Source organism: Macaca mulatta, chromosome 1 (assembly GCF_049350105.2).
Source record: "Macaca mulatta isolate MMU2019108-1 chromosome 1, T2T-MMU8v2.0, whole genome shotgun sequence".
Classification (NCBI taxonomy): Eukaryota; Metazoa; Chordata; class Mammalia; order Primates; family Cercopithecidae; genus Macaca; species Macaca mulatta.
Window position 1 is genome coordinate 174,159,947 of NC_133406.1, and position 1,014,958 is coordinate 175,174,904.

Below are 1,014,958 nucleotides of genomic sequence, written 5' to 3' on the forward strand. Positions count from 1 at the left end.
ACTTTCATCGTTTAAAATAGCAGCAACTCTCTTGTGTATTTTCTTTCATTGTGTCGTTTGATCAACTCTACTCCTTGTGGGATGTGGGTATTCAGTTAGGAAAAGAAGAAGTCAAATTGTCCCTGTTTGCAGATGACATGATTGTATATTTAGAAAACCCCATCATCTCAGCCCTAAATCTCTTTAAGCTGATAAGCAACTTCAGCAAAGTCTCAGGATACAAAATCAATGTGCAAAAATCACAAGCATTCTTATACACCAGTAACAGACAAACAGAGAACCAAATCATGAATGAACTTCCATTCACAATAGCTTCTAAGAGAATAAAATACCTAGGAATCCAACTTACAGGGATGTAAAGGACCTCTTCAAGGAGAACTACAAACCACTGCTCAGTGAAATCAAAGAGGACACAAACAAATGGAAGAACATACCATGCTCATGGATAGGAAGAATCAATATTGTGAAAATGGCCATACTGCCCAAGGTAATTTATAAATTCAATGCCATCCCCATTAAGCTACCAATGACTTTCTTCACAGAATTGGAAAAAACAGCTTTAAAGTTCATATGGAACCAAAAAGAACCCACATTGCCAAGACAATCCTAAGTCAAAAGAACAAAGCTGGAGGCATCATGCTACCTGACTTCAAACTATACTATAGGGCTACGGTAACCAAAACAGCATGGTACTAGTACCAAAACAGACGTATAGAGCAATGGAACAGAACAGCCCTCAGAAATAATATCACACATCTACAGTCATCTGATCTTTGACAAACCTGGCAAAAACAAGAAAGGGGGAAAGGATTCCCTATTTAATAAATGGTGCTGGGAAAATTGGCTAGCCGTAAGTAGAAAGCTGAAACTGGATCCTTTCCTTACTCCTTATACAAAAATTAATTCAAGATGGATTAGAGACTTAAATGTTAGAACTAAAACCATAAAAACCCTAGAAGAAAACCTAGGTAATACCATTCTGGATATAGGCATGGGCAAGGACTTCATGTCTAAAACACCAAAAGCAATGGCAACAAAAGCCAAAATTGACAAATGGGATCTAATTAAACTAAAGCCTTCTGCACAGCAAAAGAAACTACCATCAGAGTGAACAGGCAACCTACAGAATGGGAGAAAATTTTTGCAATCTACTCATCTGACAAAGGACTAATATCCAGAACCTACAAAGAACTCAAACAAATTTACAAGAAAAAAACAACCCCATCAAAAAGTGGGCAAAGGATATGAACAGACACTTCTCAAAAGAAGACATTCATACAGCCAACAGACAAATGAAAAAATGCTCATCATCACTGGCCATCAGAGAAATGCAAATCAAAACCACAATGAGATACCATCTCACACCAGTTAGAATGGCAATCATTAAAAAATCCGGAAACAACAGGTGCTGGAGAGGATGTGGAGAAATAGGAAAACTTTTACACTGTTGCTGGGACTGTAAACTAGTTCAACCATTGTGGAAAACAGTGTGGCAATTCCTCAAGGATCTAGAACTAGAAATACCATTAGACCCAGCCGTCCCATTACTGGGTGGGTATATACCCAAAGGATTATAAATCATGCTGCTATAAAGACACATGTACACGTATGTTTATTGCAGCACTATTCACAATAGCAAAGACTTGGAATCAACCCAAATGTCCATCAGTGACAGACTGGATAAAGAAAATGTGGCACATATACACCATGGAATACTATGCAGCCATAAAAAAGGATGAGTTTGTGTCCTTTGTAGGGACATGGATGAAGCTGGAAACCATCATTCTCAGCAAACTATCTCAATGACAGAAAACCAAACACCATATGTTCTCACTCATAGGTGGGAATTGAACAATGAGATCACTTGGACACAGGAAGGGGAACATCACACACGGGGGCCTATTGTGGGGAGGGGGGAAGGGGGAAGGATAGCACTAGGAGATATACCTAATGTAAATGACGAGTTAATGGGTGCAGCACACCAACATGGCACATGTATACGTGTGTAACAAACCTGCACGTTGTGCACATGTACCCTAGAACTTAAAGTATAATAAAAAAAAATAGTGAAAATGACTATTAATCTTGCAATCCTCAGTTTTTTATCATCGTCATAACCATGATCATTTCAGCTCACTATCTCGCCTTACCTTCCTAATTGCTGCTTTGCAAGCCCTTCTCTTGCTTGTGCACCAACTTTTACTCCTGTAACTCCAAATTAGTTGTGTTAGAATTTGCTTCCATCATCTCATCTGTGTCTCTTGATCATCTGTTCGGATATACTATCTTTTTATATCTCTGGGCTGTGTTATAGGTAATTTATTCAAGTTATATTTTCCAGCTCTCTAATACTCTTTTCAGCTTTGTTTAATTTGCTGTTTCATTCAGCCATTGAGGTCTAGGTGTGTATTTGAAATCTACACATTTTATTTAGTTGTTTCTAAAATCTGCCATATTGCTTTTGAATTTTTTTTATTTATTTTTTGAATGTGTTTTTTTGTAGAGATGGAGGTTTCACCATGTTGCCAAGCTGGTCTCAAACTTCTCGGCTCAAGGACTGCCACCGTGGCCTCCCAAAGTGCTGCAATTCCAGACATGAGCCATTGCGCCCAGCCCGTTTTTACATTCTGTTTTTCTTGATTTTTTAAAATTTCCTTTTCCATTTCTTTTGACCTTTTACACATGGTTGTTTCTGTTGACAAAAAGCCAAACTCTGTAAAATATTTGAAGAGATTTCTTCTAAGTCAAATGCAAAGATCATGACCCATGACATGGCCTCAGGAGGTCCTGAGAACATGTGCCCAACGTGATTGGGTTACAGGTTGGTTTTATACATTTTAGGGAGACATAGGACATCAATCAATACATATGAGGTATACATTAGTTTGGTCTGGAAAGGTGAGACAACTTGAAATGGGGGCTTACAGGTCATAGATGAATTAAAAGATTTTTTGATTGATAATTTGTTGAAAGAGTTAATTATTATCTAAAGACCTGAAATCAACAGAAAGGAGTGTCTGGGTTAACATAAGGTGTTGTGGAGACCACAGTTTTTATGTAGGTGAAGTCTCATAGGCAGCTGCCCTTAGAGGTAATAAATGGCAAATATTTCCTATTCATACCTTCAAAAGTGCTAAACTCTCATCTAATCCCTTCAGGGTCAGAAAAATACCTGGAAAGGGAAAGAGATTCTCTGCAGAATGTAAATTTTCCCCATAGGAGACAGCTTGGCAGGGCCATTTCAAAATATGTCAAATAATTATAATTTGGGGTAAAATACTTTTGTTTCTTTCAGGCTCCTGCTATCTGTCATGTGATGCTATACTTGAGTCAGGTTGGAAGTTGGTATCCTAACATTACAAGAATCTGTTTTGTCAGCCTTGAGATCTCTGTTTTAGTGTTAATGCTGGACAGTCGTGCCTAAATTCCAAAGAGAGGACCATGTAATGAGGCATGTCCAATTCCACCGCCCTTCCCATCATGGCTGGAGCCAGTATTTTATGTTTCTTTGGAATCCCCTTGGCTGACAGGAGGGGTCCATTGAGTTGGTTGGGGGTGCTTAGAATTTTATTTTTGGTTTACATTTCACATTCTTTATCAGATCACTCCAATATCTGAAGTCTTTGAAAGTCTAATTTATCATGTATTATTTCTGCTGCCTCTCATGTACTCCTTGTGTGTTTTTTGGTTTTGGTTTTTCTGTTTTCGTTATGAGCTACATTTTATGGAATAAAATCTGTAAGAATCCAATAACCTATATTGGAGGTGCTGATTGCAGCAATGTAAGCATTTATTTCCAGACAATCCCAATTTATAACTCCCTCCTCTGCTCACTTGCTTATTGCTACAGCTGCCTGCTCAGGTTGTAGTGCATTGTTTCTGTTACTATTTATTTAACTTTTAGAGCCTCAGAAGTTTTCCTTCACTTTTTAATAAGTGTAACAATGCATTAAAATTATGTTTATTGTGTGTGTATAATTCATCATTGGATTATATTTTACCTGGAAGGTCTTCTAGATTAAAGAGTGTGCCGTCTTGCCAGAAACTGTCATCCACATTTTTCTTTGATGAGTTAGTATTTTCAGGTCAGGCTAAGAGTTTGAGTTGTCTGAAGCTCTAAGAAATTTTGCATACATTTTTCCAGAAGGATAACATATCTTCTGGTTATCTGTGTCAAATTATTCTGAATTCTAGTTTTTTCCAGTGGCAGAAATGAAAGTCAGAGGGATGAAACAATTTATCCAAGTTATTTCCAGCATTTGAAAAAATACTAGGATTAGAATTTATCACTACAAACTGAGAAGCTTCTCAGGTTTATCGCCTAGTCTGTAAATTGAACTCAGAAAAATTCTAAGGCAATGGCAAAGAAAGAACTCTTTTAGCATCATATTGCTTGGCCTCTACAAGTAATCCAGGACATCAAGCAAAGATACCTTCTTTACCCTGTCATTTTCTCCATCTGGACTTTGATCAGACCCTACAAGGTAGAGTCATGATAAATTGGAAGGAAAGGAAATTTACCAATTAGTCAGATACTTTTTGAGCCCTGAGCATCATAGGCTGTCCTCTTCAAGACATCATATAAAGTCCTATTCCATCATAAGAATCTCTCTCCAAAATTCCATGAGAATGACGTGAATCTTGATGTCTCATTCTCCAAGACTCAAGAAGCACATATATTTGCATTCTCAGACTGATAGCAACTGAATGGTTATCATTCAGGGAGAATTTGTGAAAGCCTCCCCTTCCCCAGAAATGTCCACATCAGGTGCTTGGCGTTTAAGAGGTCTCTATGTTCTGGGATCTGAGTTGTCTGAGGATCACTTTGGATTACAGATTCAGGAGTGAGAGGGACCTGGTAGTCAAGACCGCAGACTAGAGGTGCTTGTAAGAGTAAGAGAGAGAGAGAGATTTCTGAAATTGGTATATGGATTTTTGTAATTAACTTTTGCTATGTCCCCAGTGTCTAGTGTAAGCTCTGACAAATCGGAGACTTTAGAATAAATACTTGTCGGTTGAATTAAAAAATCATGAACCGTTTTTGAGCTTTAGCGACAGTATTGCTTTCTATCACTAGATGGTGGTGTAAAACCACTTTCTGTCTCTCTCTCAGGTACACAAAATGGCCTTCGTTGCTTTCTGGCCTGCCAACCAGAAGATTCAGCTCCCCAGTCTCAGCGTTTCAAATCATCTCAATCTGATATCATGTAGCCTTTTTTTTTTTTTCTGAGGAAGGTTTGAAATCTTTCAGATTCATTCTTGAAAGCTGTGATTGTTCCAGCAACACATCTACTAATATTTGATTCACACTGGGAAGATTTCTATGGCTCTGACATCCAGAATGCAGACACATCTACGGAGCATGGTTGTTGTTGTTTTGGTCAGAGGTGGCAGTGTAGGTTAATTAATGGAAAGAAAAGAAACCAGGAATTGTAAGATTTGGATCCCAGACTCATCTCTGTGCCTTTCCTTAAAGTAAAAATATCCAGCTTGGTTGGTGGTTTCCAAATTGTGCTCTTGTTCCTCAATGACCTAAGGAGTCTTCAGAGACACGTCCAGTTGACAAGGTGTGTGCATGTGTGTCTGTGCATTTGCATGTGTGTGTGCACGTGTGTGTTTGGTGATTGGAGCAAGTATGAAAGGTTCAATTATGTTGATGCCCCTTCTAGCCCTCACATTTGTGGTTCTAAGTTCTTTCATTTTCATGATTGAATTTTTCACCCTAGTCTACTTGTGTGCATACTAAGAGAATGTGGGGCTCTGGACCAGCCTGAAAGGAGACCCCTGCTGTCTCTGTTCACCTCCAACACTCTCCTCTTCTCTCTCCTGGTGCTGTCTTTCTACTGTCTTCCTGAGCTCTCGCTTCCTGGCTCAAATAACTCAACACAGCAACAAGAGGTATTTGGAGAAGGATTGGAGAGACAGAGTTTTCATTACAGTGCAATTAATTGAAAAGAAAAGATAACCATTTCTTATAATGAGCCTGAGTAAGTACATAAACAGAAACTGAATGTCAAGACTCTCAAACAGGAAAGCGTCACCCCAGCAGGCTGTGCACAGAGGCAGGAACAAAGCCCACAGAGGCAGGAACAAAGTCCACAGAGGAAGGAACAAAGCACACAGAGAAGAGGGTCGCAAAGATGGGCAGGTGGGACCGTGACATCAAACAGTGCCACAGGTGTGCTTTGAGTGTCTACTATGTGCTGGGCTCTAAGAATATGGAAATAAATGTAAGGAAATCTTAGGAATTGGGAGAGAGGTTCCAAACTAGAGAGCTACGAGGCCCTATTTAAGTGCTTTGACAGTAGGAGGGACAGAGTGCCAGGGAAATTCAGAGAAAAGGTACCAAATTTAGTGTTTGTGGGTTTGGGAGACTCCCTGAAGGAACTAATGCACAGAAAGAAAATGGAAAGGAAAGGAAAGGAAAGGAAAGGAAAGGAAAGGAAAGGAAAGGAAAGGAAAGGAAAGGAAAGGAAAGGAAGAAGGGAGGGAGGGAGGGAGAAATAAAGAGAGAAAGAACAAAGTTTGCATGAGCTTAAAATTGTCGCTCCAATCCTTCTCCAAACACCTCTTTCCTGATGCTGACATGTTGACTTATTTGGGCCAGGCAGCCAGAGCTCAGGGCGACAGTAGAAAGACAGCACCAAGAGAGGGAAGAGCAGGGTGCTGTGGGTGAGCAGAGACCCACATTCATTTTTAGCTGAAGGGTTACCTCTTTTCAGGAGAAATTTTTATCAGACTTCTTTAATATATATTTGGTAGTTGGTTTTATACAATTATGTAGTATTAATAGCTACTTTTCGTTAAGTTCTAAGCATAGTTCTGGGCAATTTACATACAATTCCACATTTAATCCTCACAGCAATCCCTTGAGCTAGGCAGTAGTTTCAAGATCTTTATGTTGAAAACTGTTTTATGGAAAATTTTAAACTCACTCCAACTTTCTTTCTTTCTTTCTTTCTTTCTTTCTTTCTTTCTTTCTTTCTTTCTTTCTTTCTTTCTTTCTTTCTTTCTCTCTCTCTCTCTCTCTCTCTCTCTCTCTCTTTCATCCCCATTTTACCCATCACCCAGTAAGAACACTTATCAACTTGGAGCCAATTGTGTTTCATCTATGCCCCCCACACTTTCAGATGTCAGTAGTATGTTAAAGCAAATTCCAGATGTCTTATCATTTTATCTGTACATCACTCAATATGTTAATCTAAAAGATAAGGATACTTCAAAAAATGTGAACACGAGTCTGCTTCCAGTGAAGGTGGAGTAGCAGGGATTGAATTTATCTTTCTGCCTGAAACAACAACAATAACAACAAAAGAAAAAAATATGTGAAAGAGTGTTTTTGAAGTTTCTAGACATCAGGCAGGGAGGGACAGTGACACCAGAAGCAAGCGAGCTGAAGTCAGTGCCAGAGCTTATTGCCTTGAGGAAGTCCAGGTGTGACCAGGGAGGACACAAGAGGAGCCTGATGGACTTCCAGAGCAGGACTTTGTGAAAATTAATAATTTGATTCTAGAATTCAAATGGAAGTGCAAATGACTTGGAATAGCCAAAACAACTTTGAAAAAGAAGAGCAAACTTGAGCCTGGGAGGTCAAGGCTGCAGTGAGCCATGATCATGCTACTTCACTCCAGTCTGGGCAATAGAGGGAGGCCCTGTCTCAAAAATAAACAAAATTAGAGGAGCAAATCAGGTAGCCTTACCTGATTTCAAGACTTATTATACCTCAAAGACATGGAGCCAATGCAAAAGCCCATGAATGGTAGACTAGATAAAGAAAATATGGTACGTACACAGCATGGAATACTATGCAGCCATAAAAAGAATGAGATCATGTCCTTTGCAGGAACATGGATGGAGCTGGAGGCCATCAACCTTAGCAAACTAACTCGGGAACAGAAAATCAAATACTTCATGTTCTCCCTTATAAGTGGGAGCTAAATGAGGAAAACACATGGACACATAGAGGGGAACAACTCACCCTGGAGCCTACCTGAGGGTAGAAAGTGGGGCTAGGGAGAGGAGCAGGAAAAACAACTAATGGGTATTAGACTTAATACCTGGGTGATGAAATAATCTATACAACAAACCCCCATGATACGAGTGTACCTATGTGACAAAATTGTACATGTATCCCTGAACTTAAAATAAAAGTTAAAAAAATGGCATTATAAAGTTACAGTCATCAAAACAGTATATGGTATTGGCATTAAGATAGGCAACTAAATCAGTGGATCACAATAGAGGGTCCAGAAATAAACTACACACACACACACACACACACACACACACACACACACACACACATATATATGTAGAGAGTGAGAGAGAGAGAGAACTGATTTTTAGTGAAGGTACAAAGGAAAGTCTATGGAGAAAGGATATCTTTTCAGCAAATAGTGCTGGAAAAAATGAATAGTTGTGTGCAAAAAAATGAAGCTTGATTCATAATTTGTAGAATAAACAAAAATGAATTTAAATTTAAAACCTAAAGCTATGAAACCTCTAGAACATAGGAAACTTTTGTGACTTTGGGTTAGGCAAAACCTTCTTAGATATGACATCAAAAACGCAATTCGCCAAAGAAAAAAATTAAACATTTGGACTTCATCAAAATTTAAAACTTGTAATCCTTAAAAGACACTCTAAAGTGAATGAAAAGACAATCTACAGGCCAACAGAATATGTTTTGCAATGATAAAATACTTGATTATATATAGAGATTGAGTATTCCTTATCCAAAATGCTTGGGACCAGAAGTGTTTCTGTTAGATTTTTCAGCTTTTGGAATATTTGCACATATATAATGAGATATCTTGAGGATGGATCCCAAGTCTAAACATGAAATTCATTTATGTCTTATATGTGTCTCATACACATAGCTTAATGGTAATTTTATACAATATATTTAATACTTTTGTGCATGAAACAAAGTTTGTGTACATTGATACATCAGAAAGCAAAAGTGTCTCTATCTCAGCCACCCAGCTGGACAATCTGTGGTTGTTTGGCATCACCATCATTCCTGACTCTGCACTTATATGCTGCTTATAAGCAATCAATTTCTTACACTTACTTGCACATAGGTAATTAATGACAAAAATTATGACATACCATTAACCCAATAATGGAACACTAAGCATGCGGGAGTTATTTATATCCTACTGCTCAAGGTCATCGCCAAGTTTGGAGTGCAAAAATTCAAAAAATTGCAACCTCAGGCATAAATGGGTTAATACAGTGAAAAAAATAATGTGTTCAGGGTAATGGAGCAACACAGTAGCTCGTCCAGAATACCTGTATTAGCTGTTAAACAACAGCAACAACAAAGCCAGGCTTTCAGTCTCTAACTGTGAAGCTGTGTTTTGATTAAAAGGTTACTGTACACTGTATTCTACTTTTTTTAGGTGAGAAGAAACGTTAGAGCAGTTGAAGGAGCAGGAAGTGGAACCTCCAGGGATGAGGAGGCATTCTGCTGGATGGCTTTTAAAAATGTTTTCTCCAGTCATTTGCTCCACTAACAACAGTTTTGTCTTAGAACTTTTTCCTTGATTTTATTAACTGATATAATGCCTTGCTCTAGAATGCACAGTGTTCTTATTTCTTAATAAGCCCATCATACATTTTCACTATGTCATCTATAGGCACTTTCTCTGTGTTGTTTAACCAAGTCATTTATGCTCTTGATCTCTATGTATATAAATATGTGTGTATATATATACACCCACATACATACATGGAAGTGTGTGTACACACATATATATGTATATATTTCTGGATCCCTTATTCTGATCCACTGATTTATTTGCCTATCTTAATGCCAATATCATATACTGTTCTTGATGACTGTAACTTCATAATAAGATTTTTTTATACTTTTATTTTAAGTTCAGGGATACATGTATACGTGTACATATATGTACACATATACATATATATGTATATTTACATACACATATACATATATACACATATACATATATATGAATACATACACACATATATACCCCCTACATATACACACACAAACATATATACACACATATGTATATATTAGCATTCTCTCTATACACACATATACACATATATGTATGTGTATAAATTCATATATGTATCATACATATGTGCATATATAGACATAATGCACATATGTATGTATATGTGTATGCATATATGTATACACAATTATGCATATGTGAACACATATACATACACATATATATAAGATAGATATATATAATGTGTGGTATGTGGAGTATATATACATATATACATATATGTATATTATACACACGTGTGTATATATATAAACATATATGCATGTATATGTGTGTATATATGTGTATATATATATGTTTGTATACAAATGTATGCATGTATATACTACCACTCACTCTCTTCCTATATACACACATGTATACCTACATGTACATATGTATATATGTATAAGTATGTACATATATGTATACAAACTGATACATGCATACATGTATACATACATATGCATATATTTACACATAAGTGTACATTCCTATATGCACATATATATACACATACTTATACATATGTGTGTGTGTGTATATATATATATAGAGAGAGGTGATATATATATAAACAGTCATTCATGTGCTACCTAATAATGGTTCAGTCAATGAAAGACCACATATATGACAGTGGTCTTATGAAATTATAATGTTGTGTCTTTTCTATGTTTAGATACATAAATACTTACCATTGTGTTACAATGGCCTACAGGATTCAGTACAGTAACATGCTGTACAGGTTTGTAGCCTAGGAGCAATAGGCTATACCATACAGCCAAGGTGTAAAGTAGGCTATGCTACTTAGGTTTGTGTAAGTTCACTTTACAATGTTTGCATAATGATGAAATCACCTAACGATGCATTTCTCAAAATGTACCCCCATTGTTAAGAAATCTAGGACCATATATATATACATATTCAGTGCACTTCATCAAAGCCGTTGTATGTATGGGTGATAAGACCTAGAAAAGATGATCAAAATCATCAATGATTAGATAAGACCTAGAAAAAGATGATCAAAATCATCAATCAGCAATGACATGCAAATTAAAACCACCATGAGATACCACCACTCACTTATTATGGCTAGAAATAGAAAAAACTGAAAATATCAACTATTGCAAACATGCAGAGTTTACTACTAGTACAGAACCTGGAGTCAGTTCTCCAAACACATTTCTAATTTTCTGTCTTTTGTCTAAACACCCACATACCTAATCAGTGAACTCAAGTCTGGGGTAAATGCAATAAAAGGAGACCTGAGGATGTGGTCCTTTGCCTTTCAAGTAGGGAACGCTGAACAATTAAGGAACTTCAGAGACTGAGAAGTTTTGAGTTTAATGCATGTTGAAGTTTCAGAGGGCTCCAAACATGGATCAGAATTTACGGGCTTCCTAACTGAACTAGATGTGAGGCTGCCCCAAGAAGATAGAGAGGAAGGTGTCTTTATTGAGGTACATATCAACAGGACACATTTTCTTCCCCGGACTCTCAGTCTCCATCGTAGTTCAAATATTCATCATGAATGGAAGTTTGATATTATAACTCCAGTGTCTGTTAGGAAGAAGAAAGAAATTAAAGGGGAATGGCTAGTGTGTCATGGAGAAACACCAGATGTGTGTACCTGTTGAGAATGACTCAAAAGTGCCAGGAAAAATTTCAGGTAGCATTTTCAAACAATCAGGATAATAAGTATTCTAAAACACAATGACTTAAGCTGTTGTTTCTGGTTAATAACAACACTACAATTTAGCAAGACAGTAAATAATGATGATTTTACTTAAACAACTGTATTTTTAGCTAAAGGAGTACACATTCAGTATTCGAATCATGGAAGTGAGAATTTGGAATTATGAATTGTTGTGGACACAGTTCCTCTCTTGCCCTAGTACCCTTCAGCTTTATTCTTTGGTCAAAATTGCAGGGCTGTCTTGAACAGTCCTTTTAACCATCTGGTGCTTCAGCTTTCTCCTCTGCAAAATAGAAAAAAAAATTGTACTATTTGTTTACAAAGAGCATACTAGGGGCTTAATATGTATTTCTTAAATAAATTGGTGGGTCGTTTTTGCCAGCATTAAAGTGCTATCCAGGTCACACTGATGACCATACTCTTCCAGGGCCTCTAAACCCTGCAAAGGATGTAAACTAGTTCCTGATTTCAACTGTAAAACCCAACTTCCTCATTTCAGTATAAATGATACATTAACAATGAGTCAATACCATGGAAGTGTGCACTTCCTAATACTGACATGCTTTTCAAAAATTTTCAGTGCTTTTTCTTTCATTTTAAGTTGAGGGAAAATCAACAGCCCTCTAGTCACTACTAGTCTTTTATATGAGCAAAGTGAGGCCCCAATGACTGATTAACTTGCTTAATTTTATGTAACAAAGACCCTAGATCTATTGATCTTTCTTCTATCCAAGTATATTTATTAATAGAATTGCCTATCCTCAGTTAAGTCCTAGGACAAATAAAAGTGTCTGATGCTCCATTAAACCTGCTATTGGTACCAGACAGTAGATGTGAATCTGTTGTAAAAATTGACTGAAGGGGTGGTAGGAGTCATACTGATAAAGGAGTATGGTTGTCCAGACTGGTTTAATCCCTGGTCACTTGAATCATCCTGACGTGTTAAAAAACAAAACAAAACAAAACAACCAAGAGGATGAGTGCATCGGAGAGGAAGGATATGGAAGATTTGTTTAGTCTTAGAAGTAGCACACTAATGCCAAAAAACAGGATGGCTTCGACTTCGAAAGAAATTTGAAGGAATTTGAATTCCCCTTTTGAATTTCAACGGTAAGGAGAAGGAAATGATTTGAAAATATTTTCAGTGCAGATCTCTGCCTTTTGGGCCACCCATCCCAGCCAAGCTAGTCATGATGAGATCCAGAGTTGGGGCTAGAGGAAAGGGTGTTGTTGAAAAACAACACGAGTCACAATCCAATGGAACAAAAATGTCATTTCTAGAATATGATGTTTTAAAAAAATAAAAGGGCAGAAGAAGATGCTCACCTGGGGGCACTAAGATTGTAGCCATAAAAATTACACAATGACTGCTTTGAAATGCATATCATCTCAAGCAAATATCTGTAGCCTGATTTCCAACAGGCCCGTAGGAAGTTCTGCCCTATGTTTTGCTTGCCTACAGGGTCTGCTATTATAGACGCAGTTAGGAGATTAGAGCTGGCCATTTCTGGCCATAACCATTATTTCCAACTACTACAAGAACATTTATAATTCTGAATCAGAATATAAGAATGAGACAGGCTCTGGAACACACAGTTTCTATCTTTGGCACTATTGACATTTTGGGTCTGATAATTCTTTTTATGGAGAATTTTCCTGTGCATTGTAGGGTATTTAGCAGCATTCCTGGTCTCTGCCTGTTAGATGCCATAAGTAGCTCCCCAATAGTGACAACCAGAAAATGTCTTCAGACATTGTCAAACGCCCTTTGGGAAGCAAAATCATCCCCAGTTGAGAACCACTGCCCTAAAATACTGTACGCAATCTTTGTCACATCTTCCACACATAGAAAATCTTTTTGTTCTATACAAATGTTTTCTCTAAAAAAACTGGAGGGTGATCTGGGAATAGATCAATGAAGCTCAGTGAAAAAATTTGTCACTATATTTATATCCTCATGGGAAAAATAAAATGCAAGATGTTTAGAAAAATATCAAATATTAAATTTATATAAAGATTCCAAATAAAATAATTTTAAAAAATTAGAAATTTGAACTTACTACCATTGACATATCTTTTTACCAACAGACACCATATTCAAAATAGCTATGCAAAACTCTAATTAAGACTTTTTAATGATGATTGTTTCAAATTCCTAGTGGTGTGTATCAGCAAGAACCTTCATTCCCACAATAAGATAATTTAAAAAAAATTAAAACCGTTGTTTACCACTATTTGAAGATTTGCAACATTTGAAATTAAAGAACCTAATAGCTTATCCTTTTCTTATACTGACAAGTTCATGTTTAACTTTTTATGATAGAGCAAAGGTAATTTAAATTCAGACTTTTATGCTATCTAGCATTCCAAAATAATAAAGAAGGTCTAATTTGTATATTGCATATGCGTTGTAAAAGCAGTTGCCCTAAAGCTAGCATGGAAATCACTAAATGGACTTTTTTATCCAGCCGCTGAAGATGAATCTGATATATGTGGAAAGAGAGATTCTGGGCTATCCCTTGTTGCTGGGCAGACCAGAAACCCCCACCATGTTTCTGTACTCACTCATCCCCACTGGCCGCATCTTGGGTTAAGCTCTAAGCTTCTGGGCAGCTGGACACAAACTCCCTACTGATCCTCAGGCCTTACCTAGGATGGTTAGTGGTGCTAACGGCTAGGATGGTTGGCTGCTGAGATGCCCATGCAGTAGAGAACCTACCTTCTTGGCTGCATACACTCAGGGCATTATAGTGGAGAAATGCATGGTAAACGTGGCTCATGGTGCCCACTGCCTCCTCTAGGGACTATGAGGGTAGTTCTTGGACTCCTACACTGCTCAGACTAGTCCCCAAGAAGATTCTGATGAGGCTTCTCTTGGCTAGAGGCACATTCTGAGAGCTGAGGAACTCAGTAATTCATAGCACACCTGTAATCCATTTGTGGCACACCAGTGTGAGACTACATAAAAGCTAGCAAGTTCTGCCTTAAAGAATTCTGCCTAGCCCTAAGGTAGCACCCTGTGGCCCAAAGAGAGGCATGACTCAGCTCAAATCACACCCTCAGTTAATATCAGTGCTGGAACCAGCACCTAACTCTCTGGCTCCAGGCACCACAATCATGTCAATCCTTCATTTCATGCTTTTCTTCCTCCCACTGATGCATTCACCACAAACTCTTCATGTGCCTCACCTACTAATCAAAAACATTGGCTGGTCCAGCACCTACCACAAGGGGAGCAGTGTTTCTTAAGCTCTGTAGTGCATAAGAATAGAACTTTAAATATAAGTATATTTTACTGCTGTGTGTTTGTGGAGAAAGTTGAAGCAGGAAGAGAGAAGAGTGAAGCTTTATTATGGGAAGCACACGTAGAATTTCCATTCGACTCCATCTAATTTCACTGGCTGAGTCCTAGTCTGAATACTAGATCCTGGTGAGCTTAAAAGAGATCTAGAAACCCAAAGGCTACAAGTATGGAAGAGTTCGAAAAACAGGTTATTTTATCTATAAAAATAGAAGTGATTTCAGATGCTAGAAGGGAGTGTGCAGTGGTTTCTAAATTCTAGTGGACATGAGAATTTCACCAAGAGCTTACTTAACTTACCTATGCAAGTAATTCTAAATCGGTTGATCTGGACCAAAGACCAAAGATCTGCATTTTAACAAGCATTCTGAGATTATCTGATTGAGAATTGCTGAAATAGGAATAAGACCGTATATCTTGAATGCACTGTATAATGTGGACATTGCAAGAAGCTAAGAGGAAAATAAATTTTTAATTAAAAAATTCTAATTTCTCTACGGCAATTCCTAGAGTATAAATATTGTAAATTATTTCCTAAAACCAAACCAAAGAAACAAAATTTTTCTCTGCTCTTCTCTACTTTCAGTCTATTCTGAAGCTGGGAGAAGGATTGTCTGGTGTTTGTCCTTAAATGAATGCAGGCCATTTATATAAAAACCACATCATGAGTGCAATAGCCAAGTCACAAGTTTTCCTGGTCCTGTAAGTCTTTGACACTTTACTGTGACAACAGGTCCAAATACCAGTGTAATTTCCCTTGTTTCAATCAACTTGATTAGATACATCTGTGCTCCCTCAGAAACGGCAAGATAGGTAGTATTGTTTGAAAAAAAAAAAAAATAGGATAGAGATAGTGTGCTAGTAACAGCTTTTATGAATTGATGCTTGGAGTACCTCTCTCCAGTTGTGAGAGAGGCATGACCCCAAGATACAATATGGTAGAGCCCAGAATGTGGTCCCAGAAATGGGCTTATAAACACATCTGACCCAGAGTTAATAATTTTCTTCTCAAGGTCATTTTAAATAAATCTTATATGTATGTGTGTTATGCACTATGCTGTATATGTGGGGTGTGTGTGTGTGTGTGTGTGCATGTGTGTGTGTGTGATTGATTACTACCACTTTATTCATGGGGAAAAAGAACATTAAGGGTTTCTGGCATCCACATCAAGTACTGTGGTGAATATTCATATTTATTTTCTTATTTGAGCCTCATAAAAGCTTTGTGAGGAAGATAGAGGTGATATTATTCAATGGAGATTTATATATTTAACATATTATATAACTTTGAACAAGTTATTAAACTCTTCTGAGCTTCTGGGTTTTTTCTAACCCATAAAATAAGGAGATTGGCAAAACTAATCTCATGGTAACAAGATATCATAATTAACTTGCTCCAAATCACAAAGCTAGAAAAGGACTTGAACCCAGATCTTCTTTCTCCAGCATATAATCTTCTAAATGACACTGCTTATCAAAAAGGACAACACAGCTGGGCTTGGTGGCTCACGCTTATAATCCCAGCACTTTGAAAGGCCAAGGCAGGTGGATCACCTGAGGTCAGGAGTTCAAGACCAGCCTGGCCAAGGTGGTGAAACCCTGTCTCTACTAAAAATACAAAAATTAGCTGGGTGTGGTGGCAGGCGCCTGTAATCCCAGCTACTTGGGAGGCTGAGGCAGGAGAATCACTTGAACCTGGGAGGCAGAGGTTGCAATGAACCAAAATTATACCATTACACCATTGCACTCCAGCCTGGGCAACAGGAGAGAAACTCCATCTCAAAAAAAAAAAAAAAAAAAAAAAGGGAGGGCGGAGCAAGATGGCTGAATAGGAACAGCTCCAGTCTCCAGCTCCCAGTGTGAACGACACAGAAGACGGGTGATTTCTGCATTTTCACCTGAGGTGCTGGGTTCATCTCACTAGGGAGTGCCGGACAATTGGTGATGGTCAGCTGCTGCAGCCTGACCAGCGAGAGCTGAAGCAGGGCGAGGTATCGCCTCACCTGGGAAGTGCAACGGGGAAGGGAATCCCTTTTCCTAGCCAGGGGAACTGAGGCACACAACACCTGGAAGATCGGGTAACTCCCACCCCAGTACTGCGCTTTACCAAAGGTCTTAGCAAATGGCACATCAGGAGATTATATCCCACACCTGGCCTGGAGGGTCCCACGCCAGTGGAGCCTCCCTCATTGCTAGCACAGCAGTCTGTGATCTAATGGCAAGGCAGCAGTGAGGCTGGGGAAGGGGTGCCTGCCATTGCTGAAGCTTAAGTAGGTAAACAAAGCCGCTGGGAAGCTCGAACTGGGTGGAGCCCACTGCCTCCTTGAGGCAGCTCAAGGAGGCCTGCCTGTCTCTGTAGACTCCACCTCTGGGGACAGGGCACAGCTAAACAAACAAACAAAAAAAGCAGCAGAAACCTCTGCAGATGCAAATGACCCTGTCTGACAGCTTTGAAGAGAGCAGTGGATCTCCCAACGCGGAGGTTGAGATCTGAGAATGGACAGACTGTCTGCTCAAGTGGGTCCCTGATCCCTGAGTAGCCTAACTGGGAGACACCCCCAACTAGGGGCAGACCAACACCCATACCTCACACAGTGGGGTACACCCCTTAGACGAAGCTTCCAAAGCAAGAATCAGACAGGTACACTCGCTGTTCAGCAATATTCTATCTTCTGCAGCCTCTGCTGCTGATACCCAGGCAAACATGGTCTAGAGTGGACCTCAAGCAATCTCCAACAGACCTACAGCTGAGGGTCCTGACTGTTAGAAGGAAAAATAACAAACAGGAAGGACACCCACACCAAAACCCCATCAGTACATCACCATCATCAAAGACCAAAGGCAGATAAAACCATAAAGATGGAGGAAAAGCAGGGCAGGAAAGGTAGAAATTCAAAAAATAAGAGTGCATCTCCCCCTCCAAAGGAACGCAGCTCATCGTCAGCAATGGATCAAAGCTGGATGGAGAATGACTTTGATGAGTTGAGGGAAGAAGGCTTCAGTCCATCAAACTTCTCAGAGTTAAGGAATTACATACCCAGCACAAAGAAACTAAAAATCTTGAAAAAAGAATGGAAGAATGGATAACTAGAATAATCAGTGCAGAGAAGGCCATAAACGAACTGACAGAGATAAAAACCATGACATGAGAAATACGTGACAAATGCACAAGCTTCAGTAACTGACTCGATCAACTGGAAGAAAGAGTATCAGTGATTGAGGATCATATGAATGAAATGAAGCAAGAAGAGAAGTCTAAAGAAAAAAGAGGAAAAATAAATGAACAAAACCTTCAAGAAGTATGGGATTATGTGAAAAGACCAAATTTACGTCTGACTGGGGTGACTGAAAGTGAGGGAAAAAAATGGAAACAAGTTGGAAAACCTTTTCAGGATATTGTCCAGGAGAACCTCCCCAACCTAGTAAGGCAAGCCAACATTCAAATTCAGGAAATACAGAGAACTCCACAAAGACACTCCTCGAGAAGAGCAACTCCAAGACACATAATTGTCAGATTCACCAAAGTTGAAATGAAGGAAAAACTGTTAAGGGCAGCCAGAGAGAAAGGTCAGGTTACCCACTCAGACTAACAGCAGATCTCTCGGCAGAAAGTCTACAAGCCAGAAGAGAGTGGGGGCCAATATTCAACATTCTTAAAGAAAAGAATTTTAAACCCAGAATTTCATATCCAGCCAAACTAAGTTTCATAAGTGAAGGAGAAATAAAATCCTTTACAAATAAGCAAATGCTTAGAGATTTTGTCACAACCAGGCCTGCCTTACAAGAGACCCTGAAGAAATCACTAAACCTGGAAAGGAACAACTGGTACCAGCCATTGCAAAAACATGCCAAAATGTAAAGACCATTGATGCTAGGAAGAAACTGCATCAACTAACCATTATCATAAAAAGCTAGGGCAATCGGGGAAGAGAAAGAAATCAAGGGTATTCAGTTAGGAAAAGAAGAAGTCAAATTGTCCTTGTTTGCAGATGACATGATTGTATATTTAGAAAACTCCATCATCTCAACCCAAAATCTCCTTAAGCTGATAAGTAACTTCAGCAAAGTCTCTGGATACAAAATCAATGTGCAAAAATCACAAGCGTTCTTATACATCAGTAACAGACAAACAGAACCAAATCATGATGAACTTCCATTCACAATTGCTTCAAAGAGAATAAAATACCTAGGAATCCAACTTACAAGGGATGTAAAGGATCTCTTCAAGGAGAACTACAAACCATTGCTCAGTGAAATAAAAGAGGACACAAACAAATGGAAGAACATACCATGCTCATGGATAGGAAGAATCAATATTGTGAAAATGGCCATACTGCTCAAGGTAATTTATAGGTTCAATGCCATCCCCATCAAGCTACCAATGAGTTTCTTCATGGAATTGGAAAAAACTGCTTTACAGTTCATATGGAGCCAAAAAAGACCCCACATTGCCAAGACAATCCTAAGTCAAAAGAACAAAGCTGGAGGCATCATGCTACCTGACTTCAAACTATTCTACAAGGCTACAGTAACCAAAACAGCATGGTACTGGTACCAAAACAGAGATATAGACCAATGGAACAGAACAGAGGCCTCAGAAATAACACCACACATCTACAGCCATCTGATCTTTGACAAACCTGAGTAAAACAAGAAACAGGGAAAGGATTCCCTATTTAATAAATGGTGCCAAGAAAATTGGCTAGCCATAAGTAGAAAGCTGAAACTGGATCCTTTCCTTACTCCGTATACGAAAGTTAATTCAAGATGAATTAGAGACTTAAATGTTAGACCTAAAACCATAAAAACCCTAGAAGAAAACTTAGGCAATACCATTCAGGACATAGGAATGGGCAAGGACTTCATGTCTAAAACAACAAAAGCAAAGGCAACAAAAACCAAAATTGACAAATGGGATCTAATTAAACTAAAGAGCTTCTGCACAGCAAAAGAAACTACCATCAGAGTGAACAGGCAACCTACAGAATGGGAGAAAATTTTTGCAATCTACTCATCTGACAAAGGACTAATATCCAGAACCTACAAAGAACTCAAACAAATTTACAAGAAAAAAATTAACAACCCCATCAAAAAGTGGGCAAAGGATATGAACAGACACTTCTCAAAAGAAGACATGCATACAGCCAACAGACACATGAAACAATGCTCATCATCACTGGCCATCAGAGAAATGCAAATCAAAACCACAATGAGAAACCATCTCACACCAGTTAGAATGGCAATCATTAAAAAGTCAGGAAACAACAGGTGCTAGAGAGGATGTGGAGAAATAGGAACAATTTTACACTGTTGGTGGGACTGTAAACTAGTTCAACCATTATGGAAAACAGTATGGCAATTCTTCAAGGATCTAGAACTAGAAGTACCATATGACCCAGCCATCCATTACTGGGTATATACCCAAAGGATTATAATCATGGTGCTATAAAGACACATGCACACGTATGTTCATTGCAGCACTATTCACAATAGCAAAGACTTGGAATCAACCCAAATGTCCATCAGTGACAGACTGGATTAAGAAAATGTGGCACATATACACCATGGAATACTATGCAGCCATAAAAAAGGATGAGTTTGTGTCCTTTGTAGGGACATGGATGCAGCTGAAAACCATCATTCTCAGCAAACTATCGCAAGAACAGAAAACCAAACACCGCATGTTCTCACTCATAGGTGGGAACTGAACAATGAGATCACTCGGACTCAGGAAAGGGAACATCACACACCGGGGCCTATCATGGGGAGGGGGGAGGTGGGAGGGATTGCACTGGGAGTTATACCTGATGTAAATGATGAGTTGATGTGTGCTGATCAGTTGATGGGTGCAGCACACCAACGTGACACAAGTATACATATGTAACAAACCTGCACGTTATGCATATGTACCCTAGAACTTAAGGTATAATTTAAAAAAAAAAAAAAAAAAACTGAGCCAAAGACCAAAAAAAAAAAAAAAAAATCACACATGACTTTGGATTACCATTATTATATTTTGGGCTGGTTTAAAATGTCAGCTTTGGGGGAATGAAAGACACTGGAGTCTACTTGAGGGTGGAGGGTGGGAGGAAGAAAAGAAGCACAAATAATAAATACTGGGTACTGGACTTTATGCACGGGTGATGAAATAAGCTGTACAACAAACCCCTGTGACACGAGTTCACCTATGTAACAAACCTTCACATGTACTCCCAAACCTAAAATATTTATTAAAAAAAAAAAAAAAAAAAAAAAAAAAAGACAACACTAGGCACAGCTAACTCTAATTGGAAACTCACAAATTTTGCTCAATCCAGGGTAATAAAGTCCAGAAATGCTCCCTGCACTGCTGTCCCTCTGAAGAGCCATGGTAGTCTATTTGGCCCAAACCCTTTTGTGGCCATGTGCTATGGCTGCCCTGAGGAAGTCCTATGGCCTTGGATATTCCCATAAAGCCACATACTCAAGAGTCGGAGAGTCAGGATGTGGTGGGAGTACCAGGTCGGCAGTAGCAGCCTTCCTACAGGATGGTCCTGCTCAGCCACAGAAGGTGAACATGTGTCTGTTGGAATTTTTAGGCAACCACATCTGCATCCAATAAGCCTTAGAGGCAGTCTTTTTGTCTCATTTCTTTGAGGTTGATGAAATATTGCCCTTCTTGCAACACCCAATCATCAGTTATAAATCTTGCACATGGCAGAACAAATAAAACTGCAAATTAGAAGACCTCATCCTAGTCCTAAATAATTGTGCGACCTTGGGAAAGTCATTTGACCTCTTAACTGCACAAAGAAAATTTACCAGCTTGATTTCTCTTGAGTGTTGTGTGTCTTCACCACCATGCCCTTTGCTCAAATTCTGTTTTTCCTAACACACTCCCATACTTTCTCTACCCATTGTCTAAATTCCATTGATTTTTAAGCCCAGCTTTTCAAGTTCACTTCCTTTGTGATAGTATTTTCTGATCATCCCTCTTGACCATGATCTCTTCTTTATACCTGTCACTCTAGTCTGACACACAAAATGACAGTTTCATCTTTTCTGCCTTTGTGGAGTGCTCATCTTGGAATCAACATTCACTCCCAGTGACACCACATGGTGTCTCTTAGTGGTTTTACATTTCTATATCCCCCACAAGGCTTTGTACAGACTAATTATTTAATGTAGATTAACTGCACAATCTTTTCTCACAGAAAGCCTTTACTGGTTAAATAACAAAACTGGTATGCACTTGGATGAGCTAATTAGCTTCTGACATTTTCTCTGTTTGCAAAATAAAAGAATCAAAACAGGATACTTCTCATCCCAGGATGTTACAAGAAACAGTCTTTTAAAATGAATAATTGTTGACTAAGAAACAAAATGCACAGGTGCATCTGCCTGCTTAGATTAAGAATGCTTCCTTTAAGTAATAATGTTATTTTCCCTCTGTGAGGGATTTCCTGACATCATCAGACAGGCTTGTTTTTAACAATAATATTTATTGAATATTACAAAAAACTGGGCACTTTATTAAGTACTTAGTGTACGCTATTTTATTTCATGTTCACAATCACCCTATGCATTACTTATTATTAACCTTATTTCTTAGATGGGGCAATTGAAGCTTAAGGGATTAAATAATTTAGCAAAATCAGCAGCTAGCATCAGAGCCAGAATTTGCATGTAGGTGAGTCTGACTCCAAAGCCTATGCACTTAGTTATTGCATTATTTTACTTTGCTGTAGATGACTTAACATCATACAGCCTTTTAGTTGTTGTTTGCTTGCTGGTCATTTGAGAATACTGTCAGTTCTTTGGAAGGGAGTATAATGTATTTTCATTTCCATGTCTTTAGTGTCTAGCAAACAGTAGGTGGTCAATGAAAGCTAAAGGAATGCAGACAGAAAGGGAGAATAAGAATGAGAGAGACTACAATAAGCCTTGAGCTAGGTGACTGTAACAAAGGCGAATAAGCACCACCAAAACTATAAAAGGCAGAGGATGAAGGGAGTCTCTCCTGCTGTTAAGAAAGACCAATGGTAGGGTTAGAAGAAAAAGGCAGCTAGGAGGAAGGACTAACTTGCAGCTCTCACTCAGATGGACAGAGCAGCATATGGAGACTCACATCATGAACTTTTGCTCCAAGAACAACTGCAAGAATATACCAGGAAAGCCAAGTGAATCCACAGACCCTTTGAAGCAAGTGGGTTGCCACTGCATGCTCCAAGAGACACCTGAAGAACTGTGAGTATCCAAAGTTTGAAATGGTGTTCTTCTGCCCCCAAACATGCACCCTCACTGGGGAACCTGAAGGTCCAAATCATAGAAGAGGAATTTGACCTTACCTAGAGCTGAGACAAATTTAGAGAGCCAAGTGAAATATAGGGGTAGAAGAAACAGTGGGAAGAGCACTGTGGGTGCTCTCAATCCCCAGGGAAGCCATTTCTGACTTTGTCTCACAGGGGTCCTTGGGGAGGGCTGCCAGAAGAACTGGGAAAAGACTACAGGGAGAAGGAAACTTCTAGCTGAAGTGTGTAACAATTTTGACTGAATGTGACATTTCCTGGACAGAACCCTGGTGGTGAGGGGTGGGGGGTGGGGAATTGGAGCAGACTCAGCATAGAAGTTACCACAGGCAGGGAGGCACAAAACCTGAAAGCCCTACTTGCTTTCTCAGCAGGGAGGCTGGCAGCCTGGGGTAAGTTCTCAGCCCTGATCACTAGCTGCCTGGAAATAAACTTGGTGTTACTAGGGGGCATGGTGAGAGTGAGACCAGCCTTTTGGGCTGCATGGGAGCTGAGTGAGGACTGCAACTAACTTCTGGATTTCCCCCATTTCCCTGGTGACTTGCATGATGCACCAGAGGCAGCCATAATCTCCCTGGGAACATAACTCCATTGGCCTGAGAACCACACCCCCATCCTCCACAGCAGCCACAGTAAGCCCTGCACAAAGAGGGTCTGAGCTCAGACATGCCTAATCCTGCCCCCTCCCGATGGTCTTTCTCTACCTGCCCTGGTAGCCAAAGACAAAGGACATAATCTCTTGGGAGCTCTATGATCCCACCCACCACCTGATCCTTTCTATACTACTGCAGTTGATGTTCTCTTGAAAGCACCATCTCCTGGCTGGAGCCTAACCAACACAAAACTACTACAATAAACAACACTTCAACCAAGGACCCTCACAGAGTCCACTTTACTCCCCTACCATCTCCATCAGAACAGATGCTGGTATCCATGGCTGAGAGACTTGAAGATGGTTCACAGGGCCCTGGGCAGACAACCCCTCATAAGAGCTGGAAGGCTGATAGCTCCACTGGGTGGCTAGATCCAGAGGAGAAATAACAATCACTATAGTTCAGCTCTCAGGGAGCCATATTCCTAAAGGAAGGGAGCGCCCTGTGGGATGAAAAGAATCTGAACAGCAACCCTTGAGTGCCAGCTCTTCCCTCTGACATAATCTACCCAAATGAGAAAAAACAAAACAAAACAAAACAAAAACAAAAACAGAAAAACAATTCTGAAACTATGACAACAAAGTTTTATTAAAACCTCCAAAAGATCACACTAGCTCACCAGCAATGGATTCAAACCAAGAAGAAATCTCTGAGTTGCTGGAAAAAGAAATCAGAAGGTCAAATATTAATCTAATCAAGGAGACACCAGAGAAATGTGAAGTCCCAGTTAATAAATAAAAATGATAATAATACAATACATGAAGGGAAAAATCTTCAGTGAAATAACATAATTAAAAATAATCACAACTTCTGGAAATGAAAGACACACTTAGAGAAATGCAAAATACACTAGAAAGTCTCAGGAATAGAATCAAACAAGTAGAAGAAAGAACTTCAGAGCTTGAAGACAAGGCTTTCAAATGAACTCAATCCAACAAAGACAAAGAAAAAAGAATAAAAGAAAATGAACAAAGCCTCCAAGAAGTTTGGGACTATGTTAAATTATGAAACCTAAGAATAATTGATGTTTGCAAGGAAGAAGAGAAATCTAGAAGTTTGGAAAATATATTTGAGATAATAATTGAGGGAAACCTCCCCAGCATTGCTAGAGATCTAGCCATCCAAATACAAGAAGCTCAAAGGACACCTGGGAAATTTATCATGAAAGATCATCACCTAGGCCCATAGTTATCAGGTTATGTAAAGTCAAGACAAAGAAAAGAATCTTAAGTGCTGTGAGGTAAAAGCATCAGGTAATCTATAAAGTAAAACCTGTGAGATTAACAGAAGATTTCTCAGCAATAACTCTACAAGCTAGGAAGGATTGGGGTCCTATCTTTAGCCTCCTTAAACAAAATAATTATCGTTCAAGAATTTTGTATCCAGTGAAACTCAGCTTCATAAATGAAGGAAAGATAAGGTCTTTTTTAGACAAACAAATGCTGAGAGAATTTGCCTCTACCAAGCCTGCACTACCACAACTGCTAAAAGGAGCTCTAAATCTTGAAATTAATCTTCAAAACACACCAGAATAGAACCTCCTTAAAGCATAAATCTCACAGGACCTATAAAACAAAAACATAATAAATTTAAAAAACACCAAGGTATTCAGGCAACAAATGGCATGATGAATAGAATAGTACTTCACATCTTAATACTAACATTGAATATAAATGGCCTAAATATTGCACTTAAAAGGTACAGAATGGCACAATGGATAAGAATTCACAAACCAAATATCTTCTGTCTTTACGAGACTCACCTAACACATAAGGACTCACATAAACTTAAGGAAAAGGGATGGAAAAAGATATTCTATGCAAATGGACACCAAAAGTGAGGAGGAATAGCTATTCTTATATCAGAAGAAAACAAACTTTAAAGTAACAGCAGTTAAAAGAGACAAAGAGGAGCATTATATAATGATAAAAGGACTTACTCAACAGGAAAATATTGCAATCCTAAATATACATGCACCTAACACTGGAGCTCACATATTTATAAAACAATTACCACTAGACCTAAGAAATAAGATAGATAGCAATACGATAATAGTGGAGGACTTTAATACTCTGACAATACTAGACAGGTCATCAAGACAGAAAGTCAACAAAGAAACAATGAATTTAAATATACCCTAGAACAAATGGACTTAACAGATATTTACAGAACATTCTACCCAACAACTGCAGAATATACATTCTATTCATCAGCACATGGAACATTCTCCAAGATAGACCATATGATAGGCCACAAAACAAGTCTCTATACATTAAAGACAATTGAAATTATATCAAGTACTCTCTCAGACCACAGTGGAATACAATTTGAAATCAACTCCAAAAAGAAACCTCAAAACCAAGCAAATACATGGAAATTAAATAACCTGCTCTTGAATGATCGTTGGGTCAACAATGAAATCAAGATGGAAGTTAACAAATTCTTTTAACTGAATGATGATAGTGGCACAACCTCTGGGATACAGCAAAGGTGGTGCTGAGAGGAAAGTCTGAAAGAGCACAAATAGACAATCTAAGGTCACACCTTGAGGAACTAGAGAAGCAAGAACAAACCAAACCCAAACCCAGCAGGAGAAAAGAAATAATAAAGATCAGAGCAGAACTAAATAAAATTGAAACAAAAAAAAAAATGCCAAAGGCAAATGAAACAAAAATCTGGTTCTTGGAAAAGACAAATAAAATTGATAGACCATTAGCAATATTAACCAAGAAAAGAAGAGAGAAGATCCAAATAAGCTTAATTAGAAATGAAACAGAAGACATTACAACTGATGCCACAGAAATACAAAAGATCATTCAAGACTACTATGAACACCTTTATGCACATAAACTAGAAAACCTAGAGGAGATGGATAAATTCCTGGAAATATACAACTCTCCTGTATTAAACCAGGAAGAAATAGAAACTCTGAACAGACCAATAATAAGCAGCAATATTGAAATGGTAACTAAAAATTTGCAAACAAAAAAAAAGTCCAGGACCAGGCAGATTCACAGCTGAATTCTATCAGACATTCAAAGAAGAATTGATACAATACTATTGACGCTATTCCACGAGACAGAGAAAAACTCCTTCCTAAATAATTCCATGAAGCCAGTACCACCTTAATACCAAAACCAGGAAAAAACGTAACAAAAAAAGAAAAATACAGGCCAATATCACTGATGAACATACATGCAAAAATCCTTAACAAAATACTAGCTAACTGAATCCAACAGCATATCAGAAAGATAATCCACCATGATCAAGTGGGTTTCATACCAGGGATACAGTGATGGTTTAACATATGCAAATCATTAAATGTCATACACCACATAAACAGAATTAAAAACAAAAATTACATGATCATCTCAATAGAGGCAGAAAAAGCATTTGACATAATCTAGCATCTCTTTATGGTTAAAACCCTCAGCAAAACCTACATCAAAGGTACATACCTTAAAGTAATCAAAGCCATCTATGACAAACCCACAGCCAACAATACACTGAATGGGGAAAAGTTGAAACCATTTCCCCTGAGAACTGGAACAAAACAAGGATGCCCACTCTCATCATTTCTATTCAACATAGTACTGGAAGTCCTAACCAGAGTAATAAGACAAGAGAAAGAAATAAAGGGCATCTGAATTGGTAAAGAGGAAGTTAAACTGTTGCTGTTTGCTGTTGATATGATCATATTCCTAGAAAACTCTAAAGACTCCTCCCAACAGCTCCTAGAGCTGGTTAATGAATTCAGCAAAGTTTCAGAATACAAAATTAATGTAGCTCTGCTATACACCAACAACAACCAAGCTGGGAATCAATTAAAAACCTCAACAGTTTTTATAATGGCTTAAAAAAATAAAATACCTAGGAATCTATCTAACCAAGGAGGTGAAAGACATAAGTTGGTGAAAGACCACTATGTTGGTTACTGATGAGGGGCTTGTATAGGTCAAGGATACTGACCTAAACCATTTCATAGCTCAGATGATCCATATGTCATCTGAGTTCTTAGTTGCAAACACAGAATCCACCCTAACTAGATTAAACAGAAAATAAATTTAACACAGATCTTAGAGAGTGCACAGAATTCCAAGGAGAGCCAAAGATTCAGGTTCAAAATCCCCTCGCAGAGGAGGTGTCCACACCACAGCCACTGCTGGAAACATATACCTAGGCTCATATTGATGATGCTAGACCAGGGAAGCCTGAATCTCAGCCAATACTATACCCCAAAACTGGAAATCCCTTTTGTTAAATTTGGAGTCCCTGGGGTACCTGCATCATCACACTGCTATCTTCCTGATCAAAGAACAAGAGATTGCTCAGTTAAGCACAGCTTTATCCACTGACATCCACATTTCAAGACCTGAAACTATAAAACTACTAGAAGAAAACATATGGGAAAAACTCTGCAACATTGGTCTGAGTAATGATGTTTTGGATATGGATCCAAAAGCACAGGAAACGAAGGAAAGATAGACAACAGATTGCATCAAACTTCTGCACAGCAAAAGAAACAATTAACAAAAATGAAGAGACAGCCCATGGAGTAGGAAAAGTATTTGCAAACCATACATCTGATAAGAGGTTAATATCCAAAATATATGAGAAACTCAAAAAACTCAATAGCAAGAAAAAAAAAATAACCTGATTTAGCAATGGGCAAAGGACCTGAACAGACACTTTTCAAAAGAAGACATATAAATGACTGGCAGGTTTGTGAAAAAATGCTCAGCATCACTAATCATTTGAGGAAATTCAAATTAAAACCGCAATAAGATACTGTCTCACACCAATTAGAATGACTTTTATCAAGAAGATGAAAGACAAGTGTTACCAAGGATGTGGAGAAAAGAGAACACTTGTATAATCTTGGTGGAAATGTAAATTAGTACAGCTGTGTCTGGAGTTGGTTCCTTCTGGTGATTTCATGGTCTTGCTAACTTCAAGAATGGAGCCACAGACCTTTGTGGTGAGTGTTACAGCTCTTAAAGATTGCGCAGACCCGAAGAGTGAACAGCAGCAAGATTTATTGTGAAGAATGAAAGAACAAAGCTTCCACAGCGTGGAAGGGAACCTGAGCGAGTTGCCAGATGTCTGTCACTCCCCAGGGCAGCATAGTCATCTTGGGGGCTTGTCCGGGATATCGCCACATGGTGATATCCTTTCACTTGCTATTCTGTCCTATTTTTCCTTAGAATTCAGGGGCTAAACACTAGGCATCTGTCAGACTAAAGACATGGGTGTCAGGCTTTCTGGGAAAGGGCTTTCTAACAACCCCTGACTCTTTGGAGTTGGAAGCATTGGTTTGCCTGGAACCAGCTTCCACTTTTCCTGCACTTCTGGGCTGAGCTTAGGGTCAACAGAGAGGAAAGCCATTCAGCTCCAGGGTCCCAGCAAAAAGTTGGTTGATCCTACAGCCATGAGCAGAACTCACAAAGTTAAGTCACTCAAGTGAGACTCGCCCATCTATCCTATCTATCCTTACTCTTGCCTCCTGGGTCCTAATGCCTGTCAGACAAAATTCCTCCCACCCCTCTTCTCTGAGGCTAGTCCTGCTTCTAAAAACCACTCCCTGTCCCTGGTGCTCTTCTAGTCTCTTCTATAAGAATGATTTCTAGTATAAATTTTGGGACTCTGTTCCCTTCTTTAGGCACCTGGGCTCACCAATCAGAAAGACAATTTTTGGCCAAAGCCCCATTGCAGGGGCACTATCTGGAATTTTAGGATCCCTCCTTAGACTAGCAGGCCTAACAAAGGCTATTCCCAAAGCTAGGGTATGAGGAGCCTCAGAGATTATAACCTTCCCATTCATATGATGAGAAGTGAGGACAAAAGACATCACTCTTCCAACCCTGGAGATCCCTTCCTTCCCTCAAAGTATGGCCCTCCACTCCATTTTGAGGCATATCATCTTCACAGGACAAGCATAAGGTCCCATTACTAACAGGAGAATGGTTAGGACTCTAACAGTTTTTTGAGAATGTGTCAGTAATGGCCACTAAATCTAACTTTTCTCGGTACTCTTTGTGGTCTAAGAGGAAAGGCAAGGGTGTAGGTTTTCGAGAATTCATTGGTAAGGGCCACTAAATCTGACCTTCCTTGGTCCTCATTGTGGTCTCTGAAGAAAACCAGTGTTTCTGCTGCTGCTTCGGTGAGCACAACTATTTCAAACAGCAGGGTCCAGGGACAATTGTGGGTTCTTGGGCAGGGAAAACAAAAAAACAAACAAATCAAAATCGTAGGCATTTTTTTCTTTCAGATGGGAAACACTTAGGCATCAACATGCTCACCCTTGAAATGCATCTTAAGCCATTGGGATCAGTTTGATCCACAAATCCTGAAAAAGAAGCAGCTTAATTTTTTTCTGTACTACAGCCTGGCCCAATATTCTCTGATGGGTAAAAATGGCCACCTCAGGGAACAAATTACAGTACTATCCTGCAGCTTGACCTTTGCTGTAAAAGGGAAGGCAAACGGAGTGAAATACCTTATATCCAAGCTTTCTTTTCATTGAAGGAGAATCCATAACTATGCAAAGCTTGCAATTTACATCCCACAGGAGGACCTCTCAGTTACCTCCATATCCTTGCCTCCCTACAGCTCCCCTTCCTATTAATGATAAGCTTCCTCTAATCTCCCCCACCCAATAGGGAACAAGCAAAGAAATCTCCAAGGGACCACAAACCCCCCCGGGACTATCAGTTATGTCACCTTCAAGCTGTAAGGGGAGGGGAATTTGGCCCAACCTGGGTACATATCCCCTTCTCCCTCTCTGATTTAAAGCAGTTCAAGGTAGACCTGGGGACATTTTCAGATGATCTTGATAGGTATATAGATGTCCTACAGGGTCTAGGGCAAACCTTCAACCTCACTTGGAGAGATGTCATGCTATTATTAGATTAAACCCTGGCCTTTAATGAAAAGAATGCAGCTTTATCTCTAGCCTGAGAGATTGGAGATACCTTGTATCTTAGTCAAGTAAATGATAGAATGACATTCGAAGAAAGGGACAAATTCCCTACCAGTCAGCAAGCCGTCCCCAGTATGGATCCCAGCTGGGACCTAGACTTAGATCATGGGGACTGGAGTGGCAAACATCTGTTCACCTGTGTTCTAGAAGAAGGACTAAGGAGAATTAGGAAAAATCCATGAATTATTCAATGATGTCCACCATAACTCAGGGAAAGGAAGAAAATACTTCTGCCTTCCTCGAGTGGCTGTGGGAGGCCTTAAGAAAATAAACTTCCCTGTCACCCGACTCCGTTGAGGGTCAATTGATCCTCAAAGATAAGTTTATTACTCAATCAGCCACAGATATCAGGAGAAAGCTCCAAAAGTGAGCCCTGGCCCTGAACAAAATCTGGAGGCATTATTAAACCTAGAAAACTTGGTGTTCTATAATAGGGACCAAGACGAACAGGCCAAAAAGGAAAGTGAGATCAGAGAAAGGCCGCAGCCTTAGTCATGGCCCTCAGACAGACAAATCTTGGTGTTTCAGAGAGGACAGAAAATGGAGCAGGCCAATCACTTGTTAGGGCTTGCTATCAGTGTGGTTTGCAAAGACACCTTACAAAAGAGTGTCCAATGAGAAACAAGCAGCCCCCTCACCCATGTCCACTATGCCAAGGCAATCACTGGAAGGCACACTGCAGAGGACCAAGGTTCTCTTGTCCAGAAGCCCCCAACCAGATGATCCAACAATGGGAATGAGAGTGCCCAGGGCAAGCTCCAGCTCATGTCATCACCCTCACTGAGTCCCGGGTAACTTTAACCATTCAGGGCCAGGGAACTGACTTCCTCCTGGACACTGGTGCAGCCTTCTCAGTGTTAATCTCCTGCCCTGGACAAGTGTCTTCAAGGTCAGTTACCATCCGAGGAATCCTGTGACAGCCTGTAACCAGGTATTTCTCCCACCTCCTCAGTTGTAATTGGGAGACATTGCTCTTTTCACATGCCTTTCTTGTTATGCCTGAAAGTCCCACACCCTTATTAGGGAGGGACATATTAGCCAAAGCTGGAGCTATTATCTATATGAATATGGGGGACAAAATACCCATTTGTTGTCCCCTATTTGAGGAGGAAATCAACCCTGAAGTCTGGGCATTGGAAGGACAATTTGGAAGTGCAAAAAATGCCCACCCAGTCCAAATCAGACTAAAAGACCCCACCACTTTTCCTTATCAAAGGCAATATCCCTTAAGACCTGAAGCTCATAAAGGATTACAGGATATTGTTAGACATTTGAAAGCTCAAGGCTTATTAAGAAAATGCAACAGTCACTGCAACACCTCAATTCTAGGAGTACAAAAACTGAATGGTCAGTGGAGACTAGTGCAAGATCTTAGGCTCATCAATGAGGCAGTAATTCCTCTATATCCCACTGTATCCAGCCCCTATACCCTGCTCTCTAAAATATCAGAGGAAGTAGAATTGTTCACTGTTCTGGACCTCAAGGATGCCTTCTTCTGAAGTCCATTGCACTCTGACTACCAGTTTCTCTTTGCCTTTGAGGATCCCACAGACCACATGTCCCAGCTTAAGTGGATGGTCTTGCCTCAAGGGTTTAGGGATGGCCCTCATCTGTTTGGTCAGGCACTGGCCTAAGATCTAAGTCACTTCTCAAGTCTGGGCACTCTGATCCTTCAGTATGTGGATGATTTACTTTTGGCTCCCAGTTTGGAAGCCTCATGCCAGCAGACTACTCTAGATCTCTTGAAGTTTCTAGTTAATCAAGGGCACAAGGGGTCTAAATCAAAGGCCCAGCTCTGCCTACAACAAGTCAAATATCTAGGCATAATCTTAGCCAGAGGAACCAGGGCCCTCAGCAAGGAAGGAATACAGCCTATACTGGCTTATCCTTGCCCTAAGACATTAAAACATTTGTGGGGTTCCTTGGAATCACTGACTTTTGCTAACTATGGATCCCTGGATACAGCGAGATGGTCAGGCCACTCTATACTCTAATCAAGGAGACTCAGAGGGCAAATACTCATCTAGTAGAATGGGAACCAGAGGCAGAAACAGCTTTCAAAATCTTAAAGCAGGTCTTAGTACAAGCTCTAGCCTTAAGCCTTCCCACAGGACAAAACTTCTCTTTATACATCACAGAAAGAGTGGGAATAGCTCTTGGAGTCCTTAGTCAGACTCATGGGACAACCCCACAACCAGTGGCATACCTAAGTAAGGAAATTGATGTAGTAGCAAAAGGCTGGACTCACTGTTTATGGGTGGTTGCAGTGGTGGCCATCTTAGTATCAGAGGCTATAAAAATAATACAAGGAAAAGATCTCACTGTCTGGACTACTCATGATGTAAATGGTGTACTAGGTGCCAACGGAAGTTTATGGCTATCAGACAATTGCCTGCTTAGATACCAGGCACTACTCCTTGAGGGACCAGTGCTTCAAATACACATGTGTGCAGCCCTCAACCCTGCCACTTTTTCCCCAGATGATGGGGAACCAATCGAGCATGACTGCCAACAAATTGTAGCCCAGACCTACACCATCTGAGAGGATCTTTTAGAAATTCCCTTAGCTAATCTTGACTTTAACCTATATACTGATGGAAGTTCACTTGTGGAGAATGGGATACAAAGGACAGGTTATGCCATAGTTAGTGATGTAACAGTACTTGAAAGTAAGTCTCTTCCCCCAGGGACCGGTGCCCAGTTAAAAGAACTAGTGGTGTTTACCGGAGCCTTAGAAGTGGGAAAGGGAAAAAGAATAAACGTGTATACAGATAGCAAGTATGCTTATCTAATCCTACATGCTCATGCTGCAATATGGAAAGAAAGGGAGTTCCTAACCTCTGGGGGAACCCCTGTTAAATACTACAAGGAAGTCATGGAGTTATTGCACGCAGTGCAAAAACCCAAGGAGGTGGTAGTCTTACACTGCCGAAGCCATCAAAAAGGTGAAGGAGAAAAGGCAGAAGGAAACCACTGGGCAGACACTGAGGCCAAAACTGTTGCCAGGCAGAACTTCCCATTAGAAATACCTATGGAAGGACCCTTGGTATGGAACAAACCTCTCCAAGAGATTAAGCCCCAGTATTCCCCAACTGAAACAGAATGGGGACTTTCGCGGGGGCATAGTTTTCTCCCCTCGGGGTGGTTAATGACAGAAGAGGAAAAGGTATTCATACCCAAAGCCAGCCAGTGGAAAATACTTAAAACCCTCCACCAAATTTTTCACATGGGTGTTGAGAACACTCATCAAATGGCTTAATCCTGTTTACAGGGCCAAATCTCCTCCACACCACTCAACAAGTAGTCAAAGACTGTGAGGTATGCCAAAGGAATAATCCCTTGGTCCATCATAAGGCACCTCTGGGGGAACAAAGAATAGGGCACTATCCTGGAGAGGACTGGCAATTAGACTTAACCCATATGCCTAAGTCAAGGGGATTTCAATACTTGTTGATCTGTGTTGATACCTTTACAAATTGGATAGAAGCCTTCCCCTGCAAGACAGAGAAGGCTCAGGAAGTGGTTAGAGTCCTAATTTATGAAATAATTCCTAGATTTGAACTTCCCTAAAGCTTACAAAGCAATAATGGTCTGGCTTTTAAAGCCATGATAACTCAGGGAATTTCCAGGGCACTAGGGATACAATATCACCTTCACTGTGCCTGGAGGCCACAATCCTCAGGGAAGGTTGAGAAGGCAAATGAAACACTCAAGAGGCACCTAAGGAAACTAACACAAGAAACTCATCTCCGATGACCTACTGTCTTGCCCGTGGCCTTGTTGAGAATCTGAAATTATCCTCACCAAATGGGGCTCAGTCCATATGAAAAGCTGTATGGACGACCTTTTCTCACAAATGACCTCCTACTTGATCAGGAAATGGCCAACTTGGTCAAAGATATAACTTCTTTGGCAAAATATCAACAAAACCTTAAATCCTATGTGAAGGATGTCACAGAGAAAAGGGAACGGAGTTGTTTCAAATGGGAGATCTAGTGTTGGTCAAATCCCTCCCCTCTATCTCCCCATCTATGGATTCTTTGTGGGAAGGACCATACTCAGTAATCCTCTCTACCCCCACTGCAGTTAAGGTGGCAGGAGTGGAATCTTGGATTCACTATACCCGAGTTAAACTTTGGACGCCCCCTGAGCAACCTACGGGACCGACAGCTCAGGAGTCCCAAGATCAGCCAGATCAGCTTTGATACCCCTGTGAGCCACTGGAGGCCTTGCGTCTCCTATTTTGGAAGGAAACATCCCAGACTAAAAAGACTCCTACAGCTGATCTTGAGGAAAAACCCCTTCTTACTTCAAAAAGATAAGTGAAAACCTACATAATCTTTAACACCTCTCCTTGCCCTTTTAATGGAATCCTTTCACTGTTTCATCACATTATTAACCAGTATACTAGCCATACTCTTTGCAGTAGGACTATATACTGTAGCTCCTGCCAGGATGAAAATCCTAATCACGTCAACCTTTTTTCTTTCATCCTTCCTTCTGACAGCAATTTACTCCTATTATTAACTCAGACTGGATAAAATGATCTCATCTTCCAGGGTACCCTCTTTACCTTCCTACTTACTCTTTGCCTATCTATCCCTCTTGCTTCCTTGGATACCCCACATAGTTGATCCTCCCCTTCCACTAGCTCCTAATTACCTTTACAAGACTCTCAAATTAACCCACTCTCTGTTAAACCAGTCTAATCCTTCCCTGACAAATGACTGTTGGCTTTGCATCCCTCTATCAGTCACTGCTTACATTACCACTCCTGTTCCTGCAAAAAACTGGGTCTTTACTAACTTAACCTACCATCCCCATTGTGAAGGAAAAGACCCTTTCCAACTTCTAAATATGCAACCATTAGCCTACTTCCTCATCTTTGATAAGACCAAGAATACCCTAACAGGACGCACAATCTAAATTTTATGCTCTTACATTTCCAACCTCACCTATTACACAAGCAATAAGAAGTCCATACACAACCCTGCAACTACAAATACCATCTTAACTTTCCAAGCCCTTTTAAACATCCAACGCAACCTGCTATCAGGCCTCCCCCTGGGGCCTCTACTATCCCATCAGCGTAATTACACTCTACAACTTCAAGCCCCAACTGATCATAGTGACTTCAGAGTCACCCAAACAGCTCCATTCAGACGACTTGTCTGCTTCTCAGGGACTCCAAAAATCATCACCTCCTCCCTGCTTAATAAACAGTCTGGGTTTTGTAATGGCAAACATACTCCCTGCATGACCATTCACCCCTGGACCTCCTGCAGCAGTGCCCCCACCACTAATGAATGCCTTCTCATCCCCACTTTCAATCACCCCCTTGAATGGTTCCTAGTAGATACAAAATGGTTTTTTTTCTCCAATGGGAAGATAGAACACAGGGAGCCACTCAGTTTGCTCCCAACATCCCTTTCTAGCTGCTCCAGAGCTACCTTGGCAAGTACTCTAGGAGTGTGGGAAAATGAAAACAACAAACTCACACACCTTTTCAACATACATAACCCGTTCTGTCTACCCAGCCAAGGCATATTCTTCTTGTATGGAACTTCAACCTCTATCTGCCTCCCCACCAACTGGACAAGCACCTGCACCTTAATCTTCCTAAGTCCCAACACCGACATTGCCCCAGGAAATCAGAACCTATCAGTGCCCCTCAAAGCTCAAGTCTATCAGTGCAGGGCCATACAAGTAATACCCCTGCTTATAGGTTTATGGATGGCCACTGCTACAGGAACTGGAAAAGCAGGTTTGTCCACTTTGCCCTACTACCACACACTCTCAAAGGATTTCTCAGACTGTTTGCAAGAAATAACTAAATCTATCCTTACTCTACAATCCCAAATAGACTCTTTGGCAGCAGTGACTCTCCAATACTGCTGAGGCCTAGACCTCCTCACAGCTGACAAAGGAGGACTCTGCACTTTCTTAGAGGAAGACTGTTGTTTTTACACTAACCAGTCAGGGAGAGTACAAGACACCACCTGGCATTTATAGGAAAAGGCTTCTGAAATCAGACAATGCCTTTCAAACTCTTATACCAACCTCTGGAGTTGGGCGACAGGGCTTCTCCCCTTTCTAGGTCCCATAACAGCCATTTTGCTATTACTTGCCTTTGGGTCCTGTATTTTTAACCTCCTTGTCAAATTTGTTACCTCCAGGATTGAGACCATCAAGCTACAGATGGTCTTACAAATGGAACCTCAAATGAGCTCAACTCACAACTTCCACTGAGGACTCCTGGACCGACCCACTGGCCCTTTGACAGGCCTAGAGAGTTCCCCTCTGGAGGACACTACAATTGCAGGGCCCCTTCTTTGCCCCTATCCAGCAGGAAATAGCTAGAGTGGTCATCACCCAATTCCCAACAACAGTTGGAGTGTCCTCTTTAAAGGGGGTATTGAGAGGTAAAGCCAGCTGGACTTCCTGGGTTGAGTGGGGACTTGGAGAACTTTTCTGTCTTACAAGAGGATTGTAAAATGCACCAATCAGCACTCTAGCTAGGATTGTAAAATGTACCAATCAGTGCTCTGTAGCTAGCAAGGGGATTGTAAAATGCACCAATCAGTGCTCTGTAAAATGCACCAATCAGGGCTCTGTAAAATGCATCAGTCAGCAGGAGCCTAAAAGTAACCAATTGCAGGGAGGATTGAAAAAAGGGCACTCTGATATGACAGAAATGGAACATGGGAGGGGACAAATAAGGTAATAAAAGCTGGCTATCCCAGCCAGCAGCGGTAACCTGCTTGGGTCCCCTTACATGCTGTGGAAGCTTTGTTATTTTGCTCTTCGCAATAAATCTTGCTGCTGCTCACTGTTGGGTCCGTGCCACCTTTAAGAGCTGTAACACTCACTGCGAAGGGCTGCAGCTTCATTCTTGAAGTCAGTGAGACCACAAGCCCACTGGCAGCAACAAATTCCAGACTCACAGCCATTATGGAAAACTGAATGGAAGTTCCTCAAAAAACTAAAAATAGAACTATCATATGTCAATCAATCCCTCTTCTGGGTATTTGTCCAAAGGAATTGAAATCAATGTGTCCAAAGGATATCTGGACTCCTATGTTCATGGCAGTGCTGTTCACAATAACCAAGATGTGGAATCAACTTATGTCCATCAACAGATGAATAGATAAAGAAAATGTGGTATATGCAGACAATGGAATACTATTCAGTCTTAGAAAAGAAGAAAATCTTGTAATTTGTGACAATGTGGATGAATCTGCAGGATATTGTGCAAAGTTAAATAAACTAGGCACAGAAAGACACATACTGCATGATCTCACTTTCATGCGGAATCTAAAAAAGTTATACTCATAGAAGTAGAGAGTAGAATGATGGTTAACAGAGGCTGGGTGGAGAGGTGAGGAGAAGAGACAGGGAATGGGGAGTTGCTGGTCATAGGGTAAAAAGTTTCAGTTAGACAGGAGGATTAGTTTTGCGATCTATTGCACAATAGGCTGACTATAGTCAATAATAATGTATATTGCAAAACAACTGAGGGAATACATTTCAAATGTTTTCTAACAAAAAATAAGTGAGGTGATAGATATCTTAATCAGCTTGATTTAATTATTCCATATTGTATACATATATAAAAATATCACACTGTGCCCCATAAAGTTATATACAATTATGGTTTGTCAATGAAACACAATACTAATTATGTTTCCATACATAAATGCACACATATGTGCACACACACACACACACACACAAAAGCACAGTAAATAAAAGGAGAAAATGCTTGCAAATGAGTTCAGAGAGGTAGAGGCCAGGCTGCAAACAACCTTGAAGCCACTCCCTTATTTAAGTTTTGTTCAATACAAGGGCAGCATTGGAAGGTTTTGAGCAAGGACATTCCATGATCTGATTTAGTTTTAACTAGATTGCTATCGCTGTTGCGTGGACAGTGGGGCAAGAATAGAAATAGCGAAGTTGTGTAGGAGGCTATGTTAGCACTAGAATAGGAGAGAGAAGAGTTGGTCTGGAATGATGGTATTGGGGATGGTAAGAAGTGGCTCAACTTGGGTTGGAGCAGATAGGTTTCCTAATGTATTTGATGAGGGTAGGGCAAGAAAACTGACTTAAGCATCTGGGTAAACGGAGATATCATTTCACGAGATGCAAAAGACATAGGCAGGAAGAGCTTTGGAGGAAAAATCCAGACCCGTGGTACTTTGGATCTGGACATTTGTAGTTGCTTACCAGACATCTGAGTGAACATGCTCAGAGGCATTGGATGTAGGAGTTGGAATTTCAGGAAAGAGGTCAGGACCAGAAGTATACACTTAGGTGACATGAGTATACAGATCATGTTTCAAGTCTTAAGACTAGATGGGATCACCTTAGTTTGAATTCTATAAATATTTGCTAAATATTGAGTAAATCTTTAAGGATAGAGATTGATTTGATGGTAAGAAGTGGCTCAACTTGGGTTGGAGCAGATAGGTTTCCTAATGTATTTGATGAGGGCAGGGCAAGAAAACTGACTTAAGCATCTGGGTAAATGGAGATATCATTTCACGAGATGCAAAAGACATAGGCAGGAAAAGCTTTGGAGGAAAAATCCAGACCCGTGGTACTTTGGATCTGGACATTTGTAGTTGCTTACCAGACATCTGAGTGAACATGCTCAGAGGCATTGGATGTAGGAGTTGGAATTTCAGGAAAGAGGTCAGGACCAGAAGTATACACTTAGGTGACATGAGTATACAGATCATGTTTCAAGTCTTAAGACTAGATGGGATCACCTTAGTTTGAATTCTATAAATATTTGCTAAATATTGAGTAAATCTTTAAGGATAGAGATTGATTTGACACACAGGTCTGACTCAAAACCTTAAGACACATAAACTACACTACTGAGCTGTATGACCTTGGTCATGTACTTTGTCCTTTCTGAACTTCAGGACAGGAAGAGGAAACAACTTTACTGAGGGACAGAGAGAGAGAGAGAGAGGTTGAAAAGGACAGAGCCATTAGGAAAAAAGGACTGGAAGGAAGATGCTAGATGGGGCAGAAACCATGCAAAAGAAAGACCTGTAGGAGGAAGGGGAAGAAGAGGACAAGAGCCTCCACAGTTCCCAGCTGGGCCTCTTCTCATCTTCTGTGCTCATGCACTGCTGCTTGCATTCTTACCATCACCCTCTTTGCCCACTGAATGCTTTCCTTGGTTTTTATTGACCACATTTTCTGGAATTACTCATGAAGCACACTTTGTAAGTCTTCTTGGGAGAAACTTATTTCTATTTGATATCAGGAATAGCTATCTTTTCTTGAGAAACTTAAAACAAATCCTAAGAAATCTAGGAATCCCATAACTTCTATCAGGGGTGTGTGTGTGTGTGTGTGTGTGTGTGTGTGTGTGTGTGTGTGTGAATGCTGGAAAGCTTAAGGCTGCTTGAGTGGCATTTTTACATGAGTTTCATTTCAATTCTATCTTACACCCCAATCATGTTTATCTTTTTTACTTATATGGGCTTCCTTTTTATGTTTCTTTGAGATCTTTATTCCTGGCAGTGGCATTAACTCCTATAGGGAGTGACATAGAAATAAATAACAAACAAATGCAGCATCTGAAAGAATCTTCATTCCAAATTATCTTTTCCATCACCATTATAAACCCACTTGTTGCACTTGTTAGACATGTGACTCAACTTCTGGTTGAGAAATTATGTTCTAAGGTGACTTTCCATTAAGAGACTGTGCCCCAAGTTTCTGCTGTTTCGTTTTTCCAAAGTAAAGAGTAAATGAGCTTAGTTCTCCTTCCTCCAGTCATTCAGAGAACAAAAGTAGAACTAGCTTAACTACTTACATCAGGAATAAAAGATACTCAAATGTTGTCAGCACACTTATCATCAGCTTCCGGGTCAAATCTAGGCTAGTTCAACTCCTGATGCAAAGCCAGTGCAGACACTTGCTCACTTTGGCTTGCAGCATGGGTCCCAGCTTGGCAGTTTAAGCTGTACTCATCATGGGACACAGACCCTTTCAAGCACATATGAAGAACAGGTGGGATGGGCCTCCAAAGGCATGTCCTCATGATGGATACTGCCTGAACCAGAGTCAGTTCACATCTGGAATGGAGAGGTCGCCGTGTTCCAGAATCATGCTTATATCAAGAAGACTTTGGTATCGGCAGTGACAGCAGACATCACCAGTGCAATTCTGAAGAGTAACGGAAAAATCAGTATCCAGGAACTCTTTTCAAGGGCCTATATGACATAGGCCACTCCCTGAGGATTCCCAGAACAAGCAAAAGAAGGGTTGGGGTGAGCTCTCATTATTATAACAGCTGGCGGGAGAAGAGCCAGAGAAATAATGCTTTGTTACTGATTATTGAGACTCAAGCTGGTTTGGTCTGGAGAAATATTAATCACAGAATCTTTTTAGACGGAGTTGAATATTTAAATACACTCTTGATAGCTTCCATAAACACTAGAGTAAATTTCCCTGTAATGCAAAAAAAAAAACCAAACAAACAAACAAACAAAAAAACCCTATGAACTCTGTCACTGCTGGAAATGGGTAAGCTGTGTACTGGAGAAGGGAGATGTATTTCCAGTCATTGATCAGTCATTTGTGAAAATGTATTAAGAACTGATTGTAAGCTTGCACCCTGCTTGGGGCAGATCTATTTATAGAAAAAATGTTGTTGTCATGGAAACTGCAGATCACTATAGTCCCCATGCACCCAAACGAGGAGCTAAAAGCCCTCTGACCAAATTATTTTCTCTAGGCAAAAAGCCTAGGAGCTTTCAGACTGTTCTAAAACTAGGCTGTGGTTTTATGCATTACCTTCTCATTCCAGTTCTGAAATGTGCTTGCTATTTAATCAAGGCCCTTCTGATGAAGAGAAAGATAATGATCTAAGCAGAGGTAGCACACCCTTCAAGATCTGTGCTGCCTTCCCAGAGGGTGCAAATCCACCCTTGTCTTTGTGTTTGCCTTACCCTGGCTTAAGTGGCAGGTTGCAGAGAGGGAGCAAGGGGATTGGAGGGGGGGTTATCTGAAACACCAGAAGTACTAGGGTGAGTTAATCATATATATACATCTCTGTCTTGTTCACACTAATGCTTTTAACAGACTCAGAATCCCAAGGACAAACAGCACAGACCAAAGACAATGGGCTTGCCTTTCCCTTGAAGTGCCTGCCCTCCTCAAATTCCAGCTCTACTAGTTAATGTCTCTTTTACGTTAAACAAATCCCTCAGAGCCCCAGTTACCTCCTATATTAAATGGGGATATCAGTTATTAGATTACAGAGTAGCTTTATGATCAAATTAGAAAATGCCTGGGAAGAATTTTTGGTTTTCTTTTCAAATAGGAATTTATGGTACTTTGAGTTTCATGGAAGGAGGTTAGCACCCAATTCAGGGCTATGTTGCATCTTATGCAGCTTTGAGTGCTCAGATTCTGGCATAATGCCTGGTTTAACATAGGAGTTTAGTAAATATTTGTTGTTGAAGAAATGACCAAGTGTTGCAATCACTTTGCCTGGAATCCCTTTGATATTTCATTCCAAGAATTGGCAGGGAAGTCTGGAGGTCATCTGGTCTATGCCTCTGCTTCTGGTCATGCAGGAGACATAGTTTGGTATGGAATGAAAGCTGCTACAGGATATGTGTGTCTGTGGATCTCACAGCTGATCGACAGAGGCTTGGGATAGAAGATGCAATGGGACATGACACAGAATGAGTCTGGCCTAGCTTCAGATAAGGCAGGCTCTTTCTGCATACACACCATAAGGTTTATCCAGTTTAAAATAATTCTACCATCTCTATCTTCCTGTTGGCTTATGGGACAATTCTCTAGAAAGTCCCTGTTGAAAATATGCTTATGTTCTCAAACAGTGCTAGCTTACAAAGTCATGAGCAAATTCTTAGTAGGGGCCACTTTTGAGCTTTTGGGCGTACAGCTCAGGAGCATTAACAAGCTGGTGAGCTTCAGTGGATCCCAGACAAGAGGAAGACAACACAAAAACACTAGGAAGAATAGAACCCAGACACAGAAGATGTGAGATGTGCACATAAGGTAGATGTGGCAACTCCATCATTTTGACTCATCTTTTTTATTATACTTTAAGTTCTGGGATACATGTACAGAATGTGCAGGTTTGTTACATAGGTATATATGTGCCATGGTGGTTTGCTGCACCCATCAATCCATCATCTTTATTAGGTATTTCTCCTAATGCTATCCCTCCCCTTGCCCCCACCCCCCAACAGGCCCCTGTTGTGTGATGTTCCCCTCCCTCTGCCCGTGTGTTTTCATTGTTCACCTCCCACTTATGAGTGAGAAGAGGCAGTGTTTACTTTTCCATTCCTGTGTTAGTTTGCTGAGAATGTTGGTTTCCAGCTTCATCCATGTCCCTGCAAAGGACATGAACTCATTCTTTTTTATGGCTACATACTATTCCATAGTATATATATGCCACATTTTCTTTATCCAGTCTAACATTGATGTGCATTTGGGTTGGTTCCAAGTCTTTACTGTTGTGAATAGTGTTGTAATAAACATACGTGTGCATGTATCTTTATAGTAGAATGATTTGTAATCCTTTGGGTATATACCCAGTAATGGGATTGCTGGCTCAAATGTTATTCCTAGTTCCAGATCCTTGAGGAATCACCACACTGCCACACTGTCTTCCACAATGGTTGAACTAATTTATGCTCCCATCAACAGTGTAAAAGCATTCCTATTTCACCACATCCTCTCCAGCATCTGTTGTTTCCTGACTTTTTAATGATCACCATTCTAACTGGCATGAGATGCTATCTCATTGTGGTTTTGATTTGCATTTCTCTAATGACCAGTGATGATGACCTTTTTTTCATATGTTTATTCACATAAATATCTTCTTTTGAGAAGTGTCTGTTCATATCTTTTGCCCACTTTCTGATGGGGTTGTTTGTTTTTTTTCTTATACATTTGTTTAAGTTCCTTGTAGATTCTGGATATTAGCCCTTTGCCAGATGCATAGGTTGCAGAAATTTTCTCCCAGTCTGTAGGTTGCCTCTGATGATAGTTTCTTTTGCTGTGCAGAAGCTTTTTAGTTTAATTAGATCCCATTTGTCAATTTTGGTTTTTGTTGCAATTGCTTTTTGTGTTTTAGTCATGAAGTCTTTGTCTGTGCCTATGTCCTGAATGGTATTGCCTAGGTTTTCTTCTAGGGTTTTTATGGTTTTAGGTCTTATGTTTCAATTTTTAATCCACCTTGAGTTAATTTTTGTATAAGGTGTAAGGAAGGGGTCCAGTTTCAGTTTTCTGCATATGGCTAGCCAGTTTTCCCAACACCATTTACTAAATAGGAAATCCTTTCCCCATTGCTTGTTTTTGTCAGGTTTGTCAAAGATCAGATGGTTGTAGATGTGTGGTGTTGTTTCTGAGGCCTCTGTTCTGTTCCATTGGTCTATATCTCTTTTTTGGTACCAGTACCATGCTGTTTTGGTTACTGTAGCCTTGTAGCATAGTTTGAAGTCAGGTAGCGTGATGCCTCCAGCTTTGTTCTTTTTGCTTAGGATTGCCTTGGCTATATGGGCTCTTTTTTGGCTTCATATGAAATTTAAAGTAGTTTTTTCTAATTCTGTGAAGAAAGTCAGTGGTAGCATGATGGGAATAGCATTGAATCTATAAATTACTTTGGTCAGTATGGTCATTTTCAGGATATTGGTTCTTCCTATCCATGAACATTGAATGTTTTTCAATTTGTTTGTGCCCTCTTATTCCTTTGGGCAATAGTTTGTAGTTCTCCTTGAAGAGGTCCTTCATGTCCCTTGTAAGTTGTATTCCTAGGTATTTTATCCTCTTTGTAGCAATTGTGAATGGGAGTTTGTTCATGATTTGGCTCTCTCTTTCTCCATTCTATCTGTATAGGAATGCTTGTGATTTTTGCACATTGATTTCATATCCTGAGACTTTGTTGAAGTTGCTTATCAGCTTAAGGAGTTTTTGAGCTGAGACGATGGGGTTTTCTAAATATACATTCATGTCATCTGCAAAGAGAGATAATTTGACTTCCTCCCTTCCTATTTGAATACCTTTATTTCTTTCTCTTACCTGATTGCCCTGGCCAGAACTTATAATACCATGTTGAATAGGAATGGTGAGACAGGGAATCCTTCTCTTGTGCCAATTTTCAAAAGGAATGCTTTCAGCTTTTGACCATTCAGTATGATATTGGCTGTGGGTTTGTCATAAATAGCTCTTATTATTTTGAGATATGTTCCATCAATACCTAATTTTTTGAGTGTTTTTAGCAAGAAGGAGTGTTGAATTTTATTGAAGGCCTTTTCTGCATCTATTGAAATAATAATGTGGTTTTTGTCATTGGTTCTGCTTAAGTGATGGATTATGTTTATTGATTTGTGTTTGTTGAACCAGCCTTGCATCCCAGTGATGAAGCAGACTTGATCATGCTGGATAAGCTTTTTAACATGCTGCTGAATTCAGTTTGCCAGTATTGCATTGAGGATTTTCACATTGATATTCATCAGGGATATTGGCCTGAAATTTTCTTTTTTTGTTTGTCTCTGCCAGGTTTTGGTATCACAATGATGCTGGCCTCATCAAATGAGTTAGGGAGGAGTCCCTCTTTTTCTGTTGTTTGGAATAGTTTCAGAAGGAATGGTACCAGCTCCTCTTTGAACCCCTGGTAAAATTCGGCTGTGAATCCATCCAGTCCTGGGCTTTTATTGGTTGGTAGGCTATTAATTACTGCCTCAATTTCAGAACTTGTTTTTGGTCTATTCAGGGATTCAACTTCTTCCTGGTTTAGTCTTTAGAAGGTGTGTGTGTCCATGAATGTATCGATTTCTTCTAGGTTTTCTAGTTTATTTGGGTAGAGGTGTTTATAGTATTCTCTGATGGTAGTTTGTATTTCTGTGGGATCAGTGGTGATCTCCCCTTTATCATTTTTTATTGTCTATTTGATTTTTCTCTCTTTTCTTCTTTATTAGTCTGGTTAGTGGTCTATCTATTTTGTTAATCTTTTCAAAACACCAGCTGCTGGATTCACTGATTTTTTGAAAGGTTTTTTGTGTCTCTGTCTCTTTCAGTTCTACTCTGATCTTAGTTATTTCTTATCTTCTGCTAGCTTTTGAGTTTGTTTGCTCTTGCTTCTCTAGTTCTTTTAATTATATGTTAGGGTGTTGATTTTAGATCTTTCCTGCTTTCTCCTGTGGTCATTTAGGGCTATAAATTTCCCTCTAACCACCGCTTTAGCTGTGTCCCAGAGATTCTGGTATATTGTGTTTTTGTTCTGATTGGTTTCAAAGAACTTATTTATTTCTGCCTTAATTTCATTATTTACCCAGTAGTCATTCAGGAGCAGGTTGTTCAGTTTCCATGTAGTTGTGCAGTTTTGAGTGAGTTTTTTAATCCTGAGTTCTAATTTGATTGAACCGTGATCAGAGAGAGTGTTTGTTATGATTTATGTTCTTTTGCATTTGCTGAGGAGTGTTTTACTTCCAATTATGTGGTCGGTTTTAGAATAAGTGCTATGTGGTGCTGAGAAAATGTATATTCTATTGATTTTGAGGGGAGAGTTCTATAGATGTCTATCAGGTCCACTTGGTCCAGAGCTGAGCTCAAGTCCTGAATATCCTTGTTAATTTTCTGACTCACTGATCTGTGTAGTATTGACAGTGGGGTGTTAAAGTCTTCCACTATTGTTGTGTGGAAGTCTGAGTCTCTCTGTAGATCTCTAAGAACTTGCTTTATGAATCTGGGTGCTCCTGTATGGGTACATATATATTTAAGATAGTTAGCTCTTCTTGTTGCATTGATCCCTTTACCATTATGTAATGCCCTTCTTTGTCTTTTTTGATCTTTGTTGGTTTAAAGTCTGTTTTTTGTTTGTTTATTTGTTTTTAGACAGAGTTTCACTCTGTCACCCAGGCTGGAGTGCAGGTGCAGTGGTGCAATCTCGGCTCACTGCAACCTCCACCTCCTGGGTTCAAGCGATTCTCCTGCCTCAGCCTCCTGAGTAGCTGGGACTACAGGCGCGTGCCACCACACCCTGCTAATTTTTTGTATTTTTAGTAGAGATGGGATTTCACCATGTTAGCCAGGATGGTCTCAATCTCCTGACCTCATGATCTGCCTGTTTCAGCCTCCCAAAGTGCTGGGATTACAGGTGTGAGCCATCATGCCCTGCCTAATGTCTGTTTTATCAGAGACTAGGATTGTAACATTTGCTTTTTTTTTTTTTTCTTTCCATTTACTTGGTAAATCTTCCCATTTTGACTAATTTTTAAGGTAATTATAATGTTTAAATTACAGTTACCTTAATTTTCTCACATAACACAACTTTGGTAGTCAAAAAAAGAGTGTTATCACCCCATAGTTTCAAGTGAGGAAACCGAGGTTTAGATCAGTTAAGTGATGTGTTTAACGTCGCTCAGATATTATGCAGCAGAAGTGGTGATAGAGTTTATTTCTTTGGTTCTAATTTACTACCTGTTTAAAATTAAGTCCTGCTGTTTCTCTGACTTGGACAACCTACCAACAAGACAACGACAGTAAAATAAAGATAATACTAGAAGCCCTCTGTTATGTTGCTATTGCTATGTAGCAGACATTGTGTTAAATAACTGAGGAACACTTTGCCATTTATCATTTATCATGTGCTTTACAGACGTTGGAAATGTGTCTCAGATGAGATATATACCGTCCCGTAATCCGACAGCTAGCAAGACATGGAACGCTGATGCAAATCCAGGTCTGTCTGCTGTCAAAATCTGGGAGTGCTCAGAAATCTTGTACTAGGGGATCTTTGGGTTGCAGGATCTTACAGGTACTTTGGCATAATCATCAATATAAATCTTTCTTCAATGTCCCTATAAATGGTTTTCTAGGTCTTTGACCTAGAGGAGTCAATCTCCTTACTTCCTGGGGCAGCCTCTTCCATGGTTGGGACAGTTCTCATAGTTGTTATCACCAAAGGGAGATAATTTTATTCTTACAGCAACACACATAGAATATTTTCATAAGAAACTGCCTTGATAGCCTCACTTGAGGCAAATCTAAGGCCCTCAAGGTCTGGGAGTTGGTTGGTGACTCTTCAGAGAAAGGGACCAGGGGATTGCATTAATAAGTTGTAGTTCCTAAGGGCTGGGAAAGGGCCAGAGAAAAAGAAAGGGGGACAAGAGGGATGAAGAGTGAGATAAATCATGGCAAGCTGTGTGCTTCTCCATGAAACTCTTCTTTAACCACCATTTCCCCAAACAAGCAAGCAAATAAAATTTCTGCAAAGTCTACAGAACCCTAAAACATTTGTTGGTCTTTTAATAGAACTCCCCAAATGCATTAAGAGAGCGCTTGTAGACAAGGGAACCCCCTTATGATTGTAAAGCTCAGAGAATTGGCAAGCAAGTCTGGGATTCAGGCTTATCTAGGTGGTGGAATTGGAGGCTGTGGTAACTCTAATTACATCTCATACATCTCATAGTCTAGAAGGCCTCAGTTTATGTTTGAGGTATAGTTGGAAGATTCTTTCCAGATCATTGCAGTGATGTTTTTTTTTCAACTAGATTGTTCCAGATAGAGAAGACAAAAATTAGTCCAGTAGACTCTTGACATGCAAATGAGATACTATTTGAGATTTTCTTGAATTCTCATTTTTATGTAGATTACCATAGCCCATAGCCCACGATCTATTCATGAATCTGTAAAATGAGAGTAATAATACCTCCCCAACAGGCTGTTTGTGAAGATTAAAGGAAATCTTGTATTAAGTGGAGACAAAATACCATAGAAAGGTAGGTATCAGGCAATTAGCTGGGCTCATTCATTTGTCAAACTACTTGCCTCTCATTGTGCAATCCAAATTTGTGCCTCAGCAAAATTTGTAAATGGTGACTTGACATGGCCTTTAGAGGGTAGCTCAAATGTAAAATGTAAGAGCCAATGTTTGCCAATGTCAAGCAATATATTTAGAATATCTTCCATATTCCCTGGGTTAGGAAACCCCAGGTCTTTTTTTGTTTTTTCTTTTCTTTTCTTTTTTCTTTTTCTTTTTTTTTTTTGAGATGGAGTCTTGCTCTGTTGCCCAGGCTGGGGTACAGCAGCACAATCTCGGCTCACTGCAACCTCTGCCTCTTGGGTTCAAGCGAGTCTCCTGCCTCAGGCTCTTGAGTAGCTGGAATTACAGGCACATGCCACCAAACCCGGCTGATTTTTGTATTTTTAGTAGAGACGGGGTTTCACCATTATTGGCCGGGCTGGTCTCAAATTCCTGACCTCAAGTGATCCACCCACCTCGGCCTCCCAAAGTGCTGGGATTAGAGGCAGGAGCCACTGCACCCAGCCAGCCCCAGGTCTTTGCACGTCAGCTCTCAGTTTCACACTGAAACAGATTAATGATGCCAGCTTTTTCTGACAGCTAATATTGATCTCATCTCAGGGGCCTAATTCTCCTTCCTACCAATTAATATCTAGGAGCAGGCAGTAACTACTGATTAGATCCCCACTCTTTGCCTCTTGTGTCATCAGCAGAGGTAGAAGGAGATGTTGTTTAACATCATGGGAAAATCATGTTGAAGACTGAGGGAGGGGCTGGAACCAGAGATCAAAGCTTGGCTGGATGCCAGGTTTGTGGGGAAAGATTATCTTGTTTTGTCTCTCACAGGATTTTTGGGAGACTAAGAACTCCACTTGTTTGATTAGAGAATATGAATCTTCACAGCAGAGATAAGGAGTGAGATTGGTATCATACATAATTTTGGAAATGACTGGGTGGTCCCAAACATACTGTAAGCATCCATGGGCGAGCCGGAACTTGAGTTTGCACGTTTACATCGTCTACGTGAGCCCCTGAACTTCCAGCATGGTGGATGATTGACTCTCTTTGGAAAGGGACCAGCTCAGGTCCCCTATCCCTCTGAAGATAAGACAGGGGAAGCAATGACAGGAGGGGAGAGGCCCAGAAATTGCATTCCCAAGACAGCCAGAAGGGATCGGCAGAATGGCTCGGAAATGTTGTTTCTTGCAGGAAAGACGTGGCATTATCTCAGAACCATCTGGTGGCAGCAGGAACGAGAAGGGGGAAGGAGGCTGTGAGCAGTGGTCACGTAGCCTTCTCTTGCTGTTTGTAGACGCCCACAATCCAGCTATTTCCTGACAGAAGCAGGTCAGCTAATAGCCTAGACTCAGGGAAGAATGGAATTTCAAGGAAAAAGAAACTGTAGAGTTTCTCTAGCAAGAAAACTTTAAGTCATGACTTAAAGCTTCCTGTACCATAGGAAAAGGCCCCAGACTCAGGGAACATGCAGGGTGCACTTGATATTTCGACATGAAATTAACCTGGATTCAGGTGGGCTGACTCTCTAGGAATCTCAGAATAGGGTGTCCCCCAGGACTTAATGTGGCCCACATATGCCTTTTGTTTAACACACATTAATGCTAACAGAATGGTTGGCTTAGTCCGCAATTTTAAGACATCAAGGCATTTCACATAAAATATAGATTTCTGGCTCCTTTTGAAAAATGGAAAAGCTGGCAGTTCTGGGCCCATGTTCTCACATAGCAACATTTGGTTGGAGTTGAGTAGTTAGTGCCTTAAGAAGGCAGAAACCTGCTGTCCCCTCCCTTGCACTCCCCACCCATCCACTTAACTCAAAGCCCCTGGAGGCCTTTGTATTTGTGACTCTTCCTCTAGAATGCAACTGCCACAAAGGCAAGGAATGAGAGCATATGTCCTGAGTGAAGCTTTATCTCCAGTGCAGTTCTGCACAGTACTGGATTGTGCGTAGGCATTTAATAAATATTTGCTTAATAACAGAGAATGAATGAACACAGCTTTGTCAAAGCAAAACAGATCTGCATGTAAATCCAGGCTACGTGATCTTGGGTCAGTGACTGCACTATCTAAACCTCTGTTTTTCTCATCTACAAGGTAGGAATCAAAATACTTGCCTCATAGGGTAGCATGAGAGAATGAGTGCAAAGTGCTTAGCAGGATGCCAGCACATAGTGGGCACCCAATAAGTATTTGCTGTATGCTTGGAAGAATGTTTAGTCACAGGGTTGCAATCCATGGGCCTTCGGCTGGATAAGCTAGAAATTCATTTTATGAAGCCAGCATAAGAATGGTGGTGGACTAGAAAGGAATCACAAATGGTGATAAAAAATAGCAGTTCTCATGACAGTGAGGGATTGCTGGGCAGAGAATGGTGACTTGTTCCTCTCTTAAACTGTTGATGATTGGGGCGATAGCCTAGTTTACAATGGTAGAGAGAAGGCTCCTAGGTAAATCGTAGAGAGGAAGATGTGGGTGATAAGCACAGGCTTTGGAGACAGACGGATGTTTAACATGTGCTAGGCACTTTGCTAGGCTACTAAATACATTTGAGACCTGTTTCCTCAGCTACAAAATAAGGGCAATAATACCTACTCTATGGGGTTCCATCTGATTAGTTAATATATTAACTAATGTACCCCTGGCACAATAGGATATGCTCAGCAAACAATAGGTGTATTGATATTAGAGGGAAAACATTGTTTTGAGGTTTACAGTCATTGCAATTCTAGTGTATTTTTTTAGTTTTAGTTTTGTTTTTGTTTTTCCTTTTTGTTTTGTTTTGTTTTAATGCTCCCAGTTTCCATAGCAGTCCATGCTGTTTTTTATTCCATCACCTTGCTGTGTGACCCTGGGCCATCCACTTTTCTCTAGGCCTCTGCTTCCTAGAGAGTGAGAGATTTTGCTTGTGCTGTGGATGCTGTGGTGTGCACCTAAATCCCCCCCTTTAAAACAAAGGCATTCAGTGCCCCCCCATGGTTGCAAACATTGCTTGCTGATGGCCCATAGGTAAGTTCCTCTTTGAAAATTGCTCTCTTTACCAAAGGTAACTGCCTTGTCCAAGGTTACACACAACCCCCTCCCTGGAAGCTGGTCTGTGCAGAGATACAAAGATCAGAGAGGTTAATCTGAGACATCTCTGAAAGGCCAACCGAGATTCAGAGCTCCCCCACGGGATCAGCTTAAACCTCTGTTTCATTCTATTCAACTCTCTCTGCCCAGTCCTGTTTCCCTTGGTCCCTTATAGATGTTGCTCCCAAGAGCACTCTCCAAGAAACACCTGGCACAAATCACCCTCGATGAGTCTGTTTCCAGGAAACCTGACCAGTGGCATTTTGGGTAATTTCAGCTTCAGTCTGTCCGATCTCAAAATTATTTTGGTTTGTTGTATTTAGGTTAGGTTATAAGGAATTGAGATGCATTACAGAGGAAGATCGAGGATATCTTCCTGTGAAATCCCTAATACAGGCTCTTTAGAAAATTCCCTGATGAGGATCTTAAACTAATGTGAGAGTGGGGCTAATATTTTCAAGAAGGAAGTGAGGTTTTAAGCAAGTAGCAGATGTCATCTCAAGCTGCTGACACAGGATTTTGGAGCTTGAGGCACACGTAGTACACAGCTCTATTAGACATGCCTTTCAAGGACCTACATGGAAACCTGGACACTGAGCCTTCAGGATAGATATCGAAAATACTCAAGTTTTCTTCCCCAAAGTGCTGCATGCAGGTTCTGCTGAGACTATATCTTCTTGCCAGCAAGAAGCATAGACGTTGGCGAGTGCTGCCTCCATTTCAGGAAGAGGAAATTATGAAAATCAGCTGGGATAGAGAGATCTGGTACAGTCCAAAAGCACCAGCTCTTGTTGGAAGTTTTCTCCCTGACAGCAGGCGTTTCTGTGCTTGGAAGGGTGAGGAGAGCTTGCCTTTTGCTGCAGAGATATAGGCATATTGACCAATGCAGGATGACCCCAGATGTTCCTTCAGTACCCTTCAGAAAGTGAATAGTGTGCTTAGTTTCTCAGAGTGTGGGTGAGAGCTCCTCCAAAAACAGTGTGTGCAAAAAGAGTCACAGCTGCAGCTGGTGTTTGCACTGGTGTCCCTGAGACTTGACACTTGGAGTCATGTGAGTCCTCTGGCTCAGAAGCAAAGCTGCAGAGCCAAGAAGCTAAATCCATTCTTCACAAAGACTCCCACGAGGGGAGAAGGCAAAGCAGCCAGGCTAGACTCTTAGGAGGCCAGAATGTAGGGATCATTTTATGGTCTAAGCAGATGAGCAGAGGAGAAGGGGTCCTTCTTGCAGGTCTAGGTAAAAAATATTTACCAGAAATTCCTGACATGTACAGAGGAGTTAAGGATGTGTCTTAGAGTCAGAAAATGGACTGTTCCTTGGGCAAGGTATTTAACTCCTTTGAATTCATATATTCTCCTTCTGTAAAGGGTATTGGCTTTATAATACCAATTGCTGTGAGGACTCAGTGAGGTCACATACTTGGAGCATGTAGCACAGGCCCTGAGCCTCAGCGTGCACTCTGGAGTGATCACTATCTTATCTCCATTCTTCAAAGTGGCTGGAGGTGAGAGGTGCAGGCTGGAGCAGTGTGGGCTCTGGGTGCTTTTAGGACAGGTGTCCACCAGGACTCCATTTAGGAGATCCTGCCTGCAGCAGATAGCAGCTTGTGCCTGGAATTGTTATTGTGTCCAGACCGGGTCATCCTCCTGCCTTTGAAGCCTGAATCACTGTCATCGATAGAAAAGGATTGTCTTTCCCTTCAAATATTCCTTAGTAGTTTATTCTAGTCTCTCTTGACTCCAGTGGACATCTAGTTTAAAATAGCAGAAGCGACTAGTGGAGTTATTTTTCTTCATTATTAATGGCATTATTGCAACAAGTTTTGATTTATTGAGTGCCTATGTGCTATCTCATTTGATCTCCATGCTCACTATTGAGTGAGGCAGCTTCATTACGGAGAATGAGTTTAAGAAAAAAGGAAAAATGGTTTCCAGCTGCATCCATGTCCCTACAAAGGACACAAACTCATCCTTTTTTATGGCTGCATAGTATTCCATAGTGTGTATGTGCCACAGGAAACCATCATTCTCAGCAAACTATCGCAAGAACAGAAAACCAAACACCTCATGTTCTCACTCATAGTTGGGACTTGAACAATGAGGTCACTTGGACACAGGAAGTGGAGCATCACACACTGGGCCCTATTGTGGGGAGGGGGAGGGGGGAGGGATAGCATTACAAGATATACGTAATGTAAATGACGAGTTAATGGGTGCAGCACAGCAACATGGCACATGTATACATAAGTAACAAACCTGCACGTTGTGCACATGCACCCTAGAACTTAAAGTATAATTTAAAAAAAAAGTAACCCTGTCTCTACTAAAAATACAAAAAAAAAAAAAAAAAAAAAGGAAAAAGGAAAAATGGGGTCAAAGCAACATAATAGCCAACAAAGCTGGTTCATGAGTACATGTGGGATTCTACCTGGGGATGCCCAGAAATCACTGGAGCATACTCTCCAGGATTAAGAGTTTTTTTCATGTGGCAAGAGTCTTCTGAAATCTCCTAATCCAAGGTTTTATAATTTGGTATAAAACATCTTCAATATCCTTCTCCATATCTCTGGGTCAGGATTTCCCTATGCCAGAGAAAACAAACTTCAACTCTTACCTGTTAACACTCTCCTTGATATGGGAGTTCACCTCTTTAATTAAACCTTTAGGCCAAGAATGGTGGTTCATACCTGTAATCCCAGTTTTTTGGGAGGCTGAGTCAGGAGGATCATTTGAAGCCAAGGTTTGAGATCAGCCTGAGAAACATAGGGAGAACCATCCCTACAAAAAAAAAAAAAAAAATTAGTCAGGCACGGTGGTGTGTGCCTGTAGTCCCAGTTTCTCGGGAGGCTGAGGTGGGAGGATGGCTTAAGCCTGGGAGGTGGAGGCTGCAGTGAGCCCTGATGGCACCACTGCACTCCAGTCTGGGTGACAGAGTGAGACCCTGCCTCTAAAACAAAGCAAAACAGAACAAAGCCAAACAAGACAAAAAAGTCTTAGTCCAGGCATGGGGCTGCGAGGGGGAGAAATTTGACCCCTACACTGATCTCAGGATTCCTGAGAAACGTCTAGCACCACCTGTGAGAGTCAGAACCTCTTTGAGAGCATTTCTCAAAGCTTTCTTGTGGATTTCCCTACTGATGCACTCATTTTCCCTGGAGTAAGTTAGAACCTTCCCAGATTTCCTTTGATTTGGAAAGGGCCCTAAACACAGGACCTGGCTTCTTTCTTTCCTTTTTTCCCCTTTTCCTCCCCTTCCTTTCCCTTCCCTTCCCTTCCTTTGCTTTTCTTTCCTTTTCCTCCCCCTCCCCCTCCTCTCCCCCTCCCCTCCCCCTCCCCTCCCCCTCCCCTCCCCCTCCCCTCCCCCTCCCCCTACCCCCTCCCCTCCCCCTCCCCTCCCCCTCCCCCTACCCCCTCCCCTCCCCCTCCCCTCCCCCTCCCCCTACCCCCTCCCCTCCCCCTCCCCCACCCCTCCCTTCCTCCTCCTCCTCCTCCTCCTCCTCCTCCTCCTCCTCCTCCTTCTTCTTCTTCTTCTTCTTCTTCTTCTTCTTCTTCTTCTTCTTCTTCTTCTTCTTCTTCTTCTATTCTCTGTGTGCATTTGGGCAAATGACTCACTTTTCCAAACCCCAATTTTTCTCTCTAAAATGTCTGAGGTAAATTCTAACATCCCTTTCAGTCCTAAAAATCAAAGTTCATACTAACACTCAGAATAGTAAATAAGAACTTGGACCCTGGAGTCAGGACTGGGTTTGAAGCCCAGGTTCACAGCTTACTGCATGATTTTAGGCTAGAAGGGCACATCCTTTGTACCTTCGTTTCTCTAACATGAAGAGAATGCTGACCTACGGTGAGCAGGATTTGGTGTGCTAAATGTACTGAGTGTGCGTGTGCCTAATTCTGCTGTAAGTTCTTTCTATGTGTTGACTCATTTCATTAGCAAAATATCTCTGTAACAAGACATTTTACTTTGTGAGTGTCTTTGCTTATTTTTCTGTCTTGTTGAAGGTTTTCATTTGTTTGCTCATTTCAGGCTTAATTTCATCATTTTCTAGTTTTGACTCATGTACAAACACAACACAAGCAGCTTTTCTGTCTTCATTCAATATGTTCTTTAAAAATATATTGTAAAGGCTATGGCCAATAATAGAACATTAAGAAAATAGTGATGAAAACTTTGCATGTTAGAACACTAGAGAATTTTTGAAACATTCAAATGGCTGGAGTCCATAACAGACAAACAAAATCTAAATTTCTGAGCGTGGAGCCAGATATTGATGTGTTGTAAAAGTTTCCTTGTTTAAGAGTTGACCAGGACGGCAAACCACTACTCTACATCCTGAATCTAGGGATCCCATCTAGACTAATTTGCCATGAGAGAATTTGGGTAAGGTAATTACAAACTACAACTATGGCTGTCTTATCATTGCAACCACATTTTTGCAATTACACAACTATCAAATCTCTCCCTAAAATCAGAATACATTATTTTTAGTATGTTCCTATTCAGGCTACTCTTGTAACCCTAGCAGACAAATACTAGCTCCTGGTGAGGACTACTTTCATGACTGTTTAGAAATATGCTTTAGTGTTTTGCCAAAATTAATGGCACAGGTTTATCATTTCTGAAATTCAGCTGTTTTTTTTGTAAAGGAGAAACTATTCCTAGTCTTCTATAATTTTACTCCATACTCTTCAAAGTCTCACTCTGTCACCCAGGCTGGAGTGCAGTGGTATGCTCTCAGTTCACTGCAACCTCTGCCTCCCAGGTTCAAGCAATTCTTCTGCCACAGCCTCCCATGTAGCTGGGATTACAGGTGCAGCCACCACACCCGGCTAATTTTTGTATTATTTGTAGAGACAGGGTTTCACTATACTGACCAGGCTGGTCTCGAACTCCTGACCTTGTGATCCACCCACCTCAGCCTCCCAAAGTGCTGGGATTACAAGTGGGAACAACTGCCCCCAGCCAATTTTCTTAATTTTATGTGTTATAATTTATATGTATTTCTTACCTCAAGGTTAAAGACACTTAATGCTCTTTTTCTATTTCTTACCTATTTCAGGTTATAGTCATATATCAGTTATTCATTCAATCATTCATTCAATAAATGCTTATTGAATATCAACTTTGTACCTGGCACTATGCCTGAAAAAGTTAAAACCCGGGAGTTATCTGAGACTCCATTCACTAACACCTCTTTCTGAAGAAATCCTCTTCACAAATCCTCTTAATCTTCAGCATCCCAACTCTCTCATCTCTTCAATGTGTGCAAGTCATCTAATGGTTTTCCTATTTGTGGCTATTTCCTTTTTGTGGCTTAAAATTTTGGATGGACAGCTTTCAAATTTGCTCAAGTGTCCAATATCTAGTCTGTCTGTCTTTTGGTGACACAGTTTAATAACCTCTTATATTCCCGGGGTGAATGGGTAGCTCATTTACCAAACCTGGTGAATGAATGCAGAACATACACCTGCCCTCTTGGTTGTTTTTGTAAAGGTCTATTGTGTAGTACTCATACTTAAAGACAACTTATGTTGAGAAAAGGTGAAATAAGTTGTCCTTTCTGTTTTCTCCTTCCCACTTACCCTAAGGTCCAACTTTAAAGATTCCACGATTATACTTCCAAATTCTCTTTATACACTAAGACAGTTTATTATTATGAAGTCCATCATGTGCCTAATTGTTAAACATTTCAACTCCAATAATCCTCACAAAGTCCCTTGAAGGTGAGCGCTTCTGTGTCTATTTTACAGCTTGGGAAGCTGAGATTCTGAGTTACTAAGTAAACTGCCCAAGTTCCAGCAGATACCAAGTGGCACAGCTGTGATTCTGACCTGGGGCAGTCTGATGACAGAGCCCCTTTGCTTTATGCAGCCACAGTTAGAACATGCAGCTTCAGTCCATTCCAGGTTTCATTGTTTTGTTTTGTTTTTTGAGCCCAGGCTGGAGTGCAGTGGCATGATCTTGGCTCACTGCAAACTCTGCTTCCTGAGTTCAAGAATTCTCATGCCTCAGCCTCCCGAGTAGTTGGGACTATAGGCATGCGTCACCACACCTGGCTAATTTTTGTATTTTTTGTAAAACCGGGGTTTCACCATGTTGGCCAGGCTGGTCTCAAACTCCTGGTCTCAAGCCATCTGCCCCCATCAGCCTCCCGAAGTGCTGGGGTTATAGGCGTGAGCCACCGTGCCCGGCCAGGCTTATATTGTTAATGGATAATAGTATTCATTCCTACTGCATCCTGATATACCCACTGAGTCTCAACACATTATTCCCATAGCCATTAATAATCCTCAGAATTGGAGGTAAGTTGAAGGCTGTTTGTCATACCTTCACAATATGATGGGTACTAACCGTATGTTAGTATATAATACAATGATATGATGTTGTGTTAATCATAACCTAAACAGATTACTTGCAATTTTACAGCCCCTGTAAAAAAAAGTCTTAATTTTTAAAATCTGAATTCCTCCCCATCCTCTTAGAACAAAGACCGATTCTATGTGATCACCAGTGTTCTGCATATTCTGGCCCCTTCCTGCCTTTCCAACCTCATCTTGAACTTCTTTAACCCACTTTTTCTGTGCTCTAGACACAGAGAATCTTTCAGTTCCTCAAATAGTCTATGATTCTTCTGCCATAAAGCCTTTGCAAATGCTGTTCTTTCTCTCTGTGACATTCATCCTCTCCTTCTCTTCTTCCTTTAGACTTCTGCATGCTATATCTTGAGCCCTCAGCTAGATCAGACCAGACTACCATCTACCCCTTTAAATGCCATCAAGCTCTCTTTTTTTTTTTTTTTTTTTTTTTTGAGACGGAGTCTCGCTCTGTCGCCCAGGCTGGAGTGCAGTGGCCGGATCTCAGCTCACTGCAAGCTCCACCTCCCAGGTTTACGCCATTCTCCTGCCTCCGCCTCCCGAGTGGCTGGGACTACAGGCGCCCGCCACCTCGCCCGGCTAGTTTTTTGTATTTTTTAGTAGAGACAGGGTTTCACCGTGTTAGTCAGGATGGTCTCGATCTCCTGACCTCGTGATTCACCCGTATCGGCCTCCCAAAGTGCTGGGATTACAGGCTTGAGCCACCGCGCCCGGCCCAGCTCTCTTTAATGGTGCTTATAATCATTTGTGCACATGCCATTCAGTGTGTCATTATTTAATCTTCGTGTCACTCCTCCATTAACTTTCTAACCCCCAGATCCAGCATATAGTAGGAAGACAATAAACAACAAATATAGATGAATGTCTTAAAATTCTGAATCAATTACAGTAGCCTCCTGAAATGCCAGGTTCCTTTGTGCTTTGTGCATTTTAATTTTCAGTATTAATCACAATTAAATGTACAGAGGACTAGATCAGGAAATAATGTAGTTGTAAAACAAGGCAATGCGAGTAAGATGGCAGCCCTTCCCTCCCTGGTGGTCCTCTAGTCACATGTATGTGCTTTCCAACACATGCTTTCTTGTTGGGCTCTTCTTTTTCATCCAGTGGCATTGGCCACCATGACAGAGGCAAAAGTGGAAGTGCTGGTGTCAGCCTGGGGTTTGAGTTCCAGCTCGAATACTCTGTAACTGAGCAACATGAGTCACATTGCACACTCTTTATTCCTCGGTTTCCTCATCTGTTGAATGTTTCACTCATGGGACTGTGCAGCACTCTAAATGGATTGTGAGTCTGAAGCACCCACCCAGCACAGAGTCTGATTTGCTGTCTGAAAATTATGTTCCTTCCCCTAGTGTACACTATATACCTGCTAAAACAACAGTGCATTTCTTAAATCAAGTTATATGATTAAAATAACTGACACTATGTCATGTACATTGTTCTAATCATTCCCCCCATATTAACCCATTGAAAACTCATAAGAGCCCTATGAAGCAAACACTGGTAATTTCAGCCTCATTTCATGCATGAGGAATTGAGATTCGGGGTGATTAAGTAACTAGCCCACAGTCGGGCCAAAATTTAATCCCAGCTAGTCTGGTATGTTCTTATACTGCAACATGATCCTGTGTCTCAGCTGGATAATTAGCAAGGAATCACAGCAATGAAGAGTGGGCTTTGAAAAGAAAAATCTCTCCCAATTCTACTATGCTCTGGGTGACCTTGGCCAACTCAGTTCTCCCTTCTTTAAAATGGGGATACTATCCTCTATCTCCCATGTGAAAGCCGAATGAGATGGCAAATGTAAAACTCCTGCACACATCTGTCATTTGCCTGTGGCTGAGACAATTTCTCTTTCTTCTTATAGAAGTATAACCTTTGAGTTTTATCACCAACGGCCTGGCCAGGGTAACATTGGTCTTTGGCCAGTTCTAGAGCTTCTCGAACAAAAATTGTTGATATTGAGCCCACACAAAGCTGGAAACTCCCAGAGGGATAACTGTGCAGGCTCTGACCCAGCAAGATTTCCCCTGAATTCTACAGAGTTTCAACACATCTGAAACTCTTAGAGAGTAAAGCCCAAAGTTCCGGAAACAGAGAGCCTGGCAAGGAGAAGAGGGAGCTCTACTCTTTTGAAAGAGGGGGAATCTTGGCAATTAGATTTCACAGATGTGGCTCCAGCCACACCACCCCTGACCTTAAGAACTGTCATGAATGTCTCTCTAGGAAACACTCCTCACACACACACCACTCCAGCATCATCCAGAGTGACGATTGTTAAAAGAAAAAAAAAATTATCTGACATTGACCTTTGCATTGTCAGAGGCTCCCTGCTCTATAAAAGAGAAGTGTCTGCCCAGGGTGGCCTTACGGTAGATGTAGAGCCCTGGGGAGGGGCTTTGAGTCTGCAGTGTGCTTCAACCCTCATCCACGAAAGGGAGAAAATCATGGTTATCTCCTACGGTTATTGTAAAGAGGAAATGCAATAATAAACGTTCAGAGCTTAGGACAAGGCTAGCCCTTGGGAAGCACCCAGTGAATGGCAGGCATCATTGTGGTTGTGTTGTAACAGCAGCTAGGCCACTTGCCCAGGATCACCCAGCAAAATAAGTAAAGAAATGAGAACTGTAACAAACATCTCATGGACTGGCAGTCCCAGCTCTTTCTGCCATGTGAAGCAGCCTCTCCCCTGTGTGTCTAACCGTCAGCTTCTTACTTTGTGTAGTGAAAGGGCTAAATCATATTAGAGAGTGTTGTGGGATATGCAGTGTAAAAATGGCTCCCCGCGACTCTCCACTTCATTCCATCCTATGAGATCCTATGCTGTTAAAATTATTCCCAGCCCCTTATCCCTCTGGGTTCTCTGGACCCCTGAAAAACTCCCTGAAACCTCAGGAACTCCCTGTGGGATAGAGGCACACGTAGATTTTTTTAAATGGTGTTTTACTCCAAATTCTTATGTTTTGCTAGGTAATGGGTTCTAGGTGTGGCATCTCACTGTCAAAGGGGTGTCTGTGACCCACAGTAGTCCCAAGTTCAGGGATGGTGGATCTGGCTGTGTCCTGGCCTGGGTCAGCTTTGCCAGTAAAACAAAGGCCACGTTCCCAGTCTGTGTGAGACCTAAGGGGACGGGACCCTTGTTCCCATGGCAGCAGGTGTATAGGGGTAGGTGGTACTAACAGGTTGTGGAGATTTGAGCTGGGGAAGGCAGCCTGGTTGGTGGACAGGCAGGAGTTTGGAGGTAGACAGAATTACTTTTCTGCCTTAAATTAGCTTGGGATCTTACATAAGTGATTTTGCGTCTCTGAAATTCAACTTCTCTGCCCGAGAGAGATCTTAATGCCCTTCTTATGGGGCCCATGGGAGAATTCGGAGGGTAATTCAGGTAAAGTGACCCAATATGTGGCTGTTCACATACCCCGTTCCTCTTCTATTGGAATACAAATACAAATAATGGATCTGGGTCCCAGGAAGATGAAAGGAGAAGATTAAAAAGTTAACAACAATCCTTCAGTATTATTAATGCTCTATGCAATAAATTGTTTTATAGTCTCAATAACCATATGAAATAGAGACTATTATTATGCCCTTTTGACAGGGAAAGTGGAGAACACTGAGACTTGGAAAGGATAAACGACTTGCCCATCACTACAGATGTGGCAGAGCTGGGACGTGAACACAGGCCTCTGTCGTCTAAGCTCACCCGCCACCCAAGCATGTCCGTCACCCATGAACAGAGTTGGCTGTGCTCAGTCAAGCAGCTGTCGCCCAGGCCTCCGTTCAGCATCTCTGGAGACTCCCCGCAGCTGAAAACTCTTCTGAGCAAAGTTCTGCCACTTCCTCTTTTGGTGTGGCCCTGTTTTCATCCTTTTCTTCTGAAACACAGATCCCCTATTAGCTGCCCACTCTGAGCCACATGAGGGGGAATGTGCAGCTGGGATAGGAGAGATGGCCCTGGCTGGTTAGACCCTCCTGCGATATGTCCAGGCTGGTCTGAGACTAGGGCTGGGCCATTGGCTGAATTTGGCTGCAGTCCATCAGGGATGTACTTCCATTTATCTGCTGGTCCAGTTTGCCCAATCCCCTCTTGGTACATGGCACCTCCTCTGTCAGGGCCTGGGCCCCGCTGTGCCTACCTCCCACTCTCTTCCATTTCCCACACTCTGCTCTTGACTTCCCACAGTCCTCCCTCGCACAGTCTTCAAGGCCTTTCACTTCCAGCCACATCAGCTGTCATCCCTTCCTGCCCCCACACCCCATGCAGCTGAACTTCTCATCACACGGTATCAAAGCCCAGGGCCTTTGCACATGGTTCCTTTTGCTTGACAAGCCTGTACATTTCTGCCCTTTTTCAATGGCAGACTCCTTCAAGTCCTCCCAGACCAAGGCCACCACCTGCCACAACTACCATTCACATTGTAGCCTATGGAATGACCCCACCACCACTGCTACTACCACTGAGACCTACTTTTAGATAAAGGAGATCTGAGTGTTAGGGCAGGGGTGGAAAACCATGGTATATTTGGATGTGAGGTGGGTAGAATTTGCAGATTCCCTCAGTTCCTTCACCTCTCAAATAGGCATGGAGCCTTCCAGATTGAAGGGAACTCAGAATCTGCTCAAGGGTCTAGGCAGGTGAGGATTTGTCTCTTGGGCAGCAAGACTGAGGCCTGGACATATCTCTACTTTCTGGTCTTAAGGTTTCAACAAGAATGGCCAGAGCTTGAGATGAGTTGGAAAACTGCCCTTGGCCTGCCATGTCCCCAAAAACACTGCGGGCTGGTGGCTTCTCTGTCTGGGTGCCTGTAAAGGGATTCTTTGAAACAGGCTATCTTGGGGAGGTCTATTTGGCTGCAAATTTGAGGAGGCACCTTTACTCTGCTTGCAAATAGCATTTGGCCTTTGCCAACCATCTAACTTTCTGATTCTCTGGTTTCTTTATGGGAAAAATGAGAAGGCAGGTCAGGTTTTTGTTCATGTTCTTTTCTAGGGTTGATATCCTATGAGGTGATAATTAAGCCTTAAAAAATGTTTTAATTAACTTTTTTCTGATTATAAAATAATGTATTCTAATGGTAGAAAATCTGGACAACATAAAATGAAAAAGTGTGAAAATAATAAGCCAATAAAATGCTTAGCTCTGAGAAAATGTTAATCTTAATACATCAGGGTTAATTATTCTTTTTTCCTGTAGTATGTATTTGCGTGCTCAGGTATTTATTTACAGCTTTTAATAAATTTAAAAGTAAATAGAGCATTACAATGTATAATTATTGTTCAAAACATTATTTTAATAATATCATAGGATCCCATTATATAATTATTTTCATGTTGTTACATACTGAGACTATTTTACATTTTTTGCCTTTGTTAATATTGTAATGAATATCTTATCTTAAACCTATGTGTACATTTAAATCATTTCCTCAGTTCTATTTAAAAATGGAATTAGTAAAGAATTGGCAGGATTTTTTTTAGGTTTTTGATATATAATAGTCAAAAGACTTCAAAAGAGGGCACTGCTTGACATTTCTGCGAAAAGTGAGCATGTAGAGACTTGAGTTTTGTTTATCACATATTGGGTTTGATTTTTTAAAAATAATTTTTTTAGTTTGAGCAATGGTATTCTGCTTTTATTTTAACTTGCATTTCTTTTGTTACTTACAAAGTTAACATTTTTCACACAAAATTGGCCATTTAGATTTCTTTTTACGTGAACCCTTCATTCATGAGTTTCACTCATTTTTTTGAGTATAGTATTCATCTTTTCTTCCCTTCTTCCTTTCCTTTCCTTTCCTTTCCTTTCCGTTCCATTCTGTTCCGTTCCGTTCCCTTCCCTTCCCTTCCCTTCCCTGCCCTGCCCTTCCTTTCTCTTTCTTTCTTTCTTTCTTTCTTTCTTTCTTTCTTTCTTTCTTTCTTTCTCTCTCTCTCTCTTTCTTTCTTTCTTTCTTTCTTTCTCCTTCCTTCCTTCCTTCCTTCCTTCCTTCCTTCCTTCCTTCCATCCTTCCTTCCTTCCTTCCTTCCTTCCTTCCTTCCTTCCTTCCTTCCTTCTTTCCTTCCTTTCTTCCTTCCTTTCTTTTCTTTCTTCTTTATTTCTTTTTTTTTTTTGACAGGACATCACTCTGTCACCCCTGCTAGAGTGTAGCAGCAACATCACAGCTCACTGTAGCCTAGAACTCCTGGGCTCAAGCAATCCTCCCATCTCAATTTCCTGAGTAGTTTGGACTAAAAGCGTGCACCACCACACTTGGTTGATTTTTTTATTTTTAATTTTTTGAGAGACAGGGATCTTGCTATCTTGCTCAAGCTGGTCCCTAACTCCTGGCCTCAAGCAATCTTCCCACCCCAGCTTTTTGAATAGCTGCGATTAAAGGCACAAGCCACCGGACCTGGCATCTTTTCTTTTTCTTCTTGATTTAACAATCAAAATCAACCCTTATTGATTTTTGAGACATCTATTACACAAGGCTAATAATCGTGTTTCATACATGTGGCAAATATTTTCTACATGTATTATTTCCTTTAAGTTGCTTACAGTGAGTTTTGATATAAAGATTTTAAATTTCATGGAGAAAAGTTGACTTTTTACTCTATAATGTTCCTTGTTTTCATGCTTTGAAAAATATATCTCTATCTTGAGATCAGATGGTCTCATATACTTTCTTGTAATTCATTTCTATCTTTAATCAATTTCAATTTAAGTGATATATAAAGGGGGCAACTATTTTTCTCTAATAATTAATAAATAGCTCCACATTAGATCAATATTTATTAAGCCTTCCCTTCAAAAATCACTTACTACAGAGCCTCTAATCCACATAAAAACCTTACACATAGGGAGCTCAGTTTATAGGCTATTTTGTTTCATGTGTCAATTTTCTTAGCTGGTAACATTATCCCTTTTCTTAAGCGTTATAGTTCTGTAATAATTTTAGTTACCTGGAAGTTCATGTTATCTACTTTTTATTTTTATTTATTTCATTTTTTATTTTATTTTATTTTTTTAAAGACAGAGTCTCGCACTGTCCCCCAGGCTGGAGTGCAGTGGTGTGATCTCGGCTCACCACAAGCTACATCTTTGGGGTTCGCACCATTTTCCTGCCTCAGCCTCCAGAGTAGCTGGGACTATAGGTGCCCGCCACCATGCCGGGCTAGTTTTTGTATTTTTTAGTAGAGATGGGTTTCACCGTGTTAGCTAGGATGGTCTTGATCTCCTGACCTCGTGATCTGCCCACCTTGGCCTCCCAAAGTGCTGGGATTACAGGCATGAGGCACCGTGTCCAACCCATGTCATCTATTTTTTTCTTTCAAAATGTATTCAGCTACTCTCTTGCTTTGACCTTTTAGATGAATTTTAAAATCAGGTTGTTATCATGGAACACTATGCAGCCATAAAAAAGAACAAAATCATATCCTTTGCAACAATATGGATGCAGCTGGAGACCATTATCTTAAATGAAGTAATGCAGGAGCAGAAAAACAAACACCTCATGTTCTCACTTATAAGTGGGTGCTAAGCACTGGGTACTCATGGACATAAAGATGGCAACAATAGACACTGGGGACTACCAGAGTTGGGAAGAAGAGAGGGTGGCATGGGTTGAAGAACTATTGGGTTAGTACCTTGGTAAAGGGATCAATTGTACCTTGATCAGTACCTTGGTAAAGGGATCAATTGTACTCCAAACCTCAGCATCCCAATATATCCTTGTAACAAACCTGCACATGTACTCCTTGCATCTAAAATAAAAGTGGAAATTATTTGTTTTAAGAAAGATGTGAAGAAAATCAAGTTGTTAAATCTCCTCCAAAACTACCATTGATACTTTTCTTAAAATTACTCTGTTTATATCCGAATTTGAGTTGGATTTATATTACGATATAGAGTCTTTTCACTCAGTGTAATGCATATTGCCACTTAGAAAAGTCTTTTAAAGTTTTCTTTATGGCTATAAGTAAAGTCTCTGAGTTCTTAGAGGTCCTACTTATTTCCTCTTAAGTTTGTTCCTAGGTATTAAAAATATTTTTGCCAGACTATCAACAGAGGCAGACAAATGCCTAAGCAGAGAGGGGCAGGTCCCTGGCAAAACCCCATGTCCAAGCTAAAGACAATTTAAAGCCTGAAAACCAAGCTACATGTTAAATCTTCTGACCGGATTGCGTACTTGTCGGTCATTTGGCACACTTTCCTCTGATTAATCTCTGCCCTTCACCTATTTAACATATACCTACCTTTTCCTAATTGGGTTTTCTACACTGTCATGCCCACCTTTGAGTGGCGTCTTCACTTTAAACTTTTTGGCATACTCACAAACCAATCAGCATGCACTCCCTATTCTGAGTCCATGAAGGGCCCCAGACCCAGCAATGGGGCAACCATCCACTCCCACAACCCTCACCCCACATCACTTCTCCACTGAAAGCCATTTTCATCGTTCTTCTACGTCTTCCTCACCCTTCAATGCCCTGCATATCCTCATTCTTCTTGAGCACAGTATAAGAGCTCGGGAACCACCAAATGCAGGCACAAGCTGTAACACAGATGAACTGGGGCACATCAGCATGGCTGATAGAGGCCCAGGTGGGGTGTTGCCAGCCAGGGGTCCTCAGTTTGCAAAGTGACTGAGAAGAAAAATCCTGCGTCACTATTAGAAATGTGATTTTATTTTTTATTATACTTTCTCAGTGGTTATTATGTAATATCAGATTTTATATTTTTATTTTACTACTAGGCCCAGCTTACTGATATGTCTTATTAATTTAACTCCAAGTGTAGCACACAAATCAAATATAAATAACATTTTTTTTGTTTCTTAATGGTACTAAGAAGCAGGGAGTTCAGTTTTATTCCTGTTCTTAAACTACATCCACCCAACACCAAGCATTTCTTTATACCCATACCCAGTGCCTTTCATTTGGCCTGTGCTGTGCTTGGCAATGGAGCTCAGAAAGTTCCACTTTGTATTCACCTTTCAGAGTTAATTTGTCCTTCAAAGTCTTCTACCCCCACCCTCCCTTAAGCCATAGTGAGGAGTTGAGTGTGTGTATTAATTATGCTTTCTGGCAGCCTCCTGATGCTCATTTGGAGGCTTCCCGGACTTGGCAGCACTGACTTCCATTTTAATTAGCTTCTCAGGAGGTGTTTGCACAATTCATAAGAAAAATAAGCCTGCATTGGAAGTAGGAAGGCCAGTTTATAGCAGCCTGGTCTCCTGAGTAAAGCTCCCTGGAGCAATGTTTCTGAGAAGAGTGATCTAAATATGACAAGGGAAACAGTGGACTTGGTTGAACTCATCCTCACTATGGATCGGAAGCTTGGGCTGTTGCTGGAAATTAGTGCAATGCTGAACCATATTGGAGATCAAAAAGGAAAGAAAAATCAGTAATTCTGATTGTCTGTATTTTAAAAATTTATATTTTGTTCATCATTGACTTTTAGCATTCATTTTGATTTTTCAATAATTATTGCATTAAAATATTCTTTATGTTGATTACTGAGGGTTTTTCTTGGCATTCCCTTACATTTTGTACCTGATATAAGTACCGTATTCATCTCACTATAGTCCTGAACTTGCTTGAAATGCCCCTATAGTGGGTTGCATTGTGGCCCTCCGAAAAAATATGCTCATGTCCTATACCCTAGAGTCTGTAAATATGACCTTATTTGAAAAAAGGATCATTGCAGATGTAATCATGATCTCAAGGTAAGATCATCCTGGATAATCTAATAGAACTTAAGTCCAGTAATAAATATCCTTATAAGAGACAGGAGAAGAAAAGACATAGGCACACAGAGGAGGTTGTGTGAAGATAGACGCAGAGATTTGAGTTTTGCAACTATAAGCTCAGGAATGCCTGGAACTACCAGAAGTTGGAAGAGGGAAGAAACATTGGGAGGGAGCATGGCTCTGCCTGTACCTTGATTTTGGACTTCTGGCTTCCAGAACTGTTAGAGAATAAATTTCTGTTGTTGTAAGCTGTCAAGTTTGCAGTCATTTGTTAAGGCAGCTTTAATCAACTAATACAGTCCTAAAGGCAGGTGTGTTGATAGAAGTCAGTAAGCCAGATCAGGGAGAAACCTCAACTCTTAGGTCCAAGCCTGGGCTGCTGTAGGTATTCCAAAGTTAGCAGAAAGAAACACAAGCACAAAATGAAAACTTAAAGGCAGTTTCTGGTGGATAAAATGTGTGTGTGTGTGTGTGTGCGCGCGCGTGCGTGTGTGTGTGAATTTTTGTTGATTTATCAAATGTTTATTGAGTACTTTCTATTTGCCAACCCCTGTGTCAGGCACTATGTAAATGCACTAACACATTTGCACATAAATGCCCAAGCACAGATGTGCATGATTTAAATAAAATCATAAAAGATCAAACTAAATTATGAAGCAACTACAGAATTCCAATCAGTTTTTCCCAGAATGCTTGCCACATCCCTTCCAGCTCCTTAATAAATCTAGCAAAACCTCTTCTCTATTATCTCTTAATGCCCTTTGTTAACTGCTACTTGGTACTTTTCGTATTATATTGCAATGGAAGATTCTCTTACCTTCTCTTTTCCCCCATAAGGTAAACTCAATGAAGCTCAGTGAAGTCATGGATTGTCTTTTTAAATCTCTGTTTCTCCAGCACTAGATACGTAGGTGCTGAAAGAATGAATTAAGCCATTTTTTTAAAGAACAGAACCCAAATAATATTTTGAGAAAAACAATCAAACTCAAACACAAACTCCTAGGTTCAAGTTATCCTCCTACCTCAACCTGTAAAGTAGCTGGTACTACAAGTGTGCATTACCACACCCTACTTTGAAGATGTTCTTTTTTGTACACACACATAATAGAAAGCCTTACAATAATAAGCTTTCATTTCTTCATTCTGTTTTTATACTATAGCTGTCATTTGTTTTACTTTTATATATACATCATAAATTTTATGCTACTTTTTTTGTTTAAAGACACAATTATCTTGTAAAGAGGTTTTTTTAAAATATGAAAATGGTATATATGTAATAGTGTTGTTACCATTTCTAGTGTTCTTCATTCTTGGATATAGATTCACATTTCCATCTGAAGGAAGTCCTTTTGTTTGAGGACTTCCTTTAACAGTTCTTGTAGTGTGGATTTATTGGGACCATGCATTCTTTTATTTTTTTATGTCTGAAAAGGTATTTATTTCACCTTCACTTTAAAAAGGTATTTTCATTTAGTATGCAGTTCTTGGATAACAGAATTTTTTTTTCTTTTCTTTTTTGGTGCCTTAAAGATGATGTTCCATTGTCTTCTTGCTTCCATTACTTCTGGCGCAAAATCTGCTGACCATAATTACCTTTGTTACTCTGTATATAGCATGACATTTTCCCCTTATCTGAATGTTTTTTAGACTTTTCTTTATCGCTGGCTTTGGGCAATTTGATTATCAGGTGCTTTAATGTAGTTTTCTTCAAGTTTTTTTGTGGTTGGGTTTTTTGAGCTTTTTGAATTTGTGCATGTATATTTTTAAATCAATTTTGGAAAATTTCCAGCATTTAAAAAATAATACTTTAATATATTAAATATGTAATATAAGCATTGTAAATATTTAAATTTTTTTGGATTTTGGAAGAAAATTACTTTCTGGGACAACTATACATTATTAGGCCATTTGATTGATTCTTTTTTTTTTTTCTTAATTCTCTTTTCTCTGTGTTTCATTTTGAATGGTTTTTGTTGCTCTGTCTTTAAGCTCACTAATATTTTCTTCCACAATATCTAATCTTCTAAAATTAACCCTATTTACTGTATTTTGAAAATATCTTCCTTATCTCTACTTTACATGGTAAACATATGGAATACAGCTTTTACTGTTGTTAAGAAAAACTCTAACAATTTTTCCTCTGTTCTCACACCAAAACAATAGTTAATACCAAAATACATTTTGGTATTTCTCTCCACTGGCAAGCAAGCAATCAACTCTGTAGCAGACACCAGCTAGGTGTTCTTCAATTGAATTCCATTACTGTCTCTTGGAGATAGCATCAGATCCAGCAGTTTGAGGGCTCAGTCTCAACCCTCAGCCCCACAATGTCAGTTGCAAGTCTGGGCCTCCAGAACTTCTGATCTACCAGCTTCAAGTTTGGGTTCTCATGACTCCCACTTTGGATTCCATTAATTTGCGAAAGGGGCTCACAGATCTCAGGAAGACACATTCACCAAGTTTTTATAAAAGACATTTTAAAGGATACAAATAAACAGCTGGATGAAGAGAATCATAGGGCCAGGTCCAGAAGAGTCCTGCGTGCAGAAGCCTCTGTCTCCCTGGAGTTGAGATAAGCCACCCTCTCAGCCTGTGGTTTTGTTCTTGTTTACCTTTCTGTCAGCCTTCATGAGTTCAGCTCTCCAGAAGCCCCATGAACCCTGTCCTCTTGGATCTTTTATGGAGACTTCATTGGGTAGGCATGATTGAAGCATGGCAAACCATGTCAAAATGTGACCGGACAAAAAGAGTGGGATCTACACCCAGCAAGGCCTGTCTGTTCAGATTCTACTTGGCATCTCAGCAACATTTCTTTCTCCAGGATATGGGGCAGGACTCCCCCACTGGAATGAGGTGAAAGGAGGGCAGACGAGTATCAGAGAGAGAGAGAGAGAGAGAGTCTGTCTGTAACCTCTGTAGATCTGTTTGTAACAAGGGCTATGGGAGTTATGAGTCTGCAACCGTGGATGAAAACCTATATACATAGGAGTTATATGTATGAAATATTACAAATGTATTATTGTCTCTTAATTCTAACATTTAGAGTTAGTTTTTTAAATTGATTTTTCTCCTCTTTATTGATTACAGTCTCTTCTTTCCGTGCCTGATAATTTTTCATTGAATGCTATTTACTGTGAATTTTACTTTGTTTGGTGCTGGATAATTTGTATTTCTATAAATATTCTTGAGATTTATTCTGCAATACAGTTAAATTGCTTAAAAACAGTTATCCTTTTAAATCCTGCCTTTAAGATTTGTTAGGTGGGGTTGTAGCAGTGCTCAGTCTAGGACTCATTATTCCTTACCTGTGGAAGTCCTTCCTGAGTGTTCTGAAAATGCCCCCTGAACCATGACATGTTTGGCTGATGGGTACAGGTACTATTGTCCATCCTGTGTGAGCACAGGGCTTTGTTACTTCTTATCCTTTCTAGCTGTTCTTTGCCTTGAGTAGTTTTCTGGCACTTGTGTGCTAATCAGTGTTCTGCTATGTACTCGAAGGGGGCTTTCTGGATTTCTCTCTCTGTGAAGCTCCTTTTCTGGTACTCTGCTCTGAGAACTCTGCCCATCTTTTTCTTGCCTGATTCTCATCTCTGGAGTTAGCCAGTCTCTGCTTGGGTTACTCTCCTCTAATCCATGGCTGGGAGACACTTTCAAGGCAGTAAACTAGGACAATCATAGGGCTTATGCCATTTGTTTCATGTCCAGAGAAATCACTCCTTTATCCACTAATGTCTTGAAAACCAGTGAATCATAATTTTTCAGGTTTTTTTCTTTTAGTTGTTTCAGGCAGGATGATAAATCCAATTCCTGTTATTCCATATTGACTGGAAATGGAATTCTGAGACTGCCTTTTCAAATTTCATATGTCCCAGCCCCACTGCTAGAGTCTGATTCAGAATCTGTATTTTGCGAAAGCAGGGCATTCTGATATATACTCTTAGTTATGAACCAGGAGACTATACCTTTGCTATACCTTTGCTCTTTAAAGGGTTGTTCAAGTACCAGCACTATCAGCATCACCTGGGAGCTTGCTAAATATACAGAATCTCAGGCCTCATCCCAGACCTACTGATTCAGAATCTGTATTTAAACAAGATCCTCAGGTGATTTATATGCACATTCAAATGTAAGAGGTGCCAGATCGGCCAATTTCAAAGTTCCCTTCCAATTCTACAGTTCTATGTGCCTGTGAAATGGATAGGAGAGCAAGATAGATTGTAGAAAAGTTATAGCATGTTAAAAACCTGAGGTTCTAGGGTAAGTTTATTATATTAACTGCAAAAGACCTAAGAAAAGGAAAAAATAGGACAGTTAACAGGACAAAAAGGGCAACTAATTATTCCAATTACTAGAAAGTGCCTAGCAGGTCTTAGGTGCTTAGTAAATCATTTTCTTGACTGACCGACTGACCAACAGATGACTGGTTAGATGCACTGTCAAAGTTGGCTTTGATAGGATTCTTACAGGGACAGTTTAGACACAGAGAGCTCAAAAGAGGCAGAATAATTTGGCTCAGAGGAAATAGTTCAGACTACTTAAGAAACATTAGCATTCAAGAGAGTTTGGTGAAAGAAGGTCCCAGAAAGTTCATTCTTTATAATTGAGGAAGTAACTAAGGGAATTGCAATTCCACGGTATTACAACTAAAGAGGAAGAGCTTGCTGTTGAGGAGGAAACAACAGGCAGCTTTGGAGAAAGTGACCATGCCAGCTCCAAATTTACAACAGCCTGATGTCCTTGTGTCAGGTTCTAACTGAGTCCAAGGGGAGTCAGTGGATGACTGGTAGGTAGCTGGAAAAACACTTGAATCATATATAGTTTCGATGTAGCTTTGTTCTGTCTCTGGATGTGAGTGAACCTAGGCACAAACAAGCCTGGGTGCGAGCCATGGGCACAAGCTGTATGTACAGTGTTATCAGGGTAACTATACCTTTTACAGACAATAGTGGCTCTGAGCCAAGCAGAGGCTCATGTGGGTGATCACCTAATGTGCCTCTCGTGGCATGGTTACATAATGAGTGGAGGTGTGTGCCTGCAATCCAAATTTCCTGAGTCATGCTGGACTGGATATTTGCTTCAGCCTGTTCTTGACCACAGAACATCTATTTTCCTTACATTCCACCCCCTAGGCCAACAGAGACATTAGCCTTGGACACACAGGTCTGACACATAGACCTTATACATAAGCTGTAGGCACACAGGCCCTAGACACACAGGTCTGACCCATAGGCCTTACATTTCACCCCCAAGGGAATGGGAGGGGAATGTAAGGCTGAGAGAGTTTTTCTAGTGGGGAAAAGTACCCACAGAGAGGAACCCCGGACCCAGGGCCGCAGTAGTAATACAGTGGGCAACAACTCTAAGTTATAGCAGGTAACCACCCCATGGTGACGCTACCCCAATGTTGCTTTATACATTAAGCCAGGTTTTAATTTCCCTACCTTTGTGGGCCTTGGGGCAGGCAACAACATGTTACTGTTCATCCCCATACCTGGTCAGAGGAGGTCATCCTTCCTCCCATAGGTTTTGCCACATGGCTTGGCCTTACATGGGTCGGTGACCAACTAGCCACTTCTGTAACTTCTGTGTATTTAACCACAAGATTAAGCCTTGATAAACTGCCCAGCTATCGGTGCAGATTACTGTAGGTGTCACCTCCTTAGTGATCACTATTCGCACTGTCCTGAGTTCAGCCCATTGGCAAATTTGCCCACACCTGCTTTCAAACCATATGGTGTCAATACTAACTTGGACTGCAACAGTGGTCCAGGCAGCAGTAGCACCCTGGCTAGACCTATCTGTAGACTATGACCCATCAGGAATGGCGGGGGTGCCTTAGGCCCCATGGCCTTATCTTGCATTGGGACTACAGGTCCTGAGATCTTTTGCAGCTCTGCTGCTAAGGGACCTGTACTCAGAGTACTCCACTGCTCTAAGTAGGCACCCCACTTTGCTAAAGTGGATGTCTGTGCTGTCCCAATCCTGGGGGTCATTACCCGGGAATGCATCATTACCCATCCCACTGTCTGGTAAGTTATCTGCATGACGACTGCAGCCCGTGCTGTCACACTCTCACAAGCATGAAGGGTGGCATATACAGCTGCCAGCTATTTCTCTTCGAGGAATACCAGAGCTCAGCTCCCTTCCATAGTTGGGAGTAAAAGCCTACTGTTATTCTCAAGCACTCCATGCACTGCCACAGGCCCCAGCTGAAGCCATCTGTGGTCACATGCACACCCAGCTCAAACGGGCACCTCTGGTCAACTACCACAGGACTTGTGCCTGCCGAATAGCCCATTTCGCTGCCAGGAAGGCAGTCTCAGTCACATCATTCCAATCTCAGGCAACAGAAGTGTTGCCGCTTCTAAACCTGCAAGAGAATCAGAGGTTAACATAATATTATCAAGAAGACCATGACATATGGTAGGTCTATGCATATAGCCCTGTGACAACACTGTGAAAGTTCTTCCAAGACTAATCCCTCTGCAAGTGCTTTGGAATACATTATTTCTGCTTCTCAGGCAGCCAGTATCAATGATTCAATCTCTCTCCTCTGTTTTCAATTGCTTTGTCTTAGCAGGATGCTCTCCATTTTCATTAAAATATGCTTAAGTAGCTCTTAAGTATGTTTAGTACTTTCAAAAGAAAAGTTTCCCTTACCTCTCATCCTCTCCTAGATAGCACTCTGCTCAATCTTCCTTATTGCACCTGAACTTCTTATCTGTTCTCACTGCCTCTATTTTTTTCCTTACCTCTTGTTTAGTCTTTACTCACTAAAAACTAGCTAATGTGCCATCACTCCAAGTTCATCAGTGATATTCATATTTCTAAATAAAATAAATATTTTCCTTTTTTTAAAAAAATAATGTCTCAGAAGGATTTAATATTGTGACCCACTCCCTTCTTTAAATACTCTTTTTTTAGCCTTCTTAGAAACCAGAGTCTCTTGGTAGTTGTACTAATTCTTTGGTTTCTCTTTATCAATCTCCTTTACATGCCCATCTTTTTGTGTTCTCTTATGAACTAATAGAGTACCTGACGTGTTAGTCTTGTCTCTCACGGATTTTCTCATTCCACACTCTCTCCCTGGGACATGTCATGGCTTCAGGTTCCTTACGTATGATCCCTGTGATAATTCCCAGTCTGGACTTCTTTGAATTCCAGATGGTCATATTCCATTGTCTACTTCACATATACTTTGGTGTCACAAAGCCACTCACATCAACACACTCAGAACTGGAATCATGCTTCTGTGCCAACTAATACTTTCCCAGTGTTTCCTTTTTTCAGAGAATGACTTCGCCTTTCTAGTCATATTGGGCAAAAACTCAGGATCTAGTCTTGATTCTTTTTCTTCTCAATAGAATCCATCACTAAGATCTATAAATGCAATACCTAAATAACTCCGCATCCATCCATTTATATCCATCTTTCAGCCTCACTTTAGTCCAAGATATCATCTCATCTTGGCTGGATAACTGCAACAGCCTGCTAACAGATCTCCCACTTTCTTTATTGCCCTCTTAAGATTTGTTTCTGCACTGCAATTGGGATGATCTTTCCAAATGGAATCTGATCGTATCATTTCCCCATTTAAAAATTTGGGCAGACACTCATTATGTTTAAGAAAGAGCCCATTCTTGTAATAGTCCACCAGGTCCTGTGGGACCTGGCCTGTGCCACCTCACCAGCGTCAATTCTGACGATTCCACTACCCCAAGTCAAATTGGTCAGCTTTCAGTTCCTCCTCGATGCCCTGCTCCTCACACTCACTACAGGACTTTAGTACAAGTTGCTTTTACAGTCAGAAAGGGCTCCCTTCCCTTTTTCTTACAAATTAGCCAAGGTGATTTTTAAAAATTAGTCTCACATTAGTATATTTCCATCCTTTGGATAACTTGTACCAGTTCCTAATAACACATCCACTTTTAAAAACATTACTAATATCTGTCTCCTTGACTGCAGCTTTATTTAATGAATAGGGCTTTCCTCTGCTTGTATGTCCCTGTATCCTTAAGGTCTAGTAGAATACTTGGGCCACAGTATGTAGTGAATAAATAGTTTTGAAATAAATCAGTGTATGAATGGGCCTCAAAAATACTCTTTCCCATTCTCTACCTTGTACATGCTGTCCCTTCCCGCTGTAACAAAGTTCTGCCTGCTCTTCGTCTCTTGATCCAGGTTCATTGACAGCTTTCTACACATTCTTAAAGACTCAACCTTGTCCTTCTATCAGAAATGTTCCCTAATTTATGCTCCCAAAGGAGTTAGATGCTCCCATTTTTGTGTTCTCTATGTGTTTCTTTAGTCAGCACTTCTTATACTGCTACTGAAGGTTTTTGTTTGTACATCCATTTTCTTACATACTCCAATACTTAAGACATAGGGACAATGTCTTAGAACAGTGCCTGAAAGTATTCAGGACTCAGTACATGTTTACTGAATCAATCAGTGGTAGGTTCTAAAGAACCCATTCAAATGAGATAGATTCCCTTGTCATCCTTCACTACTCCATGGGGATCCTTTTTGAAACTGTATTTGGTGGAAGAAGACAGTGTTACTCAGTTAAAAGAATATGAGTCTTTAACTTATATACGTGTGCACAAGTATCATGTGCTTCTGCTAGGCTTGCCATGTAAAGCAAAGGGCAGTTAGGAGAGCATCTCTGTTCTTTAAGTAGTTTCATGTTTCTAGGCATATGATTTCCCACGATATTGAAAGGGCTTTTCAATGTGTTTTTGGCTTATAATTGGTGATCTATCAGAAATCAAAGAGAACACAAAACAGACCAGAAATCTGGGGATGTGTGATAGGCAAATATTTTCCCACTCTTTAGAAAGAAAGAGTCCAGCACTACAAAATGTCAAGCATGACATCAATTGTATGCAAAATTCTGGAATGGATTATTATCTCATGGTTTGTAGGCCATTTGCGAGGGCAGTAACTAGCATTAATTCCCCAAGGACAAGTCATGCTATCATAGTCTCTTTTATCAGATAGTTAGGGCTAATAGATTATACTAAGAAGGCAAATGCTTTAGATATGGTATATCTGAATTTCAGAAAAGTCTTTGATCACATTTTTCCTGATATGTTTTTGTCCAGACTGACCTAGGTGATGGTATACATAGGTGAATTTATAATTGACTTAGTGCCATTGCCCATGGAACATTGACTAATGGATCAATGCTGATGAGACAGACTTTTGGCAGCTTAACACATATCCATTCCTTGTCTTGTTCTGGTTAACATTTTACTAAAGTGTAAATAAAAATATAAAATACATTATTATCTATAGATAACAAATTCTGGTAGGAAGGACATAGTTTGTGAGCTATCAGGATGAGAATTCAAAATAATTTTTAAGCCAAAAATAATGAATTAAAACAATAGTATGAGGATTTTTCCCATATACATATTATCTCATTTAATCATCATAGTAGGGTATTAATATGACTAATAACCCTTATTTATTGTATGCCCTGAATGTGCTAGATGCTTACCTTTGCCTTCCAAATTTTTTTTTTTGAGACAGAGTTTTGCTCCTGTTGCCCAGGCTGGAGTGCAATGGTGTGATCTCGGCTCACTGCAACCTCTGCCTCCTGGGTTCAAGAGATTCTCCTGCCTCAGCCTCCCGAGTAGCTGGGACTACAAGTGTGCACCACCACGCCTGGCTAATTTTGTATTTTTAGTAGAGAGGGAGTTTCTCTATGTTGGTCAGGCTGGTTTTGATCTCCCGATCTCAGGTGATCTGCCCACCTCAGCCTCCCAAAGTCTGGGATTGCAGGCATGAGCCACTGCCCCTGGCCTCCAAATAACTTTATATATATATATATATATAAAATATATATATTTTATATATATAATATTTATATATATAATATTTATATATATTTTATTATATATTAAAATTTTATATATATTTTATTATATATATAAAATATTTCTTCTTCAGAAAAGGAAACTGAAGGTAAAATAAATTGCATACCTTCTATGAGGTTGTACAGGTAATTCTGGAGCTGGGATTTACAAATAGGTCAATCTGACACTCAAACTGAAAATCCTCTTTCTTATACCCTACTTGTTTTTCAGATGAAATGTATCAGAGAAGTATAAATTCTGCCCTGAAATTCAGAAACTTAGTTGTATAAGAACAAAGTGGAGAAGATTTAGTTTAACAGTGGTTCATGTGAAAAGGTATGAAGTGTTTTGTTGGCCTGTAAGCATCTTATGAATTATCCGGGTGAGTCCCTGACGTCCCTCCAAATGAATGCAATCTTGGATTATAGAACAGAGTACAGAACAAAGAAGGGCAAGAATCACACTGTGCCCCACGATGAGTGAAGTATGGTGCTTGCTTCCGAGGCACTCATCCTAAAAGAGCACTGTCTATTTGAACAAGCCCAGAATAATTTGACCATAATGATGAAGACAGGTCATATGCATAATGGTTGGTTGAAGGAGCTACAATGTAGAAAGCATGCTACCTTTAGCTATATATAGTTAACATTTGTTCATGCATATTATGAGCCAGACACTATTTTTACTATTTTACAGCTTTAATTAATATAATTCTCAAGATAATCTTATTAAATAGGTGCTGCTATTATTACTTCTATTTACAGATGAGGAAATTGAGGTGCAGAGAGGCCATATAAACTTTCCCAAGGTCACATAGTCAAAAAGTCTGGCTCCTATTTTCAATTGGAACAAGAAATTAGAGGAGGAATTACATACAATATTTAGCTAGAAATGTTTTAAAAAATCAAACAAGAAAGGCTGCTCTAGAAGAGTACACTTTGATTACCAGAAACCTAGTAATTTACATTATTTCAAAAGGCCTTGCTGAGTTATCTATTTCCTGATGCTTTCAATTAGGTATATTTTTGGAGGGATTCTATAGCATTGAAGAGGAAGAATAATATGATTTACATGTTTTCTTCCAACTCAATGAGCCTATCAGTGTCAGCATAGTCCCATATGATGGGTTGAAGTGACAGCACTCATCCTCCCAGAATCTTGAAGTTTATGTAGAAAAATCTAGATTAACTGGAACTTGATTTCAAGAACCCTAAACTAATCAAAATGTGTTGTTGCCTTCTGCTTTTAGAGGTGATTTTTACAAGTTTTTAAATATTAATCAATCCCTTCATCCATGAGTACATACACTTAGATAACAAAGATTTATTGAGCTTCTACTGTATGTAACACTATGCCTGATTTCATCTTTGGCTGTCTATTGTTAGCTCCATTTAATGATGAGAACATTTAGGCTCAAAAATTTAAGAAATTTGTCCAAATCCCCATAGGTAGGAAGGTACAGGAAAAGGCTTGGAATACAGGTTTGTCAAACTATGCTTTTCCTAGTGTACTCTACTCCTTCAGCAAGAAAACCAAGTAGATCCAATTTCACAAGTAATTTCAATAAAAGGGTTCTACTTATTTCTTGGGTCATTAGCTCAACAAACATCACCAGTTCTCCTTTCGCTTAGGGCTGGTATAGTGTTTGTTGATGAAGAATACAAAGGTTAAAAAAGAGACCAGGCAAAAAACATTGTTCTATCTTGGAGAGGGTTCAGTGCTGGGTGGAGAGACATCTGAAAACAGATCATTACGATCAAGTGAGAGAAGCTGAAAGTTAAATTGCCTAGAATGTGCATTCTTCTGATCTTCCTGTTAATTGAAATTTTACATCATCAACATCCAGATTGATGAAACAAATGTTTAAGCATGAACGCTGTGCCAGGTATGATGCTAGGCATCATGGAAATGGAGGAGAAAGTACTAGGTATGATTTCTGCACTCATGAAGGGTCTAGTTAGCTTGGATGCCTGAGGTCTGGCCTGGTTCTTGAGACTTCCGATAGGAAACTAGTGAAATCGTACAGTTTCATCTTACCTAGAAGTTAGTTAGAAGTCAGCTGGTAAGATAAAACTGGGATGTAATAAAAATTACTGTTTAAAATAGCTACATTGGGCATGATATGCTGGCCATGATGAGTGCACAATGAATATCTGATGACAGTGGGGTTGAAAGAACACCTCAGCTGCAGGCATGATTTTCTGTTTCAGAGCAGTGGATCTCTACTTCAATTGCACATTAGGATTACCTGGGGAGAGACTGGGCGCAGTGCCTCGTGCCTGTAATCCTAGCACTTTGGGAGGCTGAGGTGAGCGGATTGCCTGAGCTCAGGGGTTTGAGACCAGCCCAGGCAACGTGGTGAAACCCCATCTCTAATATACAAAAAATTAGACACATGGGGTGGCACGCGCCTGTAGTCCCAGCTACATGGGAGGCTGAGGCACAAGAATTGCTTGAACCTGGGAGGTAGAGGTTGCAGTGAGCCGAGATTGTGCCACTGCACTCCAGCCTGGGGGAAATTTTTAAAATCTGATGCCTAGGGCTTCACCCAAGGTCAATTCAATCAGAATTGAAGGGAGGAAGACGGGCCCCAAACAAGTATTTTTAAAAATATTGATTTCCAACATGATTCTTATTTGCAATAAGGGTTAATTAAGAACCTCTTACCAGTAGAAAACAGACCTGTAAATATTTATAGCACTAGGCATTACACAAGTCACACCTGTGGCTATTGTAAGCAATTTATTTTGCTCAATTTCAAACTCTCAGAGATGGTGAGGCACAATCAGAAATCAGAGATGATGGAAAATGTTGGAAATAGCTCTGCAACTAGCAGGCAAGCTGGTTCTGCAGTGTCGGCTCATTTTAATTTCAGCTGTGTTTAGAGAAGACCATCTTACTGGTTCACAGAGCACTCCCTTGTGGCTAAATTATTATGGGCCAACACTGATTCTTGTTTGCAAGCTTCAGCAACAAACACACAGGCGCGTGCGCGCGCGCGCACACACACACACACACACACACACTCTTCTCAGGATAAAATATTTTAAAACGCTGACTTTAAGATTTCAACAAAGCATTTAAGTATTTTTCTTATATATAAACAGTTCTTTCCAGAAAGAAAATCATAGCCATATGACCAACAAGAGGCTGCATGGATCACTGAGAAAACCGTGAGTGTCCACCCATGTTCTGTGGGTTGTGGTTGAAGATAAGTCCTTGGACCTTAGATTCTTCATGTGTCAAATGAATCAATGGGACTCTCTGACTGCATTATACTAATGTTCTATAATCTATGATTCAGTTTTCTAGAGGATTCAGCCAAGTTGGGGATTCCCTTTATTTATCTAGTAGATTAAGCACTTCAGACTCTTAAAGAGGTAGAAGGAAATGGTTCGAGATGAGCAAAGTGGTTTTGTTTTCCTTCCTCAACCCCCTTCCTGCATCATTGAGCTGGGTCGAACAGTTGCTAAGAAAAAAGTGAAATGTTCCAAACTGGGGGACTTTTTGGACATAGATTCTGAAACTTCAGTTGTGATGTTGGCTGGACAAAGTGGTTGGCTTTCTTTGTGGGGAATGGCAGAAGAGAAGAGAAAGATCTGCTTTTCATATGTCAGAACTAATCATGAAATAAGTGGGCCTACAGACTAATCTAATCATGCTTTTGTTTATTCACCTCATATAAAAGTCTCTTTAGAATGCATTTGAACACAATATATAATAATAATACTATAACATACATTGTGAGAAACGTTTGAAAATGATCAAATGTTCACCTGAAACAATGCAGTGTTCATAGACACACAAACCCATTGGTCATGCACATTTGTGCCATTTTCTGTAATTACTGAGTCACAATGCTGAACTGAAAGCATGAAACATATTTTACAAACTGAAACTGACATCAGTAAGAGGCCTAACAAGTGTTATCAGAAGAGGCTTCACATTTGCATAATTTGCTACATCAGTTCACATTTTATTATAAAAATTCACATTGTTTCATTGTTTTCTTTCGTAATGAATTGGAACACGACATTCCTGCTTAATGGCAGGCAGGAGGCTAGCTCTTCAAAGTCAGTAGTTTGGGAGCATTCAGAAGAATCATCTGTGAGCAAATGTAGTGTTGCTTTTTGAACCAAAGCCACAATGATAGTAGGACTCAGTTATAACCCAACTCATGCCCACACAGATTTGGATAGAACCTGGGTAAAAACTACATCCCATTGCCCCCTGCCCCTATCAAGCTATACAAAAGTAAAAGCTCAGTATAAACCATTTAGCATCTAATGTGAGAATCTTGTTTCCAAAACTGGTTCATAAAGGGGTTGTGCAGAAGTAGCAACTCAGGCAGGGAAAGGGCAGACCCTGTGAACAAAAGCCCACCCCTGTCCTCTCTGCCAAGGGGGCTGTATGTCTCTCCTAAGTGATGTTTGGGTTATATAATACACAATACAAAACATTACAAGAAAAAGTCGTAACTCTTAGGCAGAGTTTTCTACACAAATTTAACACCACCATTGGCAGGCAATGTTAGATATATAAATTAATAACTTACAAAACATTACATTATATACATTAAGTAATAAATACACGGTTATAAACAGGAATGGAGGTGTTAGCGCAGAAGGCAGTGCAAGAGAAGGACGGCAGCATTACATTGAAAACAGCGTAACTGGGTGAAAAGAGGAGGTAGGGAACAGGGCCAGGGACTGTACAACTCCTGTCAGGGGCAGGGTCCAAGACACAGCAGGGCACACTGCTTAGTGCTATGCACACTCTTATGGTGAACGACACCACTGCTCCTTTCTACCCCCTAATTTGTTAAATTTTATTCTGTTTACAGCAAAAAGTTAAACTCCAGAGGAGAAAAAGTATTGTTGAAGGCAAGCAAACAGAGAGAAGTTATGAGTGGCTGTGGAGTTGGATTGGACAACAGGGGAAGGAAGTAAAATGTGGTTAGAAGTGTATCCTTTCTGTCTGTTTGCAAAAGTAACTGTAGTAAAGTGAAGGATATTGCCCAAGAAAGAAGGAAGACTATTTTCTTTCCCTTTTCCAGAAAGAGTCAAAAAAGTTTGTCAACTTTGAAAGCTTGTCTGTGTAGAAGTTGATACTAAACTCTAGGTATTCAACAGGCATTTTAAAGACATGAAAATGTTTTACAAAAAAGGCACACAGGTTGGCAGACAAAGGGACAAGTGAGCAGATTCATAAATGAAGTTATTAGTCAGTGAGTTCAGTCACTATCGGGGATAAGTTCCCGAAACTTAGTGCAGAACGATCTCTCAGTTTTGTGTCTTCCATTTTCAAGCCATGTGTCTTGATCAGAACCGGCCACCAGCAACAGCTTCAGCCCTCTCCACCAAGCTTGCCAGCAAGGCAAGTCAACCGTGGGATTTCCTGAGCTGCTCTTTGCTTCCTGATCTTGCATTCTGACTCCAAACTCAAGTAACTGAAAGGCCAGGTGGCCCTTGTCCTGTGCAGGTCTTGGCCCCCATGGTGGGCTGGCCCTACCACATAGCTGGCATGCTCATCAAGGGGAGAATGTTCATCTCCACAAGGAGAGGGGGATTATGTATCAACTGGGGACTTGTCTTCTGTTGCAATGTCTATGTCAGTCTCTCCCAGGGAATCTCTGTTTTCTGGATCAATCACGCAAAGCGTCTTTGTGCTGCTGAAATAGCTGTGTCCCTCTCCCTCCTTCTCAGGTCCTTCAGAATCTTCCTCATCGAGAGTCAGTTCAAACTGAAACTTCTCCATCAGACCCTGGCAGTCCCTGTTCTGCTCGTCCAGTGGTGGTGAGGGACTTTGAGGTATCATGCTCTGATACCAGTTCCTGTTATCTTCTAAGGTATCGAGAATGTCCTGAGCATCAGGCTGTACCAAATCTGCCCAGGTCTCCCACAATGGATGGACAATGTAGTCGATAAAACCAACCTGGAGAAAAATAAGATTACACATCTGTTATTGTGATGGTGCTTGAAAAGTAAACACAGTGTCCTGGTTTCCATGCAAAGAAAGAACATGAATAACCAGAAAGATCAATCATAATGGATTCCATGATTTGGGCACTCACTATATGGTGGGTCTCACACTGAATGCAATTGATGTATTCTCTCTTAATCCTGAAAAGTAAGTATTGCTGTATATTATTTAGAAAGGCAGAAACTACGACTTACTGAGATTAAATATCTTGTCAGAGGTCACATAACTAGTGAGTGGTGGAGCTGGGACTCAGCCCCAGCTTTGTCTGATCCCAAAACCTGTGTTCATCTCACTACAACAGACTGCATTTCCTTTTACGTGCGCCAGATAAGTCGTCTGGATGGAATCCTCGTGTTTTCCAGGGACCCAAAGACAAAGCACGACTCTGTCACTACTTGGATTCTGTGAGTCATTTTCTGAAGAAGGCAGGCCCAGGTCTAACGTGTTTTGACTCAATATTTTTTCCTTGCTAACTTTAAAATATGTTGCTATTCCAAAGTGATGAGGATCTGGCTCCTCACTACTCTGGAATTTCTCAAGTTCTGTGGAATGCTTTTGGCTGGTAGAGGAGTTTGATGAAACACGTGAAAATACTTTAAGCCCTGAAAGAAACACATATCCCCTTGATGGACATTCATGCAATTGTTTTGGATCTATAGAGCACACAGTCATTTCCATCAAGAGAAAGAAGGGAAAATAAAAAACAATTAAGCAGTTCCTTTTGCTGGTGTTCCTGTGATTAAATACCAGGCTTATGGCTCTGTTATGGTTTACTCAGGGGCTATGCATCCTGCATGAGCTAGCAGTGTGGCCTTACGCTGGCCTCCTCATTGTTGGACAAACAGGAAACACTGGGGGTGGGGACAAGTAGAGAGAAAGAATAGGCACTAGCTGAATGAGAGAAGGGAATTCCCCTGCCATGGTCTGGGGAGCTAGAGAGATGCTAGGTTGGGATTTAGGGGTAGATGGGCAAAGGGCACCCACCCATGGGACATTATATAGGTCTCTTTCCACACTACTGGAAACTTCCCTTTATTAATATGTTGGTATTTGGCCAGTCATTTAATACATCCAAGTTGTACTGTACACAAGAACTTTGGTCATATGTGACTCTTTCATATATAAAATATATATATATGATGTCTGTGTGTGTGTGTATATATATGTATTTTCTTATTCTTCTTTCTGGTGCTTTCCTAGCCTTAAAAAGCAAGATTCACAGCAAAATCAGGGCATCTCTGATCTACACTGGTTATAAAAACTTGATCATACATGATTCAGATATTTCTCTCACTTCCACCCCCTCCTTTTCCCTCCCTTTTACTTCTTTACTTAATGAATGTTACAGACTATTTTCAAGGTGTTTTCCAGGGACCCAAAATAACAAGCTCAAGGTAATGGAGAAAATTGAATAAGCTGAACACAGTGCAGTCATTTCCTTTCTTCACTTGTTTTGCTTCTGCTAAGAAATGCTGAGAATTTTTTTGCAAGGTAGCTGCTATTTATTCCCTAGATCACAGGACGAGAGAGCTGTATGAATCCTGAGAGCACCCAGTAAAGAGCTTTACTGGTGGGCCAATCAGACGGTGTTCAGCAGAGCCCATCGGTGGGAAACACCAGAGTGGATAACGATGTTATGGCAACAGGAAGACCTGTCCCTAAGATGGAGAGTGAAGAGCTTTGGATGAGAGAGCTGCTGTAGTGGACCAAGAGGGCAGCTTTGAACCTGACATGCTGGAGAAATATCTGCTTTATCTATTTTGCAAGGCTGTTTGGGGGTCCAAGTAAGATAATATATGGAAAACGTGTGAAATGCTGCACAGAACATCATATAAACATAAAACATCACTGCTATTAATAAAATGGTGTTACTCCTCCTTACTGATTCATATCTTGTTCCACTTAAGCCTTTGGGCTATTTGAATTGACCCTCATTAACAATGTTAACTTGTATTTTTACAGCATATTAGACTTCAGATCACTTTCACAGATTTTTTTTTTTTTTTTGAAATGAAGCCTTGCTCTGTTGCCTAGGCTGGAATGCAGTGGCACAATCTCAGCTCACTACAACCTCTGCCTCCTGGGTTCAGGCGATTTTCCTGCCTCAGCTTCCCGAGTAGCTGGGACTACAGGCACACACCACCATGCCCGGCCAATTTTTTGTGTGTTTTTGGTAGAGACAAGGTTTCACCGTGTTGGCCAGGCTGGTCTTGAACTCCTGACCTCAGGTGATCCGCCCACCTCAGCCTCCCGTAGTCCTGGATTACAGGTGTGAGCCACTGTGTCCAGCCCTTTCACAGATTTTTTAAAACTCATTTAGTTGAGTTTCTTTAAGAAGCAACAAAATAAAAATTGCAAAGGAACTGTACATTAATATTACAAGTATATGCAAATTTGGGGTTTCCAGGTAGTAGGGAAAGAGGATAAATACTGACAATAAACAATCCAAATGTTTTTGGGATAAAGATCTTGGACAGTCTATGAACTAATTCTCAATCTCAGCTACTTGGCTCAGCCCATTCGTTTTCTTGAAAAAACTCTGTGTGGATACTGATACTGTCCATTGCTGCATATTCTGCAGCTATTGGCATCTAGACATTTCTGTATTCACCTCCTCCAGACTATTGTCCCCTATCCTAAGCACACACAGAATGTGAAGCTTTGGACACAACTGGAAAATGTCAGCATGTTCTCAAAAGCATAGAAGCATCCCGGGAGGGAACACAAGACAGGGCTTTGACTATACATTAAAAGAGACTGCCTCTGGTGATGGTTGCAGTGGGCTGATGAAGGACAAAGATAAAAACAGAGGACTGGAAGCAAGGGTGAGGAGCAGAGCTCTTGAATGAAGACAGAGCAAGAAGAAATCCAGAGGGATGGGATGGAGCAGATACCAGTGTTCAGATCATTCAGCTGGATTTGCAAACATCAGAGACAACTATCTAAATGATTTAGGGACACGTAATCCAAATTTTGATGGGTTTCTGATGACTACTTATCCCCACCCTGTGAAACTGAGTGTAATGGAGAAGTCACATGAGTCCTGACTATAATGGAACAAAATGCGTAACTGTCTCCTTCTCGTCTCATATATACATATTCTATTGGAAAAATGGAATTAAATAGAACCCTCCAGCTCTACAATCAGCAGAGCTCGCAAGTACTTTGAAAATCTCATATTAGATACCTGGGATTTTTCCACAGAAGCTGTGTGTTTATCACACATTGGGCTAATTTCCATTCCCCTTTCCCGCTCTTTGTCTCCCTGCTGGAAAAATTCCTCCATGATGCGGTCTGTCCATTGCCGATACAATTCCAAGGACTTGGTGGGGTTGCTCAGGTCTGCACAGTGCACCATGTTGCGAAGGACCTGAAATCATCAATTTTTAGAAATCCCATAAAATTAGGTGTAAATACTGCCAGAACATCTCATCCTTCTCATACTAGTACGCTTGGTACTAAACCCTAGAACATTTTAATTGCATTATAATTATGACATATGCACCAAAAAAAAAAAAAAATGGAATTACAATGGTGCTAGCCTGGGTCAGTTATTTACCTTTATAGAGTCCCAAAGGGGAAAATGTGTGTCTTCTTAGACTGACAGTCATTGAATTTAAAAATTGGAAGGAACATTAGAGGTCAGATGCTGCTATCATTTCCTTTTCTCAGTTTGGAAAGAATGCAAAGAATTACTCCAAGTAGATAACTTCATATTTTCCACTTGTGGAAAGAGGAGAACAGCTGATGGCAATTTGTATATCCAAAACAAACCTAACAAACTTCAAGTCAATGGGATTTAAATCCAAACACAAGCTTTTGGAACCAACAGTCACGTATGCCCTATTACAAATAGATTTTGCAATTTATTTATAGACCTAATAAGCAATTCCACAAATAGGGATTTTTTTCCCTCATAAATTAGAGGATAAACTTGAATGTCCATTTTCCTTAGCTTGTTCTTAAGCCCTCAGCTATAGTAGTAGCCTAGGATATACCAAAAACTGAATTTATCTTTGTTTTCTTTTTCTAATTGTTGTTCAGCTTAGTTTGGTGTGGTTTTGTGTTAAATCAAAGACTTTCATCAAATACCTGAATGCGATCAGTATAGTTGTCTAGGAGAAGAACGCCTGAACTTGTAACTTTCTTCGTTTCTACCATTGTCTTCAGGTCTGCCAGCAGGCTCATATGTTTAGACATATCAGTTGCTAACACCTGGGGTAAAAAGAAAAGGAAAACTTTTAATAAATTCAGTCTATCAGAGAGAATGGCAGTAAGTGAGGAACGTAGAGAGGCTCAAGTCTTACCATGTCAATAACCATCTTCCTGAGTGTCTGACGCTGCTTCTTCGTGAGATTCATGAAGATGTCACAGTGTTCTTCTTGCAGCAGTTTGAAACCCACAGCAAGGTGATGATTTTCCAACACAGATTCATCATTATACATCAGAGCAAGTTCTGAATCTAAAAAATCAGACCAAATGATGACTTAATTAAAAAGGGATATGATTTGAATGTTGGCGTTATCTCAAAGTGAAATCAGACCTAGTTCTCTCCAAATTATTTCAAGAACCACCAGCCACATGCCATTTCCTCTTAGAGAAGCAGTGGCCCTCTACAAACAGAAGTCGTCAGTTTGTAAGCAAAAAATGCTTCTACTGGTGTATAAGCTTTCTCTGTGATTAAAATTCATTGTATTTTAAAATCCTTTTACTCATTCTATATCTCAGATGAAGAATTTAATATTAGGTAAGGGCATTCCTGAGCAGCTAAATCCTATTTTTATGTGTCTTCAAAAATTTTGTGCTTTGGCAAAGAACAACGTGAAAGTACCACTAAACTTTATGCATTGTAATGAGATTTTCAAGCTATATTCACATTTTATATGCTCCCTAATCCCTGGCAATTGTGAATTTTGGATTGTCAAAGATAGTGTTTGATGTAAAACTTCATTTTACCCAAATAACATCACTTTTTAGAGCTTTCTGTTCATATGATACTATACATTACTACTTTTTTGGAACAATTCTGATGTCAAATTTTCTGTCTTTTTACTCTCTCCACGAGAAATTGCAGTATCTGGAAACCTAAGATGCAGCTTCCAGCATGCCTTTTATATAGAAGAATCACAGGCATCTTTTGTTAGACAGAAGTCTGCTTGGGAATATGGTCATCAGACTTATGAAACCACATTTTAATCAAGAATACCAGACAAGTGGTGGCAATGTGTTACTTAATTGCAGGTTCTGTTACACCTATATCATTGCTTTAATAGTGTGCTCTGAGTACTAACCTCCGATGAGCACTCTTGTTTTGTTCATCCTGTGATCAAGGGCACTGATCTACAAGCAGGCTTTATATGTTGCAGTGCTATGGGTGACTGTAGTAGATAGATCATTTTTCTGTGTGAGGCTAACTGGCCTATATATGGATTGATTCATGACACCACACTCTACCAACTGATATAATCCATGCAGACACATAGCTGCCCCAACATTTTGTTTGTTCAATAGAAGAAGGAAGTAAAAGAATCCAGTGTACTCCAAACCTAGGTCATTCAGATATTCTTTGGATAAAGGTCAAGGACTGATGATCAGGACCCTTTTGCAGCAAGTAGCTCAAAAAAGCATTTCTAGGAAACTATCAGTACTTGATGTTATTCATGACCACATTGGGATAACCAATATTCTCAAACTACTTAGATTTCCAGCACTTAGAGATAGTGCATTATTTGAGAGAATGAAAGGATTTTCAAAGATGTGAAAACTAAACATTTTAAGCATGACAAAAGCTTTGAGTATGGCTTGGGATCCTAAGGCTAGACACCCCTGGTCACTCAGGTCATTGCTACTCCCAATCCATAATCAAATCTATGCAGTTGGAGGAAAATGTGTGGAACTTTTAATGACCCTTCCTTCTGAACTGTGGAAACTCATTCCAGTGCTTTTTACAGCATCTTATTTTTGCTTGGAGGTTCCCATGTGCAGATTTAACATTTGTGGCTGCTTCCCAAGCAGATAGGGACAGTAGTGAGTTACTATGTTCTGTGCAGAGTTTTGTATAATATCAAAAGTCATTATCATGGGATCACCAAACCTTTTCTTGTTCTTTATGAATAATTCCATATCTGTTATTCTTTCCTTACATATTGTATTTGCCAAACTTTGAGTACTTTTTATGGCTCCCCTATGACCCTCTCCAAGTTCTCCAAGCAGCTCAAACATTGTGTTGCCAGACTGGACTGAGTATCCACGAAAGGCCTGACCAGTTTGAGAGGAATGGAAGGATTGCCTCACTATTATCCTTGTGATTATCCATAATGAAAACATTAGGAGGAAAAAACTTAAGCAGTGAATCATACAATTATCTGGAATGACTGTTCTGGTGGTGAACTCACTTGTGTTGATGAGAAACTGATTGGAGACTCCAGGATGATCAACGTCATGGATAGCAGCTGCAAAAATGGCAGCCAGGATTTCCAAATCTGTGAAGACAGCCTGTTGGACAAATAAACACATTTAACTCCCCATCCAATTTGCCTATCCTGCTTATTCAGTTTCATTTGTAAAGTATCCTACTTTATCCTTGTTGGGAGAGGGATTGTTGATTTATGTAATATCTCAATATACTAATTTAAGTAAATGTAGATTCTGTTCATCATCATAAAGTCTCTGACGTGAAAGGAATGATGGCCAGAGCTCAGCCTCACAGCAAGCCTAAAGGCTGATGGTTGGAAAGACATTAGCACAAATCTCATGGAGTGTGTCAATGTCTAATGTTTGTTTCTTGGACCAGTGGTGTGGCAGCATGGTGCTTATGTAACACAAGCAGATACAAGTCAAAGAAGCAAAGAAGCAAGTCAGGCTGGCTCTGCTCTGAGATATAACAACCTTCATATGCTGTTAGCTGAATAACTTAGAGAAAATGGCCAAACTCCCGATTCATAAGATAAGCAATAAATTATTTCCTAAAGTGAAATTTATGGTGTGGTCACAAGCCTTTAGATATTACTCATTCATTCAACACGTATCCACTAATCATTTACTATGGGCAAGATTTGAGAACCTTCCTAAGAAGTGAAACCTGAGGCCCCGCTGCTCAATTCCTTTATGTCATGTCATGTCTGCCCCTACCCATGCACAATGATTCAAACCTAGGATTAATAAGGTATATATTGGTGCTCATTCCAGGGCTGAAATGTCTTCCCTCATCCTCTGGGATTAGTTAAATCTTCTGGTCCTTCCAATGCTAGCTTGAGGCAAGTTTCCACCTCTCCTATAAAGACCAATCCCATTACTCAAGCACTCACTGAACCCTCCCTTTTCTAAAAAGTTTGCAGCACTCATAGCCATTTTCTGGCCATTCAGTAGGTATACTATTAATAACACCAGGCAGTTGATAAATAGTGTTGCCTCACTCTGTGATACTTACACAGGGTATAAAAACAGTACTGTTTCTCTCCTTCAGAGGGATCAAACACCCTTAGCTCCATTTCACTTTCTCAAGATTTCTTGGATTTCTTTTCTTAGAAAATATGCAACTCAAGCAACAGAGTTGTGGCCAATCTTTTTTCACCTTCCAAACTGAATCTGTAAAGGTGAGGCTGGATAGGGCATGGCCAGTCCCTTCCTGCAGTGGTCCAGCACATTTTGGGAGTACTTGACCATCATTTTCATTTGTCAAGTAAGAGTATGACCTGCTGCATACATTGTTGATTATATTGGCATACACAAATGCATTAATCTGTGAAAGAAGGAGCTACAGCCACCTTCTCAGAGTTAGTATGGCAAACTATGAATATTGTTTCTCCTTGTTTCAGCATTATTAATTCTTCTGTTCTAGATTTTTAGTTACTATTTCTTCAATACACAGCATCAGTTTTATAATTTTTTAGGAGAAAAAGCCTCTGAATATTTACTACTAATAAGAAATGTAGAGAGTATTTTATAGTTCTGCGATACCCCCCTGGGAATATAGTGCTCTGTATATACCTAGGGTGGTGTTGGGCAGTTCAGATAAGTAATTGCATACTGAGAATATACTATCTACCAGACACTGAACAAGACATTTTGAGGTACATTGCATCCCTTACTAGAAATACAATGAAGAATAAGACATGGTTCCTGCCCTGAAATCCTGTTAATTGCCTTATAGTTAAATACTTTTAATAGTAAGAGATGTAAAGGGAAGGTTACTCTGATATTAGAAAGCAAAGCAAGTAGAAATGTCATTCATTTTTTATAAATAGCTCAGTTAATGGATGTGATACATTTTATAAAGAACCAGTTCAAGTATGCAATGTGGTCTAATCACATTAATTTTGTAAGTATATTGCATATTGTAAGGCACTTAAAACATTTTTTTTTTGTTTTTATTTTTTTTAGAGACAGGGTTGCCCAAGCAGGAGTCCAGGGGAGCAGTCATAGCTCACTGTAACCTTGAACCCCTGGGCTCAAGCAATCCTCCCAACTCAGCCTCCCGAGTAGCTAGGACTACAAGCACATGCTACTACATCTAGCTGGTATGGCATTTTTGAAGGAGGATGGGCAGCAATGCAAAACAGATCATAACTACTCACGTCTAATGCTGGTGTAGAAAGGAGAACGTGGGTTGACTGAGCTACATCAGCAGCGTGCAGGCTGTTGTGATATGCCACGTCGGAATGGTAATGGTCTTCTAAAGTCATCATGTAGGTTATAAATGTGTCAGATGAGATTCTGAATGTCTTCAGGAGGTCTCTTTCCTATGTTGTAAAATGGATTAGAACATAAATAAGTAGATGTCCAAAGTGGAGGAAAGTTAAATCAGAAAAGCAAGACAGAAAAAAAAAATCATAAAGAGCCATCCAATTGGAAAGCCAGCATTCACTCCTGTTCACTCACCTGGAATATAGCATACATGATGCATGTTAGGGGCCTATTGTGGGAATATCCAGCCACATTAAAGATGTTAAGACCCCATTTGTTCAGGTCTTCCAGTTCCTGCAATTAAAAATTTAAAGGAATTTAGGAATAAGGAAAGTTGTGCTCACATGCCTCATTCTTTTAATTTATTTTTTGGACACTGGCTGCTTAAGTCTTTAGAGTGGCTCCTTAGAGCGCTTCGGTTGCATGAAAATCTGAAAGTTAAATTGCCTAGGAGGTCGTGTGTCCTCTTCAGGATAGCTATAAATTTCTGAACATTTTTTTATTCAGAAAAAGGAGAGTATCTATTTATAAATTTAGTTGCTGACCTATATTGGACATGCATCAGTCTTCAACCAACGTTGCTTTCAAAGTGGCCACAGTGAACAGAGATCACTCTAGTTTAATTTCCCTGTCTCTCTCCTTGCTGCTTACTGGCCCATTAGTAACAGCTCGAAAATCAGTCTCAGGGAAAACTCCTCTGCCCTTTGGTTATCATCACTGAAAGCCAGATCAGGAAGACTCAGCTGTCAGAATGTGCATAAGTCAACCCAATTTAATGTAAAAGGTCATGAAGAATGCCAGTCATAAATTATATCCTAGGGCTTCTGGGCCACAGATGGACCTGGAAGAAACATCACTCAGTCCTGTGTTGTGAGATTATTCCAAGGTTATCTGATTTAAGGACCAATTTATTTCATTCTTAACAACTACCCAGAGTAAGAGATCCAGGCTTTCCATCACGACTTGGCCTAATGTTTAATCAACCTTCCTCTAATGGCAGCTTTCAGAAGGTCTTACTGCTCACAGTAAGCTGATTTCATATTCTCACAAAGTTGAGAGGACCTCAGTAGTTACCTTGTGTGGCCTCCTAAAGGATGTATGAATTCTTTCTATGCCTCCCTCCACTACTGGAGTTTGGGCTCCAGAGTCAGTGCTGTCAATTTCTCTTTATTTCTTTTCCAGCACTACCGATTAGTGCAGATTTTCCCATTGGTCCTCAGCATACAGTCCCTGAAATGTCCTCTGGGATAATTGAGACCTGCCTATTGACCTTTCCTGGGATTTTCCCCATGTCTCTTCAGAAGGATTCTTCATTCATAAGGAACTGTCCATAGCAAACCTAACTCAAGACAAAACAAAAAAAGTGGTTCTTTGGTATGGAAAAAGGATCTTCCATTACATACCCCAACAATGGCATTCTTAATAACTACCAGCGTAAGAGATCCAGGCTCTCCCCCAAGACTTGGTCTCATGTTTAATCAACCTTCCTCTAATGACAGCTTTCAGAAGGCCTTACTGCTCACAGTAAACTCATTTCATATGAGCTTCCCTAACACAATAATGCAAAAGCAATCCCTACTGTTTTCTAAAAGGTATACGGTCATCCGTCTGCTGTAAAGCAGAGAGCTACATGCACAAAACCTGAGCTTATACACACCTTGGCCAGGTGATCTTCATTTTCAGTGTTGACTCCAAAGCGTGAGATGCTTGTATTGTTTAAGCTTGAACTATGCATTAATTTCTTCACTCCACTTATCTGGGTCATGAGCTGCTGCTTTTTCTTTTTCTCCCTGTCTTTCTGGGTGGGAGATGGGATCTCCACATCATTCTGCTTGTCTGCAACAGACAAAGGAAAATGTTTTTCAGCACACGTGTCTATGAGAATCCACTGCAATATTCAAAACAACTCTAACCATCTGTAACAGCTTTAGAATCTTATAAAATCTTGTAGCACTATTTCACTGTATCTCTAGAGTAGTTCTATGAAGTAAGTGGGGAATATATAAAATTTGTTGAGAATGATAAGAAGATTTGTTGTTCCATGTTATTGCTAGGCAAATTAAAGCCCAGAGGAACTAAATAACTTGCCCAGAAAGCAAGAAAAATAGGACCCAAGACCAAATCTTCTGTTTTCAGTGTAATTTAGGAGAATTACCCTTATACACTTGCAAGGTGGAGCACCAATATTTATATGTAGATTTTTTAAATAAAGTGATTAACATATTTTTGTATAATAAAATGTTCATCAGATTAATAAAAACAGGTTTCATGATCTGCTCATCTTATCTTTACTTAAAAAATTTAAAAATCCATATGGCTTTAGCAGGGCTCAGTTTAAATAAGCAGTATATATGTTAGAAGTAGAAATGGGTCATAATCCTCAAACAATTACTTTAAGGACTTGGTTTATTACCCTTTGAGGTTTAGAGGAAGAATATAATTTCAGTTTTATTTCATGCCTTGTGTCTATTAATTCTACTAATAAGTAATAATAAGGCCTCTCATTTGTAATAAGCATTACACTTACTAACACATTTAAGGTTATTACATATTTATGATATTTCATAATATTTTTAAAACTTGTGTTACAACAAGGTATGGGCAGAGCTTGGATCAGTGAAAAAAAAAAATGTGCCTACCTGCTTATAGAAGCTCTTTCCTTTACATTGTGCTGTTAAAAATATCAGCAATCAAATATTCCATTTCACTTCACAGGGAGATGTATGCTCAGTAATCCTGAAAAAATGTGTTAACTCTTTCAGGCCACAGAGATGCTGGTGGGTGCACAGAGGCAATTATTAAATTGCATAAAAACTACTTTATTGAACTAAATGACATCCTGTGGCTGAAAGAGTTAATGCAGCTTTCAAAAGTACCTACATTTACCTCTGCTAGTTACAGTGAAAATTAGTAGGAAGACAACTTTGCCATTTGAAAATGACATGCTCCCAGATGGCATTTTGGGATCTAGACGATTTGTTTTGACTCTTGCAGACAATGGCACAGTCACATGTTTTCCCCAGAGACCTCTGGCTGCTCATAGGCCCCTGTGGACACTTCATCAGAGCAAAGCAAGCACAGTGAGACAGTACCAGCTTTGTGTATACCTCACCTCTTCTCTGTGGGGCCGAAGCAAGGGAATTCTCCATCCCTGACATATCAATATTGTTTCTAGGTGTCCCACAAGCTCCTACACTCACAAGCCTACGACTTTTGCTTAGGGAGGAATTTTAGTGGTCATCTCAATTAGTTTAGGGGTTTCCAACCTAGTCCAGCATCAGAAGCACCCAGGAAACTTCAGAAAAATACAGATTTATAAGCCCCACCCAACCCTACTGAATCAGTATTTTCTTAAAAGATTCCCGAGTGACTTGGCTAATCAGAGCCAGGTTTGAGAACCAATAACAATCCCACACTCTCATTTTTCAGATGAAGTCAGCAACTTGCCCAAGCTCAAAGGGCAATTTATTTAACAGATATTTATTTTGCAATTACTTTGCTCCAGACACAGTGATTTAATAGCATAGAACCCAGGCCTTGAGGTTCCTGTTAAAAATCTCTTTCCTGCCACACAATCTCCGGCATAAAAACTGTATTTTATATTAGTTTGAAATTACTTTTCTCCCTGTCACTTTACTCCTAATAATTACTACTTTTTGCTAAAATGAAAGGCCACCACAGGGCCTGCCTTTCTAACCACCATTCTTCACCTCCAGTTAAAGAGGCTCGTAGATTCTCCTGTGTCACTGCACATATAACCATTTCTAGTAGGACTAGCAGCCTTTTCCCTTTGTTTAATTAAAGATTTCCCGCAACAGTGAGTAATTGAGCTGAACCACTACTGTGTCTGGAACACGGCAATGATGAAGAAGACCATTATTCACAAATAGTGCCAATTTGACATTAATGGGTGTTTCCCTATGCAGGCACTGGAACAACTAATAGGTTTCCCTATTCTGAATTTCCTCTATTAAATGCTTAGCCAGCACAGTGTGGAAATAATCAGAAACTCAGACTCGAAGAAATCACAATAAACACACTGAGTGAATTTACATTTATGGAATAGTCAGAAAACAGTGAGCAAACAGCCAGCCTGTATAAAACAAACAAAAAGCAGATACAAAAAATAGTCTCATCCAAATTCTGTTAATGGCTTAATTTGAGGTTCCTGTTTTGCTAGATCACACTTTTTAATTATGCAAAATTCCTAAGCTCTTTTCCTTACATCTTGAAAATTCTAAGTTCTAGATTTTGAGATGGTAAGTAGAAGATTTAAAAGGATAACTTTTCTCTGTACATGAAAATATTAACTAAGTTGTAATATAACATCTAAAAATCTTGTATTATTTATTCCCCTTCTCCCTAGGTCCTGCTTTATTTCCCTTGAAATTAGACACTTCTATTTCTCCTTGTACCAGCAACCTGGAGGCTATTCTATCACAGCATCAATGAGTGCCTGGATTGGTAAATATAGTCTGCTGCCTGCCTTTCTCCCTGTCCTCCTGCATCACTTTTTTTTTTTTTTAAGATACGAGCAACACAAGTTTCACATATCTCTGGATTAAGGGATTTCCCTCCTACCTGGATGACACATTTTTAACATTTAATGACTCTTAGTGAGATATTGCTCTTCAAGTTTAAGGTAAATTGCTAAGATCTTATTTTATGCTCACTGAAGTGGTTGCCAAGGTCTTACAGGAAACTTTTATATTATTAGAAACTGTTAATACATTTTTTTTTTTTTTTTTGAGACAGAGTTTTGCTCTTTTCGCCCAGGCTGGAGTGCAATGGTGTGATCTTGGCTCACTGCAACCTCCATCTCCTGGATTCAAGTGATTCCCCTGCCTCAGGCTCCCCAGTAGCTGGGACTACAGGCATGCACCACCACATCTAGCTATTTTTGTATTTTTAGTAGAGACGGGGTTTCACCATGTTGGCCAGGCTGGTCTCGAGCTCCTGACCTCAGGTGATCTGCCCATCTCGGCCTCTGAATATGCTGGATACAGGTGTGAGCCACCATGCCTGGCCTGTTAATAAACATTTTATTTTTAGGTCCCACAATCCTGATTCCTAAAGATTTGTTTCCAAAATGATGTATGTATTACTTAAGAGTCCTTATGTGATTTTGTTCTATATATTCTGTGTTCCTAACAGCCTTCTTTCCTCGTTAAAGGATTGACAGGGTGTTTAGGTCTAGATGTCAAGAGAGCCAAGTCCTAGTTCTGGCTGAGGAATGTATTAGCCAAGTGATCTTGGTCAAGTTACCTCATCCCTCTGGGTCCTCTGTTTTCTCTCCTATAAAATGAGGGAATTGGACTACAAGGTTTTAGGGTCCCATGCAGATCAGAAGGTTTATGAAGAAGGCTTCATGGTCTTCTGGGAACATTCATCATGCTCACAGGATAAAACTAAGAGTTCCATGCCCTTCACTGTCAGTCTGGAAACAAACTTCATTTATTTGTTTTTTGAGATTGTCAAATTACAAGCCGAGGGTTCACCACAGAGAATCCAGATGGCCAGGTATGTCTTAGCAAAACTGATAAACTCAGTTCATATCAAAGTTATAGGAAGTTAGAGTTGGAAGGGATTTGAGATGTCATCTATACCAGTGCTCCCATTTTACAAGTGAGACAACTGATGCATCTTTTGTTCATATTATAGGTTTTTTCTTCCTATATCTTCTCAAGAACATTTAAAATTCCAATCTGCCTGTCTAGTCTATTTGATGGGGTTTACCCCATATACCCTCAAACATATATACCCACTGACACACACCACCCTCTTAATGCTGAGTCTACAAGGATTGAGATTCTAATAACCTTCCTCAACAATTTGTCCTTGAATTTAATTTTTGGAACAATGAGAAGCCAAATGACTGGTTTTGCTCAAGAGATCTGCCTAAATAGCAAGCACAATAGGCAAGAAAGAGTTGACATTTGCCTCATCTTGGACAGTGTTGAGACTCAGAGCTCATATTTAGCATCTTTTAAATTTTTTCTTTTTATTTTTTCCTACTCTGAGGAATGAATCATCTTTATTATCTTATCACCTTTCTTTCTTGGTAGCCTATGATGATAAAAAAGATTAATTAGTGGACTAAGATATTCTTGTTGTCCTTGGTAAGCAGATATTGAAAGAGACTACAAATGAAGAGGACTGCTTAAGTCCAGTCTTGGATGATTAAGGGTTCAGAGACTTCATATAACTTTAACTACAGTAGTGAGAATCTCTTCTGAGAAGTCCTCAAGCCCTCATATTTTAAAATGCAATGCTTATGAAGACAAAAATGGGTTCTTGCAGTTTTGATTTTATTCTCGTCTCCCACAGTCATTAACCTGTAAAATGTCCCTAAAACAGCTTCCAGCTAATGAAAAATCATTGGGCACTACACAGAGCAGGGTATATCTGAAATGCTCAGCAGAAGATCCCTTTCTTCAAATGTATTAAAGGAGAAGAAAAGGATCAGTATTTAATGTTTTCTGTAGAGTTACTTTCTAGGCACCTCTGGGAGCTAGGATGGATGAAAATTCTTCTCCTTTGTTCTCTGACAAAGGCGTTGCAACTGCAGCTGGAGAAAATTAAGTGCTGCAGACACTCACATACTAGAAACTGTTAGAAAGGCACTTGTTAATCATGTCTGGTGACCATCCACTGCAGAGTAATGCAGTAAGCTCTGTAAGAGGCTGCTTAAAGAGAGGGCTGATTGATCTGCTGATAGCAAGAACTGCTTTGGTGTTAGAGAAATAGGATTGATCTTAGAAATAAAACCAGAAGAGGTATTTGTTTCAATAAGGCACATGTACACTTATGTTCATTGCAACACTATTCAGGATAGTAAAGACATGGAATCAACCTAAATGCCCATCAATGATAGACTGGCTAAAGAAAATATGCACATATACACAAGCATTTCCATAGATCCTCTGAAATCTAGGAGGAGGTTCCCAAATCTCTACTCTTGTCTTCTGCACTCCCACACGTCAAGGAAAATGCTCATTGATTTAATGCTATATGGCTATTCCAAAAAAGAAGAAAGGATGCAATGTTCAGCTGTGAGAGTGGGTCACTTCCCTGGAAAATGAGGTTTCATAAGCAAGCATAATTCAGCAGCAATTTAAAGTCAACAAAATCAGAATCTAAATGCTATCCATTTACTTTGATGCACAGATCTGCAGATTCTGTAAGACTTCTTAAATCAAAATTGTCCTAATAGGTTCATTATACAAAAGTTGCCTTTAAGACTGAATTCAAAAATCCCAAATAATCAAATAACATGTATGACAATAGTTGAGGACCATTCATGCAATCCTTTTTGGTCAGTATCATGTGTTAAATACCAGTAATGTAACAACAGAATAATGGATAAAGCATCAGATGGGAAAGAGAATAAGGCTGCTTGCAGAATATGAAATCCTTAAGATAGTATTAAAATTCTCCCCATACCATCCATTTATCTTTAATAAATAACTTAGCAAAGCAATAGTCAAATTATTCCCAAAGCTTATTCTCATGGACCAAATCACCATGGAATTATTCCTCAAGCATATCCCCTACAAAACATCATAGAGGAAACCTTTTGCTCAAAGCTCAGTTATTGAAGGAATTGAAAGGTTACCATGTCAGAGGAGCCAATGGAGCTGTCTCTAGGGCTTGGGTGATTGGATTTCCCTCATTACTTCAGAGGTCTTAGCAAAGATGGAAGTGGGCAGGCAGACAAGGTGGGGCTGAGGGCCGTTTAAATACAGTTAGCCCATAATAACCCTCTGTCTTGGATGGGTATTTTAATTCTTTTTTTCAAAAACATGATCTTTCTGCTTTTTTTTTTCTTTTGAAGACTGGCCTTAGTTATTATTTTAAATGGATTTTTATATGACTCAACTCCATCCCCAATTCACATGGGGATGTCCTTGATAGATTGTAGAAATTAATTCTGAAAACCCCAGTTATAAAACAGGTTTTTCCCAGTTATTATCTTACCTAAGAAAGTATTTGAAATGTATTCAGACACCTGGTTCCCTGACCGGCTCATCTCTGAGAGGTGTGTCAGCTCCCGGTTCAGCATTCTTTTGAACTGTTTATAAAGAACAAAAATGCATTAACCATTTTCAAAAGAGCAAATGTTCACTTTAAATGTTTCCAACTTTACTGTCCAGGAATCAAGAGGTTGGATGAGCAGATACCATTAGATAAATAGTACTGTTTCTACAAAAATGTATCTCTTCAACTTGAAATTATTCCAACGTCACTTTTGGAAAAGAGGTTTTCTTAAGATTTCTTAGAATTAACAACTGATTACTTTTGAAGATGCAAACCTAGGAAAAGGAATTTTAATAGATGTCAAGATAATTCCACTTGAAACTGTAACTACTTTTAAAAATACATTTGTCTGAAATTACCTCTAAAATATAATTTAATAACCTATTTGGTGACAGGAGATTATATGTGAAAAGTTTAAGCGAAAAAGAAAAAAAAGAAGCATCTTTTAAAAAACAGAATTGAGTAAAAAGAATAGGGTTAAAACACAGCATAGTACACTTAAATAAAATGTAATATAACATGCTCTTATTTCAAAATAAGAGGTCCCAGTGGGTTAAATGAACACACAAATTAAATCATTACAGATGTCCTCTACTTCACACAAAACACGCGCGCGCGCACACACACACACACACACACACACACACACACAGATACATGTTTCACATTTTATCAAAGACACAGAACACAATCAAATTAACCCACCTTGATGTAACCCCAAGATACAGATAACAAATAATTTGCCTCAGGCATTTTGGAATGCTTTCTTTGCCACAATCCACAAATCCCTTTGAAAGAATTCACGGTTCTGAGAGAGCAATCCCGAAAGGATCAGGAAAGCCCTGCAGATCCAGTGATAAAATAATCAAAACTTAGAAAAGACAAAACCTCCAAAATGTATGGCATTTCCTAAGCCAAACAAAGCCCATCTTCGCACTCCATTCTTGCAAGAAGCCTATGCTCCCTGCTTATTTCCTGGCAGAAGAGAGCAATGAAATCAGGAATTGCACGAAGGAGCAAGAGCCTGTCCAAATGTATTCAGCTGGCTGGTTTGAAGCACTTATGAATTATGAATAGTCCTGGTGGCCGAAGGGGTTTCCACTCTTCTACATTAGTCCTACTCAGCCGAACTCTGCAAGGAAGAAGCAATTCTTCTTTCCTGAGGAGTTGCCAGACTAGGAAACACAGCCATCTTTTAAAAAGGAGAAGATTAAAATGGAGGAAGCCCCATGAATATTTAAGTAAATCTGAAGTCGGTACCCTCCCCCATTTCAACTAGGTGTTCCTTAACCCTCTCTCTCCACTGCAGACCAGAATTCTGCAGATGCAGCCTCTGCACAAAAATCCAGCTGCTCTAATGGATCAAAGTGATGATGCATTTCATGAATCGACTTTCTGAACATTTAAACAAACATTTAAAAAAGGTTAGGACCGTGGCTGTTTTCAGACTAGGCTTGCCGGTACACAATAATTTTTGTGAACTAGCTTTTTGGAGGATTATTTGTCGCACACCAAGCGTGTGCCAATGCATTTAGCCTCTTTTCATAGTAAAATGAATGGGAATGGAATTAATTTATTTCATTTGAAAAGTACTTCCTATGCAGCGTGTAAGTGTCTGCCCTCCATTAGCTCATTGATATGCATATTAGATTGCATTCGACAAAGGTATTAAACTCTTTTAACCTTTCCATCTAAGATCCAGAGTGTGTTAGGAAATATGAACAGTCATAACTGAAAGAATGGTGAATTGTTTGAGATTTAGTGTTACCTCTTCTAACTCACATTAGAACTCTGAGGATTTAAATTAATTTTTATTTTATTTTAGCCATCCAGAGTATGTTGAGAAAGTCATTTCTTCCGTGCATGTTTCTCTCTCCCTTCTTCCCAGCCCCTCCCTTCTCCTTGTCAGCATTAGAGTACAGGCAAGGAGAAACACTAGAGCTTTACTGCAGTGGGATTCCCTGCCCCAGGCTCATCCCATTTCCCTCCTCATCTCTCCCCTCTGTTATCCTACCCCTGTACTCCCATAATTTCATTTATAGCAAGTTGAAGGAGTAGCAAAGCACCACAGCAACAACCTCGACTTGCAATTGGCTTTTTTTCCTGTGAGGCATTCCCCTTTCAAATGAGCATCAGCATCCAACAATAGCTTTATTTCAAGTATCCAAGCCTGGGGTTACGCCATGGCCTGTGCCTAGGAGACCTGGCTTTTGGAGGTGAGCCAATGCAAGTCAGTATTTCTGCCTGCCGGCTCACTGCACCATGCATTGTTCTCAAAGATGTCCAATCACCCTCTTTTTGGGTAACCCTACTTGTGTATGTGGGTGTGTTTCCTATGATGATACAATATGTTAGTAACCAGGCATCTCTGAATATCATCTCAGCTAGCGTATTTTACTTATTGAACCTCCGTGCAATTTTGAACCCCAGGTGAATCTGTGAATCGCATGACTTCCAAATTATTTAGTTTTAAAGATACAACTGCTCAGTCACAATGGCCTCTCATCTTAAATCCTTAAAAGACAGGTACTTAGGCTGAAGACTCAGAAGCTGAAGAAGACAAGTTTATTGCTCTGACCAATAAGCTGAATTTTGGGGAAGAAGTAAACTTTACTTGAATCATTGTAAACATATCTTGTAAAAAGCTTAGAGACAGATGATTTCTTCCATAATTTTCTCTGCACTAGACTTAGGCAAATATAACATTCAAACAGTTATCTCATTTTGGCTTCTTTAGTCTCTCTGAAACACTTAGGAATGTTTTAGAGTCAATCAGGTTGGTATTAGTTCAATAATCCCCTTTTTTTTCACTTATTTGTCAACCATTTATTGAATACCTAAAATGACCAGGGAAAAGAGTGATGATATAGCAGTGAAAAAAACAAAGGAACAAACAAAAACTCTTTTCATGTTTTTAATCAGCTTTCATTCTAGTAGGAATAGATATATTAGGGCACGTTGTTTAACCACAACAGCAAACAGTCTGGAGAGGGTGGGGCCAGTTCTTTATTAGCTATATCAGCATCTCTGCTCAGAAGATAGGAGCAGGTAGAAATTGAATCATAAAAGGCTATAAGAGGAAAGACTTCTCTGTTTATTTTCTTCCTATAGCCTCCCATTGCCACAGGACCCTGTTGGGATACATTGTCAATCACTTTCAATATGGGAACAGGGAGGTGGCTCTCAGCTGCAGGGCTGAAAATAAACCAAACTCCTCACCTTTCCTGCATAGTTTACTGAAAGGATCAGCGTACTCATCTAAGTCATTAACAGATGAATATCACCTTCCTCCTTTCCAGGCCTAAACTAGTTCTCCTAGGAGCCTTTTGCTAAGGGCATATAGCAATGCCACCAAAAAACAAAGTCATCTTAAGGCAATCATAAAACACACAACATGGCGAAGTATGCAAATGGAGGTCACTTAGTGTCAGAAACTAACCTAGTCCTTTAAATGTTGCTTAGCAACAACTGTTGGTTTTCCTCCTCCATAAGGGAGGGCCCAACCACACTGACGTGAAGGCAATCATTGCTCTCATCAAAAAGCACGTATGAAGGGCCCATTTATGTTGGGCTCTGTACAAACTAAGAAAGGCAGACATGGCCTTCAAGGAGCAGACAGCGGGGGGGTGGAAGGGTATCTTTTACATTCTAGTATATGTAGAGTTGAGTTAGTATGACTAGCGTTTAACTGTGTGATGAGACACATTAAGAAATAGAATAGATATGAATTATGTTTGAAGTGAAGCCTGAGGAGACAGTTGAGGAGCTAGGCTTAGTTGGGTTTTCAGCAACTGACTCCCACATGGGAGTGTTTCTGTTGAGCCAGAGGCAGCCACTATGTAGTAGATGAATCTTGACTTTTCATTCTCGGCTCTCACTCTCCTGTGTAGTTACATCACCTCTCATGTGTAAAATGAAAATGATTCATGATTTTAGGATCTCAGCCTTTCAACCCTAACCTTTCATACTTGTATGATAAATTTTGTGGCTGCCTCCTACAGTTTGGACACATTATTTACCAGCAACCAAGACTTCCCAGAAAACAAAACTCCCTCTACATGACTGAGGAAAACAACTCAGATTGAAAATGCTTCAGACCGTAACAAAGGAAGGGAAGCATTTATCATCCCTCAGAGTTTTATAGTGTAAGACTTTTGGAGTTTATTAAGTTACATGTTTCATCCAGACTCAAAGGTAAAATAGCTCCTGGGTAAAACTGTGTCCCAAGGAGTTACTGGATTGAAAGGAAATGGGCATTATTTACTTTATTAAATGCAGTAGAGAAATTCACAAATAGGAACATTTATTTTAAAGATAAATGTGTCTCTACCATCTCATGCACACAGATACTATTTTCCCTAAGAATCTGCCTTCACAGGAAAACCCTGTTACAGCCTACCTAGAAATAATGTCCCCAGAGGAAATGGCCAATGCCACTTTTCAACACAGACAAGCAAAGTTTGTGAATGAACTCTTAGTAATAAAAAATTCCTCCAATGCCTTCTTAAGCTTATGCCCAACACTAGATTCACATATACTGCTAGAAATTGCAGCTATTTTTTGAAAAGGGAAGAAGGTATATTTTCTAGGTAAGTGATTTAATATTATTCGCCTAGAATATACCTTTTCTATAAAATTGTCTGATTTTTGGAATAAGTTCCTTTAATAGCGAAAAGTTATTTTAAAAGTAGAGAATAGGTAATAAAAGCTAAAATTCAGTTACACTTGATAGGAACATTTTGTTTGTTTGATGGCTTCAATTTTTCTTTAGTTTCAACACTGCATATAGAGATTATTTCATCCAAGCCAGTTTCTTCTGAAATGATAGGACACTTCTTCACTTTTCTATATTTCTTGTGGGGGAATTAGTTTGAGCTTTATGCAAAGATCTGCAGGCAAGATAGGCACCATCTTGGTAATGAGTTCTTAAACTAATCACATAGGTGGAGTGAACTGGAATGATCGCAGGCTCTTCTTAAATCTAAAATTTGGCGATTTTATGTTTTGAGAATAAAACAATCCAGAAGAGTGATAACACAGGAAGCTAGTATAAAGCCCATGAAAGAGCTCCTTCTAAGACTAATTTAGGCCTGTTGAGGGTGACCTGAAAATCACTTAGGAGTGAATCTTAAGTGATTAAAACTATTCTTTACCCTATCAAAGAAAAGCTAAAGCAGGTACCTTCCTCTCATGGATAATCTCAGGATGAGGTCAGTAGGAGAAAACTGTAAGAACAGAGAATAAAAAGGTGTCAAAGAGAGGAAGACAGCCCCAGCAGTTAGTTACTCTTGTGGGTGGCCGTCTACGCAGGAGCCCAGCTGTGAGACAGGCGCCTTATTGTGTGGGATCTTCCTGTTTTTGCAGAATGAAACAACTGCTGAAGTCATTAAAGTCACAATGACTTTATTAGGGACTAACTTTTGACTCATGTTTTATACGTTGTTAGTCATAACTTAAAAAGAATTCCCAGGCATCAGGAAAGTGAAGGGACTGAAAATTCCTTCTGAAGGCACAGAATGCTAGTAGTGGTAGAAAGAAGTTTAAACTGTAGTGATACAGTTTAGTGAGAAATGAAGAAAACAGAGTCTGTCCCTGTCTTAGGTTTGGCCCTAACCAAAGATGTAATCTTGGGTAAGCTGAATTAACTTCTTGGGGCTCAGTTTCTTTAGTGGTAAAATGGCTAGCTTCTAATCTTCCTTTTGACTTTCAGGAATTTTGCATGGAAAGAAATGAAGACCCAAAGAAGTAAAGCAAATCTAAGTTTAAAACGAAATAGAAAAAAACAGAATGGGGGATATAGTGTACCTTGTCTAAAACTCCTTATGAAACTCACAATTTCCACAATTCTTAACATTTCAGATTATTTGACAATGTGCGTCTCATCTCTTCCCTCCTTTTTGCGTTTCCCTGTAATCTCTACCAATCATCTGAAACTTGATGTCCGGTTTCTTTATTGACAGGTTGGTCTTATTTGAAAAGCAAGTACAATTGAGTTGAGTTGGTAATATGGTCAAAGAAGTAATAATGGACATGCAATTGTCCATTAACATCTGCTTAATCAGCTAGAGTTCCATAATGGGTCATCTTAGCGAACAAGTTCTGCTGTACTAACATCTGCAGCAAACCTTTGGTGTGCCAGGGAACAAACACAGTGAGGTCATTCTCACTGTCCATGTGCCAAATCAGAAAGAAACTCTTCTAAACATGTTAGAATTGAGTGATTCTTTTCTTAAATGTTCAGCGATGTAGTAATCAATAAGTATCCAACGAAAAACAAGCATGAATATATCTACCATTATTCTGCATCAAAAATTATGATGAAGCAACCATAGAATCAATTCTACTTGCTAGTTAGAGGACAAATATCTGCTCAAGTGACATATTAAAAGGCAAAGCAGGAAAAAACCATTAATGCCTTCATACAGAATTGAAAAATATCAAAAGATCAAACAAATTTGAATATAGCAGGTCTATATCTTGAGATTAGGGCTTGAACAGCTCTCCAAATTATTAGATATTTCTTCCTATCTATCTAACCCTTTTCTGCTGTTCATTTTTCTCAGAATTTCTGAAAACTTCTCAAGAGATGATATAACACACATTATTGGAACGCTAAAAAATCAGCGTTTCCTAGACCCAAAATGATTCCCATAAGAATGTTTATAGCAATTTCTCAAGATCCAACATTCTCTCAACTCTGAAAGTTGCTGTAATGATGTAATCAAATTGACAAAAGATACTGTAACTATTTATACCTAAAGACTGATATAGTCACTATGCATTTTAAACTATATATATAATATTTATAAACTATATTATGTTTCCACATATATAAGGTTTAGCAAATAAAAATTTGGGGCACCAAGTTAAATTTGAATTTCAGATAAAGAAGAGTTTTCTTTATCTTTTTTTTTTTTTAACTGTAAGTATAGTCCTGATATTGCATATCCAAATCACCTATGAAGAGATTGGATTTCCAGGCCATACACTCATTATATATGTTAGGTTTAGGGACACTGTATATTTTTAGATAATTTAAACTTCTTGAACTTTTCTTTTTGACAGAGGACTTTTCTTCCAATGAAACGTAAGACCTAAAACTGTTCCTGGAGCATCACAATTTCATTTCATATACTTGATCCTTCCCTTTTAATTTGTCTGTTAATAGAGAAAGACACAAAAAAAAGGAACTTTGAAGATTTGAGATGATGGTCTGATAATTAAATTTAGCAGAAACCTTTTTCAACAGATGACAAAAATCATCATGGTAACTGAGAAAAATCAAGGAATCAAGGTACATTATTCAGTTACTCTTTTGTTTTTCCATTTAAGCCTTTCTATATTTTTTTCTGTACAGGTATAATGGCTAATATTTAACTGAAAGCTTCTAGAGTCAATTCCAAGGCCACAGGGCATTAATATGATTCCAAAGTAGATGACAAAGGTTTCTTTGGAAACATTTCACAGCTAGAAGCTCTACAACTTACAGTATTTTTCAACAATCAGAAGACTTGTCATGGATCAGACCCACGGACCATCCAGTCTAGTGTCCTTTCCTGACCAGTGAAAAATAACACCTATGTTTTAGGACCTTCATATCTGACGTGAAAGTAGTTACACAGAACAGGGAAACTACCACCCAAATATTCTACTTTCTTTTCATAACCCATATGTATTGGCCATGATTCTCTTTAAGAAGTGAATTCCATTTTCAGTCTATACTACCTCTTAGGTTGTTTTAAGTCCTGCCTTATTAAAGTTTCTAATAGTTTTTGCAGCTACAAAAATTTACCATAGTTTGTTTTTGAGATTATTACTCTACCCCTTAAAAACACCATGTAGAACACGTTGTGTTTATTATTAATTGTATTGATTTCAGCTAGTGACTTTCATACAGCCCTTGAGGTAAAAGATAATGGAATGTTTCAATACCTGCCTTGGGAATTGCCACTTCTGGACTAGTGATTTCTCAGGGCTGGGACAGCCTACTAATCTGGCAATTTTCAAGATCAACTCTAGGGCCTATCAAAAAAATAAATGAAAACTTTGGGCTACATAGATGTATCCTTTTCTTCCCTGAAAGCATATATGTTATCATCTGTTTTGATATTTCAGTAATCCCTAAGCTAGAGTATGTACCAGCAAATTGAGGAAAATCTGTAACAGATTGGAGGTTTGCACATATAAACTATTAACTAAAACTATAAAAGATGAAAATAGTTGCATAACATAGTTATAAAACAGACATAAATTTCATAGACTTAGTGATATCTTATGTAATTTTATCCTATTAAAAAGGTAGTTAGGCTTGTTATGTATTTTTAGCTATTATTAGCTATTAGCTATCACTTTTATTTTATGATAGCTATTAGCTATCATAATTTAGAAGAGATGGAGAGATGCTTTGAATAAGGCACCTCAAGATGTATAGGTTTGCTGGGTTCATGGAAGGTTAATAGAGGCAGCTTCTACTGCAAACATGAAGTAGAGGGGGTGCTGGTTGCAGGTTTGCCTTACCAGTGAGCTGCAGCTAATCCAACATCATAATAGCATTGATACAAGAGCATCTGAGGATTCAACTGAATCTGGAAATAAAATATGTACTGTAACTTAGTCTGAGAAACATGGCAAGTCATGAGTATCTTAGAGACTAGAATTTTCTATCTTTGAAATGGGAAGATTAGGAATAATATATGTAAAGTGGCTGCCAAGGTGTCTGAGACCTAGTGTGTGCTCTTTCTTCCACAGGATTTGTACTTGAAGCTAGGTTTTATCTGTAAATTTCAAAATAATCTGAGCTCATGGTACCTTTCTCACTTTGGATTTGCTTTTGGGTGGAAGTTTCAGTTGGTTCTTTGATACCTAAATACCTTATTTTCATTGTTGACAGCAGTGTATATAATTAACTACAGAATTCCTATAGCATGCTGCTGCAGGTGTGATGCAGTACTATGTCACATAGATTATGTGACACATGAGTTACTCATAGAAGTTCAGACTCTCTGGTTGACATTCAGATTATTCACCAGTCTAAGGAGCGTAAACCAGAATTGCCAGAAAGATAGATGAAGCAAGTCAAATGAAAAACACCATAACTCAAAATGGCCTTACGTTTAAGTCATACCATAAAAAAGAGTCTATTTGGAGAAATTCAACTGTTGGTAACTATCCATTCGTGCTTCTTTGGTTTAGCCAATTTTCTCAAATTAAGACACTTTACAATTTTTTATCTATTGATTAAAAGCTATGACTGACCACAGACTACCTGACATAAGGATAACTGTACCAAGTATGCATTTTGCTCAGATTTTCACAGTTGAGATCAATGTGGTAACACGTATAAATTAATTGAATATGTGGCTGAGGTAAGAGGAGTGTCACCAATATGCCAGGAATGAAAACCAAATGATGGCAGATAATTAGGCTGCTATTCTCCAACAGATATGGAGAATGGCTGAGTTAATAGACATGTGTGCTCATAAATAGGCTCTCCAGAGAGTGGAATAGCCATTGCCAGTCTCCGAAGAGCTTAGATTCTTGTCCACAGGATGCAGACTTTTTGAGAGAATAGTAAGCCAAATACTGCAAAACTGAACCAAAAACCAACCAAACAAACAAAAACTCCAACCAAAACCATGCTTCACATTTCTGCTCACAGGAAGAAAGCATTTGTCCCTGACAACTTTGTTCTTTGTTATCTGACTTTGGATGAAGGAGAAGGGTAGGAATAAGCTTTCCCTTTTTTCAGGGTACTTTGGGGAGTCATTGGGAACCAGATGAGGGTTTCTCATGCAACCTAACAATTAGAAAGCTGGAATTAGGCATGGCAGGCCCCTGCAAGTAGCCATTGCAGCACAGCAGGAAACAGGATTCCAGGGTTCTAATGGATTTACCACTAACAAATACTTGGTCATGGACAAATTAAATTAAGTTTCTGAACTTCATGCAATTGATAAAAAAAATTTATTCTAATGCCTACCATGTGCCTATAGCTAGTCTAACTGCTGGGGCTTCACTAGGGAACATGGTAGACACAATCCATGTCTTCAGTAACTTTACAGTCTAATGAAAGATATAAGTAAGAACCAAGTTCCATGATCAAAACCAAAAACTATATCTTGTGATAGTAAATTGTAAAACCAACAGGCTGCTGAGTTAGGGTACTAAAAGAAGGTCTTTCTAAAGAGACGATATCTAAACTGAGGTCTGAAAAACAAGACCTGGTTGACTTCTAGCTTTAAAATTCTATGATGATATGTTTTGTTAACAAGTTATACAAGAATATAATAAATTGTGGATTTCCCTTTAACTTTTATTTTTAAATTATTCAACTTTTGAGCAAACAGAACAAGTGACTCTACGTCTTGCCATTTAGTAGGTAAAGGACTTGGACAAATTGGTTATCTTTCCCAAATCTCAGTTTCATATCTGAAAATGGGGATACAGTAAGACCTTCCTCAGGGTGAGTGTCATATGAGAACACAGGTAAGAGCACCGTGTATGCAGGAATGGATACTTCAAATATGTTTTATTACCATCCTACACTGGAACTAACAATGCAAAAATAAGACACAGCTATAACTCAAAGATAATAATGCTATTTAATGCTCTATCCTGGTACCACAAGAAGCTTTGAGAGCAAATAAACTTTAAGTGAAGAAATGGGCCTTAGAAATCTCTGCATTGTCTCATAACTAATGTTCCCTTGGGCAGATGCAGAGTTTTCTGGTAAATGAAGTCCTGGATTATGTGGTTAGATTTGAGAAGCAGTGATTGGAAATTTCTGAATTTTTCCTAATCTCTATTCCTCCTTTCTTAACTTTCCAAAAAGGAGCTCATATTTTGCTCATTTTAACCCAATGTATTTAACTTCTTTAAAACAAAGAGAATCTACTCTTACCAAGGAGTTCATACTTTTGTTCATTTTTGACAAAGTTCTTCTATTTTGGCACTGTATTAAGGGCCCTAAACAGTCTTTCTTGAAAAGCAATATGTGACCTTTCTTAGTTTGCAAATTTTACTATGGCAGACAGCATTAGGCAATGACTTTATCTTAATACTTTAAATATGTAAAAGAAAAAATATAAATACAAAAGAATTTTAAATTAATTCCAATAAATTGAAGCAAACTCTCTGAAATTAAATGATACTGATTTTTAAATATTAAAAAAATACTAGCAAATCTTGATAAAATATTCTCAAGGATGCTCCCATGCAATGCAAGAAAGATGCAAATAAACTTTGCACAACCAGTTCCTGAGTGTTAAAATACAGCAGGAAAAGATTCAGTGGTAGCTCTCCCTGACAAGAACACAAATAATATACTGAGCCTGGCCAAGAAAAACATACCCATTGCATTAGTAAACATATATGTATCTAAATCATCTGACTCACTTATAGAATGGAATCAGTAACAGCAATCACAATGGACAAGGGCTACAGGCATTGGGGGGCACTGTTTCCTTTCAGCTTGCTAAATGGGTAGCATCTGGCAGGTTAAATTAATTCTTGTGGATTATGAGTGAGGGATCCAGAGTGGGAGTTGGAGTCCATTTCATTAGTGACCCATTAGAAGGTCCCTAGCTTCTCACCATCACACAAAAGTATACTGGAAATGCACATTGAACTGGATAGTGTAAAAATGTTTCATAACTTTAAATTTTTTGAAAATACTGAAAGAAAATCTCCATCTTTATTATTGTTCTGTGCCCACCAGTGAGGTCATTACCCTGCCAGCATTGTTGAAAAGCAGGATAATCCATTAAAAGTCCCCATGTCAACAAATGTCTTAAATGACCAAGAAAACTGCAGAGAGCTTTTTAAAATAAACCAAATATCAACTACCACCAACTGACAAAAACTTTCTTTGCTTTTCACTTCCATCTTTACAATTAAACAGAAAGAGATCTATGCCTCCTTGGCATGTATTAGCCTGAATCCTGCAAGGAAACTGGAGTCTAAAACATTCAACACTTGCAATCTGAGCAGACATAAATAAAATCCCAGATAACTAAAATGTTAGCTATGGTATTAATTGATAAGATAGGTAAGAGGATGGTCTATGAAAATGTTATGGAAGTTAGAATAGCTAAGACAGGGTTTCAAAAAAAGCCCCACAGTTTGGTGTCCTAGAGGCAGAATCACAGCACAAGGTCTGATCTGATGACATGTTTGAGCCAAGGGGAAGTTCTCTAGGCAATGAAATATAAAGATGGAGGGTAAATCCCTCTGTTTCTTTATTCTCAAGTGATGATAATATTCTGAAGCCATATTTTCCATAGATTTTTCTGACATTGAGGGTAGAGAGGAAGTTGGAAGTCCACTGTTTTCATCAAGAGGAGCTACTAAAAATTTTAGTCTCTCTTTAAAAAAAAAAATCTGTGCCTTTCCTTTTTACACACAAATGATTCTCCTAGCCCTTAAATGGATCTTCCCTCAGTAAAATCTCCACCATTTTACCCTTTTTTTTTTTTTTTTTCCGACAGGGTTTCACTCCCATCACCCAGGCTGGAGTGCAGAAGTGCAGTGGTGCGATCTTGGTGCACTACAACCTCTGCCTCCAGCCTCAGCCACCCCAGTAGCTGGAACTACAAGCACGCGCCACTGAGCCCAGTGAATTTTTTGTATTTTTAGTAGAGACAGGGTTTCTCTGTGTTGGCCAGGCTGGTCTTGAACTCCTGGCCTCAAGTGATTCACCCTCTTAGGCCTCCCAAAGTGCTGGGATTACAGGCATGAACCACTGGTCCGGACTCATTTTAGCTTTTTTTTTTTTTTTTCTTTGCGATGGAGTTTCGCTCTTGTTGCCCAGGCTGGAGTGCAGTGGATGTGATCTGGGCTCCCTGCCCTCCACCTCCCAGTCTCAAGTGATTCTCCTGCCTCAGCCTCTCAAGTAGCTGGGATTACAGCATGTGCCACCATGCCCAGCTAATTTTTTTTTTTTAATTAGAGACAGGATTTCATCATGTTGACCAGGCTGGTCTCAAACTCCTGACGTCAAGTGATTCGCCCACCTTGGCTTCCCAAAGTGCTGGGATTACAGGCATGAGCCACTGCGCCCGGCCTCATTTTAGTTTTTTAATTCACATTTTCTATATCTTATTCCAATAACTAAAACACTAAGCTTTCTTATTCACTTAAGAATTAGAAATTTTCTTTTCATTTCTTACATTATATACTAAGGAATTTTCTTTTACTTTGTTCTACTTCGTAACATAGATAATGATTAGAAATTATGGAGGAAAAAAGAGCTAACTTTAGACTGTCAAGGATCTTCTAGGAATAATTTCCCTTAATCAATATTTTCCCAAGATGCTCAATTCTCCGAGTAATTTTCACTTGATTTTCCCCACATTTAAATAATTACATTAATAGTTTATTATTTATCCAAATTTTATGGCAAAATATTTGCAGTATCAGCTTAACTCAGGGGTCTACACATACTAAGACTCATTTTAAGTTAGCTAAATACATAAAAATGTGTCTCTATATGCTGTGAATCAGACTTACTTGCTTTAAACTATTTACAAGGCATTAATTACATTTATATTATGTATTATTTCTCAATAGGTAGCTACCAACACCATTGTACCTAACTCCACTAGGATCTTGGTAATATGACTCAAGAATCAAGAAATTATATTTGGGTTGTGAGAGCTTTACATAATTTGGTTCACTGTGCGGAAACATTCTAGGGTGTAGGGAGAGGGTCAAACTGGAATCACCATCTCAAGTTCAACTTTCCATGCCAACGGCTCGGCAAAGTGGCAGAGAGAACCCAAGGCTTACCAATCCAAGCAATAAAACTTTCCAATTTATCATCTTCAGTTTCAGAGAGAGGAAAGAAAGAAATAGAAAGAAGTTAAGGGCAGTTACACTAACCACAGGGTATTTTTACTACCTAAACTTTGGCATTGGAATTAGTGAGAAAGCAAACAACAATCAAAAGCCTCAAAAGTTTAAGGCTTTTTAAAAATTCTGAAATTAAAACCAGGGGCATTTAAAGTAACTCACTTCAACTAGTTCTTGCTATGTTTTGATCAGTTAATTTTCAGGCATACTAAATTAGTTCTTTACTTGAAATTATTAAGACACTTATGTGTACCTTTTACACAAGATGTGTAAATGAAGAATGAGAAGTCTAAAAGTCAATGTAAACAAAAGACAGAATGTCCCATGTCTTTCTCAAACATATCCAGCCTTTTGCTGAAGATGAACAGTAAGCCAGATTTATGATCAGACCTATATTTTAATACCTTAATCCCACCAATTCACCTTAAGACTTTGGAGAAGTTGGCCGGGCGCGGTGGCTCAAGCCTGTAATCCCAGCACTTTGGGAGGCCGAGACGGGCGGATCACGAGGTCAGCAGATCGAGACCATCCTGGCTAACCCGGTGAAACCCCGTCTCTACTAAAAAATACAAAAAACTAGCCGGGCGAGGTGGCGGGCGCCTGTAGTCCCAGCTACTCGGGAGGCTGAGGCAGGAGAATGGCATAAACCCGGGAGGCCGAGCTTGCAGTGAACTGAGATCCGGCCACTGCACTCCAGCCTGGGCGACATAGCGAGACTCTGTCTCAAAAAAAAAAAAAAAAAGACTTTGGAGAAGCCATGCCATAATAAAATTACTTTTCATTTAGAATGTGCCTTATATTTTACAAAATTATTTGGAGTACATTAGGTACTTTAATCCTCACTTGTTATTAGTGGCAAAAGCTACCTCATTTTCTCATCTATAAAATGACTTCAAATAGAAATAGATAATAATACTTAAGGCTCTCTTCTAGGCTTAAAGTTCTAGGACTTTGTCTAATGTAATCACGTAAAACTATAACTAGAAAGAAAATGTTTAGATCTTTCTTGGTTTGATTTATCAAATTTCATTATCAATAGTGACCAAAGACATTAGATAGTTGACAAATTAATACTTCACTGTGCCCTGTCTGATTGGCTTTAGCATAGCCTATATAATTGAGTTGGAAATATATTTTTATTTAATGATAATTTTTTTTTTTTTTTACTATTTTCTTTCTAAAACAACTACTTAAAATCTATCTTTTTAGATATCAAATGCCAATACCTCTCGTCCCAAATCTAAAATTTAAAAATTGGCTTAGTCATTTTTACTTCCTGGTATCTGTATTCAAATTTCATTTTTATAATTGCTTAAAGTTAAAACATTATGCACTACGCTGTTAGCAAAAAGTGAGGAGATGGCGGCCATGTAAAGTGTTTAATAATTAATTTAAAAATTATAATTATTTTGAGTAGCTAAAAAAATTAGAAGATGAAAGTGACTGAGCCATGAAGATACATTTTATTTTAATACATTTGCTAAACTTCAATCTTTGGGGGCTCTAGATTTCAAAAGTGATATATTTTAAAATTGCAAGTAATTAGCAGAAGGAAAAAAGTGACTGATGAACAGAATGGCATGATTTATAGCTTTAAAATCTACTCCATAAGAAGAAAAAATTATCAGGCACTTCCCAAAACAGAAACAAAAGAAACAGGAATTTTACTGTCTTCTTCATTTCTAAATAACTTAACAGTCCTTTCTTTGTGGAAGCACTTGGCTACTTTAAAGTCAATCAAACAAAGGAAGTTACAGTGAAATATCCAAGAGACTAAACAGTTTGGCACCACTTGAGGGAAACATCACGTACAAGTGCGCAAGACAGAGAGGGGCTGGTAGGTCCCTGAAAAATGCTAGAGGGAAAGGATGCTCAGGAAAGCACATTGACAACTGGCACCGTGCCTTCAAGAGCGTGAAACCTATTGACTGCAGCACAAATTTGCCCTGGCATCTTCTTGTTTAGTAAGTCCTGGTTTCCAGATATCTGAGCTATCTCTACTTGTTGAGCACACTTTTACTCAGAAGAAAAATGTTTTGGAAGAAAAATGCAAATGCAAGCTCCACCCTTGGTTTTTCTTTCATAGATAACAATGGCATAGAACCTACGAGCCTTTTAGACTGGGACATATTTAAAAAAAAAAAAACAAAAAAAACCAAAAAAGTTTTAAAAAGATGAGAAAGAATTATTTTTTAAAAATAGAGACCAAACATTTATTCTGCTAATGTGTTGAATTCTATTTTTCAAGACTAGTGTTCTACATTTACATTTGACAATCTAAACATAGCTATTATTTTTTCCCTAATGTGGAGAAAGATGGTCACCTTAAAATGATTTATGTATCAGATTTTGAGACTATTATGCTCTCTCGTCAGCTAGCCAGAGGTAAAACGATGAAAGGCAATGTCCTCTTACTTCATTTCTGCTTGCTTTTTGGAGACTTGCTCACTTGGGGACTTTCAAGTGAGTTAGGCAGAATGATTGGGTCAAATGGATTGCCATTGAGTAAAGGAAATGGTTCTGTTAAAACCAATGAAAAACTATTTAAATAAAACAAAACAGATTACAAATCAAACTTATTACAAAGCACCAAATAACCTTCAAACTCTGTGATTTGCTAAGTTTTGAGAAGACTAGAACTTGGAATACTGAATTGCACTAATACTAATACTCACTAGTACTCCATTTTGTCATAGAAAGAGTAACTGAAACATTGACAAAGAATAAATAGCTTAACCTTCTCTTTCATCTTTATTTGAAGACAAAGCCCAAGAAAAACAGTGGACATGTTACCTCCAAAAATTTCTCTTACATATTACTGAAGCATTAATTCTATTTTATGGTCATGTTCCATGCCTTGGAAAGGTTGTGGCATAAAATGAAATTGCCCCAATTATTTGAATGATAATATAAATTAAAAAAGTAAGAATAGCTTATCTCTATTTCCCTTTTTATTTTGAGAAGCAGGGAAAAAGGGAATTTGGGGGTAGTCTATAGTCCTTTGAACGAACCTTTATTATCTTATCTTAGGCCATGTTGGAGAATTTTAAGAAACAGATCTTGAAGTTAGCAAATTGATCTGAAATAGGAAATGAATTAGTTTAATACCATTATTTGCCTTTTTATGAGCACTTTATAACCATTTTCTATAATTGTGATTGCTCTTTACCCTTATCTATGTTAGGAGACACTGCTTCCCAGGCAAGAAGACTGAGCCTAGGGCAATTAATGGCTATCCTAGAGGTTGTGAGTATGGTAGCTACAGAATATAAATTTGAACCAGGCCTCCCTAATGCTTGCCACAGTTGAAAGAACAAGATCACCCACCAACCAATCCAAAATCCCCTTGGAAGAATTACTAAATAACTCTAAACTTTTTTCTATCTTTATATGCCTCATTGGGATCATTGATAGTAAGTCAGATGAACTGGGTATGATTCCTGGCTCTATGATTTACCTTAGGCAAGTTATTTCAACTTTCTATGCCTCACTTTACTCGTCTGTGAAGCAGGAATAATAACAGTACCTATTTCAAAGGGTTACTGTGAATATTGATTATAGAATGAGGTAAAGAGCTTAGCACAATGACTGCATACATCTGTAAAGGTAGTTCTGTTGTTTACTAATATTATTCAATCAATAAACTGAAGAGCTGAGTCTTTTCCAACTATTTTGTTTTACAGAAGAGAAAATGGAAAGATTCTAAATAGTTTTATTGTCTATAATACTATACCTAAGGGAAGGCAGAGTTAGAACTCAAACTCATGGCTTATTTCCAAGCTCTCTTCACTTTATTTTGCTCCCTCCATAATTTAGTCTATATACATCTGAGCAGTAAAGAGAGAAAATTTGAACCAAAAAAAAATGTATGAGTGCCCACCTGGCTACCAGAATTCTATTCTGCCCTCTAATCCAGGCTCACCTCTAACACACGTGGGGCTACAAACCGTAAGTCTAAATATACAAAGATATACATTGAGCTATCTCCTTTACTTGTACTTTGACAGATATTCCTCCATAATAGCCTGGAAGGTCAGGTTGATTTTCAAATTCTTGAACTCCTTGGATATGGGTTGGCCCTCTTCTTTCCCCATGCCCTTCCATCTCCAGGGACCTGTGAGCAGCTGGTGTGAGCCCTGGACCACCACCTGGTTGCCTAAGTTCCTTCTACACAAGTGTCTTCACACCTGTCATTGCTGCCTCTTGGTTAAACTCCTTAGGTCTAAGGGTGTGTATGCCTGCAGCACATTCCAGGAAGAGGCTTGTATGGCTGGGAAGTGGGTTCAAAGCCATCTGGACAGAGAATGTGGGGGTCCAGCAGATGCAAAATGTAGTTTAGAGAGGGGAGCAAAGCTGCTCCCTTGGCCCGGCCAACTCCTCACTTCCTGGGATGGAGGGCAGCAGAAGGAAGGCCAGGCTAAGGCCCTCTGATTACAGCACAGAGCCCAGGAAAAGGATCCATCTTATGCTAGGGTGGCACTGCTGCAATCATATCATTACATTTTAGGCAAAAGTGGCATGAATATTCCTTTCAAGGACTGAACACCTGTCTACCTTCTCTCTTATGGAGCTCTAACATGAATCCACTGGCCAGTAAGATCTATTTCCTATCAGTTCTGCGGGAGCTGGCATTTTCCATAGTTATTGATTATTCAGTTAAATACAAAATGGTTTACCCCTCATTAGGGCAATCAGCCTGTCATGATCACCATCCAGTGTCATGCAGCCTAATTCCCAGCTGGCTTGGGGCCTGGTAGAATTGTGTGACTTTATCCCGCACACCCAAAAGCACTGGCAATTAGTTGCCTTCGTGCTCCCTGTTTAGTACTCTAGTATGGCTGCACCTGAAGAACTGGAAAAATAAGCCTGCATAGCCAGGAGGACTCACTTCCCCATGATGGTTATCTGTAGCCGACTTCACAATGCCTTAAGAGAAAAAGGACCATCTATCTCCCATTTCTATCTTAGCAAACATTTACTCAAGTGCTAGGTCCTAACACTTCATTCTAAACAAAAAAAAGTACTAATACACAGGGCCACTCTTTTCAACAACAGAATATCCATTTTCACCCAGCAGCACCCAACCTTTGTACTACATATAAAACAGTCCCAGAGCAAAACCAATGGAGAACGAAAAGGACAGTGGAGGGCGTTTGTGGGGGAAGTGAAGACAGTGACTAGTTGCTTGAACATAGCTCCTTTCTGAATACCACAGCATGTTCATCCTTTGAAAAACATTTAGCATTCTGGGTAAGAATGACCCTTTTGACGTTTTTCACCTGAAAATTCTAGGTGAGAAACTAGGTTTCTCAGTACAATGAGGGAAGGAACACCTCCCCATTCCCCGTCAGTCACAATTAGCCTCCCTGGGATTGTTCTGGGTTGCTCCTTCCTCAGCCACTGTTGTTGCAACCCTGTACTTTTCTGACTGCGTCTGTCAGGAAGGAGACAGGAAATTCTAGTCACCCTCACAGCAGCTGCGCCATTCCTCCTATCCTCCTCTAATGACGTCGGTTGGCTTTGGTGACACGAGGTCAGGAACTGAGCCACAGTGAAGGTCAGGAAGATAGGTCACTGTTTATGCCGTTGCTGGGCTGGGGACCCTGCTGAGGCTATTTGCTTTCTTCCTTTCTATACTGTTTCTCTTTCCGTTCCTCTTTTTATAATGGAGAGCCAAAGCATCCTGTTTTCAAAACATCTGACTGTTTTGCCACTGAGGAACTCATGCTCTGATGCATTTTGCTGAAGTGTAAGACAATTCTTCTAATTCAGGAGGTGATGAAAATTGAAACACAAAATTAATGAACAATTCTAAGAAGGCAATCTATCGTTAAGCAAAACAGCTAGCTCTAACATGTCTAATCGAATTTGGGCAGCTGGCAGGAGGTTCACTAGCCATCCTTTTCATGTTAAATAACAATACCATTGCCTTGTAAAACTTCTGCTGAACTTATTCCATCTTCTAGTAATTCTTGGAGGAAAATAATTTACAAGACTAAAGTACCTGGCAGCATCGTTCTCTAAAATTCTGGAATTCCATTTGGACCATGGCCAGCATTAAGGGATCAGAGAAATTTGGGCCAAAGAGAGGACGATGTTTCTCATCTAACTCTCTGGGCTATGAAATACATTTGAGAAAGTCTTTTAGGAGATTTGAGTCACTCAGTTTTCTTCAGAATTTAAAGGATTAAGGAAAACAAACAAACTGAAAAAGCACAACCCTACCTAGATGAAGTAAAGATGAAAGATGCTTGCTCTTTCTCCACCAAACACAGTTAACTCTCTACCAGTGGCATGTAGACTGCACTTATGTAATTCCCAAATACCCCTCAGCATTACACGATTTCACCTATCACCATTCTTAAGATCAGATATTGCAAACAAAACTTAATGGGCACTTAGCTGAAACAGAACTAGGAACACAGAGTTTTTGCAAAAATGTAGTGGATACTGCTGATAGGTACACGCCCTCTATAACATGTCTTCACATCACTTCCAGATCTTAAACTCAGAGACTTTTACCCTGGCTCCTTAGTTGATAAGGGTAAGCAAAATATGGCCAAATAAGACTACATAGTAATGGGAGTGATGATCAGGATAAAGTTTTAAAATGTCAACTTCAACTTGGATGGAAATCTCAGATAGTTTCAACAACATTGAAAAGTGAATATGCAATATAATTTTTTTTTTTTTTTTTGCCACGGATAATTCAGTTCCCAAAGAATGGGTGCAGATCAATTTCTTTCTGGTGGTCACAAAAATGTTTGCATTGCATTATCTCGAACTCCTGGGCTCAAGCAATCCCAAAGTGCTGCCTCAATCTCCCAAAGTGCTGTGGTTACAGGTGTGAGCCACCACACCCTGGCCTCATTGCCTTATATCATACGTGTCATGGTGCATGTTATGCTTAAGTTTAACCTGAGACAATTATCTGAATAATCAATAATCTTTTAAAAGGTAGTAAAAAGAGATATTTTTAAAATTTATTCTTAGCTGTCAGTTGGGCATCATTCATGCACTAAATAATTGCTTTGCCTGACAATCTTTCCACTGTAGATCTAGAAAATGACTGAGGCTGCATGCTTTTTACTTAAGCTAACTGTGTCAGCATTGAAGGTTAGCCCTTTTGTTAGGGTTAGCTCTATTCAACTTTCATTGCTTCCTGCACACAACACCATAAAGGAGGAGCGGAAGCCTGAGGGATTGGAATCCTCACCCGTATCTACAGAGTGCCTGGTCTCAGAGCCTTACTAACTACTATGCTGAATAAGATTGTTTTTAATAAATTTGCAAGACAGTCAATGTCTATTTCCAGCACTCTAGGCATGAATAGGATTAGAATACTACAGCATATTGACACTCAAAATGAAAATTAATGGCAACTTGTAGTCTCTCAGGGGGTGCTCTTTTTCTCTTCTTGGAGTTAATTGTCTGCTTTATCTTGGTGACTCTAGTTAGCATATTTTAGTGACTACTGAAGTTTGCCATATTCTCTATGGTGAAAGCTATTGAAAAACTACCCCATAAATGTTGGATCTACATCTTGCATAGCCGTCAATTATCACAAAATACAGGGAACAGAGTGTCTGCTAACGCTCCAAAGTAGGCTCAAGCCTTGTGGAAGTCCTTCTACATGGAGTCCCAGTGTGATTTGGAGAAGTCACACAGCAAAGCCCTCCTCACAGGGAAGCAGTTGGTTGAGCTTTACCCCAGCCTGGAAAATCCCTGAGTTTAACCTTCAATTGAGACCTTCAGAGAAAAGTCAATAAATAGTTAATCCTCAAATGTGTTCTTTTCTTTTTTTTCCCTTCCAACTTAAACTCTAAACTAAAATTTTAGAAAGGGACTTATTTTCACCCTTTCATTAACCAATAAGCAAAGAGTTCCAAGTAGGAAGAGTTCCCCCTCCCCTCCTTGAGGATCTCCTGAGGACACACTGCTTCCTCTGCGCAGATCCTCTGAGCGGCAGCCAGCAAGCCTTGATCCAAAGGTGGTACTTTTACCCCAGGAAAACTGGAGAAGGGACACACACTCACTGGTGCACCTCAGGGCTGGAAAGGGCATGCTGGCAGGTGTGGAACAAAATCTCTTCTCAGCCCCAGAAACATAGACAACAAGACGATACCTCAGGCTAGAAAGATTGGGACTCCGAAATGTGCACTTATAAAGGTATGGTGTAAGACTTTTTAACAAAGTGTATGTGTGTGTGTGTGCCTGTGTACACACACATATATAACTTTGTATAACTTTATAACAATATGTATTTAATATAATATTCTCCAAGGTAAAAATACAAACAAAAAGCAACAACTATCACTATATAAATTAGCACTCTAAGTCCAGGTGTTAATTAAACAAATGATACAATGATAGATAATTAAGGCTCTTCAACATTAAGCTTTGTCTAGGGATTGTAAATAAAACCATTTTGAGGGCAGTATGCATGAAGCAATTTCAAATGATTTCACTATGAAAATCAGCAAACTTAAACAAAAGAAAACTTCTGGTTTTGGAGACAAAGCACATTGTTTCTTTTTTATCTTAGATCATGAAAGCATCACAAAAGAAATCTTAGAAAATCCCAGGATGTCCTTCTTCTTAGAGGGAATTTATACAACTTGAATGCAGAACATTCTTTCCAATTGATATATGAAGGTTAAACTACTTTCTTGTCTAAAAATAAATATGTGACACCTGATTGCAATGCAGCAAGATTCACTCAGATTTTAGTTTCCTGATAATTGTAAAAAAAATTTAAAGCACTTTCCATTTTATATTGATTTGGAAGCTTTACAGACAGACACCTCTCACCTTAAACCTATTCCAAATTGCATCGGTAAGAGAGAAATTTGGCTTCTGGAAATTGAAGTGTACTGAGGATTTTAAACTTTTGCTGTAGCATCAAGACACAAGTAGAGTGTGACACTTTGGAACAGAATCTTCTAGACAAAGCAAGAAACACATTCTTAGGGTTGGTAGCATTCCCTGGTACACTCTGCAGCAGACAGAGGTGAGGGGAGCTGGAGCTCCCTGCATGATCACACTTTAATGAATAAAAAGGTCATCTCTTACCTTGTTAGAAGCCATCTCACTGACAGAGCGGTAGGTCTGTATGGTCTCTAGCTGGTCTAAACACCAGTCTAATTCCTCCAGCGTTTCCATTGCTAATTTTTGATAAGATTCTTCTGCAAACAAACACACAGGCATGTAGTTAGGCTGAAGCGGCTGCAGGCTGTCCATAGCACAGTCACCGCTGCCACCGCTGATTCCGGCGCTACTGAAGGTGCCCCCGTGCTCCTTCATTATTTGCACGCTGGCTCCTTCCTTCCAGCTCTCTCCACCAGGAGAACAAATCACAGTGGTGCTCTGCCTGGGATGGCTGGTGCCAAGTTTCTCCCCCACCCCCCGCCTGGATGAGGTGTCGGTGATCTACCAAGAAACTTCCTCTGAGGAAGAAGGCGGAGGGAACGGGAACGGTCTCTTATAAGCTCATCTGCATAAATGTGTCCTAAAACTAAAGGCAGAAGCAGCAAAGAGTTTTCTCAGGCTCTCTTTGCCTTAGTCATCCCAGGGTTCTTTAGGGTATGTGATGTCATTTCTGAGTGTTTTGCCATCTCAAGGAGAAATGAGGAAAGCTTTTTCTCATTTTGCTTTTCTTCTAAATGAAACAGTCAAAATTTGGGCGAAAACTGGTTGACGATTACGTTCAAATTCTAGGCAGTCATTCATGCTGGGGAATGTGTTCATGTTGGAAGAACTTCTAATTCAGCGAACACTGACTCGCACAAGTAAGAGGCATGGGCTATTCCTTTCTCTCCCTGAAATCTTCCCTTTAATTAGAGGGAAAATGAGGTCTCCCTGATAAGACTCCAGTCTAAAAGAAGCTGTCTGGAGTCTTACGTGAACACGTTTATTGGCCTGGGAGTCCTGCAGCTCTTGTTATACTAAACAAAGCTAAAACTTCCCTTCTGCAAGTGCCAGGATCACAGGGAAATTCTGAACCGGACTTTCAGGTGGAGCCAGATGTGAACACTGCAGATTTTTATTTTGATTAAAGCTGGGGATTCTGATTTGCTGCCCTAAGACTCTAGACTTTCTGGAAATATTGTTGGAGGTCCATACAAAAAATATTGTTGTGAAGACCACATTTTTTTTTTTTTTTGCTAATTAAAACTTTTTACATATCCTTAACATGTCATTTTACATCTAAAAGTTTGTGAGTCTAAAAAATACTTCAGGTTATTGGCTTAAGAAATCAGTCTTAATAAACACTGAATTAACTTTATAGATGCTAGATGAATTAATGAAGCTACAGAGAGTTGTAAAAAGCTGTCGGACTCTCCTGCATACAGGACTGTTTTTGAGAGAAACAGCATGAACTCTATCTACCAAGCTTTCTGAAATACAAACACACAATAGGCACTAATAAAATGTAAAATCTCATATAGAGTTCTAATATAACATTCCTGCCATAATTAAAAGACATATATTTATACAGAAATTCTAGCAAGACCACATAGTTTTTAAAAATTATCGTATGAATAATCTTATGTCTGTGGTGCGCAAATACTTGAAGCAGAAAAGAGAATCAACAGAACTGTGATTCCAAGTAACTGGAATCACTTGGCCACAGACGCATATTTCAAAGAATAGTTGCTTTGTTTATCCCAGAAATATTCATACACTTCAGGATAAACAGGGGTTAAATTCAATATCCTGTATGTCATACTTAAAAAGCCACAAAACCACGGGAGGTAACTTCCTCCATTTTTTTTCACACTCTTCAAAAATGTGCAGACAAGAATTGAGGTGTTTTTAATAAAACTCATTTCAAGTCAGACTTACACATACCTTCCTTCCTTTCTTCCTCTTCAATTTTGCAATGCTGCCTCAACACGAAGATTCTCTGACTTACTCTCTAGTGTGTCCAAAACACCCCCTTGCCTCCTCTGTTTGTTTCCAGAAGAGCACTTCTTCCAAGGAAGCTTTTTCTGAAGAGACAGAACCCTCCCTGCCTCTAATAAGGGAAAAAGTCCGATGACTTCCCAGCTGCTGGGGATTTACTACCTTCGTGTCTTCCACATCACAACCTGTGGTTCTCTGTAACTAATATCAGACATTCACCAGGACGGTGGGGAGAAAGCAGCTTGCTCCTAGCCTTTTGAATCTGCTGATATGCAAAATGACTGCAAGATGATACATCACATTTCTCCTTCATGAAGAGGAAAAAAGGGATCTGATTTCTACTCAAGCTTGACCAAGGAAATACATAGAGTAATTATACCCGCAGAAGTACTAAAAAAGAAGGACTCTTCAAAGATATACCAGTGAGCTCATTCATTGTCTACTGTATGGAACAAGCATGCATGTACTTCTAGAGTTGGTACAGCGTGAGATGTGGGTGAACAGATAATGGATATGAAGAGTCCTTGCTCCATTGTCTCTCTTCTTCAGATCACCCATCAAAATGTTGAAGCAAAAATTAATACATTTTGAAGCAATGTTAGTTATGCTAGAGTGTCACTTTTCAAACTCTTAATCCACAGTCAAGACTTTGTGTCCACTTTATAGTCTTCCTATCATGGTAACTAAGCCAGGGGCACAGAGGTCAGAGTGTACTAAATAGGGGGATATTAAACACCTGCTACCTATGAATGCAATTAAAGAAAATGACCAGAGCAGCTCAGGACTGGCCTCCCTGCTATAACTTTGTAGCTTTAGCACCTAGGAGATACTCAGCAAATAATTGGAGGAATGGAAACCAAATTGCCTAAGCAGCCTACAAATACCTGGGCACCTGAAGGCTGAATGGTCCGTCTGTAGCACTGTGAAAAAAAAGCACCAGATTTGGAGTAAGAATCATGAATATTGACTTTCTCTTCTATCACTTACTGTGTGGTCCTAGACCTCAATTTCGTACATCTGTAGAAGAAGGATAAAAATATTTATCTCATAAAGTTATAAAGGGATGAAATAAGATAAAGTATGTGAAGTGCCTAGGATGATAGCCAGTTCTTAGTAGGTGATAGATGCATAGGAGAATTATTAAGGGCAATCGGAGAAATCCTAAGGCCTGGCATTGAGGAGTAGGAAAGAGTGTGAGGAAGAAAAGAAAGGGAGATGACTGAATTGCATATTCAATAAGGGATTTTACAGTAAGAATCAGCTGCATAATTTGAAAGGCCCAGTACAAAGTGAAAGTGCAGGGCCCCTTGTTCAAAAAGCAGTAAAATTACTATAAAAGATACTAAAATATAAAGTTTTTTCCTTTCTTCTGCATTCTCTTTCAACTTGTCATGGTGTTTTTTTCTTCATATACTTATTTTAAAATACTTTCAGACTGACAGAAAAAATTGCAAAGATAACACAGGGACTTCCCACATATCCCACATTCTAATTTCCTCATTGTTAATGTCTTATATTATTATGGTACACTTATCACAATGAAAGGTTTGGTGTGTTTAAATATTGCATTATTTCAGGCACTGGGATACCCTGAGGTGAGTGCAGACCCTCACAGCAACATGAAGGCCCTGCCACTTACGACTGAGGGCACACACATAGCTCACCAGCAGCTCACTCCTCCTTCCTGATAGCTTCCAGACTGATGAGCTGTGCCCCTACCAGGCACAAGAGCTGGGGAAGTCAAGTTAGGTATTTCTCCCTTCTCATGGTCTCTAAGACCCTACCCACAGCAGACAACCCCTTGGGTCTTAGCATACTGCTAAGGGTACTGCAGCCTCTTAGCAGGGACATGCTGGGTACCTGAAACAGGGGTGGACAAGAGGCTCACTCCCATCAAGACCTGGCCTCTGTCTACCACAGCTATGCCAGCCCAGGTCAGAGATAGCTGCTTCCATGTCCCACCTGAGGCTACAAAGCACACATGGCTCACTCAGACCCTCCCTGTGCCTGTACCCTGACTGGGGATGGAGGACAGCAGTGGTCACAGGTGCAGGTGGGAAAAAGGAAGCTAGACGATTCCTAGGGCACCAGGGAGCAGAGGAGAGGATGGTTAGGATGATCTTGTCCAGGGAGACAGGCAGGTGACAGGAAGTGAGAAAGTGCATGAGCCAAGGCTCCAAGCCACTGGCACATACTCTACTGTTCCATCAGACATCACTTATAAAACACAAGTTCAAATATAATATTATTACAAGTTTTAAGATGGCAAATATGGAACCCTTCTGAGCATAGGGCCCTGTGCAACCCAACAGGTTACATGCCCATGAAACTGGCTCTGTTCCTGTCTCACATAAGATGTCCCTGAGAAGAAACAATGTTTAACACCACAGAAACAAATCTCAGACGCCGTAAGAGTAGGTCATGGGACCATGGATGGTCACGCGGTTGGACTTCATTTTCAAAAACTTCCAGAGGGAAGAAGTAGGGAGAAACGACCTCCCTTCTCTTCCTCTCTTTTTTCCCTCTTTTATTCCAACAAGAGTGGCAAAGAAAGATTTTCTTCCTTCTATAAGTCTCTGGGTATTGCATTTGACTCTGAGAAACAGGAAGATAAATTGAATAAATAATTATACTATTAATCTGCTAATGATATGTGGCATTCAAATAGCTCTTTCCTCAAAGGAGCTCCCAGCACACTATTTGTTAATCCTTGCAACATCTTCGTGTGATAGATACGGAAGTAGGATGATTATCTTATTTACCTGAAGGCATCAACTAAGAAATCAGAGGTTAAATTATTAGAGCAAATAGTTCCCTCCAGATTCCTAATAAGACTATATCTTGGTCCATGAAATAGAGGATTCAGTTTAGCACTGAAAGATGCACGTATTCCTGAAAATTCTGCATTTAAAGTTGCATCTTACCCTCGGATCTCTTCCATTTACGATTGCATAACTGCTTTCCTAAATGTTGTTATTTCTCAAGTCTCCACTTCCCTTTTCTGATCTACCTAATGCAGGCCTTAGCACAGGGAAACTGTGCAATATTTACTCAGAAGACCTGGTATGGTTCTTGTCCTGCATCTTGCTTCAGAGAGTAACCTCTGGTAAATTACTTATATTCTCGAAGACTAAATTTATTTATCTCTAAAACGAGGATAAGAAAAATATCCTATTCTCATGGGAAAGGTAGAATCAGGGAACAGACACAAAAACGGACTGTAAACCTTTTAGTATTATATACATTTTGCAAATATCTCATTTATTATTACAGATGGGATACAGGCACATTTAGAAAAACAGAAAATTGCAGAGAAGCCAACAATTCAAATGATAAAAATCTCACATTTTTAGCAGTCAGAGATCACCACTGTTGACTTCTTGGTGCATGTCATGTATGTGTTTATGTGTGTATGTAAACATACATACGTATATAACAGAAATAGGATCGCATTGTACAAACTACTGAGCAATATTCTTATTTTCAGTCAATGACCTTTTCATGTTTTTCTGTTTCAGTAATTTTGCAGTTCATCTAATACTTAGGTTCACAGACCAATTTCCCCAGCTTTTTAAATGCAAATCTAGTAGAAATAGGTGTGTGAGTTAGCAGAGTCCTGTTGGGAAGAGGGAGAGATCCAGAGAAGAGTGACAGGAAAGGGTAATTAGAAACCTCTGCCTGGCCACAAATAGCTAGTTACTCATAGTTAGAAAACATGGGGACACATTTTAGCAGTTATGAAATCAGCGGCCCCACTGCTAAAAGACCTCAGGTGCCCTAAAAGCTGGCCCTGCAATCCGTGCAGGGAAACGTAATCTTATGACTACACTGATCTCTTGGAAAAGTAGGTACAGGGGCCCTTTATGTATCTGGCATCATTTAACTTTGGAACCTTAAGCCTCATGGCTTGTAATACAGATGAGAAAACTGAGACTGAGAGAAAACAGTGCTCTGCCCCCAATTACACATGATTAGCAATTGAAAGCATCATAATACACCCCAAATATAAATTTCCTACAAATTACATCTATATGATATTCCAACATATCTCTATATATCAGAAACTTATCTGTCAAGTCACCCATACTTTTTATCCACAGAAAGCACATAGAAAAGAACTGTACATAACCTTTATGGGCCTCACATAATTGGACTTCCTTTCTATTAGAGAAGGTGGTAACTATTTGCAAAGTTATTCTAGTGGTTAAATCAATTGGACCAACTGTTACATGCAGCAACAGGAATGAATATCATAAACACAAATGTGGAACAAAGGAAACCAAATATTACAAAGTACATGAAAAAATAGTATGGGTCAAATTCCATAAAGTTCCAAAGAGGCAAAAACTAATTAAATTAATAGAAGTCAAGATATTGGTTACCTTGTGGGCTTAGTGACCAGCAGGGACTTGAAGGGCTTTCTATAGGGTTGGCAATGATCTATTTCTTGTTCTGGGAACTGGTTACATAGGTATGTTCACTTTATAAGAACTCACTGACTTCTACACTTGTGATTTGTGCACTTTTCTGTCTTTCTGGTTATCCATGTAGGCTTTCAACAGATACTACCATCTAGGGGAAGCCCAGTTTAAAAAAACAAGAGCAGAATTTCCAAAAACACATTTCCTTTCCTTTCCTTTTCTTTAGCTATAGCAATGGGTATCAACAGAGTTTGAGTAAATCTCACATAGCTAAGAAACAACAACAAATGTTGGTTTTAATGTGACATAGACCAGGATGCTCTTACTAACTCAAAATTCAGTGAAACACGTTAGAGTCTGCCCAGCTGTTTATAAACTGTTAACTGTGCCATTTAATAGCAGTGTGCCCTTAGACAAGAAAAGTAGCCCACTGTGCTTCCATTTCTTCACCTGTAAAACAGGAAGATAGTTTAAACTAGCTGTGAAAATTAAGTGAATCAATATACGCCAAGCCTTTGATCTGGCACGTGTCAGGAACTTCTCCCCCCTTCCCACCACTTCTCTGGTCCTGGGTCACTTTCCTGATGATATATTGACATGTATTTGACAGCTGGGTCATTGACAGAGTTTTGCTTTGGCCCTGAGAAGGGAAGCATGTGTAAGGTTGGCTATGACATCCTAAAATGTCCTTCTTACTGTATGACTTCAGAAAAATGCATTCTTAACACTTGTCTTAAGTTAGAGATAGTTGGTTTCCACTTCTAAAATATAGACCTGACCTGATGGATCGTTTTTTCACAAAATTCTAACTGACATACCAGGTCAGTGCCTTTCAGACATGGAGAATTGTATAAGGAAGCTGTTTGTTCATTCATTCAGCAAAAGTACACTGAGCAACTACTATGTGCCAAGCCTGCTGCTGGGTGGGTGCCAGATTACAGCAATGAACAAGACACTTCAGGAGTGCTATTGTCCATTGCACTGTGATTATATTGGAAATCCCTTTTCCTTCTATAAATAGTAAGTCTGTGAAGCTAGGTGCCTTCTCAGCTTCCTCCCATAATCTTCTGATCTTTGTAAATGAGAAGTGTGTTTTAATTGGATTCTTTACATTCAGCTTTACTTTTAGCTTCATTCTCAAGCTTCTAGCCCTGCAGATGTCTTATGTTTGGGTTGCTCCTATGGCTCTACATGCCTTTAAGTTAGCATACTTAGTCCATTCTTTGATTCCTTCCCATAGTGCAGTAAGTACTTGATAAAATGTAAAATAGCTTCATACATATAGGAATTGGCATCTCTTTATGCAAAGGTATGAGTTTGAGGCTACTGGCCTATTTATTTATTTGGCGATCTTGGTTGTGATTTTTTCCCTTAGAGTTAGGAATATTTTTTCTTCATCATGAGTTATTATGTCCAAATATATAATATTTGGTAAATGAAGCACACTCAAGTTAGAGTGCAACATTTCAAGAGGGCATGCTATTTTAACCTTGGGTAAAATATCTATGGAACAAATCATAAGAACAGGAGAACATGTATACACTGTAATGCAATTCTTCCAAGACCAAAGTTAGCAAACCCTATGTAGCCTTTCTTTAGGCAGGACTTTGTTAGCATGTCTTTATAAATATGGAACTTGGCAATTGCATATGACAGGGATTTCACTCTGGGTGGATTCACAAAAGAAGAGGTTCACTGCCCTTAAGGGAAATAACAGTGAAAAGTAGGTCATTTTGATGCTGATCTCTTTAGCAAATTCCTCTAAGACTACAAGAAAAAAAAAAAAACTGTAATCACAACTGGCTCTTGTATATATAACTTGACAGTTTACCAAGCACTTTCACTTGCATATCTCATTTTTTCCTTGAAAAATAACCCCAAGAGAGAAATTATTATCATTATGACATACATTTTCCATTATGAATGTGAGAAAATTGAGGCTTGGATGCATTTAACAATTTGCTGAAAGTGATATGATGGGCCTAGGAGGGTGGGAGGCAAAGAAGACGGACAGAGAGATTGAGAGGGGAAGATGGGAAAAGGAGGGAGGATGAAGGAGACATTTTAATTCTATTGATTGACATATTGATTCTAAATTCCATAATTTTTTTGCTAAGCCATGGGGCCTGTTATAAATAAATGGTCAAAGTTTCTCTTTCTTCTATAGAGATAGGCTTAGACAAGGCAAAGCTATGTCTTTGATGTGCCAGCCTCATAGCACTGTTTCCTTTTGGTCTACCTCCCACTCTTTTAATATCCTTACCCTTACCAAAACCTGCTCTCCAGAACTCTGCCTTTGGCATTTACATGCTAATGAGAATCTGTTCTCATCCAGCTAAAACATGTACCACCAATGTGAAGGGATGTTCAAAGAACTTAATTATCTACCTGTATTGGTATTAAAGACCAAGACCAAGGACATAAGAAAGTGAAAGGGATAGAGGCAAGCTGTTGTCCAATTATTTTTCTAACAAAGTAAATATATCGACACAATATTTATGAAGGATATAGAGCAGTGATTAAAAGCTTGGTCTCTGGAGCTAGACTGCCTTGGTTCATATTCCAGTACCACCACTCACTGTTATATTACTTTGTTACGTAAGACGTTACTTCTCTGTGCCCTAGTTTCTTCATCTGTGTAATGAGAATAATAATAGTATCTATTTTAATGGGCTGTAGCATGTGGTTAACAAATAAATAAATGTAAAGTGCTTAGGACAGTGCATAGTACAAGTACCAGATGAATGTTGGCTATTATTTGTTGAATATGATACGATAAATATTTAATGAGTGAACTTTTTGAGTGCCTATTATGTTGTAGGCACATCATGAAACTCTAAGGATATAGTGGTGAATATTAGAGTTTTGCTTACTTGAAGCCTCTATCCTAAGAGGAATAGAAAAATAATTATGCAAAAACTTAGTACAACTTGGAAAAGAGATACTAAGAAGTGTAGAGCGCTATAAACATTTATAATAGGGATAACTGGAGACCCACAATCTGAAAAGTGGGGATGTGAGAGAAGGCCTGCCTTGAAAAGTTATGAGATTTTGAGGAATAATAATTAAGTATCAAGGGAGAGGAAAGCATTCTAGGCAAGGGGAATATCAGAGTATGCTCAGGAACACAGAGAGGGAAAGACTGGTAGGAGAAGTTAGATCAAGTTATACACAGTCATGGAAGGCTATGAAAAGATCTTGTATTTTATTCTGGAAGCAATTGGAAAACTTGGTGGAGCTCTATCAAAGGAGTGGTCCAGCCAAATTTGCATTTTAAAAAGATCCCTCTGGCTGCAATTTGGAGAATGAACTTAAAGGCAAGAATGAAATCTAGAGACTAGCAATGAGGTTAGCTAAATAGTATTCAAGAGCCCCATATCCACAGGAAGACATACACGAGTTTGATATCTGGCTTTGCCATTTATTAGCATTATTAACTTGAGTGAGTTGCTCAATTTCTCTAACCCTTAATTTCCTCATCTCTACAATGGGGGTTAGCATATCTTGTGGGGGTAGTTATGAAGATTAAATGAGGTAAACCATACCAAAACACATAAAACATTACCCAGTAACCTAGTTAAGTATCCATCCTAGTTGCTGGTAGCATTTGTTATGATCTAAATGTGTCTCCCAAAATTCCTGTGTTGAAACCTACTGGTGAGGTTTCAACACAGGAATTAAGAGGTGAGGCCTTTAGGAGGTGATTAAGTCATGAGGGCAGAGCACTCATGAATGGGATTAGCAACCTTTTAAAAGAGCTGGGGAGAATTAGCTAGGCCCTTTTTTCCTTTCATCCCTTCTGCCATATGACAGCACAGAGTTCGTCCCTTCTAGAAGACACAACAATAAGGAGCCATCTTTTATTTTTATTTTATTTTATTTTTTAATTACACTTTAAATTCTAGGGTACATGTGCACAATGCTCTGGTTTGTTACATAGGTATACATGTGCCATGTTGGTGTGCTGCACCCATTAACTCGTCATTTACATTAGGTATTTCTCTTAATGCTATCCCTCCCCCAGACCCCCAGCTCCTGACAGGCCCCAGTGTGTGATGTTTCCCTCCCTGTGTCCATGTGTTCTCATTGTTCAGCTCCCACCCATGACTGAGAACATGCGGTGTTTGGTTTTCTGTCCTTGTGATAGTTTGCTTAGAATGATGGTTTCCAGCTTCATCCATGTCCCTGCAAAGGACATGAACTCATCCTTTTTTATGGCTGCATAGTATCCTATGGTGTATATGTGACACATTTTCTTAATCCAGTCTATCATTGATGGACATTTGGGTTGGTTCCAAGTTTTGCTATTGTGAATAGTGCTGCAATAAACATACATGTGCATGTGTCTCTGTAGTAGCATGATTTACAATCCTTGGGGTATATATCCAGTAATGGGATCACTGGGTCAAATGGTATTTCTAGTTCTAGATCTTTGAGGAATCACCATACTGTCTTCCACAACGGTTGAACTAATTTACACTCCCACCAACAGTGTAAAAGCGTTCCTATTTTCCACATCCTCTCCAGCATCTGTTGTTTCCTGATTTTTAATGATCACTATTCTAACTGGCATGAGATGGTATCTCATTGTGGTTTTGATTTGCATTTCTCTGATGACCAGTGATGATGAGCATTTTTTTCATATGTCTGTTGGCTGCATAAATGTCTTCTTTTAAGAAATGTCTGTTCATATCCTTTGCCCACTTTTTGATGGGGTTGTTTTTTTTCTTGTAAATTTGTTTAAGTTCTTTGTAGATTCTGGATATTAGCCCTTTGTCAGATGGGTGGATTGCAAAGATTTTCTCCCATTCTTTAGGTTGCCTGTTCACTCGGATGATAGTTCCTTTTGCTGTGCAGAAGCTCTTTAGTTTAATTAGATCCCATTTGTCTATTTTGGCTTTTGTTGCCATTGCTTTTGGTGTTTTAGTCATGAAGTCTTTGCCCATGCCTATGTCCTGAATGGTATTGCCTAGGTTTTCTTCTAGGGTTTTCATGGTTTTAGGTCTTACATTTAAGTCTTTAATCCACCTTGAGTTAATTTTTGTATACAGTATAAGGAAGGGATCCAGTTTCAGCTTTCTACATATGGCTAGCCAGTTTTTCCAGCACCATTTATTAAATAGGGAATCCTTTCCCCATTGCTTGTTTTTGTCAGGTTTGTCAAAGATCAGTTGGTTGTAGATGTGTGGTGTTATTTCTGAGGCCTCTGTTCTGTTCCATTAGTCTGTATCTCTGTTTTGGTACCAGTACCATGCTGTTTTGGTTACTGTAGCCTCATAGTATAGTTTGAAGTCAGGTAACATGATGCTTCCAGCTTTGTTCTTTTTGCTTAGGATTGTCTTGGCCATGCGGGCTATTATTTGGTTCCATATGAGCTTTAAAGCAGTTTTTTCCAATTCTGTGAACAAAGTCAGTGGTAGCTTGATGGGGATAGCATTGAATCCATAAATTACCTTGGGCAGTATGGACATTTTCATGATATTGATTCTTCCTATCCATGAGCATGGAATGTTCTTCCATTTGTTTGTGTCCTCTTTTATTTTTTTGAGCAGTGGTTTGTAGTTCTCCTTGAAGAGGTCCTTCACATCAACAAGAGGCCATCTTGAAGCAGAGAGAGCAGCTCTCCTCAGACACTGAATCTACCAGTGACTTGATCTTGTACTTCCCAGCTTCCAGAACTGTGAGAAATAAATTTCTGCTCTTTGAAAATTACCTAATCTCAGATATTTTGTTGTAGCAGCAAGAATGGACTAAGATGGCATCATGATTTCTTTATTACAGTAGTCTATGCTGGAGATGATGATAGCTACAACCATGTAATAGCAATGGAGATGAAGAGAGGTAAATGGATTTGAAACATTCGTAAGTTAAAACCACATGGCCTCTAAGGTGGTGGAATTTGGTTGATGACCAAAATTCAAGTCACTTCAGCCTTTCAGGTCCAGAAATGTAATTTTGTTAGTGTATTTTGAGTTCATTCAGTTTATACTAGTTCAACTCACAAGAGCCCAATGGCAAATCAGAGTCCAATGAATTAATGGAGAACAATAATTTACAAAAAGCTTTTTATGTCTTCTGGTCATCACATGTTTCCCTATGTAGGAGGTCAAATTCGAATCATAAGATGGGTTGGGAAGCATGAAATCAGAGCATCAGAGTTAGCTGGATGGCTTAAATGGCTCCTTTCCTCAAGCCTGATATACTCAGCTCCCTTACTGAGATAGATTGTATAATAGTTGTTTCTGCTCAAGCATTTCTATCTGCCTAAAATGCCTTTCCCAACTTTGTTCAGCTGGCTATCTCTTCCTTATCTTTTAGGACTCAGCCTAGTGTCATCTCCTCTACAACGTTTTCTAAATATTCTGAGGTTGGATTAAGCCTCTTTCCTCTAAGATCTCACAACACCATATTGCAAACCTCTATTTCCAAATGACCGTATTTCATTACAAACATTTCTCTTGGTTGTTCTCATCTATTAGATTCGAACCTTCTTGACAGTACAGAATCTATCTTTTTGAGCTAGTCTTTTGTGCATCAAGCATCTATTACCTAGTAGAAGCTCAGAAAATATTGGTTGAACTGTAGACATGCCCAGCATATCAACAGATAGGCTATGCATTACCAAAAAGAAAGGGGCCTTTGCTACTGAACAGTATCAGAGACACAATGTTCAATAGTTGTCCTTTGTTCTTTTTTTGCTAGTCTCCAAACAAACCACCTCCTTTTTACTGATTTATTCAGTGTTACCACAGTTAATCAGGTCTATCTTTCTTTTGCATTCATGTGTTGATTAGATTTCTAGGCTGGCTAGTTTTTTACATGGGAAACATTTTGCCTCTCAATAGTACTTCTGCAAAATCACTTGCAGATTTGATTATTTAATTCTCACCGAGTACCCACATTCAGGCATCTTATTGCAAGTCTCTGTGCACCAAGAGTTACTAGAATCCCACAAAGGTTTTCATAGCTCCCATAAGAAAGACACAAGCAAAGTTCAGAGGCTGCAGAGATAGAGCTTAAGTGTATAAGGGAAAAGGAGATCATGAGAGATTTGGAGGCCAGGTAAAGAAGAATGGGTGGAAGTTTGAGAGGTTGGAAAATGAGGTAAGGCAATGGACAGCATGAAGAAAGATACCAAGTTAGAAATATGTCACACCATTCAGCATTGTTTGGGGAGGACAAATATGAGAGTTCTAGTTGGTTAGAACATTTGATTTGAGTAAGTGGGTTGAGTGGGATAAACTTGCAAAAGTAGTGTGGTCAGGGCCAAATTTTGGGGAGGTTTTTAATGTTAGATTAAAGATTCTGACTTTATTTGGCAGGCAATAAGGAACCATTGAAAACTGCGCAATGGAAGAATATCATACACAAAATGGCTTATAAATCCCTAAATACCATTTTATAGTTGTCTAATTCTTTGCAGTTATAGATCACTTTCTTGTGTATTATCTCTTTTAATCCTCATCATATCTTGTGAGAGAGGTATCATTGTCTTTATTTTATAGAGGAAAAGACTGACGAAGCTCAGGGAATTTTCATGTCTTCTGGTCATTACATGCTTCACCTCAAATCCCATAACTAGAAAATGTAGAACTTGGAAACTTGAATCTAGGCTTTCTGACTCCAAGTTCAGTGCTCTTGACATATAAAATACAATCCTTAAGAAGATGAACTAGTGCTCTGATAGCAGAATTTTATAAAAATTATAAGAGTGTAGAGAATAAGCACTTGGTAAATGATTAATATCAGAGAATTTCATTTGTAGAAAAAGATGGGAACTTAAGAAGTAAGGAGGCCTCAAATTAAGATGTTATTAGAGAGAACACAAGGGTTATTTATCCCTCAATTTTATCTTTATTTGTAGAATGAAAGTGGTCAAAGGAATTTCAAGAGTCAGTGAAGAGTAGAAGCAAATGTGTTTGCTGTTGAGAGTGAAGGTGGTGGGTGAGGGGGGGAAGAGGACTAGAAAATTTCCAACCTCTTGAAACATTACTAGCTAAAATCTCTTTCATCTGCCTATAGGAAAGTGTCTCTGCCTGATGTGGTCCTGGGTGATGTCTCAGATCACACACGACCTTGGATACATCACTTTATGAAAATTGCATTGTATTTGGTAGTCCAAGTGTTGTAAAGAGTAAAAAACCTGCTATATACAGTCTTTACCAGTTGACATGAGCTTTCAAGTTTACTGATTTTCTTCTGCAAACAAAGCCATTAATGTTATCTCCATTTTTACAAATGAGATTATTGAGGCTCATGAAGGTGCTGGGACTTGCTTTAGAATCTGGAATGTCTACCCTGTGCAATATGGTAGCTACTAGTAACATGTGGCTACTGAGTACTTAAAATGTGGCTAGTCTGTGGTCAGATGTGCTATAAGTGTAACATACATGCTGGAATTCGAAGTCTTTGTATGAAAAAATGATGTAAATTGCTCAATAAATGTATATATTTGATTACATGTTAACTATTTTGCATATATTAAGTCAAATCTGTTTATAAAATTAATTACACCTGTTTCTTTCTATGTGTTTATTAGAAAATTTTAAATTACCTGTAGGGTGTTTATTACATTTCTATTGGGAAGCAGTATTCTAGCTCATAAGTCTATAGCCAGGACTTGAACACTGGAAGGCCAGCATTCATTCCACCATAATTGCTTGTCTTAAAAGAGGTGGTAATAAAAATAATGATTTTTTGCTAATATTTACTGGGTAGTAGTCCCTGCTTCTAAGCACTTTACATCCATTAACTAATTTGATCTTCATCATAATTTGTTGACCTGGGTATTATTTTAAATATAATAGATCATTTTATTTTACAGAGGAGAAAGAGAAATTCAGTAACTTTCCAGAGTCACAGACTTAGTGGAGTCAGAATTCAGACTGAGGCAGTTTGCCTCCAGCGTGATCAGGAATGCCTTAGGAGTATCTCAGTTGGGTGAGTCTCAAAGAGACATTTGGATTGGCTTAACTTTATTTTTGTCATACCATAAGTCAGACAGTGTGTGAGAGACTATGTATATCATTTCATTAATCTTTACAACAACCCCAGTATATAGTTGTTATCCCTATTTTACAGATGAGCAAACTGAGGCTCAGAGAGGTTACATAATCTGCCCAAAGTTACAACACTAAGTATATACTAGATCGTGGTTTCTAATCCAGCCTGAATTCAAAGTTGATATTCATCACTATACCCGTCTATAGAAGAGGTGCATCTGAATCTCCTGGGGGCAATTCCCAGGCTAAACCCCAGACATATAAAGCAGTCTTGGCAGACTGCATTCTGGGAATTTGTTCTTTTTAGAATTGCTTCAGGTGATTTCCATCCTCAGCCAGGTTTGGCAATAACCATGCTGAGTCTTTCAACATTTTTTTTTTTCCCTGGGCGTCCCACGTCCTCACTCTCCTAAGAGCTGATAAATTATTTTATTTTATTTTATTTTTTTAGAGACCAGATCTCACTCTGTCACCCAGGCTGGAGCACAATGGCGTGACCACGGCTCACTGCAGCCTCGAACTCCTAGGCCAAGTGATTCTCCTGCATCAGCCTCCAAAGTAGCTGAGACTACAGGTGCTTACCACCATGCCTGGCTGATTTTCTAATTTTCTGTAGAGATGAGGGTCTTGCTGTGTTGCTCAGGCTGGTCTCGAACTCCTGGGCTCAAGTGAGCCTGCCACCTCGGCCTCCCACAGTGTTGGGATTACAGATGTGAGGCACTGCACCAGGTCTGACTTAAAAAAAATAATAATAAAGAAAAGAAACAAATAAAAACAGTATTTCTTTGAAGCACCCTTTAGTGGGACTGACCATTCATCTCAACAGGATCCCTGCTTCTCTCAAATCTTATCATCTGCACCAAAATGTGGGGCCTGACAGTTTAATTAAGAAGGGAAAAGCATAGATTTCAGAGATAAAATAGCCATTCCTCCTGAAGACTCTCTTAGTAAGCATCTAAGCAGTCTAGGGCTGTGTCTGAAGTGTGTGGGGTGGGGTTTGGTGCAGCAGAGGTGGTGAGGGATGGAGGAAGGGGCACTTTAGTAGGAGACTCACAGGCTCTTGAGGTGATTTACAGGGTTCTGGATGATTCAGTAAGAACCCCTGGATCTGAATGAAGACACTAAACAAAAAAAGCCTAGCAACTCTTTTTGGGTTGGGGTTTTCTGTGTGTATTAGGAAAGGTTAACAGTTACGATTTTTGCAGCCTCTGTGGGTAGACAAACAGTTGCTTTATGTGACAGATTCAGAACTTCCAATGAAATATAAAATTAGGCCTCAGGTTTCATGGCAACCCAACTCCACACAGTAGCAAACAAGAATTGTTTGAGAATGAGAGAAAGAAGCCAACACTGTGTATGTCACAGCTAGCTCACTTTCCTTTGGCCGATTTCTCCTAATTTAGCAGTACTTCCGTTCCTGCCCTAATTTCCCCTGGTTTGTAAACTACGTCACTTAACTGAACTCAGCTCCAGACTTTAGAAAAACAAAATTTTGCATTTCAGCTATGGTTTTCTTGGCATTTCTCCCTCTGAAGAATTTTACTGAATTCTGATTTTTCCTTTTTACCCTTGAAAGATTGTAGCTATCAGCTGTGCTTACTTTTTCCCTGTTGGTTCCTTTCTAATGCAGTGTCTAACGCAGTATAATGCAATGTCTGTTTAAATGTGATTAAAGATTTCAGTGTTTGGTTTAGACCAATATTTACCAGTGAAATCCTGCCAACATAAATGTGCAGGCTAGGTAGAAAATATTGGCTTAAATCAATCTCCCCCTGAACACACACATACAGACAGGACTGTAAATGTTTTGCATGTCACTTCTGACATTTTGGCCTCTTGTTGCCAGCTTCATACATATAACAACTAGACACAGATTCTGAAAAGTCTTAAAACTGGGATGATCTAGGTTATAGATGCCTAAGGTAATTTTTAAAAGTTGTTTTCTCATTAGTGAAGGTTTGATGTTTTTGGTTTTTGTTTTGATGGTTCTTCTGGCATTTATCATATAATATCATGTTATCTAGTTTGGAAGATTTCCTTGAATTATGTGAATTTGTATTATTTGAAGTAGTAGTAAACAAAGGAATATTAATCTTTTAATGAAGAGATTATACTACAAAGTTCGTTGCAGAAACATACAGCAGACATTTTGAGATTGTTGAATCAGCCTTGCTGGGCGATTGCTTTAATTTAGCAATCATTTACTAAATTGAATTTACTCACTGATTGAACTTATTGAATGAATGAATTACTGCTACACTCTGACTGGATTTCAAATAGTTGCAGTTTGGATTAGAAATTATTTTTCTGAAGCTGAATAGGCTAGGGAGCCAGCAGACAGAAGGCTCTAGCTGGCACCCAGCAGACACAGCCTCAGAAGAACCCAGGAGGGTGGAGAGTGAGTGAGGTTTACGTGGCAAGGCTCAGAACCAAGCCCTCAGTGAAAACTTTGAATTGCACAGTTCCCATACTACACTTCCTCTTAGGTAGGGAGGGCTGGGTCTGAGATGAGGAAGAGGGAATGACTCACCTACAAAAAAAAAGAAGGCCACTGAAGTTGCTAATGGTAAGGACTGAGCACTGCTTGATAAACAGCAAGCATTTAATAAATACTTGCCTTCACTTTGTGAGGCCAAGGGAGGCGGATCATGAGGTCAGGAATTCGAGACCAGCCTGACCAACATGGTGAAATTCCGTCTCTATTAAAAAAAAAAAAAAAAAAAAAAAAAATATATATATATATATATATATATATATATATATATATATATATTCTTTCCTGGAAGTCAGCATAATTTGTAAATACATAATCCTTTTTGTGTGTATCAGTATACTGCCTCTTTTTCCTTCTTGACAACGAGATGCATGATGTCTTGTTCACCCTAGTATGCTCATAGACAAGGATAGTGCTTGGCACTTAGGAAGTAAGTAATTTTCTTCACAAGTAATGGCCTATAAAGGCTCATAATTTCACTTTCTTTTATATATATATATATATAAAAATTAGCCTGGCATAGTGGCGTGTGCCTGTAATCCCAGCTACCTAGGAGGCTGAGGCAGGAGAATCGCTTGAATCCTGGAGGCGGAAGTTGTACTGAGTCGAGATTGTGCCACTGCACTCCAGCCTGGGTGACAGAGTGAGACTCTGTTTCCAAAAAAATAAAATAAAATAAATATTTGCCTTATGAACAGGTGAAATTAGATGCATTAACCTACTGTAATTTGTGGTGTTGAGTGTAGAATTTTCCAGTCAAGACTCAGGAACAGAAATAACTTCTATGCCTAATAGTGATAAAATATGTTTTACTTTCCCTAACTCCAAATGCTTAAGAGCTTGCGCAATAAAAATTGAAGGACTCTAAGGGGATGGATATAAAAAACAATGCTAATCATTGCAACCATCAATTGAGAGTCAACCCTGAACAAAATATCTCTAATACTCAAAACAACCTGTGAGATAGATTTGTTATCATTAATTTATAGAAGACAGAACAAATGGGAAGAGAATGATGTATGGGTAAAGGTGGCCTGGGAGCCTGGACTTAATAGATCCCAGTGAGGGGTACGAGAGTGAAAGACACAGTTGTCATTTTCCTCAAGGAATGTGTGTCTAGGAGGGGAGAAGTGCATAGACACAAAGTGAAAACAGCAAGGGCAAACCATGGACTGCAGTTGGATCATCAGAGAAGGACTGGGAGCAGCACAGGTGTGCTTGTGCTTTGAACAGAGCAGGTACTTCATAAGTGTTTGTGAAAATGCACTGAATTAAACTGAATTACAAGCCAGGTAATGGTAACCATAGGAGGAATGGCATGGAGGCCAAAATGAAATGTGAAGCAGAGACGAGATAGGTCACACTGAACAGAGTGATGAAAAAACATTGGAGGTTGGGCACGGTGGCTCAAGCCTGTAATCCCAGCACTTTGGGAGGCCGAGGCGGGGGGATCACCTGAGGTCAGGAGTTTGAAACCAGCCTGGCTAACATGGTGAAACCCCATCTCTACTGTGGCTAACACAAAAATTAGCCATGCATAGTGGTGGGTGCCTGTAATCCCAGCTACTCGGTAGACTGAGGTGGGAGACTTGCTTGAACCTGGGAGGCGGAGGGTGCAGTGAGCCAAGATCATGCCACTGCACTCCAGGCTGGGCTTAACAGTGAGATTCCATCTCAAAAACAAAACAAAACAAAAACAAACAGAAACAAAAAACAAAACAAAACAAAAAACGAAAACAGAAAACAACAAACAAACAGAAACAGTGGAATTAGATCATGAAATGAGACCAAGAAGTTTGGATTTGATACAGGAATAGCATGGAGCTATTGTAGTTCTTGAACAGGGGTGAGGCATGAGGGGAGAGGGAATGTGCAACAATGCAGCTGGCAGGAGGATATAAGATGGCTCTCAATGGGAAGTAGCTAGAGTTGGGAACCTGGGGAAGATTCTACTGTCAGGATTACCTATGTAGGCTAGAATAGGTGGTAGCAATAAGATGACAGAGAAGAGCTAAGTTCTAAGCAATGTTTGGAAGGCAAAAATATATGTTTAAGGGATGGGATATGGAGGATCGGAGAGAGGAGTCTCCAAAATCATCACAAAGGGTGACAATTGTGTCCAAAATTGTCACAAAACCTTGGAGTGGGACACAAGAGCAGAAACACTGATACATGTGAGGGAGTTAGGGGAGGAGGGGGAGATGTGTTAATTATTTACCACATTGAGTTTGTCTTGACTCCCACGTGGTTACAAAGATTTAGGGTGCATCCATAACAAGTGGAGGAGCCCCAGGCATGGATTGCGGCGAAGGATTATAAATCTCCAGGCCACTGTGCTGCCTTCTCATTGGTTCCTGAAGAAAGGTCAGGGACAAATACTTACAAGAGATTTTCCCCAAATTATCTCAGCAACTCCTTGCTCTCTTCCAGTCACTCTACCCCCATTTCCTCAGTTCCCAGTTGCCACACAGTCAAAGCAAAGCTATGAGTGATAACTGTTTTGGATGATTTCCAACTCTGCAGGGCACAAGCTTAATGCAGGAGATTTCTCTCTCCTCAGCATCTGTAAGGAACCAGGCCAAATCTTCCGGGATGGAAAGGATTATTGAACCTGGAAGGGGCCTTAGAGACTGACTGTACTTAATCCAACTCCTTGGTTCGCATATGATGAGACTGAGGCCAGGAGAAGGGAAGTGAATCTTCAAGGAAACAGCCATTCCCTCCATGAAACGGAAAGAAGCAAGTTTCTCCAACAAGGTGCAGAGGCAACAAGAAGGGTAAATCACTCAGTCACTGCCACTGAGGCACTTACAGTCCAGCAAGACTGTTTTGAGAGTAGAAGTTATTCTATTCTAGGATTCTAGAAGTAATTTCAGAGTAGAGTACTTCTCCTTGGATGGGCATGTTAGAGAAGGCTTCCTGGAGGAAGTTATGCATTGTCACAGTTTTAAAGGATAAATAGGAGCTTGCCTGGCAAGAGATAGAGAAAGAAGGTAAGTGCATTTCAAGCAGAGGGAAAAAGCAAAGAGACTTAACACTCTATGGTGCTTGGAGTTACTACAAGTGATAAGTAATTGTATGGTAATTGATGATAGAGGAGGAACCACTGGAGAGGCAGGCAGAACACTGCTAGAATTTAAAAAGTGGGTTTGGGGTTGTTTGTAATTAAAATGTGAAGCAGATATCCACAAGGTTGTGAGTGATGTTCTAAAGAGATGCAGTCAGAACCAAAGACATAAAAAGTGCTACAGAGCAGAGGAAAACTTTTTCAAGAGCCAGACAATAAATATTTTAGATTTCTGGGTCATACGGTCTCTGTTGCAAACAACTCTGCCATTTGAGCACGAAGGCCATCACAGATCATACATAAACAAAGAGTTGTGTTCCAATAACACTTTATTTGCAAAATCACGTGGCTGGCCCATGGGCTATAGTTTGTCGATCATGCTATAGAGAAATTTTGAGATCCTGAAATCACTCTCCTAAAGATGTCTGCATCCTAATCCCTGCAACCTGTAAACATGTGCTGTTCTATGGCAAAAGGTAGCAGATGGAGTTAAGTTTGCTAAGGAGGTAACACAAAAATAAGGAGATTATTTTGGCTTATCCAGTTGGGCCCGATGTAATTGAAAGTGTTCTTAATGCTGAAGAGGGAAGCAGAAGATTTAGTGTCACAGTGATGGGAGGTGAGAAAGGTCTGATCAGCTATTGCTGCCTTTGAAGATGAAAAGGGGCCGGGAGCCAAGGAATGCAAGCAACCTCTAAAAGCTGGAAGAGACAGGAAAATGGATGTTCCCTTAGAGTCTCTAGAAAGAAACACAGCCTTGCCAAAACCACGGTTTATGTTGTTTTAAGCCACCAAGTTTGTGTAACATTTATTGCAGCAATAGGAAACTAATACCAAGACTCCCACGTGAGCAAAACCTTCTAAACGTTCTAGAGAAACCCAAGCCTCCAGAATTAAGAATGGAGGTTCAACATCCACTTAAATCCCTCACTTAGATGAAAAGAGTAGGTTAAAGAAATGTGGTTTTAGATGTGAGGAAATGAGGTAATGCTTTCAGGAAGTGTTTAAAAGGAGCTGCTTTTACAATTGAAAAAGCTTTGCAGATCCCTGATGAAGAGTAAGCGGCACTGAGGTGAATTTCTCTTTATCTGTGTTTCTCTAGAGGTTCCCAGGCCTATACATTTGGGGATTTATACCTAAGGAAGGAGAAGCTCTGCATGAAGGTAAAGATGAAGGTCTCAGAGCAGGTCCCTATATGCAGTGCTCAGAGTGGGGAAGTGGCGGTCAGGTATCAGCCCTGACTTTCTATTCCACTGGCATTAGGTCACCCTCTGTCTCCACTCTGTGCCACTTTACCATTTACATCATGGGGAATACACTTTGCTGCTTTAAAATGAGGGAAATGAGAAAATCACGCTGGTGACATTTGACAAAGGAGACAGCATTCCAAAGATGAACTTGAGCAGGCCTGGCATGTGCATGCCATATTAGGGGTCACCTCAGAGACTGCTGCTGCTGGGCACTCAGAGAGGGGGATCAGTGGAGGTCAAAGTCTCCCAGCCAGAAATTCTCTCAAGCTATCTGTCATGGCTGTGAGTGGAGGTTGTGGATTCTAACCTCCCTTCTGCATAGTAAACATATTGAAAGCAAAGGCCTCCTCCCAGCACCTAACTGAGTGCTTCTGCTCCATAGATGCAGTCACTGCAAAGTGGCTGATTATCTGGTAAAATAAAGGAGACAGTGAAGGCATGTCTTCTCATAACAATGATGATTTGTATAAATCTGTAAAGTACATTTCAATATGCAAAACAGTCTCACATTGTCTCAAAGTATCCTCATAGCAATGCTATGATGTCGGTATTAGCAAACCTATTTCGCTGATAAAGAGAATGTGTTTCACAGACATTGAGTAACTGGCAAGAACTCCACAGCCAGTAGATGGAAAAGCTGAAGCTTGAACCCAGGTCTTTAATTTTTTAGGTTGGAGCTCAGCTGCACTGCATAACTAGTTCTCCCTTCTTTCCTTCCTTCTCTTTCTCCCTCTCCTAAAAATCTTGAGTATTTATTTTGTACCAGACAACACCATTCAAGATCCCATGGATACAAAATTAACTAAGGCAAGGTTCTATACCCAAAGATAACAGTTCAACAGGGGAGACAGACATGTCAATGTATAAATTGTGATACAACCTAATATTAAGACATTCATTGAGCACTCAATATGGGTTAGGCACTATACTAAAGACTTGACATACTATTAATGTTTAACACCTTACAAAGTAGGCATTACCTTCCCCATTTTACAGATAAGGAAACAGGTTTAATTAGGAGATATACGTAATGTAAATGACGAGTTAATGGGTGCAGCACACCAACATGGCACATGTATACATATATAACAAATCTGCACGTTGTGCACATGTACCCTAGAACTTAAAGTATAATAAAAAAAAAAGAAAAAGAAAAAAAAGGGAACAAAAAGAAAACAGGTTTAGAGTCATTAAAGATATAGTAAGTGTCAGCCAGGATCGTCATTCTCTCTTGACTCCAGGTCTTATACTCTTAGCCACTATACTGTGCTATCGTGATGTAAGTATTAGCACGCAGCTGTATAGTGGAGGCAGCGTGAGAGCAATGGAAAGACGGCTTGACTGCCCAGGACAACTAGAGGAGAATGCTCTTAGGAAGCAGGACATGTGCAGCACAGAGAAATGAGCTTGGTCATTTAAAGATGATCTTTAAGGTTGGTTTCTGCTCTAAAAATTGAATATGAGAAGAGGGTATCCTAGAAATTGAATTCCACTTAAAGATACTCTTTTTTCTGAGTAACTATTACATGCAAAGCATTGTCCAAGGGATTCCATGGAGAATAAGATTCAAGCCCAAATTTAAAGCAGATAACAGTCCTCCATTTGCACGGAGAGAGTGGAGGTGAAGCTACCTCCTGAGGGCAGTGTGGAAGAGAAGAAAGTGTTCTGAACGGGGTATTGGGAGATTTTAGTTCCAGTCCCAGCTTTACCACCAGCTCACTCTAAAAGAAAGCCCCTTAGCCTCTATGAGCCCTAGTTCTTCAGCTGTGAAATGTGGGTGTTGCACCAGATGATGTCTAGAGGTCTCTTTCTGCTCCAATGTTCCACTATTCTAAAATTCATCAAGAAATTACAGAAAGGCACAGGGCTTACTTGAGAATCTGGGAGCAGAGAGGAGGAGAGTAGTTCCTCTATCAGAGGCCCTCCCACATGAGGCTCCCTTGGCACCTGAATTTTGTAGGTGCCCAGAGGCCACAGGATGTAAGCTACCAAGGTTCCAAGCCTGCTATCATCAGCCTGGAAAAATTCCCTTAAATATTGAAGTAACAAAACAGTGGGAGAGCCCGGCAGGTACTACCCCAGGAGGTCAATGTTTACCTTGTACCTCAACAGCACTAAGTGGCTGCTTGAAGCCATCATACTATTATTACTGCTATTATCATAATAGAATTATGGTAACCGACACTATTTATTGGTATAATTCTGAGCATAAGGTGCCATGAGGGGTGCATTTCTTACAATTACCTATTCCTCTAGGTAAGTCTAACAAGTGCTATGATCTCCATTCTAGAAATGAAATCTATGGCCCTAGGAGATTAATAACTTGCATCCAGTACACAGCCGCCAGTGAGTGGCAGGCACAGTCTGTCCTCCCATCCCAGACTGTCTGATTCCAAAGGCAAACTTATTCATCACCTGGCTAAACTTTGCTGCAATCTGTGGTGCTATGAATCTGGGTATTCCCCCTTCACATTGACCTGCAATGAGCAACTGAAAAAGATTTACAGCAAGAAAGAATCATACCATATTCTTGTCTTACAATTTGGCAAGTGCTGTCTTATATACCACATCATCTGATTCGCATAGAAGCCCACCGAGCTAGAGGGAGCATTATCTCTATTTTATAGAAGAAGAAACTGTGTCTCAAGGGAGGTTGAGCAACTTGGAGGTTTTATAAACCCATTCGCAACATTAAGCATGTACTTGTCTGCATTTCCAGCTGCTCTGGAACATCATTTTTTAGACCATTATGTCTTGTGTCTTAAAGTGTATGTAGTTATTTATATTTGTACTGCAGAATGGTTAACATAGAGCCTTCCCAGAAACACACTACTGAAAGGCAGGTGGTGTTTCCTTAAATCTTCCAGGACTAAGTGCACATCATTTCCAAACAACTAAGAATAGTTTGGTGAATCCTGAAATTCCAAACACTCATAATGACACAGGATTTTTTGTTTGTTTCAAAATTGTCAGTGCATTCATTGAATCCTAGCCTCTTTCCTGAATCGACAAAGTGTATGTACATTGGACTAAATGGTGAACCTTCTTTTTTCTAATTACAAGGCTCTTTGCAGTACTATAGAGTAGAACATACAGAACTTTCTTATAATTTTCTAATAACTATATCTAAATGCAATGTTAGCATAGCTCTGTATATGTTAGAAATGTATCTGTCAAGTTGCCTACACTTTCTATCTAATAAAAATGCATAAAAATGTACATAATCTTTTGTTTATGGGCCTCACATAATGGGACTCTTCTCATTAGAAAAGGTGGTAACTATTTGCATGGTTATATTAGTGGTTAAATCTACTGCAACAACTGTAGCATGAAACAACAGGAATGAATCTCATAAGTACCCATGTGGAGCAAAAAATGCCCAGATGTTAAAAAGTACATTAAATAGTATGATACCATTAATACAAAGCTCCAAAGAGACAAACACTAATCTTTGATATTAAGCCAGGATGTCAAGATGCTAGTTACCTTCAGGGTTTAGAGACTCGGAGGGACTTCTAGGGGCCTTCTATTGAATTGGTAATTATTTGTTTTTTTTTTTTTTTTTGGTCTGGGTAGTGGTTACATAGGTGTGTTCATTTTCTTAAAAATCACCGATTTCTACACTTGTGGTTTGTGCACTTTTCTCTCTGCATATGATACTTCAATAATAAGTTTCTGGAAAAAAATCCATGAACTCTCTAATTCCTTGCGCCTTAACATCTATAAGCAGCAATTTTATCCTTCCTCTGTCACCACTGCTTCACTTTGGAGCTTATCACTAGGAAGTGTTCCATCTCTATTTCTGAAATTCCTCATCTGACCTCAGCTACCTTATCGGCCCAATTTTGCATTTCCTTCCTGGTTACTGGAGGCAAAGGCAAGGCAGGGTTTGAAAAAGTTCTGCCATTTACGGTTGTGGGTCTTTTTGTACACAGTTCACTCAATCTTAGTTTGAGGACCTCTATCTGTAAATTTGGGGTAGTAATGGGTACCTCATAAGTTTATCATTTATCTAATTTTTCCTATTATCACAAGGATAAAAAAATAATGTATGCAACAAGCAGATAAAGCCTAGCATAAAAGCACCCTTGGAAACCTGACCTTGGCCCGCGACTTAACTCCTTCATTCAGCAAATATCAAGCAGACATTTGCCCAGTCTGCTTGACTCTTTACCTAACATTAATTTCATCAACAGTAATTTAAACACAACAACAATAACAACAAGAACAACATCAACAAAACGGTACTCACCACCACCTGAGAATTCCTGGAAAACTCCCATTGTTCATATTTTCTCTTCTACTTCCATAGCTGAACAGCATGGAAAGTAGATTGATTAGGGCTACCACAAATGCACTACTCTACCCTCAGCAAGGCCCTAAATCTGAGTTTACATCTCTTTACTGATTCTCCACGGTCATTATGTCAAGCCATTTCCACTATTCACAAATTCCCATTCCCATTTCAATCTTCTCACTTTTAACCAAGAACCCAACTTTCTACCTCACTGAGGAGGTAAAGGTCAATTTGAATTCCATCCACTTCACCACTTTGTGCTGTGGGGGCTTCTCTATCTCCACTTTTAACGATCTGCTTCAGTGTCCTCCTGGTTCCTGCTCCTCTGTCTCCTCTAGTTCCTTGCAGGACTTCACCAATTTCAGTTCTACCCTCATTGATTTACATCTTTACTTGCTTTCCATGGCTCTCATTGCTTCTACCTACATGTGCATTTATTTTTCTCCTATCCAACAACAACCTGAGAGCTTTTCTTTAGGCCCTGCTTCAACGATATTATATCTTTCTCCTTTTACTTCCATCTTCCAGAAAAATAATTTTAAATTTTGTTTCCACTTCTGCACCAGCCCCTCACTCTGCACTCTCTCTCTCTCTCTTTCTCTCTCTCTCATCCCAATGGCCTTCTAAATGTGAAATTCAGTGGAGACTTCTTCTTAGTCCCCATTGTCATCTGTCACATTTGACTTATATGAACTACATCTCTTTAGGCTACCCCATTTGTTTTCGTACCTTCAAATGTTATTTTCATTTAGATGCCTCCCAAATCATTGTCCCTGATCTTTTACCAAAGTGTCACATCTGTATTTCCAACTGATCACTGCACAGCACCACATAATTATTCTACTTCTATAAACTCATCATAAGACAGCCCATCTTACGGATGATACACTGTTCAGGGAAAATAGGGCATCAGATTTCCAGAACTGGCTATTTCACTAACTTACTGAGTGATCACAGGCAAGTTACTTACTCCCACTGGATTTTCTTCTACATGAAACAAAGGAATTGGGCATTATCATGATGCTCTTTATAGCTATACATTCTATAATGCAATATTTAAAAATGAGTAAGTCTTGTCCACCTACAATCTACTGATTTCCCTAGGTTTTCCATATTTTTGTGAATGGCACTGTCTTTCTCCCAGTCATATAAATATAAAATCTCAGCTTTATCTTCAATTCCTCCATTTCTCTCAAGTTCTACAACCCACTAGTTGGCAGGCTCTGGGATTTCTATCTCAAAAATATCTATTGCATTCAGTGCCTTCTTTCCTTTTGTCTTATTATAAAGTAGAATCAAATCTTCATTTGAATAACTAGGACTTCTGCAGTCACTCTCTTACTGGTCTCCATGTTTTACACCATATCAGATTGTTTTTCTTCATTTGTGACTCTTTTTACAAGTGCCAGCTCAAAAATATTTAGACGTCCACAAGTTTTCAAAGGTATAAAATAAAGACAAAGAACAAAATCCCTTAATTTGTTGTACAGGGTTTGTGACAACCAAGGTCTAACATCTCATGCTCTTATCCTTTAGCTATTCTCTGTTTCAACCACAGAGATGGACTTGTTACCAAGACAAGTTCTGTTATTTTCAGCGCATTGTCTTTGATTTGTTTTTCCTGGATGATGTCTTCTATAATCCCTTATTGAAATTTTTGCCATTGATCAAGGCCTACATCAGACTTCCTTGATTTCCATGTTGGATCTCCCTACTCAGAAACCCAGTCCATTGGGTACCTCTGCTGTGGCCCTTTGTCATGATCCAAGATGATTTTAAATGAGTTATGTCTGCTAATTTCTCCTATTATACTTGAGGATAGAGGCCTGTCACCTTTCATTCAGGAAAGTACTATTATTACAGGCTTGTGGTAGAAGAAGCATCACAGAATAAATTAATTACTTAATATTGAACTTAGTATATGATTTTTTAAAAGTCATAGGGAATCTGTTGTTAAGGAGTTACCAGGGAGACAAATTATTATCCAATGAGACAATCAGAAAACAGCATAAGATCATCTGACATAGCAACACCAAATTAAATTGCTTCTGCTTAGATTCCGATTTTGTTTCAGTACAGCTTTAAAGGACCTGGAGGATATTAGACACAAATCACCCTGGTTCACCTTTTTCCTATGAATAAAATGTAGACTTGTCAGGTTCAGCCCAAAACAAACAAACAAACAAACAAACAAACAAACAGGACACCCAGTTAAATTTAAATTTCAGATAATACTCTTTTCAGTTATTATGCTACAATTAGTCTTTCTACTAAAAAAATTACCTGTTGTTTATCCGAAATTCAAATTTAATTAGGTATCCCATACTGTATCTAGCAACCTTAAATAAGAAGACTGTTTTTAACTATCTCTATGAGTCTTGCTTCTCCAACATTCTATGTTCAATAGCATTTTCAGAGAAGGGAAAGATAAAACTGTGCTGTTCCCTCTACCTGCAGTTCTTTTCCTCTAGGTTTTTGCATTCAGATTTTAAGCTCAATTATAGATTCCTGAAGCTTTTCCTGACTTCTTTAGCTAAAGCAGCACTTCTTTATCCCTCCAACCATCCCTTACTCCTTGCTTTCCAGTCACTCCTTATCCCATTATCTTGTTTTCATTGTCTGAAATTATCTTTTCACTCTCTTGTACACATGCACTGCACTTGCCTGTCTCTTCAAGTCATTAGAGTGTCATCTTCTGAGAGAAGGGCATTCACTGTCATGTTTACTGCTGTACACTAGCACCTATAACAGTGCCTGGCACAGGAAAAGCTTAACTAGCCAAATAATACTCCAGGTGCTAAAATGAATTTTGTGAGCCCTGAGGACCGAGGAGGTCCACAGAAAGAAAAGCTGAGTATGGGTTTATGTGATCAGGGAGAGCTTCTTGGAGGAAGTGGATTTTAGTAACGTCCTATAGCAGTAGTTTTAAAAGAAGGTAGGAATTGCTTGAATAAGGTGAGACACATTTTCCAAACCCGTATGTCCCTGCTCTCCCCATTCTCCTTGCTGTATCTATGAGAATTTAGTGTTGGAGAGGAGCACTGTGTTTATTGTCAAAAGGTTTCCCAGATTATTCTGATACGACCCCTCTACCTCATTTGAAGAGATCTATCTTAAAAGATGAGTAGAATTGGACTAAGTAGAAAGCATTAAGAGTGGTGTTATCTGCATGGAAAAATGTGACGAGCACAAAGAGAGGAAAAGGACCACTAAGTATGAGGGAGTGTGGAAGTACTGTTCAGATCAGAGCAGAGTTAAGGAGTTTAGGCTTTAGCTTATGGAGGATGGAGAACATAGGAAAGATTTCCAGAAGGAAATGAAAGAGTAAAAATGGGAATTGATAGGTGTATTTTTACCAGTGTCAGGAAACTGTGATGTAGCAAACATGGCAGTCCACTTCTTAGTTTTGTAAATAAAGTTTTACTGGAACCCAGTCATGCTCTTTTGTTTTATATTGCCTATGACTGCTTTTGCTGAAAATTCAGCACAATGCCTGTAATGTCTATCTCTTGTCAAACTCTGCAAGTCCTTTAAAATTTTGTCATTGCAGAAATGACCTCACTGACAAGATTGGACAAATTCATTTTGTAGGATGATGATATTAATATACTCATTAACTCCTAAATACTTGAAAGGATTTTGCACGGGTAGGTACTAGGTTAAATGCTGGGTTCCATATCTTCCTGAGTCGTGAGTCCTAGGTCTTGCTCATCATTGACCATATTTACTATACTCTACCTGCCTGTGGTTCTGATAACATATTTCAGTGGTGTGATGGTGTCTTCTAACCTGACACAAAATAGAAAACTATTGTTATAAATAACAACATAAGCAAGTTCAAGTCTCTTCCCAAAACTGATATCTGATAGCTACAGGTTTGGTATGAAGTTTGGTTCCCAGCAATAATACCAGACACATAAGCAGGCCAAGTGTCATGGTTAAGTTTCCCAGTAACTCCAAAAATATCTGCTCTTATCTCTTTTCCCATAAGGATACACAAACGCTAACCTCCATCCTTGTCACACTTCTGGTACTCTCTCAACTCTAAGGCTTACTTCTGGGAATGATCTAACATTTTAGGCAAATAACTAGAGTTTGGTTTCTTTGGATTCCTGAGAGCCTCCTTCTGGAAATGGTACTGTCTTGGATGATTTTAAAGGTTAGTCAAAGGGTACAAAGTTTCTATTAGGAAGAATAAGTTATGGAGATCTACTGTACAGCATGGTGACTATAGCTGATAATAAGGTATTGTATGCTTGAAAATTGCTGAGAGAGTAGATCTTAAATCTTCTTACCACAAATAAAAGTCTATGAAGTGACAGATTATATTAATAAGCATGATTTAATCATTTCACTGTGTGTATGTGTGTGTATGTGTATAGAAACACCACGCTATACACCATAAACATATATAATTTTTATTTGTCCATTATACCTTAATAAAGCTGGAGGGTAGGAGGAAGAGATTCCAATTCCCTCCCAGCCCTGAGGGCAATGTGGAAGCAAAACTTCCTCTTGGCTACAGCAGATCATGCAACATTTTCTCAAGAAATGTTGGGTCTACTGTTCAAGGTGTTGTGGTTACAATGGTGAAAAAATAAGCACTCCTGAATGACTTGTGAATAAGTATTCTTAGTGCCTAAATGGAGCTATATTCCAACACAGGCAATTGAATTAGAGTGGTATGAACAGAATGTGGGTAATCTTTGGATGCCATGGAAATCCATAGGATGGGCATCTAGCAAGGTCTTGGGTCTTCTTAGAGGAAGTGGTTTCCAAGTGATAAACTGAAGGAGTTACACACAGATTGGGGAGGGAAACCTCAAGAAGAGCAGGTATGAAAGCCCAGAAAGAGAAGAGCACCAGCGTGTATGTTGACAGTGTTTTATAATTAACTGTTGATCATCTCAGCATAGCCAAAAAGCCTTATAGTAGATTCTAATCACTCTCTGATGTGTTGCACAAGAAAGCAAGAACTTTTGCTTTTATTTTGCTTTTCGTACTGCCACCAAATCTTTTGGTGAACGCTGACCAGTCACTTTACCTTTCGGAACATCAACTTCTCATTTGTCAGATGAGGTTAAGAATATTGGCCCTTGCAGGACTTTATGGTAATTCAATGAGACTACAGGTGGGAAAGTGTTTTGTAACCTCTAAAACACAAGAGATTACTATTCTAATTCCAGTCACCACCCAGGCCACTCCCTGTTTCCATCCTCAATTGCCCATCTAGATTTGCTCAACAAATGAAAGCTAATTTTAATGTCATCTGCTGACAGTAAATCAATCAGGTGATCAAAGCCAAAAGACCAGTTTGTAGATTTTCCCAAGCCACATAACACCACAGCGTATGTGTTGGTAACAGATGACAGTAGGATGACCATCAAGGACACATCTGTGGTTCTTTTTTATAAATGTGGAAACTGGTACAGGGAAGAGTCTTAGGAATGTCACCCAGCTAGGGAGCTGATGCTCAGAGAGGCTGGTTTGTGGATGTGCTTTTCCATTGCCTCCTGTCTGCAAGGCCAGTGGGTCACATCTGCTTCAAGTTCTTCTTGATTCCTCTAGAAATGAGTATAGGACAGAGCACTGCAATTTAGAAGCAGTGTAGCTTTCCCCATTTTCACCCAGCGATGCTGTGTTCTAATCTCTCTTTGCTTCTAGGCTTACTGTAGTTGAACAGTCCAAACCTCTGTGGTTTGAGAGGCTAATGACCACCTCCTAGACAAAGTAAATAAGTTGGCTGAGCAGTAAGCTCCAAGATTTAGGAAGAGCTTTCTCTAGAGTTACAAAAGCCCAGCGAACATGTTACTTGTATCTCTCCCATCACAAAGTCATGAATTAGGAGAAGCTCAGCAGTAATCCCTTCAAGAAAAAGGTCTTTATAACTCACATGGGTAGAATAACCTGGCATTTGGGAAAGCAACTCAATTATGCCTGCTGGTAGAAAAAGCTATAGGATGAATTAATGACCTAATTTAGGTAGTATTTAAAATGAACTTTAGTATTTTTATTTAATTGTTCCTATTCTATCATGAGGTTACATTTATATGCTTGCAATATTTTTTCTCTAATCCTTCCTGAATTAAAAAACACGGATTGGCAATCTGGCATAGTTAGGAAAAAAAAGCATTGTCCTCGTAGTAAGAAGCCTGGTGGTCTCGCCCCTGCTTTCCTGCTTATAGCATTGAGGGTCCTGGCAAGTCATTAAGCCTCCCTGTGCCTCTGCTTCCTCCTGTGTGACATAGAGATAATATTACTAGTCCTTTTTTACCTCAGGATTAAATGGAGCAACAATGAAAACAACAACAAATGAAAGTGAAAATGGTTTGAGTATCATGATCTCTGACTCAGCCTCCAAGGCCCAAACCTCGTACAGGGCTGAGAATACAGGAGTCCCTTGGAAAATAGTTGCTAATCAAATGAGACGCCCCAAGTTGGATTTCTAAAATAATGAGAAATAAGAGTCCTTAAATTATTAAAAATTACCTATTGAAAAAAATCTGCTTCTCTAATATTGGTAATCTGGTGAGCATTAGAGCCATGTGAGGCCTAGAACATACTCGTAACTGTACTACGGGCCATTCATGAGCACACAGGAACTTTTCTTGTAAGTGTCTCAGAGAGCCACACTGCATGCGCATATGTGTAAACACACACACACATACATACTGACTCTTTTTCTCTCTTTACTAGAGAGACTATGGAGCCTGTTTGTGATATTAATAGCTTAATCTTCAGAGCTCAGCCACTTAAATATTATTTATCAGTAATGCTGTTTGGGTGAGAAAACCCAGTAAGAAAGTCAGAAAACCAGAGAATAAGCCATCTATGAATAATGCATCTGGACACTGAAAATGGGACTGTATACAGCCAGCAGTGATTGCCTAATCCAGCCGGCATGGAGAGACTGCCCTGGCAGACAGTCACCTTCCTAATGGACCTCAGACCTCTGGGAAATCAAAAACATAAGCCAGGGTAAAGACCTTGAGTTCAGGGTCTGTGTCCAATTCATTTTTGTAGTCACAGCTATACACACACTGTAGGCATCCAATAAATGTTAGATGAATGTATGAATAAGTGAGTGACTGGGGAATGGAAAGAATTCTGGACTGGTAGTTGGAGATGTGGATTCTGGTCCACCCTCTATCATCAGCTATGTAAGTGCAGAGAAGTCACTCCAAATTGCTCTCCCTCACATGTGAAATGAGAAGGCTGGATAAATCAACAGTACACAGTCAATAAAATACAGTGAACTGGCTGATCTCTGAGCAAGGAGGTGCTACACTCTCCTCTCCACCTTAATGTGGTTTTCAGGTCCCTTGGTGGGCAAGGAGAAGTGAGTTCAGCCAGCAGTGATGTTACAGGCTGCATCCAGGAATGCAGTCTTAGTCCTGACGAGGTGCCAGAATTAAATCGCTAATATTCATTTCTATGATCAGTATCTCAGGAAGTCTCAAAGGGGAACTAAAATCAACAGAAAATTAATTTACTCAAGGCAGCCATTGGCTTTTGACGCCCACTCTGTTGCAGGGTGAGTCTGTCAACTCTGAGAATAAAACAGAACCTTTGAAAGTCTTTTCACATGGCTGAAGAAGGTAAAAACAAGAACACTAGAGAGAAAGACATTCCCCTAGATGTCTGTGTTTGTGCAATAGTGCCAATTTTTCCAAAATGCATTTTGTTTGATTTTACTGTTCATGCCATTATTAATTCATATATAACATATATTTTTCCTTATAATATTTATATTCTATAATCGAATTTATTGTTACTAAAAAGTTTTACAAATCAATAAAGGCAGAAAAAAGCATTTGATAAAATTCAATATCCCTTCATGATAAAAACTCTCAATACGTTAGGCATAGAAGGAACAAACCTCAACACAAAACAGGCAAACACACAGCTAACATCACAATGACTGAGGAAAAGCTAAAAGCTTTTGTCCTTTATCAGAAAGACAAAAAATAACAAATGCCAGCAAGGATGTGGAGGAAAGGGAACTCTTATAAACTGTTGGTGGGAAAGTAAGTTAGTATAGCTATTATGGAAAATGGTATGGAGGTTTTGCAACAAAGCTTAAATAGAATTGCCATATTACAGTGATCCCACTACTGGGTATTTATCCAAGGGAAAATAAATCAATGTATTGGAGAGATATCTATACCCCACATTTATTGCAGCACTATTGAGAATAGCCAAGATATGGAATTAGCCTAAATGTCCATCAACAAATGAATGGATAAAGGAAATGTGGCATATAATAATGGAATGCTATTCACTCATAAAAAAGAATGAAATTCTGTCATTCACAGCAACATGGATGAGCTTGGAGGACATTAAATAAAATAAGTCAGGTACAGAAAGACAAATACTGCAAGTTTCACTAATATCTGGGGGCTAAAAAACATTAAGCTCATAGTAGAGAGTAGAATTATGGTTATTATAGGCTAGGAAGATTAGTGGGAAGAGGAAGACAGAAAGTTCTGGTAAGGAACACAAAATTAGAGCCAGACAGGAAGAATAAGTTCTAGTTTTCTATTGCACTATAGGGTAAATATAGTTAATAACAATTTATTGTATATTTTCAAAGCTAGAAGAGAGGATTTTGAATGTTCCCAACACAAATAAATGATAAATGTTTAAGGTGATGAATATGCTAATTATTCTGATTTGATCATTATGCAGTGTATACATACATAAAAATATCACTCTGTATCCCACAAATATATACAATTATTTTGTGTCAACTAAACTTTTTCCTTTTTTCAAAAAGGAAAAAAACAGTACCATGGAATGACTATTATGAACACAATACTTTCTACTTCACTAAATGTTTTCAGATTCATGTGAAAGACATTTCAGGTTACAGTGATGAGCTCAGAGGAACCTTTCAGGGTAGAAGGCTGAATAGATGAAGTCTCAAGTTCCATTGCGTGGAACCTCTCCACAATTTTGGGGGGAATGGTTGGACAAGTGGAAATCTAAAAAAGATGTCAAGTGCAACACATACCTGACTTGCCACAAAATGGGTTTAACAGGAGCATTCTGAGAGTAGGTGGCTGGTAGAAAGAACACAAGCTTTGAAGTCTTGGACTCAAGTCCAGGCCCTACCCCATAAAAGTTGTGTGACCTTGCAAAGCAACTGTACTTACTTTTTTTAAATGGACAGCAGTTAACTTATCTTTAAAATGAATGCAATAATTTTCCCCATAGGTTCAACTTAAAGATGTAAAAGACCTGTGAAGTATCTAGCACATAGTAGGGGTTCCAGAAATGACAACCCTTCTCTTTTCCAGACAGCTTGGCCCTTCTGTGGTCTACTTGGTCCCCACCACTGAACCAACTAAGTAAGGCCTATTAGGTAGTCAGGCAAGCTTGCTTTTCTCCCAATTCCACTTACCAAAATGTTTTCTCTTTCCCCACTGGATATGCTCCTCTTCCTCCTATTTTCAAAATTTCAGTGAAAAGCCCCAGCCAGCATAATATGACTATAGTGACTTTGGAGTAATCTTCAACTTGAGAACAAAAGTATATTGTTCTGTTGATGAACTTTGTAAGTTATTAAATTAGCACAGTGCTATAGGATTTATCACTCTCTTTTATATCCTCTTAGTATGTATCTGAAGAGTTTATGAGGAGTGCACGCTGAAATGGTACCTACATTCATACCAATGATTAAAATGGCTTTGGGCAGATTTTTACATACAATAGGGTAAGTAATAGGACAACCTTGTTCACCAACCTAGTCAAATGTAAGGTAAGCAAACATATGGACTAATGAATGAATAATGGACTAATAAGCTGAATCATTTAACTTTACTACCTACACCATAATGAATGATACCATGCTAATGATTACCCCTAATCATTAGACCAGGACCTCTGGTGCTTTCAATGTGTTCCCCAAAGTACATGTGTTAGAAACTTAATCTCCAATCAATAGTGTTGACAGGTAGCACCTGTGAGGGGCAGAGCCCTTATGAATGGAGTAATATTATTATCACAGAAGCAGGTTAATTCTCTCAGGAGTGGGCTTCAATGAATAATATGTAATGAATAATATAATAAAAGGACTTTTTGGATAAATGCATGAGAAAATAAAAGCAAGGTAAAACCACTTTCTTGAGGACCTCTTTTCATTTTTACTGTTTCAGTAAGCTATAGAAATAAAGCAATGTCATCCTTTCATTTGGCCTGCCTTGTTTAAGAGTTTGGGAATTACTTTTTAAAGTTTGTGGGGTTTTTGTAGAAATATAGTATGTAGGGATATCTGTATGCTGACAAAATTCACAAAAACCCAAAACAATACCTTGGTTGTAGCACAATAAGTTACTTATAAAAGTACTGAGCATGGGAAAGACCCAAGTGAAAACCTGAAATACAAACATCTATTCATGAAATGGGAAACAGTAAAGGGTCTTATGTAATAACGGATTTTCTATCCTTATGGATCTTACACAAAATATTTGTCGAGGAAGCAAGTGAAACAGCTCCAAGAACACTGAGAAATGCAATCATTTTCCCCTGAGACTCTGAATCTGAATCTATGTGAGTCTAATATTCAGCAAATGGTGATATGGCTAAGAGATGTATGATATGAGACAAGAAGAAAGAGTCAAATGCCGATGGACAACGACTCAAAAACAGAACTGTAGAACTTCCACAGAATCAAACAGCTTGGAATGATTAAACTTAATTCTAGCCTGAAAACAACTTCTTTTGAAAGGCAACTGTTTCTACATGCATCTTGTGTCACTGAATGTCAGGCTCTGGAAGGGTCACCTCACAGGTGGGTCCCTAACTTCTCATTAAAGAAGGGATATGGAATTATTATGCACTTCATACACACTCCAAAAAATTTCATGTAAGAGTTGGTGAAAAATTCACATGAATAAGAGCTGCTATGAATTACTGATGGTCTATTATGTACAAGATACTCATTGATTCAACAAATATGTGCCAATCTCTCTTCTGAGTTCATGACAATGAACTGAAGTGACAAACATCCTAACCTCATGGAGCTTATATGCCATTATTTAATAGCATTCACACAATCCTAACCACAGCCATAGAAGGTTGTTATTCCTATTTTGCAAATGAGGAACCCGAGATTTAAAAGAATTAAGTAACATGCCTAAGGTCACAAAGCTAGTAACTGATGAGCCAGAAGTCAAATCCAGTTCTATACAGCTCCTCAGTCTGACTTCTTAGCTACTTTGCTACATTATCTCCTATTGGCAACAGAAAAAGAATTGCAATGAGGGTCAGAACATCAACTAAAAGAAGCTGAGCATTCTCCATAGAAGTATGCTTTCTTGTTTGTGGTAAACAGGCTACAGTTTACCAAGAAGTCAGCCCGCTCCCTACCAAGTGCCTGCCAGTAGGTAGGTCTCATTCATCCAGAATTTATTAGTCAGGTATGTGCCAAGCATTAGGCCAGATCCTGCGGATATCAAATAAGACACAGTTTTTGCCACCAATAAGTCTAGTGGGAAAGAAAAACATATAAATGGGTCATCATAACACAGCATGATAAGGCTGAGATAAAGATAAACCCAGGATGCTCAGGAGCGTGCAGAAGACAAACAGCCCTAGTAAGAGACGTTGACCTCTGAATTGGGTCTAAACCAGCGGGCGTTAGCCTCATGAACAAAGAGGAATTGGAGTGGGAAAGTACTCAAGTGCACTGAGCAGAGAGGGCGACACATGAAGGAAGTGAAAGACAGTATGGTGTTTGAGAAACTGCAAGTATTTTAGTGTGAAGGATGGAGTGCCAGAGAGATGTTCCTGAAAATTGGCTATATCGTGCTGTATTTTAACAAGGTGTGCGTTTAGAGGGTGCAGCAGAGAGGACAGAAATTGGAAAGTTATACATAGAAATCTACTACTGAGCTGTGAAATCTTTTTAAGGTCTTTGCCAACATTTATTTAAAACAACAAAAGAAAAGAATGGGGGCCAGGCACAGTGGCTCACTCCTGTAATCCCAGCACTTTGGGAAGCTGAAGTGGGAGGATCACTTCAGGTCAGGAGTTTGAGACCAACTTGGCCAACATGGTGAAACCCTGTCTCTACTGAAAATACAAAAATTTGCCAGGCATGGTGGTGTGCGCCTGCAGTTGTAGCTACATGGGAAGCTGAGCCAGGAGAATTGTTTGAACCTGGGAGGTGGAGGTTGAAGTGAGCCGAGATTGCACTACCGCACTCGCGACAGAGCAAGACTCGGTTTAAAAAGAAAAAAATAGAATGGAATAAAATATAATAGAATAGAAAATATCAAGTAAAACATATATAGTAAAGGTAAGTATTGTTTCACAAAACACACAGACATGTGGGGCTGAGTCTTAATGTAAAATATATGTTTTATTGTGAGTCATGATCAAAAAAGTTTGAAAGCCACTAATCTAGTCTGCCCCTACCAAGGGCCTGTCCCCTTTGAACTCTATCCAACAGGATTCCCTTGGACCTACTATTTATTCCTGTTGGGAGATAAAGAAAAGCCACTAGGAACAAACCTGTCCCAGGTTCTTAAACACTTCCCGTACTTCAAAGTCCCTGATCTACTTCTAAATCTCAAGTGGCCATACACATAAACTCTGATGATCCGGGCCTGTTTCTCATAAGCAATTAATATTTCAGTTTTAAAGAAGTGAGGAAAATATACACACAAAATGAAGCTTCAAATGATTTCAACAAAGTCTGGGGCCTGTGAAAGGTTCTCTGAGCCAGCTATGTTTTCCACCAAATGAATCACCCAGGTACAGAGCCAGGCATGAGTCATGAAACACACCCTATGCAATATCTTTGTCTTTTTTTTTTTTTTAACTGAGGGATTTTCCCTGAAAATTCTTTTTGGATTTCATTCCTCCACTTTCTCTTTTAACGTAGTCAATCCCTTAACAGTGTCTCTCCTTTTTGATTTTCCCTTTACTGTGTGTTTTTTTCCTCCTCTTTTGCTGGAACATTCTGAATTAATAAAAAGAGAAAAAATACCTAATATACAAAAAAAAAAAATACAGATAGACAAGAAAGAAACTTAAGATTTATTGCTTATTTCTTTTATATTTTTTACTGACCTGTTTGCAAAGCACAGGCATCAGAGAGAAACCTGAGAGAAGTGGTAAAATAAATACTTTTTACCTAAATTATTTGGCTGATTTGGGCTGCGAAGATAGTGAAGACTGACTTTAGAAAAGCAAAAAAATTCACTTTGGGCCTAAATTAATTATATTTGATGGGCAATATCAGTAGAATCAATTAGAAAATTGTGTTTTGTGAGTCACTACATACATTTGTCCATGAATAAACAATCATAAGTTGATATCAGAAATGACTGATTATCTCTTAAGTCATAATGATTTATCCTTCTCTAAAGCTACATATATCTTCTCTGAGCCATAAAAACACTAACTTTGTTGAGAGAAGCCCTAATAAAATCACAGATTTGTTTTTTATTGGTTTTAATAGAGACGGAGTATTGCTGTGTTGCCCAGGGTGGAGTACAGTGGTGTGATCTTGGCTCACTGCAACCACCGCCTCCTGGGTTCAAGCAATTCTTCTGCCTCAGCCTCTTGAGCAGCTGGGATTACAGGTGCCTGCCACCACAACTGGCTAATTTTTGTATTTTTAGTAGAGACGAGGTTTCACCATGTTGGCCAGGCTGGTCAGGAACTCCTGACTTCAGGTGACTTGCCCAGCTCGGCCTCCCAAAGTGCTGGGATTACAGGCGTGAGCCACCATGTCTGGCCACAGAGTTTTTTGAACTTGAGATAAATCTTAGAGATTATCTGATCTGGAGTTTCTCAACCAGTTTTATATGGTTGAGAACAACAACAACAAAATCACATACCTGGCCTTTATGCAGATTCAGGTGGCCCTTTGGTTGAGATTCTACGCTTTTTATATGTCTATTGGCTGAGATTTTGTTAAAGTTTACTTTCCTGGTTTCTAAAGATTTTTCTGAAGATTTTGTGTGTGTGTTTTAAATAGAAAATGCAATGTTGAATGTGCTTTAATAAACTATGTAACTAACTTGGGAATCACTTCTTGAATATGCTTTAATAAACTATACACTAACTTGAGAATCACTGACATAGCCCAAATCCCCATTTTGCAGACATGGAGAATGAATTCTAGAGGTGGTAAATGATTTCAGCCCAGACTCTATCTTCCATAAACTCAGTACAGTACGTGCAATGCACATAGTAGATGCTCAATAAATATTCATTTTACCCATCTTTTAAATGGTCATAAGGAAAAGAATGAGCAAAGAAAAGTGAATGACAAAAAATAAGTCATTGGGCTACAATACCATGGCAAATATTTGCTTGGGAGGGTGATTTTCCAGGGGATTTCAGAATCTGCCCTTCATTTCTGTCACATTTTAGTTACTCTGCCAGAGCCCCACAGCAAATGACTGCTGCACGTGAGGAGACACTTGTCCAAGCAAGCGGTGTAAAAACAAAGCTGCTTTGTTTAGAGTGCCCCAGTGCTTCTCCCTCCCTCGCTCCCAGCCTGACCTCAAGGACCTCAAAAAAGGTCATTTTGTGATGGTCTAGTGTGTCCATGAGTAAACTTGAATCATCATGTGTCACAATCAGAACCACTAAGCCAAATGCCATGGACCCAATTACCATGCAATCCCCAAATGGGTTATTATGGCAGGTCTGGGCTGCTGGGTCACCAGGCTATTACAGCTGGGTTTGTTTTTCAACTTACTTCCAGGGAGCTCTGGCCCTTTGCAAACATTCATACCTAAAGTCATTGGAAAATATCTTTTGTTTTTTTTTTTTGAGACGGAGTCTCGCTCTGTCGCCCAGGCTGGAGTGCAGTGGCGCGATCTCGGCTCACTGCAAGCTCCGCCTCCCGGGTTCACGCCATTCTCCTGCCTCAGCCTCCCGAGTAGCTGGGACTACAGGCGCCCACAACCGCGCCCGGCTAATTTTTTGTATTTTTTTTTTTTAGTAGAGACGGGGTTTCACCGTGGTCTCGATCTCCTGACCTTGTGATCCGCCCGCCTCGGCCTCCCAAAGTGCTGGGATTACAGGCGTGAGCCACCGCGCCCGGCCCGGAAAATATCTTAAATTCATTCAAACTTCCCTAGGATAGAAAGACAATAGAAGTATTTATGTTACTTTTCAAATCATGTAGAATTAGTGTCTTAGGGAGTCTTAGGCACAGACCACATCTAAAGAGATAGTGGGAAGGAGGAGGTAGAGATAATTATTGAAATAATTTGGAGAGTTAAAACACTAAAAACAGTATACTATATGTAGGCAGGTATTTGGATTACGTGTGTTCACTGATTACAGTGATCAAAATCATGGAATACCTGTTCAACTTTGCAGCTCACAACATTTAATAGCCACCATTAAATGAGTATCTACTACTTGACAGGCATGTATTTGGTGCTTTATATGCATTATTCTGTCATTTTTACAATAACCACGCAAAGTCAGTATTATTAAACTCATCTTTCAAGCTGGTAAGCAGTAAAGCTGTGATTTATATCCATCGTTATCTGTCTCCAGATAATTAGTTGGCCTTCAAAGGCAAAAGTATAATTCTAAACCCTCGCTTTGCCACTCAGTAGCTATGTGATCTTGGGTTACTTAGACTCTCTCCATCTCATTGTTTTTTATCTTCAAAATGGGGCTAATGATAATCTCTGCCTAAGAATGTGTTACATATGAAATAGATACATAAAACAGTATTCAGCAAAGATAAACATTCACCAGCTATTGGCTTTTATTACTACTCTAGTGATAGTCAAGCCTGTTAAAGGTCATTTAATTTTTTTTATCCTTAATAAGAAAAGAAGACAAAATAAATCAAACAATTAAAGCACATCTATTTAATGTTTCTTAAACTTTGGTTTATACAAGAATCACCTGGGGTTTTATTTAAAAATGCAGATTCCCCAGGCCCTCAAGGAAATTAATATCTCATGTTCAATCCTAATGAGTACCATTTGGCTCTGATTATGTGCAGAATGTGTGAATGGCTCCATGGGAATCCATATATCCCTCATTTATGAAAAAACCCACTCACAGGCTACAACCACCTAAAAGAAGGTCAACATAAAGAGCTTATTATCAGTATACCCACAAATAACCTACACAGTTAAGATACTCAGATATTGAAACTAAAATTTTCATATTGACCTCAATTATCTGGGAATTCGTGTTAAAAGTCAAATCTTAATTCATAATTACATGGTGGGAAAAAAAGTCAGGTCATTATTGCCAGTACTTGGAGCCCATGGAGTGCAGCTTATGCTGTCACATGTGTGAGCACATTTGACTTCAGGGGAAATTCTCTTAACATAGGTCACCAGGCTTGCAAAAAACCAACAAACCATAAACACGACTCTGTAACAGGCTGTTTGCTCTCAAAAGAGGGAAATAATAAAATCTATTAATTCCATAATTCCCCCAGAGTTAGTCCCTCATTTTGAGAACACGGGAGAGTAGAAGCCAGTCTAAATATAGTTAGAAATAAAATCCATATGTTTCTTAAGTAACATCTATAGAAAGCTGACAACCTGTGATAACAAATGGATATACACAACAGCTTGATCCAGCAGAGATGTTGGTTGATTTGCCATTATATTGTACTTGTTAAAAGAGCCCAGTTTCTAGAGTCAGACTGCCTGGATTCTACTCTTGGCTGCTCTACTTGTTAGCTTCTTGGTCTGCGAAAAAATATTTAACCTCCTTAGAGCTCACTTTTCTTATCTGTAGTATGAGATCACAAAGATTCCTATCTCACTGGTTTGTTTTAAAGATTAAGGGAAATACTGCATATAAAAGCACTTAGCCCACAGCCTGATATAAGAGATGTACTCAGTAAATGTTAGCTATTGCTATTTGTTGTCAACCTAAAGCTTTCTGTGTCAAGTAAAGATTTTGCATCCCTTCGTCATGTGTGAGCTCTTGGCAGTGGGGAGAGCTGACAGTAATTTCTTAGGTAGAGGAGGTACCCTGGCCACTGAGAGGAACCTGGAAAGCGGTGAGGTAGAACAAGACAGGGCATCCAGTTTGGATCTCTTCTAGAAATGAGGCTTAAACTCAGTCATCAATTTCTTCATCCTCCTGATGAGTGGCTGTAGTTCACTCTAGATATTATTCTTTCATGGAGCCATGGTTTCTGCTTCTGAGCAGGGATTGAGGGGTAGCCTGGTGGGTGGAAGGCTTCTTGTGGCCAAGTCTCCAAAGCAGCTTCACGAAAGCACATAAAGTGCTAGGATACTAGTAGGGAATAATAGTGTACTTGATTACTACTCCTGGCATTGGAAATTATCCCTGATTCCACATGAAGCACCAATTAAGTCAGGCCACTGAAGTCTGATTGCTGAATGCTGTGGAAAATCCATTTGTATTTTGGGTTAGATTCACTTTACATTCATAACTTAAAATCTCAAAGGAACTCTCAATCCTGCCTGGAAGTTCCACTGAATACTTTCTATCCCCACTGTGTCCTAGCTTCTCTCTTCAAATGTCCTGCTTGACTCCCCTTCCACAATGTAGACCATCGAATGAGAACCCTCTCAGTTTTGAAACAGTATATGTACAAATCTACTCATAAGGTTACTATGAGGATTAAGTGAGTTAATAAATGAAACTTACTTAGAACATTACCTGGTACATTATCAGTAAATTCAATAAATATTAGCTATGGTGATGATGATTATCACCTCCAGTTACACCCACATCCTCCCTTCTTCTTCATTCACCAGGTGTCCCTGCTGTTACCAAAGGCCAACACCTCAACCTGCTTTCTGGGTCCCACTGCCCTTCACCCCCCTCTAGATCTGTGCAACTCTCAAAACTTATCTCTCTAGCCTAATCTTTTCTCTGCTGTGTTGACATCTCTTCTTGGCTACATCAGAGCACTGAAAATTGACATCTGAAACCAAACTCCTGATTTTTTCCTCAATCCACCTTTCAACATTCCCTCTTTTAACATTTTCAACTTATTCATTGGCATTAATACTCACTCAGTGGTTCAAGCCAGAAGCCTGGATTTCATTCTTGAATCTTTCCTCTCCCTTACTATTTCTACTTTCAGTCCCTCCCCATTTAATTCATCAGCATCATCGTATCTATTTCACCTACAGAATATATTACACGTCGGTTCACTGCCCTCACTTCCTACCACTACCATCCTTGATTAGGCAAACATCACCTCTTGCTCAGACTTCTTCAATGTTCCTCTCATATCCTCTCTTTCCAATCCAATTTATTACACACATTGAAATCTGAGTGAGATTTTTTAAAAAATAATATATATATATATATAACATTTTCTCTTCTCCATTTTTTTCAGTGGCTGCCCAATTTGCTTTAATATAATCCAAATTGTCTACCATCACCTACAAGATCCTGTGAGACCTGGCCCTGTCTATATGATACCAACCCCATTTTTCACTACTCACTCCCAGTTCACTCTGTTCCAGCCACACCGGCCTTCTTTCTCAAATATACCATTCTCAAGACCTTTGAATATTATGTTTCCTAGCCTGGAAGAGTCTCCTTTTTCCTTCTTACCTTTCTGGGTTCCATAGAAATATCACCTCCTTGGACAGACCTTTTCCCATTTTTCCATCTGAGGAATACCGTATCCTTTTAATATCCTTTGAAGCTCTTATCAAAATCTATTTATTTTCCTGTTTATAGTCTGTCTCTCCTTCCTGGTCCAAAAGAGATGAAGTCCATTTCTTTTCTTTTTTTCTTTCTTGAGACAGGTCTTGCTCTGTCACTCAGGTTGGAATGCAGAGGCACCATCATGGCTCATTGTAACCTCTAACTACTGGGCTCAAGGGATCCTCCTGCCTCAGCCTCCTGAGAGGCTGAGACCACAGGCATGTTATTTTATTTTTATTTTTATTGTTTTGTAGACACAGGTATTGCTATGTTGCCCAGGCTTCCATTTCTATTTTATTCACCACCGCCTAGCAAAATGTCTGGCACATAGTAGGATTTACATAAATATTTCCTCAATAAATAAGTGAATAAACAAGCAGCCATCGAAGTATTAATCTGTGCAGTTGAAACCACAGAACTAAAGCAGAGCTTTGGTCAAACGCACTTAAAAAGCTGGATCATGACAAATTATTCTCCCAGAAACTGGCACCAAGTCCTGTTGATGGTGGGGCATCTTGTGATTGTGACTTGATCCTTCTTTCCTCCAGCTTTTGCAGATTATTTGCCTTATCTGTGAACTCCTTATCACTGCCATTTAATTCCACTAAGGTCCAAATTTTGTTCCTTGTCCTTGATGAAACTGTTCCCCACATTTCTAGCCCACAAGCCCATATTTCTAGCTTGAGTTTCAGAAAATCAATAACACTCAATTAATAATTATATTCCATTCTGTGCATTTATAGTAAGTCGGGCACTAGTTTAGGAAATGGGGGTCAAACATAATGTTCTTTAACATTTATTCAGCATCATTTGGAGCAGGCTATGTGAGGCATTTTATAACTATTTTCATAGAATATACTATGTACCAGGCCCTCGTCTAAGAACTATACAAGTACTCATTTAATCATCATAGCAAACCGAAAAAGTAGTTTTGTGATATGGTTTGGATGTCCCCCCTCCACCTAACTCTCAGGTTGGTATGTAATCCTCAATGTTTGAGGTGGGGCCTGGTTGAAAGTGACTGAATCATGTGGGTGTTTTCTCATGAATGGTTTAGCACTGTTCCCTTGGTGTTGTGTTTGCAGTAGTGAGTGATTTCTCCTAAGATCTGGCTATTTAAAAGTGTGTCACCTCGCCCCTGCTCTGGCTGTGTGTCATGCCTGCTTCCCCTTCACCTTCTGCCATGATTGTAAGTTTCCTCAGGTCTCCCCAGAAGCCAAGCAGATGTCATTATTATGCTTCCTGTAGGCCACCATGCAGAACTGTGAGGCAATGAAACCTCTTTTCTTTATTAATTACCTAATCATTGGTATTTCTTTATGGCAACACAAGAATGGCCTAAAACAGTTTTTTGTTTTGTTTTGCTTTGTTTTTTTAGAGACAGGGTCTTACTCTGTCACCCAGGCTGGAGTGCAGTGGCACAATCATAGCTCACTGCCGCCTCCAACTCCTGGACTCAAGTCATCCTCCTTCCTCAGCCTACCAAGTAGCTAGGACTTACAGGTACACACCACCATGCTCAGCTATTTTTTAAAAGTTTTTGTTTTGTAGATAAAAGGTCTTGCTATGTTGCTCAGGCTGCTCTCAAACTCCTGGCCTCAAGAAATCCTTCCACCTCGGCCTCCCAAAATGCATGAGCCACTGTGCCCAGCCTGAAACGTAGGCGATATTATTATCCTCATTTGGTGGTGTGGGAAACAGAGGCAAAGACAACTTATTTGCTCAAAATCACAGAGCTAATGATTGCCAGACCAGAATTTGGGCCCAGGCAAGGAAGGTCTGGAGTTTTCCTCCTCACCCTCCATTCCAGTCAACCTCTCAGATCCTGTGAAGCAGGTGTGATTCCTCCTGTTTCACCAAGAGGAACGCTGGACTCAGAGGTTAACTTTGTTAGGATTACAGTTAATTTTATGTGTTCAACATCAAATATTTGTGGAGTGCCTATTAAATGTTGGGCACTGTGCTGGGTTCTGAGATACGCAGTGTTTAAACAGACTTTGTCCTCAGGGAGTTTACAATCCACCTAATAGACAGGAAATGTGTGATTAAGACTTACGAGTTTCTGATGCCAAAAACTCATGACCTTTCTATTATCTCTAACAGAGTGAGATCGAATTGTTTGGATTCGAAGATGGAGGCTCCACTCGCCAGTTGTTGGGGCAAGACAGCTCTGAAAGTCTTCACTGAGAAGAAAACCACCACCATTCACTTTGTCAGTTAATATGTAAATGTGTCACATTTAAATATCATCCCCACCTGCATTCACTGTAATCCCTCTGAGGACTGGGACTATAATTTAGAACCCTGCTATGCACAAAGTCAGTGTCCAATAAGGGCATTTTGAATGAGTTGTGACTGGCTGAATTCTTATAACAGCTAACAAAGCCGGCAGTTAGTGTTGCTACGTTCAAGATTTCTTCAAGTTTCTTAAAGCTTGAACATTTAATTACCAAGGGGGGGCATACATTAGTTTTTCTTGGCTCTTTGGGGACAGTGACTGAAAGACTGAATACTAAAGGGTGTTCAGAATAGTCTCTTTATTACATGGACTAAGTCCTGTGCACTTCCAGATTCAATATTGTCCTCCCTAAGGAAGCTCCCGCATGACCCCATCCACTTGCTACCAAGCCCTCCAGAATGAAGAGTCCTGACTCTGTGACCACAAGTTTTCCCATGTTTATGTTGCCAAAATAGGCAAACTGTGAATTCTCACATTTTTCACCATGTGATGGGAAGCAGCAGGGCCTTGGTCTTAGGAAATGATGAAAAACCAACCCAAATGTATACAGAGCAAACACCACTGTTTGCCATGCTGTCTTGTTTGTTTCGGGGAATGTGGATTTATTAATAATAATGTTTCACAATGTGGCAGGCACATCTGCACCACAAAATATCACTCATAGAAAGTAATGCAGGAAAAACCCCATGAAATCACTTAGTCCTGCATCTGCCAAGGCCACAGGCTATGTTTCTGCCTTTTGAGTTTTAACAGCATTTCAAAATAAAAGATGAAATGTGAGGTGCACTCCCTCACCTGTGATTCATAATTATTGTTAATGACAGGGCTCATGATGAGAAAATACAAAACAAAACATACAAAAAGTTCCAACTCCTCAAAGTTTCAGTTTATAACCCTGAGTAGGCCATTCCCCCAATTTTACAAAGAAAGGAAAATTGACTAGTAGACTTCAATTACCAGAAGCACATGGCATCTTCTATGGAGACTCATGGGCCAAGGAAAAGAAAAATCATGTTTATTTATTTAGCACTTATTTATTTAACCTTCTAGCTGGGTTTGGTTGTTGGATCTGGTTTTACATCCTGAATTACAAAGTTTATGATGGGAAAGTGTGTCAGCTGTTTGCTGAAGGAAAGGAAGACCTCTATTCTTTGTCTTCTCTTGTTCATAGAATCAAGCATCCTAAATGATTGTTTAGAGAAGTTAAAATATGGTACAATAGGAGCATTACCCTAGCTTGGCTTCATTGTCAACATCTTCAGTTCTTTACCCCTGACAGTGCTTTGGGTAAGCTCTTGTTACTTCCTGCCTGCAGCATTGTATAGCTCTTTTTCTTGGTTCGTCTCACTCCTCTAATCCATCTGGGCAACTGCTGCCCAAGTCAAGATCAGCTAAGATATATATGCCATGGAACACTACTCAGCCATAAAAATAATGAAATCATATCTTTCATAGCAACATAAGTGGAACTGGAGGTCATTAGCCTCAGTGAATTAACTCAGAAACAGAAAGTCAAATACTGCACATTTTCCTTTATAAGTGGGAGTTAAACAATGGACACATGGACATATAGAGTGAAATAATGGCTGTTGGAGACTACAAAAGGTGGAAGGGTAAGGGGGTGTGAGAGTTGAAAATTTCCTAATGGGTACAATCTTCACTATTTGGGTGATGGATGCAATAAAACTCCAGACTTCATCACTATAAAATATATTCACGTAAGAAGCCTGCACTTGTAGCCCCTAAATATATTTTTAAAAATTAAAAATTAAAAACAAATAAATAATGCTGCTAATAACATTTGTGTTCAAGACTTGGTGGATACGTCTTCAATTGTCTTGTGTAGATATCTAAGAGTGAAATTGGTGGGTCATATGGATAAATTTATGTTTACCTTTTTAAGAACTCACAGAGGTGTTTTGAGGCTTAAACATTACAAGGAAATGGCCTAGCACAATGCTATTCAGAGAGTAATGATCAATAAACATTGTTGTTGTGATTGTTGCTCTTGTCGTAATTTCATCTTGCTTACTATATAGATGAAGAGGCTAAAGCTCAGCAATGATTATGAACTTGCTCAGGATCACACAACTAATCCCAATTCATCAATATCTCTTATGTTTTCTGATTCCAAGCCTGAATCTGCTTCCTGTCACTGTAGCCAAAACCACATTAAACATCCCAAGAAGCACTGCTTTGATAATGAATCTCCCTGCTGAACAAATATCAGTGGCTCCTTGCTGCACATAAAATAAAATCTTGGTAGGTAAGCAAAACCCTTTATTCTTTGCCCAGCCATCTTTCCTGTCTAATGTCCTGCCATATCCCTACGCCCTATCCTTCCTTCACTAATTCCCCAGGATGACTTTCATTCTAATAACTAAGCAATTAAACCTATACTTTTTCATTACATACTTTATTTTTTTGAGATGGGGTCTTGCTTTGTTGCCCAGTGGGAGTGAAGTGGTTATTCACAGCCATGATCTTGTGCACTACAGTTTCAAACTCCTGGGCTCAAGCAATCCTCCTGCCTCAGCCTCCTGAGTAGATCGAACTACAGGCATGCACCACTGTACCTAGCTGGCCTCCATTTGTTTGAGCATGGTCTGCCCTCTTAAAAACTACTTCTCACTTTGCCTTACGAAAGATTATCTATTCTTTAAGGCAGAGTTCAAATCATATATCCTATACCTTCCCTGTCTTAGTCATGGTCAGAATGAATATGTAGTCTCCTAATCTACTTGGTTATAATAGGTGCTCAAAGAATATGCTAACTTGAGCTGAAATGGCTGAAAACTTAGCTGTATAATGAATGACCCAGCTATGGGAAATACTAATTTTTAAAATTTAATAAAACCCAATTTACAAATTTCCTAAGTACAGCTCAGTACAGAATGTTATTTATACTTAGGCCAGGATCCTGCTCCCAACCACCTGCCTTCCTGTGTCCGTCCAGAGCACTTTACTCATGCTTCTGAAAAATTCTTATTACACTCTATTATATATCAATTTGTGTTTGTCTGCCCCATGACTGTAAACTCTCCCAAAGAGGAAACCATGTCTTATTCATTCCTGTATCTCCATTATCCAGCATTATTCAGGCACAATGCCTGATTCATGTTGTGGTGAGTATTCGCCAGGTGCTTTTAGGGTGAATGAATGAGTGAATGAGAAGGTGAGTGAATGAATCTCTCTCTCTCTCTCTCTGACACAGAAAACCCATGCCACAGACAAGCAGCACTCTCTTGTCTGACATCAGAGTTCTAAAAGACATTTATCATTTAAGAAAGAGGAGAATCTTCTTTTTGGTGTGTTGTTAACTCCACCTCCTCCGGGATGGCTCATATGATTAAGTTAGAAAGCATATGTGTGGGATATCTTCCTCTTAGTTCCTTAATGCGTTCTATACAAGGGCCACAGAAAAAGAAAGAGGGGAAAATATTGAAAGAGAAAGAAATTTCCAAATTATACTTATGTAAGCTCTAAGACATGATGATTTTTTAAAAAGTAAGTTGTAAAAATTCTGGATTCTACCAAGCATCCATCAGAGGGCTTTGTGCATAGTAGAAAAGTTGTAAATATGAGTTGAATAATTGGACCCAACAAACATTTATTAAGTGCCAGCGAACAAGACCCAGTTGCAACCTTCCAAGACTCTTGACACAAGGGGACTGACATACATATATACATATATATAATAGTAACAATAACGGCAATTATGTATTTTGTCATTCCTCTATGATTGGCACTATTTTAAATGTTTTACATGAAGTAACAAATTTAATCCTTAAAGCAACTCTAAGAGGAAGATTTTAAAGATGAAGAAAATGAGGATGAAGCAACTAAGGTATGCAGAAAGTTTAAGAAGTAATCAGTCTAAAAAGTAGTAGAACTGGGATCTAAATCCAGGCAGCGTGGCTCCAGAATCTCCTTATGAAAATGCTTTTAAGTTTAGGTCAGGTACCATGTCCCCTTCCTTTTTGTTTTCCCAGCACTCATAAGCACTCAATGCATGTTTGCTAATGAACTGTGCCAATGACAAGGCTAACAGGAATTATAAAAGTAATACAGATACACTTTGTTATGAAACAATAGTATGGCCTCTTGTCAGGGTAGGAGAAGTGAAAGAAGCCTAGGTTTTGGAGTTAGACCAGAGACCTAGGCTTGAATTCCAGATTCTTACCGAGGGGCTGTTTCCTCCCTGACAAAGAATTATCCATGTCAACACCCACATACCACTATTTTTGGGCCAGGAGCCATTTTAGAAATCTGAAGTAAGATTGGATTCTAAGACTCAAAGACTCGAAATAATTTAAACTGAAGGTGACTGAGTCTAGAAAGGTTAAAGGATTTACTTCTGGTTACACACCTGGTTGGTGCCAGTACTGAAATTTAGGTTTCCTGAGTTTCAGCTCAGTGCTCTCTCATTTAAGTCACACAGTTTCACTTAAGGTAGGGAAGCTGAACAAAGCATCATAAGAAGCAAATTATTCAAAATGGGACTTTCCAGAGCCAGCCTAGAGTTGGATGGCTGCCTCCTTGTGTTCAAGCAAGACACACCTCAGTTTCACTACAGATCTGAAATCTTATTCTCTCTCCTTGTGATGTCAGAGGCTGAGGGTGTCTTTTAAGCAGTGAGTAATGCACTGGAGATATGTCTCCCACAGCTCTGCTACGTTCTAAAAATTCTCCCCTGCCTCCTTTCCCTGCCAGGATGGCCTACTCAAAACCCAAAAGTCTTTCAGGGAAGGAGACTTATTCCTAGAAGAGAGGAAGACACTGCCACCTCCCTATTGACTCAGTTATTCCCATGAGGGAAAACTAAAGCTTGAAATATATTTTCTCCTAAATTCTCTCTAGTTATAGAATCTGGAGGAAAAATACAGATTAAATGTTGCTGAAGAACAAGTGGTTATTGTTCAGAGACAGCTGAGAGTGATTGGAACCACAGATGTAAACATCATCTCAAGGGTGTACGTACCTTCAACACAGGTACCTGTGTGGGCATCACATGCACCTTTACTTACCGGACAGCACAGAGAGCTCATGCCAAGTATACAGGCTTCTGAGCCAAACAAGTCAGTGTTCACATCCTAACTCTACCACTTACTAGCTGAGTGTCTTTATGGTTCAGATCCTAGGTCTGTCAATTACAAGCTGAGTGAGTGTCTTTATACTACTCGTTACATTCATTGAGGCATAGTTTCATCGGTTAAAAAAATGGGATAATAATATTGACTTAACAGAAGGTTGTTGAGGATAAAAAAAGATCTCCTTTGCAGAGTACCTAATAAAAAATCTGATACTTAGCAGGGGTTTGATATTATGATAACACCTCCTCCCCCATGCCTTGTATTTGAAACAAATGCTTTATGGACAGGCCTTTGAAAACAAGCAAAATACTTTGGGGGCAGTGTAGAACTGAAACTGACTTACCAAACCACAGTTCCACCATATATGCTCCTAACACCAGAAAAATCTCAAAAGTGATTGAATCCACCCTTCCTCCGAATGAGGAAAACCCATGTTACACTTCCTACATATGTCCAGGCAAGTGATCTTCCAGCAAGGGAATGCAGAACAAGTCACTTCCCCCAGAAACCCACTCCATTTTCTTCCAGATCTCTAATGGGTTAAAAGGCTCACTGAGGCAAAAACCTCTCCTGTAATTCCCACTCACTGTTACTTGTCTTTGCCCTCTGCTTTGGCAGCACAGAAGGGAGAAAAGGGACTATTTCCCCAAAACTGTTCCCTGTTAAAGATTAGACAGAATCCCCTCCACAGACACTTAAGGAGTGGGGCAATAAGTAACCCATCAACAAATTTAGAAAAGGGAATTGTAGAAGCATGTTCCACTTCTGCAGAAGCAGGAAGTAGAGTTATGTGTTTTTATGACTCGAGTAAAAGTATCAACAGTAGGTTTAGTTTAGTAATTTGCTGGGAGCAATTCTTTATTAGAAGATAAATAAGAGTGAGGAGGAAACTGCACTTGGAAGGCCAGTCCATAAGCATAGACACCCAGGCCTGTGAACTATCTGTGCCATGCTGCCTCTGATGCCTGTGCAGGTACCTGAGTTAAAGCTATGTACGTCCTGGTGACGATGTTTACATCTGCTGCGCCAGTCACTTTCAGCTTTCTCTGGATAACACCCTCTTGTTCCTGAGCTACATTTAATCTGCTATTTTCTCTAGATTCTAAACTCAATAGGCCTAAAATATTCAGGACCAGAGGCGGAGTCAAATGCCTTTAAAAGACTTACTGGAAACACAGGAATACGGAGGTGCAATCAGAACTTTGGCACTGTGGCTTCAGAAGGGGGCCTTGTGCCAATGTGCTCTGCAAAGAGGCTGGAGACATTCTTAGTGACAGGAATACAAGACTTACAGGGAAATGGAGATAAGTTTTAATATCCAGGAGTGAGAAGGAAGGGTGTCTCAAGGATAACCTGGCAAATTGGACTGACATTCAAATTTCTAATTTGTTTTTATAGGGAATAAAGTTTCATACTCAACTCTGTGGAAACATACATAAAGAATGTTCCCACCTCACTCCTACCTCCCCTGAGATATTTCTGGTCCAAATTAACTTCTTTTAAAGATATTTCTCTCCATTGAGTTTAAGATAATCAGTTGTGTATTCCAGATACTAGGCACAAATTGATTGGCATTCATGTAAAGCAAAAGCCCAAGATTTTCTCTTCTCTCATGCCTGCTCAGTAGAGAGAACGGTGATGTGTTTGCGTGGCCACCAATATTTAACAGGTGTACCGCTACTACTTGCGCACTGTTAAGGCGTTCAAAGTAGCAATATTTTGCACTTCCGGTCTTTTGAACGATCATTTGGCTTTCAAAACAATTCTGTGAGCTAGGATGAATGATTATTTTAGTTTGTTTTGAAGTGAAGACTCAATCAGAAATAATACAAAAATTTTTATTGTCCTGTATTTTATACATCTTATTTGCAGAAGAGCTGGGCATAATTCCAGCCTAATTCCAAAGACAGGTGTTTGGGGTTGTTGGTTGATGGGTCCTTGATAATGAGTTGTATGTGCCGACTTGGCTACTCTATCATACCCAGTTATTTAATCAATATTGATCTAGGTGTTGTCTGTGAAAGGTATTTTGTAGATGTAGTTAACATCTACAATCAATAGATTTAAAGTAAAGGAGATTACCCCCAATGATGTTGGTGGGCCTTGTGCAGTCAGTTGTGAGCAGAAACTGAGGCTTCCTGGAAAAGAACATATTCTGCCTCAAGACTGCAGCATTAATTACTGCCTGAATTTACTGTCTGCTCTATAGATTTCAAGCTTGTCAAACACTATAATTGCGTGAGCCAAATTCTTAAAGTGAATATCTTCCTACTGCTGATTCTGTTTCTGTAGAGGACCATGACTGACACAGTCCTTATCTTCACGTATTTTACTTTTTTCTTTTTTCTTTTTTTTTTTTTTTTGAGACAGAGTCTCGCTCTGGAGTGCAGTGGCGCAATCCTGGCTCACTGCAATCTCCGCCTCCCGGGTTCAAGCAATTCTCTTGCCTCAGCCTCCCAAGTAGCTGGAATTACATGAGCAAGCCACCACACCTGGCTAATTTTTTGTATTTTTAGTAGAGTCAGGATTTCACTATGTTGGCCAGGCTGGTCTTGAACTCCTGGCTACAAGTAATGTATCTTATTTCTTGTTTCCAGATGGTTTAAATTCCCAATCAGAGTCTAGGTCTTATTCACACAAGTACTCCTCCTTCCCCTTGGCTCAGTGAGATGCCATAATATAAAATTTTAGCTTAAGGAGTACACACACACCTGACAGATAATGAAGGAAGAACTTATGCCCATGACATAAAGAGCTATGATGCTTTTAGAAAGCAACATAGGAGATGTACAGGAGGGAGCAATTAGGCAGTACTCATCGTAGGAAGCTTTCTAGAGGGAAGTATTTAAATTAGATTTAAGAGGCCTATATGGAAAATGGTTTGGAAGTGTGAAGAGCATGCAGAGAGGGGTAAATCAGGGGAAGGCCTTGAAGTGCTCTGTGGATGAAGAAAGCCAGACTGCCTAAACTTGCAATGAGAGGGAAGGAATAAAGGAAAACCAGGTCAGCGAGAACAGAGACCCATTGTGTTGACAAAATGCATGCAAAGAACCCTTATTTTCCCCTGGGATGTAACAGTAACAAACCAGCACGCATGCACGTATGCATGCACACACCACACACACACACACACACACACACACACACATAGCACAGCACAGAACTGGAACATTCAGAGAGCTGAAGGATTCATTGTTTGTCCGGACAGGTACCCCGTGCAGCTGCATGAAGCAATAAAGGAGCTGTTGCTACTCAATGCCTAAAAGACTTCCCAGCTTACAAATACGTGAAAAGCTTCTTCCAGTGTCTATTCACTACACTAAAGGTGTGTGTTTACTTCACAGAACTGAGCCCTTGTTCCTTTGAGACCCTATTAGCAATGCAGGAATGAAAAGGAAGTCATAGTGTTATGTTCTTAGTAGGATGACTGGCTCTTTTGGTGAGACTGTCCTTCCAAAGGCAGCAAATGGAGAACTCTGGAGGTTTAGCCTTGCGTTTGCTTTCCAGAGAGATAGTCACATAGCCCAAGAGAATGAAAAAGCTCTTTCATGAGCCCAGTTTTCTTTTTGTGCAGATGGCAGTCCAGATTGGCATCACAGATTCTGAAACAAAGTTTTGTCCCACGGATGTTATTTCAAGTTCCCCAAAGCTGTAGCAGCTGGGCAGCTGCAAAGTCATTCAGTTTCTCTGGCCCCATAAGCAAGCTCCTCCTTATCAGAATATACCCCAGTTTCCAGAAAGCCCATTTTTCCATGAATAGGACAGCAATCTTTATCTTCTTTTAGTTACAATTTATTGCACTACCTCTCTTTCCTTGTTCATTCTTTTTTCAGTAAATATTTTTGAGCACTTGCCTTGTGCCAGGAACTAAGCATACAGTCTAGTGTATAAACAGTCAAGAAAATAGGCAGTTACAATATATTAAAAACAACTGATATTTATTTAGCGCTTTATGTGTGCCAGCCACTGTTCTAACTGTCTTAATTTTGCTCTTAAAACAATTCTATGCAGAAGGTTCTATTATTATCCCCACTAAACATGTAAGAAAATCAAGACCCAGAGATGTTGAATTACTTCTCTACAATCATACAAAGAAAGAAAGGTATTGAACTAGAACTAAGTGCAGGCAATCTAGCTGCAGAGCCAGTCTCCTTAACCAGGAGGTGCATGGAAGGGGCAGGAGCTGAGTATTATGACAGAGAAAATACAGGTACTGGGAGCATGTAGGAGATGTCAGTAACCCAGACTTGGGGCTCAAAGAGAAGTTGTGTATTTAAAATGCATATCAGGCCGGGCTCATGCCTGTAATCCCAGCACTTTGGGAGGCCAAGGCATGCAGATCACGAGGTTAGGAGTTGGAGACCAGCCTGGCCAACAAAGTGAAACCCCATCTCTACTCAAAATACAAAAATTAGTCTGGCGTGGCGGCACACGCCTGTAGTCCCAGCTACTCGGGAGGCTGAGGTACGAGAATCGGTTGAACCCAGGACGTGGAGGTTGTGGTGAGCTGAGATCATGCCACTGCACTCCAGCCTGGACAACAGAGCAAGACTCTGTCTCAAAAGGAAAAACTAAACAAACAAAAAATAAAATAAAATAAGTAATATGCATGTCAGATCATGTCAATCCATTTCTCAAAATCTTTTAATGGCTCCCAAGTGAATTTGCAGTAAAATCTACACAGCTATCATGACTTACAAATGTTATGCTTTACCTGGCATTTCTCAGTCTCTTTGGCTGTGTCCCTTACTATTGTTCAGACTGCCCAGGTCTCTGGCTGTGGAACCTCTGAGGTGTTGGTTACTCTCTCAGGGACCACCACCCCTCGATCTACCCCAGCTCCTCAGTGTTCAGAACTCCAGTTTAAAGTCATTTATTTATAGAGTTCTTTCCTATCTTCTAATCTACTTTAGTCCCCAGAATTATAACAATAATAACAACTAGACTAATGATAATGAAGATAATGATAAATAATGATAAAACTAATGATCATAATAATTAAACACTAAATAATACTGGGTGTCAGGCAGTGTTCTAAATGCTTTATGTATAATAATGCATTTAGATATTACCACAACCCTAATGGTAAGTACTAGTATTATTCCCATTTTTACAGGTGAAAAAGTGAGCCAATATCATAGCATTCGGTACTTTCCTTCATTACAATTATAAAGTGTATAAGCATGAATTTATTCATGCATTATTTCCTGGGTCATAAGATCTATGAGATAAGGTTCTGAATGCATTCTCTTCATCACAGCATCCTCAGTGGCTAACACAGTGCCTTGTGTACAGTATGAATTTAACACATGTTTATTAAATACATTAATGAATGAATAATGGACATGTGAGATGTATTTCTCTCAAGACTTACACCTTTGCTTACCACTTACAATAAAATGGATAGATGAGAAAGAAATTAAAGAAAGTCCTCTAGTATGTAATAATTATTAAGGTTGTTGGTAGTCCAGTCACTTTGCTTTCTTGCTATGACATTTTCCCCATCCCCTTCTTGATAAGCTGTAACGTCCAAGGTTTACAGTGGGATGCAGGCAGAGACAGTGTGGTTAAGACTGTAGAGGAAACAGCATGGGTTTTCAAGAAATACAGATCTAGCTTTCAGTTCTGATTCTATCACTAACTTTGTGGTCTTGAGTAAGCCCCATATACTTCCTGAACCTTCTTTTTCCAAATATGTGACATTGGGGCAATAATATATGCAAAGAATCAAATACGTGAAATAGGGGCGATAATATATACAAATAAGTTTAGTTTGGAGAATTAGGTGAGGTGATATATTCAAAGGGGCTAGCACTGTGCCCGGCACATACCAGAAATGGAATAATCACTAGCCTCTTACCTTTGCTGAAATCAGTGGTGCACATGTGGTCTTTGGACATTATCTAGTTTATTAGACCAGCAGTACCAGCTAGACTAGACCCTAGAAATTTGAAGCCCCAAGTACAACTGAGGGGGGCAGAGAGAAAATAGCATTATCTGACCTGGCTGCCTCTAAGATTCAAATAAGCTTACTCTGTGGACACAGCCAAAGAGGGGGTAGGAAAAATACAGAAAACTCCAAGGGGTGACTTTTGGTACTTGTCAACAGCTCTGGCTGGGAGGAAGTCAAGACAATAAACCAAGGAAAAGATCCAGTGAGTTCTGTTGCCTGTTCTCTATTTTAAGGGGACAGTCCCTGCTTTGTTTCTCTCCTCTTGGGTGAAAGACTGTTCCCTGAAATGCTCCTGGCTTCCGAGAACAGTTCTGGAGGCAACTTCATAATGTGCTGGCTCGGGGTTGATCAGAAACAAGCAAGCAGAATTCAGCCTGCCCCCAGGATCATACCCTCTTGGGGAAGCAGGAGGCAGAAAAAGGAACTTTGGTGGTCCTCTTCCTTCCTTGTCTCCTAGCAAACTTTCACATTCATTCTTCTCTAGGCTAGCCCCAACCTCCTTTTTGATCTCCTTCCCTTTCAATAAAGAGGAGAAGGGGTTAAAATGTGTATGAGGTTGCTTTTTTCTTCTCAGCAGTAATTGGAGTGTAAAGTTTTTCCCAAAAGGGCCAATCCTCTTCCCTTCCTGTGGACTCTGCTAGTAGGTTTTGTCCTCTCTGCAAAGGGAAGCTCTGCATCAGCTCCTACTGTTACTCCCTGCTAAGCTTCCTGGGTTGTAACACCTATGCCTGAATAGGTGTGTACCAACCCTGAAAGATGTATTTCAATACAACTTTGATGTGCTGTACAAGCTGTAATTATGCTATCTTATAAAGTGGCATCCTCTCAGGTTTATGCAAGACGGGGCTCTCAGTTAACTAAGATTTGGTTTACCAGAAATCCTGAATAATTTGACAATCTCTTTTGCACTCTGCTTTTAAGAGAAAAAGCTTTATTTAGGGGTGTCCCCGTCTATTTGGTATCAGCTCCACTCTCCCTCCTGATTCCTCAGCTTTCCCTTGTATGAGCTGGAGAACCCTACCTTCAGTTCTAAAACTATTTCTATATAACCAGATTTCTATGGTCTCGGGAGGAAAAAAAGTCTAAACTTCAAAAATGATTCCCTTTACATTGTATTATTATGGAAGCAAAGTAGACCAGAACCTTCTAGAAAGATCTCAACAGGGCTTTCTGTTGTGGTTCCCTCCTTATACCAGAAGGCTGGGATCTAGGATCTTAGCTACCACATATTGGCAGCTTGCTATGTGCTGGGTATTATCTGAGGCATGTTACGTAATGCTAATAACACCAATACCAACACTGGGACGTTCTACGTGTTTTATACATGTTAACATATTGAATTCTTACAACCAAAACACACAATTTTCATCCTAATTTTGGAGATGAGGCAATTAGGACATACAGAGGTTAAGCAATTTGTCCCAAGGTCACAAAGTGGTGTAGCTGGAATTTGAAAGAGGCAGTCTGACTCCAGAGTCTCCACCTTTAATCACTATATAAAGTTTTTCTCGTTTAGCCCTCACAACAATCTTAACATATAGCATATTAAAATACCCATTTTTGGCCAGGCACTCTGGCTCATGCCTGTAATCCCAGCACTTTGAGAGGCCGACGAGGGTGGATCACCTGAGATCAGGAGTTCAAGACCAGCATGACCCACATGGTGAAACCCCGTCTCTACTAAAAATATTTAAAAAATTAGCTGGGTGTTGTGACATATACCTGTAATCCCAGCTACTTGGGAGGCTGAGGCAGGAGATTCATCACTTGAACCTGGGAGGCAGAGGTTGCAGTGAGCTGAGATTGTACCATTGCACTCTAGCCTAGGCAACAAGAGTGAAACTCTGTCTCAAAAAAAAAAAAAAAAAAAAAGCCCATTTTTCAGAAAAGAAAAGTGAGTCTCAGAAAAGTAACTTATCTGAAGGATGAACTGAGTTCTCAAACCAATTCCATTCAATATGCTACTTGAGTGCCTACTTTGTGACAAGTACAATGCCAGGCACTAAGAGAACAATATAGTATGATAAAAATTCATATTTAGTTGCTTAATTTTCTTCCATTTCTTTTAACACTGCCACTTCTTCCTGAAGTAATGGATAACAAAGAGTTCATTTCAAGTGCCTTGAAAGTCAGATGTTGTCAAGATTAGCAAGGGATGTCAGCACTATGCACATGTCCTGAGAGCTAGCAGATATTTCAGAAAGTCTGAACAAAGCTGAACTTGAGTCTCAGTTCCTTTCTAATCTTATTTGGTTCAGGCATGGGCATTATTCATCCTTATTTGTTCATTTCATAAATATTTATTGAGCATTTACTATGTTCCAGGCTTTATGCTATAAATTGAGGATATAGAAAAAGATTATTAGTATTTGAACTTGGGATGCTTTTAGTTTAGAATGGGAAAAAATGAAATAATTACAATACAGTATGATAAGTATAATAACAGAGATTTTGAGATATAATTAACAGTAATTTTGGATGAATTGCAGGAGGTATATTAAGAAGATGAAGGATTAAAAGGCACTTTCCAGATGGAAATGGGTAAAGGAAGTAGTGTTTCCTATGCGTATAGTATATATCAGGGGCCAGGCCCTGAATTGAGACTATATATTTATTTTAATCCTGAATCCAAGAATCAGATGATATATAGAATTTGTTCACAGTGACAATATGAGAAAAAATCCCTGAGCTGAATATGTAAATGACATTTTGGGGAAAAGGCAACCAGGTAGAAGAAACAGCATATATGAAAGCAGGAAAGCAAGAAGATCCTGGTGTATTTCAGGGACATATACTCAGTGCACTTCAGCCATCAGTTGTGCAGGGGGGTGGCAGCGTAAAGTGGGAAATGATGACAAAGAGGGAGAGCAAAATTCTAAAGGCTTTTGCATGCCTGGCGAGACATTTAGGTCTTATCTTGAAGGCAAAGTGTAGCTAAAACAGAAAATAATATAACCATAACTGGGGTTTATAAGAATAGTTCTACTTTGGAAGGTTGAGGTGGGCAGATCACAATGTCAAGAGATTGAGACCAACTTGGCCAACATGGTGAAACGCTGACTGTACTAAAAATACAAAAAATTAGCTGGGCATGGTGGCAGGTGCCTGTAGTCCCAGCTAAATGGGAGGCTGAGGCAGGAAATTCGCTTGAACCCAGGAGGCTGAGGTTGCAGGGAGGCTGAGATTGCAGTGAGCCAAGATCATGCCATTGTACTCCAGCCTGGCAACAGAGTAAGACCCCATCCCCCGCTCCCCCCACGCCCCAAAAAAGAAGAATTCTAATACCAGAATGGAAGCTGGTTTAGAGTGGGGAAAGAATGAGGACAATAATAACAAGTTGGAGGACCACCATAATACTTTAAGTACAGGATGATGGAACAATAAACAAAGGCAGAGGAAGTAGGGGAGAAAAGGAAAAAGAAAGATTAGAGAAAAAGACTAAAGGAGTTGACTGTGGTAGGCGAAGAGGGAGATAAAAGGGTGGATGATGAAGATGCTACTCAAAGTCAGGAAAACAGGAAAAAGGACAGTTGCGTAGGGGAATGAATTTGGGTCTCCAGATGAACCAAAAGGGGTTACCAGAGGTAGTCAGGTGTCTGGCATTTATATACAAACTTATCGGTAAGTAATGGGGGTTGGGGGTGTCCGGGGAATTAAGGAACAGGACTGAGGGGGGAAATAGGTTCTAAAACCAAGGGGATAATTTCTGACAATCAGATTTGAAGAAATTTGTCTGCTCCAGATGTCTCCCTAACTTCAATCCTGGAGGTGGAAGAGTCCAGATGTGTGAGGCAAATCTCTGGCTCTGACTCCTGGGGCTGTGCAGGTAAATAGAGCTGTCAAGAATGCCCAGAAAGAGGCAGATGTTTCCTAAAGGGTTCTGCCTGCCACGCCTGGGAGCTGCAGGACCAGGTTGCAGGCAGGCAGCAGCTAGGGTTTGGGAGGACACAGGCACGTGGACAGCCTCCTGTGGGAGCGCTGCGGATGAGGCAGCTGAGCTGAGAGAAGTGAAGCTTTCTTCCCAGCCTCCTCCTCCACCCTTTGCTGCAGATCCCCAATGCTACAGCACAGTGCTAGCTGCATAAAGGTTGATTCATAGATGAGGGGATGCAGCTACATGCCACGCAGAGATGGCAGAAAGGACAAAAGTGTGTGTGTTTGGAGGAGACTGTTTATTCAGGGAACTATATATATCAAACACAACCTTACTGGCAGACAATAGTGATTTGCCTAGATAATTTATGCAACCAAGTCAACTGGGCTGTGTGGAGCAAAAGGTGAGACTCATTTTTGAAAATGGGGTACTTCCCTTCAAGGTCTCAATTACAGGAGATGCTTTTGCACACAAAACATTCAGGCAACAATATCTGGGTATCTGCTCCAGCCTACTGTAACCAAAGAGAAAGAAAGGCCGGAATTAAAATGCAAAAGAAAGAAAGAAACTGTTTGGAGATAGGTCTGCTACAGTATAAACTTTTTCCTTTCTCTGGCTTACTGCTATAGCAAAACCTGATGGTTGTCTTTGTAAAAAACGTGTCTGTATCTAGGTCCCTGGCAGCGATTTGCCTCTGGGAGGGCCAGCAATCTATTTAATGACTCCATTGACGTCAATAGCATAACTGAAATACTTACTAACATGCATGATTCCAACTTTCAAGGGGAGGGTGGGTGGATGGTGTTTCTCAGCAGTACAAAAATGTGAAGTGGAGTCAACACGGAACGGACTCCACTGTTCAGGCAGCTAGTGAGAACTTAGATGCAGGTCTCATCAGTTTCATTCAAAGAGAAGAAATACTTATGCTAAATTTGCAAATTAATTTTGAACTAGTGAAATAACCATAATAAGCAGGATGTTCTATTTGACAATACCTGCTTAAGGGAAACATTTTAACGTTTGCACTTTAGCTGAGGTATTAACGTTTTTATGACTACCAATACTTAATTTTAGATACATATGAAATAACTGCAAATCAATATAAACAGCTCAATGTTGATGCTCTGTGGTAAACTTTCACAAGAGGGCTATTTTAGACAAAAACAATTATTACAAAACAATCATTTGGAAATTATTCTCAAAATAACTGGGGCTTTTCTGGTGCATTTGTGCTATCATTTTCTATGCAGGCTGTCTAAACACTAAAGGTGAGTAATTAAGGCAATTATTGCAATAATTCAGCACTCATAATTCAGAATAAGGAAGAAAACATCGTTTGATATTTCTGACTTTTTCTTTTTCCTTTCCTTTCTTTTCTTTCCTTTTTCTTTTTTCTTATAATTCCCTCCAATCCTTCCTTTATCATGACTGGTCACAGCTTTTGGTCACAAGATTGATTTTATTCCTATTTGTCCATAAGTGTTGTAATCTTGCCTGACAGTTCTTGCTTAATGTAGAAACCAAGCAAAGGTTCTGCTTATGCTGGGCCTCATTTCCAGTCATCTGATGCAGCACTGCTCTCAGGCTATTGCTGTGGTTCTCAGAGAGCCCGTTACCCATGCACACATAGACCCTGTCTCATCACAGGTCCTGAAAGCTCTGGCAAAAAATGAGAATGGAATCAATGTCATGACTTTCTGAATTCCTTAAAATCGAAGATAACTCACTGACCCTCTTGTCCACTACTTGAAGAGACCCTGCATCTGGTACACTCACATGAACCTCTGGAAGGATAGTCATAATCAAGTAAAGTTATGGGCAGAACCCATATGGAGAAATATGTTTCCAAAGAGAAAGCCTCTTCTTCTGTTTTATCAACTGGTAAAAAGCCAATTCCTCCCCAGAATGGCCTAGACACATATTAAAAGAAATGCATTCCGTGAGCACTGGAAAAACCTTAATTAAGCCTGTTTCTCACATAGGCCAACCTATTTCAGGCTTTACTGGAAAGCTCTATACTGTCTCATCAGATTTCTCCGAACACGGTCTTTTCTTGAAATGCATTCTAATTGGCTGGTGTTGAAAACCACCATAAATCAAGGCTATGGATATCCAGGCTTTGATATCGTTAGTATCTGCAGCAATCTGGCTTGAAGTCCTCAAAGTGATTCCCCAGTCATTTTGTTGCTATGGTTCGCTGTCATTTCCAGTGACCCATAGACTTCTGTGTTGTTTTTCATAACATCTCACCTGTTTCCAGTGATAATGTTTCTGCTCAGTAAATTTACTGATAAATTTTAGAAAAAGAAATTTAGTAGAGAGCACCCCACCTTATGTATCAAGTTGGCTGCTAAAATATTGTATACATGATACATATTATTTTACATTAAGACACATTTGTATGACTCAGATGTGCTAGTAATTAAAAGGATACTTCTCGAGTCCCTCTATAAAGCAAAAAAAAATCATTCTGTAAAGACAGTTGACACTTGATAATTTATCTTTTCAGTAAATTCTGACTGTCATGACATATGTATGATTACTATTGAAGAGCAAAGGATAGGATGGCGTGGCAAAAGGGGGACAATTATCACACACATGTGTGTATGCATGCACCCCATTTTCCTGTTGCAAATCGTTTTGGGACCCAAAATCCTGAGAATTACTTCAATTTTCTGTTGTGAATATGTACAGGTGACAGAATTCAAGTTCCTCCCTTGTTTTGGAGTTTTCTTTCTTCTTTTCTGTTTTTTTCCTTTCTGTTTCAATCCTTGAGCACCATGTAGGGAGAGCCTGGAATTTATGCTTGTGAAAGGCAAAATGTGAAACAAATTCAGATGCTCATTAAACTATAACATTGGCATTTTCGACACCCCCAGGAGGATTTACTGTGTCTTTCTCCTCAACCTGGGAGCATATGACTTCCTCGTTCCTTCTGGGCTTAAAATTCTCCATTGCTCTACTCTGGCTTTCTTATTCGAAGTGCTAAATGCCAGCTTCTTAGATTTCACTCTTTTTGTTCAAAACCTATATGAACACACTAACATATATAAGCAGTTACAGAGTGTGTCTCAAACCTCTATTAACTTCAGTGCAATAACTAACTTTTCATAGAGAAAAAACACAATTTGAATACTTTTCACAGCAATAGAGATAAAAATATTGGCTTATTATTAAAATTTTATTTTATATGTATTTTTCTTCACATAAAGTCCCTAAATTTTAGTATTTCTCCTGGTCAATTCAACACTTACTGTGTTCTTACTATGTGAAAATAATTACACAAAAGCACCACGAGTGATAAAAAGATAGATAAGCCATAGTCCCTGTCTTCAAGAGCTTTATCTCCAATGGGAGAGACATACAAGAAGCCTTGAATTAAATTAAATTGTTTAAGAGAATTAAATTGTTGCCATAGCAACTTTAATTGCTCCTTAATTTAAATAAGGAGCAATTATGACAACTTAAGAAAAAATAAGATGTCTTTGCAAAGGACATTTGCATTGAGCCATGAGAGCTGATAAGAACCTTGGTTGGATAGTGAGAAGAAGGGTATTTCTGGTGTGTGTGTGTATTTTTTTTGAGACGGAGTCTTGCTCTGTCACCTGGGGTGGGGTGCAGTGGCATGATCTCGGCTCACTGCAACCTCTGCCTCCAAGTTCAAGAGATTCTCCTGTCTCAGCCTCCAGAGTAGCTGGGACTGCAGGCACGTGCCACCACGCCTGGCAATTTTTGTAGTTTTAGTAAAGATGGGGTTTCACCATGTTGGTCAGGCTGGTCTTGAACTCCTGACCTTGTGATCCGCCCACCTTGGCCTCCCAAAGTGTTCAGATTACAGGCATGAGCCACCACGCTGGCCGAAGAAGGGTATTTCAGACGGAGAGTTTTCCTTTGATTTATCTATTTAATATTTCTGTTAATAATCAATTTATAAAAGTAAATGTACCAATTTACCATGGTTTCTGACTATTAGCTTTTAAAATAAATTGCATTTTTTCTCCTTTATATATTCAAAAAAATAAAGTGTTTTAAGATTTGGTATTTCTCTCTCTCTTTCTCTCTCTTCTTCTGAATTGCTCCTATACAAGAATAGAGATACCTAAGTCAGGCTTTCTGAGTAAACTGGGTTGTTGCTAAATCTGTTTAAATTATTGTAGATTTCTTGTACCTTTTATCTTAGATTTCAATTGAAATACATGAATTCAACGTCAGTACTGACAAATAAAAACCTGATCTTACTTTTTAAGCAGCACTCCAGTTCTCAATTCTGTTTGTTCTGAGCCACTTATTTTTCATTCCCCTTTAAAGTTTCTATTTAAACACACCTCTTTGTCATATGCTGATAAATATTAAAATAACAGGAAAAATCTGCCTGATTTATTTCAGCTGATAATAAGAACAAAACACGGGATGTGTGTCTCCTCCTTCCTTTCCTAACCGTGGCTAAACGTTAAGGAGATTTTGAAACCCATAATTACGTAATAATTGGTATCACTACATTCTCTTCCCAGTGAAAAGCCAGGATTTTTGTAGTTTGCCACAGAGACAGAAGGAAACAAATTGCCTGAGTGGTATTGTCATTTCTTTGCTCCATTGTTTGAGAAGACTTTATCAAAAGAAGCCCTAGTTGTCAAGCTGTAGTTGCGGTGCCAATAATCACAAAATGATCTTTCCAACCACATCTTTGGTTAATGAGCTAATTTACAGAACCATAAATTTTACATATTCTCCTAATGTTTGTCAGTATTTATTACAAGAAAAAGAAAACGTTGTCTAAATATTCAAACTGATGTTGAATATTTGGCTAACAGAAATTTGTCTAACAGAAATGTGAGCAACATTGCCTCACTGGTAGGCCAATATGATGAAATGATTGGAGTTTCAAAACTACCTCCTTTGATCTCCAAGTATGTAACACGAGTTATATGTTAAAACACCCTATTTTGTTTCTTTCAATAACAGTTCTAAGGGAAATAGTACATGCAGCACGCCAGGTTTTTGAAGTTCATAGAGTACTATTTACTTCTTTGTATTTCATATCTCAGGGCTCTAGAGTAAACTCACCTTTACTTAATATCTTTCTTTCACTTTTTTTTCTCGTTCTCAATCTTTCTCTTATGAAAATATTTTTAAAAGCATGCACCACAAATACTTCAGAAGCCAATGAGCCAATAGAATCTGCTGCTTTTGTTCCCTTCTTTTAGAAGTTGAGCTTTTGCAATGCTTCCGTTATACTTATGATCAGGATACCAGAAAGAAAACACAACAACCAAGTAAGAAAGAGTTTAAGTATGAAGCGCTGCTGGAAATAGAAAAGCGTGTGAGGCATTGTTAGGTGTCAGGCGTTAGGTGATCTCAGTGTGAGTTCATCTTAATTGTTTCTCCTGTGTTTTTTCTTAAACCTACTGCTACAATAGTAGGGAACAGATTTAGGAGAAAACATTATTTGGACGTTAACAAATGTCACAGAACTGGTTGCATTTTGTGTGAAGAAGAATTTCAGTTCAACACAACTCCATGGTGTTCCTTCAAGGTGACCCTTCCTCTCTGCAGCTCTCAACACACCAAGAGAAGTGGATGCACTGTTCTGAAAGATGAGAGGTTAAGTTCTTAAAAAAAAAAAAAAACACCGTTGAGGAACAAAGTTGGATGCCCTCCAAGAGAAATGATTCTTGACCTGGAAAGAGCCTTTGGTTTCACACCTGGAAAGGATGTAGATTCAAGTGGGATCTATAGTTGACATTAAGAGGGAAACCACTAACATATCCGCAGGGGCCCTCAGGCCAGCATGGGGCACCTTAGGTCTTTGAGGTTAGCTCTCCTGTAGTTTATTGGGGCCATCAAGCTGAGGTCAAGCTGCACTGTCAATACAACTCTGCCTCCTGCTCCTCTTTGGGGAAGGAGCAGCATTACTCCACATTTATCATGTTCTGAAAGTCTGCAAATACAATGGGCAAATTATTTAGTCCTGCTTTTAATGTGGTTTTAATAGAGTGAAGTAATGCTCCAGTGTACCTTAGAAAAAAGTCACCAAGAGACATACTTTTGAGAGCCACAATATGCAAACAATGCTATTGTTCTAAAAACCAGTTCTGAATAAGAGGCATGTTTATTGTTCTATCTTGAAACATCGAGATAGACCTTATGACATGGCCTACCTTGCGGGTTGACTCTGGAGACAGGAGGCTGACTAGCAGCTGGAGACCTCCTGTGGAGACAGACAGAGAAGAGAAAGACTGAGTCTGTGTATCAAAACTCCCCATTCCCACCCCCGACACCCCACCCTCATGGTTACTGAGGACTTTTCCAGGTCATAATGAACTATGTAGTGACATAATGCTATCTCCGGAAGGCAGGCTCCTGTAACCCGGGTAGATGACTGTAATTCTCTCACATCCAGATGGCCTGGAATTTCCCTCTGCAAGGCCTCAGGATGCTCTGACTCTCCAGGAAGGAAGTTGTTTACTCCGGGTCCCCAACCAGCCCCCTGTTTTAGGTTTTGCTGTTCCAAGAAGCCCTCAGAAAAGGAGTTGCTCGCTCAGGCGTCACTCGAAATGTCAGAGTGAATCTCAATTCCTTTGGGCAGTGCTGTAAAAAGTTATAGCCAGAGGAACCCTTAGCGATCAATCACTTCAGGTCCCTAATTTTTGTACCTCAGGAGACTGACACCTAGAGAGGTGAAGTCACTTACCAGGGTCACACAACCACTGGGAACAGTCATCCAACTTGCTTTACTTAGGGAACAGAATTTACATGGAGGAACTGGGATGTCACTTTATGTCATAACAAGCTTGCTGAAGTCAGGGGTTAAATGAAACAAGCAAACCCATGTTCCCATAGTACAGGGGCTCCTCCTTTTTTCTTGGTTCTTTTCCTTTCTCTGCCCCAAATCTTTCAATTTCACTGCTCTTACCAGTCTTCTCATGTTCTGCAGAACTTCTACCAGACTCTCCTGTTTCCCGCTGCATTGCTGGAGAACTTCTCAGGAGTACTCTTGAGCAGGGCTCTCAAACATTAGGGTGCATCAGAACCACCTGGAGGGCTTATGCAGACACACTGCTGGGCCCTACCCCCAGAGTTGCTGATTCAGTAGGCCTGGGATGGGCTTAAAAGTTGGCCCTTATAAAAAGTTCCCAAGTGGTGCTGATGCTGCCGGTCTGAGGACCACATTTTCAGAGACACTGGTATTAAGGATTCTCTGCTCCACTAAGGAGTAACAGGACGTTTGCTATGAGCAAGAGAGTGAGACTCTAGTCCAATGGTTCTCAAACATGGATAAGCATCAGACTCATTAGGGGAGCTGTTAAATTTCTTTTCCCAACCCCGAAGAGTTGATTTCAGTATATCTGAGATGAGGCCTGAGAATCTGTATTTTTCACTTGTCTTTGCATTCTCATGCACAGGCAAGTTTGAGAACGAAGTCAAATTCTAAATGACAAAGAACAGCCGGCATTGTTGTTGCTAAAGAAGAGTCTTCCTACTGGTGTGGCCACAGAATTATTTCCCTAGGTTTTTCTGCTGCTCTAAATTAATCTCTGGTCCTTTAGGGACAATCTAGCTTGTAGGTACCCACACCTAGTAGTCATAGTCTATAGACAGGTCCACATCTACCATTAATTTACTAGCTGGGTGATCCTAGGCAGGGTAGTTTTAAACTCTCAGTGGTATGCAATTTTCACATGTGACAAGAGAAGGGAAATTATCATCTAATGATTGTTTTTCTCTGCTAGGCTGTGCTAGGTACTTCTTAGCTTCCACTGGGAGTATTATCACCCCATTTTAAGGATAAGAAAACTGAAGCTCAGAGAGGTTAAGAAACATACTGACACATGATTTATAATTGGTACAGCCAGGATTCAAAGCTAAGTCTTTCTGAATCCAAAGTGCATGCTCTTTCCACTATACCATATGCTGATAACACCTGCACTAATACTGAGGGCTGTTTTTCAGGAAAATTAAGAGATTAAATTCCAAAATCCTTAGTCTGGCATTCAAAGTCCTTGCTCTCTAGCCCCAATATCCTTTTTCCAGCTTATCTCTCATAATTCCTCATTGCCTGACATTTCATCTCAGACCACTGACTGGCTGTGTGCTCTCATGCATCCTGTACTTCTCTTTTGTAGCACTTTAAAATTATAGCTTAAATAGGCTTTGTCTAGTTAGTGTTCAATACATAGTTCCTTAGATTAAATGTAAACATTATGTGAGCAGGGAACAACTTGTTTACTGCTTGATCCCTGGCACCCAGGATAGTCCTTCATATGACAAGCATTCAGTAAATACTTATTGAATAGAAGAATGAATGAATGAGGAACAGAGCTGACTCACACTTGCCAAGGACAAACTTGATCACCTCTTTTTCCTTGAATGTGTGCTGCCCCTTTCCTGTCATTATTCAGACCATTCATTCCCCTGTAAAGGAAGCTCTCTTCACACCAATCTACCCATCAAAGGTTAAGTTACTCATCAAACCTTCTCCAAAGGATGCCATCCTCTTAGCCAAGAGTGGTCTCTCTAATCTCTCATGGTGCTTTATTTGTATCTTTAGGGTCATTTCTTCATGTGACAGTCCATATTGGCACATATTATCTCCACTAGTAATCTGTGACCTGTTGATGGCAGGATCCAGTTCTGATATCTTTGCTTACATACTCTTCAGGTCCCACCAATTTGCCTGGCAAATAGTAGGAACTCCAAAATGTTAATCGAATGTAGATTGAATAACCCATTGATGTGAAAGTGATTTGAGAACCAAATACTCTATATGAATATTTTATCTGGTTTCCTTTTCACATACAATCTTGGTTCTATATGCCACTTGCCGTTCTTCGAACAGAGCACTCTCTTTTGTTGCTGTGCCTTTGCACACATTTTGCTCAGTTGAATACTTTTCTTTTCTTTAAATGGCTAGCTCTTTCATATGTCCTAGGACTCTGCTCAGGCATCACCTCCTCAGAGGAGCCTTCCCTCTGTGAGTGGCCCTCACCTGTGTTCTGTATTTTCTATGCTTACTGAACCATTGCATTGCTCATTCTGTATCGCATTTCCCATTTTCCTGTCTTTCTCTTCAACTCATCTGGGAGAAATTTAAGCAATGATTGAACATTGTGCACAACTGTAACACAGGGATCTGGCATAATATTTGGTATGATGTAGGTGCTCAACACATATGTACTGGATTAATAATACAATTTAATAATTTTATCTTGCACCTTTTCCTGAGTTCCAAAGAAGACTTTTGTGAAAGAAGACACTGAACTAGGAGACCCTAAATGTTGGAAATCTCTACTTTCTTTACAGCATGTCTAATCACAGTGCCCAATTCTCTCAATGACTTCTTGGAAATTACACATATTATGCAAATTCTTTTGTCTCAGAATTAGTTTTGAAAATATGGCTTTTATTTAGAGTTGTCAATTCAGATAAGCATCTCTGTGTGGAAGCTTTGGAAAGGCAGGGACCATGTTTATTTGGGTTTGTCAATTATTCGTGAGACCTGGTGCAAACAAGATGCTCAGTACATTTTCAATGTTCTGTAAGTTGAGAATGCCAGACAGAGAATTGTAAAGAGTGCCAGAGGAAAGTGGTATTGGTTGCTCAGTTTCCAAAGTCCCTAACTTATGAAAGAATCATAAAAAGTTATGTGGCTGATTGCTGAAGACGGTGATATAAATAGGGAAGATAATATGGCCATGGCAGTTCATACTTTCCAGCCCTGAATAGCACAGTGGAGAGAGAACTGGACTGTGACTAAGAAGACAGGAATCCTAATCCTGGCTCTGGCACCTTCCCACTGTATAGCCCTTGGGCAATTCATAGAACCTCTTAGTTTCTTTCTCACTTGAGGAGAGCAGGCAGGAACTAACATTTACTGGTGATTTACAACATACCAGGTCCTGTGTGAGGAGTTTTACATATATTGCTTCACTTAATCTGAGGAAATTTGACTAGGTTCATTCCAACTCTGAATGCTCAAAATTTTATGATCCTCAGCTAATTTAATTCACATGCCAAAGTACATACAGCAATAAAAGACATTTTGGATAGATATACACCTAAAAAAAGTAAGTGGTTGTTAATCCTTTCCTGAAGATTACATACATGTTGATTAAATTATGCTTTGGAAGAATGTTAATACAAAGAAGTTACATGGTTGCCTGATAGCCACAGGTGATATTCATGATGTTGATGACAGAGTTGATTGATAAATGACACCTCTTTGCTCCCAGCTCCATCCCCTGGCTATCAGACTACTGAACAGTGGGCACACTCACTCATCCACCTGATTACTACAGCAGTCTGTTTAAAGTCAGCAAATGCTTTAAGAATGCTTATCTGAATTAACAACTCTAAATGAAAGCCATATTTTCAAAATTAACTCTTGGGACAAAGGAAGTGTAGGTTTTAATTTGCAGCCAAGAAATACAGGTCCAATCAAGCATCCCTCAATGGGATATTTCATGAAGGTGCAAGGAAACCACCTCAACAGGAACTTTGAGATTTCCACCCTTTGGGTGGTAAAGCACAGGCAGACAATGGACTGCTTTTATGCAGAGCAGAGCCAAAAGATAAAAGAAATCTTGACTTATGAGAAGTATAGTTCTATGTGGGAGTTCCTTTTCCTACAATAAACCACACTAACCAGATGTCTCATGAAAACCACTCCTAGGACATAATTATTGCTTAAATGCTACATTCAAGGCAGGGAATGGCACCCTGGATCCGAAGTCAAGTATCCCAGAAAGAAATATCTGAGTTCCATGAATTCTACAGTTTCAGCTGTTAAGATAACTCTGTGTGTGTGTGTCTGTGTGTGTGTGTGTGTGTGTGTGTGTGTGTGTGTGTTGGGGTGGGGGGATGCTTTCTGTATGTTGTATCCATTCCTTTCAAACATTATTGTCTTCAGTTCCTTCTCTTGGATTTTCTTTAGTTGTTTGAAGGTATTCACTATCTAGAAATAAAATGGAGTGCATTAAATGGACACTCAGTTTTCCAACCTGCCCCTGCCAGTCTTCTCCGGAGATGGCTAATTGATTTCATCGATTTCAGCTTCCTGATGTCTGAAATCCATTATTCAGGACTGAATCTGAGCTGGACTGCACCACTCTCAACTCCCTTTGGTGAAACTCCAGTGGCAAATGTGCCCTGTCTTGAATTTTTGTTGGTGACAAGGTAGTACTTGCAATCGTAACAGGATCAACTCTGTACACATGGGTATGAATTTGAGAAAGATCATTAGATACAACTATCTTACCACTGGAGACCTGCTTTGTGTGATAAGTATGGCTTGCTTTGGACCAAGGGTGACACAAGGGGCCGTGATTTGAAGGGTAGTCCTCAGCTAGAGTGTGGGAAGGGCTGTGCTTCAGCTATGCTATGGCAATTATGGTTTTGGGGTACTTGGTTCTTAAAAGTTCACAAGGACCAAAACCCTCAAGGGTGTGGAAAGACCTGATTATTGAGAAAGTAGTTTCAGTTGGCACAGCTGACTGGGTTAGGCTGAATGTCCTAATACTGCTAACAGAGGTAAAAATCCTCAAACCCATGCTAACAAATAAGAATGAGAACACCACCACCCACCTGGCCTTCTCCCTAGTGCTGTGCAATGTAGTGGTTCTCAGTCCAGCCATGCTGAAGAAGCCTTTAAATGTGTCTATATTAATCCCTTCCCCCTTATTCCCATCTCCATCAATCTGGTTCAGAGTTATACCCCCTTTAATTCCTGAAATACTATTTTAGCTACTGTCTCTATCTTCAGGCTTTCTGATCTTCAGGTATTCCTTAAGTTCTTCCTAAATGTCTTTCTGTTCCAAAACCTTCCAGGGACTTCTTCCTATAAACCAGAAGACTTAACAGGTTTGGCAAATGAAAAGAGCACTGCAGTGACAGGATTCCAGGTTTCAAGGAAAACTCTGTTGCCCACTAGAAGCTGTACATTCTTGCTGAAGTCATTTAATCTCCCTAAGTTTTGTTTCCTTACGCTTAGAGTGGGAGTAACAATACCTTTATTCGTTCAATACCATGAATATCATTTATGGTGATCTAAGCTGACATAACAGATATGAAATCCCCAAAGTGTTACACCACTTCTGGATTCAGCAAGAGAAATGTAACGATCCATTATAATAGCTCACATTTATTGAGCACCTACTTTGTGCAAGATGCTGTTTTAAGTACTTTGCGAATATCAATTCATTTAATCCTCACAACAACCCTATTTTATACATTAGAAAACTGAGATATAGAGAGGGTAATTAGCTTGCCCAAGTGTATCATTTTCGAGGGGCTAGAATTGGACTGTGAAGCCTGTAATCATGGCTCCTGAGGCCATATTCTACAAAGAAAAAACATAGAGAAGGGATCACTCCTGCAAATATAATTTTCTAAATAATTGGTGGTCTTTCCTCCAACAATTATCTATCCAGAAATTCATATATGTGATGAATTTTTATGAAGCACAAACTGTATGTCAGGCATTCTGCTATTCTTGGGAATTCAAGAAAAACTAAATCCAATTCTTACTCCTAAGGGGCACACAATCTAGTGGCAGGCGGAGATCCATAAAGCAAGTGATAAGGTTTTCAGAGTACTCTGGATCCACATGAGGGCCACTCAGCCAGGTTTAGTGAGGTCAGGGAAAGCATCTCAGTGAAGGTGATACTAGAGATGGGACATAAAGACAATCAGGATTTGGCCAAGCCGACACTGGCAAGTGGAAAGAGACATTTTAGGAAGAAAGAACAGTAAGTCCATAATTAGGATAGAGAAGAGAGCATGCAGAGAACAACAGACCATGATTATTGAACATAATTCCACGTGGCTAGAGACCTAGTCTGATTGCTTACACTGCATCCCCCAGCATTTCATATTAGAATGTAAGCCCTAAAAGAGGAGAGAACTTGTCTGCTCTGGACACTATTATATTACCAGTGCCTGCTACTGATGGGGGTGCTCAGTAGTTGTTTGCTAAATGCATATATCCATGAATGGATCTATGAATGGATGGTATGTGCTAAATAAATACTTGTTGGATGGACAAATAGATAAGTAAGTAAATAAATAAATAGATAGATGAATAAATACATAAATGGAGTCCTACTCCAAAAGAGGCTGGGACAAGCCTCTAGATTTCATATACGTTGCACTAAATATAAACCCAAGCAACTATCAATCAAATTAATTTGTCTTGGGTGCAAGCACCAGCATTTAAACTTTATCTTAATAACACCGGACTGCTGAAATGCCTCAAGCTGAAGGGTGACACAGTCATACAACATGTGAGAAAGATCACTCACATGGAAGTTTGATCAGAGTATATAGAGTCATCTCACAAGAAAGCCTAGTCATAAGACAGTGAAAGGAAAGCAAACATTCAAAGCAGGGTTTACTCCCACTTTTAACAAATCTATTCTATGAAAATTTGTATGAAAGCAAAGTAAAGGACTAAAAAATAATTTCACAAAGATGAGAGATATAGGATACTCTGTAGTGAACTCTGGCTGAAAAATTAGATGTAGGTTTTGGCCCTGATGGGTCTCTAACTTATGGAGTAGGGGGCAGTTGTTAGCAAGTCACTGGATTCTTGAGAGCTTAGGTTTCTCCTAAACAAAGAGAATCAATGGTCTCAAAGGCCTCCTCCAGCCCTCTCATTCCAGGATTATGGGTTCTATGACTCTCTGACCTCTGTGATACTTTTTTAAAACATGCAGAAGAGTGAATGGAATAGAACTTTTAGCTTAGGCTCATAGATTTGAAATGATTTTGGAGAGAGTATTACTGCAAGGAATATAAAGTTCAAACCCTTCATTTTATAGATATGGAGATCAAGGATCAGCAATATTAATTTAAATGCCAAGATCATATAATTAAGTGAAGGTGGAGGAGAAGATAACCCCGCACTTATTCATTAAACTGCATGAATTTGTTTATAGAAAATCAAAAGTTAGGCAAATTGGACTTGAACTTTTTGCTACGTTTAATTTTAAGTTTGAATATCTGAATTCATTAAGAACTTACTCCAAAAGTCTTCTAACAGAATTTATGGCCATTACTGGTCAAAGTGGTAAATGTAAAAGTCAACAAAAAATAAAATCCTCCTCTTGTTCTTTCATTTGTGAATTCCTACTGGATACTAAATCTTATAGGTACAAAGACTAAGAAGACCCAGACTAGGTTACTTTTAATGTTGTATGAGTTCTAAAATACTATGGTGATCCATTCTATTTTCAAATTTTAATGTGTATATTAACTTAGCTTAGAGGGCAATTTTCCATGTAATAGTTGTATTTTTTAATTGCTGCTCAATACTTTGCCTTTATGTTAGGGATTCAAACTCCACAAAAAAGTCAATGCTTACTTGTTAGATGTACCATGAAGGTTTGTCAGTATAGTGAAGTTGTTTCTCACACTTCGCAAGCTGGCAAGGACCTACAAGAAAAATGTTTAAAATGGTTAAGGCCAAAAGAAGACAAATGGCCAGGTTCAAACTTAGAAACTAGCAACAGTGAAAGCAAGCCAGGGCCAGCATAATACATACCTGGGCAAAAGGAGTTACAATCAAGTCATCGCCATGTCTGGTGAAAAGAGAAAAAAAGAACCTTTAGAAATTTACTTGAATTATAACTGTGACATACAAGCTCTAATATTAAATTTTATCAGTGTTAACAACACAAATGTTACACAAGTTCTTCTACCTGGATATAAGGCAGGACTCACAATTTGGCCTGAAAGTGTATCTCAAGAGCTTGAAAGGAAAAAAATTAGTACCAGATTCATGACTCCTGAATTTACAGTGACTACACATAAAAGCATTTGCAAGTAAGCATATATCCTCAGGATATATTCCCATTAAATAACAGATCCAGAGTACTGTAATTTAAAGCGACTTGTGGATTTTGGTTGCCAGAGCCAGGAAATTCAAAGGGAGGGCTGCTCACAGGGACACACACAGTTGGAAAAAATGGTATAACAGTCTGGATAAAGGTTAACTTTGGATTTCCTGGCTTTTGTTGATTCGAACCACAGCTTTAATGCCATTTAAACACAGAATTCTGTCTGGGAATCCCATTACTTTTTGTTTTTAATATAACTTTTTTCTTAAAGTATCTAAGGAAAAGCTTTTAATAGTAGCATATGGCTGAACCCACCATAATCATACCATTGTCACTCCATTTTGTCCCAAAGAACTGATTAAGCTGTACCCAGTGTTATGTAAATCTGTATTTAGGAAGAGTCGAAAACGTGTTTTCACTGGCACGTGCTTTGAGAAATCTACTTAAACCCACATTCAGCAATCTCTCTATTGAAGGTACTAGAAGACATGCTGGTTTGAGCTATAGTCACAAAATCAGGCCCTTTGCCATTACAGTGTGAATCATCGTAGCAGCACAGAAGTCAGTAACAGTGAACCTTCCCTTAGTGTCTGGCCTACCTTCCCTGTCCTCATAATTGCCACACAAATATGGCACCTTCTTTGTTAACTACATTAGTGCAACCAATAATTATTAATTGTGTGCCATGTACCAGGCACCATGTGAGGCCTCGGGCTCCAGAGTTAACAACACATACATCCATTTGGGCCTCTCCTCTATCATAGGCTTTTAACTTGGCATCTATTTAATATGATACTTTTCTTTCCACCTTTGTCTTTAGCTAGAAACCTCTGAACTTCAATTTAATCTGGCAAGTTTCTTCTGTGCCCACTTTGTACGGTGACAATAAAAAGAATACTGACAAGGAGTAAGCATTCTTTGTGTGACTACTACTGTCTGCCAGGCCTCATGGTAAGCAGTTTACATGCATTATCTCATTTAATTATTGTAACAGGGCTGTGCGGCAGGTACTCTTAATATTGCTATTATATAAATGACATCGATCCACAGAGCAATTAACTAGCACATACCTAGTAAGTAGAAGAACTGAGACTGATTCCAAATGTAAGAATTTAGACCGTTTGGTTTCAAAAATCTGTGCTTTTAAACACTATGCTTCGTTTTTGTTGTTGTCATTATTTTGCTTTGTTTTGAGACAGGGTCTAGCTTTGTCACCTAGGCTAGAGTATAGTGGCATGATCTCAGCTCACTGCAACTTCTGCCTCCAGACTCAAGCAATCTTCCCACCTCAGACTCTGGAGTAGCTGGGACTACAGGAACACAACACCACACTAAGTTATTGTATTTATTTATTTATTTATTTTGTATTTTTCTGTAGAGACAGAGTATTGCCATGCTGCCCAGGCTGGGCTCAAGCAATCGGCCCGCTTTGGCCTCCCAAGTGCCAGAGTTACAGGTGTAAGCCACTACACCTAGCCTATGCTTCCTATTTTATGACTTGCTGCATAGTTGACATATCAAATCATACAAAATATTCATGACCTCCAAAATTAAAACAAAGTAGGGGAGACAAATTATTTTAAAAACTGTAATAGACATTTTAATATAGAATGAGAATTACGAACAATGGGTATACTTCATGAAGTCCAAAGGAAACATGATAATTACAGGTTAGAGAAAGTAGGAAAGTCTTGATTGAGTGAGCAGTGTTTCAGATGAACTTTGAAGGATTTAAAAAGTCAGGGATGGTAGATGCTGCCAATGAAGAGAAATGACAGGAACAAAGGCACTGAAATGAGAAAATACTGAATACGCTTATTAAGATCTTTGATGGCTACTTGGGTGGAGAAGAGCATATTAGCTATAGACATTTGTAGAGAATAAAGATAGAAGTCCCCCCATGCTCATATTATGGACAATCCAGACAAAGATTATAGAGTCAGTACTTAACTCCATAGAAAGAAATGACCCAGGCTGGGTGCGGTGGCTCATGCCTGTAATCCTAGCACTTTGGGAGGCTGAGACAGGCAGATTACCTGAGGTTGGGAGTTCGAGACCAGTCTGACCAATGTGGAGGAACCCTGTCTCTACTAAAAAAAAAAAAAAAAAAAAAAAAAAAATTAGCTGGGCATGGTGGTACAGCTACTCGGGACGCTGAATCAGGAGAATCACTTGAACTCAGGAGGCAGAGGTTGCAGTGAGCCTAGATCACACCATTGCACTCCAGCCTGGGTGATAAGAGTGAAACTTTGTCTAAGAAAGAAAGAGAAAGACAGAAAAGAAAGACAGAAAGACAAAGAAGAAAGAAAGAAAGAAAGAAAAAGAAAGAAAGAAAGAAAGAAAGAAAGAAAGAAAGAAAGAAAGAAAGAAAGAAAGAAAGAAAGAAAGAAAGAAAGAGAAAGCAAGAAAAGAGAGAGAGAAAGGAGCCAGTGAAGGTTTCTGGAGAGATGGAAAGTGAGATGGGCCAACAGAAAAGTGTTTTAGAAAGTAAAATGCTTGGATGTGGAGGGATAGATTGGAGAAGGGACAGACCTGGAAAGAATAGTTAGAAATTGCACCCATTCTGATGAGAAGCAATAGGTAAGGCCAAGAAAGGGACAGAATGAGACAACTGGAAGAGAGCCCAGAGGTTTCGCAGGACTCGACATTTAATTGGATAAGGGGTCATAAAGAAATATAATTTTCAATTTTAAAAATGGATATCTGAGAAAACAGTGAAGTCATGAGTAGAAATAAGGAAATGAGGAGTTTACCCTCCTGTTGGGGGAGTTTTAAGTAGTCACTGAGTTTTTAAGTTACATGTTGAACTTTAAGGTACTGATTTACATCTGGGTGGAGACATCGAGCAGGAAGACTGAGATATGGGAATTTGAGCTATAGATTAAGGGGTTCCCTACAAAAGTAGAGATAGTTAAGGCCATGGCAGGAAGTGGCCCCCTGAGGTGGGGGTACATATAAATAGGGAGCCAAAGGAAGAGCCTCAGGGTTCTTGGAGAGATGCAAAAAAGAAAGACAGAATAATCAAGAGAGGAGCAGTTGTGATAAATGGAGTGTGGTGAACTGTATCAGAAACTGCCCCTTTCCAGTCATTTTTCCCAAGATGAACTTTGAGATGGGTAAAGATCTTGCAGTTTGTTCTGATTCTTTTCTTCCTTCCCTTCCTTCCTTCCTTCCTTCCTTCCTTCCTTCCTTCCTTCCTTCCTTCCTTCCTTCCTTCCTTCCTCCCTCCCTCCCTCCCTCTCTCTCTCTTTCTTTCTTTTTCTTTCCTTCTTTCCTTCCTTCCTTCTTTCCTTCCTTCCTTCCTTCCTTCCTTCCTTCCTTCCTTCCTTCCTTCCTTCCTTCCTTCTTTCCTTCTTTCCTTCTCTCTCTCTCTCTCTATTTTATCCTTTCTATTTTTTTTAGGCTAGTTAAGTGAAGTGTTCTGATTTCTGATGTGAAGTTCACATTGTTCATAAGACATCAGGGTGAATTTGGGACAAGATAATGGATTTAGATTTAAGTGTATCTTCCATGACTCCTGGATTTCCAGAGTCTGGTATCTGATAAAAGCTAAATAATATAAGTAAATCTCATGCATAGGTGGTACCTTGAGCTGACGGATTGTTGAATGAGTTGGAGGAGTTATTAAAACTGCACAATCCAAAGACTAAAGGGAGATAAAGAAACATTAATAGGGCATAATGTCATCATGACTTTATCATTATGGAACTTCTGAAGTTTAGGAGAACAGAACATTCAGAAGCAAAAAATAGATTTTACAGATTCCCAGCATTGGTTCCCTTAAAGAATTCGAGCTGGCAAAGCTAATGCTGTATGTTAGAAAACTGCTGTTAAAGAATCCATCAATTTATAGAAAGTAACAGAAAAGAAACAAAAAACTTCTCTTTGAGTGCAACCAGATTATTTATGGAACTATTATAAATTTTTAAAAATCACAATTTGATAAATCACTAGTTAAGAATCAAATAGCATAGAAAGAACAAAACATTTGATTGATTATGGAAACTAATACACTTCTTACTTTCCCAAACCCCTGGAGAAGCAATGCCTCTCAGGAGCAAGTCCGGATATTCAGAACCATTGCAAGAGCAACATCTAGTGACAAAGTCAGCACATTGCAAATTTAGAGCATAACTGGAAATGAGCACTCCAGTCTTAGTACTGAGTCATAGAATGGAGTGTATGTAGGTCTGCTCTAAACGATAAAATAATTTTCTAGAAAGCAGAAAACTGCCTTTCACTGCCACACTCTGAATGTTATTAATTCATTCCACCTTTCTCTGTTTTATCACTACACACAGAATTTAACTTGTAATTTGCTTGATTTTAGTCTGTCATATAGAGAGATATATACTATAGTGGTTAACAGCACAGATTTTGGAGCCAAGGAGCATGGGTTTGTCTCTCAGCTGCATTAATACTAGCTAATCCTCTTCATGTCTCAACATTTTTACCTGTAAAAGAGGGTCGTATGAGAATTAAATGAATTATTACATATGTACAACTCTTAATAACAGTGCTTAGCACATAAAAGCAGCTTAGTTATTGATTTATAGTTATTAGCAATGCCAGTAGGTAGGTATCTTTGTTTTTATATGGATGGTCCTCAACTTAACGATTATTTCACTTACTCCTTTTTTTTTTTTTTTTCTTCTGAGACAGAGTCTCACTCTATTAACTAGCCTGGAGTGCAGTGGCATGATCTTAGCTCATTGCAACCTCCGCCTCTCTGGCTCAAGTGTTCCTCCTATCTCAGCCTCCTGAGGAGCTGGGACCACAAGCACTCACCACCAATCCCAGCTAATTTTTTGTATTTTTCGTAGAGAGAGGGTTTCACCATGTTGTCCAGGCTGGTCTCAAACTCCTGAGATCAAGCGATCCGCCCGCCTTTGCCTCCCAAAGTGCTGGGATTACAGGTCACACACCCTGCCCAACTTACAATTTTTGACTTCACAATGGCACAAAAGCCATATGCATTCAGTAGAACCTGTACTTAGAGTACCCATACAACCATTCTGTTTTTCACTTTCAGTACAGTATTCAATCAATTACATGAGATATCCAACACTTTATTATAAAGTAGGCTTTGCTTTAGATGATTTGCTCAACTGTATGCTAAACTAAGTGTTCTGAGCACACTTAAGGTAGGTTAGGTCAAGCTGTAATGTTTGGTAGGTTAGGTATGTTAAATGCATTTTCAACTTACAATATATTCAAATTAGGATGGAATTTTTGGGACATTGTAAGTTGAAGGGCATCCGTAATTAAAGGGTTGCATGTCTCTATTTCCAGGCAATGAGAGCTCCTTTAAGATATTCATGTCTGTCCATTGCAATCAAGAGGACTCATACTTATGTGATATTTACAGTTTGCAAAGCACTTTCATGTACATTATTTCATGTAGTAAGAGAATGCTCCTGATCCCAGGAAATGGTGCAACCACCTATCTTCTTGACCAAGCCTGAAACCTCCATCTCCCTTATCCTTCAGTCAAACACTAACTCCTGCTGATCCTGACTTGCAAATATGTTTTAACTGCTCACTAGATCATCTGTAATATAAATCCCTGTCCTCTTTTACATGAATATCAAGGCAGCCTCCCATTTGGCTCTGTAGGTTTGAGTACTAGTCTTTAAGCTTCCCTACTCTGTAAACCATTTTCTATGTTGCAATCAGAGCTATTTTTAAAAATGTTGCATTATATATTTATCTGCTTAAAGCCCTTAGTAACTCTCCACTTGCAGCGTAAAGGCCAATCCCTTAACATAGGCCCTTCATGATGAGGTTCCTGCTCACTTTTCCAGTCTCGTTTTTCACCACTTCCTTATCCTCTCATATCCTCTGGATCAACCACACTGAGCTGTGGTTCTCCAAAATGCTCCCACACTAACTGGAGAATTAGTTAGCAACTGGCCTCTCCTGCACGTCCTTCTGCCTGCCTGACTCCTCTAGCTGAGCTGTAACCTCCTCAAAGTAGGCTGCTTTCCTGCCTGGCCAGACCTTTCAAACCAGTGCATAACGCTCTATGCCTGCCCTTATCGGAAGCTACTAAAACTGCCTATTGACTTACTAATGTTTTAGTACCCTTGAAGACATAGAAACTGTTTCCGTTTATTGGGGAGGTCACTTAACAGACTCTAAATGAGGCTGAAAAATAAAAAATAATGCTATTAATTTCTGTTCTGCCTACCTTTCCAGCTGTTAGGAGGATCATATTCATTCTCTCTTTCAATAAATATGTAAATTTAGGAACTTTGTGAACAAATAAGACAGTTTTTCAGCCTCATTTAGAGTCTGTTTACATACTGGATATCCATATAGTTTACCACCTAGACTCCTGGGGTTTGTCTTGTTCCCGTTTATTGGGGAAGTCATTTAACTTCTCTGTGCCCTAATGTCGTCATCATTAAAACAAGAAAGTTATAGTACCTACCACATTGGGGATATGGGGATTAAATGAATTAACATACGTAAAGTATTTTAACAGATAGCATACAGAAAATACTCAATAAATGTGTGCTTTTATTTACAGATAATTTAGAGACAATAAAAGAGATTCAACGTCTTAAAAGCCACAGTGCTAGCAAGTGTGATGGCTGTAAGTCTAACTCAAGTCTTAGAAACCACACTGCACTTTTTGCTAGTCCATCAATAAACAGGTTTTAAATTTAAGTGGGTTGTTATTTCTGCTTTTCTTCTTGGTTCTTAGGTTTCATTTCCCTTGAAAATGAGTAGGCTCTCTCTAGAGACTACTTAGTCCACACGCAAATGGTGGCTTTCAAAAGCTTCTTGCCCATGTAAGGCTTTGCAAAATGGGATGACCAAATGAAAAAAACATGGAGTGTCCTTTCCTGTGGCTTTGCAGGTGGATAATCAAAACTCCATTCTCTCCATGGTGGTTCCTGCCACAGTTTTCAGCAATAAAACTGGCCTTACTAGTTTCCAGTATTTTATGTTCCCATGAGGCAATCTGTACCTCAGTATACGAAGGCATTACGTTTGGGATGACTACAACACAGGAACTGAACAGAAACCAACAAACTATTGCCACATCTAGGAAAGTATCTGAAATTGCCTTTTGGGACCCAATGGTGATCTTGCTTTATTGCCTTATTCTGATCTCTCCTTTGTTGCTCAAAGTTAAAGCCACTTTTAATTTTTCTTGTTCACATTTTTACTCTTAATATCTTTTCATTCACTCTCCCCTGACTATAATTTCCTGTTACTTTTCTGAAAAAATTCAGATGAGAAAATTTTAAAAGCGAGTGTTTCCTTTATTACTAGGATTTAATGCAGTAGAATTATGTAAAGTTTTCCACTTTTCATAAAAAATTCACGACAGCTCTGTGCTGGATATGAGGGGCTTGTGAGCAGGGAACATCTAGCAGCCCCTACCAAATGGCCTTCACATCTAGACTCTTAGTCCATGATCACCCTTCTTCTTCCTGGATCTATGGACAGAAAGCAAAAGAAGGAGTGAGAAGCTTGGGGGTTGCTGTTCCTCTGTTTCAATTCATCGTAAAGAATTAATAATCGTGTGAAATAGTTTTAAGAGCATTACTTTAGTTCAGATTCAGATGTTTGTGTGAAACTGGATTTGCTAACATAAAACTAAATTACTAGAAGCTTGATATTATTCAAACTCTACTTTTCAGTGTGTAGTGAAATATAATTCAAAACCTGACAAATATATAGAAGATTTTTTCTGTGATACTGAAATATTTGAAAAACAAAATCTTGTGCTATTTTCATTCACATAAAGATTTGAATACATCTTGTTATCAGTATTTTTGATAGGGTGGTATTACGTTGCCAACCTTGTTTTCTTCGGAAAGGCTGTTTTTTATTATGAAATTTTGCTTGTCCTACTTTTTATCTAAGTCCTTATCTTTAAAAAGAGAGAATGATATTCGATAATTTACATATATAATTTTTACTTGCCTAAATTTAAAGTTGGAAAAATTAGGTTCTAAAGTTACACCGGGGGAAATTTTACTGGCCAGTAAAACTGAAAGGACAGTAAACTACCAGTAACAGGGATGCTGGATGCAGAATCATTTAGAACTACACCTCTGTTTCAACTGCCGTAGACTGAGTTGGATTGTGATCTTTAAGGTCTCTTCAAGTTTAACATTTCTACCACCTTTTGATTCCAAATAATAAGACACAAGAGTTAATCCGGAATTGCGGTAGAGTTTTCTGGGGAGACTCTGAACGACCTTGAGACTCTTCTTGCCGCTTGGCTTGTGTCTGGAGAACTCTTAACCAGGGAATTAGTTTCGGGGGGATGACAAGATTTCAAAGCTAATCTTTCACCTGTAAAATACTATGTGAATTAAGTTCTAATTACTTTGAGCTCACCACATAACCTATGCTCTCCCACGATGAAGCCTAGAAAGGTGTTTATCTTGGTGAAAGAAAGAATTCCCATAACCTTTGCATTCAAAGACCCCCATTCAAACTTTTGTCAGAAATGCCTTGGGTTCTACAAGATCTACAGCAAAGTGGCTGGCTACCTACCTCTCCTCCAGCCTCGGACACCTCTACTCTGCAGTCATTTGTTTTCTACCTAGTGGCAGAGATGCGACTTTGCAATTTGAAGAACATGGATGGAAAGATTCCAAAAGTTTTTAATATGGTCAGTCTTAGCCACATCATGGGACACAGCATGATACACAGTCATGGGATAGGGGCAAGTTTCTCAATCTCTCAGAGTCCCAGTTTCATGATCTATGGAGTAGGGATAATAATGGCACCTACCTGACAGATTAACAGAGATAACATAAGAACACGAGCTCGGCTCCATGGGAAGTGCTCATTAAATATTATTTCCTTCCACTCTGTTATGTGTGTATGTGTGTGTTTCTCTGGTCTTTCTTATTTAGCTGTAACCTCCCTGAGAGCATGTGCACTTTCTGAGAATGAGATATGCCTTTAACCCATCTGTGATTTTTATACTGTTTTGTTTGTCTTCTATCACCAGAGATTGGCACAATGTGTGGCACAAAGGAGAGAATCAGTAAATATTTGCCAAATGACTGAAAAATGAATTTGGGCCCACATGATGATTGAGATATTTTAGGGCAGGGGTGCTTCTATTAAAAATGTGCTGGCAGAAATGCCTCGAGGAATTTTTTTTTGCTGGTAACTTCAAAATACCCCCTTTCACCAGACGGTGAAACTTTTTGACTTCCTTTCCAATAGCAGAAGAGAATACAGTGGAATTTTCCAAACTGGAGACTTTAGGGAGCTACTGATACTTTTATGACATATAATATAAAAACAATTGTATCTGTGCCCAGAAACCTTTTAAGGCATGAATTCCAGAATCCAGTTTTATTTGGTTTTGGAAATTTAATAAGTGGGTGACACAACCTAGACCTTGTTCTTTAAATAAAAATTAGAGATTTACAATTAATAGCGGCAAAACAAAAATATCAGCTGTGCTTTATAGGGCGGTGGAGTGTGTTGTGTCTCACCAAGGAGCCAGGCAACAAGTGGGCATTGTGTTAAGGTTTCAGAGAAGGGACACAGGCATGTGGCTGAATGACAGCTTATTAAAGTCACCAAGCAAAGGCCACTGAGACAGCATGCATGTAACCAATCACCATTTTTCCTCTTTGCTGGAGCCTCATGGAAACGGCACATGCAGCTGAAATTTCAAGTGTGATGCGTAAAAAGTGTTAAGGTTCTCATGCTGTAAATGACTCAGCAGTTCAGGAAATGAAGCAAAATAATTTTTTTAAGGTATCAGTAACAGATGTAAAGTAAACACTGTGTCTAGATTTTCCAACACCCTTGGAGACCCCAGCTACATATTCTGCATGTTATAGAGCATTAATGTCCTTAAAATGGTCATCATGTCACCCCTGCTTATATTCATTTTCTTCCTTCATCCTTCCCATGGATTAAAGGGGAACTGTTGTTGCTGCCACTGTGACCTGGGTAGAGATGAGGTAAGTGTGAGACTGGAAGCCAGACAGAGCTTGTACTTACTGCTCGCTTGGAAGCGAAGAGTTTCTCGACATCGCCTTTGGTGACAAGTCATAGTCGCTGTCTGATCTGTAGAGAAATGACTCTCTGCGCTGGCTGTGCCCAGGAAAGGTGGTGTGAAGTACCAGCCCAGAGGAAGAGCTGGCCTGGGGATCCAGTGGACTCCGACCTGGGGAAGGGCCATTTTCCACATCAAAGCTTAAAGAGAAAGCAGGAAACTCTGGTCACATGGTAACCATGGAGGAGGACGCATAGTATACCCTGAGAACCAATGTGTGGCAGGTACTATATGCTAAGCATTTTACATAAAACTGTATGTACTATGGAAAGTTTTAATCCTCAGGACAGCTTAGAGTTGCAGTCATTATTATTTTCATGTTATGTATAGGAAACTGAGTCCCACTGAGGTTCAGTTATTTACCCATGCCCACCATTAGCAAATAATGGAGCCAGAATTTGAACCCAGGAGCAAACTCCATGGTCTTTCAGTGACATGAGCAACTTTGACAAGTTCAGCATTGGTGCCAGGCATACAACAACTTGGTGATAATAAGCAACTCTAGTGGGACATTCAGCACAGCTCTAGGTGTCAGACACTGAACTATCACATGCGTAAGTCTCCCTATCTGGAAGACTTCTTCCTGTCATGAACAAATATCACAGTCTCATTAAATATACAATACACATGTTTCTAAATGTTTCAGGAACAAAGTGTTATCCTGACAACCTCCACTGGGTGACTAGATGGGAGGCTCAACCTGAGATGTAATATTCATCTGCAAATTTAACCACAGAAAAAGACTTAATTAATCGGCTAACACCAAATTACTCTCCAAGGCTGCAGAGCTTTGTCTCTGGGAGAGGATGCATTCACTGGCTCCCACAGAGGAGTGTCATGAGGTTTCCTATCAGTCTTCATCACTCTAGAAAGGTGCCCTCAAGCCCACAATTATTTGAACAGGCTCTGATCAACGAACACAGAGATGGGAGCAGTAGAGATCTTGTCTCTTGTTTTCTGTATCCCCACGGCTGGTATTTCCCTGGGCACTGTGCCCTTTTCACATTCTCCTTTATCATCACATATGCATTTTTTCCTGCACACACAACCTCTCTTAGCCTCAAATTGACAATAACCCTCTTCCCTAGTATTTCTCCAGAACTCTCACTGCTCCCCAGCTAAAGCTTTGCAGAGAGATGTTGAACAAAAGATATGGGGCTGAGGATGCTCCCTTTTTCAAATTCAAATTAGTGATTTTCCTGTATACTAATTCAGCTGCCATGATTTATGTCTACATTCTTGGTGCTCTCCTTTCACTAGTTCTTACAACCAGCTCTCTTTGGGTGAATTTTGCTTATATTTCTTCACTTTACAAAGCGCCTCCTCCTAACAACCCTGTGAAGTATATAAGATGATCCCACTCTACATTTGAGGTAAATGAGGCTTAGCAAGATGTAAATACCTTGCTCAGAGTCATAGGCTAGTAACTTGTAGAGCAGAATTGGAAGACTCATGTCTTGCGACTAATTTCTTTACAACCTCAGACTTTCCTAATGACAGAACTCCAGGATGGCACAATGGATAACTGAGTGAAATTCCTCTTTAGTCTCTGAATTCAACCAAAGGTAATTTGGTACATAAAGAGTCAGTTAGACTATAAGCAACCTTGGCTGCTCTCTTGAATGAAAACGGGGAGGCAGCAAATTGAAGCTGTAGGTTTCCTTGAAACATGAGGAGAAGAAATGGCAGAAGGCAGGGTTATAATGCTTCCCTGGAGATCACTCAGAGAAGCTGCTTTTAGACAACCCACAAACTCCAGGTGTCTGATAAGAAGCAGAAAGTGATAATGTCTGGGTAAAAGGCCAAGGAAAAGCTACAACGATCCAATGTGTTTGGTCTTTCAAGGTATTGTAGATGAATTTTCTCAGTAGGCTAATGGTCTGGGATGGGGCTGCCTTTCAAAGACTGCAGGTAGACAGGCAGGTGGGCAATCACTCATACTACCAGCCTGCTTGCCAGCCTGCCAGGAGGCAGAGCTATGTTGTTAACCACATACATTGCAACAAGCGAAAATATAATAAAGTGACTTGCAAACTTCCCTCGGGTGAGATCTGTCGTAGCTGTTGAGCAAAATAAAAAGCCCCTTTGTGGATAAGCGCTTTTTTTGTGTGCCACCCAAATCCCATAGAACCAGTAGGTCATGGGCTCTGAACCCTTTTTAAAGGCAAAGTAGGTAGGTTCTTAAAAACTGAAGGAGGAAATACACAAAGCTTAACGGTGGGCATGAGTTTAGAAATTTCATGTATTTATGTTGTTATTCATTGGCATGCATCTGTGCAACCTTTCTGGATATTAAAACCCTAACATACTTTTTAAACTGTTAGCATCCATCCACTGCCCCAGGTCCTCCAGGATCAGCTGGACTTCCTAGTGATCCAGTAACTAAAGGATTGGTGTCTGGAAGCACTGTGCCTGTGTCCATTAATTCGTCAGTGCTCATGCAGTGCCAGTCATTAAATATTATGAATGCCACTGCTGTGTGTATCTGTGCTAAAATCTTAGAGGAGGTGCCAAGTGGGTATGCCCACCAAGCTCTCAGAACTCTTTCCATTGAGGGTTTCCACCAAGGCTCATCCTGCCTTCTATTTTGCTAAAGGCATTCCTAGTGGGCAGAGGGTAAGTCCACAAAGCATTACCCTTAAAATGAGCATCACAGGCATTCTGTCCCTAGTATTAGCATCCAAGAAGTTTACTTCTGCCAGGAAAACTGGGGTTAGAACCTGACTCCAACGCTGTCTCCAAGATGACCCTCTTTGCTTTTGTTTTCTTTCCTTCTTACCCTACTTAAACTCATAGGAGAGCTTGCTGGAATTTAAACGAAGCCAGGGAAGAAGTCTCTGATGCAAAGAAGCAGTCTTAGGGAGACAAATGGCCTTTCATATTCCCTGGGGCACTGCTTCAAAGCAACCAACACAGATGTACAACTTTGGAACAAACATGAATCACCAACCAGACACCAGCCCCAGTCACAGCAAAATTAGCGGGCAGACATCACAATACGTCCCACAGATCCAGGGAATGAGGAGGGGTGTGGGCAAAGGGAAGGCTGAGGACAGGCTTTATAAGCAAAATGAATATACCACACCAACTGAAATACAATTAGGAAGAAAATGGAATCTACAGTAGCAGAAACAAACACATAAATAGGGCCATTATTTGTTTAGGGTAATTTTTGCCTCTGCCTTCATCAGGACACACATTTCATCTTTAGCCTATTTATATTTTAAAAAATCATTATAAAAGAAATATAAGAATATTATATAAAACTTAGACAATAGAGAAAAGAACAGCATCATTACTAGCAGTTTATTTTTTTCTCTTCTGAATATTTTTTTTTTCCTGCAGGTTTGGATCTTGATTTTTTTCACAAGTATTTGTTATGTGCTACAGTTTTCAGAATTAGCATTTTCCATGAGCTGCTTCATTCAGTTGCTGTATCACAGTTTTCTCAAGCCTTTTCTCTACTCTTGCTCCTCATATTTGCAATTCTGAATAACGTTGCAGTTGATACCTTTGAGCTTGTAGCTATTTCAACATTTAAATTAGGTCACACAGAAGTTTCAGATAGATTAAGAGAGGAAGTTACTCACAAGTTTCTGAATATTTGATTGTGACTTATAACTGCCTGGAAGGGGTTGCCCTTATCCAACCTATGGACACAGCATTGAAAGTGGTCTTTTCCCTGGGTCCAAAGAGCCTGCCAAGCCCTGCTCTCTGATCTTCAGGATTCTTTATGCTGCCTGCTCACTTGGATCTGCCTGCTTCTCCTTGCCTCTGCCAATATCCCTGGACTGAATCAATTGCTTATCTGAGACCTAATGTTTTAACAGCCTTCTCTTACTTTGTATCTAGTGTTCTCAGCTCCTCCAGGCAGTGATGGTGCATGATAGGCTGTATGAGAAGCGGTGCTTCTTTGAGCTAGTATCTTCAAAATTCAGTTCATGCCATCTCCCTGAGTACGCTCTCTCTGACACTGCAGTCCAGTTTGATTTTAACATACGCTCCTCCTGTGTGCTCTCCCAGATTCCTTTACCATAGTACTTTATCACAGTACTTGCAATTCTATTTTAATTCTCTTTATTTACTGCTCCCCAATACATGGTTATCTCCAAGCCAGGAGGGACTCAGTATTACTGAGTATTACTCATTCTTGTATCCCAGGCATCTGGGTCAGAGCCTTGTAAACAGTAGGTCTTCAAAAAATGTGGACAGAACCAACTAAAATATACTGTAACTAACTGTGAAATGTTTCTCCAATCCCTCCCCTCTTTCTGCTTCCCTATACCCACCTGAGACCCCACTGCCATGTGTTTCTACTGTTTCCTTTAAATGAATCTACAGAGATGTGACATTAATTTATTTGTTCGACCTTGTGAGACAGTGATCTAAATACAATAAGATGGTTTTTTTTTTTTTTTTTAAAGTACTGCTGTATTCTCCCTGAGCAAAACAAATCTGCATAGTAATATCACTGGCTTAGCTGTCTGAGATGTCTGCATCTTTACATAAACTCCCAGGAGGAGAAAAGCCTTCTTATACCAGCTTCTGTCTGCCATCTTCTCATCTCTTCGTTTTTCAATATAAGCAGGAACGTTCTTTGCCCCACAGTTATTCTGGTGGTTTCCATTCCTGGGGAATCCTTGCAAAGCCAGCCCGGAGCTGGTGACATGTGTGCCAGCAGATGGCAGCAGACTGCCACACTGTCCTTAGGCTGCAGGCCCCAGCCTCCAAGCCCAGCAGGTGGGGCTGCTGGCAGTGTTGGAGGGAGAAATATGACTGAAGCCTTATTCATAAGCCTGGGAGGAAAAATCAGGGATAAGGAAAAGAGCCACAAGGTGTACCATGACACCTTTGATTAACCTAAGAGAAGCTCTACTTCCAAGAATTCAAGTTAAACCAGTTGGTCGCAGAAATGCCTGCAATTGTCCCCAGGGTGGTTGTTTCCTGATCCCCAATTACTTGCACAAACTCCAATTTCTGTAACAAAGACTCGTGAAGCAACATCCTAGGAATAATTAATTTCTGAACCAAAGGAGATTTTTCTTCTGCAACTTAGTCATTCTCTAGGTGAGCCTCTTTGGCTTATTCTAACAAATAACCCGCTAGAAAGACTGCAAACTCCACAAAAGAGATTGAAATCCACAGGTCCGCAGAATGGTTCACTGCCTTTTTGGAGAGAGCTCTTGCTGTCTCAGTTTTGCATTTCTTTCTTAGAAGTTACTCACTGAGTCTCTTCTGTATCATTGAATTACCACAACTCTGGCAGGCTAATTCTTTTTGCCCCGTTTCAAAGAAGAGAAAATGGAGGCTCCAAAATGTGAAACTTCATTCAAAAAATTCTAAAGTGTGACCTCTTTTCATTACACCTTACAATCTGTGCCCTGACACCTCAGATGTCTCCTCAGACTCCTTGATTCCAGAACCGGCCATGCTAGACTGTACTCCTCTGTTTACTTCTCTCTCTCATTCCACCAGACAGTGACCTCCTTGAAGCAGGAATGAAGCCTGCATTCGGTTTTGTATTCCCAGGGCCTAGAGCTGAGTATCACACCAAAAGGCATACAACAAATATTTGTTAAATGAATGCAAAAATCTCATAGTTTTTTCTCACATCTGACAAAAAGCCAGCTCCATTTGGATTAAAACCTCTGGCAGGTGATGACCTCAGTGGAGCTCTTAAAGGGAGTCACTGGGTTCTTCTTTCCCCACTCTCCCTGCAGTATCCCAGGAACTCCATCCTAGCAGTTTTTGCTTATGGAAAATGTTGTTTCTATAATAAAGTGCATGTTTCTGTATAGAGTGTGTATGTTGTGGGGGGAGGCATAGTCATGAAAAAATGCTGGGTTTCTTTAAATTTCTGTTGGAAAATATTCTCCTCAGTTGTACTCAAAAACTAACTGTAATCCCAGCTACTCGGGAGGCTGAGGCAGGAGAATCACTGAATCCAGAAGGCAGAGATTTCAGTGAGACAAGATATGCCACTGCACTTCCAACTGAGCGACACAGTGAGATTCCATTTCACGAAAAGAAAAGAAAGAAAAAGAAAAAGACACTAATGTCTTCAAACGCTTGTTTATCATTTTAATAAAAACAAATAACTATTTATCCATTTACTTAAGTGATTATATTGGCCGTCACTTCAAATGTACTATCTGATCCCTGTAGACAGAGGAGTTTAACAGGCACATGTGTTTTTACCCACAATGACAATGACCCATCTTTCTATAATTAGTCACTGCAGGCTGCAGCCAGTCCTAATTTCTAACGAAGGACTAAGCTGTGAAAAACACAGCCAGCCTGATATAGAGCCCATGTCCTAGCAGAAGGCAGACAGAACTCCTCTGGCCACAGCTATAGCAGAATATTACAGTTATGCCGTAAGAATTCTATGAATTCCCTTCCACAGACTACGAAGAAGAACTTTGATGTTCAGCTCATCTGAAGTCTAGAAGCAGCTTCCATTGCTTTTTCTTCTTCCAGGGCCTTTGAAAATTACATTCATGGCAGTAATCCAAAACTGCTTTCCCCACAGAAAGGCTTAACCAGAGGTAGCGCAGGAATGCTGAAGAGCTCTGAGATTCTAGGGATCTGGCTTCTACTTCCAGCTCTGTGGGGGAATTAACTGAAATGAAACAGGGGATCCCTGTATCCTGCCCCCTACACCTCATCTTTTCCCACTGAAATGAAGTTGTGAGGTACCCCCCTAAGATTAGACAACTTGCAGACATTTTGGAGATAGAAAAAAGGTTGGTTCTCAAGTGTGGTTTTATGTTAATAGTGATGAGCATTCATTTACTCAACAAATATTTAGCAAGAACCCACTATGAAACAAGGCACTGTTCTCCACCTGAGAATACAGCAGTGTATGAAACAAGGTCCCTGAGGGAAAGACGGACAACAAATAGGAAAGCAAGATAGTTTCCGATAGTGAGAAATACTATGAAGAAAAGCAAACATACAGTAGTGTGATAGAGACCAAGGGAATAATGTTTCTTTAGTTTGGGTAGGCAGCAGGTCCACTCTATCCAGTCATGTAGGCTGTCAATTGCACTTCACCAGGAAATACCGTCCATCTTTCTCAGGCAGTGTTGAGATCAGACACAGGTAGTGGTAAAACTTGTCCTTAAGTTCCTTCCTATCCTCATTTCTATACTTTAACTAAAGAATTGAGTCAGATGATACTTAGGTTTGAATCTTTTTCTTATTTTTAACCCCAGTGCTAAGGGCCATGCCTATCATGTCTGATGAATAAACAAATGAATGAATGAATGGTTTAGGGCCAAGGAATTTTTATAAACTCCCCTTGATACCCACCACAGACAGCACAGACGAACTTCAACAAGACTGACTGTGGGTGATATGGCGATACTCAGTCATCTCTTGCCCTGTACCCTAATCAACTCCTAAAAGTTAGCTCCATAAAGAAGAACTGGGAATGTGCTACCAAATACCACCTGCAGGGAGGAGCTAGAATGTCTTCCAGAGAGCTCCAAGCCCAAAGGAGAGGCCCAGTGCCCACACACAGCAGCAATCATTCACATCTTCTGGTATTGATGTGGTGAGAGGTGGAAATGCCACAAGTACCCCTCAGTTCCTTTGTTAGAAAGCTTTAATTTTGACGATAAATATATTTTGTAAATTATTTTACTTATTGATTGAGATCCTTTTCTGGGTTGTAAACATTTCACTATAAAGAAATGGGTGAACAATGAAAAAAGAATATCAACACTTAGTTTTTCTACTGAAATTGTTAAGATAAGTATCATTTTTTAAAAGTTTTGTTTCAAATGCTTAGGAGTATATTTTAGTGTGATTCTTCGGTAATTTCACATTGTGTTGTTCCTATGTCATACTACTTAATGCGCAAGCAGAACATGACCATATGTAAATATTCCCTCTTCATAAATATAGAAGCATTATTTCTAGCAAGTTTACAAAATGCTCTGTCCATCTATTTCCAGGTAAAAAATGTTTTTCAGAAATAATAGGAATTATAAATTATGTCTTTCTTTAGTGTTCTAATTATGGCTGAAATTTCATAGACTCACTTTCAAACTCTTATCTACTAAAACCCCTAAAGGATGTTACAACTTTTAATAATAATTACCACTTTTTATAAAACAGTAATTCCAAGGAAAGAAAAAGTTCTCTAAAAGAGATTAATTTTGTGTGGGAATTTTTTTGTATGTAGACATTATAAAGGGCCAGGGAGGGAGGATTGCTTTGCATTGATTCTGCCCCAGTGTGCACTTTGAGTATGCAAAATATTCTACTCGCTCAATATTTTCCAGGCTACATTCTCCATTTTTTAAAAGTTATCATAAGAGATTGTTAAATGCTCTATTAATAAAATATAAACACTTTAATTCATAAGTTAAGTATTTCTGCCAACAAGACAATCTAGTAATTAAATAAGATTTTTATTAAGAAATACGATGTCAGTTTCCAGTAGCTCAAGATCAATTAGGGAGATGAGATTGATCTGGGAAAACTACTTCTTACTAAAGTAGTGATGGCTTCAAGAAATTGCTGCTTTCTTTTGTAAGTTCTCACTTACTATTTGAAAATCAGTTCTAGATATCTGTTTGAAATCTGTATCTAAAATATTGCAGATAAATGGTCATTTAGCTTCTGTTTGTATATTCCAGTGATGGGGCCATAGGAACCACATGACATAATGAATTAAAATTTTGGATTGATTTAATTCTTCAAGACTTGGCTAGAAAACTTTAGTTTAATCTTTACCCACCCTTCCCCCTACCTCTAGTTTTCATTCCCTGCTCCCAACCACCTACTCACTCATTCTCCCTCATCGAAGTAAATGGAGCCACTATCTACTCAGTTGTACAAACCAGAATCATCCATGATTTTACTTCCTTTCCCAACCTCCTTTCTCCTTTTCAGTTGACCAACAGGTCCTATCCACTCTATATTGAAACTATACAGTTTTCTGTAACTCTGTTTCCACCATGGTTTCAGGGCATTAAAATCTCTCATCTGAACTGGAATGGCCACCCCATGGATCTCTCCACTTCCACTGCCCCCGACCCTGTCCTTCAAACCTTCTCACATAACAAGAGCAATCTTTTAATACAATAATACAATCATGTCACTTCATGTAGGACAAAATCCAAACTTCTTGCCATGGATCACAAATTTTCACATAATCTAGCCCTTGCCACAACCCCCTGTCCTCATCCAATACCACACTGTCCCCTGCTCAGTGTGATTCAGCCTCAGAGACTTCCTTTCTGTTCCAGAACATGCCAAATCCTTTCTCAGTTCAGCAATTTTGCACGTGTGTGTTTTCCTTCCTGGTATATCTGCTTTGCTTTGAACAGTCCCTGGCTGGTAGAAAGTGCTACATAAATATTTGTCGAGTGAATGAATGAATAAATGTTGGTCTTTCTGTTTGTTTTCTCCTCTACTCTACTCTCTGGATGGCTGCCTTCTTCTCATTCTTTAAGCTTTAGTTTAAGTCATCTACTAAAAAATGTCTTCCTTAACCCATTATTTGAGTAAGTTCCCTTCATAGCACCTATTAAAGCTTTTTGCTATATTTATTTGTCTTTTTTTCCCTTTTATTGCCTTCCTCTCTCATACAACTCTAAGCCCCATGAGGGCCATCTGTTGCACTTAACGGTATATTAACTAGTGCCTGGCACCTTCCTGGGACATACTGCGGGTTATGAACAAATGTCTGTTCAATAGATTAATGAATGAATAATTGACTGTGTGAGCGCATTAAACACCAACAATAACCTCCGTGGTTCACAGTAGACCCAACTTTTGTTTTCACAAAGTATTTCTTTACTCAGAGAAGGGCTATTTATTTATTGCCATTGGGTCAGCTCCCACATCAAGTCTAAGGAAACTCAGATTTAAAATATAAGTTAATGTAAAAACTTGTGCTAGGTTTGAAGCATTTTTGTCGTTATTACTCTGTGTTTATTTCAGAAAATGAGACTGGTTTTCAGATCAAATTTCACAAGTCTTTGACCTTTCAAGGAGAGCTCCAGAGAGGTGTTGAGGTGCACGTCAAGGGTACATTTTCAGTTCCAGGTTTGTGAAATAGCATTACTTAATATTTCAAGAACTTCGTATTTTTAAAAACAATTTATATTCTCTTGAGAATGAATAGGCCATATATTTTCTTTTTGGTGGAGGTAGAAAGGTGGAAGGAATGGCAGTATGGTTTGCTGTAAATTCAAATAATAATCATAAAATTGGAAATCAATGCTTCAGCCTCCGGTCTACATAGCACTTAATAGTGTTTATGTCAGTTAACATCTGGCCTCCAAATAAAATTATCAGTCTTGAACACTGCACCTGCAGACAACCTGGCATTTGGATTTTAAATATGTTCTTTTGGGAAGGGAGGAGGGGTGAGAGAAGGGGAAGCAGAGAAAGTAGAAATGGAAAAATGATATTTCAGTATCTTTTCACTTGTACTTAGGCAGTAAAGCATAGAAAAGATATATATTTTTTTCTCACAGGTATTGAGTAGGCACAATGTGCCAGGCCATGTGCTGTACATTTGATATACGTTACCTCATTTCATTGTTCTGATCACCTTGTGAGGAAGGAAGGAACTTGATTTTATAGATGTGAAAATTCAAATTTAAAGGGCTTAAATAACTTGCTGATAACCACTTAGCTATTAAATGGTACATCGTGGATTTAAAAACAGTTTGGTTGGATCCATTAATGAATCAATCAACTCACACGTGTAAACATCTGTTCTGTCTTTCTTCTTGCTACTATGGATACATTTCTGTGATTTTATCAGAAGCCAACTCCTCTGTTCTGAATCCTGCCCTCCCTCATCTACTACTCATGGTCTACCCTTCTGCATACACTTACTCTCTCCCGCATCATCATTTTCCATTTTGCACGAGCAAACAAGCTGTAAAGTTTTGTATCAAAAACAAACAAACCCTCAAACAAAAAGTAACTAGTAAAAAGACTTTCATCAAACATATGAAAATTGAAAGAATTCATCATCTACAGCAAGCCCGAAGTACAAGAAATGTTAAAGGAAATCCTTCAAGCAGAAAGAAAATGATACCAGATGGAAATCTGGTTCTATACAAAAGAATAAACATTTTTTTCTTACTATTAAAATCTCTTTAAAAGATAAGTGATTGAAAAGCACACATAATAACAATGTACTGTGAAGTTCATAACATATGTAGAAGTAAACTATATGACAAGAGCACAAAGGCAAAGAAGGAGGAAATAGAAGTGTATTCTGAAGATTCTTATATAAAGTGGTAGAATATTGCTTAACGGTACACTTTGATAAACTAAACATTTATACTCTAAATCCTAAAGTAACTATTAACATTTAAAAATGAAGATATATGTGTATATATATATGTTAGCAGATATATGTGTATATATATATGTTAGCATATATATGTGTGTATATATATGCTAACAAAGAAAATGGAAGCATAAAACAACTATCCAAAAGAGAGAAGAAAAAGAGGAAAAAGCATATAATGAACTGCTAAATTTAGCCTGAAAATTCCTCTGTACTTTTAACGATATAAACTAACTGAAAGCTTAACTTAGGCTTATACTTTTGTAACAAATAGCTGAGCTCAGCCAACCACAGCAGCCAAGCTTCAATCATGGATGGCCAAGTAATCATACTAATCAAGCTGTTTCTGTACATTACTATTGTTTTCTATTAATAAATGCCACTGCCCCACACTGGAGTGCTGCTCTCTGAGCCTGTTCTGATCCGAAGGCTGCCCGATTCTGAAAAAATCCTGTGCTCAGTTAAACTCTGTTAAATTTAACTTGTCTAAACTTTTTTTTTTCCAACAGAGCAGATAAGACAATAGAAAACAAATAGCAACATGGTAGATTTAAGCCTGACCATGGCAGTATCACCTTTAAATGTAAATGGTCTAAACATCACATTTCAAAAGGAAGACATTTTCTAGATGGATTAAGAAAGCATGACCTGACTACATGTGGCTTATAATAGACCACTTTAAATATAAAGACACAAATATGTTAAAAGGAAAAGAATTGAAAAAAGATAAACTATGATAACACTAATCAGCAGAAATCTAGAATGTCTATATTAATAAAAGAATAAGTAGATTCCAGAGCTAAGAATATTACCAGGAGTAAAAAGGATGATTTCATAATGATAAGTCAGTTCTTAAAAAGAATATAACAATTCTAAATATTTTTGTACCCAATAATAGAGTTTCAACCTACATGAGGCAAAAGTTGATAAAACTGAAGAAAGAAATAGAAGACTACACAATTAGAGCCTCAATAATTGATGGAATGAATAGACAGAAACCCAGTAAGGATATAGAAGACTTTAACATCGCCATCAATTTAGCTAATTGACAATGATAGAACACTACACCTAACAATAGATGAATGGAAATTATTTTCAAGTGTGCATGAAATATCACTAACATAGCTGACATTCTAGTCTATAAAACAAGTCTCAAAACATTTAAAAAATTTGAAGTCATACTAAGTTTGTCCTCTGATCAGAGCGGAATTAAACTAGAAATAAAAACCAGAAAGATCTCTGGTAAAGCCCCAGGTATTTGGAAACGAAATACAATCTAAATAACTCATGAGCCAAAGATACAATGAAAATAGAAATTAAAACAATTTTGAACTGAAGGACAATGAAAACATTATATGTTAAAATTTGTAGGATGCAGCTAAAGCAGTATTTTCAGGGAGATCTACAGCACTAAAATACCTTTATTAAAAAATAGAAGAAAATGACTTTAGTTTCTAGCTTAAGAAAGAGAAAATCACAAAGGAAGCAGAAGGGAAAAAATAAAGATAGAATGGAAATAAAGGAGAGAGGGAGAGAGAGATCAGTGAGGCCAAGACAGGTTTTGAGTAATCAATAAAATTGACAAACCTCTAGTGAGACTTACCAGAAAAAAAAAAAAAAAAAAAAAAAAAAAAAAAGAAGAGAAACAGGTTACCGAAAGAATGAGAAAGGAGATATCAGGATAGACTCTAAAGATACTGTAAAGATAATAAAGAATCATAAAAAAATTTATGTCAGGCTGGTGTGGTGGCTCATGCCTGTAATCCCAGCACTTTGGAAGGCCGAGACGGGCGGATCACCTGAGGTCAGGACCAGCCTGGACAACATAGTGAAACCCTATCTCTACCAAAAATACAAAAATTAGCAAGGTATGATGGCATGCACCTATAATCCCAGCTACTTGGGAGGCTGAGGCAGGAGAATCACTTGAACCTGGGAGGCAGAGGTTGCAGTGAGCCAAGATCCTGCCATTGCACTCAGGCCTGGGTGACAGAGCAAGACTCCATCTCAAAAATAAAATAAAATAATAATGATAATAATAATTATTATACCAATACACTTGACAACTTCAAAGAAATGGATGAATTGCTTGTAAAACACAGTCTATCAAAATTCACTCAGGAAGAAAGAAATAACATAAATAGGTCTGTATCTATTACAGAAATTGAATTTTGAAGTTAAAAACATTTCTGTAAAGAAAACTGCATGCCCAGATAACTTCACTGGTTACTTCTGCCCAAAATATTTTAAAAATTATGCTGACTTTATACATCATTTTAGAAAATTGAAGAGGAGGGAATATTTCTCAACTCACTGTATAAGGTCGGGGTTTCTCCAGTATAAAAATCAAAGGCAATCACCCAAAAGAATAATATCCCCATAAACACACACGGACCAATTCTTAACAAAATTATGTCAAATCAAATCTAATAATACATGAAGAGGATGACACCTTATGATTAAGTAGGGTGTACCCAAGGAATACAAGGTTGTTATAACACACACACACAAAAATCAATGTAGTTCTCCATACTAACAGACTGAAAAACAAACCAACATACATGTAATCACATAATTAGGTGAAGAAAAAAGCATTTGACAAAGTTCAACATCCATTCTACACACATACACACACACACACACACACACACACACACACACACACACACACACCTCCCAGGTAAATGGCATTTGTGAAAACCTTCAGCTAACGTTATCCTTTAAGATAAAAGACTGAATTATTTCTCCATAAAATTAGGAACAAGGTATGAATGCCTGCTCTTACCACTTTTGCTCAACATTTTACTGGCGGTTTTACCCAGTGCAATAAGGAAAGACAAAGATATCAAAGCATATACACTGAAAAGGAAGACATAAAATGATTTTTATTAATAGATGATAGAATAGTCTAGGCAGAATACTTATTGCAGCGTTGGCATAGTAAAATAACTGGAAACAATCCAAATGTAATAGGTGAATGGATAAACAAATTGTGGTATACCCATACAGTGGAATACCACTTAGCTATAAAAAAGAATGCACTACTGACACCTGCAGCAACATGGATGAATCCTAAACAAATTATGCTGAGTGAAATAAGTCTGATAAATAGAGTACATACTGTATAATTCCATTTATATAGAATTCTGGAAACTAAAACTAATCTATGGTGACAGAAAGAAGATAGGTAGCTTCCTGTGGGGAAAGGGGTGGTGTCAGGGAGAGGTGGGAGGGTTTGCAAAGGGAAAGTTTTGGGTTTGACGGCTATATTTATTATCTTCAATGTAGTGATACTTTCATGAATATATATGTGTCTGAACTGTACACTTTAAGAAGTGCATTTTTGGTATGTCATTTGTACCTTATATATATGTTTTTTAAAAAGACCTGTGGTTATCCCATGCACCCCTCCATCCATTGCCTCATTTTCTAGCAATTCTTTTCAAATAAAACTTCCTAACAAGTTGTCTCTATTGCTGTCTCTATTTCCTTAACACTTATTTTCTTCTCAACACACTAGAATCTGGATTTGGTCCACAACACTTCACAAGAAATCCCCCTGGTCAAGATCATCAGTGTCCTACATCTTGTCCAAACCGATGGTCAATTCTTAGTCACTATCTTTCTCAAATATCAGGAATATTTGGCCCAAGTTATCCTTCATTTGACTTTCAAGGTATCTCTCCTCCTGGTTTTTCTCCTATATTCTTGGCTTCCTAGGTCTTTTTCCAAACTCTAACTTTTTTTTCCAATTCTAAATGTTGGAGGGCCCCTAGGCTCAGCTTTATGGTCTTTTCTTTCTCTACACTGATTTCCTAGGTGATTTTATCAAGTTTTTATCATGATAGAGAATACTATCTATTCACCAATGCTTCCTTAATGTGTTTAAAACAATGAGAACTACAGAAAGAATATGATGAATGACTAATCCAGCTAGACAACAAAGCTAGCACACTGTATATCCCCAAAAGGGCAAACAAACAGTTTAACAGATAAAGGTCTGAAAATGTAGTACTGATGCCAGGTGCTGCAGGAGAGGTGCCCAGACAGAGCTTTGCGGTGTATTTGAGGCACTGTCTCTGCACTGCTTTTGCACATCATTGCCCTCTGCTCTGGTGGTAATCTTATGGAAAATGCGTCCAATTTCTATAAAACTACTTAGCATTGATCTTGCATCTGAGGAGTTTCAGAAACGTCAACATTCCAAAAATAAATGGTATGATGATTCTATTAAAGCTCAGTCTCCAGGCTTTGCTGTTCGTTGCCATTATTTTTAGAAATTTAATCTTCCTGTAATTTAAACCAAATGCCTATGAGCAGGTCTTAGCTTGCTCTTCCTATGACTGGACAGTCCCCAATTTCATTCCCCAAAGCCAAATTAAGGTGGAACCAGTCAGGATTGGGAGATGTCCTCACTATGATAGTATCCTTGAGGAACTGTGATAATCTTTTACCTCACTCACACTTGACCCCCGCATGGAGTATAAAACTCCTGAATCACTGTGATAGGCTTGGTTTTTCTTTCCATAGCAATCCTTTCAAAAGAGGGAAATAGGAGCAGTGTTTGGAAGTGAATAGAGAAGTCTACTTTTTAACCAATGTGAGTTATTTTCCTCATTAGATATCAATACCAATTTAAACACCTGTTTTTAAAGAAGGCATTGTTATTTTACAAATCTATCCTTTGAATAGCAGCAACAGTTACTGCCTTCAAATTTAAGTACTTGAGAAAACACATTTGCAAAGCATTTCTTTCAACTGCTTCTCTTAGAAGCCTGTACTTGGACTCACTCAATCACAAACAGTAAAACAAGTCATTTGAAGGGTTGATTTATTTGATACAGACATCCCTGAATACTTCTCAGCTCTGTCAATTACTCCATTTCCTCGTTTCATGTTTTCACAACCAATTCTCTCAACATGGATTTCCTTTTTAATACTCAATTATCTTAACTTACTGGTAAATTACTCAGTTGAATCAAAACATCAGTTTGAGTAATCAAAAGGACAGAGGGCTCTTTACACAGTGTTGCTGACTCACATGTTTCTGACTCACAGATAGATTACTGTTTTCTGTCCCACCTCAATAATGTGACATTATTTGGACAAATAAAAACCAGCACCTTAAACGGTCTAGCTGAGTTTATTACATGTAGCTTCTCAATTTTATTAATGAGTCACTTAAATTATTCAATATTCTTCAATATGTTTTAAAAAATTATATTCTGAATCATAACCATTCTACTCTAGACAAGGAAGCCATCATACTCATTTAGTTTGCCATGCTGGTTTTACAATTTAGGAATTTTTTTTTTTTTTTTTTTTTGAGATGGATTCTCGCTCTGTCACCCAGGCTGGAGTGCAGTGGCGCAATCTCGGCTCACTGCAACCTCCGCCTCCTGGGTTCAAGCAATTCTCTGGCCTCAGCCTCCTGAGAAGCACATGCCATCGTGCCCGGCTAATTTTTGTATTTTTAGTGGAGGCAGGGCTTCACCATGTTGACCAGGCTGGTCTCAAACTCCCGACCTCGTGATCTGCCCTCCTCAGATTCCCAAAGTTCTGAGACTACAGGCGTGAGCCACTGCACCCGGTCAGGAACTATTTTAACATTGAATTGGGAGATGCTTCCGGTCATTTGTTATTTAACGTTAGTAGGAGCAACTTTTGTTCTTACAACAAAAATTGAATTTAGGTGTAGGGATTTTCTGTTTTGTCTGTTTAAAGGCTAACAGTCCTTATGATGTACAAACTAAATCTCACTGCTATCTTGGAAAAAAGAAATGATAACAGAAAATGTCACAAAACTTTCAAATTTGCCTTGGAATCCCTGTGGTAGGATTATTATGTTTCCTTTTTATTCAAGGCAACTTTAAAAGTTTTTAATTTTTTTAAATTGTAAACACAAAGTATAATTTAATTCTTCTGTGTCAAAACCTCCAATACATCATCATTGCCAACAGAAGAAAGATTAAACTCTTCTGCCTGGCAGTCAAAATCCTAATGGTATGATTTGAACTCTACCTAAGCTTATATGTCACCACGGCTTATCTATCCTTTAATCGAGCTGAATCACATGCTCTCCTAGAGCTTTATTTACTCATTTCTGCTTACGTTCTTCATACTGCAAGACCATCTCTCCATCTAGAATATCATTTTTGACCTTTCCACAAATTCAAGTCCATGTGTGAGCAAGAGCCTAGGACAGGGGATGCAAAAATCAGGAATTAGGGCAAATTAAGCAACTCTGTGGGAGTGACTGCTTAGAAACTTCTAAGCTTCCCTTTGTTGTCAGCCTCATTAAAAATGCTCAGAGTGACTCCAGGAGTCCTATATAGAAGAAAATGATTGCCCTAGGAAAGATCTATAATACTCAGTAGCAATTTAACAAAATGGATCAGGCCTTGGCTTTGGCTTGAGGCAGACCTGAGTTTGAATAGAAGCTCTGTCATTTGCTGGCTAAAAGGGCCTTGGATTTAACCTCTCTGAGATTTAGTTTCTTCGTGTATAAAATAGCAATAGAAGAGAGAGCTAAAAGCTTGCTGTGAGGATTAGATTAAATAATATGTATAAAGATTTAGAAGTTCAGCTCTGCAGGGTTTTTTTCGCCACACCAGCACAGGATAATGTGGTAGAATAGAAATGGCAGTATGATATCTTTAGATAGAAGGCCTGAGATTCTGTCATTAGTGCCCCAGTCTCTGAAATGTAATTCCTCAGAATCTGTAGATATCACATAGGAGACCCAAAAGTTCTCATGTGCTGAGTTGTGCAGTAGGGATTTAGTGAAGAGTTATGAACCCCCATGTCTGTGAAAGAGTAGTGGCTGCCTTGTAACAGAAGCTCTGAGGGGGATGGCCCCAAGCCAGGAAGCTGAATAAGTTCATGGAAGATTGGTAACTCAAAACAAACAAAATTGTGGATGGCAGGCATTGAAGTGGCTGCCTTAAAGGCTCACACAGTCTTTATCTCCTCTGCCTGAGGTTGAGAGTGTACAGGTGGCATAGTTGTGGCCAGTGAGATGCAGGTGGAAGCCTCTAGGGAAGGTGTTCCTTCCCAAATATTAGGTCAGACCATATGAAATTGCCATTTGATAGGTTAAAAATAGCTGAAAAATCAGCAATTTCAGATAGTGCAGACTATAGAAGACAAACTTTACAACCTAGGAGAATTCTTTATCTTTTGCTTCTTACCCTTTCCTTGTTTTTTCTGCCTGAAATAAAGAACTCATAGACAATCAATATCAATAGTATGACTTTAAGGATAAGCACCAGGATGGTAGAAAAAGAAGGTAAGAGGATTCGAATCTTTGGTGACACACAGGCCTTAGACTACCTACCCCTACCCCTGAACTTCTTGTTGCATGAGACAAATAAAGCCCTGTTTAGTCACTATAGCATGGTTTCTTTTCTTTTTTTTTTGAGATGGAGTCTCGATCTGTCACCCAGCCTGGAGTGCAGTGGCGCGATCTCCACTCACTGCAAGATCTGCCTCCTGGGTTCATGCCATTCTCCCGCCTCAGCCTCCCGAGTAGCTGGGACTACAGGTGGTCGCCACCACCACGCCTGGCTAATTTTTTATACTTTTAGTAGAGACGGGGTTTCACCGTGTTAGCCAGGGTGGTCTCAATCTCCTGACCTCGTGATCTGCCCACCTCGGACTCCCAAAGTTGCGTGGTTTCTTACATTGCAGCTAGAGACAACCCTAATGCATGTCATGGGGCTGAGTCAGTAGGCAGAGGACCAAAGGACCTTTACTGACAGAAGAATTGACTCCAGGGAAACTGGCTTAAGAGAGTATAGTATCTCTCTGAATGAGCCAGAGGAAAGGAAGGGAAGGGAAATAGTGCCAGAAGAGCTTTAATTCTGAACAAGTGGTCAGGTTAACAAGACAGATATCTGGGGGAATGTCTAGGGTATTTGGGTGTCAGGCTAAGGAAACAGCAAGCACAAAAGCACGAGCATGCCTAGTGTATTTGAATAACAGCAAGTAGGCCAGTGTGGCTGCAGCAAAGTGAGTGAGGGGGTGAGTAGCAGGAAATAAGAGTGGGGTACCATGAAGCCATTTCATGTAAAGCTTTCATGAAGCATGTGTGAGAAAGACAAGGACTGATGGTGATTACAGGGTGTTATACCTGGGCAATCAGATCTCAACTAAGATGAGGAAGTCAGCAGAAGATTTGGGTTTGGGGTAGAGATCAGATCATGTCAATTGAAATGACAGACATCAAAGAAGAGATATGAGGTAGGCATATCCACAGAAATATGGATTTCAGTGTAGAGATAACCATTTCAGCTTCATAGAAATGCTTCCTAGGTTGGTAAGGCAGGAGTAGTCCATGCAGGTATGTACATTTTCTTTGAAAAGTGAAAAAGTATCAATCTGTTCTCAGTCTCCTGTAGAGTGATATTTAGCAGTCAGAGCTGATGTGAGGAGTGTGGGAGGGCTAGGTGAAGTAATATATACAAAAGGCATATCTCAGAGTAGATGTTCAATAAATAATCCCTAATGCATTGTATATCTATATTTTTCCAGACACTTTATTAAGCACTTTGCATAAATCAACTTATTTAATCTTCACAATCAACTTATGAAGTACATAATATTCTAACCCGATTATATAGATAAGGATCCTGATGTCTAGACAACTTAAGAATTTTGCCCAAGGTCGTGGAGCTGGTAAGCATCAAAAACTGGATTCAAACAAAGATCTTTTTACTCCTGAACCATTGTTCTTAACCTACGCTCTGTACCAAAGACACAAACTTAGAAGCCTTTACAGGTAATGTAAATGGATGCAGTGACTCACATATCCAGTGCCTACTCAACTTTAACATGGATGTCTCATATGCATCTTCAATGCCATATGGCCAAAACAGAATTATTTCTTTTCCCAACTAAATCTGTTGCTCATTCAGTCCTTCCCATCTCAGTCAATGATACTCTTGTCTAGCCAGTTGTTCAAGCCCAAAATCTGGAATTGTCCTTGATTCCTCTCTTTCCCTCACGCGATGCATTTAATCCATCAGCAAGTCCTGTTGGCTCTATTTCCAACATCTGTCCTATCCTTGTACATTCTGTTCACTTTAATAGCTCCAAACCTCACTCAAACTATCATTACCTCTTATGAGGTTTTGTTTCAACAGTCATTGGTCTTCTCGTTTCCATTTTTTGATTCTATAAACTATTTTACCCACAGTAATCAGAGTAAACGTTAAAAATTATAAACTAGATCATGTTTTAAAATCTTCTATAGCTGTCCATCACATTTAAAATAAAATCCAAAATCCTTATGATAGCCTGTAAGAATTTCCACAATCTGCTCTCTGCTTTCTGATCTCATTTTATACAATTTTCCTTCTTGCTTCCATTTTGCACTGACTGTCCATTTCTTGGAACAAACCAAACTTTCCTTGCCACAGGCTCTTTGACCTTGCTGTTGGCTCTGCTTAGCATCCTCTCTCTGATCTTCAAAAAGTGGCTCCTTCATATTATTGATTCCTCAGAGCAAATGCCAGCTCCTCAGGAGGGTTTTCTGGCCTACTCAATCTATAGTAACATCTCCTCCTGGACACTTTTCACACCACATCATCTTATTCTATTAACTTAATTGCATTTCTCATTATTTGGAATGTTCTTGTTTATTCATTTGTTGCCTCATTTTTTATCAGTATCTCTCCATTAAATGCAGTCTTCATGAGATTTGGGACTTTGCTCTATCTTGTTCCTGCAATATCTCTAGAGCCTAGTACGGTGCCTGACTTGAAGAAGAGCCTCTACAAAGATATTTTAAATAAAACTGGTCAGAGAAAAGATAATAAAAAGTGATTGTTGGGGTCTTGGTGAACTGAATGCATGCTCAGCTTTAAAAAATTAAGTTAAAAAAATTAAAAGCATTTTGCTAGACAAATCAAAAGGTCTGTTGGAATTTCTAATTGCTACACGGCACTACTTCACTTCCTGACCCTCATACCAATTCCACAAGGTTTAGGACTTAAAGATACAGATGCAGAATGACAATGAATTTCAGTATGCACATCAGTAAGTGCTTGCCCTAGGTCTGGTAGTGTTTGCACCAACAGAAGAAATCATCCAATGAGCTAGACTTTCTTTAAGACAAACGTGACACATACAATGAATGTGTTACTTCCCCCAAGGGGGGATTTATTGATGAGCAATTGTTACTAATCCATGAAACAAATAAACAAAAATAAGAAATTGGAAATGCCAACAACCAGGGAAACAAAATAAAACAGGAGACTCAAAGAACAGTATGAATTTACGTAAGTTAAACACCGGGTGATTTTAAAAAGATTTCACAGCTGGATTTAACATCAGTTATCCCTGCCCCAGTTACTGGGCCCAAGTATTCAGTTTAGAATTTCTAGAGCCCAAGTCTAGTTGAATTCTGGCTGGAACTGTGCATAAGATGTCTTGCTCTAGAGCCCATCAGGAGAAATGCTATGGGAGCTGGCATACCTGTGACTAAGGAGAAACAGACCTTCTTCACTGAATTCTATTCAAACCTACTTAATGAAAGTCAAGGAGCTCATACCTCTCAAAGACTCCCATTATAAAATATGAGGGTGGAAAAAATCTGAGTTCACATCAAAAACGCAAGAATTCTTAGAAATATTATCAACTGAGAAGAGTAAAATGAGGACTGATAATGTGCCATGAGTTTTGGTAAAAGTGAGAATATTGAGAATGTAATTTCCATTTGGGTGTAGTGGACCCAAGCCTGGTTGAAGTGAGTTGAGGTGAGAATGGGGGGTGAGAAAATAAAAACAACTCTTAAAAGAGCTTGTCTGTGAAGCAGAGGCCAGACATGACACAGTAACTGGAGGAGGCTGCAGAGCCCATGTAGGCTTCTTTAATGTCATGTTTTCATGTTTGAGAGAGAGAGAGAGAGAGAGAGAAATTGATGATCAAGGTGAGGGAGGAGAGAGATACAGGTGCAAAGTCCTCGAGGAGTCAACGTGAAGTGGTGTCCAGAGTACAGTGGAAATGCTGGATGTAGCTCATGAATTGTGTCCAAAGAAAAGGTAGAACACATTGGTAGATTCTGTGACAGATAAATAACTCTCTTGAGATTTTTTCTATTTTCTCAGTAAGAATGAGACAGACGGACATAGTTTTGGAGGTTTAAGTAGAGATGAGATGACATAAAATAGTTGTTTTGGAGACTGAGAGAGTGACTTGACCAGAATTTGCAATAAAATTGCAGAGTAACATTGACAACTCATCTGAGATTTGTGGGCATTAGTTTAGAATGAGCTCGAGTTCTGTGCTTGACTATTATTATTATTATTATTATTTTTGAGGCAGACTCTTGATCTGTTGCCAGGATGGAGTGCAATGGCACAATCTTGGCTCACTGCAACCTCTGCCTCCCGGGCTCAAGTGATTCTCTTGCTTCAGCCTCCCGAGTAGCTGGGATTACAGGCACGTGCCACCCCGCCCAGCTAATTTTTTAAAATTATTTTTAGTAGAGACAGAGTTTCACCATGTTGCCCAGGCTGGTCTTGAATTCCTGACCTCAGATGATCCACCTGCCTCGGCCTCCCAAAGTTCTGGGATTACACGTGTGAGCCACTGCACCTGGCCGGTTGACTATTTTTCTCCAGCCATTTTTTTGCTGCCCTTGTGCCAGTTCTGGGTAGGCAAGGATTGATCTGATCTGCTCCAAAATTTTGCTCAGAATTTTGGTGGGCACCTAAGTGTGTTTAGAAACGAGTAACTTTAATGACAAATACTTAAATTTAAGCTTGGCAAAGAAAGAAGTGGAGAATGTATGTGAGAAGGATTGAGGGGAATGGGGAGCAGTGAGAAGTGGCAGAGTCTATGAGGTGGAAGTCGTAATGGAGTAGAAGTCTAAGCAGTGGAAAGAGAGAGATGCACTGGAAAGATGGGAAGTAAGAGTCAGGCATCAAGTGGAAATGCTTGACATCAAGAGTTTGGAGACAGTTCAGTTATTGGTAAACTAAAAAGTGTAAAGTAAACATGGGAGAGGAGATGGCTTAGTTGGTGTGGAAGAAAAGGTTATTCAAAGTGATAGCAAATAACTATAAGACCAGGGTATTGAATGGATCATCTACATGCATGTAGAAGTTATCACAAATGATGCCACCATTTGTCATGGAGACAGAGTGAGTCAGAGGCTGCAATATTCAGTGAATTCAAGGGTATGATCCTGAAATCTGTGGCTGACTACATCAAAGAAGAGTAGCAGGTATTGTAGTCTGATGGCATGCACCTCAAAAAAGCAAGGTTTTTGAGAAAGGTAGGGAATAAAATGATCTCTAAGCAGAGGGCCCTCCTCTTTCTCTAGGCACTGCAGTGCATTGAATATGGAGTGGAGGAGGGGGGATTAAAAAAGAACACTGCAAATGTAGCTCAGAGGCTAAGGGAGAGCCAGGTGTCAGCTGGAGCAAGGCAAGGGAACAATTAGCTAGGAATCTGAGGATGGAGGAAATCTCCATGATTTCCAGACTCAGAATTTCAGCAGCACTGTGGAAAGGTTAGGGAAGATTCATTTATCTTAGGAAATGTGTCAAGCCATATGGAGCAAAATGCTAAAATGATTATGGGAGGCTTGGACTACTGAGGATAACTGAGGGAAACTGGAATATGAAGCAAGTTGGAGCTAGTTCTGATGGCCTCTCGGGGAAACTGAGTAATCAGCCCAAATATAGCCTTTTCCTTAAGGTCCTGTAGGCTGTTTGTTGTGGTGGGCAGGGAGTTCAGACATCACCTCCTTGAGGGTGTTTTCTCTGAGAATCTTATCTGACATGACACTGGCCATCCTTCTCTATCTCGTTTTCCTGTGCATTTTTCTTCACCACATGCATCACTGCCTGAAACTATATTATGTATGTATTCATTTATTTCTGCCTCTAAAATGTGTTTCAGGAAAGAAAGAAACCTTATCAGTTTTTGTTTATTGCTTTATTTCTATGATCTGTAACACACCTGGCACACATTGAGTGAACATTCAATGGATATATGCTCAAGTTAATGTTTCCTTAAAAAATAATAATGAGGAACTATCATATTTGAAGTATTCTGAGTTCACAAGCAGAAAAACAAAACAATTTAAATTATCTTTTATTATTCCTTTAGTTTATTCTTCTTTATAAAAAATAATGAAAAGCCATTAAGATGCCAATTTTTCTTTTCCCAAGGAGAAAAGGTTTTAATAATAAGTGACTACAAATCTTTGTAATAGTGAGAGGGCAAGAGGAACAACTCACATTTCTTGAGCATCTATTCTTATGTCAGGAACTAAGCTGGGAGCATATTTTTACATATATCATATCATTCTTATAACAATTCACAAGATAGATTTTACAGTATTATTCACATTGAACAGTGAGGAAACAGATGATCAGAGAGGTTGAATAATTTGCTCAAGATTACACAGCTAGTCAGCATAATTGTTGACATTTTGATGAAGTCCTAATTGAGTTTACAACTTTTATCTTCTCCTTTAGACCATAAGATTCCACAAAAAGCAAAGGCAAATGAACAACTGGAGGCCGCATGGGTGCCCTGAACTCTAGGCCTCAGGAAGAGAGTAGAAATGAATCAACTGTTACTAGGTGCTTATTATTTACCAAGCCCTTTTGTTAGAAAATGTACACACATTACCTCATTTAATCCTCACGACAATACCAAGAATTAAATATTGTCATTAAAGGCAAGAAACCCTAGTTCAGAAAGAGATATTACACATACCCTTGAACTAGTATAGCCATGTGATTAAGCTCTGGCCAATGAAATATAAGCAGAAGCTGTTGGGAAGAACCTCTAAGATGTTTCAGGAAGACCACATACAGAGAGAGAAAACCCTCACTTGCTTTTCTGCTTTTACTCCATACTCCAATCTGGAACATCTGGATTGATGGCGGGGACTCCAGCAGTCATGATAACTAATGAAAAGACTTTGAAATTGGAAGCCAGAGCTAATATGGTAGAACAAAAAGACAGAGGATGCTGGGTTACTGATGATGTCCCAGAACCACCACACCAGACCTGGCTTTCCTTGGCTTTTATGTGTGAGAACAAACCTTTTTCTGTTTAAACAACTGTTGTTTTAGAATGTTCAGCATATTCAGCCAAAATTCATCTTAATTAATACAGACATGGCGATAAAAAAAAAAAGTGTCAATACACTCAGTACCTGAAGTTCATCTTTTCAAATTAATTAAGGGAAGATAATTCAATAAGCTTTCAATAATATTAGCCAAAGGGAACAAAGAAAGATACAAGGAATGATGACAGAGGGTGGGAGGGCCAGAGGGATAAAAGGAGAAAATATTTTGGAACTGAAGTTCCTCAATGAACTTACCTGTTTGTGTATCAAAGCCCCAAATAATAAGAAAGAAAGCAAGGAAAAACATAAAATATATAATGAGGACTCTTGGTTTTGAATATTATTCTGTCACTAAATTACTATGCCATTTGGGAGAATTTACCTGATAAGGTTAATCCTAAATTACCTAATCTGTAACACAGTTTTAATACTGCCTGTATATTTCAGAGTGTTGCTGCAAAGGTTAAGTTGAATATGTTTTACATTTTTTATAAAAAGTAAAGTACCATGGGTTTATTTTTTTGGTTGCTGGGCACTCAATTCCCATTTTTAACAATATCTTTCTATGCCCTTAAGTAAATGTCTTTCATATTACATAAAGTCTGCTGACATAATAAGCAATCAGGGGGTCCACACAACCCAAACAAGCGGCTTGCATGTGATTCAAGGTAGGCCAAACAAGATGCCCTATCTTTGGAATTTAAATCCCAACTAAAGGACAAAGAGGCTAAAAATGGCTAGAATTTGTCTTTATCCTAGTAAGGTGGCCACTTTCCAATGGTTTTGGTTAGGAGGCCTCTCTGGAGGGTCCTGCTTTCTCTCTAGGGCTGCCTTGGTTCTTGTCTATTTCTAGGGCTGGCTCTCCAGGTTTGCAATGGTTGTAGGTGCTCCCAAAATCTTTTCAATAAATTATCCTTTGTTTAAGTGTATCAAAGATAATTTATGTGGTATGAAATAAAAAGTCCTAACTGAAATATTAATATATATTATATAACTATTGTTATTGCTATTGCTACTTTTAATAGTAGTAAAAATAATATGTCTGTTTACCACTTTAGACAGAAATAGCCAAGTCTCGATTGGACAAATAAATGAAGATATCAACTTCATGTCATTCCTTGGAGCCCTGGCAACATTTTCAACTTCTCTTCTTCAAGAGACTATCAATTCCAATCAATGTTATTACCCATCTCCAGAAAGCTCTCAGCAACAATTTTAAGACACCTTTCTAAAGCTTGAAATTTGCCAAATCAGTCACAGTAAATCCAAGTCTATGCTATTAAGACATAGTAGCAGAGGGAAAAGCAGTTTAAGAATGTGAGCAAGGAAGGATAAATCACAGATAAAAAGATAAATTAGCAACCTAAAAGAGCAATGACTTAAAAAGGGAGCATCCATTCTAATTTATAATGCAAAAGGCTCCACCGTCGCCATCCATCTTAGCCTGCAAGCAGCATACAAGGCTTCTTTGTAATTTCAATAATCAGTTTTGATATCCACATTAAAAGCCCCTCAACTTCATACTGCATTAAGAGGATGCTAATGTGCCAGGCTCCTGAATGTCTCCCACTTTATCCCTTAGAACTTATGAAGAGACAATTTAGAAACTATAAAATGTTTTCTCACTCTAATGGAAAGAAGGTGAAGCTTAAAGAAAATTACCTGAATAAAGAAGTACTGAATATTAATCTAGATCCATAATGCTTTGAAGTAGAGGGGATCAAAGAGCATTCTTCTTATCAGCTACTCCTCTCTTCTCTTTCCCAATAGCAAGTAAAACATCCAATCTTGTGAACTTTTTGGCTGCTCAGCCCCAGATTACCTCCAAGCCTCCAGATATTTCCTGAACTCCCCTCTTCTTTCCTTTTACTTAGTTTGTCCTGTAATTAAGTAGCTTTTTCTAGCTCTTGGAAATTTTCCTCTAGCCCTTAATTCCTTGTTGCCTTGGAAGGTAAATTGGCAGAACCTTCTAGTTTTATACATTGCCATACTAATCAGTATAGAAAAACTGTCAAGAAATCATAAAAATAATAAACTAGAGAAATGATAAGTGTTTCCAGAATTGTATAAAGTATGTTGTCTCTGCTGCTTCATTTCTAACTCCCTTACAGATGTAACTACAAGTCCTGCTGAGCTTCTGCTCTCTAATTTTATTGTTAACAATGTGGCTTATCTTCATCCCTACTCTTTGTCTGATCTTGTTTCTCTGAAAGGTCATGCAGAATCCTTCCTCAGCAATAGTCTTCTTGAAGTGTTTGATCTGAAGATTCCAATTCGTCGTCTTATTTGGATAATTTGAGCTCTGTGTTGGCCAGGTGAAGTGACACCTCTTCACATGTCATTGCCCAACCCAGTCATCACGAAAACACCTTTCAGCATACAAACATGGTGCAGAATCTGAAGGTAGAGACCAGGAACAACAGGAAGGGATAATGTTGTGCTTCGTGCATTCTTCTGGATTTCAATTTTTTCCATGACTTGTTCTCTAACACCACAGGCAGAATGGAAACAGATAGCACATCTTCACAACTGAAACCACAATGTAAGAAAATGCTGTAAAGTGCAAGGTGATTTATGTCAACCAGGAAGTTGCTCTTTGTGATGATTTACTAATAAGTTTCCACCTCTGCGAAACTCCTATGGCACAAAGTAAAAGCAATGAATTCTTAGTGGCAGCCAACAGAGCTGAATGAGAAACATGCCACCTTCACATTACCATGCATTACATGTCTACCTGTACTTGCCACTAGCCTCTGCCATCATGTTGCCCTTGCCACTGCACCATGTTCCAGGAGAAGTCATATTAGAAAAATTTCAAGTTACTTATCTTTATTGAGCTTATATTTGAGAAGCCATACATGGCTAAGCTCTCCACTACAGTGGAACCATGTGAGAACGGGACCCTTACATATTTATATACCCTATGTGAGAGGTAACTTGACTTTATTTATTCAAACTGAGAAGACAGAAACACTGATGCTATCAAATACTGTTGGCAGAAATAATGCATATTAGTAAATGCAATGAGAACATGATTTTTTTCTATAAACAAAACATAATTAAATCCCATGATTAAAACTCAATAAAACAGATTTTTTAAAGATAGCCACAGCTATCCATCTGTAGCTAGATGCAACCATCCAACCAAAAAGTATTTAACTCTATCGAATGCTGGGCCTTGTAATAAGTGTTAAGAGTGCTAAAATGAATAAATATCATCCCTGCTCTCAAGAACAGTAGTCTGGTGGTAGAATAACATATGTACAAGGATCTAACAGCAGATTTCTTCCAAGATCACAGCATTTCTGAAGGGTGGGAAAGAGGTCCCAGAGGGGTCATAAGCACTGATATTGAAAAGGATTGATTATCTAGGAGGAGTATAACTTTTTGGAAAACAGAACGAAATGAGATTATTAAGGATATGGCTCATCTCCATGAGAGATGAGCTGTCAGTAGCAACAGCAATAATCACTGAGCTCAAAGCATGGCTAGAGTCATCTCCCTACCACACTTCTTTGTACTTTCCAAACAGTTTAGAAAGAGACTGCGTAACTTTGGGGTTTGTTTCACAATGAATGCCTGGGACCACTTTCATTTCCCACTCACGGAGGCCAGTAAATTCCTTCCCTAACGACACTGTCCTTGAACTTCATGACACGAGGCCCTCTCTGTCACTGCATTTGAGATATCAGCCAACATCACTTGGGAGTAACCTAGCTTCCTCCTTGTCCTTAATTTAGTAGTTAGAAGCTATTATTTTGGAGGGCATTGAATCTTCCTGCAGTTCCCAGGCACTAGATAGTAAACCACTAACAATTTGCACCCAACAGCTTTACAGAGGTGTTGGGAGGATAATCAATTACCAGGCTAATGCTGCTTCTCCAATTTTCCCTGCCTTCAATTTCTCCTCCATCAAAACATCTGCTATAATGTTGTCAGCTTAATATTTCTGTAATACATTTCTAAGTAAAGCACTCCCTTCCTCAACATCCTTCAATATCTTCTTGTTGCCTATCAAAATTCTCAACAGCCAGTAAAAGTTCTCAATGATCTGGCCTCAAACTACTTTTCCAGCCACACTTTGTGTGTGTGTGTGTATGTGTCTTCTTCCTAAACTTAAGCCATAATATATTGAAATATTGTTTGAAAGATCCCAGGTATAGTTGCAGTACCAGTAATGTCAGTAGATAATAAATAATAATTGTACAACAGAACCCAGGCCTTGATGGAGAAAGAAATTTTCTTCTACTAAATACAAAACTAATAAAAATAATAAAACAAATCATACAAATATGCAAAACAACTGGGTTGATTATTCTCCATTTGCCTCTCCCTATCCGTACCCTCCAATCCATTTTCCATCTTTGTGACCTGAGGGACTGACCATGGGTTCCTTTGCCCTTTGACTTTTGGTCGAGTTCAGCCAACAGGAGACACCAAAAAGAGACAGACAGGCAGAAGGAGAAAGATGTCAGTGCATCTCTCTTCTTGCTCCTTCCTGCTTGGCACTGCAGCTCTTTTGGCTGCTGCATTTTATGCCACATTAATCATTTCTTCCTCCTGCTTCTTTAGGCATAGTAGTAGTGACCATTTCCCACTGTTGCTAGTCATTGGGTATCTCAATATCCCTGCCTACACTTCTGTGAATACCTTTATCAAGTGCCATTTACAATCCCAGCCAGATGTGCTTTGTTTCTTGCTTAGCCAATGACAGCTACAATGCTGGGGTAAACACTCAATGACTAAGTATAATAGCCTCAGATGGCCTTCAAAAATAACTACAGTGGAACTGATCCAGTGGACTAAATGTGAGCACTAATGACACAAATGGGAGAAGATCTGGAGAGGGTAAGCTGACAAACCACTACATTCCCCTTCTTATTCTTAATGGCCTCCCTTATTTTTTATGTGGGGAGAATAAACTTAGAGCAAATGAAGCAGACATGATGATGTAAGAAGAGAGTAATTTAAGTTCAAGGCTTTATTTGATCTCAAATGCAAGGGAATTTATAACAGGTTGGAGTCTAGGGACATGATTTGTCCTCAGTTTCCCTTGCTGTGCATAGGTAATGAGGCTGAAATTGATAACACACTACCCAGAGAGTCACAGTCAAGTTCAGAAAAGAATTTGGAAAATTAATGACCATGCTATTAAGACTGCCTTCTTCTCCAACCAGCCTCCCCTTCCCTGTGCTGGAAATGAGTTGTTTCAGCATCCCTTTTCCATTATTCTCTTGCACACCATGCACTGGCTAGTTTGGAAGTAAATATGTGAAATTCTGTTCCTATCTAATAGCTGACTGTGCTTTGAGACACTTTCAGAGATGGCTTAAGAGAGCAGTCTCATGGCCAAATTGCATTGACTCGTCTAATAATATGATGTGCATTTGTCAAAAGTAAAATACAATATGTTAATTTAAAGACTGTTTGACTAGGTCTACTGAAGATGAGTCCACAAAAGTGATGCAGGAAATTCAGAGGTGTAGTTGAATATTCACAATTGAGTACTCTCATACCTCTTTATAACAAAACTGTAACCAGTTTATTGCAAAAATCTCAACTCTGTTGGGGATAAACTAAGAATGACTTTTTATTTTTTGAATTGCTTTCTTTAAATATACTGTACTCATCAGGAGTTCTACAGAGAAACAGAACACAACAGGAAATGAGGCTCATGCACAATGAGGAGGGCAAACTGCTTTACTTAACCTATCAATTAAAATAGATAGGATATTTTAATTATTTATATTATAGTATAGACGCAATTATATTATTTATTTTTAAAAAATAAAACAGAGAGTATTTCAACCAGAAATACCCTCACCGATACACCCAGAATAATGTTTAACCAAACATCTGGGCACCCAGTGGTCCAGGCAAATTGACACGTAAAATCAGACATCACATGGTTTTTGAGTTTCCCTTTGCTGTGACACTTGAATAACATCCCAAGCAAATCTCATGACTTTGCAAGCACTTTCAGTTTTGGAACTACATTCCATGCCACTTTAAAACTCCAATCTCATACCAAATGTCATGCTTCCCCTCATCACTGGCTCAACATTTGGCCTTTGCTCTTTTACTCATCCTCCCAGCGTAGCCCCTTATGAGATGGGGACAGAGTCTGGGGATGTATCATCTCTTTAGCTCTCCTTGCCAGGCCTAACTCCACAAAGAATAGGGGAGGCAGAGATATACTTAGGTAACTGTTCACTCATTGGTCCAGAAGAGTTCTCCCTGGCCTCCCTCTGGTTCATGGCCTCCATGTGGATAGGGCATTGCTTTACCTGGGGGCATGTTCAGCTTTGACTTAATCCCCTGTCTCTGAAGTCTCCTGCAGAAAGAAGCCATCATATCGCTCTTCCATCCCCAAAGGAATCTAAGCCCTTGTACAGCTGAAGGTAGAATATTATGTTACTTGACCAGCAGTAACATGGCCATCTTACAAGTCCTCCCTCCTCTGTAATATTGTATGTTAACCCTCTTGTGGAGTCACAGGAGCTGCTGAAGCACTCTTTTTCCTTTTCTAGTATAGCATAGCTACAAACTAGGAGTTCTAACATCAACATCTAACATCTTGGCATTATGTTACTGCTGCTTCTCTCATCACCTTCTAGCATCTCCCAGGCCTAGGATTTCGACCTATGAACCATCTTGGAAAAAATGATATTCTTCACTGACTTTCAAAACTATATGCTGCTAGAGTGAAAATATTTGCTAGCATTGGCTAATGCTAAAGCCTTCCCATTGGCTTGTTGCCTATGACCTGCTAGCTGGTGACAGAGATCTCTGAGGCATTCTGTTGCATCTTTTTGTACTGCCTGTGCTGAGCTTTGCACCTCCTGGGCTCTGTCTGCCTGTCAAAACACCCCATTACCTCGTACTAAACTTTCCCTCACCTGTCATAGCAAGTTTCTCCTGCCTATTACTAGAGTCTAGACTTTTTTCTCTCATCTTTACCCACTGCTCTCCACTTTTTAACCCCTACCCCACTCCAGTACCTGTTCTACTTCTGTCTAATTCCTGACTCTCTCATTGCTATTTACTTCTTCCAACCTGGTCATGTTATGAGAGAGGATCACTTGCAGTTTTATTTAGTTTGTCTCAGGCTGCTCTGGCCAGTCAAGATTATTTTGGATCCTGAATTTGTCATAATAAACATTAGGTATTTATCTCAAATCTAAAGTAATATCTACAATTTGTTAGTGGGGTTTGGAGTTATTCAGACCTCTGCTTGAATTCTGGTTCTGCTACTTGTGACACAGGGCAAATAATCTTTCTCATCTACAGATTCTTAATTTGTAAAATAAAGTTGATGTTAAAAAAATAAAAAATAAAAATAAATAAATCTGTTAATGAAGTTGGGGTTCAGATCAAGCAAGGCATATTTCATCAAATCTAAAATACTATTGATTTCAACACATACTTCTGAGATATTAAAATATAAAAGCAATGTGTATCATAGAATTGATGCAGTAATATATGTGCAATCCCTCAGCCCAATACCTAGCCATGAGCAAGTGCTGAGAAAATAAGAATTCATTTCCAACTCCCTTGTGTGTACCTTATCTCGATCTTACTGCCTTCTTCCTCTTCAAAAATCTCTCAAAGTTACAGGGGAAAAAAATGCCAGAAGGGAAAGTAAGGAATGAATAAAAGATCTGAGAATACTTTTGATCTTTCCTCTTGCTTAAACAGAGGCTTTTCTTCATTTAAAGTCTAAATAGTACTAATCCCAGATGTACAGTTTCCTGTAGAAAATGCTTGTTCCACTTTTGGAACTAGAAGACATTTCAAGAACCAAGAATCAAAGATAGTTTTTCACTTGAGAAAAACGGGATGTTGCTTAGCTTTCACTGTCGCATGCCCAAGATCATAGTGAGTCTCTTGCCACAGGTATGTTTGGCGTGACGTTTTATCTTTTTGATACAAAAATATGATTTTTTACTGTAGGCATCTGTATGGCTGGCAGAAAGGTTTGGAAAGATAAACAGAACTAGATTAAAAAGACGCGTTTGGTCAAGCTAATTAATTCAAACTTTTCTCCTGGAAGTGATGGGAGAACACAGAAAGATGTTATGTAGTTATGAATGAGATAATCATACTTCCACTTCCAAAAAGTCATTCAGGGGCAATGTGATGAAAAACTGCATGAATGAAAAAGTAGAGCACTAAATCTACACTAGAGCCAAAATCCACAAACGATCGAAAATTCCAAGTGAAAATAAATATATGGTAGAAGAGCAATGGTCCAAATGCAGTTTAACACAGGGACGTCCAGCCATACATGTGGTCTCCATCAAGTTGAAAAAACAATGGCTTTAATATATACAGTCGGTGATTGCTTACATATTTAGGTTTCAGAGAGGAAATCCTAAAAGTAAAAAAATGCAGAAACTGTGTTAAGGCAGTTCAAGAGACTCTATGTAGCCTAAGATTTTGCAGTAACAGTGATTATAGTGCTTAGTTTACTTTGCTATAAAAACAGAAATGCCATAGATATGTAGTAAAGATCTAGGGATCAAGATATTCCATGGAACACCAGGATATCAGCTCTGGGCACCAAAAATATTCTTTGTACTTAATAGGCATCTTAAGGTAAATCTTGAAAAGGATTTTAAGACTAATAATTTTCACCTTTATGTCTGAAAGAAAATACCTAAAAAGGTATTCTCTCTGAAGGCAGCGAAAACAATCTGAAGAAGAAGAAAGTCAGGGTACCTTGGTTCTTTCTTGAGACAATTATTCACATTATGTCACTGTAATGTCATCTCCAGGAGATTCCTAAAGCTTCCTTAGAAAGGAGTCTTCCTTTAAGAGTTTAATGACACATCAAGAAAGAATGCCTATAGAAATATTGGCTAATTAATCATGGAGTCTTCAGAGACAAAATAAAATGGGAAGAACCTAACTGGAAAAATAAAAAGAAAGAAAGGAATGCTTGACTGAGCCACCACTGAGAAAGAGGAGGAACAAAACTTGAGTGAACCTCCATAGACTTTGGAGGCAGTATATACCACATTATGCTGTGCTGTCTGGACTCACTAGCCAGGTGACTTGAACAGCTGTTATCTTTGAGGGGGATCCAGAGAAGAGAGGTCTCGCTGCTATACTGTGCTGCAGCACAAGTAGCTATTCCATTTTATTCTTGTTATTGTGCTTGTCCTGTGATGCTGTATCAAGGGGTGGTATGGAGTCTATAGCAGGTCTCAGGGAGCATATCATGATGGAAGTCACTAAGATCAGCGTCAGTTCAATGAATGTTTAATGAGAGTCTAATACGGGCCAGGATTTTTCTAGGTGCTTGTGAACTGTCAGTGGGCACAAAAGAAATGACATTGAGGAGTTAACATTCTGGTGGGGGGAAAGACAATAAAATTTAAATGGTAAGTAAATTATATGGTGTCTTAGAAAGTGAAAAGCACTGTACAAAAAAGTAAAATGAGTAGAGTAGATCAGGAGTTCTGGTGAGAGAGGAGGGGAAAGCTAGGCCTCCTGGAGAATGAGAGATTTAAGCAAAGGCTAGAAGAGGAGGGAGTTTCCACGTGGATACGGGGATGAGGGACATTTCAGACAGAATAACAGCAAGAGCAAAGGCTGGCATGGCATGAACAAAAGTATGGAGTCCTATGTACAGAAAGACAAAAGAGTAAGAAGGAAAGTGGATGTCAGAAAAGTAATGGAGGGTCAGGTACATTGGGCCTTTACTTAGGTTATGAGAGAAAGAGGATGGAATGGTTTGGTACCAACTGTAAACAGATTCTGACATGAAATAGGAGAGGGCACCTAGAGTTGACCATGAAGGACAGTGGGGAAGAGAAATTTTACCAGTGGCTGGACCTTGTGTGATATTTCTTGGAAGAGGAGTCTAAGGTCCACATCCAAGTTTGTTCATAGGCTGTGGCTAATAGTTGCTGCTACACAAAAAGGGCAGAGAAGAATATTGAGGTATCCAAGGAATGTGCTGGAGTACTTTTGGATACTCCATGCCTGGTGGTAGAAGGCAAGAAAAATCTGTTTGTGAAATGCATTCAGGATCTCAAGGGTTAGATCCATCAAGTATAAAGGTTTGGGTTTCACACTGGGTGAGAATATCCACCAGCTGGGATGCAGGCTGAAGGTTTATCAGGTAACCTGGAATGTGAGACTGGATGATCAACAATGCTATGTTCTATGATACACTAAAAAAAAAAAAATCACAAAATTGAGATTAAAAATTTTTTGAAGCTGTCCTTTAAAGTTACTCAAACTTGATCTGCTGCCAAATACTAGTTGTAGAACATCAGACAAGTTACTTAGCTCCCCTAAGCTACAGTTTATTTATAAATCAGGGCTAATTAAAGTGCCCACATGAAAACGCTTAGAGGACTAAATGAGATGATGCATGCATAGAACTTAGCAGAGTGTTATTTTATTATGAATAAATCAAAATCATTTACTCCAGTATATAGCATTATTATTTAATTGGCCTTAGATAGGAGCATAGGTAATTAATCTATAGGCAGGAAAGTAGAGTATTTGAGTGCAGATCCCATCAACTGGGAGTCTGTGGAAGTCCTTATTGCTTCTGTTTACTCAGTAAATTAGAAAGAAGCATCATCAGCTGAGAGTGGGGATAGATTTTTGAGAGTTTAAAGAGAGGCAAAGGTATGAAATACTCATCCAGAATTTAAGGAGAGAGAAGAGGCTTGGAATGTATAATATGATTACCTGGAGAAAACCCTGTCTTTTATACAAATAAGAAGTTGCACCTGGATAGTGTCTGAGTATTAGGAGAGATTAAATCCATAAGCCTTGTAATATTATGTTCATATCACACGGAATTCAGATGACCATGTGACAAGGCTGTCCATGAATGGTACATCTTATCTTCCAACCCTTAAAGTCAGGAATACTCTGCCCTGCTGTCCTCTGTCATCAGGAGGAACTGCTTAAGCAAGCCCTGATGTCATAATTAGAAGGCAAGTGCTTTTGGTCCACACCTCTGGGGTGCCTACTTCTCTTGTCCTACTACTCTCATCCCAACCCAGGTCGAGACTTGCTGGAAATTTCTTAGACACAACCGTCTGAAGGCAAAAAAAGAAATGGAATAGGTACTAGAAAGTGAGTCATGCATAACTAATACGGTCTTATGATCAGGAGCAGAAATGGTGAGTTTAATGTCAGTAGCTGTGACAGCAGTGTCTGCAACAGATTGATTTTTTTATATGACCTTGGCTGTGGACCTGGCAGCTGCCTAGCTTTCCTTGCTCCTGCCTGTTTGGCAAACCTCGTTCTATAGTTTCCTGTGATTGTATGAACTACCCACTCTCCTGTTCATTGATTCATATACTTGTTTTTTTCTTTTCTTTTCCATTTTTTTTTTTTTTTAGATAGAGTCTTGCTCTGTCACCCAGGCTGGAGTGCAATGGTGCGATCTCGGCTCACTGCAACCTACACTTTCTGGGTTCAAGTGACTCTCCTGCCTCAGCCTCCCGAGTAGCTGGGATTACAGGCGTGTGCCACCACACCCAGCTAATTTTTTTTAGTAGAGATGGAGTTTCACCATGTTGGCCAGGCTGATCTCGATCTCTTGACCTCGTGTCTGCCTGCCTCGACCTCCCAAAGTGCTGGGATTACAGGTGTGAGCCGCTGTGCCTGGCCAGATTCATCTACTTTTTAAGGGAGCCAGGATTGGTTTCAGTTTCTTGGAACTAAAAAGTCTGACTGACAGTGGTGACTATGACTAGTGTGAGAAATAAAAGATAACTGACTCTAAAAGCAATGCCATCAATCAGGAGGATATATCTCAATGCAAATGGTAGTTAGTGTAAATGTATAATTAAATACATGAGTTTCAGAAATTAGCTGGAGTTCACGTTATATTCCTAGAGATTGGGCTTGTATGAAGAACAATCAGAGAATCCTTCAGGACAAATGCAGAGTTCAAGAAATTCTTTTGGACAATAGTGGATGAGCCAATAAAATTGGAATATGAATGCTCATAGCAGCTTTATTCGACATCACCCCAAACTGGAAATAACCACACACTCATCAAGAGACAAATGGAAAAACAAATGTGATGTGATGATATAATGGAATATTATTCAGTAATAAAAAAGAATGAACTATTGAATAGGAACAACATGTATGAATCTCACAAAACTTTATATCAAGTGAAAAAATCAGGCAAAAAAGAGTATATACTGTACTATTCCTTTTATATGAAGTTCTAGAATTGGAAAAACTAATCTACAGTAATGGCAATCAGATCAATGGTAGCCCAGGGCAAGGAGTAAGAGAGACTGCAAAAGTGCACGAAGCAATTTACTGACTGATGGAAATGTTGTATAATTGGAGTGAGGGTGGTAGCTACAAGGGTACATACATAATCAAATCTTACCAAATGCATCACACTTAAAACATGTGCATTTCATTTATTTAAATTATACCTCAACAGAGTTGATTTAGAAATTACATGCTGGTGGGACATAGATTTGTGGTAAACATAAGCTCTAACTTAACTAGCAGGGTAGTTCGGTATAGACCTTGGAGACACATAGCTGAGTCTGAATCCAAGACACTACATCCAGTTAGTAGCTATGTAACCTTGGGAAAATTACGGCAGATATAGAAAATTGGTATCCTCATGTCTTTTACAATGTGTTTGAAGGAGATAACACATGAAACTTCCCAGCATGTAGCAGAAACTCAACAAATAATAGTTTCAATAAATAACTGAATGGATTAATGGTGCCCTAATTAATGCTACATATAAGCTTCCTTCTGAGCAAAGCAGATATTAGCAATTCCTTGCATGCAGATTGCTATGTGGTAAGAAATTGTCACTGCACTAAAAGGTCACTATCTATAAAACACAAATAAAAAAGGTCTAAGGCTTATGACATGGTCTGGCATGAGTCTAAGTATTCATATCCTGACATATATTATCGAGCATCACAGCTCTGATGAAGTAGTCTGAAGCTGTACAGCATTAGAACATGTTCTTTGGAGTCAAGACAGTCCTAGTCTGCTGCCATTTAGTCACTAAGAAATTTAGACACACATGTCTTTTTCTTAAACCTCAGTTTTTCATCTGTAAATGGGAGTATATACAATAATCACCTCAAAGAGTTTTGGTAAGAATTAAATGAGATAATGCAAGCTAAGCATTTAGCACAGTGTTATATTTTAATTAACAAATCAATATATTTTCTAATTTCTTTAATTGATTTTGATTTATTAATAATAAAATAACACTCTGCCAAGTTCTATGCATGCATCATCTTATTTGATCCTCTACTCGTTGTGGTCCACTTTTTATTTGTGATACCTTTCCACTAAGCAACATATAAAATAAGTCAAATGTACTATTTGAATGACTTTGGAGGAGCAAGAAATTATATTGTAGGAAATTAAGTTTTTGCATGGCTCCAGTTATAACAATAAGCTTACTTTGTTAAAGCATATTTTAGACTCCTCATACCTATAACTAAGAAAGAAATGGGAATGTTCTGAAGAGGAAGATTAGCATAGCTTCTCTTGACAATTACTTTAGTCATCATTCCAGAAGAATCTTCAAGGAGTTAAGCACATACCCAAAACCTCCGTGGGTACCTCTCTAGAACTGGCTGGTGTAGATAGAACAGTTAGCTAGAAGCATGTGCCACATAAATCAAGAATTCTTTGAGGGCTCATTAATCTCTTTATTCCTATTACTTGCCACATGGTACGCACTCAACAGTTGTTAGCTGGAGTTGGGGTTGGAGGGAAAATAAAAGCAACCAATATCAGTAATAGCTTATGTAAGAGAACCTGTGCCTGTCTCTCAAGGCTCCAAGAAGATAAAATTGTAAGAATGATTAGAAACCATTTATGAGAAGTGGTGAAAAGGACAGGAAATATTGAAGGAGGCACACCTACAGAGCATGGAACATTAGCAACGTAAGCTACTTAATTGATACAGGAAGAAGTTACAAGCAGTGGAAAAATATACCATGTAATTGTGAAAATAAGAGGTTTCCCTTAGGATTTACTTAAAATTAGTCTAAGTAATTGAGCCATACAAAAGATAAAGAAGTCACAGTTTAGCACTAGGAAGCTACACTATTAATTGGCAAAATAAAATATAAAGAGGATAAACAAGCCTGAGATCAAACCTTATAGTTCTTTCTGCAATTCTGAAGTCTTAATTTCAGGATATAAAAGTATTCAAAGAGTATTTTGTAATTACAAACCAATAAGAAGATCCATCCAGGAGGAATAATTATATAATTTCTGCCCGGCTTCACTGTATGAGGCTTAGAGAACAGCAATAAATAGAATCCTGTATCATTATGACTGCTGCAGCCAATGACTCACCATTACGACTGGGACTACATCCTAGAAGAGTTTTTTTTTCCCTTTGTGTATCATATGAGAAATTAAACAGACTATGTTTTCCAGTAACTTTAAAAAAATTTAGAAAGAAACCCAAATTTGATTTTGTTTCTCAGGTTCTTGCCAGTAATAAGGTTAGCAATAAAGTTGAGCTATTATTAAAAATACAATAAATTTCTGTTTTGAAAACGTTTTTCATTTGCCTTAAATTGCTGTTCTTAATTGATGAGAAACTAATTTATATCTCCAGTGACCCATGGCTCATAAATATTTACAACATCAAAATATCATCCATGTAAATAATTGGGGTTCAGTTTCTGAATTATTAATATTAACACTATAAATTACATTAAGAAATTGGCTTTAATCTTGCTAGTGAGTTTTAATTAACGAATATTATAACTGCCTCATTAAAAATTCACATATGATTTGTAAGAAATAATGGCACTTGAAGACTACAAATATAATAAAGAAACAGCATGACTATAAACAAGTTACTCTAAAAACAATGATAAAATCTTAATCTTTTAACTCTCCATTTACCTCAGCCTGATTCAAGAATTTGAAAATTTTTGCCATATAAGTTGTGCTTATTTAGTCAGTTTCATTACTATTTACAGGGGAAATGTAGTATTTCCTTTCAGTACAAGCGTTGGCAATCTTTCACCAAGTGGACTCAGCCTTGGATGTTTTGCCTGGGGAAGACGAATGGTAAAGCACTAAAGGGCAGCAGAAGTAATCAGTCCATGATAAGCCAGGCTGTAATGCAGAATTTTGCTCATGTTGACCCCAATAACCTATATTCAGTTTGTTTAACTTACATGCTAGGGATTCAAAGACAAATGAAACCTGTTCCTGAGCTAGTAGACCATGCAATCTCTGAAGTTCCATACATAATGATATCAGATCCATATTCTGTGTTCCATGGGTGACTGGCTACCCACGTCCACTGAAGCCACATCCAGATCACCTGGTCTAGGTCACTAGTTTCCTTACCTGCAACTTATTACTAGCAAGCATATTTCTGAACCAAGTCAGCTTCTTACAAAATGAATGAAGGTCATTATAGTATGTGATACACATTTCATGGTATCTCTTATTATCCCACCCACATAATTTTTTTTTTAAATAGGAAGTAATTACAGAATGTTTGGCATACCTAGCATGACCAAGTCTTCTACCTTCTTGCTGCTTCCTCTACCTTCCTTTTCAAGATTATCACATTACCTCTCATCTTTGGTCATTGTGCTCTATCTGGGATGAAATGCTGGACTGTGGAGTTAGGCTGTATCCCTGCTACAGATTCTGTTTTTGCTCCAGGCTAGATAGCCTCCTGTTCCTGAACGTTCAGGGACACTGAATCAGAAGTTTTCCAGCAGATCTTCTGAAGCTAGCTCATAATTGAGTATCACTCCTGAAGGGTAAATTCCAAGTTTCCCTGAAAGAAACTGGATTGGAAAAAGAAAAAAAAGGCGACCCTGAGAGAAAATATCCAGGCCCGAGAGTGCCTAGCAGTAGCAGGCCATGGTGAGGAGCAGCACAGCTTCTGAGGGAAAAGAGACTGTGCCTGACAGTTTGGAAGCCACACTTCCATTGCCACTCCATGAGTGTCCTGGGAGATCATAGTGAACAAACTCCTGATTCCTGGCACATCGCTTCAGTGCTCTTCTCCACCTTCCCTTTTTGTCCCTATAGTCACTGTGAGTGTCTAGAAAGTCCTTGGCAAGAGGAGGGGCAGGACTGCATAAATGACAACGTTGGAGAACAACTGAGCAGTCAGTCTACCTGAATGCAGAAAAATACCAGGGGAGGCAACAGGGCATGAGCTCAAGGAAACAGAATTTAAAGTCTGGCTAGAAAGAACCATTCACTAGTTGTATAACTTTTAGCGAATGGTCCTTTCTAGCACAGAGAGAATCTATTTTAGACATAAAAGGGAAATGAATGATAATGCCAGCCGGATGTGGTGGTTCACGCCTGTAATCCCAGCACTTTGGGAGGCTGAGGAGGGCGGATCACGAGGTCAGGAGATCGAGACCATTCTGGCTAACAAGTTGAAACCCCGTCTCTACTAAAAATACAAAAAATTAGCCGGGCATGGTGGTGGACGCCTGTAGTCTCAGCTACTCGGGAAGCTGAGGCAGGAGAATGGTGTGAACCTGGGAGGCAGAGTTTGCAGTGAGCCGAGATCAAGTCATTGCACTCCAGCCTGGGCGATACAGCAAGACTCCGTCTCAAATAAATAAATAAATAAATAAATAAATAAATAAATAAATAAGATAATGCCATCTTTCACAACATTGTTGGCATGATCAAATGGAATATCTATGAAAGTGTGTTGTAAGCTATAGCAAACTGTGAACGGGTTTAATATATATTACTCTATTGTGAGAGTGAATAAGATAATGCAAAGTTCTTAACAATAAGACAGCACTTGCTGCATACTACCTACTGTCATTGCTGTTACTTTGTAATTATTATTGTTAAAAGTAAACCATGGGTGAGGGCTAATGATGAATGATGGATTGGAAAAAGCTAGATTCAAAACATTATAAACAGAATGACCTTAACACATTAAAAAATACATAAGCTTAAAGAGAAAATCAGAAGAAAAAAAAATATATAAATGTTATCAGTAGTTATCTCTGGGTGAAGAGATTTCAAGTTTAAAAGGGAGATTTATTACAAAGTTTGTTCAGCCTCTTTCTTTGAGGAAGTTTGTCCCCATTCCCTAGTCTACTTGAGTAGAGCAGAAGCAACTATGTCTTGTCATTTTACTGTTCCACTCCAGCCTATGCTATATATGATTGTGCCGGGGTGGGCTATTGACCTAAGTTGGGTCCATGAATTTCTTTCTAAATAATCTAAGTATGGAATGGAGAGGGAGTATAATACTTAAATTTTTCTCTGCATAGATGAGCCATAAATTCTAAAACTTAGGCGTGGCCATGCTTTCTGTCACATGGGTTAGAAAAGGTTGAACTACCAAAAGACTTAAGAACACAGGAAAAGTGCAGAGAGGAGCAGAAAGAGGCCACAAGTGAATCCTAACAGTCCTTGAGGCTTTGGAAACACATGTATTCCTATTGTAGTTTCTCTAAGATGAATTAAACTTAAAATAAATGCCACTGTTTGCTTATCTAGCTTGACTGTGCTTTATGAATGTTTTGTCAAATACAAAGGATTTTTTTCTTTATGTTTCCCATGATGGTTATGCACTTCTCTTACAAACAGAAAAAATAATTTAAAAAGTAGCTGTGCACATAAGTGAATAGAAAGCTAAGATACAGAACTCTAACCCCAGTTATTTTGCAATCACTCAGAAGAGCAGATTTTTATATTAGGTTTAAGAAATGATTTCTACCCCCAGGAGTCACTAGGAAAGGGAACGGGGCCTTGCAGAATATTAGCCACTTGGTTTGATCTTAAGTCTCCAGATTCAAATTAACATTAGTAACATTAAGAGTGAATTAACAAAAAGCCCCAGCCTACTTGATCTCCACTCACATTCTTCTTGCAACTCAGTACTTACTTGTAGCAGTCATGGACTTGGTCCAAAAAAGCTCTTTGCAAAGAAAGTATTAAAAGCAGTGTGATTTCCTTGGCCTGCTCTCTTTATTCTGTTCAAGCACATTAATTTGCCAACTCAACAGAAACTGGTTCTTTTCTATTCCAGAGAAACAGCAGTAAATTTTGAACACAAATATACAGCAGTAGGGTCTTCTTTTTTTCTCCCTCTCTCTCTAAAATTAAATGCTAGTGCATTTTAAAGACTTTCAGGTTAAATCCCAGATTATTAGGGATTCTAAATTTTGTCTATGCATTTTTTGTTTGCCTTACCCTTAAGTCTTAAATAAGTTCATTTCTTTATTTTCATCTTTGAGGAGAAATGAATTTGCACAGAATAGAGTTCCAAGATGTAGATAGGGGATTTTGAAGAAACCACTGCTCTTTGAGATGTATATTCTTTCTCATCAGCACATAGGAAAAGAGCAAAGATGGTTTTTCACTGTAGTTTAAGTTGCATATCTGTAAAGTATTTCAGCACAGGTTTAACTGTGATAAACAACATTCCTGAATATTCCATTTTAAATATATATAAATATGACGTGTGTCTCTGGCTGATTTTTTTGCTCCCTCTAATAATAGGAAAGACTGCTGCAAGCTATGAGAGATTAACATCTATAAGTTATTTTTCCTTTTGGTTTAGTGGAGTGAGTTGATTTATCTCTGTTAAGCCAAGAATATGGCTCTAAGCTGAGCGTACAATTAGACACGATCCCTTTTCAAGTGCAGAAAACGTGGAGAAAAAAATAAAATGTATGCTTTTTAAACATATTTCTTATTCTAAATGAAGAAATCTAATTTAGGCCTTAAGTGGGAGATTCACAAATATCTATATCTTCCAGCTCCATAGAAATTAAATTACCAGGAGTGATATTCCTATTTGGTAATTTCAAGAGGGACTGCAGCAACATAAACAGATCCAGACTTCAATCTTTGAAATTTGATTTAGTAAAATAAGTTATTTGCCTGATTTCAAATTGGTATGGTTTGCATTCCAATTTTGTTATTTTCTTTATCCTGAGCTCTTGTTTATGTTTCTTTTTTGTTATTTTTACTTTTCTTTTTTGTGACAAACTTTCTCACTAAACAAGATAGCATGTTCTTCATCTAGAAAATAAGAAGGGGAAGGGGAGACCAAACTGCCTTCAGAATCTTCACACTGGGACAACTTATGTTTTCTCTACAGAGATGTGCTGGCCTAAAGGCCATAGTCCTCACTGTTCGAAGTTTTGACAGCAAAACAAGATGGAGCCTGAACCCTTCTGTGCCTAGGCAGCATCTGTTTGGGAGAGTATTGATGCTTGACTCTCAACTCTATGGACTGCTGATGCAGAAAAAGGCCCAGGGCATCATCCTATCATTTTAAAGATGAAGCAAGTAAGGTTCAGAAAAGAAAAGTGACTCGTCCAGGGTTTTCTAGTTTGGGGCACAGGTGGGCCTAAACCCAGGGCTGCCAGTTCCGCTTCCAGAACTCCTTCCTATGCTATTTGCCCTCGGCAGGCTATAAGCAATTTTTACATCTAAAGCTGTATTTTTCTAGTTTTAAGTTAATTCCTCAAAAAGCAACATATTCTCTGAGGTTTATAGTTTTGTGTCATTGTCATGCAATCAATATCACTCTTAGAAATAAATTCAATAAAATGTTTATCAAATAGTTTTGCTGCTTCTTGCAGGGGTCTCAAATACATTGGACATACTAGTTTTGTAAATCATATTAGCCAGTCAACTGCCACTAACAAGACAGGTGAAGAAGGAGATCAGGTGTACGAGGTAATGAAGTTACCAAGAACCCAGCAGTGTCAGGAAACTTATGAGCTAGGTAATATATTTTCCATTTTACAGAAAGGAAAATTGAGGGTAGAAAAGCTAAGTAATTGTCCCAAGGACCTACTTGTATGGCAGAGCTAAGATCTCAATCTAAATTTTGATTCCAAAGTTCATCTTCCTTAAACTAAGTATTTGTAAACCAAATAGCAAAACAGGGGATGGTGCTCTTTAGAAAGCTCTCAAATATTATTCATAAACACTGCTTTTTAAGTCCCTGTATTCCTCTGGCCCTTTGGCTGTTCCCCATGAAAGAAGGTCAAGTACTTAACGACTCCTTTTAGTCATGTTGTTAATAAATAAAGCAATGTTATTTAAACCTTTGGGTGCTATTGTCAGTCAAAGATACCACTGATTTTTCTCTCCCACATAGGGAAATGTACACAAGGTCATGGAAGCCCTGGAAAATTATAAATTTTTCAGGGTAATCCTATTCATCTGGTGCCAGAGTGAATTTGGATTGGCTCTGGGAGGTCACCTGGGTCACATCTGAGTTCCCTTGTCATTCTCATTTTGCTCAACGAAAGAGTCTAAGCCTTAAACTCCAAATGGCCAATTTTGTACCATTGATTATTAATTTTAGGAAACTCATGTTTAGATAACTTTTTACATGATATGCAACAAATGATTAACAAAAGTTCCTGGAAAGACAGCTGCAAACCAAAGTTTGGTTTAATTTTTAAAACTCATTACTAATCATCACTCTTTTAAAATAACTAATGGTAATGACTCACAATTATGTAGAGTTTAACAGCAGACCAAATATTTTCACATATATAATCTCATTTAATTCTCACCAGCAATCTTTCAGTAAAATTCAAACATAAGTGAGTATTAATCTCTGTTATGAATTGGGGAAGGCCCTAGAGATACAAAAATAAATAAGAAATTGCCCTTGTCCTCAAGGAACTCACCATAGATACAAAAATAAATAAGAATGACCCTGTTCTCAAGGAACTCACCATTTTTATTATTTTCATATTCTGTAAGATTAGGCAAATAAAGCTTAGAAATTAGAATATACTTGCTCATTAAGTCCAGTTACATGGGGTATGAAATTGGAGTTGTTTTATACCAAAACTTATTTTACTTCATTAACCACCTGCTCAGCATGGGAGTAGAAATGTAAAGGAGTCATAAATATTTGTTAAATTATCTTCCTTAGTTCATTCATTTTTTTAGTTCATGATTTTTATAAATTGGGGAATTTTAAGGTGATGGACACCCTTGTAATCTCTCTTGCTGTCAATACAATGCTTTCTGTTTCTATTGTTTAAAGGAAAAGTTTTCATTATGTTTTGTTAAACAGAAACAGCATCCAAGTTATCTTGTTAGCATAACATATTCAACTAAGCAATTCATAGAGTATCATAGCTAAGTATGCTATTAGCTCGTTTTGTGGGTCTCACAGTTGAGAGGATGAAGGCTTGGGTACAGTCATATGAGCAAAAGGCAGGTTACTAAAAGGTTAGACACAAAGAAATTGTGAAGAAACCCTCAGAGAATTTGGCTTCAGGATGAGAGCTGAATAACATCTTGATAGCAATCTTCATGTGCATAAGGAGTTATTATACAAGCTGTTTTCTACATCTAAAAACAGAAGAAAATGAGTTAGTTCAAACTACAGCCCTAGAGATTTAGGTTAGCTATGAAGAACGACTTGCTGACAGGTGAGGTTGTCAGTTACTAGAACTAGATACCAAGAGAAGTGGTTGAATCTTCCTTAAAAAAAAAAAAAAAAAAAAAAAAAAAAGATTTCAAATCTCTTGTTATGGTTCAAATGTGACATGGCCTTAGACAGAAGGGTGGACTAGATGACTTCCCAAGTTACTTTCCAGCTCAATGACTCTACCCCTATAATGATTTCAGCCTCTAAAAGCATTTTTCCATAGTGAACTTAAAGTCCCACTTTTACTTTGCTAATAGTTCCATATAAGCATTCCATATAGGTAATAACTTTAATTTATGGTTTTTGTCCTCCAAAGGTCAGCTACAATTTAAAGAATTTAAAGATACCTTGACCAATGTTTCTAAATGTTAAAAGGTCAAATGTAGGAAATTGCTAACATTTTGAAAATTGTTGTCCCTTTCACTCATTAAGCTTCATAAGAATCCCGAACCACGGAGAACCCAGTGGACATGATTATTTTAAAGCTCTGAGATGAAAACCTTTCCCTGAAGTATCCCCCACAAGTTTCAGGCTTTTTATCACCAAAAGTAATTTGAAATTGGTCTTCAGCAGCCTCTCCAAAGTAAGTGAAGCACACTAGAGGAACAGGAAGGAACGGGATATGGTGAACCTACAATATCATTCCATCATTGATTTGACAACCAAGAAATAGCCTAGGATGGTTCAGGAATCTGGTTTAGTAAAATACAAAGTTGAGATTAGAATTCAAGTCTTTTGGCTCCCTGAACAGTGACTGTTTCATAAAACATATTTTTCATTTTCAAAGACTCAAACCAAAGGCAGTTTAAAAAATTAGTTTCAAAATATATCCAGATGTTTAAAGGACTAGACAAACAACATGAAATTCCTTTCTTGTGGAAACGTCTTACTGTGTTTCCATATATGATCATGAAGTCAGGTACCTTCCCATACTGACAGACATATTCCAGCTCTGTGTACAAATAAAATCCATATCTTTTTAATGGATTTGTTATGTGTCAACTTAGCAATTCCTCATAACTGTTAAAAGTAGGTTTTAATGGCAGAAAAACTTGGGTTAATCTTGATTTACCAAGTCTTTATATTTGTATGACTTTGGGCAAGTACCTTCAACTTTTTGTTTCTTCCTCTGCAAAATATAGATTGACTGAGGTATTATTATATGTTAGGTGCTTAACACAGGCCTGGCAAACACCAAGTGCTCAGTTAACTGTTGCTGCTCCTGTTATTATTATCATTATTAATTACCATATGTCTCAAGGCTCAGAAAATTACCCTAAGACTTGATAAGAGATACAGCCTTTGTATTTGGCATAAAGGATAAAGGGGCTCCTTTTTAGGACAATAAAAGTTTCCCCTGAAGCCATGAAAGCCATGTCTCCATCGTCAAAAGAAAATTCACTTTAATGGACATTTCCCATATTTCTTGAGAACCTCATGGGTGACTGAGACTCTTCTAGGGGTGATGGGTATAGATATGAAGGAAACAGTCATGCTCTTCAGTGGTTTCATGGCCAAGAGGTGAAAGAATCATACAAATAGATAAGCACAGCATGATATGGACAAGCAAACAGTAAGGACAGTACAGTGAGAAGAGCTAGGAGGATGCAGAAGGGCAGTGGGCAGAATTGGGAAGGGCTTATCAGAGATTGTGATCAGTTGAGTCCGAATTCTAAGCAAAAAGACAACAAGGGATTATGATTACCAAATGGTTTTTTTAAACTAAAGTTTTATAGGCAAAAAGAAGTCACTGATCAAATTATTTACTTATCTGCCTGATCTTCAGTTGGGCAGAAAGGATCACAAAAGAGTCTTCAATAGATACAAAGAGAGAGAGAGAGAAAGAGGGAACAATTTTGGACACAAGGCCCTAGATACATATATATTAGGAAGTACTTACCAAGTAAGCCTTTTTTAGTACATCAGGGATAGTTATCAATGTAAGAAGTTCATTTTATTATCATTTTATTTTTCCTAAAAAGACTTCTGATATGGTTTGACTGTGTCCCCACCCAAATCACATCTTGAATTGTAGCTCCCATAATTCCCAAGTGTTGTGGGAGGGACCTGGTGGGAGATAATTGAAATCATGAGGGGTGTTTACCCCCATACTATTCTCATGGTAGTGAATAAGTCTCACAAGAGCTGATGGTTTTATAAGGGTTTTGCCTTTTGCTTGGTTCTCATTCCCACTTGTCTGCTGCTATGTGAAACGTCCCTTTTGCCTTCTGCCATGATTGTGAGGTCTCCCCAGCCACATGGAACTATGAGTCCATCCAACCTCTTTTTCTTTATAAATTACCCAGTCTCGGGTATGTCTTTATCAGCAGCGCAAAAATGAACTAATACTCCTTAAAGACAATTATCTAGGTAATGCTCTCGATTCTCCCCTTCCACTTGAATGTAGATTCTTCTTCTTAACTTGACAAAAAGGCAGGCACATAAGTAGGGTCATTATTGATAACCCCAGGTAGTCTACTGACTCGATAGTAATCTGATTATGCAGCTCACATTTACTTTGATGTGAATTAAGATTTTAATTTCTGCTAATTTTTAAATATATGTTGTAAAATGAATTTTACTAATAACAGGAGCAACAGATCAGTCTTTTAAATGTTATGAGACTTGTGGATGTATAGGAGAAATAACCTAAACTCTCTAATAAATCATTCATATAAATAACCTCAAAGAAGATGGCTAGGTGTTTAAAGTATTAGATGCTCATGAGGATGTAGCTCACAAAATTTATCAATGCATAAAATACGTTCTTTGCTGAATTGGCCTCTTTCTCCATTAGGCACTGGAGTCCCAGATACAAGTTTTAGGAGCTTCCTAGACAATACATATCATTTTTCATAATGTATACTACACTAACATGTAAGGAAAAATCACAGCAGCAACAAAATCAAAGGATTATATGGCAAGGTAAGTTCCAAACTTTTCTGAGATTATTTGAAGACACATAATGAATATAACTATATTTCAACTCTTTGCTTTCAAATAACTAAAATGAAAAACAATTTACCAAATGAAAACTCTGAAGTATTGCTATTTTGTTATAATAACAATACACTAAAAACAACCATTCACAACTAATAACGATAATACTTATCTAGCACTCAGTGCTTTGCCAAGTGTGCTTCTACACCTCATTATATTTGAGCTATGTGGTATCCATGTGAAGTGTTATTGTGGCACCTGAAGAAAGCTAACTTCATAGAGTAAGTGCACTTTTAGCTAACATGTTAAGGAATATGTTCTCTCAAAGAGAGAAATTACTAAATTAATCCTGAATCTTCTTCTATCCAGAACCACCTGTTACTAAGTACTGTTAGTTCTAACCCATAGCATTTGGTAAACTTTTCCTTTGTTTTCATTTCTTCCTTACTAAAAGGAAAGACCTATAAAGGCAGAGAGTTTGTCTATGATTGCCATATTCTCATTTCTGGAATAGTAGCTGGCAGATAATAGATGCTCAATAAATACTTTTAAACAAATAAATTCCTATTATTCTGTTTCTTCAAACCTCCCTACCCTGGATTTCTATGGAGCCTCCTAATTAGCGCCATGAGCCAGATTTTCTTTTCTCTCATGTACCTTACACTTGACTGCTTGATGGATTTTACTAAAGGACAGATTTGTTTTACTCCCTAGCTTCAGCATTTAAATGTCTCATTATTATTACAAATTTCTCACCCTGGCATTTAGGGTCAGCCACTAATAGCCTGACCTACCTTTCACCAGATCCCTGCCTTTAGTTTCCAAACATCCTTTGTGTCATTCCAATCATCCCTCAGATCATCTTGCCTATTTGACTGTTCATGCAGGTCCTTTGACTCCCAAAGGCCACATCCATCATCTTTATCTATTGAAATATTATCGGTTTTTGAATATTGCTCTGAAATGTCCCTTCATTCAAGACCCACTGTCGGGAGCCAACACTTTGTCTTATGCACCTGTGTTATTCTGCCTTGTGATTTAAGGTACATGTGAATGCTTGTTTTGTCCTCAGTTCTCTAAGCTCATGAAGCCTGAAAACTATGTCTTATGTATCTTTTACCTTAAAGAATTTACCACATGTAATAAATGGTCAACACATCTCTGCTAAGTTGAAGTGATTTCAAAATATAGGGCACAGGATTGGAAAACATGGTGATAATTATAATATCTGCCTTACAGTTTTGTCTAACAAACATAACTGGGAAAATGAAAGTGATGATAATGTTTTGCAAACTTTAAAGTGCTATACAGATTCAGGTATTTTTCAGCTGTATTTCATGGAATTTGTCGGATAAATAAGAAATGAAAGCTACTCGGTTATTTGGAGTCCTTCCTGTCATCGCTCGTGGTAAATGAGGGGAGGGGAAAAGGAGAACATTCTTTTGCTCCCGGCAGCCAAATTGCCCAGCAGATGAAAAATTAGCATCTGAACATATTTTATCATTAATGCTCAGCTGGATCCCTAAATTGCTATGTGGTAGCATTTAGAAATGGTTCTTTGTGATATTATTTGGAGGATTAGAGTTTATCATGTATTTAATGCATTAAGCTGATTAAAAAAAAAGACTTAAACAAACACATATCTCCAAACAAGGAAACAAAAACATCTTTACTGGAAAATACTGTAATTCTACTCTGTGTTCCTATCATTGTCTTTGGGGGCCCCTCATTTAGAACTCAGCACAAAAGGCAGCCTATGAAGAGAGAAGGGGAGGAAATGGTATTGGGAACTGGCCTGAGTGGTGAGAGCAGTCTTGTCTCCAAAGGAAGCTGTTTCCCATGCCACATTCTACTTCAGATATTCCTGATTTTAAAGACAAGCTGGATACAGGTTATGGTATCTGAGAACTTTGGACAAATGTGGCTCATTGTGATATAATCTGATTTCAGAAGGGCTTACGCAATTCGCATTCCTTGTCTGAGGCTTTCCCACATTTCTGGAGAGCTGATGATATTTTTTTCTCTTTTTAAAATTCAGTAAAGGAGAAAACATCTGCCCATTATCTGAAAGGCTATAACAGCCACCTCTTTGGAGTGAGAGTGGGGCTATGAATCACTGTTTTTGTTTCTTCATTTCATTTATGTGCAGGTTTACTAGACACCCTGGACTGGTTTGAAACCTCCCAATGACGTCAATGGGGCAGAGAAATTGGAGCAGCGGAGACAGCTGCAATGCACCAACTCTACTGAGGTTTTATTCTTTTCTCCCAGGGTGACATCTGAGACAGATATTATCAATCAAGCCCTCCTGGCTCAGCACCAAATCAAAGGTACTTTATCATTCAAAGCAGTAAAAGCTGCAATTAGATGATCTCTTCAGCTTTTCCCTAGCAATATTTTGTTCATGATAATTAATAATGCAATTAAAACTGAATTAAACAAGAGAATGCTTACTAAAACATTTAACTTAAATAGGGGCGCAATTTCCTTTAATGTCTCATTTATAAAATTATTAAAGATCACTCTCTATATATGCTTTGTATAAAAATTCTAAACAAATTACTATATTTTCCCAAAACAATAATAATGTCAAATGATAAACTCTACCATGTTTCCAAGAAATGTGCAAATGTTCAGGAAAAGAATAGGTACAGATATAACGAAGCTTTACTGTCATTTAGGAAGCAAACAACAGCCACACCGAAAAACCCTGTGACAGGAAGGAAGCTAGTGCTCTGTGAACTAACATTTATTTCAAAAACATTCAAAATAAAACCAAAAAGAAAGAAGCAGAGCCAACTGCTTTTTTGCTTGCTAGGCATAGCATATTATTTATTGACTTTTCAAGTCCTTTTTTGAGGAATGGTCGTACTTGCCTGAGTAAATAATAATATGTTCAAATCTAAAAAAAAAGAAATAGCACTTATTCCAATTATTTAGTTTTAAAGTAAAGGTCTTTGCTCTTTTTTTCCCCGCTATTTTTTTTTTTAAAAGAAGGAAACTTTAAACTACTAAGGCTATCCAAGGCCAATCATAGCAAATAAAACTAATACATGCACTTAAGATAGATTTTTGTTTGTTTTTAAAGTTACCCAGGAAAGCTAGGCATAGAACACTCTAACCAGAGTGAAAAGTAGGGAATCAACTGCAATCTCATCTTCCCTTTCGTTCTGGAGTATTTGTTGGCAAACAATGCTGGTGGTAAAATAACTACAAAGTGGAGTAGAGAGAAGATTGGGAGTAAAAATAAGGGTGAAAACATCAATGTCAATCTCAAGGTTATGTAGCCACACTCAATAGAATCTAAAGCCATTCAATGTAGAAAGTCAAACTGGCCAAGGGAAAGAAACACAGAAAGAATATTCTTCAGTAATTGCCTGTTGTCCAAGAAACAGCATCATCAGCTCATTATGTTATCCCATTAGCTAATAGTATATATGATATGTATTCCTCTAAATTAATAAAAATATTCCAGAAATATGAAAGATCATTGTGGAGAAGACTTGCTTTTTCAGTGAGGAGCGAACAAGAGAACATGTGTTTAAATGTCAGCACTAAGAGTTTAGGTTAGCTAGAAAAACAAACTTCTTGCCAATTAGGTAATGTTTACCCAACGGTAGGTATCTAAAGTGTTCTTTAGTACCTGGATTTAAACAATAAGTTTTGTTTTCACCCTCTTCCATTCATTTAGCTGCAAAACAGACGATAAATTACCACTCAAGCTACCAAATATCTTGTACATTATTTACAAGCCTGAACTTCCTCCTAACTGAGCAAGCCCTAAACTTTCTTCCACGACCAGATTCATCATTCCTTTCACTCAGCACAATGGTATTGATATGGGCATTGAGGCCTGTTACATGCAGATTTGTATCCAGCTTCATCTCTTAGTAGAGATATGTCCTTGAATGATTCTGCATATACACAGTAATAATGAAATGACACATGCATAAAACACCTCAGAGGCGCTCTATATGAGACAGCTATTAGTCTCAGATATTTATTTTAAAATATGTATTATTGTGTTTCAGTGCCAGGCACAGTGCTAGATAGTGGACACACATACACACACACACACACACATATACATGCACTCTCTCTCTCTCTTTTTCTATCAATCCACAGAGTAAATCAAGCTATCAACTTGAGAATCATTCTTGCCTCCCACATCTGATCACCACTACCACTACCAATAAAAGCAAATAAGACCCCTTCACAACTGTGGACAATCTGTTTTAACTGCCAGTGGCCAACCCAAACCTTGCCAGTGTCATAAACAAGTGAACAGCTGCCCAAGTTGTTACCTACCCTGGAGTATTCCACCTCTTTTGCCTTTTTGAATTAGTTTTCTCTTTTTCTGGCAATGGCTGCCCTAATTCATGTCTTTTGATCATCTCTTTCCTGAGTTACTGCTACAGCCTTCTGAACAGTTGCCTGCCTTGAGCTTTATTTCTATGATAATCTTTTAAAATTATAAACCCTGTCATGCCCCTCCGTGCTTACAAACCTCCATGACTTCTCAAAGATTTTATGAAAAAAATCTGTTCCTTAACATGTCACAACAAATTCTATATGATATGTAGCTTGATTCACATTCTAATTTTACTTTTCTGATGTGACCCTTAATATCCACCTGTGCCATAATCTTTCAATTTCCTCAACTTGCTTTGTTGTTTCACATGTTCACATATTTTCTGTCCCTTTCCTCCATATATATCTCCCAATTCCTCTTAATAAATGTTTTTGTCATGACAGACACTTACCAGATTGCAATACATGTATTTGTTCACATGTTGGCTTTCCTCCCTACTTGACTGTGAATTCCTGAAAAGTAATAACATGTTACTCATTTCTGTTTCCCCTAAATAGGCACACAATGGCATGCTGTGTTTGAAAAATGTTAAATGAATCCATGAGCATTAGAAGTTATGATTTCTGTTGATCTACCTTGTCAATGAGATTTTAAAATCCTTTCTATAGAATATGGATGGATCTCTGGGGGGATTCTTGGTCAATTAGTCCCCATTTCCTTCCTCCCTGGACCTTGTTTTCATTGAAGAAACAAGCATTGGATTCCGAACTCATAAGAAAGGATTCTAGAAGTTCTAGAATCACACTTAGACATTTAAAATTCCCACCCTCTGAGGGTTCCCTGTGTTTGTAAGAAGTGTACAATCTACCATGTCAGTCCAGAAATTTCAGTGAAGCCAGAGGTAGAAGCCTACAGCAGTCTATACAGCAAGCTAATTAATCATTTATTGACAGCTACACTTGTTCAAATGACCTGAATGTCCTGGATCATTTGTCTATTCATTCATTCAGCAACTATTGATTGGCATCTGTGTCATCCTACACATTGCAAATTCAGTAAGGAGCAAACAGGTTAGTTTATATTTAGTAAATATTTACTATGTATACTTTTCTTTCCTTCAAATACATTTTTGATGTTTAAGCAGCCCATAAAGAGGGCTATATTTGCCAATGAGTAGTTCTCACGCTCCTGGATCTTCTTCACGTAACTTCTGTTTCTACGTTCACTCCATACCCTCCATCATATTCTGTGTTGCTACCCATCTCATATGCAGTCTGCACTGACCATTGACAAATAAAGGAGAAAATTATGATGGCTTTCTAAATATGCACAGACACTTATATAGCCTGGTGTTGCTCATTCACTATATGATGGTGCTTTAAGACTGCAAATTTATACGCTGAATGAGTTTCCATAGTAAGGTTGACAAACTGAAAGAATCAGTAACTTTGAATCAATCGAAGTCATGAAAAGTTAAGGGCCTGGTATGGTGGCTCATGCCTGTAATCCCAGCACTTTGGGAGGCTGAGGCAGGCAGATCACCTGAGGTCAGGAGTTCGAGACCAGCCTGGCCAATATGGTGAAACCCCGTTTCTACTAAAAATAAAAAACAATTAGCCAGTCCTCCCTAGTGGCGGGTGCCTATAATCCCAGCTACTTGGGAGGCTGAGGCAGGAGAAGAGCTTGACCCTGGAGGCGGAGGTTGCAGTGAGCTTAGATCGCGCCATTGCACTCCAGCCTGTGCAACAAGAGTGAAAATCCATCTCAAAAAAAAAAGAAAAAAAAAAAGAAAAAAGAAAAAAAAAAAAAGAAAAGAAAAAGTTAAGGTAGATCTTTTCTGAATAGTTGATTGACATGTATAGATTAGATATTGAGCATGTATATTTCATTATCCAAATGTAATCACAAGGTCCTTGAAGATATTTCACTTATTTACAACAGTTCCAGCATGCAGCATATCTTATATAGCCCTCCTTACCCATAGCATGAGTGCCATAAAAATTTGTTGACTTGCATTTGTAAGCAATCAAAATCTTTTTAGTTAGGAGCACCAAATAGCTCTGGATAAATTGGGAAATAAATATTATTTTTCTTTTTTTAAAGGTCACAAGAAAATTTAAACATATTCATTAACTAAAATTTAAATATTTATAAACTTTATAAATAAAAACTTAAAAATTAAAATCACTGCCATTAGCAATCAAGAAATCAGTAATTATACAAGTTGTATGTATTTATCATATGGTAGAAAGAGTTTTAGAATAACACAGAACTGAGTTTTCATTCAGATTCTGCTCAATATTTTTTTCATGAAAATGAAAAAGTTAACACCATCACAGCCTCAGTTTTTAATATGCAATACAGGGACAAGAGTTCCTAACTAACAGATTGTTATGAAGAATAAATTAGTGGGTACAAGGCACCCTAAACTGGCATAGAGTAGATATTTGAAGTAGTGTTTTAAAAACAATATAATGAATTTTTGTTTATTTTGACTTCTTTTTGGGGGGGAGAAGAGGAAAAAACATAACATGGTAACTTAAAAATATGTCACCTATCCTGAGCTTTATTAAATACTAAGTTAGAATAAGAGATGTATACATAATTTTCTCCTTTCATTGTCTTTTCTTTCTTTTTAAGGAATAATAGGCATTGTGATGCCACCTGATGGTATCTTAAAATGTGAATTATAATTCCAATTCTCACACTTGGTCCTTTGTATCTTAGAAAGTGATTTTTGATGATGTGACTGGAATTTCACTAGATTTTTTACTAAAAAAAACAATGCCTACCAAAGCCTGTATCGACTTCTGTAAAGCTTTGACTATTTACTGAACCATGATGATCCCACCTTTAGGAAAGGCTTCAGGGCATTCCTGTGGCTTACTTGGAAATCAATAAAACACCAGAGGCCTAACACTAAATATCCTTGAACTAAGGTTCCTAAAATGTCACAGTCTGAATATTTATTATCTGGCTTCAATGCACTGTGGACACAAACCTAAACTTGACTTTTCCTGCCTGCAGCTTATGACACTGTTCAATGACAATGAGATCTTTCAGGGCTTTGAAACTTTGCTGCTGTCAGAATAAAGTTTACAGAGTGATTATTAGTTTTCAAATAAAATCTTCCTTCAGGAAAAGCATTCCCAAGGAAGTAGGAGGGTCAAAGACCAACGCTTGTTAGATGTTATTTCTACAAAGTCACTTGAATTCCCGGATATGCCTAAGTCCCAAGTCACACAGTTACAACTCTCTCTCACACACACATATACATTCACTCATTTCACAAGTATTACCATCTGCTAAACACCATTCCAACCATTTGGCATATATTAGTTAACAAAACAGACAAAATTTCTTGCCTTCATGGTGTTCACATCCCAGTTTGTGGTAGGGGTAACATGGGACAAGGGGGAGACATAAACAAACAATACATATAACCGTACTGTAGGCTTTATCTTTCTCTAAGCCAGTCATGCCCATTTCTGTCTCCATTCATTTGCATTTGTTTTTCTCTCTATCTAGACTACCTCCCTTGTCACACTGTTAGACTGAAGTCAAATGTCACCTCCTCTGTGAAGCAGGTGCTAGCTCTCCTGGGGACCTCATGGAGCTTTATGCATAGCCCTTTTATGCCATTTCTCAGATTGTCTTCTTATTGGCAGATATCTGTCCCTCCCATTAGACGAGGAATCTAGGCAGGAACGTGGCAAGGAGTAATTCTTAGTAAGTACTGTATTGCCAGGGCCACTGACCAGACAGCAAAAGAGAGTAGCACTCTCAATAAGTGTTCATTTGAGAAGTGAATGCAGTTTTATGCTACATAAGGAAAATAAAGATCAATTGTGAGATTAGTTGTGATTAGGATGTTTCTTTGCATACCATCCACAACAAAGTCTGAATAATTCATATATTTAAGAAATAGTTTACTTTAAATATAACTATTTTATGTGAAGTACATTAGCATTATTTACTGAAAGCTGATTCAGCAGGCATGGTAATTCAAAAGATAACTTTTAATTAGTTGACACAAATAGCCTTGATAGAAATACCAATTTTATAACTTGATTATCTTTTAATATGATAACTTCATCTGTGCTATAATCTGCACTTATATTTGAATAAATTGAGGGCCATAGTTAAGAGATTTATTTTCTTCAACCTTCTAATTATCACAAGAAAATTAAATTACTGCATTATTTAAGAGGGAAGTCTTAGCCATCTGACTAATTCACTGTGATTGGCACAACAGAGCTTGCTTCGGGTAGCTGTGATCTCAGGCAGGGAATGTTCCAAGAGTGGATGGACCTGCAGATTTTAGATGATGCCTAGCCCCCATGCTGTGTTAGATCTGTGGTTTTGTAGGCGGGGTTCTCTCAAGACACTATCTGCACTATCTGTTAGATTAGCTACCTGCTTCTTGCCAGTCAACCTCCAACCTTGGAATTTTCCCGTCTGTCTTTAGCGTGGGCAATCTTGCCTTTGTTGAGTAAACTATGCAATCAAAGAGGAAGCTGCATTTCTGACAGGGAAGAAGGTCTTAGGAGGAAGCTAACATCCCTTCCTGAAATCAGCTCTCAGGATAATTTTAGGTCTACTGAACTGATAGCCTGAGCCATCTGCCTTTAACCAGCTTCTAAGTACTAAATAGCTTTTATACTGAATAAGAATGTGTCCTTTCTCAATCTTTTTTCTCCTAAAAAATCTTTTGCATCTCACACCAGTTAGAATGGCGATCATTAAAAAGTCAGGGAACAACAGGTGCTGGAGAGGATGTGGAGAAATAGGAACACTTTTACACTGTTGGTGGGATTGTAAACTAGTTCAACCATTATGGAAAACAGTATGGCGATTCCTCAAGGATCTAGAACTAGATGTACCATATGACCCAGCCATCCCATTACTGGGGATATACCCAAAGGATTATAAATTATGCTGCTATAAAGACACATGCACACGTATGTTTATTGCAGCACTATTCACAATAGCAAAGACTTGGAATCAACCCAAATGTCCATCAGTGACAGATTGGATTAAGAAAATGTGGCACATATACACCATGGAATACTATGCAGCCATCAAAAAGGATGAGTTTGCGTCCTTTGTAGGGACATGGATGCAGCTGGAAACCATCATTCTTAGCAAACTATCACAAGAACAGAAAACCAAACACCGCATGTTCTCATTCATAGGTGGGAACTGAACAATAAGATCACTTGGACTCAGGAAGGGGAACATCACACACAGGGGCCTATCATGGGGAGGGGGGAGGGGGGAGGGATTGCATTGGGAGTTATACCTGATGTAAATGACGAGTTGATGGGTGCAGCACACCAACATGGCACAAGTATACATATGTAACAAACCTGCACATTATGCACATGTACCCTACAACTTAAAGTATAATAATAAAAAATAAATTAAAAAAAAAAATCTTTTGCATGACATTTCATGGAAATAATCTCATTAACAGAAAAAGTTTGTTTTTCTGTCTCAAATTTGAGGCAAGTGAACCACACTTCTTTTGTACCTTCCTAATACGTAGTTCCATGCTAAATAGAGCAAATATATGATGATTCATACAAGACTGACTTTTAAGTGTGTGTTCTGCTGGAGCAGGATGTATGCAATTCTATTATATAGCGTAGAGAGAAAGAAGTAATGTCATTCTTCAAATGTTACATACATTTGTCTTCACCAAAGTAGGGAGTTATAGGCATTTCACTCATACTGCACATGCTAAGGCTCACATCTCAAGACGAGAAAAATGTCCACAGTGCACAAAAAAAGAATACATTTTTAAAGTCTTAAATGTTTATAAATAAAAACGTTGTTGATTGGAATGAAGTTTTCTGCTGTCTGTACCTATCAGGGACTAACAGTCAGAGATAATATATTTGAATGTGTCCAAGTGTTACTATTTTACTGGCTTTTATTTTCATCACAGGGAACTGGTCTCAGGCACAATTTTTTCTCATACTGACTTAGATAATTAAAGCAACGAGTCTTCTTTTAGCTAACAAAGTAGTTCTTTACAACAGAACTACGCATAGGACTGCAACCTAATAGTTGTCAAAATGAGCTCTTGCACAGTCTGAAACTTGGCTTCTTCTCAGTGTTTGGCAGTGACAAATACATTCTGTTGGGCTCTATGGATTTTCGACTAGTTCAATAAAGAAATATTTACTGGTTTCTGGAAATGTTTACACATCTATAATTTAGCTTATAATATAATTGCCTTGGTAGGTGATATGGTTTGGCTCTGTGCCCCCACACAAATCTCACCTAGAATTGTAATCCAAATTGTAATTCTTATGTGTTGAGGGAGGGACCTGGTGGGAGGTAATTGGATCATAGGGGCAGGTGTCCCCATGCTGTTCTGGTGATAGTGAGTGAGAGCTCATGAGATTTGATGGTTTAAGTATGACACCTCCTCCCTCTTTCTCTCTCTCCTTCCACCATGTAAGACGTGCCTTGCTTCCCCTTCATCTTCTGCCATGATTGTAAGTTTCCTGAGGCCTCCTAGCCTTGCTTCATGTTTAGCCTGTGGAACTGTGAGTAAATCAAACCTCTTTTCTTTATAAATCACCCAGTCTCAGGTAGTTCTTTGTTGTTATTGTTGTTTTTGAGACAGAGTCTGGCTCTGTCACACAGGCTGGAGTGCAGGGGTGCGATCTCAGCTCACTGCAACCTCCACCTCCCAGGTTCAAGTGATTCTCCTGCCTCAGCCTCCCGAGTAGCTGGGATTACAGGCATGAGCCACCACGCCTGGCTAATTTTTGTATTTCTGGTAGAGATGGGGTTTCACCATGTTGGTTAGGCTGGTCTCGAACTCCTGACCTCATGATCTGCCCACCTCGGCCTCCCAAAGTGCTGGGATTACAAGTATGAGCTACTGTGCTCAGCCAAGGCAGTTCTTTATAGCAGTGTGAGAATGGATGATTACAGTAGGCAACACTGTTTTAGGTTAAGCCCATACATAATTCCACCTACTAAATTTACGAAATGTAAGTGTGCCTTGCTTTAGAGAATCATGTAGTACAAAATTAATACTTATAAAACAAGTAAATCAGAAAATAATTTTACTATAAACATAATTCTCTTTGCTCAAGGATTTCCCCTAGAGTTCATAAAATTCAACTCCCCTACTGCATTTAAGTGATTTTTAACCTCTAATTAATTGATTTAGGTGTAATTGAAAATGTAGAGTTCCCTTTTATTTTCTCACCTGAATTCATCATTAGCTGTAGTTCAGTAGAAAAAAAAATTGTAGGTAAAGTAACTTAAAAAAATAAAGTTAGATGCAGTGGCTGACACCTGTAATCTCAGCACTTTGGGGGGCCAAGGCAGGCAGATTGCTTGAGCCCAGGAGTTTGAGATCAGCCTGGGCAACATAGCAAAAACTCCTCTCTGCTAAAAATATGAAAATTAGCCAGGTGTGGTGACACAAGCCTGTGGTGCCTGCTACTCAGGAGGCTGAGGTGGGAGGAATGCTTTGAGCCCAAGAGGTGGAGGTTGCAGTGAGCAGTGATCATATCACTGTAGTCCAGCCTGGGTGACAGAGCAAGACTCTGCATCAAAAAACAAACAAAAAAACTAAGTAAGTCAAATGAGCTCAACTGGAGAAAATAAAAAGTTATTCTTAACTCTTAATGACTTACATAAAAACAGATAAATCTTTATCAGGTAGAGGGCTTACAAGGATACTCTTGGCAGGCTTCTAAGCCTTTAGCTGTTGAATCTTTAAAACATTTTACCACTTAACAATTCAACAGCTTAATTGTGATGTTCCATTTTGATCGCTGCAAATTGCCATATAAGAGTAGTCCAAGCCATTGGGCCACCTCAAAGATTATAGGTAAATTCAAAAAGACTCTTGCGGGTTTAGCAGCACTTGCTTGAGTTTTTTCCTCTTAAAATAGAATACAATTCTATTACAATGGAAGCGCCCTTAGCTTTCATGGAAAACACCCTGACCAGCTTCTGACTCCAGGGTAGCCCCATATTTTGGCTTATGCCCTTCTCTGCTTTCATACTTTACGGTCCCTCACAGCTTTCAGGAGAAAACTGAAGTTCTCATGAGGGCTTATCCAGCCCTGTTGCCTATTCAATGTTGTCACAAGCAATCATTTTCCTTCTCGTGACTTAGAACATCAATAGTTATTCTCCAGGATGCATCATGCTATGCTATATTATGCCTGGAAGGTCTTCCTTCTGATTTTTGTTTACTTGTGGCCTACTTATCCATGAAAATTCTGATTATGGGTCACCTCCTGTACCCCCAATCTGATACAGGTGTATCCATGTGCCCAAAGCAGACTGTATACACATCAATTATGGTTTTAACAAGCTGATTTATAATCATTCATTTATTTGGGGGCTCACTCCATCTGAAAATTATACAACTTTAGATTCCAGAAGCCAGCACAGTACCTGGTACATAGAAAGTACTAAGTATATACCAAAAAGAAGAATGAATCAACCATTTCAATAGATAAGTGTAATTTTTAAAAGTTGCTTTAAACATCATATTATAACTGAAAGGATCTGGATTTCCAAAAAAGAGCCTGCTAACTTATACATAATGTGAAGGTGAGGAGATGAAAAAAGGAAAGAAGCTGTTATTTACCAAATTAATTCTCTTAAACATTTCTCAACATCACTAATTATCAGAAAAATGCAAACAAAAACTATGATGGGCTACCATCTCACAATAGTCAGAATGGCTATAATCAACAAGTCAAAAAACAATACTTCTGAGGAGGCTGCAGAGAAAAGGGAACACTTATACATTGTTAGTAGGAATGTAAATTAGGTCAGACACTGTGGAAAGCAGTTTGGAAATTTCTCAAAGATCTTAAAAACAAAACTATCATTCAATCCAGCAATCCCATTACTGGGCATATACCCAAAGGAAAATAAATTGTTCTACCAAAAACACACATCCATTCATATGTTCATCACAGCACTATTCACAATAGCAAAGACATGGAATCACTGTAGGTGCCCATTCACAGTGAATTGGATAAAGAAAATGTGGTACTTATACACCACGGAATACTATGCAGCCATAAGAAAAAATGAAATCATATACTTTGCAGCAATATGGATGCAGCTGGAGGCCATTATCCTAAGTGAATTAATGCAGGAACAGAAAAGCAAATACCTCATGTTCTCACTTATAAGAGGGAGCTAAACATTGCATACACATGGACACAAAGATGGGAATAATAAACACTGTGGACTCCAAAAGCAGGAGATAAGGGTAGAGTTGGAAAACTACCCATTGGATACTATGCTCATTATCTGCATGCTGGGATCAATTATACTCCAAACCTCAGCATCACACAATATACCAGTGTAACAAACCTGCACATGTACCCCCTAAATCTAAAATAGAAGTGGAAATTTTTTAAAAAGAAAGCTAGAATTTGCTGAGTTAATTCTTTGGACAAGGCCCCCGTGCTAAGTACTTTTACACCTCATTGAAACACCACAATGAGTCACATATAAATATTATTTTGTATATTTCATTCTTAATATAAGTTTAGTTTTTATTGAGTGCTTCAGATGTGCCAGTAACTATGCTGGGTGCTTCATATTACATCACAATCTTCACAATATTTCAAGGGAAGCATTATAAACTCATTTACACACAAGAAAATTAGAGCTCATGCCTGCTTGAGGTAAACAAGCTGTAATTTTCAACAGTATTGATCTGGTTCTGTAGGCAGTGTTTGTTTCACTGAAGCAACATCACGTCACCCAGGCTGTTCCAGAAGGTCACTGAGATTTTAATAGGCACTTCACCTCCAAAAAGAGTTTTGTGATCAGATAAGCTTAAATTATTTTTCCCTTTTTAATATATTATTTTTAAAGAAAATTATGATGACATTAGTTATATATCATATGTCTGAAAACCAACAAGAACCTTCTTAACTTTCTAACCACATGTTCTCTAGTTTCAAGAAACTGCCTCCTTTTATATTTTGTTGCAGAAGACTAATGTTCCATCTCATAAAGTACATGACTGCTTTCAACTTAAGTTATTAAAATGGGAAGAAAAGATTTCATATTTGACCCAATTACTCAAAATTCTCTTTTGAAATCCACTTTTTATGGGAATAGTAAAAATTCTAAATTCCTTTTCCTTGAATGTCTCTGATATTTTCTATCAATCCCAGAAAAAAATGTGAGTGGGCAAAATTGTGGACTGATTTAAGAATTAATTATGTTCAAAATTAAGAGTAAGTAACTCTTAATCTTAATTAAGAAGTGCTTTGCTTTTCTGATTTACTCATCAACACCACCCAAAAGTCTCATGCCAGGTAGGCACTGCGCACAGAAATTATGCCAGCCACAATTTCTGCCCTCCAAAAAGCCTTGGCTTTCAGAGCAGCTCAAAGTTTAATCTCCAACCAAGCAATTCTCCTATTTAAAATGTATGGTCACACGCCTCTGTTTTGTTGCACATGTAAACCTGGTACTATGATATTACAAAAGGGTAAATCAGTTTAAAAATTACACAAATTACTGATTGGTTCTAGTTTGTGATATCCTTTGCATTCCACCACCCACAATTCCATGTTTTTGCTGTGTTAACCGTCAAAATGGAGACACAGTTCATGGAGACCAGAAATATTTTAAGCAATGTGAAGTATTTTAAACCTCTCTGATAGCTCTAAAAAGAGATTAAAAAAAATCATCAATTATTCATTAGTCACATAAAAATATATATCTAGGAGTAGCAGAAAATCTTTACAATTTGTCATAACTGCTCATTACCTTCTATTTCTTTTAGTAAAAGTCTAATAGGGAAAAGCTTTTTAAAAGTGTCATATTTAAATTTCAAAGACAAAAATAAATATCATTCACAGATGGTAGACTGACCTGAGGAAACAGATAATTTATTCTTACAGAAAAGCTCCACACTCAATTCACAAGCTACGCCTATAATTTTTTAAAAAGGTAAGTAAGGAAATTTTAATATAAATAATGTACTCAATGCATTTTTCCTAAAAAATCATATAATTTTGCAAAGCATAATATTTTCCCTAAACATTTTACTTCTTTAACATTTCTCATTATTCAGTGTTTTTAAATATAACACCATCTCCCAGCTTGATTCCCGAACTGTCAGATAAAGTTTGATGTTCACAGCATCACTAACACCTACCATATCTACGAATGTTGTTGAGGAACTAACGTGCAACATCCTGAAAAGCTGGTACACTATCCGTATCTCACTCTCAGGGACTTAGTTCATTTTCATTATCTTCCCTGTGTTCTTGCTGCTACATAATTATTACTTAACTCTTTGTCCTTTTATTTTTCTTTCTGATGGCATGCCACTTACCACTGCAGAGTAAATATAATTTTCAATATGAATACAACTGACTTAGCAATCGACATGTAAGCATTCAACAGGAACATCGTCAGTAGTTTGCTTAAGAAATCAAATGAGAAAACCAATCTGTAGCCAAATCTGAATGATAGCTTCCCATGATGCGTGTAGGATTTTTTCCAATTTACCTCAGAAAAAGAAATAATTTGAGTTTCCCAAATTGCAGAAATATCTCCCTTTAAACAGTATCCTCTGTTTTCATTCTCATTTTGCATTTTCTCCTCTATGCCTGGTGATATGTCAGCATGTTCGGGGGTTTCTTTTAGCAGAAGTTCACAGTGATCTGATTAATCAAATACAATTCTCTCTCCTTCTCTGGTTTGCATTGCATTTGGAGCTATCCAGCCTTCTGTCTGACTCGGTCTGCGTTGTTTAGCTCATTCAGTGCACCATGAGAGAACACCTAACACATGGGGTCAGATTTCCTGAATGACACATGTGAGACCACAACAAAGGCGAAAACCCTGGAGAGATTATAGGTCCTTTTCATCACAGAAGATTAGAGAGCAAAGAAAATATCTATGTTACACAAAGAAATAACAGTGCGACTGGAATAATGAATTCAACTTCCAGATTTAGGACCAACTCCCCTGACTGCTCTAAGCATGCTAGTGTATATTTAAACTTTCACCACTGGCGCAGGAAGACTGGCCTCTAAGCAGATACAATAGCACTTGAAGGCCATTGAAATCACAATTAACCCAGCACAACAGTATTAGGTTCAAAGATCCTCTGATCTCTGAAAAACTGATGGCATTTCCCAGAGTGACAAATTATACCCCAAAGGCATTCAACAGAGAGAACAAGGGTCCTGGCATTCTGGATTTCTGAGTAACATGTAGATGACTCACACTGAAAATCCCTGGTTTGCAATCAAATGAGAAGGCATTTTTGAATGGTCTCCCCTTTGTCTGTTTTTCAGGGCATAGTATCATTTATCCTCCTTCGGGAACCTGATAATCCTGTATTTTAGTTGGATCTGTGTTCCTAGAAGGGATGCCTTATTTCTTTATTTCAGATTTGCCTCACACCTCATCTCCCCGACCCTCACAATGTCTCAGAGAAGCTGACCTTAGGACAAGACTCATTTTGTGCAATGGTAGCAACAGGTGTAAAAAATAATACAGGTACATAGAAGGTCAACACTTAATTGCGAAAACCAGTTTCTAATTGGACTTCCTCTTGTGCCCTTGTCTTTCCTTCAGCTTATTTTCAAAATAGCATCCAAGATAATCTTTTAGAAACATAACTCAGGTCACACATCATTCGCCAGCTGAACATCTTCCAGCTGGCCTCCCTTCTATTCACAATGACAGCCAAAGTTCTTACAATGGTCTCCAAGACGGTAGATATGGTCCTCATTCCCTATTCTCCCCATTCCCCACACTGCTGAAGCCACAGTGACCCTTTGAGGTTTCTACACCATGCCAGGCATGCTCTCGCCTCTGGAATTTTTCGATGGCTATTTTCTCTGCCTAATGTGCTCTTCCCCAGTTTGCTCCATAGCTCACTCCCACACTTACTCAGACCTTGTTCAAATGTCACCTCGTTTTCAAAGCCTTGTCTGACCACCCTATCACCACAGCACTGTCTTTATTCTGCTTTTTTTTCTCACAACATCACTGTCTAATATACCATGTATTTATTATATGTATCATCTGTACCCTTGCACTAGAATGTGACTCCAAGAGAAAGAAGATTTCTGTATTTTTTCACTACTTTGTTGTCAGTGCCTACTCTAGTGCCTAACACAAAGTAGGAACTCAATTAATAGTTGTTGAAAAATAAATTAATTTATAAATGAATAAAAACAAATGCTAGTCTGGAGGTTTTCAGCTAATGAGAAAGAAGATAGCTGGTCTAGTTCATAATAATAGAAGTGATTTTCATGAAAATAATATTTTGGGTCAGAGTGAATGTTCAAGGTAACTCTCTTACAGGAGAAGGCTTTATTTTCTCAGGTCATTTGGAGATTAATTTAATTTTTGAGAAGGACTGAATAGAAAAGAGAGAGGCATTGGTGCATGTGTACATTTAATCTAATCTGGCAACAAAATGACTTTTGAGAATGCTTCTAAAGTATTGCTTTTAGATTATGAAGAAAATATAAAATTAGCAAAGATGATCTAGGAATATTGGATAAGGGGAATTTTAAAGATGACATGTTGCTAATTCACCACATGATTCACACTAATTTACCACTATAACCACAGGGAGACACTTGGCTTATACTCTTGAAAATGGAAAGCAAGTAACCTATTTTCTTTTTCACTTCCATAGAAATATCAAAGTGCTTAAGTTCCTTTTTAAATAACTGCTTTATTAAGATACAATTCATATGCTGTAAAATTTACATTTATAAAATGTCCAATTCAATGGTTTTTAATATATTAATATTTTACAACCATCTCCACTATCAAATTTTATAAAATGTTGATCAGCCCTAAAGGGAACTCCATTTCCATTTACTCCTACCAGGGAGTTGCCCATTCTGAATACTTCATGTTAATTGAATCACACACTGTGTGGGTTCTCTCACTTAAAGTTTTAAAAATTCATTCATTTTGTAGCATATATCAGTATTTTATTCCTTTTTACCACCAAAATAAATTCTATTGTACTCATATATCACATTTTGTTTATGTTGATTGTCATTGAGTTGTTTCTACTTTTTAGCTATTATGTATGAATAATACTTTTATGAATACTCATGTACAAGTTTTTGCATGAATTTATGTGATCATTTTTCCTGTACATAAACGTAGGTGTAAACTTGCTCTAACTTTATGTTTAACACTTTGAGAAACTGCCAAACTGTTTTCCAATGTGGTCACACCATTTTACAATCCCACCAGAAATGTATCAGAGTTCCAATTTCCCCAACATTCTCTCCAGCATTTGTTATCGGCTGTCTTATTGACCATAGCCATCCTAGTGGGTGTGAAGCAATATCTCATTGTGGTTTTGATTTACATTTTCCTAATGACTAATGGTGTGAAAGTCTATTTTCATATGATCATTGTCCATTTGTATTTCTTCTTTGGAGAAATGCCTATTCAAATCCTTTGCCCATTTGTTAGTTACGGTCTGTGGCTTTTTGTTGTTGAATTGTAAGTATTCTTTGTTTATTCCAGAAACATGTCCCCTTGTCAGATACATGATTAACAAATATTTTCTCCCATTCTGTGGATTGTCCTTTCACTTTATTTTATTTATTTATTTATTTTTTGAGACAGAGTCTCGCTCTTTTTCCAGGCTGGCAACATCTCGGCTCACTGCAACCTCCACCTCCTGGGTTCAAGTGATTCTCCTGCCTCAGCCTCCGGAGTAGCTGAGATCACAGGCGCGTGTCACCATGCCCGGCTAACTTTTGTATTTTTAGTAGAGATGGGGTTTCATCATGTTGGTCAGGCTGGCCTCAAACTCCTGACCTCGTGATCTGCATACCTTTGCCTCCCAAAGTGCTGGAATTACAAGTATGAACCATCCCGTCCAGCCCCCTTTCAGTGTTTTAATAGTGTCCTTGGAAGAACAAAAAGTTTTTCACTTTAATGAAGTCTATTTCATCCATTTTTTCTTTGACATTTGTGTAATTGGTGTCATAGCTAAGAAACCATTGACCAACCCTAGGTCGTGAATATTTACTCCTCTTTTTTCTTATAAGATTGTTATGGTTTTAGCTCTTAGTTTTAGATCTATGATTCACTTTAGTTAATTTTTGTACATGGAGTAAATTAGGAGTCCAACTCCATTCTTTTGCATGTGGATATCCAGCTGTCTCTGTATTATTAGTTGAAAAGGCTATTCTCCCTTCCCCACCCCTCCATTGAATTATCTTGGCACCTTGGTCAAAAATAGAGTGATTATACAGGCATAGATTTCTTTCTAGCTTCTCAATTCTATTCTATTAATCTATCTATATATATCTATCTTATGTCAGTCCTATATTGTCATTTTAGTAAATTTTTAAGCTGGAAAGTGTGAATCCTCCAACTTTGTTTTTTTTTCCCCTCAGGTTTGATTTGGTTTTTATAGGTCCCTTGCATTTCCATATAAATCCTAGGATCAGTTTGTCAATTTCTCAAAAAAAAAAAAAATTGGAATATTGATAAGGATTGTATTGAATCTGTAAACCAATCTGGGGAGTAATACCATCTTAAAATTTGAGTCTTCCAATCTACTAACATAGGATGTTCTTCTATTTATTTAAGTCTTCCTTAATTTTTCTTCACAATGTTTTATAGTTTTCAGCATAAAAATCTTGTATTGCCTTGGCAAATGTTTTTAAATATTTTATTCTTTTTGATGCTATTATAAAGGGAATTGTTTTCTTAAATTTCAAATTATTCATTGCTATCATATAGAATTACAATTGATTTGTATGTATTGATCTTATATCCTGCCACCTTGCTGAATCTCATTTATTAGTTTTTTTAGTTTGTGTATATGTGTACTTCTTAGAATCGTCTCTATAAAAATTATATTATCTACAAGATTAAGTTCTTTTACAATGAATTTTATTTAGCTCACTAAAATTAAAGGAGGAAAAATGCATTTCTTTGAGTTTCCTGAGAGAAATCCATTGCCCCTCAGATAATAGTCTTAGAAAAAAATGAACTGTGACTTGCATCTCTTATTAAATACTACAATGTTAATATTAAAATAGTCATAGTAATAATAACAATAGCTATTATATATACCAGAAACCATACTTTTCAAACTTTATTTTACTTAATCTTCCCAACAATTCTCTGAAGAAAATTTTTATCTTATTTTATAACAGAAAGTGAGCCTGAGAAGGATTACATGACTTGTCCAAGGACATGGTTAATTAGATATAGTAGCAGTGCAGGAATTCAAATATAAGTTAAAGAAATTAAGTCTGAGAGACACAGCTTGCTCAAAGTAACTCATCCAGAAGATCCAGAGTCAGGGCTCGAACTTAAGTTCTCAGACTCTATATTTCATATGCATTATGCCCTACTGCCTATAACAAAGATCGCTAGTCTTTTCTTTTCTTTTCCTTTTTTTTTTTTTTTTTTTTTTTTTTGAGATGGAGTCTCCCTCTGTTGCCTAGGCTGGAGTGCAGTGGCATGGTCTCGGCTCACTGCAACCTCTGCCTCCCAGGTTCAAGCAATTCTCAATTCTCCTGACTCAGCCTCCCGAGTAGCTGGGATTACAGGTGCCTGCCACCATGCCCGGCTGTATTTTTTTTTTGTATTTTTAGTAGAGATGGGGTTTCACCATGTTGGCCAGGCTGGTCTTGAACTCCTGACCTCGTGATCCACCCACCTTGGCCTCCCAAAGCGCTGGGATTACAGACGTGAGCCACCGTGCCTGGCCTGATTGCTGGTCTTTTCATAAGAGATGAACCACCAGTAGTAGTAATTTCTTGGGTTGGGGAAAAAAGACCACACATACGAAATACATTACTCTAGGATTATGTCTGCAAATGGTTCTCTTTTTGTTATCTACTAAAGCATGTCTTGTTGATGGAGTAAATTTTGGTTTCTAGCTGAGAGGGCTGGGTAACATCAGGAAATAATGGAAAAAATCTATGGCGGGGACTTGCATACTTATAGACAAATGCACCTGAAGACTGGTTTCAAAAGCTTACTAGAGGAAAAACAACAAGGAATGTTATCTGAGAGTGCAAATGCACATAGGCTGTCCATCAACAGCTAACAGGATAAAAGACACCAAAACAACCTCACCTAAGCTGGCAGCTTCACTTAGCAGTAAGTCACACACCAGTACCAGGTGAAGATCTTCTATAGGGTGGTGCTGAAAATCTGAAGTGCAATGGGAAGGTGGGCAGCTGTTAAATACTTAAACAGGCAGCACTTATTTTATTTCACTAATTTTTAACCTCACTAACTTTAAGTGACATTTTAAAAATTATTTCTCTCAACAATTTTACATGCTGAAACATGACAGTTTTGTTAAAGTATATTATAATAAATGTGTCTCTAGACAATATCTTATGGACTCAAACATTTGAAAATTTATTTCTAAGCAATCTATTTATATAAGTAATTCTTTAATATGAAAAATCAGAATCTATACTATGGACTTAGACATCATAAGAGCCACAAAAATGATTAATATAATGGTTATATATTATAATACAAATAATTATGAGATTAATAGTACTAATAATTACCTTTATACATTATTATGGAGTTCCTAAAATGTTTTCACATATATCATTGCATTTAATCCCCATCACAATCTTCCGAGAAAAGTACCCCTATCTTCATTTTATAGATAAGAAACTAAACATCCAGATGTCAGTTTTAATTTCAACAAACATCAGTGTATTGGATGTTATGCAAGGTATTGCCACCTGTGCAATCCTACCTACCAATAACTCTTATTGGTCACTCACAACATCTTTTGAGGAAGGCATTGTTAATTTCATTCTGCAGGTGAGTCTTGGGAAGAATTAGATTAGATTACTGTAGCCAGTAGGAGGCAGGGAAAGGAGTTGAGCACACTTCTTTGCAGTCTAAGGCTAATCTCTTACAGTAAGAAACCTTATGGCAAACCTAGAAGGATGGTAGCATTATTACCCTGATTTAGGATATTGGAAAACTGAACTAAAAGAAGCTCAGTAGCCTTCCCATGACCACAGTAGAACTATTTGCCTTCAAGTAATAAAAGTTGACTTGGGTCTTCTGTTTCTTACAGACAAAAACACAATTGATAATTAATCGATCCATTATTGTAACAACTGATAGTACTTAACCCATTCCTCAGTTTATCAAGTGTCCAGCACCACCTCATTCACACACTATGACCAGCAGCAAGTACAGATGAAGCATCTCAAATCCAAAAATCGCAAATCTGAAACACTCCAAAATCTGAAACATTTTGAGTGCCAACATGACACACAAAAGAAAGGCTCATTGGAGCATTTTGAGCTTCGGATTTTTAGATTTGGCATGCTCAATGAGTAAGTATATGCAAATATTCCAATACCTGAAAAAAAATCCAAAATCTGAAACATTTCTTGTCCCAAGCATTTCAGATAAGGGATACTCAACCTGTATAGGCTGGGCATCAAGCTGGACCTGTAGTCATGGAACAGAAAGAAGCTGGCTGACTTACCCAAGATCTGGTGCATTCTCTGACAGTTTACCTGCTCTAATAGACACTACTCCCAAATGAGAGCATCACAGGAGTATGGAATTGACTCTCTCCCTTCCCTGGAAGCCACAGACTATTAGATGCTATATGTGTATGGGTCACCAGAATAGCAAAAAAAAAAAAAAAGACAAGTCCACAAACCATACCACCAAAGGACCTGTGAAATCGCAAGTCTTGTCCCGTCCCTGTACATTAGTTTTCAATTAGGGACAAAGCGAGGAGGGAGAATGTCCCTAGAGCCTCAGGGCACCTTAGCACTGACCACGTTATGCTATAAAAGTTTCACTGAATTTTTGGAGCTTCCATAGACCCTTAGAGAATCAGCACCAAATAGGTCACTTTTTTTTTTTTTCAGCAACCAAGAGCACTTGGAGTAAAACTAGCACCATTTAGCGAGCACCTACTCTGCACTGATGAGTGCTAAGGGCTTCATATAGTTTCTTATTTAATACTCACTAAAAGCTTATAATTCAGTTATTACTGCCTTCATTTTAAAGATATAAGAACAAAGGATCCAAGAGATTAAGTCACCTGCTTAAAGTCACAAAGCTGGTAGGTGAATTTGGGATTTCAACCCAGACATGTTTGGTTGTAAATCCCTTACTCTTTGCGTTATCTGAAGCCAGAGTAGAGTATCAGTGAGATAAGTGACTTATTCTGGGACATACTTGTTAGCTGTAACTTATCCTGGGACACACAGCTAGTAAGTGTGTTCCTGGATGTCATTTGTTCCGTCGACCCTCAGTGTCTTCATCTTTAAATGCAAATAATAATAGAGCTTCTGTGATAATGAAAGACAAGCAGGTAAAACATAAATAATAATAATAATAGCCTTATACGTTTGGTACATAATTTAAACACTTTACATAGGTAATTTGCATGAAAACATCTGGTAGGCAATAAAATATCATATCAATATGAGCTTAAAAATAATTAGAGCACCTGTGAAAAAAGACATTCTGAAAGGTGAACTGATTTTCTTTTACAAAGAATTGAGTATTAAACCAGAAATGCATTTAGGGTAAGATTATTCTGATACTTCAGACTGAGTGAGTAACAAAAGCTGACAAAGGGGACAATTTTAAGCACCCTTTCTGAGAACACATTAAAAAGAAAACAAAAAGACCATTGTGTGTGACTGTGTGTGTGTGTGTGTGTGTGTGTGTGTGTGTGTGTTCAGGTTTGACTCCTGTACCTGTTTGTGCATGTCGGTGCTGAAACGGGCTTCACTGTACTGATTTTACCTCCAACATAATCATCTATATCGCAGCTGATGTTCTGTAGGAGTTGTTAGATGCCCAATTTGAATGCCAAAGGAAGGTGCTTATAACAACCATTCCAAAATAATGTGTTTTCAAGATTTAGGGGTGTATGCTATAATTTTCAAGGAAAAAAAAATGCCTTTCATCTTCCGGAAGATTGGTTGTTTCTGGGTATTTTTAAATTTCTTCCTGACAATGCACACATGTCTTTTAGGATGGGACTCTGATCTGGCAATAAGAAGATATTGATGTTCTGGCAGTGCCACTCCAGACTTATTGCTGCAGGACTGGAAGCCAACTTGGCTCATGATTATGAGGTCTGATAGAGGCACTTCCTTTTGTTTTCATATTTAAATAAATCCTAGAGGCACAGTCAGTATAATTAGATCTTCAGAGGCACTAAGAATCTGTTTGATTTTAGACAACTTTCCACAAGAAACAAAATTCAGAGGTCCTAGATTTCACCTTGGTCATTTTACAAATAAAGAAACAAGCAAGGACATGTGCCAGGACACTTAGATAGCTTTTTATTCTTGTAACTACATTAGATGCTCGTCTCCATTAATAAAAAAACAAATACATTGTGTCACATATTTAACTATCTGCTGAGTGCTACCTTTCAAAGGTATAAAAAGAATGGCAATGTAATGCATTGGACAGAGCAGAAGGCTATTAGAACCCAGAGACCTGAATTTAATACCATTTCGCCACGTAACAGATAAAAAGTGATTTAACTTTTTATGCTTTGGGGGTTGTATCCATAAAAAGGAGATATAATTTATTGCACTATGTAGAGCTCCTGTAATTGCAAGTGTCAAATAGCCAATTAAATGGACATAAGTAAAGGAGGAAGCCATTGGTTCATATAAGGAAGCAATTGAAAGAATTGAAAGGGTAGAGGCAGCACCAACCTCAAAGAAGACAGAAAGGATTCAAACACCTTTGGGTCTCTTGTCTCTGATCTGTCTCTATTCTCCATATACCTGGTAAATTCTCTCAGTCATACTCCTCCACACAGTAGGACATTGGCATGGGTTATGCCTTATGGTATTGTGATACGAGGGAACAATTTTCCCCTTTTAACACCCATGGTAAAAATCCTGTGTGAGGAATCTATTTGGTTCATTCTTGGTCCCAGCCAACTCCTCTGGCCAGCAGGCGAGAGCTGTATGTAGAGTGCCTATTAAAACATCCGGCATTTGAATGGGAAGAGTCATTTCCTAGAAGAGCGAGGAGACTATTCCAGATTGACAAAACTGTAAATGTCTACTACAAATACCTAACTCAGGAACTTAAAGATCAAATAAGATAACAGACTTAAAATGTTGAGCACACAGTAGGTACACAATAAACGGCAGCTACTCTATTCAACTGTAAATTTTGAAGTAATTTCAAATGCTTCCCAGGAAAGTGTGGGGAGCACTTAATTCATGGCTTATAAAGACTAAGAGCTTTTATATGATTTCTACAAGGACAAAAGAGGACACTACCCCAGTGTGCTAGGATTTGAGGCACCAGGCAAAACCCTCAAAATTATTCAACCCATGTCCAAGATCCTATTGTCTACAGCACTTTACAAACAGATTGTCTGAAGTGGCTTTTTAATACTTGAATTTTCTCTTCTTTTTTAAAAAGTTTTATTTTGACCGGATGTGGTGGCTCATGCCTGTAATCCCAACACTTTGGGAGGCCGAGGCAGGTGGATCATCTGAGGTCAGGAGTTTCAGACTAGCCTGGCCGACATGGTGAAACCCCTTCTCTACAAAAAATACAAAAAAAAAAAAAGTAGCTGGGTGTGGTGGCGCACACTCGTAGTCCCTGCTACCTGGGAGGCTAAGACATGAGAATTGCTTGAATCCGGGAGGCAAAGGTTGCAGTGAGCCGAGATTGCACCACTATACTCCAGCCTGTGCAACAGAGTGAGGCTCTTTCTCAAAAAAAAAAAAAAAAAGTTTTATTTTATTTATAAATGACCTCTAATAACCGTGCATATTTATGGGGTACAGTGTGATGTTCCAGTATGTGTATACATTATATAATGATCAAATCAGGGTAATTAGCACATCCACCACTTAAAACATTTATCATTCTTTGTGGTGATAACTTTCAAAATCCTCTCTCATAGCTATCTTAAAATATACAATACATTTTTATTATGTATCACCTTATTGTGTAATAGAACACCAAAACTTGTTCTTCCTAACTGTAAGTTTGTACCCTTTTGCTAATTTCTCTCCATCCTCCTTTACCCACTACCCTTCTCAGCATCTGGTAACCACTATTCTAATCTCTACTTTTATGAGATCATCTTTTTTAGATTCCACAAATGAGTGAGATCACGCAGTATTTGTCTTTCTGTGCCTAGCTGATTTCACTTAACATAATGTCCTCCAAGTTCAACCACATTGCCACAAATGACAGGATATCATTTTGTGTTATGACTGGATAGTATTCCAATGTGTATATATGTCATGTTTGCTGTATCCATTCACCCACTGATAGGCACATAGTTTGATTCCGTATTTTGGCTATTGTGAATAATGCAGCAATAAACATGGGAGTGACAATATCTCTTTGACATACTGATTTTCTTTGGATACATAACTAGTAGTGGGATTGTTGGATAATATGGTACTTCTAGTTTTAGTTTTTTGAGGAAACTCTTCGCTATTTTCCAGAATGGCTGTATTAATTCACATTCTTACCAACAGTATATGAGTTCCCCTTTCTCTACTGGAGTGTGGTTTTGATTTGCATTTCCCTGACAATTAGTGATGTTGAGTATTTTTTTCACATACCTGTCACCCATCTGTATGTCTATTCAGGTCTTTTGCCCATTTTGAAATAGAATTACTTGTTCTTTTGCTGGATATTAACCCCTTGTGAGGTGCACAGTTTGCAAGTTACCTTCTCTCATCCTGTAGGTTATCTCCTCACTCTTGATTGTTTCTGTTGCTGTATGGTAGCTTTTAAGTTTGATGTAATACCATTGTGTTATCTCTGCTGCCCTTTTAAGTTTCACTGGATCAAAAGTTTAAAATCTGCGAATTCCTATGTTTTTAGGGCAATTCTCCTGCCACTGTTGGAATTATGCCTAAATCTATGCAGTAGAACATTAGTGTGAAATGCTTCCATACCAATGGAGATGATACTGATGTCTCTGTCATAAACCCATACCTCATCAACACAAACTGCAATTACACAAGTGCTCTAATATCATGTATCTCCATTTATCCAAAAGAATCTGAGATCATGTCCTCAAAATACTTCCTCAGAATATGCTAGAGAGATCAAAAAATATGGAAATATGATCACTTTTTTTACATGGGCTTTGGTCATGAAAAGAACACTTGACTTCTAATTGAAAGGTTTATATTTAAATCTCATTCTTTCATTCAGTATCTATTTATTTGACACCTACAATAATATGGCACTGTTCTAGATGTTGGGAATATAGGAGAAAACAAACCTCTTGGACTTACATTCTACTGAGAGAAAGAGAGATCATAAATAATTAAGCAAATATATACTATATTGACCAGTAAGGGAATAAGGAAAATAAAGAGGGTTAAGGGACAAAAAGCTGTAGGATGGGGAAGAGAGATTACATTTGGGTAGAATCAGAAGGAACTGAGGGAATGAATTATGAGAAGGTCTGGTAGAGGAAAATTCTAGACAGAGCCAGTAACCGCAAATACCTTAAGGTAGAACTAAGTTTGAAGCGAAAGGCAAGACCCAGGTCATGAAGGTCTATAGGTTCTAGAAAAAGACTGGGTTTTCATCAGAATATGAAGGGAATACCACTAGATTATTTGAAAGTATCACTCTGACCGCACTCAAAAGGAGCTAGAAAGGAAGTGAAGAACCAAGTTAAAAAGCTGTTCCAGAAGTCTAAGTGATGATAATGGTGGCTTTCTCTAGGTTGGCAGAGGTGTAGGTAGTAGTAACTAGTCAGATTCTAAGGACATGTGGATAGATGAAATGCTGAGAATGAGAAAAGAGAGGCCTTAGGGATGACATCCATATTTCCAGCTAGGGCATCTGTGCATGAATTTAGTACCACTTCCTGAGAAGGGGAGCACTTGCATTAGAGCAGGGTCCTCCAGGGTTCAGTTTTAGGATTGTAAGTTTGAGATGCCTATCTAAAGAGAGTTAAGAAGGCTGTTGGCTACACAAGTTCAGAGCTTAAGGGAGAGAACTGGATTGAAGATAGAAACTGGGAGTCATCAGCTTTCAAATCATGTTGAAAACTAGGGTCTGGTTGAGATCACCTTGGGAATGAGTGTATTGAGAGACAATAACTGAGCAGTGGGACCATTAAAAGTGCAGAGGAGGATAAACCAGTGAAATAGGTGGGAAACCCGTGAAATATACTGTGTCTGAAGCCAAGTGAAGAAGAGTGTTTCCAGGAAGAGAGACTGAAGAGACACGATGGGCATTTCTAATGACCTTGATAAAAGCAATTTCAGTGAAGTTGTGGGAACAAAAACCAGATCTGTATTGACTGACGAAAGAATGTTAGGTGAGAAGGTCAAGATAACGAACATAGACAACTCTTGGGCTTTGCTGTAAAAGAAAGAAGATATTAAGGTTTTTGTTTTTGTTTTTGTTTTTTTCCTGGTGGGGAATGTGGAGTCTAAGGATGGAGATATTAGCGAATGCTTGCCCAATGAAGATAATGGTCCAATGTAGATTGAAAAATTGAGTTTAAATAGGATAATAAATGTGAGTATGCTTTGTAAATTACAAAATGCTCAACAAGTGTCAGGTGTTTGATTTTGATCTAAATGAACATTCACTGTCTAACCTTTCTCAACAATGTCTCCCAAAACATTGTATCATGTCCTTATTATAAATATTTATGATGACATCATAAACACTCTCCTGACTACTTCTTGTTTGTGCACAACTTATAAGAGTCGCTTTGTTGGCCACAACAATAGCTATTGAGACTGAAAAAGGATTAAATTGTTCATGTACCAATGAACTCACCCTTTTAGTTTCCTTTCACTCACTCATTCCTAATGAATCTGAAGCCAGATAAAACCACAAATGCCACTTTTTAATCCACTCTAACAAAAATACATAAAATGGTTTACTATGTGAAGGCAAGATTAGGTTTTGTGATATTTACACATTAGTTAGGATAATAACATTTAGACACTGAATCAACCTGTCTCTCAAGTTTATCTTTACTTCATCCCATACTTTCTACTTCTCCTGATTCTGTCATGTGCCAAGGCAAGGGCATGGATTAACATTGGTTTTGTAGAAGCATAAAGTACAATAAATCGGGCAGGGGTCAGAAATAAAAACAGAGAAGCAGGCGGTAAAACATCCTTATGTGAATTTGGATGATAAATGTCATTAATGATTTTAAGCAGGGAATATCATGGTTTGACTCATGTGTTGGAAGGATTACTCATTTGAAGTTAGATTAGATGAGGACAAGTAAGAAGGAAAGTAATCAGTTAGAAATTAGTTCCACTAGGGCAGATTTATGTTTTCTCATGATGGTATTGCCAGTACCTAGCACAAATCTTGGCATTCTGTAGGTACTATATATAGTATATATGTGTATATATAGATATATACACATGTATATATAAATATGTATGTATAAAAAATAAATAATCTAGTGGCTACAAATGATAGGTAACAATATAAAATCAGTTCTAGATTATGTTAGGGCAAATGAACCAATTTATTGATTGACCCTGCTAAAACTAAATTTTAAGAACATATTTCTGGGGAGATTAAAATAAGTATGAACCATGGGGTATCTACGTGGAGGCATATATCTTTACATCTGAAATCATGAGGCAGTGAGTGTCTGGGGTAGCCACACTAGGTCCTGTGAAGTTGTGAGGGGGCAGAAATTGTAGGTAAGCAGAAGACACGAGGAAAGAGAAGAGACGTATAGGGAAAGAGGAGCAAGAGGAAAATGGAGTGACTCTGTGGAGGGAAGGAGAGCAGAAGAAAGAGCTCATTCAGCTAATGAGAAAGAAACAGAAAATAGCTGACTCTAAAGTCACCTCGGCTTCCATCTTGGTTTCAGCTCCAATCTATATGTAACTTTCTTTTTTTCCAGAGAGAGGGTTTCACTCCTGTTGCCCAGGCAGGAGTGCCATGGCACAATCACAGCCCATCGCAGCCTCAACCACCCGGGCTCAAGAGATCCTCCTGCCTTATTTTCTTATTTTTTTGTAGAGATGAGGTCTCGTTATGTTGCTCAGGCCTGTCTCAAATTCCTGGGCTCAAGCATTCTTCCCACCTCAGCCTCCAAAGTGCTGAGATTACACACTGTGCCCAGCCTAGGTGTAATTTTATAGTTCCCATCCTATTACTTCAGGAAATTTTTGCAGGTCTGCATTCTGCAACCACAAGGGGCTTGGAAAAAGCACTTTTTGGATGTCTTTACAAGCATATTCCTTGAGCAAAGGAGAAGGGGTAACGAATGGAAGAGACAGGCCTGAGAAGAGATTTGTGTTCTCAATCCATGTGGAAGGAAAAGATATTTGAAAGCATTTTTGCTTTTGTAAATGGAGCATGTGTAGCCACCTTTCCACTTGACAAAATGCTTCTGGAAAATCTCCTGCCAGCTGATGGTACTTCAGATCATGTATCACAAAACAAAAGAAAACAGCATGTTTAATTCACAAGGCACTTTATCCATTAATGAAACCAAAAAGTGGACAACAGCCAACAGCAGGATCAAGGATGGGCCTAGGCACTGAAGTGATTTCCCGAAAGTCCCTTTTTTCCTATCTGTTTTCTTCTCTTTGCCTTTCAATTCTCTTTTATCAAGTCTGTCCCCTACATATGCTCATGGGTCATTCTATCAGAGAAGAAAGGCAAACAGGTATATCACCATGGAGAGCCACCTGGTCATTCCAGGAATCTTACAGAGCATTCCACTGTGTGTTTGGCACTGTGCTCTGTGTTGAGATTATAGAGATGAAAAACACAGTTTTTCCCTTTACGAGCTCAGTCTGGTGGAGGAGCTCAGGTAAGCAATAAACACATAAGAACTAGAGGATAAAACATTTCTGCTGTAACAGGCACGGGGTGCTATTGGGACCCAGGGGAGGAGCTCTTAACTCCTTTGTGTGGTAGGAGTCTTTCAGGGAGAGCAGTTTAGCTGCCTTAAAGGAGAAAGGGAAGATAAAAAGGTAAAAAAAAGAAGGGAAAAGAATTTTGAAAAGTTAATATAGGCATTTAGTAATTCCTCCCAGGTACATTTAGAGATAGGATAATCTGAACTTGGATGAATGAATGATGGTATATCAGGCATCTTAGCAACAGAGATATTTTTGGATCAGTAAGCCTCCTTGATGCCCCTCAGATCACACCATACACACTACTCCTCTGTAAGTCTTATGAGGACAGAGCTTTTCAGCCCACTACAAGCCTGCTGTCTGCTCTGGCTAATGTCTGTATGTAGGAGTATTAAGGTAAGGAGATATTAAAAGGAAAGTGACTGTACTTCTGCAGCCGGAATTAATTCAGTTCAATGAGTTCTTGTGGATACCTATGGTTGACTTATTTGCCTTCCCCACTGGGCTATAAAGACTCAGAGTGCTGGAAACTAGTCTAATTAATCTTTATATTCCTGGGAAGCTAGCAAAGAACAGGGAACAGAAAAAGAATAAAGATTGCCATATGAATGGAAGCTCTATACCCTGTCGGGAACAAAGATATTAAAACAAAACAAGACAAAACAAAACAAAAAAATCCACGAGGTTGTTGACCCCCCTCAGGCTATAAGAGAGACGGAATGGTTGCCATGAATACATTTACAAATAATGCAAAGCAGAGCAAGGAGGTTTTACTTCAAGGACATCTGTTGGGGGTTCAAGAGAGGAAGACACAATATTTAAACCGGAAAGCAGCCAAGGTTTGGGAAGGAAAATGACATTTGCACAGGATCCAAGAGATAAGGGTAGGAATTTGACAACTGGGTTGGACAACTGGGACGAAAGAGAATCTTGAGTAGGGACGGAGAAAAAGCAAAGGCACCACAAGGCAGAGAAGTGCAGGGCTTCTTCAGAGCAAGCTTTGCAATCTGGTGTGGGGCATGAGAAGTCATGGAAGATACAAGCTGGGAGAGGGAAGCATGTCCCATGTGTCACAGGGCCTTGTGATGATTAGTTCTATGTATCAACTTGGCTAGGCTATAGTATTCACTTATTTAATCAAACAATAATCTGCATGTTGCTGCAAAGATGTTTTGTAGATGTGGTTAACATCCACAATCAGTTGACTTTACGTTAAGGAGATTACTCTCAATACTGTGTGTGGGGTCTCCTGGTATCAGCTGAAGACCGTAAGAGCAAAAACATATTTCCCAGAGAAGAGGAAATTCTGCCTCAAGACTCCAGCACTGACACCTGCTTAAATTTCCAGTCTGCTAGCCTAACCTATTAATTTCAGACTCAAGACTGCAACATTGACTCCAGACTGTTTCTAGCCTGCTGGCTTGCCCTACAAATTTTGGACTTGTCAGACCCCAAAACTATGTGAGTTGAATCCTTACAATGAATTTCTTAGTGTGTGTATATGTGTGTGTGTGTGTATAGTGTGCATATGTGTGTGTGTGTATATATATGCACACACTTATATGCACACACTTAACCATATATTATATATATACACCCTATATTATATATATACCGTATATGTATATACCTGTGACACAATCTCAATTAACCATTATATTCAAATTCTCAGAAATAAGGCTGCTGTTATTTCATGACTTCGTTCATGAAGCTCTTACTCCCCAGAATGAACTATGCCTTTATTCATTTCTTCTCCCTCTCTGCCTCTGTCTTGCGAGGCTGAAAAATTCCTATACCCTATATTGTATATATACCATATATAAATACATGCACCATATATTATATATATATATACACACCACATATATACATATATCAGCTCTGTTTATCACACACCTTATCAGTTCTGTTTCTCTGGAGAACCATGACTGATACTGGCTTCCAATGCTATTTTAAAAAGTACAGAGCTTGCATAGGTGGTGGTTTACTGCTGCTGCTACAGACAATGCTGCCACCCTGCCTGCTCATCTTCATCTTGTGACAGAGGGAGAATTTAAGAAACATTAAATCTTCTCCTGTCTTTGGAGATCCTACAATGCTCCTGAGTTTTCCACATTATAAAGCATTTAAGTAAACAGCACTGGGAATTGCTTCCAGATACAGAGAACAAAAGTTGTCATTGAAAGCTTCTAAAATAGATTTCCCCTCCCCTAGCATCAAGCAGTGCTGTTATTATGATCACTAGAATCCCCAAACACAGCTCTGTTACACCAAAAATCTTCAAGTGTAATTATGTATCAAAACACAACAGAATTGTTTTTGTATTTTCTAAAAAGATGTCATCCAAACAGATTTTTATCATTTCTATTTTTTACAGCTACTTTGAGGTTTTCATGGCGTCTTTTTACTGAAGAGTTCAAAATGTGCTACTGACATTATAATATTAATTTATCATTCAGTCGAGTTAACTTCAATGAGCATTTCTCAGTGTTGCACTAGGTGCTATAAGAAGCATAGAGAAATACAATAACATCCCAGCTATCCAAAATGCTGGGGAGAACTTCATTCGAGATAGCCAGGTTTATTCATTAGCTCCACAATTTTTAATTGAGTGTCTACTGTGTGACAGGCACCCTGGGAGATTGGAAATAAAGAGATGAATCAAATATGGTGCCTGCCATCAAAAGACTTACAATAGGCGAGAAACAGACATATTAACAAAAAGTACCCAGACTGTTAGACATTCTTCACTGGTGTTTTATGTAGGTGACACTCCAGGTGAGTTTTAAACCATAGATAGGAATTTTTCAGCCTCACCAGACAGAGGCAAAGAGGGAGAAGAAATGAATAAAGGCATGGTTCATTCTGGGGAGTAAGAGCTTCTTGAACGAAGTCATGAAATAACAGCAGCCTTATTTCTGAGAATTTGAATATAATGGTTGATTGAGATTGTGTCACAGACTTAATACAATGCCTGGAAGAGAGTAACTATTATTATGAAATCAGCATGGAAGATGCTTAAAGTGTGAAAGAAGTAGTGACAAGAGATGAATGAAGCTGGAGGGATTGAGCAAGTTCCACATTAGGAAGAGCCATGAATCAGACTAATGAGATTAAATTTTAACATATAGGCAATGGGGAGTCACTTCAGCTACAGCTGCTTTTGTTTTCTAACTGCTCCTTAAAAAGGTTCTATTACATTTTACTGTTCTCTTTGCCTATAAGCCCTTTTTTCCAAAAAACACCCAACAATGAAAAGTTCAAACCCACATGACTTTACTGGTGAATTATATCCAACATTTAAAGAAGTAACACAAATCCTTATAAGATCTTTTTTTTTTTTCAACAAATAAAAGAAGAGGAAACACTTTTCAACTCATTATCTGAGGTCAGTACTATTTTGATTCTAAAATCAGGTGAAGACATCACAAGGAAAGAAAAGTACAGGCTAACATCCTGTATGAATATTGATATAAAAAATTCCTCAACAAAATTCTAGGGAATTGAATCCAGCATCATATAAAAGCATTAGACACCATGGTCAAGTGGGATTTAACCCAGGAATCCAAGGTTGGTTTAACATACAAAAGTTAATTAACGTAATAGACCATATTTACAAATTAAAGAATTAAAACCACATGATTATTTCAATAGACAGAGTAAAAGCATATAACAAATTCCACATCCTTTCATGAAAAAATACCCAACAAAGTAGGGGTATGATGGAATTTCCATAACGCGATGAAAGACATCTATGAAAAACCCATAGCCACTGTCATAGTTAACAGGGAAAGACTGGGTGCTTTCCCCTATGTTGAGGGACAAAACGAGGCTGTCTGCTCTTGCCACATCTTTTCAACATTGTACTGAAGATTCTAGTCAGTACGATTAGGCAATAAAAAGAAATAAAAGGCATCATTGTTGGAAAGGAAGAGGTAAAACAATTTATATTTGGAGATGTCATGATCTTGTAAATAGAAAATCTTAAGGAATCTGATAGAAAAATATCAGTGCTAATAAATGACTTCAAGTAAGGTTGCAGGATACAAGATCCCCATATGTAAATCAATTGTATTTCCATATGTTAGCAATGAATAATGTGAAAATGATCTTCAGAACCAGTGCAATCCCTGCCACAATTCCATTGGCCTTTTTTTTTTTCCCCAGAAATTGAAAAGCTGATTCCAAAATTCTTATGGGGTTACAAAGGCCCCTAAATAGCCAACACCATCTTGAAAAAGAACCAAGTTTTACAATTCCTGATTTCAAAATCTAAGTTATGAGACAGTGTGATACTAGCTTAAGGATACACATAGAGATCAATGGAATGGAATTGAGAGTCTAGATATAAACTCACACATGTATGGTCAATTAATTTTCTACAAGGGTTCCATAACAATTTAATGGGGAAAGAACAGTCTTTTCAACAAATGCTGAGGAGATAACTGGCTACCCACATAACAAAGAATGCAGCTGGACTCCTACCTTACAACATATTAAAAAATTATCTCAAAGTTTATCAGAGTCCAAACTTTATTTCTCATTTTATTTTATTTTATATATTTTTTGAGGTGGGGTATTTCTGTGTCACCCAGACTGGAGTGCAGTGGCACAATCATAGCTTACTGCATCCTCAAACTCCTGAGATCAAGGGATGCTCCTGCCTCCGCCTACTGAGTAGCTGAGACTGCAGGCATGTGCCACCACACCTGGATAATATTTTACTTTTTTGGAGAGATGGGTCTCACTATGTTGCCCAGGCTGATCTCAAATTCCTGGCCTCAAGCTATCCCCCTATCTTGCTTCCCAAAGTTCTGGGATTACCGAGCACCCCAGAACCCCCAACACCTTAAGTTTGTGGAAGAAAGCACGGGAGTAAATTCTCATAACCTTCTGTTAGGTAATGGTTTCTTAGAAGGGACACCAACAGCACAAGTGACAAAAGAAAAAAAAATGCAAATTTGACCACATCAAAATTAATGTGCTACAAATGATAACATCAAGGGAGTAAAAAGACAATCCATAGAATAGGAGAAAACATTTGCAAATTATATAACCAATAATCACATATATTTGTGTCCAGAATATATAAATAACTCAATAGTTTAAAAATATAATATAAATTTAAATGGGGATTTAGACAGATGTTTCTCAAAAAAATATAAACAAATGGCCATCAGCACATGAAAAGATACTCACCATCATCATTCAAGAGCAATGCATATTAAAACCACAATTGTATGCTACTAACACTCACTAGGGTAGCTAAAATAACAAAGACAAACAGTAAAAAGCATTGGCAAGGATATGGAGATATCAGAATGCTCATTCATTGCTGATGGGATTGAAAAATGGTACACCTGCTTTGGGAAAATTTGGCAGTTCTTCAAAAGGTTAAACATAGTTACCATATGACCTAGCGATTTCCGTCCTAGTTATACAAAAACTTGTGCATGGATCTTATAACAGCATTGCTCATGATAGTCAAAAACTAGAAAGAACCCAAATGTTCATCAATTGATGAGTGGATAAACAAAATGTGGTATAGCCATACAATGGAATATTATCCAACGATAAAAAGGAATAAAGTACAGATACATGCTACATGAATAAACCCTAAAAACATTATGCTAAATGAAAGAAGTCAGTCACAAAAGACCACATATTGCAAGATTTCATTTATATAAAATAACCAGAATAGGCAAATCTATAGAGACAGAAAATAGATTAGAGTTGCCTAGGGCTGAGGATGGTGGTAGTAGAGAGTAAATGCTCATGGAGAGTGAATGCTAATAAAGGATTTCTTAGGGGAGATATCCAAAGATTTTAAACTTAAATGTGGGTGATGATTGCACAGTTCAATAAATGTACTAAAAATAATTAAATTGTAAACTTTATAAAGATAAATTTTATGGTCTGTAAATTATAAATCAATAAACATACCTAAAAGACAACAAACTATAGAAAGTGAGACATGGATATTATCGTGTGAAATAGAATCGGCATAGAAAGCTTTCAGCATCCTTCAAGAATAGACAAGATTTAGATAACAAGTGAGATCATAGAAAATTCCTTGGGGAAGCCAGTGCAAATTCTTACATTCCTAAGAATGTATTCTTTTACTTATTTATTTTATTATTACTATTTTTAAGACAGAGTCTCACTCCATCACCCAAGCTGGAGTGCAGTGGCACAATCTGGGCTCACTGCAACCACTGCCTCTCAGGTTCAAACAATTCTCATGCTTCAGCCTCCCGAGTAGCTGAAATTACAGGTTCTCGCCAGCAAGCTTGGCTAAGTTTTGTATTTTTAGTACAGACAGGGTTTTGCCAAGTTGGCCAGGCTGGTCTTGAACTCCCGACCTCAAAAATCCATCTATCTCCACCTCCGTAAGTGCTGGAATTACAGGCATAAGCCACCATGCCTGGCCCAAGAATGTATTCTTTTAATGATACAGATGAGATAGTGACCCCCAAAAGAAGAGAAAACATGTTTTCCTCATTTCTATTGTCTTTTTGCAAGACTTGGTAGGGTTTACTTGGGTACAGTCCAAATAAGTAGTGCCTCAAGTGATAGAGTAATAGCAAATCATTAAAGATGTCTGTCAGGACAGAGCTCCTTACAAGTCTGGCTTTCTCACTCTAGTTTCTCTTCCTAAGTGATTTAAAACATCTCCAAGTGGAGTTCCAAGAAGCAGAATAAAGTGGCTAAGAAATGCCCCACTGGAAGCACCCTATTACTGCCATCTATCATTTGCTCATTCCATTCTGAAGTCTGACGGAATCCAAGCAGACAAGAAGATTTACCAGATTTAGAAAATAGCTTTTACTCTGCACCAGGCATTTGAACCGGAAAAAGCAACTCAGTATGCATGGACTGTTTTTCCTCTCCCCTGAAACTGTGTGGTTATTAAGAGGAAACTGTGAGCGTGGGTATGTGGAAGGTAGCTGGTGTCATAGACAGTGCACTGTGGGCATGGTTCAGGTTCCCTTTCCCAATCCTGTGATCGCTAACAGTGTTATCTTGGGCAAATCACTACTGAATCTCAGTTTCATCCTTTGAAAAATGACAATATTCCCGACCTTACCGGGCTGGTAGGTGGGCCAAATATGATAACAAATATTTATTAAGAATTAACTTAAGAAATATTTATTCTTGCAATATACCTAATGTAAATGATGAGTTAATGGGTGCAGCTCACCAACATGGCACACGTATACATATGTAACAAACCTGCATGTTGTGCACATGTACTCTAGAACTTAAAGTATAATAAAAAAAGAAATATTTGTTAGGAATTTACTTTTGTTTAGAGCATTGGGAACACAAATAATTTGAAAATGGTCTTTGACTGACAAAGGTCACAGTCTCATGTGCAAGTGCTTTCTGAAGTATAATATATTGATCAAATATGTTATTTTTGCTTTCCTTCCACGTGAATTGCTCCTTACTGCACAAAATTTTTCACTTGGGTTTCACAGGCTGTCGACCTATTTGAAGGCTATTGGCTGATTTATTAATGTAGTCATATATAAACCCTTGAGAGCATAGATCCACAAATTCAAAAAGAGTTGAATTTCCAGGCCCTAGAGTTGCATACAGCTCATTGGAGAAGCTGTCCTTTGTCCTTTGTGTTTACCCATCATTTTTAGTGTGCAATAGGAATAAGAAAGTACAGATTTTTAAACAGGGTCAGTTTTAATGAAACACTAATTTTCCTCTATGGTAAGTAGTTTAAAATAGGATTTGTGTCTTAAACAAACAGATAGTAGAATAGAAGCAAAATTTACATGAAATTTTAATATTTCACTTTGAGTCTTCGGAATAGCACGCAAGCTCCCAAAGAGTGTGATGCTTGAAATGTGGTGGACACATTTCAAATATCTTAGCTCAGAGTTGTGAGGTCTGACTCTGTGGATTTTTTATTGCACAACTTCAGGGCTACCATTCACATAGATTCTTATTTGAACAGTGGAGTTGTGCAACAGTGGCAACCGTTTAGCTGCTCATCCAAGGGAAAAAGTCATGGTAGACTAAGTCCATAAAATCATGCTGCCCAGGCAATGGCCTTCTCCTAAACTTGTTCAGGATGAGCAGTTTTGATATATTTCTATTATGCTGTGAATAGTAAAAAAGAAGACTGTCTAACAGCAGATGTTAAAAGTTACTTCCAGAGGTGAGGGGTGGACTAGTTAACCTGTCAAATGCCTTCCTGTCCTTACTGACTTTTGTGAAGTGAAGCAAATATGGCAGTCATATAGCAGTCATACAATTCTCAAAACACACACACACACACACACACAATCTTAATAATAGCAGGGATCATTATTCAACATCAGAGCTGATACTATCACTTTGAGGAAATAATTAGGAGAAAAACACTACTCGGTATTTATCCAGAGAAGCACAACAATCCACTGTGGGAAGCAAAGCAGCAATGAACTGGCTGGAAAGGCACCTTCTTTGTTTTATCTCATCCCACATTTCTTAAAGGGCAAGTAATAAAGCATAAAAGCTTTTGCAGAAATCACTTCCCATTGTCTGAAGACCACAGGATTGCTACTTAAATAAAAAGCTCAGAAATGACCTGACTTCCAAAGTTCCCTGAGACTCAAGACTTCAAAACATACTGCATTCATCATACAAAGATAAATGATGGGATGCCCTTATCCCCAGAAAAGGCCTATATTTAGGGGGTAATCAATAATGTTTGATGAATGTCTGGAAAGGAATAGGTTAATGCTGATATTGAATGTTTGTTTTAGAAGCTAGCAATCAAGTTTGTAGATTGCTTCTCATGGCCACCATAGCTTCATCAAGGCATAAAGAGGTTATATTTCGTACATCAGTCCATTCTACTATTGTAAAAAGTTAATAGTTTGATGAGATGCAGTGGTTTTTAAAAGTGGAGATGGGAACCTCTGGAAGTGTATGAGAGTAGAGTAGCTATCCATAACTGTCCACTGGTGGTATGTATATGTCTCCCAAGATAATACCTCTCCAGTTACTCAATTCATTTTCCTTTAGAAAGACACTAATTTTGTGCTCCCTTAACTCAAAGTCACTGGCGAAAAAGTACCATGGCCTCTTTTATTCTGCAGCACTAATGTACACGTTGAATATCCCTTATCCTCCAAAAATGTTTGGGACCAGAAGTCTTTTGGAGCTCAGATTTTTGTAATAATTGCATTATACTTACTGGTTGAATGGTTGCGCCTCCTTAATCTGAAAATTTAAATCTAAATCTAAACTCTCCAATGAGCATTCCCATTGAGTGTCATGTTAACGCTCCAAGTTTCTAACTTTGGAGCATTTCAGAGATTCACATTAGGAATGCTCAATTTGTATCAGTAACCAATTTACACTCCAAATCTTTGGTGCAGCTGGAAGAAAATAGTTTATTCTCTACTAGAGTTTCAGGAATTTTTATAAATTTATAAATCACAGTTTTCAAATCCAAACTATTTATGATTAAGTTTGACATGCTTGTTTCTATTAGATCGTGTGCTTCCTGAAGGGTCTCATTACATACATTTTTGTACCCCTGGAATCCAGTAAAATGTCTGACACATAACAGTGGCACAATAAATAAATAAATATTTGTTTAATTGTTGAATGAATGGATGTAATAACGTGCAATTCTTCAATGGAAAAAAACCTGGAACCGTTTGCTCGATACTGACTTGGGAAAATCTGGCAAGTTTTCCTTTCTCCCTCCTTACAATTCTTAGGGCTTGTAACTTCCATTCAACTTTTCCCCTCAACTATTTTCACTTTTCCCCACAGGCCATCTATATTAATAAGGATTCAATTTAGCTGCTCTAGCAGAAATCTGGCTACAGTGGTTTAAACAAATAAGAAGTTTGTTTTTCTCCCATAACAAGGAGTCTGGGGTAGGCAGACCTGAGTTACTGCAGCTACTCAACCAAGCTCCTTCTTTCTTCCTGCTCTAGGATCCTTAGCACAAGACGTCTGCCCACAAGACATCTGCCATCCTGGTTACAAGATGGCTGCCCATTCCTACAAATTGAGTGGAAAGAAGGGTGCAGGGCAACATGAAAAAAGCAAATGTCAGCTGTGACTTTCTCCTTTTCAAGAGGCTTTCAGAATGTCCTCTGGCTATATCTCAACTTCTGTTTATGTCTCAATAGCCTGAACTGTGTTACATACCCATCCCTTGCTACAAGATAGTTCTGAGAAAATAGGTGATTTTATGTTGAGCACATTGGCTTTCAAATTAGAATTAAGAGTCCTGTTCATAAGGAGGAGTGCCCAGCAGTGTCTGCTATTCCACTATATGGCATCACCACCCACCCTAGAAGCACCCTGGCTGGCAGAGCATCAAGGATCTTCTGACTTCACTGTCCTGTTCCAATTAACCAGAGTCCTATTAGTCTCATCTCTCTGCATTACTCCTTATTTCAACCATGCTCAAATTGTTGCCGTGGATTCCAGATGTAATGTCTGATCCACGTACCATTCCCACTTTTCCATTTTCTACCTGCAAATATTGTCCCTATTTGTCAAGTCTCCACTTAAACCTTATATACTCAATGAAGCATCCTTACTTCCCCTGGTTAAAATGAATTCTGAATTTTGGTGTATACATGGCTCATAATACAGTTGTGAATGAACCTGTTTCACTAGAAACGAAGACAAACCCTTGTCTTCACTTTTATTGCAGTTCAGTGTCTAGCAAAAGAGAAGTCATTTATAAGTATCTTTTGCACTAAAGTGATGCTATTCTGATTCTTCCAGCATTTTCTGGGCTTCTTATTCTAATCAACACTGTGGCTCCTGTGCTATGCTCTTTATACTGCATCTACAGCCTTTTGTAAATGCCTGTTACAACACAGATGCAAAACACAGACGTGAGCTGAACTGTTCTCTCTCCCTTAGCTTACTCTCTGTATTACCCACCCATTCTCTGATGCTGGGAGAAAAATCTTTTGTGGAAACCTTTTCTGGTGGCTGAACTAAGTATTGAAGGAAACCTTCAACTGTTCTTTCTGACTAACTTTTTTCTGGACTGAAGGCTGTAAGACACAAAATTACCAGATGTGGCCAGATAACAAAAGATCAAAACACCGACATTACAATATTATTAAATGAGAATATAACTGTGTCACTTCGAAAGGAATATAAAGCTTTTTCCATGATGCAAATGCTCTGTATATAACACACAACAACTTTATTTCCTATTCATTTCTGGATTTTTCCACACAAAAGAACTAGTCCAGAAGTTGTTTCCTCCTAACAGTAGAGTTATTTTTAAAGCAGGTATTCTTGTAAATGAACTCTGTTGTGCTTGCTTTCTAACACTGCATTCTGTCAAAAAATTTTTAAAACACACTGTTAGTATGTTGCCATACTGCAGCAAAATTCAACTTCCTCCTATGATTTTCTTTATTAAAAAATATTTGCATACGGAATTCTTGGCAGAGGATTATAGCTTTCCTAATTTTGAAGTGAGCCAAGCAAAGCGACATGTAAACTGGCAGAGGTGACTTTAAATCTTTTAGCACTACTGTTGACTTTCTTAGAGATTATGTAGAATTAAAGTTGACCCATGAACAACACAGGTTTAAAGTGTACAGGTCCACTTATCTCAAATTTTCTTCTGCCTTTGTCACCCCTGAGACAGCAGGACCACCCCCTTCCTCTTCCTCCTCAACCTACTCAACATGAAGACAACAAAGATGAAGACCTTTATAATGACCCACTTCCACTTAATAAATAATAAATATATTTTTTCTTCTTTGTGATTTTCTTAATAACATTTTCTTTTATCTAGCTTACTTTATTGTAAGAAGACAGTATATAATACATATTCAGATATGTGTTAATTGACCATGTTATCTGTGAGGTTTCTGAACAACAGTAGGCTATTAGTAGTTAAGTTTTGTGGGGGGAGTAAAAGTAATATTCGATTTTGAACTGTGCAAGGGTTTGGCACCCCTAATGCCCATGTTGTTCAAGAGTCAACTATGTTTCTACTCCCTTGCTGTTTTCGTGATACCTCTGGTGCAGAATACATTGTGTTGGTGCCCTAGTTTGAACAATGACCGACCTGGGAGGGAAGCCTATGTGACTTCAGGTAGCACTACCCAAGATTGTCCAGGAAAATGTTGCCGTAAAGGAAACTGACCTAAGATGCCCTTCAGGCCCAGCCTTCCATAGGTCCAGAAAGTATTGTATACTCTTCCCAGAGGCAAGAGCCCAGGAGGCTATAACTTTCTGAGGCTTTCTGAGGAGGCTTTCTGAGACTACTCCTTACTCTCTCTTCTTCCCTAACTCACTCTGCTTTCCTTTCCTTCCTATGTCCCCTCCACTAAACTGGGGGGATTCATCTAATCTGAGAAAATGCCAAAAGTATCAGAAACCTGAATAAACAAATTACTTCTAAAAGACTTATTCACTAAAATAAAGTCATCTTCGGGAAACTTTGCTCAATTCTTTCTGCCCTAGTTTAGAGTAAGTTTCTTCTCTATTATATATATTCTCAAAGCTCTCTATCTGCACTGCTGGCTGCCATTTACCACAATATACTGCTCCAAGTTTCCCTCAACTAATATTCTGAGAGCTCTCTGAATCCAGGGTACTGTGTCCTAGTAACCTTAGTATTCTCGGTGTTTAGGTAACTGCAGGAAACACAGTAAGAGCTCAATAAATGTTTAATAAATGATTGAAGAGTAAATTTTCTAGGTATAGCTTATACTACACACATACACATACAAATGCATGTATAGATATACATACACATTTAGCTTTGTTTAGATTGATATCTTTGACAACCAAAAACTAGAAAAATTCTGTATCTGCCAAAGAACGTGGAACTACTGTATTCAGACAGAGACCTAAAATGTTAATATGATGTTGTTAAATATATCTCACAAGCTTCAAAACAAAGATCTAAAATGTAAGTGGGTGGCAGAAGTAGGGAAACCAATTGCCACAAAGCTAATGCATGTGAAATCATATTCCAAGTAGTAGAGCAATCTGTGAAACGCCTACTCCTCCCAATGAAAATGCATTCTTCATATAAAAGATTTAACTGTAACTTTAATAGGCACACATATCACATTTAAGCACTGTCTTAAGTTAAATAATACCCTCTTATACTCAAATATATCCACAGTCCCTGAAAGTCATAAGAATTTTTAAAAGATGAATATTTTTAAAGTTAGCTAAAATAAACATAAGGATTCCTATAAACAGTAGGAAAACAAGACTGATTTCTGTATTTTTGCATTATAAAACAATGCCATTTTTACTTTTTACTTTTTTTTGGTATAGTACAAATTGAGACATTTAACACATTCTGCAAGTTTTTCTTACATGATTCAAGAATCTTCAGTTCTTTTGACATTTAAATTATATTTTATGCTGCTTATGTAATGATGTGTCATTCTTTGCATTTAATTTGTAGTTGTAAAAGTTGCGTTGAGCCCTTTGTTTCCTGATTCTTTATTTTAAATCCAAGAGGCTTCGCTGACCTTTCCTGGTTCCTGGCCCTCTCTGAGGTGGTTTCGAGTGGCTGGCCTTCCTGGATTTGCAAGATTGGCACTACACAGGAAGTGAGTGGCAGTTGGGGTAAATCCTGTGTTAACAAACACTGCTCTCCACCCTTTGCATCATTTTTAATTGGGTGATAACAGTTTAAAACAAGCATCAAGAACAGCCATCAAAAGGAAAAAAAGGTTCCTCTTTTCAAGGCATTTACTGCTTCATCCTGCATTTATTTGTGTACCTGTCATTTTCCCTAAGGCAAAAGCTACGTTTGATCTGCTTTGAATCTGCTTCAGTACCTAACATTCTGTCTTAAGTTAAATCTAGTGGGATCACTGCCCTCATCACCATCACAGCAGCTACAATTTACTAAGTGCCTCACATAGGTGAAGAATGGTCTAATGTCCAACATATATACAATGGGATGCCTGATGAAAAATCTTTTCTTTTAAAACATGTTCACCTCTTCTCTCACTAGAGCTGGGGAGTCAGCAGATACCTGGCTCTGGTGCAGATGTGGTTTTTGTATGTTTGGCTCATGGTTTTTTTTTTTTTTTTTTTGGTGGGGGGGAGGGAGATTTACTTAAGTGGCTATTTTGAGTAATGCTCACTTATTTCTAGGGGGATGGCATAGTAGGCAGAAGGATCTCAAAAGATGCTGATTCCCTAATCCCTTAGAATTCGTAGATATGTTACATTAAATGGTAAAAGAGACTTTGCAGATATCATTAAGGTTACAGACCTTATGATAGGCAGATAACATTGGAATATCCTGATGGGCCCAATCTAATCCCATGAGCTCTTAAAGTAGAGAACATTCTCCTACTGGAGGCAGAGAGATGTGGAAAGCCCAGGAGATTCAAAGCATTAGAAGGGTGTGCCTTTGCTGGCTTGAAGATGGAGGGAACAATGGGATGAGGAAACTGGCCAGCATTAAGGAGCTGAGAGAGTTTCCTGGTTGATTTTTGGCAAGAAAACAGGGACCTCAGTCCTACGGACACAAGGAACTGAATTGTGCCAACAATCTTCGTGAACTTAAAGCAACTTCATCCTTAGAACCTCCAGAAAGGAAGGCAGACATGCTGACACATTCATTTCGGCTTGGAGATTCCAAGCAGTTGAACCATGCTGTACTTGGACTTCTGATGAATAGAAACATGAGACAATAAGTGGTTGGTATTCTAAGCCACTTAATTTGTGGTAATTTGTAACAACAACAATAGAAAACAAATACAGAGGTTGTAATTAGACCTTTTGGGTCCCAATACAAGCTGCCTTTCTCAGTATACCTTTGATATGTTGATAAAGTAGAGAGAAAACAAGCACATTTTTATGGTGGTCAAAGAGCTTCCTTAGCTAAAAGGAGAAAGATCAAGGCCCTCTCCCACTTGTTTTTTTGGAGTTCAGTGTTAGTAGAACCTATTCTAATGGCTGGAAAGGTTCTAGCTTAGGTCTGCTGGCAATAAAAGTTCTAAGGGGAAACACTTGAAAGAAGGCAAAGTCTGGCTTGGTGATTTGGGTTTAATATAAAAGTATAAAGTTTTATATATGTGCACATAAACGATAAGCCTGGTTGGACTATTTCTATTTGAGTAACTAAATTCAACAAACACTTGTTAGCCATCAGTGTTGTATTAATAAAATGTATTAATCCTACCTACCAGACAACCCAGCCCATCTGACATCTCTTTCCTGTATCTCTAAAAGCCTAGTCATTTTGCACTTCATCATGGCCCATATTATTCCTTTTTTTTTTTTTTGAATCTGTAGACATAGAGTCTTGCTCGACCTTGCCCAGCTGCCCAGGCTGGAGTATAGTAGCATGATCTCAGCTCACTGCAACCTCTGCCTCCAGGGTTCAAGCGATTCTCCTGCCTCAGCCTCCCAAGTAGCTGGGATTACAGGCGCCCGCCATCATGCTCAGCTAATTTTTGTATTTTTAGTAGAGATGGGATTTCACTATGTTGGCTAGGCTGGTCTCAAACTCCTGACCTCAGGTGATCCGCCCACTTTGCCTCCCGAAGTGCTGGATTACAGGCATGACCTATGGCGCCAGGCCATTACTTTTTCTGTAGTGTTATATCATCTGGCTTTCGATTGCTTTATTTGTTAAAACCACCCACGTTTTCCTTGCGCTTTCCCAAAAGAAGGTAAGTTCTTTGAGAGTAGAAACTATGTATATTGTAATGGATTAAAGTGTGGGCACTGAAGCTAGACAAGCCTAGCTTTGTAACTTAATATCTGTGTTTAAGTCAGCTAATATCACTGGACTTCAGTTTCCTTCTGTGTAATATGGAGACACGAGTTCTCCAGCCTCATTATATTCATAAAAGAATTACATTCATTTATAAGTATAAAATACTTAGAATAGTTCCTGATACACAATAAGTGCCCACTATAAATCAGCTACATATTTGATTTCCCAGAATAGTGTTTATCACAGTGACTAGAAGATATTAGATATTCAGTAAATGTTAAAGTTTGGTTATAGAAAGGAGAGGGGAAAGGTAATAAAGAATATATGAATTTACACAACTCTTTGCAATTTTCTATTTTTACCTCTTATTCCTTTGATGGGCTGGTAAAGATTGAACATAAGAATCTCTTGAGACTCTCAAGTGCCAATAACCTGATGATCTGGAGATTCCTTATGCTGTCCAGACTCTAACATTAGCCACCAGGGCAGCTTCAAGCAAGTCACTTAAGTGTTCTGAATCACGGATTCCACATCTCTATGTTAGGTATAATAATACCACTCAATTCAGCTCAGTCTTTCTAATTTCTAAATGAGTGGATTAGATGTGACTCAGATCCTGGTTCACCACACTTAGCACATAGCCTTATCCCTATTTCAGTGAGAAAATTAAAGCCATCAGACATGATCTCATCCAACTTTCTGCCACTATGAACAAACAAATCAAAATGCATGCTTATGTCACACTTCTCCTTTTTCAGTGTATGAGCTATCCCTCCTTTTAATCAGTCCTAACCTCTTCACTATGCTCTTGATCTCCTTCCTTCCTACACCCCATGAGACCTCGAAAGTGCCCAAAAGAGAAATAATCAGCATTAACCATCTACCATCAATTATCCTTCTTCCTTCTTGCCTCTTCAAATCAGCCGTCACTATGCCTATTTATCCTCAGCCTGTGAACATTGCTGGTTTCTCCAATTCTAAAAACTCTACATTGATCCCACATCTCCTCTATCTAATATCTAATATTTCTCCTCTTTCATCCACACTTCTCAAAAACCCTTGCCATTTCCCTTTCTCTAACTGGATTTCCTTACAAGGATAGGAATTGATCTCATAGCAAAATCTAACATTTTACTATCCTAGTCCTCATCGAATTGCATTCTTCACAGCATCCCATATGTTGATTACGTCCTCCTTCTTAGACCTCCTTACTCTGTAATTTATTTGACTCCTTATTCTCCAGGTTCTCCTTCTGTCTCAACCATTGCTTCTCTGTCTCTGTCCTTCCCTGCCTCTGCTCACTTTCTGAATGATGGTTTGTTCCCCAGCAATCTGTTTGCATTTTGCATTCCACTTATCTTCCTTTTTGAGCATTTTTTTTTTAGATGGAGTCTTGCTCTGTCGTCCAGACTGGAGTGCAGTCGTGCAATCTTGGCTCACTGCAACCTCTGCCTCCTGGGTTCAAGCCCAGCCTACCGAGTAGCTGAGCTTACAGGCGCCTGCCACCACGCCCAGCTAATTTTTGTATTTTTAGTAGAGATGGGGTTTCATCATGTTGGTCAGGCTGATCTCAAACTCCTGACTTCAGGAGATCTGCCCACTTCGGCTTTCCAAAGTACAAAGTACTGGGATTCCAGGCATGAGCCACTGTGCCTGGCCCCTTTATGAGCATTCTTACTGGCAGGGTGAGGGTGGGAAGAAAGAGGATCTCATCATTTCAATTGCCACTTCTAATTGAACGATTCACACATCTCTGAAATAGAAGATAAAAATGGGGTTCATTTTACTTTGGTTTTGGTCGAGGCCCTGGGAGAACAGATATCAACTAGTCCATGTTTCAGGATAAATGCTATAGCACCTGAACAGAACTTAAAGTAGAAAGGATATCTCAGATTAGGGTGGTACTAGTGGACCATTAAAAAGTGGAACTACATGGTGAGGGGCGGGGGGATGGGAGGGGACCGTAAGTAGCCAGCCTACGGATACATACTGCTGACATCAAGGGAGCTGTAATTAGCATAGCTCAGTAGGCAGTTCTTCAATGAGCTCATGAAAGTACCGAGAAGAGAAAGAATCCCCTTGAAACATCTGAAACAACCAGAGCAACCCAATACCAGATTACATTGGTATCAGTCAAGAGAGATCTTTCCTGGCCCAATTTTTCCTCCCTCATTCCATATTTTTCATGCCCAAAGTTTGGGAGGGCAGATTCTTTAGCTTAAAATGCAAACTTGAAATTTAACTACTATATGAAATCAGATATTTTAATTATCAAAATGAGAGTATTGGGGAGCAAAAAATGACCATGAGACTTCTATGGTTGCAGTCTCTCAAGCTGTACTTGTCAAGTATATGAATACATCTATATTACTGGCCTGATCCCTTCTCTGAGATTCAAGTTCATAATTCCAGCATCTGTATGTGTGTCTCAACCTGCATGCCTCACATAGCCCTCAAATTGAGCACCCCAAACTAAATGTATCCACACCCAAACTTGTTTCTACCTCTATATGTCTTCCCAGTCATTGGCATCAATCATCCTTGATTTCCATATTGCAATCAATATCTCCAAGAGCCAAGTCAATCTCCAAGCATTGCTCTATTCTTCATACTCTATTCTTATCTTGTGCTAATTCGGATCTTCATCATTGCTTCCCCAGATGGTGAGACTGACTTGTCTCTCTGACTCTGGTCTTGATATCTCAAATTAACTGCTGACACTGCGAATCCCTTCATTGGGGTTATCTGTAAAAAGTAAAAATCTGATGGTATAAAACTCTTCAATGATTTCTCATCACCTAAAAAATTACATCTGAGTTCTTTATTAGAGTAATCTTTGTTCTTTAACTACCTGCCCATATTTATCTCAAGCTACATATTGCTTCCAATTATAAGCACCAGCTATATTGATATGTCTGTCCACCCTCTGCTTCCACCAATATGTATCAACACATGGGTGCTTGCTGCTTCACCGTCTGTTCATTCTGTTATTGATACCTTGGCATGTCTTTCTCATTCATCTACCTCATACCACCAAATTCTTCATCCTATAAGACTCAATTCAAGAGTCAACTTCTTCAGGAAGCCAATTCTAGTATTATCCTTTTGTACAGACTATGTAATTTTGCATGATATGACACAATTATATCTCTACAGATATGACTTCACACTGTATCTTTCTGTTTTATCTCCCTCACCTGATTATATTGCTTGACAGAAGTGACTGCATTTTATTTATCTATATGGCTATAAAGCCTAGACCAAACAAAGCATTTGGCACATGACACACATAATAAACATTTTTGGAAAAAATGAAATAATTGTATAAAACAGTATTTTACAAACAACCTCTCATCACATTGTTTCATTTGACTCTCAGAACAAAATCGTGAATTAGATATTTTTCACTTCTCTTTTTAAAATAAGGAAATAGCCTTAGATAGCATAAGCAACCTGTTAAAGACCACCAAATGAGTTAAGTGTAGCAAGGAATGTGGACCTATGCTTCCCAAGTCAAGGATCCATGTTCAGCCCAACGAGCCACAATGGTACCCTTTGGATGCTGAGTCCAAGTACATATGTAAAATAAGGCATATAGTGTCTGATAACATGAGTAGGAGTTTCCTCCAGCCCTGAAACATCAAAAGGAGAAGAACCAAATACTTGTAAAAATAAGAGAGGCTCAGGAGAGAAGTGGTAAAAGGCCATGGTACCTTTGAGAGCTCTGCTATTCTAGGTACCACTTCTATCTTAGTGCCTTCAATTATAAAATAGAGAAGTTTTTAAAGGACCACATAATTGCATTGGCTTATTCAAAGCAACTCCATGGTGCCAGCTTTGTAACTATCTGCCTAAGACACAATTGTTTCTCTGGCTGAATCAGAGTATGTTTTCCCTAGGAAGACAGCATGGTTCTGGCACGACAAGAAAACTGAAAACTGTTCTTTTGGTTTCAACATATTCATCTGCAATCTCTATCTCATCTTAGAAAAGATTCCACTGTTTAAGGGCAGCCTTAAAAGTCTTTTTTTTTTTCCAGTTTTGCATATATAGTTTTGAGATAGGAACCTATGCATTTCTCTCTCTGCCTTTTTCCTATTCCCTTCTCTTCCACTGAAGCAAGAGGCAGGCCCTGAGCTCACTGTTTTCCCAGGGGAGAAATAGGGAAAGTCAGAAAACTTTTAGGACAGTAGATAAAAGGGACATATAGAGAGTGAAAGCCCAACTCCAGCTACCAACTCCCTTCCACTCCCCACCTTCCAGGTTGGGGGCCTAAGAGTACAAATGGCCTGGGCTCTGCTTCCCCAAAGTATATTGAGAAGGTAGCAAGACACAAGGAAGGAGATGGCTTCTAGGCAGACAGGATCAGAGGAAGACTTGCTTAAGATTCCTGGACCCCAAGGACTACAAGAAGGCAACAAATGCTATTAGAGTAAACCTAAAGAAGCTATGAGGATAGGAACAACAGACTTCTTATGGTCAAGTCAGCCTATGGGCCCAATTACTCAAGACAAGGTTGCCCTATATTCATACTTGGCAGTAAGCCCAAGGAATTGTGACTCACTCTTGAGGGTGAGAATGCCAGAAAGACCTAAGCTTAAGTTTTCTACTAGGTAAGTAAAATAGGACTCGGAGACAGAAATTAGGATACATTAGTGAAAGTAAAGATGGTAATATTTACTGCATTCCCAAGTTTGTGAAATGAGATTCAAAAATAAGCAATAATAATAACCTTCTTTGAGATTTCTTCAGATACTTGTTTGATGGTGATATCCAAAGCTGTCTCTAATATATGGGAAGTTGAGAGGATCACCTGGACCTTACAAATTTTGTGAGTCATTATATTGTGGGAAAATGTGAATAGCACCGTACAGAGAGAATCACTCACTGAAAAAAACAGAGGCAAACTTCCTGCTTCTGTATCTGAGTCCTTATCTTCCAATGTCCTCCTCCTCCTCCTATTTTTTTCACTTTAAACAAAATCCTAAAGACGCAACATTGGAGGAGATTGATGGGGTTCCTTGTCCTTGGTGCAGGCCCTCAAAGCGAGTAGCCCTGGTATATCAACTCTTGCATCTCACTGCCACCTCAGAAGAAAAGAATTTCCAAACATAACATTTTCCAAGATATGCCACTGTTGAGCTCTATCTAAGTCCCCTAGTCCTAAAAAGCCTGTTAAACAAGTTGGATGACTTTGGTCTTCTCTGGTGTCTTTTTCTTGAATCATTGCTAAAGCCAAGAAGAGAAATGTTAAGTGCAAATGCACACACTACAAAAATGTATGCTGGTGAGCCCAAGTTTCCATCAAAAGTTGCTCTGTGTGATCTGAAGACAACAAAAACAGTAGGTCTGAGGTACACAATTTCAAGACAGTGGGGAAAAAAGAGGGAGAAATAATATGAAAGAAATATTCCAGTCACACAGTCTCAGCAGACCTTCATGTCTAACTTCCTTTGAAACTAAAAGGTCAATAAAACAATTATTTGTCTCTTTAAGAAGGGGGTCAGAGTTTATCTGTAGGTCTTTATAGCACCAACAACAAATGAGATCAGAGAAAAGTCAGTATAATTTATATTATGTTACTGTACTCCACATTCATCACCATCACAAAATACGGAGCACCAACACTGTGTCAGCCACTGAACATGAGTCGTCAATCCTAAAACTAGCCCTGAAAACGAAGTTTTATTATTCTGTTTTACAAATAAAAAGGAAACCTAAAATTCAGAGGATAACTTCCAGTTAGAAAGAAACAGAGATGGGTTTTGAACGTAGATCTATCAGACCACAAAGCTTATGTTCTCCCAGCTACACTGCAGTACTCTCCAACTGTCTCCTCTTCAGTGCAATAAGTAATGCTTGAATGTTCATTGAATATACTTAGTTTTTCAGGGACACTGTAAAGTCAAAATGATCTTATAAAAAAAGGATCATGTCATTCTATTGTTCAGAACACACTAAGAAATTCTCATCACACCTAGAATAAAATCCAAATTCTCTTTCATAGCCCACAAGTGAAGGGCTCTTACCTAACCCTAAAGCCTCATCTCTACCTTCCCCATCACTTGCTCTGCTCCAGCCCTCCTGCCTTTCTGTTTTACAAAGTTCTTCCTATTCCCTCATAGGGTTCCACATTGGTTTTTGCCTAGAAGGCTCTGCTCACAGATCTTGAAGTGGTTGTAACCTCACTGCTGAGAGGTCAGCTGACAGAGAGGCCTTGTTTACATTTGTGTTTGCTTGTTGACTCTCTCCCTACCTCTGGTATAATATAGGGTCTTGAGACAGGGACCATGTTTCTCATTCATTGTTCTATTCCCATTGCTTAGAATAGTGTCTGGTACATAGAAGGTTCTCAATAAATATTGTTGATTGAATTAATGTGTTATTACTAAAAGAGTTCAAAATGTTAAATCATCATCCTTTCCCTGGTTAGAAATACATATTTGGCATTTAGAAAATATTGAAGGTTAATATTAGGATTATCTGATTTTGCCATTTTCATAGCCAACATACAAATATTTTTAATATAAGTGCTCATTTTCTCTCATATGTACAGACATTATAGATTCAGGACCTGTTTTCAATGTCATTAATATATTCTTTAAACATGATTTCTCATAAATATTTAATGTTGTTTATAATTCCTTATTTTGATCTTCCAATTTTTTACATATTGGAAATAATAAGGTCAAATAAGTAGCTGCTTAGTGGAATTGACTTATTAACAAAGTCCCCGTTTAAAAAAAAATGGTGTAAAAATCTGCTTCTAGTTGTCAATACTTCCACCAAGCTTCATTTGCTCATTAGCTCTTACCCTCTTCCTGCTAATGGGGACAGTTGGACATATCCACTCTACCTTTATACGTTTTTTACCTTTGCACAACACTTTTGACTGATTTTGAGAGCTTTGGACTGCCAACCTGAAATTGAAAACTTAAACCTGGTGAAGGCCTAACCTTATAAGGGCCATTTCCAAGATTGAACCCCATCTCTAATTGCTGGGCTTTTACAACATGCATGACATTTGGAGACAGCATCCTAATCCCACCACATATTGCCTACATGGGCTTGGGTGAAATAATACAACTTCAGATTCTTCACTTGTAAAATGAATTTCCAGGAAATAGACTCTAAGTCTTTAAGATTTGTGTGCAACAGATTTATTTGGCTAGTGCTTTTAGGAACAACACACCCATAAGAGGTGAGAAAAACAGGATTTGACAGAGGGAGATGATCTGTGATTCTGTTGCAACAGGGGCCTCAGGTGAGCCTACCAAGGATCTGGAGCCGGGACGACCCTTCAGTGATGTTCAAAATTGAGACTGGGTATATCCTACATAAATCAGTCACTGGATGCAGGCTGCCTCCAGGAAGGACCATGATTCTGGGCAAGGTGTCTATCTTTGGTTGAGAGAACATTTCTTGATAGAGATTCACACAAGAGGCTTTGACCGTCAACATTTGGGGACAGCTGGGAGAGTGAGTGTAGTTTGGTCCTTAAGTAGGGGTCTGTGAGTTGTCCCTCAGCATCCACTACGTGGGGTTGATCATATTTCCCGAAATTTCATGTGATTTAAAATGAGATCATGTATGTGAACAGAATCTAGCCTAGTCCCTGGCACTTGCCACTCAATAAACAGTTGTCACATGAATGAATGAATGAATGTACGTTTTACAAATGACACATTTTGTTGTCAGTATTTATTATTTCCTGTATGCTACAGTCTGTCATGAGTCATGAGTGTCTCCCTTTTGTTCACAAATTGCACAAGCTAAACTTTTTAAGGAGGCTCCACTGGGTGTCCCATGAGGGGCCTGTTGCCATTTCACAAATCAATGCATTCTCCCATTTGCTTTGATTGGTAATCTATACTTCTAAGTCATATAAAGATTTGAGCCATGTGGGATGAGTTAGACAGTTGCATGTTGGATCTCTGAAGATGGAATTTGGGGGATTTGTAGAATTAGGGTTAGGCTGAGAGAAGTCCAAACTTTCACAGAATGCTTTAAAAATCACTTCTGTTTTTTAGACAATAGTGCTAACCTAGCAAAGGTAAGTACATTATTTCACATTAGCTGGCCCATGCATGAAATTTGCATTAAAAACAAGAAAAATGTAACACATCCCCTGAATTAAGACAAAGTCATATTATGTGCAACATCACAGTGCTTTTTATGGAATAGTTCTCATATTTTAAAGAAATTCCTCTAGTGCATACACTTTTTATACATATTATCTTAATATACAACCTTAGGAAATAGATACGTCTTTCCTCATTTTACAGAGAGGTTTAAATAATATGCTAAGTTACAGATTTTGTAAGGGGCAGAGCTATGACTTATAATTTTGACTATTATGCTATCCCTAACCACTGTAATTTCACTGTTATCTTGTTTTCTACTTCAAAAATGTGTCTTCTTAATGTATAAATGGTTAATTATTTTATTCTGTTGTCAAACATATGTTAGGTCCAGGCTGCAAGAGGAATAACACAACGTCTCTAGATGCAAACACTCACATGGGTAAGGCCAACTACTACGAAAAGAAGTACGTAAGAAGAGACCCTCAGATTTGTGTAAAGCGAATCTACTTCCCTCAGTTTCCTTATTTCTTAATTCAATCATAATAGTTTGCTGGTATGGTTTGGCTGTGTCCCCAACCAAATCTCATCTTGAATTGTAGCTCCAATCATTCCCATGCTGTGTGGGAGGAAGTCGGAAATAATTGAATCACGAAGGCGGTTTCCCTCATACAGTTCTCGTGGTAGTGAATAAGTCTCATGAGATCCAATGGTTTTATAAGGGATTTTCTCTTTCACTTTGCTCTCATTTTCACTCTTGCCTGCTGCCACATAAGACATACCTTTCACCTTCTGCCATGATTGTGAGGCCTCCCTAGTCATGTGGAACTGCGAGTCCATTAAATCTCTTTTTCTTTATAAATTACCCAGTCTCGAGTATGTCTTTATCATCTGTGTGAAAACAGACTAATAGATATGCAAAGCCAGACTATCATGTGGCTGTCAAATTTTCTTAAGAAGCAGTTATGTCCAACATCAAATAAATACCAACAAAGAATGAAGCCTTTAAGGTGGCAAATATCAGCATTAGAACAGGCTGTTTCTTCTCAAGTGAACATCTTGAATACATGCTATTTAGACTCCGATATAAATGCAACCTAATGGTCAGAGGAAAATCACATTCTCCTCAAATTGTACATTTTATGATTCTAAAGAGATGATGGCAACAGCTCTGTTGTTAATTTTTTAAAAATTCAATATAATGAAAATTACACAAATACAGGATTATTTTCAGGGAACAAAAATGAAATAGTGTTCCTTTGGAAAAATCTCCAATGAGAGCTATTTTATGACACGGTATCTCCCTGGAGACTGGTTATGGAATTTTCTTGCAGAAAACATTTTATGTGATAAAAATGGAATGCATTTGTTTCCTTGGAAACAAACCCTTTCACCTTGATTGCACAGAATTTGAAGAAAATTTAGTAATTAAACCCAGAATCTACCTATGTTAAACTAGTGAGATTTTCAAACATATGATATTATTAGAAATAATGCTCAATAAAACCCACTTACATCTGTTGAGGTCAGACATATAAACTTTACATGATTTAACGTATAGACATCCAGCATTCTAAAGACTGAAATAGAATTACCTACGAACTCTTACAGTTTAGCTTAGAAAATCCCCCAATCAAAGTCACATGCAGACTAAAATAATCTTCTCAGTCATAAAGAAGAAACTGAGAGAGACATAATTGGAGTAATAAAAATGTTAGTTATTAGAAAGTTCATAACGAAAAAGTCAACACTATGATGTCAGTAATCCTGAGCCAATAACATCTCCTGGGGATAAAAGAACGTTTTCTAAATTAAAAGGAAATTGTTTTCTTTGCTAATGAGGGACTGTATAGCCCTACACCTTTTTATACCCCAGAATCAACTTCCTGAATATACTTGAGAAATTGCATGCTTTGTGTTTTGTGTTATATACTATTTTTAGGGTAAAGATGTAAACAGAGGTGGAGCACAAGACAGATTAAGATTAATTCTGACATTAGTTAAGACTAATCTATAACTAAATTATGTATTTTATTTAAATTCTACACTTTAGTACTAGAATAAAGACGTTACAGAAATACAACCATCTTTTTCTCTTTGTTTCAAATTTCCTTTAACACAATGATTTGGATCACCTTTCAACATTATATGCCCTTTATTAAAAGTTCAAATCAGTTAGAAATATCCCTAACGTGTAAAGACAATTATTTATATTATTTTTATTTTGAAAATATTTTAAACTTACAAAAAAGGTACAGAAAGAGTAGAGAGTTGCTGTGTGCCATTCATCCTTCAGCCAGCTCCCCTATTGTTTCTCCTAAGATACGCAGAGCCATACCTTCATGCAAGATGTATTCATAGTGTATATTCATAGGACAATCTTAAAAACTAAGGAATTGTCATAGTACAATACTACTAACTAAACTGCAGTCTTTATTGGTATTTTACCAGTTTTTCCAGTAATGGCTTTTGTCTGTTCCATGATCCAATCCAGTATCTCATATTCCATTTAGTTTTTTAATTGCCTTATTTATCTTCAGTCTATGATAGTTCCCCCCTCTTTCTTTGTCTTTCATGATCTTGATGTTTTTAAAGAGAACAGATTAGTCATTTTGTAGAATGTCCTTGTAAGTGATGCACCCTTGAAGTATATCCTGTGAGGTAAAAGCTGATGCCCACCTGTCTTATTACTGTTGATATTAAACATATCACCTTGTTAAGGTGAAATCTACCTGGTGTCTCCACTACAAAATTAGTATTATTGCTTTTGTAATTAAAAGTATCTTGAAATGAACACTTTACTACTATAGACATATCTGTCATTTCTCAAACTTTCACGAAGAATTTTATCATTCACTGGTGGATCTTGCCCGCAACTATTATTACTGCTGGGTTCTATCGGCAACTTTTTATTTCTCTAATTCCCTCTATATTTATTTATTAACTGAAATTCTTCTAAAAGGAGAAGCTTTAAGGACAGTTTTGCTTGTTGGTTTACTTTGAAAATAAATCATCATTTTACTTTTTGTTATAGGTTTTCTGAAATATATATGTGTTTTAGGTCAAAGTTTTCATCTTAATAAGGCAGGGCTGGGATGAGTTAATGGCATCATGGACCAAGAAGTTTAAAGTTTAAAAAAGTATAGGGGTTACATAGAGTAAACACTATAGTGAAAGCTTCTACCTCTGACACAATTTATTTGTATTTGATATTAGTAATACCAGAAGCTTATTAGAAAGTTATCATCTTGATTATTTTGTTAGTTAGGAACTGACCTTTGTTTTCATGTTCCAACTCAAATATGTCTTTTCAAAATATTTCTCTGACTTATTCTGCAAAGTAATTAATTCATTCCTTTTTATTGTCCCTTAGTCACTAAGGGACAATAAAAATTATATTTGAGGCTGGGCGCAGTAGCTCACGCCTGTAATCCTAGCACTTTGGGAGGCTGAGGCGGGCAGATCACGAGGTCAGGAGATTGAGACCATCCTGGCTAACACAGTGAAACCCCATCGCTACTAAAAATACAAAAAATTAGCCGGCATGGTGGCAGGAGCCTGAGGCTGAGGCAGGAGAATGGCGTGAACCCGGGAGGCGGAGCTTGCAGTGAGCTGAGATCCGGCCACTGCACTCCAGCCTGGGTGACAGCGCGAGACTCCGTCTCAAAAAAAAAAAAATAAAAAAATAAAAAAAAATAAAAAAAATAAAATTAAAAAAAACCCTGATATTTGCTACGCTTATTACATTGTGTTTCAACTGCTGACACCTCTTTCTCTCTCTTTCTCCTCTCCTCCTTAGACTATAAGCTCCTTGAGATCAGCCACCTCATCTGACCTATCCCTGAACTTTTATCACTTAACAACACACTATTGGGTGGGTGCCGTGGCTCACGCCTGTAATCCCAACACTTTGGGAGGCCAAGGCGGGTGGATCACCTGAGGTCAGGAATTCGAGACCAACCTGACCAACGTGGAGAAACCCCGTCTCTACTAAAACTACAAAAATTAGCTGGGCATGGTGGCTGGCGCTTGTAATCCCAGTGAGGCAGGAGCATCGCTTGAACCTTGGAGATGGAAGTTGCAGTGAGCTGAGATCACACCACTGCACTCCAGCCTCGGGGACAGAGCAAGACTCCATCTCAAAAAAAAAAGAAAAAAAAGAAAAAAGAAAAAAAAAAGAAATGTAATAGTACGGGCCATCATGAATTGCAAAATGACTAGTTCAACCATTTAGAGATATAGGAAAGAAATATCGGTAAGGACTAAATTGAGACAACGTCTCAAAAAAAACAAGATGAAAAAAATACAGTAAGGTAATTATGCCACTTAAAGCACACAGATGGCCAAAGTCTATCCCGGCAGCTCAGAGTGCAAGGTGAGAACCAGCCCTGGACAGGCTGCCGTTCCATCGCAGGGTGCGCGCGCGCGCGCGCGCGTACACACACACACACACACACACACACACACACACATGCACGCACACACACACACACGCACCTCGTTCAGGCTAGGACCACTTAGAGACGCCAATTCACTTAAGGAGCATATCTTTGGGATGTGGGAGGAAACTGGAGTACTGGGAGAAAACCCACGCAAACACAAGGAGAACGTAAATTGCACCCAGACAGTGGCTTGAGCCAGGAATTAACTTTTTTTTTTCCCTCATTGATGTTATGAGGAAACAACACTGAACAAAACTGCATTACTAGAGGACCTGCTGTACCTACCTTCAGTGAGCTCAATCTAGTGAATATTCAAAATATTACAGGCAAAATATGGGGGATGATATATTGAAAGAGTCTAGTTCAGCCATTAAAAAGTCATGCGGTCATAGCAAAAGTATTTTGCCTTTCTGTGTTTCAGTTTCCCCATCAAAACAACTGATTAGATGATCCATAAAGTCATTTTCAAAAATAACACATTCTGTCATTCTAACATCTACTTGGATGTTGCCAAAATAGGAGCATGGCAGACTCTTTTCAAAGTGTCCAATTGAATAATTTATAAGCAAGTACTTGTGTTCTTTCTAGAACCAGAATTTTTATATTTTATCTAATTTGCATCAGTGTAAAATTAGATCCTGTGTCGTATCACTGTCAATCTGCTAGCTCTTCAGAACTAACAAAGGAGAATGATCATTTTCCATTTCAAGCTAACAGTAAGCATTTTTTTTTGGTGTCTTCCCGACTCCCCTGGAATTACATTTATGCATTATGCCAGTCCCGCTTCACTCACACTGATGTTCTTAAGCACATCACCTCTCATGAGACAAATCCATAACCTGAGAAATAAAATTAAATGCTTAATGGCACCACACAGACATTTCAGTGCAGAACAGTTTTCTTTAAACTTGCTAAACCTTGCATTTGCTTTGCTTTTTGTATTTCCAAAGAGCTTTCTCATTAATCACTTTGTATATGGGAACATCTTAAAAACTTTTATGAGCTGAACAAAAGTTATGTATTGTTATTATCATTATTGTGATATGATAACCTATGGAAGTGGACAGGGAGAGCAAGAATCTTTAATCCAGTGTACAGGTCAAGTAAAAAAGCCACTGGTAGGCTAAGGGATTTAACGATCACAAGTACTGTGAGTAAATTCATTCTTCTAGGTATTTTGAAAAGCATTTGCTCTTGGCCTAAAGGCACTCACAATTTAGTAGATGCATCTAAACATAATTAATTTGTTTTTATTTGATGAATTGAGGGTAAGAAGGGTGAAAGTGTCTGTGATGATTATTTAAGGGCAATATTTGCCAGTTTAACAGAAGCAGAATAATATTAAAGCCTTTTTTAAAAAAAGAAAAATAAAAGAATAAGAGAGGGAGGGAAGGAGGGAAGGAAAGAAGGAGAAAAGGAGGGACGGGAGGAGGGAGGAAGGAGAGAGGGAATGACAAAGGAAGAAAGGCAGGTAGGAATTCTCCAGTCCCACCTATATCCTTACACCTCACTTGAAAAATCAAATTGAGAAAGTATAATTCAAATATCTGAAAGTACTGATGGAAATAAGTGTTTTAGGAAGCAAGTTGTACAGATATAAAAGCTACTGTGGATGGATAACCTTCAAAATGCTGTCAAGAAAGTTACATTTGTGCACTTTTGCCAAAACTATTAGAATCTCACTTATCATACATGTTTCACTCAGTTATTAGAAAAGACATAAAGCAAGCCATTTTCTCTTGTTAAAATCATTGTCTTCAAAAAAAGGCATCAAAATTTCATGGGTCTACCTATTTCAAGTAAAATATGCTTACTAGCGTGTGGAAAAATACCGACCTTTCCAAATGTCAAAATATGATAGACTGGATGCACCCAATAAAGGAAAAAGAAAAGAGAAACAGATAAACGGTCAAAATATAGAGCTCTTGAAAAAAATCCTGGCCGGGCATAGTGGCTCACACCTGTAATCCCAGCACTTTGGGAGGCCGAGGCAGACAGATCACCCGAGGTCAGGAGTTCAAGACCGGCCTGGTCAAAACGGTGAAACCCCGTCACTACTAAAAATACAAAAATTAGCCAGGTATGGTGGCAGGCACCTGTAATCCCAGATACTTGGGTGGCTGAGGCAAGAAAACCACCTGAACCCGGGAAGCAGAAGTTGCAGTGAGCTGAGATCTTGCCACTGCACTCCAACCTGGGCACCAGGAGGAAAACTCTGTCTCCAAAAAAAAAAAAAAAAAAAAAAGGAAAGATAAAAGAAAAAATACTAAAGAAACTCAAGACCCTCTGACTCCTTATACATAAAATATGTCATGTTCCTCTATCTCAATCAGCAAATAGAAGAAGGCATCTACGATATGGCCATATTCTTCTAAAAGTGGTCTTATGGTTACATATATAAAATTAACCCACTTATCAGTCAGAGTCCAATAATACATTTAACAAATTATATGGATCTAAGTTGTGGATTATATATGTTGTTCCATAATAACAAAAAATCTTTTTAATATCAGAATATATCTCTTGGGTCTAAAATTAAACAAAGAACAATTACAGTGTATTTTTCTACACAATTTTAAAAGAACCCAAAGTCAATGAGGATAAATGTGAAAAAAGCAGCAGATACAATAACAATAAAAACAGATAACACTTACTGAGCACTTAACATGTGCCTGGCACATTGTCTGAGTGTTTTACATGTGTTAACACATGAATATTCTCAATATTCTTATGCAGTAGTTATTATCATGATCCCATTTTGCAGATGGAAAAATGGATGCTCAAAGAAGCTAAGTAGCTATTTCAGGGTTCTACAATCAGTCAGTAGCCTAGAATTACAGCCTTGGCCATGTGACTTCAAAGTTGTTGCTCTTAACTGCTTTATTAGAAAGATAAGAAGGAAGCAGTGGGGGAGAAAGGAGAAAGGAAGGAGGGAAGGAGGAAAGGAAGAAAAAGGAGAAAGGAAGAAAGACAGGGACGGAAGGAGACAGTGAGTGATATGAGGGAGAAAGAAGTAGAGAAAGTTGAGAGAGTGAAAAGGAGAAAGAAAAAATGTGAAAGAAAATATTTTACCTGACTCAAGTTTCAAAATGACAAATAAGTTTGCTCAATGAACAGCTAATAAGTTATTGAGCATACTTCTGTGAAGGATGCTAATATGCTCCTATTAGAAAGCTGGGATAGACGAAGTTATAGCAGAGATAAGGATGCTGTGTTGCTGTTTTAGAACGTACTTCAAGAACTGTATTGGGCCTCTTTCCTTAAAAATTGCTACTCATACCAGAATGAAGAAAATTAAAAAGAAAGATTTTCTACCTTGAAACTCAAAGTAGATGCAAACATAAAATGGCCATTTTTCTTTCTGAACAACAGAAGTGAGGTACATCCTTCTTGTCTAGTTCTTACTCACAGACAAAGAATAAATGTAGTTCCTCCAGGAAGGAGGAGCTGCCTAAACTCCTTACACCTGATATTCGTGCCATGGTTAGATGGTTCTAAATTATCCCCTCTGGCTCATTTCCCATAATTTCCCGAACTATTTTTTTATGGGATTACATGGGTCTGAAATAGACTTCTCTGGATCTCTGAGGCTTTTCTGATGTTTAACCTTGTAAACGCTCCTTCATCTCTCTGGATGAATTTTGCTACTTGTAAAATGAAATTGAAGAAGAGTATACATAGAGATGAAGAAGGGGATATGTTAAAAGAGATGCCATTAGCTGTTCCTGTGAGAATCCAGGAAGGCTTTCTCAAAGTGGTAACATTTTAGGTAATTTTGAAAAAAATGGTTTAGGAATTCACCAAGAAACAAGAAAGAGGGAATGAGCCTTCCAGGCAAAGAAAAATGCATATGCAAAAGTAGAGAGGAAAGAAAAAATACGGTACATTAGTAACAGGAAGGACTGTATTTACTCAATTATTAAATGCTGCCAACTCTAAAATTACCCCATACCTGCCTACTCAATGCTCATATTTCCTCATGTTGGAGCAAATCCTACCATTCTTCCAAGTCTCAGCTAAAATGTCCCCTATTACCACTGCAAAATTCCCGATGGCTCCAGTCAGAAGTGCTCGATCCTTCCCCTGAAATATCCTCATACCATGCCTGCATTTGTCTTCAGACTTTTCACTTTCTTCTTGAATCCTTTACCTGCCTGACTCCATGTCTTACTTCCTCAGAGAGGATAGTAACCCCCTGAGGCAGCACTACTTTCTGATCTATCTTTAAGGACCTCATGGTACCAAAAGATTGATTTTTACAGAGTGGACAAAAACATTTTAAGTACATACCTGTTTAGTGTCCACAATGTACAAGACACTATGGGGACACATCTGTAATCATTAAAGGGCATATACATTTATAGATATACAATGTACTGTGATATAACATGTGAGACATATAAAATGACTTAAATTCTGTACTCCCAGAGAAAATAGTATGGAAATAAATAGTTCTCATCATAATGTCCACAGAGGTCCCAAAGTCAAATGCCTGTGGGGCCCATGGAGATAGCATTCATGAGAGAAGCCAGAACTGGAGCTGGTGAAGGGAGAATAGAGAGGGGTAGAGGCAGTGGTACAATAGACAGTGCAGACTTTTTCCAAAGGCAACCACCTTTCAACAGAAATGAGCTGGAAATAATCATTGTTACTGTGTGGGAATCCTGGCCTGCTATGCCAGAAATTCAGATTTTGATGTGAAATCTTACAATTTTCGTCTTGGCACTAATTTTTTAATTAAAAAAATTAAAAATGGTACAGGCAAATAAAGCCGATTTGTATACTGAGTCCAGATTGTGATCTCTGGTGTAAAATATCTGGCCTGAAACTTTCAGGAGATATGATGGAAAGAAGGGGTCAGAGATCCATGATGTATGAGACACAGCAAGTCTTTCCTCTAATTCTTGCCATCACTACTGGGCAGGAGGAGAATGTACTTCAGTTAAATTCCCCCAGGAGACCAGAGAAGGGTGAGCTACTCCTAGCCATACCCCATCCAAACCAAGGGTCTAGGTCAAGGAATCAAAGACGAAGTGGGAAGAGAGGCACAGCTGCAGAACCAGTTTATCAAACTTCTAGAGAGATTAGGGAAGTTTAGAGCTGGAGATCCTGTTATCTAGATCCTTCATTTTGGAAACAAGGAGCTGACATTTGAAAAGGTGACACAGAGATGAAAGCAAATTAGTGACTGTATTTGTTTCTGAAGGCTGTTGTAAAAAAGTACCACAAACTGAGCGGCTTAAACAACATAAATATGTTGTCTCACAGTTGTGGAGGTTAGAAGTCTGACATCAAGGTGTCAGCAGGGTTCATCCCCTTTGAGGGATATAAGGGAGAATCTTTGTTCCATGCCTCTCTCTAAGCTTCTGGTAGCCTCACCTCAGAGGTTCCATGGCTTATGGATGGCATTCTCATTGTGTCTTCATGTTGTCTTCCCTCTGAGCATATCTGTCCCGAGGTCCAAATTCTCTCTTTTTTAAAAGATACCAGACATATTATATTAGAGCCCACCCTAATTGCCTCATCTTAATTTGATTATCTGCAAAGACCCTTATTTCTGAATAAGGTGACATTCACTAGGAGTTAGGACATCAATAACTTTTGGGGAAAACACAATTTAACCCAGAACAGTGACAATGTCCACAATCCAAAACTCTTGCAGAGCTCCCTCTGCTAATTGGAAATCCCAGCAGAAGCTTGTGCCAGGAAACCAGAACTGGGAATTGTGGCACTAACATCAGTTATTGACAGAGTCCTGGAACACAGGACTGCTTTTCTATTATGGTTTATAGAGAATGCTAGAGACAATATTATTTCTCCTGCGAAATTAATACACGCACTTCTTTTCTCTCTACAGTCTGAAGATACGCTCCATTACCTATACATGTTGCCAGCTGCGCAGGCAGCTTCTCTGTGTTCTACTCCATAATAATGGCCTTAAAAGGTCAGACCCTACCTGATTCTACAAGACTCAATGTAACAAGTGTCTGTGTACAACTGCACTCTGGCCAAAATCACAGTGGAAAACACACCACCGAATATACAAATTATGTGGTAAAGAGGTCTTCCGGAAGCATCTCTCAAAATGAACTTCTGACCTCTTTACTCCTCTATTTCCTCCGAAAACACCTTTGAAATTCAACCAAAATTGAGACTAAGCCACATGACCCAGCTGGCCACATGGAGATTACATGGGTCAGAAATAGACTCCTCTGAATCTCTGAGGCTCTTCTGATGTTTAACCTTGTAAACGCTCCTTCATCTCTCTGGATGAATTTTGCTACTTGTAAAATGAAATTGAAGAAGAGTATACATAGAGATGAAGAAGGGGATATGTTAAAAGAGATGCCATTAGCTGTTCCTGTGAGAATCCAGGAAGGCTTCCTCAAAGTAGTAACATTTGAGGTAATTTTGAAAAAAAATGGTTTAGGAATTCACCAAGAAACAAGAAAGAGGTAATGAGCCTTCCAGGCAAAGAAAAATGCTTATGCAAAAGTAGAGAGGAAAGAAAAAATAGGGCACATTAGTAACAGGAAGGACTGTATTTACTCAATTATTAAATGCTGCCAACTCTAAGACAATCTGTCAATGAAATAATAGGGTTTGGATTTTTAAGAAAAAGAAGCAATCATATCTTATCTGTACATATCCATTTTCATATGCATCCTCCTTTTAAGTAATGATGACATATAGAAAAGAAAAATGTCCCAGAATCAAAGAAAAATCAGATGAGCTGATATATTCCATTCAGCTCTAATATTTTATAAGTTGGTGGGCTGCCAGGATCCCAGAAACTACTTCAGTTTATCAGTGAAAAATTGAGTACTCACTATGGATAAAGCTATATGCTGGGTATTATGAGGAAGATACAAAAATATTTTAGAAATAACTGTAGCCCTGGAAACTTAGAAAAAAAACCTAGATAAAAGCTGTGTCTGTTTCTACCACATCTCTTCCAACTGCACTCAAGCACAATATTACATCCACCAGTATTAAAGGTTACCTTCCCAGATAATTTCTATAATTATGGCTTGTAAAGGTCTTCTGGACTCCCGGTTCTTTTAATGACACCTTCTAAACCAGTGGCACAACAGAGTGTTCGCTTATAAACAGTTGTGAAGAGGGTGGGAAGTAATTTCTCATTAACACTCACGTATCTCGGCCCGTGAATTTGATTTAAGAAAATCTCTATAAGATAATCAGGTTTTTTTTTTTTGGCAACTAGTAAGAGTTTTCTTGAGAAAACAAAGTGATGGAATATAGCTTGAGCCACTGGAATTGTGTATAATCTACAATCTACTTATCTGTGCTGCAGTCCACATTCAATAATTTTCCTGAACGTCTGTTTTACTTTATCCACAGGTAATTGTCTCCCTCTCCTCGTTAGATATTTAAAAAATAAAAAATGGAATTTTCGAGAAAGCAATCAATACACAATGATGAAGAAAAGGGTATGGGGCAGTCACCGGCACTTTGGAAGACCAACGCCAGATGGAGGGGTGGCAAATAATGAGGGCAGGCAGAGATGGACTTAGCCAGGTGACATCCTGGGGCTGTAGCTAGAAAGGGAACCAGAATGAACCCTTGCCTAGAAGTCTTTATATATGCCAGGTGTGGTGGCTCACCCATGTAATCCTAGCACTTTGGGAGGCTGAGGCTGGAGGATTGCTTGAGCCCAGGAGTTGGAGATCAGCCTGGGCAACATGACAAAACCCCATCTCTACAAAAAAAAAAAAAAAAAAAATACAAAGATTAGCCGGGTGTGGTGTCACATGCCTGTAATCTCAGCTACTCAGTAGGTTGAGGTGGCAGGATAGCTTGAGCCCAGAAGGTTGAGGCTGCAGTGAGCTGTGATTGTGCAACTGCACTCCAGCCTGGGTGACAGAGCAAGATCTTGTATGGGGCGGCTGGCGGGGGGAGTCTTTATACTGACCTCTGGATATTGACACCCTCAGTCTAATCTTTAGACAAGAAAAGTGGAAGAATTCTAAAGAATGTGATTATACTGTATGATGAAACAGAAGCATTGCTGCCTTCCAGGACGTGTGTGGTGGGGGTTAGGGGGAGGAGGGGAGCCCAGCACAAAGTACCTAGTTGAATGCCCTGTCTGCTTTGTCTGCCTCATTATGCTAAAGCTATGGTTACCCTTGAACACAGAGGTCTGAACCAGCTTTTCTATGGACTCTCTTAAATACAAACAATCAAGAATCATCAGACATTTGAGGAAAGCCTAAAACATGAGAGAGACCCAGATTAAAAAAAAAAAAACAAAACAAAACAGAAATAGAGATAATTTGACAAGGTTTTTCAAAATCAGGGTATGCCCATGCAAGAGAACATCAACTTTAAGAAGCGTCTCAGCAGAAAAGTAGGTTAAGAACAAACTGCTCTTCTAATGTTTGTTCTAATCCTCTAAGCTTTCTGTCTTCCACACATTGGATAAGCATTCTGTCAACTATGCTTAAGGAGTGCTAGAACTTCACTAATGCAATCAAGAAATATAACAGAAATAGAATGTTGCCAATGCTAAAACTGCAAGATAAAGTATTATATATAAAGAAAGAAGGAGGATTACCTACAAAGTCATAGAAAAATAGGAGTCAAATAAGTTGACTTGGCAATATTAATTTAGAATATCCAGAAGACCTTGAATCTATAGGACATCAGAATTTAAACAAAAGAGCATTATCATCAAAACAAGGACATTTTATCAAGATTCTTCACACCTTAAGCAAAATATACCAACATTATCAACTATTTCCACTCGAATTCTAGCTCTTCAGCTCTTTAATTAGTTAGTCCACCCAACTAATTGAAAAAGAGGAACGAGTTTTCAGACAGCAAATGTGCCCAATGGGAAGCCCCCATAGTCTGGCATTCTATATTGTATGTGAGACAGTTTCATGTTCGATTAACATATTATCAATTTCCTAGGGTCTGCGTAACTTTTATGCAAGGTTAAGATCAAATTATGGACCTCAATGCTTGATGAAGTCATAAAAATAATGCTCTTCTGGATTGTCCTGGCTGGGCAGAAAGGTAGTTCCTTGCCTGGCATAACCCTCTGTATTTAGTGTGCATTTCTCGATCATAGTGAGCCTCAATATTGGCTGCACATTAGAACTATCTGGGGAGTTGTTAAAAAATGCTTATGTTCAGATCAACTCCAGATATGCAGACCAATTTGCTCTGTAGTGGAAACTGGGCATTGGTGTGTTTGAAGCTGACCCAAAAGTAAGCAAGAAAAGAGAACCATTGCTCTGAGGTAAATCATTGAAGGTCAGGAGTTTAAATTAATATTGGGCTGTTGACAGGTCAGTATGAATTGCATCATCCATGTTGAATATTAATATTATATTACCAATAGACATTTAGGCTCCGTGATCACACAATTTCAACAAAGGGAAATTATGGAGAGAAACATTATTACTTAAAAGATAAAATAATTGTTTGATACCTGGAACTTCTCAAGAATAAATTGGGTTGTAAACTCTCTAATTTTGGAAGGTTCTGACACTGAATAAAATTCAACTCCGTATTTTTTATATGACTGGGTGCAGTGGCTTATGCCTGTAATCCCAGCCCTTTGGGAGGCTGAGGCAGGTGGATCACTTGAGGTCAGGAGTTCGAGACTAGCCTGGCCACTATGGTGAAATCCTGTCTCTACTAAAAGTACAAAAATTAGCCAGGCGTAGTGACATGTGCCTGTAGTCCCAGCTACCCGGGAGGCTGAGGCAGGAGAATCGCTTGAACCCAGGAAGCAGAGGTTGCAGTGAGCCAAGATTGTGCCACTGCACTCCACCCTGGACGTCACAACCAGACTCCGTCTCGAAAAAAAGAAAATTGTGGGCTACTATATGCAAGGAGATTAAAAATTAAGAAAGACGTAGTCTATGTTTTCAGAGAGTCTTTAAGGGGTTTCTTTTTATTCTAAGCTTGTATAATTTACACATAAATTATGTTATTTTTTCAGACTAATAATAAAATTCTGAACTAAGCATTAGTACTTTCTGTCTTTTCTTGGATTTCACTTTTATTTGAAAATTTATTTTATTATTTGGTGCTTTATATATCTCTTGCTGGCTACAGAACCTTCGGAAACTTAACCACTTTAAACTTTAGTTTCCTCATCTTTGAGAAAGAATTCATGTCTTAGTCTGTTCAGGAAACTATGACAAAATACTATAAACTAAGTAGCTCATAAACAATAGAAATTTATTTATCAGGGTTCTGGAGATTGTAAAGTCCGAGATCAAGGTGCTGGCTAATTTGGTTGCTGGTGAGGGCCTGCTTTCTGGTTCATAGACAGAGCCTCCTTGTTGCGTCCTCACATTGTGGAAGGGCCATGGCAACTCTCTCAGGCCTCTTCTATAAGGACATGAATCCTATTTATGAGAGCTCTGTCCTAATGATCTAATCACTTCCCAAAGGCCTCACCCCTTAATACCATCACAGTGGTGATTAGGTTTTCAACATGTGAATTTTAGGGAGACACAAACATTCAGGCCATAGCAATTCATAATAGCAGAGTCTCAAATAATAAATAGAATCTCAAATGATTAAATGACCTTAAGCACATAATGTTCTTAGCACAGAGCCTAGCTAAAGGCAAGCACTTAATAAATGTTTGCTATTATCTATTGACTCTCAAAACAATATATTTGATGCATAATTTATGATGTCTTTTCTTTCTGGTATTACAGTTTAAAGAAACTGAGCTATTTCTAAGAATTCCTCTAACACCACTGACAAGAATTCTATTAATAGTATATGAAGTAAATATATCTTTGCATATTTTAAAGGAGATATGAAAAGTAAGAAACACCTTACATATGGAATCAGGCTCACTGTTAATCTAGTTACATGTGCCGCCAAGACAGACATCCAATAATACATTTTATAATCAGCTGTCTGATTTTCTTATTCATGTTCTTCATTCTCTTAGAGCAGCTGTATAGCTCAATGATTAAAATTATCTTATTATGGACTAGCATAGTGAATATAAAATGCATGTATGAAAATAACAAGATCTTGTATTAGGAAACAATTACAACATAGAGAGCAACAGCAATTTTGTACTCACTTGTCTTGATGAAAACCATTTATGTTTTATAAATCATTAGATATTTTCAAACTCTGCAAAATAATGTAAATTGATATTTTCCTTCACAAAGTGCTAGTTAAAGTAAAATTTCGGTGACAATTATAATTGTAAGTTGATCACAAGCTTTGAAATACCAAATGCAAATAAAGCAGCTCAAAGCACAGGACATCTGGAGCAACCCAGCAATGCAACTTCTAGTTTTATTTCTGCAGTGCAAAATGTTCTAGTTGGGTAAACAGATTAACCTTTTTGGATGCTATTCACACATTTGATTCAAATCCATGGGGAAAAGCACCTTTCAGTACTTGAGAATTCTAAATGCAATTGTGTCTCAAAAACTCAACACCAAGAGAGAAGAGGAACCAAAAAGAAACTTGGTCACTTTAAAGGCTGTCACAGTCACTACAAAGTGCAGTATAATCCCATCGCTTGGGGCAGCACTAGCTTTGGAAGTGGAAGACCCAGTTTTAAGTTCTGTTCTGTATTTGCTTTGCAGTATCTTGGGATAGTCATCACATTCCTCTGAGTCTGTTTCCTCCTTTGTAAAGTGGAGAGTTGCTGTGATATTTGCTGATGGATGGACATAAAGCCGTTGGTAAACTGAAAAGCACTTTAAGATGATTAAATATGATAAGATGTGGAGGCAATGATGCTAGAGGCACAGAAGGAAAACACAAGCGACACAGGAGAACACAAGTGACAGGAGAGATAAAGAGAGACTCAATCTGTATAACAATCAGGCAGCATCAGTGGCAGAGGGTCCTGCAGAGTTAGATATGTCCTCACTGCCTAGCCTGTAATTGTCATTTGTACCTTTGGAAAGCAGCTGGCTCATTGTAGACAATCAGCAAATCTTTCCTTATCTTCTTTCAGCTACTGACCTATGACTTAAATTTTATATTTGTGTTCATGTGGTTACTTAACTAATTAATTCAGTGGTCATTTACCAATGTTCCTAGTCACACTGTTAGAGACGTGACCTCAGTTCTGTCCTCATTATAGTCTGGGGTGAGGCAGATATTCAATCAATAATTTCTCCAAATATATAAATTATAAATTGTAATAAATGCTCTAAATGAAAAGTACAAAAGCAAGCAATCCAAGAAGATTAAACTTGGAAAAGCTAGAAAAAAAATTTACCTTTTTATTAGTACCTTTATTTTTCAGGAATGTCTTCCTTTTCTCTAAAAATTACTGTAAGCTCATAAGCATGACTCAGTTAGTTACAGTTTTTCTGTAATCCTCCCAGCACCTCAGGAGATTCTTTGCCTATAATAAGTACTCAATGCATATAAATTAATCAACTTTTTATATACATTGCTCGTTGGTAATTTTGTTCATCTTCATCCTTGAATAAAATGCAAAGGTTCTAAAATGGCAGAGCTCTAGATTCATTTAGATTCATAAATTGTGGGTTTCCAATATAAAACATTTAGTCTTGCCAAAGAACCTGGTACCATTTAGTTGCTTCATTATTAAGAAACAATGATTATAGTGAACCCTGGCATTGTTTCTTTTTGGTAAGAAACCATAACCAGACAAGATAAAAATACGTAATCAAAAGAAGTATAACTCCTTCTAATCAACTACAGATCAGGCCAAAATAGATGGATCTTACAGAACGTATCACTGGTAGATCCATGGCCAGTGAGAAAGCTGAAAACCAGTTGAGGACAGTACCTTTCTTCTCTAAGCATCACTCTACATGTAATCACACCTGCAAACATTTTTGTGACATGAAAAAGGCCCCCGACTATAATGAGTATGACTAGTCAACATCTGTTAGACAATAAACAATTATACTCAGTTGGAGCTGAAAAGACAAAAAAAAAAAAAAAAAAAAAAAAAAAGACATGATTTACGAACATGTTTTGAGATACTTTAGTGGCAGCAGAAAAAAACTAACCATATAAAGAAGACTCAGTCTGATAGATTTTCCAGCAGCTGCTCCTTGCATTTGTTGGTTCCATTGTGCTGGATATCATCTGTTTGATCTCTCTATATGCATTCTCCAAAGGGCTGACCTACCTGACTGACATCACAGAGCTCTCTTGCCCCAGCTTCTTGCCTTCAGTCAGTGGGGAGGAGAGGCTGGATGGGGGAGGAGCTTGTTCTCCAGGACTCTTTCCTGAATGGAGCCCATGGGCCAACTGAAAGGCTCATCTGCTCTAAGACTGCTGTCTCCACCTATTCTTGCATATAACTCCTGCCTTCCCTCTTCTTTGAGACTTAGGGAAAGCAATGGTACTACCATTTCCAACTTGGGCAACTGAACTATCTTTTGTGCCTTCCTTTACACACCTTTGTAAATTACTCTCTGTATACATCTCCTAAAATTATCCTAATTTGAGAATGCCATCTGTTTCCTGCTAGGAATATATATATATATATGTGTGTGTGTGTGTGTGTGTGTGTGTGTGTGTATGTATATATAGATATATATAATTTTGGATGAGAATTCACAGATAATAGTATACTCACCTCAGTTTGTAGGTGAAGAAAGGAAAAGATGCTTGCTCAAAGTGACAAAGCTAGTGTCAAAACCAGTGCCAGTGGTTCTCAAAATGTGATCCCTAACCAGCAGCAATAGCATCACTAGGTAATGTACTAGAAATGCAAATTTTCAGTAGGGATAAGATCAACTACTGGATGAGAAACTCTAGGGTAGGGCACAGTAACTTTAACAAGCCCTTTAGGTAGGTGATTCTGATGCACATTAAAGTTTCATAACTACTCTTTTAGGGTAGCATTCTAATATCAAAGGAATGAGGTACAGGAAAAAAAGTTCATTAATTTGGACTATTAAGGGAGACAGTTCATTTTAATGGAAGCCTAAGTTAAATAATAGTCTTTAAAAATAGCTACACGTATACCAATATTCATGGCGGCATTATTCACAATAGCAAAAAGGTGGAAACAACCCAAATGTTCACCAACAAATGAATGGATTAAACAAAATGTGGCATATACATACAATGAAATATATTATTGGGCCTTAAAAAACAATAAAATTCTAATGCATGCCACAACATAGATGAAGCTTGAAGATACTGTGCTGAGGGAAATAAGCCACACACAAAAGGACAATATTCTATGAGTCTACTTATATTAAGTGTCTAGAATAGTCAAGTGTAGAGACAAAATGTAGAATGGTGGTTGCCAGGTACTTAAGGTGGGTGGAAATGTGGAATTATCGTTTAATGGGTAAAGAGTTTCAGTTTGGAAAAATGGAAATTATTCTAGAGATGGATGGTCATGATGGGTGCCCAACAATGTAAATGTAGTTAATGTCACCAAACTCCATAAAAATGTTTAAAACAGTAAATTTTGTTATATATATTTTACACAATAAGAAAAGATGTCAGTTCTTCTGCAGCACACAAAATAACTGTTAGAAAATTATTTTAAAGTATACATGATATAATTTTTTTCTTAAATATTGGGGTTCAGGTCTTTTCATGTGGGGTAAGAATTTGATGTGCCTTAAATCTGTGATTAAAACAGCATCATTTCATGATTTACTTATAAATAATTCGATAATCTTGCTAAAACTGTTTTGTTTTATCAAATAGTTTAATCCTCATGATAATCTGTTTTTCCATATTTGCTTCCAAGGTGTTACAAAGTAAGCTTCAGCTCTGCCCAAACTGGTCAGATTAGTCAGGTCCTGACTTAACCAATTCTGCTTATCCAAAGCTTCTACAAGCTCCCAGCCAATTCCTAATAAGATAGGCCAGATAGCAGTAGTTGCAGAAGGCAGTGGTGATAGCAGTCGTAGTCATCACCCTCATCATAGTTGTAGTGGTAGTGGAAATAGCTGATATTTACATTGAGTGCTTACTACATATTAGGAGTTGTTTTAATTGCATTATATATATTCTCACTCATTTATTTCCTTGACAACCATGTGAGGTAGTATTATTTTTGATCTCAACAAGCCTCAGAGAAGTTAACATTCCCAAGTTTACCCAGCTGTTACTGTGGAAGCAAGACAAAAACACAGATGGTTAAACTTCAGAATCTATGCTTTTAGCTAATAAGCATTGCTGCGTCCCTTAGTAATATCCACCATGTATTTGGTATTTACTATGTGCGAGGACCTGTGCTCTATGCTTTTCATACATTATTTCCACAATAACACTGACCAATTCGTTTAGTAGCAGACAAGACTTGTGGAATCTGTTCATTCATTGCCCTTTTCCACTTTCTTCAAAGATGGACACCTGCAGTTAGGTATATACATTGGAACTCTCCCAATCTAGTTAAAGCTGCCTAAGTTTGAGGTAGTGAGGAGCTCTCAGTTCCTCCACATACTTCCATCTCACACTTCCATACTTAGAAATGTCACAGAAGTTACTATTTTGACTGTAACCATTGGTTATTATTCCCTCAAATGCTCATCAATTTCTCCTCTTTACTGGAAACCTAGGTTTAAGTAATAATTTTAAAATCAGGTTCCTCTTCACCAGCATCGTTCTGCATTTATGAAAGCTTCAAGCTTTTTACTGCAGCAATCAAGTTAACATGGCACCCAGACTCCACTGCAGTGTTGGAAATTTATATTAAGGCTAGCATTTTGATTTAAAAGTTTTGACAATGAATTACATGAACTTTCCCAACTAGAAAGTCAGAAAAATCTCTAATGTAGGAGTGCTGCACAGAAATGAACTGAGTTACCTATGGGTCATTTTAAGAAGAGTTCCACTAATTCTCAACTAGAAAGTCAGAAAAATCTCGAATTTAGGAGTGCTGCACAGAAATGAACTGAGTTACCTATTGGTCATTTTAAGAAGAGTTCCACTAATTCGATTTCTGATATCTTAACAAAAATACCTACTGCCAAAAAACTATAATGAGAGGAGAGGGGTGAGGGTTGAAAAATAATCTATTGAGTACAATGTTCACTATTTGGGTGATGGGTACATTAGAAGTCCAATCACTACCGCTACTCAATATATCCGTGTAACAAACGTATATATGTATCCCCTAAATCTAAAATAAAATAATTTTTAAAAGGTAACATATTAAATTATGAATACATCAAAAAGCTTGAAAAGGAGACCCAGAATAGGGATGTGAGCTAGAAAAATCAAAAAATTAGAACTTAGTATTATCTAATGCTGTCATATGTGAAAGTAACAAATGTTCTAATAATTTTTAAATTAATAGTATGCAGTTAATTCATATCTGTAATGTGTTTAAAACTTCTTGGAACAATTTTTCATAAAATTTGTTTCCAAAGCATGAAAAAATTATACATAAATGTGTCATCAATTGAGCAAACCTTACTGCTCCTTCATTCCCCCATCCTCATCTCTCCAGCTCTCAAAAATCTGAAAAATAAAATTATTTCTATATGAAAAACTCTTAGCAATATTAATATGAACTTTTTAACCTCACCTACAGAGCTATTGTTTTGCTCAAAGAATTATCTCATCATCACCAACTACATTTGTATTCTTACTTATAATTTGATAAAGAAACTCTAAAGAAACAAAGAAAATTTCAAGAAGTTTCTCAAAACATCTGTTGGTCTATTTTAGATATGTCTGTACCATGGCATTTTATAACAGGGTTTCACAGGTTCTACATCCTAATTACAATTCATTAATTACCTTATTGATTAGCAAGGGATATTCCAATAACTTGTTTATTTCACTTAATGCAAACTTTATCTCTCTATCCACCACCAATACTACAGTGAAGACATTGAGTAGAAAACACAAATAATGGAATGAGGGCAACGGTGTGGGAACAGGAACTTTCTATATGGCCAACAGTTTTATTTGCATGCAGTCAAAAACTAGAAATTAAGAAATTTAATTTCATTGGAAAATGATATCAAATCATTTGATTTGATGAGTCAGTTGAATCAAAATAATTTAAAACAGCTTTGTAAGTAGACACTGAATATTTTGGATGCTGTAATTAAAAATCAACACTAACAGATACAGATAGATAGACAGATAGATAGATAGATAGATAGATAGATAGATAGATAGATAGATAGATACCATAATGTCATTAATAAAAGACACTGAAATGAACATGCCTTTCCCTGATGATTAGTGACATTGGACATTTTTCATAAACATGTTGGCCATTTGTATGTCTTTTCAAGTCCTTTGCCCATTTAAAAAAATTGGATTGTTTTCTTGTTATTGAGTTGTTTGAGTTCCTTATGTATTTTGGATATTATCCCTTATTAGATGTATGGTTTGCAAATATTTTTTCCCATTCCCTAGGTTGTCTCTTCACTCTGTTGATTGTTTCCTTTGCTGTGCAGAAGATTTTTAGTGTGATGCAATCTCATTTGTCTAATTCTGCATTTGTTTCCTGTGCTTTTTGGGTCATATCCAGAAAATCTTTGCCCATTATCACGAAGCTTTTCCCCTATGTTTTCTTCTAGTAGTTTTACAGTCTCAGGTCTTATGTTTTAGTTTCTAATCGAAGTGGATGAATCTAAAAAAACAAGAAATCAAACTCAAAGAAGCAGAAAGTATAACGATGGCTACCAGGGGCTGGTGTGGGCAGGTGACGGGGATTGGGAAGATCTTGGTGAAAGGCTTACACAATTTCAGTTAAACAGGAGGTGTAAGTTCAGGAGATCTATTGCACAGCCTGATGACTCTTTAATAACAATGTATTGTGTATTTGAAAACTGCTAAGAGAGTAGACTTTAAATATTCTCACTACAAAGAAATAAGTATGCGAGGTAATGGATACATATATCAAAACATCATGCTGTATACCATAAATATGTATAATTTTGTCTATTTAATTTTTTTAAAAAAATAAGTGTGTATCTTTTTTAGAAATCCAAATTAAATATAATAAGTCTAATCTCATCACAATGTTTTGAGATTTGTTGTTGCTGTCGTTTTATATTGACATATACTTGACATCAATAAGAGCTGCAAACACCTTTTATTGTCTTGAGTTGAGGCTTACACAACTGAAACTGATCATATTCACCTGGTAGCTTAGAATAGTTTTGGATTTTACAGTATCCAATTTATCTTCAGAAAGATTTGCTTTATCTATCTCGTGAAAGGTTTAGAATCATGAAAGCTCCTGAGGGGAAAAACACTGGAAAATAATTTGGTGTTTTGCCTTGAAGTGAATATATCTGCATAACAATGTATTATTTCTGCAGCAAGAATGCTAACAAAAAAAAAGTATTTTTGGTCATCCAGGTGGACTTACCATGAAAGTCTCATGGGAAGGTACGTATTTTTTACTGTCTCCTAAATTATGTGAACAGCTGAAAATGTTTTTTAAGTGAAGAAATCAAAACAATTTTTAAGCTCAGAGTACATGATAATTTTTAATAAATACAGGAAAAATGGGTTGACATCAACAACCCAACATTAATGTGCTTTTCTCAGTTCAGGTGTGCACTGAAAATAATGAATGATGCCTCTCAATCTTAATTTCATTTGTAGGTAGTTGGTATGCTTTTTGTACAATACAGTGGGCTATGATTTCCCATTTCCTAGAAAGTAATGGAGCATATGATTTAATATAAAAAGATTTTTGTAGTGAAAAGTGAATTTCACTCAGAGACCACATGGAAGCCCAGAATGTTCTGACAGATTGCACAGGGGGAAATATCTAGAGCAAATTTTTGTGTATAATGATTGTCATACCAACTGAATGCTACGGAAATACCTTATTTATCTATTTGTATTTATTTGCTTTCTTTTATACCTGTGAGTTTTATATCATACTAAACCAATAACTTTAAAAAGATTGCCATGATGTTCACTAGAAAAGCCAAGGCTGCTTCTAGAGCTTTATCATGCTAAATTATTGTCTATACACATCACTATTAGTATGTATGAGAGAATATTCAATTTCACTAAAAGAGAAACTCTAAGACCATTTTCAATGGCACATATGCTGGCCTCATATCAAAAGTTTAAGACATATAGTAGGAAGCAGGATAAGAAAAAGAAATCTGAAGAAAGGAAAATAACCAATATTGTAAAGTTCCAACTCTTTGGAGAAATACATTCAGCATCAGTTTTATCGCAGGTCCTTGAACTTCCTGAAGATACAGAGAGGGATGAAGCAATGTAAATAAATTTACATGAGGCAGGATTTCTCTTAGCCCACAATGCTCAACAATAGCAACTCATTTCAACCTTTCGGCGAAGACTCATGGTGATTCTTTAGCAAAAGATGCCAATTCTAAATAAAATCAACAATTTAAAAATACATTTACAATGCATTCTTACAACTCAGTTCTCCTAGGGAAGAAAAGTGATTCTACTTTAGTACTAATAATGAGCTTTAATTGATCATTTTTAAAAAATACTATAAAGAACCATAGGATCCTTCCTTTTATATAATTAATTTCCTTAGAAATAGACTGCGGTTTATTCTCTGGCATAATGGGAAAATATTACTATTGTAACAATATTTAAGGCACAATATCTAAAGTATTTGAACGTTTGGCATATTAGTAAATTGAATAGTAGGTTTCTGGTTTCTAGAATTGCCTGTTATTAATTTTCTGTCTTTGATAAAGTCCTGTTCTGACTCAAGAAAGTGAGTCTCAGTTTTTTCAATTGGGAATTGAAGAAGTAGATATAAAGGATCTTGCAGATCCCTTATATTTGTGCTTTTTTCTAATACAAAAGATATTTGCTTTATTTTATTAAATAAATATGAAAGTTTAATATAGGAAAAGAGATATATTTTGTATGCGTTTTAGCAGAAGGCATCTGTTAGGATTTTAGAATAGCCCCAGGGATTTTTCTCATAAGTCCAAAATGTAAGATTAAAAGGCCTTAATGGCAACTTTCCAAAACATCAAAGACTCTAAACGCAACAATACTGCTCACTTCACCAGCTATACTTACAGCAAAATGAATTTCAGTGTTTCCCATATGCTGCTAGAATAATAAATTCTGATGTACAGAATTCAGTATGTCTGGTATTAGTTACATTTTCATCACATTTCAAAATAAAGAATATTTAGGTAGACACATCCATTCTCCCTGAAAACACGATAATGAAATTCCATATTTAAAGGAGAATATTTGTATGATGCAGAAACCTTTTTCTTAAAAACAAAAACCCAAAAAACTCTAAAAGATCTTAGATTATAAAATTACTAGGTTCTATTCAAATTAACTATTAAAATAAAAAGATAAAAACTCAAAAGCTTAGAGTTTCGTATAGCCACAGATAATTAATAGTAAAGGCATTAGGCATCTTCACTCAGCAATAATGTTGTTTGGGGGATGTGCAGTTAACCTCTACACATAGAAGACTCTCCTCACAACAACAGTGAAGCTGGAAAGTATTTTTCATGAGTTCAAACACAACTGGCTACCAGTGGAAATTCTAGCAAACTACAAATAATGCAGGCTAAACTTAACATATATATGATTAGATTAATCACAGAGAATTCGCTTTTTAAATTCATTCATTGATTGATTAAGTGAATATTTATTAAGCATTTACTTGTACTAGTCATTGTTCTAAGACTCATGGACACTGTATGAACACATCAGCCCAAATCCCTATCGTCATGGAATTTACTTTGAAATTAAGGTTAGAAGTGAAAGAAAAATTTGAACACAGGCCAGACACAGTGACTCACACCTGTAATCCCAGCACTTTAGGAGGCCAAGGCGGGCTGATCACCTGAGGTCAGGAGTTCGAGACCAGCCTGGCCAACATGAAGAAACCCCATCTCTACTAAAAATACAAAAACTAGTTAGCATGGTGGTGCGCACCTGTAGTCACAGTTACTGGGGAGGCTGAGGCAGGAGAATTGCTTGAACCCAGGAGGGGGAGATTGCAGTGAACCGAGATCCCACCACGGCACTTCAGCCTGGGCAACAGAGCAAGACTCTGTCTCAAAGGTACATATATGTGTGTATATATATGTGTGTGTGTGTATGTATACGTATGTATACATACATACGTATACATACATATACATACGTGTGTACATACATATACATACGTGTACATACGTATACATATATACACACATGTATACATATATACACATGTATACATATATACACACATATACACACACACATATATATATGGTGATGGCAATAGCTATGATGAAAAATAAAACAGAGTGACGGAATGAAGTATAAACAAGTAGTTGCATTTTAGGAAAAATGGCCAAGGAAGACTTCTTTGATGAAGTGATATTAAAGGAAGGGCTTGAATGAAGTAAGAAACATGAGAGACTGTCTGAGTATGGTGACTTGTAGAAAGAGGGAGCATTTCAAGCAGAGAAAGCAATCTATTCTGACTGAATCAATACAAAATCAAATTCATAAGTGATTGCTCCGTGACGAAAAGACCACATCTCAGTCAATTTATTTTTGAGCACCCACCTCAACATTCTGTACATCGTAGGTGTCAATATGTGCTTGGGACTGAGGTAAATGGACTAGTAATCTATTTCTTGCATATGTTCACTAGCTTAGTCTATTAGCAATTACTTTCATTTTATCAGAGTTTACTGAATATCAACTATGTGTCTAGCATTGTCAAAATAGAAAAAGAATTTTATTCATTCATCATTTTAAAATGTAATTGTTCCATTAAAAATCAAAATAACATAAAGAATAAGGAATTAGAACAATGAAGTTGAAATAAGAATCAAAACTACCAAAAACACATTAAGTGGCATCCTTTAATGTATTACTTCAACACGTGCATGTGTATGTTCACTGAAGCACTATTCACAATAGCAAAGATGTGGAATCAACCCAAATGCCCATCAGTGATAGACTGGATAAAGAAAATGTGGCACATAAACACCATGAAATACTATGCAGCCATACAAAAGAATGAGATCATGTCCTTTGTAGGAACATGGATGGAGCTGGAAGCCATTTTCCTCAGCAAATTAACACAAGAACAGAAAACCAAACACGGCATATTCTCAGTTATAAGTGGGAGCTGAACCATGAGAACACATGGGCATGGGGGCGGGGGAACAACATACACTGGGGCCATACCTAGGTGATGAGTTGATAGGTGCAGCAAACCACCACAGCACACATCTACCTATGTAACACACCTGCACATGCTGCACATGTATCCCAGAACTTAAAATGAAATTAAATTGTTTAAAAAATTTTTTCAAGATTTTCACCAAACCAGGAACAAAGGATCTGAGAATTACATTTAGTAGTAGGAAGTGATGGAAATGTGTTATGGCAATTCAATTCTCATTGTATCTATGTTTGTGTGTACATGTGTTGTCAGAAGGTGCGATGTTTTTGTATGACTTTAGTGAAAGCTAAAGCACAATAATGAAATAAAGCTGAGCAAAGCCATTTATGGGAGAGTTAAAGAAAAGTACTCCAATTAAGTTGCTTTTTAACGCTCTAATTTGATTTAGAAACGAAGCCTTACAAATTGAGAAACAGGTATGCTCATTATAGTCTTTAGACTTTCTTTCTTGAATGTTAAAGTGTTAACATTTCTAACTGGGTTTTACTTGGAACCTAGGGAGCAAAAATTTAAAACTAACCTCTTGAAGACCCATGCAGAGTGCTGATATTTTGAACTGTCAATGGAAAGGAAAAACTCAGGCTGCATATGTAACCTTTGTAGACTTCAAAGATGATATTTTATTTCAAAGTTAAAATATCTGGCCTTATGCTTCCAGCCATGATGGAATAATGAAATACAAAGTCTATGAAATGATGGATCATGATCCCTGAGAAAAGGTAAAGAAGCAGGGTGAGTTCAGTGAATGTCCAGTGTACAGCCTGAAGGCAGTTGCTAGGCTGCAGTGCAGAGAGCGGGGAACCCAGACAGAGACTGGCATTTGTTCTGAGTTAGGGTAGGTCAGAGTCTATGGAAGGCCAAATGGCTAGAGATTGCAAGAACAAGTACCAGAGATGAAGGAGCTGCGCTGATATAGAGCTCTGAGGATCTGCTGAGATATCCCCTTGAGTCTGGCTGAAGATTGATATGCAATCGTGTGAGAGGAAACTACCCAACGCTGAAGAAAGAACCTCACTCTGAACAACTGTCAGAGCTTACATAGAGTTAGTCATAATTCATGTTTCTATCAAGCAGTGTGATTACACGGCGCATCCCCAAGAATCATCATATAGTTATCATCATAGTAGTAACCCTAGACTAACTGGTACTCTGGGCCAATTCTAATAATGGTTGAAAGTAAGCTTCAGAAGGATCAAACTGATTCCAAGTATCCCAAGGGTGCCAAAACAAAATCTATCACTTTTAAAAATACAAAAAAAAAAAAAAAACAAAAACAAAAACAAAAAAAACTCAGCAGCAAACAATGGATTATCTAAAAAATCCAATAGTTAATAAAAAGATAGAAAAATAAGGACAATAAGCAATAGAAAAATGAACAAATTAAAAGACTGAAAATAACAGATATAATAGAATTTGTAGACAAGGATATTTTTTAAAAAGTACTACAAATATGTTTCATTTGTTTAAGAAGATAGAGAGAAAGAATAATATAAAATAATAGAAGGAAGAAAAAAGTATAAGCTATAACAAAGAGCCAACTGGAAATTTAAAGAAAATCTTCAATGAAAAATTACAATGCATTGTATTGCCATAATATTAAACACTGCAGAAAAAATAAGTAAATTTGAAGATGTAAAAACAGAAACTATCATATCCAGTGTTTATAAATAACTTTACCCTTCCAACTCAATTAGAAGACAAATAATATTTAAAAATGGACAACAGATTTGATTGACACATTTCACCAAGGAAGAAATATGAATGGCAGGCAAACAAACACATAAAAATATCTTCAACATCATTAGCTGTAAAGGAAAACATAAATGAAAACCATCACAATGTGATATCAAAGACATCCACTTGAATGGCTACAATTTAATAAGACTAACAATACAAAGCTGTTGAAAATGTGGAGCAACGTAAACTCCCATACATTACTAGTGAAGACGTAAAGTATTATAACCACTTTGGAAAAGAGTTTGGCAGTTTCTTCTAAAGTTGAACGTATACTTATTATACTATCCAGTAATCCCCTTCTGATATATTTATCCAATCGAAATGAAAACCTATGTCCACACAAAACTTGTACTCATATGTTCATGCCAGCTTTATTAAGAATCAAAAACTGGAAACAACCCAAATGTCCATTAACTGAGAAGTACATAAACAAATTATGGAATATCCATGATAAATACTACTCGACAATAAAGAAACAAACGGCTGATTCATAAAAACATGGATGACTCTCAGAAGCATTACGCTAAATGAAAGAAACCAGATATGAAAAACTACACGCTATTTGATGTTCTAAAAAAGGCAAAACTATAGTGACAGAGGGAATATCAGCGATCCCCAAGAATTGGGGTGCAGGAAGGAGATTGCTTAGAAAGTGGCAAGAAATAAGTTTTTAGAAGTGGTCACAATGTTCTATGAAAACATTGCCCAATAGAAATATAGTGCCAGTCACATATGTAATTTGAATATTTTACTATCTATATTTAAAAGTTAAAAAAAGGTAAGATTAATTTAAATATATTTACTTGATATATAAAAAAGTGGCCAATATATAATCAACATAAATTATTAATGAGATTTTTAAACTTTTATACTAAGCCTTTGAAATGCAGTGTGTGTGTGTGTGTGTGTATATATATATTTTTATTATTATTATTATTTTTTTACTTATACCACATTTAATTAGGACTAGCCCCTTTTCAAGTGATGAGTAGCCACAAGGGGCTAGTGGCAACCATTTTGGACAGAGTAGTCTATGTCATAATTGTGGTGTTGTTATGCAACTGTATGCATTTGTCAAAACTCATAGAATTGTACATTTAAAGTTGATACTATTTATTGCATATAAATGATCTCTCAACAAAGCGGTTTCAGTGAAAAAACCCAGGAACAGAAAGTTAAAAACCGCATGTTCTCATGCATATGAGGAAGCTGAAAATGTTGACTTCATAGAAGTGAAAAATAGAACAGAGGATACCAGGGGCTAGGAAGGGTAAGGAAAATGGTATATGGACAGATTTGTTAAAGGATACAAACTATAGCGAGATAGGAGAAATAAGTCCAAGTGTTCTATAGCACTGTAGGATGACTATAGTCAACAATAATATGCAGTTTCAAATAGCTAGAAGGAGAATATTGGATGTTCCCAACACAAAGCAATGATAAATTAGGGAGATAATGGATATACTGATTACCCTGATTTCATCAATACACATTATATGTATTGAAATATAATTATGTAGCCCATGAACATTTACAATACCATGTATTGATTAAAAGTATAAAAAGTATAAAATAAAATATTTTAAAATTTAAAAAGCAGTTAAAGTAGTTGATTTGTGGGTTTGTTAACATAAAAGACCTTTTCTCCCACACTTGAAGGTGAAGCTCAAGGATACAGAAGAAGCACAAAAACAATCAAACAAGAAACAAATCCCTTTGAGGGGATTATTATGATCTAATTTGGAAGGCAAGAGTGATACATATTATATTACACAACAATCCATGACATCATGTATCAGACAGAACTAGCATGGTTAACACTAGGAGTTCAGCAAACTGGCTATGGTAATTAATATCACAGATTCTGAGTTGGAATAACAACAGACATGCAGAGAAATTGGCAGGTTATTTTTCTGTGAATCTTGTCACTACTTAGTCCTTTTGTAGTTCAATGCAAGAAATATAACAATCAGGGAACCTGATTTGTATCCCAGGTATTCCACTATTAGCTATGTGACACAGCTCCTTTCATCTTAGTTTCCTCTCCAGAATTACAGTAATTGTGCCATATGTCAACTGCCTCATACATACTCAATGCTATGTTAGACACAATACATCATTTATTTCTCTCTACAATGTAATTTGGCAAGTATGATTACCTAAATTTTATATATAGCAAACTGAGACTTAAAGAAGTTATTTGCTCAAGATTGCAAGCTATGATAGCAAGTATATAACTGAATTTAAATAAAGACTCTTCTAGTTCAAAAAGTCCATGTACATTCTCTCAAAGTGGGGTTTAAACTAGATGTTCACCAAGATGGATGATGCTTGTAGCACAGAATAGTGATTAAGAACTCAAATTCTAAGGGCATACAGGACAAGGCTGAAATGCCACCTTTGCTTCCCAAGGGTGTGATCTTGGAAATTTTACTTAACCAGTCAGTCTCAGGTTCTTCCAGCTGTCTAATATGCAATGGTTAAATGCAAAGACTTTAGATTCAGACTGCGTGGGTTCATTGCTTACTAGTGGTGTTACCTTGGGAAAATTACTTAACCCCTATATTCCTCAATTTCCCGCATTTACAAACAGAGGCTTAATAATTATGTCTGCAAAGGTTATGAGGACAGAATATACTAATATGAGCTAAGCATTTAGAATGGCAGCTGGCTCTATAAATGTTAGCTATTATCATGGTGCTTTAGATGAATTCAGAGATCACTTTAAGTTCTAATATTCCATGATTCTAGAATTAATAAAATACTGTGCAAACAACAGAGAATCATCTTTACTCTGAAATTAACCCAGTTTATGTCTTTGCCTTAAACAATTCTAAAGTGATTTTCAAAGTTTGTGAGGCAAGACAGTGGCTTTTAGTTTTTAAAGGACTAAATCAGCTTTGTACAGTAGCAATATCATAGCCAATGAGGTTTATCTGAGGCATGGTTATTGCTAATTGAAAACTTTAAAGGACTAAATCTTAATGCAGAAAAGAAATTGATTTTAACACAATTGTTCATATTAAATGAGGCCAGATTTGGATTTATACAGTTTCAGCTGCATGGCTCCTTGAGTAAATGGTAGATCTTTGAGTCTCTTCTGTTACACAAGGACTGTAAACTCAGTTTATTAGCTTGAAAAATCATTAATTACTAAGTTTTCAGAAAATCTGAAGTGTAGTCATTGCTCCAACCTACCAAGCATGCTGTATGTCTCAGTCTTTGGGATTTCTCCTCACTCTGCCTTGAATTGTCTTCCTCCATTTATCACTCCTTAGGTTCTTTCTGGTCTCTAGTAAGATTTCACTTCCTCAGGGAGGCCTCACTTGATCACTTTTTAATGTTCTCATCAATTTCTCTTCATATCATTTCTTGCTGCCTGACTATGAATTATAATTTATTAGATTATGTGTTTTTGTCTATTTCCCATGATATCAAGGACTTTGTTCAATGGAATATCCACAACACATAAAACTGTGCCTGGCATATAGCAGAAGTTCAATAAAAAATTGATTGAATGAATGAAAGAACATCGAGGACCCAAACGATCTCTGGGTCCCTTCTACTTTTCCATGTTTGTCTTAATGATATGAAGGGCATAAGTTGTCTTATGCTTTTTTCCCCCTCATCTCATTGCAGAATTGAATACATCAAACTCCAAATGTATCAGTTTCAAAATGATTGCTAAGCATGTGATTTTAAAGATAACTCAATAAAGTTTCTTGGATAAATACATACACAAATAAGTGCTTCTATTTAAATAAAGTTAAAGGAGGCATTTGCTTCCACTAAGTTGGGATTAGTATTACTTATTGGTTAGAAGCCTCAGGAAAGCAAGATTAGAATAAATCTTCCTCTCTCATTGGCTGTGGTCAGCCATGACATACGGTCCATCTTGATATCAAGACTCTGACCCAAGTTACTGCACAGAAGAGTGGAAATATAATGTATTATGCTGAAAAAGAAAGCACAATTTTAGAACTCAATAAAATCCTGGATTTTAATCCCAGCCTCACAGGTATCCTATCATCCAGGGTAGGCTTTTACACTTTCTACTTCTCAGTTTCTTAATACCCACCTCATCATGCGGTTTTTAGAATTAAATGAAATAAGGTATATACAAATATGTAATAAAATCATCTTAAATAAATGCTATTTTCTCCACCCCCACTCCATTACCATGCTTTTTGCCTGCTCTGAGCTTTAGACCTTCAATCTTCTGCCTGGATAATTGACACTGCTGCTGGACTTCAGCTTCTCCTAGGTTGGACAACCAGTCCACAAGCAGTCTGTCCGAATGCCCCATTCATACCACAAACCCAGTCCTACTGGGGCTCAACTATTTCAGTAACTTCAGAATTAAATTGTCACCTTCAAATCAAGGTCTTAGGTAGTTTTTTAAGTACATTTAACACTACAGAGTTAAATTGTGACTATTAACCACATTTCCGAACTTTTTTCTAAATTGCTTCTGCTGAATGCTCAACATGGCCTATAGAAATCCTCCTGAAGCCCTCTGAAATCTCCTCTTATTCTAGGTTAATTCCCACGGACTGAAATGAGAACTCCAGTCTCTCTGGCTTCTTTGGGTTCCTCTAAAGTCTTTGCACATGCTTATCCTTTTGTCTCTGCTGTTCCCCAACTACACCCAACTTTCTCCCAATTATGCTTACCTAGGCCTTCATCTCTTAGCTTAAATGCTACTTCCTTTGAGAAGCTATCCCTGGACACTCTACTCCCAAATCAGAAGAGGTTTCTTTGTTAAACTTATGGCCTAATCTATCTTGTGTTTACAGTATCTTGTCTTTACAGCATTTGTACTTTTGTTTGTATTCTCATTTAGCTAATTTATAATTCCTAATCATTTTATTGTCAAGCTTCTTGAGGCTGTAATCATATTTAATTTTGTTCTCAGTTGTACTCTGAACACTTGGCACAGAACCTGGCACCTAATAGGTCCATAATAAATATTTAATTAATAAATGGATAGTATGCAGAGGAATATATATGGTAAATCCTCATGGATAGATTCTTGAAAAGTGTGACTTTAAGTGAAACAATGTACTGTATATACTGTATGCCATAGGAACTTAACTCTTGCTCGTACCAATTAACCTATGGTAAAATTAGTTCTACTATTCATTATGTCAGTTCACGTAAAGTCACAGTTTCCAAGAACCTATCAACAAGTGAGGACATACTATGCTCTAACTCAAAAATTTCTGATGTATTAATTATATTTTTCTCTTTTTCTAAGTGTGCATTACTTTAATCTGGGGATCCCCATATTAAATTCCGATTTCCACTGGAAAAACCAAAGGAGTTACTGGGCTCTGGTCATTCATTAATCCAATCTTTCATATTTATCACAAGCCACCTTCTATGATAGGCACTGAAAATGCAAGGATGAATAGCCGATGTTACACAAATTTTACTCTTAATTGTGTAAATTTATATTTCTTTCTTTGGTCGACATATTATGGATTTTAGATATATCAACAAAGAGTAGTTACCCAATATAATTTGTCTTTGTGACTATAGAAGGAAAAAACAATTAAGTACATAAAAGTAGTTAATGTCGGTCATGTTGCATGAAAAATTTACAGATCAGTATACATTAACAGTTATTTAATGGTCTCCACCAATAACCCTTAATATTGCCAAACAAACTTCCTAAATATACTTTGTTAGTACAAACAGGCAGTATTATTGGTTCCTACTCTTGAGCAACTACAACTCTGCTATTTTAATAAATGACCTCTCATGTAATTTTTTAAGTGTCTAGTTTTCATCTGCTGGATATATCTAAGTATGTGGCAATTAGAAGAGATGGAAAAAGGATCCTGATTTCAGAAATCAAATTAGGATCAGGCATATAACAAAAACAATGAAAGAAATCGTATAACCATGTGATTTTACTTTGCCATCGCTACATAATCATTTATTGTGTCATTAACGCTCACAAAGATAAATTTCTCCATTTTAAACAGAGACACTCAGTGAGCAGTAACCTGATTTTTTTTTGAATTTCATTCTTTAGGAGGGCTTTCTTCTGTGTTTTGGTGAAGTTGCCCATAAGAGTTATGTCATTACATATAACCAAGGAAACCACAGGAAACTTGGTTGCTAGGAAACCCCTGAATTGTCTTGATGAAGATCACCGCAGTAGGCTTGGCTTGAATAGAACAGATGCTAGGAAAATAAAATTGCGAAGTTACAGTCACTTTTTTTTTAAACCTGGGATGTCTTGTTAATTGGCAGTTAAGTCTTTTCACCTAAAGAAACTAGAAAAACTGTTTGTCATGTCTGAAAGGCCATCACATAGGTGGAACGGGGGCCACAACAGGGTGCTGTCAAGGGCACTGTGATAGTGTGTGAGCCTCTACTCCAATGAACACATTTTTTCTTTTCCCTATTAATTTGGCTACCTAGGGAAAGGGGTGTGGTGACAGCTACTGTCATCTCAAGTGAAGGATAGATTTTAAAGAAAACACACTTGTAACTAAACATTTTCAGACCTATGACTTTCAAAATTCTCTAGTTTCCTTCATACAGAGTAAAAGAAGTCTGTACCTCTTTCCCAAAAACGTTAAGATGTTTTTTAATTATGAGTAATGTCAGTGTCTATATACATACATACACACACAAATATACATATACATATATATATATATATATATATGATTTTGTCATCTAAGACCTCGGGGAGCTTGTAACTATTTGTTCCTCTGAGTAATTTGGCTATGATAACACTTACAAGAACAAAGGAATGTCCCCAAATTGGTCAAGCTGCTGAACCATACAACATAAGTCCTCTCTTAAGAGTATGAGGTGATAGGCCACCCAAAGTTCCCCTCAAATATCATATGTATGTTCCTATGACCTGTCCTGCCCTCAATGGCACATTATCGATGTATTCATAAACCTAACTAAACCTATTTAGAATCAAAGTGTATTTCTAGCTATATCACCCCTGGAAGAAATAGGCTTTATAGCTTTATATTGATCATCATAAGAAGTGATACTTCCTTTTACATCAAGCCTACCTCTGAAGGTAATCCTTTCTTTCTACTATTCTACAAATACATTTGCCTTATTAATACCCTTGTCTTTCTACAGTTTTGTTATCTGTGTATTAGCTAAGGTCACTCTGTCCTGAAATTCCTATGTCTTCCATGATACCAACCAAGTTTTGTTTTTCAAAATGAAGTTACAAGATGTAATTCCTATCATCCCTTATTCTTTTTTCTAAGAGTTGAGTCTGTCATCTACATAGATCAAGGGTATACTCCTATTTTCCATAAGTAGATTTTGAACTTTAGTTTATATACAAATGGATAAAATCTTGTGTGACCAGTGTAGAATTTTAAATAAGGTGGATAGTATAAGCAGGCAATCAGATCATGATAGAAAAATAACTCTATAATAGCATAATGACAGAAGTTTTGGTGTAGAAGATAACGGCTCAGAAATGATTTGGGTACTTCGTAATACACAGAACAATCAGCTGTTTGAGACAAAAAGCCAACATACCACAAAACAAACAGTTTTCAAATGTTTAAGAAATTGATGTGATTATATCATATGCAGTCTTAGCAAGGTGACTGGCTAAGCAGTTCTTTTATAGGGTGCCTATGAAAAAACCTCTGTATCCTCAGGAAAAAAGATGAGGAGTTTGGGGCCATTGCAAGGAGAATTAATTTTACAACTTTATCTAAAGACAGCCATTAATAAATGCAGTGTCTGTGAGAAGATCTATGTTGGCATGACCACCCTGTCCTGTCCTTGGCCCTATCTTGCTTTCACTATTTTTATTTTTATTTTTTAACAGTTTCTCAGATAAACATGGAGATTACATTTTCAAGAAATCTGAACACAACACAAATGTGAGAGGGATAGCCACTGTAAGGTACTACAAAATCAAAACACTAAAATTGAGTAACTATCCAAAATGATGGATGGAGACTGTAATAATAGCTGGTATGTAGTGGATGGCTGCTTTTTACAAGGTACTTTGTATACCTTGTCTCTAATTCTCACAGAGTTTTGGCAAATTCAGTATCATTATTTCCAAAAATGAAGACACTGGAGCTCTAAGAAGTTGTGTAACTTTCTTACAGTTAGTCAATTAGTGACAAAGCCAGGACTTGAGCCCATGTCTAGTTACCTCTTTACCAGCCAGACTGGCTAGCTTATGCTTTCATAACAACAATGTCAATCTCAGTGGCTCAATGCAGTCCATTTTATTTCTCATTCTTCTGTCTAATGTGGGTCATATGGAGAACTCTGCTCAATACAGTCACTTTGGAACTCTTATTGATAGGGCTTATATCTCCAAGGCTACAAAGGCAGAAAAAAAGGATGTGATGAATGACAAACTAATGCTTAAAGCTTCTCCCTAGAAATGACATGATCTGTCTACTCACATTTCAAGAGCTAAAAGCTAGCTAAATCTTACTTGGAGATGGGGGAAGAGGAGGGATATAATTGTATTGTTTCCAGGAGATGAGGAAAAAAAGCCCCAATGACTACCAGGCTCTGAAGTCCAAGTTCTGACCATTTTACCTTGTTGAATATTCAATAGTATGACATTGAAAAAAGATAAATTAAGAGGCTTCTGCTTCACTTAGGCTAAAAAAAAGTGCAAAAATACAAGTATAGCATAGGGTAGATCTGACACAGTAGCAGAAAATGTAAAAATATTTAAGAATTATTAGAATAGAATCTGTAAATGAGACATCTATGTAATGCAGCTGTATGAATAGGTTATATTAACAGCATTGTAAAGTCATGATTCCAGCAGACCAATAATTAGTCCCCACGCTCCCAAATCCGTGTCTCCTGTCTAGACTTTCCTCCTGAGCCCCAGGCTTCTTTATCTGACTAAACACTAGACATCTCCAGTTGGATACCCAGAGGTTCTTGGATCTCATCATCCTAAAACTGACTTACTAACTTCCTGTCTTTAATAAATAAATAAATAGCCCTCTCCTCACAGATGCCTTGTCTGAGTTGACATAGCACCAGCCAGTTCCCTAAGTTAGAATCTTTAAATTCACGGTGTCCTTCCCACTCCTCTTCTCTGCTTCAAACAGGCAATCACCAAGTTCATTTAACCTTTACTTAGCAACGTTCCTCCATTCCAACAACCTCAGCCCAAGCTGTGGTTCCTCAGCTAGTCTCAGAATTATTGCCATAAACTCTTAACTGACCTCCCTGCCTCTAGTCTGGACTGCTCCAAATCATTTTGCCTACTTCTGCCAGAGTAATCTTTTTTAATATGCTTTTAAAAATACTGGCCTACTTGCCATTGACTGCCCTTTCAATACCCAAAGGAGAATGGCCAAGCCCAACTGTATAGAGCATAACGAATTTCACAATTTTAGTCCTACATTTCTGACTTTATCTTTTGACTGTAAACCTTCATTGCAATATGTGAGTATAAAGAACAGGTGCAGACTTATCCAGTAGTCTCTGAACATGCCAAGCACTCTGTTCTTCCATAACTCCATGCCCTTGTACATGCAAGTTTCTCTCCGAGGCATAAGCACCTTTCTCTTCAAAGTCTGGTGAATTTCCACGCAGTCCTTTAAGATCTAACCGAAATATCACTCTTCTCAATTAAACTTCTCTCTTTAAACACCTCTATTATTATCGTTGTCACACTGTATTGGTGTTATTTCTTTACAAGTGTACCTCCTCTAGTCAACTACACACTGTGGTAGGAATTAATTGTCCTAGAACTTAATATGGGCCCTAAAGTTTTGAAAGAATTAGGATAAAGATGAGCTGGAGAATAAAATGCTAATTGGATGGAACTAATGTTGGAGTCCACAAAAATCAACATTGAGTTAAGCTTTGCAGAAACAAAGAGTCAAATGTGAAAACTCCACTGGCATAATAGAAAATTAATTTATACCAAGTAAAATGTGGTTATAAACAGGAATAATAAGTAAAATGTTATTTACCTAATCATAATAGGAACACTCATTTGAATCCCCTAATGATTATGACATAAAATAAAAGAGTGTGGGATATCAGAAATGTAAAAAATAGTTCTGAAAGCAAATCATAGTAAACTGCCAGCCCTGGCCAGGTGGCTCCAAAACTCAGCTGACCCTTTACTCCACCTACCATCTCCTTTATGAAAATCTCAGGTAGTAAGGATTCAAAATATTAACATCACACCTGACTGCATGCTCTTCGAGGAATTTTAAATTAGCACAAAGGAAAGTGTTTCCCTTGAGAGCTATTCTAGCATCTTACACTCACATATTGCAATTGGTATATGAGGCCAAAGCAACATGCTTTTAATAAAACACCCTATAAACATGGGATGGGGTGTTTTTCATTACCTGGTGATAATTCTGCTTTTTTCCCATCGGAGTGGAGAGACACTGAACCCCACTGAGCTGATAAAATAGGCTCGATGAATCCCTATAGCGAGAACAGCATTAGCAGTAGGATTGCTCAGGTTTCCTGTTGCAAAAACCTGGGTAGCATTTTATTACTGAAGTTGTCTGATTGCTTTGGTTCAAACCTTTTCCCCAATTCTTTTCTTTCTCTACTTAAAATAACAACAACAAACAAATGAAACAATAACACAACAAGCAGAAGCGTAGGATGAGCTCCTCATCATCAAAGACAGCTGCGCAAACTTGCAGTCAAAACACCTATTTTTAGTCTAACAGAGGCAAAGCTTGTCATGATTCCCCATAACCTGTCAAGACCAAGGGAAATATGTACTGCATGCCCTGGATCTTCGTGCTGGCACAGTTATAATGTATTCAGAACCAGGGAAACATTCTAGAGTCAGAGTATCCAGCCACTCTGCTTCTTACAGCAACCTATCATTTTGTTTTCATCAGCTGTCAAGTAATTACTTCCCTAGCTGCATGTAGGGGCCTCTAGATCTCCCTTCTCCCAAAATAAAACTTCTCAGGTGCTCTGAGAGCTACTTCCCATGAAGGTAAATGCAGGGTGTGCTGCTAGCTCCTGTTAAAATTTCTCCATTCATTAAATGTGCACCTTCTCTCATTATTAAGAGGACATTTAAATTTTCCTGCCTGCACTTCTGTCATAAAAATTCCATTTTTAATTCAATGACTTGTTTCAAGTCATTTCATCATTCAATGCTTTATGAAAAATTTAATGGTGTCTATTCCTCTAAGTCCCACTAAAATTGCTGTGTCCAATGTTAGCTTCAAGTCAGCCTAAGAACAGATACTTATATCTCAAACCTGTAGGTTCATCCTCTTACTCCCTAATTCAATGGTTCTCAAATTTTAGTTTACATGAGAAGCACTTGGGGAGGTTGTTAAACCCACAGCTGCCCACAAAGACATTGACTCAGGAGGTCCTGGGTAGGGCACAGGGATGTGCATGCTGACAAGCATCCCCAGGCGATTCCATTCTACACACTGGGGATCACTGCTGAGTCAATGAGATCAAAGCCTTACATAGGTATATTTCCAGCTGCATCCTTACTAATCCTGATACTTGGTGCATCCTAATGAGTAAACCAGCACATCCCTAAGTTCATCAAGCTAATGCCACATCCCCCACCATCCCTGCCTTAACTCTATGCATGTGACTGGCTGTTCACTTTGGTTTCTTGATCAGTACCTCTGTTTCCAACCAAAATAAGAACTGTGTCTGTAACTTCAGCCCAATGCTTGGGACTCTGCCTTATTCCCAGGAGGGAGAATCCCTTCCACTGTAGTGCTAGCCACAGCCTAAATTTCTACCAGAACCTAGACAGATCACCAAGTAGAATGAAGATACTATCACATACATGAAAAAAGACTAAAAACAGCCCAGACCTACCATATCTGATCTTCACTTCCATACCTGAGCCTCCAGACCCCTAAAGCATCAATTTGGAACAGCAACTTCTTTGAGGGTTGATCCCTCAGCCCTTCTACTAGATGAGTTTCTTGGGGTCTAAACCAGAGTTTGCTCTGGTCCCCACCTGAGGAATTGTTCTTAATGTATTTCACTTTGTTGCTATGATGTCATTGGCTAGACTGAGGGTCATTATAAGAAAGATTCCTATGAAGCTCTTTATTGTAACTACTGTAATAACGTTTGCAAGGGTGTTCACTGCTTTACTCAATTTCCTCCTAATGAGAACGCATGGGGAGAAATTTCTGTCTGGTCTTGATACCAAATATAGATTTACTGCTTGTGAGCAATTGATTTGCATTTTGTCTTCTGAACAATAAATTTTGTAAGAGAGAAGGCTCCTGTCTTTCACCTTTGACTGGTAGGAAACAAGACCCACCTCCAGCATTATATTGTATGTTTTAAGTCACATTCCCAGCAACATTGTCCCCACTTTTATTTTTCTATTTTCTTTCACCCCAACGTGTACTCTCTTGTTATATTTTCTATCTCTCTTGTAAGTGGTCTAATTTTTAAAATTGAATTAAGATTTACCCTTTCTGTACTGACCACATGGACCCAAGAAAATGAGATAACTCAATGGCTGAGGATGACAAAAAATCCTATCAACAAGCATGTATTATGTATACACCTCATGTTCAGAAAAACTGCAACTCACCTGAGAGAGTATGACATAACACAGAGTGCTCACACTTAATATACCTACAATGTAGCTGAGGAAAGAAGACTGGCACATACAGAATAATACCACACAATACAAGTGTAAAGGTTAGGAACAAGGTGATATTGATGGTTGTTAGCATTTCAGGAGTTTAATAATGAAGGAAAATAGTGAAGGGAGAGTTAGAGATTTTCCAAAGAGTTAACGATTTTCCAAAACAGAACTTAAACCAGCACTTAGGTTATGGAGATAATTTAAGGTTTTTGTGTTGGTAGAATGAGCAGAAAAACATTCTGGGTCAAATGAGCAGCATGGAATGGAGGTACAGTGAAAAGGAGGAGGAATTTGAGATGAAACAGACATGGATTTGGATCCTGGATTCCTGAACTTCTCAGAATACTTTTCCTCATTTGTAAATCAGGATAATAACGTCAACGAAGAATCTTGGTTTTATAAAAATTAAAGATAAACTGTGAAAAACAGCTAGTACAATACCTAGCACCCTTTAAGCACTCAAAGTTTAGTCATTTCTATGACAATAGTGATAAGTCTGGAGGTAGGATTAAGTGTCCCCGGCATGCAGGTTTCATGCTCACTAGAATGCCTGCTATACTGTGAGGAGAAGTGGAAAAAATGATTATATAGTTAGGCTGGGGACTGATGGTGGGTGGTCTTATAAGTTAGCAGATAGCTTTGGACTTGACAGAGGAGGAACAAGCGAGCTATTTAAAGTTACTAAACAGGGCAGTGCCATGATGAAAGCAGTGTTTAAAGAAGGTGAATGTGGCCATGCAGGCAGAGAATGAAGGAGAAAATACTATAGGCATGGACGCTAACTAGAAGGCTATTGTGGTAGTAGACACAAAGCAACAACAAACTGCAGGATGAGGGAGGCAGCAGAAGACTGTAAAGGAGAGACTTTGAAATACTTTGAAGAAAATATTTCTTTCTTTGGAGAGGATTTTGTGACTGGCTATGTAGGAGGAATGAAGGAGTCAAAGGTCAAGCCTAATCATAGTAATTGTCCTACCCATTACCTCCTGTTTGTCTTTATCTCCCACTAGATTTTGAGCTCATACGGAAAAAACACCATTTCTGTCTTGTTCACAGATGCCTAGCATAGTATTTCAAATCTAGATGATACTCAAAATGTTTTTAAGCAAATTTCATCAATGAATAATGAATTAAATTTTGTTCTTGGAAAACAAATCAATATATAATATATAATATTAATGACTATCACAAATATTTATTTATTGAGCCTTTCTATTGAGCACTTTATAAGCACTGTATATATATTATTTCGATCCTATCAAAATTCCTATACAGTAGATACTATTACTATCTCCATTTAAAACTGACAAAATGAGGCACAACACATTGAGGCAATTTACCCAAGGATACTTAACTAGCAAATGACAGAGCCAAGATTCAAACCCATGTCTTCTGATGCCAGAGCCTATACACTTACTCAAGGAAATGGGAATGGGTCCTGGAAAAAGAGAAAGTCTTGTCAAAAGAGAAACAGAAGTAATGGAAACCAGATAACTTTTCCATACCTTGTACTTCATAAGCATTTAATCTTCATATCAATTCCACAGGTAGATATTCACTTAGGTTTAAAATGCTCTCCTACTATGGATAAGCAAGGTGCCCAGAGAGAACAAAGGAGGCTCCTTGTTCTCAGGCAACAGAGGGCAGTAGATGTGAAAAGCAAAATAAGATAAAAGACACTAGTAAAAGAAGACTGCAAAGTACCATCTGATGAAGTATGCAATGAGGACACGGGATAATCAATGCTGGGATTTGGGGAATGGGAGTGAATGCTATCATATTCCCTTGTTTTAATGCTCCTCTGATTTTATTTTCTTATTTCTTTCTGCATATGTACTTCCAACTCTCTTTTTGTGTTATAAGGCTGTATAAAATATATTAGTCCATCCAAAGAGGAGTTTACTAAAAGTTTCCTTTCCAGGAATCTGATGACATATTAGACTGGATGACTTGTGAAATGAGTACATGCCATTTTAATGGGCAAAGTGGTGTTTATGCAAATGCAGAGTATTTGTAGCTACATACACACACACACACACACGCGCACACACACACACACACACACACACACACACACACACAGAGGGATAGAGAGAGGGAGAGAGAGAGAGAGAGTTTTACTTTTCATTCCCAGGTATAATGTTTCATAGTAAAGAAAAGATGGGCTTTTATATATCCACCTGTCAGGCAGAGCAAACTGTTAAACACTAACTGACCACACCTCTCCAGTACTACCACTAAAGCTTGGACACTTTCTACTAGTCCACATTGCTACCAGGGTTCCTGACAAAAAATGAAATTTCCTTTGGAATCATCAACGATATAGAATTGAATTGCTAATTCCATACACAGAATTTTCTTTATCCCTGAATTATTTATTATATACACTTTATTCTACTTCAGAAATTAGTACAGATGGATGACTATTAGAATATATATTTCAAGAAGATTTTTTAAACATTACTTCAAAAAGATTTACTTTCACTAAATTTCTTTTATAAGGTGAATTTTGTTGAACTTTTATGTGGAAAGTGTGGACCTCAGAACGTTTGGGACATGGAATATCATCTATGGAAGATTCTCAGTCAAAGCCTGGCGGGACTTAACATTCAAGTGAAGAGGACCTAGCACTGAAGCTTTTGAATGAAATGGAGAATGTTGATAACAGACGAGAGATATGCGGTAGGCAAATTAATCTCAATTAATGCCAATGTTAGATGCTTTCTCTCTTATGACTAAACAGCAATTTTTATGGAGGAAGAGCAAGAAATAAGAGACTACAATTGAATTTCCTCACATAGAGCAAAAGACCATGGAGAAAGCTCTGTAAAATATGCAATAGCTGTGAGTCAGTAAGATCACAAAAAATGGAAGAATGTTTTAGAAGTTCTGGACTAAGGGCCAAATAGAAAATGGGAGATCTCTTTCTCATTTATACGACATGTTCTCACTTACAAGTGGGAGCTAAATATGGGATACACATGGACATAGAGATGGGAACAACAGACACTGGAGCCTACTAGTTGTGGAGAGAGGGTTAGGAGCAAGGGCTGAAAACTACCTATTGGGTACTGTGCTGAAAACCAGGATGATGGTCCAGTCATACCCCAAACCTCAGCGTTATACAATATACCCCTGTAACAATCCTGCACATGGACCCATGATTCTAAAATAAAAGTTAACAAAGAAGAAAAAGAAGAAAAGAAAAATACATTTAAAATTTCAAAATAAAAATCTCCGACACTTTAATAGGGGATAAGAAGGCCAGAGTGTACCTGTAACACATGGTGACACCTTGATGTTGCCTCTAAGATGGGGCCCCTCAGCACCTGGGGACACACTGGTGAAGACATGCTTTTCCCACTTTGTTTTCTAAAGACTTCCTATCATTTTTATTATAAACTCAGACTATTTCTGCAATAACATCCAAACATTAAAACCTTTGCCAATGTTTTCAATAATTATGTTTTGAATTTTACTTATGTAATGAAGCCTCTTCTTTTCCCTTTTTTTTCCCCAATACTATAATTCAAGTTATAAAACTGTCTTTTCGCTTGCTAAAAAGATAACAATATTCTTAGACTGACCGGTTTTGTCAAAGCATCTTATTTGCTCAGTTTTCAACAACTTATATTACAGACATGTTCTATCGGTAGTGTCACGGTGATTTGTGGAATTTGGTTGGTAACACTTTGACACAATTTTTCTGTATGAACCGGAAAAACTTTCTCACTTGGGAAAGGAAAACACCATGGCACAAAACCACAGAAATGTCAGTCTGGTCAATAGCTCCCATTATTCTCAGAGATGTGCCAATGAAACAAAATCCTAAAGAATAATTTTAAAAATATTGGTATTCTCAGCCTCTTTTATAGAGTTAGAGACCTAGTGTTTTTCAGGACATATAGAAATACTTGAGGACAGAACGGGCCTTTGTTGGGATGAAATAATTGCTCAAATTTGAAATTAATAAACGTTAAAAATAGCAGACCATTTAAACTGTCCAACAAGTATTAAAATTATTTTCATTAAAGCTTGTTAGTATATATTTATATGCTTATTTTTATTTCTTTGCTCTTCTACCTCATAATTGGAAAGACTACTTCACAATTTAACAAATTATATTTTTAGTAGAGTTCTCACATACTTCATTTTAATACTTTCATTCTCAGTTCTGCCTCATTGCTCTTAATAGCACTTTGTTGCATTATACAAAATATTTTTTCCTCCTCGACATTTAGTATCTTCAAATAATTTTGAACAGCCATTAGCTCTCCCTTTAGCCCCCACTCCGTCAAGCTGTGCTAATTAATTAGCTCCTTTAATCTCTAAATAACTCTCTTTCTCTAATCAGTTTGTGGTGAATTCTTCAAAGTTTCTTTAATTTGCTGGAATTTGGTGAGTGGCATTACATGGTGTTACAGATGTACTACAAAAACGATGTGCTACTACTCTGCAGAATATCTGCTGGGAATTTAAAGCACTGGCAGGTTCATGTGGCATATTTCACATGTAACCTGTAGGTTGCCAGGTATACAAAATGACAGAGATAAAGGGTCCAAATCCTCAAGCTCCCTCAAGTCACCAAATAGGGCACTAGTGTAACTGTGACCCAATCAGCAGGAGTTTTTAACTATAAATAGTTATATTTTAACTAGAAATACCTGTTCACACCCCCAGGGTCCACTGAAAATAAAAAAGCATTGAATGAAATTGAGACCAAGAGAGAGAGAGAGGGAAAAAAAAAAAAAAAAAACAGAAGCAGAGAGAGACAGAAACCAAGACAGTGAGAGAGTGTGTTCAGAGCATAGATTTTCATTTTTAATTCTGTTTTAAGAGAATCAATATACACTATAAGAGAAAGATGTGCAGGCTATCTGGTGGCAAAATCCATCCCATTTTTTAATCATCAGGGTTTATTCATTATATCTACATGTATTTCCTGAATAAATAAGGGAATTGATGAGTGGATTGTGGGGGTTAGATTGAGTCTCTTTCTCTCCCTTATGCCCATCCGTCCAAAACTGTAAGTGACTCACACCTCAAGAGAACAGGAGTGTTCTTTGATGAAGGTGATAAAGTAGTTCTTCCTACTTGCGAAAGCCTCTCACGTATTATGTGCTTTTCATATGAGGTCCTGCGCTAGGCTGCAACACAGATAAAATGAAAAGATAAGATCTAAGATCTACGAGCAGATTTAAAGTACAATTTATGATAGTGATAATGAGGGAGCTGTCACAATTTTTTAAAAGATGAATTGCCCAGTAAACACTAGAACAGGTTGGAGTAGGGAGAAATAACCAATTTTGTCTCTAGTCTAGAGATTAAGCACATGCTATATAGGTGGAGAAAAGGGGAAAGTGTATATTAGGAGATAGGCTGCACAGCATGGTGATTAAAGAAAGAGGCTTTAGGCTGGGCTTGGTGGGTCACACCTGTAATCTCAGCACTTTGGGAGGTGGAGGTAGGAGGATTGCCTAAGGTCAGGACGTTCAAGACCAGTCTGGCCAACATGGTGAAACCCCGTCTCTACTAAAAATACAAATAATAATAATAATAATTAGCCAGGTGTGGTGGCATGTGCCTGTAGTCCCAGCTACTCGGGAGGCTGAGGCAGGGAAATTGCTTGAACCATGAAAGTGGAGGTTGCAGTAAGCTGAGATCGCACCACTGCACTCCAGCCTGGGTGGCAGAGCAAAACTCTGTCTTGAAAAACAAAAAAAAGAAAAAGGCTTAAACCAGGTAGCAAGTAGTCTCAATTTCAATTCTGTAGTTTACTAGCCATGCAACCTTAAAAAAAGGGACTCAATATCTCTACTACGCAATTTTCTCTTTCGTAAAATGGATATAATACAGAGAACCAACTGTTCTCAGTGCTTACTATGTGTCAAGCAAATTATAAATGCTTTACATGAATTAGCTCATTTACCTCTCACAAAATCCACGAACTGGCTATCATTGCAAGAAATAATTTTTACAAATTGCTTAGAACAGTGTACAGAGGATGTGATGATCATTTGGAGAGGTTGGGTATGACTATTATTACATCATTGTTACCATCTGAAGATATGAAAAATAAAGTACATAGAGTTATGTTATTTGACCAAGATCACACAAACAAGAGTTGGTAAAGGCAAGATTTGAATCAGGAAGTCTATTTATTCCTAGAGACTGAGAACCCAAGTTCTTCACAACGTGGCCTTTAATAATAAACTAATATCTCTCAGAAGTACCTGGCACTGTCCCAAACACACAGAAAGCCTGAAATGTTAGTGAGCATTCTTACTATTGCAGGGCAGACCAGAATTATAGTCAGGATAGGATGCCATTCATTCATTCACTTAACCAAAATTTAGGGAATATCCACATATCCTAGGCACTGGACTCAGTTCTGAGGTCATAAATGTAAGTAAAACATGGTTCATGCCCACAAAGAACTTTCAATATATAAAGGAAATCAAGTTCATAAATAAATAACCAAAGTACTCTGAAAAGTGTGCTATGGGAATAATGGCAATAAAATTACACCTACCTCACTGAATTGTCATAAGAATTAAATTAACGCATATTAAATGTTTACATTAGTGCCTAGAACATAGTATTTAGCATAAATGCATTAGCTATTATTGTCTTGTAACCATCTGAGTGGTGGTATGCTCATTAAAAAAAAGCAATCAGACCCAGAAGAATGGAACTGAACCCCACCAATCATCATACATAAATATTTACTCAAGATGGATTAAAGACTTAAGTGTTAGATCTCACACTATAAAAATCCTAAAAGAAAACCTAGGAAATACTCTTCTCAATATTGGCCTTGGCAAAGAATTTACAGCTAAGTCCTCAAAATCAAATCCAACAAAAACAAAAATTAATAAGTAAGACCTAATTAAACTAAAGATATTCTGCCACCAAGAGAAACTATCAAGGGAGTCAACCGACAGCTTACAGAGGGGGAAAGTGTCTGAAAACTATGCATCTGACAAAGGCCAAATATCCAGAATCTATAAAAAATTTAAACAAATCAACATGCAAAAAACAAGTAACCACATTAAAAAGTAGGCAAAGAACATGAACTTCCCAAAGAAGAAATACAAGTACCCAACAAACATATGAAAAAACGCTCATCATTACTAATTATCAGAGATGTGCAAATCAAAACCACAATGAGATACCATTTCACACTGGTCAGAATGGTCTTTGTTAAAAAGTCTAAAAACAACAGATGCTGTCAAGGCTGCAGAGAAACGGGAACTCATACACCAATGGTGGGGATGTAAATTAGTCCAGTCACTGTGCAGATCAGTTTGGAGATTTCTCAAAGAACTAAAAGTTGAACTACCATTAAATCCAGCAATTCCATAACTGAGTATATACCCAAAGGAAAATAAACTGTTCTACCAAAAAGACACATGCACTCATATGTTCATCACTGCATTATTCACAAAGACACTGAATCAACCCAGGGGCCCATCAACTCTGAATTAAAGAACATGTGCTACATATACAGATGGAAAATTATGCAGCCATCAAAAAGAATGAAATCATGTGCTTTGCAGCAAATGGATGCAGCTGGAGGCCATTTTTCTAAGCAAACTAATGTAGAAACAGAAAACCAAATACTACATGTTCTCACTTACAGGTGGAAGCTAAACATCAAGTACACATGGACACAAAGATGAGAAAAATAGATACTGGGAAATATAAGAAGGGGTGGGGCACAAGGGCTGAAAACTGCCTATTGGCTGAAAACTATATATTGCTACTTGAGAGATGGATTCATTCACACGCCAAACTTCACTGTCATGCAGTATACCCAGGTAACAAACCTGCACATGTACCCTCTGAACCTAGAACAAAAGTTAGAAGAAAAAAAAGAAAAAGAAAAAGAAAGCAGTAGTAAATCAATGGCCTGCAAGTCAAATTTAGCTTCCAGACTTGTTTTGCTTGGCCCATGGTGTTTTGTTTTGTTTTGTTTTGTTAAATGTGAATGAGTTGCTGGCATTAAAAACATATTATGCAGTCAACAGACACATGAAAAAATGCTCATCATCACTAGCTATCAGAGAAATGCAAATCAAAACCACAATGAGATACCATGTCACACCAGTTGGAATGGCGATCATTAAAAAGTCAGGAAACAACAGGTGCTGGAGAGGATGTGGAGAAACAGGAACACTTTTACACTGTTGGTGGGACTGTAAACTAGTTCAACAATTGTGGAAGACAGTGTGGCAATTCCTCAAGGATCTAGAACTAGAAATACCATTTGACCCAGCCATTCGATTATTGGGTATATACCCAAAGGATTATAAATCATGCTGCTATAAAGACACACGCACGCGTATGTTTATTGTGGCACTATTCACAATAGCAAAAACTTGGAACCAACCCAAATGTCCATCAAAGACAGACTGGATTAAGAAAATGTGGCTCATATACACCATGGAATACTATGCAGCCATAAAAAAGGATGAGTTCGTGTCCTTTGTAGAGACATGGATGCAGCTGGAAACCATCATTCTCAGCAAACTATCGCAAGAACAGAAAACTAAACACCGCATGTTCTCACTCATAGGTGGGAACTGAACAATGAGAACACTTGGACACAGGAAGGGGAACATCACACACCAGGGTCTGTTGTGGGGTAGGGGGAAGGGGGATGATAGCATTAGGAGATATACCTAATGTAAATGACGAGTTAATGGGTGCAGCACACCAACATGGCACATGTGTACATATGTAACAAACCTGCACGTTGTGCACATGTACCCTAGAACTTAAAGTATAATAAAAAAGAAAAAAAAAAGAGTATACATTTGAGAACCACTAAAACTAGAAAGTGCAGATGACAAATTTGAACCAATCTGCTAAATTGCTTGCATCAAATCAACATTATAAAATTTTCTGTTCTGTAAAACCATCCCTTATAATTTATAGATACTGTTCTATGGCCATGTTTATTAGATCTTTTAAAAAATCAAATGATTTCTGGTAGAAAAAAAAATAGAAGATAATCGTATAAAAATTTAGATATTCAGTTTCTCCTGAAAAACCTAAAAATCGGAAAGAACATTTCTGCTTAGTGAATATGAGCATGAGCCAAGGTTTACCTCAGAAAGCCCAGAGGTCTTCTTCCCATTGTATGGTGCCAGAGACCAACTTGAGGCAGCAAGGCCAGGGCTCCAATTGTACAACTCCTTGTGAAGTGGGAATGATACCTAGGACATACAGAAAGCCCCTTCTAGATAAGATCTTTCCTAGAAATTTATTCACAGGTTTATAATTTTGGTCAGTATTATAATTGGATTTTTAAAAATTTTTGTGTCAAAGAGAATATTGTTAAATCTCTTAAAAAGAGGGAACAAAGGTCCTGAGAACCTTTTCTAATTCCACAAACTGCATGTAAAGCAGTAAATATAAAACCTGGAAATCTCACTTAAAAAAAAATAGGTCCTTAATAAGTTTAACATAGAATTACCATATGACCCAACAATAATAATGCTCCCAGCATACATCCAATACAATTTGAAGCAGCTGTTCAAACAAAAACTCGTACAAAAATGTTCATAGCCCAGCTGATGTAGGACAGGTGAACCCCAAAATTGGGGCTTAGCCTGGGAGAGTTTTTGGCTTTGCTCAGGAAATAATTCAAAGGTGAGCTGGTGGTGGTAGACAGCAATTTTTATTGAAGTGGCAGTGTATAGCAGCAGCAGAGGTACTGTTCTTTGAAGAGCAGGGCTACTCTGGGCACAGTGCCTATAGAGTAGCCCTCCTCTGCAAGAAACAATGTGCTGCTGCCGTGCACTGCCACTTCGATAAAAATTGCTGTCTAACACCACCAACTCACCCTTGAATTATTTCCTGGGCAGAGTCAAAAACCCTCCTGAGCTAAGACCCAATTGGGGACTCACCTGCTCTATATCACAACTATTCACAATAGCCAAAAGCTGAAAACAACTCGAATGTCCATCAACAGACAAACAGATACACAAAAGGTGGTGAATCCATGACATGAAATATTATTCAGCCGTAGAAAGCAATGAAGTACTGATATATACTACACCATAGATGAACCTTGAAAACATTATGCTGAGTGGAAGAGGACAAACACAAAGGCCACATATTATATGATTTCATTCATATGAACACCCAGCTTAAGCAAATTCATATAGACATAAATAGAAAGCAGATTAGTGCAACCAAGGACTGGGGGAGGGGGAAATGAGGAGCAACTGGTTCAATGGGTACAGAATTTATTTTTGTCATGATCAAAATATTCTGAAACCAGATGGTAGTGATGGTTGCAAAATAGTATGAATGTACTAAAAGTGACTGAGCTGTAAATTTCAAAATAGTTAAAATGGTAAACATTGTTATGTGTAATATTAGTACGATCTAAATAAAGGCATTACTCATAGGACTTAGGTTTTCAAAGAGCAAGGGCTTTGTTCTCTTTTGTCCAAGTATCTTTGTTCAGTAAGCTTTTCTTAAATAAATGAATGGCTTAATCAGCACTATTAGAAAGGACATAAAATAATTACTGAGCAAAATGAAACATGACCTGACAATTCCTCACAAAAGGAAGGTGTTATTAATACTTAAACTTTTCTGACCAAGAAAACATTTGGATATGCTCACCATTATAAATGTGCCCATGAATTCATTAAACCAAAGGTCTTCCAGTCCCCCTTCCAAGGATACATCCATGAGCAATCACATCTCCACAACCTTCTCGGACACAGGTAGTGAGCCTGAAATGGGTAAGACAGCCTGCCTGAAGATCAGGTGCTATCCATCTACTGAATTACAGTGCTCAAAAATGTATAAGCAATGGCTGAGGGATTCCAGCCTTGAGGTTCCCAAGGAACACTGCACTCGACATTAAAGCCCTATCTGTATTAAATTTAGCTCTCGTGTACCCTGGGTCTACTCCTTTCCACACTATTATCTTTATGTATTTGACCTTTTTTCTTCTATGATATGTTTTTCATACCATTAAGTAATACACACACCCTTCCTAGGATTCTTTCTTGTTTGTTAATGTCCTCAGAGGTGGCATCTGAAACTAGGCTAAGTGTTCAAATATGGTCCACAAGGGTGCCAGAGAAGAATTTCCAGAGTTCCGAAAACTACATTTCTATTGATACAGTTTATATTTGCTTTGGAGAGAAGCATGTTATCTGGTTTACTATCAGATTTGTTGCCAACTAAAACTTGGAGTTGGCTGCAATTTTTTTTTTTCAAAAAGCACAAGGGGGAGACACAGTTTCATCACCACATGCCAAGAAAGGAAAGGGAGGTGGGAGCAGAGAGAGTGGAGGAGGGTGATATGAGCTGGTTGTACAGAGCTGGGCTCCTAAGACTGCTAGCACCTAGTTTCCCCATCCCTTCCATAGTCATGCATGTCATCATAAAGCACTTGACATATTATTGAGACTTTCTTGTCTAGGTACTCTTCTAAAACTTTTGCCAACACTGTCTCATTGAATTCTCACCATAATAACATGAAATAGGTTTGAAGAAATAAAGTCTCATTGCCCAAGATAAGGTAGACAGTTTGTGGCAAAGCTTCAAATCAAACACAGATCTGCCTAATCCCACAGACTACTCTTAAGTACTAGGTGACATTGTAAAGAAAGGTGCGTAGATGTGCCATGGAAAGGTTCAATCTGTTGGACACACCAATTCATACCAGACACTGCAGAACACAATCCCTGTCCCAGAGAATCACAAGATCCGGCAGGCTCGGCCATCAAACCACAGCAAGGGCATTGTCAAATCACTGTACAATGGCAAATGTTTTTCTATAAGGAACTGGTTAAATGTAAAAAAAAAAAAAAAAAAAAAAAAAAGGCTAAAGGCTGAATACAATTTGTGTTAGAGAAGTGGGATATTTTTTGTTTGCTGTTTAAATTTTGTTTGTTTACTTCACCTCCACCTTCATCAATCCTACAGTTTCCACAGACGTGCATTAGGGGTCTTTGCTCTGAGATTCCATTTCTATTATGGCAATGTATTAAAGTTTATTTTCTATTTGTTCCACTTTCATCCCCACTAGACTGAAAAACTTCAAGGACAAGAACCATATATGATTTGCCTTGATGTTCCTAGAACCTAGCAGGTTATCTAGAACAGAGCAGGTATTCAGGACTAAATACCTGAATAATTCTGTGTAATTTAATAACTAAACTAGAATGGAAAGACAGAGAATCCTAGTGAGTTGGCCATGTGGGGACCATTTTGAAAGGCTGCATTGTATAGGCACCAAGATTCTCAAAACAGCCATGGTCACTCTTTAACAAGGAAAACTCCACTCTCCAGCTTGTTAGTAGTCTGGAGAGCTACCTAGCTGCTTGCACCCCTTTCCCCCAGAAATGTTAAGTCTGCAAACTAAAATTGGTAAAACCATTTTAGTAGTAGAATTTCTCTCAGAGAAATTATAAGGAAATATCCACACATTTGAAAAAACATTAGCAACATGGATAAAAAATGTTAGCACTAAGAAAAGAGAAGGAAAGTCCAAAATAAATGATTCTGGAAATCAGCTCTGTCTTTTACACTTGATAGTGATTTGGATGTATGTCTTTTGGAGGGGAAGGTTAATTCTATTTGGAAATAAGGACACCACTCTTTTCCTTCACTGCTTGCTCATTATTTCTTAAGCAGCCTACATAGTATTCATGGACCTTCAGAATTTTCTTTATAGGAGAAGCATGCAGTGAATTATTTGGCTTAAAGCTTCCTGTGCATAGTGAGCAATTTATGTGTGTATATCTATGTGTGGTGGCTTAGGGGTAGATTAAGAGAGACAAAGGTGTAGGTAAAACATAGCCAAACCATGTCTTGGATATATACTGGTGCTATAAAGAGAACACTAAACTGACAAACAGGAGACATGGCCTTTAGCATGTCACCTAGGATCTTTGTACCTCAAATTTTTCCCCTTTAAAATTTAAGAGTTGGACAAATTAACCTCTGAGTTCCTCCTACCTATAAAGTTGTATGACCTTAAGAAAAGAAGAGGGCTTTTTAGTTGCCTACAGAGTCTGAAAAATCAACATGCTTTATTTTGCAAAGGTTATCGATAACACATAGTCTTATAGCATCTAAAGAAGTTTTTCTTGTAACCTACTTTTTAAGATACAAAAGATCAGTCATAACAGGGAAGCTGTCCACAAGAGGTCTACATGCTCCTCTTTTAGAAAGCTGAACTCTGAATACCTAAGAAGATGACAAGAGGTGACAGCTAGGAGGGGAAAATAATTCTCAAAAATGGTAATTCAATTTAAGTTGACACTTAAGGTATATCAGTATCTGGTAGAAAATGATGTATTCTCTGTAAGCTCCTTACATTTCAGTGTTACAGCAATGAAAACATAAGAAATCATTTCAGAATATATTCCCAAAGTACTCTTCAAAGGGAACTTTAAAACTGAATCCTACAAATTTATAACCAACATTGGAGATTAATATTCTGCTTTATTAATCCAAATTTCTCTGAGTTGCATTTATATATAGATGGGACATTTTTTGAATCATCTAATCTTTATATAATTATCCACTACAGATATATTGCCTTTAATAGTACCTCATTCATGTTTATATAGTAAGTAGACAGCCAAAATAACCAAAATAAAATTGTAAACCTAAAAAGGATCTCAAAATTTAAGTCACACAAAATTGTTTGGAGAAAAAGTGAGCCTGCTTTTATTGTATCAAAGTGCTTGGAATGCCCTACTCCTAATATTATTAATTTATGCTAGTCAATGCAAATTAAAAGCAATGATTTAAACTTCATCAAGAAAAATGTTAACCTTCATTAAGAAAAATTAACATCATTTACTCTGAAGAAAGAGTAAATTTTTAAAAGTCATGTTTATAAAATAATACTTTCATAGCTTATATATTAAATGTCATATTTTAAATGGATTTTGTAATCAATAAAATGATGTCATATCCAATCAAAACAAAAGGATATTCCCTGAATTCCTGTGAATTTATAACTTACCAAGATAGAAAAACATGTTCTTAAACAAATCTTTATGAATATTTAAAACTAAACTACAAACTAAAGTATTACAATTTTAATCAGGTATTTAGCTAAAATAAATAAGAAGGAATCACTTCAAGTACATGTCTCTGATTGTCCATGTTTCCATGGCAACTATCTCTTTCCTTTCCTGCTTCCTAATATCTTTGTTGGTCGATATTTTATGGTAATTGTTTCCATGGAAACTTGTACTTGTCTACTTTTTCCCTAGCCTAAATCTCTACCTTCCCAAAAGGTGAGCCAAAAATGTAAAATTTCTCAGCAAAGATGAATTCAGAATGGCCAGAACTTTAGGACGAATTATTTTTAAATGGTTTATTGTCACTTAGTGTCTCACTTTACCACCTTTCACCGCCCCCAGCTTCCCACTCCATCTACTTTTCCCTCTACCATTCCCTCACATACTGACACATTCTTTTTTCTCCAGCTTGCAAATGTCTCTTCCACCCTCAAAGCCTTTCCTCCATGTAGTTACAGACTATATATAGTAACAAGAATATTCACATATTCCAACTAAAGATTTCAACAGACCTTTTTCTCCTGAGGGAAAAAAATGCATATAGACACATTAATCAATCTAGCTCAACACATTTACAGGGTGCCTGCCCTATATGAGCTGACCACCTGTGGCTACGATGATGAGGAGGTGGTGGCACTTGCCCAAAAAGAATTCAGAGCCTTGTAAAAATGTACGAACATGAAACAGATAATTTCAGAGTAACAAGTGTAAAGAAACACTGTGTCTACCCTGATCAAGATTTCAAAGTCCCCCTCAATGAACAAACACAAAACTACATAGTACACACATGCACATGCATACACATGCACATACATGTTAATATAAGGAAGCAAGGTAGTAATATTATAACAGAGCTTTACACAAACAATCAAAAAGGAGTAAATCTTATTTTTTGTAATCATAAATATAAGTTAAGGCTTCACAGGAAACATAATTCCACCCAAAATGGTTTCAGTGAGAGATACAATGAAGGGCCAATTTACAGAGTTTTCATTTCCTCCAGGAAGTTTTTCCTGACCCAGGCCCTCATTATTACCTAGCCCCATGACACCCTGTTATTACCTACAATGGTACCAATATTCCATTTTAGAGATTATCCTTTCTATGTCCTCAGTAGACTTGAGATCTGAGAGAGCAAGGAATATGGCCGTTTCATTTCTACACTGCTAATGTCCAAATATAGTATGTGCTCAATAAATGTGTGACCTCTACTGGAAAAGACAGAATTGTGGATAATTAGAGTCGTAAATCTAGAAAAAAGTATAATGCAAAACTAACTGTAGAAAATGATAAAGGCAGAAGTATAATCATATGCTCTGGAAGAGCTGAAAAAAAGAAATTAATATTATAATAATTCCTCTTACTGGATAGTGACAATTTGAGATTTACTTTGAAGTTTGGTTAGGATTTCACCATACAGAGATAAGCTAAGGAGGGTATTTCACAATAAACAAAGCTTTATGAGTGGCATAATAAGAGGCAAAAAGGAACAGAGGATGCTCAGAGAAAGAAATGCTTTCCATGGATGTCAAAGACTCAATAATGGGAACATGATTGGAAAAGTCAATTGGAGCTATTGGTCAGACTTTGCTGACGCACTTCAATGCCCAGGTTAAAATACACAATAGAGGACCACGTAAGGACACAGCAGGGTGTTAACACAGTTACCGAACAGAAATAGGCTTATCTGGAAACCATTCTTAGAATGGCCACAGCCTGTTCTCTTTGTCAAATAATTCTTCTTGCAATTTAAAGCTTTATTTAGTACCTATGTCTCATAGAAGAATGGAATTCTTCTAATTCAGGACTTTATGAAGACAACAAAAAATTCAATTCAAAGTGATTTAGCCACACTGTGAGGTGAAATTTACCTACAGTTAACCAAAGAGTGAACTGAACATCTACCTGTTACAAACCATAAATAACAGATTTGTAGTTGTGGAATTAAGGAATTGATCAAAGCAATGAAAAATGATCTCATTTCGATCTTCCTTTTCCATGATCCCAGATTACTCTTCTTCAGTGTCTCATTATATTCTATATCCCACTTCTGTCTATATTGTAATGGCCTTATATAAAAGTGTGTTTGTATGAGTGATTATATTTAAATGAGAAGAACTTTCTATATTTTCATGTGCAATTGTTCAAAGTATATTAGTTAATAAAGCAAAGCATGTATTATTTTATTACCCTAATCCAGGATTATGACTTGATTATAAGATAGAAAATCAACTTGATGAGGGAAGACAGGACATTAATCAATTCCAAATTCAGGAACGTTAAAATATAAATTGTAAAGGGGTAGGGGTTCACTGCAATTTGTATTTTAAAAATATGATGTCATTGCTCTCAAAATCTTATCAATTCTTCATCAGTTCTGTTTCTATATTTCTAGCTATTGCTTAATTCTAATATCTGCTACACAACTCTCCAAGGAAGGTTTTTCTCTTTCTTTTATTTATTTATTTTTTAAATTTATTTATTATTATTATACTTTAAGTTGTAGGGTACATGTGCATAACATGCAGGTTTGTTACATATGTATACTTGTGCCATGTTGGTGTGCTGCACCCATCAACTCGTCATTTACATCAGGTATAACTCCCAATGCAATCCCTCCCCCCTCCCCCCTCCCCCCTCCCCATGATAGGCCCCGGTGTGTGATGTTCCCCTTCCTGAGTCCAAGTGATCTCATTGTTCGGTTCCCACCTATGAGTGAGAACATGCGGTGTTTGGTTTTCTGTTCTTGTGATAGTTTGCTAAGAATGATGGTTTCCAGCTGCATCCATGTCCCTACAAAGGACACAAACTCATCCTTTTTGATGGCTGCATAGTATTCCATGGTGTATATGTGCCACATTTTCTTAATCCAATCTGTCACTGATGGACATTTGGGTTGATTCCAAGTCTTTGCTATTGTGAATAGTGCTGCAATAAACATACGTGTGCATGTGTCTTTATAGCAGCATAATTTATAATCCTTTGGGTATATACCCAGTAATGGGATGGCTGGGTCATATGGTACATCTAGTTCTAGATCCTTGAGGAATCGCCATACTGTTTTCCATAATGGTTGAACTAGTTTACAATCCCACCAACAGTGTAAAAGTGTTCCTATTTCTCCACATCCTCTCCAGCACCTGTTGTTTCCTGACTTTTTAATGATCGCCATTCTAACTGGTGTGAGATGGTATCTCATTGTGGTTTTGATTTGCATTTCTCTGATGGCCAGTGATGATGAGCATTTTTTCATGTGTCTCTTGGCTGTAGGAATGTCTTCTTTTGAGAAATGTCTGTTCATATCCTTTGCCCACTTTTTCATGGGGTTGTTTGTTTTTTTCTTGTAAATTTGTTTGAGTTCTCTTTCAATGCCTGCTTTGCAAAATGCTTGCAGACTCTTTCTCTGTATCCCTGGGAATAGCTTCGCTGGTTTTGAATTGTATTTCTGCTCTGTGCTATTCCTTCAGGAATAGTTCTCCAAGTTGTATTGTCTTCCTGGCTTTTGGGGAAACAAGAACAATTATACATATAGCTCCCCCAAGGCACTGACTTTTGGTTGCTGTGTCTTATAGGTTTCTTAGCTTCAACAATCTACATTTTGTTGTGTGAATATTACAAAATAAAAAAAAATCAGCTTAAATGTGTGTAAAACTGTGCCCTGAACCAAAAAAGATTATATTACTTTTCCTGCGAAATTTTCAGAATAATCTTGTGAGGTTTTAATCTTTTTAATATTCTACATATATGAGAACTAAGTCTAAGAAGATCAAGTAGCATACCTAAAATCACATAGCTAGTTAGAAGTCTGAGCCAAGATTCATATTCAAACCTTTGAAACTAAAAAGCCAACATTCTTAAATAATAGGCTTCATGTGCTCTGCCTTCAGGAGATTAGTGGGAAGGGTAAATGAGACATAAGATACAAGGCGTTGAAAAGCAGAAATGAACATGAAACTATAACTTTTAAGCCAGAACGAAGAAAGTCAAAAAGTAATTGTATTCTGCAGCTTTTAAGGAACGTATAAATTCACCTGGAACTTTCCAATTTTATTTACGTTTTTCTAAATGTTGACACATCACATCTGCATTAACATTTCAATAAAGCGGTGCTAAAGTGTGGTAGTTAAATTCAAAGGCAAAATCAGCTTTGTGTACTCAACAGGAATACTACCAATCATTTCCTACTGGAAATGCTGGAAAATAACTTCTCCTTGAACACTTAGGAAATTTGCATAATAAATACTACTCACCAAATCTGCAAAGCTTCAGGGCAAGCTTTTTCTGCATCTACATGACTAAAAAATGTGTACTAGTTAATTTAGGTAATGTAGGGGATGGAGGAGGTTGCGGGTAGGGACTATCTCATTACTAAGTACAACAAAATTACATAAATTATATGGAAACACTCATCACAGAAATTAAAAATTAAGTGCTTGATAAAGATTGAATGAATAATGAAAGATCAAATGATACATATTCTATTTTTAAATATACAAATACATAAAATTATATATTTTTCTAAATTATAATTTTTGTTACTAGAAAGAAGAACAAAAGCACCCAAAAGAAGACTGAATGAGCCATTTAATATAACAGGAAATGGATGAAGTTTTGCTAAAGTAAAACCTACTACTAACACATGTATATATCTAAAGGTGACAAAAGACATCACTAAGCCTTTTTGTACTAAAGTTAAAGTAAAACCCTAGTACCTAAGTGGAGGACTAATATTGGAGTTAATTATGACCTTGGTAAACATACAATATGTGTATGTATATTCATTGCTATCTACTCTTAAAACTTACATTGTATAATAATAGATTAAAACACTGGAAAAATAATTTGAGAACTGAATTTCAGTGTTCATTCACTCTGCTACTAACTAGCTAGGCAATCAGGGCAAGTTAGCCCTTCTCTGATCCCTTCTTCTATAAATGAGGAAGTTGGACTAGATGACTAAATGATCACCAAAGTCTCTTCCGTAACTAATATTCTATGATTACATTTTACAATCACACCCAGAGAATGTCAAAGAAGTATAATACAGTTCCCGCATTCAAGACATAAACAGACTTATTGAAAAAAGAAAAGCAACATATAAAAATGACAACTGAAACTCCAGTAATCTGGTTTTGTTTTGCTTTGCTTGCCTTTGGTAATCAATTCTAGATCATAAACTATTTCCCAACCATAAGTTATTCTAAATTGAAATACACCTACCACACGTATTATTCATTAATTCTAAAGTATGCATTTTTTTACATTTTAATGTTTCTGAAATCAGGATACTACTTAAAATTGATGGCAACTTAAATTCAACGACATATGGTAATAGCTACTCAATAAATATTTAGCTCCATGAATGAATGAATGGATGAATTAATAAAGATTGATGTTAACTAAGAACTAGTTAACATCAATCTTTAATTCCAATTTCATTAGTAATACCACAAGAGATTTCTTTGATATTTAAAAAAATAATTTAATACATTATTTATAAATCTACCTCTAAGCAAATTCTGGGCTTTGATTTAAAATCTTGAAAGAAGAAGTTCGACACAGAAATCTAAAGAAGTATATGGAAACGTTTAAATAGCAAGAATAAGAAAATATTAATTTTCTATTTATTATTTAAAAGTAACGAAATTTTTATTTTATAGCCAAATTCATGTTGCAGAGTTATAAAATGAGAAAAGCAATAATATAGTTTAGGGGAAAAGATTGTAAAAGTTTCTGAAACATTTTTTTTCTTTTTAACCTCTGAGTTGGCAAGAAATACCAAAGACATAAAGCTCATTCAGAATATTTTTTAGTAAATGCTACTAATAGTTAAGAGTTGGCACTCAAGTTAAAACATAAGGTGTAACATTCTAATAAAGATAGGAGAACAAAGTGCAGTGTCCAAGAATTCAGCAAAACACACTGCAACCCTAAGGTTCCACAGAGGTATCAGGAAAAATTAGACTTCAGAGTCCAGGAAAACAATAAGCCCTGAGAAAAAGAGTCAATGAGAACTCTACTGGTAAACGGGCTAAGGAGGAAGCTCCACTTGGCTTTCATTTGGCTAACAGTAAACACCAGCAAGAAACTGGAGGGCAAAAGAGAGGAAGACCATAGCTATTTCTTCTGTATCCCCCTCTATCTCTGAACTGCCTCCTTTTTTTCCTTTTCTTGTCTTCCTCATTTCTTTATTTTTTTTAGTAGAGCAGAACAGCTGGTGACTTCCATTTCCATAGCTCCACTGAGCGGCCCTTCTCTTCTGCATCAGCTCCTGCCCCAGTAACTCTGTTTTACTTTCTGCACTTTCACTTTTTCAGATGTAGGCTTCCCACTGTCATTAGCTTCTTGGCATCGCATCAACCCTTGCTTTGTCCCTTACCTTGATTACAACTCTGTAAATAATTCCTTCATTGACAACACTTCATTAGCACTATTGGAAGCAAATTCTGTTTTTGCTAACAAAGGCTAAGAAAAACTTGAGTGAAACCTAAAATGTAAATAATATTGAGGAGTATGAATATCTAATTCTGTTTAATCATACCTCAATTTTTGTTCACAACATATTACTCTCTGAAGAAAAGCACTGACTCAATTTTGGGTAACTCACTGACTTATTGTTAATTCTGATCTTTCCCAAACGTTATTATAATGTTCAGTAGTGAGAGTTCTAACTAAATAGGAAAGCACCTGTTCATTTCAGAGGACTCAGAGAAAACATACTGGATGTTCTTTATGGATTATTTTATGCAAAAGTACCTTCCATAAACTATAAAACCTGCTTCTGATTTTGGCTTTGATCATTCATTTATTTGAACGCATTTAGACATTTCCTACTTTTAAATTTAAGAAACAAACATATCAAAAGGAAAAAAAGAAACTGATTCTTCTACCCAATGTTAATTTAAAAAATTGTTCTATTCTGGTTATAACCTAAGTTTTTAAAGGACTTGAGGGAATACAAATTAAATCATATGTTCATAATAGTATTTTAGACAGATAGAACTAAAGCTAGGGGTTCCTGGGACCTTGGGGCAGCATAAGTGGTTGATATGGATTTTGGGTTTCACTTACCCAGAGGAAAGGAAGCTGGAGCACGCAAGAAATAAATGATAGATGTCACATGACTACAACCTGAGAGGTGACCAGATTTGCTAGTGAACACCTGGATGACAGCTTCTTTTCTTCTTTATATTGTAGGTGTAGTAGTTGATTGGATCTATTGGACAAGGACTTAAATAATTTTTCTTAGGACTCGAGATTTTAAGGGTTGGAAACGCAACCAGGATAAGAGTACAAATACAGTTTGGTTCCTTAGGAAGTCCAAAGTCATAGCCAATGTATAGGAAACAGGTTCCAGATACTGTTAAATTCACAGTTAGAAAACCAACCAGAAGACTGTAGGTCATTTGTTTCTGGATTCCAGACTTTCGTAACTCAGTTTACATTATTGGGAACTTTGAAAAATAAAGTCTTATTATCACAACTGCTATAATGTCATCTTCCACAGCATTTTGCTAGGAAATAGGGTGACATAACCAGTTCATGAGGGTCCTTCACCGTGCTTATTTATACAGTCTTTGATACCAGGGCCTAAGATGTTAGATGTTTTTATTGTATATCAAAGGAGGATTCTTGGGACATTCTTTGTATACTTTGTATTTAATGGTTCAGGGCAGAAACCTACGGTTTTTATGTTTATTCAATCAATCTGTTTCAGCTTCTCTAGTGACAGCAAGAATATTTGCAACTTCACTTACACTCACTCATTCACGCACCAACCCAATTATTTATTTTATTTTAATAAACTTTTCTTGAGTGCATAATACATGTCATTAACTATACTAGAAAACACACCAATAGGTTAGTCCTAGGTGGGGTGTCTAGCTTTGAAGAGTTCAGATTTTCATGTGTGAGTAAATAAATTGTATAACTGGGAATATGTCCAATAGGAGAGATATGAACTGTGTATGCAGATGAGGGGAGCAGCTAATACTTCCTAGGAGACATTAAGAAAGACTTTAGGGATGATGATAGTGGCATGGGATTTTTAAAAATGAATGGGCATTCTCCAATCTAAAGTGACAAAAGAACATGCCAGTCTGATAGCATGGTAGGTGCAAAGGCTTGAAGACAGGAAAAAGCAGTCTTTTCCTTGTACCTTTAGTACTCTTACTTCAAGGAAACACTCATCACTCAGACTGTCTGTTACCTTAGAGAGAGGGGTGACAGTGCTTCCTGGGGAAGACTGTTTCCCTATCTCTTCCGAAAAGATCCAATTCAAAATGTCTCTCTAGAAATTTATATTGGCTCAATGATTCAATTGTTGGAATAAAGAAGTTCTTTCCATTATTTATAAGGTGTTTAAATTTGATTTTAAAAGAGAAGATACAACAGTTCCCTAACTGTTGGGATATTAAATATTCCCAACATAAAGAAATGATAAATGTTTGAGATGATGGTTCTGCTAATGACACCAATCTGATCTTTACATATGTATTAAAACATCACTATGTACTCCATAAACATGCCTAATCATTATGTATCAATTTAAAAAATAAAATAAAGTATAATAAGAAAATGATTAGAAAAGACTAGTTTTTCCCAACCTTGGCTTCACATTAGAATTACCTGGGGAGCTGTCAAAAAATACCAGAGCCCAGTACCCACTGTAGATAAATTACATCAGAATCCCTAAGTAGGGGGTCCAGACTCTGGTAATTATTTTCAGAGTTTAGAACCACTGAAGTAAATAATATTCACCTTCTCTTTTCGCCTAACCTTTTGTCATTCCAACTGAGTAAGAAACTACAGACAAATTCCCATGTTTGCAGTGCTGTGAGGATTTTAAGTTTAGTGTCTTTTAAACTACTCATTGGGCAAAACCACTAGGGCGCAAAACAAATGATATCTACTGTGAGGCAGCTGTGTGCAAATAAGCTACATGAGGCCATTGCTGATCAATGTTTTAATAAGGTCAAGCTAGAGACAAGCAGTGCCAGCAGTACCACCAGCTACCAGGCTATGTTGTATTTGGGATTGCTACAGAGACACCGACATGCTTGATTTACCACTCAGAAAAAGGACTCTTCTGGAACATGAGGATCCATACTAATAAGCATGTTCTTCACTGCACTAAAGAGGGATGTGAAAGAGAGCACAATTAATTGTATTAAAATGGTCAAAAATTTTAAATAATAATGCATTTCATTTGGACTTGCAATACTTAATGCAGCACAGATACTGAAAGTTTCTTTTTAGAAAACTAACACAAATCAATCATTGCTTTTCATAGAATTTAACATTGAAGGGTCTTTGAAGGTCAGCTTGCCTAGCATCATACCTAATTTCTACCTGAGGCTGAAATTCCACTCTAGCATACTTTATAACAATTTTCAGTCCTCTGCTTTATACTTTATTTCATAGCTGAACTTTTAGGGCTTCCAAATGTCACCAATTTCACTATAATCTCTATTTGTTGGGAAGCTCTTTGGTAAACTTGAACAAAATTTCCTTCTCCTTCAACATTTTTTCTTCTTCCTAATTCACCTGAAGTCATGCAGAAAAAGCTTAATTTCCACTACCATCTGAGAGCATTTTGAGTTCTTTTAAGAGAGTTATACAGAATCCCCAAGTTGTCTTCCTAAGTATATCTTTCAAAGTGATCTCCTATAAACCCTCCATGGTGCTAATGAATAAAGTGCCATTTTTATTTAGGTGCCGTAGTTACCACTGTTTACAAGATTAGCACCAATGAGTTTATTTGTGAACGAAAAATTGCATTTTGTAAAGAAACCCAGAGTAGCTCCTGCTTTTCATTTTAACTAAGGTATTTTAGTGTTCGGATTTGCTTGCTTAGACAGAATCTCTTTTCCCTGGCTCGGGATATAGAATATCAGCAATGTTTAAATGGTAAGATGGCTAAAGTATTCAACCTTTTGCAAAACTAGGTGTATAAGCAACCTCTTATCCTTGCTCCAAAAACAAGCAAAGATCCATTTGGGAAACAAAGTATGATCATTTTTAATTTGCTTCTTTATGAACCTCACAATTATGTCTCTCTCTCCCTGGAGATAATTAAGAACTTCTTTTTAATTATTTTTTATTTTACTTTAAGTTCTGGGATACATGTGCAGAATATGCAGGTTTGTTACGTAGGTATATATGTGCCATGGTGGTTTGCTGCACCTATCAACCCATCATCTAGGTTTTAATCTCCACATGCATTAGGTATTTGTCCTAATGCTCTCCCTCCCCTTGTCCCCCACCCCCCGACAGGCCCTGGTGTTTGATAAAACAGTTATTTATAAGCAGTAAGAGAATATTGAAAATCCCTTTTGCTAACACAAAGCTCATGATTTCCTTTGGTATATCAGTTTAAATAAAATAATATTCAATAGATTAGATGGTAATAATATTAACCTTTATCAATTTTACACAATGAGTGTAGATCATAGAACTTTAATAAAGTCTCGAAACAAGAGAAAAAATCTTATAATTGGACAAAGGCTTAGAGACTTTATGATTCAATCTCCTCTCTCTGTATCCATTTTATAGGTGGTCTTTTTTTTGCCTTTCTCCAGCCTGTCCTTCATGAAATCGAGAAGTTTTTACTCTTAGTGGGAAGATAGTCTGAACTCATATCCAGACATCAGACCTTTGGTTTCCTCCTTAGAAAGCATGGGCATTTGGATAACCACTTTCCCGTGTTCTAATAACAGTATTGCAATAAAATAATAAATGCTATATTGCCAATCAATTTTCAGTTATTATGTAGTATGAAGACAGTGTGAAGTCACATTATTTAATCCTTCTTACACAATGCTTCCCTTCCATTCAAATTAAGGTTAAAATCTGTCATCCTCCTGAGTTCATATTTCTTGCTAAAGACCACATGTAATCTTTATCTGGTGAATAAACAGGCTACCTTTCTCATTTTCAAAGGACATGTTCTAGAGATTCCCTGAAAAAGGACAAAGAACATAGCTATTGATGACAGAATTAATATGCTGCCCACTCTTCTTTTCCAATTTTATTCACTTCTTTTGATGTCATTCAATGACATTCTAATCATTTTCTTAAATGTATTACACCTATTTTTCACTCTCTTTACAAGAAAGATACCCGCACTGAAACACCAGACTCAGGAAGAAGAGAAGGACCAAGCAGGAGTGGCTTCGCTAGTCAGGAAACACTGACCTCACACTTAATATTTAAGAATCCAAACATGGTTCCCTATATTTTCCTACAATTGGAATAACTAACTTAACATCTAAAACAGCAGTGTCTGACAAAAATACGCGAGTCACAGAAGCAAAGCACACTTAGAATTATAAATTTTTTAGTAGCTATGTTTTTAAACAAGTAAAAAGAAATGGGCAATATTAACTAGCAATGCATCTTACTTAGCCAAATATATCAAAATATTACAATTTCAGCATGTAATCAATACAAAGTTTGTTATGATGTATTTTAAATATTTTCATTTTATACTAAATCTTCAAATTCCAGTGTGTGTTTTACACTCGTAACCAGTTTAGACAGCCATATTCTAAGCATTCAATATTCACACGTCTGGCTAATGACCACCATATTGGAAAGCACATGAAGAGTGCTACATTTTTCTGAATGTTCTTTTAAGGAAAAAACAGGTATTATACGATGTATTTTAAATACGGGAAGAATTTTACAGCAAGTAAAAACTCTAATATTTTGGTCCTATGTATTTTTCTGTCTACTTTTTGCATAACACCGAAAGAGTAATAGTCATGAACATTTGATAAAGAGTCTGTGTTCACTAGTACTACAAAATTTAATCCTGAAGCTTCAGAACCCAGTGACAAATGAAGCCAGATTGAAAACCACAAGATATAAATTATTGCCTGAAGTCCCTTCTGAAACAAATAAGAGCTGTTAACATTCAGGGAGCATGCTATGATATAGTTAAAGAATTAATCTTTACATATGTGTCATTTATAATTTAGTTTTCACAGAATGACTTACTTAAAAACTGTTTTTGAAGTCAGGGTTGGATTCCAAATGTGTATAGACTTGAAATTCTAATTGAGCTTTTTCCTTGGTCACTGCCATTTTGGCCAGAAATTGTTTTAAATTATCAGGTATTCCACTGTAAGAGGTATCTTAAAAACAATGTGTTATAGCCAAAGAAAATAAGCTCTCTTTTGATCCCATGCTATATAAGAAAATATTAAAATACCTGAATATATATGTGATATGATTTTTCTGTGTCTTCACCCAAATCTCATCATGTGGCCCCCATAATTCCCACGTGTTAGGGGAGGGACCCAGTGGGAGGTTATTGAATCATGCGGGCAGATCTTTTCTGTGTTATTCTCAAGATAGTGAGTAAGTCTCACAAGATCTGATGGTTTTAAAAACGAAAGTTTCCCTGCACAAGCTCTCTGCCAACTGCCATTCATGTGAGATGTGACTTAATGTGCCTTTCACCTTCCTCCATGACTGTGAGGCCTCCCCAGCCATGTGGAACTGTAAGTTCAATAAACTTCTGCCTTTTGTAAATTGACCAGTCTCCAGTATGTCTTTATCAGCAGCATGAAAACAGACTAATACAGCAAATTGGTGTCAGTAGAGTGGGGGGTTGCTGAAAAGATTCCTGAAAGTGTGGAAGTAACTTTGGAACTGGGTAACAGGCAGAGGTTGGAACAGTTTGGTGGACTCAGAAGAAGACAGGAAAATGTGGGAAGGCTTGGAATTTCCTAGAGACTTGTTGAATGGCTTTGAGGAAAATGCTGAAAGTGATATAAAGAGTAAAGTCTAGGCTGAGATGGTCTCAGATGGAAATGAGGAACCTGTTGGGAACTGGAGCAAAGGCGACTCTTGTTGTGTTTTAGCAAAGAGACTGGTGGCATTTTGCCTCTGCCCTAGAGATTTGTGGAACTTTGAATTTGAGAGGGATGATTTAGGGTATATGGTGGAAAAAAATGTCTAAGCAGCAAAACATTCAAGAGGTGACTTGGGTACTGTTAAAGGCATTCAGTTTTATAAGGGATGCAGAGCATAAAAGTTCAAAAAATTTGCAGCTTGACAATGTGATAGAAAAGAAAATCCCATATTCTGAGGAGAAATTCAAGCCAGCTACAAAAATTTGTGTAAGTAATGAGGAATCAAATGTTAATCCCCAAGACAACAGAAGAAATGTCTCCAGGGCATTGCAAAGATCTTCATGGTAGTCCCTCCCCCTCCTTTACTGGAGGTCTAGGGAAAAAAAAATGGTTTCATGGGCTGGGCCCAGGTCCCCTGTGCTGTGTGCAGTCGAAGCTTGATGCCCTGCGTCCCAGCCTCTCCAGCCATGACTAAAAGGGGCCATGGTACAGCTCAGGCCATGGCTTCAGAGGGTGCAAGTCCCAAGCCTTGGTAACTTCCACATGGTGTTGAGCCTGCAGGTGCACAGACATCAATAATTGAAGTTTGGGAAACCTCTGCTTAGACTTCAGAGGATGTATGGAAATGCCTGCATGCCCAGGCAAAAGTTTGTTGCAGGAGCAGGGCCCTCATGAAGAACCTCTGCTGGGGCAGTGTAGAAGGGAAATGTGTGGTCAGAGTCCCTATACAGAGTCCCTAGTGGGGCACTGCCTAGTAGAGCTGTGAGAAGAGGGACACCGTCCTCTAGATACCAGAGTGGTAGATCCACTGACAGTTTGCACCATGCACCTGGAAAAGCCACAGACACTCAATGCTAACCCATGAAAACAGGTGGAAGGAAGGCTGCACTCTGTAAAGCCAGATGAGTGGAGCTGTCCAATACCATGGAAACCCACCTCTTCCATTAGCATCTGGATGTGAGACACGAAGACAAAGGAGATCATTTGGGAGCTTTAAGATTTGACTCCCCTGCTGGTTTTCAGACTTGCATGGGGCCCATAGTCCCTTTGTTTTGGCCAATTTCTCCCATTCTAAATGGCTGTATTTACCCGGTAACTGTACCCCCATTGTATCTAGGAAGTAACTAGCATGCTTTTGATTTCATAGGCTCATAGGTGAAAGGAACTTGCCTTGTCTCAGATGAGACTTTGGACTGTGGACTTCTGAGTTAATGCTGAAATGAGTTGACTTTGGGGAATTGTCGGGAAGGGATGATTGGTTTTGAAATGTGAAGACATGAGATTTGGGAAGGACCAGGGGTGGAATGATATGGTTTGGTTTTGTGTCCCCACCCAAATCTCATTACATAGCTCCCATAATTCCCACGTGATGTAGGAGGGACCCTGTGGGAGATAACTGAATCACGGGAGCAGGTCTCTCCCATGCTGTCCGGGTGACAGTGAATAAGCTTCACAAGATCTGATGATTTTAAAAATGGGAGCTTCCCTGCACAAGGTCTCTCTTTGCCTGTTGCCATTCATGTAAGACGTGACTTGCTCCTCCTTGCCTTTCACCTTCCCCCAGTGATTGTGAGGCCTCCCAGCCATGTGGAACTGTAAGTCCAATAAACTTCTTTCTTTTGAAATTGCCCAGTCTCATGTTTGTCTTTAGTATGTCTTAATCAGCAGCATAAAAATGAACTAATGTTGTATGTATTAGCCTCAAAAAGACTTCCATTCTTTAAAAATTGTTTATGTCTTCATACTGTTGGAACAGTGCTAACTGCAAACCAAGAAAGAAAGAGTCCCTTATCCAAGAACTCTTTTAGTACAATACTCTTTTAGTATTTCCTCCTTTTTAGTACAATCTAAAAAGGAGAAAACATGGCAGAACTAGTAATGACTAATGTTGCAATAATGTAGTAAGAGTAGGAAACATGTCTACTATTATTTACAGCATATCCAGCACTTAGCACTTAGTGTATACTAAGTGCTCAGTAAATATCCATTGAAATAAGGAAAGAGTTCCCTCTATGTAAGTCATGGTGCACCAAACTTAGGACTCCTATAAATAAATTTGTCTTGGGTACAGGATGATAATTTAAGCATATATTACTATAGATTATGCTAGAGATGAATATACATATATTCAAAACAATGAAAATATATTTATTTCCTTCAATATAATATGAAATGTATACATGAATTAGTTTTTATTGCTGCTGTTATAAATTACTGCAAAGTTAGTGACTTAAACAATGCAAATGTATTCTCTTACATTTATGGAGGTCAGAAATAAGACACAGGTTTTGCTGGAAAAAAGTCAAAGTGTCAGCAGGGCTATGTTCCTTTCTGGAGACCCTAAGTGAGAATCTACTTCCTTACCTTTTCCAGCTTCCAAACGTGACCTGCATTTCTTGACTCATGATCACATTCCTCCATCATCAAAGCCATCAATGTTGTATCTCTCTGATGATTCTTCTGTAGTCACATCTCTCTTTAACCACAGCCGGGAAAGGCATAAAAGGTCTTCCACTTTTAAAGATTCGTGTGATTAAACTGATCACAATCATATAACCCATCTCAAGCTCCATATCTTTAATCACATCCACAAAGTTTACCAAGTAAGGAAATATATATATATTTTGTTTGTTTGTTTGTTTTCATTGCTTTCTTCATATCTAGATGCTGCCTTCATTCTTTGGCTCCTGGCCACCTTCCTCCACCTTCAAAGCAATTAGCATTGCATGTCTCTGACCATTCTTCCACAGTCATATACCCTTCTGACCACAGCCAGGAGAAGCAATTTTACACACATCTCTCTCTCGTTCCCTTTCTCTCCCTCCAACCCCCACAACTTCTGTAATAGAGAAAAGGTCTGAAAGAAAAGAAACTGCACGCAAATAACAATTGAAATTAAAAATAATTTCATCTATTTTCCCTGCTATTTCTTATTACCTCCAGAGGCCCCATCAGCCTGAAAGGCACTGTTCAATAAGTAAATTTTTAAAAAGTTAGTAGCATAAATAAAGTAAGCATCACCTACATACCTAACTATAAAATATATTCAAATAAGGAAGTTAAATCAATCATGGAAAAAATATAAATTTTGTTCTAGGGAAGTGTAGCCAGAAAACATTACACATATTGGTATTTACCAAAAGTGGTAGCTCTGTTGAAATATGAATGTAAACAATATTGAACAATAGAACATTTCTGATAGTTACCTTTTTGTAGACAAAATATGTAATCACAAACCCTCTGTCTACCTCAATCTAACATCTAACATATCAACATGGTTAAACACAAATTTTGTTCAGAGTGTGCTATATTTATATCTCAAAATTTTATGTAAGGTTAACACTAATATTTCTAAGGCATCATTTTTGATGAAAAAGTATGCTTTTAAATTAAAATATCTGGCATTCTTAAACATTTAGTACTGAAGCACTGGGAAAAAGCATCTACATAAATCTCAATCCGGACAAAGAAGGAGTTGCTATAGAGGGAAAGAGTGGGAGGAGTTTAAAAATAATTTCTTATTCCTGACCTACAGTACTAACCACAGTCATCCGTTCTCATGTACTTGTTATCTCATTAGAGTATCAAAAGAAGTCGAAAATCAGTTGCTTTCATCCATGAACAGAATAACAACGCTTTAGGTAAGACTAATAATAGCTACTGAGTGCCAGGCACTAAACTAGCTATTTTATTAATCCTTTATCTATTTTTATTCTTACAACAACTCTACATGGTAAGTACAGCTAGCCAAAAGATAATTGAGGCTCAAGGAAGTTAAATAAATGCTAGCCAAAAGTAACTCACCTGATAAGTGTTATGCAAACATGCTCTTTACAATGCAAAGCCAACCTCCAATACAATTAAGCACCATGTGCCTCCACAATTTAAGAACCCTGCCTTCAAAGACAGAGTCTAGAAATTGCATAAGTCACCTAGTAGTTCACTCATGATAAGTTCACGAAATCAAAAAGAAAGACTAATTAAATATTTCTTAGTTCCTAGACTACAATCTTCCTTCAAAATCTAAATCAGCAAAATCAAGACTTTGATATTACTGATGCTCATCTAAATCGCCTTTGCACTCCTTAAAATGCAGCTTGACTAATATCATCTCTTTAAAGGTGTCCACGACAACACTAGTTTATATTGATTTCTCCCTTCTCTCAAATCTGAAGGTAGTTTTATTGGCACAATATTACAGGAAGATATCATGAAACTAAAGAGATGTGAGGAGTTGGGATTAGGGAAACAATAACACTTAGAGAAGTAGGGGCCTATAGATAACGAGGAACCATGACAGAAGAGGAAACTGGCAGGCACCTGTGGATACTGAATGTATACATCATATATTTCAAACCCATCAGGGAAAGTGAAGTTGAAGTAGGGTACACATGAGAAAGATATCATTCAGGAGTGACCGATGGGAAAGGGAAGAATAAAATATCAATCTATAGTACAAGTCCATAGCAACTTATGGGAAATAGGGAATAGGCTTTTGGGAGAAACCGAAGTGTAAGAAAAATTAAACAGCCAGATGTCAAATGAGATGAAGCCAATTAGGAATCAAAGCATGAGATCTACCCTCCTAACAACGTTTAAAGAGCACAACATCGTATCACTAATTATAGACACTACGTTGAACAGATCTCTAGAACTTACTAAAAGGTGGGGGCATGAGAAAACTTTTGGAAGTGATAAATATGCTTTTTACCTTGGTTATAGTGACTGTTACATGGGTGTTTGCGTATGTCCAAATTGTATACCTAAAATATGTGCTTTTTTGCTATCAATTATCCCCCAATAAAGTTGTTTACAAAAGAATCATGACAAATATCTGAATGCACGTTCCTGTCTAAGTAAATGTATTAGGCTTTGGTATATGATTACCTATCCAAACATATTATACATTAGTAATCTGTGATCACCTTTTGTGATATATTTGTATTAAAATACAAATCACGGCAACATGATGGAAATATAAAAGCACAGGCTTCAGAGTCACTCAATGAGGGTTCAAACCCTGGATCCACCACCTTATGCATGACAAACAGAAGAGCTAGGTGCTTAAGGGTGTAGGTCCTTGAGCACACAAACTGGATTTAGGCCGACCAGCTGTTCTACTTACCTGAGACTGCTACGGTGTGAGCACTGAAAATCCTGTGCCCTGGGAAACCCCTCAGTCTTGAGCAAGTCAGAATAGTTGGTCATCCTACCTAGGCTGCATCCCCCTCCTTTTTAAAAAATATTATTATTTTTAATTGAGATGGAGTTTCATTCTTGTCACCCAGGCTGGAGTGCACTCGGCTCACTGCAACTTCCGCCTTCTGGGTTCAAGCAATTCTCCTGCCTCAGCCTCCCAAGTAGCTGGGATTACGGGCACCCACCACCACCCCCGGCCAATTTTTTTTTTATTTTAGTGGAGATGGGGTTTCACCGTGTTGGCCAGGCTGGTCTTGAACTCCTAAACTCAGGTGATCCCGCCTACTTCGGCCTCCCAAATTTGCTGAGATTACAAGAGTAAGCCACCATGCCCAGCCCCCACTCCTAACATTCACCCACTGTGTGGCCTTGGCCAGGTTAATCTATCTGTGTTTCAGTGTACTCATCTGTAAAATGCCATCGATAATAATGGTACCAACTTCAGTTGGGTTGTTCAAAGAAATAGTTAATACACATAAAGCTCCTAGAACATGTCTGGGACATAATACACAGAAAGTGTAAGCCAGTGGTTATCAGAACTTAGACTTGCAGATTCTTAGATTTCTTATTGAAAAATGGAGAAGATAATATTTACTTCATAGACTGAGGCTTAAATTAAGTGAGATTACTACATAGCTTTCTTTTCTAATGTCTGAATATAAAAACATGTATAATTTATTCAACAAACATTTAATATACATACATAAAAGCATTTTGTACATGCTAATCAGTTATAAAATATTATTAAGGCATTTCAGGAAAGATAAATGGATCTCAACTACTTAAATATCTGCTTAGATATGAGATAACTACAGAATATATTCAGGCCATATGCTATAGAACATGTTTAGCAGTAAATACATTGTCTGCCACATAGAAAGTCTAAAATGGGCTCGGAAATAATACATTTCTCTACACTATAAAACTCCTAATGACACTTTATTACATCTAATGCCTAAGAAATATTGAAAACATTTTTTTGTGCTCATGGGAGGAAGGTACAAATGTGTAGTCTTGAATGTAAAATGAAGAAGCTGCCCATCAGCCTACCTCCTGGATTCTCAGAGGAAACCTGGGTAACATTCACTTCATCTGGGAAAACCGCTAGTGTCATGAGGTTCAGAAAACACCCTCCAATTTGATAAATTTTAAGCACAGTTACAAGTTGACAGAATTACAGGAGTTATAGGTGCCCTCTGTATACCACCCTACACATATCACACTCCTAATCATTTCTCGGAAAAGATTTCACAGTTCTGGGAAACAGCTGTGGCTTACGAATATGAGGAAGCAAATTAGGTTAAAGGAACAGAGGAGGAAAGAAAGAGAGAAGGCAAAAAAAAAAAAAAAAAATCAGTCCCTGAACACAGAAAACTAAAGGAGCAGTAGGCCTTCTTGTGTTCTAAGCCCTAGCATGGCCTTGAAAGAGTCCTCTTAGCCCTCCAGCTTTCTTTTTTATTTTATTTTATTTTATTTATTTATTTATTTATTTATTTATTTATTATTATTATTATATTTTAAGTTCTAGGGTACATGTGCATAACGTGCAGGTTTGTTACATATGTATACTTGTGCCATGTTGGTGCGCTGCACCCATCAACTCGTCAGCACCCATCAACTCGTCATTTACATCAGGTATAACTCCCAATGCAATCCCTCCCCCCTCCCCCCTCCCCAGGATAGGCCCTGGTGTGTGATGTTCCCCTTCCCGAGTCCAAGTGATCTCATTGTTCAGTTCCCACCTATGAGTGAGAACATGCGGTGTTTGGTTTTCTGTTCTTGTGATAGTTTGCTAAGAATGATGGTTTCCAGCTGCATCCATGTCCCTACAAAGGACACAAACTCATCCTTTTTTATGGCTGCATAGTATTCCATGGTGTATATGTGCCACATTTTCTTAATCCAGTCTGTCACTGATGGACATTTGGGTTGATTCCAATAGGAACACTTTTACACTGTTGGTGGGATTGTAAACTAGTTCAACCATTAAGGAAAACAGTATGGCGATTCCTCAAAGATCTAGAACTAGATGTACCATATGACCCAGCCATCCCATTACTGGGTATATACCCAAAGGATTATAAATCATGCTGCTATAAAGACACATGCACACGTATGTTTATTGCAGCCCTCCAGCTTTCTTATCTATACAAGTGGGTTTGATGTGATCTGTAGTGTCTCCTGAAACCCTATAACTATAAATATTTTCTTAAAATTCCTTAGTCACTAAGATTCTGCATATAAAACATGAACTAACAAATTTTGCAAGCATTTTTAGCTTTCTTTGTGAATTTTTAAAGGATAGTACAGGTAATCTGAAGCTATGCATACATGTGAAAACTGACATTAAAAGTTAAACTTGATGGACATTTCAAATGGAAAATATTTATCCACATGATACTTTACTTGCAATAGTAAAGTACATGATACCAGTTGTGTTCTCTAGAAATCAGACTCTGAATTGGAGTTTAGCATACAGGATGTTTATTAAGAACGTCTTGTTGGACTCAACGACATGAAAGGGATGGGGAAAAAGCAGGACTGGCAGAAGAAAAGCTGAGCTTCAGTGCAGGCCCCACCACGACCTTAGTAAACCCAACAGAACCTCAGAAGATGGCCATACTTTTATACCCCAGGCTTCATCAGCTATGAAAATAGGCTGGCCTAAGGAGTGAATAGTATGACTTTGGATAAAAAGGCAGGAGCTGGCAAGTGTTTCTTTTAAGAGGTATCTGGATGCTACATCACCTTGTCTACCACAATACATGAGTGATAATAATCTACAAGTAAACATTTCCAGAAAACATATCAAATGTTATAGAAAGATATTATATCTTCTATTCTAGATATAAAATTTTGCTCTGCAATTTATCCAAATTAGCAAATAACCAAATAATATCAAACCTATTTGAGATACTTTTGAAGGTCAAATATAGCATTTTAATAGCATCTATTCATTCACTTTGTAAACTGTCATCTAATTATATATTTACGTGTATATAATAAATGTTTTCTACCTCTGTTCACAGTCTTCAAACATGAACAAATCATTCTTTTTCAGAGAGAGGAATAAAGGAAAAGAAATCTTCTCTTTTCTCTTCATTCTGAAATACTAAACTGAATAATTTATATTCCCAGATTCCATTTCCTAATCTTCGCCCCAAAATAGAAATGTTCACTCCATGGAGCAGGGTTTGAATTTGGTTTTCTCCTATACTGACCCAATAATCATGAGGTTGCTATTAGTTTCCCTATTTTAAGGTGAGGTCAAGTGGCTTGTCACAGATTCTAATACTCAGTATTCAAATACATTGTCTATCACAAACTTCAATACTTTTACTTATTTTGTTTTCTTTCAAATTTAATTTTTAAGAGAGACTTCAGGATTCAAAAAGGTGTTCCAAAGGCAAAAAAATACATATACTTTAGAGAAAATTTAACTATTAAAAATACAAAAGTCATCATTTCTTTGAACCCACCCAAGTGGTGATCCAGTTTTTTACATTTCCAATGGGAATTTTCAGTGTCTAGATTCCCCACTCTGCTGCAGGCTGTTCTTTTCTTAATTCAGTCCTTTCTGTGTAGTTTCTTTATTCTCATTTCATGGCACCTCTTCCTTCCATTGCTTTTGCCCTCTTCATTTTTCAGTCTGTCCTTTGTATGTCCATGGCAGGAGCAGCATTAGTTTCTACAGTAACGATGATGCTCCTTCACGGATCTCCAATATCTCGATGCTCTAACACAGCCATGCAGAATACCCTCCCTTTCATCATTTTTAGTCAGACAGGAAAAACTGAAGGTATTCTTTTTAACAAAGGTGTATCTCAGAACAGAATCAACATTACATGTTTTCTTGGCCCTGTTGAGTATGCTGTATATCTGATGGCATTGCTTTTAAAGTAGAGCATGGCTTTGCAATACAAAATTAACATTCTTCCCAAAGTCTATAGGGCATTTTGAATCTCATACATTAGTAGGTGAATTTAAATAAAATATGTATATAGTTGTGTGTGTGTGCCTATATATAATATCACTAAATATACATGGAGAAATCAACACTGTCCATTATACTTTCTTAGAATTTATTAGGTTCTCACAAAGTTGAGCCAAGAGGCCACTGCTTTGTTTTCCAAATGTCCCAAATTCTATTTCTGCTAAATGATGTCACTAATGTCATGGTTACAACAATACTGCACAGAGCCTCCTTCCTGCCACTGGCCGCCGATACAATAGATCATTTAAGCAGCTGAGTCATTAGTAAAAACAATAGATTTTTCTACTGATACTCAATTGAACATATATTTCCAATTGAACATAGAATTCATGGAAACAGATTTTAAAGTTTCCTCATATTACATCAGACAACAACGTATATCCTGTATTGTTTAATTTGTTGAGGACGTAATCTGTCTCCATAAATCCATATGCTTAATCTCTGAATCAAAGAAACCCAGGTAAAAGGGACTTTTTGTTGCCTATGTGCCAAAACTACTTTGTTTTCAAATTATTCTTCTGGAAACAGTTTTAAATGTATTATTTATTTGTGTGGAGTTTGCACACTACTTTAATTCCTAGCAGTTGTGTGGGAAATGTAAATACATTTTTTTCATATCTAAAGCAAAATGTAACCCAGGATCCAATTTGTATTTATATAAAATTAAAGTGAAAGGCATTTTGAGGATGTACACAGTAGTTGAAATGCTGAAATTAAGTTATTGGCATTACTGGTATCCAGCCCCACCTTGGTGCCTTCCATATTTATACATTCAGGAAGCCCCATACCACACTGCAAATGGGCATATCACTTCATTTCCTGCTCTATTCTCTTGAAGGATTATTTAGGAAATCCATGCATATGTGGTCCAGTTTTAGAAAATATCATGTCAGCATACTAATTTTAATACAAATAAGTTACATGTTAATTATATGAGTTTTCGTGTTTTTAAATATTAAATGTAGGTCTAGTTGAGAAATAGCCGGGTCTCTTACTTAGATACTCTCTTCAGCACTGTCTATTATTTGGTGAGGCACCCTAAGAAGGTATTTTTGTTACTCAAACCATACTACTCCTGTTTTAAAGCCCGTCAGCTGGCAATACTAACACAGACACCACACTCCCACTCTTGTCCCTCTGCCAACAACCAGGCATGGGAAATGTATGAAATCCATGAGGGTAACTGACCTGACAGTTGTAACATTCAGAGATTGTTGCTTTTCCATTCACAATATCTGAAACGAATTTTAGATGATGCTATTTAAAGCAGCACCTCAATTTTACATGTGAAGAAACTGAGGCAAAGAGTAGTGACTTTTTCATGATTGGGATTCAGGTTCACAGTAGAATTTAGAGTAGAACCTAATCTCCTTATTCTAGGCTTATGATCTTTCCATTCTCGGAATAACAAGTAATGAATATTTAAATTTTAACTCAAATGTAAGATATGGAAATGTACTAGATGTAAAAGCACCAAGTTCAGGGGGCCAATACATTACTGGATAAATCATAGCAGACAGACTGAAGAAAGACAGAGAGCTAATTTGTTGAGCATTTCTTCCCCTCTCCTCAACAATGTAACTTAAAAATGGTGGCGTCTACACTTACCCCTTCATTTCATCCATCACTGACTTACTGATATGTTAAGAGCGGGCTTCTTGTGTGTCCTCTGACCTATCAGTGAAAAGGAAGTGATCTCAAGCAGCCTCCCAACCACAGATATTTAGATATTTTCGAAGATATTATCAGTTATAAAACATCTGAGAATGAAGAGCAACGGGCTGTGAATCAGAAGACTATTCCAGCATCTCCACTGCTCCTTAACTATGTGCCCTTGAGCAAGTCAACTCTACTGGGCTCCAGCATCCACAACTATAAAATAAAGGAGGCAGATTAGACAATTATCTTACTCGTTTTATCACTAAATGCCCATGAGTTCCATGGTTTATTTCTCCTAGACTACTTTCTTTGTATCGTAAATCATGTTTAGCATGAAAGTTACACCTTTCAGATAATTATTTTAAAGCATATTGAATGCCACACTTACATTGCTCTATTCTCCCAAATCAAATAATATCTGGTCAAGATTCTTCACCAGCATCCCCAAGTCATAAAAGGATATGATCGTGGGAGCCTGTTTTATTGACTGCAGAAAAGATTATTCATTATTATGTAGGAGGACAGTGGAGCTGATTGCTCCTTAGCTGTCAGGAAATGGCTCATCTACAAGCCTTGGAGTATGGGGGTGGTGCCAAAGGAAAAGTTTACTCATAAATACAAGTGATGCCTGGATAATGGAAGTTTAGTGATCAAAAGCCAAAGGAAGTGATAATGGCAGTCACCAAAACATTGCAGAGGCTAGTACAATAGGTATAGCAAGGAGAGAACTGTGAGCTTTCTGCTTGAGTGAAGTGACAAGTTACTGTGAGGCAACACATACAAGAGGATACTGGAAGCAAGTCTGAAAATGCCAATGGTCTGCCAAGGACAAACTCTAGACAGCATCCAAAGAAAGAATGTATATGCATGCCCTGTGGAAATGATTCGTCTGTCACTTAACAGCCTTTAGCCCTTCATACCCACAGATGGCCATCACCAGTATTAACAAGACACAAGTGCTAAGTAAACAAGCAACACTTCCCTTGGCAGGACAGCACAGCTAATGTTGGGGTGAAATTTATTTAATTGGCATTTATGAACTGCTTCTTCAAAGGGTCTGAACTTACACCACAAAAGTCGGAAAGGCCAAAGTCTTAGCATAATCAATTATTGTCATGTTCAGTGAAAGCTCAAGGTAACAGATAGAAAGGATATTGCCCCATCATCTTCAGAGACCATCCATATGGCCTTCGAGTTATGAGTCTAAAGCATGAAAAACTATATGGAACTTTCTGTCACCTCTAAAATATTTAATTCAGCTCTACACTTACTGGGCATAACAAATTATCTCAGAACATCCATATGGAACACACTTTGAGCAACACTGGGCTGGAGCTCAGCATACCTGGTATAGTAGCTAGGAATAAAGTTTGGAAATCTGACTGACTCAGTGGTACAGGGACTTCGAGGCTAGTCTAAGGAAAACTATGCTTCCTTCTCTTTGGATAACAACAACAACAGCTACCTATATAATGCTTATTTAAAGTGCCAGGCATTGCTTCTAAGATATTTTCATATATTAACACCTATAATTCACTCGATAACCCAGTAAGGTAGGTGTCATTTTATCCCTGTTTAACAGATGAAGAAACTGAGGCAAATAAAGGTTAAGTAGAACATAACCAGTAAGCAGCCTGGAGTCCAACTAAATCAGTCAAACTCTGTGGTTCCTGCACTTAACCCCTATGCTGTGCTGTCTCTCAAAGAAAGAACAGAAAGCTTAATAGATGGCATGTTTCACCCGTCTTGCCACATTTCTTGCAGGAATCACTGGTTGTCTTACAAATATCGAGAAAATCACAGGAATTAATACTCCAAAGTTAATATTTGCTATTCTTTAAATAAAACAATTTATAAAATCCTATTTATTCTTAGTTTTGCTATCTTGTTTCTGTGCATAGATATCAAATTAGATAAATATCAAACTAGATAAAAATCTAATTAAAGTTCAGAAAAGTTTATCTGCATTGACTCATTATAGATTTCAAGACTGTTGGTTCTTAAAGAGCATGCTAGAGCCCATTGTATCTGAATATTGGAGGATATTCTATTCAGGAAGGCACTAAAAGAAAGAATAGCAGAGGGGGATAATGTTCCTAAGTGAAGCAATGTTACACATTTCTTTCCTCATTGAATAGCCTCCCTCACTCCTTACTGTTAATGATTACAGTCATTATTCCACTCTTATGGCCAAAAACATGTAATTCCAGATAATTCAGAGTCTTCTTGGTTTAAAATGGAAAATATTTTATGCAGATAAGAAATAACAAGCACTGACTTTGACCAGACATGATTGCTTAATTTACCACCGGGAACAAAGGTTCTGGGATGTATCTTGCTCGCTCCTGATTCTCTTTGAATTCTGATTTTATCTCTGTCATATTTCCTCATGTTGGGAGATACTAGAATCAGTACAGATAGTTTTGGAATATGGCTAAAGGGAAGTTGAACTGAAGAAATATTGAGTTTGTGCTTATATAAAATACATTTATTTTTCTCAATTTTGTGAGGTTTGTGGCTTGTCATTTTATCAAAGTGTGTAACCTTGTGATTTATTCTCTCATTTTAAATAAATATTTACTTTTATACCTACTTTTGAATTAATAATTTTACTTTCTTTTCAGGCCCCACAAAATCTGTATCTGTTCCTGCAGCTCAATGTAAACATTTAGAACTCTCCATGTCATGTACATTTAATAAATATTTCTCTAAATTTTCTCTCCTCCATCTCTGTCACTATGGACCCAGTCTAAAGCTTCATCCTATCCAGCTTAGTTGACTAACAATCACTTCCTAACTGGTTTTCCTGCCTCCAGTGTTGCCCCTTTCAAATATCTCTTCTACAGTCACTACAGAATAATTCATCTAAAATAAACACACTCCAAAAGCACTCCATCATGTGTAAAATCAAGTCTGATTCCCTACCATGGTCTCATTCGTGATATGGTTCTCACCCTTACAGACTGCTCTCCTTCCACTCCCCATCTCTCTCACTTCTATGCTTAGCATTATTTAACTATATGTGGTTCCTAGAACACAGCATTCATTTGCACATCTTTCAGCCCACTGCCTATCACGTTCATTCCCATAATCTTAGACTCTTAAACACTCTTGGAGATTTGCTTTTCAAGAACATATTTTCTTTGATTGAATCTCATATATATCCTTTCACAATCATCTATATATATTACATCTTTATGTCCCTGCCCCCCACTTTAACATGGGCATCTTGGGGGATGAGCATGCATCTTAGCCATCTTTGTGTGTGTAGCACCTAAGAGTATCTTCCATGTAATAGACACTTCATCGATGCTTCATGAACTTCCTGCTACATTCTTGAATAAAATTAGGAGGTACAAGCCAGGAAAGTATTTTTGCAGGAGAAATTTCTGATAAGACTCTGTTCAGAAAGACATGCTAGAAGGAGATATTTGAGAAAACTTAGGGACTTTGATTATATTTCTAACTTTGAGTTAAGGGCGCCTTCTCTTTAGGAATCAGCATTAGCTCAGGGGAGCCAGAGGAGTTAGATTAGACTTCAAAACAGAAGAAACAGACATTTGGTGACTAAGTGCTACTTTGAGATTCTAAAATGAAGGGAGTACCCACAGAGAATTGAAAATAAAAATTGAAAAAATAATAATAAAATGAAAAGAAAGAGTCAAAGGAGAATGCTTACTTCAGCAGTACATACACAAAGAAAAAGATAGGAGTCAAAGGAGAAAAAGGTCAGTTTGTAAACAGTCGTAAGTCCTGGTAAGCTCCACCTCATGACAAAGATCATGCATTGAGCAGGAGTTTGACCCTCACCATGCGGTTAGAATGAGAATGCAGGTGGATCAGATACATATAGTGATTGGTTATTTTATTCCAGTTATAGAGGACTTAAAAATATGTCATTATTACAAATAAATGGAGAATTTTTGTTTCTGTTTTTTTTAAATTTAGGACCAGTTGTTACTCAAGTTTGTATTTCATAAAAATTGTATCAATGGCAGTTAACAGAATAACTCAGTAGCTGATGTTTATAATAATGCTCTTGGATTCTAGGAAAGATAAAATTTTACTCATAAAATGATCACATATGGCATGGAAATGTGGATTTTAAAGGGAGATTCTTATTCAAATTTCTAAAAATAAAATCTTTCTCTTATAGAGTTAACATTCAGTCCTAATTATTTGGAAAATCTTATTCACATCTTATGAAGCACAAAAGAAATATAATATAACCTTGCTGGACATCTGAGTTTTAACTACACTAATTTTCTCAAATTCCTCTGCTCATTGTGAGTCCAGAGACTTTTCTCTAATTAAAGATATAGCCAATGTTTTAAACATTTACTTAAAAAAATATACCGCTTGTGATCCCCCTGCTAAAGCAATTCAAACAAGCTGAGTTCTAAATCACTGGATAAAAACACTGCACAATCATCAAATCATTCATTACGTTTCTCTTCTAAAACATATGTCTTTTCATTCGGCCACACAAATGCAACCATGTAGAAACTTTCGCAGAGGAGTAATCAATTTTAGGCATGTAAAGATTTTTACAATATTTTTTATTAAACTATCAGTATTTTAAGAATGGTTCAACCCACTCTTACCATTTGTAAATTCATATCCCTAAAAGAAATATTATAAACACATCAAAATAGAGTGTGATTTATTTAAAAAAGGTAGAGACACACGCGGGATTCGATCCTAAATTCACCCCTTTTCAGTCCTTTAGAAACACATTCCGTCTCTATGTCAGTTTCTTCAGAAGCTAAAATTAAGTTGAAATAATTCCCACCCACAGAAGTGATAAAAAATTAGATGACAAAGCACATATAATACGTTTAGTATAATACTTGACAGACTTTCAGTGATTCTCAATGTCCTCCCATAACCAAGTGAGACATAATTTTTTTGTTTGTTTGTTTTATTTTCCAAATTGGATCTTTAGTCTTTACCAATGATGGTTCCTAGCTGTCTGTAATTTACAACGTTCAGCCTAATATTCTCATTTGCCTCTAGACTATTTCAAAAGAAAAACAAAATTATTTCACCATCCATGATTTACTACAGAACACAATGGTGTTGCCTGTTTGGTGTTGGTTCTCTCTGGACCCTTTGCTGACTGGAGGTGAACCAGTTCCAAGTGCTCGTGCACTTTAAAAAGAAGATTAAACTAGATTTCCTCCTCTCACTGCCATTAGAAATTAGTTTGCATAAGTTTGACTTTCATGGTTTTGTTGGTCTTTGGACAGAATTCCAGATTTTTAGGAAAAATAAAAGATCTCCAGGGTCCTAGGCAATGTACCAGAAACCCCCGAAAGAGCAGCTGCTCTCAGGTGGTACAATAAGAGGGTTTGGTTTCCATGTTCCCCTTAACTTTCCATATGGAAGTTATATAAGTTGAAACCACTAAGCCAGTTCAATGAAACCCAAACTGCTGAGTTCTGCACTGCTTTCAAAGAGGCCTTCTGTTTCCTAACCGGCATGAGCTTGGGAAATTTTCCATTTACTTGGAGAGCTGTCATGTAAGCTGCTCAACCAGTTCTGCTCAAAGATTCAACACAGATTGACTGAAATAGCAAAGCAAATCCAATTAGTTGACTTCTTTATTTCACTTTTAAAAAAAATTTATAACTGGTCAAAAATTCAAAGAGGTATTCTGTAATTTCCTTTCCTCCTTCTAAGGGCTCTAAGTAGCTACTGTTAAAAGGCTCAAACTTACTCATCTTTTTATTCCAAAAGCATTCAGTAGGCACTATAACACACAGTAAGCACACGGATCCGTCTGTCCCCTTTTTCCTTAACGAGACCTCCCTAAAGCTGGATTCATAGTTTTAAACTCACACATCACATTAGACTTTTTATAATCCCAGGTTTATGAAAAGAACACATGAATTTCATACAGTAAAAAACGAGTTAACATAACAGATTGCACTGCAAAGAACTACACCATTGCAGAAGTACAGTTCCAATTTGATTCACTGCTTACTGGGGCTTGTATTACTATTGGTGTTGGAAATTTGAAAGATATTGGAGAGTCAAAAATTTTTAAGTAATACACCAAATCTATTCTTACATTAACAACAATTATATCTACTTTTGGCTAATACAAAATAGTTAGTCTTTTTAATAAAAATTTTTCTACCTTTAACAGATCAAAAACTTTTGAATGCCAGGGAAACATCTTATTAAATCCAGACTGCTTGACTCAAAACCTCTGCAACACACTGCCTTAAGGACAATATCCTTAAAAGAGAAATGATGCTTTATGGAGAGCTTGTTTTATGCTGAAAACTGGATCGAGTGCTTTCCCTATATTATCTTTTTCAAATCTCTACATAATTTGAACGAGGTAACATTATCAACCTGTACCAGATTAGGAAAAGGGGAGTTAGGAAGGTTAAGTAACTTATCAAGCTTTCAGAGGTATTAAGCAAGGAAGTAAGAGTCTGAGTGCTAGCTGACTCCACTATTTTCCTCAGCTATCTCCCAGCTCTGGCCATGCCTTATACTTTCTTTTAACTTATTGTTCTGTCCCTCGAATTAAATAAATAAATAACTCATTCAAAAATGTATTTCAGACACATGAATGTAATTACTGCCATTATGTGTGTTGTATAATGCAGTTGTACATAATTAATATTATACATTGCATAAGCAATAAATCAGTATATTAAGATATACTGGACCTCAAATTTACTTTTTTGGTAAATAAACACTTCATTATTTTTTTTTCCATCAGTGTTTAAATATATTATAAATTAAGTCACAGTAATCTAGCTTCTTTTCTTTGGAAAACACATGAGGAAAACATGCTATCTTGGGGCTGAAAATGTTACTATTAAAACACTTTTCTTCTATTTAAATTTAAGTTGTATCAATCAATTTAACAGCTATACAAATAATTTTAACAATTATTTCATTTGGGGAAAACAGTCACCTGAAGTTGGTAAGTTGGTTGAAAAGGAATTAGTGAATAATTAATAACCTCCACTTATGGCATTTCCTTTGAAAATGGCTCATTAAATATATCTTTAAACTTTTGTAATAAAAATTGAATCAAGAAGTTTGTTTTCTTCAAGAAAAGTAACTCCTTTGAAAACATTTATTTAACAGTTACTTATTATATATCCATTATGTAAAACACTTGCAATTCATATATTCATTTATTCTTTGAACCTACTGATGACCTACTAAGCCAGACATTATGTTGAATCATACATTAGGTATTCTGTGTGTAAGTGTGTGTGTGTGTGTGCACGCGTGTGTATTTCAAAGCAAAAGGAAAATAGATTCTTCTTCCTCAGGTTATTCATGACCCAGAAAGAGAAGCAGAAAAATGACGTGCTATATATTGTGATTAATGCTGTTACAAAGCACAGAAATCTAACTGGAGCACATAGCAGAGACAGTTTTCTTTGACTTCATCCTGCAACTGGCCATGCTTCCTATAGGACATTGAGCCATGTCTTGAAAATTCAGTAGGGTGAGGCAAGTGATGAAGTAAGTTAAAATGTTCCAACCACTGGGTACAGCGTAAGCAAAGATGGTATGTTGTAGAAGTTGCAAGTGGTTCTATACACCTGGGTCTTAAGTTGGAAAAAGAGAAAGAAGGAGAGAAGTCAGGAAGTTGTAATGACGAAAACCTTGAGGCTACTATAACAATTGTCGGCCTTGGATGACATGTGGAACAAACTAACATCAAGAGAGATTGTCAATACAAAGAAAGTGACCATTTGATCATTGAGCAAATGCTGGAACATTTTTGCACATCTTTCAGTACTGGACGGCAGAAGAAAAAACAGAAGCCAACTATGAATTGAGTCTTAATAAACAATATTTCACTAAGCAGGAAGTAAGGCAACATTACTTCCAACATATCTTTGGGCCATTATACTTTCTAAGCTACTTTGCTTAGCATTTTTGCCCAGTAAATAACTATCACCATCCTACTCCACCTGTATACAACACCTTAGTTTGTATTAGTTCTAGAAAAGGAATTATTCTGTTCAGCAACAAATCATTTGAAGACACACCCAGCTGCTATCCACTTCCAATCTTACCAATTTCAGAAAAGATGGGCTGAAACGTTTTTAAAATGATGGGACCACTAAGCTAAAATCAGTCCCATCAGATTTTAGGCAAAATTATCAAGTGAGTAAGATATGATTTTGTCTTTCCTACTTCCTTTTAAAAGCCCTCCTCTCCCTCCCCTTTCTCCATACTTTAGGCTAAGGGTTGACTTTCCAAATGGCCTCTATGCTATAACACTTGAGGTCTTCTCTAAACCTGGTACCAAATTGCAAATACTTTCTTTACCTTTACTCTCCTTGATTCTTCATTTCCTGAGCAAAGTCACTTCTTTAAAACTGCATCCAAGACAATCTCAAACATTGTAGGATTAAATTTTCATGCTGTACTAAAAATGCAACTACTTTTATTCCCAGCCTTTCATCAAACCTCTTACCCAACTTTTATTTTCTAACTACCTGTGCTTCAGCATATTCTTCTTATTATAAAGCAAACCCAAAACAAGCAACCTTTTTTTCCTAGGTGCCTGGCTTATAAAAGAGAAGTGTCACCTGTCATTTTAATCCCCTAATGGAGCAAAGAATTGTAACATCCAGCCTACTCCCACTGCATAGCCTTTCTCTTTGGGAGTGGGAAGAAACATGTATTTTCTTCCCACTCCCAAAGAAAGGAAGAAGGTGCCTCCAGCCGCCTTCTTCCTTGTGGGTTAGGAAGGGGAGAGAATTGAGCATCACTGCCAGAGACTTTGAGGTGGTTCCTCTAAATAAAATCGGGTTATTGTTTCTTTATTCAGTGTCCTGAGTATCCTGAATGTGCTCTACTAACAGGTTTATGCATTAGGAGTTGGGCATATACATAACCATATCAAAAAGCACTCTTTCTGCCAATACAACGGTGGCCCTCATTGAAAAAGTTAAAAGATAAACATTGAATCCTAAGAGCAACCAGTGTTCAGACAGTGCAACTATCTTCTCTAACAGGAGAATCCATCCTATCCTCCATCATGAAGGTTTCAGTTTGGATGCTGATGGAGAGAGAGGAATGCAGAATCCCAGCTTCTTCCTCCCAATTATCCATTCCTAAAGGGGCAGAATCTGAAACCACAGAGTTTTCTCTCAGTTGTCCATCAAAATTGATCAGCATACATTGTCAGTTACGAATACCAATAATCATTTATGCCTATATACAACTACATAACCAGTACTGTAAAATATATACCAAAATAATAGCCACTGTGAATTGTGTACCAATTATTAAACACTTCACAAGATGTTATTTCTAATCCTGTCTTAAAGTCCGCAAGACAAGAGAAATTATTTACCATTTTCAGATGCAGAAACTGAGGCTCAGTGACTGTATGACATTTCTGAGTCACAGTTAAATGAAGCCAACACGATTTAAATCCATGTTTATCTGGCTTTGGCGTACATATATGTATGTACATGTGATTATAGATCAGTGGATAGATAGAAAGATTATAGATATATAGAGATATGAGAGAAAGTAAGAGAGAAAGAGAGAAGTAAACAACGTTGTTGGTGAACCTCTTAGAACACCCACTAAGAATGGGAAAACACAACGTATTTTGGTATATATTATTCTGAAACTGAAAAATAACACGCTAGATAAATCAGTTATCACTAATTTGCTGTGTCTTGAAAAGAAACCAATCTGTCTGCTTTAGGTAAGCAATTGATTTCAACAATGTAGGTACTGGTATTTTCCAAGTTATGAAGTCTTTCACTTAGAGATACACTAAGAAGAAAAGCAACAAGGCAGGCTACCTGTGGAAAATGTAAAAAATGCAAATGTTGATTATCTTCATCTAGGCACTCAGTCAATCAATAACAATATCTAATTGTGTGTCCAATATTTTCCAAATTCTGTCTTGTGTATGCTATAAAAATAAATAACTCTCCAAGCCCATGAGAAATTATCAGTTTTATTCAGGTAACAAGAACATAAATAATTAATTGTTTCATAGAATGTGCACTAAGAGGTAGAAATCAGATTCTGTGGGATTCTGGGGGAGTTGCAATAAAACTCTTCCTGAGAGAATAGGGAAAATTTTTACTGAATAGGACTTCCGAGATACACACAACTGCATTTTGTTTAAAAGAAAAAAGGAGTGAAAAGATGTCACAAAAACAGAAAGCATAGAAGATAATTTTCACATGGACATTAAGCTATCTCAATTCATGACCTTATTACTCAATGCCTGCTTAGATGCAGCTATCTTCCACCTGACCTGGTCTTTCACTCTTAAACTATTCCAATCGCTTAACAATCTATTGCCACCATTCTTAAAGCAATACCTTCACCAGTTTCCTCCCTGTTCAAGAGCCTATTTACAAAACAATCACAAGTATTTTTTCCTGTCTTAAGAAAAGCACCAAACTGTGACCCACCTCCCTGCCACAAAATCCTGCAACTTCATTTCCTATTTCTACCATCTCAGATATCTTGCAGATATCTTTTTTCCCTCCATATTTTCCACTATTCCGTAGGTACTGAATCCTTCCCTTTGAACTTTAAGAATGCTGAGGGTTGCCAATCTTAAAATAAAACAAAAAGAATGTTCTCTTTGCTCTCACTTTAATTCAATATCATTTCATCATGGAAATCTCTGATTCTACACTCTGCATAACAAGATCCCCAGCTATGTGGTTCTATGGTTTCAGTTGTCTTCCTGCCAAACACATACATAATCATTAAATAACACAGTAAACATTGTGTCATTACTCAATGAATGCTTATATAGTTATACTTCATGTTGTCTGTTTTTATTTACCACTGAAACCCCAAAACCTAGTACAATGACTGGCACAAAATAACAGCAACTAGACGATTTGTAAAATATATAATTGACTCTCTGACTGACTAAATAAATGAATCCTACGCCCTGCACACATTTTGCTGTGATTCTGTCCCATATCAGTATGTACCAATTTTATTCCACCACCTTAATGCCCTCCTATCCTGTACTTATGACCTCATGGAAAATTGTCCCCAATTTTACACTATACAAATTATTGCAAACCTTTCAAATTTCTACAAAAGTGCTATAAAGCCTTTTATTTTGTTAATATCTTCTATTTCTAATTTATCATATAATTTAAACCTAAGTTGAATAAAGGTAATAAGGGAAGTTTTAATATATTTTCTTTTATTTTCGTTAATATTTTTTGATCCATAATCTTTTATGAAATGATAAAAATATGTTGCATAGCCAATTTTTGCCACAACACAAAATTTTAAAAATATTTTTATTGTTAAAAATGATGCCAATATTCATACCTAGCATCATATTTAATGGTAACAAGCTGAAGGCTTTTCCTTTAAGATCAGGAACAAGACAAGGATGCACACTCTCATCACCTATTTTCAACATAGTACTCGAAGTCCTAGCCAGAACAATTAGATATGAGAAAGAAATAAAAGGCATCAAAATAGGAAATGAAGTAAAATCCTCTTCATTTGCTGACATGACCTTATATAAAGAAAATCCTAATGACTCCACCAAAAAAACTGCTAGAACTGAAAAACAAATTCAGTAAAGTTACAGGATACATAAATCAACCTACAAAAATCAGTGGTATGTCTATACACTAACAACAAAGTGTCTGAAAAAGAAATAAAACAATCTCATTTATAATAGCATCAAAAAATTAAAGTATTTAGGACTAAATTTAATGAATAAAGTGAAAGACGTGTACACTGAAAACTATAAAACATTGATGACAAATGAAAAGATATCCCATGTTTATAGATTGGAAGAATTAATATTTTTAAAAGATCCATATTACCCAAAGTGACCTACAGTTTCAATGCAATCTTTATCAAAATCCCAATGTCATTCTTTACAGAAATAGAAAAAAAATTCTTTCTCTTTTTTTTGAGACAGAGTCTCACTCTGTCACCAAGGCTGGAGTACAGTGGCACGATCTCGGCTCACTGCGACCCCCACCTCCCAGGTTCAAGTGATTCTCCTGCCTCAGCCTCCCGAGTAGTTGGGACTACAGGCGCATGCCACCATGCAAAAAATTATAAAAATATAATTTTTTATATTTTTAGTAGAGACGGGGTTTCACCATGTTGGCCAGGCTGGTCTCGAACTCCTGACCTCATGATCTGCCTGCATCGGCCTCCCAAAGTGTTGGGATTACAGGCATGAGCCGCCATGCTTGGCCCAGATAAAACAATTCTAAAATTTGTTTGGAACCACAAAAGACTCCAAATAGCAAAAGCAATGTTGACCAAAAAGGACAAACCTGGAGTCGTCATGCTATAGGATTTCAAAATAATATACAAAGCCATAGTAATGAAAACAGCAAAGCAGCATGATATTGGCATAAAAACAGACACATTGACTAATGGTATAAGACAGAGAGCACAGAAATAAACCCACATGTCTATAGTCAATTGATTTCTGACAAAGGCACTAGGGACACACAATGGGAAAAGACAGTCACTTCAATAAATGCCATTGAGAAAACAGAAGTCCAGATACAGAAGAACCAAAATGGACTCTTATCTCACCCTTAATATAAGAACAAACTCACACAATAGATTAAAGACTTAAACATAAGACTGGAAACTGTAAAACTACTCAAAATTACTTAGGGGAAAATACCCATGATACTGATCTGGGCAGAAATTTCTTGGATATGAGCCCAAAAGCACAGGCAATAAAAGCAAACATAGACAAATGGGATTGCATCAAACCAGAAAGCTCTGCACAGCAAAGAAAACAGTTCAGAGAGCAAAGAGACAACCCATAGATTAGGAGAAAATATTTGCAGATCATATGCTGGATAAGGGGCTAATATCCAAAATATACAGGGAACTCAAACCACTCAATAACAAGGAAAAAAATTTTATTTAAAAATGGGCAAGGAACTTAGACATTTCTCAAAAGAAGACATACAAATGCTCATAATGCTTAACATCTCTAGTCATTAGTAAAATGCAAATTAAAACCACAATGACATATCACTTCACCCTGTTACAATGGCTGTTATCAAGATGAAAGGTAACAAATATTGTTAAGGATGTGGAAAAAAGGGGAGGATTTTATATTATTGATGCTATTGTAAATTAGTACAGCCACTTTAGAAACTACTATGGAAGTTTCTCAAAAAAGTAAAAATACAATTACCATATTATCCAGCAATCCCCACTACTGGGTGTACGTACAAAGGAATTACAATTAGTATGCCGAAGAGAGGTCTACACTCCCATATTCATTGCAGTAATATTTATTATAGCCAAGATATGGAAATAACTTTTGTCTATAAACTGATGAATAATTTTAAAGCGTGATTACACACACACACACACACACACACACACACACAATGGAATACTTTTCAGCCTTTACAAAAACAGGAAATTCTGTCATTTGCAACAACATGGATAAACCTGGAGGACATTATGTTAAGTGAAATAAGCCAGACACAGAGAGACAAACATTGTATAATCTCACTTATATATGGAAACTAAAAAAGTTAAACTAATAGAAGTAGAGAGGAGAATGGTGGTTACCAGAGGCTAGGGGTTTGGAGGTGAACAGGAAAAGGGGAGACGTTGGTCAATAAGTATAAAGTTATAGTTAGATAGGAGGAATAAGTTCTGGTGTTCTATTGCACAGGAAGATGACTATAGTTAATAATAATGTAGCAGATATTTCAGAATATATTTCAGAATAGCTAAAAGAGAGGAGTTTTAAGTGTTCTCACCACAGAGAAATAATAAATATTTGAGGTAATGGATATGCTAATCACCCCGATTCGATCATTCCACAATGTATACATGTGTCAAAACATCACATTATACCCCATAAATACACACAATTATCATTTGTCAAAAAAAGTAATTAAAAAATGGTGCCAGTCTTTAATTAAACTAAAAATTTCTTTTTATTTTTGCCATTGACTCTGGGAAATGATCCAAACTGTATTTAATGAGGGTAAGTAATGGACCGCAGATAAGTACTGAAAGATTAGGATGCAGAGACGTCCCTAAGGGACCCAAGTACTTTGGGAAGCTACTCTCTAGCAGAGAGAATACTGATACTGGCAGAGCAAGGAGATAAGATGATAACCTAAAAGGGAAAAGTTTAAACAATCCCCTATCCCCACCCACACTTCCATCAATGAGTGGGGGAGCAGACAGAAATAACAAAGTTGGACAGGTTCAGAGGCTTTCTGGGAGAAACTGAATGGTAAGATAAAAACTTTATGACCAGACAGGAAAAACCTAGAGCAGATAGAGCCAAACAGAGGTAGAAATAAAAAGGACATATGGTCACTTCCAAGACTCAGCACATGCAATGTAAGTTCCTAGACATGCTAGGGTTCTGAACAAAAAAGCAAGGTTCATTCAAAGAATGCAAGGAAAATATTAAAGGTTGTGTGTGAGTTCAATGCATTTCCAGGCTGAAGTTTCTGCAGAATTTTTCAATGTCTGGATGCCTTCTCCCCTTTTCTGCCCTTTTAATGTTTGGTATAGATTTTAGATAACAGTTTTTGTAGTTAAGCCAGTTCATGAAACATTGTAGCCTAAAACTAGAGGATCAGGAAACCCAGGAATATTCCATAATGCCATGAATAATTTAAATTTACTGTCTATAACATTAAAATAACAGCTTAAATTAGAACTGATAGTTATTTTTCTACTTAAATATTTTGACCTAAAGTCCAAAGAAGTGGCTTACATAGCAAAAAAAACCTCTCCTGTGAAATGTGAAATTTTAAACTTTCAACTTAATTGTTATTTAACAGAAACCTAGAGTTTTAAATCGTTATTAAATTGCTGCAGTTAATATTTCAAACATGTAATTCAAAATCCATGGCTTGTGCAGATAAGAATTAAGGGTATGCAAAATATTAGAGAAAAAGAGAGAGAGAACTCACAAAGAGGGAGAAAGGAATACACAGACGTTGAAAGGGGTAAGGGGGAAGATTAGGAAAACAGAATTCATTACAAGAGGCAAAAGAGACATAAAATGGAAAGCGAAAGAAGAACATAAAGATCAAGATTAAGGGAGAGAATTCTGAGAAGACACGTTCAGGGTAGGGGTGTGGCTGAGAACTGTGTGTGTCATTGGGTTAGTCAAGCTGTCATTCAATGGAGTCGGTGACTCACAGAATCATCATCCCTTGTCTCTATCTCTTTGAAATGCTAATCACTCATAAGTCTCATATTAATAGCTAGTCCAAGAAGAACAAGATAATTTGAATGGAAAGCTTAAGGCAAAAATTACAAAAAAAAAAGAAAAGAAAAAAGAGATGTACCTTCAGCCCCTTCTCCTCCTCCTCTCTCTTTTTTTTTTTTTTTTTTCAATTTGGTGCTGCTGTCTGCTTTTGCTTGACACACCTACCCTTCCTCTGGCTTCTTTCCTGAGTCAGTCTTGCTCTTTTATCTGGCTACTAACACATTCCAAATAAGATTCTAAATAAAATTTAAGTGTCCGTGGATTTCCAAGCAGCATGTATTATTTTTTAAGAAGAGACCTTTTAATCTACACAATCAATTGGAGCATAGCATGCCCTGGTCCTGGAAGTTACTAGTGAATAAAGCGCCACCGCCTCAGAACTCAGTGCAGAACTCAAAGAAGCCAGTGCTAATATGGCAGGATGAACAAGGAGAACCTGAGCCAGGCAACACATGGCAGGGAGTCTATAAGAAGAAAGATGGTTTGGAGGACAGAGAAAGAAAGGGTGCACTGTGTTCACTGCTCCACTCTGTTCATATTGTTTTACAGAATGGTTTCTCCCAGACTTCTCACCTGATGCTTTTGCTGAAAAGTTTACTTGGAGAGTCTTGAGATTAAAGTGACTTCTAGGGATGGAAGACACTAAAAAAAAAAACCCAAAACCACATGCATAAACACATAAAAACAAATATATGGGCCACTGAAATATTTTTTTTCTAAGTTATTAGTTCAAAACAATGGGTGACCAGCCAGCTTCACACTCATTTTACTTTTTAGTATCATAAATAAAACACTGTGTTTGGCACCAAGTAGAAGCAAGGGAAGGAGAGAAGGAAGGGAGGGAGAGAAGAAAGAAAGCAAAATGGATTGCCTATTAAGAATTAGATAAATGGGCCGGGCGCGGTGGCTCAAGCCTGTAATCCCAGCACTTTGGGAGGCCGAGACGGGCGGATCAGGAGGTCAGGAGATCGAGACCATCCTGGCCTACACGGTGAACCCCGTCTCTACTAAAAAATACAAAAAACTAGCCGGGCGAGGTAGCGGGCGCCTGTAGTCCCAGCTACTCGGGAGGCTGAGGCAGGAGAATGGCGTAAACCCGGGAGGCGGAGCTTGCAGTGAGCTGTGATCTGGTCACTGCACTGCAGCCTGGGCGACAGAGCGAGACTCCGTCTCAAAAAAAAAAAAAAAAAAAAAAAAAAGAATTAGATAAATGATACCATGGCATTAAAAAAAAAACTCCGCTTTAGAGACCCTACCCTCAACGGAATAAAGTCTATTTGCACATGGAAAGATTACATTTGCCATCTTACACTTGTGAAACTATTTTAGGTGTACATACTGTCAAAGAAGATTACACATTATCCTAGGGATTTTCACCAGTGCGGCATCTTAGAAGATAAAGTATCCCTTTAAATGTATTATTCAAAATGGATACACTTTAAATATGTCTTTATTCAAATCTTAGAGTTGGAAAAAACATAAACTATAGCCTCCTAGGATTATAATTTGAAGTATTCAGGTCTGTCATCAAGAAAGCAGTATGTACTCTGAGTAGCATTATCTCTATGGCTTCATCATACTGCCAACATTGTATCACTATAGAATATGTCTCAGAAGAGATTATTAACTGACAAAAGTAACAATACAGGCCAAACACTTTATATGCATTATTTCAATCCTCAAAACAGTTTTATGAGTTGGCCATTATTTTCCCTCCACTTATACTGAGGAGGAAACTGATATTAGAGAAGTTTAGCTACTTGCTGTTGGTAACAAGCTTAGTTGATGGTGAGGTTCATGGTTTGAACCCAGATCAGCTCTATCTTAGCACTCAGGCTGAGCTACATCTTATTTGTTTTTCATCTATCTCAGTGTACTTCAAATTCTGTTCAACAGGAGCCCCAACCTTTGAAAGAGCCACCTGTGGGGTCACCGGAGAGGATGGAAAGTTGAATGAGCCACGGAGAAACCTTCCTTCTTATACAAAAGCCAAGCAGCTCCACTTAAACACAATTTAAAAGTTTGAGTCCAGATTATAATTTAGCTAGAAAAAAATATTTCTATTGTTGATAGGAGAAAAAACTTTGAAAACTACTGATGTAGATTTTCAAAACTTGATTATATTTCCATGACAATCTTGAATTATTGAAGAGCTGTGAGCCCCAGAACCATATGGGGTTCATCAAGAACTAAAGAGTAAGGAAAAAACCACAATTCTACCTCTGCATTAATAGTAAATGAACCTTAGAGACAGCTAATCAATAATTAAAAATGAAAACAATTGCTCTTTAATTTACTTGCAGGCTACAGCCCAATTCTGAAATAATAAGGAAAAAGCCCAAACCCATGGAGATAAACACAGAAAAATAAATATATGGGTCACTGAAATATTTCATCTTTTGTAAATTGGATTTTGTATTTTTGTTGTACTGCACCAAATTTTCACCAATGAGAGCTACCTTTTCTCCTGATTGAGAATCACTTTCCTTCCTTGACCATGTTTCCCTGTTCCCTTCTTCTTTCCATTGCTCTTCTCTATAAAGGAATGAGAGGTGAGAATAAAAAGAAAGAATATTAATTGGTTTTTTATTAATCCACAGAGAAAAGGGTGTTTTCCTCTCACCTAAAATTCTCTAATCAATTATTTTAGTCTATTTACTTTAAATACCTGGAAATGTAGTCTTTGGCATTAGAAGTCCAGGGTTTTTTTTGTGTGCTTTTATTTTATGTTTTATTAATTTCAACTTTTATTGTGGATTCAAGGATATACATGAAGGTTTGTTACATGGGTAAATTGTGTGTTGTTGAGGCTTGGGGTCCCAATGACTGTCACCCAGGCAGAAAGCATAATACCAAACAGATGGTTCTTCAGCCCATGCCCTCTTCCCTCCCTTCTTTTTCTAGTGGTCCCCAGTGTTTATTGTTCCTATATTTACTTTCATAAGTATTAAATGCTTAGCCCCCACTTATAAGTGAGAACATGCAGTATTTGGGTTTCTATTCTTGCATTAGGTCACTTATGATAATGGCCTCCAGCTCTATCCATGTTTGCTGCAGAGGACATGATTTCATTCTATTTAAGACTGCATAGTATACCACGCTGTATATGTACCACATTTGCTTTAATCTATCCACTGTTGATGGGCACCTAGGTTGATTCCATGTCTTTGCTATTGTGAATAGCATTGTAATGAACATATGTGTGTATATGTGTTTTGATGTAATTATTTTTCTTTGGATATATACCCAGTAATGGATTGCTGAGTCAAATAGTAGACTGAACAAGGAAGAAAGCAAAAACCTGAACAGAACAATAAAAAGTTCAAAGTTGAATCAGTAATTAAAAAAACTACAAAACCTACCAACCAAAAGAAGCCCCAGAACAGATGGCTTCACAGTCAAATTCTACTAGACATGCAAGGAGAACTGATATCAATCCTACTACAGCCTTTTCAAAAAATCAAGGAGGAGGGGCTTCTCCCTAACTCATTCTATACATTCAGCATCTTCCTGGTACCAAAATCTGGCAAAGACACAGTGAAAAACTTCAGGTCAATATCCTTGATGAACATAGATGCAAAAATCCTCAACAGAATACTAGCAAACCAGGTCCAGTAGCACATCAAAAGGTTAATTCGCCACAATCAATTAAGCTTTATTCCTGGGATGCAAGGTTGGTTCAACATATGCAAATAAATAAATGTGATTCACCCCATAAACAGAATCAAAACCCAAAACCATATGGTCATCCCAATAGATGCAGAAAAAGCCTTCAATAAAATCCAACATCCCTTCATGATAAGAAAACCCTCAACAGATTAGGCATTGAAGAAGTCCGGATTTAAATACCAATTCTGTCACTATGCTTGACTATCCCAATTAATCTGAGACTTCTGAAGTTAGACTTCGTAATTTGGGGTAAGCAACAAAAGGAATATTGCTTGAAAATACCTTTGTATAACAAGCAAAGATCATTTATTGCTATAATCACTGGATGAGAAATTTGAAAGTGGTTATTTCAAATTTAAGAGTATATAAAATCAAACTGATCCTAAATTCAGTATTTAAAATATTTCATTATTGCATGTCTAGATGTAGGAAGATGAATTCATTATGCTGTAAAGATTACAATTAAGAAGAAACTTTGCCAGTAGTGCTTATTATTATAGTAACATAAGACTTGCATTTCATATTAAAAAGTAAAAGTAACATTCATACATAATATATAAAAATTAATATTAGTATTGTCTACTTTAGCTTAAGAAAAAAGAGTCAATGGACTCTTCATCTTTCATTTTTATGTAAAATATTTTTGTTTGTTTGTTTGTTTGTTTTTTGAGACAGAGTCTCGCTCTGTTGCCCAGACTGGAGTGCAGTGGCACAATCTCAGCTCACTGCAAGCTCCGCCTCAGGGGTTCACACCATTCTCCTGCCTCAGCCTCCCGAGTAGCTGGGACTACAGGAGCCCGCCACCACACCCGGCTAATTTTTTGTATTTTTAGTAGAGACAGGGTTTCACTGTGTTAGCCAGGATGGTCTCAATCTCCTGACCTCGTGATCAGCCTGCCTCAGCCTCCCAAAGTGCTGGGATTACAGGCGTGAGGTAAAACATTTTTAATAACGGCAAATTGAAAAAGTTCACTCTAAAATATTTGTTATACAAATCATATTTATCTCAAACTGTTTCAACCCAAATTCTCTTGCATGAAATTACATTCTACCAACTTAGAGCAAGCTTCCTATCTGATCAGGTATTAATATGGTTTGGCTGTGTCCCCACCCAAATCTCAACTTGAATTGTATCTCCCAGAATTTCCACGTGTTGTGGGAGGTACCCAGGGAGAGGTAATTGAATTACAGGAGCCAGTCTTTCCCATGCTACCCTCGTGATAGTGAGTAAGTCTCATGAAAAATCTGATGCGTTTATCAGAGGTTTCTGCTTTTGCTTCTTCCTCATTTTTTTTTCTTGCCACCACCATGTAAGAAGTGCCTTTCACCTCCTGCCATGACTCTGAGGCCTCCACAGCCATGTGGAACTGTAAGTCTAAATAAACTTCTTTTCCTTCCCAGTCTGGGTATGTCTTTATAAGCAGTGTGAAAAAGGACTAATGCAGTAAATTGGTACCAGTAGGGTGGGATGTTGCTGAAAAGATATCCGAAAATGTCAAAGTGACTTTGGAACTGGTAACAAGCAGAGGTGGGAACAGTTTGAAGGGCTCAGAAGAAGACAGGAAAATGTGGGAAAGTTTGGAACTTTCTAGAGACTTCTAGAATGGCTTTGCCCAAAATACTGATAGCAATATGGACAACAAAATTCAGGCTGAGGTGGTCTCAGATGGAGATGAGGAACTTGTTGGGAACTGGAGCAAAGGTGACTCTTGTTATGTTTTAACAAAAAGACTGGTGGCATTTTGCCCCTGCCCTAGAGATTTGTGGAACTTTGAACCTAAGAGGGATGATTTAGGGTATCTGATGGAAGAAATTTCTAAGGCAGCAAACTATTCAAGAGGTGACTTGGGTGTTGTTAAAGGCATTCAGTTTTACAAGGGAAGCAGAGCATAAAAGTTTGGAAAATTTGCAACCTGACTATGCAATAGAAAAGAAAAACCCATTTTCTGGGGAGAAATCCAAGCTGGCTGCAGAAATTTGCATAAGTAGCAAGGAGCCTAATGTTAATCCCCAAAACCATGGGGAAAATGTCTCTAGGCCACATCAAAGAGCTTCACAGCAGCCCTTCCCATCGCAGGCCTGGAGACCTAGGAAGAAAAGGTGGTTTTGTGGGCCAGGCCTGGGTTCCCTATGCTGTGTGTAGCCTAGGGACTTGGTGCCCTGTGTCCCAGTCACTCCAGCCTTGGCTGAAAGGAGCCAACAAACAGCTCAGGCTGTGGCTTCAGAGGGTGGAATCCCCAAGCTTTGGCAACTTTCGCTTGGTGTTGAGCCCATAGGTGCACAGAATTCAAGAATTGAGATTTGGGAACCTCCATCTAGATTTCAGAAGATGTATGAAAATGCCTGCATGCCCAGGCAAAAGTTTGCTGCAGGGGCGGGGTCCTCACGGAGAACCTCTGCTAGGGCAATGCAGAAGGGAAATGTGGGGTTGGAGCCACCACACAGAGTCCCTACTAGGGCACTGCCTAATTGAGCTGTGAGAAGAGGGCCACCATCTTCCAGACCCCAGAATGGTAGATCCACTGACAGCTTGCACCATGTGCCTGGAAAAGCCACAGACACTCAATGCCTGCCTGTGAAAGCAGCCAGGAGGGAAGGCTGTACACTGCAAAGCCACAGGGGTGAAGTTGCCCAAGACCATGGGAACCCAACCCTTGCATCAGTGTGACCCAGATGTGAGACATAAAGTCAGGGATCATTTTGGAGCTTTAAAATTTGACTGTCCCCCTGGATTTTGGACTTGCATAGGCCCTGTAACCTCTTTGTTTTGGCCAATCTCTCCCATTTGGAATGGCTATATTTACCTAATACGTGTACCTCCATTATATCTAGGAAGTAACTAACTTGCTTTTGATTTTACAGGCTCATACGTAGAAGGGACTTGCCCTGTTTCAGATGAGACTTTGGACTGTGGATTTTTGGGTTAATGCTGTCATGAGTTAAGACTTCGGGGGATTGCCAGGAAGGTATGGTTGGTTTTGAAATGTGAGGACATGAGATTTGGTGGGGCCAGGGGCAGAATGATACGGCTTGGCTGTGTCTGAATCCAAATCTCAACTTGAATTGTATCTCCCAGAATTTCCACATGTTGTAGGAGGGACCCAGGGGGAGATAAATGAATCATGGGGGCCAGTCTTTCCCATGCTACTCTCGTGATAGTGAATAAGTCTCATGAGATCTGATGGGTTTATCAGGGGTTTCTACTTTTGCTTCTTCCTCATTTTTCTCTTGTTGCCACCATGTAAGGAGTGCCTTTTGCCTCCAGCCATGATTCTGAGGCCTCAGCAGCCACATGGTAAGTCCAATTAAACCTCTTCTCCTTCCCAGTCTCAGGTATGTCTTTATTAGCAGCATGATAACAGACTAATACTCATATTTTTAGATTTTAGTAGATTATAATATTAAAAAGTAAAATGCATTAAAGCTAACAGGTAAAACAAGGGTCAAGAATTTGAACATGCACTTTCACAGTGACTCTGGCACAAACTAATAGGGTTTTTCAAAACAAATCTTAGTTTGCAGCTGTTAAGAAAAATGTAAGTTTACTGAGCCACGTGTTGTATAATAGTCCTTTGCAGACATACGTTATGACATTGCAAGGTGATGCACACATCCTCCCTCAGGATGCCACAATTGGTTGGTTTGTTGAGGTGAAGAACACAGATTTGTGTTATGAGGATATACTTTCATCTGTTTTGCTTTGTGACCAAAGTCTGAAATAAGGCTTACAGAAATTGAATGGAGTCTGGCAATGAGAATAACAGTTAATACTTAGTGAGTGCACACTACATGCCAGGCACATTGCTGAGTGCTTTATATGAATATCAATAATAGCAACCACATAGAGTTATTATGTGCTAGTCCTAAGCACTTTTTGTATATTAACCTGTGGTATTCTCACAACAAACCTATAAATTAAGTGCTATTATTACCTCATTTTACAGATCAGACATCAAAACATAGAGATTAAATGCTTTTGTCCTGTTACCATAGGTAGCAGAACAGGGACATATACCCAAAGTATCTGATTTCAAGCCTGAGAGCTTAATCCTGAAGCTATGCTGCCATGATATAGCCTCACCTAATTAGGGCCAGATGGGGATAATAGAGGACATGAGGCACAATGTTAGCTAGACACAGAAAGGGACCATTGACCCATTGACATGAAAAGTCTAGTAGAAGTTTTATTCTGAGTGAGACTAATCATTTACCCAAGGTCCAAAGCCAGGGTGGGTCAAAGCTGAAAGTGTAAGCATGAGTCCTGACCATGCCTTCTACTGTAATAGTATGTTAACCCCTTGAAGAAACACTGTCATTCATGTATCAAGGACATCTCCTAGGTTTGTAAAAGTGCAAAACTGAACTGAACTTGTATGTACACTTTCATCTATAAAGCAATATTGCCCAAATGTTGCAGATATTTACATTTTTATTCAAAGTTGTAAGTCTGAGTATGGATCAAGAAAACAATAAAAGATGTCATTGACCAGAAAATAATTATATTATTAAAGGTTTATATTCTGAGACATATACATTTGCTGAGATTCTTCAAAATTGAAACTAAAAATTAAATTATGAAAATGGACTTGCCATCTTAAGTTTGACACTTAATACTCTAACATTTTTCAGAGCTCACAACTAAACTTAAAGCACAAACCTCTGTGGTTGTTAGCAGATCTAAATTTTTACTGTACCTAAGTACATGGGATAATTTGCTTGCTGGATATTGCAGATAATCAAAATAACTTGGTAAACAAATAGTCATGAAATGGGGAACAGAGATTAAGTTTAAAGTTGGGGGCCTGGGACACCCAGAGGATGGTGATACCATACACGGAATTAGGTAACTCACATGGAAACAGTCTGGGGAGAAATTATGAGTTCAGTTTCAAGCTAAACCTGTGGTGTGGTAATCCAAATTGGCATAGCAGACAATAGGTAAGAAGCGTATGAAGTCATTATTTTCTTTCCTATTTTTTCCTATTTCTTACATTTTGCCTCTGCATCATTGTGTTACTGGAAAATATTTATTTTTAATGAGATCCCAGATTTATACTCTATGAGATATTCCAACTGGGTTGTTAGGCTTGTAAAGAGTAAGGAATTTAGTCTATTTGACAGTTTCAAACTTCTCCTTTTTATGCATCTTTACAGTGTTTTTTTCTATAGTACTTTTATATTAAAAGTATAAAGCTTTCATATAAATTGTTTTTCATAAATTACTTCTATCACATCTTTCCTTGAGGTACTCTGTTTCTTAATATTGTCTCCAAGTATATTTTTTGAAAAACTTGGTGAGCTATAATATGTTCTTAAGCCAAATTTTAAATGCTACCATATTGTGATCACTTGACTCCAGTTAGGAAAACAACTAAGATGTAATGGACAACTAAAATGCTGGTTTTCTAGAAAGGCAGTATATTTGAATAACTAACAAAGCTATAAATCATACTTGTGGGTTATATAGGGCACTGTAAAAACTATTAAAATATATAGCTATATGTACTTGTGTTAAATCTTTAAAAATATCTATTTAGTTCATATACATAATACTTTAGTTAAGTAATTCATATGTATAATTTGAAAATAAATACATAAATATTGTATTTGCATGTTTTTTACACTGATAGGCTATGAAATAAAATACATCACCATTCTAGAGGATATTAGGATATTAATATACTCATTCCACATCCTTCACTTATCAAGGTATACACCAAACTCTATACATCAAGAGTTTACCATTATTTAATGGTGAAAAGGATTCATCTATCCATCTATCTAGTGATCCAAAAAAACCCATTTATTAAGAATCTGCCTTCTCATAGAGGATATTATATCCATGTTTATAAAGTTATTTGTAGGGCTCAGAAAATTCCTTGCATATATTATATGACCTATATATTTTGTTGAATAAATGTATGAATTGACATAGTTGGTGTAGCTTCTTTGGAAAGAAACTGGAAAAATCTATTTAAAGTCATAGGGACAAATTATAGTTTAATGCAACACCTTTCTAAGTGTTGGTCAGCAGCAGAATGGCTCCTTGGGGGTAGCAAGCTTTCCATATCTGAAAACGTTCAGACATAGCCTAGTTATCAGAGAAGTAATGCAAGTTGGATGGCTATCTGATTGAGTAAGGGGTAAATGAGATGATCTCTGAAGCACTTCCAACTCTAAGGTATTGTGATGCTAGATTTATATTTTTTAGGGATATTCTGAAAATAACTTGGTAAGAGACCTACTTGAATACTATCAAAAATAGTGTTTATCTATTATTTGCACCCATTATTGATTGTTTTTTCTATCCTCTAGGACTTTTTCCAAGTATAAGCAACTCTACTTCACATTAATGGAGGATACTTGTATGGAGAGTCCCTCAGAATGGAGAACCCCAAAGTCACGAGGCTGGCCGGAACATGAAAAGTAGTGGGTAGGCAGGACAAAAGGTAAAAAATAAACTCAGCCTGAAACAACTCACATTATTATCAAAATACGTATAACTAAGATCAGTATGTAGTATTTTTTTTTATTTTTCTTTCTGAGGCTGTTTTCCTGAGTTCAACTCTCCACTTGAGACACATATAGTAATGAAGTACTAACGTAAGAAACAAAATAATAACTGAAATCAGGAGACAGATCTCCATACAGTGCCCTAAATAGCCCTACCCAACACAGATCCTTTATTCCTAAGGCTTTATCTCCTAAGCATTATTATTAAGTTTACACTGTATTTTATTACTCTTTTAACTACATAAATGACAGTTGATCTAACGTTGGTTTCTGCTTTCATGGTTCGTTTCTCCCTCAGGTGGATTATAGGCTAAAGATAAAGATTTTGCCTTGTAATTGTCTTCAATTGAAATCAACAGAATGTTGATGCTAACCATTTCCTCCACCTGGAATTCCCTCTTCCACCTGAATGCTTTCATTACTACAAGGCTAGCTATTGCATGGAGCTTTTCACTTGTTCCATAGTACTCAGAAACAACTTCCTTCTCTGAACTCTTACTGTGTTTATTGTCTCTGCCACTAATTGGAGCTGAGCATATGCCACCTTGTCCTTGGCAACACTTCTTTTGTCTATGCCAAAAAATGCTGTTTCCCTTGGAGACAAAGTGTGCCAACATTGTGAACTGATAAGCCTATCTGTCCTCCTCAGTGCATAGGAAACTTTGAGGAACCCAAAAATATTGTCTATGATCTTGTGTGAAGGCCAAAAGGTTTTAGTAAGATGTAGATAATAATCCTAGTACCACATAGCCTAATCACAGCAAATTGAAGTACAGCTGCCTTACCTACCTTTTAGGTCCACCAGGATGATACAGCTTAAAAAGTAGACCTAAAACTAAGACAACAAAAAGCCTCAGTAGCACCTTAACAAAACAAAGATAGAGGTTATTGGGAGCTCTCCAAGGTACCAACAGATTGTCACCATTTACACTCCGCAAGCGATCAATGGTAAGAGTTCAAAGTGTTCTTTAAGTAATGCTATATACTGGGAATCCTACCTTTCTAACGTTCACTATTCTGATGCCAGACACCTGCCTTAATCTGAATCCTGCTGTACCTGACCTGTTCTTATACCAGGTCTAGCTACACTGTTGACCAGCAACAGAATTTCCTAGACAAATTTCAAATAGGCATTATAAAAATATAGATGTCTACTTTCCTCAACAGTAATGCAAACTTTTGAAAGAGGAATTGTGCCTATGTGTATCAATATATGCTTGTTGATAGTGACTATTTTTCTTTGGCTTCTATGTACACAGTCTTGTACAGGTCTCAGTCATGAGTGACCACGCAGTGAATTCTTGTTGACTGGCAGACCTAAATGAAGAATACAAGCCTGAGGCTTGAATGATGTCTACAAATGAACCAGAGATGTGCATTTAGCTCCTGTAGCTCTCTAAGAGTATTGTCTACTTCACTAGTTCCTCAAACTTGATATGAACAAATTTCCAGATTAGATTTAGGTTAGCACTATACAGTGTGATTAAACAACAAAAGAATATTGTTAGATGATATTAAAATCTAATCCTTTCTGTTTCTGGATGCAAAGGAACTCCTGTGGGATACTGGTGTGAAATGACTGGGCAAAGAATGTGAGCTACTAAAAAGTTTCTAGGCCGGGCACAGTGGCTCATGCCTGTAATCCCAGCACTTTGGGAGGTCGAGGGGTCAGATCACAAGGTGAGGAGATCAAGACCATCCTGGCCAACATGGTGAAACCCTGCCTCTGCTAAAAATACAAAAATGAGCTGGGCATGGCGGCGTGCACATGTACTCCCAGCTACTCAGGAGGAAGAGGCAGGAGAATTGCTTGAACCCGGGAGGCGGAGGCTGCAGTGAGCCAAGATCACACTGCTGCACTCCAGCCTGGGTGACAGAGCAAGACTCAATCTCAAAAAAAAAAAAAAAAAAAAAAAAAAAAAAAAAAAAAAAAAGAAGAAGAATAACAATAATAATAATAATTTTCTAAATAATATTTGCTAGAACATTCCATCAATTTGCATGGGACATTTAAATAGCTCTGTGTGAACTAATGACTTGTTCTAAAAATTGCTTTTTAAATAAATTCGCCTTCAGTTCCTTATTGATGATTTGTAGGTGAACAGAAGCACCAATATCTTTTGCTGCTGTTGCAATAATATAGAAATAAAACATACAGCAGACTACTGGCCCCAGGCACTGCCACTGAAAGTTTTCATTAGGATTAACCAGGTCATTAAAACTATATGTCATCATATCAGGATGAATTTAAATGTGAAAACAGTGAGTAATAACTCCTACCATTTATTTAAGTGCATAATTAACCCCAAAGTAGCAAAAAGTAAGATATAAGGTATTTCATTCTATAGGTAGTTTTATCATTATAAAATATAAAATTATGGTAATTATTATATCTTGTAGTACTTTATCCTCAGGTCAGAATTTATATCACAGAACCTTTTAATTATTAAAATACACATGTATTATCTGGCTGAACACATTCTTTAGATCACATTCTTTGCACATAGTTGATATTGGTTGGATAAATATATAAAAGCCATATGCCACTAACTTAAGATTGTATCCATAGACATTCTTATAAAAGGTGTTATTTTCAGTCTGATAATGCTACTTGTTTCCAAATCCTACCCTTAAATTGAATTATTTGAAGAACCATTTAAGCTCTTAATTGCCTCTGCCAGTTTCTAGGTGCTCAGACATTTTGATATAAGATATTAAAATACTAACCTCATATTGGAATTGTCCTTTGATATTTCTGTTGCATCTACGTATCTACACAAAGCACAACATTTAAATACTTAATCTTAAAATTTATTCAAGCTGAATCTATGTATTATAAAAGTCAAAAACCACATACTCTTTTTTTTTTTTTTTTTTTTTTTTGAGACAGAGTCTCGCTCTGGCTCTGTCGCCCAGGCTGGAGTGCAGTGGCATGATCTTGGCTCATTGCGAGCTCCGCCTCCTGAGTTCACTCCATTCTCTTGCCTCAGCCTCCTGAGTAGCTGGGACTACAGGTGCCCGCCACCACCATGCCTGGCTAATTTTTTGTATTTTTGTAGAGACAGGGTTTCACCATGTTAGCTAGGATGGTCTCGATCTCCTGACCTCGTGATCCACCCGCATTGGCCTTCCAAAATACTGGGATTACAGGCATGAGCCACTGCGCCTGGCCTAAAACTGCATACTCTTTAGATGGAAACGTGTGTCTTCCTCTTGCTGAAACAATTAAATGCATCCTGTTACAACAGTAACATTAAAAGTAAAAAGTAACTTCCACCTCTAAAACTCTATGATCTGTGCAGAGCTATATAAAATATAGCCAGTTACCAGGTGTCAATCTGTAAGTGGTTTCAAAATGTAAGTGAAATAAATGGTGCCAGTTAATTCCAATTTCCACATACAACTCAGTAAATAATTGGTGAGGTATAAATTGCTCTTGGAAAGCACACTTGAATATATATTTGTTTAAAAAAATCTCACTAATACTGGATTATTATCATTAAGATTTCTGTATCTCACAAATAGTTGTAGTCAGGAAATAATCACTAGTTGCTCTCAGCCGAATTTCTAAACTCAAGATATGCATGGCATAGGAACTTATTCCAGGAATAAATGACTTGTTTTATTTTAAATTTTTCTAAAGTATTCTGGTTCCCAAAGTCACAAATGAAGCTATTAAAGCAAGAAAATCTATAGACATATGGGAAGCATTTTGCTTTTTCTACAATATTTACCAACCTAGAACTTAGAAAGTTGAATTAGCAAGAAAATATGACCCTATATGCAATTTTGACCCAAAACCAGTTGTCTACCATCACCACTGAATACACATAGAATAAATTGAAAGGCGATTGGCTTATAGAAATGCTAAATAAACACTGACTGTCATAACTACATGTTATATTTTGGCCTTTTATCTAGGTAGCTTTTTTATTTTTAAACACATCAATATTGAACAAATTATAGGCTAGGTATACTGGATATGATCCTCTTCTTCCAGTCTTATTTTATTATCTCATTAATTGATATATAAATTGATAGGGGAATTCAGCAAACATTTACTAAAGGCCTTATATATATGCAGCAGAATGAGAGATACTGGTTACACAAATACAATAAATTCTCTGCTCTCAAATGTTTGCTCTAATAGTCAACAGTCTGAAAGGAGACATCGTATGTAAATCCAAAAAAAGGGCAAAGAATTGCTTATATAGGCACAATCAAAATTCCAGAGAACTACCCTCCAGCCCTCCTGCTTCAACCTAACGCTCCCTATTCTAGCCTAGTTCTGCTCCTTATCCCACCCACACTCTGTCTTTTTTCTTCACAAGAATGGCCAAAGAGCCCATACTCCTCTCCTTCAGTAGGTGCCCTACATATTCTTCTCCCTTAGAAAACCCATCCCTAAACACCTCCTCCAGCACAAGTCTGACTTGGCATTGAAAGCAAGCTGCATCCTTTTGCTCCTTATCCATTTATGGCTGACCCAAAAGCAAGCATTGAAGCCTTTTTGGTGATAAGTGTTCAACTCTTAGAAAATTACAAGATAAATACATTAAATGTAAGAAGTTTAGGAAACCTACAAAGTTGATGATTATGATTATTCTAATTTTTCTTATGACATTTTGCATTTCTTATCTCTCATATATTGCATCTCTTGGCTAAGACATTTCCTTATCTTTCACACTTTCTCAATGTTCCTTGCATTTTTCCCCTCACTGACTGGATTACACTTGATGTCATAGTTGACAATTGTAACTAAATTATTATTTGTATAATTTTTATCCCTAATATATACTCTTTCTTAAACTGAAGAAGGTTACATTGAAGAGGATGATGTGGATGTTAAAGTTTGACAGCTGAATAACGGTGTCAAAGATAATCCAGGCAGCAAGAAAGAAGTATGTGCCACAGCAGAAAAGCAGTATGTGGAACACAGTAGGCACTTGACATATATTTATCAAACAAATGATGAGTTAATGAAAGAACTCAAATTTCACCTCTTCTTTTAAATTGTCGCTAACCTTTGAGACTGAATTAATGAGTCTCCTTCTGTCCTTCTGTAAAACCATCACAAAATAATAGCTAAGTTATTGAGTGGTTACTATTACTATATCTCAGGTACTGCTTTAAATGTATTAACTCAATCCTCACAAAACCCCATGAAGTAACTGCAATAAATATCTCATTTTAAAGGTGGAGATACTCAGACACAGAGAGGTTTAATAACTTTCCCCATGTCACATAGTCAATAATTAGAAGAGTTCTATCCAACTATCCAATCCACAAATGCAAACTATGAGCTCCTAAACATAAGCATTTTGTCTTATTCATCTCAGTCTCTCCAATGCCTTGTCCTATAATGGTGCCTAGAATGCAGAAAATTATTGGTGGTTTTTGAAACATGAAGAAATAAATACTTTAACAGTAACTGATAACATGAACCAACCATGCAATACAAAACCAATGCTTTACACACCTGCCAACTTCAGGTGTCCAAGGTTGAGAGAAGCTCTCCTTATACTAGGAGAAGTTCTAATCAAACACCCCCACCTTTTCCTCTGGAAAAAGAAATATTAATTTGATTTCAGCAGTTGCATCATACCTCTGTCATCCTCAGTAACTCAGAGCATCGGCCTCACTGGTCTTATTTATATTTCTTGGACATGCCAAGCTTATTCCTACCTTAATACCTTTGCACTGTAATTTTCTGTTTTTTTTTTCTTGTAGAAATACTCTTCTTCCAAATGTTCTCATGGCTTGAGGCTTTTAGCCAGTCACATCTCAGCTCAAGCATGTCCTCAGAAATGAAGTTTCCCTGACCATAAACAACCAGTATAAAATTACCTTGGGCTGAAGTCGTGTGCTCCAGCTCAGTTCAGCAGAGAGTCAAGCTCTGGAATTTTAAATACAAGCCTTGGTGTTATAAATTAACTATTTATTATAAAGTAACTAATTTCATGTTTGTATTGTCATTTGGGCATCTTTCTTCTGTAAGCAGCTCAGAAGCAGGAGAAGAAGAAATGCCTAGAATTTCTAGGCATTTCTGTAATCCTTGATTATTGTATAGTCTAATAGGTCTCCAGTTCTTATGGTCAATCCTATAGTTATTTACTTGTTTTCTTATAGAAAAGAGAAAATGAATACATAAAAGGACAAAATTGTGGTGAAAGAAAGTGAGAAGAAAGAACAGTCTTGAAGGCAAAAGTGAAGTGCAAAATAGCATTTTGTTGTTAAAACCTAACTGGATGTATGTGAAATTCAGGCATCTTTAAAAAACCAACTACCAAGTAGTTAATAATTGGACACTTAGGTAGTCACCTCTGCAATGATCATCAAGCCCTCAAATGGCAAAAAAAGAAGATTCCCCAATTTTCCAGTCCTACAACATAACCTGTACTTCACTGTACTCTAGGCTAGGGTTCCTCAACCTCAGCACTACTGACATTTGAAGCCAGATACTTCTTTGCTTTAGGGAGCTGTCCTGTTTATTGTAGGGTATTTAGCAACATTCATAGCCTTTACTCACTAGATTCCAGTAACAACTGCTACCCCCACTCCCACCCCAAGATATGACAACCAAAAATGTCCCCACCTATTGCTAAATGTTCTCAGGGGAAGAAAAGAGGCCCCAGTTGAGAACTTTAATCATGATTCTTTCTAAATCTATTATGGTTTGGACCAAAGTATGAGAGGAACTCCAGGTTTATAGCTATGTGGTCTGAGTTTCCCTTAAATCTTTATTGGTTTTTCTAACAAATGGTGTTGGGAGAGCTGGATACCAACATGCAAAATAAAGCAGCTGGACTGTAATCTTACACGATATGCAAAAATCAACTCCAAATGGATCAAAAACCTAAACACAAGACCCAAACTATAAAAATTCTATAAGGAATCATAAGGAAAAGGATCTTAACACTAGATTTGATTATTATTTTTTGGCTATGACACCAGAAAGCATAGGTAAAAAAGTGAAAGTAGATAAATTCGGCTACATCAAAATGTAAAAATTCTGTGCATCAGAGAACACAAGAGTATAGTGAAAAGCCAGCCCACAGAAGGGAGACAATATTTGCAAATCATATATCTGACAAGGGGCTAATACCTAGAATATATAAAGAATTCCAACAATTCAACAACAACACAGCAAGCCAATTTTAAAATGTACAAAGGACTTGAACAGACATTTTTCCAGAGAAGATACATAAATGGCCAATAATCACATGAAAAGATGCTCAACATCATGAATCATTAGGGAAATACACATCAAAGTTATGATGATGTGCCATCTAACATCCATTAGGGTAACTTCTATCAGAAAAAAAATAACAGAAAATAATAAATATTGGTCAGAATGTGGAGAAAGTAGAACTTTTATGCACTGTTGGTGGGAATGTCAAATGATACAGCTATTACGGAAAACAGTATGGGAAATAAATTAAAAGTAGAATTAGCATATGACTCAGCACTTCCATTTCTGGGTATATACCCCAAGGAAATAAAAGTAGAGTCTCAAAGAGATATTTTTACACCCCTGTTCATAGCAGCATTATTCACAATAGCCAAAAGGTGGCAGCAACCCAAATTTCCATGGGTGGATGAGATTTTTTTTTTTTTTAAAGTGATGGTTTCTGGGAGCTTAGAGGGAAGAAAAAATGAGGAGTTGTTGCTTAAGTGGTATAGACTTTCAGTTTTGAAAGATGAAAAGAGTTCTGGAGGCTGGTTGCACAAGAATGTGAATTATGTAACACTACTGAACTGTACACCTAGACATAGCGAAGATGGTAAATTTTGTGTTATATGTATTTCACCACACTTAAATAAAAATAAACTGTATCAGTAAAGAACTATTAGTGAAATGAAGATAGTTCTTCCAGATTTGAAAATGTAGAATCCAAAGCATCATCTTAGAAGTATCTGGGCCTTAAATATAGGTTATCCTTAGATAACGGGATCCACTGACTCTTCTGAATGAAAAACAGCCTGTCCACTGGCTACCATTATGATTCGCCTTTGGTTCTGCCTTTTTTTCAAATGATTGCAAAATCAGTTATCATTTCACTCTTAATTAAACCCTAAGGTAAGCAAACATTCACTGAGTGCCAATGATGAGTCAAGGATGGTGTTCAGGAGAGTTACATAAAGTGTGCAATTCAATTCTGGGAAAGTAATAATAGATCTTTGGGAATCTGATACTGAACACATTCAGTCATAGCATAGTTTCACAGTTAAGACCATGGATTCTTGAACCAGACCACCTAGGTTTTAATTCCGGCTCTTCCACTTGCTAGCTGTGGTCTTTTTGCTTTATGCCTCAGTTTCTACATCCTTGGATAGGGTTACTAATAGTACCTTATTCATAAAGTTACTGTGAGGATTAAATGAGTTAATATTTGTGAAGTTGTTAGAGAATTACTTGACATATAGTAAGTGCTACTTAAGCACATACTCACTAAACAAATCCACATGCACTGCACACCTAACTACATAGAAAAGACCTTGCTAGAAGCTGTGAACTTTGCTCAAACTGTGCCCTAGAACCTATTATTTAACATGGCAAAAGGAGATTCCTAGTTGTTTGGCTATTTCAAGAAAATGTTCAAGTCCTTGAAAATATCCTCTCCATCTGTGATGACTGAGAACAGATTGTTTAATGAAGAGAAAGTAAGATGACTGCTAAGTTTCCTCGTACTGGGCTCACAATGTGGTTACTCCTCCTGCCCTAGGAGCTTCAAACTGCACAGAAGGAAGCAGGGTGTGAGCCTGGTGTCATGGTGTGCACACTATGATTATTTTCAGAAAGAAATGCACCATTAAACTCAAGTGTTATTCCTAGATTTAAGACAGAACACAAAAGCAAAAAACAAATCCAAAGTTTTAAAAGTATCTGCTCTATCAAACTAGAGTCATGGATAGAATTATAATGATGCTCTCTGAGTAGGAGCCTGAGCTGCATTACAAATGTGAAATCTTTTATGAGGACCAGATGGAAACATTAAACGCCTAGAGAATTTGAGAACATGTTAAAAGTGAAAATCCCAATCCAAACACAATGACTATGTCTGATGTATGCTACTGCAAAACCAGAAAATATTTAGGACATAAACTCCTTAAAAGATTGTCTTTCACTGAAAAATAACCCTTAAGAGTTCCAAACTGGTGAAAACTTGGCTAAAAAAATGTGGCATGGAAGTTCAAAAAACATCACTTGGACCTGTGTAAAAAGTGATAAGATATAATTCTTGATATTTTTCATTATTATGATACAAAAGGAAAACAATTATAATGTCTTGGTCTCAATTAGCAATTATTTCTTAACTGGAAGAAGAGGTTTTAACTAGGCTAACCTAGAAAACCGCATATAAATTCTTTATGTATCCATCAAAAACAAAAAAGGTCATTTTTCATTTTGCTAAGTTCTATTATACATCTGTTCACATTTTAGAAATATCCTAATTGTTTGACAAATTTTATGTGTGTGAGTTTCCTCATAGCCTGAAATTTCAGATGTTACATTATTCTGTCACCCTCTGCCTGCCAATATCCCAGTGGCAAAATAAGAACCAAAATAACTTTGTCCCACCTGTAGTAAAATACAGATGTCTCAGAGGAAAAAAAAAAAACTCATTTTTAAAAAATATCTACTTGCCAGTTATTTTGCAATATGAATAGGAAATAGTGCCTGATGTCAAAGAGATGAGTCTAATATAATTATTCCTGAAAATTTTCTCTTCTACATAATGCCCTACAAATAAAATTTACCATTGTGATACTCTTTCTTAAAAATATTAATGTTGCTCTCGTTTCATTAGCCTGGCTGTAGCACAGGGTAAAAAGATAGCCATGGTTTTGATTTATGTACTCACTATGCAGTTACTCTATGAGCATCCTTTTCATTTCCACTGATTCACTACATATTAGTGACAAGTAACTCAAAGAAACATAATTCCAATTAAAGAATAAATATTCACTTATTACTGTCCTACAATGTTGAAAATTAATCCAGCTTTCCATCCATAGAAATAGAGGTAAAAAACTCACCAGTTCTCATACGCGATATTGTTGAAGCAAGGAGAGAAATATGATTAATCTTCGTGGGGAAGATGAGGCTGAGTATGGCATCGCATGATATCAAAAAGTCTCACAGGAGGAAAATGGAAGAAAGTCAGTGAAGTGGGAATTTAGAAAGTCATTGATAAATTGTAGAGGAATAAGACTGATTACAGAAGGTTAACCTATGAATGTAAAATGTAGTATTAGATATGGAAAGAAATAAAAATAATATCTACTTAATGCCCATTATGTATTATATTATCTGACTAAATCTTCACAACTATAAAATAAATTAGATAGTATACTAGGTACAATGGGAGGAAGAGACTAGATGAATTATTTTCCAAAGATTTTACAGCTAGTTAACAATGTAATCAAAATATGAATTTATGTTTTCTTACTGTTAAGTTCAGTATACTTGCCAAATGCCCCTCTTTCTCTTTATGTAGAAAATAACCTTTTCTTAAATTTTACATAATAATATTTTTTAATTTTTAAAATTTATATTTCCAGATAAAATTACCATTTTGAAAGGCAATATTTTTACTATTTTATTTATCACATAATATTTCAGATTATCTCTTCCCATTTCCCTCTCCCATTCAACATGGGGCCTCAGTGCTTAAAACTGGAAGGTACTCAAACAGTCTGTAAATCATTCGTCTATTTATTCACTTATTATTCACTTATTCATTCAATAAATATATATTAACTACCTACCATGTGCTACCATGTGTTCTAGTTTTGAGGATTTAGCCATGAATAAAATAGACAAAGACAAAGTTCTTTGTCTTCATGGAGATTATATTCTACCTGGAGAGAGACAAGAGACAGACAATACCAAAGATTAAATAGATAGATAGACAGACAGATAGACAAAGATACAGATCATATAGACATGGATATAAAGTAGACGCAGATATAGAAAAATACACACACACGTATATATATATGTAGATAAAGAACCGAAAGCAGGGATAAAGATGGTAGAAAGGCTAAGATGTGCACTGCTATTTTATATAGATGGCCAAAAAGTCTTCTCCAATTAGATGAATTCAATAAACAACCTGAAATAAGAAAAGAAAAGCCCATACAGATTATCTAGAGAAAGTTTTTTCTTGACAACAAGAAAAGGCCGAGGTCTTGATAAGAAATGCTGCTTAGCCTGAGAACCAGGTACAGCAGTGTGGGTGGGATGGTGTGAGGGGAAAGAAAGGAGTTGGAGAAATAATAGATTGAGACCAGGGTAGACTTTTAGGCATGGTACATGCACATTGACCCATACTCTGAGTGAAAGAAGATGTTGTTAAATAGAGGAATTAATAGAGGAATGAAACAACTGATCAGACACTATAAAGGATCACTGTAGCAGCTACAAGAGGAATTAATCATAAAGGGGAAAGAATGGAAGAAGGGAGATCCAGTAAGATGTTAATTTAATAATCCAGGTTTGAGGTAATAGTTACTTGGATCAGAACAGCGACAGCTGGTGATGAGAAGTGGTGAGAGTCTGGCTTCCTTGTGAATGTTGAGCTGACAGGATTTGCTGATGCATTTGAAATGGGAAATATCAGAGAAAAACAGGAATCATGCAAGACTCCAAGATTTCTGACCTAAGTAATTAGAAAAATTGAATTGCATTTTACTGCAATGGCAAAGATTTGGAACATATTACATCAAGGGCGTGGTGTAGGGGGAGAAAGCCATGATGTCAGTTTGGATGTGCTAAGTTTGGGTTGTCAAGAAGGCTGCTGGAGAGAGACATAGATCTAGAGTTCAGAGGAAAGGTCTGGCTAGAGATATAAATTTAGGAAGCATCAGCATACGAATGTTATTTAGAGTGAGATACTTGGCCTGGGGAATTATTATAGGACAAAAAAGAAGAGGTCCACAACCCTCTGGAGCATTCCAGTATTTAGACATGAGGGACATGAGGAGGGACCAACTGAGAAAGACAAGCCCATGAGGAAGGAGAGACATTCAGTGTTCTGGAGGCCAAGTGAAGGCAGTGTTTAAAGAAAAAGAAAGTAATCAGCTGTATGATATGCTGCTGATGGGCTGAGCTAGATGAGGATTAAGAATTGGTCATTAGATTTGGCACATGGAATGTCATAACCTCAGTAAGAACACTTTTAGTGGAACTGTGAGGAGAAAACTTGGTTAGAAGTTTCCAGAAGATGGCTGGAGGAGAGGAAACCAGGAAAGCAGTAAAATTATTTGGGACAGTTTTTCTTATAAGGGAGAAATGAAATAGAGCAATAGATAGAAGAGTGCCTTGGGTCAAAAAGGGGTTTTTAAAGGGAAATAGCATGTTTGTAAATGGGTAGAAACCATTTAATAGAATGGAAAACTGATGATACAGGACACAGCAGGGACAAGTGCAAGAGCAAAGCCCTTGTTGGTGAGTACTGATACAATGCAGTGCACAGTGAGGGGTGGCCTTAACCAGGTACACAGATAATTCATCTATAGAAACAGGAAAAGCAGGAAACATGGGCACCATCAAGCAGGTGGCTGACAATGTAAATGAATGAATGAATGAATGAATGAATGGTTTTGCAAATACAATGACATGCCTGGACATTCAAGCCCATCGTCTATGTTCCATGCCTGGACCATACGCTTTCATCCTCCAAAATACTCTCCTTTGTCTCTTCTCTCTAATGTGCCAAATTCTATAAGTAGAAATTAATTATTCTAGTTTAATGGTTTATTCTCCCCAAATGGAACCACACATTAAACCCCATGAGTCTATTATGTGTAAGAGCAAATGAATTTAACAAGCCTTCCTGAGAGGAAGCTTTTAATAAGGGGACATGTGAGTCCAGTAACCCTGGATATGTTCCCACAGGAGCTGGGAGTTGGAAGTTACAAAGGGGATGGGGCAGGTTGTATAACGATATACCTCTGTATCTATGGACCTTGTCAACATATAAAATATGTTACTTCGAATCAGAACACACGTACTAAATCTTGGTTTATTTATGTGTAGCTTGTTTACCTGGTATCAGTCAATTGACCTTCCTGAGTCTCAACTTTCTCATCTGTAAATGGAGATGAAGACTAAATTACGTAAGAAGTATATGATGTAATTGTTCTATCACTGCCTAATTTTTATGTGAAAAAAATTAAAATGCGAATTTGTTTCCCTCTATCTTAGGAGATATTTCCTACCTGCTCACATCAGCAGACTACCTAGCCTATTGCTAGTACACCAGATTCTCAAGTATTACTCACTAGTGATTAATTGCTCGGTAAGTCACCATAACAGGGCCAGAGTCAAGGCTCACAGCCATTTGGAAAAAGAAGTAGAACCACTGCTCTTCAAACCTGTAGTTTCATAATCGATCGTTTCCACCTGGTAGCAGTGGGAGAGCCATTGTATTTTATACTTGCTTTCCATTTGATTGTTTTTTTGGGGGGGTTGTTTTTTTGTTTTTCTTCTTCTGTCACCCAGGCTAAAGTACAGTGGCGTGATCTCGCTCACTGCAACCTCCACCTCCAGAGTTCAAGCAATTCTCCTGCCTCAGCCTCCCGAGTAGCTGAAATTACAGGTGCCTGCCACCACACCTGGCTAATTTTTGCATTTTATTAGAGATGGGGTTTCACCATGTTGGTCAGGCTGGTCTTGAACACCTGACCTCAAATGATCCCCCCGCCTCGGCCTCCCAAAGTGCTGGGATTACAGGCATGAGCCTCCATGCCTGGCCCTGTATTTTATACTTTTATATATATTTTTTCAGAGTCAAAGTTTCACTCTGTTGCCCAAGCCACAGTGCAGTGATGCAAACAGGGCTCATTGAAGCCTGTTAATTGCTAGGCTCAAGGATCTTCCCACCTCAGTCTCCAGAGTAGCTTGGACTACAAGCATGTGCCACTATGTCTGGCTAATTTATTACTGTTTTAGTTTTTGTAGAGATAGGAGTCTCACTGTATTAGCCCATTCTCACACTGCTGTAAGGAAATACCCGAGACTGGGTAATTTATAAAGGAAAGAAGTTTAATTGACCCACAGTTTCGCATAGCTGCGGAGGCCTCAGGAAACCTCCAATCATGGCAGAAGAGGAAGCAAACACGTCCCCCTTCACATGATTGCAGGAAGGAGAAGTGCAGAGCAAAGCGGGGAAAAGCCCCACATAAAATCATCAGATCTGTTGAGAACTCACTCACTATCACGAGAACAGCATGGGGGAACCTCCCCCATGATTCGATTACCTCCCACCAGGTCCCTCCCATGACACATGAAGATTAAGGGAACTATAATTCAAGATAAAGATTTGGGTGGAGACACAGCCAAACCATATCACTCACCATGCTGCCCAGGCTTATCTCAAACTTCTGGGCTCAAGCAATCTTCTTGCCTCAGCTTCCCAAGTGGTTGGAATTACAGGTGCAATCCACCATGCCTGGCTATGCTGATACACTCTTAACACTTGTATCTATGCAAAATTAATCATTTGACATGCCAAATGACTATATACTCTCCTTACCGAGATTAAAGCTCCTTGATGGCATGGTGCATCATGTTTGCATTATCCAGCAATAAATATCTGTTAGTTGTAATCAATAAAAAATGAAAATGCAAGTCACCCATCAGAGTTAAGTCACTAAGCAATGTCCATCTGGTGTTTATCCATTGAAAAAGGACTAACATACACAAATGCAGCAATGCTGTAAGAAACCCAAAACAATTATCTTAGCTTTCAGATTACTAAGTACTTGGCAAGAGCATTTTTAGGGTTCACATAAAATACAAAATTTATTAATGCATTTTAAAGCTGAGACACATTTTCGAAAATCTGATATGCATAAAACTTTTTTAGAAACCATTTTTTTTGTCTTTCTGAATGCCTCCGTCATGTTATTTTGCAGAAAGGCAGAGCATTCTGTGAACACAGGTATGAATATTCATACTATAATACATAAGGTAAGAGTGGTAGAGCAGGTAATTATTAATCCCACTTGACAGAAAAGCTACCAGCAACAAATGAATGCATATGTGCTCTGTGGGCATTAGGGATTCAGCTGGCATTAAAACTCAAATCCCTATAATCCCAAGCAAGCACTGTATTCATGAAGATAGCTCCTTCATAATATTAGACTCTGCAAAGCTTTATTCAGATGAAGCAGTTGCTCAATTTAATCTACAATTTCCAGACAGGTTCCTAAAAATCTTATTTTTATTAATTTGGACAGAGCCAGAAACTTGGCATGATCCTTGTGAAACCCAAAAGTAGTTTACTTTATTTTTCACTGTTACTAAGCTTTGAGTTGATTTGAATAACCATTTTTCAATGACAATTCTTTTAAATAGAACCCCTGGCCTTAAAGATATAACTTTTTCCTTCCTTTAAGTTGCCAAGTGACAAAATAGCCTGATCAAAGATTATGTGAGAAGGAAATCTTTCTTAAAGGAGAAGCAATAACTTTTATTTTTGTTTTCATCCTTAAATATTCTTTGAAATGACCAAGAAATAAAGAGTAATTTGATTGAAATGTTGTAAAGTTGTCTGAATAAAGTTTAAATGCAACTTTCACTTCATCATCTATTGGTTATATGAGCTTGTTATTATCTCTCTGCAGGAAGCATAAAAGTGATATAAAGACCCATGGGGTAGATGGGATCTTAAGGTACCATTTAGTCTGTCTCCTGTCTCCAGTCTCTCACTTACATGGTCCCATACAGCAGAAACTCTTCCCCCTTTTATAAAAGAAATCTGGATCAATGTGTATAGTATTCGATAATATTTATTAATGGGATGCTCTTTACATACACCCAAATACACCTGCGGCACTTAAGTCAAGCACTTTGATTTTTATATTTTAATGATAGAGTACCATTACTTTTCTGTCCAGTAATCTTTATCTTTCTTTTCCCATGCTTCTCAACCATACTAATTAATATTTGTAAATATTATATAATCATATAAAATTATATAAGTAGAGAAATAAGTGTAATTGTTTTATCTCTTATTTACTGTTAAGGAAGTTGATGCTCCCAAAGGTTAAGTGACTACTCCTTCTCCACTCAAAAAATAAATAAACAAATAAATAAACAGTTTGTAAGTGGTGGTGCCAGGATACATGTCTAGATTCTGTCAATCTAGATCCCTAGATGCTTTTCCGCTGCGTCTCATGAATAAACTTTCTTATATAAACAAGTCACTAGGAGGTTAGATCCCACGAAGGAAAACAACTTCAGAGACATTCCGGCACTTTGAAAAGGCCATTAAATGTGTTTTATGTTAACTTAAAAAAGCAGTGGTTCATTGATATCTATTAATAGTTTCACTAATGGAGAAAGAATCAAATTCAAGAAGGTAAATGGAATTTTAAAAAAAAGATTATTCTATGGTCAAAATCTGCAATTTGGAGTGGTCTCTGTGATGAATGAGAGTGATTACATACCATAATACACAAGGATTTATTACTTTTTATTTTATTGTGGTAAGGATAATTAATATGGGCTTTATGATAAAGTCATATCCTATGAAACTAAGTAACATCTAAGTGGTCTAAAAGAATGGATTTAAGATGTACCATATTTGCTCAGTGAAAACTGATTTAATTGAACCATGTTATAAAGATCTTTAAGTAGTTTACATTATGATACATATTATATAAATTTTATGCAAAATCATAAGCTTTCGATACATTAGTGAACTAAGGACTGCTTATTACCTGCCATTGGCCAGGGATCATACTAACCATCATACACACATTACTTCATTTAATCTTCATAAAGTCCTAATGAAATACAGGTAGAGTTTTTCTAATTTTTCTACTTTTTCTAAGATAGGTTGAATGGTTTTCCCAAAACCAGTGTCTGGAAAAAGGTGCAGTTAGAATCCAAATGCTGTACTTTTTGAATTATATCATCTGGCATCCTAAAGTCTCTATGTCATTTTGGTAAATGAGTATGTGAAAGACACTGTTTTATGGGTGAACTCACACCTGGCTGAGCAGGCTGACAGGTAAAGACAACAGCCAGGGTTAACCCCATAAAATTGAAATATGCATATGAATTTCAACAGCAGACTCTCAGGAGGAAGTCTTGGGCAGTTAGGACCCTAGCAAGAAAGACTTAGATCCCATAGTTTATTTGTCCAGTCTTCTCTGACCTCTCTTCTGGCCTAAAGAATCCCGATGGTGAGATAAAGAATTCCTGTATAAACTGCTGAGGGAATTACATCAGAAATAAGCCACAGAAGCATGCTCAGATCCTGTATGCTGCAACAAATAGTCTGAGCTTATTAATTTTGTAGAGGACCAGAAAGGATGGAAAGGAGACATTTTGAAATAAAGAAGTTTGATGACACTGGAATTCTTCCAAGGCATTTGTTCACTGAATCCTATATTGGCTTTTAATATGTGGATCCTGAAATAGACAATTCATCTTCTTATGTTTTGTTTTGTCTTTTTCTTTTAAGCTTATTGGTACAAGTGGATGGAATGACTTCAAAGTGGTCCTCCTATCTCTTTCACACAGTGGAAGATGATAAATGGGTTTTTTTTTAAAAAAAAAATATGTATTGATGAGAGCAAAACAAGACAATAAAGTTTCTTACTGGGAATGTAAGTTATTCACACTGGGTCTTCTGATAATTAGTGCATTTTAGTATAATTTAGCTTGGTTCATTAGGATATGATTATTACATGACAGCAAATGAATGATATTTTGTTTCTTAGTATACTGAATTGTCACACTGTGGATATTATAAATATTTCTTTACTAACCCATATGCACTGTGACTCTTTCAAATTGGCACAGTCCATACATAGTGATACTTTTCAAAAAATAAAAAAACTAGCTCCTGCTTTACCAACCAACCCTGACAACAATATGCATGTTTGTGTGTGGTTAGAGATTTAGTCAGATAATTAAACAGTAACATCTACTATACAACTTATAACACTTGAAGTATTGTTCTAAGTACTTTATTATCTCGAGAAACAGGTAACTCACAGTCTAGGTAGACATTTTTTAATTAAATTAACATTTGAAAATATCTGAACATAAAACTCTTTTCTCTATTTTGCCAATTAAATAATTGAGGTCTAGAACAGTTAAATTAGGTCTAGGATTGATCTAAAGTTTCAAGAGAAAATCAAGGTAAAATACTGATACTCAACCTAGCATTCTCAACTCCAGATGAAGTAACATAAAACAAATATTCACCATAAAAAATAAATTCAAGATAACATCAAAATTATACAATGATAAAATCCAGTATACTACATTAAGATGTTGTATAGTGTTTCATCCTTATAAATTTTTTATATATTTATTTTTAAAAAATAACATACCTTCTTGAGGAAGAAAATTTGAATCCTATAGACATCATCTCTTAGAAACCATTTTAAGTAATGAAAACCAATAATTTATCAGCAAGAAAAATCATATATTATAATAGATGCCTTTAACCCTCTACTATATTTTAATAGTTTTCTTTTTTAAACTGGTGCTACAAATGTATTCATAACTTGTCAATATGTTAATGCGCTCTTAAGAATTAAAATATTTGCAAAGTTTATTGATACACGACTTGTATAAACAATTTTATTTCACCAAAGAGATAGCGATAGCAAATAAAGAGATTAAAATATGTTCGGTATTACTAGTCATAAGGGAAATGCAAATTAAAATCACAGCAAGTTACCACTACTCATCTATAAGAATGACTAAAATTAAAAAAAAAAATCTGACAGTTTAAAATGCCCTCACAGATACAGAATAATAAGAACTCTCATATATAGCTAGTAAGACTATAAAGTGGGACATCCATGATGGAAAACAGTTTTGCAGTGTTTTATAAAGTAAAGCATACACTTTAGGCCAGGCGCAGTGGCTCATGCCTGTAATCACAGCATTTTGGGAGGCTGAGGCAGGCGGATTGCTTGAGCCTAGGAGGTCAACACCAGCCTGGGCAACGTGGTGAAAACCCATCTCTACAAAAAGTACAAAAATGAACTGGGTGTGGTGGCACATGCCTGTAGCCCCAGCTACTCAGAAGGCTGAGACTCGTTTGAACCCATGAGGCAGAGGTTGCAGTAAGCCAAGATCATGCCACTGCAATTCAGCCTGGGCAACCAAGCAAGATTCTGTGTCAAAAAACAAAAACAAATAACAACCAAAAAAGTATATACTTCACCATACAACCCATCAATGCCACTCTAAGATATTTACCCAAGAAAGATTAGAATATATGTTTACCCAGAAAACTATACATGAATGTTTATGTCATCTTTATTCATAATAGCCAAAAGACTGGAAATTCAAATTTCTATCCAGTTGGTGAACAGATAAACAAATTGTAGTACACCCAATACAAAGGAATACCACTTAATAATAAAAGGGAACAAACTACTAATAAATGCAAAAACATGGATGAATTACAATAACAGCATACTGATGACATGGAAACTATCTAAAAATAAATAATAGTTTTCTTTTGATCCCAAAACTACTGCTCTCCATCTAAATGTGCTCTCTTCAACATAAAGAAAACATATATATGCTCTTATACACAGAAAGAGATACAGAGGTAAATAAGAGAAACCACTAATAATTAGTATATCTAGGTAAAGAGTGTTCATTGTACTATTCTTTCAACTTTGAAATTTAAAATTTTCACTACCATTGATGTCTCCCTGACCCACAGTAGCTTTCATCCTCCTCATTTATCCTACTGCCATTCCTGAACATATTGGATGAAGATAATTTTAATGTTATAAATTATCTGGAAATGCCTGTGACTTTATCAAGCACAATTAAACAGATTTCTTTTCTCCCTCTACTCATTTAACTCTTAAACTGGTGGTTTTCAAGTACTTGGAGATTACGGACTTGTGTGAGAATCCTCCAAAATTCTCCAAGCATATAATCATCCATATTGCTTTGTTCTGACCCAGAACCAGGAAACAGATCATCACCACGCTCTTTTTCAAGGAATTCCCAAATGGTTCCTAGATCTAGATCACTGATTTTCCTGAAAATACAGTTTGAAAGAAGCACTCTTTGAAGCCACACTATCCTCCATCCCCTTACTTCCAATCTGCATAGTTTGCAATAAACCTGAGTCAGGAGAGATATAGTTAGGAAGAGGAGGACAAGCCTGGGTCTGTCAAGGGAGCACATCACCGCATAGGCATTCTCTTCAAAAAGGTCTTGAGAAGCAGTCATCCTCATTCTCCCTAAGTTCCAGCAAGAAGCAACCTGAGAAGTCGAGTTATTTTTCATTTCAACCTACAGTACACAGTGGTATTCAAACATATTTATGTCAAACAAATTACTACCAGAGACAGAGGTCGCCAACCTCCTAGTTCAGGAAAAACAAAATGAGACAGAATCAAGTGAACAGTTTCCCTCTCAGTGATGTCTTTCCTAGAGTACAAGGGTTATTAACTTGTAATTTCCTCACTCTGCAAGTCATAGACTTCTTACTTCCAAGTTCCCTGGGGAAATCCTATTAAAAGCTCAAATTGCTGTAGCTGCTGCTAGAGTTAATATTGTAAATGTTACACCAGTGGAAAAAATATAGATAATTAAGCATTCTAATGTGCACTATGTAAACATTTTGAAGGCAAAATAACAAATAGATTCCCCCATACAGCACTTCTTCTCAGGCAGTTGGTGAGAGATATGTAGAGCTTTCCTGAGCTGATGTACCAACCGTGCTACTTGATGCATGAAGAATAACCAAATAAATAATTATACAGTACTACAGACAAATATTTACTTTACAGCACTACAGACTAGGTAATATGATTTGTACGTGGTGACTTAATTAAATAGGCTACCATGTAAAGAAGTTAGGCTCTAGTGAGATATTATAATTAAATCTGCATCTGCAATATCATAGAATACAATATAGGAAGCAAGTTATAGTAACTATACTAACAGAAATGGAGCACAGCTATTGAGAGATGAATGGAGAAGGATGCTTGCAGAGTAAGTATCAACAAAGCTTCCTTTCTGGTTCCTTCATATCAAGCTAAAGGAAAAGTGCTCAAAGAATAAAGAGCAGGAAACAAACCATATTCATTCTTTATTTTCTTCAACAAGTATATGTTAAATGACTGTCTTTCTTGTATGTTCTCAGGATACTGAAAACAAGACAGAATCGCTGCACTCATTCAATTTAGCAGCCATGGCAGATGATGGAAAGATAAGACAATATAACACATAAGCATGTCTATAGTGTATTTTCAGGTAATAATAAGTACCAAAGAGACAAGGAACTAGAAGGTGAAAGGGTGCTATTTTAGATAGGGAGGTCAGCAAAGGCCTCTCCAGATAGTGATACCTGGAGATAGTAGAATCCTGAATGGACATAAGAGGAAACCATGTTAACATCCAGGTACTTTTCTTCCAGGCAGAAGAAAACCAAGTGCAAAGGCTGGAAGTGGATACAGGCTTTGTTTGCTGAACAACAGAAAGAAGGTTCACAGGGCTGGAGAACAGGAGAGAAGGTTGGAAGCAGCTCGGGGCCAGAAAATATTACCTGAAAACCATGGTAAGCATTTGAGATTTTTTCTAAGAAATCACTTAAATGCTTCTAGCATAATGTTGCAAGTGCATTGGCAGTGATGTTAGAGAAGGAAGCACTATAAACATCCAAGGAGAAAAACGGAGAGATAACAAAACAGAAAGGAATGGAAAGAGAACGCAAGTGGGATTTAGCAAAATGGGTTTAGCCTTTAGCAGAAAGGCAGCTGGCAAGCTTGCTGGGCCACCTTCCGGCATGTGTCCTGGGGGTTGTCACCATTACTTTGCAAAGCCCTTTTTACAGTAAGTATTTTAAAAATTCAATATATTGAAGACTTGAGGACACTAAAAGGCCAGGAAAACACTATTTATAGATGTACTGATAAAATGCTTGCTCTGATTAAAGCAACAGACTCGGGCTATGAGGCATAGATTTCTACTGCCATTTGATTCAGATTGTGGACTAAGATAATGCCTACTCTTTTTTTTAACCCACTAGGAGTCTGCACTTAAAGCAAAATACAAAGCACCTCTAGTAAATTAGGACTGAGCTAATAGGGTTTTCCTCAGATGCACACATCCTCCTATGCACCTTTGCTGATTGTTTGATGCATGTGGGGGTATTGTACCAGCTAGTACTATCTACAGCATCATGGTGTAAGTGATAAATCAAGAGACACCAAGTTCACATGCTTTCCTCCCAGTTTCCAAAAACCATAATTTGTTAAGTCATAAAGCAAGTCATATGCATGGTTTTCAATGTTACGGGATATACAAAATAAGTAGAAGTCATTATCTCTCAAATGCACACTGTCCCTTTTCCCTTTACCTTTAAGCTCCTTGTCCTCTAATCCATTCTCCGCCTGACCTGCAAAGTACCTTTCCAAAATAAAAATAATATATGGCAATCCCTTTCTCATAACCTGTCATGGCTCCCCACTGAGGGTGGATGGGCTAAAGCCCCAAGTCTTGTTCATGATATTGGAAGCCCTAGCAAATGGCTCCAACCTGCTGGCACAGTCTTACTTCCTAGCTTTCCCACCTTGCATCCTTAGGCTGAAACCCCAGTGAACTATGTGTACTTTCACTCATGCTCAGAGTCAAATCCCAACTCAGCTGTTTATTTTCTGTGTAAACTTGGATAAATTACTTGTCCTCTCTGACCTTTATTCCTTTTCCTATAAAATGAAAATAATATAATAATATATAACTCATGGGGTTTTTATGTGCTTAAATGAGTAAATACATTTAGAACTAATATCCAACACATTATGTAAGTGCTAAATATATTAGAGCTATTATTGTTATCATTTGTTAACAGGATTTCCTAATTATTGCTCCCTTGCCCAAAAAATACCTTTCCTGCCCACTTTTCTCCTAGAAAACTCCTATTCATTTGTCACAACCCCACGCAAATGTCATCTCTTCTCTAAACTTACCTTAACACATTGACTCACTGTCTAGTGGTAGTTATTTCTTCTGTGCTCTCATGACAAGTTGAACAACACGCTTCAGTAGCATTATTCCCACACCACTGATTAATTATTATTGCATAAGTTTGTCTTCCAGCTAGTATAGGAGTTCTTTGAAGACAAGGGGTCTTTCTCATTGTGTGTCTCCTAAGCCCAGATCAGAGCCTGGTGCACAGTAGACTCTAAACAAATGTTTTGTTCAAACAAATGTTGAATCAATAAATATGTAAAGACAGACATCTCAAAAAATTTCCAATATTACCAGGAAAGAATTCAAGGCAATTGATCAATATTACAAGCACAGATTCAGTAGAGTTAGCTAACAAACTAGGACTAAGTTGCGTAATACAGCAAGCACATCTGCAGTTCTGAGAAAGGTCAATCATCTGCCATATTCACTGTTTTTTTTCCTATTCTCCACTTAATCCAGTGTTGTCTTGCCAAATATAAGTCCCTTTAGAGTACTAACTATGGCTTTAAAAACTTTTATATTCAAATATTAGATACACAAGTAAAGACTTCACGAACCTTTGTTAAAATGAGAAAAGATTTCCAAGATATATGTACAACTAAATGAGAAAAAGGAATACAAGCCTCTTTTCTCCTAGTAACTTCTAATTACAAAAATATTGTTTCCTGTGTGCAAGTATGGACAGACAGATAAAGGATAGTGCTCACCAATACAAGAAGAGAGCTCCAGAAAGGAGCAGCAATGCAGCGGGGCAGGGGGCGCAGAGCGGGAGTTGGCAGTGGGGAGGATGGTAGTTGGGGGTGTGGTGGGCCCAGGATATATTCAAGACCATTGCTTTCTTCAGAGAGCATCATGTTGCTAATGATGAAAGAGAACTGATGACTGAGGTTGGGACATCAACAAAGAAGGGTAGGTTATAAAAGCTGGACACTGTGTGACAAGTGCCAGGCAAGCACAGGCAGGCCATACAGGCCAGGTAGGATAACACTGTGCTCCAGAAGTTAGCATCCCTGATGTGGGATTGGGGATAAAGAGTGTTACCTTAGAACTCTGGCAGTAATTTTCTGATTCAGTAATTCTGAAGTTTCCACTGACACTTTGCAACTTATTACATGTTTCATATGTATATTTTCTCATATCATCTAACAAAGAGTGTGGTATCCACTTTTGGGTCTCAAAATTCAAAGAAAATTTTTGAAATTTGAGATGGTGGTTCAGAGTCAAAATAATGACTAATGGAGTATAAACACCTATAAGAAGCTAAAGCAATTCAAAATAATTTTGATATCTGCAATAGGCAATATTGAAAGGATCATGAATTTGGAGTATACTTATATTCCAAATGAAACTTAAATGAGATAACATATGCAGACATTCTAGTAAAAAAACTTAAAATATAGTAGGTGTTGGAATACATGTGGGTTGAATCAGATTTTTTTTCTCTTTTTGCTCACAGCAGTGCTCAATTACATATGTTGAGTGAATGAAAAAGAAAACGCTGGCACCAGTTAATAATGATCTTCAGATTCATGCAGGCTCTTACGCATCTTTTTTATCAATAATATCCACTGAGGGGAAAACATATTATACATAATATATAAATAATACAGATAAATCATCACAAATAGTTTTCTAGTACCTGGACTATAAAGTAGTAAGATTGTATACTAAGTGAGGTTTTAGAATTATTTTCTCTAGAGTCTTAAAAGTAGGGCAGATTCCCATATGTTAAAGATGGAGTAATTGTGGTCCTGCCCAAGGGTAAAAGGAAGCAATGAGATAATCATCCAAATTCCTTCCAGATTTAGGATTTTGTAAATACTCTGATTGGTGACAACACATTGAATATCCACATTTCCTCAGATATTTTTAAATAGCCCAGAGTCAGAATTTCATAAATATTTCTTAAATCTTCTGCCATTAGTCCACAGTTCATAACTTGGGTTTTTAAAGCCAGAACTACACATCCATCTGACTGAAATATGAAATCTACAAATAAAAACTGTTTAGTGGGTTTGCATATAAACTGCATCCTCTGCATTGTTTAGCTTCATCATGAAAATTACTTTAATTTCAACGCTGGAATCAAAACAATCCAATCTTCTTAAAAGAAGCCTACTGTCTACTGTAAAGTAATAACATGTTTTTAGAGACTTCTAAGTGCATATCTTGGAATTTCTAACTTAAGTGCGTGGTTTGGAAAATACCAATCGTTGATCGTGAAAGGCTGGTTACATTTCACTATGACAGAGGCAAAAGTAAAGTACTTATGCTCTTATTTCCTCATGTAACCATTTCATCTAATGTAAAAAAAGCACATGAAATTTCTTGAAAATTCAAGAAAGAAAAGTTTATTATACTCACAATTCTTAGAGACAGGAGATATGGCAGCCCATACAGAGCCACGCATATTCATTGGAAAGACATTAGGGTGCTCAAGAGACAAAGAAGTGAAGCAAGGGGAAAGCATGAAGCTTTCGGCCAGAGCCTTTATTGGGGTTCCCCTGGGAAAGGCAAAATTTTTAAGATTTGAAAAAGTCATGAAAATACGTAAGATATATGTCTATTTTCCAGAAAGAGATTTTCATTGCATGTTGTATGAAAATAAATTTGAAAAATGTTAAGTATATATTCAGATAAAACAATAGAAATAAATATAAATACTTAGTCATGAGCTGAAAACAAACTGTGAAACAGTTTTACTAAGAAACATCAGAAGGGGAATGTGTGAGTTGAAAGTAAAAAGGATGAAAATGAATCATAGTCATAACTAAAGTTATTTTACAAGTTTAATGATTAATGAATTATTTTAACCTATATTATACAGCATTATATCAAAGTCCTATGTTTTCTTTTTTGGCAATTGTAAAATTTTGTTTTAACTCAACTAAAAGAATATCATCTTATTAGCATAGGTAACTTCAGATACCATTTAATTGTTCCTTTTGCAACTTGCTGCAAGAAAATTTGTATAATGCATGAGTAAAACTAGCTCTTTAATAATTTTAAAATTGGGGTTTTTGGAAAAGTAAAAAACTCCAGTATTTATAGCTCTATGTTCTTAGCACATCAAAAATCTATTATAAGAAAAAGAAAGGTCACACTATTGTGTTCAGAACCAAAACTCTACATTAAGAAAAATATTACTGAGGGTTTAAGAAGACATATCATTATCTAAAAATTAGCTATCTAAAATTAAATATCCTTTTGGTTAAAATAGTGACTTAATATTAACTCAAGTAAGAAAGATGTGCATCTATTATGTATTTTCTATATATATTATTTTCATAACTAATTAAGCATATGTTTATATACCTTCCCTATTTAGTTATACTACTTAGCAAACTATAAGAAAATACATACATGTTAGGGGTGGGATAAAGCACAAAAGAGAGGACTTCTTCAAGTCAGTACATCCTTATACATAAACCTTGCCTTTCTACAAATGCTACCATCATTGGTAGGCTTTGAAAGACTAACCACGTGTATTTTGCAAATAAGAGATTACAATTAAACGACATGATTTAATACATCAAGAAGATGACCAAAGAAATTCTGCAATAAAGCCATTATATGGACAGTTCATTGTCATAAAGCAAGAACAAGCACAACATATATTCCAGGCAAACTATGTGTTGGCTAAACATGTGGTATCTATCAAAGGCAAGCTATATCTTTCTAGGCATAACTTTAATTTGCCAATGCATTATACAGTAGATTAAGCAGACAAGCATTTTAGATAAGTAGAAAATAATTCAAGTGAGTATTAATTTTTAAAAATCAGATCTCCTCAATTTATAATGTTGATTGGCAATCCAGCATGTAGTCACAAAATCACTGTGTTAGAATTGCCTTTAAGATGTACATGCTCCCTTTATTGCTATGGTCTCTGCTAGAAAAAACCAAGGTACAGCTACTTAATTTTTAAAGGTACGTTAATCTGAAAGAAAATATATCCTCCAAAGAAATCTGAAGTGGCCTGGCTCTTACAGTAAAAGTGATTTAATTTCATTGTGTTTTATCCTTACATTTCATCATTATACTGTTTAAGGACATTACCCTACTATATTTACATACCTTGTAAACATATGTATTAAAGGTGGCAGGCTCAGAGCAAGTTTTATAGAGGGTTCTTGAATTTATTTGCTGGGTATTCCAAAAACATCTATAAATTTTAAGTTCTATTTTTTTTTTAAAGAGGCTCTTAAAAATAACAGCATTTTGGAATCATATATTAAAGTAACTAATCATGCAATTTCAGAAGTGAGGACTTAGTTTTCCCTTTCCTTAAGTAATGTAAAGATAAGTCAATAAATCAAAAACTCACTGGTTTATACGCTATAAACATGGTGGTCCAACAAATTAAGTTAGACTTTATACCTTATCTTAAAGATAAGTTAGAACTAAGATTAAAATACTTATTCATGTCCCAAAATTATTTTTTAAAATCACTAACAATCACAGAACAAAAAAGTCACCTACCACCTCAACAGATAAGAAGCAAAAAACTGACTTTAAAAATTCATTTATTACTCGACTTACCTAGAATTAGCTATGTATTCTGATAAGCAGTAATTTTAAAGACTGCAGTTAAAAGCATATTTTATCTGGAAATAGCTAGTAGCACAATGACAATTTAGCACACAGTGCATTTATGTATTCTTCAGCTAACCTGGTCTCCATTCATTTCACACTTGTGGTATGTATTAGGAACAAAACTCAAATGTTCCATTTTCTACACTGCTAATCACTGGTGCTAATGCAAGAATCTGAAAAGCACTGTAGATACCTCCAAGTCTCATCTTACCATGTATGAGCCACAGTGAAGCGACGACGCTGCCGAATGCTTTTATTCACCAGCAACTTTCTGAAAAAGCATGGTGAGTTCCTTGGTGAACTGCGTGGAGAAATTTTAGGAGATGTAGGTCTGTTTCCTGGCAATCTCGGAAGCTCAAGTTCTAAATGCATTTGCTCCTTGAAAGTCTTTATGCAAACCTCAGGTTCAGAAGCAGTAAGTTCCTTTGAAGAATCTTTTGCTGTCATGTCTTGTAAGGAGTGCTAGCTTTCACCATCCAAAACAAAAATCTCAAACATAGCAGAGACACTGCTGCAGGTTAGAAGACTGGTAAGTCTGCAAACTATTTCCAGTTTAATTTACGAAGCTGGGACTCCAATGTATGAGCGTCTTAGAGCAAGAGCAGCATACTCGAAGAATAGCAAGTCAGGCTGTCACAAGGAGCTTTATCAGGCTGGCTTTGCCTCTGAAAATGCGCCAAAGTGCTTCCAATGTCAGTAGCCTCCTTGTGGATGAGGTTTGTCTGCAAGCTACACACTGACACTCACTGAATTCATTCAGCTGAATATATCAACTCATGAAATATTCATAAGGGCTTTTGATAAATCCTTTACATGTATTTTTTTTAAAAAATATCTTATCAAACAAGCTGCATTCACTAATGGATAGTAAGCAAAACCTAGTCACTTGTTTTGTTTGCACAAAGAGCAGACCCAGAATCCGTCCAGCATGTGTAATGTTTAAAGTCTTCATTCAGAATTATCTTGCTCTGTAATGCACACAACAGTAACTCCACCTACCAAACGCTATTGGCTCAGGATTATTTAAACAATTGCACTCTGTTTCCCCCTTAACAACACCCTTCATCGCTTTAGATTTCCACAAAATTTGTGAGGCTAACTGTCTTCATCACAGTAAAAACTGATTAAATCCGGAATTGTCAAAAAAAGCTAGCTAAAATAGCCTTCTGAATTCCATTTTTGAATGAAAGAGCTGATTTGCTGAAGTTTTTTTTTCCCCTCCCTTCTCCAGAAGATCCAAAACAGCATCAATATAAAAAATGTCAGTGAACAGGAAAACATTGGATTTGGTTCATTCCCCCAAGGAATTTAATGTCCAATATTTATTACAATAAACATTACCCCCATTCTTCTGTTTAAGCTCATTGTTCATGGGTTGCCAACAGCAGCCACTCTATGTTAGATGAACAGACACTTTGACAGCAAAGCTCACAAAACTGGAATGAAGGTAACAACCAGGAAAAATGAACACTCTCAGTTAAAGTGCAGAGTCCAAAGTCAAGCACTATGCTTGTGTTTGTGTGTGTGCAGGGAAGTGTACAAGATACTGTATGCTTGCATGTGGGCATATACATTTGAGAGTGCGTGTGCTCTTTGTTCACAAAGAATGCAAGTGAGACTTATGGGCAGAGGAGTCCAAAAAATGCCTCAAGTCCAAAAGTAGATCACTGTAACCTGACATCTAGATACATATTGGAATACAGCTTCTATACTTTAAAAGGCACATGGGGAAGTAGAAAGGAAATAGTGGTGCTTGAAGTTTCTTGATGTTATGAAAAGTCTATACCGGCAATGATTGTCACAAGGGCCAGCTTGATCTCAAATAAGTTTGACAAAGCAGAACTAGGGCTCATCAGCAAGAGTGACAGAAAAGACATGATTCCCGGTGAGACTTCAGTGAAAAAGGGAGACATTGAATTCTCCCACTACGATGTGAAGTCTTCTACCCTTATAAAATCATTTGGGCTGAGTGCAGTGGCTCATGCCTGTAATCCCAACACTTTGGGAGGCCACGGCAGGTGAATCAGTTGAGGCCAGGAGTTTGAGACCAGTCTGGCCAACATGGTGAAACCCTGTCTCTCCTAAAAAAAAAATACAAAAATTAGCCGGGTGCGATGGCACACACCTGTAATCTTAGTTACTCAGGAGGATGAGGCATAAGAATCACTTGAACCAAGCAGGCGGAGGTTGCAGTGAGCCAAGATCACGCCACTGCACTCCAGCCTTGGTGACAGAGTGAGTCTTTGTCTCAAAAAAAAAAAAAAAAATTCATTAATATGTGTCAGATATTCTGGCTAAAATGTGCTAAATATCTAAAGGGCTAAATAAGAGCAGACTAACTCCTACGTGTAGGAACAAGTAAGACCCATGCCAGCCCTTGGGAAAGTGGTTCAAACACAATAGGAAGGGTTTAAATTACTAGTTTACAGGTACTCCTCTGGAAAGCACAACAACATTTCAATAATTAACTAAAATATATTATGAACAAAAACAAAGTCATGGAATTTTAGACTTGCACTGAATCCTAGTAATCACCTTGTTCAGCTCCTCATTCCAGTGACAGGTAACAGAGCTAAAGAATTTAAGCAACTTGCCTAAAGTCATATTAGCTGCTGATACTAGAGCTAAAACTAAAACCCAGGTTTTTAAATTCCCAATGGAATGATCTTTAACTCAATTACAAAATTGTAATTTTCTTCAAGTTGGCTCTAATGCATTTTTTAATATCTAAAGATATTTTAACTGCCCTATTTGAGAAGACAAACTATTAGTAATGTCACAGGAGAAAATATGGCTATAAGCTACCTAATATTTGCTGAATTATGAAAACAAAGCTGGGACTTTCCTCCAGCAATAATATGATTTAAAACTGGGACATGAAAATATGTGATTCTTCCATTATTCATAGTGATTTATTAGCAAAAAGTAAAATAGCAATTTGAAGTTACAAAAAGATACTTCTCAGATTTACTTTTCAAAACTGCCAAAGTATAGTAAGAATTTTAGGAATTTCTTTCTAAAAATATTACAACAAATTTCACAACCTAGATATAGCCGTATGTGAACTGTTGTTTATTTAGATAAAGAAATGTTGACATAAACTTACCTAAAGCAGTAGAATAGTGCAATTATAATTACTTTCCATTTCTTATTGCCAAATTATGTGCCATTGTGTGGCATTCTACATTACTTTTTTCACTTTAGCTATTATGACAGCCAAGTTCCCAAATAAAGAAATTTTGAGAATCATTGTAAGAAGTGAAGTTCACAAAAATATGCAAAGTCTGTTAATTCTACCTACTCTAGAAAAAAAAAAAAAGGAATACCAAAGAGAGCCAATTGAAATATAAAACTTAAAAGATAATCGGACTTTTTGAAAGTCTGAATTACTTATTTCTGAAAAAAAAAAAAGTTTAAGGCAAATGCATGAAAGTTTGTTTTTAGAGCAAAACTGCCACAAAAAAAAAAAAAAAAAAAAAAAAAGGAGACGCTTTGCCAAATGTTGAAAACAAAGATGAGTCTACAAGGTAGGAAATAGGCAATGCTATCTAAGAAAAAGTAAATATAAGTACAGTTAAAACAAATCCTATGCTACATTTCAGCAAAGAATACTATTTGAGAGAGACAGCCAGGAGAACAGGAGAAAAAGCAAATAGAGTCTATGTGCCCTGTCAAGTGCCTAGGAAGAAACTAATGAATAAACTGAAAACCTTCCTGTTCATGTATAACGCTTAGCCCTTGGCACCTCAGAAGGAGAAATGAGTAATTCCCAATTAATTTATCAATGTACAGATACTTGGGAATTATTTGAGAATTCCAATTAAAGGTACGTCTCAGGTTTATTTTTTTTATAACTCAATAACATTTTATTTTATTTTATTTTATTTTATTTTATTTATTTTTTAGACAGAGTCTTGCTGTGTCACCCAGGCTGGAGTGCATTGGCTCTGTCTAGGCTCACTGCAACCTCTGCCTCCGGGTTCAAGCAATTCTCCTACCTCCCGAGTAGCCGAGATTACAGGCGCCCGCCACGATGCCTGGCTAATTTTTTGTATTCTTAGTAGCGACAGGTTTCACGATGTTGGCCAGGCTGGTCTCAAACTCCTGGCCTCAAGTAATCCACCTGCCTCAGCCTCCCAAATTACTGAGAATACAGGCGCAAGCCACCGTGCCCACTCTGTCTCAGTTTCAAATGATGAAATTTCTGATATCCATATCCTGTCAAAGCAATAAGAATCAATAATTTATCATAATAAATATGATTAAAGGATTTGAATATAGTTATATAGTCAATAACAATTAAATAATATATTATTATTGTAAACATTGCGGAAAAAATTGAAACATTTTGATTTTCATTGAATTGAAAAGAAAGGTCAATTAATTACAGTCAAAAGTATTATAAATTTATAGTGACACTATGATAGCTTTGTTTTAAAATGTTTTTAAAACTCAAAATCCTTGCAATACAATTATTTTGGATGAAAATAATTACATTATTTTTATACTCAATATCCTTCAAAGTTTAAAAGTTGACCCGAAATAAATTTGCTATGAGTGACCACTTTTCAACCATTATCTGGCCAGGGCAATCAGGCAGGAGAAAGAAATAAAGGGTATTCAATTAGGAAAAGAGGAAGACAAATGGTCCCTGTTTGCAGATGACATCATTGTATATTTAGAAAACCCCATCATCTCAGCCCCAAATCTCAAGCTGATAAGCAACTTCAGCAAAGTCTCAGGATACAAAATCAATGTGCAAAAATCACAAGCATTCTTTTACACCAATCACAGAGAGCCAAATCATGAGTGAAGTCACATTCACAACTGCTTCAAAGAGAATAAAATACCTAGAAATCCAACTTACAAGGGATGTGAAGGACCTCTTCAAGGAGAATTACAAACCACTGCTCAACAAAATAAGAGGACACAAACAAATGGAAGAACATTTCATGCTCATGGATAGGAAGAATCAATATGAAAATGGCCATACCGCCCAAGGTAATTTATAGATGCCATCACCATCAAGCTACCAATGACTTTCTTCACAGAATTGGAAAAACTGCTTTAAAGTTCATATGGAACCAAAAAAGACCCACATTGCCAAGTCAATCCTCAACCAAAAGAACAAAGATGGAGACATCATGTTACCTGACTTCAAACTATACTACAAGGCTACAGTAACCAAAACAGCATGGTACTGGTACCAAAACAGAGATATAGACCAATGGAACTGAACAGAGCCCTCAGAAATAATACCACATATCTACAACCATCTGATCTTTGACAAACCTGACAAAAACAAGCAATGGGGAAAGGATTCCCTATTTAATAAATGGTGCTGGGAAAGATGGCTAGCCATATGTAGAAAGCTGAAACTGGATCCCTTCCTTACATCTTACACAAAAATTAATTCAAGATGGATTAAAGACTTAAATGTTAGACTTAAAACCATAAAAGCCCTAGAAGAAAATCTAGGCAATATCATTCAGGACATAGGCATGGGCAAGGACTTCATGTCTAAAACACCAAAAGCAATGGCATCAAAAGCCAAAATTGACTAATGGGATCTAATTAAACTAAAGAGCTTCTGCACATCAAAAGAAACTACCATCAGAGTGAACAGGCAACCTACAGAATGGGAGAAAAATTTTGCAATCTACCCATCCGACAAAGGGCTAACATCCAGAATCTACAAAGAACTCAAACAAATTTACAAGAAAAACCAAACAACCCCATCAAAAAGTGTGTGAAGGATATGAACAGACACTTCTCAAAAGAAGACATTTATGCAGCCAACAGACACATGAAAAAATGCTCATCATCACTGGCCATCAGAGAAATGCAAATCAAAACCACAATGAGATACCATCTCACACCATTTAGAATGGCCATCATTAAAAAGTCAGGAAATAACAGGTGCTGGAGAGGATGTGGAGAAATAAGAACACTTTTACACTGTTGGTGGGACTGTAAACTAGTTCAACCATTGTGGAAGACAGTGTGACAATTCCTCAAAGATCTAGAACTAGAAATACCATTTGACCCAGCCATCCCATTACTGGGTATATACTCAAAGGATTATAAATCATGCTGCTATAAAGACACATGCACACATATGTTTATTGTGGTACTGTTCACAGTAGCAAAGACTTGGAACCAACCCAAATGTCCATTGATGATAGACTGGATTAAGAAAATGTGGCACATACACACCATGGAACACTATGCAGCCATAAAAAAGGATGAGTTCATGTCCTTTGTAGAGACATGGATGAAACTGGAAACCATCATTCTCAGCAAACTATCCCGAGGACAAAAAAACCAAACACCGCATGTTCTCACTCATAGGTGGGAACTGAACAATGAGAACACTTGGACACAGGAAGGGGAACATCGCACACCAAGGCCTGTCATGGAGTGGGGGGAGGGGGGAGAGATAGCTTTAGGAGATATACCTAATGTAAATGACAAGTTAATAGGTGCAGCACACCAACATGGCACATGTGTACATATGTAACATAACTGCATGTTGTGCACATGTACCCTAGAACTTAAAGTATAATAAAAAAATGAGGAAATCCTAAAAAAGTAAAATAAATTAAAAAATAAAACAAATGTATTTTAAATGCACAAAACTGCAGTTTGTATACAGTAATATTATACATAGCACAACATGGCACTCAAAATAACATGGTTCCCACTTACTGTAAATACAAAGCTGAATATTTGAGAAGACAATTAATTAAGAAGCTTTTTTTAAAAAGACAATTCAGAAGCTTTTTATAAAAAAGCTTTAAAAGAGGAACAGATTTAAGACTATCAGTATTAACAAAGTTGAATTATTATTGATCACGTCTTTATTTATTTCACTAGCTGGTTCCTTTTTTCTAAAACAACACACAACTATTAGACTCTATTCAAGTAAAGCTATACCAGATCCCTTCCTTCAGTCAATGGCAAGGTAACAGAACACCAATGAACAACCATACCTCTTCCAACAGTGTATGCCATTATACAACAGTATATAACAGTAAATACACTGTTATATATAACTACAGCAACCCCCAAATTGCAACTTCTCTCAATTTTTCTATTTTGTTTTTAAAAACAAAGCTAGAGAATTATTCCAACATGATTGAAAAGAAGGTAATATTCAACTGAATGAAAATGGTTATCTAGCTATCTTATAAAATTAACTGGCAACTCTTTAAAAGAATTATAGAGATATAACTTACATTTTTTGGCATTTCTACTGAGAGCTATATATGGCAGTAAGCATTTCTAATGTATTATTTTATTTGATCCTCATAAATATATCAGACAAATACTGTTGAAATTCCCTGTTTGAAACATAAAATCCTTTCGGCCTGGGCTGAGTCTTGTTCAATACTATATTTCTGGAATTCGAGATAGATTATGGCACAGAGTAGACAGTCAATAAATATTTCTAGATTGAATGTGCACCCATTTTCAGATAAGAATATCAAGACGCAAGGCCGGGCACGGTGGCTCACGCCTGTAATTCCAGCACTTTGGGAGGTCGATGAGGGCAGATCACCTGAGGTCGGGAGTTTGAGATCAGCCTGGCCAACATGGTGAAACCCCGTCTCTACTAAAAAATACAAAAATTAGCTGGGCATGGCAGAGCATGCCTGTAATCTCAGCTACTTGGGAGGCTGAGGCAGGAGAATTGCTGGAACCCAGGAGGCGGAGGTTATGGTGAGCTGAGATCATGCCATTGCACTCCATTCCAGCCCAGGCAGACAACAGCAAGACTCCATCTCAAAAAAAAAAAAAAAGAAAAAAAATCAAGAAATAAAATTGCATCGTTTTTAACCAGTTGATCCAATACTCAAAACCAGGTCTTTCCACTCTAACTATGGTGTCCATTTTATTATACTACACCAATGCTACCAAAGCTTTTTAAAACAGAGGATACCTTATGGGACGGAAGAGGGAATTCATGCTCCCAGCGTGATCCAGTCATATTGCTAGAAGTTCATCTTCACATATACGCAACATCCTTGAGTCTGAAGTTATCTAGCATGATATCTTTATAAGACGATGTGAATACCTCACTTTTATCCATTTGATGCTATTTAATTACTCATCTTTAGTAAAATGGTGCTTCAGAAAGATCAGTTTTAGCCTGTACTACCTGATAATGTCACCTGAATCCTATGTGGGAGGCTTGTATCCTAGATGCTTGAGTATAGTTTCATGTATCTTAGAGATGGTCCCATTCAAGAAAGAATTGCCCACTCAAAGCCCTCCAGTGACTCCTCATCACCTAGAGTAAAAGTAAAGTCTACACAATGGCCTTGAGGTCCCTACATGAGGTTCCCCGATCCCCAACTGCAGTACCTCTCTTTCATCTTCTTCAACTCTCCCCCTAGTTCTTCTTCAGCCACACTGGCCTCCTTTTTGTTCATAGAAAATGTTGCTCAAGTTTCCTTTTTCCCAGTATATCTGCATGGTTTGTTCCCTCATCTCCTTCAGCATTTGCCCAAATATCGCTTGTTTGATGAAGTCCCTCATAATCACCCTGTTTAAACCTACTGACCTCCCCTATTCTACTTCATTTTCCTCCATAGCACTTGTCAGCATATAATATTAATTACTTGTTTATCATAGTCGATGTTACTTAATGACTTTGTTATCATCTGTTTACTCCTTCTGGAATTCAAGTTTCATAAGGAACAGGATTTTGTTCAGTCGTATAATCTCAGCTCCCCAAATTCTGTTTGCTACATAGTAGGTATTTAAACAAATATTCTTTGAATGAATAAATAACTGATTGCCTTGGTGCAGAATAAGACAAAGGAGGAGGCATCAAACAAAATGGAATAAACTATTTCTCTCAAATTAGAGTAAGAGCTATATAGGCATTAAGGAATAGCATTTTCAAGATGTTGTATATGTATTATTTTATGCAATTCTCACTGTCTGAAGTGTTCTTTCTCTATTATCTTTGTCAAGCATGTCATGTCTCATCCACTAAGGCTAAATTCAAAGGAAAACTCTTCAGTAAATTTTTTCTCAACTTCCATAGGAAGAGTCAGCTGTTTCATCCATCTGTACTCCACCAGCATTGGCTGTCTCTCTCAGAATATTTTGTGATATGTTATGGTACTTTTTTTTCATTTGTCTCCTGGCCTAATCTATGAGCTCTCCAAGGACATAAACTATTGTATTCACCTTTGTATCTTCAGAAGCTGGTATTATCTGTTCGGATTTACTAATATTTAGCAGTTAAATGTGTGAATGAAAATAAATTTGGCACCTCAAATCATGCCCTGCTATTAGCCCTGGATTTTTCTTACTGTCTTGAAAGCGATTACAGCCAATATCCTTTTTATACTTGAGCTTACAGAGGATTCCAAATGGCAACTTCTTAAATCACAGCAGTTTATCTATGTTTACCATTTTAGCTAACATTTCTTTGTTCTTTTAATAATAATAATTATTATTATTATTCACATTCTTGCTGCAGTGCAAAAGCAGAATACCAGTGTGTTACAATGTCTATTCATTAGGTGGCAGACTGGTAGGAAAAACTTGCCAGGCTTTCTCCTCACAGTGCTTTCTGGTTTTGGCAGAGTAATTAGGTGCTTCTTTCATGAGGCACATTCTGAGAAGGCAGATTACATAGAATAAAAATACTAAGGGAGTTCCTCTCTTTCTTCCCTAGGTCATCATTAAATCAAGATATATTAGAAAGGATGAGTCAGATACCTAAATGCAAGCGGAGCTATTCCCGTGGTAGGTGTTACAAAAACCACACTAAAAGAGGGTACTCCAGTTCCCAAAGATAATATTAACCTGTCAGCAAATTGTCTAAAAGGGTGATTTCAAATGAATAAAATATTAGGGACATAGCTATTGGAAACAAAGTTATATTTGGGAAAACCTCTTTCTCTAAAATAAGCTTTTCTCTTTTCATTATTTCCTACTTTGTCAGTAGTCTCGTCGGAAATAGATGAGAAAAAAATATAGTATTAATCTATATTGTAAAATTTTAAATGTAAATAATTGCCTACGTAAGTCCAGTTAACTGTGATACTACAGAGATCACAGAGTATAGCATACATTAATATTAAATCAGATCCACTTCATTGCTCTTAAAAAAAAGAACAATATGCAGAGATCCATTACATGTTTAAGTGGACATTTGCAAGCTATTTCACAGAAACAATATTTTCATAAATTCTACTATGAGCCTTACAAGGGCACGTAATACATATCTATGTAGAAAATGCTTCAAAAATAGTAGGTTAGATCAAGATCAGCTCACTTAATTTCAAGATTTATTTATTTACTACATAGTCTGTTTATTTTAAATCTGTTCATATTGGAATTTTTAAAAATTTCAGTAGCAGTGGCCGGGTGTGGTGGCTCAAGCCTGTAATCCCAGTACTTTGGGAGGCCGAGGCAGGAGGATCATGAGGTCAGGAGATCGATACCATCCTGGCTAACACGGTGAAACCCTGTCTCTACTAAAAATACACAAAAAATTAGCCGGGCGTGGTGGCGGGTGCCTGTAGTCCCAGCTACTCGGGAGGCTGAGTCAGGAGAATGGCCTAAACCCAGGAGGCGGGGCTTGCAGTGAGCGGAGATTGTGCCACTGCACTCCAGCCTGGGCAACAGGGCAAGGCTCCATCTAAAAAAAAAAAAAAAAAAAAAAAAAAAAATCAGTAGCATTAATGATGATGGCTCATTAGTTTATAATCAAGAAAATAGAATTTTATTTGTCAAGACTTGCTATAAAATCCTAGAATTTAAATTTAAATTTAGAGTAACTCAAATTTACTTCAATATAAATATTTCATATTATCAAAACTCTGCAATATTACATATGTAAAATCAAAGGCTTGAGACATTTGATATGTAAGTATGCTGAGAGTTTTAGAAAAGACATTTAAAGATTTTATATATATATATAAAATTATATTTTTTTTGAGATGGAATCTCACTCTGTTGCCCAGGCTGGAAGTGCAGTGGCACCATCTCAGCTCACTGCAACCTCCACCTCTCGGGTTTAAGCAATTATCCTGCCTCAGCCTTCTGAAGAGCTGGGACTACATGCGCCCACCACCACGCCTGGCTAATTTTTGTATTTTTAGTAGAGATGGGTTTTCGCCATGTTGGTCACGTTGTTCTTGAACAAGAACATATATTTTTTGAAAGCTTCCCTTGTTACTATTTTCGTCTCTTTTGTAAAGCAAAATTTTTAATTTATCATGAAATAAAATTCACCTTTTTTGGTATACTGTTCTATGAAAGTTGACACACATATATATTCTTGCAATTCCCACCAGGTTCAGGATATAGAATAGTTCTGTCACCCTCAGTAAACTTTCTGTGCTACACCTTTATAGTTACATCCTTCCTGCCACCGCTAATCCCTGGCAACCTGTGATCTACTCTCCATCACTGATTTGTCTTTTCAATCATATCATATAAATGGAATCATATAGTGTTTAACCTGTTGAGATCAAGTTTTTACTGAGCACAATGTCTTTGAAGTTTAGCCAAGATGTTACATTTATTAATAGTTCATTCATTTTTATTGCCAAATGGCATTCCATTTTAAGTCTCTACCAGTTTGTTTATTCATTTACCCACTGAAGGACAATTGGGCTGTTTCTAGTTTTGAGCTCAATTATAAATAGAGCTTCTGTAAACATCCGTGTACAGGTTTTTGTGTGAATACAATATGTCATTCCTCTATGGTAAATACCCAAGAGTAGGATTCCTGGGTCATATATAGCCCTGCAAAGATATATTTTGTAGTACTTTTCTCTTCCATCCTAAATAACTATACTCCTTCAACTATCCTTATACAATATAGATTAGATGCTTTTTAATAACACAGTCTGAACTTCTGACATACACAATAGTATATTACGTTATTAGAGCTTCCATAACAAAGTGCAAATGAGTGGGTGACTTAAACAATAAAAATGCATTGTCTCACTGTTCTGGAGGCTAGACTTTCAAAACCAAGGTGTCAGCAGAATCGGCTCCTCTGAGGGTTGTGAGGGAAGAATCTGTTGCAGGCCTTTCTCCTTGGCTTATAGATGGCTGCCTTCTCCCTATGACTCTTCACATGGCTTTCCCTTTATGCTGTCTCAATGTCACAATTACCCTTTTTAATAAAGATACCAGTCATATTGGATTAGAACCCACCTTAATGACCTTATTTTAACTTTATAATCTCTGTAAAGATCTTTTCTCCAAAAGAGGTCACTTTCTGAGGTACTGGGGGTTAGAATTTCAACATATGATTTGGGGAGGACACAAATCCATAAACATCCATCTTCTGACCCCAAAAATTCATGTCCTTGTCTGTCATATGCAAAATACATTCACTCCATCACAACACCTCCAAAAGTCTTAACTGTTCCAGCATCAACTCTGAGTCTCAAATCTCATTTAAATCATCCAAAACAATTATGGGTGAAACTTGAAGTATGATTCATCCTGAGGCAAAGTTCTTCTCCATCTGGAAACCTATAAATCCAGACAATGAGGTATCTGATTTGAAAATACAATGGTGGGACAGGCACAGGACAAACATTCCTATTTCAAAAGGAAGAAATAGATCATAGGTCCAAAACCTAGCAGGAAAAATTCCAATAGATATTGAGACTTGAGAATAAACCTCTTTGGCTCAGTGTTCTGTCCTTTGGGGCCATAAATGTGGTGGAACCAGTTTTCTAGGACCTGAGCATTAGTGACTAGACTTGCCCTCTGAAACCAAGGAGGTGGTCCTATTTTCTGGAGCCAATGAGGAAATGGCCCCAATGTTGCCAGGCTTGTGCTCTCTGGACCAATGATGACAGAAGCAGCTCTGCTGACCTCTAAACTACCTTCCGGATCATTCTTCTCTTTTCTTAAAAACTATCTGCATTATCAACCAGCCAGATAGTTCAATCAACCCATTTCCTGCTTGTAGAATCCCAGAAGTCTGACCATTTTCCTTCACTTCATCCCAGTTCTGTTACCTTCAGTCAGAGTCTGTAGTGTTTCTGCTGATACAAAACTCTCAAAAATCTTGTTGGCCTCTTGTGCAATTCATAGGGTTCTAAGCCACCAGACAAGGGGGTCTTTCACAGATCTTTCCTGGATGACCACATATCTATTCCTGGCTTTTGCTGAGATGACACTTTTGATGCTCTCTCAGTCACACTTTTGATGCTCTCTCAGTCACACTTTTGATGCTCTCTCCAGAACAAGTTTTCTCATTTTTTGCAATGTAGATAGGCTGAGAATTTTTCCAGTCTTCACATTCTGGTTATTTTTTGCTTAACAACTCCTTCTTCAATTTAGTCTCTCCCTTCACAGTTTACTATAAACAGCAAGGAGAACCAGGATGTGCTTGTGACCCTTTGCTTAGAAAGCTCCTCAGCTAAATATCCAAGTTCATCATCTATAAGTTCTATTTTCCACAAAGAAACTAGAACACAAGTAGACCACGTTCTTTTCTATTTTGTAATAAGGATTACCGTTCCTCCAGTTTCCAAGAAGATGTTCTTATTTCTGTCCGAAACTTCATCAGAAACATCTTTAACATTCATAAATCTACCAATAGTCTCCTGGAGGCAATCTAGACCTTTCCTACTAAGCACCTCAAATCTCTTCCAGTCTCTGCCAACCAAATTCCAAAGCCACTTCCACAGTTTAAAGTATTTGTTACAGCACTACCTTAGTACTTCCTGGTATTACCACAGACTGGGTGGCTTAATCAACAGAAATTTATTGTCTCACAGCTCTGGGAGCTAGATGTCCAAAAATGAAGCTGAGATGGTTCTTTCTAACAGCTATGAGAAAAGAATCAGTTCCAGGCCTTTCTCGGGGGGAAGACAGAAAGAGAAAGAACCACTGGAACTAAGATATAATAACCATTTTTTATTGAGAGTTTGCTATGTACTAGTTAATTTTATATACATTATTATCACATTATCACATTTAACCTTATAATACCCCCTTTGAACTATATAATCTATACCTTACGGATAAAGAAATTGAATTACAGAAACATTAGATGAATTACCCAAAGTCAACCAGTTGGTAAGTATTGGAACCCAAAGACATCTGACTTCAAAACTTATGCTTTAATCCACCATACTTTATTGCAAAAAAAAGGAAAAAGAAACTTATGAATATGCCATATTTCTATATACATAAATATAAAACACTGTATTAAAAACCTATGAAATCCAATTATATTATATCTTGAAACCAGAATTGTTTCTCTATAATTTCTTATTTCAGGACAACACAAAGCAATTTGAATAAGCAACAAAAATTAACAAACTTTTATTAATGAGAAATTTTAAAAAATAATTTTGCCTGAATGCACTCTTATCAATCTTAAGCCAGTTTTAGAAGAAAGTATATTGGTTTAATGTACCTTGGCATGTTCATTCATTTGCAACTCAAAATTTATTTGTCTTTCATGTTGAAAAGAATTTATTTGTCTCTCGTGTGTTAAAATCTAGAAACTTTTCTTATGTACCTCCTTTTCTTTACCATAAATATTATAGATAGAAATATAATCTTAGGATTCTATTTCCAGATTTTTTACCTTCTAATGACACACCTAAGATTGATATTTTGGGGCCTCCCAGGTCAGATACTTAATTCTCATGGCTATTACTGCTACAGATAGTGCTTTGGTGTGAAATCTGGACTGATTTTACATGCCTGAGATTTAAAACTATCAAATTTGTGCTATATTATCTATAGCCAATAACTTTATTCTATTTTATTTTTGGTAATTTAGAAAATTTAGAGGCAAGAGACCAAATTCTTAATGATATTGTGTTTTTAAATCTTTTTAAATTTTTCTAATTTTTCTGAAAGTAACTGTGCTTTTAGAAGATACTATAACATACCCCTTCACACCAATCACCAAAGTAACATGTAGGAATTGTTGAAGTCCTCCTTTCTATCTGTGTCTAGCATCATTTCTGGGTTCAGTTTTCTGGATTTCCTGACACATATTGGGATTTGGTTGGTACAGTATCTATTAAAATAAATGGGCACTGCTTGCCACACACCGAAGCCAAGGAAAATTTTATCTTCATCCAAATACGAACAAACTCAAAGTAAAGCATATTGAGAACACAAATGAGAATCAAATGAAAAGAAAAGAAACACTAACACCCCCTTTTTATAACAAGTGATTTATATTCTAAAGTCACAGCCTATGATTACAGTTGTAGATTCCATCAGATTTTTTTATAGCTAAGAAAATGTGCTTCTTAAGGCAGAGATCCAAATTTCTGAATCGTGACAGCAACAGCTGAAGACTAAAGATAGACAGTCAAAACACCATTTTCTGTACATTTTCAGTTGTTAAAAAAGCAGTTACAGTACATTATGTATAAAACATATTGTTTTAACCCTGTGATGGCTCTACTGTGGAAAAATTTATGACAGAAAATATTATTTTATACCTTCATTATATACACATATTTTTTAAAGTGGTGATGGCTTTTTGTGCTTAATGTCATATTTTCAAATGTATTTTATATAGATGTGTATAGTCATTATCAACAAAATATTCTTATTTCAAACAAACGTTGAATTCATATGTGGCCCCTGTCTCATGGTGACTCACACTCATTCCTCAGGATCTGTTTGCTTTTACCTCTTTCTGGAAAGCTCTTTCTCTAGATCTTTCTATGGTTCCCTCCCTCATTTCCTTCAGGTATCTGTTCATATGTCTTCTCAGAAAGTCTGTCCCTAATGACCCGATGTAAAACAACAGCCCTGCCCTTCCTCTTACCTTCCTCAGTTTTAATCTCCTAACAGCTTCTGTCACTCACTGTCTGCCATTGTTATTACCTGACACCTCAACTAGAATAAAACCCCCGAAACAACAGAGACCTTTAGTGTTTCATTTACCTCGGTGACTCCAGCACCTAAAGCAGTGCCTGGCACAGAGCTGATGTTCAATAAATGCCTGCTTAATCAATAAAGGCCACTTAGTTAAACTGCAAGAGCTTTCACTCAAGGGTCCCATTAAGAGCCGTCTGCTTCATCCTCAGTCACTTCAACCAAGTCCTTAAGCAAATTCATTTTTTCAGCCACTGAGAAGAGGTGTGAAAAAACATCTGGAATGATAGACAACAGGCAAGGTTAAACCTTGCCTTGAATTTGCCACTGTTGATGGCCTTTTAGCCAACACTGCTGGGGTACCACTGAAAGCCTGACCTTCCATAAGCAGAAAAATATTGCAATTCTCTATTCCTTAGTGGGAACACATTTCACTAGACAGAAGGCAAAGCAGACATGAACTTGTGACCTTCCCAATGGAGTAGCTGCACCACCACCCAGCAGGATTCGCTCTTTCAGATAACACAATGGTAACACTGTGTACCGAGGAATGATTCACAGGAGAAACAGGAGCTCTGCCAAAGGCAGGAAGGCAATCTGTACAGAATACTATATGCTGAGAGAGCTTTCTTGTCATTACAAAATGAGAAGCAAGCAGCTTGGGGGATGGTAACTGCCTAACTGACGTTATATATCCCTTAGAAAGAAGACCCAGAATGTGAATCACATCTTTTTTTATGGAATGGGGGTTCCAATATGGAACTTCATTTTAGTAAAGTAATCAAGATGTTCTTTGAAGTTGATTTTCACAGTTTTTCAAAGCTCAATAAATACTGAAGAAAGATGAAGATGATGGATGATGGTGATGATGATGATAGTAAAAATTAAGCAAACATTTCAAATACAAATGAGTTGGATGGCCAAAAATATTTGTTAAAGCAGTAATAATTATGGGGGTTTTGAAGAATACCTGTTAAAATCCCAGATATATAAAAAAGGAATGAGATGCTAAGGTGAGAGACCTGTAAATCTGCATAAAATTCTAAATGATTCACTATTCAAAACATTGAACTTGTTGTCAAGGAGATTTATGGTAAGCATAGTAATTCTCTTTTCAATTCTAAGCTATCATTTATACTGTCCAAAAACACTACATTATAATTAAGAACAATTTTGCCATAGATAACATTATATTTCCTAAACAGTACTCTTGATATTTTTATTACGATTACTAAGCACAAAAATACAGTAATCTATAAAGAATCTGCATGCGAAAATACTTGTGGAAACAAATTAAACCCCTGGTAAATTGAAGAGCAATCATAGAGGAGAATGACCTAAGCGAGTGAATTATTTATCAGGAATCTGTGTTTTGAGATCAAACCTAAGCCAGGTTCTTCATCATCCTTGAGAAATTCCTTCAGGTTTTCTGTTTCTCAGTGCCTTGTCCATAGATGTAAATGTTCGGACCAAGTATTCTTTAGGGAAATTCATGTGAATTAATACATGAAAATTTAAAATTAAGTGGTAGTGCACCCAGAGCAGTGTCTCACACCAGTAATCCCAGCACTTTAGGAGGCCAAGGTGGGTGGATCACCTGAGGTCAGGAGTTCAAGACCAGCCTGACGAACATGGTGAAACCCCATCTCTACTAAAAATACAAAAATTATCCAGGTGTGCTGGTGGGTGCCTGTAATCCCAATTACTCTGGAGGCTGAGGCAGGAGAATCACTTTAACCCAGGAAGTGGAGGTTGCAGTGAGCCGATATCGTGCCATTGCACTCCAGCCTGGGGAACAAGAGCAAAATTCCATCTCAAAAAAAAAATTAATTTAAAAATAAATTAAAATTAAATGGTTCTGCATTTACAATACAATCTGGCACAAATATTTGAATAGTATAGTCCTTTGCACATGTAAAATGTGCTCTAAGTATTATCACATTCATTTAAAAATATTACCTGTAAAGAGGGAAATCCAAGCCTAATGTGGCTCCACAGCTTTTATACACAGTTATCTGCTGGATTACCATTTGGGCACTTTTCCACACTCAAAGTAAAAAAGTAAAACTTTTTCCTTAGGGCCTAAAGCAAGCTTTTCAGAGCAAAGAGCAAATATGGTATGCTGTATAGAATAACACAAAGTGAGTTTCTGAAGATTAGAATATGTAACAACAGTTCATGGAAGAAAGAACAAGAACTATACATCACCATCTCCATTTCCCTATGGTATATAGAACAATGCTAGATCTGATTTTTTTATTACAACATGCACCAAGTACAAAAAGGGGAATGAACATTCACTGAGGGGCCATTATTGCTAAATACTTGAAATATTTCTCAGGTAATGCTTCAAGTAATTCCATGATACAGGCTTTATTAATGGGAAAACTTCATTGAGAACAATTGAGGCTCAAGAATCTAGTAATGATGCTCTTAATGCTTTTCTCTCTGTAAGTCTACGTTCTTTTCATTATGTCAGTAGTTCTCCAAATGTGGCTCCATGATCGGCACCAAAAGCATCGCTTGAGTTTATATCTCTTGAAAGCTTTCTAAACCTGTTTTAAAATATTGCCACCTACTGAATCAGAAACTCTGGGGAGTGGGACCCAGAAATCTCTTAACAAGTCTTCAGGTGAATCTGATGCACACCAATATTTGTGAACCACTGAATTCTGCCATGTTTTCAGAGTTGATAATCAAGGAATTTTAGCATATAATGAGACCAGAAGAAAAAGCCAGAATTATAACTAGTAGATAAAGTTTCCTAAAGATAGATTTACAGGTTACAAGGTAGCTTCAGTTAACATAGTGAGTGTGAACTTTCTCAAACTCAGAAATGCTTATGATGGGATGAAAATTAGATGCTATCACATGTGTCAAGTCAAATTAGTTGGCTGTGACTACCTGAAACACTCTATTAGTTCATTCTCACACTGCTATAAAGAACTACCTGAGACTGAGTAATTTATGAAGAAAAGAGGTTTAATTGACTCACAGTTCTGCAGGCTGTACAAGACGCATTGCTAAGAGGCCTCAGGAAACTTGCAATCATGATGGAAGGTAAATGGGAAGCAAGCACATCTTACCATAGCTGGGCAGGAGACAGAGAGAGATAAGCAGGAAGTGCCATACACATTTAAACCATCAGATCTTATGAGAACTCACTCACTAGCACAAGAACACCAAGGGGAAATCTGATCCCATAATCTAATCACCTCCCACCAGGCCCCATCTCCAATTTGACATGAGATTTGGTTGGGGACACAAATCCAAGCCATATCATTCCATCCCTGGACCCTCCCAAATCTCATGACCTTCTCACATTTTAAGACAAATCATGCCTTTCCAACAGTCCCATGGAGTCTTAACTCATTCCAGCATTAACTCAAAAGTCCACGCCCAAAGTCTAATCTGAGACAAGCCAAGTCCCTTCTGCCTATAAGCCTGTAAAATCAAACACAAGTTAGTTGCTTCCAAAATAAAATGAAGGTACAGGAATTGTGTAAATGCTTCCATTCCAAAAGGAAGAAAAGCAGCCAAACCAAAGGGACTACAGGCACTGTGCACGTCTGAAATCCAGCAGGGTGGTCATTAAATCTTAAAGCTGCAAAATAATATTCGTAGACTCCATGTCTCACATCCAGGACATGCTGATTCAAGGGGTGGGCTCCCAAGGCCTTGGGCAGCTCTGCCACTGTGGCTCTACCAGGTACAGCCCCTACATTTGCTTTCATATGCTGGCATTGAGCACCTGAGGCTTTTCCAGTCACATGGTGCAAGCTGTCGATGGATCTACCATTCTGGGGTCTGAAGGCCAGTGGCCCTCTTCTCACAGCTCCACTAGGCAGTGTCTCAGTGGGGACTCTGTGTGGGGGCTTCGACCCCACAGTTCCCCTCCACACTGCCCTAGTAGAGGTTCTCCAGGAGGGCTCCACCTGTGCAGCAGACTTCTACATTGACATTCAGGTGTTTTCATACATCCTCTGAAATCTAGGTGGAGGTTTCCAATCCTCAACTCTTCTCTTCTGTGCACCTGCAAGTCCAACACCGGATGGAAGCCGCCAAGGCATGTCGCTTACACCCCCTGAAGCAATGACCTGAGCTGTACCTTGGCTCTTTTTAGCCACACCTGGAGCTGGAGTGTCTGGCATGTAGGGTGCCTTGTTCCAAGGATACAAAAAGCAGTGGGGCCTTGGGCCAGGTCCACAAAACCATTTTTCCCTCCTACACCTCTGGGCCTGTAATGGGAGCTGCAGTGAAGGTCTCTGAAATGCCCTGGAAACATTTTCCCCATTGCCTTGGCTATTAACATTCAGTTCCTCTTTCCTTATGCAAATTTCTGCAGTAGGCTTGAATTTCTCCCCAGAAAATGGGTTTTTCTTTTCTAGTACGTGGCCAGGCTGCAAATTTTCCAAACTTTTACACTCTACTTCCCTTTTAAATATAAATTCCAGTTTCAGATAATCTCTTTGTCCATGCATATGAGTGTACACTTTTAGAAACAGCCAGGTTATATCCTGATTGCTTTGCTGCTTAGAAATTTCTTCTGCCAGACACCCTAAATCACCTCTCAAGTGCAAAGTTTCACAGATCTCTAGGGCAGGTGCAATTTGCCAACAGTGTCTTTGCTAAAACATAGCAAGAGTCAACTTTACTCCAGTTCCCAATAAGTTTCTCATTTCCATCTAAGATCACCTCAGCCTGGACGTCATTGTCCATATCACTAACAGCATTTTGGTCACAACCATTCAACAAGTCTCTAGGAAGTTCAACTCTTTCCCACATCTTCCTGTCTTCTTCTGAGTCCTCTAAACTGTTCCAACCTTTGAGCATTACCCAGTTACAAAAGTTGTTTCCACATTTTCAGCTATCTTTATAAGAGTGCCCCATTCTCCCAGTATCAAATTTCTGTATTAGTCTGTTCTCATGCTGCCATAAACAACTACTTGAGACAGGGTAATTTATGAAGAAAAGAGGTATAATTGACTGACAGTTCACAGGATGTACAGGAAGCATGGGTAGGAGGCCTCAGGAAACTTACAGTCATAATGGAAAGTGAAAGGAAAGCAAGCACATCATGCTATGGTGAAGCAGAAGAGAAAGAGAGCAAGGGGGAAGTGCCACACACTTTAAACCATCAGATCTTGTGAGAACTCACTCACTATCACATGAACATCAAGGGGAATTCCACCCCCATTATTCATTCAGCTCCCACCAGATCCCTCCTCCAATTCAATATGAGATTTGGGAAGGGACACAAATCTAAACCATATCACACTGACATGAGAAGGTTTGTGAGACTGCAATGAATAGAAAAAAGATGCCATGATTAATAGGCAATGTCTGCCATGACCCAGGGAGAAGGGAATGGCAACACCCAAGCATTGTAGACTGATCAACTATGAGCACCTATAGTTATTTTAATATCTGAATATTTCCTATATAATGAGCCAACTTAAAAATGCAGCTTTAGCAATCAGTAGCTTATTAGAAATAACAGTGAAACCTTAATATAGAATAAGGTTGAAACAATCCATGATAATTACAAATAGTCTACTTATTGTCATTGATCACATCATAATTATTGACAATGGTTTTCAAGAACATTTTTTATTTATTAAAAGTATTCTACTATGGCTACATGTAAGGAGGAAATCTCTAAGTAGAAATTGGAAAAGAGGGCAACCATGATCTAGAATTTCCATCTTGGTGACATAAAAATTATTCCAGGCCAGGCATAGTGGCTCACACCTGTAATTCTAGCACTTTGGGAGGCGGAGGCAGGCAGATCACCGGAGGTCAGAAGCTCAAGACCAGCCTGGTCAACATGGCAAAAGCCCATCTCTACTAAAAATAAAAAAATTAGCTGGGTGTGGTGGCATGCACTTGTAGTCCCAGCTACTCAGGAGGCTGAGGCAGGGGAATTGTTTGAACCCAGGACTTGGAGGTTGCAGTGAGCCAGCCTCGTGCCATTGCTTTCCAGCTTGGGTGACAGAGCAAGACTGTCTCAAGAGAAAAACAAACAAACAAACAAAAAAACCCGGTGCTACATTTATGTCCTATAATGGTTTCGCATTATTTTGTATGCTTTAGGTTGGAATTCTTTAAGATTTATTGGATGAATGAATGTGTCTATCCCTCCGATTAAACTGTATCAAAGTCCTTTAAAGAGAGAGATCTTGTATTGTTCCTCTTAGTGTTTTTCCCACAATACCTTCATGCAGTCTTCTGATCATAATAGCACTGGAATATTTGTTAAACATAAATTAGTAGCAAAAGGATAATAACTACCAATTCCTAGATGTCTATTGTGTCCAAGTTTGCAAATACAGTAACAAAGAAACTCTTGTTCTGAGATTCAAAGCTGAAAAATAGTAAGTACTAAAGTTTTATTCAAACCCAGCTGTCTCACTCTAAAGATCTTTCTCCAACAAAATTGTCTTTTCTAAAAATCAGTTATGCTATAATATACAGTATATATTATTGTATACATAAAATTATAAAGATACGTATGTATTTTATATGTAAATATAAACATAGTCACTGAGTTTGAGTACCTATATCAGTAAACCTACATTCATTCATAATTATCTGTGGATTGAAGCAATTCTGTCACTCATTTAATTTCAGTTTCATTCTATGGAAATGGGACCACTTTAAGGAAGAATTCTGTGTGTCTTCCCAATCAGTGGAAATAAGGGCTTGGTTCTGGACCTGATTTTTTTTCTAATATTGTCAATTAACTAATGCTCAAAGCTGGCTAGCGCTGGGTTTTTCTGATACAAACAGAAGGGATAGATTTGTAGCCAACGGAACACTTTGCTCCAAGAACTTTACCTAAATGCAATCAAAAAACATTCAAGACAAATTATTCACCAGTCTAGAATTTTCTCTGGCAACAATTTGTCATGTTCAACTCTATGCATGGCCCAGTGTAGCATTCAACAAATGTTTGGTTGCAAAGAAATAAAAAACAAGAGAGTATATTTTCTCCTCTCTTTACTAAAAAGGCTTGCTTATAGTAAGACTAGTTATAGTGGAACTGCATCTAAATAAAGGAAAAAATTGAAAATACTCTCCAGAAATAGTTATGCAGAAACACTAAGTAAATTAGAGTATGTTCGATAGAATTTAATTCCTCATTTTCCTCCACTTCTAGTCTACTGTTTGGTAAACAGCATACACCTTCAGGTTGATTGTGTCTCTCATCCAATTCCACACTTACCAATTGAAGAATATTGTCACCTGTTGGCCAAAGCTACTTTCCATCACAGAAAGCTAATCAAGATTACAAATTGTTTCTTCTACAGGAAAATATTCAGCTTTATCACACCTCTTCCCAAATAATCTAGACCTATTAAACATTATACCAAGAAAAAATTCTAAAACTCAAAAGGCTACGATACATGGATCTCCCAAGAACTCACCAGCTCTAACAAATGCATAATCCCAATTGACAAAAATAGCCTCTCTGAAATATGGCAAGACAAAGAAGTGTACACATGTGCCCAGTGGGCCGTGTGAAGGAATATTCTCCTGGCCTTTTGGGGACTGACCATCTCAATGGCAAACTGATTCCCAAAACAACTGGCTATCTGACCATAAGGCATATGCATTGAAACACACTTATATGTGAAAGTGCAAGGGACCTAAATGTTTAGAAACTTAAAAATCAAAACTTATAAGTTTAAAATAAACATAAAATCCAATAAACACACAGTCATAATATGTTACCAAATTTTTTTGTACCAGAATCTACCTAGTCTGCCTAGAAAAAAATGATGTTATTTCATAACAGAGAGAAGCAACAATGATGGATATATCTTCGTAACGCAGATAATGGCTTTTATATTCATAAGATACAAGACTTGGCATTTAAAAGTCCAAAGGAAAAAGAGATTATGACCTACTTTTTTCATTATTGATAATGATGCTCATTTCTGAAAATCTTTCAAATGATGTATTGTTATAGCTACAGGAATAAAAGAAAATACCTACTTAAGCATTCCAGAGATGATTACTTGGAGTTAGTCAATTTTGGCACGAATCAGTCTCCCTCATTTATATTCTTGATTTGTCAAAAACAGCTCATACTGCTGATAACACCATCCTCTCTGAATATTGTCAGGGACTATCATATTCCACTTTTGAAATAGTTGGAATAAATATCAGTCTCAGCATTTTCATTTCACTTCAACTACATATCATTCTCCAAACTATGCTGGTGGCTACAAATGTGTGACTTGATCAACTTATTCCTTTATTCACTACTGGGTTTTTGCATTAAAGTCATATAAGGTGCTTCATGAAATGATTCCCTTAGAAATCTCCCCAGTATACCTATTACTGTCTATTAATAGAAATGCCTAAATAACTGCTTAGTATCACATAGATGTTCATAGCAGAGAAAGGCAATCGCTGCTATTAACATGTCTTCTGCTTTCTAGAAAATGCATTGGTACTTCAAAGAAAATTTAATGGAGATGTTTTATATAGAAAAAGCAATCAAGTTATTAAAGGACCAGGTGTCACTTTTTAAGCACAGTCATAATATTATAAATTAAAGTACAAGAATTAGTCACCTATCTCAATTGCCTAGCGTCTAGTTACTGGCAAATTAAGCTGATGAAGTCAAGATGTAAGTTTTTGTACCTCCAGGCTTCACTGTCTCTAATTTATTCCTCTCTATCTCTCACTACAATTACTTATTTTCCTGAATATATCAGCCTGACCATGTCAGTCTCTTGCTTTATACACCTCAATGATCCCAGATGCCTACTAGATAAATTCCAATCCCTTTAGTTAATGGCTTTCCAGAAGCTCTGTAACCTCTCCTTTCTTATCCTTTAGCCTATCCTTTCTTATCTGAGGCAAACTCAAGCCAAGATCCTGTCCTGTCCAGACCCAGGTTTTCTTTTGGCCTCATTTCCTGCTACTACACCCCACATCTCATGTATGGAGTCCTCCAGGTGCACATTTTTTCACATGTTCACACATTTAGTCACTCATGCTGCTCGTTATACATGCAATGTTCTCCTTCCTCACTTCCCAAGTGTATTTCACTCCAAGACCCAATCGAATGTCACTTCCATTCTTGAAAGATCTCACTGATGCCTCCAGGTTGGTTGGTATTTCCATTGTGCTCAGTAGATACCTTTACCATAGAACTTATTACATTATATACTTGTTAATTGTATATTGGCATATCTATTTCCCCCAGTTGAGTGTGAACTTCATGAGAATATGGCTCATGTCTTAATCTTTATATTTTGAGTCCTTACCAAATCACAAGACCCACAGTAAACACATAGTCACTTTTGGCTGGTTAAGTGAATAAAGTATGAATCCCAGAATATTTGACAGCAATATATTACACTAATACCTCCCCGCCATTTATCTTCCAAATACATGTATCACTCTTCTGCAAAAAATCATAAGAAAGAAGGTAGTCTAGCCCCTGCCTCTGGACAGGTAGTCCAAAATGTATTTCCTATTTTTAGGTTTGTATTGCCAATTTCATATGAAAGAATAGAACCGTATAACCTTTAAAGCACAACAAACTTACTTAGAAAAATATTTGTAAATTCTCATAAATTCTTAGTATACAATTAAATATATTTTAAACCATTAAATCAGTTTGAATGCCTGCTACATAGGAGTACAATAAAAGTTTGTTAAATAAGTAAATTTATAAACAAATACAATTATTAATAAATAAAAAAATAATACTTAAAGATGTAGATTAAAAGGCACTTATACATTGTGTATTACTGTGCCTAAGAAAGTTGAATTATTAAATGAACTTTTGAGATTGATATTTAGAAGTAGTTGAGAGTCAACCATAATTTTCTGACAAATTCCTATTTGTTCTGGCTTAGAATTCTTATTAGAATGGAAAATGAATAAGCACTAGTAGAGCACTCTCAAATACTGGAAAAGCAATTCAAAGCAAAACTCTGAGTCTAAAAAAAACACCAAGGGAAAAAGAATTAAAGAAACAAAACTAATCATACCATTTCTATAACCCCATTTCTATGATCTAACCTTTCTTCTTTTTTAATGCTTTTGAGAATCACAGTAAACAAAAAAAGTCATTAATAGTCATGGGCAAAAGTGTAAAATACACGTCATTACAAATATTGTCACAGATCTAAAATTTGAAGATGTCGATAGATTTCCACCAATATATAGTAGAATGCAGTAGATCTTTTCAAAAAAGTTCGTGCTTTGAAATCTTCAAAAAAAAAGTTTTTTCAACTAAATAGATTGCTAGGCTAACCAAGTGTTAATTGATTCTCTAGCAAATTAAGGGAGCTAATGCCTGAAAACAACTCTTTCATACCGTGTTTGGTAGTAATTAGTGTTACTCATCTAGTGTCCCAGCTGTCTTCTTCCTAGGCAGATGGTAGGATAGTACTTCCTGCCCCCTGTGAAAATATGGAGCATGTGACTCATTCTAGCCAGTGATTTATAACTGGATATAACCACACAATGCTTTGCAAAGTGAGACCCTCTCAGAGCTCTTTTTGCTCTCTTGCACTTATCATGAAAATGTTTGAGATGGTGGCAGCTGTCAGCCTGGGGTTCTAGAGTAATTGTAATCAGTCCAATTCATCCATACCCAAGATGAATGTGTCATATGAGCAAGAAGAAAACCTATAGTGTTTAAAGCTCCAAGAGTTTGGAGTTGTTTGTTATAGCATAATAGCCAGCTTATCCTGACTTATACAACCTGAAAAAGTAGGGTGTTTCTCAGGTAAAATTAAATGAGATATTGTGATGCATTCTATTTTCTACAAACTATTAGATCAAAGCAACAAAAAGATCAATGCTGTGTCAAAATGTGGTTATGAATATTGTAATATAATTATCTCCTTTACATTGAAGTTTAAAGATGCTTTGCATTAAGAAAAATCCTTTAATGAAATAAAAATATAGGTTGGGTCATAATTACATGACAATATGACTCACTATATGAAGCATTCCTTCAAATGGTCAGTTTACTCTGGTACTCTAAAAATATGACAGTTAATAAAACATACTTTACAAACTGCATTTTAAAAATGCATTTACATTGTGAAGTGAGGTGTACCCATGCTGTCACTAAAATGCTAGGAAACACCAAACTTGTGTTTATTCTGGTCCATTCAAATAATTCACAAGGAAATGCAATTTAGGAGTTTAATCTTTGTAAATTTCTCTATCTCGTCAAAGAGAACTTTATGATGACAAGCAATTCTCCCAATAAGAATAACTTCTCATTCCTCTAAGATATTGCTTTAAACAATGAGTGAATTTTTTTAAAAAAAATTATAGTTAGCCAAGTAGGAGGGAACACAACTTTCTCACTGGAGGAAGGGACCTCAAGGTCAGGGACTGTGTGTGCCTTGTTTACAGGCCTGTTCTGCATGACATAGCACAATGACTGATGTACAGAGACAACATTCAATAAGGATCTGTGGAATACATTAATAAATACATGAGTTATGGCAATACAGAGAGAAAGAAAAGAAACCCTTAGGTACTCTGATCTGAAAGATACTCTCATTGGAGTTAATCTAGTCCAATCCTCTTTTTAATAAGTGGGTAAATGGAGCCACAAGGAGAAGAAGCCATACATTGAGTTAACAAAAGAGCTGGCGTTAGAACTCAGTCCCAGCTGGCGTGGGTATTGGTTTCTCGGTCCATAGTCTTTCTATTATGTCATTCTATTTACTAGCAAGCACAGATTAGAGAACAAGCATATTTTCTAGCTCAATCAAGTATGCGTGTTTTTTTCTTTTTTAAAATTATACTTTAAATTCTGGGATACATGTGCAGAACATGCAGGTTTGTTACATAGGTATACACGTGTCATTGTGGTTTGCTGCACCCATCAACCCATCATCTACACTGGTATTTCTCCTAATGTTATCCCTCCCCTAGTTCTCCACCCCTCAAAAGGCCCCAGTGTGTGATGTTCCCCTTCCTCTGTCTATGTGTTCTCATCGTTCAACTCCTACTTATGAGTGAGAACATTCAGTGTTTGGTTTTCTGTTCCTGTGTTAGTTTCCTGAGAATGATGGTTTCCAGCTTCATCCATGTTCCTGCAAAGGACATGAACTCATCCTTTTTTATGGCTGCATAGTATTCCACGTATATGTGGAATACTATGTATATGTGCCACATTTTCTTTATCCAATCTATCATTGATGGGCATTTGGGTTGGTTCCAAATCTTTGCTATTGTGAACAGTGCTGCAATAAACATACGTGTGTATGTGTCTTCATAGTAGCATGATTTATAATCCTTTGGGTATTGCTGGTTCAGATGGTATTTCTAGTTCTAGATCCTTGAGGAATTGCCACACTGTCTTCCACAATGGTTGAACTAATTTACACTCCCACCAACAGTGTAAAAGCGTTCCTATTTCTCCACATCCTCTCCAGCATCTGCTGTTTCCTGACCTTTTAATGATTGCCATTCTAACTGGTGTGAGATGGTATCTCATCGTGGTTTTGATTTGCATTGCTCTAATGACCAGTGATGATGAGTTTTTTTAATATGTTTGTTGGCTGTATAAATGTCTTCTTTTGAGAAGTGTCTGTTCATACCCTTCATCTACTTTTTGATGGGGTTGGTTTTTTTCTTGTAAATTTGTTTAAGTTCTTTGTAGATTCTGGATATTAGCCTTTTGTCAGATGGATAGATTGCAAAAATTTTCTCCCATTCTCTAGGTTGCCTGTTCACTCTGATGATAGTTTCTTTTGCTTTGCAGAAGCTCTTTAGTTTAATTAGATCCCATTTGTCAATTTTGGCTTTTGTTGCCATTGCTTTTGGTGTTTTAGTCATGAAGCTTTTGCCCGTGCCTATGTCCTGAATGGTATTGCCTAGGTTTTCTTCTAGGGTTTATATGGTTTTAGATCTTATGTTTAAGTCTTTAATCCATCTTGAGTTAATTTTTATATAAGGTTTAAGGAAGGGATCCAGTTTCAATTTTCTCCATATGGCTAGCCAGTTTTCCTAACACAATTTATTAAATAGGGAATCCTTTCCCCATTGCTTGTTTTTGTCAGGTTTGTCAAAGATAAGATAGTTGTAGGTGTGTAGCATTATTTCTGAGGCCCCTGTTCTGCTCCATTGGTCTATATATCTGTTTTGGTACCAGTACTATGCTCTTTTGGTTACTGTAGCCGTGTAATATAGTTTGAAGTCAGGTAGTGTGATGCCTCCAGCTTTGTTCTTTTTGCTTAGGATTGTCTTGGCTATATGAGCTCTTTTTTGGTTCCATATAAAATTTAAAGTAATTTTTTCTAATTCTGTGAGAAAAGTCAATGGTAGCTTGATGGGAATAGCACTGAATCTATAAATTACTTTGGTCAGTATGGCCTTTTTCACATTATTGATTCTTCTATCCATGAGCATGGAATGTTTTTCCTTTTGTTTTTGTCCTCCTTTGTTTCCTTGAGCAGTGGTTTGTAGTTCTCCTTGAAGAGGTCCTTCACATACCTTATAAGTTGTATTCTTAGGTATTTTATTTTCTTTGTAGCAATTTTGCATGGGAGTTCACTCATGATTTGGCTCTCTGTTTGTCTATTATTGGTGTATAGGAATCTTGTGATTTTTGCACATTGATTTTATATCCTGGGACTTTGCTGAAGTTCTTTATCAGCTTAAGGAAATATTGGGCTGAGATGATGGGGTTTTCTAAATATACAATCACGTCGTCTGCAAACAGAGACAATTTGACTTCCTCTCTTCCTATTTGAATACCCTTTATTTCCTTCTCTTGCCTGATTGCCCTGGCCAGAACTTCTAATACTATGTTGAATAGGAGTAGTGAGAGAGGGCATCCTTTTCTTGTGCTGGTTTTAAAAGGGAATGCTTGCAGCTTTTACCCATTCAGTGTGATATCGGATGTGGGTTTGTCACAAATAGCTCTCATTATTTTGAGATACGTTCCAACAATACATAGTTTACTGAGAGTTTTTAGCATGAAGGGGTGCTGAATTTTATCACAGGCGTTTTCTGCATCTATTGAGATAATCACATGGTTTTTGTCATTGGTTCTGTTTATTCGACAGTCTTAAAGAAAAATACGCATGTTTTTGTTGAGTGCCAATAATACATTAGGCACTGTGCTAAGCACTAGTGGTAAAAATTGAATAAAATGTAATTTTTGTTTTACCTTGATCTATTAATTGAAAACCATCATGGTTGATAATATTTACATGCCAGTTTGGGTTTGTTACCATCAGATAAGCTGTTAAGAAATGTTAAGTCTTGGATTTCTGGGAAATAAGGGCATTCATTTTATGAAAAAAAAAAAAAAAGAAAGAAAGAAAGCTCACAGGATTCAGGATTCCTGGAACTGTTCACCACTGTTTAATGTATAAACCTATGAAAGTATCTAATGTGGATCGCTTCATATAAAATGTACTTAATTTTTATTCTGAGGATGCCATCTTTCTGTACTGAGTTTACTTTGACAACAATATGTGCTTTGTAACCCTTTGAGAATAGGATCCTGCACCAATTTCACTGAAGTTTGTAACTATGCAAAGCTGAATTCTAATTAATAGTACAGTAAAAGCTTTGTTCTCCTTTTCCATGGGGGTGATGAAATGCCTTAACTCTTTAAGCAGGCATCAATTCATGTTACCCAAGGTGTTTTCATTCCTCTAGGTTACCCCCACTCACCTTTGTTAAACCTGTCCCTAAGTAAAAGGGCAGGAAGGTAATGAATTACAGGTCCCTACACCATACATTTGGCACATATATATGTCTCATTTTAGTTAATTGTGTAAGACTCTATTCCCTTCAAAATTCAGTACACTCATGAGAATAACTTTTCCTGTGACTAAAACAGCCGAGCATGCTCCGACAGTAACCAGCACCATGAAAAATGTAAATAGGCGAATAGAGCAATATGACTTAATCACTCTCCCCAGATATATCCACTGGGTATAACCACTGTTAAATTATTATATCTTTCTAGTCCTATATGTAATACACACACACATGCACACACACACAATATATAAAAATTGTTATTATAGAGTTCTGTAGCTGAATTCACCATTTAGCAATATATTCTGAATATCGTTTCACAGCAGCAAATATTCTTCTGCAACATGGTTTTAAATGGTCAGATAGCAGTTCACTATCTGTCCAAATTAAATCATGCTCATTTATTGGAGATGTAGAATTGTTATTCTTTTTCAAAATTTAAATAACGCTCTAGAAAGCATCTCTATATATTCCACTTTACGAAAATCTATTACTTAGACTCATGTTCTCATCATTTTACATTAACCAGGACATTAATGGACACATTGTAAACACACAGAATTTTGTGGTGAATTGATTTTCACACTAGGGTTTATAAAAGTAAATTTCTCTTGCTATAACCAAAAATACCAGAATCCATGAATCTTGACCTTCTTGATACTAATGCATGCCTACTGAAAGCTGAGACTTTGAGTCTTCAATTACAAGTGTGATTTCATAGCTGACTTTTTACAGTACTTTGGAATAAGTTGCCTTGGAAATCTTTTAATTGTTTAACCATTTTATTACTTGGCATGTAACCTGGGAAGACTTTTGTAAATAAACAACTTTAAAAGACAGTATTAGTACAAGCGTAGAATTCTCATTTCACCTGATTCTCTTTCACCCGAGAACTGCTAGAGAAGAAAGTATATGTGTGTGTCTATATGTGTGTGAGCTCACCCATGTGCCTGACTTGGAATAATTTTTTTCCTCAGTGTAAGTGTTATATCAATCATTTAACAATCACATATTCAGAAAGTTCAGAGGAAATGTTTTTATTCTTATCACTTCTCAGAAACAGGGAAAATAATTGCTTTTAGGGAAGCTGGCAGAAACCAAATTCTTCTGATAATTTACCAGTTTCTGCAAATTATAAAGATTTTTACATACAAGCATAAATAGGAATAAAAGAGGAAAATGTAAAGAAAAACTTGGATTCCAGGTAGAAAGGTATTTGTACAGTCCAAGCTTAGCTAATTAGTTTGGGTAACCAGTTTATTTCTAAAACAGGATGGATGATTCTGCTTTTTGGAAGGCAATGATTGTGTTATTTGAAGAAGGAAGAATAAGTGTGACAGGGCTCGCCTCAGGCCAATGTGAACACGCTAAGGAGCGGCACCGATCGAGCAGTTAGCATCCATGTAGCTAAAGAGTCAGAGCATCCCATAACTGAATTAACAAACTTCATTTTCTGCTCATGGAAGCCTAGAACTTGACAGGGGATGATAAGCTAACAACAATCACATCTAGGTAAAAAGATCAGAACCCAGGTTTCAAAATCCTCTGAGAAACTGGTGTTTGCCGCTGTCACAAAGTTACTTTCCCACTGCTGACAGGCAAATGGTAAATCACAGCTGGCCAACCTTGCTGCAGGGGTGCAAGGAGGGACACCTCAACATTAATGCAGTCGGCATTTACTGACAGCTGTGACATTCTGCTCGCTGTGCTGGGCATGCTGGGGAGGAAAGGGAAGTTTAAAATAGTCTCTCTCTTCATGGAGCTGGAGGGCAGGCTGGTAGGCAGGCCTCCCACTGCCTGCAGTCGCAGGGCCAAAAGCACTACTGTTCTAATCAGTGCTTTTGGAGTTGCAAGGTTCAAATAAACTCACAAAACCCAAGTAAAAGTAACGGTGGGGGCGGGGGTTGAGTATAGAAGGAGCGTAGTTTAGGTAGGGCAGTATGCCTCCAGTGGTGTGCGGGGGCTGACTTGTCGCAGCTGGAGAAAGGTGATTATTACATTTTGAGGAATTTTTCAAGCCAGTTGGTAGCTGGAAATCAGCTATGGTGAGAGTATCTACAACATGGAAATCGACACATGCTACCAATCAAATTCTGGTTCGTTGTTGCTGTAGTTTTCTGGGGACCCAGTTGTTAAATACTTCCTAGACCACCACTGCATACAACCCAGTTTTCCCAGTGATTTGGGAGTTTAAACCTGTAATTATTAATAGCAGCCACTTTCACTTCAAAAGAGTGCCATTTTGGATCTAAATTATATGCCCCCCTCCCCACTAATTTTGGGATAGAAAGATCTCCGGGATCTAGGACAGGACATAGACCTGCCTCATGAGGCCTAAAGAACTGGAAATGCGACAGAAACTGAGAATCTGCTGTCTCCATTTCTCTCCAAGATTTCATAATATTCCTTCTTTGCTTCTCTCTGTACTTGTTCCATTTTTCTCTTTCTGTAGACAGCTTCCTAATCAGCTTTCCCATGGCCCAATGACCTCTTGAGCCACCCAAATTTGGATAATCTCCCTATCCCAGGGCCTTTCATGGACCAGCAACAGCTTCTGTATCCTTGCTTCAAAGTTTTGAAAGTCAGAATTGGATTCAGTCACCTCAGCTGCTTGAGTCAAGCTACACACATCCTGTGTTCCTAGTAAAACACTGGATTCTGCTACACTTGGGGCAGAGTTCCACCTCTGTCCAATCAGTCATGGCTGGGAGGCGTCTTATGTTACAGTAGCAGACCCTGCCCGGCACAGTAGCACCTGAGCATGTCTGCAGATGGTCCCCAACTTACAACGGTTCAACCGACCACTTTTTGACCTCAGGATGGTGTGGAAGGGATGCACATTCTGTAGAAACCTTACTGTCAATGCCCATACAATTACTCTGTTTTTCACTTCAGTGCAGTATTCAATCAATTACATGAGATATTCAATACTTTATTATAAATAGGCTTTGTGGTAGATGATTTTGCCGAACTGTAGGCTAATATAAATATTCTAAGTACATCTAAGGTAAGCTGGGCTAAGCTCTGATGTTCTGTGGGTTATGTATATTAAGTGCATTTTTGACTTACGATATTTTCAACTTATGATGGGTTTGTCAGGTTGTAATCTCATTATAAATGGAGGAGCATCTGTATTAAATCGCATGCTACAGACTCTTCAGTCACACTTAACTGTTTGTTATTTACTGCATATGTACCCCATGCTCTTCCAAGCCCCCATGCCTTTGATTCTTGCAGGAGATTCTGTCTCCATTCCCACTCCATCTTCTCCTTCCTTAAGGAACTGATCCTCCATGGCATAACATGACACCTTCCCTAGGTAACTTCATGACACCTTCACTAGGTGCCTTTCATAAGCCCTCTGACATTACTACGCATTTTTCACTCATCTGTCTCCCCATTGAGTTATCATGCACCCTGCACTTTGAAATAAGACAAACTGTTGCCTCACCTACTTACTGAATATGCTACCTTAGGAAAGCTACTTAGAGTCTCTGTATAATAGCGGATAATTATATTTATTTGGAAGGGTTGTAAGGACAAATATAGCACATGGCAAGTACTCAAAAAGCACTAATTATTATCTTTCTTCTTATTATGAACACCTATAAAAGAGAAGCTATAAAATTATAATATTATAATAGATACTGTCTCTCAAAGAGACAATGAATTACATGGAAAACCCAATAATTTGTATGGTTTACCATGGCTTTCCTGCCATTTTGCAAACATACCAGGCACACAACCTCATTTCAAGGTCTTTGACTTTTTGTTCTCTCTGCCAATAACTCAGTTTTTCTAGATAGATGTGTGGCTCGTTTCTTTAGTTCATTCAAGTCTTTGCTCAGTTTTTGCCTCTTCAAAGAAGGCTTTTTGGACAATTCCATCTAAAGTAGCAAGCTTCCACCATTCTCCAGCCATTGGCCTAGACTTTATTCTTCTCTATATTATTACCAAACATCCTACCTATGTGTGTTCCACACGTGTCACCTCTACAAATACAAGCTCCATGGGCAAAGGATTAATCTGTTTTGTTTATTGTCCAATCTCTAGTACCTAAAACAGTGTACATTTAGGTACCTAATAAATATTTTTTTAATGAATGAATGTTTTCCTAGCACATATTAGGAGTCCAAAAATAGTTTTTATTAATTTGAACTAAGTTGATACATGCAAAAGTATATGCCATGTATCCTGTGGAAGTTGAGCTCAGAGAGAAGAGCCATTATAATGATTTTATATTTTTGCAAGTCTTTATAGTTTATAAAGCATGTTCACAGGTATCTTTCTGTTTACTCCTAAACTTCAAGCTTTCTAGAGACACCCAGTGGCCTCAAAGGACACTGCTCAGAATTGCAAATGTTTCTAAGTTAGAAATTGATGCCCTTGACACAACGTAGGGTAGCATTTAAAAATACGGCCATTATTTTTGAATGTGTATGTTTGAAAAAAAAACATTTTTATATATTTTGTAGCCTGGAGAAATTGCTATTCGTCTTATCTTTCTTTCACAGATGATGAATCTGAGGCTCAGGGCGTCTGTCTAAAGTCACGACCTAAAAAATGCAAAGCTCAGTCTAACATTCAACGCTGTCTGACTCCTAAAGTGATGTTAAACCCAAAAGATACATTCTTTGGCCAGGAATAAAAAATGCTAACTCAAGAATTTCAACCATCAGTGATCACAGACAATCTATTTCAGCAATCTCTTCTTGCCTCACTTTCTCTTTCTCAAAAGTTAATGTGGAATGCTATCTTCCATATTCACCACCGACAGATAATGGAGATGGTGACCTATCATTCTTGCTAGTGCCTTGCGCTTCTCAGAACTGTGTTCTATGAATTTACTGCGCTGCCACACAAAAGCAAATACTTCCTTCTCAGTCACTGATGCACTGGTATGGTGAAACAACAACTCTAAAAGGAACTTCTGGAATCTCCCCCACAGTTCCTCTGTTGAGAACAAGATTCTCAGGCACAGGTATTAAACAATTGCTCAGACATAAAGAGCTAAAAATAGCAAATGCAATAATAAAATGTAGACTTTACAAAGCATTTTGCATTTTGTTCAAAGTAGCCTAGACCAAATCTAATATGTGAGCCAGGCACGTGGCTCATGCCTGTAATCCCTGCATTTTGGGAAGCTCAGGATGGAGAGAATTGTTTGAGTCTAGGAGTTTGAGACCAGCCTGGACAACATAAAAAGACCTTGTCTCTACCAAAAAAAATCATAATAATCATCATCATAATATATGTGAACTAGACATGGTAAGGGATGAAGGAACTCAACTATCAAAATTACTTTTCTATTGAATTGTCGAATTCAACCTGTTTTACTGTTGATGGAGAGGCAGTGTGGAGTATTGAGAAAACCTGGGGATTTATTAATCAGCACCCTCTTCTGAGCCTCATGAACTAAGGGGTGAGTCAGCCAACCCAAGCTTCTGCCTCCTCATCTGTAAAAATGGGGGTAATAATACCTACTTTACAGGATGATTTTATAAAAATAAGTCCAAGTGGAGCAAATAAACAATGTACGCTATAATGAGTAGCCAATAAGGGTACTTAATATTAATGTTAATATTATTTTTGCACTCTCACCTCCCATCTCCAAATGAGTTGATTGACATGGACCTGGTGGTGTAGTTAGTAGTAGTTTTAATCTCTCACATCCGACAGGAAGCTCATGAGCTTTGTGGGTTCTTCATCCTTTATGTCAAAACGGTACCCTACCTATTTCTCAATAATATCATTGAAAAACTCATTTAAAAAAATTCAGATTTCTAGAAAATTATCGTACATAAACATCATCAAGCACAATAGTACTTAGTCTTCTCAGAATTAGGTGATTGTTACAGAATCAGAAACAATGAAGCAAATATAAAACACGTATAAATGCTAATCAGAGAGTATTGTTTTCAAAACTAAATTTCCATGAATGTCATGTAAGTGAAAAATAGACAAGGTCTACATTTATGCAATCCTCAAATGATTATCCTTTTGAAAGAGATGCGCTGTATTTAAACCTACACAAGGCAAAGCGGTGTTAGCCTACAGGAAATTAACAGTGCAGCAATGCTGCCCCCTTGTGTTGGAAAATAAAACAAAATAAAATACTGTATTTCTGTATCTGGGAGGCATAGAACACACTCAAATTTAAGTGATTAAATACCTGCTGTAATACTTTTCTGATATGCAGTTACAAACATTTGTTTCAAAAGAAATTTTAAATAGAACTATATAAGTCATAACTACAGATACAAAACTGCAGATTACTACCGATATGTAACTGCAAATAAAACAGGTTAAAAAGATAAGGTAACACTACGGTATTTGTGTGTGTGTGTGTGTGTGTGTGTGTGTGTGTGTGTGTGTGTGTGTGTGCATCACAACATTGTACCAATATACTAAAAAACTTAGTCAAAATGGACACATTATTAGGAAAAAACATAACATTAAAACAGTATCAAGAATAAATAGTAGGCTTAAAATAAGTTAAAAATGTTGAATCATAGTTTTAAGAAAAATCTTCCCATGAAGAAAATATCAGACCCAAATACTTTATAGGTGAGTCCTACCACATTATTTATAAGTTTTAAACTCTTCCCCAAAAGAGAGAAAGAGGGCACAATCTTCAAATCACTCTAAGAGTCTAGCATATCATTGATACTTTTTAAAATATCACAATGTGGGAAAAAATATCGATCAACTTCACTTATGAAACTAGATGCAAAAAAATTAGATAAAATATAGGCAAACTTTCCAAAAATAAATTTGAAAGGATAATAATATATCTTGACCAAGTTGAGCTTTAGGAATGAAAAGGCAGTTTATCATTAGAAAATACATTATATTTATCACCATATCAATAAATTTACAAAGATCATCTCAATAAGTGCAGGGAAAAATATAATTTTAAAAAATCGAACACAAGCATATTTTTAAAAATCTCATAAAGCTAAGAATGCAAAAAGCGCCTATAACCTAATCAAATGCATCTATAAAAAGCCTACAACAGACATAATCTGATTGCAATCCCCTGTACAACATGAAACAAGATAAGCATGCATATAATAGCACTTCTTTTCGGCACTGTACTAAACAGCCAATATAATTACAAGAAAAAAATTAAAGGAGTAAAGATTAGAAGGGAAGAAACACAGTATCAATATTTGCAGAAAATGGATTTTTATGCAAAACACAACAGATTCTCAAGACAAGTTATTAGACGTAATAATCAGTAACAAACAGCTGGCTGTAAGGTCAAAATATAAAATCTAATTTTATTTCAATGATCAGCCACAAACTGAAAATATATATTTTTTAAATATACTAGTTACTACAGCAGCAAAAGTGAATTAATGTAACAAAGAGGAGCAAGACCTAAGAATAAGAATTATAAATATTTTCTAAAGACTTTGACAGACCTAAATAAATCGAGAAATACAGCATGTTAATAGATAGGAAGACACAATACCACAAAAAAATACCAATTTCCAGAAATGGCTTTCTAAATTCAATACAATTACAATGAAAGTTATAACAGGTTTCCATAAAATTTAACCAGTAATTTTAAAATTTACATGAATGAGTACAGGACCAGGAAGAACTCACCGTTTCTGAAGAGTGACAGAGTAGGAGAAAATGCCTTACTGATGTAAATTAGCAGTTGGGCTCAGGGACAGACACACAGGCCAAACAAATCAGAATAGAGTCCAGAATCAGACCCCTGCATAAATGATAGCTTGCTGTGTAACAGACATAGCATTGGAAATTATTAAGAGAAAGATAAGTCAATGAATGGTGCGTGAACCTTAAAACTTTTAGAGAAAATATAGGAAAATATCTTTATAAAGTTGGGGTAGAAAAGGATTTTTTAAGCACAAAGCATTAACCATATAAAATAAAAGGTTAATGAAATTCAGCTATGTCAAAATGAAGAATGTTATCCACCAAGAAACACCAGAAAGAGGGTAAAAAGACAAGCCAGCCTGAGACAAAATATTAGTATTTACATAAATGCAAAAATGCCTGCAAATCACTAATAAAGAAGAAAAACAAAAGTGGACAAAAAAACTAAACAGAGATGTCACAGAAAATAAAAAATAAATGGCAAATAAATATCTGAAAATTGTTCAAAGTCATCAGTAAAGTCACAACGAGATACCATTATATACCTACTAGACTGGCAAAAATTAAGTCCGACAATATCAAAGGTCAGAGAGTACACAGATAAATAGGAACATTTATACATGGCTGGTAGGAGTACAAATTTTCAATAACTTTCAAAAATAATTTGTTGCTTCCTGGTAAAGTTCAAGCTGTGCATACCCTCTAAGACAGCAAACACAACAATGAATATCTCTTCTCCAGGTACATATGTGCAAGACTTTCTACGAAAGGAGACAGGTATACATAACATTTACAGTGATAGAAACAAAGGTGGCAGGATTATTTCAAGCTCCACCTCATTTCTCTCATTTATTATTCACGTATTTCGCAAACATTTACTGGAAGTTTGCTATGTTATTGCAAAGTCACTGGAGAAGCAAACAATAAGGAAACTCTTAGAAACTCAAGAACCCACAATCTGTATCTACACTTCTTTCTATATCTATATCTAAAACAGTATATAATAGTTATACTGTAATATTATGTGTGTGTATGTATGTGTGCCTGTGGACATGTATGTGTGTGTTTTAAATAAATTGGACTTGAGAACATGGAGGAAAGACTGATTTTGCTTGAATAAGAAAATGATTGGTGGAAAGGCTTCAGAGATTGAAATCAAACTGTTAGCTAAACCAACACCTTTTGTTTCCTGAATTGGAACAGAACCATTTGCCCAAGGAACTAAAAATACTGCTCTTTAAAATGTGCTGAATTAACACTTTCCCAAACCTTAAATATATCCCAGTAGTAAGGCTGAAACTTTGGCAATTACACCAACTCTCTCAGAGCCTCAGCATATCATTTATAGGTTACTGCTTCAAGTTAACTATCAGAAAGAATTTGCTGACAGTATAGAATGACCCATATTTGAATAAATTACTGAAGAAAACAGTGGAATCTTTTCAAAATTCCCTTAAAATATCCCAGCAGCTATCAATCTGGGACCTAAAAATGAATTCATGTGACTTCTGAATTTCATGCCCGCACTTATTGATTTATATGCTGACTTATAGTGGTAGTAGATTTCTTTTTTAAATTAAGAGCTTTCTTATTATCCCACATTTCAGCTCCTAATATATTCTAGGCACTCTGTTAGGCCTCAGAAATACAGAAACCAGAATCCTTGTCCTCAAAGAATCAGAGGCCAGTGTGGGAACAGTATGTAACCCTATAAATGACTGAATAGCATGTTACTGTAGAAAATTCAAAAGGGAATTGGGAGACCTTCCCCAAGAAGTGAAATGTGAGTCAGTTTTGAGTGAAAAATACAGATAAGATGCTAGATAAACCAGAACAAGGATAATACCCTGCTCTTGAGGAAGCAAGATGACGTAGCAGAATGAACTCAATGTGAAGTAGACATGGACTCGAATCCCAAATCTGTTACCCATGCAAATTTGGGTGACTTGTTTCAGTTCTTCACCTGTGTGTGTGTCAGTGTGCACACATGTGCCACTTGGTGCATTATGCTGTTGTAGTGAGTTCCATTACTATTTCTACGCTTTTGTTGTTGTTTTTTTTCAGTAAGAGGAGAAAGATACATTTCTATGGGTAGAGAACGCAAAATCCCACAAAAGGGTTCTCTCAGAACGGCCCTTGACTTTAGTGGGTATACTATAAACTCTCCACGCCCTAGGAAGACACTTTTCTACATCTCTTATCCCAGTCCTCAGAACAAAAGGTCTTTATGTGGCAGTGCCTTGAGGTTTATGGGACTGTGCTGGAACTAACACCTGAGATGGACGGACGGACAGGGCTTCAGGGTACAGAGAAGGATTTCGGTAAAAGAAAAAAAATTATTTACTCAATTCTGCCCTCTCAGACAGAACAAAAGCAAAAGATTCTTATATAATAACACACCATTTTTCACCAGTGCCAAGCGTCTGTTTTCTTATGTCTCTGTGATTCTCAAAGGAATCTCTTGTTTGTGATTCTCAAGGGAACCACAAATTGATGCAGTATGAATTGTTGCTGGCTACTTATTATATGGCAAAAGTTTATAAATACACTAACAATCTAGGTTTGGCTACTTCATTTTAAAAAGAATAAAAAGTCTTTGCAAATATTTTGAATTACTTTTATCTAAATTGAGATAAACTACATGTGAGATGCAACAATAAAATATTTAAAAATTAGAAAAAGGAAATAGAAAACATTTATATGAACACAGAGGAGAAGACTCATGCACAAACAAACGAGAACCTGCAGGCTGGTCATTCTTACTTAGCAATAGTATCAAATGTAGTGAGAGAACTGATCAAATTAAGCATTATACTTCTGTTTTTAAAATTTTCTTCTAATATTTCACCATTGAAAAGATTGGGGAAAAAAAGAAACTTAAGTAAAACTCTAGGCATCTAGATATTGCTTTTTAGGTGTTGAAAAGCAAAATATATGCAACAGTAATCACTTGCTTAAGTTAAATACTTGGTAATTTTTTTCTGAGATCATGATAAGATCATGATGAGACCATGCGTCATAAACAATCCGCTTATAATACATGAATGTGATATATAAGTTAATAATCTATTTCTTAATCCAGTATTCTTTAAGAGTTTTAATGATAATTCAGTTGCTACTGCCTCAGTAGAACCAAGTTTCTCCAAACTGAAAATAATTTTAAATATTAGCTAGGAACTACAGTGATTCAAGTAAGGTGGCCTAGTGTGGCAATACTGCGTATAAGAAACAAGTTCTCTGAGCCATATAACTCATGATTATGTTGAAATAAAGGTAAAAAAAATAAGTGTTATGGGATAAAAATAATTAATGAGGCCAGGAGCAATGTCCCATGGCTATAATCCTAGCTTTTTGGGAGGCCAAGGCAGGTGGATCATTTGAGGTCAGGAGTTCGAGACCAGCCTGGCCAACATGGTGAAACCCTGTCTCTACTAAAAATACAAAAATAAGCTGGGTGTGGTGGCATGTGCCTGTAATCCCAGCTACCTGGGAGGCTGAGGCAAGAGAATCACTTGAACTTGTGAGATGGAGGTTGCAGTGAGCCGAGATCATGTCACTGCACTCCAGCCTGGGTGACAGAGCAAGACTCCATCTAAAAAAGAAAATAATAATAATAAATTGTATCTTTATTTTATTATTCACCCAAATATTACTGAATCATTCAAAGACCATTTGCTATGCAAAATAATCATCAACTTCAACCACCATTGATATTTTGTCAACTTTCAGTCTTATTAAAACATATGTACACATTTTTTTTAAATGGTACTGTTATGAAGGTAGGAGGGTTATTAGTTTCTTATCACTGTAGTAACAAATTGCTGCAACTTTGTGACTTAAAACAACACAAATGTATTATGGAGCAGTTCTGAAGGTCAGAAGTCTAAAATGGACCAGCAAGGCTGCACTCCCACTGGGGATGAAGGGAAAAATCCCTTTCCTTGCTTTTTCACAGCTTCTAGAGACTGCCCACTACCTCACTCATGGATTCGCATAACTCCAATTTTGGCTTCCTTTGTTACATCTCCTTCTCTGACTCTCCGGCCTCCTTCTCATAAAGACCCTTGTGATTTCATCGGACTAGATTATCTAGGATCACCACCCCATCTCAAGCCCTTAGCTTAATCACATCTGCAAAGTCCCTTTATCTCATAATGTAACACAGTCACAGCTTCCTGGGATTGTGTGGGCTGATATCCTGCCTACACAGAGTATAAAACATTTTCAGCTTGCTCTGTAAATTATAAATACATATATGATGTGTGGGCCTTCCATTTATACTCCTGCTTCAAGCCCTGTAAATGTTGGGAATGGGCCTGATGTTTCCCAAAAACAATATCCTGGGTGAGAGAAGGGTCTTAAGACAGTAAACTAGAATCTGGACAGTGGAAGTTAGACACGGAAGAGAGAATTCCTGCTTCTCTCTTGGCCTAGACCGCAAGGGCCCAAGACATGCTTAGGGTGCCTCTAAATTCCAGGGTAAAATATGTTCCATGCCCAGTGGAGGTGGCCTGAAAGCTAGTCTCTCAGACTCACTGCAGATAAGGAGCTATCAAATGATGATGACTAAGCTAAATTATTATTTGTTATCATTTACTGAAAACTACCTATGAGTCAGACGTTTTGCTAATTGCTTTCCATTCACCATCTCAGTTAAACTTCACAATAGTCTTAAAAGGTAGGTATTACTATTATCATCATTTAACAGATGCAGAGCCTTCCTATCAACATAACTAAGTGAAAAGTAGGAGTCAAAGTGTAGTTTGCCTGACTATAAAACTGTTTTTGTTTTGTTTTGTTTTGTTTTGTTTGAGACAAAGTTTTGCTTTTTGTCACTCAGGTTGGTGTGCAATGGCATGATCTTGGCTCACTGCAACCTCCATTCCTGGGTTCAAGCAATTCTCCCGCCTCAGCCGCCAGAGCAGCTGGGATTACAGGCACACACCACCACGCCTGGCTAATTTTGGTATTTTTTAAGTAGAGATGGGGTTTCAGTATGTTGACCAGGCTGATCTCAAACTCCTGACCTCAGGTGATCCACCCACCTCAGCCTCCCAAAGTGCTGGGATTACAGGCGTGGGCCACCACGCCCGGCCTAATTATACATTAATGTTAGGAATTCACTTTCCTTTTATGAGGGAGAAGGCATGAGGTAGGAAAGCTAGTTTAAATGTCTTGACTGTGCCACAACAATTAAGGGTTAATGTGGTATAAAGCGCTAAGTTGAGGAGGATTTCCTGAAGCTCATGGGGTCGTATCAAAAGTGATGACATGTAAGTGATTCCCTAGGACAGCAGTTCTTAAACTTTAGCAGGCCTCACAATCACCTGGAAGCCTTACTGAAACACGAACTGCAGGGTCCTACAATCAGGGTTCAAAATTTGATAGGTCTGGGGTAGAGCTAATCATTTTCATTTTTAACAAGTTCTCTAGTAATGCTAATACTCTGACGTGGGGACCACACTTTGAAAACACTGTCCTAAGAAAAGGAGGTCCCTTAGGAGAAACTCAGTAGATATGAGTGAAACCCACAAGTTTCAGCCATCGTTTTCCCTAAAGGGATATTCATCCTCCATTGCCAAATCTTAGAGTAGCAGGATTTGTTTCCTCACAGTGGGATTCAAACCAGGCCCTAGAATTATAGTTGGAATTTTTATGGCTCTAAAGGAGGAAATGAAAGGGGCATTCTGCAGCAAGGGGGAGGAAGAACCTTGGGATCTATATATGGGGTAAAACAGGATAAAAGGTGACGGAACCTTTAGAGAGGTCAATTTAAAGCAACCATATTACCTCATTTCTACATGGATTTTTACAGTTTTCAAAACACTTTGACCTGCATCATCATTTTTCAAGTGGTTGTGGAGCACAGACTATTCATTCAACAGCATGCTCAGAGTTATAGGGAATAAAAAACAGAATGGCTCTCATCATAAACTGCCTTAAATCAACTCAGGAAACAATGACTTACTTCTAGACGCTTCAGAAGTATTGAAGTCCTGACCAGAGGTTACACTTTTTTTTACTGGATCAAAAACAAACAAAAAGAATGCATAAATTTCCAAACTCAAACTGAAAAAATAGGAAACCCAAATCTCATTCTTGGCCACTTCTACATTACTTTTGTATCTTCCCTTCTTTTGTCCCCTTTTCTAATCCCCTCTTCAGAAATGACATGTACTAGTATAAAGACATTTTCACTTGAAAATAGAAAGGAAAAAGGTTAAACATTTCTCACGCTAGATCACACGATTCCAAATGTGACAACGTATCTGAAAGATGTTCTCATAATCCCCCACTGCAACCATTATAGTGCAAGAACAAAGGTAAGGAGAGAGAAAAGTAAAGTTAACACAGTGGGGAATAACATTCTTGTTGTGGAGACTCAAAGAGTTGACAGCAGACCAGGAGGAGAGATCCTATTTGCATGAGGGTCCCTTGTTAAAGATGGTGAATGGGTATTTAGGATTGAGTATAATTCCACTAAAAAGGAGGAAAGATAAACACGACCTTCTTACCCAAGACTAGAGAAGATTTCCAGACAGTTTAAAGAAATATGTTTCTTGCCTAGACACAGAAAAACTTCATGCTGATCATTAGAGTTCCTAATAACTCTGTAATATGGTGGTGAATGTGGCTGGTATTTGTCCACATTCCCTCTTCTGGTTGTACCATCTCCCATTTGCTGTGAGTTTTGGAGATAACAATAAACAGCTCACCCCTATTCCAGAGAATCGTCCTGAACCAGTTGGAAGCCACTTTGCCTGGGTGGATACACCACTTCCCCTCCCTTCTCCAGGGCTGACTCAGCCAATGACCTCCTGGCATGGGATACACAAGGCCAGCCTCTTTTTCTCTATGTAGGACTAGCTTTGTTGTGTAATTTGTGCTCCAGAGTGTCCTGTAGGGTTGGACTGAAGTTAGTCCCTCCTGAGACCACATTCTTGCTTGGCGTTTTCCCCATCCTATTGTGCTTCCCTCACTCCCCTATTGAGAACACCCCCAACAAGTCACTTAAACAAGGATCCCTAACCTGAGCGGAGCCCAATCTATGACCACCGATACAAAAAGCAGTTCTAGGAGAGACAGACTCTAAAGATAGGTAGCCTGGAGTTGGATGATTTTCCAGCTGGATGATAATGAGAACTCTATTGCTGGTGATAGGTGGAGGGCTGACAGTCCTTGGAATGCTGGTGCTTTTTACTGACTCTCACCTACCGTGGCCTGTGATGGGATTCAGGTAGAAGCAGTGCAATGGCTGGGACAATACTCTGGGTATTTTAGAGATATGAGGAAATAACAACTATAAGAATATGGAATTGGTTGGCTATTGCTCAGCACCAGTGATTGAAGAGAGAAAATGACAGGTTCAAGTCTATTAATCAACAAAGTAAATTAGCAAAGTGAGAGCAAAAGGCACTCCTAGGCACCATTTAAAGAAAACTTCCACTTCTACACCTGGATGGCAGACACAGTTGAAGAACAGGAGAAACAAAAAATTAGTTGTTGGCAGTTCATCAGAGAAAGCTGGATCTCAGCCTAGGCAGGTCTCTTACACAAACTTAGAGCCCTGAAAGGAGTGGACCCTGATGCTTGGATAGGGATATCTGTATCGACATAGTTAGGAATCTTGAATATTGGGTTATCCTGAATACTATGCACCTGAAAATGTGACCAATTATCTCTTATTGGAAGATAGAGCTACACACACACACACACACGCACACAAGTTTGAAGTTATACAAAGGTATCAAGTGAGGTAGGTATCTTAGACAACATTTCTTTACCTTCTCAGGACTTGCTCCACTTCCTGTCTTGGTTCATAATTAGAGTAAAATCTCAGCGTAACCTGATCAAAGAGTCTTGGGCCAGGTAAAGCAAAAAATAAATTACATGCCTAAAAACATCAAGACCTGGATAACATGTTACCATCAAGGCTTAAATCAAGAGAAGATAGGCTGTACAGCTGTGTCAGGGAGAGCTTTGCAATACAGTGGCACTTTCCAGTGACACGGGATTTAATGCCCTGGCAAGAGCCCCAGTGATTGCTGTAATCGGCTGATAGAATTAACTTTGAAAGCTTGAGAAAAGGAAAGGCCTACAGTAAACAAAATAGAGATGTCAGAACTGCTGTAGCAAATGATGAAGGAAGGGCTTAAAAAGCTCACAGAAGCAACATGCAAGGAATGGGTCCATTCTATGAGACAGAAAACCCTGTACCAACCATATTCCTTAGGGAGGCCCACAAGACATGCCCTTTTCCAAGGCAATAAGGTTAGAAGGACCCCTGGGAATAATGATGTGAGATATTGTTGTAGTACTGGGTTCCCTAATAGCAATGGAGATGATAGGATCTGAGAACAGCAGAGCCAGGTGGCAGCATGTACCCAGTAGAAAAGCGGTGGACAGAATGGCTATAATCCACAGCAAGTTCAGAATGAGTCAGCAAGGCATGACCCACAGAATTTATGGAAAGGGCTCACAGAACATTTTGTCCCTATGGGCAAGATACATAGGCAGTCAATAAGGGTATTTGAATATGAATATTTAAAAGAGATAGGTGACTGCAGAGTAGAAGTTGGAGGTCAGCTATGCTCAGTGAAAAGCCCTATTTCCATGCTCAGCTTTTAGGCCTGAACCAGTTCTGTGACCCAGAACACATCGACTGAAAAAAAGGAAAGATGTTGCAACACCATCGATCAATCCGTAAATTACTCAGATATTTCCAAACAAATGCATACAGATTGATGCTGATAGCCAAAGATCCCAAACACCATCACTGCCTGTGGTGGTTAATACTGAGTGTCAACTTGATTGGATTGAAGGATACAAAGTATTGACCCTGGGGTTGTCTGTGAGGGTGTTGCCAAAGGAGATTAACATGTGAGTCAGTGGACTGGGAGAGGCAGACCCACCCTGAACTGGGTGGGCACCATCTAACCAGCTGCTAGTGAATATAAAGCAGGCAGAAAAATGTGAAAAGGAGACACTGGCCTAGCCTCTCAGCCTCTATCTTTCTCCCATGCTGGATGCTTCCTGCCCTTGAACATTGGACTCCAAATTCTTCAGTTTTGAGACTCAGACTGGCTCTCCTTGCTCCTCAAGCTTGCAGGCAGCCTATTGTGGAATCTTGTGATCATGTAAGTTAAAGCATAATAAGCTCTCCTTTATATATATACATATATATATAGTATATATCCCATTATTTCTATCATTCTAGAGAACCCTGACTAATACATTACCCTCCTGCTAAGAGTAGAAGTATATGGAAGTTAGCTAGCAAACAGAGTCCAAACCATGTCTGTCTCACAATAGGTACGGGTGGGCCTTTGCACAGTTTCCAAATGTACAGTTGGGATGGGCATACTTAGCAGTTGGCAGAGCCCTTTGTTCATTGAATTGTAAAGTTAGAGCTGTTGTTATAGCAAAGGCAAAGAGAATAATCCTGGATATGCCAGTAAGACACTTCCATGAGGATAATGAATTTATAAATATATATATGATTAGTACATCTATGTATATGTGTATATATATTATATATAGTATACATATTTATGTATATGTATTCATATATATTATATATACTATATATATTGCATCTGTATTAGTTTCCTATGGCTGCTATAATAAAGTACACAAACTAAGTGGCTTTAAACCACAGAAGTTTATTTCACAGTTCTAGAGGCTAGAAATCTAAACACAAGGTGTCAGCAAGTCTGTGCTCCCTCCAAAGCCTTAACAGGAGGATTCTTCCTCATCTCTTCCATCTTCTGGTAGTCCCTGGCAATCCATCACTTGTGGCAGCATAACTCAAATCTCGGCCTCCAGATTTACATAACAGTCTTCCCTCTGTGTCTACAGCTGTGTCTAAATTTCCTTCTTCTAATATGGATACCAGTCATACTGGAGAAAGGGTCCACCCTATTCCAGTATGACCTCATCTTAGCTAATAACATCTGCATCAACCCTATTTCTAAACAAGGTCACATTTGTAGATACCAGGGGATACGACTTCAATAAATCTTTTGGGAATATAATTCAACCCATAACAGCATCTCAAGGAAATAGCAAAAATTAGTGTCACCCTCCAAGCCTTAAAAGATACAGGAATGGTGGTCCCTAATGGAGCCCTATTTAATACACTAGCCTGGCCTTGCAAAAACTGTGTGGACCACCTGTTAACCAGGAGTCACCAAGCACACCACAAGTATGTCACCACTCAACTGGCAAATATTTTCTTTTTCATTTTTATCAGAAAGAAGGATTGGAAGAAGTTCTCATTCACATAGACAGATAATAGTGTATATTCACAGTCTTGCCCCATCGCTATGATAATTCTCCTGCTCTTTGTCATAATATTGTCAGCACAGCCTTGCATCATCTGGATATTCTGCAGAACATCACACTGGTCCACTGTATTGAGGATGTCATGTTAACCGTACCTGACGTGCAAAAAGTGGCAAGTATTCTGGATGGTTTGGAAAGAAATGTGTGCTCTAGAGGAAGATTCAGGAGGCTGCCACATAGATAAAAATCTTAGGGTTCCAGTATTCTGAGTATCCTGGGATATGTACTCCAAAGTAAAGGATAAATTATGATCTTGCCTCCTAGCATTGAAAGAGAATCACAGTGTTCAGTAGACCTCTTTGATGTTGAGGTACAACATATAATACACTTGAGACTACTGTTACAATCCATTTGCCAAACAATGCAAAGAGATGTTACTTTTGAGAGGAGCCCCAGGCAACAAATGGTCTGCATAAGGTCCCAGACTCTTGCTTGCACCATATCGCCCATAGTACTGGAATTATTTGTAGTAGCAAAATGTGTTTTATACAGTGTACACTTCTAGGGTTCCAGGGCGAGGCTATGACATCTGCAGTACAGAACTATAAACTATTGATAAACAACTCCTGACATACCCCTGGGCCCCAGTAGAAAATGAGTATCAAACCATGGAAACTCAAGTGACATCAAGTGACCTTGTGACCAGAACTGCTATCACCAACTGAAGATAGTGATGTGCTAGAGACAGTTCATACCATCACATCTCTTCCTAACTCCACATTCTGACATCACTTTGGCACTTGAAATCAGCCATAGTAGACATATTTACGCCATAGAAGCCAGCAAATGCTAAAAGCCAAGGCAGTATTTTTCAGAAGTGATCATTAAACATTTACTAGCACACCATGGATACCGATAGATCCAATAAATCATAAAATCAGGTGACCCCAGCAGCAATCTACCATAGGATAGGATATGCCCAGGGTCAAACTTGAGCAGATGTAAGGGGGTATAAGAAAGATACACAAACAAATGTCACAAACCTACATGCTATCTGTCACTGTTATCATGCTTCTCCCCCATTTCACACCTATGAATTCATGAAGGGTTTCCTGTGACTTGTTGATGAAGGAGAAAAAGCCCAAGATTGGTACATGGATGGATCAATTCAGTGTGTGGGTGTAAGATAAAAATGAATAGCTATTGTACTACAGAGTAGCACTGAAAAACAGTAGTTAGGGAAAGAAGAGAAGTGGCATAAAACTGGGATATATGAACTAATGACTTACCTAGCTGACTGGTTAGAGCCTTGAAATAAACAAGATTGAAGACCAGGTATGAAAAGGTCTGGGTAAGAGGCATATGAATGAACCTATGAGAGTGGGAACAAAGTGCAGGGATTGTTCCATTGTACATTTGTGCCTGCCACACAGAATCCACTGCAGAATAATCCTACAGAATCCCAAGGGTGACTGGGCCAGGTATGTCAGCAAATCTCTGTACTTGGCCACCTTGATGCCTGGAAAATGGTCTCACATACAGTGTAGCCACAGTGATAGAGACAGAGGCTATGAGCATAGGCTCCATCTCTTCAAAGCTGATTTAGTAACTGCTGCTGATGAATGTTGGACCTCCTTGCAACAGAAAGCAAAGTGGAGACCATCTCTCAAGGAGACCAACCTGCCATTGGGTGGCAAGTTGATTACATAAGGACCCCTTCACCTAGGGAAAGGTTATGTTTACTGTAGTCAGAATTAACATGTATTCTTGGTCTGGGTTTGACTTTCCTGCCTACAGTGTCTCAGCCAGTTCCCTATCCAAAAACTCAAAACATATGACAACCAAATTGGAATCTACAAAATATTTACTCAGGCTAAGGGATCACTTTACAGCAAAGGATGTGTGGTGTAGAGGAAATAACCAGGGAGTGCACTAATCCTATGACCACTACACTATCCAGAAGCTGCCAGCAATAGAAAAATATGTAATGGACTCAAATTTGCCACTGAAGTGCTAGCGGGAAAATGACATTCTACAGTGTGGAACACTATACTTTAGGATGAGGAATACACTTTAAACCAATAGCCATTAGGTGGGTCTACAGCCCAAATAGGAGAACACATGGGGAGGGAGTCAAGGCGAGTCACTTTGCTCAACTTTATTCTCCTTGCAATATCTGTGCTGCCTATTTCCATGATTTAGCAGCAGCCTTACCTTTCCTTGATGATTAGGATACATTATCCCAGCAAATAAGTTAACTTCTTTCTCTGCTTATTCATCTACTGCTATAAGGAGACCAAAGTGACTACCAAAGGTAGCAGCTATAGCTTTAAGTTGAGTGGTACATTTATCATGTTCCCTGGTAGGAATGCTCCCCACATAAGAACCAGGACTACTAGATTCACAGAGCATATGGGGATGTGGGAAGTCATAAATGCTCTCCAAATCTCCAGACTCAAACTACACTTCCTGCCTTTATTTTACATGACTTCTCTGCAGTATGCTTAATTGCTTTGTTTTCCTGTCTCTGATCTTGCTCCTGTATGGCCAGGGCTGGTCATCTCTATTGTCTTAACTTGCTCTTTTCATTCCCTCTCCTTTCAAGTGTTGTCCTTTTCTCATTCTAGAAACTCATTTGTGGATTCCATTTCCCTGTCTATAAAACATTCAGCTATCATTTTATCTGCCCGAAAACTTATAAGTCTGCATATCTATATCTAACCTTGCTCTTGAGCTACATAAATATTTTCAGACCAGCATTACACAGACACCAAAGCCAGACAGGGCACTACAAGAAGAGAAAATTACAGGCCAATATTCCTGATGAACACAGATGCGAAAATCATCACAAAATACTAGCAAACCGAATTCAACAGTACATTAAAAGGACCATTCACCATAATCAAGTTGGATTTATCCCAGGTATGCCAGGATGATTCAACATATGCAAATCTAAAAAAAAAAAAAAATCGAAAACCATATGATCAGCTCAATAGATACAGAAAAAGCAACTGATAAAATTCAAAAATCTTCCATAAAAAAATCAGCTTAACAAATTAGGTATAGCAGTAATGTACCTCACACAGTAAAGACCATATATGACAAACCCATAGCTAACATCATATCCAAAGGTGAAAAGTCAAAAGCTTTCCCTCTAAGATATGAATCATGACGATGATGCTTACTCTTACCACTTCTATTCAACATACTACTGGACATCCTAGCCAGAGCAATTAGGCAAGAGAAAGAAATAAAAGACATCTAAATTGGAGGAGAAGTTAAATTGTTCCTATGTGAAAATGACATGATCTTATAAATAAAATCCCTAAAGACTCCACAAAAAAATATTTGAACTATTAAACAAAATTTGGTAAAGTTGCAGTATATAAAATCAACATATAAATCAGTAGCATTTCTATATACTAACAACAAACTATCCACAAAAGAAATCAAGAAAACAATCCCATTTACGACACCTACAAAAATATTACTTAGAAACAAATTTAACCAAGGAGGAGAAAGACCTGTACATTGACAACTGAAAACATTGAAATTGAGAAAGACTCAGATATATGGAGAGGGAATCTATGTTCATGGCTTTGAAGAAGTAATATTGTTAAAATGTCCATACTATGCAAAGTGATCTACAAATTCAATGTAATTCCTATCAAGATTACAATGGCATTTTCACAGAAATAGAATAACCAATTCTAAAATATGTTTGGAACTGTAGAATTCCCTGAATAGCTAAAGCAATCTTAAGCAAAAATAACAAAGCTGAAGGCACCACACTACCTGATTTCAAAATATACCACAAAGCAATAATAATCAAAACAGCATGGTGCTGTCATAAAAACAGATACATAGACCAACAGAACAGAAAAGAGAGCCCAGAAATAAATCCGCATATTGATGGTTAATTGATTTTTGACAAAGGTGCTAAGAATACACAATGAGAATAGTCTTTAATAAATAGCATTGGCAAAACTGGATATTCACATGCAAAAGAATGAATTAGACCCTCATCTCACATGATAAACAAAAATCAACTAAAAATTGATTAAAGAGTTAAATTTAAGATCTGGAAATGAAAAACTACCAGAAGAAAACATAGGGGCAAAGCTCCATTACATTGGTCTGGGCAATACTTTTTTTAGGTATAAATCTGAAAGCATGGGCAACAAAAACAAAAATAAACAATTGGGATTATATCAAACTGAAAAGGTTCTGTACAACCAAGCAAACAATCAACACAGTAAAGAGACAACCTACAGAATGGGAGAAAATATGTGCAAACCATACAACTGATAAGGGATTAATAGCCAAAATATATAAGGAACTCAAAAAACTCAATAGTAATTTTAAACATGGACAAAATATCTGAATAGACATTTCTCAAAAGAAGAAACAAAAATGCCCAATAAGTGTATGAAAAAACGTTCAACATCACTAATCATCAGGCAAATGCAAATTAAAACCAGTATGAGATATTACCTCACACCTGTTAGAATGGCTATTATCAAATAAGTGAAAGATAAGTGTTGAAGAAGATGTGGAGAAAAAGAAACCCTTTTATAGTGTAGATGAAAATGCAAATTAGTTCAGCCATTGTGGAAAACAGTAGAAAGTTTCCTCGAAAACTTAAAAATAGAGCTACCATATGACCCAGAAATCTCACTACTAGGTATACATCTAAGGGAAATGAAATAACTATGTTGAATATCTGCACTACCATGTTAATTGCAGCACTATTCACAATAGCCAAGATATGGAATCAACCTAAGTGTCTATCAATGGATGAATAGAGAAAAAAATGTGGCATATACATGAAAAAAATATTCTTTATTATTTAAAAAAGCAGGAATTTCTGTAATTTGTGACAACATGGATGAACATGGAGGACATTATGTTACGTGAAATAAGCCAGGCATAGAAAGACAAATGCCACATGATCTCGCTTATATATGGAGTGAAAAAAAATTAACTCAGAAGTGGAGAGTAGAATTATGCTTAGCAGGGACTGAGGAGGTCAGTGTGTCTGGAGGATGAAAAGCAGGGAAGAGAAAGAAGGAAGTTGAGATGGTAGAGGCAGGGAGTAGTTAGAACACCTAATTGCTGATAGGCTATGGTAAGGAATTTTGTTTTATCTTTACAGAAATAAGAAGTCATTACTACAGCTTTGGACAAAAATGTGATGTAATTTGACTTTAAAAGATAGTGTTTTAGGTATGGGTAGAATGAATTGTAGGGACAAAGTGGAAACAGAGACTATTGGAGGAAGGAGGAAGGTGATTTGAAAAAGGCTGATGCCAGAGAAAATGGAGAGATTGTTGACTGGGGTAATGTTGGTCAAAGGATACAAAATTTCACCTAGGAGGAATACGTTCAAGAGATCTATTGTATATGACGACTACAGTTAACACCAACATAGTGTATTTTTGCAAATTGCTAAGAGAATAGATTTTAAGTGTTTTCACCACACACACCAAAAATAAGTATATGAGGTAATGCATATGTTTTCATTTACATATTTCACAATGTATACATATTTTTGTGCCAAAGTTTTAAAATTATTTTGATTCCAGAAAGTTTTTTTTTTTTTCTGTTTTGTATTTGAATCTCCCAAGGACTTGGTTTTTTGTCATGGGTCATTGTCTGTCTCCCCCAGTAACTCTATTTCATGAGATATATCTTACAGGTTTTCTCCTTTCTGGTTTTTCCTCTGGTAAAGGACACCTTGCTGGTACCATGTCAAGGCATCAGGAGGAAACCTTTCTGATCTTCTGGCTCTGGCCTCATCATGCTCTCCCAACCCAAGAGATAGAAAAGGTCCAGCTGCCTGTTTGGTCACTTCTCAATTTTTAGGAATCCAAAAATAAGAATTTTGGTATATTTCTTTAGATGTGAATTTGTGGGAGATTACGAGTTTCTGAGAGTGAAGCTGTCCCAGGATCCAGGTATTCTGATCCTAATCTTGGGATTCTTCAGTGCTGATGCCCAAGCTCTCCTCTTCCCAAAGAAGAGAAATTCCTCTGCTCTCCTTGGCGAGACTGTGACAGAACCTGAGGCTTCATTCCTATCCTCTAGGACCTGTCTGCTGGCAGAAGAGGTAGAGTTGGGAGTGAACAAGAAGTAAGACACATTCAAGCCTCTGTCTTCCCACCATCCTTAAGAATGCTCTCATCCTTTAACTTTATCTGCAACATTATATTGTTCAAAGTTCCAAAGCAAAAAATGGCAAAATGTCAACATTCGTTAAATCTACATGGTGGGCACATCAAGCGATTATGCCTACTAAATTACTTTCTGTACTTTTAGTATATTTGAAATATTTTATAAATAAAATGAGCTATTAAAGTATTAATACTATATTTATTCTGAGGACTAATGAAATTTCACTCACTTGTTCGAAGCCCAGATTCATACACCTAATTTCCTACAGCCATCAGCACTTTTATACTTGTCCAAAATTGATCTTTTGGCTTATACCCCCAAAAATATTTCCCTGACTATTTTCAGTTTTAGCAAATGGTATCACTATCAACCTAGCACCTCAAGCAAAAAGCATGATTGATGCTTGATGACTTCTTTTCTCAGACCTCTACCTGCATTTCATAGTAAGCCCTATCAATGTTTCCAAAAAGCAATTAAATTCTTTCACTTCTTCCCATACCCTCTGTTATCACCCTGTTTCAAATCACCTTCCTGCAATAATCTCTGCTTCTACTTTGCTTCTATGATTCATTCTATCCATAACCAAAACATTATTTTTTTAAAGTCAGATAATGTCATGTTTTTGTTTAAAACTGTACAATGGCTTCCCCTTGCTGTTAGAATAAAACAAAATTTGTTAATATACCCTACAAGCAGTTCGATGATCTAACTGCTCCCTCCCTCTACAATTTCAACTTCCTTCTTTCTCCCCTCGTGCTTTCCATTCTGCAGTCACTCCAGCCTTTTTTCTCCGATAAAAATATACCAGGCTCTTTCTCACCTCAGAGCTTTTGTATTTCTAGTCCCTCTGCCTATAAAGTTCCTACCCTGCCCCCTACTTTTTATACAATAACTGCCATTTATTATTTGTTTATCAATCAAACATCACCTCTCCTGGAGGACTTCTGTAGCAACCTTATCTAAAGCAGCATTCTTTTGCTCAGTTTTCATTTACTCTAACACACCACCTTGTTTATTTCATTTATTACATTTATCTCAGTCTATAGTTTTCTTGCTAGTTATTGTAATTACTACTGTAATCAGCTTGCAGCTCAATGAACAAACTCATGCCTTTATCAAATAATTAACCAAATTCTTAATATAGGATTAGTAAGTTCCTCAAATAATAAGACATAGGATGAGATATTCAGCTCTATTCTCTCTTTCATCACACTGTCTGGCACTCCCACGTGTAAGTGCCTTGCATAAGTGGATCCTTCTTGTCTGAGGAGCCCTCACTGACTAGCTCAGTCTACAAAGCTTTTCCTTGCATGTAAATTACAGCTGGTACTTATTTTGAATAATTACATATTAAGCTTAACAGACTCAGCTTATACTTATATAACTTATTTATACGCTTAGATGACTACCTTTGTGGAGTTCAAGACCTGAGCATTCTCTTCACGTAAATCTCCATTATGACTGTATATCTCTCCCAGTATTACTTATGAGATAGGCTCAGCTTCTGTGACAAAGAGACACCCAGAACAGCAAGATAGAATTTTAGTTATTCCACATTAAAATTCAGCCTGGTATGATGGCTCTCCATGAAATTGTTACATACTCAGGACCCTTTAGTCTTGCTGTTCTATCAAGCCTGTGGTAACCTTGGGTACATGGTGCCAGAAATCTCATCACTGTGTACACATCCCAACCCATAGAAAGGGAAAAGGGAAAGGAGGAGGATGCCTCTTCATTTCAAGGGCATGATTTGGCCAGAAACTAGTATAGCTAGACTTGGAGGAAGCTGCAAGAAAGTCTGAAAAGTACAGTCTATTTTCTGGGTAGTCATGTGTTCAGCTGCATCTCTGGAGTTTTCTTACTGCTGGACAGAAGAGGAGAATGGATCTTAGTGGTTCTCTTCTATACCCTTATCAGAATAAAAACATCATAAAAAACAGAATTTCTCTGTCCTCTTTCAATCTTATATCCCAACACCGGGAACAGTGCCTGCCATGTGTCCTCCTCTAACCATTCTCACTGCTTTTGTCCTGATTTAGCCATTGTCATTGCTCACTTGGACTAAAGTAATATTGTTCTCAAGTATCTTTCTGTCTCGGCTCCCATCTATCTTCCATACTGCCATCAAAGTGACCCTTTAAAAGTGTTCTTCTTTTATTTCATTTCTTAAAGCCTTTCAAAAGCTCACCAATGCCCTCAGGATAAAATCCAATGTGCCAGCAGAGCCTTTAAGGCCCTTTCCGATTGCATCTCCCAACACTAATCCAGCTCTTCAACCAAATAAAACTAAATATAGTTCCCTCAACATACAATCTTCTTTCATGCTCTTACGACTTTATACATATATTGCTAAACCCAGGAAAAACCAGTCACTCTCTCTTCTGCATTCCCACAATAACTTGTACATGCTACATATGACACTGTTTTGTAATTTGTTAATGTACATGTCTGCCTTTTCTACCAGACTATAACTACTGAGGAAAGGACACAGGCAATGTTTTGTTCGTCTTTCAGTTCTTAGCCCTGTGTCAAGCACAATGCTTCCTTTTCTTTGATCTGAAATAACCACACATTTGAATAAAGCATCATTAGTCAATCTAAAGCTAATAAACCTATTTATATGAACATCCAGCATCCTCAGAAATGTATGAATGCTAGGATGAATAAAACATAGGAATTACAGATACAAAATAAAGTTTACTACTCACATATTCCCCAAGGTGAAGGGCTCAGATTCTACCTAAGGTGAGACAAGTCAAGATGGGGGTGGTGTTGATGGTTTAGGGTTTTTATCATAGTTAAGAGGGTTGGGACTAGAATGAGAATTCCTAGAGGAGAGGGATTTGTGTGGTTTGAACTTCCCCATGGGCACCAAGGGAGGAAAGCCCAGGTTCTCTTATCTTCTCAGGATGTGGAGCTAAGGAGAAAAAGAAAGATAGATGGGAAACTGAAAGGTGTCAGCCATCAAATATCAAAAGTGAAGTCTTTCTTTTTTACTATGAAACCATTTACACCAATTATTACATTTTGGTTGCAGCCATTTTTTGTTTGTTCTTCTTTTACCTTAAGGAATAAGGCCCATCTCACGAGGTTGTTACGGAGTTGAGTTTAAATCAAGTAGGGGATGGAATGGACATGGTATACTATAATGTGTTACAGTGAAAATATCATCTATACTATAAAGTATTATACCAATTATTAGAGCTACATAGGCCAGCATCTATCCTAGGCACCTTTTATTTAAAAACCTGCACTTCCCATAATCTAGTAGAAATTTGACTGATACCAGAATAAGTGACGAGGTAAAGCAGGGTTGAGGCATAATTTTAAATATCCATCGTCCATTACCTCACGTACCTAAGATGGCAATCACAGAGGAGACTTTGTGAATTGCTGAGTTGTTGACTGCAATGCTTGATGCACGAATCACAAATTCAGTTTCTGTAGCCAAAAGATTCCAGCGGGTGGTGGAGCATGATGAGAGCTGAACAGATGTGTGTGTCATCAGTTTCCCATCCATGCACCAGCTTTTGTTGAATCCCTGGCATTTGCACATCTATGGGTATTTTGATCTTTAAAACAGGGCTTTAGGATCTGCAGCTGAGAGGCAGCACAAAAGTATAAAATATTTTTATGGAAAGCCTCATGCAACAGTCAACTTGTGACTGACTGTGGGAGCAATAAAGCACATCCTGTGTTTCAAAGCCCCCACCTCAGTGAACCAACCACTTTCCCCTCCATGGTAACGAATGTTTCCAGCCTTAGACAGAGTCAGGGAAATCGCCACCACTCTCCCCAGTGGAGGTGAACGTTGAGACAGTAAACATCAGACATCACACCTAAGTTAATAGATGCCCAAACAGAATCACCATGTTCCAACTGAAACATTTACAGAAGCAAAGCACAGCCCTCAGGCAGATGGAGGTGGGAGACAAGCAAACATATTTATAATCTTCTTTGAGGGAACAACAAAGGAGAAGCCAGAACTCTTTCTTATGAAAAAGTCCACCATAAGGAAACCTGAAAGAAGACTCCTGCCTTCTTTATTTCTGTGCCTCTTCCTACACAATGGAAAATGAAGCTGATAATAATTCTATGGTATCATTAAGCTGTGAGCATTCTCAAAGCAATGCAGTTATCTAAAACCTGGGAATTAATCCCACCACAAATTAGTTGGCTTGGCATAGAAAAAAAACATTGCTCCAGATTAAAACTCACTCTTAACATGCTTCAGTGTTCTAGAACATGCCTGCCTTTGGCTGAAAGGAGAGTTCAGGGCCCACTTTCCCTTATTCTCAGCAGATGACCTAACCTCCTACTTTTTGAGAAAATCTAGGCCAATAATTCCCAAAATGTGGCCCCTGGGCCAAAACCATAAGTATCACCTGGAGACTTGTTAGAAACACAAAATGTTAGGTCCTACCCTAGACACTCAACTCTTAGGGTCCAGCAATCTGCGTTTCAATAAATCCTTCAGGTGATTCTGATGCACTCTAATATTTAACAACAACTGATCTCCACCTTGGGAACTCAAGTTCTCCTATTTCTTTCCTCGTTATTTCCAATACAGTCATGAACAGCATAATAATATTTGGGTCAAAGGTGGACCACATATATGATGGTGGTCCCATAAGACTATAATCATGCTGAAAAATTGCTGTTGCCTAATGATATAATAATGTCATAGCATTATTCATGTGTTTGTGGTAATGCTGGTATAAACAAACCTACTGTGCTAACTTTTTATCATTATTTTAGAATATTCCTTTATGCATATTAAAAAAAGTTAACCGTAAAACAGCTTCAGGCAGGTCCTGCAGGAGGTATTCCAGAAGAAGGCATTGTTATCCTAGGAGACGGCAACTCCATGTGTGTTACTGCTCCTGAAGACCTTCCAGTGGGACAAGATGTGGAGGTGGGAGACAGAGATGTTGATGATCCTGATCCTGCAAGGACCTAGGCTATTGTGTGTGCTTGTGTCTTTGTTTTTTTTTTAAAAAAAAAAAAAAAAAAAAGCTTATAGAATAAGGATATAACAAATGAGAATATTTTTATGCAACTATACAATGTTTTTTGTTGTTGTTGTTGTTGTCATTGTTGTTTAGTTTAGTTTGAGACGGAATTTCACTTCTGTTGCCCAGGCTGGAGTACAATGGCGTGATCTCAGCTCACTGCAACATGCGCCTCCCAGGTTCAAGTGATTCTCCTACCTCAGCCTCCTGAGTAGCTGGGATTACAGACATATGCCACCACGGCTAATTTTGTACTTTTAGTAGAAATGGAGTTTCTCCATGTTGGTCAGGCTGGTTTTGAACTCTCGACCACAGGTGATCCACCCATCTTGGCTTGCCAAAGTGCTGAGATTACAGGCATGAGCCACCGTACCCGGCTGTGTTTGTGTTTTAAACTAAGTATTATTGCAAAAAGTTAAAAATATTTTTTTAATTAGGAATTTTATAAAGCAAAATGTTATAGTAAGCTCAGATTAATTTTGTATTGAAGAAAAATATTTGTTTGTAAATTTAGTGTAGCCTAAGCGTAGAGTGTTTATAGAATCTATAGTAATGTATAGTAACATCCTAGGCCTTCACATTCACTCACTGACTTACCCAGAGCAATGATTAGTCCTGCAAATTCCATTCATGGTAAAGGTCCTATATTGGCATGTCACATTTTTATTTATTTTTTTCTGCATCCCATAAGTTTTGTATGTTGTATTTTTATTTTAATTTGCCTCAATATTTTCTAATTTCTTTCCTTATTCTTTTCTTTGACCCACTAAGTGAAGAATACTAGGATATCAGGAGTATGTTAATTTCCACATATTTGTGAATTTTCCAGTTTTCCTTCTGCTACTGATTTCTGATTTCACTCCACTGTGCTCCAAAAACATATTTGGTATAATTTCAATCTTATTCATTTTATTAAAAATTGTTTTGTGACCTAACATGTGATCTATCCTAGAGAATGTTTCATGTACACCTGAGAAGAATGTATATTCTGCTGCTATGAGATGAATATTTTATATAGGTATGTTAGGCTCTTTTGGTCTATAGTGTTGTTCAAGTCTGCTATTTGTTATTTTATGTCTAGTTGTCTTATCCATTATTAAAAATGGGGTAAAGAAGCCTCCTATAATTATTGTATTTTTTGCGTATTATTTCTTTAGGTGTATCGACTTTTGTTTTATATATTTAGATGCTCTGATGTTGGGTCCATATATTTATAAGTGTTATATCTTCCCGTTCAATTGACTTTTTCATTATTATATAATGTTCGTCTTTGTATCTTGTACTAATTTTTACTTTACATATATTTTGTCTGATATAAGTACAGCCACTTCTCCTTTGGTGACCATTTATATAGAATATATATTTCCATCCCTTCACTATTCATTTGTGTCTTTAAATCTAAAGTGAGTTTCTTATAGACAGCATATAGTTCACTCTTATTTTTCGAATCTATTCAACTGCTCTTTGTCTTCTGATTGAGGAATTTAATCCATTTCTATGTAAAGTAAACACTAATAGAGAAAAATTTACTATTGCCATTTTGTTCATTGTTGTCTGTTTGTCTTGTGGTTCTTACAGCTGTCTTTTTATTCTTTCTCTGTGTTTTATTTTTTATTGAGACAGGATCACCCAGACTGCAGTGCTATGGCACAGTCATAGCTCTTTGTTATCTAGGCTTAAGCAATCCTCCTGCATTAGCCTCCTGAGTAGCCAGGGCTACAGGCATAGACCACCATGCCCAACTAATTTTAAAAACATATTTTTTTACAGATAGGGTCTTCCTATGTTGCCCAGGCTGGTCTCAAGCTCCTGGGCTCAAGTAACCCTCCCAGCTTGACCTCCTATGTCTTCCTCTCTCATGCTGTCTTCCTTTGTGTTGTGGTGAATATTTTGTACTGATATACTTTGATTCTTTTCTCTTTTTCTTTTTTGTATCTTCTATAGGTATTTCTTTGTGGCTACCCATGGGGCTTACATAAAATATCTATTAGTCTATTTTATAGTTTATTTAAAATAGTCTATATTAAACTAATAACTTACATTCAATTTCTCTACACTTGAACTTCTTTCCCATCACACACTATATTATAGATGTCAAAATTCACATCTCTCTACATTCCATATCCCTTTAAATAATATTTGATTTCAGATATTTTCAATATATTTTGTCTTTTAACTTTATAATTAAAAGTGATTAACCCAACAGTTACAGTATTTGCAGTAGTCTGTATTTGTCTATATGTTTATCATTACCAAGTTTCACTTTCTTGTGCTATCATGTTACTATTTGTGTCATTTGTTGCAACTTGAAGAGCTTCCATTAGCATTCCTTTTAAGACAAGTATGGCACTGATCAACTCTCTCTGCTTTTTTTTTTTTTTTTTTTTTTTTGAGACGGATTCTCACCCTGTTGCCAGGGCTGGAATGCAATGGCACAATGATCTCAGCTCAATGCAATCTCCACCTCAGCCTCCCAAGTAGCTGGGATTACAGGCACGTGCCACCAGGCCCAGCTAATTTTTTGTATTTTTAGTAGAGATGGGGTTTCACTATGTTGGCCAGGCTGGTCTTTAACTCCTGACCTCAAGTGATCTGCCTGTCTTGACCTCCCAAAGTGATGGGTATTACAGGCGTGAGCCACAGTGCCCAGCCTCTCTGCTTTTATTTGTCTGGAAAAGTCTCCATTTTCAAAGGAGAATTTTGGCATGCATAGTATTTTTTGCTGGCAGTTTTCTTTCTTTCTTTTTTTTTTTCTTTTTTTTAATTTCAGCACTTTGAATATATCATCCCACTCCCTTCTGGCCTGCAAGGTTTTCTACTGAAAAATCCACTTTTAGTTTTATGGGAAATCCCTTGTACATGACAAATCACTTTTCTGTTGCTACTTTGAAAATTTTCTCTTTGCCTTGACTTTTGACAATATAATTATAATGTATCTCAGCGTAGGTTTCTTCCAGTTCATTTCATTTTGTATATGCTGGGCTTCCTAGAGTAGAATGTGCATTTTCTTCCCCAGATTTGGGAAGTTTTGTGCTATTAGTTCTTTGAATATGTTTTGTGGTTCTTTTTCTCTCTCCTCTCTCCTCCTAGAACTCCTATAATGTGCACATTGGTCCACTTGATGGTGTCCCGTAAGTCCTTTAAGCTGTCCTTATTTTTGCGATTTTTTTCTTTTTGCTCTTCTGACTGAATAATTTCCAACAACAATAACTTGTCTTCAAGTGTGCTTATCCTTTCTTCTGCTTGATTTAGTCTCCTGTCACACTGCTTTAGTGAATTTTTAGCTGTTATTATAATATTTAGCTCTATGAATTCTTTTTGGTACTTTTTATACTTTCTATATCTCTGTTGAAATACTCACGTTCATGCATTGTTCTCTTGGTTTTCGTGAACATCTTCATAATGGTTAATTTGAGTTCTCTGTTAGGTAAATCATATATTTCTCTTTCATTAGGCTTTGTTTCTGGAGATTTATCTTGTTCCTTTGTTTGGAACCTATTTCCATGTTTATTTTTATTTTCCTCAATTCTTTGTGTTGGTGTCTGTACGTCAGACAAAACAGCAACCTCTCCCAATCTTCACAGACTAACCTTATAAAGGAGAAGACCCTCACTAACCAGCCCAGCCAGAGATTCTGGGGGCCTCTCCAATCTGCCAATCTGTTTTCTTTGTTTTTAGCAGCTACCATCTAGAGTATGCTAGGTACAATCAGTGTTCCAATACAAGTGATATTCGGGCCATTCCTCAAGTAGCCCCCAGAAAAATTGAATCATATGATGCCCTTTCCAACTCTTCCCACGACACACAGAGAGAAAAGCTGGGATCTGTGATTTTTTTTACCTGTTCACCCTACACTGAGCTTATGGGAGGGACCATGTCATCTAGTTGCATGCTAGAACAAACCACCATATTTGTTCTCATTGGCCCCAAGGCAGCTAGAGTATGCCAGGTCCCATAAGTACTCCAAAACGAGCCAGACAGAGGAAGTCCTTTGGGAAGCTGCCAGAAAAGCTGGAGCATTGGCCAAGCCGACTAACTCTTCCCTTCCCAAGAAGATGCTGGAAGCAGGGATCTTTCATTTTCTTGCTCTGTGTTGAGCTGAGGGAAAGGATATGGGAACTGTCAGTGCAAACTTCTGTCTGTGTTCTTACCAGCCCTTGGATGGTTAGATTATGCTGGGTTCCATTACTCCTCCAAGACTGGAAAGAGAGAGGCCCATCCTTTGGGGAGGAAGAAGTTGGAAGGGTGTCATATACATGGTCCAACTCTTTTACTCCCCAGGGAGAAGACGGGAGCTAGGGTTTTCCTTTCGATCACGTGGCATTGAGCTGTGGGTAGGGATTCAGAAATGAGGGTGTCCTGAATTTTCCTGTGGGATTTGATGTGTCTGGGTGCAGGAGCCTCTCAACTAGTTTTGGATTTCTCAGTAAGATAATTTGTCTGTGAGTTGTTGTTAAATTGGTGGGTTTGTTGGGGGAAGGAAGGTATCACTTCTGTAAATGACATTTTATCACTATAATTTCAAATTTAAATTGTCCATTGCCAGTGTATAGGAAAGCAACTGATTTTGTATATTAACTATATATCCAGAAACCTTGTTATATTGATTATTTCCTTCAAGGAGAGGTGTTTCTTGTTTGTTTGTTTGTTTGTTTCTGCCAGTCTTTAGGATATTTTGTAAAGACAGTCATGTCATCTGCAAAGATCATTTTATTTCTTTTTTCCCAAACTGTATGCCTTTTTGTATTAGGCCATTCTCACATCACTACAGAGGAATACCCAAGACTGGGTAATTTATAAAGAAAAGAGGTTTAATTTGCTCATTGTTCTGTAGGCTGTACAGGAAAGCATAGCTGCTTCTGCTTCTAGGGAAGTCTCAGGAAATTTACAATCAGGAAACTTACAATCATGGTGGGAGGAAAAGAGGAAGCAGTTATGTCTTACATGGGTGGATCAGGAAGAAGAGAAAGGGGGGAGAGGTGCTACACATTTCCAAAGAAAACATACCTCACAATAACTCACTCACTATCATGAGAACAGCACTAGGGGGATGACGCTAAACCATTCATGCGAAAGTGCCCCTATGATCCAATCACCTCCCACCAGGTCTCACTTCCAACATTGGGGATTACAGTTGAACATGAAATTTGAGTGGGGACACAGATTCAAACCACATCATTCTGATCCTGGGCCCTCCCAAATCTCATGTCCTTCTCACACTGCTGAACACAATCATGCCTTCCCGACAGTCTCCCAAAGTCTTAACTCATTCCAGCATTAACTCAAAAGTCCACAGTCCAAAGTCTCATCTGAGACAAAGTTAGTCCCTTCTGCCTATGAGCCTGAAAAATCAAAAATAAGTTAGTTATTTCCAAGATACAATGGGGGTATAGGCATTGGGTAAATATTTCCATTCCAAAAGAGAGAAATCAGCCAAAAGAACAGGGCTACAGGCCCTATGCAAGTACAAAACCTGGCAGGGTGATCATTAAATTATATAGCTCCACAATAATATCCTTTGACTCCATGTCCCACATCCAGGGCACACTGATGCAAGAGCTGGGCTCCCAAGGCCTTGGACAGCTCTGCCCCTATGGCCTTGCAGGGCTCAACCCCCCATGGCTGCTCTTAACGGCTGGCATTGAATGCCTGTGGCTTTTCCAGGTACAGGGTACAAGCTGTCAGTGGATCTATCATTCTGGAGTCTGGAGAATAGTGGCCCTCTGTAGTAGTTAATAATACTGAGTGTCAACTTCACTGAATTGAAAGATGCAATGTATTGATCCTGGGTGTGTCTGTGAGGGTGTTGCCAAAGGAGATTAACATTTGAGTCAGTGGGCTGGGGAGGAGGACCCACCCTTAATCTGGTGGGCACAATCTAATCAGCTGCCAGCAAATATAAAGCAGGCAGAAAAATGTGAAAAGGAGGGACTGGCATAGTCTCCCAGCCTATATCTTTCTTCCATGCTGGATGCTTCCTGCCCTCAAACATTGGACTCCAAGTTCTTCAGTTTTTGAGACTCTCAGACTGGCTCTCCTTGCTTCTCAAGCTTACAGACAGCTTATTGTGGGACTTTGTATCCTAGCAGTTCTGTCCCTCTACAGAAATCTGACAAACATAGATTTTGGTACCTGGAATGGTTCTAGAGGAACAGGATATTAAGGATGGAGTTCTTTCATTAGTTTGGGAGTTTCTGGAGTTGGCTGCTTAATATGATTAGACTCAATAATGCTCAGGACTCTACTTCTGATAGTATGGAGAAAACGAATAGTCCTTAGCGTAGATATAATGCAAAATAGATGCATTTGACATTCCTCATTCACCACTCATGAGAGGCAAGGAGTTTAGTGACTTATACATAATACCCTCAATCAATTTCCAGACTTAAGCCAGTTTACAGACCCAGAATCCCTTGAATGAAAGGGAGGCCAGGTCCCCTTGAGGAAGGACTCCACTACATTACCGACAATTTGTGCAGTGAATCTTTCTCCCATCTTTCCCCAAGGAGACCTCCAGCCTTTTACCAGGGTACCTGTGTATTGGAGAAAGGGAAATGATCGACATTTAGGGAACTACTGGACACTGGCTCTGAGCTAATGTTGATTCCAGAGGACTCAAAATGTCACTGTGGTCTTCCAGTTAAAGCAGGAGCTTATGGAGGTCAGGTAATTAATGGAGTTTTAGCTCAGGTCCAACTCACAGTGGATCCAGTGGGTCTTCAGATTCATCCTGTGGTCATTTCCCCAGTGCATAATTGGCACATGCACTCTTAGCAGCTGAGAGAATCCCCACACTGGCTCCCTGACTGTTAGGGTGAGGGCTATTATCGTGGGAAAGGTCAAACGGAAGCCATTAGAGCTGCCTCTACCTAGAAAAATAGGTCAAATCAAAAACAATATTGCATCCCTGGAGGGATTGTGGAGATTAGTGCCACAATCAAGGACTTGAAAGACACATGGGTGTTTATTCCCACCACATCCCCATCCAACGCTCCCATTTGGCCTGTGCAGAAGAAAGATGGGTCTTGGAGGATAACGGTGGATTATCGTAAGTTTAACCAAGTGGTGACTCCAATAGCAGCTGCTGTTCCAGATGTGATAAAGATAATATATATTATATATATTTACATATATATTAGATGTATAATACACATGTATATTTTAAGTAACCTAAGTCTACCTTCACATGTAGTACATATATCTTAAAACAGAATATTCCCATTTGCTCCTGCTTGTTTATTTCACACTGTTGTCTTTCATTTCCCTTACCCCATACTATAATCACCCAGCATGTTGTTGGTATTGCTTGAAACAGCTATTTTATATAGTTAAAAAAGTTTAGCTTGAAAAAACTAAACAATGTTATCTTATATTCATGTATTTCTCCTCTGGCACTCTTATTTGTGTAGATCTATGTTTCTGCTTTATATCATTTTTCTTCTTGATGAATAAACATGCTTTTAAGATGCTCCTATAAAGTAGGTCTGCTGACAGTGAGTTTCCTCAGTTTTGTTTGTCTGAAAAAGTCTCCCTCTCTCCTTCACATTTGAAGGATAATTTTGCTGGTTATAAAATTCTAGCCTGGTGAAGGTTTTTATTTCGACACTTCAAATAATGTACTCTACTCTCTTCTTGCTTTCGTGGTTTCTGACAGTCCAGTATAATTATTACTCTTGTTCCTCTATATGTCTATTTTTATTATTTGATTTCTTTAGAGATTTTTCTCTTTGTCTTTGGTTTGCTGTAGTTTGAATATGATATGCTTAAGGGTGTGTGTGTGTATGTGTGTGTGTGTGTGTGTGTGTTTGTATATGTATTTGGTATTTATCCTCATCCATGGATAATTACCAATACCTAGATCAAATAGCAAGAAAAAGTAAAAGAAGTGAAGTAATCAACTCCATGTAGGCCTACAAGTACGAAGGAAGAAAATACACTAAAATAAGATTCAGATTAAACTACTGCAAACTCAGATGTTTCTTTCTGAAAGGGAGATAAAACAATAAAGACACTAATATCTACCAGAGAAAATAAGGAAACATTTTACTCAAAGCCAAGAACATTCAGATACTGGGGAAATATAGTGTCTTCAGGAGCAAAAGTCAAAGAAATAGTTCCTCACTAGACCCTTGGGAGTACACACTTAAGAATTGTCATCAGAAACTTCAGTTTAAGAATGTACTAAAGGCAATTTTATAGCCAAAACAAGTGTGGAACGAAAGGACCTAAGATCTCCATAGCAAGTAGCTATGAAAGGTTTCTGTAATATTGTTAGCAAGGTTATCTCAACAAAACCTTTGCTTTAAAAATAAGGAAAAGTATCATCTTACTTTCTTGATGCTACTAAAGAAATGTCATGTTAGTAAGGAAATAGCAAGCCAAAGTATAAGGGTACGTTTCTCACCAAAGGTACATAATGGACACCAAAGCTGCTTTTGCCCTGAGGATATTTACCACACAGAGGAAAAGTTAACATCAGTCTGATGTACTTGAGGGTCAAGGGGGAACTGTAATCAAAGCCCAGCCATGCCTGGGTGAGGCATTCAAAAGGAGAGTCTTCCCAAATTAAACCAGAATTTCAAAGGGCTATTTTCTCATTGCAAAGGTAAAATAGAAGTAAACACCCCTACTGTACATCCAGGAGACTGCCAGAAGGGTAGCCTCAGTGATAATTCAAGCAGGGCCAGTGGTTGAGGGTGTGGGGTCATAGACAATGGACCTTCACAGATTATGATCATGTTTCAGCCAGATGATTGAGAAACCCTCTAATCAATCTACCAATGCCCCAATGCCCCTATAGACCTGGTAGAATCAAGTGCAAATTCTCTATGATGAACCTTATTCTGATACCTTAAATTGTGCCTACAAATAATGTTTCAATGACATTTAATTTATTGTGGCAGTACACAATACAATTAAGCACACCTCTTAAACCTAATGTTGAGGGCAATAAATAAGTGAAATGCAAAAGAGTATACATTATGTGATTCCATTATGTAAAGTTCAAAAACAGACAAAACTAATAGATGTTGTTAGATGTATGGAGGAGGTAGTGATGGCATAGGGGTTCATGGGGTGCATAAGAAGAGCTTCTGAGACACTAGTAAAGTTTTGTTTCTTGATTTTGTTCCTGGTTTTGTGGTTGTGTCCAATTTGTGAAATTTTATCAACATGCCCTCTTATATGTATACTTTTTTGCACACTGATTTTACTTTAATAAAGTTTTTTTAAATAGTAGTAAGGAATTTTTTTTTAAAATTTTCAGTTCCAGGGTACATGTGCAGGATGTGCAGTTTTGTTACATACAACATGTGCCACGGTGGTTTGCTGCACCTATCAACTCATTACCTAGGTGTTAAGCCCAGCATGCATTGGCTATTTTTCTTAATAAAGTTTTTTAAAAGCATGAGCAAAAACCATCAGGAAACAAAGATAATAAAAAATAGAATCACTGAAAACTTTAGATACTAAAATGAGCAAAACAATAAAATAACTGTTCTTGCTTTCTAAAGCTTGAAAATATCTGCAAAGCCATATACAACATCTAAACTGATCTCCAGTGATCTCCACCTCCTTGTTTATTCCTTTGCAGAATCCCCTCCCCTGTGCATGTGTAAGACCTAATGAACAGAATATATAAAAGTGATGGGATGTCACTTCTAAGATTAAGTTGTCAAAATACTTTGACTTCTGTCTTGCTCACTTTCTATTGGTCTCTCTTTCCCAAAACACTTGCTCTGGAGAAACCAAACTAGCATGTTATAAATAGCCTTCACATGGGTCTATGAGCCCCACATGGCAAGGAACTGGTATTTCTAGTCAGCCAGAGCCACGAATTGAGCCAGTCAACAACCATGTTGGTGAGGTTGGAAGCAGATCTGCCCACCTTTCCACCCATGTACATGACTACAGTACTGGCCAATTACTTGATTCCATCCTTGTGAGAGAACCTGAGCTAGAGGCACACAGCTAAGCCACAGCTAGATTCCTGATCCATAGAAACTCTGAGATAAAAAATTAGTTATTTTAAGCCAGTAAATTTTGGGATTATTTGTTATGCAGTAATAGGTAGTGAATACATGCAGGGAATAGAAAACCACATAAGATTATCTAGTATATTTTTAAATACATGAATAAAAACTTTAAAATTAAAAAACACAATAATCAAAATGAAAAATATATATAATAGGTTTAATAACAAATGAGACGTCATTTGAAAAAAAATTAGCAAACTCGAAGGCAGATTAGAAATAATTATCAGAATGCAGCCCAGAAAGACAAAATGAGAAAAAAAGTGGAATAAATTAAGAGAAATGGAAGATAAAGAAGTAAGTTTAAAAAATACATTTAGTCAGAAGTCCAAAGGCAGAGGAGAAAGACTGGCAGATAAAATATTTGAAGAGATAATGATAAAGAATATTCTAGATCTGATGAGGAAGATATAAACTCACATATTCAAGAAGTCTGGGAAATTTTATATAAGATAAATAAAAGGAAATCCACCCTTAGGCACAGTAAAGTTCAACTGCCCAAATCCAGAGACAAAAAAAAAAAAAAATGACAGGTCATCTACAAGAAAGACAATTGGAGTGATAGCTGATTTCCTAATAGTAACAACAGAAGACAAAAAGCAGGGAAAAAATAGTTTCAAAGTGTTGAAATAAGGTAAAGATATTTTCAGACAAACCGAAATAAATTCTAAAGAATTTACTTCAGGCAAAAAGGCAAGTAATCCCAGCAGAGGGTCTAAGATATGAGGAGGAATTAAAACCAAAAATATTGGTAAATATCTGGGAAAATCCAAATCAAACGGTGAATGCAAAAAAAAAAAATGCTAATGTATTGTGTGGTAAGATATATATATAGAGAGATAGATAATTAAAATACATAAAAACAAACTGTAAACAGCGAAGGACTTGAAAAAGTAAAGTGTTCTAAGATCCTCATGTAAGAAGATTAAAGTTATAGATTAACTTAGATTTCACGGCCCAGAATTGGCTTATTATCTAAATTTGGTTATGCAGAATTGCATTGATAAATTTGGTACATCAGTAACTATTTAAAAAGTGAAGTCCATCAGAGACTTGGTATTATACTAATACAATTTCTAAGGGTCTGACGAAACTACAGCCTTTACAGCGGAAGATGACTTAGGCTGCAGCTGGTTAGGAAACCCTCCCTCTAAACCACGCTTCAAGATCCTGCTAACAAAATGAGAAAATCAAGAATACACAGAGGATAAATTTGAGAACTTCATTTCTTTGAACTTCAGGTTACAACAGCAGGAAACTTTGAATTCAGATTTTTTTTTTTTTTTTTTTTTTTTTTTTGGCGGCAGGGGTTGGGGGAATACACAAAAGGGCAGCAGTTGATATTGCGAGAACAGCTTCACAAAGATGGCGGTAAGTCGGTACTGGTATACTCCCGATATCTTCCTCTAAAGAACAGCCACATCCCTCATGTGCCCCTGAAGTTAAGGTGAAAAGATTTTAAAAACTGGGAAATGCTTGATATGCCTTGCAAGTGTCCAGAATGCCACCAGCATCACATTTCCAGCCTCTTTCTGCCGCCTTATTCGCTATTCTCCAGGGAGAATGAATAATTTAATCTTTGTTGGTGTTTTCAGAAGGAGAAACTGGCCATGTACAATTCAGTCCTTCCCTCTACTTTCTCACGTGGGTAGGATTTCTACAGATCCTCCATGCTACAAGTTTTGTAGGGGTAGGCCTTCTATATATGTGTGTGTAAGAGGTGAAGTGATCCTGCCCAGGTCTAGCATCTATGTAATTATAGGTTTCAATATTAGGAACCCACTTGCCCACAGACATAAATTATATTTTCAATATCAATTTTATCAGTATTAAAGATAACATCTTGCTTTCATACCTGAATTCCTCCTTCATCATATGTCCAAGTTGGTTCCAAGAACTCAGGAGGTAAAGTTTCCCTAAAACCTCCAATAATAGAAAATGCATAATTTTGGCTGCTCAGTCTAAATTTAACAATAAAAATCACAATAATAATAACATCAAAATAACCATTAAGAACAAGTGACTGTGCTATATGCAGAGCAAACCTTTTCTTTAATTTTCCTCATGACTCTGAAATGTAGGTATTACCATTTCCATTGTTTGTTCATTTCTGTCTTTTGGAGATTGTATTATAATAGAAACTCATCTGAAAGGCTACAAAATGGAAATCACCCAATAAAACTGGGCTTGAGTCCTTTCTAACTCTTTCTTGCTCCATGATAAATAAAACTACTATTCTGATATTTAAGGTCTTTTTGCTGTAATGATGGCCAGTTTTCTCCAAATAAACACATCCTAAAATCATGTTAATGTTTTTAGATAAAACTTTACATAAAATTGAGCAATACTTTTCACTAGAACTGAATCAAATTATTTCACTGTCTTTGATAGCTTGATCTAGAACACATCGTCCCATATTTATGACTTATTTAGCACATCAGCCAGGACCTCAAAGTCAGTTTTTGTCCTTGATAACTGTAAAAGCAATTATCAAATCCTAGAATCATGTCTTAGAGATGTTTAGTAGTCTAGACAGGGATCAGCAAACTCTGGCAGGCCAAATCCAGCCTGCTGCCTGTTTTTGTAAACAAAGTTTTATTGGAACACAGCAACACTTACTTGTTTACACATTGGCTATGGCTCCTTTCACAATATCACAGCAAGGATGAGTAGTTGTGACAGAGACTGCAAAGCTCATAAAACTTAAAATATTTACTATCTGGTCCTTTACAGAAAACATTTGCTCATTGCTGGTCTTGGCATGGAAATTGATTCCATATTCTTGGTACTCTAAGTGGTAAGCACAATTCTTTCTCTCACATAGTCGCAGGCAGTACTCCTTATCTCTATGAACTTTCATCAAGTTGATGGCAATGATCATAATTTGAACCCAGTTTCCTCACTTCTAGTCAAATCATTTTTTAATCAGATTCCTTCACCAATAATTCCACCAGTCTTCAGCTATCAGTATTTCAGTGGAAGCCGGATTTTCAAGAGATGTTCAGAAACGCTTTTAGTTACTTATATTTAAAAATAAATTTAGAGTTGATAACTGCATACTCTACTCTCATACTTTAAAAAGTAGCCAGTCAATTGAAATAAAACAGGCATGTTATAAATGAATTACTAATATGTGGTGCTCACTGACTATTGAACATGAATAATGGCTAAATTTTCCATTTCACCCTAAAATACTGACACCCAGAATAAGGCTACTGATACTTGAGACATGGTTTCTAATTTCCAAAAAATCTTTATTGGATAATGATCAAGAAGACAAAAATCAACATTTGCTGATTACCTACCGAATGCATTTTACTAAGCAAAAAACCTTAGATAGATTACCTCATTTGATCCTCACAATAGCCAATGAGACAAATATTATTGCCCTCTTTTAAAAATAAAAACATTCAACTAGGAAAGATAAACAAGCATGCCCCAAATGGCAGGGTCTAGATTTGATATTTTTAAGGAAGGAACAATTCTACAACTTCCAAAATGTCTTTGAATTAAATGAACTCAAACTTTACAAGGCACTGTACATTTTATCCAAGGTGTTTTTCAAAATTATCTAACAACAGATATAGCACCAGCACCCACCAAAACCAGCCAGTCTTCACCTCTTTGCTTTTAGATTGTGAGAAATTCTGGAGACTTCTGGAGAATAGTCTGGGATAGTAGTAGGGGCAATCAGAGAGCTCAAGAAAGCATATATTTACCAACTGGTATGAAAACATCTCAATACTTTAACAACTGGTAGAATTGTATCACTGCCAACTTGCTGAAAAATAAATCTAGAAATCTTTAAGACTCCAAATCTGTAATTATACAGATGCAAAATCAAGACTAATCACATAAGCCATGTGATTGAGTACCCTATAGGGGAGCCCTACCCCTTTTAGTTCTCCATGATTGGCTATGACTGTTATATAATGTTAATTCAGCTGAACAGAAGATATAAGACAGTGCCTCTCAAATTTTTAATCCATTTTCTTTACAATGTTTTAGCATGATTCTCTATCACACGGATTGTCTGATTAAATATTTGATGCTATTAACTATGATACCTGGAGTTTCAGTGATCTAATTCTCAATGTGTCAGGTAAACATTAACTAAAGGATGTCAAGATGCCGTATATCATTATTCAAAGAGCACATACTGGGCTAGTCATCAGCCCTGGAGAGCTCAGCATGTGGCAGAGGTACATGGTACACCATAAAAATCATAGATTTTTAATGATTTACTAGAATAATGTTGTACAATAATTTAATGTTTAGTCTTTCAGCTTGATAAATTATTTAAACAAAAAGCTATTTTAAAAGCAACACATTATTTATTTAAAATCATATCAAACCGAGAAATTATTTTTCATTTTCATGATAAATCTCCATGATATGTAAGCCAATAATTCTTGAAAAAGTATTTTAAAATGATATAGGAAAACAGAAGAGAAAAAGTGAGAATGTACTAATTATTAAATACATAATAAAGCACATATTCGAAGCAGTCATGGCATGATAACCACAATTGTAAGATTGGATGATTAACTTTTCAACACTAGTTTAAAATAGCCTCTTTCATAAATATAGACTCTGCAAAATAGTCCCAGCATCTATCACAGCACAATTTTCATTACTCTTTCAATTTACAAAGAAGTGTTTATTTTATAGATAATCACAAACTGAGATTAATAAAATGGGATGATAATAAAGAGAAGTTAGGGATAAGTGTAGAGTTCAGCAATAAGAATATCATATACATATAGTAACTCATGTAATTTGTTTTTCTAAGTCAAAAAATACTGATGCACACTGTATAGCTCTTTTTTAAAAAGTTAGATCATAAGCAGTAATTTTGCTATCCCTTTACGTTAATGTAAATGTATCTCATTCCTTCCTCAGTAGCTTTAAATGAAGCATGTTCCTTCCACTCTGAAGAACTAGAAAATATCTCCACTGTTTACAAGACCTTATGTTTGATTCTAAGGGGAAACAAATTCTCAAAATGTCAATCATCTTAGTTATTTCACAGAAAAGCACATTTTAATACTATGAAATCATGTTTGGAGAAATTGGAAAATAAAAATTTAGAACTGACATTTGATTTTGAGGCTACTCACCACTCCTGGCTTACAGTTGTAATAGCAATGCTTGGAAGCGTTGTCAAAGGTAGTGTGGTCGGCCTGGAAATACCATCTCCCTCAGGAGTCCTTGCCCTTTCACTCTGTCTTTGAGACAGCGGTGGTAACTGTAAGTTTCCTGAGCAACACCTTCTCCCTCTCCAGAGATCGATCCCAAGTGTGTTACTGGAAGAACTGTAGGATTTACTCAAGCTACATTCAAAATAATCTTTAACATTCTGGAGGAACCACAGGAAAAGAAAGAAAGAAGAGAAAGAAAATGAAATTCAAATGTTAAATGGAGTGAAACAAGAAACTAATTGATCAAGCTGTCACTTATGATGTCCTGATTATCTCACAATCAGAATCTAACATTGATGTCAAAAGCTTAAGAGAAAACAATAGAAGAGGCTGATTCTCAGCTTTTGGAATAAACTTATCCGTGCATATTCCTCAAGATTTTTAGGCATATAGATAATGTTTACCAGTTGTAGCATGTGGATTGGAGGCCTCCTTCTTTCCTTTCTATTTTAATTTTTTTTCATAATTTGCTAAAATGATATTAGCTAAAATTAAAAATATATTTTGGAAATCAATGTTATCATTCTTCAACTATGGGAACAAACTATGAGAAAATATAAAGTTTCTTGTTCAGCATTTTATGTATTTATTTATTTTTTGAGACGGAGTCTTGCTCTGTCACCCAGGTTGGAGTGATCTCAGCTCATTACAACCTCTTCCTCCTGGGTTTAAGTGATTCTCCTGCCTCAAGGACTACAGGCACGCGCCACAACGCCTGACTAATTATTGTATTTTTGGTAGAGATGGGGTTTCACCATGTTGACCAGGCTGATCGCAAACTCCTGACATCAGGTGATCTGCCTGTCCCGGCCTCCCAAAGTGCTGGGATTATAGGCATGAGCCACTGAACCCAGCCATTCAGTGTTTTAAGGTAAAAATATTTTGTATCTTAGAACAGTGGAATGTCGATAATTAGAGGTGACTGTTATGTTCTTATGAAAGGTCTTCTTACAAGTGGAGATACATATATATAGATATATATCTATATATATATATATAATTTTTTGGTCAAATTGTGTAAAAATTCAGAAAAAGAAGTATACTTTATCCAGTCTTGAACTGCCATGTTCAAGTACATGCCCTAATGCTGACATTAATCATATACTTTGTGAGAAGACAAAGACATTGTGCTATACTCAATGATACAAGTTATTTATTCTTCCCATATCTTTTGGTGACAATGGGTCCTGAGATTGTTGGGAGCGGGAGGCCCTAATGAGCCTCTTCCTGGTGTACCATTCATACCAGTTGAAACAGAAAATGTTATAGTCCTGCAATGGCCACTGATACCAACTTAAGGTTTAAAAGTTAGAATTTTCACTGTCCACACCTGGCTAGCAGAGAATAACAGAAGTCCTAGTATCGGGGTAGTCTCTCACCTAAAAATTACTCTGTGACCCTAAAGACAGGTATTTCCTACTAGCCCTTCAGACTCGAGTTAGGAGAACCTGCGACTAGACCTCCTAAAGTTTAAACAAAGTTCTTTACCCTCCGCTCCTCCACTCCATGGCCCCTATCCTAATTCATACAAGGATAATTAACTCAAGTTTGAGGATCTAGCTGTGTTAATTCAACACACATTTGACACACATCTATTATTATTGTGCACTGTGCTGTTTAAGAAGGATACAATAGCAAAAAGAGGAATGGTATCTTTTCTCACAGAACATATAATCTAGTGATTTATACTTATCTGAGGCATGCAAGACTATATTTTGATGATAGAAATCGGGGCAAAAACAGGTTTGACAATTTTCAGGAGCCCCACCCTCCATACCAGAAAATGGGATACCATTATATTTTCTTTGCTTGACTTATAATTTTAAAATACTATTTATTTGAAATTCAGTAGAACCACAGTTCAGTATCAGGAAGAAGACAAAACAATTTAAAATTTTCCAGAGTTTGAAACATTCTGGAATGTATCAGTATTTCACTGTTTAGTAATTAGTTATTATATTAAATCCATTGTAGGTCTGGCACTTACTGTATGGTGTGTGTGTGTGTGTGTGTGTGTGTGTGTGTCTACATGTGTAAATTAGAAGCTAAAGGGAAAAACTAATATATATGCTTATTTTTTGAAAGACAAACTACTTCAGGAGACAAAATATATAACACCTTCCTGAAGAGATTTAAGAACAAACTAAATGAAACCATAACTGTAAATCAGTCTAGTTCCAAATATGCATGTAAAGAAAGCACTGGTTATCTGGAACGCAAAGTCTTGAATATATACTTTATCTCTTATGTAAGAAACACCATGCCAAAGAACAGAAATAAGGATACCTATCATGTAGCTAAACCACCAACCACCCTAGCCTCCTAATGTGATTATCAGATATTTTTCTCCTTTAGAAAAAAGAACTATTACCAATGAGGTTTAATTGTGGTAAGTGACCTAAATGGGTACTATTTGGTACTTGTTATTTGAAAAACAAAAAGTCACACCTATCACAAAATATCTCCCACACTAATTTGCGAACAAGCTCGAATTTTCAAATTTAAAATCATTCTTTAAGTTAAAAAGATTTGTTCCAGAAGACCTCAGTTAACATTAAATGCATTGCCACAAAGTAAGAGCATAATGGAATAGCTTGTCAGAAATTAAATTCAAGATGAAAACTTAATATTGTTTTACAAACACTAATTAACTCATGCAGATTTATTCATAATTACTTTGCACTCTGTAATTCATACCAATAATTTATACACCACTACCCTAAAATTACTAAAAACCTCATAGTAAAATTTAGTTTAGTCAATTCTCAATTACTGATTTGTGATCTTGAACTTCTTTTCCTAAATTTTCAAAGATTTTGTGTAAAGGAACATTAATTTGAAAGTTACCTCTGGAAATCACAACTTTTAAAATGCATCATGGTTTCCAAAATTCACCTGATAATATGAACAATCCCTAAGGAAAAATCTAGTTTTGGTTTATCCTTCTGTTTCTGAATAATTGTTTGTTTAAAAGTCAATATTCTTGCCAATAAAATTTGAAAAGGTTGTCACAAAGGAAAAGGTAGTGTAAAATCCTGCACCTAAGTAGAAGTTTGCAGAGAGGAGGGGCAGGGGACACCAAAGGACAGCTCTTTGTGATAGCCCCATATTGAAACCAGCCAAGTTGGGACCATTGAAATGTACAGATGAGAAATGCTGGTGCTTAAGTAGTCAAGGTTTTGTTGCTGTTATTATTTGTCTTTTGTTTTTTCTATTTCAGTCATTTTTGAAGCATTCTCTACTTTTTGAATTCTTCTGGTTAAACTCATAGTGAGAAAATGGAATAAGGTATTTTTAAGGTCTCCTACTGTGCTTTGGTACACATTCAATTTGGACCACAGGACAGAATTTTTTAAGCCTTATGAAATCAGAAATGGAAATTATGGAAAGCAGTGAATGGCAGTCAGAGTCCCAATCAAAGCTAAATGTCATGATACTCCATGAGACAGTAATGAAAGCAATTTTTTCTTCGAAAACTGTGATTTTTATTGTTGGCAGTCACCATCAATTAGAAGAGTAGTTTTTTGGAGGTAATTATTATCACTCTTACTATTTTCCCTTCTTTGAAACAATCTCCTAATATATTTGCATATATAATTTCTGTGCTTAGAAATGCAAATGAGAGTCAAAGGTGTAATGTTAAGTTTTCTAGTAGCTACATTTAAAAAATAAAAAGAAACAGGTGAAATTTATTTTCATAACATATTTTACTTAGGCTTGTATATGCAAAATATGATATTGCAACATGTAATATTATCAAAAATTATTAATGAAATGCTTCGTATTGCACTGTATATTCATAATCCAAGATCTATTTCATGTTTACAGCACATTTCCATTCAGACTAGTACTTAACAGTCACATGTGGCTAGTGGCTACCATAGTGGACAGAGCAAATCTAGGTAATATTTATCCAATATGGTGGGGTTAATGTTCATATCCATTGCATTTTTCCTGCAGGCAACCTTCCTCTTGTTTTGACTATGCCCACTATTCCCTCAGGGAGGATCAGGATTATTATTCAAGGATGCGATGAGAAAGAATTAATGGTTTGTCCATCTTTTATAGATGGAATGCATTGATCAGTTTTATTCTTCCAAAAAACAAAATACTGGCGCACACAGTATACAAATAGTATTAAGGGACAATCCCAAGGCTTTTTTTTTTTTTAAGAAAAAAAGTTTTCTAAATCCCAGAAGTTTTATTTTAGATATCCTGAGCAATGTTGGTACTGAGAACTTAGACTGTAACTTAAAGGAAATGCCCTTCTAGTCCAGGAGCTAGGAAGGGAGGAAAAAAAAAAAGAAGTAAATGCTGCCACAAGTGACAGAACAGAACACATTAACTAGGTTCTCTGACATGCAAAAAAAATAGAAGTGGCAATGGAAAAGGAGTGTATTTTGGAAGCAAGAACCTAAATAGCACACCTAACTCTCCCTCTGCACTGTGGGTCCTACAGGGAACATAGAAGAAAGCTGAGAATTAGTTCTAACATTCCTGCCAAAGCTTTGCTGCTATGAGGCAAAGGGCCCACAGGGCCCACGGGGTGAGCATCTGTGAAATAGGAGCTTAACAAGATGGGTTATTACAGAAAACAAGGAAAATTACTTTTCCTTCTTCCCTCCTTTCTTTCCTTTCACATATCTGATCAGCCGCACATAATTTTTAGCTCAATTACAAACAGTAATTGGGTAAAGATGAGACAATTAAAGGCACACTAATGAAGGACTGGTCAGTTGAAAGCAAAGAGATAATTAAGGACCAAGATCCAAAGCTATAGAAGATAGTTTACAGATTTCTTCAGATGATTTAGATCGGGGCTTTTCAAACAAAGTACATACCTATTTAGTCTGCTATCCTGTTAAAATATAGTCTGATTTGTAGGTCTGAGGTGTGGCCTGAGATTCTGCATTCTCAATAAACACCCAGGTAATGCTAATGCTGCTGGTCCAAGGACCACACTTGAATAGCAAGGCCTAGGGGCTATGTATATCACAACTTTCTTACGAGTAGTTGTCAAAAACCCCACCACAGGAAGTGACTTTCAAGGGTTAGCTGTACATGGGTAAAAGTGTGGAAGAAAGTTATCAGAGAACTGATCATGCAAGCAGTGTGGAAAGAGGAATTGTCTGAGAGTGAGGATATGGGCATAGACTAGAGATTGGTGGTTCTGTGATTGAAAACCATAAAAGTGAAACTCAGCCCATTTCCAAGATGCAAAGAGGGTATTGCTCCTGCTGTCCAATTCACAGAATGCCAGATCCAGGTGCTGGCTATGCCCATGTCAGAAAAACACCTAGTCACAGAGTGGTGTGTTGAACACCCCCAGCTGCCCTTTGAATAGAATTATCCAGTGACTTCTTTATTGAACAGACCGAACATGATTGGGACCTTTTGGAACTTACATCATCGGCCGTCACTGTCATCACACTCCTGCTTTTCTTCATTATAGAGGTGGAAAATATCCCCTCTTAGGATGTCTGTTATTCAATGCAGCTTTGCTGACACTTTTTAATACCTACAGGAGAAAACACACACACAAAAAAAAAACAACAGCTCTGTATCCTCAAAGAAAAATATGTGGCATACTCTCTAAAGTAACATTTGAAATGTGTAACATGTACATGCAAAACCAAACATCATAATTTACCAAGCCAATTAAATGTGATATGCTGAGAAAAGAGCTTCACAAAATATTAATACAAAAATCCAAGAAATTGGTACAAAGCTATTTGGGAAAAGATAGTAAGAATAATAAGTAACAATTAGGCTCCCAAATAATGATCATGAAGAATATAAAAAGAATATGCATTTTACACAGGTGCTTTATAGTTTACAAAGTATATTCCCATAAAATATTTTATTTGATGCTTGCAACAGTTTGTTAGACTATTTTCATCATTTTTTCCAATAAAGGAACAGAGAGAACAATTATTTGGCCAAGGTAACATAGCTAAAACATGACGAGTTCAGAATTTAAAGAATATGACTGCTTTATACTGTCAAAAAAGTAAAGAAAAGTAAACCAATACAAAATATATATACATGAAAGAAAAAAACCTTAATCGTCATTTTTACTATCAGTTTAAATCTTTCATATGTCTAGTGCATAAACTAGTAGGCAATTATTTATCACAGAAAATTCTAGCAACCAGTAGTTAGAGCTTGAATTTCCTGGTTTAAGTCACAGAAATCTAGCTATTTTGAGATACAGATGCTCTAGTTCATGACATTTGCTTTGTGTAGATCATTGGAAGTCACTGTAGAAACAAAGAACCTCAATAACACTACCAGAATTTAAGGGTGCACTCTTATCGTAGAAACCAAAGGCAAAGCAGTCACTGGTTTATGAACACTCAAAGGGAAGAGGGTGGGAGGGGGGTAAAAGGTAAAATAGTATCTATTGGGCACTATGTTCACTATTTGGGTGATGGGTTCACCGGAAGCCCAAACCTCAGCATTACTCAATATATCCATGTAACAAACCTGCACGTGTACCATTCAATCTAAAATAAAATTTTTAAAATATAAAGTTGTCATACAATAGACTACAAAACAACACAAAGAATTGTGTTTGCAGAGTTTAACTGAAAAAAGATGTAATATAAAAAATACAAAATCCGAGAAGTATTAGTCCATATGATGGTTTCACAAGGTCTTAGTACCAAAAATATCCTGTATTATTGCTGAGCTCAAGGACTCCTATGTATTTTTTCACTGTGTCCATTTAACCCTTAATGCATGCTTTATTTAAAAAGTCTGCTTCTCTAGCATGAAGATATATATAGATTAAGAGCATGATGAAATTGTAGCTGTGTGACTAGGAATACTAAGTAGTGGCATTGTACCATCACCCAGGAAACCAGGGTTGAATTTCTAACACATAATTTGACTACATTATGCAGGAGTTGGCAGTGAAACTGACAAAGTAGATAAGAGAATGGGGGAAGGGAGAAACTTTGCCTTTATAAGTGCTCTAGGGAGAGAACCCCACGGGCTTTTCAGGTATTTGATTCAATATGCCAAGGAAAAGAATTTCCTTGGCATACACGAAAGGATGATTAGAACTACGATGCCCCTCTAATGCTGACCAAACAGCAGTAGGCAGAATTCTAAGGCTTTTACTCAAAGGCTGGTTGAAACCCAGCAAAAGTAGACAAGTAACAAGAGATATTTCATCAGGGTTATAGTCAATATCGAGGGCCTCTACAGGTAGGGTTAAACCTGAAAAAAAAAAAGTTCAAACTCCTAAATTTAAGAAAAGCAAGATTTAAATGTGTTTTAAATGCAGGATATAAAACTATACATACTCAATGATTATAACTGTAAAGTTGTGAGCATATAAAAAATATTAAAGGTGCTGTGTGAAATGATGATAATATAATAATGATAATAATAGAATAATGGAATAAGGGTTATAGAAGATTTCCTAAGTGAGTTGAATTTCTTCAGTGGAGATAATGTAGAACAATATTCAAAAATATAAAAAGGTATGCCAAGAGTGCAACACATGTAGAAAGATGCCATCATGCAGAGAGCAAAATGGTCCAGGGTAACATCAGTAGATCTTTTGAGAAGCAAGAGTATTTTTGTAAGGTCTTAGCCATGGAAATAATTTTGTTTTATGATCCTTTGAGTATGATAACTTACTGTATAAATTCATGTGTCTTCAACCGGACACATGTCCTGGCTCGGAAAAAGCAGGATCACAAGTTACAAGGCAGTTTTCCAACTGTTCTACAATAAAAATACATTATTTTATATTTAGGGAAAAAAGCCAACATATGTTATATAAGACCAAAAACAGCAAGAAATATAGATTGATTATTTTCTGGGATATTCCTCATTTGCCCCTTCAGACCCACTCTTGGCCCTTCTCCATTCTGGTCTGTGCCCTGGGAGGCTGGCCCTCAGGTGCTGTCTAGCCCTCTGGCTCCTGGGTATGTTCAGTCAATGGAGGCAGTTGCAAAAGATCAGAGGGCAGGAGGAAAGTCTGCTGGCCATAGTGTAGCCATGGCTAAAATGTTCTCCTTGAGGTCACAGATCCTGCAGGACTTCCTATTTAGCTGTAGAACCGGAAGCAGCTTCCCACTGTTGCTAGCCTCCTAGTATTTCATAGCCCTTTTTGGTTGTCCTCAACCCTGCCTATACCCTTTGTAAATAGTACTTCCATTAAACTTTCTTTCATCCTCTTTAAGAGAACAATCTGTTTCCTACTAGGATCCTGACTAATACAGACCTGCTTCCAAAACTTGACAATAGTCAGAATTGTTAAATATCTCCCCTCAGTTCCTAGCACAGTGACTGACACAAGCAAGTCTCAATAAATAAGTATTCAAAGAATAAATGAGTAGAACCTACTTGGAGATCTAGATTGGTTTTGATACTTTGAGAAAAGGTCAGCAAGCATTATCTCAATTTGTTTTTGTAAGTCAGAAATAGTTTCGTGTCCTCACTCACAGATGACAATGGAGATTCTTTTCAGGAACCTCTGCTGCCTTTTGTTTAGGCTAACAGAGATGGAAGATTTACCTTGAGTCATTTTTAAGCACTCTACATACATGATTTCAATGATATCATAAAAGCAACCAACCAAATGTGCTAGGCACAATTATCAAGACAAGTGAGGGCATCATGTCTTGGGAAAAGTAATGAAACCTGCCCAAAGGCATGCACTCTGCTGGTTAAGACCAGAACATTCTTGTTCTAAAACCAAGACTATTAACCTATCACTGTACAGCTGATTGGGTCTTATTTACATCTTTTCAAGGTGAAACTAAGTGAAATGGTTTTTGTATCTTTTTTTTCTGATGTTGGTAATACAAGTTAAGTTGATCAGTTTCCTGGAGCCATGCTCCCTGCTAGTGTAAGGACAAAAATAAGTGATATTAAAAGATACTAAAGTTTTTAAATACCTCATATTTAAGGCAAATGCTGTAAGTGAGAGGACAGATCAGGTTCTCTTAATCTGAGATTATTGTCCCTTATAAAATTTGCTTCTGAATAAACAAAACACCATATGCTTCATTAAAACAAAGTATTTCTAAAAATTTCTAAGGTGATAAATGTGATGGCAGATTCCATTTCTGATATATGTTTAATAGTTTTCCCTGTGGTTTTATATTTAACCACTTAAAAGATGCTTTTAAATTTATATTAGTCCTTTATAATTTTCTGTTTTATTCGGACTAGAATATTCTTTATATAATTGCACCTTTTCCTTTTCCCCTTTCTCAACAGATATTTAAAGGTTAAAATGAGGAAAAAGACCCTGACTTCTGTGTTAATAGTGTGAATTTCACCTTTCACAGGTTAGAGTTATCAGTACTAGTGACACTTGGCTAAAAGGAATTTCAATGAATAGTGATAATTATTTTAAAATTCTATATCATGGACACATGCTAGACAAAACCATGCAGAAATGAGAAAAACAAAAGTAATATTTTGAGTTTAAAAAATACTACTTTTTTCCAATTTAAAAAATATCTTTTATTTTGGAGATGATGTTCAAAAAGCTTTCATTCTATTTCTTATGTAACTGATTTATTGAACATTCTGAACTCAGTAGAGCACAGATATGAAGTAGTCTTCATTTTTCTCCAATAACTGTTTTCCATATGCAATATCAAATCTATTCTGTCCTCCTTAACAACAGTTCAGATTGATTCCGTAACTCCCATCTTGTAACTGTTTTAATTCAGTGGTCAGTGTCTGGGACTTGGAGTGGGAAAAGAGAATGTTCTACTCTTTTATTCTTCCTCCCTACTTTTATCTTCAGGTTCTAGCTCTTTCCATATTGCGGCAGAGTAGAAGAATTAAAGACAAGAGGGAAAAGTCTTCTTACTTAACTAGGCATTTAATTGCAGTCCTTTTTTGAGCGTCTCTGCTTCTCTGGTAAAATCAGACTCACTTTGATGCCTTCTCTAAGGCAGGTGTTGAGATGAGGCCCTTCCTCTAATGGGGCAGTAGGAGCTTTCACACTGGAGAGAAGTAACTTAGCTCGTCTCCTCAGTTCCACCCTCATTGGCACATATTGAAACTCTTGTTGGTGAGGTCCCCTTGCCTGATAGTCTACTCTCTTGATTGGAATAATGACATGATGACTCAAGCTGCATGTCCACTTGATCTAGAATAAGCTCAAGCATCCTGGTCACACTAAATATATACACTAAATGTATGTATACTAAATGTACAGATACACCTAAATGTATATGCTGCTTTACTGCTGTTTCTTCTCTGTTCCCTGCTGTATCTCTCCACTTCTCTTTCTCCTTCTCATAAAAGCACAAAATTCTTCTACATAAGTGATCAATGGAGAGAAAAGATACTGTCAGTTATTTACCAATGTCTTGCAGCCCTAAGCCAATCATTCTAAATTCTGCTATGTGAATCAAACTACATTACAGACTACATTGCAAACTACATTTAACAGATTCTCTATCTAGGTGGCTACCTTTAGGTGTTGACAATGGAAATCACTGGTGGGAGACTTGAAGAGACTTGGAGAGAGGAGACCTTCTTTATTCTTCCAGGAGAATGGACAAATTGCTTGTATTAAATCCTTTGTTTTCCTAACTGGAGCCTAAGGGATACAGAAGTTAGCCTGTCCTTTGTCGAAGGTACTTCTGTCCTAGAAATGGTTCTTCATTTTCAGTAGGCCAATAACGCACTTCTCCAACACCTCTTCTCCCCATCTAGAGTCTATATACATGAGAGTTCAGAGGTTGCCAGGATGAGGATTAGAATCAGAACCCAACTAGCTGCCTCTGCCTCAGAGCGAGGCACCAGACCACACTTGTGTATGTCTATCCTTACAGAACGTGGATAGTTTGATGGCTTCTAGTTCACTGTTTTGGGTTACAGTTGTCCTTTCTAGCTTAACAGGAAATGTCCTACTCATCTTCTTTTAGATGAGAAAATGTCCCTTTATGAAATGACAATAATATAATGAGGCAATGGTGTATTTTTGCTTTGTTTCTTAATGTTCTGAACTGAGAAAACTAAAAATTGGCAATTCTATGTCAGTCTCCTAATTCTTTGGAAATTTTAACAATTCATAAAGTATAAATGTCTAAGAACCTCAAAACTAAACCATGGGATCTTGACTTTTATAACTAACATTAAGGTTTAGTTCAAGAAAACAAAGGTTTTCTGTTTGTGCTAGCATATAATGTACTGTGAACTGAAGGAAGACTTGCTGGACAAAGCAGAGCCTGAACTGCTATCTCCACTCCCAGCCCCTACATCCACCTAGCTATAGCTATCCACTTAGCTCTGGGACTTCGGTTTCCTCAATTGTCAAATAAAGGAACTGGAGTATAATCATCCATAAACTTTATGAAACCAATGAAATTCCAGAAAACTAGCAGAAATAAACACAAACTATAAAAAACAACTCTCAAGACTCAACAATTAGATAAACATATCCAGAATTTGATACATAAAATATTAGACTTTCCCCTTTAATTTTCATCTACTGCTCTCATCACACTTTTAGAAATTCAGGACTGTTGTACCCAGTTATTGCTGCTTTCTGATTTTAATATGACGGAGATAAACAGAGACAAATGTGCTTCCTCCCCAAAATTTTTGAAGTTGTATGATGCAAACAATAAAGAGCAAGTAAATTTGAGGGAAAAAAAAGTATGTGTAATAAGAAAGGTCATTTTATTTGTAAAGTTGCTCAATATTTAGATATAAACATTGCTGAGAGAGAAGAATCAGTTTTTTCAATTAAGTAGTAAGTATCAAGGACTTTTGAGATAAAAATTGAAAAGTGCTAGGAATTAATATGAACTTAAACCATTAGCTTATCCTGAGAGAACAATAAGTAACGAAGAGATAATGGCATCCTTTTAAACAGTCATCAAAACGCAAAGTAGCAAGGCTAAATGCTGCTTTGAGTAAAACCCATGTTTCCAGAACAACCACTTAAACCAATTTCTACTATAAAATATGTTCTTTGTAAATTACTAATCGGGCATAAATTTGAAATCAATACACATGGTGACAAAAAAAAGAATTCTTAGTATTCAATTTGCTGAGCTGAATGCTAATTTTCAACAATAACACAACAGAGAGAAAGTGACAACGAATCCCATGTTTCTGCTTGTGTAAATAATGCCTTAATGAATTTCTTAGTGAATTTCCCTGCAGTAAATACTAAGTGGAAAGTTTTAAAGAGTTGAATTATTTTTCTTAGTCTAAAATAAAGTAGCCACTGCTTAATCTCTTATAGTTTAAAACACCACAAATCACTTTCGTTTCAGCCATTTTTTGTTTCATCTTAAACAAAAGGAAAATAACAACAACAACAAAAAAAGCCCTGTATTCAAATCTATTAATAACCTGGTATTGCAAGCTCTCTCCACACCTGAGAGTTTTCATCTCTGAGTTACCACTGTGCCAAAGTGAAGATGGCATTAGAGGAGGTTGAGGATGGATTAGGGAATTTTTTCCGTCTCCTAAAATAAACCACGGATCTACAAACAGATGTAAAAGGCAAGTATGGCTGAAACACATTCAATTAATTTAGTAAGTATTTGTTGGGTATGTGCTCATTCTCAAATTTCGATTTTTTTTTTTTTTTTTTTTTTTTTTTGAGACGGAGTCTCGCTCTGTCGCCCCCAGGCTGGAGTGCAGTGTCCTGATCTTCCCTCACTGCAAGCTCCGCCTCCCGGGTTCACGCCATTCTCCTGCCTCAGCCACCGAGTAGCTGACTACAGACGCCCGCCACCACGCCCGGCTTTTTTTTTTTTTTTTTTTTTTTTTTTAGTAGAGACGGAATTTCACCGTGTTAGCCAGGATGGTCTCGATCTCCTGACATCGTGATCTGCCCGACTCGGCCTCCCAAAGTGCTGGGATTACAGGCCTGAGCCACCGCGCCCGGCCCAAATTGAGATCTTCTAATGCTACCCTCAGAGGTATTTAGTAACAGCCACTCTAGATCTCAATTAATATTACCAACTTTCAATGAGAGTACAAAAAATTAAATTGCATCCATGATCCAAAACCCCTATTTCCATCCATCATCAAAAACCACTTTTCATTTGATTTCTCAACATCAACAAAAGATTGAGAGCCCAACATGTGGTAGGGATTTGCTAGATGCCGTGGCTAATACAAAGATGAAAATATATATAGTCCTTGACCTTAAAATGCCCCTGTCTCATCTTAGGAGAGGAGAATCAATGCTTATTCATCCTACAATACTGAACACCTTCGCCTGTGCCAGGTTCACAGTGCAGTGTGAGAAGTGCAATAGATCATGGGTTAATCAGATGAAAAACTGAGTGAAGGCCACCTCTATGGGCAAGATGTTATCAAGGAAAGCTTCGTTGAGGAGGCTACTGGCCTTTCCCAGGTACTGTAACTAAGGAACAAAGAAAGAAGTCCTTTCAGTCCTCCTCTCTCTGTTCTCCAGTGTGATCTTTTAAATATGCAAAATTCCTTATATTAATCCCCAGCTTTGCATTCTTCATGCTTTCTGTAATTTTTAGGATAATGCAAAACCCTTAATATGAAGATTAATCATACAAGTCCCTACAGATCTGGTCCCTGCTTGACTTTTAAGCCTCAACTTCCTATTCTGGCTTCCACTTGCTTCCCCACCTTATGCTTATGCCACATCACTCTCCCCTGTAACTCATTTAGCTTTAGTTCGACTGGTTTTACAGTGACTGGTTTTACAGTGTATCCAGCATGCCTTTCTTGTCTCTGAACTTTTCCTACACTGTAACATGTCTTCAACTTTGCCTGGCTAACCCATTCTTCAGCCTTCAGCTTTGATGTCATTTGTTCAGAAAAGCCTTTATGGACTTCCCCTTCTTGTAAGAAGGTATCATCACATTATTTTTCCATTCACAGTATTTTTCACAATTACATATTTGTTTGTATGAATGAATAGGTTTATGCCTCCCAGAAGCTCAGAGAGAGAACCGCCAACCACTATATCTCTTGTGCCAAGCAATAAATATTTGCTGGAAAATGTTTGAATGAGTAGACTAGATAGGCTTGAGGCCTCTTGCTAGATTCCCTGAAAGTGTGATAATTCAAAAGCAGCAGATAGGAGGGGGCAGGAAACAGAATCAGAATGCCTGGTAAACTGCAAATGTCAGCTATATTGACAGGATACATATTCCTACTCTTCTGACAGAGGTATGAATAGCTTTATGGCAGGCACTATTCTATAGTCCCTAAATCTATCATCTCATGTAATTCTCACAACTATTTTTATCTCCATTTTTCAGGGGAGAATTCTGAGGCCCAGAAAGGGTGAATGACTCATCTAAGCTCACTAATCTAGGAAAAGGCAGGGAGACAGGATTCACACCCAGGCACTATGCCTGCAGAGCTCATGAAATCAACCATTACCTCTGCTGCCACTTGGAAGCAGCAAATAAGCATTATTTATCAGAGAACAAGCAGCAAATGAGGATGGGTAGGGGCCAAGAAACAGGATAAGTGGGAATAAAAGTGGTATTTCAGAACAAGAAAGGAATCAGAAGATTTTTTAAATGATGAAACAAAAAAAAAGAGATATGCAGTTGGCAGAACATATGGAGCCCATGAACAGCTACTCTTTTATGTAATCTCATAGAAATTTACATTAAATTGGAAAACGTAGATTGTGTGTATAAAACTGTATATCTAAAACATAACTTAAGCATAATAATTTGTCTCTGTTTATCTTATGCTTCAACAAGAATTCACCAAGTATTTTTTCTTCTAAGTTAGGCTTCAATCCAATACTAAATTTTTTTAAGTTAATAGAGAAGACGCTTGACATTCATTCACAAGTGCTATGTCTCTAGACTTTTAAAAATTGTTCACCTGTACAGTGCTGTTCAAACATGTTTCATGGGGTATATGAGACACAGACAGGAATTTGGTCTAAGTCTTCTTTTTAGACTCAAAAACCCCAGACACTCATCATCAAGTAACTAAGTTTTCGTTTCTTGTGAAGAAGACTGAAACAACAAAGGATGACAGTTCATTCTTGTTTTAAGCAAGCAAGCACACAAAATTTCTGTGCATTCCTTTATCAGAAATATAAATACTACATCATTACAGACTTCATAAGAGGAAGATAACAAAAATGTGAGAAATCTTCCCAGGACTTTAAATGAATTAATGGCCTAATATTTACTGGCTTAACTGAAATATAATTGGTTTATGAAGTCTGCTAGTGATTCCCTACCTAGAAGTAACATCTAATTTGGGCCTCTCTGTCCCAGCTCTATTAAAATGTCAGGGGATTCAGGTCTATGTGGACATATGAAAAACAAGCATGTAAAAAGAAACAATGTCAAAAGCAGAAGACTGAAATTCTTGTGGTAATACTAGAATGCCACATAATATTGTTTTGATAGAACATAAAGGAACAGAGAAATACATTTTTATTGGTCTTTAAGTATCTTCATATTTAGAAACTATCATTTCCTTATTTATTTTTTTAAATTTTTTAAAAATTATTTTGAGACAGGCTCTTGCTCTATGCCCAGGCACAAACACAGCTCACTGCAGCCTCGACCTCATGGGCTCAACTGAACCTCCCACATCAGCCTCTCAAATTAGCTGGGAGCACAGGTGCACACTCCCACACCTGGCTAATATGTGTGTGTGTGTGTGTGTGTGTGTGTGTGTATTTTGAAGAGATGGGTTTCATCATATTGCCCAGGCTTGCTTGCTTGTTTTCTTTTTCTTTCTTTCTTCCTTCCTTCCTTCCTTCCTTCCTTCCTTCCTTTCTTTTTCTTTCTTTCTTCCTTTCTTTATTTTGTTGTTGTTGTTTTAGTTTTTACTTTTTTTTTTTTAATTATACTTTAAGTTCTAGGGTACATGTGCACCACGTGCAGGTTTGTTACATATGTATACATGTGCCATGTTGGTGTGCTGCACCCATTAACTCGTCATTTACATTAGGTATATCTCCTAAAGCTATCCCTCCCCACCCCCATCCCATAACAGGCCTTGGTGTGTGATGTTCGCCTTCCTGTGTCCAAGTGTTTTCAGTGTTCAATTCCCACCTATGAGTGAGAACATGCAGTGTTTGTTTTTTTGTCCTTGTGATAGTTTGCTGAGAATGATGGTTTCCAGTTTCATCCATGTCCCTACAAAGGACATGAACTCATCCTTTTTTATGGCTGCATAGTATTCCACAGTATATATGCGTGACCTTTTCTTAATCCAGTCTATCTGTGATGGATATTTGGATTGGTTCCAAGTCTTTGCTATTGTGAACAGTGCTGCAATAAATATATGTGTGCATGTGTCTTTAGAGCAGCATGACTTATAATTCTTTGGGCATATCCCCAGTAATGGGATGGCTGGGTCAAATGGTATTTCTAGTTCCAGATCATTGAGGAATCGCCACACTGTCTTCCACAATTATTGAACTAGTTTACAGTCCCACCAACAGTATAAAAGTGTTCCTGTTTCTCCACATCCTCTCCAGCACCTGTTGTTTCCTGACTTTTTAATGATCGTCATTCTAACTGCTGTGACATGGTATCTCATTGTGGTTTTGATTTGCATTTTCTCTGATGGCCAGTGATGATGAGCAGTTTTTCATGTGTCTGTTGGCTGCATAAATGCCTTCTTTTGAGAAGTGTCTGTTCATATCCTTCACCCACTTTTTGATGGGGTTGTTTGTTTTTTTCTTGTAAATTTGTTTAAGTTCTTTGTAGATTCTGGATATTAGCCCTTTGTCAGATGAGTAGATTGCAAAAATTTTCTCCCATTCTGTAGGTTGCCCGTTCACTCTGATGGTAGTTTCTTTTGCTGTGCAGAAGCTCTTTAGTTTAATTAGATCCTATTTGTCAATTTTGGCTTTTGTTGCCACTGCTTTTGGTGTTTTCGACATGAAGTCCTTGCCCCTGCCTATGGCCTGAATTGTATTGCCTAGGTTTTCTTCTAGGGTTTTTATGGTTTTAGGTCTAACATTTAAGTCTTTAATCCATCTTGAATTAATTTTTGTATAAGGTGTAAGGAAGGGATCCAGTTTCAGCTTTCTACATATGGCTAGCCAGTTTTCCCAGCACCATTTATTAAATAGGGAATCCTTTCTCCATTGCTTGTTTTTGTCAGGTTTGTCAAGGATCAGATGGCTATAGATGTGTAATATTATTTGTGAGGACTCTGTTCAGTTCCATTGGTCTATATCTCTGTTTTGATACCAGCACCATGCTGTTTTGGTTACTATAGCCTTGTAGTATAGTTTGAAGTCAGGTAGTGTGATGCCTCCAGCTTTGTTCTTTTGGTCTAGGACAGAATTGGCAATGCGGGCTCTTTTTTGGTTCCATATGAACTTTAAAGTCGTTTTTCCAGTTCTCTGAAGAAAGTCATTGGTAGCTTGATGGGGATGGCATTGAATCTATAAATTACCTTGGGCAGTATGGCCATTTTCACAATATTGATTCTTTCTATCTATGAGCATAGAATGTTCTTCCATTTATTTGTGTCCTCTTTTATTTTGTTGAGCAGTGGTTTACAGTTCTCCATGAAGAGGACCTTCACATCCCTTGTAAGTTGGATTCCTAGGTATTTTATTCTATTTGAAGCAATTGTGAATGGGAGTTCACACATGATTTGGCTCTCTGTTTGTCTGTTATTGGTGTGAATGCTTGTGACTTTTGCACATTGATTTTGCATCCTGAGACTTTGCTGAAGTTGCTTATCAGCTTAAGGAGATTTGGGGCTGAGACGATGGGGTTTTCTAAATATACAATCATGTCATCTGCAAACAGGGACAATTTGACTTCCTCTTTTCCTAATTGAACAGCCTTTATTTCTTTCTCCTGCCTGATTGCCCTGGCCAGAACTTCCAATACTATGTTGAATAGGAGTGGTGAGAGAGGGCATCTCTGTCCTGTGCCAGTTTTCAAAGGAAATGCCCCCAGTTTTTGCCCGTTCAGTATGATATTGGCTGTGGGTTCATCATAATTAGCTCTTATCGTTTTTAGGATATGTCCCGTCAATACCGAATTTATTGAGAGTTTTTAGCATGAAGGGCTGTTGAATTTTGTGGAAGGCCTTTTGTGCATCTATTGAGATAGTCATGTGGTTTTTGTCTTTGGTTCTGTTTATACGCTGGATTACATTTACTGATTTGTGTATGTTGGACCAGCCTTGCATCCCAGGGATGAAGCCCACCTGATTATGGTGGAGAAGCTTTTTGATGTGCTGCTGGAATCAGTTTGCCAGTATTTTATTGAGGATTTTTGCACCGATGTTCATCAGGGATATTGGTCTAAAATTGTCTTTTTTTGCTGTGTCTCTGCCAGGCTTGGGTATCAGGATGATGTTGGCCTCATAAAATGAGTTAGGGAGGATTCCCTCTTTTTCTATTGATTAGAATCGTTTCAGAAGGAATGGTACCAACTCCTCCTTGTACCTCTGGTAGAATTCGGCTGTGAATCCATCTGGTCCTGGACTTCTTTTGGTTGGTAGGCTATTAATTATAGTTTCAATTTCAGAGCCTGATATTAGTCTATTCAGGGATTCAACTTCTTGCTGGTTTAGTCTTGGGAGGTTACATGTGTCCAGGAATTTATCCATATCTTCTATATTTTCGATTTTATTTGAGTACAGGTGTTTATAGTATTCTCTGATGGTAGTTTGTATTTCTGTGGTATCGGTGGTGATATCCCCTTTATCGTTTTTTATTGCATCTATTTGATTCTTCTCTCTTTTCTTCTTTATTAGTCTCGCTAGCCGTCTATCAATTTTGTTGATCTTTTCAAATAACCAGCTCCTGGATTCATTGCTTTTTTGAAGGATTTTTTGTGTCTCTATCTCTTTCAGTTCTGCCCTGATCTTAGTTATTTCTTACTTTCTGTTAGCTTTTGAACGTGTTTGCTCTTGCTTCTCTAGTTGTTTTAATTGTAATGTTAGAGTGTCAATTTTAGATCTTTCCTGCTTTCTCTTGTGGACATTTAGTGCTATAAATTTCCCTCTACACACTGCTTTAAATGTGTCCAAGATATTCTGATATGTTGTGTCTTTGTTCTCATTGGTTTCAAAGAACATCTTTATTTCTGCCTTCATTTCGTTATGTACCCAGTAGTCATTCAGGAGCAGGTTGTTCAGTTTCCATGTTGTTGAGCGATCTTGAGTGAGTTTCTTAGTCCTGAGTTCTAGTTTGATTGCACTGTGGTCTGAGAGACAGTTTGTAATAATTTCTGTTCTTTTACATTTGCTGAGGAGTGCTTTACTTCCAACTATGTGGTCAATTGTGGAATAAGTGTGATGTGGTGCTGAGAAGAATGTATATTCTGTTGATATGGGGTGGAGAGTTCTGTAGATGTCTATTAGGTCCACTTGGTGCAGAGCTGAGTTCAATTCCTGGATATCCTTTTTAACTTTCTGTCTTGTTGATCTGTCTAATGTTGACAGTGGGGTGTTAAAGTCTCCTATTATTGTTGTTTGGGAGTCTAAGCCTCTTTTTAGGTCTCTAAGGACTTGCTTTATGAATCTGGTTGCTGCTGTATTGGGTGCATATAAGCTTTGCCCTAAGAATGAACTCATTCATGAAATTTGACAAGCACCTAATACATTTGATATGCAGGAAGTGAGAGACCAGAAGGGACAACTATTAGAGGACAAAGAGACTTAGCAGCTACAACATCTCAATTTTCAACTATTTTACATTCTGGAACTCGGTGTAAGATTTTACTTCACAAGAAGTTCTGCCACTTAAAAAGAAAAGCTTGAAAACCACTACAGTACTGCTTATTATACCCACTTCCATAAAGTGTGTGGGTATTTTAATAAGTAAAATTTGAAAATCATTTTCAAATGCACAAGCTTCAGTAACTGAGTCGATCAACTGGTAGAAAGAGTATCAGCGATTGAAGATCAAATCATTTTCAAATGATTTTCAAATTTTACTTATTAAAATACCACCTTTGTAATGTTTTCCATACCATGATTTCCTTATTTTGTAGAAAAAAAATATAGAGGTCCATAAAAGTTGACCTGTCATTCACCCAGTTAGTTGCATAACTTGGCCTTTGGTCCATAGTTTGTTCCACTATAGTGCCTATATTTGCAGACTCTAAATTAAAGAGTTGTTTCGCTTAGTTTTGTTTTTGTTTTAGCAAAAGTTTATTTATATATTGGGAAGCTTTCTAAAACCAAAAAATATACTTCTGCACCCACCAAAAATTTTAATGATGAATCCATATAGTCATGTACTTGGGCATTTATTCATTCATTTACCCAACAACAATTTATTGAGCGTTACTGAGGGCCGTGTACTGTATAGGCTTGAGGAATCATAGATGAAATAGTATGACTTCTGTCCTCATGGACTGTTGAATCTAAGTAGAATATCATCACAATCATAATGCACAACTGATACAACCAGTTATATAACGAATATGCTTTACAAGATGTGACAATAACTTAGAGGAAGGCTATGTAAGTCTGCCTAGGAGGACCCAGGAAGGTTTCATCAAGAAAGTAAATCTAAGCTGTGCTTTTGTAACATAAGTAGAATTTTATCAGGAAAATGAAGGAAAGTAGTTAATTCATAAACAAAATTTCTTATCACTGATACTTAGCTACCAATAAGAGCTCAATTACTGACAATGAAATCATTAATGAGTCATTTGATCCTTCTAAACTTGCATTTCTATTGGCAAAATAATTATTTGTTGTATACATTTCTGATATGGCTGAAATAACACATAATCAATATAAGAAAGTGTTAAAATATTGCATGCTACTCTGAGATCAACCACAGACTCAGCCATAAATTAAATCTCAGTAAGTTCAAGAAAATCAATATCATACCAACCATACTCTCAGTCCACAGTGGAATAAAAATAAAAATCAATACCATGAAGATCTCTTAAAACCACACAATGACATGGAAATTAAACAACTTGCTCCTGAATAACTTTTGGTTAAATAAAAAAAATTAAGGCAGAAGTGAAAAAAAATTCTTGAAATAAATGAAAATAGAGACACATACAAAATCTATGGGATGGAGCAGAACCAATGTTAAAAGTTTATACTGCACTCCTCTGGGGACAGGGCATACCTAAACAAAAAGCAGCAGAAACCTCGGCAGGGGTAAATGCCCCTGTATGATAGCTTTGAAGAGAGCAGTGGATCTCCCAGCACGGAGGCTGAGATCTGAGAATGGACAGACTGCCTGCTGCAGTGGGTCCCTGACCCCTGAGTAGCCTAACTGAGAGACATCCCCTACTAGGTGCAGACCGACACCTCACACCTCACATGGCGGGTTACACCCCTGAGACAAAGCTTCCAGAGCAAAAATCAGACAGCAACACTCACTGTTCAGTAATACTCTATCTTCTGCAGCCTCCGCTGCTGATACCCAGGCAAACAGCGTCTGGAGTGGACCTCAAGCAAACTCCAACAAACCTACAGTTGAGGGTCCTGACTGTTAGAAGGAAAAGAAACAGAAAGGACACCCACACCAAAACCCCATTAGTTTGTCACCATCATCAAAGACCAAAGGCAGATAAAACCACAAAGATCAGGAAAAAGCAGTGCAGAAAAGCTGGAAATTCAAAAACACAGAGTGCATCACCCCCTCCAAAGGAACGCAGCTCATCGCCAGCAACGGAACAAAGCTGGACAGAGAATGACTTTGACGAGTTGGGAGAAGAAGGCTTCAGTCAATCGAACTTCTCAGAGCTAAAGGAGGAACTACATAACCAGCACAGAGAAACTAAAAACCTTGAAAAAAGAATGGATGAATGGATAACTAGAATAATCAATGCAGAGAAGACCTTAAAAGAACTGATAGAGATGAAAACCATAACATGAGAAATACGTGACAAATGCACAAGCTTCAGTAACCGACTCGATCAACTGGTAGAAAGAGTATCAGTGATTGAAGATCAAATGAATGAAATGAAGCAAGAAGAGAAGTGTAGAGAAAAAAGAGTAAAAAGAAATGAACAAAGCCACCAAGAAGTATGGGATTATGTGAAAAGACCAAATCTACCTCTGACTGGTGTGCCTGAAAGTGACAGGTAACAAGTTGGAAAACACTGCAGGATATCATCCAGGAGAACTTCCCCAATCTAGTAAGGCAGGCCAACATTCAAATTCAGGAAATACAGAGAACGCCACAAAGATACTCCTCGAGAAGAGCAACTCTAAGACACATAATTGTCAGATTCACCAAAGTTGAAATGAAGGAAAAAATGTTAAGGGCAGCCAGAGAGAAAGGTCGGGTTACACACAAAGGGAAGCCCATCAGACTAACATCAGATCTCTCAGCAGAAACTCTCCAAGCCAGAAGAGAGTTGGGGGCCAATATTCAACATTCTTAAAGAAAATAATTTTCAACCCAGAATTTCATATCCAGCCAAACTAAGTTTCATAAGTGAAGGAGAAATAAAATCCTTTACAGATAAGCAAATGCTTAGAGATCTTGTCACCACCAGGCCTGCCCTACAAGAGATCCTGAAGGAAGCACTACACATGGAAAGGAACAACTGGTACCAGCCATTGCAAAAACGTGTTAAAATGTAAAGTCCATTGCCGCTAGGAAGAAACTGCATCAACTAGTGAGCAAAATAACCAGCTAATATCATAATGACAGGATCAAGTTCACACATAACAATCTTAACCTTAAATGTAAATGGACTAAATGGTCCAATTAAAAGACATGGACTGGCAAATTGGATAAAGAGTCAAGACCCATCAGTTTGCTGTATTCAGGAGACCCACCTCACAGGCAGAGACACACATAGACTCAAAATAAAGGGATGGAGGAAGACCTACCAAGCAAATGGAAAACAAAAAAAAAGCAGGGGTTGCAATCCTAGTCTCTGATAAAACAGACTTTAAACCATCAAAGATCAAAAGAGACAAAGAAGGCCATTACATAATGGAAAAGGGATCAATTCATCAGGAAAAGCTAACTATCCTAAATATATATGCACCAATTACAGGAGCACCCAGATTCATAAAGCAAGTCCTTAGAGACTTACAAAGAGACTTAGACTCCCATACAATAATAATGGGAGACTTCAACACCCTACTGTCAACATTAGACAGATCAATGAGACAGAAAGTTAACAAGGATATCCAGGAATTGAACTCAACTCTGCACCAAGCAGACCTAATAGACATCTACAGAACTCTCCACCCCAAATCAACAGAATATACATTCTTCTCAGCACCACATCACACTTATTCCACAATTGACCACATAGTTGGAAGTAAAGGACTCCTCAGCAAATGTAAAAGAACAGAAATTATTACAAACTGTCTCTCAGACCACAGTGCAATCAAGCTAGAACTCAGGACTAAGAAACTCACTCAAAACCACTCAACGACTTGGAAACTGAACAACCTGCTCCTGAATGACTACTGGGTACATAACAAAATGAAGGCAGAAATAAAGATGTTCTTTGAAACCAAAGAGAACAAAGACACAACATACCAGAATATCTTGGACACATTTAAAGCAGTGTGTAGAGGGAAATTTATAGCACTAAATGTCCACAAGAGAAAGCAGGAAAGATCTAAAATTGACACCCTAACATTACAATTAAAACAACTAGAGAAGCAAGAGCAAACACATTCAAAAGCTAACAGAAAGTAAGAAATAACTAAGATCGGGGCAGAACTGAAAGAGAGAGACACAAAAAATCCTTCAAAAAAGCAATGAATCCAGGAGCTGGTTATTTGAAAAGATCAACAAAATTGATAGACGGCTAGCAAGACTAATAAAGAAGAAAAGAGAGAAGAATCAAATAGATGCAATAAAAAAACGATAAAGGGGATATCATCACCAACCCCACAGAAATACAAACTACCATCAGAGAATACTATAAACACCTCTACGCAAATAAACTCAAAAATCTAGAACAAATGGATAAATTCGTGGACACTTACCCCTCCCAATACTAAACCACGAAGAAGTTGAATCCCTGAATAGACCAATAGCAGACTCTGAAATTGAGGCAATGATTTATAGCCTACCAACCAAAAAAAGTCCAGGACCAGATGGATTCACAGCCGAATTCTACCAGAGGTACAAGGAGGAGTTGGTACCATTCCTTCTGAAACGATTCTAATCAATAGAAAAAGAGGGAATCCTCCCTAACTCATTTTACGAGACCAACATCATCCTGATACCCAAGCCTGCCAGAGATACAACAAAAAAAGAGAATTTTACACCAATATCCCTGATGAACATTGATGCAAAAATCCTCAAAAATACTGGCAAACCAAATCCACCAGCACATCAAAAAGCTTCTCCACCATAATCAGGTGGGCTTCATCCCTGGGATGCAAGGCTGGTTCAACATACGCAAATCAATAAATGTAATCCAGCACATAAACAGAACCAAAGACAAAAACCACATGATTATCTCAATAGATGCAGAAAAGGCCTTCCACAAAATTCAACAGCCCTTCATGCTAAAAACTCTCAATACATTCGGTACTGATGGAACATATCTGAAAACAATAAGAGCTATTTATGACAAACCCACAGCCAATATCATACTGAATGGGCAAAAACTGGAAAAATTCCCTTTGAAAACTGGCACAAGACAGGGATGCCCTCTCTCACCACTCCAATTCAACATAGTGTTGGAAGTTCTGGCTAGGGCAATTAGGCAAGAGAAAGAAATCAAGGGTATTCAGTTAGGAAAAGAGGAAGTCAAATTGTCCCTGTTTGCAGATGACATGATTGTATATTTAGAAAACCCCATTGTCTAAGCCCAAATCTCCTTAAGCTGATAAGCAACTTCAGCAAAGTCTCAGGATACAAAATTAATGTGCAAAAATCACAAGCATTCTTATACACCAGTAACAGACAAACAGAGAGTCAAATCATGAATGTACTTCCATTCACAATTGCTTCAAATAGAATAAAATACCTAGGAATCCAACTTACAAGGGATGTAAAGGACCTCTTCAAGGAGAACTACAAACCACTGCTCAGTGAAATAAAAGAGGACACAAACAAATGGAAGAACATACCATGCTCACGGATAGGAAGAATCAATATCATGAAAATGGCCATACTGCCCAAGGTAATTTATAGATTCAATGCCATCCCCATCAAGCTACCAATGTGTTTCTTCACAGAATTAGAAAAAAACTGCTTTAAAGTTCATATGGAACCAAAAAAAAAGCCTGCATTGCCAAGACAATCCTAAGTCAAAAGAACAAAGCTAGAGGCATCACGCTACCTGACTTCAAACTATACTACAAGGCTACAGTAACCAAAACAGCATGGTACTGGTAACAAAACAGAGATATAGACCAATGGAACAGATAAGAGCCCTCAGAAATAATACCACACATCTACAGCCATCTGATCTTTGACAAACCTGAGAGAAACAAGAAATGGGGAAAGGATTCCCTATTTAATAAATGGTGCTGGGAAAATTCGCTAGCCATAAGTAGAAAGCTGAAACTGGATCCTTTTCTTACTCCGTATACGAAAATTAATTCAAGATGGATTAAAGACTTAAATGTTAGACCTAAAACCATACAAAATCCTAGAAGAAAACCTAGGTAATACCATTCAGGACATAGGCATGGGCAAGGACTTCATGTCTAACACACCAAAAGCAATGGCAACAAAAGCCAAAATTGACAAATGGGATCTAATAAACTAAAGAGCTTCTGCACAACAAAAGAAACTACCATCAGAGTGAACAGGCAACGTACAGAATGGGAGAAAATTTTTGCAATCTACTCATCTGACAAAGGGCTAATATCCAGAACCTACAAAGAACTCAAGCAAATTTACAAGAAAAAAACAAACCACCCCATCAAAAAGTGGGCAAATGATATGAACAGACACTTCTCAAAAGAAGACATTCATACAGCCAACAGACACATGAAAAAATGCTCATCATCACTGGGCATCAGAGAAATGCAAATCAAAACCACAATGAGATACCATCTCACACCAGTTAGAATGGCAATCATTAAAAAATCAGGAAACAACAGATGCTGGAGAGGATATGGAGAAATAGGAACACTTTTACATTGTTGGTGGGATTGTAAACTAGTTCAACCATTTTGGAAAACAGTATGGCGATTCCTCAAGGATCTAGAACTAGAAATACCATATGACCCAGCCATCACATTACTGGGTATATACCCAAAGGATTATAAATCATGCTGCTATAAAGACACATGCACACATATATTTATTGCAGCACTATTCACAATAGCAAAGACTTGGAATCAACCCAAATGTCCATCAGTGACAGACTGGATTAAGAAAATGTGGCACATATACACCATGGAATACTATGCAGCCATAAAAAAGGATGGGTTTGTATCCTTTGTAGGGACATGGATGCAGCTGGGAACCATCATTCTCAGCAAACTATCACAAGAACAGAAAACCAAATACCACATGTTCTCACTCATGGGTGGGAATTGAACAATGAGATCACTTGGAGATCATCACATTCCATCACACACTGGGTCCTACTGTAGTGAGGGGGCAGGGGGAAGGGATAGCATTAGGAGATATACCTAATGTAAATGACGAGTTAATGGGTGCAGCACACCAACATGGCACTTGTGTACATATGTAACAAATCTGCACGTTGTGTGCATGTACCCTAGAACTTAAAGTATTTTAAAAAAAAGTTTATAGTACTAAACACCTATACCAAGAATTTAAAAAGATCTCAAATCAATGATGTAACATGACACCTAGAGGGACTAGAAAAATAAGAGCGTACTAATCCCAAAGCCATCAGAAGAAAAAACATAACTAAAATCAGAGCAGAACTAAATGAAACTGAGACATAAATCCATCCAAAGGATCAATGAAACCAAAAATTATTTCTTCAAAAGGATAAACAAGATGAAGAGAGCACTAGCTAAATTAACAAAGAAACACACAACCTCTCAAGATTGAATCAGAAAGAAATTGAAACTTCAAACAGACCAATATCAAATTCAAAATTGAATCTAAATAAATTGAAATGCTGAATAGACCAATATCAGATTTGTGTATATATATGTATATACTACATATATATATAGTATACACACACACACACACACATACCGTTTATCCACTCGTTGATTGATGGGCATTTAGATTGGTTCCACATTTTTGCAATTGTGAATTGTGCAGCTATAAACATGCATGTGCAAGTATCTTTTTTGTATAATGACCTCTTTTCCTCTGGGTAGGTACCCAGTAGTGGGATTACTGGAGCAAATGGTAGTTCTACTTTTAGTTCTTTAAGGACTCTCTACACTCTTTTCCACAGTGGTTGTACTAGTTTACATTCCCACCAGCAGTGTAGAAGTGCTCCCTGTTCACTGCATCCACACCAACATCTACCATTTATTTTTTATCTTTTTTTTATTATGGCCATTCCTGCAGGAGTAAGGTGGTATTGCATTGTGGTTTTAATTTGTGTTTTCCTGATCATTAGTGATGTTCAGCATTTTTTCATATGTTTTTTGGCCAATTGTATATCATCTTTTGGGAACTGTCTCTTCATGTCCTTAGCCCACTTTTTGATGGGATTTTATTTTCTTGCTGATTTGTTTGAGTTTGTTGTAGATTCTGGATATTAGTCCTCTGTCAGATGTATAGGTTGTGAATATTTTTTCCCACTCTGTGGGTTGTCTGTTTACTCTGCTAACTGTTCCTTTTGCCATGCAAAAACTCTTAAGTTTAATTAAGTCCCAACTATTTATCTTTATTTTTACTGTATTTGCTTTTGAGTTCTTGGTCATAAAATCCTTGCCTAAGCCAATGTCTAGAAGGGTTTTTACAATGTTATCTACTAGAATTTTTATACTTTTAGGTCTTAGATTTAAGTCCTGAATCCATCTTGAGTTGATTTTTGTATAAGGTGAGAGATGAGGATCCAGTTTCATTCTCCTAAATGTGGCTAGCCAATTATCCCAGTACCATTTGTTGAAAAGGTTGTCCTTTCTCCATTTTATGTTTTTGTTTGCTTTGTCAGAGATCAGTTGTCTGTAAGTATTTTGGTTTATTTCTGGGTTCTCTGTTCTGTTCCATTAGCCTATGTGCCTATTTTTATACCAGTACCATGCTGTTTTGGTGACTATGGTCTTATAGTATAGTTTGAAATCAGGTAATATGGTGCCTCCAGATTTGTTACTTTTGCTTAGTCTTGCTTTGGCTATCCAGTCTCTTTTTTGGTTCCATATGATTTTTAGGATTGTTTTTTCCAATTCTGTGAAGAATGATAGTGGGGAAATACCCTTCTCGAATTGGCGTTGGCAAAGAATTTATGACTAAGTCCTCAAAAACAATTGCAATAAAATCAAAATTTGACAAGTGTGACCTAATCAAACTAAAGAAATTCTGCACAGAAAAAAGAAACCTACCAACAGAGTAAACAGAAACCCCACAAAATGAAAGAAAATATTTGCAAACTATGCATGACAAAGGTATGATATCCAGAATCTTTAGAAACTTAAACAATTCAACAAGCAAAAAACAACCCCATTAAAAATGGGTAAAGGACATGAAGAGACACTTCTCAAAAAAAAGACATACAAGTAGCCAAAAGGCATATGAATAAATGCTCAACATCACTAATCATCAGAGACCTGCATATCAAAATCACAATGAGATACTATCTTACACCAGCCAGAATAGTTATTACTTAAAAGTCAAAAAATAACAGATGACTGCAAGATTGTAGAGAAAAGGGAAGGCTTACACACTGTTAGTGGGAATGTAAATTAGTTCAGCCACTGTGGAAAGCAGTTTGGACATTTCTCAAAGAACTTAAGACAGAACTACCATTTGACCCAGCAATTCCATCACTGGGCATATATCCAGAAGAAAATAAATCATTCTCCCAAAAAGACAAATGCACACATACATTAATCATAGCATTAATTACAATACCAAAGACATGAAATCAACCTCTGTGCCCATCAATGGTAGACTGGATAAAGAAAATGTGGTATATGTACGCCATGGAATACTATGCAGCCATAAAAAAGAACAAAATCATGTCCTTTGCAACAACACGGGTGAAGCTGGAGGCCATTATCCTAAGTAGATTAACACAAGAACAGAAAACCAAATACACATGCTCTCACTTATAAGTGGGAGCTAAGCATTGGGAAAAATATATACTGGGGAGTACTGGAGGGAGAAAAGAGGGAAGGGGTCAAGGGCTGAAAAATTACCTATTGCCTGAGAAATGGAACCATTCATACTCCAAACCTCAGTACTACCCAGGTAACAAACCTGCACATGTACCCCCTAAATCTAGAATAAAAGTTGAAATTTTATTGCATGGCTTTAGGAAGACAGGAGCATTAATATTTCTAGTATTAGTGATAGGCATTTGAAGATTCTCCAATATAAACTTTATTCAATGCAAACAAATGCATTATATATCTGTGTACAGGTAATGTCTTTGCAATTGGATTCAGACAAACTCTGGGTTGAAATTCTAATTCTGTCCACAGTAACTGTGGAACATTCAGCAATTTATTTGACCCTTCTGAAACTGTGTTCTTATTTATTAAAATAGAAATAATGCATCCTATCTATCTGACAGAGTTATTTTGAGGATTAAATGAAACAGTGAGTGATGCCTGGCAGGGTCTTGCATGTGAGTAGGTCCTTATTAAATATTTTGCTGAATCACAACCCCACCATTTCAGTTAAGTCTTATGCTCTTCATTTCACCACAAAATGCCCTCTTTCAACCTCACTTCCTTTTTTAAAAAACACAATAGAAATAACAATACCTTACGTAACTCTGCTTTAGAGCTATTTATGCCTAAATTTTCTTATTACAAAAGACTATAACAACTGCTTCACAGTCTCCAGGGATCTGGACAGGAGGTCAAGATGAATCTAACAAGGTAAACATTACAATCATCACAAAAGGACGAATCATAAGATGAGGAAATAATATAATTTCTTAAATGGCATTTATCCCAAGTCTTTCAGACTATATATAATAACAAATTATTATAGCAAACAACAAATACTGACAAATTATTATCCAGCCATGAATGTAGTCTATAATGCTCTCCCTCAGTGTTGGTGAATAAGAACCAGTAACTATTTCTCTCTTTTATCATAAAGCTAAATAAAATTGCCTGGATCACAGAAAGATTTTGGGCTTGCCTGTTTTTCAGACTGTCATGATACAGACTGTGTGTGTATATACAAACTAATATGGTTTGGCTGTGTCCTCACCCGAATCTCATGTTGAACTGTAGCTCCATCATTCCTATATGTCATGGGAGGGACACAGTGGGAGGCAATTGAGTCATGGGGGTGGGTCTTTCCCACACTATTCTAGTGATAGTGAATTAGTCTCCTGAGATCTGATAGCTTTATAAAGGGGAGTTCCCTTACACAAGCTCTCTTGCCTGCTGCCATGTAAGATGTGACTTTGCTCCTCATTTGCATTCCATTGTGATTGTGAGGTCTCCCCATCCATGTGAAACTGTGAGTCAATTAAACCTCTTTCTTTTTTAAATTATCCAGTCTCGGGTATGTCTTTATTAGCAGTGTGAGAACAGACTAGTACACACACACACACACACACACACACCCCCCATATGCATATATAAAAAATGGAATGTAGATTTTTTTTTAAACAAATACCAACATCCTTCAAATATAGAATGCAAATGTTACAGAAAAACAGAAAATCTTCCTATTCACTTCTTAGGCAATTATTATAAATAATTTGAAATATTATTATTATTATTATTTTCTTTTTCATCTTTGCCCAGATGACAATAAAACAACTGTCACTATTATCATTTGTAAAGCATGTTAAATCTAATACTGCGTTAAGTAATACTGAATAGACAGAAAATTGCCTTCATTCTCCAGGATTTATATCTATAACTTCTCCTGTTTCATTATTATCTGGTCATGATTTTTAATGCCTAATGGGAAATTAGGCAATGATCTCCATCCTAATCTTTACAAGACATTCATCCACTTATTTAAAGAAGGTAAATAGTATATTTTTACTATTTGGTCAATGTTCATGTAGACCCCATGTTTATCCTGTGGTTGAAGTATCTTTTTTTTTTTTTTTTTTTTTGAGACAGAGTCTCGCTCTGTCACCCAGACTAGAGTGCAGCGGCACTATCTCAGCTCACTGCAGCCTGCACCTCCCGAGTTCAAGCGATTCTCCTGCCTCAGCCTCCTGAGTAGCTGGGATTACAGGCGCCTGCCACCACGCACAGCTAATTTTTGTATATTTAGTAGAGATGGGGTTTCACCATGTTGGCCAAGCTGGTCTTGAACTCCTGACCTCAGGTGATTCGCCAGTTTCGGCCTCCCAAAGTGCTGGTATTACAGGTGTGAGCCACCATACCCAGCCTGAAGTATCATTTTATCAGCATACCTGAAGTAAAAATGGTATTGAAACTCACCTACTTTAAGCTGAGTAATGTATACAGTTCTGTAACATTGTTAAAACCAAGACACAGAATTTTTCCATCATTTTGCCTGTTTGTGATACATTCCATCCCCTAACACCTTATAAAGTTGCAATGAACATTGAAGTACAGTACAATTTTTTTACGGAGTCTCACTCTGTCACCCAGGCTGGAGTGCAGTGGCCGGATCTCAGCTCACTACAAGCTCCGCCTCCCGGGTTCACGCCATTCTCCTGCCTCAGCCTCCCGAGTAGCTGGGACTATAGGTGCCCACCACCTTGCCCGGCTAGTTTTTTGTACTTTTAGTAGAGACGGGGTTTCACCGTGTTAGCCAGGATGGTCTCGATCTTCTGACCTTGTGATCCGCCCGTCTCGGCCTCCCAAAGTGCTGGGATTACAGGCGTGAGCCAGCGCGCCCGGTCACAGTACAATAATTTTAAAGACATATGTTTTAATTTTTTCTTGGGTAAGTAGCTAAGACTGCGATTTCTGAGTCATTTGGTAAATGTATGTTCAACTTTAAAAGAAACTACCGAGTTAATTATCAACATAGCTAAACTACTTTGCATTCCCAGCAGCAGTGTATGAGACTTCCAGAAACTTTGCACGTTTGCCAAAACTTACTATTACCGGATTTTTTGTTTCTGTTTTTGTTCATTTTACCCACTCTAGTGGGAGTATAGTAGTATCTCACTATGGTTTTGATTTACATTTCTCTAAGAACTAACAATGCTAGGCATCTTTTCATGTGTTAATCTTCCATTCATATGTTTTCTTTTGTGAAATTATGTTCAGTTTTCCCCCATAATTTTATTTGGTTATTTTTCTCCCTACTGGTTTGTGAGAGTTGTTTATATATTTTGAAAACAAATTATTTACAAGATACATGCTTTGTAAACATTTCCTTCAAGGATGAGACATGTCGTTTTATTTTCTGCACAATGTCTTTTACACAGCAAAGTTTTTAGGTTTAGAATTTCCCAATTTATTAATTTTATGTGGTCTGACATTTTGTGTTCTAAGAAATCTTTGATCAACCCATCATTTCTTATTTTTAATAAGAAAATAATTATGTTCCTATATTTCCTTCTAGAAATTATATGTTTCATATGTATATGTTCATTTTGAGTTAATTTTTACATATGACATGAGTTATTATACAAGTTAATTTTCCCATATATATGTCAAAACATCCAACATTAATTGTTGAAAATACTACCTTTTTCCTCATTAAGTTACTGAGAAAATACTTGCTCATGTAGGCATGAAATTATTTCTGGACTCTCTATCTTAGTGTCTATCCTTATGCCAATAGAATATTGTCTTCAAGTCACTTAGCATAAATCCTCTAACTGTTTTTTTCTTTCTTTTTTAAATTTCAACTGTTTTTTGGGTTACAGGTAGTTTTTGGTTACATGGATAAGTTCTTTAGTGGTGATTTCTGAGATTTCAGTGTTCACCCAAGCAGTGTACACTGTGCCCAATATGTAGTCTTTTATCTGGCACCCCCTCCCAAACTTCCCCTGCAAGCACCCAAAGTCCATTATATCACTCTTATGCCTTTATGTCCCCATAGCTTAGCTCCAACTTATAAGTGAGAACATATGATATTTGATTTTCCATTCCTAAGTTACTTCACTTAGAATAATGGTCTCCAGATCCATCCAAGTTGCTACAAAACACATTATTTCATTCCCTCTTATGGATGGGTTGTCTTCCATGGATATATATACCACATTTTCTTTAAACAGGTTTCTTTAAACCTAAGTTTCTTTAAAACTAAGTTCAATGGGTATTTAGGTTGATTCCATATCTTTGCAACTTCAAATTGTCCTGTTATAAACATGTGTGCATGTTTCATATAATGATTACTTTTCCTTTGGGTAGGTTGATATCCAGTAGTGGGACTGCTGGACTGAATGATAGCTCCATTTTTAGTTCTTTAAAGAATCTCCATACTGTTTTCCATAGTGATTGCACTAATTTACATTCCCACCAGTAGCATAAAAGTGTTCCCTTTCACCACATCCATGCCAACATCTACTTATTTTTTTAATTACGGCCATTCTTGCAGGAGTAAAGAGTAAAGTGTACCTCTTGCAGGAGTAAGGTGAGTTTAATTTGCATTTCCCTGATGATCAGTGATGTTGAGCATTTTTCCATATGCTTGTTGGCTGTTTGTATGTCTTCTTTTGAGAAATGTCTATTCATGTCCTTTGCTCACCAACTGTTTTTTCTTATTAAAAATTGTTTAGCAAGTCAAAAATCTTTGCATTTTAATATAAATTTAGGAAATGTTAATTTTTAACTAAAAGTAAGTCCACTATGAGTTTATCTTTGTGAGCAATGTAAGTAGATGATAACCATGAGCCCCTAAAAGGTCCAAAGACTGGTAGGGGAAAAACAATGGAGAAATAATACTCCTTCCAAAGACTGCCTGCTAGATACTTCTTTTTCACAACCACCATCCATCAATTCATTTCTTCCTCCTTTAGGGGGTAAAACCAAAACTTATTCTATTGAATTTTATTTTCAAGCTTTACTTTCATGATAATGTTTATTATTTATGTATTTATTTACTTTCAATAAGTACTTTTTTAATTTATGAAAATTTGTGAAAATACTGTCTGAGTAGTGAATTTGAGCTAATAAAATGGAAGTATCAAATGCAGATAATTTCTTAATGGAATTTATCTCTATAGAAAAGAAGAGAAGGGAGTAATACCCAAAGAAGAAAAGCAACAGAAGATGAATAAAAAGTTATTGTTGTTTATCAGTAGGGTGGTAGGAGATTACTTGAATAAGTCTATGTTTTAGAAGAAAGAGGTGACATACTGGGAGAGGTTGATGGTAAAAGGATAACTGATGAAGTGGAAGAAGAGAGACCTATGGCACAGGTAGACAATTATCCCTAGGGAGAAGCAGGGACTGGGGTTAGGGTGAGTACAGATGCAAACACGCTATTAAGTGGAGAGAAGCTAAGTGAAGAGTTATTCACAGTTTTCTTTTTAAAAAATACTGTTCTGATATTAGGGAGCTGAAGACATCATGACTCTCAAGACTATAAGGCATAAACAGGCTTTGAGGCATGTTTTGCTTAGTGATTCCCTTTAACAGTAAAACAAGATCCTGATCTATTTAAACAAGGTCACTCAATTAAAATAGTGACTCATTTGTGGTAAGCCCTGTCAAAATATTTAAGTTGTGTGCTCTTAAATTAGTTACTATCAATATTATGAGTCTCTGGTTTGTAGATAGATACCCGGAAACAGAAAACATTAGCTTCAGTCTGGTTTTGTGATTATTGTCTTAAGCAAGTATGATAACTCAGCAGGCCTCAGTTTCCTCACCAGTAAAATTAGAGGATTATAAAATAAAGGGAATATCTTCTCTTCCAGCTCTAGAATTCTGTAATCTATGGCTTTGCTAGGTTTTAAAAAGCAAGGAAGCAAAATTTGGGGAATTCCTGTTATAAGATTTTCTCTTACATCAAGGCAGAAGTTGATGAATTTAAATTTAAAAAACACATGAGATTAACAGATCAGCTTTATTTCAGAAAAGAACAAGTATAAAGGAGATTATCAGATCACAGGGGCCTGACATCATGGATCATCTCAGGCAGTATCCAATTCTATTAATGCCTTCTAGAACAATTCTTTGACCCCTAAAAGACTGATTTCATTTTTCACAATGAGAAGTAAAAATAATATGTTCTTTTTAATATTCATCATTCAATCCAACACAACAATTTGTATAGATGTCAAGGACTATTAGTACAGTGCACCTTGTACTGCAATAAAATTCTGCCATGCTTTTCATTAAATAAAAAAGCATTTTAGTATTAAATCCATTAAAGCTCATAAATATCAAACAAATGAAATAACTAACATTCGCTACATTGAATTGAATCGATTCAATATTTTTATTAAACTTAGACCTCTGTAATTAAAATAAGAAGAGCATGTTTTGTAACAATGAGCTTGACTCATTGTCATATGATAGTCTAAGTTCTTTACTGGGACAGACGTCCACAAGGTGATACACCAATGAGATCCTAAAGATGTATACAGTATAGTTATATAAAAAATTATACTATAACTTTATAAGAGCTATAAAAAGTACTAGTTGAACTACCAAAGACAGAAGTGACCCTTAAGAAAATATATACTTCCAACAGCTGATATTTACTTTATTTCAACAACTATTAATCATATAAAATATACAAAGATCAGATGCCTGTCATTAGACAACCTGTCACATCTTTAGCATTTGTTATAAATGAATGTTCAAAATCTGAATGCCAAATTGACTAATTAAAAATAAAAGATAGGTTCTGGGTCTCAAAGATCCTGTAGCAATACACCATAGGTAACAAAATTATGAACACATTTCCACAAACGGCAAATGATAGTAAGTTTTACTTACATCTAATCACACACTGGACACTGTTCTAATTGCTTTTTCTCTTTCAATTTTCCCATTTTCATCTGGTACTATTATAGTCATTCCCATTTCACATAGGAAACAACTGAGGCTTAGTATGGGTAGGTGAGTTCTTCAAAGTCACAGAGCTAATCACAAAGGCTGGAACATAAATCCAGGCAGTCTCACCCCAAAACCAACACTCCTAACTACCACAGCAGCTGTTTCATCTCAGTCCCTTTGTTGTCCATTCTGCAGCTGTATCTGTGTGTGTGTGTGTGTGTGTGTGTTTTCGAACTGAGGATGTAGAACTGCAGACTTCACTTGCAAAACTTATGTAAATACTCTATGCTGTGTCTCCTCTAGATGCCTTCATACTCTTCTTTCTTTTGCTTGTCTGCTCTCCTCCATGTATCCAAATTCTTTGACATCAGCTTAAACCCCACCACTCTCGTGGGACTCTCTCCCTCCTACAATTCTGACTGAAGCTGACTACAGGTATTCTTTAATTGGTTAATATGTTTACTCTGTCTCCAAAGTTAGAGTGAAAGTACATTGAGCCCAAGAACATGTATACTTCAATCTGTTACAATGTCTAGTTGTTAATTGAGTAAATTCATCTGGATACTCCAGTTACCACAGTAAGAAAAGCTCAACTGAAACTAATGATATAGTCATCTGCTATAAAGTCTGATTAATCTCCAGAGTTCCCCAATTTCTCGGGCAAGAACAGTTTAGATTTTAACTGTATTTAAAATAAACATGAAACCTGATGTGCTCAACCACCCACACATACCCTCACATATGAATGGTATATAATAGAAATGGTCTTTCCATGAAAATGCAAACCAATATAAGGCAAATTATCTTAAATTTCATGTAAGTCAAAGAATCAACCTAAAACTTTAAAATAAGCAAAGATAATGCTGGATTTTGCCAGGTAGGAAAAAATAAAACAAATTTGTCAAGCTTTAAATTGCAGAATTCTCCTAGTAATTATAAGATTAGCAGTTCTAGCAGTTCTAAATTTCTCATCTCAATGGTACAGATGGGATATTTTTTCATTAGTGACTTAGCTGCTTAAGTTTTTAAAAGCTGAACTTTAAAATTATTGAGCTTGCCTTGGCATGATTCAGTTTTGGTGTATTTTTAACCTTTGGTAGGACTGTGAAGTCAGTGGATGCCTCACAAAAGGAAGAAGTGTGTATCACATTTACCGTTTATACAAATAGTCATGCATTCCATAGGAACAAAATTGTAGCTTTTCCATTAGGATGTCTACTGAACACAATGACTCCAAATCTAAGGAAGTTTGTGAGCAAAGGTACAATATAGACCACATTGCAGTGCATCTCTCCCCAATGAAGCAGCAGCCACATAGTGTATTAGAAAAGGTATCCCCCTTTATGCCATGACCAACTCTCAGACAGATGTTGAGTTATTTGGCACCTCATCAAAGGACAAATAGTTTGAGCAGCAGCATGTGTTTTCCTTGGCTTCAATTCCAAACACACTTCATATTATGAAGCATTTTATGTTTCAAAAAATTACAACTTCATTTTATTTATCTTTTTTAGCAATTAGCTTTGAGTTATCTATAGTATAAATATTGAATCTGGCACCTTAATAATATAGTTTGAAATTCTCCATTACTCATTCTATAAGGCTAGACAAAAACATGAAAACAACAACACTACAGGCCAATATTCTTGAGGAACAGAGAAACATAAATCCTCAACAAAATACTAGCACACTGAATCCAACAACACATCAAAAAGATAATACACCATGATCAAGTGGGATTTATCCCGGGAATGCAAAGATGATTCAATATATGCAAATCAGTAAATGTGATACATCACAAAAGAATGAAGGATTAAAACCATCTCATTAGGTCAATAGACAAAGAAAAGGCATGTGATAGAATTCAACATCCCTTTGTGATAAAACCCTCATGAAATTAGGCATAGAAGGAACATACCTCAACATAATAAGGGCCATATACCACAAAGATACAGCTAACATCATACTGAATGGGGAAAGCTGAAAGTCTTCTCTCTAAAAACTAGAACAAGACAAGAATGCCCACTCTCACCGCTCTTATTCAATATAGTATTGGAAGTCCTAGCCCAAACCATCAGGCAAGAGAATGGAATTGAAAATGAGGACGTCGAACTGCCCGTCTTTGCAGATGGTGTAATTTAATATCTAGAAAAAATCTACAGACTCCACAAAAAAATCTTAGATCTAATAAATTAATAAGTTCAGTAAAGTTTCAAGATACAATATCAATATACAAAAATCAGTATTGTTTGTTTACATTAGTAATAAACTAGTTGAGAAAGAAATCAAGAAGGCAACATAATTTGTAACAGCTAAAAAATGACATACTTAGGAATAAATTTAACCAAGGAAGCAAAAGAACTCTGCAGGGAAAACTACAAAACACTGATGAAAGAAATTGAGGATAACACAAACAAATTGAAAGACCTCCCCTGCTCATGAATCAAAAGAATAAATATCATCAAAATAACCATACTGTCCAAAGCAATCTGCAGATTCAATATAATTCCAATCAAAAGAGCAATGTCATTTTTCACAGAAATAGAAAAAACAATCCTAAAATTCACGTGTTACCAAAGAAGAGTCTAAACTGCCAAAGCAATCCTAAGCAAAAGAAACAAAGCTGGAGGCACCACAATACCTGACTTCAAAATATATTACAGGACTGTCATAACCAAAACAGCATGACTTTTGTATAAAAACAAATACATACACCATGGGACAAAGTAGCAAACCCAGAAATCAATTCACGTATTTTTCAACCAAAGGATTTTTGACAAAGGAAGCAAGGACATATATTGGAGAAAGAACATTCTCTTCTACAAATGGTGCTAGGAAAATTAGTAGCCATATGCAGAAGAATGAAGCTAGACCCCTAACTCTCAACAAATACAAAAATCAACTCAGGGTAGATTAAAGACTTATACATAAGACCTGAAACTATAAAAACTGCTAGAAGAAGACAAAGGAGAAACACTTCTGGACATAGGTCTAGAAAAGATTTTATGGCTAAGACCTCAAAAGCACAGGCAACAAAAACAAAAATAAACAAATGAGACTACAGTAAATTTAAAAGCGTCTTCACAGCAAAGGTAACAATCAACCTAGTGAAGAGACAATCTGTTGAATGGAAGAAATTATTTGCAAACTATTCATCTAATAAGAGACTAATACCTAGATATAGAAGGAACTCAAACAAGTTTAAAAAAATCCCAGTGAAAAATGAGCAAACACATAAATCAACATTTCTCAAAAGAAGACAGACAAATGGCAAATAGGCATATGAAAATAAATGCTGGGCTGGGCATGGTGGCTCATGCCGGTAATCCCAGCACATTTGGAGGCCGAGGCAGGTGGACTGCTTGAGATCAGGAGTTTGAGAACAGTCTAGGCAACATGGCAAAACCCCGTCTTTTAAAAAAATACAAAAATTAGCCAAATATGCTGGTGGGCACCTGTAGTCCCAGCTACTCTGGAGGCTGAGGTGGGCAGATCTCTGGAGCCTGGGAAGCAGAGGTTGTAGTGAGCCAAGATTGCACCACCCTATTCCAACCAGGGTCACAGAGTGAGACCCTGTAAATTAAAAAAAAAAAAAAAAAAAAAAAGAAGGAAGGAAGGAGAGAAAGGGAGAAAGGGAGAAAGGGAGGGAGGGAGGGAGAGACGGAAAAATGGGAAATGTACATCAAAATCACAATGTGATATAATCTTACCCCAGTTGAATGACTATTAACACACACACACACACACACACACACAAATAGCAGATGCTGGTGAGAATGTGAAGAAAAGTGAACTCTTACACACTGTTGGTAGGAATGTAAATTAGTAAACCACTATGAAAAACAGTATGAAGATTTATCAACTAAAAATACAACAAACATACAATTTAGCAATCCCACTACTGGGTATTTATCCAATGGAAAATAAATAAGTGTATAAAATGGATGCCGCACTTACATGTTTATTGCTGCATTATTCACAATAGCAAAGATATGGAATCGACCTAAGCTTCTACAAACAAATGGACTGAGAAGATGTGGTATATGTACATGATGGAATACTATTGAGCCATAAAAATGAAATAATGTCATTTGCAGCAACATGGATGGAACTGGAGGTCACTATGTTAAGTGAAATATACCAGGCACAGAAAGACAAATATCACATATTTTCACTCATGTAAGAACCAAAAGTTGGTCTCATGTAGGTAGACAGTAGAATAATAGATACCAGAGGCTGAGAAGGGTGTGTAAGTAGATGGGTAGGAAGATAAAAAGTGGTTGGTTATGAGTATCAGCATAGAGTTAGATAGAAGGAATAAGTTCTAATGTTCAATAGCAGAATAGGGGGACTATAATTAACAACGCTGTATTGTATATTTCAAAACAGCTAGAAGAAAGTACTTGAAATGTTCCTAATACATAGAAATGATACATATTCAAAGTGATAAACACTCCAAATACTCTGACTTGATTATTACACAGTCGGCACATATAACAAAATACCACATGTACCCCATAAATATGTACAAATATTATGTCAATTAAAAAATTGAAAGATGAAAAAATAATAGAGTTTGTATAACATTTTCTAGTTTACAAAGCATTTTCATAATAGGAGTCTCATTTAATTCTCTTAACCTATGAAGCATATGATTGTTAGTCACATTTTAAAGGTGGGCAAATGAAGCTCACAAAGGACAAATGGTTTGCCAAAGGTCAGTTAAATAATAATGTGATGCAGGAAAGACTCAAATGAAGACATAAATTCCAAGTTCAGTGTTTCTTCCACTTTTATGGCCTCTAATGAGATGAGTTCATTTGTGTCTTAAAGGCATATTGGTCTTCAACATTGCCTACTAAAATTCAAACTTTCCTGTTATCTGTTGAATTATTAAATTGCTTTTTTAATCTTTATTTTAAAACATGTATGTGTTCTCACACATATATACATATAAAATATACAAACATGTAAAACATTAATAGTTTTCGTCATTCTATGAACTGATCCCTTCACACACACACATTTTACAAATAGTTGCCATAAACAAGAAAATTCTATTTATAATCTTTTTTAAATGTACCCTTACATTATAAATCTTTTACTATGCAGCCATGCAATACTAATAATGGTTATTAACTGTATAATATCCCATTATTTCTTCACCATAATTACTTAACCATTTGCATATTAAATAGACATTGAGATTACATCCGGGTTTATATTAGAGAATATGCTGTTGAGAAAAAAAGTTCCTATACTTCTATGAGAAGACTAGTTATTTGCTACCTATTATAAGTAACTACCCATCTGAGTTTAAACTTACATAATCAATCAATGAAAACTCACTTCAATAAACATATTTCTGAAACCTAGCCAATCAATGACAGCTCTGAATTCTGAAAGTCAGCCAATTGGAAACAGCTTCACTTTAGTAACTGCATTTCTAAAGTCAGCAATGGATGCACACTGGTAACCATGCTTCTACAACGAAGTGTTAGCCAATCACTAAACAGTGACATCTCAGAAGAACTTCAAATTTCTGGACTTCATGCTTCCAAAAACCCTATATAATATCAGCTTCATGCTTTGCTCAGAAAGGCTAGCCTCACAAGCAAGGCTTTCCCTTACTTAAAATATTAATAAATTCAGTATTTTATTTCAGATATTAAGCAGTGGTCTTTTTTTTCAAAACAGATGATAACTTGTACATGTAGATTTGTTCTTCCTTTTAATTGTTGAAGAATAAATTCTCAAGAAAGCACTTATTAGATCAAATAGCATAATGATATATAATGTCATGCAATCTTTCTCAAGAGTTACTTTGGTTTATAATGCCATTAGCACAGTATAAATGTATCTGTGCTATAACAACTCCAACAATGCTGGAGGCTGTAATATTTTTTAAATGTTTGCTGATTTAGCAAGCATAAATTGGTAACTCAGGATTGCTTTAATTAGTGTGTTTAGAAAATTTTTTAAGAGCACAGATTGGCATAAGAGTAAAAGGCCATAAAGGACCCCAGGAAAGGGAACTGAGAAGGCACAAAAGCAAAACTATGCCCATTGTGAGTCATATTGGCAATTATAGACAAGAGAAGACAATTAATCATTATAATGATTAGCCAGCACACGTGCTTTTAAAGAAATGGTGTTTGTAAATTGCTTTTTCTGGGAAGTAGATTATAAAACTGAGGCAAGCATTCCAGAAATTATTAGGGAGTACTCTCAGGTTCTGCATCTGTGGAACTGAGGACAGGAAGCAGGTCTGGCAGCGGGAGATGCTAGGTTTGGGTGCCAACTGTAGGCTCAACAACAGTCACAATGAACCCCATGGCTGCCCCAGTCAGGGTCCAAGCAAACCAGGCCTTTTATACCTCCACAATGATCAGTCACTGAATGCAGGCTCAGAAAGTGAACAGAACTTTGGTGAGGGAAAATGACTGAGGGAAATTCCTGAAAGAGCTAAGCCATCCACCAGTCCTGATAAAGGAGTCTGCGTGGTATAGCCTAGCATGCAGAAGAGAAACAAAGAATGCACTCAAAGGATTTAATTTAAGAGCACTGAAGGAAGCGACATTTTATAGAGGTGCAGGCAGGGTTATGGCAACTGAAAAGAAATGGTGAAGCATCCAAGGACTAGTCACAATGGGGAGCTGTTACCATCCCTAGGCCTGCGGGGCAAGGAAAGGTACAGTGCTACTGAAACCTGACAGGAGCTGAAGTCAGCAAGGAGGGGGTCACCTCACTATCTCACAGCAATTAAAGGAAAATAGGCTCTGCAAAAACTATGACCTAGGAAGGAGAAAGAGAGGTAATAAATACCCCAATTACTCTTCATCTTCCCTGACTTCTTCCATTACTGCCTCCCATAGGCAAAAATCAAATGCAATCCAAAGATCAAGGGAGCACTGACTTGGTACAGTCAGGTTGCTATAATAAAATACCACAGACTGGGTAGCTTATTAACAACACAAATTTATTTACCACTGTTCTGGAGGCTGGCACATCCAAGATCAAGGCACTGGCAGATCCCTCTGCTGAGGGATCCTGTCCTCATTCACAAATAACGCCTTTTCACCATGTCCTCATATAGTGGAAGGGATGAGGGGTCCCTCTGGGGTCACTTTTACGAAGGCATTAATCTCATTCATGAGGGCTGCAGCCTCATCACCTAATCATCTCCCAAAGGTCCACCTCCTAAGACCATCACTTTGGGGATAAGGATTTCAGCATGTGAATGTTGGTGCAGGGACACTCACATTCAGACCGTAACAAGAGGTCCTAGAGAGATCAACCTCCTTCAGCACAGAGAAGAGCAGGGAATGGATCTGAAGGAGTGAGCAGTATGACCAGCATAAGCAGGGAAATACTTTTCTACTTTAAAAGATTTACATTAGGTTGATGGCCACCTACTCAGGCCTGGCATGACTCACCCTTGTCTAAATTCTGAGTCCTTTCTAGTCATGGAGCAGCAGAGGTGTTCAGAGTACACAGCATCACTGGAGACTGCTCTTGACCAGGTATTAAAGGGAAGCTGAAGCAGCATAGCTTGAGCAATTGCCCACATTATTTCCCTGGCCAGACTTCAAATCTAGCAAACGAAGGTACAAACAGTAACAAACCAGACACAGACATATCAGCATCACCTTTGCAAGTCTTGTAGTAACCATGATGCATATTAATGTTTTGGGAAGCAGCAAATACAGATATTTTGGGGAATGCAAGCCAACTGCATTTTTCCTTTGTAATTCCATGGTCCTTATATGATCCAGGAATTATGCATAGACCAAGAACAGCATTAACACTCTGCTGGTCTGTGCAAACAATAAGAAGAGAAAGATGGATACAACCAATTTTCAGAAATCTGTGAAGTAAACAGCCCTTAAGTTTGGTTAGGAATACAGTTCAAATGTATAAATGACTTTGAGCTCATGCAATGAACAATTATCTTTCCACTTTCTTCCATATCCCTTGCACTACAGCTATACAGCCAAGCCATTGTGCCTGATATACAATTCCTATTATAGTTTTCATGCTTTTATTTACGTTTATCCTGTACCTAAATGCCTAACTGGGTTCTAGTTTCCTATTTCTTTCAAAACCCAGTTCATATCACATTCTTTTTCTTAGTTTTTCCAGACTTCTGATTCCTCCAGTCCAAATTAAATCTCTTCTCATATTTTTCTATAATACATTATATGTGTATATATATTTACCTTATATAATTATGTTTTATATGTTATTTATTTATGAATTTATCTCTTCTTCTATTGGGCTGTTTATTTTATATATCTTTCGGTCACAATTACCTAGCAGGAGCTTAACATTTTTAAAACAAAGAAATGACCAAGTAAAATTTCATATAAAACCTTATAACTATCAGAAAAAAATAGCATATACCTGCACCTGCTACACAGTAGTTATGTGTTAGTTCTGGACCTGTTTTCCCTGGGACCCACTCTTTGCCCTTCCCTGCTTTGGGTTTGTATTTTATGTCCTGGGAGGAAGAATTTTGATTACTGCATTTCCCAGGCACCCCTGACAGCTAACTCCTGAGTTCAGCCAATAAAATCACCAATGGGAGTCTAGAGGCAAAAGGAGGGAAGAAACAAGGGTGTGACCTTTCTGTGTCTCAGTTTCTTCATTTCTAAAATAGGAATAAAATCTTGCACAAAGTAGACATCAATATAACTATATAAAGAGTTTAGATAATACCTGGCACATCATAACCCTCAACAAATGTTCTCATTATTTATGTTGCAAAACTTTTCATATTGTCTTTATAATTTTTTTTATTTTACTTTCAGCTTGGGGATACATGTGCTTAACATGCAGGTTTGTTACATAGGTATACATGTACCATGGTGGTTTGCTGCACCTATCAACCTGTCATCTAGTTTTTAAGCTCCACATGCATTAGCTATTTGTCTTAATGCTCTCCCTCCTCTTTACCTCGACTCCCCAACAGGCCCGGCTGTGTGATGTTCCCCTCCCTGTGTCCATGTGTTCTCGTTGTTCAACTCTCACTTCTGAGTGAGAACATGCAGTGTTTGGTTTTCTGTTCTTGTGTTAGTTTGCTGAGGATGATAGTTTCCAGCTTCATCCATGTCCCTGCAAACAGCATGAACTCATCTTTTTTTATGACTACATGGTATTCCATGGTATATATGTGCCACATTTTCTTTATCCAGTCTATCATTGATGGACATTTGGGTTGCTTCGAAGTCTTTGCTATTTTAAATAGTGCCACAATAAACATAAGTGTGCATGTGTCTTTATAGTAGAATGATATATAATCCTTTGGGTATATACCCAGTAATGGGATTGCTGGGTCAAATGATATTTCTGGTTCTAAATCCTTGAGGAATCACCACACTGTCTTCCATAATGGTTGAATGAATTTACACTCCTTCCAACAGTGTAAAAGCATTTCTATTTCTCCACATCCTCTCCAGCATCTGTTGTTTCTTGACTTTTTAATGATCACCATTCTAACTGGCATGAGATGGTATCTCATTGTGGTTTTGATATACATTTCTCTAATGACCAGTGATGATGAGCTTTTTCCATATGTTTGTTGGCTGCGTAAATGTCTTCTGATAAGTGTCTGTTCATATCCTTTGCCCACTTTTTGATGGGGTTGTTTGGTTTTTTTCTTGTAAATTTGTTTACATTACTTATAGATTCTGGATATTAGACCTTTGTCAAATGAATAGAGTGCAAAAATTTTCTCCCATTCTGTAGGTTGCCCATTCACTCTGATGATAGTTTCTTTTGCTGTGCAGAAGCTCTTTAGTTTAGTTAGATCCCATTAGTCAATTCTGACTTTTGTTGCTATTGCTTTTGGTGTTTTAGTCATGAAATCTTTGCCCTTACCTATGTCCTGAATGGTATTGCCTAGGTTTTCTTCTAGGGTTTTTATAGTTTTAGGTTTTATGTTTAAGTCTGTAATCCATCTTGTGTTAATTTTTGTATAGGCTATAAGGAAGGGGTCCAGTTTCTATTTTCTGGATATGACTAGTCAGTTTTCCCAGCACCATTTATTAAATAGAGAATCATTTCTTCATTGCTTGTTTATGTCAAGTTCATCAAAGATCAGATGGTTGTAGATGTGTGGTGTTATTTCTGAGGCCTCTGTTCTGCTCTGTTGGTCTATATATCTGTTTTGGTACCAGTGCCATGCTGTTCTGGTTACTGTAGCCTTGTAGTATAGTTTGCAGTTAGGTAGCATGATGCATCCACCTGTTCTTTTTGCTTAGTATTGTCTTGGCTATACAGGTTCTTTTTTGGTTCCATATGAAATTTAAAATTTTCTAGTTCTGTGAAGAAAGTCAACGGTACCATGATGATGATTGCATTCAATCTATAAATTACTTTGGGCAGTATGGCCATTTTCATGATATTGATTCATCCTATCCATGAGCATGGACTTTTTTTTCCATTTGTTTGTGTCCTTTCTTAATTCCTCAAGCAGTGGTTTGTAGTTCTCCTTGAAGAGGTCCTTCACGTCCCTTGTAAGTTGTATTCCTAGATTTCTTTTTTTGTAGCAATTGTGAATGATCACATTAATTTGAAAATGTTACACAGAAACATACTTTCAGGCTATAGTTTCCAACCACGGAAATATTTCATATTGTATGATTATAAATAACAGTTATTAATAATTCCATATACCTACAATGTGTCATAAACTATGACAATTTATTAATCAACAGCTGTTAGACCATATATTTAGGGAACTCTAACCACCAATAATTTAAATAATTTACTAATGAGAACCCTGAAGAATTTAAACATACACTGAGACCGATATAAATAGATTTACAAGTAAATACAATAATATTTCCATTTTATTTTTCTAACTTAACAAATTTCAATCTAAAAATAAAACTTCATACACATATGTATGTATGCACATGTAATATGTATATATGCAATATTTGTTTTAACTACTTGAGAAAATATTAAGTATTGCTCCATTGCATGTTATCATATTTATAAACTCTATGATCCTGAAAAACAGATACTGACAACTTATTAGGGATAATGTTTTATTTCATTGAATTTCTGTAAGTATTGACAAGCATTAAATTACATACAGAAATGTTTATAATAAAAAACAAACTGTGAATCTATTGGTGAGTAGTGAGAAAATCTAAAATAATTTGATTATTATAAAATAATTATTAAGTGATTCAGGCTAAAAATGAACATTTAGGATATGTAATAAAACTCCTAGCCGGGCGCGGTGGCTCACGCCTGTAATCCCAGCACTTTGGGAGGCCGAGGCGGGCGGATCACAAGGTCAGGAGATCGAGACCACGGTGAAACCCCGTCTCTACTAAAAATACAAAAAAAAAAATTAGCCGGGCGCGGTTGTGGGCGCCTGTAGTCCCAGCTACTCGGGAGGCTGAGGCAGGAGAATGGCGTGAACCCGGGAGGCGGAGCTTGCAGTGAGCCGAGATCGCGCCACTGCACTCCAGCCTGGGCGACAGAGCGAGACTCCGTCTCAAAAAAAAAAAAAAAAAAAAAAAAAAAAAACAAACTCCTTTCATCTGCATTGTTCTTTAAATTCTTAAAAAAAACATTCTGCCCCCCCCCAAACTTATATCAATTTTTTAACTATCTTGACTGTCCATGAAAATAAATAAAGCCAAGACAATCCTAAGTCAAAAGAACAAAGCTGGAGGCATCGCGCTACCTGACTTCAAACTATACTACAAGGCTACAGTAACCAAAACAGCACGGTACAGGTAGTAAACCAGAGATACAGAACAATGGAACAGAAAAGAGTCCTCAGAAATAATACCACACATCTACAGTCATCTGATCTTTGACAAACCTGACAAAAACAAGAAATGGGGAAAGGATTCTCTATTTAATAAATGGTGCTGGGAAAATTGGCTAGCCATAAATAGAAAGTTGAAACTTGATCCTTTCTTTACTCCTTATATGAAAATTAATTCAAGATGGATTAGAGACTTAAATGTTAGACCTAATACCATAAAAATCCTAGAAGAAAACCTAGGTAATACCATTCAGGACATAGGCATGGGCAAGGACTTCATGTCTAAAACACCAAAAGCAATGGCAACAAAAGCCAAAATTGACAAATGGGATCTAATTAAACTAAAGAGCTTCTGCACAGCAAAAGAAACTACCATCAGAGTGAACAGGCAACCTACAGAATGGGAGAAAATTTTGCAATCTACTCTTCTGACAAAGGGCTAATATCCAGAACCTACAAAGAACTCAAGCAAATTTACAAGAAAAAAACAAACCACCCCATCAAAAAGTGGGCAAAGGATATGAACAGACCCTTCTCAAAAGAAGACATTTATACAGCCAACAGACACATGAAAAAATGCTCATCATCACTCGCCATCAGAGAAATGCAAATCAAAATCACAATGAGATACCATCTCACACCAGTTAGAATGGCAATCATTAAAAAGTCAGGAAACAACAGGTGCTGGAGAGGATGTGGAGAAATAGGAACACTTTTACACCATTGGTGGGATTGTAAACTAGTTCAACCTTGTGAAAACAGTATGGCGATTCCTCAAGGATCTAGAACTAGAAATACCATATGACCCAGTCATCCCATTACTGGGTATATACCCAAAGGATTATAAATCATGCTGCTATAAAGACATATGCACACGTATGTGTATTGCGGCACTATTCACAATACCAAAGGCTTGGAATCAACCCAAATGTCCATCAGTGACAGACTGGATCAAGAAAAGGTCACACATATACACCATGGAACACTATGCAGCCATAAAAAAGGATGAGTTCATGTCCTTTGTAGGGACATGGATGCAGCTGGAAACCATCATTCTCAGCAAACTTTCGCAAGAACAGAAAACCAAACACCGCATGTTCTCACTCATAGTTGGGATTTGAACAATGAGATCACTTGGACATGGGAAGGGGAACATCACACACCGGGGCCTATTATGGGGAGGAGGGAGGGGGGAGGGATGGCACTGGGAGTTATACCTGATGTAAATGACGAGTTGATCAGTGCTGACGAGTTGATGGGTGCAGCACACCAACATGGCACAAGTATACATATAAAACAAACCTGCATGTTGTGCACATGTACCCTAGAACTTAAAGTATAATAATAAAAATAAAATAAAAAATAAAAAAAAGAAAAAAGAAAATAAATAAAGCAATTGAATGAATAACAATTAGAATATTAATATGAAAAAAAAATCTTTCAAAGAATGTCTTTGAACAAACTATAGATAAGGAAAATAATCAGAATTGTTTTAAAAATCTCTACCTCTACTTATGAAATATCATTTCAAACCCTAACACATATATGTAGAATTCTACATTTTCATAAAATGTTGGTCTTAGACAATGATCTTGGTAACGAGAGAATTGTTCATTCTATATACTCAACTAAAAGAGTTATTTTTTGTTAAATTCTTAATTAATTTCCCAAATATTTTAAAATATCTTTTATACATTTCAAAGACGTAATGGAGGAAAGTATGTAATGATTATTGTAATAACTGCATTGTACAACATAATTGTAGAAGATAAATGCTTTAAACCAACTGGTCCTTAAAAAACTGACTCTTGTCTCTGATCTCACACTTTGTATCTACATATCACACTCTACCATCTTGATCTTATTTTTTGGTGATCATTCTGATACCTAAAAATATTCAGTGATCCCTACCTCAGAAAGCTCAAACAAATGTTGTATCTGGCTCTTTGGGACATAATCCCCAATCTTTCTTTCCCGTCACATTTCACTGCTGCTCCTACTCATCTTATACTTCCTGAGTTCTATCTTGTGCTTGAGCCAGTCCCAACTTCCCTTTGAAGAACTCCCACTACACACACCTTCAATATCTAGCAGATATCCCTGTCTTTCTTGCCAGAGTAAACGGACTTCCTTTTCTGAATTATCAGTACATTTTACTTACATTTGCACCATCCCTCCACAGCCCAGCATTTTTTACTTAAAATTGTTGTAGTTTTATCTCCCCATGTGGAATATGAGCTCTGGAAAGCAGGGGCTTTTTGTTTTGGCATAGCACCAGTACTTTGCACAGTGCTTTGTACATAGTAGTCCCTAGATAAATATGTTTGAATGAATGGATATTCGTATATGAAGATATGGATCTGATGCTAGCTCTGCAGGTCATTGCATAAATCATTAATCTCAAAATCCTCCGTCATTTTATTGATAAAGTGGGAAAAATTGATAACATCTGTATTCCTTCCTCACAGAGAAGTTGTGAATATCACATGAGATGATATATTTTCTTTACCTGCAATGTGCTACACAAATGCCTTTATTATACTTTTTTTATATCCCACCACAATGCTTAGTGTACAGTAATTTGCACCAAGTTCTTTTCATTCCATAAGTATTCAATGAAGTCTGCTGACTGAAGACAGAGAAAATTCCATATCCAATAACATTGTCATTCTGTCCTCCTTTAAAAATTGTGATGGCTTAATAGCTGCTTTTTCCTCTTCTTCACTAGACATTAAACAAACTGAGATTTACTTTGGCAATCTATTCATTGAGTGCTGAGGATTACAAAGCGCTGTAACTCTTTGATCTAAGTTCTAAGTAAGATAGCGTTAAACCATCACTGTTCTCTGATTACTTCCCGTTCTCAGAGTGAGCCCAGTGTCAACTAAAACACGGACCCTACTGGGAAGTATCTGCTTATGATTTTAAGAACTGTAAATTATTTGAGGGCAGAATCTGTCTCTTGACTGAAGTTCATTATTTGTCATTAATTATTAACAATTATTCAATAAATTGTACATGTAATTTTATCACTCGTAAATGTGACCAATTTTCTGAGAATGACTTAAGGAAAAATTCTAAGTAATTTGGTTAGCAGTCAGGAAGAACATTTTTAAAACTTCATATTTCCTGAAATATGGCTGTATCTGGCACATATAAATTTGGGGAAAAAAGCTGTGAGTTTGATAAGCCCAAAGGAAGAAATTGAATAACTTACAATTTATGTAGGTTTTTGCCATAAAATCATGCATGAAACCAAAATAGTAACCATTAGATAACAATTTTTAGATTCACCTACTCTTTAAAAAAACACATTCACATCTTATTTTTGGTACAATGCTTAAGTTTTCACAAAAGAATTACATCCATCAAAAAAAAGCACTCCATATTACATTGTATTCAAGAGTTGAAATCACATTCAAAGCTTAGGTGAAATTGATTAACATATTAAATAGACATCTAGAGATAGAATTTCATGTATTATACTTCTTGGCAAGCATTATTACAGGACTTTTATTGGTACTTATTACGGGGCTGTCACACAAGTCAGCCAGGCAGACAGACACAATGAAAGAGGCAGAAGGAGCAGCCTGCACAATTCATGGTCAGATGACGTAAAGCTGTGTGTCAACTTGTGCCTAAGTATCAACCCTTCAGGCAACTAAAGTCTTCTTTTCATAGCTGGTAGCTAGTTAGAAATAAAAATAAAGTACAAATTGTAATTAGCTATGTGCCAGGCATTATGCCAAGTGTTTTACATCAATGCTAACAATAATGCTGTGAAATAATTTTCTTATTTGCATTTTGTAGATAAGGAAACAGAGGCTTCAAGAAGCTGAATAAGCTGACCTGGGTCCCAAAGCAAGTAAGGGCATCTGTTTAATGCTAGAACTCCTATCTTTAATCCATGCTGTAAGTTTAAGTCAACAGTTAAACTAACAGATTAGTTCAGATTAGAGAAAAAGGAATTGCGTGTCACTAGGGAATGAAGCATAAATGGGAAAAGTTTACATCTTAACTCTCACTTGCAAGCCCTGCTCTAGCACTCCAAGGTCCTGGATCAATTCTGACCTTAGTCACGAAGAGATTTAAAGCATACTTTAAAGAGATCAAATTAAACCATCATTTGAAGGATTCTGACTCTAGGACTCACCCTAATAGACAAGTATCTACCTTGTCCTTAGGAGCAAATCTCTATCTTGAATTCTAGTTCTGTTAACTAGGTCCCTGTCATCATCCCCTGTTCCTGGATCTAAATAGTCTGCCCAAGATTCCAATGTTGATCCTACCCTGGGGCTGAAATGCTGCCCTTAGACTTCAGTCTTACCAATTCTTCCTCTAATTTTGGCACTTGTAATTTGGTTTCTAACTCTCTTGACTCAGATACTCTCATTCTTATCTACCTAGCTTTTAGATCATTAAAATTACTATTAATATTGCCTGGACCTACCTAAGTCACAGCATGTTGCTATCCATTACTATACTCTCTGATAATCTATCCTGCTTAGCTCTAAATTAAACAAGAACAGACTTGGTCACACCCACATAGTAATAATAAGATATTTGTCACATTGCTGATAATTTACTTAAAGGATCCAATGCAAATGGGAAAAAAGGTTGTGACCCTCTTCTCAGTAAAAACTTTGGTTCTTGGTGATTTGAAAGATGAATATGGTATTCTAACTATTCTGCTAATTTTCTTGTTAGCCACAAAGACTTTTTATTAAGGAGTGCCATCAATGCACACAGATGGAAAGGTATTGATTTGTTTGTTTTTATCTCATTTTTACAATGAAACCTCAAAAAAACCTCTAATAATTTTGATGTATCTTAAGCAGAAAGTAATTTTTTGCCTTCCTATTCTTTAAAATTTTAGTTTAGTTAGTGTGTTTGTTTCCTGACTTGTTTTTGGCTGGTAGGAAGGAAGCAAAGGGGGGATTAATGAAAGACTGGAGAAATGATACACTTTATGCTTAATAGTGCTGTTGTGAGCATCCAGACACGATTTAAAGACAAATTAACACCTAAGAAATGAATATGTTATTTCTGGAGACATGGTTAGGTTATGCAAACCTTTTACACATTTCTTGGCCTAGCTCTGCAATTTATTCAGCTTGGAGAATATAAATGCATAAGAACTAACCCTCTTAGGAAACAATACTCTCTGGGTGAAAATCTCTTGGATATTTTAAATCTTAGCAAGATACTGTAAAAAAATGGCAAAAGTGCGCGCGCATTGAATGGAAAAAATATCTAGTCTAAAATTAATCTTATGACATATGTGAGCTGTCTTAGTTCTCAAATGCTTTCCACAACCACACTCACATTTTTCACCATCTCTAATGAAAGCAGTCTAAGTTATGGCAATAATGACCAAAGGCTATAATTGCCTTATGAGAGGATTTCTGTTAGCTGATAAAAAAAAAAAAAGTCAAAAGTTACAAATCAAGATAAACTGAAATTTCATGTTTCTTAGTAAAAGATACAAAAGTGCCATTTTAAAAAAATATGGTATAGCCAAGCAATAGGTGCAGCTTTTTCCAGCGCTCTGGTCAGTAAAAATTAAAGCAAATAAACTAATACAAAGATCACCTCACAAATTATCAGGGGTGAATTTTACTCAGCTACTAACAAATGTATACAAACCATCCCTCCCTCTCAGAAAAACACAGTGGAATTCTAACCCTCCTGCATGCTATTCTTGTCATTGAGAACTGACAACTAATACTTAAATTCATGATAATGATTAATTGCTATCAGTAGTTCCCAAAGTAATTCTTTATGTGACAGTCTGTAAAGTCTTGTACCCCTTGTGTCTATAATACACACACACAATACATACACATACACCTTGCTGTTTCATCCTTTCAGGAAATGCTATAACAATATTAGTTCAAAATCCCATAACTTTAAACAATTGCATTTAATGAGCACCTTCAGGTGACAAAAACTCTTGAATTATATAAATTATATTTACTATCCCTCAAGAACTTACAGGGTAGCTACCCTTTATTTCATTTTACAACTATGGAAACAAGGACACAGAATGGATAACTTTGCTCAAGGTAACATATTTGGGATGTGAACTAATGTGAATGGCATAGATTGTATCTGAAATGGAAAATGATTTAACTGCATTATATGCCTACACTTCCAAAATTGTCTGATTATACAACTGTCACGAATTCTTGAGGATACGGTATCTTCCAAGAATCAGACTAGATTTTCCATTCCTCTGACTGGACTTGATCCATGAGTGCCTGATCCTGTATTAATAACTCCCTGTCACTGACCCAGATTATCTGTATTCCCTGTAGGGCAGTGGTCCCCAGCCTTTTTGGCACCAGGGACCAGTTTTGTGGAAGACACTTTTTCCACAGACGGGGGATGGGAGGGAGCTGGTTTCAGGACGAAACTGTTCCACATCAGATCATCAGGCATTAGTTAAATTCTCATAAAAAGCGTGCAACCTAGATCTCTTGCATGCACAGTTAACAATAGGGTTTGCACTCCTACGAAAATCTAATACCGCCACTGATCTGACAGGAGGCGGAGTTCAGGCGGTAATGTTTGTTGACTCAGCCACAGCTCACCTCTGGCTGCGTGGCCCAGTTCCTAACAGGCCACAGACCACTACTGATCCGCAGCCTGGGAGTTGGTGGCCCCTGCTATACAGTTCTTTTGCCAGTTGGGTGACCATCCACCTGCTGAATCTGCCTAGCAGAGTCCCTCTTACATAGTTGGTGCTTGATAAGTATTTGTTCAATGAATGAATAAATAGGTGAATGCTCTATGGCTAATCACAGCTATATGGAAGAAGGAGGAACAGTGGAAATAAAACGTCAGCTCAACTCAGTATGTCATCCTTTGAAACCCTGGCTAATTTTCGCATTCTCTATGAAGTGCCTCCCTAGCGTCCTTCAGAACTCTCTCAATTAATTGCACTTTCTTGTACTTTACTAGTCTTTAGCAATCTCTGTCTCCTGCTGGATGCATGGGTTCCCTGAGCCCAGAACATGGTAGTAGAAGCAATACTGTTAAATAAATGAGAGATGATGATAGAAATGCCTATATTTCATCAGAGGCAGCATCAATCAGTGAATTTTTAGAATGATGCAATAAGCTTGGAGCAGAGAGAGCATAGGGAGCCATCTGGTAACTTCAGAATTATAAAGTTTCTACAAGGTAGAGTTCGTTGGTGTCAAAGTTAGCAATGAGAGCAAAGAGACTGAGAACTAAGAAAAGGATAGCAAGAACCATATCTTACATATTTACCTTTTGAGCTCTAGAATCCAACACCGAGTCAGACATTTGTTATCCGCTCATTAAATGTTTATTAACTGACTGTAGACTGAGTGCACTAGTGACTTCGTAATATCAGAGCCAGTGGAGAAATAAAGGGATTTTTAGAGAGAACAGATGGTAAGATAAAGTATGTATCTTCCCTCCCCACGGTGTCTAGGAAATCAATCAACACATGTTAGTTGACAGATTGACATCTGCTTCTTTCTATCTGAAGTGTATATCTCTGTTTGGGAAAAGACACTAGACTTCTGAACAATGATGTAGGGCGTAGAGGACAGTTCCTCAGTAGAGGGAATCACAAGTCAGATTTACAGGATAGTCTAGTGCTTCCCATGCATTTTTAGGGCATAACAGGGATTTGAAAATGACAATATCTGTATAGTTCACTAAGATATAAAAAGACAAGGCTGTACACAGCTACAGGCTGGAAGTCTTAGCTCAGGAGCTCAGATGCCCCAGCTCCCAAAAGGGCTGAAGTGAATCATTCTCAGCCACACATGCTGTAAAGCTATGGCTTGATACATGTTTAGGGGAATTGTCAATCTATCAGACAAGCCTTTTTAACTGTAAGAAGGAAATACATTCCAAAGTTAAAAGAAATAACTTTGCTCTTACCTGCTATTGTAGATCACTAGAGAAAGCTATGGTTTGTAAAGCTATGGTTCGATAAATGTTTAGGGAAATTGTCAATCTATCAGATATGCCTTTTCAACTGTAAGAAGGAAATATATTCCAAAGTTAAAAGAAATAACTTCGCTCTTACCTGTTATTGTAGATTGATAGGGACCCCTAATATTTGAACAGAATTGGAAATAATTTGACTAGATACCTAGGATTTCAAAATCTTCTTTGGCCTTCCTTTTCTCTGAACTATGAAAACACTTTCTCTGAAGTCTAATAGTCCATCATTTGATCCTTATAGTCTCATTTAAATGTTCCTTTGTGCTCCTAAGGGATTTTTAAATTTTTTATTATAGGAAATTTCAAACATATTCCACACTAAAGAGAATGCTATAATGTACCTCAATAATCCAGCTTCAATAATTATTTACTTGTTGTCAGACTTATTCCATCTATACCTCATTTTATATCCTCCTTTCCAGGCACATTATTTTACATGTAAATATTTCATTAAGCAACTCTAAAAGTTAGAAATTCTTTTTTAAAACACCACAATACCATTATCACATCAAAAAAAGCTTTGATTAATAAAGCAAACACTCAGTTATATTCATGTTTTCTAACTTTTCTTATAATTTTTATAATTTTAGTCAAGATTCAAATATGAGTCATACATTGCAGCTGCTCAATATTCCCCAGAAGTCTCTCTAATCAATCCTTTTTTACTCTTTTGGTTATGTGTTAAAGATACCATTTCTTTAGCAGGGTTCTTCCCATAGACTTGAATATGCTGATTACATTTCTATAGAGAGGTATAACATGTTCCTCTGTCGTATTTCCAGGAAATGGGTAGTCATATCTAGAGGTTGCTATGATGCAGGTATTATTGCTGTTGGTAGCTTTACCTGACCTAGTAATATTTTAGGATTCATATTTTGTCATCTAGTTTTGTCATATATATTGTCTAAAAGCAAAAAAAAAAAGTTTCTTTTTTACTTTTTATGGTGAATGCAGGGAAATTCAAAAACTACTTATCATCATTACCATATTCTAAAATTGTTGTTGTTGCTGACTTTATTTTTAAAAAAGTTTCTAGGGAAATTGCTTTAATCTTTATTTTGATTGAGTTTGAGTGTGTTAGTGACAATTCTGCTGCCTTAAATTTTCTCCAGCTTATGTGTTATATGGATGTGTATTAAAGGAAAAACATGCTCAGGGGTTTTTGGTGTTGGATTAAATTATTTTCATTATAATTATATTTCTGTAATGTAAAAATAAATACAATTATTTGCATATAGTGCCCATATAACCATAAAACTAAGGAAAATTAAAAAAAAAAAAAAAAAAAAAAAAACTGTTGGAGTTTTAGAGGCTCAATAATGATTAACCCCTCCCTTTCCCAAGATCGGAACTAATCAAATGAAAGAGACAAGTGGAGAGCAAAATATCATCTTTCATACTGATAAAGCTGTTGAAGAACATGGCTTGGTGTGAGGATAACCTGTCTGGGTCCAAATCTTGGGATAGCCTACTTATAGAAAGTTTAGGTCTACAGAGCAGCTGCAATTTACACAGGATCACAGCTTTGTACTAGTTTGAAGGAGGGGAGGTGGTGGAGTTGGGATGGAGGGAGAGAGAGAAAGACCGTATCAGAGAGAGACTGAATTCAGGAGGATCTGGCAAGATGGCCGAATAAAAACAGCTCGGGTCTGTAGCTCCTAGGGAGACCAACAAAGAAGGGGGGTGATTTCCGCGTTTCCAACTGAGGTACCCAGTTCATCTCACCGGGACTGGTTAGGCAGTGGGTGCTGCCCGTGGAGGAAGAGCAGAAGCAGAGTGGGGCATGCCTCACCTGGGAACTGCAAGGAGCCAGGGACCTCCCTCTCCCAGCCAAAGGAAGCCGTGAGGGACTGTGCTACCCGGCCCAGCTAACACACTTTTCCCATGGCTTTTGCAGTCTGCACATCAGGAGATTCCCTCATGTGCCTACACCACCAGGGCCCTGGGTTTCAAGCACAAAACTGGGCAGCTGTTTGGGCAGACACCCAGCTAAGCTGCATGAGTTTTGTTCCTTCCCTCCCCGGCAGAGGCGCCTGGAACCCCAGCAAGACAGAGCAATTCACTTCCCTGGAAAGGGGGCTGAAACCAGGGAGCCAGGTGGTCTCATTCAGCGGGTCCCACTCCCACGAAGCCAGGAGCCCATCTAGCTAAGAACCACTGGCTTGAAATTCTCACTAACAGCAGGGCACTCTGAAGTCTACCTGGGACGATCCAGCTTGGTGTGGGGAGGGGCATCCGCCATTACTAAGGCTTGAGTAGGCAGGTTTTCCCCTGACAGTGCTAAGGAGGCAGGTAGGTTTGGACTGGGCGGAAATCACCACAAGGCAAAACAGCTGTGGCCAGACTGCCTCTCTAGATTCCTCCTCATTGGGCAGGGCTGCTTTGAAGAAAAGGCAGCAGCCCCATATAGGGGCTTATAGGTAAAACTCCCATCTCCCTGGGACATGGCACCTGGGGGAAGGGGCGGTTGTGGGCGCAGCTTCAATGGACTTAAACGTTCCTGCCTGCGGGCTCTGAGGAGAGCAGCTGATACTGACGAGGCGGATTCTCCCAGCACGGTGTTTGAGCCCTGCTAAGGGACTGACTGCCTCCTAAAGTGGGTCCCTGAAACCCACGCCTTCTGGCCGGAAGAGATCTCCCAACAGGGGTGGACAGACACTTCATACAGGAGAGTTCCAGCTGGCATCAGGCTGGTGCCCCTCTGGGATGAAGCTTCCAGAGAAAGGAGCAGGCAGCAATCTTTACTGTTCTGCAGCCTCCACTGGTGATACCCAGGTGAACAGGGTCTGGAGTGGAGCTTCAGCAAATTGCAGCAGGGGGCCTGATTGTTAGAAGAAAAACTAACAAACCGAAAGCAACATCAACATCCATATGAAAGACCTCCACACAAAAACCCATCCAAAGGTCATCAGCCTCAAAGATCAAAGGTAGATAAATCCATGAAGATGAGGAAAAACCAGCGCAAAAATGCTGAAAATTCCAAAAACCAGAATGCCTCTTGTCCAAATAATCGCAACTCCTCTCCAGCAAGGGCACAAAACTGTATGGAGAATGAGATTGAAGAAATGACAGAAGTCGGCTTCAAAAGGTGGGTAATAACAAACTCCTCTGAGCTAAAGGAGCATGTTCTAACCCAAGGCAAGGAAGCAATGAACCTTGATAAAAAGTTACAGGAACTGCTAAATAAAATAACCAGTTTAGAGAAGAACACAAATGACTTGATGGAGCTGAAAAACACAGCACAAGAACTTCGTGAAGCATACACAAATATCAATACCTGAATTGATCAAGCAGAAAAAAGCATATCAGAGATTGAAGATCAACTTACTGAAATAAGGCATGAAGATAAGATTACAGTAAAAAGAATGAAAAGGAATGAACAAAGCCTCCAAGAAATATGGAACTATGTGAAAAGACCAAACCTACGATGGATTGGTGTACCTGAAAGTGATGGGAAGAATGGAACCACGTTTGACAACACACTTCAGGATATTATCCAGCAAAACTTCCCCAACCTAGCAAGCCACGCCAACATTCAAATTCAGGAAATACAGAGAACACCCCTAAGATACTCCTCAAAAAGAGCAACCCCAAGACACATAATCGTCAGATTCCCCAAGGTTGAACTGAAGGAAAAAAATGTTAAGGGCAGCCAGAGAGAAAGGTCAGGTTACCTATAAAGGGAAACCCATCAGACTAACAGTGGATTTCTCTGCAGAAACCCAACAACCCAGAAGAGTCTGAAGGCCAATATTCAACATTCTTTAAGAAAAGAATTTTCAAACCAGAATGTCATATCCAGACAAACTAAGCTTCATAAGTGAAGGAGAAATAAAATCCTTTCCAGACAAACAAATGCTGAGGGATTTTGTCACCACCAGACTTGCCTTACAAGAGCTCCTGAAGGAGGCACTAAATATGGAAAGGAAAACCAGTACCAGTCACTGCAAAAATGCACCAAAATATAAAGACCAATGACACTATTAAGAAACTGCTTCAACTAATGTGAAAAAGAACCAGCTAGCATCAGGATGATGGGCTCAAATTCACACATAACAATATTCATCTTAAATGTGTATGGGCTAAATGCCCCACTTAAAAGACACAGACTGGCAAATTGGATAAAGACCCATCAGTGTGCTGCATTCAGGACATCCATTTCGTGTGCACAGACATATATAGGCTCAAAATGAAGAGATGGAGGAATATTTACCAAGCAAATGGAAAGCAAAAGAAGCAGGGTGCAATCCTAGTCCCTGATAAAACAGACTTTAACTGACAAAGATCAAAAAAGAGGAAGAGAAAGGCATTACATAATGGTAAAGGGATCAATTCAACAAGAAGAGCTAACTATCCTAAATATGTATGCACCTAATACAGGAGCATCCAGATTCATAAAACAAGTTCTTAGAGACCTACAAAAAGACTTAGACTCCCACACAATAATAGTGGGAGACTTTAACACCCCACTGTCAGTATTACACAGATCAACAAGACAGAAAATTAGCAAGCATATTCAGGACTTGAACTCAGTTCTGGACCAAGCATATCTAATAGACATCTACAGAACTCTACATCCTAAATCAACAGAATATGCATTCTTCTCAGCACCACATGGCACTTATTCTAAAATTAACCATATAATTGGAAGTAAAGCACTCCTCAGCAAATGCTAGAGAATGTAAATCATAACATACAGTCTCTCAGACCACAGTGCCATCAAATTAGAACTCAGCATTAAGAAACTCACAAAAAAATGCACAACTATATGGAAACTGAACAATCTGCTCCTGAATGACTACTGGGTAGATAATGAAATTAAGGCAGAAATAAAGAAGTTATTTGAAACCAATGAGAACAAAGAGACAACATACCAGAACCTCTGAGACACAACTAAAGCAGAGTTAAGAGGGAAATTTATAGCACTAAATGTGCCTACATCAGAAAACTGGAAAGATATGAAATTGACACCCTAACATCACAATTTAAAAAAAACTAGAGAAGCAAGAGCAAACAAATTCAAAAACTAGCAGACGACAAGAAATAACTAAAATCAGACCAGAACTGAAGGAGATAGAGATACAAAAACCCTTCAAAAAATCAATGAATCCAGGAGCTGGTTTTTTTAAAAGATTAACAAAATAGATAGAGTGGTACCCAGAATAATAAGGAAGAAAAGAGAGAAGAATCAAATAGACACAGTAAAAAGTGATGAAGAATATATCATCACCGATCCCACAGAAATACAAACTACCATCAGAGAATACTATAAACACCTCTATGCAAATAAACTAGAAAATCTAAAAGAAATGGATTAATTCCTGGACACATACACCCTCTCAAGATTAAACCAGGAAGAAGCCGAATGCCTGAATAGACCAATAACAAGCTCTGAAATTGAGGCAGTAATTAATAGCATACCAACCAAAAAAAGGCCCAGGACCAGACAGATTCACAGCTGAATGCTACCAGAGGTACAAAGAGGAGCTAGTACCATTCCTTCTGAAAGAATACCAAGCAATAAAAAAGAGGGACTCCTCCCTAACTCATTTTATGAGGCCAGCATCATCCTGATAACAAAACCTGGCAGAAACGCAATAAAAAAAGAAAATTTCAGGTCAATATCCTTGATGAACATTGATGTGAAGATCCTCAATAAAACACTGACAAACCAAATTCAGCAGCACATCAAAAAGCCTATCCACCACAATGAAGTCAGCTTCATCCCTGGGATGCAAGGCTGGTTCAACATATGCAAATCAATAAACATAATCCATCACGTAAATAGAAATAATAACAAAAACCATATTATTATCTCAATAGATGCAGAAAAGGCCTGCAATAAAATTAAGCACTCTTTCATGCTAAAAACTCTCTATAAACTAGGTATTGATGGAAGATATCTCAAAATAGTAAGAGCAATTTATGACAAACCCATAGCCAATATCATACTGAATGGGCAAAAGATGGAAGCATTCCCTTTGAAAACTGGTATAAAACAAGGATGCCCTCTCTCACCACTACAATTCAATATAGTATTGGAAGTTCTGGTCATGGCAATCAAGCAAGAGAAAGAAATAAAGCATATTCAAATAGGAAGGGGGGTAGTCACACAGTCTCTGTTTGCAGATGACATGATTCTGTATTTAGAAAACCTATCGTTTCAGCCCAAGAACTCCTTAAGCTGATAAGCAACATCAGAAACATCTCAGGATACAAAAACCAACATGCAAAAATCATAAAGTATTCTTATGTACCAATAATAGACAAGCAGACAGCCAAATCATGAGTGAACTCCCATTCACGATTGCTACAAAGAGAATAAAATAACTAGGAATACAACTTACAAGAGATATGAAGGACCGCTTCAAGGAGAACTACAAATCACTGCTTAAGGAAACAAGAGAGGACATAAACAAATGGAAAAACATTCCATGCTCACAGATAGGAACAATCAATATCATGAAAATGGCCATATGGCCCAAAGTAATTTAGAGATAGAATCCTATTCCCATCAAGCTACCATTGACTTTCATTGCAGAATTAGACAAAAAACAACTTTAAATTTCATATGGAACCAAAAAAGAGCCTGTATAGCTAAGACAATCCTAAGCAAAAAGAACAAAGCTGGAGGCATCTTGCTACCTGACTTCAAACTATACTACAAGGCTACAGTAACCAAAACAGCATGGCACTGGTACCAAAACAGCATGGCACTGGTACCAAAACAGATATAAAGATCAATGGAATGGAACAGAGACCTCAGAAATAACACCGCACATCTACAGCCATCTGATCTTCAACAAACCTGGCAAAAACAAGCAATGGGGAAAGGATTCTCTATTTAATAAATTGTGCTGAGAAAACTCACTAGCTGTATGCAGGAGAGAGAAACTGGACCCCTTCCTTACGCCTTATACAAAAATTAACTCAAGATGGATTAAAGATTTAAATGTAAAACCCCAAACTGTAAAAACTGTAGAAGAAAACCTAGGCAATATCATTCAGGACATAGGCAAGGGCAAAGACTCCAACACTAAAACACCAAAAGCACTTGCAACAAAAGGCAAAATTGACAAGTGGGATCTAATTAAACTAAAATGCTTCTGCATAGCAAAAGAAACTATCATCAGACTGAACAGGCAACCTACAGAATGGGAGAAAATTTTTGCAATGTACTCATGTGACAAAGGGCTACTATCCAAAATCTACAATGAACTTAAACAAATTTACAAGAAAAAAAATCCCCATCAAAAAGCGGGTGAAGGATATGAACAGACATTTTTCAAAAGAAGACATTTTTGCAGCCGACAAACATATGAAAAAGAGCTTATCTTCACTGGTCATTAGAGAAATGCAAATCAAAACCACAATGAGATAACATCTCATGCCAGTTAGAATAGTGATCATTAAAAAGTCAGGAAACAACAGATGGTGGAGAGGATGTGGAGAAATAGGAATGCTTTTACATTGTTTGTGGGAGTGTAAATTAGTTCAACCATTGTGCAAGACAGTGTGGCAATTCCTCAAGGATCTAGAACTAGAAATACCATTTGACCAAGCAATCCCATTACTGGGTATATACCCAAAGGATTATATATCATTCTACTATAAAGACACATGCACACGTATGTTTATTGCAGCACTATTCACAATAGCAAAGTCTTTGAACCAACCCAAATGCCCATCAGTGATAGATTGGATAAAGAAAATGTGGCACATATACACCGTGGAATACTATGCAGCCATAAAAAGGATGAGTTCATATCCTTTGCAGGGACATAATGAAGCTGGAAGCCATCATTCTCAGCAAACTAACACAGGAACAGAAAACCAAACACTGCATGTTTTCACTTATAAGTGGGAGTTGAACAATGAGAACACATGGACACAGGGAGGGGAACATCACACACCAGGGCTGTCAGAGGGTAAGGGTTGAGGGGAGGGAGAGTATTAGGACAAATAGCTAATGCATGTGGAGCTTGAAACCTAGATGACAGGTTGATAGGTGCAGCAAACCACCATGGCAAGTGTATACCTGTGTAACTAACCTGCATGTTCTGCACATGTATCCCAGAACCTAAAGAAAAATTTTAAAAGAGAGAGTTCTAACTCATAATGCCTACAGTATTTCACCAGATTAGTTCTACCCAATCAAAAAACATAGACCAGTGGTTTTCATCTTCCAACCACATAATTCACTACTCCTACATGGGCAAAAATGAGGGGTGGGGCAAGATGTCAGAGGTGTTTTTCTAATGTGTATCTCTCTATAGGGAAATAAGAAGAGTAGAGAAATTTCTTAACAAGCAATTAATTTAACTTAATTAATTTAATGTGACATATAATGTTTTTTCTAAAAGTTAGTTGCCAACAATGAGTATACAGTGGAAAGCTGTCCTTACATACAGTATTTGTATATTATATGTCAGTTACCAATGGTCAAATTCTTGTTGTTTTGAGCATATATTGACTATTCATTAATTTTTATTTTCCTTTTTTAACAGCAAGCTCGCTTTTGATAACCAATCGTTCATTTTATCTGACAGTCCACCTCTTTCTACAACAAAACTGAATGCCAAATTTAAAAATATCATTAATGAAAATATTTTCACAACATTGCAAAACAAAAGAAATGTAATTTATACAAAGATGGGATCTACCTAATTACTCAGTACATTTACCTAAAAGGTAAATGTGGCATGGTGCATATTCTTTTTTATTTGACATCTTTGTACCAGAGTCTTATGCTTGTTCAATTCTCCTAACTATTTTCTCAACTTAAACTAAGACTAAACTCTGCATTAGTTTTTGTGATATCAATTGACCTTTACTTTGTTCCAATGTAAATGTAAATTAGTGCGAAAGGGGCATCCAGACAATCCAGAATATCTTATATCAATTATTTTATATAATCAAATAGAAAATCTAAACATTATTATTGTACTCAAGTTTAACCAAAAATAACTTCTCAAAGATCCAGGGAACCCATAGGTGTCAGTTTGAGAAATGCTAGGCACTTCTAGCATTTGTGCTAGAATATTTGGGCAACACACAAATATCTGAAAGTGACTAATTGGATGCCAATGTGTACGTTATATAACAAAATTCAAACGGCTCCAATGAAAACTTAAGAATTCATACACTTCCAAGTGCAAACATCTCTGAAATGGAAGTAAAGTGCTCCCTCTTCCCATCTCTCTTGATAATAGCCTGTTACAGAATGGTTCAGAACTGAACTGCATCTTTTTTTCTCTCAACTACCCTATTAAAACAAAACAAAGGCCAAAAGAATGATCCCTTGCCATTCTGCAGTAAATTATCTGTCTTTTTTGTTTAACAAAACTGCTAAACTTTTAAATGCTAAAACAGTCAGTCTCAATATGTGATTTGCTAACCAGAAGATATAGACAGAAAAGAGGAAAATATGGTATACAGACTGAAAAGAAGGGCCAAAATGTTGTATAAAAGATAGATGAAAAGCTATACAATTAAGTCTAAACGTTACTACTTAACACTTTGTAATTTCCAATTGCTGTATACAATATTTAATCAACATCGATTGTCACATTTTATCCAAGATAATGAAATATTTCCAAGTAGATGTAAACTTGTCATCAAGCTATGTTTTAAAAACGTTTGTAGATTAATGTGTTGGAACTTGCAGCCAAATAGCTGTCACAGCTGTTTAAAACTTCGATACATTTTCTCTTGTAAAAAAGATTATAAATCAGGTATGTACAATGATAGTATTAGAACTACAGCTCAGCTTCATGTGAATAAAATAGGCTTTTGTGGGTTGGCCTATACATCTAACCACCATTTATAAGGAGGTGGGAGGGAATAAACACTGATAATATGAATTCAAATGTTCTCAGCTGAACTGAACTCATTTTCAACACTTTCAAAGTGGTTCCTAGTGACCACAATGAGTTGCCCTGGAATTTAAATTAATGTTGCCATTTGAGAATGAAACTTTCAGAAATAAACCACAAATGACAAAATTAGTTCTCAGTAGAAATAAACCACTCCAAGAGATAGATCCCTAAGTCTATTTGGGAACTTCGAAGTTCAGACAAAACAACCACTGTGCAAGGCCAGAAATATATGTTTGAATACAAAACTCCAGCCTAGTCATCTGTATTATGTTACCTGCCTGCAAAAAGGAGAACATGGCAACATGGTAGCCTACGTGAAGTCTAGAGAAAAAAAAAAGGCAGTCAAGATCAGGAATCTGGAATTTTGTGCATCATTGCCAAGGGCAAATAAATACTGAATCTAAAAGGCACGAGTAACTGGTCATTAAGATATCTGACTTCAAATATTCACTTATCCAACAAATATATCTGGAGTGTGCACCATATGTTCAATGGTGTTTTGGGCAACAGAGATATTACAATGATTAAAACAGACAAAAATTACATTCAAGGCAAGATAAAAAATAGGTGACAAGGCAGGGTCTTCCTATGTTGTCCAGCCTGAATTCAAACTCCTGGGCTCAAAAGATCCTCCTGCCTCAGGCTCCCTAGTAGCTAGTACTACAGGTGCACACCACTGCACCTGGTTTGTTTTTTTATTTTTGCATCAGGTATCCACAGTGCTTCTCTTAACATGAGCAAAGTTGTATTTAAAGTCACCTTTGAAACTACAAGACCCTGTCTCTAAAAAATAAAAATAAAAAAGTAAAGAGAACATAATGCTAAGAGGTGGAATCACAGAAAACATTCCTGAGGTGGAATCATGCCTAGTGTGTTTGAGAAAAATCAAGGGCACTACTATGCCTGGAATGCAGTGAGCACCAGGAAGAGAGAAGTTAATTGAGGCTACTTTGTATAGGGCCTTGTAGGCTATTCTAAGGAATCTGGTTCTGGCTCTGGGTAAGATAAAAAACTATTGAGGTTTAGAACAGAACATTACTATATATGACTTACATTTTTAAAGCACTACTTTAGCTACTCTGCCAACATTAAACTGGGGAGAGGTGTGGGTGCAGGTTGTAAGAAAAATTGCAGAGAAAACAGTTAGGGAGCTAGATCAGGCACCAGCATGCTGGTAATGGAAATGGGAACAAGATAATATTTTGATGACACAATTGACAGAATTTCAATTGTACCATCAAAGACAAGATCAGAAGTCAAGGATGACTGCAAGATATCTGACACAATCCGCTGACAAGGCAGTTGCATTAAACTGAGGTGGGGCGACTTCAAAGGAAGGAGTATATCTGTGAGACTGTCAGCGTTAAGACTTTCCTGAGGCCAAGCCAAGCAAACGCTTAAGAATCTCTATCTCAATGCTTTGGATTGACTGTTGGTGGGAGTGTAAGTTAGTTCAACCATTGTGGAAGACAGTGTGGTGATTCCTCAAGGACATAGAAACAGAAATGCCATTTGACCAAGCAATCCCCTTACTGAGTATATACCCAAAGGATTATAAATTATTCTACTATAAAGACACATGCACACGTATGTTTATTGCAGCACTATTTACAATAGCAAAGACTTGGAACCAACCCAAATGCCCATCAGTGATAGACTGGATAAAGAAAATGTGGCACATATACACCATGGAATACTATGCAGCCATACAGTGAATGAGTTCATGTCCTTTGAAGGGACATAGATGAAGCTGGAGGCCATCATTCTCAGCAAACTAACACAGGAACAGAAAACCAAACACTGCATGTTTTCACTCATAGGTGGGAGTTGAATGGTGAGAACACATGGACACAGGGAGGGGAACATCACACACCAGGCCTGTTGGGGGGGTGGGGCAACGGAGGGAGAGCATTAGGACAAAAATCTAGGTGACAGGTTGATGGGTACAGCAAAACACCATGGCACATGCATACCTATGTAACAAACCTGCACGTTCTGCACATGTATCCCAGAACTTAAAATAAAAGAATAAAAAAAGAATCTCCATCTCCTTGCACATTGATTGCATGTTCACCAGAAAATCTTTCAAGTATTAATGTAATCCACCAAGTGGTACTAAGGAGATAGTGCTTAGAATAACAAATAGATGTATTTTGGTCAAAAAAAAGTTTTATCTTCAATCAAAAATTAATAAATTGGGAAATTTCTGCATCTAGTTATGAAGCAATTAGCCCACATGTAGTCTCCCACTGTAAACAAAAAGAAAACTGGGAAAAGATACAAAAAAAAAAAACCACTTTCAGACCTAAAAAAGAGACAACACAGGACTGCAATCACTATGAAAAGGCAGGCAAATGAGGTTAGCTTTATGCTTTTCCTGGCTTTCTGCCTAGAGCCACGTTCTATACATCAGAGAGGGAAAATAGATCCTAAGCAGAACACAGCAGTACTCACCAAGTCAAGGACACAAAGATCAGATTTCAAGCAGGCTCCAGAGGCTGGAACATATGCAGTAGAGTTATAGAGAAGACGTAGTTATAGGAAAAAGTGGAAGCTCCAGAAGTATTTACAGAAATCTTCTTGAATCCACTGAATACTAAGACATACATATGTGGAGTGAAATGATACAAAATTGAACGCGGAATAATCAGGTGGCTGTCAGCTCAACTATTCCTAAAGCCCACACAGAAATGGGAAACATTTGAGTTCTGATGGAGTAGAGATTCCTCATTGACCACTTGGAGTAATCAGTAAAGATCCAGAAGTTCTGTGCAAGTAGTAGGACTAATCTACCTCTAGAAAAAGGGCTGCTCCAGACTCATTCCATTAAAACTTCTTTAAAAGCTTCAAAAGGATCAAACTAAACTGCAGTTAACCAACAGCTGGCAAAAAAAAATTCAATATAATTTAAAAGAACAAAACAAAATCCAGACACTCAACAATATAACATTCACAATTTCCTACACCTAATAAAATATCATTACAAATGGAAAAGAAACTGGAAAATATGTTACCCAGGGAAAATATCAGTCAATAAAATCCAACGCTGAAATGGCAGAAATGATAGAATAATATAATATAGTATAATATGTATAATACCTGCTTAAAGAAGAATGTAAAAGCAGATATTATAACTGTTTCTTAATATTAAGGAAAATGTACACATGAGAGAGAAATTAAATGTAGAAAATAATCAAATGAAGTATCTAAAAATAAAAAACAGTATTTGTAAAACAAATTCTTTGGATAATATTAAGAGCAGATTAGATACTATGAAGTGAAAATTTAAAAATAGCAAATTTGAAAACATATCCAAAAAAGAAATACCCAAATGGAGTTCAGAGACAGAAAAAAATGGGAAAACAATAAACAAAAACTCAATGACCTGAAGCATAATACTAAGAGGTCTGTAACTAAGAGGTATGGAGTTCCAGAGGAGAGGAAAGAGAGGGAAAATGGAAAAACACTTTTACAAAAGCTAAAATTTTAAAAAATTTGATGAAAACTATAAACCTACTTGCAAGAATTTCAGCAAACTCAAGTGGAATAAATACAAGAAAGGTATATCACACACTTTATATTTAAATTGCCAAAGGGTAATGATAAATACAAATACTTAAAAACATCCAGGCTGGGCGCGGTGGCTCACGCCTGTAATCCCAGCACTTTGGGAGGCCGAGGCAGGCGGATCACAAGGTCAGGAGATCGAGACCACGGTGAAACCCCGTCTCTACCAAAAATACAAAAAATTAGCTGGGCGCGGTGGTGGGTGCCTGTAGTCCCAGCTACTCAGGAGGCTGAGGCAGGAGAATGGCGTAAACCCAGGAGGCGGAGCTTGCAGTGAGCCGAGATCGCGCCACTGCACTCCAGCCTGGGCGACAGAGCAAGACTCCGTCTCAAAAAAAAAAAATCCAGAGAAAAATAAGATACATTACTTTCAGAGATACAAATATGTATGCAGCAGTCAGTGGAGCCATAACTTTAAAGTGATGAAGAAAAAACTGACAATCTAGAATTTTATACCTAGAGAACATATTTTTTAAGTGAGAGCAAACTAAACACATTCAGGAAAAAAAAAAGCTGGGAGAATTTAATGCCAGTGGATATGCACTATAGGATATGTTAAAGAAAGTTCTTCAAACATAAAGAAAAGAATCAATGAAAATGAGTCCACAAAAAAAGATGAAGAGCTTGAAAATTTGTAAATATATGAGGAAATATAAAATAGTTTCTCATTTTTAATTTCTTTAAAACAAAATTTACTATTTAAAGCAAAAAAGAACATGTATTTATTATGTATATATTAAATGTATGTATATATTTGCATATACATATAAGCAAAACATATGGTATTTTAAAAGGACTGGAGAGGACAGGTAGAAGTATAGGTGGGTTGGGGTTCTTATGTGTGAAGAGGCATAATGTTATTCAAAGGTAAACATGATAAGCATTTTATAAACTTTCTTAGATCATCTATAATCACCCTAGGCTCTCATGTGGACCACTGAGCACAGAAAACTATGTGAGTGACTGTTTTATTTATTTTCCAAAGGATGGTCAATAAATAACACCATATTGGGCAAATAAGAAAGAAAATAGTTCATTATATACAACAGATGTCTTAGGGTATTAGTTTAATTCTGCCTTTAAACTCAGATTGAGCAAAACTGCCCTAGAACAACTTCTTAAAAATAAATTGGCCGGGCACGGTGGCTCATGCCTGTAATCCTAGCACTTTGGGAGGCCAAGGTGGGCAGATCACAAGGTCAAGAGATTGAGACCATCCTGGACAACATGGTGAAACCCCGTCTCTACTAAAAATACAAAAATTAGCTGGGCATGGTGGTGCGTGCCTGTAGTCCCAGCTACTCAGGAGGCTGAGGCAGGAGAATCACTTGAACCTGGGAGGTGGAGGTTGCAGTGAGTCAAGATTGCACCACTGGACTCCAGCCTGGTGACAGAGTAAGACTCCATCTCAAATAAAAAAATAAAATAAAATAAATCAAAGGGTTATAATGCATAAGCTAATAATGAAGAATAACATAAAATATTTTTAAATACACAACTAAAATAAAAGAAGTCACAAAAAGAATAAAGCAGGAAAGACAAATAGAAAATAAATAGAAATATAGTATATTTAAACTGAAATACATCTATAATAACATGAAATAAAAGCTTAAATGCTCCAATTAAGATGCAGAGATTGACAAACTTGATTAAATAAAGAGAAGGATCCAACTTTATGCTGTCTACAAGAAACCCACTTAAAATGTAAAGTTATAGATACATTATAAGGAAATGACAAAAAAAGATATACCACAAAAATTGTAATCAAAAGAATACTGTTTTTAACATTAGACAAGGTAGACTTCGAAACAAGGAATGTGATCAGGACAAAAAGAAGCATGTCACAATGATAATGGAGTCAACTGATCAAGAGGGCATACAAATTGTAAATTTTTATGCACCTAATAACAGAACTCCAAAAACAAGAGACAAAAACTGGCAGAACTGAAAAGGAAAATAGCTAAATGTACAATTATAATTGGAAAATTCAACACTCTTCTCTCAGTGATTGAAAGAACAAGCAGACAATCTATAAGTATAAATAATTCTTAAACATTATCAATAAATTTACCCAATTGACATTTATAAAATATACACCCAATGACAATAGAACCCAAATTGTCTTCAAGTATATGCGAAGTATACCAAGAGATACAATAGTGTGGACCATAAACAAGTCTTAATTAATTTAAAAGAACTGTAATAATTCAAAAGATGTATCTGACCACAACAGAGTTATACTAGAAATCAGTAGGAAAAAAATCACATGGAAATCCCCAAGTAAATGTAAATTAGAAAACGTATTAAACTGAATAAAAATGAAAGTAAAACATACAAAATTATGTGATAAACAACTCAAGCAGTGTTTACAGTGAGAGACATGGATTTAAATTAGAAAACAAGACAGAAAAGAGGAAAGATCCAAAATCAATCATGTAAGCTTTCATATTAACGTTGTAGAATAAGAAGAGCAAAGTAAGCTCAAAATAGGTAGAAGGAAAAAAAAGATAAAAACAGAAGTTAATAAAATAGAAAAATAAATGGAAATAAAACAGGTCTTTTGAAAACATTACAAATACTCCCATGTCAATTAAATATTGAATTCTTTATTAAAATCTGAACAAGAACTACAAAAGTTTCTGAACTCAGATTGCTTTATTGAAGAATTCTAATATTTAAGTAAAAAATTATAACAATCCTAGTTAAAATCTTATAGAAACCTGGAGAGGAGAGGAAAAATCTCATTTCATTTTACAAGGTTAGCATAACCCTGATAGTCTAAGCAGAGAAATTAAACCAATAAAACTACAGATCCATGTCTTTCATGAAAATAGATATAAAATCTTCAAAAGTTCTTGGAAATAGAATCCAGCACTAAACAAAAAAGGGATAATATACCATAATCAAGAAAAATTTACCCTAGAGACGTAAGGCTGATTTCATATTCAAAAATCAATCAGTGTAATTCACTGCATTAACATGGTAAAATACTTTCATCTCAGTCGATGCAGAAAAAGAGTTCCTGATTAAGACAAATTTAAAAACTCTCAGAAAACTATCAATAGAAGAAGCATCTATCAAAAACCTTTCTAACATCCTACTTAATGATGAAAGAATGCTTCCCCCTAATATTGGATAACAAAGATGAGAACTCCAATCTCATTACTCCTATTCAACACTAGAGTAGTAAGTAGTGAAGCAAGGTGATAAAAGAAATAAAAACCATACAGACAAGAAAAATAGAGAGAAGAAATAGAAGAAACCTTTAAAAAAAATAGAAGAAACCTTTTAGAACCACAAGTATATTTAACAAGGACTCAAGATTTAATCCCAGTATTTTAAAAATTATGTTTATTTCTATATACTAGCAACAAATAGTTGGAAAATAAATGTTTAAATGCCACTTAAAATAGCATCATAAACCACGAATGATTTACAAATAAATTTAACAATTTATATGTGCACTTGTACAATGAAAGCTACAAAACACTGTGGAAAAAAAGACCTAAATAAATAGAGAAACATACAATGTTCATTAATCATAAGACCAATATTGTTCACATATTAGTTCTCTTTAAACTTATGTATAGAGTCAACATAATTCAAATCAAAATCTCAGCAAATGCTTTTATAAACATTAATAATATGATTCTAACATGTACATAGAAAAAAATGTATATAAATGCAAAAAAATAAAAAATGCTAAAATAGCAAAAACAGTTTTGAAAAAGTACATATTTGGAAGACTTAAACTGTTGGATGGCAAATCTTACCATAAAGCTGCTGTAATCAAGACAGTATGGTATTGGCATAAGGATAAAACATACATTTATGAAACAAATTAGAGAATCCAGAAACATATCAAGCATATTTGGCCTATTGATTTTTGACAGCATCTAAACTAATTCAATGGGAAATAGAAAGACTTTTTAGCTAATGGTTTTTAGGACAATTGGGTATCCCTTGGAGTAGGGTGACAACTCATATTCATATACATGTGAATATGTGAATACAAATACAAGTATTATCTCACTCCATACAAAAAAATTAATCTGAAATGGATCACAGACCTAAATGTGAAAGCGAATACACTAAAACTTACAGAATAAAACATGAAAGAAAATATTTGCTACCTAGGTAAACATTTCTTAGATAGGAAAGAAAAGCATGAACTGTTAAAAACATGTTAGACTTTATCAAATTTTTAAAATTCTGCTCTTTGAAACTCATCGTGAACAAAATGCAAAGGCAAGATACAGACTGAGGGAAAATATTTGTAACCTATATTTGGCAGTGCACCCACATCTAGAATATATATATACACAGCCACGCAAACACACCTATACACACAAATACACACAAACACACTCTTACTTAGCTATAAGAAGACAAACCAATAATTCATTTTTGTAATGGACAAAAGATTTGAACAGAAACTTCTCATAAAAAGATATACAAATGGCCAATTAAAGTAACTATCCACATCCTTCACCATCAGAGGACTGTGAACTAAAACCACAAAGTGATACTGCATCAAACTCACTACAATATCTACACTGTTCACTTACACTATGCACTACAAATTCACTACAAAAAGTACAGAGTGGGCCAGGTGCAGTAGCTCACCCCTGTATTCCCAGCACTTTGGGAGGCTGAGGTGGGTGGATCACCTGAGGTCAAGAGTTCAAGACCAGCTTGGCCAATGTGGTGAAACCTCATCTCTACTAAAAATACAAAAATTAGCTAGGCATGGTGGCAGGTGCCTATAATCCCAGCTACTTGGGAGGCTGAGGCAGGAGAATCACTTGAACCTGCGAGGCAGAGGTTGCAGTGAGCCAGATCAGTCACTGCACTCCAGCCTAGGCAACAGAGCAAGATTCTGACTAAAAAAAAAAAAAAAAAAAAAAAAAAGTACAAGGCGATACTACTAAGCATTGGTGGTGATATGGAGTAAGTAAAACACTCAGGTATTGCTGGTGGGAATGCAAATGGTGCAACCACTTTGGAAAGCAGTTTGGCAATTGCTTATAGAAACATACAGTCATAACACGTGACCCAGCAACTGTGCTGCTATGCATTTACCAAACATGTCAATTACCAATTTATTGACTCTCAGTTCCATATCCAATTTGCAATACCTGGCTGTAATAATCGAGCTAAATCCTATAAATATTTATTCTTTGCCAGGTGTCACAACCCTTTGTAACAGATGGTTCCAAAAAGACAATAGAGAAAAGGCGGGGTTCTTGTTCTGGTTCTGGTATATTTCTTGCATCAGGCTCTCAAAATGCACAGTTATTTTTCTTTCCTGCAGTGTCCAGTATCTAAGTGTATGACATGTTCTCATGACCAGCTTCCCTTGGCATTCCCTCAGGTAGCTTTGTAGTGGAATGCCACTGGGAGGGAAGCTTCCTCCAGGGCCCATAGAGTGGGATCCCCACCAGTGCCACCTGTTAAACACATTCCCTTGAATGGTATACACTGGCACCCAGAAAGGTCACTGGCCAGACAACTCCACTTAACCAGTTTCTTTCAACACCTCCTCAGGATGCTTCTCAATGGAGTACTGCTAGCCTGGCACCTCCCTGTTCTCAGCTTCCCCTGAAACCCCTTTAGGATGTTTGCTTATGGAGTGCCACTGTGAACCTGCTCTGGGTAAACAGCTTTCCTTGGTAACCCAGACAATCATTTCCCAGTGAGTGTGATGAGTAAGGCACCTCCAATTCAACAGCTTCCCACTTGGGTATCTCTCCAGTGAGTTTTGAAGTGCAGTTCCTTTTCATCAACACTTACCCCTTGCACTTCTGAAGGCAGATAGCCAGTAGAGACCTGTTGGTGAAACACTTTACAGAAATACCCCACGGTCTATTGAGCCATGAGCATGCCCTCTCAAATAGAGTGGTTGCTTCTTCCTATTCTGCTAACCCCATGTTCTTTAAAATTCTCTTTACCTCTTAATAGCCAATTTTTCATTACTCCAATGGTCTAATAATAGTATTCCATTAATAATTATTATCTATTAAGTAATTTTAATAATATTTTAAAATTAAATATTCCCTAAACTGTATGGTTTCTGTCTCTTGATTGGACCCTGACTGATATACCAAGAGAAATAGAAACTTCCTTTCATCCACAATAAGACTATTACACAAATATTCAGAGTAGCTTCATTCATAATAGCTGACAGCTGGAAAGAATTCAAATGTTCATCAAAGGTAAATGGATGATTTGTCATATATCAATAACATATTGTCAGCAATATAAATGAATGAACTATTAGTACATGAAACAACATGAATGAATCTCAGAAACATTTTGTTGAACAAGAAAGGCCAGCCACAAAAGAGTATATATTATATTATTCCATTTATATGAAACTTTGGAAAGAAAAATTAATCTATGGTGATAGCATATCAGTGTTTGCATGGGGCTGAGGGTAGGGCATAAGAAGTGACTAGAAGTTAGCACAAGGGACTCTTAAGATAACAGAAAGTTCTACATGTTGATTGTGGTTGACATTTCACAGACATACACATATCAAAATTTATCAAGCTGGGCCGGGCACGGTGGCTCTCGCTTGTAATCCCAACACTTTAGGAGGCCAAGGCATGCGGATCATGAGGTCAAGAGATCGAGACCATCCTGGTTAACATGGTGAAATCCCATCTCTACTAAAATACAAAAAAAAAAAAAAAATTAGCCAGGCATGGTGGCACGTGCCTGTGGTCCCAGCTACTTGGGAGGCTGAGGCAGGGGAATTGCTTGAACCCGGGAGGCGGAGGATGCACTGAGCCAAGATCACGCCACTGCACTTCAGCCTGGTGACAGAGAATGACTCTGTCTTAAAAAAAAAAAAAAAATCAATCAAACTGTACATTTAAAATGGGTCCATCTTATTGTTAAAAAATTATGGGGGGGGGCGGAGCAAGATGGCCGAATAGGAACAGCTCCAGTCTCCAACTCCCAGCACGAGTGACACAGAAGACCGGTGATTTCTGCATTTTCAACTAAGGTACTGGGTTCATCTCACTGGGGAGTGCCGGACGATTGGTGCTGGTCAGCTGCTGCAGCCCGACCAGCGAGACCTGAAGCAGGGTGAGGCATTGCCTCACCTGGGAAGTGCAAGGGGGAAGGGAATCCCTTTTCCTAGCCAGGGGAACTGAGACACACAACACGTGGAAAATCGGGTAACTCCCACCCCAATACTGCGCTTTAAGCAAACAGGCACACCAGGGGATCATATCCCACACCTGGCCGGGAGGGTCCCACACCCACGGAGCCTCCCTCATTGCTAGCACAGCAGTCTGTGATCTACCGGCAAGGCAGCAGCGAGGCTGGGGGAGGGGCACCCGCCATTGCTGAGGCTTAAGTAGGTAAACAAAGCTGCTGGGAAGCTCGAACTGGGTGGAGCTCACAGCAGCTCAAGGAAACCTGCCTGTCTCTGTAGACTCCACCTCTGGGGACAGGGCAATAACAAACACAGCCGAAACCTCTGGAGACGCAAACGACTCTGTCTGACAGCTTTGAAGAGAGCAGTGGATCTCCCAACACGGAGGTTGAGATCTGAGAAGGGACAGACTCCCTGCTCAAGTGGGTCCCTGACCCCTGAGTAGCCTAACTGGGAGACATCCCCCACCAGGGGCAGTCTGACACACTACACCTCACAGGGTAGAGTACACCCCTGAGAGGAAGCTTCCAAAGCAAGAATCAGACAGGTACACTTGCTGTTCAGAAATATTCTATCTTCTGCAGCCTCTGCTGCTGATACCCAGGCAAACAGGGTCTGGAGTGGACCTCAAGCAATCTCCAACAGACCTACAGCTGAGGGTCCTGACTGTTAGAAGGAAAACTATCAAACGGGAAGGACATCTACACCAAAACCTCATCAGTACATCACCATCATCAAAGACCAGAGGCAGATAAAACCACAAAGATGGGGAAAAAGCAGGGCAGAAAAGCTGGAAATTCAAAAAATAAGAGCGCATCTCCCCCGGCAAAGGAGCGCAGCTCATCGCCAGCAACGGATCAAAGCTGGACGGAGAATGACTTTGACGAGATGAGAGAAGAAGGCTTCAGTCCATCAAATTTCTCAGAGCTAAAGGAGGAATTACGTACCCAGCGCAAAGAAACTAAAAATCTAGAAAAAAAAGTGGAAGAATTGATGGCTAGAGTAATTAATGCAGAGAAGGTCCTAAACGAAATGAAAGAGATGAAAACCATGACACGAGAAATACGTGACAAATGCACAAGCTTCAGTAACCGACTCGATCAACTGGAAGAAAGAGTATCAGCGATTGAGGATCAAATGAATGAAATGAAGCGAGAAGAGAAACCAAAAGAAAAAAGAAGAAAAAGAAATGAACAAAGCCTGCAAGAAGTATGGGATTATGTAAAAAGACCAAATCTACGTCTGATTGGGGTGCCTGAAAGTGAGGGGGAAAATGGAACCAAGTTGGAAAACACTCTTCAGGATATCATCCAGGAGAACTTCCCCAACCTAGTAGGGCAGGCCAACATTCAAATCCAGGAAATACAGAGAACGCCACAAAGATACTCCTCGAGAAGAGCAACTCCAAGACACAAAATTGCCAGATTCACCAAAGTTGAAATGAAGGAAAAAATCTTAAGGGCAGCCAGAGAGAAAGGTCGAGTTACCCACAAAGGGAAGCCCATCAGACTAACAGCAGATCTCTCGGCAGAAACTCTACAAGCCAGAAGAGAGTGGGGGCCAATATTCAACATTCTTAAAGAAAAGAATTTTCAACCCAGAATTTCATATCCAGCCAAACTAAGTTTCATAAGTGAAGGAGAAATAAAATCCTTTACAGATAAGCAAATGCTTAGAGATTTTGTCACCACTAGGCCTGCCTTACAAGAGACCCTGAAGGAGCACTAAACGTGGAAAGGAACAACCAGTACCAGCCATTGCAAAAACATGCCAACATGTAAAGACCATCGAGGCTAGGAAGAAACTGCATCAACTAACGAGCAAAATAACCAGTTAATATCATAATGGCAGGATCAAGTTCACACATAACAATCTTAACCTTAAATGTAAATGGACTAAATGCTCCAATTAAAAGACACAGACTGGCAAACTGGATAAAGAGTCAAGACCCATCAGTTTGCTGTATTCAGGAGACCCATCTCACACGCAGAGACATACATAGTCTCAAAATAAAGGGATGGAGGAAGATTTACCAAGCAAATGGAGAACAAAAAAAAGCGGGGGTTGCAATACTAGTCTCTGATAAAACAGACTTTAAACCATCAAAGATCAAAAGAGACAAAGAAGGCCATTACATAATGGTAAAGGGATCAATTCAAAAGGAAGAGCTAACTATCCTAAATATATATGCACCCAATACAGGAGCACCCAGATTCATAAAGCAAGTCCTTAGAGACTTACAAAGAGACTTAGACTCCCATACAATAATAATGGGAGACTTCAACACTCCACTGTCAACATTAGACAGATCAACGAGACAGAAAGTTAACAAGGATATCCAGGAATTGAATTCATCTCTGCAGCAAGCAGAACTAATAGACATCTATAGAACTCTCCACCCCAAATCAACAGAATATACATTCTTCTCAGCACCACATCGTACTTACTCCAAAATTGACCACGTAATTGGAAGTAAAGCACTCCTCAGCAAATGTACAAGAACAGAAATTATAACAAACTGTCTCTCAGACCACAGTGCAATCAAACTAGAACTCAGGACTAAGAAACTCAATCAAAACCGCTCAACTACATGGAAACTGAACAACCTGCTCCTGAATGACTACTGGGTACATCACGAAATGAAGGCAGAAATAAAGATGTTCTTTGAAACCAATGAGAACAAAGATACAACATACCAGAATCTCTGGGACACATTTAAAGCAGTGTGTAGAGGGAAATTTATAGCACTAAATGCCCACAAGAGAAAGCAGGAAAGATCTAAAATTGACACTCTAACATCGCAATTAAAAGAACTAGAGAAGCAAGAGCAAACACATTCGAAAGCTAGCAGAAGGCAAGAAATAACTAAGATCAGAGCAGAACTGAAGGAGATAGAGACACAAAAAACCCTCCAAAAAATCAATGAATCCAGGAGTTGGTTTTTTGAAAAGATCAACAAAATTGACAGACCACTAGCAAGACTAATAAAGAAGAAAAGAGAGAAGAATCAAATTGACGCAATTAAAAATGATAAAGGGGATATCACCACCGACCCCACAGAAATACAAACTACCATTAGAGAATACTATAAACACCTCTACGCAAATAAACTGGAAAATCTAGAAGAAATGGATAATTTCCTGGACACTTACACTCTTCCAAGACTAAACCAGGAAGAAGTTGAATCCCTGAATAGGCCAATAGCAGGCTCTGAAATTGAGGCAATAATTAATAGCCTACCAACCAAAAAAAGTCCAGGACCAGATGGATTCACAGCTGAATTCTACCAGAGGTACAAGGAGGAGTTGGTACCATTCCTTCTGAAACTATTCCAATCAATAGAAAAAGAGGGAATCCTCCCTAACTCATTTTATGAGGCCAACATCATCCTGATACCAAAGCCTGGCAGAGACACAACAAAAAAAGAGAATTTTAGACCAATATCCCTGATGAACATCGATGCAAAAATCCTCAATAAAATACTGGCAAACCGGATTCAGCAACACATCAAAAAGCTTATCCACCATGATCAAGTGGGCTTCATCCCTGGGATGCAAGGCTGGTTCAACATTCGCAAATCAATAAACATAATCCAGCATATAAACAGAACCAAAGACAAGAACCACATGATTATCTCAATAGATGCAGAAAAGGCTTTTGACAAAATTCAACAGCCCTTCATGCTAAAAACGCTCAATAAATTCGGTATTGATGGAACGTACCTCAAAATCATAAGAGCTATCTATGACAAACCCACAGCCAATATCATACTGAATGAGCAAAAACTGGAAAAATTCCCTTTGAAAACTGGCACAAGACAGGGATGCCCTCTCTCACCACTCCTATTCAACATAGTGTTGGAAGTTCTGGCTAGGGCAATCAGGCAAGAGAAAGAAATCAAGGGTATTCAGTTAGGAAAAGAAGAAGTCAAATTGTCCCTGTTTGCAGATGACATGATTGTATATTTAGAAAACCCCATTGTCTCAGCCCAAAATCTCCTTAAGCTGATAAGCAACTTCAGCAAAGTCTCAGGATACAAAATTAATGTGCAAAAATCACAAGCATTCTTATACACCAGTAACAGACAAACAGAGAGCCAAATCAGGAATGAACTTCCATTCACAATTGCTTCAAAGAGAATCAAATACCTAGGAATCCAACTTACAAGGGATGTAAAGGACCTCTTCAAGGAGAACTACAAACCACTGCTCAGTGAAATCAAAGAGGACACAAACAAATGGAAGAACATACCATGCTCATGGATAGGAAGAATCAATATCGTGAAAATGGCCATACTGCCCAAGGTAATTTATAGATTCAATGCCATCCCCATCAAGCTACCAATGTGTTTCTTCACAGAATTGGAAAAAACTGCTTTAAAGTTCATATGGAACCAAAAAAGAGCCCGCATCTCCAAGACAATCCTAAGTCAAAAGAACAAAGCTGGAGGCATCACGCTACCTGACTTCAAACTATACTACAAGGCTACAGTAACCAAAACAGCATGGTACTGGTAACAAAACAGAGATATAGACCAATGGAACAGAACAGAGTCCTCAGAAATAATACCACACATCTACAGCCATCTGATCTTTGACAAACCTGAGAGAAACAAGAAATGGGGAAAGGATTCCCTATTTAATAAATGGTGCTGGGAAAATTGGCTAGCCGTAAGTAGAAAGCTGAAACTGGATCCTTTCCTTACTCCTTATACGAAAATTAATTCAAGATGGATTAGAGACTTAAATGTTAGACCTAATACCATAAAAATCCTAGAGGAAAACCTAGGTAGTACCATTCAGGACATAGGCATGGGCAAAGACTTCATGTCTAAAACACCAAAAGCAACAGCAGCAAAAGCCAAAATTGACAAATGGGATCTAATTAAACTAAAGAGCTTCTGCACAGCAAAAGAAACTACCATCAGAGTGAACAGGCAACCTACAGAATGGGAGAAAATTTTTGCAATCTACTCATCTGACAAAGGGCTAATATCCAGAACCTACAACGAACTCAAACAAATTTACAAGAAAAAAACAACCCCATCAAAAAGTGGGCAAAGGATATGAACAGACATTTCTCAAAAGAAGACATTCCTACAGCCAATAGACACATGAAAAAATGCTCATCATCACTGGCCATCAGAGAAATGCAAATCAAAACCACAATGAGATACCATCTCACACCAGTTAGAATGGCGATCATTAAAAAGTCAGGAAACAACAGGTGTTGGAGAGGATGTGGAGAAATAGGAACACTTTTACACTGTTGGTGGGATTGTAAACTAGTTCAACCATTATGGAAAACAGTATGGCGATTCCTCAAGGATCTAGAACTAGATGTACCATATGACCCAGCCATCCCATTACTGGGTATATACCCAAAGGATTATAAATTATGCTGCTATAAAGACACATGCACACGTATGTTTATTGCAGCACTATTCACAATAGCAAAGACTTGGAATCAACCCAAATGTCCATCAGTGACAGATTGGATTAAGAAAATGTGGCACATATACACCATGGAATACTATGCAGCCATAAAAAAGGATGAGTTTGTGTCCTTTGTGGGGACATGGATGTAGCTGGGAACCATCATTCTTAGCAAACTATCACAAGAACAGAAAACCAAACACCGCATGTTCTCACTCATAGGTGGGAACTGAACAATGAGATCACTTGGACTCAGGAAGGGGAACATCACACACTGGGGCCTATCATGGAGAGGGGGGAGGGGGGAGGGATTGCATTGGGAGTTATACCTGATGTAAATGACGAGTTGATGGGTGCAGCACAGCAACATGGCACAAGTATACATATGTAACAAACCTGCACGTTATGCACATGTACCCTACAACTTAAAGTATAATCATAATAAATAAATTTTTAAAAAAAGAAAAAAAAATTATACATCATAGTTCATTTAAAAAATTAATGAATTCACAAAATTAATCAATATATTAACCCCCATTCATTTAATTTGAATGAAGTCATCTTCCTGAGTTTGCTCAACTCTTATTGTACTGATAAAGCTGAGTTTCCAAATGTTCCAAGCTCAGAACTTGATGTCAAATGATGATTCTATACTTAAGAACTGCCACCTTTCTGGACTTTCCCTTGATAGCATCTGCTTCTTAGTTCTCTATATGTTCAACACTTACATGACGGTAGGAATGACAATGAAGAAAGGACAATGATTGCAGTTGTGCCACTCACAGGCTGCTGAGAACTTCAGAAAATCATGGCAACTCACCAGGTTGCCATGCTTTAGAGATATCCATTCTGCTATAATCACAAAGTGTTTCAGGGACTTTCAGCAAGGAAAGAGGCTAAGACAAAGAGGTAGCCCCACCAACTTGCATTAAATAAAGATCTGAAGGTCACAGCCTTCCAATCTGCTCACAGTAAGCCCACCACCACATTCCTCATATGTTTGAATATAACACAGTGTCAATCCTGACTTCATACAGCCCCAGCCATAGCTGTGATGTTGAAGAGCCCAGCAATTGAACTCAGACTGCCTGAACAATATCCTGGCTCCACCTTTACATGTGATGTGATCATAGTCGAAAAGCTTAACCTCCCTATGCCTCAGTTCCCTCAGTACCTTTCTCATGAAGTTGTTGTGGGGCTCAAATGAGCCCATGGGAAATGTTTTACAAAATGGAAGACATATGATAAGATCTCAATACGTGTTATATATTGTTGTTATTATTACTGTTATTTTATTGTCATGACAACTACAGTATTTAGAACAGTGATCATAACAAAAGCAAACAATGCTATTGCCAACAATATTAGAAAATATTATGACTCTTAGCAGAAAACAGGTTTTTTAAAAAATCTACAACAGTTAATGTGGTCAACAAGAATTTAATGTCATATTGCTGCTTTGTTGTTACAATTCTTCTCGCATTGAATCAGTATCAGGGAAGAGTTGTTTGCCATACACAAAGAATGTACTGTTTTCCCTGTAACTCTAAGTAAAGGTTATCATGGATTGGTACCCCTTATTAAGTTTATCTGTCAAGAGCTAAGAAATTGCTAATAGTACAAATTTATGATAAAAACATTCCATTTGTGCCAGACAACTGAAAACTATTCCTCTCTATAACTATAAATGAAGTAACCCAGACAAACACTAGATATACAGCTAGAATTCTAGAGCTTTCAGAATCACTTGCTACGACTCCAAAAAGCTTTGTAAATGCAACGTAGACAACAATATTCAAACTTGTAAGAATTTGCCTCTCTGTTTCAATCACAGCTACATTCTTAGCATCTTAGCTTCTTAACCCTTTATAAATTAAATTAACTCAAAACTCATCAACCAGGCATTCAAGGCCATTAAAAATATGTCAGAAATTATTCTTCTTTCTGAAACTTGATTTTTATTACCTCCTATGCCACAACCAAACTGACCTATTTCTTCCTCTCCAAAGATGTTGTATGATTTCTCAACTGTGTTCATTTTTGCTTCTCTGAATTACACAACCTTGCCCTAAGTTTTTCCATTAAAATATACTTTATTCTATACTTAACCCAGTCTACTGAAGTTTGTTGTCAGCCCCCAAAGGGGTTGGGAAATGCAGAGCTCATGGACAGAAACCATACCCTCCTCTCTCTGTGCTTTCTCCTCACTGGAATTAAGGGAGAGTGGCTCCTAGAGACTCATTCATAGAGAGTGGAAGGTCCTGACATCCACCCTGGTTGGATGCTTCCTGGGTAGAAACAACCTGTAGGCCTACCTAGTGCTGTCATGGAGTCGAACAAGATTAGTAAGAACTTAGAACATAACAACTGAAGTTTGAGAGATATGTGAACACAGGGATTGGAGCCCTCTTCTGAAAAATTGATTTCTGAAGAGGAAAAGCCCATAGAGGTGGCTAGCCAGGCACGACTTCAAGATACTAAGATAAAACAGTGTGGCTTTGAAGAACAAGACAGTAATTTACATCCCTATTCTCTAAGCCCCTGAATAGGGACTGGAGAAAAACTTGGGGGAGTTCACATGGTTTCCTGTAATGAGACACCCATCCAGAGAAAGGAGATGCAGAACTTAAGAAAAATTTGACTTCCTCAATCTGAGTCATTAAAGATAAAGGGTTCGGGGTAAAGCTGACAGCTACTGAGGACCATGCACAACACTTAGGTGGATATTGCTCTATATGGACAGAGATCAGAACTGGATGGAATATAGTTACAGCAGGAGCACTGTTCGGCATCATCAATATGAGATCAGCTATACCAAGAGCTCTGCTTCCCTATTCCTCATTCTGCCCACATTTCCTTAAACCAGAAGAGCTTCTTCACCTCAAAGAGTAAAACATAGAAGGTATCTCAGAGCCAGACCATATCTCACCCCTACAATAAAGTCAGGGTTACAACTCCAGCCCATGCTGTAGAGAGAGGGAGCTTTGACTCACACATGAGACTGAAGTTCTATACTGGGCTAGACTAAGTCTTAATAACTGAGAAGTGGCTAGAAAGCTATAGAAGCTAGCCAAGATTTTGTTAAAGGATGCTAGAAAAGGATCCACAGAGCAGTGCTGAGAATTTAGATTGGAAAAAATAAAGGCATTTCATGTTTGTATTTCAATGTGTGTATTTCTCAACAAATTATTTACAATTATTTATAACTGTGGAGAGAAGTACTGCATGTTGTTTAAGCTCACTTCTGAACTGCCAAAGTTATGTTGGATGTTATGTTGTACGCTGGGACATTATCCAGAGAATGAAAAATTGTCAGCAATTCTAATTAAAAATAATTTATCATGTCATAGAGGCCAGAGTACAGAAATGACAGGTGGAGATGCCCCTTAGACAGATGGGGGTGGGCAGAACTCTTCACTGTAGTTGCGAATTCAGCAGCCGGGACTGTCTAGGCATACAGTTATCACTTCATATGTCAAACTACAACCCACTGAATTGATCCAAACCTCCGCAAAACTACTCCTAAATAGAGCTGCTTTACAAATCATTTACACCTCAGAATTCCTCTATAATTCTGTAATAAAAACAATTGGCCCAGTAGCTGCTTATGATTTCTGGAAAGCTGTCCAGCTGGTCACGACCTCTAAGCTTTGAGCCAAGAAGAAGAGAATGCCTAGTATATCCTCCCCACTTCTTTTTTTTTAATCTCTTTTTTTAGTTGCTGTTCAAGTAATGTGTTTGTGGGGAGAATAAACTACATATTAAAGACAGCAGCCTTTTTTTATTTTGGTCACTAAACAGTCTTGGAACAAAACTCCCTATAATAAAATAAATTACAAGAAACTCAAATTTGTTTTTATTTTGTTTTCTTTACTTTTTTTGAATTTCAAATCCAACACAAAATAAGGTAGTAAGTTATTTTGGCTACCAAGTAAATAGTAATGAATTAAACCAGTTTAGCTGGAAAGCTTCCATCTGTCTAAGAGAACACAACGGTCTGTAAGATGGCAGCTCTGAGACATTTATTTGCTAATGTTAGATCTATCATCAAGGCAAGGCCAAACGCTTCCATGTGCACTAATTTTATTCCTCTTCAAAAATGTATTTGTGTTTGGACTGCCTAGCTAAATTGTAGGATACCTGAAATCATAGAAAATACTTTCTTTCTCAATTTTGTTATCTAGTACAGCACCCAGTACAATCATTAATACCTAATAAATACTTTTATTCTGTTGACTTTTGCCATCTGGCCCACAAGGCCTAAATCCACATTTAGGAAGCAATTCAGAAGCATCAGATGTCAGGCATTTCAGATGTACCAAATATTATGATTATATATTGAAGACATGTGGATAAGAAATGTTTGAAGTAAATACAGTTAGTTTCCCTGAAGGTCAAACAGAAAGTAAAAACCAGGAAAAAAGAAACTGAACACCTGAAACTTTAAAAACAATCTAATTACGCCATCCACTCATATAAGATTTATATGGTAACTTTGTTATGAAAATGTTCTAAAATCGTCTTATTTCCACTTATGTCATATTCTGGAAACAGGCAAGTAATATTCAGTTTTACCAAGCAAACATAATGTAGAGATATGCCATTTTTAGAATAATTATATTTAACCAAAAGAAAATGTTAAATTATAGCTTCTTTTAAAAGTACATCTTTATCCTTAAAAATTTTGGAAGAATAATATGTTTGGATACAAAACTTCTTATTTGCAAATGTAAGAAAAAAGCAGACTTAAGGAAAAAAAAATGAATCCTGTCTTTCAACACCTACTGATTTAAATCAATCCAACAGACTGATTAAATTCATATATTTACTTAAAAACTTTTAGCCTTATTTTTCAGATTAAGAAATTCAAGTTTATATACACCAATGAACATTCTTCTATGACCCATAGTTAGGAAATGAAAAGCTGAAAGTCCAAAATGTATTCTACTTTTTAACTGTTAACAAGAGGTGCTTCTCATGACCCCCAGTGGCATTTGGTAGTGGGAGATTTTCATGCACTCTCTTAACAGCTGTACCTTGGGGAAGGAAAGGGCAAAGTTTGCCATACAGGAATTCGAGTATCCAGGCTCCAAAAGATAAAAACAAATGATGAAAGAGAAGCCAGCAAATGAATCTTTGTAATTCTCTTCTTTAGGGGCCTTCCTAGGAAGTGTAAGTATGTCTCTCGTGTGTTGGAAGCTGGGCCTTCTCAGCCTCACTCTTGCTGGCAACTTCCTGAGTATACCTCCTATATAACCTCTTTTCTTCATAATTCCTCTGTGTACCTCGGGCCTTCAGAATAACTCCAGCTCCTTAGTATGTTAGAAAAGGCCCTTCAAGAAATGGTCTCCAATGGTCTACATCTCCAATCTTATCTTTCTCCTTTCCTTTACCCATATACATCCTACACATTTGATAGTTATCCCCCAAATCTATAAACTTTGAAATGCCAGTGCCTATGCATATGTAACACCCTCTGTCTGGAACTCCTTCCTCCACTTCCCTATCTTCCTGGCATGAGCTCCTATTCATCCTCCTAGATGCCACCCATTCTCTAAGAATGTCAATGTCTCTTCTGTGAAGATTCAGAAGTACCTCTTGTGCTCTGCATGCAACTCTATTACCATGTAACACAGTGTTTTGAAAATAAATACACACGCATGTATATGATGACTGTGAGCATTTTTAGGATACATACTTATTTTTCTCTGCCTCTATGTTGGTGGGTATTTTGCACTATTCTTGGCATGAAGTGGGTCTTCATTTATTTATCTGTTCAACAAATATTTGCTGAATTCATGCCAAGGGCTAAGTACCATCTTAAGCTTGGAGTAACAAGGCAGATGAACATTATAGGACTTAAATCCAGTGACACTCAACAAATATCTGCAGAATTAAATATTCCTTGTTACAGTTGGTATAAATATACCCAGTTATGAACCTCTGTGCATGCTAGTCCTTGGGCCAAAAAAATCCAAACCTCTCCTCTTCATGGATCCAAATTTAATTTGTCCTTCAACATCCAGGCCGTATTCCAAGTTCCCAAGTTTTACATGGCTGTTCCCATCCTCACTGACCTCAATAAGAATTAAACTCATTACCATTATTCCTTCCTTAAACAATTCATCCTTCTGACTTTCTAAATTTCTGCCAACAGCAACAGCATCCTGCCAGTGACCCACGCAAAAAAAAAAAAAAAAGGCCTGACTCATCTTTGCCTGTTATCTTCCTCATCCCCCTACCTCATCAATTGTCAAAGCCTGCTGCTCTGCCTCTGTGATGCCACAGAAATCTGTTCCCTCCTTTTGTTCCCACTTCACTCACTGCTGTCTAGTTTCTCATATTTCTCAATGGTCTATTGCTACAGCAGATCTTCTTACTTTGGCCCTCTCCTCATTTCAATTCATCCCAGGGTAAGCTTCAGAAATCACAGTTCTGTTCGTTTTTCCCTTGTGCATAAGTCTATAACACTTACTCACTCTCTAAAAGATAAGGTTTGGACCCCACCCTTCGCCCTGGTCCACCTTTCTAACCTTTGTTGCTGTGGCTCCTTTGTGCCCTGGGCTCCAGGTAAAGTGGAAGATGTGCTGTGTCACAGGGATACCCTTAGCCAATGTCTTTGCTCCTGCTGCTCATCTCTACTATTAATAAATTCCACTACAGTCATGGCTCCACATCTTTCACAAACTTTATTTTGCTCTTTCCCTCAAACTCCCTTCCTCGGAGATGACAGAAAACTCTCCTTCCTCAGAAACAGCATGGCACTTTGCAGCTAATCATGATACAATATATGTTGTCCTATGTTTTAGTTGTTTGCATGTTTTATTATACCACTCAATTAGACTTCAAACCACTAAGAGCCAGGGATTACCAAAAGCGGTCACCTTAGAGTGCCGCTTCTGTTATCCCATGCAACTCTCTCATATATGAATTTCATATATGAATTATAATACTGAATAACAGCACTATACTTATTTGTTTTTGTATTTCTTGCAAAAAAAAAAAAACCAACACTTTCTTAATGTTGAGAGACCATATATACTATTTATTAGTGTTTTTGTGTGTGTGTGTCTGGCAAGTCAGTACCCAATAAATATGCCTGGCATGACTGGATTAGCACAACACCTTGAAAATAGTATCTCCCTAATAAATACCTTAGAAATGATCTATTTCACTTGCAAACAATATAGTCTTAAATATAGCTTCCCTCTAATTTTCCATGGTGTAAGATTCATCTCTATGACTACTTCGAAGGGAAAGACTAAGTAGATTTAATATTTCTAATTAGATAGTGGATTCTTTGAAGAAAGTTATTGGTATATCTTTCACTATGTCCTTTTGTTATTGCCCCTCAGAATAGATAATAATTATCAATAAGTGTTCATTAGCTGCTTGATGGTTTAATTATTCAATCAGGGTAGAAAACAGATAATAATCAAAAATGGCATTTCTCTTATATAATAACATATTGATGGTTTGTTGCCTAATTTCAATCTATAGATTAAAATTTTTGTATGCTACACTAAAAACTATTTTTCAAAGTAAAATAAACTCTAGAGATAATGTAGACCAGAGAGGTGGCAATATAGGCTTTTTTAGAATCTATTGAAGTTTGGATCCTCTCCAAGTAAAGAACATATTTTCAAACATATTTAAATCATTTTGCATACCATTCTAAGTAATTCAAGGCCTCCCTTGAGGCCTTAGATGACTGCGACTTCTGGTTCATAATCCATTTTGGGACCTCATGTTAAAGATGGAGAAATCCCTAGTTTGAGGACAGTAGGCTGCTTGCCCAAGATCACACAGCTACCTTACCCCAGACTCCTGCTCTTCCCACTATACTAACAATAGAAATGGTAATGAACTTTAAGTACAATAATTCCTTCCTTCCTTCCTTCCTTCCTTCCTTTCCTTTCCTTTCCCTTTCTCTCTTTCTCTCTTTCTCTCTTTCTTGCTTTCTTTCTTTCTTTTCTTTCAAGGCAGAGTCTCGCTCCATTACCCAGGCTGGAGTGAATGAAGTGGCAACAGACTTGGCTCACTACAACCTCTGTCTCCCGGGTTAAAGCAAGTTTCATGCCCCAACCTCCAGAGCAGCTGGGATTACAGGCATGTGCCACCACACCCAGCTAATTTTTTATATTTTTAGTAGAGACGGAATTTCACCACATTGCCTAGGCTGGTCTAGAACTCCCGAGCTTAGGCAATCCACCTGCCTCAGCCTCCCAGAGTGCCGGGATTACAGATGTCAACAACCATGCCTGGCCTCTAAGTGCAATGATTTCATTTGAATATTGTTAAATAATTTGCATCCTAGCAAGTTCAAAATACCCTACACCTGTATTGTTTCATTAACAAAATTTCTGAGGAGCCCAAAATGACTCAACATAGTGATTCCGAAATTTCAGTTGTTCAGTGTAACAACAAATATTTGATTCAACGCAACAAGTGGATATTGACTGCCTTTTACAAGTTCAGCTCTATGCTAGGTACCAAAAGTACAGTGGTGAAAACTACGCACATACGGAGCGAAGATAGCCACTTTATCTGACCCTGGACAGAGGAAGTGTGTCTAATTCATCCAGTGCCCAGCACAGGGTCTTGTAGCAAACAATCTGAGACATTTATTTAACCAAAACAGCATAAGAGGTGGCTCATGCCCTTTAATAGCTCATATTTTCCGGGAACTTTTGTTACTATTATTTCTATTTGTCTTGACTGAATCTTCAATCTCTTTTTTGTTTTGTTTAGTATTGTTAATGCTTACAATAATATTAAGAAATGCTAAAGGCAAACAAAGTTTTAAAAGGTTATAATAAAATTGTAACTACTCATTAAAAATCAGGACTTTTTTAGTATCTTAAGAAAATAATTATTTTTAAATCCAATTTGGTATTATTTTGTACATCAAGCTTAACTATATGTTTAATTAGTATAACTATGTTTTTCTTTTAAAACTTTTATTATAAATCAGTTACTTTAAAGTGTGCAACATTGAATATGATGTCTTGGTCCAATCCATACTTCTTTTGAGGAATTTATGTTCATTTGCTTCTATTACAACTTTTTCATACTCCCCACCATTTCATACATATACACACACACACAGACACAAATATATACATATAAAACAGAAGTATTTATTAACTGAGTTTTAAGGATATGATTAGATGCCACAGTATAGTTTTCTGTGACATTCAGCCATCTTTCTTATCCTCACGTGGTGCAATTTACACTTGGCTTATTTATTTTTTATATATTTAAAATCAATGCAAATCAAAACCACAATGAGATACCATCTCATGCCAGTTGGAATGGCGATCATTAAAAAGTCAGGAAACAATGGACACTAGAGAGGATGTGGAGTAACAGGAATGCTTTTACACTGTTGGAGGGAGTGTGAATTAGTTCAACCATTGTGGAAGACAGTGTGGCGATTCCTCAAGGATCTAGAACCAGAAATACCATTTGATCCAGCAATCCCATCACTGGGTATATACCCAAGGATTATAAATCATTCTACTATAAAGACACATGCACACGTATGTTTATTGCAGCACTGTTCACCATAGCAAAGACTTGGAACCAACCCAAATGCCAATCAATGATAGACTGGATAAAGAAAATGTGGCACATATACACATCACAGAATGCTATGCAGGCATAAAAAAGGATGCATTCATGTCCTTTGCAGGGACATGGATGAAGCTGGAAACCATCATTCTCAGCAAACTAACACAAGAACAGAAAACCAAACACCACATATTCTCACTCATAAGTGGGAGTTAAACAATGAGAACACATGGACACAGGAAGGGGAACATCACACACAGGGGCCTGTCAGGGTGTGGAGGGCAAGGGAAGGGATAGCATTAGCAGAAATACCTAAGGTAGATGATGAGTTTATGGGTGCAGCAAACCACCATGGCACGTGATACCTATGTAACAAACCTGCACGTTCTGCACATGTATCCCAGAACTTAAAGTTTAATAATAAAAAAAGGATAATAGGAGAATACTAAAAAAAAAAGATTGGTTTAGAATGAAAGTATAAAATAATAAAATAAAATCACAGCAAAACAGGCATCTAACAAAAGATCTAATCTTGGAAAGCTGGAGGTAAATAATATAGAGATTTTTATAACTGTTATTTCATAACTTAAGTTTATAGCTTATAAGCTGTTATAAGTATTTCCAAATCCTAAAGTATACAGCAAAAATTCAATGTCTTACACACCTACTGCACAAGCCACAAGTTACAACTAGTTTTCAGCAATAAGTTATTTTTCTTAATACAACCTTTTTAAGTTCATTATCCAACACAGTGAAATTATACAAAACACTTACTAGCTTCAACGTATTTTTGGCTCCACAGAACCTTTGCTTGCAATTGTCATTTTTAATCAACAGAAACCTCTTGAGCTTATGAATCAGTAAGAATAATTAACATTAGTGAAGTTTTTCCAAACACCAAGAAAAACAGAATTTATTTTTTCCTGCCTTTCTTATTAAAGGAAAAAGAAATTAAGGAATGCTATTAGAGTAACCTAGTATTATCAAGTCGTCTTTCATGGCTAAATCGATCACTAGCACTATCTGCTCCTACAATAAAGAAATGGGAGACAAAAAAATATATATATATAATATATATAAAATATATATAATATATATAATATATTATATATAATATATATAAATAGAGAGAGAGACAATCTAAAGGAAGGAAGAAGAAAAGATTAATTAGATCGAAATGTAAACTGTTCTGAACAAAATTATTTCTAAAATAGACACCTTATAAAGGCTTAAAAATGTGTTGCTGCTATAGTTTTTATTTCCACACAATTTCTGTCCTCCTCCACAAGCAAGAGGCAATTAAATTTCTTGTCACATTCATTTTTGTGATGATCTAGAACACAAAATAACAAAAGTATTAGTGAAATACTTTACCCATTTTGAAAAATAATGTCAATTCTTAGGGACTCTAAATAAAAAGTACATACGGAGGTATCACTGGCAAGACATATACTTCTGATGAACAAAAAAGGAAGTCAAGAGGAAAAAAACCCAACCCCTTCAAACAACTATGTACTACCCACCTAGCTATGATACTAAAATAAAATGCATTTATTTTCGCAATGATGTTTTATATCCAAAGTGATGGAAAATACTGCAAAAGCACACTACAGGAGTTGTGCTAAAACGAAATCACATGTGTGAGCTAAATGATGAGAACATAAGGACACACGGAGGGAAACAAGACAACACACACTGGGCCCTTTCAGAGGGTGCAGGTGGAAAAATAACTAATGGGTACTAGGCTTAATACCTGGGTGATGAAATAATCTATACAACAGACCTCACACACACACATACACAAGTTTACCTATGTAACAAATCTGCATATGTACCCCGACCTTAAAATAAAAGTTAAAAAAATAGGGATTTTAAAGAAAACAAAACCCATGCCAGTAAGGCTGTTCGTCAGCTATCCCCAAATACCCTGGTCCTCCAGTTAATGAAGATGCTAATGTATTGCAGATAGCAATTTTTTTTTTTTTTTTTTTTGATAAGGAGTCTTGCTCTGTCTTCCAGACTAAAGTGCAGTGGCGCAAACTAGACTCACGGCATCCTCCGCCTCCCAAGTTCAAGCAATTCTCCTGCCTCAGCCTCCCAAGTAGCTGGGATCACAGGCATGGGCAACCATACCCGACTAATTTTTGTATTTTTAGTATGGTATAGACGGGGTTTTGCCCCTGTCTCTTTAGTAGAGGCAGGCTGGTCTTGAACTCCTGACCTCAGGTGATCCTCCTGCTTTGGCCTCCCAAAGTGCTGGGATTACAAGTGTGAGCCACTGTGCCCGGCCTGTAGGTAGTATCTTTATCCCTGTGAACCAGACTTGAGAAATACTGTTTCAGAAGCTATTCACTTAAGTGTGATAAGCCCTTTGTCCTTTATATACACAATACATGATATATAAATAATCTCCAGTGCAGTATATATAGAAAAATGCAAATTGTTGTTTATATATATGTGTCTAGGATATCTATCACCATGGTAGCTTAATGATTAAAAAAAAAAACTGGTTCTGGCTGGTATGTTTAATTTTAAAAAGTATACAGTGACATTTCCAGCAGTTGATCTGTTTACACTATGAGTAAATTACACTTAGGAAGTATGGTAGAAGGCAAAAGGAAGTCTTCTCCCTGAGTTCTGGAATGCTCTTTTACAATCAGCATGTTTTACTGCTTCAAGCCCCATTAAGACTGTAAACAAAGCAAGCAGTGTCTCTCATAGGAAGAAAGAACAGAGAATGGATGGTCAGGTATGCTCTTTTGCTTTCATGAAGATCCCACACGCTTCCTCTCTACCATGGATAACCTGTAGGCATCCTTCTCTAAAACAGACAGTAAGAGAACAATAATCTTTTAGATGATGATAAAGACAGAGATAAAGATGGAGAAAGAGAGATACAGCAATAGAGATAGAAATGTAAAGGAGTTGAAACAAAAGCTGTCAGAGAATAGCATAAGTGCTTAGCTTAGTCAGCGTGAGCACAGAATGCCAGAGCAATAGAATGCCCCGGTGTTTACCTGGTTCAACCACTTGACTTACACCTGAGAAAAATGAGAACCAGGAAGGTTAACGGCCTAGTAGAAGAATTACTGGATGCTAAACAACAAACCGTAGCCCTCATTAGTTACTCAGACATCACATGTAATCAATATTACATGAGGAAAATAACTCTGAGGTGATATCAGAGGAATACAAGAACAGATAAATGATCTTACAGAGTAGAGGTGACCATGGGGACACGGTGAGGATAGCGGTGAGTTGGAGAACGTATGATCCATCTAAAGAGAGCGGAGCTACTAAGTCTGGGTGTGGTGGCTCGTGCCTGTAATCCCAGCACTTTGGGAGGCTGAGACGGGCCTGAGGTCGGAAGTTCGAGATCAGCCTGGCCAACATGGTGAAACCCCGTTTCTACTAAAAATACAAAAATTAGCCAGGTGTGGTGGTGCATGCCTGTAGTCCCAGCTACTCTGGAGGTTGAGGCAGGAGAATCGCTTGAACCCAGGAGGAGGAGGTTGCAGTAAATGAGACCATGCCATTGCACTCCAGCCTGGGCGACAAGACCAAGACTCCATCTAGGAAAAAAATAAAAATGAAAATATATAAATAAAAAAAAGAGAGTAGAGTTACTTCACTCAAGTGGATTTTTGCCTTGTGGGAATACAGGTCTGGTGTTACTGGATGTACTGAATTTTCAAGACAACTCAGAAATCCAGATTTTTAGTAGAAATTCTCTGATATTTAATTTCTAGAAATTAATTCAATTTTTTGAACTGCCATGCAGACCTAACATTTAGACAGCCTGGAAACTACCTGTAGGGTTCCAGCTCATGAACCCCAGTCCACAGCAGTGCAAATGTCCCCAGAAAACATTTTTTAAATGTGGCCAAATTGGTCAAAAGTTGAAGCTTCTAGTGACTTCACTAAGATGACCAACAAATTTCAATCAAGAGAACTTTTCAGTGAAACCTACTCAAGATGGTTGGATTTGCCTTTATTTTTCACTTGCTCAGCCTTCTCTGAGGGCCACCTAATTGGACTTGGCTTCTTCTTTAGGTTTGCTGATATCATATTTTGAGAAGTAACACTTTTCTGGGTTAAAATTTTATCTCTGCTTATAAAATCAGTACTCCTGCTTGCAAATACACTTAGGATGAACACCACAAGAGAGGAAAAATGTCAAATTTTCTTCAGAAACTTGTGAATGGTTCAGGAATTGCTTTTGGAAGCTCTCTTTGGAGAAGAGAGAGGGATGATTTCTACACACAAACTGAACTGTACTGCCCTATGAAACAGCCAAAGCAGGCACACCAGAAAAAGACAGAAAGCAATTTCAGTCTCATCTAAACCTTCCCATTCATGTTCCCTGGTTTCTCAACTTGCTTCTTTAAAAATGCCTGCTTGTCCTATTATTGTTGGTTATTAATTTATTCACTAAATAAATATTTGTTGAGAACTGACAACAATGAACATATCAAAGTTATGTTCTGTATCCTTATGGAGGTTAAATTCCAGAGGCATTGAGAGCTATAGATGGACATAGTGGTGTGCTGGTAAATATTTAACAAGCCTCCAGGGATGAGCTGAGATTTATAGAGTTCGATGATTCCTGTGATGTAATTATTTGCACCATGACTGATTTCAAACTACCAATGTAACATCATGGATGCAAAGTTGGGCTTGGCTTCTCTATTGATTGTGGTGTGATTTAGAGCTTATCAGTACAACCCAGGAAGTGGCAAAATGAAATTTGGAATCAAAAATAAGTGGGCTATCATCTAGATCCTGCCTCAATTTAGACATGAGGGCATGGCTATATATAAACCTCTGTCTGTCAGTTCCCATATTTACAATATGGTATTACTTATACCAAATTATACCTCTCTCATGGGACTATGAAGGGTTAATTTGATCATTAATGTAAATTCTCTAGAACAGTCTGTGGAATATGGTAGAGGCTCAGCAAATGATGAGTAGTTTTCTCCCCCTTTCTCATTCTTAAAATTCCAGTGTGAACTGCAAAATCCTTCATATAAAGTATAAAAAGCTTACTAGTTGACATGCATTTAAGTTTTACTGTGTAAGAGGCCCATGCTAACTGCTTTACACATTCTTTAAGCAAGAAACTCAACATCATATCCCAAATGTTTGCTTAAAGAAACTTGCTTAGGCCAGGCGCCTGTCATCTCATCACTTTGGGAGGTTAAGGCAGGCGGATCACATAAGGTCAGCAGTTCGAGATCAGCCTGGCCAACATGGCAAAACCCCATCTCTACTAAAAATACAAAAATTAGCCAGGCATGGTGGCGGGCACCTGTAATCCCAGCTACTCTGGAGGCTGATGCAGGAGAATTGCTTGAACCTGGGAGGCGGAGGTTGCAGTAAGCTGAGATTGCACCACTGCACTTCAGCCTGGGTAACAGAGCAAGACTCCATCTTAGAAAAGAAAAAGAAAGAAAGAAAGAAAGAAAGAAAGAAAGAAAGAAAGAAAGAAAGAAAGAAAGAAAGAAAGAAAGAAAGAAAGAAAGAAAGAAAGAAAGAAAGAAAGAAAGAAAGAAAGAAAGAAAGAAAGAAAGAAAGAAAGAAGCTTTGCTTAAAGAAACTCAGTGTCATAGCACACTATTACATAGCACATCATTATATATTTCCACCATACAGACATGATGGATATAAATAAGCTCAAGAGCATAGGTAATAGCAAAATGTAGCAAAGTGATTAGAAAGTGATACATTTTGAGTGTTATTACCTAGTTTTTGATATAATTTAATTGTAAGTTTAAATAATTAAATTTTTAACAATGTCTGTGCTTAACAGCTGACTCAAAACATTTCTGAAAATTTAATAATTGATTCAGTATACTGCTAGTTAGATAGATGAATTTTTATATAATGTAAACAAGTGATAATGTTAATGAAGAAAAATAAGGCAGAGAAAGAGATAAAGATTAATAGAAGAGGTTATCCATTGGAAGAGGCCTAAGAATCAGGACCTCTAATGCTAGAAGTGGTAGCCAATGACAGAATACCTTCTATCACTACATCTGCCTAGCATAACCAATTGGTGCTTTAACACTTCCTGTGACAGCAGCTCACTACTTTAGTAGCCAATTCTATCTTTGGACATTGCTGACTGAAAGTACTTCCTCTTATTGAGCTAAAAATCTATCTTCCTATAGCTGTGGTTTTTCAACTGTGTTTTGTTATGCGTTAGAAGTTCTACAAATTGACCACAAGGACTTCAGGGGCCTTAAAGTCTAGTGAGGAGAGAAGTGGAAAGGCTGGATAGAGGAGACCAGTCCAACTTTTGCTTCTAACAAAGCAGTTTCATAACTTATCTCCTTATATACTGGGAATCTCTTTAAGTCTGTATTTGAGAAACATTTTTATAGTTAAAACCTGGTTGAAATCCACTTCTGTAATCATTTATTATATATTGTGACCAATCTATAAATTTTTACAATGACATATATCTTTGTATCAATGAAGATGGGCTAGATTATGCAATGGTAACAAATCATCCTTAAATCTCAATGGTTTAATATAGCAATAACTTATTTCTCACTCATGCAAATGTGCTCCAAATCCTGATAAAATTGTTCACTTTGCTCACTTTTATTCATCACAGAAAGTCACATTAAAGAAGAGGCAGAGAAGGGCTATATTCCCTGAGCTCAGGAGTAGAACTCAAAATATTATTGAGCAGCACTAATGTCTATTATAATCTTCTAATCATTTGACTATACTATTTATACCTACCTAATAACTTTAATGAGCAATATACTCAATCAGATCTTTTAAAATTCCACATGAAACTCTGATGCTCATGACCAGCACTCTTTATTTCCTATTGAAAACCACTGCTGGTCCCGGAGCAAGATGGCCTAATAGGAGCAACTCCAGCCTCCAGCTCCCAGCACGAGCGACACAGAGGATGAAAGATTTTGGCATTTTCAACTGAGGAACCAGATTCATCTCACTGGGGAGTGCCAGACAATCGGTGCTGGTCAGCTGGTGCAGCCCGACGGGCAAGAGCTGAAACAGGGCGAGCCAGCACCTCACCTGGGAAGCGCAAGGGAGAAGGGAATCCCTTTTCCTAGCCAAGGGAAACTGAGACACACAACACCTGGAAAATCAGGTAACTCCCACCCTAATACTGTGCTTTACCAAGGGGTTAGCAAACGGCACACCAGGAGATTATATCCCACACCTGGATGGGAGGGTCCCACGCCCAGGGATCCTCCTTCCATGCTAGCACAGCAGTCTGAGATCTAACTGCAAGGTAGCAGGGAGGCTGGGGGAGGGGCGCCTGCCATTGCTGAGGCTTAAGTAGGTAAACAAAGCCTCCAGGAAGCTCGAACTGGGTGGAGCCCATCACAGCTCAAGGGGGCCTGCCTGTCTCTGTAGACTCCACCTCTGGGGACAGGGCATAGCTAAACAAAAAGCAGCAGAAACCTCGGCAGAGGTAAATGACCCTGTCTGACAGTTTTGAAGAGAGCAGTGGATCTCCCACCATGGAGCTTGAGATCTAAGAACAGACAGACTGCCTGCTCCAGTGGGTCCCTGACCCATGAGTAGCCTAACTGGGAGATACCCCCCACTAGGTGCAGACCAACACCTCACACCTCACACCTCACATGGCAGGGTACACCCCTGAGACGAAGCTTCCAGAGCAAAAATCAGACAGCAACACTCGCTGTTCAGCAATATTCTATCTTCTGCAGCCTCCGCTGCTGATACCCAGGCAAACAGCGTCTGGAGTGGACCTCAAGCAATCTCCAACAGACCTAGAGCTGAGAGTCCTGACTATTAGAAAGAAAACTAACAAACGGAAAGGACACCCACACCAAAACCCCATTAGTTCGTCACCGTCATCAAAGACCAAAGACAGATAAAACCACAAAGATGGGGAAAAAGCAGGACAGAAAAGCTGGAAATTCAAAAAATCGGAGCACATCTCCCCCCTCCAAAGGAACACACCTCATCGCCAGCAACAGATCAAAGCTGGACAGAGAATGACTTTGACAAGATAGAGAAGAAGGCTTCAATCGATCAAACATCTCAGAGCTAAAGGAGGAACTACGTAACCAGTGCAAAGAAACTAAAAATCTTGAAAAAAGAATGGAAGAATGGATAACTAGAATAATCAATGCAGAGACGGCCATAAATGAACGGATAGAGATAAAAATCATGACATGAGAAATATGTGACAAATGCACAAGCTTGAGTAACCGACTCAATCAACTGAAAGAAAGAGTATCAATGCTTGAAGATCAAATGAAAGAAACGAAGCAAGAAGAGAAGTCTAGAGTAAAAAGAGGAAAAAGAAATGAACAAAACCTCTAAGAAATATGGGATTATGTGAAAAGACCAAATCTATGTCAGATTGGTGTGCCTGAAAGTGAGGGGAAAAATGGAACCAACTTGGAAAACACTCTTCAGGATATCATGCAGGGGAACTTCCCCAACCTAGTAAGGCAGGCCAACATTCAAATTCAGGAAATACAGAGAATCCCACAAAGATACTCCTGGAGAAGAGCAACTCCAAGACACACAATTGTCAGATTCACCGAAGTTGAAATTCAGGAAAAAATGTTAAGGGCAGCCAGAGAGAAAAGTCGGGTTACCCACAAAGGGAAGCCCATCAGACTAACATCAGACCTCTCGGCAGAAACCCTACAAGCCAGAAGACAGTGGGGGCCAATATTCAACATTCTTAAAGAAAAGAATTTTCTTTTTTTTTTTTTTTTTTTTTTTTTTGAGATGGAGTCTCGCTGTGTCTCCCAGGCTGGAGTGCAGTGGCGTGATCTCGGCTCACTGCAAGCTCCGCCTCCCGGGTTCACGCCATTCTCCCGACTCAGCCTCCCAAGTAGCTGAGACTACAGGCGCCCGCCACCACGCCCGGCTAGTTTTTTTGTATTTTTAGTAGAGACGGGGTTTCACCATGTTAGCCAGGATAGTCTTGATCTCCTGACCTCGTGATCCACCCGCCTCGGCCTCCCAAAGTGCTGGGATTACAGGCTTGAGCCACCGCGCCCGGCCATAAGAAAAGAATTTTCAACCCAGAATTTCATATCCAGCCAAACTAAGCTTCATAAGTGAAGGAGAAATAAAATCCTTCAGAGACAAGCATATGCTTAGAGATTTTGTCACCACCAGGCCTGCCCTACAAGAGATCCTGAAGGAAGCACTAAACATGGAAAGGAACAACTGGTACCAGCCATTGCAAAAACATACCAAAATGTAAAGACCATTGATGCTAGGAAGAAACTGCATCAACCAACGAGCAAAATAACCAGTTAATATCACAATGACAGGATCAAGTTCACACATAACAATATTAACCTTAAATGTAAATGGATTAAATGGTCCAATTAAAAGACACAGACTGTCAAACTGAATAAAGGGTCAAGACCCATCAGTTTGCTGTATTCAGGAGACCCATCTCACGTGCAGAGACACACATAGGCTCAAAATAAAGGATGGAGGAAGATCTACCAAGCAAATGGAGAACAAAAAAAAAAGCAGGGGATGCAGTCCTAGTCTCTGATAAAACAGACTTTAAACCATCAAAGATCAAAAGAGACAAAGAAGGTCATTACATAATGGGAAAGGGATCAACTCAACAGGAAGAGCTAACTATTCTAAATACATATGCACCCAATACGGGAGCACCTAGATTCATAAAGCGAGTCCTTAGAGACTTACAAAGAGACTTAGACTCCCATACAATAATAATGGGAGATTTTAACACCCCACTGTCAACATTAGACAGATCAATGAGACAGAAAGTTAACAACGATATCCAGGAATTGAACGCAACTCTGCACCAAGTGGACCTAATAGACATCTACAGAACTCTACATCCTAAATCAACAGAATATGCATTCTTCTCAGCACCACATGGCACTTATTCTAACATTAACCAGATAATTGGAAGTAAAGCACCCCTCAGCAAATGTTAGAGAATATAAATCATAACATACAGTCTCTCAGACCACAGTGCCATCAAATTAGAACTCAACATTAAGAAACTCACTCAAACCACTCAACTACATGGAAACTGAACAACCTGCTCCTGAATGACTACTGGGTACATCACGAAATGAAGGCAGAAATAAAGATGTTCTTTGAAACCAATGAGAACAAAGACACAACATACCAGAATCTCTGGGACACATTTAAAGCAGTGTGTAGAGGGAAATTTATAGCACTAAATGCCCACAAAAGAAAGCAGGAAACACCTAAAATTGACACTCTAACATCACAATTAAAAGAACTAGAGAAGCAAGAGCAAACACATTCAAAAGCTAGCAGAAGGCAAAACATAACTAAGGTCAGGGCAGAACTGAAGGAGATAGAGACACAAAAAACCCTCCAAAAAATCAATGAATACAGGAGCTGGTTTTTTGAAAAGATCAACAAAATTGATAGTGAGACTAATAAAGAAGAAAAGAGAGAAGAATCAAACAGATGCAATAAAAAATGATAAAGGGGATATCACCACCAACCCCACAGAAATACAAACTACCATCAGAGAATACTATAAACACCTCTACACAAATAAACTAGAAAACCTAGAAGAAATGGATAATTTCCTGGACACTTAAACTCTCCTAAGACTAAACCAGGAAGAAGTTGAATCCCTGAATAGACCAATAGAAGGCTGTGAAATTGAGGCAATAATTAATATCCTACCAACCAAAAAATGTCCAGGACCAGACGGATTCACAGCCAAATTCTACCAGAGGTACAAGGAGGAGCTGGTACCATTTCTTCTGAAACTATTCCAATCAATAGAAAAAGAGGGAGTCCTCCTTAACTCATTTTATGAGGCCAACATCATCCTGATACCAAAGCCTGTCAGAGACACAACAAAAAAAGAAAATTTTAGACGAATATCCCTGATGAACATCGATGCAAAAATCCTCAATAAAATACTGGCAAACCACATCCAGCAGCACATCAAAAAGCTTATCTACCATGATCAACTGGGCTTCATCCCTGGGATGCAAGGCTGGTTCAACATATACAAATCAATAAATGTAATCCAGTATATAAACAGAACCAAAGTCAAAAACCACATGATTTTCTCAATAGATGCAGAAAAGGCCTTCCACAAAATTCAACAGCCCTTCATGCTAAAAACTCTCAATAAATTTGGTATTGATGGGACGTATCTTAAAATGATAAGAGCTATTTATGACGAACCCACAGCCAATATCATACTGAACGGGCAAAAACTGAGGGCATTTCCTTTGAAAACTGGCACAGGACAGGGATTCCCTTTCTCACCACTCCTATTCAACATAGTGTTGGAAGTTCTGGCTAGGGCAATCAGGCAAGAGAAAGAAATGAAGGGTATTCAGTTAGGAAAAGAAGTCAAATTGTCCCTGTTTGCAGATGACATGATTGTATATTTAGAAAATCCCATCATTTCAGCCCAAAATCTCCTTAAGCTGATAAGCAACTTCAGCAAAGTCTCAGGATACAAAATTAATGTGCAAAAATCACAAGCATTCTTATACATCAGTAACAGACAAAGAGAGAGTTAAATCATGACTGAACTTCAATTCACAATTGCTTCAAAGAGAATAAAATACCTAGGAATCCAACTTACAAGGGATGTAAAGGACCTCTTCAAGGAGAACTACAAACCATTGCTCAGTGAAATAAAAGAGGACACAAACAAATGGAAGAACATACCATGCTCATGGATAGGAAGAATCAATATCGTGAAAATGGCCATACTGCCCAAGGTTATTTATAGATTCAATGCCATTCCCATCAAGCTACCAATGAGTTTCTTCACAGAATTGGAAAAAACTGCTTTAAAGTTCATTTGGAACCAAAAAAGACCCCACATTGCCAAGACAATCCTAAGTCAAAAGAACAAAGCTGGAGGCATCACGCTACCTGACTTCAAACTATACTACAAGGCTATAGTAACCAAAACAGTATGGTACTGGTACCAAAACAGAGATATAGACCAATGGAACAGATAAGAGCCCTCAGAAATAATACCACACATCTACAGCCATTTGATCTTTCACAAACCTGAGAAAAACAAGAAATGTGGAAAGGATTCCCTATTTAATAAATGGTGCTGGGAAAACTGGCTAGCCACAAGTAGAAAGCTGAAACTGGATCCTTTCTTTACTCCTTATACAAAAATTAATTCAAGATGGATTAGAAACTTAAATGTTAGACCTAATACCATAAAAATGCTAGAAGAAAACCTAGGCAATACCATTCAGGCCATAGGCATGGGCAAGGGCTTCATGTCTAAAACACCAAAAGCAACAGCAACAAAAGCCAAAATTGACAAATGGAATCTCATTAAACTAAAGAGCTTCTGTACAGCAAAAGAAACTACCATCAGAGTGAACAGGCAACCTACAGAATGGGAGAAAATTTTTGTAATCTACTCATCTGACAAAGGGCTAATATCCAGAACCTACAAAGAACTCAAACAAATTTACAAGAAAAAAACAAACAACCCCATCAAATAATGGGCAAAGGATATGAAGACATTCATACAGCCAACAGACACATGAAAAAATGCTCATCATCACTTGCCATCAGAAAAATGCAAATCAAACCCACAATGAGATACCATCTCACACCAGTTAGTATGGCAATCATCAAAAAATCAGGAAACAACAGGTGCTGGAGAGGATGTGGAGAAATAGGAACATTTTTACACTGTTGGTGGGATTGTAAACTAGTTCAACCATTGTGGAAAACAGTGTGGCGATTCCTCAAGGATCTAGAACTAGATGTACCATTTGACCCAGCCATCCCATTACTGGGATATACCCAAAGGATTATAAATAATGCTGCTATAAAGACACATGCACACATATGTTTATTGCGGCACTATTCACAATAGCAGAGACTTGGAATCAACCCAAATGTCCATCAGTGACAGAGTGGATTAAGAAAATGTGGCACATATACACTATGGAATACTATGCAGCCATAAAAAAGGATAAGTTCATGTCCTTTATAGGGACATGGGTGCAGCTGGAAACCATCATTCTTAGCAAACTATCACAAGAACAGAAAACCAAACACCGCACGTTCTCACTCATAGGTGGGAATTGAACAATGAGATCACTTGGACGTGGGAAGGGGAACATCACACACCGGGGCCTATCATGGGGAGGGGGGAGGGGGAAGGGATAGCACTGAGAGTTATAACTGATGTAAATGACCAGTTGATGGGTGCTGACGAGTTGATGCGTGCAGCACACCAACATGGCACATGTATACATATGTAACAAACCTGCACGTTGTGCACATGTACCCTAGAACTTATAATATAATAAAAATAAAAAAATAAAAAATAAGAATAAAAGAAAACCACTGATTGAACTTGTCAGAAGACATATCTTTCCACCATTTCTCAAGTTGACTTCTATCCTACCAGGACTCAGTGATACATATAAGACCAATTATACTTTCCCAAGTTATAATATCAATGTACTTTCCATATTTCCTGTGATCTTTGAATTGGTATCTGAATTACCACTAGCATTCCTGGGCCTTTTTCTAATTGTTTCTTAGGAACTGAATCACTGAATGCCACAGTGGTTCACTGGATGCCACAAGAACTCTTAGTCTTGCCTTCTGGCTCTGTGCTCAACACATAGCAATTAGAGTCATGTGTTTATCTGGACCAAATCCTCCCTTCATTTCCACATTTAATTTAAATCACTCTTGACCAAGTTACCTAAATGCCAATTAAATACATTTATTGCAGGCATATCATGTTTTTTTTATCTTTAGCCAAAAGTTATTTCAGTCCTTAATCAAGTTTACAGACAGCAGCTGTTCAACTTCCAGATCTTCTCTCTTCTAAAGTGTCATCCTGCAATGGAAACACTGAATGTGTTTCTATGTGCTTCCAAATCCTTAAGTTTTACTTCCTACCACAGAATCTTTGTAAGAATTTGTCTAGACATTATGATTATTTCTTTCAATCTTACACCTATCATTAGGAGTCCAAAGATTTCATAAGCAACATCAAATTCACAGCAATATTGTGGAATCTCAAGAAGATGGCATGCCTACATCTTGTCATTTTTGTGTCTCCTAAAAGGAATTCACCAATGGTTATGACTGATCTCTTTCTCTGGGGGTCACAACAGAAGATTTTCTTCTTGTCATTGTTTAAGTGATACCCCCGGGGCCTGATATATGTTCTAACATATAGTAAATACTGAATAAATGTGTGTCTAATTTTTAAAAATAGCTGAATGAATTTAGCTCTAGATATTCATCAATGGGATGAGTCTCACACTTACATATTGCTGAATTTGATTTGCTAATATTTTATTGAGGAATCTTATGTTTATGTTCCTGGGAGATATCCATCTGGAGTTTATTTTTCTTATAGCATCTTTGACTGGTTTGGCATTACAGTAATGCTGGCTTCATAAAATGAGTTGGAAAGTGTTCCCTCCTCTTCTGTTTTCTGGAAGAGATTGTGAAGAACTGGAACTATTTTATCCTCAATGTTTCATAGAACTCACCAGTGAAATAATCTGGGGTTTCCTTTCTCAGCAGGTTTTAAACTAAAAAATTCAACTTACTTAATAGCTATAGAACTAGTCAAGTTTTCTAATATTCTTTTTGGTAGTTTTTATCTTGCAATAAATGGATCCATTCCTTCAAAGCTGCTGAATTTATGAGCATACAATTGATTATAAGGTCTCCTTACTATTCTATCAGTGTTTGTGAATTCAATAGTCATGTCCCCTCTTTCATTTCTGCTATTAGGAATGTGTGTCAGTTTTTCTTGATCAGCCTTGCAAAAGGTTTACCAGTTATATTGATCCTTTGAAAGAGTCAGCTTTTGGTTTCATTAATTTTGTCTATTGCATTTGTGTTTTCAGTTTCATTAACCGCTGCTCTAATCTTTATTATTTATTTCCTTCTGCTTGCTTTGTTTTTAACTTGTTCTTCTTTCTCTAAATTTCTTTCTCTAATTTATCAAAGTGTAAGCTTGAGTTACTGAATTTGGCTCATTCTTCATTTCGATAGGGGCATTTAGCACTAAAAATGTACCTTTTAGCATTGCTTTAGTAGCATCCCACAAATTTTGATATGTTGCATTTTCCTTTAGTTCAAATCATTTTTAACAATTTTTGGAGTAAATTTAGGCTGACAGAAAAGCTGCAAAGATAATTCAGATAATTACTGTATACCCATCACCTAGTTTTCTCTATTGTTAACACCTTCTATAACCATAACATATTTTTCAAAACTAGGAAACTAATATTCATACATTACTATTAAATAAGCTCCAGACAGAACTCAAATTTTACTAGTATGTCCACTAGTGTCCTTTTCTCTATTCCAGGATCCAGTCTATGATACCACATTGCATTGAAATGTCATGTCTCCTTACCATGCTCTCCTGTTGTCCGGGGGAGTTTCTCACTCTTTCTTTGCTTTTGATGACCTCTACAGATTTGGGGAGTAGCTTTCATGAATTTTGTAGAATGTTGCTCAATTTGGTTTTGTCTGGTGGTTTTCTCATTCAAATGTGGCTAGGGGTTTTGGAAAAGGCCACAGAGTTGAAGTGTGCTTCTCATCTCATTTTATCAGAGGTTACTTGCTATCAACATGACTCATCACTGGTGATGTTAACCTTGGTCACCTGGGCAAGTCAGTGTTTACTTCTCCACTGTAAAGTGACTTTATTTCCTTTTGGAGATTCAATTATTTGGAAGCAAGACACAAAGTACAGTCCACACTCAAGGCAGAGAGAGTTAAGCTTGACCGCCTAGAGGAGACAATATTTCAAAGATTATGTAACATTTCTGTATGAAAGGTTGGTCTCCTTCAATTTATTTATTTTTCAGTCTTTCGTTTATATCAATGTAGATGCACGTATATTTATTTTATACTTGTGTTACAGCCCAGTGCCACATCATTTATTTCCTTGCTCAAATTGTTCCAATTTTGGCCATGGGAAGCGTTTTTCAGGTTGGCTTCTGTAAAGTTGTTTCTGAGCATTTATTTATTTTCTGATGCTACTAGATATTTCAAGCACATCTTGTATTTTCCTGTCCAGCTCTAGAACTGGCCATATCTTAAGAGTCCCTTGTTCCTTTTAGAAGAACTATGTTTAGAAATCTCTCTGTATGCTCATTGTCACTGGGGTGTTACTGCCTCTAGCTCTTCTTAACAGAAAGAGCTAATTTACACATTTATCTATAATTATTTTTGTATCTCTCCATTTACATTTATATTGAGCTAAACACGAGATCATACCAGTATCTCTGACTATAACCTAATACAACATGGTTCATTCTAGCTTTTCTCCTCCCTTTGGTTATCTGTACCAGATGCTTTTTGTTTTGTTTTGTTTGAAATTACCCTTAAGACTTATTTAAACCCTGGGTTTATTTAGAAGAGTATTTTTTCATTTTCAAATATTCAAGGATTTTCAATAGATCTTTTTGTTATTGATTTCTAGTTTAGTTTTATTCTGATTCAAGAACCAACTTAGTATAACTTCTGTTCTGTTAAATTAATTAAAGTTTGTTTTATGGCCCAGAATATAGTCTATCTTTGTGAATGTTCAGTGTTCACTAGAGAAAAATAAAAATTATACTTTTGTTGGTTGGAGTGCTCTATAAAGGTCAAATATATAATTTTAATAGCATGGTTTAGGTCATCTATAACCTTAATGATTTTTGCCTGCTTGTTTTGTCAATTACTAAGAAAGGAGTGCTGAAGTTTGTAATTATAATTGTAAATTTGTCTCTATCTCTTTCAAATCTGTTAGTTTTGCTGCATGTATTTGAGGTCACATCACAAGCTGCACACACATTCAGAGTTATATCTTCTTGGATAATTTACTCCATTATTATTATGTAATGCCCCTGTTTGTCTCTGATAATATTTCTTATTCTGAAGTCTGCTTTGTTTAAAATTAATATAGTTATCCATAATTCTTTCGGTTAGCATTTTCATGGTATATCTTTCCATATCCTCTTACATTTAACTTATATAATTATTTAAAGTGTTTTGTTGTTGTTTGTATGTTGCATATAGATGGATCTTGTTATTTTATCCTATCTGAAAATCTCTGACATTTAACTGGCATGCTTAGACCATTCGTGTTTAAAGTTATTATCAACCAGGTTGAGTTTATATATTCCATCTTGCTAGCTGTCTTCTATTTGTTCAATTTACTCATTGTCTCTTTTTTCCTCCTTTTCTGCCATCTCTGAGCTGTACTGAACATTCTTATTATTCCATTTTATTTCCTAAATTGACGTATTAATTATAACTTTTTAAAACTTTCTAAGTGATTTTCCCAAGGGTTATAATTATGTATTTTAACAATATAAGTCAACCTTTAAATAATATTACATCACTTCATGTGTAGTATAAGGACCTTAAAACAGTAGATTCCTAATTCCTCCCTCCCATCTCTTGTAACATTTTTGTCATAAATTTCACTTGATTATATGTTACAAACACAATGTACATTTTTACAATTTTGCTTTAAACAGTCAGCTATCCTTTAAAGTAATAAAAATAAGGAGACCAGGTTCAGGGTCTTACACCTGTAATCCCAGCACTTTCAGAGGCCAAAGCAGAAGGATCATTTGAGGTCAGGAGTTCAAGACCAGCCTGGCCAACATGGTGAAACCCTGTCTCTACTAAAAATACAAAAATTAGACAGGCATGGTGGCACACACCTGGAATCCCAGCTACTCGAGAGACTGAAGCAAGAGAATCGTTTGAACCCGGGAGGCAGAGGTTGCAGTGAGCCATGATCACGCCACTGCACTCCAGCCTGGGCAACAGAGTAAGACTCTGTCTCAAAATAATAATAATAATAATAAAAAGGAAAATATTTTATTATACTTTTACTTATTCCATTACCGATGTTCCTCATTTCTTTGCATAGATCCATTTTGTGACCTATATGACATTCCTTCGACTTGAAGAGCTTCCTTTACATTCCTCCTAGATTCGATTTGAGAGCCATTAATTCTCTCAGTTTTTATTTTTCTGAGAAGGCATTTACTTTTCTTTCCACTTAGGAAAAATACAGAATTCTGGCTTGACAATTTTTTTCTTTGCACTTTAAATACATCACTTCAACGTCTTCTTGCTTGCATGCTTCCTGATGAGAAGCCTGCTATAATTCTTGTTCTTTTGTAGATAATACGACTTTTTTCCTTTGTCTGCTTTCAATACTTTCCCTTTGTATTTGGTTTTCAACATCTTAAAATATTATATATTGAAGTATGAGGTTTTGACATTTATCTTGCTTGATGTTCTTCCAGCTTTTGGATCTATAATTTGGTGTCGTTTTACCAAATTTTGGAAAATTCTCAGCCATTATTTCTTCAAATATTTTTTTTTTCTGACTAGTTTTCTCTTTTTTCTCCTCCTAGGATTCCAGTTAGATGTAGAACAGGCTGTTTGATAATGTCTCAACTCTTGGATGCTCTGCTCTTCTTCTGTTTTTTCAAATCTATTTTCTCTTTGGGTTTTAGTTTGGGAAATTTCCATTTACCTACCTTCAAATTCAGTGATTCTTTCCTCAACTATGTAAGTCTACTAGTAAGTCAGTTGAAGGTATTCTTTATTTTTGTTACTGGAGGGTTTTTTTAAATAGCATTTTCCTTTGCTTCTTATAGTTTTCATTTTTCAGCTGAAATTATCTATCAGCCCTTACATGTTGTCTAACTTTTCCAATAGAGCTTTTAACATGCTAATCAGTTATTTTAAATTTGCTTTCTGATAGTTCCAATATCCATGTCATATCTGAGACTGGCTCTGATGATTTCTGTGTCTTTTCAAATGACTTTCTTTTTTTTTTTTTTTTTTTTTTGCATTTTTGTATGCCTTGTAATTTTTTGTTGAAAGCCATCTTTCAACAAAAAGATTGACAGTAGATATGGGAGTACATTTTTTTAAATACTTGATGAAGAGTGAGCCTTTGTTCTGCTAAATGTTTAGTGTAGGGAAGGGGGTTGTGTTAATCGAGTCAGGTGTTGGGCTGTGTTTGATGTTTGCAGTTGCTATGATTACACTCAGTGAATTCAGAATTCAGATTTCTCTAGTGATACCTTGTGCTTAATGTATGCGGTAATTTTTCAGAAGTCTTCCTTCTTTGCTTTGGGCTATCCTTTTGCACCTCTCTCAAGAGAGAAACTCCTTGTTGGAGCTTTCCCAGTTGTATGTCACTGTTATTTTTATTTGATGTACATGGTTGGGTAAAGCTAAAGGGTATGGAAAGCATCTAATATTCTGATTCAGTCTCATTCTTCATCAGGCATTGTGAACCTGGGTCACAATAGGGGGTGTAATTTTCCTAAGTGTTCCTTCTCCAGAAGTATTGTTGGACAAAACCTACATTCCTGCCCCTTTCCCAGAGTAGAACTTTTTTATTTTTCCTGTTTTTTTCCCCAAGATGCAGTTGGTTTGCACCAGTTCTCTCAGACTACAGTGTTAGTTACTCTTCCTCCTGCAGATCAAGGCATTTGTCCATATGAAGATTAGGGAGACAGGTCTGGGCAATCTCAGAGTGGCTACTATTCCTTCCCCCAGCTAGCACTATAGAGAACAAGGGCAACTTTCTTAGGATTCATTCTGATCTTCTCTCAAAGTAACTCTGAGTACCTGGTGGGACTCCAGGAGGGAAAAGTCTGTAAAATATATGAAGCACTCTATTATTAAATACTATGGTCCCAGGGACTTGGCACTACCATGCTAGGCCACAGTCAGCCTCAGCAATTTTTTTAAAAATTCCACATGAATATTAGAAGCTTATATGCCACTTTTTCTCTAGAATAAAAAGCCCCATATTTATTAAATATCTAGGCTTCAAGTCCAGTGATTGGTAACTTAGGAGGCAGGGACAGAAAAATGACAACTTAGACTACTAATATTATTTTGCAAGAAGTATCAAGAGGATTTATGGATACACCTAGCTCCCATAAGCCAGCTTTTCCAAAGTAATAAGTTTCATGAATTCCTACGGAAAGTGGATTTTGGAAAGGAAAACTATCCAGTAGGTGAAGAGTTTGTTAAAACTTCCTAAAGGGACAAAACTAGCAATTTCTCAGTAAACCAGGCAAGTCTTCCATGTAGATGAGCACAGAATATCTTATGTTAGTCCAGATGCAAAATATGATGAAATTTAAATGTGAGTCAGATTGCCATAAAGATGATAATACCATCACTGTAAAAGTATTCACAGCCAGTACCAGAAGGATGTAGTATATAAGGAAGATGAGTAAGAAGTTGTTTTTAAAGAAAAAAAAATCTCAGGAAAGGAAAGCTAAAGGAGATTCCTGAAGCTCACTTCAGGACAGATAACAGAAAACTCACCAAGAGGATGTTGAGATAGATAGATAGATAGATAGATAGATAGATAGATAGATAGATAGATAGATAGATAGATAGGATAGATAGACAATTTTATTTTTTTATTTTTATTTTTATTTTTATTTTTGTAGAGATGGGGTTTGTCCATGTTGCCTAGGCTGGTCTTGAACTTCAGAGCTCAAGCGATCTGCTCACCTCAGCCTCCCAAAATGCTGGGATTATAGGTGTGAGCCTGTTTTCAGATTATTGAGATAATTATGGATAATAGACTCTTTCAACATGTGACTCTATTGATTAGGATGTAGCTAGCTTCAAGTAATAGAAACTCCACGAGCAGTAAACAGAAAAGCATGTATTGTTTACTTATACATATGTATGGAGGAAAGCATTTCCAGGGTTCATTCCTTTGCTAAACAGGGTCATCATGAACCAGTCTCTTTCTATCCTTGTGTTCCACCACCTCATTGTTTTAGGTTTTTGCCCTTGTAGTTATAGACTAACCACTACAGTTCCAGGTATAATATCATCACAACAATGTCCGCAATAGAAAAAGAGGAGGCGGGGAGAGCAATATCAATGACCTCTCTTCATATCCCCCTTTCCTTGGGAAGTAAATTATCTTTCTCAGAAAGTCAATAGCCTTTCCCTTAAGTTTCTTTGGCCAGAAGAGGGTCAGATGTATGTATCTGGTTTTTCAAGTTCTAATGGAAGGGGACAAGGGGTAAAAGAGGTAAGGAATAAGAAATGCTTTGGGGTCACCAGTTAATCATGTCTGCTACTGAACCAAATGGTATTGGGGGATTTCATGAAAGAAAACAGCCACATTCTTCTGCCATCGTTATGAGAGATAGACTATGTTTAATGGAACTTTGTTATCACCCAAATGAACCATTCTAATGCTCTGTAGCATTACTAGAGAGCCTGATTCAACTGGGCTTCAGAAAGCTGGACCTCCTTATTGCCCGCATACCAACTCAGACCTGAGGAGGCAGCAACAAAGTTGTATTCAGCATCAGTCGCACAAAGAAACTACCAAGAAGGGCTTGATGTAAATGAAATTGTAAAATGCCAGCAATGGTTTCCAAATATGTACATGAGAGAATTTATTGCTTTATGAATTGTGTGTATATATTTATGTATATATTTGTATATATATAAATATATATGTGTATATAGATATACATATGTGAAATGTTCATGTATAAATGTCTTTAGGGATCATTTATAAGTCACATAAGAAATTCAGTCTTATTCCTTTATATTTCCACATAATCAATCCTCTAATATTTTCGCATATGGAGCACTGTCAATATTTTTTACGAAAAGTAGTGTTGCCTAGTTAACAGTATTCACCAGATTTAATTTCTAAAACATTTAAACTATTTTCTTTAAGCACACTGACACTAAAATATTTACTGTTTTTCATCACTAAGAATTTTTTTGATGTATCTGTGGTCTTAAGGGTACAGTTAGGTGCAAAAATATGTTTGCTTAAACGACAATGAAGCCAATGGTCTCCTTTTATCTTCACACTAAGTATGTGAAAGACACTCTAAGAAAAAGAACACACAAGCCTGAGAAGACTCAGTTATTGACCTTGAGGAATTGATTGATTTTACAAAAAAAAAAATAAATAAATAAAAAAGACAATCCTGAGACTTGGGTTCTGTTTCCATTGCATGATTTTATGCATTCACAAAAATAATGACATCATCTAGTATATAAAATGCACTGAGATGGGGGGTGAGAATGAAGGATTATAACTTCCTGGATTTGCTACCTGGCAAAGACAACAATAACACCAGGTAGAAAGTGGTCAAGAGAACAAGAGTAACATAAAGAATTATATATTGCAATAGTTCAGAAGACAAAGAATGGAAGATTGCTTCCATTTTTAAGGGGTACATAGCAGATAAACAGTGGAGCTCATGGGTGGCCAGACATGGAAGGAAGAAACGATAGTGCTCCTGTTGACATAACAAGATATTAGGATCTGCAGAAGGAAAGGATAGATGATGAAATTAGAGGGAAGCAACATTAGAGATGTAGGTAAGTATTCATCAAAAAGGTACATAAGATGTTCAGATGTTATTTGCAGGCAAGCGGAAGTCACCAATATTCCGAACCAGGGAGTTAGATGATCAGTCAGAACTAGGGTTCACGGAGAAGAAACGGCTCAAATGAATTGACAGTGGGGAGACTAGACGCTCAGAGACCACTAAGAAGAGTACTGCAAACAGATGAGACGTTCTAACATGGTAAGGGCCTGAACAAGTGCAGGTGCAGTGGAAACAATAAGGAAGGGCTGGAAGTGAGACATAAAGACAGTCACTCTCACCCTTGGCTGCTCTTCAGAATTACTTCCCTAGAATTTTGTTGTTGTTGTTGTTGTTGTTGTTGTTGTTGTTTTGAGATAGAATCTCGCTCTCTCAGCCAGACTGTAGCGCAGTGGCACAATCTTGGCTCACTGCAACTTCTGCCTCCTGGGTTTGAGCGATTCTCATGCCTCAGCCTCCTGAGTAGCTGGAATTACAAACACACGCCACCACACCCAGCTAATTTTTATATTTTTAGTAGAGACAGGGTTTCACCACGTTGGCCAGGTTGGTCTCAAACTCCTGACCTTGCAATCCATCTGCCTTGACCTCCCAAAGTGCTGGGATTACAGGTGTGAGCCACCATGCCCGGCCTCTCCAGAATTTTTCAAAATGCAGATGAACAACAGGATAGAAGAATAAGAATTTTTCAGAAGAGGAAGCAAGAATAGCAGATATAAATAAGAAAAGAAGCTCAGTTTCATTAATTATCAGGAAGATGGAAATTAAAATCAGTATGTGATACCACTTTACATCCTCTAGTATAAAACTGGAAAAAAAAAAAAACCTTCAGCAGTGTCTTAGTATGTTTCTGCTGCTATGACAAAATATCACAGACTGAGCAATTTATCAATAATAGAAATTAATTTCTTACAGTTTTGGAGACTGGGAAGTCCAAGATCAAGACACTGGCAGGTTCAGTGTCTGCTGAGGGTTGGCTCTCTCTGTTTCCAAGATAGTGCCTGTTGCTTACCATGTCCTCCAGAGTGGTCAAACACTGTGTCCTCATGTGGTAGAAGCAGCAGAAGGGAAAAAGGACCTAGCTAGGTCCCTCCAGCCCTTTTATAAGGCATTAATCCCATTCATGATGGCAGAGCACTCATGACCTAATTACCTCCGGAAAGTCTCACCTCTTAGTACTGTCACTTTGGGGTTTAAGTTCTAACATGCAAATTTTGGAGGGACACCTGCATTCAAACCATAGCAGGCAGTAACAAGTAAAGACAGAGATATGAAGCACCACAAATTCTCATACATGACTGTTGGGGGAAAAAAGGCATCATTTTGCAAAGTTAAAAATGTAAATGTAAAGTTGAAGACAGCAATTTTACTCTAGATATATGCCCTAAAGGTGTGCACCTGGGCAAAAAAAATCACCGAAAACAATCTTAATATCCATCCATGGGGGAGAGGATGAATTAATTGAGCTATAGTCATTAGTGGAGTACTACACTAAATAAGTGGGCCACAGATGCAGGCATCAGCATGAATAAATATTAAAACTATAATAGAGAATAAAAAAAGGCAGGTCATAAATTACACACAGTATGACATTTACATAAAAATCAAACAAAATTTAACCAGCTACTGCCCAAGAAGACACATACCTATAAGGAAATCTAAGGGAAAAATAAATGCAATATTGAGAGTAGAAATTACTCTTGAATGGAGGAAGAAGGAAATGTCAGACCAGCAATACATAGGACGCATCAACTGTGTCGGTGATGTTCTGTTTTTCTGAGCTAACTTGAAGCTAAACAGTTGTTTTGTTATATTTACACCTTATTTTTCTATTTCACATTGTACTTTTCAATATCTCTGAAATTTTCACAATACAAAAGATGGACATTCATATCCAAACATATCCAGGGATAAGTTTTAGGGGTGACATTTTTTAAAGACTCTACAGTTGATTCTTATGCATGCCAGGAATGAGAACCACTGCACTAAATAGGCAAAACTGGCAGATCAATTTTAGATTACAGGATGAGTATAAAAGGACACTCAATTCTGAGTTTCTGTTTGTAGAAAGAGAAGTTAGTACCATTAACTAAAATGAGAAGTCAGAAGGAGAAGTGGATTAGGGAGAATTATAGACAAAATAGATTTAAGACACAAGTAACTGGATAAAGCAGTTTTGTTTTGTTTTGTTTTCGTAAATAGAGAACTTCTATCTGTCTGAAGACCAGGACTGGAGAAAGTAGACTTCTTTAGGAGATAGCTTCTAGCCCTAAGAACTATTATACAGAATCTATGCTACTTTCCAGGAAAATGTGCAAAGAACTTGTTAAATAGCTTTAAAATCAAAGAAATATTGAATAAATCATAACAGGATGAGAACTTCCTGAATCTCCAATCATTTTACCAAGGGGCACCCTTGTACTTAACAGTTCTGGAAGGGATAACTGTTGCTATGGCAATTACTCTCCTGCAACCTTAAGCAAGAATAAAAAAGGCTGGCTGTTTATAAATGACGCAACCACTTTAAGCTTTCTAGGGGCAGAATGAGCTGCATTCCACTGGGCCTGACCAAGCTGCAGTCGATTGGACCCATCATTAGAGACAGAGTGCCCTGTCTCCTGCAATGTACTCATCTCTCCTCAATGGATTCAGCCAAGCCACAGGGTTTGTAAATTATGGTCAGGGTTGGTAAAATTCTTTATTAAAATTCCAAGTAGCTAAATGAATTCTGAGGCTCTAAGGAAAAATAATTTCCTGGGCTGGGGCTCACCATGCAGCACTGTTAAGCTTCACTTATCTTACAGAGATATCAATGTGTCAAAAAAGTAAACCAGTGTTGATCAAATTCTGTCCATCTCATCTCACGTTTCCTGCTCTTTCCTAGGAGGGAAAGTGGATGGCCGAGTAATTATTTCTGTAATTATTTCTAATTGTCTATCATCGGAGCTACCATTTATTGTCAATATTTCACATGCATTATTATTTATTAAACAAAATGTCAAGGTAAATACCATATCTCTGCTTTATAGATGAAGAAAGGAAGAACCCAAGGGATTAATTTTCCCGTGAATTCACTGTTATCAAGGACTACAGGCTGAATTAAAACCTAAATCTAAGGTGGTAAAGTAACTTTTTAAAGGGCTAAGATACATCTTACTTAAAACATGCTCTTACTCTGCCTCCAGAATTCCTCTTCAGGAAATTCATCTCACCCCTACTAAATCTCTTGTACTAACACATTCCTGACCACAGACAAACTAATCTCATTAGTGAGAAAGCAGTACTTCAATTAATCTTTATAATTTCATATTTTAACCATAAAATAAAACTATTAGAATTTCATAAAGTGCCTATCTAACCTACAATATTTGAAGTTCTTTTTTCCATAGTGAATTGTTCAGATTGATTTGTCATGTGAGGAGATTAATTATTCAGAGATAAAATCAATTCTTCAATTTTTAAAGTTCTTTACTTCTCTATTTCTAAAAAATGGAGAATGAGCCCACTTGAATATTTCAACTGCAAAGAAAAAATCTCTGTATTCCTTCAATATGGGATCTCAACCACACCCCCGTTCCCAATTTCAGCCTCAGAATGCTTTGAAAGATAAATACTGTTGCTATTACTTCTATCTTTTAAAGTTTGATTAAACATGAAAACCTTCACTTAGTTGCCCCCATAACTTCCCTGAAGCATCTGACAGCAAAGACCTTTTCCAACCAAATCTTAGTCTTTTTGTCTAATCAATCTCTTGCTCTGTTGATACTGTCTTTTATTCTTTTCCTTGTGAATTCTTAACATGATTTCTCTGGAGCTATACATTGGTGGAATCATTCTAACTCTGTGGTCATTCTTTCTCTAATTTCTTTTACAGTCACAGCAACTAATTCCATGCCCTTTACAGAACAATTATAAACAAAGCAAAAACAAGAGAATACGCCGGGCGTGGTGGCTCACGCCTGTAATCCCAGCACTTTGGGAGGCCGAGGCAGGTGGATCACAAGGTCTGATCGAGACCATCCTGGCTAACACAGTGAAACCCTGTCTCTGCTAAAAATATAAAAAATTAGCCAGCCATGGTGGCAGGAGCCTGTAGTCCCAGGTACTCAGGAGGCTGAGGCAGGAGAATGGCGTGAACCCGGGAGGTGGATCTTGCAGTGAGCGGAGTCGTGCCACTGCCCTCCAGCCTGGGCGACAGAGTGAGACTCCGTCTCAAAAAAAAACAAAACAAAACAAAAACAAAAAACAACAACAACAACAAAAAAAGAATAAGCAGAGAAGGGATGTTCGTAAATATCTGAAACCAAGTTATATAAATAGCAAAGTCATTCAGACTGGTCTCTGGAGTTAGACTAGTCAAATAACAGTTCTGGTACTCCTACAAGCCTTGTGACATTCAATCATGCAATCACCATATACTGAGACCTACAATGAATCAGGTATAGGGTACTGGATGTGCAATCGTGAACAAAACAGTTGGGTTATCTATGATAGATTATTTTGTCTGCCATATATTTCATTTTTCTCTGTGGTGCCATCCCTCTAGGAGGATTATATATACCCATACTGTTGTATTTAGGACAGGTCATGTGGCTTGCTTTAGCCAATGAAAAGTGGGCAGAAGTTCAAAATCCATTGTGTGGTTCCACATCCCTTCTTCTGCTATGGCAACTGGCAATGTTCTAGGTAGCAGCTGTTTTGTTAGACGGATCCCAGAGTAAAATCTAAGTGTGGCAGAAGAGCACCACACTCATGACGGGCATGTAGTATGTGTGAGAAACAAACTATGTTGGGGTTTTTAAGAAGCCACTGAAATTTGAGGGTGTTTTATTATTGCAGCATATGCTAGCTTATCCTTGACTAATACTATCCATGGCTTTGCTGAGCTTATGGTCCAATGGAAGAGACAGGTATTAAGCAAATAACAACACAATAAATATAATATCTCTAAGCTTCCATTTCTTTACCTGTATAATAACATCTGCCTCATAAGTTTGTTGTGGGGATTTTAAGAGGCACAAAATTTTAAATGTTGAAGATTTGTGTTATTTTATATATATATGTATATATATGTATGTGTGTATATATATGTGTGTGTATATATATGTATGTATGTATTAAACATTCATTGTATAATAAGCCCTTAGCTAATTGAGAAAGGCTTGGTTCTGGCCTTTGAGAATCTCCCAATATTTATACAGAAGACACGCACAAGAAAACGAAGAATTGCAGTTCTGTACATGTGGTGCGGGGAACACAAGAAAGGAACAGATTACTCTGCCAGGAAAAAGGGAGTTCATTAAAGGAAAAGAAAAAATTTCCTCCAGAGAAAGAGACAATAGGAAGAAGGAGAATTGAAGAGAAAAGAACACGAGAAATAGAGCAAAAGCAGGCCGGGCGCGGTGGCTCAAGCCTGTAATCCCAGCACTTTGGGAGGCCGAGACGGGCGGATCACGAGGTCAGGAGATCAAGACCATCCTGGCTAACACGGTGAAACCCCGTCTCTACTAAAAATACAAAAAATTAGCCGGGCGTGGTGGCGGGCGCCTGTAGTCCCAGCTACTCGGAGGCTGAGGCGGGAGAATGGCGTGAACCCGGGAGGCGGAGCTTTCAGTGAGCCGAGATCGCGCCACTGCACTCCAGCCTGGGAGATACAGTGAGACTCCGTCTCAAAAAAAAAAAAAAAAAAAAAAAAAAAAAAAAAAAAGAAATAGAGCAAAAGCATGAAAAGATCACAGCTCTCTAGGAAAATTACAAGTAACTTAATAAGGTTGAAGAATAGAATGCAAACAGGAAAAGAACAATACACAAGAAAAGACATTTACACTGAGTCCTGAGCAGGGAAAGCTTAGAGTGCCAGGCCCATAGTTTGGTTTTGTGACACAGAAGGAGGCTGAAGAATTTTAAGCATGTAAATAACTACAGCCAGATTTGCAGGCTGGAAATATCCCTTGGAAGGCATTGTTGAGGGTGGAAGAGGTTAGAGCAGGGAATAGTCAGAAGGCTGCTGAAGCATTCTAAATTAGACATGATGAGGGCAAAATCAAAAGCAGTGACAGTTGAGCAATGAATTTAGCTTTTTTTTTTTTTTTTTGATAACTAGAGCAGAAGAGGCCCTATATTTGTATCTGATAAAAGAAATTTCACAAGTTTATCTGAAGAAACATTTTCCTGAGGTGTTAATCTTTTAAAAATAAAAGTAATGTGTGTATCCTTGTAAAATACATAAATCAAGTAACACAATGAATATCATCTTCAATTATAATTTTACAGAAGACATTTTTGAAATATATATTTTTGTGAGATTATAAATTATACATAATTGTTTTTGAAAATACAAGGAAGTCTAAAGATGCAAACAAAATGGATAAATAATTCTACAACTAAAAGATCATTAATTAATCTCCAATTTTTAGTGCATATCCTTCTAGGTCTTTTCACTCATTCATGATGTACAAAATACAAACACAATCCTATAAAAACTAAACAACAAATACAGATACAGAGTCCAGTTAACACATCAGTAACAGTTGCAATAATAAAGGGAGGGACTAGAGTTTGACCTGCTACAGTAAAATTAAATAAATAAAAACCACTTCATATGTACACAGCAGTGAGTTAGGACCCTGTCAGCAAGCCATGTACACACTAATGTATACATGTAAATTTATAATTATAGAAGAGTCTTGCTTTGACACTTAAGGCTCAATCCTTTCATTTTTAAATTTCAGTCTTCAACCTTAAATTTAAAGCTCTTCCATTATCCTGCTACCAATGAAAGCTACACTTGGGTTCACTGTCAACAAGGTTCTGAATGCAAGAAGCAGCACCCTTACATACTGCCTCATTTCTCTTAAAGGCTAATTCCACCAAAGGCAAGGAAGAGAAAACGAATAACTGGGAGAGACTGTCACCTCTTCTGATTATTTTCCTGGCTCTTGTTTCTCTGCTTAACAATTTCACACTGGCTTTAGATGCCTCCTGTGTGGCACTCAGACATCATGATGACACCCCTTTCATTGGGCCCACTCCTCACAAACATTCTGCACCCCCAAAAATAACCATTTCTGTGCAGTACATAGTAAACTTTGTTCACAGTTTTGAACCTCAGCTACAAGTCCAGAACACAAGAATCATCTCGCTTAATAATACTTTTATACAAACATGTTTATGAATGTATTTGTGTTGGGTTTGTTACAAAATTATTTTTCAAAATTGTAATTTTATAAAAATGCTTTTTACAAAACTTATTACATAGAACGAAGCTGCTTAGAAAATTCAAATCAAAACACACATATAGTACTGCATCTTGCTTTTATCTAATTTATACTGTATCATATTAATTTTCCCAAATCAACAAATACTCTTCAAAAAATGATTTTCATGGCTTTAATAATAAGTAGCATAATGTCCCCATATTAGATAATAAGGCTGTTTCCCTTTCTTTGTCCATTATAAATAGTGCTGTGACTAACATCTTTGTTTATAAATCTTTGTGATGAAATCTGTGATTGCTTCCGTAGATTTTATCATAAAATCAAAATTGAGTATGAACCATTTTATGGTTATTGATACAAATTGCCAATTTGCCTTTGGGGAAAATTGTACCAATTTACATTTCTACTCACAGTTTAAAGGTTCTTTCACTAAAAGTTCTTCAAAACTGGCTTTTTTCCTTCTGAAGCCTTTTATGAATTATCAATTTGGTAGCAGCAACCTTGTTTTAAGTTGCATTTATTTGGTTACTACGGAGAATTAATATATCTTCAAGTGTTTATTAGCTGTCGGGGTTGAGACAATTAATTGTACTCTCCACCCCACCCCAAAACCAAATTTCTCTCTTTCTCTCTCTCTCTCTCACACACACACATATTGCATTAATAATCACTAAAACAAGAAACGCGAATCACACCGATTTTAAAAAATAGCTTTCTTAATGTTTAGGCTGATCAGAAAAGAATACTTGACTTTTGATAACACTTGGGTCTTCCAAGATTCTTCTAAAACTGAAACACAAGCAGCTGAGGTGCATCTATAGGAAAAGAGAAAATTGAGAAAGAGCTGAGCCAAGTAGTTGTTATTTTTTTCTCACCAATTATTAAGATCAGTTAGCTTAGGACAGAGTGAGAAATGAGAAAACGGGACAAGGTACTGTAGCTGAAGTCCTTTTATGTAAAAACTTGAGGCAGGTGAATATGGTTCCTTCCTTACAGAGCAATATGTATGAATCATTTTACTGATTGCTTTTATATACTTGGTCCAATATTCTTTGAGGAGATTAGGATTGTTATTATTGACTTACAAGTGCATTTTATTTAATAAGAATGTATCTTTGTCATATATGATCAAATGTTTAGTTCAGTTTAAATTCTTTTAGCTTCAGGACAAATTTTATTGAGCAGAAACTCCTAACTGTACAATTGGTTTCTCAATGAACCCTTTTTAAAAATAAACTTTTATTTTCAAATCATTTTAAATTTACAGAAAAGTTGTAAAGATAGTACAGAGTTTTCACAGACACTTCACTCATTTTTCCACTAATGTCCTTTTACCATTACAGCATCCAATCCAGGATACCATATTGCATTTATTCTCAATTTAATTTTTAATTTTGGTTGTATTTTTTTCTCACTTACGGAGCCAACAGTATCAATTTCTTTTCCAAAATTGAACTGTCATTTGATAAATAATTGTGTTCTCTCATGACTTGAAACACCAACTTAATCATATATATGGCTTCCAAATTTATATATCTTAAATTAAATTTCTTCAAAAGCAGAGATGTAATATTTAAGTTGACTCTTAAAGCACAAGTTATGCTTGCTTAAAAATGTGTGTTGAATGAAGAATGAATGAATACACTTATGCTGGGAAATGCAATAATTTTTGCATAGCCAAGCACTTTCTAATTACCTAGAACAACCAAGCTTTTCCATAACTAGGTATTTGCTCAAGACAAATAAAAACATATATCCATGCAAAAACTTATACAAAAAATATTTGTGGCTGGTATTTTTGTAATAGTTCACACCTAGGAACAACCTAAATGACAATCAACAGGTAAATGTACAAAGATATTTTGCTATATCTCATACAGCAATAAAAAGAAAAAGCATCCTTTGAGTGACAGAAACAAAAAAAAAGTAGATACTGTATGATTCTATCTATATAAAATTATAACAACTAAAACTAATTCACAGTGAAAGAAAGCAGATCAGTAATTGCCAAGGGATGAGTTGGAGAGAGGAACAGACAGCAAAGAGGCACCAGGAAACTTTCGAGAATAATGGAAAAATGTTGATTGTGGTGGTTTCATAATTGAACACATTTGTCAATAGTCACCAAACTGTAGCATTTTAAATGAGTTTAACTTATTGTACTTAAGCAGTATCTCAATAAAGTTTCTTTTAAAAAACCATTATAGAAGGTGCACAAAATAATCCCTTGATTATAAGAAAATGCATATTACATTCATCTTTTATCAATGTATTTCATCTTCATAAATTTCTGTTTTCACGTATTCTCTACAGCATCTAAACACATATACATATAAGAAGGTGGTGTGACTTAAATAAATTTTATTATAGGGATGAGGGAGCAAAAGGATTTGAAGACTACCAGTCCAGCCAGCTAGAGGAAGAGTGCTGATACACACCCTGAGCTGTTTCCATCAACCGGCAGCTGCCTCAGGCAAGGCTTTGGCAAGCAATGTGCTGTAGTCAATTCACGACTGAATTTTCTGTCAAGTGCCCAGAGTGCCCCAGCCCTTCTGTTCACCTGGCTCTCGACTCTGGGTATTACCCAAAGCTCAAGACTTGGACTTCTTCACTGTTCTCTTGTTATTCTAATAATTGGCTTAAAGCTCACATACACTCAGGACTTCTACTATCATCATAACACTGAAGACAAACAAATCTATATTCCAGATCTCTCAACTGTTTTTGTTTTTTGATTTTTTGGGGTTTTCTTTTTTTCCCATAATGCCTATTGCCTATTGGACACATTATTTTTCAAATCTACATTCTAATTCAAATTCAGTATTTCTAACCCCACAGCTTCACAAACCAATTTCTTATCCTATTCTTGCATTGCTGCCAAAGAAAAACATACCCCGAAGTTATCCTTGATTCATTTTCCTCTTTTACTTTAAAAATCATAATTTCTGCCCATTTGCCATTAAGGTCTTAATTTACCTATCTCATCTATCTGTAGCAGTGATTCTTTGAAACTACAGAGGACCCCCTCCTCAGAAAAACTACACTGGCAAGTAACATTTTTCATACTATTTTGCATATGATTTCCAGGGCCCACAATGAAAATGTATAGATCTCTACATTGTTCAATTCTAAAATCTGTTTCCTCTGATCTGACTTTTTCTTGAGAGTTCCAGACCACCTTCCAAATACTTTTCAGATAGCTATTATTTTATATTGCAAATATATCTCAAACTTGCATGTTCAAAACTCAACATGCCATCTCCCTCAGCAAAACTATCTTTTTCTTACTCTTCCTTTAGTGAATGGCAACTCAATTCCCCCAATTAATTAAAATAGTAACTTGCATATTATTGTTGACTTCTTTCTCCCTCCCTATACCTCTCACATCAAAATGGTAATTATAGTGACCTCCCACAATTAGTCAAGTGGCATGCATTTGACAAAGTATTAACAACCAACCCACCATACATGCTTAAATATTTTCTGTATGAATTTAAATAAGAGACTCATTCCTTTTCAGGTGAGTAGCTAATAGACCAAACTCTCAGTATCTCATTCCTGAACTTCCTCAGTAGCCTCCTAACTCTCTGCCTGTTCCCAATCTCGTTCCAGTTCTAATATCTCTCAATATGTCTTAGAATAGATTTAGGCATTCCCTCTCCAGCCCCTACAGAAACTTTAGTGTCCTTATCTTCATTCTTAAGGTTTTGTATTCCTAGGGCAACTTTTCCAGGGCTGTCTAGGACCCTTAGAAAGCAGCTGACAGGCAAATAGAAATAAAGAAGCTAGAGAATAATTGTTTAAGGTGTTATACTCTCTCCCAACCCCTGCCCAGTGCTATCTATTTGTGTTTTCATGGAGACTTTAGAATAGAGCTTCTCAACCAGTGCATTTCTATACATAATATCGCATAGGAGGCTGAGACAGTCATCCCCTCAGTCCCTAGGATAGCCTTGTAATTCCTAGAACCACAAACAGCATTATCTGTGTAGTTCAGTGTTTACTACAAATATTAACATTCCAAAGTGTGCCAATGGATGAAAAAAAAATTTGAGAGGTATTTAGAACACAGAAAGTCCCTCCAGTGTCTAAAAACAATGAATTTGCACCCTGACATTTTACTGTCTTGGAAATTTAATGCCATCAACCTATAGTTAAAACCTACATGATTATGGCCAGTTACGTTTGGAAGGGATTTGTCTACGTTGGCCATGGACCAGCCAGAGCAGCAGAAGGTGAGAAATGCTGCCTTTGAGCAGCTGATGCAACCCAGGTATGGCAGAGCGTGGAGGACCATACCCTAAGAAGGAGACCAGCAGAGAAACTAAAACAAGTAAGTAACTAACCTACAAGAGGACCCAGAAACTTAGAAAAGGAAATCTCAGAACAGAAGCTGAAAGCCAAGAACAGAACCCAAAAATGAGTCAGAGGAAATGAGGCAAAAGGTCAGACCTCGGGGAAGGAAGCTAGAGATGCCAAATCAGCAGAAGGCTGAGGGCTGAGGTCAGGGATGAGTCAATTCATCTGCTCTCAAGGCCAAAAGAAGCCCTAGCCCTTGAGCCACCATGAGGGTTAAAACTTCTTCAGTGAAATGAAAGGAACTAAGCTTAACTCTTCACTGAAACCTCAGTCCTACAACATGCTAATTTTGTCCTTTAATGGTCTTGGGGTTTTTTTGGTTTGTTTGTTTGGCTTTACCTTTTCCCCCTAATTTCCTCATTTACCTTCTGTATATTTTATATTTTATGTAATTTTTATTTAATGTTAATGAAATAGCAGCTTTCAAGTTGTCTTAGGCATACAAAAGAAATTTTTTTCTAAATTTATTGAAATAAAAGTATATGTAAATTATGTCATAATATAAAGAGAAAATTCAAGCCACCTTCTTATCATTAATATTAATATTATTTGTATTACTAGTAATTATCATTTACTTAATTTTGTAACCTTGTGTCTTGTACTATGCTAGATGACTTTATATGTTAACTCACTTACTCCTCACAACATCCACAGGAGGGATTATTAGTCACAGGCAAATGAGGAAATCAAATAGGTCAAAAATTTTTCCATGATCCTATAACAAATAAATGGCAGGAATGAGATATAAACCTGTGATGTGTCTGCACTCAGATCCATTTTATTTAAAATCTGCTTATTTAAATATGACCCACATAAAATGGGTCATTTGCTTAATGAACATCTGTCAAAGCACAGCTGGGTATTAAGTACTTTTCTAGGTGCCCTTGGGGCAAAAGAAAAAGGAGAATCTGACATAGCCACGCCTTCCAGAATGCTCAAGTTAAGTTTGACGACAAGACGTAGTCCATGAAATACAACAAAACTTAGTCCAAAGTCATAGGTAAGCCTTAAATTTGAGCCCTGAAGATACTATTTCTCAGCAATATGACCCTAAGCAAGTTATTCTTATTGTGTAAAACTGAGATCATAATGATATGAGCCTCAGGGGGTGTCCTAAGGATAAGATGAGATAATGTAGACCATTAGTTTTCAACTTCAGGTTATTTCCTCTCTGACAAAAGATATTTGATAATGTCTGAAGTATTTTTGGTTGTCACAACTGGGTAGGAGGAAAAGAGAGTGCTGTTTGCATCTAGTTGGCAGAGGCCAGGGATGCTGCTAAACACCCTACAATGCACAAGACAGGCTGTCTCCCAAACAAGGAATCATCTGGCCCAAAATATCAATAGCATTGGAGTTGAGAAAACCTAATGTAGACGAAGCGTTTAGCAGAATCCTAAAGGCATTTAGTAGTAGATCCTCCACATTAACTCACTGTATTTGTATGAAAAGGTGGTAGCATTTATGGCATTTATGTCTTAAGAAAATAAATAGAAAATAATTGTAAATATTAATAATAATTTAAAAATATAGCCCTTTAAGAAAAAGTCTTACAAGTCAACATGGTAGGTAAGAGCATAGGCTTTGGAGTCAGATGGACCTAAGTTTGAATCCTGGCTCTGTGTAATGTTAAAAAAAGGATTAATCTGAACCTCTCGATTTCTTCATCTTTAAAATGAAAATAAATATATCTAAATTATATACCTGGAACATACTAAAACCCTCAATAAATATTTTTAAAGTTTTAAGCAGGCACTAGAAAAAGTATAGACTTTGGGTTGGTGAAAGAAAAAAAACAAGTCACCCCTCGCTACATAAACTTAAGCAAATTACTTGACTGAGACTTAGTGTTTTCATCCTCAAAATTAATATAATAATGCTTTCATCACAAGGTAATAGTAAGAATTAAATGAGACTGCATTTAAAGCATTTCCTAAGATGCCTGGCACATGGTGAATGCTCAATAAATATTAGTTACCTTCCTCCAGAGGAAAAAACAAAATCTTTATAAAGGTACCGACATTGAAATAAAGAGCAAAATTGCCTTTGCTAGAGCAGAAAGTGTGGACGACGGACTTTTGGAACATCCCATAATTTGCCAGTACTCCACCTTGGAAAAGCCCTGTTTCTGCATTTTAAAGGGAAGCTATACACTGCATGTCCTTTTCACCACCCACCAACTTTCAACAAGCATCCTTCTTTTGGCCTAGGAATGTCACTATGACTTATCTAGGTTGAAAGAGAGTGTAGCCCTTGGCTGCAATTACTGGAAGAATAAAAATTCAATTCTTGAACTACAGATTTAACTGCATTTTAAGAGCACAAAAAAGATCCACAGCAGAAACTATTCATAAATAAGTTAAACACAAGGCATGATTTATCAAGATATTTGTCATTCTATCTCTAAAAATGATCATTAATGCTGCTTTTATGACCATCTCTGAAAATCACTGTTTGTCAGGTAGTAATACCAGAAACAAAATTACTTATTCAGTGACTGACTTCCTAGCCAAGACAGATGATATCTAAAAGTATAATAAATGCTATTTCAGAAAGTGCAGTTTAAATTTCAACAAAAGTAAGAAAATAACCATAAACTATCCAATTCCAAACTATTAATGCTAAAGCCTCTTTAAATATCCTATATCATGTACTTCAGATAATTTCCCAATCAAATGAAGGCAGTGTTTAGATCTCCTCATTTATGCTAATATTTCAATATGAAAAATGAGTCCATATACAAATGGAATATAAATTATAACACATATAACTTCAGTAGTCTAAATGGCTTAATGAGTGTATTTTCCATTTGAAATCATGTTTGCTGTCATTCGGCAAAGTTGACGATCTCATGGCAATTCTGTAGGTTGTTTTTGATGCACCTTCTGAATTCATTTTGCAATTTTTTTATTTCATTTATTTAGTGTGTGTGTGTGTGTGTGTGAGAGAGAAAGAGATGGAGTCTCACTGTCACCCAAGCTAGAGTGCAGTGGCACAATCTCAGTTCACTGCAACCTCTGCCTCCCAGGTTCAAGCAATTCTCCTTCCTCAGCCTCCCAAGTAGCTGGGATTACAGGCCCATGCCACCATGCCCAGCTAATTTTTGTATTTTTAGTAGAGACAGGGTTTCACCACATTGGCCAGGCTGGTCTCAAACTCCTGACCTCAAGTGATCCCCCAACCTTGGCATCCCAAAGTGCTGGGATTACAGGCATGAGCCACCGCGCCCAGCCCATTTTGCATTTTTAAATGCTAAATATCTACCCACACACCACATAACATGTTCAAAAAACAATTCCACTTTCTGTTATTCTGTTACAACCTAAACATATTCTAAAAGCCTGACCTGTGTGTCCAAAAAATGAGCTAATCCTAAGTTGTCTTTTTCTGAGAAATAGAAAATAACAACAATCATGTACTAGAAGCATTCAACTGATTCTATGTCCCTCTAAACACAAATCAGCCATAACTGAAAAGGTTCTACCCTTTACCAAGTACAGGATACACATAGAAACCTTTTGTACTACCCATATTCATTTCCAACGCTTTTCAATGCTATTACATTTCCTACAACATGACACTTGTCAGGTCCCACCACATCAGAATTCCAAAAATTTCAGAGGGCCCCCACTGCCATTAAGATAAAGATCCCCCTCCTAAAACTCACATTCGTATGCTCAAAGTTCACAATGTGATCTCAGCCCACCTTTCAAACATATCCTCCCATTCCTCACCTATATGGAATATTGTCTAGACTTACTGTTCCCTCATATGCTTTATACTGTCTGCCTTCAAATATTTATGCTCTTCCAGCTGAGGATAGTGGCTCACACCTGTAATCTCAGCACTTTGGGAAGCTGAAGTAGGAGAATTACTTGAGACCAGAAGTTCAAGACCAGCCTGGGCAACGTAGCAAGACCCTGTCTCTACAATTTTTTTTTTAAATTAGCCATGTGTGGTGGTGCATGCCTGCAGTGCTAGCTACTTGGGAGGCTGAGGCAGGAGGTTCACTTGAGCCCAGGAGTTCAAGGTTACAGTGAGCTAGAATTGTATACTTCACTCCAGCCTGAGCATCAGAGCAAGAGTCTGCTTCAAAAAATAAAATAAAATAAATTGTGTTTGTCTACCTACTTGATGGACCCAGCTCTCCTTTTAATCCCCACTGACTCAAAATCCTACTATCGTACTTACACCTCACCTATTTATTGCCCCTAGCCCATCCTGTCTCTGGGACTAAATGAGGATTATACAGTCTAGAGGTTGATGCTCTGTATTCATGCAGACACTATGGTCAAAGTAACAATAACTGTGGAACCTGAAAGACATCCAGCTACTTTGGGGAGGTAACAAAAAGGATCTCTGTGATGACTGAAGGGCTTAAACCACAGAGTTCTCCAAACCTTCCAGGACTCCAAAGCAGTAACTACTCTTTTCCTGATAGATGCCTTCTATTGACATCAACGAAGGGGCCACTCCAGCTGCCCTGCTCACTCTAACCCTACTTGGCAGCTGCTTTCTCTCTTAAAGGACACCACACCACATTGAAAAGTTCATCAGGCTCATTAGTAATTAAAGAAAACTAATTGAAAATGGCCAAGAGACCGTTTTTCTCTCCTCACATTGACCAATGACTTGACAAAACCGAGAATTAGAGGGAAATGAGGAAATGGGATTAGAGGGATAGGAGGAAACCGGCACTATGATCGACAGTTGGTGAAACCATACATTGGTATACACTTTCTGGAAGAAAAGGTTATGTCAAAAAGCCTTTAAATTGTGTATAGCCCTTAACTCAGCAATTCCAAACATTTATACTGGGATACTTATTAAAGCACTGGTAAATTCCAGTAATTAAAATGAAAGCAATTTGAATATTCATCATTAGAGAATGGATTCAATAAAGCATAGTACACTTCTTCAATAGAATACGATGCAGCCCTTCATAATGATGTGAGAAATCGATTCTTTTACTCAATTTTGAGTGAATACGTGTAGTTATAGAATGATATGTATAAATGTGATTGTGGATCTATGAATCTATACAGAGGGACAGATGGAGAAACGTTTCCCACTGCTTCTAGACATGATTCTCTGAGGCACCTGAAAAGGGGTGCCTGAATCACAAATGTGGTTCTCTTTATGATTTGATCATCTCCCAGGTCAGGTGAGTTTTCTAGCAGATGTACTGTTGCTAGAGGTAAAAGGACCTCAGGGTTTCTTGCCATTTCTGATTCATTTCAAGAAAATTCAAGTTTCTCTTTACCTTGCAATTAAGGTACATGGTAGAAGAGTCACTATACATAGAACAATATGTAAGATGTGAAAGAAAATTTGTTTTAAAAGATAAGAAATTTTTAGAGGATTAATCCTGATGGCTCAACATCTAAATACCACATATATTTTCCAATTAAAGCCCTGAAATCAGGATATGTCTTACAATTGACAGTATCTTACAATTGCTGTCAGAGAGGCAGCAGTAATGAGATAGCTGTCATGACCTGCATGTTCATAAAAACTTACAAAACGAGTGTTAGTTTGGTCACGAGGAAATCTAAGAAACAATAATGGCACATCCTTTAACACCTAGAAATCATGTACCTGTAATGAAGAGATAGGATCAGTGGGGAATCAAGCATGTTTAACAACACCCCCAAAGCAGAAATCGCAAGGCAAGTTCGATCAACATAATTGCTAAGCGTCTGTTCAGGATGAGCTCTACTGCTGGTACATAAAGTGGGACTGCATGGATAAACACAGATATTAGTGACTCAGGATTCTGAAGAGATGGATTCTGAATGTGAATTTAAAACTCTGAAAGAGAATCAGTTTTTAGAATAACTCGTCTAAGCTATTTTAGTATGTGTTCCTTTTGTTATGCATTCATGGGAGAAATATATCATATATTTTATATTTAAGTGTAAGTATGTTCGTTCAATAAAAATGAAATTCTGTAAGCGATTAGAAAACACTGTTTACAGTTTCATTGCTAGTATTTCTTCTTAGTGATACATAAAATAATTGTGTGACTTACAACTGAAAACAAGCATTATTTTATGTATCACTAAGAAGTAACAGAAATTCTAAAAAACAGAACCAAGAAAACCAAATGAAATAATTTAGCACTAATATAGTGCTAATGTTAGCACTTGTTTTAAAGTCATGTCAGAAGGTGTCAATAGAATGTTTTTTACACAACCAAGTTATGACTGACATCTGGCTTTTATAAGACACCATCGATTAAAGGTGCATCTTGATCTGAGATGTTAAATAATGGGGGAAAATTGACTTTAGAATTCATACAATTGATAATAGAAGAAAAACTTCCAGAACTAAAGAAGAATACAGTATCCAGAAAGAAAAGACCCACTGAGTCCCCCCACCAAAATTAGAAATGACCTGCACCCAGGTACATAATCTTGAAATCTCAAAATTTTCAAAGAGAATGAGATGATCTTAAAAGCTTCAAATGACAAAAAAACTTTGCATTTAAAGGATCAAGATTCAAAATAGCATCAAACTTCTCAATGGCTAAAATGGCAGCCAACAGACATGGAAATACACCTTCAAAATTCTTAGTAAAATGGCTTTCTAGAATTCTACATCCACAAGGTGTAAAACAGAAGAAAAACATTTCCAGGTGTAAAACATTTCAAAAGTTCTACCTTTAAATACTCTTCCTTAGGAAGATACTTGAAGATATCAATACAAAAGATTAAACCAAGAAACAGCAAGATATAGAAATCAGGAAACAAGGAATCAGATGTAGGAAAGTGGTTAAGAAAGAAATCTGCACAATGATTGTACTGCAGATACTATTAGCTATCCACGAAAATATCTGTTTTCTTTTCCTTAGACACACAGCTTAGACAAAATATCCCCAATCTCTCTTTCAATTAGGTTTGGCCATAAGACTGATTTCTAAACAATAATATATAAATGTAAAGGATGTGTGTCTCTTCCAGGACAACATCATAATATTTGCCCACTCTTTCTCTGCCATGCTCTGTCAGAATGGAGTTGATCACGAGATCTTTGAAATCCACGTACTGAAAAGAGACATGCCCCTGGCCAGGCACGGTGGCTCACGCCTGTAATCCCAACACTTTGGGAGGACGAAGCGGGTAGATCACCTGAGTTCAGTAGTTCGAGACCAGCCTGGCCATAATGGCAAAACCCCGTTTCTACTAAAAATACAAAACTTAGCCGGGCTTGGTGGCGCATGCCTGTAATACCAGCTACTCAGGAGGCTGAGGCAGGAGAATTGCTTCAACCCTGAAGGCAGAGGTTGCAGTGAGCCAAAATCACACCACTGCACTCCAGCCTGGGAGACAGAGTGAGATTCGGTCCCCCAACACACCCCCCAGAAAAAAAAAGAAGAGATGTGCCCCGTAAATATGAACACATATTATGTATCAATTAAAATTAATTAAAAAATTAAAGTCTATTAGTTAAGGAATTTTTTTAAATAAGTGCCTCTACTCTAAGGTCCCTGGGTGACTGCAAGAAGCAGAGCAGCCATGACACGACTCACCTGAAACAGCAGGTCAGAGCTCCCACTTCCTCCTCCCAGGCCACCTGGAATAGCTCAGTATCATTACATGACCAAGAAATATATTTCTGTCATGCACAGTGGAAGAAAACTATCCATTTGGAAAACGACAGCTGGACCTCTAGTGGTGTTTGGCAGCCACAATTCCTTTATTCCCCCCTTAATTTCTCCCCTATCTTCTCTTCAGAATTCCCTACTCTCTAATTATTGCTGCTACTGCTACTACCACAGTGGTTTAGGCCAAGGGGAACTACTTCCTGTCCAAAACACTTGCCTGAATTTAACCTCACTCTTAATTTTCATAAGACAGCCAAGACAATTAAACAAGACTTTGTAATGAATTGAGGTAAAGCAAAAAGAGAGAAAATAATCTTGACAATCTGATTCACAAAGTATGACATGCTCTCCTTAACTGACCACCTTTGTTCCTTCTTAGCTACTGTCTCCTTAGCATACACCACTTGGAAGCCCACACATAAGCATTTATCTTCAACAAATCAAGCAAGAGCATAAAGCACAGAGAAAAGCAAAGCTTCCTTCCTTGTACTTATTTCCAGATCAGTTTTCACATGACAATTTCATGACTAAACACCCATCACCATAAATTTGATGTGAAAGAGACCCAGTATTTTTCCCACAGGTGTGACTTTTCCCTACAACCTCCATTAGACAAGTCCCCTAAGCATCTCATGCTTAAAAAGCCTAAAGAGGAAAATGATGTAGTTTAAAGACTGTTTCTTTACACGAAGCAATTGAATAATTTTCCCAGTTACACAATTAAGTTACCGACAAAACTAAGACACAAGCCTTGCTTTCTGGCTCAGAGTCAAGCATTATCACCATATCATACAATTCATTTTCCCTAGTGACCAGCACATAGAAAGCATGACATTTGCCATGGTTAGAAATAAGGAACAACTTCCTATTTTAAATAGGCGTCCAAAGGGCTGACAAAAACCTTTACTGACAATATTACAAAAGCCTTTATTGAAGATTTTTGAGTAAAGCAGAACCTCATTGTTTCCAAGATATGGCATTGGAATTTCCATTCTAGATTTAAGATTCCATTTCCAGCACTGGAATCGTACATTTTAATCAGAGTTTTCCCATCTCACAAACCATTTAAGAGACCCAAAGGACTTTTTATATCTGGGCAAAAATCTATTACTGTGTTGCATTATTCAAGAAATTGCCTGGCTTTGAAGCCCTTTCTGTACATTCTCTTCCCCACACAATGAGGTTTACCAGTGATATTTCAATGCAAGAACTTAAGAATACGTTGTTATATTGTTCTCCTTTGAAAAACTTATATTGAGAATCACACTCAAAATTCCTGCTTATGATACTCACTTTTGGAAATGATCACCCATCATCTTGTTTACATATTAATAATACTGTTTATAGAATTTATATAACACCTTCTTTTAGAGCAGAATAATACACTTCACATCCATTATTTCATTTATCTTTATAATATCCTTTTGATATGTGGAGAGAACAGTTGCTGCTCTCTATTTTAATGTGAAAAAATTAACTAGAAAAAGAAATTCATTATCCTTGATGTGGATAAACAGCTTCTAAGTAGAGTGCCTACATCAATTGGAGAATAAACCCTCAATTATGAAGGATATTTTTGTCAATATATTGAATGAGTATAGCAAAGTTTATACATTTTTATAATGCAAAAGTAAATACTCATTTATAATAAGATTAAGCCAAGTTTATTTTATTCTTTTAAAAAATATATTTGCTCTTGGAAAATATTAATATATGTCATTAAAAATTTAGGGAAAGCAGAAAAGCATAACATTTTATAAATAAATAGTACATACATTTTATAAACAAATAGTACATAATAGTGTCACTATCTGATTTCTCAGAATTTCACACTTATATATGTCATTATTAATGTAGAAGGAAATTATGACTTTTTTTGCTTATAATTCATTTAATAGCAATACTATCACTCAATTTCATACATCAGTCAGCTCTCTTGACACAATGACAACTGATTAAAAAACATTAGATAATAAGGCAAATAAAAATTTATAACCATTTTAAACTATCATATTTTAAGAAATCTCCAGATTACAAATTTATGAGACAACACTGCAAGTATTTAAAAAGCTGTAAAATATTTTCATATGCAATGACAATAGTGGTTTCCTACCCCATATCTATAACAGAATCCTGACATTTTGGGGAGATACCCATTTTTCCAGACAGCAATTAAAACAGAAATAAACTATTTCTCATACTTCCTTGTACTTAGGTATGGCCATTGACATAGTTCTGGTGAATAAGATTTTAGAAGTCTACCAGATGCAACTTCCCAGTAAGCTAATATTTTCTTTATTAAAAAGGACTGACTTAGCTGCTGTGTGCCTTGTGCCTGGCCCCCTCTACCTGCCTGTGGTACAGATGTCATGCCTGGGAGCTTTACTAACTGTCTTTTCACCAGGAGAATAAAACACATACACTAATTACAGTGGAGTCAAAAGTAAGAAGGAGCCCAATTCCTTCATAGTCTCCTTGGTTATTAAGAACTATCTTTCTGCTGACACTTTATGTTGTGTAAAAAAAATAACCAACTCCTTGCTGGTTGTAGCATTGTGTGTCAAATTATTGGTTACTCCCAAATGAATGCAATCTTAACTGATAAAATATCCTCAATGTATCCCAATCGAATCCTTCTTTTTCTCTTATCACATGGCTTAAAGCAAAAATTAATTCCCTGCACTAAGTCAGACAAATCTAAATGGAGAGTCTGTAGATTCTTTGTCATATGCACAAAATTATTTTCCATCTTTATATCCACGTACTGCAAATGCCAACCTTCTTTCACCTTTATACTCTTCCTTTTAAAGTATTTCTCAGTTTGTGATAGTGTGAAGTCAGAAGGAATTTGGTGGAAACAAACTTACATTAAATGGTAAAGAGGGCAACCCACTTTGCTGTACATTTTGCCTATAATCCAAATGGGGAAAACAATTTTTTTCCAGATTCATTGGCATTCTTCAGCTATATCCCTATCTTACCGAAGATTATAGCTAAGTAGGAGGTATGACTCACAGAAAGAGTTTTCTTAATATAAATTTCACCCATTGAATAAAATTTGAACTATTCTCTAAGCAATGCAAAACAGAGACTCTTGAAGTCTCATGCTATTCTTCAAGCAATGAAAAATAAGATGAAAATTATACAAATTATCTAAAATGTTCACACCCGAACTTCTTCAAAATGAAAGAATTGGTACAAAGTACCCTAAATTTCATATCCAAGGTCAGTAATTACATAGATCTGTAGACACTAATTTTATCCTTCAAAAATGTAAAATGTGAAGTCTTAAAAATTACTTTATGTATTCGGTTGGAAATATATTTGGCTGGAAGTAACAAAAAACCTAACAAATAGTGGAAGAAACAATTAAGGGGTTTATATTATTCTCATGGAACAGTAAATCTGGAGGTAGGCAGTGCAAGGCTGATACATCTTGAAAATGCCACCAAGAATCCAAGCTACATCCGTTTTGCCACTTCATCATCCTAAGCCTATGGATTTATTCCTCATCCTTCCAAGAAGGCCACTCATCTCAAAGGATCATCCATGCTCTATGCAGAAAGAAGGGGTAAGAGACAGGGGAAAGAGACTTCGTTTTAAGAAGTTTTGTTCGAGAAGGGAAGTGCTCCCCAGAAGCTTTCATCTAATCTTTGTCAAGGGAGGTTGGAAAATTGAATGTTTTGCTTTCCACTTTGTATAGCAGAGGAAGATGAGAGAGAAAGGGGATGAATTGATATTCAGCCAATCTACAGTATCTACCACACCTCCAGTCCAGTTAAATCTAGTGCCATCCATATTAGCATCATGACCATTGTCAACAAGATGTTTGTTCCCCAAATTGTGCTATGTGCTATAACCATATAGTTGGATAGTCTTAACCCAACTGTGACCACTCATACTGTTGCAAATTCTGACCATGTCAAGATATAATACTAATTTCAAATTCAAATATTAACTTCCTGGAGATCTTTCTTATGGATAATACTTAATTGCACAGGCCTATCACAAAATGCCTCAAATGTTTTGTCGAACAATATCCACTAATCTGAAGTTTCACCAAATGATAATGCTGGAAAGAACTTTAGAGATTATCATAAGTTAGCCTTATTTTACACCCTGAGGCTTACACACAGGATGTCGCTGACCCAATAAATAGCAGCACTGGAACTCAGGACTTCCAGTTCCCAGTCCTCACTTACTCAGTTACTAAAGTGTAACCTTGCAAATAGAAGTCCTACACAGTGCTTTCTAGGGTAATTAACCAGAAAAAAAACTGCCTCATTCTATTATATCTTTTTGTACAACATTCCCATTTTTCTGCATTGAGTTTTTCACTCTGGTATACTTCATGACACTGCAAAACAATTCAGTCTTATTTCTCATCCAGGGAGCTGTACTAGTCACAGAGATATATATAAGAACTTCCTTTAAGTATATATAGGCAGCCTCTTTAAAAGTAATTTCAATACTGGCCTTGCCTCCTGATCTCTGAATTCAGTTATTATTCTATGGTCTTAAATATTTTTTTTATCCGTGATATAAGGAAAACATGGATGTGGTTTTGTTTTTACCCTTAGAAAAATCCCCCCAGTAAATACAGCAAATGCTGCTTTAATCTTTCTTTTTTCAGCCCTTAACATTTGATATAGGTGAAATTGATTTTAAATGACCACCAGAGCAGCCTTATCAGAAAAAGAGAGAATTCTCTCAAAAGGACACTGTTTCTCCATATGGTAAGAAGGTGAGAGCAGAAAGAAACAGATGGAGAATCTTTCTAAGGAATCTTAATATATGTTGTAAGTGTGTGTGTGTGTGTGTGTGTGTGTGTGTGTTATGGGGGAGGAGAGAGCAAGCCCTGTGGGCTGAGTTGCCTGTTTGTATTTCGCACAGTCAGTGTGTTTGAACACCTGCTGGTCCTGCTACATCCTTCTCACCTACTGCCACTCTAGAATCTACAGGGAGACAAATCCTGCAGCATACCAATATACCATGCCCAGGACAACTGCCACCATCCACAGGCCTTTAAGGCTGACTCAGACTATAAAATAAGTCATTATCCTTATCACTTTCCCCAACAAAGACAATCCGCAGTTAATGCATAAGTATAACACAAAACAGTATCTGGAGGTCTTTCCTAGGAATCCGTAAATACTTAATATTGAATGCAAATTTTTGACTATATGTTCATTTTTCTGGATAATTGATCCATATGTCCCTCAGATTTTCAAAGAAGCCTACTTTTTATTTAAAAAAAAATCATGTCCTCCCAACTTCTTGAAGTATTTTTTCTTTTTAAAAAAGAGGTACTGAAAGATTATACCTCACAATAGTTTTTTAATAAGCCTTCTCAAAGGAAGGCAATTCTGATTTGTTAAAGAAAATATCAAATCAGGAAATTCTAAGAACTCAGAATAAACAAGCCCTGCCATCATTGAACTGAAGGAACTTAGATTCCCTTACGACTTTCTAACATGTCAGTTTTCTAAAATATAAAACAATAAGGTTGAAATAGGTGATCTCTAAGATCACTTTCAGTACTAAAAATGCCATAATTCTATGAGTCAGCACTGTGATATACCAGGACAGCCAAAGACAGAATCCTGGTATCTGCTCCTTAATCCATTCAAAATATCAGCAAGTTGCTTATGGAAATAATGTCATTTACTTTCTCTAAGGTTAAAGTGTCTATGGGATAAAGGATTTTTTAGTATTTCCCACAAAGATGGCAATAAATAAGAAGTACTAATATTTTTCAAATGGATTAAGATAACTTGAAAAAAAAATGTTTCATAGAGTAAATGTCACATACCAAGATTTTTGTCTTAGACTCTACTGACAGGGTATGACTTGACATTTAATTCTCCAATTACATTAATATTAACTAACTTAATTTAACTAAGCTATCTTGAACTAAGGTTTAAACTCTGTCTCCACAACAAATATGTATTACAGGGAAATACAATCAAACTAGTATTTTCAATGATAGTAATGTATTATGTGGTTGAGGATTAAAACTAGAGTGTTTTTTAAAAGCATATGTGGCTGGGCATGGTGGCTCACGCCTATAATCCCAGCACTTTGGGAAGCCAAGAAAAGGTGGATCACTTGAGGTCAGGAATTCAAGACCAGCCTGGCCAACATGGTGAAACCCAGTCTCTACTAAAAAAAAAAAAAAAATACAAAAATTAGCCAGGTGTGGTGTTACTCCGTAGTGGAGAAGCCAGGTGGACTCCGTAGTGGAGAAGACAGAGGACTCCATAGTGGAGAAGACAGTAATCCAGCTACTTGGGAGGCTGAGACCAGAGAATTGCTTGAACCTGGAAGGCAGAGGTTGCAGTGAGCCAAGATTGCACCACTGCACTCCAGCCTGGGTGACAGAGCAAAACTCTAAATAAATAAATAAATAAATAAATAAATAAATTTTTAAAACTTTAAAAAAAATTGTAAAGTAAAAAATAAGAATAATGCAAGGGGCATCTCAAGGAGGACTGAGAATGGTAGCAAGAGGGAGATGGACTGCTTAGTGACCTCGGGACTGGAGGAACAATAGAGCAGTAGGGCAGTGGGTGTCTTCCAACTCTCTATTCAACAGCAGGCCCAGAGTCTCCCGACTCCTAACCTGGTAGTAGAAAATGATCTAGGTAGGTTTATTCCTCGTCTGCATCTAACTGGGGTCCATTTGACAATACTAGGTGGCCTCAAAGCACTGGCACCAGGAATCCTGCCACAACAAGTTCCAGGCCTAAGACTGCTCCTCATTTCTGCAAGACTGAAAGTCACTTAGAGACACTTCCCTGACCTAGAGGCACCATGGGGCCTGGCCTGGGGAGGTTTCTTCTTCCCCTTCAGGTGGCATCAGCAGCGTTCAGTGGGAGGCCCAGAAGCACCAAACAAACTAGGCAGACTAACAGCACCCCAAAGTCTCTAGAAATTAAATTGTCATTGAAACCACTGCCCACAAAAGTAGGCCAGGATCTGTGTGCTAACCCTAAACAGAGAGATTATCTGTTAAAATACAAGATTTAAATAGAAACCCAGAGCCTTCTAACATAATAGCTAAAATGTCCAAAATATGACCACAACTTGAATGAGAAAAGACAATCAAGTGACACCAACATTTAAGTGAATCAGATGTTGGAATTATCTGACAAAGATTACAAAGCATTTATTCTAAAAATGTTTCAGGCTCGACACGGTGGCTCAAGCCTATAATCCCAGCACTTTGGGAGGCTGAGGCAGACAGGTCATGAGGTCAGGAGATCGAGACCATCCTGGCCAAAATGGTGAAACCGCTTCTCCACTAAAAATACAAAAAATTACCTGGGCATTGTGGCACGCGCCTATAGTCCCAGCTACTCAGGAGGCTGAGGCAGGAGAATCGCTTGAACTCGGGTGGCAGAGTTTGCAGTGGGCCAAGATCGTGCCACTGCATTCCAGCCTGGGTGACAGAGCAAGACTCTGTCTCAAAAACAAAACAAAACAAAAAAATGTTTCAGCAAGCAAATACAAATTCCCTAGAAACTAATGAAAAAGTAGAATGTCTCGGCAAATAAGCATAAGCTGCAAAAATAACCAAATGGAAATTATTGAGCTGAGAAATACAGTAATCAAAATAAAATGCTAGATGGACTCCGTAGTGGAGAAGACAGAGGACAGAATCAGTGAACTCGAAAACAGATCAGCAGAATGTTTTCTATTTTAACAAAGAGAAAATACCAGGAAAAAAAATGATGAACCCAGCCTGAGGGTCTTGTAGGACAACAACAAAAGATCCAACTTTCATAGCATTGGAGTCACAGAAGGAGATAAGAAAGAGAGTGGGGCTGAAATACTTTTGTGTTTGAAGAAATAATGCCTAAGAATCTCCCAACTTGGTGAAAGACAAACCTACATATTACAAACCTGATCAAATCCCAAACAGAACAAACCAAAAGAAATTCATCCCAAAACACATCGTAATCAAACTTCCAAAAATTAAAGATATAGAAAATAATCTTGAAACTATCCAGAGAGAAATGACGCATTGCATATAAGGGAGCATCAATTCAAGCAACAACAAATTTCTCATTGAAACCAGGGAGGCCTGTGAAATGAAGTGACATAACATTTTTCAAGTGTTGGAATAAAAAGAAACTGTCAACTATAAATTCCTTCCACATACGCATTTTCTATACCATATTTGATGGCTGAAACACCACATTTCAAAAGACCAATGGATTAAAACTGGCAAAATGAATGTATGTGGTAGGAACATCGTCACAGGTTGGTTTCCCTGGCAAGCTAATTCTGAAATGAAGTTCAAAGCCCTATTTTATTAGGAACCGCCTTGTTATCCACACCTGAGGAAGGATGGGGAAAGAAACAGAAAAGACCAAAGGGAGAAGTAGAGCTGCAATGCAAGCCCTCAGGGAGCTCCAGAGCTAGAAAGATCCCTCAGAGTTTTCCAGAGTTGTGCTGCGATGGCCCAATCTTTATACTCCCACATGGATCAGCCACTGGATGTGAGCTGCACTGGAAAGGGGTGTGACCTCGGACAAGGGAGCTTTCTACAGCTCAGGCAATCCCTGAAGAGTCTGACCATTGAAGGCCGTCTGTTGACCACACTCTCAGAAGCTGGGGCAACAAGTCCCTCCTTGAAGAACGATTTGGCACATCACAGTGTCCACTGTATTACCACATGGTGTCTACAATAGCCAGTGCCTGAAGGCACTAATTTGTTTTGTGGTCAGCAACATCCTACACCTCCAAACTATGCTGCTTGAAGGTTTTTGGAAATAGAAATGGGTGAAATTGTATGACATGATAATAAATTATCAACCCCCAAATCTTTCTAACTGAAAACCTCGCCATATACCTCTTGCTCCTTAGCCAAATTAAGTCAAGTAAGATATTAAGAGTAACCTAGAACTCTTTATTTCTTCATGATTTTAAGTATTCCATTTGTAAACCAAAATGGAATTATTATTTCTGTGTCCAGTATCTTCATCAAACAAACCTTTACTTGTACATACACAGTACCTATTACTATTAAATACCTGTCTCTAGATAGGCAAAGGACTCCAAGATCAGAAAACCATGTATGATTGATTTCTTATTCCTCAAATCAAAAACAGTACTATTTTGAAAGCAAACAAGTATATCTAACAGGTTACTCTCTAGTGAAATTTAAAAGAATTCATTTTTGCAAAATATGTCAAGCCACAGAAACTGAAAAGCAAATCAGCTGATAAAAATACAAGTAGACACACTGCAACATTGTTTAGCTCCCAACTGTAATAAGGAAAATAGAAGGATGATAGATATATAGATAAACAGCCTCAATGCATCAATCAAGCCATCTCAACAATTCCAGTCCATTTAACAATCTTACTTATTTTTTGTAAATTAACAAAATTGGCACGCTGTTGTTTAGAAAATGATAAAGAATAGAAACAGCCAGCAAATATATTGCAGTCAAGTCCTACAAGTATTGATTTGAAGAGTTGAATAGGCCAATGTTATACTTATTGACCTTCAGGGGATTTCTCTCTTGGGATGTCAAGAAATGAGGTATCCTGAGAGAGAAGAAGCTCAACTTCCTTTACCTGCAGTGAAATCATTGGCCTTATCTATCTTCTTGTCAATTCGTGTACAGATAAATTCCAGACCCCTACCTACACTTCAGGTTGTAGGTAAAAACACTTGGAAATCTCCAAATTTGTTTTGTTTTTATGAATATAATTGGTATAATAACAGCTTTTAGCAAAAGGAAAGGGAGGGGGGAGTATGATCTACTAATAAAAATAGCATCTGGACTTTTATTACCTTTTTTTATGCTTAATGTGCCTTTGATTCTTATAACGTAGCCAAGAATTTTCCAGCAGCTGGAAATCTTTGAAATTAAAAGATGCATGTGATTCAAAGAACAGTTATATCTCAGATCTAAGACGTAGACTGCATAGAGTTACCATATCTGTTCAGTGGCATCATATAATTATGATGTAAACCTAATATAAGTACAATGTAATTTTAGGTGACAATCTCAAAGTCTTGCTAAAAATTATCCCAGGCACGTGTGTGACACACACAGACACACACACACACAAGTATATATAACCACTGTAATTAAGAGCGATTCCTCTGTGCGCTCCTCCTTATACACGCTTTAAAGCTGTTGGCCACAGTGGATTCCGATTTGTGTTTGAAGTACCGCACAAGGAAGGTGGCCTGTGAAAAACGGGAAGGAAGGAGGCAAAGCAGGAAGATGGAAAAAGAGAGTAGGCATCAAGGAAAGTGACGGGAGGAAGGAGGAGAGCCTCTTCCTTCCCCAAAACACTCTTGTAGCTTAGAAAGGTCCAAGCCCCCTAACCAAACACCAGACAGAGCTTCCCAAAAGTTCCTGGCAGAGCCTTGATGATGCCGAGGCTTGAGTGCGCCCCCCTTGGTGCCCCAGCCACCAGGGCAGGCAGGACCATCCTGGAGCCTCAACCCAGCAAACTCTTGGGTAGTTCAGGCTCCCTTCCGCGCCTGCCGCCTGCAGTCAATCACTGGGCACCGCGCGCCCATCCGTCACCTACTCCAGGGCTTCCAAGCCCCGAATCCTTCTGCCTCTCTCCATTCTCCCTTAGCCTCTCTCCTTCCTCTCCTCCCCAGTGACTTGTCAAGAGTCCAAAGGCGGAAGCCGAGGCAGAGAAGATGAGGGCGAAAGGCTAGAGGCCGGTTGGCGGATTTTCTACAAGGGGCAACAATGACGCCGTCAATACGACCATCCAGGCCCGCCGACCCCATTCCTTCTTCGCCCCCCATCAGTCCTACAGCACCCCACACTCTCCATTACGGCTTCGGTGTGTGATGAAGTAAGAGAATGAGGAAAAATAAACCCGCAGCCTCCTAGGCAGCCCTTACCTCAGGCTGCCCTCTCGGAAGCCGCCCTCCTCCTGCCCGAGGCGCCTCTGCTGCACAGCCGCGGCCGCAGCTCTCTGGACGCCGGGACTCCACCCGGCGCGGGTAGACCGTGCGCTGGGAGTGAGCCTTCCGCGCTCCCGGGGGAGGGGGGACGAAAGTCTGCCCGGAGGGCGCTCGCGTGCAGCCCGGCCCGCGACGAAGAGCCTGCAGCCGCTGAGGAGAGGCCAGGAGCCCCGGGAAGGGGCGCGCGGGCCGGGGGCGGCTGCGGAGCGCGCGCGCGGACGGGCCAGCGGGCTAGCCTGGGGGACCCGCGCCAGGGAGACACAGGCGCTGGCGACGCGCCCCTCAGCTCTTCCCTCCTCCTCTGGCCCTTTAAACCCCCTCTCCCTACTGTCCACCCCCGCCCCCCGGAAGAGACAGCTCGCCGATGCCACTTGGTCGGCCGCGCTGCGCTCTTCAGCCGGGTGCGGGGAAAAACAATGTGACCGTATCGCACGGATGAGATGCTGTGTAGTAGGTTGTAACTGCTGAGACCACCACCTGTCAATTCTAGGGTGCAAAGCACGCCGTCCCCAGTCGTCTGGCCCTCTCCCATTGCCCTCCCAGGTTATTTTCTTTCCCTACCTACCTCACAGACCTCCTGCAATATTCTATGGGCACGGTACCAGGGGAGTTTTGCAAAATAACCCTCTCTCCCAGCTGGGAGCTCACAGCATCTCCCTTACCACCAGAGCTGAAGGATTACACACAGCCCTGCGTGCCTATCCAAAGCCAGAAACCGAAAATCCCGGTTTGAACCCCACACTCGCCGGCCCCCCAGCCCCCATTCATAATCCCAGCGGCCGTCTGCCACTACACCCCCTCCCCCGGCCGCCCGCGCTCTTTCCCATTCGCCGTCCCTGAAACGTGTCAGTCACTCGCTGTGCATCTGCCATGAATACAGGACGAAGAGCTCTGCAGCTACTGGCTGCACAAAGAGGGACTGGGGCGCAGGGAACGCAGATCCCGTGTTGGGGGAGGCGAGAGAGTCAGCGGAGCACATTACGTGGAAGGAGCCAGTGGGACCGTGGGAGTCCGCTGGTCTCCTGTTGCACAAAGGGGCTCCAGAGTGAATATGCGCAGTGCTCCTGAACCAACAGGTCAGATCACCTCCCAAGAGATTCTCCACCAAGACACCCATGAAGATGGGTCCCACAACTTGGGAATTCGTGTGATGGAGCAACAGGCACTCCGGAACCTCACTGAGCCTGCTTTAAAAATGCAACAGGGTGGAGTCCTGTGTGTGTGTGTGTGTGTATGTCTGTGTGTGTGTGTGTGTGTGTGTGTGTGTGTGTGTGTGTGTGTGTGTGTGTGTGTGTGTGTGTAGAGTGCGAGAGGTATGCTGGAAAGCACAGTTTCCTTTTCCCCGGTTGTCTAACCCTTTCAGTCAGAGAAAAAAAGAAGGAAGCTGGCAAGGAAAAAGAGGAGGAAGATAGGCATGAAGTAACTTTGCCTATCCAACTACTACACTAGCTAGAGACCAAAATGACTTTAACAGATAACATTTGCCTGTTTATAGATTTATTCCAATAAACATCATGGCACACCTACTTTGCACTGAGCACTTTGCAGAAGCTGAAGGTGCAGAGTCAATTAGAACATAGTCTCTGCACCCAAGGAGCTCACTGCCTAGTAGGAGAACCAACTATGAAAGCCCGAGACAAACAACACAAGTATTTCACAACAGAAGCACATACCAATTGCTTAAGCAATTTTTTATATGTAAGAGAAGGAACAGGTCAGGGAATTAAATCTCATCTGAACTGTGTATTAAAGGACAAATAGGGACCTCCCAAAGAAGGGCAATAACATAGTAACCTACTATTCACCCATTCACCCAAAATAGCTTTACATGCCTATACGTTGAAAGGCATGTCTAAGAGCTTATCAGTGTGGGAACTTAATGAACTTTCCCCTTCATGGTTTTGGAGGAAACATATTCAAACACTAGCCTTTGGAGTGTAAAACACCCATTTCCCCACATCAGAGATGCTACCAAGTGTTCGCTGGTTATTCTGTCTTTTTGGACCTGTTGCTTACACTGTGCCATCTACCTCATCCATAACCTTGAAATTGAGCCCAAAGCCAAAATTAATAATAGTGAGGCAATAAGCACCTGAAAGGAAGCCAACAAAATCTGCAATGTAGTCATTGTTCTCACAGTTTTCATCTGTAAAATGATGACAATGTAATCTCTTTTTCTGAACTACAGTTAGGATTAATTAGTCAGATGTATTAAATATAAGGCAACCATTGCCTAAAGAGAGTGTAAGGAATCTAAATTGATCAATCTAGGGGGAAAAAAGAACCAATTTAAGCATCATGCTGCCCCTTTTTGAATATGAGAAATTTGAAAGGTATTAATAATTACTAAGCCTCGCAAGGTTATTACATCATCTTCAGAAAAATGTGTCCAAAGAGTTGTAACTGCAAAAAGAATTATTACATGGATTCCAGTAGAAAATGATGTCAGCTTTCTAAGCATCTTTCTCATCTCTTTCTAAAAATTACATCAACTAACAAAGAGAATGGAAAAGAAGTGTCAAACACCGTTTTCAACAAATTTATACAGATTTTACCTACAAACTCCAAAGCACTTCTAAAGGTTGCCAAAAGCAGCTGAGTTTGGGCAGAAGTCATATGGAAAAGGCCCAGGGAGAGGCAATGGGAACCAGCAGTAGAAATATCAGAAAGTGCCAGCAAAAATATGTTTTCTGGGAAATGAGAGGTATATCATAAAATGCAAAAGCTATGTCTCTCAAAAACTGGAGCAGAAGCAGAAGGAAGGCAAAAGAGACACATACATATGGATGATGAAAGGAAACACAGGGAGTTTCCAGAAACACGGTAGCAGCAGATCTCAGCGTCAGCAAAACTTTAATGCTTGAAGCTGATCAAATCACTATGAAACGTAAAAGTCCTATTCCCTCTTTGTAAAAACTGGGGAGCAGAGAACTACGGGAAAAGGATCTTCTGGACCTAATTCCCTTCAAAGTCTCAGAGGAAGTGAGTATACAAAGATGCCATAACTACTAAAAGCAGTCTGCCTGTGAGGCAACAGTAAAAATGAATCTATAATCTATTGCTGCATAACAAGCCACCCAAAACAATGGTTTAAAAAACTACCAGTGATTTGCCTACAATTTAGTGAGATGAAAAATTGGGATGGGCTCAGCTGTGTGGGCTTAGTGGCTAATCTCTGCCCCATGTGGTATCAGCAGGTCTTACTCACAAATCTGGATCTCTGAAAGGATGGCTTGTACACCTAGGGCCTTTTCCCAGGAAACTAGTCAGGCTTTTTCACATGGAGGTGGACATGTTCCCAATAACAACAGAAATGGTGGCCTAGTGTTCATGCTCTAGTGTTCACACCCTTTCAAGGTTCAAGGTTCTGTATGTGTCATGTTTGCTAATGTCCCATTGGCTAAACCAAGTCATGTAGCTAAGTCCAGAGTCAATGTGGGAGGATTTTATGGGCATGGGTAGACGGAGGTGTCAATTATTGGGGATCATTAAGTGGGAGCTATTTGTTTTGAGAACAGGAAAGCCACTTTGCAACCTCCACGTCAGGAACTTTCTCTGAGGACTTTGACCAGAAAAATAATTCATTCAGTAGTGAGCAGTGATAAAGAAGAAACTGGCATAACACAGATACAGACATACTATTTTTAAAATTCAGAAAATGAGCATCAAAACTTTTTAATAGATGAGGGGGAAAAAGTGTTGTCATAGAGACAATTAAAATTATGACTATAAATTTCGCAATGCAAGAAAAAAACTAATAATACTTTAGCATAGTATTTACTGTTGCCAGGCAATATTCTAACCACTTTATAGAGATATGAACTCAATTGATTCTCAACACAACTCTGTAAATTAGATATTATTATTATTATTACCATTATATAGATTTAAAGACCTAAGGGACAAGTTAAGTAACACTCAAGATCACACAGTTAGAGGAGGACCCAGTATTTAAACCCAGTTAATCTTGTTCTAGAGTCTTCGATCTTATTCATACGCAGTGTAGTTTCTCTAAAAGAAGCATATTTGTTGCTATGTTAAGAAATAAACATCATCTATTAAGGAAAACCAAAAAGCACAAATGAAGAAACTCAAGAGAGAGATGAGAAGGATGAAATTAGTTGATTTTTTTTAATAGAAAGAAGACGAAAAGCAAACCATGACAGAAATGAAAGCAATATTGGAAGAAACACAAAAGAGGAATAAGTATTGTGGATAAGTAAGACATAGCAAACAAAATTATTTGTGTGAAACTGATAATGATAGATGAAATGCAACACACACATAATTGTAGTCTCTAAAGAAGAAAACCTTATCTGTGGAACAGAGCAAATCGTTTCAAGCAAAATTATAAAATAACTTTCTTGAAATAGATAAAAAAAGACTTCAATCTACATGTGCAACATAAATACCATGTAGTAGAAAAAATGATTCATAATGATTGAACAAATTATTGAATTTTATATATACGTAAGGAACCCTTGAAGCAGCAAGCAAAACAATCAATTATTGGGGAAAGAAAAATAAATCAACCTACCCTCAGTCTTCTTGAAAGCAACATTCAAAGCCTAATGACAATGGGCTTTTGTTCCAATGACAATGGAAGCAAAACTTATTACATTCTCATGGAAAAAAATATGATCTAAGGATTTTACATCTAGCTAGTTTTTCATCATATATAAATGTCATATTTTTAAACATTAGAACTCAAAGAATATTCCTCTCATAAGGGGATATACTAGAATAAAAATGGGAAAACTTTCTCAAAATGACTGGTGGTGAACACTGAATGTATTTTTACTATAAAACTAATACTACAAAAAAGTTTGAATGTTATAGGTTTTGAAAATATAGAAATGACACAAATCACAATCTTGGGAAGGGAAAGAAAAAAAGGTGGTGGTAATTAGAGTAAGTTCATTGATTGACTCACCTGTAACTATTTAGGTTGAAAATGTCATTTAAAGCTGACATACAAGTAGTAGAGTAAGCATACATAACATAAAAAGATAAACACTAAAAAATGTAATTTTTAAACAAAATATGACAGCTGATGAAACGCAGTGGGGGAAAAAGAAGAGGATACATACCAATTTATCATTGCTCATAACTAATAGTTATATCCAAAACAATAAAGAATATGAGTATTATATAAAGATGGAATTATAAAGGTAGCAGCTAGAGAGAAAATTTGCACCTTAATGCACACTTTAAATATCAGAGGCACCATAAATTCATGCATACATGTATAATCACACACGTATCTATGCATATATCAAAGAATTGAGACAAATATTTTTCAGTCAATACACATTTTAAGCTATTTTTTAGAGGATTTTCAAATTGCATTAAAACCAAAACTCCATGCTATATATAAGATACACATTGAAGAAAAAAAAGTTCAGATGGTTGAAAATTAAAGGAAGAGCAAAGTTTTACCCAAATAATACCCATCCACATTCCCCCCACCCAAACACATGGCAAAGGTATAGTAATAATATAGTGGAACTCATGACTTTAATTTCAGACAAGTTGGACTCAGAACAAACAAGTATTAAATAAAGCAAAGAAAAGCACTTTATGATATAAAAAGTAAAAATCACAATGAAGATGTGAAATTTATAAATATCTATGAACCAAATACACAACAGAAACTTGTATATACAAGTTTTATTACAAGAGATATAAAGACATATGGAAAGCAACAGAGCAACAATAGGACAGTTTTAATCACCTCCCTCAGTCAACTCCAGATATATCAGACTTTCTACCTCTAAAGTAGAGATTACATATTCTTTTTAAGGGCTAATATTATATTCATAAAAATTGCCATTTATTAAACCATAAAGATAAAATGCAAAAATAAGAAATTAGGGACAATGTTATATGATGACAATTCCATAAAAACAGAAATCAATAGAAAAATCAGAAAAATAAAAATCTTTCCACCTGAAAATTCTAAACAAAAAAACTCTCTTAAGTAACTATGAACAAAAATTGTAGGATTTCTTGAAAATAATGAGGTATGAAAACACTACTGAAAAGAATTATGTGATACAGCTTAAGCTTAATTCATGAATTATGCACCAACCAAAAAGTTAGAAAAACAACTATTAAACAGAAGGAAACTAAAAGAAAAAAAAATGAACAATTTAGAATAATTAATAAATGAGTTAGGAAAGGAAGGTGATTAGAGCTAATGTGTAATTTGAAAAGCCAGCCTTTTTAATATTTAAAATAATTGTTAAATTAATCAAAAAAATATAAATACACTGTAAGAAATTAAAAGGGGTTAAACATAGAAATAAAGAATGTTAATGTAATTCTAAAGATTACTTTAATCTGTTATAATGTTCCTCATTTTTTCATTTTTGCTTCCCAAGAAAATTTTAATTTAATTTTTCCCTAATGAGAGAAATTGACCATTATAATATCAGAGACATATTGCCCCAATTGACAGTACATGCTCTACTATATGCAAATGCATTTGAAAATCTGGGTTAAATGGGTATTTTTAGTGGGAATATAAATAACCTGAACTGACCTTAGAAGACAGAGAAAATCCAAAGGGAAAAAGTTGAGAAAATTGTCGATTCCTTGCCCTCCTCCAATGAGTAACCAAGCCAATATGAATTTTACAAGGAAATTTTACCAAACCATTGAAGAATGGATAATTCTCATTATATATAATCTATTAAAAAGTGTAAAAAAGAAGTAATAATTTCAATTAAATTTTATAAAGTATTTAGCATTAATACTAAAATTTAATAAGGGACACACATAAAGGAAACCTATAGATCAGTCTTACTTTTAAATTCAAAATCCAAGAATATAAGCATAATTCAATGTTAGCAGTTTTTCAGGTAAATAATCATAGGGAAAGATCGAAATAGAAAGAACCATAAAATTTTTATTCTAGAGACATTAAAAAGGCATCTGAAAAATTCAATAGCCATTTTTGAGAGTTTTTCACTTTTTAATTTAATTTAATTTTTTATTGATACATAACAGATGAACATTTTTGGGGGGGTACATGTGATAATTTAATACATTTATATAAATTGTAAAGATAAAATCAGTGTAATTGGAGTATCCATCACATTAAATGTCTTTTCTTTATGCTAGCAACATTTGATTATTCTCTTCTAGCTATTTTGAAATATGCAATAGATAACTGTAAACTATAGTCACCCTACTGATCTATCAAACACAAGGTACACAAGGTTTTCTTCTTTCATCTATCAAAATGTGTATTTGTACCCATTCATCAGCCTGTCTTCATTTTTCCTCTTCCCTTTCCTTGCCAGCCTCTGGTAACTACCAATCTGCTCTCTATCTCAATGAGATCCACTTTTTCAACTCCCAAGTCCAAGTAAAAACATGCAATATTTTTCTTTCTGTGCTTGGCTTATTTCACTTAATATAATGACCTCCAGTTACATCCATGTTGCTGCAAATGACAGTATTTCCTCATTTTTATGGCTAAAAAATATGGCAATGTATATATAGACCATATTTTCTTTATCTATTCTTTCACTGATGGACACATAGTTTGATTCTGTATTTTGGCTATTCTGAATAGTACTGCAATAGACAGAGTGCAGATATCTCTTCCACATATTGATTTTGTTTTTCTTTTGGACATATACAGAGTAGTGGAGTTGCTGGATCACATGGTAGTTCTATTTTCAGTTTTTTGAGGAAGCTCCATACAGTTTTCCATAGTGGCTCTACTATTTCACATTCCCACCAATTATGTATGAAGGTTCCTCTTTCTCCATATCTTCAGTGGCATCCATTATTTCCTGCCTTTTTAATAAGAGCCATTTCAACTGGGATGAAATTACATTTCATTGTGATTTTGATTTGCATTTATCTGATGATTAGTGGTGCTGAACATTTTTTCATATGCCTGTTGGTCATTTATATGTCTACTTTTGAGAATGTGTGTTGAGCTTTTTTGCCCATTTTTAAATTGGATTATTTGGGGTTTTTGCTTTTGAGTTGTTTGAGTTCCTTACACATTCTGGTTATTAATCCCTTGTCAGATAGTTTGCAAATATTTTCTCCCATTCTATGGATTGTCTCTTCACTTTGTTGATTGTTTTCTTTTCTGCAGAAAACTGTTTTAGCTTGCTACAATCTCATTTGTCTACTTTTATTTTGATTGCTGTGCTTTTTGAGGTCTTACCCCCAAAATTTTTTGCCCAGACCAATGTCCTGGAGCATTTGCCTGATAGTTTCTTCTACTAGTTTCATAGTTTCAGATCTTCAGTTTAAGTCTCTGATACATTTTGATTTTATGTTTTTATATTATGAGAAATAGAAGTCTAGTTTCACTCTTCTGCATATAGTTATTCAGTTTCATGGCACAATTTATTGAAGAAGCTGTCCTTTTCCCATTGCATGTTTTTGATACCTTTGTCAAAAATGAATTTACTGTAAATATGTGAATTTATATCTGGGTTCTCTATTCGCTTCCCTTGGTCTTTGTGTCAGTTTTTATGCCAGTACCATGCTGATTTGGTTACTATAGCTTTATAGCATATTTAGAAGTCAGTGTGATGCCTCCGGCTTTGTCCTTTTTGCTCAGGATTCTTTTCACTATTTAAAGTCTTTTGTGCTTCCGTAAGAATTTTAAGGGTTTTTAAAATTTCCATGAAGAATATCATTGACATTTTGATAGAGATTGCATTGAATCTGTAATTTGTTTTGGATAATATTATCATTTTAAATATGTTAATTCTTTCAATTCATAAGCATAGAATATCTTTCCATTTTTCGCGTTCACTTCAATTTTCTTTCATCAGAATTTTATAATTTTCCTTATGTAGAACTTTTACTTCTTTGGTTACATTGATTCCTAGGTATTTCATATTCTTTGTAGCTGTTGTAAATAGCTTCCTTGATTTATTTTGCAGATTCTTTGTTGTTGGCATATATAAATGCTGATTTTTTATGTTGATATTGCATTCCTATAATTTTACTGAACTTAATTTATCAATTCAAACAGTTTTTGATAGAGTCTTTAGATTTTTTAAGTATAAGGTCATATCATCTACAAACAAGGCTAATTTGCACTCTTCCTTTGCAATTTAGATGCCCTTTATTTCTTTCTCTTGCCTGATTGCTGTGGCCAGAACTCCCAGTATTATGTTGAATAAAATGGTGAAAATGGGTATCCTTGTCTTGCTCCAGATCTTAGAGGAAAGGCTTTCAATTTTTCTCCATTCAGTACAATGTTAGCTGTGAATCTGTCATATATGGCCTTTATTGTGTTGAGGTATGCTCCTTCCATACCCAGTCTGTTAAGAATTTTTATTACAAAGGGGTGTTGAATTTTATCAAATGCTTTTTAGCATCTATTGTAATTATCATATGGTTTTCATTCTTGGTTCTGTAGATATGATGTATCACTTTTTTTTCTCTTTTGGAGTATTTGACTTGATGTTGTTATTTTTTAAAATTTCAATAGGTTTTTGGGGAACAGGTGGTGTTCGGTTACATGAATAAGTTATTTAATGGTGATTTCTGAGATTTTGGTGAACCCAATACCTGAGCAGTGTACTCTATACCCAATGTGTAGTATTTTATTCTTCACCTCCCTACCATCTTCCCCCCGAGTCCCTGAAGCCTATTGTATCATTGTTATGGCTTTGTGTCCTCATAGCTTAATTCACACTTATAAGTGAGAACATTTGATGTTTGACTTTCCATTCCTGAGTTACTTCACTTAGAATAATGGCCTCCAACTCCATGCAGGTTGCTGTGAATTATTTCATTTCTTTTTATGGCTAAGTAGCATTCCATGGAATATATATACCACATTTTCTCTATCCACTCGTTGCTTGATGGGCATTTGGGCTTATTCTACATTTTTACAATTGCAAATTGTGCTGCTATAAACATGCATGTGCAAATGTCTTTTTCATATAATGACTTCTTTTCCTCTGGGTAGATACTCAGTAGTGGGATTGCTGGATCACATGGTATATCTACTTTTAGTTCTTTAAGGAATCTCCATATCATTTTCCATAGTGGTTGTACTAGTTTACATTCCCATTAGCAGTGTAAAAGTGCTCCCTTTTTACCACATCCATGCCAATATCTATTATTTTTTGATTATTTAATTATGGCCATTCTTGCAGGAGTAAGATAGTATCACATGTTGTTTCAATTTGCATTTTTACGATAATTAGTGATGTTGAGAATTTTTTCATTTTTTTGACCATTTGTATATTTTCTTTTGAGAATTGTCTATTAATGTTCTTAACCTACTTTTTGATGGGATTGTTTGTTTGTTTGTTTGTTTGTTTTCTTGCTGATTTGTTTGAGTTCCTTGTAGATTCTGGATATTACTCCTTTATCGGATGCATAGTTTGCAAAGATTTTTCTCCCACTTTGTGGTTGTCTGTTTACTCTGCTGATTATTTCTTTTACTGCACAGAAACTTTTTAGTTCAGTTAAGTCCCATCTGTTTATCTTCATTTTTGTTGCATTTGCTTTTGGGTCCTTGGACATGAAGTCTTTGCCTAAGCCAGTGTCTAGCAAGGTTTTTCCAATGTTATCTTCTAGAATTTTTATGGTTTCAAGTCTTAGATTTAAGTCCTTGATCCATCTTGAGTTGATTTTTGTGTAAGATGAGCAATGAGGATCCAGTTTCATTTTTCTATATGTGGCTTGCCAATTATTCCATCTCATTTGTTGAATAGGATGTCCATTACCCCACTTTATGTTTCGTTTGCCTTGTCAAAGGTCAGTTGGCTGTAAGTATTTGGCTCTATTTCCAGGTTCTATATTCTGTTCCATTGGTCTATTTGCCTATTTTTATACCAGTACCATGATGTTTTGGTGACTATAGCCTTATAGTGGAGTTTGAAGTCGGGTAATGTGATTCCTCCCGATTTGTTATATTTGCTTGGTCTTGCTTTCACTATGCAGGCTCATTTTTGGTTCCATATGAATTTTAGAATTGTTTTCTCAATGATGGTAGATGATGATGAGAACAATGATGGTATTTTGATGGGAACTGCATTGAGTTTATAGATTGCTTTTGGCAGTATGGTCATTTTTGCACTATTGATTCCACCCATCCATAAGGATGGGATATGTTTCCATTTGTTTATGTCATCTATGATTTCTTTCAGCAGTGTTTTGTAGCGTAGTTTTCTTTGTATGGATCTTTTACAGCTTTGGTTAGGTATATTCCTAAGTATTTTTGTTTTGTTTTATTTTGTTTTTTTGCACCTGTCGTAAAAAAGTGTTGAGTTCTTGATTTGATTCTGAGCTTGGTCACTGTTGGTGTGCAGCAGAGCTACCGATTTGTGCACATTACAGATCCTGAAACTTTGCTGAATTCATTTATCAGTTCTAGGAGCTTTTTGGATGAGTCTTTAGGGTTTTCTAGATATACAATCATATCATCAGTGAACAGCAACAGTTTGACTTCCTCTTTTCTGATTTGGATGCCCTTTATTTCTTTCTCTAGTCTGACTGCTCTAGGTAGGACTTCCAGTACTACATTGAAGAGAAGTGATGAAAGTAGGCATCTTTTCTTGTTCAGTTCTCATGGGGGATTCTTTCAACTTTTCTCTGTTTGATGTAATGTTGGCTGCGGGTTTATCATAGATGGCTTTCATTACCTTAAGGTAGGTCCCTTCGGTGCTGATTTGAGCTGAGGCTTTCAATCATAAAGGGATCCCGGATTTTGTCAAATGCTGTCTCTGTGTCTATTGAGATAATCTGTAATTTCTGTTTTTAATTCTGTTTATGTGGTATATACATTTATTGACTTGCAGATGTCAAACCATCTCTGCGTCCCTGGTATGAAAGCACTTAATCATGGTGGATTATCTTTGTTATATGCTGTTGGATTCGGTTAGCTAGTATTTTGCTGAGTTGCATCTATATTCATTAGGGATATTGGTCTGTAGTTATTGTTGTTGTTGTTGTTGTTATGTCCTTTCCTAATGTCGATATTAGGGCAATACTGGCCTCATAGAATAGTTTAGGGAGGAGTCATAGAATAGTTTAGGGAGGATTCACTCTTTATCTTTTGGAAGTGTCAATAGGATTGGTATCATTTCTTCTTTGAATTTCTCATAGAGTTCAGATATGAATCCATCTGGTCCCAGACTTTTTTTTGTTGGCAATTTTTTTTTAATTACCGTTTCAACCTCTCTGCTTGTTATTGGTCTGTCCAGAGTTTTTATTTCTTCTGGTCTTAATCTAGGAGAGTTGAATATTTCCAGGAATTTATCCATCTCCTCTAGGTTTTCTAGTTTGTGTGCATAAAGGTGTTCATAGTAGCCTTGAATACTCTTTTGTATTTCTATGGTATTGGTTCTAATATATCCTATTTTGTTTCTAATTGAGCTTATTTGGATGGTTTCTTTTCTTTTCTTGGTTTTTTGTTTCATTTATCTTTTGTACTGATTTTTTTATTTTGTTTTGTTTCAATCTCATTTAGTTCTGCTCTGATCTTTATTATTTCTTTTATTTGGTTTGGTTTGTTCTTCTTTCTCTAGAGCCTTGAGGTGTGACCTTAGATTGTCTATTTGTGCTCTTTCAGACTTTTTAATGTAGGCATTTCTTGACTTGTGTGTGTTGAACCATCATCCTAGCATCCCTGAGATGAATCCCACTTAACCATGTTGAATGATCTTTTTCATGTGTTGTTGAATTCAGTTTGCTAGTATTTTGTTGAGGATATTTTCATCTATGTTAATAAGTGATATTGGCATGTATTTTTCTTTATGGTATACTTATTTGGTTTTAGTATCATTATCATGCTGACCTCATATAATAAGTTTGGAAGTATTCCCTCTTCTTCAATTTTTTTGAAGTATTTCAGTAGAATTGGTATTACTTTTTCTTTGTTTTTTATAATTCAGCAGTGAAGCTATCAAGTCCTGGGCTCTCTTTGATGAGAGATCTTTTATTACTGACTCAAACTCGTTACTCAATATTGGTTTGTTGAGGTTTTCTGTTTATTCATTTTTCAGTATTGGTAGATTGTATATGTCCAGAAACTTATCTGTTTCCTCTAGGTTTTCCAATTAGTTGGCATATAGTTCTTTACAATAATCTTTCATATAGATTCTTTATATTTCTGTGGTCTTGGTTGTTATGACTCCTGTTTCATTTCTGATTTTATTTATTTGAGTCTTCTCTTTTTTCTTAATTAGTGTAGCTAAAGATTTGTTGATTTTTTTCTTTTCAACCCATCTTGTCATTTTATTGATCTTCTGTATTGATTTTTTAGTCTCAATTTCATTTCTTTCTGCTCTGATCTTTATTTCTTTCCTTCTACTAATTGTAGGTTTGATTTGTTCTTGCTTTTTAAGGTCCTGGGAAGGGTGCATTGTTAGGTTGCTTATTTGAAGTCTTTCTACTTCTTTGAAGTAGGTGTTTATAGCTATAAACTTCTTTGTTAGTACTCAGTTTTCTGTATTCCATAGATTTTTGTTCATTATACTTCCATTTTTATTTGTTTCAAGAGATTTTAAATTTTCCTTCTTAATTTCTTTTTCCACTCATTGGTCATTTAGGAGCATTTTGTTTAATTTCTCTTTGTTTGTGTATTTCCCAAGTTCCTCTTGTTATTGATTTCTAGCTTGTTTTCATTGTGGTCAGAAAATACACTTGATAGGATTTCTACTTTTTTGAATTTGTCGAGACTTGTTTTGTGGTTTAAAATATGGTTTATTCTGGAGAGTATTCCATGTGCTGATGAATAGAATGTGCATTCTGCGGCAGTTGGATGAAGTGTTCTGTTAGTGTTAGTTAGGCATATTTGGTCTAGTGTGCGGTTTAACTCCTATATTTCTTTGTTGATTTTCTGTCTGGATGATTGGTCTATTCCTCAAAGTGGGGTGCTGAAGTGCCCTACTATTATTGTACTACAACCTATCTCTCCCTTTAGATTTATTAAAGTTTCCTTTACATAATTGAGAGCTCCAGTTTGGGGTAAATAAATATTTATGATTGTTATATCCTCTTGCTGAATTGAGCCCTTTATCATTATATAGTTCCCTTCTTGTCTCTTTTTACCGTCTTTGATTTGTAGTCAATTTTATCTGATAGAACTCTAGTGACTCCTGCTTTTTGGTTTCTAGGAATATCTTTTTCTGCCTATTCACTTCTAGTTTAGGTGTGTCTCTATAGGTGAAGTAAGTTTCTTGTAAACAGCATATAGTTAGTTCTTGATTCTTTATTCATTCATCTATTCTGTGCGTTTTAATTGGACAATTGAATCCATTTACTTTCATATTTATTGATAAGTGAGGACTTACCATTACTTGCTTATTTTCTGGTTTTTCTGTAACTTCTTTCTATCTTCCTTTCTTAATGTCTCCCTTTGCAGTTAAGTAATTTTCTCTGGTAGTATGTTTTAATTCATTGCTTTATATTTTTAGTGGATCTATTATAGGTTTTAGCTTTGTGGTTACCATGAAGCTTACAAAAACATCTTACAGCTACAACAAACTATTTTAAGGAGATGACAATTTATGTTAGATCACACACACAAAAAGAGTAGAAACAAACAATCACAGAAAAATATTTAAAAACTCTACATTTTAACTCCCTCCCACATTTTTACTTTATGTTGTTGCAGTTTAAAAATTTTTATATTACATAACTCTTAACAGATTTCTATAGCTATTATTGCTATAGATTTATCTTTGGGGTTTCATACCATCTGCTTGGAATTTTTTCCTTTTCTCTGTGGCCCTAGGAACTGTTTCCTCATATTTGAGTTCTGGAATATTGCTAGTGATTATCTTGATACTTTATATTTGTTTTTGCTTTTCTGTGTGGGAAAGCAGAGCCAGCTTGCTTCTGTGTCACTATTTGGGAACCAGAAGACTCAAATGATAACCATTTTTTATTTAAAAAAAAAAAATTCCCAGTTATCTAGGTGCATATAAATCCTTGCTCAACAAGGATTCTAATTGAGCTTATTAGGATCTTTTCTAGATCTGAGATAGATAAACTTATCTACCTCAACCCAAAAGCCATATTAAAGATAAAACAGTAAAGGCATTTCCACTAAAATAAGGGAATTTTAGGATGGTCTCAAACTCCCACTGGTTTGAGGCTGGTCTCGGCTGGTCTCAAACTCAAAAAAAAAAAAAAAAAGGAAGAAAACTGAATTAAAGATCTAACCATTCGAATTAAGAAGGTTAATCATGGTTAATTTTTGTGTCATGTCAACAGAGTCACAAGATGCCCAGATATCTAAACATTATTTCTGAAATATAATTTTATTCCTCCATAAAAAATTGTATATAACCATGTTGCAAATTTCATAACTATCTTTAACATTATTCTTGCTTATAAGTTAATGCACAGAAGAAAAAGGAATGGCCAGGCTTGGTGGCTCACACCTGTAATCACAGCACTTTCAGAGGCCGAGGTGGGCCAATCATCTGAAGTCGGCAGTTTAAGACCAGCCTAAGCAACATGGAGAAACTCCATCTCTACTAAAAATACAAAATTAGCCGGGCATGGTGGTGCAAGCCTGTAATCCCAGCTACTCGGGAGGCTGAGGCAGGAGAATCGCTTGCACCTGGGAGGTGGAATTTGCAGTGAGCTGATCGTGCCATTGCACTCCAGTCTGGGCAACATGAGCAAAACTCCGTCTCAAAAAAAAAAAAAGAAAGAACAAAAATAAATTAAAGGTCTAACCATTTGAATTAAGAAGGTTAATCATGGTTAATTTTTGTGTCATGTCAACGGAGTCACAAGATGCCCAGATATCTAGTTAAACATTATTTCTGAAATGTAATTTTATTCCTCCACAAAAAAGAATGAAATTATGTCATTTGCTGCAACATAAATAGGACTGGACGACATTATGTTAAGTGAAATAACCCAAGGACAGAGAGACGAATTCCACATGTTCTCATTCATATGTGGGAACTAAAAACACTTGATTACATGGAGATAGAGAATAGAATGACAGGTACCAGAAGCTGAGAAGGGTGTGAATCTGGTGAACGGGTACAAATTCATGTTAAATAGAAAAAATAAATTCTAATGTTCAATAGTGGGCTAGAGTGACTATGCTGTTATTCTATATATTGTATTTTTTAAGGTGGCTTAAAGAGAGGACTTAAAATGTTACCAACACATAGAAATGATAAATATTTAAGGTGATATATACCCTGATACCCTGATTTGGTCATTACACAATCTATGCATAAAAAAGCACACGTACTCCAAAAATGTATAAAATATTATGTATCAATAAAACGTTAAACCATTATTTGTGGGTATATCTGTTAGTGTGTTTCTGGAAGAGATTAGCATTTGAACTGGTAGACTTAGAAAGCAGATTGCCCCCCACAATGTGGTGGGCATCATTCAGTCCATTGAGGACCTGATTAGAACATAAAGGCCAAAGAAGAAAGAATTCTCTCTCTCGTATTGACTCCTGAAGCTGGAACGTTGGTTCTTCTCCTGCCCTCAGGCTGGGGCTTACACCATAGACCACCAGGTTCTCAAGTCTACACACTTGGACTAAAACTCATACCATCAGTTCCCTGCATTCCCAAGCCTTTGTACTCAATCAGCTTAGAAATATAACACCAGCTTACTGTGTCTCCAGGTTGCAGGTGGCATACTGTCAAACTTCTCAGTCTCCATAATCATGTGAGCCAATTCCTCATAATAAACATATATGTGTGTGTATATATATACAGTTTGTTGATTCTGTTTCTCTGGAAAATTCTGACTAATACAGAAGTAAAACCTTCACTATTTGTAGAAAATATGAGAGTATCTGGAAACTCCAAGCAAATCAATTGAAAACTATTAAAAACAATAAGTATTGTGTCAATATACTGAAAAACAGCTTTTACATATACAAACAACAACCACGTAGACATAATGAATAAAATGTCTCACATTCACAACAAAAAACCGAAATATCTAAAAATAAACTAAGCAGAGAATGTTTAAGACCTATAGAGTCATAATCTGCATAACAATGCTTCGATCAATGATAAATGCATATACAACAATGGTCCCATAAGATTATAATGAAGCTGCCCTTTACAGTTATATCATTTTTATTCTTTTATACCATATTTTTACTGTACTTTTTCTATGTTTAGATACGCAAATACTCTCCTTTGTATTACAATTGTCTATGGTATTCCGTACAGTAACATGCTGTTGTAGCCTGGGAGCAAAAAGCTATACCATATAGCCTATCTGTGTAGTAGGATATACTATCTAGGTTTGCGTAAGCACATTCTGTTATGTTTGCATGACAAAATCACCATACATTTCCCCAAATATAATGTTAAGTGATGCGTGACTATCTATATGCAGAAAATTTTGGTTGACTACTGAAGGCACAAAAGAAAACGTAAACAGAAAAACATTCCCTATTTTTTAACAGGTAGATTCAACATAATAAAGACAATAGTTGTAAATTAATTTATAAATTTAAAGTAATTACTCCAAAATATAATTTTTTAGAATCAAAAAAGCTATTTCTAAATTTCATGCAGAAGAATAAACAAGAAAACTTCTAGAAGAAAACATGGGCACAAATCTTAAATCCAAAAGCCATTAAAAGGAGATTGAAAAATCTGACTGTGTAAGAAAAAGAAAACTTCTGTATACCAAAAAGAAAAAGAAAAGAGAGAGGTTAAGCAAACAACAATAAGCAAAGTCTAAAGGAAAAGATGAATTGGGATAAATTATTTGAAAATTTAGAAGCTCCTCTCACCTTTTGCTTGGGGGAGTACGAACTGAAACAGCTTCTTTGGCAGGCAATTTAGTCACGTAGATTCCTATTGAAAATGTATGTACATTCTGACCCAGAAATCTCATTTTTATTACATTTCAATTATTATATATACTGAATATATTAAAGCAAATATACTAACAGTTACTAAAGTTTACTAATATATGAAATAATACATATGCAAATGTATTTGTTGCAACATTTTTAGGAATGACAGAAGATTGAAAATAGCTCAAGTATTTTATAACAAGATACAGCCATACAATGGAATACTATTATGCAGCAAAAAAAAAAAAAAAAAAAAAACTAAGGGTAATCATTCTGTGTACTAACATGTAAATTTTTCCAAGATATGTTATTAAGTTTAAAAAGTATATTACCTTTGGGTAACAAACAAATAAATATAAGAATATGTATTTGTCTTAGTTAAATACAAATTTTTTTAAGTCTCTGAAAGGATATCCAATAAACAAAAATGCTTAATTCTGCAGATGGAGTAGGATCTGGGACATGGGTAATAAGCTTTTCAGTGAGTTTTTATAATTTTTATCTATTTAAACATTTTAAAGATAAATTTAAAAATCATTAAATGTAATGTGAATTATGTGTTTCTATCTGCCATGCTGTCTTTAATGTTGGGGAAAAAATTTGGTGTGCCATAGAACAATAACATTACTTTCAGTGATTTCTTTCTGTGAAAAGGTCAAACTAATTTTCACATGCAGAGTATAATCATGTTATCAACCATGATTCATGTGGTTATTTCAGGAATATAATCTTTATTATTTATTGATTAATCATATTTTCAAGTGTCAAAAGGAATGACAACTTCTAAAGAAATGATATATTTATCCATATCGCTGTTTGAAAGTTCTTTTGTATTAGACTTTAGGCCGAGATTGGCTGACTTCAAACATAAAGTTGGGCCTAGCCATTTAATAAACTTGTAAAATCTACAAATTCAACTCTGCTGTTCTCAAACCTCAGCCCTTAAGTAGAAACAGAGCAATCCTCTGATAATGTCAACCTCAGAAGAATGTACAGCTCATCTCATAGACAGCCACCAGAGAAAATTCAAAATAAGGATCATTGTCAATCTTGGAACTGTAACAGGGTTATGCGTAGTCTGGGAAACTGTAGACTTGCTCTAGTTTCACCGCTATAACCCATTCTTTGGGAGAGCAAGCATAAGTAACAATGATTAATTTAAGGTGAAAGAACAGCTTCAAAGCAATTCAAATCTTCATGTTTCCCCCTACAATCTTTCTCAAAAATACCTTGAGTCCCTCCTGGTGTTGTTGTTGTTGTTGTTGTTGTTGAGACGGAGTCTCACTCTGTCACCCAGGCTACAGCGCAGTGGCGCGATCTCGGCTCACTGCAACTTCCACATCCCAGGTTCACGCCATTCCCCTGCCTCAGCCTCCCGAGTAGCTGGGACTACAGGTGCCTGCCACCACGCCCGGGTAATTTTTTTTTTTTTATTTTTAGTAGAAACGGGGTTTCACCGTGTTAGCCAGGATGGTCTCGATCTCCTGATCTCGTGATCCACTCATCTCGGCCTCACAGAGTGCTGGGATTACAGGCGTGAGCCACCACGCCCAGCCCCAGTCCCTCCTGGTTTTCTAAAGTGCTCATGTAGATTATCATACACAATGTTTGAAAAATCCTTTAATTTCATCTACAAGAAGACCTACAACAGTAATGTTACTAAAGTTGACAGTCTTTATTATACTGGGGTATAAAGTTTCCCAAGACATACAGTTTCCTGGCAGCAGAAGTTGCCAGGATTTTGTATAGCCTTGAATATATGTAATATGTGGTCATTCACAATATGCACAATAATATGTACTCTAGAGAGCTGTTAGAAGATTGAGTAAATACATATAAAGCTCTTTACATGAATTTGAGTCACTCACGTCCTTTCTGACTAGTGAATAGAATCAATTTGCTTGGCCACAATGAAACCAACCAAAACCCCTTTATGCTACATGTCAATAAATTTCTATCTAAGAATTTGGAGAATTCTGAACTTGATTTATTAACCAATGGCCTGATAATTGTCTGAAAACTTGCATTTTCTTACAATTTTCTGATAAGTTATAGCAATGCATGTTTACCAAATGATTTTGGGTAGTAACTTCTACAAATGGTAAAGTGATGTGAAAATGTGAATTTGAGTGTAGCATATTTACCTCCAAAGGGTTCATTTACATATCACATCAACTCTGTAGGTAGAGAAGGGCAGAAAACATCTTCATTTCTGATAACATTCAGAAGTAAGCCTTAGAAAGATGTTAAAAAAAAAAAAAAAAAAAACTCATGGCCAATATAAGAATTTGTTCTCTCTTCCCCCTTACAACCAACATTTATCAAATATATAACACATATCAAATACCTCCACGTGCTGTGAATGATACTAAGTGTTTAGAATAGTGTTGAATAGGTTGAGTACCAAGCCTGCCAAAAACTATAAATGGTCAGAGTTAGCATCTGCCTAGTTCAAAACAGAATTTGTCAAGGGACTTTTGGCCAAGCATCTGGGATCTACTGACTTTTCCAAAGGAAGCACAGCTATGATTTGGGTATAACAGTTTAAGTAAGGTGCAGAGGTCCGAGAGTTAAAGTTCAGCATTAAAGTCCAGAGTTAAGGCACAGAAATGCAAGTTTGGCTATGAATTAAGATATGGCAAAATCTAGCCCATGTTTCAGGTCACTGGAGCCTCATTTTCTAGAACTCTTGATGACCTGGTACAAGATTGAATGGAGTAGCTTCCACTATCTAGAAAGTTTCAGCCCCTGATACTCCACATTTGCTAGCACACATCTCCATCACACTGAAAGCTACCCTAAAAGTTTGGAATTCATCAATATGTAGCTGGTACAAAAAGTCACAAGTTCAGATAAGTTTACCTATGTAATGGGTTTCAATTGAGAAGAGAAGAGGTGTACCCTAGAACACATCAATACTTAGAGGTTATGGAGATAAGGAGAACCCAGCAATGGAGACTGAAAATCAGGGGGAGAACTGATAGAGAAAGTGATACTCCTAAAGTAAGTGAATAGAATGTTTAAAGAAGTAAGAAACATACTAATGATGAAAAATTGTGATTTCATTTACATAATATGAAGACTGAGAACTGAATGTGAGTGTGGAGCTCAACTGATGACTTTTTAAGAGTCAAAGGAGTAAGGGGAAAAAAGCTTGAATAAAGTAGATTGAAGAAAGAATGGAGGGGTCAGGTAAGTGGATACAATAGTTTTAGACAGGTTTTCTGGAAACATTTCTTAAATAGAAACAAAAGAATGAGACCGCAGCTGGGTGTGGCAATATTTTAAGATGGGAGATATGATAGCATGTTTGTATGCTGTGTGGTAGTAATCCAGTAGCTTGAAAAACCTGAAGAAGTCATTTGCAGGAGCAATATCATGGAGGAGAAAAGATGGATGGGATCCTGTGTACCAGCAGACGGAGGCTTAGCCTGGGAACAAGAACATTTCATCCATTGAACTAGGAATAAAGTTGTGGTCTATGGAAAAAATTTCAGGTAGCTGGGAAGATGTGATGGTGACATTACGTTGATATGTTACAAGGTGCCTGTTTTCTTACTGAAAATAGAGGATCATAATCATCAGCACAGGGAGAGGAGATGAAGTATAGGAAGTTTGAAGAGAGAAAAGAAAGTGGCCTTTTTTTCTTTATTTTCCTTCCTTTTAGAAAGACTGGAGATTGAATTAGCTAAGGATCAATATACAATAGGTTTGTCAGACAACACGAAGACCACCTGGAAGTCAATAGTCAAGAACAGAACAGTCAACATAATGTTTCAGTTTTCTCCAAGCATTCACCCACCCAACTTCAGGCACAGAGGACACAATGTTGCATTAAATTAGGATTTGGATTTACCAGGTCAATGGAAGAGGCTGAGAGTATAAGCCAAGGAGTGATTCTAGTAATTGACCCTGGAATCCAAGCAGGCAAAGAAGTGATGAATGATATAAAGGATATAAAGGACAACAAATCATGAAATTTATAAAACAAATTATTAGAGATGAAACTATTTTAGAAAGGGAAGCTGAATCCTGAAAACGAAGAGTAACTTGCAAGATCAATCTGGAACAAAGATTACATATAATATAAATCAGCTGAACAACAGGATACAATCCAACAGCAACAACAAAGTTTCTATAAACTCATTTCGACGAATTGTATTGCAGATGTTTTTAGGTGTTTTTTTTTTTTTTAAATAACAGCTTTATTAAGATATCATTTAAGGCCGGGCGCGGTGGCTCAAGCCTGTAATCCCAGCACTTTGGGAGGCCGAGACGGGCGGATCACGAGGTCAGGAGATCGAGACCATCCTGGGTAACACAGTGAAACCCCGTCTCTACTAAAAATACAAAAACTTAGCCGGGGGAGGTGGCAGGCGCCTGTAGTCCCAGCTACTCGGGAGGCTGAGGCAGGAGAATGGCGTGAACCCGGGAGGCGGAGCTTGCAGTGAGCTGAGATCCGGCCACTGCACTGCACTCCAGCCTGGGTGACAGAGCGAGACTCCGTCTCAAAAAAAAAAAAAAAAAAAAAAAAAAAAAAAAAAAAAAGATATCATTTAAATACCGTAAAGTTCACCCTTTTGACATACACAATTCAGTGGTTTTTAGTAAATATTTAGTATATTTTAGTCGTATACCAATCACCACTATCTAATTCCAGAATATTTTTATCACCCCCAAAAGATATCCCATATTAATTAGCAGAAATTACCTATTATTTCCTATCTTCACCCCAGCAATTACTGCACTATTTTCCGTCTCTGGGGATTTACCAATTCTGGACATATCGTATAAACAAAATCATATAATGTGTGGCATTTTGTGTCTGGCTTCTTTGACTTAGCATAATGTTTCTGAGGTTCATTCATACTGTAGCATATATCAGAACTTCCTTTTCTTATAGCTGAATAATATTCCATCATGTGAATATACCACATTTTATTCATCCATTCATTGGTTTATGGATATTTGGGTTGCTTTCACTTTTTGGTTATTAAAAATAATGCTTCTCAGAACATTCACATACAGGAATTTGTGTAGACATATTTTTTAATTTTCTTGGGTATAAATCTGGGAGTGGAATTGCTGGGTTGTACGACAACATTATGTTTAACCATTTGAGGACCTGCTAAACTATTTTCTAAAGCAAATGCACAGTTTCACATTTTTATTAGTAGTGCATGACAATTCATAGAGAAATGTATGAGGATTCTAGTTTCTTCATACCCTTCCAAATACTTGTTAATTGTCATTTTTATTGTAGTCTCCTATAATGTGTAAAGTGGTATCTCTTTGTGGTTTTAATTAGTATTTCCTGAAAGACTACTTATGTTGAGCATCTTTTCTTGTGCTTATGGGCCATTTGTTTATCTCCTTTGTAAAATGTCTATTCAAATCTTTTGTCCATTTTTAATTGATTTTTTTGAATCGTTGAGTTGTAAGAGATTTTAATATATTCAATGTATAGTTTCCATAGCCAATATATGACTTGAAGATATTTCCTCCCATTCTGTGAGTTGTCTTTTCACTTTCCTTATGTCCTTTGAAGAACAAAAGCTTTTCATTTTTATGATGTCCAATTTATCTATTTTTTCATTTGTTATTTATACTTTCGGAGTCATATGTGAGAAATTGTTGCTAATCCAAAGGCACAAAGGTTTACTCTGGTTTTCTTCTAACAATTTTATAGTTTTAGCTATATGTTAAAGTTTACTTATGTTTAGATTTCTAATCCATTTTGAGTTCATTTTTGTATATGGTATGAGGTATGGGTTCAACTTTATTCTGTCCCAGTGGATATATAGTTATGCCACGATCATTTGTTGAAGGGACTATTCTTTCTTCATTTGTCTTGTCCTCTTTATCAAAAAATAAATTGTTCATAAATGTAAGGAGTTAGTTCTTGAATCGCAAACCTATTCCATTGATGGATATTTCTACCCTTTCACCAGTACCGCACTATCTTGATTACTGTAGCTTTGTAGTAAAGTTTGAAATTGGAAAGTGTGAGTCCTCCAACTTTGTTTTATTTCAAGATTATTTTGTCTATTCTGTGTTCCTTGCATTTCCATGAATTTTAGGATCAGCTTGTCAATTTCTGCCAAAAAAAAACAGGTAGAATTTTACTAGACATTGCATTAAATCTGTTTATCACTTTGGGGAATATTGCTACCTTAACAATACTGAGTTTTCCAAAGCATAAATATGGGGTGTACATCCATCTATTTAGGTCTACTTTAATTTGTTTCAACAATGTTTTGTAGTCTTCAGCGTATGACTCCTGTACTTCTTTTGTTAAACTTATTTCTAGGAATTTTATTCTCTTTTTAAGAATACAGTTTCTCTTTATGCTATCTTAAATTGAATTGTTTACTGAATTTTATATTTGGAATTTTTATTGCAAGAGTATAAAAATACAATTGGTTTACTTACATTGATCTTCCATGCTGCAACCTTGCTGAACTCATTTATTGCATCTAATAATTCTCTAGTGGGTTAGTTAGGGTTTTCTATAAACAATATAATGTCATCTGTAAATAGAAATAGTGATCGCCATTCTTATCAAACTAACAGAGGAACAGAAAACCAAATACCACCTATTCTCACTCATGAGTGAGAGCTAAATGATAAGAACACATGAACACATAGAGGGGAAAAACACACACTGGGCCTTATGGGAGGGTGGCAGGTGGGAGGAGAAAGAAGATCAGGAAAAATAATTAATGGGTGGTAGGCCTAATACCTGGGTGATGAAATAATCTGTACAACAAACCCCCATGACGCATGCTTACCTGTGTAACAAACCTTCACATGTATCCCTGAACTTAAAATAAAAGTTTAAAAAAAAGATTATTCTTAGTATGATGCATGGGACATGCTGAGTTGCTCTCAGAATATTAGTAGTCATCCTTATGGTTATTGGAGTGATGCTAACAAATGTGCAGTATTGTCTGGGGGTGGTGAGCTTTGGCTCATTCTGAACTGCACTGTTATTCAAGAAAAAGAAAAGATAGCTCTACTTCTTTCTTTCCAATCTGGATGCATTTTATTTCTTTCAAATAGCAAATGGAAAGGGTCCAGGCTTTCACCATTAAGCATGATGTCAGCTGTGGGTATTTCATAGATGACCTTAATGAAGTTTAGGAAATTCCTTTCTAATCCAAGTTTATTTCGTGTTTTTTAACTTGAAAGGATGTTGTGTGTTGTCAAATTCTTTTTCTGTGCCTATTGAGACAATCATGTGATTTTTGTCCTTTATTCTATTAATACAGTGTATTACATGGATTGATTATCATAAGTTAAATCAGCCTTGCATTTCTGGGATGAATCCCACTGGTAATTGTGCATAATTTTTTTTATATATTGATGGATTCAATCTGCTAGTATTTTGTTGAAGAATTTTGCACCTATTTCAAAAGGGATGTTGATCTGTAGTTTTCTTTTCTTGTGATGCGTTTGTCTGATTTTGGTATCGGATAATAATGCCCTCGTAGAATAATTTTGGAAGCGTCCCTCCTTTTCTATTTTTTTTTTAGTAGTATGAAAGACTGTTGTTAATTCTGCTTAAAATAGTAGTGAATTTGTCTGTGAAGCTATTTGGACCTGTGCTTTTCTTTGTGGGAAGTTTTTGACTGCTAACAAAATATCTTCACTTATAAATTATATTTGGTTGCTTGGTTTTTTGGTTTCAGTTTTGATATAGGGTCTCGCTCTGTCACCTAGGCTGGAGTGCAGTGGCATGATCACAGCTCTTTGCAGCCTTGATCTCCCAACTTCAAGTGATCCTCCTGCCTCAGCCTACAGAGTAGCTCGGGCTACTGGTTCACACCACGACACCCATCTCATTTTAAAATTATTTTTGCTAGAGACAGGTCTCACTATATTGCTGTGGCTAGTCTCAAATTTCCTGGCTCAATTGATCCTCCCACCTCGGCCTCCCTGAGTGCTGGGACTATAGGTGTGGGTCACAGTACTTGGCCCAGATTTTTTATTTCATTTCTATTGTCAATTTTAGGAACTCAAAGATTTTGTCTTTCTGAGAATTCTTTCTAGAAATTTGTTCATTTCATCTAGGTTATCTAATTTGTTGCCAAAGAATTTTGATGATAATTTTCATATTTCTTTATAATCCTTTTTTATTTCTATAAGGTAGGTAGTCATATCATTTTTGCATTACTGATTTTAGTAATTTGATTTTTCTCTCTCGTTTTCTAGGTCAGCCCAGGTTTTTCACTATTCTTGATTATTTTCAAAGAATTGACTTTTATTTTTCTAATTTTCTCTATTTTTTCTACTATTTATTCCATTATTTCCACTAGTCTTTATTATTTCCTTTCATCTGCTTTATTTGGATTTATTTTGCTCTTCTTTTTCTAGTTTCTTAAGGTAACAAGTTACCTTAACTGTACTGGAGATCTTTCTCCTTTTTAATATAGATGTTCATAGTCATAAATTTCCATTGAAGTATTGCTTTACCTGTATCTTCTAAGTTTTGGGGATATTGTGTTTTTATTTTCATTTATCTCAGTTTATTTTCTAATTTACCTTTGTGAGTTCTCCTTGTGAGTTCTTCTGTTAGTTATTTAGAAGTGTATTAATTTCAACTTATTTGTAAATATCCTAAGTTTATTTCTGTTCTTGATTTCTAATTCATTCCGTTATGGACAGTAAACATAATTATGGTCAATGAACATATTTTGTATGATTTCAATCTTTTTAAATTTATTGAGGTTTATTTTATGGCCTATTAATAAATTGTCTATACTGGACAGTGTTTAATGTGCAGTTGTGAAAAATGTGTATTCTACTGTTGGTGGAGTGTCCTATAGATGTTAGTTCTTAATATGGTTTGGCTGTGTCCCTACCCAAATCTCATCTTGAATTGTAGTTTCCATAATCCCCATGTGTCATGGGAGGGACCTGGTGGGAGGCAATTGAATAATGGGGGTGGTTACCCCCATGCTCTTCTCATGGTGTTGAGTGAGTTCTCATGAGATCTGATGGTTTTATAAGGGGCTTTTCCCCCTTTGATCAGCACTTCTCCTCTCTGCTGCCATGTGAAGAATGATGTGTTTGCTTTCCTTTTTGCCATGATTGTAAGTTTCCTGAGGCCTCCACAACCCTGGGGAACTGTAAGTCAATTAAACTTCTTTTCTTTATAAATTACGCAGTCTTGGACAATTCTTTATAGCAGCATGAGAACGGACTAATACAGTTCAAGTTTGTTGCTAAGTCTGCTATTTCTTTATTAATCTGGCTAATTGTACTATCCACTATTGAAAGAGGGGTATTGAGGTGTCCATTATTTTTGAATTATCTATTTCTCCCTTCAATTCTGTCAATTCTTGCTTCACATATTTGGGGACTCTGTTATGTGCACATATGTTTATAATTGTATATCTCCCTGATGGATTGACCCTTTTATCACCATAAACCCCTTAGAGTTTTTTAGTAACAACTTTGGTCTTAAAGCCTACTTTCCCTGGTAGTAGCATAGGAAAACCAGCTCTCTTTTGATACTGTTCAAATGTACAATGAACTGAATTTTGTACCTCAGAATTCGTATATTGAACCATAATCTCCAATGTTACCGTATCTGTAGATTGAACCATTGGGAGATAATTAAGGTTAAATGAGACAGATTCTAAGAATGGAGCTTTACATTGAACTTCCAGGTGGGGAAAATAGTAACAATTCTCTGGATATGAGACTTGGGGCAACTCAAAATCCAATCTACACCCTTCAGTAACTACTACCAGGCCCCTGGTTTTACAATAACTGCAGTCACAGAGTTCTTGATTCTCAAGGGAAGGCTACCATGGAGATGGGGAAAGAGAGATTTCATTTGGGCAAGTTAAAAGCCTCAATTCTTATCAGGATTTAGCACTAGATTTCAAAGATTTGGCATTAAAACATATTTAGCAATATGACATATTATAATACCAAATATCTATCTTATAACCTCTATTATTATTACCAGCATTAAAGTATAATTTTCGAAAGGTTGGAAAAACTTGTATTTTCATACAAATATAAAGTGAACATGTGTCAAATATGTAATTTAATTTAAATATTAAATTAATAAGGAAACTGGACAGAAATCTATAAATTAGTCTCTGGCACCAAAAAAGTTGTAAAATACCCTAGTCAAAGAAAGTCAAGCCCAACATTACACTGAAAGTACACCCAGTGATCTCTTTTGTCTATTCCCAGACTTTGAATAATTTTTCTGTTAATCTCTCTCTTTGGTATTATCTCCAAATATTAATAATCACAAAATGGCTGGCCTTACTAAGGTTTAGACCAACAAGAATTTTAATAGTGACACAGACCTCTTTGAGTTTACTCTGCAAATCTAGAGCCACCCAGCATCAAGCAACTACAAATACAAGATAATTGATTTTCATCTGGAAATTTTCATAAAGAATCTTGGATTTAATTGTTAAGTCTCTATTATTTGCCCTTCTATCCTGAACCTAGCAAACCAGAATACATTCTTCACCAGATTCTACCTACAGTACCTATAAATTTGAATGAATGTTTCTCTTTTTGAGCTTCCCAAGATTTGCTCAGGAATGGCCTGCCAAGGAGCATCCTTCTTTATCACCTGAGATAAGAATATTCTATGCCAGGCCCCATGCCAGTTTTCTTAAGAGGGCTGTGTACTCATAGGCTCCTCTGCTAAAATCAATCCTTGCTGTTTATAAGTGGGCTTGTCATACCTGGTTAAATGAGATTTATTGTTAAGTGTGGCACTCCAGGTACAGATTTGTTTGCAGAATTGATTTGGCAATTATGTATTGGTAGAAAAGAAAACAGGTTTCGTGGTTTGGCTCTGTGTCCCCACCAAAATCTCATCTCAAACTGTAATCCACACAGGTCGAGGGAGGCAGTTGGATCGTGTGGCAGTTTCCCCCACACTGTTCTCTTAATAGTGAGTGAGTTCTCACAGAATCTGATGGTTGTATTAGGGGATCTTCCCCATTTCACCCTCTCCCTCTCTCTTCCGCCGTCATGTAAGAAGGTGCCTGCTTCCCCTTCACCTTCCACCATAATTGTAAGTTTTTTGAGGCCTCCCCAGCCATGCAAAACTGTGAGTCAATTAAACTTCCTTTCTTTATAAATTACCCAGTCTCAGGCATTTCTTCATAGCATAAAAAAATTGACTAATACAAGATATATATATAAACTATAGGCTGGGCATGGTGCTCATGCCTCTAATCCCAGCACTTTGGGAGGCCAAGGTGGGTGGGTCACTTGAGGCCAGGAGTTTAGGGACCAGCCTGGCCAACATGGCAAAACTCTGTCTCTATTAAAAATACAAAAATTAGTCAAGTGTGGTGACTCATGCCTGTAATCCCCAGCTACTCAGGAGGCTGAGGCCAAAGAATCGGTTGAGCCTTGGAGGTGGAGGTTGCAGTGAGCCAATATTGTGCCACTGCACTCCAGCCTGGGTGACAGAATGAGACTTCATAAAAAAAAAAAAAAAAAAAAAAAATATATATATATATATATATATATATATATAAACTCTATTGCCATGAAAAGTAAAAAGATTCAGTAATTTCTGAATTCCAAGGGGTCAGTGAAACTCAAATACCATTTCTTAATGTTTCATTTCAGTTTTTAAAAGCATAATCTACCAAATGGATTAGACAGAAATGGCTTAAGATGAAGGAAAATGGACTTGCTCATATATCCATGAAAAATACAACATTTCAGGTAATATCAAAAATAACCACCACCACCCCACCACCCCAGAAAATCAATTCTATTTCTCTCATTATTGATGTGGTTCTTGCTTCAGAAGTCAGATTTTAGAAGTACATTGACTTTCAGTCTGGAAAAAGTCCTGAAAATCCTGACTCAGTGCACTGGTACAATCTGAAAATTGTCTAAGCAGGGTCAGTTGAAGACCTGCACCAGTGTTACCAGGAAGTGCAGGAATATTCAGTTCTTAGTCTTACTTGGAGAAACAATTTTGCCAAGCCACTGATTTAGCCTAAAAAGAGAATGTATTGAAGGAAAATAGAAAGCAAAGAGTTTATTTAGAGAGACAATACACTCTGAAAAGGTGAGGCAGAGTGGACTGCTGAAGGGAGTGGGCTTGCAGCAGCCTGAGAGTCCTGCTGGTGGGTTTTGATGCTGTAGGATTTTTTTCTTGAGATTCCTGCCTCTGTTTCAAGTCTCTACCTGTTTCCTATCTTAAGTTTTCCCATTCCTGCCTTAAGCCCCTCCTTCTCCCTGCCTAGGGGAGACCTTAGGCAGGGAGACCTTGTGGGACCCTTCCTTCCTATTAGTTGGTGCATGTGTGTGGGCCCAGTTTTGGATACAAATTGCGCCTTAGTATCTCTTAGGAATTTCTTCTTTACCCTCTTCCCCTTATCAGCATGCATCTAGCTACATTCTGACAGGTTAACCTGCAAAGTGAATGAGGACTGAGCATCTTAAGGGGCGTTTCTTTCTGCATTGGTATTTCCCTTTTCTTAGGGGCTCCCCTCTCAGCTCATGTTTGGCTCTCTGCCTACTCTAACACCAAGAGTTTGTTTTTTGAGGCACCCAATAATTCAGAGTATCTGGTAAAGTTTTTTCTGCAAGGGTCTGAGTCAGTCCATCTATGTTAAAATACAAACTATACCCTGAAGCTATAGCCTGTTCTTCAAGCAAGTATTACAGGGAAGCAGAAACTTGTTTGAGAGTGAGACTGAGTAACTGTGATTATTTTAATCTAGTGACCAATAACATGAGTGTGGAGGAGAGTACAAGTTTCCATTGACGTGCAGCACATTACTATTTCCTAAGAAGCTGATAACTGTTTCCCTTGAGGGTAAAACCTTATTATGGATTACTAAAGCACTGAAAAATCTTCATGGCCTTCCCATAAAGTGTGCAATTTGTGAAACATCTCTATGGACAGCACATTTCCTACACAAATGTAACCTCGGATAGACTGGGCATCTTTTCTGATTTGACTATTCTTCCTATACAGCTTTTATAATCATGTTAATCTAATTAAGAAATACGGAGCACACCAAACAAATCTAATTATTTTAGCATACTTTTTTATAAGGCACAAAAATAATTATTGCAAATTTCCATGGACTTTGTATGAAATTTCAAAAATAACCTCGTGTGAAAAAATATCCTGAAATTTCACTTCATTTTTTCTTATTTTGAAATCCAGTGTTGATAAAGGCAAAAAGTATTTAAAAATATGGTAGTTTGATTAATATTGGATTGTGGATCTCTGAGAAATAACACTTGGTTATCTACTTAGTCAAGGTGACAATAAAATATATTCAAATGGACATAAAAACACATTATGGAAATTCAGCTCTTTGTAAGTGAGGAGATATTCTTCCTTTAAAAAAGTACATTACAAAGCCAATCAAAAACAGAGCTTATTCTGATGAGTTATGGAATATCTTGGGTAGATTACATGGAAGGTAAAGCTCTGACACCAATTTCTTATCTTACCAAAGAGATAACCATATTCTAGTTTTACATTAATATATTTGGCAGTAAAAGTTTTGTGAGTTCCTTTTTTCTCCTTAAATCAGCTTGTCCATCAAAATTGTATGAACTTTGCCAAATTTAACAAATTTTACAGGTCCTTTACAGACTTAAAAGTATTATAGTGTGGCTCAACAGAGCAGGCCTGTAGTCCCAGCTCCTAAAGAGGCTGAGACAAGAGGGTTGCAAGATGCCAGGAGTTCTAGGCTGCAGTGTGCTATTCCAATCTGGTGTCCACACTAAGTTCAGCATCAATATGGTGACCTTTCAGGAGCAGAGGACCAGCAAGTCGCCTAAGGAGGGGTGAATTGGCCCAGGGTAGAAACAGAGCAGGTCAAAACTCCCATGCTTGAAGTGGGATCACTCCTATGAATGGCCACTGCATTCCAGCCTGGACAGTATAGCAAGACCTCATCTCTTAAAAAAAAAAAAAGTGTTATAGACCAAAGCAGATAAATTTACCCCTTTCAATCCTCTTGGCATTTGTCTTCTCCCTCAACCCTTGTCTTTCACTATGCTCTTTCATGTTCTAGAACAGAGCGGCCCTTTAAAACAAAGACACTCTCCTTTTTCTATAAAAATATAATCATATACCCAGTTATAGTTATCCTAACATAGCCTCAACCATCCAAATTAATTATAACTTTTAATTAAAGTAACAATTCTATTTTACAGAAAGAACCAAAAGGTAGTTAATCTGTCATTAACTTTAACAGACAAGCAAATCTCATGCATAGTAATAATTTAATACTTCACGGCGGAGCAAGATGGCCGAATAGGAACAGCTCCAGTCTCCAACTCCCAGCGCGAGCGACACAGAAGACCGGTGATTTCTGCATTTTCAACTGAGGTACTGGGTTCATCTCACTGGGGAGTGCCGGACGATCGGTGCTGGTCAGCTGCTGCAGCCCGACCAGTGAGAGCTGAAGCAGGGCGAGGCATTGCCTCACCTGGGAAGCGCAAGGGGGAAGGGAATCCCTTTTCCTAGCCAGGGGAACTGAGACACACAACACCTGGAAAATCGGGTAACTCCCACCCCAATACTGCGCTTTAAGCAAACAGGCACACCAGGAGATCATATCCCACACCTGGCCGGGAGGGTCCCACACCCATGGAGCTTCCCTCATTGCTAGCACAGCAGTCTGTGATCTACCGGCAAGGCAGCAGCGAGGCTGGGGGAGGGGCACCCGCCACTGCTGAGGCTTAAGTAGGTAAACAAAGCCACTGGGAAGCTCGAACTGGGTGGAGCTCACAGCAGCTCAAGGAAACCTGCCTGTCTCTGTAGACTCCACCTCTGGGGACAGGGCACAGTAAACTATAACAAACGCAGCCGAAACCTCTGCAGACGCAAACGACTCTGTCTGACAGCTTTGAAGAGAGCAGTGGATCTCCCAACACGGAGGCTAAGATCTGAGAAGGGACAGACTCCCTGCTCAAGTGGGTCCCTGACCCCTGAGCAGCCTAACTGGGAGACATCCCCCACTAGGGGCAGTCTGACACCCCACACCTCACAGGGTGGAGTACACCCCTGAGAGGAAGCTTCCAAAGCAAGAATCAGACAAGTACACTCGCTGTTCAGAAATATTCTATCTTCTGCAGCCTCTGCTGCTGATACCCAAGCAAACAGGGTCTGGAGTGGACCTCAAGCAATCTCCAACAGACCTACAGCTGAGGGTCCTGACTGTTAGAAGGAAAACTATCAAACAGGAAGGACATCTACACCAAAACCCCATCAGTACATCACCATCATCAAAGACCAGAGGCAGATAAAACCACAAAGATGGGGAAAAAGCAGGGCAGAAAAGCTGGAAATTCAAAAAATAAGAGCGCATCTCCCCCGGCAAAGGAGCGCAGCTCATCGCCAGCAACGGATCAAAGCTTTGATGGACGGAGAATGACTTTGACGAGATGAGAGAAGAAGGCTTCAGTCCATCAAATATCTCAGAGCTAAAGGAGGAATTACGTACCCAGCGCAAAGAAACTAAAAATCTTGAAAAAAAAAGTGGAAGAATTGATGGCTAGAGTAATTAATGCAGAGAAGGTCATAAACGAAATGAAAGAGATGAAAACCATGACACGAGAAATACGTGACAAATGCACAAGCTTCAGTAACCGACTCGATCAACTGGAAGAAAGAGTATCAGCGATTGAGGATCAAATGAATGAAATGAAGCGAGAAGAGAAACCAAAAGAAAAAAGAAGAAAAAGAAATGAACAAAGCCTGCAAGAAGTATGGGATTATGTAAAAAGACCAAATCTACGTCTGATTGGGGTGCCTGAAAGTGAGGGGGAAAATGGAACCAAGTTGGAAAACACTCTTCAGGATATCATCCAGGAGAACTTCCCCAAACTAGTAGGGCAGGCCAACATTCAAATCCAGGAAATACAGAGAACGCCACAAAGATACTCCTCGAGAAGAGCAACTCCAAGACACATAATTGCCAGATTCACCAAAGTTGAAATGAAGGAAAAAATCTTAAGGGCAGCCAGAGAGAAAGGTCGGGTTACCCACAAAGGGAAGCCCATCAGACTAACAGCAGATCTCTCGGCAGAAACTCTCCAAGCCAGAAGAGAGTGGTGGCCAATATTCAACATTCTTAAAGAAAAGAATTTTCAACCCAGAATTTCATATCCAGCCAAACTAAGTTTCATAAGTGAAGGAGAAATAAAATCCTTTACAGACAAGCAAATGCTTAGAGATTTTGTCACCACTAGGCCTGCCTTACAAGAGACCCTGAAGGAAGCACTAAACATGGAAAGGAACAACCGGTACCAGCCATTGCAAAAACATCCCAAAATGTAAAGACCATCGAGGCTAGGAAGAAACTGCATCAACTAACGAGCAAAATAACCAGTTAATATCATAATGGCAGGATCAAGTTCACACATAACAATCTTAACCTTAAATGTAAATGGACTAAAGGCTCCAATTAAAAGACACAGACTGGCAAACTGGATAAAGAGTCAAGACCCATCAGTCTGCTGTATTCAGGAGACCCATCTCACACGCAGAGACATACATAGGCTCAAAATAAAGGGATGGAGGAAGATTTACCAAGCAAATGGAGAACAAAAAAAGCGGGGGTTGCAATACTAGTCTCTGATAAAACAGACTTTAAACCATCAAAGATCTAAAGAGACAAAGAAGGCCATTACATAATGGTAAAGGGATCAATTCAACAGGAAGAGCTAACTGTTCTAAATATATATGCACCCAATACAGGAGCACCCAGATTCATCAAGCAAGTCCTTAGAGACTTACAAAGAGACTTAGACTCCCATACAATAATAATGGGAGACTTCAACACTCCACTGTCAACATTAGACAGATCAACGAGACAGAAAGTTAACAAGGATATCCAGGAATTGAACTCATCTCTGCAGCAAGCAGACCTAATAGACATCTATAGAACTCTCCACCCCAAATCAACAGAATATACATTCTTCTCAGCACCACATCGTACTTACTCCAAAATTGACCACGTAATTGGAAGTAAAGCACTCCTCAGCAAATGTACAAGAACAGAAATTATAACAAACTGTCTCTCAGACCACAGTGCAATCAAACTAGAACTCAGGACTAAGAAACTCAATCAAAACCGCTCAACTACATGGAAACTGAACAACCTGCTCCTGAATGACTACTGGGTACATCACGAAATGAAGGCAGAAATAAAGATGTTCTTTGAAACCAATGAGAACAAAGATACAACATACCAGAATCTCTGGGACACATTTAAAGCAGTGTGTAGAGGGAAATTTATAGCACTAAATGCCCACAAGAGAAAGCAGGAAAGATCTAAAATTGACACTCTAACATCGCAATTAAAAGAACTAGAGAAGCAAGAGCAAACACATTCGAAAGCTATCAGAAGGCAAGAAATAACTAAGATCAGAGCAGAACTGAAGGAGATAGAGACACAAAAAACCCTCCAAAAAATCAATGAATCCAGGAGTTGGTTTTTTGAAAAGATCAACAAAATTGACAGACCACTAGCAAGACTAATAAAGAAGAAAAGAGAGAAGAATCAAATCGACGCAATTAACAATGATAAGGGGAATATCACCACCGACCCCACAGAAATACAAACTACCATCAGAGAATACTATAAACACCTCTACGCAAATAAACTGGAAAATCTAGAAGAAATGGATAATTTCCTGGACACTTACACCCTTCCAAGACTAAACCAGGAAGAAGTTGAATCCCTGAATAGACCAATAGCAGGCTCTGAAATTGAGGCAATAATTAATAGCCTACCAACCAAAAAAAGTCCAGGACCAGATGGATTCACAGCTGAATTCTACCAGAGGTACAAGGAGGAGTTGGTACCATTCCTTCTGAAACTATTCCAATCAATAGAAAAAGAGGGAATCCTCCCTAACTCATTTTATGAGGCCAACATCATCCTGATACCAAAGCCTGGCAGAGACACAACAAAAAAAGAGAATTTTAGACCAATATCCCTGATGAACATCGATGCAAAAATCCTCAATAAAGTACTGGCAAACCGGATTCAGCAACACATCAAGAAGCTTATCCACCATGATCAAGTGGGCTTCATCCCTGGGATGCAAGGCTGGTTCAACATTCGCAAATCAATAAACATAATCCAGCATATAAACAGAACCAAAGACAAGAACCACATGATTATCTCAATAGATGCAGAAAAGGCTTTTGACAAAATTCAACAGCCCTTCATGCTAAAAACGCTCAATAAATTCGGTATTGATGGAACGTACCTCAAAATAATAAGAGCTATCTATGACAAACCCACAGCCAATATCATACTGAATGGGCAAAAACTTGAAAAATTCCCTTTGAAAACTGGCACAAGACAGGGATGCCCTCTCTCACCACTCCTATTCAACATAGTGTTGGAAGTTCTGGCTAGGGCCATCAGGCAAGAGAAAGAAATCAAGGGTATTCAGTTAGGAAAAGAAGAAGTCAAATTGTCCCTGTTTGCAGATGACATGATTGTATATTTAGAAAACCCCATTGTCTAAGCCCAAAATCTCCTTAAGCTGATAAGCAACTTCAGCAAAGTCTCAGGATACAAAATTAATGTGCAAAAATCACAAGCATTCTTATACACCAGTAACAGACAAACAGAGAGCCAAATCAGGAATGAACTTCCATTCACAATTGCTTCAAAGAGAATCAAATACCTAGGAATCCAACTTACAAGGGATGTAAAGGACCTCTTCAAGGAGAACTACAAACCACTGCTCAGTGAAATCAAAGAGGACACAAACAAATGGAAGAACATACCATGCTCATGGATAGGAAGAATCAATATCGTGAAAATGGCCATACTGCCCAAGGTAATTTATAGATTCAATGCCATCCCCATCAAGCTACCAACGAGTTTCTTCACAGAATTGGACAAAACTGCTTTAAAGTTCATATGGAAACAAAAAAGAGCCCGCATCTCCAAGACAATCCTAAGTCAAAAGAACAAAGCTGGAGGCATCACGCTACCTGACTTCAAACTATACTACAAGGCTACAGTAACCAAAACAGCATGGTACTGGTAACAAAACAGAGATAGACCAATGGAACAGAACAGAGTCCTCAGAAATAATACCACACATCTACAGCCATCTGATCTTTGACAAACCTGAGAGAAACAAGAAATGGGGAAAGGATTCCCTATTTAATAAATGGCGCTGGGAAAATTGGCTAGCCATAAGTAGAAAGCTGAAACTGGATCCTTTCCTTACTCCTTATACGAAAATTAATTCAAGATGGATTAGAGACTTAAATGTTAGACCTAATACCATAAAAATCCTAGAGGAAAACCTAGGTAGTACCATTCAGGACATAGGCCTGGGCAAAGACTTCATGTCTAAAACATCAAAAGCAACGGCAGCAAAAGCCAAAATTGACAAATGGGATCTCATTAAACTAAAGAGCTTCTGCACAGCAAAAGAAACTACCATCAGAGTGAACAGGCAACCTACAGAATGGGAGAAAATTTTTGCAATCTACTCATCTGACAAAGGGCTAATATCCAGAACCTACAAAGAACTCAAACAAATTTACAAGAAAAAAACAAACAACCCCATCAAAAAGTGGGCAAAGGATATGAACAGACATTTCTCAAAAGAAGACATTCATACAGCCAACAGACACATGAAAAAATGCTCATCATCACTGGCCATCAGAGAAATGCAAATCAAAACCACAATGAGATACCATCTCACACCAGTTAGAATGGCGATCATTAAAAAGTCAGGAAACAACAGGTGCTGGAGAGGATGTGGAGAAATAGGAACACTTTTACACTGTTGGTGGGATTGTAAACTAGTTCAACCATTATGGAAAACAGTATGGCGATTCCTCAAGGATCTAGAACTAGATGTACCATATGACCCAGCCATCCCATTACTGGGTATATACCCAAAGGATTATAAATTATGCTGCTATAAAGACACATGCACACGTATGTTTATTGCGGCACTATTCACAATAGCAAAGACTTGGAATCAACCCAAATGTCCATCAGTGACAGATTGGATTAAGAAAATGTGGCACATATACACCATGGAATACTATGCAGCCATAAAAAAGGATGAGTTTGTGTCCTTTGTAGGGACATGGATGCAGCTGGAAACCATCATTCTTAGCAAACTATCACAAGAACAGAAAACCAAACACCGCATGTTCTCACTCATAGGTGGGAACTGAACAATGAGATCACTTGGACTCAGGAAGGGGAACATCACACACCGGGGCCTATACTGGGGAGAGGGGAGGGGGGAGGGGGGAGGGATTGCATTGGGAGTTATACCTGATGTAAATGACGAGTTGATGGGTGCAGCACACCAACAAGGCACAAGTATACATATGTAACAAACCTGCACGTTATGCACATGTACCCTACAACTTAAAGTATAATAATAATAAATAAATTAAAAAAAAAAATTTAATACTTCACAACAACACACCTCTTTTTTATCCCGTTCTTACCTTAATAATGAAGCAAAAACGAACATGTTCATCAACATATCCCAAAGACACATCTACTCTATAGAGTATAGTAAAATCAGAAGCAAAAGTTAATAAACTTACAATTATGCTTAATGATCAAGGGTTCAGTAGTCCATGTTAATTGTAAAGTATCCAGCTATTCAAAAATTATTCAAAAGGTAACTCAATTTAACATTAGTACAAGTAGCTGAATTACCTAAGGATTTTGGAAATCATATTTAAGTTGACACACTCTAAAACATGACTACCACTATAAAAGTGTTTGTTGGAATTATTATTCAATTCAGTTTAACACAAATTTGCATTATTCATAATCTTAATCAGTACACAGGAGTAATGTTAACTATTTGGTCAGGAAGCCAATATAACAAGAAGGCTTAGAAGTTCATCTGAACATGTCTTTTCATGAGAAAACAAACATAACCCTTTTTTATTTTTTGAGTATTCTTATTTCACATTCCATCATGAATAACTCAAGAAAAAACCAAAAAGCTATGATTGATTTTTAAGCCAGAATTATTAATTCAGTCTGATTTGTCCAAATACCAATCATAATTATAGAAACTTAGACTTTATTTAAAAAATGATTTTGAGTTAGCAGCTTATGTAAGGATGTTCTTTCCTTAAAAGTCTAGCACATTTAAAATAATTAGAAGCTTCATCTCTTTATTTTTTGCAAATTTAGTAAATATTGTATTCTTATAACGACTTATTTATCTATTAAACCAATCAGAAAAAAATTCCAGTAATTTCAGAAACATAATCTAATGTGTTAACACTTTCCAGAGTTAGAAAAACATTTCACACACAATGAGAGGTAAAGGCTTTTCTGATCACAGTCACACAGTTTTTAGCTTGTTTTACAAATCAGTCACAGATACGCAGATATGAAGTGAACACATGAGCAGAAAAACACAAATGGCTTTTATTCTGTTCTTGCACAACAACAATCAACAATCAATCTTCTATGACTAAATTGTGGGCGGGGGGGGGCACATACCTATCAGCAGACACCACCTGGGTGTCCTCTAACTCAATTCTGATGCTTTCTACTTGGAGATGGCCGCAGATTTCACAGGTTGAGAGCTCAGTTCCCCAAGGCTTCCACCCCCTTCAGACACCAGTTGTAAGTTCCAGCCTCTGGGACTTCTGACTGGCCCACTTCAAGTTGGGGTTCTCACAACTCCCTCTTTGGGTGCAATTAATTTGCTAGGGTGGCTCACAGAACTTAGGGAAACTTACTTATATGTATTGGTTTATTATAAAGGATATTACAAAGGATACAGATAAAAAGATGCCTAGGGCCAGGTATGGGGGAAGGGGCAAGGGGTGTGGAACTTCCATGTTCTCCTTGGGCATACCACCCTCCGGCAACCTCCGCATGTTCAGCTACCTGAAAGCTTTCAAATTTTTTGGTTTTTTGCGGGGGTATATGGAGGATTCATTATGTAGGCATGACTGAATAAACCATCAGCCATTAGTGTCAACAACGTTCAGCCCCTCTCTCCTTCCTGGAGGCTGGGATGTGGGCTGAAAGTCCCAACCCTGGAATCCTCCCTTGGTCTTTTTGGTGACCAGTCTCCATATTGAAGCTACTTACAGGCTGCCAGTTATCAGTCAAAAACTTAGCATACAAAAAGATACCATTTTGGAGTTTCTACAGCTTTTATGAGGTATATGCCAGGAAATGGGGTCACAGACCAAATATATTTTACAAAATATCACAGCATAATAATACAAAAACTCATGAGTCTAGAGCTCAAACAACCTTTTTTTTCCTTAGTGGGCATAAAATTTTTAACTGATTTGCGCTCATGAATACAACCAAACAAAATGGACGAACAAGCTGGATTCTGTTCTCTCTCACCCAGCAAACAACGGATTTCCATCTTCCTTCCACAGTGTCAACTGAAGAATCATGATTTACATAGACTTGGAGAGTGAGAGACAGGACCAGCTGGGATTTCCTAGGACAACTAAAAATCCCTAAGTCTAGCTGGGAAGGTGACTGCATCCACCTTTGAACAGGGTGCTTGCAACTTAGCCCACACTGGACCAATCAGAGAGCTCACTAAAATGCTAATTAACCAAAAACAGGAGGTAAAGAAATAGCCAATCATCTGTTGCCTGAGAGCACAGCGGGAGGGACAAGGATCAGGATATAAACCCAGGCATTCGAGCTGGCAATGGCAGCCCCCTTCAGGTCCCCTCCCCTTGTATGGGAGCCCTGTTTTCACTCTATTTCACTCTATAAATCTTGCAACTGCATTCTTCTGGTCCGTGTTTTGTTACTGCTCAAGCTGAGCTTTCCCTGGCCATCCACCACTACTGTTTGCCGCAGTCGCAGACCTGCCACTGACTTCCATCCCTCCAGATCCGGCAAGGTGTCCGCTGTGCTCCTGATCCAGTGAGGCACCCATTGCCACTCCCGATGGAGCTAAAGACTTGCCATTGTTCCTGCACAGCTAAGTGCCTGGGTTTGTCCTGACTGAGCTGAACACTAGTCACTGGGTTCCATGGTTTTCTTCCGAGACCCACAGCTTCTTATAGAGCCGTAACACTCACCGCATGGCCCAAGATTCCATTCCTTGAAATCTGTGAGGCCAAGAACCCCAGGTCAGAGAACACGAGACTTGCCACCATCTTGGAAGTGGCCCACCGCCATTTTCGAAGCAGCCTGCCACCATCTTGTGAGCTCTGGGAGCAAGGACCCATGGTAACAAGAGGAGAGCTTTATTTCTTATAAAGGGTTGCAGTCTGCAGAGTGGCCATCCTGACAGACTGGGAAGAGTACTCTCCAGCAGAGACTGAGAGGAGGCACTTTGAAGGAGGGAGGGTGAAACAGGAATTTATGCTGAATGGATTGGCTAAGTATACATACTCAGCAGGTTATAGGAGAAGCTGTGAATATTCATGAACAGGGGGACACGCAATTGTTTAGTGAGCAAATATACATGTTACATATGTCCCTTGTTTACTTTGGGGTGGAAACCTAACATTTAAATGCATTACACTTAGGCCCTGTGCATTAAGAGGTGAAGCAGAGGACACAAAGACACTCAGTGCTCAGCCTCTGTAAATAGGCAAGAACCAGTCCATGGCTGGTGATCTCTTATCAGGACAAAGTTACTGAAATCAGTCTCTTGCCCAATCAAAGCTATATGTATAGCCTGTTGAACAAAGAGGTCAGCTTGTTGAACCAAGAGGCAGTAGGTGAGCCACAATTGTTTCCGTATTGCTTATCTCAAAGCCAGTGCTTATGTAGCTGCTAAAGAAAAAGAACCTTGTGATACTTAGAATATAGTTTATTCCTCATGTATAAAGGTGCATAACTTAACCCTTGCCTGGCATGGGCTCAGCTCTTGTTTATAATTTGGTATCTTATTGCCACAGGGTCCATTCCGTCAGTCTAATGATCTTTATTTTAACAACAGCAGTCACCAAATGGTCAGATCATAAAGCCAAATTCACAGTTTTAATTGCCACTCAGAGGGAATAACATGCTGGCCATGGTAAAATCAGGCAAGTAACAAGGAATGAAACTAGAGGGAAAAAGAGAGTCAGAAACGTTTGAAGTTCTCCTATCACTTGAAATTCACACTGGGAGCCAAGAAAACATGTACCTGGGCTTAGTAGCCCATGAGGTATACAACAGACAACACAATTTACTTATCTCTGTTAGGTGACTTTTATTTAGCACATCAATGGATGACTGCCAAAACTGTTAAAGAATAATCCCCAAGGGCAGGCACAATGGCTCATGCCTGTAATCCCAGCACTTTGGAGGCTGAGGCAGGCAAATCACCTGAGCCCAGGAGTTTGAGACCAGCCTGGGTGACATGGCAAAACCCCATCTGTACTAAAAATACAAAAATTAACCAGGTGTAGTGCCAAGCACCTGTAATCCCAGTTACTTGGGAGGTTGAGGCATAAGAATCACTTGAACCCAGGAGGCAAAGAGATCATGCCACTGTACTCCAGCCTGGGCAACAGAGCAAGACCCTGTCTCAAAAAAAAAGAAAGAAGAAGAATTCCCAAAATACTATAAAAATGATTTCATATGAATATAAAACAAATATTTCCCAAAGCTTTTATTTAATTTACTAGTTAATGGGAAAGATATTAAATATATTGAACCATGCCCAAAGAACATTTAAGAAGCAAGATATATGTAGGGAATTTAATAAAAGAATATTAAGGTTAGATAGCTGGCTTAGATGCAAAGGTGGTTAATGTCTTCCTGTGCCATAAATTGCAACTTTTGCTGTATCTGTTCCAATGAACAAAAATTGTTTGCTTGTCTATCGGACAAAAATCTATAATTTACCTTCTGTTCCCACTGAGTTATAAAATACCCTATCAATAGAAAACTGAGCCCAGTACTGCCCTGAAGGAATATCCAGTAGTCTCTTTTATCTGTTTCCAAGTTTTGGATAATTTTTCTGATTATCCACTTTCTGTTATAATAATTACCCCTTTTTACCCTGCATAAGATCAGTAAGTGTACAAAGTCTTTTCCTCATCTAGACTCAGCCTTTGAGTTTTTGTAATTTTCTGCCTTGGCTCTCTTCCCAGGAACTGCATTTCCATTCCAGAATCCCAAGAGGGAAATTTGATTGGTCTGGACCATATTTTCACTTCAGATCAAAAGTTTTGGCCCATCTATGGATGAGATCTTTTAGATCCGTTTTTTTCTCCTTATCTAATTAGCTATAGCTGTACTACAGCAATGGCAGGAAGTGGAGACTATTACTTAAGTAAAGAGCTAAAAGAGTGGCAGGTCCCTATAGTGATGAGAACGCATCAGGAAGAGAATCAGTCCCACATAGGAGGGTTAAGGAGGACCTCAGAGAGGGCAGGGATTCTCAAATATTTACAATTTCAAGTCTTAGAAAAATGAGAGATCATGAACAAAGTCAAGGATGCCTAACATTGGATACTCGTTCTCTCTGCTTTATCTTTATTTTTGTGTGTCCAGAATCTGTCTTTATAACTTTTCCCTTGGCCCATACCCAATTCTAGGTCTTTCTTCTGGGAAATACTTAAGCTGTCCCTAAAGTGCTTAACACCGTTAATTTTCAAGTATCATGATTGATTATGTTGAATTCCTCAGGTATAGGTATCCAGAGCTAATGATAAACGCCCTAGAGTATGTCAGATAAGCATTTGCCCACCTTTTGGTTATTCTGCAAAGTAATAATATCTTGGAGGAATGAATTGGAACAACTCTGTCAGATTAAAATCTTATTATAATAAACCATTGGGAGCATGACTGTACATAGGTAATGCATTTTTAAATTCCTTGCAACTATTGTCAGTAACAGTCTAGAGATTATTAACATGGAAAGAATATTAAAAATGTAATTTGCTTCTCATATTTTATTGCCCCAGTTTATTTTGTGTGTTTTGCTAAGCTTGGGTGATTTGGGACTCTTGTTCATCATCAGTAAAATTCTTTGCTATCTGGTTGACTATGCTGCCAAAAAGGCTTAGGGAAGAATGATCTTACCAGCGCTTCCATGAATTTGTTCCAAGGACTTTTATAAGGAATGACTTCACAAATCAGGGCACAGCTCAGTAGGGAAGGGAAAAAGAAAACAGAGGTGTGTTTTAAAATGTTTCCTAGATGCTTCTGATATTGTGATACGGTTTCCTATGGAGAACAACTATTTGAAATAGTTTGAAATGACTATAGAACAGATAAATTAAGTGTAAAACTTAAGGAGTAAATCTATAAAAACTGATTTTTAAAAAGCAACTCTAGAAACTTAGATAGGTAATAGGTTCATAAAAAGTTAAAATTATGACTCAGAGGGATAGAAATCAAGGCTTATAGTATTTCCTCAGCTCCCTAGAGGAGCATTGGTAAGTTTGTGGAATTTTCTTGTTTTTCTTTACAACGTATCAGGTTTTTCAGTGGGAAAAACAAGAAAATAATGTGATTCAGAATTTATTTGTAAAATTTCCTGTTTTCACACATACATAAAAAGGTCAATGTTTCTGATTCTCTTGTATTCAAGTCCTATAAGGAAGTAAACTGTTCACTACGTTTTTTTTTTTTTGTTTTTTTTTTTTGAGACAGAGTCTTGCTCTGTCACCCAGGCTAGAGTGCAGTGGCGCGATCTTGGCTCACTGCAACCTCTGCCTCCCGGGTTCAAGTGATTCTCCTGCCTTAGCCTCCCGAGTAGCTGGGACTACAGGCAAGTGCCACCACGTCCAGCTAATTTTTTTGTATTTTTTAGTGGAGACGAGATTTCACCGTTTTAGCCAGGATGGTCTCCATCTCCTGACCTCCTGATCCGCCCACCTCGGCCTCCCAAAGTGCAGAGATTACAGGCGTGAACCACCGCGCCCGGCCTACTAATGCTTTTAATAACAGACCAAATCACACAGTAAGATCCCACTCTTCTGATAATTCATCTCCTCTAAGATACGTTTTAGTTTTTCATCAACTGTTTATTGAGCATTCTTGGTATTTGAAAGCAACTAATTCCTGATGAATGCCTAAATTATTTATATGTATACTAACCAATCTTTTTCAGTCTCTAAATAGTAATGAATTAACGTCTCCATTTAAAAAAAGGGCGGAGGCAAGCTTTCACAGCAGGATGGCAAAATAATTCTGAGTGTGCAGTGCTGTTATTGTATGCAATAAAAAAGAAGGTGGCTGAGTGCAAAATTAACATGACAGAAAGCCACACAGAATGTGGCTCACACCAGCAGATCACAGCCTCTGAGTACAAATAATAAGCAAATGAAGAAGAAAATACTTCCTTAACCCATAGGGCTTTCTTTATATTTTCTGAGGTTGTAGAGTATGTTTTCCTCTACAATAGTAAGTCCTTTCCTGTAGGATGACTTGATTCTGGCATTCAGAGGTTGTTTCCCTCACCACAAAGAAAAAAACAAAACAAAACAAAAAAACACCCAAAACACACTGAGGCCTAGGTGGTGATATTTGAGAGACAGTGTGATGCAATCAAGTGAGATCAGGGGTGCAAATATGAAAAAAGGGTACCATTTCCAGTGTGTCTTTTTGAACCAATTACGTAACTTCTCTAGCTTACTTTCCTCTTCTCTCTGAGGAATAAAACAGTTTCTTATCTACTTCACATCAATTTTTAAGGGTCAGGAGAGAAAACCTATGTGATGATATCAAGTAAACTATGAAGCACCAGTTTCCAATTTGCTACATAAATATAAGGAATTGCAAATACGAGGGCACAAAAAGGTAACCTGGTCAAACAAATCACTTAAAGAGTTCAATCATTATTTTTCAACTATGTCTCCTGAATTTTTTCCAAAACTTTGGAAAAGTAACCTATTAGCTTCCTAGATTATCAGAAGTTCTTTTTTTTTTTTTTTTTTTTTTTTTATACTTTAAGTTCTAGGGTACATGTGCACAATGTTCAGGTTTGTTACATATGTATACATGTGCCATGTTGGTGTGCTGCACCATTTAACTTGTCATTTACATTAGGTATATCTCCTAATGCTATCCATCCCCACTTTTCCCACCCCACAACAGGCCCCAGTGTGTGATATTCCCCTTCCTGTGTCCAAGTGTTCTCATTGTTCAATTCCCACCTGTGAGTGTGAACATGTGGTGTTTGGTTTTCTGTCCTTGTGATAGTTTGCTGAGAATGATGGTTTCCAGCTGCATCCATGTCCCTACAAAGGACATGAACTCATCCTTTTTTATGGCTGCGTAGTATTCCATGGTGTATATGTGCCACATTTTCTTAATCCAGTCTATCATTGATGGACATTTGGGTTGGTTCCAAGTCTTTGCTATTGTGAATAGTGCCACAATAAACATACATGTACATATGTCTTTATAGCAGCATGATTTACAATCCTTTGGGTATATACCTAGTAAAGAGGATGGCTGGGTCAAATGGTATTTCTACTTGTAGATCCTTGAGGAATCGCCACACCATCTTCCACAATGGTTGAACTAGTTTACAGTCCCACAACAGTGTAAAAGTATTCCTATTTCTCCACATCCTCTCCAGCACCTGTTGTTTCCTGACTTTTTAATGATTGCCCTTCTAAATGGTGTGAGATGGTATCTCATTGTAGTTTTGATTTGCATTTCTCTGATGGCCAGTGATGATGAGCATTTTTTCATGTGTCTGTTGGCTGCATAAATGTCTTATTTTGCGAAGTGTCTGTTCATCTCCTTTGCCCACTTTTTGATGGGGTTGTTTGATTTTTTTCTTGTAAATTTGTTTAAGTTCTTTGTAGATTCTGGATATTAGCCCTTTGTCAGATGAGTAGATTGCAAAAATTTTCTCCCATTCTGTATGTTGCCTGTCCATTCTGATGGTAGTTTCTTTTGCTGTGCAGAAGCTCTTTAGGTTAATGAGATCCCATTTGTCAATTTTGGCTTTTGTTGCCATTGCTTTTGGTGTTTTAGACATGAAGTCCTTGCCCAGGTCTATGGCCTGAATGGTATTGCCTAGGTTTTCTTCCAGGGTTTTTATGGTTTTAGATCTAACATTTAAATCTTTAATCCATTTTGAATTAATTTTTGTATAAGGTGTAAGGAAGGAATCCAGTTTCAGCTTTCTACATATGGCCAGCCAGTTTTCCCAGTACCATTTATTAAATAGGGAATCCTTTCCCTATTTCTTGTTTTTGTCAGGTTTGTCAAAGATCAGATAGTTGTAGATGTGTGATATTATTTCTGAGGGCTCTGTTCAGTTCCATTGGTCTATATCTCTGTTTTGGTACCAGTACCATGCTGTTTTGGTTACTGTAGCCTTATAATATAGTTTGAAGTCAGGTAGCGTGATGCCTCCAGCTTTGTCCTTTTGGGTTAGGATTGTCTTGGCAATACGGGCTCTTTTTTGGTTCCATATGAACTTTAAAGTAGCTTTTTCCAATTCTGTGAAGAAAGTCATTGGTAGCTTGATGGGGATGGCATTGAATCTATAAATTACCTTGGGCAGTATGGCCATTTTCATGATATTGATTCTTCCTATCCATGAGCATGGAATATTCTTCCATTTGTTTGTGCCCTCTTTTATTTCTTTGAGCAGTGGTTTGTAGTTCTCCTTGAAGAGGACCTTCACATCCCTTGCAAGTTGGATTCCTAGGTATTTTATTCTCTTTGAAGCAGTTGTGAATGGGAGTACACTCATGCTTTGGCTCTCTGTCTGTTATTGGTGTATAAAAATGCTTGTGATTTTTGCACGTTGATTTTGTATCCTGAGACTTTGCTGAAGTTGCTTATCAGCTTAAGGAGATTTTGGGCTGAGACGATGGGGTTTTAGCACATTAATAATCCCATCTGTTGGTTATCTATTTTGAAACTATGCTCAATTAAATATCTGTGTTGGTTTCTTTGTGTGATTCTTCTGCTTTAGGGCGTTGGATCACCTCAGAGTCAAGTGTCTTTCTGGCCAGCTAAAGAGATGCAACAGCTAAAGAGCAGCAGGTTATCTCCTGAGTATAATATATTTGTTGTGGTGTTTCAAAATGGTAAAGGAAACCAGATGGGCATTTTTCTTATAAGCAATAAGGCATGCTTGGCACATAGAACATGCTCCATAAATGTTAACTGTTTATTAGACTATCTATGTTTTCATGATCTTCATTGCATAAAATTTTCTATCTATGGAGCACACACATTGCCCTGCTCATCTGTATTTCTTTCCAGCTGTCTTGAGGTTTCTTCTGGTGGATGACAGCACAGGTCACGCAGAACACATTGGCATAAAGAGGGGTTGTGGAGTATAACTACAGTAAATAAAACATTCTAACTGGAGGTGTTTAACAAGTCAAGAAATCAGCTCTTTAGCTTTCTTATTCTTTGTTCTTTAAGCTAGATTAACCAAAATTAACCCAGCCTAAGGAGAATCGCTTGAAGCCAGGAGACAGAGGCTGCAGTGAGCCGAGATTGTGCCTCTGCACTCCAGCCTGGGAAACAGAGTGAAACTCCATCTAAAAATAAATAAATAAATAACCCAGCCTAAACCATTAGAAATCCCTTAAAATTGGCTGCAGTTAAGTAACCTTGCAGTTTAGCAGACTAAACAGAAATGTCAGTAAATTCTGTTAATATAGAAATCAAATGAGATTATCAATTGGGATTCCATTTGCAAGTTTTCGTCTCATTCTTTACATGGAAAGGAACTTTCTACAATTGAGAATCTTATCCATTTATTATGTCTGAGTCATAGTATTCCATGAAAGGGCCATATATGCAAAGCAACCTGCAAACACATAAAGGGCCAAGAAACTAAAGAATGAGGCAGGAAAATTCTGTGTATTGGTAAAGGACGATATATTGGGTCACTTTTCGACAGAACCATGGTCTTGCGTGGCAGGACAGGTAGATCTCTGTACCATTACTTCCCAAATTCAGAATTTATATGCCATTGGAAACGTGCTCTATAGAGACAAAGGCAACTCTCCAGAACGGGCAAGAATGCTATATGCATCATAAGACTATGCACATAGTCTATAATTTGTGCAATAACATCAAGGTCACTTTGATCTAAAGGAAGATTTTATAATAAGTGCTAGTTGTTGCACTAAAGACAGTAAATAAAATAGGAATCAGACAGCTTTCATGGTACTGGAGATAATCAGAAGTTAACTTGACAGATTAGCATCCAAGATGGAGTCACTTTTGTCTTCACACTTAGGTATATATACTAAACAACCCTAAAGTTCCTTAAAGAATAGCATCATAATTTGTATATAATGAGATAAATAGGCCTTTCTTATTGTTTTTCTAAACATTTTCATGTGTATTATCTTGCAAGGAATAAGTAAATTTTAACAACCAATATGTTTCTTAGTTGACTGAAAGATACACAGTTATTAAAGCTCAATAACTGGCAAGTCAGATATAAATACCTGAGTTGCAAATTAATGGTTCAGAGGAGTAGAATTTCCCTTTTATTTCCCCCAATTCTTACTGTCCTTTCAAGCCCTCTCTATCAGTATAGTTCAGTCAGAAGACAGAAATCACACAGTAATTTAAACAGGGAAGTCTTAATATAAAGATGTATTACATTCTCATATGAGAGTAACTATAGGATTCAAAGGAAAACTGTAAAGGGCATCTTAAAACTGATGGAGAACTGATTCCTCCAAAGAGGAATACCTCATTGAAGAAAATGATGGATGGTGAAGAATTTCCCTACGTTGCCAGCTTCACAGGCTCTAGGCAAATAGAGACAACCCAGAGGGTTGCAGGTGAGCCAAAGTTAGAGGCAGATATGTAGAGGGAGTGTATGCACAGAGGAAAACAGGCACTACTGTGGATGTGAAGCCTGAAGCTCATGATGTCTGCATTAGAAGGCTGTGGAAAGCAAACCTCCAGCAATACAGTCAAGCCAAGGCTAATGGGCAGGCATGCAGAAGGAGTAAGTTGTCACTATGGGTGATCCTGAAACTGGAAGCTGGAAAGGCCTCCTTCTTCAGGAACCTAATGTACTTCTGTGTGTGGCTCTAGGCTGCTGCATAGGGGAAAGGCCAGGTGGCTAGCTTACTGGATAGCCAACTCGGTGGGGCCCTTGGTGTATGTGCATTTGGGGCTGAGGACAAGGTGCAGGGAGCAGTGATCTGGACTGTCTGGGGCTCCTGATGATGCCACTGCTGCCCATCCAATGCTGTGAGGACATAAATGACTTCCCTTCTCTGTCCTTGTGTTTATTGTCAGTATGATATTAGGAAGTCATTCATTCAGTAAATATTACCACTGGCTGTGTTCCCCAGGCACTCTCGTTGGTGCCAAAACTCTCCTCCAGTGACTCACTTCTTTCAAGCCCCAGGTTGTCATTCATAAAGGGATATGATAATAATACAAATTTCAAAGGATTGTTCTGACAATTGAAATGAATTAATGTAGGTGAAAGATCTTTATGCAAGTAAAGATGAAGTCATTATCACATATAAAGTGAATATGCTTTCTTTAGCTTTCAACATGAGATCTGTGAAGCCTTTTCTTCTTCAGTCCATATTTTCAATAAAAGGATTTAAAAATTGGCAGTGAAAACATTCAAACATGAAGTGTTATATCTTTTTAAATGTTCTCAAATGAACTCAGTTCCCTTTTGGGTAGTATGATTACATGTTCTTTTACTATAAAGAAAACTAAGATTCATGTTGCTTTGTCACAGAGAAAATGGTTTTATATCATTATCTAGGAGTACCTTTTCCGTCAGCTACCCCTATTATTTGATTGCTCCTTGAGAGAAAAGCTACAGATTAACAATTCTTAAACTAAAAATGAAATTCTTTGTTGTTATCTGTCTTCTAAAGTTCTATAGAACATATCGCCCTACTCATTTAACATAGATACACATCACCTACAGGCTTATCCTGAAGGGCACAGGCGATGTAGGATTATCCAGACTCAAAACTACTGGGATTTAAAAGAAAAAAAGAATTTATTATTTTTTAAAATTCTGAAATATATATTTAAAAAATTCCGAAATATATAAAGAAACAAAAGGAAAAGGAAAACATAGTTCTACCATGCAGATAGCACATAATGATATCTCTAAGAAAATTGTAATAGCACATGAAAATGATTTTAATATTCAAACAATCCAGAGGATGAAAAATAAAAATTTAAGTCCTTTTTCCCACCAACTGCACTTCCCAAGAACAACCACTCGAATAATTCTTCATGTTTTCATTCAGAAAATGTTCATGCATATATGAGCATATATTTTTTCATATACAAATATTTAAACTATTTGTATTTAATTTATTGTATGTTTACATACAATACCTATACCTTATATGCTTATTTTTTGTGAATTGTTTTCATGCTAATGTATATAGAGCCATCTCATTCTTTTTTCTGGTAATACAATCTTTCATTACTCAAAAGTTCATTTCATTTAACCAGTTTTCTACAGGTGAACATTTATAGTCAAATATTTTGTTTTGTTATTACTAATACCACTTTTTAAAATATCATTATAATACTCTGGTTTCTCTTCAGGTTTTATAAATCTTTTGCCTTTTAAAAAATATCATTATACATCTTATTTAATTGTGTACCTGTATCATTGGATAAATCCTTACTGTCAGGTTTAGTGTCAGGTTCCTGGCTCAAAAGGTATATTTGTATACATTTTATTTAAACTATCAAATTGCCATTTAGAGAAACTACAATAACAATTACTATCACCAAAAGTATATCCCAGCACCTTTTCTTAAAACGATCACAGACAGTGAGTATCGTCAAAATCTGTAATTTATCCCAATATGAAAGGTAATTTAAAATGATATCATTGTCATTTTGACTGTGACGTGCATTTCTTATGAGTAAGATTGAGCATTTTCCAATATGTGCATTGAAAATTCATATTTTTCTGTAAGCATTCTCTTTATGCTATTCCCTAATTTTTTTCTATTGAAAGTATTTGTTCATTTATTATTTCTATATGCTTTGTATACATCAAAGAAGAAGCCCATTGTTGATCTTTTTCTCTCTTTTTTTAAATTGATGCATAATAATTATATATATTTATAGGATACATGTGCTATTTTGATACATGCATACAATGTATAATGATCAAATCAGGATATCTAGGATATCCATCACCTCAAACATGACTTTATGTCTTTATGTTGGGACCATTTCAAATTTTTTCATCTAGCTATCTTGAAATACGCAATATGTTATAGTTAACTAGTCACCATACTGTGCTATTGAACACTAAGCTTATTCCTTTTCTCTAATGAAATGTTTATACCCATTAACCACTTCCATTCATTACTTCTTCCACCCTTCCAAGCCTCTAGTAACCACCATTCTACTTTCAACTTCTGTGAGACCAATTTTTCTAGCTCCCAGATATGAGTGAGTTCATGTGCTATTTGTCTTGCTGTGACTCATTTACTTAACATAATGGCTCCCAAGCTCATCCAAGTTGCTGCAAATGACACCATTCATTCCATTTTTATGGCTGAGTAGTATTTCATAGTGTATAAACACTACATTTTCTACATGCATTCATCTGCTGTTGGACACTTCAGTTGATTCAATACCTTGGCTATTGCAAACAGAACTGCAGTAAACATAGGTGAGCAGATATCCTTTCAACATGCTAATTTCCTTTCCTTTGGATAAATTCAGTCATGAGATTGCTGGATTGTATGACAATTTGATATTTAGTTTTTTGAGAAACCTCCATATTGTTTTCCATAATAGCTACAATTGCAAATTTTTTTATTTTACTTTAAGATCTAGGATACATGTGCAGAACATGCAGGTTTGTTACATATGTATACATGTGCCAGGGTGCTTTGCTGCACGTATCAACCCATTATCTAGCTTTTAAGCCCCGCATGCATTAAGTACCAATAGTGTATAAGAATTTGTCCACATCTTCACCAGCATTTGTTATTTTTTGTCTTTTTGATGGTAGCCATTCTACCTGGGGTGAGATGATATCTCATTGACATTTTGATTTGAATTTCCCTGAATATTGGTGCTATTGAGCATTTTTTATATACTTCTTGGCCATTTATATGCCCTGTTTTGATAAATGTCCACTTAGATTGTTTGCCCACTTTTTAATGGGAATTATTTGTTTATTTGCTTTTAAATTGTTTGAATTCCTTGTGTATTCTGGATATTAGTCCCTTATTGGTTGAATACTTTGCAAATATTTTCTCCCATTCTATAGGTTATCTCTTCATTCTGTTGATTGTCTCCTTTGCTGTGCAGAAGCTTTTTAGCTTTTTAATTTTGCGTTGTCCCATTTGCCTATTTTTGTTTTTGTTTCCTGTGTTTTTGAGGATTTAGCCTTAAAATCTTTGCCTAGACCAATGTCATAAAGCATTCCCCCTATATTTTCTTTTAATAGTTTCATGATTTTGGGTTTACATTTAAGTATTTAATTCATTTTGTGTTACCTTTTTTATATGATAAGAGATTGGGGTCTAGTTTCATTCTTCTGCATATAGATACCAAGGTTTTTTCCAACACCATTTATTGAAGGGCGTTTCCCCAGTGTAGGTGCTCAGCACCTTTGTAGAAAGTCAGTTGGCTGTAAACACATGGATTTATTTCTGAGTTCACTTTTCTGCTCTATTGGTCTAAAGTGTTTGTTTTTCATGCCAGTACAATGCTGTTGTGGTTACTATGACCTTGTAATGTATTTTGAAATCAAGTAATGGGATGCCTTTAGCTTTGTTCATTTTGCTTGGAATTGCTGTAGCTATTCAGGGTCTTTTGTAGTTCCATATGCATTTTAGGATTGCTTTTTTATTTCTGTAAAGAATGTCACTGGTGGGAACATCACACACTGGGGCCTATCATGGGGAGGGGGTAGGGGGGAGGGATTGCATTGGGAGTGATACCTGATGTAAATGACGAGTTGATGGGTGCTGACGAGTTGATGGGTGCAGCACAGCAACATGGCACAAGTATACATATGTAACAAACCTGCACGTTATGCACATGTACCCTAGAACTTAAAGTATAATAAAAAAAAAAAAGAATGTCACTGGCATTTTGATAGAGATTGCATTGAATCTGTAGATTACTTTAGGTAGTATGGTCATATTAGCAGTATTAATTTCTCTGATCCATGAACATGAGACGTATTTCTATTTTGGGTGTGTGTCCTCTTCAAATTTTTTCATCAGTGTTTTGTAGTTTTTATTGCGGAGGTCTTTCACCTCCTTGGTTAAATTTATCCCTGGGTTTGTTGTTTTTTTTTTGTTTTGTTTTGTTTTGTTTTTTTTTTTTTAGCTGTTGTAAATGGGATTATTTTTAAATTTCTTTTCCTCTAGCTTGTTATTGGTATATAGAAACACTGCTGATTTTTGTATGTTGATTTTGTATCCTGCAACTTTACTTAATTTGCTTATCAGTTCTAAGAGTTTTTTCACAGAGTCTTTAAATGTTTCTGTATGAAACATCTGCAAAGAGGGACAATTGGACTGTCTCTTTTCCAATTTAGATTCCTTTTATTTCTTCATTTTTCCAGCTAGGACTTTCATTACTATGTTGAATGAATGTGATGAAAGTGGGCATCCTTGTCTTATTCCAGTTCTTAGAGGAAAAACCTTCAGCTTTTCCCCATTTAGTAGGATGTTAGCTATGTCTTTGTCATTCAGGTATGTTCCTTCCATGCCTAATTTGTTGAACATTTCTGTCATGATTAAATAGTGAATTTTATCAATGCTCTTTCTGCATCTATTGAGATAATAATATGGTTCTGTTGATTTGATGTATCACATTTATTAATTTGCATTTGTTGAAGCATCCTTGCATCCCTGAGAAAAATCCCACTTGACCGTGGTGGATTAACTTTTTGATGTGTTATTTAATTTGGTTTGAGAATATTTTGCTGAGGATTTTTGTATCTATGTTCATTAGAAATATTGGCCTATAGTTTTCTTTTGTGGTTGTGTCCTTATCTGGTTTTGGTATCCTGGTAATGCTAGCCTCATAAAATAAGTTAGGAAGAATTTCCTCATCTTCAATTTTTAAAAATAGTTTTAGAAAAATTGGTGTTAGTTCTCTCTATAAGTTTGGTAGAATTCAACAGTAAAGCCATCCAGTCCTGGAATTTTCCTTATTGAGAGACATTTTATTACTGAGTCAGTCTTGTTACTCATTATTGATCTGTTTTGGTTTTCTGTTTCTTCCTAGTTCAATTTTGTGATTTCTGTGTATCCAGGAATTTATCCATTTATCTAGATTTTCCAATTTGTTAGCATATGGTTGTTTATAATAGTGTCTAATGATTCTTTGTATTTCTGTGGTATCAGTTGTAACATTTTCTTTTTCTTTTCTGATATTACTAATTCGGGCTTCCTCTCCTTTTTTTCTTAGTTTAGCAAGCATTTATTGATGTGTTTATCTTTTCAAAAAAAAACACAACTTTTCATTTCATTGATCCTTTGTATTTGTTTGGTCTCTATTCTATTTATTTCTACTCTGATTTTTTTTTCTTCTACTAATTTTGGGTTTGGTTTATTCATGCTTTTCTAGTTACTTGCAGTGCACCATTAAGTTATTTGAAATCTTTCTACTTTTTGATGTAGTCATCTAGTATTATAAACATCCCTCTTAGCACTGGTATTGCAACATCTCACAGGTTTTGGTGTGTTGTGTTTTCATTTTTATTTGTTTCAAGAAATCTGTTACGTTTCTCATGCCCTTATGTTGATATCTGATGTGACAGTGGCTTCTAATTTTGTGGATTGGTTTTCTTAGGGAACAACCTTTGTCTGTAGATATATTCATAGTGTGTATCAGATAGGGTCCTTTGCTTTGTCTTCAATTCTGGATGTACACAGTAGTGTAGTCTCTGTATGGTTTAGTCAGCTGTTACCAGAATGAATGTTGTCTGTAACTGCCTCAGTGGCGTAAGCTGTGATTGTTAATAAAGGCTGTGGTAAGGCTTTACTTAGGATGGGGATCCCAGGTGAACCAGTCCTTGGGAACCAGTGGTGGCAGAATAGATATGCCAGTCCTTAGGCCTCTGGGTGATGTGTGGCATTGGCAGTGACAGTAGCAGCAGTGGGCCAATCATTGGGCCCCCAAGCTGTGCATGCAGGTACAAGCTGCTGTAATGGAATGAGTGGGCAGGTCACCAGGCTCCCAGTGGCATAACAAGTGGGCATCGGTGGTGATGGCAGCAAGCTATGCAGGCTGGTGTTCAGTCTCCCAGGAGGTGCACACAGGCACTGATACCAGGTAGGATGAGCCCATCCTCATGCCCTTGGATGGTCTGTGTATCCACTAGAGGCAGTGGGCAAGGCAAGCCTTATCTCCAGACCTCTGGACAGCATGAGTGGTGGCAGTGGTGGGGTATGGCAGACCTATCCTCAGGCACCCAGAAGGTGTACATGGGCACTAGTGGTGGCAGATGGGGTGGTAGATCCATAGGTCTCTAGATAACCATGCAACTGCCCACTGTGGCAGCAGCAACAGTGGCCCTCATTGTCAATCTTATTGTCAGCCTTATATTTTATGATTTTTAAGATCATTTTATAGCCCTTTTAGAAAGTCCTCCCCAACTTTAAGATTTTTTAAAGCATCTATGATTTATCCAATAAACCTTTTATCATTTCATTTTAAACATATAAATGTTATGATTCATCTGAGTTATTTTGGTGTTGATTTTTCCTTTTGGGTTGGATGTAAATAGGTGTTGTAAATAAATATTATTAAACATCTGTTCCAACATCAATTGAATAAGACCTTTTATTCCAACTTATTTGAAATAACTTACTTATAATAAAATCTCCTACATATTTGAGTCTATATCTGAACTCTATTCCATTAAATCTTTATTTCTTATTTGGTGTGATATGGTTTTATTATTATAGTATTGTAATTTGTTTTGACATTTTTATAAACAGTAAGACAGGACCTTCATTAATCATTTTTTCCAGCATATTCTTAGAGGTTTATTTTCCCAGATGGATTTTAGTATTATTTTCTTCATTCCCAAAACTCAATGGTATGCTTTTAAGGTTTATATTGCATTAATAAATTCAATCACAAATGTATTAATCCATTTTCACACTGCTATTAAAAATTTCCTAAGACTGTGTAATTTATAAATAAAAGGAGTTTCATTGATTCACAGTTCCACATGACTGGGAAGGCCTCAGAAACTTATAATCATTGTTGAAGATAAAGGGAGAGCAAGTCACATCTTACATGAGGGCAAGAGAGAGACAGGTCATGCAGGGAAAACTGGGCTTGCAAGGCTTTAACCAGTTCTGTCCCTGTGGCTCTACAGGGTGCAGCCCCACAGCTACCTTCACAAGCTGGCATTGAGCACCTGAGGCTTTTCCAAGTGCATGATGCAATCTGCCAGTGGATATATCATTCTGGGGTATGGAGGATGGTGGCCCTTTTCTCACAGCTCCACTAGGCAGTGCCCCAGTGGAGACTCTATGTGGGAGCTCCAAGCCCACAGTTCCCCTTTGCATTGCCCTAGTAGCTGGTCTCCATGAGGGCTCCACCATTGCAGCAGACTTCTACCTGAACATCCAGGCACTTCCATACATCCTCTAAAATCTAGGCAGAGGCTCTCAAAGCTCAATCCTTTCCTTCGGCACACCTGAAAGCCCAACATCATGTGCAAGCCACCAAGGTTTGGGGCTTGCATCATCTGAAGCAATGGCCCAAGCTGTACCTTAACCCCATTTAGCCACTGCTGAAGCTGGAGCTGCTGGGACACAGGGCACCAAATCCTGAGGCTGCACAGAGCAGCCAGGTCCTGGGCCCAGTCCATGAAACCATATTTTCCTCCTAGGCCTTCAGGCCTTTGATGGTAGAGGCTGTCATGAAGATCTCTGAAATGCCCTGAAGACAACTTTCCCATTGTCTTGGCTATTAACATTTGGCTCCTCATTCCTTATGCAAATTTCTGCAGCCACATTAAATTTCTCCTCAGAAAATGGGTTTTTATTTTCTACTACATGGTCAGGCTGCAAATTTTCCAAATTTTTATGCTCTGCTTCCCTTTTAAATATAAGTTCCCTCTTGGCACTGGTATTGCAACATCTCACAGGTTTTGGTGTGTTGTGTTTTCATTTTTATTTGTTTCAAGAAACCTGTCATATTTCTCATGCCCTTGTGTTGATATCTGATGTGACAGTGGCTTCTAATTTTGTGGATTGGTTTTCATAGGGAACAATCTTTGCCTGTAGATATATTCTACATATTATTAGGGATTAGGACAAGATGGCTGAATAGGAACAGGTCCAGTCTGCAGCTCTCAGTGAGACCAAGGCAGAAGGCCGGTGATTGCTGCATTTCCAACTAAGGTATCAGGTTCTTCTCACTGAGACTGATTAGACAAAGGGTGCAGCCCACAGAGGGCAAGCAGAAGCAGGGTGGGGCATTGACTCACCCAGAAAGTGCAAGGGGTCAGGGAACTCCCTATCCTAGCAAAGGGAAGCCATGAGGGACTGTGCCATGAGGTAAGGTGCTATTCGGCCCAGATACTACGATTTTCCCACAGTCTTTGCAACCCAAAGACCAGGAGTTATCTCAGGTGCCTATATCACCAGGACCCTGGGTTTCAAGCACAAAACTGGGCGGCTGCTTGGGCAGACACCAAGTTAGCTGCAGGAGTGTTTTGTTGTTGTTATTTGTTTGTTTGTTTGTATGTACCCGAACAGTGCCTGAAATGCCAGTGAGACAGAACCATTCACTCCTTTGGAAAGGGGGCTGAAGCCAGGGAGCCAAGTGATCTTGCTCAGCAGATCCAATCCCCACAGAGCACAGCAAGCTACGAGTCACTAGCTTGAAATTCTCGCTGCCAGCACAACAGTGTGAAGTTGACCTGGGACACTTGAGCTTGGTTGGGGGAGGGGAGTCTGCCATTGCTGAGGCTTGAGTAGACGGTTCTCCTATCACAGTGTAAACAAAGCTGCCAGTAAGTTTGAACTGGGTGTGAAACCCACCACAGCGTGGCAAAGCTGCTGTAGCCAGACTGCCTCTCTAGATTCCTCTTCTCTGCACAGGACAACTCTGAAAGAAAGGCAGCAGGCCCAGTCAGAAGCTTATAGATAAAACTCCCATCTCCCTGAGACAGAACAGTTTGGGGAAGAGGTGGCTGTGGGTGCAGCTTCAGCACACTTAAATATTCCTGCCTGCTGGCTCTGAAGAGAGCAGCAGATCTCCCAGCACAGCAATCAAGTTATGCCAAGGGACAGACTGCCTTCTAGGGTAGGTCCCTGAACCCCATGCCTCCTGACTGGGAGATACCTCCCAGCAGGGGTCGACAGACACTTCATACAGAAGAGCTTGGGCTGGCATCTGGCAGTTACCTCTCTGGCACAAAACTTCCAGAGGAAGGAACAGGCATCAGTCTTTGCTGCTCTGCAGCCTACACTGGTGATATCTAGGCAAACAGAGTCTGGAGTGGACCTCCAGCAAACTCCAGTAGACCTGCAGAAGAGGGGCCTGACTCTTAGAGGAAAACTAACAGAAGCAATCACATCAACATCATCAAAAAGGACATCCACACAAAACCCCATCCAAAGGTCACCAACATCAAAGACCAAAGGTAGATAAATACAAAAAGATGAAGGAAAAAAACACTCAAAAAGGCTGAAAAGTCCAAAAACCAGAATGCTGCTTCTCCTCAAAAGGATCACAATGCCTCACCAACAAGGGAAGAAAACTGAATGGAGAATGAGTTTGACAAATTTACAGAAGTCGGCTTCAGAAGGTAGTTAAGAGCAAACTCCTCCAAGCTAAAGGAGCATGTTCTAACCCAATGCAAGTAAGCCAAGAACCTTAATAAAAGATCACAGGAACAGCTAACTAGATTAACGAGTTTAGACAAGGGTGTAAATGACCTGATAGAGGTGAAAAACACTGCATGATAACTTTATGAAGTATACACAAGTATCAAGAGCCAAATCGATCAAACGGAAGAGAGGATATTAGAGATTGAAGATCAACTTAGAGAAATAAAGCGTGAAGACAAGATTAGAGAAAAAAGAATGAAAACGAAAGAACAACGCCTCCAAGAAATATGGGACTATGTGAAAAGACCAAATCTACATTTGATTGGTGTACCTGAAAGTGATGAGGAGAATGGAATCAAGTTAGAAAACACACTTCAGGATATTATCCAGGAGAACTTCCCCAACCTAGCAAGACAGGCCAACATTCCAATTCAGGAAATACAGAGAACACCATAAAGATAATCCTTGAAAAAACCAAACCCAAGGCACATAATCATCAGATTTACCAAGGCTGAAATGAAGGAAAAAATGTTAAGGGCAGCCAGAGAGAAAGGTCAGGTTACTCACAAAGGGAAGCCCATCAGAGTAACAGTGAAACTCTGCAGAAATCCTACAAGCAGAGAGAATGGGGGCCAATATTCAACATTCTTAAAGAAAAGAATTTTCAACCCAGAATTTCATATCCAGACAAAGGAAGCTTCATAAGCGAAGGAGAAATAAAATCCTTTACAGACAAGCAAATGCTGAGAGATTTTGTCACCACCAGGCCAGCCTTAAAAGAGCTCCTGAGGGAAGCAATAAACATGGAAAGGAAAAACATGTACAAGCAACTGCAAAAACGTGCCAAATTATAAAGACCATTGACACTATGAAAAAACTGCATCAACTAATGGGCAAAATAACCAGCTAGTATCATGATGACATGATCAAATTCACACATAACAATATTAACCTTAAATGTAAATGGGCTAAATGCACCAATTAAAGGACACAGACTGCCAAATAGGATAAAGAGTCAAGAGCCATCAGTGTGCTATATTCAGGAGACCCATCTCACATACAATGACAAATATGGGCTCAAAATAAAGGAATGGAGGAATATTCATCAAGTAAATGGAAAGCAAAAAAAGCAGGGGTTGCTATCCTAGTCTCTGATAAAACAGACTTAAACCAACAAAGATCAAAATAGACAAAGAAGGGCATTACATAATGGTAAAGGGATCAATGCAACAAGAAGAGCTAACTATCCTAAATATATATGCACCCAATACAGGAGCACCCAGATTCATAAAGCAAGTTCTTAGACACCTATAAAGAGACTTAGTCTCCTACAAAATAACAGTGGGAGACTTTAACGCCCCTCAGTCAATATTAGGCAGATCAACGAGTCAGAAAATTAACAAGGATATTCAGGACTTGAACTCAGCTCTGGACCAAAGAGACCTAATAGACATCTACAGAACTCTCTATCTCTAATCAACAAAATATACATTCTTCTCAGCACCACATAACACTTATTCAAAAATTGACCACTTAATTGGAAGTAAAACACTCCCAGCAAACACAAAAGAATGGAAATCTTAACAAACAGTGTATCAGACCACAGTGCAATCAAATTAGAACTGAGGATTAAGAAACTCACTCAAAACTGCACAACTACATGGAAACTGAATAACCTGCTCCTGAATGACTACTGGGTAAATAACAGAATTAAGACAGAAGTAAATAAGTTCTTTGAAATGAATGAGAACAAAGACACTACATACCAGAATCTCTGGGACACAGCTAAAACAGTGTTTAGAGGGAAATTTATAGAACTAAATGCCCACATCAGAAAGAGGAAAACATCTAAAATCAATACCCTAACATCACAATTAAAAGTACTAGAGAAGCAAGAGCAAATAAAGTCAAAAGCCAGCAGAAGACAAGAAATAACTAAGATCAGAGCAGAACTGAAGGAGATAGAGTCACGAAAAATCCTTCAAAAAAATCAATGAATCCAGGAGCTGGTTTTTTGAAAAGATTAACAAAATAGAATGCTAGCCAGACTAATACTGAAAAAAAGTTAGAAAACTCAAATAGACACAATAAAAAAATACTAAAGGGGAGATCACCACTGATCCCACAGAAATACAAAACAACCATCAGAGAATACAATAAACACCTCTACACAAATAAACTAGAAAATCTGGAAGAAATGGATGAATTCCTGGACACGTACACCCATCCAAGACTAAACTAGGAAGAAGTCGAATCCCTGAATAGACCAATAACAAGTTCTGAAATGGCAGGAGTAATTAATGGCCTACTGACCAAAAAATGCCCAGGACCAGACAGATTCACAGCCGAATTCTACTGGAGGTACAAAGAGGAACTGGTACAATTCCTCCTGAAACTATTCCAAAAAATAGAAAAGGAAGGACTCCTCCCTAACTCATTTTATGAGGCCAGCATCATCCTGATACCAAAACCTGGCAGAGACACAACAAAAAAAGAAAATTTCAGGCCAATATCCCTGATAAACATCGATGAGAAAATCCTCAATAAAATACTGGCAAACGGAAACCAGCAGCACATCAAAAAACTTATCCACCATGATCAAGTCCACTTCATCCCTGGGATACAAGGCTTCTTCAACATATGCAAATCAATAAACATAATCCATCACATAAACAAAACCAATGATTAAAACCACATTATTATCTCAATAGATGCAGAAAAGGCCTTCAGTAAAATTCAACACCACTTCATTCGAAAAACTCTCAATAAACTAGGTATTGATGGGACATATCTCAAAATAATAAGAGCTATTTATGACAAACCCATATCCAATATCATACTGAATGGGCAAAAGCTGGAAACATTCCCTTTGAAAACAAGCGCAAAACAAGGATGCCGTCTCTCACCACTCTTATTCAACATAGTATTGGAAGTTCTGGCCAGGGCGACCAACCAAAAGAAAGAAATAAACTATTCGACTGGGCGCGGTGGCTCAGGCCTGTAATCCCAGCACTTTGGGAGGCTGAGGGGGGCAGATCACGAAGTCAGGAGATCGACCATCCTGGCTAACATGGTGAAATCCCATGTCTACTACAAAAATACAAAAAAGTTACCTGGGCGAGGTAGTGGGCACCTGTAGTCCCAGTCACTTGGGAGGCTGAGGAGGAGAATGGTGTGAACCCAGGAGGCAGAGCCTGCAGTGAGCCGAGATAGCACCACTGCACTCCAGCCTGGGTGACAGAGCGAGACTCTGTCTCAAAAAAAAAAAAAGAAAAAAAGAGTATTCGAATAGGAAGAGAGGAAGTCAAATGGTCTCTGATTGCAGGTGACATGATTGTATATTTAGAAAACCCCATCATCTTAGCCCAAAAACTCAAGCTGATAAGCCACTTCAGCAAAGTCTCAGAATACAAAATCAATGTGCAAAAATGACAAGCATTTTTATACACCAATAGTAGACAGAGAGCCAAACCATGAGTGAACTCCCATTCACAATTGCTACAAAGAGAATAAAATACCTAGGAATCCAACTTACAAGGGATGTGAAGGACCTCTTCAAGGAGAACTACAAACCACTGCTCAAGGAAATCAGAGAGAGCACAAACAAATGGAAAAACATTCCATGCCCATGGATAGGAAGAATCAATATCATGAAAAAGTCATACTACCCAAAGTAATTTATAGATTCAATGATATTCCCATCAAGCTACCATTGACTTTCTTCATAGTATTAGAAAAAACTACTTTAAAGTTCATATGGAACCAAAAAAGAGCCCTGATAGCAAAGACAATGCTAAGCAAAAAGAACAAAGTTGGATGCATCACACTACCTGACTTCAAACTATACCAAAGGCTACAGTAACCAAAATGGCATGGTACTGGTACCAAAACAGATATATAGACCAATGGAACAGAACACAGGCCTCAAAATTAACACCACACATCTACAACCATCTGTTCTTTGACAAACCTGACAAAAACAAGCAATGGGGAAAGAATTTTCTGTTTAGTAAATGGTGTTGGGAATACTGGCTAGCCATATGCAGAAAACTGAAACTAGACCCCTTCTTTACACCTTATATAAAAATTAACTCAAAATGGATTATAGACTTAAATGTAAGACCTAAAAGCATAAAAACCCTAGAAGAAAACCTAGGCAATACCATTCAGGACATAAGCATGGACAGTGACTTCATGACTAAAACACCAAAAGCAATGGCAACAAAAGCCACAATTGGCAAATGAGATCTAATTAAGCTAAAGAGCTTCTGCACAGCAAAAGAAACCATCATCAGAGTGAACAGGCAACCTACAGAATGGGAGAAAGTCTTTGCAATCTACCCATCTGACAAAGGGCTAATATCCAGAATCTACAAGGGACTTAAACAAATTTACAAGAAAAAAAAACAACCGCATCAAAAAGTGGGCAAAGGATAGGAACAGACACTTCTCAAGAGAAGACATTTATGCAGCCAACAAACATATGAAAAAAGGTGCAGCATCACTGGTCATTAGAGAAATGCAAATCAAAACTACAATGAGATAGCATCTCATGCTAGTTAGAATAGCAATCATTAAAAAGTCAGGAAACAACAGATGCTGGAGACGATGTAGAGAAATAGGAACACTTTTACACGGTTGGTGGGAATGCAAATTAGTCCAACCATTATGGAAGACAGTGTGGCAATTCCTCAAGGATCTGGAACCAGAAATGGTATTTGACCCAGCAATCCCATTACTGGGTATATACCCAAAGGATTATAAATCATTCTACTATAAAGACACATGCACATGTAAGTTTATTGCAGGACTATTCACAATAGCAAAGACTTGGATGCCCATCAATGATAGACTGGATAAAGAAAATGTGGCACATATACATCATGGAATACTCTGCAGTCATAAAAAAGAATGAGTTCATGTCCTTTGCAGGGACATAGATGAAGCTGGAAACTATCATTCTCAGCAAACTAACGCAGGAACTGAAAATCAAACACTGCATTTTCTCACTCATAAGTGGAAGCTTAACCATGAGAACACATGGACACAAGAAGGTGAACATCACACACTGGGGACTGTCATGGTGTGGAGGGGTAACTGGAGGGATAGCATTAGGAGAAATACCTAATGTAGATGACAGGTCAGTAAGTGCAACAAACCACTATGGCACATGTTTACCTATGTAACAAACCTGCATGTTCTGTACATGTATCCCCAAACTTAAAGTATAATAAAAAAATTAAAATAATAATAATAAACAGATGCAAGTTTCAAATTCAGATAATTTCTTTGTGAATGCATATGACTACACACTTTTAGAAACCACCAGGTCACATCTTCAATGCTTTTTTGCTTAGAAATTTCTTCTACCAGATACTGTAAATCATCTCTCTCAAGTTCAAAGTTCTGCAGGTCTCTAGGGCATGGACAAAATGCCACCAGTCTCTTTGCTAAAGCATAGCAAGAGTGACCTTTGCTCCAGTTCCCAATAAGTTCCTAATCTCCCTCTGAGACTGTCTCAGCCTGGACTTCATTGTCCATATCACTATCAGCATTTTGATCACAACCATTCAACAAGTCTCTAGGAAGTTTCAAACTCCGTCATCTGCCTGTCTTCCTCTGAGCCCTCCAAACTGTTCCAGCCTCTACTCATTACCACGTTCCAGAGTTGCTTCCACATTTTTATGTATCTTTACAGCAGTACCCCACTCTGTCGGTACCAATACCCTATATTAGTTCATTTTTATGCTGCTATAAAGAACTTCCCTGAGGCTGGGTAATTTATAAAGGAAAGAGGTTTAATTGACTCACAGTTCTGCATGACGGATGAGGCCTCAGGAAACTTACAATCATGGCAGAAGATGAAAAGGAAGCAGGGACCTTCTGGCAGTAGAGACAGAGAGAGAGAGAAGAGGGAAGTGCCAATTTTAAACCATCAGATCTCATGAGAACTCACTCCTTATCATGAGAACAGCGTGAGGAAAACTGCCCCCATGATCCAATCACCTCCCGCTAGGTCCCTCCCTTGACACATGGGGATTACTATTCAAGATGACTTTTGGGTGGGGACATAGAGCTAAACCATATCAACAAATAATACCATTGGTTGTTCTTTGTTTACTTAAATGTTCTTTCATCTGTCTCAGAGAATTTAAACATTTTCTTCATAGAGGTTCTACACATTCCTTACAAGGTTTGTTTCTAGATATTCTTTCTTTTGGTTCATACCTATTCTTTCATATTATTTTATATTGATCATCTTTTGTACATTGAGAAGTTATTTATTTTTGCTAATTGTTCAACACATCATCTTACCTAATTTTTTTGCTTCTACTGGGTTTTTAGATGGTTTGCTTAGGTTTTCTAGTTTTGTATAATTATGTCATTTGCAAATAATGATACTTTTGCTTTATATTTTGTTTTTGCTACTTTAATTATCTTTTCTAATTGAACTGACTAATTCATTCATGGAAATACTAAATAGGAGACACTATTATTATTTTGTCTTATTTCTTTCTATTCTTTCATTCTTATGTTTTTGCAAGGTAAATAATAGAAAACACATAACTTATATTATTTCCCAAATTATGCACATATGCAAATTTTAAGTATGCATGTATTTACAATCTTATTTTCCTTCATTTGCAGTTACTTCAAGGATTTTATTTTCATCAAATATTCTTTTAATGCTAATTTTGGTGGATGTGTTTGCTTCATCATATAGAAACATAATTCATTTTCCGTGACTTATTCAGACATTATTATATAATTGGATATTTAAGAATGTCCCTAATTTTTCATCTTAAAGATAAGCATTTCATTTATATATTTGAAAACACTATATGCGTGCCAATATACAATAGGCAGTATTTTAGGTGATAGAGACAAAATTCCTGCCCTCAAGCTTACATTCTAATAAGACACATAATCAACAAGCAAATATGTTATATAAGACTAATGAAGGATAGAAGACAGAGAACAGAAATGAGAATTGCCAGGAAAGGAAGTTATAATTTAAATAGAATGGTAATATAAAGTCTCATTTTGATGTGCTATTTTAGCAGATAACTAAAAGAGTTAAGGTGTGATCTATATGCATATCTGGAAGAAAAGCATTCCAAGTGGTGTCAGTGCAAATGTCCCAAGGTAGAATTTTGCTTAAGTGTTCAAAGAACAACAAGGAAGCGGAGTGGACTGGGCAAGTGTGTGAATGGTAGATGTGGTCACAGAGTTCATGGACTGCCAGATTATTGTAGGCCTTGATGAAAAATTTTTGTTTTCAATCTGAGGGAGACAGGAATGCTGGAGAGTTTTATGCAGAGAAGTGAAATTATCAGACTTACATTTTCCAAGGATCACTCTGATGCTGTATTGAGAGGGTTAAAATGAAATAAGGATGGTAGCAGGGAAACCAGTCTGGATGCCTTGCTGCAATCTAGGGAGATGAAAATATCTTGAACTAGAGAGACAGTAGGGAAAGTAGTGAGAAGCAGTCAGACTCTGGATGTTGCAGATAGTGCCAACAGAATTTGCTAATAGATAATAAGAGCGAAAGAGAAGAGTTAGTGATAATTTTAAGATTTAAACCTTGACTGCTGAAAGACTGAAGTTGTCAGTTAATGAGATAAGGAGCATTATAGGATGGAGAGATCAGATTATCAGGATGTGATCTATTAAGTTTGACATACAAAGTAAACATCCTAGAGATCAAGTAGGAATTGGATATATGAGCCTAGAGTTCAGAGGAGTGGTCTGACATGAAGAAACAATTCAGAAGTCATCAGCATTTGCATGATATTTAAGTCTACATAAATAGACAAAATCACCTAGGGAGGCAGTACAGATAGAAAGGAGGAAAGATCTATGGGTGGAGTCCCAGGGCATTCCAATGTTTAAGTCAGAGACATGAGTAACCAGCAAAAAAGACTAAACATGCATGATCAGTAGGTAGGAAGAAAACCACGAGAGACGGAGTGATTGAGATTCCCAAAGCCAAGTGAAGAAAGTGATACAGGAAGGAGTGGTTAACTATGTCAAATGCTGCTGATAATTCAAGTAGGCTGAGGACTAATAATTGATCATTAGATCTGGAAACAAAAAGATCACTGATGATTTTGACAAAAGCAGTTTCTGTGGAATGGTAGAAATGAATACCTACTTAGAAGGAAATCAAGAGAAAATATGCAAAGCAAAACAGAATCAAGTATAAACAACTCTTCTGAGGAATCTCCTCTAAAGGGTAGCAGAAAAAGGAGATTGGTAGCTGATGGCAGAAGTGGAGACAGTTTTGGTTTTTGTTTTCTCAAGATAAAAAAAATAGCTCCATGTCCCATATGGATGGGAATGATCCAGTATAAAACAAAAGAATTGATGATGCATGAGAGAGAGAGAGGAGATTTGCTGGAACAATGTCCTTGAGTAAGCAGAAAACGATGAGATATAGTGTACAAGCTTGCTTTAAATGAGCAGAGGAGGCACAGGTGTCTGTAGGCTGTTAAACATGCCTGGGGAGAGATGGTAGAAAGTACATTCCAACTGCTTGTATTTTTCTCTGTGAAGTAGAAATTAAGAGCATCAGATGTGAGAGAAGAGGAAAGGGAAGATGTTAGAGATTCAGAGAGCTGATGAGAAAGGAAAAAGTCTAATGTAAAATAGCAGGGTCGCCAGGAAATAATAAGGGTTTCTCTTACAGTTGCAGATCATTAATTTAAACAGAGCAGTCACCATGATTTTTATTTTCCACCAGCCAATTCAGCAGCTTAGATGCAGACGTAAATGGAGAACTTGCTTTAACCAGAATTTTATTTGAGCCATGTGAGTGCAATAAGGATAGAAAGGGACAGGAGAATGACTATAATGAAGTCACATAGAATCTAATGGTGTGAGGAAGAAAATTAGCACAATGAGAAGGACAGGGTGGATTGTAAGTCCTTGATATAGTTTGGATGTTTGTCCCCTCCAAATCTCATGTTGAAATGTGATCCCCACTGTTAGAGTAGGGTTGCCTAGTGGGAGGTGTTTTGGTCATGGAGACAGATCCCTCATGAATGGCTTGGTGCCCTCCCTATAATAATGAGTGAGTCCTGACAGAGCGAGACTCTGTCTCCAAAAAAAAAAAAAAAAGAAAGAAAGAAAAGAAAATCCTTGAACTAACTGCAAAATGAAGGAAAATAAGATTGTAAATACATGCATAGCTACAATTTGCGTATGTGCATAATTTGGGAAATAATATAAATTATGTGTTTTCTATTATTTACCTTGCAAAAACATAAGAATGAAAGACTGGAAAGAAATAAGACAAAATAATAATAAATAGTATCTCCTATTTAGTATTTCCATGAATGAATTAGTCAGCTCAATTAGAAAAGATAATTAAAGTAGCAAAAACAAAATATAAAGCAAAATTATCATTGTTTCATTATTTGCAAATGACATAATTATACAAAACTAGAAAACCTAAGCAAACCATCTAAAAACCCAGTAGAAGCAAAAAAATTAGGTAAGATGATGAGTTTAACAATTAGCAAAAATAAATAACTTCTCAATGTACAAAAGATGATCAATATAAAATAACATGAAAGAATAGGTATGAACCAAAAGAAAGAATATCTAGAAACAAACCTTGTGAGGAATGTGTAGAACCTCTATGAAGAAAATGTTTAAATTCTCTGAGAGATATAAAAGAACATTTAAGTAAACAAAGAACAACCAACATGCTATTATTTGTTGATATGGTTTAGCTCTATGTCCCCACCCAAAAGTCATCTTGAATAGTAATCCCCATGTGTCGAGAGAGGGACCTAGAGGTAGGTGATTGGATCATGGGGGCAGTTTTCCTCACACTGTTAGTTTACATGAGAGCTAGTTGTCTAACGGAACCTGTCACCTCTTCCCCTCTCTTGCTCTCTCTTTCACCACGTGACATTCCTGCTCCTGCTCCACCTTCTGCCATGATTGGAAGCTTCCTGAGGCTTCACCAGAAACAGATGCTGGTACGATGCTTCTTGTACAGACTGCAGAAACATGAACCAAAAAAACCTCTTCTCTTTGTAAGTTACCCAGCCTCAGGTATTCCTTTGTTGCAATGCAAAGTGGACTAACATAGTCCTGGTGGGCTGAAATAATTGTTAGAATTAGGGTACTTTAACAGTCTTTATAAGGATATCGTAGAAGGAATGAACTTTAAAGACAGAGGGTGTTGCTTAGAGAATCGGAATTCTGACAACTATGATTACGGTAATGAACAGTATGACAGAGTCTAGAGGAAAACCATGGGAGTAGATATCTCAAAGGATGGTGGTGAAACCCATTGGAGAAAAGAGGCTTAGCAATTGAGAGGCCAGGGTTTTGGAAGGATCATGTATGCAGATACTGAAATCACTAAGAATTAATTCAAGAGTACTGGAGACATTGGTGATGAGCCAGGAGATCACACCTTGAGGAGTAAGAGGAAGTGAGTCACCCACAATTTTTAAATAGTTGTGCAAAGAGAAATAGCAGCTAATAAATTTTACTTGCATGAGGTTTACAGCTGGTAATGAAGGTAGTTAGAAAGAAGAAAACAGGGAGAAAGTTATAAAACAGACATTTGCAGCTATAGCCTTGAGTATAACTGCCTGATTATTTCCTTAAGTTTCTAAATAAAATTCAAAGGCTATGAACATTTTGAGCTCTAGTCCCAATTGTCAAATTATCCTCCAGAAATGTGGCATCAATTTACAATTTTATCAGTGGTGTGTAAGAATTACGTTTTCAATGATCCTAGATAGCACTGAAAATTATCAGTTTAAAAAATCCTTACAAACTTAGGATGTAAAAATTATATCTGATCATTTTAAATTGCCTCATTGTATTCATTAAAATAACATCTGTTGAGTGCTTACTGTGTGTCAGGCATTATGCTGGACTCTGGATATGTTCCTGCTCTCATGGAGGTTACAATCTTATCAGAGGAAAAAACTTTAAACAAATAATGAAGTTCCATGTGGCAAGTGTGGGAGAGGAGAAACACTGGCGCTGTATGAGGAGGACCTAGCCAGTCTTGAGGGTCAGCTAGAAACTTAACAGAGAAGTGACATTTAAGCTAAGTCTTGATGATTAGAGGAAAATACCTTGTTAGGTATTTTTTTAATTGTTTTCAGCTATTTTATGTCTCCCTGTTTAGATTTTCTGATTGTGCGCTTTGCACTCTTTTAATTAAAATTGTATCTTCTTTAAAATAGACAATGGATAATTTTAGATGGTTTTTCTCATAGCATGTTTTGTAATAGCACACTAATGACATGCTGTCTTTGCAATAGCTATTCTTTACATAATATTATACTCCTTATCTCCTCTCGCTAGCTCATATAATTGTAACAGACCCCACCTTCCTGGCCTAATAATTGTAACCCACCACCTGATCCAAAGTTGGGCTTATCCTCAGGCCAAGTAGAATCCTTGCAATTGACTGAAGCTGGATGGGGGAAGCTTGCTTTCTTTTCCAGAAACAAATCTGTAGGGATACAAGTCCAGAGCTCCCTGTGACTATAGTTGTATGCTTGTAAGAATAAGTAGCTTGGGAGAACAAAGTTAATATGCAGAGAGAAACAGAGAGGAGATATTAAGATGGAAAGAGAGAAAGGAGGAGCAAAAGGGAGAACAGGGAACAGAAAGGAGAGAGAATACCAGTCAAGTTCCCGCATGCAACCCCCTGAGTTCAGGCTAGCCTGGCCTTCTGTTGCTAAGGGAGCCAGGAAAACGCTGACCAATCAGTGTTATCTATTTGAGCATTCAGAGTGCAGGGTGCCTTGTTGATTGTATTAAAAAGATTTTCTTGTTTAACTTAGTACCTGACACATAGTAAGAACTTACTAAATATTTGTTGAACAAATGAATCAAGCCTCAACAATTGTTTTGTTTTGTTTTGTTTTGTTTTTTTGAGACGGTGTCTCGCTCTGTCGCCCAGGCTGGAGTGCAGTGGCGCGATCTCCGCTCACTGCAAGCTCCGCCTCCTGGGTTCATGCCATTCTCCTGCCTCAGCCTCCCCAGTAGCTGGGACTACAGGCGCCCGCCACCAAGCCCGGCTAATTTTTGTTCTTGTATTTTTTTTTTTTTTTTTTTTTTTTTTTTGAGACGGAGTCTCGCTCTGTCGCCCAGGCTGGAGTGCAGTGGCGCGATCTCGGCTCACTGCAAGCTCCGCCTCCCGGGTTCACGCCATTCTCCTGCCTCAGCCTCCCGAGTAGCTGGGACTACAGGCGCCCACAACCGCGCCCGGCTAATTTTTTGTATTTTTAGTAGAGACGGGGTTTCACTGTGTTAGCCAGGATGGTCTGGATCTCCTGACCTTGTGATCCACCTGCCTCGGCCTCCCAAAGGGCTGGGATTACAGGCGTGAGCCACCGCGCCCTGCCAACAATTTTTAAATAGTACACAGAAAACAGGGTTTTGTTGTTGTTGACGTTTGGTTTTGCTTTTTGCAGTACTGGAAAGATGCTAATCTGGTCCTGTCTGGATAGCTTCAGGAAAGCTAGACAGGACCTGGTTCAGAAATAGCAAGCATATCAAGGCTGTGTGTTTTAACTTGATTTCCAGGGATGAGATATGTTTGAGCTCATATTTATTGAATAAATGTCCTATCATAATGTGTCTTCTGGAAGCCCTCTTCCTGGTGGCTTATTTGTTTTGTTTTGTTTTGTTTTGTTTTTTCCATTTCATGTACTGATATATTAGTAAACTCCATCTGCCATTCTTCCTGCTGGATGAACCAGCTACTATATGGAGCATCGCTTGTGGGAGAAAAAATGAACAGAAAGAACCATCATTACCGCCATGCTTTTATTTTTGCTGCTCTCTGCAATCATCAAGTATTTTAAATGAAAATCACTCTATATAAACATAAAGGAGAGGGACAAATAAAAATGCATCCTCTCTTACATGGTTAAAAGCAGGGGTTTAAGGGGTAGGTAGAGCCAGTAGAAATGAGCCTAGCAGAAGTAAAATTATTTTCCAGTTTTAAGTGGTAAGGGATGAGGGTCATCTTTCATTGTGATTTCTTTCTTTTTCTTTCTTTTTTTTTTTTTTTTAACTTTTCTTTAAGTTCTGGGATACATGTGCAGAACATGCAGGTTTATTACGTTTCTTACTAGCACTCAGCCCAAAGAATTTTATTAGAACATAAAACACTATAAAGTAGGTAGAAAAATATGCCCCTTTGCATTGCAATAGAAGCTCACACTTGGCATTGCTTTAATATTCAATTATTTTAGTTTGACACTCTTAGCGTTATACTTGGCCTGGAGGAGGTATGTGTTCTTCCGTGCCGTTCTCTTTGGCCTTGTATTGTTACCGCTATTTCATATGAAGCTTTGGCACTTAGGCTTCATCAGACTCAGTCAATGCTGGTTGATAAGGCTGTCCATTTGCCCCTCTCTTTACAAAACTATTTCTACTCCATCCAGGACTAAATAGAGTAAATTAGAAAACCACTTCCTAAGTCCTTTTCTTTCCAAATGAAGGGTAAAAAGAGAATTATCAGAATTTGGTTGACATATTTTCTTTCCCTAGAACTAATTTTGTGAAGTTGGAGCCAGGTTAGGAGCTAACGAAGCAAGGCTGAAGTTTCCTTTCTTTCCAGAGCTACATACATATTTTTAAATTTTATACCGTAAATCATTGCTCCCTTTTTCCTGTTAGGTTCTTGGTCATTATTTTTTGCTAGCATTTGTTTATTTGTTTTATTGAATGAACACTTCTTTTCTCATTCAATTAAAGACTAGAGAGAAATTGTGTGCTTTCTCATCACTCCATTTTTACACAGACATAATTAGAAAATCAAATTATCCTGCCCTTATTATGTTTTTATATTTTATTAATTCATCATGCAATATATATTTATTAAACACCTACTTTGTGCCAAGAATTACACATGTAAACTCTTATAGACTAGAGGAGAAAAATATGTCCATTATGCAAAAATTCCATGATCTCTTTCGCCATGCTCTCCAAAGTGTGTCATCAGTACTTTAGATTTCATCACTTTGACAACTCACAAACTTTCCAAGCATCTTAATTAATTATACCCACCCCAACCTTGTCTGCATAAGCAACCACAACTGGTCCTCTCTCTTATCTCCTCCATAAGATTTGAAAAAAGCAGAAAGATCTCTATACCAGGAAGGAAGGCTGTTAGTATTCAAAGAACTACAGAACTAAAATCACAAATAACAATAAAAGTAAGTGGTATAGGCCTTGGAGACACAGATTCATATCCAGGTGTGGATTCAAAAAAAACAAGATAAATAAAAACGTTCTACTTCATTCACTAAGCATGTATCTGTAAATCATTTTTATCCTCCAGATCGTCAGCTTTCAGAGGAACTCCTTGAGCCTCTGCAAACATACAGGTGCAGGAACCAGGAATAGTTGAGATCATGGACCTCATTATCCCCTACTGCATTGTCTGTCCTGAGTACTTGAGCGGGGAAGGATGACAGGATCATTAGTGTTGTCTCCTGCATGTGCAAAGAGGATGATTGTCAAGACTATGTGGGATTGGCAATCTCTTCAATTCCTATTCAGCAGGCCTGGGGATGTTGTCAAGCAACATAGCACTTTCCAAATTGAGTGCTGCCATGCATGTAGCAGAGTACGTGCCTGGTATGCAAAACTGGAATGCCCATGGAGCAGGTGAACATATGGTATTTGTTCTCTAATCAGAAATACAATCTCTGCATAACAATACCCCATTATTAGTAAAGTATTTCTTTGCAGTTAAGTATTACCTTTTATACTGTTATATGCTGATACCTAATCACATGTTGCAAAGAGCTTCACATTCCTCTTCAGAAGATTGTTTTATATGTTAAACTTCACATCTTTAGTCTCCTTTTTTGATACTTTTGATGGTGTTTTACATTTTATGGAATTATTCCAACTAAGCAAGTGTGAAATTGCTGTATTTTTGCATCTTGTAATGAGGTGCAGCAGAGACTCTCCTAGATGCTATAATTTAGGAATGAGTTAATAATGACCTATTCCAAACAACATAAAATAATTTTTTATTTTAAGTCATTTTTACTGCCTTTATTGGATACATAATTAAAATAACCAAGAAGAAAGATGAGGTTCTCAAGATGTATTGTCTAAAAAATCAACTCGTCATTTACATCAGGTATAACTCCCAATGCAATCCCTCCCCCCTCCCCCCTCCCCATGATAGGCCCCAGTGTGTGATGTTCCCCTTCCCGAGTCCAAGTGATCTCATTGTTCAGTTCCCACCTATGAGTGAGAGCATGCGGTGTTTGGTTTTCTGTTCTTGTGATAGTTTGCTAAGAATGATGGTTTCCAGCTGCCTCCATGTCCCTACAAAGGACACAAACTCATCCTTTTTTATGGCTGCATAGTATTCCATGGTGTATATGTGCCACATTTTCTTAATCCAGTCTGATGGGTGCTGACAAGTTGATGGGTGCAGCACACCAACATGGCACAAGTATACATATGTAACAAACCTGCACGTTATGCACATGTACCCTAGAACTTAAAGTATAATAATAATAATTTAAAAAAAGAAAAAAAATTAAAAAAAGAAAAAATCTAGACTCCATGATCTGAAATTTTACTTTGATATTCAAAAATCTAATTTCAAGGTGTTGTATTTTTGGTCTTGAGGTCTCTTTTGCAAAAGTGGCCATAAACTGTAGCCCTGACTGATGGGGCTCCAGGAATTTGGTCACAAATGCTTACAATGAGCCTTTCACAGGATTCTTCTTTCTCGTGGCAGACCAGCCCAATGCCTAAGCATCTGACCCATGACCAGTGTGCCTCTCATAGAAAACCTGTTTATACTGATGACACCCTGTGACTCTTGTCTGATTTGTATCCAGGTTATTCCTACCAGATAGCCACTCTTTAGGAGAGCCCTGATGGGGAAAAATGTTAAGTTTAAATGTGTTGGCCAGTTGAGACCCAGAGGAGGCATAAAATAATTCTTCCAATCAGCAAAACACATAAAATAACAGAAGCAGCTTATTACTTGCAGATCAGAGAGAAGAAGGCAGCATGCCTCACAGGGCAAAGGGAGCGTGGGGAACTGTCCAGGACACAGACACTCAACCAGTGGGTGGAGAGCAAGAGAAAGAAAGAGGGACCTGTGGACTGAAGTCTTTTTTGTGGTTCAGGGCGTTACCCATGCAGGTTTTCCATGGGGAGTTCTAACTGTTGGATTTTGAGCAAGCCAGCACAAATTCCATGGGGTCATGTTTTGAGGGAGAGATGGTTGCTACAGCATGTGTGTGCAGTCCATGTGGGCTGTGGGGGTCAATGGGATAAGTCCAGTAGGTTGCATCTAGCCGTGCTATGGGGAGTTGGTCGCCAGGAGGGGATTGTGCAAGACAGATATCTGGATTGACCACATTAAGGAACTGGGAAAAGGCAGAGAACTGAAAATTATGTCAAGGATGACCAAGCTCACTTCTGGTATGAGAAAATTAAACCTATTAAAGTGGATGCTGAGGCAACATAACCTTTTAGAAAATCACTACACAGGGTTGAAACGTAAATACATTGGGCTGATAACCCATTAAATTCCTGAAACTTCCATGTGGATGATTATAGTAGACATCTATCAGTCTTGATGCCCAGTATCTATACTTTCTTTTCCTGGTAAGGAATCTTGATTTTCTAAAGAGAAATCAGCCTATCCCTTGATTTCTGCTGAGGCTCATGAGTGGAATATGTGGCTCAGTCTTAATTTAAACACATTCAAAATACAATCAGCATAACACATCAGAAGGCTGCATTCAGTGCTTAGCTCTTGAAGAGAAAAGAGATGTTCCTCATGGGATTTATGCTAGTTACCTGATCCTTCTCTGAGGAGATTTGGAGCTAACACCAGCATGTCCAGGGATGCTGCAGAAAATTTCCTTTATAGCAATCCATGGCAGCTGGAATTGGAAGAATATTTTGAGTGAAGAATGGGACCAAGATGTCAATTCCACATACAGAGCCAAAAGACTTTACAAATAATGCAACCTCAACCAGGCCACGACTGTTGGGACATATATATGAGAATCAAAGAGTCAAAATTTGATTGGATAAGTAAGCACCAAAAGAGGGCTGTTGTCTAAGGCTAGTTTTTCCCTCATTTTTATACCACTATGCTTACATAAGTCAGCTTCATTTAAATGCCAACACTAGGTGTCCACATTTTATAAAATAGCACCTAAATCATAAAATAGCTGTAAAGCTCAAATATCCATTCATAGATCACCATACATTCATTCATAATGGTGTCAGGCACTACAAAACTGAAGCATTATATGCAACATAACAGGAATCAGGGGAGACAAAGATTCGAGGTTTGAAAGGGCTCATGAAGAGCATCTGTACAGGGATATTCCTAGAAAGCATTCCAGAGGGCCACAGCAGTGAGTGGTTTGTGGTTCAGTAACTAAGACATTCTGGGCAAGGTGTGGGAGAAGCTACAGTGCTGTTCATTTTAATTTAGAGCCCCTGCCCCTTTTACAGACCACACTCAGATTCTGCAGCTTCGAAGTCAGCCAGGAGAAAACACAGAAGTGGTAAACTTCTCCTTTTTTTTCTTTTTTCTTTTTTTCTTTTTTTTCTTGGTAAACTTATCTTACTAGGCGGTAAGTGCAAGGTGATAGCCTCAGAATTGCTGCTCTGCTGAATTCCCTCATCGTTAAATTGTATTTTTAATAACCAGAGACACAAAGGATATCGGCTACTTAAGAGCCACTTCTTCTCTTCAGAACCCAGCTGCCAGAGACTGTAATTCCCAGCAGCACCCGAACAGGTGTCCCAGCAACAGCACCTTGCACTAACTGCAGGCCAGCAGGTCTCCTCATCCTTTTCTTGCCTTTCTTTTTCTCATCTGTCACTTTACTCCTGCTCTCTTGTCGGACACTCCTCCAGTTGGTCTCCTGGATCTCTTTAACTGTGGAATTCTTTGTGTCCTGCCTCTTCTTCAGAGGACCTTCTCATAAAAACCTTTACCAGGGTACATACCTTTGGTACAAGCAACTTTGTTGTGTCCAATGTACAGCAGATTCCCTTCTGTGCTCCACCTTTTGAAACAGTCCATCTTCTCTCTCACTCTTTTCTAAATTTGCCTCTTCTGCCCTGGCATTTGGGTGTTCCCTCATTCCTCAGTGTATCACCCAACCTTAACAAAAATAACTTTCTTGTAATTTTTCCCCCAGGAAAATAGTTAAGTATTTAATGGAGAGGTCAAACCTGGCATCACTCCTTGCCTACCCAACCTCCATTACCCTCATCGTCCTCCTTTCTAGCATATCTGATTTTGTTTAGGTGACCACACTTCTTCACATAGCCTTATGCTCCTGGGAAAGTCAAGTCCACTCCAGCTGCAGTGGTGCATCCTAATTAGTGTAGCCAACCACAGTTATCTTATTTCTTTTCCCAAGGATAGGCTTAGAGAAAGGGATTGGTTCTAGTGAATGAGACATGAGAGAAAGTCTGCTGGGGGACTTACAGAAAAATAATTTCCATCATCTTAGGAAAACCGGAGGTGAATGTGACCCCTTTCTTCAAAATGCCATCATCATGCTTGGCCTGAGGCCTGGACCCAGGGCAGCCATCTTGTCTCCAACCTGAAGTATCAGAGTGAGGAAGAGCTAAAGGAATCAGAGGACAGCTGGAGCCCTGCCGCCCTGCTCATGGCATCTCCAGACTTCCCATTATGGGGAATAATAAATGTCTTTGTCGTGTAAGACAATATGAGGCAAGATATTCTGTCACTTTCAGTCAAAAGAATGCCAATATAAAAACCATCTACTTTGGAGAGAGTCAAATTATAGATCCACTCCTGTCTAGGCAAAGTGATGACTTGCTCTAAGCTTCATCATCTTCATCAATATAACCAAAAGACCCACATGAATTCAAATGAAGGTATATTAATACGGTAATCTTGAGAACTTTAACCCCTCCTTTTTGATGTTACAATGACAATTCCAGGTCCCCAGTTCTCTACACGACCCTAGGGGAGCTTACATATTTTCATGAATCAACCTTAATTTAAAGCCCAAAGCTTCAGGACTGACAATTCCTTGTGGTTTCTGTCCCCAGTGGGACCTTTGTCCTCCTTCTTTTTCTGCTGCTCAGATGTTAGTGGAGTTAGAGACCTACATACCTGGACTGTAGTGGACCTGAAATGCTATCCCTGCCACCCTATGCCAGGGATCTCTGTTGTCATTCTTGCAAAATATGGAAGAGACTGCCCTTTGGGTGTTTCACTGAGGAAGTTCCCACAAGATTATCTGAGTCCCTTCTGTTTATTGTAGTCATCCCACAGCAAAATTGCTTGTGCTCTAAGGGGCTTCAGCACTCAGAGATATAACTTTCAATTCACACATGTAAGCTATAGCAGATATTGAACACTGGTTCCCCGCACTCTGGAGGGCAAAACATGAAAAAATAACATTTCTTGGATCCCTTTCACAGCTCACGTTCTGTATGTGACCTAGCTTCTCCAAGAAGAGACACCCACCCAAGATGTAGAAGACGAGAGTGATGTGAGGGCAGCTGCTGTCTGCTTTTGTCATTTTTGCTGGCAATCATGATCATGGAAGCATAAGAATTTTCCACAGTGGTGACGACAGGGGTCCCTGGCTTTGTGGTGTCAAGAGGCAGGGCATGGGGCATTCATTCTGCTAGCATGGATCATGGCTGAGATGAAGTGGAGCTGGAGCCATCCGTGGTGGTAGCATCTTCTGGCTCCTCGGCTTGTGGGTGAGGTGGGGTATTCTGCTTCCAGCAGCTTACTGATTCTGCCACGTTGTGGTGATGGTGTGAGAATTACACCCTTAACTGGCCGGATCTACCGTATTGTTCAGGGACTGTTCAATACTGTTCCCAGAAGCTCAGGCTAATTCCAGGTCCCCCAGTCCTTCCAACACCTTTGTAAACATCTGTGTTAAATAACTTTCTGCTTAAAGGAGTTTCTGTGATCTAGAACTGAAACCCTGACTGATATACAGCCAGTTTCTCCACAGGGTAAAAACATACCAACAGAGTGGATGAGTAAGAGAAGATTCCATTATCAGCACCAGACTGATCCCCAGAAGAACCCAGCACGCCCCTCTGAAGAACAAGCCATATGGTTAGATGTAGCTTATCATGCCAGATTCTTCCTTCGCCATAGCAATGTCACTCTCAGAGGCTCCACGTTGTTCCCTACAAGTTACCATCTGTCAGGGTCACGTGAGTCTGTCAAACACATTCATATGTACTTGAAATCCAGTGACTTGAAGGTGTAAGCCCTCCACCCAGAAGGCTTCTCAGCCCCTGTGTGGATCAGTGGGTGTAAATGGACACAGTAGGGAGAGATACTAGCTAATTCTATGTGCAAGGAGCTTCTATGTTCTGGACATGATAGGACTATTCCCAATTGTATTTTATAGGAGTGTTCGCCCAGCAAAGACACCCTATTACATCTATAAAACAGACGTGATTTAGTTGTTATGAAGATCCAGTAAGGTAAAACGGGTGACAGGTGAAAATGGTAAGCACATTACCTGGGCCATACTAGGTCCTAATGAGCATTCTTTTCTTTATTAGTTCAGTGTGCAGCAAGTAGGTAATCTGAGCAAATTTTATGAAATAATTTGTGGGGGGCTTTTTGCTTGTTTTTTGTTTCTTTGTTTTTTTTGTTTTTTTGAGACAGAGTTTTGCTCTTGTTGCCCAGGCTGGAGTGCAGTGATGCAATCTCGGCTCACTGCAACCTCCTCCTCCCAGGCACAAGCGATTCTCTTGCCTTAGCCTCCCAAGTAGCTGGGACTACAGGCGCCCGCCACCACGCCCGGCTAATTTTTTGTATTTTTAGTAGAGATGGGATTTCACCATGTTAGCCAGGCTAGTCTCGAGCTCCTGACCTCGGGTGATCTACCCACCTCAGCCTCCCAAAGTGCTAGGATTGCAGGCGTGAGCCAGCACGCCCGGCCAATTTGTGGTTATTGTAAACGTTGCTGTGTACGCTTTTGCTGGGCCTTATTTAGCATTATGTATAGTTTTCTTTTTCATGCATTTTCAAATTCAAATGCCTGAAAGATTACTTCTTGTCACTCAAAATATTCTTGCTTCTTAATAGTATTTCTCATTATTTCCTAAGTGGAGCTCATCGTTCATCAATTACTTCAACAAATATTTATTTAGTGCCTTGTGTCAGGCCCTATTTTAGACATTGGAAATACAATGGTGGAAAAGCAACAAAGTTTTTGTACTTACAAAATTTTCATTCCAAAGAAGGTTGCAGATAATTATCAAATAAAGATATAATCAAAATATTCTTAAACTCATGCTATTGCCAAGATCAATTGACTTTCCTTTCACCAAAAAAAAAATCTTGCTACAGTCTCCTTCCCTCCCCACTTCCTTACTTCCTCCTTTTCTCCTTTTCTTCCTTCCTTCCCTTCTCAACTCCCTTCCTGCACTTTTTCTTTTCAATTAATTGTACCCAATAACTGTCAATTGCCAAACATTGTTCTTGGAAAAGTGGACACAACAGAGAACAAAAAAGATAAACATTCTACAGTTTGGGAGCTTATATTTTAGCAGGAGGAGATAGACAACAAATAAGCTAGAAATAAACAAATAATAAAAATTAGTTCTTAGTGAAATGAGGGGAAATAAGCTGGTATGTCAGAAAGTGAGTGGAGGAGAAAGGGGTCCACTTAAGATGGGATGGCCAAGGACACAGGGTACTGAAGGGTGAGAAGAAGCCAGTCATCCGAAGAGCCATGAGGAGGAGAGAACAAGCAGATTTGTGGATACAAAGGCCACAAGACAAAGCAAGGATGTGTGACTCTTGGAGAGACAGGAAGGAGGCCAGTGCGGCTGGAGCTCAGTGAGCAGATGAGAGAGTGGAAAGAGATGAGGCTAAAAAGTGTGGGCAGGTGGAAAGCCATATGGGGCCTCCTGGGGCAAGGTAAGAAACTGAATTTTTTCATAAGTGTGTTGAAATATCGGAAGGACCCTGTTCACTTATGCATGTCTTCTCCATCCTCAGATCCCACATAGTTCCCAGGCTTTGGGATGCTATGGTGTTAAACATGCATTTAGAGTTAGGATGAGGCAGAGGAAGGCCCACATCAGAAGACCAGCCTTTTTTTTCTGTAGAGGAGGAGAATTGGAAAATAAACAATTACCACCATTTCCTATCATTATCATCTCACTAAAAAAAAAGTATTCTAAATACCAGTAAAACAAAAAGGTAAGAAAGACATCATCTTCTTGGAATTTACTTGTTTTTAAAAATAGCATTATTAAAAAGTCACTGCACCATCCCTTTTCTTTCCTATTGCACCTTACACCAGCTAATGACACTTGTCCTTGGGCCAGAGTTATGCTTCTATTTAATAATTTCCTGTGGTGGTTTTCCATTTCTAAACTTTGAAACATCTGCATATTTTCTTTAAATTTGTTATTTCAGTATAGATATCAAAGGATAGCCTCCTACTTACATTCCTGGGTTAAGAAAATGACTTTTAAAGTGGAGGATCTCCGTACGCCTAGATTTTTGGATGGATTTTTCTAATTTTAGTGACTCTCTTTTGGGAATGGACTGTAATTTCTTATACATTACTTTCTTTAAATCACATACTTTCTTTAAATGTATATGCTATAGGATGGAAAAATGAATATCTTCTAGCTCACCTTTTATGGCAAGACCACTGGCTTTCATGGACGGGAAAAAAGCTTTAATTAATTTGTCAGTTAGCAGTGATGAGATGCAACGGGTTTTCCGTGCCCCTGTAAGGGCCTCCCATGGGATGTAGGACAGAAAACTTGGAGGCTCTCCTAGGCAGAAGATGCAATCTATTAGTCATTAAGTACCAGAAAGCATTTCCTAAAACTTGTTTTATAATATGGTATTTATAAGAGTAGTATTATAAAATTATATTTATAAAATTGTATTATTCTATAAAATGGTATTTGGTAAACTACCTTTTTGCCACACAGATTTTTAGACTCAAAATTTAGTCTCAAAATTATCTCCTCCAAAAACAATAGCTTAAATCCAATATTAGCAGTAGGTAAATAATCCCATTCTAGCAATGAGAGAAAAACCGTAAAGTTAGAGTAGCTTAAGGAAGAATATTTTGGAAAGAAGTATGTCAGCTTTAATTTCTAATTTACTAAAAGGATTAGTACTCAGTTAAGTTTAAAAACACCACATTACTTCCTTAATGTTTCAGATCCCAAAATGAAATACAGAATATCTTAAATTTAAAAAAATGCCATGGCCATTGAAATTGTTGTGGTGCTCTGATTGCAAGTCATTATGTGTATTCTGTCATGCTCTAGAAATACTGATTTAAAAACTAAATAGCAATAGAATTTTTAGCTTGATGATTCATAGAAAACATGGGCAGTAAGAAAAAAATCTATACACTTTACATACTCCCTTACTGAAACACTTGAAAATTCTAATTTTAGAAAGTTTTCAAAAATCAATATTTAAGAAAGATTTTAAATGTTTATTTACAATGGTCCCAGGTTTTACTAATGTAGGTAATACCTGTTATCTGGTACACATCTTTAGAACCAGAAGACTGAGTTTATGTCCTGGTTCTGCCACTTCATTTTGGGACCTTAAGAAAACCACTTAAACTCTCTTAATCCTAACTTCCTTTTTTTTTAAAAAAATGCTAATTCCAAACTTCTTCATAGTGATGTTATAAATACCCAATAAGTTTAATTATAATAATGCACTTTGTAAACATAGCCAAATGTTACTTGTTCTAATTATTACATGAGTAAATCACTTTATTTCTTTTGTATATTTTTAATACTAACTTACTTTTTTTTTTTTTTTTTTTTTTTTTTTTTGCTCCTCTACAGGATTTAATATTGGGCAAAGCCATTCTTCAAACTGGAATGTGTATCTCCTTGAGAGTACTTGAACATTCCAAATGGTATATGATAATAATTATTGCAAAGGAATCAATTTCCAGCTCCTAAACTTCTATATGTGTCCTTTCCAAGCATCATGTAGGTTCTTCTTTCCCACTTCCCTTTTCACAGTAGACTTACTCTTATTTCAAAAAGAAAAAAATTTAAGCATATGTCCCTAATACATCCAGAATCTTACCACGATGTACTGGACAAGAATGTAAAAACTCAGGGGAACCAAATAAAGGAATATGTGAAAGTATTATGTTTGGGGAGCCTTATTTAATGCATAATCAGGGCACTAGTTTGTTGAGGTGACATATGAATACTGTCTGGCACTATATTTGGCCATAAGCAGAGCTCATTCCATGTAATATTTACTTTGTTAATTCATATTTCAAAAATCCTCTTACTTAATGGATACTTACTATTGGATAAATGCTTTAGAGAAGGTGGGGGATTCAGGGTGTGACCATACTTAACAACGCTTTGGAAATATGTACTTTACATATTTTTATATATTACTTATAATAGAAGCTATTTGTTAAGAGCATATTTTGTCTCACGCTCACTGATTTATAAATGATCCTTCATCCTCCATGGTTCTGCAAGGTATGTATTTTAATATCTTGAGATTAGAAGATATACATTCATACAGATAACAAAGTCAGGATGTTCACCCAGTTCTTTTTGACTAATGGTGCCTTGATGAGCAAGATGATAGGATAGAAGACTCCACCAAACAACCCCCCAACCCCCTCCTACAAGGACACCTAGTTACACACAAGAAGCACCTTCATAAGAACCAAAAATCAGGTGAACACTCTTAGTACCTAGTTTTAACTTCATATCGCTGAAAGAGTCACTGAAGAGGTGGGAAAAACCATCCTGAATCACTAACACTGCTCCTGCCCCATCCCCTGGCAGCAGCAGCCTGGTGCAGAGAGTGTTTCTTCATTCTGGGGAGAGGGATATTTATTGCAGCATCTGTGAGGCACTGAACTCAGTGCTGCCTATTAAAACAGAAAACAAAACAAAACCAAAGTCAGCGGATGCCCACCCATGGAAAGAGCAATTAAATCAGCCATAGCAAGAGAGGAATCACCTATCCCAGTGGTGCAAACTTCAGTTCCCATAAGCCTAGCCATCACAGGCTAACATGCTTTGGGGCCCCACATAAACTTGAAAGGCAGTCTAGGCCACAAGAACTGGAACTTCCAGGCAAGTCCTAGTGCTGAACTGGGCCCAGAGACAGTGGACTGATGGGGCATGCAACCTACTGAGATGCCAGCCAGGCGCAGCTAAGGGAGTGTGAGTATCAACCCTCTCCTAACCCCAGGCTGCTCAGCTCCAAAAGAGACCCCTTCCTTCTGCTTGAGGAGAGGAGAGGTAAGAATGAGGACTTTTTCTTGCATCTTAGATACCAGCTCAACCACAGCAGGATAGGGCATAGGTCAGGGTCATGAGGCTCCCATTTGAGATTCTAGCTCCTGGATGACATCCCTAGATATACCCTGGGCCAGAAGAAAACCTGCTGCCTTGAAGGGAAGAACCCAGTTCTGGCAGTATTCATCCCCTGCTAACTGAGCCCTTGAGCCCTGAATAACCAGCAGTGATAGCCAGGTATTATGTTAAAGGCCATGGGTAAGCCTATAAGACTTGCTGGCTTCAGGTGAGACTCAGCATATTACCAGCTGTAGTGGCTATGGGGCAAAACTCCTTCCACTTGAGAAAAGCAGAAGAAAAAGTAACAGATATTGCTTTTACTGTTTATTCAAATATCCTTTATCTTGCACCTTAGGTACCAACACTGCCACAGGGGTGTAGAACATCAAGCAGGCTCTTGGGGTCCCAGATTCCAGGACTTGACTCTTGGATGGTATTTCTGGATCTGCCCTGAGTCAGATGGGAGCCCATTGCCCTGAAGGGCGAGTCCAAGGCCAGGTAGCATTCACCACAAGCTGACTAAAGAGCCCTTGGGCCTTAAGGGAACAACATTAGTAGTCTGGCAGTACTCCCTGTGGGCTAGTCATGGTGGTGACCATGGGGTGAGGCTCCTCCGTCTTTGGTAAGGGTAGGGAAGAGTAGGAAGGACTGTGTGTTGTGGTTTGAGTTCCAGCTTAGCTGCAGTATAAGAAAACACGAGGCAGACTTCTAAGGTTTTTGACCCTAGTTGCTGGCTTCCAGATAGCACTTCTGGTCCTGCCCAGGGCTAGGCAGAATTCACCAGCCTGAAGGTAAGGACACAAGCCTTGCTGGCTTTGCCACCTGCTGACTTTAGAGCCCCATGGCGTTTACCAATTAATTATAGACTGTAGCCAGGAAGTTACAGCAGGCCTCAGGTGAGACCCAGTGCTGTGCTGGCTTCAGGTGTGACCTAGTACAGTCCTAGTCATCATGGTCACAGGGGTGCTTGTGTCACACCACCCACAGCTCCAAGTCGCTCAGAACAGAGAAAGAGATTCCATTCACTCAGGAGAGAGTACTGGAGGAGAACAAGAGTCTCTGCCTGGTAATCTAGAGAATTCTTCTGGATTTTTGCCCTAGACCATCAAGGTGGTACCTCTATAAGTCTGCAAGAACCCCAGCATTACTGGGCTTGGGATGGCCCCTAGAGTAGATACAGCTTAGATCACAACATGCAAATTCTTTCAAATATCTGGAATGCCTGCCCAATAAGGACAGCTAAAACAAGCCCAGACTGAGAAGACTATAATAAATACCTAATTTTTCAATGCCTAGACACCAAAGAACATCTATAAACATCAACACCATCCAGGAAAACATTACCTCACCAAATGAACTAAATAAGGCACCAAGGACCAAACCTGGAGAGAGAGAGATATGTGACCTTTGAGACAGAGAATTCAAAATAGCTGAGTTGAGAAACTCAAAGAAATTCAAGATAATACAGAGAAAGAATTCAGAATTTTATCAGGTAAATTTAACAAAGAGATTGAAATAACTAAAAAGAATTAAGCAGAAATTCTGAAGCTGAAAAATGCAATTGGCATACTGAAGAATGCATAAGAGTCTTTTAATATCAGAACTGATCAAGCAGAAGACAGAATTGGTGAGTTTGAAGACAGGCTATTTGAAAATAAACAGCCAGAGCAGACAAGAGAAAAAAATACTGAAAAACTATGAGACATCCCTACAGGATCTAAAAAATAACCTCAAAAGGGAAAATCTAAGAGTTATTGGCCTTAAAGAGGAGGCAGAGAAAGAGATAGAGGTAGAAAGTTTATTCAAAGGGATAATAATGATAAATTCCCAAACCTCGAGAAAGATATCAATATCTGAGTACAAGAAGGTAATAGAACACCAAGCAGATTTAACCCAAAGAGAACTACCTCAAGCTATTTAATAATCAAACTCCCACAGGTCAAGGATAAATAAAAAATTCTAAAAGCAACAAGACAAAAAGAAATAAATAATATACAATGGAGCTTCAATACATCTGGCAGCAGACTTTTCAGTGGGAACCTTATAGGCCAGGAGAGTGGCATGACATATTTAAAGTGCTGAAGGAAAAATATCTTTTACCCTAGAATATCCAGCAAAAATATCCTTGAAACATGAAGGAGAAAGAAAGACTTTCCCAGACAAACAAAAGCTGAGGGATTTAATCAACACTAGACCTATCTTAAAAGAAATGCTAAAGGAAGTACTTCAATCAGAAAGAAAGAGATGTTAATGAGCAATACAAGATCATCAGAAGCTACAAAACTCATTGGTAATAGTAATTACACGGAATTTAATTACACAGAAAAAAAAACAGAATAGTATAACACTTAACTGTGGTGTACAAACTACTCTTGTTTTAAGTAGAAAGACTAAATGATAGACTGACCAAAATAATAACTGCCAAAACTTTTCAAGACATAGACAGTACAATAAGATATAAATAGAAGCAACCAAAAGTTAAAAAGAAGGGGTACAAAGTTAAGACATAGAGTTTTTTATTAGTTTTCTTTTTGCTTGTCAGTTTGTTTATGCAAACAGTGTTAAGTTGTTATCAGCTTAAAATAATGGGTTTTAAGATAGTATTTGCAAGCCTCCTGGTAATCTCAAATTTAAAAAACATACAATTGATGCACAAAAAATAAAAAGCAAGAAACTAAATCATATCACCAGAGAAAATCACTTTCACTAAAAGGAAGAAGGAAAAAAAGAAAGAAGGAAGTGGAGACCACAAAACAATCAAAAAACAAACAACAAAGTTGCAGTCTTTGCATATCAATGATAACACTGAATATAAATGGACTAAATTCTCCAATCAAAAGACAGGAGGGTGGCTGAATGGATGACAAAAGAAGACCCAATGATCTGCCTACAAGAAACACACTTAATCTATAATGACACACATAGACTGAAAATTAAATACAGCAAACACTGACTCACCTAGATATATAAAGCAAATATTAGAGCTAAACAGAGAGATGGGCCCCACTACAATAAGAGCTGGAGACTTCAACACCCTACTTTTAGCATTGGACAGATCTTCCAGGCAGAAAAATCAACAAAGAAACTTCAGACTTAATCGGCACTATATACCAAATAGGCCTAATACATATTTATAGAAAATTTCATTTAAAAGCTGCAGAATACACATTTTTTTCCCTCACCACATGGATAATTCTCAAAGAAAGACCATATGTTAGGTCACAAAATATGTCTTAAAATATTCAAAATATTCAAATATACTTGATATGAAATAACATCAAGCATATTCTCTGACCACAATGGAATAAAACTAGAAATCAGTAATAAGAGGAATTTTGGAAACCATACAAATACATGGAATTAAACAACATGCTCCTGAATGAACAGTGAGTCAATGAGGGACATTAAGAATGAAATTGAAAAACTTATTGAAACAAGTGATAATGGAAACACAACATGCCAAAATCTATGGGATACAGCAAAAGCAGTACTAAGAGAGAAGTATATAGCTATAAATGCCTAAATGAGAAAAAGAAAAACTTTACGTAAACAATCTATGCATTTTAAAGAACTAGAAAAGCAAGAGTAAACCAAACCGAAAGTTAGTAGAAGAAAAGAAATAGGGGGGCGGAGCAAGATGGCCGAATAGGAACAGCTCCAGTCTCCAACTCCCAGCGTGAGTGACACAGAAGACCGGTGATTTCTGCATTTTCAACTGAGGTACTGGGTTCATCTCACTGGGGAGTGCCAGACGATCGGTGCTGGTCAGCTGCTGCAGCCCGACCAGACCAGCGAGAGCTGAAGCAGGGCGAGGCATTGCCTCACCTGGGAAGCGCAAGGGGGAAGGGAATCCCTTTTCCTAGCCAGGGGAACTGAGACACACAACACCTGGAAAATCGGGTAACTCCCACCCCAATACTGCGCTTTAAGCAAACAGGCACACCAGGAGATCATATCCCACACCTGGCCGGGAGGGTCCCACACCCACGGAGCTTCCCTCATTGCTAGCACAGCAGTCTGTGATCTACCGGCAAGGCAGCAGCGAAGCTGGGGGAGGGGCGCCCGCCATTGCTGAGGCTTAAGTAGGTAAACAAAGCTGCTGGGAAGCTCGAACTGGGTGGAGCTCACAGCAGCTCAAGGAAACCTGCCTGTCTCTGTAGACTCCACCTCTGGGGACAGGGCAATAACAAACGCAGCCGAAACCTCTGCAGACACAAACGACTCTGTCTGACAGCTTTGAAGAGAGCAGTGGATCTCCCAACACAGAGGCTGAGATCTGAGAAGGGACAGACTCCCTGCTCAAGTGGGTCCCTGACCCCTGAGTAGCCTAACTGGGAGACATCCCCCACTAGGGGCAGTCTGACACCCCACACCTCACAGGGTGGAGTACACCCCTGAGAGGAAGTTTCCAAAGCAAGAATCAGACAGGTACACTCGCTGTTCAGAAATATTCTATCTTCTGCAGCCTCTGCTGCTGATACCCAGGCAAACAGGGTCTGGAGTGGACCTCAAGCAATCTCCAACAGACCTACAGCTGAGGGTCCTGACTGTTAGAAGGAAAACTATCAAACAGGAAGGACATCTACACCAAAACCCCATCAGTACATCACCATCATCAAAGACCAGAGGCAGATAAAACCACAAAGATGGGGAAAAAGCAGGGCAGAAAAGCTGGAAATTCAAAAAATAAGAGCGCATCTCCCCCGGCAAAGGAGTGCAGCTCATCGCCAGCAACGGATCAAAGCTGGACGGAGAATGACTTTGACGAGATGAGAGAAGAAGGCTTCAGTCCATCAAATTTCTCAGAGCTAAAGGAGGAATTACGTACCCAGCGCAAAGAAACGAAAAATCTTGAAAAAAAAGTGGAAGAATTGATGGCTAGAGTAATTAATGCAGAGAAGGTCATAAACGAAATGAAAGAGATGAAAACCATGACACGAGAAATACGTGACAAATGCACAAGCTTCAGTAACCGACTCGATCAACTGGAAGAAAGAGTATCTGCGATTGAGGATCAAATGAATGAAATGAAGCGAGAAGAGAAACCAAAAGAAAAAAGAAGAAAAAGAAATGAACAAAGCCTGCAAGAAGTATGGGATTATGTAAAAAGACCAAATCTACGTCTGATTGGGGTGCCTGAAAGTGAGGGGGAAAATGGAACCAAGTTGGAAAACACTCTTCAGGATATCATCCAGGAGAACTTCCCCAACCTAGTAGGGCAGGCCAACATTCAAATCCAGGAAATACAGAGAACGCCACAAAGATACTCCTCGAGAAGAGCAACTCCAAGACACATAATTGCCAGATTCACCAAAGTTGAAATGAAGGAAAAAATCTTAAGGGCAGCCAGAGAGAAAGGTCGGGTTACCCACAAAGGGAAGCCCATCAGACTAACAGCAGATCTCTCGGCAGAAACTCTCCAAGCCAGAAGAGAGTGGGGGCCAATATTCAACATTCTTAAAGAAAAGAATTTTAAACCCAGAATTTCATATCCAGCCAAACTAAGTTTCATAAGTGAAGGAGAAATAAAATCCTTTACAGATAAGCAAATGCTTAGAGATTGTGTCACCACTAGGCCTGCCTTACAAGAGACCCTGAAGGAAGCACTAAACATGGAAAGGAACAACCGGTACCAGCCATTGCAAAAACATGCCAAAATGTAAAGACCATCGAGGCTAGGAAGAAACTGCATTAACTGCAAAATAACCAGTTAATATCATAATGGCAGGATCAAGTTCACACATAACAATCTTAACCTTAAATGTAAATGGACTAAATGCTCCAATTAAAAGACACAGACTGGCAAACTGGATAAAGAGTCAAGACCCATCAGTCTGCTGTATTCAGGAGACCCATCTCACATGCAGAGACATACATAGGCTCAAAATAAAGGGATGGAGGAAGATTTACCAAGCAAATGGAGAACATAAAAAAGCGGGGGTTGCAATACTAGTCTCTGATAAAACAGACTTTAAACCATCAAAGATCAAAAGAGACAAAGAAGGCCATTACATAATGGTAAAGGGATCAATTCAACAGGAAGAGCTAACTGTTCTAAATATATATGCACCCAATACAGGAGCACCCAGATTCATAAAGCAAGTCCTTAGAGACTTACAAAGAGACTTAGACTCCCATACAATAATAATGGGAGACTTCAACACTCCACTGTCAACATTAGACAGATCAACGAGACAGAAAGTTAACAAGGATATCCAGGAATTGAACTCATCTCTGCAGCAAGCAGACCTAATAGACATCTATAGAACTCTCCACCCCAAATCAACAGAATATACATTCTTCTCAGCACCACATCGTACTTACTCCAAAATTGACCACATAATTGGAAGTAAAGCACTCCTCAGCAAATGTACAAGAACAGAAATTATAACAAACTGTCTCTCAGACCACAGTGCAATCAAACTAGAACTCAGGACTAAGAAACTCAATCAAAACCGCTCAACTACATGGAAACTGAACAACCTGCTCCTGAATGACTACTGGGTACATCACGAAATGAAGGCAGAAATAAAGATGTTCTTTGAAACCAATGAGAACAAAGATACAACATACCAGAATCTCTGGGACACATTTAAAGCAGTGTGTAGAGGGAAATTTATAGCACTAAATGCCCACAAGAGAAAGCAGGAAAATTCTAAAATTGACACTCTAACATCGCAATTAAAAGAACTAGAGAAGCAAGAGCAAACACATTCGAAAGCTAGCAGAAGGCAAGAAATAACTAAAATCAGAGCAGAACTGAAGGAGACAGAGACACAAAAAACCCTCCAAAAAATCAATGAATCCAGGAGTTGGTCTTTTGAAAAGATCAACAAAATTGACAGACCACTAGCAAAACTAATAAAGAGGAAAAGAGAGAAGAATCAAATCGACGCAATTAAAAACGATAAAGGGGATATCACCACCGACCCCACAGAAATACAAACTACCATCAGAGAATACTATAAACACCTCTACGCAAATAAACTGGAAAATCTAGAAGAAATGGATAATTTCCTGGACACTTACACTCTTCCAAGACTAAACCAGGAAGAAGTTGAATCCCTGAATAGACCAATAGCAGGCTCTGAAATTGAGGCAATAATTAATAGCCTACCAACCAAAAAAAGTCCAGGACCAGATGGATTCACAGCTGAATTCTACCAGAGGTACAAGGAGGAGTTGGTACCATTCCTTCTGAAACTATTCCAATCAATAGAAAAAGAGGGAATCCTCCCTAACTCATTTTATGAGGCCAACATCATCCTGATACCAAAGCCTGGCAGAGACACAACAAAAAAAGAGAATTTTAGACCAATATCCCTGATGAACATCGATGCAAAAATCCTCAATAAAGTACTGGCAAACCGGATTCAGCAACACATCAAAAAGCTTATCCACCATGATCAAGTGGGCTTCATCCCTGGGATGCAAGGCTGGTTCAACATTCGCAAATCAATAAACATAATCCAGCATATAAACAGAACCAAAGACAAGAACCACATGATTATCTCAATAGATGCAGAAAAGGCTTTTGACAAAATTCAACAGCCCTTCATGCTAAAAACGCTCAATAAATTCGGTATTGATGGAACGTACCTCAAAATAATAAGAGCTATCTATGACAAACCCACAGCCAATATCATACTGAATGGGCAAAAACTGGAAAAATTCCCTTTGAAAACTGGCACAAGACAGGGATGCCCTCTCTCACCACTCCTATTCAACATAGTGTTGGAAGTTCTGGCTAGGGCAATCAGGCAAGAGAAAGAAATCAAGGGTATTCAGTTAGGAAAAGAAGAAGTCAAATTGTCCCTGTTTGCAGATGACATGATTGTATATTTAGAAAACCCCATTGTCTCAGCCCAAAATCTCCTTAAGCTGATAAGCAACTTCAGCAAAGTCTCAGGATACAAAATTAATGTGCAAAAATCACAAGCATTCTTATATACCAGTAACAGACAAACAGAGAGCCAAATCAGGAATGAACTTCCATTCACAATTGCTTCAAAGAGAATCAAATACCTAGGAATCCAACTTACAAGGGATGTAAAGGACCTCTTCAAGGAGAACTACAAACCACTGCTCAGTGAAATCAAAGAGGACACAAACAAATGGAAGAACATACCATGCTCATGGATAGGAAGAATCAATATCATGAAAATGGCCATACTGCCCAAGGTAATTTATAGATTCAATGCCATCCCCATCAAGCTACCAACGAGTTTCTTCACAGAATTGGAAAAAACTGCTTTAAAGTTCATATGGAACCAAAAAAGAGCCCACATCTCCAAGACAATCCTAAGTCAAAAGAACAAAGCTGGAGGCATCATGCTACCTGACTTCAAACTATACTACAAGCCTACAGTAACCAAAACAGCATGGTACTGGTACCAAAACAGAGATATAGACCAATGGAACAGAACAGAGTCCTCAGAAATAATACCACACATCTACAGCCATCTGATCTTTGACAAACCTGAGAGAAACAAGAAATGGGGAAAGGATTCCCTATTTAATAAATGGTGCTGGGAAAATTGGCTAGCCACAAGTAGAAAGCTGAAACTGGATCCTTTCCTTACTCCTTATACGAAAATTAATTCAAGATGGATTAGAGACTTAAATGTTAGACCTAATACCATAAAAATCCTAGAGGAAAACCTAGGTAGTACCATTCAGGACATAGGCATGGGCAAAGACTTCATGTCTAAAACACCAAAAGCAACGGCAGCAAAAGCCAAAATTGACAAATGGGATCTCATTAAACTAAAGAGCTTCTGCACAGCAAAAGAAACTACCATCAGAGTGAACAGGCAACCTACAGAATGGGAGAAAATTTTTGCAATCTACTCATCTGACAAAGGGCTAATATCCAGAACCTACAAAGAACTCAAACAAATTTACAAGAAAAAAACAAACAACCCCATCAAAAAGTGGGCAAAGGATATGAACAGACATTTCTCAAAAGAAGACATTCCTACAGCCAACAGACACATGAAAAAATGCTCTTCATCACTGGCCATCAGAGAAATGCAAATCAAAACCACAGTGAGATACCATCTCACACCAGTTAGAATGGCGATCATTAAAAAGTCAGGAAACAACAGGTGCTGGAGAGGATGTGGAGAAATAGGAACACTTTTACACTGTTGGTGGGATTGTAAACTAGTTCAACCATTATGGAAAACAGTATGGCGATTCCTCAAGGATCTAGAACTAGATGTACCATATGACCCAGCCATCCCATTACTGGGTATATACCCAAAGGATTATAAATTATGCTGCTATAAAGACACATGCACACGTATGTTTATTGCAGCACTATTCACAATAGGAAAGACTTGGAATCAACCCAAATGTCCATCAGTGACAGACTGGATTAAGAAAATGTGGCACATATACACCATGGAATACTATGCAGCCATCAAAAAGGATGAGTTTGTGTCCTTTGTAGGGACATGGATGCAGCTGGAAACCATCATTCTTAGCAAACTATCACAAGAACAGAAAACCAAACACCGCATGTTCTCACTCATAGGTGGGAACTGAACAATGAGATCACTTGGACTCAGGAAGGGGAACATCACACACCGGGGCCTATCATGGGGAGAGGGGAGGGGGGAGGGATTGCATTGGGAGTTATACCTGATGTAAATGACGAGTTGATGGGTGCAGCACAGCAACATGGCACAAGTATACATATGTAACAAACCTGCACGTTATGCACATGTACCCTACAACTTAAAGTATAATAATAATAAATAAATTAAAAAAAAAGAAAAGATATAATGAAGATCAGAGGAATAAATGGCATTGAAATGAAGAAAACAATACAAAAGATCAATGAAACAAAAAGTTGGTTTTTTGAAAAGTTAAACAAAACTGACAAACCTTTAGCCCAACTAAGAAAAAAAGAAAAGAGGCCGGGCGCAGTGGCTCACACTAGTAATCCCAGCACTTTGAGAGACGGAGGTAGGCGGATCACAAGGTCAAGAGATTGAGGCCCTCCTGGCAAACATGGTAAAATCCCCTCTCTACTAAAAATACAAAAATTAGCTGGGCATGGTGGCATGCGCCTGTAGTCCCAGCAACTCAGAAGGCTGAGGCAGGATAATTTCTTGAACCCAGCAGAGTTTGCAGTGAGCCAAGATTGAGCCACTGCACTCCAGCCTGGGTAACAGAGCGAGACTCCACTTAAAAAAAAAAAAAAAAAAAAAAAAAAAAAAAAAAAAAAAGAGGAGATCTAAATGAGTAAAATCAGAGGTGAAAAATGAGACATTACCACTGACACGATAGAAATTCAAAGGATCATTAGTGACTACTGTGAGCAACTACATGGCAATAAATTGGAAACGCTAGAAGAAATGGACAATTCCTAGACACATACACCCTACCAAGATTGAACCATGAAGAAATCCAAAATGTGAACAGATAAATAACAAGTAATAAGACTGAAACCATAATAAAAATCTCCCCAGTAAAGAAAAGTCATGGACTCCATGGCCTCACTGCTGAATTCTACCAAACATTTAAAGAAAAACTAATACCAATGTAATCAAACTATCCTGAAAAATAGGGGAAGAAGGAATACTTCCAAACTCACTCTACAAGGCCAGTATTCCGCTGACATCAAAATTAGACAAAGATACATCAAAAAAAGAAAACTACAGGCCAATATCTCTGATGAACATTGATGCGAAAATCCTCAACCAAATACTAACAAAACCAAATTCAACAATACATTAAAAAGATCTTTCATCATGACCAAGTGGGATTTATCCCTGAGACACAAGGATGGTTCAACATATGCAAATCATTGATGTGATACATCATATCAACAGAATGAAAGATAAATAACATCTGATAATTTCAAATGATGATGAAAAAGCGTTTCATAAAATTCAACATCCCTTCATGATAAAAACCTTTAAAAAACTGAGGATAGAAGGAACATGCCTTAACATAATAAAAGCCATATACAATAGAGTCACAGACCCACATCATGCTGAATGGGAAACTGAGAGCCGTTCTTCTAAAATCTTGATAACGATGCCCACTTTCACAGCTTTATTCAACAAATACTAGAAGTCCTAATTAGAGAAATCAGATGAGAGAGAGAAATAAAGGGCATCCAAATTGGAAAGTAAGAAGTCAAATTATCCTTGTTTTCAGATTATATGATCTTATATTTGGAAAAACCTAAAGACTCCAACAAAAAAACTATTAGAACTAATAGACAAATTCAGCAAAGTTACAGGATACAAAATCAACATACAAAAATCGGTACCATTTTTATATACCAACAGTGAAGAATCTCAAAAAGAAATCAAAAAGTAATCCTATTTACAATAGCCACAAACAAAATTAAATACCTAGGAAAGAGCTTAACCAAAGAAGTGAAGGATCTCTACAATGAAAACATAAAACATTGATGAAAGAAATGGAAGATGACACCAAAAAATGAAAAGATATTTCATTTGTATGGATTGGAAAAATCAATATTGTTAAAATGTCCATACTACTGAAAGCAATCTACAGATTCAATGCAATCCCTATCAAAATACCAATGACATTCTTCACAGAAATAGAAAGAAAAAAAAAAACTCTAAAATGTATATGGAACCAGAAAAGACCCAGAATAGCCAAAACTATGCTATACAAAACAATAAAACTGGAGGAATCACATTGCCTGCCTTCAAATTATAGTACAGAGCTATAGTCACCAAAGCAGTATGGTACTGGCATAAAAACAGACACATAGACAAATTGAACAGAATAGAGAACCCAGAAACAAATCCACACACCCACAGTAAACTCATTTTTGACAAAAGTGCCAATAATATACACTGGGTAGAAGAAAGTCTCTTCAATAAATGATGCTGGGAAAACTGGATACCAATATGCAGAAGAATGAAACTAGACGTTTATCCTTTTTCCATGTACAAGAATCAAATCAAAGTGGACTAAAGACTTAACTCTAAGACCTCAAATCATGAAACTACTACAAGAAACATCAAGGAAACTCTCCAGGACAATGGTCTGGGCAAAAATTTCTTGAGTAATACCCAGGCAAGCACAGGCAACCAAAGCAAAAATGGACAAGTGGGATCACAACAAGTTAAAAAGCTTCTGCACCTCAAAGGAAACAATCAACAAAGTGAAGAGACAACCTACAGAACGTGAGAAAATATTTGAAAACTACCCATCTGACAAGAAATTAATAACCATAATATATGAGGAGCTTAAACAGCCTTAGAGGAAAAAAAAATCCAATAATCTGATTAAACAATAGGCAAAAGATTTTAATATAAATTTCTCAAAAAGCATACAAATGGCCAACAGGCATAAGAAAAGGTGCTCAACATTATTGATCATCTGAGAAATGCAAATCAGAACTACAATGGGATATCGTCTCACCCCAGTTACAATGGTTATATCCAAAAGACAGGCAATAACAAATGCTGACAAGAGCGTAGAAAAAGAGAACCTTTGTACACTGTTAGTGATAATGTAAATTAGTACAAACACTATGGAGAACAGTTTGGAAGTTCCTTAAACAACTAATATTGAGCTACCATATGATCCAGCAGTTAGTTTACCCAGTGGGTACATAGGTGTATATATTTATAGGGTACATGAGATGTTTTGATACAGGCATACAATGTGTAATAATCATATCATGGAGAATGGGGTATTCATCCTCTCAAGCGTTTATCCTTTGTATTACAAACTATTCAATTACACTCTTTTAGTAATGTATAATTTAGTTATTACTGACTACAGTCACCCTGTTGTGCTAGCAAATACTAGGTCTAATTCATTCTTTCTAACTACTTTTAATGTAAGCATTAACCATCCCCACATCCCCCACAATACCCTTCTACCCTTTGCAGACTCTGGCCACCATTGTTAGATGCACTATGCAGATGAGTTCAATTGTTTTGATTTTTAGATCCCACAAATCTGCCACTGTAGAACCAAAGGTGCTATAGACAATATGTAGACAAATGCATATGGCTGTGTTATAATAAAACTTTCTATTACTTACTTATGCAGCACATATATCAGGGACCATGCTCTCTTTTCTGTAGTCAGCTCTCAGAACACACTACTTTGTATAGAGTCCATTCTAAGGAGAAGTTTCTTTTCTCTTCCTGCTTTATAGGTGTGTGGGTAGCTGATTGTATGGTCGAGCTCTTTTACATACAGAATTTAGGTATTCATTACTGCACTCTCTCACAGGCCAAGGCTTCGTGTCAAGTGGAATTAGAAACTGAAGAGAGTGAGACGGCTGAGGGAGGAGGGTGATAAGTTTGATAACCACATTCTGAGAAGCCAGTTTGGCCTTAATGCATTAGCTGTCTCCCTTGCCCTCTTAACAGAAGCCCACTAATGATTTTCCATTTATCCCCACAAACACTTTCTCCTTTTCATGCTTTATAGCTAAGAGATAATGTGAGCACATTTCTCTCTTTGAAATGCATAGCAGAGTTAGGGCATCTCTTTTTATTACTGGCCTCCATCCTGAACAGAGACAACAAATGCTGGTTTCACTGGACTTGAAAAAAATCACATTCGTTATTTATGGACATGTCAATTTCTCCTTTGGATATACGATGGTATGTCTGGAGCTTTTCCATTTCCATAAAATTTCCTTAGAAACATTTGTGCTGCAGAATAATATACTTGTATTGCAGATGAAAGAGTCTGGCATAAGGGTCATGCTGAAGGGTTTAGCTAAATGCAAATAAACCGAAACTACCATGTGCCACGTGTTAATTACATATAACTGATATTTTCTATTGTAGAAAGGAAATAAGCAAAAATAAAAAAAATTTTCACCGAATTCTGTGAGAAAAGCAATAACATATAATGCAAAATCTATTGATATTAGTAGATCAATTCTTGAATTATTTATTCAGAATCTAGGAAATGTAGTTAAACTCTGCTCAGTGTATATTTTTTATTGTGTCCTTATAAAAAAGCTACTTTTACCTAACTCTGAGCCTTATGTATCTCAGAGAATTCTGCTGCACAGAGTCACACAACTGACAATTAACACATAAGCAATAACGTTTGTTGAAAAAAGGATTACAGTTTTGGTTTTCTTTTCCATTTGCACTAAGCTGTATTTTCGCTTATATCCATCTGTATTTAATGTTAGATGCATCCATCTTTCCTTCTTTTTGATATATTTTTTGCTCCTGGATCACATGAAACATCTTCTAATAACTTTCTTCATTTTAAATGCTCATTGTTCATATCTGTTACTGAAAAATTAGAAAACGCAGGTAGGAAAAGGGAGTAAATCATTCAAAATTTCACTTCTCAGTGATAACCACTGTTAAAATGTTGGTTCTTCCTGATATATATATACTTTATATGTAAATATATAATTTTAAAACATGGAATATGATTCCACGTATTCTCCTGTAGTTCTGGTCTCACTCTGTCACCCAGGCTGGAGTGCAGTGTCACAGTCATAGCTCACTGCAGCCTCGAACTTCTGGGCTCAAGGGATCTTCCTGTCTCAGCCTCCCAAGTGGCTGGGATTACTGGCATGAGCCACCACACTCAGCTTGTTTTTCTTTAAAGAATTTTTTTATTGATAAATATAGACTCATATCCTAATTTTAAAGGATTCCATAAAATTCCAACAGATGTATAAACGATAATCCAGTAAAACCTTTATTGTTGAACTTTTAGATTGCCTCATTGACAAAAATATCTTTGAAAAAATATCTTTGCATTCTTTTTCATTCCTTAGGATAGATTTCTAAAAGATAACTACTGAATTGAAAGTATGTAATTTTTAAGGCTGTTGATGCATTTTGTCAAATTATTCTTCCAAATGGCTGCAACAATTACATTTCCACCTGGATTGTGTAAAAGCACCTGCTTTCCCACCCCTCAATGATGCCCAGTATTTACACACTTATGCTAATTTCCTTTTAAGTAGCATCTTTTTATTATTAAGTGGTTGATATGGGTTTAAAAAGGACAAAGGGGCTGGGCACGGTGGCTCACACCTGTAATCCAAACACTTTGGGGGCCCAGGAGAGAGGATCATTTGAACCAGGAGTTGGAGACCAACCTGAGCAACAGAGAGATAGATCCCATCTCTACAATTGTTTTTTAAATCAGTTGGGTGTGATGGCACACACCTGTGGTCTCAGCTACTTGGGAGCCTGAGATGGGAGGATCACAGGTACCTGGGTGTTCAGTGAGCTATGATCATGCCATTGTATTCCAGCCTGGGTGACAGAGCAAGACACTGTCCCTTAAAAAAAAAAAAAAAAAAAAAAACAGCTGGGGAGAGCTGGCAAGTGGGCCATTTAAGAACAGCTCCAACCTGCAGCTCCCAGTGAGACCAAGGCAGAAGGCAGGTGATTTCTGTATTTCCAACTGAGGTACCCAGTTCATCTCATTAGTACTGGTTAGACAGTGGGTGCAGCCCATGGAAGGCAAGCAGAAGCAGGGTGTGGCGTTGCCTCACCAGGGAAGTGCAAGGGGCTGGAGAACTTGCTCCCCTAGCTAAGGGACGCCCTGAGGGACTGTGCTATCCAGCCCAGATATTACACTTTTCTCGTGGTTTTGCAACCCACACACCAGGAGATTCCTTCCTGTGCCTACACCACCAGGGCCCTGGGTTTCAAGCACAAAACTGGGCAACTGTTCAGGCAGACACCCAGCTAGCTGCAGGAGTTTTTTTCATACCCTAGTGGTGCCTGGAACCCCAGCAAGACAGAACCATTCACTCTCCTGAAAAGGGGCCTGAAGCTAGGGAGCCAAGTGGTCTTGCTCAGTGGATCGCACTCCCACGGAGCACAGCAAGCTAAGGACCACTGGCCTGAAATTCTCACTACCAGCACATCAGTCTGAAGTCAATCTGGGACAATCGCATTTGGTGGGGGAGGGGTGTTCACCATTACTGAGGCTTGCTTTCCCCTCACAGTATTAAGGAAGCTATTGGGAAGTTCAGACTGTGCAGAACTCACTGCAGTATGGCAAAGCACCTGGGGCCAGACTGCCTCTCTAGATTCCTCCTCCCCGGGACAGACATCTCTGAAGGAAAGGCAGCAGCCCCATTCAGGGGCTTATAGATAAATCTCCCATCTCCCTGGGACAGGGCACCTGGGGGATAGGGCAGCTGTGGGCACAGCTTCAGCAGACATAAATATTCCTGCCTGCCGGCTCTGAAGACAGCAGCAGATCTCCCAGCACAGTGCTCCAGCTCTGCTGAGGGACAGACTGCCTCCTCAAGTGGGTCCCTAACCCCCGTGCCTCCTGACTGGGGAACACCTCCCAGCAGGGGTTGACAGACACCTCATACAGGAGAGCTCCAGCTGGTATCTGGCAGGTGCCCCTCTGGGAGGAAGCTTCCAGAGTAAGGAGCAAGCAGCAATCTTTGCTGTTCTGCAACCTCCACTGGTAATACCTACACAAACAGGGTCTGGAGTGGACCTCAGCAAACTCCAGCAGACCTGCAGAAGAGAGGCTTGACTGTTAGCAGGAAAACTTACAACCAGAAAGCAGTAACATCAACATCAACATCAACAAAAAGGACACCCACAGGAAAACCCCATCCAAAGGCCATCAGAACCAAAGATCAAAGGTAAATAAATCCATGAAGATGAGGAAAAAACCAACACAAAAATGCTGAAAATTCCAAAGACCAGAATGCCTCTTCTCCTCCAAATGATCGCGACTCTTCTCCAGCAAGGGCACAAAACTGGACAGAGAATGAGTTTGATGAATTGACAGAAGTAGGCTTCAGAATGTGGGTAATAACAAACTCCTCTGAGCTAAAGGAGCATGTTCTAACCCAATGCAAGGAAGCTAAGAACCTTGTTAAAAGGTTACAGGAACTGCTAACTAGAATAACCAGTTTAAAGAACATAAATGACCTGATGGAGCTGAAAAACACAGCACGAGAACTTTGTGAAGCATACACAAGTACAATAGCTGAATCGATCAAATGGAAGAAAGGATATCAGAGATTGAAGATCAACTTAATGAAATAAAGTGTGAAGATAAGATTAGAGAAAAAAGAATGGAAAAGAACAAAAAAAGCCTCCAAGAAATATGGGACTATGTGAAAAACCAAACCTATGATTGATTGGTGTACCTGAAAGTGATGAGGGATTGGGGGGCACGGGAGGGAGAGCATTAGCACAAATACCTAATGCCTGCAGGGCTTTTTAAAACCTAGATGATGGATTGATGGGTGCAGCAAACCACCATGGCACATGCAGGTAACAAACCTTCACGTTCTGCACATGTATCCCAGAACTTAAAGTATAATTTAAAAAAAGAAGAAGAAGAAGAAAGACCAGTATTATTCAGTAACTCCCTTAAGGATTATTGGTTGTTCCCCATTTACATCATGGAGCCCCACATCAAATCTCTAGCTCCTGTTAATATAAATCCATATTTCTAATTATTCTTGTCGTTAAATTAAATGTATTAAGAATTGCTTGTTTTCAGCAAAGCCACTATTAAACCTCAAAATGTTACTCATTTCAAGATCCTGCAGCTACCAATCTAAAAAGCTTTTAGCTAAGTCCCTAAGGCAGAATATTGGCATCCTTTCTCAGTTGTTAAATAAAATAAGCAACAACGTAAATAGGCTTAAATTGAGCTTCCAGTTTAAGATGGGATTTCTATCATCTTCTGACTGAGATTTGACCCAGCAATTTTTTGACTTCTAATTACTTCTATACAGATGATCCTTCTCTAGTATTCTTCAAAAGAGAGATTGCCAGAAAATTTTCTTCAGCCAAATCCTCAGCTCCTTGATAATGTAAGAAAAAAGAGAGAGAAAGAGAGAAAATTCTGTGGACTTTCCTGGTCCCAGTTGTGGTTTAAAAAAATAATAATAATAACAGAATGTTAAAAAGAGAACTTTTCTATCTCAGTTTTGATGAATGTGGTACCTAGCAGGTATCAAACTACAGGTAAAGCCTAAAATGGGGTTGAGAGAGTGGATATAGAGAGAGAGGATTTGGAAAGAGATTTCTTTGGAGAAAGCATGACTTTGCTGTGAGACTCCATCCTATCCCGTCCAAAATGAGGGGAAAGTTTATCGTGGTCACCTTAAGCTTACTGATAGGGTATTCAATGGCCTTGATGAGAGCTTTACATTATGCTCTAAAGCTGGAAGACACTTGCCCTGACCCTCAGGCAAGAAAGATAAAGCAGCCTTCGGGTGGAGAATAAAAGCTGCCACATTGCAATGGTCCAGCACTCCCAGAGTTTGTCAGGGCAAGGGACGAGTGCCTATTCCCTGTGGTCTTGCTATGAGCCACACAAAAGAGAAGGGCAGATTGGACTCATGTTAAGTCCTATCAAGTGAAGTATTTGAGAGAGTGAAGAATTGGCTGTGGAGATAACTGGAAAGCCAGGGGCTGGGGGTAGTGAGGTGGGGCGGGACCCGGTTGTGAGTCAAAGGCAGCGTGGTGAGTTCATTCCCAACATCAAGGAAGCTGCATTGAAAGGCCACAAAAGTAGCCATAAAAGCAAGTCCTCTTGAAACACCCAGATCATGATGCTATCTGGTAAAGGTCAGAAATGGCAGCTAGCTTGTCGGGAAGGAGAATGAACGAGCAGAAATGCATGTCCTTCCCTGGAGGATGCAGGTTCACCAACTACATATTAATATGTATTAGGTTGGTGCAAAAGCATTTTAATGGCAAAAACTGCAATTGCTTTTGCACCAACCTAATATATAAGGGAAAATTGATATCTCGGACTGGACATCTTTAACATGTGAATCCAGACTGATTTTGAAACTTAAAGAAACAGACGTGTCTATTGAGTCCTGGCAACACAGTTTTATCCAGGGAAAGGAAAATATTTTCTCCCTGGAAAAAAAAAATAATCCAGGGAACAATGGCAGACTTACTGACAGCCAGCTTCCTAAGTGCCAAGTACTCTTCTAAATGCTTTATCAGTACTAACTCTGCTAATCCTCACCACACTCCTGGGAGGGAGATGTTATTTTTATCCCCCTTTTGAGGACCCAAGAGGATGTCGAGGTAAAAAGAGTTTAACTAATTTGACAAAGGTCACAGAGCAAGTAAATACCCAAGTTAGGATTCGATATTTAGATTCCAGAATACATCACGCTCCAAAGTTGGATGCATTCATAGAAAATTATATGGTGAAATAACTGAAACTCCTCATGGCCATTTTAGAGGAAAAAGTGCTTGGGGACATTAGAAATCATGAACTCTCTGTCCTCATTCCTTGGCACATAGTATAAGCAATCTCATTAATTGCCTGGGGGTCCTTACCTTCCAGTGATCACTAACCAAGGGAGCAAAGATCATGTTTCCAAAATTAAGTTGTAAGCTTCTTGCAATTAAAGAGAGACAATTTCATCCTTTTTACATAAACGTTGCATATGTAGGACCATAATAATCATCTGTGGTGATGACATGTGAATTTAAGGAGATTTCGTGGAAAAAGACAATTATTTTTCTGCTAGTGATTTAAGCTTGATTCAAGATAGGTTTTGAATGAATTGTGAACATAGGCTTGATCTAAAGCTGGTGAAATATGCCTTGCATTTTCCATATTTTCTATTGCTACCTAGGATCTAATATTTACTGGGGTAGAGGGAAAACTGACAATTACCAAGCATATTTTATGTACCAGATGATTTCATTGTAGGTTATTACCTTATAGAATTCTCACGAGAAAGATAATTGAGGTAATTGCCAATATCTCCGTTCGGCCTGTTTTAACAATAACTAACATTAGTTGAGCACTTCCCCTGTGCCAGGCACTATTTTAATTTTTAAATGATTCATTGATCCCTGCAATAATGTTATGAATTGTTATTTATCTCATTTTACAGATGGGGAAACTGGAGCATTCACAGGTTAAAAAATTCCCCAATATTTTGCCATTTAGGACACGGCAACGCGGGGATTTGAAACCAGGAAGTCGCCAGGTGGGGTGGCTCAGCCAGGCGTGGTGACTCACTCCTGTAATCTTACCAGTTTGGGAGGCCAAGGTGGGTGGATCACTTAAGGCCAGAAGTTCAAGGCCAGCCTGGCCATTATGGCAAAACCCCATTTCTACTAAAAATACAAAAATTAGCAGGTGTGGTGGCAAGCGCCTGTAATCTTAGCTACTTGGCAGGCTAAGGCACAAGAATCGCTTGAACCCAGGAGGCAGAGATTGCAGTGAGCCAAGTTATGCGACTGCACTCCAGCCTGGGTGACAGAGTGATACTCTGCCCCCCTCCCCTCAAAAAAGTTCCTGAACCCAGGAATTCTGTAGCAAAGCCCATGTGTTCACGTATACTTCCTCACAGATGAAGTAAACTGGAATTCTGGATGTTCAAGATACGTTCATATCTAAGGGTCCTAGTAAAAGATGAAGGCTGAATTTGAAATCTAGTCCCTTGGACTTGTGTGCTTTTCTATACACTCTCTCTTCCTGATCTAATGGAGTCACCCCAACCACACTTCCCCCAAAAGAACATACAGCTTTACTCCTAGGTCTCCTATTTAGGACTTCTATTTTGGTATCTTGAATGTTGCAAAGACTATTCTGGTCATCTTCTCTTTGTACATTTATGAGTCAGAGATGCTAGCAGAACTTAATAAAAACTTCTCTTGTTCCTGGTTTTATGTACAATAGAAAGTTGTTAGTGTTCTGGATCTCAGGAGCAGAACTTCACTTCCATTTCTAATCAACACCTACATAGACTTTTAGAGTTCGAACTCTTGGCTGGTGTCCTAAATCAGACATAATCCACTGTTTAATAATCAAGGCCTGTCTTAACTAGATTGAGGCGAAGGACCTTGTCTTGTTCTTCTTCATATCTGCTATAGCCATGTGCCTCAGTTGTGAAACTGGTTGAGAAGACGTGGAATCTAGAACCAAGTAGGGTGGCGTCATGAACTTAGCTACAGAAAAGATTCCAAGAGACGGCCAAGAACCTCCCTCACAATGCCCTAAGAGAACAACTGAAAATCAAAATATTTAACAACCAGAAGGAACTCCCAACCAATCAGAATGGGCACCAGTTGCTAAAATGTATCATTGTGTGATGACTGAATATTCTCCCTGCCTAATGTGGTACTAGTTATGGCATACTACTTAGGAATACTAGCTTTATAATTAGATGACCCGACTTGAATCATGCTGCTATTTAACCTTAGGGCAATTTTCGTTGCCTCTCTGTACTCAATCCCCTTATCTTTAAAAAGTGTATCAAAATAGTACTTTACAGGGTTGTTATAGGGCTGTCACGAAAATTAAGTAAGCTAGAATAGACTAAGCACTTCAAATTATGCCAAACACATAAATGCTCAGTGAATATTGGTTATTGTTAATTTCTCTAAACTACAGGGTCCAAACTGTGCAAGTAGCCCACCAGACAGAGGTGAGACCTGTAGTCAGATCGTCCAGAGATGTCCAGTGTCTGACCATTGTGAAGCAAAACCCCTGCAGGTCAGTCAAATAGGGACACAGTCTTAGCCATAGGAAGGAGGCTGGCTAGATCTAGGAACAAAGGCATCTTACTCAAAAGGTTTCATCTAGGTTCAGTAGATGCTGGGATTATAGCAACAAGATTTACTCCAGAATCCCCCGACTGGTGAGGGTGAGGCATGTGGCAAGGTCTTTTTTTTTTTTTTTTTTTTTTTTTTATTATTATACTTTAAGTTCTAGGGTACATGTGCATAACGTGCAGGTTTGTTACATATGTATACTTGTGCCATGTTGCTGTGCTGCACCCATCAACTCGTCAGCACCCATCAACTCGTCATTTACATCAGGTATAACTCCCAATGCAATCCCTCCCCCCTCCCCCGTCCCCATGATAGGCCCCGGTGTGTGATGTTCCCCTTCCCAAGTCCAAGTGATCTCATTGTTCAGTTCCCACCTATGAGTGAGAACATGCGGTGTTTGGTTTTCTGTTCTTGTGATAGTTTGCTAAGAATGATGGTTTCCAGCTGCATCCATGTCCCTACAAAGGACACAAACCCATCCTTTTTTGTGGCTGCATAGTATTCCATGGTGTATATGTGCCACATTTTCTTAATCCAGTCTGTCACTGATGGACATTTGGGTTGATTCCAAGTCTTTGCTATTGTGAATAGTGCCGCAATAAACATACGTGTGCATGTGTCTTTATAGCAGCATGATTTATAATCCTTTGGGTATATACCCAGTAATGGGATGGCTGGGTCATATGGTACATCTAGTTCTAGATCCTTGAGGAATCGCCATACTGTTTTCCATAATGGTTGAACTAGTTTACAATCCCACCAACAGCAAAAAAGTGTTCCTATTTCTCCACATCCTCTCCAGCACCTGTTGTTTCCTGACTTTTTAATGATCGCCATTCTAACTGGTGTGAGATGGTATCTCATTGTGGTTTTGATTTGCATTTCTCTGATGGCCAGTGATGAAGAGCATTTTTTCATGTGTCTGTTGGCTGTAGGAATGTCTTCTTTTGAGAAATGTCTGTTCATATCCTTTGCCCACTTTTTGATGGGGTTGTTTGTTTTTTTCTTGTAAATTTGTTTGAGTTCTTTGTAGGTTCTGGATATTAGCCCTTTGTCAGATGAGTAGATTGCAAAAATTTTCTCCCATTCTGTAGGTTGCCTGTTCACTCTGATGGTAGTTTCTTTTGCTGTGCAGAAGCTTTTTAGTTTAATTAGATCCCACTTGTCAATTTTGGCTTTTTAGAGGAAAACCTAGGTAGTACCATTCAGGACATAGGCATGGGCAAAGACTTCATGTCTAAAACACCAAAAGCAACGGTGGCAAGGTCTTCTAATGCAAACTCAGGGACTGGGTGGGGTGCTGATCTTTAAGCTGATAGTCATTGATGTCTATAGCAAAGAAGAGCTGGAGAGACAAGGACCTCCCTAAAGCTCCCTACAAATTTAGATACTCAAGAGGACAGTGTTGATGATATTGAAAGAATCATTTAGTTATTCATCCCATTAAAACATTTTCTAGAGGGCTTGTTATGACCTAGGCACTGTGCTATTCAGAAAAGAATAAGGCTAACAATGATCCAAAATGAATTGTATGCCATATTCTAGATTTATCATCTTTAAAAGCTTGTATTGACAGCCTAGAAAGGTAAATAGCTTTACTTTGTTAGGGAGCTTCTAGTTTCTACAAATTTGTCTGTCTAGTATGCTAGATATCAAGGTGAGAAATATTTAGATTGTCAGTTTCACACTCTGACTCCAAAGTTCTCAACCCAAAGTAGTACCTAACCTTCTAACACTTATCAATTTCAATCAAAGAGCTGGGGGAAAAAAAGCTTTAAAAAAGCTCCTCCTCCTTGAGAGTGCTAGTAATGCAGGGCAGATGTGATGAGTAAAGCAGAAAGAAAAATATCCATCTTAGCACATTTCATTCCTTCCCTCAGAAAGATAATGACATACTGATTTTTTTTTTTAAATTTCTCTAAGGTGAGAACTAAAAGGTCTTAGAAAATAAACATGTAGTGCCTCTGTGGAGAAAAGCTTTGTTCATCTCTTTGGCTTCTCACTCCTTTTTTGGTGAGAAAGTACTTTTTTTAATAATGTGGTCTAGGAGGGAGTGTGTACTCTGCCTCTGTAGGTTCTAGTTTCATAAAGGAGCCAGAGAGGTCAGAGACAAAGCAGATGCAGGATTCAGAGCTTCAGGCCAGAGATATCTGCAAGAGCCAGCACAGCACCCACCAGTTCAATTTCATGAAATTGAATTTTCCCACAGTGATAGATGCTTTAGAAATACAGGACCCCAGGTCAGCACTGCTCAACACACACACACACACACACTTTGTGCCTTTGTTCTTAACCTTTGAAATAGAGAGTAAAAGGTACATACCTAATTGAAAAAAATTTCTCTTCCTTTAGGCTCTTAATAAGCTGATTATCTCTCAGTTGAAGGAGCAAACGCCGGCATTTTCATAGTGTCATCAGCAAATGACCTCCCAGCAGGTGTGTAGTAGCTCAGTTTCAAACACAGCTGGTATTAGGTTCAAGAAGATGAGACTGAGAAAAGGAGTTCCATCTCCACCTTTAATCAGTGGCTCTCTGCAGCACCCACCTCAGCAGGTGATCTGCATTCTGTATTCACTTTTTCTCCTGCTTGAGGGAAAATGGAAGGTGGTAATGAGAAGAGAAAGAAGACAACTGCAGGTGGCCAGTGACCCAGCCATCCTGGGACTATCACTTCCCTTGATTGTCCGCCCAACATACACATACTTTGCTTTTCTAATTCTAACTCTATGAACTTCCCTGGAGTTGGGCCTTGGCAACAGATGTGCTAAAAGTTTTTAAATCCATTCTAAATATCACAGTGCCCTGAGCAAAATAGTTACCCCCAAAAATCGTAAAGATAGAGAACAGAAACATGACAAAATCCAAGCTCACAATATCCAAATCCTGTTCACACATTCAAACAAATTTTTGTGTATTAAATATCTATTGAGTGACCACTACAGGACAAACACGGATGGCCTTCACAAAAGAGAGGAAAATAGCGATAGCTCATGCCCCAAGAAGCTTGCTTGGGAGAGACAGAACATAGGTCAAATGAGTGCATATTGCAGCAATGTTTAGTGCTAACAAGGAGAAGTTCAAAGTGCAATAAAGGAAAATTTTAGAAGAATTTTATCTGGACTGAGGGGAGATGTACAGGATGAAGAGGAGTTACTAGAGGTGGAGGGTGGAGGGAAGAGGAGCGTGCATTTCCAAGAGAGAACACAGCACAGGCAAATGTCCTGTGGTGGGAAGCAGCACCGTGAGAACTGTAGGCAGGACGGAGTGGGTGGACCACTAAGGGCTGTGTGGACATGGTATGAGATGAGGTTAAAGGGTTTTGTGTCCTATGTTAAGGACCTGCGACTCAATCCTAGAAGCAGTGGAAAACCAGAGAAGATTGTTCTTTTGAGGGGAAAGAGGAAATGTTTTGCATTCTAGCAAGCTCTCTCTGGTTGCTTTAGTGAAAATAGACTACAGGCAGCCAAGGATTCAGAGAATCGTTAGGTGGTTTCTGAAGGATTCCAGGCAAAATGGATGGTGGCTCTGGCTAGTGCTGACAGCAGAGATGGAGAGAAGTAAACAGAGCTTAGATGACTTTAAGAAGTAATTGGTATATTATTTTGGTATTCACAACTCCAATAACCATTTTTTACTCATTCATTCATTTAAAAAATCATTTCTGAAATGCCTGCTATGGGCTAGACTGTGAAAGAATAATTAAAATGAATAAAGATACAGTTCTAATTGGAAGACACTGCAAGGGTCCACTTAACAGAGCAGTCAAGGACATGGTTTTGCAGTCAGATAAATACTGGCTTCAATTCTGATCATGCTTTTAACCAGCTGTGTATCGGTGGGCAGGTCAAAGACCCTGAGCCACTTTTAGAAATGGAAATAAATGGTACCTACCTCATAGGGTTGTCATGAGGTAAAATGAGGTAATGCACATCAAATTAATGACAAAATGATTGCATTTAGAACATCTGGAAATTTTTTTTGGAGATAGGATCCCTCTATGTTGCTCAGGCTGGTCTCAAAATCCTATGCTGAAGTGATCCTCCCACCTCAGCCTCCAGAGCAGCTGAGACTACATGCGTGTACCACCACACCCAGTATAGACCGTTTTTAATACAGAAAAGGTAGCTACTTTTCTGGGTTGTTAAACAATTAAAGAATCAAAAATACATAAATGTTGGTGTATTTGCAAATGTAATGACTTATTGGAAGGATACATGGATGTAAAATGGGTACTTGGAGAGCCCATTCTAGTTGGGTAACACAAAGTCCCGGTAAGCCAGCCACCTATCCTAGAAGTTGTGCTATACTTCCCACATTCTCTGTCCCAGATGTGTAAACCGGTAGAGAAGACACCTGCAACACAATCTGTATTATATAAATATCCCCTTCCATATCCTCTGTAAACATTAGTCACAACATCCACTCATGTCTGTAATGGCTGCAAACAAAACTATTACTTCCATCACTCAAACGTAGCAATAGACTAATACATAGACTAAAACCTGTACTAGCATACTGGTTTGACCTGCAAAACTTTGCTATTGTTATCTTTCTCATAAAGAAAACACTGTAGCAATGAATAACATTTTATATATAACTACTAACAACTTTGAGCAATTCTGTCTTGGATGCTGGTGCATTCATGAGTAGAGTGACATTGATGACTGGCTGGGTGAAGTCAGGCCTCCTCTGTGTTTTGAGCAAGGAATCATTGAAGAGAATAAAGTTACCTTCGAAAACTCCCTCCATCAACCTTTACTCCATTCAAAAGCTTTTAGAGGAATTCATGTATATCAAAGTAACCACAGAACATTTCAGAATAAATAAAACTAATTTTGGAAGCAGTTTGAAAATCATTGGAATAATGGTACTGCCTATACTTGGTGTAGAAATGTTTATCAGGAAAAGAAGGCATCTGACGTCCAAAGTTAAATAAACACTTTAACCAATAAAATCCATGTAGAAAAAAACAATCTACCAAAAGGAACATTTATATATAAGGAAATTATATAAGCATTTCGTAATTTATAGTTTCATTTTCTTTAACTTTATTTTAATGATTAACTTTGGATGTAGTATGTTTTCAATGGAGTCTCAGAAACAGATCATAGATTTTAACCTTGATCCTATAGGAGATAAGGATTCTACTCACAAAGGCACACTTGTGACCTTTACCCAGAGAAAATTTTAAGGCAGTGGTTTTCAAGCTGTTCTCAGAATCCTAATAGCTCTTCAGAGATGTCTCAGGGCTGCCATGGGGTTGGGGCAGGCTAGGAATTCTCCAGGTGAGTACAGCAAACTCTGGCCCCAAAACAGTGTCATCTGTTTTATTTGCTGGTCTTCAGCACTAAATTTCACTTGGAAAAAGTTTGCTGCTTTTTTTTATTTTTTATTTTTCATTTCTTGAGACAGGATCTCACTCTGTTGCCCAGGCTGGAGTGCAGTGGTGTGATCACAGCTCACTGCAGCCTTGAGCTCCTGGGTTCAAGTGATCATCTCACCTCAGCCGCTTGAGTGGCTGGGACTACAGGTGCATGCTGCCATACCGAGCTAATTTATTTGTTTTATATTATTTTGTAGAGAGGCGAGTTTTGCTTTGTGCCAAGGCTTATCTCAAACTCCTAAGCTCAACCAATCCTCTCACCTTGGCCTCCCAAAGTGCTGGGCATACAGATGTGAGCAACTACACCCAACCAACTGCCTTTAAAAAAATGAAAAATTATAGAATTAGGATTTCTGAAAAATACAGGTAAGGAGGCTATCAGGTGAATGTCCCCAAAGCCTCGGATCTTTTTTTCCTCTATAACCATTCTCTGTTCTTCTTGTTATTCTTCTTCTTTGTCTTTCTTTCATCCCTTAGATTTTTTCTTTCTCTTTCTTCTCCTCCTTTTCCTACCACTTCTCTATAATAATAAAACACTTATTCAGTATTTAATAGCAGTGGTAAGCCTTGTTGATGATGTTTTTTTTTGTATTCCACAAATATTGCTGTCTCAAGATGTTTGCTGCTGGAAATTTAGCCCTGTTGTATTCAAGAAGATCCAGGTACAAAAGATGTTAATGTGCACAGAAGCAAAGCAGATACTAAAATAGGTTAGTAGAGGCAGGGTGCAGTGGCTCATGCCTGTAATACCAGCACTTTGGGAGGCCAAGGTAGGCGGATCACAAGGTCGAGAGATCGAGACCATCCTGGCCAACATGGTTAAACCCTGTCTCCACTAAAAATACAAAAATTAGCTGGGCGTGGTGGTGTGCACTTATGGTCCCAGCTACTCGGGAGGCTGAGGAAGGAGAATCGCTTGAACCCAGGAGGCAGAGGCTGCAGTGAACTGAGATCACACCACTGCACTCCAGCCTGGTGACAGAGCGAGATTCCTTCTCAAAAAAAAAAAAAAAAGGTTAGTAGCATGCGAGTTACTAGAGAAGTTTACAGCAGAGGTTCTAGAGTCAGGCTGCCTGGGTTAATAATATTCCCACCCAGCCATTTACTAGCTGTATGATCTTGGGAAGGTTTCTTGATCTGTGAGCCTCAGTTACATTATCTATAAAATGGAGATGATGATATTCTCTGCGCCATCTGTCTATTGTGAAAAATAAATGAGTAAAAACACACAAAAAAGCCGAGAACAGTACTTAGCCTGTGACAACTGTTCAATGAGTGTGTGTTTGTGTGTTTTAAATGTAAGGTGTTTTAAAAGCAAAAAAGCCTGGGAGTAGTAAAGGATTCTGGGAATCAGTGATAAATTGAGTTTTGAAGAATGACCAGATAATTATCTTCAACAGACAAAGAGGGGGAAATGATATTTCAGGTAGCGGGACCAGCATCCCAAAGACCCTAAAGAGAAAGAACACGTCATTCCCTGGCTGCTAATATGAACAATAACAATAACCGGAAAACTGCTAAAACATGAAAAGCACAAAGGTATAGAACAAATACTTTCCTTTAATTCCTTTATTTAGAGATAATAACTGAATAATTTGATGGTTTCCTTGTAGACTCTTTGTCAAGCCTAGATTTTAGAGCGATGAGTTCATTTTTAAAATGCCTTATAACCTATTTGTTTTTCTGGCTATAAATTAATTATGAACATTTGTCCATGTCATTATTCTTCTACAACACAATTTTAATAGCTACGTAGCATTCCAAAATATCTTTAAAACTTAAGGGTATTTCAATTTATAAATAGCATACTACTTCATACATTTTTAGTACATATTAAATATTTTCTTTGAATAATATCTTAGAGTTGGAATTGCTAGGTTAAGGAGTATGCCCATTTTAGGGTTTTGATATATATGAACTGTCAAGACACCCTTCAGAAAGATCATGTATAAATAGAGAATGTTTTGATTGTCCTATTTGGTAATGCAAGCACTTGCAAAAGGATGTGCACCTCTCCAAGAGTAAGAAATTTTAGGCCAGGCGTGATGGCTCACACCTGCAATCCTAGCACTTTGGGAGGCCAAGGCAGGCAAATCACAAGGTCAAGAGATCGAGACCATCCTGGCTAACATGGCGAAAACCCGTCTCTACGGAAAATACAAAAATTAGCTGGGCATGGTGGTGAGTGCCTGTAATCCCACCTACTCAGGCGGCTGAGGCAGCAGAATCGCTTGAAGCCGGGAGGTGGAGCTTGCAGTGAGCCAAGATCGTGCCACTGCACTCCAGTCTAGCAACAGAGTGAGACTCCATCTCAAAAAAAAAGAAATTTTATGGGTGAGAACTGAGTGCATACATAACAGAGTGCATACATAACATGCAGTTAATTAATTGTGGGGCACAGCAATTAATCTCATGTCCAGAGGAAAAGATAAGACAAAAGCATGAGTTCTGGAAGATTAAGATTATCATGGGTTTTTGCTTGGCGCTCTGCCAGGAGGCAAGGAGAACGAAGTGGCTCTGTTCTCAGACACTTACTCAGTTTTGTTACATTTCTGGTAATATATCTATTTCGTAAGAAAGTATTCCTCCTATTTGGTAAATTGATTTATGTCACCCCCAGTCCATTCCCATTAGTGACTACAGCACTGTCTGTCTTATTCCTGCTCACTCTTCACTTTCACTGGGAGTGTGTATGAAAATGGATTTCCATCTTTGCTATTAGGTAGGTCTTAAAGCTAAATCAATTTTTTTTTTCTTAGTAAAAAGCACTTTTGCAGCACAAGGTGAATATTCAGTGAAGACCATACTGGAGGTTGGTCGGATGAGGAGGTTCTAATATGTGTTAGGCTTTTACTGTGGACTATCCATTTGCATACATATAGCATTTAATCCCCCAATAGCTCTCTAGGTAATTATTATTATAACTATCACCATGTTACCAAAGGTGTAATTGAAACTCAAAGAGATTAAGTGATTTAGTGATCATGCTGCAAATAACTAGCAGAGCGGGCATTCTGACCTCATTCTGCTGGTTGCCAAAGCCCAGCCTGCTTCTACTGCCTCCAAAAAACAGGAACACCCCAGATGAGAATTCCACACAAGCTCAGCCAGGCGCAGTGGCTCACGCCTGTAATCCCAGCACTTTGGGAGGTGGAGACCACAGGATTACTTGAGGCCAGGAGTTCGAGACCAGCCTGACCAACATGGCAAAACCCCATCTTTACTAATAACACAAAAATTATCCAGGCATGGTGGTATGTGCCTGTAGTCCCAGCTACTTGGGAGGTCGAGGCATGAGAATCATTTAAATCTGGGAGACAGAGGTTGCAGTGAGCCGAGATTACGCCACTGCACTCCCGCCTGGGTAACAGAGCTAGAATCCATCTCAAAAAACAAACAAAACAGAAAAAAAAAGAACTCCACACAAGCTTATTCTAGGAGATATTTTAGGGGATTTTCATTTTTCCCATTGTTTCTTGGGATAATCAAGAAGTCTAGATTGACATATTAAAATAAATACTTGGTTTAAAAAACAAAGGCCCAAGGGAGAAGAGGTTTGGTGCTTTGAGAAAGGCCAGGTGACAAAAGCAACAGGGCACAGAATAGGTGTTCAGTTACTATCTGTTTGTTAAATGAGACATTGCAAGGTACGGGTTGTTTTCAGATTGTTGCTTTACTCTTTTCTTTCTTCATGATACCACCAGCCGGCCATTCACTGGGATGACAAATGAAATTAGAATATGATTTGGGGGCTGGTTTCAGATCCTAGCTTCAAGGCTTCTGGCTAGAGTCCTGTGTAGAACTTCAGATCAATCTTGGCCAAGACAAATCATTTGCATTAGAAACCCAGAGCTGAATGGACCGTCTATGAGTGTGTGTGGTGGTATTTAGGGGAGGGAGACAGTAATGTTCAGATGAGGATGTGTGAGGAGGACACTTTGCTTCCTGATGCTGCTTTTGACAGTGTAGGGAGAATTCTTCTCTGGGTTGCCTCCGCAGGCCGAAGGGCTGTGTTGCTTGCACTTTGACCTTAAAACAAACTATCCTTCTTGTTCCAAGGACCTCGATTTCCCTCTGAACCTAGGCTACATCCTTAAGAAGGAAATGGAAGTCCAAAACAGACTTCCAAGAGACGGGGTTTCACCATGTTGGCCAGGCTGGTCTCAAACTCCCAAACTCAGGTCATCCACACACCTCAGCCTCCCAAAGTTCTGGGTGTACAGGCATGAGCCACCTTTTGACGTTTTGTGCTCTAAAAAACCACCATATGGGGATCAAAGGCAAGTAATTCATCATCACAGGTGTTGAAAGCTTAGGAGCCAATAAAATTTACTAAACTGATGGTGGAAGGGCACTACAGATAAAGACTCTCCCTAATCTAAAAATAAAATATTGCAACAGGAGACACAACTTTAGAGTGCATGCAAAGCGGGCAGTGGCAGATACTTTCTATATATCAATGCTAGTGTCACAGAGGTTATAAGCTCAAATGCCTTTGTACCAGGCCCTCAGGTTAATGTAGGAAATTGTAAAACACCTGTTTCTGAGAGTTATAAACCATTGTTTTACAACTGAGTATGGGGTATTTGTGTCATGGAATGTATGTGCCTCATGTTCAAATGGAAGAAAAAAATGAATGAACATTTTCTTTCCCTAAATTTTTCACTGAAAGAATGAGGAAACAGGGGTAGTCTTCTCATGTACTCTTGTACATAGCTCAATGAAAAGATTCGAGAGGCCAAAGTGGCAGATCGCTTGAGCCAGGAGTTCCAGACCAACCTGTGCAACATGGTGAAACCCTGTCTCTACTAAAAATACAAAAAATTAGCCATGTCTGTAGTCCCAGCTACTCAGGAGACTGAGGTGGGAGAATCACCTGAGCCCAGGAAGTTAAGGCTACAGGGAGCCACGATTGTGCCACTGCACTCCAGCCTGAGTGACAGAGCAAGATCCTATCTCTGGAGATAAGTTATGTGATTTCCAAGAGGCAGCCGTGGGTGAGTTTCAAAAAAACCCTATTATGCCTTCCTTCAAGGCAATGGGTACAATCTTGACTGACATTTACATAATTAAGAGAGAAAAGTGACCCCTCCCAGAGCAATATCTGTTCCTAACGGTGCCTTCCATCTATACCCCCTGGAGATATTAGGACTGGAAGCCTTTAAATGGCATCTTTTCTTGCATAAAATAAAGAGCCCTCGGCCAGAAGCATCCCACTACAAGATCACAAAGGTATGATAAGCCATGCTATAGAGTTTGTATTTTATTCCAACAGGAGAATCAGAACTGAACAGTCTTAAGTAGAGGAGAGACTTTGATTAGATTTTTGTTTGGGGGAAAATACTCTTAACTGCTGTGTGGAGTTGATGTTGAGAACAGCATCACTGGAAGGTAAGATGCCTGTGAGGAAGCTGTTGGAAGTTATAGTGGACCAAACTAGAGCTGTGACAGGAATGATAGAAATAAGTGAAGAGATTTAACCTAGTGGACTTATTTGTATATGAGACATGAGGGAGAAGCAGGGGTCAAAACGGACACCCAGCTTTTCAACTTGGACAAGGATGAATGCTAGAGTTAGCCACTTACACTAGGAACACAGAGGGAGGGAAAGGTTGGTGGGAAAAACAGATAATTATCAACTTTCTGGGACGCCTCGAGTTTGATGCAGATCTGGATTGAAACCGGGTCTCCCTCCATCACAGTCCAGGCCCTCTAATGCAACACAGGGAGTGCTCCCAGAGAGATGTCCAAAGGGCAGCTGGATGAATGGGCCTGGGACTGAGGAGAACTGTCTGGCTGAGACATGAATCTGTGCATCATCAGAAAACAGATAATACCTAAAGTTGTGGAAATGCAGGAGCTCTTCCAGGGAAATTGTGTAGATTGGAGAAATAAAAGGGTACGTATCTGGCCCTAGGAAACACCAGAATAAAAGCAGATGAGTCTCCATGGGAGGCTAAGAAAGAATAGCCAGAGAGGTAGGGAGACCACGAGAGTCTTACTTCAGAGAAACCAAGATGACATAAGATTTAAAGAAAGAAAACGTTGTTAACAGAGTCAAATGCTGCCAAATGAAGAAATAAAAACTGCAGCAAGGAGCCACTTTTCAGTTTAAATGCCTTCAAAGACTCACATTTCCTTATTGAGCAATATTCATGAGCATGATATCAGGGTCAGAGTCCACTCAGGGAGACAGAACACATTACGTTTGTTAAAGAGAAGGCGTTTGGTGCAAGGAATGGGTCACACAAGTGCTGGAAGGCTGGAAGAACAAGAGGGCCCACTGCAACGGCCTAAAGAACAAGAACTGCAGGAAGCAACTGCAACTCCTAGGATTGAGGAATCCAAAGGGGAGAGATGGTGTTTCCAGAATGAAGAGCTGGGGAGAAGTTCTGGGGGCCTGGAAATCAGACTTCTTGAAGGAAGCTCTGGAAAGCTGGTACTCGGACCACTGAGGAAGAAGAATCCAGCCAGGGCTTGAATTAGAAGGGATTTTAAGGCCCATCTGGTGAAGGACAATAGCATGGCCTGTTTGCTGACTGCCAAGGAAGGGCGACCCAGCTGCTGCTGGCAACTTAGGGACATGGAGAGGCTGGAGCCAACTGTCTGTGGCTCTAGAGAAACAAGGACAGGAATAGAAAAACAAGAAGTCCATTTCCCCCTTCTCTAACTTCTCAGTCACTTTCTAGTGCCTCCCACTGGCAAAACCTAAGGAAGGCAGCTGCCAAAGGAGTTTGGGAAATGCAATTTGCAAAGTCCCGGGCCCAGTTACTGAGAAATAACAGATTTTTAAGTGCCAGCATGTAAGACCCTATCCAATCTGCCCCATAAAACAAAGTAGCTTGAGTCATGAAATTCAGCATTACCATCCACCAGACATAAAAACATGAGCAAGTTCCATGCATCTAAGCTGCTGTTTCCTCTCCTGTAAAACAAGAATTCAATAGTACATGTCTTCTATTGCACAACATACTCAATCCTGAAAGATCTCACGTTCTACAAAATCACACTAAAAATAAAGGACTAAAGGGACAAAATGAAATCAGGCATATCTCTCAAAAGCTGTGAAACTTTGCAACCAGAAAGAAAAAACAATAGCTGGAATCTCTGGGGCTAACTAGGCTGATCCAGGCAGGCTGCTCAGCTCAGTTGAAGGTTGCTCAACACAGTTGAAGGCTGCTTCAGGGGCTATCAAAAAAGTTCACAGTTATAGGGAGGAGATGGTATCGTGTAGGCACTAAGAAAATGCAGACAGAAGTGGAGCTCTGAACCAGAGGGGCTGCAGTGGATGTAGACAGAGGGGGACATGGACCTGCCAAGAGCCAGGAGCTTGTGTGAGGCTGGTTCTCTAGAGAGGGAGCCCCATGGCATACTCTCATTTTTAATTTTCTTAAAATAGAGCAGTAAGGGTCGCGAGTCTAAGCCACAGTTGAGCTGAGGGCTTTCTTATTTCCTGCTCCGTGTTCTGATTTTACTCCTGCTTTTCTAATTATCCTAGCCTTGGGGGATGGGGCAGGGAGACTGTATCTGAACCAACCCAACTTCATTATACTGAAATCATTCCCTTATTTTCCAATCAAGTGTGAGCTAACTGTTGTTACAGAAACATACATTGTAGCAGAACCAACCATACCCATATTACAATGTTTCCTGAGAAGTAAACAGGAAAACACATGAAAAGTGCTGAAGAAATTAATGTTTGTGCTATTGTTCTTATGCCCCCTGCATCTTCTTCCACTGCTTCCTCACATGCAGCCTAAACTATGTGAAGTAGCACCTGCCATGTATTCTTGCAATTTCATGCATCTGCATGGTTGCCTCTTCCTAAAATGTCTACCAGTCTCTTAGCCTCCATTTCTACCCTCAAGTTATCTGGTTAATTCCTATTCCTTCTCTGCCTTAGCCTAAAGAAGCCTCTGATACTCTCTGTCCTAGACTCCTAGAGAGCCTTGGTCATCCCTCTAGAGCACTTACACCACTGCTGACTGTGTCTCCAACAGGAGGTGGGGCCACTGGAGCACAAGCACTGCATCCCATTCTCATGTCTATAGCCTCAGTGTCAATTACAGTGCCTGGAACCATCAAGTTTGGCTGTTGCCAATGTTATCCCATAGGGAATAGTCAATGATGACCTGGGATTAGACTGCAGAAGGGTTTATACACCTACTTTTAGAATTCGAGTATTATTTGGTCAATACCGGGGAACTTGTAAATGCTTTTAGAAAGGCAGTCAAAACTGGCCCTCAGATGAATGAATGCAGCATCTCTAGGTCAGATGGACTGGATGAGGGCAGACTGGGGGTGTGAAACCTCAGGAGGCTTATGCTATGAGCAGAGAAGAGGTAATGGGGGTAAAACAGGGAGCTCATAGAGGGAAGGAGGGGAGAAGGGAGGGCCTGAGATAGAGGCTTCAGAACTTGGCAATTGCTGAGATGGGGAGAAGACTCCACAGCAACTCTCACGTTTTATGCTTAGGATTCTGGAAGGATATTGGCCCTCTTTCAAAAAGGGGAAGAGGGGAAGAAAAAAGCTTATTGGGAGTGAGAACTTGAGCATGATTTTGCTCATCTGGTATTTCACTCAGGTGGAGACCTGAGTTTTAGTCCCTCTCAGCCCAAGTTAAGCTATTGGTTAGTAAGTCTTTTTTTTTTCTTTTGCTTTTGCTTTTCTTTTTCTTTTTTTTTTTTTTTTTTTTTTTTTTTTTTTTTTTTTTTTGAGATAGAGTCTCGCTCTGTCACCCAGGCTGGAGTGCAATCGTGCGAGCTTGGTTCACTGCAACCTTTGCCTCCTGGGTTGAAGCAATTCTCCTGCCTCAGCCTCCTAAGTAGCTGGGATTATAGGTGTGTGCCACTATGCCTGGCTAATTTTTGTATTTTTACTACAGAAGAGGTTTCACCATTATAGCCAGGCTGGCTTCGAACTCCTGGCTTCAAGTGATCTGCCCACCTCAGCATCCCAAAGAGCTAGGATTACAGGAGTGAGCCACCACTCCCGGCCGGTTAATAAGTTTTAAATGTCAATGTGCACAAATCTTTCCGTGGCAAAAAACAAACAAACAAACAAACAAACAAACAAAAACCTCTGTGTTACTCCTCCTTCTCTCCCTTGACTTAATACTGAACAAACAATGTCGGTTTCTAGCCACTTACTTGTGAAAATTTTGTGTGGTGGCAGAAAGAGAGATTAGAATGAGGACAAGACAATTACTATGATAGGGGAGGACTGGGACAGAAGTAGTGGCCAGAGATGAAGGGTGAAGCAGGATTGAGGATGAATAAGGACAAAAGCCAGTGCCAGATCTCTGGACTCCAGCACCAGCCAACTCATCCCAGCCAAGCGAGTGACGACATCAGAGAAGCCAAATAGCTCTGTCCTCTATCTTCAAACTGCTGGGGTGAGTGAGCTGCAAGAAGAAAACAGAGCTAACCTTTCTTTTCTGTTTCCCATCTCCTGCCTTGGAGATCCTGGTCCATTCTACTTACAACCAAAAGTCCCAGGTTTACACAACCAGAGTCTCTGATTAAGAGACACTCTTTCTTTTTTTAAGTTAAAAGATACTAAGTGATAAATATTCACCGTTTAAAAAAAAATCTATAAAATGCAGATAAGGAAAAGCACTCATCACCTTCAGAAAACTACCGTTGGTATTTAGTCTTTCATCACAAATTTTATATTCTTTACATTCTTTGTATATGTGTGACTACATGCACACATACATTATTTCTCATGTTTTTTCCAAGATTGATGGTGAAAAATAATGGTAGACTTCTAAAGTCATTAATGGATACTTTCCAATCATACTGCATAATTTGGTGTCTGGGTGCTCTGCTGACCTCAGCAACACTTATTTAAAGCCAGCATAATGAGGTCAGCCGCCGCCTGCCTGCTGTGTCTGCAGACTTTATAGTTGTATACCTACTCCCAGATTAGGGGGCTCTCTCTTGCAAGTGAGAAGACCCAATCCTTGGTACTATTTTAGCTTCTCAATGTGCTCCAACTTCAGGGACTGCAGGAGCCAAGCATCTCCGGAGGGGCCTCTGGTGAAGGGCGGGGGAGAGGAAAGAGCTCTCATTTGGAAAATGCCTACTATTTTCCGGTCAGGGACTGCTGGGCCCTCCCTACCCGCCATCCATCTACTTTATTACAGAAGCAAGGGGAGGCCTCTACCCACATCCTGTTTGAAGGCTGGAACTTCAGACCTTAGGGCACAGGTCTTTTACTCAAAACTGTTCAGACAATGAAAGAATAGAGATAAGCCAAGAATGTCAACACAAGCACCTTGAAGACAATTGCAGATGGCACTGTAGTCACTCCGCAGGGCTACGCTGGCAAAGATCCCAGAGCACTGACCCTGTGCCCAAAGCTTCCTTCTGCCTTCTCTAGGATGACCAGCAGGTGGCAGCAGAGCACAAGGCAAAGCAGAAGGACGGTTGTCGGCAGCTCTGGAAAGACAACAGCTTGAAACCAGTATACTTTTCAAAATTTGATTGATACGTTTTCTTCACTTCACAAGAAACTTAATGGGCCCTACTACGATTGGCCATCCCATGATTGTTTCCTGACCCCTTGGAGATTTGTAGCCTAGAAGTCTTCTGTCCTCACCCACTGTCCATGCCAGTTTTCACAGCATGAAAAGTTCTCATCTCCAAGTTAAGAAGTAATCCTTTTATGAGAAGCACACTGTTTGACAAGGTGGTTTTGATATTTGCATGTCTTCAGACCTAGACTCCTAGTCTGGCTCTTTTATGTACTAGTTCTGAGTTATCTGAAAAGTTACTAAGTCCCCCATTTTCTCAGTGGAGATTTTAAGCGTCATCAAGATTTAAATGAGGATGTGGGTTTAAATGACCAGCATGACACTTGCCACATGGAAATTCTTCAGCACATTTCAGTTATCTCACCCCTACGAAGAGAAGTGGGGCAAATAAAGAGAATCAATTATGGAGAATACTGTCATTTCAAATAGTTATATAGAAATAGAGAAAATGATTCTCAAACCAGAATTTTCCTTGTTAACTCATTTTTTATTATCTTGTGAAATACAAGCAATGTCAACCCTTCATTTTCCTAAACATTTCGCTCAAATTGACTTAGTTCAATTACATGCAATAGAAATTTACCAAAGCTCTATTATGTACCAGGCATTATTACAGACACTGGAGGTCCAAATATAAGTAAGACACTGGTTGGTGCAGCTCTCTGGAAATGGACTGTATAGGTATAGGTACAGCAGGAAAGCAACAGAAGTAGTAAAATAAATATAACGTGCCCAGAGAGCCCCACTCTCAAGACCCAGGCACTGGGTCTAAATGACTAAGACTGAGGCTTATTCAAGACAATAGAGAATGTCCACCATGAACTCAGAATCCAGTCACAAACAAGAGCAGCCTACCACTGAAGGAGAAGCAAATGAGTGGAGAGTCACTGTGTGTGGCTCAGCCCTGCAGGGATGGCTGAAAGTCCAAGGAGGAGCCAAAACACAGAAAACCCTAGCAAGGCAAAAGCATCATGGGATTCCATCTAACCCTCCTGACTTTCATTTTCGTAACTTCATCCTCCCACTCTGAGAAACCTAGCTTTGATCATTTACAGTTTATTTATTTATTTATTTATTCATTCATTCATTCATTTATTTTGTTCAACCTTAACATCCAAATTAATTAGTTTCAAAACTTCTAACCCATACTCCCATGAGAAACAAATTTATCAAGTAGACACTATCCAGCCATTAAAAAGAATAAAACTCTGTCATCTGCAATAACATAGATGGAAAGGGAAGTCATTATGTTAAGTGAAATAAGCCAGGCACAGAAAGATGTTCTCACATGTTCTCACTTATTTGGGGGCGCTAATAATTAAAGCAATTGAACTCATGGAGATAGAGAGTAGAATAATGATTACCAGAGGCTGGGAAGGCAGTGGGGGAAGGGAAGTGGGGATAGTTAATGGGTACAAAAAATGCTTCGAAAGAGTGAATAAGAGGAGTTTCCAAGATGGCTGAATAGGAATAGCTCCAGTCTGCAGCTCCCAGCATGAGTGCAGAAGACAGGTGATTTCTGCATTTCCAACTGATGTATCAGGTTCATCTCACTGGGGCTTGTCAGACCGTGGGTGCAGCCCATGGAGCAGGATGGGGCATCACCTCACCTGGGAAGCACAAGAGGTCGGGGAATTCCCTTTCCTAGCAAAGGGAAGCTGTGACAGATGGTACCTGGAAAATCGGGACACTCTCACTCTAATACTGCACTTTTCCAATGGTCTTAGCAAATGGCACACTAGGAGATTATATCCCACACTGGCTTGGAGGGTCCCACGCCCACAGAGCCTTGCTCACTGCTAGCACAGCAGTCTGAGATCAAACTGCAAGGTGGCAGCAAGACTGGGGAAGGGGTGTCCACCATTGCTGAGGCTTGAGTAGGTAAACAAAGCGGCTGGGAAACTCGAACTGGGTGGAGCCCACCACAGCTCAAGGAGGCCTGCCTGCCTCTGTAGATTCCACCTCTGGAGGTGGGGCATAGCTGAACAAAAGGCAGCAGAAACTTCTGCAGACTTAAACGTCCCTGTCTGACAGTTTTGAAGAGAGTAGTGGTTCTCCCAGCATGGAGTTTGAGATCTGAGACTGCCTCCTCAAGTGGGTCCCTGATCCCCGAGTGACCTAACTGGGAGACACTTCCCTGTAGGGGCCGACTGACACCTCATACAGCCGGGTGCCCCTCTGAGACAAAGCTTCCAGAAGAAGGATCAGACAGCAACATTTACCATTCTGCAATATTTGCTGTTCTGCAGCCTCTGCAGGTGATACCCAGGCAAACAGGATCTGGAGCGGACCTCCAGCAAACTCCAACAGACCTGCAGCTGTGGGTCCTGCCTTTTGGAAAGAAAACTAACAAACAGAAAGGACATCCACACCAAAACCCCATCTGTACGTCACCATCATCAAAGACCAAAGGTAGATGAAACCACAAAGATGGTGAGAAACCAGAGCAGAAAAGCTGAAAATTCTAAAAATCAGAGTGCCTTTTCTCATCCAAAGAAAGGCAGCTCCCCACCAGCAACGGAACAAATTTGGATGGAGAATGACTTTGTCGAGTTGAGAGAAGAAGGCTTCAGACGATTGATAATAACAAACTTCTCCAAGCTAAAGGAGGATGTTTGAACCCATCACAAAGAAGCCAAAAACCTTGAAAAAAGATTAGATAAATGACTAGCTAGAATAAACAGTGTAGAGAAGACCTTAAATGACATGATGGAGCTGAAAGCCATGGCATGAGAACTATGTGACACATGCACAAGCTTCAGTAGCTGACTTGATCAAGTGGAAGAAAGGGTATCAGTGATCCAAGATCAAATGAATGAAATGAGAAGCAAGAAGAGAAGTTTAGAGAAAAAAGTGTAAAAATAAATGAACAAAGCCTCCAAGAAATATGGGACTATATGAAAAGACCAAATCTATGTCTGATTGGTGTACCTGAAAGTGACAGGGAGAATGGAACCAAGTTGGAAAACACTCTTCAGGATATTATCCAGGAGAACTTTCCCAACCTAGCAAGGCAGGTCAACATTCAAATTCAGGATATACAGAGAACACCACAAAGATATTCCTCGAGAAGAGCAACTCCAAGACACATAATTGTCAGATTCACCAAAGTTGAAATGAAGGAAAAAATGTTAAGGGCAGCCAGGGAGAAAGGTCGGTTTACCCACAAAGGGAAGTCCATCAGACTAACAGTGGATCTCTCAGCAGAAACTCTACAAGCCAGAATAGTGGGGGCCAATATTCAACATTTTTAAAGAAAAGAATTTTCAACCCAGAATTTCATATCCAGTCAAACTAAACTTCATAAGTGAAGGAGAAAGAAAATCCTTTACAGACAAGCAAATTTTGAGAGATTTTTGTCACCACCAGGCCTGCCTTACAAAAGCTCCTGAAGGAAGCACTAAACATGGAAAGGAACAACCAGTACCAGCCACTGCAAAAACATACCAAATTGTAAAGACCATCAATGCTAGAAAGAAACTGCATCAACTAACATGCAAAATAACCAGCTAACATCATAATGACAGGATCAAATTCACACATAATAATATTAACTTTAAATGTAAATGGGTTAAATGCTCCAATTAAAAGACACAGACTAGCAAATTGGATAAAGAGTCAAGACCCATCAGTGTGCTGTATTCAGGAGACCCATCTCACGTGCAGAGATGCACATAGGCTCAAAAAAAAGGGATGGAGGAAGATCTACCAAGCAAATGGAAAGCAAAAAACAAAGCAGGGGTTGCAATCCTAGTCTCTGATAAAACAGACTTTAAACCAACAAAGAACAAAAGAGACAAAGAAGGTCATTACATAATTGTAAAGAGATCAGTTCAACAAGAAGAGCTAACTGTTCTAAATATATATGCACCCAATACAGGAACACCCAGATTCATAAAGCAAGTCCTTAGAGACCTACAAAGAGACTTAGACTCCCACACAATAATAATGGGAGATTTTAACACCCCAGTGTCAACATTAGACAGATCAACGAGACAGAAAGTTAACAAGGATATCCAGGAATTGAACTCAGCTCTGGACCAAGCAGACCTAATAGACATCTACAGAACACTCTACCCCAAATCAACAGAATATACATTCTTCTCAGCACCACATCATACTTATTCCAAAACTGACCACATAGTTAGAAGTAAAGCACTCCTAAGCAATTGTAAAAGAACAAAAATTATAACAAACTGTCTCTCAGACCACAGTGCAATCAAACTAGAACTCAGGATTAAGAAACTCACTCAAAACCTCTCAACTGCATGGAAAATGAACAAACTGCTCCTGAATGACTACTGGGTACATAATGAAATGAAGGCAGAAATAAAGATGTTCTTTGAAACCAGTGAGAACAAAGACACAACATACCAGAATCTCTGGGACACATTTAAAGCAGTGTGTAGAGGGAAATTTATAACACTAAATGATCACAAGAGAAAGCAGGAAAGATCTAAAATTGGCACCCTAACATCAAAATTAAAAGAACTAGAGAAACAGGAGTAAACACATTCAAAAGCTAGCAGAAGGCAAAAAATAACTAGGATCAGGGCAGAACTGAAGGAGACAGAGACACAAAAAACCCTTCAAAAACTCAATGAATCCAGGAGCTGTTTTTTTGAAAAGATCAACAAAATTGATAGACCACTACCAAGACTAATAAAGAAGAAAAGAGAGAAGAATCAAATAGACTCAATAAAAAATGATAAAGGGGATATCACCACCAATCCCACAGAAATACAAACTACCATCAGAGAATATATTATAAACACTTCTATGCAAACAAACTAGAAAATCTAGAAGAAATGGATAAATTCCTGGACACATACACCCTCCCAAGACTAAACCAGGAAGAAGTTGAATCCCTGAATAGACCAATGACAGGTTCTGAAATTGAGGCAATGATTAATAGCCTACCAACCAAAAAAAGTCCAGGACAAGATGGAGTCACAGCTGAATTCTACCAGAGGTACAAAGTGGAGTTGGTACCATTCTTTCTGAAACTATTCCAATCAAGAGAAAAAAGAAGGAATCCTCCCTAACTCATTTTATAAGACCAACATCATCCTAATACCAAAGCATGGCAAAGACAGAACAAAAAAAGAGAATTTTAGACCAATATCCCTGATGAACTTTGATGCAAAAATCCTCAATAAAAGACTGGCAAACTGAATCCAGCAGCACATCAAAAAGCTTATCCACCACGATCAAGTTGACTTCATCCCTGGGATGCAAGGCCAGTTCAACATATGCAAATCAATAAATGTAATCCATCATATAAAAAGAACTAAAGACAAAAACCACATGATTACCTCAATAGATGTGGAAAAGGCCTTCCACAAAATTCAACAGCCCTTCATGCTGAAAACTCTCCATAAACTAGGTATTGATGGAACATATCTCAAAATAATAAGAGCTATTTATGACAAACCCACAGCCAATATTATACTGAATGAACAAAAACTGGAAGCATTCCCTTTGAAAACTGGCACAAGACAGGGATGCCCTCGCTCACCACTCCTATTCAACATAGTGTTGGAAGTTCTGGCCAGGGCAATTAGGCAAGAGAAAGAAACTAAGGGTATTCAATTAAGAAAAGAGGAAGTCAAATAGTCCCTGTTTGTAGATAACATGACTGTATATTTAGAAAACCCTATTGTCTCAGCTCAAAATCTCCTTAAGCTGATAAGCAACTTCAACAAAGTCTCAGGATAAAAAATCAATGTGCAAAAATCACAAGCATTCCTATACGCCAATAACAGACAAACAGAGAGCCAAATCATGAGTGTGCTCCCATTCACAATTGCTTCAAAGAGAATAAAATACCTAGGAATCCAACTTACAAGGGATGTGAAGGACCTCTTCAAGGAGAACTACAAACCACTGCTCAACAAAATAAAAGAGGACACAAACAAATGGAAGAACATTCCATGCTCATGGATAGGAAGAATCAATATTGTGAAAATGGCCATACTGCCTAAGGTAATTTATAGATTCAATGCCATCCCCATCAAGCTACCAATGACTTTCTTCACAGAATTGGAAAAACTGCTTTAAAGTTCATATGGAACCAGAAAAGACCCGCATTGCCAATTCTGTCCTCAACCAAAAGAACAAAGCTGGAGGCATCACACTACCTGACTTCAAACTATAGCACAAGGCTACAGTAACCAAAACAGCATGGTACTGGTACCAAAACAGAGATATAGACCAATGGAACATAATAGAGCCCCCAGAAATAATACCACACATAGACAACCATCTGATCTTTGACAAACTGACAAAAATGAGAAATGGGGAAAGGATTCCCTATTTAATAAATGGTACTGGGAAAACTGGTTAGCCATATGTAGAAAGCTGAAACTGCATCCCTCCCTTACACTGTATACAAAAATTAATTCAAGATGGATTAAAGACTTAAAACGTTAGACCTAAAACCATAAAAACCCTAGAAGAACACCTAGGCAACACCATTCAGGCCATAGGCATGGGCAAGGAGTATATGACTAAAACACCAAAAGCAATGGCAACAAAAGCCAAAACTGACAACTGGGATCTAATTAAACTAAAGAGCTTCTGCACAGCAAAAGAAACTACCATCAGAGTGAACAGACAACCTACAGAATGGGAGAAAATTTTTGCAATCTACTCATCTGACAAAAGGCTAATATCCAGAATCTACAAAGAACTTAAACAAATATACAAGAAAAAAATCAAACAATCCCATCAAAAGTGGGCAAAGGAGATGAACAGACATTTCTCAAAAGAAGACATTTATGCAACTAACAGACACATGAAAAAATGCTCATTATCACTGGCCATCAGAGAAATGCAAATAAAAACTACAATGAGATACCATCTCACACCAGTTAGAATGGTGATCATTAAAAAGTCAGGAAACAACAGGTGCTAGAGAGGATGTGGAGAAATAGGAACACTTTTACACTGTTGGTGGGACTGCAAACTAGTTCAACCATTCTGGAAGACAGTGTGGTGATTCCTCAAGGATCTAGAACTAGAAATACCATTTGACCCAGCAATCCCACTACTGGATATATACCCAAAGGATTATAAATCATGCTGCTATAAAGACACATGCACACGTATGTTTATTGTGGCACTATTCACAATAGCAAAGACTTGGAACCAACCCAAATGTCCATCATTGATAGACTGGATAAAGTAAATGTGGCACATATACACTGTGGAATACTATGCAGCCATAAAAAAGGATGAGTTCATGTCCTTTGTAGGGACATGGATGAAGCTGGAAACCATCATTCTAAGCAAACTATTGCAAGGACAGAAAACCAAACACTGCGTGTTATCACTCATAGGTGGGAACTGAACAATGAGAACACTTGGACACAGGGTGGGGAACATCACACACCAGGGCCTATTGTGAGGTGGGGGAAGGAGGAGGGATAGCATTAGGAGATATACCTAATGTAAATGATGAGTTTACGTTAGGGGTACAGCACACCAACATGGCACATGTACACATATGTAACAAACCTGCACATTGTACACACGTACCCTAGAACTTAAAGTATAATCTAATCAAATCAAATCAAATAACCAACCAGAAATGCATGTGTCAAGATAGATCAGTCTCAGAATTACAGTGTTAAGCAAAATTTCCACAAGAATATGGACAGAAGTTTTTCAATGTGTGAAACAATATCTTACATTACATAATATATATTCTTTAAGGATAAATATATGCATCCAGGGTAAGAATGTAAAAATATGCATATGAATGATAAACCTCAAAATCAGGGTGGTGGTTACCCCTGGAGATGGAGGAGAAGATAGGTAATTACAGAGAGTTATGTAGAAGGTTACGCCTGCATCTGTAAGTTTTAATTTTTTATGCTTGATATTGAATATATGAGTTTATTATATTTATTCTCTATACTTTTATGTGCTTGCAATATTTCAAGATGCAAATTTTAAAATGCGGCTATAGACATACTATTATGTTATTTGCTTCTCATGGAACCTTGTGAAATAGAAAAGCAGGAAATGTTATTTTCCCAGCTGGGCTTTTTAAACCCATTGTGTGGATTATTTAAGAATCATCACAGCAGCACCATGGGGCAGTTGTGATGACTGTCCCTATTTCACAGATGCAGCCACTGAGGCTCATGGAGGGAGCAGCTTGCCCAACTCATGCAGTTATGGCAATTTGGGGCAACAGGATTTGAATGTATGACCCACAGCCTCTTTGCTCAGGAGGCAAAGAGTGTAGGAGTTTAAAGGATCACCTCTAGCATATTCTTAGGCTAAACTCCCAGCTCTACCTCTTCCTACCTGTACAATATGACCTCAGGCAAGCTCATCTCTGTGCCTAGTTCTTTACCTGTAAAATGGAGCTAAGGTTGTGTCATGTGGATTAAAAACATTCAGAAGAACTTATAACAGTGCCTGGCACATAGTAAATGCTACAAAAGTGAAAAAAAAAAAAAAGAGTGAATAAGACCTACTATTTGATAGCACAAAGGGTGACTACAGGCAACAACAACTTAGTGTACATTTTAAAATAAATAAAGGAGTATATGTGAATTGTTGACAACAAAAAGGATAAATGTTTAAGGTAATGGATACCCCATTTACCCTGATGTGATTATTACACATTGTATGCATGTAGCAAAATATCCCAAATACCCCATAAATATATACACCTACTATTAACCAGAAAAATTAAAAAATAAAAAAACAAATTTCTCAAGTACAGTGTTTATATACAGTTCTTTCGTCTTGAATCTTACAGCATCCATCCAGTTTAAACCCTGACTTCCCCACCTCCCTCCATATCGGTTATGTGATTCATTCATAGTGCATTCTGAGCCACTTGTCACAGCCGGCTTTCCATATTGTTCCCATATCCTGGCTGAGATTTTTAACTTACATGCAGTAAAATTCACTTTTATGGCGTACAGTTTTATGGGTTTTGACACATGCATAGTGTCACGGTTCTATAGAGAACATTTCCATCACATATCCACCTCCTCCTGAACTCCCCATGCTTCCTTTTTATACAAAATCCCTTCCCCTCACTCCCAACCCCTGCTCCTGCTGATGTGTTTTTCTCCTTATAGGTCTGCCTGTGGAATCAAACAACACATAGTCTTTGGGTTTTCAGATTCATCCATGTAGTTGGGGAATCAATAGCTTGTCCCTTGATATTGCTGAGTTATCTCCTATTATATAGATGTATCACAGTTTGTTTATTCATTCACCAGCTGAAAGATATCTGGGTTGTTTCCATGTCTTGACAATTACAATTACAATTTGACAATGACAATTACAATTATGAAGGGGCTATGAAGAATTGTGGACATATTTTTATGTAACCATAAATTTTTATCTCACTTAAATAGGTACCTACGGGTGAAATTGTTGGACCATTTGGTGGTCCACCATATGTGTTCAACTTTATAAGAAACTGTCAAACTGTTTTCTGAAGTAGCCAAAACCTTCTTCATTGTGATCAGCAATGTTGGAGAGTTCCAGTTGTTCCGCAACCTCTCCAGCACGTGAAATTCACAGATTTTTTTTTTTAAACTGTAAACAGTCTGATAGATGCATACTGGTATCTTATTTTATTTCCCCTAATTTTTAGTGATTCTGAGCCCCTTTTCATATGCTTATTTTCCATCCAAAATTCCTTCTTTGGTGAAAGTTCAGACGTTCTGTCCATTTTGTAAAATTAGGTTGTTTTCTTATTGTTGAGTTTTAAATATTCTTTACATTCTGGATGCAGCCTTTAGTCAGAAATGTGATTAGCAAATATTTTCTCCCAGTCTGTGCCTTCTATTTTTCAAATCTTTAACACTGTCTTTCTCAGAACAAAATGTTACATTTTAATATAAAGTCCAGTTTATTGATTTTTTTTCTTTTACATAAGCTTTTGGTGTCATCTCTACAAATTATTTGCCTAATCCACATCGTGCAAGTTTTCTCTTAGGGAATTTTCTATTATAGAAGTGTTATGATTTTAGATTTTGCATTTAGTCTATGAATCATTGTTGATTCATGTTTTTATGCAGCGTAAGGTGCAGACTAAGATTATTTTTTGTTTTCATGTGTATGCCCAATTGTTCCAGCACCACTTGCTGGGATTACAGTTGTGAGCCACCACACCCAGCCCATTGCTTGATTTAAGATGTTGAACCAGTCATATATTCCTGCAATAAAGCCCACTTGGTTGGGATATATTATCCTTTTTATGTTTTGCTGGATTTGATTTGTTAACGTTTTCTTAAAGATTTTTATCTTCAAGTGTTTATGTCTATAGTTTTCTTTCTTATAATATCTTTGTCTAGTCTTGGTATTGAGACATCCAATACTAATAAAATGAATTGAAAAGTATATTCTCTGCTTTTACTCTGGAAGAGATTATGCAGAGCAATCAGTCAAGTGAAAGAAATAAGGGGCATCCAAATTGGAAAAGATGGAGTCAAAGCATCTCTGTTTGCCAATGATTTGATTTACACCTGGGAAACTCCTCCAAAAGACTCCTAGATTTAATCAATGAATTCAGTAAAGTATCAGATTATAAAATCAATGCACACAAATCAGTAGCACTGCTATACACTAAGAATGTCCAAGCTGAGACTCAAATCGAGAACTCAATTTCTTTTACAATACCTGCAAAAAAATTAAAATATCTAGGAATATACTTAACCAAAGAGGTTAAAAATCTCTGCAAGGAGAACTACAAAATACTGCTGAAAGAAATAATAGACTGGCCGGGCGCGGTGGCTGAAGCCTGTAATCCCAGCACTTTGGGAGGCCGAGACGGGCGGATCACGAGGTCAGGAGATCGAGACCATCCTGGCTAACACAGTGAAACCCCATCTCTCTTAAAAAAATACAAAAAAATTAGTCAGGCGAGGTGGCAGGCGCCTGTAGTCCCAGCTACTCTCCCAAGGTGGGAGAATGGCGTGAACCCGGGAGGTGGAGCTTGCAGTGAGCCCAGATCGTGCCACTGCACTCCAGCCTGGGCGACAGAGCGAGACTCCGTCTCAAAAAAAAAAAAAAAAAAAAAAAAAAAAAGGAAATAATGGATGACACAAACAAACAGAAAAACATTCTATGTTCATGGATTGGAAGAATCAATATCATGAAAATGACCATACTGCTGAAAGCAATCTACAGATTCAGTGCAATTCCTATCAGAAACACACCTGCATATGTATGTTTATCACAGCGCAATCCCCAATACCCTAGAGATAAAAACAGCATAAGTGCTCATCAACTGATGAGTGGATAAAGAAAATGTGGTATAAATACACCATGGAATACTACTCAACCATTAAAAAAGAATAAAATAATGTCTTTAGCAGCAACTTGGATGGAGCTGGAGGCCATTATTCTACATGAAGTAACTCAGGAATGGAAAACCAAATACTATATGTTCTTACTTATGAATGAGAGCTAAGCTATGGGTGCACAAAGGCATGCAGAATGGTGTAATGGACTTTGGAGACTCAGAATAGGGGAAGGTGGGAGGAAGATGAGGGATAAAAAGTACATACTGGGTACAATGTACCAATTTGGGTGATGAGTGCACTAAAATCTCAGACTTCACCCTTACACAATGTATCCATGTCACCAAAAACTAGTTGTACCCCAAAAAGTATTCAAATTTTTAAAAAGAAATAAAAAGAAGCTGTGTATTTCTTCCATGGGTCCTCATATTAGATGCCTGTCTACTCAGTAAACTAAAAATATTTCTTCATATATATGTTAAGCCACACTTATCTACTTAATTTTTAGAGACTCTGTGATCATTTAGCCGTAACCACAGATACCTATGTTTAAATAATCTGGCAATCTTGTTTTCCCTATCATGTAATCATATATGATATTATATAAGATGAAAGAATGTTTCTTGGTTGAAAGTTGGAGAGTGAGCCCAGTCATGGGCTGGGGCATGGGAACAATCTGAGGATTATTAGAGATAGTCACCATCTGTGTTTGTTCAAGGGAAAGGTTGTATAATTGTGCTAAGGCTTAAGGTTTATATTATAGTGCCCATTTCAATAAAAAAAGTGCAAGGTTATTGGTATGGTTTGAATGTGTCTCCCAAAAAGCATGTGTTGGAAACTCAACCCCCCAATAGTACAGTGTTAAGAGGTGAGATCTTTAAGAAGTGTCAGGCCACATTTTCTTAATCCAGTCTGTCACTGATGGACATTTGGGTTGATTCCAAGTCTTTGCTATTGTGAATAGTGCCGCAATAAACATACGTGTGCATGTGTCTCTATAGCAGCATGATTTATAATCCTTTGGGTATATACCCAGTAATGGGATGGCTGGGTCATATGGTACATCTAGTTCTAGATCTTTGAGGAGTCGCCATACTGTTTTCCATAATGGTTGAACTAGTTTACAATCCCACCAACAGTGCAAAAGTGTTCCTATTTCTCCACATCCTCTGTGGCACATATACACCATGGAATACTATGTAGCCATAAAAAAGGATGAGTTTGTGTCCTTTGTAGGGACATGGATGCAGCTGGAAACCATCATTCTTAGCAAACTATCACAAGAACAGAAAACCAAACACCGCATGTTCTCACTCATAGGTGGGAACTGAACAATGAGATCACTTGGACTCAGGAAGGGGGACATCACACACCGGGGCCTATCATGGGGCGGGGGGAGGGATTGCATTGGGAGTTATACCTGATGTAAATGACGAGTTGATGGGTGCTGACGAGTTGATGGGTGCAGCACAGCAACATGGCACAAGTATACATATGTAACAAACCTGCACGTTATGCACATGTACCCTAGAACTTAAAGTATAATAGTAATAAAAAATAAAAAATAAAAAAAAAGAAGTGTCAGGCCACGAGGACTCTGCCCTCATTAAGAGAGTCATACCATTATCCCAGGAGTGAGATCCTTATAAAAGGATGAGTTTGGCCCTCACTTGCTCTCTCTTTTTCTCCTATGTGATGCCCTCCACCATCTTATGATGCAGCAAGAAGGCCCTCACCAGATGCCAGGCCCTTAATCTTGGACTCTCAGCCTCTGGAACCATGAGCCAGTTTGTGATATTATAAATTACCCAGTCTGTGATATTCTGTTATAGCAGCACAAAATGGACTCGGATAGTTATACTTGAATATATAGAGAAATGTCTTCTTGTAAGTTTGTGAACATTTTTATTATTGTTTAATATGCTCAGGTTACCCACCTGCTGACTAATTTATTTGCTTAAGAACATATCCTGTACCTCACTCTGTCCTTCTAGGCTCCATTTCTTCCTTGACTAAATCATTTGTTGGGTCTTTCAACAAGGTTCTATCAGTGGTGGATTCAGGTGCATTGTTAGTTTCTCTCACTATTTTACAGATATTGTTCTATTGCCTTCTAATTTCTATTCTTTCTTTTGAGAAGCCTACTTAGAGTTTATTTTTTCTTCCTTTGTAAGTTGTCTTTTTCTTCTGGTTTTGAAAAATATCTTTTCTTTATGCTTGTAGTTTGGAAGTTTCATCATCTGTCTAGGTGTGGATTTAGTTTTATTCACAACCTGGGCTTATGATTGCTGGGTCTTTAGGTTAATATTTGTCATCAATTCTGAAACATTGTCTCTCAGAAGACTCTTTGCCTACTATCTTTCCATCATCTTCTTCATTATCTCTCTTTAGAGTTCCTGTTAGACACATAGTATACCTTCTCTCCCCACTTCCATGTCTTTTATACATTCCTTTCCTTTATCCTTTTTTTCTATACACATTCTGAATGTAACCTTTTTTTAAATCTTTGTGGGAAGCATTCTCAGTAAATTCGTGAGCTTTATCTTCCAGTTCACTAATCTCTTATGGGCTATTTAACCTCCCATTATTTTAAAAACCGTAATGATCATTTTTAATTTTTAGAAGTTATATTTTGTCTTTTTAAGATTTGCTATATTTGATCAGTAATAATGATTTTACCACTTCTAATTTTTATTTTATGTCTAATGATTATCAACATGTTAATTTTAAAATCTCTGTGGGTTTGTTTTTTACTGGGTCTAATGACATTCTCAAAGTGCATGGTTTATTATTTTGTTTCATAATTTTGATTCTGATCTTCTCCTTAGCAAAATTTATCTGTGAGAACCAAAGGTAGCTCAGCTGGGGGCATGAGCCTGTAGAGAAGTTTAACAGTTGCTCCTGCTATTCACTTCAGATTTATCAACAGCAGTCACCGCATTCTAATTCCAATGACTATGTATTTTATTTCTAGAAGTTGTACTTGTCTTTTTCAGATATGTCTAATCTTTGCTTGTATCTATCTCTTTTCTCATATATTGCATTCCTTTGTTTCCTAAATAATGTTACTCATGTTCATTTTAGAGTCTATCTAATAATTCCATTTTCTTAAATTCTTGGGGGGTCAAATACAGAGGTTTTCCTTCTCTCTCCTATTCATCAAAGATTATATCACGTTTTATACGTTTGGACTGTGAGGTCATGTTTGTCTGATTTTGTGCAAATCCCACAAGGCCACTCCCTCCAGAGGGATTTTGAATTTTCTTTTGGCAAAAGCAATAAGGATATTATATAACAGGGCCACTTTTAGGTTAATATCTGGGCTTGGTTCTAGAGTTTGCAAATGATAGAAATTTATTTCCCAATCTTGTGTCAAGATAGGACTCTGGTTATGAATTCTCAGGGAAGGTTTTTTTTTTTCCCCACTCAGATCTCAAGACAAAATAAATTCGCTTACTCATACTTCTTTGCTAAGAGCTAGATTTTATCAAATATTTTACTCAAGATGGAGCCTTTCAAGTAACCTGATATTAGTTCTAACCCCATGTCTCCTGATGGCCCAAGGTCTCATTTTCTCATAAGATGCTACTAATACACAAGCCCTATGTTACTTAGACCAGCAAACACTGCAGAGAATCAGCAATAAATAAGATTCGGGTGCTTATGGCCCTAGTTTTTAATTCCTTCTTGTTTTAAGCCCATGAGTATATGCCTTAATTTTTGTAGGATCACCTAAGCATTTAAAAGGATATTTAAGTTTAATGAGCATTTCTAGTTTTTTTTTAATAGAAAAGGGTTTAACTTATTTAACCCACAATAATGTGGAAAAGGTAGTCTCCTTTTCTATTAGGTAGAATACAACTCCCACGTAAACCCTTTGAGCTATGGCCCTTTGAACACCATATCACCACCAACACAGCATGGCTCTTTCGAATAAAGTCCTTGTTTTCTATTGTATTGTTTTGGCATCAGTATTAAAAAAAAAACAAAACTCTATTTTGAAAGTCAAAATTGAATATTGACCTCTTTGTCTGAGCTGTATTTATCTTCTCCATTCCCTAGACCAATAAATTTCAGCCCTTGACTTAGTCCTAGTAGGAAAATGACTGTGGAATAAGGAGGTCAGAAAATGACGGAAAAGAAAGTCCATCAGGCAATATTTCCAAATGTACTGGTTAATGAGGCTTATCTTTCCTAGTATTTTCTTTTGTAAATTTCTCTTTTTTCAATATTTTATTTGTTTAATTGTTTTGAGATGGGGGTCTCACTATGTTGCCCCATGCTGGTCTCAAACTCCTGGACTGGACTCAAGCAATCCTCCCACCTCAGCCTCTCAAGTAGCTGGGATTACAGGCATGAGCCACCACATCAAGCTCAACATTTTATTATAAAAAATGTTCAAATATCCAGAAAGTTAAAATAATGATACAGTGAACACCTACAAATCTACTTTTGTTTAATAATTGTTAGCATTTTTCTATAATTTAAAATAATATATATACATAAGGATAAGTATACATAGGTTGAGCCACTTGTAGGTAAGTTGGAGACATTTCAACACTTCATATCTAAAACTTCAGCATACAGTAATCCCTCCTTATCCATGGTAAGTACATTCATGACCCCCAGGTGGATGCCCAAAACTGCAGATAGTAACAAACTCTATATACATTGGTTTTTTTCATATACATACATATTAAGATAAAGTTTAATTTATAAATTAGGCACAACGAGAGATTAACAACAACAAATAATAATAAAATATAACAATATACTGCTCACAAGTTCAGAGACAGAAGATTCAGTCTCACCCATAGACGACCTTTGCAACCTCAGAATGTGATTTTTTTTCTTTCCTTGAGTCAAACACATTCACCTTTTCACTTAAAGGAAGCACTTTATGACTTCTCTTTGGCATATCTGAATTGCCAGCATCACTATTCTTGTGCTTTGGGGCTGTTATGAACTAAAATAAGGCGATTTGAACACAAGCGTGGTGACACACAATGGTCGATCTGATAATCCAGACAGCTACTGACAAATGGGGAGTGTAGATAGGGTGGATATGCTGGACAAAGGGGTGATTCATATCCTGAGCTGGACAGAGCAGGACAGCATGAGATTTCATCACACCACTCAGAACAGTGTGCAATTTAAAACTTAGGAGTTGATTATTTCTGGAATTTTCCACTTAATATTTTTGGACCGTGGTTGACCATTTGTAACAAACTGTGGAAAGCAAAACTGTAGACAAAGAGATAAAGAGGGAGTACTGTACATTTCCTAAGAATGAGCACGTTTTCCTATATAGCCATACTATTATCATGCAGAATGTTGACAGTGCTTCCCAAATATCATCTAATGCCCAGTCTCTTTGCAAATGTTCAAAAGTGTGTTTTATAGTTTTCCCCTTCCCGCCCAACAGAGTTTTAAACAAAGAGAACACTCTATTGTTACTGGATATCTTTATTATGGTAAAACTTTGAAAGAAAGGGATGGCTACTTCATTATTTGAATCATCAAAAAGTCCTTGAAACAAAAAGATATGATAACCTACATAGATATTCTGTAGTACATTTCTCAATGTTCTGGAAATTTGGGAATTGCAGGATTCACTTTATCAACCTTCATTTTTCAGCTCTAATATAAATTTCCCAAAATCAAGAAACTTTCATATGCTCTTGGAATCTTTTCTGCTTACTATTTTAGTTAGTTTCGACTGCATGTAAGTTCCCTAATCTTTGCAGAATTGATGTTATTAAATAAATGAATAGTCGAACTTTCCATTTAGGCCTTCAAAAATTAACATTAGGTATACAAAAAATTACATTTGATAGTCATCGTAGGACTGAGAGTCTGGGCTCTAAGTCTGCCTCTCTTCATTTCCCAGCAATGATCCATGAGCACCCACCTATCTAGCCATCTCCTAAGTAAGCCACACTGCGGTACCAGTGAGTTGCTCTAGAATGCTGATGGATGGCCAAGCTACAATAAAACAAACAACAGAAGTACCCACTGCCACCATCTTGGCCTGGATTATCTTTCCTTTCCAAATTCAAATCAAGCCACTCAAAGCTAATTTTTAGCTCCAGCTAACATTTCACCAATACAACAACAAAGCCAATAGTTGTTTGATTTGTAGATTCTCCAGCATGTGCTTCCCAATGGTTAAGATGCATCTCCATAACTGGGTAAGATGTTAAAACAGTGATCATAATCTGCTAGCTTTAAAATAGGATTAACATTATGTGTCGATAAGGAATTTTTGTTTTAGAAAACTAATTTCCTCATATGTAGTGTGTTAGACTTTAGGTATGTATATTTACAATGAAGTTAAGTTCTAGCGACTGACCTGCATCTCTTATAGCTCCAGGTACTACTCAGCAGGAATCTTTTCCTTCCAGGTTTGATTTGTTTTCATTGATAATTTTCTCTTTTTTCTACTATGTTTTGCTCCCCACAGCCATAACACCTCTATTGACTCCCTTACTCTCCAGCAACCTTGGCTTACCCATCTGGCTGAGCTGTTGAATCCAACTATGAATCCCAGTTGGAAGCAGTTTTTCTGCCCAGTCTTCTAGACCAGAGTATGCATGGCAGATAGCCTTGTTCCAGATAATGCTAGGCACATATTGCTGCAGTTGCTAGAAGTGGAATTTAGGGAATTCATTGTTACTGAATAACATTCTATTAGATGCAGATACAAATTTTTATCCATTCCCCTGTTCATGATCTTTGGGTTGTTTCTAGTTTTTTACTATTAGAGAAAAAGAACATTGGTGTGCCAATCTTTGTCCATTCCCCTGTTCATGATCTTTGGGATGTTTCTAGTTTTTTACTGTTAGAGAAAAAGAACATTGGTGTGCCAATCTTTGTACAGACATGTGCTTTCGTATCTCTGGGTGAAACGGCTGGATCATGTGTGAGGTGTTATGTATAACATTTTGAGGATGTAAAATTAACCTTCCATGTTTGGAATAAACTCTGCTTGGTTGTGATATATAATCCTTTTATATGTTGGACTAATTTTCTTTTTCTTTTTTTTTTTTTTTTTGGAGATGGAGTCTCGCTCTGTCACCCAGGCTGGAGTGCAGTGGAGCAGTCTGGGCTCACTGCAAGCTCCGCCTCCCGGGTTCACGCCATTCTCCCGCCTCAGCCTCCCGAATAGCTGGGACTACAGGTGCCCGCCACCACACCCGGCTAATTTTTTGTATTTTTAGTAGAGACAGGGTTTCACCGTGTTAGCCAGAATGGTCTCGATCTCCTGACCTTGTGATCCGCCCGCCTCGGCCTCCCAAAGTGCTGGGATTACAGGCGTGAGCCACCGCGCCCGGCCATGTTGGACTAATTTTCTAAAATGTTGTTAGGAATTTTAGAGTTTATGTTCAGGGGTGATACTTTTCTGCAGTTTTCTTTACTTGTGGTTTTTTTGTTTTGTTTTGTTTTTTGTTTTTTGGTTTTCTGATTTTGGCATCAGAGGAAGGTTGGCCTCATGGAATGATTGGAAAATAGTCCCTCCACTTCAGTTTTCATGGAAGAATTTCTGTGGAATTGGTATTATTATTATTTCCTTCAATGTTTAGTAGAATTCACTATTGAAGCCAACTGTGCTGAAGTTTTCTTTTTGTGCAGATTTTTAACTACAAATTCAATTTTATCAATAGATATTGCAATGTTTAGGTTAGCTATTTCTACTTCACTAATATTTGGTAGCTTAGCTCTTTCAAGGAATTTGCCTGTATCATCTACATGTAAAATTTACTGACATAAGATTGTTTGAAGTATTCCCTTATTTTGCTTTTGATATCTGTTGAAACTATCGGGATTTCACATCTCGTGTTCCTGATTTTAGTAACTGTGCTTTCATTTTTTTTCCCCCTGCTCAGTCTGGCTAGATTTTATCAATTTGATTGATCTTCTCAAAGAAGTAGGTTTAGGTTTCACTGATACTCTCTCTTGTTCTTAGGTTTTCTATGTCATTGTTTCAGGTTAGATATTTATTATTTCTTGTTTGCAGCATACTTCATATTTCATGTGCTCTTCTAGTTTCTTTCAGATTGAAGATGAGATTATTTATTTGACAGTTTCTTTCTTTTCTAATTTAAAAACTTAATGCCATCAATTTCCTGCTAAGTAGTACTTTACATCTCACAAGTTTTAATATGCTATGTTTTCACTTTAATTCAGTTACAATATTTTATACTTTTTCTATTGATTTCATCTTTGTCCATGAGTTATTTGTAACCCTACTATGTTGTTTTTATGTATTTGGGAAATTTCCATTTTTTGGTGATTGGAATATAGTTTAATCCCATTAAATAAAAAGAACTTGCTTTGTATGATTTGAATTCTTTTAAATGTATTGAGATTTGTTTTATGGCTCAGAATACGACCCATATTGGTGAATGTTTTATGTGCCCTCTTTAAAATGTATATTCTGCTGTTTGGGGTGCAGTCTTTTATAAATGTAATTAGGGAAAGTTGCTTGATGATGTTAAATATTTTATATAACTACTGATTTTCTGTTTATGTGTTTTATCAATTATTAGAAATGATTATTAGTGTTTCATATATAATTGTGGATTTGTCTATTTCTCCATTCAATTCTATCCATTTTTCTTCAAGTACTTTGAAGCTGTTTTTAAGCACATGCACATTCAGAATTGTTATATCCTCTTAAGTAATTTATGTCCTTATTATTATGGCATTTCTCTCTTTATCCCTGGTAATATTCTTTGGCCTACAATCTTTGTCTCATATTATTATAGACAATTCAACTTCCTTTTAATTAGTGTTCACATAATATAACATTTTCCACTGTTTTACTTTTAACTTATTTGTGTCTTTATGTTTATAAGGGGTTTCTGCCATCAAATATAGTTCTTACATGTTTCATCCTGACAAGAGAAACTACACAAGAAAAAATTCCACAGAAAATATTATAATTAATAGAGAATTACTGAAAATTTTCCCCATGATTGGTAATAAGATAAATACGGCTGCCCTTACCATTTTTATTCAACATTAGAAAGGAAGACCTAGTCAGTACAATAAAGCCAGAAAAAGAAATGAATTAAGAATTGTATGATAGCAAAAAATAAAAACTGTCATTTAAAATTATATCATTGTATATATAGTATTTCCAAAAAGTTCTACAGATCTTTTATCAATTAGAATTAATATATTTAGAAAGAAGGTAAGATATACATAAAAACCAATTTTACTTCTAAATATCAACAATAAACAAAAAAAATTTTAATCATGATACTTATAGCATTTTTAAAACCATCAAATATCTAGGAATAAATAAAAGAAAATTGCATAAGAACCTCTATACTGAAATTTATAAAACATTATTGAACAAAATTTTAAAATATAATTTAAAAATCTATATCATGTTTATAGATTGGAAAATCTGATATTGTTAAAATTTAAATTTTTTGAATATTTATTAATAAAGGCAAAAAAAATTCTCCCCTCCCCAAAATCTTGGTAGGTTGGGAAATTAACCAATTGATTCTAGGATTCATATGGAAATGTAGAGAGCCAAGAATTGTCAATGTAATACTGAGGAAGGGCAAAGCTTAGACACTTATATTATAAGATATCAAGGTATTTGGTAAAGCTACAGTCATTAAACAATATGGGCATTGGCACAAAGGCAGAAAAGGAGACCAACAGAACAGATTATTGTACAGATACAGACCCACATATATATGGTTATGACAAAGTGACCCTACAGTTCAGTGGGGAAAATGATATTCTCTTCTCTTCAATAAACATGCCTGAGTCAATTGTATACATGGAGGAAAAAAGGGATTATGGTAGGCAAAATACTAAGATGGTCCCCAGTGATTCCTGCCCCTGGAATCCATGCCTTTACAAATTCCTCTCTCCCTGAGTGTTGGAAAACCTGTAACTTGCTTGTAACCAATAGAATATGGCAAAGGCAAGGGATTTTTTTCAATGTAATTAGTTTCTAATCAGTTTATTTTAAGAAAGGCAATAGAATCTCCCTTTAATAAAAAGGCAAATTATCCTGGGCAGGTCTCACTTAATCAAAAGAGTCTCTTACAATATTTTCTAGAGTGAACAACCTTACGCAGTAGAATATTTCTCTTTCCCTTGGTAGCTTTGAAGAAACAAGCTGTCATGAACTCTGCAGCCAAAAGAAAATGAATTCTGCTAACAACTATGTAAGCATGGAAAACAACTCAAGCCTCAGATGAGACCGCCCAGTCTAGTTAACAGCTTGAGTTCAACTTTGTGAGACCCTGAGTGGAGGACACAGCTAAGCCATGGCCAGACTCCTGACCCATGGAAACTCTGAGGTCATAAAATATGTGTTGTTTCAAGCCATTAAATTTATGGTGATTGGTTACACAGCAACATAAAACTAACATAGAGACCCTTAGCTCATACTATACCAAGAAAAGAAAACTAGCTCCAGATGGATTGTAAAAGTTAATAAAAGAATATATTTACGAAAAAAAAGGCGGAGCAAGATGGCCGAATAGGAGCAGCTCCAGTCTCCAACTCCCAGCGCGAGCGACACAGAAAACCGGTGATTTCTGCATTTTCAACTGAGGTACTGGGTTCATCTCACTGGGGAGTGCCGGACGATCGGAGCTGGTCAGCTGCTGCAGCCCGACCAGCGAGAGCTGAAGCAGGGCGAGGCATTGCCTCACCTGGGAAGCGCAAGGGGGAAGGGAGTCCCTTTTCCTAGCCAGGGGAACTGAGAAACACAACACCTGGAAAATCGGGTAACTCCCACCCCAATACTGCGCTTTAGGAAACAGGCACACCAGGAGATCATATCCCACACCTGGCCGGGAGGGTCCCACACCCACGGAGCCTCCCTCATTGCTAGCGCAGCAGTCTGTGATCTACCGGCAAGGCAGCAGCGAGGCTGGGGGAGGGGCGCCCGCCATTGCTGAGGCTTAAGTAGGTAAACAAAGCTGCTGGGAAGCTCGAACTGGGTGGAGCTCACAGCAGCTCAAGGAAACCTGCCTGTCTCTGTAGACTCCACCTCTGGGGACAGGGCACAGTAAACTAAGACACACAGACACCTCTGCACAGACGCAAACGACTCTGTCTGACAGCTTTGAAGAGAGCAGTGGATCTCCCAACACGGAGGTTGAGATCTGAGAAGGGACAGACTCCCTGCTCAAGCGGGTCCCTGACCCCTGAGTAGCCTAACTGGGAGACATCCCCCACTAGGGGCAGTCTGACACCCCACACCTCACAGGGAGGAGTACACCCCTGAGAGGAAGCTTCCAAAGCAAGAATCAGACAGGTACACTCGCTGTTCAGAAATATTCTATCTTCTGCAGCCTCTGCTGCTGATACCCAGGCAAACAGGGTCTGGAGTGGACCTCAAGCAATCTCCAACAGACCTACAGCTGAGGGTCCTGACTGTTAGAAGGAAAACTATCAAACAGGAAGGACACCTACACCAAAACCCCATCAGTACATCACCATCATCAAAGACCAGAGGCAGATAAAACCACAAAGATGGGGAAAAAGCAGGGCAGAAAAGCTGGAAATTCAAAAAATAAGAGCGCATCTCCCCCGGCAAAGGAGCGCAGCTCATCGCCAGCAACGGATCAAAGCTGGACGGAGAATGACTTTGACGAGATGAGAGAAGAAGGCTTCAGTCCATCCAATTTCTCAGAGCTAAAGGAGGAATTACGTACCCAGCGCAAAGAAACTAAAAATCTTGAAAAAAAAGTGGAAGAATTGATGGCTAGAGTAATTAATGCAGAGAAGGTCCTAAACGAAATGAAAGAGATGAAAACCATGACACGAGAAATACGTGACAAATGCACAAGCTTCAGTAACCGACTCGATCAACTGGAAGAAAGAGTATCAGCGATTGAGGATCAAATGAATGAAATGAAGCGAGAAGAGAAACCAAAAGAAAAAAGAAGAAAAAGAAATGAACAAAGCCTGCAAGAAGTATGGGATTATGTAAAAAGACCAAATCTACGTCTGATTGGGGTGCCTGAAAGTGAGGGGGAAAATGGAACCAAGTTGGAAAACACTCTTCAGGATATCATCCAGGAGAACTTCCCCAACCTAGTAGGGCAGGCCAACATTCAAATCCAGGAAATACAGAGAACACCACAAAGATACTCCTCGAGAAGAGCAACTCCAAGACACATAATTGCCAGATTCACCAAAGTTGAAATGAAGGAAAAAATCTTAAGGGCAGCCAGAGAGAAAGGTCAGGTTACCCACAAAGGGAAGCCCATCAGACTAACAGCAGATCTCTCAGCAGAAACTCTACAAGCCAGAAGAGAGTGGGGGCCAATATTCAACATTCTTAAAGAAAAGAATTTTCAACCCAGAATTTCATATCCAGCCAAACTAAGTTTCATAAGTGAAGGAGAAATAAAATCCTTTACAGATAAGCAAATGCTTAGAGATTTTGTCACCACTAGGCCTGCCTTACAAGAGATCCTGAAGGAAGCACTAAACATGGAAAGGAACAACCGGTACCAGCCATTGCAAAAACATGCCAAAATGTAAAGACCATCGAGGCTAGGAAGAAACTGCATCAACTAACGAGCAAAATAACCAGTTAATATCATAATGGCAGGATCAAGTTCACACATAACAATATTAACCTTAAATGTAAATGGACTAAATGGTCCAATTAAAAGACACAGACTGGCAAACTGGATAAAGAGTCAAGACCCATCAGTCTGCTGTATTCAGGAGACCCATCTCACACGCAGAGACATACATAGGCTCAAAATAAAGGGATGGAGGAAGATTTACCAAGCAAATGGAGAACAAAAAAAAGCAGGGGTTGCAATACTAGTCTCTGATAAAACAGACTTTAAACCATCAAAGATCAAAAGAGACAAAGAAGGCCATTACATAATGGTAAAGGGATCAATTCAACAGGAAGAGCTAACTATCCTAAATATATATGCACCCAATACAGGAGCACCCAGATTCATAAAGCAAGTCCTTAGAGACTTACAAAGAGACTTAGAATCCCATACAATAATAATGGGAGACTTCAACACTCCACTGTCAACATTAGACAGATCAACGAGACAGAAAGTTAACAAGGATATCCAGGAATTGAACTCATCTCTGCAGCAAGCAGACCTAATAGACATCTATAGAACTCTCCACCCCAAATCAACAGAATATACATTCTTCTCAGCACCACATCATACTTACTCCAAAATTGACCACGTAATTGGAAGTAAAGCACTCCTCAGCAAATGTACAAGAACAGAAATTATAACAAACTGTCTCTCAGACCACAGTGCAATCAAACTGGAACTCAGGACTAAGAAACTCACTCAAAACCGCTCAACTACATGGAAACTGAACAACCTGCTCCTGAATGACTACTGGGTACATAACGAAATGAAGGCAGAAATAAAGATGTTCTTTGAAACCAATGAGAACAAAGATACAACATACCAGAATCTCTGGGACACATTTAAAGCAGTGTGTAGAGGGAAATTTATAGCACTAAATGCCCACAAGAGAAAGCAGGAAAGATGTAAAATTGACACTCTAACATCGCAATTAAAAGAACTAGAGAAGCAAGAGCAAACACATTCGAAAGCTAGCAGAAGGCAAGAAATAACTAAGATCAGAGCAGAACTGAAGGAGATAGAGACACAAAAAACCCTCCAAAAAATCAATGAATCCAGGAGTTGGTTTTTTGAAAAGATCAACAAAATTGACAGACCACTAGCCAGACTAATAAAGAAGAAAAGAGAGAAGAATCAAATCGACGCAATTAAAAATGATCAAGGGGATATCACCACCGACCCCACAGAAATACAAACTACCATCAGAGAATACTATAAACACCTCTACGCAAATAAACTGGAAAATCTAGAAGAAATGGATAATTTCCTGGACACTTACACTCTTCCAAGACTAAACCAGGAAGAAGTTGAATCCCTGAATAGACCGATAGCAGGCTCTGAAATTGAGGCAACAATTAATAGCCTACCAACCAAAAAAAGTCCAGGACCAGATGGATTCACAGCTGAATTCTACCAGAGGTACAAAGAGGAGTTGTTACCATTCCTTCTGAAACTATTCCAATCAATAGAAAAAGAGGGAATCCTCCCTAACTCATTTTATGAGGCCAACATCATCCTGATACCAAAGCCTGGCAGAGACACAACAAAAAAAGAGAATTTTAGACCAATATCCCTGATGAACATCGATGCAAAAATCCTCAATAAAATACTGGCAAACCGGATTCAGCAACACATCAAAAAGCTTATCCACCATGATCAAGTGGGCTTCATCCCTGGGATGCAAGGCTGGTTCAACATTCGCAAATCAATAAACATAATCCAGCATATAAACAGAACCAAAGACAAGAACCACATGATTATCTCAATTGATGCAGAAAAGGCTTTTGACAAAATTCAACAGCCCTTCATGCTAAAAACGCTCAATAAATTCGGTATTGATGGAACGTACCTCAAAATCATAAGAGCTATTTATGACAAACCCACAGCCAATATCATACTGAATGGGCAAAAACTGGAAAAATTCCCTTTGAAAACTGGCACAAGACAGGGATGCCCTCTCTCACCACTCCTATTCAACATAGTGTTGCAAGTTCTGGCTAGGGCAATCAGGCAAGAGAAAGAAATCAAGGGTATTCAGTTAGGAAAAGAAGAAGTCAAATTGTCCCTGTTTGCAGATGACATGATTGTATATTTAGAAAACCCCATTGTCTCAGCCCAAAATCTCCTTAAGCTGATAAGCAACTTCAGCAAAGTCTCAGGATACAAAATTAATGTGCAAAAATCACAAACATTCTTATACACCAGTAACAGACAAACAGAGAGCCAAATCAGGAATGAACTTCCATTCACAATTGCTTCAAAGAGAATAAAATACCTAGGAATCCAACTTACAAGGGATGTAAAGGACCTCTTCAAGGAGAACTACAAACCACTGCTCAGTGAAATCAAAGAGGACACAAACAAATGGAAGAACATACCATGCTCATGGATAGGAAGAATCAATATTGTGAAAATGGCCATACTGCCCAAGGTAATTTATAGATTCAATGCCATCCCCATCAAGCTACCAATGAGTTTCTTCACAGAATTGGAAAAAACTGCTTTAAAGTTCATATGGAACCAAAAAAGAGCCCGCATCTCCAAGACAATCCTAAGTCAAAAGAACAAAGCTGGAGGCATCACGCTACCTGACTTCAAACTATACTACAAGGCTACAGTAACCAAAACAGCATGGTACTGGTACCAAAACAGAGATATAGACCAATGGAACAGAACAGAGTCCTCAGAAATAATACCACACATCTACAGCCATTTGATCTTTGACAAACCTGAGAGAAACAAGAAATGGGGAAAGGATTCCCTATTTAATAAATGGTGCTGGGAAAATTGGCTAGCCATAAGTAGAAAGCTGAAACTGGATCCTTTCCTTACTCCTTATACGAAAATTAATTCAAGATGGATTAGAGACTTAAATGTTAGACCTAATACCATAAAAATCCTAGAGGAAAACCTAGGTAGTACCATTCAGGACATAGGCATGGGCAAAGACTTCATGTCTAAAACACCAAAAGAAACAGCAGCAAAAGCCAAAATTGACAAATGGGATCTCATTAAACTAAAGAGCTTCTGCACAGCAAAAGAAACTACCATCAGAGTGAACAGGCAACCTACAGAATGGGAGAAAATTTTTGCAATCTACTCATCTGACAAAGGGCTAATATCCAGAACCTACAAAGAACTCAAACAAATTTACAAGAAAAAAACAAACAACCCCATCAAAAAGTGGGCAAAGGACATGAACAGACATTTCTCAAAAGAAGACATTCATACAGCCAACAGACACATGAAAAAATGCTCATCATCACTGGCCATCAGAGAAATGCAAATCAAAACCACAATGAGATACCATCTCACACCAGTTAGAATGGCAATCATTAAAAAGTCAGGAAACAACAGGTGCTGGAGAGGATGTGGAGAAATAGGAACACTTTTACACTGTTGGTGGGATTGTAAACTAGTTCAACCATTATGGAAAACAGTATGGCGATTCCTCAAGGATCTAGAACTAGATGTACCATATGACCCAGCCATCCCATTACTGGGTATATACCCAAAGGATTATAAATTATGCTGCTATAAAGACACATGCACACGTATGTTTATTGCAGCACTATTCACAATAGCAAAGAGTTGGAATCAACCCAAATGTCCATCAGTGACAGATTGGATTAAGAAAATGTGGCACATATACACCATGGAATACTATGCAGCCATAAAAAAGGATGAGTTTGAGTCCTTTGTAGGGACTTGGATGCAGCTGGAATCCATCATTCTTAGCAAACTATCACAAGAACAGAAAACCAAACACCGCATGTTCTCACTCATAGGTGGGAACTGAACAATGAGATCACTCGGACTCAGGAAGGGGAACATCACACACCGGGGCCTATCATGGGGAGGGGGGAGGGGGGAGGGATTGCATTGGGAGTTATACCTGATGTAAATGACGAGTTGATGGGTGCAGCACAGCAACATGGCACAAGTATACATATGTAACAAACCTGCACGTTATGCACATGTACCCTAGAACTTAAAGTATAATAATAAAAAAAAAAAAAAAAAAAAGAATATATTTACAACCCTAGGATAGGTTAACATTTCTTAATAGGACAAAGTAAAGCTAACCATAGAAAAATAATAATAAATCATAATATATTGTAATTATGAATTTCTACTCATTGAAATATTTCATTAGGAAAGTTGAAAGGTAAGTCACAGAGTGGTAAAATGTGTTTTTAATTCATATACCTGACAAAAGATTCACATATAAAATGCCTGAAGAATTTTTACAAATAAATTGAAAAGAAAAGCAAGCAATAAAGTAGGAAAAAAAGAGTCAATCAGATAATCATGGCAACCAGATGGCAGACTAAGAAGTACCAGACCTCGTCCTCCTGCCTCACAAACAATGATTAAATAACTATCCAAAGATGAATAGGAGAAAAGAAAATCAGGAGGATGTAAGCAGCCTTAAGCACCCAGGACCACAATTGCTTTTGCCTCCACTGTGGACCTCTGCAGCCTTTGCTGTTGAAGATACCCACAGTCTTCACCAATGCAGAACACAACTGCTGGAGGCAATATACGGTCTATAAGAAACTCATTTTAGATTTAAGGACACACATGGGCTGAAAGTGAAGGGATGGAAAAGATATTCTATGCAAATAGTAACAAAAATAAAGAAGTGGTGACTACACACACACACACGTATATACACACACACGTATATACATATACACACATATATATACGTGTGTATATACACATATATACTCAGCAAGTTATGACTACAATACAAAAAATTGTTAATGAATAAACAACATAAAAAGAAGCAAACTCTGACTTCAAGAACACAAAGTGGGGGTGGAGGGGATAAAAATGTAGAGATTTTGTATACAATTCTTGTGTATATACACGTATTCTTCATATATACATGTATATATGTGTATATATATACATGTGTATATGTGTGTAATATATATGTTTTATATATACATATTACACTTTAAGTCAAAAGGTGTCACTAGAGACAAAGAAATTCATCACATAATGATGAAAGGATCAATTCATCAATTGTAAATACGTAATGCACCCAACATCAGACCATCTAACATTGACAGGTATGAAGGGAGAAGTAGATAAACAATACAATAATAGTAGGACACTTCAAAATAGCACATTTTCAATAATAGATATAGCATCCAGACATAAAAATCAGTAAAGAAACAGGTGACTTCAACAACACTATAGACCAAATGAACCTAATAGTCATATACAAGACTTTCTACCCAATAGCAGAAGAATACATATTATTCTCAAGCACACACAGAGCATTCTTCAAGACAGATCACATATTAGGTCACAAAATCAATCTTAACAAATTTAATGCCCATAAATTTAATGCCTTAACAAATGATCATATCAAGTACCTTTTCTAATCACAACAGAATAAAAGTAAATCAATAAGAATAAGAAAATGGGAAAATTCACAAGTGCATGGAAACAAAACAATACATGCTTGAACAACCATTGGGTCGAACAGGGAATCAAAAGGGAATTTTAAAAATATCATAAGACAGGCCAGACACAGTGGCACATGCCTGTGATCCCAGCATTGTGGGAGGCTGAGGTAGGAGGATCACTTGAGCCCAGGAGTTTGAGACCAGCCTGGGAAACACAGTGAGACCTCGTTTCTACAAAAATAATTTAAAAATCAGCTGAGCATAGTGGCATGCACCTGTGGTCCCAGCTACTCAAAAGGCTTAAGCAGAAGGATCACTTCAGCCTGGGAGGTCAGGATTGTAGTAAGCCATGATCATACCACTACACTCCAGCCTGAGTGACAAAGTGAGACTCTGTCTCAAAAAAAGAAAAAATTACATATATATACACACACACACATATAAAACAAATGAAACAAAACACAACATACCAAACTTAGGGGATGCAGCAAAAGCAGTACTAAGAAATAAGTTTATGGTAACACATGCTTTAATTTAAAAAGAAGGAAGAATTTAAATAAACAACCTAACTTTATACCTCAAGGAACTAGAAAAAGAAGAACAAACTATGCTCAAAGTTAGCAGAATAAAGGAAAAAATAAAGATTAGACCAGAAATAAATGAAATAGGGAATAGAAAAACAACAGAAATGATCAGTGAAAACAAGAGTTGGTTTTTTGAAAAGATAAACTTGACAAATCCCTGGCTAAACTAAGAAAAAAAGAGAGAAGACTCAAATAAATAAAATCAGACATGAAACATTACAATGGATGAGACATTACAATGGATGCCTCAGAAATAAGGATCTTAAGCAACTATTGTGAACAATTATATGCCAACAAATTGGACAACATAGAAATAAATTCCTAGAAACTATAGCTTATTAAGAATGAATCAAGAAGAGATGGAAATCCTGAACAGACCAAAACCAAGTAAGGAGATTGAATCAAAATGTAAAACCTCTCAACAAAGCAAAGCTAAAGACCTGTGAAGCTCAGCCTTCATGAGTGAATTCTAACTAATGTTCAAAGAAAAACTAATACTAATCATTCTTGAACTCTTCCCAAAAGCAGCAAAGAGAATACTTGCAAACTCATATCATGAGGCCAGAATTACCTTGATACCAAAATCAGACAGAGGCACCACAAGAAAACTGTAGACCAATATCCCTAATGAATATAGATGCAAAACTCCTCAATAAAATTCTAGCAAACCAAACTCAATAGCACATCAAAATGATCATACACCATATCAACTGGGATTTATTCCTAGTAACCTAAGCAAGAATGGTTCAATATATGCAAATCGATAAATGATATATGACCCTAAAAGATAAAAACCACATGATTATCTTAATAGATCAGGAAAAGCATTTAACAAAATTTGATATCCATAAAACTCTAAAACATCAGTATAGAAGAAACTTAACACAATACAAGACATAGGGGAAAAACTGAAAGATTTTCCCCAGAGATCCAGTACAAGATAAAGATGCCCTCTCTCACCGTTTCTATTCAAGATAGTACTAGAAGTCCTAGCTAGGGCAATTAGACAAGAAAAGAAATTAAAGGCATCCAAATCAGACAGAAAAAGATAAAAACATCTCTTCTTGCAGATGAAATGATCATATAAGTAGAAAACTCTAAAGACTCAAAAACAATTTGTCATAACTAATAAATTCAGTAAAGTTGCAGGATAACATAATCAATATATGACAATTGGTGTTGCTTGTATACAGTAACAATGAACTATCTGCAAAGGAAATTATGAAAAAATCCCATTTATAATAGCAACAAAATGAATAAAATACATAAGAATACCCTAATCAAAGGGGTAAAAGACTTGTACATTGAAGAATATAAAACGTTGATGAAGGAAATTAAAGACCACCCAGATAAATGGAAAGACATCCAATGTTTGTGTACTAAAATGTCTATACTAATCAAAGGATCTATGGATCCAATGCAATTCCTGTGAAAATATCAATGGCATTCTTTATAGAAATATAAAGAATGATAAAATTCATATGGAATCACAAAAGACACTGAAAAGCCAAATTAATTTTGAGAAAGAAGAACAAAGCTGGAGGCATCACATTTTTTTAATTTCAAAATATATTGCACATCTACAGTAACTGAAGCAGTGTGGTATTGGCATAAAAACAGACATATACATCAATAGAAAAGAATAAAGAGACTAAAACAAATACACACAGTTACAGTCAACTTATCTAGGACAAAAGTGCCAAGAACACAGATTGAAAAAGAATACTCTTTTCAATAAAAGGTATTGGGAAAACTGGATATCCACATGAAAAAAAAAGAAGAAAGAAATTGGACCCTATGTCACACCACGTACAATAAAATCATCTCAAAACAGGTTAAATACTTAAAGGTAAGACCTAAAACTATAAAAATACTAGAAGAAAACATAGAGAAAAGCTTCTTGCCATTGATATGGGCAATGGTTTTTTTGCATGTGATACCAAAATCACAGGCAATAAAAGCAAAAATAGATTAGTGGGATTATCTCAAATTAAAAAGCCTGTGCACCGCAAAGGTAACAATCCACAGAGTGAAAAGGCAGCCTACAGAATGGGAGAAAATGCTTGCAAATCATATATTCAATAAGGAGTTAATATTCAAAATATAGAGGGAACTCATATAATTAAATGGCAAGAAACAAATAAGGCAAAAACAAACCAAAAATGCAATTTAAAAATGAGCAAAAGACCTGAATAGACATTTCTCAAAAGAAAGCATACAAATGGCCAACAGGTATATGAAAAGATTCTCAGTGTCACTAATGATAAGGGAAATACAAATCAAAACCACAATATGATATCACCTCACATCTGTTAGTATGGCAATTATCAAAGGGACAAAGATAATTACTGTTGGCAAGGATGTGGAGAAAAGACAACTCTTGTATGTTGTTGGTGGGAATGTAAATTGGTACAGCCATTATGGAAAGCAGTAGGGAGGTTCTTCAAAAAGTTGAATATTTATCCAAAAGAACTGAAATCAGAATCTTGAAGAGATATCTACAATCCCATATTCATTGCAGCCTTATTTACAATAGTCACGATATGGAAACAACCTAAGTGTTTGTCAATGGACGAATGGATTAAAAAATGTGTTGCATATATACAATAGATTATTATTCAGCCTTAAAAAAGGAAACCCTGTGATATGGTTTGGTTGTGTCACCACCCAAATCTTACCTTGACTGTAGTAATCCCCATGTGTCAAGGGTAGTGCCAGGCAGAGAGAATTGAATCATGGGAGTAGTTTCCCCCATATTGTTCTCATGGTAATGAATAAGTCTCACAAGATCTGATAGTTCTGTAAAGGAGTTCTCCTGCACAAGCTCCCTTGCCTGCCACCATGTAAGATGTGCCTTTCCTTCTCCTTTGCCTTCTGCCATGATTGTGAGGCCTCCCTAGCCATGTGGAACTGTGAGTCCATTAAACCTCTTTCCTTTATAAATTACCTAGTCTTGGGTATGTCTTTATTAGCAGTGTGAGAACAGACTAATACATTTCGACAACATGGATGAACCTGGGGAACATTTTGTTAAGTGAAATAAGCCAGACACAGAAAGACAAAAATTGCATGATCTCACTTAAATGGGAAATCTCAAATAGTCAAATTCACAAAAGCAGAAAGCAGAATGGGGATTGCTAGGGACTGGAGTTGAAAGGGAAATCGGGTAATGTTAGACAAAGGTACAAAGTTTCAGTTATGCAAGATGAATAAGTTTTAGAAATCTAACGTATAGCTTGGTGATTATGGTTAATAATACTCTATTGTACACTTGAAATTTGCTAAGAGGGTACATTTAAGTGTTCTTACCCCCCCCCCCCAAAAAAGAGAGGAAAATGGTGTAATGACATGAGGTGATAGATATGTTAATTAGCTTGTTTGTGGTGGTCATTTCACAATGTATACATATGTCAAAACATCAAGTAATGGACCTTAAATATATAATTTGTATTTGTCAATTACACTTCAATAAAGTTGCTTTAAAAAAAAATACACTCCCTATACACCCTACCATTTCCATTCAACAATCCAGAGAAATTAAAATTATGTTCACATAAAAACCTACACACAAATGTTCATGGCAGTGTTATTTGTAGTAGCCAAAAACTTGTCACAACTACAATGTCCTATAGTAAGTGAATGGTTAAAGTAATATGCCATATCACAGAATAATACACAGAAAAAAAAGAAGTAAACCATTTAGAAAGACTTAATCAGTTACTTTTTAAAAATGGACATGTGAATGAACAAATCATATATAAAAAGAGGCTCAATTTCATTCCTCATGAGAGAAATGTCAAACAATGCTATATCATACCATTGCACACTCCCCCAAATGCCTGAAACAGACAACTCCCAGCATCTAGTGAGATATCACAGAAACCTGGACTAGAATGGTGATTAAGGGGATTGAAAATTGTGGATAGGTTTAGAAGATGCTCAGGAGATAAAAGTAATAGAAGTTGGGGATATAAGTAAGTGGAGTCTAATTCCCTGGCCAAGTGTAATACCTTTAATGCAAAGAGTTGAAAGGCCCTGCAGCCGAAAGCTGGGCATCGTGCCTTCTTGAGGATCTAAAAGAAGTCGAGTGCAGTTTTACTAGAAAGTATTTATCCATTACAGAGTCAAAAATTTTCCCTGACAGCCTTCCCATGGAATTACAGAGCTTGGAAACACAGGCTTTGGAGTTGTAGGCAAAATATGTACTAAAGGGAATTTCATAAAGATAGGTTATTGTACATAGATATATGTTTTGCTTTAAATATATATATATTTGTGTCCATCACATCTCAGTGTGTTGTCAATATAAACTATGTGAAATTGCTTGTAATAGTTCAACCATCACCCATATCAAGCTATTCACACTTCCTATCAGTTTTATCCACATGAAACTCCTTTCTTGGAAATTTAACTAACTATTGTGGCTGCAGCACATTCATTTCACATGGGTGTTACTTCAAAGCCTGTGAAGTATAGCTGCAGAAGAGACCCTGAAATTAAAATCAGCACATCAAAAAAAAAAAAAAAAAAAAACCCAGAGTGCTAAGTGGAAAAGAAAAGTACATCCAGGAGTGAAAAATGTCACTTAGGTCAGCACTTATTTTGTCCTTACTGTTGAGACTGGTAATCTTGGTTAAGAGGAATGTTGGTAAAGAAACATGATCTTAGAAATTTGGCATTGAAAGACACCTCAAATATTCAGTAAAGCGTACTTCTCAGTTGACAATTTAGGAAATTGGGGCCCACTGAGGGAAAAGATCAAAGAATGGCACAAAATGAGGTAGGTCCAAAAGCAGATTGCAAATCTAGAATTATTCTAGGAATCCTCAACACAGACCACCTTGTCACTATACCAAAATAAAGACTTTAGGAAAGTTTTACTGGGCATTTCAGCATAACAATGTCCGACAGGAGTCAATGCAACTATCCTTTTGTACAGAGTTCTTTTTTTGAGAAGAAATTGGAATATTCTTCCTGTATCAAATATCCTGAAATTTTCTGGAAGAATCTGCATTCAAACAGGCTGTCTAGAACCTCTTCTGTTTTTTGTTTTCATTATGTGTATTTTGTCTCAGAGTCGATAGCTGCTCAATTGTCTTCACTTCACTGCTGGATGCACGTTGTGCTGTCAGAAATTTCTAACTGTGAATTATTTTCATTTCTAAAAGACGAAAAAACATGAAATATTTTTCAGTTTTGCTGGGATCAGGATTTCTGTTTTTTTGTCTTTTTTTTTTTTCTTTTGAGACAAGGTCTCACTCTGTTGCCAAAGCTGGCATGATCTCAGCTTACTGCAGCCTTGACCTCCTGGGCCCAAGTTATCCTTCCACCTCATCCTCTCAGTAGCTGGGACTAGAAGTGCACACCACCACATCCAGCTAATTTTTGTATTTTTTTGTGGAGACGGGGTTTTTCATGTTGCTCAGGCTGATCTTGAACTCCTAGAGCTCAAGCAATCTGCCTACCTCAGTCTCCCAAAGTGCTACAATTACAGGGGTCAATCACTGCACCCAGCTGATTTTTGTTAATTTTTAAGACTGTGAGTTTCCCTCAAGAGAATTAGTCATTTCCCCCACCAGCTCCTCCCATTTCCATTTAGTAGGGCTGGTTTTCCAATACCAAAAGCAGAATAACCATCTGTCTTCCTTCTGGGAATCAATCACACTGCGTTGCTATCTTGTGATCACAGTCACCCCACTCTCAATTCAATTTTTTTTTTTTTTTGCTTATTCATTTTTGCTTTTTTAAAAAATTATACTTTAACTTCTGGGATACATGTGCAGAACGTGCAGGTTTGTTACATAGGTATATATGTGCCATGGTGGTTTGCTGCATCTACATTAGGTATTTCTCCTAAAGCTATCCCTCCCTTAGCCCCCTACTCCGTGACAGGCCCTGGTGTGTTATGTTCCCCTCCCTGTGTCCATATGTTCTCATTGTTCAACTCCCACTTATGAGTGAGAACATTCAGTGTTTGGTTTTCTATTCCTGTGTTAGTTTGCTGAGGATGATTGTTTCCAGCTTCATCCATGTCCCCACAAAGGACATGAACTCATCCTTTTTATGACTGTATAGTATTCCATAGTGTATATGTGCCACATTTTCTTTATCCATCTATCATTGATGGGCATTTGGGTTTGTTCCAAGTCTTTGCTATTGTGAACAGTGCTGCAATAAACATACGGGTGCATGTGTCTTTACAGCAGCATGATTTATAATCCTTTGGGTATATACCCAGTAATGGATTGCTGGGTCAAATGGTATTTCTGGTTCTGGATCCTTGAGGCATCGCCACAATGTCTTCCACAATGGTTGAACTAATTTACACTCCTACCAACCATGTAAAAGTGTTCCTATTTCTCCAACCCTCACCAGTATCTGTTGTTTCATGACTTTTTAATGATCACCATTCTAACTGGTGTGAGATGGTATCTCACTGTAGTTTTCATTTGCATTTCTCTAATGACCAGTGATAATGAGCTTTTTTTCATATGTTTGTTGGCTGCATAAATGTATTCTTTTGAGAAGTGCCTGTTCCTATCCTTTGCCCACTTTCTTGATGGGATTGTTTGATTTTTTCTTGTAAATTTGTTTAAATTCTTTGTAGATTCTGGATATTAGCCCTTCATCAGATGGACAGATTGTAAAATTTTCTTCCATTCTGTAGGTTGCCTGTTCACTCTGACAGTAGTTTCTTTTGCTGTGCAGAAGCTCTTTTGTTTAATTATATCCCATTTGTCAATTTTCCCTTTGGTGCCATTGCTTTTGGTATTTTAGTCGTGAAGCCTTTGCCCATGCCTATGTCCTGAATGGTATTGCCTAGGTTCTCTTCTAGGGTTTTTATGGTTTTAGGTCTTATGTTGAAATCTTTCATCCATCTTGAATTAATTTTTGTATAAGGTGTAAGAAAGGGGTCCAGTTTCAGTTTTCTGCATATGGCTAGCCAGTTTTCACACCATTTATTAAATAGGGAATACTTTCCCCATTGGTTGTTTTTGTCAGGTTTTGTCAAAGATCAGATGGTTGTAGATGTGCTATTTCTGAGGCCTCCTTTCTGTTCCATTGGTCTATGTGTCTGTTTTGGTACCAGTACCATGCTGTTTTGGTTACTGTAGCCTTGTAGTATAGTTTGAAGTCAGGTAGCATGATGCCTCCAGCTTTGTTCTTTTTACTTAGGATTGTCTTGGCTATATGGGCTCTTTTTTGGTTCCATATGAAGTTTAAAGTAGTTTTTTCTAATTCTGTGAAGAAAGTCAATGGTAGCTTGATGGGAATATCATTGAATCTATAAATTACTTTGGGTGGTATGGCCATTTTCACTGTACTGATTCTTCCCATCCATCAGCATGGAATGTTCTTCCATTTGTTTGTGTCCTGTCTTATTTCCTTGAGCAGTGATTTGTAGTTTTCTTGGAAGAGATCCTTCACGTCCTTTGTAAGATGTATTCCTGGTATTTTATTTTCTTTGTGGCAATTGTGAATGAGAGTTCACTCATGATTTGGATCTCTGTCTATTATTAGTGTATAGGAATGCTTGTGATTTTTGCACATTGATTTTGTATCCTGAGACTCTGCTGAAGTGGCTTATCAGCTTAAGGAGTTTTTGGGCTGAGATGATGGGGTTTTCTAAATATACAATCATGTCATCTGCAAATAGGGACAATTTGACTTCCTCTTTTCTTAATTGAATACCCTTAGTTTCTTTCTCTTGCCTAATTGCCCTGGCCAGAACTTCCAACACTATGTTGAATAGGAGTGGTGAGCAAGGGCATCCCTGTCTTGTGCCAGTTTTCAAAGGGAATGTTTCTAGTTTTTGCCCATTCAGTATTATATTGGCTGTGGGTTTGTCATAAATAGCTCTTATTATTTTGAGATACATTCCATCAATATCTAGTTTATTGAGCGTTTTTAGCATGAAGCACTGTTGAATTTTATCGAAGGCCTTTTCTGCGTCTATTGGGATAATCATGCTGTTTTTATCATTGGTTCTGTTTATGTAATGGCTTACATTTATTGATTTGCATTTGCTGAACCAGCCTTGCATCCCAGGGATGAAACTGACTTGATCATGGTGAATAAGATTTTGATGTGCTGCTGGATTTGGTTTGCCAGTATTGTACTGAGGATTTTCACATCAAAGTTCATCAGAGATATTGGCCTGAAATTTTATTTTTTTGTGTGTATCTCTGCCAGGTTTTGGTATCAGAATGATACTAGCCTCATAAAATGAGTTAGCGAGGATTCCCTCTTTTTCTATTGTTTGGAATAGTTTTAGAAGGAATGGTATGAGCTCCTCTTTGTACCTCTGGTAGAATTCTGCTGTGAATCTGTTTTGTCCTGGGTTTTTTTTGGTTGGTAGGCTATTAATTACTGCCTCCATTTCAGAACTTGTTATTGGTCTATTCAGGGATTTGACTTCTTCCTGTAGTCTCGGGAGGGCATATGTGTCCAGGAATTTATGCATTTCTTCTAGCTATTCTAGTGTATTTGTGTAGAGGCATTTATGGTATTCTCTGATGGTAGTTTGTATTTCTGTGGGATCAGTGGTGATATCACTTTTTTTTTGATGCAGAGTCTCATTCTATTGCCCAGGCTAGAGTGCAGTGGCACGATCTCAGCTCACTGCAAGCTCTGCCTCCCAGGTTCATGCCATTCTCCTGCCTCAGCCTCCCAAGTAGCTGGGACTACAGGTGCCCACCACCATGCCAGGCTAATTTTTTGGTATTTTTAGTAGAGACGGGATTTCACCATGTCAGCCAGGATGGTCTCAATCTCCTGACCTCGTGATCCACCCGCCTCAGCCTCCCAAAGTGCTGGGATTACAGGCGTGAGCCACCGCCCTGGCTACCTTTTTCATTTTTTATTGTGTCTATTTGATTATTCTCTCTTTTATTCTTTAGTTGTCTGGCTAGTGGTCTATTTTATAAATATTTTCAAAAAACCAACTCCTGGATTCATTGATTTTTTGGAAGGGTTTTTCGTGTCTCTATCTCCTTCAGTTCTGCTCTGATCTTAGTTATTTCTTGTCTTCTGCTAGCTTTTGAATTTGTTTGCTCTTGCTTCTCTAGTTTTTTCAATTGTGATGTTAGGGTGTTGATTTTAGTTCTTTCCTGCTTTTTCCTGTGAGCATTTAGTGCTATGAATTTTCCTCGAAGCACTGTTTTAGCTGTGCCACAGTGATTCTGGTACATAGTGTCTTTGTTCTCATTGATTTCAAAGAACTTATTTATTTCTGCCTTAATTTTGTTATTTATCCAGTAGTCACTCAATAGCAGGTTATTTGGTTTCCATGTACTTGTGCGGTTTTAAGTGAGTTTCTTAATCCTCAGTTCTAATTTGATTGCATTGGGGTCTAAGAGACTGTTTGTTATGATTTCCATTCTTTTGCATTTGCTGAGGAGTGTTTTACTTCCAATTATGTGGTCAATTTTAGAATAAGTGCTATGTGGTACTGAGAAGAATGTATATTCTGTTGATTTGGGGTGGAGTGTTCTGTAGATGTCTATTAGGTCTACTGGGTCCAGAGCTAAGTCCAAGTCCTGAATATCCTTGTTAATTTTCTGTCTCATTGATCTGTCTAATATTGCCAGTGGGGTGTTAAAGTCTCCCACTATTATTGTGTGGGAGTCTAAGTCTCTTTGTAGGTCTCTAAGAACTTGCCTTATGAATCTGCCTACTCCTGTATTAAGTGCATATATATTTAGCATAGTTAGCTCTTCTTGTTGCACATTGATCCCTTTACCATTGTGTAATGCCCTTCTTTGTCTCTTTTGATCTCTGTTGGTTTAAAGTCTGTTTTATCAAGGACTAGGATTGCTACCCCTGCTTGTTTTTGCTTTCCATTTGCTTTGTAAATATTCCTCCATCCCTTTATTTTTAGACTATGTGTGTCTCTGCATGTGAGATGGGTCTTCTGAATACAGCACACCGATGGCTCTTGACTCTTTATCCAATTTGCCAGTCTGGGTCTGTTAATTGGAGCATTTAGCATATTTACATTTAAGGTTAATATTGTTATGTGTGAATTTGATCCTATCTTTATGATGTTAGCTGATTATTTTGCCCGTTAGTTGATGCAGTTTCTTCATAGTGTCAATGGTCTTCACAATTTGGTATGCTTTTGCAGTGGCTGGGACTGGTTTTTCCTTTCTATGTTTAGTGTTTCCTTCAAGAGCTCTTATAAGGCAGGCTTAGTGGTGATAAAATCTCTCAGCATTTGCTTGTCTCTAAAGGATTTTATTTCTTCTTCATCTATGAAGCTTATTTTGGCTGGATATGAAATTCTGGATTGAAAGTCTTTTCTATAAGAATGTTGAATATTGGCCCCTGCTCTCTTCTGGCTTGTAGGGTTTCTGTAGACAGATCCGCAGTTAGTCTGATGGGCTTCCCTTGTGTGGGTAGCCTGACCTTTCTCTCTGGCTGACCTTATCTTTTTTTCCTTCATTTCCATCTTGGTGAATTTGATGATTATGTGTTTTGGGGTTGCTCTTCTTGAGGAGTATCTTTGTGGAGTTCTCTGTATTTCTTGAATTTGAATGTTGGCCTGCCTTGCTAGGTTGGGGAAGTTCTCCTGGATAATATCCTGAAGAGTGTTTTCCAACTTGGCTCCATTCTCCCCATCACTTTCAGGTACATTAATCAAATGTAGATTTGAGTGGTTTTGATTGAGTTTCTTAGTCCTGAGTTCTAGTTTGATTGCACTGTGATCTGAGAGACAGTTTGTTATAATTTCTGTTCTTTTACATTTGCTGAGGAGTGCTTTACTTCCAACTATGTGGTCAATTTTGGAATAAGTGTGATGTGGCGCTGAGAAGAATGTATATTCTGTTGATTTGGGGTGGAGAGTTCTGTAGATGTCTATTAGTTCTGCTTGATGCAGAGTTGAGTTCAATTCCTGGATTTCCTTGTTAACTTTATGTCTCGTTGATCTGTCTAATGTTGACAGTGGGGTGTTGAAGTCTCCCATTATTATTGTATGGGAGTCTAAGTCTCTTTGTAAGTCTCTAGGGACTTGCTTTATGAATCTAGGTGCTCCTGTATTGGGTGCATATATATTTAGGATAGTTAGCTCTTCCTGTTGAATTGATCCCTTTACCATTATGTAATGGCCTTCTTTGTCTCTTTTGATCTTTAATGGTTTAAAGTCTGTTTTATCAGAGACTAGGATTGCAACCCCTGCTTTTTTTGTTCTCCATTTGCTTGGTAGATCTTCCTCCATCCCTTTAATTTGAGCCTATGTGTATCTCTGCATGTGAGATGGGTCTCCTGAATACAGCAAGCTGATGGGTCTTGACTCTTTATCCAATTTGCCAGTCTGTGTCTTTTAATTGGACCATTTAGTCCATTTACATTTAAGTTTAATATTGTTATGTGTGAACTTGATCCTGTCATTGTGATATTAGCTGGTTATTTTGCTCGTTAGTTGATGCAGTTTTTTCCTAGCATCGATGGTCTTTACATTTTGGCATGTTTTTGCAATGGCTGGTACCGGTTGTTCCTTTCCATGTTTAGTGCTTCCTTCAGGGTCTCTTGTAGGGCAGGCCTGGTGGTGACAAAATCTCTAAGCATTTGCTTGTCTGTAAAGGATTTTATTTCTCCTTCACTTATGAAACTTAGCTTGGCTGGACATGAAATTCTGGGTTGAAAAATTCTTTTCTTTAAGAATGTTGAATATTGTTCCCCACTCTCTTCTGGCTTGGAGGGTTTCTGCTGAGAGATCTGCTGTTAGTCTGATGGGCTTCCCTTTGTGGGTAACCCAACCTTTCTCTCTGGTTGCCCTTAACATTTTTTTCTTCATTTCAACTTTGGTGAATCTGACAATTCTGTGTCTTGGAGTTGCTCTTCTCGAGGAGTATCTTTGTGGTGTTCTCTGTATTTCCTGAATTTGAATGTTGGCCTGCCTTACTAGGTTGGGGAAGTTCTCCTGGATGATATCCTGAAGAGTGTTTTCTAACTTGATTCCATTCTCCCCCTCACTTTCAGGTACACCAATCAAATGTAGATTTGGTCTTTTCACATGGTCCCATATTTCTTGGAGTCTTTGTTCATTCATTTTCATTCTTTTTTCTCTAATATTATATTCATGCTATATTGCATTATCTTCAGTCTCTGATATCCTTTCTTCCACTTGATTGATTTGGCTACTGATACTTGTGTATGCTTCACAAAGTTCTCGTGCTGTGTTTTTCAGCTCCATCAGGTCATTTATGTTCTTCTCTTAACTGGTTATTCTAGTTAGCAATTCCTCTAACCTTTTTCCAAGGCTCTTAGCTTCCTTGCATTGGGTTAGAACATGCTCCTTTAGCTCAGAGGAGTTTGTTTTTACACACCTTCTGAAGCCTACTTCAGAACTAATTCTCCATCCAGTTTTGTTCCCTTGCTGGTGAGGAGTTGTGATCCTTTGGAGGAGAAGAGGAGTTCTGGCTTTTGCATTTTCAGCCTCTTTGTGCTGTTTTTTCCTCATCTTCATGGATTTATCTACCTTTGTTCTTTGATGTTGGTGACCTTTGAATGGGATTTCTGTATGGACATCCTTTTTGTTGATGTTGATAGTATTCCTTTATGTTTGTTAGTTTTCCTTCTAACAGTCAGGCCCCTTGGCTTCAGGTCTGCTGGAGTTTACTGCAGGTCTACTCCAGACCCTGTTTGTGTGGCTATCACCAGCGAAGGCTGCAGAACAGCAAAGATTCCTGCCAGTTCCTTCTTCTGGAAGCTTCGTCCCAGAGGGGCACACACCAGATGCCAGCCCGAGCTCTCTTGTATGAGGTATCTGTCAATCCCTGCTGGGCAGGGTCTCCCAGTCAGGAGGCACAGGGGTCAGGGACCCACTTGAGGAGGCAGTCTGTGCCTTAGTAGAGCTCGAGCTGGGAGATCTGCTGCTCTCTTCAGAGTCAGCAGGCAGGAATGTTTAAGTCTGCTGCAGCTGCGCCCACAGCTGCCTCTTCCCCAAGGTGTTGTGTCCCAGGGAGATGGGAGTTTCATCTATAAGCCCCTGACTGAGGCTGCTGCCTTTCTTTCAGAGATGCCCTGCCAAGGGTGGAGGAATCTAGAGAGCCAATCTGGCTATAGCAGCTTTGCTTTGATGAAGTGGGATCTCCCAGTTTGAACTTCCTGATGGCTTTGTTTACACTGTGAGAGGAAAACTACCTACTCAAGCCTCAGTAATGGCAGACGCCCCTCCCTCTACCAAGCTCGAGTGTCCCAGGTCAACTTCAGACTACTGTGATGGCAGTGAGAATTTCAATCCAGTGGATCTTAACTTGATGGCCTCCCTGGGAATGGGATTTGCTGAGCTAGAACACTTGGCTCCCTGGTTTCAGCCCCCCTTTCCAGGGGAGTGAACAGTACTGTCTCGCTGCTGATCCATGTGCCACTGGGGTATGAAAAAAACCTCCTGCAGCTAGCTCAGTGTCTGCCCAAACAGCTGCCCAGTTTTGTGCTTAAAACCCAGGGCCCTGGTGGTTTAGGCATCTGAGGGAATCTCCTGGTATATGGGTTGTGAAGACCATGGGAAAAGCATAGTATCTGGACTGGAGTGCACCATTCTTCATGGCACCATCCATCATGGCTTCCCTTGGCTAGGGGAGGGAGTTCCCCAACCCCTTGTGCTTCCCAGGTGAGGCAACTCCCCACCCTGCTTCTGCTCACCCTCTGTGGGATGCATCCACTGTCTAACCAGTCCCAGTGAGATGAGCCAGGTACCTCAGTTGGAAACGCAGAAATCACCCGCCTTCTGCGTTGTTCTCAGTGGGAGTTGAAGATCAGAGTTATTCCTATTCAGCCATCTTACCAGCCCTCACCTCAATTCAATTCCTTTTTCTCCCTCTCTGTTGAGATATTGCCAGTTATCAGTATAAAATCCACTAAAACTGGTTTAAACCACAGGAAAAAAGGAGGATCTCCTCTGTTAGGAGTTTCGGAATGGGAAGTTACAGGACTGCTAAAGTTCAGTACTGCCTTCTTGGACCAAACCTTTTCCCCTTTTCTCCTCTGCCTTCCTTAGCAATTTGACCTGGTTTTCCAGTCTCTGTGGTTCTGATACTGTCATCCATTGTTCCTGCTGACTCTCAGTCAAGGGACCATGTCCCTGTGTAAGTAATGTTGTTAATGACCTTATATTCTTGGAACTTTGAAGTCTCCCAGGGTCTTGGTGGAATGTGGATTTTGCCAGAAGCTATTTCCATTTGCTTCTACGATGTATCTTAGATGCTCAAGCAATACAGGACTCTTAAAACTAAATATTTTGCTTGTTGTTATTCTAGACCACACAGGTAGTATGAATTCTGGCCCAAAATTCATGCTCATGAAAATCTGAGGATAGAAATTCGAGTGTTCGCAAATCTGAGGGTAGGAATTCTCAGGACAGTTCTTCTTTTCCTTCCATTTTTTTCAACTCAGTCCAGAGCAATGACTGAACTAAGCAATAAGCCCTGTGTATTAGTACATTCTTGCACTGCTAAAAACACACACCTGAGACTGGGTAATTTATAAAGAAAAGAGGTTTAATTGTCTCATGGTTTCACAGGCTGTACAGGAAGCATGACAGCTTCTGGGGAGGCCTCAGGAAACTTGCAAATTATGGTGGAAGGGGAAGCAGGCACATCTTACATGGCTAGAGCAGGAGGAAGACTTTGTTAAACTAACTATTGTCTTTCTGGTCACTTCTCTACCCAATTAACTACCCTGGCCCAACCCCCTTTGCCTTATCACGTTTCCAAACTTAAAATTCTTTGTCTAATTTGGTACATAAGTAACTGATTCTATTTCTTTGGGGCTTTATCTTACTCTTGTTAACCTATCTTATGTCAATTTAATTATCAGGCCCAGCCGGGACTCTGAAGATGGTGGTGTTTTGCCTCCCCTCCAGAGTGATAGGGGTCATTATATATACATAAATAAAGACTTGGTCAGACACAGTGGGATCGATAACCACCCTATTTATAGCCCCACATTTAAATCATAAAGCTTAGAGCACTGCAATGGACTGAATGTGTGTGTCCCTCCAAAATTCATATGCTGAAATGTTAACCGCCATGTAATGATATCAGGAAGTGGAGTCTTTGGGAAGTAATTAGATCATGAGGATAGAGTCCTCATGAATGGGATTAGTGTCCTTATAAAAGAGACCCCAGAGAACTTCGTAGCTCTCTTTCTGCCATGTGAGGATACAATGATAAAATGGCAGTCTGCAACCTGGAAGAGGGCCTTCACCAGAGCATCCAGAGCCATGAGAAATAGATGTCTATTATTTATAACCCACCCAGTCTGTGGTACTTTGTTACAGCAGCCTGAACTGACTAAGACAAGCACATACCAAATTTCTAATGTTTCATATCAAAGAAAGAATGATTCTGGGAAGAATTCAGTATTACAGATATTATGTGAATTATTTGTCTTATTATTTAAAAAGATAGAAGTAATATTTTCATGACAAATTTGTTTTATAATTGATGTATAATCTTGGGCTACTAAATATTGTAGTGATGATATTTTCAACACTTTAACTCCAATTAAAATGTCAACATAATTTTTTATTATAAAAACTTAATTCAGCTAAAATTACTCTGGAAAGAATATCAATTCAGTAAAATAAGAAGGGTGGAGAATCTGGCTCTCCAGGTATTAAATTTATTGAGTAGCTGTGGTAATTACAAATTTAGTACTAGCAAAAAAAAATAGATTAAACAGTCAATGAAAAAGAATAAAAAGTCCAGAAATAAACACAAATGTGCTTGTGAGTTAGTAAGTGATAAATGTGACATTTTATGTGAGTAGAATAAAAGATTGTCTTCCCAGAATCAAATTCTGCTGGAGGGAGTGTAAATTAGTTCAACCATTTTTGAAGACAATGTGGCAATGCTTCAAAGACCTAGAATCAGAAATACCATTAGACTCAGCAGTTCCATTACTGGGTATATACCCACAGGAATATAAATCATTCTATTTTAAAGACAGATGCACATGTATGTTCATTGCAACACTGCTCACAAAAGCAAAGACATGGAATCAACATAAAAGTCCACCAATGATACACTGTATAAAGAAAATGTGGTACATATACATCATGGAATATTATGCAGCCACAAAAAAAAGAATGAGGTCCGGTTCTTTGCAGAGACATGGATAGAGCTGGAGGCCATTATCCTTAGCAAACTAACACAGGGACAGAAAATCAAACACCACATGTTCTCTCTTGTAAGTAGGAGCTAAATGATGAGAACATATGGACACATAGAGTGGAACAACACACACTGGGGCCTACCGGAGGGCAGAGGGTGGGAGGAGAAGGAGGATCAGGAAAAATAACTAATGGATAGTAAGTATATTAGTCCACTCTCACACAGGTATAAAGAAATACCTGAGACTGGGAAATTTATAAAAGAGGTTTAATTGACTCACAGTTCCGCATAGGTTGGCAGGTCTCAGGAAACTTATGATGGAAGGTGAAGAGGAAGCAAGCTTGGACCTTCTTACGTGGTGGCAGGAGAGAAAAGAGTGAGGAGCGAAGGGGAAAGATGCCTTATAAAACTATCAGATCTCAGGAGAACTCATTCACTATCACAGGAACAGCACGAGGGAAATCGCCCCCATGATCCAATCATCTCCCACCAGATCTTTCTCTGGACATGTGGGGATTATGGAGATTACAATCCAAGATGAGATTTGGGACACAAAGCCTAACCATATCACTAGGCCTAATACCTGGCTGATGAAATAATTTGCATAGCAAACCCCCCATCACACACATTTACTTATGTAACAAACCTGCACATCCTGCACATGTACCCCTGAACTTAAAATAAAAGTTAAAAGAAAAGGAAAAAAATAATCAAAATGAAGTATTGAGACAAAAAAGAGTAAGAAAAAGAGACATGTGGACCTAGGCCAAAATACCTACCATGTATGAAACTGATAGTTCCAGAAGGAGAGGATAAATAAAATGAGACAAAATTGATGAAGAAATAATGGTTGAGAATTTTCCAGATCGAATGAAAATTCTCAATCCACAGATAGAAGAATCTCAATAAATATGAATCACGATAAGTAAAAAGAAAACCACAACTAGGTATATAATAGTCAAACTGCTGAAAAGCAAAGATAAAGAGAAAAGTCTTAAATGCCAACAAAAATACACAACAAAAGACGTATAACCTTAAGGGAAATAATTAAAATAATGGCTAACTTTTCAACAGTAGTTATAGAAGCCAGAAGGCAATAAAATGGCAACTTACAATGAAGAAAAATAACTGTTAACTTTGAATTCTATAGTCAGCAAATACATCTGTAAGAAAATGAAGGTGAAATTATGATCCCAAAATCTGATAGAGTTTGTCACTGTTGATTTACAGTACAAGAAATACTGAAAGAAGTTCTTTAGGATGAAGAAATATTATCCAAGCAGGAAAAACAAAGATGCTAGAAGAAACAAACAGCACTACAAAGGTCAAATTTGAAAGACTGTTGATTATATAATGCTACAATGAAATAATGCTTCTGATGTTTATAAAATATACAGAAATAATATATAAGACAAAAGTAGTCAAAAATAGCAGGAGAGGAATTAATTAAATGTCACTCAAAATCATTATATATTAGAGAAATGCAAATGAAAAGCACAAGTAAGCATTATGTAACCATCAGAATGGCTAAAATTTTAAAGGTTGACAATATCAACGTTGATCATGATACGATATATGGAGCAACTGGAACTGTCCTATATTGCTGATGGCAGCATAAATTCATTCAACCATTACTTGGATGTATCTGTTAAAGCAAAACAAAATCCTAACCTATGACCCAGCAATATTACTTCTAGGTATATACTCAGGAGGAAATATGTAGACATTCATTAAATTATATACTGAAGTCTTGTGCATTTTATAGTACATATCTCAAGAAAAACTTAAGAACAAAAATGTAAAAAAGAATGGTAAGAAATCAAAAGTTCTGATAAAAAATCGGCAAAAGAAAATAGACATGGAAGATAAAAAGTAGAGGAAAACAGATGCTTATAAACATATGAAAGCACGCTCCATTTCACTCATCAAGTTAAAATTAAAATAACCAAAATGATACTGAAGCCAATTTGAGTTGGTTTATCACATTTGCAACCAAGATTCCTGACAAGTAGTTTTACAAAAGCATACAAGACATAATTACGTGTGACAATGATCACTTCAGTATTGCTCGTCACAGTAAACAAGATTGGAGGGTTTCTAAATATTCACCAATTGTGAACTGTTAAATTATTGTATTTTGACAAAATAGAATACTATGCAACCATTAAAATTAATGAAGTAGATATGTTTGAATTTATATAGAAATATCACTAAGATACAGGAAAAGGGCAATTTCATAATATTAAGCAGAATAATATCCTAACTGTACACATGCTTTTAAAATGGTAAAATAATAACAGGTTATTTTGGGGAATAGAAGCTGAAGATTGGGAGTGGAAAGAGACCATCACTTTTTGTTTTATGTTTCTCAATACTATTTGAAAGTTTTTCTGTGTGCATTTGTTTTAATTACACTTTAAGATTAAAAAGCAAGAAAAAGAGATGTATGTCTGAATACTAGCTCAAGTAGTGACAAAATGCAAATTGCTAGAAAGCCTAAGTAATAAAACATATGTTCATAAATCACTATAAATCAAGATTTCTTAGAGAACTAAAGACTCAAACTATAAGAACTAAAGACTCAAACTAAAGAGCTCTTAAAAATTGAAATGAGTGTCTTTCTTGATGATTAAAATGAGTAATCTTTCATCACAAGTGGCTATAATGCCAGCAAGAATCTGATGTGGGATGATCTATTGAGACATTACCAGAGAGAGTAACAGTAAAGGGAGGTCCTGGGATCTAAAATATTTTCAAACCCCTTACAAATGCAAAACATATGTCTTTTGGAATTTTGAAGACCCAACGACAGGCTAACAATGGATAAACATTTTGTATTAACTATTTGCATAAACTACAAGGATTACTTCTTTATATTTTCAAATGTTAGCTGAATAATATCATTATTTTATTTACCATACAACAGATATCATCCTAAAGTAACTTAAACTCATAATTCTTTTTGGACTTTTATTTCTCAAAATTAACACTGCTTATAATTCATAATAATAAAAAGATGAATATACAGTCATCAAGTACACTGCTTTCTCTGTGACTTTGGGAACATAAAAGAGAAGTAGACCAATTAAATTTCATAGAACAATTAGTGATGCATATCTTGGCACTTATGTTTATAACACTTTTTAACATACCAATTGTGACTAAAGAGAAAGTGTTAACCACATGTCAAACACTTAATGACAGGTTTTAAAAGTACAATATCTACAATATAGATATCTCACTACAAAATTAAATATCTTCCAAATTCATTCTGAGCTCCAGGTTTTTTTAGCAAACATGTCAGAAAGCTTCATAAAATTGAATTTAATGCCATACACCTTAAGCATAATTAATTTTGAAAAACAGACATTTCAGCAGCTTTCCAAAATAAATATTGATAAACTTTATAGAAAAATAATTCATTCACTATAAAACCTCATGAAGGGCCAGGTGCGGCAGCTCACACCTATAATCCCAGAACTTTGGAAGGCCAATGAGGGCAGATCACTTGAGGTCAGGAGTTCAAGACCAGCTTGGCCAACATGGCAAAACCCCATCTCTACTAAAAATACAAAAAAAAAAAAAATTGCTGGGCATGGTGGTGTGCCTGTAATCCGAGCTACTGGGGAGGCTGAGGCAGGAGAATTGCTTGAACCTGGGAAGCAGGGATTGCAGTGAGCCGAGATCACATCACTACACTCCAGCTGGGTAACAGAGCAAGACTCCGTCAAAAACCAACCAAACAAACAAACAAACAAGAAACATGGAAATCATCTCCTAATGCTTATACAAATATATGTAACAATATCCCAGTTCTAATTCAGGCTGATCATGTTTTAAGTTGCTCTCCTAACATTGTGATTAGATGCATGTGTGCTTTACTGTTTTAAACTAGTTAAGAAAGAGTAAAATTACTGACTTACCTAGCTTCCTTTTATAAATACTTCTTCACATTTCTTGGTAACTGTGTTTAAATTTTTTCTTCAATGCTGCTTATTTCAGTTGTAGTAGAGTGGACAATTATAATTTTGTGAGTTAAAATTTAAGAATGAGCTTTCTCAATAATGAATAGTTTAGAAAGGTTTGTTAAGGTAGCTATCAAGATGACCCTTGAAAGATGAAAAGTGGAAGAAATTTCTTTTAAGGTCACAGAAAATAATATAGAAAGAGATTTTTTTTATCCACATCTAAGTGAGATGGAACTTTGTGGTTGCAGTATGTCTTAGATCTATCAGCATATTGTCCAACTCCACCTGTGAGCCCTGTATGCATAATTCTCAACTCTTACAGCCTAAAGTTGATTTTCTTTCAGCTTTGGAGGAGTTAATATAAATATTTCTGAAGTAATGTGACCATATATATGATATTATGGAAGAGAGAATAAGTTTTATTAGGCAAAAATGAGAAGAGAATAAGTTTTATTAGGCAAAAATGAGAAGAGTGTCATGCCTAAGGTTATAAAACCTTATTCTAAATCCAGAATCTCGCACTGGTATTGGGATTTCATCCACGTCCTTTTACCATTTGATGACTAGGCTTAAAAAGGAAAACAACTGCTCCTATTCTTCTTGTCAACTTGTAGCTCATCTCTAAATGGAACACAGGGATTCAACAGAAGGTGCCTATTCATAGTGATGTGTACTTCAACTTTTTCATTGTTCTTTGGGGTTTTAAGTTAGAAAACCTGTAATCCTGCAAACCCTGACATATGATTTCTCTTCAATCTATTTGAACTTGAAGCCATAGCACAGATTAATTTCTGAGTTGCTTTCCATGAAGGTCAGATTTAGAAAGACTGATTAGTAGCTTGTGTTTCAGTTTAAGGCCTTAAAATGAAATATTAAAAATTCCAGATTTATAAGTTTAAAAGACCATAGCCTCTATTTCAGCTTCTTCTTCCTTTAATTTTTTTTACAGAAGCTATGGGAAGAAATGGGAAGTTTCTGACCATCCTGAAGCATAAAACATCCTAAATTTTCTCCAAATTGTGTGAAAATCCAGTATTTCATGGCAGGTAGTTTTCACAAGGTCCCGATAAAACATAATGATACATAGTGAAATAAACTTTCAAAAGTGGAAATCAGAATTCAAGCCCATTGACAATAAATATGATCTAAGTCTACACATACCAATAGGCCAAACTATACTTGTTCAGCACTTTCCATGAAAAAGTGCCTCGGAATTTCAATATTTCTGAAGTGCATTTTTGTTTGTTTGTTCACTTATCTGGGGAACTGAGGCTGAACCAAGATGATATCAATGATCTCAGGTTAATGTGCTGTCACTAAATTTCTTTAACACATACCTACAGCACTACAGTGGTCCTGGGACTGTTGAATTCACTCAAGTAAGATACATACATTCTTGGGCTGATGGAAACATCTATCAGTTTCTCTTTCCTGTTATTCTGGGTCCCAGATCACAGCAGAATACCATGTCTCAGTGGACATGCTTAGAGGTCAATCTTCAATGATAGAGTGGGGCAAAATTTAATTTTCTGCCTCTTCTCTACTGTATCTTCAATTAAATACCTATAATCTATAAGCATGTATTTAAAATGTCAATTTTACCAAAATTCTTATACATGTAATATTTCATCTGTTTCTGTGTCTCTAAAGCCATGTAAAATTATCCATGAAAAAAATCCTTCTCCGTTTATCTTTGCATAGAACTAAGACTTTCGTACCACATCAAGTAACAAGTTGCTATCAGCCCTCTACCTATTTCTTATAAGGGGGTCATCAGTTGAGTATGTGAGATCCTGAGACATCTTAAAAATACTTATGACATAGAATGGCTTTATTGATTCCCGAGGGGAAATTGATGATAAAAGTGTGAAAAGTATATATCAAGTGGGGTCTGGAATCTTTGTCATTGTTTAGAACTGCTCACTCATAGCCACAACTGGAATAGAGATGGAATGTAGGGATTTATTTAGAGTAACAGCAAAATCGGGAGACTCTTGTCTTAGTCTAAATATGAAATTCTGATAATGTTTAAAAGCCCACAGGCATATTTTTGAGCACTAAAGTATTTATTTTTATGATACTGATAGTCTTGAACGTCTTCTTGCCATTGAACATCTATATGTGCAGGTTTCTCAATTTAGTTTGTTGCCCAATATGATGTCTTTGAATTTTTTACCATACCAAAAGTTGAATAAACAATAAACTTATGTATCAATCTTGTTTTTAAAGGCAAACAAGAGATCTGTGCAATTCTCACTTAATTTCTCACCCAGCATTATATTTCTACTTAATACATTTTATAATCTTCATTTTTTTCTACCACACTCAGCTAATTTTTGTGGTTTTTTTTGTATAGACGAGGCCTCACTATTTTGCCCAGGCTAGTTTTAAGACTTCTGAGCTCAAGCGATCCACCTGCCTCTGCCTCCCAGGGTGCTGGAATTACAGGCGTGCACCACTGTGCCTGGCCTCTACTTAATAAATTTCGATTATAAGTCATTTTTTAAAAATTGATGGCTATGTAGGGTATAGGTTAAAAACATAATCATTAACATTTAAAAATCTGGATTTAAATCTGAATTCTGATTCCATCACCCACTGACTGTAACCTTGGGCAAATTATTTACTGTCCTCACCTTTAAGGAGTACCATAGTAATAGATGTCTCATACAATTATTGCAATAATTAACTGAATTAAGGTATGTAAAGTACTACACAGTGGTTGGTTTATGTAGAGAGAATGCTCAGTGAGGGAAAGAAAATAGCATATGTCCAGGTGGGGATGGGGGAAGACAATTATTCCGGAGAGATATACGGTGACATTTGGCAATCTAACTTCATCAGAAAATGACCACTTCAACATCTTTCAGAGAGAAGAATTAAAACTGGCATTATGTTTTCGAAAGTGCCTGTGCTGTCATCAAAATACGGATTGTGGGCATCACCATTCTTGGAGGTTATTTCATTCTATGGTACGTATCTTAAATTTGGTACATAACAATTGGCTTATTAGTCTTCACAAGTATAACCCCTTAGTCCAGGGCTGAATTCTCTGTTTATCTTAAACATTTAGGGAAGTCATATTTCAAATCCTACAGTCTGATAGCACAAAATATAAGTACGTAACATACTCTCAAAACACACAAGGACAAGTGCTAAGAGTGTGTGCGTGTGTGTGTGTGTGTGTGTGTGTTGGTACAAAACAAAAACTTGCAGTAAAACAACACGCCCTCTGAAAAAACAATTACATTTCACAAAAGATGGCGTCTATTGGGCTTATTTCTAGCTGGAAACAAGGGACCTTCCCGCTACAGATTGGGAATAAAATAGAAGAGCGTGTCAACATTGGTAGGCTTATGAAGGCTTTCTCAAATTTTTTGTCTATACTACTAAGAGAGGACAAACAGACAACATTCATTTGGAACAATTATTTTCAAATTTGACTCTGGTTTCTTTTCTCTCTCCCACCCACAACTATAAAGTAATCTATTACACTTTATATGACCCATTATAACACAAATCTGAAGGTTTCTTCAGTGAAATTACACAGTTAGGTCACACATCTTGTTTTCCATGATCTTATGAGTCTGAGTAGAGCAAGTTTGGAATTGAGGCATGTAAGATGCAAAAGTCTTCTTACTAGAAGTTCCTAAGTTGAAATTATTTTCTACAAAGTGTGAGCAACTGTCCTGGAGAACTCTGATGTCCGTGAATAAACAGGGGGCTGGGAATGGGCACAATACCCTTGACTTGTCAGTCAAAAGCACACCACTCTCTCTCTTTTTGATTGAGGTGACCCCTAAATAATAGATAGACTTTTCATCATTATTTTCTTCAGGGAAATTTCCCTCCAGTCTCAAAAGTTCATCCAATCCTTCTGAGAATGTGAGGTGTGGTAAAATTATGTTGGGACGCTGATCTGATAATATAAAAAATGCCTGGGCCTCTATCTCCCATGAGCTATTAGAGAAAGAATCCTTCAATGGAGAATTTTTGCTAGAGAAGCACTTGGTAACTGAACTATTTATAAGCCCTTGTTCTTCATCAGTTTCACTTGGTTTAGAGTTGCTGATCAGCGTGGCATATTTAACAAAGGGTTGTCTCTGGCTTTCATCCTCACAGGTTACCTCGGTACCCTCAGCCTCAGAGAAGTTAACACTGTTGAACTGGTCACTAATACAAACAGAACCCTTTTCAAGATCTGTTGTTGAAAGTAGAGAGACCACAGTTGTTGGCACCATCTCATCTTTATTTTTCCATGATGTATCAACACTGATATCTTCTGAAATTGTTTCAGGCTCCAAAAGAAGAGGACCACATGTCACTGATGCTGTATGCTTGATAAAAAGATGCTCAAACGTTTCTGGCTAAAAGAAAACACACATTTTAAGGCTCAATTATGTTAAAAAATTTTGCTTCATTATGTCATACTCGCAGAAATGGAAGTGTGTTAAGTTAATAATAAAGGATGTAAGTCAACCACAAATTAACTAGTTTTTTACTAAAATACATATATCAAAAAGCATAAGGAAGAGCCCGTTTAAGATAGCATTTGAAAGTGGGACAAGACAGACTTAGACTTGAGTTCTTCCAATTCTACAACCATGAACAAGTACATTAACCTCTCTGCCTTTCAATTTCATCATCTCTAAAAATGTGCTTCATGGTGTTGTGGCTAGAAATAAATTAGTGTCTGCAAGTGCTTAGCTCTCAGGAAAGATTGGCTACTGTTATTGGAAAATGCTATCTTCTGAAGATACTTTCTTCCTAATATTTTGTAGCAAATTACATTCCCACAAAATTTTAGCCCAAAATTGAAAAAAGTGGATTATAATAAAGTGAAATGACCAAAATAACTTGTCTAAAAACAGTTAAAATAACTGTATTGTGAAATAAGATATGGTATGAAAGTAAAGTAATTGTGTTGACTATTAAAAACTTATCTGCTGTACACTGAGCATCTGCTTGAGACTATCTGAAAATAAGAGCTAATAATATCATATGTTGAGAACAATGATGATGAAAGAGATGATCACAAACTGGTAAATTACTATTCTCTATAAATAACTTCATGTAAAAATATTTACTATGGACATGTGAAATGAAGACAAACACACAAGACAAATGTACATCATATTTTTTATAGAAATGATTATATCACAAAGAAAAATCCTGCCAAGCAACTACAAATCAAGAATCTGCGGGCAAAAATCTCAATTCATACAATGTAAACACATTGAAAAAATAAATGCAAAATAAAAAAAGCTGTTGATACATCACATTGAAAAATTAACACAACTGAATTAAGGGCTATAGAAAATGTGTTAAGCTTATATATCATACATATCATTTAACTTGAATTTTACAATTTTTAAACTAATAGAATTCAGACTCATTGCTTGAAATAATGGTATACCCAGCTGTTCTTCATAATGGCAAGTATATTCCAGATACAATACAATTTATTTAGTGGAGTTTTATACTCTTAAGTAGAATATGTTAGTGATTAAAAACATAAAGGAATAAATATACCAAGCACAAAATATAATAATAAAATAGACTTATGTAGGTATTAAAATACTGCATATTAATTCAGACAAATACTGAATTAATACAATTTTTCCTATTATTCACAATCATAATATATGAAGAGAAAACTGTTCCTATGTCTGTTTTTTTCCTAAAGAAATCTATAGTTTTATAATTTTCTTCAAATATTTGCTTGCCCGTTTTCTTTTTTCTTAAGGCTTCTCCTATATATGGACTGAACTGTCTTAAAATTTAAATGAACCTACATATTAAGATTGTCAAATAAAGGAATTAGATGCTATCAATACAAAACAAGGAATACATACAAAAAAACCCATAACCACAGTCAAGATCACATACGTCCTTCAAATGATGTGTTTGATATATTTCATGCTCTCTAAAATACCATAATCAGTAACTGTTGAAATCAAATACTGTAAATGCCTTCAAATGCATTCAGATAGAATATTTTACTCATACTTGATAAGAAATCTCATACTCATATACTATTGAAATATGTTTTGTCCGTGAGTTATAAAACTTTATTAAAAGTATATTCATTTAAAAAATTTCATGATATGCATCTTTTTTAAAGATTTTAGAATAATCTGGGCACATATTAAATATGTGTTCAGTGGGCAGTAAAGAATATCCTTTCATAATTTCACATTTAGATTCTACATTTCAATGACATCTATTAGTAGTCAAGAACGGAAGAAAGACACATTCTTCCTGTTTTTGTAGAGTTCTTGTCTACGTTCAAATAAAACTATGAGTAAAATCTAAATATAAGGGATCCATATATACATATATATACTTATATATAATAAATTTGAATACTGAGTTCATTAAACACAGTCTTTGGTTTGGTTTGAATGTGAGCAACACAGCGTAATTCGTGTGCTGAATTCATAAAACCAGCAAGCGGTCTGTTTGAAAGTAGAAAAGTCCTGTCCTCACCATGAACTATTGGTAAAAGCTCCAAAGGGTCTCCCTTTCTTGCATCACTGCCCATTTCCCTGCCTGCCAGAGGTCTTGGATGGTTTAGTGGAAGTAAATTAGATTTAGGTCATAATTAAACAAGAAAGCTGGATTAGAAGTTGATGTTCCCTTCTGATCTGGTCCGTCTGACCTGGATACGTAGGGTCATTCTTATATGAACTGTAACTCCCACTGTCCTGTGACCAGCAGAAACACAACTTCAGGCTTTCTTTTAACTGAAACAGAAGTTAGCACTTAAGCCATTTTCAAGGATATTGAAAACTGAAATTCCCAGGCTGAACAAAGTTAGATATAAAAATGCCAGGAAATATTCAGAAGAACACCCGAATAGGCTGGTTTTTAGGCTGAGGTGTCTATAAAGGAATCTAAAATGGAAAACTTTGGACATAAAAATACAAACTAAATATTTTCACTGATTCTATACTTACAATCATTGTATTTTTAAAGCTATTTGTCAGATGTTGCAGTTTTAGAGTTCACCTAATTACAGCATTGTCTACTACATATTTGATGACATTTAATAGATATGTAACGACAGCAACAGCCATAATTTTCTTAATGTTTTATGACCAGGAATATGACAAATCAAAAGCCAGAAATCATGAATATTACTTTTAAACTTTAGATAATTTGAAAATTAATCATACATCCAAACTGAACTGGACTCAAATCTATATTTTGAACCCAAATTTACACATCTATTTTAAGTTCTAAATCAACATAATCCACCATATGTTAACTCTCAGAAGTTCAACTGAATTTTTTTTAGATTTGCTCCCCTTCTTCAAAATGTAAAAATCTTCTAATACTCTATAGACTGTTGGGAAGTTGGCACATTGGGTTCATCTGTAGTGATCATGATTAGACTTCAAAGAATGTCCGTTCTCTGTTTAGATAAAATAAAACAAAATAAGAAAGCAAAATAAAAAATCACTCACAAAGAAAAAGATAAAAGATTTCAAAAAACATTGTCTGTCAAGCATGGGTTCTGGACTATAAATTTTTGTGTTAGGTACAATAATGCATCCTTTTGGGAAAGGGCAAAATTTTGAACTAAGGTGGCTTCTCCCATTTTCTTAATGAATGTCTTCATATCACACTCTAAGGACAGCTTTAATAACCCCAGGAAGGGAAAAACTTACAGGGAAATAACAGAATAGGTAAAAGGAGAGAAGAACAACGAGCTGGGAAAGTTAAAAGAGGGAGAATCAACAGCAATATTGGATAGTTTGGAACGAGAAAGAATAAAAGAGGAAAGCAGTGAAAAGAAAAATAAAAAAAATAAAGAGAAAGAAGTGCTAAAAATGGTAAAGAATAGAATCACAGAGCCATTCATTATCATAGGTTTTTAAAATCTAGAAATAAGATCTGAGAAATCATATCGTCCAAGTGTCTCCCTTTTTTCTGACAAAGCAATTGAGGCTGCCAAGATCATTTGCTAAAGGTTACATGGATAATTAAAGTATAGGGAGGACCCTGACTTAGTTCTTTTTTTCTAGTCCAACAATCTTTCTATAACACAATGGAAGATGAAAGGTTGTCCCAAACACAAATAAGCAGAAGAACATGTTATTTGTTTTCCTTTACTACTTGCTGTGACAAAATTCAGCAGATTAATTTATACTCTCTCCTGGTTCCTCATAACCTGAGGGCCATAAGGAACAAGAAAATAAACAAAACTGAAGTTGTGTTTTTAGGGGAGTGAAATATACACTTCTAGGCCCAGTAATGTGTATTTCCGGGCATAGGGGAGATGGTTACTTCTAAACAGAACTTTTAACTCGAAAATGCACCAGCTCTTCCACACATTTGGAAGGCCATCTAGTAATGTTAGGGATGCTTCTGATTCAGATCTGTGAGGATGGTGTTCTGGGAGGCCACAGGTTGTTGAGCTGCTTATTTGGAGGCCTAGGGCTGGCTGGGGAATCTAAGATAGTTTTTAGATCCCAAGGAAAAATCTATTTCTTTCTAGCTTTAGCCCCACGAAAGGGAGTTGTTAAATGGAGTAAACTCTTGTGAAAACTGGCATAAATGTAGACATAGCAGCATGGCTGGATAAAAACAAACAAAAAACAGAGAATGAGAAAAATATTGTAAAATAATTAAAGAATAAAAAGGAGTGGAATGAATTGAAAATGAATTAAAGAGGCTTAAAATATCGTTAAGGGAAAAACCCAGGTGATTTGGATTTAGAAGAAATTTAACAAATTAGGCAGAAATGCTAAGGTAAAAGGTGCAAAACAAAGTAAGAAAGGTCATAGTTCTTTTACACTCTTAAAATTTGAACTGGAAGAAAAGCAAGGCTATTGAGTTAGCATAATACATTTTCTTTTTTTTTTTTTTTTTTTTTTTTTTTTTTTTTTTTTTTTTTTTTTGAGGCGGAGTCTCGCTCTGTAGCCCGGGCTGGAGTGCAGTGGCCGGATCTCAGCTCACTGCAAGCTCCGCCTCCCAGGTTTACGCCATTCTCCTGCCTCAGCCTCCCGAGTAGCTGGGACTACAGGCGCCCGCCACCTTGCCCGGCTAGTTTTTTGCATAATACATTTTCTTACAACAAAAATTCAATCTGTGTTTAAGGTTCTGATTTTTAAGGTATAAACAGAAATGGTATTCTGATTTAAGATGGCAAACTGAACCGATTTCTCTCTTGTCTCTCTAGAGATTCTGTTGGAATGGCAGTATGTAAATGAGTCAAATACAGACCCACCACAAAGAAGGCGATCTGAGAGGGCTAATGAGAAATGAGTGATTTTCATTCACTGCTAAAAGATAGAAAACAATTGGAAGAGTATAGATCAAAGAAGGTGAGCAAAGAAAGCTGAAGACCAGAATATATCCAGCTGCAGCTGAGGAGAAAGAAAATTAGCCCTGCCATATGCAGCAGAGACAGTGCGTGAAGCAATGGCACGTAAAAACACAGGAAGAAAAGAGAACTATGACTGGAAACTGGGGCCTAATGGAAGTTCTATATATGGAATGGGGCTCTTCTACTCCTCTGCTGAACAGGGAAGAGCCTTCGTGTAAGAACTACCGTTCAAAACCAGACTGAGGGTTTGTTCTCAAAAGTCGGGAGGAAGACAGCAGCCATGGAATATTGCTGGCTGAGAGCACATCTTTCCTTATCTGGCCAGAAAGCCCTGCCTACTCACCCAGGGCAACAATCCCTGCCTATACACACTGGGCTCCCAGTCAGCCTGTCTACTGTTTCACTCCTAAACATGAAAGGAAAACAAAGGATTACCAGATATTGGGAGGAAAGTCTGAGATAATAAAAGAGAGGCCAAGATAAACAACAGGAACATATGACCTAGAAGGAACACAGATAATTCAGGGTATAGAAGAAAAAAGAATTTTTAAAATAAAAGAACAAAAATCCTCGAATTTGTATTTCTAGCAACATTTAAGAAAATATGCATAAAACCAGAACAGAATACTCTGAGAAAGAATATTTGGAAATTTACAAAAATAATAGTATATAAAAATCCAACAGATACACTGGAAGAAGAGGGTATGACAAGGTCTCAGAATGTAACACACACACACACAAAAAGCAAAGAAACAGAAAATATGAGATAAAAGGTAAGAAATGTGGAAGATCTATGCAGAGGGTCCATCATCCAACATATAGATTCTAGAAAGAGAAACAAAGAAACAAGAGGAGAGGAAATTATCAAAGAAATAATATAATTTCTTAGAATTGACAGGAGACATGGAATTGAAAGTCTCTTCAAAAAATAACCACGTTAAATAAAAAAAGAACCACTCCAGATTCATCATTGAAAATTCAAAGCAACAAAAATGAGGAGAATTTTTTTTAATTTTAGGAAAGATTTTGAAAATCATGTTAGATATCTAGAAATTACAGGTTAAGAGTGCTTTCATAAAAATCAATATTCAAAATATCTGAATTTGGAGAACAAATTAAATACTTGATATAAAAATTATTACTTCCTTTAAAAATACTATATTTGTATTGGAATTATTTTTAAAAACAACAGGCTCCTCTGGTCTGCTTTCTTTGCAATATACTGTGGGTTTTTTGTTTGTTTGCTTATTTATTCATCATTGGGTTTACTTTCACATTCTGGTATTATGAATAATACTGCTATGAGTATTCATATAAAAGTTCCCATGTGGATTTGCTATTTCATTTCTATGGAGTATATACCTAGGAATGGAATTGCTGGGTCATATAATAATTCTATGTTTAACCTTTTGAAGAACTGTCAGACTATTTACCAAAAGAGTTGCACTATTTTCCATTCCCACTATCAGTATATGATAATTCTAATTTCTCTGCATTCTCACCAACACTTATTATCTGTCTCTTATTATAGCCATCCTACTGGGCATCTCGTGGTTTTTTTTGTGTTTCCCTATTGTCTAATTACACTGAGCATATTTGCATTTGTGCTTCTTGGCTATTTGTATATCTTCTTAGGAGAAATGCCTATTCACATCATTTGCCCATTTTTATGGTGCTAAAATACACATAACAATATTTACCATTTGAACTATTTTTTAGTGTATAATTTAGTGGCATTAAGCATATTAAGAAACATATTTTTAATATGGAACTGATAGCACAGGTATTAATTTGAATCAGACAGATCTGGATTTGAACCACAGGTGTTACATGGACAGGCTGGGTGATCAAGACAAGCTAATAAACCACTGTGGGTCTCAGTTTTATCATCAGAAAATATAAGGTTATTAGCCCTATGAAATAATTAAATAAAATAACATGAATATGAAACATAGGGTGGATGGTAAATTTCCCTTTTCCTCTTTAGTAATATAAAGTGAGTTACATTATATTATTTTTCCTTTAAAAAGCATATTTTAGGCCGGATGTGGTGGCTCACACCTGTAATTCCAGCACTTTGGGAGGCCGAGGTGGGTGGATCACTTGAGCCTGGGAGTTCAAGACCAGCCTGGGCAACATGACAAAACCCCGTATCTACAAAAAGATACAAAAATTAGCCAGGCATGGTGGCATGCGCCTGTAGGTCCCAGCTACCAACGGGGATGAGGTGGGAGGATCAATTGAGCCCAGGGTCCTCGAGGCTGCAGTGAGCTGAGATCGCAACGCTGCACTCCAGCCTGGGTGACAGAGTGAGACCCTGTCTCAAAAAGAAAAAGGTACATTTTAATTATTTAGGAGATTAAAACAACAGGCTAAATAGAAAAAAGTTAATGAATTTTACAAGATTTTTATCATTAATAAAATCTTTGAAGTTATATTATCCTTCACTCTTTAAATGTTCTATTATATTCCAAAACCGGATTTATTCCTAACAGTGTTATTTATGCACCTAGTCAGCCCTAGTAATAAACTAAGCATCTTGTGAGTTAGCTGTGCTTAAAAAATAATTTACAAGATTAGAAAGTCAAATATTTCCAGAGATTTTTAAAATATCAGTCCTACAAATAAGAACATTCACACCCATGGTATTTTTAAAATCCTTCACATTTCTTTAATTTACCAGAACTTGAAAACATGTGGCAATATTTCAATCTACTTGTATATAAGGTCTGTCAGATGACCTGTAGCAGCATTGTGCGCACCTCAGGGAGAGCAGGTGTGGCAGCAGGGTAGGACGTAGTCCTCAAGCATTTCCTGATTCAACCAACCTCCACCCAGTAGTTCCTTTGTGCCAGGCATTTTCTGGCAAAGGGAAAAATAATTTGGTGCAGGTTTAAACTGCATTTTGCTGATGTGGGCCTGAACATCTCATGGCCCTCCTGAACACTGAGAAGCCACTTCATGGTGGTCCACAGGTAAGATTTCAGAGCTTAAATGCTGAAGGGAGAGTGTTTCAGCCTCTTTTTAAGTGGCATTAAAAAGTAAGATGATCATTCCCTGAATTATTATATACTTATATAGTGAAGCTTTAGCAATTTTATTTAGATAAGTATTTAGGGTTTTTGACATAAAACCCTCATATTTAAGAAAACGTCTTGTAGTCTTCCTATTTCCATTTTGTGAATATGCTGGGTACTGCCTTCCACATGACTTAGTGTTTGCAGGTGCTTAGCTGGACACCACATCTCTGCCTCAAAACCTACTTAATGATTGTTCATCTACCAGATCTTGGCCCAAATGTAATCTGCTCAACTTTATTCATTCACCCCCACTGATAAGCCAGGTTCCCACATTATAAGTGCTCAGCACAATGGGACCCCTTCTTTCACAACATGTAGTTTACAACTGTAAGGTTGTGATTGGATCATTATGTGTTATATACATGTAACTAAATTTCCAATGTGCCCCATAAATTTGTACAAAAAATAGTAATGTTATTTCCATGATAAATGTATTAATGATTATCTTCCCCACTAAACTGTATACTCAGGAGCATACAGTATTTTTCTTTTCCTTATAATGCCAGGGCATACTATAGTGACTGGTATAGGATAAGTGTTCAATCATATTGAATATATGGATGAAATGAATGCTATCACAGGTCATCTGACAGACCTTATATACAAGTAGATTGAAATATTGCCACATTTTTTCAAGTTCTGGTAAATTAAAGAAATGTGAAGAATTTTTAAAATACAGTGGGTGCGAATGTTCTTATTTGTAGGACTGATATTTTAAAAATCTCTGGAAGTATTTGACTTTCCAATCACAACTACACAACATGTCACTGTATGAATTCATAATAAAAGATAAATGAGAGAAAAATATTTACTTGAAAAACTCGGCAACACTGTTTAAATGAAAGGAGACTACGGCTTAGTGAGCAACAGCACAGGTGAGGAGTGTATAGGAGTGTGGCTGGTTAGACCAGGCAAAGTGAAGTTTCTATAAAAAGAATTGTTCATATATAAAACAACACTGCTGCTGCTTCTGAAGACAGGGCATTCTTTCTCCTGCTGAGAAATTACAATTCAATCTTTGTCATTGTTCATTACGTCTACAATATTAGTGGTTTACTTATTCATTGATAAGCTGTAGAACAGTGTTTTTCTAACTGCAAATCATAGGCCACTCGAATGTTGTGAAATCAATTTAGTGTCTTGCAACCAGCATTTTTAACAAATAAAATAGAATTTTAAAACATTCTATTTCAAGCAAGTAGTAAAACTCTTTTGTATATCTTTCATTTAGGTCTTGCATATCTCTTTCTATGGTGTACTAGGTTGAAAGGCAAAATGTATTTATACATTAAAAATGCCAAAACTGCAATTACATTTGCACCAACCTAAGTTTTTTCACTGTGGGTCATGGTGAAGAAGAAAGAAAGAAAAAGAAGCCACTGCTATAGAGAACAGCTGCTATTAGAACAGGCTTCAAAGCCAGACAAACTGGTAAGCTAATCTTGCCTCTAAAACAAGTTACCGAACCACTATGAACTTCAGCTTTCTCTTCTGTAAAATGGAGAGAATAACATTTGTCCCATAGGGTAACTGAAAGAATAATAATAGTAATATAAAATACATAAATATGTAAATAATAACTAATATTTGTTGAGACCTTACTATGTCACAAGTACCATCTTTTTTAGTATCCCAAACAACCTAATAAGGTAAGTAGCCTATTTCACAGAAGAGGAAATTGAAACATTGAGAATGTCAGTAAACATCTTAATAAATGTAAGAATATGTATCTCAGTGCTTTGCATATATACAACAGCAGGAGGAATACCACAAATATTTGTTATGGATAAAATACAGTCTTTGAAATCAGAGCACTATCCACAATAAATAAAACAATACAATGCTCTAGGAACTTAAAGGGGGTAGAAAGTCTTTTGAATTAAACTGGTTAAAGGAAGGCATGAGGAAAGAAGGGCCTAGAGCAAGATCTTCATGTACAAGGAAGGCTCTGTGTAGGTAGATGGGAACAGTGAAGGTATCATCAAGGCCCATGGACAGGAAAAGTCGCATAGGTAGGTTGATAACAGATTGTAGAAAGAGGTCGTTGAGTACTATTAATAGCTTCAGGAGGTTTTAGTTTATATCTTGTATTCAAAAGGAAATCATTGAAGACTTTTAACAAGTGACTAATGACAAAGATGCAATCACCGAACCTGGATAATAACCTCCCAATAAGTATTGTTTAAAAATTTGTGTATTTTGACTTGACTGAATTCTATTTTTCCAGTTATATGAGTAGAAAGCTAACCTTGCTTCAAGGGACATTATGAGAATTAATAAAACATTCAATAAACTTTAGAGCTTTCTGAAAAATCCTACTATAGAAGTAAATACAAATTATTTTATTATAGTTGACTAACTTTCGTAAAATACTTGAAAGGAACTTCTGCATAAATATAAGTTTTATTATGATTATTGCACTTTTCAGATTGTAATATTTGAGGATCATATAATTTTCTAATTTATTTAAATGATTATGGAGCTAATTATTGCCATTAAAAATATTGATTCCAGCCTTTTGCCTAAAGACAGTTTATACCAAAAAAAGTGTATCCAAATATCTGTTGTCCATCAGATTGACCCTTAACTTTATAATATTTATTTTATTATGTGCTGTGACACAGAAGCAACATATATATATTGTGAACTCTCATACGATAAACTATGCACTGAAATTTGTTTCTTCCTGATTTCAAATCCCTGCATCCTGCTATTCTTGAAAATATATAATAAACATACATATTAAGATGAACTGAATAAAATATGAGCTTTTAAATCTCAAAAAAGCTTAATGCTCTATAAGTCATATGGCATCTAGAATACAATCTTATATATTCTGGGTTAAAAAAAATTGAAAAAGCAACCTTCTGAAAATTAAGTCCTTGCGCCCAGGAACAATTCTTGGGGTTTGGAACATCTTCCCAAAACAGTTTTTTCATTCTGCAAAGGATAAACAGGGCATCAAAATTAGAGAAAAACATTCATATTGAAAATGTGAACAGTTAGTGAATAGACAAGCTAGAAATTAGTCCACCAGATCAACTATGCCTCTGTAGGGTCAGATGCATTTTCACATGCTAGCCCATGAAGATTTCTACCAAATTTTTATCTAGACCAAAGTCGAAAATCACAGTAATAATAGAAATAGCCAATACTTATTGAAAGCCGTGTGCCAAGCACCATGCTAAACACTGCATAGATTTCTCTCAAAGAAACTGAAATATTAAAAATGGCCACCAAGTGGGTACCAGAAAAAATTCCACTTGATGTGGCCTCATCAACTCACTTAACTAAAAGATAAATTCAGATTCTAAAATCTCCTCTCCCTCTTTTTTGCCTGAAGACAATGGTTTCTACAGAGATTTGGCATGTGTAAAATAACCACACTGGACTTCTCAGCACAGAGATTACCATGGCACCCATGCCACCATCCACGGAACTCAGTCATTTGCCTGACAAGCCAAGCAGACTGGAGCCACACAGTTCTGATTTCTAAAAAGCAGAGTGTCTGCTGATCATAAATGAACTGACAGCTCCAGGTCACCACTAAAAGGCTACTTTTACCACCCACTTCACCACAAAAAGTCCTTGACCCAAACTGCAGAACTCTGAAAGTCATTTTTGCCACCTCCAAGAACATACTGCTTAGGATTTCCTATTATAAGCTTGTTGTTTTCTGAATGTACATACATTTAAAAAAAAAAAAAAAACTAAATTCTTCCTTGAAGTTACATTGTCCTTGACAGAACAAGAGCATCACCATCATGGACAAGCACCTCATTTTAAAATTCACCTTAATCAAAAACCACCTAAATCCAAAGGGCATCAGCCTAATGGCTAAGGTCAGCATGACCATAAATGACAAATAACATCTCCAACCAGAAACATTCCATCCTCCCTGACCAGAGACATGCCAGCCCCAAGATAACCTCCCCTCCTCCCAGAGACATTCCAACTCCACCATAAACTTCTCCCTCACACATAAACATTCCAAGCTTGTGATAAGCCCCCTCACCCTAAAACCAATATATACTCTTAGTCTGTAAGAGAAAGGGCTTCTGACCAAAATTGTCCAGAAGCCCCTCCCAGGTTTTATCTAAAGAAAACCTGTCTTTAACTGTTAAGCTGCATTTTGTGTTTCTTTCCTCATTATTTAACTCTTACAGTCCTAGCAAAATGGAATGCCATTTCCTGACAACAGGCCTTTCCTTTTTATGCTATCTTAATTGTATACAGACTACATATAAAAGCACTTAGAAGACTTTAGTATTCCTGATTTAGAAGGTTTTAAATCAGGGTTTGAATATGCTTAAGGACTTTTGCCTTAAAGATTCTTAACCTCAAGTACAATACCTTTGGTGCAATATTAATAATGTTCCAAGCAATAAGATGGAAGAGGAAATAATTACTGGCACAATCACATATAAACCTGCATCATTCTGGTGTTTTTCAGTATTATCTGAAAAAGAAATACGATTTACACAACTCAGAAACTTGAGGAAATATTAATTTCTTTCCGTATCAAAAATTATAGTAGACATTTTCTGATTTCATCATAAATCTCTATTACCTTCAAAACTATAAAAATAAAGAACAGGAAGATAAAAATATGTTGTGATCACATTAATAAAATACTATTTTGTTCAGCATCATATCTACTGTAAATTAGCAAAGTATTTTTTCAAATTTATTCATTTGTCATTCCTCTCTATCTGATCATGTTTACGTTATAAGGGGTCAAGGTGTTAAAACTGTTATGATGACTGCCTCAGTATCTACTCCTGAAGGACCCAACCTTCCACATCTGCCAATCTCTATCTTGCTCACTCCACACACACTTATTTCCTTGCTGTTTCTTGAACCACCAAACATCCCCACTCTTTAGGGGCTCTTCACACACTGTCCCTTTGCCTGGAATGCTTTTGCTATTTGTACAGTTACATCTTCACTGAACATCATTGATAGGCTCTTGGAAACTGCAATGTTAAGTGAAATGGCAATGTAAAACAAACCTTTTTTTTTTCTCATCAACATTATAATGAAACTACCTTGAACAAAATGATGTTATTCAAGGACCTCCTGTACGTCATGTTGCATAAAGTTGCAGTTTCCAAGAATCTATTGACAATATCAAGTAGGGTCTTACTGTACTTGCAAGGTTTTACTTGAATATTATCTACCTCCATAGAAAGACCATTTCTGGCTATCAACTAAAATGCCACATTTAATGTCATCCCTTTATCTTGCTTTTATATTCCTTCATGGTACTTATTTCTATCTGACATTATATAATTATTTATTGCCCATCACTGTCAATTAGAGCACCAGTATTTAAGATCCATAAGGGCAGAAACTTATGTTCATGATTGAATCCCCAGTGCTTAGAACAATATTCAATTAATATCTGTTGAATAATACATGTATGAATTTTTTTAATGATTTTTATTCTAACACTAGGTGAAATGTTTATCTCTTGAAATATCATTGCTAGGTTGCTTAGATTTGAAGACAATTTAAAAAGTAATAACAAAATCAAAATGTTGGTATTCCAAGTACAGTAAGATGAATCAGAAATATAAGAGGCCCAGTGACTTTATTTCTATAGCTCCAGTTTTATTTTTAGAGGAAAAAAATATTTCCTTTGGAACCTCACCATGAAAAATCTACAGAAGACTCTGGACTTTTCCATGATTCTATCAGAAAAAGAATAATCAGATGGCAATATTACTACTGACAAATTAGGCACACACATTGGTACAAAAGGAAACTAAAATTATGATTTTTACCTTGAGTGAAACTATTAATTATCTTTGGTTTTCCCACTCCTTCCATAAATATTGGGTAAAGACTGAACTGGTACTTCTCGATGGGGATAAAATGATCTGAGGAGAAAAATACATAAAAGGCTCATTTATACATAATTAACAGTAGAGTTGAACATACATTTTAAAAAAGAATTAAAGTGACTATCCTATATTTCCAAACATAGAAATTACTTATTATTTATGGATTAAATTATCAAGGGAGTTTCAAAACACACTTAAGCACTTCTAATCATCTAGTAATGACAATAGTTTTCCAAATATTTTTCTAAAAAATCTTACCCAGAGACAGAAGATTGCAATTTTTCAAAGCCATGTTCCAGTGATAGCCAATTTGTTCAAGTGCAGGGTGTATGAGCTTTTTCTTTCCTTCATTTCCTTTTCCAGAGCAATATGTTCTACTACCTCTCCCTTACCCCCAAAGTGGGCAATATTCCTTTTTTTTATAGGAATTCAGCTTACTTAGTTTCCCCATTCCATTCAAGGTAGCTGGGAGACTGTCTTGTGAAATCCTATGCAAACAAAATGGTGGTAGAGACCACGAGACCCTTTGCAATATCTGGGATTTTGATCCATGGAAAATGACCAACCCTATAGCAAAGCTCCAGATGGATCGATCCATGATTTTCACAAATGCTAATAATATATGAATATTCTAGAAGAATATATCCAGAAGAAGAGAGATCTCTGTGAAGCCTAAATTTTATATCCTCATGTTTTAAAGAAAAGCACAGAGAGTAACCACCTGGGCAGCAGTGGTGATGAACTAAATTCAGTGCAACAATTTGCAAATAAATGTACCCTGATGCTAAATTCTAGGTCCCTGATATAAAATAATGGTATGAGTCCTTAGTATGATATTGTATAATAAGATCATAGCAATCCTTAGCCTCCCTAGTTAACTTCCCTCAATCCTTACTCAGACTTAGAAATGCTGTCTTGTGCACTTATACTTTGTACTTGACTCACCTCCTGGGATAACTGGTCTACCTTTGGAAGAATACCCTGGTCTAGGTCACCCAGTTCTAGCTCCTCTGACCAGGCTAGCATTCCCACTCACTGCTAGTGGCCTTATAAGGTGGTACACAGTTTGAGGAAACAATTTGGCAGAAGATATCAGAAGCTATTAAAAAATGATTTAAGAAAAGATAAAGCTGGAAGCAACATAATCTCAAACAGTTTAAGTAGACTTTGGAATAAAATGCTATACCACTAAAAACAATGGTAGAAAAAATTGAGGAGAAAATTGACATGATATGATATCCCCTGTATAAAATATTAAAATGAGAAAATGTCAAAGGAAATAGAATTAGTCTGGGTCTGGTGGCTCATGCCTGCAATCCCAACACTTTGGGAGGCCGAGACAGGAGAATCACTTGATCTTAGGAGTTCAAGACCAGCCTGAGCAACATAGTGAGACCTTGTCTCTACCAAAAAAAAAAAAAAAAAAAAATTTAATTAACTGGGTGTGATGGCATGTGCCTATAGTTCCAACTATTCAGGAAGCTGAGGTGGGAAAATAGCTTGAGCCCAGGAGGTAGAGGCTGCAGTGAGCCATGTTCACTCCACTGCACTCCAGCCTGGGCAACACAGAGAGACCCCGTCAAAAAAAAAAAAAAAAGAAAGAAAGAAAGAAAGAAAGAAAGAAAGAAAGAAGAAAAGAAAAAAAGAGAAAGAGAATTCAATGTTTTGATAAAGGTTATAGGATTATATGTATTAGGATGGTAGTATCATCTATATTTTTGAAGTTTTCATTAACTGGTTATATTAATTGAATTAATAATCTGTAGTGTCATATAATCCATGAGAGCAACTCACTAAAGTATAGTAAACTTACCATGGATATAATACTTCTTAACAGATGAAGAGATTCTAAGCCATTTTATTTCTCCATCTTCATTAAGATTTTTCCACTCAATAATAAAATACATTAGCTTGTAATCACTGGGTGATAGTATCCAGGAAAGAATCACACAACTGCTGTTTAAAGGATAAGCACTGAGTGACTGCACGATATTTACTGAGGGGAAAAGAAGGAAATCAATTTTTAAATTAAAAATTAATAAAAAATCTACTAATACTTTTGAGGAACTTATAACCTACTAAAGAAGGGGATAAGGAAGAGAAGACAGACAATTTACACAAATAAATATAATACATGACAATTATTTTTATATCATGAGAGTCATTTAAACAGAGATATGGGAATATATGATATTGAAGAGAAACATGGTATTACCTAAAACCTTAAAAAAGCAATTTTGTGATGTATTCGAAAAGGCATTCTCATATGGAATACTGCACAAGCCGATTAACCATCCTCTCCCACCGATGGAGTGATACTCTCAAAGCACAAATCTTCTCATTTTAACACCATCTGTATAGCATCCCACTTAAAAGCCTCCAGCAGATTTCTACATTTGAGGGTAAAATTCCTATCATGCTTACGAGGCCCTGAGGGCCAAGTCTCAACCTACCTCTCTGCCTTCCATGATTTTCCACACCAAAGTCACCTTTGTCTTTCTTTATTTTCTATCATGTGCCCTTGACTTTTGATCTGGCTGATCGTGTTATCAGCCAATGCTTTCCCTGCCCTCCCCTACATCTTTTGGGGAAGTTTAATTCCTACTCACATTTCAGATTTCAGTTCAGTACCACTTCCTCAAGGTGGCTTCTCTGAATCTCAATGCCAGGTCAGGTTCCTTTCTTTCCTTTCATAAAATTATATTCCTTTCCTGCAGGCCCTTATCTCAGTTTGCAAGTAGACATTCACTTATATGATTATTTCATTAATACCTGTCTTACCTATTTGGCTCTGGATGCTCCAACCATTATAGTTTCTCTCACATTACAATTCCCACTACCTACCCAACTGAGGCATTCTACAGATATTTCTAGAATATATATACTTAGAAAATGTTAAGTGTAAAACATTGAACTGGGTACTATGGAACTCGTAAGATGCTTACACTATACATACAAAGGTAATCATAATGTAAAACAGGACATAAAATACTTTAAGAAAGACAGGAAGGACTCTGAGATTTAAAGAAGAGATAGGGCATATTCAATTAAAGCAATAAGCAAAGATTTCAAGAAGGAGGTAACACTTCGAAAGGCCTCTATAGATTGGTAGAGACACAGAAAATTTGTGTTTGCCGTTAAAAATTTACATTTTGAATATGTAACCTAGAGTAGAAACGCCTATTGAAAGTGGGTCTCCATTCTCTGATTAATCAGATATATCAAAATTAATGCAAGGAGGTTTGTCACTCACATTAAATGAAGTCCATAGTAATTTTAAGTCTCAGCAATTAACCTGCATCCATATGTCATGCTATTACTATTTTACATAGTGTTAAATATATATTTCATATGATATAAACTTATTTTTACATATTTATATGCATGTATGTGTGAATATAAATATATACATGTATATGTATATAGGGAGAGAGAATTATTGACCTGAAGATCTCCATTGGTCCAAAAGATTTAAGTATTAGATTCACTAAAACATTCTCATATATTATAATACCATTACAACAATGTTCTCCCACATGAAAACTCAAGGACTGTATTACATGATCATTGTACAATGTACTTTGTTATTTTTCCAGACAAAGGAGAGATGAAAGGTGAAAGAGAGACTTTCAGATGCAGAGAATTGCAGGTTGCTTGAAAGATAATTTAAAATAGGAGAGTTTGCAAAAGTTAAATATTAAAAGAGGCAATGGACTACTACTCTGTACCTCTTCTTACCTTTGCTCATAGGCCATGAAAAGGTTAAATTAAAATTTGCAACAGAAGCACCAATTGAATTGATGGCCAGAACCGTAACAGTGTGTGCTTGCTCTGTCCACAGGAAAGTGAATTTAGTGTGATTTCCCACATCTTCTGACCATGTTCCATTGCAGGAAGTATGATGGTTTATCACATATCTCTGAACACTGCACAATGAGTCATTTTTCATCAGGGGCTGTAGTAAATACAGAAATTGATTAGTTTAAGGGCTGCAGTGCTTTTTATACTAACTGAGCTCACATAACTCTCATTCTACATTTCTCATTAGGAGGCAGGGGCCAGATCAGGGCAGGTACTATTACAAGGCTGAGAGGCTGGGGAAATGGATGGGATAGAGTCCGCCTCTGCCACAGTCTCCATGAAGGTATCTGGATGGTTATAGAGCATAGCAAACTTATTTTCCCCTTTTTGAGGTTTTTTTCCTAAGGCCCAGAGAATAAATCATTTGAAGATAATAAAGTAGGGATATGATCAAGCCACTTTTCTACCAAGAAGTTTCACTCTAATTTTAGAGAAATGAAAGACTGATAAGGGGTAGAGAGTTTTCTCATCTAAAAAGCAAACAAGGAATAACCCTCAGACAATGAAAAGCAGCAAGAGGAGCTGTGAAGGTGTTCATCATCATATATTAATCATAGGAAGATTTGTCATTCATTTTCCTTTCCTCTGATATGCTTGGAAGATTCTCTAGAATGTAAGAATGTCTGCAAAGGTTAACGAGCAACAGAGGATATCAAAACAGTGTCTATGGCACCCCAGCATTTCTGTCATATAATTAAAACATATCAGGTCATTAAGGATTCCAATGTAAAATAGGTATCTAGTTCAATTCTATTCTTATGTTCCACAGAGGTTAACAATGTACCCCATTTCCCCAATCAACTTCACCTGTGGCAGGTAAGATTAAATGCTGGCAATCCCTTAAAAAGCCAGAGAAGGCTGGACTGTATATCATAGACTAGAACAGTACATCTCAATTTCTTGCCCGTTAGATGCCTCTAAGGCAGAGAAAAATAAACACATGTACATGTATCCCTGCCAAGAATCATCTGGATAAGTTGGAAGTAAAATTTTAGCAGCCACCCCCAGATAGAAACGTCTCAAAGTTATGTAAATTTTGCATTTTATTTGAAAAATCTATGTCAGTTTTAATGAATACTTTTTTTGGTAACCAACAAGTAAGAGAATGTTAAACTTCCTTACTTTCTGGTACTACAAGATCCTCCAGGCTAATCTCGTGTATTTTCTGCCCCAACCCTAAAATTAGCCATTTCTCTAAATAGCCCTTGTTTCTGTTATTGAACGATGGTATTAGAAATAAGTCTGGGCACATGCCTTACTACTGGATTTTAGGCCCTCTTAGCTTACAAATCATGAAAAGGTACATGCATCCTAAACCAGAATCTATCTATATCTATATTAAGCTAGATATAAGTTCATACTTGTATCCCAAACTCTAATTCATTGCCATATGTATCATCCTGTGCTTGCGTGTAACCTCCCAATCCAACAGTGAGAAATCTGAGTCCCACTGTCCACCATCCATTTACTTGCTTGTCCCCTTCCAGTGTACATGTAGAGCAGTACCATAATTGTTAGCCCATAGCCCTGTGAGAACTACATCAACTAGACTACAGTGCTTATGTACAGTTTCTTTTGCCTTTAGTCCTAAGATCCACACATTTCCAACAACTCCCCTCAAGTTCCAAAGTGGCCTTTTCTCCCACCACCTTTAGTGAAGTTGCTTCATACGCTTATAATACAAGTAGATTCCTTTGTCACAGTCTACAGTCACTCCTGGGATCCTTCAACCTCCTAAATGATTTTTTTTTAATCTACATGCATTAAGATTCACTCTTTGTGCTATGAAGTTCGAGGAGTTTTGGCAGATGCATAGTGCTATACACCCACCATTTCAGAAGTATACAGAATCGTTTCATTTTTGAAGGATATCTTAGTTGCCTCTAATTTGGGGTGATTATAACTAAAGTTGCTTAAACATTCATATGCAAGTTTCTGTGTAGACTTAAGTTTTCAAATCACCTGAGTAAATACCGAGGCTGCAATGTTGCATCATATGGCTGGTAAGGCTACATTTAAATTTGAAAGAAATTACCAAACTGTCTTCCAAAGTGGCTGTCCCATTTTGCATTTCCACCAGCAATGAATAAGAGTTCTTGCTGCCCTGCATGCTCACCAGCAATTTGTATTGTCAGGTTGTTTTTTTTTTTTTTTTTTTTAGCCATTCTAATAGGTGTGGAGTTGTATCTTGTTTTAATTTGCAACTCTTTGGTGATGAATGATGTTGAACATCTTTTAATATTCATATTTGTCATCTGTATATCTACTTTGGTTAGGTTTTTCTTCAGATACTTGGTTTTTTTTTTTTTTTTCATTTTAATTGAGTTGTTCTCCTACTGTTGAATCTTAAAGATTTCTTTGTGTAATTTGGTTATAAGTCCTTTATCAGATGTGTGTTTTTGCAAATATTTTCACCCAGTCTGTGCCTTACCTTTTCATCCTCTTAACAGTCTTTCCCAGATCAGAAGTTTTTAATTTTTTTTTTGAAAATCAATTTATTTATTTTTTTCTTTTTTTTATTATTATTATACTTTAAGTTCTAGGGTACATGTGCATAATGTGCAGGTTTGTTACATATGTATACTTGTGCCATGTTGGTGTGCTGCACCCATCAACTCGTCAGCATCCATCAACTCGTCATTTACATCAAGTATAACTCCCAATGCAATCCCTCCCCCCTGCCCCCTCCCCATGATAGCCCCCGGTATGTGATGTTCCCCTTCCCGAGTCCAGGTGATCTCATTGTTCAGTTCCCACCTATGAGTGAGAACATGCGGTGTTTGGTTTTCTGTTCTTGCGATAGTTTGCTGAGAATGATGGTTTCCAGCTGCATCCATGTCCCTACAAAGGACACAAACTCATCCTTTTTTATGGCTGCATAGTATTCCATGGTGTATATGTGCCACATTTTCTTAATCCAGTCTGTCACTGATGGACATTGGGTTGATTCCAAGTCTTTGCTATTGTGAATAGAAGTTTTTAATTTTAATAAAGTCAAACTTACCAGTACTCAAAACTTAAAATAAAAAACCCCACAATGATGGGGGCATGTCAAAGGAACATGAGTCAATTAAAAGAGCTCCCAATGACTGAAGCAGGAATATTTTGAGCAACAAAATAAAGTAGTATTGGATTATGACCCAAGTCTAAAATAAATGTTCATTGTCCATACTAATATAAATAAATGATTGACTAAATAAATAAATTAATGTGAGAGGACAGACAAATCTCCCATGCAGAAGAACACTAAATAATGTGTGTAGGTCCTCTACTTTCAAGTAGGTGGAACATAGCTCCTACTCCTTAAGCATGGGGACTTCATTTTTAAAACTAAAATGGAGAAAGGAGAAAAAAGAGTAACTTTCCAATGGGAAACCAGACAACACTACCTCAGCCAGACGAGTAAGGTGAACATCAACCATGATGAGTCACATTGGTAGAATGTATCCTTAATATGATGTGATGGAATGGCATTTTACATCTGCGATCTTCCTCCCCCAAACCCGTAACCCTAATCTAATCATGAGAAAACATTAGACAAAACCCGTTTGATGGAGATTCTACAAAATACCTGACCAGTACTTCTCAATTGTGTGAAGTTCATAAAAACAAAGAAGGTCTAAGAAACTTTTACAACCAGGAGAAGCATAAGGAGGTATGACTACTAAAAGTAATCTGCTATCCTGGATGGAATCCTGAACCAGAAAAAGAACATTTGGTATAAGCTAAGGAAATTTGGATTTGAAATAAATTACAGATGAGTTAATGACGACATATCAATCTTGCTTAATTAATTGTAACAAATGTATCACACTAGTGTAAGATGTTAATACTAGAGAAAACTTGGTGTGGGAATACATAGGAATTCTCTGTACTATCTTTGCCATCTTTTTGTAACTCTAAAACTGCCTTAACATAAAGTTTAATATTTCTGAAATGCCAGAGAAATGATTTTTTTAAGTGCCATACTTATCCTGTGGCCTTGTGGCTTACTCCTTAAGCAAATCTTATCCCAGTTTAAGAAGCATAGACTTGGAGAACTGTAATCATTGAACTATTATCTCAGTTTAGGAAACCACAACAAAACAGCACAAAACAAAATTAATGAAAGGCAATTTGATTAATATAAGGCACTCAAGTTTCTGCAAAGATGGTAGATTAGCAAGGGTACTGTCTCCCTCCCACACATCATCCTTAAAGAAACCACAGAGCTTTGATGTCCAAAAAGACAGCCACTGGCCACTTGCACCCATTTAAATTTAAATTAATTAAAATTAAATAAACTTTAAAATTCAGTTCCTGAGTCACACTAGGCACATTTCAAGTGCTTAATAACCATGTGTGGCTAGTGGCTACTATATTGGACAATGCAGATATAAACCATTTTCATCATTACAGAAACTTCTATTGGCAGCACTGCTGAGGAAATGTGGAATTCATGATACGAGGAAAATATAAGAACTGTCTGGAGAAAGACAACTGTTTTGTCCTAGAGTATGTTGCGATGGGAGAGGGTAGCTATAGCCTAGGCCAAAGGGCTGTTGACTACAGCTCTGAAAGGATAAATCAAAGATAAAGAAAAGCTACTTAAATTCTGCTCAAAGCTGGCCCTACCACAAACATAGGAACATCACTGCCTGTCCCTCACTGTAGAAACTTGCAGATATCTGGAGCACTCCCATGGAGATAAAACCAAAAATATGAGAAAAATAATCTGTCGGGCAAGCCTGTTGTTTCTTATTCAGCAGTGCCCCCTTCCACGGTGGGTTCAACTGCCCACTCAGTCTCTCAGAGTACAGGCCCTGAATTCCCCAAGAGGTGGAGATATGTATGAAATGTTCAGAATACAATAAATGTCTCATAAATGTCTGTCAGTTCTTAACGCTAACTTTAAGTCTGAAATATTAAAATGTGTTGAAGGAATTGTTTGCTAGAAAAAGAAAAGAGAGCAATAAAAAAAGAAACTAAATTTTTTAAAGACAGCAATAATAAAAGAAATGAAATAAGATAAAATCATAAAAAATTATTTTAAGAAGTATTGAAATGGAAAAGTTTAGAAATTGCATTGATTATTAACCAAATGAAATTATAGAGTAACTGGATTTAGAAACCAAATGAACATAAATTCTTATATACCACAACTTTTACATAGGCTTTGGTCTTTCATCAGGAAACCATTTTCAAACGTGTGCTCATTCAACTTGGGTATTAAACTTACAATTCACATTTGGAGTGACAGAAATACTATTTGACTTCATGTGTTGTATTCCCAAATCAATCTTAAATTTGGCATTTACGGACCAAATAAACTATTCACTTGAAATAGAAACCAATTCATTTGGGAGAGGATACTTTGAAAATTACTAGACTACACAGCTATCATATATGGGAATATCCACTGTTTATATGCCATCGCATAAATGGAATACTCTGTCATGTGTTAGATGCTCTTGGGGTTTGTGGGGAAGGTGACATTTACACTGTTCAGAATTAAACATGAATACAATTTTTAGACTACAAGAAACATTACGTATCATCTAGTTCAATCTTACATTTACACAGATGAGAAAACTGAGGCCCAAAGAGTCTAAGTAACTTTGCCAAAATAGTACTGACATAACTACAGTACGTGAAGCTGAGAAGAAAATGAAAGTCTCCTAACACTATGCCAGTGCTTCAGCCACTGTACATCTTAGCTCTCTGCAAATACATCTCATAAATGAAATGAAAATACAGGATTGCTGAGCTTTCCAAAGATTAATAACAGGATTATGGACCATGAAGTAAATTTTTTAAGAGTATAAAAATACAATTTAAGAATAACGTTAAAATTGGGAATACCTTCCAAAGTAAAGTCACATTTTTCTCCTTTTTCATAGTATCTCCATTAATTATTCTCCAAAACTCAGGTCCTCTCATAGGAACTGCAAAACGACAAATTGTGTGTATGTTTTTGAAGGAAACTTTTTCAGCCATATTTGAAGCATACACTTATGTACTTTCAAAACACATTTACAAAATCTCTGCAGACCTTTTATATCCATGACAACTGTGTAGGCTGGATTGCTCCAATTACTCCAAAGTCCCAATCCATCTGACCTCTTACAGCGCACCTGAACAGCATAAACTGCACAGAAGTCTGGAACTGGGAGACTGACAGATTTTGATTTTGCATCATAAACGTCATACATCTATAAAATAAGTCAAAGCATTAGATTGCTCATTACCAACACATATGTATCTAAAGGGCCCTGAAGTACATTTATTTTAAATTTTAACACTATTCCAAAATTAAGAGAACTGATTCTGTGTTTTCTGACTTCAGAAATAGTCACAATTAGGCGAGGATTGTAAACTCCTTCAAGTCAAGGATTTTCTTATTTATCTTGTCACACCCTTGCTAATGACAAGATTTTGAACTGGTTTACTCGCAACCTTGTTTCCCAAATACTCTCTTATCCTACTACTAATCCCTGTCCACTAATCCTCTACCCACAAAGACGTTCTAAGAATTTAAACCTATTGGTTAGATAGGACCGACTGTAGCAAATCGCTGATATTCAGTATCCTTCAATAGCAGCTAAACTGTCACATTTGTTTTAGTTGATATCATTGTGATCTAATGATATAATAAGGGTTTCTGATATTTCTAGGTCTTTGCAGGCTGCCATCACAAAGCTGATGTGAAATGCCATCATAGGCACCCTTGCCACTATGGGAATGATTCTGTTTGTTTGAAAAGCAGCTTCTCCCAAAATGCATTCCATCAAACATGTATGTACTAAAAGACATTAACAGATGTTAGAGAAACAACAGTTCCTTGGAAAAAACTAGTTTGGGGAACATGAAATGAAATAAGGTCACAAATTTTTCTTTAATGAAGGACCTCTCCAAACCTTGAATATGTAATATGTATACTGTGACTACACAAGGAAGATACAGTGATACAGGGTTTCCTAAACTGATTTAACCATTTAATCTTTTTCTAAGGAACATAATATAAGACCTGTGTTCTATAAAACACACTTCAGGGAATGATGGATTTCAGGAAACTTTGTTCTTTAAAAAGGTTAGACTTAGGCAAATCTATTTAATGAAAATAGCTACAGAATACAAGAGAATGTACTTTTATGCCAATAAAATTAATCTAATGCAATTGAACTCTTAAATATTATAAAAATAGCATTTAATGAGGAAAGCTGAAGTTCTAAGTAAAAGGTACCTTCCATTGTATTTCTTTTCCACTCAAACCATAGCGAATCTGGAATTGAAGGTTATTCTCTGGAAAGACTGGCTTTTCCCAAGATATTTTCAATAATCCAATGTTTTTAATAATTTCTGCTTTCACACTGGATGGAGGCAGTGGCTTCACTAGAAATTTTTAAAACAGTTTTACGTGATGGTAATTTAAATAGTAATAATGCCTAAAAACATTGTGTTATATTTTCATACCTCTATATTCATCAAGCAATATCTTCTTCATAACTTTCTCACTCATTATCTCAATTGTTTCCCTATTACTTTATGTGATATATTAAAAGAGGGATTTATCACTATTTTGCAAATAAAGACTTGACTGAAAAAAGTCAATACATTATCCATGTTACTCAGCAAGCTAACAGTAGTACCTGATTAGAAATTGAACCATTGGCTCTGCATGCAAAACACACCACGCTGAACCCATGCTAAATATCAATAACAAACGGTTCTCCATTGAACTTTAATTAAAGGCAAAAAAAAAAAAAAAAAAAAACCATGGACTGCATCAACTTCCACGTGTGAGTGTGAAACTCTTATGCTGATGTGTATCATTAAATATTTCTAGATCAAGGTCAGAGATAGTATCTCAGAGCAAAGCCTTGGTTTTCTATAATCTGAGGGAAACAGGCTTTTAACGGGCAGTAATAGAGGCAAAGATGATCTGAATAGCAAGTGATTTTTAAAATAGATTCATATATATATATGAATCTATTATATATATATGAATCTATTTTAAATATATATATATACACACACACACATATATATATATATAAGCAAGTCATGTAGGCATAATGTAAAAATCACAGAAATGCAAAGAAAAAGGTTATCTTCCCTGTTTTCCTATCACCTTTTTATGATGCTGCTTTCAGAGCTAAAGTAAAAACTTTAGCTTAGGCTTAGATTCACTACGTAAGTTTTCCCCAAGTTCTTAATTTTTAACTTTGAGGGCCACTCTTTCTGATGACAATATGGAAATGTGGCATATTTTAAACTAAAAGCCTGAAAGCCCAAGCATAACAGTGCGTCTCTGAAGCCCTAACTCTGTTATGACTCCAAGCATCAATTTTATGATGCATACTACATTTACATTGTCATGTCTTGATTATCTGTACTAAGATTGGAGGATTCCATTTAGAGGACATATATTCAGTTGGTATGCCAAAACAGTTGTTAAAAATGTTAAGTACATCCATACCAACTGGTAAAGAGCTGCTCTCCTGAGGAACATCTCCTCCAGAACTGCTCAGACTGGATGCCCTCCACACCTGCCCATGACCCAGAACCTAAAAGGTCTATGCCCGGTACAGCAGAGGCCTCCGGGATTGTAGTTGGAATGGCCCTCCTCTTGGTCATTATTTTGACAGTCACCCCTTCCAATGGACAATCCAAAGTGAGAGATGGCCGTTGGCTGGAGTATGCAGAAAACAACTGCAGTAGCAAAAAGGGAAGCCAAAGGGCTAATGTATGAAACCATCCAACCAAACAACCACCACCAACAAAAAGAAACCTAAATAACCCAAACCATAACTAAGGCCAAATGTAGACACTCTGTGTAAGAAAAATTAAGAGAGTTCCAGGGTTTACCTTCTTGATTTATTTCCCCATGTCTTATAAACCATACTACTGTTATGATTCACAGGGAAATCGTAACACCTGGATTGGCACAATATGGGTGTTTATTATTCTCTTGCTCCAAGTCTCACTTGCTAAAAACCAACACTGTGTAAAGGTATAGACTCCCTTTCATACGGTATTTTAAAATCATTTTTAAGCAATCAACAATAGTAGTTTTTACTGTTGAAAACAAAAATACCTAAACTTTTTCCTTCGTGTAAAGTTTGTCATGATGATTCAATTCTTCATAGACCAAAAAGGCACTCTCCACCAACCCAGCAAGATGATATATACTGTATTTCACCTCTTGATCATTTCTTGTCAGGAAAGGAAGTATCAATACTCAAGACACTGTACGAGGTTAAATCTGTGTTTGCAATTAACTGAATCATATGAAGCGTATCATTTCTGCAGACTGGCAATGAATATCCAGTCTGCAGAAAGGATATGCCTGAAGTTACATGATTCCCTCAATACCCACGCTGGGAAGGTATGGGCAGCTGTCTACATTTTATGGATGGCAAAACAGACACAGAGTGCCTATGTGGCTAGTGCAGATTTAAAGGCTAGTAATAGGTGGAGTTGGCATTTGGATCCCAACATTGAGTTTCCACATTACCTTCTAGTACTAAGTAGGCAATATAAGCCCAACCTAAACTCGTTATTTTAGTTTTGAAAAGGATAACACCAAAGGTTATTCAGGTAACATATGTTACTGAATCCATGCTGCATTTGTCATGTCTTATAAGTGAGTGTGTTATTATCTGTGCATGTTTGGGGGAGTGTAGGAGGGTTCCTTGCTATCCTAGGATATTAAGTATCACTGCAGTAAAAAATCACTTAAATGGAATTAAACAGTGGGGAGAGAATTCATTGGGACTTTATATAGAAAAAGAAATCTAATAATTAAAACAATCTTATTCTGTATTTTTTGGATATAGGTTTTAATTCAAATGTGTATTAATTAATTGAAAAACAATGACTCAAATATTGATTTTTGGCATAATCCCCCAACTAAATAGCATATATTAATATTTTTATGGAACATTATTCTAACGTGTTTCCTACTGAGGAATATTTTATTTGAGGGGAAAATTCACTGAAAATCCCAGTTTTGTTTTTGTTTTCAGATATCTTATATTGAAAACAAACATCCTCCTTAGTTATACATACATAACAGCACCAAAAGGTGTTTTTTCATTCCTGTTGCACAATCATTTCTCAGATATTTCACAATGAACTTGAAAGAATATATCACATTTTCCAAGGACTCTCTTAATATCTTTGAAATCAAAAGTTTTTTTTGAAAAGAATGTTTAAAATATAATGTATGTCATCGTTGTCTATTTCCTCCACTTCAATTTAGCTATTTTAAATGCTTCTGTGCCCTACATATCCTCACAAATTAAAGGCTTGAGTTATGAGTACTCAGATTACTGAGACCCTCAGAATATTCAAATCAAACCTTTGGAGTAAAAATACTGCATGTTTTCATAACTACACTGGAACAAAAACGTAAAATAATGCCTTATTTAGAAAAACATTACTAAAATTCATTCATAAAGACCCATGTATTTCATCTAATAGTGTGCAGAAAATATTCCTATTGCTTAAAAAAGTCTACTATAAATAATTTGAAATGAATTCAAAAGTGTAAAACTTCCTAAGGCTGATTTTCTCAATACCACTGTAAACAGGAACAATTTTCTTTTCAAAATCTAATGTGATTAGAAAATGGCAAAATATAACATTAAACCTGCATCAATCTGCATACAAATCTGCTAACACAAATGAAGACACAACACAGCTTGACATACCCACAGAATCAGGAAGGACACATGTCGGTGGAGAGTCAAGTGAACCTAGAGGGTGATTGATCCTAATCCACATTGTATAGCCAGATAATAGAAAGATTGGCTGGAAAACGCATTCATAAAAACCATCGCTCTGCAAATAGCAATCTTTAGGCTTAGATATGGGATGAATAGATGGAATATCAAAACAGTAAAGGCTGCTCCTTTAAAAGATACAAAAATAGTCAATTAGCATACATTAATAAAAGTAACAAGAAGATACCTGAGAATTCTGATTTGTTGTTTAAAACAGCAGTCGCCAACCTTTTTGGCACCAGGGACCGGTTTCACGGGAAACAACTTTTCCACAAATGGGGATGGGAAATGGTTCAGGATTTCCGGACGAAACTGTTCCACTTCCGATCACCAGGTATTAGAGTCTCATAAGGAGCGCATGCCCAGTTCACAATAGGGTTCTGCTCCTCTAAGAATCTAATGCCACTGCTGATCTGACAGGAGGCGGAGCACAGGTGGTAATGCTGCTCTCTTACCTCCTGCTGTGTGGCCGGGTTCCTAAGAGGCCACAGACAGGTACCGCTCCGTGGCCCGGGGACTGGGGATCCCAGGTTTAAAAGGCAGGCAGGAGGCCCGGTGCGGTGGCTCATGCCTGTAATTCCAGCACTTTGGAAGGCTGAGGCAGGCCGATCACTTGAGCCCAGAAGTTCTAGACCAGCCTGGGCAACATGGTGAAACCCCGTCTCTATAAATGCGCGTCTGTAGTCCTGGCTACTTGGGAAGCTGAGACAGTAAAATCACTTGAACCCGGAGGCGGAGGTTGCAGTGAACTGGGATGGTACCACTGCACTGCAGCCTGGGCGACACAGGGAGACTGTCTCAAAAATAAAATTAAATTAAATTAAATTAAAATAATTAAATAAAATACAGACAGTTGCACTCCATCTAAAACAATAGATGTTCTTATTAGAAAGGCATTTTTTAAATTTTTCCCAGCTATATTCCAGTTCTATATCTTTCCACAGAAACTGACAGTAACTCTTATTAAATATTTCATTAGACACTAAGTAGGGATGCAAATGAAATAAATGCTCTAAAAAGGAGAAAATGATCCAGTTAGAGACAGAACTTAAAAACAATTTGCAAATTAAACTAACACTATATATTAGTGTGAGAATATTTAAAATATAGATGAAAGTAGTCATGGAACATTCCTGAGGTGGCAAGGAAGGCAAATTCCTCACACTTTAAAGAAAGAATTAAATTTCATCACAAATCCGTGATGAATATAATTTTCTAATTCAAATTAATACAAATTAATATAATACCAACTTCAGATATGTATGTGAATTATATAACCACGTACATTCCTCATCTTCTCAGAGACAAAAATTTTTTAAAAATTGTATAACTGAGTCCTAGACAACACTCCACCTCAGAACCCATAAAGCAAGGGTGTCCAATTTTTCGGCTTCCCTAGGCAGCACTGGAAGAAGAACTGTCTTGGGCCACACATAAAATACACTAACGATAGCTGATGAACCAAAAAAAAAAAAAGTCGCAAGAAAAATCTCACAATGTTTTCAGAAAGTTTATAAATTTGTGTTGGGCCGCATTCAAAGCCATCCTGGTCCACATGGGGCCCCGGGCCATGGGCTGGAAAAACTTGCCATAAACTCTTTTTCCTCTGGTTTGAAATAACTTCTTGGGCCAATGTTTGCTCTGAATACTATATTTAAATGGCTAAAGTAGCAATTAGTCTTTCCAAAGAGATGAGAGGAAGTTAGAAAAAGCTAAAAAAATCGATATTCTTCTGTCATTTTCTATTTTCTATACCACTTCTTTTTCTTGTCTTCTCAAAATTACAATCATGAATGTGTGTGTGTGTGTGTGTGTGTGTGTGTGTGTGTGTGTGTGTGTGAATAAATGATGGTGCATGGACAAAAATGAAAATGAGGAGTGAGGGGTCATCTGGGGGTAGAAAATAAGAACAAAGTAGAAAAGCACAGTACCAGCACACTTAGAATCAAAAAGTTGGCATCATTACCATCGTGACAGCAAAAACAATATATTGAATATTTACAAGGAGAAATTATATCACGTGATTATAATTAGGTGAAATATGTTGTTAACTCTCACAGAAACATTGTAAGTCCTATTAGTCTCTCTGTTTTTACAGACAAAGAAATTGAGACTTAGGGAAGTTAAGAAACTCACGCAAGTAAAGGTAGTTTCCTGGTTATTCTGTAAATGTTAAGAGAAACGAGGCATGGGGCTTAATATAATAGGTTTTCACAAATACCTTTCTAATGTGAAGATGCCATGAAAACAAGGTAAAGACAGATTATAAAAGTAAAATTTCATATCACAAACATTCTACTGATTTTAAAATATACATATTAGGTAGAATGAAGGCAGCTATTTGAGAAATGTATGAATTGTCACATTTTTTTCCTAATACTACATAAGAAGAGACTGGCAGCATTAGGAATAGACTTCAGATCACAGTATTGGAGAGAAGGGATTTATTTTTCTAGTTGAAAATTTATATTTTAAGAATAAATGAGTATGTTATACAAATTGAAAGTCTCCACTACAAATAAAAATACAAATTGGGACACAGTGTTTAACAGCAGTATATTTACTTGAATACTACTATGGGATATTTTAAAAATCTATCATCTGATTAAGGGTGGTATCATTTTAGATAAAATGATTTTAGAGAGAAAGGGACCACTATAAGATGATACCTTGAATTCTTTTTAAAACATAGAAGAGTAAAAATAAACAAATACAAATTACTTCTTATTAGAACACATTACCCTTTACTAACCATAAGTATTTATTTCCTAAATAACCTCAGTTAGTTCTAAAAACCATTCATATTATCTCCTATAATCTGCTTCTACCTCTTTTTTTCCAAAACAATCTTTAACCAAATGATATGAAACTTTTATAATCTTTCACATTCTCCTCTAGTCAACTCTCTAAGTCAAGTTAAAACATACACAAACTACATTTTCTTGTTTCATTCAAGAGTTAAAATATAAATTATACAGAATTGGTTGATTTTCAGAAAAGATAATTTGAAGTAAAAACAAATTACAATTTTTTAACCTCAGGTGTGAATATTTTTCAAGAATCACCAATGTATATAATCCCTCAAAAATTTCCTGATTAATTATATTATACTTTCCTCTTTCAGGAAGCAAATAATCTGTAAGACTACTGTTGTAATATTTCTACAGAAAAATTTTATCTCACCATACCCACAGAAAAATGAAACACCAAAAATAATACATACCTACGATACCTCAATTGCAAAGTGCTTCCCGCAAGTGACTGGATTGTATTGGTTGACCATCTGCAAGTCATTTTAGTTAAGTGCCCATCAGTTTCACATGAGATATTGATATTGACATCTATTTGAAACACATTAAAATGTTAATATAAAGCAAAAACACCAAAAAATTTAATGAAAAATTTTTTTCTTACATCTTTACAGGACTCTAATATAAGGAGGTTCCATAATGAAACTTTAAGTTGTGGAACAAAATGAACAAAACCTTCATTTTCTTACCAATCACATATAATTCAGCATAGCGATGATGGCATTCATGTTCATTGCAGCAGTACACTGCATCATAGGTAAACTTTCCTCGAGGTTTGGTTTCATTCAGATTGAAAAAAGTAACTTTGCTAACATGATCACTCACAACATCATACTGGCTTTGAGGGATTTTCTCAGCTAAATTCATCCACCAAACAATCTTTTTTGAGGAAACAATCTTGTTTTCATTCTTATAGATGCAGTGAAAAGAAACATTAGATCCAACACTTGTCAGAATTTTAGGTGGAAAGTATATGACATCTGTAATGAGGGAAGAAAGGATATCAGATGAAGACAAAACACTCTGTAATTTATACCACATCGAAAAAGATTCACAACACATTGCAGAGTTATACTGCCAAAACTGAGTGTACTAAAAAACTGGATAATGCTGAAATTGCCTGTTTGTGTACAGTTATCTAGTGTCCCGAGTGCTCTCATTAGAAAGTGAATTGAGCTTCCGTGAATGTCTTCACTATCTTCTAAACACAGAGGCTTATTCATCATAAAATATGTTTTAGGGCTGGGCGCGGTGGCTCACGCCTGTAATCCCAGCACTTTGGGAGGCTGAGGCAGGTGGATTACGAGATATATATATATTATATATATATAAATAAAATATATATATATATATCTGTGTGTGTGTGTATATATATCTGTGTGTGTATATATATATCTGTGTGTGTATATATATATATCTGTATATATATATGTGTGTGTATATATATGTTTTAGTCAGTAATTGTCACTTGCTAACTGATAGGCTGGAAAGTAACTAAAACAAAACATAGTTTAATTCCACAATGACATATTTCCCACCAGACCCTGCTTTGGGAATCAGTGAAACCTAGGACAAGTTCTTAAAAAAAATCACTATGAAGCAAAATCCTGAAGTAAAAATGATTGCTGCTATTGTCTTGTTTGGATACATAAAAATTTCAAGTAAGTAGGTAAATATATGAGATATAAATTAAAAAATAGGAATGTCATATGAATCATAATACAGCAATATACAAAGCAGAGAAAATTATAAATGCTGGTTTGTACTATCATTTTGAGTTATTTAATGCCAATATCCTATGGATGAGGGCAAAGAGAAGAAATATTTTCCTAAAACATGATTTTTTTAATGCCTACACATGATTCTATACTATTTTTAAAGTCCTCTATTGTTGTAAACTTCATTTGCCTATCATTTTCAAAGACACACAAGATAAAAGTAAATGATGGTTTGCATAGGAGGAAATTATTTCCACCACAGTGTACTGCAAAAACATCAGTACATTTCACAGCTGTAAAGTTAAGGTAAACCATTTTCTGCTGATAGACTATGAAAATTTGTTTTCACACATATCTTGGGATTACCCTTAAAAACAGAAACAAAAATAATTGGTTTTTATTAAGTTTTCTTTATTCTGTAATAGCACGCTAAACATCAATGTCTATATATTTACAATCCATACAAAACATCTATGTTTTGTATGTCCATAATCAAATGGAAACAGGAAAAAACTTAGTAGCATAAAATTACTGGACAGAAGCCAAACCATTAGATTTATGAGCGTGACTGAGTATAATCCTAGCTGAGGTGGCACTCAAGCTTCACTTATACGTTACTTACTGTGGACAAGTACCTAACACATTAATCTATTTTAACCTACCTTCAGTATGCGCCACAACCTCCTTACTAAACTGCCTCAAAAGTCTCAGAATAATTCTTATTTAAAAAGAAAAAGTATAATTGAACTTTCATGAATTAAGCTGAAGTTTTTCATTTTAAAGATGATAAGAGAATTCAAAGCATTTCACTTTGAAATCAAATATATATAGTAAGGCTTAATTGAGAAATAAGATGAAAATCATAGTATTTTTACATGAGTAGATGCTAAAATATTAGCTTAAAAATAAGAAAACCAAGTTAATAAAAACCCGACAATTTGTGAAATATACACTGGATAAATTTATTGAAATTGATATGAGATAAATATTGAATATTTAATTTGCAAAATATTAATATAGATAGATATGCATTTTATCTGCATATGACACACTATGCAATTTTTAATTTACAGAATAATAAAACAATAATGATTTTCTTCACATGACCCATGTGAATTATTTCATTTCATTATTTTATTTTATATGGATATTTCATATCCATATAAAACATCCCCATTTTACAGATGAGGAAATTAAGGCATAGAAAGATTAAGAAATTCTCCAAATCAGTGGTGAGGCCAGAATTTCTATAAACTTCTGTTGGACTCCAAAGTCAATGTCTTAAACTACTATGGCTACTTGCCTTTTGATGAATCAGTGCTTTTAAAATAGTAAGCAATCAATAAGTAAACTTGTTAAATGGACTGAATATTTGCATGGTACATATTATCTCTATACAGGCCCTAATCAATCTCAGTAAGTCTGAGCAAGAAAAATTTTGCCCTTTTGACAGATTGGACAACCGGTCAAAGGACTATTTTCTTTCTATAGTCACAGCTTTGCACGTAGCAGGTCTAGGACTATTCCAAGCCTCTGGAGCCTCTATGCAAAACTTTGCACATCAGCTGCATGAAGAAGCTGTGAATAAACTGTAGATGTTCCAATGCTAAAAATAACCTTTACAATATGAACAATCGGCACTGAAAACTCTCAAAAGCAAGCATCTAGAATAAAAATTCATTTATTATATAATATGAAGTAAAACATTAATATTTGAATTTTATGTCAAATAAATATGCTTGGTTTTAAAATGTAAATTAAGGAATTATCAATACAAGGGGCTTTCTGAGTTTAATTTGGAACTGTTATATTAATTTTTTCTAATTTGGAACTGTTATATTAATTTTTTCTTTTTAATAAGAAAAGTGATCCTACAATGTACTGCAATAGAAACACACAAGCCCAGAGACTCTGACAGAATTTTAATTCACGAATTGGCCCATTCAAAGTTTAAACAAGGAAGTTGATATTGTGTTCCTTCTTTCATTTTAAGGCTACAAAATTTAAGATGCTTATAATATACAAAGGCAAGTTCAGGAAATATATTTCCCTCCCAGTAGAAGTGGCTACTACATAACCTACCTTGTGTGGTAAAGACATGAGGAGTACTCCAGTCACTCCAGATTCCTGGGCCATCCAGTCTCTTGCCCCTCACCTGAACCTCATATGAAGACCCAGGAAGTATACCGTCTACCAGCAGGGATGTAGCTGAGACAATCTTGTCAGCCTTTTAAAATATTATATTAAAACATCAGAACATCAAGTTGCTGGGGAACCTTTACAAAAAGTGATCATAAGCTAATCTCATCAAATTTCAAAGAATTAAAATCTTACACAGTAGTTATCTGGCCACAGCGGAATTAAAACAAATATCAATAATCAAAAAGAAATGTTTGCACATTAGTCAATAAAATTTTAAATAGTCCATGGGTCCAATAGAAAAATCATAATGATAATTAGCAAATACTGTTAACTGAATCATGATGAATATATGACCTTTAGAATTTTAAGAAATGCAGCTAAAATCTGTGGGAAGCTTCAAGCCGCTACTGACACCTGTAAGACACACCTGGTAGAAAATGCTGTGCAGGGGTACACAAAGAACTACAAGTATCCTGTGCAGAAGGGCATGAAAAGTCTTAAGAACCTGAGCCTGGTCAGGCATGGTGGCTCATGCCTATAATCCCAACACTTTGGGAGACCGAAGTGAGTAGACCACTTGAGCCCAGGAGTTCAAGACCAGCCTGGGCAACATAGTGATACCACATCTCTTTAAAAAAAAAAAGAGGCAGGAGAATCACTTGAGCCTGGGAGATCAAAATTCAGTTCCCAAAAATGTACTCCAAAGTTAATAAACTCTCTGGCCTCTAATGACTGCTCTTGAGGCAGGGGGAGCATATCACAGACTAAAAATTATGAAAAGCATCAGGAATGCACACAACAACATCAGACATTAATAACTCCTATCTAAAATTCTCAAGTTTACAGATTATCTCCAGTTTACAGATGAGAAAGCTGAAACCCACAGAAGCCTTAACTCTGTCTTCTCCATACGTGACACTGAGGATTTCCATCGTTCTCTTTGTGAAAATAAAATGTTTTACATTTTTTGCCAGTTCTAAAAGACTGTTTTTCACTTCCAAATTATATGAAACTTAGCTTCACAAAGTAAAGTGCCAAAGTATTCACATGGCCCAAGAGGCTATTCATTGAGCTCCACCTTCTCCTCCCCCACTGGCCTCTGACTTCAACCACTACTGCTGTCACCTTCACTGCCCTCAGCCACACCATCCTTTGCATTGCTGTTCTCTCTGTTTAGAACTCAACTCCCCAGATATCCACATCACCATTTCCTTCACATCTTTGCTCAAATGTCACTCTCCCCAACCTCCATTTATTATTGCAACCTTCCATTCCCTGCCAGCACCCCCAGATTCCTCTTATCCTGTCCTGCTATCTCAGCGTATCCTGATGCAAGTAGAACAGTTCCAGGCACGTAGCAGGTGTTCAATAAATACTTACCGAATGAACTGTTAAAGAAAAAGAGAAAGGAAGTAAGGAAGACTTTATTTGGAATCATCACAATAGGTATATGGAGCACTGCATATACCTTGTGATGGGTGGGGGTGGGTGGGCTAAGTCCAAATACAGCATGGGCAACAGGGAATTTATAGCCAAGAAGCAGGGAGTAGATAGAAAATTACTAAGCAAAAACATCATGATAAGAGGGATTCTGGCTAAACTGACCTAACAGAATTCTTGTTGAAGACAGGCCATGGTGATCAAACATTATTTGGGGAATGGTGGAGGATGAGAAACCTGATCAAATATTCCTCAGATATCCAGGGTCGGGGGGTTCCTTCTAAAATGACCTCACAGAGTTCTTTGCTAAAACTGAGTTTTACAGGAATATGCACAGATGGGGCTAGCAGAAGATTCAGAAGCTCGACTAATGATTAGCCAAGCAAAAATCTTTCTGTTGCCACATTCAGAAAAAGATTCAAATAGATTGAGCAATTAAAAAAAAAGATGAAATCAGTGGTCTGTCGGTGGAAAATAATTGTAATTATGAATTCAAGTTTCTGTAACTAGATTTCCTATAGCCGTATATATATGTATGTATATCTATATATGACATATATAATATGAAATATTGAACTATAATTCATTCTGCTTTAGAAGAAATGTATATATTTAGTATGCAGAGGTTAATTGCTATGGGACTTAAGAGGGTCTTTACTTCTCAACTTTTCATTTTACTTATTAAAATATACTTACTTCTCTGATAACTGTTGTAGAATTCTCTGAATATTTCACTTCATATTGAAGTGGAAATGGTACCAATGGTGGGCTGGACCAAGAAATCTTTAAATTACCATCATCTGTGATTTCCATACGCAAACCTAATGGTGGATCAGGCTTCACTTAAGAAAAAAAAGAGAATACTTTTAAGTCAAGTAATTTTCATGACAATTATAGTTGAATAAAATAAAGTCAAAATAAATTTTCATCATATCTTGCCTTTCAAGTACTTAAAAGGTGACTTTATCCAAGGACTAATTACAGAACCGAAACAAGCTAGAATACTGGGTCTAGTTCTTGTACCTTATCATAGCAATCCATGTATATCCATTTCCCTACCCTTAAGTGGTAAAGACTATGAATCAGTAAATGAGATTATTTTGCTAAATGTTATTTCCCCTTATAAGAATCCCACTTAACTTTATTAAACCCAGCATCCTCAAACTTATTTGAAGTCTCCCCTGAACCTCACCCACTCCACTTATTTTAGTGGGTAAAAAGGAAAAAAGCATTGTGCAGAACACTATTTGGAAATACATAAAACTATCCAAAATTCAACTTGTCTATTAATTATGGATCATAGTTGTCTATAATCTAGACAAACCTACTCAAATAACTGACAGCATGAATATTCCCATGCAATAAATGCAGCTGCAGCAGTCCCTGGCTTGTCATCAGAAGTAGGGATGAAGTTTCTCAGAATATTAAAAATGTTTAATGTTTAAATTTTGAAAGTTTAACACACATTTATACTTGGATTCCTGATATATTTAAAATAGAAAGATTGCCAAAGTGATAGAAAATTGGTGTGTTTTCTTGTTTGTTCATCTCTATATTAGCAAGGTTTTTACAATTAACAGGAATTATTCATGTATATAGAAATTATCATTAAATTGAAACAATTACTGATTTGAATTTTATTTTCAACAAATAAAGAGCATAAGATAATTTTCACATTCTATATTTTCAGGAATTTGGTCACAATTTTCCTCTTTTAGTCAAAATCAATGATGGTTTACTTTATGTGACATATTATAAATTTCAGTTACTTTAAAGCAAAGACAGCTAAACACAAAAGTCTGGAAATTACAGGTGAAATTTACTGTGTTCCTATGACCAAAGAGAAAACAAACATATACCAAAGAAAAGTAAAATCACAATATTACAAGCTATTGTACATTTCCTATCTGCATATTGTAAAAGTTATCAGTATCAAACTGGAGTTACTAATGTGGAACCCTAACACAATGGAGTTGGGAGGCCATGAAGGAGTCCCCTTATGCATGTATGCCTACGTTGGAACGACGTAAATAATTCCTCAAAACCACAGTATTCCATAAAAGCTGCCTGCACAGAGACACTTGCCTAACAATGGCTGTCTCCACCAATAAGCTAATGCCAACCCCTGCAGCAAGCTCTTGTAACCAAAAATCTTTGTTCAAAAGAGCTTACATGGAGGTCTCCTATATGTCTTTTCAAGCTTCCCCTTTACTCCAACCCCTGTGGATGTGTCATAGTCATTCCATAGCATGCATATCTAGAACTGCAATCCCCTACTACTCCCAAATAAACTTTTTGCTTTGTAGAGTTGGTATCTGTCATACATTTTAGGTTGACAATACTAATATGCATTAATATTAGAAATACAAAAACAAACCCAATGTCAATTTCCCATTCATCTTACTCTGCCTCTCAGCAGCACTCCACAGATGCTTATACCCTCCTTCTTGAAATATTTTTTTCACTTGGCTTCTAGAACAACATACTCTTTTACTCCTGCATTCTTACTGATAACCCCTCAGTCTTTCTCTTCCTGAACTCTAAATAGGTGATCTCATACAATACTCTAAACCTTGATATGTTAACAACTCCCAAATGTATATATCTCCCCTAAACTTTAGACTCGTATGTCCAACTTCTTATTCAACGTCTCCTAGGTTTCCAACAGACATCTCAAATACAATGTGTCCAAAATAGAGCTCTTGATTTCTGTACACACAACTAATCTTCCCTGAGTTTCCGTATCTCAGTATCTGGTGTCACTGTTCATCTAGATGCCCAGGTCTAAATTTAAGAGTTATCCTTGATTCCCCTCTGTCCTTCACACTCTACAACTCCAACCACTAGACAGTCCAGTCAGCACCATCTCCCAAACAGATCCAAACCAAAACAGTTCTTTACTTCTCCACCCTGGCCTACTATATGCTCTGGACCAGGTAACTCTGACCTCATCCCTTAATACTCTCATACCTCATTCACTCCTAGCACAAAGGTCCTCTGTTTTGTTCCTCAAATTACCAAGTTCATTTTATCTTAGGGATTTTGTGAATATTGTTCTTCCTGCTTGGAGCACCTTTTGCTCTGGATTTTTGCATGGATATCTCTTCTGTATTCAGCTCAAATGCTACGTCCTAAAGGAGATCTTCTTTGATCTACACAGTAGAAACAATAGTCCCTGACACTCCATCACACCAGTTTTATTGTTTTCATGGAACATATAATTTGGGGATATTATCATATGTGTTCAAATACAAGGAAAGATTTTTTTCCCCAAAATTATCTCTGCATAAAGACAAAATTAAGAAAGTTTTCAAGTTCTTAAAAATTCCATAGCACTTTCCCTTAACTACTTCATTTTGAAAAACAATGCAACTCAAAGTTGACTCTAAATGCTACTAAAAAATCATCAGGTAGAATTAGTTTTGAAAAGAAAAAATGATATTGAACAAAGATTTTGTAATTTTTTTCTCCATGGTATAACTTCACGATTGAATTGCTTGTATGCCATTGTAACTATGTTGTGGAGAGCACAACGATATCCCTAGAGGACAAATTATTTGAAAGTCTTAATGTTAAAATATGATGTCATACACAGTTTCAAAAAGTGCTGTATCTCGAGTAACTTACAAAGAAGTAAAGCCTGAGTTGTATGTAAAATTGTATCAGATACTTGGAAAAGTGGCTCTAGTGATGTCAAAACCAATGATGCAAAATCAGACATAAAGAGTTTGCATACAATTGTTTCAGGAAATATAAGTGGAGAAAAATTGCTAAATTATACATAATTAAATGAAATTAATAAATTAAATACATAGCACTAACATTTGCCTGTATTATTCACATTTGTAATTGCATATTTAAATTGATAAAAAGAGATTTGGGGGATCTTTGCACAAAGAAAACAGAGAGTGTTGTCTATTATTTGAAGCTTTCTGTAATCATGTTTGTACAGTAAATTACTTATTTACTCTTTTATCATTGTCTCTGCCTACTATTGTTTGTCCCTGCTCTCTGAGGTAGGAACTATGTCTAATTTCCCACTCTTTTTCTAGCTCCTAGAACAGTCTCTGACAAACATAAGCCTCTAAGAAATGTTTATTGAAGGAATAAATTCAGGTAAGAAACATGCTTCTAATTATTTTTAAAAATAGTTATCTGAGTTGTGAAAAAGTGATATCCAATCAATACACACCCATTACATAGATCCAGGATTTAAAGAAAACAGTTTTCAAAACAGAATTTAAGTGACAATGGCCAAGATATACATACTATTGTTAAATCATTCCAGAAGCCACTCTTCATACCCCCAGTACTACATCTACCATCATTACAGTGTTAAGCAAAGTGAGATAAGCTAGCAAATATTTTTGTAAGCAATTTTTAACCTTTATATATGACTGATGTTTTGACCTATTATCATCATTTTAGTGCATAACTTACCCATATTTATGGGCTGAACTGACATTAGAGGTGACTGGAAAATTACTCCACCAGATGTGATTTTCAAACACATAAGGAGAGTGTCGTTGAGTTTGGCTGTTGGCACAGGCACAAGACATTCACAACGTTCATGAACACTGCAATTGCAATGAACCATCTGAAAACTGCCTTTTTGGGGAACCAGAGGTGAATCTTCTAACACTTCCGGCCTATATTGAAAAAAAAGAGCTAAATATTAACACAGATATGAAAATACTGGATAGGCTCTTAAAGCAGGATACTAAATACAAATTGAAGTAAACTATTTGAGACACCCAGCTTAAAGGGTATCTGGGAAAAAAAGATACCCTACATTAGAATAACAAAGATAAAGATTACAGCAGGTTAATCATCAGGAAGAACATAAGCAAAAAGATAGTGAAGCAAAAGTGAAGTACTAAAATAAAAGAAAAACTGCAATCCTAAAATCCTACGCCCAGCAAAAACAGCTTTCAAAATAATGATGAAATAAAGACTTTTTTTTTTTCAGATATACCAAAGCAAAAAGAATTCATCACCATCAGACTTGCACTATAAAAAATGCTAAAGGAAATCCATCAGGCAAAAACAAAAAAAAAATGACAGCAGATAGAAATATGGTTTCACACAAAGAAATGAAATTTAACTAAAATGACAAATATTTATTGATTGTTTAAAGCAAAAATAATAGCTTCGTTGGTGTGGGGTTTACAACATATGTAAAAGTAAAATGTATGGCATTAGTACCAAGCTTGGTAGGGGAGAAATTTGTGATGTTCTTACATGAAGTGGTATGATATCACTTAGAGATATACTATCACTTGGTCTATAATAAATTGGACACAAATATTATAAATGCTAAAGCAACCACTAAAATAATAAACAAGAAAATATGATTAATAAGCAACACAGGATATTAAGTAGAATCGTTTAAAAAATCAAAAAGAAGGCATAAAAAGAGGAAAAAGGGAACAAATAATAAAATAAGAAAAGAAATAAAAAGATTTAATCCTAAACATATCAATTATCACACTTGATAATGCAATTATCACACTTGATAAATGCAAACAGCCTAAACATCCCATTTAGAAGGCAAAGATTATCAGACTGGATTTAAAAGACCCAATTATAAACAACCTACAAGAAATCAATTTTAACTATAAACACAAATAAAATGAAATGAATGGGAAAAGATATACCATTATAAGATTAGTCAAAAGAAAGTTGTAACGGTTATATTAATGTCAGAGAAAGTATATTTTAAAGCAGTGAATATTCCATGGGATAAAGATGATCATTTCATAATGAAAAAGGGATCAATCCACCAAGAGGACATAACAATCCAAAACATTTATGTACCCAATAACAGAGTTTCAAAATACATGAAGCAAAAGATTGAGAGAACCTTAAGGAGAAACAGCCTAATCCACAATTATTGATTAATTTCAACTCATCATTGATGCAACATTCTCCATTGATATAACAAGTAGACAGATATTAGTAAAGATAAAAACGTGAACAACACATCAACTGACTTGACCTAATAGACATTTCGAGAACACTCCACGCAACAATAGCAGAATGCACATTCTTTTCAAAAGCATTTACCAAGGAAGACCATATTCTGGGCCATAAACATCACACACCGGGGCCTATTATGGGGAGGGGGGAGGGGGGAGGGATTGCATTGGGAGTTATACCTGATGTAAAAGATGAGTTGATGGGTGCTGATGAGTTGATGGGTGCAGCACACCAACATGGCACAAGTATACATATGTAACAAACCTGTACATTATGCACATGTACCCTAGAACTTAAAGTATAATAATAAAAAAAAAAGTCTCAATAAATTTTAAAGGATCCCAGTCACACGAAAATAGGATTAATAACAGAAATCAATAACAGATACATATTTAGAAAGGCCCTAAATAGTTGGAAACTGAACACACTTCTAAATAATTCCTGGGTCGCTCAAAAACCATATCAAAAAAAATTAGGACTTTTTAAGTGCATGAAAATTAAAATACAACATATTCTTTAAGGTAAGATATTGTTTACAGCAATAATTCCAGGGAAATGTGTTTAACACTAAATATAGGCACTGCCTATATGAGAAAAAAAGAAAGGTCTCAAATCAATGACTTCAGCTTCCATCTTAACAAACTAGGAGAAAAAAAAGAGCAAATTAAACCGAAGTTTAAAATAGATGAGAAATCATAAATATCAAATCAGAATATAATGAAATAAAATAAAATAGAAGAATAATACACAAAGATCAAGAAAGCCAAAAGCTGGTTAAAAGATTTTAAAACACGAAAGAAGCTTTAGCCAGACTGTATTAGTCCATTCTTATGCTGCTATGAAGAAATACCCAAGACTGGGTAATTTATAAAACGGAAGAGGTTTAATTGATTCACAGTTCCGCAGGGCTGAGGAGGCCTCAGGAAACTTACAATCATGGTGGAAGGACATGCAAACACGGTGGCAGCAAGGAGAAGTACAGAGTGAAGGGGGGTAAAAGCCCCTTATAAAACCACCAGCTCTCGTGAGAACTCACTCACTATCGTGGAGGTAACTGCCATAATAGTGCAGAACAGTGTGGAGGTAACCACTTCCATGATTACCTCCTACTGGGATCCTCCCATGACACATGGGGATTATGGGAACTACAATTCAAGATGAGATTTGGGTGGGAACACAGCCAAACCATATCACAGACTGACCAGGAAAAACCATAGAAGTCACAAATTAACAATATAAAAAATGAAAGCACGATATTGCTATACAGTCTACAGATATTAAAAGGATAATAATATGAATAATTTTATGACATTGAATTTATATTGGATAACTGATGAAACAGAAATTATTTTAAAATATTTACAATAACATCAGAAATAATAACACTTTGGAATGTATTTGACAAAAGATGTTTAGGATTTGTACATTGAAAACTACAAAATGCTGTTGACAGAAATTATTAAGACCTAATTAAAATGAGAGATGTACTGTGTTTATGGGTCAGGAGACTCAATATTGCTAATATGCCAACTCTCCTTAAATTTATCTATAGATTTAATGCAATGCTACTCACAATCTCAACAGGCTATTTTACACAAATTGACAAGATGAATCTAAAAATTCATATGGAAATGCAGAGAATCTAGAATAGCCAAAATAACTTTGAAACTGAAGAACATAATTTGAAGAATAACAATACCTAACTTCAACATGTATTATAAAGTTGCAATAATCATGCCAATGAAGTATTCATGTAAAAACAAAAAAAGTAAATGAATGGACCAGAATAGAGTCTAGAATAGACTAACACTTACATGGACAACTGATTTTCTACAAAGGCACAAAAGCAATTCTGTGGAAAAAGGATAATCTTCCTGACAAATTGTGCTGGAACAATGGAATATCTATATGCAATAAAATAAAAGAACTTTAATCTATACCTCGCATCAGATAAATTAATTCCAAATGGATCATAAATCTAAATGTAAAACCTAAAGCTATGAAACTTCTAGAAGAAAACATGAGTAAAAAATTTTGTGACCTTCGCTTAATTAAAAATTTCTTACATATGACACAAAAAGCACAATCCATAAAAGAACAAATTGATAAATTGGACTTTATCAAAATTGAAAACTTGTTTTTTGAGAAGCACTATGAAAGATAACAAAAAGACAAAGCATACACAGAGAACATATTTGCCAATCATCTATCTGATAAAAGATTTGTATCCATAAGGTATATGCAACACTCAAAACTAAATAATAATAATACAAACAACCCAGTTAAAAAGATAGGCAAAATGTTACACAGTCACTTCACCATATAAATCATAGTTATGGCAGATAAGCACATGACAAGATGCTCATCATCATTAGTCATTCAAGAAACACAAACTAAAACCACAATGAGATATCACTATCCACATACTAGAATTGTTAAAATATTAAAAAGAAAAGACTAACTATACCAAGTATTGGTGAAGATGTGAAGGAACTGGAACTCTTACACTGCTGGTGGGAATGAAAAATGATACAATTTTGGAAAATAGTTTGGCACTTTCTTAAGTTGTTAAACATACACCTACCATATGATGTGCCCATTCCATGCCCAGTCATTTATCCAAGAGACATGAAAATATATTTCAATTCTAACACTTGTGGTAACTTCATTTGTAATAGTCAAAAACTATAGACAATTCAAATGCCTATCAACAGGTGAATGGATGAACAAATTGCAATATAACCATTTAGTGGAATGCTATTCAGCAATAAAAATGAATGAAATACTGATATAAACAACATTAATGAATCTCAAGATAATCATGTATATGAAAGCACAACAAAGTACTGTATGATTGCATTTATATAAAGTTCTAAAAAATGCTAGAGTAATAGTAGGTTATAGTGCTAGAAATCAGATCAGTCATTCCCTGGGGACAGAGGTGGGGTGGGAGAAGGAAGTACCACAGGTAGGAGCATGAGGGTGGGATTACAAAGGAGCAGGAAGAAATTTTCTAATTGATGATATATTCATTTTCCTTATTATACTGATGGTTTTATGAGTGATTTCTCATATCAATATTTGCCAAATGTATAATTTAAATATGTACAGCTTATTATATATCAATTATACCTCAATAAAACTATTTACAAAAAGAAAGAAAATCTAGGAAAATTTTTGTAAGCAATACTTTGCCTATCATTTTAAACCTTCAAATAAGCAAGTTAATCTTAAAAACATAATTATAATTAGCTGGGTAGGGTTACCAAACATAGGGCATAAAAAAATAATAGTATGCAACCAAGAACAGAAAGTTGTTATTTCTTACTTAATAGATTTTTTATAAATCTGCCTCATCCTTTAGGGAGTCTAAGTCTTGGTGTAAATGAAATGACTATAGAATAAGAGCAGTGGGGAGAAGAGTGAGGAGTAACAGTGCCTCTGACTACCCATCTCACCTATGCTGCCCCATTCTATCCATTAATATCTGCTACCTCCTACCAAAACCACACTCTGTTTTTCAAACAACCTAGGGATAGGGAGATAGTGCATGATCACTGCCTTCAGAAATCTTGCAGTCCTTGTAGAGGGAAAACACTGATATAACAACTTAAAATTCAGTATGGAAAAGTGTTGATTTAGAAGCTACAATAAACTAGCATATACATGAGCATCCAGATATAAAAAACATGAAAAATAGACGCTAATCTTTCTACGCATACCCCACTAATATTAAATGTTTTGAATTATGATATATTTTCAAGTTTCCTGAGATATAATTTATTATTACTTTAGTACTAAAAAAAAAATCAACCATGAAACAACATTTGCAGGACTTTAATGTGCCAAGAAATCTACTGGGAATTGTATAAGGGATATTAGTGTCAAAAGCACAATAAATTAACATTGAGATGTAAAATCAAGTACTTCTGTTTGCTTATTGGCCATGAGATCATGGACAAGTAAGTTTATATTTGTGAGTCTCAGTTTCCTTAATCAATAAAACCAAGATAATCCCTGAACCATCTGTGTTTACAAGGATGTGAATATCAAAGACAAGAATTACATAAGAGTATGTTCGAAAAATGTAAAATGCTATCCACCCTAAAATATTGTTTTGAATTAGAGATAGCCTGATGTAGCACTTTCAATTCTATCTAAATCTTTAAGCAAAGCAAATAAAATGTAATTTTTAAAAATATCAAGCCAGACCTTTTATGCATTTTTCACATATTAAAATAAAAGCTTTTACAAAAAGGGTGTGAACAAATTGAATAAATTGTGGTGTTTTATGTCAGAAACATGCTTGCAAGGCATTATGCTTTGGCTGAAAAACTTCGGAATTTTAAAGTAAGAATATTTGCCTAAGTTGAGCACAAAACAACACATATATTCTCCACTAACATTTTAAATGATAGAAAATTTTAGTCATGTTTTAAGACAAAAAGAAAAGTTGGAATCACATCATCTTACTTTAGATGGTCTTGCCAATGCCAAATCCTTTTCTAAATATACTGAATATTTGTAAAAAAGGGCTAATTTAAAATCAGATTAACTCTATGGTTTTCTTATCACTTCACTGATGTATTTTCTATTTATTCAATCTCTTTTTCATTTTGTTAATAATTGTAATATACATGCAAAACATCATATAGATTATATATCCTTAATAATGACTATATAGTATCTACATTATAAAATCTGTATTATAGTAATTCATTGTTTGTTTTCTGGTTTTTAAAAAAGCTTTCTGTAACCACGTCAACAGCTAATGCCATCATGACACTATCAGAATCAATCTAAAACTAATTTCAAAATGTTCTAAGCTTGGGATCAGCAAACTCGGGTCCACAGGCCAAATCCAGCCATCTGCCTCTTTTTGTACAGCCTGGGAGCTAAGAATGGTTACTTATATTTTCAATTAAAAACAAAAAGACTGTTTCATGATACATGAAAATTATATGAAACTCAAATTTCAGTGCCCAAAAGTGTAGTAACATTAATTCAATTTACATACTAACTATGATTGCATTTGTACAAGCACAGAATTGAATAGCTGTGACTGAGACAGTATGGTCCACAAACCCCAAAATGTTTACTACTTGGCCCTTTAAGAAAAAGAAAATTTTGCCTCCCCAGGTATAAGCCAAAAGTATTTTGTACTCTCTACTGGTGGGTATTTGATGGGCAAAGGACACAAAAATAGAGAAAGCACATTAAATATATCACCAAATTTCATTATTACAATTTACATGAAACACCTTTAGGAATATTATCTAATCCAATTTTTCAAAGCACCCTTTGAGGGAACTAACATCATCTACTTTACAGGTAAAACAAACTGAGATTTGGAGAGAATGTAGACCTGGAACTCAACTGCAGTCTTGTGCATCAAGTTCAATGTTCATTTCGTTACACCCAACATGCCTTATTATCACAAGATAAATTTTGCTGTTACCATCGCCATTTTATTTAGAGATTAATAAAGACCATAGTAACCATGACTAAAAAATAATTATAACCTGAGTCATGTTAATATTTTTATAAATGGAAATATTAGAGAATTATATAATTACTTCAAATGATTCTTTAAGGAAAAACATTAGATATTTCCTGGATTTGTGAGAAGAGTTTCCCAAGTTTGTGTGAGACCCGGAATCCACCAACCTGGTTACATGCCAAAGTCAGTATAAGAATTTAAGAACTCTGTTTTTATTACTATCAAAAGAAACTCTAACAAATTTGATAATTTTAAAGTATGGGGATAAAAGGATCATCAAATTTTAAAAGTAACGAGATATACTTGGCTTAAAACAAGCAAACATGAAGAATTTCTGGAATTCTTGAAAATTTTTATATGCAACAAAACATTTTATGCCTTACCAGCATACATATGCATATACAAACTCAGTGCCACTATTTATTTAATACCTCTACATGTAAATAAACTTTACTTGAAAGTGAAAATAATATGAAAACAGTTGTCAAATGAATTTAAAATTTTGTCTCTTTACCATTTTTGACTTTTTGGTAACATTTTTACTCAAAAGGTAAAGATATAACTCTTTAGTATTGAAATTTCATTTTTGGTAGCCATACGTGGTTTAGAAAGAAAGCACATTCTGTCCTCTGACTTTTGGTACAATTTTTCTTCCAGAAAGTGCAAAAATATTAAAACTTCTCCAAGCAAATTCTATGCTAAATTATTACAGGAATAACACCAAATTGGTACCACCTAATTTCCTGATTGTAACGTGAACTGACAGCAAAACAGTGAACAAACCAATGAAGTGAAATTAGAAAGTTTACTATTAGCTTTGTAAATCATTTAATCAAGTCACTTATTTTAAATTTCAGATTGGTAATCTATAAAAACATTACCTCAAAATTTTCCCTTGCCAATCCCAAATAATTTGAGACTAAGTTACTGTCCCAGACTAGACTCATCATAAAAATCACCTGGAGAACTTGTGAAAAAATAGATTCCTAGACCCCATGAGGAATTCAGAAGGTCCAGAGCTAAGCAATCTATGTTCTGAATAAATGCAAGCAATCTAGTTCCACCACAGACCTATTGAACACCAAGTAAGAAGTGCTGACCTAGATAAATCTTATCAAGGAGGAAAGTTTAAGAAGCATTTTGTAAAATGTAAAGTACTCTTCAGATGTAAGATATCACCAAATAAACAGAAAATCAACAAAGATAAGAAAAAGTGGGGAAAAAAAGAAGAATGCAAACTGAAACAAACAGGACCTTAATGTCTATCAAGTTAATAATATAACTGCCTGAAGGGAGAGGGAAGACCTATCTTATTTAACTTTGGAACATAATATTTGACCATGTACCCATTAGCCTTAGTAAAGGCAAAATGAGTGTAAAAAATATTGCACTCCAGTTAGTACACTTGTTTTTGTTTTTCACAGCAGCATGGGTTAGCAATTCTAAAACTGCTTTGTGTATATTCTAGCACTGAGCAAATAAGTAATACATTGTGGGAAAGGGAAGCCAGGTTTCTCACTGCTGGAGAAGAAAGTTACAAAACAGAAAGAAAAAAAAGAAGTTTAGAATGAACCCTTCGGTTTTGACCTAGAATGGGACATATTAGTATGAACGCACACCCTTAAATATATGTACATACAGAGAGATACAGGTATATAGATTTGTGTATATTATGTACACACATTGTGTATATATTGTGTGCACTAACTAGCTCTGCACACAGAGAGGGCTATAAACAGTAACAATGAACAACTATCCTCCAGACACTGGTTTGTAATACCATTCTTCAACAAAAGGAACCATGGCTCCTTGGAGAAATGGCTGATTCCAGTGTAATATCAGGAAAAGTATAAGATCTACCTGGTACATCTTATACTGCTAGAAAGAAAGTCCTCAAAAAACAAAATGATGGGGGATATATCAAAAGTACACAGGAGCCAGCTTGAATGGGCTCTCATTGGCCAAATAGGGGACAATTTCAGTAATAAAATGAATGACATAACATTATAGCCTACAAACTAAAATAAGAATCCATGAGTCCATCCTGACAGAAAGGAAAGAAGGGAAGGAGAATGAAAAGTGCATCACTTACAGAGCCTAGTACTATGGGCTGCACACACTAAATACTTTTTTATTGAATAACATTATTCTAAATGCCCAAATTAATATTTAGCATTTTTGTTTACAAAAAAAAATTGCATTTTGCATCTTAAAAATGTCACTGGGTTCTTTTTTACATCTTCAATTTCTTTTCTCATTATATTCATATTTTCCTTTACATTCTTGAGCATGTAGAGCATATTAATGATAGCTGTCTTTGTCTACCAATTCTATCATCTCTGTCATTTCTGGGTCTGTTTCTATTGACTATTTTTTCTTTTTCTCTTGGTTATGGGTCACATTTTCTTATCTTTTCATATATCTAGAATTTGTTTACTGGCTGCCAGACATTGTGAATATTTCATTTTTGAATATTATATTGTTTTGTTTTGCCTTGAAGAGTGCTGGATTTTGTTCTGAAAGTCAGTTATGTTATTTGAGCACTAATTTGAATCTTTTAGGGCACCCTTTAAGCATTTTGGGGAAGAGTATAGTGTAGCCTTGACTCTAAGGCTAATTTGGCCCCACCTTTAAAGTATAGTTCTTGTGGGGTTCCTACGAAATGTCACTGATACTCTTCAAGGTCTCTCCAATCTCGTTTATGGGAACTTGAACAATTCCCAGACCTGTATGACTTCTGTGAATTGTTGAGCTTATAGCTCCCTGATAACTGTTCTCTTACTAGAAGTTTTTCTTACCCAACATTATGGCCAGATTGATATTCAGCCAAAGAGTTAAAGTGGCCCCACTGTAAGTTTTTGTGTATGCCCCTGCTTTCAAAGTACTCTGCCCCATGAACTTGAGCCCCTTACACTCTCTGAACTCTCATCTCTGCAAGTTTGTAGGGCTCAGCTTGAGTTCCTCAGCCCTCTGCCATGTTCTGGGAATTTTCTCAGAAAGCCTAAGTACTAGTAGGACTCATTTTGTTTTCTTCTCTTAGGAATCACAGTTCTGTCTGCCTTTGTTCAATATCTGAAAATAATTATTTCCTATGGTTTTTTTTTTTCAGTTTTCTAGTTGTTTATGACAGGAGGGTAATCCCAGACCCTTTTATTCCCTCATGGCTAGAGTCACTTGTTGATTTTTTTATTAACTTTGGAAGACATAATGTATTCATACAGTTCAAAACTTTGTTTTCTTTAAAAGAAGTAGTGAAATGGGGTGGTTACTTGACAGAAATGTGTAATAGAGAAAATTTATTTTTTAAATGGGAGTTATTGTATTGTGTCTATTAGCTGAGAGAGTAACATAATGGTGCAGAAAATAGAGGATAATGGCAAGAAAGTCCTTGAGTTGACAATAAGAGATAGGACTCAGAACACATGACAAAGCATTCACCTTAGATCAGAACTCAAAGAATTTATTCACAATAAAAGGAGAGAGGAAAATTGCATGGGCAGTGATATAGGCAGCCTGGTAGATTTGGGTGAGAAAAGCAATCATTAGAGAAACTCCACCTGCTTATGTTTTCTCAGTGAAAATAAAAAGCAAGATCATCAGTGAGTCTCTCTGGCTCACTTTCAGGAAAGCCAGCTGCAATGGTGCAGGCTGTCCTATGGGGAGATCCACATAACAAGAAACTGAAGGAGGTCTCCAGCTGACAGCCAGGGAGGAACTGAGGCCCTCAGTCCAACATCCCATGAAGAACTTGGAACCCCAAGAACTGATCTCCAAAGCAGCTCCTCCTGAAGGTGAACCTTGAAATGACTGCAGTCCTGGTGGCTGACACCTTCAGTGCAGTATTTCTAAGAGATCCTGAAGCAGGTACTCCCTTCCCGTTCCACCCGACACTAAGCTGCAACTGAATTCCTTAACCTCAGAAACTGTGAGATAATAAATGATTATTGTTTTAAGCCACCAAGTTTTGGGTTAATTTATTATATGACATTAGATCACGAATGCAGATATTGGAACTTGAAAGTGGGGTGATGCCATAATGAAAACCTAAAAATGTATGAATGGTTTTGCAACCAGGGCACAGAGGCTAGAAGGATTTGGAGAAGCATGGTGAAGAAAACCTAAATTGCCTCAAACAGACTGTTAGTAGAAATCTGGTGGACTTCAAAGACTCTGCCAGTAAGGTCACAAAAGGAAGTGAGAGATAATTTATTGGAAAATGGAGAAAAGTGATCTTTCTTGTGTAGTAGCAGAGAGCTTATTAACATTACCATCTGTAGTCATGTGGAAAGTACAGAATGTGCCTATTGAACTGAATTATATACTTAAGGAGATTTCCAGCAAGTGTTGAGGATGTCTCTCGGTTTCTTCCTGCTGTAAGAGCAGAGATATACATTGAAGAAAGGACCATTAAACAAAAGAAAAGAGGACTTCATAGTCTTGAAGTGTCCAGCCCCTCCAGATAGCAAATACTGTTAAAATCAAGAAATTTTGAACAAAGATCAAAGAGAAGACAGAGAAAAGATCTCTAGGAGGTTTGCAAGCTTTTATAATATCTAATGGAGTGAACACCAGAGAGGTCCACTGGAGGTCCAGGTAGTTTTGTGAGAGAAGTGTATTAGCAGAAATACTGCTAATATAGAGACAGAAAGAGACAGAGACAGAACAAAATGAAAAAAAAAAAAAAAAAAAAAAACTTTGGACCATTCAAAATTGTGCTGATAGGAAAGCAGGCTGTGAAAACAACTTAGATGTGCATATGGGCTGTTTTTCATGAAGAAGAGAGGGTTACTCAGGCCAGAACCTGGTACCCAGAAAGGGGAGCCAAGAACCATGGAGAATTATTCCTGAAGTTGGGTAGTAGAGGGAATAAACTAACATGAAGGGTACAAGGGGAGATGGTCGAAGAGCAGGATTCTTGACATGGAGATTATAGAAAAAAGCATGCTTATTGGTGATGACAAAGTCTAAAGCATGTCCATGACAAGAGGTGAACAAGGTGGTGTGAAAAAAACAAGAATATTGAAAATAAGCATTCAAGAAACTGAAGATTAATCACATGGATGCTGAAATCATCCAGAATGCTGGCAGGAGTAATTGTGAAGACAAAGTAAAGTAGGTGTTAGTAGTTACAGAAGCCCAAACTCCAAGCATGACCTGGAGGGCCCTTCATAATCTGACCCTTGCGTATCCCTCCATCCTAATTTCTCTTCATTCCCCAGCTTCCCAGCCCCACCACACTCAACTTTTCAAGTCCTCCCGTGTGGTATGTGTGCCTCTGGGCCTTTGCAAATGCTCTTCACTCTCTGGCTCATTCTCCTCTGCCCCCTCTTCACCTGGGCTGGATATCCCTAGTAAGTGTTTCCACGAGGCACTGTATTTATTACATCACAGCATTTCCAAACTTTGCTGTTATGTCTTCTGTTTTTACCACAGAATGTTAACTCCGGGAGGGCAAGGGTTGAGTCTGTGTTGTGGAACCTTGTTCCCCATGCTCAGCTCAGTGCTTGGAATACACAGGAGGCACCTAATAAAGAAAGAGAATTTCCTTCCTAGATCTAAGAGGAAATCTCTAGAGCAGTTTCAAAATATTACATTTCTAGAGTATCTGTCCTTCAGACTCTCTGACAAACATTAATATCTGAGCCCAAACAAAGCTTTCCCTTAAGGGACATATTTATATGGCTTTAAATCCCTTACAAACATTAGATTTTATCCCTTTTAAAATACACGGTTTTACACATGGAAGCATTTGAAAATTTCTCTTGTGAATTCTCCAATGTCCAAAATAGGTGAGTCTGATTCAAAGTTTTTCTACAGTAACCACCATTATGGATTTTCTCTTCCATGGAGTTCTCACTGGTTATATTGACCAGCTCTTCCTATATTGACCAGCCCTTCCTATTGAATTAGAGTCCTACTTAATTATTTGGAGATATATTGCCTTAAAAGCCAAACAAAAATAGAATTAAAGGCTGAAACAGCATGTGATAGTTGGTATAATGAATATATTAACCAAATCATAGAGGTATAATGTGGCAGGAAAAAAATGGGAGACTGTTTCTCAAATTCCTTGGAATTACGACAAGTTTTACTGTGCTAATATTTTTAGAAACCTAGGTTCCAAGTGAAAGAAGACCAAATTAAAATCATCTTGTAAGAAAGTTTGAAAATCTACCTAATTTACCTAATTTTCTCATTCTTCTGGGTCCTATTGTTTAGAAGAATAGACCAATGACTGTTCAGTTGACTAAACTGAAGCTAAAATTCTCAGCTACAGCTAAGTAACTACTCAAATTTATAATGCTCTGAAATTATATGTATCTATATATTACATATATACTTATCTTTTTCAGAAAAATACCTCAAGCCATAATTATAATATATGCATAATAGAATTTAAGCCCTTACAAATATTCACAGGGCTTTAAAACTGAGCACTTTACCCTAACCTGCTGATAAGATCAGAAATTGTCTAGAACAGGAACCCAAGTGAGAATTTTTAATCACATCCAAAGCATTTAGGTCATCACAAGAAAGTAGTACTATGCAAAGGAATACTTTTCTCTGAGTTAAAACCTATTTTGCTCAATAAAGCAGGAAACTGCCCTGAACTTCAAATATATCTTCATCTACCATAGGGCTTCCTTTCTTCTCTCAATACTCAGAAGTTGAGGTAAGCCTTCTTTAAGACCAACCCTGTGCTCTTTTCATGGAATTTGCCTATTCCATTATTCACTCTCTACAAAATATCTTCAATGGGTCCCCTTCTATTACCAACTTTTCTTTCCCTGCTGGGTCACTTTCTGTAGACTAGAAACAAACTCATGATTTCCCATCCTTTAATTATCCACCCTGGGACATTCATTATCCATTAGTCTTCCACCTCCACTTTCCAACCCCAACCAGGCTTCTCAAGCTCTAGAGATTTATAACTCAGTCACTTTTGTTATGGACATTTGTCTACTTTCTGGCTGGCCAACATCTGACTGAAGAATCTACCATCATACAAGGCTGAAACACTGGCAGTTAGAGCACCTTCTCACCAACTAGATACCCACATCTGAAACACTGGCCCTCATGATGATTGCACAAAGACTCAGGGGCTTGTAGGTTCATCAGAGTCATGGCATCAGGTGACCTGCATGTGGAAATGATGACCACAGGGACACTCAATGTCCAGATACGATAGCAGTGGCACTATATCTGGGTTCCTCCTCTGGCTGACTTAAAGAATTAGTCCAGTGGTCTAACACTAGTAATAAATATTAACTACAGCCTGGTAATCAATACAGAAAGGAGACCAGTGGCAGCTGTGCATATTACCTCCCTTACAGTATGTTTGCATGTGTGTGTGTGTGTGTGTGTTTCTATATATTAACGAAATTCTTCTCAACCTTCTCCTTCCCCCTATTATTTTATATAAGGATTCCTGCTATTATTAAATTTATAATTTCATATTTAGCTTCCACAATATTCATTCAGGTAGAATCATGATTGAATGTGAGGAGCAATGAATACTGCCCAGAGAGCAATACTGTACATGTTGCACAGAAAACATAATGACAATTGTGACATAGCATCATCCACTTTGGGAGAGAGGATAAGACTGTCTCCTTTTGTTCAAAGTGTAGCCCACCACTCCCCACTCCCTGAGCAGCTCCTGTGGCTCAGACAGGGGCTGTGGCAGGAGGAAAGATGCCACAGCCTGAGTCCTGGAAGCCACTGCCAGTGTTGTAGAAAATTAAAATGGCCCATTAGTTATGCTAGGTTTATAATGGGAAGTGTCACAGTTCAATATTTCTGTTACGGGTGCATTTTTACATATGTGACCTACGCAGTTTTGGTTTTTGTTCATTTCAACTTCAGTGAAGTGACTCAACCACTTAAGAATGTGCTCATCCACTATTCACAATAGCAAAGACTTGGAACTAACCCAAATCCCCCTCAGTGATAGACTGGATAAGGAAAATGTGGCACATATACACCATGGAATACTATGCAGCCATAAAAAAGGATGAGTTCATGTCCTTTGCAGGGACATGGATGAAGCTGAGAACCATCATTCTCAGCAGACTAATACAGGAACCAAAAAACAAACACCACCTGTTCTCACTCATAAGTGGGAGTTGAACAGTGAGAACACAGAGACGCAGGGAGGGGAGCATCACACACTGGGGCTGTCAGGGGGTGGGAGGCTAGAGGAGGGATAGCATTAGGAGAAATACCTAATGTAGATGACAGGTTGATGGGTGCAGCAAACCACCATGGCACACGTATACCTATGTAACAAACCTACACGTTCCGCACATGTATCCCAGAACTTAAACTATATATATATATAAAAAAAAGAATGTGTTCAAGGGATCTGGACCCCATGGACCATTTCCAAAACAATTCTATTCTTGTTTCACTCAAGGTGCAAGTCTATTACTAGAGCCACAGTTCAAAGAAAACGAAATTGATGATGTGATAGTCATATTGAAGATCCAGAAAAAGGCCACTTGAAATTGTATTCTGAACTAGGCATGATTTTTAATGAACGTGCTCAGGAGTTGAGAGACTTGGGCTATCAGAAACGTGGTTTTAATATGCTTATCAGTAACTTCAGGCTACCACAGAGATGTGCTAGGGACAAGGAATGCAGCATGTATAGTCCTACCGCCTGACCTGCCAGTTGCTAATATTGTTATCTGTTTCCACAATGAAGCTTTTTCTGCCTGTCTCCAGATGCTGCACATTGTCATAAATTGCATGCCAGCAAACCTGCTTCCTGAAATCATCCTCATGGATGTTGTTAGTGACCTTGATGATTTGAAAGGAGAACCAAATGAGTATGTCCAAGATTACCTCCTTGGAAAAATTAAGGTATAAGAAATATAAAGTGTGAGGGATTGATTCAAGGAAGAATGAGTGTAGCAATCCAAGCAACAGAAGTCCTTGTGTTCCTAGACAGCCACGTGAAGTGCATGTGATGTGACTGCAGTCCTTGCTGGCTGTCATCTGTGTGGAGTGGCACACCATGATGTTCTCAGTGATTGACATCATTGGTGCCAATACGCTAGCCTACAGCTCATCCTCTGTTGTCCGTGGAGGATTCAACTGAGGGCTGCACTTCCAATAGGAGCTTGTTCCCCTTTCTGAGCTAGGATGAGCAGAAAAAGCCACAGCACCAACAAAGTCACTGATAATGACTGGAGGATTGTCTGCCAGGAACAGACAGTATTTCCATGAATTTGGACAGTGTGATACTGGCATGGGTATCCAGAAAGGAGAAAATTTGGAAATATCATTTCAGATCTGGATGTGTGGAGGTAAGTTCTTCATCATGCCTTGCTCTACAGTAGGACATTTTCCAAAAAAGGTGACCATATGGATCTCCTGAAGGCTGGGACACCATGAACACAACTCTTTGAGGCTGGCACATGTCTGGCTGGATGAATAAAGGGGCAGTATTTTTCCTTAAGACTTAATCTGAAGAGGAAAAGCTATGGAACTATCAGTGAGCATGTTGACTTGAGAAAGAAGTTGGGATGCAAATCATTTAAATGGTATTTGGATAATATTTACCCAGAGGTGCAGATATCTGGGCCCCATGCCAAATTCCAGCAACCCACTTTTATCAGTAGAGGGCCAAAATGCCACCAAGTCCTTCAACTTGGAAGGCTCTATCACTTCCAGACCAACAAATGTCTGGTGGCTCAGGGCTGCCCAAGTCGGAAAGAAGGCATACTAGTGCTTAAGGCCTATGAGTATGAGAACCCAAATCAGATCTGGATTTATAATGAAGAGCATGAATTGGTTTTACACCATCTTCTTTGTCTAGGTACGACAGAAACTAGCTCATCAGACCCACCACGACTCATGGAGTCCATGGGTCAGGTAGACATGGACCTTTGGGGAAAATAATCGGCTGCACCAGATGTCAGTTGGACAGTGCCTGAGAGTGGTGGCTCCACAGGGTCAGGAAGACTCTGTTGCTATGGCAATCTTTGATGGCTCCTCCTCACAACAGTGGCAGTTGGAAGGTTAAGGTGGACACCATAGCAGAAATGGTGTTTCATCAGGCTTTGCCTCCTCTGTGAAGTGTAGGGCTTTAGAAAGAATGCTGTTGGTGCCAGGAAAGCCTTGGTTTGGTAGAGCCATCTTGGATAGGATGACATTTCCCATCTTCCTGGAGATGCCTGGGAATGTTAACAGAGGTAACACAGCGGATCTGATAGAGATGGGAGCACTGAGTGTCCGCAAGTGAAGAAGTATGTTTCACCAAGGCACTGAGGTCATTTCTGAGCTTCTATTAAGGAATCTCTTGCTTATAGAGGAAAATCAGAATACAATTTTAACTCTAGAGTTTTGTTTGTACACAACGACAAAACTCAGCAAATGGATGTTTCTATTCAAATTTATTTATGCCTCTTTTTAATCCCCTTTAAAGATGGAATGGTTTTTATCTGATCAGGAGTTTGTCATGATTTCCCTTCTTAGAAGACTTCACAGGAGACAGTTTTTTTTTATTTTACTTATCATTTGTTTTTGTTTTTTTTTTTAATTTATTTATTATCATTATACTTTAAGTTGTAGGGTACATGTGCATAACGTTTAGTATGTTCTAAACAGACAATTTTTTTTAAAAAAAAAAGAATCTACATTATGTTTAATTTCAGAAGGCATCATTTATAAGACAATATTTGAGAGGCAGTTAACTATTATAAATTATTTTGATGAATTATGATACTACATACATATGAAATAAAGGATCCTTTTGGTTTTTTTAAAGTATAGTTGCACCTAATTAGGTGAAAGCATGAAGTTATAGGGAAGTTGTAGGGAAAGGTAGGTATGCGTAGAAAGGTGTGTGTGAATGTTCCAAGTAGCCAATGAGCCAATGAAATGAATTTTGCTGGTGGTTAAGCTATTGTCTGCCATCTTCAATGCACCCTAAGCTCTGTTTTGCCATGCTGGGGCTGGAGCTCAGAAAACCATAGTTCTCCTCTGCTACCTAAATTCTTGTTAAATTCTACCTGTGGGGGAGCTAGAAAGAGACTAGAATAATGGAGTGACAAGGGAGTTGATCCTTCCTGTTTTGCCTTCCATTCTTGAAATATCACTCCAGCCAGAGGTTCCTCACCTGGGCAGCAGCAGCTGGTCCCAGTAACCAGGTTTTTTTTCCCATATTCTCAGCGCCAGCCATAGTATACCTTGGATATATGAATTCCAGCTCTGCAGGGTCCCCCCATCAACTGACTGAGGAACTAGCATAAAGATAAGCTCTTTAAGGGTCCTTTCTCCAAGTTTTCCTTTGTTCTGGCAACCTCTCCTTCCACTCCCCTGAATGAGCTTTGCCTAAAGACCCATTATTTTCACACTGCCAAATCCATACATATTATTCAGACCTTATTATATGTTCCTGCTCTATCTGACCATTGACCACTCACTTCTCCCACCTTCAGACAATATTATTTCTTTACTAATAATTTTTTGGCTCATTAAGACATTTCTGGAGGGTAAATCGGAAAATCTTTTAGAAAACATTTTGGCAATATGTATTCATTCAACAAATAATTTTTAAGCATTGTGTAAATATTTCCATTGCATTAATTTCTAGAGGTAGAACAACTGTTAAAGATAGTAAGTGCTTTGTGTGTGCATTTAGTAAGTGGTACAACCAGGTAGTCTGACTCTAAAATCTGTCATATTAACCTCTACACCAGGAATTTTCAAACTTGAGTTCCATCAGAATCACCTAAAGGACTTGGTAAAATATAGATTAATGAGCCCCACCCCCCTAATTTTTTATTTACAAGGGTGAGCTAGCAAATTTAAATTTCTAACAAGGTTCCAGGTGATATTGATCTCCTTCCCAATACTACACTACCCACATATTTTCTTATTAACTCTTATTCATCTCTAATGACTCAACTCAGCTATCTCCTTCCTTCGGAAACCTTGGCTGCTCTCTTCCCTCACCAGCTGAACTAGATAACCCCCATCTACGACCTCACAACAATCATGAGCTCCCATGACATTATGTGCCTACCAAATACATATCGTAACCACTGAAACTGAAACTCTGTACGCATAGGTCCCAACTGCTAGCCTTTGAGCACCTCAAGGACAGCGATCGCAACCATTCATCCTTTTTTACATGTCTTTAAGTTTCTTTTTAAATTTGTACTGTGATAAAATGTATATAAAATTTAACATTTCAACCATTTTAAGTGTACAGTGCAATGACATGAAACACATTCACATGATTATACAACCATCACCACCCCCCAACTCCAGAACCTTTTCATTTTCCCAAATTGAAACTTTATATCCATTAAACAGTAACTCCCCAGTTTCCCCTCCTCTCAGCCCCATTCTACTTTCTGTCTCTATTCATTTGTACAGGGACAGTTTCTAGCACATTGTTCCTCAATGGTATTATCTCAATAACTGCAGAACTGAAGGAGGCGAGACTTTAAGCATCAAATAGAAGAATTAATGAGAAAGAATTTTAAAGAGTTAAAATTGACATAGAAATGGTGTATATCATCACTGGAGTAATTAGAAAACTTGAAGGACATATTAGCTGCTTGAGTTATAAGTATATGGCTGTTTGAAAACAATATCTTTGTTCTCTTTCTAGCACAAATAAATATTAGCCACTCATATTTTTAAGTTTATAAAGAGATCAAATATGAAAAATCATCTGAAAAAGAAATATAAAACACATCTTTTTTCCTTTTCCACTCAAATACCTAGGACTTCTGAATTGAGTTCACTCTTCTTTCAGACTCTATGCCCACCTATATCTGCAATATCTTTGTAAGGTGCATGGATGTGCTTTGGTCAAGAATTAGGCCAAGGCAGATGTCCAGGCCTGCATGACTCAGCGAGTACAGTGCAGGCGTATAACTCTACCTGTTATCACAGCCATGTAGCCATAACATAGGAAGGCCATCCCTTGGCCGTATGCCACTATTGTCTGTAAAAGTTATGATTGCCCTGCTGACACTGTACAGATGCTCTTGTACAGCCGTTCTTGCACCCAGAGAGAGAGAAAGTACCAGAGCTGTCAGTCTTGCTCTGACAAGGGGAGCCAGGGCATGGCTTGACATGGCACAGCACGGCTCACTTTCATGCCCAGAGAGAGAAAGAGTTAAGCTGCTGACCCTGAAGGCAAGGGAGAGCCGATCATGCAGTTGTGCATAGGAGCAGCTGGCCCAAGCAGTCGAAACAGAGCAGAAAGTGAGAGAAAGCTGCTGGTAAGAGAGCTGCTAATGAGAGACCTAGTCTGAGTAAGCTGCTGATAGGGAGCTGCTGAATAACACTACATTTCACCTGCTTACGGCCCCCCAGTGTTCTTTCAGCTATTGCCCATTCACCCACTGCCTTCGGACCTCAGCATGAGCTGGAACCTGAACTTGAACCTAACAGTTGGTAGACTCGTGGAGCTGACAATCGTGACCCTAAACCTGACTGTCTTGCTACCTCAATTAACAGGAGAAAAGAGGAAACCTAATAGAGCAGAATGCTATATTAAAAAATAAAACATATAAAAGGAAATGTAGGGGTGCAAGAGGTTTATAATCTACTTCTGCATATGAAACCTCTTTTTAAAAACATTGTGTGGTAGAAATGCCCAAATTAATTATTTGGTACTTACAGAACATATAAAAGATGGACCTTATGTTTGTAATTCTTGAATGGATTCTTAAATAATGACTCCACATAACAGATGAATAATTTCAAGTCTCCTTTTAGCCAGCACTGTATGTTCCAGTTTGCACCTGAATTTAAAAAAAACAAAAACAAACAAACAAACAAAAAAACTGCATGAAATCTCAAAAACCATCTGAACAACTCAGTGAAAGAGAAGAACTAAATCAAATTGACCAGTGTTCTGATACAACTTCCATTTCCTATTCTGAGAGAAAAAGAACAAACTTTAACTAGGGGCATGCGTTTGCCCATCACTTACTCCCTTTGGCCCTCGGTTTCCTTTTTTCTAAAGTAACAGAATTAAATTTAATTATTGCTTCTCAAACTCTCTTTAATTTCAAACCACTTAAATAGGACAAAAGAGCTCAAAACTTATCTAGCTCATCTAGCTCAGTTCTCACTTTTCTCACTTTTCTTTCCTTTTTTTTTTTAGAGATGGGGTCTCACTCTGTCACCCTGGCTGGAGTGCAATGGCATGATCATGTGATCATGGCTTACTGCAGCCTCGATCTCTCAAGCAATCTTCCCACCTCAGTCTCCTAAGTAGATGGGACTAGAGGCACGCACCACCATGCCCAGCTAATTTTTTTTTTTTTTTTTTTTTTGTATTTTTAGTAGAGATGGAGTTTCATTATGTTGCCCAGGCTGGTCTCTAACTCCTGAGCTCAAGTGATCTGCCCGCCTAGGTCTCCTAAATGCTAGGATTACAGGTATTGAAGCCACTGTGCCCAGCCTTTTTTTTTTTTTTAATATTAAACAGTTAATATGCCAACATCATAACAAGGTCTGAGGGAGGCACATCTCACACATACATGTGAAAATCCAGTCATCACGCTTTTGAGGGAGGAAAAGATATGCCTGTATTTTCATACTGGAGGTCTCTTTACATGAATGAGTCAATTGACTCCATTCTTCCTAGCTTTTCCAAAAGACTTGGGATAATTTTGTTGTTTATATTTCCAGATGCAGAATTTTTAACTACACTAGCTACAATGAGTATGCATTATACTTAAACAAAAAAAAGGCATTTTTTTCTTTGCTTTTTTGTTTTTCCAACTTTTATTTTTAGTTCAGGGGCACATGTGAAGGACGTGTTAGTTAGTTAAACAGGTAAACGTGTACCATAGCAGTTTGCTGCACAGATCATCACATCACCTAGGTGTTAAGCCCAGCATCCATTAGCTATTCTTTCTGAAAAACCCATGTTTAAAATGTAGATTATTTCAGAGATATTCCTTGCCTGAAGAAATATTATTATTCATGAATATTTTAAAATTTAACCAATTCAACAATATTTTCAGTCATTTGATATTTTATATATTTAACAGAAATAAGGTGTGTTTTCTATTTCAAAGCAAATTTAAAAGACTACAAGGAATGTACTTAAAAGTAAAATATTTCCCTCATTATATTTTTATGGGATACAAGATAATTGGGGAATTATTTATTAGTTTGTTTACATAATGAATCCTAATTTTATTATCAATATAAAAATGATTATGTATGTTACAAATCAGAGCCATAAGACAAGACTTAAAACACATTGTTCAATACATTAAAAAAATAACTAATGCTTACCCATTTGTTGAAAAACTGAAGAATTTACTGTTGAAACAAATGTCTTTCCTTCAATGTTGTCTGCACACAAAGAGCAGTTTCTATCTTGCTCACTCCGAAAGCAACAGTGGAAAGTTGTTTTGGATAAGTTAGAAAAGTGAGTATCACTTGAATTAAACTCAACAGCTGTCTCATAATGTCCATTCAAATTTGAAGTATTCTTTGAGAGTCCAGCAGGCAAAAGGAAGTAGTCATAGGTTGAATTTGGTGGCATGCAAGACAACTTAAATCTCCAAGGAGTAATTGGATATGACAAGTTAAATGCAGTTATCACACAAATAAACTCTGTTAGGATATTAAAAAGACACACAGAAAAAAGTGATCATTTTGACTAAGACATGAATAGAAAGTATTTAAGATTAAACCGTGTAGTGCTCAATAATTATTTAACTTTCTAAGTCCTCAGTGAGTGCCTAATGAATAACTTCACGCTTTCATTGTACAATGTGTTATATTCAAGAGGATACATTCATTTGTAGAAATAACTCCACTTTCTGACATCTCTTTTCTTGTTGAAAATTGACACTTCATGTTTTCTCTTTAATCTGACATGTTATATTTATGTTTTAATAAAAGGAAACAAACACAAATATTTTATTTTTCCTTTCTAAAGCATATTATTTTAGCTTCCATTATAAATGATAAATATAATATCCAGTATAAATGATAAATAAATATCTGGATGTGCAATTATATAAACAAACATCAAAGCGCTATTTTAATATGTATTTAAGAGAGTAACACCAACATATTAACACTGCTTTCGCTGAGCACTTTTAGAAAAAATGTGTCTTCAACATGATGATAGCTTGACGATCTCCTGAATTTTCCCATGATCCTCCAAATACAAAACATCATAAACGACACGCCCTTAGCACCTTACACAAAAAATGATGCAAAAGAATAGACTTCTTATGGGAAATGCCCACTGCTGATTAAATTGTCACTTTTTAAACATAAAAATTAAGAACAATTATATAATCCAGTACCAAAAAATCTGCAAAAGTTAAACTTTTTCTTTTTTTTTTTTTTAAGATGTAGTCTCGCTCTTGTCACCCAGGCTAGAGTGCAGTGGCGTGATCTCAGCTCACTGCAACCTCTGCCTCCCGGGTTCAAGTGATTCTCCTGCCTCAGCCTCCTGAGTAGCTGGGATCACAGGCACCCACCACCACACCCGGTTAATTTTTGTACTTTTAGTAGAGACGGGGTTTTGCCATGTTGGCCAGGCTGGTCTCGAACTTCTGACCTCAGGTGATCCACCCACCTTGGCCTCCCAAGGTGCTGGGATTATAGGCATGAGCCACTGCACCAGCCAAACTTATTTTTAAATATTTGTTTGAAAATAAATTAATTCTTCATAATTGCTTTTTCAATAAGTTACCCAAATGATGCAACAATTGTGTTGGCTTATATAGACACTGATGCAGAATAGGAATTCTGAGAATCTTGTATGGATTTGTATGAAATGAGAATTTTGAAGAGTTATGGCAAATGTAATAATGTAAGGAAATAGAAGTAACCATAATGTTCATCAGTAGCGGAATGGGTAAATTCCGATACATCCACACAAGTAAATATTATTCAGGGCTAAAAAGAAATGAGATATCAAGTCACGAAAAGGCATGGAGGTTCCAGCACTCTTCCAGAACTATGGATCCAACAAAGGACTCATATCCAGAATTTAGAAGGAACAACTCCACAAGAATAAAACAAATAATCCCATTAAAAAGAAGGCAAAGGAAATGAACAGACATTTCTCAAAAGAAGACATACAAGCAGCCAATGAACATGAAAAAATGCCCAATGTCACTAATCATCAGAAAAATGCAAATTAAAACTACAGTAAGATACCATCTTATACCAGTAAGAATGGCCATTATTAAAAAGTCAAAAAATAATAGATGTTGGTGAGGATGCAGAGAAAAGGAAATGCTTATTCACTGTTGGTGGGAATGTAAATTAGTACAACCTCTAAGGAAAACAATGTGTAGATTTCACAAAGAACTAAAAGTAGAACTATCATTCAATCTAGCAATTCCACTACTAAGCATCTACTCAAAGGAAAAGAAATAATTATAACAAAAAGACACCTGCGCTCATATGATTGTAACAGCACTATTCACAATAGCAAAGTCATGGAATCAACCTAAGTGTCCCTCAACGAATGACTGGATTAAAAAAATGTGGCATATTCACACACATGTGCAGACACACACACACACACACACACCATGGAATACTATGCAGCCATAAAAAAGAATAAAATTGTGTGTTTTGCAACAACATGGATGGAGCTAAAGGCCATTATCCTAAGTGAAATAACTCAGAAACAGAAAATAAAATACCACATGTTCTCACTTATAAGTAGGAAATAAGCAATGGGTACACATGGACATACAAAAGAGAATAATAGATACTGGGGACTGCACAATGGGGAGAGGATGGAAGAGGGGTGAGCAGTGAAAATTACCTATTGTGCACAATGTTCACTAGTCAGGTGATGCACACACTACGCAATATATCCATGTAACAAAATCATACTTGTACCCTCTGAATCTACAAAAATAAAAATTTAAAGAGGAAAAAAAAAGACATGGAGGAAACATAAATGCATATTACTAAGTGAAAGAAACCAATATGAAAAAGACTATGTACTATGTTATTCCAACTATATGACATTCTATAAAAGGCACAACTATGGAAACAATCAAAAGATTGGTGGTTCCCAGGAGTTAGGTAAGAAGGTAGGAGGAAGAGGCAGGCCACAAAGGATGGATAGGGCAGTGAAATTCTTCTGTATGATTCTACAGTGGCAGATAAAGGTCACCATACATACATCTGCCAACATTCATACAATATACAACACCAAGAGTGAACCATAATGTAAACTATGGACTTTGAGTGACAATGATATGTCAATGTGGGTTTATCAATTGTGACAAGTGTACCACTCTGAGGGGAATAGCTGATCATGGGGAGTTATACATGTGTGGGGCAGGAAGTCTATGGAAAAATTTCTGTACCTTTCGCTCAATTTTGCTGTGAACATAAAACTGCTCTAAAAACTAAAGGCTATTTAAAAATGTAAGAAAATAAAATTTTTAATCAACTCACAAATATATTTTTTCATTACAAAAGCAATTATCAATGAAAAACATTCAAACGATACATAGGTAATGACTGTTAATAGTTTGGTTTCTAATGATTTCTATAGATATAAATTAATATAAATATGTATAGATGCAAAAATTGAAGCCAAAGTGATTAATGTGACAAATGTGACTATGGCCATACTGATGACAATTAGGTATCACAACGTTACAAAAAGTAAATCCATATTACAATTATGTTCCTTTGGACTTCATTCACTCCTTCTAACATGTGTTTCTAAAATCAGAACACCTCAAAGAAAACAGAATAGTTTTTTGAGGGAGGGGGTTTACAAAACCAAGAATATGTAATATTACTAATTTACAGCACTATATATTCTAGGTCTACAAAGAGGATTCAGTTGCTTGAAACAAATTAGCCTAAAATCCTCACAGAAGTATTTAAATGTAAAATGTAATGATGAACTCAAAAACATAGCAACTATTGATGCAGTTAAATTAAAAGATGAGTCTATTTTATCCACATGCAACTTTGCAAATGATATTTCTTTCCCTCAAAATGAATCCTAAACTCTAAAGGCGGTCTAGAATTTCATCTGAAGGCATATCTTATTAGGTAACAATATCCCAGGATTTATTTTGATTCACAAACTTGATCAAACCACAAACCTTCCAGAAAGTCCATGTAAAACACTAGAGTCTAACAAAAATTAATAGAGAATTATAAAAGAGAATGAATAGTTCCCTTAAGTATATCTAATAAAATTAGAGAATATAAAAAGAGAACGAGCTATTTCTCTTTGATAATCCCTTGTGGCACAATGTTTTGGAAATCTGTAACTGTGGAGCTATCCAGGTTATTTTCTGGAGGTATACAGATGGCTGCAATGAGAAAGAAGTATGTACAACAAGAAAGACCTGTAGGGCAGCTTAGAAAAGCCCCTTTAGATTGTGGTAGCCAAGGAGATGCTCAGAACCAGTTGACACACAGGTAACAGTTGCCAGATAAAGTTGCCACAACATAAGTTTTGTTAAAGAAAGCTAGATAAACAATTGCCAAATCACATAAGTTTTGTTAAAGATACTCTAACTTTAATTTCAAAATCTTGGAACATAATCTAACTTAGATGATTTTTGGTTTAAGACAATCAGAATGTCACCAGAATGTGGTAAGAAACACGTGAGAACGGTATGCTCAAAAGTTATTGGCAATGTGGCACAGTGGCTCAGGCCTGTAATCCCAGCACTTTGGGAGGCCGAGGCGGGCAGATCATGAGGTCAAGAGATTGAGACCAACATGGTGAACCAACTGGCCAACATGGTGAAACCCTGTCTCTACTAAAAATACAAAAATTATCTGGGCATAGTGGCGCGTGCCTGTAGTCCTAGGTACTGAGGAGGCTGAGGTAGGAGAATCGCTTGAACCCAGGAGGCGGAGGTTGCAGTGAGCCAAGATCATGCCACTGCACTTCAGTCTGGCGGCAGAGCAAGACCGCGTCTCAAAAAAAAAAAAAAAAAAAAAAAAAAAGAATCTACAGAAATATTTTTCCAAATATACAAAGATATATGAATTTTCAATGCAGTATTATTTGTTACAGAAAAAGAAATGTCTATCAATCAGGAACTGGTCAAATGGACTGTATATGTTATATATAAATATAAATGTATAATAACTTTATATATATTCATACAGTGCATTGTCATGTAACCATTAAACTAATAAGCACCCTAGCAAATACTGATAAAGATAAAAAGCCATCATGATAAATTGGAAACCTGTTAAATGGAAAAATAAACATCCAGAACAACATGTATAGACCAGTGCTATTTTTGCAGCTATAGATATGAGTGTGTCTGTGTATGTGTGTGTGTGTCTGTGTGTGTGTGTGTGTGTCTCTGTGTGTGTGTGAGTCTGTGTGTGTCTGACAATTCTGGAAGGATACACCATCAGGTTGTCTTTAGGAGGTTGGGAAGGGTTTTCATTTTCACATTTATACACTTATACTATGGTTTGCATTTTTAATCATAAGCATGCATGAGAATTCCTAACTAGAAAAAGGAAATTCTGTTAATAAATAAAACAGCATCTCTAAGGCAAAATATCTACCATGTTTAAGGGCATTAAAATAGCAAATGAGCAAATAACTTACCCCAATGTAACAAAACCACACAGAATTTTTGACAAATCATCTTACTTCAGAGAGGTACACCTGGAAAAGAGTAAATCTAAAATTAAAAGACACACACAAACAAAAACACACATATATAAGTTGTCTGTGGAAAACATAAAAAGAAAGGGATTATAGATAAGTCTCTAAATTTTAATCACCTGTGATACTCTAGATCAATATCTGAGAAATATCTCACATTAAATTATGTTATAGATTTATTTCTTTACGCATCCTATATCACTAAAAATACAAGTCAAAAAAATGTAAATTGAGTATTCCTTTATGCCATAACAAACCAGGACAGGTATCACAGGATAAGATTGAAATTTTTAACTAAACACAAGTGACCACGATATTGATTAAATATGTAACAACTAATCTAACATCATTAATATCACCATCTTCAATTTTTTTCATGCTTAGGTCTTAAAATTTCCCTGTTTTCTAACGTCTTTATCTTTACTATGATATTATAAGGCCAAATAATTATTGCATAGGTAACAACTGCCTATTTATTTCCAATAAAGAGAAGAAATTTTACCAGTAGACTTTTGGAAACCTATTGTTAATTTGCAGATGAGGTAATATTGGAGAGTTAGAATAATTAAAAGTCTGATGGCTTAATATACCCAAATGAAGTCTGACTTCAGAGACAAGATTTCCCATGAGTTCTACTCAATTTGAAATATCACAAATATGATTATTTGTACTACTATGTCACAAATCCAAATAGTAGTATAATTTTAATATATTGGGCTTGGACTCTGGGTGAAAACCTACCTGAATTAGGTGTCAGGAGTGTTGGGTGCCAGTCTAAGCTCTTCTGGGACTTGGGTTTTCAACACTATAGATCTCAGGTTCCTCATCTACAAATCAGACTGTCACATGGTCTCTACAACCCCTTTCAGAGCTGCCTATGACTCTGAGAGATGTAATTTAAAATGGAAACCACACTTTACCACAAAGAATAGTATAAAACATTAAGTGAGAAACATGTCTCATGACTCATATCTGAGAATTGGCACCACATGATAAGTGAGAATTGGCACCACATGATAAGTAAGTGGAAAAACATGTTTATTTATTTTACAACTTACTATCAGGAAGAAAATAAATGAGTATAAACAGTGGGTAGTCCAGTAAATTTGTTTTTCAGACTACAAGTTTGTCATCAGAATTTTTGTTCTTTATACACTGATATCACAATGGTTTTTAGGATTTCTAGAAATCAGTTCAATGTTTGGAACCCTCATGATTTAATTATATTAAATGAGTACAAATTCCTCCCTGTTTTTATGCTACCTGTTCTTGATATAAAATGTTCTCATAAAATAAACTCAAAGGCAAGTTTTATAATCAAGCTGTGTCACAGATACAACACATCACTGGATTGCTTTGATGAAACTTACTAGTGACTAGTAATTCAGTTCAACAATTGATTTGGCTCACTTTTAATTCACCTGGTCTCCTCAGTTAAGTGATCAAATAGATCAGCAGTTTTCCTTACATAAAACAACCACTTCTTTAGTTAATGTTCCATGCAAAACAAACTATTCTGATGGTTTGGATTCTTGCAGTCAGGTTTCATTCTTAAATAACAGAGAAACAATCACAAGTGCAAAAAAGGACATAGACTCAACCTTGAAGAGACAGTGAAAGGTGGTTTCTGACATAGATTTGATGAGAGAAACATATGCACCCTAAACTGTACAAAAAGGAATATAAAGAACATTTTTTAAAACATAAATAATATAGAAAAGGAGGTGGGGTGCAGTGGCTCACACCTGCAATCCCAGCACTTTGGGAGACCAACGCAGATGGATCACTTGAGGTCAGGAGTTCAGACCAGCCTGGCCAACATAGTGAAACACCGCCTCTACTAAAAATATCAAAAGTAGCTGGGTGTTGTGGCATGTGCCTGTAATCCCAGCTACTTGGGAGGCTAAGGCAAGAGAATCGCTTGAACCCGGGAGGTGAAGGTTGCAGTGAGCTGAGATCGCACCACTGCACTCCAGCCTGGGTGATAAAGTGAGACTGTCTAAAAAAAATACAGAAAAAGTGACAGAAATTTTTTAAACTGTGAAAAAATTTGAAGCAAAGGGAAAATTAAAGACAGGATGACAAAAATAAGTCTAACACACCAAACACCATTAATATGAAGACACTTCCTAAGGATGAACCATTAATTTGTTCTAACTTTTCTTATGGCCGTATTGTTCAAGTATAAATTCTGAGTAGTTAAAATGAAATGAACAGTTTAGGAGAAGAGTACAAATAATCCTAACACTAAGAACAGTAAGAAATTTTTATTGATTAATTTTATAAGATAACAGCTAACATCCTCATGATAATCCTAATAATACCAGAGTTTCAAAGCAATTTCAAAATTTAATAATTTGTCACCTTCTCCACTACCAATACCCTGTTCTAAGCCACAATTATCTCTTCCTGAAACTATCAGAAGAGCCTCCCAACTGGTCTCCCTACTTCTGTCCTTGCTCCCCAGTTCAGTCAGTTATCAACATAGCAGTTAAAGTGATCTTCTTAACACGGATCAGATCATGTCTCTCTAGCACAGTAGTCACAGTGATCTTATTAACACATTGACCAGATCATGTCTCTCTTTCTCAAAGCACTACAGCCCTACCCTGGCACTTGGAGTAAAAGTCCAAGTCCTGAGCAGGACTACAAGGTCCCGGATCCCACTCATCATCCACTGCTCTCCCCACCACTCAACTCACCTTCTAAAGGAGCCTTCCCTGGCCATCCCATCTGAAATTTTAGCACCTTCCCCATGCCAACATGCACAAAAGCAATCTTCAAAGAGGCATTCTCCTATCATGCAGATACAGCTCTTTAAGAATCTGGCATAATAGCAAGAAGGACTTCAAAATGGTGATTCTTAACCATTTTTTGGAACATGGACCTCACTGAGAATTGGGTGAAAGGAGTGTATCAACGCCACGAGGAAGCACATACAACCAATTAGGGCTATAATTTCAAGAGGTTAACAATCCCTTGAAACTTATCCAAGGATTAAGAATTCCTGATATAGATAAATAAATGTAATGCACATTCCACAAGCGGAGTTCCATGAACTGAGCCGGTAACAGACACCACACTATGAAGAGTTGAGATAATACTGCCTAACATTCCCCTGGAATGCAGTTTTCTTCATTCATTTGGGCTGCTACAACAAAATACACCAACTCAGTGGCTTATAAACAACGGAAATTTATTGCTCACAATTCTGGAGGCTGGAAAGTCCAAGATCAACATGCCAGCAGATTCAATCTCTGATGAAGGACTATTTCTCATAGATGGTGCCTTGTTGCCGTGTCTTCACATGGCAGAAGGGGTGAACAAGCTCCCCTGCAGCCTCTTTTATAAGGATACTAATCCCATTCATGAGGGCTCCACCCTCATGACCTAATAACCTCCTAAAGGCCCCACCTCTTAATGCTATTGCATTGGTGATTAGGTTTCAACATATGAATTCTGTAGTGGCACATTCAGACCACAGTAGTCATTCTCTGTTGACAGTTAAAAGGAGTAATGTGCCTTAGCAGTCATTCAAAAAGACGGTATGGTTGACACCCTCACGTGACATGGAAACATGCCAAACAGAGTACCCTCTACCCCAATCACCACTGACAATACTTAGAACTGGGATAGGGTAAAGAAAGAGCTTAATCAATTCTCATTAGAAAATAATTGTGGCTCTGCTCACACAAAGAAAAGGAATGTTGCAAAAGTTCTCTAACTATCATGGCAGAAACAAGTATAGCTTGAAAACATTTTTCAAAGAAAAATAAGCAAATTCCCATCATAGCCATAATAAATTATCATAAGGCAAATATAATTATAGATTTGAGCAGTGTAGGCCCCTGTGCCCACTTCCAAAGAAAACTAATTGAAAAATGTACACTTATCTGACTGGTCTTACAGACCAGATACAAGTATAAGATGTCTATTAAAAATAACAGTTTAATAATATATGCTTCATAACCCCACTTTTCAGAAATATTAACCGGAAGTCTACTGTGGCCATTCCTAGAATTCAATTATTCACCACAGCTCTTTCAAGTCACCGCACCCCATGACTCTTTCCTCTGACTCAGATCCTGCAGGAGAACCATTCATCCAGGTGATATGTGGGTCTCAAACTGATTCCTGAAGTTGGCAAACTATTTCTATACAAATAGCACCTTTTTAAAATGCTGTGCATTCTGTTAGTCAGCTTCCTATGTGAGAACATGCTATTGCTGTGCTCAATAAAATAAATTTAGCGAGAAGAACACCAAAAAAGAACAGGCGGGGGTGGCTGGCAAGATGGCCGAATAGAAACAGCTCTGGTCTGCAGCCCCCAGGGAGATCAACGCAGAAGGCAGGTGATTTCTGCATTTCCAACCGAGGTGCCCAGCTCATCTCATTCCTACTGGTTAGACAGTGGGTGCAGCCCACAGAGGGTGAGCTGAAGCAGGGTGGGGCGTCGGCTCACCCAGGAAGTGCAAGGGATCAGGAAACTTCCTCCCCTAGCCAAGGGAAGCCACGAGGGACTGTGCCGTGAGGGACAGTGCCCTCTGGCCCAGACACTAGGCTTTTGTCATGGCCTTCTCAACCCACAGACCAGGAGATTCCCTCGGGTGCCTACACCACCAGGGCCCTGGGTTTCAAGCACAAAAGTGGGCGGTCATTTGGGCAGACACCAAGCTAGTTGCAGGAGTCTTTTTTTCATACTCCAGCGGTGCCTGGAATGCCAAGGAAACAGAACTGTTCACTCCCCTGGAAATGGGGCTGAAGCCAAGGAGCCAAGTGGTCTTGCTCAGCAGATCCCACACCCACGGAGCCCAGCAAATTAAGATCCACTGGCTTGAAATTCTCGCTGCCAGCACGCAGAAGTCGACCTGGGACACTCCAGCTTGGTGAGGGGAGGAGTGTCCGTCATTACTGAGGCTTGAGTAGGCAGTTTTCCCCTCACAGTGTAAACAAGGCCTCCGGGAAGTTTGAACTGGGTGGAGCCCACTGCAGCACTGCAGAGCTTCTGTAGCCAGACTGCCTCTCTAGATTCCTCCTCTCTGGGCAGGGCATCTCTGAAAGAAAGGCAGCAGCCCCATTCAGGGGCTTATAGATAAAACTCCCATCTCCCTGGGATGCAGCATCCTCCCTGGGGGAAGAAGGCGGCTGTGGGCGCAGCTTCAGCAGACTTAAACATTCCTGCCTGCTGTCTCTGAAGAGAGCAGTGGACCCCCAGCACAGCGCTCCGGCTTTACTAAAGGACAGACTGCCTCCTCAAATGGGTCCCTAACCCCTGTGCCTCTTGACTGAGAGCCACCTTCCAGCAGGGGTCAATGGACACCTCATACAGGAGAGCTCCAGTGGGAATCTGGCAGGTGCCCCTCTGGGACGAAGCTTCCAGAGAAAGGAACAGGCAGGAATCTTTGCTGTTCTGCAGCCTCCACTGGTGATACCCAGGCAAATAGGGTCTGGAGTGGACCTCAAGCAAACTCCATCAGACCTGCAGCAGAAGGGCCTGACTGATAGAAGGAAAACTAACAAACAGAAAGGAATAGCATCAACATCAACAAAAAGGACTCCACAGAAAAACTCCATTCAAAGGTCAGCAACATCAAATACCAAAGGTAGATAAATCCAAGAAGATGAGGAAAAACCAGCACAAAGAGGCTGAAAATTCCAAAAACCAGAATGCCTCCTCTCCTGCAAAGCATCACGACTCCTTGCCAGCAAGGGAACGAAACTGGACAGAGAATGAGTTTGATGAATTGACAGAAGTAGGCTTCAGAAGGTGGGTAATAACAAACTCCTCTGAGCTAAAGGAGCATGTTCTAACCCAATACAAGGAAGCTAAGAACCTTGAAAAAATGTTAGAGGAATTGCAAACTAGAATAACCAGTTTATAGAAGAACATAAATGACCTGATGGAGCTGAAAAACACAGCATGAGAACTTTGTAAACCATATACAAGTATCAATAGCCAAATCGATCAAGTGGAAGAAAGGATATCAGAGATTGAAGATCAACTCAGTGAAATAAAGCATGAAGACAAGGTTAGAGAAAAAAGAATGCAAAGAATGAACAAAGCCTCCAAGAAATATGGGACTATGTGAAAAGATCAAATCTACATTTGATTGGTGGACCTGAAAATGACGGGGAGAACAGAACCAAGTTGGAAAACACTCTTCAGGATATTATCCAGGAGAACTTCCCCAACCTAGCAAGACAGGTCAACATTCAAATTCAAGAAATACAGAGAACACCATAAAGATATTCCCAAGACACATACTCATCAAATTCACCGAGGTTGAGATAAAGGAAAAAATGTTAAGGAAGCCAGAGAGAAAGGTCGAGTAACCCACAAAGGGAAGCCCATCAGACTAACAGTGGATCTGTCTGCAGAAACCCTACAAGCCAGAAGAGAGTGGGGGCCAATATTAAATGTTCTTAAAGATAAGAATTTTCAATCCAGGATTTCATATCCAGCCAAACTAAGCTTCATAAGCAAAAGAGAAATAAAATCCTTTACAGACAAGCAAATGCTGAGAGATTTTGTCACCACCAAGTCTGCCTTACAAGAGCTCCTGAAGGAAGCACTAAACATGGAAAGGAAAAAACAGTACCAGCCACTGCAAAAACATACCAAATTGTAAAGATCATCAACACTATGAATAAACTGCATCAACTAATGGGCAAAATAACCAGCTAGCATCATAATGACAGGATCAAATTCACACATAACAATATTAACCTTAAATGTAAATGGTCTAAATGCCCCAATTAAAAGACACAGATTGGCAAATTGGATAAAGAGTCAAGACCCATCAGTGTGCTGTATTCAGGAGACTCATCTCACATGCAAAGACATATAGGCTCAAAATAAAGGGATGGAAGAATATTTACCAAGTAAATGGAAAGAAAAAAAAAAGCAGGGGTTGCAATCCTTGTCCTTGATAAAACAGACTTTAAACCAACAAAGACCAAAAAAGACCAAGAAGGGCATTACATAATGGTAAAGAGATCAATGCAACAAGAAGAGCTATCTATCCTAAATATATATGCACCCAATACAGGAGCACCCAGACTCATAAAGCAAGCTCTTAAAGACCTACAAAGAGACTTAGACTCCCACACAATAATAGTGGGAGACTTTAGCACCCCACTGTCAATATTAGACAGATCAACAAGAAAGAAAATTAACAAGGATATTCAGGACTTGAATGCAGCTCTGGACCAAGCAGATCTAATAGGCATCTACAGAACTCTCCACCCCAAATCAACAGAATATACACTCTTCTCAGCACCACATCACAGTTTTTCTAAAACTGACCACATAATTGGAAGTAAAACACTCCTCAGCAAATGCATAACAAACAGTCTCTCAGACAACAGTGCAATCAAATTAGAACTCAGGATTAAGAAACTCACTAAAAACTGCACAACTACATGGAAACTGAACAACCTACTCCGGAATGACTATCAGGTAAGTAACGAAATTAAGGCAGAAATAAAGATGTTCTTTGAAACCAATGAGAACAAAGACACAACGTACCAGAATCTCTGGGACACATATAAAGCAGTGTTTAGAGGGAAATTTATAGCACTAAATGCCCACAAGAGAAAGCAGGAAAGATCTAAACTTGACATCCTATCATCACAATTAAAAGAACTAGAGAAGCAAGAGCATACAAATTCAAAAGCTAGCAGAAGACAAGAAATAACTAAGATCAGGGCAGAACTGAAGGAGATAGACACAAAAAACTCTTCAAAAACTCAATGAATCCAGGAGCTGCATTTTTGAAAAGATCAACAAAATAGACCACTAGTCAGACTAATAAAGAAGAAAAGAGAGAAGAATCAAATAGACACAATAAAAAATGATAAAGAGGATATCACCACTGATCCCACAGAAATACAAACTACCACCAGAAAATACTATAAACACTTCTATGCAAATAAACTAGAAAATCTAGAAGAAATGGATAAATTCCAGACCCATACACCCTTCCAACACTAAACCAGAAGAAGTCAAATCCCTGAATAGACCAAAAACAGTGTCTGAAATTGAGCCAGTAATTAATAGCCTACCAACCAAAAGAGGCCCAGGACCAGACAGATTCACAGCCGAATTCTACCAGAGATACAAAGAGGAGCTGGTACCATTCCTTCTGAAATTATTCTAAACAATAGAAAAAGAGGGATTTCTCCGTAACTCATTTATGAGGCCCACATCATCCTGATACCAAAACCTGGCATAGACACAACAAAAAAATAAAATTTCAGGCCAATATCCCTGATGAACATTGATGCAAAGATCCTCAATAAAAAATACTGGCAAACTGAATCCAGCAGCACAGCAGAAAGCTCATCCACCACGATGAAGTCAGCTTCATCTCTAGGATGCAAGCTGCTTCAACATACGCAAATCATCACATAAAGAGAACCAATGACAAAAACCACATGATTATCTCAGATGCAGAAAAGGCCTTTGATAATATTCAACCCTGCTTCATGCTAAAAACTCTCAATAAATGAGGTAATGGTGGAACATATCTAAAAATAGTAAGAGCTATTTATGACCCATAGCCAATATCAAACTGAATGGGCAAAAGCTGGAAGCACTCCCTTTAAAAACCGGCACAAGACAAGAATGCCCTCTCTCACCACTCCTATTCAACATAGTGTTAGAAGTTCTGGCCAGGGAAATCAGGAAAGAGAAAGAAATTAAGGGCATTCAAATAGGAAGAGAGGAAATCAAATTGTCTCTGTTGGCAGATGACATGATTGTATATTTAGAAAATCTCATCGTCTCAGCCCAAAATCTCCTTAAGCTGATAAGCAACTTCAGCAAAGTCTCAGGATACAAAATCAATGTGCAAAAATCACAAGCATTCCTATACACCAATAACATACAAACAGAGAGGGAAATCATGAGTGAACTCCCATTCACAACTGCCACAAAGAGAATAAAATACCTAAGGACCTCTTCAAGGAGAACTACAAACCACTGCTCAAGGAAATAAGACAGGACACAAACAAATGGAAAAACATTCCATGCTCATGGATAGGAAGAAAACAGCCATACTGCAAAAAGTAATTTATAGATTCAATGCTATCCCCATCAAGCCACCATTGACTTTCTTTAAAGAATTAGAAAAAACTACTTTAAAGTTCATATGGAACCAAAAAAGAGCCTGCATAGCCAAGACAATCCTAAGAAAAAAGAACAAAGCTATAGGCATCACACTACCTGACTTTAAACTATACTACAAGGCAACAATAACCAAGACAGCATGGTACTGGTACCAAAACAGATATATAGGCCAATGGAACCAAACAGAGGCCTCAGAAATAACGCCACACATCTAAAACCATATGATCTTTAGCAATCCTGACAAAAACAAGCAATGGGGAAAGGATTCCCTATTTAATAAACAGTGTTGGGAAAGCTGGGTAGCCATATGCAGAAAATTGAGACTGGGCCCCTTCTTTACACCTTATACAAAAATTAACTTAAGATAGATTAACAAAAATTAACTTAAGATAGATTAAAGGCTTAAACGTAAGACCTAAACCCATAAAAACCCTAGAAGAAAACCTAGACAATACCATTCAGGACATAGGCATGGGCAAAGACTTCATGACTAAAACATCAAAAGCAATGGCAACAAAAGCCAAAATTGACAAATGGGATATAATTAAACTAAACAGCTCAGTTTCTACAGAGCAAAAGAAACTACCATCAGAGTGAACAGGCAACATATGGAACGGGAGAAAATTTTTGCAATCTAACCATCTGACAAAGGGCTAATATTCAGAATCTACAAAGAACTTAAACAAATTTATAAGAAAAAAAAATAACCCCATCAAAAAGTGGGCAAAGGATATGAACAGACACTACTCAAAAGAAGACATTTATGTGGCCAACAAACATATGGGAAAAAAAGCTCATCATCACTGGTCATTAGAGAAATGCAAATCAAAATGACAAGAAGATACCATCTGATGTCAGAACAGCAATCATTAAAAATTCAGGAAACAACAGATGCTGGAGAGGATATGGAGAAATAGGAACGCTTTTACATTGTTGGTGGGAGTGTAAATTAGTTCAACCATTGTGGAAGACAGTGTGGCAATTCCTCAAGGATCTAGAACCAGAAATACCATTTGAGCCAGCAATCCCATTACTGGGTATATTCTCAAAGGGTTATAAATCGTTCTACTATAAAGATACATGTTCACGTATGTTTATTGCAGCCCTGTTCACAACAGCAAAGACTTGGAACCAACCCAAATGTCCATCAATGATAGACTGGATAAAGAAAATGTGGCACATATATACCATGGAATACTATGCAGCCATAAAAAAGGATGAGTTCATGTCCTTTGCAGGGACATGAATGAAGCTGGAAACCATCATTCTCAGCAAACTAACACAGGAACCAAAAAACAAACACCGCATGTTCTCACTTATAAGTGGGAGTTGAACAATAAGAACACATGGACACAGGGAGGGGAACATCACATACCAGGGCCTGTCAGGGGGTGGCTGGCGAGGGGAGGGATAGCGTTAGGAGAAACACCTAATGTAGGTAACAGGTTGATGGGTGCAGCAAACTACCACGACATGTGTATACCTATGTAACTAACCTGCACATTCTGCACATGTACCACAGAACTTCAAGTATAATTCAAAAAAAAAAAAGAACAGGCACAATATTTCTCATCCATATTAGACTTTTGAAAAACAAGTATTTTAATACATTCTCTGGAACACAGTAAGTAATCATAAATAGTTGTTTAATCAATTAAAGTATATAATACATAATTAATGTAGATACTTATCCTCGTGTTTAAAAAGAAAAACAGTCCTTAGGAATTTAGAAAGAAATGAAAAAAAAAAAAAAAAAAAAGCCTGTGTTGAAATATACAAATATTTGAAGAAATCTGTATAAAGTATACAAAGACAAATCCACAGTCTGATCTAAATGATACATCCATGATGTATGGATGTGCAAGCAGTAACTCAATTTGCATAATATGCCCAGCACAGTAAGCATATTAATCATGCTTACTCTTCAGTTATTACTATGAAGAAAAAATCCAAATCTATATTCTACTAAATAATCATAATTTGGATTTTCAAAGGAAGATCAGACTGTTTAATTTCTACTGTAAAAGATTATTTGTGTTATTTTTACCTATCAAATTCTACTTAAATATAAAACAGAACGGTCTCAATCAGTGTTTTAGCAGAAATAAAATTATTTACAACTTGTTCCATTGATCTCAAAAAATCTCTGAGTGTGTAGGAAATTATGAGTAAGAAAAGCAATTCTGACAAAAATGTTGCTTTGATGAGTTAACTCAATGAGCTCCAAATGCCACTAAGTTTTGCTTTTACTTTTTGTTAAAGAAGCATCTATCTCTCACTTAAATAAGCATTTAAGCATTTAATTTAAATGCAACTGAAAAACACTATTTCTTCAAGTATCAAAAATTTAACAAAATAAATATAGCCTGATCTATTTCTAGTAGCCTTGTCATTTTAAGTATGCTAACTTTTATTTATTCACTTGGAATATAAATTGGTCTTGTTATTCCCATCAAGTAGTTGTTAAAGACTTGAATTATTTTTTAATTAAAAAAACATCTTCCAACATCCTAGCATAAGCATTTGTCACTTTGAAAACATAATTTCAAGTACTTTAATTCCTGATATTACTCTGATCTTGTCACATATTAATTCCTAAAAAATGCATAGGGATAAGCTACGATTCATAGATGTAGGTACCATAAAGTCACCAAAGTTGAGTCAGAGTAGGCGTCTTATCTAAGGTGTAAATTAAAATCTATACATAAATTTACTCATTTAAATATTAACTGGATATTCAATAAATGCAAGCTACCACATGCGATGCTAGAAATGTAGAAATTAATTAAAATTTATTTACTTTAAGAAATAACATGCTATTGATTTTTTTACATGTCAAAGCACTATAATACCACTGGGACTTCAAGTTCAACATGGTAAACTGGGGCCAGGCACGGTGGCTCATGCCTGTAATCCCAGCACTCTGGAACGCCAAGGCAGGCGGATCACTTGAGGCCAGAAGTTTGAGACCAGCCTGGAAAAACTCCAGCTCTACTAAAAATATAAAAATTAGCCAGGCATAACACGGTGAAACCCCGTCTCTATTAAAAATATAAAAAATTAACTGGGCATTCTGGCGGGAGCCTATAGTCCCAGCTACTCCGGAGGCTGAGGCAGGAGAATGGCATGAACCCAGCAGGCAGAGCTTGCAGTGAACCGAGATCATGCCACTGCACTTCAGCCTGGGCAACAGAGCAAGACTCCGTTAAAAAAAAAAAAAAATAGCCAGACATGGTGGCATATGCTCATAGTCCCAGCTACTTAAGAGACTAAGGCATGAGAATCACTTGGGCCTGAAGGGCAGAGGTTGCAGTGAGCCAAAATTGCACCACTGTACTCTAGCCTGGGTGACGGAGTAAATGGCTGTCTCAAAAAAAAAAAAAAAAGATGATAAACTGAACAAATGGATATTTCCCTCCTGAGATACCTTGAAAATTATACTAAAGTAAATAATATCAATCCACTAAGAGAGAGAATGAGAGAGAGACCAGCAGCAAAAGAGAAATTTATACAAATTTCCAAAACATTAGTGTGTTAGTCCATTCTTGCATTGTTAAAAAGGAATACCTGAGAGTGGGTAATTTATAAAGAAAAGTGGTTTATTTTGGTTCATGGTCCTGTAGGCTATAAAGGAAGCATGAGGCCAGCATCCGCTTCTGGTGAGAGCCTCAAGAAGCTTACAGTCATGGTAGAAAATGAACGGAGAGCAGGTGCATCACATGGCAAGGGGGAGCAAGAGAGGGTGGGAGGAGATACCAGGCTCCTTTAACAACCAGATCTTGCATGAACTCAGAGCAAGAACTCACTCATTACCACGGGGAGGGCACCAAGCCATTCGTGATGGACATGCCCCATGACCCAAATATCTCCCACCAGGCCCCACCGCCAACACTGGGGATTACATTTCAACACAAGATTTGGAGGGGACAAATATCCAAACCACATCAACTAGCAAAGACTAATGAAGTATAACAAAGGAAGTGACTACATAGGATATTTGGAGAATAGGCTGTCAACATGAGGAAACAAACCTGCAGATATTCTAAATGACAAGGGCAAGAGGGTGAGGTGGGGCTAAAGGGAGAGGCCATTTTGGTCTGCATGTGTAATATCTGCATATGTAGTTCACCTCCTCACAAACAATGCACAGCAACTAAACTAGCTCTATGTAACTGTCAGGAGAGTGACTAACAAACAACTGAAATGAACTTTGACTAGTCTAAGCAGGAAAGAAATTTATTAAAGTTTACTGGGTAGCTCTCAGAACCTCAGTGAGTGCCTGACAACCAGGCTAGAAAAGCACACAGCCAAGACCACACCCAAACTCCCATGTAGAATTGCTCTAGAGAAGCCAGCCCTGCACTATACCAGGATACTGCATGTTATGACTGAAACCTCAGTGCCTACTACCTCTGAGTTCCTGGGAGCTCATTTGCTCTTTCATGTCTCACACTTCTGATCTAAAATCGGCACAAATGCCTCTAATTGATGGAGTCTACTTCACACTACATGCAGACTGCCAGGAAGCTTGGGAAAACAGGGGTTATTAAGTGGGAATTCCTCAAACACGAGCAAAGTATTCAAAGGTGTCAAATGGCCAAAGACAATTAAAAAACTATACTATATACTCTTATACGTTAACGGAGGAAAAAGTACAAGTTATTTGAGAACAACTTGAGCTTTTCATGTAAGCTTGGCACCGGTATGGTAAAGCCCTGACATTTAGGCGACAGGCCTTTAGTATAAATGGCAGCTCTTTGATTGAGTGCCTAACATAAAGCCTATCAGTTGATAAACACTGCCCATATGCACAGAAGTCACATTCCTCCTGTTTCTTCATTTAACAGCCATGCTGAATGGAGACATAAAGACATGAAGAAAGTCTTTAGCATTGTGTTAAATTTTTCTTTTATAAAAAGAAAGTAAAAAGGAAACTAACCACAAGGGACACAGGGATAAATTAAAGAAAAAAAAATAATAAAAAGCTTTAACAAATCTTTAATGAGTGTCGGCAGAGACATTTCAGAAAGTTTTGGATCCATAAAATAACAAAGGAATAATGTGAGCAAGAAAGAGCTTTTGAAAATTACATGCATAGTGCAAAAAAAAAAAATTTCAGTGGTTTTAAAAAAAAATGCATAATTAACAATTCCCCCCAAAGGCAAAAAAAAAAAAAAAAAAAAAAGGAAATAAATGTTTAAGAAAAAGAAGTCATTTAAAAATAAATCCAAGAGACCCAAATCCAACTGACAGTACTTCCAGAAAAAAAGAATAGAAAGGAGAAAATAATCACAAAAAAAAGAAAATTTCCCAGAGATAAAAGGCACAAGTGTTCCCAGAGACAAAAGGCACGAGAGATAAAAGGCATATTTCCCAGAGATAAAAGGCACAAGTGTTCAAAGTGTAAAATATGGCTACCAGGTTCCAAGAAGAAAGAATGGAAACAGATTCTATTCCCAAACATGTAATTAAGAAATTACCAAACAACAAAGAAAAAAAAAGAATGTAAGAAAAGATTCCAGAGAAGAAAAAAAAAATCACCAAAGGAGTAAGAAACAGAATGGAAACAAATGTTTCATCCCGAATACTAGAAACACCGAATACTAGAAAATAATCCAGCAACTGACTTATAGAAAATTCTTTTCAATTTAGAACTTTATGTCCAGTCAAAGAAGTATCAGAGAGAAACAAATATATTTTTAGTAATGTAATGGCTTACAAAATTTATATAGTATGAATTTCTTTGCCAGAAGTACCTTATAAAGTATTCTAGCAAAATGAGGAGAAAACCAAAAAGGACAAAAGCACATTCAGGTTACACTTGAAAGCACTTGGTTACAAACAAGTTTGCTGGCTCTGCAAACTTTCAAATGACTAGTCCAGATAGCAGCTGTAGTGTTTATGGCCCCCAAAAGGAGATGGCAAGGTGGAAGGTGGAGATGGTAGGCAACCTGACACATAATATAATCCTGAAGCCAGAAAAAAACTTGAAAATAAAATAAAAACACAGAATAAACACCAAGGAAAAAGGAAGTCATAATTCAAAATTGAAGCCACTAGAATATGAGTCAGTGGACTTCAAAAAAACAAAAAGAGAAGAAAATGCGTTCAAAAAAGTAAAGTAAAAAGTTGAAAATTATTAAGGATGAAACCAGGAAGGCCTACATATGCTTTCCCAATAAGAAAAAATAAAGGTAATTTGAAAAAGCTTTACAAAAATTCACAATGTAAATATGAATGAAAAGAAAATATGGCAAATTTTTAACAAATGCTAGAATTAAATAATCCATTTGAAAGAAAGAATCCTCTTAACCTTGATTCTAGAAACATTCTTCTTTGGGTGGCTCAGAAGCCATACTGAATGAAATGTAACTGTAGAATACTTCTTGATTCTGCAGTAAACAACATTTACAGGGTCATAATAACTTTAATGCTATTTATTAATTCAACTTTTAGGGTCAACGAATAGACAAAAATATAAAATTTAATTACAAACACTAAACCTAAAATATTATCAATACTCTCACCATACAGTTGTCAGATTTAAGTGGTATAATATACAAGGAGAGATGGTGAGAGGACAAAGGGTGAAATATCCCAATCTCATGAAGGAGGGGGTCAAGAGAAACTATCTGTAGTTAACGGAACAAATATCGTGGTGGAAATGACAAATGTAATAAAGGAACTCATAAAATTAATATAATTATACGTGGAAGAGCAAAGAAAGGAAGAAGGTGAAATGAGTAGGCTAAATTATCTTCTATGGTATCTGCTTGAATGATAAATGGAAAAAAAAAAAAAAAAAGCAGGCAGTATAAACATACAATTTAGCCGTAGGGGAAGAAGGACTAAAACCAGAAATGGTTCAAACTAGTTGTTCCCAGGGTCAGGTTGTACCCCTTAGTGGAGGTAGCAGGACAGAGGGCTACTGCTTTATATTCAAATAAGTTTTTTTAACCATGTACATGGATTATTTTCACCCCAAATTATTATTTAGTTCCTTTCATTAAATAAAGTACTATGGGATTTCAGAGAAAATAGCTACTAACAAAGTCCTAGGGGCCAACGAAAGGTGAGATTTTTAGTTGAATTACAAGAAATACAAAGGAAGAGAGTAGTATTATACGTCTTCTGTTTTAAGATTCACAATATTTTAACACCTCTGGCATCAGGATCATTGTTAAAATTTACAGCATCTTACAATTCCCGATGGCCTGATAGCAGCTGTGATCTAGTTGTTATTGATTGCATACATCCAAACTGGGGCACTTTCTTAATGACCAACCGGACTATTTTAACTCATCAATATTTTGGTCAACAAACTATTTAAAGACCATTTGAGGAAAGAATATAAACTCCAAAAAACCCTATATTGACATCTTACAAGATCAGTTAAAAGCCAGCATCGAAATTAGCAAAATGAACCAGTTTGGAAGAAAATCCCAGAAACAATAGTGAGGCATTCTTTTATGAATTGCTGTATCACAAATATTCTTGATAGCCCAGAGTATGATACTGTTTGGGAAAATATTTACATCAACGGTTCTGAGATCAAAAGCAACTTGGAAAAAAAAAAAACAGATTTTGAATATGAATAAGAATCCCTTAACCAAAATCTTTGATTTATACTTACCTTATGACAATGATATGATTTAGATAAAAATGTTTATGTATATAATTCTAAGTGAGCTACCTAAGTATAAATTTTTAAATGATAAAAAGTACTGTAAAACAGTTAAATAGGCAGAGCTTTTTCTTTTTACTGATACAAAAGTGTTCATTCATGTTGCAATAAAGGAAAACCTGAGGCTGGGTAATTTATGAAGAAAAAAGATTTCTTGGTTCATGGTTCCACAGGCGATACAAGAAGCATGGCATTGGCACCTGTATTGCATCTGGTGAGGGCCTCACGTTGCTTCCACTCATCATGCAGGCAAAGGAGAGGGGAAAGGATGCCAGCATGCAGAGATCACATGGTGACAGCATGGAAGCAAGAGAGAGGAGGGAGGAGCCAAGCTCTTTTTAAAAATCAGTGCTCACAGGAACTAGTAGAGTAAGAACCTGGTCATTAATGTGATGATGTCACCAAGCCACTCTTTGGGGATCTGCTCCATGACCTAAACACCTCCCTCTTCAGGGTTCACCTCTAACACTGGGAATCAAATTTCAACATGAGATTTGGAGGGGACAATTATCCAAACTATATCAGTGGTGTAGCTTAAAAATCCATGTTGTCTTAGACTTGAAGAATTACAACTACCTAGTAAGAAGGGTAATTAGGAGAAATCAGAGTAATTACTTATGATTGGGAAATTATAAAAGATTCCATAGAGTGGACATCTAATTGCCCCTCAAAAATGCAGAGGAATATGAAGCACATTATAGGTATTAGTAAATGAGATTCCCACCAAACCTATGGTCAGTAGAAACAAACATCAGCTATCGGTAAATGCCAATAAGAACTCTTATTGATACAATGAGAATTGATTTACAAGTTTAGAATCCAGTTAGTCAAAAGACCAAGAAGCCACTTGCCTAAATTACTATTTTTTAGATTGTTTCTTTGCATCCTGTTTGTTCTGTCAACAAAACTTTTCTCCCGGCCTGGCACGATGGTTCACACCTGTAATCCCTATGCTTTGGGAGGCCAAAGCGGGAGGATCACTTGAGTTCAGGAGTTTGAGACCACCCTGGATAACATAGCAAGACTTCGTCTCTACTAAAAATTTGACAAAATTAGCCAGGTGTGGTAGCATGCAATGGGGACACGGAGGCGGGAGGGCAGCTTGAACCCAGAGACTGAGGCTGCAGTGAGCTTTGATCGTGCTACTGCACTTCAGAATGGGTGACAGAGCGAGACACTGTCTTAAAAAAATATTTTCTCCCCCAAATCAGTCCCATGACTAGCAGTGTTGTTGCAAGACACCAGGTCACTAGAGAAATACCCAGCTACCTCCTGGATAGGTCTAATATGATAAGTATGCCATAATTCTAAGAGATAACATCTTACTAATATAACAGCAACTACAATTAATGGGTGCTTATGTGTGTGCCAGTATGTTTTCTCTCTGTGTTTATACACACACACGCACACACATAGATACAATATGTGTGTTTATCTATGTGTGTGTATGATTTATCATCTCTTTCATCTCCTAAACACAAACCACTTTGGTTTAGAAATTCTGTTGGTATGCACAGAAATCTAATTATTTGATTATCTCACTTTACAGTTTCTTAATTCGTATATGTTTAGACGCCCAAATAAGAGCTGCTAAAGTTACAACGAGAAAATATAATTAATTCTGAAAAAAACTAAGTTGTCCTCCACCCTCACAAAACAGATAGTTGGTAACAGCTGTTCTTAAACATGAGTTTTTCACGTTTTTAAAGCCTACGATGATACCATTATAGAAGCACCTGAGACTCTCTATTTGGCTCAAACCTTTTAGCTGTTATTCTAGTGAAAACAGATAAAACAATTATATGTCCCCACGAACTTTATAGACAGTATTGTTCCAAAGGTAGGGCACACTCACTCACTTTCACTTGTACTTAGGTGCACTCACTCTCATTCATTCTCTTTCTCCCTCTCCCAGCACTCCTAATCTCTTTTGCCTTGCTCTATTTTTTTTTTCCATATACTTATTACCTTCTAGTATATGGTATAATTTACTCTATTAACTTTATTGTTTGCACTCTGTTATGTCTTACAAGCACAGGGATGCTCATCTATTTTGTTCACTATCTAGAATAATGCTTAGCCCCGAGTAAGCTCTCAGTAAATATTTGAATAAACAAATGGAATTCAAGATGCTCGTAATATACAGCAAGAGAGCATTAAATGAAGTTAAAGTAAGCTAAGGCCTCTGTGTTTTCCTGTATTCATTACTGCTCAAAGTGTATTCATTTTCAACTTTGATAACTTAAGGATTCATATGGTAACAGTAGTTACTGAACAATAGAAATAGAGTGTATAACTTTTAAAGTAGTGAAAGAAAATTTGAAGTGATAAAAAATAATCAACCTAAAATGTGGAAATAAAAAAGAAAATAACCAGAATTATGATCAAATACAGAAAGCAGAACAGTAAATACAAGTCTAAATATATTAGTAATTGTATTAAATGTAAACTGACAAAATTCTCCAGTGGAAAGACATTGAATTTAAAATACCTTAAGAAATAAATGCTGTTTACTACAGACACAGCTAAAACATAAGAATATAGAAAGGTTGAATGCAGAATGACAGAAAAATGATATAGGACACAGAGACACATTTAAAATAAGTATGTAGAAATCTGAAAGCAAAGGATAGAAAAAAGATTTAACATGCACTTACTGAACAAAAGAAAGCTGGTGGAGTTATATCAATATCATACATCATACTTTTTGCTTTAATGCAAAAAGAAACATTAGAAATCAAGAAGCTTACTCCAAATTGATTAAAGTTTCAATTAACCAGAAAAATACTTTTAAGTTAATAACTGGGTAAAAAGAAATATAAAAATCAGAACATATTTTAAACTGATCTTAGTGAAAACAGTATCTCAAAACTTATTTCACACAGATAAAGAAGTATGTAGAAGGCAGCTCAAAGCCATAAATAATACTTTTCAAAAAGAAGAAAGGCTGAAAATTAATGTGCTATCATTCCTTTATAATCAGTTAGAATAAAACATTTAATAGAACATTCACTTAAGCAGTTAGAACAGAAAAAATTAAAGAAAATGAAGGGAAAAAGAAATAATAAAGAAACATTGTCTTAATTACTACAGATTTAAAATGAGTCTTGCTATCTGATAGCACAAATTCTCCCATTTTGCATCTTTTTCAAGAGTGCTTTAGCATTCTTTGGGTTTTGACTTTCCATATATATTTTAGAATCAGCTTGTCAAGTTCCAAAAAAATTGTTAGGAATTTAACAGAGATCCTATTGAGACTGTTTTTAGTCTATAACGATGAAAAGGAAATGGATATCCTCTAATTATTCAGTCCTAAAATGTATGACTATCTGTCTCTATATACTGAGTTCTACTCTAACATGAGATGTAAACCTTGTCTGATTTTTTCCATAAAAGTCCCTGAACATCTTGTTAGATGTTTTTCACAGGAACTTCATGCTTTTGAAATTATTTTAAATGATGCATTTTTTTAAAATTTCATTTTCTGTTTCTTAATGGCATATAGAAATATGCTTAATTTTTAAAGTATTTTTTAAAATAACAGTTTTATAGGTCTATTATTCATATATATAAAGTTCACTCTTTTATAGCATACAATTCACTAGGTTTAGTAAATTAACAGAGTGACTGTATGCTAACAGAGTGATGCAATCATCACCACTGTCTAATTTCAAAATATTATCATCACCCTAAAATGCACCTCTTCCTCATTAGCAGTCGCTCCCCTTTCACCAGCTTCCTCCATCCCTGGCAACCACTGATCTACTTTCTGTGTTTATGGACTTGCCTATTCTGAACAGTTCACATAAATAAAATCTTGGGGGTCTTTAGTAACTGGCTTCCTTCTCTTAGCATAACGTTTTCAAGGATCATCCATGTTGTAGCATTTATCAGCACTTCATTCCTTTTCATTGCCTAGTAATATTCCATTGTATGGATATACCTCAGTTTGTTTATCCATTCATCAGTGTAGGAGCATTTGGGTAGTTTCTAGTTTTTGGTTATTACGAAGAATGTTGCTACTAAAACTTCTGTGCAATTTTTTGTGTGGATGTATATTTTCATCTGTCTTAGGTATATACCTAGGAATCAAATTACGGAGTCATATTATGATGTGACTATATTAAACACTTATGTTTAGCATTTGAAAATAATTCATGTCACTTTCAGATGGAAGCATTTAAAGATGGCTCACAAGTGTCCATGCTCTCCTTTCCCCTACCACACCAAATGGGAAAGTTCCATGTTCCAAATTGTTACAGTTACAAAATAATGGAGTTTCCCTGAATTTAGACTTCCAAGTTATTACATGGAGAAATTGTCCCAGAGAGTTGTCTTAGTCCATAGGAGACTTTGCATCAATGAAGAATTGCATTAAGCCCATGGGATTTGAAGATTATTTGTTACTGCAGCGTAACCTAACCTATTCTCACAGACACCAGGCTCACTTTCTCCAATAATTAAAGTAGTAAATATTAATGAGATAATACCCATCAGACGGCAAAAAATTAAATATTCTGGCAATACGAAGTTTGTCCATCTGGTGTAGAGCAATAAAAACAGGAATGAAAATTGGTGAATCCACACTAAAAATGTGTGGCATTATCTAATAAAGTTGAAGTCTACAAGTCCTGCTAGCCCATAATTTGTCTACTGGTTTTATGCTCTAAAGAAACTCCTGTATACCAGCACACTTGTAGATGGATCATAGCTGCTTTATTTATAGTGGCAAAAGGAAGGAAGGGAGGAAGGCAGGAAGGAAGAAGTAATGGGTGAGGGAAGAAGAAAGGAAGGAAACTAAATATGCATAATCAGAATTCATTTTTTAAATTAATGTGTTACATTTATACAATTGAATATATCCAGCAATAAAAATGAACAAACAATAGCATTCAATTACCAAAAAAGGTATTGAGCACCTCTTACCTGTTAGGCCCTATTTCACACACTAGGGACATAATAGTGAGCAAAACAGGACAAAATTCTGCCCTTGTGGAGTTTACATTCTAGTGGAAATGGGACAGAAAAAAAAAGATAATTAAGAAGTCATACAGTATTTTATAAGATAAAAATATGCTATCGGGAGACACAGAGGAGAGGAGAGGAGAGAAAAAGAAATGAAAGGAAAGGAAAGGAAAGGAAAGGAAAAATAATATATTACAAGGTAAGAAGATATGCAATTTTAAATACTGTAATCAGAGTAGGCCTCATTGAAAAGGAGACATCTGAACAAAAACTTAAAAGAAGTGACAGTAACAAGGCAAACCATGTGGAAATTGGGAGGACAAGCATTCAAGGCAGGGAAAGCTAAAATGAAAAGTTGCTTTCTAACACAGTCAAGAAATAGCAAGGAGCCCAGTGTGGCTGGACTGAGTAAAGTGAAAGGAAGAACAGTAGGAAATGAGACTAGATAGGTAAAGTGGCAGGCAGAATGATCAGGTAGGGCCTTGGAAGTTATCCTAAGGACTTTGGTTTTTACTCTGTGTGAACCAGAAATCTATGGAGAGTTTGGAGCAGAAAAGTGACATGATCTGACACACATTATAAGAGGAGAGCTCTGATTGCTATTTTGAGAATGTATTGAAGAGGGCAAAAGGTAAAAGCAGGGAGAACAGTTTGGAGGTCCTTGCAATAACCCACATGAGAGTTGATGGAATCTTGTACTAGGGTGGGAGCTGTCACTGGCATTTGAACCAGAGCAATTCCATCTTGAGTAGGGGCTGGGTAAAATGAGGCTGAGACCTACTGGGCTGCATTCCCAGTTAAGGCATTCTAGGTCACAGGATGAGATAGGAGGTCAGGACAAGATACAGGTCATAAAGACCTTACTGATAAAACAGGTTGCAGTAAAGAAGATGGCCAAAACCCACCAAAATCAAGATGACAATGAGAGTGACTTCTAGTCATCCCCACTACTACACTCCCACCAGCGCCATGACAGTTTACAGATGCCATGGCGATGTCAGGAAATTACCCAATATGGTCTGAAAAGAGGAGGCATGAATAATCCACCCCTTGTTCAGTATATCATCAAGAAATAGTCATAAAAATGGGCAACCAGCAGACCTTGGGGCTGCTCTGTCTGTGGAGTAGCCATTCTTTTATTCCTTTACTTTCCAAATAAACTTATTTTCATTTTACTCTACCTAATCTCCCTGAATTCTTTCTTGCACGAGATTCAAAAACCCTCTCCTGGGGTCTGGATCGGGACCCCTTTACTGTAACAGAGCCATGGAAGTAATGAGAAGTCATTGTATTCTGGATTTGTTTTGAAGATAGAGCACAGAGAATTCCCCAACACATTACAAATGAGGTATGAAAGAATAGGAGGAATCAAAGATGACCCCAAGGTTTGGGGCCTCACTAACTTGAAAGATGGAGATGAGGGAGACTGCAAATAGTGCAGGTTTGGGAAAGATGAAGATTCCATTTGGAAAATTTGAACTGGAGATGCCTACTAGACATCCAAATGGAAATGCTCAGTAGACAGCTGGATATAAAGATCTGAAGTCCAGAGGGAGGAGTCAAGGCTTGAGCTATCACTTTCGGAATCATCAACACACACACAGAGACAGATTGCATGAAATCATCAAAAAGCATGGAGAGAAACGAGCTACACCTTAAGGTACTCCAAGGTTAAAACCTCTAAGAGAAGAGGAGAGGCTAGCACAGGAGACAGAAAGGAGCAGCCAGTGAAGAAGGAAGAAAATCAGCAATGCATGTTGTCCTGGAAGTCAGTAAGGGACTGTTTCAAGGAGCAGAGTAATAACCGTGACAATGCTACCAGTAGTGAAGTAAAATGAGCACTGACAACTGACTATTGGATGAGCAAAGGTAATATCATTGGTGAACTTGACAGTAGTAGACCTTGATGTAGTTTTAGCACAATATTGAAAACAAAAGATTAATAGGAATGAGTTTTTTAACAGTGTGAAGAGAATAATTGGAGACAGGGAATAGAGATAACTTTTTTTTTTTTTTTTTTTTTTTTTTTGAGACAGAGTCTCACTTGTCTCCCAGGCTGGAGTGCAGTGGTGCGATCTTGGCTCACTGCAACCTCCATCTCCCAGGTTCAATCAATTCTCTGCCTCAGCCTCCTGAGTAGCTGGTATTACAGGTGCCTGCCACCAGGCCCGTAAAATTTTTTTGTATTTTTAGTAGAGACGGGATTTCACCATCTTGGCTAGGCTGGTCTTGAACTCCTGACCTTGTGATCCACCCGACTCAGCCTCTGAAAGTGCTAGGATTATAGGCATGAGCCACCATGCCAGACCGAGACAACTCTTTCAAAAAATGTTGTTTTAAAGGAAAGAGAAGAAATCCCTTAATCTCACAAACATGTTAAGCAAAATAATCTATGAATGAATGCCTACTATAATCATATAAAACTTTTTTTGGGCCAGGCATGGTGGCTTACACCTGTAATCCCAGCACTTTGAGAGGCCAAGGCAGGCGGACCATGAGGTCAGGAGATTGAGACCATCCTGGCTAACACGGAGAAACCCCATCTCTACTAAAAATACAAAAAAAAAAAACCATAGCCGGGTGTGGTGGCACACACCTGTAATACCAGCTACTTGGGAGGCTGAGGCAGGAGATCACTTGAACCCAGGAGGCAGAGGTTGCAGTGAGCTGGGATCGTACCACTGCACTCCAACCTGGGCGAACAGAGCGAGACTCCATCTCTAAATAAATAAATAAATAAATAACTTTAAAAAAGGGTAAATTAGATTTGTGATGAAGAAGGAACAAACAAGAAGTTTTGGGATGTTTGCAATGTTCTTTTTTGGGGGGTGGTGAGTCATGAGAAATTTGCCTTATAATTACCTGTTATATGGCCGGGCGCAGTGGCTCACGCCTGTAATCTCAGCACTTTGGGAGGCCGAGGCAGGTGAATCACCTGAGGTTGGGAGTTTGAGACCAGCCTGACCAACATGGAGAAACCGAGTCTCTATTAAAAATATAAAATTAGCCGGGGCGTGGTGGCGCATGCCTGTAATCTCAGCTACTCAGAAGACTGAGGCAGGAGAATTGCTTGAACCCAGGAGGCAGAGGTTGTAGTGAGCTGAGATGGCGCCATGGCACTCCAGCCTGGGCAACAAGAGTGAAACTCCATCTCAAAAAATAAAAAATAAAAATAAAAAAATAATTACCTGTTATAATGATTTATCATATTATCTGTCAACCATTAAATTTGTTTTATATGTTTCTCCCTATATTCGTTACAGTTCACATTTTTTAAATATTTTATTTATAGTTATGTAAGATTTGTAGTTTAAAATGTTTTAAATATTAATAAGATTATGTGTGAAGATAACAGGTAATATCACTATTAAGTCACAGAAAGTATTAAATCAGCCTGGGCAACACAGCAAGACCCCATCTCTACCAAAAAACAAAAAACATGTTTGAGAAGGAATATTCCAAACTATAAGCAGATCGTATGTGAATAGCAACTCCAAAAGGTTGTATGTACTGAGTCTGGTCAGTAGGTGAACATTTGCAACTTTCTAATTTAATTAAAACTGGAATTTGTAAATCACATAAAGTATTAAGAATTAGAGCAGACTATAAGCCTTTTTATTCATTTTTAACTCCACAGGACATACTCTTTAAGTGGGTGTGTTTGGCTTTCAGTATGAAAAATGCAGTACAATATCTGCCGACAGAGTTGTTTTTTTTTTTTTTTTCCTGGATACTTTTAGTATTTATTTCCAAGACCTCCCGGAAATATTGCACTTCACAAATACACACCATTTGGTCCTATAGTAGTGATCTAAGTGTGAAGAGATTACTTTTTTCTCAGTAAATTGGTGAGAGAGTAAGTCCCCACATTACAAAGGAGGAACAGAGCCTCTGCCAACCCTGATGACACTCCCAAGCCATGAATGAGTTGGCTGTGGGCCATGAGCTGTTGGATCCATCCAGTTTCAGTTGTTTTCCAAATGACTAGCAACTAGGGTATATTTGAGTTCTACGATTCCCTGTTCATTCGACAAGCAATTTACTTAAATCTCTGAGCATCTGTTTCAACGGAGATGACTATCCCTACTTCGCCAGAGAATATGAGGGAAGATAAATGCCTGAATAACTTATGACATTTCCAGCCCAAAGGCAAAAAGGCACTGAAAATAAGTCAAAATATGCTCATAAAAGAGTACTTCAAATCCATTTCACTCTCCCAAATTGCACACAAAGCACATGTGGGTGAGAAAAGATTGTTTTGTTATTTTGAATCCAAGCCACCGAAAAGAGGCAGAAATATTCTTAAACCTGTCCTTACTAGTGATAACTAAGTTTCAAATAATCTTGAAAACATTGCTGATAAAACATTAGAAGTAGCAACAAAAGCTACTCTAACATTCTCTGTCTGCTAAAACAACCCGACATTTTCTTTTAATCAAAAAGAAAAGTACAAAGTACACCAACCCTTCACAGTACATACTCACTGTACAACTTGTGTGTGTGTGTGTGTCCATTCCTAATTTCTGGTTTATCTGTTTAGTTAATCTCTGCTATTTTCTGGGATTCATTCCAAGGCAACTAACTGCATTACTAAAATTGGCATCTCTGCTATTGTGCTTAATTTCAGAGCGGCTCAGAAGTGACCTGAAACCAATTTTTTAACGTTCTGCCCACAACTTTATGCTAAAAAGTAGCGAGCACTGTTCAAGAACAATAATTGATAGGAAAGGGGCAATGTTTGTTTTCCTCCAAATACATTTTTATTTCCTCCAGATGGACAATACTTAAAGAGAAAACGTGCTATGCTAAAGCCATGTACTTTTGTTGCAGTGTTGCAAATACTGGCTTAAAGATTACTTAAGGTAATATGAGAGGTGTAAATATTCATATAAATCTATATGTTTCTGAGCTCTTTATAAATGTTTTTCTCTGCACCTTTTGGTTGGAAAATCCTAAAAGCCTAAGTTATAAATGCATATAAACTAATGCCAAGATTAACACAGATTGTTTTTATTTCATGAAATTATGAAACTAGCAATGTTTGTAACAAATTAAAGAGTTAAGGAATTTTACTTTTTTATTCTAGGGCATACCTTAGATATTCTCAAAAGGCCCTCAGAAATTATCTTAATCCAACCCTCTAACTTGAAAAAATGAGGAAACTGAGGCCCACTGAGGTTAAACTAACCACAGTGTCATAAATAATAAACAGGAAATCATACCAAAACTCAGATTTTCGGATTCCAAGTCCAGAGCCGTGAAAGGGTATTTGTTTCAATATACTTTAATACTTACAGAAATAAATGTTAACAGAGGACACCCGAGGCAACCCTTCAGTACAAAGAACTCCATTAGGCTGACAAGAGCCCAGAATTCTAATCTGTCTGCAAACACAAGTCCTAGAAATAACACCAGAAATAGCCAGTTTTTAAATGGCACCGCACCTGGGGTTTCCAAATGATTCCTTAGTTGGGTCTCTTTCTCACCACTACAAATCCCTTTCAGTAAGTGGTTTGGTTGGGATTGGATTTGGGGTTTTGCTGCTGCTGCTGCTGCTGCTGCTGTTTAATTTGCTTGCAGGGAATGGGGGGAGGTGGGAAACAAAAGCTTAGGTCTAAACCATCCCTACAGCACAATTATTTTTTCTCTTGTCATTCGAACCAGTAAATCCTCTTCAGGGCCCCAGGGCTTACTGTTTTAGGTGGCAGTCCCTTCAGTTTCCAAAGTAGGCAGGAACCCTGGAAAAGAAGTTGGCGGGGTGGCATGCTCTCTCGGTGGTCCTGGGCAGGTTCGCGCCAGGCGCGGCCGGCTGCTCTCAGCCTTGCGCCCAGATCTTCCTCGCCCCGCGGGAGCCGAGAGTCGCCCGGCGCCGCACCCACCCCACCCCCGCCGCCCGCCGGACGCTGACCCCTCTGGTGGTCCCGCTAAGCTGCCCCGGACTCCTGGTCCCTAAGCGGCCCGCGGAGCTCCGCGTCTGCCACGCGCGTCCCAAAGCCCCATTCTCGAGCTACCCGGAGCGGGAAGAGGTGGCAATAGAAGGTGCCGGAGAGGGAAGCGGGTCCCACCTCGATCCGGATCCGGGGGTCCAACTCGACCGAAGGCAGAGATGGCGGCGGCGCCGGGGCTCAGGCACCTGCGTCGCGCGCGCTCGGCCGGCCGTGGGCTCTGCGATGGGGCCGCTCCGAACTCCTCGCCCAAGGTGCGGGACAAGTCTCAGGAGAGAGGAGGGCAGCCGAGTGCGTGGGGAGGTGGGGCTGAGCAGGAGCGGGCTGGGGTGGGGAGAAGGGAGGGAAGAGTCGGGTGGCCGCCCGCGCGAGCCCCGCGCCCTCCACAGCCGCCCCTGAGCGGGAGGAGCCGACTCGAGCTGTCAGGGAGGCCGCGCAGGTGGCCGGGGGCAACGGCGGGGAATGCCGCTGCGGGTGGCCGCGGGCCCGCGGGAGGAGAGACCCGGCGCTGGGGAGGGAGGACCCCCTGCCCGCAGAGAGGCCGAGAGCCCAGGCGAACCTAGCAAGCACGCGGCGCCGCGAGTTCCCTGGCAGTCACCCCTGCGTCGGTGGCTGCAGGCTTGAGATAGGCAGTGGGTTTCCCCTGATCCTCCCAACCCCAGACTTCCAGAACTCTGCAGCAGCAGGTGTGTAAAATGCTACAATTAAGGTTGCAATAAGTGGGAGGAGTGGGAAAAGAAAGCTCAATGGAAAAGATCAAAACAAGTGAGGTCATGAGTTTCCTGATACCAGGGATGCTTCCACCAGCATCTTCGTCATGCTTGTGAGGAAGGCTGAAGAGGGCATTTGCGCATCTGGTGGGTGGGGGTGTTTGGAGGGGATTGAGCTATATGTCCACCACTCTTTCAATCCTGAAATTAAATGTTTGACGTAGCAATTTATTTTTGAAAGTATCCTTGGACAGTCTGATTCCAACTCCAAAGTAAATAAACATTTTCCGGCCGTCCACTCAAAATGTTCATTCATTATTTGTCTATGTATTAAATACATCTTTATTGAGGAGGTACTATGTGCCAGACAATATGCTAGGTGCAGTTATAGTGTTCCTTGAACTTAGAGTTAGGGATGGAAGGACAGACACATAAGCACGTATTCATACAGTTATTATCAGGACTGGGTGATATGAAGGAAACCAACAGGGTAAGGGAGAAAGAATGAAACGTAGCGGACATTCTCTAGATTGGATGGATGGCTAATTTTTAAAGGCCTCTACTTAATTTGACTAATGGCCTCATAGGAGGAAGCATTCAAGGCACACAGGGAAAGTGAGTTACGGGAAGTAGCCCACAGATGGGTAGGCCAGAAGCAAGGTCTCCCGGCTCCCTGGCCCAGCTGCTGTGCGTTATGGAAGGAACCTTGCTGTAACTTCGCAAATGGAACTTCTCCTTCATAGGAATCGCATCTCAGGACCAATGTCACTTTTTTGAATAGCACTTGGAGCTCCAGACCAGTTGTTGAAGTCACTTTATTCAGAAATGTCATATTTGTGTACTAAATGGGCTTTCACCACTATCTGTGGTAGGCAAAAAATAACGCAGAAACACTAACCCTTGGATTTCCCCCAAACCTCAACAAACAGACAGGTGTCTCTATTGGATGGAGACAAGAATTGAGGTAGGTTTCTCCAGATTATTTAGGAAACAAAACAATACAAAAAGAGTCTTTAATTAAATAATCAGTACTAACTAACACATTAGTTTCCTAGGTCTGCTGTAACAAATTACCGCAAACTTGACACTCAGACAGAGATGTATTCTCTCATTGCTTTGGAGACTAAAATTCCAAAATCAAGGTTTCAGCAGGTCTGCACTGGCTCCCAAGGCTCTAGGGGAAAATCCTTCCTTGCCTCTGGTGGCTTCAGGAATTCCTTGGCTTGTGACCACATAACTCCAGTCTCTGCCTTCATCTTCACATGCCTTCTCCTCTTTGTCTGTGCCTTCTTCTCTTCTTTCTCTTGTAAAGGACATTTGTCATTGGGTTTAGGGACCAACCAGATAATTCAGGATGGTCTCATCTCAAGATTCTTAACTTAGTTACATCTGCAAAGACCCTTTTTCCAAATAAGGTCATGTTCACAGGTTACGGGAATTAGGATGTGGACATTTTTGGTGGGAAGTCACCATTTAACCCACTATAACTAGTAAACTAATAGAGATCAAAATCATTGTCTACTGTGGTATTGGGTGTCATTCCAGCATCATTATTTAAAATTGTATTGGCACTAAATATAATTAATTATTTCATTGTGAACTACTAAAAATAAGTATCGCTGGGCATGGTGGCTCAGGCCTGTAATCCTAGCACTTTGGGAGACTGAAGCGGGCAGACCACTTGAGCCCAGGAGTTCACAACCACCCTGACCAACACGGTGAAACCCCATCTCCATTAAAAATACAAAAATTAGCTGGCTGTGGTGGTGCACACCTGTAATCTCAACTACTTGGAGGGTTGAGGCAGGAGAATCAGTTGAACCCGGGAGGCAGAGGTTGCAGTGAACCAAGATCGCACCACTGCACTCCAGCCTTGGTGACAGTGAGACTCTGTCTCAAAAAAGTAAATAAATAATAAAAAATAAAAATAAATATCATTAAACCTGGGCATTTTGAAGAATAACTGTCCTGTAGGAAGCAAGTACAAAGGCTCAAACCCTCAACTTGTGTTTGAGTTGCAGGCAATCCTTGAAGGGCAAGCATGGCACCTCATAAGTGACCGTTGTTACAGAAATGCATCCTAAATGCATCTCTATAGATTTTTGATAATGTGCCAATACTGTGCTCCGAGTGAGAGGGTCCTTATAGAATTTACATTCTAGTCTAGGAGACACCTTTGAATCTCATTTCATCTGGCACAATATTGGGTACATACCTGAAGCCTGATAAAGAACTGTGAATGAATACATGAGTAAATACCAAGCAGCTAAGCAAATTATTACTACAGTGAAAAACATCTCTACAATAAGAAGATAGAATTTGCTAGAGCAAAGCAGATTAACACCCTGACTCATTCAGTATTCTCTTGAGAGAAGGGGGGAAAAAAAAAAAAACCCTAAAAGGAAAGCTTTGATGTGAAAAAGAAATTAATGAGATCACCTATCCTCTCTTTTGAAAAAAAATCAATACTATGCTCATTTACACAGATACAGATCCTGCTGGGAACAATGAATCATGACTGAAATTATAGTTACTTAAATCAGGAGAAATATTTTATCCAAGTATTTTAGTTGTTAGTTTCAAAAACATAAACATTGCTCAACTATTAAGTTGAGAATGTTGATACGCCACTTCTTGAAACTCTTTACAAATAATGATTTGAATGACTCCCTTTTCTTCCCAGCTTAACTCTTTTCTCTTTGACTTTCCTTCCTATTCTTCTACTCTTACAATGTTAAGCAATCAACCTATACCTTAATAACTACCAAACCGGGTCTCATTCATTGACTTACGTGGGTTACAGGTCCATCCCTGCACCAGTCGTGTGGGCAGTGAGTTGGAATATGATGACTGCCCAAGTATGTCACCTGACCTGGAAAATGGGGGATACGAGGAGGGTGAGTTTCAACCTAACCAAATTACTGAATGCAGGGAGAAAGTGGAACCCCAAAATAAAATTAGGGTGCTTTTACTGATGGGGAAGTTGACAAACAAAAGCACATATGTCCACTACAGTAGACACTCAGAAAAGCTTGTGGTTGAACTGACTGTAGTTTTAAATAAAACAGTGACTCAACTTGGCCATGATACCCTAAATGTCTTTTGGAAAGTTTTTCAGAATAAAATAATAATTATAACTATGATTATATGTCTAATTACCACACAAATCTTAAAAATTTGCATTCAAAACTGCATATAAAAGCCTCCCGAGTAGCTGGAATTACAGGCACCCACCACCACACCCACGTAATTTTTGTATTTTTAGTAGAGACGGGGTTTCACAATGTTGACCAGGCTGGTCTCAAACTCCTGATGTCAATTGATCTGCCCGCCTCAGCCTCCCAAAGTGCTGGGATTACAGGTGTGAGCCACCATGCCCAGCCAGCAATAGACTATTTAAATAGTACCAATGCCATTTCCAGCCAAAAGAAATTTATATTTAATGTACATGAAACTTTTAACTCCTCATGGAAAAACAATTTACAACTTGTAAGTTGCAACCGCTAAGTCAAGAACTATTGTGTTCAATGAGCCAATGATATAGAACTATTTCTATTTTGGTTCCTAACATATCTCTGAGAATAAATCCCTTTAAAACCTAAATGACCAAGTAAAAATAAATTATTGTGTTATGTGAGGTGGCAGCTTTGGTTAATGGAATAAGTGATAGAAGACACTGTGACAGTCTTTTTGATGTATCAATACGGCTAGGCTGCAGTCCCCAATTACATAATCAAACACTAATCCAGGAGTTGCTAGATGTCATTAAAGTCCATCATCAGTTGACTATACATAAAACAGATTATCCTAGATAATCATGGTGGGCCTGGTTCTATCAAGCCTTTCAGTCAGATGGCTGTTTTAAGGGTTTACAATCAGACAAAAGGCCTTAACCCTTTTTCCATTTAGGACAAAAAAGTGCAGCTCACTGCCAGCACTCATTTAATTTTACATTAGACACATTCTTTGAGGCTGAAGCAAGTCTGACTGATTTTCAATGTGAAAATAAAATGTAAAAACTGTTCTTGGAGTTATTTCTAAACAGAGCTAACACCAGAGTCATCTGAATCATCAGAATCATCTATTATGGAAAAATCAGGTTAATCAAATGAATCTTCAGCCAACAACTATTGGGAACAGGCCCCCAAATCTGGCCATAAATTGGCCCCAAAACTGGCCATAAGCAAAATCTCTGCAGCACTGTGACATGTTTGTGATGGCCATGACGCCCACGCTGAAGGTTGTGGGTTACCGGAATGAGAGCAAGGAACACTGGGCCCACCCAGGACCGAAAACCGCTTAAAGGTGGTTCTTAAACCACAAACAATAGCATGAGTGATCTGTACCTTAAGGACATATTCATGCTGCAGATAACTAGCCCAACCCATCCCTTTACTTCAGCCCATCCCTTTATTTCCCATAAGAAATACTTTTAGTTAATTTGTAATCTATAGAAACAATGCTTATCACTGGCTTACGGTCAATAAATATGTGGGTAAATCTCTGTTCGAGGCTCTCAGCTCTGAAGGCTGTGAGACCCCCACTTTCCCACTCCACATGCGATATTTCTGTGTGTGTGTCTTTAATTCCTCTAGCGCCGCTGGATTAGGGTCTCCCCGACCAAGCTGGTGGTCTTGGCAAACAACTCTTCAATAATAATGTTAACATCATCCATAGGACTGCTACATTTTCTAGGATTTGACATTTTCAGGGATTGAGAATGACTGTATTTTGTAAATGGAAATACCACTACTAAAAACAGAATGTGATAAACAGAATGGTGTCTTTTGTTTCTGAAGTCAATATACTGGAGGGATGCGAAAATAATAATAAAAGCATATTACTTGGCAAAGTTATCTTGGGGTAAATGCTACAGCTACAGGCACTACTGGTGGGTATTCTCTGGGCCAACTGGTTAAGTCCAGGCATGGTGGCTCACTCCTGTAATCCCAACACCTTGGGAGTCCAAGGCAGGAGCATCACTTAAGGCCAGGAGTTCAAGACCAGCCTGGACATCATAGCAAGACCCTATATTTAAAAAACATTTTTTTGGCTGGGCACTGTGGCTCATGCCTGTAATCTCAGCACTTTGGGAGGCCGAGGCAGGCAGATCACGAGGTCAAGAGATTGAGACCATTCTGGCTAACATGGTGAAACCCCGTCTCTACTAAGAATACAAAAACAAAATTAGCTGGGTGTGGTGGCGGGCCCCTGTAGTCCCAGCTACTCAGGAGGCTGAGGCAGGAGAATGGTGTGAACCCAGGAGGTGGAGGTTGCAGTGAGCCAAGATCACGCCACTGCACTCCAGCCTGGGCAACAGAGTAAGACTCCATCTCAAAAAAAAAAAAAAAATTGTAAATTAGCCAAGCTTGGTAGGGCAGACCTGTAATCTTAGCTATTTGGGAGGCTGAGGTGGGAGGATTGCTCAAACTCAGAAGTCAAGGCTGCAGTGTGTGTGTGTCTTTAATTCCGTTACCCGGCATAGCAGGCCTTTTGTTAAAGACTCCCTTCACCCTTGTACACACCCGCAGACTTACATGCGTCAGGGTTCTGGCTGGGCAACCACACTCCCGCATGACCTGCAGCTCACCTGCATTCCACAAGTTTGTAAATAGCAGTTTCGGTTAACAGTTTCGGTTAACAGCAGTGAGCTGTGATCACACCACTGTACTCCAGCCTGGGCAACAGATCAAGACCTTCTCACTTCCTTCTGAGGAAGTAGAGTTGTTAGAATCCATATTTCTACTAAAAGTCTGCTTACATAGAAAGATAGAAGGCTATCTTAAACAGACTTTTAGTAGAAATATGGATGTTAACAACTCTGCTTCTTCAGAAGGAAGTGAGAAGCAAGGTAGAGAAAATATATATTGCCCTGGAGAATACCTAAGTCATTATTAACAGGCTATTGGTAGAAATACGGACATGAAAGTGGCTGCTGGAGACCAGACGCAGTGGCTCACACCTGTGATCCCAGCACTTTAGGAAACCTAGGCGGGCAGATCACTTGAACCCAGGAGTTTGGGACCAGCCTGGGAACATGGCAAAACCCTGTCTCTACTGAAAATACAAAACTTAGCAGGGTGTGGTGGTGTGCACCTGTAGTCCCAGATACTTGGGAGACTGAGGTGGGAGAATTGCTTGAACCTGGGAGGTGGAGGTTGCAGTAGACTGAGATCACACCACTGCACTCCAGCCTGGGTGAAAAAGTGAGACCCGGAAGCAAGGAAGGAAGGAAGGAAGGAAGGAAGGAAGGAAGGAAGGGGGGAGGGAGGGAAGGGAGAGAGAGAGGAGGGAAGAAAGGAGAGAGAGAGAAGGAAGGAAGGAAAAGAGAGAGAGAGAAAGAAAGAAAGAGAGAGAGAGATGGCTGCTACTGAGGACTCAGATGGAAATGAGAAACGTGTTATTGGAAACTGGAGGAAGGGTGATACTTGTTATATAGTGATAGAAAGCTTGGCAGAATTGTGTCCTGCAGTTATGTGGAAAGCAGAATTTGTAAACAATGAAACTGGGCATATAGCTGAGGAGATTTGCAAGCAGTGTTGAAGGCACATTTTGGTTTCTCGCTGATTATAGTAAGATGTAAAAGGAAAGATAAAAATTAGGGAAAGAACAGTGAAACCAAAAGTTGCCAGGACTTGATGACTTAAAATGTTCTCAGCAGAAATTAAGGATTCATTGCCAGAAAAGTGCGTTGTAGAGAAAAAGCCAAAAGTATGGTTGGTAACACTTTTGCTATTACCTCAGAAAGATAAAAATCAGTATTCAGTCACACAAAAGACTCTTTAAAGAGATGAAACAGGTGACCCATGGATCCCCTCGGCCTTCTTGGACCCCCAAGATAGAGACAAGATTATCTAGGAAAAATCTATAAACAAGCTTCTTTTCTTCTGCGGTGAATTTCTCTAATACACACAGGAAAACTACAAGATTCTGGAGAATTTTTTACCAGTGGAAATACTGCCACCTTGAAATTTAAAGGATAAAGTACGAGACAAAAGAAAGCTATTGGACCTCCAAAATTCCACAGACAAGAAACAGGCTGATAAAACTACTCAGATGTAAACAGATCACACTGCAAAACAGACAGAAATCCTAGGCCTACCAGAAACCCAATCAACAAAAACCTCTGCAGGTGAGGAAACAGGATTCTGCATTTTAATAGGCACACCAAATGAAATTGGAGAAAACTACATTTAGGAGGAAGGCAAGAATTATAGTTCACTTCACATATTGGAAAGATGGTAATGAGGAAAATATGGTAGACTATTCTATGTAGCTCCTGTAAACTGAACTAATGTCAGTGAGTGGAATGAATAGGGAGCCAGGTTTAAACGAAATCTGAGGAATAACTTTCTAATTCTCACAACTATTGGAAGTGGAATGGGCTTTCTGGTAAGACAATGCACTCTTTGTTAGGCAGGAATCTAGACCCAACATGGCGGCGTTACCCGGCATAGCAGGCCTTTTGTTAAAGACTCCCTTCACCCTTGTACACACCCGCAGACTTACATGCGTCAGGGTTCTGGCTGGGCAACCACACTCCCGCATGACCTGCAGCTCACCTGCATTCCACAAGTTTGTAAACAGCAGTTTCAGTTAACAGTTTCCAAAGACCCCTTCCTCGTGACCCTTACTCAACTCCTGCCCTAGTAGTTTCAAGACTCCCCAGGCCCTGTTTGCACAACCAGCTTCCCTACCGCTCAGGCTGTAAGAAGACCCTACCCTCCTCCCTCAGCGCGACTTCCTCGGCCTGCACCTTTGGACTGAGGAACCTCGCCCGCAAGCCCTAATAAAGGCTATTCTCACTGCCGTTTGCCTTGTGTCTTCGTTCCCAGTTTGGCTCCAGCCTCAGTTTACCTTTACACTCTTCATAATAGATATTTTTAAATACAGGCTAAATTATGTTCATCAGGGATGTCATAGGATGGGATTGGATGGGAGATGAGTTAGACTGGAATGATGGTGATTAAGACACATCAAAGACTATTATTCGAAGCTACAACTTCAGAGCATTTATATAAAAAGATTTGGGGTGTAAATGATGAGTTAGAGAGTAAAAATGTTACTGACTATCCACAATAGAGTTGATTCACCCTCCATAGAACAGGACCAATTTTTCCCTCCAAAGGTGGTGATTGCTTTACTTACTTTGCCCACATGTGTTCTCCATTGGTAAGGGGAGAGAAGTAACATACAGACAGAGATCAGAGACAACTTATTTTCAAGATGGTCAGGGTGAACTGGCAAATCTGAAGCAGGAAAACTAGCTGATGCAGATTATCACTTAAACATATATACACATGCCCTGACTTTTACCAGCTCAGTTAAGCAAAGAACCACTAAGTAGCTTCACAGCTTATGGTGCATTTGCTCTGCCCTGACTTTCAGATTGATTGTGTATAAATCTTTCAGGTCTGGAGTACCAGTGCCCTGTAGGAACCACTAGTATCTATAGTTACAGGAGTATTTACCAAAGTTTTCTTGACTTTGACCAGCTTTATACACTGTATCCCATTTGTAATATCAAAGAAGTCTGGAACAAACTGGTAGAGGTAAAAGGACATTTACTATTACCATCTAAAAACCGTGGGAGATTACTCAAAACATTAAAATTTCATGAGAGAGATTTGAGACTACTTGGTTAGTATGGTCTAAAGAGAACCATGAAGCTTTGTCTTTCTTTCGCGATTTTGTGTTGCTACAATTGCTCTGATTTGCCCTTGCCTTTGGAAGGGAAAAGGGTGATGGGGTGGCAAAATCAAGGTCTCAGAACAGGTGATGAGTCTTTATGAAATGGGTACAGAGGCACTTACAGCTAACAGCAAAAGAGCTGTATTTGCAAACTTGAAAGGTGTTATGGTATGGTACAAAAGAATTCACCAATACAATTAATAGTAATAAAAATTCAAGTATATGCTTAGATTTAAGTAAATGCCTTCTTATGTACTGAGTTGCATTAGCTGGATAAACAATATAGCTGTTTAATTAAATAATGGATTCTGAGACCAAAGTAAACATTAGAAGAGAAAACCTTTTACATAAAGATGTTTAATTTTGGGGGTCACTTGACATGACATTTGCAGATAATTAGTAGGCCTGCTTATTTGAGTAAATGGCAACCAGTATCTCTGCCTGAGCTGGAAACACATTTAGCAATGGAAAGTGGTTTTTTGTTTGTTTTTTTTTTGAGACGGAGTCTCATTCTTTTTTTTTTTTTTTTTTTTTTTTTTTTGAGACAGAGTCTTGCTCTGTCGCCCAGGCTTGAGTGCAGTGGCGCGATCTCGGCTCACTGCAACCTCCACCTCCTGGGTTCAAGTGATTCTCCTGCCTCAGCCTCCCAGGTAGGTGGGATTACAGGTGTGTGCCACCATGCCTCGCTAATTTTTTTGTATTTTTAATAGAGACGGGGTTTCACCATGTTAGCCAGGATGGTCTCAATCTTCTGACCTTGTGATCCGCCTGCCTCAGCCTCTCAAAGTGCTGGGATTACCGGTGTGAGCCACTGCACCCGGCCAGAAATGGAAAGTTTTAAACCTCGAGTATAAAAGTTGACTTAACGAAAGCCTAAAATCAATTTTACACATTAAATGCAAATGGTAACCATAGAATACATTTCATTCCTCAAAAAGTTTTAGCAATTTAAAGTTAAACCAAATAGTTAATAAGCAATAAAAGAAAAGTACTTTAAAATTTTAGAAAGGAAATTGAAGAACAAATAAGGAAAATTTGAGTTTCAAAATGCTTAATTAACAGGATAATTAATATCAACTAACGAAGTTGACTATCTTAAGTGCTAGCAATTTTTTCTTTAAATTTCATGATATTCAAAATATCTCTTACTAAAGTGCTATCTCCAGGCCCAGCCAGATAATTTAACCCAAATTCTCCAAGACACACAGTTTTTATAGTGCTCATTATACAATACTATATTTTACTAATATAGTTGCTCCATAAATGCTTTTTGAATGAAAGGGGCATTTTATGAAAGAAAGACAAGAGGAACAAATACATACAGAACAAATAAACACTCTATTGTCAAGCCACAAATTGAGAAAAACAAATACTAATAACAAGAAGGCTTAGACATTAAAATACTTCAGGCTATCCTTATGTTTTTCTAAGAAGTTCTAAGAAGGTATTCTTGGGGTACAAAAGTAAAAATGAAACTGTATCTATAATTTATATTAAAAAATAAATATGAGATGTTTAGAGAACAATTATATGAACACTTACCTACACACAAAAAAATGGCTTTGTCATTCCTTCTAGGAATTTAAGGTTTCATAAAATATTCTTAAGGTAAAGCCTTGACCATTTTACGGACTTGCTCAACAGCATCTGTGTCTCTGCACCGCCTACAGGATAAAGTTTAAACTAAGTCTGGCACTGAAATTCTTTCTCAGTATATTGTCAGCTTAATTTACCAGTGTTTTCTTCCACTTCAGGAAAGAACTCACATTTACTTAAAAGCATCTTTGCATTTATTTTCACTTTCTGATTTTGTTCATGCTATGTCATCCTGAATGTTATTCCTTCATTCCACAACATCCCTCCCTCAACCATCACCCACCACCATTATCTGCTGGCTGAGATCCTAGCCAATATGTCAAGATCCAACAAAATATTCCTTGTAATCTCCCAAATTGGGACTAAGCTATCTATGGTCTATGATCATTTATAAATTTATTTGGCTTCCATTTTATCATGAAACATTATCTGATTCATCTAACGACTGCTTATCCATATCCCTATATAAATGCCCTGAGGGCAAATGTTATGTCTTATTAAAGTTGTTTGTTTCATTATTTCCTAAAGTATTTATGACAGTATCTTAGATGTACAAATTCCTCAAATAATGTATATTGGACTCAAGTGTAAAAGGCAAATTTTACTGTTTTCCATTTGTATAACTAAAAAGAACAAAAAAGTGATTGAAGAATAGATACTTCACAATGATTATATGCCTATAATATTGTTTTAAATTCACATACCAAAGGGATTTTTATTCTAAATTACCATAGAACATGCATTATAGGAATTATATGTTCAGCACAATCTCAATGGATTTTAAAACATATATGCATAAGAAAAAATGATGAGCTATACACCAAAATGTTATCAAAGACTATCTTCAGATTATGGGATAATGGATACATTTATTTTCCTGTTTATATTTACTTTTCTAATTTATCTACAACAATCATATGTTTGCTAAAATAATTGGGAGGAAAAGAGTTATTTGAAAATATCTGTGTAAGACCATGTGTTCTTTGGAAGCTCTTCCTGGGAACTAGAACCTTTCAGATTCTCCTGCAGGCCTGGGGCTGCCCGGTTACTGTTGGTGGCTCTTCACTGGCCAGTTGCTCAACCTGTAACTCATTTAGACTCCTAATCTGTTGAAACACTTTTCCTTGCCCTTTGAAATCTGCTGGCATGAATATGGCAGAATCATATTTCCTTGACTGTCTGAAAAGCTACGTAACAGCAGTGAAATTCATAGCAGCTATTTACACCGTGATCAAGAAGCTGTTTAGAGTTGAAAGGCAAGTCAATTGGATTGTTAATAATTTCATACCAAGAGCAAAAATTACTTAACCCCGAGATTAAAATTAACAACAGAACATGGACTAAAATATGACTTCCCCAAGGAAATTTTTTACATTTTTTCAGTACTTCATGCAGTATCCGTATTTTTTTATCTATTTGCTTATTTCTCATAAATGAGCAACACAGTGTAAGAAAAACTACAAAGTTCTCCAAATTGTATACATAAGCCAAATCAATTATTATTTCCTTGTACCTGAAAGAATATCATGAGAAATGTAAAGAGAATAAATCTTGGGAAATAACTCCTAGAATATTACCTGAAAAGGCTGTTATAAATAAGCAGTTGGCCAGAATAAAACTATTTCAGAATTATGCAGCTAAGTAAAGTTTTTGTAGAGAAGTATTTCAGATTTAAGTCCCTATGAACCTCAAAGGAAGTGTCCAACATTTCTGACAATCCTGATAATTGGTACACACATACTACAAACCAATTTTCACAAAGCACAGAGCACTTTATTCTCTGCAGGAGTATAATGGGATTTGAGAGCAAAACCCACCAGGCCTATTCCCTGACCTATATGCCAACTCTCATGGTTAAACTGCTGCAAAGTTTACAAATTTATAATGAAATGGCTGTGTTATTTTCTTGCCAGAGCCCAGGTTCTAATTCTGAACTAATGAGTCATAAAATACCTAGTCAGTATCTTGTTCATAATTTTAGTTTCTTGCTTTTATCATATCAATGTGACATAAAGGAAACCTTTATAAGTATAGGCACACAAGGTAGATAATGCAATTCAGTGTTCTTACCAGACTACTCCCCGCCTCCCCTACCTCTGATCAAAGTATTTATTCCCTTTTGGTGGAGAAACTGTTCCTTTCCTGACACCAAGCACATGCATCTAGGCGGAGCTACCAGTTACAGCATGCTGGCTTCAGAGGCCACACTGCAAGTGCTCCAAGCTGGACCCATCATAGTATCCCACATTCCTAACTCTGTAATTGGTAAATAGGGTGAGAACACGATTAGAGAAAGGCCAGTCAAGATTGTTCTCTGAAGCTTTTCAAACAGGAGCTTGGATGAGGGCAGCATGCTGTAAGAGTCAAGGAGGTGAAGAGCTTTTTCCTTCCAGATGGCGAATACATGCAGTTGCAAGCTGCAGCTGCTAGGAGCCAGGCTCTCTGCCACATATAAGAACACGGTCTGAAGTAGAAGACAAAATTTAAATTTCAGGTCGCATAAGCAAATGATCAGAAAGTGTGGCCTAATTTTTTTCATGCAACTGAACTTAATTTCTTCAATGATATCCTGTTTTACTAGATGATAGAAACTCAACCTTAATGAATTCAGGCTCCTACTTCTTTTCCTTCAGTTCACATCTAATTTTAAGCAAGGGACATGGGACAGAAGGAAGGCAGGGCCAGAATAAGCAAAGATTCTGATATTTGGTCATTTGTTGAATTTGGCATCTCCCTCCTTATCCTGTCTGTTTTTCAAGGGTTGATGCACATGGATCCATGCCAAAGGTCACTTCAGGATCAATGACTCTCCTTCCTGGCCCCCAGTGCCCTGCTGAAGTGCATTGAAAAGTGTTCTCCAGCACCACTCTGGGCTCTGGGCACCTTGGTGAAGGCCCAGCAACATGACTATGCCAGGCTCAGGAATTAGTCTACTGCTCCTACACCGTGCTGAGGCAAGTTGGAACTCCAGGAAGCTGCTTCAGATCTGAGGACCTTCATCACAACGGCTATTCCTACATACTGCCCCATGCTACCTGATAGGGTTTAGATTTGTGTCTCTGCCCAAATCTCATGTCCAGTTGTAATCCCCAATGTTGGAGGTTGGGACTGGAGGGAAGTGATTGGATCATGGGGGCAGTTTCTATTGAATGGTTTAGCACCATCCCCTTGGTGCTGTTCTTGTGGTAGTGTGTGGGAGGTGTTTGGGTCATGGGGGCAAATCTCTCATGGCACTTTGCTGTCCTTGGTGTAATGAGTGAGTTTTCACAACACCTACTGGTTTAAAAGTGTGTAGCATCTCCCCCTTCTCTCTCTTGTTCCTGCTCCCACCATGTGAAACAGATTGCTCCTCATTTGCCTTCTGCCATGATTAGAAACTTCCCGAGGCCTCCCCAGAAGCAGAAGTCACTACGCTTCCTGTACAGTCTGCAGAACCATGAACCAATTTAACCTCTTTTCTCTATAAATTACCTAGTCTCAGGTATTTCTTTACGGCAATGAGAGAGCAGACTAATACACTAACCCGAGTTGCAGAGGGCTTTTCTCTCCACCCCTAGCCCTATCTGGAATAAAGACGAGTAGCTCTTTCTACTCTGTGATTGTCTCAGCTGTTGTGATATTTTTCTACAGATGGTGGCATTTTCCCACATTTGCTAGTATCTCAGGGACAGCTCTTCAAACTTAGTCCTGTCTTTTCTGAACAAAAATTATCCTGTTCATTCAACTACCTCTTACATGGCAGAATTGGAATGTGAAATTTTTTAGGGTAGGAATAAGATCTTACTTTTTAAAAAGTTTCAAGTTAAATCAGTGCTTAGCATATATGCTCTTAAGAAATGTTTTGTGAATACACAGATGAATTAATGAATGGGGCAATGTGATTGCAAGACCTGGGTTGCCATTTTTTGGGAAATATATATATATATGTGCGTGTGTGTGTGTGTGTACATATATATGAACACTAGAGCAATACTTTTCAAATTTGGATGTGCACATAAATTACCTGGAGATCCTGTTGAATGTAGATTCTGATTCAAGTCTGGATTGGGGTCTGAGACTCTTCATTTCTAACTGGATTCCAGGTTGTGCAGATGCTGCTGGTCCTAGAACCACATCTCAAGTCACACTGCTCTAAAATCATCTGACAATGGGACTCTTTAGGACATACTGGGTTGCCAGTCACTGGAAGTATTTAAGCAGATGTTACTATTTGTCAGAAATGTGACAGAAAGAATGTAAGATTGTTAATAATAGGGGAAACTGGGTGTACAGTACACGGGAACTTTCTGTACTATCTTTGCCATTTTTCTTCAGATCTAAAACAATTCTAAAATAAATGTCTTGTTTTGTTTTGTTTTTTGTGAGACAGGGTCTCACTCTGTTACCCAGGGTTGGGTGCAGTGGGAGTGTCTATTGCTCCTCCCCCAGAGGGTTCAGTTCTGGGATATGAATTTCACAGAGTACTTCAAAGTTTTTGTTTCAATTATAGATTGGCTGTACTTGACATTATAAAGCAAATTCAATTTAAAACAATAAACACAAATGCCTACTGTGTTGCCTAGTGATGGTATCATCTACTAGGTGCAGAGCCCCTTTCCCAGTGGTACTGAGAGGTGAAGCTGGCTGGGCTTCTGGGTTGGATGGGGACTTGGAGAACTTTTCTGTCTAGCTAAAGAATTGTAAATGCACCAATCAGTGCTCTGTGTCTAGCTAAAGGTTTGTAAACACACCAATCAACACTCTGTGTTTAGCTAATCAGGTAGGGGACTTGGAGAACTTTTGTGTCCAGCTAAAGGATTGTAAACGCACCAATCAGTACTCTGTGTCTAGCCAAAGATTTGTAAAGGCACCAATCAGCACTTTGTCAAAATGCACCAATCAGCAGGATGTGGGTGGGGCCAAATAAGGGAATAAAAGCAGGCCACCCAAGCCGGCAGCAGCAACCCGCTGCGGTCCCCTTGCATGCATTGTTGGTTCGCTCTTTGCAGTAAATCTTGCTGCTGCTCATTCTCTGGGTCTGCGCTGCCTTTATGAGCTGTAACAGCGCAAAAGTGTGCAGCTTCACTCCTGAAGCCAGCAAGACCACGAACCCACTGGGAGGAATGAATAACCCCGTATGTGCCACCTTTATGAACTGTAACACTCACCGCGAAGGTCTGCAGCTTCACTCCTGAGGCCAGCGAGACCATGAACCCACCAGAAGGAATGAACAACTCCAGACGTGCCACCTTTAAGAGCTGTAACACTCACCGTGAAGGTCTGCAGCTTCACTCCTGAAGTCAGTGAGACCACGAACCCACCAGAAGGAAGCAACTCCAGACACATCTGAACATCTGAAGGAACAAACTCTGGACACACCACCTTTAAGAACTGTAACACTCACCACGAGGGTCTGCAGCTTCATTCTTGAAGTCAGCGAGACCAAGAATCCACCAATTCCGGACACAGTACCTACCAACTCAGCTGTCTTTTTTTCCCTTTTAGCCTTCCTTTTCCTGCTAACGTGGGATAGCTCTCTTAATCTTGAGAGCCTGAATTCAATCCTAGTCTGTGCTTTTGAGATTCAAAACACAGTGTGCTGTAACATCTCCTTCTGTGGCAATGCACATAAAAATGCCAATGAGTAGATGAGGGTTACAGGATAAATAAAAGAAAGTACTGGTGGAATCACATAAGGTAATCAAAGTATTCCTCTCTGCAGAGGGCACAGTGTCCAGAAAGAAAAGTAGCGAAGGCCACATGAGGGAAGTGTGCTGCAGCAGCACCTAAGTCTTGGCCCTAGGTTCTGAGTCCCTTCTAAAGTGCCTGCTTCTGCCTCGTTAAAGCTCAGTTGATCAACTATTCATTTAATTCTGTGAGTTACCTAAGGATCTCTCCTTAATTCCCTCTTTTTACTTAAGCTAATTGTAGCTACATTTTTTGCCACTTGCACCTTACAGAATCCCACCCAAAATAATAGCTTTGCCAAAAAGGAGAATTTTTATTTCCTGGAATCAGAAAAATGTCAACAGTCAAGCAACAGGAATAGGACACATGTAGATGGTCTTCGGGAACCCTAAAATCACCAGTAATCTTCTCCATCTCTTGTCTTTTCTTCTTCATATGAGTCAGTTTCATTTCCCGTTACTTCCACATAGTGGAAAACATAGTGCTGACCATTCCCAGGTTTTCCATAGAGTGGTTTCCATCACCAGATAAAGGAAGAAATAAATCAGTTTCTATTATTTTGTTTAAGTAGTAGAAATGTAAAGAGAAAGAGAATTATTGAGTTCTCTAATTATTCCATGCCATGTGGACAACAGCTTGTGTTTGGATTGTAATGGTAAAGAAAATCTCCTCTTTATGACCAAGCTATCCAACCCTTTTAAAACTCCCTTTTAAATGTATACAAAGGAAAAAATAAATTTGAAAAGATTGCTCTGTGTTTTTCTTAAGCTAAATTCAGAAAACAGAAAGTAATGAGAATAAAAACAAAGCAAGTTTTTAAACAGATAAAAATTTTAAAAACAATCATGCGTTAATGCCTTTGCACTCAATATTAAATATAACATAACAAAGAAGGATCTTATATTCCTAACACAGAAGAATTTTAAAGTCAAGGAGACTAAACTGTGATAACATATGCCCTGTTTCTTGTACCTTGTCCAAGCATAAGATACTGTAAAAATTTTCTTTCAGTTCTAAATTTGATGTACTTGACATTATAAAACACATTCAATTGAAAACATCAATAAACAAAAATGCCCACAGGATGAAGGACAAAAAACGTATGATCATCATAAGAGATGCAGAAAAGGGCTTGACAGAATTAAACATCCTTTCATAATGAAAACGCTCAACAAATTCAGAGTAGAAAGAATGTTCCTCAACACAATAAAGGCCATACACAGCAAACCCATAGCTAATGTCACAATCAATTGTGAAAGTTGAAGGCTTTTCTCTAAGATCAGAAACAGGGCAAGGATATCCACTCTCACCACTCCTATGCAACATAGTACGGGAAGTCCTAGCCAGAGCAATTAGGCAAGAGAAAGAAGTAAAAGGCATCCAAATTGGAAAGAAGTAAAATTATCTCTTTTTGCTGATGACATGATCTTATAGATGGAAAATCCTTAAGACTTAACCAAAAAAATTAATAAAACTCATAAACTAACTCAGTAAAGTTGCAGGATACAAAATTAACCTACAAAAATCAGTAGCATTCCTATAGACAAACCATAAACTAACTGAAAAAGAAACTAGGAAAACAATCCCATTTACATTAGTATCAAAAATAAAATAAAATAAAATACTTAGGAGTAATTTAACCAAAGAAGTGGAAGATCTGTGTACCAAAAACTATAAAACATTGATGAAATAAATTGAAAATTATACAAATAAATGGAAAGATATTGTGTGTCATGGAGTGGAATAATTTACATTTTGTAAACATTCATATTACCCAAAGCAATCTACAGAGTCATTGCAATCCCTACCAAAATTCTAATGTCATTCTTCACAGAAATTTTTAAAAATTCAAAAATTTGTATGAAGTCACAAAGACCCCAAATAGCCAAAGCAATCTTGACCAGAAAGAACAAAGTCAAAGCCAGAGGCATCACACTACCAGATTTCAAAATATATTGCAAAATTACAGTAATCAAAACGACATGGTACTGGCATACAAACAGACACATAGACCAACAGAATGGGACAGAGAACTCAGGAATAAACCTATACATCTACAATCAGTTGATTTTTGACGAAGATACCAAGCACACACAATGGGGAAAGGACATCTCTTCAATAAATCATACTGTGAAAACTGGATATCCACATGAAGAAGAATCAAAATGGACCATTACCTTATCCCTTATAGAAGAATCAACTCAAAATGGATTAAAGATTTAAACATAGGACCTGAAACTCTAAAACTACTAGAAGAAAACCTAGGGAAACACAACATTGATCTGGGGAATGATTTATTGGCTATGATCCCAAAAACACAGGCAATAAAAGCAAAAATAGACAGATGGGATTGCATCAAACTGAAAAGCTCTGCACAACAAAAGAATATCTCAACAGAGTAAAGAAACAACCCACAAACTGGGGAAAAGTATTTGTAAATCATACATTGGATAAGAGGCTAATATCTAAAATATACAAGAAACTCAAACTACTCAATAACAAGAAAACAAATAACCCAGTGAAAAAACTGGCAAAGAATTTCAATAGACATTTCTCAGGAGAAGACATACAATGGCCAACACATACATTTACTAAAATGCTCAACATTTCTAATTATCAGAGAAATGCATATTAAAACTACAATGGGATATCACCTCACGACTGTTAGATCAGCTATTATCAAAAATATGAAAGATAAGTATTAGCAAGTACGTGGAGAAGGAACTCTTATACACTGTTGGTGGTATTACAATTAAGTGCAGCTATTTTGAAAAACAGTATGAAGTTTTAAAAAAATAAAAATAGATTTACCATATGATCTAGCAATTTTACTTCTGGGTATATGCAAAAGAATTGAAATCATATGTTAAAGAGATGTCTGCACTCCCATGCTCATTGCAGCATTATTCACAGTAGCCAAGATATGGAAACAACCTAAGTGTTCATCAACAAATGAATGGATTTTTTTCAATGTTGTGTATATGTGTGTGTGTGTATATATATATATATATGTTATATATATATTTATATATATACACTCACACAATGGACTACTCTTCAGCATTAAAAAAAAAAAAAATCTGTCATTTGGGACAATATGAATGAACCTAGAGGGCATTATGTTAAGTGAAATAAGCGGTCGGGCATGGTGGCTCACACCTGTAATCCCAGCATTTTGGGAGGCTGAGGCGGACAGATCACTTGACGTCAGGAGTTCGAGACCAGCCTGGCCAAGCTGGTGAAATCCCATCTCTACTAAAAATACAAAAATTAACCAGGCGTGGTGGCAGGCGCCTGTAATCCCAGCTATTTGGGAGGCTGAAGCAGGAGCATCGCTTGACCCCAGGAAGCAGAGGTTGCAGTGAGCCGAGATTGTGCCACTGCACTCCAGCCTGGGCGATAGAGCAAGACTCAGTCTCAAAAAAAAAAAAAAAAAGAAAAAAAAGAAATAAGCCAGGCATGGCTTGACAAATACCCTACTTTTATGTGGAATCTTAAAAAGTCAAACTCATAGAAAGAGAGAGTAAAAAGGTGGTTACCAAAGGCTGGCAGTGGTGAGAGCGTGGACAGGGAAAGGAGAGATGTTGTTCAACTGATACGAAGTGTCAGTTAGGAATAAGTTCTGGTGTTCTATTGGACAGCATACTGACTGTAATAATAATATATTGTATATTTCAAAATCTCTAAGAGAGGATTTTAAGTGTTCTCACCACAAAGAAATGATAAATATTTGAAAAGATTGATAATGCTAATTAGCCTGATTTGATCATTCCACAGAGTATATGTGTGTCAGAATATCATATTGTACCCCATAAATTTATACAATTCCTATTTGTCAATTAAAAATAAACTAGAATTTGGAGGCAAAACACACACACACACACACACACACACACACACACACAAAGTACCCAGTCTGTGTTGCTTAATGAGCTTTTGTAATCATTTATAAGAAAAAAAGACTTAGACTAGTATAAATGTTAACAGTTCTGGATCTGAGAACATGGAAGTTCTAAGTCACAGTCACATTGCATCCATACTTCATTGAAGAGTCCTTTCAACTTCTTGCTAAAACTTTCAGATGCACTCTTTTCCTCCTCTCCATCCCTTCCCCCACCAGATCTCCAGTGAAATGCAATACTCATGTGTGTTTTTGAGACTCAAAACATAGTGTGCTGTAAAATCTCCTTCTGTGTCAGTGGATACAAAAATAACCACTTTAATTTTTATCGATCCTCCTATTTTCCCCAGATACTATTTCCCTCTTCACCAGGAGTGGGACAATATGTTATGCAAACAACTGAACCCTGGTAACTTGGGTGTCTACTGTGACAGCCATTGGCAACTTTCATCAGATTTGTAAGATTCTTGTGGTGAAGTGAATTATAGCTGAATTCCCTTAATGTTTCAAAGTTGAATTTTCACTTAGGTCAATGGTTCCCAGACTCCAGATTTTGAAAATGAAATTTCAAAAATATGTGGGGAACCAGCATGTTTGCCAGCTCTTACTTTTGCCAAATAAGGACTTAGGGAAAATAATGTTCGCTACTATCAACATTGTTTCACAAAACAAAGAACTTTTTAAGGACAAAAAAAGTAGGCAAAATGTTATCTTGGCTTAAAAAGGGGTGGGGGAGAAACGGTCATCATTTCCAGAGAACTGACAATAACAGACTAATTGCATCAGTCAGAAAGTCTATCAGGAAACAGATGACACCCTCAAAAAGTTAAAATATTTCAGTAAAGAGACGATTTACAGAGATTTGAACAACAGCAAGAAACCATTACTCCCTCTTAGTTTGAAGGGGTGAGAGAGGCAACTGTGTTTCCAGAGCCAAGTATGAGCCAGAAGGGATGGGAGCTGGAGTTGCAAGAAACTCAGCCACTGCCGGAACCACGATGAAGAAGGGAAAGACTTGGGTTAAAACTATGATACCTGTCTCCTCCATCTTGCCTAAACCTAACTGGAAATCAGAGCAAGGAGGTCTGAGGATTATAGTCCATAAAGTCAGCCTCCTGGAGCACAAACCAGGTCAAAAATGGCAGAAAAAATGAATCGTGGTGGAATCCACTAAAGCATGTTAATGTGGGATCTGACAGCATAGGGTCAGTCAGAGGAAAGGGTGTGCGTGTCATATCCTTTTTTTCTTTTTTTCATTTCAATTGGAGGAAAATTACAAGAGACACTTTAAGATGTACTAGTGCTTGTAATTATATGCTTGATACATTTGTCAGTTAGGAGCTCAATATCCAATATTGTAACATCAAGTGGTGCTCAAATGGGCAACATGTTCTAGTACTTTATTTTTATCATGCTCATAATTAAAATTTTGACTTCACATAGGTACAAAATGGAGGCAACACGCAACACTTTCATTTAGCTCAGGACATTTTGTATGAATTAAGGAGTACCAAAATATAACAGCCACCACAGGTCAGGGACTTCTACTGCAGAAATTTCCAGTGCTGCACATTGACAGCACTTGAGATGTTTAAAAAATACTGATCCCTTCTCACACCTTAGAAATTCTGATTTAACTGGAATGGGGTAAAACTTGGAATGGGATTTTTTTTAAATAAACTTTTTATTTATTTTGAAAGATTTAGATGTTCAGAAAAGTGATAAAGATAGTAGAATTCCCACATACTTCACACCCAATCTCCCCTATTATTTCCACCCTATGTAAGGAAGGTGCATTGGTCATAATCAGTGAACCAATATTGGTACATAATTTTTAATTGATGTCCATACTTTATTCATATTTTATTAGTTATTAACCTCACACTGTTTTTCTGTTCCAGTATCCCAACCAGGATGCTGCATTACTTGCAGTCAGCATGTTGCCTTAGACTGCTCTTGGCTATGACAACTTCTCAGACTTTTCTTGTTTTTGATGGCCTTGACAGTTTTAAGAAGTACTGGGAGCCGGGCGCGGTGGCTCACGCCTGTAATCCCAGCACTTTGGGAGGCTGAGGCGGGCGGATCACAAGGTCAGGAGATCGAGACCATCCTGGCTAACACGGTGAAACCCCGTCTCTACTAAAAATACAAAAAATTAGCCGGGTGTGGTGGTGGGCACCTGTGGTCCCAGCTACTCGGGAGGCTGAGGCGGGAGAATGGCGTGGGCCCAGGAGGCGGAGCTTGCAGTGAGCCGAGATCGCGCCACTGCACTCCAACCTGGGCGACAGAGCGAGACTCCGTCTCACATAAAAAAAAAAAAAAAAAGAAGAAGTACTGGTATTTTGTACAGTGCCCCTCAATTGTGATTTGCTTAATGCTTTTCTCAGGATTACAGTGTGGATGTTTGTTACATGCAGAGGAAGACCACAGGAGTGTAATTTCCATTACATCATACAAGACTACATACTATCAACATGACTTGCTACTTTAATATTGACCTTGATCACCTGGCTGAGGTAGTGTTTATCAGGTTTCACCCTTTAAAGTTACTCTCTTTTCTGCTTTCCATATGGTACTCTTTGGAAGGAAATCACTATGCACGGTCCATGCTCACGGAGTAGGAGTTATGTTCCACCTCCTTGAAGATGGAAGAGCTTCACAAATTAGTTGAAATTCTTCCCCACAGAAGATGTATCTTTTTCCCTATTTGTTTACTTACTCAACCGTTTATTTATGTCAGTGTAGACAGGAATATTTATTGTATATATACCTGAATTATAATCCATGGCTACCTTATTTATCTTATTGCTCAAATTGTTCTAGCTTAGGCCATTAGGAACTGCTTATATTGGCTCTAGTCTCCCTTTGATGTGCTCCATCATTGTGGGTATTAAGTACTTCTTTCTTTTAAGAAACTACAACATGCTCCAGACTCATATTGTATGTTTCCTGAGAATCAGCCATCTCTCCAAGGATCCCTGGTTCCTTTTATTGGAACAAATAGTATTAGAAACAAAGATCTGACTTGTTAGGTGTATCCTTGTATCTTGACCTCTTCAGCAGACAGAGCAAAATGTGTGTGTGTGTGTGTGTGTGTGTAGCTAACTCCTGAATATATACATATCTATAAATATTTCTATATGTAAATATCTGTACCTATAATAATGTAAGCGTGAGTTCATACTGATGTCTCTAACTCTAATCCATAACTGTATGAATAATTCTTACCTTCTCCCCATGCTTTCCTGTAAGCTCCCACTTCAACAGTGAGAAACCTGGCTCCTGCTAACCACATTCCATTTACTTAATTCTTCAGTTCCAGATTAGAGGTATGATGGTTTCAGAATTGTTAACCTGTTCCCCCATGGGAGACTTTATCAACTAGATTACCATGCTTACATACAGTTCTTTTTCCCTTTAGTCTTACAATCTCTGCTCATTTCCAAAGTTATTCAGGCTAGCAACTTTTTCTGCCAGTCCCTTCAGTGAGGTTTTATCATACATTTGTAACATTGTTAATTGTTTAGTCATGTTCTGTATTTCACCCTGTGACCCTCTGACCTCAGAAATAATTTTTTTTTACAATTTTCATACATTAAAGTTCACTCTGTACTGTAAAGTTCTATAGGTTTTGATAAATGCATGGCGTTGAGTACCCACCATTATGGTATCATGTGGAATGGTTTTATCACTTACAAAGAATATCCTTTGTGCTTCACCTGTTCAACCTTCCTCTCTCCCCAAACCCCAGTAATGTCTGATTTATTTGTTGCCTCCATAGTTTTGCCTTTCCAGAATGTCCTATAAATAGTGAAATCATACAGTGTGTAGCCTTTTCAGACTGGCTTCTTTCTCTCTGTGTCTCTCTCTCTTTCTCTCTCTCCCTCCCTCATCCACACCCTCCCCCATTTTGCCTGCTCACCCTTCTTTTTGTATTAACTTCACTCTGGGGACTGGCTTTCTCTACAAGTTAGTCCCCAGTAGCTCCATAGCGCCTCCACCCCATTCTCTCTGACATGTTACCCTCCCCCCCAGGCTCTCTACATTTCAGCCCCACTGGCTTTTTGATGTTGTCTCTTGAACATGTCAGGCACAATCCCAAATCAGAATCTTTGAACTTGCTACTTCCTTAACCTGGGATCCTCTGCCTCTCCTCATCTTATTCAGATATTTGCTAAAATTTCAGCCTCACAATGAAGCCTTCATAACTATAAAATTGCAACTTTCTATATGATTTCTCTGACTTTTTTTCTCTGTAGCACTTAGTCTGATCTGACATATATTTTACTTATTTATTGTTATTCCCTTTCTCCATCCCCTAGAACATCAGCTCAACAGGGAACCTATATCCTCAGCACCCAGAATAGCATCGGGACCACACTACTCACTAAATCAGTAACTAAAAATTGCTGTATTCGTTCTCTAAACTGCCATAAAAAATGCCACAGTCTGAGTGGCTTAGACAGCAGAAATGTATTTTTTCACAGTTCTGGAGGCTGAAAGTCCAAGATCAAGGTGCCAGCAGGTTTGGTTCCTCCTAAAACCTCTCCCCTTGGTTTACAGATGGTCATTTTCTCAAATGGCCTTTTCTCTGGGTGCACACATACCTGGAGTCTCTTGGTATGTCCAAATTTCCCTGTCTTATGATGATATCATAAGACATATTGCATTAGGGTTCACCTTAATAGCCAAATTTCAATTTAATTATCTTTTTCAAGGCCCTACCTCCAAATACAGTTACATTCTGATGTACTAGGGGTTGGGGTTTCAACACAGAAATTTTGAGAATGTACAATTCAGCCCACAAAAATTACCCTTCCAGTGGACAGTCATTTCCTCTTGTTTTCTGTAAGAAGGAAACAAAGATGAGGACCACTGATTATCTCATATAACGTTCACATTGCTAATGTTACCTTATTAAATACTCTTACTCTCTTCTTCAAAAGTAACATTTGTTAAATATTTTTGAAGGCTCCATCACCTCTAGTGTGGTTCTAAAGGAAAAGCTAAGGGAAAATAGTCACATTTAAGGAGAATACATCAGAAGACCGTATCTCGAATATCCTCCTTGGACTCTTGTATTACACTTGCTTTATGATTCACATATTTGACACTGCCAAATTTTAGTTTTCCTCATTATTTAAATAATTGCTGAGAGAAGGGAGCCTGACGAAATCGAATATTTAAGGGAGAGGCAAGAAATGGAAACACTACTGTTTTGGGTTGGATTGTATCCCCCCAAAAGACGTGTTCAAGTCCTAACCCCAGTACCTGTGAATGTGACCTTATTTGAAAACAGGCTCTATGCAGATGTAATCAAATTAGGATGAGAGATCATTGTTGATTAGGATGAGACCTAATCCAATATGACCGGTGTCCTTATAAGAAGAGAAACAGACACAAGGTTTTTCTCTTTGTGTGTGTTTCTCTTCTTGTAAGGACACCAGTGACAGAGGGAAGACAGCCACGTGAAAATGGAGGCAGAGATTAGAGTTATGCTGCCACCGAATAAGGAATGCCTGAGGCTACCAAAAGCTAAAAGAGGCAAGGGATATTCTCCCCTAAAGGCTTCAGAGGGAGTATGGCCCTCCCAACACCTTGATTTTGAACTTCTAACCTCCAGAATTCTGAGATAATAAATTCTTGTTGTTTTAAGTCACCCAGTTTGTAGTATGTTTTAAAGGCAGCCCTAGGAAATGAATACATTCACTGAGAAGACTGAGAAAGAGAAGCCATATAGGTAGTAAGAAAACCAGAATGTTTCAGAAGTCAGAGGAAGAAAATGGATGGAAAGTCGCTTCTATTGTCAACTATTCTATGCGGGTTAAATAATATCTAAATCAGGAAGTGTCCACTGATTTGAGCATTATACAAATGTATAGAAGTTTATTATTAATATTATAAAGAATTAATAGGCAATTCCAGAAGAAGAGAAATCACTTCTGTCTGAAGAATTCAGGAAGACTTCATAGAGGGCATGACATTGATGCTGGAATTTAAAGAATAACATTTCAAAGTGCAGAAATGGAAGGTAGAGTTGAACAACATTGGGGTTAGGGGTGACACCTCATGCAGTAGAAAATTGTATATAACTTTTGACTCCCCAAGCACTTAATTACTAATTACCTACTGTTAACCAAAAGCCTTACCAATGACATAGTCAATTAACACATATTTTGTATGCTATATTTATTATATACTATATACTTACAATAAGTTAAACAAGAGAAAAGAAAATGTTATTCAGAAAATCATAAATTAGAGAAAATATACTTACTATACATTAAGTGGAAATGGATCATCATAAAGGTTTTATCCTTGTTGTCTTCATGTTGAGTAGGCTGAGGGGGAAGAGGAAAATGTAGGGTTAATCTTATCCTCTCCGGGTGACAGAAGCAGAGGAAAATCTGTGTATAAGTAAAACTGCACTGTTCAAACCCATGTTGTTTAAGGGTCAACTGTATTATAGTTAGAGGGGAAAAGTGAATGCAATTGTGGAGGAAAAATACTTCAGAACATATTGATGAAATGGACAGTATAAAGGAGATGTTATTTGGGGCGGTCTGTATTAGTCTGTTTTCACACTGCTATAAAGAACTACCTGAGACTGGGTTATTTAAAAAGAAAAGAGGTTTAATTGACTCACAGTTCCACATGGCTGAGGAGTCCTCAGGAAACTTACAATCATGGCAGAAGGTGAAGGGGAAGCAAGGTGTGTCTCACATGGCAGCAGGAAAGGAAGAGCAATGGGGGAAGTGCCATGCTTTTAAGCCATCAGATCTCTTGAGAACTCACTCACTATTATGAGAACAGCATGCAGAAAATCCACCCCCATGATCCAATCCCCTCCCACAAGCTCCCTCCCCCGACCTGTGGGGATTACAATTTAACGTGAGAGTTGGGTGGGGACACAGAGCCAAACTATGTCAGGGTCAGATCATGGATGTCCTTAAATGCTATGATAAGGAATCTGAACTCTTTTCTAGAAAATCAGAAATGGCACAGTCTTAAATGTAAGTTAGGAAAGTTGTGTGTAAAATTTTATACAAATACTGGGGGTAAACAAACATTGATGAGCTGTAGACAAGGAAGACTGGGAGGTATTAAATGCCTAAAGAAGATGTCTGCAGATTTGATCCCACGTGACAGTGGGAATGGAAATGTGGTTCCTATTTTTGAGGCCCTAACACATGCCAGGCCCACTACTTATTGCATTATATATGTTATTATACTAAACCTGACAACATTTTTCCATGGTGGAATTTATCCTCCTAATTGTATACTTGTGAAGTCTGGGACTCAAAGATATTAAGTATCTTACCTGATTTCACATATCTAATAATGGTGGGGCTGATATTTATATCCAGAAATTTGGTATAATTTTAGGCTCCTGCCTCATCAATTTGCCCTAACCCAACCCAACCTATAGCTCATGTTGAAAATTTTGGATTATTCAGAAAATGTATCAAATGAGGCTTTACATATTTTTCCATTTTATGCCACCCACCCCCACACCCCTAAAAAGGAAGAATATTTTGAAAACTCAGGAATTCTCTTTGGGAAACTTGCTGTATTCTTGACTTACAATTAGTTTGCCATCTATTTCCCCCCATCTTTCCTATTTCCTAAAATACAGTGTCTCACTATTATAAGCATTTAATAGCTTTCCTTTTCCTACTGGCACCAGAGAACATAAAGGGCATTTTGACATAGTAAAGAAAAGTGCCCTTTGAACTCTCTGTAAAGTGAGTGCTGCTACTCAAGTGTACATTGGCTTTCCTTTTAGACTAGGATCACTTAGTATTTCTCTGTCAGAGACTCGCTGATGGCTATTTACCCTTGAGACATACATGAATGAACCAGACAATGTTCTAATGATACTGAATTGGAAAGAAAACTGTGCCTTGATTCCTGCTTGTAAGATTATTGACTCAAGATAAAGATGCAAACTTTTAAAGAGAGCATTCTTCTGTGTTTGATAAAAGAGAAATCGAGCTATTCTTCAATCCACTTTTAAAGAAAACATTCATTTATTTATTTTTAAACAGTAAAATATTATGGAGTCAAGCATATACCTGGGTATTTAAATAAATGATCAATGTCATTGCAAGGTAACTGGCTTCCAGCTTTTGAGAATTTAAACTAAACTAAAAACAGGAGAAACTGAGAATTAGGAGGGAAAAGGAACAAGGACCAAATAAATGCCTTTCCTTCTTCTGTTTATATAATAAATGCACTTATTGTTGCCATGGCAAAAGAGCTAGTCTATTTTTTCCATTCCTCTTTCTCTACCCATTATTATATCCAACACCAGAAAATGTCATATTTTGCCATCGTCATTCTTGGGTCATTATGTTTATCCATCTACTCTGCATTTACCACTCTCCTTTACAGTTTTTTTCATAATAGTATTTACAGAAAAAAAAAGTGATTTCAGGTAAGGGAAGTGGCTTCCAATGCAGTTAGAGAAAGAAGAAAGCAAAGAATGATGGAAAGAAAAGGGGAAAAGCCCTCAGCAGTTATTTAGCCAGCGGGGAACCTTCCTAATCTTGTAAAGCCCTTCAGCTCCTCAAGAAAAACCTAGAAATGTCATTTAAAGCATTAAATTAATGTCATTAAATTCTACCTTACTGATAAGCTAAGTCAACGTTGTAGGGGTCTATTTTGGCCTTCTAAACACAGACAGCCATGATGATGGGGGTCATATTCTCCTTCATCTTTATTGGGCTGAACTCATCAAAAAGTAAATTCTAAATTAGGGAAATTAATAATACAACTATCCTACAATATGCATACACCATATGGAGTATTTTGCTCAATTCATGATGCCACATTTTATCAGGGACAGTAACACACTAACATGTTTTCAAAAGATGGCAAGCAAGGTCTTGCAATCACATTGCCCCATTCATTAATTCATCTGCGTATTCACAAAACATTTCTTAAGAACATATGATGTGCTAAGCACTGATTTAACTTGAATTTTTTAAAATAAGACTTTATCCCTACTCTCAAAAATTTCACATTTCAGTCCTGTCATGCAAAAGGCAGTTGAATAAACAGGTTAGTTTTGTTCAGAAAAGAGAAGACTAAGTTTGATAAGCTGTCCCTGAGAGAAGAGCAAATGCAGGAAAATGCCACAGTCTGTAGAAAACAGTAAGGGTGAGATAAGTGTTTTCATCCTGTTTATATGTCCTGAGGCTTGAGTGTATAAACAACCCACTCATAATGTTCTTTCTCTCTCATTCGCATTCCCATTCCACCTACGATTAGGGCAAAGGGGTGAAGTAGCCTGCCTTCCCTTTCATAAATCCTTCAGTTGCAGACCCTGACATTCATGTAAAAGCAATCCTGCAGGACGAAGTTACTATTGGACAGCTCAGGACAGGAAGGGTGTCTAGCCTTGAACAATCTAGGAAGAATCCAGCCAAGTAAAAACTTGGATTCTGCCTTCGATTATCTGAACAGCTGTCATGTGGAATAAGAAACAGACTAGATGGACACAAAGTTAAAAGAAAACAAGTTGAGACAAAAGAAGGGATATTATAAAGAATAGGCTTTTTCCTGAATTTTTCTGAATTTGCTTTTCTTGCAGGGTCAGCTCTTCAAACTTAGTCCTCTCTTTTCTGAACAAAAATTACGCTGTTCATTCAACTACCTTTTGCATGACAGGATTGGTATGTGAAAATTTTTAGGGTAGGGATAATTTTTTCTAAAAAACAATCAAGTTAAATCACATAATATGCTCTTAATAAATGTTTTGTGAATACATAGCTGAAGTAATGAATGGGGCAATGTGATTGCAAGGCCTCGGATGCCAACTTTTGGGAAAAAAAGAAAATTTTATATATATATACATATGTATATGTATATACATATATATATAAACTCTAGAGCAATACTTTGCAAATTTGGATGTGCACATGAATCACCTGGAGATCCTGCTGAATGTAGATTCTGATTCAGGTCTGGAATGAGGTCTGAGACTCTTCACTTCTAAGCAGCTCCCAGGCTGTATGGATGATGCTGCTGGTCCTAGGACTACATCTCAAGTCACACTACTCTAGAGTTATCTGGCAGTGGGGCTTATTAAGACATACTGGGTTGCCAGTCACTGGAAATATTTAAGCAGATGTTACTATTTCTCAGGAATGTGATAGAAAGGGTATAGATTGTGCATAATAGAGAAAACTGAGTGTACAGTACACATGAACTTTCTTATAATCTTTGCAATTTTTCTTTAGATCTAAAACAATTCTAAAGTAAAAGTGTTTTTTGTTTTTGTTTTTGTTTTTGTTTTCTGAGAGAGGGTCTCACTCTGTTGCCAAGGCTAGAATGCAGTGGTGTGATCTCAGCTCACTGCAGCCTCAACCTCCCGAGCTCAAGACATCCTCCCACCTCAGCCTCCCAACTAGCAGGGACTACAAGCATGTGCCACCACACCTGGCTATTGTTTCTGGTTTTCTTTTGTAAAAACAGGGTTTCACCAACTTGCCCAGGCTGGTCTCGAACTCCTCAGTTCAAACCATCCCACTGCCTTGGCCTCCCAAAGTCCTGGGATTATAAGCATGTGCCACCACACCTGGCCCTAAAATAAAAGTTTTTATTAAAACAAATTTTCTCTTAAGCAGATAATTATCTTTGGGGGAAAGTATTTATTGTGGCTTTTTTTAAAAAATTGATTGACACATAATGATTATATATATTTATGAGATACATCTGATATTTTGATACATGTATATACAATATGTAATGATCATATCAGGGTAATTATGACATCCATCATCTCATTTATCATTTCTTTATATTTGGAACATTCAAAATTCTCTGTTCTAGCTGTTTTGAAATACATGATAAATTGTTGTTAACTATAGTCTTCATACTGTGCTATAGAACACTTAAACTTATTCTTCCTAATTAATCATAATTCTGTACTTGATAACTAATGTCTCCCTATCCTCCACTCCCCTACCCATCCCAGGCTCTGATAACCACTATTCTACTCTCTAATTCTATGAGATCAACTTTTTTAGCTACCACATATGAGTGAGATCTTGTAGTGTGTGTCGTTCTGTGCTTGGCTTATTCCACTTAACATATATCCTCCAAGCTCATTCATGTTGCCACAAATGACATGATTTCTTTCTTTTTTATGGTTGAATAATAGTCCATCATATATATATATATATATATATATATATATATATATATATATACCACATTTTCTTTATCAGTTCATCTGTTGATGGACACATAGGTTGATTCCATATCTTGTCTATTGTGAATAGCACTGCCGTAAACATGGGAGTGCAGATATATTTTCAACATACTACTTTCCTTTCCTTTGGATAAATACCCAGTAGTGAGATTGCTGGATCATATGGTAGTTCCACTTTTAATATTTTAAGACACCTCCATACTGTTTTCTATAATGGCTGCACTAATTTAAATTCCTGCCAACAGTGTGTTAAGGGTTCCCTTTTCTTCACATAGTCACCAAACCTTGTTGCCTTTTGTCTTTTTGACAATAGTCATTCTAACAGGAGTGAGGTAATAAGTTATTGTGGTTTTGATTTGCATTTCCCTGATGATTAGAGATATTAGCATTTTTCTTCCATCTCTTTGCCATCTGTACATCTTCTTTTGAGAAATGTCTATTTAGGTCTTTTGAGTTATTGGCTTTTTTTGCTATTGAGTTGTTTCAGCTCCTTGTGTATTTTGGATATTGACCCCTTATCAGATGTATAGGTTGCAAACATTTTCTCCCATTCTGTAGATTGTCTCTTCACTGTGTTGATCATTTCCTTTGCTGTACAGAAGCTTTTTCACTTGATATAATCCTCCAATTTGTATGTTTTTGCTTTTATTACTTGTGTTTTTAAGGTCTTATTCATAAAATCTTTGCCCAGACCAACATCCTAAAGCATTTCCCTTATGTTTTCTTCTCATAGCTTCATAGTTTCAGATCTTACATTTAAGTCTTCGAATCATTTTGAGATAATTATCTTTTTAGTGAAAAAAATGCCTTGAGGATTATGGAATCATAGCCCCAGGTCATGATAGATAGAGACTAGAGAAAGATTAAGTTTGGAAGGATTGTGATATTTCCAGAACCACCTAGCAGGAGATTAGGAGCCAAAGATGAGCTATAAGGGAATGGAAAGAAATCAGTGATATGGCAGGAGACCCTAGAAATTGAAGAGAGAAGTCTGAAATATTTCCAGTGGCTAAGAAAGTTTAAGAACTCATGCCTAAGTCCAATTTAATTTTTTCTGTAGCATTATGATATAAAGTAAACCTTTGTGATAGCCTTTTCTCCATTAAATATCTCATACAGACAACTGCCTTAAGTGATAATTTGAGAAACCAAGGAAAATTTGATGCTTTGGGGTACATGCTAGTGAAGGACAGAGAACAGCCAAAGGAAGCAAAATGCAGGTGAGGAAAATAACTTTGAGAAGCCAGAAGTCAGAACAAGAGGTGACTATGAGACATAAGCCCTCAGAGAACATTTGGAGATCTAGGAGGAGGGGAAATAATGACTTTCCCCTAATGCTGTAAGGCTATGATGTAAAGGGACACATTACTAGTAGTGTGTAAGTATATAGGCCTACTTTTAAATAGCAATTGTGAAAATATTTGCCATGTGCAATTTTATGAGTGTACAAGATTAAACTCTAGTTCATACTGACCACTTCAAACAAAAGGAAGTTGCAAATTATTTATTGCCATCTTCGTTGAAAAAATAATATGCCAGTACAGAAATTTCCTTTCAATTATGTGTTCCTGGCTTGCTGCCTTCTTAAAATAAACAAACAGCACTGTCCCACCTCCCAGAACAAAAACAATAGCACCATGTAACAGTTAAGCCAAAAAGCAAAACCTCCAAAGCAGATGGAATCAACTCCCTGTGCCAATTTCTTACTCTGTTGACTTTCATCTTTCTTGTTTACATAAGTGGAAATGTTTTCAAGATGTGCACTATTTCATTGATATCAGAATCCAGGTCTGTTGACAGAATAGGGTTCCTGTGGCATGCACATTAGATTAGAACTATCAGGGAATCCAGGGTCAATTCAAATTCATGAAACAATTATTAATTGATTATGCCAGGTAGTTTTATTAAAAGATACAAAAGTCAGTAACACAGCCTTGTCCTCAAGAAACTTTTGGTCCGACATACAAGAGAAAACAAGTAAATAAATGACTGCTTAAAAATGTAAAGAAAGATTGCAAGATGAAAAAAGTTCTGGAGATTGGTTGTACAACAATGTGAATATACTTAACACTATTGAACTATACGGTTAAGATGGTAAGCTTTATGTTATGAGCCTTTTGCCACAATTAAGAAGTTTTTAATTTTAATGAAAAAAATCAATAAAGATAATTGACTGACCACCTCATCCCCTTGGGAGAAAAAAGAGGGAAAGGCTGGCATGGGTTTGGCCCCACGCAAGATTGGATTCTGGAGTATGGAGCAAAAGCAAGACCTTACCCTATAATACCTACTTTAGAAAAAAGCTGGCCAGGTGCGGTGGCTCACACCTGTAATCCCAGCACTTTGGGAGACCGAGGCTGGTGGATCACGAGATCAGGAGATCGAGACCATCCTGGCTAATACAGTGAAACCCCGTCTCTACTAAAAATACAAAAAACTAGCCGGGCGTGGTGGCGGGTACCTGTAGTCCCAGCTACTCGGGAGGCTGGGGCAGGAGAATGGCGTGAACCCTGGAGGCGGAGCTTGCAGTGAATGGAGATCGCGCCACTGCACTCCAGCCTGGGCGGCAGAGCGAGACTCCCTCTCAAAAAAAAAAAAAAAAGATAAAGAAAAAAGATGAGAAGTTATTTCAAAATCTGTTGTGGTGAATCAATTATCAAATGCTAAGAGAACAAGTAGGGAAACCAAAGAAGCAGAGAAAATAGAATAGAGATGGGCAAAAAACTGGCAGGGTCCAGGAAGAATTGACAAAATACAAAAACGTACCCGAAATAAGAGAAAAAGCAAGGAGCAATGGCCAGCAGCAATCTCTAGCTCCCTCTCTAAGTTGTTGGTAAGCAATTCAAAAAGTGTAGGGACAAAGTAGGGATAGCTAGACACTAGGTGTGATGGGGCAGAACAAACTGCAAGGATCTGCCAGGATGGAAGGAGGAGGGAGATCAGGGAAAGCTTCATGGAAAAGTAGCAGTTAAAGTGAGCTTTAAAAGATGGACGATTAATAGTTAGCTGATGGGTTGATAGGTGCATCAATCCATCATGGCACACATTTACCTATATAACAAAACTGCACGTCCTGCACGTGTATCCCAGAACTTAAAATAAAATTAAATTTAAAATAAATAAATAAATATTCACTCTTTTGAAAAAAAAAGATGGATGAATTTTAACATATGAGATGGAGAGAAAAGCATTTCCATATGACAAGAACAACATAACCACTGAAGCTACAGGAAAGGCCAGGAATCATGGTAATGTATATCTAGCACATGCATCTATCTAAAATGTAGGAAAATTAAGAAAATAATACGAAGTAACCCTAGAAAGAAGACTATGGCCACACTATTAGGATATCTCAGGCCATAATAAAGCATTAAATAAAAATAGTTTTGCAATTATGTTTTTAATGTTTTGGAGTAGAGAGAGAAAATACAAAAAGGGCCAATTTAGAGGCTTTTCAGTGACTTGGGTAAGAAGATTGTACCCAACATAAGGTTTTATCTTGATTATTGCTGGTATTCCCACCTATTAATACCTAGTACCTAGTAGGTGAATAGTAAAGGCTTGTTGAATTAACAACTTAATGCATAATAAGGAAAAGCTTAATTAATGAAAGAAGAGAGCCTAAGCTAAGATAATGACAATGGTAATGAAAAATAAAAAACAGACAGAAAAAATATTGTTGAAACAAACATCAATATGATTTCATATTAGATTGGAAGTGGAGAAAGAATATATGATTTTGGAGTTTGCAGCCTGGGTGCATTGGGGGTAAAGTAGGGAAGATAATGAGTCTTTTACCCCCACTTGTGCATAGAAAAGATTTTTTATTGTTGATCTTTCTCATATGAGGTATAAGCTATGGTTGAACTTGGTAAATACCCGCAGTACAGAAAGGAGCACAAGAAATTGATTATAATTAACATGAAATTGAATTTACAAATTATCTAGCTATACTTTTTGGAATGGGTAGAAGCAGTATTCTTAGCTACCTTCTAAAAGGATTCTAAGCAACTTGGATGCTGCAGTGAACGGATAGCTTAGGTCCCACTCAGCTTTTCTCAACAGAAGCACAAAACGAAAAAAGCTAATTAAGTAGAAAAGCTGCCCTATAGCTCATCTCACAATTTTAGAAACAATCCATTTTACTTTAAGTACTCCTAACAGATACCTTCTAAAAGGCAAGGATACTGGTAAAAATGAAACTCAATGTTCCCAGCTCACAATGTTTCCATCTCTGCCCTGATGTTTGGTAAAATAATCAAGATGATCTACATACTCCCCACTGTAATATCTGGCTATTTGTTAAAACAGATGTTTGGCTTTTACACCATAGATACCTTGAGGTTCCCCTAGGCAGAAAATCAGAGGAAAAAGCATTCTCCCTTAAAAGACAAAATCTTCGATAGTGAACACGCTGATAAATCTGACCACACCTCTATTTGAAATTTTAAACTAAAGCATAGGTAAAGGATGATATTTGGCTACCTTAATAGTCACTTAGCAATAGTGGGTATTACTAGGAAATCTCATTTCTTGTTCAGGGTAACATAAATGCATTAGATTTTCCTGAAGTTTTACAATCTAAACCCAAATAGACTCAGACCTGTTAGCTGGAAATGGGGCCTCTGGTTAGAGTTTTTGTGATCTTCGTGATACATTCTGTGTACGTAGGAAAATAACTGCCTGTGCCATTTATCATAAAGAGATTTTAAGTATAGGGCAAACATTAATCACTTCCCATCTGAACTAGCAGAAGCAGATTCTTAAGGCCAGGCTGATCTCCCTGCCAGCAACAAAGACTTCGTGAGGGTGTAGTAAGGAAATGGAAACACATTATACAACGACATATATAATTGAATATTGTTCAGCCCACAGTTTTTATTTTAGAGTTGGAGTCTTGTGTTCAAGATCCAATCCAAGATCCATTCAATCCTCTGATTTCCAAATAGCATTCTCTCCCATTATTAAAAATCCATGGGCATCCAGATTCCTCAGCATCCCCTGTGAGAGTTATCCAGTGTTCCACAAACATTGTAAGCTGTTTACACTTCTGAAATCATCTATACAGTCACAGTTCTTTCTCCTTTCTCAGTTGAAATCCAGGGAAACGCAATCAGGAAGGAGCTTGGAAGATACTTCCGCAAGTCATCCAAGAGGGTGGAGACCAAAATACAAGCACTGCAGCTTCAAAGGCCTAGCTGCTGGCTGACAAGAACTTGTTTTTAGGCCCAAGGATAAAAATACTCAAGATGAGCCATTTTCCGTAAAATGCTTAAGAAGAAATGAAAAATTATAACAGAATTATTTGGAGTCTTAAGGCGTCTTTTTCATCTGGAAGACCTGCCATTTCTAACATCCCTTTCCTCTAAAAGCCATTCTTGAAACAGCCCAGATTGAAACCACTAGGATTGAAAGGGGAAAAGTTCAGAAAACCCACAGTGAATTAGGGAAAACAGACTCTATACCAAGAAAACAGAAATTTAAGAAGTGCAAGGGAATTTGCTGTCACAGGAAAAGAAGCCTGGTATGTATAATCCTCCTAGGAAAATTCATATTATCCCCAAGACAAGACTCTAAATAAACTGTGTTACCACTGTCAAATTTTTAAGATTTTTTAAACTAACATTGGGACTACCAGAAAATGTAATGTGCTCTTACACATTAGAATGCTTCCCTTCATTCTCTTACTTTGAAAGCTGTTTTTTACAGTTCTCTTTGAGTACGTGGACAGCAGCATCCCCCAGTAATAAAAACAACACTGGAAGTGATGACCTGTTGGGTATTTACTAGGTGCCAGGGACTGTGCTGAGTATTTTATAGTCATTAAGTCTTTTAGCCCTCACAGTAATCACTATAATCTGGTAGTATTAATTATTTTTTAGAAATAAGAAACTGAGGCTCAAAGAAATTAAGAGAATTTCCAAAAGATTGCATACCTGAAAGGTAGCAGAGCCAGGGTTCAAATCCCTGACCTTAGTAGCACTGTACTGTTTCCGTTGCTAATGAAAATGGAGGATGCATTAAGTATAAACTTGGCTTATTGCCCTGGCATTTGGGGTATGAAAAAAAAATGTGCCTTCATCATGTCCCCTCTCACCTGTAAAACTGAACTCACAAGTGATGGGGCCAGGGAAATCCCAACAAATCGAAATTACAGAAAAGCAGCTTGAAAAATGAGTGTTTAAAGGTCGGTTGATTAGGTTGGAGTAAAGAGTGGGATGGAGGAGATTAACTAAAAGCCTAATGAATATGGGGAAATTCTCCATTACATTGGTCTTGGCAACTGTTTCTTGGGTAATACCTCAAAAGATCAGGCAACCAAAGCAAAAACGGAAACTTGAGATCACATCAAGCTAAAAAAATTCTGTGTGGCAAGGGAAACAGCAAAGTGAAGTGACAACCCACAGAATGGGAGAAAATATTTGCAAACTATCCATCTGACAAGGGATTAATACCCAAATATATAAAGAACTCAAACAACTCTATAGGAGAAAAATCAAATAATTCAATTTAAAAATGGGCAAAATATCTGTAATAGACATTTCCCAAATGAAGACATACAAATGGTCAACAGGTATGTAAAAAATATTCAACAACATTGATCATCAGAGTAATGCAAATCAAAGCTACAATTAGATACCATTCCATTGTAGTTAAAAAGGTTTTTATCCAAAAGACGGACAACAACAAATGCTGGTGAGGATGTGGCGAAAGAGGAGTCCCTATACACTGTTGATGGGAATGTAAATTAGTACAGCCACTATGGCAAACAATATGAAAGTTCCTTGGAAAACTATATAACTACCACATGATCTAGCATTCCTACTGCTAGGTAAATATCCAAAAGAAAGGAAATCAGTGTATCGAGGAGATATCTGCACTCACATGCTTACTGCAGCACTATTCATAGTAGCCAAGATTTGGTATCAACCTAAGTGTCCATCAACAGATGAATGAATAAGGAAAATGTGTTACATATATACAATGAAGTATTCAGCAATAAAAAGGAACAAAATACTGTCATTTGCAACAACATAGTTGGAACTGGAAGACATTATATTTAGTGAAATAAGCCAGGCACAGAAAGACAAAATTCTCATGTTCTCACTCATATGTGGGAGCTAAAAGTTAAAGCAATTGAACCCATTGAGATAGAGAGTAGAAGGATAATTAGCAGAGGCTGGGAAGGGTAGCAAGGTGGGAGTGGTGGGGGGCGGGGAAATGAGTAATTGGTGCAAAAATAAACTTAGAATGAATAAGATCTAGCATTTGGTAGCACAACAGGGTGACTATAGTCAACAATGATTAATTGTATATTTTTTAATAACTAGGCTGGGCATGGTGGCTCACACCTGTAATCCTAGCACTTTGGGAGGCTGAAGCAAGCAGATTGCTTGAGCTCAGGAGTTTGAGACCAACCTGGGCAACATAAGAAAACCCTGTCTCAAAAAATACAAAAATTACCCTGGTATAGTGGTGTGCACCTGTAGTCCCAGCTACTTGGGAGGCTGAGATGGGAGGATTGCTCCAGCCAAGGAGGTTGATTCAATGCTGTAGTGAGCCATAATCATGCCACTGTACTCCAGCCTGGGTGATGGAGCCAGATCCTGTCAAAACAAAAAAAAAGAAGAAGAAAGAAAAGATAAAGGAAGAGAAGAAGGAAGGAAGGAAGGAAGGAAGGAAGGAAGGAAGGAAGGAAGGAAGGAAGGAAGGAAGGAAGGAAAAAGGAAGAAGGAAGAAGGGAAGGAAGGAAGGAAGGAAGGAAGGAAAAAGGAAGAAGGAAGAAGGGAAGGAAGGAAGGAAGGAAGGAAGGAAGGAAGGAAGGAAGGAAGGAAGGAAGGAAGGAGGGAAGGAAGGAAGGAAAAAAGGGAAGGGAAGGGAAAGGAAAGGAAATGAAAAAAAGAAAAGAAAGGAAGGAAAGAAAGAAAGGAAGGAGAAAGAAAGAAAGAGAAAGAAAGAAGAAAGAGAGAAAGAAAAAGAAAGAGAAAGGGAGAAAGAAAGAAAGAAAGAAAGAAAGAAAGAAAGAAAGAAAGAAAGAAAGAAAGAAAGAAAGAAAGAAAGAAAGAAAGAAAGGCAAACTACAAGAGTGGAATTGGAATATTTCTAACACAAAGAAATAATAAATGCTTGAAGTGATGGATATCTCAATTACCCTGATGTGATTATACTTCGTAGCCTGTATCAAAACATCACCAGTGCCCATAAATATGTATACCTATTATGTACCTAAGATAATTTTAAGGTATTTTTTTATTTAAAGCCCAATGAAGGGACAAGTTTAACCTTCAGTTTTATTCAAGATATACAGAGGTGACAGTCCCAAGTACATCTGCTGGTCTGTAAATGTAATCTCATTTATTTATTTAAATATGGTCAATTTTTCTTTACTCTGGTAAAACCTTACTTTGTTTTCTCCTAGCTATGTTTATATATTTAGATTTAAATTTATATAAGATATATGCATATATATGTATATATGAAACCACACATAACAATTCAAGTATCCAATATTTATTTACTATACCTACAACAACCCAGAATCTAAGAGAGAAACAGACAGTAGGCAAAATGTTCTTTCCACACTCAAAATAGATATGACAAACATCATGTACTTAGAGCACAGCATCATCCTCTCTGGTGCCCACATTCAGAGCTTACAAGCTTTTATTTTACTTATCATTACTCAATTCCACTGCTAATAAGTAAATAGAAAGAAAAGATTATTAGAGACAACATCCTTGGCAGCAGCAAAAAGTGACAACTGACAGACAAATAGTAAAACTATAAAGAAGTCCATTCATATACAGTAGTTGCTTAATATATTGTTGTTGAATGACTGGGTGAATGAGTAAACTTTCCAAAAATTCTATTATACAATTGGTTAAACTGCAGTTTGTGTGAAAAGTTTTAGTTATCTGTGTGCAGAATATGAGTCAAGAATTAGTGTTATATTAGATTGAATAAACTGTTTTAGAGAGTGGTAGGAACAGAACTAACATAGGCAACCTTCAATAAAGGCAGATGTGTGTGTTTTTCTGTTTGTCTGTCAGGGTGGGACAGGGATTGTTGTAAGGATTCAGAGATCTCAAAGAAATGGAGAACAGCTGACCCTCATGGAAACTGGAGCCATGGGCTGGGAAGCCATCAGGTATCTGGACAGCCATATGGCCCACTTCATGTTCTCCCTGGGGTCATGTGTCTCTCATCTGTGTTACTCTTGGTTCTCCTAGAAACTTTAGTCTCCATGAGGCTTTAACTCACTTTCAGCCTCAGTGTTGGGACTTTCAGCTCATCTCCCCAGAGATAGGTCTTAATTCCAAATACCCAGGAGAGGAATTTGATTGGCCCAGATTAAATCAGATATTTACCTTTTCTCCAACAAGTCATGGCCAAGTGTGGCAGGGTAAAACATTACAACCACTACTAGAGCAGCATTCAGGATTTATTCACTCAATCATGAATTTACCTCCTTACATATAATATGTGGTCCTTCACCACATGGAACTCACATTTGAGAAGAGTTAATGGTCACATTTTATGCTTCACATGTCAAAGAAATATAATACTTTGTTTCAGTCACTCTAGTGGAGAAAAGAGAAAACTCATTTAGTCATTCATTAAAGAAATTTAATGAGTACCAACTATATTTCCTACATGGTGCTAGGTGCTGTGGTTCTAATGGAGCACAAAATGAGACCCAATCCCTGCCTCATGAGTGAAATTTGACTGTTACCATCAAATTTTAAAGTTTTTCATGTATAAAATACATATCTATTCTGTCCTGCTTTCAAAGGCAGAAGTCACATCAGAGAATGAAAGTTACATAAAGGAAAACAGTTGAATGAACTATCTCACTGTTAGTAGATTCCAGAAATAAAATTAAAATTCCCAGAAGACTATGCTTCCCTCTCCAACTACAGCAAGTGGAGATAACTATGAAGAATATTATCAAAGTAATTCAGCATGAGAGAAAAGGTTTACGGTATTTGCTAAAGTGCCTTTTAAAGCTAAGATTCCAAAATGGAGCTTCGGGGAATGGTGTTCAGAAGCACAGTTAACTTCATCTGACACTCCAGTTCACCTTAGAGAGAGGGCTTCCCAACAGGCTTAATTACGTCATTCCCCATCCTCATTCTCATTCTTCTTGGATGTACTGTCTGTACAGACAACATTGCAGAAATGTTCAAAGAGACCCACAATGGCTCCAAAAGAACATTTTTATAAGCAATATTGTAGACTGACTGTACAAATTGGTAATGGAAGCACTATAGGATCTATTGTGACTAATCTGTTTTTAGAACAAAACTGAAAATGGCACAACTTGTAGCAGGCAGGAAAATAGACTGACCTCTCAGAGAGAGAGAGAGAGAGAGAGAGAGAGAGAGAGGGTGTCTGCATGTGACAACAAGAAAGGATTTATGTAAGCAACCTTGAAGATCATCTGAACCCCACCTCCTATATGAAATGTGATGGTGATGCTCTCTATGGCAACAGAAAGATGCAAGAAAGCCAAGAATTTCAAATGCAGACTTTTGGACCCACCACAGGGCAGAGGGTTTGAGTCCTGGCTCCCTCATCTCTGCCTTTTATTTCATTTGTAAAAAGGATATAATCACAACACTCACTGCACATAACGATTAAAAAAGAAAAAAATATACATGAGGCACTTAGCCCAGTCAGTGCCTGGCCCATGGTGAGCATTCAAGATACATTAGTTGTAAATTAACATAATTATGAACGTGTGCTGACTGCTTTATCTGAATTTTCTCATTACTCTTCCTTGTTTTACAGATGAAGAAATGCTTTATGGATAAAGAGATTGAGACTTAGAAGAGTTAGCTAAATTGATCAATGTCAAACAGTGAGTGGCATGGATGGAATTTGAATCCAAGTAGATTTCAACCAATAATTTAAACCCAAGTAGTTTCCAACTACTTCAGGGTGTATTCTCTGCCTGGCATCTTTACTACCTGACTTCTGTCTGCATTTCTGGTCACATGAAATGAACACGAATTTAGTTGTCTGAAAGACAGTTCCTCTCACTGACCAGATAGCAGATTTCCTTATAAACATATACAATACTGTGATGAATTTCAGAACAAAAATCATAGCAGTATCCTGACCATCCTTTTCTTCAAAAGAAGCATGCAATTTTCAGATTCTAGTAAACCATATTGAAGGATGCGTCTGATAACCTAATGTTTGCTCTGAAATTGACCTAAACAAATCTTGATCTCGTTGGTTTGTTACAAAATATGATCTGTTTGGGTGTAGAACAACCTTCCTTCCCCATGAGTTATTATTGAAGCCAGAGGCTTTTCTGTTGCACGGAATACTCAAGATTCTGATCTAATGTCACTATGCCTCATCCAGAGTCCTCCTGTACCTTTGGTGTTCTTTATCATCGTTCTTTCCTAGTTCATACTGACAAGTCTCAGTGTTAAAAGAACCACTGATGACGCTCTCTTTGTACAGTCCACAATAGAATAAATATTGACCAGAATGTAGGAAAACCTTGGACGTGTGACAACACTGACTTGAAAGCAAATCATTAGTTTAAAAAACAAGTGTGTGATAAGCAAATTCTTAAAAAAAAAAAAAAAAAAAAGTGTGGGAGGCAGGTATATGTAACAAAATTCCCAAATGATGTTAGTAAATTAGATTTTAAAATCTAGAAGTAAAATATTCTGTCAATTATATCAAATAAGAATTAAGGAATTTCATGTCCCTTGATTACACAAATATTAAGCTCCTACTACGGGCCAAGTAATCTAGGAATGAGGGGTATCACAATAGTAGTCTAGTGGAGGGATACAAAACACACAATAAAAAAGTTTAAAGGCCAGGCGCAGTGACTGGTGCCTTTAATCCCAGCACTTTGGAAGGCCGAGGCAAGAGGATCTCTTGAAGCTAGGGGTTTGAGACCAGCCTGGGCAATGTAGCAAGACCCTACCTCTACAAAAAATTTAAAATTACCCTGTAGTGATCTATGACTGTGCCACTGCACTCCAGCCTAGATGACAGAGCAAGACTTTACCTCAAAAAAAAAAAGGAGAGAGAGAGAGGAAAAAATTTAAAATGTAAAATGTGAAGTCGTGATGAAGGTTCTAAAGAAAAATAAAACAAGGAAGAAGATAGACAGGTAGGATGGGTGGTCACTTTTCCAATAAAATTATCAGAGAAATCATCTTAAAAAGTTGACAGTTAAGCAGGCACTAGAATGAATGGAGAGACAGAGCCATGTGGATATCTGGAGAATGGATATTCCAGTAAGAGGGAATGGCAAATATAAAGGAATAATTGAGAAATACTTCAAAGGACTGAGGATGGCAAGAGTGATGGGAAATTAGTAAGAGGTGAGGTTAGAAAGGCAAGGGAGACCCAGATCATACATACCAGGTCCTGGTAGGGCATTTTAAGGACTTTGACTTTATAGCAGGTGGCCTTGATAGAAGTTAATATTCACAGGCTGATGTCACACAAGCGTAAGGTTGTTGTGATATCATAACTCCCTCAAAAACTTAGGAGACAGGCTTTATTCCTTTAGGTAATTCTATGTTGAATCTATCATTGTATAAGGGTTCTCATTGTCCTACAACATCACCAGTTTTTTGTAATATCAGGTTGTATTTTTCCAATCTGATAGGTAGGAAATGGTGGTACATTGTGATTTTAATTTTCATTTCCAAGATTACTAATGAGTTTGAGAAGATTTCCGTGGTATTATTGTCTTTTTCTTATTGGTTTGTAGAAAAATCAATATTGATTTGTGTATTCTGAATACTAATTATTTGCTAGATACACACGCGCGCACGCGCGCACACACACACACACACACACAACGTTCTCCAAGTCTGCTTTCTGCTGTCCTTACAGTGTCTCCTGATGAACAGAAGTTCTTAATGTACTCAAATGTACCAATCTTTTTCTTTATGGTTTGTGCTCTTTGTGTTTTGTTTAAGCAACATTCCCTCCCCCAAGTCACAGATACTCCCTTTGTAGACTTTTACCTTCCACATTTACTTTTTTTTTTTTTTTGAGACAGAGTCTCACTCTGTCACCCAGGCTGGAGTGCAGTGGTAAAATCTCGGCTCACTGCAACCTCCACCTCCCGGGTTCAAGTAATTCTCATGCCTCAGCCTCCCAAGTAGCTGGGATTACAGGTGTGCACCACCACACCTGGCTAATTTTTTTGTATCTTTAGTAGAGACAGGGTTTCACCATATTGGCCGAGCTGGTCTCGAACTCCTGACCTTGTGATCCACCCGCCTTGGCCTCCCAAAGTGCTGGGATTACAGGCTTGAGCCATCGTGCCTGGCCTCACATTTACATTTTTAATAGACATGGAATTGATATCTGTGTTCATGGTAAAGTGAACATCCAGTTCCACTTTTTCCACGTAAGCAATCAACTATTTCAACCCCATATGTTGACCAATTCCCTCATTTCACTTGTTTTCAGCAATGCCATCTCTGTCACATACCAAATTTGTTATATTCCATTCCTCCCTTGGTCCCTTAGTCCTCATACCAGTCACTCACTTCTTATTTAATAAGCTTGATAATAAAATTTGCTTCATCTTTTTCAGGACACTTTGGGTCATTCTTGGACCCTCAAGTCATCTATATAAATTTTAGAACCAGCTTTAAAGCTTTGTCATTTCAAGCTTTTTAAGTACAACACAGATTGCCTTCAGATACATATTTTAATCCCATTGAATTTATTGTTCCATTTGAGTAGATACAGCATCTCAAGATATTTTGTCTACAAATTCATATATATGGTATATTTTCTATTCTGGTATTTTTAATATCTTTTAACAAATTTAATAATTGTCTCCATTAAGGTCTTTATTTTTTCAGATCATTCCCTAGTGTGTGTGTGTGTGTGTGTGTGTGTGTGTGTGTGTGTGTAAAATTGCTATTGTAAATTAAATTGTAAGTTTTAATTTCAGCTCTTTTTGAGCTTTGTTGCTGTTGTATAGAAATACAATGTATTTGTATATTGATTTTTATCCAACAACTTATCTAAACTTTTTAATCAATTTTAGTAATGTATCCATAGCTGCTTGTAGGCATTGCATATTAAATCATCACATACAATTTTTAATAATGCTAATTTTCTCTTTTTTCTTCTAATTCTTACACTCTTCTTTTTCTTGTTTTTGTTTAGGGTTTTATTTAACTTTTCTTCTGGGGTGGTTTTTTTTTTAGTAACATTAGCAAATTACCTGAAAGATAATGTGCCTGAAGTTGTACCAAACTTGTACCAAAGTTGAAGTATATTTACATATCTGAAATAAATTGAACTTGATAATGATGTATTAATTCCTATACACATTGCTGGAATTACTTTTAAATAATATAAAGTATGGGATTTTTGTACCTATGTCTTAAACATTGGTCTATAATTTACTTTTACTTATTATACCTATTCAATTCACTTTTAGAATGAAATGAGTTGGGCAACTTTTTCTTATCTTTTATTTCTGATACAACTAAAGTAATATAGGGATTTTCTGTTCCTTGGAAAGTGTATTTGGACTCACCTGTAAAACCAACAGAGTCTCTATCTAGTAAGGAATGTGGTAGTAAAAGGAAAGGATTGATAATCATATTATATTATTGATGTATTTAATTTTCTATTTCACATTTTTGCTGGGAGGTTGTGGGGGTTTTTTCCCCGAAACCCACTTTTCTAGACTGTTACGGGCTGAATCATGTTCCTAGAAAATTCGTATAAAGTCTTAATCCTCGATTCCTCCAACTGTGCATGTATTTAGAGATAGGGCCTTCAGAGAGGTGATTATGTTAAAATGAGGCTGTTAGGGTGGGCCCAAATCTAACCTGCCTATTGTTGTTATAAGGAGATACATGTGACAGCAGGCATGCTTGCACACAGAAGAAAGACCACGTGAGGATACAGTGAGAAGGCAGTCAGTCATCTGCAAGCCAAGGAGAGAGGCCTCAGGGGAAACCAAACCTGCCAACACCTTGCTCTTAGACTTCCAGCCTCCAAAGCTGTGAGAAAATGAATTTCTGTTGCTTAAGCCACTCAGTCTATGGTATTTTGTTATAATAGCTCTAGCAAACTAATATATACATATCTATTGGAGTGTAAGCTAGTTGTTCAAAACATTTTTTCTTTCTCTTTTTATCCTGTATTTTGTTTATTCATATCTTTTATTTTTTTCTTAGCCTTGCTGGAGACTTTTCTGTCTTGTTAAGAGTGAACCAGACCTCCTGGTTCAGATCCTGGCTCTGCTGTTATTAGTAGTGTGAACTTTGACAAGCTACTCAACTTCTCTTAGCTTCTTTTTCCTCTTTTGTAAAATGGGGATAAATATCCTCATGTACATATCTTTAACAAATAAATAAATAAATAGGAAGAAAGAAAATCTACTCAAACCTATAAATTTCCTCTGCCTTAGTGACTTCCAGTAAATTTTGATATGAGAGGCTTTTGTTATCATTCACCTGTACATATTTTGTATTTCCTTTTAAATTATCATTTACTGCAAGGGTAAATTATCATTTGCAGTAAATGATAATAATGGCACCCGTATTCCATTCTATTCTGTTTCCAGAGATAGGGAGTGTTTTGTCTCCCTTCCATATATTTTAGCTTCACTCTAGTCCTTCCTGGATACATCTGTCTCCATGCAGCTCCTGGTTCATAGACACCATATCTTCTTGTACTTTTCTGAGGATGCCAAGGTATTTCTTAAATATTTTTCTGGATCCCAGACTAGCTGGTTTTCACATGTGTATTCTTCCTCGAAAACCATCTCGATATGGTTTCTTTTCTTTGTTGCACAGTATCCTTTATTTTCTATCATAGGAACTATTTTATTTTTCTTCTCTATTTCTTGAACAAGGCAAGACCTATTAAAGTTCCAGGTTTTCAATAGGTAGGGTGGATGGAGTTTCTGTTGGTCCTGCTCATTGTCTATTGGTATGGTGGTTGACTACTTTTCTCAAATCTAGAACTGAAGGGTAGATTGAAAGGCACTGCTCTCATTCTAAACCCTAGATTCTAGCTGGCTTCCTTCTGGCCTGCTTCTATTTTTCATGGGTTAACATGTTCCTTCCACCTAATGGAGCTTTTTTTTTTTTTTAAGTGAGCTAAACTGATTAAATACCTACTGAGATCAGGTTTCTTTTTCAATTTAAACCTTCAAGACTGTATTGCTGGGAATTGCCTTCTTAGAAAGCAGTGAAAGCTGCTGATTGTCTTCTACTTTCTGCCCAGGTGTTTTGGGGGATTTGTTGTTTAGTATCTACCTGACATTAAGAAGATGACAGTTGAGTTTGATGATGGATATACAGAAGATCAGGAAATATGTACTCTGTCTTAGAAAACACCTTTAAAAAGGCATAGAGGGCTTCCTCAAAACCCATTTTCTTTATTTGTCTGAACAAGTGAAGAAGTGTAAACTACTGCTCTACCTCTGGTCAGGTAGATGCCTCTGGAAGTAAAGCTGGTATATGCCAGATACACTTTGGAAATTGCTTCATGATATGTCCTATCTCTATAGAGTTCTTAGTTCTTACATGTAACTCTGGGGACAAGTTTATTAACCTGTCTGCCTCTCTCAGTTTCCTCACCTGTACAAAGGGGAAATGTACCTCTATGGGCTATTATGAGGCATAAAAGGCATAATCCATATAGAATACTTAGAACTATGCCTGGATATCATAAATGTTCCATTATCATTATTTAATAATGATGCTGCTGCTATTGTAAAAAAAAAAAATGTCCTGTACTAAGAGCTATGAGACTTAGGTGCATTTCTATCTCCTCCAACTGAATAATCCTAAGCTTTATTTTCCTCCCTGTGCCTTTTTCCATTTGTAAAATTATAGTGTTGGGATACATAATCTCCAAAATCCTGCCTGTTCTGACATACACGCCGTGGAAGCTGTAGCATCATTTTGCTTCATGAATCCTCCGGGATTGGAAATTCTTTATAAGACTGTATTAAACAAACACACCTCTTTCTGAATCCTGCAAAACAAAACTGGATCTGGGACAAGTACTTTAACACTTTAAGTTCCATTTGTCCTCAACCCGGTTTGGCCCTGACCAAATGTAGGGTGTGATTTTTTCTTCTTACACAAGTCAAAACCTACTCAAACTCCAGGTTTTCAATAGGTGGGGTGACTACAGTTTCCACTGGTCCTCCTTGTTGTCCATTGGTATGGTGGTTGACTACTTTTCTCAAATCTAGAACTGAAGGGCAGATTCACTGGCGCTGACCTCATTCCAAAACCCATCTTCTAGTCTACTTCTTTCTGGTCTACCTCTACTTTTTGTGGTTAACATGCTCCTTCCATACAACTGAGCTGTTTTTGTTTATGTTTTTAGTGAGCTGAACAGATTAAGCACCCACTAAGATCAAGTTTCTTCCTTCCAACTTAAACTTCAAGACTCAACTCTAACTGAACTGCAGACGAGCAAGCATGGGAATGTGTATGGAATATGAGCCACTTAGATACTGAAGTTGGCATGCAGCAAAAGCTGACTAAATACATCTCCCTGAAGCAGAGGTCCACACAAAACAATTTGGGAAAATGAGCTCTAAAAGCCTTCAAAAGACCTCTTTCTACCAACCTACCATAATTCCCCAGTGTTTAAGAAAACATGGCAGCCTTTTAGATTTAATATAATTTTACAGTTTTTATTGTGATTCTTATATTTATATTCCACACAATAGAGTTAGTTAGGATGGATGGCCCCATTCCCCAACCAAAGGGGGACTTGGAGAGCCCATAATTGGCAGCGATGTCAGTGGGACCTAGGTCTCCTAAATCCTAACCGGGGTGCTTTTCCACTAAACTTGGTCTTCCTCTTAGTTTTTCTAAGAAGCCCTTCAAGCTCTTGCACATATTTAGGTCAAAATTACTACTTTAAGACCTATTGTCTGATTTGGAACGAAATCTTGTAATTACAGGATGACTTCAAAACATTCAGTTGAATAATAGGAGTGTGGGTTGCATGTTTTGAGCATTAATAATACCAAGAAGCCTTCCATTTATTTGGTTGAACAAAAATAGTAATCCAATGTCCACTACCCAAAATGACCCAAGTAACTTTAAAAGCTACTCTAAAGGGATGGAGAGCTGTGGGAAATGACTAAATGGCACTGAAAGCAGTACTCTGCTCTTTAAAAGTTCAAAAATTAGGCAATCTGGGTGAGAGAAAGATGTGATCTAAAGGAACCAGAACACAGCCCTGAACAAATTCCAGAACTTGTAATGTGGTCAAGTTATGCAATCAAGTGCTAAAACCAATTTTGGGGCATTGCTTTAAAAAGCATTCCTGTTGAACCCATTTGAGGGCAGGTGGCCTCCTCAGTATGGCCTTGCACTTGTGTGTGGCACCTGCCCTTGGCGCAAGGCACAGTGTACACTCCTTCCGTGTTGCAAGGATCTGACTCCCAGTGTCTGCCACAGAGATCCCAGGCAGCATTCAAGTGATGACTCGAGGTTCCACCCATTAAAAAGATGCCTCTCACCGGGCGCGGTGGCTCACGCCTGTAATCCCAGCACTTTAGGAGGCCGAGACGAGCGGATCACAAGGCCAGGAGATCGAGACCACGGTGAAACCCTGTCTCTACTAAAAATACAAAAAATTAGCCGGGCGCAGTGGCAGGTGCCTGTAGTCCCAGCTACTTGGGAGGCTGAGGCAGGAGAATGGCGTGAACCCGGGAGGCAGAGCTTGCAGTGAGCCGAGATTGCGCCACTGCACTCCAGCCTAGGGGACAGAGCAAGACTCCGTCTCAAAAAAAAAAAAAAAAATACCTCTCACGTGGCACTGCCTTACCCTTCTTGTAGAAGTGGAACTAGTACAGCATTTCTGAAGGGCACTTTGACAGTTGTATTCATTCAAGTATCCATCATTGGACAAAGAGGTACTAAGCTACCTCTCCATGCCAGGCACTCTGTTAAAGACTGTAGATACGGAAGTGAGCAAAGGAGACAAAAAGCTCTGCCCTTATGGAGCTGACATTCTAGTGTGTATGCGGGAGTGAAGCCATGGGGAGGTGGGGAGATAAGTTACTCTGAGGAAGCAAAATAAATTAAAAGGTAATTAATAAATAGAACGTGAGAAATTCTATGGAGAAAACTTAAGCAGTAATGGGGACGGGGAATGGAGGTGGGTTATAATTTTAAATAAGGTGGTAAGGAAAAATCTCATTGATAAGGTGATATTTATCCTAAAATTATGTTTAAAAGATTATAGCTACAAAAAAAGAAGAAAAACTGAATGGAAACACATAAAGTGCAATTTGTGGTTATCTTTAGAAGATACTTGTGGTAATTTTCTGTGGACCATGTTCTGCATACGTGTGCTTGTGTGTGTTTAATTAGTTGGAAATTTTGACAATGTACCCTGGCATCTTTATTTCTTAAAAGACCCCACCAAGCAATTCTGAGGCACAATAAAATATAAAATTGTTTTCTTCGCACCTTACGTCTGGGCATGCTGAGTTCAATATTTTAAGTTATACGTATTTTTTAATTGTCCTGAAATTCCCCCTCAATTGGGTTACTAAAGAGTTATATGTAAATACCTCATAGTGCGTTGTGAGAAATGAGTGATGTAATCCATGTAAAGAGGTTAGCATCATGCTCAATCAATGTTTAGCTGCCATCAATGTTATTATTGTGAGAGGCTTAGTGGAGAACTTGCTGTTTGATCTGGACCTTGAAAATGAAACGGGTAAAGGATGTGGATAAAGGTCAGATGGTGGATTATCTAGGCAGGAGAAATACATTGGCAAAACATGAGGAATGAGCTCATCATGAGCAAAGGCAAGTCTCCCTTTCATTCGGTAGACATTTACTGAGCTATTGGACCACAAGCTCCAGGAGTTCTGAGGCTATGTCCACCCCATTCACTGCTTTATCCCAGCACTTAGTACAGTACTTTACACAAAAAGAGCTGTAAATATTTGTTGACTGTTCAAAGTATTTTAACCACCACTAAAAGCATGTTTATTTTAGATGTGTCCTCAGGCAGCTTGTGTGACATCAGTTGTCATTTTAATAAAGAGCTAACCAGAGCCACCCTAAGAAAATGATTTCACCAAGATATAATCAAGCTACAAAAATAAAATGTAATAATTTTTGGATTTGTATGCAATAACAACTCATTCATCTAGTATGGTTAGGAAATTAGTAACTTATTTAGAATGGAAATATCCATTTAATGCTAAAGGTTTTCAATTCTATTTTAACCAAGTTGGATGGAAATATTTTTAATTGGGGGGGGTTGTTTTGTTTGTTTGTTTGTTTTGACACAGGGTTTCATTCTGTCACCCAGGCTGGAGTGCAGTGGAGTGATCATGGCTCACTGCAGACTCAACCTCCTGGGCTCAGGCAATCCTCCCACCTCCAGCCTCCCGAGCAGCAGGACCATAGGCACGCGCCACCATGCCCAGCTAAATGTTTGTATTTTTGTATAGATGGAGTTTCACCGTGTTGCCTACGCTGGTTCCGTACTCCTGGGCTCAAGTGATCCTCCTGCCTCTGCCTCCCAAAGTGTTGGGATTACAGGTGTGAGCCACCATGCCTGGCCTATTTTTTAATTTTTATTACAAATATCTATGGCTTTTGAACACTGCATATAGAACAAAACTGAGCCTTTAATGAATCTGTGTAATGAACACAAGTTATGAGCAACCAAAAACCACTTTTGACTAACATATTTTATTAGAATGTTTGAAAGTAGTCTTCCAAATGAAAAGAAAATTGGACAACCAGTCTTGAAAAGGTCAGGGACCATGCAGCTCCAGGGTTCTACGTGGAAGGGAAGAATTCAGGGTACCACCATAAGGATGAGTCAGCCCAATTGCTTTGTGTTCCTCTGCTCAACATTCAAATTCCTGCAAGAAGTTGACTGACTTGTCTTGGACCATAAGCTCAGCCTTGTCCAGGACATGGGAGAGCTCCTTACATGATGGTTCCTTTGGAACAGAATACAAATTGGGAAGGGTAATTTTCTGAAGAAAAATCATAGTGCTCCCTCCAGAAGAGAGCGGAATGAATGCTGAGCATGTGAAAACACAGAAATCCAACACAAGAATGAATGATCATTTTGAACACCAATTATAGTATTAACTTGTAATTCAGTAATATTCTTGAAAACTGATGTTTAAGGTTACTTTTCCCCTTTAATTAGTGGTCTCAGGCCTCTTTACTTTTTGAGTTTCTAATTTTTATAATTCCTTTGTCTTTTTTTTTTTTTTCATCTTTCAAAGTGATTATTTTCTTGCTACTTTTTTTTTTTTTTTTTGAGATGGAATCTCTCACTGTCGCCCAGACTGGAGTACAATGGTGTGATCTTGGCTCACTTCAACCTCCGCCTCCCAGGTTCAAGCAATTCTCCTGTCTCAACCTCCCAAGTAGCTGGGATTACAGGTGCCGGCCACCATACCTGTCTAATTTTTTGTATTTTTAGTAGAGACGGGGTTTCACTATATTGGCCAGGCTGGTCTCAAACTCCTGACCTCATGATCTGCCCACCTTGGCTTCCCAAAGTGCTGGGATTACAGGCGTGAGCCACTGTGCCTGGCCTTTTCTTGCTGCTTTCAATTTACCCACTTTGGGTAGTCTCCATCCATTTTCTTCCTCTATTTGGCTGTGGACTAGGAAATGAAATAAACAAGCTTGTTAGATGTGTGTATGTAATGAGACTGTGAATCAGTGTGGGTCTATGAGTAAAGCACATGATAAATGCATAGACTTGGTGTCATTCACATGACTGCTCAGAGACTTCTCTTGCTAATGTTTAGTTGTTTAGCTACTTAGATAGTGACCAGATGAGGAATTTCTCTGTAAATGACATGTTACCAATTGTAAGAACACCATGTCCTTTTTATAATTACTTTAAATTCATTTTTACTATATCATTGAAAGGAAGGAGAGGGCAAATATTTGCTCAGTTTTAAAAGTATAAAAAATGGAGCCACAGATGGCTTAAGTACACTGGGGAAAGGCTAGTGCTGAGCCCCAGGTGCCCTGGTTTCCATTTTAGAAGTTAGTTAATAGATTCAGTTATGTCAATATCAGGAGATGTACAGAATCATAGGTCAAAGACAGCTTAAAACTTCAGGGATCACTAGGGGATACATCAAGTGTATGATGTAGACAGAAAAGCACAGGGAAAATTACATACGTGGCTGTAAAATACACATACGAAGCTGTTAACTGCACCCACAAATGGGAACAAACATTGATTTCCCTGTTCAACCACTTTTAGCAACAACTTGGATGAAGATACTAAAAATATGTTTAACAATTTGCAGGTGACACAAAATTGAAAAGGATTGCCAGTATATTTAATGAGAGTACCAAGATCCTGGCTGAAACTATTGGCTAAAATGTAATTGTGATTAGACAATATGAATTTTTCAATTTCTTATATTTATAGCTAACATTCTAATTTACAGACATGGTGTAGGGGAAGTCTTACTTGACAACAGTCATACAGGTTTTGGTTTGCTGCAAATAAAGAAATAATAATACCATTTATTGAATATAGTGCTAGCATCATACTAAGTGCTTTATGTGTACTATGTCAGTTCTCACAATTCTAAGACATAGACATCATCATTATCCCCACATTGTAAGTGAGAAACTGATAATCTGAGAAGTTAGACAAAATGCCCCGAATCTGACAGCTAATGAATGTTGAAACCAGGTGTCAAATCTACCTAAATCCATGTCTTAACCAATATGCTGCTGTTATTATGTAAAAATAAATGCCGTTATTAAAAGATTCAAGGAAGTCTCTTTATAATACTCATTTTAATTGAAGTACTGTGATTGTCATTTTCTAGGGCTCAATAAATTTTGTATTGATTTATATTTTTATAGAGATACTGTCATAGCATATTCTGAAAGCATTGGAAAGCATGCCATATGAGATATCAATGGGAAAACAGAAGAGTCTAAAAGGTGCCTTCAAATATAGAAATATGAAACAGGAATTATTCATGGTGTCAAGCAATTGGCCTAGGCATTGGATTTAGCCAGACTAGATCCTTCTCTCTTAGCTGTGTGACCTTGCGCCAGTTCCCTCACCTGTAAAATGTGCAGGGTGATCCCTGCCTGGCACTAATGTTGCAAGTGTTACAAACAATGCATATGAAGCTCCTTGGCACAGACCCTGGCACAGGGCAAGTGATCAAGAGTATTATCATTGCTTTTTGTGGAAGCTAAAGAACAATAGACTTTACCTCAATATTAGGAAGAATGGCACCTGTCAGAAAGTTAATTGGCTGCCTTGTCAGATAGTAAACTTCCATCCCTGGGGGCACTTAGCCAGCATTTATATATGTACTTTAGAGGAATGCTGCACTGCATTAGATGAATTTTTGAATTAGATGCTATCTGAGGTCCCTTTTAAAGATGAGACTCTATATAAGAACAGATGTGCTTTGCTTCATCTACAGAAATGCACTAACCAACCAGCAGTGGGACATCCTCATCTTATCCATTCCCCATTGAGCAAAGGGCACATCCTTTCCAAAAGCCTGACAAGGTAGAGAACTATTTGCAACCCCAGGTTGGTGCTCACGATTCATGTAGTTAAGCAACTCTGAAGGCAAAGTGACTTTGGCATCAATTACACTCTTTTAAAAAAGAAATATGTGTGTGTGTGTGTGTGTGTGTGTTTGTATACTTATTTATCTATTCTGAGAGCATTGATATTTCATGTTTGATGAAATGTCAATGCTGTGTGCTATGCACACAGGTCAATCATCTACTTCATTCACTATTTGGCTATGGCTATAAGTAAAAAGTATATTATATATATTATATATATACACACACACACACGTGTGTGTGTGTGTGTGTGTGTGTGTGTGTGTATGTTTTAGCCACAGCTAAATGACCCAGAGGAGTAAGGTTAGTTGGATTGGGAAGAAATGGAAGGGGAAAGACTGCAAGTTAATTTCTTCATCCACTCCACCTCTTTTCCCAAATGACAGCCCTGTTTATGAATTACAGCATCTGGTCTGAGTTGCCTCATTTTACTACCTCACTCTAGCATGACATTAGTGAATTGATTTTATGCCTTGTGCTTTTTTAAAAAAACGGATGTTTGGTAATACCTTCTAGATACATGATGTTTTTAAGACCTCAGTTGCTCTTTACTTTATGAACCAAATTTCATAGTATTTATTCACAAAGGCCAAAAAAAAAAGTTTACTCTGTTACTAAAGTTTGGAAATTCTTCTCAAGTGATGAAAAGAATAATTACAAACTGACTTTAAGCCTTAGGGAAGTGTTTTGGGCATTTTGTTTACAGTCCAGAGAGATGAAATCTGCCTCTTTGAAGTCTTCCTCTTGACACATTTCTGGCCAGGCTAAGGTAAAGTAATGAGATTTTCTAATATCACGGGATGTTATGTTTCTATTTTGAACTTTGGAAATTTTTTACCATTTGAAATTTATTAAAGTCAAATGATTCTCTATTCCACATGCTACTCCTGCCTGTAAATCTCTTCCCCTAGCTCATGACCAGACTGTTTTCTACTCATCCTTCAGATCTTTGCCAGAATAGTTCATCACTTCATAGAGCCTTCCCTGACTACACTGTAGAACTTTGCTTGCAAGTAGATCCTTCTTGAAAACATGATTCTCTGTTTGTCCATCAAAGATTTGGTCAAAGGTCTTTTGGAAAAACAGGTCAACCAGGTCATTTTTTGACTGGCCACATGGGCAAAAGCAATCGTGTACAAAAGTCATGAGCAACACAAACATTGTAGAAGCACAAGACCTGCCAAAGTTTCATTACTACATTCCCTAACACTTTCTGGGACTATAATGTTATCAAGATAATGCTGTGGGAAAGTACAAATTATCTCAATATGTGGGCGTATTTACCCAATAGCAGTAGCTTCCAATCAGTGTGTCTTAAAGATTTGCCTTTTGTTTTTTCCATGCCCTGACCCCACAACCCCTTATCATAAATGTATGAGGGCAGGGACAAAGTCCACAGTGCTCCTCATCTTACTCCGACTGCCCGGCACGGAGAAGGTACTCAATAAGCAATCATTCAGTAAATGAGTGGATCCTACCTTAAGTCTGGTTCTCCTTGCATGGAGACAAATTAGGAGTGATCAAATCAAGAATACATACAAACTTGGGGAGGGATAGCATTAGGAGATATGCCTAATGTAAATGACGAGTTAATGGCTGCAGCACACCAACATGGCACATTGGCACATGTATACATATGTAACAAACCTGCACGCTGTGCACATGTACCCTAGAACTTAAAGTATAATAAAAAAAAGTTAATGAAAAAAAGAATACATAAAAACTTTTATATCAGCAAGGGAAGTTTGATTATCAAATAAGTAACTATTTAATCCAGCATTACTTGGTTACCAGTCATCAGGAGTATTGTCTTTCTTTACTGCCACATACAAGAACACTTTTGGAGCTCTTCCGGGGGAACTGCCTTCAGAAGCTGTTTTTTGAACCATGCGAAGAAGACTGTCTCATTAATTTTTATTCTTACCCACTTTACTGTCCCCAAATGACTATCAATCATCCACTTCACTCACCACACTTAACTTCAGATAATTCCTTATATGTTTTTAGAATTATCTAGTTATTACAAAATATTTTGCACATTTTTGAAATAAGGTTAGGACTTTCCCCTACACTGATTAACTTGGATAAAGAAAGCACTCATTTGGATATCGAGAATGTTCGTTGTTTAACTTGTTGCATCAAGTTTAATTCCTGTTACATACAGATAAAAGAGTTTTCATTATAAATCTTAATGGTAAAGTCGTAAACAATGTTGGGTTATCAGTAGTCCTTCATCCCACTAAAATCAGAAATTTCTCTCTGTTTGCTTATTTAGGAAGAGGAGCAAGGGATTGGGAGGGGCCCCACTAGGGATTTACGTTATTCATTCACAACTTTATCAAGGTTGCCAATAGTTTCTACTAATTAATAAGTGTTTTTTCACATAACGAAAATGAGATTAGAGCTACTCACCAGGCAGAACTAGAACCAATGTTAAGTTACAAAATATCAACTTCAACATTGTTAGGAAAGACCAGCCAACGATTACGGAAATCCTATTTAAAATACGTAGCTACCAATTTCCTGGCCTCTGATTTTTGTGCTTTCACCGTGAGGGGCTTATCATAAATCCTAGAAATGATATTTGATCTTCTTGGTGATGGTGGTGAGGTAGGAGTAGTTATTTCAGCCCCTCTTAGGCTATTAAAATGTCAACATTGGCACAATAAGTGTTTAAAATATAATGATATTATTTAGGGAGGAATGTGGTCAGCTAGCGGACCAGCGGAATTTAAGAGTTTCAAATGAAAATAATGGACTAGAATTTAGGGGAAAGGGCGCCTAAGGGAAGATAAGGAAAGCAAGCCAGGCAGAGAGGGAAACATTTCCCCCCAGAATAAAGCCTTTTCATTTTGTTGGCTGTATGCCGTGCTTTAGAAGGCTTCCCGGCTGGCTCTGACCTAATCTCACATCAAATATCAATGCTGTGTGCTGTGCGCACAGGTCAGGCATGGCTTTCTCCATTTTAGCAGTTCTGGATCAGCGCAATAATCCTTGGAGGGTCAAGAGGCACTGAGAAAGAAATGAGAATGAGGATGAATACAGCATGTGCTTATCGGTGTTAAAACTCAGTGTCCACAGCAACTGACAGCCCAGATAGGCCAGCCCAGGCCAGCTGGAAAGTGTATGTATTATCAAATAACTGCACACAGGCATATGCATATACGCTGTTTTGCTAAATGTTAAGAATGACCACTCACACCTTAACCCAATCATTCTAACTAGACTTGGTGCATTAATTGACTCTACCTTGCTCTTTTTGGCTGGAAAGTTCTGGTGGAAATGTCAAATTTCTCATTATAACTTCTGATTTCTGCCCTGTGCTCCTTCAAGAGAACCTGAGTATTTAGTCATCTGTTGCCAACAGTATATATCCCAAATGCTCAGGCCCATCCTAATCTGGCTCCAGCCTAACTTTCTAGACTGATAACTACTTCTGCTCTTCATGAGTCTTTACTCAAATCATCTAGTCTCCAAAACACACCTTGTGATGTTCTAGTTCCGGACCTTTGCCTGTGCTCTTAGCTCTTTCTTCTCCACATTGTCCTCAACTTCCAAGTACAAGCTCAGTTATTTACTCTCGGAGAATGATCTCGTCACAGTTCAGGACACAGACTAACTCCATGCCCTACACCACACAGACACAACCCTGTCTCATCTGTATTAGCCCATTGGACAGCATAGCTCAGGTTTACAGCAGTAATTACAACCTGAGGTGTGGACCATGTGCAGTCCACAGACACATTTCCTTCGACACAGATTGGGCATACATGATGATTAATAAACACTTTCTGAACTAGTTGCCAACGTTTAAAAACCAGAATTTTCCACATTAAAAAAATGAATCTAGATTTTCAGCTTCTTTTGAAATACCAGAAAATGCATCTCAGTTCACCTTCCTGCACAGCAAAAATCACCCAGCACTGAACAGAGCAGCAGCTATTCTTTCATTTGAGGCTTGTGTCTCCTGTTAAGTATAGCTCCCAGCACTTTCTTATTTCTTATACCCAACTTGCTTTACTCATTTAGACTTCCTGGCTGGATGCTATGGGGATTTGAGTTTGCATGTACACAATGCACACGCATGTACACATACACCCACGTCACACCAACGAACTGTTGAACCTCACTCTCCAATTCATACGGTTCCATAGAGCTACAGCTCTTCCCAGGAAGGGCGCCATGACAGCAGAACAGAAACAAACTGAACACTATAACTTGGCTCCAGCCTTCTCCCAACCAAATGTCATCTTCTTCCTCCCACACCAGGCAGGAAGACAGGTTCTAGTCCTCTGTGGATTTTGCCTCAACTCTGTTTTTTCCAAGGTTACAAAACAAAAATATTTACTCCTGCTCTGCCATCAATTTTTTAAGGAAGCTTTTTATTTTAAAACGGTTTCAGAATCACAGAAGTGTCGCTGAGAGAGTACAGATGCTTCTCATGTAACTATACCCCATACCCAGTGTCCTCTATAATTTGTAACCACTGTAAACCAATTCTAAAACATGAATATTAACAAACATCCACACTTTACTCAGATTTCTTTAGTTGTTCAGAGTTTCCTTACCAAATATCCTCTTTCCCTTCCTAAGATACATCCAGGACACCACATTACATTGAGTCAGCATGTCTTCTTAGTCTCCTCTTGGCTGTAAGAGTCTCTAAGACAGGCAATCACTTCCAAGATGGCCGAACAGGAACAGCTCCGGTCTGTAGCTCCAGCGAGATCAATGCAGAAGACAGGTGATTGCTGCATTTCCAACTAAGGTACCTGGTTCATCTCACTGGAACTGGTTGGACAGTGGGTGCAGCCCACAGAGGGTGAACTGAAGCAGGACAGGGCATCGCCTCACCCAGGAAGTGTAAGGAGTTGGGGGATTTTCCTTTCCTAGCCAAGGGAAACCATGACAGACTGTACCTGGAGAAATGATACACTCCTGACCAAATACTGTGCTTTTCCCACAGTCTTAGCAATTGGCAGACCAGGAGATACCCTCCTGTGTCTGGCTCAGTGGGTCCCATGCCCACAGAGCCTTGCTCACTGCTAGTGCAGCAGTCTGAGATCGACCTGTGACATTGCAGTTTGACGGGGGGAGGGGCATCTGCCATTGCTGAGGCTTGAGTAGTTCACAGTGTAAACAAAGAAGCCAAGAAGCATGAAATGGGTGGAGCCCACTGCAGCACAGCAAGGCCTACTGCCTCTATAGATTCCCCCTCTGGGGGCAGGGCATAGTAGAACAAAAGGCAGCAGACAGCTTCTGCAGACTTAAACGTCCCGCTTGGACAGCCCTGAAGAGAGCAGTGGTTCTCTCAGCATGGTGTTCAAGCTCCAAAAACAGACAGACTCCCTCCTCAAGCGAGTCCCTGACCCCCGTGTATCCTGACTGGGAAACACCTTCCAGTAGGGGACAGCAGACACCTCATACAGGCAGGTGCCCCTCTGGGAGGAAGCTTCCAGAGGAAGTATCAGGCAACGATATTTGCTGTTCTGCAGCCTCCACAGGTGATACCCAGGCAAACAGGGTCTGGAGTGGACCTCCAGCAAACTCCAACAGACCTGCAGCTGAGGGGTCTGGCTGTCAGAAGCAAAACTAACAAACAGAAAGGAATAGCATCAACATCAACTAAAAGAACATCCACACCAAAACCCCATCTGTAGGTCAACAACATCAAAGACCAAAGGTAGATAAAACCACAAAGATGGGGAGAAATGAGAGCAGAAAAGCTGAAAATTCCAAAAAACAGAGTGCATCTTCTCCTCCAAAGGAACACAACTCCTCGCCAGCACGGGAACAAAACTGGGCGGAGAATGAGTTTGACCAGTTGACAGAAGTAGGCTTCAGAGGTAGGTAATAAAAAACTTCCCCGAGCTAAAGGACCATGTTTTAACTCATCACAAGGAAGCTAAAAACCTTGAAAAAAGGTTAGACAAATGAATGGCTAACTAGAATAAACAGTGTAGAGAAGACCTTAAATGACCTGATGGAGCTGAAAACCATGGCACAAGAATTTCATGACGCATGCACAAGCTTCAATAGCCAATTCAATCAAGTGGAAGAAAGGATATCAGTGATTGAAGATCAAATTAATGAAATAAAGCAAGAAGACAAGATTAAAGAAAAATGAGTAAAAAGAAATGAACAAAGCCTCCAAGAAATATGGGACCATGTGAAAAGGCCAAATCTACATCTGATTGGTGTACCGGAAAGTGATGGGGAGAATGGAACCAAGTTGGAAAACACTCTTCAGGATATTATCCAGGAGAACTTCCCCAACCTACCAAGGCAGGCCAATATTCAAATGCAGCAAACACAGAGAACACCACAAAAATACTCCTCGAGAAGAGCAACCCCAAGACACATAATTGTTATATTCACCAAGGCTGAAATGAAGGAAAAAATGTTAAGGGCAGCCAGAGAGAAAGGTCGGGCTACCCACAAAGGGAAGCCCATCAGACTAACAGAAGAGCTCTTGACAGAAATCCTACAAGCCAGAAGAGAGTGGGGGCCAATATTCAACATTCTTAAAGAAAAGAATTTTCATCCCAGAATCTCATATCCAGCCAAACTAAGCTTCATAAGTGAAGGAGAAATAAAATCCTTTACAGACAAGAAAATGCTTAGAGATTTTGTCACACCACACCTGCCTTACAAGAGCTCCTGAAGGAAGCACTAAACATGGAAAGGAACAACCGGTACCAGCCACTGCAAAAACATGCCAAATGGTAAAGACCAAGGACACTATGAAGAAACTGCATCAATTAATGGGCAAAATATCCAGCTAACATCACAATGATAGGATCGAATTCAAACATAACAATATTAACCTTAAATGTAAATGGGCTAAATGCCCAAATAAAAGACACAGGCTGGCAAATTGGATAAAGAGTCAAGACCCATCAGTGTGCTGTATTGAGGAGACACATCTCATGTGCAAAGACACACATAGGCTCAAAATAAAGGGATGGAGGAAGATCTACCAAGCAAATGGAAAGAAAAAAAAAGCAGGGGTTTCAATCCTAGTCTCTGATAAAACAGACTTTAACAAACAACAGAAGAGACAAAGAAGGCCGCTACATAATGGTAAAGGGATCAAGGCAACAAGAAGAGCTAACTATCTTAAATATATATGCACCCAATACAGGAACACCCAGATTCATAAAGCAAGTCCTTAGAGACCTACAAAGAGACTTAGACTCCCACACAATAATAATGGAAGACTTTAACACCCCACTGTCAATATGAGACAGATCAATGAGAAAGGTTACCAAGGATAACCAGGACTTGAACTCAGCTCTGAACCAAGTGAACCTAATAGACATCTATAGAACTCTCCACCCCAAATCAACAGAATATACATTCCTCACAGCACCACATCACACTTACTCTAAAATTGATCACATAATTGGTAGTAGAACACTCCTTAGCAAATGTAAAAGAACAGGAATCACAACAAACTATCTCTCAGACCACAGTACAATCAAATTAGAACTCAGGATTAAGGAACTCACTCAAAACTGCACAACTACATGGAAACTGAACAACTAGCTTCTGAATGACTACAGGGTAAATTACAAAATAAAGGCAGAAATAAAGATGTTCTTTGAAACCAATGAGAACAAAGACACAACGTACCAGAATCTCTGGACATTTTTAAAGCAGTATGTAGAGGGAAATTTATAGCACTAAATGCCCACAAGAGAAAGCAGGAAAGATCTAAAATCGACACCCTAGCATCACAATTAAAAGAACTAGAGAAGCAAGAGCAAACACATTCAAAAGCAAGCAGAAGGCAAGAAATAACTAAGATCAGAGCAGAACTGAAGGAGATAGAGACACAAAAAACCCTTCAAAAAATCAATGAATCCAGGAGCTGCATTTTTGAAAAGATCAACAAAATAGATAGACTGCTAGCAAGACTAACAAAGAAGAAAAGAGAGAATAATCAAATAGACACAATAAAAAATGATAAAGGGGATATCACCACCGATTCCACAGAAATACAAACTACCATCAGCGAATACTATAAATATCTCTATGCAAATAAACTAGAAAATCTAGAAGAAATGGATTAATTCCTGGACACATACACTCTCCCAAGACTAAGCCAGGGGAAAAAGTTGAATCTCTGAATAGACCAATAACAGGTTCTGAAATTGAGGCAATAATTAATAGCCTACCAACCAAAAAAAGTCTAGGACCAAACGGTTCACAGCTGAATTCTACCAGAGGTACAAAAAGGAGCCGGTACCATTCCTTCTGAAACTATCTCAATCAATAGAAAAAGAGAATATCCTCCCTAACTCATTTGATGAGGCTAGCATCCTGATACCAAAACCTGGTAGAGACACAACAAAAAAAGAGAATTTTAGACCAATATCCCTGATGAACATAGATGCAAAAATCCTCAATAAAATACTGGCAAACAAAATCGAGCAGTACATCAAAAAGCTTATCCACCACAATCAAGTTGGCTTCATCCCTGGGATGCAAGGCTGGTTCAACATATGCAAATCAATAAACATAATCCGTCACATAAACAGAACCAAAGACAAAAACCACATGATTATCTCAATAGATGCAGAAAAGGCCTTTGACAAAATTCATCCGCCCTTCAGGCTAAAAACTCTCAATAAACTAGGTATTGATGGAACGTATCTCAAAATAATAAGAGCTATTTATGACAAACCCACAGCTAATATCATACTGAATGGGCAAAAACTGGAAGCATTCCCTTTGAAAACCGGCACAAGACAAGGATGCCCTCTCTCACCGCTCCTGTTCAACATAGTGTTGGAAATTCTGGCTAGGGCAATCAGGCAAGAGAAAGAAATAAAAGGTATTCGATTAGGAAAACAGGAAGTCAAATTGTCTCTGTTTGCAGATGTCATGATTGTACATTTAGAAAACCCCATCATCTCAGCCCAAAATCTCCTTAAGCTGATAAGCAACTCCAACGAAGTCTCAGGATACAAAATCAATGTGCAAAAAATCACAAGCATTCCTATACACCAATAATAGCCAGAGAGCCAAATCATGAGTGAACTCCTATTCACAATTAATACAAAGAGAATAAAATACCTAGGAATCTAACTTACAAGGGATGTGAAGGACTTCTTCAAGGAGAACTACAAATCACTGCTCAACAAAATAAAAGAGGACACAAACAAATGGAAGAACATTCCATGCTGATGGATAGGAAGAATCAATATCATGAAAATGGCTACACTGCCTAAGGTAATTTATGGATTCTTTGCTATCCCCATCAAGTTACCACTAACTTTCTTCACAGAATTGGAAAAAACTACTGTAAAGTTCATATGGAACCAAAAAAGAGCCCACACAGCCAAGACAATCCTAAGCAAAAAGAACAAAGCTGGAGAGATCATGCTACTTGACTTCAAACTATACTACCAGGCTACAGTAACTGAAACAGCATGGTACTGGTACCAAAACAGATATATAGATCAATGGAACAGAACAGAGCCCTCAGAAATAACACTACACATCTACAACCATCTGATCTTTGACAAACCTGACAAAAACAAGAGAGGGGAAAGGATTTCCTGTTTAATAAATGGTGCTGGGAAAACTGGCTAGCCATATGTAGAAAGCTGAAACTGGATCCCTTCCTTACACCTTACACAAAAATTAATTCAAGATGGATTAAAGACTTAAATGTTAGATCTAAAACCACAAAAACCCTAGAAGAAAACCTAGGCAATACCATTCAGGCCATAGGCATGGGCAAGGAATTCATGACTAAAACACCAAAAGCAATGGCAACAAAAGCCAAAATTGACAAATGGGATCTAATTAAACTAAAGAGCTTCTGCTCAGCAAAAGAAACTATCATCAGAGTGAACAGGCAACCTACAAAATGGGAGAAAATCTTTGCAATCTACCCATCTGACAAAGGGCTAATATACAGAATTTACAAAGAACTTAAACAAATTTATTGGCCGGGTGTGGTGGCTCAAGCCTGTAATCCCAGCACTTTGGGAGGCTGAGACGGGCGGATCACGAGGTCAGGAGATCGAGACCATCCTGGCTAACACAATGAAACCCCGTCTCCACTAAAAATACAAAAAAATTAGCCGGGCATGGTGGCGGCGCCTCGGGAGGCTACTCGGGAGGCTGAGGCAGGAGAATGGCGGGAACCCGGGAGGCGGAGCTTGCAGTGAGCCGAGATCGCGCCACTGCACTCCAGCCTGGGCGACAGAGCGAGACTCCACCTCAAAAAAAAAAAAAAAAACAAAAAAAAACAAATTTACAAGAAAAAAACAACCCCATCAAAAAATGGGCGAAGGATATGAACAGACACTTATCAAAAGAAGACATTTATGCAGCCAACAGACATATGAAAAAATGCTCATCATCACTGGTCATCAGAGAATGTGAATCAAAGCCACAATGAGATACCATCTCACACCAGTTAGAATGGTGATCATTAAAAAGTCAGGAAACAACAGATGCTAGAGAGGATATGGAGAAATAGCAACGTTTTTACACTGTTGGTGGGAGTGTAAATTAGTTCAACCATTGTGGAAGACAGTGTGGCAATTCCTCAATGATCTAGAACTAGAAATACCATTTGACTCAGTGATCCCATTACTGGGTATATACCCAAAGGATTATAAATCATGCTGCTATAAAGACACATGCACACGTATGTTTATTGCAGCACTATTCACAATAGCAAAGACTTGGAACCAACCCAAATGTCCATCAATGATAGACCAGATTAAGGAAATGTAGCACATATACACATCATAGAATACTATGCAGCCATAAAAAGGATGAGTTCATGTCCTTTGCAGGGACATGGATGAAGCGGAAATCATCATTTTAAGCAAACTATCACAAGGACAGAAAACCAAACATCGCATGTTCTCACTCATAGGTGGAAGTTGAACAACAAGAACACATGGACACAGGGCAGAGAACATCACACATCAGGGTCTGTTGCAGGGTGGAGGGCTAGGGGAGGGATACCATTAGGAGAAATGCCTAATGTAAATGACAAGTTGATGGCTGCAGCAAACCAACATGGCACATGTATACCTACGTAACAAACCTGCACGTTGTGTACATGTACCCTAGAACTTAATGTATAATAATAATTAAAAAAGAGTTTCTAAGATGTTAACAGATTTGGGGAGTATTGGCCAGGTATTTTATAGAAGGCGCTTCAACTGGGAGATGCTTGATGATTTTTTCATGATTAGGCTGAGGTTTGGGGTTTGGTGAGGAAGACTACAGAAATAATATGCCATTCTTATCAATCATATCAAAAATAGATGCCATTGATGCTGACCTTGATCCCCTGGCTGAGGTGGGGTTTGTCAGATTTCTCCACTGCAAAGTTAGTTTTTCCCCTCTCCATAACTGTACTCCTTTGAAGGAAGTCAGTACGTGCAACCCACACTTGAATGCAGAATTACGCTCTACCTCCTTGAGTACAAAGTATCTACATAAATTATTTGGGATTCATCTATATGGGAGATCCGCCTATTCTCACTAGTTGTTTATTTATTCAATCATTTATTTGTATCAGTATGGACAGACTCGTGGATATTTATTTATACTTTAAAATCCAATACTATCTTGTTGACTTTGTTGCTAAAATTTTTCTATCTTCTGTCATTAGGAACTCTTTTCCCTTGCTACAGTTCCTTTTAACATATCCCCATCGTTGTGTGATTTTTTTGAGTTTTCTGAGCACTTCCTTATGCCCTGGTACATTAGGCCTATGTTTGTATTTACTGCCCCAGTGCTAGAATTGATCACTTCGCCTAAGAGCCCTGGTTTATTTTACTGAAGAATTGTATTAGAAAACTGGATCTGGGGCCAGGCGTGGTGGCTCACGCCTGTAATCCCACCACTTTGGGAGGCCAAGGCAGGTGAATATCTTGAGGCCAGGAGTTCAAGACTGGCCTGGCCAACATGGTAAGAACCCGCCTCTACTAAAAATACAAAATTAGCCAGGCGTGGTGGTGGGCACTGTAATCCCAGTTACTTGGGAGGCTTAGACAGGAGAATTGCTTGAACCCAGGAGACGGAGGTTGCAGTGAGCCAAGATCGCACCATTGCAGTCTGGCCTGGGCAACAGAGTTAGACTCCATCAAAAAAAAAAAAAGAAAAGAAAAGAAAAGAAAGAAAATGGGATCTAGGTGCCTGTCTTCCATCTTATATATTTTTATTTTTCTCAATACACAATTTCTAATTTTATAAAGTATTTCAAAGGTTTTTTTTGGGTTTTGTTTTGTTTTGTTTTGAGACAGAGTCTCACTCTGTTGCCCAGACCAGAGTGCAGTGGTGTAGTGTTGGCTCACTGCAAACTCAGTCTCCCAGGTGGAAGCGATTCTCCTGCCTCAGCCTCTTGAGTAGCTGGGACTACAGGCACCCACCACCAAACCCGGCTAATTTTTGTATTTTTAGTAGAGACGGGGTTTCACCATGTTGGCCAGGCTAGTCTCAATCGGCCTCCCAAACTGCCAGGATTACAAGCATGAGCCATCGTGCATGGCCACTCTCAAAGGTCATCTTTTTGGTGAAGAGTTCCATGACTTTGTCTAATAATTCTTTCTTTGAAAGGTATTTAACACATTATTATTCTGAGAAGGGGGCGGGCACACATAGATCTGTACCTATGCACACACAGTAGAGAGCCATTTCCATAGAAAGAAAAAAATGGGTAAAGAGATAACAAAAGGTCAATTATTTTAGAAACTCCACTGTAACATGTACCTCAGATACACTCTTTCCAGCACTCAGGGAAGTGGTGGTGCAGCGCAATGACAATCAGAGCACAGTGATCAGGAGGACCTGAGGTGACTCCTGACTCTGGCACTTGCTAGCTGTGTCCTTTGGGAAAGTCACTTTATCTGAGCCTCAGTCCTCAGTTATAAAATGGAGATCATTCATTCATTCGACAGCTATATAGTGTTTTTTATGAGCACTTACTACATGCCAGGTACTCTTCTCATTGCTGATATGTAATATAGATTATAGTCTGGCTCTTACTTGGCTTATTATTATGTGGAGAAGAACATAGTAAAAAAAACAAGGATAATTTAGTGATAAGTACTATGAAGAAAACTAACCGGCAAAACAACAGAAAGTATTATACGCACGTGGGCTCATTGTAGATTATGTGGTAAGGGAAATTCAAATGAGGTCGCATTTAACAAAGACCTAAATATTAATAGAGAGCTAGTTATATAAAGATATAGGGGAAACTTCTTCCAAGCATGGGGTATAGCAAGGGCAAAGGTTCTGAGGTAAGATGAGCTTGGAGTATGGAAATAACAGAGAGAATGGCTAAAATGGTGGAAAGTAGGCAGGGTAGCCCTCCAATAATATTGAAGAAATAGGTAGAGGGTAAATCATTATAGGTGCTGGCAAAGAATTGAAATATATCCTATGTGTAATGGGCAAGTCTGCCAGTTATTGATTTATTACATTTGAGTTCTAAATTCACGCTTCTTTGTCCTGGGTTCGGATGGCAGAGCTGGATCCTGTGAACATTTCCCTTTGTTAGTTGGATAATGAATGGCAAGCCTTGTCAGTAGAGGGCATTAGAAAGACGCTGAAGGAAGAAGGAGCTCCACTTCCTGATTTGAGTGCTTTTTTGGTTTGTTCTTGCCACACATAGCTGCCAGTGGCATGTGAGATAGGTAGAAGGTGCCTCCCCAGTGAACTTTGCTGGCACTCCAAAGGGTGGCTTTCTAGTGAGTTTGGCCAGCATACCATAGGGCAGCTTCCAAGTGAGTTTCAGGAATGTCCTCACAGGTGTCTTCCCAGCCAGTCTTTCCAGCACCCTGAAGGGCAACTCTCAGAGGTCAGTTCCCCAGAGAATTCAGTAGCACCCCAGCTGGCTTCTCGGTCAGTACCATTGGCAACACCATGGGTGATTCTCTGCCTGCCAACATCTTAGCCAACTTCATCATCCAGGGGTGCTGAGTCACATACTGCAGACGACCTGTTGCCCTGAGAGAAATTGAACCAAAAAAAAATCTCTCTACACTTTGGGAGACAGACAGGAATACATGCAGAGCTCTTAGCCAGATGAGCATAAAATCTCACACTAAAGGTGTATTTACATCAGTTCCTTTCACCTATAGATTATGTCTGTCTGACGGAAATGAAGCGTGCCTTTGATGGACTCAGCAATAGACTGGACATGGCTGAGATAAGAATTGTTGAGTTTGCAAATATATTAATAGAAACTTCCTAAATTTAAAAGCAAAGAGAAGAAAGACTGAAAAAAAAATGGTGCAAATATCCAATAACTGTGGAACACTTACAGAAGGATAATAAAGGCATAATGGGACTAAAAAGAGGAGAAGAAAAAAGGAACAGAAAAAATATGTAAAGAAACATTGGGTCAGAATTTTCCAAAATTAGTAACAGATATCAAAGATTCAGGAAGCTCACACAACGCCAAGCAGGAAAAATACCAAGAAATATCTACACCCAGGAATATCATACCTAAACTGCAGAAAATGAAAGAAAAAAGAAAATCCTTAAAGAAGCTATAGGAGGGAAAAAAAAACAACAAACAAAACAAAACAAAACAAAAATCCCTTATCTACTGGAGGAACAAGGGTAAGAATTACATTGGAATTCTCTTCAAAAACGACTCAAACAAGAACAAGGTGGAGTAAAATAAAGTGTTGAAAGAAAGAAATCGCCAATTTAGAATTCTGTATCCAGCAAAATTTTCATTCAAAAGGGAAACATAAGATTTTCTTGAATGAAAATTGAGGGACTTTGTTGTCAGTACATAATGCCTCGAAAGAAATGTCAAGAATTCTTCAGAAAGAGGGAAAATAATATAGGCCTGAAACTCAGATCTAAATAAAGATGGGAAGAATATTTGAGAAGGAATAAATGAAGGTACCACTATGGTGACTCTAGGAGGTGAAAGAGCTAAAGGAGCCTCCTGTATCTCACATAAAAAGACTTTCCCTCCACTATTACTATAATTTGTCCCTCAGTATGAATTAAATTCTAAAATATTTTCATCTAAATTTGAGGTTTGTGGATTTCCTACCGTAGTCAAAGCTGTTCTCAGCACTATGGTAGCTCCAGTATCACATTACTGGCACATTTCGAATTGCTTGCCGTATAAGTTTTATAGGCCTCAACTCTGTAAGTATTCAGATATCATAGGCTAACTCAAGTGTACTCGAGATGCATAGAAGGGAAAGAAAGCTACTGGTCTTTGAGAACTCAAAACTCATTCAGGTGAATCACTCAGAATGGGTACAAATATACTATCAACTTCAGCTTTGAAATTACATGAGTAGTTTGCTTTACCTATGGATTTGGATTCTGTTGTAGCCTGTCTCGAAATTTAAAAAGAAAAGAAACGTGAGAACACTATAAACACTGTAAGTGGATGCTGAGAAAAAAGGTGGACACATGGAGCTAAAGAGTGGAATTATAGACAATGAAGACTCAGAAAGGGGAAGAGGTGAGAGGGCAAGTGAGGAGAAATTACTGCATAGGTACAGTGTATGTTATTCTGGTGATAAATACGCTAACAGCCCTGACTTGACCAGTATTCATGTAACGAAATTGCACCTGTACTCCATACATTTATATGAACAATTTTTTAAAACCAGGTAATAGACATGAAGAATGGCTTGATGGCTTATTAGTAGACTGAACGTGGCTGAGGAAAGAATTTCTGAGACTGGGGATCTTTCAGTAGAAACCTCCAAAACTGACAAGCAAAGAGAACAAAGACTGGAAAAAACAGGACAGCATATTCAAGAACTGTGAAACAGCTACAAAATATAAACATATGCATGATATGAATACAGAAGGAGAAGAAAGTGAAGGAAAAATTTAAAACTTCTACTTTTCTTATTCTTAACTGATCTAAGAGGTAACAGTTTAAAAATAATAATAGCAATAATGTATTAGGTTATATATGCTTATGTATATATCTTATGTGTATCTATATGCTTATGTATGCTTAAATATAAGTAAAATGAATAATAACATTGATACAAGGGATAGGAGGAAAGAATTGGGTTATTTTGTTATTAAAAACACTACCCATGAAGCAGTATAATGTTATTTAAAGGATTGGATTCTTGTAAATGTATACTGCATATTTTAGGACAACCACTAAATATGTTTAAATAAACAGATACAATAGATATGGAAAAAAGTATAACAGATAAAATGAAACCATGTAAAGTATTTAATTAACAATACAAAAGGCAGAAAAAGAGTGGAAGACAAAAACAGGGTCAAAGAACAAGGGCAAGAAATAAAAATCTAACAATAGAGTAGATATTAATCCTACTATATCAATAATCACTTTGCATGTCAATGGTCTAATGCACCAATCAAAGACAGAGACCGCTGAAGTAGATGAAGAAACCAGACCCGAGTATATGTTGTCTACAATAAACCAGCTTTAAAAATAGACATGTATAGATTAAAAACAAATGGATGAAGATATACCATACTAACACTAATCAAAAGAAAACAAGAGTAGCTATATTAATTTCAGTAACAGCAGACTTCAAAGCAAAAATAGTTATCAGGGACAAAGAGGGGCATTACACAGCAATAAAGAGGTCAGTTCTCTAAGAAGATATACAATCCTTAATATGCATGTGCCTAACCACATACATTAAAATATGAGAGGCAAAACCATCAGAACTGCAAAGAGAGATAGATGAATCCACGATTGTAGTTGGAGACCTGAATATTCCTCTGTCAGAAATGGACAGATCCAGCAGGCATAAAACCAGTAAGGACATAGCTGAACTCAACAACACCATCAATTAACTGGATATAATTACATCTATAGACCACTTCATCCAACATTTGCAGAAAACGTTTTCTTCTCCAGTTCACACGGAACATTTACCAAGAGAGACCACATTCTGGCCCATAAAACACACCTTAGCAAATTTAAAACAACATCTGCTCTCAAGCCACAATATAATTAAACTAAAAATGTAATAACAGAAAGACAACTGGACAATTCCAAAATACATGGAGATTAAACAACACACTTCAAAACAACACATGGGTCAAAAAAGAAATCTCAGAGAAATTTAAAATTATTTTTAACTAAATGAAAATAAAAGCATGACTTTTCAAAATTTGTGGGATACAGTAAAAACGGTGCTTAGATGAACATTTATGCCATTAAATGTATATATTAGAAAGGAAGAAAGATATAAAATCAATCATCTAGGCTTTCACCTTAAAAAACTAGAAAAAAAGAGGAACAAATTAATTCTAAAGTAAGAAGAAGAAATAATAAAAATGAGAGCAGAAATCAATGAAATTGAAAACAGAAAATCAATAGGAAAAAAAAATCAATGAAACTAAAAGCTATTTTAAGAAAAATAAAAGATAAATAGGCCCTGGACATGGAGATTGCCACTTACAGGAAGCTGCTAGAGGACGAGGAGAGTCAGCTGGAGTCTGAGATGCAGAACATGTATATCCATATGAAGACCACCAGTGGCTATGCAGGTGGGCTGAGCTCAGCCTATGGGGGCCTCACAAGCCCTGGCCTCAGCTGTGGCCTGGGCTCCAGCTTTGGCTTTGGCACAGGTTCCAGCTTCTTCAGCTGCAGCAGATCCACCAGGGGCGAAGTTGTGAAGAAAAAATCAAGACCCGTGATGGGAGGCTGGTGTCTGAGTCCTCTGATGTTCTGCCCAAGTGAACAGCCATGGCAGCCCCTCCCAGCCGACCCTTCCTGCAGCTGCCCCAGAGCCTGAGAGGGAGGTGGCTGTGCAGGGGAGCACAGGCAAAGGAGACCTACCTGAGCCCTCGCCCTCAGCCCACCCCTGGGGGGAGTTCACTGCCTGGGGCACCCTCCTTGCCAATGCCTCCAGCTACAAAACAATTCCATTGCTCTCTTTTTCCAAAATAAAACCTCAGCAAAAAAATAAAAAATAAAAAAAGATAAATAAAACCAATAAGCCTCTAGCTAGGATAACCAAGAAGAAAAACAGAAAGATGACACAAGTTATTAATATCAGAAATGAGGCTGGGTGCAGTGGCTCACACCTTTGGGAGGCCAAGGTAGGTGGATAACGAGGTTAGGAGTTTGAGACCAGCCTGACCAACATGGTGAAACCTTCTCTCTACTAAAAATACAAAAATTAGCTGGGCTTCGTGGTGGGCACATGTAATCCCTGGAATGTGGGAGGTTGAGGCAGGAGAATTGTTTGAACATGGGAGGTGGAGGTTGCAGTGAGCCAAGATAGCACCACTGCACTCCAGCCTGGGTGACAGAGCAAGACTCCATCTCAAAAACAACAACAACAAAGCAAGAAATGATAGACGGAACATCATTACAGATCCCATGGACACTAACAGGATAAAAATGGACAACTATGAACAACTCTATGACTACAAACTTAATTTGATAACCTAGATGAAATGGACCAATTTTTTGAAAGACATAATCTGCCAAAACTCACACAAGAATCAATAAATAATCTGAATAGGCCAATATTTATTAAGAAATTGAATTAATAATTAATAACCTTCCAAAACAGAAAGTACCAGGCCTAGATAGTTTCACTGGTAATAATATCTACCAAACATTTAAGGAAGAAATTATACCAACTCTCTACAATCTCTTTTAGAAGACAGAAGCAGAGCGAATACTTCCCCACTCATTCTATAAGGCCAGCATTACCTTATCACCAAAACCAGACAAAGACATTACATAAAAAGACTACAGACCCAGTATCTTTCATGAACACGGATGCAAAATCCTCAACAAGATATTAGCAAATTGAATCTAACAATGTATAAAAAGAATTATACACCATGAGCAAGTGAAATTTATCCCAGATATGCAAAGTTGGTTTAACATTCAAAAATCAATTAATGTAAAATTCACTACATCAACAGCCTAAAAGGGAAAAAAAATCACATAATCATATTAATATATGCAGAAAAAGCATTTGACAAACTCCAACACACATTCATGATAAAAGCTGTCAGTAAACTAGGAATGGAGTGGATCTTCCTCAACTTGATAAAGAATGTCTACAAAAAACCTGCAGCTAACATCATACTTAATGATAAGAACCATGAAGCTTTCTCACCAAGATCAAGACCAAGATAAGGATGTTCCCTCTCACCACTCCTTTTCAACATCATATTGGAAATCCTAGATAATACTGGGACAAGAAAATGAAATGAAAGGTACACAGATCTGGAAGGAATATATATTACTGTCTTTGTTCACAGAAGACATAATTGTTCATGTAGAATATCCAAAAGAATAAACAACAGACTCCTGGAACTAATAAGCAACTAGAGCAAGATTAATATACAAAGGTCAGTCACTTTCCTATGTATGAGCAATGAACAAGTGGAATTTGAAATTAGAAACACAATACAGCATTTTAGGAGGCTGAGGTGAATGAAATCACTTGGGCCCAGGAGCTTGAGACCAGCCTGGGCAACATGGCAAAAACCCATATCTACAAAACAAAAATACAAAAAATTAGCCAGATGTGGTGGTGCACACCTGTAGTCCCAGCTACTCAAGGGGCTGAGGTAGGAAGATCACCTGAGCCCAGGAGGTCAAAGCTACAAGTGAGCCAAGATTGCACCATTGCACTCCAGCCTGAGTGACAGGGTGAGACCCTCTACCAAAAACAAAACAAAAAAATATCACAATACCATTTATACCAGCACCCCCAAAACCAAATGACTTCGGTATAAATCCAACAAAATATGTACAAGATCTATATGAGGAAACCTGTAGAACTCTAATGAAAGAAATCAAATAAAAACTAAGTAAATGGAGAGACAGTCCCTGTTTATGAATAGGAAGATTCAACAGATGGTGCTGGAATAATTGGATTTCAATATACAAGGAAGGGAGAAAGGAAGGAAGGAAAGGAGGGAGGGAGGGCCTTGATTGATCACTCATACCCTTTACAAAAAAATAACTCAAATGGATTACAGACCTAAATCTAAAATTTTAAACTATAAAACTTTGAAGAAAACATAGGAGAAAATCATCATGACCTTAGGCAAAGATTTCTAAGATGCCAAAAGTATGCTCCATCCAAGAAAAAAAAAAAAAAAAAGATGATAAATTTAATCCTAGCACTTTGGGAGGCTGAGGCAGGTGGATCACATGAGCCCAGGAGTTTAAGACCAGCCTGGGCAACATGGCGAAATCCTGTCTCTACACACAATACAAAAATTAGCCAGGCATGGTGGTGGGCACCTGTAGTCCCAGCTACTCAGGAGGCTGAGGTAGGAGGATCATCTGAACCCTGAAGGTTGAGACTGCAGTGAGCCATGATTGTGCCACTGCACTCCAGCCTGGGTGACAGAGGGAGATCCTGTCTCAAAAAAGATAAATTAGATTTTATCAAAATTTTAAACTTCTGCTCTTCCAAAGACGCTAAGGATATGAAAAGACTCCCACATCATCTAGTAGTTAGGAAAAAGAAAAAGAAAATTAAAAGACCAGCCATGGACTGGATAAATATTTGCAAATCAAATATACAATAAAGCCTTGTGTTCAGAATATATAAAGATCTTTCAAAACTCAGTATTAAGAAATCACACAACTCAATAAAGAAATGGACCAATAATTTGTATAGACATTTACTGAAGATATAAAGATTATAAATAAGTACATTACAAGATTCTTAACATCGTTAGTTAGAA

At 37.8% G+C, this 1,014,958-nt stretch overlaps 2 protein-coding genes, 3 long non-coding RNA genes, 1 other non-coding gene and 2 pseudogenes across 20 annotated transcripts; 5 read left to right on the top strand and 3 right to left on the bottom strand.

The window, feature by feature from the left end:
• The first annotated feature begins 55,606 nt into the window (after window positions 1-55,606).
• Window positions 55,607-63,470, top strand: LOC106999119 (uncharacterized). The gene is made up of 2 exons (XR_013401161.1): window positions 55,607-55,737; window positions 61,815-63,470. It is a non-coding gene; the product is annotated as an uncharacterized LOC106999119 (long non-coding RNA).
• A 17,985-nt stretch (window positions 63,471-81,455) lies between these two features.
• On the bottom strand, window positions 81,456-666,054 carry PDE4B (phosphodiesterase 4B). Of its 3 annotated transcripts, XM_015141386.3 has the most exons (17): window positions 665,637-666,054; window positions 527,280-527,392; window positions 521,794-522,032; window positions 210,424-210,618; window positions 200,133-200,169; window positions 199,953-200,023; window positions 191,755-191,804; window positions 123,429-123,541; window positions 100,449-100,542; window positions 94,129-94,307; window positions 92,667-92,765; window positions 92,363-92,527; window positions 90,182-90,281; window positions 88,094-88,248; window positions 87,879-88,001; window positions 86,974-87,156; window positions 81,458-83,738 (listed from the first exon to the last, which is right to left on the bottom strand). In XM_015141386.3, exons 2-17 carry the CDS (start codon window positions 527,319-527,321, stop codon window positions 83,373-83,375), a joined length of 2,211 nt encoding a protein of 736 aa, XP_014996872.1. In that variant the 5' UTR covers window positions 527,322-527,392; window positions 665,637-666,054; the 3' UTR covers window positions 81,458-83,372.
• Window positions 84,063-85,663, top strand: LOC106999122 (uncharacterized). Its single transcript, XR_001445820.3, has 2 exons — window positions 84,063-84,190; window positions 85,300-85,663. It is a non-coding gene; the product is annotated as an uncharacterized LOC106999122 (long non-coding RNA).
• LOC114674746 (U4 spliceosomal RNA) lies at window positions 346,410-346,531 on the top strand (annotated as a pseudogene).
• Window positions 666,055-809,807: 143,753 nt separating the features above from the next.
• Window positions 809,808-842,239, top strand: LOC144332933 (uncharacterized). The gene is made up of 3 exons (XR_013401162.1): window positions 809,808-809,897; window positions 840,896-840,997; window positions 842,148-842,239. It is a non-coding gene; the product is annotated as an uncharacterized LOC144332933 (long non-coding RNA).
• Window positions 841,443-939,678, bottom strand: LEPR (leptin receptor). Of its 13 annotated transcripts, XM_077991439.1 has the most exons (22): window positions 939,426-939,568; window positions 938,987-939,190; window positions 938,615-938,659; window positions 911,083-911,142; window positions 905,784-906,107; window positions 904,150-904,273; window positions 883,463-883,671; window positions 879,719-879,864; window positions 877,523-877,667; window positions 874,412-874,702; window positions 874,136-874,253; window positions 870,841-871,040; window positions 867,369-867,517; window positions 866,178-866,337; window positions 865,988-866,070; window positions 860,024-860,240; window positions 858,099-858,281; window positions 856,226-856,321; window positions 854,793-854,898; window positions 853,304-853,379; window positions 849,421-849,513; window positions 843,151-845,442 (listed from the first exon to the last, which is right to left on the bottom strand). In XM_077991439.1, the coding sequence occupies exons 4-22, from the start codon at window positions 911,120-911,122 to the stop codon at window positions 845,425-845,427; spliced, it is 2,778 nt and encodes a 925-aa protein (XP_077847565.1). In that variant the 5' UTR covers window positions 911,123-911,142; window positions 938,615-938,659; window positions 938,987-939,190; window positions 939,426-939,568; the 3' UTR covers window positions 843,151-845,424.
• On the top strand, window positions 899,027-900,660 carry LOC100427028 (polypeptide N-acetylgalactosaminyltransferase 11 pseudogene; annotated as a pseudogene).
• Window positions 904,956-905,059, bottom strand: LOC114675384 (small nucleolar RNA U13). Its single transcript, XR_003726423.1, has one exon. It is a non-coding gene; the product is annotated as a small nucleolar RNA U13 (small nucleolar RNA).
• Window positions 939,679-1,014,958: the final 75,280 nt, after the last annotated feature.

Excerpts from the sequence above, each read along its gene's own strand:
- PDE4B (XM_015141386.3), bottom strand. The coding sequence starts at position 527,321 with ATGAAGAAAAGCAGGAGTGTGATGACAGTGACGGCCGATGAT. Across the intron at positions 210,619-521,793 it reads ACAACTGTAAGCCAGGAGTG|CTTTGATGTGGAAAATGGCC; the intron begins GTGAGTAGCCTC and ends TTTCTCTTTAAG. Across the intron at positions 87,157-87,878 it reads ACTATACTGATCGCATTCAG|GTCCTTCGCAACATGGTGCA; the intron begins GTATTTGATGAA and ends TGATGATTTCAG.
- LEPR (XM_015141353.3), bottom strand. The coding sequence starts at position 911,122 with ATGATTTGTCAAAAATTCTGTGTGGTTTTGTTACATTGGG. Across the intron at positions 874,703-877,522 it reads TCATGTCTTTACCACACAAG|ATGTCATATACTTTCCACCT; the intron begins GTAGGTTATGTA and ends CCCTCATTACAG. Across the intron at positions 858,282-860,023 it reads TTCATGGCCTATGAGCAAAG|TAAATATCGTGCAGTCACTC; the intron begins GTAAGAAGAGGT and ends TTTTCCCCTCAG.